Source organism: Schistocerca americana, chromosome 5 (genome assembly GCF_021461395.2).
Source record: "Schistocerca americana isolate TAMUIC-IGC-003095 chromosome 5, iqSchAmer2.1, whole genome shotgun sequence".
NCBI lineage: Eukaryota > Metazoa > Arthropoda > Insecta > Orthoptera > Acrididae > Schistocerca > Schistocerca americana.
Window position 1 is genome coordinate 223,030,496 of NC_060123.1, and position 1,153,433 is coordinate 224,183,928.

The window sequence follows — 1,153,433 nt, forward strand, 5'->3', positions numbered from 1 at the left end:
ATCTTATTCAGGTCTAGGTTAACATATTATGCTGTTAATTTTAATACGTTGTGTACATTATTTTCATACATTTTCCCAAAGAAGTTGACAAATAATAAAAAAAATACTTTTGCGTTATTCATTTGTGTCGAAAACACACACACACACACACACACACACACACGCTTTTGGTTTGGATCAGGACCTTGACAATACTTCTGCCATTCTGTTGACTTGTTCGTATTGTGCAGTGGTCCGAACTGGGAAAGGTGAGTGAACACCTCGCCACAGTGAATGGAATGTTGAACTGAAGAGTATGGAAAGAGGTTAGAATTAGCCACTGCGGATCCTGGACATAGGATTATGCAGTTAGATTCATTAAACTATGGCACATTATTGTAAAATGACAACTGTCTTTTATTAAATAATGTTCTGTTTTGCACTCCCTATGCTGTGCTACCTAAATAAACCTCGAAGTATTTAAGAGGTATCCTTTTAACTGACTTTTTAAATATTTGGATTCCAGTTGTTCCCCTTGTGGCAACTACATACCCAGCATTACTACTACTAAAAAAATACTAAACGCAAAAGACAAGTTTTTTATGGTTCTACAAACAAGGTAACTGACGTACACATAATGCTGAAAGGAATCAACAAGTTATGAACCATTTACGCAAACCGGAATTCTCTGATTTAAGACAAATCGGAAGTCGAAAATAATTAATAGGTCTCACTATAGGCGTTTCGTGGAACTGCTTAATCTAAATGAAGCACACTAGTGGTAAAATGCTTGAAAAGTTTCCATCACAAACCGAAATGAGGAGGGAGTGCTTTTGGAAAGAACATACAGTACTTGCTCTGTGCTTCGCTGGCAACGTGAAGTGGTGGATGACGTTGAAAGAGTGGGCATGCTTTTCCTTGCGACTGGACTTGGAGCATTTCTCTTTCGTTATCTCTCCCGCTCACAAGAGGTTTCCGAAGGTGGTTGCTCTAAACCAAGAAAAATCCGTCAAAACATGTGACGTCACACATCTCTGCGGGAGCATGCGGATATTGAATTTTACTTCAGCAATTGAGAGATTTATACCAAATAAATTAACAAACGAAGGAGCTGATCCTCCTTGGTACACAAAACGGGTTAGAACACTGTTGCAGAAACAACGAAACAAACTTGCCAAATTTAAACAGACACAAAATCCCCAAGATTGGCGATCTTTTACAAATGCGCGAAATTTAGCGCGGACTTTAATGCGAGATGCCTATAACAGTTTCCACAACGAAACTTTGTCTCGAAACTTGGCAGAAAATCCAGAGAGATTCTTGTCGTATGTGAAGTATGTTAGCGGCAAGAAACGATCAATACCTTCTCTGCACGATAGCAGTGGAGATACATCGAAGACAGTACTGCCAAAGCAGAGTTACTAAACACAGCCTTCCGAAATGCCTTCACAAAAGAAGACGAAATAAATATTCCAGAATTCGAATCGAGAACAGCTGCCAACATGAGTAACGTAGTAACTTAAATCACTTAATAAAAGCAAGTCTTCTGGTCCAGACTGTATACCAATTAGGTTCCTTTCTGAGTACGCTCATGCATTAGCTCCATCATAACAGTCATATACAACAGTTCGCTCGACGGAAGATCCGTGCCCAAAGACTGGAAAGTTGCACAGGTCACACCAATATTCAAGAAAGGTCGTAGGAGTAATCCACTAAGTTACAGGCCCATATCGTTAACGTCGATATGCAGTAGGGTTTTAGAACATATATTGTACTTGAACATTATGAATTACCCCGAAGAATACGGTCTATTGACACACAGTCAACATGGGTTTAGAAAGTATCGTTCCCGTGAAACACAACTAACTCTTTATTTACATGAAGTGGTGAGTGCTATTGACAAGGGATTTCAGATAGATTCGGTATCTCTGGATTTCCGGAAGGCTTTTGACACTGTACCACACAAGCGGCTCGTAGTGAAATTGCGTGCTTATAGTATATCGTCTCAGTTGTGTGACTGGATTTGTGATTTCCTGTCAGAGAGATCACAGTTCGTAGTCATTGACGGAAAGTCATCGAGTAAATCAGAAGTGATTTCTGGCGTTCCCAAAGGTAGTGTTGTAGGCCCTTTGCTGTTCCTTATCTATATAAACGATTTGGGAGACAATCTGAGCAGCCGTCTTCGGTTGTTTGCAGATGACGCTGTCGTTTATCGACTAATAAAGTCATCAGAAGATAAAAAAAACTGCAAAACGATTTAGAAAAGATATCTGAATGGTTCGAAAAGTGGCAGTTGACTAAATAACGAAAAGTGTGAGGTCATCCACATGAGTGCTCAAAGGAACTAATTAAACTTCGGTTACTCGATAAATCATTTTAATTCAACTAAATAACTAGGTATTACAACTACGAACAATTTAAATTGGAAGGAACACAAAGAAAATGTTGTGGGGAAAGCTAACCAAAGACTGCGTTTTATTGGCAGGACACTTAGAAAATGTAACAGATCTACTAAGGAGACTGCCTACACTACGCTTGTCCGTCCTCTTTTAGAAAACTGCTGCGCGGTGTGGGATCCTTACCAGATACGGCTGACGGAGTACATCAAAATAGTTCAAAGAAGGGCAGCACGCGTATTATCGCGAAATATGGGACAGAGTGTCACAGAAATGATACAGGATTTGGGCTGGACATCATTGAAAGAGAGGCGTTTTTCGTTGCGACAAAATCTTTTCACCAAATTCCAATCACCAACTTTCTCCTCCGAATGCGAAAATATTTTGTTGACGCCGACTTACAAAGGGAGGAACGATCGCTTAGATAAAATAAGGGAAATAAAAGAGTTCGTACGGAATGATACAGGTGTTCATTCTTTCCGCGCGCTATACGAGATTGGAATAATAGAGAATTGTGAAGGTGGTTCGATAAACCCTGTGCCAGGCACCTAAATGTGATTTGCAGAGTATCCTTGTAGATGTAACGACAAATTAATTGTAATTTGCTATGGCTTTGTGAAAGCCTTTGTGGTCGCACTGGCGAGAATTCCGTACAAAAGCCTGTGGTGGAAAAATATTTTTCTACGAGCTATGATTGTTTCCGTTTGTTAGGATTTAGGCAATGAACTCATTCCTGGAAAATACTAGTAGAAGCAGAAGTTACTGAACAAAGACGATATTATTTATGAAGTCCTTTATTGTGGACTGCGAAATTTAGTGAGTGAGGCGATGAAACTCCAGAGTAGGCTGAACGTTGAACTTTAATAAGTTACACAATGTAAACAATCTATGGTATCCTCTAAACTTTCCTTAGTGAAATTTGCGCCAGGAACAGGTCGACGAAAGGCTCACTAATCGCACTGCCCAAATGAGCAATTTGCGTCGCAGTAGAAGAGCGGAGGGTTCCTGCATGGTGTTTTGCTTTATAATAACACCCGATGAAGAGGACAGAAAATGTTCGAACTATAAATGTAATGCAAATTTTTTTGCTATATGACGTTATTATAATTTATTTTCTGTCATACACAATCAAAAAATTTTACTGGAGGCACTATCTTCGGAAACAACAATGGGAAACCAAGCTGCAAACACAGAATATAAAAATCGAGTCTCTGCTACCAACAGAGCATACCTTAAGATAAATTTAAAAAAAACATGCCACATACCCAGAGATCAGCATACACCGAGGCGACAAAACTCATGGGATACCTGCTAACATCCTGCCGGAAATCGTTTTGCCTAGCGTATCACAGTAGTGGAGCAGCTCGACATGGCAAGAACTCAGCAACTAGCTGGAAGTCCCCTGCAGAAATGATGTGCCGTATTGCCTCTATAGCCGTCCATAATTGCGAAAGCGTTGCTGGTGCAGGATTTTTTGCACGAACTGACATCTCGAATCTCCATTATATCCCATAAATGTTCCACGCTATTCGTATCGGGCCATCTGGGCGGCCAGTCATCACTCGCATTGTCTTCAAACCAATCCCCGAAGTATAGCGGCCCTTTGACGTAGCTCATTGTCATCCATAAAAATTCCATCGTTGTTTGGAAACATGAAGTCCATGAATGGCTGCAAATGCTCTCCGAATAGCCGAACGTAACCATTTCGTCATTGATTGGTTCAGTTGGACCAGAGGACCCTGTCCATTCCATGTAGACACAGACCACACCATTATGGATCCACTGCCAGCATGCACAGTGCATTGTTGACAACCTGAGCCCATGGCTTCGCCACACTCTAAAGTTACCATCAGCTCTTACAAATTGACATCGGGAACAATCTGACCAGTCCAACCGATATGGTCACCAGCCCAGGAGAAGCGCTGAAGGCGATGTCGTGCTGTTAGCAAAGGCACTCACGCACTTTCTTAACGGACACGTTCGTCATACGTCCCACATAAATTTCTGCGGTTATTTCACGCAGTGTTGCTTATCTGTTAGCATTGACAACACTACGCAAACGCTGCTGCTCTCAGTCGTCAAGTGAAGGTCGTCGACCACAGCGTTTTCCGTGGTGAGAGTTAATGTGTGAAGTGATGTATTCTCGGCACACTCTTCACAATATGTATCTCGGAATATGAATACCCTAACGATTTTCGAAATTGGATGTCCCATGCGTCTATCTCCAACTACCATACCGCGTTCAAAACTCTGTTGCTTCCCTTCGTGCGGCCGTTATCACATCGGAAACCTTTTCACATGAATGACCTGAGAATGACAGCTCCGACAATGCGCTGCACTTTTATACCTAGTGTACGCGACACTACCTCCATCTGTATATGTGCATATCGCTATCCCATGACAACTGTCACCTCAGCACATGGTACATGTATTACACATAAGTTTCATTGTCATACCTATTAGAAGGCCAGAATTAGACGTGTATATAGTTGATATAAGCTGTACATAGCTTCTCCTCCCACTTGTAGCGGAACCTGTGCGAGTCTTCAACAGGGTGGCGCACGAAATGTGTTACCAATTGTTTCTTTCACAATTTACGACGCACATTAGATATCCCGCTGGGATCTCTACAGCAGTACTAGCAGAGCTTGGAAAAACAAATGAGTTACGAAATGACGTGTAATTCACGATACTGCCGCTAGGAGACTAGTAAGCAGCAATGGCTGACAATGGAAGACTGACGACACAGCAACGATCGGCAATTGTGTTACTTTTTCATGAAACGAAAAGCCTTGTTCTGACTCAGAGGGGATTTCGACAACAGTTTAACGCACGATGGGTCCCTTGCAAGAAGACCATCCACAGGTTGTACGATAAATTTGTACAGGAAGGAACAGTATTGGAAGCTAAGCGACCTCGGCCTAAGCCTGTTTGTTCGCCGGAGAATATTGAAGCGGTACAAGTTGCTGTACAGAGAAGTCCCGGGAAACCGTGTAGAAAGGCAGGAGTGCAACTGGGAATATCCAGACGCTCCGTTCAACACATTCTTAAAAGTGACCTCCATATGTACCCATTCAAGATGACCTGTGCGCAGAAGCTCACTGAAGAACACAAGCAGCAGAGACTACTGTTTGCTCAGTGGGCGGAGGATCGGGAAGAAACTCTCAACAACGTCTGGTTTTCAGTCGAGGCGCATTTTCATTTGTTCGGGCACATTTTCATTTAGATGGTGTGGTTAACAAACAAAATGTACGCATTTGGGCCACTGAAAACCCACAAGTGCTTTATGAACGACAACATTATGCTCCGAGGATTACGGCATGGGCAGCAATTTCGTCACGGACTTATTGGATCCTTTTTCTTTGAAGAAACTGTGAACAGCGAGCGTTATTTGAGCATGCTTCGCAATAGCTTCATTCCACAGCTTCTTGCTACTGCCTTGCACTGTGTTGGAGTTTTTACACGAGCATTTAGACATGCGGATCATTTCACTCAGGTTTCCAGGGCGCTTCAATGCCGGACAAAGTCGGCCCCCCAATAGTCCAGACCTCAATCCATGTGATTTAATGGATCTCAGAAGACTTATTCTTCAAGCTTGCAGTGAAATTACGGAAGACATGTGCCGTAGGGTAATCACTAACTTCAGTGTTCGTTTGAAGGAAGTTAGGAAACGAAATGGTGGTCATATTGAGCATGTGCTGAATTAGAACAAATCTCCATGGACGGCTCTTCTTTCTAGTATATGTTCCTTTCAGATTGTATTGACAATAAAGTTTATATTCAAAAACAAAATGGCAACACATTTCGTGCGCAACCCTGTAAAAATGATTCAAATGGCTCTGAGCACTATGGGACTTAAAATCTGAGGTCATTAGTCCGCTGGAACTTAGAACTACTTAAAGCTAACTAACCTAAGGACATCACACACATCCATGCCCGAGGCAGGATTCGAACCTGCGACCGTAGCGGTTGCGCGGGTCCAGACTGAAGCGCCTAGAACCGCTCGGCCACTCCGGCCGGCTTGCGAATCTTCTGTATGTGACTTTATGGTTGTTATTGCCATGTGGAAGATACACGGCCCAGTGGATCAACACAACAATGCATCTATCTTTGGGGACCATGTCCACCCTTACATGCAGTTTGCTTTTCCTCGGCACCATGGCATCAACCAGCAGCACAATACAAACTTGCGTTGTAGGCATGTGGCTCGAATAGCACCAGGATGAGATTATCATACTCCCTTGGCCACCGAACTCCCCAGGTTTAAACCCTAGCAAGAACCTTTGGGGGTACTTCGATCAGAATATCCACGTCATGGAGCCTCATCTGAGAAACCTAGAGCAGCTGGCGTCGGCACTGGAGTCGGCATGGCTCCACCCACATCCCTGTCGGTTCCTTCCAAAACTCCAGTGACTCTCTTCTCACGCGTCTCGCATTGGTCCGCGCTGCACAAGGCAGTTATTCAGGATTTTGAAGAGTGGTCACGTTAATCTGATAAGAAACAAACTAATTTTGTAACCTGTTGATGCATACACAATTTTTCATTTTACGATAGATTATGCATCATACAAAAAGGAATAAAGTATGATTTATACGTTCAAACAGCTAGAACCAGTGCTAACGCGTATTCTATCACGCCCGGGTGTACTCATGGGTGGGGAGGTATCTTTAAACTGATTGTCGTTTCGACCGTGCGGCCTGTCCGCATCACGTACGTGATAATCCCGCGGCGGTCGTATTGTCCTGCTCCACACTGATGCTGGCTTGCCTGAAATTGTCTATCGAGATATGCAGGCGAGTTTAGGGGAGCCACTCAACGTTAAAACACAACACTGTTCTACGTCTGGTATGAACAACTACATTCTGACACGATAAGGAAATCACAGGTTGCATTGTTTACACTTTAAGTCGTAAATGTTTATCCCAATTGACAGTCTTGATGATTATTTGTCCTCAATATCACTTGCACGAGCGTACGCGTACCGAACACGGCGCGGATGATTGTTGATGATGCGAAAGCCGAATAATCGAACGAAAGTTCTTACGCTCGCCACGCATACACAGATTTCTGTTGATACCTGTCCTCCTTAGGTTAGTTACGTTTAAGTAGTTCTAAGTCTAGGGGACTGATGACCTCAGATGTAAAGTTAATCTTTCAGTTCTCAGTTCTCACTTGTACGAGCGTGCGCTTAACCGTCGCGGCGCGGCTGATTGTTGATAATGCGGAAACGTAATGATCGAACGCACGTTCTCACGCTCACTACAAGATACTGGCAGTTGACTGCACTCATTTATGATAACTAATTTCTACTGATTCACATCAGTTCATTCTGGGAGACCGAACACGGCACGGATGATTGATACAGTACAGTCGACACGCAACGAGAGAATACACAAATACGTTATCAGCAGAACTGCTCATTTTTTAAATTACTTCTTGACGCCCTTTCCTCTGAATCATTTGCATATTTTATCACTTTACTGTAATAGCACTTGTAGCAACACTTCAACTTCCATACTAGCAACGCCTCTCACATGCAGAGCTACACACTACTCAACATAGCAGTTCCGTGTCCCTTGCTCGATACAGCAGACGCAGCTGCCCGCAAAGATACTCCGCAACTAAACCAGCGATATGACAGTACGCTTACAAGCCGGCCGCTGTGGCCGAGCGGTTCTAGGCGCTTCAGTCCGGAACCGCGCTGCTGCTTTGGTCGCAGGTTCGAATCCTGCCTCGGACATGGAAGTATGTGACGTCCTTAGGTTAGTTACGTTTAAGTAGTTCTAAGTCTAGGGGACTGATGACCTCAGATGTAAGTCCCATAGTGCTTGGAGCCATTTGAACCCTCTTGCATTCCCTATTATGCGACAGTATCGTGGTGGCAGTTTTTAACAGGACAATGCTCGTCCACACATGGCACATGGCTTTGGAACTGTCTGTGTTGTTGAAGTGCTCACGTGTCGAGCAAGATCCCCAGATCTTTTTCCAATAGAGCATGTCTGGGATCATCTCGGACTTCAACTTTGTGTTAGGGCCAGTAGAAAGATATCAAGGGACACTTACAACAGTTGTGGACCAGTTGACCTCAGGAGGGGAGACAACGGCTGTATGACCTCCTTTCCAACCGAACTTGTGTGTGCGTCGGGACCAGACGGGGTGCAGTGTCATATTGATGATTGGGTTCATGCTGCCAAGTTGTTTTTGAATTTGCAATCACTTAAATAACATCACATACTTTGTCAACCCGTGAAGCTGCATTTCGTTTCCTCCTCCCTTTCTGGGTACAACAAGCGGAATCTTACACATACACACACACACACACACACACACACACACACACACACACAACTTTGACCAGCAGGGGGCGTCGAGTTCGTACAGAGGACTGATAACATGGCCACGGAATGATTTGACCCACGGGAGATTTACGTTGAAGTATTACGTGTGATAAGTTGTTTCACAATCACATCTTTTGGCATATCTTAAGAGGGGCAGGACGTCAAACGGGCCGGCTTGCAGCAGGAGAGGCACCACAGGACATTTTAATTTCCACTGTCTATACGTTTACAAATAAATTCATAAAACTTTGTCAGCATGACCAAGAAGGATTCAGAATTCACACTCATAGCAGTGGAAGTTCGAAAACATAACGAGGTATTTTTTTTTACATTTGAAATTTCATCTCTTTTTCACTTACTAATGGCAGTATTTGTTGCTATAGGTACACATTTCTTCATAAGTAAGAGAGATACTTCGATGAATTTTGCACAGCATACAAACCATACTTAAAGGTGTATGAAACTCTAGAATTTTCCAAATCTATTAAAAACTGTGGTAAAAATTGAGGTAATTAACTATAAAATTTGTCCAGAATGAGATTTTCACTCTGCAGCGGAGTGTGCGCTGATATGAAACTTCCTGGCAGATTAAAACTGTGTGCCCGACCGAGACTCGAACTCAGGACCTTTGCCTTTTCGCGGGCAAGTGCTCTACCATCTGAGCTACCGAAGCACGACTCACGCCCGGTACTCACAGCTTTACTTCTGCCAGTATCTCGTCTCCTACCTTCCAAACTTTACAGAAGCTCTCCTGCGATCCATGCAGAGTAAAGCTGTGAATACCGGGCGTGAGTCGTGCTTCGGTAGCTCAGATGGTAGAGCACTTGCCCGCGAAAGGCAAAGGTCCCGAGTTCGAGTCTCGGTCGGGCACACAGTTTTAAACTGCCAGGAAGTTTCATATCAGCGCACACTCCGCTGCAGAGTGAAAATCTCATTCTGGAAACATCGCCTAGGCTGTGGCTAAGCCATGTCTCCGCAGTATCCTTTCTTTCAGGAGTGCTAGTTCTGCATGGTTCGCAGGAGAGCTTCTGTAAAGTTTGGAACGTAGAAGACGAGATACTGGCAGAAGTAAAGCTGTGAGTCCCGGGCGGGAGTCGTGCTTCGGTAGCTCAGATGGTAGAGCACTTGCCCGCGAATGGCAAAGGTCCCGAGTTCGAGTCTCGGTCGGGCACACAGTTTTAATCTTCCAGGAAGTTTTATAAAATTTGTATTTTTTCTAAACATGAAGTTTAAAATATAACAGCTCATTCGCTTTTCCATAAATTAAATAAATTGTAGAGTTTCATACACCTGTAAGTATGGTATGTATGCTGTGCAAAATTCATCGAAGAATCTCTGTAACTTATGAAGGAAAGTGTACCTATAGCAACAAATGCAGCCATTAGTAAGTGAAAAAATGATGAAATTTCACACCTAAAAAAAATAACTTCGTTTTGTTTTCGAACTTCCACTGCAATGAGTGTGAATCCTGAATCCTTCCTTGTGATGCTGACAAAGTTTTATGAATTTATTTGTAAAAGTATAGACACTGGACATTAAAATATCCTGTAATGCCTCTCCTGCTCCAAGTCGGCCCGTTTGACGTCCTACCCCCCTTAACAGGTTTAGCTACTCTGAGCCTCACCAACGGTTTCATGGAGCAACGGTACCACGAACAGGTGTACTCGCAATCGGTTGTATTGGGTTGGTGCATAAGCTCCACAAGTTTAATAAATACTACAGATACACATAACAGTGAACTTAATCATCAATAAGATTTTCTTTTTCACTATTCACAACAGTCTGCCAACGATGTTGTAACTTTTCGATTCGAGGACTGTAGAATTCGCGTAGTTTTGAGGCGAAGAACTCGTCGAGCTCATTTTCATCCGGAAAAAAAGTTCCTAGAAAGATGTTCAATAGAGAGCGGAAAAGGTGAAAATCTGAGGGGGCAAAGTCAGGTGAATAAAGTAGGGTGCCGAATGATTTCCAAGAGCAACTCCTGTATAGCGTTATTTGTCATTGTAGCGGAACGCGTTATTGGGGAGTAGCATCATTTCACGCAGTCTTCCTGGTTGTCCTTGGACTGCATCTGCAAGACGCTTCAGTTGTTGACAGTGTGTGTCAGCAGTGATGGTTACACCTCGGGGAAGAAATTCGTAGTACACCACACCGTTGCTGTTCCACCAGATGCATAACGTTATCTATCGTAGATGCTCACGGATCTTTCGACGCGGAGTTGGTGCTCTATTCGGACTCAACAATTCCTTTCTTTCCCTTACGTTAGCATAAAGACACCATTCTCGTCCCCAGTAACGCTACAGGAATGGTCGATGTTGTTCACAAGCCAACTGATGACGAGCAAGCAGCGATACACATCCGGAAACACGGATTAAAAAAAAATTACAAAAAATAAAAAATGTTAAAATGGCTCTGAGCACTAAGGGACTTAACTTCTGAGGTCATCAGTCCACTAGAACTTAGAACTACTTAAACCTAACTAACCTACGGACATCACACGCACCCATGCCCGAGGCAGGATTCGAACCTGCGACCGTAGCGGGCGCGGTTCCAGACACTGATTTCAGTGAATGTGGCTCAGAGCATGCGGTGACTATACACGCGATTTTTGAACCTTTCTTATTGCGTGCAAACGTTGCACGATGGTGGAATGATCAAAGTTCATCACATTTACCAATTGTCGAGAACACTAACGTGGATCTTTATGGATTAATGCGATTAAACGATCTTCATCAAACCCCAAAGATCTTCTAGAACAAGTCAATGTCAAAACGATCCCCCTTAAAACGAGTAAGCCTTTTTCTCGCTCTGCTCTGCCCAATGGCCTTGCCGCAGTGGATACACCGGTTCCCGTCAGATCACCGAAGTTAAGCGCTGTCGGGCGTGGCCGGCACTTGGATGGGTGACCATCCGGACCGCCGTACGCTGTTGCCATTTTTCGGGGTGCACTCAGCCTCGTGATGCCAACCGAGAAGCTACACGACCGAATAGTAGCGGCTCCGGTCGAAGAAAACCATCATAACGACCGGGAGAGCGGTGTGCTGACCACATGCCCTTCCTATCCGCATCATCACCTGAGGATGACACGGCGGTCAGATGGTCCCGACGGGTCACTTGTGGCCTGAAGACGGAGTGCTCTGCCCAATGGCGTTATCTCCATATACAGCCCGAATGTTTCCGACTGCCTCCACTGCTGTTACCGCTCTATTGAACTGAAACAGAAGAATATGTAGAAAATGTTTCGATTTCTCCACTCGGCGCTCCATTTTCTAGCGTTCACAGCTCCACTCACTATCTCCAAATGAAAAAATGACAATACGTAAACCCAAATGCCAATAGTGAACTACAAATAAAAAAATGAAAATCGATAAATAAACACATAGCAACCGGTATACCAGTATGCAAAACAAAAACGCTACGAACTTCTAATTTAACCTGATACTAAGAAGACCCACTTTAGCTATAAACTATATTTATGTTTCGATATACAGTTTGCAGATTCTAAAATCGCTGTTTTCTCATCAGTGTTCTCTTTTTTTCTGTTACAGGTAAGGAAACGAAACCATAAGCAGCCAAGTACGGCTGCACACAATACCAAATTCGAAGAGGTTTCGTTTAAAGCAGAACTCTCGCTATCGTAAGTAATACAATCTATATTACGATACATTTATGCAGCACTTTTATAGTGTTTATCTTGCAGGAACATTTGCTGAACGCGCATTCCTTTTTCCTGTAAAACTATGCGAACAGTTGTACGACAATTAAATGATGATTGTAATATCTCCTCTGGTAAGCAAGATGCTCGTATGTATGAAGAAAGCGATTTGAAAGACAGTCGTGTGATTCATAATCCAATATTTGCCATCGCAGCGAAGTTGTAATGATAGATGTGAATGCAGATAGTCGAAGACAAATTGGGCTAGTACCGATGAGTTTCTTTGTTCAACACGAGATCATTGCGCGTATGCTCAGTGAATTCTAACAATCCACACCCTAGGGAATGATACCTGTAACAGTAATAATTTCACAATTTGGGGGGGGGGGAGGCTTTTTTCTTCGCAGAGGATTGCAGCAATATTTTAATTCATAGCACGCACATGTATCACGATAATGATACGCCAGTTCTGACATTCAAAAAATAAGGGTGCTGCGTTCTTCTACGTATGGTTTTCAGATACACATAGAGGGAAGAACGCCATACCATACTGGGTCAGACAGATTCTGGAATAGAGGTGTGAACATCGAACTATAGTGTGAAAACAGTTGTCGGATTCGTCATATTATCTGAAGCGTACCCAACGGGATGAAGCAGGTGCGTGAACTTGTGGACCTGCGTGAATATTTACTTAATGACGAATCGGTTAGGGATCCGTTGTAAGGATGTTTTTGAAGGGGGCGATGTATGTTTCCCTCGCTCCTGCCTGGCAATAGATTTTCGTTCAACACTTAATGCAAGATTCTAACTACTGTTATTATCTTTATTACGTAATTGTACGAGTAAAATGCTTTCTGAAACGAGAAAGATCTTATAATCTCCGAGGAAAAAAATGAAAACACGGGGAAATCATTAACAGCTGATGTCTGTTGCACGAAGCGCCTTGCGACGCAGTAGCTAACAGCGATTGGAACACCCCTATGCGGGCGTCCGCTGAACTAACGCGCCGCCCGACCGGAAGCTGACAATTGCAGCGCCGCCTGCTTCCGGTTGGTGGGAAACAAGTGCTAGCCAGCTAGCTGCCGCACTGCAGAGCAGAGGAATTCGCGACTTCACGGCGGGTGGTAGCGGTGTTTCCGGCGCGTTCGTCGAGCGCCGAGCGGCTTCGGCCAAACGAGCAGGATGACCTTTAGAAACAAACTCGCTAATCGCCGCTTCCGCGGTCGCGTCAGGGAATCCCTTTGATCTTTCATTAGCTGGGGTCGTGGCCCTCGTTATACGTTACTGGAGGGCGTCGGTAAAAGAACCGAACTGGACCGCCAACACTGGTGTGGGGAGGGTCTTTCTGAGAAAGCTTTTCACCTCATGACGCCAACTTTCAGCCGAACGACGATCAATAACAGCTCGGAATTCATGCGGCGCCAGTCACATAAAGGAATGAAGGAATACGCATGTTACGTAATGTGCGTGGCGAAATGATACACGAAAGACACATATTGCGATTCCACTGAGCTGTTCGGCACTATAACGGGACAGACACAGATATAATGCGTAAAATACAGTTTGAACAGGGAAAAAACTACAGTATGAATTTGAAGAAATGGTACATATTAAAACGTATGACTGCATAGAACAGAACGGTCTTCTTTGTTCGTTAAGTAAGTTCTTCATTTGAGCGGCCATAATGTCCGTTGCTTTATCAAATATACTCCGTATCATTCTGTGTTTGTCTGGCACTCGCATCAGTATGTATCTGTATATTCGTGTGTGTGTGCGCGCGCGTGTGTATTATATTCAGACGCAATTTGTCTGAGTAGGAAAAAAATAAAAAAATAAGAAGCCAAACTTGCTTCATACGGGCCATTATACTTTTCCAGTAAATGATTAATAACTGATTACTATGTCTACGAAGGGCGATCAATAAGTAATGCCATACATTTTCGTTCTCTCCCAATTATGGCTGAAAAAATGTGTAATTTACTGTGAAACATCTTGGAATGTTCCCGCTTTAGCCCTTATAGTTTCATGAAATTCCAATACCTGGCGGCGCTGTACATAGGCTTCAAAATGGCGTCTGTAACGGAGGTGCTTTGCAAGCAGAGTGCTGTCATTGAGTTTCTTTTGACGGAAAATCCGAGCATCGCAGATTTTCGTAGGCGCCTGCAGGATGTCTATCGGGACCTGGCAGTGAACAAAAGCGCGGCGAGTCGTTGGGCGAGGCGACTGCCACGACCGCAACAAGGTCACGCAAACCTGTTCTATCTCCTGCACGCCAGCCGCAGTCAGCTGTGATTCTTGCAATGTTGGAACGTGCGGACACTCTCATTCGAGGTGATATCTGGAACTGCCGATCAGTATTACCCACGTCTGTGCGGTCTTTCTCAAACTGTTGGGTCCGCAGCTCGTGGTCTAGTTGCTACCTCTGGATCACTGGGTCCCAGGGTCGATTCCCGGCCAGGTTGAGATTTTCTCTGTCCGGGGAGTGGGTGTTTGTGTTGTCCTCCGCATTTCATCGTCGTCCTCCTCCTCCTCCTCCTCATCATCATCGTCGTCGTGACGGTGGCTAGATTGGACCGTGTAAAAAAGCGGACTGTGTAAAAATTGAGACTTTGTTCGGGCGCAGATGACTGTGCAGCTCCGCCCCACAAACCGACCATCATCATCATCATCATCACACTGTTGGCTCAGTTTCATTACAGCTAGTCGCGAAATCTCATTTGGTCCATACACCGCCAGAATTTCAAAGTAAATCTGTGTGCAATTTAGACATTATTCTCGCAGGAATTGTACTGTCCCATGTACTCCAACTTCGGAGTACATTACCAGTTGGCGCGCCATTTTACTCTCACACTGTGATGCAACTGTTATCCGTACCGCAGCACAGCTGTGTCTGCAGGACACCCGGAACGTGTTCTCTTCTGACAAAGTGCCACTCTTGTTGCGCAGTGGTCTTAGCGTGGGACGACTTGTGTAACTTACTTTCTGCAGTCCCTACGTATTAATGACAGACGTAGGGAAAATGCATTCCTGTGCTTAAACATCCATATCTCCAAAAATATTGTATCTAAAATAGTAAAACTTGAGGCTATTATGTAGAGCATAATGCTTGATATTCTGCGCAATTTTTGTATGAAAATGCCAATCGACATATATTTTTTGAGGATTTGAATTTGTAATTACCTTTGTTTGTATAATGTACCTTTCCTCGTAAACTAATCAAGCAATAAAACTGGAATTTCACAGTTTACATCTGCATGAGAGGCTAATAAAATGTGTGGAAAAAATATTTGTTTAAGGTCATAGTTGCTTTGAAGTTAATTTTTCAGTCTTGTGTTATCCGGGACTGCTCTATTTTCTCGATTTTTAAAGGACAACTCTTCTCAGAGAAAAGATATAGAAAAAGTGCTGCACAGGATTATTTAGTAAGTAGTTCATAAGAACTATGTCAAATTTCAGGATGTTAGCTCTTATAGTTCCTGAGAAAAGGTCAGTTTACGGCAGTTCGCACTTAAAGTTCTTGTTTCAATTTTTGACAAAATTACTATACCTCTAGAGACTAATGCTGTCCATATCCATAATCTTTATTCTCTTCCTCGTCTTCCTGGAGAAATCTATTCCCCTGTCTCCTTTGCCTAGTCAGCAATGCATTTTTTCATCCGCTGCGTGAGCTTTGTCCAGTCGCGCTTTGATCGATTCTTCTTAGTATCTTCGGTGTGGATAAAAGGCTAGTGTCGGCAGGCATTTAATGCTACTTTTGCACTATTGAACACTAGACAGGCATCACATGCAGCTATCTTCATAACAATTGAGGACACAAATACTGTTTTCGGGCAACGCATCCATATAAGATGATAGTAGCTCTCATTTGTATTCTGTGTTTTCGCATGAACACATTTTTTCAGCAGTTCAGGATTGGCTAAGTTCCTGAAAGTCGGTTTTATAACACCTGAGCCGGCCGCGGTGGTCTAGCGGTTCTAGGCGCTCAGTCCGCAGCCGCGCGACTGCTACGGTCGCAGTTTCGAATCCTGCCTCGGGCATGGATGTGTGTGATGTGCTTAGGTTAGTTAGGTTTAAGTAGTCCTAAGTTCTAGGGGACTGATGACCATAGATGTTAAGTCCCATAGTGCTCAGAGCCATTTGAACCATTTTTTTGAACACCTGAAACAGCAAGTAGCATACCATCTTTGTGGGTGTATGGCTTTCCACTGGCTCTGCCTGAAGATGTTTGCACCACGATATTTCACAAAGGGAATGCTGAGGATTATCATCTGTGGAAAGTTGTGATATAATGTTGCCCGCACGGCTTGCTGCATTGTTTTCACACTATGTAGGTTAACCTTGGTAGCTTTTCCATAATGTATATGTAAAGTGTGAATTTCCTTGTCTGTCAGTCTGTTAACACTTCCCAGTGGCTTTCTATCTTCTAATTTTTTCTCTTTCACTTCTTTCTTCACTCTGAGCAGTTTACCTCCCATTCGCTTTTGAATATGCCCCATAAATTCCGGTTTCTCAATTTTAGTCCGTGAGCCATAAGGATAAATCTCTAAAACAGACTTAAAAGCACTGAAATCTCCATAACCTAGATACTTCACATACCTAACACCATATTGTTCGACTGACCTTTGAAATGTTAGTTTCATTCCAGCTGCTTCCATCCCACCACCTGACCCCTGATAATCCTTGCTGCACATTTTCTTGTGTTCCTTTCTTCTTCACTGCCAGCATTGTTCTTTCTTGTGTCACATTGAAAGTAAGATTTTCTTATTACTTGGAAGTCTTATCATATTGGCAAGTATTCGTAATTCAGTTAACCTGAATCCACTGGAAAACCCGTCTTTGCCACTACACAGCATCATCAATCCCTTCACTAATTTCCTTCTTCGATGAACTCAGTGTCTTTGTCGAAAATTGTTCTTCACTCTTAGGAGCAGCATCTGCAACACTGTTATTTAAATTTCCTTTGCCTTTTACACGTGAAATTCGACATTTCCTCACTTTTTTCAATGTGCGTCCACTGTTACAACCCATTTTGAGCAAAACAGGTTGATGTACTCAAAACCAAAAACTGAAATATGTTTGTAGCACGTGCTATTAAAAAAAGACACGTTTTAAACAAGGGACTAAACAAAGATAATCTTTCTCACAGCGCTCTAGACTCATTTGCAGTTTGTTTCGATTGTGTGAACGAAAAATTAACGTACAAAAATTTCTAGCGTAGAGAAGGTGTGGATCATAGCATTGAAAGAGGGGGCGTGGCAGGTGCAGACGCCCAAACATTTTTTAAAACGTATTTCAGGCCAGAATTCGATTATGAAACTTGGCGATGGTATTCTTAAAGAATCAGTCTAATAAATAACGTAGTAAAAAAAATCTAATTTTTTTCGCAATTTTGTCCTACATCTGCCCTTAAAAACCTAATGAAAAGAAAAAGCCGGAAAAATATATTTCCTGACTTCTGTTTAAATCAGTATTTAACCTATGTAATCATCTGTAAGGAGAATAATCAGTTCTGTTACGTATATTGAAACTTTCCTTTATACTTTCATGTACAAATTACAGTGACGGGATAAAAAATCGCAGCACGAAAAAATAATTACTGTTGAGTAATGAAATATTGGGAATACATTTGTCTATGTACTATATTTAAGTGATCAACATTGCAAAATCACAGGTTAATGTAAGCGCGAGAGAAGCCTTTGCAAATGTGAAATGCTGGTATATTAAAAACCGATGTAACCGCCAGAATGTTGAATGCAACCACGCAAACGTGCATTCATTGTGTTGCACAGGAGCCGGACGTCGGTTTGTGGGATGGAGTTACATGCTTGTTGCACTTGGTCCGTCAATACAGGGACGGTTAATTCTGTTTGTGGATGACGCTGGAGTTGTCATCCGATGATATCCCATTATGTGTTCGCTTGGAGACACATATGGTGATCGAACAGTTAAAGGCAACATGTCGACACTCTTTATGTATCGACACAGCAGCATTTCATCGCCAGAGTTTTGCAGCGAGAAAAATCAACGTATCAGCAGCTCGATCTCGGTGATCTCTACAGATTTAGCGCTACATTGATGTGAAACCAAGAAAATGCTAGCGCACTGCGCTGGAAGTGAGGACATGAACTGCACTGATGAATGCGCAAGCTGCAGCGTTATCCGTAAGCAGAAACAACGATTTAAAATTGCATATCATTCCCGTTATAAGACAACTATCATTTAAAAGGCTAATTAGATTTCTGAAAAGAAATGTAGCTCATTGCATGGAATCTGTCCACAAAGCGTTAGAATGTCTTACAAATATGAATTATTTTTTACGATGTGTGCACGGGACACCTGTGTTTGCATACGCCATGGTGATACACACAACTTGTCGAACATTATCATTACGGGGAAATACAGAAACCACTTGAAATGGCAACTTCGTGGGAGCGTGTATAATTTGTAGAATTACGACTTTACTGTAATTACAATATTTATAAACTGCCTGTTTCTCCGGCTGGCCGAAGTGGCCGTGCGGTTAAAGGCGCTGCAGTCTGGAACCGCAAGACCGCTACGGTCGCAGGTTCGAATCCTGCCTCGGGCATGGATGTTTGTGATGTCCTTAGGTTAGTTAGGTTTAACTAGTTCTAAGTTGTAGGGGACTAATGACCTCAGCCGTTGAATCCCATAGTGCTCAGAGCCATTTGAACCTGTTTCTCCAAACAAACTGCCTGAGAGGAAGCAACAAATCAGTCTGGGTGTGTGGTTTGCGAAATCATATTACCCCTGATATAACTGCTGTGTCGAAGATCTGACTATTCATTAAACATAAATGCTTTTAAGAATTTAGGTTATTCCTCCGCAGAAAGGAGCAATGGATTTGACGCCTGTGTATCGGGTGCCACGGCTTGGCAAATCACAGATGTTTGCTGATGGGTTACCTTCGAACTGCTTACTACATTTCAAGCTTCTCTTAAGATTTTGCTGAGTGGGGAGAGAGACATTCCTGTTTGCTCGCCATTCCACTCGTCTCAAACCGATGCTAAACGCAACTGCGAGTCGTCTTTGTTCACGCGGAAAATAATCACCGTACAATCGGAGAAAGTATCCAGCGGTAATAACAGGGGCATAACTGAGCAGTGGCGTCTGGAAAAAGGACGTGATGCACCCTGACACGCGAGGAAAAAAGAGGAAAGAAATAAGGAAACCTCATATAGGAAGGAAAAGTGGGAAAATGGACCAGTCAGGACAAGTCTTTCGCTGTGTTAAAACAATCAAAAATGGTTTTGGTAATCATTCTGCGGTTAAGATATGAGAATCTACATCTACATATATATACTCCGCTAGCCACCAAGCGGTGTGTGTGTCCCACTTCAAACTTTCTATGAGATTTGTAACTCTCTCGCGATGGGTAAATGTACCAGTCACAAATCTTGCCGCTCTTCTTTGGACCTTCTTAATTTCTTGAATCAGACCCAACTGTTAAGTGTCGCATACAGACGAACAATACTCTAAGACTGGACAAACTAACGTATTGTAAGCTATTTCCTTTGTTGAAGAACTGCATCACTTCAGGATTCTACTAATAAACCGCAATCTAGAGTTCGCCTTACTCTTTACTTGTATAATCTGATCATTCCATTTGAGATCATTTCGAATAGTCACACCCAGATACTTGACGAATGTTACCGCTTCCAAAGACTGATCATTTATTTTGTACTCATACATTAATGGGGATTTTCGCCTTGTTATACGCAGTAGGTTATACTTACTAATATTGAGAGATAACATCGAGTATAGATTTAAATGTCAGGAAGTCGTTTCTGAAAGTATTTGTATGGAGTGTAGCCATGTATGGAACTGAAACATGGACAATAAATAGTTTGAACAAGAAGAGAATAGAAGCTTTCGAAATGTGGTGCTACAGAAGAATGCTGAAGATTAGATGGGTAGATCACATAACTAATGAGGAGGTATTGAATAGGATTGGGGAGAAGAGAAAATTGTGGCACAACTTGACTAGTAGAAGGGACAGGTTGGTAGGACATGTTCTGAGGCATCAAGGGATCACCAATTTAGTATTGGAGAGCAGTGTGGAGGGTAAAAATCGTAGAGGGAGACCAAGAGATGAATACACTAAGCAGATTCAGAAGGATTTAGGTTGCAGTAGTTACTGGGAGATGAAGCAGCTTGCACAGGATAGAGTAGCATGGAGAGCTGCATCAAACCAGTCTCAGGACTGAAGACCACAACAACAACAACAACAACTACTACTACTATTGCCAGTCATTACACCACGCATTTATTTTCTGCAAATCCTCATTGGTTTGTTCACAACTTCCGTGTGATACTACTTTCCTGTGACTACAGCATCATCGGCAAACAGTCTAAGGCCGCTGTCAATACCATCAAGCAGATCGTTTATGTAAATCGTAAAAAGCAGAGGACCTATTACGCTGCCCTGGGGCACAACTGAAGTTACTCTTGTTTCTGTTGAAGTTACCCCGTTCAGGACGACATACTGCTCCCTGTTTGTTAGAAAATTTTCTATCCAACCGCATATGTAACTGGATAGACCGTAAGCGCGCACTTTTTGTAGCAAGCGACAGTGCGGAACTGAGTTGAACGCCTTTCGAAAGTCGAGAAATATGGCATCAACCTGGGAGCCGGCATCTAGAGCCTGTTCTATATCATGCACAAAGAGGGCCAGCTGTGTCTCGCATGATCGCTGTTTCCTAAAACCTTGCTGGTTTCTGCAGATCATTTATATCTTTACTCACGCAAAAGGTCAGTTCTTAACATCACTTAATTGAATCTATAGAAAGAAACAGTCAAAATGTGGTGAAGTGTTTTTGCCAAGGCTATGACGAAACATTCATCATTTATTTTGAAACACAGCTGAATTAAAAATATTACATGCCAGTGGACACTGATTTATAAGAGTGAGGCAAGCAGAAAATTTGTGCTGGACCGGGTTTTGAACCGGGGACTCCTGCTGTGCACAGTTGCATTGTTACTTGCCACAGAGCTCCCAAGACTTCAGTTTTGCTCCTGAGATGGAGAGATCACATAGAAAATAACCTTGAATAGTAGTGGAACTGAGCAAGAGGACGCAACATGGAAATGCCTAACACTTGATGAAAGGTGAACTAAGATGATCTGGTACCCTACTTCTTTCCATAGCTTTAGATACTACGGCCCTGTTCCCTCTCTCGTCCGTCGGCCGTCGTAATTTAATATATTATTTATCGGTAATGTTGACTGTTGCTGACTTACGTAGTGGGCCTTAATCAAAATGATATTTCATTCAATTTTGATTTACAATTAAATGCTTTTGTGAAGTTCTCCTTTTTTAACAATATTAAACTTGAGTGGAAATTATTTTTTACGTAATGAACGTTAGACTCGCTGAATCTTAAAGCATGAACATATAAGTTGAACAATGGAATAACCTTTTCATATTAATTTCCTCGGCTAGTCAGTTCACTTTAAAGCAAAACATCTTTAGTTATTAATTACAATTGCGGCCCACACACGGGCGAGAGTATTTCTTCTTACCTCCGTTAACCATTGCATTGTAGTCTGAGTCCTGAGTCTGGTTCTCGGTTATCTTAATCTTAAAGCTACGTATTTCCTGCAACGTCGGGCGGTTGTGGAAAAAAATGTATATTATGTTAATAGCGGGTGTGTTTTTCGCTTCTGCTAATTTTTATAAGTTAATATCGCCAAGTAATGGCGTCGTTGGTTGCATCGGTCGCTGCGACTGTTGCACTGTAAATTACTCGAATGCAGGTTAATTCAAGGAAGGCGGACATGAAATCTCCTCCTACAAATTAAAGTGCGCAATAATATTAAATCGATATATTATTTGCTTAATTAGTACAAATATGCTTACATTTGCCAGCACTCACAAGATGTCCGTCTACACGCAACCAAGACAAGAGAAGAAGTGAAGACGACTAAAAAATTAACAAAAGAGCGTATCTTGTCGTCTCTTTAGATCATTTTGTTATATTTCTTTGCCCTCGAAACTTACACAGAGAAATTATTATAATACGGATACATGAGAAAAATGTATATTATTCAATTTTTAAATGTCTCTTCTTTATAAATACTGTTTTTTAAGTCTTTTCTTATTATTTCGCTGGGGACGCTACATCCCGTGGAGGATATATTCAGCGTTATCATACCGAGGCGAGCCGAAATCACGCATTTATCTGACATCTGCTCTCCAAGGGCCTGTGGCAGACAGGAGACAAGAGTTCTCTATTGGCAGCAGTAATCCAGAACGGCCAGCTCGCAGCGCGAAGCAACAGGCGGGGCGCGGTAGGCGTCGCCGCCAGCTGTGAAGTCGACTCTGCAGGCGCGATCGATCCGCACGCCGGTCGACAGCTCGCGCCGCTCCGCGCCTGTTATTGCTCGCCGGGAGCAAACAGCGCGGCCCGTGACGTCACAGGTCTGCAGGCCGTCCGCGGCCGTCCAAACAGGCGCGCCTCGCAGCCCGTCCCCGTTCCATTCTGCAGCGCGGCCTACATAGCCGACTCCTCTACTGGCCAGCGGCGGTCAGCTCAGCTTTCTGCTCTCCATCCTTCCGTCGCGAACACGCCCGATGTAATTAAACTTCTGTACCAAATCCCCACGTGTTCTTCAATATGCACGCGGAGCAGATGGTAAGGGAAACAGGACGTCATAGTTTATTACCCCAGTGTCTGTGAAAATACCTCCACAACAGTGGAAAAGCCTGTAACACGCAATAACCAAACCGTACAATACAAAACCACAGAGTAATGCAAAGTCATGCAACGACCGTGAGACGAAACACGTACGCTGTGATGTGGTTGCCGTCTCTAGGGATCAGTTCAGCATACCGCGGTTCTTCCACAACATTCAGTGAACCCGTTCATGAGGTGCATATCAGTATCAGTTTATCAATAAAGCAATCCACACCGAGGTGTATCACTGTTGACAAGCAACTAACATTCCCGCTATAACGTACCCGAGACAAAACTGAAAGCCACGCGGTCTTGGGCATCTTGGCGCGGCTACCCCCCCCCCCCCCCCTTCCTTCCCCACCGTCCCCCGTGCCCCATACCCCGTCGGAGGTTCGAGTCCTCCCTCGGACATGAGTTTGTGTGTTGTCCTTAGCATAAGTTAATAAGTTAGTTTAAGTTAGATTAAGTAGTGTGAGCCGCTGCGGTCGCAGGTTCGAATCCTGCCTCGGGCATGGTTGTTTGTGATGTTCTTAGGTTAGTTAGGTTTAAGTAGTTCTAAGTTCTAGGGGACTGACGACCTTAGAAGTTAAGTCCCATGGTGCTCAGAGCCATTAAGTAGTGCGTAAACCTAGGGACCGATGACCTCAGCATTTTGGTCCCATAGTCCTTACCACAAATTTCCATTTACAAAACTGAAAGAACCGAAGGCAAGAGTGAGGGCGAATACTGAGTCAGTTACACAAGTCATTATGGAGCAAATGTGTTGGGAAGTGATTGTAACAATTGCAGTATCTTCTTCTTTCGTTTCACCTACTGTGGAGTACGATGAATCAGTTATTTCTTTCCGTGCTATTCCTTTCTTTGTGCTCAGTATTTCTTCACTCTCTCTGCCGGCCGGAGTGGCCGAGCGGTTCTGGACGCTACAGTCTGGAACCGCGCGACCGCTACGGTCGCAGGTTCGAATCCTGCCTCGGGCATGGATGTGTGTGATGTCCTTCGGTTAGTTAGGTTTAAGTAGTTCTAAGTTCTAGGGGACTTATGATTCAGCAGTTGAGTCCCATAGTGCTCAGAGCCATTTTTTTTTCACTCTCTCGGACCTAATTCTCTCCTCTTCCGAGATGATGGGTTGGACTTTTTTAAATTTGTCTTGAAACCATATTTTCTCGTTTTAGTATTTATCTGAGCTGTTCTGTCGAGTAATGACTTTTCTATAATTTTTAATTCTCCTAGGTCTTTTTCAATTTCCGTAAACCAATTAGTTTTCTTTCTGCAGTTGTGGGAGAATTCAAACATTCGCGTCGTTAGTCTATTAGAGTTCATACTGAGAAAATCTCAATAAAAATTTAATCTCCTTTTTCGTACAGTATCTGTGAGTTTTACAGTTTTTTTGTAGAGAGATTAATTCTTGATGTATACTATCTTATTATCCTGAAATTTTGTTCGCATGATTTTGTTAGAATTTTTCTTTCTTTTAGTTTCAATTTTTCTATCCGGCCTATGCGATTCGTGGTTATGGTATCTGCTATATACAATGCTTCTGGCTTGATCGCTGTTTTGTAATGCTTTATTTTTGACCCCCATGAAAGAGATTACTTGTTGTATGTCTCTTTTGTCAATTAGAAGACCAATTCAAGTTTGTTTTTCCTGGATTCTACTGCCTTGCGTTCTGCTGCATTCAAACTAACCTGTTCACCCAGATATGCAAATGCTCTTATTTGCATATTCCGTTCTTTGACGCTTAGGTATCTACTTGGGTGTTTGTTGTCTGTCGTGGTTTTAGTTTTTTCAAAGGAAATGTTAAGACTTATTTTAGCTGCTGCTTTCTCTATGTAAGGATTTGTTCTTTTGGTTCTTCCTTTGTTTCAGTTAACATCTGGAAAGATACTGCATTTGTTTTTGCGTTCTTCTCTTTGCAATCCAGTCTTGTTCCATTCTTTATATTTTTGTTCCATTCTCTGCTTACTTTCTCAAGTGCACAGGTAAACAATAATGGAAAAATCCCATCCTCTTGCATTATTTCTGTTTTTATTTCAAATTTGTCTGATACTTCACCCATGAATTTAAATGTTGAAAGCATATATTTAATAGTTACTGATATTAGGAATCCCCTGTCAATTGAATTATACGCCTTCTTGAAAGCAATTAAGGAAATTACGTAAGTCTTTGTCACTGAATTTTGGTGTGGCACAATGTTTTTGAGATTTAGGATTTGTTTAGAGTATGATCTAACCTTTCTAGACACTACCTGGTACTAACCCAGTTGTGAGTCCAGTTGCGTCTCTGCTCTACTTAAAAAGGCTTTTGAAAGAATCTTAACTTAGCCTTTGAAAGAATCTTAGAAGTTACATCCAGCAATGAAACTCCTCTTTAATTGTTTGGGTCTCTTTTGAAGCCTTTATTGTGAAGAGTGCGGATGAGAGCTGTCATCCACTCTACTGGGATGCCTTCTTGTTCCCACATTTTATTGAAGACGCATTGAAGATATTTAATGGCATTTTCATTAACTTTTTTCCATAGTTTGGCCACTATTTTATTTCCACCCGATGCTTTATTATTTCTTACTTATGAAATGATTTTTGTAATTCTTCAGTTGTTGGTGGTTCTGGATCTGGTTTATCAGAATTATTTGGAATGAACTGAAACTTTTCAAGAATGGTTTCACAATTCAAGAGCTTCTCAAAACATTCTGCCTATATCTCACAATTTTCTCTATTTTGTGAGCAATTTTCACATTCGCATCTCTAAATTAAGTGCGTCGTGCTTTGTATTTTGATAGTTTTTGCTTGAAAGATTTGTAGAAATTTGTAGTGTTATTTTTGGTAAACTCGTCAACAATTTGGAAGAGAGGTTTTTTCGCGTGCCTTTTTAATCTTTTTGGGGTTCTGTACTTTAATCGATAAAACAGAATCCTTATAGGATTACTTTGTAGCACTTCTGTCTGTCTGTCTGTCTGTCCGTCCGTCTGTCTATTAAACACGTTTTTCTCAGGAACGGGCAAACGTATCAAGTTCGTCCCTTGGCGGAGTAAGAAACTGGGGCTTCCCAAGTCATTGTAATCAAAAGATACGGCCGTCTCTGCAATATATCAAAACCTACAGGGAACGTCCCACTGACATAGAATAAAGAAATTTGGCAAAAAGCATTCATCCGACCGTCTGTCTTTCTGTTAAGACTCCTTTTTCTCAGGAGTGGGTAGATGTATATCTTGCTTGTATCGATTGGTAAAAACAGTCGAAATTGTCGATTATCGTGACGGATGAACTATTTCTAGACACAATTAAGTTTGTATGGAACCCTCGGTGTGCAAGTTTTATTCGCACTTATCCTGATTTTTTAAAATATTTTGTCTACCGTTTTCCTAATTCTAATGAAATTCAATCTGTTTTCCTCTGGGTTCTTGTGGTTGCCATTGTTCACAAGCCTACTGTTTTCTGCCAGTGTGTGTATCAAATTCCATCAGCCACCATGCATGTTTTCTCATTTTAGTTTGGGGTGTTATTTGTTCATCTTTATTAAGTAAGTTTTCCTTGATATCTTCCCAGCTTTGAGTGTCAATGTTTTCTGTTGCCTTTGAGAATTCATCTGAAGTTAATATGTTTTCCGTGCTGTATTTCAAGGCCTTTAATTTGTTTTCTTTGGAATTTTCTGTTTGGAATGACTTTGAAGTTGATTTTCGACTGATAGTGATCCGATTTAAAGTTTTCACCCTGAAATAGTCTAGCATTGATAATTTCTTTGTGAAATGTGTTCTTACGTACTACATGGACAAATTGGAATTTTCCTGAGTTGGGATTTGGGGAAGCCCATGATTTTTTTATCCTGACGCCATTTGTGTTTGTCCTGTGATGGGCGGGAGAATTTACAGCGATTTTCCTGGCCTTTTTTTTTATGCCAATCTGTGGATTAAAATTTCCAAGAAGGATGACGATGTTTATTGCTGGCATTTTATTAATAAGTCCATCTGGTTGGTTCAAGAAGATCTACACCTTCGCCTTGCATTTCCTCTTGTCTACATTTTTAGGTGCATGTGCATTAATAATAGTGTACATTTTGTTTGTGCTTTTAAATGAAAAACTTGAGATTCTTTCAGGCTGGGAATCAAATTTAACCATCGAATTTAAACTTTTTTTATTTATCGTGAAAGCTGTTCCAAGATGATGTGCTTTTTCCATCATTCAGTTTCCTATTTTCCCTTCATGATCCTAAAACCTTCTGAATCAGTTATCTGTATCAATAAAATTTGTGTCTTGCAAAGCTGTTACAATTATTTTGTGATTCTTTACAGTGTCCGTTAAGTGTTACATTAAAGATTGCTAAGTGTGTTTATTGTTTAGATTTAATTTTGGATGAGGTTCAAAGACACTTCTATTTGTATTTTTGGGGTGTTCCAGACATTCGCGAATCCGAATGTCTTCTTACGTATTTTCGAAAGGTGGATCGTCCATCAGTGGCAGTTTGCTTTACGTCACACACTTCCACGGCTGATAGTTATGTTTGGAGTGACCCCAAGGGCACAGTTACGCAGCCGAGATCGCAAATCCTAGAGGTAGCTCTTACAAATCCTAATATGCCTGAAAGAATTTTGCTATTTGTGTGCAGAGTTTGTTGGTAACCGCCAAGTGCTCTCATTTTCAAATACTGCATGAGTGAAGTCCGGATATTTGCGCGCCGTCACTTATGCTGTCTGAATGCAAACACACAGTTTCTAACGGTAATACTTGTCTTATTGTGTTAAACTTTTAACGTACCGTAATATTATACATCTTAATGAGTAGATTGTGGCAGAATTCTAAATTTTTAAATTCTGCCAGTAATCACGCGAAAAACTGAAAATCGAATTTTTGTTGCTCCTAACAAGCTGTTAGGTAGACAGCCTGCAACTAGTAAATGGTTTCGTGATAGTCGCTTAGTAATATAGATGTGCTGAATCCATTACCGTATGCTCATTAACGTCTGCTTCTCGTGCTAGCAGGTTATTTCTTGTTCGAAATAGTATGATCTGAGTTGTTGTGAGATTAAGACTTAAACTAGTAGCTGTGAACCACTTCTCGGTCCATTCAGTTATCATCTGAGCTACAGTAAGGTTGAGTTGGAACAGTTGCTTAGAACGTTTGCGTCATTATGAAACATTACAGTTTTTGAGTGCCCTTTAAAGTTTTTGGTCGATCAGTTATGTACGGCAAGTTCACAAGAGTGAGCGCAGTAGCGTTTCTTGGGGAACGACACATGTCATTATGAAGTCAGGTTTCTGCTTGTTACACGGTCTGTCAAGAGGGATGCTATTAATCTCATAACACTCCATTTTACAAACAGCACTTAGTGATCAACACAATCAATGGCTTTGGCAAGGTCACAGACATATCAGTCTGTTATATGGACTCGGTATTGAGCCAAAGGATTGTAATAATTTCCACAGTATGAATGAAACTGTGTACCGTGAGCTATTCTCAGCTGTCACTCCTCGTTATCGAAATATTGTCTACGTCGTCTCTTGAATGATGTTTGGAGATGATTCAGGGTTCAGTAAAGATGCATAGTAATTTTTTAATTTGTTTTAATGACAGCGTCCTTGTCGGCGTCTTCCTCGAATACTTAGTTTTGTCACTAATTTTGTGTGAGCTGCTTCCTGCGTACCTCGATCGTGCTACTCTTTTCTTTTTTGCGTTTTGATAAACAAGGCTCCGATTTACTCGTACACAATTTGGAAAACATAAAAACGTCGAAGCGAATCTAATTCACATTCTCATCTCGCAAATAGTGTCGCACGCTATGTATTGTATGAGCAGGTGGAAGAGGTGTGGTAACAGTAAGCGAAAAAATTGTATTTAATACCGAACTCAAAGTTAAATTAATGTGACGATTTAACCTTTCTCTGCAGGCTAAAGTTGTGATCTGTACAGGACAGTTAGTAATTACAGCAGAGCGCCCATAAATGAAGCGGCATTAGTAAAACGAGACCTGAAAACATTCGTGTGTTCACACAGATCCGTTAATGTAAAATTAATGCGTGCTAAGTTACGGTAGCTATTATCAACAGTTAACGCATGTAGGTCAGTTGTAAGCTATAGTTGAGAGGAATCGTAAATGAGCGGGAGTCAGTGTCTATTTGTACACGTTTGTGTATCGTATAATCAGCGCTAGGGATTAGTATCCTACTGCTAATGACTGAAAGTTGTTCTGTTTTCGTAATTTTCCTGCGTCACTATTGTAAATGCGATCACACTTATGAACTTGAATGTTACCATTGGACTTTAACGTCCGAAGTTGTCCGCTGTTGCCACAAGTATGTATGCAGACCGTACTCAGCTCCCCGTTGCGATAGTAAATCGTTTTATAGTCCCTGTCTCCTAGAAAAGTCACGTAAAAAATCTTAAATTCACCTACTGTACAGTTATCTATAGTGTCTCTAAGTTCTTAATTTTAATTACGGCCAGCGTTAAACTAATGTCTTTAATGATTCAACTTCGCCACATCATACCTGGAACGACAATGAACTCAGAGTTAATTTAACTATTTATTTCTTCCAAATTAAAACAGCAAAGTTTCACTCAAGAAGAAACAAAAGAGCATGATATTCATTACCACGGGGCGTGTACAAAGATATGGAAATTTTGTGGTAAGTTCCTATGGGACCAAACTGCTAAGGTCATCGGTCCCTAGACTTACTCACTACTTAACCTAATTTAAACTAACTTATGCTATGGACGACACACACACCCATGCCCGAGGGAGGACTCGAACCTCGGACGGGGGTAACCGCGCGAACCGTCTCAAGGCGCCTTAGATCGCACGGCTACCCCGCGCGACCACAAAAATATGGAAACACCACAAATATAATACATTACCATGCCTAATACGCTGTAGAAAAACCGTTGGCATTCAAAACAGCTTCTGGTTGTCTCGTAATGGATAAATACAGACCATGTACGGTTTTCAAGGGAATCTTATACCATTCTTCCTGCGAAACAGTGGCAAGTCCAGATAACGTTAATGAAAGTGGACAGCTATCACGCGCTCTTCTCCCCCAAAAGACCACAAAAAACTCAGTAATATTAACATCTGGTGACTGAGAGGGCCAAGCGTCATGAGACAATTCAACCTTGTGCTCAAAAAACCAGCCCTGGACGACCCGAGCTATGTGAACAAGGCCGCATCGCCTTGTAACAGAGCATCATTGGTGTCCGCCCTCGTTAGCCGAGTGGTCAGTGCGGCGTAATGCCACACCAAGCAGCCCGGGTTCGATTCCCAGTTGGGGCAGGAGATTTTCTCCGCTCTGGGACTGGGTGTTGAGTTGTCCTCATCATCATTTCATCCTCATCTCCGACGCGCAAGTTGCCCAACGTGGCGTCGAATGCAATAAATACTTGCCCTCGGCGGCCGAACGTCCCCGAATGGGGGACTCCCGGCCCACAATGCCGTACGCCCATTTCCATTTTTTTTCAGAGCACTACTATTAAGGGACAAACATTATATCATGAGTTGGACCTGATCAGTAATGTGAACTTGCAAAGTAATCATGGGATCCTGGAATACCACGGTGTTGTTGTTGTGATCTTCACTCCAGAGACTGGTTTGATGCAGCTCTGCATGCTACTCTATCCTGTGCAAGCTTCTTCATCTCCCAGTACCTACTGCAACATACATCCTTCTGAATCTGCTTAGAATATTCATCTCTTGCTCTCCCTCTACGATTTTTACCCTCCACGCTGCCCTCCAATAATAAATTGGTGATCCCTTGATGCCTCAGAACATGTCCTACCAACCGCTCCCTTCTTCTAGTCAAGGTTTGCTACAAATTTCTCGTCTCCCTAATTCTGTTCAATACCTTCTCATTAGTTATGTGATCTACCCATATGATCCTCCGTACTCTTCTGTAGCACCACATTTCGAAAGCTTCTATTCTCTTCTTGTCCAAACTATTTAGCGTCCACGTTTCACTTCCATACATGGCCACACCCCATACAAATACTTTCAGAAACGATTTCCTGACACCTAAATCTATACTCGATATTAAGAAATTTCTCTTCTTCAGACACGCTTTCCTTGCCATTGCCAGTCTACATTTTATATCCTCTCTACTTCGACCTTCATCAGTTATTTTGCTCCCCAAATAGCAAAACTCCTTTACTACTTTAAGTGTCTCATTTCCTAATCTAATACCCTCAGCATCACCCGATTTAATTCGACTACATTCCATTATCCTCGTTTTACTTTTGTTGATGTTCATCTTATATCCTCCTTTCAAGACAGTGTCCATTTCGTTCAGCTGCTCTTCCAAGTCCTTTGCTGTCTCTGACAGAATTACAATGTCATCGGCGAACCTCGACGTTTTTATTTCTTCTCCATGGATTTTAATTCCTACTCCGAATTTTTCTTTTGTTTCCTTTACTGCTTGCTCAATATACAGATTGAACAACATCGGGGAGAGGCTACAACCCTGTCTTACTCCCTTCCCAACCACTGCTTCCCTTTCATGTCCCTCTACTCTTATAACTGCCATCTGGTTTCTGTACAAATTGTAAATAGCTTTTCGCTCCCTGTATTTTACCCTTGCCACCTTCAGAATTTGAAAGAGAGTATTCCAGTCAACATTGTCAAAAGCTTTCTCTAAATCTACAAATGCTAGAAACGTGGGTTTGCCTTTCCTTAATCTATTTTCTAAGATAAGTTCCAACATTTCTACGGAATCGAAATTGATCTTCCCCGAGGTCGGCATCTACCAATTTTTCCATCCGTCTGTAAAGAATTCGTGTTAGTATTTTGCAGCCGTGGCTTATTAAACTGATAGTTCGGTAATTTTCACGTCTGTCAACACCTGCTTTCTTTGGGAATGGAATTATTATATTCTTCTTGAAGTCTGAGGGTATTTCGCCTGTCTCATACATCTTGCTCTGCAGATGGTAGAGTTTTGTTAGGGCTGGCTCTCCCAAGGCTATCATTAGTTCTAATGGAATGTTGTCTACTCCCGGGGCTTTGTTTCGGGTTAGATCTTTCAGTGCTAATACCACGAAATGACTGCCCAAATCATCACCGAACCCCCGACCTGTTTCACTCTTGGGACGTTAAACTCTGTCCGCAGTCGGAAAAAGTGTGAAGCAAGACTCGTCTGCCACGATCACTCAACACATACATTCGTTGGCGTTGTGACTTAGCGGATTATGTTTCTTCTTGTGGTATAGTCTTCGATACGGTGCCTCTTGAAATACCAAACAGTTCGGCTACCTTAGTTACGGAAGCACCCATCATTCGAATGAAAACAATTTACCCATCTTCGAATTTACTTAGCTCCGACATAACGCACTCACAACTATTTGGAACACTATTCTGATCAAGACTGACACTGGCAACGCACTGAGGACATTGCACAGGTGCCGTTCGTTCAAGTGGTTCAAATGGCTCTGAGCACTATGGGACTTAATATCTGAGGTCATCAGCCCCTAGACTTAGATCTACTTAAACCAAATTAACCTAAGGACAGCACACACATCCATGCCCGAGGCAGGATTCGAACCTGCGACCGTAGGAGCAGCGCGGTTCCGGACTGAAGCGCCTAGAACCGCTCGGCCACAACGGCCGGTTGCCGTTAGTGGTCAGATACGTCAGCGCAATCTACAGGCTTAGCTAGCAACTGCATTTATTTTTAGACATCCATTTCTCACTGTGTTTCTATATTTTTGTCCAACCCCTGTAAATTTTGCATGCATTGTACAGGGAAAGACCGTAGCAAATCCAGTCCGTTTCCAGATAATTAAACGTAGACGAAAACATTTAATCGAGCCGGTCGAACTGATTTCTTCTACAGCGAATAAAGAAGACCTCTGCATTTCGTGTTTTTAGTTTGCAAGTGAAGGTTTAGCGATTAACAAAATTTCTCCGAAGTTTCAAGCCTGAAACAAGTTCTTACCTAGATCAAATCGAATGAAAATTCAAGTGCCGAATACTAACAATTAGTTTGGGTAAGATGACGTTAAAAGCAGTGACACTGGGTAAGCTTCCAGTATTTGGATGTTTACATCAAAGAATACGGCTCTAAGCACTATTGGACTTAATATCTGAGGTCATCAGTCCCCTAGACTTAGAACTACTTAAACCTATCTAATCTAAGGACATCATACACAGCCACGCGGACCTGCGACCGTAGCAGCAGCCCAGTTCCGGAATGAAACGCCTAGAACCGCTCGGCTACAGCGACCGGCTTTACAGCAAAGAATCAGCACAAATGTTACTACGGACTCGTAGTAAGAGGGCGTGCTGTGAAGTAACGCTTCTGAATTTTTTATATGAAAACAGTTCACAGCTTCATAAATAAAACAAACGTCATCAACATTTTACATCTTTGTTTTTCATGTCTACATATTTGCAGCCGACTGCCGTTAGAGGGTTCTGAATGGTAGTGTGTAACATGGCTGGGTGTAATGCAACCATGTCGGTGCGTGACAAACAGCGTGCTGTAATCAAGTTTCGAATTCGAAGAGCTCGGCCACACATGGAGAACCCTCTCACTGAGCATGAAGATGCCAGACCACACACGACTACTTTGACGTCTCCAATATGCAGACGTCTTGGGTTCACTGTCATCGATCATCGTCCACACAGTCCCGATATGGCCCCATCCCATTTTCATCTGTTTCCAAAACTTACAGAACATGTTCAAGGACTTCACCTTGATAGTGATGAAGCGGTGCAAGCAGAGGTGAAAAAAAATGGTTCAGATGGCTCTGAGCACTATGGGACTTAACTTCTGAGGTCATCAGTCCCCTAGAACTTAGAACTACTTAAACCTAACTAACCTAAGGACATCACACACATCCATGCCCGAGGCAGGATTCGAACCTGCGACCGTAGCGCTCGCGCGTTTCCAGACTGTAGCGCCTAGAACCGCTCGGCCACTCTTGCCGACAACAACTTAGAATATTGCACCGTGATTGTACGGCTGGTCCCGGCCGAGATTCGAGTCCTCCCTCGGGCATGGGTGCATGTGTTTGCCCTTAGGATAATTTAGGTTAAGTAGTGTGTAAGCTTAGGGACAAATGACCTTAGCAGTTAAGTCCTATAAGATTTCACACACACAGTGATTGTATAAACAAATTGGTCTGCTGTTGGGAGAAATGTGTTCGTCGCCAGGATGACTATGTTGCGCCGGCCGCGGTGGTCTCGCGGTTAAGGCGCTCAGTCCGGAACCGCGCGACTGCTACGGTCGCAGGTTCGAATCCTGCCTCGGGCATGGATGTGTGTGATGTTCTTAGGTTAGTTAGGTTTAAGTAGTTCTAAGTTCTAGGGGACTGATGACCACAGAAGTTAAGTCCCATAGTGCTCAGAGCCATTTTTTGACTATGTTGAGAAATAAATATTTAGAAACGAAGAATAAAAATCTAGAATGTTACTAACATTTGTGTTATTTATAAAGCATTGGAAGTTTTCTCATACAAATTCGGAGACATAACTTTTCAGCACGCCCTCGTACTTGTTGTTCGCAGTGACCAGGCCCCCACAACCGCAAAAGTGGTCGACTGTGAAGAGCGGACAAATTGAATAGTTGGGCGGCGGCCATTAGAGTGGTAAACTGACGCGCGGAGTTCGAAAGTTTATACATCGCTTTTGGTTATAAAATGCCTTCCCTTGAGTTAGTTCACAAACATAATGCCTCATTTAAATACGTTGCTACATTATACTTCTTAATTTATGAACAAACAGCAACTAGTCACTGTTTATGAATTTATCTTACGCACTACATGGAATCTGCCGTAGCTAAAAGTTATGTACTGGACCCCTAGCATTTTTCGTAGTTCATTTACGATAGATGTACGCAAAATGCATCAAAATACTCGAAGATTTGTCCACTATATTAATAGACATTTTCTGACTCTACCTTGCTTTAGATTTTATGACGAGAAGTGCGTTATATATGGCATTGTGCTTTGGCAACTCACGACCAAATTATCAAGTTTCAACCTAATCTAGACCATGAAAACACTACCGATCAGCCAACTTTCTTCAAAATGAACAGAACATATAAAATGGTATTCTGTCGGTCGGAAATCTTGCCTCCTGACAGCTTGTAACCATTTTTGTAACAGCTGTGGTTTTGAGAAAGGAAACCTGCAAATAGATGCATAGACATTATGTTAATACCGTGTTACAAAAACATTTATTAAGCAAGTGCACTGACAAACAAAACAACTTAAAATATTCTCATATCTGTGAAATGTAATATTCGTTCCTTACTCGAATTTATTTGTACAATTAATCGCTGCACAACTCTTCACCATTGTACTTCTTTTGATTGGAACGTACAGACAGTAGAATTACGAGTAACAAATACTGTATGTACGCCCCAACAAATATACAACGTTGAATCAGGGTCTTCATAAACAACAATACTACACAACACATCAGACTACAACCACTATAATGGCGTCCAGACGAAGGTTCAAATTATCCCGCGTCTGCAGCGCCATCAGTGACTCTAGTTAGTTTTTACAAGGTCTTTGGCAGTGACGTACACTCATCAGCCAGAACATTATGACCAGCGATCTACTGTCTATAATATATAAACACGTCCAGGTGATAGCAGTGTCACCTGGTGAGGATTGCCAGCTGGTCAGACACACGTAGTGTCAGTGAGCGTACTGCCCGTGTGGGGAAGATGTGCGACCTAGCCGGCCGGTGTGGCCGAGCGCTTCTAGGCGCTACAGACTGGAACCGCGCGACCGCTGCGGTCGCAGGTTCGAATCCTGCCTCGGGCATGGATGTGTGTGATGTCCTTAGGTTAGTTAGGTTTAAGTAGTTCTAAGTTCTAGGGGACTCATGACCACCGCTGTTAAGTCCCATAGTGCTCAGAGCCATTTGAACCAAGTCGCCCATCATTGCAGATGTCGGACGTCGTAGGCTGGGCAGGCTGGTGAAACAGGACAGGCGGCGATCGGTAGAGGAACTAACATCAGACTTGAATGCTGGGCAAAGCACATGTGTCTGAACACAGAGCGCACCGAACACTCCTAACGATGGGCCTCCGTAGCCGACCACCAATGCAAGTGCCAATGTTAACACCACGACATCGGCAACTACGACTGAAACGGGCACGTGACCATCGGCACTGGACGTTGGCGCAGTGGCATAGCGTTGCATGGTCTGATGAATCCCGATATCTTCATCATGTTGATGGGAGGGCGTGAATCCGTCGTCTTCCAGGGGAACAGTTCCTTTACATCTGTACTGCAGGACGCAGACAAGCTCCATTATGCTGGCATCCATGGGTCCAGTGAAGCTCGTACAACGCACCATGATGGCCATCGAGTATCGTACACTGGTCGCAGACCACGTACATATCTTCATGACGATCACTTTTCCCGATGGCAGTGACATTTTTCAGCAAGATAATGCACCATGTCACAAGGCCAGGAATGTGATGGGGTTATTTGAGGAACACAGTGCTGCCCCCCCTCCCCCCAAACTAGCCAGATCTGAACCCGATCCAACACATCTGGAATGTGATTGAACGCGCCGTCAGAGCTCTTCGCCCCCTCCCCCCCTCCCTCCCCGGAATTTACGGAAATTAGGTGATTTGCGTGTGCAGATGTGGTCCTAGCGACCTACAAAGGTCTCAGTGTTTTCATGCCAGGACGCGTCGCCGCCGTTATCCGTGCCAAAGATGGACATACCGCCTATTAGGTAGCTGGTCATAATGCTCGGCTGATCAGTGTACAAGTTTAGTTTATCTGCGTAAATGCGAGTATATTACTATTAAATTGAAGGTCCTGCTAGTAAATTGCTGAAGGACAAGGTCGATGGTGGAGTCTCTCTGTTTGTGATAAAAATTTCTGATAATTAATTACAATAAAAAACAAATAGCACATAATTTTGACACTGCAGTAGCTCAAGACAAAGAAAACGCTCTGAATTTCGGATGTTATCGACAGATCTATGTATCTCACCTGGTCACAAGTTACTCATCGTTTAATCGTTGGATTCCGAAGGGCGCACTAGTGTTTGTTGATACAAGCTGTCCACGTGTCTGGAAGTCTTCATATCAGGCGAGCTGTAGGAGTCGATGTGTGGTGTCCTTTGTTTCAGTGACGTTTTGGCTTAAAGGTCGCACGTAGAGCGGTGGGTCGTCAAACCCGTGTGTATTGGCCTTTGCGGCCATACAGTTTACGCTCCCGTGGCTGTTTAGCATCCCTTGAGTAAAGGACTTCTGTATATAAATTTCTCCTTCATCTTAATTTCCATTCGTGGCTTTGGGTTAGCCGGTCGTATGCATATTCTACCATCTCCTTCATGGTTTTCACTTAGTGACCACCTTCATTCATTCGTTTTTAGTTATCTTCTCAGCATCTTTGTCGATATCGTTGCTCCATCTTACCCATGGTTTCTCTCGCTCCCTGCTGCATTCCATTGCTCTTCGGTATGTGTCTAGGATATTTTGGCGTGGTCTTTATTTATTAGGTGTGTATTCATCCAAAGAACATTTTACAGTGAAGTTAGATATTTATAACTAAAAGATAAGAAACATGTAGGTTTGTAATTACAGGTCTAGTTAATTTGAAAATTATTGTACTATGTACTCACGTCTCATCACGAGTCACTACACACACACACACACACACACACACACACACACACACACACACACACACACACGCACACACATCCTTTCGGCAGCCATCATTACACTCTTTATGCATTCGAGATGACTGGGAGTTTGTGTTGTCCCAATCATTTCATCATCATTCATGAAAGTGGCGAGATTGGACCAACCATCATCATCATAATCATCTTTATGCATCCGCATCTGTTTACCTGCAGCCCTGAGTCAGCAACACTCTTTATGAAAGAGATGTTGATCTCAGAAAGTGAAATGCGGTCATCAGTTTTCATCGCATACCTTGGATATACAATTTTCCTGCAAAATGAGCTGTACTCTGAAAGTTTATTATGAAATTAAAAAGATGTTTAATTATTTAAATTTATTCCAAACTTAACATTCTATAGCAACCACTGTTGTATGATATTAAAGTAATGCTTACAAATATGGTTTGTATTAGTTAAGAGATATGTTTTAACAGCCATTTTAAACATACTGGCTTTAATTATCCCTTTCACTTCGACGGGGAATTTATTGTACAATTTGATTTCCTAGTAGAAATATTGTTTTGAGTTTTTTAAAATTTTTCTCGATAGATGATAGTTAAGTCTGACTCTTGTTCCATGGTGATGAATAGAGCTATCACTGTAATAATTACTAATAAGCTTTCTAACGTGCATTTCGTATAGGTTGGCACTTAGTTGGTGCAGTTGATATTTCCAACTCTTTGAACATAATTATGCAGTGATGCCAACTATTGTTTTTTAATTGTTGTTGTACTGTCGCTTTGCTGTAATTTGAATTCTGTGTACATATTTTGTGCACTTGATTCACCAAAAATGGTTCCATTGCTAGGGACTGAGGTCGCTGTCCTGCCAGCTTAACTTTCTTTCATTCAAAATTTTGATTTCGAATACTAGTCACTCGCTTATCATCATTTTTTAAAATTATTCTCCATTTTTGAGTTATTAAGGCCATTTTGGCTTTTTATCGAAAGATGCTCGTTTTATCATGGTATCAGCTTCTGCCAAGGGCGTCACTGATTGCATATTAAAAGGGCACATAGTCACCACATAGCTCTTCCAGCCACAGGATTTTCTGTATCTGGCACTTCACAGGTCACATGATGATGACATATTGTCACAGTAAAACTTAAAATTTTGTAGCTGATTTTCTGTCTTATTTCCTGTTTTTCCGAAACATCTGTAAAGTTACTGATAACATTGTGACTATTATATTCAATTTTTTTACCATGTGATGATTTGCTTTTAGAAATTGTATTTAATTTTTCAGGTCATTTAGAGTGTCAAGAGTCTTTACCTTCTATGATCTGAGGCTTTCCCGGCGAATGTGCTTCCATCAGCACCACCTGATGATGGCCGAACGGTTATTCGCCGAAATATCGTGGAACTTCGACGATCGGATCCGGCTGGACACCCGAGAACCTTGGGTACAGTCTTTACCTTGTTCCCCGTGTGTAAAAATTGGGGGGGGGGGCCTCATTCGTGTTGTTTATTGCTAGTCCATTTTTGCGCATATTTTAGCTACTGTTACCTCAGCAAGATGATTCACGATGAATAAATCCGTTTGTTATTGGGAACCCATGTAGAGCTTACTGCGTATGTTACTAACCCAGTGTACATGACAGCTCTTACAACATACTTTATTAACGTCGCTATTTTCCTTGGTCTTGACTGGTTTTGTGACTTGTTGTTGGTCAAAAACTAGATTTTTCGACCTATATTCCCCAACAAGTTCGCTTTTTTAAAACAATTTCTACGTGTCATCTACATGAATTTTCTTGTTTTTGGTGTTCTTTGCCTCTTGTAGTGATTACCAGCATGTTTCTGGTGATTCTTTCTAATTTATTCATAACATTCCCTAGATAAGCTCTGTTTTTTCTGTTGTTTTTGTGGTTATTAATTCATGTTGGAGGTTTTTACACTCTAAAATGTAATACGAATGATCCTACTTCATTGTTCCAAATATAGATTATTTGTGTGTGCTGGTGTACAGAAATGCATTTAGTTTGGTGACGTCACTGTAGTTACATTTTTCTCATAAATGATTAATGAACACTTCTGTTTTAAAAGTAGATCTGTTACTAGCCCTATTGTTAGTTCGAAATTATGTTTTCTAACGCCAGCAGTTTTGTGTCACATTTCCCCACGTCAGTTACGTTTTAAATCTCAAACACTGATAAGCTTTCGTTTCACATAAGCTTACGTACACTGTTGTTATTATCTCTTAGACTGGTGTACTTGTAAATGAATTAAGAGTTTCGAAATATGCAAACTAAATTCTCAGTGGAATTTTTATGTCATTTAAAAAGCATATAGGACTATGGACCCCATCGAAGAAGAAAACAAAATTTATGTGTTTAATTTATGTAACTAACTACTGTGGGTTTCTAACTGAATAGTTGATTTCAAATGAGTAATCCTTCCTAAGGACAACATTCAGCAACTGTGACATCTTTGTATTTGCTGCTAGAGAGTTTCCAGATTTTTTAAATTTATTTCCATAAGTCTAAACCGCGTTGTGAAATATGTCTGACCACAAGCACGCTTTGCTCTGAACGACTTTGGCCTGCAGCGCCACACCTGCGCTCCAGACCATATCGGTTGGACCCTAGACGAGTGGAAAACCGTGGCCTGGTCAAATGAGTTTCGATTTCAGTTGGTAAGAACTGAAGAAAGGGTTCGAGTGTGGTGCCGACCCCACGAGGCCATGGACTCAAGTTGTCGAAAAGGCTCTGTGCAAGTGGGTGGCGACTCCATGATGGTGTGGGTTGTGTTTATATACGAGGGCAGTTCAATAAGTAATGCAACACATTTTTTTTCTCGGCCAATTTTGGTTGAAAAAACCGGAAATTTCTTGTGGAATATTTTCAAACATTCCCGCTTCGTCTCGTATAGTTTCATTGACTTCCGACAGGTGGCAGCGCTGTACGGAGCTGTTAAAATGGCGTCTGTAACGGATTGCGTTGCAAACAACGGGCAGTGATCGAGTTTCTTTTGGCGGAAAACCAGGGCATCTCAGATATTCATAGGCGCTTGCAGAATGTCTACGGTGGTCTGGCAGTGGACAAAAGCACGGTGAGTCGTTGGGCAAAGCGTGTGTCATCATCGCCGCAAGGTCAAGCAAGACTGTCTGATCTCCCGCGTGCGGGCCGGCCGTGCACAGCTGTGACTCCTGCAATGGCGGCGCGTGCGAACACACTCGTTCGATATGATCGACGGATCACCATCAAACATCTCAGTGCTCAACTTGACATCTCTGTTGGTAGTGCTGTCACAATTGTTCACCAGTTGGGATATTCAAAGGTTTGTTCCCGCTGGGTCCCTCGTTGTCTAACAGAACACCATAAAGAGCAAAGGAGAACCATCTGTGCGGAATTGCTTGCTCGTCATGTGGCTGAGGGTGATAATTTCTTGTCAAAGATTGTTACAGGCGATGAAACATGGGTTCATCACTTCGAACCTAAAACAAAACGGCAATCAATGGAGTGGCGCCACGCCCACTCCCCTACCAAGAAAAAGTTTAAAGCATACCCTCAGCCGGTAAAGTCATAGTTACAGTCTTCTGGGACCCTGAAGGGGTTATTCTGTTCGACGTCCTTCCCCATGGTCAAACGATCAACTCTGAAGTGTATTGTGCTACTCTTCAGAAATTGAAGAAACGACTTCAGCGTGTTCGTAGGCACAAAAATCTGAACGAACTTCTCCTTCTTCATGACAACGCAAGACCTCACACAAGTCTTCGCACCCGAGAGGAGCTCACAAAACTTCAGTGGACTGTTCTTCCTCAGGCACCCTACAGCCCCGATCTCGCACCGTCGGATTTCCATAAGTTTGGCCCAATGAAGGACGCAATCCGTGGGAGGCACTACGCGGATGATGAAGAAGTTATTGATGCAGTACGACGTTGGCTCCGACATCGACCAGTGGAATGGTACCGTGCAGGCATACAGGCCCTCATTTCAAGGTGGCGTAAGGCCGTAGCATTGAATGGAGATTACGCTGAAAAATAGTGTTGTGTAGCTAAAAGATTGGGGAATAACCTGGTGTATTTCAATGCTGAATAAAACAACCCCTGTTTCAGAAAAAAAAAATGTGTTGCATTACTTATTGAACTGCCCTCGTAGAATGGACTGGTTCCTCTGGTTCAACTGAACCCATAATTTACTGGATATGGATATTTTCGGCTGTATGGAGACCATTTGCAACAATTCATGGAGTTCATGTTCCCAAACAACGATGGAATTTTTATGGATGAGAATGCACCGTGTCATCGGGCCACAACTGTTCGCGGTTGCTTTTGAAGAACACTCTGGACAGTTCGAGCGAATGATTTGGCCACCCAGATCGTCCAACATTTATCCTGTCGAACATTTCTGGGACGTAATGGAAAGGTCAGCTCGTGCACAACGTCCTGCACATTCAACACTTTCGCTATTAAGGACGGCTATAGAAGGCAGCATGGCTAAATATGTGAATGCAGGCTTTCCCAGTGTATACTGCTGATGAAATATTCTCGGGCTTCCATCCGGGTAGCTGCGTCGAAAATCCGCGACGTTTCGATGGGTGTCATTCTCACCATCGGCGCCAGACGACGATGAAAATGACACTCATCGAAACGTCGTGGATTTTCGACGCAGCTACTCGGATGGGAGCCCGAGAAGATTTCATCACCGTGACTCAATGTTTCTCCAGGGGACTTTCAACGACTTGTTGAGTCCATCCCACGTCGAGTTGCTGCTATACGCCGGGAAAAAGGAAGTCCGACACGATATTAGGAGGTATTCCATGTCCTTCATCGCCTCAGGAAATAAAGCGGATGTATCTCCTGAGAGTCGACATGCGCATTTTGTCTGATGTTTCAGTAGATATTAATGATTTCGTTTCAGCAATGAGTAGCGGGAGTAAGCCCAAACGAATACTTGTCATCACGTCTTTAATGCGACATCCAGTCACAACGGAAAACGTTCGTTTGCTTCCCATTACTAATAAAATGATTTTGAAACGGTAATTTTAGGTTTCTGTTCGATAGAGAGGTCCAAAATTATCCTAGTTCGATATTCACTTCATTATCAGGGGTAGTCAGACAAGAAGAATAACCAGTACTCCAACAGTCACTGAGCAGCGCTGCTAAAAGGCGAAAGCAGTCGGTGAGGTCCAGGGCGGCGCTCTCGCCGCTGGGGTACTGGCCGCTTCTCGTATCGTACTGTCTCTGTTAATGAATATCGCACTAGACTAATTGGGGACCGCTCTATGGGATGTGCACGTAAAATTACGCTTTAAAAGTCATTTAGTTAGTACTGGGAAACGAACGCTCTCCGTTGACACTGAGCATCGCATAAGAGTTATGTTTGGGCTTACTCCAAATACACATTGCAAAGACGAAAATGCAAATATCTTTCGAAACTGAGCAGTGTCGTTTTCAGATCTGCGTCTTTCGCTAGGTATAAGTGAGAGGATCTATCTTTTGTTACGTGTGGATTGCTACCTTGGATAGCACCTGCTGGTCCCGATACACGTGTGTGGGTCTGCCGTCACAGCCGGGCCGGCTTCGGTCCGTTAACCAGACGCGGCCGATAAGCGTGTTTGGAGAAGTGACGCAGGCTTCTTTATCACGGCTGCACAGCGGGCTGACAACGGAGCACAGGTCTCTGATACTGGCTCGAGGTCCAGGCGTGCTCAAAGACGAACATTTCAATTTTCTAGTCGAGGAGGAGGCGGCAGCATTCCTTACTATAAGGACAGAATTCATGGGAAGCGATGTAGGTGACTACTACTACTACTACTACGTGAACGAAACACGTGCAAAGGTGAAGATGGGAAATCGCGTAACTGAGGAGTTTGAAATTGTGACAGGACTCAGGCAAGGAAATGGGTTGTCCCCAATCCTGAACTCGAGAAGATCGTACGCGAGACCTTCCAAGAGAACGAAGGGACTGAAATCGAAGACAAGAGACTGGCTTACTTAGCCTATGCAGACGACATCTGTTTACTCTCTAGGTCAGGAGAGGAGTTGGAGCAAATGACCAAAGCACTAATGGAAGCTGCCAGCAAATTTGGGCTAAACATAAACGAAGCCAAGACAGAGTACCTGGTTATGACGCGTGGTCATTGTCAGACTGCTGATCATCTACAATCACTGCAGGTTGGGGACCATTCCCAGAAGAGAGTGCAAGAATTCAAATACCTAGGGGCACTTCTCACTAAGAGCTCGTCATGTGAAGCAGAGATCAATGCCAGAATACAAGCAGGAAACCGGTCTTACCACAGCCTAGCACAACTGCTTCGGTCCAAATCTCTCTCCAGACAGCTCAAGATTCGACTGTACAAAACGCTGATCCAGCCTGTTGTTCTATATGGCTGTGAGACATGGAGTATCCGGAAACAGGACTTCCACAAGCTCCTTGTTTTTGAGAGATAAAGCGATGTAGGTGAACCTACGGAAAACATAATCTGGATGCCCAAGCAGGATTTTAACTTTGTTCCGTTTGAACGCGAGTCCAGTAGGGTCCAAACTACGCGACCTTGACTGTTTCTGCTTCCCTTATGCCACTGGTAGAACATACACAGCTTATTTAAGGTGAGAAACACCGTGAAATGGCAACGAAATCTGCGGGGTCCATTGCTCTTGAATAAATTCCAACCTTATTCCCAGTGAATGAGAGCATGTGTGAATGTTAATGGGGCCGGCCGCGGTGATCGAGCGGTTCTAGGCGCCACAAATGATACTTACTTCAGAGTAGCTAGTGTTAAATTTAAATTAATTTTGTTTTCAATACTTGCTATAGTGTCTACTCTTGTTACATAACTGTATATTTAGTGTTCCTATAATGCGTTTTCTTAAACAACTCTGTTTATTTGAAATGCCGATAGCCGTGAAGTAGGCCAAAATTTTGTCTGTTACAAACATCGATAGCTCCTTTTTAGCTTTCTTAATAGTTTAAATTTCTTTAATACAAGCCAGCTACTAGTTTCAGGAGTTCCTACTCTCACAACAGAAGTGCAGTTACACATTTCAACATCCTATTCCCGAACACATTTCGTAGTGGTTACTTTTACGATAGACGCGATGTAGGACTCAATTATCCGATTTATAGAAATTTTAAAACTTAATCAAACAATATTGATAACAAACATTCTCTCAAAACAAAACAAATACTAATTCATTCTTCTGTCATTATATCTCTAAATGTGAAGAAAAGAGTACGGGACAAAACACGTTAATATCGCTTGTCTTGATGCACAATGAAAGTATCCTAGACAAACTTGCATTGGTAGCGGGTGTGGCCGAGAGTTTCTAGGCGCTTCAGTCTGGAACCGCGCGACCGCCACGGTCGCAGGTTCGAATCCTGCCTCGGGCATGGATGTGTGTGACGTACTTAGGCTAGTTAGGTTTAAGTATTTCTACGGTCTAGGGGACTGATGACGTCAGATGTTAAGTCCCATAGTGCTCAGAGCCATTTGAACCATTTGAATGTTAATGGAGGTCCATCCGTCTAATAGGGAGTTAAAGCTCGGTGGCCCGTTGACGCTATTTGACAGGAGTTGTCTTTGGGTAGTCTGGTATGTTCCTCTTTTCACTTGATACTGTATTTTTTATTCTTCCCATTCATATTTTGTTCTGTTCATCCACTGTACCATCGACAGCTGCCGTTAGATTTCCTATTGCTCGCAGTATGTGAAAAGCATTCCCAGGCGTCTGACTCTAGTCGCGCGTTTGCACCTCGGTGTTGCAAGTTTCACCACTGTGATCGGTCGCCGGCTCGCAAGGCGGCTGCAGAAAGCAGCAGGCGCTGCCACGAGCCGGTTTGTTTCGCGACGTGTTGGCCGGCCCGGCTGTCTCCAGCCCACTTTCTCCCGCAGACGCGTGCAGGCGACGGTTGCGTGGTTGCTCCGGGAGCTGAGTGCGCTCTGGGCGAGCACCACTGCCCGCGCAGAGGTAAATGCACCCTAAGACAAAAAAGAACTACGCACCACGAGGGAATCATCCAGTGGGACGGCACTCGGTAGATATGACATACATGTGCAGACAAGCAAATGATTACAGTTTCAGAAAAATTACGCTACTGGCTATTAAAACTGCTACACCACGAAGATGACGTGCTACAGACGTTAAATTTAGCCGACAGGAAGAAGATGCTGTGATATGCAAATGATTAGCTTTTCAGAGCATTCACACAAGGTTGGCGCCGGTGGCGACACCTACAACGTGCTGACATGAGGAAAGTTTCCAACCGATTTCTCATACACAAATAGCAGTTCACCGGCGTTGCCTGCTGAAACGTTGCTGTGATGTCTCGTGTAACGAGGAGAAATGCGTACCATCACGTTCCCGACTTTGATAAAGGTCGGATTGTAGCCTATCGCGATTGAGGTTTATCGTATCGCGACATTGCTGCTCGCGTTGGTCGAGATCCAATTACTGTTAGCAGAATATGGAATCGGTGGTTTCAGGAGGGTAATACGAAACGCCGTGCTGGATCCCAACGGCCTCGTATCACTAGCAGTCGAGATGACAGGCATCTTATCCGCATGGCTGTAACGCATCGCGCAACCACGTCTCGATCCCTCATTTAACAGATGGGGACGTTTGCGAGACAACAACCATCTGCACGAACAGTTCGAAGACGTTTGCAGCAGCATGGACTATCAGCTCGGAGACCATGGCTGCGATTACCCTTGACGCTGCATCACAGACAGGAGCGCCTGCGATGGTGTACTCGACAACCAACCTGGCTGCACGAATGGCAAAATGTCATTTTTTTCGGATGAATCCAGGTTCTGTTTACAGCATCATGATGGTCGCATCCGTGTTCGGCGACATCGCAGTGAACGCACATTAGAAGTGTGTATTCGTCATCGCCATACTGGCTTTTCAGCCGGCGTTATGTTATGGGGTGCCACTGGTTACACGTCTCGGTCACCTCTTGTTCGCGTTGACGGCACTTTGAACAGTGGACGTTACATTTCAGATGTGTTACGACCCGTGGCTGTATCCTTCGTTCGATCCCTGCAAAAACCTACATTTCAGCAGGATAATGGCTCTGAGCGCTATGCGACTTAACTTCTGAGGTCATCAGTCGCCTAGAACTTAGAACTAATTAAACCTAACTAACCTAAGGACATCACACACATTCATGCCCGAGGCACGATTCGAACCTGCGACCGTAGCGGTCGCCCGGCTCCAGACTGCAGCGCCTAGAACCGCACGGCCACTCCGGCCGGCTCAGCAGGATAATGCACGACCGCATGTTGCAGGTCTTGTACGGGCCTTTCTGGATACAGAAAATGTTCGACTGCTGCCCTGGCCAGCACATTCTCCAGATCTCCCATCAATTGAAAACGTGTGGTCAATGGTAGCCGAGCAACTGGCTCGTCACAATACGCCAGTCACTACTCTTGATGAACTGTGGTGTCGTGTTGAAGCTGCATGGGCAGCTGCACCTCTACACGGCATCCAAGCTCTGTTTGAATCAATGCCCAGGCGTATCAAACCGTTATTACGGCTAGAGGTGGTTGTTCTGGGTACTGATTTCTAAGGATCTATGTACCCAAACTGCGTGACAATGCAAGCACATGTCAGTTCTAGTATAATGTATTTGTCCAATGAATACCCGTTTATCATCTGCATTTCTTCTTGGTGTAGCAATTTTAATGGCCAGTAGTGTAGGTGCTTTATTCAGAAGAAAGAGCTTCACAAACTGAACAAGTCATCAGTCCACATCTAGCGTTAATCCAAGCCGTGGTATGGCTTGGCACTGATTGATGGAGTTGCTGGATGTGTTCCTGAGGCATATCGTGCCAGATTCTGTCCAGCTGGCGCGTTAGGTCGTCAGAATCCGGTTGGAGGGCTGTGCCAATAATGCTCCAGACTTTCTTAAATGGGAAGGTATCCGACGATCTTGTTGGTCAACGTAGGGTTTGGCAAACAGTAGAAACTCTCGCCATGTGCGCACGAAGACAAGTATTAGACACACTCGTCGTGTGCGGACGGGCCTTATCTTGATGAAATGTGGGCCCATGGTGGCTTTCCATGAACAGCAACAAAACGGGGCGTAGAATATCATTGACGAACCGCTGTGCTGTAAGGGTGCTGTTGATGGCAACCAAAGGGTCTTGGTATGAAAAGAAATGGCGCTTCAGACCATAATTGCTGGTTCTGTGGCCGTGTGGCAAGCGACAGGCAGGTTGGTAACCCACCGCTGTCCTTGGCGTCTCCAGGCACATCTACATCTACATCCATACTCCGCAAGCCACCTGACGGTGTGTGGCGGAGGGTACTTTTAGTACCTCTATCGCTTCTCCCTTCTGTTCCAGTCTCGTATTGTTCGTGGAAAGAAAGATTGTCGGTATGCCTCTGTGTGGGCTCTAATCTCTCTGATTTTATCCTCATGGTCTTTTCGCGATATATCCGTAGGAGGGAGCAGTATACTGCTTGACTCGTCGGTGAAGGTATGTTCTCGAAACTTCAACAAAAGCCCGTACAGAGCTACTGAGCGTCTCTCTTGCAGAGTCTTCCACTGGAGTTTATCTGTCATCTACATAACGCTTTCGCGATTACTAAATGATCCTGTAACGAAGCGCGCTGCTCTCCGTTTGATCTTCTTCTCTCTCTCTCTCTTTTCTATCAACCCTGTCTGGTACGAATCCCACAGCAGTGAGCAGTATTCAAGCAGTGGGCGAAAAAATGTACTGTAACCTACTTCCTTTGTTTTTGGATTGCATTTCCTTAGGATTCTTCCAATGAATCTCAGTCTTGCATCTGCTTTACTGTCGATTAATTTTATATGGTCATTCCATTTTGCCGGCCGAAGTGGCCGTGCGGTTAAAGGCGCTGCAGTCTGGAACCGCAAGACCGCTACGGTCGCAGGTTCGAATCCTGCCTCGGGCATGGATGTTTGTGATGTCCTTAGGTTAGTTAGGTTTAACTAGTTCTAAGTTCTAGGGGACTAATGACCTCAGCAGTTGAGTCCCATAGTACTCAGAGCCATTCATTCCATTTTAAATCACTCCTAATGCCTACTCCCAGATAATTTATGGAGTTAAATGCTTCCAGTTGCTGACCTGCTATATTCTAGTAAATGATAAAGGATCTTTCTTTCTATGTATTCGCAGCACATTACACTTGTCTACATTGATCCTCCTGCATTCTTACAACCTCTCGATATACTGCAGCATCATCCGCAAAAAGCCTCAGTGAACTTCCGATGTTATCCACAAGGTCATTTATATATACTGTCAATAGCAATGGTCCTACGACACTCCCCTGCGGCACACCTGAAATTACTCTTACTTCGGAATACTTCTCTCCATTGAGAATGACATGCTGCGTCCTGTTATCTAGGAACTCTTCAAACCAATCACACAATTGGTCTGATAGTCCATGTGCTCTTACTTTGTTCATTAATCGGCTGTGGGAACTGTATCGAACGCTTTGCGGAAGTCAAGAAACACAGCATCTACCTGGAAACCCGTGTCTATGGCCCTCTGAGTCTCGTGGACGAATAGCGCGAGCTGGGTTTCAAACGATCGTCTTTTTCGAAACCCATGCTGATTCCTACAGAGTAGATTCCTAGTCTCCAGAAAAGTCATTATACTCGAACATAATACGTGTTCCAAAATTCTACAACTGATCGACGTTAGAAATATAGATCTATAGTTCAGCACATCTGTTCGACGTCCCTTCTTGAAAACGGGGATGACCTGAGCCCTATTCCAATCTTTTGGTACGCTGGTAATCGGGGTTAATTTCGAAACGGGACTCATCACTGAATACGATTCTACTCCAGTCAATGAGATTCCACGCCGAAGGCATGTGCCATTTCTTTTCATAGCAAGATCCCTTTTGTTGTCATCAGCGACACCCTTACACCACAGCAATTCGTTGACGATACTTTAAGCGCTGTTTCGTTGCCCTTCATGACAAGCCATCCAGGTATTTCATTGCACCTAGATAATGTCTGCACGCACACTGCGAGAGCTTCTGCTGCTTGTCATCTTGCTTGCCAAACCCTACCTTGGCCCCAGCTGGTAACGTTTGGAGCATTATGGGCAGAGCCCTCCAGCCATCTCGAGATGTTAGCAATCTAACTCGTCATTTGGACGGGATCTGGTACGATATCCCCCAAGGGGACATCCAACAATTCTGTCAATCAGCACCAAGCCAAATGATTGCTTGCAAAAGGGCCAGAGGTGGACCAATGCGTCATTCACTTACTCAATTTGGGAAGCTCTTTCTCTTCAATAAATCAACCAATTGCCGATATTTTTAATGTATTATTGAGCACTTGGACGGAAAGCGCGGTTCCATCTCGGTGGAGGTGTTAGCATTGATGCGACACGACAGGACGATGATGCAAGCTCCACTCACATCTTCACTTTGGACTGAGCTTTGTGTTCGTCGTCCACAGTTGTACTGAGGAAGCTATTTCTTGAATTTAGCTTTTTGGGCAGCTGCTCCCCGTCGAGAGGACCGCGTAGAGATTCCAGCCAGGTGGTACCTCTTCTCCGCGGGAGTGGTTTTCAGATAGCCAGTGATGCGTCTGTGGTTTTCCTTGGTTGCTGCATCATCTTGCTTGGCGTGGTTGGTTTGCACCAAACGCGATAAGCACCTTTACCGGCGGAAAAGCAAACTTGCAGTATTGTCGTTTTTACCATTTTTGGTTAGAACCTCTCAGTCTACAACTTCGCGAAGATCTGCTTGTACACCACGGCCTATCCAGACTAACACCCAACTATTTCGGCACCCGAAAGCCATTTATCCACTTGTGTACGTCAGGTGTCGTGAGAGAACCCGTAACGACTGTTTATTTTGAAAAAAAATGTAAGTAATTAAAGAGCATGTAGTTGTTATAATTTCGTGTAACTCAATGGCCTGGAGCACGTTGATAAGGGGCCATAATAAGACTACACGTTAACGACAAAAATACAATTATTTTATTATTTAGGAAAAAATGTTTAGAACAGAACAAATACACTAATTGATACTTCAATGAAAGCACAACATTACATTCCACTCAGATGACGATTTCGAAGAGATTAAGTGATACGCAGATACAGCACCGCCATACAGTCCCTGCAAGCTCTCCATTGCAAAGTCGCCCACACGATAGTTCGTAGTTTGTAGGACGCGGGGGTGTGTGCTAGGTATGGAGTATGGAGTGTATTTAAAATTTTGGAAGCCGAATGCCGACTCGTAAGTAGTCACAAAAAAGTTCTAGTTCCGACCCTGTAAAAAACCAGCGTAGTACCGACCTTTGAATCATTTTATTCAAAGAAAAATGCGTGATTACACTATATTTTTTCCTTTCCCTGAGAGCCCTTGCTCCATGGGGATAGGTGCGCAGTTACATAAGCAGATTACAAACTCGTAAGAAGTTCAAGTTTTTTTGGAGGTTCAAAATTGACATATTGATTTTCTTAGTGTCATATACAAAATTGTTGCAGAATACCGTACTACTTACACACAAAAGAGTGATGTTAAGTAGCGCGAAAAAGATGAAGAGGAAAAGTTTTTGTGTTGGACGCAATTCCATAACACTGCGTGAGGTATCTTGTAACGAGAGTCGTATCCGTAAACTACGATGTTCTGGGAAGGAATAAGTTGAAAATCATAATATCAGGCACGTCTCTTCCACCGTATTTCTTCTCTGTCTTCTTTCAGTGCCTTATATGCCCTCCACGTAAGCTCGGGAACGTTGTTAGATGCCCTGAAATCTAGGATAATAAAGTGCTACTTTTCGTTTGGATGAAATTCAAAAGATGACCAAAGTATCATATCGTTCTGGTTCAGCCGCCTTCTACGTTCTTTCTCGGTCGTTGTCCTTGTGTCGTGCTGGAGTGTTCAGAGATAATAGTATACTTAATGGATATGATCGACATGTTTCGCAGTTGAACGAACGGAAAATTGGCGTGATGGCAGTTGCATCTTTTGTACTACCATGTTGTGGAGAGGGTGGGGAGGGTGGGCGGAGGGGGGCATGCATTTATAAGCCAAACAACATGACCACTGCCCACCGAGACGTTGGATGCCGCCTGCTGACGCGGTTAGAAAATTATGTAAGCGGAGCAGACACCGACGAGGGATCACCCTAGCGAAAATATGGGCTGCAAATGGCGAAATACATTGAGATGAGCGACTTTGACAAAGGGCACGTAAGTATTACGCAGAGCCTATGAACGAACGTCTCGAAAAGTGCGAATCTGGTCGAACGTTCACGATCTACTGTCGTGAGCATCTACGGAAAGTGGTAGAAGGACTGTGAAACTACCACTAGATGCTAAATGGTTGGACGTCCACGACTCTTCACAGAACGTGGCGTTCGGAGGCTTGTATGCTCTGTAAAGTAGGGTAGATGGTGATCTGTGTGAGCTGTCGCATCTCTGCCGAAAGAGCACAATGCTGGTGCGCGCACAATTGTTTCGGAGCACATCGTTCATCATATTTGATGAACGTGGAGTATTGCAGTAGACCAATCTACGTGTTCGCTTGTTAACCCAACGGCATCGTCATTTACGATTGCAGTGGGCACGGGACACGGGACCATCGGGATTCGACGGCCGGTCAATGGAAAAGTGTCAGCACTTCGGGTGAATCACATTTTTGCTACACTAGGTTTCTGGTCGCCTCCACAACCGCCGTCATCGAGATGAGCGGCAGCTCGAAACGTGCAGCGCGTCGCGGAGGCAGGGTGATGGGAGCAGTAATACGCTATGGCAAACTTCCTCCTGAACTTGCATGGGATCTGTGGTAGGAATCGGAACACAGTCTGACAGCTGCGAACCACCTCCATCTTTCCATGCTTGATGAGTTCCCCGATGACGATGTCATCTTTCAGCAGTATGATTGTCCGTATCTCGGAGCCAGAACTGTGCTAACGTTGTTTGAGGAGCATTATAATGAACTCACGTTGATGTCTCGGCGACGAAAATCGCCTTACGTAAATCCTATGGAATCCATTTCCGTCGCTATCGGGCGCCATCATCGCGTACACCATTCAGCGGCCCGTTATTCACGCCAGTTACATGACCTGTGCGTAGACATGTAATGCCACATACCTCCACTAACTTACCAACAAATTGTCGAATCCCTGGTACGCTGAATCAGTGATATATTTCGTTTCATGGACGGTGTAACTAACCACGTTACTACGGGTTATTCCTTATTATTGGGAATGGAAATACTTATTGCTTATGAATTCAACGTGAGAAGAATAGGGTCGCCACCGACTCAAACCATACAACTAATCAAAGATTTGGTCGAGTCGGAAAATAAATTAATTTGATCACAGACCAAAAACTCACAAAAATGCATACGTTGTGAGGTCGCTCACAGCGGATACGATGTAATTAATAGTATTGCCTGTGCGCTGTTCACGACAATCAAACATTTAAAATAAAATAGAAAATGCATGAACACTGCATAAGATCAGCTCCCAGCAACACACCTGAAAATATGACATAATCTAAAGCATTTGTTATAAAATACAATAGGAGACTAATCACTGGACCTGTGCATAAGGAAACGCATTGGATGTGCTAATGGGAAAGCTACGAGGTGAGTGGCTTAGGCGCAAAAACGTAATCTCGGAACACAAGAGAAAATTGTAGATAAAATCATTTATTCCTAAACTAAGGATGTGAGGCATGTACACGATTCCTGATAACACGTGGTTTGTGGAGGCACAATTTCTAGGTATAGTGCCAAATTCCAACAATATCACATCATACAATCATGTTAACATTTTCTAAAACAAACATGCGATCGGACAGTTAGTGATGCCGGTAGCCCAACAACTATAATGTTCTACCACGTGGTTGGCTCCCCACGGACGAAAGACACGAAAGTAAGGAAAATTTACGAGAAGGGAAGGCTCTAAATATTTAGAAAGGTGAAAGCTTATACAGGCACAGCTGAAGGCAAACAGACATTCATACAGAAGCGAGTGCTCACTTCTTATCGACACCTTTGTGTGGCGCTCTTCCGGCGGATCCAAGTCTGCTACAGAAATTTGCTAAAAGAAAAATCTGCCAAAGTTTTGCATTCCTTGCTGCGACAAGGCAAAGCAATCTTCCAGATTTGAAAAGCGAGACCAAAGGCTAACAGCTCTCCCCTCGCCAAGTAACAACGCGCCACGCGGTCAGTCTAACTCACCCTTCTTCGACTGGAGCACAGCTGTGGACGCTTCCCGTACCGGCGGCAGACTGCCTCCTGCTTCTCCAGCCTCTTCTACGCTCCGCGTGGACCGGAAAACCCCAAGATGCCATTTCCGCCACCAACCTAACGCAGGTGGATTTCTCACAAGTAGCGGAAACCTCTTTGCCGACTTGACCACTACGAGAGTTGGCTATTCTGTGCAACTGCTGCTGAATCTGTACGACTATCGCAGACTTTCTGCAGCAGACTACGCCACCGTCTAGCAACGTGACACACAACCACATTCATTCAATCACACTACTATGAGAGTAAAGAGAATAGAGAAACAAGGAAAAGAAAGAGAAATGGTAATGAAAATGAGCTACCGAACTAATGAAAGGTGGCTACAGGACCCTTTCAACGGAAAACAGGCTATTAAGCAGGTGGTCATAATGGTTTGGCTCATGACTGTGTATATGATATTTCTGATTCTCGGGGTGTAACAAAATCCTTCTTTCTTTAACTAAACTTTTGAGTTTCTCAAAAAAATGTTCAAAGGTGAGTTCCTAAAGGACCAAACTGCTGATCTTTCGGTCCCCAGACTTACAAGCTACTTAATCTAACTTACGCTAAGAACAACACACACACACACCCCTTGCCTGAGGGAGGACTCGAGCTTCCGGCGTGAGGGACCGCGCAATCCGTGACATGGCGCCTCTAGCCTCGCGGCCACTCCGCGCGGCTTGAGTTTCTCACAGTCCATGCTTTGCTTGAAAGGGGGATATAAGATTAACAACAACAAAAGCAAAACGAGGATAATGGAATGTAGTCGAATTAAGTCGGGTGATCCGGACGGAATTAGATTAGAAAATGAGACACTTAAAGTAGTAAAGGAGTTCAGCTATTTGGGGAGCAAAATAACTGATGATGGTCGAAGTATAGAAGATATAAAATGTAGACTGGCAATGGCAAGGAAAGCGTTTCTGAAGAAGAGAAATTTATTAACATCGAGTATAGATTTAAGTGTCATGAAATCGTTTCTTGACTGGGTGCTGTGTGATGTCCTTAGGTTAGTTAGGTTTAAGTAGTTCTAAGTTCTGGGGGACTGATGACCATAGATGTTAAGTCCCATAGTGCTCAGAGCCATTTGAACCATTTGAAGTCGTTTCTGAAAGCATTTGTATGGAGTGTAGCCATGTATGGAAGTGAAACATGGACGGTAAATAGTTTGGACGAGAAGAGAATAGAAGCTTTCAAAATGTGGTGCTACAGAAGAATGCTGAAGATTAGATGGGTAGATCACGTAACTAATGAGGAGGTATTGAATAGAATTGGGGAGAAGAGGAATTTTTGGCACAACTTGACAAGAAGAAGGGACCGGTTGGTAGGACATATTCTGAGGCATCAAGGGATCACCAATTTAGTATTGGAGGGCAGCGTGGAGCGTAAAAATCGTAGAGGGAGACCAAGAGATGAATACACTAAGCAGATTCAGAAGGATGTAGGTCGCATTAGGTACTGGGAGATGAAGTTTGCACAGGATAGGATAGCATGGAGAGCTGCATCAAACCAGTCTCAGGACTGAAAACAACAACAACAACAACAACGTTTTGCTTGTAAAAAATCGCCCAAACAAACTGATCTGAATTCTGCCGACCATCGCCCGATGGAATATAAAATCCTCATCGTACTTCCTTGATTCCGCTTACGGATGGTTAGTTATTTTGAACACATAAACGGCTATTTAAATCGGATCCGATAAGGTCGCCGTGTTCGGAGCGCAGCCGTTTCCGTAACTCGGATAGCGCCGCTATCTCGCTACGGAGCACCTCGCCCAGCGGGCGCCTGCCTGCGCAGCGGATGGGGCCGCGCCACGTTTAGCTCTGGCTGCGGCTCCTCCGCGGGTGATGCACGCGGAACAGAAAGCGCTCGGCGACTCGGCAACGGAGCGTCGCGAGCGCGGCATGCGATATGCGCTATTCATGAGCCCCGCCGCACGCGACGCGCGCCCTTCGCGAAGGGAGGCGAATGTCACGGGTCACCCTCGACGTACCTACCTTGCTGCCCTGTCAGCGCCCTGCCACAGTGCCGGCCGCAAACGTAGCAAGACATCGCATATCTGTTACAAATCACTGTGATGGAGAAGTCACAGATATCACAGTAACAACTTTACAGTATCTGGTTGCGATTTCAGTCACAACTATTACGCTGAAGAGCCGCAGAAATTGATACACCTGCATAATATCGTGCAGGGCCACCGCGAGCGCGCCACAACACAACATGGCATGCACTCGACTAATGTGTCAAGTACTGCTGGAGGGAATTGACACCCTGAATCCTGCAGGGCTGTCCATAAATCCGTAAGAGCACGAGGGGCTCAAGACCTCTTCTGAACAATACGTTGCATGGCATCCCAGATATGTTCAATAATATCCATGTCTGGGGTGATGGTGGCCAGCGGAAATGTAGGGAAGCAGCCTACTCACGCTGTTGTAAATTCACATCAGTTTCCATTATGTGCCAGCCAGTCTGCTGTAACTAGCTCTGACGTCATAAATGTTGCGCAATACCTTAAAAATCAAGCAAATGAACTAAAACTTTTCTAGCATGTCAGAAATAATACTAAATTAATGTGTGTTAAATATCAGTTCGATAACTTCAGCCATTTTCGAAATTTGGACGTTTTTCTGGAAAAATCATTGGCGCAACAGAAAAGAGCTAGAGACTTCAAAACTTATATTTAGATTCATCTTTCATAATGATTTAATAAAAACAGTACTTTGGATTTCACAAATTAAGACTTTAGTGGAAATTCATGATTTTCTGATTTTCATCTCAAAACTGAAGGAAGCAAGATAGATTAAGTAGGCTAGTAAATAAGGCTAGGATGTTTAGATTTAAATAGGTTGGAGGTCCGCTATGATTATGAAGATGTGTAAAGTTTCTTTTTAATACCTATAAAATTATAGCGATAGCGGATCTCAAAAGGGGCAGTTCAGAGCTCATCTACTGCGGGCAGTGTAATTAGATTAATTCTCTCGCCCAGAATATTTAACTTAGCCACGTCAAAATTTTATTATCAATACTTACCTGCGTGCTGAATGCACGTTTAAATTAAGAGCTTCTTCGGCCATCAGCCAAAGAAGCTATAAATTATTATGTAACTTGAAGTGGTGCGTTACTAGCCCAGCGGCTAGTCGGGAGAGCGGATTTAATCAGGCGTTCCCTCAGCCGTCCGCACCGCGGCTTTATATATAAGAACACTGCGCGAGGAAGCAAGGCCCCAGTTCTCTCCAGACACTGAATGACACGCCATCTGTGTCGGTAGTCGCGTCGCATCAGTGTATCTGCTACAAACAGCCTCGGGTGCCGTATTAAGTTACTAGAGATACGCGGAACCATGAAAACATTTCATGTGAAGTGTTAATTCTGGAAGGATTTTCATTATCTAGCTTCAGTTTGCGTTTTGTCATATTTTCACGTGCCGTCGCGGGACAGTCATTCTACCAAATATTTAGCGTGGCGTTTGATGAAATATTTTCATCAAATTTTGGCGAGCATTCTTTTTGACATTTGATTCGGACATTTATAGTTGCATCAGCGCATTAGACTCTGAACTGTTCTGTTAGTTAGGTTGTAGGGATACTTGTGTTGTTTATCAGTGAATTTCAGAATATACTCAACTATTTTGGAAAACCGTTTTTGATTAGAAATCCCGGACAATCTCCTATTTCCTCAGAACTATAAGCTGCAGCTATAAGAACTTTCTCAGGTAAAGTGGGCACTAGGATATCTATTTACTGGCTCCAAGTTTTATTAAATCACTTTCTGGGGGTCACGGAGTAAATAGAGAGCCAGTGTTGAGAACGGCAAAAGACAGCAATAACAACATTCTAAAAGCTAGAAACTGATTCAATATGCAAGCATTTATACAGTAAAAAAATTACTTTTTACAAACTCATCCGCCGCCCCACAGAAAGAAACCTGCTTAAACTCAGAAGTGTGTTCCTGTGGGGTGTCGCATTGTCATGCTGGAATTGCCCAAACCCGTCGGAATGCACAATCGACATGAATGGATGCAGGTGATCAGACAGGATGCTTCCGCACGTGTTACCTGTCAGAGTCGTATCTAGACGAATCAGGGGTCCCATATCATTCCAAATGCACGCGCCCCACGCCATTACAGAGCCTCCGCCAGCTTGAAAAGTCCCCTGCTGACATGCAGCGTCCATGGATTCATGAGGTTGTCTCCATACCAGTACACGGCCATCCACTAGATACAATTTGAAACGTGACTCGCCCGACCAGGCAACATGTCTGCATTCATCAACAGTCCAGCGTCGGTACTGATGGGCCCAGGCGAGGTGTAAATCTTTGTGTCGTGCAGTCATCAACGATACACGAATGGACCTTCGGCTCCAAAAGCCCATATAGATGATGTTTCGTTCTATGGTTCGCACGCTGGCACTTGCTAATGGCCTAGCATTGAAATCTGCAGGAATTTGCCTTAGGGTTACGCTTCAGTGATGTTGAACGATTCTCTTCAGTCGTCGTTGGCCTCATTCTTGCAGGATCTTTTTCCGGTCGCTGCGATGTCGAAGATTTTATGTTTTACCAGATTCCTAATATTCACGTTACACTCGTGAAATGGTCGTAAGGGAAAATCCCCACTTCATCGCTACCTCGGAATCCGACTGTAACACCACGTTCAAACTCACTTAAATCTTGATAACGTGGCATTTAATAGCAGCAGTAACCGACCTAACAACTGCGCCAGACACTTGTTGTCTTATATAGGCGTCGCCGATCGCAGAGCCATATTCTACCTGTTTACATATCTCTGTATTTGAATATGCTTGCCTACACCACTATGGCGCTTCAGTATAGGTAGGTACAGAAGTTCGTAGCGTTTTTGTTTTGCATGTAGGTTTTCCGTCTGCTACGGGTTTATTTAATCGATTGTCATTTTTTATTTGTAGTTCTCTGTTGCTGTTTGAGTTTACATATTGTAATTTTGTCATTTGGAGATACTGACTGGAGGCCAGCCGGTGTGGCCGTGCGGTTCTAGGCACTTCAGTCTGGAACCGCGTGACCGCTACGGTCGCAGGTTCGAATCCTGCCTCGGGCATGGTTGTGTGTGATGTCCTTAGGTTAGTTAGGTTTAAGTAGTTCCAAGTTCTAGGGGACTGATGACCACAGATGTTAAGTCCCATAGTGCTCAGAGCCGTTTGAATCCATACTGACTGGAACTGTGGACGCTACAAAATAGAGTGCCAAGTGGAGAAATTGGAACATTTCCGACATGTTCTTCTGTTTGATTTCAATAGAGGAGTGACAGCAGCTGTGGCAAACATAAAGATTCGCGCCGTTTGTGCGTATAATGCCATTGGGCAGAGCACGGCAAGACGATCGTTTTGACATTAGTGGCTCGCCACGTTCAAGAAGACCTTTGGGGTTTCATGAAGGTCATTTAAACGCATTTATTCACAATATTCCACGTTAGTGTTCTCGAGAACTGGCAGATGTGATGATTTGTCATCACTGCACCATCGAGCAACTTTGGCACGCAAAGACGAAGGTATAAGAGTACGGAATGCTCTAAGCCAAAACACGAAAATCAGCGAGTGGTCACACGTGCATCTGCGCTTGCTCGTTATCAATTGGCTCGTGTGCAACACCGACTATTCCTGTTCTATAAGCTACCGTAAGGAGAAGGGAACCCAAACAAAGCAGCTACTCCACGTACATAGACCCGTGAGCATCCATGAAAGACAATGTTATGCATCTGGTGGAACAGCGACGGTGTGGTGCACTACGAATTGCTTCCCCTAGGTGTAACCACCACTGCTGACATTTATTGCTAAAAACTGACACAGTGCAATCCAAGAATAACGACCATGAAGACTGCGTGAAGTGATGCTAGTCCACGATAACGCCCGTCAGCATTCTGCTAGAGTGACAAAAAACACTATACAGGATTTGGGTTGGCAAGTCATTCCGCACGCGCCTTACTCATCTGATATTTTCTCCTTTTCCGCTCTCTATCGAACAATCTTCAACGTTTCTTTTTCCCTTTACTGTTATTTCATCCCCCCCCCTCCTCCCCCCCCTATTGGCTGGGGGTGGGCTGTCAGCGGTGGGTACAATTATCCACTTTTCCGCCAAATTGTTTTTAAAATAATATATTGACAACTACAAACAAAATATGGGGCTGTTTTCTATTGTAAATTAAAAATACACACACACACACACACACACACACACACACACACACACACACATTGAAGCACTGCAGTTTCATTTAAATTCTGAAGGACCTCCTTAGGATGAGAAGTATTGTTGGAGGACAGAGTATGTTCCATAGGGTGGTGAGGTGTGGTTAAGAAGATAGTGGTCTGTGAGGTAGAAATATTATTATGAAAGTTCCTCAGTCTATTGTTGCGAAGCATCAGTTTCAACTTAACAGTGTCCGGAGAGCCTTAACAGACATTTAATTATAAGAAACCGCACCACAAACACCGCGTTTTTTTATGTCTTCAGTGTGCTGGTACCTTGCATCAACATGCTTTTACAAAACGAAATTTATAATACGAATAATGCAAAATATGGAAATCATGTAACCACCTATATGCTGTTTTCTGTCATTTTACTATTGCAAGTAGTACTAAAAACGTTTTCGATACCTCATAAAGTGCTGGTGGTTTGAAAAAACGCACAGGTACAAACGAAAGTGGCAAGTAGACGACAGTGAAACAAGCAGATATTACTAATAAACATAGGTCCGGAAACCAATGGTTCCCCCAATATGACGTATGCACAAGAACAGTTATGCCAATGTTACAACACTATTAATGTCTAAGGCTACGTTTATGCTGCAGCTTCCGTGTTGGCACATCGATCTCTGTTTGTTGATGACGTTAGTTTGAATGGTGTGAAGCGTAGAGTGACCTTGAAGCAACAATTCACAACTCACGTTTCTGGCCGTGCCCATGATAAGCGAGCAGCGAGAATGTACTTCATCTAAAGGCGTGATAATTGCAATGCACGGTAGGCAGCAAGATTTTATCACAAAGTGTTTCCTCAGAGAAGACAGCCAGACAGCAGGGTATTTAGTAGGTCCCATTCGCGCCTGTGCGAGACCCGTTCTTTTAATCACAACATGCAGCATATAGGTAGTAGACCAAGAGGAGCATTGATACCACAGGTGGAGGAGCTTGTATACAACAAGTGGTCGCACTGCCGGACACAAGTACCAAAATATAACTGCAGCAGAACGCGTTCCGCCCTCCAATATATGACGGATCATACACGAGGGACAGTTGCACGCATATCAAGTAGAAAGGGCTGGCCACACCTTACTGTTTTCAACCAGGGTTACCTTCTGCAAATGGATCCTGACACATTGTGTGAATGATTAACAGTGCTTTGTGGACACGTTATCTGACAAAGCATACTTTACCAGAATGAGTATTATGAACATCCACAACACACACATGAGATAGCTCATCAGCTGAGACTTCCCGTTAACATTTGGGCAGTTGTGTTTGATCGATGGGGCCACTTTTCCTATCTGTCTGGCTTATTGGTAGTGTGTACCCTCATTTTCTACCACACAAGCTAATCGACTGTTTCGATGGTGTTCCTTATAGTGAAAGGATGTGTATGTCGTGCATGCATGATGATGCACCGGCACACTTTCATGTGACTTGTAACCGCTCTTTAGAGAGTGGTTATACAGAAACGAGTATTAGATTAAATTCTGTAATACGAAATGATCTAAGAGCCAAAAAACGGTAGTGGTATTTCGAAGTAACAGTTAGTTAAAATTTCACAAAGAGTAGATATTAGAAATAAGGAAGACATAACAGAGCTATGTTTTGTTTTGTATGGAATATATTAACCAATGCGCAGCATTGTTAGGTCTCTTGAGTTTTCGTTTTCAGCGGTGGCCAGTGTGTTCGCAGTTCCGTGGTAGTGAAAATTTTGGGATTAGAAGCCTAATTAAATTGCATTCGTAGAACTGGCTTAGACATTGGAGTGGTGGAGAATACATTATTTTGGAATAAATTCAGAGACGGAGTCAATTAGAGCTGATTGGGTGTACGAACATTGATATTCAAGTGAATGCTGATTGTACGTGTTAAACGAAACGCTACGATCGTATACTTACGAGTGTGAAGAGATTTATTGACAATACGGAAACTTTTATGTTGCGAATTATTAAAGAGTATTGAGACAGAAAATAGTTTGGACCTTGTCACACTAGTATCTTTGCCGCTCGTCGTCAAGGTGATTCCGCTAATAAACGAGAAGTGAAAAATAGTGCCCGTGAAAGATTAAACTTATGCTGAACAGACATTGAAAGGATTCGAACCCATAATTAATATCATGTCGTGAGAATTGGGAAGCTTAGGCATTGTAAGGCCCAGAAACATGTTTATAATTTATCGGACATTAATGGCAAAGGACAGTTTCATGGGAAAGCATATCTTTTGTGACAGGTACACGAAGGAATGTAGTACTGACTGACTGTTATCATACCGAAACATTACACACTAGGATCAAGTCTCCTTTCTTTGATTCCCCAGTGCCATCTCTCATTAATTTAAGAACTTAATTGTGTCAATGAAACAGGAATATACGAGACATTCCCAGTGTTTACTAAATTCCATAATCAGCTAGTACAAAGACAATAATATCTGTGAACATTCAAGGGTTATTGAAGGAAGCAGATAAGCCTTTGACAAACATATTTAATAGGATTCAACAAATGCATACAGACTGCTAAAGTAACTAAATCAAACTACTTAGGGAAACAAATTAGTAAAAATAATCTGGAACTCAATTGATATCTTCCTCCAGAGTAATAAAAAACAAAACTGTGTTTGGATCCGTCGTGGTTGAAAGTGAATGCATTATCTCTGGAAAAACGCGATCAATTTTCAACTGTTAGTTCACACTACTAGATTCACAACATGATTCAGAGATGTTTTATGCCCGACACACACGGCAGAATGGCTCTTAACTAGCCGGGACAATATATACACAGACTTTTGAGATCAGCTCCGCTGCCGGTGGGGGGAGGGGGGAGGGGGGGGGGGGGCAAACGGCGAAGCGATATCTGTGCAGTCGCGACGACGGTGGGTGTGCGGGCATAGACTGTTCAGAAATACGTAGCAATAATGTTTGGCAAGTGTATTTATCGTGGCTCGCCAATACCATGGCTTCCCAGATCCGATAACATGCACCCGTTGGTTTTTTGTGTGGAGTTATTTGAAAGTTTTGGTGTATTCCAGCCTTGTTGATAGCGTCGATGAAGTGAGGCCTTTCGTTTTTATCTGTAGTAATCAAACACCCTGCATTCACAACACCTAAATTGTAAAATAAAAAAAAAAAACAGCACATACGGGCCTCAACTGCAAATAGTATTAACCAATATGGCGTCTCCTGTGTTCTGCTTGTGATGATAAGCGATCTTGCATCTGAGTGGCCTCGTTCCTCTAGAGGAAGGAATAATCTGGCGTGTTTGTGCGTTTCACTCTTCAGATTGGTCTACAACGTAGACTTCGACCTTTCTGATTCTCAAAACTCATCCACGGCCCGTCTGAAGGCCGGCAGAACACACTAGCCAGCTCGACGCTACGGTACAGAGGACATGCCCGTCGGCTGTCCCAGGACGTGTGCCTGCTGTGTTAGCCGCGTCACTTAGCCGCCGTGGGCGCTAACTCTCTTACAATAAGTGTTAACGCACAGTTTGCTTCCCCGTTTCTCACTGATGTGTGGCCTTCCGCTACCCTCTTTCATTTCTTATCACAGCAAGGTCGCTAACGCATCTAAAACGGTGTCGCCTGACACCAGTGCCTTACGTAGCCACAAGCTCGCTACTGCGTGAGACACGGAAGTCGTTCTGCTGCATTCACGAGTTGCAGTCAGCACGAAGTAACCCATCGCTGCATGGTAAGGGAGGGGAAGAGAGTAATGGTGGGGGTTCCGCCACATGCGGCCACTGTCCAGTAGGGGAGGTGCAGTTCAACCATGAGGGTTAAACCCATCCAGGGACTTCTGGGAACAAGCTCTTAGTTCGCTGCAACACCACTTGGAGCACTGCAAGTTCATCAGTCCGTTATCTCGCTTTCTCACTGGCTCATTTTTTGTCTTCCATTTTTGTTTTCGTTTCCTAGCTATCAGAAGCTGGTTTCATCAAGTGTGCTTCTGATTATGATTTCTCGTGTGTACTGCCCCGTTTGAACTGCGTTATAAATATGTTACTGATATTCTCACATCTATAATGTTGGGTGGGGCAAATGATTCCAAATTTGTTTTTGTTTTATGTAAAGCAGAAGCTGATTTCGTTGCATGGTGTTCTGAGGACTTACATGTATTTCTTACTGCTTCTGAGTATGAACTGCTCGATTTAAATGCATTGTAAGTATTTTGAACGTATTCTACTTTGGATTGCATGTGTTTCCCTCCTTCCTCGCATTTAATGAAGAACTCCATGTTAGCAGGTTTTAACATAATTGGTATTCAGCTTTACTGTATCTTGCCACCGAATGAACATGTAATTCTGCTTTGAATGGTGTTGCTTCTTGCCACTGAGTGCCATGCATTTCACAGCGTCTTGCAGAGTTTTGATGCAGATGTATACGAGTAAGCCCAATGGTTTGTAGCCTTGGTGAGTAGAGCATACTTCCTTGCAAATGCTAAAAATTCGACAGCAGTTTCGCAGATGTTTTCACACTTTGTTAACAGGTACTATAAGCAGTGAATTTTAGCAGAAGTCAATAAAAATTTGGTTGTTCAAAATGGTTCAAATGGCTCTCAGCACTATGGGACTTAACATCTGAGGTCATCAGTCCCCTAGAACTTAGAACTACTTAAACCTAACTAACCTAAGGGCATCAAACACATCCATGCCCGAAGCAGGATTCGAATCTGCGACCGAAGCGGTCGCGCGGTTCCAGACTGAAGCGCCTAGAACCGCTCGGCCACAAAATTTGGTAACCTCCATTAAATGTGAGAGTGCAGAAAACGGATGGTAACAAAAATAACGTAGAATACGAGCAATATACGTACAATGCTTTTACGTTGAGCAGCAGTTCACACACGGATTCGTAACCAGTAACAAATAGACATGAGTCCACAAAATACTATATGACGAAATGAGTTGCCGGCCGAAGTGGCCGTGCGGTTAAAGCCGCTGCAGTCTGGAACCACAAGACCGCTACGGTCGCAGGTTCGAATCCTGCCTCGGGCATGGATGTTTGTGATGTCCTTAGGTTAGTTAAGTTTAACTAGTTCTAAGTTCTAGGGGACTCATGACCTCAGCAGTTGAGTCCCACAGTGCTCAGAGCCATTTGAACCATTTTTTTGAAATGAGTTTCTGTTTCAAACGAAACAAAAACAAATATGAAGTCATTTACCCCACCTGATATTATGGATAAGAGCAAAAATTAAGCAGAATACGAGCAATATATTTTGTTGCAATTCAAAGAGTGCAGTACGGACAAAATGGTCGTAATCAGGAACATAATTTCCACTTGATAACAGACACATGGTCGAAATTGCAATATTGGGTTTTAGAAATAAATACACTTTACCAGCAGACTGTCAGACCCACCCATAAAGTATAAATGAAAAACATCATCTACTGCCAGTATTTCGAAGAGCAATAATACGAATTTCCGCGCCATGTTTCTGTGTGGCCTTGGACTTCAGATAATTTCGTTTTCTTTGAGTTCAACAGCTATAGCCTACTTCTAAGTTATAGCTACCAGGCCTGCAAACGGTCTTACCAACTAATAGTGCCAGTACGACCATGTCAGTAGTCTCTGCCAAACATGAAAATTAACGCATAAACGAATGAGATGGCTTCTTCTAACCGACAAAGCACACAGTTCAGCAGGCGACAGCAATCTTAGGCGGCCGCCCCTTCTGAATAAAGGGGTGGACTTGTCCCAGCTCCAAGAATAAGAATGTGCGAAGACTTAGAAAAAAGACATTCCCTCGCATAACTGAACTGGCCTGTAGTCATCGCTATAGATTCACGCCAGTACAACTCTATATGATCGAAGTGTCTATCTGTAGTTGGCAGTTCTTCGTTTCTGGAGGTTTTGTTCGCTATTCTGCAATTAGCAATGTGGAGAGAGAGAAACTGTGGAAGCAGGAATTCCATCGTACATCAGACAGAAACAAGTTATTATGTTAAAATATTCTGAATGAGCAGTATTCCCACCTTCCGACCATTTACAAAATACCTTGTATTCTGCCAAAAGCTGCTATATTACCTTCTGTACCTGTCAAACGCGGTTCAATTATATACCATCTTCAGTCGATCTATACATAAGTAGAACACAGGTATACACAGAGGGTATATGTAAGTTAATGTAACCAGTTTTTAACCAAGAAGACTGTCAGTATCATAAATACTCACGGAGTTTTACTTTAGCAAGGCAAAATTCTCGGAGTAAAAAAAAAGTCTTATTGTGATTCTTCAATTTCTCCAGGCGTATTTTATGACGAAATAAATCTCGGGTGAACAGCCTGGTATGAGTGTGCATAGGACACAATATTTCGGCAATTGACCACGTTGCCATCACCAGGTGCGGGATTGTCCTATATATACATGGCGCCGGCCCACCGCCGGTCAGTATATCAGCGCACCTGATGATGGCAACGCGGTCGATTGCCGAAATATTGTGTCCTATGCACACTCATACCATGTTGTTCACCCGAGATTTGTTTCGTCGAAAGTCTTATTATTATACTGGTAAGAAACTGCCATGTCAGTAGTACAAACTGTCTGTGTTGCAACGTCACTAGTTGCATTCGACAGTATTCATATCAACTGAACAGCGACAGACGCCAGTGAAACGATTCTGAGGTTGGATCAGCTGATATCTGTTTACACATGGAAACAGTGATAGAAATTTTGCACGTTTATTTATTTATTTAATCTGGTCTGACAAGAGCTGTCAGGCCCTCTCTTACATCTTACCAGAGTTTCACATAGACAGTAACATTTTTATATCACAGTGTCTTAAAAATAATAATTTTAATATGACAAATAGTCAAGTGGCAATGTGAATAAACAATACTGGCTATGAACTAATAAAATTAATGCTGTCAGTGCTTGTACTACAGCCGCAGCTGCCACTAATGGTGATGATAATAATAATAATAATAATAATAGTAACAACAATAATAGTGGCAATAGTAACAATAATGATAGCGACATGTAACAAGAATTTATATGTACAAGGTACATGTTTTTACATCTGGGGAAAGAAAACTTAAGAAGACTGCATCAGCTAAGAACACTCAAAAAAGAGGAATGTCACGCGAGAAAGTGGCTGAATGGTGGAGTGGGATAGAAAGGATTTTGCTCTGATGGGAACGGATGTTTCCTGGCATGTTATTCAGATAAAATCGTCAAGGTTGAGGAGAAATATGATGGAGAGTGTTCCTTGATAAGGCAGTAGAGTGTAAAGGCAGCATGGAAATCTCTGCGTTTATCTGCACGCAGTCACAATAGCTATCCATGTGACGGTGAAATATGATCAAAGGGTCGAACATTACAGATACAGCGAACGCAGGCATCCATAACCAGTTCCAGGCGGACTGAGCTTTCCTGGGAAAGGCCTTGCAGGTTGATATTGTTGTGATCAATAACTGGAAGTAAAAGTGTTTTTACAGGTTTCTTTTCCAGGTCAAGAGGTAATAGCATTTTATATTTTTATAGGGCATGGAGAAATGTTGATACCTTCTTGAACACTGCAGTTATGTGCGATAATGGAACGTTAGCATAGGCGATCGTACACTAGGTCAGCCGAAGATACAGGATGTTAGGGGTACAAATGCAGATATTTTTTATTGGTGACTACGGTCAGTGTACTGAACAACATTACATCAGTATTTAATTCACTTGGAGACTAATAATTATAGCTGCTAGGAGAAGTATGTTTTTAGGTTTGTTATTACAAACCCGCCATGGTAGCCGAGAGCGCTAATGCGCTGCCTCCTGGACCCGGGTAGGCGCGCCGGCCCCAGCGGCCCGGTGGATTAACGACGAGGGCGGGTATGCTGGCCAGCCTTGATGTGGTTTTTAGGCGGTTTTCCACATCCCGCTAGGTGAATACCGGGCTGGTCCCCAACGTCCGCACTATTTCATGACTTACACTAGACGCAGACAGCTGGGGTACACTACTTACGTCCCAGGGGGTTCGGGGTGGCGTCAGGAAGGGCATCCATCCACCCTCTGCCATTAACATTGCCAAATCCGTAATACCAAAGCCGACCCCGCGTTGGAGCGGGACAAAGGCCCCGAGAAAGAAAGAAAGAAAGAAAGAAACGAAGAAAGAAAGAAATTACCTCCAAGTACACTATGTGATCAAAAGTATCCGGACACCTGGCTGAAAATGACTTAGAAGTTCGTGGCGCCCTCCATCGGTAACGCTGGAAGTCAGTATGGTGTTGGCCCACCCTTAGCTTTTATGACAGCTTCCACTATCGCAGCCATACGTTCAGTCAGGTGCTGTAAAGTTTCTGGGGGAATGGCAGCCCATTCTGCACGGATTGCTGCACTGAGGAGAGGTATCGATGTCGGTCGGTGAGGCCTGGCACGAAGTCGGCGTTCCAAAACATCTCAAAGCTGTTCTACAGGATTCAGGTCAGGACTATTGTGCAGGCCATTCAGTTTCAGGAATGTTATTGTCTTGTAACTACTTCGCCACAGGCCGTGAATTATGAATAGGTGCTCGATCGTGTTGGAGATGCAATCGCCATCCCCGAATTGCTCTTCAACAGTGGGAAGCAAGAAGGTGCTTAAAACATTAATGTAGCCCTATGCTGTGATAGTGCCAGGCCAGGTCAGGACTTTGTGCAGGCCATTCCGTTACAGGAATGTTATTGTCGTGTAACTACTTCGCCACAGGCCGTGAATTATGAATAGGTGCTCGATCGTGTTGGAGATGCAATCGCCATCCCCGAATTGCTCTTCAACAGTGGGAAGCAAGAAGGTGCTTAAAACATTAATGTAGCCCTATGCTATGATAGTGCCACGCAAAACAACAGGGGGTGCAAGCACCCTCCATGAAAAACTCGACCACACTATAACACCACCGCCTCGGAATTTTACTGTTGGCACTACACACGCTGGCAGATGATGTTCACCGTGCATTCGCCATACCCACACCGTGCCAGCGGAACGCCACTTTGTGTACCGTGATTCGTCACTTCACACAAGGTTTTTCCACCGTTCGATCGTCCAATTTTTACGCTCCTTACACCAAGTGTGGCGTCCTTTGGCATTTATCAGCATGGTGTGTGGCTTATGAGCAGCCGCTCGACCATAAAATCCAAGTTTTCTCGCCTCCTGCGTAACTGTCATAGTATTTGAAGTGGCTCCTGATGCAGTCTGGAATCCTATTACACATTACGACCCTCTTCAACTGTCGGCGGTATCCGTCACTCAACAGACGAGGTCGGCCTGCACTGATTTGTGCTGTACGTGTCCCTTCGCGTTTCCACTTCATCTCATTGGAAACAGTTGACCTAGCGATGTTTAGGAGTGTGGAAATCTCGAGTACAGACGTATGACACAAGTGACACCCAATCACCGGACCTTGTCCGAAGTCCGTGAATTCCGCGGAGCGCCCCATTCTGCTCTCTCATGATGTCTAATGACTACTGAGGTCGCTGATATGGAGTACCTGGCAGTAGGTGGCAGCACAATGCATTTAGTTTGAAAAACGTTTTGTTTGGGGGTGTGCGGATACTTTTGATCACATAGTGTACATGTGGCAATAGCAAGTTATTAATGCTCTTTTTCTCCTGGGCACGAGTCAGGTGTTGAAGTTTGGACACACGGACGCAAAACGGTTAGTCTATATTGACAGGCATAGTCTGCTTATTGGTGCAGTTATGATCATGCAGAAAACATCAGGTAGTAAGGTATGTGATACGTTTGCGTGAAGACTGTTACATGCAGAGAGAAAGCCACTAACACACTAAAAGGTGGGGGGGGGGGGGGGCATGGTATGTGTCAATTATCACAATATCTGCCCTTATACTCTTCACACCCTTTATACAAAATGTTTGTACAAATGTGTGATAGGAATTTTTACAAATAAAATACTGTTCGTTACACTAAACATCCTTGTAATATTACTGCTTCACATGACAGACAAACGATGAAACATACAGATGTACATAACAATAAAAAACACTATCTTCCTCGTATTACAATTACAGGCTTTGTATGCTGTGCACTGTACTTTCAAACATGATACAATCAGTTTGAAGATTTCTTTGATGCAGCTTTCCACACTGCTCTATCCTGTGCGAGATTCTTCATCCCTGTCGCTCGGGGTAGCCTAGCGATCTAGGGGCGTCTTGTCACGGTCCGCGCGGCTCCCCCCGTCTGAGATTCAAGTCCTCCCTCGGGTTCAAAAATGGTTCAAATGGCTCTGAGCACTATGGGACTTAACTGCTGTGGCCATCAGTCCCCTAGAACTTAGAACTACTTAAACCTAACTAACCTAAGGACATCACACACATCCATGCCCGATGCAGGATTCGAACCTGCCACCGTAGCGATCGCGCGGTTCCAGACTGTAGCGCCTAGAACTGCTCGGGCACCCCGGCCGGCCCCTCCCTCGGGCATGTGTGTGTGTGTGTGTGTGTGTGTGTGTGTGTGTGTGTGTGTGTGTGTGTGTCGTCCCTAGCGTATGTTAGTTTGAGTTAGATTAAGTAGTGTGTAAGCTTAGGGACCGATGACCTCAGCAGTTTGGTCCCATAAGACCTTACCACAAATTTCCAAAATTTTTTCTTCATCCCTGTGTAACCTACACCCACTTGAACTTGCGTGTTAAAGTCAAGCCTTGCTCTCTCTCTCTCTCTCTCTCTCTCTTTCTCTGCAGTTTATACCGTCTCCTCCTCCCACAGTTCCATCGATCATTACCTAATTATCGATTCCTTAATTCCAGGCTGGAAGGGTGGTCTGAAAGTTGTGCCCTTAATTTCTTTTCTTCCCAGTATGATGATGCACTACCACTTCATTAGTTACGCGATCTACTTCTCCAATATTCACCTTTATTCTGTAGCATAAGATTTCGAATGCTTCTGTTCTCTGCTTGTCCGAACCTCTTATTGTCCATGTTTCACTCTCATACAAATCTCTTTTGATAAGACGTTCACAGCACCCCTGGCCTAAGGGAGTGAAGTAATCAGGCAGATAATCAGATAGTAAGGGGGAAAGGTAATTGGTTGGAAAATAAGGAAGGCTTTCGAAGCTTGCCGAGTAAAGCAGCTGTGATTTGGGTTTATGGTAATTTGCGAACCACTGATGTGGGTATCTGTGTCTCTCGGGTTCGCGGACGGAGTCACGTCTCCAGGAAATGGCTCGACCCGTGGGGTGTAGGCACGGTAGACTGTAGCGCTGGGCACGTACAGTGTGTGGGGAACATTCCGGCTGAGGCCAGCTACGTCCAGTTGCCGCCTGGGACCCTCAGATAAGGCAGCCAATTTACCCGCAGCGCACCGCACAGCGCAAACCGCTCCGCGAGAAAAATGCTGCCACTTAGCGGCGCCTCAGGGAAGGAATAGGGGACTCCCCATCTCCAGGGCAGGGGATCCCCCGACCCAGGTTCACAGCGAGAGTTATGGCTGCAAACCGCGGCACATACTCTGCTGCCCTCATTGTCCGCTCTGTGAAACTGGAAGCCCCCTCTGGTGGGGCGTATGTCGATTGTTATAGCTATCGTATTTGCAGAAAACTTCATGTTCACATTCTCAGTTGCGTATGTTATAAACGGTGCCTCGTTTGTATCGTCCAGCGATCATCGTCAAAGCTTACAAGGGGACTTTGCAGACTGCCGCTCTTCAGTTTCCTTTATACTTCACCGGATCCCTGGGCATCAATTTCCTAAAGCAGTACGACGAAATGGTCAAAAAAACAGGAAACTATCGCCTTAGGAGATGAAAAGATTTCCAAGCGCTGTTAAGCATATAACATTACCAGTTTAATGACATGGTCGCTAGTAGCTGAGTGGGTAGCATGTAACTCTTAATCGTAAAGCCACTGGCTCGATTCTTGCTAGCAGCAACTTTTCAAACTTTTATTTGAGTTCTATATTTATTATCAATGGATATGTTATTTAAAAATATTGAAGCATAATTAGTTAATAAAAAACATAATGTAATTTTAATTACTACTCAGGTGAAAATAAATTAAAATTTGATACATTCGGGCAAAATGACTTATTTCAAATGAATAAGTGTATTAATTTATTCTGAATACACTCGTTTTCTTGCGATTAGTAACAAAAAATAGAACATATTTTTATTATAGGGCTATGATGCAGTATATTTTTCATTCTATTATCGATAAAATTGCTTCAATATTTGGTAAAAGTTTTCATTCATCTATAAATCTGGAATTAAAATAAAAAGTTATTTGCTAGGAGCGATAGCTGTTTAAGTCAGTACTGCATTTATTAGACGATAGTATCACGAAAAATTATATTGTCATTATATTCAGTTGCATTAACTTTCAAGTAAGAATCAATGGAAACTACCGAATCAGATGACGCTCTTATTTCTGTTTAAAAAAAGCAACAAAAACACTTGAGTCAAAACTATACTGACTCGTTCAAAGCACATGCGTCTGAAATGACAAACGAAAGATTGGGATTTATCACGATTTATTACTACTCAAACCTGAAGATGATCACTCATTTATCGCAACTAGTCACCATTTTAATATATACAGATTGAACTTGGTATAGAGAAACATTTCACTCGTAAGAAACTTCTGTCCACTATCAGTACTGTACCTCCAATGATTAGACCAAGTGATGGTGGCCTGTGTTTCGAAGGAGGGAAGCCAGGACAACCATCGAAAATAAGAATTTCCCGTGCTGTTTGCGAAATTTAAGTGGCGTACTATACTGTTGTCCGTTGTGGTTTTTGATTTCTCGTCGGTTCCTATTTTCCGTAGTATTGATTTAATTTAAAAAAATTATAAAAATTTAAAAAGCGAAATAAAAGTGGAAGATGGAGAAGGTGAATAGGACGTAGCTCAAGATCTCACAAGGGAACCCTCCATACTGTAAATCACGGATTTTGATGCGCTTCAAATATGTTGTAGAGGCACTTACCCTGAGTACCTGGCTATCCGGTTTTTAGCCATGGTCCTTGGTTTTTGAGAAAACCGATTTTGAGGTTCATTGCGCGCTTTGTATACCCGTAACATTACATATATTCCGAACAAGTCAGCGCAGAGCAGCGGAGGTACCGTGTTCGAATCCTGCTCCCATATGATCTTTTTCTTTGCATGTGAGAACCGTCCGGAAAATTTGGTCCTAACGTTAAAAAACGAGTAGACGAATTAACTGGGAAATGCAAAATGTAGTCATTTCCTGCGCGAAATCCAGGAAGTTCACGAAACTGGTGTACGAAGAATTTTTGCGTTATGTAATTCTTCAGTACGTGGGACAGAAATTTTTTTTGTACATTATCGATTCGTGGGGAGGGCAAACCTATTCAGCTTTATACGATATTCACTGATGAAAGGAAAGCGAGCACCTGCACCCATGGACGTACCCAGCGAGGGGCAGGAGGGGGGGGGGGCAGCTGCCCCCCCCCTTTCCCCCCTAGAAGATATTCGCAGTTTTTCACTAGTTTACTGTTTTGTTTATAAGAAATGCTGCATGTTTTCTCGGATTGTACAAGTGCATTCTTGTATTTAAAATGTTTATTAAAAGCAGTTTTTCACTGGTTTACTGGTTTATTTAATAAGAAGTGGTGTATGTTGTCTCGAGTCCTTGTTTCCTGAGACTAGTACGACCTGCCCCCCCTCCCCCCTCTAGTTCAGATCCTGGGTACGCCCTTGCCTGCACCCTAAAGATGGTCCCACCAAAGTGCACTCCTTATTGCCAGTCCTGCGATGTTTATTTTCACCGACAGGTGAAAATCTTCACGAAAATTATTGAGAATGCTCCCGACTTGATGAAAGACAATAGTGAGATCGCTTCTAGGGAAGATTCTATAAAATTACATTCGCTAATCCTGCATCAATTCAGCGCACCTAATTTTGAAAGCATGATTAGATACGCATGGTTCGCATCGAAATTAGCGGATGAAAGAGAAATCTTTTCGAATGCGAAATAATTGTGTTTCCCGGTGTCGCTCATGAAGAAACCGTGCGCCTGCAAGACCGTTGCTTTCATAAAATGCTCGTGGTGCTGCGAAAATTTGTGCTTCGGTTGTTCCTATGATAAGTATCACCGACGATATTGTTCTGGCAATCAAGCAATGTGGACGATGAAAAATAAGATTTTGTAATATTGTATGACACAAAAAATTAATAACTGAATATATCTTTATAATTTCGCACACCTTACACTGTTTGTTGATATTCTTTGAAACAAAATTGAAAAATTCGGTCGTTTTGAGAGGAAAAAAGTACACGAGCACGATTCGAAGACAGTACCTCCAGCACGGTAGCCGTGAACCTTTACCGCTGCGCTACGCTGGCTTGCTCGGAGTATATGTAATGTTGCGGGAATACAAAGCGCGCAGTGAACTTCAAAATCGATTTTCTCAAAAACCAAGGCCCGTCGCTATAAAACGGGATAGGCAGGTACGCAGGGTGAGTGCCTCTACAAAATATTTGAAGCACATCAAAGTCCGTGATTTACAGTATGAATGGTCCCTTTGTCAGTTTTCAGAACATTCATGAATTGGCTATTGCTGACAGAGCGCAACCTTCCTAATATACGCCGCTAAAGATAGCGAATGAAATTGCTGCACCAGCAGCCTACTGTTAATGACACATGTTAAACAGAAGGAACGAATAATCGGTTAGCACAGCGTTGCCTAATGCGTGCACAGCTATCCGAGCGGCCTAAGTTGAAGATGCGTTCTTTTGAATGCTCTAGTAAAGTGAAACTGTTCTGAGCCTGAAGAATGGTATTACCGCAACGCGTGGTGCTCTTGCCACCCCCACCCCCTCCCTCTCTGCTGACCTACCCAACCACTTTAGAGGGGCCTGCAGTGTAGTATGCACTCGGAACGTCTGCGCAACGTGTCATTTTTTACGTATTCAGATCAATGTCAGAAGTGAAATTAAGAGCGAATTGACACTAATAATTACTACAATCGACTGAGATTTCAACCCTAAATCCTTGGATGTACTGGGTGACCTCAAAGTCTTTCCCTGATTACAAAAGTTTCATTTTTATGGCTGATTCTCTTGAACTGAAACCGTCGATGCCTGAGAGTTTAGTAAACAACAGAACACAGCGTGTGATTTGGTTCTCTAGAGAGTTTGCAGGTGCGTGTTTCTATGGGTGAGTGAGTACGTGCCAACAGTACAAGGTGAGCATAAAGACTTTCCCTGATGACAATATTGTTTGCTAAGGAACTATGCTAGATACAGCTATGCGGCTTGTTGCAAATGGCGGATTAACTCCTGAAGTTTTTATGGATACACTTTCTAGTGTGCTCGACCGAATCTAATTTCTCTCTCTGTTGCTCATCCTTGGGTAGCGTTTCACCAACACTGTCGGTGTTATTTGTTTGCTAGTTCTTGGATGAAACCTTTCCGGTCAGACGGACTGGTTGAGACGGTTCAGCATTGTGCCCACCACATTCACCAGACATAAACCTTCGAGTTTTTTTGTGGGGTTACGTGAAGGACAAAGTGTTCAGTTCACTAGCGCCCATATGTGCAAACTCTACGGCACAGAAACGAGATAGGTTAGACGCGGTGACAAGGAACTCTAGCACCGCCATGGGAACATTTGTGGACCAGCGGCCTGATTGAGATACATAGACTACTGGCCATTAAAATTGCCACACCAAGAAGAAATGCAGATGATAAACGGGTATCCATTGGACAAATGTATTATACTAGAACTGACATGTGATTACATTTTCACGCAATTTGGGTGCATAATTCCTGAGAAATCAGTACCCAGAACAACCACTTCTGGCCGTAATAACGGCCTTGATACACCTGGGCATTGAGTCAGACAGAGCTTGGATGGCTTGTACAGGTACAGCTGCCCATGCAGCTTCAACACGTTACCACAGTTCATCAAGAGTAGTGACTGGCGTATTGTGACGAGCCATTTGCTCGGCCCCCATTGACCAGACGTTTTCAGTTGGTGAGAGATCTTGAGAATGTGCTGGTCAGGGTAGCAGTCGAACATTTTCTGTATCCAGAAAGGCCCGCACAGCACCTGCAACATGCAGTCGTTCATTATCCTGCTGAAATGTAGGGTTTCGCAGGGATCGAATGAAGGGTAGAGCCATGGGTCGTAACACATCTGAAATGTAACGTCCACTGTTCAAAGTGCCGTCAATGCGAGCAAGAGGTGGCCGAGATGTGTAACCAGTGGCACCCTATACCATCACGCCAGGTGATACACCAGTATGGCGAAGACGAATACACGCTTCCAATATGCGTTCACCACGATGTCGCCAAACACGGATGCGACCGTCATGATGCTTGAAACAGAACCTGGATTCATCCGAAAAAATGACGTTTTGCCATTCGTGCACCCAGTTTCGTCGTTGAATACACCCTCGCAGGCGCTCCCGTCTGTGATGCAGCGTCAAGCGTAATCGCAGCCATGGTCTCCGAGCTGATAGTCCATGCTGGTGCAAACGTCGTCAAACTGTTCGTGCAGATGGTTGTTGTCTTGCAAACGTCCCCATCTGCTGACCTCGGGGTCGAGACGTGTCTGCACGATTCGTTACAGCCATGCGGATAAAATGCCTGTCATCTGGACTGCTAGCGATAGGAGGCCGTTGGAATCCAGCACGGCGTTCCGTATTACCCTCCTGAACCTACCGATTCCATATTCTGCTAACAGTCATTGGATCTCGACCAACGCGAGTAGCAATGTCGCGATACGATAAACCGCAATCGCGATAGGCTACAATCCGACCTTTATCAAAGTCGGTAACGTGATGGTACGCATTTCTCCTCCTTACGCGAGGCATCACGACTACGTTTCACCACGCAACGCCGGTCAACTGCTGTTTGTGTATGAGAAATCGGTTGGAAACTTTCCTCATGTCAGCACGTTGTAGGTGTCGCCACCGGCGCCAACCTTGTGTGAATGCTCTGAAAAGCTAATCATTTGCATATCACAGCATCTTCTTGCTATCGGTTAAATTTCGCGTCTGTAGCACGTCATCTTCGTAGTGTAGCAATTTTAATGACCAGTAGTGTACGTATTTGAGCTCGCGGACCGCCTAGTCACGTGAGGCGACGGCAGCGTCCTAGCGCATGAAGTAAAAACTATAGCGTCCGTGTCATTAATGTTTATGGAGTGACGCACAGATAGGAATCACATCCCTTTGCCGACATGCCATGTAAGGGCAAAAAATTATGCCTCAAGGCACTTTTTTTTTAGTAAATTCATTTTAAACTTCCTGGCAGATTAAAACTGTGTGCCAGACCGAGACTCGAACTCGGGACCTTTCCATTCTGGAAATTCATTTTATGTTCACCCCATCTTCACCTGAATTACACTTATTTACGCATCACGAACATTGCTCCGTTACTTATGACGTTTTAGAATAGCTGACTTAAAAAATTCCGTTGCAGAAGTCTGAAATGCTTCGCTCTCTCCTACAAATTTCTTCCGCGGGTGAATTGAAACTAGTTGCGGGCCGCATGTTGCCCACATGTGGCCTAGAGTTTCTACAAACAACTAAAGGAGCACATGTACAATGTACCCATAAAAATTTTTATGACTTTAGCTAACATTAGCAACAAACCTTACACCTGTATCTAGCTCGCATAGTTACTTTTTTTTTTAAAAAAAAAGAAGTTTGTATAGCAGGGAAAGTCTTTATGCTCACCCTGTATTGTTGGCATTTACTCACTTACGCATAGAACCAAGCACCTGAAAACTTCACAGGTAATCAAATCACAAACTGTGTTCAAGTGTTCATTAAATGCACAGGCATCGATGGTAGCAGTTCAAAGGAATCAGCCGTGAATAAGAGTTTGGAGATGCAGTCGAACGACATAAGCAGAATTTGTTGATGTATCGCGAAAGAGGAAGCTGCCAAGTCTTGTCAGCACACGGTGATGTCAGACTTGGTGATTCACTGCCGGATTGTAAACTCATTCGCGTCTGTTCACACGCACTGCACAGCCGTGGACGTGCAGGCAGCTATCACAGTACTGTAACGAACTGTGTTTGAGAACAGGCCCTCTTCTGGTGTGTTAGCACCTATCATTCATGAATTGCAGCAGCCCATTGTCACAGCATTCGATGAAAACAGTTTGCATTACGCCAAACCATATATCAGATATTCGTCCGTGCATCTGTCCATTCCGTATGTTTGACCGTTGGGGCTCACAGGATCACACCCGTAAGATCTAAAAAAGGAAAAAGGAAAGCAGCTCCCTGTTACGCTCAGCTGGGGCTTACTTTTACTCTCCGGGTGTCGCACTACTGATAATCACGTGACTCTGTCCATCAGATCTGACCATCAGAGAGTAGGCAAACAAAATTATGAAAAAATTTACATTTCTGTTCTTATGCTGAGAACAAGAGGGGTATTTGACTAAAAAATTTAACATGTTAGCAAGAATACTGGGATACAGAAGGCACCAGTAGAAAGACCCGCTGGTTTCTATCGAGTCTCTAGGGTGAGTGGAAATGTCTCAAGCTCACAGTGGCTCTTGTATGCTTCTGAACTGGATATGGACCCATTCCTGCTTACTTTTGGTGGATGGGGAAAAGGAAATCACTGGCGTGTGAGGCAGAGGGCACTTCCAGACACGTGCTGCTTTAGTGCCCCACATACCGGGTGGTTGTAATCAAAGCGCAGCTACTCGCACAGAGCAGCGAAGCCAGGTAGGTATTCTAATGCGCTACTGTGGAACCGATTTACACTAGAAAAAAAAATTAATTCCAGTTTTGGCCACATAGTGCAAATATGGCGATGTGAATGCAAAAAGACGAACAGAAATGTTTCAATTGGTAATTGATTAGGAAAGGGACGTGACCAGTAAAGGTCTAACAAGTTGATTTTGTCATTAACCGCCCTTTACACAGTTTTTCTAGTATGATCTCCGGAGACGTCACCATGATGCTGTATCCGTAAAACAACGTGATCAGCAGTTGCTGGCAGCAGTTCCGGCGGAATCTTAGTAACATTTTCCTGTGTACTGGCCTTCAGGTGAAGTAGAGAGAGAACGTGTCCATGGTAAACGGGTTCAGTTTGCTACCCCCAGAACCTAAGGAACTTGGAGTCAAATCAGGTGACCTTGCAAACTCTGAAGATAACACGTTCGTGGAAGGTTGTACTAAACAGATTTTTCACTGGGCGAGCGAAACTAGGTGTTGCTTCACGCTGCATAAAAATAGTGGCTGCACTCTTCCAAAGCAGGAATCACATGCTGTACAAGGAGGTTTCTATAACGTGCAGACGTCACAGTACACTTGATAGACCCTCTGAGTACATTTTGTTCAAAGAATAACGGACCAAGAATAAAGGTGCTTGTGAATCCACAACACACAGTCACATAAGGCGATGCAATGGTTCTCCGCCCACGGCAATGTTAGACAGTACACCAGGTTCGGCAGATCTGTCTATTCACTGCACTTTGAAGTCTGGAATGCGCCTCGTAACATCATACGGTGTTTCCCGGCCATATGTAATCTACTTCGATTCGTGACAGAAACCGAAGAACAAATTCAGGACATTTCTGCGGATCATGAGGCTTCAATTGCTGCACCGGCTGGACCTTGTACGGGTACCAGTGTAAAACAGACCGCAAAAAAAAAAAGGTTCAAATGGCTCTGAGCACTATGGGACTTAACATCTATGGTCATCAGTCCCCTAGAACTTAGAACTACTTAAACCTAACTAACCTAAGGACAGCACACAACACCCAGCCATCACGAGGCAGAGAAAATCCCTGACCCCGCCGGGAATCCAGACCGCAAAACTCTTCATTCTGTTGACTATGGGATGGACAATTCTTGTGACATTGCACGAGCACTAGCACCATCCAGGGTCTGTGCTACATGGTCAGTTACAGCAACAGCGACCTCGTCAGTAACTTCCACCGGGATAGGAGGCCTCCCTCTTCCAGGTGACACACCACTCTCATCTGTATTTTCGAATTTCATTACCAGCTTCTTCAAACCATTTAATGACATCAAAGCTCTCCTCGAACCTTTCAGTCTGCGATACTCTCTCAATGCAGCACTGTAATGGCTGCCGTTCACATAAAACAGCTGCAGTAAGAGCGCACCGTCTTCTCTCTTCTCGACAGCCTCACTGTTCACTCACGTTATCATTTGTCAACTGACAGCGTGGATGTCGCACCGCCTTACAAACAGTGGCCAGCGTAGATTTGTATTCGTGGCCACAATTGTAACTAATTCGTTTTTCAGTGTAAATCCGGCCGGCATTAATGCATTAGCTTATCTACCAAGTTTCGCTGCCATACGATAATAACAGCCCACTCTCGACCTCCGTGAGTAGGTGCATTTTAATTATAACCACCTTTGAGGCAGCAGAGGAATTACAACAAGCCACGCCACATATGGATGTGAGTGCCTTACTAAAATGGGAAAGGAAATTCACCATATTGAATAAACTCACGAACTTAATCTCTGTTAAAGCCTAAAATGACGTTGTAAACACCTGCTGTGACAGCACTTCATCACTTGTACACAACAACATGTACTACTACTAACTTTCTATACTTACAACGATGTTTTTTACTTCGGACGCCTGTAACAAAAAGAAACAGATGTAAAACCATTGTTGTAAAAGTAGAAAATTAGGGGTAGTGCATTTTGTAGTGTGTAATCGTGGCCCATTTTGAAGTATCAGGTAACGTATTATCACCTTAGTAATAAATCAAGAAAAAAGTGTTCGTGCAGAAACTTGCCTTGCTGCAGAATAGCCCGTTTCTCAGCTCAAGGTACGTTATGTACACTATATGATCAAAAGTATCCGGACACCCCTAAAAACATACCTTTTTCATATTAGGTGCATTATGCTGCCACCTACTGTCAGGTACTTCATATCAGCGACCTCAGTAGTCATTAGACATCGTGAGAGAGCAGAATGGGGCGATCCGGGGAACTCATGAACATCGAACGTGATAGGTGATTGGGTGTCACTTGTGTCATACGTCTGTACGCGAGATTTCTACACTCATAAACATCCCTAGGTCCACTGTTTCCGATGTATAGTGAAGTGCAAACGTAAAGGGACACGTACAGCACAAAACCGTACAGGCCGATCTCGTCTGTTGACTGACAGTGACCGCCGACAGTTGAAGAGGGTCGTAATGTGTTATAAGCAGATATCTATACAGACCATCACACAGGAATTCCAGGCTGCTTCAAGATCCACTGCAAGTACTATGACAGTTAGGTGGGAGGTGAGAAAACTTGGATTTCATCGTCGAGCGGCTGCTCATAAGACACACATCACGTAGGTAAATGCCAAACGACGCTTCATTTGGTGTAAGGATCGTAAGCACTGGACGACTGGACTGTGGAAAAAAGTTGTGTGGTGTGACGAATCACGTACACGATGTGGCGATCCGACGGCAAGAGTGGGTGTGGCGAATGCCCGGTGAGCGTCATCTGCCAGCGTGTGTAGTGCCAACAGTAAAATTCGTAGGCGGTGGTGTTACCGTGTGGTCGTTTTTTTCATGGAGGGGGCTTGCACCCCTTGTTGTTTTGCTTGGCACTATCACAGCACAGGCCTACATTGATGTTTTAAACACCTACTTGCTTCCCACTGTTGAAGAGCATTTCGGGGATGGCGATTGCATCTTTCAACACTATCGAGCACCTGTTCATAATTCACGGCCTGTGGCGGAGTGGTTACAAGACAATAACATCCCTGTAATGGACTGACCTGCACGGAATCCTGACCTGAATCCTATAGAACATGTTTTGAAACGCCGACTTCGTGCCAGGCCTCGCCGACCGACATCGATACTTCTCCTCAGTGCAGCACTCCGTGAAGAATGGGCTGCCATTCCCCAAGAAACCTTCCAGCACCCGACTGAACGTATGCCTGCTAGAGTGGAAGCTGTCATCAAGGCTAAGGGTGGGTCAACACCACATCGAATTCCGGTATTACCGATGGATGGCGCCACGAACTTGTAAGTCATTTTCAGCCAGATGTCCGGATACTTTTGATCACATAGTGTAGCTGTATGATCCAGCACTGTTGAGAGAACGGTATGTCGATCCTCTGAGGCGTTAGTCGCGTGACGCTGTTGACTATGCACGGCACTGATCATGCTCTTTACTGACCCCATCGACTCCATATTCCGTCGCAGTCTTATGTGCTCCGAGCTATTTTGCACAACGATAAACCACTGTCTCCAACGACCAAATCCCACGCCCGGGTTCGATTCCCGGCGGGGTCAGGGATTTTCTCTGCCTCGTGATGGCTGGGTGTTGTGTGCTGCCCTTAGGTTAGTTAAGTTTAAGTAGTTCTAAGTTCTAGGGGACTGATGACTATAGATGTTAAGTCCCATAGTGCTCAGAGCCAACGACCAATTTCGAGTTTTGATTCGGCTGCTAGACGTTTCCCCTTCTTACACATGATGTAACACAATCTTTTCAGAAAGAGATTTCTGAGCAAGAAACCCACTGTACAAATTTTCTTCTTATACAGAACGTAGATGATATTAATCCAACGTACTTTCTGCGGTTATACTGAAATTTCCACATCCAAGCTTGTAGTTCACTTCATGTCAATTTGTTTGTTGCGTGACTTCTTCATGGTGCTGCAATTTTGATGAGTAGCAGTGTATTTCTTTCGTGCACAGTATAACAGGACCCTTCGATAGTGCAGCCTGTGGAAGCACAGGGAGGGGATGACTGGAAGCACTGGGCACGCACGCCCGGAACCGCCGGCCTAATCAACTCCCCCGTCGGCCCGGCGGGGCTTTAACCAAATTTCCTGCGCTATAACTCCATTACCGACCGCTGCTTATGCCAGCTGACGCCGCGTTCCGCATACTGCCAGTGCTGATTACACCTTAGACTGGCTCCTACAATTAGGCTGATACAAACTGAGACACCTCGTTTCCTATCGATAGACTGGTACTTGCTGACTCCTTAAGGGCCTGCTGTGCAGCTTCCTTTTCGTCATTCAAGAGTCATACTATTCACACACTTTTTCTTACTTTCGCTTTATCCATTACAAATTTGCTGTGGGTAAGCTTGATTCTTACGGCGGTATAAGGGAGAAATACTGATTTTTGATTCCCTTCTTCTGTCTTACCACAGATGATGTGTTAAAGATCCTATTTGTTCTGGGAATGCACTAAACACTTAGTGCCTAGTTGCTTTCACAGCCCAGAGTGAAACGCATAAAGCTGTAATGATCTGACCAACCTGCAGTCTTCTAAAGATTACCCTTGCGGAGACAGCAGCACACAGGTCGTAAATCCGTTGTCCTGGACTTGTAATAAATCGTTATAAAGGAACTGACGTTATGTAACTAAGTAGTTCGTTCACTTCTTTTATAGGGATGCCACTCGTATTTACAGGGCTATCACAAATGATTGAAGCGATTTCATAAATTCACTGTAGCTCCATTCATTGACATATGGTCACGACACACTACAGATACGTAGAAAAACTCATAAAGTTTTGTTCGGCTGAAGCCGCACTTCAGGTTTCTGCCGCCAGAGCGCTCGAGAGCGCAGTGAGACAAAATGGCGACAGGAGCCGAGAAAGCGTATGTCGTGCTTGAAATGCACACACATCAGTCAGTCATAACAGTGCAACGACACTTCAGGACGAAGTTCAACAAAGATCCACCAACTGCTAACTCCATTCAGCAATGGTATGCGCAGTTTAAAGCTTCTGGATGCCTCTGTAAGAGGAAATCAACGGGTCGGCCTGCAGTGGGCGGGCAAGTTTCACGCGTAGCCCGCGGAAGTCGACGAATAAAGCAAGCAGGGAGCTAAACGTACCACAGCCGACGGTTTGGAAAATCTTACGGAAAAGGCTAAAGCAGAAGCCTTACCGTTTACAATTGCTACAAGCCCTGACACCCGATGACAAAGTCAAACGCTTTGAATTTTCGGCGCGGTTGCAACAGCTCATGGAAGAGGATGCGTTCAGTGCAAAACCTGTTTTCAGTGATGAAGCAACATTTTTTCTTAATGGTGAAGTGAACAGACACAATGTGCGAATCTGGGCGGTAGAGAATCCTCACGCATTCGTGCAGCAAATTCGCAATTCACCAAAAGTTAACGTGTTTTGTGCAATCTCACGGTTTAAAGTTTACGGCCCCTTTTTCTTCTGCGAAAAAAACGTTACAGGACACGTGTATCTGGACATGCTGGAAAATTGGCTCATGCCACAACTGGAGACCGACAGCGCCGACTTCATCTTTCAACAGGATGGTGCTCCACCGCACTTCCATCATGATGTTCGGCATTTCTTAAACAGGAGACTGGGAAACCGATGGATCGGTCGTGGTGGAGATCATGATCAGCAATTCATGTCATGGCCTCCACGCTCTCCCGACTTAACCCCATGCGATTTCTTTCTGTGGGGTTATGTGAAAGATTCAGTGTTTAAACCTCCTCTACCAAGAAACGTGCCAGAACTGCGAGCTCGCATCAACGATGCTTTCGAACTCATTGATGGGGACATGCTGCGCCGAGTGTGCGAGGAACTTGATTATCGGCTTGATGTCTGCCGAATCACGAAAGGGGCACATACCGAACATTTGTGAATGCATAAAAAAACTTTTTGACTTTTTGTATGTGTGTGCAAAGCATTGTGAAAATATCTCAAATAATAAAGTTATTGTAGAGCTGTGAAATCGCTTCAGTAATTTGTAATAACCCTGTATTTTGGCAGAACACGAGAAACAGCAAGTTACAAACATTATTCACTGCTTTTGATAAGTCACATGTTATTAATATATCTACAAACATTATTTTGCGTCGCTAGTGATAGATTACACATTACAGATTCTTATAGTCCATTAGTGCTACACAAAATTAAGATTTTGCCGACCGCACCAGACAACACGTCTGTGTCCCGTGACAACCCCTTCCGATCTGATATTTTAATGAATTTATATAAAACTGAAACATAACTTTTATTCTCGCGCGATAACACGTCTGTTCGTCGTGACTGCTCCTTCCAATCTGATCAGTGCAGTGCCGCTACTTCGCTGGGAGGCTTTCTCTAGGCGGAGCTCCGAAGATAACCGAAGAGCTTCGTCTGCCTTTTCGTTTAGCTTTTGTTTTTAGCTATGAACGTAATTCCAATCTTGGAAGCAAGTAGGTGACGGATTGCCATTTAGAGACACTTATTCCAGAATGTTGAGTAAGTTTGATACACCCTTATTAAGATATTAATGAAGGACAGTTAGCATTTTGGCGCATAGCCTTCGAACGTAACAGCCAATCACATTGATAAATTACAATTCTGGCGGTCTTTCTCTCGAAAAAGGTACCATCTGTTACTGGTACCGCACGCAACTGAGTGCGTCATATCCATAATGCTGCAACATCCACTGCTCGAAGGAAAGAATCGTGGAGCTAGATATGACGGCTGCTAATGCCAGGAATACACTATTGCCCATTAAAATTGCTACATCACGAAGATGACGTGCTACAGACGCGAAATTTAACCGACAGGAAGAAGATGCTGTGATGTGCAAATGATTAGCTTTTCAGAGCATTCACACAAGGTTGGCGCCGGTGGCGACACCTACAACGTGCTGACATGAGGGAAGTTTCCAACCGATTTCTCATACACAAGCAGCAGTTGACCGGCATTGCCTGGTGAAACGTTGTTGTGATGCCTCGTGTAAGGAGGAGAAATGCATACCATCACTGGCGTATTACCCGGCGTGATGTTATAGGGTGCCATTGGTTACACGTCTCGGTCGCCTCTTGTTCGTATTGACGGCACTTTGAACAGTGGACGTTACATTTCATATGTGTTACGACCCGTGGCTCTACCCTTCATTCGATCCCTGCGAAACCCTACATTTCAGCAGGATAATGCACGACCGCATGTTGCAGGTCCTGTACGGGCCTCACTGGATACAGAATATGTTCGAATGCTGCCCTGGCCAGCACATTCTCCAGATCTCTCACCAACTGAAAATGTCTGGTCAATGATGGACGAGCAACTGGCTCGTCACAATACGCCAGTCACTACTCTTGATGAACTGTGGTATCGTGTTGAAGCTTCATGGGCGGCTGTACCTGTAGACGCCATCCAAGCTCTGTTTGACTCAATGCCCAGGCGTATCAAGGCCGTTGTTACGACCAGAGGTGGTTGTTCTGGGTACTGATTTCTCAGGATCTATGCACTCAAATTGCGTGAAAATGTATTCACACGTCAGTTCTAGTATAATATATTTGTCCTATGAATACCCGTTTATCATCTGCATTTCTTCTTGGTGTAGCAATTTTAATGGCCAGTAGTGTATTACAGACTGTACGAAAAGAAGGTAAATTCTCATAAGGAAAATTAGTTTCTGCTACAAATCACTTTATTAATGTTATTTTATTTCTAGAAGTACTATGTGTTTCGAAAATGTGCTCTGGCTTTCAGGTGCTCGTTCTTACAAATATTTCAGTATGGATCCGGCAGTTGTGTATTATTCCTGAGAAAATTGCTAAGTTCTCTGTTTAAAGCTGAGTAAGTCCGCAGTTAAGGTGTCGAAGTGGCTTTAAGCACTATGGGACTTAACATGTGAGGTCATCAGTCTCCTAGACTTAGAACTACTTAAACTAACTAACCTAAGGACATCGCACACATCCATGCCCGAGGCAGGATTGGAACCTGCGCCCGGTTCCGGGCTGAACTGCCTAGAACCGTTCGGCCACATCGGCCGACTGTCGAAGTATTTATATACCGTGTAGCAGTTGTAATATTTTTATTCATCCACGAACCATTTTTACAAGGAAATTGGACTTACACAGTTTAAGAACAAAAATCACAGATCATGTATAAGGACATTAAGGTAGTCACAAGTCTAGTTCGACAAGGATGGGACAGGCTGTGGTCTCATAATAGTTCACACCATGAAGCTAGGGATGACTCAGGTACGCACCTCGAAAACAATGGCATATTGTGGGCTCTCCCCTTGACGTTGACACGCTCGCAGACTAGGATCATACAGTGTAGTCCGGAACGACAGGGAAGACCTCGAAATTTGAATTATACATTAATACCTTCAGCTGCTGACGGACGTTGATATTTATCAACGGGGAAAGGTGAAAATGTGTGCCCCGACCAGGACTCGAACCCGGGACCTCCTGCTTACATGGCAGACACTCTATCCATCTGAGCCACTGAGGGCACAGAGGATAGTGCGACTGCAGGGACTATCTCGCGCACGCCTCACGCGTGACCCATATTCTCACCTTATATGTCCACGCACTACATTCGTTGTGTCCCTACCCAACACACTCATTACTCGTGGAAGACATTCTTACCAAGTCCCGTAAGAGTTCGGGTAATGTGTGTTCATCCGCACAGAATAGGAAGATCTGGCCGGTATTGCCAGAACTTATATACTTATATGGATACGTTGTCTGTTCTTTCGTACATGTCCGAAAGAACAGACACCATATCCACATAAGTATATAGGAAGTGCGAGGTTGGAAAAGTCCAATGATGTTTACGGTATTCGACGCCCCTCATGCTGTCCACCATGCAAAAACAGCATTGACTGCTAACGGTGGACCGTCGGCCCCGGTCGGGTTGTCCGATCGCCGTACGCGTCAAGGAGCTTCTCTGCGGGCTTGGGTTTTTCCCTGTTCCGCCTCCTTTCCAGGCGCCTCTGCGTACACCCCCGTGGTGTGTTCCTCGCCCTTGCCTTCGGCTCGACTTGGCACAGGGCTCGAAGGACTCGGTCCCTCCAGAGGCCTTCCGCCGCCGCTTTTATTCCATCCTTGCCACGTATCAGGGCTCTGGAATTGTTTACACCGACGGTTCGATGGTTGCTGGTCGTGTCGGGTATGCGCTAACTCTCGGGGACCATTCCGAACAACGGTCCTTGGCGGCTGGCTGCAGCGTTTACACTGCTGAGCTAGTCGCCATCTTTCGAGCCCTAGAGTATATCCGCTCCTGCTCAGGTGAGTCCTTCGTGATCTGTAGCGATTCCCTGAGCGGTTTACGAGCTCTCGACCAGTGTTTTCCTCGTTCTCGTCTGGTGATGGCTATCCATGACTCCCTGCATACTCTTGCGCGTTGCGGCCGCACTGTGGTCTTTGTGTGGACCCCCGGTCATGTCGGTATCCCAGGCAATGAACATGTTGACCGCCTGGCGAAAGAGGCCACGTGTAAACCATCTCTGGATGTTGGCCTCCCAGAGACTGATTTGCGGGCAGTCCTCCGCCGAAAAGTTTTTGCGCTTTGGGACGCTGAATGGCGCGATCGGATTACACCCAATAAACTCCGTGCCATTAAGGAGACGACGACTGTGTGGCGGTCATCCATGCGAGCCAACCGCAGGGACTCCGTCGTCCTTTGTCGGCTCCGCATTGGCCACTCCCGGCTAACACACAGTTATTTACTGCGCCGGGAGGACCCTCCTGTATGTCGCTGCGGGGCGGCTTTGACAGTGGCCCACTTTCTGTTGGCCTGCCCCCCTTTAGCTGTGGTCAGGCAGACATTTGCGCTGCCTGATACGCTCCCTGCCCTTTTAACAGACGACTCCACTATGGCTGACTTAGTTTTACGTTTTATTCGGGCAGGGGGATTTTATCATTTAATCTGAGTGTTTCTGTTTTATTTTATTGTTTTGTGTTGATTCTGGCCTTTGGCCTATGATTTTAAACTGATTTTTTAATGTGTTTCTATGTGGTTGGCTTTTCCTTTTTTATTTCTATGGTCGGCCAACCACCGTCACACTCTGTGTGGTTTTAGTTCGTTTTGTCTTGTCTTTGTCTCAGTTTCTCTTGTTCTGTATCGTCTGTGATCTCTTCTCTTCCTCGTTTTTATTCTCTGTGGGTGTTCTTTGTCTTTGGAAAAAGGGACCGATGACCATAGCAGTCTGGTCCCTTTAATCCCCCAAACCAACCAACCAACCAACTGCTAACGGCAACAACGGGCGGGACTGGAGGTATCCAGTAGTGAGCACAGCATGAGGCTACGAAGCGTAGTTGAACTGTGTAGTCGAGAGTAACTTACGAAGGTGCTACAGTGCTAGTGGTGTTGATACAAGGCAGAGCAATGGCAACGATAAACAAAGAAAACATTGCGTTATATCCACAGTAAGAGTCGCCGAAGTTGACATTTCACCGGAAAGGAACCCGAGGAATTTCGCAGGTGAGAAAGTAGTGGCAGGTAAAATGTTAGCATTTCAGCAAGGTGAGTCAGTGGAATATATGTTGTCGTATACGCTCGACTGTACGGACAATATACATGAGGAGTACAATGATGACGATACGTGCTTAGAAAGTGAAAATGATATTGAAACAGGTGTCGAGCCATGTGGTTCAACATCATTGTCGGACTGGGAGCCACAAATCCCTTCTCCAGTGAAACGCAGTAACGAACAATCGTTGTCCAGGGAGCGGGTACTAAACATAAATACGCATATGGAAGATCATCCGCAACATATTAAAAAACAATTATGAAAAGATTTCGAATAAGTGCGCAGCAATATGACCGTGTACAGCACAAGAAAAACTATGGGACAAAGCGCGCTTATTACAAAAGCTGGTGTTTGCGCGTCGCAAGGATGCTCGATACAACTTACAGGATGTGCATGATAGTGGCCCCCTACGCAATGCACATCAAATTGCGCGTGACATAGATTATTACAGTGATTTAAGGGAAGCGATGGATGGTTGCATAACTTCAAACAGTGCTACAAAACTGGAAGACGTAAGGTAACAAAATCTCAAACAAAGCGTCTACTTGATGACGAACAGCGAACTGCGGAATCGGTCTGAAAATTTGTAGATGAGATGAAAAAATTCATCCCTTCGGGATAACCCCAGTCGGGATTTGAAGAGGAAATACGTATGAAAGGAACCCTGGAAATTAGAGGTAACAGGAGAGGTATGAAGACTAACTAACATCAATGCCTTAGCGCGTTCGTATATAATTATGCCGACTGTTAATCTAGGTAGTTAACTGGCTGTAAATTTATTTATTGTGCTGCGAGAAGTCGGAAGTGCTCTGCCCCCTACGATTCTTTCTCGTTTGCGTGATCTTGCAAGAAGTCACATCAAGTAAGAGTGGGAAAATGGGCGTAAGAGAACTACATCTAAGGCACGAGCACTGCTTTTGTCCAATAGCTGGTCAAAATAACTTGCTTTTGTTTGATTCCTAGTTTGCATATAAAAAATCACATTTCTTTACAGCAAACTATCCTTCCTGAAATGTGTGTGACATTGCAGTTCATACCACCTAGAACCACTGAACAAATTTAGCCTCTGGACGTTTGTTTTTTCCGTACCTGCGAAACGTATTATCGCACTATCTGCAGCTATGCCCGCTGAGGATAGGCAGGTGCACAATAACCTCCACGACAGTCTGTTTTCGCATTCGGTTGAATGCCAACACATTCCATCAGATCTCATCAACCCGTTACACCAATAGGGTACTATATACATTCTTTAAGAGTAGGTACCTATCCGAACGTCCGGCACAGCTTGTAACTCCCGAGGAGCTCGCATTCGATCTTCATGGTGTGAACCTTTTCTATCACTGTGGCGCGCCATTTTTCATTCAGTGTTCATGTTGCAAGTTAATGGTTTGTTTTGAACATTTCTTGAGTGTCGACGATGTCCATTTTGGGAAGTGTAACACATACATCCCACAGAAGCTATATCTTTGCACCTCCCGGACACACATTTTTTGTCGCCCTTGTGATGCACATGGTGAGTCATTTACAGCTAATATAGTTACTGGGTGCGGTACCACTGCCAACACAGCCACATGTGTTACGGCGTTAACAGCAGCATGCGACATGGATACAGGAGCCCAGCTTCTGCTAGTCTCCGACCAATGGTGCGAGAAGACACCGTATGTTTAGGTGAGTCCGCTATTGTGCTCAGATGTCAAGGGCTTATGATGCGTTTAGCGTTCAGTAGTGTGATCCTCCCGTGTTGTGTACAGAATCGGTCTTCCAGAACCTTGACAATGCGCAACTGTAATCGGTGTATGCTGTAAGGCAGTGGGACAAGTATGCTTCCCTGAATTAATCCTTTTTTCTGTTTTTAAGGTTCCGTACCTTAATCGGTAAAAACCGAACCCTAGAAACCGAACCCTTATTGGATTACTTTGTTGTCTATCGGCCTGTCTGTCTCTTCGACCGTTGAAAACCCAAATCTCAAAGGGTAAAAGTACCAAGTTCGTATTTATGTCGCATATTAAAGTCTATGGTCCCTTGTAGATATAAAAAAAGTGAAGCTCCTACGTCAATGCAGTCAAAAATGGGGCCATTTATGTCACACACTTCGATACTAGCAAACTCATCCATCAAAATCTACAGGGCACTTCCCTTTGACCTAGAATCATGGCCCGCATCTCGTGGTCGTGCGGTAGCGTTCTCGCTTCCCACGCCCGGGTTCCCGGGTTCGATTCCCGGAGGGGTCGGGGATTTTCTCTGCCTCGTGATGGCTGGGTGTTGTGTGCTGTCCTTAGGTTAGTTAGGTTTAAGTAGTTCTAAGTTCTAGGGGACTGATGACCATAGATGTTAAGTCCCACAGTGCTCAGAGCCATTTGAACCATTTGAACCTAGAATCATGAAATTTGCCTGGGAGGAAGGTTTCACTCTACGACCAAATAACAACATCCGAAAAGTGTTGATTTGTAATTACATCACACGAAAGAAATGTTTCTTTTGCCATTTGTTATCCAACTTTAGAACTGAAATTAAATCAGTCTGGAAGGTCTTATAATCTCTGGGATCGATATCTTACCAATATCAATGTCGATAACAGGCAAAAATCATCGAGATCGTCGATTTCCGAAATGGATGAACTGCCTATAAACATAATTAAGGCCGCGCGGGGTAGCCGAGCAGTCAGGGGCGCCTTGCCACCGTTCGCGCGGCTCCCTCCGTCGGAGGTTGGAGTCCTCCCTCGAGCGGGCATGGGTGTGTGTGCTGTCCTTAGCGTAAGTTACTTTAAGTTAGATTTAGTAGTGTGTAAGTCTAGGGACTTTAGCAGTTTGGTCCAATAGGAACTACGACCAATCATAATTAAGTATCTACGGAACCCTCAATGCACGAGTCCTGTTCGCATCTTGCCAATTTTGTAGACCGACTCAGAAGCGTCTATTCTGCAGGACGCGCAGGAAAAACACCAGCTATCAATCTCTTCCTAGGCTACATACTTCGAAAGGAAGACATTCTTTAAAGTCACCAGTCTCCCGCCTACTTTGATACTGTCCTCTAACTTTCTTTTTTAATCCCTTACCATGTTGTAGATCTTGTTAAACCCCACTATTTTACTCCTCTACTGCCCTTCAATGCTAAATAAGCTGGTACGGGTTGCTACAGCAAAAGTCACACTGACATGTTCTCCTTCAGGCTTCGTTCTGTATTTCTTCACTCCGAACTTTTTCAGTCCTTTTATTTTTCTATATTCGTTGATAGCACCACACTGCACATGCTTTCACTTCTTTCTCCTTCTCAGTATTTGTTACTGACCACATTGAACTTCTATACAAGGCTGTGCTCCAAACGTACACTTACAGGAACTTCTACTTCAGTTCTGTTTCAAGACAAGGTCCCAACAGAGCTCTCTTGGACAAGAAGCCTTACTTTCCGTCTGGCGGTCTATTTCTGGCATCTTCCTTCTTACTGCCATGCTGCATAATGTTGCTTTATAGGTGGTAGAGCTGCTTCACTTGTTCCGTGTAGTTTCCACTTTTAAGTTAAGAAAGTCGCTGTCCTCCTTTTTATTACCCTTCATCAGCTTTACTTCCTTTCGTGGCTAAACGAGAAATGCAAGGCTGTAGAGAGATGTAAGATTATAGTAAAGATAGATGCATCGTAAACGGAAATTAAAGAGACTGCTGGAGATAAGACAAGCAGCTGTACGAATGTTAAGAGCTCAGATGACAAGACCATACTAAGCACAAAAGGGACGGCTGATAAGTGGAAGGAATACTTAAAGAGTCTGTATATGGGGGACAGACATGAAGACAATGTTAAAGAAAGAGAAGAGGAAGTAAATGCATGTGAGATGGTAGTATGATAACACGAGAAGAGCCTGACAGAGCTCTGAAAGACCGAAGTCGAAATAAGACGCCTGGAGTGGACGGCATTGCCTCATAATTATTGAGATTCTTGGGGGAGCTAACCACGAGAAAACTATACCGGCTTGTTTGCAAGATGTATTAGACAGGCGAAATAGTCTCAGACTTCAACAAACGTGTAATCATACGTATTACAAAGACGAAGAGGTGGAGCGCTGCTCCATTCAAACTTTAAGTGGTGTCGATGCCATTGTCCCGTACAACAACCTCCCCGAGCCTCCCCTGTACCCACTAAGCATCTGACGCAGGGGAACAGTTATGCAATCGCTCTCGTCCGTCTCGGTCGACGCCACCGTGCCAACAAGTGAGCAGCTTTTCCGGGAGGTTAGCTGTCAAGTGATTCATTACCGTACCGTGCTATACACACATCCCTTCAGCTCTGGCTGAGTCCGTTTGTCATGAAAAGCAGTAAGTTCTTCCTAGATTTTCTGTAAAATGTGGTGTGTGTGTGTGTGTGTGTGTGAGAGAGAGAGAGAGAGAGAGAGAGAGAGAGAGAGAGAGATATGGCTCAAATGGTTCTGAGCACTATGGGACTTGACTTCTGAGGTCATCAGTCCCCTAGAACTTAGAACTACTTAAACCTAACTAACCTAAGGACATCACACACATCCATGCCCGAGGCAGGATTCGAACCTGCGACCGTAGCGGTCGCGCGGTTCCAGACCGTAGCGCCTAGAACCGCTCGGCCACAACGGCTAGCAGAGAGAGAGAGAGAGAGAGAGAGAGAGAGAGAGAGAGAGAGAGAGAGAGAGAGAGAGAGAGCGCGGCGCTTTCCAGTGTATAGGTCTATTTAATTTCAAGACACGCTTACCCCACAGCTAGGTGCTAATTTTAACGTAATGAACGTGGACCTACACCGTCCAGCCGCATTAACGTGACCACCGCTGATGTTCGAAGTCAACGTGCAGTAACCAATCATAGACGGCAAGTGGCACCCATAGCAGTGGACAGTATATAAAGCGCGTCGGGGGATGAGGAAAACAATGCAGTCGTTGTCAAAATGCGTAAACGTAGCGAAGATGACATGAGTGAATGACGGCTGCGGAGATGCTTATGGGCGAACAGACGAGCAACTGTTGAGTAACTGACCGCCCAGTTGAACCAAGGGGTTACCAACAATACCTCCTCAATGAGAGTTCAGCGAACGTTGCTGCGTATGGGCCTCCACAGCAGACGCTTGTTTCATGCACCCATGCTGACTGCTGTTCGTTGGCGACGAAGGCTGCAATTTTCACGCCATTAGCACAACTAGACGTCCACTGAGTGGCGAGAAGTGGCCTTTCCCAATGAATCATGTTTTATGCTCCATTGGAAAGATGTCCGTTGGCATGCAGGGCATGAAACGTCTGAAAACAAACTCCCTGCACCAATCGTCAGAAAGTTCCAGGCCGAAGCAGGGAGCGTCATACTCTGGGGAATGTTTTCGTGGCATTCCCTAGATGATCGCGTCATTCTGGAAGGCCCAATGGGTCAACACAAGTATGCATCCATCCTTGGGGCCCACGTCCACCTCTGTATTCAAATTGCCTTTCCTCGGCCTGATGGCAACTACCAACAGGACAATGCAACGTGTCACACAGCTTCCATGGCCGCGCGCGATTAGCCGAGCGGCCCAAGGCGCTGCAGTCATGGACTGTGCGGCTGATCCCGGCGGAGGTTCGAGTCCTTCCTCGGGCATGCGTGTGTGTTTGTCCATAGGATAATTTAGGTTAAGTAGTGTGTAAGCTTAGGGACTGATGACCTTAGCAGTTAAGTCCCATAAGATTTCACACACATTTCAACAGTTCGCAGGGTATGTGCGTGGTGCGTAAAGCACCAGGATGAGTTCACTGTGCTCCCCTGGCGACGAAACTCACCGGATGTAAACCCAGCTCAGAATCTGTGGGACCACCTAGATCGGGCTGTGCGCGCTATGCATCCTCAACCGAGAAACAGCGCAGCTGCCCACAGCACTGAGTCCGCATGACTCCACATACCTGTCGACACATCTCCGAACCTTACTCACTCTCTTCCTCCACTTGAGGCAGCGGTCCGCGCTGCTATAGGTGGCTATTCAGACTTTTGACAGGTGATAAAATTAATGTGACTGGAGAGTGTAGTAGGAGAATTTGAAGCAGCGCAGGCTGGCCGTTGTGGCCGAGCGGTTCTAGGTGCTTCAGTCCGGAAGCACACGGCTGCTACGGTCGCAGGATCGAATCCTGCCTCGCGCATGGATGTGTGTCATGTCCTTAGGTTAGTTAGGTTTACGTAGTTCTTGGTCTAGGGGACTGATGACCTCATATGTTAAGTCCCATAGTGCTTACAGCCATTTGAACCAAGCAGCGCATGTTCTCATTGCTAAAGGAATCAATAAACTCCTTTTCTTTGCTATAAATGTGCATTTTTATTGTGCTGAGTAACGATGGAGAGAAGGGTATGTCTAATACCTTCCAAGACACGGTGAACAGAGAAACCGACTCATCAGTATTACAGAACACAATTCGTCCTACTTTGTCCACTGGTGTTCTGTAATTCTGATGAGTGAATTTCCTATTCACCATGTCTTCTCGCCTTCGTTAGTGTATATATATATATATATATATATATATATATATATATATGTACATATACCGAGCGAGCGAGGTGGTGCAGTGGTTAGCACACTGGACTCGCATTCGGGAGGACGATGGTTCAATCCCGCGCCTAGCCATCCTGATTTAGGTTTTCCGTGAATTCCCTAAATATCTTCACGCAAATGCCGGGATGATTCCTTTGAAATGGGCACGATCGACTTCCTTCCCCATCCTTCCCTAACCCGATGAGACCGAAGCCCTCGCTGTTCAGTCTCCTCCCACAAAACAACCCAACCCTCTCTCTCTCTCTCTCTCTCTCTCTCTCTCTCTCTCTCTCTCTCTCTATATATATATATATATATATATATATATATATATATATATATATGTTGTGGTCTTCTGTCCAGAGACTGGTTTCATGCAGTTCTCCATGCTATTCTATCCTGTGCAAGCTTCTTCATCTCCCAGTACCTACTGCAGCTTACATCCTTCTGAACCTGTTTAGTGTATTCATCTCTTGGTCTCCCTCTACGATTTTTACCCTCTACGCTGCCCTCCAATACTAAATTGGTGATCCCTTGATGCCTCAGAACATGTCCTACCAACCGGTCCCTTCTTCTAGTCAAGGAGTGCCACAAATTTCTCTTCTCTCCAATTGTATTCAATACCTCCTTATTAGTTATGTGATCTACCCATCTAATCTTCAGCATTCTTCTGTAGCACCACATTTCGAAAGCTTCTATTCTCTTCTTGTCCAAACTATTTATCGTCCACGTTTCACTTCCATACATGGCAACACTCCATATAAATATTTTCAGAAACGAGTTCCTGACACTTAAATCTATACTCGATGTTAACAAATTTCTCTTCTTCAGAAACGCTTTCCTTGCCAATGCCAGTCTACATTTTATATCCTCTCTACTTGGATCATCATCAGTTATTTTGCTCCCCAAATAACAAAACTCATTTACTACTTTAAGCGTCTGATTTCCTAATCTAATACCCTCAGCATCAACCGATTTAATTCGACTACATTCCATTATCCTCGTTTTGGTTTTGTTGATGTTCATCTTATATCCTCCTTTCAAGACACTGTCCATTCCGTTCAGCTGCTCTTCCAAGTCCTTTGCTGTCTCTGACAGAATTATAATTTCATCGGCGAACCTCAATGTTTTTATTTCTTCTCCATGGATTTTAATATCTACTCCGAATTTTTCTTTTGTTTCGTTTACTGCTTGCTCAATATACAGATTGAATAACATTGGGCCGGCCGCGGTGGTCTAGCGGTTCTAGGCGCTCAGTCCGGAACCGCGCGACCGCTACGGTCGCAGGTTCGAATCCTGCCTCGGGCATGGATGTGTGTGATGTCCTTAGGTTAGTTAGGTATAAGTAGTTCTAAGTTCTAGGGGACTGATGACCACAGAAGTAAAGTCCCATAGTGCTCAGAGCCATTTGAACCATTTGAATTTGAATAACATTGGGGATAGGCTACAACCATGTCTCACTCCCTTCCCAACCACTGCTTCCCTTTATGCCCCTAGACTCTTATAACTGCGTTCTGGTTTCTGTACAAATTGTAAATAGCCTTTCGCTCCCTGTATTTTACCCCTGCCACCTTTAGAATTTGAAAGAGAGTATTCCAGTCAACATTGTCAAAAGCTTTCTCTAAGTTTACAAATGCTGGAAACGTAGGTTTGCCTTTCGTTAATCTATTTTCTAAGATAAGTCGTAGGGTCAGTATTGCTTCACGTGTTCCAACATTTCTTAGGAATCCAAACTGATCTTCCCAAAGGTCGGATTCTAGCAGTTTTCCATTCGTCTGTAAAGAATTCGCGTTAGTATTTTGCAGCCGTGGCTTATTAAACTGATAGTTCGGTAATTTTCACATCTGTCAACACCTGCTTTCCTTGGGATTGGAATTATTAAATTCTTATTGAAGTCTGAGGGTATTTCGCCTGTCTCATACATCTTGCTCGCCAGATGATACAGTTTTGTCAGGGCTGGCTCTCCCAAGGCTATCATATTCACATGCATCGCAACATTTTCCAAAAGATTATTCCTCTGCCTGACCCCCCCCCCCCCCCCACACACCACCCTTTTCTCGAACCGTCACCATTCGCTCACCTCCCGATTTGCTGCATGTTCATTGTGGGTGGCATAAAACAAAGACAAGTACTACATGAAGTTATAAATGTGAATTTTTATTGTGTTGAGTAACGACGGAGAGAAGGATTATGTTAATACCTTCCAAGACACGGTGAATAGGAAACCGACTCATCAGAATTACAGTTCACAAGTGGACAAGCTGGTCGAAATGCACCCCTTTTTAGCTCACGCAGGCTGGAATGAAGAGGGAAGAACTATACTGACGTGAGGTCTGGAACTTGACAAGGAATTAGAATTCAGAAAGCGGACATAATTAGTTTGATATTTAACTCTAATCCATTAATGATGAACATCGCTCTTGAAGGTACATGATTCACAGTATTATCTGTTCAGATTATAGTAACTGAATATGGCGTCTTGCTAGGTCGTAGCAGATGATGTAGCTGAAGGCTAAGCTGAACTGTCGTCTCGGATAATGAGAACGGATGTAGACAGTGAACCATCGCTAGCAAAGTCGGCTGTACAACTGAGGCGAGTGCTAGTGAGTGTCTCTAGACTACACCTGCCGTGTGGCGGCGCTCGGTCTGCAATCACTGATAGTGGCGACACGCGGGTCCGACGTATACCAACGGACCGCGGCCGATTTAAAGGCTACCACCTAGCAAGTGTGGTGTCTGGCGGTGACACCACACAAGCAATTCGTCCTACTTTGTTCACTTGTGTTCCGTAATTCTGATGAGAGTGGATTTACTATTCACCGCGTCTTCTCGCCTTCATTGGTACAAAATAAATAAATAAATAAATAAATAAATAAAATAAAAAAATAAATGGCTCTGAGCACTATGGGACTTAACGTCTGAGTTCGTCAGTCCCTAATACTTAGAACTACTTAAATCTAACTAACCTAAGGACATCACACACATCCATGGCCGAGGCGGGATTCGAACCTGCGACCGTAGCGGTCGCGCGGTTCCAGATGGAAGCGCCTAGAACCGCTCGGTCATTAGTATATATATATATATATATATATATATATATATATATATATATATATATATTCTCAAGCGTATAAATTTCTGTAGGAGGAATCAGAAGCACATACAGTGGTCCAATGTAGCACTCTCCCGACAACTGGCCGGCCTGTGTGGCTGTGTGGCCGTGCGGTTAAAGGCGCTTCAGTCTGGAACCGCGTGACCGCTACGGTCGCAGGTTCGAATCCTGCCTCGGGCATGGATGTGTGTAATGTCCTTAGGTTAGGTAGGTTTAATTAGTTCTAAGTTCTAGGCGACTGATGACCTCAGAAGTTAAGTCGCATAGTGCTCAGAGCCATTTGAACCATTTTGAACCAACAACTGGGAACCAGCTGGTGGGTGTGGTACTGGACGGAGACAGGAAGTACACTGGGGACGCCACGTGTATTCTCCGCCACTCTTTGCACATAACGCGTGGCGCACAACCTCCTTAGTTCCACACCAGTACGACACGACCGTTGCCCTCCCGGAGCCTCCACTTGTCATGAGGTGGGCCGTAGGTACAGAGATTGGATTGGCGGCGTGATTGGATCCGCCCTCGCCTCGGCGGCAGGCGGCAGGTGAACGCACGGCCCTGGGCTGTGTTGTGCGGCGGGCCGTGCGCTCCGCGGCGCCACAATTCGATCGCCGGCGGCCGCCGCAGACGCCGCGGCGCCCACCCACGCCGCCCCCCTCCGCCGCCATTTTGGTCCGTCGCGTGCCCCTCCCGCCCCCTGCAGGCGAGTCTACCCGCCGTACGGCGCGGGGGCGACGCCAGGTGACAGCCGCCCTCTGGATTTCGAGAGCTCCACTCTCAACACACACGAGGTGGGGACTCTGACGTACACTGCCGGCCATAAGCGCTGCAACACCACGCACCGTACCACACAACAGATTTTTTCTTACTGTGTATATTCAGTATACAACGTCATCAGTTATCTGCTACATTAGCAGGTCCTTTGCCTCTCCATTTTCTGCGATCCAATGCTTCCTTCTTAAGGCTGCTGTATGTTGTACCGTCCATCATGTCATCCAGTATCTGGAATCTCCTTCCTCGCTTCCTTTTCCCTTCTACATAACCTTCTAAAACTGTTTTTATCAGTCCGTCATTCTTTCTTAATATATGCCCAATCCTATTTCTTTTCTTTTCTTTTTTTATCTTTTTCTTCTCTTTATTACATCTAGTAACTGTCTTTTTTCTCCCACTCATTTCAGTACCTCTTCATTTTTTACTCTGTCCATCCAACTTATTCTTTCCATCCTCCGCCATGTCCAGATCTCAAAAGCCTCCAGCCTTTCTCTGTCTTTCTTCCTCATAGTCCATGTTTCAGCGCCATATAGAAGAACACTCCATACAAGACATTTTATGAGTCTCTTCCTGAGTCCTCTGTACAGACCGGTACAGAAAATTCTCCTTTTCTTATAAAACGCCTCTTTAGCCATTGCTATCCTTTTTTTAATTTCTGTGGTGCACTTCCAGTATACACTCCAGTATACACCAATGCAAAAGAAGTGCCAGTACCAAGAAGGAGTTGTGCGAAATAAACTTAAATTGGTAGATGTGTTTCTACATCTTAAAGGTGACGTGTATTCAAATTTCTTTTCAGTCACACGAGAGTGGCGCTAGTAACGCCAGTACGAAAATGCAAATCAGGTTTGCTTTACATACGCACGGTAATGGTCGTGAGCGTTAGTTGCTTTTGAGGTTGGGCGTGGTGAGTTGATGTTAGTCTGGAATGCCTTTAAGGGGAAGTTTACTATCTTTGGCCCGAAAGAAGCAAGTTTTTTGAGAATTTTTTTCTCGCGATGTGTTTTAGATACCAATTTCAAATTTGGTCAAAATCTTTATTGATATTTCCTCTACAAACTGGAATTTTTTCGACCGGAAATATCGAAGAGTAAAGGCGGAAGTGCCGTCGGAACGAAACAAAATTTCGATGTACACCTCCACGCGCGGTATGTCAAAGATCAGCCGACTCTTCTGAAATCAAAATTGAGTTGACGTTAGCGAAGTATGTGAGATTCTTTAGGAGTTGTACCTCGCTTAAGTTATTTGGACCGAAGGAAACAAAATGGTGGCCATTTTTTAAAAAAATATGGTTTTTTCATCGATTTTTAGACTTTGTCGGCCAAGTAAAAATATTTATAGTTGATGGATCGGAATAAAAGTGGTACAACTCCTAGACAATTTAGTTAGCTTGTCGGAAACAAAGAATCATGCCAATCGGTTCAGTATATTTGAAGTCACCATACCGCGCGATTAAAAAACAGTCATTTTGAGAAAAACGCGTTTGAAGTTTTGAGTACATTTAAATGCAATATTATGCAACTTACGTTCAATCTGTTATTCCGGGTCCATAAAGTAGTCCTTCCTCTTCCTCATAGAGGGCGTTCTGCTCGATCAGGGCCATCCCGCGTTGTTCTAGAGCCGGTCGTACGGCCGGTGACAAGCGATATTCGGCCGCTTGAACCGGTGGTCGTCCGAATGCTTGGCGAACTGCGTCGAATAGAGTCCCAGGGTGACGTCCGTCGTTGTCATGGTCTTCAGAATTGCTGAATACCCTTCGTTGAAGCTGCTCACTGCCAGGAAAGTCACAATCTCCACAGTCTTCGCACCAGAATGCAAATGCTTGTGTGCTGACTTCCAAACACACGCGTTCAAACTTTCATTTGAATTTTGTGTATTTCCTCCCAAGCACCGGTACAATAACTCGTCCTCCGAAAGAAAAAAAAAACTGGTGCGTGAAAGAGGCCGATTTCAGGGAGGTTCAATTTTTTTATCAACAGCGAATAACAAACATTTCCGTTCCGTATTGGGAAAAACCGTTTCAGGGGTGGATTCTAAACACTTTCATGGATCCAAAAATGCAATTTTAAAAAAATCGATTTTTTGAACCAAAAGATAGTAAACCTCCCCTTAAGATGACGAAGACGCCATCAACAACAACTCACTGAGTTTGAACGAGATCTTGTAATAGGGCTACGAGGAGCTGGGTGTTCCTTCTGCGATGTACTGTACATGATTGACTGTCGCGGTGGCCACGGGATGGTCATGGTGGTCACGGGAAGGTACGGTCGGAAGAGGTTCAAAATGGCTCTGAGCACTATGGGACTTAACTTCTAAGGTCACCAGTCCCCTAGAACTTAGAACTACTTAAACCTAACTAACCTAAGGACATCACACACATCCATGCCTGAGGCAGGATTCGAACCTGTGACCGCAGCGGTCGCCCGGTTCCAGAATGTAGCCCCTAGAACCACTCGACCACCCTGGCCGGCGGTCGTAAGAGGGCCGAGTTCCAGAAGGCAACGAGACACTACCGTATGTGATGACCGCACTGCATACGGGACAAATTGTAATCCTCATTTTTTTATGTCTGTATTCAATGAAATATTGTGAAGTGCACAGGGGGGGGGGGGGGGGTACTTTCTTTTGTACCTTATATTAGGGTTTCCTCTCATCCACACCGAGCGAGGTGGCGCAGTGGTTAGCACACAGGACTCGCACTCGGGAGGACGACGATACAAACCCGCATCCGGCCATCCATATTTAGGTTTTCCGTGATTTCCCTAACTTGCTCCATGCAAATGCCGGGATGGATCCTTTGAAAGGGCAAGGCCAATTTCCTCTCCATGCTCCGTCTCTAATGATCTCGATGTCGACGGAACGTTAAAGTCACTCTTCCTTCTTCCCATTCCATTTGCAGATGAAGCATGTCATTAATGACTGCTTGTACACCTTTATACGGACTGTTATTTGCCTAATTTTATCTCCGATATCAATAGGGGATAAGCACGTAGAGTGCTACAGGATATCCGATGTTCCTGCTGTGAAAAGAGATTCTTGAAATTTTCTCAACAGACTGTTGCTGTATAAGGGCTGCAGCATCTTTCTTCGGGTGTTGGATTGGATTGTTTGGAGAAGAGACCAAACAGCAATGTCATCGGTCTCATTGGATTAGGGAAGGATGGGGAAGGATGTCGCCTTTTTTAAAGTTACCATCCCGGCATTTGCCTGGAGCGATTTAGGGAAATCACGGAAAACCTAAATCAGGATGGCCGGACGCGGGATTGAATTGTCGTCGTCCCGAACGCGAGTCCAGTGCGGTAACCACTGCACCAACTCGCTCGATTCATCGGGTGTCTCCCAGTAATGATACGCCAACTTTTCTGTTACATTCTGTTGGCGTCCAAACAACCCTGTAACCACTCGCATCGTTCTTCTCTCACGTTCCATGTGAGTCCAATACACTTGGGCAGTATTCAAATATGAGCCACCTAAGTGTTGTCCCTAGTGTATATTTTGCAGACAGGCTGAAGTTTCTCAGTATCCTGCTGCCGCTAATGCATCTTAGTCTTTTACTTTGCCAACAAAATGCGTTCCTATCAAAGAAGACAGGCTGAAAGTTGGAAGGAATACATAGAGGGTCTACATAATGGGAACAAACTTGATGACCTTCTGCGTCTTTCATTGTCATTCCGAAGGGAAGTGGTAAGTTAATGAGAGCGATTGTGTTTTCTCTGATTTGGTGCCATTTACTTTTTGGTGAGGAGGGAGGAGTATTTTGAAAGTATTGTCTTTTTTCTTGTCCGTATTTTGATTTGGTTTTAATTCTGATTTCGGTTGGAGGGTGTGAGTTACAATCCCAGCATTCATCCCACAGGTGAGAGAAACCCCTGCCGCGCGGGATTGGGCGCTGCGGTCATGGACTGTGCGGCTTATCCTGGCGGGGGTTCGAGTCCTCCCTCGGGCATGAGTGTGTGTGTTTGTCCTTAGGATAATTTAGGTAGGTAGTGTGTAAGCTTAAGGACTGATGACCTTAGCAGTTAGGTCCCATAAAATTTCACATACATTTGAACTTTTTTTTTTTTTTTTTTCGAACAGAGAAACCCCTCTAAAACCTGTGCTGAAATTATTTCGTAGTCAGAAGATTTGCTAGTCATTTCTTAATCCGTCTTGCTTGGTCTCTTTATAACAGATGACTGGCGTTGCTGGATAGTCCTGCTTGCAGTTCTCTTTCGTTGCATTCTTGGTCTGTTTTCGTAATACACTTAGCTATTATATGTGGCAGGTAATTGTACTGAAATCTTGGAAAGTTGATTTTATCCTTAAATAGTTCGGTGATCAGTGCATTCGTACGTTGTCTGTTCACTCCGATTTTACCAGCAAGTTCGATGCATAGGTGTTTTAAATATTTTACCTTTGCTATTTCCTGTATGGCCTTGTTTGGCTTATGGGTGCTACATCTTTCCACTGTTCTTAAGATTCTTCTTTCTGTGCTCAGATCTTTCTGTTTGGCTTTGATTAGCCATCCAGACAGGCGCAGCGTATTCCAAAACTGGTCTAATGAAGGTCTTATATTTATGTACTAACGTTCGTCTGAAGCGCCGTTTGTGCATCTTTTATGTATTTTAAGAGACATAGTCGTCGCCTTGCTTTTGCTGCGATGTTGTTTGTGTGAGGCGTGTATGATAATTTGGTATTGATAGTTAGTTCGAGATAACTATCTTTCGTTGTTTGTCTTATTACTTACTATAGAAAGAACAGATGAAGCAAATGAATGTGAGTTAGGAGATATGATACGTCAGAAAGATTTGGCATTACTCTGAAAGACCAAAGTCGAAACATGTTCCCTGGAGTAGACGACATTTTCTCAGAACTATTGATGTCCTTGAGAAAGCAACTCATGGCGAAACTGTTACACCTTGTAAGCGAGATATATCAGACAAGCGAAAGACCCTCTGACTTCAAGAAGAATGTAATAATTCATATTCCAAAGAAGGTGGGTGCTGACAGGCGTGAATATTACCGAACTATATGTTTAATAAATCATGGCTGCGAAATAGCGACCCTAGAAGTTTCCAGAACCCGACTCCTAGGAGCTTCAGTCTGCGTTCCGGAAAAATGTAGCAACACGCGAGACAATACTGATCCCACGAATTATCTTAGAAGACAAACTGAAGAAAAGCAAACATACTTTTATAGCATTTGTCGATTTAGAGAAAGCATTTTATAATGTTCACTGGAACACACTGTTTGAAATTTTGAAGGCAGCAAGAGTAAAATTCAGGGAGCAGAAAATCATCTACAATTTGTAAAGAACCCACACTGCAGTCATAAGAGTCTTAAGGGCATGAAAGAGAAGCCGTAGTTGAGAAGGGAGTGAAAGTGTTGTAGAAGAGAAGGAAACCAAGGAGAAATGTGCCAAAGGAAATAAATTCCAGGGAGAAGTAATAGAAACTTTGAGGTTAGGCAGTGAGATTTTAATTCTGTAAGAAACGGCGAAGGACTCTGGAGAGAGTCGTCAGAAAACACCATCTTTTTACATTTCCCCAAGCGCACAACTGCGTATTTCTTCACAGTAAGAGTATGTTGCCAGGCTTTGAATCAAGTTGAAATACTGTCTCGATCTAATTGGATATTATTGTTATTGCCAACAGTTAGAATTTACTCACAGGCAACTACATCAACTTCGAAAACAATCTGCGACTGATACTACATGTTAAATGATTAATGAATAAGAAGCAGTGCACATAAAATGTCTGATTATGATGATAGGCATTTCTCTCAACAGAGTATTTTTGCTGTTAATATTCTGGATATATTATTGGCAGAAGCTCGTCTCTTTAAGTTCGCTTTCCGGAGCTGCGTGCTGTTGGCAGCAGCCGCTAACGTTTCTTCAACCATATGGCTGTACTGATATCAACACTGTTCCCAGTTCCTAACACAATGATGTTCTGACAGCTTCCAGATGGGATGATAGTTGTATCGCCAGCAGTTATCAAAGCTTATCCAGGCTCTATCCCGTAAGTCCTGTATGGAATGAAGGAGCTGCATATGTGTCTTCTTTCGTTCCTTAGAATGTTATTATTACTATCTTCTTAGCATATTAAATGTAAATGGTAGAAATATTGTAAACATCACAACATTCTCTGATGGCAAATATTTGTTTTTTCAATGACTGGTTTCAAACAGTATAACCGTCTTCAAATTCAAGAATAGGGGAGATAGTGTGGCAGATATGATACGCGAGTTGGGATGGAAGTCATTAAAGCAAAGACGTTTCTCGTCGCGGCGAGAACTATTTACGAAATTTCAGTCACCAACTTTCTCTTCCGAATGCGAAAATATTTTGTTGATCCCAACCTACATAGGTAGGAATGATCATCAAGATAAAATAAGAGAAATCAGAGCTCGAACAGAAACGTTTAAGTGTTCGTTTTTCCCGCGCGCTGTTCGGGAGTGGAATGGTAGAGAGATAGTATCATTGTGGTTCGATGAACCCTCTGCCAAGCACTTAAATGTGAATTGCAGAGTAGTCATGTAGATGTAGATGTAGATGAAGTTAACAGAGTATAAAAATACATTGAAGCGCCAAAGAAACTGGTATAAGAATGCGTATTCAAATACAGAGATACGTAAACACGCACAATACGACGCTGCGGTCTGCAACGCCCATATAAGACAACAAGTGTCTGGCGCAGTTGTTAGATCGATTACTGCTGCTACAATGGCAGGTTATCAAGATTTAAATGAGTTTGAAAGTGGTGTTACAGTCGGCACACGAGCGTTGGGACACAGCTTCTCCGAGGTAGCGATAAAGTGGGGATTTTTCCGTACGACCATTTCACGAGTTTATCGTGAATATCAGGAATCCGGTAAAACTTCAAATGCCCGACATCGCTGCGGCCGGAAAAAGATCTTGCAAGAACGGAACAATCGACGACTGAAGAGAATCGTTCAACGTGACAGAAGTACAGCTCTTCCGCAAATTTCTGCAGATTTCAGTGCTGGGCCATTAACAAGTGTCAACGTGCGAACCATTCAACGAAACATCATCGATATGAGCTCAGAGCTATTTGAACCAAATTATGTTCTTATGACGATATCGCAGTGCATGCATGTCCGAAGGAATGATTTCAGTGTCATTGTATAATACCAGGACTCGGTCCCATGTACCGGCAAAATGCAATATTCTTCGTGAAGACGTCCTTGGAACATGCCTGACTGCTTTGGAATTCAGAGTGCGTCTACCCACTAGTTGGCGGGACGCGAATGCATTTTTTTTTTTTTTTTTTGTGCCAGGTGGGTGTTTTCTTTAATTTCTTTAATTCCCCTTGTTTTATTTGTTATTGATGGTAATTACACACTATTATTTTCGCCTGGAGGGCGTCCTATGTGATCCTAACAAATATATATATATATATATATATATATATATATATATATATATATATATATATATATATATATATAAATTGGTATGTTACATGAACTGAAAAAAAACTTGATGTTCAAAAAGTATACTTATTTACGTTTTCAAGAAATATATTTTTATTTTATGAAGAAGACCGTCACTTATTTTAGAACACCAGAAGTTTTTATTTGCTTTGTCATTACCTAAAAAAAATAAAAAAGCCGGTCAGACACAAAAAAAAAACAGCGCAGCGGCCAAGGTAACTGGCTGGGAAGCGGAGAATCTGGGGTCCAGTCCCGAGGAAACTATACGGTTTTCATTTTTTTAAGTTGTAGTTTTTCGTATCAGAATTCGTAGGCATAGGAGGGTTAATAAGGGGGAAAAAAAAAGGAACGGGCACTGTACTGATTACAGCGTTATGAAATATAAGAAATCTAGTCGCACCTGCGAATATGAACAGATGGAAGTTTGGGTCTGGCCGTGAAGCGAATTCGAATAGCCGAATTAAACGACGGCTCTCGCCAAGTGGGAAATCCAGTTTAGAGTTCCGATCCGGCACAAATTTTCAGTGTCATCAGTACATTATACAGCTGAATGTTGTCCATATTCGCAACTGCCATCAGGTTTCATGCATTATATCTTAATGCATCTTTCGAAAAGCATTCCAGCGCTGTGGACTTTACCTCTGGGAAATAACAGACCCCGGCACACAATAACACGCGAGTTGTGACGCGGGTCCAGTACCGTTGTGTAACCACGGCGGCACGTAACTAGAATAGCGACTTTATAGGAGGCTTTGCTTGCTGCTCTCTTGAGAATGGCCTCCATGAAGGACTTCCGCAGAGCAGCTGCGCCCTCCGTATCAACGGCCTATGGTGTGCTGGAGTCGCGTCGCGCAGCGTTTACGCTTCGGCACTCAGACACCGCCCAACACCGACTATAAGTTACAGACGGTATTTAGAAATTTAAAATGATGACATAATCTACCCTTTAAGAGACATAATCTTACGCGAACGTTTAATCACAGTAATTAAATATTACACTTGTATCCTGTGTAAACGTCTTGAAGCAGTATAACTGACGGCGCGCAAACATCCGGACTATATTCATCCAGTATTCGAAAGACGAGAGTGACTTGTAACAAATTTTACACATAATTTCAAACCTTTGTGAAACTGCTACTCACTGACACCGCCCCACAGCAAAAAGAAACCAAAAATGTTTACTATTTACTATACATGGTGTATCAAAAAGAATCATCTGATTTGGGGTGTCCATATTTCTGAAACTAATAAACATACACAATGAATTTTCTTTTTTGATGAAAGGGAAACTCAAAAAGTTCTTTTTTCATACCTTTTCATAGGTGTCTAATACGCTCCCCTTGAGATCTACGGAATATATCAATCCGGTATTCAAATCGTTTCACTCTGTAGCGAGCATGTTTTGAGTTACAGCTTCCACAGCTGCGGGTATGCACTGTGCAGTTCGTTCGTTGTCGTCGGTAACGGAGGCACATAAACAGAGTATTTTATAAAGCGCCGGCCGCGGTGACCTAGCGGTTCTAGGCGCTTCACTCAGGAACCGCGCTGCTGCTACGGTCGCAGGTTCGAATCCTACCTCGGGCATGGATATGTGTGATGTCCTTAGGTTAGTTTGCTTTAAGTAGTTCTAAGTCTAGGGATTGATGACCTCAGATGTTAAGTCGCATAGTGCTTAGAGCCATTTGAACCATTTTATAAAACCCCACAAGAACTAATCATGTACAGTCAGGTCCAGTGATCTTGAAAGCCAGTAATCATTTGGTCCAGCGCTACAGACCCATCGTTCAGTAATCCTTTTTGATTAAAAATTCCCGCACTTCCAGATGCCAGTGCGGCTGTGCCCCATCCTGATGGTAACTTAAGTCCTTCGAATCAGTCTCCAAATATGGGAAAAGAAAGTTCTCAAGCATATCGAGATATGTGCTCCCTGTAACAGTGTTCTCGGCAAAGAAAAATGGGCCTTACGCCTTTTCCCCTGAAACTGCACAAAACACATTAAATTTTGAAGAGTCCCTCTCATGTTAAACTTCATGTGTTTGTTCCGTACCCCACATTCGCACATTATGACAGTTCACCTTTCCATTAAAATGGAATGTTGCCTCGTTCCTAAACACTAAGCGTGGAAGAAAACTGCCATCCTCCATCTTGCCAAGAATGAAATTACAGAACTCCACACACTGTTGTTTGTCATCTTCACGAACAGCTTGCAGTAGCTGAATCTTGTATGGTTCCATGTGTAAACGTCGACGTAACACACGCCAAACGGACATCGGGGGCATGTTGACCTGTCGAGCTGTACGGCGAAAGAATTTCTGCGGGCTCCTCGTGGAACTATGGCAGATGCGTCCGACGATTATGTCAGATAGTCGGGGACGGCCCGGCGATTTGCCCTTACACAAACAACTCGTTTCTCGGAATTTTCATGCCATCGTCTAATGCTCTGTGCTGTAGGAGGATCCACACCATACCTAGTACGAAAGTCACGCCGAACAGTTATAACTGACCCATACTGCGCAAAACGCAGAACACAAAACGCTTTCTATTGTACCTACACCACTTTTAGTAGAACTTAGTGGGCGCACACTGCTGCTGCCTAGCGGGAACCATGTAAAACTAGAGAATTTGTTCTTTCCAACAGTACGTTGTTCACGCACATGCGTCAAGTAACATAATAGTTATGATTTTTTTAAAAATCGGATGATTGTTCTTAATACACTATGAATTTTCGCAGTTCATACAGTGTAACTGCCGCATCAGGCATGACGGTTTAATTTATCTGTTCTTTACTACTGGTGTATCAGCAACACATTTTGCAGACGGAGTCTGCATGTAGCACTTGCAAAGGTATATCACTTTGCGACACATGATCGACGAGATGTGATGACACAAACATTATGATGCGTGGAGAACTGCTTTGGCTTAAAGCGTGCGTAGTTTACCCAGAATGTACTCATCTAGTGTTTGATAAGGAGAGCACTTAGCAGCTTCCAACAAACTTTACGCATATTTTCAAAACTTCATGAAACTTTTGCTCACTTAAACGCTCAACGTCAAATACTTACAACCTTAACACATTCGTAAAGCAATCGGAAGTTTGAAATGTTGGATTCTTTAAGGAATCGGGGGTTTACTGGTACATTCATAAAATACGCTCTGACACTAAAGTTTATATTCATTATTGACATAGTTCTTTCTTTTTTCTGGGTAACTTCTCGGCTATTGTCAGTTATAGGTTATACAGGATGATGAGAAACAGATTGAAAAGCTTGTAAGAGTGTTGTAGGGGAGGTTGTGCTGAGAAATAATTGTTAAGAAAAAATCATTACTTTGTGCCCTTTCCTAGTTAATTACGATTTAAGTTAGCCCACCAGGACGTTAAAAGCGCAAATTCAAGCGGCCCGCCAGAAACGGTGTCACCAAACGTGTTCTTCGCTTGGTTTCAAAAAACAGAACAAGAGAGCGATACAAAAGTTGTGTAGGGGACAGCAGTAAGGGTCGAAGCCGAGCCGAAGGTGGAACATCGTCGTACGCCATCACTACACTATGAGAACAACTGACACCAATTGTATCGTGTGGGCCGCTTGAATTTGCTCGCGACGGTCTCATTGGCTAACTTAGATCGTAATTAACTTGGAAACGGCGCAACGTATCGAATTGTTTTCTTAACAATTATTTCTCAGCACAGGCTACCTTGTAACACTCTTACAAGCTTTCCGGATTGTTTTTGACAGCCCTTTATAGTTGGGTTTTCCTAGAAGCAGCAGTTTTGCGCCGAGTGAACAGGACAAGCCGTTTTTCGTCGGCAGGCAAGCAAAACTTAAAATACATCGCGCACTCTGTTTTCCCAGAAAAGGAAACGGCAAGTGCATTACGTATTCAGTCCACACGTGCTGCCGGGAAAGACTTTCAAACAGTGTTATTACATGAAGCAAAGTTTTAATTTTATTTACTTTACAGTATTGATGGATCGCAAGGGAGAAACGAAAAAGAAACTTATGTTTCCTGATAGTTAAGCACATAATTGACGATGAAGAAGAGGATTATTTGCTCCAGATGTATGCGAAGGGCGGAAAACCTGTCACTAATATGTTTCAGAGCCGAGAGAATGAGGGTGTGTTGAACATATTGATTAGCAATCTCTTAATCAACGACGAAAACACGGAAGCGTAGTACAGATTTTTTCGTCATCAGTTTGCTCGTCCAATAACAGTTCAGTTCCCTCTGCTGTGAAATACACTTGTAAAAGCACACCTCTCAGGCATTTTACACAAGAATGTTGCCTGACTTGCAGCAAATGCTTCACCGTAACGCAGCGCACAACCCTTAAGACTCGTCCAGAACCAGAGTTTGCCTGCATGCGTGATTTAAACCACTGGCGCACTGCGCATTGCGCTCTGTCAGAAAACACCTTCATTATTTTGTCTCCGCCTAGAGGATGTTACACTACGCAGGGCGCATTACATACTACGCGACGCAGAATTCCTGCTCCTAAGAAAACGCAGGTAATAGTGCTAATAGTGCACGCGGACCCCGTATTAGAAAGTCTGACACCTGGCAGCATCAGACAGAGCACGCGGTACTGCTGCGAACTTATTTTTTTTTCTTTGTGATTTCATTCTCCTGCCCCATATGGGCAGGGGAGGGCTGTCAGCGGCACAATCCGCCTCTCTTCAGCCGAGTGACATGACAGCTAATACAAAAAGAAAATTATACATATAAGGGCGATAAAAATGGGGGACATAAAAACACAGTAAGGGGAGATAATGGAGATAAAAATACACTGACATGGAGACGTTCATGGTGGGGGGGAATTAAAAAAAGTCGACATAAAGTGAAAAAAACACAGCTGGCGATTCATAAAGCACAAAAAAGACTCTGAAGTCACACAACAGGTTAAAAATTGGCCACAGCATTAAAAACACTCCAGAACAAGACACTTTAAACTCACTTGGAGAGATAAAGCACACATGACAAAGAATTAAACTGCCAGGAGGGACCTGCCGAGGGAGAGGCCTGAGAGGATGGAAAAGGAGGGGATGCGAACTTCGTACTAGGGAGCCCTTTATACACAGACAGAATGGCCATAGGCGAAGTCGCACGTGATTGGCTGATCAGCTGCGACGCCATGTTTCGTCTACGGGTCTCATACAAGTATCACACCAGCAGGTCTATTGCCAGAATGAAGACATAAAACATTAATATTTATTGTGGGTAAAGGCAGTTTTCTTGTTATATTTGTTCTTTATTTCGTTATTGCAGTAACAATGTGACATGGGAGCTCAGAAGTATTTATTCGCAAAGTGACCCATGAAAGGCATTCAATCTCAATCTGGGAATAATTCTGCCTTCAAACAGGGTTTTGACTGTCACAAACGGACAGTTGTTAACGATTTTATCTTATCTGGCTAATGGGTTTATGTTTTATTTTTTTCCAATTTACATGGAAAACAATTGCTGTATTATAGCACTGAATTGCTTCCTGAACAAGCTTCAAAGCAGAAATACTCGTATCTAGATGGCTATATAGTTCTTACATTCATCACGTGAACTCCATATCACTAAACGAAAAGAGCACTAGGGAGATGTATCATTAGTCTAGAAACGTCCCAACAGTCCAAAAAACATTTTCTTGCGACTTTTTGCAATTTCATCTTGTGGTAATATCGTCCGTTCGTAAGTTCCGCCATACTTTGGACGAAGCAAGGCTGCCGTAGCAACCTTGCCCCCCCCCCCCCCCCCCTCTCTCCCTCTCTCTCTCTCTCTCTCTCTCTCTCTCTCTCTCTGTATATAGGCCCTCTACATCATGGCAATGCCATGGGAATAGATAAAAGCCCCACTAGCAACCTGGTAGCAGTGCAGCTGCGTGGTTTAACTGCCAATCCCGTGAATTGGCAGGAAGCGAAAACTTCATCTGACTGCCGATTCCATCATTCAACAGGTACCAATTTCTCCCGCTTTCATCACTTTGACTGATGACCATGTTAACCTGGCCATTTCTTATAATTCTTGCCACTTTGTTCGATTTTTAAATTTTTTTTATTAAGAAAACTGGGCAACATGTAAGTGTGATGCTAACCTTCCACGACATCCTGAAATTTCTTCATCTAATACATATTTCCAGCTTCTACGACTGTTTAGTTTTTCTTCCCTTATATTTTTACGTAATCTTAGGTTTTTGCGAATAATACGGCGTTAAAAAAAGTGTCACATATTTCTACAGGATCTGATAATGGTCATACTAGAAGAAAAGTTTCTGTTCTAAAATATTCTGAAACCAATACCACTTTGCATACAGACTAATCTGTCCTCTCATTGCAGTCTGTTCAAAAATGGCTCTGAGCACTATGTGACTTAACTTCTGAGGTCACCAGTCGCCTAGAACTTAGAACTAATTTAACCTAACTAACCTAAGGGCAACACACACATCCATGCCCGAGGCAGGACTCGAACCTGCGTCCGTAACGGTCGCTCGCTCCAGACTGTAGCGCCTAGAACCGCACGGCCACTCCGGCCGGCGGTCATCAGTCCCCTAGAACTTAGAACTACTTAAACCGAACTAACCTAAGGACATCACACACACCCATGTCCGAGGCAGGATTCGAACGTGCGACCGTAGCAGCCTCGCGGTTCTGGACTGCAGCGCCAGAACCGCACGGCCACCGCGGCCGGCTGACTGCTCGAGGATTTGCATGTGCCCACAGATCCATACAGTGGTAATTTAGTATGCCAGATCTTGTGAATCCTGTCTACATCACCGAATACTACACAATTTTCGATGCAAGGAAATAACCGATACCTCAACAATCATTTGCGTCTGGACACACAATTGTAGGAACATTTCTTATACACTCACGCCCATAAATTAAGGATAATGCTGATATATGGTGAAACAACGCTCTTGTGGGTGGTTTGCGGGCTTAAATCACCTCGGGGTATGACCATGCGGTGCATTTGACCTGCGGTCGTCGCACGGTGGCGCTGGCAGCAGTCCACATACGCAGAGGTGTGTTGGTGCGTGTCAGAGTACGGTGCAGCGAGTAAGTGTGCAGACGTTTTCAGACGTACTAATGGTGACTGTGTGTTGAAAATGGCTCAAAGAACAAATATTGATGACGTTATGAGGGGTAGAATACTAGGGCGACTGGAGGCTGGTCAAACACAGGAGGTCGTAGCACAGGCCCTCCGTGTGCCACAAAGTGTGATCTTTCGATTATGGCAACGTTTCCAGCAGACAGGAAACGTGTCCTGGAGCTACAGTATGGGACGTCCACAGTGTACAACACCACAAGAAGACCGATATCTCACCATCAGTGCCCACAGATGGCCACGGAGTACTGCAGGTAGCCTTGCTCGGGACCTTACCGCAGCCACTGGAACAGTTGTCTCCAGACACACAGTCTACGGATGACTCGACAAACATGGTTTGTCCGCCCGGAGACTTGCAAGGTGCATTCCATTGACCCCTGGTCATGGGAATAGTGGTCCCAGGTTATATTCACGGACGAGTCCAGGTATAGTCTGAACAGTTCATATGGCGTGAACCAGGAATCACATATCAACTCCTTAATGTCCTTGAAAGGGACCTGTATGACTGCATGTCTTTGACAGAGGAAATGCAACAAGTCAGGTGTATCGGGACGTCATTTTGCACCTGTATGTTCGCCTTTTTAGGGGTGAAGTGGATCCCACCTTCCTCCTGATGGATGGTAACGCACGGCCCCACCGAGCTGCCATCGTGGAGGAGTACATTGAAACAGAAGACATCAGGCGAATGGAGTGGCCTGCCTGTTATCCAGACCTAAACCCCCTCGAGCACGTCTGGGATGCTCTCGTCGACGTATCGCTGCACGTCTTCAAATCCCTACGACACTTCTGGAGCTCCAACAGGCACTGGTGCAAGAATGAGAGGCTATACCCCAGCAGCTGCTCGACCACCTTATCCAGAGTACGGCAACCCGTTGTGCGGCCTGTGTACGTGTGCATGGTGATCATATCCCATATTGAAGTCGGGGTACATGCGCAGGAAACAGTGGCGTTTTGTGTTTCGGGACGGTTTTCTCAATACCGTGGACTTACAGATCTGTGTCGTGTGTAGTCCCTATGTGCCTATGCTACTAGCGCTAGTTTTGTGTAGTGCCACGTTGTGTGGCACCACATTCTGCAATCATCCTTAATTTATGATCATGAATGTAGTTTGTCCTCTTATAACAATATCCGATACTTTTTAAAAGCACTTTAAACAATTTACCACATAAAGAGAAATTATTACTCTCCATACTCCGTAAGTCGCCGTATGGTGCGTGGTGGAGAACACCCTGTAACACGACTAGTCATTTCCTTTTCTGTTCCACTCGCAAACAGAGCGATGGAAAAACGACTTTTTAAATGCCTCCGTAGGAGCCCTAACCTCTCTCTAATTTTATTTTTATGGTCCTGACGCAAAATGTACGTTATCGACTGTGGAGTCGTTCTGCAGTCAGCCTCAAATGACCTCGAAAAGAACGTCGCCTTCCCTCCAGTGATTTCCGTATGAGTTCCCAAAGCATCTCCGTAATACTTGCGTGTTCTTCGAACCTACAGGTTGCAAATCAATATAGTCATAGTAATCTACTGTTCTACATTCAGTAACAATATAATCAAAAAACTATAATTATAAATTATTAAACACTATCTTCACGTTGTATAGCTTTGTTTATACTATACATTCTGACACATAGTTCTTTGGACATGGCAACTTTGCACTCGCTGCACTAGTATGCTGTGTATTTTCTGGCAGCCTCTTCCTTTTGCTTTTTTCTTTAGCTGCGCGTACTTTGAACATTCCCTCTATTAGTCTTTTACCTGGTAGGGATGCAGTTTTTCCAAGGAATGCTCAGTCGGCTCCATATGTAACTCGATGTGGGAGAGTCTTCCCAGATTGTTAATTCTACGCACAGTACCTTCAGATTGAGAGTCTTCCCATTTTTCTTTTACTTTTGTAGCGGAAAATTCATGCATTCACCAGACACATGAAGAAATTATGAAATGTACATACCGGTACCCTTGATCTTTTCTCTGTTCTGTGGTCAAACGCCCCGTGCGACGTCTTCTAATCAGACGAATCAACCCAGACTTGTCTTACAAACTACACTTTCCTACAAACACAGTGAATACTGATCGAGACCATCAATATACGAGATATCCGATTTAAAGGGATTGCGGAGCGAACGGATTGGGGTACGAAAAATTTATCAGCATCCACACGAATGACGGCACTGAAAACCTACAGAAATAGCTTGGTATTACATAATAGGTCTTTTCAGGTAGAAAAGATGATGGCTGACTGAAGAAAATTGGACTGAAAAATAAAACTGAGTATTTGCATTTTAACTTTACAGTTTAATTTAATCTATATTCAATTAAATTTATGTACAGCGAATTTGGGCAAGCAATAAACGTTCAACAAGAAGAAACAAAAATTTTGAGGTTTGACGATGATATTGTAATTCTGTCATACACGGGAAAGGACTTAAATGATTAGTTGAACAGAATGGTTAGTGTCTTGAAATAGAGATTATGAGATGCATATCAGCACAAATAAAACGAGGGCAATGGAATGCAGTCGAATCGAATCAGGCGATGCTGAGGAAATTAAATTAGGAAATGAGACGCTAAAACTAATAGAGTTTTGTTATTTGGACATCAAAATAACTGACGGAGGCTAAAGTAGAGAGGATTTAAAATGTAGGCTGGCAATGTCAAGAAAAACATTTCGGAAGAAGAGAACTGCGCGTGACTTCTGGCTCCGGCCGCAAGTGGGATTTTGCGCTTCGGCACGGAAGCGTTCGAAGCAAGGAAGGAGAACTGAAAGATGTTATTACTCGATAAATAGAGTCATAGATTTGGCCATAGCGGTAAGTAACTAGGTCGCGTGACTTGGTACAGCCACGTTCCCGCTCGAAGTAGTTCACGTTGTAAACCTCGCAGTGAAAGCACACGAAGAGACGAGGGAACAGGCCCGGCGACATGACGTTAACGTCATTAAATTTGTTGATGATTTGAAGAGGAAATGAGTGACACTACAGACGGAAAAAGTGACCGACTAAGTAAGCACATTACTGAAGGTGAGTGAGTTGATAGATGCAAAATTACGGCATGAGGGACACGATGCTCAGATGAGTGAAACTGAAGCAGTTGTCATAGAAAGCAAGAAGTAATATGCCCACAATAAATATCTCACTGATGTGTGTTGTGTTCACCAGATACTCTTGGCGTCCAATCTATTTGTGGCAGGAAGAGAACCCATCCCCCTCCCACAGCAAGTAGTTGCTGTTATTGAGGTTGCTTGTTTGCTCGCAGTAACTATTCAGTTTCGCCACAGGGCCAATTAGGGTTAGACGAACTACAGCAGAAACTGTGGCAACATCATTAGCAACAATTTACAATAATTTATTATTACAAGTTTCAAGATACTCAACTAAAATATGAGGAGGGTACGTCAAAATGTTGTTCAGGTCGATCTTCGAACACTGGTTCCGTCCTGGATCCAGTAAACTATGACTCATGTAACTAACAGAGTCTCCGGTTTCTCTCTTCTGGGCGACTATGGTAGATACGCCCTGCTGTTCTCTTGAGGCGCAGATGATACTCCGAATACTGACGCTGATGCAGGGTGATGATACTGACTGAGAGGCCCCGTGTGTCCACTTTCATCGGCGTCTGGCGGACTGACGTCCACTTGGGAATTATTTGAATGACGTACGACGGAAGTATAACACAGTCTGTGTTGTGTGTGTTCCCTGTGGTGACTGATCACGAGTAGGTTGCGTCTCCCTGGACACTGTACTTGCTGTGTCTCGTATCTCGGGGTTCACACCAATGTTGTTGTTGTCTTCAGTCCGAAGACTGTTTTGCTACAGCTCTCAATGCTACTCGATACTGTACGAACGTCTTAATATCACCGCGCGGGATTAGCCGAGCGGTCAAAGGCGCTGTAGTCATGGACTGTGCGGTTGGTCCCGACGGAGGTTCGAGTCCACCCTCGGGCATGGGTGTGTGTGTTTGTCCTTAGGATAATGTAGGTTAAGTAGTGTGTAAGGTTAGGGACTGATGACCTTACCAGTTAAATCCCATAAGATTTCACACACATTTGAACATTTCTTAATCTCTGAATAAGTGCTGCAGCCTACATCTTTCGGAACCTGCTTACTGTACCTCTTGGTCTCCCTCTACGATTTTTACCCCCCCTCCCCCCCCCTCCCACACACACACGCACGCACACTTCCCTCCAGCGCTAAAATGGTTATCCCTGATGTCTCAGAATGTGTCCTATCATCAGTCCCCTAGACTTAGAACTACTTAAACCTAACTAATCTAAGGACATCACAGGATTAGAACCTGCAACCGTACCAGCAGCGCGGTTCTGGACTGCGCTGCTACTACGGTCGCAGGTTCGAATCCTGCCTCGGGCATGGGTGTGTATGATGTCCTTAGGTTAGTTAGGTTTAAACAGTTCTAAGTCTAGGGCAATGATGACCTCAAACGTTAAGTCCCATAGTGCTCAGAGCCATTTGTATGACCTGTTTTAAAATGTCAGGTACAGGTCCTCAGATTTGCAGTAAGTAAACAATACTTAATCGCATTTTAGAGAATGCACTTCACCCACGTGTTCTTGTGTGTTGTTACTGTACCTCTTGGTCTCCCTCTACGATTTTTACCCCCCCCCCCCCCCCCACACACACACACACGCACGCACATGGTAGATATATACTTCTGTGTGTACTATATACGTATGTACAGATGTAAACAATACAGAACCAGAATGAGATTTTTACTCTGCGGCGGAGTAAGCGCTGATATGAAACTTCCTGGCAGATTAAAACTGTGTGTCAGACCGAGACTCGAACTCGGAACCTTTGGCTTTCGCGGGCAAGTGCTCTACCAATTTTTTTCTTTCTTTTATCTTTTTTTTACGTTGTGTTTGGTCGTTGTGGACGTCACATGACATCCGTTCAAGTTCGTTTTGTTGATGCTTCCACTCAGTTTTTTTTATTACAGAGGCCAACCAGCTCTCTGACCGAACACGCTGAGCTACCGTGCCGGCATCCAAGCACGACTCACGACCCTTCCTCAGCTTCAAAGGTCCCGAGTTCGAGTGTCGGTCTGGCACACAGTTTTAATCCGCCAGGAAGTTTCAATACAGACTGTGCGGCTGGTCCCGGCGGAGGTTCGAGTCCTCCCTCGGGCGTGGGTGTGTGTTTGTCCTTAGGATAATTTAGGTTAAGTAGTGTGTAAGCTTAGGGACTGATGACCTAAGCAGTTAAGTCCCATAAGATTTCACACACATTTGAACATTTTTCAATACAGAATCATATTCACTGCTAATCGATCAGTCATTCTCTTCGTATTTAATGGTCGTAATGACCAACGGCTGCGTATGTAATTGCAGTGCTCGTTTTTCTTTGTACCCGACAACAGATTCAAGCGACGTGTTTTTAGTTAACCGGGCACTGGCGGAGTCTCACAAGTCGAATGACTGGGTAGACGGAGAGGGAGAGTTCGGAGATGACGCAATACGACCCGCCGGCGAGTTCAACAGGAGTATGCAGAGCTCGTGTCTGATAACGTTTGCGCGCGTCTGCAGTTCCACCACTGTGAATCCCTCAACTGACTCTGCGCATCCTTATAAACGCTCTAAACCTAAGTTAACCGTAGGGAAAACGTAGTGAAAACGTAAATTCCTCTTCCAATAAAAATGGAAATCTTTGTGGGCTAGGAGAGTATCGAAATTAATGTTGTAGGCGCACGTTTTCTGAAGACGTCGTTATAACGTTTGTGTGTGAGTGAGTGTGTACACGCTTCAGTATTGTGACTGTGTCGGGCACGCAGTAGAGGCGAAAGCGAGCGTCGCCGCCGCCGCCGCCGCCCACGGGCTGTCCGGATCGATGAGCCCTGTGCGCGTCCGCCTCCGGACACGGACCTACCCCAGGCGCGGCGGTGCGCGCGCAGCGGCCGCTTCGCCCGGGGCGGCGGCGGCGAGCGGCGGCGCAGTCGACCGCCGGAGTCCACATCGATTCGTCGCGGGTCGGTGCTGCGCGGCTCGGCGCCCTACAGACGGCACGCTGGCGACGGGCGGCAGCAAGGCGTCCGCGGCCGGCCCCAGCGGGGGCGGCGCCGCCGGGGGCGGAGGCGGCGGGGGGCGGCGCGCGGCCGGCGGGCTGCTCAGCCTCGCCATGGGCTGCCGCGCCTCGGCCGAGGAGCGCGCCGCCGCCGACCGCAGCCGCCAGATCGAGAAGGCGCTGCGCGAGGAGCGCGAGCGCGCCGCCAGGGACGTCAAGCTGCTGCTGCTCGGTGCGTCAGCGCGCCCGCCGCGCCCGTAGGCAACCCGCGCGGCAGCCGCACCACTTTCCTTACTCGCCGGCTCAGTGCTTACAGTGTCACAGTACCGGTGCTAAGGTCTCGTGTTCGAACTCCGCTTAGTCCTCTGATGTTCATTCTTTCTTCTTTCTTTCTTCGCTGGGAATGACTGTTAGTGTTACAAACGTGTGGTCCAAACGACTAGCAAAACACGGTGGTGTTCACGCCAACTTTAACATTTTTCATTAGTTACTGGTATCCAGCTGCTTGTAAGCTATTGCATCATTTTGATTTAAACGATAAACTTACTTCACCAGCGTGCGTAGCGCAACGCATTTCGAGAATTCACTCCTTTTCGATTTCTGTGGTTGATTCGTAAATTTTTAGTACGATATTTGCGTGTGCGTCAATCTGCCGCACTTTCCCCGCCGTGTCCTTTGTTGTTGTAAACGCACTGTGCCCCCTTTTTACACACATACAACACAGTGTTTGTTTACGTTTAACGATAGCATGGTACAAAGACGATTTCACGTAACCATACAACGCGAATGATTCATCCATAAAACTTCAGAAATTTAGCCGCATAAACATTATTTCTAAAAAGACGCGAAAGCGTCATGATGCACACAGCGAATGATGTTTTGCGCGTGTGTTAATTTATGGCGAATGATAGAGATCAGAAGACGACTGCCTCAGGCGAAGAGGGACAGAAGAACACACACGCGGATATCGTATGCAAAAATTATGTAATCTCCCAGACAAGACGAAAATGAGACTGAATTACCCTATCGAAAGGTATTCTTTTTCATGCGTAACGCAAATCGTTTCGATAATGTATTCTCTTTTTTGAGTGCAGCGGAAGTTTACATTATTTTTTAATGATATGTCAGCATTTGTCTTACTCCGCCTCTCTTTCCCTTCAGTAATCTTTTTATGTCCTCTAGATACTGTGCTCTCTGTGTCTCATAGAAATTTCACACACATCACATCATTCGCAGTGTTTCTTTACGTTAAAGAATATGTATACTGTGTTAACCGTTAACTAAACAAACATCATGACTGAAATGTTGCACGTGTGCGTTCATTTCTGCGAGATGAAGTAGACACAGTGCGTTGAGATTGTATGTAGACGTCTATGGGGGGAAGACAGACAAATAACGCACGTACAGATATCATATTAAAAAATGACGCAAGCTCAAAAATTGGAATAAAGTTTAAAAAAAATTTATTGGTGCAGTAACTTTGTTACGTGAATCGTTACTGATATAGTTGCAGGCTTTCCAAAGTCGTAGAACACAAAAGAACAATCACAACGTCCACATACTGGTTATTCTTCTTTCATTGTGTCCTTTCACTGAATTTTTAACCACATTTTTTGTTTATTCACCTAAATTTTGAGAAACACGTTATTTACTCATTTTTATACCCGGAGGTTGCCAAGGACTTGCTCCTGTTTTCATTTGCACAGACAAAGAGCATAAATAATTTACGTTATATTTCAAGACTTCACAACTAATAGCAGAAATCGACTAGTGATAACTGCCATGTACAAAAGTTGAAATGATGTTATGTAGCTGAAATGATCCCTTGTGACTCGAAAGGAATTTGGGCTTCCTTTCCATTTTAAGATTATAATATAAACCTGTCTTCGCTCCAACAATAGCCACTGTGGATAAATTTTTCTTCGTTTTTTTATGTTTTAGATACCATTATATATTCCCCTGCTCCTTATCTTTATTTCTTTCTGCAATTTATTTCTCCCTGATGTCCACTTACTTTATGCTTCCAGTCAACTTCGTGAAGCATTCTCGGGGAGTTGCATCATAAACACAATTTTTCCGCGCTTTTTGCTGTCTTCGGGAATTAATTTAATTTTCTTTCCTTACGGTCACTTGTTTTCGTACATTCTTTTCGATTCCGAGAGCACGTTGTCACAGTAGACATTTCGTTTCGCGTTTAAGACTGAATCGATTATTTCTCAGATCCTAGACTCTTTACATATCCAAACCTTGCGACTCCACTGCTTCTGCTCGAGGAATCCATTTATAAGGTGAGGAGTTTCTCTTTACCTCCTTTGTGCGGCTTCCACACATCTCACCTGTAGCTGGTAATTCTTTATGACTCAAAATTATGTAGACGGACTTGTATTGTTATTAACAATATGGCACTTCCCAATACTGACAACTTATCAAACTCTCCTCTTGACAAATTTCAATATATGTTTATTTCCAACTTTTACCATTTCAAGTATCTGGGTTTGACGTTTAGTTAGAAGTTTAACATCGTTTCAAAAATGGCTCTGAGCACTATGGGACTTAACATCAGAGGTCATCAGTCCCCTAGAACCTAGAACTACTTAAACCTAACTAACCTAAGGACACCACACACATCCATGCCCGAGGTCGGATTCGAACCTGCGACCGTAACGGTCGCGCAGTTCCAGACTGAAGCGGCTAGAACCGCTCAGCCACAACGGCCGGTTCTACATTCTTTCATTTTCTCTATTCTGGTCTCTAAATCTTCAACTTATTATTTAATTATTTGTTCATTAATTTTGTGTCACTTTTCTCTTTCTGTTTTCTAGTTTTTAATTCCTTTTACTTTTCTAGTTTTGTCCCCTTTTTTATTATGTACTCAACTACTACTTATCTGCATTTCATTCACCACTTCTTTGCTTATATTTCTTTCCAAAACTTTTCATTGTCCAATAATTTGCTTATTAGTCATACTTGCGTTACAAAATATGACGTATTTCGTTGTCTGTTTTTCTTTTTAGTGTTCCTATGTCCTATGTCTCTTTTCTCCATTTCTATTTTTACAGAAAGCTACGCTGTGTGTCACACATTTATTTCCCTGCTAGAAAGTGGATGTGACTGCTAAGGGAAAACTGTTGGGGAAAATTTTCTTTATATTATTTGTTTACTCATTCATGACAGTTACGCTCCGTAATTGTTTGTACACAGCACGCCGTGAACTGTTTTCAGTTTGGTAACGTGTCTTGTATTAGACGCACCCGCAAAGAGGAGTCATATAGGTCATACAGTCGTACAGAAGACTGAAGTAACTAGATTTTCTGTGATATGTAGTACCTGGCACAAGGAAACCCGAATACTATCACTCTATTTTCTGCAAAGACGTTTAAAACAATCTTGGACTGTAAATTAAGTTGCCTTTTACGAAAGAGTGAACGACTGAAACTAATGTGATTATTTACTAACGAAATTCCCTTTCGCTTTATATTTGTGACATTTACCGGATTCGTATAGTAGGAATTATTATGATTTCATTAGAAAGATTAATTATTCTATAAATCCAACCATAAATTCGAGTTTAATTTTGTTTCACATTATCTAATGAAAGAGATTTGCTTCGTATTTTCGAATAAGCATCGGTTTGTGAATAAAATCTATTTCGTCATTTGGGGCCACAAATAGCTTTTATTTTTATTTTTCAACGCTTCGTTTAATGAAACAATAACATCTTGCAAAATAATAATCGAAAAAGAATGGAACGGTGACACATGACGTTTTTAATATTCGTATACTCTCGTCAAAGATTAACAGTGTTGACGTACGAGGAGCGTTGAACAAGTAATGCAGCACTTTTTTTCTCCGTTACTCAGGTTGAAAAAATGCGGATTGAAAAATGCGGAATTCGTTGTGGGACATCGTGGAATATTTCCGGTTTAGTGCCTATAGTTTCATGAAGTTCCGATAGGTGGCGGCGCTATAGTCGTCTTTAAAATGCCGTCTGTAACGGGGATCCGTTCCAAGCAGAGACCTGATATTGAGTTTCTTTTGGTGGAAAACCAGTGCATCGCACATATTCATAGGCGATTGTGGAATGTCTACGGAGACCTGAAAGTGAACAAAACCACGGTGAATCGTTGTGCGAGGCATTTGTCATGCAACAAGGTCGCGTAAACGTGTCCGATATTCCTAGTGTCGGCCGGCCACTCACAGCTGTGACTCCTAAAATGTTGGAACGTGGGGAAATTGTCATTGAAGTTGGTCGAAGGATCACAATCAAGCACCCCGCTGCCAACTGGACGTCTCTGTTGGTAGTGCTGACAGACTCGTCCAGTGTGTATGCCTTCTGGCTTCCTTGCCATCTAACAGAAGGACCATCTATGCGGAACTGCTTGCGCGTTACAAGAATGATCGTCACATTTTTTGTCGAACATCGTCACAGGTGCTGAAACATGGGTTCATTAATCCGAACCGGAAACGAAACGGCAATCCATTGTGTGGCGCCTCACCACCTCTTCTTTGAAGAAAGAGTTCAAAGCCGCAATTTTAGCCAGTAAAGTCATGGCGACGGTCTTTTGGGACTCTGAAGGTGTTATTCTGTTTTGCACCATCAACTCAGAAGTGTATTGTGCTACCCTCAGAAAAATGAAGAAACGACCTAGCGTATTCGTCGCCACCAAAAGTACAAACGAACTTCTTCTTTATGACAATGCAAGGCCTCACACAGATCTGCGTACCCGAGAGCAGCTCACAAAACTTCTCTGGACTGTTCTCCCTCATCCATCCTACACCCCGGCTCTCTCTGGCCTAATGAAGAATTCAGTCCACGGGAAGGAGTACGTGGATGACGGGCAGGTTATTGATGCAACAAGACGTTGGCTTCAAAGTTGACCAATAGACTGGTACCATGCGGGCATACAGCCACTCCCAGTACGGTGCGGTAAAGCCGCCGCATTGAACAGAGATTATGTCGAAAAATATGGCTTTGTAGATCAAAAAGAAGGGAATAATATGGTATATTTGAACCCTGAATAAAACCAATTTGCTTACAGAAAAAAATGTGTTGCTTTACTTATTGAACGCCCCTCCGAAGTTTCACATGTCGTCCCACGCTAAGACAATTGAGTAACAAATAGTGTCAGAAGAGCGTACGTGTTCTGGGTTTCTTGAAGATATAGTTCTGTTGCGGTACATATGTGCATCACAATGTGAGAGTGAAATGGTGGGGCAACTGGAAATGTACTCCAAAGCTGAAGTACGCTAGACATTGCGAATCTTGTGGGCAAAGCATATAATTGTACACATATTCACCTTGGGATCCTGGAGGTATATGGACCGAATGCAACGTCGCTTCCAGCAGTAGTGAAACGGTGCCAACAATTTGACCAAAGCCGAACAGATGAGGGTGATACTGGTCGGGAAGTCCTGGTCTTGTACCCCGCGATTCTCATCTTGTCGGTAAGCTGAAAGGACATCTGGGGGTGAAGAGATTTTCCATCGATGAGGACGTTCACAACCCGGTTCTCGAATGGCTCTGGCTTCTGTGACCAAGGAGCGGAATTCTATGGTAGAGGAATTGAACGATTATTTAGACTTGGTGACAATGTTTAAAAATAGTTTCATGCACACTAAGGCGACAAAACTCATGGTGTACATCCTAATATTGTGTTAGACGTCCTTTCGCAAGGTGAAATGCAGGAACTCGACGTGGCATGGGGTCAACAAGTCGTTGGGAGTCCCGTGCAGAAATATTGGGCCACGCTGCCTATCTAGCCGTCCATAATAGCGAAAGTGTTGCCGGTCCAGGATTTTGGGCACGAACTCACCTCTGGATTATGTCCCACAAATGTTCGATGGAATTCATGTGGGCCGACATGGGTGGCCGAATACATCGCTCGAATTGTCCAGAATGTTCCTCACGCCAATCGCGAACAACTGTGGCCTGGTGACATCACACATTGTCATCCACAAAAATTCTATCGTTGTTTGGGAACATGAAGCCCATGAATTGCTGCAAATGGTCTACAGGTAAGCCAGCATAACCTTTTACAGTCAATGATCGCACCAGTTGTATCAGGAGATCCAGTCCATTCCATGTAAACACAGCCCACGCCATTAAGGAGAGACCACCGGCTTGCACAGTTCCTTGTTGACAACTTGGGTCCATGACTTCCTGGAATCCTCGCCATCCTACCATAAGCTCTTAATAACAGAAATTGGGACTCATCTGACCAGACCACGGTTTTCCAGTCGTGTAGGCTCCAAGTGGTAAAGTGACGAGCCCAGGAAAGGCACTGCAAGCGAAGTAGTGCTGTTAACAAAGGCACTCACTTCGGTCGTTTGCTGGCACAGTCCATTAACACCACATTTCGCCACACTGTCCTAACGGATACGTCCGTCATACGTCCCACGTTGCTTTCTTCGGTTATTTCACGCATTGTTGGTTGTCTCCTACGTCTGACAACTCTACATACATGAAGCTCCTCTCGGTCGCTAAGTGAAGACCGTCGGCCACTGCGTTGTCCGTGGTGAGAGCTAATGTCTGGAATTTGGTATTCTCGGCACATTCTCGATGCTGTGGATCTCGGAACATTGAATTCCTTAATGATTTCAGAAATGGAATGTCCGAAGCGTGTAGCTCCAGCTACCATTCCGAGTTCAAAGGCAGTTAATTTCCGTCGTGCGGCCGCAACCACGTCGGAGACCTCTTCACATGAATCACCCGAGTACAAAAGACAATTCAGCCAATGCACCACCTTTTTATGCCTCGTGTGCGCGATACTACCGCCATCTGTATATATGCATATCGATATCTCATAGCATCTAACTGTATTTGCGTATCTTTGAACTGCAGTGCAGCATTCGATAAAAGTTGATAGGTCTGCCATAACAATGCGTGACGTGCATTTTGAAGTTCCTCTTTTAGATGTAGACAAACAGTAACGTTTTCCGCGTTACTTCCGCTAGCGGAAGGGGTAAGTTGTTTGGAGTGACAGCCGGTCAATATTTGTCGTTCTGTGATAACAGAAACCGATATGAAGGCAAAATCTTGTTTCCGTCAGATAACGCTCATATATTCTCTTTGATTAATGTCATGTCATTTTCGTAGAACTGAGGAGTTACTGTTTTCATTAACGAGGGAAGTCTCTAATTGGAACCTCGGATGTCGAACTGTGCAAAAAAATCACTCGCAGGGAAACACGAAGATAACGTCTCAGCAAAATTGTAGGCGCTCCCAACCAGTGGTTTATTGAATATGTTGGTGCAGGAGGTAGTTATGATACATGAATTTTGGTTAACAAGTGATATATGATTGTTTATGTATGCACTGTAGGAGTTTGAATTCGGATACCTCGCTAAACACTAAGGTGAGGCAGACTGCTCTGGAGGTCGAGGTGTCACTGGCTGGTTTGTTGGGTTTAAGAGTAAGCTGAATAGGGGTCTCATATTTTCGGTGCTTGTCCTCTTCCTGCAGTAAAGTCTGTAGTTCACAGAAGCGAAAGAACACCGGCGACAGCATGCCTCTAGTGTAAACATTTAGCGAGAGCAAGGGAACGGTATCCGGTTGGTTCAAATGGCTCTGAGCACTATGGGACTTAACATCTATGGTCATCAGTCCCCTAGAACTTAGAACTACTTAAACCTAACTAACCTAAGGACAGCACACAACACCCAGCCATCACGAGGCAGAGAAAATCCCTGACCCCGCCGGGAATCGAACCCGGGAACCCGGGCGCGGGAAGCGAGAACGCTACCGCACGACCACGAGATGCGGGCACGGTATCCGGTTCGCAGTTGCAGGTGACGGCTCGTTTTCCGCTGTTTTTCGGTCTTCCAGCGAATCATTAAAGGAAGTACGCAACCCCTCCGCTACGGCGCTTGCTTATTTGTGAACAACAGAGACCATTCGTAAATTGAAGGTGAGAGTGGGAGGAGGGGAGAGAATAGAAAGGAAAGGAAAGAGACCATCGATGTCAGCTGCATCGGAACTTTACGCGAAATCAGCGGCTACGAGGGAAAATGTGTGCCAGACCGGGATTCGAACCTGGAATCTCCTGCTTCCTAGAGTTTTCCGTTAACCACTGCGCCACCCGAACACAGCAGTGTTAGCCGGCCGGAGTGGCCGAGCGGTTCTAGGCGCTACAGTCTGGAACCGCGCGACCGCTACGGTCGCAGGTTCGGATCCTGCCTCGGGCATGGTTGTGTGTGATGTCCTTAGGTTAGTTAGGTTCCAGTAGTTCTACGTTCCAGGGGACTGATGACCTCAGAAGTGAAGTCCCATAGTGCTCAGAGCCATTTGAACACAGTGTTTATTGCAAGTGCGCGGACTGTCTCGGCACGCCCCTCGGTCCACCCCCACTCCCACCTAGCGCCATCTACCCGCAGTCTCTTTCCACGTCCTCCATGCTCGCTGCTGTGAGATCCCCGCAGGATGTCAGATGTAATTGTTCAGCCGCACTAAGTGGTGGATTCGTTGCCCATCGATGGGAATCGGTTACACGGGGGTTGGAACTTAAATAGTGGCAACTATTTATTCACAACCGATACAAAGGAGTTACATGTTTGCACCTGTTACTGTCCTTCAAAGTAGTCACCAGCGTTGTGTAGAACCCGTTGCCAGCGATGTGGAAGGCGTAGTATACCGTTAGCAGAGCCTGATCTGTTGATGGTCCGAATGAAGCGGTCTGCCTGTCGAATCTCTGGAACAGTTCTGAAGCAAAATCTTCGGAATCAAATCAAAGTCACGAGGACTTAAATCCGGGGAGTATGGTGTATAGTACAGTACTTCCCAGTCCCATCGACCGAACAGAGCAGCCGCAGCTTGCGCTGTATGCGCCCGCGCATTGTCGCGCAAAATGATGGGTGGTTTGCTCAGAAAGTGTCTCCACTTCTTCGCAAAGCCGGCCGCAGGTGATGCTCAAAAAACGAACGGTAATATTGTGCATTGACGGTTTGCCGTGGAAGAACCTAATGCGTTAGTATAACACCATCATAGTCGTACAGGAGAATCACCATAACTTTAGACCACTCCATTCGCACCATCAACAGAACAGGCTCTGTTAACGGTATATTACGCCTTCCACATGGCTGGCAGCGAGTTCTACACAACGCTGGTGAGTGCTTTGAAGGACAGTAACAGGTGCAAACACGTAACTCTTTTGTATCGGTTGTGAATAAATTCCAACCGAATCAATGACTGCATCCAGGCCAAAGGGAGAGAAGCATCACAGAGAAAGTGGGCTCACATTTCCGAATTCTTTGTAACTGTGACTCGCTCTGTAATCTCTGAAACAACATAACATACCCTTTCAACCCGTGAAGTTTCATTTCACGTCGTCCCTTTCTGGATGCTTCACATTTTTTTTATTCTTTTGATTCTCCGGGCAGCGTATTTGCTCTGTCGACTCTCATCGGAAAAGGGGCTGGTCGGAAGCAACTTTTGTTGCCATCCATTAACATTCGTATTTTCACCACAATAACATTTCTGGCAAGTGATAAATTACTGGTGTCACGTTCATATTTTAAAGTATCCTGAATCATATCAACTAGTGGAGTACGAAAATCTTGATCGTACATTTTTGACACACGTGTCATGCCCGCAACCTTGCAGTTTGGCAGTTAACATTCACGTCTCTGTTTCAATGGAAAGCTGTTAAACTGTTTTTATAATCGTTTTCGCTCTCTTAATGCATACGAAACTCTATTAAAATGCAAATGAAAAATTAAGAAAAGTATTAGTTTTTGCGACTCGCCTCGCGTCAGCAAATGCAATCTAGCCAAACTACAATCAAGGCATATCTGTGTAGACGTTGTCAATATAGCCTGTATCATTTCACGAGCCTCGCACTATTGGATCCAATCTGATTTTCTTGGCACAATGTTCATAACAGTAATAAGTCCTTGCAGTAATAAGTATTTACGTATTCAGCACTAATTAGCGTTCTGATACCTCATTGATCCAATAACATCTCCGTATTCACGTTAACTCTAACACGGACACACTCTATTTGACTCCCATCGATTTCTCACTCGCTGTCTGCCTGTCGTATAACAAAAGGTTCAAATGGCTCTGAGCACTATGGGCCTTAACTTCTGAGGTCATCAGTCCCCTAGGATTTAGAACTACTTAAACCTAACTAACCTAAGGACATCACACACATCCATGCCCGAGTCAGGATTCGAACCTGTGACCGTAGTGGTCGCGCGGTTCCTGTCGTATAACAGTTCATTATAATTTTTACATTCTGTGTGATTATAGAAAAAAAAATACATGAAGCTAAAACACTGCACACCCAAAAATAAACATATTAATAATAAATATGTACGATAAGATAATAAAGTGGAGCACAGTTATACATGTTACTGTAGTACAAATGCATGAACCGGCTGAGGAATGTATAATGTTCACGTATTGCAGTCATGTAAAAAATAAAAAAGAAACAAGTAAAATTGATAATTAGCGATGACTTTACAACATGCAGCTCCTGTCCTATCCCAGCGCCAAGAGAATTAGCAGCGTCCATGTGCCCAGGGCTCTTTCTTCTTAAGGGTCCCCAACATGAGCGTTATCGCCCTGACAAACACCAGCGATATGCCAAGTCAGCACACCCACAATTTCGAACGCCACTCTAGTGAAGATGTCCTATGGAAAATGAACTGCTTTGTTTAGCAAAAAATGGTTCGTCTGGCTCTGAGCACTATGGGACTTAAAATCTGAGCTCATCAGTCCCCTGGACTTTGAACTACTTATATCTACCTAACCTAAGGACATCACACACATCCATGCCCGAGGCAGGATTCGAACCTGCGACCGTAGCAGCAGTCTGGAACTGCTCGGCCACAGCGGCCGGCTGCTTTGTTTAGCACCAGTGGCAGTTGATCTCTGTTTGTCCACTAATAATGTACTTTCCATACATCCATACAAATGCTCAACCAGAACATTATGACAATCAACCCACATTGATATAAAGCCGTCTAAGGGTTGGCAGCTTCACATGGTGAAGAATGGTTCCTAGTCAGACACACGCACAGTGCATGTAGTATCAGTGAGCATGCTGTCCATGTCCGCAGCTCGTGGTTGTGCGGTAGCGTTCTCGCTTCCCACGCCCGGGTTCCCGGGTTCGATTCCCGGCGGGGTCAGGGAATTTCTCTGCCTCGTGATGACTGGGTGTTGTGTGCTGTCCTTAGGTTAGTTAGGTTTAAGTAGTTCTAAGTTCTAGGGGACTGATGACCATAGATGTTAAGTCCCATAGTGCTCAGAGCCATTTGAACCATTTTTGAACCATGCTGTCCATGTGTAGAAGGGGGAAGGCGCGTGATTTATCTGAGTTTGACTGAGGGCAGATTGTGATGGCCCGGAGGTTCAGCAGCAGGAACTGCACAACTTGTCGCGTGTTCGAGGAGTGCTGTGGTGAGTGTCTTCAACAGGTGGCGAAACCAAGTCCAGAAGTCGTGGGGCTGGGCGGCCGACCCTCATTACAGATGTCGGACGTGGTGGGCTCGGCAAACTGGTAAAACAGGACCGACTGCGAACTGTGGTGGAACTAACGTCGGACTTTAATGCTGGGCAGAGTACAAATGTGTCTGAACACACAGCGCACCAAACACTCCTAACGATGGGCCTCCGCAGCCGACGACCCATGCATGTGCAAATTTTAACACCACGACGTGGGCTACGACTGAAATGGGCACATGACCGCCGGCACTGGACGGTGGTGCAATGGCAGAGCGTTGCATGGTCTGATAAATCCCGGTACCTTCTTCATCATGCCGATGGGAGAGTGCGGATCCGTCGTCTTCCAGGCGAACAGCTCCTTGACACCTGTACGGTGAAATGCAGACAAAGAGGCGGCCCCGCTACGTTTCAGAGAACATTCACGTGGGCGTCCATGGGTCCAATGGAGTTCGTAAAAGGCACCATGGCGGCCAAGGAGTGTCGTGAACCGGTTGCAGACCACGTATACCCATTTATGACGATAATATTTGCCGACGGCAGTGGTATTTTTCAATAAGGTAATGTGACATTTCACAAGGCCAGGAGCGTGATGGAATGGTTCGAGGAACACTTTGGCTAGTTGCAAATGATGTGCTAGCCCCCTACTCGCCAGATCTGAATCCGATCGAACACATCTGGGGTGTGATTTAACGTGGCGCCAGAGCTCATCGCTGCCCTCCCGGGAATTTATGAGAATTAGTGACTTGTGTGTGCAGATGCGGTGGCAACTCCCTCTAGCAAACTACTAAGGCCTCATCGCCTCTATGCCATGATGAGTCGCCGCTGACACTCGTGGCAAAGTTGGACGTACTGTCTGCTAGGTAGGTGGTCATAATGTTCTGGATGATCGGTTTACAAAAATGGATGTAAGTTTGTACATTCTAAGACAATAAGAAGACATACCACGAAGGAATTATCCGAATGGGACGGAAATCGGTAGATGTGATATACATGTACAGATAGGGTTGATAGAAGAGATAGAGAAGATCCAACGGAGAGCAGCGCGCTTCGTTACATGATCATTTAGTAATCGCGAAATCGTTACGGCAGTGATAGATAATCTCCAGTGGAAGACTCTCAAGAGAGACGCTCAGTAGCTCGGTACAGGCTATTGGCTCAAATGGCTCTGAGCACTATGGGACTTAAGATCGGAGGTCATCAGTCCCCTAGACTTAGAACTACCTAACTAACCTAAGAACATCACATACATCCATGCCCGAGGCAGGATTCGAACCTGCGACCGTAGCGGTCGCGCGGTTCCAAACTGAAGCGCCTAGAACCGCTCGGCCACTCCGGCCGGCGGTATAGGCTTTTGTTGAAGTTTCGAGAACATAGCTTCACCGAGGAGTCAAGCAGTAAATTGCTGCCCCTACGTATATCTCGCGAAGAGACCATGAGGATAAAATCAGTGAGATTAGAGCCCACCGACAATCTTTCTTTCCACGAACAATACGAGACTGGAATAGAAGGGAGAACCGATAAAGGTGCTCAAGGTACCCTCCTCCACACACCGTCAGGTGGCTTGCGGAGTTTGGATGTAGATGTAGATAACAACATTTTCAGAAAAACTGGATGGTTTATTCAATAGAAAGAGCATCACAAGTAGAGCAAGTCAATGACGCGTTGGTACACCTGTGCCCAAATGCAAACACTTGTTTGGCTTGACATTGAATTATAGAGTTGCTGGATGTCCTCCTGAGAGTTAGCGTGCCAAATGCTGTCCAATTGGCGCGTTAGATCCTCAGACCCCAGAGCTGATTAGGGGACCCTGCCCATTATGCTCCGAACTTTCTCAATGAGGAGACAGCCTACGACGTTGCTGGCCAAGATAGGGTTTGGCAGGCAGTAGAAACTTTCGCCGTGTGTGGGTGCACATCATCTTGCTGAAATGAAGCCCAGGATAGCTTGATACGAACGGGGCGGAGAATATCATCGATGTTCCACTGTGCTGTAAGGGTGCCGCAGATGACGACCAAAGGGGCCTTGCTGTGAAAAGAAATGACTTCCCAGACCGTCACTTTGGCTGTCACGACGTATGGTGGGCGACAGTCAGGCTGGTAAGCCACTGTGGTCAGCCTTACAATCAAGACTATTGGTGTAGGGTGCCATTTCATTCTACAGCAGGACGCCTTTGATTGTCATCCGAGGCACCTTTACAGCACGATAACGATATTCTACAACCCGTTTTGTTACCCTCCATAGCAAGCCATCGTGGACGAACATTTCAGCAAGATAATGCGCGCCTGCCGACTGGGACAGTTTCTACTGCTTGTCTTCTAGCTTATCAAACACTTTCTTGGCCAGCAAGGTCAACGGATCTTTCCTCAACTGAGAAAGCTTGGAGCATTATGGGCAGGCCCGCTAGACCAGCTCGGGATTTTGACGATCTAAGGCGCCAGATGGCCAGAATTTCGTACGATGTCCCTCTATCAATCCGTGGTGTCAAAAAAATTGGATGAGTTATTTAAGAGAAAGTCATTTAGAGATTGGTTCATGTCTGGTCCTCATGCAATTTTTCACCTAGTCTATAGATAAACCAGTCCGTTGTTGACTTCCGTAATTTGTGGCGCTCTTCCTATTGAATAATTCTTCCAATTTTTCTGAAACTGTAATCATTTGTTTGGCTGTACATGTTATGTTATGTTAACCGGGGACCTAGAAACGACGGAGAGGCTCCGTCCCCGCCGCAGCCGCAGTGGTCCACAACCCCACGACGACTACCGCAGTCCACTTCACCCCTCCGCCGCCCTACACCGAACCCAAGGTTATTGTGCGGTTCGGCCCCCGGTGGACCCCACAGGGAACGTCTCACACCAGACGAGTGAAACCTCTATGTTTGCATGGTAGAGTAATGGTGTTGTAAGCGTGCGTGGAGAACTTTATTGCGCAGCAATCGCCGACATAGTGTAGCTGAGGCGGAATGAGGGGAACCAGCCCGCATTCGCCGAGGCGGATGGAAAACCGCCTAAGACCCATCCGACTGACCGGCTCACCGGACCTCGACACAAGTCCGCCGGGCGGATTCGTGCCGGGGACCGGCGCTCCTTCCCGCCGGAGGCTGTACATGTACATAACATTTACCGATTTCCACTCCATTCCTATAATTCCTTCATGGTGTTTTATTCTACTTTGTTTTAGAGTGTATTTAACACATTTTTATAGAAGTCTGAAGCTTGCAGCTGTTTTATACATGTGGGAGGTCGATTCTTTAAAGAGTCGAGGATTTACTGAAAAACTGTAACGTAAAGTTCTTAGTCTATGTGGAGATATCGAAATGAAATAAAATAAATACCACGCTTTATATCTAAACGCACGAGTCGCAGCTGTGCAATCAAGCGAATCTTCAGAATGCCTTAAATTTCAGAGCGATCAGCGATTGAGCGACATGCGGCTTTTCGCGGATGATGCTGTAGTATACAGAGAAGTTGCAGCATTAGAAAATTGTAGCGAAATGTAGGAAGATCTGCAGCGGATAGGCACTTGGTGCAGGGAGTGGCAACTGACCCTTAACATAGACAAATGTAATGTATTGCGAATACATAGAAACAAGGATCCTTTATTGTATGATTATATGATAGCGGAACAAACACTGGTAGCAGTTACTTCTGTAAAATATCTGGGAGTATGCGTGCGGAACGATTTGAAGTGGAATGATCATATAAAATTAATTGTTGGTAAGGCGGGTACCAGGTTGAGATTCATTGGGAGAGTCCTTAGAAAATGTAGTCCATCAACAAAGGAGGTGGCTTACAAAACACTCATTCGGCCTATACTTGAGTATTGCTCATCAGTGTGGGATCCGTACCAGGTCGGGTTGACAGAGGAGATAGAGAAGATCCAAAGAAGAGCGGCGCGTTTCGTCACAGGGTTATTTGGTAACCGTGATAGCGTTACAGAGATGTTTAACAAACTCAAGTGGCAGACTCTGCAAGAGAGGCGCTCTGCATCGCGGTGTAGCTTGGTGTCCAGGTTTCGAGAGGGTGCGTTTCTGGATGAAGTATCGAATATATTGCTTCCCCCTACTTATACCTCCCGAGGAGATCACGAATGTAAAATTAGAGAGATTAGAGCGCGCACGGAGGCTTTCAGACAGTCGTTCTTCCCACGAACCATACGCGACTGGAAGAGAAAAGGGAGGTAATGACAGTGGCACGTAAAGTGCCCTCCGCCACACACCGTTGGGTGGCTTGCGGAGTATAAATGTACATGTAGATGATCTGCCCCACACTTGCGATCCGCGGAGAGATGGCACAACGTGGTGAGTTATTGCTGCGATCCGTCATTCGCGTGTGAGGCCCTTTACTGGGCCTCTCCTCCCTCACACAGCGTACCCCTGTGACTCGACCGAGTCGGTCTGGACCCTTCCCCTCTGCTGCCGCCTGCTTTCCCGACGCCTGGCTGTCGTCGTCGCCTCCCTGGCTCCTAAGCGGATCGTCGGCCCCCTCGGAACGCGAATGACGTCCTCAGGGAGAAGCGCATATGGCGCCAGTTTGTTTGCGCCGGCCGGCCGCAGTTTGGCCATCGATCGCCGTTGGCAGCGGCTGTTGTGCCGCCACGGAAAGACACATGTGTGTCGGTCGATGCGTGACGAGTTGGCACCGCTCTCTCACCCTCCCCCCCCTCCCCCCCTCCCCCTGGGTTTCCCATCAGCCACACTCTCGCGCGCGCCATTCCGCGAAAAGAGCTTTGCCGCAGAGGCGAACGCTACTCCGTACCTCGTCACAAGGTTTGCCGGGGTGGCCGAGCGGTTCTAGGCGCTATAGTCTAGAATTGCGCGACCGCTCCGGTCGCTGGTTCGAATCCTGCAACGGGCATGGATGTGTGTGATGTCCATAGGTTAGTTAGGTTTAAGTAGTTCTAAGTTCTAGGGGACTGATGACCTCAGAAGTCAAGTCCCATAGTGCTCATTGCCATTTGAACCATTTTGAAGCTCGTCACAAGACCGAAAGCTGATTGTGCTTAGCTAAGCGACGCTCACTCTGCTGCCTTGGTTTTCCCATCTTTCGGTCGCAATTACCTCTAAATGATATTACTAGTCGACCCATACCTCAACAAAGCTTAGCGCCTAATTTTAAATTGAAAGTAAATTAACATTCATGTGTTGAAGTTCAGGGACAAAATTAAACCTAGTGCGGGACAGTGCAGTTCTGTCAGAGACGCTGAAGGGCTCTTCTTAGACTTTCAACGAAATGGATAGCGTCTTGAAAAGAGGTTATAAGAGGAATGCCAACAAAAGTAAAATAAGGGTAATGAAATGTAGCTGGCCGGCCGCTGTGGCCATGCGGTTCTAGGCGCTTCAGTCTCCAATCGCGCGACCGCTACGGTCGCAGGTTCGAATCCTGCCTCGGGCATGGATGTGTGTGATGTCCTTAGGTTAGTTAGGTTTAAGTAGTTCTAAGTTTATGGGACTGATGACCTCAGAACTTAAGTCCCATAGCCCTTAGAGCCATTTGAACCATTTTTGAAATGTAGCTGAAGCAAATCAGTCAATACTGCGAAAATTAGATTAGGAAATGAGGCACTAAAATTAGTCGACGACTTTTACTATTTGGGCAGCAAAATAACTGATGATGGCCGAAGTCGGGAGGTTATAAAATGCAGTCTGGCAATATCTAGAAAAGCGCTTCTGAAAAAGAGAAATTCGTTAGTACTGAATATAAAATTAAGTGCTGGGAAGTATTTTCTTGTTCCGTACAACTTAGTACAGAACGGTAAGGAGAGATGGGCTATAGAGTGGTGTGGCAAAGTACAGAATGGGCTATAGAGTGGTGGCTGGTTCGCAGGAGAGCTTCTGTGAAGTTTGGAAAGTAGGAGACGGGGTACTGGCGGAAATAAAGCTATGAGGACGGGGCGTGAGTCGTGCTTGGATAGCTCAGTTGGTAGAGCACTTGTCCGCGAAAGGCAAAGGTCCCGAGTTCGAGTCTCGGTCCGGCACACAGTTTTAATCTGCCAGGAAAGTTTCAGAAGATTTACTTAATTTGTGTTTCTCCAAGTGAAGGAAGACATATTACAAATAATGCTGCAAGAAACAGAGTCCAGCTCATACAGTAGCAACTAGGATGAGGCTGACTGTGTTAAGCACAAATGATGGTGTCGTAGCGATGAAGCTCCAAGTGCAAGTGGAGTGAGTGGCTGCCGCAGTCCGTCCTATATCGCGGTGGCAGAGGTCGCTCCTAGTGCTGAGCCACTGGATGTGTGGCCCAACGGGGCACACCACTGGGCTTGCCAGACCCCTCACAACTGCTACGGGCGCCAGATGGAAACTTGCTATTCTGTTGCCAACTGTGAGACGCCCATGGATTGGTATCGATACGTGATACCACTTTTCTGAGGGCATTTGTCTGGAGTGTAACCTTGTGAATAAGTGACTGTGGACGCTCCAGACAAGAAGAGAGTGGAAACTTTTAATTTATAGTCTGTTCGTGTGTAAGGGGGAATTTAAGTAGACTGGGGCGACAGTGGTATTTCGGATTGAGGAGTGAGGCATGCCAGGGTAAACCGTGCAGTTGTGTAAACTGCTGTGCCAAGGTGGGTTGGTGGCTAATGCACGTGCCTAATAAGCAGGAGACCCGCGTTCGATTCCTGGCCTTGGTACACATTTTCACTCCCTGCCTCAGTCTATATACATGAAATTATATCTGTATGAGAAAAGTAAAGTGTCTGAAATTGCCTCATTTCATTTGGAAACTTTTAAAGTATGGTCCTACAGAATTATGCTGCATATTAGATGGGCAGATCAAATGATTAATGATTAGGTGCTGAATCGAAGTGGGAGAAAAAGAAATTGGTGGCACAACTCGACATAATGAAGGAATCAATTTATAGGACACATCCTGAGGCATCAAGGAGTTGTTAATTCAGTAAAGGAAGGAAGTGCGGCGGATAAATATTGTAGAGGAAGGCCAAGGCCCGAATACAGTAAGCAGGTTCAAATGGATGTAGGCAGCAGTCGTTATGCAGAGATGAGATATGTGTTGTGTGTTTGGATCTTACGGGCGCTCAACATCGTGGTCATCAGCGCCCTTTTACTTATAAGAATAAACGAATGTGGCAGAGATGAAGAGACTAGCGTGGAGGGCTGCGACAAACCAGTCTTCAGACTGAGCACCGCAACAATAAAATATTTATGTTCTGTTTCCTGTTGACAAATGTGCATTGTAGCAAGTCATGCCCCAAATTCATACAGTGCCTCGCTTTTCTTTTCTTTTCTTTGGTACCACAGCAAAAATTTACTTCCACACCAGCAAGTTCTGCCAAATACAATCGACACTGTATTAATGATTTTTAGATTAGCACCGTCCATGTACAACTAAGCACAGGCCATAGTGTGTGTGGCACTAGACATGATGGAACCGAGCGGGGTGGCGCAGTGGTTAGACACTGGACTCGCATTCGGGAGGACGCCGGTTCAATCCCGCGTCCGGCCATCCTGATTTAGGTTTTCCGTGATTTCCCTAAATCACTCCAGGCAAATGCCGGGATGGTTCCTCTGAAAGGGCACGGCCGACTTCCTTCCCTAATCCGATGAGACCGATGACCACGCTGTCTGGTCTCCTTCCCCAAACCAACCAACCAACCATGATGGCAGGTAACTTTCTCTAGGCATTCGCCAAACACAAACCCTTCAATACGACTGTCACAGGGTACAGCGTGATTCATACCTCCATACCACATGTTGCCAGGTATCAAGTATCCAGTGGCGTTGTTCTTTAACCAACTCTTGGGTCACTTAGCGTTGACTGTAGAAATGTAGGGCTTATGAGACGCTGCTTGACCATTGTATCCCATTATTTTTACCACCGTACCCACAGTCATTTTTCTATCTGGACTGCGGGCGACACTTTGTAACTCACGAATGATTCTTTCCGCTGATTCTAAGTCACTGAGCTTCTCTATTGATAACGCAGTACTCGGCACCTCCGCGCGCGGTAGAAGCTGGTCTTGGCCGACTTGACACCGTTAGCGCGGCTCCCTCGTCGGAGGTCCTCCCTAGGGCACGTGTGTGTGTGTGTGTGTGTGTGTGTGTGTGTGTGTGTGTGTGTGTTGTCCTCATAGTAAGTTAATTTAGGTTAGATTAAGTAAGCCTAGGGACCGATGACCTCAGCAGCTTGGTCCCATAGGAACTTACCACAAATTTCCAAAAATATATATATATACTAGCAGGTGCGCCTCTCGTGACATCTTGCGGTCAATTCTGCATCACACAGAAGTGTCTGTATACTTGTTACCAGATGTACCGTATGTATATCGCCAAACACAGAAATGCACAGAAAAGTCTTGTGGAGGGGGAGGGGGGGGGGGCGGCTTTCTCCAGTTGAGTTTGCCAGTCTGTCATTATGACTATTATCCTATGAACATTAAATCTTAATAATGGTGATCACAGAGATCTTATTTTTAAAATGGTTTAGATTTTGTGGGGCTCCTCCTGTTTTGCAGTTATCTTATTTTCCAAATTTTACATTTACTAGAACTCGGCGGCTAACAGAAATAATTCACTGCCTCAAGGAACGCTGCAGAACACGATGACAGTGAGTAGGAAGCTGGCTCCCACGATGGTAGTAGTAACGAGTGGATTATATGACGCGGTAGCGAATCGTGGGAGCTGGGAGAAGAAATATACGCGTAAACCAAGTTGACACTCGGCGCGGTGGACGATGGCAGCACTCGTAAAGATATTTCCTATTTACAGTGGCTCCCATCAGGCACTGCGCCGAGGATCAAGTTAATTTGCGCGAATAATACGCGAGGTCTGAGAGCGAATCTTGCTTAGAAGTCAATATGTAGGGGAACCACAAACGCTCTGGCGCAAAATTCAGAATTTTCTTTATTAAATATTCGTTATTAAAGTGCCTTTTTGACATAGCAAATACTAGGAGTAGCCTACGGAATACCATGATATCGCTACGCAGTAAACCAGTTAATTCAGTGAACAAATTAGTATTGTTAAATTAACGAAAATGTATTAAGAGCACTTTTACGATGTAAGCAAGAGATTTTAGTCACGCGCAAATATCGTCAGTCGGTGATAGGACGTAGTCGGAACTTCTTCTAATGTAATAGTCGGTATTATCCTGCTCTAGAATTTTATTAACTTTTTGAGAGAAAGCCGGCCGAAGTGGCCGCGCGGTTCTGGCGCTGCAGTCTGGAACCGCGAGACCGCTACGGTCGCAGGTTCGAATCCTGCCTCGGGCATGGATGTGTGTGATGTCCTTAGGTTAGTTAGGTTTAACTAGTTCTAAGTTCTAGGGGACTAATGACCTCAGTAGTTGAGTCCCATAGTGCTCAGAGCCATTTGAACCATTTTTTGAGAGAAATTTTTTCAACATATTAAAATATTACTGTTTCACGGTGTTTGCTAATAAATGCATCGTAATGGCATCCTGGGACTTATTTCAAGTAAATTAGCTGTATATATGTCCACTTATCAGGTTAGCTTGTGTGCATCTTGTTAAGAATCTAAAGCCGGCCGCTGTGGCCGAGCGTTTCTAAACGCTTTCGTCCGGAACCGCGCTGCTACTACGGTCGCAACTTCGAATCCTGCCTCGGGCATAGATGTGTGTGATGTCCTTAGTTTAGTTAGGTTTAAGTAGTTCTGAGTCTAGGGGACTGATGGCCTCAGATGTTAAGTCTCTTAGTGGTTAGAGCCATTTTTGAAGTATCTAATGCGCTACAAGAATTGCTTCGAGAGATTCACAGCAAACTGGTAGGAGGAAATCTTGTGCGCCACTTAATTAAGATAATTAACAAAATGATTAGCTTTACTAGCAGAGTCTTCGGTGGGACGGCATTACCAGTTATACTGTACGTCACCTATACCACGTTCTACGGAATCGCAGCTAAAGTGACAAAGTTTTATATTGGTTTAGTAAAGCGAGAGGATTTCTAGCTTTGACTAACCCATAATGTAACTCTTTTGTTCATATACCTTCAGAAAATTTCATTTTAACCTCCCCACCCCACCCCACCAGCCCACTGAGTTCAAGAATAAGGGCAAACTACCATCTCAGCCCCTTGTCCCCCGTAGTCTGCTGATAAACATCCATAATATGTTATGGTAACCACAGTGATACAAGTCCGTCTCTCTTCAACTCCGCTTGTTATCGGTGGGTATCAGCAGGAGAATGGTGAAAGGCAATGTATTAATCGTGATTATCATACAAATTGCACGGACGACGCAGTATAAGGGCATATCGTGACTGTCAGCCCAAATACGTATACGAAATACAACTTTAAGGAAATATTTGTAAGGTTTTATGAGTGCCATATGGTTATATTTAAAGTGCAATTTCTCATGAAGGTCAAGTGTGGTCTGTAATTATCGCGTAGCAGCGAAACTTGGTAGATATTTTAAGGCGTTAATATGGAACCGATTCAGGCTGGAAAGCGAATTATTTCCACTTATGTCCACCAGGTGTAACTCTAGCGCTGTACACTGTTGGTACACTACTGGCCATTAAAATTGCTACACCAAGAAGAAATGCAGATGATAAACGGGTATTCATTGGACAAATATGTTATACTAGAACTGACATGTGATTACATTTTCGCGCAATTTGGGTGCATAGATCCTGAGAAATCAGTACCCAGAACAACCACCTCTGGCCCTAATAACGGCCTTGATACGTCTGGGCATTGAGTCAAACAGAGCTTGGACGGCGTGTACAGGTACAGCTGCCTATGCAGCTTCAACACGATACCACACTTCATCAAGAGTAGTGACTGGCGCATTGTGACGAGCCAGTTGCTCGGCCACCATTGACCCGACGTTTTCATTTGGTGAGAGATCTGGAGAATGTGCTGGCCACGGCAGCAGTCGAACATTTTCTGGTTGGCTCTGAGCACTATGCGACTTAATTTCTGAGGTCATCAGTCGCCTAGAACTTAGAACTAATTAAACCTAACTAACCTAAGGACATCACACACATCAATGCCCGAGGCAGGATTCGAACCTGCGACCGTAGCGGTCACACGGTTCCAGACTGAAGCGCCTTTAACCGCACGGCCACACCGGCCGGCGAACATTTTCTGTATCCATAAAGGCCCGTACAGGACCTGCAACATGCGGTCGTGGATTATCCTGCTAAAATGTAGGGTTTCGCAGGGATCGAATGAAGGGTAGATCCACGGGTCGTAACACATCTGAAATATAACGTCCACTGTTCAAACTGCCGTCAATGCGAACAAGAGGTGACAGAGACGTGTAATCGATGGCATCCCATACCATCACGCCGGGTGATTCGCCAGTATGGCGATGACCAATACACGCTTCCAGTGTGCGTTCACCGCGATGTCGCCAAACACGGATGTGACCATCATGATGCTGTAAACAGAATCTGGATTCATGCGAAAATATTACGTTTTGCGATTCGTGCACCCAGGTTCGTCGTTGAGTACACCATCGCAGGCGCTTCTGTCTGTGATGCAGCGTCAAGGGTAACCGTAACCATAGTCTCCGAACTGATAGTCCATGCTGCTGCAAACGTCGTCGATCTGTTCGTGCAAATGGTTGTTGTCTTGCAAACGTCCCCATCTGTTGACTCAGGGATCGAGACGTGGCTGCACGATCCGTTACAGCCATGCGGATATGATGCCTGTCATCTCGACTGCTAGTGATACGAGGCCGTTGGGAACCAGCACGGCGATCCGTATTACCCCCCTGAACTCAACGATTTCATATTCTGCTAACAGTCATTGGATCTCGACCAACACGAGCAGCAATGTCGCGATATGATAAACCGCAATCGCGATAGGCTACAATCCGACCTTTATCAAAGTCGGAAACGCGATGGTACGCATTTCTCCTCCTTACGCGAGGCATCACGAAAACGTTTCACCAGGCAGCGCGGGTCAACTTGTGTGTGTATGGGAAATCGGATGGGAACTTTCCTCATGTCAGCAAGTTGTAAGTGTCGCCACCGGCGCCAACCTTGCGTGAATGCTCTGAAAAGCTAATCATTTGCATATCACAGCATCTTCTTCCTGTCGGTTAAATTTCGCGTCTGTAGCATGTTATCTTCGTGGTGTAGCAATTTTAATGGCCAGTAGTGTATGATGGTATGGTATCCACATTATTATTTCACAAGCCATAACGTGAAGGAGTCGAGACGGGACAATACTGCTTTTGTCAACATCAGCAATTGCAGTGGTGTATTGAGAGTGTGTCGCCAACTGAAAGGTCTGATGTGAGGGTCGATGCATTACATGGTTGAAAGAAGATGATGATGAAATTCGAAGACGCGGGTGAGCTTGGTGTGGCACCTGGAAGAGGAAGGCGTCCTGTCTTGGTGGAAGTTGTTGTCTAGGTTGCTGTTGCTGTAACTGACCATGAAGCACATGCTCCGGGTAGTCCCAGTGCTCGTGCAGTGTCACGAGAATTGTCCATCCCATGGTCAACCGTGCAAAAAGCTTTGCGGTCTACTTTACGCTAGTAACCGTACAACATCCAGACGGTGCAGCAGCTGAAACCTCATGATCCACAGCAACTTTCTGAATTTGCTCTTCGATTTCTGGCACGGATCGTAGTTGAAATATGTGACTGGGCAATGTTCCATGGAGGGACAAGACACATTTTACACTAACGGGTGCAGTCAATACGCCGAACTGCCGAATTTGAGGTACTGTTAAACAGTGTGTTGTGTGTGTAGAGCCATTACACTAACCGTGGATTCACAGGCCCATTTATTCTCGGTCCATTCTTCTTGGAAGAGTTTACACCCAGATGGCCTGTCGGGTGTACCATGGCCTCTACGCGCTTTCGAGACCTCCTTTTACAGCATGTGATTCCTGCTTTGGAAGAGCCCAAATGTGTGGAAACCACTTTTTTCGTGCAAGATGCAGCAACACCTCATGTCGCTCGCCTAGTGAAAAATATGCATAATACATCCTTCAACGAAAGTGGTTTCTTCAGAGGTTTTCCACATGCATGGCCTGCAAGATCACCTGATCTGAATCCATGTGACTTTTGGCTTTGGAGATATCTAAAAGAACACGTTTGCTAGGCACGCTTCCGATCTCTACCTTATCTGACGGCCAGTATACAGGAACGGGTTGCTCAAATTCCACAGGAACTGCTGCGAGCAACTGTTGATCACGTAGTTTTACGGATGCAACATCTCGTCGACGTCTCCGATGCTCATACTGAACAAATTTTGTAAGCGGCGGCTAATAATAAAATCAACAGTGTGCCTTTTTCTGCTCACGTCCCGTTCCTAATCCATTACATACGGAAACAATTCTATACATCTTTCTTGCTTTCACAGTACTAGATTTCCACCTGGTGGCCCATATTGAAACTAATTTTTTTCCAGCGTAAATCGGTTCCGCATTACCACATTAGCCTATCTATCAAGTTTCGCTGCCATGCGACAATTGCAGAACACACTGGACCTCTGTGGAATATGCACTTCGATTATAAGAATGCGGTACGGTAAACATCGGCTCGATTTCACAACATTATTTTGACCGAAACTAGTAGTAAGTAACGTTTGTATTTTTAAAGCAGCGTATTGGTGTTACAAAATAACGGAACTAGAAAGTCGTCATCGTGCCGCTGAGTTGTAAGCGTGCCGCGGATCACAGCCGTTAAAAAGTCTGAAATATTTTACGAGAAAAATAATTTTCGATGTTATTTGCTGCTTAGAAGAGAAAGCAAGACAAATGAGTTAAAATAAAAAGACGCTGTGTACTGCGTTCAAGATGTCTGCAGTGCTTGTAAGTATATGCGCGGTGCGACAATAAGGTAGTGAGACTGATTTTCTTTGCAAGATGTGGCAATCCTGCAGGCTTGCGTAGGCACAATGTCTTTGACCTTGGTCTATAAGCTACTTCTAGTCCAAGCAGCACATCGATGCAACTGCTCAGTCGTGAGTTGTGTTGTAATAAGTCAACATGTGTTTGTGTCTCTCGTCACGGAAATGGAACCGCATAATATTGCGCAACGGTATGCCATTTCTTTTTGCGTTAAACTGGGTGAAAACGCGACGACAGCTTACGGTAAGCTTGGCTTTTTGGGAGGAGGTTATATCAAGAGCTCAAGTTTTTCGTTTGCATAAAATGTTTAGTGAAGGCAGAACGAATGTTGATGATGAAAACCGCAGTGGACGACCATCAGCCTCTCCATCTACATCTACATTTATACTCCGCAAGCCACGGGAAGAACTAGCAGTCGAGATGACAGGCATCTTATCCGCATGGCTGTAACGGATCGTGCAGCCACGTCTCGATCCCTGAATCAACAGATGGTGACGTTTGCAAGACAACAACCATCTGCACGAACAGTTCGACGACGTTTGCAGCAGCACGGACTATCAGCTCGGAGACCATGGCTGCGGTTACCCTTGACGCGGCATCACAGACAGGAGCGCCTGCGATGGTGTATTCAACGACGAACCTGGGTGCACGAATGGCAAAACGTCATTTTTTCGGATGAGTCCAGGTTCTGTTTACATCATCATGATGGTCGCATCCGTGTTTGGCGACATCGCGGTGAAGGAACATTGGAAGTGTGTATTCGTCATCGCCATACTGGCGTATCACCCGGCGTGATGGTATGGGGTGTCATTGGTTACACGTCTCGGTCACCTCTTGTTTGCATTGACGGCACTTTGAACAGTGGACGTTACATTTCAGATGTGTTACGACCCGTGGCTCTACCCTTCATTCGATCCCTGCGAAAACCTATTTTTCAGCAGGATAATGCACGACCGCATGTTGCAGGTCCTGTACGGGCCTTTCTGGATATAGAAAATGTTCGACTGTTGCCCTCCCCAGCACAATCTCCAGATCTCTCACCAACTGAAAACGTCTGGTCAGTGGTGGCCGAGCAACTGGCTCATCACAATACGCCAGTCACTACTCTTGATGAACTGTGGTATCGTGTTGAAGCTTCATGGGCAGCTGTACCTGCACACGCCATCCAAGCTCTGTTTGACTCAATGCCCAGGCGTATCAAAGCCGTTATTACGGCCAGAGGTGGTTATTCTGGGTACTGATTTCTCAGGATCTATGCACCCAAATTGCGTGAAAATGTAATCACATGTCAGTTCTAGTATAGTATATTTGTCCAATGAATACCCGCTTATCATCTGCATTTCTTCTTGGTGTAGCAATTTTAATGGCCGGTAGTGTATATTGCCAGGAAGACCTCCCGTGAGAGGCAACAAAACAGGCCGTAGAATATAGCAGCCTAGCACTTTGTTTCAAGGGTGCCTCGGATAACAACCATTGGGTTCGGATATGAAATGAAATGGCACCCCAGATCATCACTCCTGGTTGTCATGCCGTTTGACGGGTAATACTCATGTTGGGATCACACCGCTCTGGCGTCTCCAGACGCGTCGTCGGCCTATAATCTCATTCAGTGAAGTAGAATTGTCTTCAGTGATGAGTTCCGCTCCAGACTGAGCCCCGATGACCGTAGCAGGACTCCGCAGCAGCCTTACAACGCAGCCGTACGTCGACGGTGTTCCACACCTCCTTTTGTTGCTCTTCATGGCAAGCCACCCTGGGCTTACATTTCAGCAAGATAATGCCTGCTCTCACACGGCGGGCGTGGGCGTTTCTACTGCTTGTCTTCGTGCTTGCCAGACCCTGCCTTTACCATCAAGGTCACCGAATCTCGACCCAGTTGAGAACGGTGGTAGAACTATGGACAAGACTCTCCAAACAGCTCGAGGTTTTGTCAATTTAATGCGGCACTTGGACACACGAGCATTGACAAAAACATCCACTATGAATTTTGCTCTGGTCACTAATAAACTCTGTTATCATTGGTTGTTCCTACATCTTGTTACTATATTTCGATTTTTTCGTAAAAAGGATACTCCCTCTGAACCTCACTTCCACCGAACTGCTGCCAAACTGCGCAGCGGACAGCTCTCACAGCACACGCAATTTCGGCGCTGACGTGTAAACGGAAATGACTACTCGAGGCAGACGAGATTCAGTACAGGAATAAAACGCCGGGGCGCTGCAGTAACCTCACTTGTCTCGATTGGTCAACTGAGACTGGAAAGTCGGCCGTGTAAAACGGACTTTACATACTGCGGACAAGACCTGAACGGCCCTAGCTGCCAGCGCTGTACTCCCGTGTCGCATCATGAGTAAAACTACGACAGTACACGAAGTGATTTAGGCTATTTATAATTTTCCTTTTGTTCTACATGCAACTGTCAGAATATTTTCATTGGTACTTCCCAGTGATTACACTGAAGAGAAAGCCTTTACACTCAAACAAATTCCTATTGGACGCCTTTTTAAAAAAATAATAAATGACGATGCGGTCAGTTTTGGTGGGTATGCAGCAGCTGATAAGCCAATCAGGGCGTGCGATCGCTCCATCAGTGCCACCTCAGCTAAACCAAGATGCCCGTCAAACTGTGGTTCTGTGCAAACGACACGGGTTGCGTTCTATGATCTCATACACCGGTCAGTACTGGTTAGGGACGTCAGCTGCTTGTTACAGTGCGTAGGATATTTTGATTGATAGTATCAGCTTCCTGTTCAAGCATGTACGATACTCTGATTAATAACAATAAATCAGTCATGGCAGCAAGTTTCTGAATCCTATAACAAAGCTAGCACGATAGTTGGCAAGTTCCCAAAGCTCCAGCAGCGCACTGTACTGAAGTCGAGGAACATGGGATCAGCACGGGCGTCACTGCCTACGGCTCACTGAATCTCAAGGACGAACGGAACGAGCTTTCACGACATCTGTTTACAGAATATGTGTTGACTTCTATGCAGGAGATTTCCGCTCTACAAAAAGGTCGTAATAAGCGAGCACAAAATATTCTTTCTTCCTTCTTTTACGGCAGCACGGATGGCGAACGGGTGCCAACAGCCTCGGTAGCTGTTTTATGGTAGCAGTCTCCCTCTGCAAAGACGCAGTCAAGGCCTGCACCCCCGTTCCACCACCTGTGGTGCTCTTTTGTCCCAGCATCTCTTCGGCAGCATCTGTTGAGTACCTCAATCTTCCTGTTTCAGTTTACTTTTCACGACCTCTACGAAACCCACCAATTTCTGTTATGATTCGATTTACCTGGTTGGCTGGTGAAGGACAATTCGTTTCTGCGTTACATCTGTTCACACACGTCAAAATTTACCTGTCGGGGTGGCAGTGGCCTCTCGTATCTGCACTACGCAACACAACTGAAGTATCACTTTTTCGAAAACCCGTACTTGTCTCCCGTTGACACGCAGAAATTTGGCTCAAAGGGACCTACAGCCTTTCTCTGTAATGATGTAAAAGCCCGGACCCCGACGACGTCATCCTCGGATTCCGCTCCAAACAAGGTGTCGACACATACGAAAAGAAGGCCAGAGCTCAGAAGTTCATATGGCATGTAAGGTGTGTTTAATAATGTCATATTGGCAACAAATTTCACACACGCGGACGTGTCACACGATGGGAAAGTCGTCCTACCCACTGTTATTCACATTTAACCCCTTCGTTTGACATCTTTCCGGTGGAGGTCAGAACCGCGAAGCCTAGCGTAGAAATCATCCATTTATCTCACGGGTGACCAAGAAAAACATTAAAGACGCGCCGCCGCTCAGAGTCAACACTAAAAGGGCTCAGGCGATGGCATAAAGGACGTCAATGAAATACGCGTTTCCTTGGGATGTTGATTCACACACATTTTAGTGGGCGCGAACGAGATTTTGCAGTGTGATACGCAACAGGACAACGTTCTGGACAATATTCGACAGCTTCAAGGGTCTCCAACCCCACTGAATGTGTGGTCAGTAGTGGCAGATATTTCACCGAAAACCCTGACTTTAAATCACAGTTTTTGGTAAAATATCTACAGCTAGTGTCAGAAGAATAGTAGTGCTCTACATCAAATAGTGCCAAGAACATGAAAACTGCGAAGGAAAAGTTCGTAACGTCGAAATGTGCTGTTCTGTAAGTAAAGTTATAGTGCGATCTCCGGCATGGGACCAGACGAAAGGAATCGCAGATGCCGGCCAAAATGTCGAATACCTGTCTTTGAAAAGGACCCCCAGTTGAAATAAGCCAATTAGACGGATAATAAAGAGATTACAGACTACTCGGACCATATTTCATTCTCAAAACATCCATTAGTGATGTCCACTAATAGTTGTCCGGATACTTTTGATCAGATAGTGTACCTTGAGGAGTGCGAATGCTGATATACGACTCGTATTTCGAAACTAAGGTCCGGCGACCATTATTTAACTGATGGTAGGCGTGAATGGACTCTCACGTATGCAGCGCTGTCTACAGACTCTTTAGGAAGCTACTGCAGTTTTGGTCTGATTAAGCAGTCGGTTGCCAGTCGGTGACAGCAGATCGCAGCGGCCTAGACAACTGTAAATCTCACCAGTTGTGAAGCGTACGATGTGATTAGACTTTTGCTGGCAAAAGGATCTTCAGCTGCTAAAATCCACTGTGAATGTATAGACCTAAAATAATGAGTGACAAAAAAAATGGTTCAAATGGCCCTAAGCACTATGGGACTCAACACCTGAGGCCATCAGTCCCCTAGACTTAGAACTACTCGTACTTGAACCTAACTAACCTAAGGACATCACACACATCCATGCCCAAGGCAGAATTCGAACCTGCGACCGTAGCAGCAGCGCCGTTCCGGACTGAACCACCCAGAACCGCTCAGCCACAGCGGCCGGCTGAGTGACAAACAAGTTCGAAAATGGTGTTCAGAAATTCAAAATAGCCGCACAAATGTTCACTATTAACAACGGAATGGCAGGCACAGTATTCGGCCCGACGACATCGTTGATCAAGTGAACCAAAAACTTCGAAGTGATCGGCAATTGACGATTTCTGGTCTGGCTAAAGAATTTCGAAAGTTGCTCGAACCCCAATTTACACGACTGTTATTGAACAGCGTGGATATCACTAACTGTGTGCGAGGTGGTTCCCAAAATGCTCTCTGGTCAGCACAAACAGCAAAGAAGGCGTAGCGCAACGATAGGTTGTGGAGCGCTGTAGACAAAATGGGGGTCTTTTATTTTCCCACGTCGTTACGGACGACGAAACGAGAATATGGTACACCAACACAGAATCAAAACAACAGTCAATGCAGTGGCGCTATTCAATTTTTTTTAAAAAAAAGTTTGAACAGTCTCGGTTCTCGAATTGAAAACATGATGGCTACCTTTTTCTTGTTACGAAAAGGGCGTCGTTTTTAGTGACTTCATGGACCGTGGGTCAACAATTACAGCTGACGTATAGTGTGATACACTAACCAAATTGAGGAGTGCGATTCAAAATCGACGCAGCGGGAAAGTGCTGTCTACTTCACGACAAAGCACGCCCTCACACCGTCCCGGTAGCCAAGTGGTCAGCGTGACAGACTGTCAATCCTAAGGGCCCGGGTTCGATTCCCGGCTGGGTCGGAAACTTTCTCCGCTCAGGGTCTGGGTGTTGTGTTGTCCTAATCATCATCATTTCATCCCCATCGACGCGCAGGTCGCCGAAGTGGCGTCAAATCGAAAGACCTGCACCAGGCGAACGGTCTACCCGACGGGAGGCCCTAGCCACACGACATTTCCATTTCCATTACCGCTGCCAGATCCGAGGAGTAGAGTCAAAGGCAAATCTTGGGAACTTTTTGACCAGTCTCTGTACAGTCCCGACCTCGCACCAAGGGATTACTTCCTGTTCGTGCATTTGAAAAAGTGGCTGGGTGGACAACGATTTCAAAACGACGATTAACTGATGACTGGCGTTACCAACTGGTTCAGTTCCCAGGCGGCAGACTTCGATGTAGAGGGGTTGAAGAAGCAGGTGCAGCGTTACAGAAAGTGTATTGATTTGAAGGGCGATCGTGTGGAAACGTAAAGTAGATATGTAGTTAAATATTACTGTCAATAAAACCTTTTCTCAATACCTTATTTTTTTATGACCAAACGGATGTTAGTTTAGGAGCGATATGATCTGGAGAAGGTAGCGACGCTGTCTTCTGTAGTATCACTCCTGCCCGTAGAGTGACCAATTCTGCCTATTTCCCGGTAACTCCCGCATGATAATTTCTTTTTCTCCCGGCTCTCTTGCTGACCGCTGCTTCTCCCTCATATTTCGTCAGTGATCATTGTTGTGAATATTAATCCCGCTAAGCACTGTTCAACATATAGCCTTCTTCCTGTTCGTGCTCCTACGGTAAAAAGAGTCTGGGGCATGGGAATGCTTGAAGCGTGGAAAGAATGACATAGCCTACGCGTCTAGAGGGGTCATGAAAGGTGGACGATTACTTGTTTCTCGGCCGGTACTGACAACCCACGGTTGCGCTCGCCTCGTACCAACCAACAACTACGGTACAAATAAAACACGGAACTAAGATGGACTCGCAAAAGAGGATTATAGGGACATTCACGTTTAAACACCCTAATTACGTTACTTATTTCTCAGTTGAATAGGACAACATAACAACACTTCGCAACGAATCGAAAGAGGCTTTTCTATTATGAACAGTAAGTGGACTGATCAAAGAAACAGCAACAGCTTAGAACTGATTAAGTCAGAGCTTATGATTGAAATCAATTTTGATTATAATTGTAAAATTTGCGCTAGAAGTTAAAAAATTGCAGAGATGTCTAGGTTCTAAAAATAAGAGCGTTTAAGGTACGCGTAATATATATATATATATATATATATATATATATATATATATATATATATATATATATATATGGGAAAATAAATCTAATCTAAACATACCAATTTATTTTTCATTGCGCAGACCACATACACACACATATATAATGGCGTGTGGCGAGGGCCTCCCCTCGGGTAGACCGCTCGCCTGGGGCAATTCTTTCGAGTTGACGCCACTTGGGCGACTTGCGCGTCGATGGGGATGAAATGATGACGATTAGGACAACACAACACCCAGTCCCTGAGCGGAGAAAATCTCCGACCCAGCCGGGAATCGAACCCGGGCTCTTATGATTGACAGTCCGTCGTGCTGACCACTCAACATCCGGGGGCGGACTTATATATATCCATGCCCGAGGCAGGATTCGAACCTGCGACCGTAGCAGGCGCACGGTTCCGGACTGCGCGCCTAGAACCGCGAGACCACCGCGGCCGGCCGGACCTGCTTCTAAAGTCGACAATTTTGGCACGTATAGTTGACATAATTCCCATATCCCATTTTCCTTTATAAGTGACTAGAGCTCAAAACGCGGCGAATCCAATGTTTAAAGTTTTGACACGAGCCCACTCTAACTGTTTAAAAGAATTTTAACGACATTTTACTATAATTGATAGTTTATAGTAATTTCGTCATACTGCCCACCAGAGTGGCGTTCGATGTATTAGTTAGATTTTATAAATGGTACTGTGAACAAATCCAGGTCAAATGTAGTTCTGGCATAATTTTTCGCAAATAAAAAAGTAATTTTTGTTGGAAGCGTTTGGCAGTCAATTGAGAAATGTGGGGAAAATGCGATACAAACATAGGATGGCAGACTGCTGATTTGAAATCCCGCCACGTTTTGCCAACAGTGCCGTGGTTTATGTTGGAGCCACACCAGCCCTATAGCTTCTGCACAGCAAGGCCAGTCTCCTAGTATCTACGGTCGAAGCACTAATGTTATGTTAGATTGTGATTGTCACCCATTCCAAGAAAATGCGGCGTAGTTGTGAAGTTGAAATTTATTGTTACCACATCTGCCTCAAATTTTTCTTAAAATCGTCTTCGGGTGGTTGCCGCCACCCTTAAAATCGTGATCAAATGTTGGCCGCCCTGACTGGACGGAGCTCAGGGTGGCGGAGTGGACGCGCGATTGTTGGTGCGGCTAGCGGGTGATGCCGGCAGCAGGGGTTTATTTTGTCCGCGCTGGCGCGCGTCGGCCGGCGAGGAGGGAGATGGCAGGCAAGGGTCCGCAAAGGCCGATAACTTGATTCGCGGCCGGGTCGATGCGGCCCCCGCCTCACTGCGCACTGGGGAAGGGAAGGGGGGGGGGGGCTTGCCTCCGCCGCCCACACCTCACCCCCCGCAGGTGATCCGCGTCACGGCGGCACGCCGCGCCACGCTTCACTCACGCTTCACCAGCTCAGCGCTGCGCTGTGTCGCAGCAAGACGTGCCAGCGTTCACAGGTTCTTACCGCAAGACTGGAAACGGGAGCAGCAAGACTAATGATGCCATTAGAGGGTTACTTATTTATTTATTGATTATTTAACCTAGCACAGTTAGATCCATCAGGCCATCTCGTACATCTAACCACGCACTCTGCATACATGGTATCACATTCGTTACGAGAAGAATGTTGTACTGTGAGGTGACGAAATTAATGGGATACTTTCTAGGCCGTGCGGTTAAAGGCGCTGCAGTCTGGAACCGCAAGACCGCTGCGGTCGCAGGTTCGAATCCTGCCTCGGGCATGGATGTTTGTGATGTCCTTAGGTTAGTTAGGTTTAACTAGTTCTAAGTTCTAGGGGACTAATGACCACGGCAGTTGAGTCCCATAGTGCTCACAGCCATTTGAACCAATACTTTCTAATATCGTGTCGAACCTCCTTTTTCCCGGCGTTCTGCAGCACCTCGACATGGCATGGCCTGAATAAGTCGATGAAAGTCCCCTGAAGAAACATTGAGTGAAGCTGCCTTCTATAGGCGTCCATAACTGCGGAAGTGTTGCCAGTGCAGTATTTTGTGAGCGAACTGACCTTTCGATTATGTTGCATAAATTTTCGATGGGATTTATGTCGGGCGATCCGTGTGGCTGAATCATTCCCTCGAATTGTTCAGAATGCTCTCCAAACCAATCGCGAACAACTGTGACCCGGTGACATGGCGCATTGTCATCCATAAAAATGAAGTCCATGAGAGGTTGAAAACGGTCTCCAAGCAACCAGACATAACCATATCCAGTTAATGAACGGTTCAGTTGGATCAGGCCATTAAAATTGCTACACCAACAATAAATGCAAATGATAAACGGGTATTCATTCGACAAATATATTATACTAGAACTGACATGTGATTACATTTCCACGCAATTTGGGTGCTTAGATCCTGAGAAATCAGTATCCAGAACAATCAACTCTGGCCGTAATAACGGCCTTGATACGCCTGGGCATTGAGTCAAACAGAGCTTGAACGGCGTGTACAGGTACAGCTGCCCATGCAGCTTCAACACGACATCACAGTTCATCAAGAGTAGTGATTGGCGTATTGTGACGAGCCATTTGCTCGGCCACCATTGACCAGACGTTTTCAATTGGTGAGAGATCTGGAGAATGTGCTGGCCAGGGCAGCAGTCGAACATTTTCTGTATACAGAAAGGCCCGTACAAGACCTGCAACTTGCAGTCGTGCATTATCCTGTAGGGTTTCGCAGGGATCGAATGAAGGGTAGAGCCACGTGTCGTAACACATCTGAAATGTAATGTCTACTGTTCAAAGTGCCGTCAATGCGAACAAGTGGTGACCGAGACGTGTAACCAATGGCACCTCATAGTATCACGCAGGGTGATACGCCTGTATGGCGATGACGAATACACGCTTCCAATGTGCGTTCACCGCGATGTCGCCGAACACGGATGCGACCATCGTGATGCTATAAACAGAACCTGGATTCATCCGAAAAAATGACGTTTTACCATTCGTGCACCCAGGTTCGTCGTTGAGTACACCATCGCAGGCGCTCCTGTCTGTGATGCAGCGTCAAGGGTAACCACAGCCATAGTCTCCGAGCTGATAGTCCATGCTGCTGCAAACGTCGTCGAACTGTTCGTGCAGATGGTTGTTGTCTTGCAAACGTCCCCATCTGTTGACTCAGGGATCGAGACGTGGCTCCACGATCCGTTACAGCCATGCGGATAAAATGCCTGTCATCTCGACTGCTAGTGATACGAGGCCGTTGGGATCCAGCACGGCGTTCCGTATTACCCTCCTGAACCCACCGATTCTATATTCTGCTAACAGCCATTGGATCTCGGCCAACGCGGGTAGCAATGTCGCGATACGATAAACCGCAATCGCGATAGGCTACAATCCGACCTTTATCAAAGTCGGAAACGTGATGGTACGCATTTCTCCTCCTTACACGAGGCATCACAACAACGTTTCACCAGGCAACGCCGGTCAACTGCTGTTTGTGTATGAGAAATCGGTTGGAAACTTTCCTCATGTCAGCACGTTGTAAGTTTCGCCACCGGCGCCAGTCTTGTGTGAATGCTCTGAAAAGCTAATCATTTGCATATCACAGCATCTTCTTCCTGTCGGTTAAATCTGGCGTCTGTAGCACGTCATCTTCGTGGTGTAGTAATTTTAATGACCAGTAGTGTATTTAATTCGATGCAAACACAGCCCACACCATTATGCAGGCACCACCAGCTTGCACAGTGCCACGTTGACAACTTGGGTCCACCGCTTCATGGGATCTGCGCCACACTCGAACCCTACCATCGGCTCTTACCAACTGAAAACGAAACTCATCTGGCCAGGTCAAAGTTTTCCAATCATCTAGGATCCAACGACTATGGTCACGAGCCCAGGAGAGGCTCTGCAGGCGATGGCTTGCTGTTAGCAAAGGCACTCGCGTCAGTTGTCTGTTACCATAAGGCGTTAACGTCAAATTTCGCCACTCTGTCCTAACGGATACGTTCATCGTACGTGCCACGTTCATTTCTGCGGACATTAACACTGAAAACTCCAGGCAAACGCTGCTGCTCTCAGTGGTTCAGTGAAGGCCGTCGGCCACAGTCTTGTCCGTGGCGAGAGGTAATGCCTCAGATTTGGTGTTCTCGGCGCACTCTAGACACTTTGGGTCTTGGAATACTAAATTTCCTAACGATTTTAAAAATGGCTTCACTCATCCATGTAGCTCCAACTACAATTCCGTGATCAAAATGTGTTAAGTTCCATCATGCGGCCATTATCACGTCCCAAACTTTTTTACATGAATCGCCTGAGTGCAAACGACAGCCCCGCCAATGCACTACCCTTTTGCACCGTGTGTCCCCGGTACTACCGCCATCGGTTTATACAGGGCTATTACAAATGATTGAAGCGATTTCATAAATTCACTGTAGCTCTATTCATTGACATATTGTCACGACACACTACAGATACGTAGAAAAACTCATAAAGTTTTGTTCGGTTGAAGCCGCACTTTAGGTTTCTGCCGCCAGAGCGCTCGAGAGCGCAGTGAGACAAAATGGCGACAGGAGCCGAGAAAGCGTATGTCTTGCTTGAAATGCACTCACATCAGTCTGTCATAACAGTGCAACGACACTTCAGGACGAAGTTCAACAAAGATCCACCAACTGCTAACTCCATTCGGCGATGGTATGCGCAGTTTAAAGCTTCTGGATGCCTCTGTAAGGGGAAATCAACGGGTCGGCCTCCAGTGAGCGAAGAAACGGTTGAATGCGTGCGGGCAAGTTTCACGCGTAGCCCGCGGAAGTCGACAAATAAAGCAAGCAGGGAGTTATTTTCATCTTTCAACAGGATGGTGCCCCACCGAACTTCCATCATGATGTTCGGCATTTCTTAAACAGGAGATTGGAAAACCGATGGATCGGTCGTGGTGGAGATCATGATCAGCAATTCATGTCATGGCCTCCACGCTCTCCCGACTTAACCCCATGCGATTTCTTTCTGTGGGGTTATATGAAAGATTCAGTGTTTAAACCTCCTCTACCAAGAAACGTGCCAGAACTGCGAGCTCGCATCAACGATGCTTTCGAACTCATTGATGGGGACATGCTCCACCGAGTGTGGGAGGAACTTGATTATCGGCTTGATGTCTGCCGAATCACTAAAGGGGCACATATCGAACATTTGTGAATGCCTAAAAAAACTTTTTGAGTTTTTGTATGTGTGTGCAAAGCATTGTGAAAATATCTCAAATAATAAAATTATTGTAGAGCTGTGAAATCGCTTCAATCATTTGTAATAACCCTGTATATACGATCATATCGCTACCCGTGACATTTGTGACCTCATCGTAAGTAACGTCTAATATTACAGACCAATATCCCTAAGATCGGTTTGCTGCAGAACCCTTGAACATTTTCTGAGTTCAAATATCATAAATTCTTTTGAGATCGAGTAGTTTATATCCACGAAACAGCATGATTTTAGAAGTCATCGCTCTTGTAAAACTGAGCTTCCCTTTTCTGACATGACATACTACAAAGTATGGATTAAGGCCAACAGTGAGATTCAATACATCTAGTTTTCCGGAATGCTTTTGAGACAATGCCCCATTGAAGAATGTTGAGGAAGGAACGGGCGTATGGAATAGGTTCCCCGATATGTGGGTGGCTCGAAGACTTCTTAAGTAATAGAACCGAGTATGCCATGTTCCCGAGCTAAGCTTCAATGTTACTCACTATTCATTCCCGCCCCTATCGGAAGTAGGTGATTCGTAAACCAACCTGCTTCTTTCCAGGTAGTGCGTGATGTGTGCACCAGCGTGTATCAACTCTGGTTGAAATCGATCCAGTGATTTGGAAAGAAAACAATCTCTCCCCCCCGCCCCCCCCCCCTTCTCCCTCTCTCTCTCTCTCTCTCTCTCTCTCTCTCTATATATATATATATATATATATATATATATATATATATATATATATATATCAGTTAGCCGTTAGGCGCAGGTGCCGTCATGGGTACTCATGTGTAGACCGACTGGAGGGGGGGGGGGGGAGGGGGAAGAGTCTGCGTCAAAGTAATCACCGTGTCATACGATTGTGCATTGCGGCCGCACACTTACACCGATTCTGTAAGGACTGTTGCAGCGTTGTCCCCCATAAACGCAGGAAACGGGTTACCACACGATGCTCCACTTTAGCAACCGACCTGCCATTTTGTTTTGGTTGCCCTAGCGGCATGCCGCGGTATTGTATCACGGGGATTTCAATGCGTACAACAAAACGTAAGTTTACGTTTTCGAAGTGATCATTACAACTTTATGACTACCCTCCCACTCCACGCCCCCCCCCCCCCCCCCTCCACGGTTCCTCGGGCGCCACCTTGTTATCTTGTTGGCAGGTTGGTGAGGTTTGGCGGGTGAAGCCTGCGACTAGACCCCCCGCGTCGGGCTGTCGCGTCCGTACGCGACTGTCGTCAGCCTTGCTGGTAATCTCGTTAGCGGCCTTTAATCCTGCCGCCGCTGACAGCCGCACTGAGACAATGGCTCGTTAACGGCGCCCGCTTCCTGCCGCCCTGCCGAGGTCACGCCCTGTCGTGTCACCGCAGGTACCGTTCCCTTCCTGCCGGCCAACGCGCCCATCTCACCTGCACTTCACGCTCTTTTTTTCTGGATTATCAGTCGCCTGACTAGTTTCTTCTGGCCCGTCACTGCTCCCTCCTCAGTGGAAATCTCTTCATCTCAGAATAGCACCTAAGCGGAACGCCAACCGTTACACCATGTGTCATTGTTTTCGTCTTGGCTTTTTAATGCAATTTTCTAGCTCATTATGTTACAGAAGTGTGAAAAATACCTGTAACTCAGAACAGAGTCTGCCATTTTGAATGTGCCAATAGTTTTTTGAAAGTTACCTACACTACTGGCCATGAAAATTGCTACACCACGAAGATGACGTGCTACAGAGGCGAAATTTAACTGACAGGAAGAAGATGCTTTGATATGCAAATGATTAGCGTTTCAGAGCATTCACACAAGGTTGGCGCCGGTGGCGACACCTACAACGTGCTGACAGAAAAGCCGGACTCGGCGTAATATTTAGCCGGATTGCCTACATTAAACAGAAATAATCATATGGATATTTTGAGTCGTTTGTTAATAGTAATTACAATCAATTTTTAGCGAAATCAAACTTAAACGCGCTTAACCTAAAAAGAAGATAACTAAAAAGCCATATCATTTGGCAGTTACGATAGCAACTAAGTGCTCAATTTTCGTAGTTGCCCAGTTTTCTTCCTAAGGTACCATTAAATCAAAATAAATAATCTCTTCGTTAACCTAAAATATATTCTTCTGCGAAGGTGGACAAAAAGATATTCAATAATTTTTGTCACTTCACTTAGATTTGTAAAGAAATAATTGTAATAATAATACGTAGTTAAGTATTAATGTTTCTCATCTGAACCCACACTATGAAGAACGTTATTTTTCTTGTAAATCATTTCGTGGAACACTTGACAGGATAATTTTAAATTACACTGCAAAAGTATCTTTGTGATTGTGTTGATTCGCAGTTTATTACTTTCCTATGTCGGCTGGGCGTTTACCGTATGAAAGAAAACACACTTTCGACGTGCACACTATGGTGTTCTAGAATAGCACTCGTTGGTATATCTATACGTTCTTACGTATTCGTCGCGCTTACGTCACTGTCTTCGAATGGGCCCTAGTTGTGCATTCTCTGCTTAATCGCTAAAAAGCCTAATAAAATGCAGACAAGGCGGACTTGTATACATCTCACTGCACACGACCGTAAAAAGCTGGACATGTCCGGAAAAGCAACACCTCGTAACCCTATATATAGTAGAGGCGCTATCACCTTTATTATGTTTACCAGTGACTCTTCCCTAAGCAGACTTCCTTTCCTTTGCGAGTATCGCCTGTTATAATGAGCTTCTTTGTCTCTACAATCGAGAGTTAAAGAAAACAGGGAACCCCCATTTTAAATTTTCTTGTTATCTTCCATCAATTTTCATCTTACTGAGATCTCCGTGTTTAGGACTATATGGTTTTCTACCCTCTGCTGAAAAATCTGGATATGTAGCTTGCCATTCACTGTGTAAACTCTCTTCTGATTGTAATTACTACACCAGCAAAGGTGCTGGCATCCGGAGCTCTGGACAGACAGGCGCTGAAGCAGTGGATGACGGAATATCCGGATTGTTTCTTCACTGACCCTTGGAAGGGTCCACCATGCAAAGATAATGGCTGTTTGAGTGATCAGTAGGATGTCTCTAAATTCTTGGGACACCAAACACCACGGATTCCTTTCATCCTAGCCGGCAGCGGTGCTGCTACGGTCGTAGGTTCGAATCCTGCCTCGGGAATGGATGTGTGTGATGTCGTTAGGTTAGTTAGGTTTAAGTAGTTCTCAGTCTAGGGGACTGATGACCTCAGATGTTAAGTCCCATAGTGTTTAGAGCCATTTGAACCTTTCATCCTCTGAGAACACAAGAAAAAACTTCTATGAGATAACATAGTTATTTATTTCACTTCCGAACGTAAAGATTTAACAACTAAGCAAACATTTAATAAAACAATGTTTTTGAAAATGCAATGAAATATTGTCCATCGTAATTCCATGGGTCTTTTGCATTGCTCACAACCGAAATGAGGTGACCACACTTTGTTCTTATCCCCTACAGGCATGCCTAAGTAGGCTTTGTTGGCCTCACACACCTTACGAGACCTTTGAACAGAGCATTGTCTTCTTCTCTTCTTGACAAATTGTCCACGTACATAGCAAAAGTTGGCATATTTGCAGCCTCTTGTGCCACCTCTTAAGAATCCTGTTTGAAAACTGGAGATCAACTGCACTAGCAAGTGTGCGGTCACATTACATCATCGAAGCATCAGAAATATAAAAAAAAATCGAAAATTACTAAATGTCAGTGTCCTGGGCATTTTACCCACGATTCAGAGGTAGGCAGTGAGGAAATATTAGTCAAAACACAAAGGCAAACAAAATTAGAAATTTTTTACAAAGTGTTATTTTCGTGGCTCTGTTGTAAAGTGCGTAACGACGGGTCCGTGGTCGGTCCTTGTATCTTCTCGCTCACGTTATTATAAGTGAGGAGATAGACGCTGAATTTCTACAATTTCATGTCTCAGTTCCATCTCACTCGTTTATTTTCTTGTAGACCTAATTTATTTCTCGCTATGAGTATCCGACGATTGAAGTTTTACTGATGCTTGATTTCAGTAAATACTATAAATGGAAAAGTATTTATTTGTTGCTGTGGGTTACAGCAGAGGCCCAATGCTCTAGTATCTCCACACAGTTGGATGGAATGCGGTAGCAAACTAGTATGAATAATACTTAAGAATGAGTCCACCTTTCTTCAAGTACACAGATATTGTTTTGTTTTAACATCCAAACACATTACAGTTGTGGCATATTCGGCGCGTTTTCTTCTTTTTTTTCTTTTATTTTACGTTGCGTGTGTTCTTGTGGCTGCCAACAGAAATCAATAACAGATCTAAATTAGTACACAATGTCATAAATGGAGGATTTGGCTAGTCCTGGCTGTGACAAGTGTGTTTTTGTGTAGCTGAGCTGAACATTTTTCTCCTGCACGTTTGTGAACACTGCGCCTTGCTATTTTGTTGTGGCGTGGAAACACGTTTCACTGCACAAGTTTACGTTTCTGATACGCTTCAGGACCCTCACAATGTAAAATAAAGACAAATAAAAGGAAAAACCCTACTGAGTATACAAAAACAGTGGTGAAACAAGCTTCGGTGTTAAAACAATAATCCGTGTACTTGCAAAAAGTCGGACCCATTCTTAAGTCATTATTATTTTCGGCAAGCACGGGAACCGAGCTCGAAACTCCAATGTGATAACAAGCATGAAAATTAAAATCTACTATATTCTTTTATCAGACGAGATCACTCTACGACAGTATCTAAAAATGATAAGGATATAACGGTAATTAAAATTCACACTCACGTGCGACTCATTGCCTAACAGCTGACGGTAGGTAGAACGCCGTTGCGCTATTAGAGGAAGGGGTTGAGTATAGATGACCTTGAGCACCAGTGGATGTATTACGGAGCGCGCGTCAGCTCCCTATCGATTGAACCTACTTGCTACACATGAGCGGTACGTACTGCGGTGTGCATAATAGTTAGGCGAAGCGTTCGACAACGCTGAGAGACTGCCTCGAGGTACGCAATGCCCTGCGACCGTTACAGCTGAACAGTGAGATTAACTATCTACCTAGGATAGAAGCGTGGTGTTGAATGAAGACCCGAAGAATTACTTGTTATTTATATTTACTGCTGATGATACTGTGACGGTTAACATGCTAACGCTGTCGTACGTATTCCACTCTAAGGCGCTGCAGTCATGGACTGTGCGGCTGGTCCCGGAGGAGGTTCGAGTCCTCCCTCGGGCATGGGGGTGTGTGTTTGTCCTTAGGATAATTTAGGTTAAGTAGTGTGTAAGCTTAGGGACTGATGACCTTAGCAGTTAAGTCCCATAAGATTTCACACACATTTGAACATTTTCCGTATTCCACTTATCAATTGGTTGCGCCAGTTCTTTTTTTTTCCGTCATCTAGTGGTGCACTTCGGTAGTTTGGCGTGAGGCTTTCAAACAGACAAAAAAAAACAGTTATGTAATCTTGTTTTTCGAGGTGATAATCAAAATTTTGGCAATAGTTGGGTACAGGGTGCCTTAGACATGATACACCCACCTCCGCCACCCCCATCCCTAGTTATTCAATCTGTACAGTCAGCGTGTATTAAAGCAAACCAAGGATAAATCTAGAGTGGGGATTAATGATCAGGGAGAATAACTTAATTCTTTAAGGTTTTCCGATGAAACTGTAAACGTGTCAGAGATGACAATCTTAGGAAAAGGCTGTAAGGTAAACCCAAGAAAAGTAAAGCATTGGAAATAGATTCCAGTCGATGTAAGACAGATGTTGCTCGGGGAAGGAAGGAAATGAGACGCTAAAAGTAGTACACGAATTGTACTATTTGGACAGAAAAATAGCTGACGATGGCAAAAATAAACAAGATGTAACATGCAGAGTAAGTTAAGTTTACATTGAATATAAATTTAAGTATTAGATAGTCTTTCCTGAAAGTATTTGTCTGGAATGTAGTCTTCTATGAAAGTGAACCATGAGGATACCAGTTACAGACAAGAAATGCATAGAATTTCCATGATACAGAGTAGCTTCTGTCCACAGATCATCACGGATTTAGAAACCATCGCTCCTGCAAATCATGGTTGAAGGGCAACAGGCCGGTTTGGTATTGGTAGATTGCCGCAAAGCTTTTGACACGGGCCCACTGCAGACTGTTAACGAAGATGCGAGTGTACTGAATAGGTTCCCAGATATATCACTGACTCGAAGGTTTCTTAAGTAGTAGAACCCACAGTACATTCTCCTAGATGGCTAGTGTTCACGAGATACGACGGTATAGTTACGAGTGCTCCAGGAAAGTGTCACAAGACCGCTCTTAGTCTCCGTATACGCAAATAATCTGAGGGATAGTGTGAGCAACAATGTGCGACTGTTTGGTGATGAACCTGTAGTGTACAGAAAAGCATCGTCGTTGAGTGACTGTGGGAGGAAACAGGGTAAGTTGCACAGAATTTCTCTCTGGTGTGGAGAACAGCAGCTTTTTCTAAATGTGGAAAAATGTAAGTTAATGCGAATGAGTAGGGAAAACAATATTCTAATGTTCGAATACAGTGCTTCACTCGGCCCAGTGGATTGAGCACATAGGCATAACGTTGCAAAGCGAGCTGAAGTGGTTCTAGCACGTAAGGTCAGTTGTAAGGAAGGCGATTGGTCGACTTCGGTTTATTGGATTGGTCGTCGAAGCACCATACCATGGCCCGCACGTTGACCGGATCTGACGTCCCCGGATTTCTTTCTTAGGGGAAATTTGAAGGATATTTGCTATCGTGATCCACCGACAACGCCTGACAACATGCGTCAGCGCACTGTCAATGCATGTGCGAACATTACGGAAGGCGAACCACTCGCTGTTGAGAGGAATGTCGTTACACGTATTGCCAAATGCATTGAGGTCGACGGACATCATTTTCAGCATTTATTGGTTCAAATGGCTCTGAGCAGTATGGGACTTAACTACTTTGGTCATCAGTCCCCTAGAACTTAGAACAACTTAAATCTAACTAACCTAAGGACATCACACACATCCATGCCCGAGGCAGGATTCGAACCTGCGACCATAGCGAGCATTTATTGCATTAATGTGGCATTCACAGGTAATCACGCTGTAACAGCATGCGTTCTCAAAAATGATAAGTTCACAATGGTACATGTATCACATTGGAACAGCGGAAATAAAATGTTCAAACGTACCTACGTTCTGTATTTTAATTTAAAACACCTACCTGTTACCAACTGTTCGTCTAAAATTGTGAGCCATATGTTTGTCACTATTACAGTGCCATTTATCACAAATCGAAAAAAGTGGTCCAACTAAAACATTCATATTTCTTTACGTATTACACGAACATGTAATAAAAATGGGGGTTCCTATTTAAAAAGACGCGGTTGATATCCGTTTGACCTATGGCAGCGACATCTAGCGGGCGAACCAAGCTCCTTCTGGTTTCCCCCTTCAAGCTAGACAGTATAACGATATGTTTACGTAATGTGTATACATAAAAATACAGTTATAAATGTCCCCGTTCGTAGTCGCTAATTATAACAATATGTTTACTTTTGTGCTGTAACATATAGCTATAATCAGCGGTGGAAATATATTTGCGAACGCCGACCGTGTGCGGCTGTTTCTTGTTGGATCGTCTGACCAATCGGAAGTTGCATTGCAGAGGAGAGTAAATGCCTATTGAAAATATAATTATTTTTGGAAAGCTCAACATGAATTTCCTAAGGGACCGTAGTTTATCATGCATTTACCAGTAGAATACAGCGCGGAGAAAATATTCGCCGCATGCAACTTCCGTCCGATCTCGACGAAAGAATTCGTGACTCTCTGTTTGGCAGAAACATAAAGAAAGTTAAATAACTTCATGAAGGAGTGACACATAGATTCTATACTAAATAAATAGTCCATACACCAGTTCCATTTAAGTCTGAATTTGTGGCAACTAATAGATGAACTTACACTGCAATGAAGGATTTAACATGGATGCCGTTTTGACTGGCACTTCTCGTAATGAAAATAATTCCTTTGATGTTTTCACATACACGTCGCACAATAAATCTACTGCTATGCAGTATTGCACTTTTAGTATTGCACTTTTACTTTACACGAAAATAATATTATTTTTAATAATAATAATACGTCGGCAAGAGATGCGCGTCCGACACAAGTTACAAGAGAAGAAAAATAGAGTAACTGAGTAACTGTTCATCGAGAATATCTCGTACATCGAAAGAATGTGTAAAAGTGTTCTTCTTCTGTCCGTTTTTTGCGCCGCGGTTTTCAAAGTCAGTAACTCACTGCATCTCTGACGGCGCTTCGACAATAAACACGTTACGTCACAGGTCGTTCACCCTTTACATTCTCGCATCATTATTTGCTAACTGTAGCTGTTGCCGAGCGACTGCTCGATTAGTGAATGATTTAAAATGATAAGGCAATCACATAATGTTACAACAGGTTTCGTTCTTTGTAGTTTTTTCGTTTGACGCTTATTTCGTGAGATATTTGGCCCGGTCACGATCAGTGGACCACCCCGTATAATGAGCGAGTAGGCTGTATTCAGTCAAGTGTAGTCTGTTAAGTTCGAAACGACACTCTAAGCTGGCGAGATGGGAGCTTTTCCTGTAGCCCGGCTGCTCCCAGCACTATCGGGCGCCAGGTGATTTTCCTCGTAACGCCCGCTGCGTCCCTACTGCCGCTCGGCTATCGCAGCAGGTGCTCCTGTCACCGCCTCCGCGACTGCAGCCAGCACTCTACAGCGTGCAGTGCCCCACCTTGTCACTAACAGCAGTGCCGGCGCCGTGCAGTGTCTGGGCACCGAGACGGAAACACAGCGCGAGGCGCAGCACACACGGAGCGGGCGGCACTGTGGCAGACAGGCTCTGATTATGAGCACACGGGGCGCCTCTCGAGACTGTCCCGAGCTGCAACTACTGTAGCTAAACTGACCGTCTCCACATGCAGGTGCTCTTGCGCGCGAAATAGACAAACGACGAATCATTAGAACAACACTTCAGAACGGCGGCAATCTAGTTCGTGGAGCTAAGTTTTGTAACCCTCACACGCAGGAGGTTGGCAAGTCGTATTTGTTTGGAAACTGTGTCCCGTAACTATACTCCGATTAAAATCAACTGACAGTTGACGTCTGTCACTTGCCGCTGCAACGTTGCCACATCCGCTGCCGGCCACCGCTCGTATCTACATCTACATACGAGGGGGGACCCAAAAGAAACCGGACTCCGAGGGCGCTGCCACTCGTAGACGTAGTGCGGGGTTCTCACGCTAGATGGTGTCAGTAGAGACGTTCATAAAACAGCTGTGCACACGGCGTCAGTGTAGAGTTGAACGTGCAAGTGTGGTATTGTGTTTCTCTGACTGTTGGCGGGCTACCTCTGCGAAGTCGTCATGGCTGCTTTAAAATAACAAAGAGTGTGTGTGAAATTTTGTTTCCTGCTTAAAAAAACTGCAACGGAGACACACCAAATGCTTCAGGAAGCTTTCCAGGAGGACGCTATGAGCCGCACACAGGTTTTCGAGTGATTTGGGCCCTTTAAACGTGGTGAGATGTGTGTTGAAGACCAAGCTCGTTCTGGACGCCCTTCAACGTCGTGAAATGAAGAGAACATTGAAAAGGTCCACCAAAAGATCAACGAGGATCGTCGCCAAACGATCAACCAAATTTCAGCAGAGACAGGAATCAGTTGGAGCTCGTGCTAGCGGATTTTGAGTGAGGATTTGCTCACGAGACGTGTTGCTGCTAAATTTGTTCCGCGCCTTCTCACACAGGAGCAAAAAACCATCCGCATGAATGTGTGTCAGGACTTGAAAACGGAGATTACACGTGATCCACACTTCTTGAACAAAGTCATTACAGGGGATGAGAGTTGGTGTTACGGGTATGACCCAGGAACCAAGGAAGCGTCAAGCCAGTGGACGACTCCCAACTCTCCCAGACCAATAAAAGCAAGGCAAGTGAGGTCAAATGTGAAGACGATGACCATTGTCTTTTTTGATGTTCGTGGAATTGTGCATCGGGAATTCGTAACCCCTGGCCAGACTGTTAACCAGCAGTTTTACTTGGATTTTTTAAGGCGTCTGCGAGAGAATGTGAGGAGGAAACGCCCGGAACTTTGGCGATCAGGTGAGTGACTGGTTTCTGCATCACGACGACGCTCCAGCGCACACGGCCTTACGAGTGACCCACTGTTTGGCATCTCAGAGGTGGTCTGTCGTTCCCCAAGTTTCGTATTCACTGGACCTAGCCCCATGCGACTTTTTCCTATTTCCACGAATGAAAAAAACGCTAAAAGGGGAGCGTTATGACGATGTGGAGGCGGTAAAAACAGCTTCGCAAAGGGCACTGGACAATATCAAACTTGAAGAGTTCCAAACATGCTTCCAACAGTCGGAAAAGAGATTTGACAAGTGCACCGCATGTAACGGAGAGTATTTTGAAGGTGACTGAAGTAATTTTGTAAAAAGGTTCATCAATAAATTTTTATGACAACAATCCGGTTTCATTTGGGTCCCCCCTCGTATATACTCCGCTAGTCACCAAGCGGTGTGTGGCGGAGGGCACAATTCGGGCCAAAGTCATATGAGGGTCATTCCAAAAGAAATTCCCACTATTTTTGTAAAAATACAGTTTTCATTCTGCATGTGTGAAAGTTCTACAGTGTGTAGATACATCCTTCCCGCTTGTTTTCAAACTTAGTTCAACCCGCTCCCGTGAGTGACGCCGTCACAGCATGTCTTCAAGATGGCTGCTACACTTGACGTTCGTCAGAAGCAACGTGCTGTCATAGAAATCCTGTGCTGTGAAAACGAGACAGTGGGAAACATCCACAAGAGGTTGAAAAAGGTGAATGGAGATGCTGCTGTCGATCGCAGTACACTTAGTCGGTGGGCAAGCTGGTTACGTGATGAAAGCGGGCGCGGCAATATTGAGGATTGTCCTCGCAGCGGCAGGCCTCGTACTGCACACACTCCAGACAACATGCAGAGAGTTAACGAATTGGTGACTGCTGACAGGCGCTTCACAGTGAACGAATTGTCACGCTACGTTGGGATAGGGGAAGGAAGCGTTTGCAGAATACTGAAAGTGTTGGCGTTAAAAAAGGTTTGTGCCAGGTTGATTCCCAGGATGTTGACAGTGGCTCACAAAGAAACAAGAAAAACGGTATGCACCGAACTTTTGGAATAGTACGAGAATGGTGGAGATGAGTTTCTTGGAAGAATTGTGACAGGTGATCAAACATGGCTCCAGCATTTTTCATCAGAGACGAAGAGGCAGTCAATGGAGTGGCATCATGCAAATTCACCCAAGAAAAAAAAATTCAAAACCACACCTTCTGCTGGAAAAGTTCTGGCTACGGAGTTTTTCGATTCCGAAGCACTCTTGCTTGTGGACACTGAAGAAACTTCAAGCTCGACTGAGTCGTGTTCGACCACATCGACAAAAGCAGGATGTTTTGCAGTTGCACGACAATGCACGTCCACATGTAAGTCAAAAAACCGTGGAAGCGATCACAAAACTCGGATGGACAACAATGAAACGCCTGCCTTACAGTCCTGACCTGGCTCCATCTGACTATCACCTCTTTGAGAAACTGAAAGACTCTCTTCGTGGAACAAGGTTTGAAGATGATGACTCCCTTGTGCACGCTGCCAAACATTGGCTCCAACAGGTTGGTCCAGAATTTTACCGTGCGGGTGTACAGGCGCTGGTTCCAAGATAGCGTAAGACAATTGAGAGGGATGGAAATTGTGTGGAAAAATGAAAATATTGTTCCTAAAGGATGTATCTACACACTGTAAAACTTTCAAACATGTAGAAAATGATAGATTTAAAAAAAAATAGTGTGCATTTCGTGTGGAGTGACCCTCGTATTTCCCCCCCTCTGTTCCACTCGCGAATAAGAGCAATGCCAACAAAAGTAAAATAAGGGTAATGAAATGTAGCTGGCCGGCCGCTGTGGCCAAGCGGTTCTAGGCGCTTCAGTCTCCAATCGCGCGACCGCTACGGTCGCAGATTCGAATCCTGCCTCGGGCATGGATGTGTGTGATGTCCTTAGGTTAGTTAGGTTTAAGTAGTTCTAAGTTAATGGGACTGATGACCTCAGATCTTAAGTCCCATAGCCCTTACAGCCATTTGAACCATTTCTGGAATGTAGCTGAAGCAAATCAGTCAGTACTGCGAAAATTAGATTAGGAGATGAGGCACTAAAATTAGTCGACAACTTTTACTATTTGGGCAGCAAAATAACTGATGATTGCCGTCAATGTGTAAAGCGCAGCAATGTTGGAAGTGGCCGACGTAAATGCGACACGCTCTGTCATCAGCTGATTTTAAGTGACAAATGACAGAACTGCGGCAGATGACGCCTTTTGTATCCCTGAATTTAAGCTCATGTCTTAAGCTAACAACAATCTCGTTATGTGTAATTCATCCAAGAAAACGGCGGTCAGCAGTGTGCGGCAGAACTATAATCACGATCGCTTTGTTCAAGGCGATTACAGCTAATCTCTAAGAGCGAACTGAAGACAGGAAAAATTTAGATACAGTGCTGAAAGCGAACTGTAATTTCTCGCTATATTTGGTTACCTGAGACTATCCTCACAGCCGGCCGCGGTGGTCTCGCGGTTCTAGGCGCTCAGTCCGGAACCGCGCGACTGCTACGGTCGCAGGTTCGAATCCTGCCTCGGGCATGGATGTGCGTGATGTCCTTAGGTTAGTTAGGTTTAAGTAGTTCTAAGTTCTAGGGGACTGATGACCACAGCTGTTAAGTCCCATAGTGCTCAGAGCCATTTGAACTATCCTCACAATGGCTACACGAGCTTTCACGATGCCAACCGATGAGCAGTCCTCGTTGGCACGTGGTTGCAGATTATAGGCGACACAGGTAGATTCCAGACGAAAAAGAACGATAGGAAGAAAAATAAGAGCAAATGAAACAACCAATACGTTGACGGAAATGACGCGGCAAAGAATCGGAAATAAAATTATATTCAAACGAATTAACTTAACAAAAATAATAATCCAAATCTTTTGGTTGGATTTAGAAATGAAAAACGTCCTTTACATTTGATGAGGGCCGCATCTTCGGTCTTTTACTCGTAAGGTTTATACGCTAGCCACAACACTCGTTACAGTCTTATACTTCCGACTGTTGTAACCCAGTGGTAAGGGCGAATTGCTGCTTTCCAAAATTCGGCTTCACGCAATGTCGTGCGAAGTTCATCTAATGTAAGCCAATCTCTGTGATTATAACTGTATGTGACGCTGAATCGCGTCTTGTGCGGAAGTATCCAGTAGAGTTTGGCTAGTGCTGTGTATGAAACGTTTGTATTTTAGCATCGTTGCATCTGTGTGTGTGTGCGAGTGAGTGTTGTTTTTGCCGTGGTCATCATGTGTTATAAAATACAAAATAAAAGTGCCAGTTCCATGATTTGCGATACAAACACATCAAGAAAATTAAGCCGGACAAGGAACTGGAAGTGAGCTGACCAACTGTTGTGGCAGTCTAGCAACGGCGATCGCTCAGGTGTGAGATTCAGCGGTCTGATTGGAGGAAGACAGCTTCAAGTGTCAAGTGTCAACTATGACGTAATTTTAATCAGACTATAAGTCTATTCTGTGTTATCCGAGCCGGCCGAAGTGGCCGTGCGGTTAAAGGCGCTGCAGTCTGGAACCGCAAGACCGCTACGGTCGCAGGTTCGAATCCTGCCTCGGGCATGGATGTTTGTGATGTCCTTAGGTTAGTTAGGTTTAACTAGTTCTAAGTTCTAGGGGACTAATGACCTCAGCAGTTGAGTCCCATAGTGCTCAGAGCCATTTGAACCATTTTTTTTGTTATCCGAACGGAACTCAGTACGTGAAATGAGATAGCTTTAGCCTTTGATATCTAAATAAACCGTAGAATACGCAGTTTTTAACACATTTTATCCTATTTGAACAGATAATCGGTTTCGGCTTTAGAGGAGTCAGCATATCCACTGGAGTAAAATAAAACTAAAGTATTTCGAATTTGTTAAACCTGAACATGAACATCTCATGTACAAAGGAAAAAGGTGTAAGCTTATTGCTTATGAGGCAGCGACAGAGAGGACAGTCAGCAACTGAATTGATTAAGAATATACGTGATAGGTAAATAATGGCTAAAACTTACAAATATTGGCGTTGGTGAATGGGACGCTATAAATCTTTAATAAGCAAACATTTACTGAAACTGACTAAATATCAGAAAATGTAGGAAAAACGAGCCTCTCACATTTGATAAAACCCACAGGATTTGAACCGGCCACTTCCTGTCGAACGACATTGCAGTACAGTGCTCATCGTGAATAGGCACGACTATGTAACATTGCCCGCTTATAAAGCTTCACACATATCGTTCATTTCATAAAATTTACAAGGAAATATGAGATAGTTCCATATTTTTGCTCGGAATATGTTAGACTACGTTCCAAATGAAAAATCTGTGGCAAATCGTTTCAAAAAGTGTAGTCGAAAGTACTAAAAAAATGAATAAGTAGAAAAAGTCAGAAGCGATCGTAAATGTGATCTGAAAAAAAAAAATCTTTGAACATTCTCAATGACTACAGTTTTATACAATACGTAATTTATTGTGAGGACGCTAAGGTTTATTATGGTACAAAATAAAATACTGTGAATGATGCGAAATTAGTTCACGTATGCAATCAAAGTAGTCGTCACTCATGAATTTATATTCATGCAGTTGTATGTGATGGAGACACTTAACATTTATAATGTCATCTCTCTTTGACGCATATGTGCTACTTACGACAATTTTGTAAGGCCTGCGTGTTATAGGCAACTATTAATACCACCATTGTTTGCGTTGATGTTGTAACCTGTATATGTCCTAAGATCCAATGATGGCGGCTTTAGTTTCGCCGAAACCGGTAATCATTGGAACAAAAAGAATTCCAGCGATCTTTGCTACCAGTTTATTGTTTTACAAGCATCTAGATTGCTCCCACATGAGCACAATGTGCTCCCTACGAAATTTGTATTCTGCCGGAACTCACAGTAACGTCCAGGGAGAAAGTTGTTAAGATGATGAAAACAGTTTTGTTAGCATGTAGCAGATGACTGCTCCATCGTGCTATCTAGGAACGCGGTCTTTTTGTGAGGCATGCCATAGGCGGCAATGCGAACAGACTCGCTTGTAGTGCCGTATACCATACTATCTCCCACAGTTGACCTTGAGAGCAAACTCCATAACTTTGTGCACATCGCCCTGTATTCTGAAATGCAACGGACGTCCGGCGAAGACAGTGAGAACGTACAGTACAAACCAGAAGGGGCAAGTCTTGCGTAGTGTATACATGTATACCATCTAACAGGCCACGCCACGTGGTAACGTGTGCATTATTGTCTCATCAATGCTCTACCATTTCTTATGCCTTGTGTTTGTTGCTCCTTCCCGACGGCATCCTTCGAAAATAGTACAGATTCGATGTCCCATTTCCTACAAAAACGCAATATTTTAATGCAATGCAAAATTTACCAATAAAAATTACTCATTTTTCAAAAAAAGGTTTACAAAAAGCGGAAAATTTAGCATTTTTTGCTGCTATGGCTAATTGATATTTCGGTTTTTTACCCGGCTATTAGGAAAAAATAGACACCTGTTATCACCGATACCTAGTAAATACTGCAAATTACCGATTATTCAAAACAAAGATACCGGTATCGGTTTTAACCCATTGGTTTTTTCCGTCCCTATGTCGCAAGATGAGACAGCGGGGGATTGTTGGTCTGAGTAGGAACAGAACAGCAGACGCCACGTGCGGGATTCATTGCTGCCACATACAGAGTGCGTTCCATAAGTAATGCGATCAATTTTTTTCTGTCGCAACGGTACACCACAGCGTGTTGCAACCGGCTGGGCTAAGTGGAGGGGGGTGTTAGCTTCAAAACGCTCTTTCTCTTATTCGGCTGCGAGCTGCCGGAGAGTCAGGACGTGCGTTTCCGTCAACCCTGTTTCGAGTTTGTGTAACACGGCACAGTGGATCATTCTGTAGAGCAACGGTACGCTATCAAATTTTACGTTAAACTTGGGGGAAGTCCGCCACCGAAACGTTTCCATTACTTCAGCATGCCTTTGGGACTGATTGCTTGTCGAAATCACAAGTTTTCCGATGGCACAAGTCGTTCATGGAAGACCGAGGGGAGATCACCGACGAACCTCGCAGTGGACGGCCATCAACCACCGAGTCGACGAAAATGTGACGCGTGTGGGCGATTGTTTGAACTCTGGCAGACGGCTGAGCCTTCAATTGATAGCACAAACTCTAAACATGTCACAAACAACCGTTTTCTGCATTGTGACCGAAGATTTGAACATGAGAAAGGTGTGTGCCAAACTCGTCCCAAAAGTGTTGTCCGACGAACACAAGCACATGCGAGCGCTTCGGTGCCGAGAAATGTTGGAAATGTGTGAAAATGATCCTCATTTTTTAAACTCAGTTATCACTGGTGATCAGTCGTGGATTTTTGAGTACGACTCTGAGACAAAAATTCAGAGTGGCACGCCCCATCGTCGCCTCGTCCCAAGAAGGCACGCATGAGCAAGTCCAGGATCAAAACCGTGCTCACTGCTTTCTTTGACGTCAGAGGCATTGTCCACCACGAAATCGTACCTACTGGGACTACAGCGAACTCAGCTTTCTACTTGGAAGTGCTCAAAAGACTGAAAAGGATGGTGTCGCACTGCCGAAGATACATCAATGACACGTGGAAAGTTCACCACGACAACGTGCCGAGTCACAGCACCTTCATTGTCAACAACTTCCTGGCCAGGACCAAGACCCCACTGGTTCCCCAGCCTCCCTACAGTCCTGACCTGCCTTTTTTTTGTTCCCTCGGTTAAAAGGAGTCATGAAAGGAAAACATTGGGACACGATTTAAAGCATCCAGGCGCATGTTACATCAGCTCTAAAGGACATTCCGGAAAAGGCATCCCAGGATGCCTCCCAGGCATGGAAACACCACCTCTAGAAGTGTATCGGCGCAAGAGAATGCTACTTGGAAATTTTTTGATTATTTGTACGAATATATTCAATACACTATTTTTTATGAATTTGGTCGCATTACTTATGGAACGCACCTTGTATTTCCGACCTGTATTATCAGTCCAGCTGTTACCAGGGGGTGCTTACGTTCTGCTACGCGGTCGCCAATGATTGCCTCTCTTCTCAGGATGGGTGCCTCTGGCGTTTCTCTGAGGTCGGGCGCTCCGTTTTGGCTTCTCTCGGGCAGACGTTAATCCCGGCTGGGGGCGAACCTGTCAAAGCGCGGCCTAGTGCGCGATTTGCATTCGCCAGACCGGGCAGCCCCGGGAGCCGCCCCCGTACCTCGGCCCCCGCCCACGCCACCTACGCCGGCACTGGGCTTTGATCTGCGGGGGCGGAGCAGCCGCTCGCTCCTAGCTGTCCACTCACCAAACACAGCGGGGGTCGACCGCCGGGCGGGTTCACCATACAATGCCCGCCTGCAGACAGCCGGCCAGAGCATCCGGAGAAACAATATGCGTGACAATCTTCTATAGTGCTTTTGTCACAACTGCAACATGAAGAAGGAGGCGAAGGCGATGATTGCAATGAGATTTATTCTTTAGATTGGGGATATGACAATACATAAACTTTATTATTTACATAGCGATACATACACTCCGACCATGATAAATCAGTATTGGGTGAAGCCACCACGGACTGTAGTCAAAGCCTCTAGACATCGCGGCGTGGAATCATGAGGGCCCGGATATGCTACTGTGGAACATTATGGCATGCAGTTTGTAGGCGTCGAAAGTTTTTGCAGGAGGACCAGAACGAACAAGTTGCCGACATACTAAATCCCATACAGGTTCCAGGGGTGACATGTCAGGCGAACGTACGGGACAGTGGAGCAGTGGTACCTGTCTTCTTTGAAGACTGCTTGAAAATTCCTCGCCACTTCTGGCCGGGCATTGTCCTGTTGAAATACGGCATGTGTCTCTGCCAGCAGGAGGGGCAGTTCACCACGGTATCCCGAGTTCGAGTCTCGGTCCGGCACACAGTTTTAATCTACCAGGAAGTTTCATATCAGCTCACACTCCGCTGCAGAGTGAAAATCTCATTCTGGAAACATCCCCCAGGCTGTGGCTAAGCCAAGTCTCCGCAATATCCTTTCTTTCAGGAGTGCCAGTTCTGCAGGAGAGCTTCTGTAAAGTTTGGAAGGTAGGAGACGAGATACTGGCAGAAGTAAAGCTGTGAGGACGGGGCGTGAGCCGTGCGTGGGTAGCTCAGTTGGTAGAGCACTTGCCCGCGAAAGGCAAAGGTCCCGAGTTCGAGTCTCGGTCCAGCACACAGTTTTAGTCTGCCAGGAAGTTTCATATCAGCACACACTCCGCCGCAGAGTGAAAAGCTCTTTCCTCTAAAAGTAAAATACTTCTAAGGTTCATAGACAGATGACTTAAAAACTACTGGCCATTAAAATTGCTACACCAAGAAGAAATGCAGATGATAACGGGTATTCATTGCACAAATATATTATACTAGAACTGACATGTGATTACATTTTCACGCAATTTGGGTGCATAGATCGTAATAATGGCCTTGATACGCCTGGGCATTGAGTCAAACAGAGCTTGGATGGCGTGTACAGGTACAGCTGCCCATGCAACTTCAACACGATATCACAGTTCATCAAGAGTAGTGATTTGGCGTATTGTGACGAGCCAGTTGCTCGGCCACAATTCACCAGACGTTTTCAGTTGGTGAGAGATCTGGAGAATGTCCTGGCCAGGGCAACAGTCGAACATTTTCTTTATCCAGAAAGGCCCGTACAGGACCTGTAACATGCGGTCGTGCATTATCCTGCTGAAATGTAGGATTTCGCAGGGATTGAATGAAGGGTAGAGCCACGGGCCGTAACACATCTGAAATGTAACGTCCACTGTTCAAAGTGGCGTCAATGCGAACAAGAAGCGACCGAGACGTGTAACCAATCGCACCCCATACCATTAACGCCTGGTGATACGCCATTATGGCGATGACGAATACACGCTTCCAATGTGCGTTCACCGCGATGTCGCCAAACACGGATGCGACCATCATGATGCTGTAAACAGAACCTGGGTTCATACGAAAAAATTACGTTTTGCCATTCGTGCACCCAGGTTCGTCGTTGAGTACACCATTGCAGGCGCTCCTGTCTGTGATGCAGCGTCAAGGGTAACCGCAGCCGTGGTCTCCGAGCTGAAAGTCCATGCTGCTGTAAACGTCGTCGAACTGTTCGTGCAGATGGTTGTTGTCTTGCAACCGTCCTCATCTGTTGACTCAGGGATCGAGACGTGGCTGCACGGTCCGTTACAGCCATGCGGATAAGATGCCTGTCATCTCGATTGCTAGTGATACGAGGCCGTTGGGATCCAGCACGGCGTTCCGTATTACCCTCCTGAACCCACCGATTCCATATTCTGCTAACAGTCATTGGATTTCGACCAACGCGAGCAGCAATGTCGCGGTACGATAAACCGCAATGGCGATAGGCTACAATCCGACCATTATCAAAGTCGGAAACGTGATGGTACGCATTTCTCCTCCTTACACGAGACATGACAATAACGTTTCAACAGGCAACGCCGGTCAACTGCTGTTAGTGTATGAGAAATTGGTTGGAAACGTTCCTCATGTCAGCACGTTGTAGGTGTCACCACTGGCGCCAACCTTGTGCGAATGCTCCGAAAAGCTAATCATTTGCATATCTTCCTGTCGATTAAATTTCGCGTGTGTAGCACGTCATCTTCGTGGTGTAGCAATTTTAATGGCCAGTAGTGTATATCATTTTACGCAGAAAAAAGTGAACAAAACTATGTGACTTGTTTTCAAAAATATTAAAAGTTTCGGAATTTTGTTTGCAAACTTCCATCAAATGGTAATTTCAAAATGCTGTAGGAAACGTAAATATATTTCAAGACCTCGCCATGTTTTTATTCAAAAGCTTTTACAATTACGACCGCGCTTCACAAATTCCATCCATTCGATACGACTGCTACTAGGCAAGACATTTGTCTTGTTCCATCCGTGACAAGGCTACTGCTTAATCCACGAAACTAGTTCTGGTGAATTACGTTGCACCCAGAAGAGGTGTGAATACTCGAATACAGGTTATCTGAATTTACTTGCCTTTATTTTGCCTGAGGCATATAAATAGTGTGGACCGTAGCCGAAATGTGACATACATTTCTTATTTCTTCTGAACAAGAGAATTTTAACTAAGAAATCTTGCCCAACCATTATTCCGCCACAAAAAATGCTTGAATTTTAAATAAATTACTTTGCATCACGTTAATGGAAATACAAGGAACAGAATGTATTATGCAAATATTCTGTCTCGACGAGAGACGACCCATGACCCTTCCTCACAGCTTTACTTCCACCAGTACCTCGTCTCCTACCTTCCAAACTTCACTGAAGCCCTCCTGCGAACCTTGCAAGACTAGGACGTCTGGAAGAAAGGATGCCCTATTTCATGGACAGCGTTTTCACCTTATTTCACCCCGCTTGATTTCTTCTTGTGAGGTCACGTGGAAAGTTCTGTGTACGAGACGCCTGTCGAATACGAAGAGTATCACTTGGCAAGAATTTTAGCTGCATGTGCCACTGTTGGAACGTTGCCGGTGATATTGTAACGGGTACGACAAAACTTTGTGCGACCATGCCATGCCAGCGTTGACGTTGGGGCACGTCGTTTTGAACAACTGTTTAAAATGTAGCAGCTTGAGAAACTTCTGCAAGTAAATGGAATTCATTATTGCTGTCCGACATCAAGTTACGTGTGCCTTTACCGGTCCATCAAGAGGGGAAGATACCTACCAGTATTGGGAAGTATTCAGCGCACCGTTTGAAGAGTGGCAATAAGGGAGGGAGAACAGTGCCAGAGTTCCGAAGTTGGCGCTTTTAGTTCGAACGCTGTGAGAGGCTAAGCTGGAACTTGAGTAGATTTTCGCTTTGCCTTTCGACTCGCTCTTTTCCGGACTAGAGTCTCTTACCTCAAACTGCCACATTACCCTTCTCCATCTTCCCAGAAAGTTTGTAACATCACCACGAAATCTCACTAAAACACTAAAAATTCAGAACGAGAACGTGTTGCACATTTGTCTGTTTTCAGCCATTAATATAGTCTCATCGAAGATATAAGATAAAGAAACGTTTGAAGAAGGGCAATAAGGGCGGAGGGAGAACAGTGCCACGGCATTCCGCGAGAAAAATAAAAAAGCCTCTGCGACAGTCTCCAGACTGCTGTGGTGGGCCTGCTGGCGGATTATGCACACAGCAGCGACAGTTGACGCAAGGGGGCCACGACAGTTTAGTAGTGAGACATCTGTTAGGCACCGACGGTGTCTTCTGGGTCAACCGCAGCGGTCTAGATCCTAACATATTGGACACGTTAGGGTCTAAGGCGCTGCAGTCATGGACTGTGCGGCTGGTCCCGGCGGAGGTTCGAGTCCTTCCTCGTGCATGGGTGTGTGTGTGTTTGTCCTTAGGATAATTTAAGTAGTGTGTAAGCTCAGGGACTGATGACCTTAGAAGTTAAGTCCCATACGATTTCACACACATTTGAACATTTTTTGAACATTTTTTTTGAACACGTTAGGGCCCAGTTGCGTTTTATAATTGCCCCATCAATGTAGACAGCTGTTTGGTCTCCGTCGATGATTTGCATACTGTCAGCTTCCCTGTATCAGCCTAGTGGTAGGATGTATAGTGGGTGTTTGTAAAAAATGTGTCACATATTCCTACAGCAGGCGGTATTGGTCAAAATTATGAAAAACGTTCCTATCTGATATGATCCATTAGAAATGGGTTGCGAAAGCCTGCCATTGTGAAAACAATGGGTTAGTTTATAAATAACTTTTATGCTACCAGTCACAATTTTCTTTTATTTATATTTTGCGCGAGGCGTTTCGGAAAATGATTCCCATTTTCACGAACGTTTTTTCTCTGTGTATTATAACATTACAAAAATTGTGAGGATAAAATACAAAAGAAAATCTTGAAATTTGACCATTGAATTTTTTCAGATGTTTCGTAATAAAACATGGAAATAAGCACCAGTGTAAACAGATATACACATTGTTAAGATAAATACCCTCTTCAAGAAAGCATATCATACTTTGTGGAAACCCTATAACATTACCCCTGTTGACTACATCTAAAAACCTTTTTTTAAGTCTTCTTCTTCTTCTTCTTCTTCTTCGTTTCACCCAACTTTGGGGTACGTTGAATCAATCACTTCTGTGTGTTCTGTGCCTTTCTTTTCGCCCAGTACTGCTTCATTCTTTCTGATCTTGCTTTTGTTTCCTCATCAGAGATGACAATCGTTCTTTTCTTTCTATTTTGGAGCTGGAATCCCTCTTTTCTGTCTTTGCTTATCATTTTTGCGGTCCTGTCTGTGAGCATTTTTTCTGTGATGTGTAGTTCTCTTAAGTCTTTCTCTGTTTGGATAAACCAATTTGGTTTGGATTTTTTATTCCTGAAGTAGTCAAACATTCTTTTTGTAAGTCTATTTGGGTTCATTCTGGGAATGTGCCCATAAAACTCAATTCTTCTTTTCCTCATTGTATCCGAAAGTTTTTCTGTGGTTTTGTAGAGTGTTTCATTTTTGGTATGAATTAGTTTGTCGTTATGAAATTTGGGGCCTAAAATTTTTCTCAATATTTTTCTTTCTTTGATCTCTAGCCTTTCAATTGGGCCATGGTTAGTGATAGATAATGTCTCAGCTGCATATAGTGCTTCTGGTTTAATGACAGTGTTGTAATGTTTTATTTTTGAATTCCATGTTTATGTAAGTTTTTTATTCTCGGTGTATACTGTGCACAGAAAATTGTGTGTGATGTTTAACATGTGTGAGACTCTACACAAATGAATCATAAGATAACTATAATACCAAGTTCTTCCAAATTTCGCCACCAACTATATATAAACATCAACAATCAAGTAATGCCGGCCGAAGTGGCCGCGCGGTTCTGGCGCTGCAGTCTGGAACCGCGAGACCGCTACGGTCGCAGGTTCGAATCCTGCCTCGGGCATGGATGTGTGATGTCCTTAGGTTAGTTAGGTTTAACTAGTTCTAAGTTCTAGGGGACTAATGACCTCAGCAGTTGAGTCCCATAGTGCTCAGAGCCATTTGAGCCAACAATCAACTAAAAACTGCCGAGTTTTTTATATATTGCAGTAAAGTAAACAGAACAAAGCAGAACCTCACACATCAAAAACCTTACTAAAACATGGACAGGTACACAGAGAAAAACGCACTTAAAATGTAAATCATCCCCGAAATGCGTCGTGTAAAACAGAAATTAAAGAAAATCGTGACTGACACCACAAAAGTTATTTATAAACAAACCAAAAGTTCTTCTAATGATACGTTAATAACCAGTGCCTGTTGAGATATGAAACGTTGTACTAGCGACTAGTAATGTGTAGTATTCGGCGGTGTATCCTGGATTCACAGGAGGTGGCACAGGAAATTACCGCAATATGCATGTGTGGACGGGTACCAGTCCTCGAGAAAATATGGAGGTGATTGATCAGGATTGCTTCAGTACCACTGTATGGGCAAGAATTAATGGTGACAAACTAGTACGCGACACATTTCACCAACAGGTGCTGCGTATCACCGATTTCTGCGCAATGATTTACTGGCGCTATTGGACGGCGTTACCATTTGCCGAAAGACTGTGATTTATGCATGACGAGGCACCACTCAACTTCCTACGGATTGTGCGAGAGTACCTCGCCGCAACGTTTCGTGGGTGATGGACTGGTCGCGGAAGTGCGGTAACGTGGGTTCCTAGTCCACCGGACCTGAATCTGCTACATTTCTGAGCAAGGAGACATTTAACGGCATTGCCGTACTTCCAAACCATCGGCAATACGCATACGTTGCAGGAGCTCGCGACAAATGCATGTGATGCAATCCGAATGAAGCCGGTTGTATTTCGAAGTGTGCATAGTTCACTGCGAAGAAGAGCCGAAGGACGTGTTAGCACTGTCTATTATGTCTACTTTTACGTAATACACAGATGCGAATCAGAGGATAGTTTGGCCCATATCATTATTCGGAGTAGGTATTAAAATCCATGGAGAAGAAATAAAAATTTTGAGATTCGCCAATGACATTGTAATTCTGTCAGAGACAGCAAAGAACTTGGAAGAGCAGTTGAACGGAATGGACAATGTCTTGAAAGGACGATATAAGATGAACATCAACAAAAGCAAAACGAGGATAATAGAATGTAGTCGAATTAAGTCTGGTGATGCTGAGGGAATTAGATTAGGAAATGAGATACTTATAGCAGTAAAGGAGTTTTGCTATTTGGGGCCGGCCGGAGAGGCTGAGCGGTTCTAGGCGCTACAGTCTGGGACCGCGCGACCGCTCCGGTCGCAGGTTCGAATCCTGCCTCGGGCATGGATGTGTGTGATGTCCTTAGCTTAGTTAGGTTTAAGTAGTTCTAAGTTCTAGGGGAATAATGACCTCAGAAGTTAGGTCCCATAGTGCTCAGAGCCATTTGAACAATTTTTTTGCTGTTTGGAGAGCAAAATAACTGATGATGGTCGAAGCAGAGAAGATAAAAAATGTAGACTGGCAATGGCAAGGAAAGGGTTTCTGAAGAAGTGAATTTGATAACATCGAGTGCAGATTTAAGTGTCAGGAAGTCGTTTCTGAAAGTATTTGTATGGAGTGTAGCCATGTATGGAAGTGAAACGTGGACGATAAATAGTTTGGACAAGAAGAGAATAGAAGCTTTCGAAAAGTAGTGTTACAGAAGAATGCTGAAGATTATATGGGTAGGTTACATAACTAATGAGGAGGTATTGAATAGGACTGGGGAGAAGAGGAGTTTGTGGCACAACTTGACTAGAAGAATGGATCGGTTGGACATGTTCTGAGGCATCAAGGGATCACCAATTTAGTATTGGAGGGCAGCGTGGAGGGTAAAAATCGTAGAGAGAGACCACGGGATGAATTCACTAAGCAGATTCAGAAGGATGTAGGTTGCAGTAGGTACTGGGAGATGAAGAAGCTTGCACAGGATAGAGTAGCATGGCTGCATCAAACCAGTCTCAGGACTGAAGACCAAAACAACAACATTATAGGAAACTTTCTTCCAGTTTTTACCGATACCTTTTCCTGCAGAAATATGTGATACTTTTTTAAAACGCCCTGTATGTGTAGCTGGGAAATTCAGTCATTTTTTTCTGGAGTAGAGAGGCGTGCTGCCCACGTTTTTTGGATTTGATTTAGCCACGGGGGTTTCAGTTTTCCCTAAGATTAATGATTATCATCTGTTATGTTTCTATCTACGGTTGTGATCATAATTCACCATATTCACGGTGTATGGGTTATTCGTGTTTCTTGAAAACTTTCAAGAACGTCGCATGGCGGAATTCCATCATGCTGCGTGTGTATCGCGGAGCATTGCTTATGATTCCTGGAACCCTGTTCTGTGTGAGCTGTAGGCAGCGCATGATGCGTTACAGGCAGTGGTGGCCATTCACAAGTTGAACGGCTGGCGTGTTTGGACCGACGAGCAGCGGGTGTGCGGAGACGGCTCGGCCTCGCGCGTCACCCAAGCAGTACAAGTGAGCAGTGCGTGGCGGCGATGACGCACGCACAAGAGCAGATCCGCCGCATGACGCCAGGGCCGGCCGCGTTGATTACTCGCCGGCAGACAACAGCGCCAGCGACGTCACACCACTCGGCCTTCTCCGCCTGGCCGAGAACTCATCTCCAAGACGGAACACACCGTCTATAAACAAATGAAATCTTACAGGCATCGTAGCAGACGTCAGAGAGACGACTGGGTTAGTTCCGATGAGGAGTCCAGCACTACGGACTCCTCCAGCACAGATACAGAGGACATAACGCACGGCGACATGTAGGAGCATTAAACATACAGTGAGCCCGAGAAGTATTCGTCTAGCTGCATATCTTTTGGAAAACAAATTCTCTGTACCACGATAAGAAATGTATACAACATCTAAAGAGCAAGTCATGTAAGTCATTTTTGACGAAAAGCAAGGAAGGAAATACACTACTGGCCATTAAAATTGCTACACCACGAAGATGACGTGCTACAGACGCGAAATTTAACCGACAGGAAGAAGATACTGTGATATGCAAATGATTAGTTTTTCAGAGTATTCACACAAGGTTGGCGCCGGTGGCGACACCTACAACTTGCTGACATGAGAAAAGTTTCCAATCGATTGCTCATACACAAACAGCAGTTGACCGGCGTTGCCGGGTGAAACGCTGTTGTGATGTCTCATGTAAGGAGGAGAAATGCGTACCATCACGTTTCCGACTTTGATAAAGGTCGGATTGTAGCCTATCGCGATTGCGGCTTATCGTATCGCGACATTGCTGCATGCGTTGGCCGAGATCCAATGGCTGTTAGCAGAATATGGAATCGGTGGGTTCAGGAGGGTAATACGGAACGCCGTGCTGGATACCAACGGCCTAGTATCACTAGCAGTTGAGATGACAGGCATCTTATCCACATGGCTGTAACGGATCGTGCAGCCACGTCCCGATCCCTGAGTCAACAGATGGGGACGTTTGCAAGACGACAACCATCTGCACGAACAGTTCGACGACGTTTGCAGCAGCATGGACTATCAGCTCGCAGACCATGGCTGCGGTTACCCTTGACGCTGCATCACAGACAGGAGCGCCTGCAATGGTGTACTCAACGACGAACCTGGGTGCACGAATGGCCTTTCTGGATTCAGAAAATGTTCGACTGCTGCCCTGGGCAGCACATTCTCCAGATCTCTCACCAACTGAAAACGTCTGGTCAGTGGTGGCCGAGCAACTGGCTGGTCACAATACACCAGTCACTACTCTTGAACTGTGGTATCGTGTTGTAGCTGCACGGATAGCTGTACCTGTACTCGCCATCCAAGCTCTGTTTGACTCAATGCCCAGGCGAATCAAGGCCGTTATTACGGCCAGAGGTGGTTGTTCTGGGTACTCATTTCTCAGGATCTATTCACCCAAATTGCGTGAAAATGTAATCACATGTCATTTCTAGTATAATATATTTGTCTAATGAATACCCGTTTATCATTTGCATTTCTTCTTGGTGTAGCAATTTTAATGGCCAGTAGTGTACATCCAAATAGACAGAAATTTTAACTATATAGAAAATGTAATACAAGAGCTAGTTCATAAAGTATCCGTCCACCATCTGAACATGCCGAAAGTCTGCGCGCAGTGATTAAACTATAACGCTGACTGACGGCACACACACTAGAGTCAACCGTGCGCGGCCCCAGTCTATCGCCTGCTGTGGTTCTGAAAGGGGCGCCGATGCAGTGCAATTAGCGCCATGGGCCGTAAGGGTAGTGAGACGACGCTCATCGAAAGGAAACTTATTCTGCGCTTACATAATGAGTGCAAATCTTATTCGAGATTGCTGAAGTAGTCGGTAGACCTAGATCGACGGTTCAGTCGATAATATATCGATTTTGTGCAACAAAATCATTAAGAAACGAGCCACGTACCGGATGCCTTCACACTTGACTGATGCAGACGTGAGATTTATATTGAGAGAAATACTATATACTTATATGGATATGATGTTTGTTCTTTCGGACATGTCCACATAAGTATATAGTTCTGGCAATACTGGCCATGACCTTCTTCTTCAGTGCGGATGCACACATATTACTCGAACTCTTACGGGACTTGGTAAGAATGTCTTCCACGAGTAATGAGTGTGTTAGGGTGGGACACTACGAATGTAGTGTGTGGACATACAAGGTGACAATGTGGGTCTCACGGGAGGCGTGCGTGAGATAGTCCCTGCAGTCATACTATCCTCTGTGCCCTCGGTGGCTCAGATGAATAGAGCGTTTGCCATGTAAGCAGGAAATCCCGGGTTCGAGTCCCGGTCGGGGTACACATTTTCGCCTTTCCCCGTTCGGACATGTCCGAAAGAACAGACGCCATATCCATATATGTATGCATGCTTTCGTGGCCATTGTGCATTTCGATGGACTTGGGCAATTCCAGCAGGATAATGCGACACCTCATTCGTCCAGAATAGCTACAGAGTGGCTCCAGGAACTCTCTTCTCAGTTTAAACACTTCTGCTGACCACCTAAATCCCCTGACATGAACATTTTGAGCGTATCTGGGATGCCTTGCAACGTGCTGTTCACAAGAGACGTCAGCCCCTTCTTAATCTCACGGATTTATGGACCCCTCTGCTAGATTCATGGTGTCAATTCCTTCCAGCACTATTTCAGGCATCAGTCGAGTTAATGCCACATTGTGCTGCGGCAGTTCTGCGTCCTTGGAGGGGGCCCTACACGATATTAGGCAGGTATAAAAGTTTCTTTGGCTCTTTAGTGTACATCAAAGGGCGAGTCAAAAGTCCTTGGACACCTTCATAAGTTGGAAGATTAAAGGGAAAATTGAAATGTGATAGTGGGAACAAAGGTTTGACGTGGGAAGTAAACTTTTCCAACTTTTGGAGTGAATGTCATTCATGGCCGCCATCTTGAAATCCGCCTGTTGAGTCCCGCCGATTGACGAGTCGGGCGTTGGAGAGCGGCCTAAATACTGAGGAAAGTGGGCGTGGTCTAGCTTGCACATAGTAGCAGAGAGAAAACTAGTCAAAGATAAAATGTAACTATCGATAATGGTCCGTCATAGATAAAAATCACTTATCGATTCGGTAACGCCACTGTCCATATCTCGCTTAATTTCAAGGCCTCTTCTTTTCTATTAAAATTATCTTCATGTTTATAAATTTCAGTAGCCTCCCTATACAGTCGTGGATAATAGTTCGTGGTAGCACTTAAAACTGTAGTTCCAGAAAACTTAACTACATGGTCACCGGACTGAAGAGCATGTTCCGCAACGGCCGATTTATCTATTTTACCCAGTCGGCAAAGACTTTTATGCTCCTTTACCCTCGTATTCACACTTCTTTTCGTAGTACCAGTATAGACCTTGCCACAGGTACACGGAATTTTATACGCACCGCTAGATGATAATGGTGGCCTTCTATCTTTAACAGAACGAAGTACTTGTCCTATTTTTCTGGTAGGTTTGAATACCGGTTTCACTTTGTTTCATCAAAATTTTGCCGATTCGATCTGTAACTTACTAATGATAGGTAAAGACACCGTGTTCTTCCATTGTTGTGTCCATCCTTGTCCTTTGGCCTGCTGTAATTAGGTCTTAAAAGTCTATATTAATTTCTTTGTTTGAGTACCCATTCTTTTCGAAGGCCTGTTTCAGATGATTCAGTTTCGTATCCAGATGTTCCGACGTACAAATCCCGTTTTGTCCTGTCCACTAAACTTTTGATTACACCTCTTTTTTGTTGTGGGTGATGATTGGAGTTCTTATGTAAGTACCTATCAGTATGTGTGTTCTTCCGAAACACTTTATGGTTCAAAATGGCTCTAAGCACTATCGGACTTAACATCTATGGTCATCAGTCCCCTAGAACCTAGAACTACTTAAACCTAACTAACCTAAGGACAGCACACAACACCCAGTCAAAACACTTTTTTTTTTTTGTTTGTGGTTTTAGGGCGCAAAACTTCTATGGTCATTAGCGCCCAATGTCAAAACACTTGATGTTGTAGACTGCCATCGGTCTGTCTCATGACTAACACATAACGAAATAGCCTGGTCTTTTTCGACTTCAATGGTAAACTGAATTTTAGGGTTTATGCTATTAAGATAATCAAAAAAATGGTCTAAGGCTTTTTTACCGTGTGTCCAAACCACGAATGTGTCGTCTACATAACGATACCAACAACATGGTTTCTTATTTGCTTTATTCAACGCTAATTGTTCAAATTTCTCCATGTAAAATTTGGCAATCGCAGGGCTCAACGGGTTACCCATGGCAACACCATCCACTTGCTCATAAAACTCCTCATCCCACTGAAACTGACTAGATGTGAGACAGTGTCTAAACAGAGCGGTCAAATCTTCAGGGAAAACTTCCGTTATGTAAACCATAACTTCATTGACCAGAATCATAGTAAACAGAGATACAATATCAAAACTGACCAAAATGTCTTCAGGAGCCAAGGTTAGACCTTCAATTTTCTCAATAAAATGACGTGATCAAATGCTTCAAATGGCTATGAGCACTATGGGATTTAACATCTATGGTGATCAGTCTCATAGAACGTAGAACTACTTAAACCTAACTAACCTAAGGACATCACACAACACCCAGTCATCACGAGGCAGAGAAAATCCCTGACCCCGCCGGGAATCGAACCCGGGAACGCTACCGCACGACCATGACGTGATCCCTCACATAATAATCAGTCTTACCAATGTATGATTGTAGAAGAGTAGTTAGATACCTAGATATTTGATAAGTAGGGGAATCAATCGCACTAATAATGGGTGTCAGAGGTAGATTATAGAAGTATTCCATGGACCACGGCCATATAACCCGGAAGAATTATCAACAATAGGCAGTATTGGTGCCGACGTGTAAACGGAAATGACCTCTCGAAACAGATGAGACTCAGTACGGGAATAAAACGCCCGGGGCGCTGCAGTAAAATTTCGAGTATTGAACTGAGACAAGGAAATCCATCGTGTAAAAGGGAATTTAGACAGGCTTCCCCTGTCAGTGGTTCGCGCGTTGCAGACGAGTGCAGCACCGGCCGGAGGACTTGCAGCGCGCCCCCCTGCCGCCGCGGCGCCGGCCTGCCGGGCTGCAGCGCGTGTTGGCGTGTCGCCGTGAGTCACGCGGCGCGCCGACGCCACGCCAGCCCGGCCTGCAGCGCGGAGAATCGCGTGACTGGCGCGCCAGTCCGCGATCGATTCCCGGCGCCGGTAACCGCCAGTTCCGCGCCAGTCGCGGCGCCCACCACACACGCGTGCCGGCCCATCTGTCTCCCTACGCTGTTCAGCTGCCAGCCTCGGCTTGCCGCTATCTACCTCTCGAGGGCCCCACACGCGAGTGACGGATCGCAGCGATCAGTCTAGAGATGGGAAAACTCGTTCATCGTTGGGAACTAGTTCACAGATGATCGTTCTTTTTTGGGAACCGTTCATTTTTACTCGTTCACCGTTCATGGTATATGGTTCTTATGAAAAACTGAAAACTAGTAGTGTAGGTGACTGAAGGATGGAGGGCACCGAGAGGGGGCACTTGCCTCCCCCCTGGAGTATAGAGTTTTTATTCGTTACAGAATTCTTACACAGTTTTAGAAGTAATTTCTGTGATTCTGGAGAACCTCTCGTTTAGCCAGCCGTAGCCTTGTGTGGCTGATCGCAGGAAAACAGTACAGGGTGGCGCACGGAAAACCGGCCCCGAGTACGGACTGCTCGCCAATTACGGATGATGTGTTGCCTGTTACGAGCAGATACAACAAACAGACAAACGTGTACATCTACATCTACATTTACATTTATACTCCGCAAGCCACCCAACGGTGTGTGGCGGAGGGCACTTTACGTGCCACTGTCATTACCTCCCTTTTCTCTTCCAGTCGCGTATGGTTCGCGGGAAGAACGACTGTCTGAAAGCCTCCGTGCGCGCTCGAATCTCTCTAATTTTACATTCGTGATCTGCTCCGGAGGTATAAGTAGGGGGAAGCAATATATTCGATACCTCATCCAGAAACGCAACCTCTCGAAACCTGGCGAGGAAGCTACAACGCGATGCAGAGCGCCTCTCTTACAGAGTCTGCCACTTGAGTTTGCTAAACATCTCCGTAACGCTATCACGCTTACCAAATAACCCTGTGACGAAACGCGCCGCTCTTCTTTGGATCTTCTCTATCTCCTCTGTCAACCCGATCTGGTACGGATCCCACACTGATGAGCAATACTCAAGTATAGGTCGAACGAGTGTTTTGTAAGCCACCTCCCTTGTTGATGGACTGCATTTTCTAGGGACTCTCCCAATGAATCTCAACCTGGTACCCGCCTTACCAGCAATTAATTTTATATGATCATTTCTCTTCAAATCGTTCCGCACGTATACTCCCAGATATTTTACAGAACTAACTGCTACCAATGATTGTTCCGCTATCATATAATCATACAATAAAGGATCCTTGTTTCTATGTATTCGCAATACATTACATTTGTCTATGTTAAGGGTCAGTTGCCACTCCCTGCACCTAGTGCCTATCCGCAGCAGATCTTCCTGCATTTCGCTACAATTTTCTAATGCTGCAACTTCTCTGTATACTACAGCATCATCAACGAAAAGCCGCATGGAACTTCCGACATAATTAGGCAGTGAAGAAATAACAAGCTGATGCAAGCAACAATTGCGAAACAATCGATGACGATGTGTAGAGAGCTAGAGAAGAGAACATGAAAATCTTACGCAACGCGCATGGGCTATAGCTCATGTAGTCTCGTAAACCTGTTGGCGGCTGTTTCCCAACATAATAGACCACAAGTGTTTTATATAAAACTCTTCGTTTCGACTTCCACTATATAGCTATGCTATTTTGTAAACAATAATCGTTTACACCCTATATATACTTCACATTGTCTCTGAGTTCGTAGGCGAAGTAGACTTTTTTGGAAGCATAGAATAAAATGTGGTTTTCTCATACTTCCGCACACGCTTAGTAAAAATTAGGATTTTATGTTGCATTATTAACGTTAATGCAGCAATAACAACAATAATTAAGTTCGCAGTAATAAAGTTTTTGGTTTGAAAGCTCCTTCTGAACAAACATTTTTGAGATAATAAGTATATATGATTTTATGGCAATCTATGAATTTTCTTGCACTAAAAATTAAGCAAATTATTAAAAGTTAGCTGCTAAATCAAGTCGATGAAACCAAAAAAATATATGAATAACAAAAAAACTTGCCTTGATATAAGTATGTCTTCTGCTGTTCATCGATATAATGACATTTTGTTACCTGAAAAGATGTACCTATTACATACAACGTAATTTTTATGTAATTTACGTAACTATAAAATACTTTTTGATTACCGGTCGTGGACGCTGAATAGCCAGAACCAAGTGCAAGAGCAGTTTGGAACACATGTAAAATAGGCGAGCGCAGTGAACAAAACGAACAACTGGATACTGAGCTAACTAGGAGCAGTCGGCAGTGGAACGGAGACAGGTGGTCATGCGAAGAACGACGAGTGCGGCCGAGGGAGACCGAGACTGAGACGAGCACGCGACCGAGGCTGGAACGAGAGCTGCCGAAGGGACCGCCGCGACCGAAGTGAACTAGTGAACTATGAGCCGATCGTTCCCAGTTCCCAGGAACTATAAGTAGACCGCCGCGACCGAAGTGAACTATGAACCGATCATTCCTCGTTCCCAGGAACTATAAGTAGGTCGCCGCGACCGAAGTGAACTATGAACCTAACGTTCGTTGGAATTCGTTCCTCGGTCCTTTCGTTCATATTGGCGAACCGTTCCTTTGCACCCGTTCGTTCGCGAACTACCCATCTCTAGATCATCGCTCGTCGAGCGATCTGTCCGGAGATCGCACGCCTGTGGGCAAATCGCAGATCGTAGCGATCGATCGCTCGTCGCTTGGCATTCCCACGCAATCCGATGAGTAACATGCCATGTTTGGCAGTATGGCTACCTGCCTGCGTTTCGTTTGTCCATTTACTGAGCATGATATTGTAGTTTCGCTTCGTTTCGATTTGTCTACGTTGACTAAGAACTTTACGTTATACGGAGAAACTGAGACACCAGAACATGTCACACTGCTGTGCAACACGCAAGCACAAATGAGACCTATACAGCCATGCGGCTTTTCGCGGATGATGCTGTAGTATACAGAGAAGTTGCAGCATTAGAAAATTGCAGCGAAATGCAGGAAGATCTGCAGCGGATAGGCACTTGGAGCAGGGACTGACAACTGACGCTTAACATAGACAAATGAAATCTATTGCGAATACATAGAAACAAGGATCCTTTATTGTATGATTATATTATAGCGGAACAAACACTGATAGCAGTTACTTCTGTAAAATATCTGGGAGTATACGTGCGGAATGATTTGAAGTGGAATGATCATATAAAATTAATTGTTGGTAAGGCGGGTGCCAGGTTGAGATTCATTGGGACAGTCCTTAGAAAATGTAGTCCATCAACAAAGGAGGTGGCTCACAAAACACTCGTTCGACCTATACTTGAGTATTGCTCATCAGTGTAGGATCCGTACCAGATCGGGTTGACAGAGGAGATAGAGAAGATCCGAAGAAGAGCGGCGCGTTTCGTCAGAGGGTTATTTGGTAACCGTGATAGCGTTACGGAGCTGTTTAGCAAACTCTAGTGGAAGACTCTGCAAGAGAGGCGCTCTACATCGCGGTGTAGCTTGCTGTCCAGGTTTCGAGAGGGTGCGTTTCTGGATGAGGTATCGAATATATTGCTTCCCCCTACTTATACCTCCCGAGGAAATCACGAATGTTATATTAGAGAGATTCGAACGCGCACGGAGGCTTTCCAGCAATCGTTCTTCCCTCGAACCATACGCGACTGGAACAGGAAATGGAGGTAAGGACAGTGGCACGTAAAGTGCCCTCCGCCACACACCGTTGGGTGGCTTGCGGAGCATAAATGTAGATGTAGATGTAGAACGACAGTGACATCGCCAGAATAATACGTAATCCCGATGACTGGAACACGATAAATAGCGTAGCCGATATTGTATAGGACACTGCGCGAAGAATACAAGCGCCGAAACCCGTATGGAAGGAGACGTAGACAACCACAAGCAACACAACAAACCACACGGGAGGACACAGACACGAACACAGATTCCGAAACCGAGGAAGGAACACTAAGTGAACACGACTCAGAAGTGATCAACATGTAAGGTACGAAAACCAACAATGCATGGCATTGCATGTCACAACACAGTCACAAACAACACAACAATCATAAAACAACTAAACACCGGCACCACATACTAAGACTGTAGTAATAAGGTAATGTCGCATCGGAGGAGAAGGCTCGAAGAACTTTCATTCCGAGACTACTCCTCACCAATGACATTCTGCATAGTGTTTAAAGTATACTGTACACAATCAGTAATGTATTGCTCGTCTTACTGTGTGCAGACACAAGTATATTCTCTACTCTATTCAAAGCTACAATCAATGAATTTTATATATCACAAATGCATTAAGTTATTTAAGGAATAATGCATTCAGGTAGCAATGAACTATATTCTATTTCTGCTAACAAGTTACAAACATAAGTGTATTTCTCATGTAAAGCTAAAATTCATGTATTCCATGTATGAAATGCTCAGTCAGTTACTGTATAACCTGTGTAAACATACATTAGCACAAACCATTTCAGATGAGAATACTTCGAGGTTGTACAAAGACCTTCTCGTCTGAAATAGGTAGAAATAGGCCATTATTAACCAACATGCTACTTAGACTGTATTACACATCCAAATACAGCATATCACTTCCCTCTACATACTACAAATTATTTTCACCACGCTCATTGTGTTACATTTTCTTTTTTCTTTTTCTTTGACATTTGCATTACATAAATTAATTCTCATCAACTAGGTAGTAACAAATTATATGGAACCCTTTTAACAATTGTTAAGCATTTAATTCGCTGTAACCTCAGAGAAATCTTTATATATTATGTTCTTTACTTTATTAAAAAAAAGCATTAACAACTGTATACCAATAAGATTGTAACAATGAGAAGTCTTTGCTATTAGATTCAGAAGCATCCCACCCACCTTACATTTCAAGGCGGTGGATTACTCTGTACCGTTAATGACATAAATAAATAATAAATAAATACACGAGGTCTACTCGGAAAGTTAGGTCCGATCCGTCGCGAAATGGGAACCACAGTGAAAATCAAAAATGTTTTATTTGTAACAGTTTGCAATATCTTACAGTCGTCGATACGGCTTAGACATTCTCGTAGCGTTGTGCAAAGTCTGCAGAACCATCGTCAGTGAAGGCAATCGCCTAAACTTTCCGCCATTTATCTACGCTGGACCCCAGCTCGTCGTCAGTGCTCAGATGTTGCCATCATAGCCAGCGGTTCATGTACCCGGTAGGTATAATATACTTTCCGTATTTAGCACGTTATAACACAGAAACTAATTACCGTACGAGGACCAAACTTGGTAGCATTAATGTCGACACGCGGAAGAGAAATAATGCAGAATCAATTCATTTGAAACATTTTTAATGTGCTGCTGCGGTATATCATACCATTACGTACCGGCACCATTAATGCTTCAAAAGGGGCTCAATATGGCGTCCATCAGTGTCCAGAAAAGTCTGAAAGCGCAGGATTGCATTCTGCACAGCAGAACGAAGCATGTCCTTAGGTATGCTGGCTACCTCTCTTGATGTGCTGCACGTCAGATCAGCACATGTGTATATGTTCCCCTGATAAATCCTGTCTTTCAGGTAGCCCCGCAACCAAAAATCACAAGGAGTGAGATCAGGTGATCGTGCTGGCCAAGCATTTGGAAACAATTGGCTGATAATTCGATCGTTTCCAAATGTGTTTAGGAGAAGGAGGTGAATTTCACGAGCAGTGTGCGGTGGGGCCCATCTTGCATGAAAACAGTTGAGTTCACTGCGTCTCTGTTGTGTAGGGTGGGTATGACACGCTGACGTACCACATCGTAGTAACGCTGGCCAGTCACACTGCACGTGTTTGGTCCTTGAATGCCAACCTGTTCAAAAAAGATTAGTCGAGTGATGTGCGTAGCCGTGAAGCCACGCCATACGGTGACACGTTCGCCATACAGAGGAACTTCATGCACAGTGACCGCAGGTGAAGATCCCCACACTCGGCAGTTCTGTGTGTTCACCTAGCCCGTCAGAGAAAAATGAGCCTCGTCTGTCCATAGGATGGTCCAGTGACAGCCCTCGTCAACATCAGTCCTTGCGAGGAAGTGGAGAGAGAAGTCAACACGTCGTTGTGCGTCCTGTGATGCAAGCTGCCGTGTGATATGGATCTTGTACGGATACCATTTGAGAATGGTTCGAAGAACCTTCCATACAGTGGACCACGGGATATTCAACTGTCGTGACACAGCACGAGCACTGCCTGACGATAGAGAATTGCGCGTAGCGTTGTCTGCCATAGCAGCAGCGATTTCATCAGTCATCTGTAGTGCAATCGGTCGTCGGCCTCTTCTCAGAGCGATACCCCGTTCTCTAGTTGATTCTAACGTCTTCATTGTACTCCGCAAAGCAAGTGGAGGAAGGGGACCCTTCCGTAACCCTTTCAGCCGGCGATATTCTCGAAGTGCAGTTGCAGCGTAACTGTTGTTCTGATAATAGAGCTTCACCAATAACGCCCTGCTCCTTTTGTCCAAGCTCATGTTGACACGTCAACAAGTGCACTGCGACTGATCGGGTGTGTGACACTGTGAATCACGATGATTGATCACGGCACCTGCTGGCCATACATGGAAATGGACTGTGGCGCTGTGACGCATGGAAATCATGCACTCCATACTCTAGGGATTAATGCTACCAAGTCTGGTACTCGTACGGTAATTAGTTACCGTCTTACAACGTGTTAAATAGGGAAACTTTATTTATAACCATCCGTATGTGAGCACAGATGAAAATCAGAGGGAGCCAAGTCCGGGATGTATGGTGGGTGATGAAAAACTTTCCATCGTAAACGCTGTAGGAGCGTCTTCATTGTTCCTGCAATGTGTGACCGAGAACTGCATGACACATATGTTATGCATGACACGTACGTTGTATGAAATCAGGCGAAATCTCTCGGTAGGCACCCGTTCTTGGCGCGAGATACTATTTTCAAAGCAACTTTACATGCAAAAAGCTATGTGACGCCATCGACGGACATACTAGAGACACTGCCCAACACATCTGTGCAAAGCTTCATTGTATTTTCATCGTCGTTCCCATTTTGCGACCTGCATGAGCAGCCATTTCCATGCAGAATGCATGATCAGTGACGCAAAATTGTTTGGAGTTATTTAAAATGCTTGAGTACCCGTATTTCAGTATTTGTCCTCAGTGATTCTCAACAGGGCTCGCATGAACGGATACACACTTGAGTACAGGACAATGCGATTTCAAGGTGGTCGGGCATGACGAGATGTAATGATTCTGACAATGATACGCTGTTTTAGTTGGACTCCGTAACAGTCTTTTACAAAAAGTGTTCGCTAAACAAACGATATGTATTGTTTTTAAATGTTTAATATATGTAAACCATATATGTATGTAGATATTTGGAAGGCAACTATCTGTATGTATAACGCAAAATTTGAAATGAAGCAACAAATATGACACAGTATGATTCACCTTACTTCGTATTAAACTAGCTTAGCGCTCGCTGCTTCGCTCGCGTAAACTGCAGAGATTTTTTTTTATTTAATCGAATTTTATGTTCTTCAAAAATTGTGACGCCTTCTAAGCTTTTTACACTAATGAAGTCCATATAAACATGGTGTTTTGCGTTCATGTGGAGATATTTCCATAGCAACTTTCATAAACTAACAAATATACCTTCATATCTAATCCAGAAATGAAATACCAATTTTCATAAATTTAGTTTCAAATTTTTTTTTATGTAACGAAATATTTTCTTAAAAATGTTCATCGACTATTGCACTCCCTTAGGAGTTGAATTTCCGGAAACACTGAAACACATATTTCTTTTATTTCTGTCCGAGAAGTCAAATATAAATTGTCATGATGCAGCCTCAAAAATCCTTAAGGAGTTCTTCAGTAATTATTTATTTTCAAAATATAACTTTCACCCACTGCTTTACCTCCTTTGTGGCTGAATTTCCAAAAATGCTCAAACATGTATTTTTTTATTTTCTGAATAAGAAACCAATTACCAGTTTTCGAGTTCTGGCTTCAAAATTCCCTTCATAGCGACATACTTTCGAAAAGCCCTTCATCTCATATTTCACCACTTTAGGAGTGGAATTTCGGACAATAACTTCTTAAACGATGCCTGCAGGATAAAATCCGCACCCTCTCCAAACTTCAAGTTTCTATCCTTAGCGGTTTGGGCTGGGAGATGATGAGTCATTGAATTCATTGCCTTAGGGGTTGAATTCCCAAAAACATTTAAATACGTATTTTTTCATCTCTAACCGAGAAGCCAAATCCCTCCGCCCCCCTTCCCTTAGGGATTGAATTTCAAAAAGCAGTAACATGCGTAGGTTTTATTCCTAACAGAAAGACAAATACAAATTTTCAAAGATGTAGCTTCAAAAATGCTTAAACAATGAAATATTTCCATAAAAACTTTCATCCTATTTTCACCCCCAAAGGGGTTGAATTTACAAAAACAGTGAAACACGTATTTTCTTATTCCAAACTGAGAAACCAAATTTAAATTTTCATAGAGTTAGCTTTAAAAATACTTTCATAATAAAATATTTTCATAAAAATCTCATCCCCTATTTCACCCCCTTAGAGGTTGATCTTCCAAAAACACTGAAAGGCGTATTTGATTTTATTTGTAACCGATAAGCCAACTACCAGTGTCCATAGATATAGCTTTAAAAATACTTCAGTAGTTCTTTAATAATGATATATTTTCAAGAAAAGCTTCCAGCCATTATTTTACCCCCATAGGGCTAATTTCCAAAAATGATGAAACATGGATTTCTTTATTCCTGACCTAGGAACCAAATACCAATTTTCGTAGGTCTAGCTTCAAAATTGCCTTAATAGCCTTCAAAAGAAACTCTTCATCCCCTATTTAACCCCCTTAGGGTTGGAATTTCGGAAAGTCCCTTCTTAAACGACGCCTACAACATAAGATCCACACGTTTTGAAAATTTCAAGTTCCTATCCTTAACGGTTTGGGTTCGGCAATGATGAATCAGTCAGTCAGGACATTGCCTTTTATATTAAATGTGACTGGATAATAATGGCGCTACAACACAACCCCTTTCTTAGTTCGATGCCTCTATTGGCCGTGGACGCATACTTGAACAAGAAATGCTTATCTTGTGTTCAAGTATGACACAGGTACTCGCTGCAATAGTATTTCTATTAATATAATACTACTTGTTCATGTGTTATTGTCATTCAACGTATTGATATAAGATTTAATAAAGGTGCTCATACACATCCACATTTAAGACGCGACACGCCCTTTGGTTGGGGACGTGCGCATTCCTGGTTCTATTGGCTATGTTGACCTTCAAAAAAAAAAAAAAAATGGTTCAAATGGCTCTGAGCACTATGGGACTTAACTTCTGAGGTCATCAGTCCCCTAGAACTTAAAACTACTTAAGCCTAACTAACCTAAGGACATCTCATACATCCATGCCCGAGGCAGGATTCGAACCTGCGACCGTAGCAGCAGCGCGGATCCGGACTGAGGCGCCTAGAACCGCTCGGCCACACTGGCCGGCCTTCTTGACCTCCGGTTTGATTTTGACTAGGTAAGAGGCAAGAGTAAATTGTGGCATTCATTGTGCAAGCATTTATAAGCACGTGTTGCCATTTCGGTGTTTATTATTAACACTTTGCCCTCCGCGCGTCTCGTATAAATTTATTCGTTTGGCGCCCGCAGCGCTAATTCGGATTACTTGGCTTGTCGCTGACCGTTCTTGACATTATCTGGATATTACAAATTGTTACGTTTTACTAATCTCATCGTTCTCACAAGTTCTCAACCCTGTTCTCCTACTTTCATGAAATTTCGAAGATATACAGGGTGTTACGAAAAGGTACGCCAAAATTTCAGGAAACATTCCTCACACCCAAAGAAATAAAATATGTTATGTGGACATGTGTCCGGAAACGCTTACTTTCCATGTTACAGCTCATTTTATTACTTCTCTTCAAATCACATTAATCATGGAATGGAAACACACAGCAACAGAACGTACCAGCGTGACTTCAAACACTTTATTACAGGAAATGTTCAAAACGTCCTCCGTTAGCGAGGATACATGCATCAACCCTCCGTCGCATGGAATCCCTGATGCGCTGATGCAGCCGTGGAGAATGGCGTATTGTATCACAGCCGTCCACAATACGATCACGAAGATTCTCTACATTTGGTACCGGGGATGCGTAGACAAGAGCTTTCAAATGCCCCCATAAATGAATGTCAAGAGGGTTGGGGTTAGGAAAGCGTGGAGGCCATGGAATTGGTCCGCCTCTACCAATCCATCGGTCACCGAATCTGTTGTTGAGAACACTTCGACTGAAATGTGCTGGGCTCCATCGTGCATGATCCACATGTTGTGTCGTATTTGTAAAGGCACATGTTCTAGCAGCACAGGTAGAGTATCCCGTATGAAACCATGGCGGTGAATCGAGGAAGTACAGTACATACTGACGAAACTAAAATGAGCTCTAACATGGAAATTAAGCGTTTCCGGACATATGTCCACATAACATCTTTTCTTTATTTGTCTGTGAGGAATGTTTCCTGAAAGTTTGGCCGTACCTTTTTGTAACACCCTGTATATACGTAAATAAATACAAAATTTGTTTGTTTCATAGATTTGTTTATTTTGGTACTTATTATTTCTCTTTCATATGATATGAAGTTAAACAGTCACCAAGATGTAACGCAACTCCACAATACTTGCACATTAAGTTCGTTGTTCTTTTTTTGTTTTGTTTTTGGAACATATATGGCAGTTTCTTCGTTTTCGTTTATTCGTTTCGGAAATACGTAGGCCTGTAAGTTGGTGTTGTTTTATGTGACAGGAAAGTCTGTCAACCTGATCATGATGAGACGTACGTGATGTAGTGGCGACCTCCAAGTTTTGCTCCGCGTATTCATCGTAAATAATCGTATCGTATCTTTCGTCTGCCTTGATAAAAGGGCACAAGTATTTATGAAAAGAAAAAACTTGTTGACATGTGTATCTTATTGTTACCTAAACGAAACACCAACACAATGCAAAAGATACTAACGTGCTGTCGGCGGCCACTGCGCGATACTAAGCACACGACACGACTGTGGTGTCGCCGGCCGTTGACCGCTGTTTCACGCACGACCCCACTGTGGTGTCGCCGGACGGCAGAGTGTTAAGATCAGGCATTGTCAATGCAGATGTGTTTGTATTCAAATAAGTAATTTCTGTTAATCTGAACTTTTATTGTAATACCACTTATGTATTCATTGTTCACTGACAACCATGTACTGCTTTTTGTAGCCTCAGTAGAGCACGCTTGAATATGAACCTGTAAGGTTGGAAACTAGTCGGCTAGTATAAATACTGCAACTGTTGACAGAATCGTTAATAAACGCTTTAAGGAATTTAATAAAGTTTCTGGTTCCCTATGAACAAAATGTTGAAACTGGAGAGAAAATCACTATACAGGAATTGGGTTTGGAGGTCATTCCACGTCCACCTTATTCACCTGATCTTATGCGCTGAGATTTTCACCTTCTCGACCCTCTATCGAACAGCCTTCAAGGAGCTTCCTTTCCGGATGAAAATGCGCTCAGAACATGTCTCGACGAGTTATTCACCTCAAAAGTACGTAATTTCTGCAGTGGCAGGATTGGAAAAATTACACCAGCGTTGGTATCTGTTGTAAATAGTGAATAAAAATTTTTGTTGGCAACTAAAGTTTATTGAAATACCGACATCTGTCATTATAGCTCATTTGGGTTACCGAGAATCCGTCTTGCCGAGCACCATTGAAGGAACAGAAAAACAGCAGATATTTTACTCGTACCAGCAGTACGCCGCTCTACACACTGCAAATGTGCTCGCGGAGTGGGATGTGGATGAAGATGCAGTCTTCTGGACACACGCCAGCAAGCTGTTTTTCGCAGAAGAGCAGCTGGGACGCTCTGACAGCCAGCAACTGACAGGGCAGTGATTTGTCAGGGCGGCGTTTATTATTCATGACACGCGAGGGCAGCAGCGGGCTCCGATAACAAGCTGAGCCGAAACCATAAGGGGCTCTGCGGTCGGCGGACAGTGGGGGAGGTCCCCAGGGCGCCGGCGGGGGTGTGGCCCTCTGCCTGCTGCCGTAGCTCGCCTGGAAGCTGCTATTTTACAGCCAGAGAAGCCGCCACCTGAGGTGAGCCGCACCTGGCTCCGATCCAGGACTCGCTTCTGGGGGTAGGAGGGATCGCAGTCTGTTACTGTCTCCCGCTTCCACATATACACTGCCTGACAAAAGAAATGAAGCAGTTTAATAAGTCACAGCTGCAAAATACTAACACGAATTCTTTACAGACGAATGGAAAAACTAGTAGAAGCCGACCTCGGGGAAGATCAGTTTGGATACCTACGTTTCTAGCATTTGTAGACTTAGAGAAAGCTTTTGACAATGTTGACTGGAATACTCTCTTTCAAATTCTAAAGGTGGCAGGGGTAAAATACAGGGAGCGAAAGGGTATTTACAATTTGTACACAAACCAGATGGCAGTTATAAGAGTCGAGGGGCATGAAAGGGAAGCAGTGGTTGGGAAGGGAGTAAGACAGGGTTGTAGCCTCTCCCCGTTGTTGTTCAATCTGTATATTGAGCAAGCAGTAAAGGAAACAAAAGAAAAATTTGGAGTAGGTATTTAAATTCATGGAGAAGAAATAAAAACTTTGAGGTTCGCCGATGAAATTGTAATTCTGTCAGAGACAGCAAAGGACTTGGAAGAGCAGTTGAATGGAATGGACAGTGTCTTGAAAGGAGGATATAAGATGAACATCAACAAAAGCAAAACAAGGATAGTGGAATGTAATCTAATTAAGTCGCGAGATGCTGAGGGAATTAGATTAGGAAATGAGACACTTAAAGTAGTAAAGGAGTTTTGCTATTTGGGGAGCAAAATAACTGATGATGGTCGAAGTAGAGAGGATATAAAATGTAGACTGGCAATGGCAAGGAAAGCGTTTCTGAAGAAGAGAAATTTGTTAACATCGAGTATAGATTTAAGTGTCAGGAAGCCATTTCTGAAAGTATTTGTATGGAGTGTAGCCATGTATGGAAGTGAAACATGGACGATAAATAGTTTGGACAAGAAGAGAATAGAAGCTTTCGAAATGTGGTGCTACAGAAGAATGCTGAAGATTCGATGGGTAGATCACATAACTAATGAGGAGGCATTGAATAGGATTGGGGAGAAGAGAAGTTTGTGGTACAACTTGATTAGAAGAAGGGATCGGTTGGTAGGACATGTTCTGAGGCATCAAGGGATCACCAATTTAGTATTGGAGGGCAGCGTGGAGGGTAAAAATCGTAGAGGGAGACCAAGAGATGAATACACTAAGCAGATTCAGAAGGATGTAGGTTGCAGTAGGCACTGGGAGATGAAAAAGCTTGCACAGAATAGAGTAGCATGGAGAGCTGCATCAAACCAGTCTCAGGACTGAAGACCACAACAACAACAACAACAACAACAACAAAAGAAATGAAGCACCCAGAAAACACTGTCAGAGGTCGATGTGTAGATATTGAGGTTTCAGTTGGCTGTCTTTTGAAAGAATGAACGTGGCGATAGAGGTGCTTGAAATTAAAGTGTCGAATATAACGGCGCAGCCCAGAGCCGCCATATTGCAAATGGTGATTCTGTGACGTGTGTGACAAAGCAATTTCTGTATTAAAACAAGTATAGTACAAACGGTGTTGACAATGAACAACTGGCATCCCTAAACACTCCACTTCAGCAGGATTACCACCTACATGGAACCTGGCGACTGAGCGCTACTACAGTGCGACGAGGGACTTACCGAAGCAGCAAGACACCAGGTTGGTGATGCCGCCCAGAGAAATACTTCCTTCTCGCTACAATGCCACTGAGGGTGTTGTAACCTGACAGAAAACGTACTGCTGCAGGACAAGCGAAGAGAAAAATTATGCAATATAAACGAGCATTCTTTTAGCTCAGCCCTTGATCAGACAGAGATAGATAGAGATAGAGATAGAGAGAGAGAGAGGAAGGGCGGCTGAAGCCGAGCTAGAGGCATACAAAATACTATAGCGCAAGCATGGTTAATTTTGTCGCACCTACCAATCGGTATGCAAACCGTTGTATTCCTGACGATTCACGACCGAAGAGATCGCGGTTGCGTTAAGTTTAATGTGAAACAGTACTAACCGTAGCTGTACGGTCCGTAGCTGCTACTGAGAATAGGAAGTAAGCACAAAGGCATACAAATGGCGGCAGCTTCTGCGCTGCGGACGTTCAAGGATCCACTCTAAGAAACTGTAGACGAGAGAGCCTGTCGCGTCAGTTCTGTTACCGAGAATATCGGGAACCCAGTAAGCGTCGGCCGGCAGACAGAGGAGCCCGTAGCCGACCTAAGCACTGTGACGGTTAAGTTCTGTTCCGGCCAGAAACGCCTGGTCTCGCGAATCCAAGCCGGTTCCGTGGAGTGGCAGGCAGTCTGGCGATAAGCGAAGCACATACTGGTATCCCTCGGCCACCAAGAAGCTGTGGTTTGAAACTCAATGTTACGGATTGAACAGACTTTGCGGCTGTTCGCCGTATTGCATATTACTTGGAGTAATGAAACCAGGACTCGGAAAATAGTTCCGCTCCCACGAGAAAATGGTCCTGTGGTTAGGCGATGCTATGGTAATATCTGACAGCTGGGGGAAATTAGTTTGACATGGATTAATTTACTATTGTCTTCATTAACTTTCTGAGTATTAGTCGGATCGACCTTTTCGATACATCAAATGATTCGTAATTTTGTATATAGTTTGAATCAACAGTGAGAAAGGTACAGTATATGGTATTTTATTATGACAGTCTCTCTTTTAGGAAAGACTGGACAGGGTGGCAGTCTTTCCTACTGCACAGCTTGTAGCAGGCTGGAGAAAATTCTGCTCTCTACAAATATAACTTCGTACACATACACATTATCGGCGGGTATGTAAATAATTGCAATTTTGTGTGATATGTGGAACGTCCACCGGAGTGCATTTTTGTTCTTCGTATTGAGTGTTGTTACCAGGGCTTGTAGGATATATCTACCTATACATCTATAGTCTGCAATCACTGTACGCTCCATTGTACCAGCTATTAGGCTTTCTTCCTGTCCCATTCACGTATGGCGCACGGGAAGCACAATTTCTTAAACACCTTCATGCCTGCTGTAATTAATCTAATCTTGTCCTCACGATCCCTTCAGAAATTGTACATAGGAGGTTGAATATAAGAGACATAAACAGCGTCAGATGTTTAGAGTGAAGAGTGGGAAGGACACGGAGATGCCGTGTACTCGTGTGAGGCAGAGTTGTCAGAGTTTAGATGGGCTGCGTTGTAGCTCTTGGTCGGTCGGAATATCCAGAGCTGTCGGGGATTCGGATGTGTCAGTGGACCGATGTTGGATTGCATGCGAACGTGAGGGCACACATACTCGCAACAGATGTTCTGGTCGACCACGTCGCCGGCCGCGGTGGCCAAGCGGTTCTAGGCACTTCAGTCCGGAACCGCGCGACTGCTACGGTCGCAAGTTCGAATCCTGCCTCGGGCATGGATGTGTGTGATGTCCTTAGGTTTAAGTAGTTCTAAGTTCTAGGGGACTGATGACCTCAAATGTTAAGTCCCATAGTGCTCAGAGCCATTTGAACCATTCGACCACGTCTGAGCACATGGGAGGATCATCTTATTGTGCATCAAGCACATGGTAACAGCTTTACATCTGGCCTGTCATTCGAGAACAAGTAATTGAATTACCTGTAACGTCTGTGTCATCCCGCACCACTGGTCTGTGACTAGCAACAGCCAGACAAGTGAATTACGTCAACACGAACAAACAGCTACGTTTGGAGTGATCCCGTGGCTTTTTAACTCATCCCAAAGGTGTTCCATTGCGTTCAGGTCGGGACACTGGGCAAGACAGCCCATTTCAGTAATGGTGCTCTCCACTCACCATTGTCTGACAGAGGCTGCTTTATGTACGCAGAACACAATGCTATAAAATGTGTTCATATTCTTCCTCATTTAACGTTTTGTTAAGCGCAGTTAGGGGCTACACGGTAAGCACTTAGAACAGCCACACCGCAATCACATAAAGCATCCTTATACCGTAACACATCCTCTGTAATTCGCTATTGGCACACGATGGCAGGTAACGTTCTCCATACATTCCTCAAACTCTAACTCTTCCATTGGATGGCCAAAGCAAAAAGCGCGATTCATGGCTCCAAATCTACATCTACATTGATACTCCGCAAGCCACCCAACGGTGTGTGGCGGAGGGCACTTTACGTGCCACTGTCATTACCTCCCTTTCCTGTTCCAGTCGCGTATGGTTCGCGGGAAGAACGACTGTCTGAAAGCCTCCGTGCGCGCTCTAATCTCTCTAATTTTACATTCGTGATCTCCTCGGGAAGTATAAGTAGGGGGAAGCAATATATTCGATACCTCATCCAGAAACGCACCCTCTCGAAACCTGGCGAGCAAGCTACACCGCGATGCAGAGCGCCTCTCTTGCAGAGTCTGCCACTTGAGTTTATTAAACATCTCCGTAACGCTATCACGGTTACCAAATAACCCAGTGACGAAACGCGCCGCTCTTCTTTGGATCTTCTCTATCTCCTCCGTCAACCCGACCTGGTACGGATCCCACACTGATGAGCAATACTCAAGTATAGGTCGAACGAGTGTTTTGTAAGCCACCTCCTTTGTTGATGGACTACATTTTCTAAGCACTCTCCCAATGAATCTCAACCTGGTACCCGCCTTACCAACAATTAATTTTATATGATCATTCCACTTCAAATCGTTCCGTACGCATACTTCCAGATATTTTACAGAAGTAACTGCTACCAGTGTTTGTTCCGCTATCATATAATCATACAATAAAGGATCCTTCTTTCTATGTATTCGCAATACATTACATTTGTCTATGTTAAGGGTCAGTTGCCACTCCCTGCACCAAGTGCCTATCCGCTGCAGATCTTCCTGTATTTCGCTACAATTTTCTAATGCAGCAACTTCTCTGTATACTACAGCATCATCCGCGAAAAGCCGCATGGAACTTCCGACACTATCTACTAAGTCATTTATATATATTGTGAAAAGCAATGGTCCCATAACACTCCCCTGTGGCACTCGTTTCTATCTTTTCCCGCCATCCATTGCCAACTGCCGTCGCTCTTTACGGCATCTCCAGCATCTGTTTGCATTCACTACAGAAATGTGTGGCCTACCAGGAGCTGCCCGACCATTGTACTCCTTCTTTTTAGCTCCCTGCGCAGTGTCATTGATCTAGCTGGACTGCTGGCAGCGTCTTCGAACTTACTAATGATTCCTTCTGCTGGTTTCATGTGTTTTTTAGGGTTCCGTACCTCAGTCGGTGAAAATGGAACCCTTATACGGTCACTTGGTTGTCCGTCTGTCGATCTCTCTGTCCGACTTTAAAAAGCAGATTTTCTCAGGAAAGGGTAGATGTATCAAGTTGAAATTTGTCACATATTCACATGCACTATCCCTTGGCGGTATAAAAAGCTGAAACTTCTATAACAATGCAATCAAAAGACATGGCTTTATATGTCCCCTATTTTGATACTCGCAAACTCACTCATCAAAACTTATAGGGTGCCTCCCACCAACCTAGAATCATGACATTTGGCAATAAGCAAAGTTTCAAGGTACAACTAAAGGAAAAAAATGTTGATGGTGTTGGGACGGCAACCAGCCACAAATTTACTTTCAGTTGCTTCATTCAAAGGGTTGCGAGGTGCCGGGGCTAGCAGTGTATTTAACACTAAATTCTTCTAGAATCTACATATGTAAATGATGCTCTAAGCCCCCCCTATTCTAACTCCGACTTTTGCTGTTGCACAAGGATTAAAAAAAATACGCGAACTGACTCTAATCAACCCTGCCAGTGGAGTAGAAGAGAGTTTGGCACCTGCAATAATTTAATTTGATAAATAAGTTAAATAAACGAAGGTTTCATTAACATAGTGAGGAATGATAGGGTTGCTCTACCGATTAACACAATGAAAGTTCTGTCCAAAATAACAATATGATTTATTAAGACTAAACACAAAATAATAAACAAAAACACATGAAACATTTACAATACATCAAATTGGCTCAAATTGGATACTCAAACAAACGCTGTGAATGTGAAGTTGTCCCTAAACTAGATTGTGAGGATTATGAAGAAGTGGTAAGTGGAGCCAATTCCTTGCAACTCAAATCTTAAGAGAAAACACATAGCCAACCCAACATTAATTGCTGCTACCCAAGACAGAACAAAGTTAGAAAAAGACGAACAGGCGCGCTCTGCTGAGCTCTGATTATCACCTAGGAAAATCCATATCTGCCGGTGCTGCGGACGTACATTACCAAACTGTCTTCTTAACTGCCAGAACACGATCTGGCGTACCGGAGGCGATGGCTGGTTGCTTCGACGTCCTCGACCGAAAGGCAAGAGCCGACTACATAGAACACCCGTACAGGCCGAACACACAACATTCCCGCCCCCACGACAGTGGCCGTGGTTAAACGTTCCAATCAGCAACTCGAAAACCGGCGGAAAATTCCACTCCATTGCCGGAGCACTGCCATTCCACCAATGGAGATTCTTGGCGCCAATTTCTGCGCTGATTTTGCTACGTCACGGAGCTGTGCCCTGAGCAAGCCAATCACAGTTACTATTTTGCAGAAAGCGCGGGAATTTTCCCGCCACAACTGCCTGGGTACACAAGTCATTCCCACGCCTCGCTGGTAGCCCGCCAGAAAGTGTTTTCGCTAAGTTTCTGGGAGGAACGGAACCTCTAGCCCAGCCGCTACTTCAGGCTCCTCCGGCGTGTCTTTTGACAATGTCGGCGTCTGGAAAGCATTCACTCGACTCCCTCACACCCTTTCACAATCAGAAGAGCCCGCCTGTCACCGGACCACCCGGGTGACGAGAGACGCTGCGTGGGAAGTCCGCGTGTGAAGGAATAGCAACTTTCCACCGCATGCAATTAGAGAGGAGAATCGTAAGATAGAAATATGAGCCGGCCGAAGTGACCGTGCGGTTAAAGGCGCTACAGTCTGGAACCGCAAGACCGCTACGGTCGCAGGTTCGAATCCTGCCTCGGGCATGGATGTTTGTGATGTCCTTAGGTTAGTTAGGTTTAATTAGTTCTAAGTTCTAAGGGGACTAATGACCTCAGAAGTTGAGTCCCATAGTGCTCAGAGCCAGCCATAGAAATATGAGAGGAGGCTCATGCCACGTCTTAGGGTACTGTTACCGGTTTCGAATCGTTATTATTCATCTTCAGGCGGTTTACATGCTTTCCTTACACCATGTGGTGGGTTTTTTACGGGTTAGTTGTCCTAAAATATAAATAATACATAATTATAAGCACGCCACACAGATGGTTGCGTTACAGATTTTTCATTGGATATGACTTACGTGTAATGTCGGTTTGGAGAGTTTGTTTTCATAACACTCGTCCAACAGATGTGAATACATTCCCTCTGCATTCTTATCGTTGCACACGATAATTTTTCTCACTGAACACTTTAGATTTGTCACAGAAAAGATTTCTACCACTCACGACATGTTTTGATACATACAAAGTGCTTACAAACATATGAGTGTCAAAGATGCTATGATATGTCGTAACATTTGAAGATGTCCTATGTTTGGAAAAAGATCAAATATTCACTTATGCAACTGAAACGCCTTTTACACTAGTACAGAGAGACATTGATTTTGTGAGTTTTTGAGCAGATACTGTTACATTAATTATAAAGTTGTTCCATTTCTTTTAGGTAAAACAGTACATTATTTATTTACATTTAGCATCATGAGAATTATAGTAACATATAAATTTGCTACTTGATCTGCAGATAGACGTAGGAATATTATTTGCTTTGGAGGGTGGAAAATAATTTTTGGAAATTTTTCAGGAAAGGGGTGTTAGCTAACTCGGTTTGTTCATTAAGGATATAGTCTGGGTTGCTGTTTTTTTTTTGTGTGTATGTTTCTATTTCTTCTAATATATTCATAATGGCTCCTTTTTCTGCTAGACGTAAAATTTGTAAGTTCTTCTCAAATTTTCTCACTGAATGGTGTTTTTCAGCAATATGGGCTGCAAACGCAGATTTGTTCAAGTTGCCAAGCCTTAAAGCATCAATGTGTTCTTTGTATCTAATTTCAAAAGTTCTGCCTGTCTGTCCAATGTAAAATTTTGGGCGTGTATCGCATTTGAGTTTGTATATTCCTGATTTATGGTAGGCCCTCTTGGAGGTATTTACATCATGGATTACTTTTTGTTACAATTTATTATTTGTGGAAAAGCTGATTATGATATTTTTCTTTTTAAATAAGTTTACTATTTGCTGTCTCAACACCATCAACATTTGTCTTGAAATAACAGCCACGGTATGCAACCATGTCATCATATGACAAAATTGCATAAAGGAAAAAAAAAATCTGAAAATTATTAATTTATCATAAGAAAGAACATTTCTTTTACCCTTTGTTACCTCTCTGGCCGGCTGTCTATCAGTTCAGACCCCTTTTCCTCAGGAACGAGTAGAGGTATCAAGTTAAAATTTATTTGGTGTACTGAAGTCTGTCGCTCTCGGCAGCATAAAAAATTAAAACTTCGAAATCAGTGCGTTTAGAAGATACGACCATTTATGTGTCATATTTTGACACTCGCAAACTCACTCATCAAAATCTATAGGGTACTTCCCGTCAACGTAGAATCATGAAATTTGACAGGAACCAAGGCTTCACAGAGCAAGTAAAGGAAAAAAATCATAAAATTGTTTATTAGTAACTTTTTGGCAGATTAAAACTGTGTTCCCGAACTGGGGACCTTTGCCTTTCGCGGGCAAGTGCTCTACCATCTGAGCCACCGAAGCACGACTCACGCCCGGTCCTCACAGCTGTACTTCTGCCAGTATCTCGTCTCCTACCTTCCAAACTTTACAGAAGCTCTCCTGCGAACCTTGCAGAACTAGCACTCCTGAAAGAAAGGCACACAGTTTTAATCTGCTAGGAAGTTTCATATCAGCGCACACTCCGCTGCAGAGTGAAAATCTCATTCTTGTTTATTAGTAATTGTATCACCCGAAAAAATACTTATTTTTCCATTTGTTATCCGACTTCAAAATTAAAATTAAAACATTCTCGGAAGACTTGGAATTCCCAGGAGCGATATCTTGTCATTATTAGTGTCAACAATAGCCAAAATTTCTCGATTCACGGGATGGATGAACTGTGTATATACATAATTAAGTTTGTACGGAACTCGCAGTGGGCGAGTCATACTCGCACCTAACCAGTTTTTTACAACCAACCTGCGTAGTGCTCGACGGTGCCCGTCCGTCCGTCTGTACGTGAGATATGCCTGGTCTCACTTAAAGTGTGGTAATTCCCTCGCATTTCCACTTCACAGTCGCATTACCAACATTCGACGTGGATAGCTGTGGAAAGGCTCAGATGTCCCTGGTGGACTTATTACTCGGATTTAATCAAATTCCTAGTCCACTTTCGAAGTCATTTAGCGCTCTTGGCCGATCCATTTTGCTATTAGACTACTGCTTCTCTCCTGATAACACAATTATCCCCTCCTCTTTTTGTACTGGCCTTTCCGCCCCTCTCGACATAGCGTGGTGGAATTACGCCTTACACATGGGGGTGTTCGAGTACTTCTGACCAGAGAGCGCATTTAGCTGCTCTATAAGAGCCGAGACGCGGGACGCAAGGGCTGACTTTCAGAATACCCAGCGGCCATCAGAGCTGCTAGTGGGCGACGCCGCCTGTGGCGGGCTGCGGTATTCATAAAGCAAGCAGTGCGAGAGCTGGGCGGTCCGAGCGACCGATCACACGGGCAGGACTCGAGCTAAAAGCGTCCCAGTCTGCTCGCGCGCGCATGTGTGTGTGTGTGTGTGTGTGTGTGTGTGTGTGTGTGTGACGCGGGCCGCCCTGCGCATAGCGCCGCCTCTTTGACAACAGTTCTCTATTTTTTGTGGAACAGCCCACGCGGGTACTGACCACCCCTCGTGCGTCACCACCACTGCGACGGCCTTGGATCTCTAATGGACAACGCCTGTAGAAATTTTGCATGCTGTTATTAATTCCTAATTACCTTCAAACCAAAAATCTTCAATTTTTGAAAAAAAAATTCGGGTAGAATGTCTCTTTTATAAGACACAAAGCAATGAATGACATGAGCTGCCAGCAGGCACTGATGTAAATCATTGGGAGGAGTCGAAAATTTTTGGCAGACCATGATTCGAACCCAGGTCTCCTGGTTACTAGGCAGGTGCACTGACCTCGGCAACATCCAGTCACAGTGTCACGGCAACTGCACAAACTACCTTAGCACGTCTGCAGTCAGACACACATTCTCAACTTATCCACACACTACTGATGTAGTGACCTTTGTCCATTATCCTCATTACCCATGGCATTTCGCCGATTCCCGTCGGAGTTCGAGCGCAGGGAGCATCTGCACTGAAGTGGTCATTGGAAATCGTCGCCTTAATTATATACGTGGTGTCTGTTCTTTCACACACATCTGAAAGAACAGACACCATGCAGCCACTATGAATCAAGGCACAAAGAGACAGGCCGCGGTGGCTAGGCGCTTCAGTCTGGCACCGCTCGGCCGCTACGGTCGCAGGTTCGAATCCTGCTTCGAGAATGGATGTGTGTGATGTCCTTAGGTTAGTTAGGTTTAAGTAGTTCCAAGTCTAGGGGACTGATGACCTCAGATGTTAAGTCCCATAGTGCTCAGAGCCATTTGAACCAAGGCACAAAGGAATTAATGACTTTAGCTTCCAGTGGGCACTGATGTAAATCAATAGCGAGAATTGAAAATCTGTGCTGGACAGGCATTCGAACCAGGGTCTCCTCTGCTTATTAGGCAAGTACGCTGACCACTGCGCCACCTGGATGCAGTTGTCTTTGCAAGTGCATGGGCTATCCTAGCATGCACCCTGTAGGGAAGCAGCCTACTCACGCTGTAGTAAATTCACATCAGTCTTTCCATTGTGTGCCAGCCTAGTCCGCTGTAACGTGCTCTGACGTCATAAATGTTGCGCAATACTTTAAAAATCAAGCAAATAACCTGAAACGGTTCTAGCATGTCAGGAATAATACTAAATTAATATGTGTTGAATATCAGTTCGATAACTTTAGCCATTTTCGAAATTTGGACGTTTTTCTGTAAAAATCATTGGCGCAACAGAAAAGAGCTAGAGTGTTAAAAATTTATAGTTAGATTCATTTTTCGTAATTATTTAATAAAAACAGTACTTTGGATTTCACAAATTAAAATTTTAGTGGAAATTCATGATTTTCTGGTTTTCGTCTCAAAACTTAAGGAAGCAAGATAGATTAAGTAGGCTAATAAATAAGGCTAGGATGTTCATATTTAAGTAGGTTGGAGATCCACTATAACTATGAAGATGTGAGAAGTTTCACTTGAATACCTATAAAACTATAGCGGTAGCGTATTTCCAAAGGGCCAGTTCAGAGCTAGTCTACTGCGTGCAGTGTAATTAAATTAATTCTCTCGCCCAAAATATTTAACTTAGCCGCGTCAAAATTTTATTATCAATACTTACCTGTGTGCTGAATGCACATTTAAATTAAGAGCTTCATCGGCCATCAGCAAGAGAAGCTATGATTTATTAGGTAACTTAAAGTGGTGCATTACTAGCCCAGCAGCTAGTCGGGAGAGCAGATTTGATCAGGCGTTCCCTTAGCCGTCCGCACCGCGGCTTTACATATAAGAACGCTGCGCGAGGAAGCAAGGCCCCAGTTCTCTCCAGACGCTGAATAGCACGCCATTTGTGTCGGGAGTCGCGTCGCGTCGCGTCGGTATCATTGCTACAAACAGCCTCGGATGCCCTGGAACGTAGGGAAGTGTTACAACATTCAAACAAAAATACAACAGTAAATAATTCCACCTGCCGCCCCACAACCCTTGTCAGACCCAAATTCTCAACTTATCCACACACTGGTGATGTAGTGGCCCTTGCCCATTACACCCATTACTCACTGAATGATCATTGCCTGTCCACGCCTTAATTGTATATGTGGTGGCTGCTCTACCGGACATCTCTGAAATAACAGACACCATTTTGATGCCCCAGCCACTATGAATCAAGGGACAAAGGAATTAATGATGGATGTCTAGCAACCGGGACATACGGGTTCAAATCCCAGTCTGGCACCAGTTTTCAACTTCCCCAACTGATTTAAATCAATGTCCACTGAAGCTAATATCATTAATTCCTTTATTTCTTGATTCCTAGTGGCTGCAGGATCAAAATGGCGTCTGTTCTTTCAGTCATGCCCGAAAGCCAATTATCACTTCAGTGCGGATGCACACCACGCCTGAACTCTTACGGGAATCGGCGAAATTCCGCGAGAATAATGGGCAAGGGGCACTACATTAATAGTGTGTGGATAAGCTGAGAATTTGGGTCTGACAGGAGGCGTGCCACGGTAGTCCGTTCAGTTGCGATGACCACTGTGTCAGGTTTACGCAGTGCTCAGCGCATGTGCCTAATAAGCAGGAGACCCGGTTTCGAATATTCATGTGGCACAAATTTTCAACTTTCCCCATTGTTTTAAATGAATGCCCACTCGCAGCTAATGTTATTAATTCCTTTGTGTCTTCATACACAGTGTCTGCAGGATTAAAATGGTGTCTGTTCATTTGGACGTGTCCGAAACAGCAGACACCACATACAACCCTTTCATAACGTTCTCACGGTGTTCAACGAGCAGATATTCGGGGTTATGAGGGCCATCGTCATTCTCAGATGATCGACTTTTGGGATCTATAGTAGCTTCTTATACAGCGGATTTAAGGAAAGAGCGTCGTGATTTACAGAGATTGTTGCTGGTAAAAAATGTTGCATATACATTTTCAGAAACAAATACTGGTTGGTATACGGGTCATGTTACCTGGGTGCAGATCCATCAGTACTTAGTGGCGTAGGCTGTCATGCTGCTGACATCTACATCCACGTACATACTTCGCAAGCCACCGCGTGGTGCATGTCGGAGGGTACCTTGCACCACTACTAGTTATTTCCATTGCTGTTCGACTTGCAGCTGGAGCGGCTGAAAAACGACTGACTGCATGCCTCCATGCGAGCCCATAATTTCTCTTATCATGTCTTCGCGATCCTTACGCAATATTATGTCGGCGTCATTAGAATAGTACTGCAGTCAGCCTCAAATGCCAGTTCTCTAAATTCTTCTAATAGTGCCACGCGAAAAGAACGTCGTCTTCTCTCCCCCTCCCTTCCCCCACCCCCCTCCCTCCCCTTCCCCCACGGAATCCAACTTGAGTTCACAATGTAAATCTGTAAAACTTGAGTGCTCTTAGAACCTACCAGTAACCTGTCTAGTGGCCTGCCTCTGCACTGCCTCCATGTCTTCCTCTAATCCGAACTGTTAGGGATCCCAAACGCTCGAACATTATTCAAGAATGTGTCGCACTAGTGTCCTGTATACTCTGCTGTTCTATGTTACAGATGACCCGCCCCACACTTTCCTAAAATTCTGCCAATAAACCGAACTCGACCATTCGCCTTCCCTGCTGTCCTCCTTACCACGTGCGCGTTCCATTTTATATCGCTTTGCAACGTTACTCCTAGATATTTAATGGCGTGACTGTGTTACAAGACGCTACGGTCGCAGGTTCGAATCCTGCCTCGGGCATTGATGTTTGTGATGTCCTTAGGTTAGTTACGTTTAACTAGTTCTAAGTTCTAGGGGACTAATGACCTCAGCAGTTGAGTCCCATAGTGCTCAGAGCCATTTGAACCATTTTTTGACTGTGTTAACAAACACACAGCTAAGCTGTATTCGAAGTTACAGGATCTTTTTTTTCTACTCACCTGCATTAACTTACATTTTTCTAGGTTTAGATCAGGCTGCCATTCGTCACACACCAAATGGAAACTCTGTCCAAGACATCTTGTATCCTCCTACAGAAACTCAACGACGACACCTTACCACACACTACAACGTCATCAGCAGTTTTCTCCTCGCCATGTTCGTCAGATCATTTACGTATATAGAGAATACGAGCGGTCCTGTCGCACTTCCCTGGGACACTCCTGGCGATACGCTCGTGTCTGATGAACACTCGCCGTCGAGGACAACGTACTAAGTTCTATTAATTAAGAGTCTTCGAGCCACTCAGGTATCTGGGAACGTACCTTCGTTAACAGTCTGCAGCAGGGCATTTTTCAAACACTTTCTGGAAATCTGGGAATGTGGAATCACCTCTTATCTTCCATCTATAGTTTGTAGGATAGCGTGTGAGAAAAGGGCAAGCTGGGTTTACACGAGCGATGGTTTCTACATCCGTGTTGACTTGTGGAGAGGATATTTACTGTCTCAAAGAAATTTATTATATTCGAACTGAGAATATTTTCAAAAATCCTACAGGAAATCGATATTAAGGACATTGGACTGTAAAAACACACAACAGGAAAAAATAAAAATACTAAGAAAACTTTAAGGTCCAGTCTGCCTGAATAGAAGTTGGGTGTAAAGAAAACCTCAAGCACTATATCAGCACACTGAGATACTCTCAAAATGGTTCAAATGTCTCTGAGCACTATGGGACTTAACAGCTATGGTCATCAGTCCCCTAGAACTTAGAACTACTTAAACCTAACTAACCTAAGGACATCACACAACACCCAGTCATCACGAGGCAGAGAAAATCCCTGACCCCGCCGGGAATCGAACCCGGGAACCCGCGCGCGGGAAGCGAGAACGCTACCGCACGACCACGAGCTGCGGACGATACTCTCTTATATCCGTATTTCAAAAATATACGATTACAATATTACGGTCACATTTAGGGTCTGTGATGACTCACTGGCCAAAACAATTTCAATGAAAGCTAGGAGCAAATTGGCTGCTTTAAACAGAAACAACGCGCTTCTCAGCTGAACATAACGAGTCACGAAAAAAGTAATGCTGATGTAATCATAACTATTGTGACATGGCGAGCGTTAAGATAAAGCTTCAGGTAGCCCCTCCCAGATAGAAATTTTGGAGATGGGACACGGTTAATGAGAAATGAGGGAACTTAGCTGTAATGGAACTCAAAAACAAGGATAAACATCATTGTTGTTTTTGGATAGGTCATTTACTGTTTCCGAAGATAGAAATGCGATTCTCTTCTTTTCTATTATGAGGCAGATAAATCTAAAGTCGGGTTCTCGCTACTGTCAAGGACTTAGAATGTCAGGTGCATTTGTGACCAGAGAGACAGAATATCGTGGAGAGGCAACACCCCGACGAGAGTGAAGCAAATTGAACAACCCTCCGCCACGTTTTCGGAAGTCCAAAGAGAGGGACATGATATAGGACAGAGGTAGACGGTATGACAAATAACTATAAAATTATCAAATTTCAGCAATTACAGGTAGAAGTGAAGTGAACGCTCATAACGAATGACGAACTCTTGGTATACGGCACGTTATATTTCAGCAGTTACTGTAACACGTACGTCGTACAGGCAAATACTCCAGTTCCAGAAAACCTATTGCATGACAATTAGAGACCAAAGCATGCTCTGGAAAATTCAGTTTGGAATCGCCCATCGTGTAGTTTAATACACCGTTCGTTGTACATAAGCCCCATGCAGTAGTGATAAAAATTGAAAATCAACAGGATAAGTGTAATCCACAAGTTCACGAGAACGGAGTTAAGAGAGAAACGTCGTGGAAAAAGTTTGCTTTCATATAGGTTGTATGTAGTATATGGTTACATTTGTATTTTAAACAAGTGAAATCAACTGTGTATTACGTGTATCAAATATTTAAACTCCAACTAACGGGTCAGGTACACCATCTTCTAAGATAAGTTGTATTGTTAGTATTGCCTCATGTGTTCTTACATTTCTCTGAGATCCAAACTGATCTTCTCCGAAGTCGGCTTCTACCAGTTTGTCAATTCTTCCGTAAATAACGCGTGTTAGTATTTTGCGACCACGACATATTCAACAGATAATTCGGTAATATTCAGGCCTGTCAGCACTTACTTTCTTTGTAACTGGACTTCTTGAAATCTGAGGATATTTCACCTGTCTCATATATTTTGCACACCAGGTGGAATAGTTTTGCTATGGATGGCTCTCTCAAGAACAACAGTAGTTCTGAGGGAACGTCGTCTACTCAAAGGGCTTTGTTTCGACTTACGTCTTTCACTGCTCTGTCAAATTCTTTTCGGAGTATCTTATCTACTGTCCAACCGTCATCTACGTCCTCTTCCCTTTCTATAATATTGCCTTCCAGATCATTTTCCCTTGTATAGACCCTCTACATACTTCTTCCACCTTTAAGCTTTCCCTTTTTTGTTTAGTACTGGTTTTCCCTCTCAGCTCTTAATATTCATACAGCTGCTTTTCTTTTCTCCAAACGTCTCTTTAATCATCCTGTAGCCTGTTTCTACCTCCCTCTTAGCTATATATGCTTCTATATCCCCACGTTTGTTCTCTAGGCATTCCTGCTTAGCAATTTTGCACTTTCTGTCAGTCTCATTTTTAGGCGTTTGTATTCTCTTTCGCCTCCTTCATTTGCTGATTTTTTTTATCTTCTCCTTTCGTCAGTGAAATTCAGTACCTTCTGTGATATCCAAAGATTTTTTCTAAGCGTTATCTGCTGCCTTCATTATTTCATCTCTCGAAGCTATCAATTCGTGTTATTCTGTATTCCTTTCCTCTATTTCAGTCAAACCGTTACCTAATGCTCCTTCAGAAACCCTCAACAAACGCTGGTTCTTTTAACTTATCCTGGGCTCATCTCCTATTTGATTTTGTATCTATAACCCTTTAGTTACCTGACCAGTTTTCTTCTTCATCAGGGTACCAAACTTCAACCTATCCATTTTTCTTCTTAAATTTTCCAACTTCCTACTCGATTAAGGGATGTGACATTTCATGCTTGTATCCCTAGAACGCCAGTTTTGCTTTTACTGACGACAACGTCCTCCTGAGTAGCCCCGCCTGGGGGTCCGAATGGGGGGACTATTTTACCTCCGGAATATTTTACCCTAGAGGATGCCATTATCATTTAACTATATAGTAGAGCTGCATACTGCCGGCTAAAGTAACGGTTGTAGTTTCCCCTTGCTGTCAGCTGTTCGCAGTGTCAGCGCATCAAGCCCACGATGGTTGATGTTATTAAGTTTGAAAAGTCTGTTATCCAGACTGTTGTCCTTGCAACTGATGAAGAGACTGCTGCCACTGTTCAGGAACCACACGTTTTACTGGCCTAACAGATACTCCTCCGCTGTCGCTGCACCTACTGTAAGGCTATCTGTGTCGCTGAAGCATGCAAGCCACCCCTTCACGGCAAGATCCATGGTTCGTGAGGGGTCAAAAACTGGAAGTATGCAGAAAATCAAAGAAAGTCAGTCCGTAAGGTTCCCTCGTGGGTGTAACAGAATATAATACGAGGGTCATTTCAAAAGTTATGCACACTGTAAGATAGAATTGAAGAAAATATTTTACATTAACCTCAGTTCTTGCTTATGACAGCTTCCCAACGTTTTGACAAGTTCTGTATTCCAGACATGGCACAATCACTGTTGAGCCGTCTGACTACTCGGGCAACCTCACTGGAAGCTTCACGAATTCATCCATTTTGACGACTGAGACTTCAGTCCTGGATCAAAATCTCGTATCCAGGTTCCATCAAGTGCAACAATCCCTTCCAGAAACTGTTCTCCTTTTGTTTGATAACGCTGAAGCTATTCTTCTGCGATTCTCTTGCGACTTGCTTTCTGCTCTTCACTAAGATCGTGCGGAACCCATCTGCCAGCAAGTTTTCTCATCTTCAGCTTTCCAGTTATGATTCCGTAAACTGGAGTGACAAACCTCCTGGCTTCATATGCAATTTCCACGCATGTTTTTCGTCGCTCCACTCTCAAAATGTCATTAGCAATAATAACCTGAGAGGTGTAATCTCTACACCATTCTTACACACCTCTGTCAAAGCGTTGTAAATTATCATTGGGTTCTTTCCATGTAGGGATTCGATCTTGATGTAGGAATGCTAGTCACTACTTGTAATCAAACGTGGCCGCCTTTCAGCTTCCATTTTAAAACAGGATTACTCACGACACAGCCATGTGAACCAACAAACATATGTGCGACAATCACGCCTAAAGTCTCGCTCACAAATGGCATGAATTTCAACCTGATCATGCCACCGAAACGATAATGCATCCACAGTGTACAGGATTTTTCAAATGACACTCGTATAAATTCTTTTTGAACTCTTTGCAAAACTTTTGTAGACTCTTCGTAGAATCTCTGAGGAAGCGATAGCGCCATTAAAATTTGTAAATATTTTCCACATCTATTTTTTAGGTTGCATGTAGAATCTGAACGTTGACAGAAACCTCAGACTTGGGATCTTTGTAGGAACCTTGATAACGTAATGTTTTATTTGAAATCGGTTGTCAATAAATCATAACGTGCAAGTCAGACTGTATAAATCAACTAAATCCTTGTAATCGTTTAGCGCTGTCGTTGAATAGTGAAGAGCGGAAGTGGATATATTCCTGGCGTCCTCCGAACTGAAGAGTGACACGACGCAGCAGTTTTCGTTCATCTTCCCGCGGATTGGCCTGAGAGACGCTGGTCCCTGCGCCGACGTCTTACGTCACCAGCCCGTGTCGGAAGCGGCTTATCTACTTGCGGTCGCGTTCTTCCGGAAGCGCTGATTCTTTGATGCCTGTGAGCTCAGTGGAGAAAGGCGGGGAAGGCATTTTCCCACAGCTCTGGCCACAGCTACTGAGCTGGTCACGTGTTCGGCAAATTATTCGCTGGTGAACTGTCAAGAGCTAACAATGCAATCGACCCTTTTTTATTCACGCCATCAGCCGTACCAACAACGACGCGTTTTTAAGAGATCTGACATGCGCCGCTGTATTGAAATAGCATAATTTCGTAGAAAGCAAGTTTTAATATGTGAAGCACCAAACACGGCACATTAGCTTCACCAACACACAATTCAGCATGGCGCCTGATGGGTTTGTTTCTGTCAGCCAATCACAGCTGATTTGTTTCTAGCGATGAAACATAAGACTGAGAATGACTGCGCGAGCAGTTACTTAATATATGCATGTTTGCAGGTGGGGATAGTCAGCCGCCAAATAATTGATAAAATTCAAGGTTAACCTTCAGCTTGTTCTTTATTTTGCACAGTTCGCTTCGCTACTAGTTTTAGTCAAATGGCCATTATCGAGCTAAGCCAGCATAAACGGCAGAAAAATTATACCATAATTTGAACAAAAGTAATTTGCTCTTCTGAGGGCACCAGAGTAGTACAACTTTCTTACAATAGTAATTGTCTACAATAGTTTTCGTGAGAAGCAAAGTCCACATCTACAGCTAGTAACATATCGTTTCAATGTGTTGCTGGCTGTCGAAGAAGGCTGAGAAGCTAATAGAAACTGGATCTTCCGTTATAAATACAGCTAAAAGACTTGGATGTAATGAATCCACATTACGTAAAAGAATAAAAGCGGGCTATGGAGTGGCATCATTGGGGAGTTTAATATAGATACACAAGTGGCAAGGGAAGACTGGGCTCACTCATTCATCGCTCGTCATAATTTAAGTTTGAGGCATCCGCAGAAAATCAGTAACGGGAGGATAATGGGGTTTAATAAAGCACAAATGGAACTTTTTTCAGCAACTTGTAAACTTTGCAATCTAAATATAACTTTCTGCCCCATCGAGTTCATAGTGAAGACGAAAGAAGAGTACAGACCGTATCAGGAAAACTCCAGCAGGCAAGAAGGGGCTAAATAATAATAATAATAATAATAATAATAATAATAATAATAATAATGCAGTGTGTCTCCTTGTGTTAAAATTAGAGAAATGTTAGTCCCATGTTGTGTTGTTTAATATGATCACTATAATAGAGCTAATGATGATGATGATGATGATGATAATGATGATGATTGTGATGATAGTGATGATTTTGATATAGTAAAACGTTTTACAAATTAATTATGGTAGTACCTGACACATAGCTTATTCTCTTTCAGTCTGTTATAGCTGTAATGATTCTTTTGCGTGGAATTTTGCTGCATAACGGTAGAGCGTTAGCCCAGGCCTGGGACAAAGATCCATTTTCTTCCTTTGTGACGTTCTGTTAAATATGAATTTAATATATCATACAAGCAATGTTGAACCTATGCCATCATGTAAAATATGATCCTGGGTGTACTGGGTACACTTTTCGTTGTCATGTACCAGAAAAGTAGAAGGGAAAAACAGAAAAGTGTTGAATGTGCACCTCTGTCCCTAACTACCCAAATAATTTTGGAAGTTTGTTTGGTTTTACATTACTGGCCATTAAAATTGCTACACCAAGCAGAAATGCAGATGATAAACGAGTATTCATTGGACAAATATATTATACTAGAACTGACATGTGATTACATTTTCAAGCAATTTGGGTGCATAGATCCTGAGAAATCAGGGCATTGAGTCAAACAGAGCTTGGACGGCGTGTACAGGTACAGCTGCCCATGCAGCTTCAACACGATACCACAGTTCGTCAAGAGTAGTGACTGGCGTGTTATGACGAGCCAGTTGCTCGGCCACCATTGACCAGACGTTTTCAATTGGTGAGGGATCTGGAGAATGTGCTGCACAGGGCAGCAGTCCAATACTTTCTGTATCCAGAAAGGCCCCTACAGGACCTGCAACATGCGGTCGAGCATTATCCTGCTGAAGTGTAGGGTTTTACAGGGATCGAATGAAGAGTAGAGCCACGGGTCGTAACACATCTGAAATGTAACGTCCACTGTTCAAAGTGCCGTCAATGCGAACAAGAGGTGACCGAGACGTGTAACCAATGGCATCCCATACCATCACGCTGGGTGATACGCCAGTATCACAATGACGAATACACGGTTCCAATGTGCGTTCACCCTGATGTCGCCAAACACCGATGCGACCATCATGATGCTGTAAACAGAACCTGGATTCTTCCGAAAAAATGACGTTTTGCCATTCGTTCACCCAGGTTCGCCGTACAGTACACCATCGCATTCGCTCCTGTCTGTGATGCAGCGTCAAGGGTAACCGCAGCCATGGTCTCCGAGCTGATAGTCCATACTGCTGCAAACGTTGTCGAACTGTTCGTGCAGATGGTTGTAGTCTTGCAAACGTCCACATCTGTTGACTCAGGGATCGAGACGTGGCTGCACGATCCGTTACAGCCATGCGGATAAAATGCCTGTCATCTCGACTGCTAGTGATACGAGGCCGTTGGCATACAGCACGGCGATCCGTATTACCCTCCTGAACTCAACGATTCCATATTCCGCTAACAGTCATTGGATCTCGACCAACACGAGCAGCAATGTCGCGATACGATAAACCGCAATCGCGATAGGCTACTATCCGACCTTTATCAAAGTCGGAAATGTGATGGTACGCATTTCTCCTCCTTGCACGAGGCATCACAACAACGGTTCACCAGGCAACGCCTGTCAACTGCTGTTTGTGTATGAGAAATCGGTTGGAAACTTTCCTCATGTCAGCACGTTGTAGGTGTCGCCACCGGCGCCAACCTTGTGTAAATGCTCTGAAAACCTGATCATTTGCATATCACAGGATCTTCTTCCTGACGGTTAAATTTCGCGTCTGTAGCACGTCATCTTCGTGGTGTAGCAATTTTAATGGCCAGTAGTGTACCTTGCCTGCAGCGTCAGTGGTTACTCCTGGAACACCGTTAAGTCTACCCTGCCTGCCTCCCTTCCTTCGTACACCGTTCCACCTGGCATAGTGGTAAGACAGTGGATTCCTCTGGGGATATCAGCGGTTCAGATAGCCGTTCGTCCATTCAGATTTACGTTTCCTATGATTTCCCTAAATCTAATGACGTCGGCATCAACGGGACGTAAACCCGGATCTCCCTAATAGCACGTCTGTTGATTTCTTGGACCTCGTCATTCCTGTCGAAGTGAGGCTGAGTGCTTGGGAGTTATGAGACTATAGGCAAGGCAGAATTATTTATCGCCTTGTTCTTTTGAGTCTAGTGCCGAATAACACAGTAAGATACTTCCAAGCTAGAAACACGCGTAGTTTCGCTTGAGCCAGTTACACATGCGCCTGTCTGCCGATACTTCGCACAAATGTTTGCTGTGCAGAAGTTTCGTTCCGTAAGATTATGTAAGGCGCTTATCGCAGAGTTGTCGTAAGTGTAAAAGATATCCTACCGCGAAGTGGCACGTTTTATGGCCTGTTTAATGGCCTTCTCGGAAGCGTCATGTTTCATCACATTTGGGCGGGAGATGACTTTCTAATCTACGACGCCTATCGTTTCGTTTGAAAAGAATGTCTCACATTTCTGCCGTGTGAGTATTGCGCCAGTCTCCTGTCTTATGCATTTCAAGTTTGTCACGACAGTTAATACATGCGTTTATTTCGGTTAGTTTCACTGAAATGAAATGAACGGGTTGATGAGTATGAAAATCAGGGATGTAAACTTTTTCCAAAATAAAAAAATACTAAAAAACTATAGGTATGTTTCATACTTTTAAGACACTGTCAACTTGTTCTTGTTAAGCGTCAAAAACGTTTGTGTACTGGGCAGTCTTTATTTCGTCACAGCAGACCCCTTTACACACGTAGGTTGGTGGACATCAGCGTCAAGAGATAATGTCTACACTGACAGCCAATATCATTCGCAGTCGTGTGTATTACAAACTGTTATTACACGTAAGGTTGTTAATGTTATAGTCTAGAAGGAAGGAACTGACACTGGGTTTAACATCCTGTCGACGTCGAGATCATTAGAGACGGAGCAAAAGCTCGGATTGTGTCAAGGATGGGGAAGGAAATCGGCCGTGCCCCTTCAAAGGAGCCATACCGGCAGTTACCCGGAACAATTTAGGGAAATCACGGAACATCTAAATCTGGATGGTCGGACGTGGGTTTGAACAGTCGTCCTCCAGAATGCGAGTCCAGTGTGCTAACCACTGCGTCACCTCGGCTCATAGTCTGTCAACGTGGACAGCACTCCGCGACGCACACGTCTTTAGTAACGCGTTATAATTCGTTTGTAACACACACGATGCCAATATTCTACTCTGTCAATGGGGACATTATTTCTTGATGCACATGTCAACCAACGTAAGTGCGCCTAAATGCCTTTTGACGCATACTTATGCCGAAATAAAAGCATAATCAGCATAGAAATGATGTTGACTCCCATCTGTAAATTAGAACATTTAATTTTACTTATTTATTTGGGTTATCTGTTGTCTGACTGGTTCGATACGGCACTCACTTGTGCCGACCTCTTCATCTTAACACATGTAAATTGAAGGTTGAGGAGGGAGAAAGGAAAGAAAAGGGAAGGGATTATTGATGTGAGCTACATTTGGACATTACGCGGAATCGGCGGCGACGAGTAAAAATGTGTGCCAGACCGGAATTCGAACCTGATATCTCCTGCTTACTAGGCTGGTGCGTTAACCACGGCTCCACCCGGACACAGTGTTTATCGCCATCGCGCCAACTCTCTCCACACGACTCTCGGCCGTTCCACACTTCCACTGAACGCCACTATCCGCCGTCACTGACCAAGTCGTCCATGCTCGCTACTCAGAGATTCCCGCAGGAGGTCGGACGTAATTGTGCCTCCGCACTGAAGAAGATTCGTTGCCCATCGAGGCGAATCAATTATATGAACGCATGTTCTTTCGGAAGTGTCCGAAAGAACAGACATCGCGCATTCATATAATCTACATTTCAAAGCGGCCCTTGCACCCTCAACAGATCCCTCTAGTACGACGGAAGTTATTCCCTGATTCCATTTGACAAGGGCTTAAAAGTGCGAAACAGGTCTGTAGTGGATGTTAATTTTTTTTTTATTTCGATAAAAGTGTACAGCCTCGGTGGATCCATGGTTTGTGCTTTTAGCAAATTCTTATCGACTGTGAAACCCGACGAAAAAGTAAATGAAAGTAATTAAACTGTAATGACGTAAAATTATGTCATTAAAAGCTGTTTAGAAATGTTGAATCTACAATGTAATGCAAATGCCGTACGGTCGCAGGTTCGAATCCTGCCTCGGGCATGGATGTGTGTGATGTCCTTAGGATGGTTAGGTTTACTTAGTTCTACGTTCTAGGCGACTGATGACCTCAGAAGTTAAGTCGCATAGTGCTCAGAGCCATTTGAACCATTTTTTTGCAAATGCCGTATTAATGAAATTCTGTGCCAGACCGAGTTTTAAATCCCATCCAACCGGCCACAGTTACACTACGTGATCAAAATTACCCGGACACCCCCCAAAACATACGTTTTTCATATTAGGTGCATTGTGCTGCCACCTACTGCCAGGTAGCCCATATCAGCGACCTCCGTAGTCTTCAGACATCGTGAGAGAGCAGAATGGGGCGCTCCGCGGAACTCGCCGACTTCGAATGTGGTCAGGTGATTGAGTGTCACGTGTGTCATACGTCTATACGTGAGATTTCCACACTCCTAAACATCCCTAGGTCAACTGTTTCCGTTGTGATTGTGAAGTGGAAACGTGAAGGGACACGTACAGCACAAAAGCGTACAGGGCGACGTCGTCTGTTGACTGGCAGAGACCGCTGACAGTTGAAGAGGGTCGTAATGTGTAATACGCAGACATCTATCCAGTCCACCACACAGGAATTCCAAACTGCATCAGGACCCACTGCATGTACTATGACAGTTAGGCGGGAGGTGAGAAAACTTGGATTTCATGGTCGAGCGGCTGCTCATAAGGCGCACATCACGCCGATAAATGCCAAACGACGCCTCTTGGTGTAAGGAGCATAAAATTACACAACTGAACTGTGGAAAATCGTTCTGTGGAGTGACGAATCACGGTACACAATGTGGCGATCAGAAGGCAGGGTGTGGGTATCGCGAACGCCCGGTGAACGACATCTGCCAGCGTGTGTAGTGGCAACAGTAAAATTCCGAGGCGGTGGTGTTACGATGTGGTAGTGTTTTTCATACAGGGGGCTTGCACCCCTTGTTATTTTGCGTGGCACTATCACAGCATAGGGCTACATTGATGTTTTAGGCACCTTCTTGCTTCCCACTGATGCAGAACAATTCGGGGATGGCGATTGCATCTTTCAGCACGATCGAGCACCTGTTCATAATATACGGCCTATGGCGGAGTGGTTACACGACAATAATAATCCTGTAATGTACTGGCCTGCACAGAGTCCTGACCTGAATCCTATAGAACACCTTTGGGATGTTTTGGAACGCCGACTTCGTGCCAGGCCTCACTGACCGACGTGGATACCTCTCCTCAGTGCAGCACTCCGTGAAGAATGGGCTGCCATTCCCCAAGAAACCTTCCAGCACCTGATTGAATGTGTGCCTGCGAGAGTGGAAGCTGTCATCAAGACTAAGGGTCGGTCAATACCATATTGAATTCCAGCATTACCGATGGAGGGTGCCACGAACTTGTAAGTAATTTTCAGCCAAGTGTCCGGATACTTTTGATCACATAGTGTAAGTTTTCTCTGACCTGCTTAAATCGCTTAATGTGAAAACCGCTATGGTTCTTCGAAAATGACTAGACCGACGTCGTTTCATGTCACGTCCTTGTCCTGATCGCCCTTGCGTCTTTAAGTGACTTCGACGGCGGGACGTTGAACCCTAATCATCTCCCTGTCCTTGTTCAAATATGTGTGAATTCCTATGGCACCAAACTGTTCAAGTCATCGGTTCCTAGACTTACACACTACTTAAATTAACTTATGTTAAGAACAACACACACATACCCATGCCCGAAGGAGGACTCGAACCTCCGGCGGGAGAGACCGCGAAATCAGTGACATGGCGCCTCTAACCGCGCGGCCACTCCGCGCGGCTTGTTCTTGTTCTGGTTCCTCACTTCTCCCACATATATACAATACTAAAACAGCCTGATGACTGGACATGCACAAATAAAAACTTGCTATACATTGTCCGATCCAAAGTATCCGGACACCTGTTAGCTGACATTAATATGGGTTGTGCCCACTCTTCGCTTTTGCCGGCCATGGTGGCCGAGCGGTTCTAGGCGCTTCAGTCTGGAACCGCGCGATCGCTACGGTCGCAGGTTCGAATCCTGCCTCGGGCATGGTTGTGTGTGATGTCGTTAGGTTAGTTAGGTTTAAGTAGTTCTAAGTTCTAGGGGACTGATGACCCCAGATGTTAAGTCCCATAGTGCTCAGAGCCATTTGAACCATTTGAACCTTCGCTTTTATGACGACTTGATCTCTGCTGGGGACACTGTCAGTGAGGCGTCTGAATCTCTATGGAGGATAGCCCATTCATCCTCAAAAGCCAAGACCAGAGAAAGAATTGACGTTGGACTCTGGGTTCTGGAGCGAAATCAACGTTCTCTCGTCCCAAATCTGTTCCACTACCGGAACTCTGGACAGGCAAGTCCATTTCGAGAATGTTATTGTCCACAAGCCAATGCCTCACAGATGGTATTTTATGACAGGGTTCATTGTCATGCTGTTACAAACAATCTTCGCCTCCAAAGATTGCCTCTACTGTACGTAGTGCACAATGTTGTAAAATGTGTACACAAAGTTCCGCGTGTAGCGTTCTCAAGTACAATACGAGGACCACACTCTAAGCACGAAAAACTCTCACGTACCCTAACACTAATTTCTTCCCATTTCACCGCTGGCGCTGTGCATGATGACGGGTAAAGTTCTCCAGGCATTCACCAAACCCAAACCCTGCCATTCTGACGCCACAGGCATCACTCCATACCATTCGCGGCCAGTCATCCAGTACCCTGTGGAGTCGCTCTTCAGCTCACCTCAAGAGTCGCTTATCCGCGACTACAGTAATGTGTTCGTTATGAAGAGTTGCTCGATCATTGTGCCCCATTCATTTTAAGCCCTACGCACGGTCACTGTGCTGGATGGACAGCTGGTGGCACTTTAGAATTCAGCTTATTTTATACCATTTTTTTTACAACCGCCCTTCGCAAAGCTCGTCGAACCTTGCCAGTCAGTATACGAAGGCTGCCTGGTCTTGGTTTACTTATCGTTCTTCCTGCGCTTTTACACTTCACAATTACATCACCAACATCTGATGTGGGCAGCTTTGGACAGGTTGAAATGTCCCACATGGATCTGTTACTCAGGTGACATCCACTGAGTAGTGTACGCCTGAAGTCACTGAGCTTTCCTGACTGACTCATTCTGCTGTTCCTCCGTCTCGACTGACAACATAATACTTTTAAACTTCCGTGCCTCAGTCGGTAAAAACGGAACGTTTTGTTGTCCATCCGCACGTCTGTCTGTCTGTTTCTCTGACTGAAAAAAGAATCTTTTCTTACCAACGGCTAGGTATAACACGTTGAAATTTATGTCACTTACTGAGGTCTACGTTCCCTGGCGGTGCAAAAATCTGAAGCTTCTCAGTCAATGCAATCAAAAGATACGGTCATTTATGTCCATATTATGATAATCGAAAACTCATTCATCAAAACATATAGAACCATGAAATTTAGCAAGAAGCAGTATTTCACAGTAAAGCTACAGGAAAAAATAAGAAAACTGTGAATTTGTAATTACATCATATGAAAAAAAATTGTCATTTGCTGCCCATCTGTCTGTCTGTCCGTCCATCTATTAAGATCCATTTTCCTCAGGAACGGATATTGTGTCATGTGGACATTTATGTTTCGTACTAAGGTATATAGTCTCTTGGCGTTGTAATAAATGCAAGCTTCTAAGTCATCACAATCAAAAGATACTGCCACTTATGCCACATATTTTGACACTCGCAAACTCACTCGTCAAGACCCGTAAGACACTTCCCGTTTACCTAGAATTATGATATTTGACAAGAAACAAGGTTTTACAGTACAAGTAAAGGGAAAAAAATCCGAAAATTGCAAATTTGTAATTATATCACACGAAAAAATATTTCTTTTGTCATTCGTTATCCGACTTCAAACTTAAAATTAAGAAATGATGAATTAAAATTCGTGTCTTGCCAGGACTTGAACCCGGGTCTCTTTGTTTACTAGTCAGCTGTGCTAGCCATTACGCCATTTTTTTATTTTTTTTACCTTTTTTTCCTTTATTAAAACAACCATACATGTACATAAGCACAAAAACAAAATATTGAAGTGCTGGAACTGATTCAACACGAATTGTATCCTACAATAGACTGAAGAACACATTTCAATATAGTGCCATTTGTAAGCTTACAAAATAGAACATAAATAGTAAACTGACAATAGCCTCTTCAGTCCAGACAGAGACATAGAACCGAAGCGCAAACATATATATATAATTGATTGTCTTAACTGGAATGACAGTTCTGTCATTTGATTCATAACCGTCCAAACTCAAAGTCTTTTGGAGCACACAAACGGATAACAAGAGATGCACAGGAACATAAATTAATGAAAACGTCATAATGAAGTTAATAACACCATTGAGAAGTCGGAAGTAGTCCTAGGAACTGGTATAACCCCTTATTCGTTGTGTATTTTGTTCGCTACATAGTCTTGCATGTGATTTGTGTCCTTACCGGCATCGAGAATTACCCTACGCCTTGTTTTTCAAAAATTATGTCTAACATGTTAGCAAACATCTTCCTGAAATTTGGGTAACGTTTCATCTTCCAGCGTGCCGTTCTCACGTAAGCCTCGAAACTAATGAGATTATCTTCACTATTGTGGATGATGATATATGTCACAAACTGTCCTAACATCCACATCACGGTGTTGTTCTTGGTAGCGGGAAAATGTTTCGCGTCCGGCCAGAGCAGGATGTCGGTGCAGTGGCTGGCTGGGCTGCTGCGGGTAATCAGGACCAGCCTCTGCTGCACCCATTTCCAGTTAACGAGATGACCGCCACAAGTGAAGCGATGGCGTAAGGTGTCGACCAGACGCATTTATCACTGTCACTTAAACCGATTCTATGCAACCTTTCATTAGTGTGTATAACATCATTTACCACTTTATACCATGTGGACGCCACTTCAGCAGTGTGGACGGTTAAACTTGTGTTGTCCCAAACTGCCTTCCAATGAACACTCGGGTATTTAAGTTCAATGGGATTCCGGACTATTGGAGATGTCCATCTTTTTAATAACAGGTGCGTCGTCGGTAAATCCTGCGTGAAATAATGTCCATCAATATAGCTTACTTCAAGAAAAAACTGCTTGACATGTCGTAGTTTGTAATGTATTTTACCTACATCAATGGGTGGATGCATATCGGTGGGTTGTAAGGTTCGGAAGAGCCAACTGGTTACGCTGAGAGGTTCCTTGTCCAACAAATGGGTGATTCGTTTAATATATAACGCAGTACACTTTCGGTTAATGTCAGGCATGTTTAGTCCGGCCATCATAGCAGTGTCAGTAATACAGCTGTACGGACTGGCCTAGTCCATTCTCTCCCTAAAACTTACTTCCGTTCGCATCTTCAGCTTATTTTCCCATTCTTAAAACGTCGCTATCGCCAAGGCTCTCCGGTATTATCGCAGATAAAGTTGAGACTCAGATGTCAACGTTTGTCGATAGTAGGCCAAAATAGTAGAGATTCTTGATTCCCGCAGTGGATATATACGTAATTAAGTTTGTGTGGAACACTCAGAGCGTGAGTTCTACTCGCACTTGCCCCCCCCCCCCCCTTTTTTTTTTTTTTTTTTTTTTTTTTTTTTTTTTTTTTTTTTTTTTTTACGAATCCGCCTCTCGTAACATCTAATGCTCAATTACGCATTACGTATCTTTGATCAGGTAGCGTACGTGACGCAGAAGTACTAGACACAGATAAAATCTTGCTATCTTATTGAAAACATGGCTGAGCAAAATCGTAGCTAGCAGCAATTCCAAGCGCAGAAAATGTTGTGACCACGTTATCAAAAGTTGTATTCATTTCGTGTGTACTATTCCTCTAGCGCAGGACACGGCATGGATCACATTCTCTCGTCGTCGTTCTGCACGTTTCGTATGCCAAGGGCGAGAACAAACTTTCACTGCCGTGTCGGTAACTAAGCGTGTGTGTTCACACCAGCTCCGGGAGATAAGATAACGCCGCTTGTATGGTACAGAGCGCAGACAAAACATTCGCACAAGAGAAGGCGTGCTTTCCTTCCTTCTCACCTCGGTACAGTGCACAAGGCCCGAGAAAACCTGTTGCTGATAACTTACCTGGACTGATATTTTAAGATTTCTAATTTTAGGTCCCCATTCTCAGTATGTTACACTGCCTGACAAAAAGAAAAATACGAGGGTTGGAACCTAATTTATTCACAACCGATACAAAAGAGTTACATGTTTGCACCTGTTACTGTCTTGCAAAGTAGTCACCAGCGTTGTGTAGAACCAGTTGCCAGCGATATGGAAGGCGTAGTATACCGTTAGCACAGCCTGTTCTGATGATGGTGCGAACGGAGCGGTCTACTGCCTGTCGAATCTCTGGAACGGTTCTGAAGTGAATGTCAGGAAGTGGTTCCTTCATCTTCGCAATCAAATCAAAGTCACAAGGACTTAAACCCGGGGAGTACGGTGGATGGTACAATACTTCCTAGTCCCATCGACCGAACAGAGCAGCCACAGCTTGCGCTGTATGCACCCGCGTATTGTCGTGCAAAATGATGGGTGGGTTGCGAAGAAAGTGTTGCCGCTTTTTTCGCAAAACTGGTCGCAGATGATGATCCAAAAACGAACAGTAATACTGTGCATTGACGGTCTGCCGTGGAGGAACGTAATGCGTTATGATAATACCATCACAGTCGTACACGATAATCACCACAACTTTCACCATACTGGGGTTCTGACGCACTTTCGACTTCCGCGGCGACCTATAATGACACCATTCGTTGGATTGCCGTTTCAGTTTTGACTTCGTGGCATTTGCTTCAGAGCTGTTCCAGAGATTCGACAGGCAGTAAAGCGCTCCATTCGCTCCATCAACAGAACATGCTCTGCTAACGGTATACTACGCCTTCCATATCGCTGGCAACGGGTTCTACATAACGCTGGTGACTACTTCGAAGGACAGTAACAGGTACAAACATGTAACTCTTTCGTATCGGTTGTGAATAAGTAGTTTCCACTATTTAAGTTTCAACCCTCGTATATAGATTTCACGGTGTACAGTATATTTATAGATTTCATCATATTATTGTCGTCATCACCAGCTGTTTGACACACACTGCCGCCGGCCGAAGTGGCCGTGCGGTTAAAGGCGCTGCAGTCTGGAACCGCAAGACCGCTACGGTCGCAGGTTCGAATCCTGCCTCGGGCATGGATGTTTGTGATGTCCTTAGGTTAGTTAGGTTTAACTAGTTCTAAGTTCTAGGGGACTAATGACCTCAGCAGTTGAGTCCCATAGTGCTCAGAGCCATTTGAACCATTTTTTGAACACACACTGCCGCGGAAAGGCCATCACCAACATGCATTATGGCTGTCATATGTACGCGATAATGTTGTCGTACATGTTTCCCTTGTCATCCACCCACCTTCCTTTAGGTTGTCGTCTCGATGTTTTCTTGTGTCTTGTAATCCATTCAAGAACTTCTTTTGTCGTCTACCAACCATTCACATAGCTACATTTCTCACCCATAGCCATTTAATTGTCATTACGGTCGTAATGGATGACTGGTTGATCTGGCGGAGAGGATCAAACAGCGAGCATTTGGCTGGAGCGATTTAGGGAAATCACGGAAAACCTAAACCAGGATGGCCGGGTGCGGGTTTGAACCGTCGTCCTCCCGAATGCGAATCCAGTGTGCTAACCACTGCGCCACCTCGCTCGGTAGTCGTAATGGCTCCAACTATGTGTATGACGTCATTTATGCATACTTCATTTCATTAGCGCGGTAAGGCTATAAGATCAGACTCAAAATATATGAGTGGTACTACAGTTTCGATGTGGATTAGCCAGCATTAATTAACGTTATATGGCTGCGTATATAGGGTCATTGTGCATACAAATCCTTACCTTCAGTATTCAGTAACATTCTTGAGTTTGTATGATTTTACTGTACTGCAGTATTATATATGCACCTGACTGCTTTAGCGCTAGGTAGGGTATCTATTACAAGTGAAAATAATATTTATTTATTTACTGTTTATTTAACTTGACTGAATTAGGGCCTTAGGTCCCTCTCTTACGCCGCACCACCAGAAACGAAGCATGCACATACACTTACTATCATACATATTATTATATTGTGTTCGGCCTAGTGGCAGGTCCGTGACTTCGTACGGAGAATTTCTGACGCCAATGATCCCTGTCTTCAGCTTCATCCTTCAAGCTGCTGTATCTCCTCGCAACTTTCATCTCATCCTTCCTCGTCCTGCAGTTCCTTTCATCTTCCCTTCGATGACGTCATGGTGAGCCTCTCATGTCTAATTATGTGTCCTATGCAGCTGACCTTCTCTGAAGTACTGTATTCAGAATAGTTCTCTTCCCTCCTACTTTTCTCACACCATCCTCTCCCCTAGATCATTGTTCTTCTCCAGTACCACGTTTCAATTTTTTCAGGAATTTTTTCTCCATCTTTCTCTCGGTCCCCGTCTCTGTTCCAAATTATTCAACAAATTCTTCCTTAATCCAACCTAAGCTTTCTGGTCCTTGTTGAGTGCGGGTTTGGTCATGGCGATTCTTGCTCGAATTTCGTTTGTGCAGTGAGCATCCTTAATCAGCAAGCTTCCCAAGTACTTGAACTGTATCATATGTGCATAAAATAATAAGAGCCATTAATTATAACAACCACTATAATAATAATAAAGGGTATAAAGAATAACAATAACAATTAGCTTAGCACATTTGGATCCGTGTTTAGTATCATCAGAAACAGAAGGGATAATGAAAGAGAATAAGATTGAAAATGACGGTGGCAACAGCTGTTACAAGAAAGAGTATACTTGCACTAGAGGACTATACGACAAGGGCAACTGAAAACTGCAGGGGGAGGAGGTGTTGACAAGAGAGAGCTGCGGACAGGTATATGGAAGAGAGAACTATTGTTATAGAAGGCTGACAATTACCCGCGCACGATCTACAGCAAAAAATCCTTTCATAAAACAAAAACATACTTCGCTAGGAAACGTTCCTGAGGCCAGTAGTTACGAATGTAGCCGAAGCCCTTTCCCTTAATTCAAAGAAAGGCCTCCTCGAAGACCTAAAAGTAAAAGAGAACAGAATAATTAGACCAATCGTGGGGTCCACTTAAGAGAATGGCTTCCACCGAAAAAGATCCAACAAGGAAGTCTGTGGCAAAATAGATCAAATTAAATACAGAGTCTATAAAACCATGGAAAAATGGATGGGAAGGTCTTCCAATTTCTTGTTCAGACCCCAAAACCGCATTCCCAAGGTTTAAAAATGCCAAAGACGACATCTAGCCCCTACAAATCAAACCCAAAGACCCCTGTGACAGGGGCCTCCTCCACAAGAAGACAGTGACGAATGCGCTGCACGAGACGAGCAACCGAAAAGAAGACGCCGTACCTCTTGGATGGAAGAGCGCAAGCAAGCACACTCACAAAGAACAAAGGAAATCTTGGCTTCAAAGAAATCAAAGTTCACTGCCAAATGTAACAAGACTTAACGTGCTGCTTGATGGCCCCGTGAAATTATATACCATCATCATAATACGACACACTGACGATAAATAATCTATTTCTATATTGACACATTAGAAACCAAGACACACGAAAGTAAGCCAATCCATCTACCCCAACACAGAAGTTTTAGCTCCGTTTATGTATTTCTGACAGCCTGGTGACGTATAGGTGGCGTTTGGCAATGAGCATAGCTAGTAGCGAAAATGATGGAAAAAGTTGTAGCTTTGATGTCAGCTGAGAATAAGCACATATACAGAAAACGTTCCTCATTGTTTTTAATTTAATTTAATTTTTGGAAATGCATTTACTTGGGAATTCATTATATGCTACGAAACTCTTGTTGCCAGTAATGTTAAAGTGCGCATGAATGAATGGTATAAGCATTTAAATTCGCAATAACAACACAAGCAAGATTTATAATGATTGCATTATTGGAGTGGGCAAATGCACAGTGTGTATGAGAACAGTAATTTCAAACTGGAGAGCAAACATGACAAAGCACACGCACAAAATAATTGTTATGAAATGTAGCACATACAATTCCTGATCATTTCTCTACGTCGTCACCGTTTGCTCTCCGAGTACTTTTGGGGCTATAGAAGCAGCTTTCTTCAAACTCCGGCCAGAAAATTTCTTCGTTTGGGACTTCAGCCTGTGCCGAAATGCAGTTTTCAGCACTTCACTGCCGTCAAAACGCTGAAATCAATCCATATACTGAGACATAAGAAGACGTGATGACTCGATTGTAAATCCTCATCTGGCAATCTTGATTGAGGTTTTTTCGTGTTTTCCCTAAATCCTTAAGGCGAATTCTGGTATGGTTCCTTTGAAAAGGACGTAATTGATTTCCTTCCTCGCCCATGTCCAGCCTTAGTTCCATGTTCCGTATCTAGTGACCTCGTAGGCGGCGCATACTAAACGATAATCTTCCGTCTTTCCTTTCTCGTTATTCAGATGTCTTTCTGTGCTGCTGTAATGAGAGTACTGGGTTAACAAACGCTGTCGCAACAACTTCCGACTACCCAAATATGGTTTTCTGACAGTTCTTGTTTTTACCTGTTCCAGGTGCTGGCGAATCGGGCAAGAGTACGATAGTGAAACAAATGAAGTGAGTATTAACACAGTGTACTACTTTGTATAGTTATCAACTGTTTTTTAAATGCATCAACAACTCACTAGAGTCTTTTGCATTTCCCTGAGACTGGATCTGAGGAAAACATTTTGCAAACGTTTATGAAGTCGCTCGTAAGACATTCTTCATCGTTGCGAAGAAGGGTCTACATTTTAACTTAATTAGTTAATATTCTCATATCCTGCGTGATGATTTCCTCTGTTCAGCTGACGATGAGACGAACGTAGTACCTGTTTTAAAATTTCGTGTCCTTCAATTCTTAGGGTGGTTATACGATGGATCGTTTGCTAGAAAACAGCGAAACACCTACTCCAGACACAATAGCCTTGTCTTCCTCCGATTTAATTTCATCCACCATAAACGATGTTTCCGAAAGCTCGCGACTGCATCTGTCACGATTTAAACAAGAACACATTTCACCTGTTACTTTTATTCACGCATGCCACGAAGTTTTTCGAATGATAAGTAAGCAATGGAGATAAACGAGTAGTGATAAAGTTTTAATTGTCATCTGTATAACAGAAGGTTATGGAACAAGAAATTAATTATATGAATTTATTTTTTGAAGCTGACAGCTAAAAATTTATGAATATCCCTCGTACGTGTTAGGTATTACTAGGGAAGACGGTAAAACAAAAACACTTCTGTCAGGGAAAAGATATGTGAGGAAGACATAGTTACGACTTCATTATAAATGAAATGGGAGTAGGTGTGATTGTAATCAGGCCTATAGATGTAAGAGGCAGTAAGGAATTTATTGGCTACGTTCCAAAGATAGGATAAGACAGAAACGACCTAATGGAAAGTGGGTAGATGACATTAGAAAACATATGGGAGCGGCATGAATGCTTTTTGCTGGAGACAGCATTACATGGAAATGTCAAGATGAAGCCTTTGTCTAGCATTGGATATGAAATGTGTAATGACAATGATGATTATGATGATGATGGCAATGATGGTGTGATTTGCAGGTGAAGAGGACTACAGACGCTTCTGTCTGTTGTTGTAACAAGCACTGGTCTCATCTGCTGTATGCGTCGGCCATCATTTGGGTCATTTGAGTAGAGAGGCAGCGTAGACACGTTTGTATAAGTACTGAACCATTGTCAGCTGTAGACTGTGTTCCGCAACATTATTTCCTCTCACTGCGACATGTCTTGGCGTTGCCACACGACAGCTACGGTCAGGCTATCAATAGGGAATCTAACTCTTGGCTACAGAGCGTACGTAGACAAGTCTCAAGATGCGTTGTCAAATGTCCACCACAAGTGTCTCATTCTATATCTTTCTTCATCTGTATCTATAATCGGCAATCCATCTTACTGTGTGTGTCGGACAGTACTTCTGTTAATCTCTGGCTGCGTGTTCTACTTTAGTCCGCCCTCAGAAATGGAGGGTGAACCTTTGAAAATGCCAGCCACTCATACTTGCGGAACATCAGTAAAGTCGTTAAACAAATGTCTGCCGAAGAACCCGAGAATACACTTCTGTGGTTCTTAGTATTTCATTCTCTTCAGTATTAGGTAACAGTTTAATCAACCTCTATCTGCCGTAAATGTAGTATTTTTGTATCGCATTTTGTGCGGTTTTGCGTCGCATTCCAGGAAAATTCCCTCTAAATTACAATTCTTCAAAGCAATTCTTTGTCCTTAATGACATCCCAAACATAATATTGTAACGGGCTGGCTAGTGAAGATACAAGGCTTCTATCAAATACACTAACGAAAAAAAAATCGCAAAACCAAGAAGGAGATGTGCGACATAAAGGGAAGTTGATATGTGTGTTTCTACATCTGAAAGATAATGTCTGTTCAGATTTCACGCCTGTCGCATAAGATGCGATAGTAGCGCCACTAAGAGGATGGAAATCGGGTTTGCTTTAAATACACGCTAACGGTCGTGATTGGTCGTGGTTGGACGTGATAAGTTGATGTTGGTCTAGAATGCCTTTAAGGCGGCAAAAACGCCATTATCAACGGCTAACTGAGTTTGAACGAGGACGTGTACTAGGGCTACAAGAAGCTGGATGTCCCTTCTGCGATACTGCAGAAAGACTTGGCAGGAATGTAGCGACTGTACATGATCGCTGGCAGCGGTGATCGCGAGAACATACGGTCGCAAGAAGACCGGGCTCCGGACGGCCACGTGGCACTACGAAGAGGCAAGACCATCGTGTTCGGCGTATGGCTCTGGCCCATCTTATTAGTCCTGCAGCAGCAATTTGAGCAGCAGTTGGCACCACAGTGACACAACGACCTGTTACAGATCTGTTACTTCAAGGAAAGCTCCGAGCCAGAGGCCCTGTAGCGTGCATTCCACTGACCCCAAACCACCGCCATTTGCGACTTCTGTGGTCTCGAGTGAGAGCTCAATGGAAAGCAGGGTGGAGGGCTGTTGTGTTTTCTGATGAAAGCTGGTTCTGCGTCGGTGCCAGTGATGGCCGTACGTTGGTTAGTAGAAGAGGCCAGTTGAGGGCCTGCAACGAACCTGTCTGCATGCTACACACACTGGACCTATAGGGGAACTCGGGGCGGAACGGGATACTTAATGTTTAACAATTCCTGTAAAATAAAGGAACACAAGGAAACTCTTCTTCAAGTGATAAAAAAACACCTTGTAGTGTAACCTAATGTACCTTATTTTAAAATAACTTAAAACAATACAATATGCATTTTTTACAATTTTTCAAAGAAAGTCTTGCATATTTCTCGTTCCGCCCCACCCACGGGGCAGAATGGGATAAGGGTATTTTTTGTTAAATTGTTGCATAAACGTTGAATTTGAATTACGAATATCGTATTCAACTATGACAAAATGTTGTATAACAGGCAATTCAGACTAAGGAATGTGTAATTTAAACGGCCGGCCGGAGTGGCCGTGCGGTTCTAGGCGCTACAGTCTGGAACCGCGCGACCGCTACGGTCGCAGGTTCGAATCCTGCCTCGGGCATGGATGTGTGTGATGTCCTTAGGTTAGTTAGGTTTAAGTAGTTCTAAGTTCTAGGGGACTGATGACCTCAGAAGTTAAGTCCCATAGTGCTCAGAGCCATTTTGTAATTCAAACAATTAAAAAGTCATTCTTCAAAATTAGAAGATATTTTAATGTCATTCTGAAAAATGTACGCTGCTTAATAACCACCAAACCACTAACCGCCGGCCGAAGTGGCCGTGCGGTTAAAGGCGCTGCAGTCTGGAACCGCAAGACCGCTACGGTCGCAGGTTCGAATCCTGCCTCGGGCATGGATGTTTGTGATGTCCTTAGGTTAGTTAGGTTTAACTAGTTCTAAGTTCTAGGGGACTAATGACCTCAGCAGTTGAGTCCCATAGTGCTCAGAGCCATTTGAACCATTTGAACCACTAACTACTAGCCCTTCCGACAATAGTCACAAATCAGTATTTCCTCTCCATCTTCACTGTCTATGCCAGGACATGAATTGTGTGCCCACTCTGGCATGCGACCCAGCCCTCATTATAAACGGAGTAGAAGTCCCCACAGTAGAGACACTTGGCATCCTCTCTCTCTGATTCTCTCTTGTCCATCATCTTCTTATTTTTGTTTTTCTTAAGGTCTTTGATGTCCTCTGATTTGGTTTTTTTCGGTGTACAGTTTGATATTTTTGCTTTAAATTGCATTGCACCTGACGTCTCTGTCCTGACATTGTTCAAATTTGTGCACCGTCCTCCTTTCTGTAGGCCTACTTTACGTGCGACAGCATTCTGCAGTTCCTTCTCATAAGGAGTATCTGTTAATACGACGGTTTTTCCTTTTCGTCTTGTAGTCCGCCGTGTATTTTGACAGAATAGTGGTATTGGAATGACAACCTCGGGCGATATCTGGAAAGCTGAGTTGTTCGGCGAACATAGCTGGTTGGGAGAGTCTGGCATCCATGAACATCCAGGCTGGGTTTGCTTTCTACTTGCATCAAAATATGACGGGGCAGAACGGGACACTATCCCATTCTGCCCCGTCCCATTCCGCCCCAAGAGCACTTTTGAACTTAACAACTCTTATGGAGTGTAATAACTGACGTATTTAAACGCATGAAATAACTAAAGTATAACAAATGCCATGCACTTTAAGGGAATGTGTCATTTTAGGGTATACAATTAACGAATAACAGATTAACTGGCGTTGAAATTCACCAAACGTTAGAACAACGCAAGCGGTAACGTGACGGACAACAATTCACTTAGATCTCGCACTTCAAACTAAATCAGAATGGCTACCCTCACTTCCCTTCCATTCGGAGAAATAGTTACAGCCAATACAACAGGATGCAACACTTTCCAGTCTAGAAAAGAGCAATTTCCTATTGTGCCCCGCTATCCCTTTCTGCCCCGAGTTCCCCTACCTGGAGATGTGGTCTGGGGTGCGGATTATTATGACGGCAGGAGCACTTTCTCGGCTATCCCACACACCCTGACTCCAAATTTGTACCTCAGCTTGGTGATTCAACCTTTTGTGCTGCCATTCATGAACAGCACCCCAGGGGGGGTTTTCCAGCAGGATAACGCTCGCCCACATTCCGCTGTTGTAACCCAACATGCTCTACGGAGAGTCGACATGTCGCCTTGGCTTGCTGGATCACCAGATCTGTTTCCATTCGGGCACATATGGGACATCACCGGACAACAACTCCAGTGTCATCTATAAAAACCAATCCGTACATTGACCGACAAAATGCAATGATCACGCTTATTATCTGTGTCAATGCTGTATGCAAATTATCCATTTAAGAAACACTTTCAAACAAAGTAAATGGCATTACTAACAAGATAATATGAAAAACGAGCCTCTCATTCGTGATTAGTAAGTTAACAATATAGGTATGAAGCCAGGCATCCATGAAACCCTTTTTCTTATGATAATTCTCTTATGTTAAAATTTGCCATAACTAGCAAGTTCTAGCGTAAAATCGTTATGCATTGTCAGAAGCCGGTTAAATAAACCATACATCATCCCTGTGCGGTTACTATATGTTGCGAAAAAGGGATGTTGACTTGAGAAATAATATGTATGATCTCAGAGTCTCTTCAACAATTACCGAATCAGCGTTGTTGTTACAATTCCATCTTTAAAATTAATGCAGTTTAAGATGAGAATTCACAACAAAATGAAACTGTGTGTATTATAGTTTTCATGTTTAAAATCGAAAATCTAACAAAAAAAAATGGCTCTGAGCACTATGGGACTTAACATCTGAGGTCATCAGTCCCCTAGAACTTAGAACCACTTAAACCTAACTAACCTAAGGACATCACACACATCCACGCCCGAGGCAGCATTCGAAGCTGCGACCGTAGCGGTCGCGCGGTTCCAAACTGTAGCGCCTAGAACCGCTCTGCCACCCCAGCCGGCGAAAATCTAACAAAAGCGTTGTATAATATTTTACAGGGATGAAACTGAACTCACTGAAGATGAGACACAGGTGTCAGAAATACGTTTAGGTAGAACAAAAATTGTGTTTTACAAAAGGCAGAGTTTTAGGAACAGCAGGTTCCAACCCCAACAACATCTACATCTACATCAATACTCCGCAAGCCACCTGGCGGTGTGTGGCGGAGGGCACTTTACGTGCCACGGTCATTACCTCCCTTTTCTGTTCCAGTCGCGTATGGTTCGCGGGAAGAACGACTGTCTGAAAGCCTCCGTACGCGCTCTAATCTCTCTAATTTTACATTCGTGGTCTCCTCGGGAGGTATAAGTAGGGGGAAGCAACATATTCGATACCTCATCCAGCAACGCACCCTCTCGAAACCTGGCCAGCAAGCTACACCGCGATGCAGAGCGCCTCTCTTGCAGAGTCTGCCACTTGAGTTTGCTAAACATCTCCGTAACGCTATCACGGTTACCAAATAACCCTGTGACGAAACGCGCCGCTCTTCTTTGGATCTTCTCCATCTCCTCCGTCAACCCGATCTGGTACGGATCCCACACTGATGAGCAATACTCAAGTATAGGTCGGACGAGTGTTTTGTAAGCCACCTCCTTTGTTGATGGACTACATTTTCTAAGGACTCTCCCAATGAATCTCAGCCTGGCACCCGCCTTACCAACAATTAATTTTATATGATCATTCCACTTCAAATCGTTCCGCACGCATACTCCCAGATATTTTACAGAAGTAACTGCTACCAGTGTTTGTTCCGCTATCGTATAATCATACAATAAAGGATCCTTCTTTCTATGTATTTGCAATACATTACATTTGTCTATGTTAAGGGTTAGTTGCCACTCCCTGCACCAAGTGCCTGTCCGCTGCAAATCTTCCTGCATTTCGCTACAATTTTCTAATGCTGCAACTTCTCTGTATACTACAGCATCATCCGCGAAAAGCCGCATGGAACTTCCGACACTATCTACTAGGTCGTTTATATATATTGTGAAAAGCAATGGTCCCATAACACTCCCCTGTGGCACGCCAGAGGTTACTTTAACGTCTGTAGACGTCTCTCCATTGATAACAACATGCTGTGTTCTGTTTGCTAAGAACTCTTCAATCCAGCCACACAGCTGGTCTGATATTCCGTAGGCTCTTACTTTGTTTATCAGGCGACAGTGCGAAACTGTATCGAACGCCTTCCGGAAGTCAAAGAAAATAGCATCTACCTGGGAGCCTGTATCTAATATTTTCTGGGTCTCATGAACAAATAAAGCGAGTTGGGTCTCACACGATCGCTGTTTCCGGAATCCATGTTGATTCCTACAGAGTAGATTCTGGGTTTCCAAAAACGACATGATACGCGAGCAAAAAACATGTTCTAAAATTCTACAACAGATCTACGTCAGAGATATAGGTCTATAGTTTTGCGCATCTGCTCGACGACCCTTCTTGAAGACTGGGACTACCTGTGCTCTTTTCCAATCATTTGGAACCTTCCGTTCCTCTAGAGACTTGCGGTACACGGCTGTTAGAAGGGCGGCAAGTTCCTTCGCGTACTCTGTGTAGAATCGAATTGGTATCCCGTCAGGTCCAGTGGACTTTCCTCTGTTGAGTGATTCCAGTTGCTTTTCTATTCCTTGGACACTTATTTCGATGGAAGCCATTTTTTCGTTTGTGCGAGGATTTAGATAAGGAACTGCAGTGCGGTCTTCCTCTGTGAAACAGCTTTGGAAAAAGGTTTTTAGTATTTCAGCTTTACGCGTGTCATCCTCTGTTTCAATGCCATCATCATCCCGGAGTGTCTGGATATGCTGATTTAACGTAAGACCAGAACTTCCTAGGATTTTCTGTCAAGTCGCTACATAGAATTTTACTTTCGAATTCACTGAACGCTTCACGCATAGCCCTCCTTACGCTAACTTTGACATCTTTTAGCTTCTGTTTGTCTGAGAGGTTTTGGCTGCGTTTACACTTGGAGTGAAGCTCTCTTTGCTTTCGCAGTAGTTTCCTAACTTTGTTGTTGAACCACGGTGGGTTTTTCCCGTCCCTCACAGTTTTACTCGGCACGTACCTGTCTAAAACGCATTTTACGATTGCCTTGAACTTTTTCCATAAACACTCAACATTGTCAGTGTCGGAACAGAAATTTTCGTTTTGATCTGTTAGGTAGTCTGAAATCTGCCTTCTGTTACTCTTGCTAAACAGATAAACCTTCCTCCCTTTTTTTATATTCCTATTAACTTCCATATTCAGAGATGCTGCAACGGCCTTATGATCACTGATTCCCTGTTCTGCACTTGCAGAGTCGAAAAGTTCGGGTCTGTTTGTTATCAGTAGGTCCAAGATGTTATCTCCACGAGTCGGTTCTCTGTTTAATTGCTCGAGGTAATTTACGGATAGTGCACTCAGTATAATGTCACTTGATGCTCTGTCCCTACCACCCGTCCTAAACATTTGAGTGTCCCAGTCTATATCTGGTAAATTGAAATCTCCACCTAAGACTATAACATGCTGAGAAAATTTATGTGAAATGTATTCCAAATTTCTCTCAGTTGTTCTGCCACTAAAGCTGCCGAGTCGGGAGGTCGGTAAAAGGAGCCAACTATTAACCTAGCTCGGTTGTTGAGTGTAACGTCCACCCATAATAATTCACAGGAACTATCCACTTCTACTTCACTACAGGATAAACTACTAGTAACAGCTAACAAGATGATAAGGAAAACGTTATTTGAAATCTACCACAGTCAAGAGACTGTCTTTAAGGCTAATAGATGGATAAAAATCGGAACACGTATAAAGTGCTCTAATCCAATATCCAATCAACTGTTACGCCAATTTGTGTCACCCCAGCGCGTCTGCGACATGCAGATAATCCGGTTTGTAGAACTGCGGGAATCTTGGACCCCTTCTCTGCCGCTCGCTAGGAGAGAAACTTCATCCCCGCATCAAAGCCGTATTTCTCCATAAAGGCGGCCTCCTTTTTGTGAGTCCTTTGAGGGCGGCGGTGGCGGCGGCACGGACGTAAAGTTTGTGCCTTGCCACCGAGTAATAATTTATGCGGCGAACCGCTGCCTTTGACTGGCTGCCTCAAAGGTCACGCCGACGACGTCGCCCACCGGATGCGGAAAATGCGCCGCAAGGGACGACAGGTAGCGACAGCCGAGGCGAACGAACACCGAGCCGCAGTACAATTCGTACCACAGTAGTCGGCCCCCTACATGTTGACGTCGTACAGACGACATGCTTCTGCCACTACGTTTCGAGTGTGGGAGCCGTAAGTCATCCAGATTATAGAAAATCTGGATAAAACGGAAATTAAAAAATTGGCCGGGTGCTAGTAGGAGTCGCGTGCTGATGGTTCCGTAAAAACTTAATTACATATATACACAGTTCAGCTATTCCCGGAATCTAAAATCTCGACCATTTTTGTCTGTTATCGACACTGATACTGGCAAGATACGGGTCTCAGAAATGATAAAATTATTAGGAATACCATCTCGAAATAAGACAAAGTTGTTTAGTAAACAATTTAGTCCAAGGATTTTTGAGAATGTTTTAATCTCAATAATATAAATGTCCTCCCCCCATGAACCATGGACCTTGCCGTTGGTGGGGAGGCTTGCGTGCCTCAACGATGCAGATAGCCGTACCGTAGGTGCAACCACAACGGAGGGGTATCTGTTGAGAGACCAGACAAACGTGTGGTTCCTGAAGATGGGCAGCAGCCTTTTCAGTAGTTGCAGGGGCAACAGTCTGGATGATTGACTGATCTGGCCTTGTAACCCTAACCAAAACGGCCTTGCTGTGCTGGTACTGCGAACGGCTGAAAGCAAGGGGAAACTACAGCCGTAATTTTTCCCGAGGGCATGCAGCTTTACTGTATGGTTAAATGATGATGGCGTCCTCTTGGATAAAATATTCCGAAGGTAAAATAGTCCCCCATTCGGATCTCCGGGAGGGGACTACTCAGGAGGACGTCGTTATCAGGAGAAAGAAAACTGGCATTCTACGGATCGGAGCGTGGAATGTCAGATCCCTTAATCGGGCAGGTAGGTTAGAAAATTTAAAAAGGGAAATGGATAGGTTAAAGTTAGATAAGGTGGGAATTAGTGAAGTTCGGTGGCAGGAGGAACAAGACTTCTGGTCAGGTGAATACAGGGTTATAAATACAAAATCAAATAGGGGTAATGCAGGAGTAGGTTTCATAATGAATAAAAAAATAGGAGTGTGGGTAAGCTACTACAAACAGCATAGTGAACGTATTATAGTGGCCAAGATACAAACGAAGCCCATGCCTTCTACAGTAGTACAAGTTTATATGCCAACTAGCTCTGCAGATTTGCACAGGGTAGATTAGCATGGAGAGCTGCATCAAACCAGTCTCAGGACTGAAGACCACAACAACAACAATATAAATGTGACATAAAGAATTATGCAGCAGGTAGGCATTCATTATTATAATAATCAGCAGTTCTCCATTCAGGCCGTCTGGACTGCGACCGTAAAAATCAGTCATCAGGCGAGGAATGACTTTATTGCTCATATGACGCGTTTCGGACTTCATCAAACATCAGATATGCGAGACCATTTACTGCAAGTAGATATACCGCTTAAAGTTGTATGTGAAACAAACGTTCGCAAACTAGTCCATTGCACCTCATCGGTTGGAGATATATCATCTTGATGGAACATGTGTTACCAGAACTGCTGGAGGGTGTATCACTGAATGTTAGACAAAGGATGTATTTTCAGCGCGATAAGGCGCCAGCCCATGTCAGCACTGCTGTGAGGGATCATCTGAGAGCCACCTTCGGGAATCGGTGGGTTTTGTGTTGTGCCCTAGCCGCCCAGGTCACCTGACCTCACGTGGCTAGATTTCTCCGCTGGGGAGGGGGAGGGGGGGAGGGAGCTATGAAGCAGGTGGAGTATGAAACCGCTGTGCAAACAGAACAAGACGTCGTCACTAGAATTTCCGTCGCTGGGGAAACAACTGCAGATATGCCAGGAATCTTCGAATGGACACGACGGTCAGTACCCCTGAACGCCACTACTCTAACTGGCAAGCTAAGCTACCCTCTGTTTATTATCGTCCATTGCGTCAGAAATTGCCATCAACACCATATGTACCATAACTAAGTACATTTGTTTCGATGTTCTCTGCCTCGTGAGTTAATTTGAACGAATAGATTCGGAACGCCCTGTACGTTGTCATCACTGCACTACTGACTTGAAATTACAATTTTAAAAAGTTAGTCTTTTGTGGCGGTAAACTTCATTGTAACAGGATTGTGTAGAGGAGGGAGTGGGACCTCTTGTTGTCTTTTGCTTCTTACAGTACGCGGGGCGATTGAAAATTCCGTGCAAAGTCCGAGAGATGGCACCGCCGGCGCGTATCGATGTCATGTTTAGTTAGCATCTTTGGAAAGAACGCACACCAAGTTTCATCCATATTGGTCTCTTTCTTTGTGTTTGGCATTCGTCTGAATCAAGAAAGTCGAAGAGAAGCTTGATAAACATTACGGTGGCTCTGCACCTTCGATTAGAACAATTTATAAGTGGTTTCAAAATTTTCGAAGTGGCCGTATTGACACAAGTGGTGCTGAACTTTCTGGACGCCCTGTGGAGGTTACGACTCCAGAAATCATTGACAAAATCAACGATATGGTGGTTGATGACAGAAGAGTTGAGACTGCTAGTGCTGTCGTCAAATCGAATGAACGGGCACATAATATTTTGCATTAAACATTGGACATGAGAAAGCTATCCACAAGATGGGTTCTGCGATTGCTCACGCTTGACCAAAAACGGAATCGTCTGAAATGTTGCAAGGATGGTTTGCAGCTGTTCAGGAAGAATCCGCAGGACTTAAAGCATCGTTTCGTCACTGTGGATGAAACATGGATACATTACTATACTCCTGAGACCAAACAACCATCTAAACAATGGGTTACCAAGAGAGAATCTGCACCAAAAAAGGCGAAGACCAGTCCTTCGGCCGGAAAGGTTATGGCGACTGTCTTTTGGGATTCGCAAGGGATAATCCTCATCGACAATCTGGAAAAGGGTAAGACTATTACAGGTACTTATTATTCATCGTTATTGGACCGTTTGAAAACCGAGCTGCAAGAAAAACGCCGGCGATTGGACCACAAAAAAGTCCTGTTCCATCACGACAATGCAGCAGCACACAGCTCAGCAGTTGTGGTCGCAAAACTAATGTAAATAGGATTCTAACTTTCTTCACATCCTCCCCCCCCCCTATTCGTATGTGCCACGACTCATAGAAATCGGCGAATAGGGTATGTGCTCTCGTTTTCCTCACGCTCGCCGGCAACGCGCACGTCTCGTGTTGTTTTCTGCGGCTTGATAACTGTCAGCCAGGACGGTGCAAGCCTAGGACTGTCCTTTCTATTGATGTTGTTACGCTGTTTTAGTATTTCAGCGGCCTCTCTGATCTTGCGGTTCAATATTGCTACCTCCTTGGGAAGTACGCAGGTTGCGCTGGATTTTATTTTCTTGCCAAAGTCTTTTTGGTGTTCGGCCACTGCAGATTTGTTGCGTTGCGCAAGTCGAATGTATTCTTCGTGCTGCCCTATACGCGTTGCTGTTGGCCTGCTTGTTTTGCCAGTGTATATTTCTCCACACTAATAGTCCAGCTTGTATACGCCTGAAGTCTGCAACCAATCAAGGCACACGCTAAGAGAGGCAACAGACAACAGCAGATGCCCACTCTCTCCAGCACAGGAAACCATCTACAATAAAGTTTCGTACTCCTTCCACCATAAGAGACAAAAATAATACTGTGACGTAACGTCGTGCTCAGTAGAGCAGTCATAACAAATCATAATACATCAGGACAATCAAATGCACCAGGAGACCCAGAAGAAGGCCACTGTCACAGTGGCTGATACAAAGGTTTGATCAGTGATTCTCACTCTGGCCTACATAGTTGTCTAGCTCTTAATCACTTTGCTATTCTGCTTCGTAGGGAAACTTGGGGCTGAACTAAATTCATAATAATGGTACAAGGTTCCAGGAAAATGTAAATCCATCGGAATACTTCATGTTGCACGAGTTCCATTTAAAAAAAAAAAAGGAGCGCAAGAAAACACTTCCTAAAGGTGAAAAAAGTCATATTGTAGTGTGACCTAACGTACCTTACTTGAAAATCACTGAAAACTGTACATTAGGAACTTTTAAAATTTTTAAAGAAATTCTTGCATATTTCCCGTTCTGCCCTATCTGCGGGGCAGATGGGATAAGTCATTTTGTGAAACTGCTGTAGAAATGTTAAAATTATTAGGAATACCGTCTCGAAACAAGACAAAGTTGTTTCATGAACAATTTAGACCAAGGACTATGGAATCTTCAAAAAAATCGTTAACAATAAGGAAATATTTTAATTTCATTTTGACAAATGCACAATTATTTTTAATGCTAGATGCCAAGATACTTTGTTTGAATCCCATCGTCCATGCACCCGCTGTCGTGTTCCGCCCCAACATCCGCTACATACGCGCACCGACTAACAGAGCGAAGAGTTGGGCTGTCGGAACGATCGGCTTCGTCAGTAGATCTTCGAGAGTCCAATTATTTGATGGGACAGGTAACCTACACACTGCACGGGCTCCAACGCGTCCGATCATGAATCTGGTCCGACAAATTGTACAATTCGTCAGTCTCCTGACATTAATGGTAAAAATTCAATGCATTGTAATCGTCATTAAGTCAATGATTTTTCACTGAGTGGAATTAATCGTAGCCTACATCACTGAAGGCAAATGCTAGGCTGGTTCTTCTATAATGGCTAGAGCCATTTTGCAGCCCCATCTCTGTTCATTCATGCTTGTACTTGGTATTCAACGACTTGAACGCCGACGATTCATTGAGCTGCAACCTTCCTTCCACTGCTAGCTGGAACAAGGCTGGCGGAAAGAGGGGAGGTAGCTCCCGATCGCCAATCACCTCCTATAAACACCAAACCTCTCCCCTACGTCTCATGGAGTCAAGACGTACGACATTTTTTATGGTTATCCGTCTGTCTGATGGCGACGTTAAGCTTGGTGGATCCCTTGATGGTTCTTCAGATAAGTAGGCCCTTTTATGGTACGCGCTTCACTTGGCGAGATGTCGAAGGCCCAAGCGCACTGCGTTCACGTTCGGAACGATCATGATTCAAATCCAGACTTTTTTTCCTGTGTTTCCCCAAGTCAGTTAGTGCCAGTTTCTATCTTATCCTCGCCTTGTTCGACTGATTCTTGAGTATTCTTCATGTATCTGGTATCCCTATCAGCTGGCAGAAGAGATAGAGTTGATCCACCGAAGAGCGGTGCGTTTCGTCACGCTATAGTCTAGCCAGCGCGAGAGCATTATGGAGATGCTCAACGCAAAGTATATTGGCAGACCTTACAAGAAAGGCATTGTGCATCACGGAGAGATTTACTATTGAAATGACATGAGGCCTCAGTTAGTGGTACTTAAAGTACCCTCCGTGACACGCCATTCTGTGGCTTGCGGGGTATGGTGTATGTAGATGTAGATGCAGGTGAAGCAGCTGAGACAAACCACCCCCAAATATCTCCAGTACGTTTTACACGTAACTCGACGTATTTTTTGTAACTGGTCTTTGTGCTTCGCCCTATATACACCGGTGTCCAAAATTAAAGCAACAAACGGAAATTTGGAAAGTTGAGGTTAGTTGGCCACAAAACTGTATATATAGGTGATAGCAAAGTAGAAACAGTTAAAGAATACAGAACGTAAACAGCTGCAAAATGCATAATGGTAGTAAAATCTGTTCTTCGTATTTCCAACTTAACAGATTTGCACACGCATTCTGACAAATGGTTAATGTGCTCAGTGTGGGTGTGGCTACCTCTGGCAGCAGTACAGACATGACAACGACTGGGCGTGCTGTGAATGATGTCTTCAAACTGATCTTGAGGCAATAACGGCCGTTCCTCCTGCAGAGCTACTCGCAAGTCTTGGAGAGTGTTTGTGGAAGCTGGCGGATGCAATCCGTAATCCTGTGCACACCAGACGTGCTTTATGTGATTAAAATCTGGAGAGAGAGAAGACCAAGCCATGGGTGCAATATCTTCCGCTTCCAAGAAAACTTCAACCATCCTTGCTGTATGAGGTTGACCATTATTGTCCATCAATACGAAGTCTGGGCCCACAGCACCTCGCCACAACCGCACATGAGGTCCCAAGATTTCGTCACGATGCCTGACTGCAGTTAAACCTTGCCGATTCACCCTGTAATTCCGTGAAGAGGTGTTCGTGTCTTTAACATAATCCCTGCCCACACCATTATGGATCCTCCTTGATATCCATCTCTTTCCACAGTGTTTGGGTCCAAATATCGAGTTCCGCGTTCCCTCCAGATGCGAATCCGTTGTCGACAATCACTCTCCAGACCAGATCGGGACTCATCTGTGAAAACAACATTGGCCCAACGTTCGACCGTGCAGGTGGCATGCTGACAGCTTCGCTCCAGACGCTCCGTTTTGTGAAGACGCGTCAGAGTTACACACGCAGGAGGTCTCCAACTATAAAGGCCACTCTGCCGAATTCTTTTGAGCACCGTTTGACTCGGTACAACACGTCCAGTGGATGCTGCGTGGTCAGATGCCAGTTGCCGTGCAGTACTAAAGCGGTACGGTCGTTCCCTTACAGCCAGACAATGGTCCTCTCTTTCTGATGACACAGATGGTACATCTACATCTACGTATATACTCCGCTAGCCACCAAGCGGTGTGTGGCGGAAGCCACAATTCGCGCCAAAGTCATATTTCCCCCCTCTGTTCAACTCGCGGATCGCGCGAGGGAAAGACGACTGCCTGAACGCCTAAATACGGGCTCTAATTTCCCTTATATTTGAATGGTGCGCGATTGGAAGGTTGATGGTAATAATATATGCTCTACATCCTCGGCGAAGATCGGATTTCGGAATTTAGTGAGCAGCCTCTTCCGTTTAGCGCTTCGTCTATCTGCAAGTGTGTCGCACTTCAAACTTTCTATGAGATTTGTAACGTTCTCGCGATGGCTAAATGTACCAGTCACGAATCTTGCCGCTCTTCTTTGGACCATCTCAATCTCTTGAATCAGACACAACTGGCAAGGATACCATACAGACGAACAATACTCTTAGGCAATTTCCTTTGTTGAAGGACCACATCGCTTCAGGATTCTACCAATAAACCGCAATCTATATTTCTATTACTTGTGTAATCTGATCATTCCACGTGAGATCATTTCGAATAGTCACACCCAGATACATGACAGATGTTACCGCTTCCAAAGACTGGGCATTTATTTTGTACTCGTACATTAATGGGGATTTTCGCCTTGGTATACGCATTAGGTTACACCCTGCCCTACCCTGGTCTTCGGGACACAGTTTCGGTCTCTACGAACTGTCGCCACATTCGAGAAACAGCAGAATGATTCACATTAAGCCATCGCGCCTCAGCAGTTTGCGGTCATTCTTCCCATGGCCCACCTCTGCAGAGAGTCTGGTAGGCACCTTCTCTGTGTCATACTGCACCGTCTGTGACTGTGTACGCAGCAGTTGTAGAAGAGGGACTGACCGGCAAACACTACCCCATTTGACAGGGGCCCTGACGTCATCGTTGGCGTGGTTGTCCGTTGACCGAAATTCCACCTTCCATGCAGAACTTGATAGTGCAGACATCTGTTGGCAATTTGTATGATTATATCGTGAATTACACACAGAAAGGGGAAATAGCTGTTTGTTGCTCTAACGTTGGACACCTGTGTACGCTGATGAGCTTAAACATCATCACCACCGCTCACCGCTATATTACTTGCTGCCTGGTGGCATATCGGGCCCGTGACGTGATAAGGAATAATTTAATCGGAGCCGAGACAAATGGGGGATCATTCAAACGACGATACGGGCTATAAACGAGGAAATCCATCGACGTAAGCGACTTAAGCAAACGACATATTGTTACGGCCCGACGTTAGGCAACGAGCGTCTCGTAAATGGCAAAGCACCTCTTCGCGTGCTGCTGTTGTCAGCACGAGCAGGCTACCAGGTGCTGGACGTCCACGCCTCACCACAGAATGTAGAGGTCGGAGGTTTGCCCGCTCCGTAATGAAGGGTAGGCGGCTATCTATTGCAGGTCTGACGACAGAGTATAATGTTAGAGCAGGCACAAGCGTTTCGGAGCTCACTGTTCAGCACTGAACACGGGGCTCTGCACCAGGTGACTCCAACTTGACCTAACGATATGCTCACGTGGGCTTGTAGTGAGCAGGTGATCATCGAGATTGGGCCGTGCGTCAGTTGACACGTGTTGCCTGGTCGGACGAATAGCTTTTCTTGGCTAAGTTCCACGGGAGCTCGAAATTTAGTGCGGACGTCAATGCGAGATGCTTTTAATAGTTTCCACAATGAAACTTTGTCTCAAAATATGGTAGAAAACCCAAAGAGGTTCTGGTCGTATGTAAAGTACACCAGTGGCAAAAAACAGTCAATACCGTCACTGCGCGATACCGATGGAAATGTTACCCATGATGGTGCCACTAAAGCGGAGTTACTAAATACAGTTTTCTGTAATTCCTTCACGAAAGAAGACGAAGTAAGTATTCCAGAATTCGAAACCAGAACAGTTGTTAGCATGAGTGACATAAAAGTAGATATCTTAGGTGTTGCGAAACAACTTAAATCACTTAAGAAAGGCAAGTCTTGCAGTCCAGATGGTATACCAATCAGGTTCCTTTCAGAGTATGCAGACACAATATCGCCTATCTTAACGATCATATACAACCGCTCACTTGAGGAAAGGTCTGCTCCTAAAGACTGGAAAGTAGCCCAGGTCACACCAATATTCAAGAAAGGAAACAGGAGTAACCCATTGAATTACAGACCCATATCACTGACCTCGATTTGCAGTAGGATTTTGGTGCATATACTGTACTCGAACATTATGAATCACCTTGAAGAAAATGAGTTATTGATACATAACCAACACGAATTCAGAAAATATCGTTCTCTGCAACGCAGCTGGCTCTTTATTCCCATGAAGTAATGAGTGCTGTCGACAAGGGATCTCAGATCGATTCCATATTCCTACATTTCCAGAAGGCTTTTGATACAATTCCTCACAAGCGACTATTAATCAAATTGCGTGCATATGGACTATCGTCTCAGTTGTGTGACTGGATTTGTGATTTCCTCTCAGAGAGGTCACAGTTCGTAGTGATAGACGGTAAATCATCGATTAGAACAGAAGTGATATCTGGCGTTCCGCTAGGTAGAGTTATAGGCCCCCTGCTGTTCCTGATTTACATAAATGATCTAGGTGATAATCTGAGCAGCCCCCTTAGAGTGTTGCAGATGACGCTGTAATTTACCGTCTAGTAAAATCATCAGACGATCAATACCAATTACAAAATGATCTAGATAGAATTTCTGTATGGTGCAAAAAGTGGCAATTGGCACTAAACAAAGAAAAGTGCGAGGTCATCCACATGGGTACTAAAAGAAATCCGATAAATTTTGGGTATACGATAAACCGCACAAATCTAATGGCTGTCAATTCGACTAAATACCTAGGAATTACAATTACGAGCAACTTAAACTGGAAAGACCACATAGATAATATTGTGGGGAAGGCGAAACAAAGACTGCGCTCTGTTGGCAGAACACTTAGAAGATGCGACAAACCCACTTAAGAGACAGCCTACATTACACTTGTCCGTCCTCTGCTGGAATATTGCTGCGCGGTATGGAACCCTTACCAGGTAGGACTGACGGAAGACATCGAAAAAGTGCAAAGAAGGCCAGCTTGTTTCGTGTTATCACGCAATAGGGGTGAGAGTGTCACTGATATGATATACGAGTTGGGGTGGCAGTCACTGAAACAAAGGCGGTTTTTTTCGCGGCGAAATCTATTTACGAAATTTCAGTCGCTAAGTTTCTCTTCTGAATGCGAAAATATTTTGTTGACACCATCCTACGTAAGGAGAAATGATCGTTATAATAAAATAAGAGAAATCAGAGCTCGAACGGAAAGATTTAGATGTTCCTTTTTCCCACGCGCCATTCGAGAGTGGAATGGTAGAGAAGTAGTATGAAAATTGTTCGATGAACCCTTTACCAGGCACTTAAGTGTGAATTGCAGTGGAACCATGTAGTTGTAGATGTCTTGTCAGACCAGGTCGATGGTCTTGTCCGGTTATGCCGCCAGTCGAGTGAACGGTTACTCGAAATATCCACCGCACCTTCGATGTGGACCGGTGGGGGCTGTAGAATGCTGTGGGCGACATTCACTTGTGCTTCCGTAGGACCTATGGTAGTAATCGAAGACACTTTAACAGCTGCGCAACACGTGAACATTACTGCGGTCCACCTGCATCCCTTCGTGCTTGATGTCTTCAAAAATGGTTCAAATGGCTCTGAGCACTATGGGACTTAACTGCTGTGGTCATCAGTCCCCTAGAACTTAGAACTACTTAAACCTAACTAACCTAAGGACATCACACACATCCATGCCCGAGGCAGGATTCGAACCTGCGACGGTGGCGGTCGCGCGGTTCCGGATTGTAGCGCCTAGAACCGCTCGGCCACTCCGGCCGGCGCTTGATGTCTTCCCCGACGGCGATGGCATTTCGATAACTGTCGGTGCTATGTTATGTCTTGGCAGCCGGATCGCTTGATCTGAATCCGATGAGTCATTTGTCACACGCTATCGGATGCGACTCCATGCTCGCAAACCACTCGACCGTAGCTTACGAGAATAGCATCACGTGTGCGTAGAAACCAGGTACCACGTACCCGCGGGAACCTATTAAGGATTTGTCTAATCCATGTCACGCAGAATCGCTGGTCTATTGCTGCGTTCCGAAAGTGGTCTAACGCGCTATTAACCAGGTGGTCACAATGTTCTGGTTTTTAATTCTGTGTACTACAGAGTAACGAGAGTTTCACGTGATTCGAAGCACCGCTACGATGCTCATTAAAACGATTCGTTACCCACATGTTTTTCTCTCGCAGGCATTTTTAACTCTATTCTGGGTAAGTCACTAGTATTTATATTCCATTTCGTCCCTCCAAATTACTCGGACTGATTTCGATCTACCGCGGCTCTAGGCGCTTCAGTCTGGAACCGCGTGACCGCTACGGTCGCAGGCTCGAATCCTGCCTCGGGCATGGGTGTGTGTGATGTCCTTAGGTTAGTTAGGTTTAAGTGGCTCTATATCTAGGGGACTGATGACCTCAGAAGTTAAGTCCCATAGTACTCAGAGCCATTTGAACCATTTTTGATTTTGATCTGAAAAACCATTATCTCTTGCTATTGGTGAGAAACCGAACCAAACACAAACGCTTTTAATAAAGCTTTCTTTCAGTGCCATAACCGGTTTCGGGCTATAATGCTTATCTGCAGATGGCTAGCATTTGAAAATACATCAATGTTTTCGTGAGTAGCACGTCGCCCTCTCCTACACTCCACAATAGCATTTGAATATTTAGAGTCACTTTATACAGTGATCAGATAATATCTTTATGACCACCTATCTAATAGCCGGTATATCCACCTTTGTCACGGATAACAGCGGCGACGCGTCGTGGCATGGAAGCAATGAGGCCTTGGTAGGTCGTTGGGGGGAGTTTGGCACCACATCTGCACACAAAGGCCACCTAATTCCAACAAATTCCGGGGAGGGAGGCAATGAGCTCTGACGCCACGTTAAATCACATCAGAGTGGCCGAGCGGTTCTAGGCGCTTCAGTCCTGAACCGAGCGACCGCTACGGTCGCAGGTTCGAATCCTGCCTCGGGCATGGATGTGTGTGATGTCCTTAGGTTAGTTAGGTTTAAGTAGTTCTAAGTTCTACGGGACTGATGACCTCAGATGTTAAGTCCCATAGTGCTCAGAGCATTTTGAACCATTTTTGAACCAAATCACATCAGATCTGGTTAGTTGGCGCGCCAGCACATCAACTGGAACTCGCCACTGTGTTTCTTGAACCACTTCATCACACTCTTGGCCTTGGGACACGGCGCATTATGTTGTTGAAAAATGACACTGTCATAGCGAAATATGATCGTCATGAAGGTACTCCTTGGCCGCCATGGTGTCTTGCAAGAGCCCCACTGAGCCCATGGATGCCCACCTGAATGTTCCTCAGAGCATAATGGAACCACCATCAGCTTGTCTCCGTCCTGCAGTACAGGTGTGAAGGAGATGTTCCCCTGGAACGAGCCCACCCATCGGCAAGCTAAAGAAGGCATCGGGTTCATCAGACCATTCAACGCTCTGCCACTGCCCTGGCGTCCATATGCTCATTTCAGTCGTAGTTGCCGATGTTGTGGTGCTAACATTGGCACATGCATGGGTCGTCGGCTGCGAAGGCCCATCGTTAGCAATGTTCGGTGCACTGTATGTTCGAACACACTTGTACTCTGCTCAGCATTAAAGTCCGATGTTAGTGCCACCACAGTTCGCCACCAGTCCTGTCTTACCAGTCTGCCCAGCCTACGCCATCCGGCATCTGTAATGACGGGTGACCGCCCAATCTCACGACGTGTGGGGGTGGATTCACCTTGGTTTCGCTACGTGTTGAAGACACTCACCACAGCACTTCTCGAACTGCCGACAAGTCGTGCAGTTACCGAAATGCTCGTGCCGAGTCTTCGGGCCATCACAATCTGCTCTCGGTCAAACTTTGATAGATCGCGCGCCTTCCCCATTCTACACATGGGTAGCATGCTCACTGATACTACATGCACTGTGCGTGTGTCTGATTAGCAGTCATTCCTCGCCAGGTGCTACTGCTATCGCTTGGTCGTGTTTATATCGATAGTAGGTCGATTGTCATAATGTTCTGGCTAATCAGTGTACGAGATGCGACAATAAAGTAATGAGACATTTTCTTTGCAAAATGTGGCAACCCTGCAGGCTTGCGTAGGCACAATATCTTTGACCTTGGCCTATAAGCTGCTTCTTGTCCAAGCAGCACATCGATGCAACTGCTCAGTCGTGAGTTGTGCTGTAATAAGTTAACACGTGTTTGTGTCTCTCATCACGGAAATGGAACCGCATAATATTGCGCAACGGTATGTCATTTCTTTTTGCGTTCAATTGGGTGAAAACGCGACGACAACTTACGGTAAGCTTCAGAAGGCTTTTGGAGAGGAGGTTATGTAAAGTGCTCAAGTTTTTCGTTGGCATAAAATGTTTAGTGAAGGCAGAACGAATGTTGAAGATGAAGACCGCAGTGGACGACCATCAACCTCACGGACGGATGTCAACTTGGCCAGGGTGCGTGAACTCTTACGATCTGGTCGAAGATTATCCGTGAAAATGATTGCAGAAGAACTGAATATCAATCGAGAAACGGTTCGTCTAATAATAACTGAAGATCTTGGTATGAGAAAGAGCACGATAATGCGCCATCCCATACTGCTCTGTTAGTACAGAAATTTTTAACCTCAAAACAAATTTCAGTACTACCACCGCCTTATTCACCAGATATCGCTCTATGCGACTTTTTTCTATTTCCAAGAGTCAAAACGGCGGTCAAGGGACACCATTTTCACACAACACAAGATGTCCAAATAGCTGTGACGAGGGTCTTGGAGGATATTACAGAAGATGAGTTCCAGAAATGTTACCATCAATGGCAGAAGCGCTGGAAAAAGTGTGTCCAAACAGAAGTGAACTTCTTTGAAGGAGACAACACTAAACTTGACTTAAACGGTAAGCAACATTTTTTTTTCACATCAGTCTCATACTTTGTTGTCGTACCTCGTATCTTGTTTCGCTAACAAAACGTGCTAATGTGTTTGCATTCCATTAGGTACAAGATGAAAGAGTTGTATACACTTGCATATGTACCAAAGGATGTCGATCTGAAACACTTCATAATATTCTTCATCTCAATTTCAGTGTCAGATATGTGCTTTACATTCGATATTTTTGTCTAAAATGCAAAGAGCACCCACCAAGCTAAGATACCATTCATTTACATTAAGCAAAGATCTAAACTAGGCAAAGAAAATGTGTAGGACTAGCAACATGTTAACAACAGAAGAAATCTTTCATTCTAAGCACTATAGGACATATTTTAAGGAGATTTTTTTCGTTTTTTTCTTCAGCAACTGACAGAACAAAGATTAATGGATATTATTGAGCCATCAGACTACATACTATAAGTTAGACATACCTATACACTGCCAGAAAAAATACAACAACCTCAAGGACTGTGTTCAGTGACACCAGTGTGTAATGGGTGTATGCTAAGAGACTGTAGTTTTAGTTATTCATTTTTCATGGTAATTGGTGATAAGATGGCGCTCAGGAAACCTGTCTGCGCAGCGTCTGTTTTGACTCTGCAGGCAGTAACTGGGCTTAGTTTAGAAGAGAACAGTATCAGCAATATTCATTATAGGGGTCAACCATGCCCCACCGACGAGTACTTATTCGTGTTGAACATCTTCAACCATGTGAACGGGGTCGCATTGTGGGCCTGCGGGAAACTTTGTGGACGTATCAACGGATTGCTCCACAAGTTGGACACCGCTCTCAGTAGTGGTCTGTGGATCATTCCCACATATGTAGACCAAGTAAGTACAGACGCAAGACGCATCTCAAGTTCGACGCACTGAGCGAGCAGCGGTGGCCTACTGAACATTTTCCAGGGACGAAATCCGGGCACATGTTACACCTGCTGTGTTATCAGGGACCGGTGAAAACCGTCTGCTTGCAGCAAGATTGAGATGACGTGTGCCTCTGGCCACACTACCACTGACACCACAACATCGCCAAGCATGGCTACTCTGCTGTCGTGAAAAAGTTAATTGGAGAGTGGAATGGCACTGTCTTATCTTCAGTCATGAGAATAGATTCTGTCTGTATGCGAGTGAGGGAGGTACACATGTATGTTGCAGAGCTGGCGAGCTGCCTGTTCCACACTTCATTCGCCCACAACACACAGATATCACTCCAGATTTTATGGCGTGGGGGCCATTAGTTACAACTTGAGGTCACGTTTGGTATTTCTGCAGGGTAAGGTAACCAGAGGCCGCTACACTGCTCAGGTTGTTATCCCCGTGCGACAGCCATTTCTTCGACTAGATGGTGCTGTGCTTTTTCGGCAGGACTTTGCTCGGCCACGTAAGGCTGCTTCGACGCAACGTACTCTTTGTGGCGTACAACAGCTGTCCTGGCCAGCAAGATAACCAGATCTCTCTCGTTCTCAACGCCCTGCGAGAACCTTTGCGGAACTGCAACAAAAGGTGCAACAGGCTTCGGACAGTCTCTCGTAAGATGGCATTCGGCGCCTTTATGATCGTTTGCATGCGAGGAAACACTCTTGCGTTGCCGCGAGAAGACGAGGTGTTTTACTTTGTATTGATGCTCTGGTTGGGCACCGTTTACTGTAATATACCTAGAGGGTGTTGTGTGTGTGTGTGTGTGTGTGTGTGTGTGTGTGTGTGTGTGTGGTTGTTTTCCGGCAGTGTATAACACACATGATGATTATTACAGTGTAGAAGTTAGCAGAGGACAGTACAGAAAGAGGCTGAGAGAGGGCAACACATTTGCTCAACATTAACGTTCAGCAGTAATTAACTTTCGTTACTTGCGTCTTCTCTTTTCAGCACACAGATCGTGACCTACTACGGACGAAGCTTTTGTATGATGTTTGCTCGTTAACTCTGTATACTATTGTGTACGCTATTCACGAGGAATGCTCCTTCATGTCCTTCGCGGGAGCATTTCCTCACAGTTAACCCCTTTCGGTCGATAGATTCATTTAACTGATGTTCAAATACTAATGCAAATGCAAATGATTCGCATATATTTACGTCAGAATGATTTTGAAAACAATCATTGATTACTTCAATATAGCGGAAGATTCTTTTCATTGATTTTATTAATTTCTCCACATTTACTTCTCATTTCATATTTTTCTTATCTTTCTCCTATTTATTTTTCTTCCCAGATCCCTCTATTCTCGGAGGCAATGCCCCGGTCGTCTCAGCCTAATTACGACCCACCTATTATTATTACTGGATGGTTTCCTTAATTGTGACGTCATTATTTACGGACATCCTCTTAGAATTCTCAATAATACAGGAGGACTGCAGCTGTGTAGTCCGTTGCTTAGCATCAGTCTGAGATGAGGAGACTGGCGAACAACACGACTGTGTCCGATCTGAATCAGCAAAACTGTTAAATGCGGTAAGAGCACGAAGCAGCGACAGCAGTCAGGAGGTACGCCATCAACAAACATCTGAGTTCCACCAATCAGTGACACAAAAAACACAGGGATCTGATCGATTGCGCCTCTCCGCCGGACGCGTAACAAATTCTCACAGGTATGTATTGTCAGTCAATATGTAGATCTTCGACACTGCAGTAATATTCAGGGTAATTTGATTTTCCAAATCAGTCATCCAGTCTTCTAATCAAAGTGTGCTGAGGCAGTAGAATGAGTTTTATAAGTCTCGTTACTACAGGAAAAGCGGAGTACTACAATGTATATATTCTGCTGCGAAGTTTCTGCGCCAAGTAATCTCTGTATTAGCTCGTATATGTACTGTTGGACAAGTGGAGTGTTTACGATGACGTCTTAAAACACACGTTTTCCATGCAGATAGGATAAAAGAGAATACATTTTTATAACAGTTTCTAACTATCATAGAGGACTGTCAATCGTTAAGCTGTGTTTATGTCAGAAAACTAATTTTCTGTTTAAGTCATGAAATTCGATTTGAAATTGTTATTTCCCGTTGCATACAATAAAGCAAAATACCATTTTTGTACCATCCTCAATCCCAGAACAGTGCACCAACTTTTTCTTGGTTTCCCCTCTCGCAAGTGTTGAATGGGTGGAGGTCGCTGAAATTCTACCTCTGCTAATACGTGGATCTTCTCGCTTCCAACTTTGGCGATCAAATGACACTGTGCCCAGCAGACCTGACACAAGAGTTGTCATTGTGTAATATTGTGTTTCATTATGGTGACTTGACTGTGAGTATGATTTGTTCATGACCTCTTTCGCCACTGTGTATCCCTTGATCTGATACAACACGTATGATGTGCATTCAAGCTATAACGCTTCTGATTTTTTTTTTCTCAAGGCTGGAAGCAGATAGAAAACTGCGGGTGGGTTAAAACACGGATGCTCTCGTTGTGATCACGTGACAGAGATAGCAGTGCTGTATGACACACAAAACTAGAGGCAGCGGCGACAATGAGGACAATCCTTGGATACTTAAAATGGCGAAAAGTGTCCACCAGGTGGCTGCCAGGGATGCTGAGTCCGCAGCTCGTAGTCTCGCGGTCGCGTTCTCGCTTCCCGAGCACAGGGTCCCGGGTTCGATTCTCGGCGGGGTCAGGGATTTTCACCTGCCTCGAGATGACTGGGTGTTTGTGTTTTCCTCATCATTTCATCATCATTCATGAAAGTGCCGAGACTGGACTGAGAAAAGATTGGGAATTTGTACGGGCGCTGATAACCGCGAAGTTGAGCGCCCCACAAACCAAACAGCATCATCATCATCATCATGGATGTTAACGGACGACCACACGGCTGCACAGGCAATGTTGACAAGTGATGACAGCATGAATGGGACTTTCTTTTCATCGATTGTGACAATGGGTGAGACATGGATGCGATTTTTCAGTGGTGAAATAGACACTTAAAGAAGCATTCGCAGTGGCCATGGAATCAAGACGTCGCCACTGTGAAAAATGTGTACGACTGTGGTATGATTACCTCGAGGACACAAATTTCACATTTTTCATGTGATTAGTTTTGCCGGCCGCGGTGGCCAAGCGGTTCAAGGCGCTTCAGTCCGTAACCGCGCGACCGCTACGGTCGCAGGTTCGAATCCTGCCTCGGGCATGGATGTGTGTGACGTTCTTAGGTTAGTTGGGTTTAAGTAAGTTCCAAGTTCTAGGGGACTGATGACCTCAGATGTTAAGTCCCATAGTGCTCAGAGGCATTTGAACCATTTTTTTTATTAGTTTGCGAGAAAATATATCGGACGTGTTGTAACATGAAAGCTCTTCGTACTAATTGTTCACTGTAAATAAACTCTCGGAGCAGTGGCTGACGGGAGTAGCTGTTCAGACAGAAGTCGGAAGACTGTGTAAACTTCAGACTGATTTTTCAGTTGTTGCATAAAATTTCGGGCGTGCAGCCGCATAAATTCAGCATCTTCTTCTAATATTTCGGCTGGAATCCGTCCAGACAACCATCTTCAGAGTGAGCCGAGGTGACTAACGCTCCAGCACTTGCTCCGCCCTTTTAAACTCGAGTACCGAACCACTGTGTATGCGGCCAAAGATACACAAGGCGCCAGAGAGGTTGTTAGGCGGCAAAGAGGTGTAAAATATGCATGTAAATTAAATCTATGACTGCGCAATCGATCCACACGGTATATCGATGTGTCACGGAGAGCTGTCTTTGTGATTTAATTACAGAAACTGCCGGATTCCATGATATGTACAAGTTGGCGACGAATTTAATTAATAGAGCTAGATTTATTCACTTACACTAATCAATTTTTCCTATACGTTTTCTGAAGTGTTTATCTGACAGATCTTTTTCCTCGTCATTCTTTATAATTTCTACCGTTAATACTCCTCCCACATTATAACACAGCGCAAATCTTCACCAGATTTAACTCTGGACACTGGCGCAGACTTTGGTGTTCGCTGCCCTATCTAGTCCCGTAGTCAACTAAGTTCTTGCTGTGGATATTTCTTAAACTATCACGATTCGAAAATGGCGAACGTTACCTTGGTCACTGTAACTTTTGCATACGGCAGAAAATGGAAATCAAAAGGGAGAGGCAGTAGGGTCTTTTGTTAAGTCATCATTTTACATACACGGAGAAGCCACCTGCTTGTTCCGTGTTGACAAATGTTTGTTGAAAAAGTTTGTTTGATCTACTTACGTCTGTGGTTCTTTTGGGGTTGTATGAAGGGACTTCAAAAAGGAAGTTACACATTATTATGGCTGGCCAAGTAACTTTTATTGAACGCTACACTACACTTCAGAGTGATACAGATACATGGCATCATTTTTCGCCGTGCGGAGTAGCCGCGTGGTCTTTGGCGTCTTGTCACGGTTCGCTCGGCTCTCCCCGTTGGAGGTTCGGGTTCTTCCTCGAGCATGGGTGTGTGTGTTATTCTTAGCGTAAGTTAGTTTAAGTTGGATTAAGTAGTGTGTAAGCTTAGGGAATGATGACCTCAGCAGTTTGGTCCCATAAGATCTTACCACTAATTTCCACTGTTTTAAACATAGTCACTAAGCCTCCGTAAACAACGGCCAGAACGTTCTATCAGTGGTTGAATACCTCGGTAATAGAAATCGGCTCCTCTGTCTCGGAGCCATTCGGCAATCGCTGTGTAAACGTCGTCATCGCAGGAAAATCTCTTTCTCCCCAGATGGTCGTCAGCTTGGCGAAAATATGGAAATCACGTAAAGCAAGATCTCGAAAACCTGATCAGCATTACTCACGCCTGTGTGGCCTTTGTCATATTGTTGGCACGATTCCATTATGACCGGACGCAAGACTGTATTTGAGCCAGGTGCCGCCGGAATTTCACCGTGAATCTATCTGCAGTGTACACGTTTTGCCCAGAAGAATCGTAGTCTGCCGCGTGCTTCGATGTTGTTGGAGTATGTCTCCAGCTGTCGTGGACTTTCACTCGCTCACTGTGGTGCACCTGTAAACCGTACTGCAACGAAACTGTGTTTGCACGAAACCTGCAACATGTACTCTCTTCTGACAAAGTGCCATTCTTGTGCAATGGTCTTATCGTGGGACGACACGCGTAATATACTTTCTGAAGTACCTACCTACTTCAAGACCTTCCTGGGTTGTCCATCATCTCTCATCCTATGCAGATTATTTCCACCTTCCTCTACATTCAGTCATTTCGTCATTAATACCAAATACCTTCAACTCATTTAGAACGCATTTACTCTACATTAAGTCTCTTCTTGTGAGCCCTTTATTCTTCTCATCAATCTCGTCTCTTCTGCTTGTACTTGCTCTCATTATTCTTTCTTTTATCCTACTATCACTACCTTACAACAGTAAAGATGTCACAATACTTTTATAATTTTATTTTTGTGTTTTCTCGGCTTTCGTACTCAAGCGTTCTGCTTATTGTCCTATATACATACTGAAATTTCTGCAGCTATTGTCTCTATCGTTATCAGAATTATAACTCGTGTCACAACCCATATATTTAATGTGTGACATCTGATCAATTACTTGGTTAGTTACAGTTTTGGACAGTAGTTCGTATCCTCCATGGAAGACTGTAATTTTCGTCTTACGTGCTTTGGTATTTCATTGTGGACGTAATGCACCACCTAGTTGTCCTGTGGTGTGTACTGGGAAATGCCGACTACGTTAGAGCTTCTCTTGCTACACAAAAAGAGGGGAAGTGTATGAAGCACGTCCGCTTCATTCAGTGTAAGGAAACAGCAAACCACAAGTCCTGCGGTCATGAAGCTCCGTGACTCGTGGATAAAAAGGACGCGAAGACGTTCGCTGGACGCGCACGTAGCAGAAATGGATGACAAGTATTCAACGGCGCTTCACACTGAATGAGTGCTTAGCCAAGCGACATAAGACGGCGCTTTTCACTGCTCGTAATGAATTAGAGTTAAGTAGGGTGTTAGGTGCTGCTGCTACTCATGACGTCATCGCCACGGCAGCCGTGATGCCATGTTTCCCGCTCTCGTTTGAAGCACCAGATGCAACGTGGGCAACCTCGTGCATACGTGTCCTCAGCTCCATAACGGAGAGTGGAGAAATAAACACAAACCTCGTGGGAGGACGAGTCTGTTTTCATGCCTGGCTTCCATAAAATCACTGTCATTTACACAAGAGTTAGCTGATTTCGGCTGTGTACTATTATACTCCTAAATTTATACCGTTGCCCTTTGTGGGTGTATAGAAATGTACATCTGTCATTTGCGTACGTAACCACAGTCACGTAAACACGAGAAAGGGCGCTTTAAAATAACATTGCTGCCGTAGTAGTATACGCTCATAAACTTAAAAACTCATAATATGGCACCCGTAATTACGGTTTGATCAAGGGTTTAAGGTACGCAGACTGTGTGCAGTGTGGGCCCTCAGCGGTTATCTGGAGTCAAAAACGGATAATATCAGTCGATACTACATTAAATTTATGTGAGCTTATACCTAGCCAAAATAAAATAACCTTAAATTTAACGATATGGTGCTAACTCTAACTTTGAGTTCGATTTTTATGGGCTTCTTTCACTGTTTATGGATGTACAAAAAGTAGTTAATATTCGCAAATTCCACATGTTATAGGTATAAGCTCCCAAAAAAAACTGTTTACTTTTCGGAGGTCAAAGGCAGAAGTTAATAGGCTGAACCTTTTTTATTTTATGCTGCACGTACTTCTGAAAAATCGTCTCTCAAGAAAAAACTGTTTAAAGCTTACGGAAAACCTTTATAGCCATTATTAGTTCAATTTGCATAAAAACTACATATTATTATATTTTTTGACACTGCTGATACAGTTATGAAGTTAGATTTTCGAAGTTCAAAATGGCTAATCCAATATGGGAAACCAAAAATTATGTTATGACCCATTTTCACCAAAATTTGACCAAAAAATATATTTTTGTTAGTTAAATTTAGCCTGCAATTCCAGGACCGTACACCAACCCTTGTTTTAACTCGAATTGTTCCTGGAGAGCAATTCCCTCGTTCTTCTTGGCGAAAAAGGTCGATATGGCTGAGCTGGATACATTGTGTTCGGCAGACTGCACACGTTGTTCGCCAGCTTTTTCGGCGAATATGTTTGCATGCTTACTGCAATATAAATCATTTTGTGAACGTGCGTCTCGACAAGTTTTCTACCTGAGCTGAGAGCGTCCCATGCCGGCCGCAACGCTGCTTCGAACAAAGGACTTTAGAAACTTTTGTAACACAAGATTAAACAACCTTTTCGTCCCAACATTCTAGACACGTATACCTGTCAAAAAATGTAATTAAAAATCGAATTTTCGTCAATTTTAAATGAGAACCTGGCCTTAAGTCTATTGTTGAAGTATCTTAAGACATTCATTGATTGACTTTCCAATTTCTTTTTGAGTGTTGACTTGTTACGTCTACTTATTTCATCGTGTACAGTGCACAGAAAATTGTGTGAGTGTTAATATGTGTGAGTCTCTGCATAATTGTACCCCAAGAAATCGGTAAGAAGTTATTTCCAATTTCGCCAATAACTCCATATAAAGATCGACCACTAATTTAAAAAATGCACGGTTTTATACATTACAGTAAAGGCTACAAGTCGGCCGCGGTGGCCGAGCGGTTCTAGGCGCTCAGTCCGGAACCGCGCGACTGCTACGGTCGCAGGTTCGAATCCTGCTTCGGGCATGGATGTGTGTGATGTCCTTAGGTTAGTTAGGTTTAAGTAGTTCTAAGTTCTAGGGGACTGATGACCATAGATGTTAAGTCCCATAGTGCTCAGAGCCATTTGACCCAAAGGCTACAGAACAGTGTAGCACCTCACATGTCGAAAACATCAGAAGGAAATGGCACAGCACAGAGAAAACGCACTTGTGGGATTTGTTTTTACAATCACAGGCCTTCTCCAACCATTTCTAATGGATCAAATAAAGAAACATACGAGATTAAGAAAGCATTTCTGAGTGGGCTGTAAGCTATCGAAAAAGTGGAGTTTTAGAAATTTAGGGATTGGAAGAAACGATGGTGTTAACAGCATAATAGCTAATGGGGTCTGGTTTCAAGGGATTACGTGGATATAGAACAATTAATAAAATTCTTTCCAAAAAACCAAAATTCCTCGGAAATTTTAGAACACACATAGTGTTCAAATGGCTCTGAGCACTATGGGACTTAACTTCTGAGGTTATCAGTCCCCTAGAACTTAGAACTACTTAAACCTAATTAGCCTAAGGACATCACACATATCCATGCCCGAGGCAGTATTCGAACCTGCGACCGTAGCGGTCGCGCGGTTCCAGATTGAAGCGCCTAGAACCGCCCGGCCACTGCGGCCGGCCACGCATCGTATCTCAGATGAGAGGGAATAATTAATGCTTCTGTTTTCTTTATTCTGGATCTGAGGCTTTTCTAATTCTGCAAAAACCAAATTAAAAAAAAAAAGTGATCTAGACTTTGTCCGCATATGTGTTTTTAAGGCGGTATAATATACTGCTAGTGACAGCAATAGTGGAAAGCAGCGGAGTTAGTGGTGTGTGGTGACTCCAGCCGTGGAAGTCAGAAAGCATCGTTGTGGGGGCGTAGCAGCTGCAGCAGCGCGGAGGAGAACGTTAATGAGAGCAACGAGTAGGCTGGCAGCTGGTCCCACGCAGTAAGCGGTCTGCGTGGTGCGTGCCGGCTGTGTGTCACCGCTGTCTGAGTCACGCCGCGTCTGGCGGTGGCGCTGCGGGCTGCCATTAGCACGAAAACGAGGCAAAACAAGGAAAGCTCCGCGTTTCCCTCTCTCTTAATGCGCAGAAATGACTTTGAGACACGATGCTCCGTCCTCAGGAGACGCTGAAGTCGGACAAGTCACTCTGTTGATTCGCCTTCATTGGTTTCCTCCGCTTTAACCAACAGTGTGTGGCGAGAAGTATCTGGTTGCCGAGATGTCTCTGGATGCCTGTATCAAACATGGTACGCGTTTATGAGCTCATTCTGCAGCTGTTGCTTTGTGCGGGACGAATTTTATGTTTTCCCCTGATTATAAAAATTTATATCTACATCTACAAACATACTCCGCAATCCACCATACGGTGCATCGCGGAGGGTACCTCGTTCCACAACTAGCATCTTCTCTCCCTTTTCCACTCCCAAACAGAACGAGGGAAAAACGACTGCCTATATGCCTCTGTACGAGCCCTAATCTCTTATCTTTGTGGTCTTTCCGCGAAATATAAGTTGGCGGCAGTGAAATTGTACTGCAGTCAGCCTCAAATGCTGGTTCTCTAAATTCCCTCAGTAGCGATTCACGAAAAGAACGCCTCCTTTCCTCTAGAGACTCCCACCCGAGTTCCTGAAGCATTTCCGTAAACTCGCGTGATGATCAAACCTACCAGTAACAAATCTAGCAGCCCGCCTCTGAATTGCTTCTATGTCCTCCCTCGAGCAGTACTCAAGAACAGGTCGTATTAGTGTTTTATAAGCGGTATCCTTTACAGATGAACCACATCTTCCCAAAATTCTACCAATGAACCGAAGACGACTATCCGCCTTCCCCACAACTGCCATTACATGCTTGTCCCACTTCATATCGCTCTGCAATGTTACGCCCAAATATTTAATCGACGAGACAGTGTCAAGCGCTACACTACTAATGGAGTATTCAAAAATTACAGGATTATTTTTCATATTCATCTGCATTAATTTACATTTATCTGTATTTAGCGTTAGTTGCCATTCTTTACACCAATCACAAATCTTGTCCAAGTCATCTTGTATCCTCCTACAGTCACTCAACGACGACACCTTCCCGTACACCACAGCATCATCAGCAAACAGCCGCACATTGCTATCCACCCTATCCAAAAGGTCGTTTATGTAGGTAGAAAACAACAGCGGACCTACCACACTTCCCTGGGGAACTCCAGATGATACCCTCACCTTTGATGAACACTCGCCATCGAGGACAACGTACTGGGTTCTATTACTTAAGAAGTCTTCGAGCCACTTACATACCTGGGAACCAATCCCATATGCTCGTACCTTATTTAGGAGTCTGCAGTGGGGCACCGAGTCAAACGCTTTCCGGAAGTCAAGGAATATGGCATCCGTCTGATACCCTTCATCCATGGTTCGCAAGATATCATGTGAAAAAACGGTTGTGTTTCGCAGGGGCGATGCTTTCTAAAGCTGTGCTGATGCATGGACAGCAACTTCTCCGTCTCAAGGGAACTCATTATATTCGAACTGAGAATATGTTCGAGAATCCTGCAACAAACTATGCTGGATACAACTATGTGGATTGCTCGAAGTGGTAGCTTAAAGCTCCATTCACACACGCAACTAATGTGGAGACACAACTTGTGGCTTTCATTAGTGGCGTCAAACACAGGACGCAGTGTGCAGTTGCCAAGCTTTCAGTATGACGTCAGTTGAAATCGTGTGGGCGGGTATGAATCTTATAGTGTAGCTTATGGCATTAGAGCTGTGTCAAGAGTCACAAGGAAGACGAAACGCAAATTTTGCATCTGAAAGTAGATTTCGCATAGGACAAATCGGGGGCCAGAAACATATTTAAAAAAGAAATAACACGGGGGAAAATCATGCTATCTACGGTGGTAAACGAAATAACAGCTGGCATGTAAATATCATCTGCATACCCGCTACTCTTTCAAGAGTTTAGAGTCTTATGGTATTCGTTGATATGGGCATTTCGAATAACTAGTTTTTAAACGAAACTTCCTGGCAGATTGAAACTGTGTACCGGACCGAGACTCGAACTCGGGACCTTTGCCTTTCGCGGGCAAATGCTCTACCAACTGAGCTACCCAAGCACGACTCACGCCCCCTCCTCACAGCTTTACTTGCCCGCGAAAGGCAAAGGACCCGAGTTCGAGTCTCGGTCCGGCACACAGTTTTAATCTGCCAGGATGTTTGCGACAGAATGCTTGTGTTTCGAAATACTGTCACCAGGGAACAGGGGTAAAATACAAGGAGCGAAAGCCTACTTACATGTTGTACAGAAACTAGACGGCAGCTATAAGAATTGATGGGCATGGAAAGAAGACAGTGGCTGAAAAGTGGGTGAGAAATAGTTGTAGTGAATACCCAATGTTATTCAATCTGTACGGTAAGCAAGCAGTAAAGGAAATCAAATAGGATTAAAATTGAGAGAGAAGAAATAAAATCTTTGAGGTTTGCCGACGACACTGTAATTCTGTCAGAGACAGCAAAGAACCTGGAAAAGCAGTTGAACGGGATGGACAGTGCCTTGAAAGGAGGATATAAGATGAACATTAACAAAAGCAAAACAAGGATAATGGAATGTAGACAAATTAAATGAGTCGATGCTAAGGGAGTTAGATTAGGGAAGGAGACACTTAAAGTAGTAGAGGAGTTATGCTATTTGGGCAACAAAATAGCTGATGATGGCCGAAGAAGAGAGGATGTAAAATGTAGACTGGCAATGACAAGGAAAGAAGGAGAAATTTATTAACATCGAATGTAGATTTAAGTGTTAGGAAGCCTTTTCCCAAGGTATTTGTCTGGAATGTAGCCATGTATGCTAGTGAAACATGGCCGATAAACAGTTTAGTTAAAAAGAGAATATAAGCTTTCGAGATGTGGTGCTGCAGAAGAATGCTGAAGATTATATGGTTCGATCACGTAACTAATGAGGAAGTACTGAACAGAATTGGGGAGACAGGAAATTTGTGGCACAACTTGACCAAAAGAAGCTTCTATTTTGTACAGATCGGTGCAACTGGATTCCTTAGTACTTGACACAAATTTCCAGGTCATACATGTAAACAATGGGACACATTGTGAGACATCAAGTGATCACCAATTTTGTACTGCAGGAAAGTGTGGGGGATAAAAATCGTAGAGGGAGACCAAGAGATGAAACAGTAAGCATATTCGGAAAGATGTACGTTGCAGTATTTATTCGGAGATGATGAGGCTTGCACACGATACAGTAACATAGAGAGCTCCATCAAATCAGTCATCGGACACACCAACTGGGAGCAGTGGTGGAGGAAAGTGGCGCAACTGAGTACAACCAAGCTGAAATTTTTGAAGAATGACCGAAGTTGCCTCTTAAGTTGTGCCACTAAAAACTGAGAGATCATGCATGCAAATTCTTTGTAACCGTAGTATACCTCTAGCTGTGGCGTCACCACACCTTCACTTTCGGAATTAGCCTTATCTGTGGTACCACTATATGTGGGTACTCCGACCCCCAGATCCGGACATTGCGCCTGTTTACTTTCCGGAGACATGAAAAGTCGCTTCATAGCAGAAACATTCTTTATTCGCATTGATTCGTTACAGCATGTTCCCAACAAACTTAGCACGTCTGGGCCGATCATCTGTGTGCAAAGCTTGGAAGAGTTGCGCGTTGTGTACATGAAAACGCAGCTGTTTGTGTGAAATCTACAACACAGTGCTCTTGAGTATGCCTGCTTTTCTGGAACCTCTACGACGCGATTTCAGCTGACTGCGGTGAAATGCAGTACGCACGGTATCAGCGTGTCTTCACTCACGCCAGGTCTACCACTTCTTGCCATGCCACCAAATTGCTTCTCTTTAAACTTTTCTTGCCACCTTTTGAGGTTTTCCCCATCTAGCAGATCTAGACAAAAGACACTTCGGAACTGTCGTTGAACTGTGATAGGCGACCGTGCTTCATGAAACCACAAAACACATTGCGCTTTCTCTTGTATAGATGCCGTTGTGACAGCATCACCCCTGAATTACGGTACCTGTAAGAAGAGAGGGTGAAAAGGAACACGATTTTGTCACAACACATGTAGATGTATATCTATAAAATCTTCATGAATTAAACTACCATTTGTAACAAACTGCATAACTGTGTGCAACGTAGCTCTTTAGAAATAATTTGTTGTAATAAGGGAAATATTTTATGCTCACCCAGTATAAACTTAGCAGAAGGCTTTGCACAACGTTGTTATACATCGAAGGAGCAATTTTCTTTTCATATTTCCATTATTCATTAATTTTTACATGTATTTCGTCTCCTAATTGATTTTTGGCTGCACTATCCATAATGGCTTCACGTGGCACACGAGACTGGAAAATATATATTTTGTAAATAGAAGTAGGCGAACTGTTGTGTTTCGGTGTTCTTTTGCATATAAGCATTTCAGACCGAAACATCTTTGGGTGACCACCGCAGCTTTGAGTTTAAACGAGTGCTTTGTTAAGCACTGTTAGCCAGTTTCGTGTACTTACTCGTTCGTTCTCAAGCGCACGACGTCTATAGGTACATCAATCTCGTAAGTAGTATAAAATAGAAACCGCATGCCATGCGTAACTGTGCCTGACGCGTAGTTTCTGTGTTAAACTACACACGATGTCAGTGTAGCCACACCCCTCGTGTGCTTGAGAATGAGCACATGCACGAAACTAGCTAACAATGCTTAACAAAGTATTTGTTTAAACTAACAGCCTTGTGAAAACGACATCGCTCTTTAAATTTATAAATACCTGATTTTCGCAAAATACGTGTGTTTTGTGAAGCCCGACAGAGTATTCTACACTCACATCCATATGCTTACTCTTTAAACCAATGGGAAGTGCATCGCAGATGGTAAGTGCCACTGCGCCAGTTATTAGGGTTTTTTTCCCGTTCCATTTACGTAGGAAGCGTAGGAAAAGTGAGTGTTAAAATGCCTCCGTGTGTGGTGTAACTAATTTAATCTTGTTCTCACGATATAGAGGGCCTTCTATTGTATTCCTAGATGCATCATTTAAATCTGGTTCTTGAAAACTTTGTAAGTAGGCTTCCTCACAACAGTTTGCATCTACAGGGAGTGGAGAAAAATGTGGAAAAACAGAAACACAACATATTACCATACCCGATATGGTGTAGGAAGCTGTTGGCATTCAAAACAGCTTCCAGGCGTCCCGGAATGGATAAATACAGGTCCTGTGTGGCTTTCAAGGAAAGTTTACAGCACTCTTCCTGCAAAATAGTGAACCATAACTGAGGTGGATATCGATCACTTGGTGACCGTGCTGGGCAGGGGAGATGTGACAGTTCGTCCTCGTGCTCACAAAAACCGGTCCTGGACGATGCGAGCTGTATGAATAGCGACCCTTTCACCATGGAATACAGCTTCACCTTCGGAAAAGAAACATTGAACCATGGGATGGACCTGTTCACCCAATATGGTCACACAGTCCATGGAAATAATGTGATCTTGCAGAGTAACCGTGGGGCTCTTGGAGGGCCAAATCATCATCGAGCCCCCCCCCCCCCCCACCCCCCCCCCCCCCCCCCAATGTTTCACTATCGGGACGTAAACTCTGCCAGAAATTGTGAACGGTATGAAACAAAACTCTCCCGACAAAATGACTTTCTTCCATTACTCCATACTCCAGGTTTTATGGCCATGGCATCACATTTTCCTGCATCGTTGATGTGTTATTTCGAAATTCCAGCTCAACTGCAATGACCTGCTTGTGGAGTTCCCATTTGGTGTCGACAGGGTTTTCTCCTGCAACTTTCATTTCTGCAACCGCAGTCCTCGTATTTTTCGTCACATTCCTCATCAATGCCTTCTTGTCACGATCACTTAAAATACGATTTCGTTGTGATTTAGCGGGTGATGTTTTTCCAGTTTCCCTGTATGCGGTATAAATCTTCGACATGGTGCCTCTTGAAACTCCGAACACTTCTGCTACCTCGGTTACGGAAGCATCAATCATACGAGCCCCAGCAATTTGCCCACGTTACAATTCACTCAATTCCGAAATAATGCACTCACAAATACACAGAACACTGTTCTTACCACGGCGGACACTTGCGACACGTATTGAGGACATTACAGAGGTGCCGTTTGTGGTCAAATACAACAGTTCAACCTTGAGGCTTGGCTATCATCTGATTTCATGTCCAAACCTGCAGGTATTGTTGTCCAACCCCTGTATCATCAGGTGTCTGCCAGTTCAGTTTCTTCATCATCTCTGCGACGCTCTCTTATGGGTCAAACAAAACGACCTTCCTTGTATACGTTTCACAACGCCCTGTTAATCCTGTTTGCTACGAGTCCCATAAACTTGAACAGTATTCTAAAATTTGCCGCACGAGCGTTTTTCAAGCTATATCTTTTGTACACTGGCTGCGTTTCCCTAGTATTTCACCAAAGCAGCGAAGTCTCCCACCTGCTATACTTACGACTGAGCCTTTGTGACTATTCGTTCCGAAATGTGTATAGGTAGATAAAAAACCGAATGAAAGGCATTTTATTGGCTCTTATCCATAAAATGTAAATGTGGGATATATGGTTCGGCGCAGATGGAAACATAGAAGTTTCCTGCGAGGCAGAGCCACAAATTATATATTATTGTTCTCTCTCAAGCATTGTGAACTACCGGGCTTTCTATTACGCTAGTGACGTCCCAGCTCATCCAGTAGGTAGTCTGTTTTTAGAGTTCAGTTAGGTGTTCAAACAGAGCAGCCAAGCAAAAACACTTCTAATTTTTTAATCCGATTCGACGATATCTTCAAAATTTTCTTATTGGTGCTATGGATTTGGACACCAAAATCTGAAACGAAAAAAACATTTTGTAAGATGAAGAACTTTGATGTATACACAATGACAACCGATTTGCAAGTGGAACATCTTGTAGCAAATCTGTCAGTATGTGTTGAATGCTATTAAACTCGTCTGTACTTACCCCTTACCTAAGTTGATGTTAACATACAACTAGGTGGAACAGTCACTAGAAGTTGTTTTATGAATAAAGCTTTCACAATGAAGACAACAAAATGAAATACCGGTCCTAGAAATAAATACACCGCTGGACGTGCCACGTTTTGTCTCTGCGACTTTGATCACAGCTGTACTACATGAAATCTATTTAGTTTTGGTTTGATATAGACCTAGCTCCATTTACAGCTTTAAAAATGATATTAACTATATTTCTTTGAGCAGCACTGTAAGATCTAAAGTTACCTGGCGTAAATGACCTTGTGCAAATAAGTCATCATAATAAACGTGATCAATAAGATGTCTCGCTCGTTATCGGGTAGTGAATTGAAGTAGGAAGGTGAGAAATAATTTTTTAACCGAATAATATTCTCGAAATCGCATGTACACCCTTCGTTGCACGCGATTCAGCCGGAGAGGCGTTGAAAAACGCAGCCCGCTGAGAACTGGGCTCACGGTGGACAAAAACGTTGCACCGCCTGAGTACCACACATGCACAGTAGCCCGCGCTAAGACTAAATACGCCACATATCAGATGAGACAGAGGCTGTTTTATCCGCCGTGGTTTCCACTGCGCGGTTTTTGTCCCGTCGATGTGGAGAATGCTCAGTGACTTGTTCACGCCAGCGTGTACCACCAATGGCCCACGCTCGACACAATCAATTATGCTACCCGCAATATTGTATCGTGTGATGTATTACCTATGAACCATGCGCAAGGAACAGCTGTGAATATAATATTGTGTGAACCTTCCACGAGAGAGCTTTCTGAACAAATAAGATATAAAATAATTTACGATCAATTTACTACAAAATTTCTTTGTTTCGTCTCTTGTTCTTTTAAAGGAGCGGACCTATGCCACTTTAAAAATAAAAGGCGAATATATTAAAATAGTAGCTTAGGGCGTTTGAATACGACTACAACCCCATGGCGAGAAACTGGGAAAGCTGTCTCACCAGATGAAGGAAAGCATGAATACGTGAGCCGCCGCAAACCGAGAAAGACACCGGCATGAATAAGGACCATAATGTGACACTCTGTGCGGACATAGCGAATGGTAGGCAAAGGAAATATGGCAGAGTGTGTTATGGCTATGGAAATAATGAGGAGGGAATGTGATGGTCTGGGATTGATATTTGGAATGGGACTCAGGACATTAGGCTTCAGTGATGGCAAAATAAATGGGCACACATCGCAACCTGCGATTGCTTACATTTTTCTGCATTTAGTGCGAGCTGTCATTCATCACATCGAATATAAATTCTGCCCAGAAAGTCCTGAAGCCTCCCACAGTCACTCAACAACGACACTTCCCCGTACACTACAGCATAAGCAGACATTCCCAGATTTCTGTTCGCTCTCTCTGTTGCACTGTTTATGTATATAGATGACAAGAGCGGTCTAATATCAATTTCTTGGGGCGCTCCTAATGATATTCTTCTCAGGACAACGTATTGGGTTGTAATACTTAAGAAGTCTTCAGCCACTTTCGCATCTGAGACCTTTCCTTTACTTGGACCTTCGTTAACGTCCTGCAGTGGGGCACCAAGTCAAACGCTTTCTGGAAAAATAGGAACGTGAAATAAACTGACCATACGTGCTCGTACTATTTAATGAGGTTTGTCAACGTTGCCCCTTGGTATTTAATCAACGTGCCTGAGAAGGGGACCTTGCAGGCTGGCAACCTTGATTTCCGTCACTCTTATATGATTTTTTGGTCGTGGATGGTATCGATTTGAAGATTTCCGAGCGTTTTTAGGTACAAAACATTTTTTGCTTATCAACTTATTCGGCAGTAGCCGAATGTAAAACGTAGTGAGGTTTTAAAGGTAAAGTTGCTCGTTCGGAGGTTACTAGCAGTATACTGTTTTTACTTTTATTTCAATTCCACATTTATTAGCCAATGGATACAGCCTACACATCTGAAAAACAACCAAAAATGTATCGTAAAATTACGATCGCAATTTTATGGGTGTACAGCAACACTCACTCAAAAAATTGCTAGAACAACTAATAACCATATCCTGGATGCATCCGGCCAGAAACTATTTATAAAAGACTCAAATAAGTCCATCAGACACTCTCAGCAGAAACTCATACAGAGAAAAAAATTTAGCAACTGGGAAGTTCGGCCAGATAATGAAAACCACCTGACCAGGGACAAAGTTGACTGAAGAAAGAAAAAGGATCCGCGATATAGTCCAATGTAGCTGACAATATTATTACCAACAATTCGAAGTATTACTTAATAAATATTGAATTATGATTTTTAATGAAAGAACAGCTTTCTACTTTTAATAAATAGTCACATTAAAGTGCAGGTATTCACAGTACATTAAATAAAAATGTGAAACATCAAATAGAAAATAAAATAGTATTTTTTTACTTCTAGGGACTGAGCAGTATTCTTGATGCACGTAATTTTTTCATTTACAAAAAGGTTTTTCTTATGTCTGTATCAAATTATAATTTATTTTCACACGACCTATAGTTAAAAATATAACGATATTATTTTTATTAAAAAATTGTGATTCAGTATTTGTTAATCAACAGCGTTCAGAAAACTTCTAACGTCCAAAGAAGATTTTTTTGAGAATTGCGTCGTGCTGCTATAGGAAATTGAACAGTAAACCCCCTCCCAGACTCCTGAAAGATATGAACTCCCATTTATAAAAGCATCTTTGAGAAAAACTAATTTTTCACGCGTCTCACTGTTAATGACGGGATATCTCCTGAACTTTGTGTCGTACATGCAGATAATTTTGCAGATACCAGGACGTATTGAACAGTAATGCCTCTGAATTTTTTATGCGAAAACTCTCAAGGCTTTTTAAGTAAAACAAGCTTTATGAAAAAATCTACACCTTTATTGTCCATATCTAATTATTTATTTTTCAACATTGACACCCAGGCGATGAACACATTTCTCCCAACGAGATATCACTTTGTTTATACCATCAGTGTAGGATGTTTGACTCTGATGACGGAGCCACAACCTCACCTCTGCTTCATCACTATCAAAGAAAAATCCTCGAAGATATTTCATAATCTTTGGAAACAACTGGGAGGGGGGGGGGGGGGGGCGGCACGTTTCGGAGTCAAAATGGTGAAAACAACTTTTATCACCAGTCACAATGTTGTTAAGGAATCCATCACGCTCACGCTCAAAAACCAAAAGAAATTTTTACAGATGGGCTATCTCCTCTGCTTCATGTCAGGAGTCAGCATTCGAGGCACCCACCGTGCACACAGTTATCTGTACAGCAGCTCTGCAATGATGGCCTGTACACGCTTTCGTGACATGCCACAGTTTCCTGAGAGCTGTGTCTGTGTTATCCGACCAATTTTCCTGATGATTACGAACAACTCAACGTCGCACGTTACTGATGTCGATACAATCACCATTCAGCTACAGATTGCAGTTGGAGGCACGTTTTCTGCGGTTAGAAACTCGATTACCGCACGCTGTTCTCACGCACCGACATAGTTGCGTTACGCACCGCCATGTTACGTGCTACAATTTGCAGCAACCTGGCGGCAGAAGGTTGCAGTTCTTGTCAGCCAAGCGGGAAGGTCGACCGAGTAATATACACTACTGACCATTAAAATTGCTACACCAAGAAGAAATGCAGACAATAAACGGGTATTCATTGGACAAATATATTACACTAGAACTGACATATTTTCACGCAATTTGGGTGCATAGATCCTGAGAAATCAGTACCCAGAACAACCAACTCTGGCCGGAATAACGGCCTTGATACGCCTGGGCATTGAGTCAAACAGAGCTTGGATGGTGTGTACAGGTAAAGCTGCCCATGCAGCTTCAACACGGTACCACAGTTCATCAAGAGTAGTGACTGGCGTATTGTGACGAGCCAGTTGCTCGGCCACCATTGTCCAGTTGGTGAGAGATCTGGAGAATGTGCTGGTCAGGGAAGCATTAGAACATTTTCTGTATTCAGAAATGACCGTACAGGACCTGCAACATGCGGTCGTGCATTATGCTGCTGAAATGTAGGGTTTCGCAGGGATCGAATGTAGGCTAGAACCACGGGTCGTAACACATCTGAAATGTAACGTCCACTGTTCAGACTGCCGTCAATGCGAAGAAGAGGTGACCCAGACGTGTAACCAATGGCACCCCATACCATCACGCCGGGTGATACGCCAATATGGCGATGACGAATAGACGCTTCCAATGTGCGTTCACCGCGACGTCGCCAAACACGGATGCGACCATCATGATGCTGTAAACAGAACCTGGATTCATCCGAAAAAATGACGTTTTGCCATTCGTGCACCCAGGCTCTTCGTTGAGTACACCATCGCAGGCGCTCCTGTCTGTGATTCAGCGTCAAGGGTAACAGCAGCCATGGTCTCAGAGTGATAGTCCATGCTGCTGCAAACGTCGTTGAACTGTTCGTGCAGATGGTTGTTGTCTTACGAACGTCCCCATCTGTTGACTCAGGGATTGAGACGTGGCTGCACGATCCGTTACAGCCATGCGGATAAGATGCCTGTCATCTTGACTGCTAGTGATACGAAACCGTTGGGATCCAGCATGGCGTTCCGTATTACCCTCCTGAACCGACCGATTCCATATTCTGCTAACAGTCATTGGATCTCGACCAACGTGAGCAGCAATGTCGCGATACGATAAACCGCAATCGCGATAGGCTACAATCCGACCTTTATCAAAGTCGGATACGTGATGCTACGCATTTCTCCTCCTTACACGATGCATCACAACTTTTCACCAGCCAACGCCCGTCAACTATTGTTTGTGTATGAGAAATCGGTTGGAAACTTTCCTCATGTCAGCACGTTGTAGGTGTCGCCACCGGCGCCAACCTTGTGTGAATGCTCTGAAAAGCTAATCATTTGCATATCACAGCATCTTCTTCCTGTCGGTTAAATTTCGCGTCTGTAGCACGTCATCTTCGTGGTGTAGCAGTTTTAATGGCCAGTAGTGTATATGACACGTAGTACCTCAAACGATATTCAGACCAGAATAAAAAATTCGGAGGTATTACTTTCCAGTACGCCCTCGTACGTTGTGGTATTTGTGGATCCTTCCTGCAAGTTTTGTTGCGATTATAGTCATACCTGATGGTGAAGTTTCACTGTACGAACAGTGAAAATGTAGGTAACAATGAACATTTTTCATTTCATATTTTTGTGGGGGGTGTCAGCGAGAAACTGTTTGGAAAACGTTTGAAATTATGCGCAAAGTTTGTTGGAAATCGCTAAGTGCTCTCATTCACATATACCGGAAGAATAAGTCTGGGTAATTTGCGCGCCGTGAGTTTCGCTGCTTCGAGATGCGTATACAGTTTAAAACATAAGATCATACCTATCATACCTTAGGACAGAACTTTAAATTTTTTCAATTCGGCAAGTAACTGTATGAAATAGGCAAAATTAGATATTTGTTGTCCGTGGAAGCAACCAGTATCTGATTTTCCACATTTCATATAATTAATGGCCTAATTGAAAAAAAATTAAATTTTGTCCTTAAGTACTGGTTAATAGGTGTTAGATAGGCAACCTTCAACTGGTTTTGGATGACTGGGTCAGCATTTTAGCCATTTATTAATAGACCGGAAGGCGTCCGCGTGCAGATCTCATTTGTTGTTGTTGTTGTTGTGGTGGTCTTCAGTCCTGAGACTGATTTGATGCAGCTCTCCATGCTACTCTATCCTGTGCAAGCTTCTTCATCTCCCAGTACCTACTGCAGCCTACATCCTTCTGAATCTGTTTAGTGTATTCATCTCTTGGTCTCCCTCTACGATTTTTACCCTCCACGCTGCCCTCCAATACTAAATTGGTGATCCCTTGATGCCTCAAAACATGTCCTACCAACCGATCCCTTCTTCTAGTCAAGTTGTGCCACAAATTTTTCTTCTCTACAATTCTGTTATATACCTCCTCATTAGTTATGTGATCTTCCCATCTCATCTTCAGCATTCTTCTGTAGCACCACATTTCGAAAGCTTCTATTCTCTTCTTGTCTAAACTATTTATCGTCCATGTTTCACTTCCATACATGGCTACACTCCATACAAATACTTTCAGAAACGACTTCCTGACACTTAAATCAAAACTCGATGTTAACAAATTTCTCTTCTTCAGAAACGCTTTCCTTGCCATTGCCAGTCTATATTTTATATCTTCTCTACTTCGACCATAATCAGTTATTTTACTCCCCAAATAGCAAAACTCCTTCACTACTTTAAGTGTCTCATTTCCTAATCTAATTCCCTCAGCATCACCCGACTTAATTCGACTACATTCCATTATCCTCGTTTTGCTTTTGTTGATGTTCATCTTATATCATCCTTTCAAGACACTGTCCATTCCGTTCAACTGCTCTTCCATGTCCTTTGCTGTCTCTCGAATTACAATGTCATCGGCGAACCTCGAAGTTTTTATTTCTTCTCCATGGATTTTAATACCTACTCCGAATTTTTCTTTTGTTTCCTTTACTGCTTGCTCAATATACAGATTGAATAACATCGGGGAGAGGCTACAACCCTGTCTCACTCCCTTCCCAACCACTCCTTCCCTTTCATGCCCCTCGACTCCTATAACTGCCATCTGCTTTCTGTACAAACTGTAAATAGCCTTTCGCTCCCTGTATTTTACCCCTGCCACCTTCAGAATTTGAAAGAGAGTATTTCAGTCAACATTGTCAAAGACTTTCTCTAAGTCTACAAATGCTAGAAGCGTAGGTTTGCCTTTCCTTAATCTTTCTTCTAAGATAAGTCGTAGGGTCAGTATTGTCTCACGTGTTCCAATATTTCTGCGAAATCCAAACTGATCTTCCCCAAGATCGGCTTCTACCAGTTTTTCCATTCGTCTGTAAAGAATTCGCGTTAGTATTTTCCAGCCGCGACTTATCAAACTAATAGTTAGATAATTTTCACATCTGTCAACACCTGCTTTCTTTGGGATTGGAATTACTATATTCTTCTTGAAATCTGAGGGTATTTCGCCTGTTTCATACATCTTGCTCACCAGATGGTAGAGTTTTGTCAGGACTGGCTCTCCCAAGTCTGTCAGTAGTTGTAATGGAATGTTGTCTACTCCCGGGGGCCTTGTTTCGACACAGGTCTTTCAGTGCTCGGTCAAACTCTCCACGCAGTATCATATCTGTCATTTCATCTTCATCTACATCCTCTTCCATTTCCATAATATTGTCCTCAAATACACCGCCCCTGTATAGACACTCTATATACTCCTTCCCCCTTTCTGCTTTCCCTTCTTTGCTTAGAACTGGGTTTCCAATTGAGCTCTTGATATTCATGCAAGTGGTTCTCTTTTCTCCAAAGGTCTCTTTAATTTTCCTGTAGGCAGTATCTATCTTACCCCTCATGAGATAAGCCTCTACATCCTTACATTTGTCCTCTAGCCATCCCTGCTTAGCCATTTTGCACTTCCTATCGATCTCATTTTTGAGACGTTAGTATTCCTTTTTGCCTGCTTCATTTACTGCACTTATAATCGATATAAGAGGGATGGGTAATACCGTATTGGAGATTGCAAACACAGCAACTGACGTTTCCGAAGTCAACGGTGTTTAAAGTGGATATTTGGCATCGGAGAGACAGTGTTTCCTTGCGCGCAAACGCAGCTCAGGGCGACCTCAAGTGTCTGAGACAAACAGACATCACGCCGTCTTTGCAAGGGCCACAGAGGGCGATCGCCCGCGAGTAATTAAAATGAGAATTTTCAGGAAATCATTTTTACCAGGGCTGCTCGGAGGCAAACAAACCATACAGGCTGACTTCTCGCCACTCAGTATATTCATGAGTCCATTCAGTACGTTAATAAAATTCTTCAGGGTATGTGACCGTATTGTCAATAAGGAGGTATGTCAGGGGGTCAACCACGCTGAGCAAGGCCATTTGCAACAATGGCCGAAACGTAGGACAATTTTATACTGACAATGTTGTCACATACCCTATAGAATTTTACTAACAGTGACAACTGCCGCGAAAGCCTACGTTTACACTTCGCAGTTTCTCTGTGTATACAGGAATACGAGGTATGGCTGTACAAAAACCGGACTGTAAAATGTTTTGTTTCAAAAACATACATATTTACCTCTGCAACACTCCATACGAATTTTCCATTGATCGGTTCAGTGCTGGAAGTCTTCCTGTATGAGTTCCTTGATGACGCGTGTCGCTTTTTATTTCACTGCTTCAAGGAAATGAGAAATTGTTCTTTTTCATTCAAATATGACCTAGGTGAATAAAAAAGAGTCAGATGCTGTTAGGTAAGGTGAATAAGGTGGTTGGTCTAACACTGGGATGCTGTATATCGCAACAAACCTCTTATCACAAAATGCCTCATGAGCCGCTGCGTTATCATGATGCAAAACCCATAGCTCGTTCTTCCAAAGTTCGGGTAGTTTTTTCCTTATTTTTTGGCGGAATTGAGCAAGAAGCTCAAGGCAGTAATGTTGATTAATAGTTTGACTTTCAGGAACCCAGTGAACATTCACAATTCCATGAATATCTTTAAAAACTATCATATTCACTTTGAATCTTGATTTGCTCATTCGGGCTTTTTACGACCTCGGTGATGTTGGGCCCTTCCAATGCATGAATTGGCGCTTAGTTTCTGGACCATAAGTGTAAAACCAAAATTCACCATATGTTATCACTCTTTCCAAGAAATTAGGAAAATTTTCAGTGGCATTCAATGTGCCAGTACAAACATTTTCACGAGCTTCTTTTTATTGGATTGTGAGAATTTTCTGCAATCAGTTTCGCAAACACTTTACTCGTGTCAAACTGGTTATGTAATATTTGCCTTGCGCATTCTTTGTCAATTCTTACTGTTTTTGGAAATCGATCGAATTAAATTACCTACTTTTCCTATATTTTCAACCGTTGTTGGTGTTGAAGGGCGTCCTGGCCGTGAGTTATTTTCCATGTCTTCTCGGCCATCTCGGAAACGAATCATTCAAAAACTTGCATACATGATAAACAGACTTCGCCATACTCTTCTTTTAGTAAAAAATAAGTTTGAATGGAAGTTTTTCGAAGTTTCACGTAAAACTTCACAATTCGTTCCTCTGTTATTATACTTACAATTTTCCCGGCAAAAGAAAATAGTTGCTCTTACATAAACGAAAGTCACGGCTACACTGATTTGTCTACAGGCACCAAAGCTGCCGCTTTCGACTGAAGAGGCTTCACATTTCACAGCTACTCGTCGTTCATCTTTGGAGCATGCTTGCTTACTCTGTGACAGCATCAGCCCCATTATCTTATATCCATAGCTCGTATACCATCTCTCTGTTGGCCTGTTTCCATGGACCGCAGAATATCGTTGGTGACCATCCACTTTACCATCACTGAAATATAATGTGCCGAGTCTCACTTCAAATGTCCACCCCAGACCATTAGACCATCTTCTCCCACTTTCACTGTCGCCATAACGCACACAGCTGTATTTCGTTCGCATAGCATTGGCTATGTACACATAGAGTGTCATACTGTGATCCTTAAGTCAATGGGCGTACCTCACATCGACGCGACATAAACTGAGTTGTCAACACGGCGACAGATAAACCGAGTAAGAAATGTCATGTTCGAATACTTTTTTAGTAGCGTGCTGCTTGACACAATCACGTTGTTTCAATTATTGCGTTATATATTAAATATGAGCGATATGACATGGGACGAGCACGTAAGATCGATAAAAGGGATGGTGAATGATCAACTTCAGTTTATTGGGAGAATTCAATGTCCCACAAACGAAATATCATCATCACCTGGCCGGATTAAAAGAATACATCGAAGCAGTTCAGAGCCTCCATTTAGTAAGTCACGTGTGGGTATGTATCAAATGGCGAGTGTTACGAAAACGCTTCGTGAACTGAGACGGGAATCCACGCAGCAAGGCAACGTGCTTTCTGTGAAACATTACTGTGAAATTTTAGAAAACCGGTATTTGAAGCTGACTGCAGAATGTTTCTGCTGCCACCAGCGTACATTTCACAAAAGGACCACCAAGACAAGATAAGAGAAATTAGGGCCCGTACCAATGCAGAATATACATAGCCCTTTTTCCGTTGCTCCATTTGTGTGGGGAACTGAAACTGGATTGATTAGTCATGACACAAATTAACCATCGTCGTTCGAAGTTAAATTGATTACGGAGTAACCCTGAAGTTGTATTTTTGGATTTATATGAAAGCATTTTAGACGATAATGTGATTTCCAAAGTGGAGCAATAATTTTAGATCGGACCATTTATGTGTGATCTTTACTCAGCTCCTGTACCCGGGGCAAGGACCCCTGCCATAGTACTATCGAACAGATGAAAAAAAATTATCAACAAACTGGTGCATTAAAAGTGCGTGCCGCACCGGGACTCGAACCTGGTAATTGAGCCTTTCGTGGAAAAAAATCTCTATCGACTGAACTATCTTCATTTTCCTTTATAACTGAAATCTTTTATTGTACTGAAATAGAATACTTTACAAAATTGCACAAAGGTTGATACTGATCTTAAGCACCACCAACACACACTTCAAATTATTACACTAAGCACGGAACTAATTTTTAAAATCTTAAGTAATGAAACAAGCAGCAAGGAGGCATTACCTCCTACTAAGAGGTACTGGCAAGAGTGAATCTGTGAGAAAGGGTCGATAGACCTGCCTGGATGACTCTGTAGTGCCGGCACGGTTGCTCAGCGTGTTCGGCCAGGCAACTGGCCATCCTTTGTAATAAAAAATAAAATAAAAAATGAATAAAAATAAAAAAATACTGAGCGAAGTTCTCATCGGTAAAACTTGAACATCCACACAAAATAACTGACAGACAAAAAAGACGAAGAAACAGATCAGAAGAAAGAAGACAAAAAATAGCTAAAACGCTTACCTGCCGAAGGTCAAAGTCAAAGTTCCCAGCTTCGAGTCCCCTTCGGCAACGTAATTTTAATCTGCTATGAAGTTTCAGATCAGCGCACTCTCCGCTGCCGACTGAAAATTCATTTTGGATATGAGAACTCTGCTCAACTGTCCAAATGTTCCACCGTTTTCTGATTTGAAAATATAAAGCTATTCCTTCATTTCCAACAGCGTACAAGACATACACTAAAGAGCCAAAGAAACTGGTACACCTGCCTAATATCCTGTAGGTCCCCGCGAGTACGCAGAAGTGCCGAACCACGACGTGGCATGGACTCGACTAATGTCTGAAGTAGTGCTGAAGGGAACTGACCCCATGAATCCAGCAGGGCTGTCCATAAATCCGTAAGAATACGAGGGGGTGGAGATCTCTTCTGAACAGCAGGTTTCAAGGCATCCAAGATGTGCTCAATAATGTTCATGTCTGGGCAGTTTGGTGGCCAGCGGAAGGTTTCAACCCAGAAGAGTGTTCCTGGAGCCATTCTGTAGCAATTTCGGACGTGTGGGGGTGTCGCATTGTCGTGCTGGAATTGCCCAAGTCCGTCGGAATGCGCAATGGACGTGAATGGATGTATATCAGACAGGATGCTTACGTATGTGTCACCTGTCAGAGTCGTATTTCGACGTACCACTCCAGCTGCACACGCCCCACGCCATCACAGAGCCCCCACCAGCTTGCACAGTCCATTGCTGACATCCAGGGTCCATGGATTCATGAGGTTGTCTCCATACAATTTGAAACGAGACTCGTCCGAGAAGGCAACATGTTTCCAGTCATCAACAGTCCAATGTCATTGTTGACGGGCTTTGTGCAGTGCAGTCATCAAGGGTACACGAGTGGGCCTTCGGCTCCGAAAGCCCGTATCGATGATGTTTCGTTGAATGGTTCGCACGCTGACACTCGTTGATGGCCCAGCATTGAAATCTGCAGCAATTTGCGGAAGGGTTGCGCTTCTGTCACGTTGAACGATCCTCTTCTGTCGTCCATGTTCCCGGTCTCTCAGGATCTTTTTCCGGGCGCAGCGATGTCGAAGATTCGATGTTTTACCGGATTCCAGATATTCACGGAACACTCGTGAGTGTTCGTGCGGGAAAATCCCCCCTTCATCCCTACCTCGAAGATGCTTGCGTCCCATCGCTCGTGCGCCGACTATAACATCAAGCTCAAACTCACTTAAATTTTGATAACCGCCATTGCAGCAGCAGTAACCGAACTAACAACTGCGCCTGACGCATGTTGTCTTATAAAGGCGTTGCCAACCGCTGCGCCGTATTCTGCCTGTTTACATATCTCTGTATTTGAATACGCATGCCTGTACTAGTTTATTTGACGCTTGAGTGTATATAGAAATCGCCATTCAAAATACCGTTATTTATTTCCGTGGAATTTATTTTTTCCGAAACATGGAGGAAGGACTGTTTTCGAAAAGAACAACGGATACAATACTTCAACGAAACAACTGTGGCATTCGGCTTATGCGATTTGAAATCACGAAAAATCTAATTCTGGAAGCCAGAAGTGGACTTCCCACATACACAAGCCCGGTGTGTTACCACAGCGCAGCCGACTCCCTCGTTGTGTACGCTGCTAGAGGCGGCTGTGACGAGACACTTTTTTTCGTAACTCTCGCCCGCGGCTCCTAGCAGCGTGCGACATAGGGTCGTGCGGGGACAGCAGTAATAAAAAATGCATTACGTAATTTCGTTTATAATGAGTGCTTCATGAATAGCTGAAACTCCACTTCATAATCCAGTGCAAATGAAAAGGGAAAAAAACACGCTCTTCTACCTGTTGATTAATTAAAACGGCTAACGAGTCACGTTCGTTAACAATCTAATGCTGACACAATATTGCTTCATAGCGTAACGTTCTGTTATCCTAAAGTAAATATTTTAATTCGAAACTTCATTAATGTCCGTCTGTGAGAGATGATCGTGAATTACACGGGCTAGGGTAGCAGATTCCGAGAATGACAAGCTACGGCATTGCTGCAACGGGCAGTGGTATTATAATCTGTTGAGGTATAGAATATGTTCATGTATTTCTCTGGAAAACAGCATTTGAATCTGTCTCTTATTGTTAACTTCGAGTCACATGTACACAGATGTGGCTGAAACTCTCCATTGCTTGCTGTCCACACCTCAGACTTCTAAAGATTTTCGCATTATAAATTTGCCACTATAGCGTCACGAGAGAATTCAGCAACTATATTGATATTAAAAAGATTTTATATCTATAATTTCCAGTCTCACAAGGAAATATCACCAGTTCGACCTCATATTTTAAGGAGAGAAAAGTACACTTTCCATACGCCTGTCACAGAAATCCACCCCGAGCTAAAATTTGGTCCATTATTCTGATAGTACGCAGTCATGACGTTCTGAAAGTGGAGCTTTTAAATTTTCACGCGCATCGGATGTTTTTCACTTGGGCCCCACCCCTCCCCCCGCCCACTGCAGCCGCCTAATGCCCGAGCGCGAATACTGTACAGTGGACATTCTGTTTTGACATTGGTAACACGCTTTGTGTATCGTAGCAAAGAGCGCAGTTTCTAACCTGTAGCTGGTGGCAGAGATCTCTTTGCTTTGAAAATATGTATGTTGCGATTCACAAACGCAGTATAAATAAATAAAATGAAGTGGCGTGTGATTAAAGAAGTAGCGCAGTACTGTTCAGTTATTAAGATCCCTGTGGCGCGTTTTTTTTCTTTGGATTTTAAAGCTGGCACTGCTAAGTGAACTACATTTGCAGGAGATGCGCTGTTCTTCAACATGATTTTTACGATTAAATTGTAAACTGAAAATCATGAACTTCGTTTCATAATTATTTGTCAGTTATTTGGGTATATTAACTTTGATTTTGAGGCGTATGTATAGCGGCAGAATAGCACGAGAATAATTTTAAAATAACACTGAAAGTATAATGTTGCGAAGTTGAAATGATACATACTTATCTTACTTACTAGTTTTCGCGTAGCATGTTTTTTCGAACAAGATTTCGAAACACGCTGGGCAGATGTCCACCTCCTCTTCCCTCGCCTTCAACATCCCGCGAATAGGACGACTCTAGTTGTCACTCATGTGTGCTAAACTTCGCGCTCGGGCTTTAAGGAACTGCAGCGATGTGAAGCGAGTGATAAACATCTGATGCGCGTGAAAAGTTTCGAACTGTACATCCAGAAGGTCATAACTGTGTATTATCAGAATTATGGCCCAAATTTTCGCATAGGGGTCGACTGCTGTGGCCGATACCTTACAAGTAAAATATGTGGTAGAGTTGGTGATGTTTCCTTATCAGAGGCACATTTTTTTTTGTATGACTGGTTTAGAGCTCCCTAATTCATCCTCAGGATTATGTAGTTGCGTAAGAATCGCGTCGTGTCTGTATCGGAACTGCGTATCATATTCTACCCAGTATTCTGATGTGTAGTCCCGTTACAAACACGATGGCGTTGCTGACGCAAGTGCTTAGATTAATAAAGGAAATGTATTTCTGCATCAGTCCCCGATCATTGTAAATATTTGGTGAATAGAACCGTCTAGATATGAGTCAAAATTTTTATTTATTTATTACGTCGTTTCGGGTACTGCCATCATCAGATATAAACAAGCTTAGAACTTGCAGAACAAGATTTAGTATCATAGGTTTTAATACAGACACTGAACCCTGTTCTGCAAGTGCTGAGCTTTTTGATATCTGATAATGGCGGTAGTCGAAACGGCGTAATAAATAACGAATAATTTTAATAGCGATCTAGACGGTTTTATTCACTACGTACATCTGAAGGTGATCCAGGGAGATGGAAATTAGCCACACTGTAAAAATATGCAACAGACACTGGAAAATAAGATACGTTTTTAAAATATTGTGTAAGTTTGTGTTTTAGACCATAGTTACAACTTGTAATCTTAGTCATACAGAGTCGAACTACCACAGTTCCGTCCTCTTTCCCCTTTACCCTCGTCAAATTGCTTTTCTGTTAAATTTTTCCGACGTTATTGTCATAATTTTGTAATCTGTTTTAATACAAATGAAGCACTATTGCAAAATATTACTTAAATCGACTACACTATGAAAATATTGCACACAGTGGATTAAGTAAAATACAAATTGCGTAAACCTTCGAAAGTAAATAAAATCTGTATCTCATTGCTGTGGCAGCTGCTGTACATTACCCTTTAGTATGGCATATAATAAAAAACAGATTTTATTTGCTCCACATTAATTAATAATAGTACAAAAATTAATAATCACAACCACAGTAAAACTCAATCAAAACGGAATCGCATGAGACTAAAATAATTTTCCAAGTTGTAAAAGTTTGCGGATTGCATAAAAGACAACAGGCTACATCAAATTTGTCAATTACAATGAGCAACAATATAAATTTGTAAGTATCCATGTGCCTACATAACTTTAAATTTCCGTTCTACTTACACATTATTCCTACTTTTGTTTTTTCACTACATATCAAGGAGTGAAAACCTGTTTTCTATTCAAAACTGTTTACTTTACGCAATTTTTTGCGCTATACTATTGTTACAACACCTTAGGTGTGCAGCATACTACAGGGTTATTACAAATGATTGAAGCGATTTCACAGCTCTACAATAACTTTATTATTTCAGATATTTTCACAATGCTTTGCACACACATACAAAAACTCAAAAAGTTTTTTAGGCATTCACAAATGTTCGATATGTGCCCCTTTAATGATTCGGCAGACAGCAAGCCGATAATCAAGTTCCTCCCACACTCGGCGCAGCATGTCCCCATCAATGAGTTCGAAAGCATCGTTGATGCGAGCTCGCAGTTCTGGCACGTTTCTTGGTAGAGGAGGTTTAAACACTGGATCTTTCACATAACCCCACAGAAAGAAATCGCATGGGGTTAAGTTGGGAGAGCGTGGAGGCCATGACATGAATTGCTGATCATGATCTCCACCACGACCGATCCATCGGTTTTTCATCGGGTGTCAGGGCTTGTAGCAATTGTAAACGGTAAGGCTTCTGCTTTAGCCTTTTCCGTAAGATTTTCCAAACCGTCGGCTGTGGTACGTTTAGCTCCCTGCTTGCTTTATTCAACGACTTCCGCGGGCTACGCGTGAAACTTGCCCGCACGCGTTCAACCGTTTCTTCGCTCACTGCAGGCCGACCCGTTGATTTCCCCTTACAGAGGCATCCAGAAGCTTTAAACTGCGCATACCATCGCCGAATGGAGTTAGCAGTTGGTGGATCTTTGTTGAACTTCGTCCTGAAGTGTCGTTGCACTGTTATGACTGACTGATGTGAGTGCATTTCAAGCACGACATACGCTTTCTCGGCCGCCATTTTGTCTCACTGCGCTCTCGAGCGCTCTGGCGGCAGAAACCTGAAGTGCGGCTTCAGCCGAACAAAACTTTATGAGTTTTTCTACGTATCTGTAGTGTGTCGTGACCATATGTCAATGAATGGAGCTACAGTGAATTTATGAAATCGCTTCAATCATTTGTAATAGCCCTGTATATAACATTGTTTATGGATGCAGTAGCTTCATGTTTATTAAGGTTTCTAGGGACAGCATTTTGCTTCTCGTCTTCCTCCTTAGTTTCCTCCTCATCTTCTGTGTTGCTGATACCTATTACATCTGTTGCCGAAATAAAACTGGTGTGAGTTGACAGAAATACATCTCTTCGAATGAGTTCATCTGGACTACGTGAAATGTTTTACATTTCAATTAATTCAGCAACTGCCGGTGCATTTTCTTCAGCTTAGATGAGTACAGACCTGTCTCCTTCATCACCTCCAAACTCTGCTTAATTGATGCACTTGTTGAGTTTTGGGCTTCATCTCCATTACTGCTAAGCCAATTCAGTTTATTGCATCCATGACAAAAACTGGCCGTGTAAGACCAGATACACTTGCAGCTTCTTCAACACTAATTCTGAGAGACTCCACCAATAATCGCCTATAGCGGGACTTGGATGTGTTAATAACGTCCTGGTCCACGACTTGCGAGAGAGTGGTTGATCCTGGCGGGAACCAAGTCAGTTCCGTGTTTGATAACTTGAATTTCGTGTGGAAGGTTGCATTGTCTACGCCTAGGGAAAGGAGAACTTGGCGATTTCCTTCTTTCATTTTGGCATTGAAAGAAACCAAGCACTCATCCATACGACAACTCGCCATTCACGTCCTTTTAATGACTGTCCATGTGACTGGAAGATTACTGACGTCTTTGTTTTTAAGCAACCGTCTTTTTCCGCCTTTACACTCATGAATGGCTTCTCCATTTCACCTAACGTTTCCGCACAACAGTGTACCGACTCTTTCTTTCCTTGGTCAATTTTCCCCCGATGTCTTTTTCACTTCGGATTGCTGGAGATTTTGAAGGCAGTGAGCCATAAGACAGACCAGTTTCATCAGCGCTGAACATGACTTCCGGGGCATAATTCGCAGTTAGATTATGCAATGTTGTCTTCGCACATCCTCAGCTTCCTCACACACTTCATTTCACACGATGTTGTGTGTAGCTCTGAAACTGTCCAGCTATCCTATAGGTGCCTTAAACTCCGTACTCCCAAGCTCTTTAGCGACTTTCAACGTCTCATCCTGCAACCTGGGCCCAGACAAAGGTAAGTTATTTCCCCGCGCACTTAAGAACCATTCCCACACTACCTAGCTAATTTCATTTCCTGTCTTCTTCGCCTTTTTTTCATTTGACCGTTCCTTTTCATCCACTCATCCCGATTTTATACTTATTTCTTAAGGCTTCATAATTTTATATTTCACAACATTTGAAACGCAATATTATTTCATGCACAGAGAATTTGTCTGTCTAACTCAGTCTCGGTTGTGTTAGCAACCCACACTTCTTGTTCGTCATCATGTTGCCACTTAAAATGGTACAAGCTAACTGAAACTGGCAGAAAATGATGTAGATAGTGTCTTTCTTTGGAATACTTGACCTTGCCGTGTAAAAACATTGGTTAACGGAACAACAAGCACCTCTTTCACGTAACAGCATTGTCATGGCTGCACAATCTTCCTGTTAAAAGTGAACAACCAACGTATATTTTAATGCAATAGTACTGTAGAAACTTTTTCCCGCAATGTACTATGTACAGGACGCTTCAAGGAGAATAACTTGGTTTTGAACGATAACAATTACGAAACATGAGACTTGTCGGCAGGGGAATGTGTATTGGTTGAATGGACATGGCCTAGAGTTTCAGAAAATCACCGTTAGATGCCAGTCAATGCGTCTTCTCAGCCTGCAGTCAGACAGGAGAAAGATGGAGTCCGTTCAACAGAAGGCATGTTGTACACTAGTGATTTCGGTTCAGTTACTTTTCTACGGCATTTTGGCATTGATCCGCCTGCACCCAAAAACATTCGTCGCTGGTATCGCCAGTCTGAAGAGAGAGGGTGTTTGTGCAAAGATTAAGGTCCAGCTCGGCCTCACACTTCTGATGACCTGGTGGAAAGAATTCGGTAGCTTCTGAGCGGAGTCCACGAAAGTCTACTCGCTGTGCAAGTAGAGAACTGACAGTGCCTCATAGGACTGTCTGGCGAGTGCTAAGGCGTCGTTTGGTCTATAAATCATACAGATTGCAAGTAGTTGAACCTCTTCGGGATGCTCATAAAAAGTAAACGGGTTGAATTCAGCAATGCTCTGCTAGAGTATGTGGAAAATGATACGTTATTACCGCGGTTAATTTTCAGTGATGAAGCAACATTTCATGTCAGCGGTAAAGTAAACCGGCATAAATTGCGCATATGGGGACTCCAGAATGCTCAGGACATTACTGAGCACGAAAGAGACGCACCTGAAGTCAACGTTTTTTGTGCCATTTCTCGTGAAAAAGTGTACGGTCCTTCTTTTTTGTGGAAAACACATTGACTGGAATGAGCTATCTTCTAATGCTGCCGGCCGCTGTGGTCGAGCGGTTCTAGGCGCTTCAGTCCGGAGCCGCGTCTGCTACGGTCGCAGATTCGAATCCTGCCTCGGGCATGGATGTGTGTGATGCCCTTAGGTTAGTTAGGTTTAAGTAGTTCTAAGTCTAGGGGACTGATGACCACAGATGTTAAGTCCCATAGTGGTTAGAGCAATTTGAACCATTTTTCAAATGCTGCAGAATCGGCTTTTCCCTCAACTTCAGGAGATCTCCGATGACTTCATTTTCCAGCAGGTTTGGGCTCCATCACACTGGCACAACGACGTACGACAGTTTCTCAGTGGCACTCTGCCTCAACGATGGATAGGTCGTACAGAACTGCCCTGTATTCTTGGCCTCCAAGATCGCCAGCTTTTCTAGTGGGGATATGTGACACAGAAGAAGTGAACAGAATAACAGCCGCCATAGCTTCTGTAAAAGCAGATATATTGTGTAAAGTTTATGACGAATTTAGCTATCGTTTGCATGTTACTCGTGCTGCACTGGTGGACACATCAAGCGTTTGTAATAGCATAGCTAAAATCTTAACGTGTTCTGAGTATTTTGCAATTCATCCCATGTTTGTCGTACACTGGTGTCCAGAATTAAAGCAACAAACCGCTACTTCCCCGTTCCGTATCTAATTCATGATATAATCATACAAACCGTCAACAGATGTCTGTACGACCGCGTTCTACATGGAAGATGGCATACCGGTCAGCGGACAACCATGCCAGCGATGACGTCAGGGCGTCTATGAAAAGAGGTAGTTTTTTTTCTGGGTAGCCTTTCATCAACAATTGATGTGTATGTGTGATGTCAACGTTAGACACCACGCTAGAGCCTCGGGCATGGATGTGTGTGCTGTCCTTAGGTTAGTTAGGTTTAATTAGTTCTAAGCTCTAGGGGACTGCTGACCTCAGAAGTTAAGTCCCATAGTGCTCAGAGCCACTTGAACCACGCCTGAGGTTGCGATAATCGATAGCGGTCCAGCACTTGGAGCCTTTCTGGACACGCTGGCGCTTGCAGCGCCGCCATATGGCACGGACAGAGACTGGCAGATCGCACCGGTCGAGTCAGCTGCAGGTCGTGAGCGAAGTCAGATTAGAACAGCCTTCAGCTCGTTAGGTTTGCAGGCTCTAGTTCGGGCACGTATTACGCACGTAATACCACAATTTTGTTATCTTGCTTGTTGTATAATCCACTTAATGTTCATCAATGAGTCATTTGTATTCAGGAAAGATATTTGTTATTAATTATGTGAGTGCAGTAGCAGGACAAAGTTAAGTAAAAGTTATTTACTAAAGTATTTCAGTACTAATTATTATAGAATGTTCCATGGCCTACAACCACCCCACTCGTGCTAGCCTCTATAATGCCACTGCAAATCCCAGGGGTACCGATCGAAAGCATCCTGCATTTATGTGAGGTCATGACATGCTGCCATCGACCTTCACATCAGTATGCAGTCACAGACGGTGCAGTATAGCACAGAGAAGTGCCTACCAGACTCTCTGGGTGGAGGGCCATAGAAAGAATGGCAGCAGGACAGTCGCAAACTGATTTGGTCCGATGGCTTCATGTGAACCGTTCCGTTAGTTCACGGATGTGACGACAGTTGATAGAGTCCGAAACTGTACTCCGAAGACCAGGGCAGGGCCGACCATGAGTGACTTCAGAAGAGAAGACTGTTATTTGGCTGTAAGGGTACGACATTATTGCCGTATTACTGCACGGCAACCAACATCTGGGCTCGGAGCATCCACTGAACGTGTTGTAACGAGGCAAACGGTGTACAGAAGGCTTCGGCAGAGAAGCCTTTACTGTCTGAGATATGCTGCATGTTTACCTCAGACGCGTCTTCACAGAAGGGAACGTCTGGAGTGGAGCCATCAACATACCACCTGGACAGGCTAATGTTGTTTTCACAGATGCGTCCTGATTTAGTCTGGAGATTGTTTCTCGAAGTATTCGCATCTGGAGGAAACGTGGAACACGATTTCAGGACCCAAACATTGAAGAGAGAGACCAAGATCGAGGAGGATCCCTAATGGTGTGTGTATTATCTTTTGCCACTCGAACCCCTCTTCACGAAATTGTACAGGTGAATCGGCAAGGTTTAACTGGTATCACGTACCGTGACGGGATCCTGGGACCACATTTTCGGTTGTTGCGAGGTGCTGTTGGCCCAGACGTCGTACTGCTGGACGATAATGCTCGACCTCATAGAGCACGGGTCGCTGATGTTTTCTTGGAAACGGAAGATATTGCGCTCATGGCGTGGCCTGCACGCTATCCCGATTTGAATCCCATAAAGCACGTCTGGCATGCATGGGATAGAACATTTCTGGGATACACTAGGGAGACGGCTTGATCTCATGTCAGCAGCCACCAACCACTCTTCAAGACTGCAAGCAGCTCTGCAGGAAGAATGAGCGTTACTGCCTCAACATGAGACTGATGACATCATTCACAGCATGTCCCTTCGTTGTCAGGCCTATATTGCTGCCTGAGGCGGTCACACCCCATACTGAGCACGCTGTCGGGATGTGTGTGCAAATCCGTTAAGTTGTAAAAAACGAAGAACATTTTTGTCTACTGTTATGCATGTTGCAGTTGTTGCCGTCCTGTGTTCTTTACATTGTTTCTACTTTGCTATCACCTGTTTATACTATTTTGTGGCAAAATAAACGCAACCCTGCAAAGTTTCCTTTTGTTGCCTTATTTTGGGGTCAGTGTATGTTCTTATCAATAAATTTTAGAAACACCCTGTGTTATTAGTTAAGTCTTGAAATTTACTTTCCCTTTCCGCGTTAGTCACGTTCCACTTTGCAGAAAAAAATAGCATAAAGGTGTATTGAATGCATTGGGATTTAAATATTTGTACGGTTTGGCCAATTTCCGAATATACACGTTCCGCTTTGATCAAGCTTTACTGTATAAGAAAACGGATGATCAAGTTTAGTTGTGTATAGGCGCAACGGCTAACAACACCCATAATATTATCGGTCAGCCAAAGAGGACTTATTCTTTAACTGTCTTTTTATTTACATAGCAGGTCGTACGAAACGAGCAACAAAAGTACTGGCTAGAAGAGGGTAGTTAAAATATCGTTTCTACCTTTGTTGCTTCTTCCACCACCGGTGTCTCGCTCCAGTCCTCAGTCAGCATATAAATCGGAGGCCTCCAGTCACATTAGATGGTTTCTTCAGCACCTGCCCGTTGAACGCAGCGAAGTAGCAGCAAGAACTCCACTGCTGAATATGAGCGAACTCTGTAGGCGGCAGCTGTGTGAACCAAGCGGACTGTTGCCACTATTGTTGCCAGATGTCCAGATTTTCGCGGGATGTCCCGTTTTTTATGAGTATCACGATCCGTCCCCCATAAGCCTTACATGGGACTCCCGACAATTGTCCCGAATTTCGGGCACTACTAAAAATTCGAATATTCACTTCACAAGTAGTTAGTAAATGAAAGTTCTGGAATGAATTTCTAGACACGACGGTAAACGAGAAATTTACAACGCAGTACGCCAGAATGTTGCGGTCAGCTGATGGACTAAAGTGTCGCCTCAGTGCATGCCCGAATTATAAGTGACTTCGACTGTTGTATTATTATCGCCACGCCTCTATTTTGTGAACGGTGTTTCAACTTCCCTCCCATTCTCGCCCACTGACTGGCGACGAGTTCTCTCGGCGCGCCAATTAGTACTTCCGCTCCACGACGACCTTCGTGGCCACCTACATGCTCCTTTCGTGTTGTGGTTTGTAGAAAGAAACAAAACGCGGGAGGCAGATGGATTTTAGATGTGTGCACAGAACACCTGCCGAACTTTCCAGTTCTTTTAGTCGGTGGAAATAGGACTCGTTAATTTATAGAACACGAGTGCGTCTGTTTCGAAACACAGTAAACACAAACAGTGTGAATGAAACTGCGTACTAGTCAGTTATATTACGTAACTACACTGACAAACGTAAACGTCGTCTTCTCTCACGTTTTAAAGTTTCATTAGTACTCAAAGAAACTCAAAGCTTACAGTTGCTTACTGTGCTTATGTTTCTTTATATACATCCCTTTACTTCTCGTATATATTACAGGTTTTCTAAAGATGATCTTCTGAGTCATAGATGTCAGGGAAACTAATATTAACCACCAGTCGTCAATTTTCATCAAGCTGGATCTGGCAACAGTAGCTGCTACGTACATAATGTTAGTGATAGACGTCTGTTCGGTAGTATTCGTTTCTTTATGCTAATACTTGGACAAATTACAACACCCTCATTGGCATTGTAACGAGAAGGAAGTTCTTCTCTGGGCGGTATCATTAACTTGGTGTCTTGCTGCTTCGGTAAATCCCTCGTAGCACAGTAGTAGCGCTCAGTCGCCAGGTTCCATGTGGGTGGTGATCCTGCTGAAGTGGAGTGTTTAGGGATGCCAGTTGTTAATTGTCAACAACATTTGTAGTATACTTGTTTTAATAGAGAAACTGCTTTGTCACACACGTCACAGAATCACCATTTGCAATATGGCGGCTCTGGACTACGCCGTAATTTTCGACCCTTTACACACATTAACACAGTTTTCTGACTTTACATTATGGTAGACACTGCCCACGACACGTGGCGTTCTGATAACTGATAACTTCACTTTATATACTGTTTAACAGCTGAGATATGCACTCGCGACCGTTCTTTTAGAGCCGTCCCGGTTACTCGACCATGCGATTCAGTCGTCCTGTCTTCCCGAAGGACAAAAGAGACCCCCTTTCTCCCTCAGCCAATAAGGACACTTCTCTCGTTTCCTATATATGTATAAACTTTCAGCAAATGGGTGGATCTAACGTCACGTTTGTGGACATTGTTACGGAAGTTTGTCTCGGAACACTGACTCAGATTGTAAGATCCTACTCCCGAATAGTCGGATCTTGTCCCTACTAAGGCTGCACAACATTGCCTCCTATGATTTCATCACTAATGCTCCTTGCTGACGCTTAATTGTTAAATGTACATGTAGCCTGGCTGCTACTGAGCATTCCCGATCGCATAAATATGTATAATACTTGGTTTAAACACGTGAAAGGAAAGCGCATATGCATTCAAAAATGATGTCGTACAAATGACGCTGTGATAACAGCATTTGTTTACAGTCGTGGGACGAGAGGGAGGCTTCCTCTCGTAGGCAGAACTTCGAGGTAGAGGTTAAATCGCGTACCTTCCCCAATGAACTCTTAAACCATTTTTCTTCCTTTTTTCTGTCAATTTCTACAGCCCCTTTGTGCCTGCGCCTTTGTCTGGAGACTACCTGTACGGCCCTGTCTGATGTACTTGTGAACGAGCCACATCTGCTCTGGCTCATTCAACTACTCGATCAGAAAGGAATGCGATCCTTTTCAGAGCAGTAAATCGGGTGCAGTTTTGTGTCCATTATCACTGAAGGAATTAACATTTGTGAAGCTAAGACTTGTATTTTGATGAGCATATGTTCGTCACGTGTACCTGTCATCATGGGAGATTATGGCTCGGTACTGATTTCGCGTTTTCGACAGAAGGTCACCAGATACAAAACTTATCATCTGGCGTCCCACACCTAAAGGAACAGTCACGCTTGGGTTGCGTGATAATACTAAGGGAGTTCTATTAATCCGATAGAGGTCTGTTCTACTGGATGTCAGCGGAATGGAGCGGATGGCAGAGTCAGCGTCAGAAGAAGATGTGTTCACACTAAATGGAACGCCAGCAAAACCTCATACCAGTTGCATCAGTACTCAACAGTGATAGTGCTGAAGAGATGTAGCGTCCTTAATACAAAACGTCAGATTATACACTCAAAGACAAAAAGAAAAGAAAAGAATTGACGTATCACGAAGGAATTATTCGAAGAGGATGTAAATGGGTAGATGTAATGTACAAGCACAGACACATGATTACAATTTCAGAAAAAAATGAATCAGACTTAACAAACTAGCAGTGACTGAGTTCACAGATGATCATAGAAAAATTTGTGATGAATTTTCCATACGGCTCAGAAGTGAAGCAGTAGACAAAGTGCCGTCCAAACATTTCAAAAGTCAGCATTTGTTTGATCGAGTAAATAAAGGTAAAGTATCGCGTTCTGGCCTACACGGACCAATCGGGCCCGACCGACCGACGTGTCATCCTCTGCCAATTGCCTCATTAGGTACGATATGGAAGGGAATGTGGTCAGCGCAACGCTCTCCCGGTCATAGTCGGTTTCTTGGCCTTCGAGTCATTACTATTCGGTCGAGTAGCTTCTCAGTTGGCCTTACTAGGCTGAGTTTGCTTCGTACCAGTCCAATCACCAAGGAAAAGTCCGTGGCAGGACCGGGAACAGAACCCGGATCCTCCGCATGGAGACCACTCAGCTATGCAGGCGAACTTGATCGGGAAAATACATACGTATGCCTTTACACATAAACACATGTAGAAGATAACGGATAGCGAATTTTTACTTTATTCTCTGTGTCTTGTTTTCTTTACAAAGAGACAAATAAGGTAAAAAATATTCCATCAATTAGAAATAGTTTGGAATTGGTTTGCTGTTAAAAAATTTTGCTGGTGTCGATCACCATGTTATAGCACTACAGTAAAAGCAACACAATAATGCAGCAACTCAGAGATCGAAAATGTCACACACAATCTCCATAGTAAACGGAAAAAGCACTGAAGGATAGCAACTGCTTCCCGAAGGGCTTCTTGCAAGAAATAAACATAAGAAAGTCAACACTGACAGCAGCAAAAGTTTCTAATAACAAACCAATCAAAGGTAAAAAACGGTATTTTTCTCCTTCAATTGATCTGTTTTTTCCGTATTAAACAACGGTACTTCTAATGAAAATTATTTAATCTACTTATGTTCTTAGTGTGTACAGAGTAGACTTTCTCTTATTCCGGGTATTACAAATTCTAAATAATTTTCCGCTTTCATGTACTTGGCCTCTTTTGTGCAAGAAAGCTCATAGGTAAGTCCTCGTGCAACCTTCGCGTTACACTAAACAATGATAAAATATTAAGAATAAACGGAAACATAAAATCCTCTACTGTGAAATGCGTCAGCTGGACCAGATTAGGAACACTTCAGTTGTTACCAAACGATACCACTGTTCCCTCAACAACGTCAAAGCTTTCTTCGTAAGAATAGTTGATGCTGACTTTACGTTCCATTCCATTCCGTCCTATCCGCTCCCGTTCCGTTGACGCCCGGTGTGAACGTCCTCATCTGAAATGCATTGTGGACTGATTTGACGTTCCATTCTGTAGCGTCGAGTGCCAAACGACGATAAATCTTTTCGCACTCGTAGTGCCTCTCGCTACTGCTGTTCATGTCCAGCGTCGATTCCCGTTGACTACCAAGGTTTTTTCGTCATGAAAAGGTCTGGGACGGGTTTCACTCAGTTTCGTGAGTACAAGTGAGAGGCTACTTGAGAAAATAAACAGCGAAATTGGCACTTAGGCTGCTGCCGTGGCGTCAGTTCGGTTTATATTTACATGTGCATACATATTTCGCCAGGCCACCGTACGGTGCATAACAGAGGTTACCACGTACCACTACCAGTGATTTCATTTCCTGTTCTGCACACAAAGTGAGCGAAGGAAAAACTACCGTCTAAAAGCCTGCATACGGGCCTTAATTTCTCCCATCTTATGTTCGTGGTCATTACCCGGAATGTAGAATCGTTCTGCAGTCGGCCTCATATACCGATTCACTAAATTTCCGCAATAGTGTCTCGTGAGAAAGGGCGGCATCTTCCATCCAGGCATTCCCACTTGAGTTTACGAAGCATCTCCGTAGAACTCTCTTGTTGGTCGAACCAGCCGGTAACAAATCTGGTAGCACGCCTCTGAACTGCTTCGATGTCTTCCTTTAATTCGATTGGTGTGGATCTCCATCACTCCAACAGCCCACAAGAAGGGGTCGCACTAGCGTTATTTAAGGCGCCTCCTTTCCAAAATTCTCCCAGTAAAACGAAGCCGAGCATTCGCCTTCGCTGCCACCAAACTGACGTGCTCATTTCATTTCGTGTCGCATTGCAACGATACGCCTAGGTATTCAATCGATGTTTTTTTTTTATTTTTTTAGAGCAAGCGGCCATTCATCAGACCGACTACAGTGTAAATCTTGTCTAAATCATCTTGTATACTCTATAGTCTGTAATCGACAACACCTTACCCTACACCACAACGTCATCAGCAAACAACCGTAAATTGCTGCTCACCGTGGCCGTCAGATCACTTATGTATATAGAGATTAAGAGTGGTCCTATCACACGCCTCTGATGAACAGTCGCCGACGAGGACAACGCGCTGGGTTGTAATACTTTAAAAATATTCGAGCCACTTATATATCTGGGGACCTAATCCATATGCTCGTACCTTCGGTAACAGTCTGCAGTGGGCTACCGTGTGAAATGCTTTCCAGAAATCTAGAAATATGAAATCTGCTTGTTCCCTTAATCCGTGTTTTGTAGGACATTATTTGAGAAAAGGGCTAGCTGTATTTCGCACGAGCGATGCTTTTTAAATGCGTACTGATTTTCGGACAAAAACTTTTCCATCACAAGGAAATTTATTATATTTGAAATCAGAATGTGTTCGAAAGTTCTTCAGCAAACCGATGTTAAAGATATTGGTTTGTAATTTTGAGGGTCCGTTCTTTTATAGTTCTTATGTACAGGAGACACCTGCGCTTTTTTCCAGTCGCTTGGGACTTTTCGCTGGGCAACCGATTCGCGATAAATACAAACTAAGTAAGGGGCCAATAGCTTAGAGTACTTTCTGGTGGGGTAATTTTGTATCAGCTTGATACCACAAGCCAGCATAACAGTCGCAACATTGTTACAGCCAAAGTAGAATCCGTTAGAACAAGTAAAAAAAAGTCCTTTACCTCTGTTGCTGTCTTCAGTGAGAAGACTGATTTGATTTTTGATGCAGCTCTTCACGCCGGATTATCCTGTGCAAGTTTCTTCGTCTCTACACAACTGTTACAGCCTACATACAAATGAGAGTGCTTAGTGTAATCACGACTTAGTCTACCTCTGTAAATTTAGTACCTCCCTCTGTACGCTCCTCTCCATTATGGGATTAACCATTTCCTTACGCCTCAGTATGTGCCCTACTGTGTTAGCCAAGTACTGCCATAAGGCCTTTTTCTTTGTGATCCGATTCAGTCCCATTTTATTAGTTGCCTGATCCAGCCCTCTAATCTTCAGCATTATTCTGTTGCACCATTTACTATTGTCATCTTGTCTGTACTGTGTGTCGTCTACGGCCGGCCGGGGTGGCCGATCGGTTCTAGGCGCTACAGTCTGGAACCGCGCGACCGCTACGGTCGCAGGTTCGAATCCTGCCTCGGGCATGGATGTGTGTGATGTCCTTAGGTTAGTTAGGTTTAAGTAGTTCTAAGTTCTAGGGGACTGATGACCACAGCAATTAAGTCCCATAGTGCTCAGAGCCATTTGAACCTTTTTTTGTCGTCTGCGTTTTATTTCAATATAAGCCTCCATTCCACACAAATACTTACGGAAAAAACTCCATAACTCATAAGTTTATATTGCATGTTAAGATAGTTCTCGAGCTCAGAAAATCTTTATACTATTACCTGTCTGCATTTTATATCCTAGAATTATTTACTCTGTTTTACATATTCTCTCTCTGCAAATATTCTGTATAATACTCCAGTCATACCATCACATTGGTTTCAGTTCTTCCATGTTCAATTCTGTAGCTTAGTTCTGGTAACGGTTACGAAGAACTTTTATAGTACGTTGCTGAAGTCTGTTTTGCTCCGTAAAGCTCATGTAGTATTAGTAAAGGCCTATAATACTCTGGAAGCAACTGAATGTATAGTGCACTGAATGAAATTACTATACCTTCATTGAAATATACTGGGTGTGTCTCGTATTTGCGCATGGGCCAGACGAGGTACGACAGACTGCCTGAGTGCTCGTCAGACAAAGAACGAATGCGTTCAGTCCTGTGAACGCCCATGCCATTACTTAAGTCAGCACTGGAAGGTCGCATGACTGCGTAGTACCCGTTGCACACACTGTGTAGTGTTCCATTGCAACCATAGTAGATTTTTAAGTGTGCCATCCATTTGGTGAACTTACGTGCAAGCGGTAGTAAAAATCATCTGAGCCGCGTCGTCTTTTGCTAAAATACGACGGGCGTTCGGTAAGTAATGCAACACTTTTTTATGAAAGCAGGTTGGTTTCATTCAGGATTCCAATACTCCATATTATTCCCCACTCTTTTGGCTACAAAATCCTGTTTCTCAACATAATCTCCGTTTAATGTTACGGGCTTACGTCATCTTATTGGGAAGGCCTCTATGCCCTTATGGTACCAGGCATTTAAATGTGATATGCCACTCTGCTGGTGGACGTCGGAGTCAACGTTTTGCTGCATCGATAAACCTCCCTATGATCCACGTTTTGCTTCGCACGGAGTTTATACGTCACTTTCCCAAACAGATGGAAGTCGGAAGGTACGAGATCTGGGCTTTATGGTGGATGACGAGGAAGATTCCTCTCAGATGCGCACATTTATATTATGTATTGCGTCATCATGGGGAAGGAGTCCGCCCCCGGTAGCTGAATGGTCAGCGTGACGGATTGTCAATCCTCTGGGCCCGGGTTCGATTCCCGGCTGCGTCGGGAAATCTTCTCCGCCCATGGACTGTGTGTTATGCTGTCATCATCATCATCATCATCGACTGCAGGTCGCCAAAGTGGCGTCAACTTGAAAGACCGGCACCCGGCGAACGGTTTGCCCGACGGGGCGCCCTAGCCATACGATTAAAAAAAATATGGAAGGAGAAGCTTGTTTGCATGTGTGTGGCGACGAACACGCTGAAGCTGTTTCTACAATTTCTTGAGGCCGGTCCCCGGGCAAGTGGGAGATTGGACAAGTTTGCGCGACCTCGTGCGATGATGGCAGACGCCTCACCCCACGGCTCATCGTGCTTTTGATCACTGAAAGGTCTCCGTAGGCATTCTACAAGCGCCTACGAATATTTGCGATGCGCTGGCTTTCCACCAAAAGAAACTCAGTGACAGTTGTGTGCTTGGAATGCACATCCATTACAGACGCCATTTTGAAAACTACCTATAGCGCCGCCACCAATAGCAACTTCATAAACTATAGGTGCTGAAGCGGGAATATCCCAGGATGCCCCACAACAAATTCCGTATATTTTCAACAGAAATACGCCGAAAAAAAGTGTTCTATTACTTATTGAACGCCCCTCGTATTTATGACAGTTCTGAGTTACGACAGACCAAGAGGCGCACGTCTGAGTATAATCATGGTTCGGTAGACAACCGCAAACACTGTTCTATAATAGCACTGATTGTCTTGTCTCACAAACGGATAAATGCATGAACAGTTACGGCGATTACTTTCGAAATAGTAACAACTTTACTTATATTTTTCGATATATGTCTTGTTTTCATTTGATGTCCCCTTACACTGCAGCAAAATCTGTGAATATTTATATTAAATTTAACATTATCCATATTTTGCAGTTGTGAACGTGACTGCATTCAGTACCAAGGAAGTATAAACTTCGGTCAAAATTATTTCGTGTCAGGTGCAAATCGTCTTAATACACTATTTGCTTCTGCATTTGAATAGGTTAATGTGAAATGTATGTGTGAGAAGGTGAGATGTTAGGTTTTGCATTCCGCGAATCATATGACGGAAATGTGATGAGAAACAACGAAAAACAGTGAAAAGCTTACTAAAAAATAAAGGAAGAACGTTTTTAACGTTTTAATGTCAGCAGACGGTAGTTAATCCAGTCTAACATCACCCGTCACTTCCAATCAAGGCGCACACTTCTCACTACACATATGTAGCTGAAAATGAGATGACGTTCATCATGTAATGTCCAAGTTCTGAGCTTCAAATAAATTTACATACGCATTGAAAAAAATTTACAATCTTTAAAATTAGTAAAATAACTATGTTTAGTGACATACGTATGTCTGTTCATTTAATATGGATTCAGGCTTTTATGTTTTGTGGAGGTTAGAGCAACAGAATTATACCTCGATAAAACCATAGCCATAGTTATTTTCCTAATTTTAAAAATGTATTTTAAATTTATTTCCTTGCATATGTCTATTTTAAGCTCAGATCTCTGAAACTAAATGATAAACTTCATCTTTGGTCACCTCATGTTAAACTATATCTGTGAAGTATTTTGAAATGTACAAACAAGTATGCTCCTTGAGTGGTGTGATGCGTTATTACAGACGGGATAAACCCTTGTCTGCTGGCATTAAAAAATCAAAATGTTCTTCTTCGATTTTTCGGTAAGTTTTTCATTGTTTCTCATCACATTTTCCTTCTTTTGACTCGCGAAATACAAAACTTAACGTCTAACTTTCTCAGGACAGGAACGTACATTTCACATCGCCTCAATTAAGAGTAGAAGTGAATAATGTATTCAGAGGATTTGCACCTGACGGCGGAGCCACAAGGTCCGAAATGCATGGTGTGATCCAGTAACATACGAAAAAATTGTGACGGAAGGCTGTATTGTTCATACTTCCAGTAGAAGTTAAACGTTTTTAGATTGACATAGTTGCTTTATGAAGAAGTCATACCTCGAAATATGTTGCAGGAATGAAATAATTTAAGAAAGGCAACAAAGAATTATAGCTGGTGGCCGTCTTTGTAAGAGCTTTTTTGTAAGTTGTTAACAAACGGTCACTATCGAGCAACAGCCAATACGATTTTTATTCTAGGATTCCCTACCCCCTCCCAGATGTTGCTACAAATGTTTGGAAACACCTTGTATTGGTGTCTTGGTTTCTATTGTCTCTTATATACACTTCAGTCTTGTGTGCAATGTAACTTCCTCCCTAATTTTTGTATCTGAAAATAACAATTACTCGACTACTCTGAAAGACTTGAGAGCTTGCATGGCAAAGGACCATACTGATTGTAAAATACAGTGTACTTTTGCAGCATTACAAAGAAAAGTAAAGTACATGCACGATCGCAGAAAAGTAATTGCAAAGTTATTTGCGCAATGGAAAGTGCAACGTATGTGTCAACAAAAATATCATATTAAAACGAAATGCACTATCGCGATTCCAGTCTTTTCGTCTACGGGGTGCGACAATAAAGTAATGAGACTGATGTGACAAAAAATGTTGCTTACCGTTTTAGTCAAGTTTAGTGTTGTCTCCTTCAAAGTAGTTCCCTTCTGATTGCACACACTTTTTCGAGCGCTTCTGCCATTGATGGTAACATTTCTGGAACTCATCTTCTGTAATATCCTACAAGACCCTCGTAACAGCTTTTTGGACATCTTGTGTTGTTTGAAAATGGTGTCCCTTGACCGCCGTTTGACTCTTGGAAAGAGAAAAAAGTCGCACGGAGCGATATCTGGTGAATAAGGTGGCTATGGTAGTACTGAAATTTGTTTTGAGGTTTAAAATTGCTCTACTGACAGAGCAACATGGGATGGCGCATTATCGTGATGCAGAATCCAATTATCAGCAATATTAGCACGGACACGAAGAACTCTTTTACGAAGTCTTTCTACAATTTCTTTGTAGTAATATTGGTTCACTGTTTGTCCAGGAGGCACCCACTCTTTATGAACAATTCCCATGGAATCAAAGAAGCACACAAGTATGCATTTCACTTTTGACTTTGACACGCGAGCTTTTTTAGGTCTGGGTGATCCCTTTGAGCACCATTGCGAACTTTGGCGTTTTGTCTCTGGATCGTACTGAAAAAGCCAACTTTCATCACCAGTGATAACACGGCTCAACAGTTCTGGATTGATTTCCGTTTGATCTAACAGACCGGCTGCCACATTTTTCCGTGTTTCTCGTTCTTGTGGTGTGACATTTTTCGCGACCATTTATGTACCAATCTTTCTCATACCAAGATCTTCAGTTATTATTAGACGAACCGTTTCTCGATTGATGTTCAGTTCTTCTGCAATCACTCTTGTTTTGCGTTGGGTGGGGTGTAGGATGGATCTTAGGCGGCTTAGTAAAAGCACCATTTGTTCATGGGCAATTCCTGAGAAAACTCCGATAAACGATTGTATATGGGTACGAATAGTACCAATTGTGGGGTTGGCCGCTTCAACATTTTGTGTTCATGCCGGATTTTTACATTTTGTTCGTAAGATGAGTTTCTCGGGGAATCTTGAAACATTTTTTTTATATAATTAGCCTTTTCCGAGATTCAGAGGTTGAAAGTTACCGTACTTATGCTCGCAAAGTCCGTATGTAATATCCGGTCTGACGCTTAAATGTAGTTTTAACTGACCTAGTGGCGCATGACAAGGGTTCTAGGGACATTGCAAGGACTCTGAGGTCGTCAGTCTATGTTTTTCGTCAGCATTTTTTCACAAATAACACTAAATGACGCGCTGGCACTGTACAATGAGCACTTTACGCCTACACAAATATGTCCAAAATGGTATTACAGTGACAAAAAGTCGGCTAAAAATGGCTTAGTTTACCGGAAAAGAACTTAAAATGAATCCCAAAAATTATGTCATACTGGGAGACTGCAAATTCAGTAAAATATTATTACTAACATTTACTCTTGTAAGGTACAAATCATCAGCAACACATTTTCGATGAATTGCGATCGAAGAGCAAAGTATCCTGAAAAAAAATTAAAGCAAAAGATATTGTTTTAACCTTATATTATGCATACTTGTGTGTTATTTATGTGTTTCGAACTAAAGAAATATGTTGAACTATATAAATAAACTGTAAAAATTATACTGTCTTGTTGCTGTTGTGGTCTTCAGTCCGAAGACTGGTTTGATGCAGCTCTCCATGCTACTCTATCCTGTGCAAGCCTCTTCATCTCTGAGTAACTACGGCACCTACATCCCTGCTTATTGTATTGATCTCTTGATCTCCCTCTACGATTTTTACCCCACGCGCTTCTCTCCAGTACTAAATTGGTGATCTCTTGTGGTCTCAGAATGTATCCTACCAACTGATCCCTTCGTTTGGTCAGGTTATACTACAAATTTCTCTTCTCCCCAATTCTATTCACTACCTCCTCATTAGCTACGTGTTCTACTCAGCTTTCTTCTGCAGCACCATATTTCAAAAGCTTCTATTCTCTTCTTGTCTAAACTGTTTATCGGCCATGTTTCACTGTCATACATGGCTACAGTCCAGACAAATACTTTCAGAAAAGACTTCCTGACATTTAAACGTATACTTGACGTTAACAAATTTCTCTTCTTCAGAAACACTTTTCTTGCCATTACCAGTCTGCATTTTCTATCCTCGCTACTTCGACCACCATCAGTTACTTTTTTCCAAATACCCACACTCATTTACTATTTTAAGTGTCTCACTTCCTAATCTAATTCCTTCAGCATCACCCTATTTAATTCGACTACATTCCATTATCCTCGTTTTGCTTTTATTGATGTTCATCTTATATCGTGCTTTCCAGATTATGTCCATTTCGTTCAACTGCTCTTCCAATTCCTTTGATGCCTCTGCCAAAATTGCCATTTCGTCAGCAAACCTCAATGTTTTTATTTCTTCTCCCTGGACTTCAATTCCTTCTTCGAATTTTTCTTTTGTTGCCTTTACTGCTTGCTCAATATACAGATTGAACAACATCGGGGATAGGCTACGACCCTGTCTGACTCCCTTCCCAACCACTGCTTCCCTTTCATGCCCCTGACTCTTATAACTGCCCTCTGGTTTCTGTACAAATTGTAAATAGCCCTTTGCTCTCTGTGTTTTACCCCTGCCACCTTTAGAATTTGTAAAAGGGTATTCCAGTCACCACCGTCAAAAGCTTTCTTTAATTCAACAAAAGTTATAAACGTAGGTTTGCCTTTGCTTAACCTATCTTCTATGAGTAGTCGTAGGGTCAGAATTGTCTCGCTTGTTCCTACATTTCTCTGGAATCCAAACTGATCTTCCGCGAGGTCGGCTTCTACGAGTTTTTCCATTCTTCTGTAAATGAGTCGTGTTAGTATTTTGCAGCTGTGAATTATTAAACTGATAGTTCGGTAATTTTCACACCTGTCAGCTTCTGGTTTCTTTGGTACTGGGATTATTATATTCTTCTTGAAGTCTGAGGGTATTTCACCTGTCTCGCACACCTTCCTCACCAGATGGAAGGGTTTCGTCATGGCTGGCTCTCCCAAGGCTATCAGTAGTTCTAACGGAATGTCGTCTACTCCTGGGGCTCTGTTTCGCCTTAAGTCATTCAGTGCTTTGTCAAATTCTTCACGCAGTATATCATCTCCCTTCTGATCTTCCTCTATGCGGTCTTCCATTTGTTTTATACAAGCAACACAACTTGCTGTATCATGGAAATTAAGGGAACCAGTGGAAAAAATCCCCTACCGGAGCAGAAAAAAGGGGAATACGTTCCTCTTTAAAGTACTCTGGCAGAAGAGTGGGGAACCAGCTGCCTCAATCCTCATTCCGCCTTTTTCACCAAATATTTTGGCCTGCGAACATATTCGTCCCTTTTTTTGTGCTGAAAGAGCAGCAGAGAGATGGTGACGGTGGAAGAGAGATGGTGAATGTCAGTGGGAGAGAAGGAGAAGAGAGAGAGAGAGAGAGAGAGGGTGATGGTGGGAGAGAGAAAGTGACAGTGAAAGACAGAGAGAGGTGGATGAAGAGAATAGCAGTGGGAGCTAAATAAAGAGGAGGTATTGATTGTCAGTGAGAGACACGGCGTAAAAAAGAAAGAGAGATGGATGGAGATAGAAGTAGTGGGAGCAGTAAAGAGAGGAGACTACTACTGAAAAATCTTTATAATATATTTTTACTGTGTTTCGAGAATTGTATCGTTGACGTTACAGACCACTTGAAATACTAGACGAAACGAAGGTATTTCCCGCGCTCCAGGCGAAAGTCAGAACACGATCAAGGGCGTAAATAATTGGATGGCAACTGCTGCGTTGTATTTTGTGCCGGTAAACAGAATTCAAATTCATCACAGAGCCGGGTAGGGGATTTTTATTTGCCCGCTTTTTAATACTCGTAAATGGTCTGTAATCAACAGCGTTTTTCCGCTCTGCAATTCGATTATCGTGTCCGAACGTCGGGCGGGGTGGACATTAATCCGGTAGGAGCGCAGTTGGCAGCCCTGCGCGCAGGCAGAGAGAGAGAGAGAGAGAGAGAGAGAGAGAGAGGGAGAGGAGACGGGGTCCGGGTGATCCGCGGATTAAATATAGACGCCACTGTCGCCCAGTTTACCGTGTCATAATCAAAATAATTAGTCTTCTCCAGTCTATTGTCTTAACAGTGGCTGTAAATATTCGAGCATTTCCTTTCTACGTCGCCACAGTGGATCGGAAACAACACTACAAACCGGATTTAACAGCTCGTGTGTTAATGGTCAAAGCACCCGAAAATAGCTGTTTGAGAGGTGATTGTGTACACGACGGGCCGCGTGTGGATCACTGGAAGTTGGTGTGCCATGTACGACGATACTCTGGATTAAAATATTTGTGTAATTGGTGTGGTCCTCCCTCCGAAAACCGGTGTGGTGCACGTCTCCACGGCAGTCTCCCTTCCGCAAGTCTTTTCTTATCTACAAGGTGGTTATAGTTTAACATTCGCGGCTTGAGCCAATATAGACGGAAAGCTATTTACCATATGGATACACAACTTTATAGCAATGATGTTCAGACTGTGCGCCGCATGATTTGCGTAGTTAGTAGTGTTAGTGACATTAAGTTGGCATTAGACGTCGTTACTGGTATGGCGAGGAATCTGTAAAACACAAGCGAATTACATTTGCAAACAGCTAACATGGTTTTGGAGAAGGTGAACAGGACTTTAACCGTAAAGCTGTTTTATCAAAACAGTGACCAAATACTTCCCATCAGAAATGCTACCGGAGCGTCTGCAATACACCTGTAATGTGCGGATGAGAATTGTGTTGATGAACGAAACACATGATAGTTACGTCATGTGGGTTGTACGAGTATGTCCTTCGCGAGTTGAATAACATGATTCAGAACTTCAAATCATCTGGCGGATTGGGAATTGCTCCTGGGAAAGGTCGACGGTCAATTGCTCTATAAATTGTTGAAGAATTTACCATTGCCATGCTCATCTGCCCCATCCTCTGTTATGCCCATCCCGCCTGGATCTCCGCCCATCCTACCTTCTACAAGTCCCTTCAAATCCTGGAACGCCATGCGCTCCGCCTCGCCTACCGCATCTGCCTCCCATCCCCCACGCAGATCCTCTAGGACTTAATTCCTTTCCCACACCTCCTCCCCTTCCTTGAACGGATACAGTTCCTTTACACCTCCTGTAAAATTGATCCCCCTCACCCATTTGTCTCTCCCACCCTTTCCCACCCCTGTCCGCTGTCGCACCTGTACACCTGCATCCCACCTGCTCTCCATACCCTTGCCCAAGGTGGCGTCGGCCAACTTCCCCTCCCGGACGATGCCCCCTTCCCCACCATCTACCCCTCCTACCCTTCCCCTTCCTCCTCCTGTGTTTTTCCTACAGGGCACCTTCTTTCTCTTCTCTCCCTCCTCACTTCCTCCCACCTCTCTCCCTCTCCTCCCCCCTCCCAGGCTTTCACACCCCTCCATACCCTCTCCCCTCTCCCTCCCTGGCATCCTACCCCCCCCCCTTCGCCCCGTATTTCACTGTGGCAGGTCCCCCCTTTTCAATAGGGAGGATCTTGACGAAGCGGAATATTACCATAATTTACAAGCCCACCAGGAAGATACAGGAATACCTTAAGCCTGCCAAGGACGCTCGCAAACCTTTGGAAAAAGCTGGAGTGTATAGGATCCCATGCAGCTGTGGTGATGTTTAAGTGGGTACCACTAAAAGAACTGTTTCTAAACGTTTGGAAGAGCACAAGGGAAATTGTAGAAGAGGAGAAACGGAACGATCAGCTGTTGCGGAGCATGCTTTCCAGCCAGGGAACCGCAATATATTCGTTTCGAGGAGACGCAAGTACTAGCGGCCACAAGCGGATACTACGAAAGGCTCTACAGGGAGGCAATCGAAATCGCTAAACACCCAAATAATTTCAACCGGAAGGAGGAGGGCGTGAAATTAAACGGGATATGGATGCCGGTGTTAAAGAAGATGTGTACCACTCGTCCGCTACTGGGTGATGGCAACGGCGATCGACGGCGACGGACAGCGGCCAATTGCACTGGCGTTTTCGAAACACATGACGTCACACCGCGGCGCGGGAGCGTGCGGACACGGAATTTAGCGGCAGTCAGTAGCGAGCCAGTGGGTGTGTTGGACCTTCCATCGACCTACGGATGTCTCCCGCAGTCGGAGACGAAACGTTGGGAATTGAGACAAAATTCATCAACCGACAACGGCATAACAGCCCGGATAATTATAATGGACAATGTGTTTATAGTGCGCCGAAGATCGCCATCATTGTGTTAGTGTTTCTCTTCGCCTCAGTGCAACGGTGTTCCTTCGTCAGTGCTCCTACGTTCACGTGGTCAACCGTCTGTCTACGTTTGTGCACTGAGCTGAACTTCCCTGTGTTACCAGAACCTTCTGTGGACGACTTCATTTCTTTTTCATTTGTCTGTCTCCTGTTTTTATCGTACATGTACATCTGTTTTTATGCCTTCATTTTTCTTGTATGTTTTTTCTGTGGCCGAAGAGCGGCGTGGATAGGCCGCTGCCGGCCTACCTTTCGTAAAGGTTTAAAATAACAATAAAGAAATAGAAAGACCGTTGCAATGGATGAGATTGCTGGACGCAATGTACGATTTTCAAGCAGTGCACGAGGTGTGTCACGACGGCTGAATATTCTGTAGTCCACCGATCAAGAAGTGCTGTGAACAATTGTGAAATGGTATCCGTAAAAACTTCATATTACTCACCATCTCTTGCTTGACACGTGACGCAGACATTCGAGTAGACTGAAGCTGAGGACATGTGGCCTTAGGCCGGCCGGGGTGGCCGAGCGATTCTAGGCGGTATAGTAAGGAACCGCGTGACCGCTACGGTCGCAGGTTCGAATCCTGCCTCGGGCATGGATGTGTGTGATGTCCTTAGGTTAGTTAGGTTTAAGTAGTTCTAAGTTCTAGGGGACTGATGATCTCAGAAGTTAAGTTCCATAGTGCTCAGAGCCATTGTAACCAACATGTGGCCTTAGAATATTTTGTGGATTACTGCAGAACACTTTACGCTCACAGGGGTGGTGAACATTCACAATTGTCACGTTTGGGGATTATCATTGCGAAGGGAAGTTCATGAAGTTCTCCTGCATAGTGAACGCGTCACTGTATGGTGTGGCTTTACGGCACAGTTCATGATTGGTCCATTTTTCTTTGTGGAACATGGATCCCATGGATGAAGGAAATGCTGTGTGAACGGCACACATTTCTGTGACCTGCTTCGTCGACATGTGATATATGGGAGAGACGCGCTTCGGACTAAACTACACTCCTGGAAATGGAAAAAAGAACACATTGACACCGGTGTGTCAGACCCACCATACTTGCTCCGGACACTGCGAGAGGGCTGTACAAGCAATGATCACACGCACGGCACAGCGGACACACCAGGAACCGCGGTGTTGGCCGTCGAATGGCACTAGCTGCGCAGCATTCGTGCACCGCCGCCGTCAGTGTCAGCCAGTTTGCCGTGGCATACGGAGCTCCATCGCAGTCTTTAACACTGGTAGCATGCCGCGACAGCGTGGACGTGAACCGTATGTGCAGTTGACGGACTTTGAGCGAGGGCGTATAGTGGGCATGCGGGAGGCCGGGTGGACGTACCGCCGAATTGCTCAACACGTGGGGCGTGAGGTCTCCACAGTACATCGATGTTGTCGCCAGTGGTCGGCGGAAGGTGCACGTGCCCGTCGACCTGGGACCGGACCGCAGCGACGCACGGATGCACGCCAAGACCGTAGGATCCTACGCAGTGCCGTAGGGGACCGCACCGCCACTTCCCAGCAAATTAGGGACACTGTTGCTCCTGGGGTATCGGCGAGGACCATTCGCAACCGTCTCCATGAAGCTGGGCTACGGTCCCGCACACCGTTAGGCCGTCTTCCGCTCACGCCCCAACATCGTGCAGCCCGCCTCCAGTGGTGTCGCGACAGGCGTGAATGGAGGGACGAATGGAGACGTGTCGTCTTCAGCGATGAGAGTCGCTTCTGCCTTGGTGCCAATGATGGTCGTATGCGTGTTTGGCGCCGTGCAGGTGAGCGCCACAATCAGGACTGCATACGACCGAGGCACACAGGGCCAACACCCGGCATCATGGTGTGGGGAGCGATCTCCTACACTGGCCGTACACCACTGGTGATCGTCGAGGGGACACTGAATAGTGCACGGTACATCCAAACCGTCATCGAACCCATCGTTCTACCATTCCTAGACCGGCAAGGGAACTTGCTGTTCCAACAGGACAATGCACGTCCGCATGTATCCCGTGCCACCCAACGTGCTCTAGAAGGTGTAAGTCAACTACCCTGGCCAGCAAGATCTCCGGATCTGTCCCCCATTGAGCATGTTTGGGACTGGATGAAGCGTCGTCTCACGCGGTCTGCACGTCCAGCTCGAACGCTGGTCCAACTGAGGCGCCAGGTGGAAATGGCATGGCAAGCCGTTCCACAGGACTACATCCAGCATCTCTACGATCGTCTCCATGGGAGAATAGCAGCCTGCATTGCTGCGAAAGGTGGATATACACTGTACTAGTGCCGACATTGTGCATGCTCTGTTGCCTGTGTCTATGTGCCTGTGGTTCTGTCAGTGTGATCATGTGATGTATCTGACCCCAGGAATGTGTCAATAAAGTTTCCCCTTCCTGGGACAATGAATTCACGGTGTTCTTATTTCAATTTCCAGGAGTGTATTTTGATGGACGGTGGAGTTCCATCTCACATTGCTCGTGAGGTCATTCGCTTACTGTGTAACACGTTTGGAGAAAACCTAATCACTGGCCGTTCGCTCCAAACTGTGAGGCCACCTGGATCATCAGATCTGAACCCGTGTGATTTCTGGCTGTGGACTTACCTGAAGGATAGAGTTCATCAACAGGACACTAACACACTTTCCAGGCATGGTGAGGGGTAGGAACCAACATCCCACCTGAAGTGTTTCGAGAGCAGTGGAGGAATCTCTATTGCGGTTCCAGGCTGTCGTGGATGCCTATGGTCGTCTGAGTGAACGACGTTTGTAACACTGAACGTTAACATGGAACGCAATTAACATATGTTACCCTCTCACGTGGAAATTAAAATGTGTTTATTTCAAAGGTTTATTCGTTATTTCTCTTCCGCATGTCCTCACAAATCTTTCCACAGAGTTCATTGCTGTACGATCACTCGTTTGTCATGGGAGCCCTCTCAAATAGCGAAAGTATACTTATAACCACCATGTACATAACTACACTAGCCTATCCCTTGTTTTAATCAATCAACACTACTCTAATGCTCTTAATCTCCAATTCGATTAAGTATGCCTTCGTTGGTTGCTCGATCTACCAATCTAATCGTCAGCAGTCGCCTGGCGCGCCACGTATAAAAACCTCCTATTCTCTCATTATCTGTGTTGTTTGTTATCCACGTTTCGCTTCCATGTTTGGCTACACTCCAAACGAATACTTCAGTCTATGTCCGACGCTGACTAACTTTTTTTCTTCTAGAAATCTTTCTTGTTATTGCCTGCCTGCATTTTGTATCGTCTTTAATCCGCTGTTGTCACTTGTATTACTGGTCAAATAGCAAGATTAGTTTACTATTGTCAATGTCTCATATCCACATCAAATTCCCTGATTTAATTCTACTACTTTAATTTTGCTGATGTTCATCTTATAACGTCTTTTCAAGACACTATCCATTTCGTTCAACTGCTCTTGGAAATCATTTTCCATCTCGGACAAAATTATTCATCGACAAACTTCAAAGGTTTTATATTTTTTCTCACTTTACATTAATTCACTATCGAAATTGTTCCTTGATTTCCTTTAGTGTTTGTACAATCTACAGACAGAGCAGTTCAGGGCTGGGCTAGAACCATGTCTCTTTCCGTGCTTCCCTCTTATGTCCTTCTGCTCTTATAACTGCTGTCTAGTTTCTGTACAATTTGTAGATAACCCTTCGCTCCCTGTGATTCACCCCCGATAACTTCAACAGTTATGGAATGTATTCCAGTCAATGTTGTCAAAAGCACTTTCTGTATCTGCAAATTTTATAAATATGAGTTTGCTTCTCTTCTAGGACAAGTCATCAGGCCAGTATTGCTTCATACTATTCTACATTTCCCGGTAATCCAGATTTATCTTCTCCCAGGTTGGCTTCTACCAATCGGTCCATCCTTCTTTAGTTACTTCGTGAGTGTATTTTTTAGCCACGACTCATTTAATTGTTAATTCAACAATATTCACACGTGTCAGCACCAATAATTAAATTATTGACAATTAGCCAATCAGTGCTATTATTGATAATGAAACATAGTAATTAATAACTGCAGTACTTCAGTGCAGTTCTTTGCAACAACGAAAGTAATACTGTGATGGCTTTATTTTTTTTATTTTTTTATTTTTACTTCCGATCAGTCGCCGAATGGAACGCACAGGTAAAATAAAAATGTTTTATGTGCAACTTTAGCTGTACCTTCCAGCTACTTCCCTTCGTACTCGCCGCTCCGACACAAACATTTGTTATGGCGTGGTACCAACTGTCCAGTACCCTCATTAGAGAAGGCAGCCGCCTGTGAACTCTGCTAATTCACTACGCTGGTCTGCAGCTCGTTGTCTGTGCCGAAATGCTGTCCTCATGGCCAGCGGTTCATGTGGGCGAAGAGATACAAACCAGAGCGAGCCAAGTTCGGCGTATGTGGTGGGTGACCAAACACTTCCCATCGGAAACGCTACAGGAGCGTCTGCATTATACCTGTAATGTGGAACTGTGGTGATGAACGAAACGCGTGATAGTTACGTCGTGTGGGTTGCATGAAATGAGGCGAAACCCCTCAGCAGGCACGTCAGACTTGGCAGGACACACTATTGCTCTAGGCATCTTAACGTGCTCATAGTGCGCTCAGAACTTAAAGTGCTACGTGAAGCAATAGATGGGCATACAAGAAAACTACCAAAGCTTTATCAGATTTTCTCTGTGATATTAATTTCGTGTCTTAATTGCCATCACACTTTGATATAGATACTGGGAAAAAGACAGACAAGGTAAGTATTTGGCACAAAAAATTAGTCACCCCCAGAAACACCACGCTAACACGAATTTTAAATTTGATAATAGCTTCAGTTCCAGACGTTTCTTCAGGAACCCCCCCCCCCCCTCTCTCTCTCTCTCTCTCTCTCTCTCTCTCTCTCTCTCTCTCTCTGTGTGTGTGTGTGTGGTGTGTGTGTGTGTGTGGTGTGTGTGTGTGTGTGGTGTGTGTCTGTCTGTCTGTCTGTCTCTCCCCATCCGAAAAGGGGCCTCAGAAGGCCCATCGGCACGTACCGACCGCCGTGTCATGTTCAGCCGATAGGCGTCGCTGGATTCGGATATGGAGAGGCATTTGATCAGCGCACCCCTCTCCCGGCCGTTTGCAGTTTTCGTGATCGGAGCCGCTACTTCTCAATGAAGTAGCTCGTCAGTTGGCCTCACAAGGGCTGAGTGCACCCCGCTTGTCATCAGCACTCGACAAATCCGGCCGATCACCCATCCAAGTGCTAGCCAAGCCCGACAGTGCTTAACTTGGGTGATCTGACGGGAACCGGTGTTACCACTGTGGCAAGTCCGTTGGCTCTTCAGGTAGCAGGCCGGCCGAAGTGGCCGTGCGGTTAAAGGCGCTACAGTCTGGAACCGCAAGACCGCTACGGTCGCAGGTTCGAATCCTGCCTCGGGCATGGATGTTTGTGATGTCCTTAGGTTAGTTAGGTTTAGCTAGTTCTAAGTTCTAGGGGACTAATGACCTCAGCAGTTGAGTCCCATAGTGCTCAGAGCCATTTGAACCATTTTTTCTTCAGGTAGCAGGTGACTATAATTAAAGTGCAGTTACTCCTGTAGGTCCAGTGTGAGCTGTAATTATCATATGGCAGCAAAACTTGGTTAAAAGGCCTATGCTAACGCGTTAAAGTAGAACAGATTTACGCTGGAAAAAAACTAATTCCAATTTTGGCCACCAGGTGCAAATCTGGCACTGTACAGTATCTCATCGACGTCTCCAGTGCTCATATCGAACAAACTGTGAAAGAGGTAGTTAATAATGAAATCAACATCATACCTTTCTCACTTGTTTGATCTTTTCTGCCCACATCCCATTCCCAATCCGTTATATAAGGAAAACTCTTTCTTGCATTCACAGCGCCAGATTCCACCTAGTGACCAAAACTAGAGCTATGTTTTTTCACTGTAAATCGGTTGCTCATTAAAACATTAGAATATCTACCAAGTTTCGCTGCCAAACGATAATTATAGCCCACTCTGGACCTCTGTGAATAGCTGCACTTAATTATAATCCTGTGGTACGTCAAATCCAATTGAAGCCCTCATTGTTGATAACCAGACGCCGTTGCAAGGATATGGGCTGCTACATTTTACCTGTTGTTCACAATATTCCTAGGAATTTTCTGTGGAATTAAGATCCGATGATATAGAGGGCCAGTCGAGGTGCCATATGTTTCCTGAGCATTCATCAGACCAGTAACGTAAGCATACAGCACTGTGAAAATGGCAGTCGTCACCTTGTAACGCAGAATTTTCCATGGGATACTCATCGCGAAACTGTAGAAGAGAGGTCATCGACACTGTTGAAATAAACATTGTTTCATGTTCATTAGAAGAATTGTGTTTGAAAGTAGCGACGATGAACAACTGCACATAGCCCTTAAGATGTGCATTTGATGCACATCTTAATTTATGTTTATTAGACAATTTTTTCCTTGTTTTGGTCCATATTACCACTTCCCATAATACGGAAAGCAAAGAGCTTGCAATACAAGAGATTTGTTTCACAGTATCGAAGATCAAGAATTGCTTATAGCTCTTAAGGTACACGGTTTAGAGTCCATGTTTACTTGACTTATTTGTTTCGAATGATAATTCTTGTCATATCCCTGAATACTGACCATTCTTCCTGAAACACCTTGTATATTTTTCAGTCAATACAGCACTAAATGCAATTCATTATCATTGTACAAAATAATCTTGACGTGCTTGTGTTATATCTGGATAAAATCTGGAGCTTCCCAGGAAATCCTCCGTCTTCTTCCTCAGGAATAACTAACTGTGGTGGCAGCTTTTGTGGTGACCATTTATAGCTCACAGGGAGCTTGTGACATATGTCAACTTCGAGTAAATGACTATTGCTGTCTGTAGTTGTTTCTCAGCAATGTTTTAAAGTTGCTCAATAAATTGCTGTTGCACGCATATTATAATACGTTTATTACTTTCTGTCAGTTGTGTAAATTCAAGAAAATATCTTGAGTAAATAACTAGCTGTCAAACTTGAATTTCTACAACTGTCAGATAGTAATAAACGTATGATGGTATAATTGCAACTGCAAATTATCGAACAACTTTAAAACATTGCTGAAAAAATATTACAACCAACAACTACAGATAGCAATAATCGTTTACTCAAAGTCGACATATGTCCATCAACAACGTCAGAACATGTACTGGTGAAGGCAATAAAGTCGAAATAAGCTTATACACTAAAATGCCAATGATCCCCATTTTGCCCGCATTGCCGTAACCGATAGAGCAGCTTCGTCCACAGTGTTGGCTGGGCGTTGGGCATTGCAATAAATGTGAACGTCGACGCTACTGCTGAGGACTGGACCGATGGCGCACATTAGAGACCAGAAATGAGGTCCGTATACTCGTTTTAAATTCCCCAGTGAGTCCTGTGACGTCACCTCCAAACTCGGCGTCTCCATATGCCCGCAGGTTCGGCTCATGAGTCTCTGCCACAGCCCACTCGTCACCTGAGTCTGGTGCCGAGTCCAACTGCACTCGACTCACTCAGAAAGGAGAGCGAGTACACGAAATCGAAAGTATAACCACGGATTCTCAGCATTCCCGCAACATACACAAACCGTTCTCAAAGAAATTTCCGCCATTAAACTGTACAGTACTATTCATTTATTTCACACAAGAATGATTTCGGCTTAATAGCCATTCCCAGGTGTAAGCTTAAGTGTCACAAAATGTCCGAGCTGTCTAATTGACAGAAGCAAGTAAGATGTAAATGTCGTGTGACTAGGGCCTCCCGTCGGGTAGACCGTTCGCCGAGTGCAAGTCTTTCGATTTGCGCCACTTCAGCAACTTGCGTGTCGATGGGGATGAAATGATGATGATTAGGACAACACAACACTCAGTCCCTGAGCGGAGAAAATCTCCGACCCCTCCGGGAATCGAATCCGGGCCGTTAGATATGACATTCAGTCGCGCTGACCACTCAGATACCAGGGGCACACGGAAGCAAGTTATCTACCGATGTAACGACTGACTGGTTAACAGTGGATATTGTTCTGTCTATACATAGATATATACATATATATATAAAACTCTTTCGAAGACTGCTGTAAATTTATTTTAATCTTTAATATCTACTCAGAGAATGTGTAACTTTTACGGTGACATACACACACTTTGGAGACATTACCGAATGTGAAACGACAGTAACATAAAACATGACATGTGATGAAGTACAGTCTCTAAATCGTGATTAATTATTAAAATAAATTGTGGAACTCCCTGTTAGCCAATAAAGTTTTTTTTTGTGGCAGCGATATAACAGTGACATTGCTCTTCACCCAGTTTTAGTTTGATGCAGCACATATGTTTTCTCATGATGGGTGTGGATTAAATAAGAATGACCGTAAGTTTGTTTTCATTGGACAAAATTTGTGTGTGCTTCGCCTGAGGCGTGGGCTGTAGCGTAAAAATTATTCCATTACTCCTGTAGTGGAAGGCATTTGCAATTGTGTGCTGTGCATCAGTTAAATTTCGTCTTACACCCTCCTGTGTCACACAGCTTTGTTAAGGGTCATCTGATCCCGACAATCAGTCAGTGCTATTTTACAACAGCAAAATCGTGCACTTAATTTCTGTATTAAGTTGCGAGTAGCCTTACACTCTTGCATGCTTCAGTAAGAGAGAAGTCGACAAGTACGAAGCGACTATAGCGACACACTTCTCGTACTTGTCGCACTAGCGTTTTAGACAGGTACGTGCCGAGTAAAACTGTGAGGGACGGGAAAAACGCAACGTGGTACAACAACAAAATTAGGAAACTACTGCGAAAGCAAAGAGAGCTTCACTCTAAGTTTAAACGCAGCCAAAACCTCTCAGACAAACAGAAGCTAAACGATGTCAAAGTTAGCGTAAGGAGGGCTATGCGTGAAGCGTTCAGTGAATTCGAAAGTAGAATTCTATGTACCGACTTGACAGAAAATCCAAGGAAGTTCTGGTCTTACGTTAAATCAGTAAGTGCCTCGAAACTGCATATCCAGACACTGCGGGATGATGATGGCATTGAAACAGAGGATGACACGCGTAAAGCTGAAATACTAAACACCTTTTTCCAAAGCTGTTTCACAGAGGAAGACCGCACTGCAGTTCCTTCTCTAAATCCTCGCACAAACGAAAAAATGGCTGACATCGAAATAAGTGTCCAAGGAATAGAAAAGCAACTGGAATCACTCAACAGAGGAAAGTCCACTGGACCTGACGGGATACCAATTCGATTCTACACAGAGTACGCGAAAGAACTTGCCCCCCTTCTAACAGCCGTGTACCGCAAATCTCTAGAGGAACGGAAGGTTCCAAATGATTGGAAAAGAGCACAGGTAGTCCCAGTCTTCAAGAAGGGTCGTCGAGCAGATGCGCAAAACTATAGACCTATATCTCTGACGTCGATCTGTTGTAGAATTTTAGAACATGTTTTTTGCTCGAGTATCATGTCGTTTTTGGAAACCCAGAATCTACTCTGTAGGAATTAACATGGATTCCGGAAACAGCGATCGTGTGAGACCCAACTCGCTTTATTTGTTCACGAGACCCATAAAATATTAGATACAGGCTCCCAGGTAGATGCTATTTTTCTTGACTTCCGGAAGGCGTTCGATACAGTTCCGCACTGTCGCCTGATAAACAAAGTAAGAGCCTACGGAATATCAGACCAGCTGTGTGGCTGGATTGAAGAGTTTTTAGCAAACAGAACACAGCATGTTGTTATCAATGGAGAGACGTCTACAGACGTTAAAGTAACCTCTGGCGTGCCGCAGGGGAGTGTTATGGGACCATTGCTTTTCACAATATATATAAATGACCTAGTAGATAGTGTCGGAAGTCCCATGCGGCTTTTCGCGGATGATGCTGTAGTATACAGAGAAGTTGCAGCATTAGAAAATTGTAGCGAAATGCAGGAAGATCTGCAGCGGATAGGCACTTGGTGCAGGGAGTGGCAACTGACCCTTAACATAGACAAATGTAATGTATTGCGAATACATAGAAAGAAGGATCCTTTATTGTATGATTATATGATAGCGGAACAAACACTGGTAGCAGTTACTTCTGTAAAATATCTGGGAGTATGCGTGCGGAACGATTTGAAGTGGAATGATCATATAAAATTAATAGTTGGTAAGGCGGGTACCAGGTTGAGATTCATTGGGAGAGTCCTTAGAAAATGTAGTCCATCAACAAAGGAGGTGGCTTACAAGACACTAGTTCGACCTGTACTTGAGTATTGCTCATCAGTGTGGGATCCGTACCAGGTTGGGTTGACGGAGGAGATAGAGAAGATCCAAAGAAGAGCGGCGCGTTTCGTCACAGGGTTATTTTGTAACCGTGATAGCGTTACGGAGATGTTTAATAAACTCAAGTGGCAGACTATGCAAGAGAGGCGCTCTGCATCGCGGTGTAGATTGCTCGCCAGGTTTCGAGAGGGTGCGTTTCTTAATGATGTATCGAATATTGCTTCCCCCTACTTATACCTCCCGAGGAGATCACGAATGTAAAATTAGAGAGATTAGAGCGCGCACGGAGGCTTTCAGACAGTCGTTCTTCCCGCGAACCATACGCGAGTGGAACAGGAAAGGGAGGTAATGACAGTGGCACGTAAAGTGCCCTCCGCCACACACCGTTGGGTGGCTTGCGGAGTATAAATGTAGATGTAGATGTAGCAGAACTACAGTGTCAACGAAGAAAGCCCGTTAGCAGCGATGTAGCTGTTGCACCTTGATTTATGAAGTATGCAACCCGCAGCATTAGACTCGTACTCGCTCCATTTCTAATCTCTAGCGCACATGCTATTGCATCAGCTTCATATACCTAGAAACCACCAACGCCTCAGACTTAAAAGGCAGGTGAACGCCGTTACTTGTGCTGAGTGGCAAAATGTATTGTTTTCGGAAGAATCCCACTCCTATGTGTCCTGCAGTGATGGCTGCGCGCATGTAAGACGCTACCGTGATGAACGCAAGTGAACAGACTGGGCTGTTGAAGAGAATAACGGACAAGCACCAAGTATGATGGTTTGGGGCGCCATTTGCTATGATGTGTAATGTCGCCTCCTACGTATTGAGGGCAATTTGAACAGCGGTAGCTACATCAGGGGAGTCTTGGAGCCTGAGCCACTGTCCCTCCTGTATCCAGCTTCACACATCATAATTCAGCAGAACAATAGCCAGCCAAATGTGGTGAAGATTTTGCAAGCCTTTTTCGAAGAACTACAGGTACCACTGCCACCATGTCCTTCACATTTACCTGACATGCCCGTCGAATATTTGAGGGATACGGTCGGTGGGCAACTTTTTTGGTCTGGTCCTAATGGTGTTACAATATTTACAGACAGTAATGTAGTTCCCTGCTTTTTAAGCTATTGTCTAGTGTTTATCTATGTAAAAAAAAGGCGCACTTCAATACCGCCACGAAAGGAGAACACGATCTCGCGAATGTAAATCAACAGAAAGATAGTTACCTAGAAAAAGTGAGTATGGCAGCGTATACACATAATATCACTCCGTTCGTTTGGATTTACACGTTGTAACTGCTCCTTTTATTGAAAATGTTTGTTGATGAAGTTCGTGCTCCGACCAGCTACCGGTAGAATGTCTGTATACTGAGTGATGAGGAACGCTACAAACGGAGTCAATCCTGCTGCACTACATTCCGCTGAGTGTGTATTAATTGTACCGGCCAGCTCAAATAATCATATGCTCCCCGACGTGTACAAGCACGGCTCCACGTAGATGCATACAAGATGCTATTATTGCAATAATCATGGTTACCGTCTGTATACAGCAGTAGTTTCTCGTTTGCAGTTTTCGTAAGCTAAATAGTCTGAATCAGTACGACAACTTTTTTTAGGGCGGCAAAGAATATATATATATATACACTACTGGCCATTGAAACTGCTAAACCACGATGATGAGGTGCTACAGACGCGAAATTTAACCGACAGGAAGAAGATGCTGTGATATGCAAATGATTAGCTTTTCAGAGCATTCACACAAGGTTGGCGCCGATGGCGACACCTACAACGTGCTGACATGAGGAACGCTTACAACCGATTTCTCATACACAAACAGCAGTTGACCGGCCTTGCCTGGTGAAACGTTGTTTTGATGCCTCGTGTAAGAAGGAGAAATGCGTACCATCACGTTTCCGACTTTGATAAAGGTCGGATTGTAGCCTATCGCGATTGCGGTTTATCGTATCGCGTCATTGCTGCTCGCGTTGGTCGAGATCCAAAGACTGTTAGCAGAATATGGAACCGGTGGGTTCAGAAGGGTAATACGGAACGCCGTGCTGGTTCCCAACGGCCTCGTATCACTAGCAGTCGAGATGGCAGGCATCTTATCCGCATGGCTGTAACAGATCGTGCAGCCGCATCTCGGCCCCTGAGTCAACAGATGGGGATGTTTGAAGACAACAACCATCTGCACGAACAGTTCGACGACGTTTGCAGCACCATGAACTATCCGCTCGGAGACCACGCTGCATCACAGACAGGAGCGCTTGCGATGGTGTACTTAACGACGAACCTGGGTGCACGAATGGCAAAACGTCATTTTTTCGGATGAATCCAGGTTCTGTTTACAGCATCATGATGGTCGCATCCGTGTTTGGCGACATCGCGGTGAACGCACATTGGAAGCGTGTATTCGTCATCGCCATACTGGCGTATCACCTGGCGTGATGGTTTGGGGTGCCTTTGGTTACACGTCTCGGTCACCTCTTGTTCGCATTTACGGCATTTTGAACAGTAGAGGTTACATTTCAGATGCGTTACGACCCATGGCTCTACCCTTCATTTGACCCCTGAGAAACACTACATTTCTGCAGGATAATTCACGACAGTGTGTTGCAGTTCTTGTACGGGCCTTTCTGGATACAGAAAATGTTCGACTGCTGCCCTGGACAGCACATTCTCCAGATCTCTCACCAACTGAAAACGTCTGGTCGATGGTGGCCGAGCAATTAGCTCGTCACAATACGCCAGTTACTACTCTTGATGAACTGTGGTATCGTGTTGAAGCTGCATGGGCAGCTGTACCTGTGCACGCCATCCAATCTCTGTGTGACTCAATGCCCAGGCATCAAGACCGTTATTACGGCCAGAGGTTGTTGTTCTGGGTACTGATTTCTCGGGATCCTATGCACCCAAATTGCGTGAAAATGTAACCACATGCCAGTTCTAGTATAATATATTTGTCCAATGAATACCCGTTTATGATCTGCATTTCTTCTTGGTGTAGCAATTTTAATGGCCTGTAGTAGTATATATATATATATATATATATATATATATATATATATATATATATATATATATATATATATATTATTAATCTGTATCGTTGCACTGATAAAATGTTTCGTGTTTCGTAACCACGAAATATTATTTGGTTTCAAATAAATGTCAAACACGGTAAATTCACCTTATGCTGGTTTAGTATAGTGTAAGCTGCTCCTATCATTGTAAGCTGGGTGGAATTAGTTACGTAAATTTCAGTCAAAGAGTTTGCCATAAGATTCAGATTTCACCAGTTGCTTTAACAAAATCTAAGTACTTTCTCACAATTCAATACGAATATTCACTTCCTTTTTCGTTAAATTACTAACAGTCTATCACTTTGGGACAAAGTGCAGTCTTCCATTGATAATAATAAATTTAAGACATATTTCGAATCTTTTCCTATCTTGACATTACTTAATGGTATACTCAAAGTTGCTGATCTACCTATTTCAAGCTTAATGATTTCTAGTAGATCGTAAATCTCCAAAATGTAGAAACAATCTTGTATCGCCTGCGTACAAGAGCACAAGTTAAGTTACGACACGATCAAGCAAGCTCTAGAAGCACATTAACAATGTATAACTCTATCTTCTGTATTCCGCGGTATCCTCAAAGAGTACTCACTAGGAGTATTCTTTGAAGCCACTTGTTCTGCTCCGTGATCTATAAGTACACTACTTTGCGGTCTACTTTTACTTCAGTTTGATACAAAAGGGATTCTATTTTACTTCCTTTTTCAAAAATAGTAAGTTACTTTATACTGGATTTCTTTTCTATTTCTTTTTACATTGTTTCTCTTCACTATATTTGCTACTATTCAAGTCATGCTATCACAGTGGGACTTTGATTTTTTTTTAATGAAATTTGGATCTTGGGTTTGGGGATTGTATTGGGTTTTGGGTGCTATTTTTATATTTTCACCTTTGCGTCCAAAGGAAGCGGCGTTACAACGTTTTGTTGTTCTTGATGTCGGGTCTTTGGTGTTGTAGTGGGCAGAACACCTCGCTCTACTTTTGGAGGTCCCATGTTCAATCCCGGATAGGAGCACCCCTTCACGACGGCGCCAGGTCCACTCGGCCTGCTATCAAACTGAGTACCGGGGATCTTTCCCAGGAGTAAAAGGCGGTCAGGGTGATGGGCCACCTCTCTCCTCCGCCTAGCACCGCTGCGTATAGAGACGCTGCACTCTACTTTCAATCAGGCCGATAGTGCCTTCACGTGTTTGCCGTTACCTTATTCTTCTTAACGGTTTCACAGATAAGGACGCACATAAACTGGGAAAATGTGGAAAGATACAACGTTGATCAAAATATCAGACTGAAAGTTGTAAGGGGTCCGTAGGCCCTTACTATAAGTTTTGCGACAGCACAGGTCGACAGGACAAACAATCGATAGTGTGTGTCGGGTTGCGAGAGCGAGAGCGAGTGTTGAGACAGTAGAGTGTGTGGTACGCGCTGCGGGCCGAGCCGGGTGGAGTCTGTTGCTGGAATGCAAGACCGTACCGACAAAGGGAGTGGCCATCGCCGTGGTTTAACCCCTTTGTGTTAGAAATATACGGGAAAGTGAAAAAGTATAATTACTAGTGTGATTCAGTGATATTTTTGTGCCGATATTGTAATTACGCGTCCACCGCGCCGGCATCATTTGGATTGCAGTGTTGGATTGTAGTGTTGGATTACAATGATTGAAATTGCGTGTGACGATAATGAATAACTAAAGGGCCTGTGCTGAGATTAGCCGTTATTAATTCTGTACGACGAAGGCAGTGGCTGTCTCCTTACTTTGTGTTTTTGTGATGAATATAGGTTGTTGATTAATGAAGCTGTGTTGTCGTTCTTCTTGGCACCAGACATTTCTTTATTACAGCATTTGAGAAGGACAAAATGGAATGTAACATCTCCGTAGCAGTCCAATCCGATTGCCAGCCCATTAGGTACACGGTCACATTAATTATTATCTATTTGGGCTGCTATCAGATCCCGATCGAGCGGGATAAGTCAGTAGATTAAACCGGAGTGTTACAAAGTGCAATAACAAATTCAGAGATCTATGCAAGTACACTCTAAGAGGAAAAACCGATGCGCCATGAAGTATTATTGAAAACTGTCACAAATTGGTTTTCATGCAGGTATCGACGGAAACGCAAAATTTTGGCGGCCGATGGATAGAAGTGTGGCGCTGCGACGCAATTTCACCGCGCAGCTGGCAAGGACAGTAATCAGGGGACATATCGATACCAGGGTGTAAAACGCCTGGGGGTACTAATGGCTGGGGTCCCTTAAACTAGAATCTCGCTTCTGACTGTGCACCCTGTCCACACCACGTACCTGATACTCCCATGGCCGTCTTATTGTTCTGCTCCACACTGCTGCTGGCTTGCCTGAAATTATGTTTCTAAATCTGCAAGCCGATTTAGGGGAGCCACTCAACATTAAACACAACACTGTCCTACGTCTGGTATGAACAACTATATTCTGAGACGATAAGAAAATCGCAGGTTGCGCTGTTTACATTCTAAGTCATGAGTGTGTATCCCAATTAACATTCTTGATGATTATCGGTCCACAATATCACTTGGACGAGCGTACGCGTAACCGACGCGACGCGGGTGATTGTTGATGATGAGGAAGCCGAATGATCGAGCGAAAAGTTCTTACGCTCGTCTCGCATACACAGATATCTGGTACCAGTCCTCCTTTACACTGGTAATAATACGGGGCGTTAAAAAAGTCTCTCCGCAGTGCCGTATGATTGTTAGCTGGGCGTGCCGTTATGATTGTTCGCCTGCCTGGGTTACTTCCCTTCAAGTGGACTCCCCTAACATATTCTGTACTCATTCATAGGGGAACTTGTGTTAAGTGAAATACTGAACGGTTATTTTCAACAAGATGGTGCAACCGCGCATGCAGCTCGTGTTTCAATGTCACTGCTTGCTGATGTTTTTGGTGTGTGTGTGTGTGTGTGTGTGTGTGTGTGTGTGTGAAATCTTATGGGACTTAACTGCTAAGGTCATCAGTCCCTAAGCTTACACACTACTTAACCTAAATTTTCCTAAGGACAAACACACACACCCATGCCCGAGGGAGTACTCGAATCTCCGCCGGGACGAGCCGCACAGTCCATGACTGCAGCGCCTGAGACCGCTCGACTAACCCCGCGCGGCCGATGTTTTTGGTGATCGCATAATTTCACAGGGACTTTGGCCTCCACGACCGCCTGACCTAACACCACCTGACTTTTTCTTCTGGGGTGCAGCGAAAGCAACAGTCCAGAAAAACCGTCCAAAATCCATCGATGAATTAAAAACTGCAATATCCACTTTCACTCCTTCTGTTACAGAAGAAATGTTACGGTTTGTGTTTGGAAACATGATTAGTCGAATTGAAGTGTGTATTCAACAACAGGGAGGACACTTTCAACTGTTAATGTGAAAATTTGTAAGTAAGAATGAATATTCAGTAAATAAATAACTTGTATTTCACTGAGTTTCATTTCGGTGCATTCACTGCGGCATACGGCACACGCAGCTAACAATCATACGGCACTGCGGAGAGATTTCTGAACACCCCGTATAGCACTGTTCATAAAGTTAAATTTTCGGTTCTCGGTTCTCACTTGTACGAGCGTGCGCTTAACCGTCGCGGTGCGGCTGATTGTTAATGATTCGGAACGCGATGACCGAACGCACGTTCTCACACTCGCAAGGAGACACTTGCGCTTGATTGAACTCATTTGTGGCAACTATTTTTTTACTGATTCACATTAGTTCATTCCAGGAGGCCGAACACGCCGCGGATTACCGATGTATGGTACGACCCGCAAACTGGCGGATACTCTCAGAAACGTTATCGGTGGCACTGCTCATATTTAATTACTTCTTTGCGCGATTTTCACTGAAACAACTTCCATATCTCATTACTATAGCACTTGTAGCAACACTTGAACTTCCATAACAATTCCCTGTACAAGTAGAGCTACCGACAGCACGGCATAACAGCTCCGAGTCCCGTGCTCGACTCTGCAAAAAGTGCAGTCGCTCGCAAAATACTCCGCAACCAAGCCAGCGATATGACAATATGCTTACAACAGTATAAAATCTTTGCGAATTTGATTCGTGTATTCAGTTGTACAGTAACTATGTCTCGCAAAGAGGTGCGCCAACAGCATACGTAGATGTCAGCATTTGAGACAGGACGTTTAGTTGGGCTCAAAGAAGCCGTGCAAACTGCTGCTTCAGTGACCACAATGGCCATTAATATGCAGCTCACAGAAAGGCGGCCTGAGCTCAACGCAGAGGTTGGGTCGACTACCATTGACCTCTTTACACTATCGAGCCCGTTTTCAGCGGTGTCGGGCACATTCGGCCTGGAATCTCACTGGCAGGAGTAGAACTGTCGTCAGTCATGACTCCCGCTTCGAACTTAGCTACGATGACCAGCGAACTCAAGTCTGGAGACGTCCCGGACAGCTGTGGGATACCAACTTGACTGTCGGCCGGCACACGGCCCCAAAGTCACGAGTGATGTTCTGGAGTGACACATCTTTTCGTGGCAAGACACCTTTGGTTGTCATCCACTGTACCCTTACAGCACAGCGGCACGACGACGATATTTTACACCCCTTTTCGCTGCCAATCATAGCAAGTCATTCTGAGCTTACGTTTCAGCAAGATAATACCCGTCCGCACACGGCGAGAGTTTCTGTCGCTTCTCTACGTGCTTGCCAAACCCTGTCTTGTCCAGCAAGGTCGCCGGACCTCTCCCCAATTGAGAACATTAGGAGCATTATGGTCAGAGCCCTCCAACCTGCTCGGGGTTTTAAAGATCTAACGCGCCAATTGGAGAGAATGGTTCAAATGGCTCAGAGCACTATGGGACTTAACATCTAAAGTCATCAGTCCCCTAGAACTTAGAACTACTGAAACCTAACTAACCTAAGGACATCACACACATCCATGCCCGAGGCAGGATTAGAACCTGCGCCATAGCGGCCGCGCGGTTCCATACTGAAGCGCCTAGAACCGCTCGGCCACCCCGGCCGGCAATTGGAGAGAATTTGGCACGATATCCCTCAGGAGAACATCCAAGAACTCTGTCAGTGCCAAGCCGAATAACTGCTTATAAGGGTCTGAGGTGAACCAACATGTTATTGATCTGCTCAGTTTGTTAAGCTCTTTCTCTCGAATAAATCATCCAATTTTTCTGAAACTGTTATTTCTTTTCTGTACATGTACATTACATCTACCGATATCCGTTAAGTCTTTCGTGGTGCGTCCCTTTTTTTCCCTTGAGTGTGTATTTACGCATACATATAAAGAAAAAAGTAATAAAAAGAGACCTCCTAAAAATGTGGGTAAACATTGTAGAGAGAGACTAAAGCTCCAGAACAGAAAATGGTTCAAATGGCTCTAAGCACTATGGGACTTAACATCTGAGGTCATCAGTCCCCTAGACTTAGAACTTCTTAAACCTAACTAACCTAAGGACATCACACACATCCATGCCCGAGGCAGGATTCGAACCTGCGACCGTAGCAGCAGCGCGGTTCCGGACAGGAGGCAGTTTCAGATAGATATAGGCTGCAATAGTTACGGAGAGATGAAGAAGACTGAACATGATAGAGAAACGTTGAGATGTGCGTCACATTAGACTTTGGCCTCAAGAACGCAACAACAAGAACAACAACAAACTAATAACGTAGAGGCCGTTCATGACCTCATTTTAACTCAACATAGCGAGCCATATTCTTGATACGTTCTTGTAAGTTGCATCTTTCTATCGTAATTCCTGGAACGGATTTTCTGAAATTTTTTACGGATTATTTCTTCAACACTGGGAACTCAGACGAAATCGTTTCAAGAGTTCTTGTCACGTCTTGCATAATGTTAAATATTACTCATATAGTTCGGTTATCAAATGAACGTTAATTCACCGTAAGGTTAAATCATGTTAACGTGTTGAACTTCTCACTGTAATAAGCTCTGCATTGTGTGCTCGCAAAAGTCGGCCGGAGTGGCCGAGCGGTTGTAGGCGCTATAGTCTGAAACCGCGCGACCACCACGGTCGCAGGTTCGAATCCTGCCTCGGGCATGGATGTGTGTGATGTCCTTAGGTTAGTAGGTTTAAGTAGTTCTAAGTTCTAGGGGACTGATGACCACAGCAGTTAAGTCCCATAGTCCTCAGAGCCTTTTTTCTTTTGTGCTCGCAAATATTTTTAAGAGAAACGGTAATCGCATCACTGATCTTACACTGAACGTTTTTAATGTCACAAACATGTGTGAGACAATGAAACGAAGATTCCAGTGGATGGAGTGTCCTACAGAAGCTATCATATCACTATGTGGCAGCTTTCGAATATTACACAACTAATCTCTGTTAATGTAAATAGAAAGAGGAATGCTTCAGACGTAACGCAGTCTGTGTGGAGGGAACTGCACATTCAATCCAAAGTAGCGGTATTTAGGCACGACTCAAACAATATCAATCATTGTTTTCGAGCGCTTGTAGTGCAAAAATATTCTACAATCGTAGTACTGCCGCTGGCCTTTAAGTTTTAAGCAGTAATTTCAATGCGAGATACTTTTTAAAGTTTCAACAACGAGGCTCTGTCTCGGAATCAGGCGAAAATCCAGAGAGATGCTGATCCTATGTAAAGTAGACAAGCGGTAAGACCCGATTAATACCTTCGCTGCGTTACAGCAGTCATAATGTTACCGACAACAGAGCTGCTAAAGCGGAATTACTGAACACTGTTTTCCGAAACTCCTTACCAAAGAAGATGGAGTAAAATTTCAAGAATTCCAATCAAGAACAGCTGCCCTCATAGTTTGGTAAATGTCCTCGATGTAGCTAAGCAACTTAAATCTCTCAATAAAGTTAATTCTTCCAGAATTAATTAACCAAAGCGTCTGAAAGCCAGAATAAATCATAAGTGGCTTGTCTGCCGTGTCTTCTAGCGTAGGCCTGTGCCTGAAAGTGTCTGATCTTTGGCACCTCCGAGCGCACACGTGTAGCGTAAACAATGCTGCTGATGCGAACTTCTCTCGAAGTCTACTGATTAAACAGCTCCCTCTATTTTTAACAATCATACAAAACCACTCCCTCGACCATAGATCCGCACATGTAGACTGGAAAGTTGCACAGGTCACACCAACGCACAAGAAAGGAAATAGAAGTAATCGTTGAATTGCAGATCTATATTCTTAGCAGCAGTTAGTAGTACGATTTTAGAATGCATATTGCGTGGCCAACATTATGAAATAATTGGAAGAAAACGATTAATTGACACATAACCGGCACTGATTCGGATAATATCGTTCTTAAGAAACACAACTATCTCTTTCTTCACACGAAGTAAGCAATGCTATCGACATGGGATCTCAGATTACTTCTGTGGTTTTATACCGGGTGATCAAAAAGTCAGTATAAATTTGAAACCTTAATAAACCACGGAATAATGTAGATAGAGGGGTAAAAATTGAAACATGCTTGGAATGACATGGGGTTTTATTAGAACAAAAGAAGTTCACAAAATGTCCGACAGATGGCGCTGGACAGCAAAACATCAGTGACTGCGCATGACAATCGTGTATAAAAGAAGCTGTAATGAGAGAGAGAATCAGATGCGCCAGCAGTCGCAGCATGTTGACGTTACCTGAAAAGGCGCTTTTAGTGAAGCTGTATTATGAGGATGGGGAATGTGCTAGTTCAGCGTTACGATCCTATCGCCATAGGAAAGGGATTCGAACGGGTAAAGTTCCGTTGACAAATGCAGCTGTGGCGAGAACGATATCGAAGTTCGAAGCCACGGGTTGTTTAGATGATAGACCCCGTAGTGGCCGACCGAGCACAAGGCGTAATGCTGCTGAGACAGTTCAGGAAGAAATGGAGACTGTAGCGGGTTCGTCTATACATGGGGAAGTCAACGCTCGTGCAGTCGCACGTCGCACCGGCATTCCATACACTACTGTTTGGTTGGCACTGCGGCGTACCCTCCGATGCTATCCATACAAAATCAATCGGCATCATGAACTGTTACCTGGCGATTTAGTGAAGCGAAGGGCATTTGCGGTGTGGGCGTTTCAATAGATGGCGGAAGATGACAATTGGTTGAGTAACGTGTTGTGGACCGACGAAGCTCATTTCACGCTCCGAGGGTCTGTCAACGCCCACAACTGCAGAATTTGGGCTACCGAAAGTCCTAGAACTGTCGTGGAAACTCCATTGCACGACGAGAAAGTCACGGTATGGGTTGGATTTACCACCTCTATCAATATCGGGCCTTTTTTCTTCGAGGAAATGCGTGATTCTGGTTTCGTAACTGCTACCGTGACGGGTGAGAGGTACGTCGATATGTTACAGAATCGCATCATCCCCAGCCTATCTGATAAATACCTGTTGAACGTACGATGTTTATGCAGGATAGCGCTCCACCCCCATATTGCTAGACGCGTGAAAGATCTCTTGCGCGCGTCGTTTGGTGACGATCGTGTGCTCAGCAGCCACTTTCGTCATGCTTGGCCTCCCAGGTCCCCAGATCTCAGTCCGTGCGATTATTGGCTTTGGGGTTACCTGAAGTCGCAAGTGTATCGTGATCGACCAACATCTCTAGGGATGCTGAAAGACAACATCCGACGCCAATGCCTCGCCATAGCTCCGGACATGCTTTACAGTGCTGTTCACAACATTATTCCTCGACTACAGCTATTGTTGAGGAATGATGGTGGACATATTGAGCATTTCCTGTAAAGAACAACATCTTTGCTTTGTCTTACTTTGTTACGCTAATTATTGCTATTCTGATTAGATGAAGCGCCATCTGTCGGACATTTTTTGAACTTTTGTATTTTTTTGGTTCTAATAAAACCCCATATCATCCCAAGCATGTGTGTCAATTTGTACCTCTCTATCTACATTATTCCGTGAGTTATTCAGTTTTCAAGTTTATACTGACTTTTTGATCACGCAGTATTTACAGAAGGCTTTGGCACCACTCATCACAAGCAACCTCTAATCAGATTACATGCCTGTGGAGTATCTACCCAATTGTGCGACTGGATACGTGATTTCCTGTCAGAAAGGTTACATTACGGAGTAAATGATGGTAAGGCATCTAATGAAACAGAAGTGATATCTGAGGTTCCACAAGTCAGTGTTATAGTCCTTGTGTTGTTCTTAACCTGCATACGCGATTTAGGAGATAATTTGAGCAGACTTCTTAGATTGTTCGCAGTACAGACGTTAAAAGATCAAAACGAACTGCAGAATGATTTAACACCAGATGACTGCATGGTGCGGAAAGTTGCAATTGACACTTAACAATACAAAGTGTGAGGTCCTCGACATGAATATTAAAAAAATCCGTTAAATTTCGGCTACACGCCAAATTTAAAGATTGTCGATTCAACTGAATACTTAGGAATTGCCATTAAGAACAACTTAAACTGGAATCATCACGTACAAAATCTTGTTGGGAAGCGAACAAAAGACTACTTTTTTATTGTCGGATAAGATTTAACAAATCCACGAAATAGACTGCATACAGTACGTTTTTCTGTCTTGTGGAGTATTGCTGTGCCGCATGAGATCGTTACCAGATAGGTTCAGGGGAGACCATCGTAAGAGTTCAAAGAAGGATAGTTCACGGATATAAGCGAGTTGAGACAGCAGTCGTTAAAACAAAGACGATTTGTCGTTGCAGCGAGATCTTTTCGCGGAATTCCTCCTCCGAATGCGACAATATTTTGTTGACTCCCGCCTATATGGGGAGAAATTGCCATTGTTATAAAATAAGAGAAATCAGATCTCGCACGAAAAGATTTAGATGTTCATTTTTCCCTCGTTCCGTTCGAAAGTGGAACTGTAGAGAAATATTCTGAAAGTGGTTCAATGGACCAAAGCTTTCGAACACTGAAGTGTGAACTGCAGATCAGTTAAGTACATAGCTGTATAAGCAGAGCTAAGTATATGTTCATCCGCGGAGAAAATTGGAAATTTCCGGTAAGGTCTTATGAGACCAAACTGCTGAGGTCATCGGTCCCTAAGCCTACACACTACTTAATCTAACTTAAACTAACTTACACTATGGACAGCACACACACCCATGCCCGAGGGAGGACTCGAGCCTCCGACGGGGGGAGCCGCGCGGACCGTGACAAGACGCCATAGATCGCTCGGCTACCCCACGCGGCTCATCCGCGGAGACCTCTAGCCTTTAGACTATATAACTACCTCTTCCAACTTCAGTCAAACCTCAACATTTCTCATGCTTCCATCTACGATAACCGAACAGTGCTACCAGATGCTTTCGCACAGGGTGAGTGGGAACAGAAATACTAGAAAATGGACTCGACGAGTGATCGCGACTTATTCTGTCTTGGAAGAAATATAAATTTCTCACGACGTGTTCGTTACATTGTGATTAGTTGGTTGATTCGGTGAGGAGATCAAACAGCGAGGTCATCTGGCTCATCGGATTAGGGAAGGAAGTCGGCCGTGTCCTTCCAAAGGAACCATCCCAGCATTTGCCTGAAGCAATTTAGGGAAATCACGGAAAACCTATATGAGGATGGCTGGAAGCGTGTTTGAACCGTCGTCCTCCCCAGTGCGAGTCGTGTGTGTTATATGGCGGTTGTGAACATTTCTAAACGGAAATCGCTAATATCATTCAGTGCCATTACAAATGGTTCAAATGGCTCTGAACACTATCGGATTTAACATCTGAGGTCATCAGTCCCCTAGAACTTAGAACTACTTAAACCTAACTAACCTAAGGACATCACACACATCCATGCCCGAGGCAGGATTCGAACCAGCGACAGTAGCGGTCGCGCTGTTCCAGACTGTAGCGCCTAGAACTGCTCGGCCACAACGGCCGGCTTGTGCCGTTACATCTTCACTGACTTCGCCCCTTTGTTTCGCTTTTGTGAATCTAATTCAGTTAATAACCAGGAAGAAGATTATAGTTCTGTGTAGTATGCAAGATAAACGCAGCTTCAGCAAGAGGAATAACAAATGGGCTACATTTCATTTCGTGCTCTTACAAAAAAATGTTCGTGTGATGACCAGATATGATCCGATCTCTCCGCTTGTTGACTAAGCAGAATCGAATAAAATGATAACGAGGAATCTGAACGGCGAAGGCAAACATGCAATCTGGTCACGCGACTGGTAGCCAGTGCCCTTCAATAAATCACTGCCTGTTCTATATAGGGTGCCCAGAGCGCTATTTTCTACACTGTTAAACGTAATAAGTTTTCTTAAGCTTAAAGCTTGTAACACCTCAACCGTCTTCCACGTCTGCTATCCAAAACCAACGAAGAAATTGTCATGACCAGTATGTGAAACGAAGAGATTGTAACGAGAAGTGACTGTATATACGAGGGGCGCCCAATAAGTAATGCAACACTTTTTTTCCGAAAGTAGATAGGTTTCGTTCAGGATTCCAATACACCATATTATCTCCCACTCTTTGGGCTACAAAACATTATTTCGCAACGTAAGCTCCGTTCAATGCGATGGCCTTAAGCCACCTTATTGGGAGGGTGTGTATGCCCACATGGTACCACTCTAATGGTACATCTTGCTAAATCAATAACCTTCCCATCATCCACTTACTGACTCCCGCGAAATGCAATCTTCATTGGGCCAGACAGATGAAAGTCACAAAATGTGAGAACCCTGCTGTAGGAAGCACCGTCCACGCTCCTCTCTGACGTCACCAATATCGACAGAGAAGTCCAGTTGTGCAGCGAGGTGTTTGATTATGCTCCGTCGATCACCTCGAATGAAAGAGTCCGCAGGTTCCAAGAATGCAGGAGTCATAGCTGTGTGTGACCGGCTGCCACGTTGGAGATCGGACAGGTTTACGCGACCTAGCTGTGATGATGTCAGCCGGCCGGAGTGGCCGTGCGGTTATAGGCGATACAGAGGGTAGAGGGTAGAGGGGTTTTGTGGGCGCACGGCAGCAAGGTCTTCAGCGCCCGTTCAGTATCATAGTGAGACGGGTGTCAAGGAGAAAAAAAAAAAAAGCTCAGAATATTTACATAAAACGGAACATAAAACACGGGAAACAATCATCGGAAAAGATGTGCTCACCCACACCGAAGCGTGGGATGAAGCAGGGCGTCAGCAGTAAAACATGGACAACACAGGAAGAAAACGAGAGAGGGGGCTAAAACAATGTAGCAGATGGAAGTGGCTGGCTGACCGCAAGGAAAAAAAGGGAGGAGTCAGCCACTCTGCAATACACTAAAACCTCCAGCCTAAAAGTTTAGGCCAGAGTCCAGACACATCACAAAACTTAAAAACCCTAGACACACACGTCTCATCATTAGCTAAAACACAGGGCAGATCACCATCAACTTGTGCTTCTGCCCTTGCATCACGGTATAAAATGCAGTCTTAAAATGTGCGGACAGAGTCTAGAACTGCGTGACCGCTACGGTCGCAGGTTCGAATCCTGCCTCGGGCATGGATGTGTGTGATGTCCTTAGGTTAGTTAGGTTTAAGTAGTTCTAAGTTTTAGGGGACTGATGACCACAGTAGTTAAGTCCCATAGTGCTCAGAGCCATTTGTGATGATGTCAGAGGCTTCGAACAACGACTCACCGTGCTTTTGTTCGCTGCCAGGTCTCCGTAGACATTCTGAAACCTCCTATGAATATCTGCGATACTCTGGTTATCTGCCAAAAGAAAAGCAGTGCCAGTGCTCTGCTTGGAACGCTCCCCCGATATGACGCCATTCTTAAGGCTACGTATAATGCTGCGACCTATCGGAACTTCATGGTACTATAGGGGCTGAAGCGGGAATACTCCGCGAGCTCTCACAACAAATTCCGAATTTTTACAACCGAAACTACCAGGGGAAAAATGTGTTGCATTACCTATTGGATGCCCCTATATACTTACTCAGCAAAGCATTTTGAAGTCCATGACTGGTAGTATTTAATGTGGTACAATATGTCAGGGTTTCTTTCTATTCACGTATAGAGCGTGAGAACAATGACTGCCCAGATGTTTCTGTGCGTACCATAATTAGTCTAATATCGTTGGCCTCAACAGGAGCGATACGTAGGGACATTAGGAATTTCTGTAGGTTATGCTTACCGTTTTTGAAGCAGGTTTTCGTGAGATGTTTAAGGTTCTGCTAGCTCAGGTTTTTCAACATATCAGTGACACTCCCCGGTGAGTGAAAAAAATCTGTGACTTAACTGATTCTTCCGTCCTTTCGTGTTTGAACAGCACAATAATAAATGAAAAGTACTGTATTTCGTATGTTTTACAGTATTAATTTATTCAGTTAACCGTTTTTCCGCCTACAAGGCCATCATCAGACTTTAACTGTCTCTATGAAATTATAAGCAGGAGATCCCGGCTTCGAGTCCCGATCGGGGTACACATTTTTCAACTGTCCCCGTTGACCCTTCAAGTGAATTTCTGCCCTTTGTCGTTTTGTGGTAGGTTCGTGTTAATAACACATATTCTCGTCACCCGTGATGATTTTTTCCAGAAAACAGTTGTCCGCATTTTGTATTTCACTCATATCACGGCAGGTGTCCTTGCGTCGTTGTTGTTCATGAGTCTAGGTGTACGGGACGTACACTCTTCTCTTCTTCAACACATTGTGGAGAGTGTCTTAAACAACTGATTTGGAGATGTTGGTCCGTTGTGATTTGTGACAGAACAACCTTGACACACTATGGCTTCCAGTCCACTACTTAACACAGCCTGCTCACAACTGACAGGTCGAATGCATACCTGTTGTTTATAGTTGATAGGTTAAGCTGTCAACGCAGTTAATGCGCAGACATCACTTATACACCGGGAATAAAATCAGCCTTGGAACTTGTTAGACGAACAGTACAGGGCTATTACAAATGATTGAAGCGATTTCATAAATTCACTGTAGCTCCATTCATTGACATATGGTCACGACACACTACAGATACGTAGAAAAACTCATAAAGTTTTGTTCGGCTGAAGCCGCACTTCAGGTTTCTGCTGCCAGAGCGCTCGAGAGCGCAGCGAAACAAAATGGCGACAGGAGCCGAGAAAGCGTATGTCGTGCTTGAAATGCACTCACATCAGTCAGTCATAACAGTGCAACGACACTTCAGGACGAAGTTCAACAAAGATCCACCAACTGCTAACTCCATTCGGCGATGGTATGCGCAGTTTAAAGCTTCTGGATGCCTCACGGTTTAAAGTTTATGGCCCCTTTTTCTTCTGCGAAAAAAACGTTACAGGACACGTGTATCTGGACATTCTGGAAAATTGGCGCATGCCATAACTGGAGACCGACAGCACCGACTTCATCTTTCAACAGGATGGTGCTCCACCGCACTTCCATCATGATGTTCGGCATTTCTTAAACAGGAGATTGGAAAACCGATGGATCGGTCGTGGTGGAGATCAAGATCAGCAATTCATGTCATGGCGTCCACGCTCTCCCGACTTAACCCCATGCGATTTCTTTTTGTGGGGTTATGTGAAAGATTCAGTGTTTAAATCTCCCCTACCAAGAAACGTGCCAGAATTGCGAGCTCGCATCAACGATGCTTTCGAACTCATTGATGGGGACATGCTCCGCCGAGTGTGGGAGGAACTTGATTATCGGCTTGATGTCTGCCGAATCACTAAAGGGGCACATATCGAACATTTGTGAATGCCTAAAAAACTTTTTGAGTTTTTGTATGTGTGTGCAAAGCATTGTGAAAATATCTCAAATAATAAAGTTATTGTAGAGCTGTGAAATCGCTTCAATCATTTGTAATAACCCTGTATATGTTGGCGACAGAATGCTCTTACGTTAGGATAACAGTGAATTCTGAATAACCGTATATTCAGCTACTTTTTTCCAACTCTAGTGTACGTAACCTGAGCTTACTGTTGCCCCCTTGTGCGCAGGATCATCCACGAGAGCGGCTTCACGGCGGAAGACTTCAAGCAGTACCGGCCCGTCGTCTACAGCAACACGATCCAGTCGCTCGTCGCCATCCTGCGGGCGATGCCCAACCTCGGCATCAGCTTCTGCAACAACGAGAGGGAGGTGAGTCGCTTCACAAGCCTTCCGCCTTCCACTTTGCGTGTTGCGACGTAAACTGCCGCTACGGAACACCTGACGTGCCTCACCTGTGATAGCATTGTTCCTCGGTAGCTGAGCTGGTACTGTTGTCTGTTATCTTGCTGTCATTTCGGTTTACGACAAGTTCGAAATGACGGACCTAACACTACAGCATTTAGCTCAATACTTTCTCGTTTTATGACACAAACACTACGGGGATAATCAGCTTGTGTAAGATAATGTAAACAGCTTATACAGAAGGAGGTGGTACGCACATCCTTCTACAAAAGTCACTGGTGTACTGAACTTAAGAAGGAAAATAACTTTCGTTTGAAGTGTCCCGCCAAGCAACATACATCGGTGAAACTGGGACCATACATAGAAAGAACTGTTGCCGTATTGTACAGAAGGTAACTGAAACAAATACGCAGAGAGACCAACAGAAGTGAAACTTATTCAAAGATAATAATTGCACGGTAGTGACCGCGTTTTCTGACGGTCCGCTGGACATTACAAACGGCAGTACATAGTTGTTAGTACGTGTGTGATCACCAAGAACGGCAATGCATACTCTGCAATGTGCTTTCACGCTGGCCACAAGTTGATGTGGTAGGGCTTTCAGTTGCTCCACCAGCGCGGCTGACAAGTGCGGGGGTGGTCATTGGTGCATTTGGAGAAATGCAACGCCCTGCCACAGGAACTTAGTACCAGCCTTGTGGCCAGCGTAGGAGCAAATTGTAGAACATACATACTCCATGTTAAGAATCATGTTTCACCTTTTGTGAAGTTCAGGAGAGCATCGCTAATCGCGGGACGTCATTTAATTATTGCCTTTGAATAAAAGTGTCATTTCTGTGGCCTCATAGCGTATTTCTTTCAGTTATGTTTTGTAGAGTACTTTGGGAGTTGTTTCTGTGCATGGTCCAAGTTTCATTGAGTTATGTTACTTGAAATTGACACATCAAGCGAAAGTGTGGTGTCACCGCCAGACACCACACTTGCTAGGTGGTAGCCTTTAAATCGGCCGCGGTCCGTTAAGCACGTCTCACACGGAGCAAGGTTCGCCGCAAGTTGGCGAGATGGCGTGCATGCCGAAGCTCTCCCACAGTGCAAGATCGGCAGCTAGTTGTGTTGTGATCGGCTGCATGTTGTATCGGACGAAGATGGCTGCTTCAGGTACAGATGTTCAGAGCAAACTGGCGTTATTAGCTGTTTTGGTGCTAAACGATACAGAAATGCATGCTAATGAGAGAAGAAGAAAGAAAGAATGGACGAAAAACTGTATTAAGAGGAGAAACGCTGGAAAAAGGTGTGCTCTCCATGCTTCATAAAGAGTTGAGGTTAATTCACATAACACCTACTTTTGTTTGAAAAGTATCACCATTTCATTACTGTTTGATTTTATAAATATACCAATAATGACTGTTATATACGACTTTATTTTATAGGATAGAAGATCGTACATCATTTCCAAATTTCATATGAATGGATGTATTAGTATTTGCAACTCTTTCTAGTGTCTCTGCACGCAAGTGTTTATTATAATAGTTTGCGCTTTTCACGACGTACAGACACTGTTCTGCCATATAAGTACATATCAATGTTTCAATCGCTTCCTTGGACCACTGCAGTGCCATTATTTAATAATTATAAGAACTTCCTACCGCACCTCACAACAGCAGAAAAGCAACTATCAACAAAGGCTTCCCGCCCAAGCTTTCCGCGTCTGACGTCACAAACGAAACGCCTCATGATTGGCCAACGCAGGTAGCACGCAGGGAACCTTGCAAGAAAAATAGCGCTGGACCTATCCTGGAAATCTTACAAGGTTCCCAGCAAGGTAGCCCGCTAGCAGACGACGGAGCCCGCAAGGTAGCCGCCGCGCGAGCCAGCAAGGAAACTTACAGCGAATCTTGCTCCGTGTGAGACGGGCTTTAGTATACGTCGGACCCGCGTGTCGCCACTATCAGTGATTGCAGACCGAGCGCCGCCACACGGCAGGTCTAGAGAGTCTTCCTAGCACTCGCCCCAGTTGTACAGCCGACTTTGCTAGCGATGGGTCACTGACAAATTACGCTCTCATTTGCCGAGACGATAGTTAGCATAGCCTTCAGCTACGTCATTTGCTACGACCTAGCAAGGCGCCATTAGCAGTTACTATTGATGCTGTAAAACATGTACCGTCAAGAGCGATGTTCACCAGTTGTGGATTAAAGTTAAGTATTCCAGCAGCTACGTACGTTCTTTGCTACTATAAAGTCCTTGCCCTGTTCCAGACCTCACGCCAGCCTGCGTGAGCTTAAACGTGTGCCTTTCGGCTTCCACATAGTGGCGTGGCTGTCTTGCCAAGCCACAACAGATAGTTTCTTTCGTCTTTAAGTTTTGTACACCAGCGTATATTTTACGGTATAAAACCAATCAGTTTCTCATATTTTTCTTAAATACATTTACAAGAATGTATATTGCAACGTTTATCACATAGAGAAGTGTTGCAAGTTAATGTAATGTTGTGATGAATTAACATACATTTCATTACGAACTACATTAGAAACATTTGACTGTATGCAATATAAAACTGTTGGTAACGACTTCATTCGACTCCCCAATGTTGTGGTAATGATCTGCATAAAAATGGAAACATGTTTCGGTAAATACGTCAGTTAACTGTAACTTAGGAAACGCATCAAGAATATGACAGGCTAAGTAGTAGTAAAATGTGGTTATGAATGGCTTTTACGTACTTAATTAATGGAAAATAAATTACGATATCCGACAAAAATTTAGGCGAAGCGCAAGCCTATCGTCAGAACTCAGGCGTGTTGAATGGATTAATGTAATACACAAATTTTTAATATCCGCAGGTGCCTACAAAAGATATGCGGTTAGCATTTTTTTTATCCGCGAAGACCTCTAGGGTTTGAGTAATAGACAGATAACTGCTTCCCCTCCTGCTTAACTGCAACAGTTTTCTGTTTCTGTAGAAGAGACAGCCGCCACTTTTTTGGAAGATATCGCTCATGAGATCCAAGCATTTATGTGGAACCAGCACGAAGGAGCACTTTGCGTATCATACTAGCGAACATTGGCGCCAGACGTTTGCTGATAGGTGGATAATGAGGTCGTGTTTCATTACATTCATCTGCCCCACTTGATATCTCTTTTGGTATCACATAAAACGTCTTGTGTACGTGACACACGACTAGACTAAAGAGTACCTACTACCAAGAACTCTCCCTGATGTGACACTTATCGGACAGCGCCTATGTTATACGAGTGGGTGCAACACAACTTTGTGGGACGATGTCATGCATGCAGAGAAACTGAGGGACGCCAATTTGACCAACTGTCGTCAGTTTATCAGTTTATGTAAATTTTTCTTTTAAATAATATTATCGGGAAAATATGACAAACTGTTCATGGAGATTGACTATGTTCTCTTGTTTTTTATATTTTATACAACACAATATGAGCATTTCACGCTGACTTAACTGGTTTAGGACAACAGTGATCATCTTCAGTTTGCCATTAGGTAAAAAGAGGAGATACATATACTATAAAAGCTACTATAAAATATGTCTAGCTGCAAATGCATCTAACAGCGCTGTTGAGAATAGGTGAGGGGCGTTCGTCTCAGACAAACCGACACATCTGTAGCGGCAGAGCACAGCTTCAACGAAGAACTCAGGTTTGTTTTTGACAAGACAAACGTGCTGTACCGCGCCAAGGTGTTCTGGGTTGCCATCAAAGAGCCAGTGGAAATATATGGCGATCTTGTCCACTGGGACACTAGTTTCCAGCTGAGCTCCGTGTGGAGTGAGACGTTAACAAAAATACGTCAGAAATGCTCTGATGTGAAAGCAGTGCAGGCACCGAGAAAACTAGACAGGCAGCTCCAGCATTCAACGCCCGGACCGCCTACATCCCGTCAGAGGAACCCCCATCACCTGCTGTGACAATTCTCCCAGAGGCTCGCAGATGGTCCACATGTTGGGGTCTCGGCAGAAGAGTTTTCGGTCCAGCGTCTATAAAGAAACGAACCAGACATGAACTCCACACTTCGCCTGAAGATAACGGACAGAAAACTCGTCAAAACGTTGCCACAACACGACGTCAAGAATCGTCTGATAACCCGAAAAGATTTACGTAATAACATTCGCCTAGAAAGTCTCATTTCCCATATACCAAGTGACTATCTACACAATGATAAAATAGCGTACGATTGTATCTGTATTTGCGAAAGGGATAGCAACTTGGCACTTTTGTAGCTTTATTCGTTAGGGTAATGTGACGTGATTTTTTTAAAAAATTTAAAATCTTTTAAAAATGATAAACAATCTTTAATTTTAATCATTTGTAAAAATGGGGGAGGAGGGATGGGGGAATGATGGGAGCTGTTCATAAGCACATGAGAATGTTAATAGACCCCCACTGTTGCTTGCTTAACCACAACGTCTAAAGATTGATGGTTGATTGTTTGGTGGTACGATCTTATGTCTTATAACAGCTACTTTTCAGAGCCACGAGGTTCCTTTTGCGCTAAATACTGCTTGACATTCTCTGCTCCACCCCGAGTGCCAAATCGTCTGAAGTCCTAGAAAATAAATTAGAAAAAAAAGCACTCCGTGTCATCCTCGGTGGAGGATGCGGATAGGAGGAGCGTGTGGTCAGCACACCGCTCTCCCGGTCGTAAGATGGCATTCTTGACCGAAGCCGCTACTATTCGGTCGAGTAGCTCCTCAATTGGCTTCACGAGGCTGAGTGCACCCCGAAAAATTGCAACAGCGCATGGCGGCCTGGATGGTCACCCATCCAAGTGCCGACCATGCGCGGCAGCGCTTAACTTCAGTGATCTCACAGGAACCGGTGCATCCACTGCGGCAAGGCCGTTGCACAGAAAATACGTTAGAGAGGAAAAAATTAGTACACTCTTTTAGAGGTTTCCGGTTCACTCAAAATTTATTGTTGCAATAGTGCATATGGAGTACGTGAAATGATTACATCCCACGCCCGGGTTCCCGGGTTCGATTCCCGGCTGGGTCAGGGATTTTCTCTGCCTCGTGATGGCTGGGTGTTGTGTGATGTCCTTAGGTTAGTTAGGTTTAAGGGGCTCCGGAACGCCCTATACTTGCAATGTTAAAATAACGCTTATAAATTACATCTTTCCTCACAAAGTATTTGAGGTAGGAAGTTGAACTTTTTACAGATTATTTATTGGAATATGGGCTACAACTTAACACGGGGATTTTACAAAATTTTAGATCAGTTATTAAAGATGATTTTTTTCAATTGTAATGAAAATTCACAACATTTTTTTGCAATTTTTTATTTATATATTCAAAAATATACAGTTTTTTGGAAAAAGGCTGTGTTAAATTATGCAGAAGGTACTGTGTAACATTTACTGAAAGTTTGAAACAAATATGTTTGGAAGATCCTTAGAAAACATGTAATTAGTATGAGAAAATAAAAGTTTTGGGAATCGAGCGACAGAGATGGGATTAACTTTTTAGTGCATTCCAGGTCCATAGGATGGATTATCTTCATCCTCTGCAAACTACTCCTCCAGCTTCCTCTTGTTCCTCCTCCTGTTTACTCTTGCTTGTATTTCTAGACTCTTTACAGCCCTGTCTGTAGCCCGAAGGCGTTCCTTGTCTAAAGCAAGCATCGCTCGTTGTTGTGTTCGTAGATTTTGCTACCATTTTCTTCAGTTGCAGTTACTGCAGCACTGTTCCAAAAGGTGGTCATGTATGAACACTTATCACATTTCAGTTGTATTTCACTAGCAAGTCCTACGTGCTTTATTATGGAGAGTTCCAGACCAACTTCACTACAATGAATACATCTTACACAGTTTGAAAAAATTCCTTTGAGAACCGACATATCAAATATTTCATTCACATCCGATTCGCCCATAAAACATTCATAGTTTTCACTCATTGAACCAAGCTTCTTCTGTGAAGTATTTTCTTTCCCACTTTGACTGCTATGGGCAGGTGTACTTGAGAGGTTAGGTTCACTCACTTGGTTATCGTCTTTATTGTTTACAGTAATAACACATACCTTTGGCTTTCCAACATTTCTCCTTTTCTTAAAAGCCTTCAGAGGATTTCTAATAACTTTACTTTTACTCATTATTATACTTCAACAAAACAGAGACTCAAGAAACAGAATTAATTACGAATATTTTCGAGATAACGACAGAGTAAATAAACATGAAACAATCGACAATCACACCAGCGATATATATTGAACCATCACAGGTTAGCCACAACACATACTTTATCTCACATCACTAAAATGTACCTGATGAACACGGACGTTAATAATAACGCCATTTGACAGCAGTTTAACAGCGCCACAGTGGGTCACGCCCATGTAGAACACATTTCAAAAAAAATTTAAAAATAGTTGTAGTCTTCGGAATTGAATAAATTATATATCTATTAAAAGGTAATAGTCTGCAGATTCAGAAAACGCAAAAAAGTAGAAATTGAACTTTTCATGATTTTGAGCCTTTCCGGAGCCCCTTAAGTAGTTCTAAGTTCTAGGGGACTGAAGACCTAAGATGTTAAGTCCCATAGTGCTCAGAGCCATTTGAACCATTTCTGAAATGATTACAGATCAACAACACAAGCGGTTCTGAGGTGCCAGGTATCGATCCATGCCGAACACCCGTATTAGTACGTGGTGTACCCTCCAAGGACGGCAATGCAGGTGCTGACTCTGCCATCCAGTGGATAGTACGGATGCTGAATACTGCCCTGGGATACATTGTTCCACGCCTGCTCGATCTGTTCATTTAGTTCTGTAAGTGTTGTTGGTTGACGTATCGCACTAGTCAGTCCTCGTCATATCATATCCGACACGTGCTCGACGGAAGAGAAGTCTCGAGATCGTGTTGACCAGGGAAGTTGCTGCACGTCTTGTTGAGCACGTTGAGTCTCACGGGCAGTGTTGAACGCACGGCCAGTGGGTGGCCGAACATTATTCTGTTGTTAGATCCATTTTTTGCCGTTGTTGCAAGAGGAAGGTGATGTGTTGAACAACAAGGACCATTCTGCCAATCGGAAGGCCACACTTTGACACCTTTCAAACTCGCTCAGTTGGCTGTAGGTACACGAGTGTGTCCTCATGGCATGGTTGCCTGCTTGCTTCACATTTTTGCACCACACTGAGCCTTCTAGCTGTGAGCATTCCCTGTTAAAGGACAGACACAGATGACGCTCAGGTAGCTATGCCACTTTATATTGTTGTTGTTGTGGTCTTCAGTCCTGAGACTGGTTTGACACAGCTCTCCATACTACCCTTTCCTGTGCAAGCTTCTTCATCTCCCAGTACCTACTGCATCCTACATCCTTCTGAATCTGCTTGGTGTATTCATCTCTTGGTCTCCCTCTACGATTTTACCCTCCACGCTGCCCTCCAATGCTAAATTTGTGATCTCTTGATGCCTCAGAACATGTCCTACCAACCGGTCCCTTCTTCTCGTCAATTTGTGCCACAAAGTCCTCATCTTCCCAATACTATTCAGTAACTCCTCATTTGTTATGTGATCTACCCATCTAATCTTCAGCATTCTTCTGTAGCACCACATTTCGAAAGCTTCTATTCTCTTCTTGTCCAAATTAGTTATCGTCCATGTTTCACTTCCATACGTGGCTACACTCCATACAAATACTTCCAGAAACGACTTCCAGACACTTAAATCTATACTCGATGTTAACAAATTTCTCTTCTTCAGAAACGCTTTCCTTACCACTGCCAGTCTACATTTTATATCTTCTCTACTTCGACCATCATCAGTTATTTTGCTCCCCAAATAGCAAAACTCCTTTACTACTTTAAGCGAACCATTTCCTAATCTAATTCCCGCAGCATCACCCGACTTAATTCGACTACATTCCATTATCCTCGTTTTGCTTTTGTTGATGTTCATCTTATATCCTCCTTTCAAGACACTGTCCATTTCGTTCAACTGCTCTTTCAAGTCCTTTGCTGTCTCTGACAGAATTATAATGTCATCGGTGAACCTCAAAGTTTTTATTTCTTCTCCATGGATTTTAATACCTATTCCGAATTTTTCTTTCGTTTCCTTTACTGCTTGCTCAATATACAGATTGAATAATATCGGGGAGAGGCTAAAACCCTGTCTCACTCCCTTCCCAACCACTCCTTCCCTTTCATGCCCCTCGACTCCTATAACTGCCATCTGCTTTCTGTGCAAATTGTAAATAGCCTTTCGCTCTTTGTATTTTACCCCTGCCACCTGTAGAATTTGAAAGAGTATTCCAGTCATCATTGTCAAAAACATTCTCTAAGTCTACAAATGCTAGAAACGTAGGTTTGCCTTTCCTTAATCTTTCTTCTAAGATAAGTGTAGGGTCAATATTGCCTCACGTGTTCCAATATTTCTACGGAATCCAAACGGATCCTCCTCGTGGTCGGCTTCTACCAGTTTTTCCATTCGTCTGTAAATAATTCGTGTTAGTATTTTGCAGCTGTGACTTTTTATACTGATAGTTCGGTAATTTTCACATCTGTCAACACCTGCTTTCTTCGGGATTGGAATTATTATATTCTTCTTGAAGTCTGAGGATATTTCGCCTGTCTCACACATCTTGCTCACCAGATGGTAAGAGTTTTGTCAGGACTGGCTCTCCCAAGGCCGTCAGTAGTTCCAATGGAATATTGTCTACTCCCGGGGCCTTGCTTCGACTCAGGTCTTTCAGTGCTCTGTCAAACTCTTCACGCAGTATCGTATCTCCCACTTCATCTTCATCTACATCCTCTTCCATATCCATTATATTGTCCTCAAGTACATTGCCCTTGTATAGACCCTGTATATACTCCTTCCACCTTTCTGCTTTCCCTTCTTTGCTTAGAACTGGGTTTCCATCTGAGCTTTTGATATTCATACAAGTGGTTCTCTTCTCTCTAAAGGTCTCTTTAATTTTTCTGCAGGCAGTATCTATCTTACCCCTAGTGAGATAAGCCTCTACATCCTTACATTTGTCCTCTAGCCATCCCTGCTTAGCCATTTTGCACTTCCTCTCGCTCTCATTTTTGAGACGTTTGTATTCCTTTTTGCCTGCTTCATTGACTGGATTTTTATATTTTCTCCTTTCATCAATTAAATTCAGTCTTTCTCCTGTTACCCAAGGATTTCTACTAGCCCTCGTCTTTTTACCTACTTGGTCCTCTGCTGCCTTCACTACTTCATCCCTCAGAGCTACCCATTCTTCTTCTACTATGCTTCTTTCCCCCATTCCTGTCAATTGTTCCCTTATGCTCTCCCTGAAACTCTGTACAACCTCTGGTTTAGTCAGTTTATCCAGGTTTCATCTCCTTAAATTCCCACCTTTTTGCAGTGTCTTCAGTTTTGATCTACAGTTCATAACCAATAGATTGTGGTCAGAGTCCACATCTGCCCCTGGAAATGTCTTACAATTTAAAACCTGGTTCCTAAATCTCTGTCTTACCATTATATATTCTATCTGATACCTTCTAGTATCTCCAGGCTTCTTCCATGTATACTACCTTCTTTTATGATTCTTGAACCAACTGTTAGCTATGATTAAGTTATGCTCTGTGCAGAATTCTACCAGACGACTTCCTATTTCATTTCTTACCCCAAATATATTTTTATATTTACTGAATTTAACTCTAGATTCAAGCAAAAGAAAAACGCACAGCGGATATCTTAACTCCGGATTTCAGTTCGACTGATGAGGGATTTAACTTTTCTAAATCCTTCCTGGTGTCTTTGTCTTCCAGACTACATGATGTCAGTGATCGCAAGGGGAAGGCCGGCGTGCTGGGGCAAGTTTAACGAACTGAATTGATACTTAAAGGACATTTATTCACAAAGTGGAGCTTACTCTTGAACTTCATTTAACTTGAAACACGTATTGAATCCTAAACTACGGTTCCATACAAGCTAATTGTATTAATCATCATTATTCACTGAGGACTGGGCTGAGTCAAGGACGAAACATGGTCGCACAGACGCAAAAACTCAGTCACAGAATAACCGAGGCTAATATTCACCACTTTCTAGCAAAAGTTGAGTTGTCAGAACTGGTTTCTTTTTGCAGTGGGAGGGGACGTGTAACTTAGTTGAAACCACGATGCATGTAGTAAATCGTGACCGAGCGAGAACAAGTTCTGCCCCATAATGCTTCTGACATTATGACCTTAAGATTACAGAAAGTTCTTAACTCCAATAATCTGAGCTAACCCCCATCCAAAATCACCGTCTATGTGTCTATGTACACATAAGAGAGGCACACCATACTCACCAAAGACCAGCTGAGTGACTCTTCTGCGACTGGCTAACTGTACTTATTCCAACCTGCCTCGCCTCTGTGCACATAGAGCGATAAGACTTCGTGGGGGCTGGCTGACCAATCAACAGGACTAATTTTTCAGTGGTGTCACACGGCTCCTCCAATCAGAAGACAGGGGAGACGATGCTCCTTTCCTCATCCTCAAAATTTTCCGGCGGTTCAACGTCTAAAATTTTAAGAAAAAAACACGTCACTTGCACATGGTTCTGAAGGAGTCAATTGTTAAAAAAATTCGCGTAAATAACGTCTCGCTAAAAGGTTCTTCAAGGTACTTTTGAAAGTTAAACTCAACTGCCGTTCTCAGGCCTCCGCTGCAAACCTGATGTAAGGAAGTCCACCTGAATTCCCCAAGTTGCATGTGTTTGCAATTACACGCACATTCAAGCAATCCAGTGTTCATCCATGATTATTGTTACAGATACATGGTACGCTGAATATCAAGTGTAATGAAATTGAAAATAAAACACACGCGCAATTTCGATTGTCAGAGTGAACTCCTCCCTGGCATGGAAAAATTATGAGAAAGCATAGGCAGAGAAAACACTCTCTGCACAACTTGATAAAACCACAAAATAATATGAAATGTGGGTTGCCTGATGTCTTCCGATGTGGATGCATCAAAGAAGATAGGAGTAATAGTTACGCATACGCCTGACTTAGGCATTGTTGGCAGTGGAACCGTAGTGCACTTAGGCATAATTGTATTTTTTCCTTATCACTGTTACCCTAAGGTGACAGAAGCCATGGGATAGCGACATGCGCAGATACAAAAGACTGTAGTACCGCCTACACAAGGTATAAAACGGCAGTGGATTGGCATAGCTGTCATCTGTACTCAGGTGATTCATGTGAAAAGGTATCCGACGCGATTATGGTCGCGTGACGGGAATTAATTGACTTTCAACGCGGAATAGTAGAGCTAGACGCATTGGATTTTCCATTTCGGAAATGGTTAAGGAATTCAATATTTCGCGATCCACAGTGTCAAGAGTGCACCGAGAATACCAAATTTCAGCCATGACCTCTCACCATGAACAACGCAGTGGCCGATGACCTTTACTTAACGACCGAGAGCAGCCACGTTTGCGTAGCCTTGTCAGTGCTAACAGAGATGCAACACTGCGTGAAATAACCGCTGAAATCAATGTGGGACGCACGACGAACGTATCCGTCAGAACAGTGGGGCGAAATGTGGCATTAATGGGCTCCAGCCGGAGACGACCGACCGCGAGTCTTCGTGACTATATCAGTTGGACCCCACACGACTGGTCAGATGAGTTCCGATATCTGTTGGTAAGAGCTGATGGTAAGGTTCGAGTGTGGCGCAGAGCCCGCGAAACCATGGACCCAAGTTGTCAAGAAGGCACTGTGCAAGCTGGTGATGGTTCCACAATGGTACGGTCCATGTTTACGTGGATGCTTGACTGGAAATGGATATGTTCGGCTACATGGACACCTTTTGCAGCTATTTATGGAATTCATGTGTCAAGACAACAATGTCATGTCACCGTGCCACAATTTTTCTCGACTGGTTTGAAGAACATTCTGAACAAATAGAGCGAATGACTTCGCCACCCAAACCACCCTACATCAGTCCCATCGTACTATTATGAGACATAATCGAGTGGTCAGTTCGTGCACAAAATCCTGTACTTTCTCAGTTATGGACGGCTATAGAAGCAACATGGCTCTATATTTACGCAGGGGATTTCGAACGATTTGTTGAGTCCATGGACTGTGCGGCTGGTCCCGGCGGAGATTCGAATCCTCCCTCGGGCATGTGTATAATTTAGGTTAAGTAGTGTGTAAGCTTTGGGACTGATGACCTTAGCAGTTACGTCCTATAAGATTTCACACACATTTGATTTTGTTGAGTCCATGCTACGTCGAGTTGCTGCACTTTACCGGGCAAAAGCAGGTCCGACACGACATTAAGAGGTATCCCTTGATTATGTCACCTCAGTATAATTATCTGGCAGATTTTGTAATTTTTGTAATGATTCTTTCACTCCTTCTTTTACCTACTGAATGTCTCGAGATGACCCCTGACTGCTCGAAAGCAGTGTGAAGTGCTCATATAAAATAAGGTAATTAATATAATATTAATATTGTTATTATATTATTAACATAATTAATATTATTATAAAAATTCGTGTACCTGGGCTACTATCACCATCACAGATAAAGAGTGAAATTTGAAAAATTTTGATTTTCGGTTATAAATTTAGACTCTACCGTGTAAGGACGAGGTTACGTCTACGAAATTGATAAATTTCTCCTTTCCCCGTCACTCTTGAGAGTCTGCTTCATCGTGGCGTCGTGGACTTTCCGACCGTGGCCTTTGCGACCTCAGCCGTCAACGTGGTGTTCCCAACCACAAGTATTTCAGCCGTGGCTTTTCCGACCGTCAGAGGAATCCACAACAGTGGAGGAGACTCTGGCCGGTAATACTACGGTGCAGAACTGCTTGGCCTGAAGTGCCACGGTAACTGTAACACCTACAAAAGAGTCAGAGACGCAACGGTCGAAAAGCCCACGGAACCGCTGTGGCGAGTGCTTGTTATTTGTTCTACTACACCACATTGTTGTTAATGATGGGGATGGGAGCAGCCTCTGATCTGCGATATTTCCGAACCGGGGCAATAACTTGGTAGTGGTGCTCCCCCCCCCCCCCCCTTTCCCACTCGAGCGTTCATTTTTAATCGTTTTTCAAAAAGCATCCTTTTTCTAGCGCACGTCTTTCTGAAGTGGAAATGTAAGACATGTTATTTGGTATTAAGTGTGCCAAAGTGCAGTGCCGCACCTCTTCACACAACATTCTCCTATCGCCCGTCACTGTATGTCGCTCTGTGAAACTCGAACGTGTATATTTTGTAATGGAAGCCATCACACCTACATTATTCAGAACAGTGAAAATTAAAATGTTCTGTGGTGCCTCTCCTGCTTCCAGTCGGCCGGTTTGATATCCTACCTCCCATTAAAAAAACTCACAATTAATACTGGGTGGGATTACTTGTGACCGGGAGAATAACTCCTCTTCATAATTGTCTATTAACTAGTAACTTTCTCTTTTGCCTGACATAAAATTAAATGTAGGGAAAATAAAAGCAATATAGGCAAGAGACAAACCAGACAGTACACATTTCTTCAATCCTTGGGTCCCACCATTTCTTCCTTTCTAACCTTGTTACAGTTTTACACTCTGCTGCTTTCTTTTTGGCTAAAGAATCTATTATCTCATCAAAGTTCGTCAAACGTTTTGCTATATGAAAAATCAAAATGTCGTTGTCTAATACTGAAAAAGCTGTTAATACGTATAGTACCAAAGACATAATATTATTAACAAAGTACCAATATCAAATGCCTATTAGGCCTCCTACAAGCAGAAAGCTGTATGTTGGAAAATATTTTCACATTTTGTTCATTTACTCTATTTCTCAAGCATGAGATCGAAAAGTAGTAGTTAGAACGAAGTTTTTACACGAATTTGGAATCATCATATTCTTCCACATAATTTGTGTGATGTCCCCGTGCCTTTTCCTTCCTCGTTCTAATAAACAATCTTGTCATCACTAATTCCTTCCACTGGCAAAACTTATTCTCCAGTTAACTTCACTAACCCTGCCAGTATCAAATGGTTCAAATGGCTCTGAGCACTATGCGACTTAACATCTGAGATCATCAGTCCCCTAGAACTTAGAACTGCTTGAACCTAACTAACCCAAGTACATCACACACATCCATGCCCGAGGCATGATTCGAACCTGCGACCGTAGCGATCGCGCGGTTCCAGATTGATGCGCCTAGAACCGCTTGGCCACACCAGCCGGCGCTCAGTCATCGCGCGTTTATTCTTCGGTTAGGCGTTATCACGTGTTCGTACAATGCGTTTACCGCGCTATTCTGAGAAAAGAACTTAAGCGGCTGCTAATCGTGAACTGTACAACTGGCCCTTAGTAGTGTAGCGATCTGGCAGAAATTGTCCGTCAAAATTTCGTTTTCTCGGACATACCAAGAAGATAATATGTAATCTTTCTTACCTGTTATACCTATTAGTCGTTGATTTCCAATCTGTTAGTCTGAATCTATAGATTTCGCTAATAATTATAACAACAGTGATCATTCGCACATTCAATCAACCACATAAACAAACAGCGATTGACGTTCGTCCGTCCGCATTTATTCGGTTCAGCTCGTATCGCTCCGTCCCCTTTTGTCAGTGGGAAAGTTTTTCATTTCTTGATACGACGAGGAATCCACTGGCAGAGACATCACGTGCTCTATGGACGCATTTAGAAATCAACTTAGAATGTGTTCAAAAATGTTCAGAAACCATCAGGGATGCGTTTCAAAATCAACCAACGTGCGCTGTATACTAGGCGTTTTGTGAAACAAGGTTTTTCCTTCAAGAATATGAATTAGACGCCCCCTGAAATTGCCGCACGGGGCAGATATCCGGTTTGCTCCGCCTTCCTTAATCCGGACCTGGATGAGAGTCAAGAGAATTTAAAGTCAGTTCATTGGAGAAGATCTGCTCCTGTCGGAAAGCTCCAAAAGAAACTCCTAGCTTAAATCGCCTCACCCGGGGAGTGAAAATAATCGTCTGTCGCTGTCGCTGAACCCTAGCGAGGTAGCGCCGTAATTAAGGCAGTGGACTCGCAGCTGAGAAGACAGGTGTTCATATCCGTGTCTGATCATCCAGTTTCACGAACTTCTCCGTCTGTAACGAGTCCGTCGCTGTTCGAACGCCACATGTAGTCTTACTTCGCATATCGCTAATCATTCTTGCCGAACATCTTCCACATATAAGAAGCGTATGAAGGAGTCAATTGTCATCCCTCTTTTTTAAAAGAAGGAAAGCGGAGTAACTGGGATAATTATATAGGGATAAGTTTGATAGACGCAACCTGTAAGATATGTGCCAGAATGGTTGGCAAAAGATGCAGGCTGTAAGTAAAATATTCCATTAAGAAGAACAGAATGCCTTCAGGAAGCGAAAAGGTCGTGAATAGGTAGTGTATTCATTAGAAAACAGTTAATGGAGAAGAGGTGCGACTGTAATATGTAAAAGCGAATAGCCTTTACAGATTAAGTAAAAGCTTTCGATCCTGTAAATAGGCAAGTAGTATGAAGCGTAGTAGAGAAACGAGGGCGTCCTAAACATCATAAAGGGTACGAAAGATACGTACACAGACACTAAAATAATTATTAAAGCAAGTGCAAGAATTTCAGTTATGTGGTTCTTGAGATCCAGTGTGTCGGACAAGGGCGCAGTTTATCACCGACGTTGTTTGATATATACACCGATGACATCTTAAGAAGACGGAAGCAAGAAGTACATCCTGTGTTACAGATATCACAGTATGGAATTATAAACACCTGTTTTTTGCAGGCTATCAGTTTATTCTATTTGATAATGAAAAGAAATTTCAATGTGCCATACATAGGTTGCACGTGCAGGGCAAGGTATATAGTATGGAAATCTCTGTCACTCAAATGAAGGTAATAGCACTTAAAGGAGTTGAGCCAATCAGATCAAAAATTGTTATCAATAACAGAATAATTGAACAAGCTAGCAGTTTTAACTGTTTAGGAAACAAGAAAAGTTCCCACCGTGATAGAGATACAGCCAACCAACTTCATCAGTTTCGGTATGTATGTGATGCTATTAATATAACCTTAAGGAACGAAGTTATAAAGCAAACAAAAATAAAGTCTTATAAAACTATGGGTGTGGTGTCTGCTGCACAGGAGTGAAACCAGGGTTCCCGCGAAGAGGGAAAGAAGCAAAATACAAGCAGCTGAAATGAGATTTCTAAGAACAGCGAAAGGTTTGCACACGCCAAGACCGGATTAGGAATGAATAAATTACAGAAGAACTGTATGTTGTAGGGATAAATAACAGAATAGAGAAATACAGAAAGAGATGGAAGGAGTATGTGAAGCCAGAAGAAAAGCCGACGAAACAATTATTGAGCTACAGCCTGTTAGGAAGAAGAAACCCTGGAAGGCCCAAAATGAGAAGGGCTCAACAAAAAGCTCTGAAGATAGGACAGGCAGTTGGCCTAATCCGTGGAACTGAAAATGATGATGTTGACATGTCCACAAGTGAAGCATATAATGAAGCTATGACAAAACATATTTGTGCAGCAGATAACACCGTGCGCTACAATCGAGAACATCAGTGAAAGTTTTTTTTTCTCACGGCCTTGTTCCTGATCAGACTCATACCCCTATATAATTTTTGAGAATTACGTGCTATTTGGTCGTCATCGCCCCGCATGTTGTTACATCACTATTCTTCAAAGCCTATTAACATGAGGCTAATTATTGGAGCTCTCTAGAATTAACATCGATATTTCTCTACCGACGTAAAACAAAGGGTTCGTCCTTCGTGAAATACTGTCCCGCCCAACATTCTCCTAGCACGTGGGTACGTGGTTTTAGTATGTTTCATTTTCTTCTTGATCGTCTGCGGTGTCGCGGGTCCTTGGGCGAGAAAACGTCCATCTACATAAATAAAAATGTGAATGTTAGTCTGTTCAAAATCGTATGTCTCCGAATGTTCTTGACCGATTGTCTTGAAATTTTGACACAACGTTGATTTCTAATACGGGCGTATTTTTATGTATTTAATTCTTTGATACATGATGTATAATACATGTATCTGTACCTTTTTCAGATTTTGCAACAACGTTCCCTATTATTAAATACATATGACTTTATGCATTACATAAATTTAAAAAAAAATACAGGTAAATAAAAACGCGCGTGTACCAACCAAACGTCGTGCCAAAATTTCGAAGCAATTGGGTAAAAATTTTCGGGGATTTGCGATTAAGGAACTTCTACACTTCCTGTGTAAGGAAAAACATAACGTTCGTTTTTTCAGAATCTCAAATCTCCGAAAATTCTTTATGGATTGTTTTGAAATTTTGACATAATGCTGCATCCGAATACTCAAGTGTTTTTATGTACCTACTGGAACGCCATATGATATACATGTTATACATATTTACTAAAAGGGGAAACATTATAAAAAATGTAAATGTCGGTTTGTTTAAAATCGTTAATATCTGCAAGTTCTTGACCGATGGCTTTGAAATTTTGACACAACGTTGAATTCTAATAATGGCGTGTTTTCAGGTTCCTAATTTCTTAATACATATATTTTAATACATGTAATATATAAACATATAGAATGTATTCAAAATGGTTCAAATGGCTCTGAGCACTATGGGACTTGACTTCTGAGGTCATCAGTCCCCTAGAACTTAGAACTACTTAAACCTAACTAACCTAAGGACGTCACAAACAGCCATGCCCCAGGCAGGATTCGAACCTGCGACCGTAGCTGTCGCGCGGTTCCAGACTGTAGCGCCTAGAACCTGCTCGGCCACCCCGGCCGGCATACATAATGTATTGAGGGAAAATATTCTTACCAGAAACCTGAAAACGTATGTTTCCGATTTACTTCAAATTTCGAAACCGTGTTTCGCTGTGGAAGCTATTATTATTGCCATGTACAGAGTGCAGTAGGAAAGATAGGTGACACATACATCAAGCCGCGGTTTTTGTTTTGTTATACAGAACATTGTGATGAGCTTTCTGACGTACGCGAGTAGTTATGTGAAGATAAACGTTGAACGCATAACGAAATGTAAAGCTGTAGTAGCCTTTGGCTAGATTCTTAATAAGTCATCACTGAAGGTAGTCATGCCGAATTAGCTGAGTCGACAATATTGCAATCGTGATTGAATAGGATTATGTCTCTCCTGTCAGGTTGATTTAACTGCAGATGTGGAGCACGCACAAAGGTCGGCATACTCTCTTGTTCGCCCCCCTGAGAAATGGTAGCATTATGAACTCTCGCAATGCTAGCGATGTTTTTGGCCATTCCATAAACCAGTTTTGACGATAACAGCTATGAAAAACTTTCCATACCATACTCGTACGTTTTTCTTCCTTATAATCGGTAAACATAAAAGTTGACCGATACATGCAAGCGTACCGGTAATCGTTCTTTCAACGCAGCATCCATCTTTCTATACATCCAACCACCTATCCATCCATCAATAAATCTAAAAGAAACAGAGGTGGTTTGGGATTTAACTCTGTCACGAAGAGGGCACTAGAGAAAGAGCGAAAGTCAGATTGGGCAACAGAAGGAAAAGACTGGAGGAAGAAATCGACTGTACCCACTTTCAAAAGCGGTTTATATAAACCAAGGAAAACTGAAACCGGCTTGCCCACCCGGGCATTTGTACCCAGGTCCTTCTTAATGCGAGTCACCTGCCTTAACCACTGCGCAATCTTGCCAGGTTCATATATTCGAACGGGAAGGTATCTTACTATAAGATATAGTAAAGTGTACCCTTGCATGGCAATTTATACGCTCCATGACAAAAAAAACTGAACTTCCAAAAGAGAAAGCGAAATTAAACTTCACGGGCTGAGAGAGTATGTGGTCCTATTTCAGTGATTACAAAATAGATTTTAATTTAGAAAGAAGTTAGCACTGTGACGTCGCTCCTCATCTGGCCTGGAATGCATGCACTGGTTCGGTTGGGAAGAGAAAAGTTGTATTTTCTCCTGAGGCAAGCTGGCCAACTGTTGTAACTCATCCTTAATATCATGAACACTGACACTGGGATAGAGTTGACGTAGAAGCTGCTTCCTCACTTGTTTTATCAGGGACAGAACTGCGGATCTTGTTGGCCCTGGAATTACCTGACAGTTCATAGGCACACGCATCATGCGAAGTATCCTGGACTTAGAACACTTCTGGAAGAAACACACGAGCATGTAGGTCACCCTCTATATTTAAGAACACAGTGAATTCAACACAGATGGTGTGTGTTGACTGTCACAAACAAGTAACAAACTTTGTAACTAGTTCCTAACAGGGAAGTAAGTTCACAACTAAATGCAACTACTCAGAATACAAGTCTTGATAGAGGAAACAACACAATGAAAGCTTCTACAGACAGAGTTCGTTCTCCACTAGTTGGACTGCCAAATGTTTAAGTCCTCGCCCTCCTTGAACAGAGCATGTAATTTACGATCTGTACGAGTACATAGTTTTTACAGTCTTTCCAAGTGAGTCTAACAGGATACCAACAGGTCGCAAGCATGTTGCTGAGGTCCCATAGTGGCAAAGCCAGTTTGCAGTCGAGGCGACACTGGATGCGGAGAAGACTTCTTCTCTCAGCTGGCTGCGTCGTAACTGGCGTGATCGTTTTTTTTTCTTTATTGTGATTTCATTCCCCTGCCCCATATGGGCTGGGGAGGGCTGTCAGCGGCACAATCCGCCGCTCTTCAGCCGAATGACATGACAACTAAGACAAGAATAAAATGTTACATATAAGGTGGTAAAATAGGGGGACATAAAACAGAGTAATGGGAGATAATGGAGGTAAAAATACACTGACATGGAAACTTTCATGGGGGGACACTAAAAAAAGTCTATATAAAGTTAAAAAACACAGTTGGCGATTTGTAGAACACAAAAAAGACACTGAAGTCACAAGCACAGGTTAAAAGTTGGCCACAGTATTAAAAACACACCAGAACAACACACTTTAAACCCACTTGGAGCACACTCAATGAAGAATAAAACTGCCAGGTGGGACCTGCCCAGGGAGAGGCCAGAGAGGATGGAAAAGGAGGGGAGAGTAAGGTGCAGCAGAGGAGAGGGCAGGATGAAAAGTGTAGGGACGTCAGTGGGGGCACCAAGAGGCAGGAGACAGGTGGAGCAGGAGATGAAGAGGGAAGACAAGGCAGGAGGGAGTGCAGAGACACTGAATGGAGGGGGAGTAGGAGGGAAAAGCCACTCAGGAGAAGGGAGGGGGAGGAGAGGGAGCTCTGAGGAGGAGGCAGGAGGAAGATGTGGTTAGAGTTGGTAGGAAGGGTAGATGTCAGGGCGAAGCTCATTACCCCGGAGGAGTAGATGGTGGAAGTTGTCTTGGGAAACGAGGCGGAGAGTGTGGAGATGGAGAGAGGGTGGGACACAACGGTAAAGGCGCGGCAATGGGCTGGGAGTGGAGAGGAAGGGAGATACCAGGGGGTGAAGGGGATCAATATGGCGGACAGTATATAGTGTACGGATGTGTTCAAGGAAAAGGAGAAGGTGGGGAAAGGGGATGAGGTCGTAGAGGATGTGTGTGTGGGGGGATGGAAGGCGGATGTGGAAGACGAGGCGGAGCGCATGGTGTTCGAGGATTTGGAGGGATTTATAGAAGCCGTGATTGGCGCAGCTGTTGTCCTAAATACTCGCACGACGGAGGTACACTTCCTCCTGATTGGCTGCAGGTGACGTTGGTGGATGCACCAAAAGGATGCTGGCAGGAGCGAGCTCTCTTGCTGATGTACACGCTCACTGTGCTTTGCTCCAGTGAACGCAAAGGCCCTCTGTAGGTCGCTCTGCAAATGGCGGACCCGCAACGTCGTGTAGTCGCAGAAGCTTAGCTGGTATCCATCCCAACTGCGGTGTGTTGGAGTGTGGCGTCGGCGCCTGACGATATTTTCAACGCTCTACCGCGTCTGGACAAGCATTGTCCTATTGGAAAATAGCACCACGTTATTGTCGCATAAGAGGTAATATATGAGGACGCAGCATGCCTGTGACGTACCGTTGTTGCGTTACAGTTCCTTCAATCATTACCAGGCGTGACCTGAAGCTATACCCGATGGCTTCCCACACCATGACACCAGGAGAAAAAGCACTGTGTCTCTCCAAAAAACCACAATAATGGGACCTCTCCCCATGTCGCCGCCATGTTCGCCGACGATGTTAATCTGGTATAATGCACAACCAGGATTCATCTCTGAACACAATATGTCACCGTTCATCATCAGTCCATGGTTCCCAGTCACTGAATCACTCCAAACGTGTTGACGTGTGAGCGGCAGACTACTCATTGGACAGTAATTCCCTAGTCCAGCTACTGCTAGTCTCCAACGAACGGTATTGGATGACAGAGTGTTGTAGGCAGTCCATTACTTGTTCTCATATGCAAGCAGAGAATCGAAGGAGTTATAATGAGCTTGGTGCACAATTCTCCCTTGTGGTGGTCCATCTTGGTCGACCGGAAACTTGGCAGTAAGAATGCCTCTCCTCAGGTATCCATGCAGTATATAGCGCCACTGTCAGAGCCAAATGATCCACAAATCTGGGTATTGCACGATTCGACCAGCTGGCAAAATGGAGACCCACCATAATGTAACTTTCACACTCTTTCAGGTGCTAATAACGTTTTTCACACGAGTACGTGTCACCTCCGTGTCCTTCACAATGATAACTCAATCCAATATGTGATGCGGTTGGTGTCGCTTATATACTCTAGCTGGCCCAGTCACAGCATTAAACTCGGTCAACACTAATGCTTCCTGGCGGTCATTCTACTCGCTACAGAGAATCGTTTACATACCCCCCAGTGGTGTGCATATGTACAAAGTAACACTCATTGTCAGACCATGTCTTCTGGGTGCTTCACTTTTTGTCAGGCAGTATATAAACAGGTTAACGTAAAAGATCTTGGAAAATACTCTTTACAAGTTTGATAGCGTATTTTTCAGAGATGGGGATAGATAGAAAGGTCCGGTTTGCGGCGTAATGTTCAGACACACATATAGAATTTTTTGTTTTATTTTTGTAGGTTATTTGTTGACGAAAGTGGCAATTCCCGGCAGATGGGACAACGTGTAGATCGATTGATAGGGCTTATATCCTGATACTCAGGTCCAGCAGAACTTTCGGATACGTTACAGAGGAACAGCGGTCCCTTTTACAACCACATAAATAAAACAAAAGACGATTACGTCGCGCAACAGCAAAGTACAGAGGGTGCAGGTGAATATACGCTATGTGAAAACGGAAATACACTCTAAGAAAAAAAAAAGACGCACCACGTAGGAATTATGCATATGGGACGGAAATTGGTAGATATGGTGTACATGTGCAGACAAACAAATGATTACAATTTTAGAAAAATTGGATGATTTATTCGAGAGAAAGAACTGCACAAATTGAGCAAGTCAATAATGCGGTGGTCGATCTGTGGCCCTTATGGAAGCAGTTATTCTGCTTGACACTGACCAGTAGAGTTGTTGAATGCCTCTCTGATGGACATCGTGGCAAACTCTGTCCAGCCGGCCGCTGTGACCGAGCGGTTCTAGGCGCTTCACTCCGGTACAGCGCGACTGCTACGGTCGTAGGTTCGAACCCTACCTCGGGAATGGATCTGTGTGATGTCCTTAGGTTAGTTAGGTTTAAGGAGTTCTAAGTTCTAGGGGACTGATGACCTCAGATGTTAAGTCCCATAGTGCTCAGAGCCAACTCTGTCCAAATGGCGCCTTAAATCGTGAAAATTCCGAAATAATTACGGGGCCCTGTCCATAATGCTCCAAAAGTCCTCAGTTGGGGAGAGATCCAGGCTACGTAGGGTTTGACAAACACGAAGACAAGAGCAGTAGAAGCTGTCGCCCTGTGCAGGTGGTCATTATCGTGCTGAAATGTAGGTCCAGAATAGCTTGCCATTAAAGGCAACAAAACTGGTTGTTGGTGTACAGAGGCCATTGGCATTCGGCGCAAGAGACGCCGTGAGCTCAGCACTCCACCCCTCCCCCTTCCTCCCCCTCTTTCTGTGAGCCGAATATTAATGGTCCTTGTAGTCACTAAAGCGCCAGTTACACGTCGGATGGATCATTGTCATGAATCCGGGGCTCTGATGGCCTCTGTGACGATTGCTTCGTCCTCACGTTCTTTCGTCGCTCTATGTCGACCACTTCCTTCTTGACTCTGTGTTCGGCCATGGTTCAGCCATTCCTGTCAACACCGACGAGCAATGAAATTGCTCCTATTCAAATATCGAGCGGTTCGCCGATTACTCTAACCGGCTTCATTTAGCTCAACTACACGTCTTCTAGAATGCTGAAGATTAGATGGGTAGTTCATGTAACTAATGGGGAGGTATTGAATAGAATTGGGGAGAAGAGAAATTTATGGTACAACCTGACTAAAACAAGGGATTAGTTGGTAGGACATATTTTGAGGCATCGAGGGGTCACCAAATTAGTACTGGACGGAAGCGTGGAGGGGGGGGGGGGGGGGGGGGGAAATCATCGTAGAGGGAGACGAAGAGATGAATGCAGTAAGCAGATTCAGAGGGATGTAGGTTGCAGTAATTACTCAGAGATGAAAAGGCTTGCACAGGGCAGACTAACATGGAGAGCTGCATCAAACCAGTCTTTGGATTGAAAACCATAACAACAACGCGTCTTCCCTCAAATGCAGACATCTGCGTGTATTGTTCACGCGCCTGTCTGCGATACATAGCTACTGTCGAGCTGAGTATACGAAGTAAAATTCACGGAGACTTTATACCCTAGTATCAACATGTCCCCTCTTTACTATCCTTGCATGCTGCGCCGTGAAACTGTGCTGCAGCGACGCAAGTTCATCCATCGGCTGTCAAAGTTTAAAGTTTTGAATCTTCCGTCGATACCTGTATGAATATCAATTTGTGGCCAAGTTGCATAGCTCTTTCGTGGTGCGTCGTTTCTTCTCCCTTGAGAGTCTATTTCCTGTCAGTGAGGTGTAGTGTGCTATAATCGAACACCTATGTTCGGAAGAACATTAGGGGTGAAGTTGGAAACAAGTGAATGTAATAATAGTAATTTAATACTTTTTACTGGTACTAATTTACGATTTTGGCAAACACATTTGTAACAGAAATCATATTTGCTACACTGACCAGTGTAGAGGCTTTGAAATAAAGCTAAACACGTCCTATGAATCTTGGGAGAAAGGTTTATTGAAAAAGGAAGAGACCTATTTATGTGCTTCATCGATCTAGAAAAGGCATTTGACAATGAGGTTTGGCGACTGTAATGAGGGAAAAGACAGTGGACTGGAAAAGCAGATGACTGTAAACTCATTATATCTTAATCAAAAAGCCTCAGTTAATGAGAGAGGAGAAAGTACAAACTGTATCGGACTAGGAAAAGGAGTAAGACAAGGATGCTGTGTATCACATACCCTTTTCAACCTCTACTTGGAAAATATGATTGACCAACGTTCATTAGATGACAAAGGAGTAGAAATTGGAGGAAGAAGAGTAGGGTGTTTGAGATTTGCTGATGACATGGTCCTTTTAGCCACAGGGGAAAAAGAATTACAGGCTTTGGTGGACACCATTGAAGCTAACGGAAAAAAGTATGGAATGGAGATTAACGCAAAGAAAACAAAAGTATTCGCACTTTGAGGAAATAAACAAATAAAAATTATACTGAATGGAGAATTATTAGAACAGGTTCAAAATTTTAAGTATCTTGGAAACAGGATAGACACCGACTGGAAGTGCACCACAGAAATTAAAACAAAGATAGCAATGGCAAAAGAGGCATTTTATAAGAAAAGGAGAGTTTTCTGCAGCGGTCTTGACAGAGAACTCAGGAAGTGACTCACAAAATGACTTGTATGGAGTGTTCTTCTTTATGGAGCTGAAACATGGACTTTGAGGAAGAAAGACAGAGAAAGGCTGGAGGCTTTTTAGATGTGGACATGGCGGAGGAATGGAAAGAATAAGTTAGATGGACAGAGTAAAAAATGAAGAGGTACTGAGAAAAGTGGGAGAGGAAAGACAGTTATTAGATGTAATAAAAAGAAGAGAAAGAAATTGGATTGGGCATATATTAAGAAAGAATGACGGACTGATAAAAGCAGTTTTAGGAGGTTATGTACAAGGGAAAAGGAAGCGGGGAAAGAAAAGATTTCAGATACTGGATGGACGGTACAACATACAGCAGCCTTAAGAAGGAAGCAATGGGTCACAGAAAATAGAGAGGCAAAGGACCTGCTAATAGAGCAGATAACTGATGATGATGATGACGTTTGGTAACAAGACTATTACTATAGCCGGAAAAGATGGTATATAACCTACACTCATCATCATCATCATCATCATCATCATCAATTATCTGCTATATTAGCAGGTCCTTTGCCTCTCCATTTTCTGCGATCCATTGCTTCCTTCTTAAGGCTGCTGTATGTTGTACCGTCCATCATGTCATCCAGTATCTGGAATCTCTTCCTTCCTCGCTTCCTTTTCCCTTCTACATAACCTTCTAAAACTGTTTTTATCAGTCCGTCATTCTATCTTAATATATGCCCAATCCAATTTCTTTTTCTTCTCTTTATTACATCTAGTAACTGTCTTTTCTCTCCCACTCTTCTCAGTACATCTTCATTTTTTACTCTGTCCATCCAACTTATTCTTTCCATCTTCCGCCATGTCCAGATCTCAAAAGCCTCCAGCCTTTCTCTGTCTTTTTTCCTCATAGTCCATGTTTCAGCGCCATATAGAAGAACACTCCATACAAGACATTTTATGAGTCTCTTTCTGAGTTCTCTGTCCAGACCGCTGCAGAAGAGTCTCCTTTTCATATAAAACGCCTCTTTTGCCATTGCTATCCTTGTTTTAATTTCTGTGGTGTACTTCCAGTCGGTGTCTATCCTGCTTCCAAGATACTTAAAATTTTGCACCTGTTCTAGTGTTTCTCCATTCAGCACAATTTTTATTTCCTTATTTCCTCCTATTGCCAATACTTTTGTTTTATTTGTGTTAATTTTCATTCCAAATTTTTTTCCGATAGTTGCAATGGTGTCCACCAAATCCTGTAATTCTTTTTCCCCTGTGGATAGAAGGACCATGTCATCAGCAAATCTCAAGCACCCTACTCTTCTTCCTCCAATTTCTACTCCTTTGTCATCTAATGAGCATTGGTCAATCATATTTTCCAAGTACAGGTTGAAAAGAGTAGGTGATAAACAGCATCCTTGTCTTACTCCTTTCCCTAGTCTGATCCAGTTTGTACTTTCTCCTCTCACTTTAACTGAAACTTTTTGATTGGGGTACAATGAGTTTATAAGTCTTCTGGTTTTCCAGTCCACTCTCTTTTCCCCCATAATAGTCGCCAGCTTGTCCCAAACCACATTGTCAAATGCCTTTTCTAAATCGATGAAGCACATATATAGGTCTCTTCCTTTTTCAATAAACCTTTCTCCCAAGATTCGTAGGAGCCCTATTACATCTCTGGTTCCCGTATTCCGTCTAAAGCCAAACTGCACCTCGCCGAGATTCTCCTCTATTACTTTCTCAAGCCTTTTATTAATTATTCTTAACATCACTTTGGCTGCATGTGAAATGAGGCTGATTGTCCTGTGCTCGCTGCATTTCTTGGTTCCTTGTTTTTTCGGTAATGGAATCATTACTGTTGTCAAAAAGTCCTCAGGCCATTCACCACTGTCATATATTTTATTACATAACCTCAATATTTCTCTTATTCCGTTGTGGTTCAAGCATTTTAGTATTTCTCCCGGTATTGTATCTGTACCTACTGCTTTGCCATTTTTCATTGCAGCAATGGCAGACTTTACTTCTTCCATTATGATGGTCGGTCCTTTCTCTTCATCACTTACACTGTTGTGTGATTCAAGTTCCAGAGTTTCTGGTTTGCTATTTGTGTCATATAGCTCTTTTATATATTCTTCCCATCTCTGGAGGACATCGTCACGATCTTTGTACACTACCTCTTCGTCTTTACTCAAAATTTCCATAGTAGCACTTCCTGCTCTGTTTTATTCCCATGTCGTAGTCTTTACTACTGGCCATTAAAATTGCTACGCCACGAAGATGACGTGCTACAGACGCGAAATTTAACCGACAGGAAGAAGATGCTGTGATATGCAAATGATTAGCTTTTCAGAGCATTCACACAAGATTGGCGCCGGTTGCGACACTTACAACGTGCTGACATGAGGAAAGTTTCCAACCGATTCCTCATACACAAACAGCAGTTGACCGGCGTTGCCTTGTAAAACGTTGTTGTGATGCCTCGTGTAAGGAGGAGAAATGCGTACCATCACGTTTCCGACTTTGCTCAAGGTCGGATTGTAGCCTATCGCGATTGCGGTTTATCGTATCGCGACACTGCTGCTCGCGTTGGTCGAGATCCAAAGACTGTTAGCAGAATATGGAATCGCTGGGTTCAGGAGGGTAATACGGAACGCCGTGCTGGATCCCAAAGGCCTCGTATCACTAGCAGTCGAGATGACAGGCGCATGTTATCCGCATGGCTGTAACGGATCGTGCAGCCACGTCTCGATCCCAGAGTCAACAGATGGGGACGTTTGAAAGACAACAACCATCTGCACGAACAGTTCTACGATGTTTACAGCAGCATGGACTATCAGCTCGGAGACCATGGCTGCGGTTACTCTTGACACTGCATCACAGACAGGAGCGCCTGCGATGGTGTACTCAACGACGAACCTGGGTGCACGAATGGCAAAACGTCATTTTTTCGGATGAATCCAGGTTCTGTCTACAGAATCATGATGGTCGCATTGGTGTTTGGCGACATCGCGGTGAACGCACACTGGAAGCGTGTATTCGTCATCGTCATACTGGCGTATCACCCGGCGTGATGGTATGGGGTGCCATTGTCATGTAGACTCGGTCACCTCTTGTTCGCATTGACGGCACTGTGAACAGTGGACGTTACATTTCAGATGTGTTACGACCCGTTCCTCTACCCTACATTTCAGCAGGATAATGCACGACCGCATGTTGCAGTTCCTGCATGGGCCTTTCTGTGTACAGAAAATGTTCGCCTGCTGCCCAGGCCAGCACATTATCCAGATCTCTCAGCAATTGAAAACAGCTGCTCAATGGTGCCCGAGCAACTGGCTCGTCACAATACGCCAGTCACTACTCTTGATGAACTGTGGTATCGTGTTGAAGCTGCATGGGCAGCTGTACCTGTGCACGCCATCCAAGCTCTGTTTGACTCATTGCCCAGGCGTATCAAGGCCGTTATTACGGCCAGAGGTCGTTGTTCTGGGTACTGATTTCTCAGGATCTAATCACCCAAATTGCGTGAAAATGTAATCACATGTCAGTTCTAGTATAGTATATTTGTGCAATGAATAACCGTTTATCATCTGCATTTCTTCTTGGTGTAGCAATTTTAATGGCTGGTAGTGTAAGTAACATGTATAACTGCGACTATGAATGAGGCCCACAGTGAAGTTGTTAATGTTGGAGTGTCAACATGACCACTGAGGCGCGGTGTAGGAAATCGGTCTACGGAAAGGGGTGAACGTGTTGTACCAGCACTAGCTCACCACCAGACGAAGTGTCGCCGCCGGCGCGTTCTCGGCTGGCGTCGCCTCGGCTCCCTGGGGCCGGGAGCGGATTAGCGGCGGCTAACCTGTGGCGCCGGCCAACAAGTGTCGCTTAACCCCAGCGGGAAGCCTGGCAGGCTCGGCAGGTCTTCCTCCTCACCTCGCCACCTCCTCTCCCTGACACTCGACCCCCCTGCGCAGGTGCCGCCTGCTGCCTTCGAGGCCGACTTCCTCGCGCGCTCTCACACCGCTGCTGATCTCATTGCTGACAGTTGACGTGAATCCTGGCAGTGACACGTCGGCTGAAGTAATAAACCGTTCAGCTGTTTGTTACAAGTACGTCACACGACTGACGAGAGAAGTGCGTGACCATGAGCGCTCAGAACCAGACGAAAATGTGCTTAGAATATAAATCACTCATCCCGTGCTATGAATCATTCGTATGCAGAACTTTGCGTTTTACCGTGAGAACCCACCTACTCGAGGTCTAAGAGAGCAACTTTGGTAACTCAAAGAAACAAAACATCGATACTACAGGACCAAAAATACACTACTGGCCATTGAAATTGCTACACCAAGAAGAAATGCAGATGATAAACAGGTATTCATTGGACAAATATATTATACTAGAACTGACATGTGATTACATTTTCACGCAATTTGGGTGCATAGATCCTGAGAAAACAGCAGAACACGAAAATGAATTTACCGCACTTCCAAACTCCCCGGATTTAAACCAAGTCGTGAATCTGTGGGACCACCTCGAATGGTCTGTTCATTCCTTGGACCCTGAACGGAGAAACGTAGCGCTGCTGGCCACGCCACTGGAGTCGGCATGACTCCACATTCCTGTCGGGACCTTCCACAGCCTCACTGACTCTTTTCCTGAACGTCTCGCAGCTATCCGCCTCTGCAAAACGCATTCATTCAGGCTTTCGACAGGTGGTCACGTTAATGTGACTGCACCATGTATAATAACTGTTTGACGAAAATATTAAAATATAAGATACTATAGCAGGTCTTACAGATGAGGTTTACAAACAATAATGTAATATTACAGGCACCCATAGTTGCATATTTGAGGTCTTAGTAACTTCCTGATCGTAAGAAATGCACCTTCGGTCATGAATCATCTTCTTATTTAATCAGTTGACTCGCGAGTGAAATTAGGTTCAAATGTCTTTCGTTCTCCCTGATACAGCTTTGCTGAATACGTGGACACACAAGTTATATCCGTGATGGTGATAAAAAGTTTCTAGGATGATGAAGGGTTGTAAATGTATCTGTCTGAAATAGCGGTGTAGAAAACCTCGGCTCGAAAACATCTGAGTCAAAGTTTATAAATGGAAAGGAAACAATTGGTATGTTGATGGTGATAGAAGTCCTACCATGACGCCGTTACACACTGCCACCCTCGTTCAAGCAATTACAAGCCGTAAGAATAATCGTCGGGAAATCCCCTTAAGTCTCAACAAACGTTGACAATTGCTATTGTCGTCTCTGATCTTATAGCCTAAACCAGTCCCATTAATTAACAAATAATTTTAATAATGATTATTGTCCGAAGGAAGTCGCTAATCTTTTTAATCACAGAACTTCGTTCTTTGTCTTCCATTCTTACTATTGCCTCTTGGTTCTTGTTCACATTTGTATTATCCGTATTGCCATATAGCTTATTCCTATCTTTCTCAGAAATTCGGACACCTTGCACCATATTACATTGTCGAACGCTTTTTCCATGTTGAAAAATCCTATGAATATGTCTTGATTATTTTTCATGTCTTGCTTCCTTTATTAATCCCAGTGTCAGAATTGCTTCTCTGGAGCTCTGGTGATGAAATTAGCTAATCACAAAGTAAATGATATAAAGTTTTAATTTCCAATAAATTATAGCCTCATGCAGATAAGTGACTTCTTTCAAGGAACTACTGCAATTAATATATCTGTGCCGCACGTTTCTCGTTCAATATGTTGTTTATTTTCGAATTAGATACACTTTTCGAATAATTTTATTTATGTGGATAACTTACACACGAAGTTACTCTTATAACATCTCTTCAAAGCAGCATCCACCAGCACCTATTAGGCATGAAATCTTCGCATATACAAGGTGTTTAAGGTGCCCCTGCCGATGTTGCTTCATGCAACTCTGAATGTCACATATTTCCTTAAAAAACTACGAGCGAGATTTTCGTATTCTCTCCCTCGCTAAGCGCAAACTTAGTCCTACAGAAAACATGAAGGGGACCTTTTTTTGTAGGAAATGTAAAGTAGTTAAAGATTGTACTGGGATACGTTTACGCTAAAGGTCGTAGTTTTCGAGTTATTCAAGAAAAACGTACAAAAGTGACCTTCAAACGCACGTCTACCCCCAAGCTCATCACTCACCACTCGAGATTTCTAGAATGTCATTCGTGGCACTCCCTCCTTTCACAATGTAAAAATTTCCTACTACTCGAATTATTTCCTATATTTTACCTCTTTCGGTTTTCGCTGACTGGCCTTGTTACGTGACCGTCTTAATGGAGCACCTACAAATTGTAAAATTGACATTTGTGTAAGTTTTACCTAACAACTTTCTGACTTTCAACGGCATATAATAAACAATTACATCGTTGTATTCGTCAGGCCTTCTGACTTCGAGATTACTGCCTTTGCAAGAGTTAAGTTTGGGCCGAATTGTTAACGTAATTAGTTTTAGCGTAACGTGTTCAAAAGTCTTTTTCTTTCGTTACCCTCTTGTTTGAAATGATGATTTTAACGAAATGGAAAACTATGTTGGTGGAGTAACATCCCAATCAATAGAGAGCAAAAAAGGTTGAATATCGGGAGTAGTTTCTGCAATCGGAAATTTTTGTACAGTGAAAGAAGACAGTGCCACGAACAACGTACTAGAATCCTGATGGTGAGGATGAGTGTGGGGGGTGGAGGGGAGCTTGAATGTCACTTCTGTACTTTTTTCTCGAATACTACGGAAAGTGTGCCTTCCAGCGAAAACATAGCCCAGCGCAAAATTTAACTACATTAAATTTCCTCCAAATAGGTCCTGTTCATTTTTTGTGTGACATTTAATAGCAGAAACATTTCGGCAACATATGTACACTGTAGCACACAGGCGTTTATTTCATGCGGCCATCCAATTTTGAAGCATGCGCTTTGGTTTCCGTTCGTGGGGGCTAGCGCACGAGGAAAGAGACGACACGTGGATGTACCGTAAAACACGGTTCTGCTGCGCTACAAAACTCGCCCGAGCGCAATCAGCAGCCACTCAAATTCTGTCAATACGCCAATAGTTACCACCAAGGTGTTACGTCAGCGTAGCATCATTTCCCGTTTCCCAGTGCCACTCGATGTAGTTAACCAATGCTTAAATTTCACGGGTGCTGCTGTCTAGCTGAAATTTCACAGTTTAATATCTATTGCAGTAGACAATATTTTGGACAATAATTTAGAAGCAGCAGGATTATAACCTCTTTTCTATCAACCTGAATTTTGTTTTCCTTGGTTTCCGCAAATCGCTTCAAGCTGAAGCAAAAATGATTTTTTTCGGAGTGACAGCAGACTGTTTCCTACTCCATTCTCGTTCAATTAAAGCCTGAGCTCCATATCCAATAACCAATATACAACCGTATTAAATTATTAAAAGCAATGCTTAATAAACATGTCGTTCGGCCCCTGACTGTATAAAAATTACGTTCCTTCAGATTATGGTGAAACAGCTCCATCATATTCAAATTCTCGCTCGACTACCTAAACAATGGGAAGTTGCACAGGTCACACCAAAACTCAGGAAAGAGAATGTAATTAATCCTCTAAATTATAGACTCACATCATTCATATCGATTTGTAGTAGGAATATGGAACGTATACTGCATTCTAACACTACTAAATGCCCCGAAGAGAACGATTTATTGACACATCGACTAGCACGGATTTAGAAAGTGTCGTTCTTATGAAATACAAATGGCTCTTTATTCGCACGAAGTAATGAGTACGTAGGACAGATTATCTTAAGTTTATTTCTAATTTCCAGAACGCTTTTGGCACAGTTCTTCAACAAGCAGCTTCGTATCAGATTGAGTGCTTATGGACTACCGTCTCAATTGCGCGATTGCATTCGTGATATTGTATCAGAAAAGTCACAGTTCGTAGTAATAGGAAGTTATCTAGTGAAATTAATACCTAGGGTTCGCCAAGGAAGCATTATACTGTCTCTGTAGTTTTTCAGCCATGCGGGATTTGCCGAGCGGTCTTAGGCGCTGCAGTCATGGACTGTGCGGCTGGTCCCGGCGGAAGTTCGAGGCCTCCCTCGGGCATGGGTGTGTGTGTTTGTCCTTAGGATAATTTAGGTTAAGTAGTGAGTAATCTTAGGGACTGATGACCTTAGCAGGTAAGACCCGTAAGATTTCACACAGATTTGAACATTTTTTTGTTGTTTTTAAACTATATAGATCAGTTAAGAGACAGTCTGAGCAGCCCTCTTCGATTGTTTGCCAATGATGTCATCGTTTACCGTTTAATGAAGTCTTCATAAGATGAAAACGAATCACAAAATGATTTATATAAGATATATGCAAGGTGCGAAAAGTGGCAATAGACTCTGAACAATAAAAAGTGTGAGGTCCTTCAAATAAGCACTAAAAAGATTGTTATATTTCGGTTACTCGATAAGTAACATAAATTTAAAGGTTGACTATTCAACTAAATATGGAACAATCGCCTTCAATCACAATCGTCATTTTATTCAATGCACGATGCATTTGGAGCCCTGGGATCTCATCTTTAGATGCTATGACAGTTTACATCTTTTTTTTCCAAATTTAGGTCAGTTCTGGTCCTGGTAAGATTACATTGGTATATTAGAAAATGGTTCATTGCAAATATACGTTTACAACAGTAAGACAAACGAAAAATAGCTTAGGTTTGCATTAATGGATACATGTTTTTGAAGTACAGTATGAGTAGTCATGTTTATGTACATACGAGTATATACACTTTCCATTATACCGCACATTTGAAAACACACGTCAAAACAAGTCAAAGAATTTCAATTGTAAAGTCGCTGCATCTTTATAAGTCCACAGATGTTATTGTTTAAAAGAAGGTACGAAGCTGTTATATTATTAATTATACATACAAATCATTTACAAAACAAATATTTGTGAAATAATAAACTTTTAAAATTACTGGCTGGCTCTGAGCACTATGGGACTTAACTTCTAAGGTCATCAGTCCCCTAGAACTTAGAACGACTTATACCTAACTAACCTAAGGACATCACACACATCCATGCCCGAGGCAGGATTCGAACCTGCGACCGTAGCAGTCGCGCGGTTCCAGACTGTAGCGCCTTTAACCGCTTGGCCACTCCGGCCGGCTTAAAATTACTGGAAATTTGCGGCAGCTAATCTCTTTTTGTTAGATTGTTGTGGATGTCACTTAGTCTGTGCACATTATGGTACATGTGGTTAGCTATTGTGGATTTGTCAAAGTGGTAACGTGTATGGAATGTTCTTACTGTTTCACCCATCTAATATGCACGGCAACTGTTACATTGGACTTTGTACATTCCATTGTATTCTGTTACTGGGGTGTTTGTGGTTATTGTGTGAGGTAAGTGGTGTCCAAGTCTGTTGTTTGCGGAAAAGGATATTTTAATATTGGCGTTTCTAAATAAGATAGCAGTTTTTTGTGATACTTTGCCTAAATAGGGTATGCTTGCGTAGATATCTGTTGATTCAGTTGTTATTCCTGCAGTACTTCTATTAAGGATGTTGGCCTGTATTTTGCTCGCTAGTTTGACAGTTGATTTTTCAGCAACAAGGAAAATTGCCAACTTATTTAGAACCACCATTATTAAAATATCCTTTTCTACACACAACAAGCTTCTACTCCACTGTTTCACACAGTAAACACAAACATCACAGTTATGGAACACAGTGGAGTAGATAAATCACAACGTAGTGGGTACTCTGCATTTTACGTAGGCAAAACAGGAAGACATTTCCATGAATGTTACAACGTACACATTGATGCTTTTAAACTTAGCGACTTTGACAAATACACGATAGCTCATCACATGTACTTTAATGGACACAGACCAAGTGACATCCACAACTACCTGTACTCCGCACAGAAAACCAGGCTAAAAAAACTTGTTCTACTCGAATAATTAGAAATAATTGCAAGCATACGGTTCGCGGCCGTTGTCAATGTCAATACAGTTTTTCAGGGTATGTGACCACACTGTCAATACATAAAAAGTTCCCATATTTTGACCACTGCTGCAAATGACCCTCGTCAGTAAGTTTTGACTACTGTAAGCAAAACGCCCTGAGGGAGGCCAGTTGCAACAGTGACCGGAATGTCAGAGAATTTCATATATTGACAGTGCGGTCACATACCCTAAAAAGTTCCACTGACAGTTAGAAATAACGTTACACAAACGTTACCTTCTGAAAACATGTTGAATGAATAGTGCAACCATTTGATAACATATTATCACATCTGCCACATATCGAAGAGTAACTATTAAAATATCAGCTTTGTACCTTCTTTGAAATAATAGCACCTGTGTATTTATAGAAATTCAGTGTCTTTACATTTCAAATTCTTTGACTTGTTTTGATTTGTATTTACAAAAGTGCTGGATAAGGGAAGGTGTATATAGTCATATGTACATAAACATGTCTCCTCATATTGCAATTCAAAATCACGTTTCCACCTTTGGAACAGTAATTTATTTTTCGATTAGTCTTAGTTTTGTAAATTCACATTCACTCTGTCCCATTTAGTTGTACCAGTGTAATCTTACCAGGAGCAGAATTAACCTAAATTTAAGAAAAAAGATGTAGACTGTCAGAGAACCTGAAGATGAGCCCCCAGGGCTCGAAATGCTTCGTGTATTGAAATAATATCACAGTTTGGACTAAAGGCGATTGTTCTTTATTTTACGGAAGCAATACAGTCACGAAAGAAACACAGACAGCAATGGATAAAATGGTCAGCTAAATATCTGCGAAATACATTTACGAACAACGTAAATTGGAACCGTAGCAGAGAAAATCTTGTGCATGAGATAAGCAGGCTGAGTTTTACTGGCGGAAGACTTAGAAGATGCAACATATGTACTACATACTGCCTTTACGGCCCTTTTCCGTCCTCTTCTGGAATGCTGCTGCGCGGTATGGGATTCTTAACGGATATAATTGACTGAGAACATCGAAAAAGTTCAAAAAAAGGTCAGCTCGTTTTGTATTATAGCGAAATAGAGAACATAGCGTCATGGTTATGATATGCAAGTTGACGTGGCAATCATTGGAATACTTCTCGTTGCGGCGGGATCTTTTCAAGAAATTTCATTCATCATATTTATACTCTAAATGCCAAAATATTTTGTTGATTCCCATCCATATAGGAACGAATGACTATCGTGCTAAAATAAGAGCAAACAGAGCTCGCACAGAAAAATTTAGCTGTTCACGTGCATTTCAAGAGTGCGGCAATCGAGAGTTTGAAAGTAGTGCATAGAACCACCTGCTAAACACGCCAGCGTGAGTTATGGAGTAGTCATGTATGTGCAGATGGCGGCGGCATCAGTCGATGGATTCTGTGGAGATTGTAAACAAAACTTAAAAATTCATAGACGTATGTTCCGTCTATGCAACTAATTGAAGGCAGTTTGTTTATTGTCATACGCTTTTCGTTATTTCTGAAGCATCTTCAGTGACCCGTGATAGACGTTTCTTTGTGTGCATATAGCAAACATATTATGTGATAGTTACAATATGTTACTATGTTACATTTTGTCATGTTTTTCTGTTGTTTTTCGCGTTGGAATCTAAAACCTTCAGTCATAGACGTTTTTAATGCTTGACGTCAAATATATAGCACATTATTTGTTAACTAATCAGATGTTAGAAACTGTTTTATATTTGGGAGTTCGATTGTTTAAACAATCAGGTGGATGAGGGGATTTATGATTAATTCTCTGTTGTACACTACACCACTTACATCTGTACGTGTGTGTGTGTGTGTGTGTGTGTGTGTGTGTGTGTGTGTGTGTGTGTGTGTGTGTGTGTGTGTGTGTGTAATCTGCACGTATTTATATCCGCAACTGAGTGAAATTCGCGTTAGAAATTAGGGCCATTCTTTTGTGCCGCTCTTGGGTTCGCCTACACAGGTAGGCTGCCCGAAATTCTTACGACGGCAATGACAAGCGTAGAAATCAAATTCTTTTATTCAAAGTTGTAGGGGAACATTTTAGATTAGGCTTCACCGTGACAGCTGAGTATAGCACCCGAAAATTCAAATAACTGGAACCAGTCTTATTTATTATCGTCGCCACTTTGCGTTTCCACCGTCAGGTGATTTTTGTCAGTTAACAATGTACATGGATAGTCTCTGGTGCTGTCTCGAAGCAGAACATAAAAAACTATTTTAGTATCAGCTAGGTTACACAAACGTGGTACACACAAAACATCAGTGCCTTATTGGCATAAGTGTGCCTGATGATGGAGGAATAAGTCCCCGAAGCGCGTTGTAGAATGTGTAATCAATGCGACTAGTTACACTAGTTTGTAGTTTCAATGGTGTAGTAACTAAACACCACGTTTCAAAAGCTTCTGTTCTCCTCTAAACTGTTTATCGTCCATGTTTCATTTCCATACATGGCTACACTTCAGACAAATAATACCTACAGAAATGACTAATACTTAAACTTATATTCGATGTTAACAAATTTCTTTTCTTCAGAAACCCTTTTCTTGCCATTGTTAGCTTGCATTTTATATACTCTCTAATCTACATCTACATGGATACTCTGCAAATCACAGTTAAGTGCCTGGCAGAGGGTTCATCGAACCACCTTCACAATTCTCTATTATTCCAATCTCGTATAGCGCGCGGAAAGAATGAACACCTATACCTTTCCGTACGAGCTCTGATTTCCCTTATTTTATCGTGGTGATCGTTCCGCCCTGTGTAGGTCAGGGTCAACAAAATATTTTCGCATTCGGAGGAGAAAGTTGATGATTGGAATTTCGTGAGAAGTTTCCGTCGCAACGAAAAACGCCTTTCTTTTAATGATTTCCAGCCCAAATCCGGTATCATTTCTGTGACACTCTCTCCCATATTTCGCGATAATACAAAACGTGCTGCCTTTCTTTGAACTTTTTCGATGTACTTCGTCAGTTCTATCTGGTGAGTATCCCACACCGCGCAGCAGTATTCTAAAAGAGGGCGGACAAGCGTAGTGTCCATCACCATCAGTTATTTTGCTGCCCAAATAGCAAAACTCATCTATTACATTAAGTTTCTCGTATACTATTCTAATTTTCTCAGCATCGACGCCAAAAAGCTTAGAACTTATAAAAGAAGACTTTATAGAAGATGTTTTTGTGCCAGTTCTAAAAGCTATACCTAATCAGGGAGTCAACTGTTTGGCCGGCCGGTGTGGCCGAGCCGTTCTAGGCGCTTCAGTCTGGAACCGCGCGACCGCTACTGTCGCAGGTTCTAATCCTGCCTCGGGCATGGATGTGTGTGATGTCCTTAGGTTAGTTAGGTTTAAGTAGTTCTAAGTTCTAGGGGACTAATGAACTCAGAAGTTAAGTTCCATAGTGCTCACAGCCATTTGAACCATTTGAACCATCAACTGTTTAATGATATTGCACTCAGACGGGGAAATTGGTCTGTTGTTCCGATGCTACTCTCGTGAGCATCTGCGGAAAGAGGCTGAAGGTCAGTGACTCCACGAGTAGGCGACATGGTGCCGGAAATCCACGCCTTATGACAGAACGTAAAGGTTGGAGAGTTGCCAGCTCTGTTAAACAAGATAGGAAGTGACCTGACGACAAATGCTGTAAAATGGTAGTGCTGGCAGACGTGCCGCGGGGCTCACCGTTCACAGCACATTGTTGAATGTCGGGATATGCAGCAGCACCTACGTGCTCCCTTTTTGACCCATATAGATCGTCAATTACGACTAGAGTAGGTACGTGATCAGCCACTTCGGTCCATGGATCAATGGAAACATGTCGCCTGGTCGTATGGCTCGAGTTTTTTTGTTACTGTTGTACATATATTGTGTCTGTTCTTTCGGATATACGTACTTACATTTATGATTCCCTGGCCATCTATGTACATGACGAAACAGAATTACCTATGCCGCCGGCCGGTGTGGCCGAGCGGTTCTAGGCGCTTCAGTCTGGAACCGCGCGACCGCTACGGTCGCAGGTTCGAATCCTGCCTCGGCATGGATGTGTGTGATGCCCTTTGGTTAGTTAGGTTTAAGTACAGGGCTATTACAAATGATTGAAGCGATTTCATAAATTCACTGTAGCTCCATTCATTGACATATGGTCACGACACACTACAGATACGTAGAAAAAAATCATAAAGTTTTGTTCGGCTGAAGCCGCACTTCAGGTTTCTGCCGCCATAGCGCTCGAGAGCGCAGTGAGACAAAATGGGAACAGGAGCCGAGAAAGCGTATGTCGTGCTTGAAATGCACTCACATCAGTCAGTCATAACAGTGCAACGACACTTCAGGACGAAGTTCAACAAAGATCCACCAACTGCTAACTCCATTCGGCGGTGGTATGCGCAGTTTAAAGCTTCTGGATGCCTCTGTAAGGGGAAATCAACGGGTCGGCCTGCAGAGAGCGAAGAAACGGTTGAACGCGTGCGGGCAAGTTCCACGCGTAGCCCACGGAAGTCGACGAATAAAGCAAGCAGGGAGCTAAACGTACCACAGCCGACGGTTTGGAAAATCTTACGGAAAAGGCTAAAGCAGAAGCCTTACCGTTTACAATTGCTACAAGCCCTGACACGCGATGACAAAGTCAAACGCTTTGAATTTTTGGTGCGGTTGCAACAGCTCATGGAAGAGGATGCGTTCAGTGCAAAACCTGTTTTCAGTGATGAAGCAACATTTTTTCTTAATGGTGAAGTGAACAGACACAATGTGCGAATCTGGGCGGTAAAGAATCCTCGCGCATTCGTGCAGCAAATTCGCAGTTCACCAAAAGTTAACGTGTTTTGTGCAATCTCACGGTTTAAAGTTTACGGCCCCTTTTTCTTCTGCGAAAAAAACGTTACAGGACACGTGTATCTGGACATGCTGGAAAATTGGCTCATGCCACAACTGGAGACCGACAGCGCCGACTTCATCTTTCAACAAGATGGTGCTCCACCGCACTTCCATCATGATGTTCGGCATTTCTTAAACAGGAGATTGGAAAACCGATGAATCGGTCGTGGTGGAGATCATGATCAGCAATTCATGTCATGGCCTCCACGCTCTCCCGACTTAACCCCATTCGATTTCTTTCCGTGGGGTGATGTGAAAGATTCAGTGTTTAAACCTCCTCTACCAAGAAACGTGCCAGAACTGCGAGCTCGCATCAACGATGCTTTCGAACTCATTGATGGGGACATGCTGCGCCGAGTGTGGGAGGAACTTGATTATCGGCTTGATGTCTGTCGAATCACTAAAGGGGCACATATCGAACATTTGTGAATGCCTAAAAAAACTTTTCGAGTTGTTGTATGTGTGTGCCAAGCATTGTGAAAATATCTCAAATAATAAAGTTATTGTAGAGCTGTGAAATCGCTTCAATCATTTGTAATAACCCTGTAGTTCTAAGTTCTAGGGGACTGATGACCTCAGATGTTAAGTCCCATACTTCTTAGAGCCATTTGAACCATTTTTTGAGTTTGTGAATACAACATATGACACGGTCCAGCCACATTAACGTGACTACCGCCTTTGATCGACGTCAGCGTGGAATACCCACTCGCAGTTGGTAGATGGCAGCCCTAGCAGTGTCGGATATAAAAGCGTGTCGGAAAACAGTGCAATCGATGCCGTAATGTAGCGATTTATCTGACGTCCAAAAGGGGACGATCACTGGCTTTCTGGTCAAGGGTGGAACCATTTCCGAAACGGCAAAGTTTGTAAACTGTTTGCTTGCGGCTGTGTTTAAACTACGTCGAACATGACTTAATGGCGCCGAGGCAACTGTGATGTACCAAGACAGGGGTGACCGACGGTTGCGGAGATGTGTGCGGGTGAACGGTCGGTGCAACTGTCCAGTGAGCGACCGCCCAGATGAACCATTGAGCGTCGTTGCCTACGGACCTCTGAAGCAGGCGCCTGGCTTACGCATCCATGCTGAGTGCTGTTAATCGGCTGGAATTTGCACACCAGTACCCAACTAAACGCACAGTGAGTGGCGACAGGTGGCCTTTTCATATGAATCACGTTTTATCCTCCATCGGACAGATGACCGTTGGCATGTACAGTGTGAAACGTCTGAAAGCAAACACCCCGCAACAATCGTCGAAAGGGAGGGGGGAGCGCTATTGTCTGAGAAATGTTTTAGTGGCATTCCCTGGGTCATCTCATCACTGTGGAAGGCACAATGGATAAACACAAGTTGGTCATCTATCTTTGGGGACCATATTCAGGGTTTTGAGAGGTGGCCACGTTAAATGTAGTTCTTTGGGTATACGAAATACATTTATTTTAGTCTCAACAGTATACAGTGTGGTTGAATGTCTACCAAAAATTTGTTGACGAACTGTAATGCTTTTTACAACGTTTCCGCAATGATGCGAAAAATTTAGTCACGTAACGCAGGAACCGTTCTCTGTTCGTGACTGCACGTAACACCACAGGCTCAAATGGTTCTGAGCACTATGGGACTCAACATCTGAGCTCACCAGTCCCCTAACTAACCTAAGGACATCACACACATCCATGCCCGAGGCAGGATTCGAACCTGCGACCGTAGCAGTGGCGCGGTTCCAGACTGAAGCGCCTAGAATCGCTCGGCCACCGCTGCCGGCCAACACCCCAGGAAACTTTCACACAGTGTCTTTTCGCAAAATCTTGGAGGCAGATTCTGGCCTCCATGGCGAGAGTTGATACGAGCGGAATATTTCTCTGGCAATCAATGCGCATGATTCGCGTGGTACGGTAAGAAAGGATATAGCGGAGACATGGCTTAGCCACACATATTCTTTCTTTCAGGAGCGCTAGTTCTGCAAGGTTCGCAGGAGAGCTTCTGTAAAGTTTGGAAGGTAGGAGACGAGATACTGGCAGAAGTAAAGCTGTGAGTACCGGGCGTCAGTCGTGCTTCGGTAGCTCAGATGGTAGAGCACTTGCCCGCGGAAGGCAAAGGTCCCGAGTTCGAGTCTCGGTCGGGCACACAGTTTTAATCTGCCAGGAAGTTTGATGTTAAGTTTATTTGCGGAAGAAAGAAGTCTTTATTTTTCTTAGTATGGAAAAATAATGGCGCGGAAACCATGGGGAGAAGGCAACGAGCGAAGGCGAGGCTACAAGGGGAGGTTGGAGGTCAAAAAATACGAGAGGCGTTCAGTAAGTAATGCAACACATTTTGCTCTCGCCCAGTATTCTCGCATCGGCCCCTATGATTTCATGAAGTTCAGATAGGTGACGGCGCTATACGAAGCCATCAAAATGGCATCTGTAACGGAGGAGCGTTCCAAGCGGAGCTGTCACTGAGTTCCTTTTGCGAAAAATCAGAGCATCGCAGATATTCGTAGGAGCTTTCAGAATGTCTACGGAAACATGGCTGTGAACAAAAGCACGGTGAGTCATTCGGCGAGGCATCTGTCATCATCGCGACGAGGTCGCTCAAGCCTGTCCGGTCTCCCGCATGCCGGCCGGCCGCACACAGCTGCGGCGCCTGCAGTGCTGGAACGTGCGGACACTCTCATTCGAGGTGATCGATGGATAACAGTCAAACACCTCTCTGCACAACTGAACGTCTCTGTTGGTAGTGTCGACATACTCGTATACCAGTTTGGACACTCAAAGGTATATGCTCTCTTGGATCGTCGCCGCATAACGGAAGACCACAAAGAGCAACGAAGGAGCATCTGTGTGGAATTGCTTGCGCGTTACGAGACAGATCGTGACAATTTTTTGTGAAAATCCTTCCTGAATCGAACCGAAAAAAACGGCAATGCATGGAGTGACGCCACATCACCTCTCCTCGGAAGAAAAAGTTGAAAGCCGCACCCTCAAGCGGTAAAGTTGCGGCAACGGTCTTCTGGGTCTCTGAAGTGGCTAATCTGTTTGATGTCATACCTTATGATGCATCGATCAAGTCTGAAGTGTATTGTGCTACCCTCGGGAAATTAAAGAAACGTCGTGTTTGTCGCTACGAAAATGTAAACAAACTTCTCCTTCTCCATGACAAAACAAGGCCTCACACAAGTTTGCACACCCAAGAGGAGCTCACGAAACTTCATTGGACTGATCTTCCTCATCCTCCCTAAACTAAACTCAACTCCTCCCGAACAGGCCATTAAGGCCCAACGGTACCGATAGGTCGCCGTGTCATCCACAGCACACAGGTGTCACTGGATGCAGATATAGAGGGGCATAGAGGGGCATATGGTCAGCACTAGAGATGGGCAAAACTGTTCTTTTCAGAGATCGGATCAGAACTGTTCACTCCCTGAAATGAATTAGCTCTTTTTCATGACTCACCACTCATTTACAATAGAAAATAAATGGAAGGCACATTGCCCTTTAAACTTGGTTTATTCCACTACTATACCTGTATTTTGATCTTATTTGATCCTATTTTGAACTAACACAGATAATGAGTAAGAATTTTGTATTGTTTATTGAAATTTCCACGATATGACAAAGTTTTTGATTATTGATTTATTTTGCACTATCGTGGTTTTTTGGGTGATCGGAAAATGTTGTAACTTCAGATTTACATTAACAATATATTTGGCTACAATGTATTAAAATTTCATTAACCTCATACAAATACATCGCAAGCCATATATTTTTAAAGTGAACGTTTCCTTCCGAAGACGCCTAAAATCGCAAAATCCGTACCAGAATAAGAAAAAAACTATAAATTTGACTGTAAAACGAAAGTGCTGCATATAGCCTTACGCAGAATAAAACAAGGAAAATATTGGTGTATCACATTTTGCGATACGTTTATCGGTTCGCTCGTAATTAAAGCGTAAATTCGAGTGTCCATAATAAAAATCCTATAGTAAGAGGAGTCGTCAGGAACCTAATCTAATCAGTTTAAACAAATAAAAATAAAATAAAAACAAATGATGTATACATAACATAATAATGTAATATACGTAGCGGTATTACTACGAAGAACAATATCCAGTAGAGACGAACTCCGATGCCGAGCCGCTGAGTCGAGCAGGTCGAGCCGCGAGCTGTATTACTGCGTGAGCCGAGACCGCAGAGACCAGAGTGACACCTGAGTCGCTTTGCTCAACGCTCTGGCTAGAGTCGAGACGGTGGGGTGAGCGTTGAGCGGGCGAGTTCCGAGGGTGGGGGGAGCGGTGAACTCACCCGCTCCGAGACAAATCGTCTGTTCTCTTGCGAGCAGGTTGTTGCAAGTAGTTCCTATGTTATCCGCTAGGTGGCTCTCTGTCCTGTTGCTCGCATCAACTGCCCAGAGGGCAGGACGTGCGACTGAAACGATCGCCGACAGAGTACGATGCGAAGTCAAGCTGCGCCAGACACTGCGCGCGGCAGACGACGCACAGAGACGGCACGGCATATGTGAAACACAAAATCCAATGGGGCACTGCACAATGCAGGCAGCCAAGGTAGAAGCAGGGCAGAGGCCGGCGCTGGCTGTGTTGTGTGGCGTGCACTGTGCTGTGACCAGCAGAGGCGCCGCTGATATGACTCCGTCTCTCTCTCTCTCTCTCTCTCTCTCTCTCTGCCGTCGGAAACGTTTGGAGCTACCGTTCTTTTTTTCTGAATCACTGATTGTTCACTCCTTTGAAAGATTCAACTCTATGAATTAGTTCAAGAGTGCATCCGCCATCTCTAGTCAGCACACCGCTCTCCCGACCGTATGTCAGTTTACGAGACCGGAGCCGCTACTTCTCAATCAGATAGCTCCTCAGTTTGCCTCACGAGGGCTGAGTGCACCTCGCTTGCCAACAGCGCTCGGCAGAGCGGATGGTTACCCATCCAAATGCTAGCCCAGCCCGACAGCGCTTAACTTCAGTGATCTGACGGGAACATCAACAAAGGAGGTGACTTAAAAAACATTCGTTCGACCTATACTTGAGTATTGCTCATCAGTCTGGGATCCGTACCAGGTCGGGTTGACATAGGAGATAGGGAAGATCCAAAGAAGAGCGGCGCGTTTCGTCCCAGGGTTATTTGGTAAGCGTGATAGCTTTACGGAGATGTTTAGCAAACTCAAGTGGCAGACTCTGCAAGAGAGCCGCTCTGCATAGCGGTGTAGCTTGCTGTCCAGTTTTCGAGAGGGTGCGTTTCTGGATGAGGTATCGAATATATTACTTCCCCCTACTTATATCTCCCGAGGAGATCACGAATGTAAAATAAGAGAATTCGAGCGCGCACGGAGGCTTTCAGGCAGTCATTCTTCCCACGAACCATACGCGACTGGAACAGGAAAGGGAGGTAATGACGGTGGCACGTAAAGTGCCCTCCGCCACACACCGTTGGGTGGCTTGCGGAGTATAAATGTAGATGTAGATGTAGCTGTAGAACCGGTGTTCCCACTGCGGCAAGGCCGTTGTCTTTCCTGATCCTCCCTCCAGCCCGTATCTCGCACTTTCCGACTTGCAATGTAGGACACACTCCGCAGGAAGTAGTGTGGTTGACGGGTAGGACTGGGTGTTGTGTGATGTCCTTAGGTTAGTTAGGTTTAGGTAGTTATAACTTCTAGGGGACTGATGACCATAGATGTTAAGTCCCATAGTGCACAGAGCCATTTTTTTGACGGGAAGGATACTGATTCAGCGAGACCTAGACTCCGACTTCGACCTGGCGTTCATACAGGCCTTCCCAGTAAGGTGGCGTAAGGCTGTCGCACTGAACGGACATTATGTTTTACAGCAAAACAATGTGGAATAATACGGTGTATCGAAATCGTGAATAAAACCAACCCGCTGTCAGAAAAAAAGTCTTGAATTACTTCTTGAACACCCTTCTTATATAAAAATGTGGCTGAATGCTAGACTACAGATGCAAAGTCTCGGATTGGATTCTCGGTCTACCCTAGGATTATGATTTGTCACATTTCTCTTATTTCACGTCTGGCAGTGTTTATTAATGTGACAAATGCCGAATTGGATCGTCGTTCGTGTGTGGCAAATACCGAGTTGGATCGTGGTTCGTAATCAACGTTGATCTGTAAGTCCCTCTATAGCTGGTTGAGCAATTCAATTTAGAAGTCGTAGAAAGGCAACGGCATACCAGCTCCAACAGAACAGTGCCGAGTAAAGCACTGAGGTGTTGAAATCAACCTTCGGTTTGATGACGGCTTTACCTTGTCTAAATGTGCGTAGTTGGATGGATTTTCATTGGAGAGTTTGATCTGGGCAGGGAGAGCGCTAATGCGCTGCTTCCTGGACTCAGGTAGGCGCGATGGCCCCGGATCGAATCCGCCCGGTGTGCTGGCCAGCCTGAATGTGGTTTTTAGGCGGTTTTCCACATCCCACTAGGTGAATACTGGGCTGGTCCCCACGTCTCGCCTCAGTTACACGGCTCGCAGACATTTGAACACATTCACACTATTCCATGGATTACACTAGACACAGACAGTTGGGTACACTAATTCCGTCCCAGGGGGTACAGGGTGGCGGCAGGAAGGGCATCCGGCCACCCATTCAATTAACCTTGCCAAATCCGATTAACCATGCTGACCCTGCATCATTGCGGGAAAAAGGCAGAAGCACAAGTTTGATTTGGGCAGGTGTTTGCAAGTTCATAATTCATCGGCGCGTAGCTTGAGGAGAGGACCAGGGGAGTGTTTTCGAAGGCACCTCTGCTCCGCTTCCAGCGTCGTCTTTGTAGCCCCTTGCACGGACGACGGACAGAGCGTCCACGTCTGCTTAATGGTGGTCGGCGCTGACGTCTGAGCGAAGTCGCCCATCCCAGCAGACAAGTGACAGTGCGTCAATTAGCATCCACATTAAAGCAGTGACGGATGAGGGATGAGTTTAGCGACATTTAGCGTTGATGGAGCATGTCGTCAGAAAACCGACGGCTGTGGCCTGGCAATTCAGCATGGTAATCTATGGCTTCGTTTGACGCGCGAGCATATTAATTCATTCTTCGACGACCGCGAAAAAGATATAGCCTTCGAAACAATTTGCATTTTAGTTTGTAAGATTTTGTAATGAGTGATATACACTGCGTGATAAGAAGAGTGACGCACACGGAAGACATGATCGGATGTCAGTAAAATTTCGTATACATACACACTATCGGCAGGCATGTAAACGATAAGAGCTGCAACTCTGTGTGTTGTTACCTAGGCTGGTAGCGTACATAAGGTATGTAACATCATCAGATGTTCAGTGATTACTGTGAAGGACACAGATGTATGTCACTTATCGTGTGATTTAGCGTTATCAGCAGCTGGAGGGGTTTGAAAAGGGCCTCATTGTATGTCTCCATTTGGCTCGCTGATCGAATCGTGCACTATCCAGATTTTTGGGGCATTCGGATGTGACAGTGGCTTGATATTGGGTTTCATGGGAACGTGAAGGCAGCAGTACTCGTCTTCAAGGTTCTGGTTTACCAAATCTGATCACCACGAGCGAGGATCGACGTATTATTCGCCAAGCACATCGTAACCCTTTTAGGACTGCGCCTGCCATCCTAGTACAAGTAACAGAGTCCCTCCAACACTCTTTGTCCTCCCGTACCATCAGTCGGAGATCAGCAGCAGCCAGATTAGGATATTACAGTCGCATGCGTTGGCTGGCGTTAACACCATAACACAAACGGCTTGGAGTTGACACAATGACCGGGGACTATGGACTGCGAATTAATTGCGTCGCATCGTGGTTCTGCACTACTCTGGATGACCATCGTCAGCAGGTAAGTTGGTGATGTGGGGAGAGACCCAGTTCTTCCAATGCTTTCGAGAGGCATTCCAGTATTATTTGTGTCATTATGGTCTGGAGAGCTATCGGGTATGACTTCAGGTCAAGGCTGGCAGCCATTGAGAGCACTCTTGACAGCATGAGGGTACTCCATGCATCGTCATGTTCTACCTCTCTTGCAACAGTACCGTGGTGCTACTTTTCGACAGGATAATGCTCGTCCGCACATGGCATTGAGAGGTGGCAGAGGCCCCCTCTCATATTTCTATCTTACTCTGAGTAATTCGATTTTCCTCTCTAATTGCATGCGGTGAAAAGTTGCTATTCCTTCACACGCGGACTTTCCACACAGCGTCTCTCGTCACCCGGGTGTTCCGGTGACAGGCGAGTTCCGCTGAGCTTGTAAGGGTTAAGCCGACGGGTGTGAGGGAGTCGAGTGGATGCTTTCCAGAAGCCGACATTGTCATAAGAGCGAGAGCGACACGCCCAGATGCGCCGGAAGGGACGGCTGGGCTAGAGATTCCGTTACTTCTCAGAAACTCAGTGAAAACCGTTTCTGGCAGGCTACCAGCGAGGCGTGGGAATGACTTGTGTTCCCAGGCAGTCTTGGCGGGCAAATTCCCGCGTTTTCTGCAAAGTCGTAACTGTGATTGGCTTGCTCAGGGCATAGCAAAATCGGCGCAGAAATTGGCGCCAAGAATCTCCATTGGTGCAATGGTAGTGCTTCGGCAATAGAGTGGAATTTTCCGCCGGTTTTCGAGTTGCTGATTGGAACGTTTAACCATGGCCACTGTCGTGGGGGCGGGAATGTTCTGTGTTCGGTTTGTACAGGTGCTCTTGAGAGAGTTGGCTCTCGCCTTTTGGTCGGAGTAGGTTACAAGACTGAGCTCTCGCTGCTCTGAACGGCCTGCCTTCCGTTGGCTGTCTAATATACTTTTCTTTAATTGTAACTGTTTGACAAAGTTGCTGAAGTTTCGACTTCAACGTAACTTTCCGAGTAGAGTTGGCAATTGAGCGTTCTACATTCAAGCGGCCTATGTTGTCTCTCTTGAGCAGTTTTGGCTAAAGTTTACTGTATCGGAGTTACTGTGTGACTTCGCTTGTTACAATCAATCACTGTACCATCAGTGATTGTGTGGCGAGCCTTCTTCGTCTCCCTCAGAGGCGCATTTGTATTGGTAGGAAGTCTTTAGTCTGGAACAACCAGACCAGGATAATTTGTTTCGGGTTATACTCGCGACATTTAACATCACCATGACGAGACGTCGAAGCAACCAGCCATCGCCTCTGATACGCCAGATCGTGTCCTTGCAGTTAAGAAGACAGCTTGGTAATGTACGTCCGCAGCACCGGCAAAGCAGGCAATTTTGCTAGGTGATAATCAGAGCTCAGCAGAGCGCGCGTGTTCGTCTTTTCGAACTTTGTTCTGTCTTGGGTGTTCGTTGTCTGAGTTCTCACTACAGTAGCAGCAATTAATGTTGGGTTGGCTGTGTGTTTCTCTTAAGATTTGGGTTGCAAGCAATTGGCTCCACATACCAATTCGTCATAAATGTCACAATCTAGTTTAGGGACAACTTCACCTTCACAGCATTTATTTGAGTGTCCAATTTGATCCAATTTGATTTATTGTAAATGTTTCATGTTTTTTGTTTATTATTTTGAGTTAAGTCATAATAAATCATATTGTTATTTTGGACAGAACTTTCATTCCGTTAATCGGTAGAGCAACCCTATCATTTCTCACTATGTTAATGAAACTTTCCTTTATTTAACTTATTTATGAAATTAAATTATTGCAGGTGCCAAACTCTTTTCTACTCCACTTGCAGGGTCGATTAGTCAGTTCGCGTTTCTTTTTAATCCATGTGCAACAGCAAAAGTCGGAGTTAGAATAGGGGGGGCTTAGAGCATCATTTACATATGAAGATTCTAGAAGAATTTAGTTTCAAATACACTGCTAGCCCCGGCACCTCGCAGCATGACCCGCTTTGAACTGTCTGCAAGAAGAGAATTCTTCCGGGTTGTACGAGGTGCATTCAGGTTTTAAGGCCTCCGATTTTTTTTCTTCGGACTGGAAAGAGATAGAAACATGTGCGTTGTTTTAAAATGAGGCCGCGTTCATTGTCAATACGTCCCAGAGATGGCAGCATCGTACGGCAGATGGAATTTTACCACCAGTGGCGAGAATGAGAACTGTTTTAAATACTTAAAATGGCGACGTTCTCCTTACTTGAACAGCGTGCAATCATTCGTTTTCTGAATTTGCATGGTTTGAAACCAATTGAAATTCATCGACAGTTGAAGGAGACATGTGGCGATGGAGTTATGCATGTGTCGAAAGTGCATTCATAGATGCGACAGTTTAATGAAGGCAGAACATCGTGTGAAACAAACCGAAACAACCTCGGGCTCGCACGAGCCGGTCTGACGACATGATCGAGAAAGTGGAGAGAATTGTTTTGGGGGATCGCCGAATGACTGTTGAACAGATCGCCTCCAGAGTTGGCATTTCTGTGGGTTCTGTGCACACAATCCTGCATGACGACCTGAAAATGCGAAAAGTGTCATCCAGGTGGGTGCCACGAATGCTGACGGACGACCACAGGGCTGCCCATGTGGCACGTTGCCAAGCAATGTTGACGTGCAACGACAGCACGAATGGGACTTTCTTTTCGTCGGTTGTGCCATTTTTCAATTCAGAAACAAAGTGCCAGTCAGCTCAATGGTAGCACACAGATTCACCGCCACCAAAAAAATTTCGGGTAACCACCAGTGCTGAAAAAATGATGGTGTCCATGTTCTGGGACAGCGGGGGCGTAACCCTTACCCATTGCGTTCCAAAGGGCACTACGGTAACAGGTGCATGCTACGAAAATGTTTTGAAGAACAAATTCCTTCCTGCACTGCAACAAAAACGTCCGGGAAGGCCTGCGCGTGTGCTGTTTCACCAAGGCAACGCACCCGCAGATCGAGCTAACGTTACGCAACAGTTTCTTCGTGATAACAACTTTGAAGTGATTTCTCATGCTCCCTACTCACCTGACCTGGCTCCTAGTGACTTTTGGCTTTTTCCAACAATGAAAGACACTCTCCGTGGCCGCACATTCACCAGCCGTGCTGCTATTGCCTCAGCGATTTTCCAGTGGTCAAAACAGGCTCCTAAAGAAGCCTTCGCCGCTGCCATGAATCATGACGTCAGCGTTGTGAAAATGTGTACGTCTGCAGGGCGATTACGTCGAGAAGTAACGCCAGTTTTATCTATTTCGGGTGAGTAGTTAATTAGAAAAAAAATCGGAGGCCTTAGAACTTGAATGCACCTCGTATGGCCGTGGTCCCTGGAACTCTTCTACCCCTGACGTTTCGTCCAAAGCTACGTTGGACATCTTCGGAGGTGCTCCTGGTTGTGCTGAGTCTTGCCGACTTGGCAAGTTCAAAGACTGTTAATTTCCGTCGTGCGGCCATAATCATATGAATCACTCGAGTACAAATGACAGCTCCGCCAATGCACTGCCCTTTTATGCCTCGTGCACGCGTTACTATCTCCAATTGTATATCTGCGTATAGATATCCCATGGCTTTTGTCACTTCATTGTAAGTTGTCAGTAAGTAATACACTACAGTCGCGCGGGCTAGTGGGCTCTTACAACATAGGTGGGGTTGAGGCGGGGGGGGGGGGGGGGGGAGGGAGGGGGGAGTGGAGGTCTAGGTTTTCTGCGAGGCACTGCGCCATTTTCGTATTTTTCCCATTAAGGTCCGTTCAGCATGTTGGTGACACTGACTCGGCAAACTGATGACGAACGGCTCAGCTCCTTCGCATCTGTTGTATTTTTTCCGTTAATCCCGCTCTGTAAAGGTCCCAGACAGAAATTTATAAATTATTGTACAAAGAAGGCCTGGTCACGTGTCCAGCGCCCATGACATTTTCCAGCCGACGCATATAGGGCGACACTAAACAGCGCTATATGCATGTATACTCTGTAAACCACCGTTAAGTTGATGGCAGAGGGTATTTCCCGTTGTAGCAGGTATTAGGACTTCTTCTCGTTCCGTTCGCGTATGGAGCGGGGGAAGGATGATTACTTGTACGCTTCTGCGCCGGCTGTAGTTCGTCTGATCTTGCCTTCGTGATCCCTACAAGAACAATACGTAGGGAGCTGTTGTATATTCCTAGATTCCTCATTTACTGCCGATTCCTGAAACTTTATAATTAGGCTTTCCCGATATAGTTTGCGTCTATCTTCAAGCGTCTGCCAATTCCGATTTTTCAGCATCTCCTTGACGCTCTCCGTGGCGAATCGTACTGCCCTCCTTTTTGTACGTTCGGCATCACCTTTGCGTGGCTACGAAGCTTACCAAGATTTGGCAGAACAAATCAATAATAAATACCACAGAGATCCAACTTTTTGAAACACTCATGTTCTCAATCTTCTTTTACGGTTGCGAAGCGTGGATCATAAAGGCCAGAGACAAGCAGCGTATTGAATCATTTTAGCACTAGTGCTGGCGCAGGTAGCTGCGCAGAAAATGGAATGAAAGAGGATCAAGTGTGTCCGCTATTGAGCAAATCGGTATCTCCAGACACCTTTTTTTCTCGAGTCAGCCAAAAAATTCTCCAGTTCTTTACCAATATTGTGAGAAGAGGTGGAGAAAAGCTACAGAAAATAATCATGTTCGAGAGGGCCGAGGGCAACAGACCGAGGGGTAGAGCAGCGAGCCGGCCGTTGTAGCCGAGCGGTTCTAGGCGCTTCAGTCTGGAACCGCGCGACCGCTACGGTCGCGGGATCGAATCCTGCCTCGGGCGTGGATGTGTGTGATGTCCTTAGGTTAGTTAGGTTTAAGTAGTTCTAAGTTCTAGGGGACTGATTACCTCAGATGTTAAGTCCCATAGTGCTCAGAGCCATTTGAACCATTTGAAGAGCAGCGAGCACGTGGGCATATCACATTAAGGAGATCTCTGGTCTACTCCTCTGAAGCTCTAGAAGCTGGTAACCATCCAGGGTCGGGACGCTTTTTCCGTGGGGTCGCAACGGTTAGCAGTGAGCACAAGACTTGTGATGATGAAGATCATTATCTCCTGTTAGTCTTGTCTGGTATAGCTTCCACACTCTTGAGCTATTTTGCAAGTTGGACCGCACTTGTGATTTGTAAGCAGTCTCTTTGTATATTGAGTACACCTCCCCAGTGTCGTAACAGTGACTCGAAGTCAGGAATCACTTTTGACGTCTGCAAAGAGATATGTAAGGAAAGTACATTGATTCTGGCGCGAATCGAGTAATTGTTATTAACTAGTATTTGCTATCAACAGTTGCCTTTTGCCAGTCATACATTAGGAGGAGTCTACGAAACATTGTCTTTCAGTAATTTTATAATGCCAGAAAACGTTGATATTAATAAATAACTGAATAACTTGTGCATAACCGAATATGTACGGTCTTATACCAACTTTACCGACTGTATCCTCAAGTTACAGACTGTGGGTCCATAGTCGGCATTCGTCGATAGGATGACTTTCGATCTAGTCATGCTGTAGACAATGCTCTCGTACCGTTAATAGTTAGCTTATAATCAGTGTGAACAAGTTCATTTTACGGTGTTTCTTAAATAAAGGCACCACAATGGTATCCCCACAATGGTATCCCTACAATGGTATCCCCACAATGGTATCCCGTGTAAAAATTACTTGCACAAAAAAGCTTCATCGCGCTTCATTACGTAAAACAGACAGTAATATTGCACTTTCAGAATCCGACGACGCATAACAGATAGGAAGAATGTAGGAATTCTGCGGCTCACTAAGCCAGTTCAAGGACGGACTTGCTTAATTATCGCAAAACTCTGGTAGGAAAGCGTGACCAGTTATACTGTACGCCATTTAAACCATCGTCTACGGACTCTCCGGTTAAACTGAGACATTTCTGGAGGTTTAGTACTAGTGAGGGGTTCTTGCACATCGTCTACAGCCACTTCCACTGTCGTCAAACTTTCTTGTGCTCAAGAGCTAACAGTGAAGTTGCTGGTAGGCACCTCGTACGACAAATGTACTGCCAGCCGCAGTGGCCGAGCGGTTCTAGGCACTTCAGTCCGGAACCGCGCTGCTACTACGGTCGCAGGTTCGAATCCTGCCTCGGGCATGGGTGTGTGTGATGTCTTTAGGTTAGTTTAGTTTAAGTAGTTGTAAGTCTAGGGGACTGATGACCTCAGATGCTAAGTCCCATAGTGCTTAGAGCCATTTGAACCACAAATGTACCGATTGTGTTATTAACTAGGTACCTACACAAATTGGTATCTTATGCGCCACCAACAGACTAGCCAGCTGTAATAAGCGCAGAATATGTTACCCTGCTGCCCCCAAGTAACGATCTTTAAAGGTAGGCATTATTCGGAACACTCTGTGTCAACTGTTCTGTTTCACATTGCTGTCACTTTCGGCAACCCTAAGCTGTGACACAGTAATTACCTGATGACCTGTTGTTGTGATGTCTGTATGAACAGATGATTAATGACAATACTTGTACTGTATTTAAAACGTTCACGCCGGCGCTGATAAATGTTTTTTCTCGCCTTGGGGCGGTGCACTTATTCATACTTCGTGTTTCTCGTCGTGGGGCGGCGGTTGTATTCAACTGTTTTAATATAGTGACCTTTTATTTCGAATGTGGCGTAAGTGCATTTTAAAAAACGGGATATCACATAAAACAAAAAGTTAGACTAAATTAACCACAAATTATGTGATATTTCATTTGTTTAGAGCACTCTCTTGTTGAAGGGTCACACAAAATATCTGTACTCTGAGTTGCTCGTTGCGCCTGACTGATAGGTAATACCTCATCCGATAGAGTATTTCTGTTAGCAGAATTGGGAAGCATTGAAGGTTGAAGGTCGTGCCGCCCAATCTCATTTGCCGTTCGCAGAGAATCGTGTTATAGGCGGCAAAAGTAAAGACTAAAAATGGAGTTACACTGCTCTCAAAATAAACGGCCCAGTATAAGGTTTGTACTTGATTGCGTGAGTGTATTAGCGTTCAAAATCATCAGTTCCTAGAGTTCCCAGAGATATTGTTAGTGAACTGACGTTTTGATGGAACGCCAAAACCAAGTGCATTTAGTGTGTTGGCAGTTACCTGTTGAATCATATTCGTACTAAACCATCAAGAGATTTTCTTTGACATCTACGAGCTTCCTCTTCAGTGGTCTATTCGCTGTTGCAACTTTGTGTTGGAAGCTATACAAAACTCTTTACATTTGTTCATCCTGACAATTGCGCCAAACAATAAAATACATAAATTCCTCAATACTGTAGTATGCAGAATGCCTCCGTTTGTGACGTTTATGCTGACTGCTTACATAATATGAAAGATTGCACTGTTTGGCACATTTTTGTGACTGACGATGTAATTCATATTACTGTTTGAAAACGCTAACGAATTCATGGATTCTGTTACTCGATGCCATTGGTTTTATATCGCTTAGGATGATGTGAATGTTTTACGAACTTGATGATGGTCCTTGGGCCGAAACTACTTGTTCAGTAACGAATATTTATTAGCGGCTTCTGCTGTAAATATGACTCTTTTGTAACTGTGGCGAGTGTTGGATTCGTGTCTATTTTAGCTAAGGTAATGCGTTAAGTATACTGTTCATAATAACCTAACTGCAATCCTAGTCCGCAGCTTGTGGTCGTGCGGTAGCGTTCTCGCTTCCCACGCCCGGGTTCCCGGGTTCGATTCCCGGCGAGGTCAGGGATTTTCTCTGCCTCATGATGAATGGGTGTTGTGTGCTGTCCTTAGGTTAGTTAGGTTTAAGTAGTTCTAAGTTCTAGGGGACTGATGACCTATGATGTTAAGTCCCATAGTGCTTAGACATTTGAACCATTTGACTAGAGATCCTACGTAATAGACCGATTCGTCCGCCACGTTTTCCACAATTCTGAGGATTCGGCAACGTTTACCTTGTGGATGGTTAACCTATTCACTCAAGTTTTTACAATATTTATTACAAAATATTTGATACTGCATGTACGAAGGGTACCGTGCAGTAATTAATGTGTATAAAGATACTTAGAGCGCCCTTTTTAAATAACAGAAAAATTTAAATGTGATATTACACGGCTACAGAAATATAGGCTCGAAACTTGCGTCGTAGTTTGTAAATATTAAACGTAATGAGATATGCAGTAACAACCTGGCCTATTTACTAGTTTCTGCCCGTATACAGGCACTTGCAAAAGTGGTGTTTATTTTTTGATCATAAGTAACTACTTTAAGAAATGCGGGAGTGTTATTGTACAGAGTAGGAATTCTACCATGCATGAACTCAACCCTAGAAGTATGTTCCTATAGGCTTATTACCCAAAATAACATATTATCTCAAAAATGGTTCAAATGGCTCTGAGCACTATGGGACTTAACTTCTGAGGTCATCAGTCCCCTAGAACTTAGAACTACTTAAACATAACTAACCTAAGGACATCACACACATCCATGCCCGAGGCAGGATTCGAACCTGCGACCGTAGCGGTCACGTGGTTCCAGACTGTAGCGCCTAGAACTGCTCGACCGCTCCGACCGGCATATTATCTCATTTTTTGCTCATTAGATTTTTCTTGCCTTGCGGGGAAGTCTGGGTAATCCCTTTCCCCCAGCACCAACTGTAAATTTTATGTATCTGGAATTCACGTTTTCATTAAATGTCTTTATCATTAAAATAAAAATAAGACAAAAACTTTTTTCGCTTGTTGAGTTACGCCCGCATCTCGTGGTCGTGCGGTAGCGTTCTCGCTTCCCACGCCCGGATTCCCGGGTTCGATTCCCGGCGGGGTCAGGGATTTTCTCTGCCTCGTGATGGCTGAGTGTTGTGTGCTGTCCTTAGGTTAGCTAGGTTTAAGTAGTTCTAAGTTCTAGGGGACTGATGACCATAGATGTTAAGTCCCATAGTGCTCAGAGCCATTTGAACCATTTTTTTTTTTGTTGAGTTACGGTCAAAAATTTATTCTTTGAAGGTTATATTACTTGTGCAGGTTCCATCACAAAGACCGATCAGCTATAAAAATATCTTAATTATCATTCATTCTACCGTACTCATATACGAAACGGGGTTAGTTTGTGTATGTACACTCCTGGAAATGGAAAAAAGAACACATTGACACCGGTGTGTCAGACCCACCATACTTGCTCCGGACACTGCGAGAGGGCTGTACAAGCAATGATCACACGCACGGCACAGCGGACACACCAGGAACCGCGGTGTTGGCCGTCGAATGGCGCTAGCTGTGCAGCATTTGTGCACCGCCGCCGTCAGTGTCAGCCAGTTTGCCGTGGCATACGGAGCTCCATCGCAGTCTTTAACACTGGTAGCATGCCGCGACAGCGTGGACGTGAACCGTATGTGCAGTTGACGGACTTTGAGCGAGGCCGTATAGTGGGCATGCGGGAGGCCGGGTGGACGTACCGCCGAATTGCTCAACACGTGGGGCGTGAGGGCTCCACAGTACATCGATGTTGTCGCCAGTGGTCGGCGGAAGGTGCACGTGCCCGTCGACCTGGGACCGGACCGCAGTGACGCACGGATGCACGCCAGGACCGTAGGATCCTACGCAGTGCCTTAGGGGACCGCACCGCCACTTTCCAGCAAATTCGGGACACTGTTGCTCCTGGGGTATCGGCGAGGACCATTCGCAACCGTCTCCATGAAGCTGGGCTACGGTCCCGCACACCGTTAGGCCGTCTTCCGCTCACGCCCCAACATCGTGCAGCCCGCCTCCAGTGGTGTCGCGACAGGCGTGAATGGAGGGACGAATGGAGACGTGTCGTCTTCAGCGATGAGAGTCGCTTCTGCCTTGGTGCCAATGATGGTCGTATGCGTGTTTGGCGCCGTGCAGGTGAGCGCCACAATCAGGACTGCATACGACCGAGGCACACAGGGCCAACACCCGGCATCATGGTGTGGGGAGTGATCTCCTACACTGGCCGTACACCACTGGTGATCGTCGAGGGGACACTGAATAGTGCACGGTACATCCAAACCGTCATCGAACCCATCGTTCTACCATTCCTAGACCGGCAAGGGAACTTGCTGTTCCAACAGGACAATGCACGTCCGCATGTATCCCGTGCCACCCAACGTGCTCTAGAAGGTGTAAGTCAACTACCCTGGCCAGCAAGATCTCCGGATCTGTCCCCCATTGAGCATGTTTGGGACTGGATGAAGCGTCGTCTCACGCGGTCTGCACGTCCAGCACGAACGCTGGTCCAACTGAGGCGCCAGGTGGAAATGGCATGGCAAGCCGTTCCACAGGACTACATCCAGCATCTCCACGATCGTCTCCATGGGAGAATAGCAGCCTGCATTGCTGCGAAAGGTGGATATACACTGTACTAGTGCCGACATTGTGCATGGTCTGTTGCCTGTGTCTATGTGCCTGTGGTTCTGTCAGTGTGATCATGTGATGTATCTGACCCCAGGAATGTGTCAATAAAGTTTCCCCTTCCTGGGACAATGAATTCACGGTGTTCTTATTTCAATTTCCAGGAGTGTACGTTTATGTTAACGACGTGTAAATAATAAATTGAAAATTACAAAAAATATCTCAGGAATCGAAAAAATTCGAGACAAACTGCTTCATTACAGTTTTCGACCTGGAGAAGAAACGCACTTGTATACAATGGGTTTCATGTTTATAAATGCTCTTATTAACATATACTTGCAATATACTAATGAGCACCAGCTTGTGTGTCCCTGTTGTCTCTGTATCAGTTTATGGCCCATCGTTTTCCTCTTTCGGGATAGCATGGAAATCTAGACATGCGAAAACCATTTTTGCAATGGTTAGTGCAGTTCACAGCCGAGCAGCCACCCATATTTTGACCAATTCTTCAATACATTTAATTAGAAATCACCACTCGCATCATGACTCATATTTAAACAAGTATGAATGAAATCTTGGCAGACAGTTCAGCTCAGGTTTTAGGAGTCTTAGCCCCGACTGTGCACTGTATTCACCCTGCGTGTATTGTTTCATTACAGCTCCTCCTATTGGCAATACTCAGTTTTGTAAACATCACATTGTGGTCGGCTACTTGTGCGCATCGACTGAAGTATAATGATGTTTACGATTAATGAGGTCAGTAGCGGCTCGTAGTTATCTCGCAAACGGCTTGTTTGCGGACACATGTTTACCGGAACGTTTTTGCTTCTGTCAGCGTACACTTTCACCGGCGTCATTTCTTCCTGCCAATTGGATTCGGGTTTCTGTGACATTCCCGAAGTTGTTTAGCATTATTTTTTTAATCTTAGAAACTGAAGAAATAAATTAAAATTTGTGTCACGATCGGTACTTGTACCCCGGTCTCAAGTCCCGGTCGTGGCACAAATTTCAATTAATTTCTTCAGCTTCTAACATTATTGTAGTCAAAAATGGCACTCAGATGTCTCAAGAAAAGTTTAATTATATTGTTTTTAGTTAAGTAATGTAAACAATCTTTTCATAAAATAAAATACAAATGACGTGTTGAAAGCTTAGTAACCTTCAGATAACTACTAAGAACATCTCTTAAGTATTGTGCAGTTTCAGAACAATCACTTATATACTTTTTTTTAAAAAAAGCAGTACCAATAGGTCAAACCGGTACTGAGTATTTGGTTGACAGATAACAGAATGTTACCGCCATCCTTATGGCTGCAGAAAATGCACTACGCTTAACAGTATCTAAACTAGAAATAGAAGCTCTCAGTTTCCTCAAGTAGGAAATCAAAATCTTTTTTAATTCGGAAATAAAACATCGCTGTTTGCTGCATCTACATCTACAATGATACTCTACAAATCACACTTCAGTGCCTGGCAGAGGGTTCATCGAACCACCTTCACAATAATTCTGTATTACTCCACTCTCGAACAGCACGCGGAAAGAACGAACACCTGTATCTTTCCGTGCGAGCTCAGATTTTATTTTATTAGGATGGTCGTTACTCCCTTTAGAGGTCAGCGTCAACAAAATATTTTCCCGTACGCAGGAGAAAGTTGGTGATGAAATTAAGTGATAAGATCTCGCCGCAACGAGTAACGCCTTCGTTATAATGATATGAACGTCAAATCCTGTATCATGTCCGTGAAACTCTCCCCCCTATTTCAGGATAATACAAAAAGTGCTGCCCTCTTCTGAACTTTCTCGCTGTACTCCGTTAATCCTATCTGGTAAGGATCCCACACCTCGAAGCAGTACTCCAAAACAGTACAGACAAGCGTAGTGTAATCAGTCCCTTTACTAGATCTATTTATGGGGCACCTCTGTTATTTAGATACTATTTTACTTATAGCTGCCTTCGTGTTTTCTTTTTCCGTCGCCTTTCATCACAAGTAAACACAGCTCAAATTCCCAAGCAAAGATGATGATGATGAAGTCCCATACTCCGAAGAGCGTAGGGGACGATGCGGGAAACCCGCACCGCCGTACTAGGTAAGGTCCTAGCGGAGGTGGCTTGCCATTGCCTTCCTCTGACCGTAATGGGGATGAATGATGATGATGATGAAGACGACACAACAACACCCAGTCATCTGGAGGCAGGGAAAATCCCTGACCCCGCCGGGAATCGAACCCGGGACCCCGTGAGTGAGAAACGAGAATGCTACCGCAAGACCACAAGCTGCGGACCCAAGCAAACTAGTTGGTGTATAAAAGACTGCTTGAAAAATGAGGTAACATGTGAACACGAGAGCGAGCATGCGTACAGTACGTTCCTTCCATAAAGTCTTGCACATTTGCTTTTGTTTCCATGCGTCTGCGCTTGCGTACGAGGAAAGAGGCATCGTGTCGACAGACCTTTAACTTGCCGCTGCGCTGCCTTCCCAACCGCTGGGATAAGAGTCTGTCGAGAATTAGGCGATGGCTGTAGCATTGACATATAAAAATATACCCTAGAAGTCCGTAATACACAACGCAAATAGTCAGTGAGAAAGCGGAAGTTACGAGGGGAAACGTGCGGCAGAAAAATCTGCCGCAACTTAAGCGTCAGTCAAATGAAAACGATACGGATCAAAAACAGTAAGAAAACTGTTTCTTATTTCAAAAAAATTGCCGTAACTTTTAATACATTTACCCCACTGTGAGACAAAAAAGTCAGCAACTTTATAGAAAAATGAAACTTCCTGGCAGATTAAAACTGTGTGCCCGACCGAGACTCGAACTCGGGACCTTTGCCTTTCGCGGGCAAGTGCTCTACCACCTGAGCTACCGAAGCACGACTCACGCCCGGTACTCACAGCTTTTACTTCTGCCAGTATCTCGTCTCCTACCTTCCAAACTTTACAGAAGCTCTCCTGCGAAACTTGCAGAACTAGCACTCCTGAAAGAAAGGATATAGCGGAGACATGGCTTAGCCACAGCCTGGGGGATGTTTCCAGAATGAGATTTTCACTCTGCAGCGGAGTGTGCGCTGATATGAAACTTCCTGGCAGATTAAAACTGTGTGCCCGATCGAGACTCGAACTCGGGACCTTGGAGTGCTAGTTCTGCAAGTTTCGCAGGAGAGCTTCTGTAAAGTTTGGAAGGTAGGAGACGAGATACTGGCAGAAGTAAAAGCTGTGAGTACCGGGCGTGAGTCGTGCTTCGGTAGCTCAGTTGGTAGAGCACTTGCCCGCGAAAGGCAAAGGTCCCGAGTTCGAGTCTCGGTCGGGCACACAGTTTTAATCTGCCAGGAAGTTTCATATCAGCGCACACTCCGCTGCAGAGTGAAAATCTCATTCTTATAGAAAAATGTTTGCGGTTGTCTACGGAACCATGATTATACCCAGGTGTGCGCCTATTCGTCCGATGCAAATCGACGGCGGCGAACGTCTTTCTTCAGGGTTCCGAAAGTATGGAATTTTTTTTTTTAAATAAATCTTTATTCAGTTCATTGTATTATACATGTTCAACCCACTACCTGACTACATTACTGGGTCCTAATAATGATACAAAGAAAATGCAGCTTTCTATTCTACACTACAGGTAATTTTATTATTATTATTATTAATCTAATCTTACCGCTATGAGGTTCTAAGCTACTTAATCTACAAGGAAACTACATGCTACCTGCAGCGTTACAGGTGTGCCACTGCTACTATAAACCTACTGGGTGTTGGCCAGGCCCACTGAGCTAATCCCAGTGGGCATGCCCCTGGCACTGAGCTGGCCCTTAACTTGGTATCGCTGCAGTCTATTCTAAGGTGTTATCCTATCTTCTACATCTAATCTAAATTACATAAGTCATAATCGGTGCGGGTTCCAGTCCGGTGTTTATGTACCTCCCTCCCTCCTAGTCCAGGGCAAGGCGGATTCCAGCCGTGAAGCGGCTGGCCAAGTCCCTACCCGGCGGTACAGGAAGGGTGCACGAAGTCTAAGTCGGTGAAAAGTTTTTGCCTTTACTGATTGTCCCTTAAAAAGTTCCTAAGAACTTTTTGGGATATTTCATCAGTGAGTTTATTTAGGATGTTAAAAGTGTTGTCATGCCTTAATAAGTGGTACGTGTCATTGTTTGGTAGCTGTTGTCTTAGGTCATAGGCTACGGCATCGAAGAGGTGGCACTCATACACCACATGTTCCGGGGTTCCCTGCACAGCACCACAGTCACACGCTGGTGTAGCCTGCTTCCCAAACCGACATAGATATGTTGGGTATGGTCCATCTCCAGTAAGAAAGTGCAGCATTCCTCTTGTAGGCGTGAAAAATGTAAGTTTTATCCTTTCCTCTATGTTCGGCAACAGCTCATAGGTTCTGCGTCCCGTATCCTCATTGTTCCACAGTTCCTACCATAGTTCGATGCCTCTCTTTTTGATGGCGTACTTATCCCCAGCATAAACCCCAAGTATGTCCCTAATTTTGTCCCTGTTCTCCTTCTTTGCCCAGTACCAGGCGGCCTGCTCACGAATTTTTATGTCCAGTGGACAGATCCCCATTAGCACTAAAAGCGCTCCCCCAGGTGTTGTCCTGTATGCCCCTGCTGAACGTAGAAGCATGTTCCGCTGCTCTCTTCTTACGGCCATGGCAGGCATGACCCTCGTGAGTCTGTGTGCCCAGACCCCTGATCCGTATCCTACTATTGAGGTCAAGATACTATTATGGTATAATTTGATTAGGTTGGGTGGAAGGTGAAATCGCTTGTGACCAATTCCAATGAGATTGTTTAATAAAACCAAGTATTTTTGAGATACGGTATCAATGTGTGATGCAAAGTTCCACTTCTCATCGATGATTACACCTAGGTATCGGGACTCGCGGCGCCGAAGAACTGGCGTCCCATTAATTCTTACGGTAGGGTTTCTGACCAGTTGGCCTTTTAGAAGTAGATATGTTGATTTACTGGGCGCAATCGTCATTTTGGTTTTATGACACCATGATATAAGTACCGTTAAGGCTCTCTCCACTTTGGGCTCTAAGTCCTCGCGACTACGGCCGCCGACCAGCAGGAGGAGGTCGTCTGCGTATGCTATGACCTCTAGCACATCGTCGCAGTTCTCCAGATCTTCCAATAGTGGCTCCATGTTGATGTCCCAAAAGAGAGGTCCTAGGACAGAGCCTTGAGGACATCCTTTGGTCACAATCTTCCTGACTATGCCGCTAGGGGCCGATAGCCAGACCTCCCTGTCTGCACAACAGCTCCTCAGCAGCCATACAGCAGCCCTGGGCAGTTATTCTCCCGCAAGCAGGAAAAGAGTGAGGGCCACCACAGGTTGTCGAAGGCGCCACTGATGTCCACCATGATGCCGACGACATACTTGTGCGGGGTGGAGCCACAGACCTCGGCGGCCAGGGCGATTGCGTCAGACGCAGAACGCCCAGACCGAAAACCGAATTGCCTGTCACTCATCCCGCACAGCATGCGGTGTGCTGTTAGTCTGTTTGCCAGTAGCCTCTCAAAAAGTTTGCCCAGTATGTCTAGCAAGCAGATGGGTCTGTAGGACTTAATTTCTGTAGGATCTTTATCTGGACCCTTTTTGATGATGATTACATTTGCTTTTTTCCATATTGCTGGGAATTTCCCGAGTCTCAGGCACTCGTTGTATAACTTAGTGAGAGGAGCTACGATCTGGGCGGCAAGGAATTGCACCACCTCCACAGTAATGCCGTCCGGGCCAGGAGCTTTTCCCCTTTTGAGGGCCTAGATCTGGGCAGCAACCTCCTCCTCAGAGAAGGGGTAGGTTCTAATATTATTGTTATAATCCCTTCGGTCTTCACTCCTTATTCTTATCTGTTCTTCTGTATCATTTTTCTCCACATCGTCAGGTAACAGGACCGGAAGGAGGGCCTCAGCAGTTTCCTGCCACGTGCCCGTCATCCGGTCCCCGTCCCTGACGGTGGATAGCACCATGGGTGATCTTATTTTTTCCCGTACCAGTTTGTACGGGACTCCCCAAGGGTCTGTAGCCAATTGGCTTTTTACGTTGTCCCCGTCCCTGACGGTGGATAGCACCATGGGTGATCTTATTTTTTCCCGTACCAGTTTGTACGGGACTCCCCAAGGGTCTGTAGCCAATTGGCTTTTTACGTTGTTTTCCCAGCTTCTGAGCCTGACTGCCCTAAGCTCCTGTTGAAATTGATCCTTGCATTCTCTATAGATCTGAAAAAGTATGGAAATTGCGTGGGGAGAGATCTGGACTCTATGGACGATGTGTAACAGCGAAACTTCTGCAGCGTAGTCGAAACAAAGTTGGCTACATGCGGGCGGTCGATTTGCTTCGGACGAAGAAGTGCACGCCTAGGTACAATCATGGTTCCGTATGCAAACGCAAACATTTCTCCATGAAGGCATTGCCCGTCGTATCTCACAGATGGATAAATGTGTTAAAAGTTATGGTAATTATTTTTGAAATTATAAACAGTTTATTTTCTTTCCACCATCTGTCTCCTTTTCATAGGACTGCCGCTTATATTTTATCTGTTTGACGTATGTGCAATGTGAATGTGGAGTGTCGACATAACCAAATACTGAGGCCAAGGAAGGCAATACTTCCAGTCTGTCATCTACTAATTTCTCAATTTCTCCCATATCAGAATTCGAGGAATTCAGTTCACAAGTGGAGTGTCATCTACACTCATGCTCATAAATTTAAGAATAATGCTGATACATGGTGAAACAACTCTCTGGTGGGCTGTTTGCGGGTTTAAATCACTTCGGGGAATGACCATACGGTGCATTTCACTGCGGTCGTCGCACGATGGCGCTGGCAGCAGTCTATATACGCAGAGGTGTGTTGGTGCATGTCAGAGTACGGTGCAGCGAGTAAGTGTACAGACGTTTTCACACGTGCTAAAGGTGACTCTGTGTTGAAAATGACTCAAAGAACACATTTTGATGATTTTTAAGGGTAGAATACTAGGGCGACTGGAGGCTGGTCAAACACAGCAGGTCGTAGCACGGGCCCTCCGTCTGCCACAAAGTGTGATCTCAAGATTATGACAACAAATCCAGCAGACAGGAAACGTGTCCAGGCGCTACAGTACGGGATGTCCAGAGTGTACAACACCACAAGAAGACCTATATCTCACCATTAGTGCCCGCAGACGGCCACGGAACAGTGGTCCCAGGTTATATTCACGGACGAATCCAGGTATAGTCTGAACAGTGATTGTCGCCGGGTTTTCATCTGGCGTGAACCAGGAACCAGATACCAACCCTTGAATGTCCTTAAAAGAGAACTCTCTGGAGGTCGTGGTTTGATGATTTGGGGTGGGATTATGATTGGCGCACGTACACCCCTGCGTGTCTATGACAGAGGAACTGTAACAGGTCAGGTGTATCGGGACGTCATTTTGCACCAGTATGTCCGCCTTTTCAGGGGTGCAAATGGTCCCACATTCCTCCTGATGGACGATAACGCACGGCCCACCGAGTTTTCGTCGTGGAGGAGTACCTTGAAACAGAAGATATCAGGCGAATGGAGTGGCCTGCCTGTTCTCCAGACCTAAAACCCATCGAGCATGTCTGGGATGCTCTCGGTCGACGTATCGCTGCACCTCTTCAAATCCCTACGACACTTCAGGAGCTCCGACAGGCACCGGTGCAAGAATGGGAGGCTATACCCCAGCAGCTGCTCGACCACCTGATCCAGAGTATGCCAACTCGTTGTGCGCCCTCTGTACGTGTGCATGGTGATCATATCCCATATTGACGTCGCGGTAAAAGCTCAGGAAACAGTGGCATTTTGTGCCACATGTGTTTCGGGATGGTTTTCTCAACTTATCACCAATACCGTGGAGTTACAGATCTGTGTCGTGTGTGTTCCCTGTGTGCCACCACATTCTGCAATTATCCTTAATTTATGAGCATGAGTATACTACAGTCACCAGGAGCCGGTCAACGCAGCGTCCATGGAGCGATCCAAATCCCACGTGTGCACCATCAACTGCACATCACTTTTCAGTAAATCGTCACATTTTCCTAGCATACACGACTGTCATCTTCAGTGTTTGTAAAAATTGAAACACTCAGAAGAAATAGTCTGCAACACGCCACAATAAGAGAACTCGTACAAAAGCGGAACCATCATAAGAGATTTAAATGGCAGAGAGGTGGCGTGCAACTACGCCATCTTTTGTGTGACTGGACAGGTCAGCGTTAAGCAACGCTCAGTCGGTGCGGAGCCGTCATACGAAGTTGAAATGTTTAACGAAGTGCCACCATGCCTCGCCAACATCACAGGGTGGAATATCGGCATGTGAGTGCTTTCGGATGGGGCAGAAATATTAGTTTCCAGGAGGCGGCCCTGTGGTTCCGTGACATTGCGACTCGTTCCGGGCGCGCTGGTTTAACACTGGGGCATATGTGGAACAAGTGGAGAGAAGAGGGTCGCACACACCGCCGACAGGGTACTGAAAGACATAATCTGACCACAGCGCGAGATGACAGCCATCTTGTCTGCTTGGGCGTAACGAACAGAACAGCTTCCTCCGCAGTGTTGACGCGACATTGGAGCACTACAACGGGTGTCGACATGCCTGCGTTGATGGTCCGATGGCGTCTTCGGCGCACTGGATTGGTGGCACGCACGCCTTTGCGTCGACTTCCACTGACCAGAACCCACCTCTGCGTCGCCTTCCACTGACCAGAACCCACCTCTGCATTGACCACCACTGACCAGAACCTACTAACGCTGCAGACAGTAACGGGCTCGTGAACGCCGACAGTGACGTGCCGATTAGCAAAACGTAGTGTTTTCGGACGAGTTGCACTTCAACTTGTCCTGCAGGGATGGCTGCATACGCGTTCGATGCTGCCGTGGTGGACGTTATCGGGCAAACTGTATTGTGAGCTATTGCTGTATAGGCTATTGACTATAATACACGAACTCGCCTCCTACGTCTTGAGGGCAATCTGAACAGCTACCGCTATAGAGCACGAGGGCCGTGCCACAAGCTCTATTCGAGCAGGACAACGTCATCGTACAATATTTCACCCGCGTCAGTTCCCTCTATTAATTGTGATACGTCCTGTACAGGAATCTTACAGTTGTGGCACGTGTGGCGACCCCCCTCAGATTTGCGTCCCAAACGGTGGCTTGTGTCGCTTGGACCTTAAACTGGCCCTGCGTGCAAGACTGACGACGAAATAGCTGATACACTAGTGAACCCCGTTTCCAGTGGCATTGCAACATCTCATGTAGGTGTACTGCCCCTGACCAGCAAACGCTGAACATGCTGAGTGGGCTTTTGTTTCCACTACGGTTGAAATCACAATGAACGAATTATAGTGCGGGGCAATAACGTCCTTTATAGCGTGTATCGTAATTAACAGCGAGAACTGATAGGGGGAAAGTGTACGCTAACAGAAGCAAAAACGTTCCGGTAAACATGGGTCCGCAAATTTCGAATGTGCGGCTATGAGCTGCTACTGAGTTCATTGAGTGTAAACATCATTATACATCAAGAATGAGATTTTCACTCTGCAGCGGAGTGTGCGCTGATATGAAACTTCCTGGCAGATTAAAACTGTGTGCCTGACCGAGACTCGAACTCGGGACCTTTGCCTTTCGCGGACAAGTGCTCTACCAACTGAGCTACCGAAGCACGACTCACGCCCGGTCTCACAGCTTTACTTCTGCCAGTATCTCGTCTCCTACCTTACAAACTTTACAGAAGCTCTCCTGCGAACCTTGCAGAACTAGCACTCCTGAAAGAAAGGATATTGCGGAGACATGGCTTAGCCACAGCCTGGGGGGTGTTTCCAGAATGAGATTTTCACTCTGCAGCGGAGTGTGCGCTGATATGAAACTTCCTGGCAGATTAAAACTGTGTGCCTGACCGAGACTCGAACTCGGGACCTTTGCCTTTCGCGGACAAGTGCTCTACCAACTGAGCTACCGAAGCACGACTCACGCCCGGTCTCACAGCTTTACTTCTGCCAGTATCTCGTCTCCTACCTTACAAACTTTACAGAAGCTCTCCTGCGAACCTTGCAGAACTAGCACTCCTGAAAGAAAGGATATTGCGGAGACATGGCTTAGCCACAGCCTGGGGGATGTTTCCAGAATGAGATTTTCACTCTGCAGCGGAGTGTGCGCTGATATGAAACTTCCTGGCAGATTAAAACTGTGTGCCCGACCGAGACTCGAACTCGGGACCTTTGCCTTTCGCGGGCAAGTGCTCTACCAACTGAGCTACCGAAGCACGACTCACGCCCGGTACTCACAGCTGTACTTCTGCCAGTATCTCGTCTCCTACCTTCCAAACTTTACAGAAACTCTCCTGCGAACCTTGCAGAACTAGCACTCCTGAAAGAAAGGATATAGCGGAGACATGGCTTAGCCACAGCCTGGGGGATGTTTCCAGAATGAGATTTTCACTCTGCAGCAGAGTGTGCGCCGATATGAAACTTCCTGGCAGATTAAAACTGTGTGCCCGACCGAGACTCGAACTCGGGACCTTTGCCTTTCGCGGGCAAGTGCTCTACCATCTGAGCTACCGAAGCACGACTCACGCCCAGTCTCACAGCTTTACTTCTGCCAGTGGAGCTGTGAGGACCGGGCGTGAGTCGTGCTTCCGCAGCTCAGATGGTAGAGCACTTGCCCGCGAAAGGCAAAGGTCCCGAGTTCGAGTCTCAGTCGGGCACACAGTTTTAATCTGCCAGGAAGTTTCTCATCATTATACATCAGTCGATGCGCACAAGTACATACTGCCAAGAGTGGCTATGGAGTTCGAGTTTCCCAAAGCCGCATTTTTTCATCCGCAGTGCCCTTTATTTTAATTTCTAGCAGTATGTTGAGGAACTGAAACAGAAACGTCATATTCGTGCTGTATTGCTCATTCTCGTCGTGTCATGACAGTGGGAAAACAAGTGTCGCACCGAAAAGCATGGCGTCGCGCGACGTTTATTGCATCGTGTCAGCCCGCTTATCGTATCGTCTCAGAGTGAACGCTGCGCCTACCAGTTGGAACCACACTGGCTATCAGCCTACTAGTTTTGGTTGACGACGATTCGTACAGAAGTTTTACGTACCTTCTTACAGTACACTTCTCCTTGATATCCTCAAGCCATTTATAACGCTCTGGTAGAAGAATTCAAAAAACTCAAACTAGTTTGGAATAGCAATCAAAAGTTTATCGTCATATTTCAGTGATGTTCACCAGTACAATGTAAATGTCGTGTGACTAGGGCTTCCCGTCGGGTAGACCGTTCGCCGGGTGTAAGTCTTCCGATTTGGCGCCACTTAGCCAACTTGCGCGTCGATGGGGATGAAATGATGACGATTAGGACAACACAGCACCCAGTCCCCGAGCGGAGAAAATCTCCGACCCAGCCGGAAATCAAACCCGGGCCCTTGGCATTCTGTTGCGCTGACCACTCAGCTACCGGGAGCGGACACCAGTACAATGCGATAACTCTTAATTTCACAAAAACGACAAATCTGCGACCAGAGTTATGGGCCGTAAAAAGTAATTTATGCAAACATCGTAATATAAAAAAACGGCAGTTGTCAAGTCGCTGTCTATGCAAGAACATTCTGAAGTTTTCAAAAATTTTAGACACCTCAAGAACCTATGTAGAATTAAGTTATGGCGCATTGTGCGCATCTACCATTACGGTACCAGCAAATATGCCCTTTTACAATTTTGGTGTTTTTACATATTGCTTTCTGTGTTCCGTAACAAATGTACGTATCGGCTTTATGGAATTCATGGTTAACTCGTTTGCCCACTTCGAATTACCTGCAGACAATTAGCAAATCGAGTGCCCGTACACACGTACACCAACTTTGGAACTGAAGCGAAATAATGTTTCACGTGAACTGAGACAGCATTGCTGTCCACACGAGAAGGGAAAGCAAAGCTGAGAGTGAGCGCTAAGCTTACACAGATGCGGACAGAGGTAGGTATGACCTGGCCATACGAAACACTCGCCACCATTGGCAATATGTTGGCAACTGCCTGCAGCAGCAATATTGCACGCCATATCGCAATATTCCCCTGTAATGCAACCAGATTGCCCATGTAAACGCACCTTAAGGATCTTCCATTGAGGTAGCAACAAACGCGGACGAATATATAGTGCAATCAAATGAAACTACCCTGTATAAGTTTCCAGAGACCTTTTCAAGTCCCAAATTTCTATCACATATGCATTAAGGCTGAACAGATGAACGGAAATTTGTACCACGACCGCGATTTGAACAAAGGTCTCCTGCTTATTAGGCAGATGGCAGTAACGACTACACCACCATGACACAGTGGCTTTGTGCAATTTCACGAACTGCCTGGCACACCTGCCTCCTCAATCTAAATTCCAATTCACGCCACAGTCCACTTGGCATTCGCCCTAAACTTGAACAGCAGAGTTTCTCCAACTGTATTGGAATAGTACCTCAGCATCGAATGAAATGTGGGCTCCTGCTTGAAACCGACATAGGCGCTTTAATCAAATAAAAATTATATGGTTCCAAAGACCTTGTCAAGTCTCAAACATCTATGATGTGTACAGGATGGTCCATTGATAGTGACCGGGCCAAATATCTCACGAAATAAGCATCAACCGAAAAAACTTCAAAGAACGAAACTCGTCTAGCTTGAAGGGAGAAACCAGATTGCGCTATGGTTGGCCCGCTAGATGGCGTTGCCATAGGTCAAACGGATATCAACTGCGTTTTTTTAAATAGGACCCCTCCAATTTTTTATTACATATTCGTGGAGTACGTATAGATATATGAATGTTTTAGTTGGACCACTTTTTTCGCTTTGTGATAGATGGCGCTGTAATAGTCTCATACGTATAAGTACGTGGTACCACGTAACATTCCGCCAATGCGGACGGTGTTTGCTTCGTGATACATCACCCGTGTTAAAATAAACCGTTTACCAATTGCTGAAAAGGTCGATATCATGTTGATGTGTCACTGTTGTGTTCAAAATGCCCAACGGTCGTGTGTTGTGTATGCTGCTCGGTATCCAGGACGACATCATCCAAGTGTCCGGACTATTCGCCGGATAGTTACGTTATTTAAGGAAACAGGAAGTGTTCAGCCACATGTGAAACGTCAACCACGACTTCCAACAAATGATGATGTCTAAGTAGGTGTTTTAGCTGCTGTCGCCGATAATCTGCACATCAGAAGCAGACAAATTGCGCGAGAATCGGGAATCTCAAAAACGTCAGTGTTGAGAATGCTACATCAACATCGATTGCACCCGTACCATATTTCTATGCGCCAGGAATTGCATGGCGACGACTTTAAACGTCGTGTACAGTTCTTCCACTAGGCACAAGAGAAATTACGGTACGCTGACAGATTTTTTGCACGCGTTGTATTTACCGACGAAGTGTCATTCACCAACAACGGTAACGTAAACCGGCATAATATGCACTATTGGGCTACAGAAAATACACGATGGCTGAGACAAGTGGAACATCAGAGTCCATGTCGGGTTAATGTACGGTGCGGCATTATGGGAGGAAGGATAATTGGGCCCCATTTTGTCGATGGCAATCTAAATGGTACAATGTATGCTGACTTCCTACGTCATGTTCTACCGATGTTACTACAAGATGTTTCACTGCATGACAGAATGGCGATGTACTTCCAACATGATGGATGTCCGGCACATAGCTCGCGTGCGGTTGAAGCGGTATTGAATATCATATTTCATGACAGGTGGAATGGTCGTCGAAGCACCAAACCATGGCCCGCACTTTCACCGGATCTGACGTCCCCGGATTTCTTTCTGGGGGGAAAGTTGAAGGATATTTGCTATAGTGATCCACCGACAACGCCTGACAGTATGCGTCAGCGCATTGTCAATGCATGTGCGTACATTACGGAAGGTGAACTACTCGCTGTTGAGGGGAATGTCGTTCCACGTATTGCCAAATGCATTGAGGTTGACGGACATCATTTTGTGCATTTATTGCATTAATGTGGTACTTACAAGTAATCACGCCGTAACAGCATGCGTTCTCAGAAATGGTAAGTTCACAAAGGTACATGTATCACATTGGAACAACCGAAATAAAATGTTCAAGCGTACCTACGTTCTGTATTTTAATTTGAAGAACATACCTGTTACCAACTGTTCTTCTAAAATTGTGAGCCATATGTTTGTGACTATTACAGCGCCATCTACCACAAATCGAAAAAAGTAGTCCAACTAAAACATTCGTATTTCTTTACGTACTACACGAATATGTAATAAAAAATGGGGGCTCCTATTTAAAAAACGCAGTTGATATCCGTTTGACCTATGGCAGCGCCATCTAGCGGGCCAACCATAGCGCGACCTGGTTTCCTCCTTCAAGCTAGACGAGTTTCGTTCTTTGTAGTTTTTTCATTTGATGCTTATTTCGTGAGATATTTGGCCCGGTCACTATCAATGGACCACCCTGTATATGCAGACTGAAGTAACAAATGAAAATCATTGCCAAGGCTGGCATTCGAACATGGGTCCCTTGTTCACTAGGCACATGCGGTAGTCACACAGTGATTTGCATAAATCTGATAAGTTAAAACTGATACCGGTATTTTAGTTCTGAATAATCTGTATGTTTTTGTATTTCTTTCATCTCGGTTATAATAGGTTTTCTAGATTTTTTTAGATAAATAATCGCCATATCAATTCGCCATAGTAGCTGTGCTAAAATTTTTTGTTTTTAAATGAAACTTGTTTTTAAAAAAATAGTAATGCTTATCCGTAAAATTTCCATTGCTTGTTGGTCTGATGTCGTTCATTATTGTTCATTGCATTTGTTTGGGGCGAACGTCCCGTCACACCCATTCAAATTCATCAGTGTTCCATTCACTCAGTTTTTTTGTTAACAGAAGGCAGCTAACCCTCTGACTGAACACGCTGAGCTACCATGCCGGCTTGAACTCAGGCCTCCTTGCTTACTAGGCAGATGTGCTAGCCATTACACCGCCGCAGCAGTATGTAAGCGAATGAGGGAGGGTGGGGTTATTGTTTCGTCTGTATATGGAATTGCTTCCCACTCACCTGGTAAATCCAATCGTCATTCGCTTCTTCCCTTGCAGTCTAGGAGCAGCAGCTTGAGTATTGCTGTAATAAATGATGACTAACAAGGGGAATAAAGGCGTGCCAATTACCGAAATTTAAGTCACACTAGTATAATCCATTGATGTATTTTTTAACACTTGCACTACACAGGGCTGCACTGTTACACGCTTCACAAAGTAACAAATAGATTGATACACTGATACATAAAGCAACACTACACCACAGTACATCATCCCACACTGCAATCCAGATGCGGCGTTCGCAGCAATATTTGTAATCCAAGTTTCATTTACCGACGCGGATGAGATGCTCGCGGTTCTCTCGATTGTTCTCGTGGTTTTTGACTTCGCGTACCGCGGATTACGTCTCGTGAGGTACACGAATGATTACACAGCATCAAACACCTTTATAGTCAGTAAATTTACTTGTTCTCTTAGCTTGATTCCTTAACATCTTCACACCAAGCACACGGTTAAACACCTCCACGTCTCTCCCTCGCTCGTTCTGGCGCGAAAAAAAAGAAGCGACCATAGCGTTGTCATAATAATCGATATCAGCGCTACTCGATACATGCTTACAAGTATAGCTAATACAGCTGCATAGACTACCCCTAACATAAACTGCAATTCATGTCTTCAGCTTATTTTCCCCTTCTTAGATTGTCGCTACTGCTGAAGCTCTGTGGTACTGGAATAGCAACCCAGCGTTGGAAGTAATAGAGAAATACTGAAGGTACCTCAGGCGTTGTTGATCTATAATCTGATATACAGGGTGTTTCAAAAATGACCGGTATATTTGAAACGGCAATAAAAACTAAACGAGCAGCGATAGAAATACACCGTTTGTTGCAATATGCTTGGGACAACAGTACATTTTCAGGCGGACAAACTTTCGAAATTACAGTAGTAACAATTTTCAACAACAGATGGCGCTGCAAGTGATGTGAAAGATATAAAAGACAACGCAGTCTGTGGGTGCGCCATTCTGTACGTCGTCTTTCTGCTGTAAGCGTGTGCTGTTCACAACGTGCAAGTGTGCTGTAGACAACATGGTTTATTCCTTAGAACAGAGGATTTTTCTGGTGTTGGAATTCCACCGCCTAGAACACAGTGTTGTTGCAACAAGACGAAGTTTTCAACGAATTAATGTAACCAAAGGACCGAAAAGCGATACAATAAAGGATCTGTTTGAAAAATTTCAACGGACTGGGAACGTGACGGATGAACGTGCTGTAAAGGTAGGGCGACCGCGTACGGCAACCACAGAGGGCAACGCGCAGCTAGTGCAGCAGGTGATCCAACAGCGGCCTCGGGTTTCCGTTCGCAGTGTTGCAGCTGCGGTCCAAATGACGCCAACGTCCACGTATCGTCTCATGCGCCAGAGTTTACACCTCTATCCATACAAAATTCAAACGCGGCAACCCCTCAGTGCCGCTACCATTGCTGCACGAGAGACATTCGCTAACGATATAGTGCACAGGATTGATGACGGCGATATGCATGTGGGCAGCATTTGGTTTACTGACGAAGCTTATTTTTATCTGGACGGCTTCGTCAATAAACAGAGCTGGCGCATATGGGGAACCGAAAAGCCCCATGTTGCAGTCCCATCGTCCCTGCATCCTCAAAAAGTACTGGTCTGGGCCGCCATTTCTTCCAAAGGAATCATTGGCCCATTTTTCAGATCCGAAACGATTACTGCATCACGCTATCTGGACATTCTTCGTGAATTTGTGGCGGTACAAACTGCCTTAGACGACACTGCGAACACCTCGTGGTTTATGCAAGATGGTGCCCGGCCACATCGCACGGCCGACGTCTTTAATTTCCTGAATGAATATTTCGATGATCGTGTGATTGCTTTGGGCTATCCGAAACATACAGGAGGCGGCGTGGATTGGCCTCCCTATTCGCCAGACATGAACCCCTGTTTGGTTGTTTTGGGGAAGGAGACCAGACAGCGTGGTCATCGGTCTCATCGGATTAGGGAAGGATGGGGAAGGAAATCGGCCGTGCCCTTTCAGAGGAACCATCCCGGCATTTGCCTGGAGTGATTTAGGGAAATCACGGAAAACCTAAATCAGGATGGCCGGACCCGGGATTGAACCGTTGTCCTCCCGAATGCGAGTCCAGTGTCTAACCACTGCGCCACCTCGCTCGGTCATGAACCCCTGTGACTTCTTTCTGTGGGGACACTTGAAAGACCAGGTGTACCGTCCGAATCCAGAAACAATTGAACAGCTGAAGCAGTACATCTCATCTGCATGTGAAGCCATTCCGCCAGACACGTTGTCAAAGGTTTCGGGTAATTTCATTCAGAGACTACGCCATATTATTGCTACGCGTGGTGGATATGTGGAAAATATCGTACTATAGAGTTTCCCAGACCGCAGCGCCATCTGTTGTTGAAAATTGTAACTACTGTAATTTCGAAAGTTTGTCTGCCTGAAAATGTACTGTTGTCCCAAGCATATTGCAACAAACGGTGTATTTCTATCGCTGCTCGTTTAGTTTTTATTGCCGTTTCAAATATACCGGTCATTTTTGAAACACCCTGTAATTAAATTTACGTCGAGAAATCTGAGTCTCATCTTTATCTACTATAATGACGGAAGCTGAAGAAATGATTAAAATTCATCTCTTCAGCTTATTTTACCCTACTTAGATTGTCACTATTTCCGAGGCTATCCGGTATTGGAATAGCACCCTATTATTGGGCATATTATTTATATCTGATCTACAAATCACCTACACAGGCATGGTTTCTCTTTTGTGTTCAACACTGGGGTGCTATTCCAATAGCGGAGAGCTGCTGCAATTGTGACGATCTAAGTAGGGGAAAATAAGCTGAAGACGTGAAATAAAGTTTGTTATGGAGGGCATTGGACTTGAGCCGTCCATGCAGGATTGTTGGCTATACTGCTGTGGTGGTGTAATAGCTAACACACCTGCCTAGTAGGCAGCCGGCACTGTAACTCAGGGCGTTCGGTCAGAGGGTTAGCTGCCTTCTGTAATAAAAAAACTGAGTTAATGGGTCAGCGACGAAGTGAAACGGGTGTCTTGCGACGTCCGCCCCGAGCAAATGCAACGAACGAAAACGAACAAAATGAGATTTAAAAAAAAAGTAGGCAAGGAAACCCGGGTTCAAGCCTCGGCTGTGGCACAAATTTTAATTCATTCCCTCAGCTTCTGTCATAATCGTAGACTAAGGAAAATTTAAATATATCACGTCTACACGTGACATAAGAATTGGTACTTCATTGCAGAGGCAATAGCATACCTTTTGTTGTGTGGCGTGGCCTGTTAGATAGTCCACATGTGCTTGCAGTGCAAAGACTTAACTCCACCTCGTCTTTATGGTAGTTTCTCACTGTCATCCTCAGACATCAGTTGTATTGTAGAATGGTACCATCGTTAGTTTGGGAATACTTTATAAGATGCAGTGGCAGTGAAGTACAATGCTGCATTGGTTTAAAAGATTAAAAGGACGAGGCGGCACAACAAACTCGCAACATCATACAAAGGAGAAAACATCTACAGTGTTCCTTGGAAGAGAAGGTTAATTTGACTGATGTATTTATAATTTTATTGACGTCCTGTAAACTTGCGACAATAACTGAACCCTTCATTTCGCGCTTGCTTCACGGTGAAAAACTGATACCATACAAAAGTGACAATGCAAGGAAGTCGTCAACTTGTGATCTCTCGCCTTCACTGTTGCCTGTTTATTTCATCTTCGTTTTCTCTGCTGGAGACAATGGTTCAAAATGGTTCAAATGGCTCTGAGCACTATGGGACTTAACATCTATGGTCATCAGTCCCCTAGAACGTAGAACTACTTAAACCTAACTAACCTAAGGACATCACACACATCCATGCCCGACGCAGGATTCGAACCTTCGACCGCAGCGGTCGCGCAGTTCCAGACTGTAGCGCCGAGAACCGCTCGGCCACCCCGGCCGGCTCTGGAGACAATGAGACCGATTTCTGGCACAGTCGTAATGCTGTATCTATCGTTATCTCCCACTTCTTTACCTTCATTAGAATATTCTAATATTTGTTCAAAGTCCACGTTTATTTCCGGAAGTAAAATGCCGAAAATTGGTTATTATGAGCGCTTTCAACAGTCAGAATAAACCAGAGACGAAAAGAACTGCTTGTTTCAGTGTTAACCGCCATCCGTACACCTGAGCCCAATTGGTGGTCCCCCTAAAATCGAACGGCATTGGAGAGGTGTTCTAACCTTAATTAAGGGGGGGGGGGGGGCGTGTAATTCAGCAAAGCCACTGTGTCAGAGTCGCGTAGTCGTTATCGCTTCTGCCTAGTGAGCAGCATACCTGGGTTCGTATCCCAGCCTTGGTACAGATTTTCATTCATCGCTTCGGTCTGCATGTGTATACATCACATATTTACTACTGTCTTAAACTTAGACGAACAAAATGCAGTGACAAGCATGCGCAATTTCGTATTAATGCTGTAAGCATCCGTTAATCATACAGTAGCACTTCCACCATAACCGGATTACGGCTCACATTTGAACTGCGCATGGAAAATTTAGCGATGCTGTAGCGCACTCGATCCGCTTTCACGCGCCAGGCACGACATCACGGCGTCGCCGCTGTCTGCGCTGCGCTGCGCCCCGCCGCGGAGACAAAAGCCGAGCGCGCCCAATTAGAGCCAATGGGCGGCCGTCGCCGGCGGCTGCCGCCAATCTCCGGCCACGGCGGCGCGTGCGGGGGAATCCCCAGGCAAGTGAGGCACGACACGCACACACAGATAAGCTCCTTCCTCCGTCGGGGCCACAGTGTTACCGTTCATAGGCGCCGAGTTTGTTGCAGTCCTGCGGAGTGACAACCGTGCGGAGAACGGAAGTGTTGACATTTCTGCAGATCCCAAAACATTTCAGGCTGTGGACCACGGAATGGGCTGTTTCAGACGTGCGATACACTGGTCTGTCCACCACTACCTCCGACGTACTCCTGGCAAATGTCGCTTCCTCCAAATTGATGTCAACTTAAAATCATTTCTAGCTTGTGTGGTCTACGCACAGAAACTACAGATAAGGACATGCCACAACCATCGTAAATTATGTAAACACTGAAAGTAAGTCTAACGCACGTCATACTCACTGCCAACCTTGTAAATAAATTTGTGAGCCTTCTATGTAATTCATCTACACTCATGCTCATAAATTAAGGATAATGCTAATACATGGTGAAACAATGCTCAGGTGGACGGTTTGCGAGTTTAAACCACCTCGAGGTATGACCATTCGGTGCATTTGACCTGCGGTCGTTGCACGGTGGCGCTGGCAGCAGTCCACATACGCAGAGGTGTGTTGGTGCATGTCAGAGTACAGTGCAGAGAGTAAGTGTACAGACGTTTTCAGACGTGCTAATGGCGACTGTGTGTTGAAAATGGCTCAGAGAACACATATTGATGAAGTTACGTGGGGTAGAATACTAGGGCGACTGGAGGCTAGTCAAACAGCAGGTCGTAGCACGGGCCCTCCGTGTGCCACAAAGTGTGATCTCAAGATTATGGCAACGATTCCATCAGGCAGGCGCTACAGTACAGGACGTCCACAGTGTACAACACCACAAGAAGACCGATATCTTACCATCAGTGCCCGCAGACGGCCATGGAGTACTGCAGGTAGCCTTGCTCGGGACCTTACTGCAGCCACTGGAACAGTTGTATCCAGACACACAGTCTACAGCCGACTGAACAGACATGGTTTATTCGCCAGGAGACCTGCAAGGTGCATTCCACTGGTCACAGGAGAGCCCGTAAAGTCTGGTGTCAAGATGACAGTACATGGTCATTGGAATAGTGGTCCCATGTTATGTTCACGGACGGCTCCAGGTATAGTCTGAACAGTGATTCTCGCCGGGTTTTCATGTGGCCTGAACCAGGAACCAGACAACCCCTTAATGTCCTTGAAAGGGACCTGTATGAAGGTCGTGGTTCTATGGTGTGGGGTGGGATTATGATTGGTGCACGTACACCCCTGCGTGTCTATGACAGAGAAACTGTAACAGGTCAGGTGTATCGGGACGTCATTTTGCACCAGTATGTCCTCCTTTACAGGGGTGTAGTGAGTCCCACCTTCCTCCTGATGGATGATAACGCATGGCCCCACGAGCTGCCATCGTGGAGGAGAACCTTGAAACAGAAGATATCATGCGAATAGAGTGGACTGCCTGTTCTCCAGATCTGTACCCCATCGAGCACGTCAGGGATGCTCTGGGTCGACGTATCGCTGTACGCCTTCAAACGCCTACGACACTTTAGGAGCTCCGACAGCCACTGGTGCAGGAATGGGAGGCTATACCCCAGCAGCTGCTCGACCACCTGATCCAGAGTATGGCAACCCGTTGTACGGCCTGTGTACGTGTGCATGGTGATCATGTCCCATATTGATGTCGGGGTACATGCGCAGGAAACAGTGGCGTTTTGTAGCACATGTGTTTCGGGACTGTTTTCTCAACTTATCACCAATACCGTGGACTTACAGATCTGTGTCGTGTGTGTTACCTATTTGCCTATACTATTAGCGCCAGTTTTGTGTAGTGCCACGTTGTGTGGCACCACATTCTGCAATTATCTTTAATTTTTGAGCATGAGTTTATGTGTGAAATAATGAATATTCTTTTTCAAAAACTTTCTCTTGGTATAACGTGCGCCTTAAGATATCGTATTCAACTGCTGAGTAGTAGTGACTTTCGGTTGGCCCTGTAATGCGTTGTAAACGGTATCATGAAACAAAACTTTGACTTTAGTGAAATCCTGAATTTGAAATAATGAAAATGAATCTAATGAAATCCAAAAAGAAACTAATTGTGTACTCAGTGAAAACAATTTAACTGAAACTCAATACTGAAGTACGTTATGACAGTTATGATAGTTATCCACAAAATAAAATACCACTCAACTCTAAAGAAAATAACTGTTTAAGATTACATTCACTGTTCACTGTAAATTAGTTTACTTACTTAGCACAACAACTGAAAATTCTGACAACGCATTGTTAGCTCACAAGAATGCAAAGTTATATTTGAGCATGCTGTTTTGTTTTACTGACTTTCTTGAAAGCAAAATGAAATGAGCAATTGTAGCAGCTACGGAAAAGAATCGACTCAATACTAAATTTCTCTTTGCTTGTCAGAAACAATCTGTGGCTGCGTGTGGGGTAAGGTGCAAGACAAAATATTTAAAACTTCACTAAGAATGATGAAGGAGAGTTTTACTTTAAACAAGAGCGTTCTTGAAAGTACTTCCTCAGAAATCCTCCCCTGAGCTGTGATTGCCAATTCACCTGCGAATAGGAAATGCTTAGTACGATTAGGGGTTGGCTGGTCGTTAGTGTGTGGCCTAAAAAGGGAGGCGGTGGGAACACTCCCTTGGGCCATCCATTTCTTCAGTTTCTCCATCTGCTCTTCTTGCTATCGAGAACGACGTAAATTGTCTATTTTGCAAAAGAGACTCAAAGATCTTGACGAAATGGTTTAAAAAAATCAAGTGTGTGTGAAATCTTATGGTACGTAACTGCTAAGGTCATCAGTTCCTGAGCTTACACACTACTTAACCTAAATTATCCTAAGGACAAACACACACACCCATGCCCGAGGGAGGACTCGAACCTCCGCCGGGACCAGCCGGACAGTCCATGACTGCAGCGCCTTAGACCGCTCGGGACGAAATGGTAATCTCTGAGTTCGTTATAAAGTTTCTGGAAGAGCAACCTTTTGTTGACTGTATCGTACGCGTGACCTTCTTGTGTATGTTCTGTCAGGTACAGAATTTGGCTGGCGCCTGACTTTTGGACAACAACTTCCCGCCAGAATGTAGAATCTGCTTACAACGAAGCGTCAGCAAACACTGTGTCTTTAACAAAAGTTGTTCCCCATGACGTGATCTATCACCCTAGACGTTTGTCGCAAAGATTTTTAAACATCGTATATTAATATGACATCTTAACGGCTGAACACATTATTATTTAACTATTATTATTTAACCTAATGAAAAAATTGTATCACACACTTAAAATCTGAGTGATAGTGTGTGTGTGTGTGTGTGTGTGTGTGTGTGTGTGTGTGTGTGTGTGCGGGTGGGTGATTCGGTCAGTCTTAAGTCTTTTATTTAATAAAGTATGTTTAACCCACGATAATTTGTGAAAAAAAAGTATTCTTGCGCATTTCTGTAGAGGAGCGAGATCTGGGATACTGAAGTGTAGCATGACAACTCCAACTCTTATTAATTAAACACATACATTAGCTAATTTTTTAGAAACAAAGCTTATATGGCGAGGAATGGAATAAAACGATTTACATAAATACAATAAATAAAAGCAGTGCATAATTACGATCATAGGACTATATATATTTCGAGCTGCGATCGGTAGTGCAATGGAAACCATAGTGAAAATCGAAAATGTTTTATTTGCAATATTTAGCTACACCTTCCAACTACTTAGTCGCCTCTCCAACTTTGACATTTGTCTTAGCACTGTTCTAACTTTCCAGTATCTTTGTCATATAAAGCCTCCCAGCCACCTGTGCTTTCCACCTTGTCACTACGCTGGTCTTCTAGGCGCGCAGTCCGGAACCGTGCGACTGCTACGGTCGCAGGTTCGAATCCTGCCTCGGGCATGGATGTGTGTGATGTCCTTAGGTTAGTTAGGTTTAAGTAGTTCTAAGTTCTAGGGGACTGATGACCACAGTAGTTGAGTCCCACAGAGCCATTTGAACCATTTTTGAACTACGCTGGTCTGCGGCTCGCTATCTGTGCCAAAATGCTGTCTTCATAGTAGCAGGCAGAATGTGGGAGTGTCATATCATTGGACGAAACCAGTCTTTTAGTTAATACGTCAAAGATCCGCCTCAGTTGGTCTTTACCCAGGCTTGAGCTAGAGTAATCTAACCTTCCTCAGAGGCATAAAATAAACTAATACATGCCAGAATAAGGCACGGTCAAACATAAAAAGCTAAAGTACCGTGGTACCATGTCAAGCTACGTTACTTAGCTGAGGAACAGCCCCGGTCCCACTTCATAGAAAGCGGTCGGTTAGCCGCGGACGCTGCGTTGAGTTATCTTCACAAAACTTGGAAACACTGAACGAAAACAATTTTTTTTCACAATAGATGAAGAAGCATCACTTGTCAACTTACAGACAGAGTTCTCCGTTACATTTCTTGTACAGTTAGTAAAAGGTTTTGTTAATGCACATCGATATCCAAGTAACTGCAAAATGCAGGGAAATTAACTTGGAAGTCGTGTTGCCAAATGTGTAACACGTAGAACAGTGAACGAGTAAGAAAGGAAACGCAATCAAAAATACAATGTAGCAATAAAACATAAAAAAAAAACAGCTAACAGTCCATCTCGCACGAGCCACAGCAGTTTCGCTACAACGGCATACTGCATTTAATATACCGGTAGATCTGTAACCCGAAAAACTGAGATATAATGTGTAACGAATTAAATACCCATCTGTCGACAATACCTATCGAAAAGTAGTTAAATAACCTGTGTGATGGGTTCTTCTGCAACAGTGTAAAAGTTTAAAGAGAAAAAACAGCTTGCTGAGAGGAGACGAGGGATGTTAACGTAAGAGGCAGAAGGAGGAGTCACAGACAGGAAGGAAGGCGCACGATTGGCGGACCGCGGTAACTCGCAGGAGGGGAGGGGCTGCCGCCGACGGCAGCGCCGCCGTGGCGGCGCCGGAAATTCACAGCCGGCGCATCTCCGCGCCAAACTTCGTTACGGCTGCTGACTGCCTCCGTTCCTACAGCGCATGTGCAGTTCAGAAGGCACTGTTGCTTGCCTCGAGGCGCAGGAAATTCTGCTGAGCCGTCTTGGGTCTGCTAAGTTGCTGTAAGCAGCCGTTCAGCTGGGTGATTCTACGCTTGTAATCACTCAACAGTTATCTTTGATTCCCTACTATAAAACGCCTCCGTAGATGAAGTCTCTAGCGCACGTTAGTGTGGTGGCTGTTGACACTATGGCAGTCAGTTCGATTCCTGGTAGAAAGAATCATACCCTGAGGTTACATTTATTTCTCGTTCGATCTGCCAGATACATTTTACAAAGAACAGATAAGATTAATATGAATCACAATAAACGTTTGGAACTTACGATGTGGAAACAAATTATATCAGTTATTATATTACAATTATCTCAGGGAAACTACATTATTACATTAAATGGAACAAAAATCACATAAATTGAAGACATTTAATTACACAGTAACATTAAGATTATGGAGCCATTTCCTGACATTGTCCGTTAAGTTGTGGAGCAACATCAGAGAGCCGTCTCTGAAACCATGACTGTTACAGACCAGAAGATGGTCCATTGTTTGTACCTCGGGACAGTCACAACACGAATCGTCTGTATAGCCCCATTTGGTTGTTTGCTGTCTGCATAGTCCAACTCCCGTGCGAAACCTGTTTAGAGCCGACCAGTGTTTCCTGTTGAGATTGAAGCCTTCAGCCCTTTTGGTTGAGTCGTGGATTAGGTGATGGTTTTTCACGACGCCTCTTCTCAGACCCTGCCATGAATTCTTCCATTCAGCATCGAGACCATCTGTGCCCAATGTTCTGCTCCAGACGATAGGTTTCCTGGACTTGAGTCTTGTGGTCCTCCCATGTCGGCGTGTACGGGTAGCCTTGGGTTTGCTTCAATTTTTTCTATTATGTCTCTCTACGTATGGAAGCAGGAGCGATGTTTGCCAGTTCCGGAAGCCACTCAACGGGAGTTGGCCTGAGAGTGCCGGTGACGGTTCTCAGAGTGGCATTTAGTTGTACATCCACTTTTTTGGCGTGCGGGCTTCTGCTCCAGACTGGGGCACAGTACTCTGCAGCGTTATACACCAGTGCCAGTGCAGCAGTTCGTAGAGTGGCAGCATCACAACCCCAAGTGGTGCCTGCCAGTCTGTTGAGCAGCTTATTTCTCGTCTTTAGCTTTTGGGCAGTATCAGTTAGGTGTTGTCTGAAAGTCATGCTGCGATCTAGCTTAACACCGAGATATTTTGGGAAATTCTCGTGCCTGATAGCTTTACCATTTACAACCAGGCGCTGTTCCCTTCTCGCTTCCTTGTTGTTTAGATGCATGACTGTGCTTATGATTTTGTCACATTGATTTTTAGATGCCATGTGTCATAGTATTATTTCAGTGTAGCTAGATCTTCATTTAGTGTTGATTCCAGGTTTTCAAACGAGTTACTTTACGCTGTAATAGCTGAAGTCACGGGATAGCGATCTGCACATATACAGATAGCGGTAGTAACGCGTACACAAGCATAAAAGGGCAGGGCATTGGCGGAGCTGTCGTGTTCAGGTGATTCATGTGAAAAGGTTTCCGACGTGATTAGGGCCCCACGACGGGAATTAACAGATTTTGAACGTGGAATGGCAATCGAAGCTAGACGCATGGGACATTCTATTTAAGAAACCTTTAGGGAATTCAATACTCCGAGATCCACAGTGTCAAGAATGTGCTGAGAATACCACATTTCAGGCATTACCTCTCATGATGGACAATACATTGGCCGATGGCGTTCACTTAACGACCGAAAGCAGCGGCGTTCGCGTAGAGTTGTCAGTGCCAACAGACAAGCAACAGTGCGTGAAGTAACTGCTGAAATCAGTGTTGGGTGAACGACGAACGGCCGGTCGGAGTGGCCGAACGGTTCTAGGCGCTTCAGTCTGGAACCGCGCGACCGCTACGGTCGCAGGTTCGAATCCTGCCTCGGGCATGGATGTGTGTGATGTCCTTAGGTTAGTTAGGTTTAAGTAGTTCTCAGTTCTAGGGGACTAGTGACCTCAGATGTTAAGTCCCATAGTGCTCAGAGCCATTTGAACCATTTGAACGACGAACGTATCCCTTGGGAGAGTGCGGCGTAATCTGGAGCTAATGGGCTATGACAGCAGACGACCGACGCAAGTGCCAGTGCTAACAGCACAACTTCTCCCGCAGCGCACCTCCTGGGCCCGTGACCATGTCCGTTGGACTCTAGACCACTGAAAAATCGTGGCCTGGACAGATGAGTCCAGATTTCAGTTGGTAAGAGCTTTTGGTACGGTTCGAGTGTGGCGGAGACCCCAGGAAGCGGTGCTAACAGGGCACTGCACAAGCTGATGGTGGCTCCATAATGGTGTGGGCTTTGTTTATGTCTACTGGATTGGGTCGCCTGGCCAAACTGAACCTCTCGCTGACTGTGAATGGTTATGTTCGGTTACTTTGAGACCACCTGTAGCCGTTCATGGACTCCATGTTCCCAAACAATGATGGAACTTTTCAAGATGACAATGCGATACGTCACTCGACCACAATTGTTTGCCATTGGTCTGAAGAACATTTTGGGCAGTTCGAGCGAATGATTTGGCCACCCACATCGCCTGACATGAATCTCATCTGAAATTTATGGGACACGATAGAGATGTTCGTGCACAGAATCCTGTAGTGGCAACACATTCGCATATATGAACGGTTATAGAGCCAGCAAGTCTCAGTATTTCTGCAGAGGACTTCCGACGACTTATTGAGTCCATGCCTCGTCGAGTTGCTCCATTACGCCGTGCAAGTGGAGGTCCGATACGGCATTAGGAGGTATCCCATGACTTTTTTCTCACCGGTGGATATCTGGACGATATATTTTCAGACGTTGTTCATACCTAAATGGGCAACACGAAGGGAGACGGCAGAATCTGATGACACGTTGGAGAGCAATTCCTGCCTATGGAATTCGAAGAAATTAGTGCTGCTTGGTAGGGAGATCAATATCTCTCAGACATTTCAAAGATAAAAATGCTTTACGGAAGAAACGTTGGACAATGTGCATTGACATAATAGGGGACGAAGTCGATAAATAAGTTCATTTTTCATGTGAGGAACTCTTTCAGCATCAAGCCGAAGAATTTTCACTCCCTCAAAATTTCATATAATCTGAGATAAGTTCCAGGATAACTGAGAACGTGGAAGTGGAAGCAGACACCAATGTCCTTACTTAAATACGTCGAGTTCAGAAACACCTACAGGACGCAATACGCAGCTGTACTTATGTTTATGTTTACAGTCGGTTTCGGCCACAATCTGACCATCCTCGAGCCATGTGTACAAAACAAAATATTGCGTATTTGTTGTAGTTACCTTCAGTACTGTATTTTATTGTACTGTAGCAGTTCTTTCTATGTGTGGTCCATGTCTCAATAAGCTATGTTACTTGCCAGTGACACACCATGCCAAAGTTACTTTTGTCTTTATGTTTTGCAGACCAGTGTCATTTAGAGAAGAGACTAATAGGATTTACCACAATGTTTTTAAACGACTGTCTTCAATCAGACGGCAAAAGATGATCAGCCGGCTGGGGCGTATTGCCGATACGTGACGGAGAAGTAGAGACCAGACGTAACCTTGTGTTGATCATACCTACCGACCGACTCCCTGAAAGTGACTTGTTTGCATCCAGCAGGCAGCTCGCTGTCACCTGAGCAAATAGACCAGAAATAGCACCTTTAGTGCTGTGCGCGTAATAACACGTCACATCTACCCGCGCTTAGACGAGAGAGCAATTTGTATTGCTGTTGCACGCCCTTTGGTTCTGTTGGGGTCTGAAATGATTCATTGTCTATTCTTAATACGAGATAGTATGAATTACTGACAACTTTCATTTGGAACGAAATCATTTTATTCAATTACACTCGAAGACGAAAAAAAATGACGCACCTCGAAGTAATTATCTGAATGGGACGGAAATCTGTAGATGTTGTATACGTGTACAGACAAACAAATCACTAAAATTTCAGAAAAATTGGATAATTTATTCAAGATAGAGAGAGAGAGCTTCACAAATTGAGGAAGTCAATAACGCGTTGGTCCACCCTCGCTTATGCAAGCAATTATTTGGCTCAGCATTGATTCATGGAATTGTCGGATGTCCTCCTGAGAAATGCGAGTTAGATCGTCAAATTCCCGAGATGTTTGGAGGGCCCTGCCCATAATAGTGCAGACGTTCTCAGTTGGGTAGAGATCCGGCAACCTCCCTTGCCAAGGTAGAGTTTAGCAAGCACGATCTCACATCATAGTGCAGGAAACATTACGTCGCAAACATTGAGTTGCGTGAAAATGAAACTGCAGAACGAAATTCGCTGAAGGCACAGGTAAAATATGTGTGAAAATATGTGTCCGATATGTTAAATATATGTGAAATATAGTTGACCCGTCGGTACGTGGGCAAAGTCGCGGGTAAAAAGCCCCTGAACCATTGGATCGGTTTCCACCAGATTTGGTACACATGTCACTTATTGTCTAGAAAGAGATACTGTGGGGGTAAGAGCCAGCCATATCCTGTTGGGGTGGTGGTGAGACGAGGACGAACTTTCTTCTTCCTCTTCGTCGTCATCGTTGTCCCCTTCATAAATAAGACGGTCTTCTCGTCCATCAAGATAGTTACTTAGGCCGCACATCTTGGAAGATTTAACAACAGCGTCTTCCCTCTACACCACGACTGTTTTATCCACTGACACGCTTGTTTGATTGTAGGGCGTTTCAAAGCTCTCTTTGGTGTGAATTCATCTTGGGTTTCATCCATCATCCATTTGTCCTGTTGTTTTCTCATATACACTTTAAATGGTGTTTTTATCGAGACGTCAAAAGGTTGCAATTGTGTAGTAAGCACTTCCGGAAAAACGGCTAGCTCTCTATTTCCGTGTCTCAGTTTCTCTTTCAAACAATTTTTAAATTACTGCTAAACTGATTTAGCACAAGAAGAGAACTTTTCTTCAATAAAGAACCTTTCCTTCTCTCCTACACCGTTAATCCATAATTTCATACCAGCCTCGTCCTTCCAACCATTGTCATGTACGTGAACAACACCCAGCGATATTTCAGAAGATTTTAGCATTGTCTTGCGCTTGAAAATGATCATTAGATTAAGTTTAATACCGCCAGTATAACATGAAAGGACAACAGTGTAGTGATTTTTTTCACATCCACTTGTTTTCATAGTTGCAGTTTTTAGCACCTTTCGTGCCAACAGTTCTGTTACTCGACACATCAAATGGCAGAGGAGTTTCGTTCATATTCGCTATTTGGCTTAGTTGCACACTGGTTTTCTTTCGATGTTGAATAATATAGCGATGGAAAGATAATATTTTCTCTTCATACTCTTGTGGCATTTCCTGAGATATTTTAGTTTTGGTTCGAATGCTAAGTCCAGGACGCTTCATAGATCTGTAGCACCAACCAACTCCACCCTTAAAGTCTGTTAAGTTCCAGTGTAGCACTAGCTTACGATCGTGTATTTCAATCATTTTTATACTAATTGCAGTGCCATTTCGACGGTGTCCCTTGAATCCATTTCATCACGTAATCTTATAGGTTTGGCCATTTTGCATTCAGTCAGCGCATTTGGTCTCCACTTTTTCAGTTCTTCTTTAGAAGCCCGCCAACCTCGTCTTGTTTCTTCTGTTGGTGGAGGGCTGAAATGTCGCTAAGATGCCCTGTTTCCTTGCTGTTCTTCACATATTATTACTTTCTATTTATAGCTAGCAGCATATGAACACCTTTTATTTTTTTCCATTGCGAAACTAGCTCCTAACAAAAATATTGTACTGTTATCGATAGCAAAAGTCACTTTCAGTTCAAGGCCACTGGCACCGTAGACTGCAGTGACGCATCACAGACTAGACAGTGTTCTGGATTTGTGATGGAGGGCCGCGCGGAGTGGCAACGTGGTCAAGGCGTCACGTCACGGACTGCGAGGCCACTCCCGCCGAAGATTCGATTCCTTCCTCGGGCTTGAGTGTGTGTGCTGTTCTTAGCGTAAGTTACTTTAAGTAGTGTGTAAATCTAGGGACCGATGACGTCAGCAGTTTGGTCCCTTAGGAATCCACACACATTTGAACATTTGTGATGGCGGGGCGGGAGGGAGACTGTGTTAGCAAGTTTGTGAATCCCCGAAACTCATGTTCGTCGCATCGGTGTACTGCTGCGGCCAGTTGAACTCAGTGTTGCCATATAGAGATAGGTTTCCTGCGGCATGGAATATATTTTTAAGACTGACGGGGATTTTAAATCAAACACTGGAGATTTTTATATTAATTTCGAGTATAAGACGCATCTGAATTTTGGAGGCAATTTTTCGAAGAAAAAAGTGCGGCTTATAGTCCATAAAATACAGAATCCTCACCGCCTCCGAACATCTACATCTCGTCTTTTGATTCATCTCAGTACTAACCCCACATAGTTTCTTTTCCGTATCATTTGGTCTCCAACCCTATCTGCATCCAAAAAAAGTTACCTGGAGTCCACAGCACCTCCATCATCCCAAGACTCAAAACTGCATACATCAATAAAAGATCATCAGCTCATCGTTTCCGTATCTTATCAATGAATTCTCAGTTGTTTCCTTTACTGAAGAAATGTGAATAATAGATAAATTAAACAAAATTCCTGCTGACGATATCTTTGTTTATAGACCATTTCCTGGAGTAGAGCCATATCATTCTTTGTTGTTTTGTACACCACTGGAAGATGTTGAGCGCTGTGTATATTTAGAATACCCGCGTAAACCTGTGAGGCTCAGTTCAGAAAACATTAAGTCAGCAGCCAAACGGGGTCAGGGTGTGCTGTTAAACATACACAACTGTTCCACGACGTCACACGGCTACGCTTACATGTCCTACAGCTTATGAATATGGCATACCTGGCGACTGATTAAAGACCATTCGTGTCCGTCGTGTTAACAGAGCGGTGGAACCGCATGCAGGCACGTGTAATGCGATGCCGAGGAGCTCCTGTTTCACGAGAAAGTGGTTAGCATACTGAATCCCTTAGCGATCAGTAATTACCTGTTGGGGACCATGAACATGACTACATCTCCGGTGGTGATCGGAAACATCGACGAAGGTAAACATATACTTTCGATCACATTCTGCAAGTACATATTTTTTTATATCTTCTTCTGTATTTATGAAGTTCAAACACAAAAATCTGCAAATAAGTGACATTGTTTTCGTGGTAAAATAATTACGAAATCAACACACAAAAATGTTTCTGTTCGAGACGCACTTAATGTCACACAGTGTAATGCCACAGCGGTGTAAAGTGAGAGAAATATTCTCACGTGTAAACAAAAAAGTAGGATTTATCATTTGTTTTCATTTAGTACTTAAAACTTACCACCATACTGGATTTACACTGATCAGTCAGAGCAGTTGACCACCGACCTACTATCGACATAAACCCTTCCACGCGAAAGCAGCCTCACCTGACGAGGAATGAATGCTAGTCAGACACACACAAGGTGCATGCAGTATCAGTGAGGGCGCAGATTGTGTGTAGAATGCGCACGGCGCCCGATGTATCTGAGTTTGACCGACGGCAGATTGTGATGGCTCGGCGCGAGCATTTTGGAAATTGCACGACTTGTCCGGTGTTCGAGTAGTACTGTGGTGAGTGTCTTCAACACGTGGTGAAACCACATTCAGACGTCGTGGGTTTGGGCAGCCGCCCTGGTTACAGATGTCGGACGTCGTAGGCTGGATAAACTAGTAAAACAGGACAGGCCGCGAACTGTGGTGGACCTAACATGAGGCTTTAAGGCTGGGTAGAGTAAAAGTGTGTCTGAACACATCGTGCACCGAACACTCCTAACAATGGGCCTCCACAGCTGACGACCCATGCACATATCAACGTTAACACCACATCAGCAACCACGACTGAAATGGGCACGTGACCATCGGCACTGGACGATGACACAGTGGTAGTCTGTTGCATAGTGTGACGAATCCCGATACTTTCTTCATCATGCTGATGGGAGGACGCGAATTCCTCATCTTCCAGGAGAACAGCTCCTTGATACCTGTACTGCGGGACGTAGACAAACGGGCAGCGGCTCCATACTGCTCTGGGGAACATTCATGTGGGTGGGCATCCATGGCTTCGGCAGAGCTCGTGCAAGGCACCATCATGGCCAAGGATCGTCGTACACTGGTTGCAGAGCACGTACACCCCTTCATGACGATCATGTTTCCTGATGGCAATGGCATTTTTCAGCAAGATAATGCGCCATATTACAAGGCCTGCAGTGTGATGGAGTGTGTGGTTCGAGGAACACAGTGGCGAGTTTCAATTGATGTGCTGGCTCCCAACTGCCAGATCTGAACCCTATCGAATACATTTGGGATTTGATTGAACGTGGCGTCAGAGCTCATCGACCCTCTCCCCAGAATTTACGGGAATTAGGTGACATGTGTGTGCAGATGCGGTGCCAACTCCATCCAGTAACTTACCAACGCCTCACTCCTTCCATAGCAGGATGCGTCGCCGCTGTTATCCGTGCCAAAGATGGACACGCCGGCTGTTAGGCAGGTGGTCATAATGTTCTGGTTGATCAGTGTAATTGCCACAAATCACTGGGAACAAGGGCGCGTATGCCGCATTTATCCATTACTATTCTTTCTTAACAACGTTTGGAATAAATGTTTATTCCATTCTATTTTTTAGTAGTACTTATAAATTTTAGTTAGATTGGAGACAACACATCGTGCATGGGCAAATATCCATTAGGAATATTAAGTATGTAGATTGTGGACAGTTGGGAATGTGGGTCTCACGGGAAGCGTGCAAGGGATAAGTCCCTGCAGTCACCTTATTCATCTGTGTCCTCAGTGGCTCAGATGGATAGAGCGTCTGCCATGTAAGCATGAGATCCCGGGTTCGAGTCTCGGTTGGGGCACACATTTTCAGCTGTCCCCATCGAGGTATATCAACAACACCTGTCGGCAGCTGAGGGTTTCAATTAATTATCATTTACTTCGTAGAAACGTTACCGTCACAACTACAATGGAACCTTGTACGTTCGGTCCTCATTAATCCTTAACTCCGGTTCATCTGGATCTCATTTCTTTGTCACAAGTAGAATAACTGTACGCTGTTAAATAGCCCTGAAATAATAATGGTAACAATCGACCATGACAGTCGTTAAATTTAAATTCAACCATCCGCCAGCCACGAGGCACGGTATCAATTAATAACCTGACACCAAGTTGTCCACCTCCGTGAACTCTGCCCCTCCCCTGCCCCACTCCCCCCACATTTCTTGAAAGCAAGGGCGCCCATCGATGGTTTGTAGGAGGGGGGGGAGCGAAATACCTGGGGTATGGAATTTTTAATATTTTGGAAGACAAATTGCGACTTGTAAGTACTAGGGGCGTTTGAAATGCCCGTGCAAAATCCGAGAGATGGCACCACCAGCGCGTATCAAGGTCATGTTTAGTTAGTAGCATCTTTGGGAACAACGTACACCAAGTTTCAGCGACATTGGTCTATTTCTTTGTGTTTGGTATTCGTGTGAATCAAGGAAGTCGATTGATTGTCAAAAAATGGACGAAACAGAATTTCGGGCTGGTGATTAAACATTACTTTATGAAAGGCAAAACGCCTCAGGAGACTAAATAGAAGCTTGATAAACATTACGGTGACTCTGCTCCTTCGATTAGAACAGTTTATAAGTCGTGCGTGATGTTGCTAGTGCTGTGGGCATCCCAAGTGAACGGGTACATAATATTTTGCATAAACATTTGGATGTGAGAAAGCTATCCGCAAGATGGGTCCCGCGATTGTTCATGCTTGACCAAAACGGAATCCTCATCGACTATCTGGAAAAGGGTAAAACTATTACAGGTGAATATTATTCATCGTTATTGGACCGTTTGAAGAGTGAGCTACAAGAAAAACGCCGGCGATTGGACCGCGAAAAAGTCATTTTCCATCACGACAATGCGCCAGCACACACCTCAGCAGCTCTGGCCGCAAAATTAATGGAAATAGAATTCCAACTCGTTTTCACATCCCCCCCCCCCCCCGTTCTCCAGACTTGGCTCCCTCGGACTACTATTTGTTCTCCAATGTGAAGAAATCGCTGGCGGGACAAAGATTTCATTCAAACGAGGAGGTGATTGCAGCAACTAATAGCTGTTTTGCATACTTGGACAATTTCTATTATTCGGAAGGGATCAACAAATTAGAACAGCGTTGGACGAAATGTATAAGTCTAAAAGGAGACTGTCAAAAAACAAAAAAGGTTTACCCCAAACACGGAAGTAGTTTTTATTTTTGCACGGACTTTTCAAACGCCCCTCGTAGTCATAAAAAGTTCCAGTTCCGGTCTTGTTAAATACCTGCGTAATATCGACCTTTAAATCATTTTCTGGTACTAAAAACACTGACTACGCTACATTTTTTCCTTCCTTGAGAGATGGGGCGGGTGGGGGAGTGCGCCTCCCCCCCCCCCCCTCCCCCCAGGCACGGTTGCCCTTGGTTGAGAGTGTAAAATGACATCACAGAGGAAGAAGGCGGTAGTGTCCATGGACGAAACGTTGGTTGCATTTATAGGATGATTAAACAAGAACTGTCAAAAACGCTTCTTCTGCATTTGATGTTGCACTTCAGCAGTGTCAGATTGGAAGAATGATCCATGATCACCCATTTGTGAGTCACTGTCATATATTGCACACTGAGTAGAGAAACACCGTTAAAAAAATACTTTGTAAATAAAGTGCGATGGTGTATGTGACGTATCACGATTGACAATGTCTGTAACCACTTGAGAAAGTGCGACATGTTACTCCAAGGTGCTAGGCCAACACATACATGCAGTATTAATGCACACACATACGTATATCAACCTGATGATGGAGCTTTAAACCTTCGAAAATCTTTGTGGAAATAAATAAAAGATGACTGATAACAGTAAACTTGTTGTTTCACTCTGTATCTTTAATGCCTCATTTACTGCACTTTCGAGATGTTTCTGTATGAAATAAAGACAAAATTTCATGCTTCACCGTGGCAGTTCACAGCCTAGATGTAGAGTTTTCTCTCGTTTTGTTTATTTTTTATTTATTTGTTTATTTATATGAAAGTGACATTTTTCAACTTCACTGGCAAACAATAAAAAAAACTAATTATCTTTCAACATTGCATATTTCTGTTAAAGGATCGATTTAAAAGCCTAAAATTATTCGCTGTAAATGAAAGGAGGTATAATATTTAAAAAAAATATTCTATTCGTGTTGCTGACCAAAGCCGCTCACTAGAACCTATAGAAACAGAGATTTATTTATATTAGCTGACACGACGCACTCTATTCTGGAGGCGAGACAAAAACTAAAAATCTCAAGGCTTGGTCTCAGAGCATTATCAGTAACACAGATATGGTCGCTACAGTAAAGAAAAGGAAGCGGCAGGGAATAATTAGATAGCCCTGTCAAAACAAACAGAAATGTATATGTAATGATCTTGAGATTGTTACGTTTTGTTCTTCTTTTCGATTTTGACTGTCGCTGAGTACCATCTACGGTGGCCAGTCTCAGTTTAAATACTTCTCTGCAGTTGGTTTCCAAGGCGACGAACAACATAATATTAACTTTACGCAGCAGGCTGCGATTTCCTCTACACTAATATTGTGATTAATCAGTGTCGTTTTCTCCGAGAGTCGCAGACGACATGCAGACCCAGATCATGATGTCGCTGCTTAGCCATAGGGTGAACGCTTCTTACGCTCCTTTCACTTGACAAGTCAACACGTAACGTATTCACATTATGTGATGATGACTTCTTGATAAGTCGAAACCAGTAATGATGCGACTTGTATGACCTGATCTGGAATTAATAATAAAATAATAATAAAATAATAATAAATTCGTCTGTGTGTTACGCAAGCCACAACTCCCAATCTCTGTAAGAACCTTTTTTGCTCCTTTTAACTAAATATCCCAGTAGATTGGGAGTAAGGCAGAGGGGTTTTCAATTGGGAATAATTGGGAGGGTCTTTCCAGTTCGAGTATTCGCTTGATGATCAAGGGAAACCTACGAGAACCTTGATGGGAACCAAGGATTGAACCTATTTCTAATGCATTTCTGGACAGTCTTGCACGTCCTCCCAGACAAAATCAAAAATGCGTGTGTGTGTGTGGTGGTGGTGGTGGTGGAAGTGGATGGGTGGTGTATGTGGACGGAGTAGGGAAAGCTCGTGTACTACGGCACAGTGGATTGTATCGGACAAGAGTTGTTTCTAAACTCTGGCGCTAGTGGCAGCACCTGTCGCGGCGCTGCCGTGTCAGCTATGGAGGGCCAAGACTGTTCACACAATTCTCTATCAAAACCGTAGTGCATGTCGGAGCGGCAACAAGTTAGCTGTTCCTAGTGAGTTTTTCGGTGTAGGAACTTGAGTTTGGAATTTTGTGTCATGTGTGAAAGTAAGTACAGTGTGTAAACTTTTAGATGGCAGACCTCTCCCTAGTCCTGAATCGGTAGAAGTCGGTAAACGTCGGGAGGCTTCGGTAGGCACGCAGTTTCGACTGCTGCCAACATTACGTAGCTGACTGTGTTGTACAAGGTAGCCATTGTTGTCTGCTTCGTTATTGTTTTGTGCTGTACTGTTCTGCGTGTTTTTATTGTGCAGTTGTGCTAAACATTATCAGAATGAGCGAAGAGGCAGTTGCTGGCCCATCTCGGGCCTACGGTTAGATGGAAACCAGCATTACGTAGCGCTGCTCGCAAAATTATATTGCGTGTGATTGAATGCTGCGAAAGGGAAAGGGAGCAGAAAAAATTACTTCACCCCATTTACAAATCTTCAGTGAGAGCTGCTACATACACAGGACAAAGCATGCGTAGCATTGGAAGATTCAAACAGTTTTCCAAGAATCGTCCTGGCGTATCACCACAAACGCCTGGTAAGAAAAGGTGAGTTTCCATTTCAGATATTTTGTTCGCGATCACTTTGAAGGAGCCCCCTTTTTGTCCGAATTACCTCATATTTCATTTTTCCTTAGTACCGTATTGCTTTGCGTGGAAACACCACTGGTTACTGTCTTATTTCGAAACACATTCATATTACATTTCCAAATTCAAAAAAATACATGCAGTGCAGAAGGCATTTTCTTATAAATCTTTCTCTCTCTTTTAACTTAGGAAAAGAAGTGGAGAAATCGAAATAATGATCGATGATTTCAACCAGCGTGTCATTCGCGACACGATAGCGGAATTTTATTCCGTGCGGAAGATTGTGCCGAGCCTGCGAACACTGCTTCCAGTTTTGCACGACAAAATAGGCTGGAAGTGGAGTATTGTCTCGCTGAGGAAAGTACTTTGGTCTATTGAATTGATATGGCGTAAGGTGGAAAACAAGAGGAATGTGTTGTTACAACGTCCAAACATTGTGCACTGGCGATTTCGTTTCATTGTTGACATGAAGAACTTCAGGGAAGCAGGCAGAGAAATATTTTATCTCGATGAATCGTGGCTCGATAATAACTTAACGTTTAATAAATGTTGGCAGAGGAAGGGTGACTTACGTGAAGAGAGTGTCGTTGGTGTCACTACCTGGGGGAGCTCATCGAGAAGACTGATAGTTGCAAGTGTCGGATCCAAGAATGAAATAAAATGAAAAAAAAAAAAATGGGCCCGCTGCATGACAAGCCTTTACCTAATCAATTGCACTATGCATGCTACACTAACCTAATTGTTGAAACATTGTCTATTACTCTTTTCGGGCGTTCGGAGAACAACTCACCAAAGTTTCATTGCAATCAGATGAATGGTTTGTGAGCGCATAGTAGACACACACACACACACACACACACACACACACACACATATATATATATATATATATATATATATATATATATATATATATATATTAATGTACATGACGATTTCGATTTTTCAGTTTCGTTTACGAACAACATTTAAAGCGAGTTTTACTTCCAAGCCTTTCGACTGCTTTCGTGTAAGCATGACGCGCAATTTGTAGTGCCAGCACTGCAACTGGTAGGCGTGCCTTATCGCCCCTTCCCCCCCTCCCTCCACAACGGCTCATCTCCCCTCGCTTGCTTCCTCCTCTCCCCGCACTCCCCACACAACTCTGCTGTCTTACAGTTAACACACTGTAGTAATGCCGTACATTTTATTGCACTTTTAGATGCAACTGATATGATTCTATAATTTATTGTTGCGATAATCTTTAGCCTAGTTAATAACAATGGTATGCGTGGGTTGTATCGGACAAAGCAATTTCAGGTTGTATCGGACAAAATAGACGGCATAAAAAACGTAAAGATTTACGTTTTTTCGTAACTGGAAAAATCTGGGCGTAAATAGAATGAAAATAACATGAAAGAAGTCGTAGAAAAAATCAGACTTTTTAAATTGATAGTCAGGGTGGCAAGCGAGAAATATTCAGTTCCAAGAATTACATTAGCTGATGCCCTTACAGCTTTGTACCGAGCGAGGTGGCGCAGTGGTTAGCACACTGGACTCGCATTCGGGAGGACGACGGTTCAATCCCGTCTCCAGCCATCCTGGTTTAGGTTTCCTGTGATTTCCCTAAATCGTTTCAGGCAAATGTCGGGATGGTTTCTTTGAAAGGGCACGGCCGATTTCCTTCCCCATCCTTCCCTAACCCGAGCTTGCGCTCCGTCTCTAATGACCTCGATGTCGACGGGACGTTAAACAACACTAACCTAACCTTACAGCTTTACAGGAAAACACCGAGATTTCCGTGAAATCTGTTTTAGGAAATTGTTCGACAATGATAAAAATTTAGAGGGAAGCCTTTGAGTAAAGACGAGTTTTTGAATCTAGTGCACGAATGTGCATAGTATAATGTATCGACTCAGTAAGACAAAGATGAAAGGGGCTAAAGACGTTTGCTATCGTTTTATGAAAAGACAGGAAGACGTAGGTCTAAGAACAGTTGAATCCAGGAATTTTCAGCGAATAACAGGTTTCAGCAAGGAACAAGTGACAGATTGTGTGAGCTAGTCGACAAGTTCGAGTTTATAACCATTCGTGATCGAAGTAAAACATTTTTTCAACAAAAGTGACACTTCTACACTTTGTAATTTCATGTCCGATACAACCGTCCAAAAATTTAAACAATCGAAATACAAAGGGTCAAAAAGTATTTAAAATATCAACGAACGTATAATATTATACACACTTTTATAATCGATTTAGTAACGTATCATAGTATTGTTGAGTGTGAAAAATATTCCAGTATAACCTTCAGAAAATATTACGATTTCGAATAAAGGTCCTGATAGAAACTGGCCTTTCCCTATGCGTGCTAATTCTTGGACTTGCGGACTGTTGCAGTACACAGAGTCTAACTAACTTCCCTTTACGCTTTGAGGACAGGTTTCTAGCACCAAAACAAGAAAAAAGTCCTAGTAAGCTTGGGTTCTAAAATGGATACCTTAAGCGCTACGAAGAAGAGAAAGTTGTTAATATCGAATATAGATTTGTCAGCAAGTCTCTTCTGAAAGTATTTGTGTGGAGTGTAGCTATGTATAAAAGTGAATCATGGACGATTAACAATTTAGACAAGAAGAGAATAGCTTGTGCAATGCGGTGCTACAGAAGAATGCTGAAGATTAGATGGGTAGATCACGCAACTAATGAGGAGGTACTGAGTAGAACTGGGGAGAAAAGAAGTTTGTGGCACAACCTGACTAGAAGAGGGCATTGGTCGGTGGGACACATTCTGAGACATCAAAGGATCACCAATTTAGTACTGGAGGGAAGTGTGGGGGGTAAAAATTGTAGAGGGAGAGCAGATCAGAAGTTGCATTAGTTATCTAGAGCTGAAGAGGCTTGTGCAGGGTAGTGTAGCATGGATAGTCGCATCAAACAAGTCTTCGGACTGAAGACCGCAGCCAGCAAGAGCTATGAGATTTGTTCGTCTTAGATACTATGAAACACTCTCATCTACTGCAAACTCTTTGCTTTCTAAATTTTTGGAGCAAATAATACGGACCAAACCAAAAAAAATATCGAGCTACGAGCACTTGTTCGATACAGGAGATGTGATTCACTGTAGCAAAGATGGTCAAGTGCTCATACATGCACTTGGAGCCCATGTTTGCTAGGCTTCCTTTTTCCCATATTACCTCCTCCAAAAATATGGAAAGCGAACTGGCAGCAGAATGGATGCGTTTCAAAGTATCGAAGATGATAAAATGCTCATAGCTCTTAGGACATGCCTTTTAGAGGCCTTGTTTACTAGGCACTTTTTTCTTGTTTTGGTGTAGAGATCCTGTCCTCAAAGTATAAATGGAATTTTGTTACACCCAGTATAAGAAAAGTGTCCACGTATCAGGTACGAGAGCTTCGGTGATTCTTTAGTGTTCAAAGTTATGAGCGGAAAGCAGGAGAACATGTTAACAGCAGGAACAGACTTGTGTACGTGTCGGCTTGGAGCTGCCTGTCCGCGGGACGCTACGGTTTGGTGCCGTAACAAGGCACATCCTGCATCAGTTTCCCCGCTCTCGCTCTCTCTCCACACCCACACACCCACCCACACACACACACACACACACACACACACACACACACACACACACACACACACACACCCTTTCGTCCCCTTTTGCTTGCAGCGACACAGAGCCTAACTCCTGTGTTGTCACAATCGGTGGCATCGCCAAGAGTTTATCACAGGCCGCGGGGCAGCGAGATCACAGGATTTTTGGTGACGTTTCGTTCCTATTGACTGCAGATGGCGAAGTCCTTCCGCAGTGTACCACAACTTACTTAGCATATCAAAGTTTCGATTCCAGAAAGATTGCTCGACTGAGAATGCTATTTACACATTCACTCATCAAATAATACAACCCTTAAAAAGTAATATATTGCTACTTGGTATTTTTTGTGATCTCTCCCAAGCGTTTGATTATGTAGACTACGATACATTATTAGGAAAGCTCAAGTTCTGTGGAATTATTGGCTTTACATACCGCTCGTTTGAAGCGTACTTGACAAACAGAATGCAAGAGGTTGTGCTGAGTAATTCAGATAAAGTCAGAAAGGTAGAAAACTTTAATGATTGGAATAAAATAACAAAACAAGGCCCACAGGGTTTAGTTTTGGGTCCACTCCTATTCCTTATGTATATGAATTACCTTCCACTTAACATTTAACAAGCAAAATCGGTAATTTTTGCAGATAAATCCCATTAAAGCGAAAGTAACAGGAGAGCGGGTAAATGATATTTTCCAAAGAATTATTAAGTAGTTCTCTGAAAATGGACTCTCTCTAAATTTTGAAAAAAAGCGCACTACATTCAGTTCTGTACATCAAATAGTCATACTAACAATTAATGTTGCACATAAGCAGGATTCAGTAAGTAAGGTAGAATGCTCCAAAATCTCGCTGAAATTGATGAAAACTTGAACTGAAAGACGCATATTACAGACCTTATCAAACAGTTAACTTGCTCTTTGTAACTCCTAATCTTGGGGAAAAAAAACGTATCAACCTCCTCACATATTTTGCACATTCCCACTCAGTAATGTCACATGGAATAATTTTCTGGAGTAACTCGCCATTTAGAAAGAAAGTACTGACTGTCCAAAAGCGAACAGTAAGAAAAATATATGGTGTTCATCCATAGACATCACGTAGGGACCTCTTAACGGAGCTAGACATTTTAACTAATGAAATTCGTGATAAATAATCCATCCCAGTTTATAAAGAACAGTGATTTACATAACCACAAAACTAGGCTATTCCAGTTGTTTCTATCAGATAACATGGTAAATTATGTCTGCAGTTATTATTGCTTTATGAAGTAGTGTGTTACGTAATACTCATAAAGAGTTTCAGATACGCAATAGTACTTACCCGTCAGTCCCCTTTCTTGTTTGGATTGCGCAGTTCAAAAATGGCTCTGAGCATTATGGGACTTAACATCTGAGGTCATCAGTCCCCTAGAACTTAGAACTAATTAAATCTAACCAACCTAAGGACATCACACACATCCATGCCCGAGGCAGGATTCGAACCTGCGAACGTAGCAGTCGCACGGTTCCGGACTGAAGCGCCTAGAACCACTCGGCCACCGCGGCCGGCGATTGCGCAGTCATCCCACAGCTGATGGAAGCTGTGCTCAGCCCGAAGTGGTTTGCTCCATCAAAAACAGACATACACAAAATACACATACTTCATCCCACCCATACTCACATACGTACATATTTTTTCTTACACAGAAATACATACATAACATACGAGGGTGAGTAAGTAGCAAACAGGGATAGAGATATCAGAACCGCGTGTTCCAGCCTGCAATTTATTTTCCTTTTCAAAATACTCCCCTTGTAAACATAAACACTTATCTCATCGTCCGACAAAGCGTTAAAAGACTACGGCGTTCGCATCTAAAGCGTGACCTCTCGGGATATAACAAGTTTATTTGGTTCAAATGGCTCTGAGCACTATGGGACTCAACATCTGAGGTCATCAGTCCCCTAGAACTTAGAACTACTTAAACCTAAATAACCTAGGGACATCACACACATCCATGCCCGGGGCAAGATTCGAACCTGCGACCGTAGCAGTCACACGGTTCCGGACTGAAGTGCCTAGAACCGCACGGCCACCGCGGCCGGCAAGTTTATTTGGTTCCTTATACTGCTGCAGCGCACACGACCAATGTGTCGCGGGGGGTAGCGAAATACCCCTAGACGTGGAAACAATATGCCATCACTGGATAACCATGGCGGTCAGGACGCTCCTTGTTTGTGACTTTCTTGTCCTTCGCTAAATTCATGTGTCACATGAACAGAAATTTCCATAAAATGCAGTTCTCAGCACCTGTGGAATGAATTTCCCTATGGACACGCTCTGTGGACAGTCCTTCCGCTAGCAAAAAAATCGCATTGTTCTAGTCAGCTACACCTGCTAGCTTGGTCTGACTGCAGATCATTAACCCGGCGTTTGCGACTTATTTATCGACTCACCCTCGTATACAAATACGACGATTTGTTAACGGACGGTACTATCCCTGTAAATAAATTAAAATAGGTGTAATACCCCGGTTCCGATCAAGGTTGCCGTGAGGTTTCCATTCATGATCTGGCGAATCCCAGTACTGGTAATATGCTTGTAATTATTTCCAATAGGAATCCCTCTGCATAGCTCCCAGCTTACTAGGATATTGGGCGGAAAAGATCGAAGTTCTTCAACAACCCGCTCAACTATCATGAGTAATGAATGAAAGACGCATACAAAAAATACAATCTTACACACGACCAGTAGGTAGGAGATATTGGGGCAAGTTGACGATGTTAGCAGTTGACTATTTTTAATAAATTACATTTCGGAAATAATTTGTTTTTCTCTGCGCGTTCTAATAAAGTTAACTTTTATTATACCAAGTGATATCAACTTCTATTTTAATACAATCAAAATTATTTTGCCACTTAATGAAAGGTGATCCAAAAGAGAAATTCTACGACAATACTTTAATTCATCGTTTCCCAGACTTTCAGCATCCGTGACCCAACTTCCAACCGTAACTTTTATCCCCCCCCCCCCCAATACAACAACAATGTCTAAACTATATGTATTCTGAGTATTTTGACGCTAAAGCTACAATGTTACAAACATTAAAAATTACCAAGAATAAGTAAGTTTATTGCTGTTTCGCAACACCGATCCGCTACACTGACAAAACAGGTATCGATCACCCACTCTCTGTCTAATAGGTAGTGCGCAATAACTGAACAAATACCTCAGGTGAGAACGGGTACAGAACGAACATTGCACGGCAGTTTCGTAGTGCGAGGACATGGGTGGGTGGGGGGGGGGGGGGGGGGGTGAGTTGGAGGGAATGTTTTCTTCTTTGCCTTCCACTGCTAACAACTTAGGATGAAAATTTCTTGTTATACTTTAAACTCGTGTTTGTAAGCGTCAGCTTGGCATCTAAGAAATGTATTTTGATATCGAAATACGTAAATCTCAGGGCAGCGCAACAGAACTGTGTTAAAATTAAACTTTGGACGGCAGTATGTGAAGCTCACGCTATACGATGCGAAATCCACACTAGCCGGCAAATGAAACTATTCGCCTGCGAGAAAGTGATTCGTTTGCAATGAAATTTCCATGTACTACATGATTGCAAAACAAATGACTCAGATTAAAACGCTGGCCTTGAATATTGCTAATCTTTATCTCTAGTCTTGCAAACAATTACTGTACCAAAACTTATTATAATTACAGAGCAAACGAACGTAAAAATTAATGCATCTGACTTTCTGATAAAACTGCTTGAAAATTCACACAACATAGCACTTGACTGAAAACTTTTACTGGTATAAAGCCTCAGAACTGGTACTGATACTTTTACAAAAACATTGATAATCACTGTGCCTTACAGAAGGCATAAACCCTGAAGGTAATTAAATTTATTGGCATACCTGTGCGCACGGAACGCTCGTCTGCTCTGCATCCTGTTGCTATTAGGAATATTGATGTGACTGTCCAAAAACCAAATTTATTCGCCGTACTTGAGATTTGCAGTGAAAGACGGTATCGTACCAATTTTCACGGCCGTGTGGTAGCCGCGCGGTCTCGGGCGTCTTGTCACGGTTCGCGCGGCTCTCACCGTCGGAGGTTCGAGTCCTCCCTCGGGCATGGGTGTGTGTGTTGTCCTTAGCGTAAGTTAGTTTAAGTTAGATGACCTTACCATAAATTTCCAAAAATTTTCCAATTTTCACAAAAATGCTTCTCAGTCAACATCTCGCAACGTGCAATATGAGAACGTAAACACAGTCATGAAAGTAAATGAAAACGGGGAACTAATCTTAACAACTGATAAATGAGGACAAAGACAGTTTTCATAGTTCTCACGCCCAGATAAATTAGCAAAATACTTCTTAAGAACTCTGTTGTGTATAATTGCCTTCCTTGACACTTATTTCAACTCTCGGACACTTCCATGTGCTTATTATTAAATTTCCACAGCAAACTTTAACCATACACAATGTTCTAACAGTAAGAAACTACACAATTACAAATATACCGGTATATAAAGAAATTGGATTACCTTAACAGCTGGTTTTATCATTCTTCCACTAATACAGTCGCATCAATAACTTTCCTTAAAATCTATTCTTACAAAATTCCTTTTTAAATAATGCTGCATCCACAACAAGGCAGGTCAGCTTCCATCCCTTTTAAAACCAAGTATATAGCCTGACTGAATAACACAGACGTTGATACTCTCTTCAAAATGAAGTAACCTCTCTGACCAAAGAATATAATATTACAGAAGTTTAGTACATTTATCAAATTCTCACATTTACGTATGTGGTCAAAACTTCCTGAAAATCGTCATGGCAAACAGGACAGCCCCCTTTCAAAGGGCGTGCGCGCCTCGTACAGATCAGCTGCAGTGGTGAAAACTGCACACGCAAATAACGTGAGTTTGTGAATACACATTACTGAGACATACATCTTGAAATTTGGTAATTACTTGTAGCTGTTTATAGCACGCAGTTAGTTGTGAAACACAAGACTTCGACGCGATTCTGACTTCTCTGTGTCACTTTCACTTTTTTATAACCACAAACGTCGTGTATTGGTTGGTTTCCTGGGCGGTGTACGAAGGATGGAGCTTGTTCCCTAGAGGCCGGAGCAATTCCCTTGAAACTGATTGTGACAAAGAACACGATTCGGCAACCTGTCGAGTGTCAAGATTTATTTTATTTGTATAGGAGGTGAGAAGTGTGTTTGCATGCTGCCTGCTTTCACAGTATTGTAATGCACATTCATAAGAACTACAACGGACGACATGTGAATGTTTCAATGAATGTTAAGTCAACACTAATATCTTCTAGCAAGCCGTCGGCTTAAATTCGCCGTGCAGTGTTGATATAGTTCCATTTATAGGTGCATTATATCAGTGTAAATGTGAATTTTAACTGTTTATTGCGTCAGAACGTATTTTGCTTTCCTCTCAGTATTTAAATCTCTTTTTTAATTCATATTTTCTTCTTTTCAATAATCTCGCCTCCTCCCCCCCCCCCCCACCCCAATTTACGTTACCACGACCTACTAGGAGCGCACGCCCCACAGGCTGCGAAACTTTTCGTTAATTAATATAACTCTATATCAGACTTTTTATTATTAAATTTTCCTGTTTAAAAGTTGGAGCAGTCTTGATCCCAACATGTGTAGAATTTGCAACACCACATTCAGTCTTCTCTTTGGGGCGTCACTTGCAGGACATCGCACCACAACTTTTTTTTAGAGATATTTCGTTATTTTTCTAAATGTTGTTCCACGTTGTGTGCTTCATAATCTTCACAGAAGAGCTTATTAAAACCCCTGCACTTTGCGTACAGTGACTCTTCATATTTTTAGAGTTCGGTGCCTCAGTAGGCAACAACGGAACCATTATAAAATCGCTTTGTTGTCTATATGTCTCTTGTCTGTCCGTCCGATTTTTAAAGTCGCGTTTTATCGGGGCGGGATAGGCGTATCAAGCTGAAATTTATATCAAATACTACGGTCTATGGTCCCTGGGCAGTGCAAAAAAATGTAAGCTTCTAACAAGAAAAACTCCATCGCACCTGTCTCAGATTTTGTAGGAAGATGACCCTGTGGACAGCCCGTCAAAAACTGAGCATAGATCAAGCATGAACACAGAAAGAAGGTGTACCGAACTGTGAAAGAAGAAGCAAAATCGAAACGGGGAACGGTCTAAGCTCGGCGCGTGTAACATCGAGCAAACTTCAATAGCCGCGGCGTCGTGGTTATGTGGTCATGGCGTTTGACTTCGAAAGGGGAGACCCGTGTTGTTTTTCCCCAAAATTATGAACTGTCGCTCCAGTCATTGCTGTGTGTGTTCCTTGTATTCAGATTTGTGTCTCTGTCGTGGTGTAGAGCTCGTATCCAACAGCGAGGTGTAAGGAGGGGACCTCCGGACGTATGCACCTCCTATTTGTTCCACACAAGTACAACATGCTACGTATTACTTTTGCGTTCCGTTCTGGAAGTTTTGACTCTCGAATTCCTTTGTTGTAACATGATTCACACTCGTTTATTGGTTGTTTTCATTTCCGTGAGAGGTCCATGCGGCCTCTCGCCTGTTCTCACTATTTCATCCCATTTACTTGCGACGGTAATGTATTCTTACCACACGACTCATATTCTATGACCAATGTATAGTACGACAGTTGCCAAGACAACAGAAGCAGAACGGACACGTAAACGACCTAACGGAAAGTTCATAATTTTGTGAAAAAATGGAGCACTCGGGTCACCCGCTTTGCAGCCCAACGTCGTCACCACACAACTACGACGCCGTCGTCCTTGCAGTTCGGTCGATGTTGCGCATTTTGAACTTGGACAGTACATTGTTTCTATTTTGCTTCTTTTTTCACAGTTCAGTAGAGCTTCTTCCTGTTGTCAAGCTTGATCTGTGTTCAGTTGCTCACGCGCTATCCACTGGCCCATTTTACCACTAAATCTGAGAGGGGTGCGATGATGTGAGAGGGGTGCGATGGGGAGTTTCCCTTGTAAGTAAAAGCAGTTAAGAGATATGGCCATTTATGTGACGTATTTTACTACTCGCAAATTCACTCATTAAAACCTATAGGGTACTTCTCGTTGTCATAGAATTATGAAATTTTAAAAAACAGGGTTTCACAGTACAAGTACAGGAAAAATCCCAAAAATTATCAATTTCTTATTATATCACATAAAAATATTTTCTTTTTACTTTTTCCGTCTGTATGTCCGTCCGTCTCTGGAATAGGTGGGCGTATCAAGATGAAATTTATGTCACATATTAAGGTCTATCGTCCATTGGCGGTGTAAAAGATTTAAGATTCAAAGTGAATTCAGTCAACAGACACGGCCATTTATGTCAGACATTTTGATACTCTAGCCGAGCGGTTCTAGGCGCTTCAGTCTGGAACCGCGCTGCTGCTACGGACGCAGGCTCTAATCCTGCCTGGGTCATGGATGTGTGTGATGTCCTTAGGTTAGTTAGGTTTAAGTAGTTCTAAGTCTACGGGACTGATGACGTCAGATGTTAAGTCCCATAGTGCTTAGAGCCATTTGAACCATTTTGATACTCGCATACTCACTCATCAAAACCTACAAGGTACTTCCCGTCGACCTGGGCTCATGAAATTTGGCAAGAAGTAACGTTTCGTAAAGAAAATAAAGGAAAAAATCCGAAAATTTTAAATTGTAATTATATCAGAAGAAAAAAATATTTTTGTCATTTTTTATCCATCTGTTTCTCCATCTGTTACGACCGTTACTCTCAGGAACGGTTGCCGTATGACGTTGACAACTAGGTCACATATTAAGGTCCATGGTCGGTTGGAAGTGTAAAAAAATTATACTTCTACGTCAATGCAATTATGAGATATGGGCATTTATGGCACATATTTTGACACTCGGAAACTCACGCATCAAAAACTATATGGTACTTTCTGTCGACTGTGAATCATGAAATTTGGCAGGAATTAGGGTTCACAGTATTAGGAAATAAAAAAATATCTGAAAGAGTTAAATTGTAATTACATCATAAAAAATATTTTAGCCATTACAACTTACAATAAATTTATAATCCGTCAAAAGCATACTAGAGAAATATTACTGGATGCAAACATAAAATATAAGTTGTAGTCTTGTTTTTGTAAATAAATAAAGCTATTTTGTGAAATCTTGTCACTCTACATAATATATGAACTGAAGTCCGCTGCTCGCTTCTTTTTGTATGTCTGGGCTAGTCCCAGAAACTACTCTAGATGTTTTGATACCGTCTTGGAATTCCCGGAACCGATATCTTGCTAGTATCGATATCGATAGCAGCCAAATATCGTCGAGATTCTCGATTTCTGCAATGGATGAACTGTCTACATAAATAAATGTGTACATAAATGACTAGTTTGTACAGAATTCTCGGTGCGAAAATATTTTACATATGGCCCTTCTTAGAAAATCTCTTCACATCGAAAATGTCTAGCTTAATGGAAGCAGTATCTGTTGAATGTTCTGGTTATGCATTTTGCTCTAGCTCACGTTCATTAGAAGACTCATTTGGAGTTTCTGTGGTTTAGCCTTTAGGTGCTGCAACCCGAATAGGAGAATTTTGTTACAACAGAGGACCGTGCAGTTTTCCTTGCAGCAAAATTATACTCATTAAACACAAGGGGATAATAAGGGTCGATCTCACTTTCTTTGAACCTGCTAACTGCTATACTGACTGCAGCTACTTTGAAATAAATCGTGATCGTTAGTTGACGAGGTCGACGACTTGGACAATTCGGGTATATTAAAAGTCTTTGAATTTTGGAGCAGTGTTAACAAGAATACGGCATGAATAAATACTGACTGTGAAGCACATATTGTTTATTTATTAATCTGTAACAAAGAATAACCAAATATCTTACGGGTTATTTCTCAGTAGTGTACTGAAATTGAGGACGAAGCTTATTTGTTCTACAAATCCATTTTATCTTATATGCGAAGCAAAAAAACAAATTTCCAACATCGTGATTGACTTGGAAACTATAAACCGGAGAGATGAACGATATGCCAGTATCTCGACGTTTCGGTAAGAAAACTACGGCAGCGCATCGTCATCTTGCCTTCCTGCTTCTATCTCCAGTGTTGACAGTTAGCAAGGCCGTACGTACTACGACAATAACTTCACTACTGAAGACTTCCCTACCTACAAAAAGTGAAACATGCATTCTGTATTATGTCATGTAGAATTATTTACTTTCTTTCTGCTGAAACATATTCACTCTAACTACAGAATCAATATTTTTGTCCCATTCTCAGTCGCATTCCCTGCCATAGGAAACAGTAAAAACTACGCGTAAACTCTCCCTATTTTACACGTTATAACACAGAAAGTAATTACTGTACGAGTACCACACTTGGTAGCATTAACGTCCAGAGTATGGGGTGCATGATTTCCATGCATCACATTTCCAACTGTGGCCACCAGATGCCGTGATTAGTCATCGTGATTCCTAGTCTCACACACCTGACCAGTCACAGTGCACTTGTCGACACGTCCACATGAGCTCCGATAAAAGGAGCAGGGCATTATTGGTGAAGCTCTATTATCAAAACAACCGTAATGCTGCAGCTGCACTTCGAGAATATCGCCGGCTCAAAGTACTGCGGAAGGGTTCTCTTTCTCCACCTGCTGTACGGAGCGTGATGAAGAAGGTCGAATCAACTGGAGAACTGGGCGTCACTCCGGGATGAGGCCGATGAACAGTTGCACCACAGGTGTTTGATGAAATGGCTATTGCTATGGCAGACAGCGCTGCGTGCAATTCCCAATCGTTAGGCGGTGCGTGTGCTGTCAGGACAGTTGAACATCCCGTGGACCTCTGTACGGACGGTGCTACGAACCAATCTGAAATCATATCCGTACTAGATCCATATCGTACAGCAGCTTGCACCACAGGACGCACAACGACGTGTTGACTTCACTCTCCACTTTTTCGCGAGGATTGAAGTTGACGAGGGCTGGCCCTGGACCATCCTATGTACAGATGAAGCTCATTTCCCTCTGACGGGTGAGGAGAACACACAAATTTGCCGAGTGTGGGGATCTTCACCGCTTCACCTCCAGTCACTGCGTATGAAGTTCCTCTGTATGGTGAACGTGCCACTGTACATGCATGCCTTCACGGCTACGTTCAACATTGGCCCATTCTTTATTGAACAGGTTGGCGCTCAAGGACCAAAGACGTACAGTGTAACTGATCAGGGTTACTGCAATATGCGTCACCAGCATGTCATACCCGCCCTACAGGAGAGAGACGCATTGAACTCTACAGTTGTCATGCAAGATGAGGCCCCTTCGCACATCGCTCGTGAATTTCACCTTCTTCTGCGAAAGTTATTTGGAAACGATCGAATTATCAGACGATCGTTTCCAAATGCTTGGCCGGCACGACCACTTTATCTCACTCCCTGTGATTTCTGGTTGTGGGACTACCTAAAGCACAGGGTTTACCATGGGAACATACACACATGTGCTGACCTGAAGAGTGGCGTATCAAGAGAGGTAGCAAACCTACGGACATGTTTCGTTCTGGTGTGCAGAATACAATTCTGCGCTTTCAGGGTATTCTGGGCACTGCTGGGCACCATATTGAGCCCCTTTTGGTAGCAGTAATGGTACCGGTATGCAATGGTATGATGTGCCCTAAGAGCTCATTAAAAGCTTTCGATTGAATTGAATCTGCATTATTTCTTTTCCCCATGTCCTTGAGATTAATGCTACCGAGTTTGGTACTCTAAGATAATTAGTTTCCGTGTTAGAAGTGTCAAACAGGGAAAGTTTGATCATAACCACCCGGTACATTTTAATTTGTGTGGAAGGAAAACAATCCGATGCGATCCAATAAGATCAACACTTCCGTTATATGTAGCAGCAGTTCGGCAAATCAATATTTATTCTACTGGAATAATGGTCCAACCGATATACGAGTGCGGGTTGTGGGGGGAGTAGCGACGCCATCTGTGCGTTCACGCACTCAACAGGTCAGTCGGCATCAAGCCGTGGTCGAGTGAACGTCGTACCTGCGCTAGTTTAGTTTTTGTGGCAGTTTGAAATGTGTGCTGCAATAGAAAACCCCGCCAAATGTGAAGTGCGTGCTGTCATAAGGTTTTTTACAGCCAAAGGATATTCTGCAGCAGCTATTCATCGTGAGCTTTGTGCCGTGTACGGACCAAGAGTTATGAGTGAAGGAGTTGTCCGTGAATGGGTACGTTTATTTAAAAGTGGACGAGAAAACGTTCATGATGAAGAGAGAAGTGGTAGACCATCATTGGTGACTGACGAACTCGTTCAGACAGTTGACGCAAAAGTTCGTGAAAATCGACGTTTCTCAATGTCGGAGTTGTCTACTGGTTTTCCACAGATTTCTAAGACTCTCTTGTACGAGATAGTGACAGCAAGATTGGGTTACCGTAAGTTCTGTGCACGATGGGTGCCCAAAATTCTTACCGACCACCACAAAACTCAAAGAATGACCTCTGCATTAGACTTTCTGTCACGTTATGAGGACGAAGGAGAACCATTGTTAAACAGAATCGTGACCGGTGACGAAACCTGGATTAAGTACGTGAACCCTGAGACAAAAGAACAATCAAAGATGTGGGCACATTCAAATTCGCCTACCAAACCAAGAAAAGCCTCGCAAGATTTTTCTGCCAGAAAACTGATGGCAACGGTGTTTTGGGATGCCAAAGGGATGTTGTTGGTTGAATTCATGGAACGTGGTACGACCATTAATCAAGACGTGTACTGTGAAACAATAAAAAAGTTACGACGGGCTATACAGAACAAACGCCGTGGTATGCTGACTTCCGGTATCGTTTTTTTGCACGATAACGCCCGTCCTCACTCTGCTCGCAGAACAACGGCCCTTCTTGAGTCCTTCAAGTGGGACGTTATCAACCATCCACCTTACAGCCCAGACCTGGCGCCAAGTGATTATCACCTCTTCATGCATTTGAAGAAATGGCTCGGGTCACAGCGGTTTGATGACGACGAAGAGCTCAAAGATGCGGTCACAGGCTGGCTCCAGGCACAAGCGGGTGATTTTTATGCAGAAGGAATTTCAAAGCTTGTGAAGAGATACGATAAGTGCCTCAATCGCTATGGAGACTATGTAGAAAAATAGTGCAAAGATGTAGTTGTAAGATGTATATATTAAAATATTTTTATTTAACTTGGTGTATTTTTTTAAATCAACCGGAGGTTACTTTCTGAACGGCCCTCGTATAACAATCGATACTAAGTCACGTCACCGGCCGGAGTGGCCGTGCGGTTCTTGGCGCTACAGTCTGGAACTGCGTGACCGCTACGGTCGCAGGTCCGAATCCTGCCTCGGGCATGGATGTGTGTGATGTCCTTAGGTTAGTTAGGTTTAAGTATTTCTAAGTTCTAGGGGACTGATGACCTCAGAAGTTAAGTCCCATAGTGCTCAGAACCATTTGAACTAAGACACGTCGCCTGACAATTTACATTAACGTTACTTATCAGTGATAAAGTTACCTCTGCCCGCATCTCGTGGTCGTGCGGTAGCGTTCTCGCTTCCCACGCCCGGGTTCCCGGGTTCGATTCCCGGCGGGGTCAGGGATTTTCTCTGCCTCGTGATGGCTGGGTGTTGTGTGATGTCCTTAGGTTAGTTAGGTTTAAGTAGTTCTAAGTTCTAGGGGACTTCTGACCACAGCAGTTGAGTCCCATAGTGCTCAGAGCCAAAGTTACCTCTATGTAACACAGTTTACCTGATAGTGTAAATAGTTTCGCCTCTAGGTTACAGAAATGACTTCTCCGTTTGTCTTCAGCTAACGAAAGAAGACAATGGTTGAATCTGAATCTGAAAAATGCCTTAAATTTGACCGCACGTGTAACAAATGCTTTGTTACTAAAATGTTATACTCTCTTTCTTCTTCACGATGCAAGAAAATTTGTCTGACTGCTTTGCACTTCCTGAGTACTCTTCCCAATAATACACAGTCTTCAAAATGGCTCAAATGGCTCTGAGCACTATGGAACTTAACATCTGTAATCATCAGTCCCCTAGACCTTAGGACTACTTAAACCTAACTAACCTAAGGACATCACACACATCCATGCCCGAGGCAGGATTCGAACCTGCGACAGTAGCGGTCACGCGGTTCCACACTGAAGCGCCTAGAACCGCACGGCCACACCGGCCGGCACACAGTCTTCCTTCTCTTTCCTAACTTCCATCTACTTTGGGAGCGTTAAAATCAGTAGCGTTTCAGATCGAGTACTGCGCTGTTTGTTTTCCTACTGCTGCCTCCACTACCTAACTGAGCCGCGTCTATTATAGAAAAAATTTTCCTTGCAGCGCGCCGGAACTTACATCGCGCCAATGAACCACATAATCTTCCAAAAAACTGTAACAATAATTTCAAACCTTTCCGAAACTTTTTGTCGCTCCCCCCCCCCCCCCCTTCCACAAAAAATGCAAATGAAGAAGTTAGTTGCTTAATATATTTTGGTTGTAGTTGTGTCATAAGTTCCTTGTCAGACGTGAGAATTAAATTACTTACTTCACTATTATTGAGTCAATTAACTACAAAATTTTCTGACACTATCAATATATACTACTGAAGGAAACTACAAAATTATATTGTTGTTAAATACACAGTGTAGGAAATATGGCGCGATAAATACTGAGTTGCGTTAAAAATAATCTTTTCTTAAAAGCTTAAATTTTTCTCAGTTACAACAGAACAAAATTTATATTGAATTATAAGAGGTGTCAGAAGGTAGTTCTCGTATAATTCTATAATATACAATTGCCAAATTATAAAAAACACCCCTTTCATTATATGTGTTCAGGAGTGTACCGCACTGTGCCTAGAAAAACAATCCACGCCTCAGGCAGCGGAAGACGCAAGCGTATTGTGAGAGTTTTTAGTGTCACACCGTGTGTAGCGTTTGTAATAGGCGTATGGTGGTGCTCCGTAGAAGCATGGCCGTAAGCTAAGTGCGTATAATTAAGTCTGCAGGCTTCCGTTGCCGTTGTAATTGATGAAATAAACTTCTGCGGCATCAGAACTTCTGCACTGCTCGAGCGCCAACTCTCTGGTGTATCTTCTTCACTATTGCACATTTGCCCTTGCATGACTGAACACTGTCGAAAGACCTTGTCGCGTTCACTTATAAATCCCTATTTTTCCGCGCTTTTTCGGAGAAATGGAATTATTACCAGGTAAAAATCGTCAGGTTGCTGCTAGCGGGTCGTCGTCATTGGTAAATACTGAGTTGAGATACTGACAGAGACGGGAAATCCAAACTGTTGCTGTTGGGTCGTCTTGGTTGTTGCCCGATAGCTGTTTATGTTCCTCGCTCTCCGCGAATAAGTGTTTATTTTGGTGATAACGGTTAGCCACGAAGACGGAAGCCTGTAACTGTCATCTCTATCGAAACTGTACTTATTCTTTGATATTTCGACTGCTTCACAGACGTTTCTTCTGTAAATTTTACTTGTTCTTGCTTACACGCGTACATTCTTAAAATCCATAACCTGCTCACATTCTTCTTGGAGCTCCGCCAACACTGATTTTACCTTTTGTCTGAAACATGTGTCGCGTTAGTTATCGTTAAAGCGTTCTTTTGCTGTGCTTCCAGTTTCGCTTATACATACATTTGTCACAATCGCACGACACTTCATATGCTCCTGCAGTGTGAAGGTGTCTAGGCATGTCCGTTATTTGTCGAAAAAAATCTTTCATATTGGTAGTGACTAATGAAAACCAACTCAGCCGCGTTATTATATATTTATTATGTTATGACGGGTAGTATGATACATTTGTTATATTACGAGTGGTTTCGTTCTTTGAACATCTTCAGGTTTCCGATCTTTGCTGCAGTCATGACATAAATGGGCTAGTTATCCTATGTAATCGGCAACCTGAAGATGTTCAACGAACGAAACCACTCGTAATATAACAAATGTATAATACTACAGTTGAGGTGGTTTTCATTAATCATTAACATCAGCTGATGTGTTCAACATGATCAAGATCATTTCTTTTATATTATGACGGATGGAAAATCTAGTCCCTAAATCCATCTTCCGAAGGATTTTGCTTATGTGGTTGTTTATTCTAGTCACGAACGGTAATCTGACAATATACAAGAGACACTTCGTTCTTCTTGCTTGTATTATTATTATTATTATTGTATCATTATCATTGTTTTTTTCTTTTCTCAGACGTTATGTCTGGTCAAAAATGGAAAGTGACGCGGACCTTGATCAAGCGTGACTTCCTTTTAACTGTATGATATATGTTATATTGCATTTAGGAACTTTCGGGTAATTGAACATGTATCAATAATTACGGATTTCTGTAGTTGTATATATAAGTTTGGATGTAGCTGTATTGCATTGATGTACTGGTGGATATTGTGTGGTATGACTCCTGTAGTTGATAGTGTAATTGGTATAATGTCAACTTTATCCTGATGCCACATGTCCTTGACTTCCTCAGCCAGTTGGATGTATTTTTCAATTTTTTCTCCTGTTTTCTTTTGTATATTCGTTGTATTGGGTATGGATATTTCGATTAGTTGTGTTAATTTCTTCTTTTTATTGGTGAGTATGATGTCAGGTTTGTTATTATTATTATTATTATTATTATTTTCGCATTGTTTGTAAGCCCTTTTTGTGAAAAGCGCGTTATAGCCGTTGGCCATCAATGTTTCCGTAAGGAAATCTCGTTCTGATTGCAAACTGTTACTATCACTGATGCTAAATGCACTCTAAGACAGTGTTCAGAGCAATTTGTTTACGGGCTGAGTGGTGTTGCTAAAGCGGCGTCTAGGTACCTGTATGTGATGGTAGGATTCCTATAAACTCTGTGCCGGTCATGTCTTCCGTAGATGAACCCACCTAAAAAGGAGATGCCGACCTCACTCTCCAGCTCCACGCTGAAACCGACTTTAGGATGAATGTTCGTTCTGAAAATCGTGGAATTTCTGTAACTCTTCCCTGTTGTGTCAGCATACACAAAATGTGTCATCTATGGAGCGCATCCAAAGAGATGGTTTTATTTACGCATTACTTAATACGTTTTGTTCGAGAAGCTCCATAAAAATACTAACCTTGCCAATTTTGGGGAACATGCTGTTTAACGTAGACCTCAAACCATATCGCAGCTTGGCATTTTTTTGAGGTTAACAATATTTTGCCGAAGGTGAAGGGCCGGCCGCGGTGGTCTAGCGGTTCTGGCGCTGCAGTCCGGAACCGCGGGACTGCTACGGTCGCAGGTTCGAATCCTGCCTCGGGCATGGGTGTGTGTGATGTCCTTAGGTTAGTTAGGTTTAAGTAGTTCTAAGTTCTAGGGGACTTATGACCTAAGATGTTGAGTCCCATAGTGCTCAGAGCCATTTGCCGAAGGTGAAGGAAGGGATACATGACAGAAACAGATCTTAAAAATAACCGGAAATTGAGCCCTAGCAGAAACGCGCTGGCTGCTGTACTTCGAGAAAATTTCTCTTTCTTCCTTTCCATTTCTTTTCAGGTCCTGTTTTGTCCAGTAAATGTCGCCAAAAATAAGTCTGTACTGGAACTGCATAATGGTGTCATTTTGGTGGTCTTCAGTCAGAGGACTGGTATAGTGCAGCATTTCCCAGAAGTCGGTCTCTTGCAAATCTTCTTGTCTCAGCATAATTATTGCAACCTTCACATTTGAATCTGCTTACTGTATTGGGTTGGGTTGGATTGGGTTGGGGGTTGTTTGGGGAAGGAGACCAAACAGTGAGGTCATCGGTCTCTTCGGATTAGGGAAGGTCGGGGAAGGAAGTCGGACGTACCCTTCCAAAGGAACCATCCCGGCATTTGCCTGGAGCGATTCAGGGAAATCAATGAAAACCTAAATCAGGATGGACGGACACGGGATTGAACCGTCGTCCTCCCGAATGCGAGTGCAGTGTGCTAGCCACTGCGCCACCTCGCCCGGTACTTACTGTATTCATACTTAGTAAACCCTCCCTTCATTACCAAATTGGCTATTCTTTCAAGTGTCGGGATGTGTCCCATGAGCCTATCTCATCTTTCAGTCGATTTGTGCCATAAACTTCTTTTCTCCCCAGTTCGAATTCAGTACCTCGTTATTGGTTATTCGATCTAATCATCTAATTTTCAGTATACGAGGGCAGTTCAATAAGTAATGCAACACATTTTTTTTCTCGGCCAATTTTGGTTGAAAAAACCGGAAATTTCTTGTGGAATATTTTCAAACATTCCCGCTTCGTCTCGTATAGTTTCATTGACTTCTGACAGGTGGCAGCGCTGTACGGAGCTGTTAAAATGGCGTCTGTAACGGATGTGCGTTGCAAACAACGGGCAGTGATCGAGTTTCTTTTGGCGGAAAACCAGGGCATCTCAGATATTCATAGGCGCTTGCAGAATGTCTACGGTGATCTGGCAGTGGACAAAAGCACGATGAGTCGTTGGGCAAAGCGTGTGTCATCATCGCCGCAAGGTCAAGCAAGACTGTCTGATCTCCCGCGTGCGGGCCGGCCGTGCACAGCTGTGACTCCTGCAATGGCGGAGCGTGCGAACACACTCGTTCGAGATGATCGACGGATCACCATCAAACAACTCAGTGCTCAACTTGACATCTCTGTTGGTAGTGCTGTCACAATTGTTCACCAGTTGGGATATTCAAAGGTTTGTTCCCGCTGGGTCCCTCGTTGTCTAACCGAACACCATAAAGAGCAAAGGAGAACCATCTGTGCGGAATTGCTTGCTCGTCATGTGGCTGAGGGTGACAATTTCTTGTCAAAGATTGTTACAGGCGATGAAACATGGGTTCATCACTTCGAACCTGAAACAAAACGGCAATCAATGGAGTGGCGCCACACCCACTCCCCTACCAAGAAAAAGTTTAAAGCCATACCCTCAGTCGGTAAAGTCATGGTTACAGTCTTCTGGGACGCTGAAGGGGTTATTCTGTTCGGTGTCCTTCCCCATGGTCAAACGATCAACTCTGAAGTGTATTGTGCTACTCTTCAGAAATTGAAGAAACGACTTCAGCGTGTTCGTAGGCACAAAAATCTGAACGAACTTCTCCTTCCTCATGACAACGCAAGACCTCACACAAGTCTTCGCACCCGAGAGGAGCTCACAAAACTTCAGTGGACTGTTCTTCCTCATGCACCCTACAGCCCCGATCTCGCACCGTCGGATTTCCATATGTTTGGCCCAATGAAGGACGCAATCCGTGGGAGGCACTACGCGGATGATGAAGAAGTTATTGATGCAGTACGACGTTGGCTCCGACATCGACCAGTGGAATGGTACCGTGCAGGCATACAGGCCCTAATTTCAAGGTGGCGTAAGGCCGTAGCATTGAATGGAGATTACGTTGAAAAATAGTGTTGTGTAGCTAAAAGATTGGGGAATAACCTGGTGTATTTCAATGCTGAATAAAACAACCCCTGTTTCAGAAAAAAAATGTGTTGCATTACTTATTGAACTGCCCTCGTAGTTCCGCTGCGCCACATTTCTTAAGCTTCTATCGTCTTCTTATGTGAACTGCTTATCGTCCACGTTTCACTGGCCTACAAGGCTGCACTCCAAATTTCTTCAGAAAATGATGTACATATGCAGACTGAAGCGACAAATGAAAATTTGTACCAAGGCTGGTATTCGAAAACATGTCTCTTGCTCGCTAGACAGATGCCCTAACCACGGCGCCATCCTGGCTTTGCACAACTGCATGGGCTACGGAAGGCGCTAGAATAGTCCATGCAGTTGTGCAAAGCCAGGGTGGCGCCGTGGTTAGGGCATCTGTCTAGCGAGCAAGAGACATGTTTTCGAATACCAGCCTTGGTACAAATTTTCATTCGTCGGTTCAGTCTGCATACGTAAACCACAGATGTTTCAGACTTTTAAGGTCTCTGGAACAATGCAGTTCCGTTTGACCTACAGAGAAGACTTTCTAAGACATATATTCAGTGTTAATGAATTCCTTTTTATCAAAAAAATGTTCAAATGCTTGTGTAGTCGTATGGGACTTAACTGCTAAGGCCATCAGTCCCTAAGCTTACACACTCCTTAACCTAAATTATCCTAAGGACAAACACACACACACACACACACACACACACACCCATGCCCGAGGGAGGACTCGAACCTCCGCCGGGAACAGCCGCACAGTCCATGACTGCAGCGCCTTAGACCGCCGCTCGGCAGATGTTGAAAGTGACCACCATTCATTCTTGGCACTTCTGGACCTTGACAGCAAGTTTCTGAAGGCAGATCGAAGCTGGACTGCTGGAACTGCTGCAGTCTTACCCGAAATGTTCTTGAAGACTATGAGGGTTGTTGCGATACACCTTAGACTTGAGAACTGCTGGCACAAAATAATCGCACCTGATAGATCAGGTGACCTGAGTGGCCAAATTGGGCCACGACTAGACTGATCCCAGCCAAAAACTCTGTCAGGCGTGAAGACTGGTAAATGTGCTACAAGGTTCGACCGGTTGTATGGGCTGTTGCTCCATCCTGTTGGAAGTATTTTCCTCCTCCATTAATGCTGCCTCAAATTCACGTACAACCGTATCCACTCGTCTGAGCCACTTTTATTTGCCCCACCCTGTATTTATTCTCCCTGAGCTTCAGTTCCCTTTCCAAATTTCTCCTTGGTTTCCTTTATTGCCCTGCCAGGGCAAAGATGGAACCTCTTCTCATACCCTTTTCAACCACTGCTCTCCTCTCATGTCCTTCAATTCTCATAACTGGAGCATGATTTCTGTACAATTTGTAGACAACCTTTCGCTCCCTTTATTTTACCCCGTTACTTCCTAAATTTCAATGCGAGTAGTATTGTATTATTATGATGTGTTTGACGTGATAGAGAGTGACACTGTTTGCTTTGTGTTTGTTGGCAGACGGACGCCAAGATGGTCTTCGACGTGATCCAGCGCATGGAGGACACGGAGCCCTTCTCCGAAGAGCTGCTGGCGGCGATGAAACGCCTGTGGGCGGACTCGGGTGTACAGGAGTGCTTCGGTCGCTCCAACGAATACCAGCTCAACGATTCGGCCAAATAGTGAGTACCCCGTCGCTCTCTTCCGTTTCCAGTGGTCGGAGCTGGCCGCTGTCACTGTGCGGCCCAGCACTTCCAATACAACAACAGACAACATTCGCTCACTTTGATTACGAATCCTGTATCCTGTTGCCTTTCGTAAAGGCCTCGTCGCTACTGCTGTGGAGGCCGATTTGCCACTGTTTTTACGGTAGGCCGAGTCTGCGAGTGCGTGGAATGCCTTCTGGTGCAGTACACCGCTAAGACAATTTCTCACTGTCACTATTACACAGCTACGCTCCAGTGTCGGGTAACAGGGTAGGAGAACGAAGGTTCTACAACACTCCAGCAAATTAGTAGCAAAGACACACAAACGGCTTAAAAAGGTTTTCTTTTCGTTGTGACTTGTTGACTTTTCTTTGTGACTTGTTGAATAATGAAGTCTGCAACACTGCATGTAATTTAACAAAAAAAGGCCCTCAATGGCTAAGTGCAAATACTCGAAGGTAAATATCACAGTACACAGCAAATGCAATTACAACAACTGTCAGTTCACTACTACGGGTTCACTAAACGACGTTGCCTGTCTAAGACAGCCCTGGACGATGATCTACAGGGTGTTACAAAAAGGTACGGCCAAACTTTCAGGAAACATTCCTCACACACAAAGAAAGAAAATATGTTATGTAGACATGTGTCCGGAAACGCTTACTTTCCATGTTAGAGCTCATTTTATTACTTCTCTTCAAATCACATTAATCATGGGATGGAAACACACAGCAACAGAACGTACCAGCGTGACTTCAAACACTTTGTTACAGGAAACGTTCAAAATGTCCTCCGTTAGCGAGGATACATGCATCCACCCTCCGTCGCATGGAATCCCTGATGCGCTGATACAGCCCTGGAGAATGGCGTATTGTGTCACAGCCGTCCACAATACGAGCACGAAGAGTCTCTACATTTGGTACCGGGGTTGCGTAGACAAGAGCTTTCAAATGCCCCCATAAATGAAAGTCAAGAGGGTTGAGGCCATGGAATTGGTCCGCCTTTACCAATCCATCGGTCACCGAATCTGTTGTTGAGAAGCGTACGAACACTTCGACTGAAATGTGCAGGAGCTCCATCGTGCATGAACCACATGTTGTGTCGTACTTGTAAAGGTACATGTTCTAGCAGCACAGGTAGAGTATCCCGTATGAAATCATGATAACGTGCTCCATTGAGCGTAGGTGGAAGAACATGGGGCCCAATCAAGACATCACCAACCATGCCCGCCCAGATGTTCACAGAAAATCTGTGTTGATGACGTGATTGCAAAATTGCGTGCGGATTCTCGTCAGCCCACCCAACTGGCGGTGAATCGAGGACGTACGGTACATACTGACGAAACTAAAATGAGCTCTAACATGGAAATTTAGCGTTTCCGGACACATGTCCACATAACATATTTTCTTTATTTGTGTGTGAGGAATGTTTCCTGAAAGTTTCGCCGTACCTTTTTGGAACACCCTGTATAACCTAATGGGCGAGAGCTGCTTTTCTGTCCGTTGTCCGGTCATTGGCGGATTGTACGCGGCCGGCAGTTGGCCGAGGCTAAGTCGATGTCTTCATCGTCAGCGCCGGTCGTGGCGATGTTGGAACTCGCGCAAGTGGCGAGTCTCTGTGGCACTGGCACCAGCTCGCGCCTTTGCGTCTGTGGTGCTTTTGCGCTGCCTGTGTCTTGTTGGAACGACACAACAGTGCCTTGCAAAAAGAGTGGAATATTCCTACTGATATACATCACTACATCTGAATATGCTGACTCCGTAAGTTGTTCCCTACGTCAAGTGGTTTATTGAGGATTGCATTGGATATCGACGAGAGTAAATCTCAAGAGTCCGCACTCGACGGCTCACTTTTTGAAACTTCCTGGCAGATTAAAACTGTATGCCCGACCGAGACTCGAACTCGGGACCTTTGCCTTTTTGGAAGGTAGGAGACGAGGTACTGGCAGAATTGAAGCTGTGAGGACGGGTCGTGAGTCGTGCTTGGGTAGCTCAGTTGGTAGAGCACTTGCCCGCGAAAGGCAAAGGTCCCGAGTTCGAGTCTCGGTCCGGCACACAGTTTTAATCTGCCAGGAAGTTTCATATCAGCGCACACTCCGCTGCAGAGTGAAAATCTCATTCTGGACACATCCCCCAGGCTGTGGCTAAGCCATGTCTCCGCAATATCCTTTCTTCCAGGAGTGCTAGTTCTGCAAGGCACGCAGGAGAGCTTCTGTAAAGTTTGGAAGGTAGGAGACTAGGTACTGGCGGAATTAAAGCTGTGATGACAGGTCATGAGTCGTTCTTGGGTAGCTCACTTTGTAGAGCACTTGCCCGCGAAAGGCAAAGTTCCCGAGTTCGAGTCTCGGTCGGGCACACAGTTTTAATCTGCCAGGAAGTTTCATATCAGCGCACACTCCACTGCAGAATGAAAATCTCATTCTGGGCTCACTTTTTATTGGAATGGAGGCGTGATAACCCATGTCTTAAAAAAATGTCTCAGTGTCCCTATTAGAATTCATCTCCGTGGGCCGCAGCGTCTAACACAGTTATTTCCAACACCGAAAGTAAGTGTGGTCATTGGGGTCGCTACTATTGTCAGAAGAATAATAAGAGTTTTTCCGATATAAGTGCAAGCAGACACATTCTGATGATATATCAACGAACTATGAGTCATCGTTGCAAGATACTGACGCCACTTACATGAAGAATGGAAAAATTGGTAGAAGACATCGGGGAAGAACAGTTTGCGTTTCGCAGAAATGTTTGAGCACACGATACAACACAGCTCCTACGAGTTATCGTAGATGACAGGTTAAAGAAAAGAAACTTACGTTTGTACGAGGGTATGCTGAAAAGTAATGCCTCAGACTTTTTTGTGGAGAAAAGTCTTACAGATTTTTAAATGACACAAGGGTTCTTAACATTCTGTATCATTATTCTTCACATCTATATACAGAGGGGTCCAAGAATGTATCCACTATTTAAAAGTCCATAACTGGCAAACTAACTGACGGAGTTGTCTCATCTTTGGTAGTGTAATAGTTTGTAGATCCGGCAATCGCCACACAAACGTTATATTGCGTTGTTTTGTCTTGTCAGATGACAGTCGCCAGATAGTGTTTTGTTCTTAGTTACTCGAGTAAACATGGCTGGCGCTAGGCTTACATTCGATGAAAGGAAGTCAGTTTTGAAGTGGTATTTTAAGTACGAAAACATTAATGAGGTTCAACGACAATGGCGAAATGAGTATCAAACAGAGTCACCGACACGTTTAACGATTTGTCGCATTCGAGACAAATTTGAAGCCGAAGGCTGTGTTAAAGATGTACACAAACAACGATCTGGACGACCTGTAACAGTAACATGTCCAGCTAACTCCCGTCGTGTGTTACAACAATTCACTCGCTCACCACAGAAGTCTGTGAGACAGTGTGCCCGTGAAACTGGAGTGAGTCGCTCAAGTGTTCGGCGAATTTTGAAGACAGCAAAGTGGAAGTGCTACATCCCACGATTGCTACACGCAATGAACGAGGACGACCCAGATCGTAGAATGGAGTACTGGGCCTCCGAAAATCCGAACGTCCATGTAGACAAAGCCGTGAATTTGCCAGGAGTAAACGTGTGGTGTGGGTTGTCTTATCGGGGCTTGATTGGGCCATTCTTCTTTGACGGCACAGTTACAGGTGAGGTGTGCCTTAAGAAGCTTCATACGTCCATTTTACCTGCCATCCGGGCCGGCCGTTATGGCCTAGCGGTTCTAGGCGCTTCAGTCCGGAACCGCGCTGCTGCTACGGTCGCAGATTCGAATCCTGCCTCGGGCATGGATTTGTGTGAAGTCCTTAGGTTAGTTAGTTTTAAGTAGTTCTAAGTTCTAGGGGACTGATGACCTCAGATGTTAGGTCCCATAGTGCTCAGAGCCATTTGAACCAACCTGCCATCCGAGACTTGTATGGAGACGGAAGAGTTTGCTTTCAACAAGATGGTGCCCCAGCCCACTACCAAAATCGTGTTAGCGCGTATCTCGACGAAAATCTACCAGGAAGATGGATAGGTCGTAGAGGTGCTGTGGAGTATCCACCACGTTCCCCAGACCTGTGGGGAACACTAAAGGACGTCGTTTATCGACAAACGCCACGCACATTGGATGAACTTCGCGAATCCATCGTACATTCATGTGCAAATATCCAACTAAACACGTTGCAGTCAGTAGTTCGAGCTGCAATTCGGTGGCATCGTTTGTGTGTGGATGTTAATGGTAGCCATTTCCAACACCTAGAGTGATATCTTTAAGTTGGACTTTAAACTACACTTTCACCAAAAGTGAGACAACTCCGTCAATTAGTTTGCAAGTTATGGACTTTTAAATAGTGGATACATTTTTTTGGACCCCTTTGTATATTGATGGAAAAATATCGCAACACAACGAAGCAGATGTGCGACATAAACGAAAGTTGGTAGGGTTGCTTTAGATGCGGAAGATGATGTCTGTTCAAATTTCGCGCCACTACGAGGATGCGAATCAGTTTTGCTTTAAACACACGCTGTAACGGTCGTGAGCGTTAGTTTCCTTTGAGACTGGACATGGTGAGTTGATGATAGTCAAGAATGCCTTTAAGGCAGCAAAGACGCCATTGTCAACACCTCACCGAGTTTGAACGGGGCCGTGTAATAAGGCAACGAGAAGCTGTATGTCTCGTCAGGAATATTGCGGAAACACTTTGTAGGAATGTAGCCAATGCACATGATTGCTCGCAGCGGTGGTCACGAGAATGTACTGTTGCAAGAAGACGTGGCCACGTGGCCCTACTCAGAGGAAAGACCATCGTGCTCGGTTTATGGTACTAGCGCGCATCGTACTGCATTTGCAGCAGCAATTTGAGCAGCTGTTGGTACCACAGTGACACAACGAACTGTTACAAATCGGTTATGTCAAGGACAGCTACGAGCCAGACGCCCTGTGGCTTGCGTTTCATTGACACCAAACCACTGCCGTTTGCGACTTCAATATCGTTAAGCGAGTGCTCACTGGAGGGCAGGATGAAGGTCTGTTGCGTTTTCTGATGAAAATTGTTTCCGCCTCGGTCGCAGTGATGGTTGTCTGCGTGCTAGACACACTGAACCCACATCTGGGCCGGCCGGGGTGGTCGAGCGGTTCTAGGCGCTACAGTCTGGAACCGCGCGACCGCTACCGTCGCAGGTTCGAATCCTGCCTCGGGCATGGGTGTGTGTGATGTCCTTAGGTTAGTTAGGTTTCAGTAGTTCTAAGTTCTAGGGGACTGATGATCTCAGAAGTTAAGTCCCGTAGTGCTCAGAACCATTTGAACCTACATGTGGAGGTATGGTCTGGTGTGTGATTATGTATGACAGCAAGAGCACTCTCGTGGTTATCCCACGTACCCTGACTGCAAATTTGTACGTCAGCCTTGTGATTAGACCAAACCTTCTGGTGCCATTCATGAAAAGCATTCCTGACGGTATTTTCCATTAGGATAAAGCTTGCCAACAAACAGCTGTTGTATCCTAGCGTGCTCTGTGAGAATGTCGACTTGTTGCTTTGGCCTGATCGATCATCATATATGCCTCCAATCGAGCACATTTGGTCCGCAGCTCGTGGTCTCGCAGTCGCGTTATTGCTTCCCGAGCACGAGGTCCCGGGATCGATTCCCGGAGGGGTCAGGGATTTTTACCTACCTCTGGGTGTTTGTATTGCCCTCATCATTTCATTATCATTCATGAAAGTGGCGAGGCAGGACTGAGCAAAGGTTTGGAATTTGGACGGACGCTGCTAGTGGTCTCGTGGTAGCGTTCAAGCTTCCAGAGTACGGGGTCCCGGGTTCGATTCCCGGCGGGGTCACGGATTTTCAGCTGCCTCGAGATGATGGGGTGTTTGTGTTGTCCTCATCATTTCATCATCATTCATGAAAGTGGCGAGATTGGACTGAGAAAAGGTTGGGACTTCGTACGGGCGCTGATAACCGCGCAGTTGAGCGCCCCACAAACCAAACATCATCATCATCATCATCGAGCACATATGGGACATCGTCGGACAACAACTCTAGAGTCATCCACAAACACATTAACCGTCCATGTATTGGCTAGCCAAGTGCAACAGGCTTGCAACTCCATCCCACAAACTGACATCCGGCACCTGTATAACACAATGCATCACGTTTGCATGCTTGCATTAACATTCTAGAGGTTTCACCGGTTATTAATGTATTAGTATTTCACATTTGCAGTGGGGTATCTCGCGGTTAGATTAACCTGTGATCTTGCTATGTCAATCATTAACTATATTAGCTAGACAAATGACTTCCCGAAATTTTAGTACCCTAATTTTTTTTTTCTTATGCTTCTTGCCGTCAGTGTATTTGCAGCTCTCTGGTGCTAGAGGGCTCCAAATTGTAACCTGTAACATGGCGGCGTGTAACGTAACTATGCCGGTGTGTGAGAAACAGCATGCTGTAATCGAGTTTCAAATTCGAAGAGTTCGTCCACATATGGAGCACCCTCTACGTCAGCATGGCAGTTCCAGGACCACACACAAGAGGTGCGACATCTACCCTTTGGTTCACGTCATCGTTAATCTCGGATACAGTCCCGACTTGATCCCATCCGATTTTCGTCGTTTCTAAAACTTAAAGAACAATATCGAAGACTTCACTTGATAGTGATGAAGCAATGGAAACACAGATTAGGTTGTGGCACTGTCAACAAAATCAAATATTCTACAGAGATGGTATCAAGAAGCTGGTCTCTCGTTCAGAGAAATGTGATCGTCACCAGGGTGAGTTTGTTGAGAAATAAACATTTATACATGAAGGATAAAGATAATGTTAATAACGTTTGTTGTAGGCTATTTAAAAAGCTTTTAGCGTTTTCACATAAGAATTTTGAGGCTTCACTCTTCAGCACGTCCTCGTAGCTTTCGTGTACTTACATAAAGTTTGTGACAATGCTGACTGGAATACACGCTTTGAAATGCTGAAGGTAGCAAGAGTAAAAAACAGGGAGCGAAAAGTTATATACAACTTGTACACAAACCAGCTGGCAGTTGTAAGTGTCGAGGGGCGTGAAAGTAAAGCAATGATTGACAAGGGAGGAAGACAGGGCTGTAGCCTATCCCTTATTTTATTCAATCTACACACACTGAGCAAGCAGTAAAGGAAGCCAAAGAAATGAAAAAATAAGAACCTTGACTTTTGCCAGAGACATTGTAATTCTGTCAGAGACAGCAAAGGACTTAGAAGCGCAACTGAGCGGAATAGATAGCGTCTTGAAAGGAGGATAAAAGATGAACATTAAAAACCCAAAGGAAGGGTTACGATATGAAGTGAAATCAGGCGATTCTGAGGGAGTAACGTAATGAGACAGTAGAAGTAGTAGATGAAGTTTGCTATTTGTGCAGTAAAATCACTAATGATGGCCGAAGAACAGAGGATATAAAATGTAGGCAGGCAATGGCAAGAAAAGTGTTTCTTTAGAAGATAAATTTTCTAACACCGAATATAAATTTAAGTGTTAGGAAGTCGTTTCTGAAGGCATTTGTCAGGAACACATCTACACTTGCATGACTACTCTTCAATTTACACGTGACTGCTGGAGTGTTCTTCGAACCACCTTCAGACTCTTTCTCTACCGTTCCACTAACAGCGCGTGGGAGAAATGAACACTCAAATTTTTCTGTGCGCGCTCTGATTTCTTTACTTTCGTTACGATGATCATTTCTCGCTATGTAGGCTGGCAACAACAAAATATTTTCTTATTCAGTGGAGAAAGTTGTTGATCGAAATTACATAATCTATCGCCGCAGTGAAAAACGCCTTTGTTTTAACGATTTCCATTCAATCTTGCTTATCTTATTCGTGACACTGTCTCCCCTATTTCGCGATAATACAAAACCAGCTGTCGTTCTTTGGGCTTTTCCGATGTCCTCCCTTAATCTTGTCTCGTAATGATCCCATAAAGCCCCCCAATACTCTAGCAGATGACTGACAAGAGTAGTGAAGGCAATCTCTTTAGAGACGTGTTGCATCTTTTTTGTGTTCTGGCAATAAAAAGCTTTCTTTGCTTCGGTATCAGCACAATATTATCCATATTATCATTCTAATATAGGTTGTTTTTAATTGTAATTTCTTGGTGTTTGGTTTAATTGATTTGTGTAATTTATCGTGTATCCGAAATTTAACGGATTCCTTTTAGCACTCATATGGACGACCTCACACTTTTTCTTATTTAGAGTCAATTGCCATTTCTCGCGCCAGCCGGAGATCTTATCTAAATCATTTTGTAATTGTTTTGTTCTCCTGATGACGTTATTAGACTGTAAATGACAGCTTCTGGTGCAAACAATCTGAGGACTACCCAGTTTGTCTGTTATATCGCTTATATAGATTACGCACAACACATGGTCTTTAACACTTACTCGGGGAACGCCAGATATCAGTTCCATTTTACTCTTTCATTTTACGTCGGTTACTACGCAGTGTGTCCTTTCTGACAGGAAATCATGAATCCAGTCGCTCGGCTGAGACGATACTCCATAGGCACGAAATTTCATTGGAAGTCTCTTATACGGAAGTGAAATGTGATCGAGGAACGGTTGAGACAAGAAAAGACGAGAAGCTTTTGCAATGTGGTGCTGAAGATTAGATGGGTAGATCGCGTAACAACTGAAGAGGTACTGAATAATTTTGGAGAGAAAAATTTGTGGCACAACTCGACTAAAAGAAGGTATCGGTTGACAGGACACATTCTGAGACTTCAAGGGATCACCAATTTTGTACCGGAGGGAAATGTGGAGGTTGGGGGAGACAAAGATGTGGACAGCAAACAGTTTCAAATGGACGTGGGTTGTAGTAGTTATACAGAGATGAAGTGACGAGCGCGTAGATAGATTAGCGTGGATAGCTTCATCAAACCTGTCTTCGGACTGAATACCAAAAAAACAACAACATAATTCTTGTTTTTCCATTACTGGTTTTAAGTTGCCTAGTGACTCATCGTAGCGTGATAAGCAGTTCTTCATGATTGTTTATGGCCTTCTGGGTCGGTGTGTGGCTGTGGCAAGAGAGGAAAATCAAAGCAAATAAGCAATGAATGTGGCGAGGCACAAGGAATTACACTCCTGGAAATGGAAAAAAGAACACATTGACACCGGTGTGTCAGACCCACCATACTTGCTCCGGACACTGCGAGACGGCTGTACAAGCAATGATCACACGCACGGCACAGCGGACACACCAGGAACCGCGGTGTTGGCCGTCGAATGGCGCTAGCTGCGCAGCATTTGTGCACCGCCGCCGTCAGTGTCAGCCAGTTTGCCGTGGCATACGGAGCTCCATCGCAGTCTTTAACACTGGTAGCATGCCGCGACAGCGCGGACGTGAACCGTATGTGCAGTTGACGGACTTTGAGCGAGGGCGTATAGTGGGCATGCGGGAGGCCGGGTGGACGTACCGCCGAATTGCTCAACACGTGGGGCGTGAGGTCTCCACAGTACATCGATGTTGTCGCCAGTGGTCGGCGGAAGGTGCACGTGCCCGTCGACCAGGGACCGGACCGCAGCGACGCACGGATGCACGCCAAGACCGTAGGATCCTACGCAGTGCCGTAGGGGACCGCACCGCCACTTCCCAGCAAATTAGGGACACTGTTGCTCCTGGGGTATCGGCGAGGACCATTCGCAACCGTCTCCATGAAGCTGGGCTACGGTCCCACACACCGTTAGGCCGTCTTCCGCTCACGCCCCAATATCGTGCAGCCCGCCTCCAGTGGTGTCGCGACAGGCGTGAATGGAGGGACGAATGGAGACGTGTCGTCTTCAGCGATGAGAGTCGCTTCTGCCTTGGTGCCAATGATGGTCGTATGCGTGTTTGGCGCCGTGCAGGTGAGCGCCACAATCAGGACTGCATACGACCGAGGCACACAGGACCAACACCCGGCATCATGGTGTGGGGAGCGATCTCCTACACTGGCCATACACCACTGGTGATCGTCGAGGGGACACTGAATAGTGCACGGTACATCCAAACCGTCATCGAACCCATCGTTCTACCATTCCTAGACCAGCAAGGGAACTTGCTGTTCCAACAGGACAATGCGCGTCCGCATGTATCCCGTGCCACCCAACGTGCTCTAGAAGGTGTAAGTCAACTACCCTGGCCAGCAAGATCTCCGGATCTGTCCCCCATTGAGCATGTTTGGGACTGGATGAAGCGTCGTCTCACGCGGTCTGCACGTCCAGCACGAACGCTGGTCCAACTGAGGCGCCAGGTGGAAATGGCATGGCAAGCCGTTCCACAGGACTACATCCAGCATCTCTACGATCGTCTCCATGGGAGAATAGCAGCCTGCATTGCTGCGAATGGTGGATATACACTGTACTAGTGCCGACATTGTGCATGCTCTGTTGCCTGTGTCTATGTGCCTGTGGTTCTGTCAGTGTGATCATGTGATGTATCTGACCCCAGGAATGTGTCAATAAAGTTTCCCCTTCCTGGGACAATGAATTCACGGTGTTCTTATTTCAATTTCCAGGAGTGTATTAACGTCGTAAGATCTGTTTGATGGCATTACGTAGAGTTATTTGAATCAAGTCTGAAACACCCTCAGCTCTGATCTATAGCCCTTTAACTGCTCTGAACGTGTTAACGCTCGCGCCTTTGTACCTGTCCCTATGTGCTCTGAATGTGTTTACGCTCGTCACCAGTCCTTCTACCTGGTACTCTGAACGTGTCTACGCGTAGACACTGGACCAGCACTCTGAATTGGTTGGATATGAGTGTTGTTATCGACCTCAACAGGAATTACTCTTCTCATGAATTCTTTCCATTTATCTCGATAGTGGCAACAGTGCGAACAAGAGACCTCACTGGGGAAGGGGCCGGTGTCCGCCGCGTTTGGCTGTAATTAAAGCAACCGCCAATTAAGGCTGCTGGCTGCGCAGTGGACTGCACGTCTCAGACGGGCCACGTAGGAGGCGATTTTTCAAAGATGTTGTCAGCCGCCATCTCTGGCGTACGGCGTACCTGTCTTCGCAGAGTACTTCCTGCTCAGCGTCCACAGCCTGTCGAGTTTCTAAAACTGTACACCCATCGTCAGCTAGCCAGCTCGTGATGTGTTACGAAAGGGGCTCCTGGTACCACTATTATTTGCCTCCTTGTAACTCTTGGGTTAGTCTTTCTCTAACTGTCGCTTCTCCCCCTACTCCCGGATAAGCAATTGTTTACCTCCAGATTGTTCTATTTCGGGTGGTCGCTATAGTAAATCGTAGACTAGGAAGCAGGAGACAGACCAGGGTAGCAACGCACGCTACAGAATATAAACAGACAGTGCTATAATTGAATAATCAAACAAATTTACTTGTCTTCTGAGACGCAGTCATGGAGAACATAACAAGCATCTCCAATCTCTGAATAAAGTCTTTGTCAACTCAACAGTTAATTACGAGGGTTATTCGGAAAGTAAGGAACGATTGGTCGCGAAATGGAAAATACTGTGAAAATCTGACGAAGCTTTGCACAGATCCGTTGGGCACTGTGTCTAGTACGCCCGTCGATCGCATCATGTCGCTCTTTTCAGTTCTGAGCTCACAGTGAGAACGTAAAGATGGCTGAAATTAGTGTCTCCACCAAGTATGAGGGCGTGGCGAAAGATTTCGCCTGAAGCTATGCAATCCACATAACATAACTGTCATGCAGTTCGTTCTCTACGACAATTGATGCTCCTGCAGCGTTTTCAATGGGAAGTGTTTGATCACCCACAATACAACCTGTAATTGGCTACCCCTGAGGTTCACCTCTGCTCACATGAACTGCTGGCTATGAAGACATTATTTTGACACAGACAACGAACTGCAGTCCAGAGTAGAAAATTGTCGAAAAGCACTGGCGACTGTCTTCTATAACGAGGGAATTGAAAAGTTGGTACAACGCTACGACAGGTGTCTAAGTCTGAGCGGCGACTGTGTAGAGACGTAGCTGGAAGGTGTAGCTAAGTTCCAATACATGTCGGCGCAATGCATAGCCTTCAAAATACCGTCTGTAACGGAGGTGCGTTCCAAGCAGAAAGCTGTAATGAGTTCCCGTGGCGGAAAACCAGAGCATCGCAAATGTTCATAGACACGTGCAGAATGGCTACGGCGACCTGACAGTGAACAAAACCACAGTGAGTCGTTGGGCGAGGAGTACGTCATCACCGCGATGAGGTCGCGCAAACCTGTCCGATCTGCCGCGTGCTGGCCAGCCGCACACAGCTGTGACGCCTGCAGTGTTGGAACGTGCGGACACTCTCATTCGTGGTGATCCACGGATCACAATCAAACACCTCGCTGCACAACTAGACGTCTCTGTTGGTAATGGTTATACACTCGTCCACCAGATGGGGTACTCAAAAGTTTGTGTCCGCTGGGTTCCTCAGCTGCTAACAGAAGACCATAAACAGCAACGAAAGAGCATCTGTGCGAAACTACCTTCCATTAAGAGACTGATCATCGTCACAGACGATGAAACATGGCTTCATCACTTCGAACTGGAAAGAAAACGACAATCCATGGAGTGTCGCCTCTATACCTCTACTCCAAAGAAAAAGCCGGTAAAGTCATGGCAGCGGTCTTCTGGGACTCTGAAGGGGTTGTTCTGTTTGATGTCCTCCACAATGGTGCAACGATCAACGCTGAAGTGTATTGTGCTACCCTCAGAAACGACTTCAGCTTGTTCGTCCCCTCAAAAAGCAAACAAACTTCCCCTTCTCCAGGACAACGCAAGGCCTCACACAAGTCTGCACAGCAAAGAGGAGCTCACAAAACTTCATCGGGCTGTTCTTCTTCCGGCGTAGCGACAAGCGCCGGTACGAAGATCAAGAACGATACAGCAGAGAGGGCTGTGAGCCGACACCAGCCAATAGCAAGCTGACTAGGACGTCACCACGACAGCAGCGGCCTCTACACGAAGGGAATAAAAGCGAAGCGACGCCTAGCCTCGGCCGCGATCGTTAGCCTCCTAGCCAAGCGTTCGGGCTGGACAGCAAGCAGAAGAAAAAGAAACCTGTACTGTCCTTCCGCTGTCAGAAGCTGGGGCACTTCGCCGCGGACTGCACAGGAGTACTCGCTTGTTGAGGTGTGCAAAGTCGCACCTCACACACGAGTGCACGAAGCCCAGGGAAGCCGCTGCTATATGTTGTACCTGCGGCGGTTCACACGCCGCCAACCACCGTGGCTGCAGTTACCTCAAGAGCTGTGGCCGCGGGAATGAGCGGCACACACACCAACGGCGAATTACCGCGCAAGAAGAGGTGGCAATGGACCAAGACGCGGTAAACGCTCCGCCCGCGCATCACGCCACTAGCATTTCTGCTGGTGCTGGCGTGAGTGGAGGGCCGTGCTGCTGCAACCCAACAGCATTCACAAGATCGATGATGCTGTCGCCAACACAGTTGCCCCTCTCAAATCTGCCATGGCAGGGGAGAGGGCTGCACTTCGGGCCGAGGTGGACGAAGTACGCCTCCAGCTCGCGCAGCTCCGCGAGTTGCTGGCCTCCAAGGGCCAAGGGGCGAGAAGTTACGACTGCCACCATCGCCACGCAGACGGACGCTCTCCCGGCTCCTGCGGCAACGCAGGGCGCTGTGGGGGTGCCCACGGAGGTGGCGAATGAGATGTCTGCCCCCTCCTCGAAAGGGGAGGGCCTGCGGAAACAAGATTCCGAGCCAGCTCCACCAGCAACACGGGACGACGTGGCCAAAGGCACCGAAACGCCCGCCCGCTCTCCCGAGGACAAGGCGGAACAGCCGCTTCTGGGTGATGAAGTCACAATTGCTGCGCCCATTCAAGAACAAGACACAGAAGAGGTAGTCAATAGGCCGCCTGCAGAGACAGAAATGATTGCGCCGGGACTGCTGAAGATGGTCGCAAAATCATTGCGTGACAGGACGTACGCGTATCACAATACCCCGTACCCTTTTACCGACTCCAATGTTCCTAAACACCCTCTACCCCATAAGCCTTATGATTTCGAATGGGCAATTGCAAATCTAACCGCCGTCGTTCCCAAGAGGGACTTGGACCTTATAAACCGCTTCCCTATTTTTACCGACTATGACTGGCAGCGCATAATCACTGCTATTCCGAGAGTTAAGCAGAAAAAGAACAAACATTCCTCTTCCTCGCGCCGCTAGTTTCCTAGCACCCACTGTATTTTATCCTGTCGAGCTCAGACAAGTTTTAGCTAACCCTTTTAATCCCAGTCAATTTTATCTTATATTCGTGGAGTAAATGTCAATTGACAACAGACTCCGATATTGTAGACCACCTCAGGGGAGGTTGTCCATACCAGAGAGCAGAGAGAGAGAGCCTCGGCTGCACTAGAAGAACCGCACTAGAGGACCGGACTAGAAGACGAGCCGTGAGTTGTGTGAGCTGTTATTAATTGCTTAGATGGAAATTGTATACATTGTAGGACAACGATTATTTGCGTGTCGCCAGTTGCTTGCGACACGTCATAGTACATCAAATTAAAGTATTGTCAATTCAGTTACTGTATTAAACTCCATAAATATGATTTCCTTGTATGTTGTCTAGCTGTCCGAGAAAGCAGCTTCCTAGGCACTCTATATTACACCAGTGGGCATTATTCCACAGTTCTTTTTCATCTACCATACAGCCAGGATCTCGCACCTTCCGATTTCAGTCCGTCTGGCCCAATGAACAACTTGATCCGTGGGAAGCAGCATGTGAGTGATGGGGAAGTTATTGATGCAGCAAGACATTCGCTCCGACGTCGACCAGTGGAGTGCTGCCACACGAACAAACAGACCCTCCCAGTAAGGTGGCGTAAGGCTGTCCAACTGAACGGGGATTATGTTTAAAAGTAGCGTTTTGTAGCCAAAGGATTGAGGAATAATATGGTGTATTGCAATCCTGAATAAAACCAACCTATTTTCAGAAAACAAAAGTGCTACATTACTGTCGAGAATTTTTCCGGGTTGTATGGCCGTGGTCCATGGAACTCTTCTATCCCTGACGTTTCGTCCAAAGCCATCGAAATATACACTCCTGGAAATGGAAAAAAGAACACATTGACACCGGTGTGTCAGACCCACCATACTTGCTCCGGACACTGCGAGAGGGCTGTACAAGCAATGATCACACGCACGGCACAGCGGACACACCAGGATCCGCGGTGTTGGCCGTCGAATGGCGCTAGCTGCGCAGCATTTGTGCACCGCCGCCGTCAGTGTCAGCCAGTTTGCCGTGGCATACGGAGCTCCATCGCAGTCTTTAACACTGGTAGCATGCCGCGACAGCGTGGACGTGAACCGTATGTGCAGTTGACGGACTTTGAGCGAGGGCGTATAGTGGGCATGCGGGAGGCCGGGTGGACGTACCGCCGAATTGCTCAACACGTGGGGCGTGAGGTCTCCACAGTACATCGATGTTGTCGCCAGTGGTCGGCGGAAGGTGCACGTGCCCGTCGACCTGGGACCGGACCGCAGCGACGCACGGATGCACGCCAAGACCGTAGGATCCTACGCAGTGCCGTAGGGGACCGCACTGCCACTTCCCAGCAAATTAGGGACACTGTTGCTCCTGGGGTATCGGCGAGGACCATTCGCAACCGTCTCCATGAAGCTGGGCTACGGTCCCGCACACCGTTAGGCCGTCTTCCGTTCACGCCCCAACATCGTGCAGCCCGCCTCCAGTGGTGTCGCGACAGGCGTGAATGGAGGGACGAATGGAGACGTGTCGTCTTCAGCGATGAGAGTCGCTTCTGCCTTGGTGCCAATGATGGTCGTATGCGTGTTTGGCGCCGTGCAGGTGAGCGCCACAATCAGGACTGCATACGACCGAGGCACACAGGGCCAACACCCGGCATCATGGTGTGGGGAGCGATCTCCTACACTGGCCGTACACCACTGGTGATCGTCGAGGGGACACTGAATAGTGCACGGTACATCCAAACCGTCATCGAACCCATCGTTCTACCATTCCTAGACCGGCAAGGGAACTTGCTGTTCCAACAGGACAATGCACGTCCGCATGTATCCCGTGCCACCCAACGTGCTCTAGAAGGTGTAAGTCAACTACCCTGGCCAGCAAGATCTCCGGATCTGTCCCCCATTGAGCATGTTTGGGACTGAATGAAGCGTCGTCTCACGCGGTCTGCACGTCCAGCACGAACGCTGGTCCAACTGAGGCGCCAGGTGGAAATGGCATGGCAAGCCGTTCCACAGGACTACATCCAGCATCTCTACGATCGTCTCCATGGGAGAATAGCAGCCTGCATTGCTGCGAAAGGTGGATATACACTGTACTAGTGCCGACATTGTGCATGCTCTGTTGCCTGTGTCTATGTGCCTGTGGTTCTGTCAGTGTGATCATGTGATGTATCTGACCCCAGGAATGTGTCAATAAAGTTTCCCCTTCCTGGGACAATGAATTCACGGTGTTCTTATTTCAATTTCCAGGAGTGTATAAACATGGGGATAATTTTAACAGAAAAGAAGAAGCTGTAAAACTCAGCGATGTATGGACAGTGGCGCTACAGAATCAATGAGAAGTTTCTGTCTTTGACGTACTATGGTCGATAGCTATATTTTATCCTTGACAAAGTTTATTCCTGCTATCACGTGAAATCCAGACCACGCCCACTCCACGGTATTTAGGCCGTTCTTCGACGTCAGACTCGTCAGTCAGCAAGACTCAGCACAACCAAGAGCACCTCCGAAGATGTCCAACGTAGCTTTGGACGAAACGTCAGGGATAGAACAGTTCCGTGGACCACGGCCATACAACCCGTAAGATTTCTCGGCAGCTAAAACATCCGGTCCTGAAAGCCTTCATTGTATGTTGCATTACTTATTGAACGCCACTCGCAGATGACGGACAGGATCATACGTGCTTTTATGAGGCGTCAAGTAACAAATAATTTGGTAATGGAGTGAAGTGTATGGGGGCAAGGCAGTAGGGTAGAAAGGGTAAGGCTTGAACAGAGGTTGAAGTGGATGTATGTTACAGCCGCCACGCGGAGATGAGCAGACTCGCGCAGGACACAGTAGTGTAGAGAGCTGCATCGAAACGGTACTAGCGACCACTGGATGCGTGGTTCGGCTCTTTGACTGTCTAATCAGGAGTGACGGCACATTCAGAGTAAGAGAAGTAGGGGTTTACACACCTTAATAGTGGCTTTCAACACGAAACAGGTTCTGTTGGATTCGCCTACGTGTTCAGGCTACCCGCGAAGCAAAAGCGCTGTACGAGCAGGACAATAACCGAAGCCTAGAATTTCGCTGCAGTCCTCTCACTTAAGCTCATGAACCAATTCTGTGGGCTAGTCATCAGCGTTCCTTACGCCGAAGTTTTCATTGGTTACTCCGCAGTATTCACGTATCTCAAGGAATTACAGGTGAATAGGTGAAGATTGCAAATACAGCATATTCAGAATGTAAGATTCTGTCTATCGAACAAAGAAAAAAATTCTAAATATATTTGGTTTTATGTAAAGTTAATTATGAATTTAAATCGTCTATTCTCTCGCTCAGTGAACATTATAACACCGAAATGGAGGAAGACTGAAAGAACGATGAAATACTGGGTTCCTCTTTCCACTCATTTAAAATCTGTCAACACAAGAAAGGTCACTGGATGTGATTGGAAACCCGCACAGAATGTTGATTGGAACTAACACGAAAAGCCAACCAACAAGTGAGAAACGTCTTAAAATAGGCTGTAAGCTAATCCGTTAGGAAATCCTTTCTAAAATTGTCTGTCATCAGAAGATCAAAACAAACTGCAAAACGATTTAGAAAAGATATCTGAATGGTGCGAAAAGTGGCAGTTGACCCTAAATTACGAAAAATGTGAGGTCATCCACGTGAGTGCTAAAAGGAACTCGTTAAACTTCGGTTACACGATAAATCAGTCTAATCTAAAAGCCGTAAATTCAACTAAATACATAGGTATTACAATTACGAACATCTTACATTGGAAGGAACACATAGAAAATGTTGTGGGGAAGGCTAACCAAAGACTGCGTTTTATTGGCAGAACACTTAGAAAATGTAACAGACCTTCTAAGGAGACTGCCTACACTACACTTGTCCGCCCTCTTAGAATACTGCTGCGCGGTGTGGGATCCTTACCAGGTAGAACTGACAGAGAACATCGAAAAAGTTCAAAGAAAGGCAGCACGTTTTGTATTATTGCTAAATATGGGAGAGAGTGTCACAGAATTGATACAGGACTTGGGCTGAACATTATTAAAAGAAAGGCGTTTTTAGTTGCGACGGAATTTTCTCAGGAAATTCCAATCACCAACTTTCTCCTCCGAATGCCCAAATATTTGTTGGCACAGACCTACCTACGGAGGAACGACCACCACTATAAAATAAGGGAAATCACAGCTCGTACGGAAAGATATAGGTGTTCATTCTTTCCGAAATCTATACGAGATATGAATAATAGAGAATTATGAAGGTGACTCGATGAACTCTCTGCCAGGCAGTTAAATGTGATTTGCAGAGTATCCATGTAGATGTAGATGTCTGCGATGTAGCCTTGTATAGAAATGAAAAAATTGTAAAACGGTACACGCAAGAACGGAATACAAACTTTTGAAATGTGACTTCAAGAAATCGTTAACGTGGAGATGGGTGGTAAAGGTTGTAGAGTTATGCCAAAGATTGAATGTTGTACTTAGGTTCAGATGGGTGTAATGTCTAGTAGTTATGCAGAGGTGAAATGGCTTGTAGAGCTGGATCAAACCAATATTCGGGACTGACGACTGCTACAACAACCACAACTACAACACCAACTTTCAAGTCGAGAGCCAGTGGCCAACGTAAAGGTAACGGTTGTCACGAATTGTTCAGAGAGGTTACGTTCCAATACTAGTCAAGTAACACACTACATCCTCCCATATATCGACTACGAGACAAGATCGTAAAATTAGAGATACGATGATAAATCGACAGTTGCCCCCACATAACATTACCCGAGAATGGAGTAAGAGGAGAATAATGATGCACTATCTATGTCTTCATATTTACATATGCAGTCTTTAACACACTGTAAAGTGCATCGCGGACGGTGAATCGTACCAAAATTACAGATTCTATTTTCTATGCATTTGCATATTAAGTGAGGAAAAATGCCTGTCTACGTGCCTCTGCGCGGGCCCTTATCTCTTATATCATGTTCTCACGATCCCTAGGCGATATATATGACGGTGGCAACATGATGGACGCACAGTCTTATTCGAATATGTCTTCTCTGAATTAATCCAACATGTGTAAACTTTTTCTTAAAATCTTCCACACTGTCATCATTGGCAACTGAAGTTCAAGACTTGCTTTTCATACAGAGCTCTTAGGTGCACAAATGTAATGTGCTCTGAGACGGTCAGCTTCCTCTTTAAACACTTTTGATTGTTTCATGCTTTTCCCATTCCACATATACCCGGGCAATTTGAACTGATTACATCATCGTCGGATGTTTTTGCAACATCGGGGATCACAGTTAAAATTTTAACGAAACGCACTTTGAACTGAAATTACAGATTCACTCTTAGCAAGCTGCAGAACTCAAAGCGCTTTACGCTCAGGACTCGCCATTTTGCGTATGTGGAGCTGCAAGCGGGAAAACAACAAAGCAGTTTTCACGGATGCGCTTATCCAAAATTATTTGAGTTATCCTTTGTGATATTGAACCAACACACTATAACACTTACAGCTGATAGTACGAGGTGCATTCAAGTTCTAAGGCCTCCGATTTTTTTTTCTCCGGACTGGAAAGAGATAGAACATGCGCACTGTTTTCAAATGATGCCACGTTCATTGTCAATACGTCCCAGAGATGGCACCACCGTACGGCAGATGAAATTTTACCGCCAGCGGCGAGAATGAGAACTGTTTTAAACACTTAAAATGGCAACGTTTTCCTTACTTGATCAGCGTGCAATCATTCGTTTTCTGAATTTTGCGTGGTGTGAAACCAATTGAAGTTCATCGACAGTTGAAGGAGACATGTGGTGATGGAGTTATGGATGTGTCGAAAGTGCGTTCGTGGGTGCGACAGTTTAATGAAGGCAGAACATCGTGTGACAACAAACCGAAACAACCTCAGGCTCGCACAAGCCGGTCTGACGACATGATCGAGAAAGTGGAGAGAATTGTTTTGGGGGATCGCCGAATGACTGTTGAACAGATCGCCTCCAGAGTTGGCATTTCTGTGGGTTCTGTGCACACAATCCTGCACGACGACCTGAAAATGCGAAAAGTGTCATCCAGGTGGGTGCCACGAATGCTGACGGACGACAACAGGGCTGCCCGTGTGGCATGTTGGCAAGCAATGTTGACGCGCAACGACAGCACGAATGGGACTTTCTTTTCTTCGGTTGTGACAATGGATGAGACGTGGATGCCATTTTTCAATCCAGAAACAAAGCGCCAGTCAGCTCAATGGAAGCACACAGATTCACCGCCACCAAAAAAGTTTTGGGTAACCGCCAGTGCTGAAAAAATGATGGTGTCCATGTTCTGGGACAGCGAGGGCGTAATCCTTACCCATTGCGTTCCAAAAGGCACTACGGTAACAGGTGCATCCTACGAAAATGTTTTGAAGAACAAATTCCTTCCTGCACTGCAACAAAAACGTCCTGGAAGGGCTGCGTGTGTGCTGTTTCACCAAGACAACGCACCCGCATATCGAGCTAACGTTACGCAACAGTTTCTTTGTGATAACAACTTTGAAGCGATTCCTCATGCTCCCTACTCACCTGACCTGGCTCCTAGTGACTTTTGGCTGTTTCCAATAATGAAAGACACTCTCCATGGCCGCACATTCACCAGCTGTGCTGCTATTGCCTCAGCGATTTTCCAGTGGTCAAAACAGACTCCTAAAGAAGCCTTCGCCGCTGCCATGGAATCATGGCGTCAGCGTTATGAAAAATGTTTACGTCTGCAGGGCGATTACGTCGAGAAGTAACGCTAGTTTCATCGATTTCGGGTGAGTAGTTAATTAGAAAAAAAAATCGGAGGCCTTAGAACTTGAATGCACCTCGTATTAAAGTTTATAACTGGGACTTTCTTTTATGGACGGCTTGAATACTGATTAGTGAGGAACGATGTGGTCCAATGTTGAATAAATTCGAAAATCTACGAAGACTGAATCTACCTGTTCACCTGCATCTAATGTTTGCAAGGTACACACACTATGAGTTGGCCTACGGAATACAGGTGTATACGCAGAGACAGTATAAAGGCGTAAAGTTGCTCAGTGTGTTGCCCACGACATACGTGAACACGGAACTATTGATCTCCGCCTGCAAGCGGTCTCTTGACGCGTTTGTTAGCTTTCAGGGCGCCGCTATGCGCCCGCATTTAGCGGAAGACATAAAAGGGCTTTTGAAGACCACAACTGCCTAAATGTGCCTAGCTGGTAGGGGGGAAAAGATCAAACGGTTTCAGTTTCGGGACGAGGGGAGAACGTTTCTCTGCGTAACGGGGCAATGGCAGCCGAAGAGCTCTTAAAATGGTGTAGCACTTTTTCAGAACCGTGTGTTTATCTTCTCGCTCTCGATTTGTACGTATCCTACTTTCATGTCAGCACTCGAGGTTTAATGAGTAAGTGGCCCATATCAGATGTAAGTGATTTGAATCAAGGCGTCACTTTAGATAGCTCATACGGCTCCCATAATGAATCTTGTTCGGAATGGGAACAAAGTACTACAGGCGTTCCACAGTGTTCAATTCTGTGCCTGCTATATATAAATTACTTTCCACCTAACACTTACTAAGAAGAAATAGGTCTCTCAGCTAGTGATGTAAGAATCGTAATAAAACCCAAGACAGCTACAACGGAACGAGCAGTAAATTGAATATTCAAAAATATTATTATCTGATACTCGGCAAACGGTCTATCACTTAGAAAACATTCAGTTGGTATTGTGGAAGGCAACATATAGCATTATCAACAACAATACTGCACGGGGAAAGGAAATATTTAAAATAGATTCTTCGAAATTCCTGAATGTACATATTGATGATAACTTGAACTGTAAATCACATATTAAAGATTTTATCAAGTGCTTGTGTTCGCCAACATTTGCTCTACTTGTACTTGCAGATTTTGTTATGAAAGCATCAGAAAATTAGCTTACTTTGCATACCTCCTTTCACTGATGTCATATGGAATAATTCCCTGAGGAAATTCTACACAAAGACATGCAGTATTCATAATACAGAAATGTGCTGTAAGTGTAATATCTGGTGTACATAATCGAATTTCATATTGGAAACTGCTTCCAAATTTAGAATAATAAAACAGCCTCACATTGCATTTAATCTAGTATTAAATCTGTTGTGAAGCAGCAAGCACTATTCGAAAATAACTGTAGCACTCATAGATATAACACTAGAAACGAGAGTAAACTTCATTATTCACTTAACCTTACTCTTGCATAGAAAGTAGCAAAGTATGCAGCCCAAATAATATTTGACCACATCACTTATGAGTAAATGGGCTGACAAATAAATAAACAAACTGAAATCAATTCTACTTGCAACTCACCCTGCTACTTAGACGATTTCTAAGTAGATTACATGTTTGTGATTAGTACACATTTATCAACTTTTGTTGTGGGTTAAAATTAGAAATTAGAACAAAGAATTCTGTTATACAAATGGACAACATGTTTTCACAAACAAACTGTATCTTATTTGCAGACCTATTCACATGATCCACTCATGGTGAGTTATCTCGAATATCATTCACGAAAAACACACTTGAAAAGATTAAAGGGTTTGTTGTCGTAATTCAGTACAAATTTTTCAACAAATGAAAAATATTTCACATATTATTGCCACTATTCTATTGCGGCGTCCTCAAAAAATGGTGTAAAGTTATCCACCAATTCGTCTTGAATTACCTCTTCAAGGATTAAGTAACTAACATACGCAGAAATGCACATTAATATTGAAGAACTGTTGTTTTACAATATGTTGATCGTAATTTAAAAATCACCCCGAAACTGCTATTTCAAACAGTTTAACTGGTAACCAGAAAGACCCAGTAACACGGCCTGTCTATGGAACTTATTGTTGGGAGAAATTCCGCCACTAAATGTTAATCAGGTAGGTAAGAAAGAATTTACTGAATGTGGATTGAGTAATTATTGTGCAGTAATACTTCTCTTATGAAGGATGCACACTATTTCATCAATGACAGTTCATACTCATTTACCTCACCGAGAGTGTTTGAAAACGGTTCTCTCTGAGCTGACTCTTTTTGCTTCAGTCATAGTAAATTTCAGTAATTGGACTGTATATTGTGTCCTCCTTATGAATCTGAACAACAAACTAAAAGCGCTAAACATAATTAACTATCTTTTATCGATAATTTCCAGGCATGTGAAGTGTAGTGTTTAACATTAAAATTCACAAGTAAAGTCTGAACTTCGCTCACTATAATTACAATTGGCTGCAGTTTTCTGGAAAGAAATTATCAGTACCATAGCGATATAAAAAGAGAATGCTTTGCATTATCTCTTGCATTTCTGCTATTTCGGTTTCCACAGACAGTATTTTTACTAACAGCATCTGGTTAAACGGGTATATTATTACTGAGAGAGAATGCTAAGGTAGCAATCCACTTGTTATGCTCCTCGACATAGTTAAAGAAAGCGACACTGCCGTCAAGCGTAGTTCTGCTGGATTACAAAATCACTGCCGCACTGCCACAGAAATCGCCCCACCCCATTATTGTAGCTCGCACCAGTTTGCTGAACATAGTAAATAGGCGCATATTGTATTACCCTACCTTCTCATAATGTAACATTTATAGATTTTTCATCAGCACTCGTAGAACACGCCTAAGATATTCTTACAGGTCATGTATTACTTATCATCATCATCATCTTGTTTTCTGCTTTGTTATGTCCTTTGTGTCTCCATTTCTGGAGGTCCATCGCTTTCTTCATAATGGTGTTCTATGTGCTGGCGTCCAACACATCGTCCACGATCTGAAAAATCTTTCTCAGTCGTCTCCTCTTCACTCCACATATAGTTCTATATTTTTATAAGCCTCGTTCTTTCTTAATATGTCCAATCTAATTTCGTCCCTTCGTTTCGTTAATTGTGTCAGTACATCTTCATTTTTCACCTTATCCATCCAACTTATTTCTGTTTTCCATTCTTCGCTTCTTCCTCCTTGTTCATGCTTTAGCACCACAGAGGAGGAAACTCCATACAAAATACTTCATCAGTCTTTTCCTCAATAACGTTGTCCATACTGCTGCAGAAACGTCTCGTTTTCTTAGAAAACGCTTCTGGCAATATAGCTTTCATGGTTTTAATTTCTGTACTGTGTACGGTATATACGCATGAAAGAGAAAAAGAGAGAGACTGGCTTTCTCGCACGCAGTGGGACTGAATTCGTGCTAACGTTGACCTTCAGTGCATCTCCACTCGTTCATATTTACTCCTGTTCTGCGGTAATCAATCAATGCCTGCCCTACGCAAATCTAACAATGTCTTATATTACAAAAGCCCGCTTAGTACAGAGAAATGTCGTTTAATTTTCATGTACCAAGAACTGCGTTACCACCCATGGTTACTAAAGGCGGGTTGACCCATTTATATTCAGTGTCGACGCAAATGATTTCCGCCTTCCTATGAAATCGGAAATAATAGCGGCTTCGTCACTACGGAGAAGTTTAAGGTCGACCTGGAACGCTCATTCTGAAGCTACAAAGAGTTTCTCTTGTCGCTGAGTAAATGCAGCGGTGGTAATAGTTGGAGGTTCACTTTGCTTTAGACGATATTGCTGAAAGTTTTTCACACCGTGAAGTATGTACCCCAGGGCGCGCCAAATCAGATAAGCAGGTTAGCTCACAAGCGTATGACGATTTCGCTGAAACAAACAAAAGGTAAGAGAGAACTGAAGGAGCTAGTGTATTTGTGAAGCTCTCAACATTTGCAATCTTTCTTAACTCGAAGGTGAAAAAAAGGCAGAATATAAATATAAATGTTTCAAGGTGGCATTGAAGACAAGTAATTCATCTTGTTTCCAGTGAGCCAATGTGGTTTCAGTAGTATCTTGACAGGTGTCGATAGGTAGTTTTCCGATCATCGTTGCCCTGTGGCTCATCCTTAAATAGCTTGTAACTTAGTCCGTTATTAATGTCATCCAACATTTTAAGCCGCCTCCTTCTACTCTATACACTCGTTCCTGCGATGACTATTCGTTACATGCATTATCTATCCCATCCACATATCTGAGCACATACAATAAAGTAGACCATGTTACGTGGGGACATCAGAAAGTAAGTTAAGAATATCGTTCCACGCTAAGACCGTTGCACAAGAGCGGTGAATTGGCAGAAGAGAGTATAGTTCCAGGTTACTGCAGAGACAGTTCTGCTGCAGTATCCGTCCAGATAGGCGTGCGTCTTAAGCTGCTGCTTCCCGGATGGGGAGAAGTGCCGGCCCCGGATCGAATCCACCCGGGGGATTAAGGACGAGGATCGGTACGCCGGCCGACCTGGATGAGGCTTCCAGGCGGTTTCCCACATTCCACACACTGAATGTCGAGCTGGTACTAAAATTCCGCCTCAATTATACGATTCGTGAACATTTAGGAAACGTTCTCTCACTTTCACAAATAACACTGTTCGCAGACCGTTAGGGTACACATACAGTCTAATAAATAAATAAATAAAATTAAATCAAAAAAAGGACGCACCATGAAGGAATTATCCAACTGGGACTGAAATCTGTAGATGAGATTGAAGCCTAGTGCTCATGGAAGACAGGATTCGGTTACGATTGTGGGCGGGGCCGTAATCAGTTACTATTGGTTGGCTTTTCTTTTAATCACACACAATTTATTTAAAATCAACAGATTAAAATAATGGCAATAATTTAAGAATTGTTTCACGGCTGAAGGCCTTAATGGCAATAAATTAAGAATTGATTAAACTTGCTGCAACTTACAGTTATTAAAATATAAAAGACAAGTGACCAAGGTCTTAAAGCTCGCTGCAAAAATACAACCGCCAAATTGAAATTTTAAAACAAATAACGACACTCGCGGTTGAAGTCCTTAATGACAATAAATTAAGAATTGTTTCACGGCTGAAGGCCTTAATGGCAATAAATTAAGAATTGTTTAAATTGTTGCAACTTGCAGACTACAGTTATTAAAATATTGAAAACAAATCTCCAAGGTCTTAAAGGTTACTGTTAAATTGCAATTGCCACATTAAAATTTTAAGACAAGTAGCGACAGTCACGGCTGAAGGCCTTTAACGCCAGGAATGGCAATTATTTAAAAAATTTAACAAACATATTGTCAAAATCAAGGCAATAGGAAAAGTTAATTAAATAGACAGGCAACTGATCACCAAACAGGTGAGACAAAATAATAGTAAACTTGGTAACACAACCGTTTAAACTTGCTGTAACGCCAAGAATGGCAATTATATTAAAAAATTTAGAAACATACAATAGAACAGCAAATATAATAACAAGGTTAATTCAAAAGAACAAGCAACTGATCGCCAAACAGGTGAGACAAATGATGGTAACTTGGTAATACAACAATAAAATAATAACACAAAACTCAACCAAAAGGCCAACTGACTGGGAGCAGTTCAAAACGCAAAGACGTGAAACGACGAAAATCATTAAAAGTGAACGAAGGAAATATGACACACAACAAATACAGAAAATACAAGATGAATTTTCTAAGAATAATACACGCAATTTCTTTCAAACATTCAGAACTACAATAACAAGATATAAACCACCGACACTCTGCTTCAAAGATGAAAAAGGAAATCTGATCACCAGCGTGGAACAAAATTGCCAACACCTAGCGAACTACTTTGAAACGCTGCTAAGCTGCAAAAGACCTGATGAAACCTTGACATTTGAGAAGCCTAAGAATAAGCTACCAGACTCTGAACCACCTAATAAAGAAGAAATTAAAGAGATCTTGAAAGGATTGAAAAACAATAAAGCATCTGGTAAAGATTCGTTAGTCGCGGAACTACTGAAATACGCAGGAGAAAACTTAATAAATAACTTCGAGGCGCTGTTTGAAGAGATTTGGAATACAGAGAAGATTCCGGAGGAATGGAAGACAGCATTGATTCATCCGTTACATAAGAAGGGTGCCAAGACAAATGCAAATAACTACAGAGGTATCTCATTGTTATCAGTGGCCTATAAGATCCTATCCAAGGCACTACAAAACAGGATTGAAAATCAGGTAGAGAAAGAACTGGGTGAATATCAGGCTGGGTTTAGAAAAGGAAGATCATGCAGTGAACAGATATTCAGTCTACTCTCCATAATACAACTTCGCGCACGCACATCGAAAAATCTAGTAATTACATTCATAGACTTCAAAAAAGCATATGATTCTATTGATAGACCAACTCTGATTAACACATTAGAAGAATTTGGGATTGATGATAAAAGCAAAAGTCTAATCCAGGAAACCCTTACGGGAACAAAATCGCAAGTGAAGTTTTTGGGTAGATTGTCACAACCGTTTGTAATTGGAACAGGTGTTAGACAAGGGGATGGGCTCTCCCCGCTGTTGTTTAACATTGTCCTTGAAAAAGTGGTCAGGGAATGGAGAAAGAAGATGGCAGAAGCTGGAGTGAAAAATGGGATAACGTTAGGAAGAAATAAAACAAAAATTGAATGTCTGGCATTTGCTGATGACATGGCAATATTGGCAGATGACATCGAAACAGCAAAGATTCAGATAGAAATGCTGCATGAGATCGCTGAGAAGACAGGTCTACAAATATCGTATGAAAAGACAGAACTGATGATACAGGACAAAACAGACCCAACACAGACATTGCAAACTAAATATGGAATAATTAAGAGAGTTCATAAATTTAAGTATCTAGGGGAATGGATTACACCGACAGGGTTACCAAATGTTTCACTACAGGAAAGAGCAATAAAGATGGAAACGGCATACCAGCTATGCCGAAATGTATACAATAAAAAGTCGATCTCCATCAATGCCAAGCTCAGGCACTACAATGCGGTAATAAAACCAGAAAGTTTGTATGCGATTGAATGCATCCCACTGAACAGAAAACGTCTGTTGGAGAAATTGGAAATAAAAGAGAGAAAAATACTGAGAAAGATCTTAGGACCTAAAAAGGATGGACAGGATTATAAATTGCGATCCAATAAAGAGTTATACGAGAAAATTGAAAAACTGACAACATCCTTTAAAAAGAGAAGACTGAGTTTCTATGGGCATGTCAAAAGAATGGCACCAGAAAGAACGGCAAAGAAAATCCTGGAATACATGGAAAGCAGAAAGACACAAATTAACTGGCTGAAAGAAGTAAAAGAAGACATTGCAGAAATGAACATTATACCAGAGACAGTTTACAACAGAATGGAATATAGGAATGCCATCAACAAAATACAGGGATTCAAAGACCGAACGCAATCAAAGAAGACGGGAACAACCTGGTCGCAAGAACGTAAAGAAGCCCACTCAGAAAAAATGAAGAAGTACTGGGAAGAACGCAAGAAAAAGCACAAGAAATGACTGATGCTTAGCGTAGTCCAAAGTTGACTGTAACGAATAATAATAATAATAATAACACAATAATAAAACACAAGGGCTAGTCACAGATGGTGCTCCAGGAATCTACCTCTGAGTAGGTCAGGCCAAACACTTTCGCGAGCGATGAGAAAGGCAGCTAAGAGTTGCATTCACTTCACAAGATGGTAACTCAGACTAGTGGCAGTCTAACGAATGACTAATGACAATATACCGAAGCTACCTAAGGTTCCATAACCAATTCAACGATGGAACAACACGCCAAAGCCGGAACCGGTGGTCAGCACTACGTACTCAGAATGCTGCGTTTAGAGCGTCCGAAAGGAGAAAGCAACCACTACTACCAGAGTAGAAGAAACACCAACCGACCTACAAATCAAGGAAACTGTCAAAACTACACGCCTTACCGGACAGCTGCGGCAAGGCGAGGAAACGTCCACTGCATTTACTAACCTCCAGGGCAGGTCAGTGGGGCGTTAGCGGCCACCAGGCAGGAAAAATACCGCTGGATGAACTTCTCAAATAGTAACACATAGAATACAGCGATTAGTAACAAGAAGTAGAGGAAAGCTAGTTAGATCCGCCTTCCCCAAGCACTCCACTTGCTACTCTTCGTCTCGGCGGCACTGCGAGCAGCAAGACGAACCCAAGTCACTGGAGAATCGCGAGATCTCACAGTGGTGGAGGTTTCACTGCCTGGATTAAAATCCACTCAACGTAAAGCTTGTCGGATCCGGATGACGACTAGGTCGTGTACCCTCGCGGCCACAGCCCTTCCATCCAGCAGTGCATGCGTGCCGCCAGCGGTCCCGGTGTGTTCACGCACTGCCCTCTTGGCTCCTCCAGAGTTCCCAACCGAACTGATCACTCACACGACCCGGAAGAACAACGACGTCACCCCAAAGATAAGGCCACAGTTACTAAATATCGATAACGCCGCTGCTGCCACTAGCAGATAGGTAACGCTTGCGAAACCAGTTGGCGCCAGTCAACACAAGAAGAATACAAACAATCGCAACCATGTCAGCTAAACGACACAGTGTGGCCTCCAACAGAGGGCGGAAACCTACAACAGCACCAACGCAAGCCGCAGCACGGCTCAGAGATGTCCTTGTACAGACAAACAATTTATTACAGTTTCACAAAAATTGATGATTTATTCAGGAAAAAGAGCGCCACAAATTGAGCAAGTCAATAACGCATCAGTCCACCTCTGGCTTCCATGTAATCAGTTATATGGCTTGTAACTGATTGATGGAGTTGCTGGAAGTCCTCCTGGGGCATGTAGTGCCAAATACTAGCCAGTTGGCGCATTAGATTGTCAAAATCCCGAGCTGGTTGGAGGGCCTTGTCCATAATGCTCCAGATGATCTTTACTGCGAAGAGATTCGGCAATCTTGCTGGCCAACGTAGGGTTTGGCAAGCAATAGAAACTGCCGCTGTGTGCGCGTGAAGACAAGTATTAGAAACTTCCGCCGGCCGATGTGGCCGAGCGGTTCTAGGAGCTTCAGTCTGGAACCGCGCGACCGCTACAGTCGCAGGTTCGAATCCTGCCTCGAGCATGGATGTGTGTGATGTCCTTAGGTTAGTTAGGTTTAAGTAGTTCTGGATTCTAGGGGACTGATGACCTCAGATGTTAAGTCCCATAGTGCTCAGAGCCATTTGAAGCATTTTTTGAACACACAGCGTCTGCGCACGAGGGCTGTGAGGAGGAATGTAGCGCATGTGCAGTAGTTTAATTAGGCTCAGGTCGTCCTTTCGCGCTACACAGAAGGCCAAAGGGTTCTACACCTTCGGTATTCAGACTCCAAAACGAATCTGAAAAAACCATTGCAACCGTACGTTATCGGACTTCGATGCTCTCCAGCACCCAAGCTGTGCGTTTCCAGACACGGGTTTCTTCTTGAAAGCCGAACAGTTTGCTTTCTCGCACAACGTACTAAGCGTTGCCGATGTTTTTTTTTTTTTTTGGTACACCTTGTGCATACTGTGAAGGTAAAGTTACACTGTCCAACTCCTTGAAGGCGTTCTTTCAACATGACTGCGGGTGAACACCACTTATTATTCTAACCGCTTTTGTGCGATCAATACTTTTTTCTAGTGATGAGGTACCCCAGAAAATTATTCTGTAAGACATGTGTTCTACTTTCGAAAACGTATGTGGCCAAAAGGACGGTCAATAAAACGATTAGTCTACACACATAACACGTTACTTGAACAAAAAAGACGCTTACGTTTTTCGCTCTGCCCGGCTTTAGCTTAATGTTCACACGGAGAATTATGTATGCAATTCAGTTTCTTGAGTTCAAATACAGAAGGCAACTGAAAACTCTGAGTTGCGTGAAACCACAAGTCTGTAGAAAAACGAACTCTACATGTCTATTTCATTTACTATATACACAAGTCCGTTGACGCCTCTTAAAATTCTGGAAGTTAGAGGCTGATACTCGCGATGTTAGAACGACTGTCCGCTGGAGGCGGAAGTAGGTCCTCTGTCGTGACAGTGAGCAGAAAGGAACTGCCACTGTTGTCCCACACGGCCGCATCCCAAACGCAGGCGGGGCGGGGGTGATGACACCACGCAACTCTCGTGGGACGGTGGGGGGGAAGGCTGTTTCCTCTTTCTGATTGGCAGCTTGTGATGCTGTGATGATATACAGTCTCTTTCCCTCTTTCCGGTGGAGCGACGGTGGTTGACCACACCGCGTTACTGTGTGGAGATAAGCAAAATACGTTGCGAGGTGGATTCGTTTGTTTCCGAGACTACCTGCACGTAATGTTTCAGCTGCTCAGTAGTATGTTTCTTCTTCGTCAATACTGCGTCACTGACGCTGTTCAGGTGCTGCATCATCTGTACATAGGGTTCTACACTGAGGTGATGAAAGTGGCAGGATACCTCCTAATATCGTGTCGAACCGCCTTTCGCCCGGCGTAGTGCTGTCGTGTCCTGGTTGGTTGGTTGTTTTGGGGAAGGAGACCAGACAGCGAGGTCATCGGTCTCATCGAATTAGGGAAGGACGGGGAAGGAAGTCGGCCGTGCCCTTTGAAAGGAACCATCCCGGCATTTGCTTGGAGCGATTTAGGGAAATCACGGAAAACCTAAATCAGGATGGCCGGACGCGGGATTGAACCGTCGTCCTCCCGAATGCGAGTCCAGTGTCTAATCACTGCGCCACCTCGCTCGGTCGTGTCCTGACATAGGTGGGAGAGGGAGGAAAGGGGTTACTGGTCAGTCTGAGCTCCCGAGCGGTACAGAGCAGAAGGCAGAAGGACAATTCACAGTGAAGGCATTTGACTGTTTTCTTGTATCTGAGCCAACACTGGAACAGGCATTTACTAGAAATACAGGTGGTGAGACTTGGTAGGGAAGTAGTTGTGGAGACTCTTGGACAAACAGGTATTTGAAATAGTTGTTTATTCCAGACAGGACTAATACACTGGAGGCTAGTTCTAGGGTTAGAAAAAGCATGAATAACCCTATTACAACAGAAGCCAGTGCAGAAATCCCAGAAGTAGATGCTAACCACAGTAGCAAACACTAGCAGCGTCTTAAGGCAACAACTTAGTTGTCAAACAAAACATACTGCATGTGACACTGTTCACTGAGGTTCTCCAAGTGAGGGAGCAGACTTACGCGGAGCTAGACCGAGGCTGGAGTCGACGGACGCGGATTCGGCGCCCAGACTGAGAACTTCGCCAAAATGCGGAATCTAGGGGTTTTAAAGAGTCGCGTAAGGGCACTGTTTTTCCCACTTAAGCCACCCAGCCAATCCCGCAGGTCTCTTGCAGGCGCCTGCCAATCACAGTTTAGTTAGGTCCCCTCTACTGCTCCTAAGGCGGGGATGTTAATGCAGTTGCACTATCTAAGTCCGTATTTGGTATCAACATTATTCAGCTGAAAGCTAAACGTTATTGCTCTGCCAAATAAGGCTTGCAACATTGTTGTTATACGTCATTTAGCCCCTCTCCTCGGGCTCCCCGGAGTAGGAACTGCTAGGGCAACAGTTCTTTGGCGTTTTCACTCTCTTTCTAACCCTTGTGAGTTTACTGACATTGCTCTTCTCAGGGCTGGTATCAAGCTGGCTTTATCGCTAATACGTGCCTGTTGGTTACAAAGTTCTGCTACCTACCACAGCATCTAGACGACATATGAAGTTACATGTTAATTTCTTGAAGGGTAACTAGCGCCCTGGGACCGCGTCTGGGGGCGTCTGCATTTTCGCAAGGCTCTCCCCTTACGGTTTACTTCATGTAACAATATCTCTCCCAGTTTCGTCTGCCTTCAGCATCGTCTCTGCTTCCGCACCTTGGAGCGCCTGTCCTGCGTGCTCACAGCTTCAAGATAACACTACAGTAGCAGAGAATAATCAATATATTACAGTGCAGCATCTCGACGTGACATGGACTCAACAAGTCGTTGCAAGTCTCCTGCAGAAATATTGAGCCATGTTGCCTCTGTAGCCGTCCATAATTGAGAAAGTGTTGCCGGGACAGGATTTTGTGCACGAATTGACCTCTCGATTCTGTCCCATAAATGTTCGATGGGTTTCATGCCCGGCGATGTGGGTAACCAAATCATTCGCCTGAATTGTCCAGAATGTCCTTCAAACCAATCGCGAATAGCTGTGGCCCGGTGACATGGGCATCGTCATCCATAAAAATTCCGTTACTGTTTGGCTGCATATTTTCTCCCAGCAACATAACTATTTCCAGTCAATAATCGATTCGGTTGAATCCATTCCATGTAAACACAGCCCACACCATTATCGAGCCATCACTAGCGTGCACAGTACCTTGTTGACAACTTGGGTCCATGGGGTTTTCCATACGTCTAGCGTCCATCCGATGTGGTCACGAGTGCAGGAGAGGTGCTGCAGGCAATGGCGTGCCGTTACCAAAGGCACTCGCTTCGGCTGTCTGCTGCCGTGGTCCATTAACGCCAAACTTCGCCGCTCTGTCTTTAAGGATACGTTCGTCGTACGTTCCGCACAGATTTCTGCCGTTATTTCACGCAGCGTTGCTTGTCTGTTAGCACTGACAACTGTAAGCAAACGCCGCTGCTCTCGGTCGTTGAGTGAAGGCCGTCGGCCACTGCGTTGTCCGTGGTGAGAGGTAATGCGTGAAGTTTGGTATTATCGGCACACTCTTGACACTGTGGACCTCGTAATGTTGAATTTCCTCAAGATTTCCGAAATGGAACGTCCCAGGCATCTAGCTCTAACAACCATTCCGTGTTTAAAGTACGTTTATTCCCGCCTTGCGGCCATAATGACATCGGAAACATTTTCACATGAATCAGCTGAGTACAAATGAAAGCTCCGCCAATGCACTGCCCTTTTGTACTTTGTGCATGCAATACTTCCGCCATCTGTATAAGTACAGGGTTATTACAAATGATTGAAGCGATTTCACAGCTCTACAATAACTTTATTATTTGAGATATTTTCACAATGCTTTGCACACACATACAAAAACTCAAAAAGTTTTTTTAGGCATTCACAAATGTTCAATATGTGCCCCTTTAGTGATTCGGCAGACATCAAGCCGATCATCAAGTTCCTCCCACACTCAGCGCAGCATGTACCCATCAATGAGTTCGAAAGCATCGTTGATGCGAGCTCGCAGTTCTGGCACGTTTCTTGGTAGAGGAGGTTTAAACACTGAATCTTTCACATAACCCCACAGAAAGAAATCGCATGGGGTTAAGTCGGGAGAGCGAGGAGGCCATGACATGAATTGCTGATCATGATCTCCACCACGACCGATCCATTGGTTTTCCAATCTCCTGTTTAAGAAATGCCGAACATCATGATGGAAGTGCGGTGGAGCACCATCCTGTTGAAAGATGAAGTCGGCGCTGTCGGTCTCCAGTTGTGGCATGAGCCAATTTTCCAGCATGTCCAGATACACGTGTCCTGTAACGTTTTTTTTCTCGCAGAAGAAAAAGGGGCCGTAAACTTTAAACCGTGAGATTGCACAAAACACGTTAACTTTTGGTGAATTGCGAATTTGCTGCACGAATGCGTGAGGATTCTCTACCACCCAGATTCGCACATTGTGTCTGTTCACTTCACCATTAAGAAAAAATGTTGCTTCGTCACTGAAAACAAGTTTCGCACTGAACGCATCCTCTTCCATGAGCTGTTGCAACCGCGCCGAAAATTGAAAGCGTTTGACTTTGTCGTCGGGTGTCAGGGCTTGTAGCAATTGTAAACGGTAAGGCTTCTGCTTTAGCCTTTTCCGTGAGATTTTCCAAACCGTCGGCTGTGGTACGTTTAGCTCCCTGCTTGCTTTATTCGTCGACTTCCGCGGGCTACGCGTGAAACTTGCCCGCACGCGTTCAACCGTTTCTTCGCTCACTGCAGGCCGACCCGCTGATTTCCCCTTACAGAGGCATCCAGAAGCTTTAAACTGCGCATACCATCGCCGAATGGAGTTATCAGTTGGTGGATCTTTGTTGAACTTCGTCCTGAAGTGTCGTTGCACTGTTATGACTGACTGATGTGAGTGCATTTCAAGCACGACATACGCTTTCTCGGCTCCTGTTGCCATTTCGTCTCACTGCGCTCTCGAGCGCTCTGGCAGCAGAAACCTGAAGTGCGGCTTCAGCCGAACAAAACTTTATGAGTTTTTCTACGTATCTGTAGTGTGTCGTGACCATATGTCAATGAATGGAGCTACAGTGAATTTATGAAATCGCTTCAATCATTTGTAATAGCCCTGTATATATCGCTATCCCATACTTTTGTTACGTCAATGTACTTGATGTAAAGAATTTAACATAATGTCCTTTCTCAAAATTAAAGAATAGTCCATTTTCGGAGAACCATTTAACAGTTGTCTGAACAATACTGTTAACAGTTCCGTCCTTTGGTTTCTCTCTAAACGGATTTATTGTAGTACTATTATCGACTGTACCCGACCGCATACACTATGCGATCAAAAGTGTCCGGACACCTGGCTGAAAATGACTTACAAGTTCGTGGTGCCCTCCATCGGTAATGCTGGAATTCAATATGGTGTTGGCCCACTCTTACCCTTGATGACAGCCTACACTCTCGCAGGGCATACGTTCAATCACGTGCTGGAAGGTTTCTTGGGGAATGGCAGCCCATTCTCCACGGAGTGCTGGACTGAGGAGAGGTATCGATGTCGGTCGGTGAGACCTGGCAAGAAGTCGGCGTTCCAAAACATCACAAAGGTGTTCTGTAGGATTCAAGTCAGGACTCTGTGCAGGCGAGTCCATTACAGGGACGTTATTGTCGTGTAACCACTCCGCCACAAGCCGTGCGTTATGAACAGGTGCTCGATCGTGTTGAAAGATGCAGCACCATCCCCGAACTGCTGTTCAACAGTGGGAAGCAAGAAGGCGCTTAAAACATCAATATAAGCCTGTGATGTGATACTGCCACGCAAAACTACAAAGGGTGCAAGCCCCCTCCACGAGAAACACGACCACACCATAACACCACCGCCTCCAAATTTTGCTGTTGGCACTACACACGCTTGCAGATGACTTTCCCCGGGCATTCTCCATACCCACACTCTGCCATCGGATCGCCGCATTATGTACCGTGATTCATCACTCCACACAACGTTTTTCCACTGTCCAATCGTCCAATGTTCACGCTCCTTACACCAAGCGAGGCGTCGTTTGGCATTTACCGGCGTGATGTGTGGCTTCCCAGCAGCCGCTCGACCATGATATCCAAGTTTTCTCACCTCCCGCCTAACTGTCATAGAACTTGCAGCGGATCCTGATGCAGTTTGAAATTGCTGTGTGATGGTCTGGATAGATGTCTGCCTATTACACATTAGGACCCTCTTCAAGTGTCGGCGGTCTCTGTCAGTCAATAGACGAGGTCGGCCTGTACGCTTTTCTACTATATGTGTCCCTTCACGTTTCCACTTCACTATCACGTCGGAAACAGTGGACCTAGGGATGTTTAGGAGTGTGGAAATCTTGCGTACAGACGTTTCACAGGAGTGACACCCAGTCACCTGACCACATTCGAAGTCGTGAGTTTCGCAGAGCGCCCCATTCTGCTCTCTCACGATGTCTAATGACAACTGAGGTCGCTGATGTGGAGTACCTGGCATCAAGTGGCAGCACAATCCATCTAATATGGAAAACGTATGTTTTTGGGGGTGTCCAAATACTTTTGATCACATAGTGTAGCTGTGCGCGATAAAGCTTCCGTTTCGGGAATACTGGGACGCGCTCTGGCCCTCTTCGAATCCGCTCGGTTTATTAGTGGCGAAAGCCGGTGTGCCTCTACTTGCACACAGAATTTCCTCTAGACGCAAACAGATGCGTATACTGTTTCGTTTCCGTCGTGGGGGAGGGGTGAATAGGACCTTAAATGTGTACTCTCCTTAAACCTATATTTCCACTAGCAGTATCATCTGCAAAAAGTATCAATTCTGACCAATGAATGCTTAGTGGAAAGTCATTCGTATGAGGTATGGAAGTGGTTCCAATATTGGCTGTAGGACTCGCGTCCTGATTTTTTTGTCCCCACTGATTCTCTGTTCCCAAATTGTTTCAGTTGCTCAGCACTACCTTTTTGAGTTTTTTTATTAAGTATAATTTAAACCAGTTGTTTGTAAAGCCATCACTTCCATAGAACTGAAATTTTTCTAATAGAGTAACGTGATCTACACAATCGAATGCCTTGGATACATCACAAAAAGTACCGACGGGCGAAATTTTATACTTCCATCCATTCAGTTTTCACTATTCTGTACCTACATATATATGTCTACTCTGCACATCACATTCTGTTGGCTGTGCGCTCATTTAACCGCTTTCACACTAATTCTCTATTATTCCCGTCTCGAACAGTGCGCAGAAAAAAAGAACATCTATATCTTTCCGTGCGAGCTCTGATTTCCCTTTTTTTTATTATGATGATCGTTTCTCCTTATTTAGGTGGGCGAAAACAAGATATTTTCGGATTCGGAAGAGAAAGTTGGTGATTGAAATTCTGTGAGAAGATCCCGCCGCAACGAAAGACGCCTTTGTTTTAATGAAGTCCACCCCAAATCCTGTATCATGTCCGTGACGCTCTCTCCCCTGTTTTTCGATAGTACAAAACTTGCTGCACTTCTTTGAACTTTTTCGTTGTACTCCATTAATCCTCTCTGGTAAGGATCCCACACCGCGCAGTAGTATTCTAAAAGAGGACGGACAATCATAGTGTAGGTAGTCTCTTTAGCAGATCTGCTGCATCTTTTAAGCATTCTGTCAATAAAACGCAGTCTTTGGTTCGCTTTCCCGACATTATTTTCTTTGTATTTTTTCCAATTTAAGTTGTTCGTAATAGCAATTCCCAGGTATTTAGTCGAATTTACGGCCTTTAGATTTAACTGATTTATTGTGTAACTGAAGTTTAACGGATTTAAGGGGAGGTTTACTATCTTCGTCCCGAAAAAAGCATGTTCTTTGAGAATATTTTTCTCGGGATGTGTTATAGATATCAATGTCAAATTTGGTGAAAATATTTATTGATATTTCCTTCAAAAACTGGAATTTTTTCGACCGGAAATGTCGAATATCAAATGCGGAAATGCCGTCGGAACGAAACAACCTCCACGCGGGGTATGTCACAGGTCAGCCGGCTCGTCTGAAATGGAAATTGAGTTGACGTTTCTGAAGTATATAAGATTCTTTAGGAGTTGTACCTCGCTTAAGTTATTTGGACCTTAGGAAACAAAATGGCGGCCATTTGAAAAAAATGGGGTTTTTTCATCGATTTTTCGACTTCGTCGGCCAAGTAAAAATATTTATAGTTGATGGATCGGAATAAAAGTGGTACAACTCTTTGAAAATTTAGTTAGCTTCGTTGGAAACAAAGAATCATGCCAATTGTTTCAGTAGATTTGAAGTTACCATACTGCGCGATAAAAGAAATATCACTTTGAGAAAAACGCGTTTGAAATTTTGACATATAAATGCAATATTATGCAACGTACGTTCAATCTGCTATTCCGGGTCCATAAACTAGTCCCTCTTCCTCATAGAGGGCGTTCTGCTCGATCTGGGCCATCCTGCGCTGCTCCAGAGCCGCTCGTACGGCCGGTGACAAGCGGTTTCCGGCTGCTTGAATCCGGTGGTCGTCCGAATGCTTGGCGAACCGCGTCGAATAGAGTCCTAGGGTGACGGCCATCGTTGTCACGGTCTTCAGAATTGCTGAATACCCTTTGTTGAAGCTGCTCACTGCCAGGAAAGTCGCTATCTCCACAGTCTTCGCACCAGAATGCAAATGTTTGGGGGGGGCTAACTTCCAAACACACGCGTTCAAACTTTCATTTGAATTTAGTGTGTTTCCTTCCAAGCACCGGTACAATAACTCGTCCTCCGAAAGAAAAAGAACTGGTACGTCGAAAAGGCCGATTTCAGGCAGGTGCATTTTTTTCTTCAACCGCGAATAACAAACATTTCCGTTCCGTATTCGGAAAAACCATTTCAGGGATGGATCCTAATCACTTTTCTGAATCCAAAAATGCAATTTTAAAAAATCGATTTTTTGAACCAAAAGACAGTAAACCTCCCGTTGACACTCATGTGGATAACCTAACATTTTTCATTATTTACAGTCAGTTGCTATTATTATTAATTACGATGCACTCTGTACAACAGACAGTTAACAGCACTGCACATCGCCTCGTATTCCTCAACTCCGTAACTTTGCAGTAGGCAGAATGCTGATTGGCTGCCGGGACGTGGCGGAGTTAGCGGATTCGCTTAAGACCAGCTTTGCACGCCGACTAGATTGTGCAGACAATGAAAGAGTCCGCGTATCACGCGTTTGTCATTAGCGGACGGGCTGTTTTGGAAGCGTACATCAGTTCGCATAGCTGCACCGTAATTATTGCGTGTGGCCCCGGGCGGCGGGCATCAGTTAAGCGGAGAACCGGGATTGGCGATTTCCAGTAATCGCGGCGTCATACCGAACCGCCTAGCCGAATCGCGTGCGGCAAATTGTCCCGCTACATCCATGTAAATACTCCTCCCTATGCAGCTAGCATGGCGCAGTGCTATTTCCGTCGTTCGCACACGCTACAGCAGCAGTGAAGCTAAACTTGGTTCGGTGTACATATCTGCCAAGTTCGCTGGAAGCAAGGAGACTTCCAGCAGACATTATTCGTGGCTGCCACCTGCATTTCCACGTATCGAAGAAAACACCATTGCAATGGTGACAAGTTCCTCACTGTGCCCCAATGCAGACTGTTGGCGAAGGCACGCGCATATGGAACACGTTCCCGGACATGTGACTGGCTCGAAGCCTTTATAAGTAATAGAACGCAGTATGTTGTCATCGACGGTAATAGAACCCAGTACGTTGTCGTCGACGGCGAGAGTTCGTTGGAGACAAGAGTATCGTCAGGAGCTCGCCAGGGAAATGTGGTGGGCTCGCCACTATTTTCTATACATACTGAGATGACGAAAGTCATGTACATATCTGCTAATATGGTATCGAATATACTTTTCCCGGTGTAGTGCAGCAATTCGACGTGGCATGGACTCAACAAGTCGTTGGTAATCCCCCTGCAGAAATATTGAGCTACCCTGCCTCTATAGCCGTCCATATTTGGTTCGAAAGCTACTTAAAAGACAGACAGCAATGTGTTGTCTGCGTAAATGAAAAATGTTCCTGGAAGCATGTATCCATGGGAGTGCCACAAGGATCAGTCTTAGGACCAATTTTGTTTTCTTTATATGCCAACGATATTTCGTCGGTTCTGTCCTCCTATAAATATCATTTCTATGCCAACGACCTCCAGCTCTACCTAAGCTTCAGGCCTGAAGATATAAACACTGCAGTCGCTCAGATGAATGATGATCTGTCTTCAGTAGTGACATGGGCGAAAATCATGGGGCTTAAACTAAATGCAAAAAAGACGCAAGTAATCTTAATAGACCATCAGAAATTAATAAGTTCAGATTTCCGCTAACAGCTGCCTCCTATTCTGCTCGACGGTACTCCAATACCATATCAGAAAACACTTAAGAACTTGGGTGTAACTTTGGATGAGCATCTCAACTGGGCGGAGAATACAGTCTCAGTGTGCCGGAAGACGTCTGATTATCTCTATGCTCTCAAAAAGTTTCGGAACATATTTCCACAGGACTTGAAACGCCAGCTCGTGCAAGCACTCGTTCTACCAAACCTCCACTATTGTGATGTAATTCAACAAGGCATGAGTTGTGAAAACAAAAGACGGCTAGAACTAACCATGAATGCCTGTGTGCGTTACACCTGCAACATTCGCCGATATGATCATGTTAGTGCTTCATACTCCGAGCTAGGGTGGCCGCGGCCGGACAAATTGCGTGACTACCACACTCTATGTCTACTTCACCGACTCCTCGTCGCGCAAGCACCCCAGTACCTTGCTTCAGAGATTAAACACCTTTCACGCCATCATAATCGAAACACGAGGTCACTGTTATTTGGTACCCTAACTGTACCCACTCACAAAACAAAAACTTTTGCAAACTCCTTCTCAGTTGCCGCTGTCCGCCTCTGGACAAACTGCCCCTTACCTTTCGCAAAATTCAATCCCCTGCTGCTTTTAAGAAGAAGTTGAAGCATTTCCTTCTATCATCCTCATAACATTCTCCACAAAATCAATGTACAAGACCAATCCTCTCATCTGCCAAATAGCAAAGCTAGCGTCTCCTAATTTGCTCCTGAGATGCCTTCCTCTTCATCTATCTCTGTTAGCCACGCAATCTTCTTTTCCTTTATATTTCCCTAATTATGTTTCATCATGTCTCTGTTCTTCTCCTCCCTTCATCATCAGTCTCCCTCATACTCCCTGCTGCTAGCACTCCTATCTAAAATCTGTCTCTTCAATAGTGTCTAATTATAACAATACTTATGATCTACGAATATAAACTCTACATGTATGTATTTTTCCAGGTGTGCCTTTGTAATTGTTTACTTCACTTTTTGTACTAGATGTAGTTTAACATGCCTATTAAAACATATGAATCTAAAATAAGTAGATGTAAGAGAGGGCCTGATGGCCCTAATCTTGCCAAGTTAAATAAATAAATAAATAATTGTGAAAGTGTTGTCGGTGCAGGATTTTGTGCACGAACTTACCTCTCGGCTATGTTCCATAAATGTTCGATTCATTTCACGTCGGCCTATCTGGGTGGCCAAATTATTCGCTAAAATGTTTCTCAAACCAAATGCGAATAATTGTGGCCAGGTGACATGGCACATTGTCATCCATAAAAATGAAGTCCCTTTATAGCTGCAGATGGTCTCCGAGTAGCCCAACATTGCCATTTCCAGTCAGTGATAGGTTCATTTGGATCAGAGCCGTAAGTTCCATGCACACAGCCCACACCATTATGGGGCCTCCACCAGTTTGCACAGTGCTAACTAAGCAACTACGCAAACACTGCTGTTTTTGTCCTTGGTGAGAGCTAATGACTGAAATTTGTTATTCTCGGCACACGCTCGATGGTGTGGATCTCGGAATATTGAATTCCCTAACGATTTCCGAAGTGGAATGCCCCATGCTTCTAGCTGCAACCTCCATACCGCGTTCAAAGTCTGTTAGCTCCCGTCGTGCGGCCACAATCACGCCGGAAATCTTTTAACGTGAATCACCTGAATACAAATGAGAGCCCTGCCAATGCACTGCCCTTTTATACCTTGTGTACGTGTTACTATGGCCATATGTATATGTGCATAACGCTATCCCATGTCTTTTTATTGATTGAGGGGAATTATGGGACTAAACGTCAGTCCCCTCTCTTCTCTTGTCACATCAGTGTACATAAAGGATCTGTCTGACAGGGTGGACAGCAATCTGCGGTTGTTTACTGATGATGCTTCGGTGTACGGAAAGGTTCAAATGTCTCTGAGCACTATGGGACTTAACATCTGAGGTCATCAGTCCCCTAGAACTTAGAATTACTTAAATCTGACTAACTTAAGGACATCACACACATCCATGGCCCAGGCAGGATTCGAACCTCCGATCGTAGCGGTCGCGCTATTCCAGACTGAAGCGCCTAGAACCGCTCGGCCACACCGGCCGGCGTACGGGAAGGTGTCGTCGTTGAGGGCCTGTAGGAGATACAACACGACTTACGCGGAGAACACGGCAAGTGCCATAATCTGATTTCCCAGAAACTTCGCTCAGTGGAAGAGGAGCCAAAATAAGCGAACACGTTTCTCGGTTTATCAGTAGATAATCGAACGTTTCTGAGAAAACGACGGTGAAAGTTTTCGGCGTAATTTAGATGCCTTACAGCGCGCAACAGTCTCAGCCGAAACGGTGACACAGTGGCTAACGTCACAGTCTTTCAATTTTACGCCCCGTGTTCGAAACCCGATTACTGTTATTTTTTATTTATTTATTCATGTCTCATCAATCTACCCCTGTCCGCCGAGAGTTAGTACACGAATGTTTCTAATAAAGTTATGGGATACAAGGGCGTTATATCAAGCGTAACATTACAACTAGATTTGACAACAAGTGGCATACAAAACGGTTCAAATGGCTCTGAGCACTATGGGACTTAACATCTGAGGTCATCAGTCCCCTAGAACTTAGAACTAGGTAAACCTAACTAACCTAAGGACATCACACACATCCATGCCCGAGGCAGGATTCGAACCTGCGACCAAAGCGGTCGGGCGTTTCCGGACTAAAGCACCTAGAACCGCTCGGCCACAGTGGCCGGCAAGTGTCATACACCTATTATATGTCATACGCGTATGGTATTTTCAGGGGCTACAATCTTTTTAAATTCTCATATTCTTATATTTCAGTCTCATATCAATTTCATATTGTTATATTTTATTCTGATATTTATTGTACAGGAAGATTTGTTGCTTTCCTTTCGATGATACCCACAGTAGAAACGTTCGAAACATAGCAATTTCGAACACCACGAGCACCGTACGAAGGCACGTTTGCCACAGTGACATTTCTTCGTATGAATCTCATTCGGGAAGAAACGTCGTTAACATTGCTGAAGACTTCACGCGTTGGCAGTAATTCTGCGGCAAACCACGCAGCCGTGAGCAAATTAATTCAGAAATATCGCGCTGTTTGTCGCAGGGACAAAACAGTGATGTCGCTCCGCAACCAGTTTTCCTTTGATGCAGCACATACGTTTACTCATCATTAGGATGGAATAAATAAGAATATAAACATTTTGTTTGCGTTGGACAGAATTTGTATCTTTTTCGTCTGAATGGCTTTGGCATGAAATATATTCCAGATACAGGGTGACAATTATTGAACTGTATGAAATGAAATCGTCAAAGCTTCTCAACGGTTTGCGTTAGGACGTTCAGACTGCACGGTTGGCCGCGGGGCTTGATGGGAATTAGTATGGTCTGGTTTAGCGACAAAGCCCACTTTCATTTGGATAGGTTCGTTAATACACAAAGTTGGCGTATTTGAGGGACTGAGAATCCGCATTTAGCGATCGAGAAGTCTCTTCACCCTCAACGAGTGACTGTTCGGTGTGCAGCGTCCAGCCGTGGAATAATCGGTACGATATTCCTTGATGGCACGGTGACTACAGAACGTTACGTGAAGGTTTTGGAAGATGATCATCCCCATTATCCACAGCGATCCTGATCTCGACAAGGTGTGGTTCATGCAAGTCGGAGATCGACCCCATCGAAGCAGGAGAGTGTTTGATGTCCTGGAGGAGTACTCCGGGGACGACATTCTGGCTCTGGGGTACCCAGACGCCACTGGCATGGGCCTCGATTGGCCGCCATATTCTCCGGATCTGAATACATGCGACTCCTTTTTGTGCGGCTGTATTAAAGACAAGGTGTACAGCAATAGCCACAAAACCATTGCTGAGCTGAGAGTAGCCATTCAGGAGGTCATCAACAGCATCGATGGTCCGACACTTCACCGGTTAATGCAGAATTTCGCTATTCGTCTGCGCCACATCATCGCCAAGCCATAACCTAAATCTGAATAACTGTAGTGAGGTTTACATGTCGAATAAGGTGTGTGCACGCCGTAGTTTATAAGTCTACATCTACATCTACGTGATTACTCTGCTATTCACAATAAAGTGCCTGGCAGAGGGTTATGAACCACCTTCTCATATTTTATCGTGATGATTTCTCCCTATGTAGGTGGGTGCCAACAGAATGTTTTCGCAATCGGAGGAGAAAACTGGTGATTGAAATTTCATGAGAAGATCCCGTCGCAACGAAAAACGCCTTTGTTTTAATGATTTCCACTCCAATTCGCGTATCATGTCTAAGACACTATCTCCCCTATTCCGCGATAATACAAAACGAGCTGCCCTTCTTTGTACTTTTTCGGTGTCATCCGTCAGTCCCGCCTGATGCAGATCCCACACCGCACAGCAATACTCCAGAATAGGGCGGACAAGCGTGGTGTAAGCAGCCTAGTAGACCTGTTGCACCTTCTAAGTGTTCTGCCAATGAATCACAGTCTTTGGTTTGCTCTACCCACAATATTATCTATGTGACCGTTCCAATTTAGGTTATTTGTAATTGTAATCCCTAAGTATTTAGTTGAATTTACAGCCTTCAGATTTGTGTGACTTACCGCGTAATCGAAATTTAACTGATTTCTTTTAGTACTCATGTGAATAACTTCACACTTTTCTTTATTCAGGGTCAATTGCCACTTTTCGCACCATACAGATATCTTATTTAAATCATTTTGCAAGTCTTTTTGATCATCTGATGAGTTTACAAGACCGTAAGTGACAGCATCATCTGCAAACAATCTAATGGGGCTACTCAGATTGTCTCCTATGTCGTTATATAGATCAGGAACACTAGAGGGCCTATGACACTTCATTGGGGAACGCTGGATATTACTTCTGTTGTACTCGATGACGTTCCGTCTATTACTACGAACTGTGGCCTTTCTGATAGGAAATCACGAATCCAGTCGCACAACTGAGGTAATACTCCATAGGCACGCAGTTTGGTTAGAAGACGCTTGTGAGGAACGGTGTCGAAAACATTCTGGAAATGTAAAAATATGGAATCAATTTGACATCCCCTGTCGATAGCACTTGTTACTTCATGAGAGCCGGCCGGTGTGGCCGTGCGGTTCTAGGCGCTTCAGTCTGGAACCGCGTGTCCGCTACGGTCGCAGGTTGGAATCCTGCCTCAGGCATGGATGTGTGTGATGTCCTTAGGTTAGTTAGGTTTAAGTAGTTCTAGGGGACTGATGACCTCAGATGTTAAGTCCCATAGTGCTCAGAACCATTTGAACCATTTGAACTTCATAAGTATAAAGAGCTAGTTGTGTTTCACAATAACGATATTTTCTGAATTCGTGCTATGTGTCAATAAATCGTTTTCTTCGAGGTACTTCATAATGTTCGAATACAGTATATGTTCCAAAACCCTACTGCATATCGAGATTACTGATATAGGCCTGTAATTCAGCGGATTACTCCTACTGCCCTTTTTGGGTACTGGTGTCTTGAGCAATTTTCCAGTCTATTGGTACGGATCTTTCTGAGAGCATGCGGTTGTACATAATTACTAAATATGGAGCTATTTTATCAGCATACTCTGAGAGGAAGTAATCAGCATACTCTGAGAGGAAGTAATTTACGTTTTCTCATATAGTTCAGTAATTGTTATCCTGTACCATCCCTTCGCTAACAGAATATATTTGCAGTTGTGTACTTTGCATCAGTTAGTTTTCGTCTTACACCCTTCACAGGTTCGTTGAAGGTCATCTGATTCCGACAATCGGTCATTTCGCCTTGTCAGTAGTCGCAAGATCGTGTACTAACAATAAGTCACGACTAACCTTACACGCCTACACGCACCAGTAAGAGAAAACGAATCGACGATTATGAAGCGATCGCAGCGCCACAGTTCTCCGACGCGTCCTACCAACACCGACTGCCTGCAATTTAGCGAGTAGGACCAACACCGACTCAAAGGAAGGCCTCGGCGCTTGTTCGTGACGTCACGTCAGCTAGGCACGGCCAACGCCAGGTCTGTTGCAGGCATACTCATAATGGTGGTGTCTCCCTCTCTGACACAGGAAAATGTGAAACTCTTGGCGGTAGTTGACCAACACACATTGTTCTGAGAGATTTCTGCAATCAATTAATTGTGCAATTCATTACACTTCTTAACAAATAGTGTACTCTTGAATTTAAATTTCCACCTGTTTTAAGGATTGACATACAAAAACAACTTCATGGTCCAGCAGCAACAGAATTCGTGCTTCTTTACCTTATTTGTAAATCTGAGGAACTTACGTTTGCACTGGGTTGCTTTTACAAGAAACTGTGAACATATTGGTGCTCTTCTTTAGGTATCCTGGTTGACTATGGGGTGAGGAGCACTGAATGTTAATGAAATATCTTGCGATTGTACACGTTGGGGGAGGGGGTGGGGGACAGAAGAAGAGGTAAAAGAGAGATACTTGTTTTATCAAATATTTTTTTTTTGTCTCATAAAGTTTCTCCTTTCAGTTGCAAGATTTATCTTTTCTAATGTGCATGTTTAAAAAAGTTTAAGCTCAGCAGTATTTTCGACGTATGAAGCTATTTTGTTTCCTGTTTAGAATTCCTTTCTTTGAAAACGACTGTAATCTAATGATTGGCAACAGTTGTACATTTACACATGTAAATTAGTTCACATTTCCAGTGACGATGTCAAATGAAAATAAATAAATAAATAAATAAATAAATAAATAAAAGAAACGAGTTCATTGTAAGGGGGGTTGGGTTAAGTTTCGATAACAAAATGGATCAAGTAAATGTAGTTAGTTGAATGTAAAATTTCCGAAGCTTGCAATGGGGTAAAGCACCTTCTTATATTGATCTACGTTTGTTTCGACAGGATTCAGTAATACAGAACTATGATCTTCATTTGTAGCTTTACGGTAGTAAGAAAATCTTTCATCTAAATGAAACTGCAGAATCCAAAACAATACCAAACATTTTCTCCAAAAATAAGAGATTTTTAGTGATAAGTACGCCCAGGCGTTTCTGCCTGCAACAGACCTGGCGTTCGCCGTGCCTAGCTGACGTGACGTCACCAACAAGCGCCGAGGCCTTCCTTTGAGTCGGTGTTGGTCCTACTCGCTAAACTGCAGCGGGAACCCAGGAAGCCCAACAGCACCGATGTAACAGCGGCGCCTTGCTTTGTGAAGTATGCAACCCGCAACATTAGACTCGTATTCCCTCCGTTTCTGATCTCTGCCCACCAGTTACGGCAGTAACACTAAACGTGAACACCACTAATTCTCTGTGCTGGCGGTTCTACCAACACACAGAATTGCAATTCTGTGTTCTAGGAGCTTCACTATTTTCGTCGGGCGGCGCACATCAATAGATTTCGCATTGTGAAGCACCCTTTCCTTCCGAACGCCCGCAAAAGTGTGTGACTCGTGGAGCATCCTGTACTTGGGTACATGTGCAGCCGAGTCGGGGGTGGTGCCGCCCCCGTTCTAGGAGCATGAATGGACAGGGGTGAGTCGGCCGACAGCTGCAGGCCCCCTTAAACCCGTTGTTCATTACTAATTACATATCAGCGGGGCTGCAGCGGAAGACGGCCAGAGGAGACAACGGAGAGCAGGGGTGGACTTGCAGGCCCCTGAGCGGAGCTAATAAATCTGCAATTACTCCGGTTTCTGGGCTAGCGGCGGTGACGCTTATTGGGCATCGGCCCCACGCCGCTAGTTGGCTGCTCTGGAGAGTGCAGAGGTAGGCAGACCTGGCTTAATTAAATCCTTGCCGCTCTTCTGGAGTGGTCTCCCCCTCTTCCCACCACCTCCCTCCCCTCCCCCCCCCCCCCTCTCACTCCTGTGCCACCGCCCTCTCAGCGCGCCCCCGCCTCGCAAGAACGACTTGGCGCTTCCTTTTTAAGAAAGGCTTTTGTTTGACTTGCCCATTCATTTCTCAGACATTAAAATTGCGTTAGAGTTTCGCTGGCGCCGCTCCTCCCTGTGGGAACCTTCAACCTCCCCGCTGCCTCGCGTCGCTAATTTGCTCCGCGACTGTTTGGCAGCAGAAAGTGGGAAGAAGTGTTTTCGTGCGCAGTTGGCACGGTTTTGTTGCCAGTGAGCCACACACGTATCGCGGCGTCGTATAACCACATATATTCTATGTCAGTGATTGCAAGAGCATTAAAAAAAAGTATGCTCATGGACAACTGAATTTGGGGCACCTACCTGCTAGCGGATAGTACCCCATCGCCTGATGATACCACATGCAGGGGTCTATAGATCTGTAGGCTCGAATTATGGTGCGGGCTCTACCAAGGGATATTGAGTGATAACTAACTCAGAAAAGTAGAATTTTAGAGTAATTTTCGAATTAAAAGCGTATAACACAGCATTTAAGGTTTACTATAGAACTGTATAGATTTTTACTGTAGGATTTATGGTTTAATGAATGAAGAGAAGAAAATGCAAAGAATTGAAATCATTAAAAGATTTTAATATTTTCTTTTTTTTTGTGGGGTCTGAAATTTAAAAACCTCTCTCACACCGGCCTGATTTAGCTTCACTGATCAGGATAGTAAAAAACATGGGTATATTAAGGGAATTTTCATTCACAAAGCAGGCTTATCACATTCACACAGTTCAGTACTGATTAAATTGAGCTTAACTTAAAAAATGGCTCTGAGCACTATGGGACTTAACATCTGTGGTCATAAGTCCCCTAGAACTTAGAACTACTTAAACCTAACTAACCTAAGGACATCACACACATCCATGCCCGACGCAGGATTCGAACCTGCGACCGTAGCAGTCGCGCGGTTCCGGACTGAGCGCCTAGAACCGCTAGACCACCGCGGCCGGCAGCTTAACTTAAATTCCATATGGCAGTGAAGCAATTTCGAAGTCTCGGCGCGACGAAAATTGTCAGTCGATCTCCTGAAAACATTTGTAATAATTATTAACTTTCGGCGATCACACGTGGAAGACCGGAGATCTGCTGGTAAGACTGTGTTAGCCCATTTATTGAAAGTAATAAACTGGATATCTTGAGCGTACAAAACGGCAGGTTCGTCCAGTGTAAATCAGACGTTCCCCACTGATCGCATGCAACACAGCGTATTAAGCAGACACTGTCAATAATAATCAGTTAAATAATACGCGAACACACTTTCTTTAGTTTAGTTCATGTATTAAATTCCTTGTCATACTGAATTTCATCAAGATGGCGACTAGCTCAACAATACATACATATAGATCTTCGTTCTTTCACGGCTAATCGGCAAGATCTGAATCATTCTTTTCATAAGAGAAAACATAGATAGCAGAGAAGCTATTCCATGGAGTAAATGCACGCTCCAAGGAATAATAGAGCTTGAAACTAGTTTGCATTAATAATCATCGTATATTAAAGTTTAGGAATCGGTAAGATAAGAAGAGATATTTCGAGATATGTACTGAATTATATAATTTATAAAATTTCTGAAAATATCGCGGAGAGACCGATGCAAGAGACATTACAAGATGAAAGCGATTTTTTAACATTGCCATGAGCAACTATATTTTTCTAAAAAAGAGGTTGAAATTTACGTCCATGGAAAAATAACGTATTGCAACCAGAAGCAAACGTATTTTTTTGGCAAGTGAAAATTTCGTCTAATCTTTTATTCCATTTAAAGAAAAATGTTTAAATTGATCTTTTGTGATGCCTGATCCCGCCACCGTCGTTTTGTTTCTTCACCTCAGCAACGTCAGCAAAACGCTTTTTTTATTTCCTTCCATGTCTCTTTTCATTCTAGGAATCAGAAAAAAGTCACACGATACAGGGTCGGGTGAGTATGGGGGATGGGGAACAGGGCTCACACCAATTTTGTTCAAGAATTGTCGTGCAAACACGGATGTGTAAGCAAAGGCATTGTCTTAACAGAAAAACCAATCAACCGACTGCCAAAATCAAGACCGCTTCCGCCGCAGTCTGTGACGCAATCTTTTCAAAACTTCCAAATACACTACTGGCCATTAAAATTGCTACACCAAAAAGAAATGCAGATGATAAACGGGGATTCATTGGACAAATATATTATACTAGAACTGACATGTGATTACATTGTCAAGCAATGTGGGTGCATAGATCCTGAGAAATCAGTACCCAGAACAACCACCTCTGGCCGTAATAACAGCCTAGATAAGCCTGCGCATGGAGTCAAACAGAGCTTGGATGGCGAGTACAGGTACAGCTGCCCATGCAGCTTCAACACGATACCACAGTTCATCAAGAGTAGTGACTGGCGTATTGTGACGAGCCAGTTGCTCGGCCACCATTGACCAGACGTTTTCAATTGGTGAGAGATCTGAAGAATGTGCCGACCAGAGCAGCAGTCGAACATTTTCTGTATCCAGAAACGCCCGTACAGGACCTGCAACATGCGGTCGTTTATTATCCTGCTGAAATGTAAGGTTTCGCAGGGATCGAATCAAGGGTAAGCCACGGGTCGTAACACATCTGAAATGTAACGTCCATTGTTCAAAGTGCCGTCAATGCTAACAAGAGGTGACCGAGACGTGTAACCAATGGCACCCCATACCATCACGCCGGGAGATACGCCAGTATGGCGATGACGAATGCACACTTCCAATGTGCGTTCACCGCGATGTCGCCAAACACGGATGCGACCATCATGATGCTGTAAACAGAACCTGGATTCATCCGACAAAATGACGTTTTACCATACGTGCACCCAGGTTCGTCGTTGAGTACACCATCGCAGGCGCTCCTATCTGTGATGCAGCGTAAAGCGTAACCGCAGCCATGGTCTCCGAGCTGATAGTCCATGCTGCTGCAAACGTCGTCGAACTGTTCGTGCAGATGATTGTTGTCTTGCAAACGTCTCCATCTGTTGACTCAGGGATCGAGACGTGGCTGCACGATCCGTTACAGCCATGCGAATATAATGCCTGTCATCTCGACTGCTAGTGATACGAGGCCGTTGGGATCCAGCACGGCGTTCCACATTACCCTCATTAATCCACCGATTCCATATTCTGCTAACAATCATTGGATCTCGCCAACCTTGTGCGCATACTCTGAAAAGCTAATAATTTGCATATCACAGCATCTTCTTCCTGTCGGTTAAATTTCGCGTCTGTAGCATGTCATCTTCGTGGTGTAGCAATCATCATCTTCGTGGTGTAGCAATCATCATCTTCGTGGTGTAGCAATCATCATCATTGTGGTGTAGCAATCACCATCTTCGTGGTGTAGCAATCATAATGGCCAGTAGTGTAATAAGCCTGATTAACTGTCTGATCCTGCAGAACGCACTGTGAATGGACGATTCCTCGCACATCGAAAAAAAAAAAACAAATCAGAATTGTTTTAATATCTGATTTGACCTAACGAGCTTTCTTGGGACGATGCGAACCTGTAGTTTACCAGTAGCCTAATTGTTGCCTACATTCAGGGTCGAAGGCATAGCACCACGTTTCGTCCCCTGTGATAATTTCTGAAAAGAACGCAACCTACTTTCTGTTCAGCAGTCAGCAGTCTTAGCAAGAATTTGGCAACCACCCTTTTCATTCCCAAATCTTCTGTCACAATTCTCTGCACTAAAATAAGTCAGTTCCGACAGCTCCGCGCTTTCTTCAGTGGTCCGTCATCATTCTTCGTTGATGATTGCAAGGATGTTTTCAGTATTTTCATGTGTTCGGGCCTTGGAAGCACGAGCAGGAGGTGGTTTGTCATCAACTGACAGTTCGCTATTTTTGGAACGGTAAAAGCACTCAAACACTTGAGTTTTCCTCATAGCATCGTCCTTGTACGCCGTTTTTAACATTTGAAGAGTTTTTGTTCCACTTTTTCGGAGCAAAAAGCAGAATTTCAACGCCGCACGCTTTTCATGAAAATCTGCTGTTGCAGAAACGACAATTATATAAAACATCTGTCACCATAAACTCTGCCGAAACAAGTCATAACGTCCTTCGGCGACATCACTCGGTTTGCTGACTCTGAAATGTTCGTTCGCCCTTTGCGCTCCTAGAGGCAAAACGCGGTACTACAAAAGCTCTGTCCATCAAAAAATTTGTTCGGTTTCTTTTGAGTGCCCCCACCCTCCTCATATTTTATTCAACTAAAATAACTTCCCAAATAAGCGGCCAAAAATGAAAGTGTTCAATAATCTCACTGGTTTGCGCCTTCAGTTCATAGGCTGAAACTGTTTGTAGTACACTATCTGGTCAGAGGTATCCGGACACCTGTTGGTGTCCACCTTCGCTTTATCATGGCTTGAACACTGCTGGGGACGCTGTCAATGGGATGTCCCAAATGTCTGCGGAGGAATGGCAGCCCGTTTTTCCTCAAGAGCCCAAACCAGACGAGGTACTGACGTTGGATGATGGGGTGTGGAGAGAAGTCGACGCTCTAATTTATTTTTTATTTATTTATTTATTGATTTATTTAACCTCGCAAAATGGTTCAAATGACTCTAAGCACTATGGGCTTAACATCTGAGATCATCAGTCCCCTAGATATAGAACTACTTAAACCTAACTAACCTAAGGCAGGATTCGAACCTGCGACCGTAGCAGCAGCGCGGTTCCGGAATGAAGCGCCTAGAGCCGCTCTACCACAGCGGCCGGCTAACCTGGCAAGATTACGGCCATCAGGCCCTCTCTTACATCTAACCAGGCATTCTACTTATTTTACTTTCATATCTTTTAGTAGGCATGTTAAACTGCGTCTGTTACAAAAAGTGAAATAAACTATTACAAATGCACACTTGGAAAAATACATACATGTACAGTTTATATTTGTAGACGATAAGTACTGCTATAATTAGACATTATGAAAGAGACAGTTTTTAGATAGGACTGCTAGCAGCAGGGAGTATGAGGGAGGCTGATGGTGAAGGGAGGAGAAGAATAAAGACATGATGAAACATAATTAACGAAATATAAAGGAAAAGAAGATTGCATGGCTAATAGAGATAGATGAAGAGGAAGAAGAGAAAGGAGAAAGATGGGAGACACTATCTTGGCATTGTACATTAATTTTGTGAAAAACGTTATGAGGATGATAGTAGGAAATGCTTCAACTTCTTCTTAAAAGCAGCAGAGGATCGAATTTTGCGCAAGATAAGGGCAGTTTGTTCCAGAGGCGGACAGCAGAAACTGAGGAGGAGTTTGAAAATATTTTGTTTTGTGAGTGGGCACAGTTAGGATACCAAATACACTACTGACCATTAAAATTGCTACACCACGAAGATGACGTTCTATAGACGCGAAATTTAACCGACAGGAAGAAGATGCTGTGATATGCAAATGATTAGCTTTTCAGGGCATTCACACGAGGTTGGCGCCGGTGGCGACACCTACAACGTGCTGACATGAGGAACGTTTCCAACCGATTTCTCATACTCAAACAGCAGTTGACCAGCGTTGCCTGGTGAAACGTTGTTGTGATGCCTCGTGTAAGGAGGAGAAATGCGTACCATCACGTTTCCGACTTTGATAAAGGTCGGATTGTAGCCTATCGCGATTGCGGTTTATCGTATCGCGGCATTGCTGCTCGCGTTGGTCGAGATCCAATAACTGTTGGCAGAATATGGAATCGGTGGGTTCAGGAGGGTAATACGGAACGCCGTGCTGGATCCCAACGGCCTCGTATCACAAGCAGTCGAGATGACAGGCATTATATTCGCATGGCTGTAACGGATCGTGCAGCCACGTCTCGATCCCTGAGTCAACAGATGGAGACATTTGGAAGACAACACCATCTGCACGAACAGTTCGACGACGTTTGCAGCAGCATGGTCTATCAGCTCGGACACCATGGCTACGGTTACCCTTGACGCTGCATCATAGCAGACAGGAGCGCCTGCGATGGTGTACTCAACGACGAACCTGGGTGCACGGATGGCAAAACGTCATTTTGTCGGATGAATCCAGATTCTGTTTACAGCATCATGATAGTCACATCCGTGTTTGGCGACACTGTGGTGAACGCACATTGGAAGCGTGTATTCGTCATCGCCATACTGGAGTATCACCCGCCGTGATGGTATGGGCTGCCATTGGTTACACGTCTCGGTCACCTCTTGTTCGCATTTACGGCACTTTGAACAGATGACGTTACATTTCAGATGTGTTACGACTCGTGGCTCTACCCTTCATTCGATCTCTGCGAAACCCTACATTTCAGCAGGATAATGCACGACCGCATGTTGCAGGTCCTGTACGGGGCTTTCTGAATACAGAAAATGTTCGACTGCTGCCCTGGCCAGCACATTGTCCAGATGTCTCACCAACTGAAAACGTCTGGTCAATGGTGGCCGAGCAACTGGCTCGTCACAGTATGCCAGTCACTACTGTTGATTAACTGTGGTATAGTGTTGAAGCTGCGTGGGGACTCAATGACTCAATGCGCAGGCGTATCAAGGCCGTTATTACGGCCAGAGGCGGTTGTTCTGGGTACTGATTTCTCAGGATCTATGCACCCAAATTGCGTGAAAATGTAATCACATGTCAGTTTTAGTATAGTATATTTGTCCAACGAATCCCCGTTTATCATCTGCATTTCTTCTTGGTGTAGCAATTTTAATGGCCAGTAGTGTAACAGTGACCTCGTGTGTCGATTATGGTGGCATGAAAGGTGTTTAATCTCTGAAGCAAGGTACTGGGGTGCTACGCGACGAGGAGTCGGTGAAGTAGACATAGAGTGTGGTAGTCACGCAGTTTGTCTTGCCGCAGCCACCCTACCTGGGAGTATGAAGCATTAACATGATCATATCGGCGACTGTTGCAGGTGTAACGCATACAGGCATTCATGGCTAGTTCTAACCGTCTTTTGTTTTCACTACTCATGCCTTGTTGAGTTACATCACAATAGTGAAGCTTCGGTAGAACGAGTGCTTGCACGAGCTGGCGTTTCAAGTCTTGGAACACTCTCGAAAGGTGTTCCATTGGGTTGAGGTCGGAATTCTGGGTAGGCTAGCCTATTTCAGGAATGCTACTATCCACAAACCATTGCCTTACAGATGGTGCTTCATGACAGCGTGCATTATCATGCTGATACAAACTATCATCGTTTCCTTAAATTTCTCTCTGCAGTACCCAGTACTCAATGCTGTAAACGTATTGATGTTCTTCCGCATTTAGCGTTTCGTTAATCGCAATTTTGCGACTACACCCTAATAACGTAAACCATCTCCATACGGTAACACCACCCCCTCCGTAATTCACTGTTGGCATGGCGCAAAACAAGATCTTGGGTAGTGATATCTAGGCATTCGCCCAGCCCTAACTCTTCCATCAGACTGACAGAGTACAGCGTCTTTCCACTTCACAACCACAACACCAACAGTCTACTTGGGTAGCTTTAGATGCGCTGAAATGTCCCATGATGGATTTGTTACTCAGGTGTCGTCCAGCGACTAGTCCACGTTCGAAGTTACTGAGCTCGCCTGACTGATCCATTCTGTCGTTACTGTTTCTGTACTGACTACACAAAATTCCCGGCCTCGTTTTACACTGTAACCACCTCTCGTAACATCTATCGTTCAGTTCCGTATTTCATTGGCGTATCGCGATATTTTTGATCAGATAGTGTAATGTTCTAGGGTGAATCGAACTCCACCGACAACATTTCAGTGTTGTTCAGGGATATTTTCTCAGTATTTTCGTACAATGGAATCGTGGCCTTCCTGTTCCTTGTTACAGGGAAATTGAATTTTCTTTGATTTCGTACCCTCGTCTACCTTTTCATCTGTATTTCACTGAAAATATCCGCACAACAGTGTAACTACCTACGATGTAACTACCTACGATAAGCACTGTTCAGCCTTGTATGGAAACGAACTTGCTCCATCCACTCACAGTATTTGCTGTGTTAAAATCTGTAATGCCCGTTGTACTTTTCACCCTCAAGGCTGCTTTCAGTACTGCTCGGTTCTATGTCGGGTTTCTTTATCTGGCAATGTTAGTTGTACATTGCCAATGATACGCAGTTTTATGGATAGGTTTACTGATAAAGAATTGGCCGATATACATGAAATATATGGGTTAAAATGAATACAATGGAAGAACGCCCGCAAAGTAGATCGTATGACGTACTGTCAAGCCGGAATTAAAGGATCACTTTTTCGAACCTCCGTAACTGTTTCCTATTGCGACGCACGAGTTTCAAATTTGGTTCAAAGGTGCCTATAGTTGGCCTGTTTTTCGCCGATGAAGAAATGCGACGAAATTACATCGATTAACTGGTTACCGCTAACCGATCGAAGAGTTTTTACGCAGTTGGGATTACACTTCGAACCTTTAATATCCGTATTAATATGTTTGTTTGTCATTTTTTTCACGTTTGAGTTTGCAAAAAACAAGCGAAATGACAAGTGAAGCAAACGCGGAACAATCCCGTGCTATCAGATCGTTTACCGTAAACGAATCATGTTACGAAGAAAAATCAAGTTGAGAATAGTGTTTCAGTTGATATTAATGTCCTCTATGATGCTATCTGAAACTAACAGGACCCTATTCCGTCGATAACTTTTATAGTATTACATCGGCTGCATTTGAGCACGCCGAACGCACAGAATGTTCTAGGAGGTCAGCAAAACCGCAGCTTTGCTTGTGAGACGCTGTGCCTGTCGCTGGCAAGGGTATCAATAGCGCCAGCGTTACAAGCTTTAGCAGCGATGCGGCATCAGAGTGGTTTAAATACGCTTGTTAGACGCCTGTTGACAGAGGGTGTACGCTTCAAATGACCTTCTTTAATCGTTGGTGCCGTGCGCAGATAATTACTTGAATAGCGTCTAATTTCATCGTCTGGTGTTGTCTCGTCTCTAGCAAAGTCTCTGCTTTTTGCCTGCTCTTCACTATAAGCCACGACAACGTAAACTTTTGTAGGTTCCCCACATGTCGCCTCTGCAATTCTCGGTCATCTCAATACCCTCTCCTCCCATCTTCCCTCCTGCAGAAACTTACAGATTCAGACCACTATCTATCATTAAATTCAAGATCAGTTCAATATTTAGATAACAAAAAGCAATACCAAGCCGAAAGTTTGACACGCAGAGGTTGTCTACGAAAAATGATTTCAAAATGCTTTTTGAAAAAAGCATACCTACATGTTGGAAGCAACTTCAAGAAGACATTACAAAAAAAAAAAAAAAAAAAACTATTCCTCTTAAAAAGAAACGGAAATATTCTTGGTGGAATGATGACTGTAGTGACTTAATCGTAGAGAATAACTATTTGTATGTTCTGCTACCAGACAAATTTATTTACTTTATGTTTAATTTAACATATTGCAATGCGTTTCGATCGTGTTTTGATCATCATTTGGTTTTTAAGTACACAGAAAAATGCTACTTAAAGATAGTGTCTTTATCTAAATTAACATAGGACTGTTTGTTTTCACTGTTCACTGCTTGTAGGCTATTGGGAAGCGTTGTATATTACAATAACGTAAAAACTGTACACTGGAACAATTTGTTTCGTCTGGGCGTTGGTGAGACGGGACAATGACACATTTCAAACAACTACCTTCTTCTGACAGGATGCTCTTAACACTAGAGGAAAATTTTATTGTTTCGGGACACAACTTTCTGCCCTGGGACTGTACTTTTTCCATTAATCGGAAAAAAGAAGAGTAATGGATGTCGTGATTACCTGTCAATGGAAGTGTGTAATATCTAAAAGTTGCTTAAGGACGTCTTTTACAATAAAGGAAATGATCCAGAATGGGCTTGTTGGTGTCAATGTTCTGAAGGAATTGGGAAGTGTGCACCGAACTTTAAAATTACTAGTTACACAGTTGAATATCAATCCAGATGATGGAAATTCAGAGTGTCTGCGTTTCAGTCATAATGTCATTCGCCCTTGGGTACGGCATCCTCTGCTAAAAACAAAAGAGAAAAATCAGCCTCAGGTTAACATCCTTACAACTGTTATGAGGTTTCCTGCATCAGTATCTACATCAATACTCTATGATTCATAATTAAGTGCCTGGTAGAGGGTTCATGGAGTCACTTTCACATTATTGCTTTACCATTCCGCTCTCTAACAGCGCGCAGGTAAAACGAGCACTTAAATTCTTCCCTGCATACTCTGATTTCACTTATTTAATTGCAATGATCATTTCTCCCTGTGTATATGGGAGCCAACAAAATATTTTCGCAGTCGGAGGAGAACGTTGGAGATCGAAATTGCGTGAAAAGATCTCGCCGCAGTGAAAAACGCCTTTGTTTTAAAGATTGCCACCCCATCTCGCTTATCATATCGGTGACACTCTCTCCCTATTTCGCGATAATACAAAACGAGCTCCCGTTCTTTGAACTTTTTCCATATCCTCCGTCAGTGCCAAATTCCTTTATTGTATAATGAGCTTCTTCATATATCTGCAGAAAAAATGAAGCACTTGTTAGATATGTCTAAATAGTTTGATGATGTACAATACAGTGGACATTGTTTGAAGTTACTTTCTGAGTGGATAGTTCAGTTTATTTTTCCTCTGTTTGATTTTTTCTTTGTCATTGTTTCTTGTCCTGTATGCAATTATTTTGTAGGTTTGGAAGTTAATTAAATAAATATAGTTTATTATTTCAGTACGTCAGATAATATATTCTGTTGCTATTATTTTTGCCATTGTCAAACAAAATTATATTTTTGTTTATAAACTGTGCTATTCCACAATGTACTTTTACAGAATATGCAACTTTCTTACATAGGAAGCTACCTTACTTTCTAAATATTCTAAAGTATGCTAACCACATGTTGCTGTTCTATAATACTTGCTGTATCGCTTGATAATGCATAACAAAATGCGTAAATAAATTATGTTCCATTCCACGTGAATGATTGTGCCGCATGAGCGTGATGTAATCCAGTACAGAAAGATCAGCATCGCTCGTAATGTGATCTGTCTTTTTTATTGCATTGCAAATCTAGATTTCACATGACAGTGGAGCTATCATCAATGCTGTAAATAAAAAGTAATACTAGAATCAAACATAGAAAGAGCATACTGATCAAACGTGATGTCACAGTTGTATTCAGTTGCAATTCCATAGTTACATACCGTTATAAGTATTCATGTACACTGAACGTAATTATAATGTCACATATTTTATTTAATCGGTTATGTACAAGCATTAGTCAGATGATGTTTGGATTGTGGGACGCTCAACTGCGCGGGTGTCCGCAGCTCGTGGTCGTGCGGTCGCGTTCTCGCTTCCCGCGCTCGGGTTCCCGGGTTCGATTCCCGGCGGGGTCAGGGATTTTCTCTGCCTCGTGATGACTGGGTGTTGTGTGATGTCCTTAGGTTAGTTAGGTTTAAGTAGTTCTAAGTTCTAGGGGATTGATGACCATAGATGTTAAGTCCCATAGTGCTCAGACCCATTTTTGAACTGCACGGTTATCACCGCCCGTACAAATTCCCAACCTTTGCTCAGTCCAGTCTCGCTACTTGCATGAATGATGATGAAATGATGAGGTCAACACTAACACCCTGTCATCTCGAGGCAGATGAAAATCCCTGACCCCGTCGGGAATTTAACCCGGGAGCCCGTGCTCGGGAAGCAAGAACGCGAACGCGAGCTGGCATTAGTCCGACTGAGGCCGCTGTTTACAGATCTGTACAGCTAACGTCTGTCTGTGTCAGACAGGATAGCCAACGCCCTCTATTTATTGCTCATTTGTAAAAGAATGGGTTAAGCTAATTAGTAATACATAAAAATAAAGGGAATTCAAATAGTTTTATGGAAACAAATATTCCGATATTCTTCATGATAAGTGAAATGATAATTAAATCAAGACCTTAAGCTGTAGGCAGGCGTTGATATACATCAACGGGGACAGTTGAAAATGTGTGTCCCGACCGGGACTCGAACCCGGGATCTCCTGCTTACATGGCAGACGCTCTATCCATCTTTTTCTCTCATTTTCTTCGTAGTTGAGCGTTGTGTTTGGTCGTTGTGGACGTCACGTGACATCTGTTCAAGTTCGTTTGTTGATTCTTCCACTCATTTTTTTATTACAGAGGCCAACCAGCTCTTTGACCGAACACGTTGAGCTACCATGCCGGCAGAAGTGAAATGATAATTAAATCAATCCACCTGAGCCACCGAGGGCACAGAGGATAGAACGACTGCTGGGACGTATCCCCTGCACACTCCCCGTGAGACCCACATTCCCAACTTAATGTCCACACACTACATTCGTAGTTCCCCTGCCTATTACACTCATTAGTCGCGGCAGACAATCTTACCGAGTCCCGTAAGAGTTCGGGCAATGCATGTGCATCCGCACAGAAGAAGATGGTATCTGTTCTTTCGGAAATGTTCGAAAGAACAGATACCATCTTCATATAGTTAAGACTAACCGGCGATTGAAGCACACGCATTGCGCGATCTCTTACGGGACTCGGTAAGATTGTCTGCCGCGAGTAATGAGTGTAATGGGCAGGGGCACTATGAATGTAGTGTGTGGACATTAAGTTGCGAATGTGGGTCTCACGGGGAGTGTGCAAGGTATAAGTCCCTGCAGTCGTTCTATCCGCAGTGCCCTCGGTGGCTCAGATGGATAGAGCGTCTGCCATGTAAGCAGGAGATCCTGGGTTCGAGTCCCGGTCGGTGCACACATTTACAACTGTCCACGTTGATGTATATCAACGCCTGTCGACAGCTTAAGGTCTTGATTTAATTATCATTTCATTCTAGAGAGCTGCACGGTCAGGTGTTTTTGCCTCCAGAAAAAACTGTATTTTGTTGTAACAAGTATTTAAATTCCCTGCATTTTATGTAGAAAAGTTAGCGTAACCATTCTTTTACGTATGGGCAATGAATAGAGGGAGTTGGTTATCCAGTATGACGTAAACCGAGGTTAGCTATATGGATCTGTAACCAGCGGCCTCAGCTGCACAAACGCTTGTACACTGGAATACGTGTCGTTATAATTACGTTCAGTCTACATGCTATGTGGTTGTGGAACTGTTGGTTCAAATGGCTCTGAGCACTATGCGACTTAACTTCTGAGGTCATCGATCGCCTAGTCCGCCCCCGGTAGTTGAGTGGTCAGCGCGACAGACTGTCAGTCCTAAGGGCCCGTGTTCGATTCCCGGCTGGGTCGGAGATTTTCTCCACTCAGGGACTGGGTGTTGTCCTAATCATCATCATTTCATCCCCATCGACGCGCAAGTCGCCGAAGTGGCGTCAAATAGAAAGACTTGCACCAGGCGAGCGGTCTACCCGACGGGAGGCTCTCGTCTCACGACATTTATCAGTCGCCTAGAACTTAAAACTAATTAAATCTAACTAACCTAAGGACATCACACACATCCATGCCCGAGGCAGGATTCGAACCTGCGACCGTAGCTCGGCTCCAGACTGTACCGCCTAGAACCGCACGGCCACTCCGGCAGGCTGTGGAACTGTAATTGTGAACAACTGTGACATGGCGTTTGGTCAATGTGTTGTTTCTATGTCTGATTCTTGTATTACTTTTATTTATTGCATTAATGACAGCTGTTGAAATATAGACCTGCACTGCAATAAAAAAGACAGATCACATTACGACCGATGCTGACCTCCTTCCTGTCCTGTATAAATAAACAGAACCAAGGAAAACAACAATCTTTTTTATTTCCTGAAAAATTACGAAATGGTGATGTACAACGTTCTTTGAGGGAGGTTTTCACTTTTTGTCTCGTAATTTAGTGCAACAGAAGTGGCGAGCACAGCAAGTACTGGAGGAGAGCAGCGCCGTACGCTGCAGGCACACTGCCGGTGCCGAATCACCGGCGACAGGGCTGATGGTGGTGGGCACGACCCGGTACCCTCTGAGGTGACTAAGTGAGTCACATATTGTACAGAGCGGGTGCAGGACAAAGGCAGGAGGACGAGTGGGCGCTAGGACGCGGGGGCGTGCGGTGACGTAGGCGTGGGCGGCTATCAGTCGCCAGATAAGGCGGCCGCGGCGCGCATCGATCTCCGGACGACGCCGACGCCGACGGCCTGGAAGCGCCTCCCAGCGTGCCGCGGTCGCAACAGGCGCACACGTCGCCACTCACAGCCCAGTCACCGTCCCCAGCCAATCTCACGCTGGCATCTGTTCTTCCTACTGCAGCTAGCTACCCGTCACCTGGATGCGGGTTATCTTGCTTGCTTACTTCGGAGATGTTTGAAAAGATAAAAAAAAGAGCTCCGAAGTATGGATACCTATTATACATTGAAGTTGCCGCCAAGTTTTTCTGGTTACATGTGTATGATAATCTCCTATTACTCTAGATGATGATGAGGTCCCATACTCCGAGGAGCGTAGGGGACAATGCTGGAGACCCGCACCGCCGACTAGGCAAGGTACCAGCGGAGGTGGTTTGCCATTGCCTTCCTCCGACCGTAATGGGGATGAATGATCATGATGACACAACAACACCCAGTCATCTCGAGGCAGGGAAAATCCCTGACCCCCGCCGGGAATCGAACCCGGGACCCCGTGCGCGAGAAGCGAGAACTCTACCGTAAGACCATGTAGGTACACTGCTAAAAAAAAAAAAGAGTTAGTCCTCCCTTTCAGAGATTTCTAATTCACTAAAGATTTATTGTTGCAACAGTGCCTATGGAGTACATGAAATTATTGCATTTACACATCAACATTACTAGCGATTCTGAGGTACCAGGAATCGACCCAAGGTGAAACGTCCATATTAGAATTGTGGTGCAGCCTCCACTGGCGGCAATGCACGCACTGACTCTGGCATCCAATCGATCGTACAGATGGCGAATAGCCGGCCGCGGTGGCTGAGCGGTTCTAGGCGCTTCAGTCCGGGGGCCGAACCGCATAATAACCCTGGGTTCGGTGTGGGGCGGCGGAGGGGTGAAGTGGACTGCCGTAGTCGTGATGTGTCACTGCCAAGTAAGATAGCTCGATGAAACTTCAACCATACATAGAATGAACTGCTCCAGTATAGTACAAAAGGTAACTGATGATATACCAAGTGAGACGACAGAAATTACGTTTATTTAAATGCGGTAATTACGCTGAGATCAGCACGATTTAAGATGATCACCTGGACATTAGTTCAAATGGCTCTGAGCACTATGCGACTTAACTTCTGAGGTCATCAGTCGCCTAGAACTTAGAACTAATTAAACCTCACTAACCTAAGGACATCACACACATCCATGCCCGAGGCAGGATTCGAACCTGTGACAGTAGCGGCCGCTCGGCTCCAGACTGTAGCGCTCAGAACCGCACGGCCACTCCGGCCGGCCTGGACATTAGTGCCATGTTTGTTAATAAGGTGTGTGATCAACAAGAAAGGCAATACTTGTTCTGCAGCGTGTAGCCATGCTGTCCACAAGTTGATAAGGCGTGCTTGCAATAGGGCCTCCCATTCCTCCACTAGCGCGGTCTTTCGTGCATGTGGGCGCCCTGCAATATGTCCACCTCACGCATCCGCATTGGGAGGACGGGTAGGCCAGTACATTCGCTGAATAACCTCTCTATCGAACAGCTCGGTCACCTACGCTGATCGATACGGTCGCACATTATCATACATAAAAATCAGGTCACGGTGAAATGCACCTATGAAAAGCTCATGGGAAAGGGGTACAGTGTCACAACAACATTGAGTATTGACTGTACAGTGTTCAAAGATTTAGAGGTCATCACGCTCATGCAATATTATGCCACTCCATACCGTAACAACTTGACTTCCAGAAAGATCAAGTTAGTCACTGTTCCTGGTTGCATTACGTTTTCCCATTTCTCGCCACACCAGTAGGCGTCAAGTATCACTAATCTGACAATCTGCTCTCATTCGAGCACACCACCCCACTCCTCCTTGGTCCAATCCCTGTCCTACGCCATTGGCACCACTGGAACCGGTGCACTGCTGTTAAATGGCCCCCATCGGAGGTTCGAGACCTCCCTCGGGCATGGCTGTAACTGTTGTCCTTAGTGTAAATAAATTTAATTAGTGTGTAAGCCTAGGGACCGATGACCTCAGCTGTTTGGTCCCATAGTCCTTACCACAAATTTTTTCCCGTTAAATGTCGTCGCAATTGCACGGGATGTTTGTCGTGGGTCCCTTCTTGCATTTTGCACAATGAAATGGCTATCTGCTGCTGTAGTTGACAGTGTCACGACGACTGCATGGGAATGGTCTCCTTGCCCGACAATCGGTACCTTGTGTTCCGTGACGTCGCAGTTTTCTGTGCACGACTGAGAGACCTCTTTCAACATGCTCCCGCACTTTCGTTCATTTCCACTGAGTAGTTAACACGTTACGGACTACACTGAAGCGCCAAAGAAACTGGTATGGGTATGCGTATTCAAATACAGAGATGTAAACAGGCAGAATCCGGCGCTACGGTCGGCAACGCCTACACAACACCACAGGTTTCTGGCGCACTTGTTACATCGGTTACTGCTGCTGTACTCACAGCTTATCAAGAATTAAGTGAGTTTCCGTTGCGGCCGGAAGAAGATAATGCAAGAACGGGACCGGTGATAACTGGAGAGAATCGTTCAACGTGACAGAAATGCGACCCTTCCGCAAATTGCTGCAGATTTCAATGCTGGGCTCATCAACAAGTGTCAGCGTGCGAACCATTTAACGAACCGGAAACGTCATCGATATGGGCTTTTGGAGCCGAAGGCCTACTCGTGTACCGTTGATGACTGCTCGCCGGCCGCTGTGACCGAGCGGTTCTAGGCGCTTCAGCCGGAACCGCGCTGCTGTTACGGTCGCAGGTTTGAATCCTGCCTCGGGCATATATGTGTGTGATGTCTCTAGGTTAGTTAGGTTTAAGCAGTTCTAAGTTTAGGGGACTGGTGACCTCAGATGTTCAGTCCCATAGTGCCTGGAGCCATTTGAACCATTTTGATGACTGCTCGACACAAGCTTTACGCCTCACCTGGGCCCGTCAACACCGACATCGGACTGTTGATGACTGGAAACATGTTGCCTGGTCGGACGAGTCTCGTTTCAAATTGTATCGACCAGATGAACTTGTACGGGTATGGAGACAAGCTCATGAATCCATGGATGCCACATGTCAGCAGGGAACTGTGAAGATGGTGGAGACTCTGTAATGGTGTGGGTGTGCAGTTGGAGTGATATGGGACCCCTGATACGTCTAGATACGACTCTGACAGGAGGCACGTACGTAAGAATCCTGTCTGATCACCTGTATCCATTCATGTCCATTGAGCATTCCGACGGACTTGGGCAATTCCAGCAGGACAGTGCGACACCCTAGACGTCCAGAATTGCTACACTATGGCTTCAGGAACTCTCTTCTGAGCTTAAACGCTTCCGCTGGCCACCAAACTCCACAGACATGAACATTATTGAGCTTATCTGGGATGCATTGCAACGTGCTGTTCAGAAGAGATCTCCACACCCTCGTATTCTTACGCATATATGGACAGCCCTGCAGGTTTCATGGTGTCAGTTCCCTCCAGCACTACAGCAGACATTCGTCGAGTCCATGCCACGGCATGCTGCGGCACTTCTGCGTGCTCGCGGGGGGCCTACTCGATATTAGGCAGTTATACCAGTTTCTTTGGCTCTTCAGTTTATTTCTCGTCCTTTAGTTTTGTGGAGCAATGTATATGTCACATACATTTAACATACTTCATACGTATTTACCCCACGATGTGCTCGCTCTTCCCGCCATTCCTTGTAAGGGACGTTCACATTCAACTTCACCTTCATATTCATAATACCACATTGTTGTGATTCGATGCTGCATAGCCTGAATTCGATGGTGTCTTTGACAATTTCATTCATTTTTTCACAATAGTTTTGCATTTTTTCCTTACCGTTGAATCTGACCGATAGATTTCTGTTTCGTTTGAGGCATGCAGACAATGGGAGAAGGTTGTCGTTTCGAGTAAAAGGACGGTAGCTGGCAACTGGCTCTCCGCTGTTTTGTGCCATCCGCCTACAGGCAGGTCTTTAAGTGTGTCTGTGATACTGAGCCACGTGGCATGACCTTTGGCTCCAAAATATGCTAACAAAATTACTTGCTCGCTGCAGTGCTCATTCGCGTGACCTGACTGACTCTGTACAAATCACAAATAACAGACAAGTACTTTTGAAATATTCGAAGTCTCTCAAATACTGGAAGGGAATACCAACATATTTTCAGACATCTTTACATTTCATACCTTCTCATCACCACCCTTACCTCAGTAGGGGTTTCTTACATTCACAGCATTTTTAAACAAATAATGAGTTACATATGCAGAAAATTTTGTTGAAATTCCTCCTGGTGTTCATGAGTTATGGTTTTATGGGATCCGTTTTCAGCATCCACCTTCAGCCAGACAGCAAGTAATAAATGTGCCAAGTTTGACGGAAAATGCCGTACACGTTACAGAGATAGAATGGCAAGTCAATGTCACTGTTTCCCCACCCCAGCGCCTGTGATGGTAAAAAAAATCATCAGAACTTCCACGAGTGACTGTGGTTGTGTAATCAGATCTGTCATTATCAAACTTTTAACATTTCAGTGTTTCTCATCCCTCCCCTCCCCCGACTCCTGCGAGTGGTGAGATTATATTACACCAACAGTAATTTTATAGTAATAACTACACAAATAATACAAATAATGAGTCATATGTATAAGAAAATTGTTGAAATTGCTCCAGACATTCCTGAGTTGTACTTCTGTCTAAGCCCTTTTTCACTCCTACCTCTCTCCTGGTAGTTCTTAAGCCAGCAGTGCTTCTTTCCAGGTAGTTAGTGATATATGTACCTTGTTTGGGTAAAATTGATCCAGTGGTTTAGGAAGAGACACAGATACTGCACGCAGGTCCTCCTCCCCTTCTCTGTTTCCACCTCTTCATTCCCGTGTCTTTCTGTTCACCTCACCTTCCCACCTCTAACAGTCCATCTACTACTCCCCACTCTCTCTATCCCTCTCCCATTTCCTTGTCCATCTCCTCTGCCCCTCTCTCCGACCATATCTTCCTCCTCTTGCCACTTCCTGCACCCTCTTCCTGACCATCTCACCGAGCGAGGTGGCGCAGTGGTTACACACTGGACTCGCATTCGGGAGGACTACGGTTCAATCCCGCGTCTAGCCATCCTGATTTAGGTTTTCCGTTCAAATGGCTCTGAGCACTACGGGGCTTGACTTCTGAGGTCATCACTCCCGTAGAACTTAGAACTACTTAAACCTAACTAACCTAAAGACATCACACACAGCCATGCCCGAGGCAAGATTCGAACCTGCAACCGTAGTGGTCGCGCGGTTCCAGAATGTAGCGCCTAGAACCGCTCGGCCACTAGATTTTCCGTGATTTCCCTAAATCGCTCCAGGCAAATGCCGGGATGGTTCCTCTGAAAGGGCACAGCTGACTTCCTTCCCCATCCTTCCCTAATCCAATGAGACCGATGACCGGGTCTCCTTCCCCAAACAACCCAACCCAACCCTGGCCATCTACTCCTCTGCCATCTTCCTTTCCCACTTTCCACTACTCCCCTACATCTTTCACCTTCCTCCTGCATCTCCCCATCCTCTCTCCTCTCTCAGTCCATCCGCTCCTCCCCTGTTTCTGTCCGCCCCTCCTTGCCCCACTCTCTGTCCATCTCGTCGTCCTCCACACCTTCTCCATCCATCCCCTTCTCCCTCTTTCCCTCTCTATCCATCATTTCCTCCCCATGTCTGTCAGTCTCCACCTCTCTCTTTCTCTGTCCACCTCATCCTTACCCCTCTTTCACTATCCATCTCCTCCCCCCCTCCCTCTCTCTCTCTTCTCAGCCATAACCATCCACACATCTAGCACCTGAAAGCCATACCAATACTACCTGCACAACAAACTTGTGCACGGCAATCCACATGTCAGGTACAGAAAACACTTTCTGCCCATCTACCCACACCTCTGCTTCTAAGAGAGATAGCAGGTTTTAACACACGCAGTCCTGATCCTCATACAGCAATCATTGTGTGTACCAAGTCTCATTAAAATCGATCGAATGGTGTAGGAGGAGATGCTGGACATTCACGCATATATATAATTGACGGAATTGTCTCATTTTTGGTGAAAGTGTTGCTTAAAGTCCAACTTAAAGATATCACTGTAGGTGTTCGAAATGGTCACCATTAACATCCACACACAAACGATGCCGCCGAACTGCAGCACGAACCACTGACTGCAACGTGTTCAGTTGGACATTTGCACACGAATGTACGACGGATTCTCGAAGTTCATCCAATGCGAGTGGCTTTTGTCGATAAACGACGTCCTTTAGTGTTCCTCACAGGCAAAAGTCCAGAGGAGTTAGGTTCAGATAGTACAAATGGCTCTGAGCACTACGGGACTCAACATCTGTGGTCATCAGACTCCTAGAACTTACAACTGCTCAAACCTAACTAACCTAAGGACATCACACACAGCCATGCCCGAGGCAAGATTTGAACCTGCGACCGTAGCGGCCACTCGGCTCCAGACTGTAGCGCCTAGAACCGCACGGCCACTCTGGCCGGCGAGGAGTTAGGTCTGGGGTACGTGGTGTATACTCCACAGCACCTCTATGACCGATCCATCTTCCACCAGCACAGTTACCGGTGAGGTGTACCTTCAGAAGCTTCAGATATCCATTTTAGCTGCCATCCGAGATTTGTATGGAGACGGAAGGGTTTACTTTCAACGAGATGGTGCCCCAGCCCACTACCAAAATCGTGTTAGGGTGTATCTCGACGAAAGTCTACCAGGAAGATGAAGATGTTAATGGTGACCATTTCGAACACCTACATAATATCTTTAAGTTAACCCCTCTGTATATATTGTGTACGTGTGTGTGTGTGTGTGTGTGTGTGTGTGTGTGTGTGTGCATGTGTAAGATAGGTAAGTTGAAGAGTGGAAAGCCAGTCACTGCCAGGCGCCTTCGATCATGGGAATGAAAATAAAGGGTAAAAAATGCAAGTTCACTATATGTGCCTCTGAAATATCTGGCCAGTGTTTCAAAACCTTGAAAATTCTGTGCTGACATGAGGTGGCGCAGTTCTTTTCAGCTACCGGCGCGGTAACCTGGTTCGGGCGCCGTTTGTTGTGACGCGTCCTGGCCAAGTGAGTTAGACGGCGGCGGCGGCGGCGGCGGCGGCCGGAGAGGAGGAGGCAGCCGCCCATTTCACGTTCAGAAAATCCAGTTCCGGCTCTGCCCTGCACCGCCGTTTATTCGATTGCGAAGCGCAGGGAAATCGACGTGGCGGTTTTTCCCTGTTGCCGCGCTTCCCGATGAATCCGAAAGAGTGCACCTTTCATTTAGTTTCCTCCCACTGCGCTAGAGTTCCCGCAGTTTGCCTCGGAACTTTTCACCGCCGCGAACAGCTGCCTCTGACTCTTTATCCACCCGCGCCTTTGCACTCTTCCTGCATCCACTGTATATACACTGGCCGCAAAAGAAAAATCCTGTGTTTACATGCGTCACAATTTGTAGATGACGAAAATAGAAAACCAATTTTTGCTGTCATTAATACATGTTGGTCCTCTACCGCCTATGCTAGCCCACATAAATATCGATTTGCTGGAAGTGAGTCGTTTTAAATGAATGGTGTTTGTAAATAAGCCGTTCGAGTTTGTAGTTAGCACTAAACTTATTAGGACGAAGAGAAGAAGAATTACATAGAATTAATTGTCCTGTCAACTACCATTCCCCTGTCAGCGGATAAAAGATAACGTACCCGCAGATCTTCTGTCGACCGTGTGGCGCCTCATTTCTTAAGTTTAATAGGCTTTACGTATGGTTTTTTAGTGACGTATGATTAATAAAAACGTGTGTGTGAAATCTTATGGGACTTAACTGCTAACGTCATCAGTCCTTAAGCTTACACACTACTTAACCTAAATTATCCTAAGGACGAACACACACACCCATGCCCGAGGGAGGACTCGAACCTCCGCCGGGACCAGCCTATGATTAATAATAGGTTATGATAAAGCTCAGTAGCTAAGATTATGTAAGAGCAAGAAAAAACAAAATAGTAGAGACATACAAACTACGTTATAACGTGACGAGAGTGTTCTTTGACAGTTCATATATAAGTGACGAAACAATGTACAACCTTGCATTAGCATTCGCATAGCTCTCCTTAGCTAATTTGATTTTGATTGCTGTTCATTGCTGAATTAATGTACGTGTATGTTGAAAACATGTTCAGCAGTGGGTTCGGTCGATTTCGTGGACTGCGCCGTGAAAATCTGACCAATGAACTGCAAGATCACTCTCTGATTCTCTGTCTGATTTTCTCACGGTTCAGTATTTAGTTATTTTTATTTCAAGATTGTGGGATACATCATTCCTTTATAAATAACGTGCACGAACATGCGCACACACACACACACACACACACACACACACACACACACACATACACACACATCCGCGCGCACGCTCAAAGGATAGGAAATTTAACAACAAAATTATAGTAAATAATTTTTTTTTTTGCGTTACCTACTAAAGAGCTTACACTACTTGCACTGGAGATTTTTGCACTTTTTTGTTCCAAGTCTTTTGTATTTCACACGTTCTAAAAATCTTGCTACTGAATAGGAGACGTGATCTATTAACAGTGCCCGTAGGATTATGGAACGAGACAAAACGGTACGGCCAACCTTTCAGGAAACGTTCCTCGCACATAGAAGAATAACATGTGTTTTATTGACATGGGTCCGATAACGCTTTATTTCCATGTTACAGCTCATACTCTACTTCTCTTCATTGTCGCTTTAATCATGAGGAACATTCAGAAACACAACGTATGAGCATTATATGAAACGAGTTCTTACATGAACTGTACCGAATATCCTCTTGGTTATGTTTGGTTAGACTGTACAGTAAGTTTTAATTCTTAGGTTCACCGACAGTCTTTCGTGTTCCAATGGAACGAAGTTAGCGTTGACGTGTGACTCACTTCATAGCTCCTGTAGCATCAAGCACGTATCGTTGACTCTTTAAGTGTCCATCACGCACTTGGTTTCTGGTACACTGTAGCGTAAGTGTACTCAAATGCGGTGTTGACAGATGCACATTTGCTGTACGAATTAGCAGATAGTACAGAATGTCCCACTCAAACCTCCCTGAGTTCAAAGATCCAGGAAAAAAAACACAATGAAAAATGCACCACATTGTAGAGCATCTCAAAGAATTTATTTGTGTATCGTCAATACACCTCTAGATGTGAACAATTTGTAGGACTAACAATATCGAGTCTATATTCAATTTCTTGCCAAGTTCTTTGGAACATTTCCTCTGTTATTGTTGCAATCGCATTAGTGATACAATGCCGCGACGTAGGAATATCGTCCACTTTGGTCGCATACACGCGGCCTTTCAGGAATCCTCACAAGAAGAAATCAAGCGGCGTAATGTCAGGTGAACGTGGTGGCCAGGCAATGGGTCCTCCGCGTCCGATCCAACGATTGGGAAATTTCCTATCCAGGAGCTTGCGAACAGCCTTTGACCAATGCGGCGGAGCTCCATTTTGTTGAAAAATGATGTTGGGTTGCAAATCTTCTATCTGAGGGTACACAAACTGCTCCAACATGTCCAGATACACTGACCCATTCACTGTTTGTTCTGCAAAGAAGAAAGGCCCAACAATCCTGTTGTGCCTTAGCCAGCACCAGACGTTTAGTTTAGGGCAATCACGAACATGTTCAGTGACAACGTGCGGATTTTGCAAACCCCAAATCCGAACATTATGCCTATTAACCCTTCCTGATAGATGAAAGGTTGCCTCTTCTGAGAATAAACATCTTTCCAGGAAGCTGGCAATCATATCAATACGCTGCAGCACATCCGCAGCAAATTGTTGGCGTGGTTTGTCGTTCGGCGTAAGATGTTGCAGAATTTGCACTTTGTAAGCACACACACGAAGACGCTGATGAACTACACGATGCAATGTTGATCGAGGTACATCAGGTTACCTAGATGCTTGACGAATTGACTTACGTGGACTTCTGAGAAACGTTTGTCTGATGTCCTCCACTGTCTCTTCTGAAACTCCATAACGTGCACAGCCAGAATGTTTCAGAACACTTCCTGTTGCCAGAAACTTCCTGTACCATTCCTTAATTTTTTTCACATCAGGTGGATCACATACATACACACGATAATAATTTCTTTGCACAGTAATCAGCGACTTTGTTTCTGCAAACCACACTACTGCTTGCGCGCGCTGCTGTGGAGTCGCCGTTTTCACTTCATGCGACCATGCTCCACTCTGGCGACGATACTTGGCACTTCTGACACGGGAATATAAATTCTTTGAGATGCTCTACAATGTGGTGCATTTTTCACCGTCGTATGTACTGTGGTTTTTCTCTCCTGCGTCCTTGAAATCAGGGAGGTTTGAGTGGGACACCCTGTATTGATCGTAGCGCTCTATGCTAGCATCAGCAGATATTTCCAGAACGTGGGGAGGCTTAGAAGGACTTCAGCTGGAGGAATTCTTCATGTAGTTGATGACGACTCTGGTCTCAGCGTAAGACAATTGGCTTCAAGAAGTGATGTTGACCACTTGACTGTCCGAAGAGTGCAACAGAGGACCTGCTGTATACGTATCACGCACAGTGTGTGCAGGCGCAATCAGCGGATGATTTTCCAAGACGGGTACATTTCTGCAAATGGTTCATTCAACAACTCGTCAACCCTAACTTTAGTGCAAATTTTCTGTTCACGGATGAGGCTTCGTAGACGATCAATGTGTTGAAGAGTTGTAGAAATTGAGCTCTAACGTGGAAATAAAGCGTTTCCGGACCCATGTCCATAAAACACATTTTCTTCCTCTACGTGTGAAGAATGTTTCCTAAAAGTTTGGCCACACAGTTTTGTTACAGCGTGCATAGACCTTGATCACGATAGGTTCAAAAATGGTTCAAATGGCTCAGGGTACTATGGGACTTAACATCTGAGGTCATCAGTCCCCTAGAACTTAGAACTACTTAAACCTAACTAACCTAAGGACATCATACACATTCATGCCCGAGCCAGAATTCGAACCTGCGACCGTAGCGGTCGCGCGGTTCCAGACTGAAGCGCCTAGAACCGCTCGGCCGCACCGGCCGGCATCACGATAGGAACATGTTCCTTATGAATGTACTAACTCTTTTCTAAACGTACAACAGCCACGATGGAAATCATGTTTGGCGTGCTTTATTAACAGAAACACGTCCCATGTGCCGGTATTATACGACACACCAATCGTATGCAAGTCTGCACCACCGCCCCCAGGGTAAGTACTCGGAACAGCAGGCTTATTTAGATCGTTGAGTGGGAAAATTTATCTTTTTGTAAAGCTACTATTTCCTCGTATGAAAACCACTGGGAGGTCTAGGTTTGTATCTGTTAAGCAGTTATTGTTCTCTTGTTCAGTTATTATACAGAGTTAAGGGTTAAAGTGTTCGTTTTGTGTTAGGGCCGGCCGCTGGTGGCCGAGCGGTTCTGGCGCTAAAGGCTGGAACCGCGCGACCGCTACGGTCGCAGCTTCGAATCCTGCCTCGGGCATGGATGTGTGTGTTGTCCTTAGGTTAGTTAGGTTTAAGTAGTTATAAGTTCTAGGGGACTTATGACCTCAGCAGTTGAGTCCCATAGTGCTCAGAGCCATTTTAACCATTTTTTTATGTTAGGCTGACGCAGATGATTATCTATGTTTACGTTTCACAGTATTTTGGACATAGAGGACGCAATTATCTACGTAGCACTTGTCATGACAGCGGCCGTCGTAGTCGTTAGGAGGAGGGCAGAACGACGACGTAATGCCAGGAGTAGGAACTGGGTTCGACCCCGGCTGGGAAGAACGGGTGAAGGCACGGACATACATGTCCTGTTAATTAAGGAGTTGAGGCTCTAATATCCATAGGAATATATTAACTTCGTCACAGTGGATGTGTCGTGACAAGATACTGTACATGACGGGATTCGCACAAGTGACACATTGATGGGGGAAGGTATTTCAAATCAGTGCGAGCGCAAAAATGCAAAATGGCTTTTATAGTCCTCACTGGTCGCGGTCGGCACAACTGTTATGGTTGCTATTGCTGTTCTCTCATCTACGACTTTATGGATACTGTGCAAATCACACTTGAGTGCCTGGCACAGGGTTCATCGAACCACCTGCTCTGAACACTATCCTTCCTGACATTCTGAACTAATATAAAACATGCAGTCAAATCAAACACGTGCGGTACTTTCGCCAGTTAAGATGATATGTACACATATCGAAAGTAAAATTACGTGTACATTTGTGTAAAACATATAAACACAGAATTAAACATTTGTAGAGGTACTTCATTAAGTTTCAGCGTATCTATACCCATGCTCATAAGTTAAGGATAATGCTGATACATGGTGAAACATCGCTCTGGTGGGCAGTTTGCGGGTTTAAATCACATCGGGGTATGACCATGCTGTGCATTTGACCTGCGGTCGTCGTACGGTGGCGCTGGCAGCAGTCCACATACGCAGAGGTGTGTTGGTGCATGTCGGAGTACGGTGCAGCGAGTAAGTGTGCAGACGTTTTCAGACTTGCTAATGGTGATTGTGTGTTGAAAATGGCTCAAAGAACACATATTGATGACGTTATGAGGGGTAGAATACATGGGCGACTGGAGGCTGCTCAAACACAGCAGGTCGTAGCACAGGCCCTCCATGTGACACAAAGTGTAATCTCAAGATTATGGCAATGATTCCATCAGACAGAAAACGTATCCAGGCGCTACAGTACGGGACGTCCACAGAGTACAACACCACAAGAAGACCGATATTTCACCATCAGTGCCCGCAGACGGCCACGGAGTACTGCAGATAGCCTTACTCGGGTTCTTACCGCAGCCACTGGAACAGTTGTCTCCAGACACACAGTCTACAGATGACTGAACAGACATACATGGTTTATTCGCCCGGAGACCTGCAACGTGCATTCCACTGACCCCTGGTCACAGGAGAGCCCGTAAAGCCGGGTGTCAAGAACACAGTACATGGTCATTGGAACAGTGGTCCCAGGTTATGTTCACGGATGAGTCCAGGTGTAGTCTGAACAGTGATTCTCGCCGGTTTTACATCTGGCTCGAACCAGGAACTAGATACCAACCCCTTAATGTCCTTGAAAGGGACCTGTATGGAGGTCGTGGTTTGACGGTGTGGGTTGGGATTATGATTGGTGCACGTACACCCCTGAATGGCTTTGACAGAGGAACTGTAACAGGTGAGGTGTATCGGGACATCATTTTTCGCCAGTATGTCCGCCTTTTCAGGGGTGCAGAGGGTCCCACCTTCCTCCTGATGGATGATAACACACGGTCTCAACGAGGTGCCATCATGGAGGAGTACCTTGAAACAGAAGATATCGGGCGAATGGAGTGGCCTGCCTGTTCTCCAGACCTAAACCCCATCGAGCACGTCTGGGATGCTCTAGGTCGACGTATCGCTGCACGTCTTCAAACCCCTAGGACACTTCAGGAGCTCCGACAGGCACTGATGCAAGAATGGGAGGTTATACCCCAGCAGCTGCTCGACCACCTTATCCAGAGTATGCCAACACGTTGTGCGGCCTGTGTACGTGTGTATGTTGATCATATCCCATATTGAAGTCGGGGTACAAGTGGAGGAAACAGTGGCGTTTTGTAGCACGTGTGTTTCGGGACTGTTTTCTCAACTTATCACCAATACCGTGGACTTACAGACCTGCGTCGTACGTGTTCCCTATGTGCCTATGCTATTAGCCACGTTGTGAGGCACCACATTCTGCAATTATCCTTAATTTATGAACATGAGGTACATGAACGTATAGACGCTTTTCTTTGATGTCTGCCTTAAAAAGGACACATATACTTTCGTTGTTCGATTCGATTCTACAAGAAGATGCAGCTTCCCTCAATGGCAGTAGAAAAAAAAGAGAATTTTCATTTCTTTTATAACTGCATGTATAATTAATTACGGACTGAAAAATGTGTAGAATATCTCGCACAATAGTCACAACAGTCCTCAACAGCACACGTATTTCTCGTCCGCCACAGGTGAAAAAAATAACAAGCAGAAAGCCCGCTCGAAATGCTGCGTTCAGTGCATGCGCATGAATTACACCTGTACAGGGCGTGCGCGGATCAACGGCAGAAAAGAAAGGCCCTCATTTCTCCGAGGCGGATAAACCGTCTGCTAAAATCGTAGCAGGCCTTGCAGACCTGACTCGTTCATGTTACGTGTGTCGTGTAGTACCGGCTTTAATCGTCGGCAAAGTCAGCAGCGTCACTTGAGATGCCGGAGCAGTCAGCAGCGCTGCGAATCTGGCCGCAACCCTGCGGCACGCCGTGCTATTGGTGGGGGACCAAACGTGCGCTATGAGCTCGCGTGTCTGTGGAACGCTGCCCATTGCAGGCTACCCTGGTGAGTCATAGGGCACTCCGTGACGTCACGCGGTGCACCAGACATGGACGCCTTATGACGTTCGCATGGCGTAGACTGCCTAGCGTGCAAAACTTAAGGACGAAAGTAACTTCCGCAAGATTTGTCACTGCCACATAACAAAGCTCGATGAAACTTGGGCCCCACACGAAAAGAACTGCTACGCCATAGTACAGAAAGTTTGTTGTTGTTCTGGTCTTCAGTCCAAAGACTGGTTTGATGCAGCTCTCCATGCTACTCTATCCTGTGCAAGCTTCTTCATCTCCCAGTACCTACTGCAACCTACATCTTTACGAATCTGTTTAGTGTATTCATCTCTTGGTCTCCCTCTACGATTTTTAGGCTCCACGCTGCCTTCCAATACTAAATTGGTGACCCCTTGATGCCTCATAATATGTCCTACGAACCGATCCCTTCTTCTAGTCAAGTTGTGTCACAAACTTCTCTTCTCCCCAATCCTATTCAATAACTCCTCATTATTTACGTGATCTACCCATCTAATCTTCAGCATTCTTCTGTAGCACCACATTTCGAAAGCTTCTATTCCCTTTTTGTCCAAACTATTTATCGTCCATGTTTCACTTCCATACATGGCTACACTCCATACAAATACTTTCAGAATCGACTTCCTGACACTCGATGTTAACAAATTTCTCTTCTCCAGAAACGCTTTCCTTGCCATTGCCAGTCTACATTTTATATCCTCTCTACTTCGACCATCATCAGTTATTTTGCACCCCAAATAGCAAAACTCATTTACTACTTTAAGCGTCACATTTGGTAATCTAATTCCCGCAGCATTACCTGATTTAATTCGGCTGCACTCCATTAACCTCGTTTTGCTTTTGTTGATGTTCATCTTATATCCTCCTTTCAAGACACTGTCCATTCCTTTCAACTGCTCTTCCAAGTCCTTTGGTGTCTCTGACAGAATTACAATGTCATCGGCGAACCTCAAAGTTTTTATTTCTTCTCCATGGATTTTAATTCCTACTCCGAATTTTTCTTTTGTTTCCTTTACTGCTTGCTCAATATACAGATTGAATAACATCGGGGATACGCTACAACCCTGTCTCACTCACTTCCCAACCACTGCTTCCATTTCATGCCCCTCGACTCTTATAACTGCCATCTGGTTTCTGTAAAAATTGTAAATAGCCTTTCGCTCCCTGTATTTTATCCCTGCCACCTTCAGAATTTGAATGAGAGTATTCCAGTCAATATTGTCAAAAGCTTTCTCTAAGTCCACAAATGCTAGAAACGCAAATTTGCCTTTCCTTGATCTGTTTTCTAAGATAAGTCGTAGGGTCAGTATTGCTTCACGTGTTCCAACATTACTACGGAATCAAAACTGATCTTACAGAAGGTAACCGAAAGAAATACGCAGTCAGACGAGCAGTAATGACACTCAGCGAAACAGTTGTGCCCGGGGACTGGATTAATTTCAAGTCGCAAATTGTGTTTATTGGATATCAAGATTTTAGTCACTGTGCGGCCATCTTCAGTGCATTAAAGGGAAGTTAAAATATTGAAACCACTTGCATATGCGCAGTCCCAACTGGACTATTCATGTCAGATGTTGAGACCGCGCTTTCACCCAGTGTCATGAAAACTCCAATTGGGACTATGTGCATGTACAAGTTCAATGTTTTAACTGGCCTTTACTGCATTGAAGATGGCTGCACGGTGACTGAAATCTAGATAACCAAAACAATCATCTGCGATTGACTGCTGTATTCTTTACTACTTGAACCGACACTTTTATTGAAAGTCACCGCGGGTCATGATGGTCGCCTGTACATTACAAACGGTGGGACATGTTTCTTAATAGGGTGTGTGATCAGCACGCACGGCAATGCAAACTGTGCAGCGAACACCCATGCTGTTCATAAGATTGGTAAGGACGGGTGTTTCGTTCCGCGGTTGACAACTGCTCCAAACGGGCTCGATGGAATTTAAATCTGGATAACCGCCAGGCCAGTCCTTTCGCCAAATATCCTCTCATTTCCAGAGCTCTCCGTTTCGCTGTTCGATGTTATTGTGCATTTTTATCCACATTAAAAAGCCGGACAAGTGCGAGTAGCACCCACGCCCTCAAGGTTCCGTAAAATCTTAGTTACACCTTTAGATACTAATTATAATTTGATGTGGTTCAATTCCCGGGCGCGATTCTTTCAATTGGACACCACTTAGACCACTTGAGTGTCCCTAACCCATCCCAGTTATCCGACCACCGAAAGGGGACCTTCAGTTACACTGCTTTCTATGAACATGCCTGATTGCTGTAAGATAATACAGTGTTTATTTCTATTAGATGTGCGTCAGATCAGATAGTCCGTTAATATATGATTACCGGCCAATTTCACTGACAGCGATTTGTTGTAGAATCATGGAGCATATTTTGTGTTACAGACATAATGATCTTTCAAGACTCTGAGAAGCTCATCTGCAGAAACCAGCACGGTTTTAGGGAACAGCGGTCATGCGAGACACAGCTGACCCTCTTTGTGCATGATGTACAACAGGCTCTAGATACCAGCTCCCAGATTGATGCCATATTTCTCGACTTTCGAAAGGCGTTCGATTCAGTTCCGCACTGTCGCTTGCTCCAAAAAGTGCGCGCTTACGGTCTATCCAATGACATATGCGGCTGTACAGAAAGTTTTCTAACAGACAGAGAGCAGTATGTCATCCTGAATGAGGTGACTTCAACAGAAACAAGCGTAACTTCAGGTATGCCCCAGGGCAGCGTAATAGGTCCGCTGCTTTTTACGATTTACATAAACGATCTGGTTGATGGTATTGACAGCGGCATTAGACTGTTTGCCGATGGTGCTGTAGTCTACAAGAAAGTAGTATCACACGAAAGTTATGAACTAATCAATGAGGATTTGCAGAAAATAAATGCGTGATGTGATGACTCGCAGCTATCTCTCAATATTAGTAAGTATAACCTGCTGCGTATAACAAGGCAAAAATACCCATTAATGTACGAGTACAAAATAAATGCCCAGTCTTTGGAAGCGGTAACATCCGTCAACTATCTGGGTGTGACTATTCGAAATGATCTCAAATGGAATTATCAGATTACACAAGTAACGGACAAGGCGAACTCTAGATTGCGGTTTATTGGTAGAATCCTGAAGCGATGCTGTCCTTCAACAAAGGAAATTGCTTACAATACTTTAGTTCGTCCAGTCTAGGAGTATTGTTCGCCTGTATGGGACGCTTACCAGTTGGGTCTCATTCAAGAGATTGAGAAGGTCCAAAGAAGAGCCGCAAGATTCGTGACCGGTACATTTGGCCGTCGCCGCTTCGAGGCTAGCGGAGTATATATGTAGATGTAGAACAATTGAGCACACGTTAATTGTTTCAGCCTGAGCACTGTCAATAAAATGTTACCAGTCAGGACCCTGCTATTTTGCTGCTCACAAGTTAGAAAATTCGCCTCTGAAAAAAGGTTAAAACAGTCAAATAATGATTCCAGATCATTTTTCCACTCAGAATCTTTTAAGAAATATACACCAAAAGCACCACAGACTACTGTTTTTTCTTGTTTTAGAGGTAGCTCAGTAATTAATCTGTCAAATTAAAATCATACACATGGAAAAAAGCAAAAAACCTTTTATTATTTCAAATGTAATCGCCTTAACTTTTGATACATTTATCCCACTGCGAGACAAAACGGTCAGTGCCTTCATGGAAAGAAGTTTGCGGTTGCCAAAGGAAGCAAGGTTGTACCGAGACGTGTAGTTCTTCATCCGAAGGATGTCGACAACCACGACACCTCCAGAGACCGCTCGCATGTTGTTAGCGTCGTTCGAGTATGCTGGGAAGCCTTTATACATCCTCCATACAGTCCCGATATCTCCCCACGCCATTTCCATATTTTGAAGCCCTGAAGAAAGATATTCGTGGCCGTCGATTTTCTACGGACGACGAGGTGCACGCCTGAGTACAAAAATGATTCCGCAGGCAACCGCGGACATTTTTCCATGAAGGCATGATCTATCTTGTCTCATATTGGAATAAATCTATTGACCATTTATGGCGATTATTTTTGAGATAGTAAATAGTTTACTTACTTTCTTTCCGTCTGTCCCGTTTTGTCTAAATGCTCCTTAGAGATTTCTCGTAAATATCTGTAAGTGAAAGTGAAGAAGAATTACAGGATCTGCGTAATGGAATGAATAGTCTAATGAGTACAGAGTACAGATTGGGGACAATCGAGGAAAGACGAAAACAATGAGGAATAACAGAAATGAGAACAGCGAGGAACTTAACATCAGGATTGGTGATCACGGAATAGGTGACTTTAACGAATTCTGTTACGTAGGTAGCAAAATAAATCATGACGGACAGAGCAAAGAGGACATGAAAAGCAGACTAGCGCTGGCAAAAAGGAGATTTCTGACCAAGAGAAGTCTACTAGCATCAAACGCAGACCTTAAAAATGTGTTCAAATGTGTGTGAATTCCTAAGGGACCAAACTGCTGAGGTCATCGGTTCCTAGACTTACACACGACTTAAACTAAGACAAACTAACTTATGCTAAGAACAACATACACACCCATGCCCGAGGGAGGACTCGAACCTCCGGCGGGAGTGGCCTCACAGCCCGTGACAGGACGCCTCAAACCGCGCGACCATCCCGCGCCTCAAACGCAGACCTTAATTTGGGAAATAAATTTCTGAGAGTGTACGGCACTGTATGGTAGTGAAACATGGACTGTGGGAAAACCAGAAAAGAAGGGAATCGAAGCATGTGATATGTGGTGCTACAGAAGTATGCTGAAAATTAGGTTGATTGATGAAAAAGGAATGAAGAGGTTCTCCGCAAAATCGGAGAAGAAAGGAATATATGGAGAACACTGAGAAGAAGAAGAAGCAGGGACAGGATGGTAGGACAATTGCTAAGACATCACGGAATAACTTACATGGTACTAGAGGAAGCTGTAGAGGGTGAAAATAGTAGAGGAAGACAGAGAGTGGAATACATCCAGAAAATAATTGTGGACGTAGGTTGCAGGTGCTACTCGGTGGTGAAGAGGTTGGTGCAGGAGAGGAATTCGTTGCGGGCCGCATCAAACCAGTCAGAAGACTGATGACTCAAAAAAAGCTGTAAGTTTCGTGTAGGGTATGTATAGGCTTACAATTAGAAAAGAACTATACTGCATAACAACTCACAAACACATACTTCTAAGTTCTGATCTACACAAAAAACCGCGTATTTCAATTTTTTTGACTTTACGCCCAACTTTTATATATGTTGCAAATCCTCGTTCTTGGATGTTCAGTCTACACGAAAACGATACTAATATTCGGGGTGTTCGAAACGTCTCTCGCAGTGCCGTATGATTGTTCGCCTGCCTGGGTTACTTCCCTTCAAGTGGACTCTCCCAACATTCCACTGTTTCGTTTATCTCAGCCAGCGTCAGTAGTATCGTTGGTGTGTGTTGTTACGTGTTGACGTGAACGTTTAAGTTTAGTTCCTTTGTTTGTTTGTTTGCTTCGTTCTTGTCACTGTAAAAATGCTAATCATTGAAGAACGTGTGTTTTTAGTCGAACAAATGTTCAAAGCTGGCGGTAAATACACAGTTTCAGTTCGTCAACCACTTAATTCAGTTTTCCCGGAGACAAAACTCCAACATCGCGATACTGTACGAGATTTGATTAACAAATTTCGAAGTACGGGTTCAGTGACAGATGCATCGAGAAGTGGTCGTCCTAGCGTCTTGTCTGAGGATAAACTACTCGATATTTCCGATAAAATGTCAATGAGTCCGAACAAGTCAGTAAGAAAACTCGCTCAGGAAATGTATGTTAGTGTCGGAACGGCCCATACAGCTGTAAGAGAAATATTAGAACTTTTCCCATACAAAGTGACAGTCGTGCAAGAACTGAAAAATACTGATTATGGCAAGAGACTGCATTAGTGTCAATGGTTCAAAAATTTCTTTCGATAAAATGGAAGAGATATTCTTAATGAAACGTTTATCACTGATGAGGCGAGGTTTGATTTATCCGGGTACATGAACTCGCAAAATTCTCGTATGTGGAGTACTGCAAATCCATTGTGTATTCATGAGGAACCACTTCATTCTGTGAAAATAGGAGTTTGGATCGCAATTTCTAGGCGTCGGATGGTGGGTTCCATATTTTTTAACGAAACGATAAACGCACAACGATACTGCAGTGATATTCTGTACCCATTCATAGGAGAACTTCTGTTAAGTGAAATACTGACGGTTAATTTCAACAAGATGGTGCAACTGCGCATACAGCTCGCGTCTCAATGTCACTGTTTGCTGATGTCTTTGGTGATCGCATAATTTCACAGGGACTTTGGCCTCCACGATTGCCGGCCAAAGTGGCCGCGCGGTTCTGGCGCTGCAGTCTGGAACCGCGAGACCGCTACGGTCGCAGGTTCGAATCCTGCCTCGGGCATGGATGTGTGTGCTGTCCTTAGGTTAGTTAGGTTTAACTAGTTCTAAGTTCTAGGGGACTAATGACCTCAGCAGTTGAGTCCCATAGTGCTCAGAGCCATTTGAACCTCCACGATTGCCTGACCTAACACCACCTGACTTTTTCTTCTGGGGTGTAGCGAAAGCAACTGTCTATAAAAACCGTCCAGAATCCATCGATGAATTGAAAACTGCAATATCCACTTTCACTGCTTCTGTTACAGAAGAAAGGTTACAGCTTGTGTTTGGAAACATGATTAGACGAATTGAATTGTGTATTCAGCAACAGGAGGTACAATTTCAACATTTAATGTGATAATTTGTAAGTAAAATGAATATTCAATAAATTAGTAACTTTTATTTCACTGAGTTTCATTTCGGTATATTCACTGTGGCATACGGCACGCGCGGCTAACAATCATACGGCACTGCGGAGAGACTTTTTGAACACCCCGTATAATCCTTGATACTTAACTTCTTTATCGCTGTGCTTACATGGTGTTCAGAGAGATACACAGCATCTATCACTTCAGAATTTTCCACATCTTCTAGACATACAAGCAGCTCCTTGCCAAAGACCAAATAATTATTCAGAACTCAGAAAAAAGGACCTGCAGTTTGTAATACATCACCAAGATGAAATATACAATCATATAATAGTACCGGTGAAGCTTATAGCATCATCAAAAGGTAAATTTCCAGTACGCTCCAAAATAATACTAGATGAACTACCAATTAGAACAGGTGCCACATTTTCAGCTGTCAGACTGCAATACTAGCTGTGAATCTGACAACGACGTAACTAATAAATTAAGTTAATTTAACAGGATGAAAAGACAGAGAACGGCACTGAGCTAAATTTTTAAGAAGTAATGGCTACCCATATCCTAACATATGGCAGTGAATTAGGACATTAACTAAGACAGACGATAGTAGAATATGGTAGGCTGAAACGAAACTTTTAAGGAAAGTTGAAGGACGTACCTTCAGGAACCTAATACAAAACAATATCATAAGAGAACAACTTATATATAAATTGTTTAAATGAAATACAGAGGAAGGATGCATAAAATGGAAACAAAAAATTATAATAATGAGGAGACACAGATTAGTTTAACAAGTAATCAATTATAGTCCAATAAGAAAGACATGTAGAACGACCTAGGAACAAACGGCGTTCGTGAAGACGGATCAGGCTGTACGCCTACTCTATGAATTGAATAATGATAAGATTATCTACACTTTATTACTTCTCAAACATTGAAAGCCAATTATTTTGGTTTTTGTTAAAGAAATGTTCTGGTTAAAATGTAATTTTTTTGTTGACTCACTGCTAACTGCGTTTCTCTCACGAACAGCTAAAATACCCTGGTTGTCTGCAACTAAAAGGGTACTTAACGTCACATTCTCAACATTAAAATTATTTGTCTGAGAATTTTGCCAGTCCAGAATGACTGCAGGTATGTATGTATTAAAGAGGCCTGGTGAGGTTTGTACCATCATCTACATAATACCTCTTACATTCACAAAATTCTGGCGTCAACGGCAGTATCGACATGCAGAATCCGATTTCTTAAGAAAGTGACCGATAGTGAATGCTCTGCTCATGTTCTCCATATTACATTACCTGCATTGCGCGGAATGAAACTTAAAGCCCCGGAACTCTCATTCTAACTCCGCGCCTGTCAAAGGCGATCTCGAGAGTGATTGATTCGGTCTAAAGAAGGGCAGGACCTATAGGGCGACCGTTTTTTCCTCTCTTTTTATCGACTGTTGCGTCTCCGAGCGTTTCTACGCAAGTGAAAAAAACTTGACTAACGTCTACAGAAACCGTGCCCTAAAAGCGTCATCACTCATACCTGTCTCCTGTATTTACCGAGAGGGAGTTCTACAGGAAGACTTTACTGCAGAAACAAGTTCACTGGGCAACAGCAACAGAAGATCCAATTTGTACTCGTGGCCACAAGTGAAATGATATTCTAGTTCCACAAACAACAAATTTTGTTGTTGTTGTTGTTGTTGTTGTCGTCATCAGTCTGGAGATTGAAGCGGCTCTTGTGTTAGGTCTGTTGATCGAGTTTGAAATAACCGTGCTAGGAGACAGCCCAACAGCTAACGCAAAGAGTAGGAATCGGCATGAAATTTACGTAATGAGATATAATTACTACTTGAAGTACTGGAATTAGAGCATGAATTCTTGTTGAAACTAAATTGGTGCCATGAACAGTCTTGCTGGCAACGTAAGAAAAATACAATGCAAACGTACCAATACTGAAGTCACACAAATCGTACTTTGCAGCAAACTTGGTGTTCGATTATTACACCCACATATATTTAATAGAAGTCACTATTAAGTTACGCTGACATAGCTAATTTACCTCTAATTTTCTGTGGTTGCCGATCATACGGCACATCCATTAAATCTTGCTGTTTAGCACATACATATTTTAAGATGTCTTGCAGGATGGAAGAAATTATTGCCTCTTCTTATGACTGCAGGCGGAACGAATATTGGCGTAGTAATAAAAATATTCTTGCGTCTATGATAACTCTAAATATATGAACTTTCTTGCATTTTTATCACGCATATCACGTACTACACATACTGTTGACGAAAGAGTAAAAATTACACGTCCTTTTTGTGCGAGATCTAAAACATAAATACTCTCAAGCGAGATTGAAACAAACGTTGTTAAAAAAAATTGAATATTCTACGCACATTGTTCTTTTATTACAAAGATAATTTTAAAAGCCTAGCTTTGCCGTCTTCTGCGGCAATTCACAAATTTCTTATTACTAATGAGGAAAAGAAAAGATTCATAGAAATTCATAATGAGGAAAAAAATAAAAAGTATGATATTGGGAGCTAGCTGTTTATGTGTTACACACTCTCCATGCTAGTCTGTGTAGTTCAAGCCTGTTCATCTGCGCACAGGTAGTGCAACCTACATCGTTTTGAACTTGTTACAGCACTCCAACCTTTGTCCCTCTCTACAAGCGCCCCCCCCCCCCCCCCCCACACACACACACTTCTCTCCGCTACCAAACTGAAAATTACTTGATGCCTCAGGATATGTCCTATCAACCGATCTTTAGCCAGGTTGTTCTATAAATTTATTTTCTCCACAGTTAGATTCAGTACTTCATCAGTTATTCGACCTACCCATCTGATCTTCAATACTCTTCTGTAGCACGACATTTCAGAACTTCTGTTCCCTTCTTGCCCGACTTGCTGTCAGCGTTTAACTTCCGTACAAGGCTGCTCTCTCTCGACAGATACCTTCAGGAAAGACTTCCTAACTTACTATTACTCATTCTACAGGCGCCACAAAGCGCATTCGGTTTTTGGCCTCACTAAGTAGTGTAATCTACAACGTTCTGTCCTTGACATCTTCTTCCTTCCCTTGTTCCCAACATATGTAGATCCTCGGCCTCCTGGTCTTTTCATCTTATTTTCCGTCTGCCTAAAGGTCTTTGTCCTTCAGTTTTATTCTGTGACACTTCCCTCAGCCTTGATCCTTCCTCTCCGCTAAAGATGTAGCTGGCCCACCCCAGTCTCTTTGTCTTGGCTTCGGCAACATCTGGTTCATTATTACGTATATCTCCATAAGCTCCCTCTTCTTTCTTAATCGCGCCGTCCGCTGTGGGCGTGAGGTTCTAGTCGGAACCGCGCTGCTGCTACGGTCGAAGGTTTGAATCCTGCCTCGGACATGGATGTGTGTGATGTCTTAGGTTAGTTAGGTTTAAGTAGTTCTAAGTCTAGGGGACTGATGACCTCAGATGTCAAGTCCCATAGTGCTTAGAGCCATTTGAACCATTTTTTTCTTCAGCGCCATTCTCCTCCTCCACAAATTGATCTAAATATCTTCTGCAGGATTTATTTTCAAAAACTTTTATCGTTCTCTGTATATACTTAGTTCTCCATGTTTCGCCCCATATAGTAACACTGATCTCGTAGTTTTATATGTCGTTATTTAGATTCCTCTTGAAAAAAGACTTGGATGACAGTAATTTGTTGAGTGAATATGACACTCTGAATGTCGTTCTGATTCCCGCTTCTATTTATTGTTTGTTATAATTTTTAGATGTGGGTTTTAGGACATGTTGGGACACTTTCACATGGGGGTAACACAAGACACGGAGAGTTGCGTTCATCAATTTCGTCCCTGGAGGGCTCAAACAATGCCAGACACGTGACACCGTGAAGATACGGGATAAAAGACAGGAAAAAGAAGAAGAAAACTATCCATTACCTTTGTTTTGCTTTTGGGGGTATTCATGTTTTAGCCTCCTTTTAAGACAGTATTCATACCGTTTAACCGCTGTTCCAATTCTTTCGCCATCTCTGACAGAATTACAGTATTATGTACTCTAAGGAAAAAAAAAGACTCACCCCGAAGGAATTATCCGAATTGGATGGAAATAGGCAGATGTGATGTAAATGTACAGACGAACAAATATTACAATTTAAGAAAAATTGAATGATTCATTCAAAAAAAGAGCTTCACAAACGGAGCAAGTTAACAGCACGTTGGTCCATCTCTGGCCCTTCCGCTCGGCATTCATCGATAAGAGCTATTGAATGTTCTTTTGAGGGATATCGTACCAACTGGCGCGTTAGATTGTAATCCCGAGCTGGTTGTTGGAGGGCCCAAACTTTCTCAACTGGCGAGACGGATTTTGACCTTGCTAGCCAAGGTAGTGTTTGGCAGGTATGAAGACAAGCAGGAGAACTATCGCCGTGTGCGGGCGGGCATTATCTTGCTGAAATGTAAGCCCAGAATCGTTTGCCATGAAGGGCAACAGAACGGGGTGTAGAATACCGTAGATATACCGATATCCTGTAAACGGTGTCACGGATAACAACCGAAGGGGTCCTGCTACGAAAAGAAATGCCACCCCACACCATCACCCCTGGTTGTTGGGCCATGTGGCGGGACGGTATACCACCGCTGTCCAGGGCGTCTGCAGACACGTCTTCGGCCTTCAGTCTCATTCACTGGGGTAGAATTTTCTTCAGTGATGAGTCCCGCTTCGAACTGAGCCTCCATGACCAGCCTTCCAAACGAAATGCCACATTTACCACTTTAGAAGAGAACGAAAAGAAGCTTTAGAAGTATCCTCTCTAGAGACTCACTCTCTCAGCAGTGTAAGGTTCTGAACTTGACTCTTATATTAGCTGATTTGTGCTTCGCCTTCAGTGTAGTAGAATGGACGTTGGCTGAAACGTGTTTATTCTTCGTACTTTTCTTCCGGTCATTTCTACGTCTTAGTTTGACGTCACACACTAATAATATAGGATTTATTTGTGTGAAATATTGTCCTGTGGTTGGTTAATTGTCTTTTCACTGTCTTTTATTCCACCTGGGGCGCTGGATCTAATTTTTTGATGCTCACACATACTCCACAAATCAGCGAATGGTACCTTGTACCACTCCCAAAAATAGAGCGAGGGGACAAAGAGACGACTATCTATATGCCTCTATACCGATTCTCATTTTTCCCTTATCTTACGTGAAATTAATGTTGGCTACGGATGTAAATTCTCAATAGTGTTTCCACGGAAAGAGCATTGTCCAATTTGTGTTCAAGTAATCCTTGCTGGTTGATCGAACATAACGGTAATAAGTCTAGCATTAGGTTATTGCTCTTGGGAAAGTCTTCTACTAAGATAATAAGGAGTCTGTTACAGCATTTCCGCAAGCAACGAAAGATTTACTGCTACCAAGTGCGGTCAGGAACCTTACAAACCGTACAGTTTGACAACATTGTTATTCTTTCAAACCGCACAGGTTGACAACAACATTTTTATTATTTTTTCGTTTTCCTTCTTCGCAGGAAACATTGTGTAGACCTGTCTTGTGATACAGCGATCGCAGTTTACCACAGCATACGTAAACAAAACGCCCATTTAATGATCCTATCATAATGGTCAGGCTATCAACATGACCAGTTACTGTGTAATTGTCATAGCTAATGTCTCAGAGCGTTTTTTCTCAGTATAATCGACTTAATAAATTATTGCAGTGTGGCAGAACAGTGCTACTATTAGTAGTATGTCGTTGCTAGAATTATTCTAGATATTTAGAATGACATTATTACAAAATGTTTAGAATGTCTTAGTACTGCGCACGCCGCTTCGCGCTGCAGTAAGCATCAACACGGCAAGCAGATGCAAACACAGAGGGCACCCCAAGGCCCATTAACTGAGACATGGGTAGTATTATCGTGTGGCGTCTCTAGCAAGTGATGAAATTAACTGGAGGATCCACGTGTGCGTTCCGAGGTGGCGTGAAGAACTCGATCGTTACTGCGAATGACACACAGGGCGGTAAATCTCCGACGTGTAGGAAGTTTTCCACGGTTACTTGGAGCCAATGAGTAGGGCGTTATTTGGCGACGGACCTAAATGCCTCTTGCCGGCCGGAGTGGCCGTGCGGTTCTAGGCGCTACAGTCTGGAACCGAGCGACCGCTACGGTCGCAAGTTCGAGTCCTGCCTAGGGGATGGATGTGTGTGATGTCCTTAGGTTAGTTAGGTTTAATTAGTTCTAAGTTCTAGACGACTGATGATGGTTCAAATGGCTCTGAGCACTATGGGACTTAACTGCTGTGGTCATTAGTCCCCTAGAACTTAGAACTACTTAAACCTAACTAACCTAAGGACATCACACACATCCATGCCCGAGGCAGGATTCGAACCTGCGACCATAGCAGTCGCACGGTTCCGGACTGCGCGCCTAGAGCCGCGAGACCACCGCGGCCGGCACGACTGATGACCTGAGAAGTTAAGTCGCATAGTGCTCAGAGCCATTTTGAACCTAAATGCCTCATATATGCTCAAACTACAGACAGTTGTGTTTCACAAGAGAGATGCAAGCGCTCTGTATTCGAGCCAGCGCTTCCTTTCTGGGGATTCTCCACACACCGCCGTCCTACTGAGAGATTCACGCGAACTGCGGGTTGTCGGTGAGCGGCGCATGAGCAGCAACATTTTGCACGCGGCATTAATTTTACTTATCGCAGTGTTTTAGAATTGCTTATGGCACTGTTTATTAACACTGTGACGTTTATCAATAACGCAGGGATAATATATCATCGATACTTAGCAAGTGGGTATTTGCTGTTAAATAAGGAATACCAGGAATAGTTCACCATCATATTTTCTTAAAATAATGAGCTGTAGTAATTACCCGCCAGGGTAACCGAGAGAATGCGCTGCCACCTGGACTCGGGTACGAGTGCCGGCCCAGATCGAATCCGCACGGCGGATTACCGACGAGGGCCAATGTGGCAGCCAGCCTGGATGTGGTTTTTAGGTGGTTTTCCACATCCTGCTAGGTGAATACCGGGCTGGTCCCCACGTTCCCCCTCAGTTACACGCGTCGCAGACATTTGCAACACTTCCCCACTATTTCACGATTTACACTAGCCGCAGACAGTTTGGGTACACTGATTCCGTCCTGGGGGGTACGGGGTGGAGCCAGGAAGGGCATCCGGCCATCCCTAACACTAACACTGCCAAACCACGCCGACCCTGCGATCGCTGCGGAATTATGGCGTAAGCGAAAGAAAGAAAGAAAGAAAGAAAGAAAGAAAGAAATGAGTTGTAGTAATTGTTTATAGCGTTGTGTAGAGATGCTCCACCTTGTTTTTTCCATAGTTATTTACGAGTCTTAAAGTATCACGACAAGCAAATAACATTGCATGGTTTATTTGTATAAATATCGTGTTGTGGCAGTTAGCAGTAGTGCAATGGCTTTGCACTGTTGTCCGCAGCTCGTGGTCGTGCGGTAGCGTTCTCGCTTCCCGCGCCCGGGTTCCCGGGTTCGATTCCCGGCGGGGTCAGGGATTTTCTCTCCCTCGTGATGACTGGGTGTTGTGTGTTGTCCTTAGGTTAGTTAGATTTAAGTAGTTCTAAGTTCTCGGGGACTGATGACCATAGATGTTAAGTCCCATAGTGCTCAGAGCCATTTGAACCATTTTTGAGCTTTCCACTGTTAAACCATACATATATATGCCGTGTCGCTTATTATTAATATATGGATAAGATTTTCGTAGCTATAGTTTCTTTTTAAATACTGCACTGTGCTAGCCGTCCCGTAGCTGTCTTTGGAATTCTATGGCTCCGTTGAACGTACATTAATACCGATGGACATACGCAGATTTTTTTCTGTAGTTAATACACCGAGGTGACAAAAGTCACGGGACAGCGATATGCACACATGCAGATGGTGGCAGTATTGTGTACTCAAGATATAAAAGGGCAGTGCATTGGCGGAACTGTCATTTGTAAACAGGTGATTAATGTGAAAAGGTTTCCGAAGTGATCATGGCTGCCCAACAGAATTAACAAATTTTTGACGCAGAATGGTAGTTGGAGCTAGATGCATGGGATATGCCATTCCGTAAACGTTATGGGATTCAATATTCCGAGATCCATTGTGACAAAAGTGCGCTGATAATTCCAAAATTCAGGCATTATCTCTCACCACGGACAACGCAGTGGCCAACAGCCTTGACTTAACGACCGAGAAAAGTGGTGTTTGCATAGTGCTAAAGTGCGCGTCATATATCTTGGCGGCCGAGTTTAGGCTCGTTCTGCGCATCTGACGTCACAAAACACAGTCAGCCAATGAACAGAGAACGACGTTGCCAGATCTCGACTGCAGTGCAGAGCACGGACGAATGTCTTGTTTTAGAAACGTTCAGTCATAAATAAAGTAATAGAACAAAAGCAATGTCTTGATAGCAGACTTTCTTTTATAGAAGGTTTGGAAAAAGCATTCTTTATACCAATTGCTTCATATTCTATTAATTAATTAAACCAAACAAGCAATAAGACTCCTAATACAGGCGATAGCAAGGAAAGGTGTTCGTTTCAATCTCACGAACTGCTTTTTTGCAATAAAGAACAGCGGTAATTGTTTATTTCCTATTGTACTTCGACGAAGTGTGAGTAATTCATAGTCATACCAACAGTATTTTTAAGGTGTCCTCCATTGCCAAGTCACCTTTCGTAGTTTTGTGATGCGGTAGCACAATATTCAACGTTTGTGTTGGCTCATCAGTGTTTTAGCAAATAAATGCTGTTTGTGTGTGCCACACACAAAATTATATTTGACATAGCTCTGAGCACTTCACTGACAGACGGTATATTCAAGTCCTAATGTTTTTGTAAGTCCACAGTTTTGTTTAATGTATTTTGTCTACTTCCTTTTGATTGATTGAAGTGCTTTAAAATAAAGCCAAATGTGCCCAGTGTAAGTAAAACTTTTGTTACAGTCGCGAAACGTGGAATATTTTTTCAATATTACATACGACACTTATGTGGTACTTAAATTAAATTAAATATATAGGTATTTTGTCCACATTTCATTCTCAACATTGTGGCAACTAAAATCGATCATCCGGAAAGTATACTCTATGGACTTTACCTCTGCAAACTCTTCAAAATTTCGTACAATGGTTTACTATATTTAATGCTGCATAATAACTGCGTTGAACATCGAAACAAAATTAAGTCATTTATGGGGGGAAGGTATCAGTCAAGAAGATAGGTAAAAATCTAATTTTTGAGCCAAATAGTTTTTGTGGAATCGAATGATAAAGAGTGTCAAAGCAGTCGGAACACAATGTGTCTGCACAGGCGAACAGTGCAGTGACAAAATCGCCCACAGCGCGGAATGCAGGGAGCACGTCTTTGTAGCAGCGAAAGGGTTAATGCGGCCGTGGTGGCTTTACTTCATGAACTGCGCGCTCCCCCCTAAATGTAAGCTTGCGAACTATGCCATTATGGCGCTGCTTCTCTTGGTGCGTGCGTCGTGTGCAACTGGCAACGCAGCAATCTCCCGCGTCTAGGCGGGCATGCGCGAGCCGCCAAGATAAAAGAATTGAACTATAACAGACGAGAAATAGTGCATGAAATAACCACAGAAATCAATGTGGGACGACGTACGACGGAAGTATCTGTTAGGGCAGTTCAGCGAAATTTGGCGTTAATGGGGTGTGGCAACAGACGACCGATGCGAGTGCCTGTACTAACAGCACGACATCGCCTGCAGCGCCTCTCCCGGGCTCATGCCCGTATCGGTTGGACCCTATACGACTGAAAACCTGTGACCTGGTCAGGTGAGTCCCGATTTCAGTTGGTAAGAGTTGATGGCAGGGTTCGAGCGTGGCGCACACCCCACGAAGCCATGGACCCATATTGTCAACAAGATACTGACAAGGGAACCTCCCCATCGCACCCCCCTCAGATTTAGTTATAAGTTGGCACAGTGGATAGGCCTTAGAAAACTGAACACAGATCAATCGAGAAAACAGGAAGAAGTTGTGTGGAACTGTGAAAAAATAAACCAAATATACAAACTGAGTAGTTCATGCGATCATATGCAATATCATGGGGACTCAGAACGCAGGAGAGCCGTGGTCTCGTGGTAACGTGGGCAGTTGCGGAAGGAAAGGTCCTTGGTTCAAATCCTCCATCGAGTGAAAATTTTAACTTTTTATTTTCAGTTTATGTGACAAACTCTTATGTTTTCATCACTTTTTTGGGAGTGATTATCACATCCACAAGAAAACCTAAATCGGGCAAGGTAGAAGAATCTTTTTACCCATTCGCCAAGTGTACAAGTTTGGTGGGTCGACAACATATTCCTGTCATGTGACGCACATGCCGTCACCAGTGTCGTACAGAATATATCAGATGTGTTTTCTTGTGGAGGAATCGGTTGACCTATGACCTTGCGATGAAATGTTTTCGGTTCCCATTGGAGAGGCACGTCCTTTCGTCTACTAATCGCACGGTTTTGCTATGCGGTCGCAAAACACAGAAACTAAACTTATTACAGCGAACAGAGACGTCAATGAACGAACGGACAGATAATAACTATGCAAAAATAAAGAAAGTAAAATTTTCACTCGAGGGAAGACTTGAACCAAGGACCTCTCGTTCAGCAGCTGCTCACGCTACCACCGGACCACGGCGCTCCTGAGCTCACATTGTCCATGATATTGCTTATGTGGCCCATAGACTACTCAGTTTGTATATTTTGTTTATTTTTTCACGTTTGCACACAACTTCCTGTTTTCTCAATTGATCTGTGTTCAGTTTATCAAGGCCTATCCACTGTGCCAACTTATAACTTAATCTGAGGGGGGTGCGATGGGGAGGTTCCCTTGTGAGCAAGCTGGTGGTAGCTCCATAATGGTGTGAGCTGGAATGGAATGGACTGTGTCCTCTGGTCCAATTGAACCGATCATTGACTGTAAGTGATTGTGTTCGTCTACTTGGACACCGCTTGCAGCTATTCGTGGACTTCATGTGCCCAAACGACGATGAAATTTTTATAGATGACTATACGCCATGTCACCGGATCACAATCGTTCACGATTGACTTGAAGAGCATTCTGGACAATTCGACTGAATGATTTGGCCACCCAGATTGCCCAACATGAATCCGGTCCAACAGTACGGTACATATTCGAGGGGTCGGTTTGTGCACAAAATCCTGCGCCTGCAACACGTTAGCAATTGTGGTCGGCTGTAGAAGCAGCAAGGCTCAACATTTCTGCAGGGGACTTCCAACAACTTGTTGAGTCCACGCCACGTCGAGTTGCTGCACCGTACCGGGAAAAAGGAGGTCCGACTCGGTAATAGGAGGTTTCCCACGACTTTTTCACATTAATTTTTATGAGTTGTACAGTAACGTCGTACATACTAATAATATTGCACTGTTTATTTGCTTATATATCATAATTCGACTCGTAAATACGTATCTTCACTCCACCTGGGAGTGTTCTCTGACAGAAAATGGGGTTGCCTACGCATAATGAAAGTTTTGAAAGTGAGGCAGTTGGGAAGCTGATCTTCTGTTTGGTCCAGAGAGAAAGACAAGTGCTTGGAGATTATATACATAACCATTCATATACGAGGGTTGGAACTTTAATAGTGGCAACTATTTATTTACAGCTCATACAAAATAGATATGTGCTTAAAAGTTTTACTAATTCTCAAAGCAGTCACCAGCATTGTGTATAACCCGTTGCCAGCGATGTATAAGTCGTAGGAAACTCTTAGCAGTGCCAATTGTGTTGACAGTTCGAGCGGCGCGGTCTATTGCCCAACGGATTTGTAGCAGTTCTCAAGCGAATGCCGTCAAGTGTTTCCTTCAGTTTAGAAATCGAACTGAACTCACGATGGCTTAAGTCAGGGGAGTGCAGTGGGTGGTATAGCACTTAGCAGCCCACCAGTCAAACAAATCAGTAATAGCTTGCACTGTACATGCTTGAGCATTGTCCTGCAAAATGATGGTCAGGTCCGACAGAAAGTGTCATCACTTCTGTCTCTATGCTGTTCATTTTTGGAACACAACCTACGACCAGCTTAGAGACAGAAGTGATGACACTTTCTGCAGGACCTGACCAATATGTGGCCCAATTACCATATTTTGGCATCGTACAGCGCAACAACCTTTTATATTCGACGGCGATTCGGATTTCCCGCCTAGCCCGTGTTCAATAATGAGTACACGCCAGAGGCACTCGGGCTACATACTACTGCTGCAGCTTGCCCCCACGCGAGTAGCCGCCGACGCTGCAGCAGCAGCAGCAAGCACATCACTTGGCTCCGGCCACTGACTTAGGAATGCAGGTAAATATCGCAGCCAGGCTCTTGCTAGCCAGTCTCCCACAAATATCTGAAGCCTTTAGTTAAGCGTCACTGACAGTAGAGTTTTGACCTTGCCTGATTTACGTTTGTGATTTGGATTGCTCCCTGAAATATTGTACTCGTATGCACTTAAAACGACTTTGCTATGCTATGAGTAGTGGGTACGTATGAGCACAGTTTGTTAGTGCGGTTTGCCTACATCAGGGCCAGATATGCCCTCAGGGGCAAACCTGTTAAGTGCTTTTCCATGTCAGCCTTTTCTTCTCCTGTGATTGACAGGTACTTAACCTAGTGTTCTGCTAAGTGCTTTTCCATGTCACTGCACTTACCCTGTTGTCCCCCCACCCCACCCCTTCCCCTCCCCCAATCCCTTCCCCCCTCACTGCTACAGGTACACTTTAAGATCTGAATTAACCTATTGTTCTGTTAAGTGCTTTTCCATGTAACACTCATTTCCCTTTGATTGACAGGCACTTAACCTATTATTGCCCCACCCCTACCCCTTCCCCCTTCCTTCTCCCCCTCCCTGGCCCTGCCCTCCCCATCAAAGATGTTAACTATTGATAAATTTAATTAAGTAGGCAATCAAATTGATAAGAGTGAGAGAGGGGCCTATTCAAATAACAGAGACCTGAAAGTGTACCTGTAGCAGCGAGGGGTGGAGGGGGAGGGGGAAGGAGTAGGGGGGATGGAGTGGGGGGGCAATAGGGTAAATTTAATTAAGTAGTCAGTCAGTCAATCAAATTGATAAGAGTGAGAGGGGGGCCTATTCCAATAACTCAGACCTGAAAGTGTAGCTGTAATAGCGAGGGCTGAGGGTGAGGTGGCGGGGGGGGGGGGGGGGGGGGGGGGGACAACAATAGGTTAAGTGCCTGTCAATCAAAGGGAAATGAATGTGGCATGGAAAAACACTTAACAGAACAATAGGTTAACTCAGACCTGAAAGTGTACCGGTAGCAGTAAGGAGGAGAGTGTTGGGGGAGGGGAAAGGGTTGGGGTGGGGGGATATGGAAAAGCACTTAACAGAACAATAGGTTAGGTACCTGTCAATCAAAGGAGAACACTCATTTCCCTTTGATTGAAAGGCACTTAACCTATTGTTGTCCCAACCCCCCCCCCCCCCCCCCCACCTCCCCCCACCCCTCACTATTACAGCTACACTTTCAGGTCTGAGTTATTGGAATAGGCCCCCCTCTCACTCTTATCAATTTGATTGACTGATTGACTACTTAATTAAATTTACCCTATTGTCCCCCCACCCCATCCCCCCTCCTCCTTCCCCCTCCCCCTCCACCCCTCGCTGCTACAGGTACATGGAAAAGCAGTTAACAGGTTTGCCCCTGAGTGCATACCTGCCCCTGATGTAGGCAACCCGCACTAGCAAACTGTGCTCATACATACTTTGTCCCACTACTGTGTGCCTCCCAAATAGATGTTGCAGCCAGTCGTGGGGGCACTCCTGAGTAGTTGGAGGAGGCTCTGGGTGTCGAGTCCTGTTACTGCCTGTCTATTCCGGCTTCTGTTTCACCTGCTTACACATTAGAGTGCTCCTGACGTATTTTTGGTAACGCCACATCCTATGCAGAGCTCAGCTGGAAACTGCTATTCCAGTTGACAATGTGGTCATGTACTCGTATTTCCATTGCCTCTTTCATGACGAACCCCCGAAACTGTCTGCTTGGCACAGTGCCTTTGTTTAGAACCAACCGTGTGTCCTTCGTTGATGTTGTGCTATGCTACTGCAGAATTGTCGGTATGTCCGAGGCAAACGTTCCTCAATGTGATGAAGAGCGCTGCGAGGTGAACCGCTGAGAATCGCCGATGTACTGCCTGCCATCCTCGCAACAGATGCCATAGACGCCAGGTGTCCATAGCCATGGTTGGTCTTTGACCAACACAAGCTGATCTGCTGATAACACGAGAAAATTTCATCAGTGGAATTAGCCGAGAAGGCCTGCTTTCCTGTGTAGCTATCCTTGGTTTACTTCTTGATTACATATCACGTTACTGGTTATGTCGCACGCTTGGTACGTTGTTCCACTACCTCATCACAGATATTTCACTCTTATCGTTCTTGATTGCCTTATAAAAACTGTTTCCTCAGTATTCTTCACATTTATCGTCATTCTTTATTTCTCATGGCTGGTGTTCAGTTATTTTAACAGATTTTTAACTGCCTCATCTTTTCACTTACTAATCCATGTCATCAACAATTCTTATGCATTTGATCACGTTTTGGATATTGTAACTGTTCTTCGTATGCTTGCTAAGGAAAACTGAAGAAGAAATTTCGCTTTATGCAAGACACGTTTTATAGGTTTTTTTCCACCCAGACATATTTCAGCACTTCATGTGCTATCTTCATTGGGATTTGTGTTTATTTTCTTTCTGAAAAATAATTTTTTCATGTTAATTTCTTGTTTAGGTTAATGAACTTTTAACTGAAAAGTGTTTACATTTCCAAAATGAGACATCAATAAGTACGAAACATTTTACATTGGTTTTCATATAGTACAAGGTTAAGACATACGTCACTGAGTTCAGATATTGTATGTTGTTCGTTTACGATTTGTTTAAAGATTTTGGTTTCATCCTAAATTTGGGAATAACGCGGATGTATACATTTACTTACATATTCCACATGACACTAGAGAATGTGTATGCTGGTAGCTTTCAGTCTACCGTACAGACAGCTTATCATCTACAAACAATGAAATGTTATTTATATTTCTGTTTATTCTTTCTTTCCGACCAGGAATCTCTATATATCACGTTATTTAGCGTGTTACTTGCGGGTTTTGATGATGTGCTTTTTTCACTTGCTAGTGTCGTGTTGTCAGATTTATTTCTTTTGTTGTTGTCGTTGCACATGCATTTTGTATAACTTATCAGCCAAGCACAGAGTTTTTGCCGCCATTACCGCGCTGTAATGTCTGTGTGGTGTTCATTTGTTTCGTGTAGTGTTTGCTTGGGGTTTGGCGCGCTACTTAAAGTGTTGTTGACGTTTGAGATTTTTGGATGTGTGTGTGCGTGTGTGTGTGTGTGTGTGTGTGTGTGTGTGAGAGAGAGAGAGAGATTGGGGGGGGGGGGGGGCAGGGTGAATAGTCTGCCGTGTGGGAAAGATAATTTACTTTTAGAGGGTGACCATGTGCAGTTTGGGAGGGGAGAGGTGAAGGAGGTTTCAACATAGTTTTTCTTTTGCAGCAAAGAGGGTTTTGTTGCACAGTGATGTGTGTTCGTTAGTACGAGGTCTGTTCAGAAAATCCCGAAACATTCGTAATTTCGCGACAGTGGGATGCTGTTACCATCCCTGCACACGCCTGTAGTTAATGTGCAACTGCCGGAAGTTTCATTGTTATATGTCTGTTAGTTATTGTTCCGTGCTGTATTGAGTAGAACGTTGTGTCGCTCAGTTTGCGAATTTTGAGATGGCAGAGTTACAGGAGCAACGCGTCTACATTAAATTTTTGCGTTAAATTCACGAAAAGCTTTACAGAGTCGCAGCAAATGATGCAGGAAGCCTACGATGATGAGTGCTTAAGCCGTACTCGGTGTTTCGAATGATTTACACAGTTTAAAAATTGCTGCACGGGAGTTAAAGATGACCATCGTTCCGGACGCTCTTCGTTATCTACCGTCTTTCATGTCATGAAATACTAATACAGCATCTTGGAATGTGTTGCCGTCAAGTTCGTCCCACGGCTCGTGAGTCAAGCCCAGAAAGACCCTCGCCGAACGGAGTGGCCGTGCAGTTTGAGGCGCCATGTCACGGAGTGCGCAGCCCCTCCCGCCGGAGGTTCGAGTCCTCCCTCGGGCATGGGTGTGTGTGTTGTTCTTAGGATAAGTTAGTTTAAGTAGTGTGTAAGTCTAGGGACCGATGACCTCAGCAGTTTGTTCCCATAGGAATTCACACACATTTGAACATTTTGAAAGACCTTCACCTCGCAGTCTGTTCCGCAAACGAGAACGAGATTTTCCTTAAGAAATTCGTAGGTCTACGGTTACGATGATGAGACTAAGGTTCAATCTTCACAATGTGTCGAGAAAGGTTCACGAAGACCAAAAAAAGCTTGTCAGGTCAGGTCAAATGTCAGAGACACGCTGATAGTTTTCTTTGACTTTGAAGTATTAGTTCATCACGAATTAGTGCCTTAGGGACAAACTGTTAATCGATGGTACTATTGGAACATGTTGCGATGCCTGCGAGAAGATGTGAGAAGAAAACGGCCTGAAATGTGGAGAGACAATTCATGACTCTTGCATCACGATAATGCACCCACACATTCATCCCCGTTGGTGCGTCACTATTGCACGAAAAACGGAGTCACCGTGCTGCCTCATCCTTCGTAATCTCCAGACCTGGCCCCTGCGGACTTCTTTTTATTTACAAAGTTGAAAATTCCATTCAAAGGACGAAGATTTGCAACGATATACGAGATAAAAGAAAATTCGCAAGTGGAAACGGTTTTGGGGGTGGTGTTATCAGTTGTGGAGGAGAGTATTTCGAAGGAGACCATGCGCAACAAGTAAAAAGAAAGAGTAGAAAAATTTTGTGGACAAAGTTCTGGAATTTTCTGAACAGAGCTCGTACTTTCTTGCCTTGGGCAACTGATTTTTGTATTTGATAAGTTCTTTTAAATGTTAATTTTTCGTATACGCTGTTACTAGTTTTAACATTTGGTTATCCTTCCTCCCACTCACGCACGATCGGAACACTAAAATTACAGAAATTCGAGCTCTTGCAGCAGGACAGACAGTTCCTTTTCCTGAATGCCATCTGCGAATGAAATGTGAAATGAAGGAAATCATATTGGTACAGTATATACCCTTCGTCATACACCATTCGGCGGTTTTCCGAGTACAGATTTGACACAGAGAAGGCACAACAAAACTGGACCGGAAAATATTTCATGGGCCTTAAGACAGGCAACCCAATGTACCTCATAACCACAGGTGTAGATGACGTTAAGTTGGACTGCAGCATTTTGAACACGGCTACACTACGGCAACGGTTACAGAACAGCAGGAGCATTAGACAGCCACCCATTCCAATAAATGATGATTTTCAAATAACCTTTACCATGTTTTCGCCGATTTAAACCCGCCTTCCTCAATAGGGCAACAAACATCACATTAGCATCATTCAGCAAAGCTATCTCCATACGACCTGCGTCGGCCGTAGTCTGTAAGTCTATATGGAAAAGCTAAGGCCCCTAGAATCGGAATGTAGCTATTAACATAGTCTATTATTTTAAGGGATTTGTTTACCGATGTGACAAGCCCTCTATTCTACATTTACATCTACATGGTCACTCTGCAATTCACACTGGCAGATGGTTCATCGAACCATTTTCATGCTACTTCTCTACCATTCCACCCTCGAATGGCACGTGGGAAAAAGGAACACCTAACTCTTTCCGTTTGAGCTCTGATTTCTCTTATTTTATTATGATGATCATTCCTCTCTACGTAGGCGGGTGACAACGAAATATTTTCGCATTCGGAAGAGAAAGTTGGTGATTGAAATTTCGTAAATAGATCTCGCCGCAAAGAAAACCGCCTTTGTTTCATTGACCCCAGCTCGCATATCATATCAGTGACACTCTCACCTCTATTGCGGTATAAAACGGAACGAGCTGCCCTTCTTTGCACTTTTTCGATGTCCTCCGTCAATCCTACCTGGTAAGGATCCCACACCGCGCAAAAATATTCCAGCAGAGGACGGACAAGTGTAATGTAGGCTGTCTCTTTAGTGGGTTTGTCACATCTTGTAAGTGTTCTGGCAACAAAGCGCAGTCTTTGTTTCGCCTTCCCCACAATATTATCTATGTGGTCTTTCCAATTTAATTTGCTCGTAATTCTAGGGGCCTCAGCTCTTACATATGGACGTACAGACCGTTGCCGAACCATGTCTTTTGGAGATAGCTTCACTGACTGATAATGTGAAGTTTGTTGTCCTTCTGTTGACTACGGGTTTAAATCCATCGAAACCATGATAAATGTTATTTGAAAACCACCATTTATTGCAGCTTACTGGCTCTCTATTACACCTGCTAAGTTGGGCTGCCTATCTTAAGGGGGCATGGAATATTTTATTCAGCCGACATTGCACGAGACAGATCGGTTATGCCTGTACTGGAAGGTGACCGGGAAACATTGAGACACGTGACACAGCAATACGAATAAGAGGAGCACCGTAAAAGCTGCTATAGGTAGCACTCACCGTGAGTGGTATCCCTCAGCTGGTAGTACACAGAACGTCAATACGGCGTGTAATGTTTTCCCGCGGCATACAGGATGCAGAACTGCTCCTACACGGTAGATTAGGTCGTCCAGAATGGCTGGCCGTAACGCCAGGCTCTTCGCGGACAAGTGTTCTCTGGAGGTTGTGATATATTTACAACTATCTGCTGGCACTCATACATAAAGGATATACTGAATGTACGAACGCAATGTCAGTTACTGGTTGATTCCATTATGTCTCTGATTCAAAGCCTAAATCGACATAGAATTTAATTTAAAACTCGACTTACAACATGACACATAGTTCTCACAATACATCATTTTCCTAGTAATTTTCTGATTTGTTTCATACCAGACACTTTAAACGCATTCACTAGTATGAACTCCTGCTAGCTAATTGAATATAAAGAGAACGGACTTGCCGCAGTGGCAACACCGGTTCCCGTCAGATCACTGAAATTAAGCGCTGTCGGGTTGGGCTAGCACTTGGATGGGTGACCATCCGGTCTGCCGAGCGCTGTTGGCAAGCGGGGTGCACTCAGCCCTTGTGAGGCAAACTCAGGAGCTACTTGATTGAGAAGTAGCGGCTCCGGTCTCGGAAACTGACATACGGCCGGGAGAGCGGTGTGCTGACCACATGCCCCTCCATATCCGCATCCAGTGACGCCTGTGGGCTGAGGATGACACGGCGGCCAGTCGGTACTTTTGGGCCTTCATGGCCTGTGCGGGAGGAATTCAGTATAAACGTCTAGTTACATGTTTTGTGCAGAGGCTAAATTATGCTAATTTTACTGTAAGACAGCATCACAATACATTTTCATCCATACTTCGCAAGTCATGTAACGGTGTGTACAGTTGTACTACTACCATTTTCCACATTATCTGTTCCGCTTGCGAATGGAGCGCTAGGTGAGCGACTGTCGATAAACATCTGTAAAAGATCAAATTTCACTGATTTTTTCGTCACTGCCATTTCCCGAGACGTATGTGGGACGAAGTAATACACTACCGGGAGAAAAAAAAAATAGTGCACCTGGATAGACAACGTCGATTTTGATCTGGGGGATAGTAGATGTACTGATAATAGTTTCAATGTTTTCGCCAACAGCTAGCGCCATCTGTGTCAACCCTTTAATACGAAATGATCACAGCCAGGAGGCTCAGTGCAAGCAGGCAACATGCCCCAGAGACGCACCTGTGCTTCCTACACCCAACTGACAAGGGGATGCCGCCAAGTGTGAAATTCAGATTCGATTCATACTGTGCATAATAAAAGCTCATGGCCAGAGGTGTAATGTGGCAAAGCACCAAGATGCACTTCTCAGCCGTTGTCGAGAAAATCGACAGTTAAAAGAAACCGTTGCGGTGAAATACTATGTACGATTAATAATTTTCTACAGCGTCGTGGCGCAGCGGTAAGGGCTCGGGTTCGTAATCCGAAGCTCGCCCGATCGAATCTCGCGCCATACAACCATTTTTTTAGTATTTGTTTTTTGTAATTCAAATATATATATATATATATATATATATATATATATATATATATATATATAATTCCCGGCAATCAGTTGCAACAATTATGCATATAATAAGTTGTTGAAAGTCGTTTGTCGTGGAAAAACTGGCGACTTCGAACATCATTATGTTTTCCGCAAACAAAGTTGTATTTCACAAATGTTATTAATTGTCTTCATAATGTTAACCACGTATAGTTAACGGAAGACGTAGAAACGATATTCCGAAACGAATACGTATAGCGAAAGTCAAACGTTCGAATTAGAATAGAGACCCCACGAACAGAAATTTACTGTGGCAGGTATGAAATATAAACTCCGTTACTCGCTCGTTACACTTGAAGGACAGATATTGAATAGGCCGAAACGAGCCGCCGCATAACAGCGTAGTTGCCTGCTAACTTCGAAACAAGGTAGATGCGGTCCCTAGCGCAACTTAATAACATCGTCGAAAATCAGTGCGGACGTGAGAGCTCTGGTACACCCTGTTAAACAAACGGAAAAATGGAGGCGGTACAATTGGAGAGCGATCCGCCTTCACCAACATGCATAAGCAATTCATTAATAGTTATATATATATATATATATATATATATATATATATATATATATATATATAATTTGAATTGCAAAAAACTAATAATAAAAAAATATTGCATGGCGCGAGATTCGATCCGGCGACCTTCGGATTACGAACCCCAGTGCTTACCGCTGCGCCACGACGCTGTGGAAAACCATTAACCGTAGAGAGTATTCCACCGCAATGGTTTCTTTTAACTGTCGATTTTCTCGACAACGGCTGAGAAGTGCATCTTGGTGCTTTGCCACATTACACCTCTGGCCATGAGCTTTTATTATGCGCAGTATGAATCGAATCTGAATTTCACAATTGGCGGCCTCCCCTTGTGAGCGAGTTTGATAAGAGGACATATTGTGGCCTTCCGAATGGTGGGATGATCGTTTCGGAGAATTGCCACACAAGTTTTACGTTTTGCGTCAGTTGTGCAACGATGTTGGTATCAGTGGTGACGTTAATACACTTACACCTGTAGACGAGTTTCCGGACATTCACGCAGCACAGACGTCCACCAGGATCGTCGTACTGTAAGGCCTCAGTGGCGTATCGTACAGCTACCGCAGTACAGATAAAAAGGCTTGTTCAGCACAGACGTGTCAACACGAATTGTTGCGAACCGGTTATTAGCAGTGAGAATAGTGGCACACACACCTCTAGCCCGTCTTCGACTCACGCCATAACATCGACGAGCACGGTTCGACTCGTGCCGTCGGAGAATCACTTGGAAGATGGATTGGTGTGTCGCGGTCTTCAGCAACGAAAGCAGATTCTGCCTGCACGGAAGTGATGGTCGTTTGCACGTAGACCCAGTGAGGCTGTCTCCTACAATCATGCTCATACATTAAGGATCATGCTGATACATGGTGAAACAACGCTCTGGTGGGCGGTTTGCGGGTTTAAATCGCCTCGTGGTATGACCATGCGGTGCATTTGACCTGCGGTCGTCGTACGGTGGCACTGGCAGCAGTCCACATACGCAGAGGTGTGTTGGTGCATGTCGCAGTACGGTGCAGCGAGTAAGTGTGCAGAAGTTTTTAGACGGGCTAATGGTCACTGTTTGTTGAAAATGGCTCGAAGAACACATATTGATGACGTCCGTATGCCACAAAGAGTGGTCTCAAGATTATGGCAACGATTCCAGCGGACAGGAAACGTATCCAGGCGCTGCAGTACGGGACGTCCACAGTGTCTGTGTGAGCTCCTGAAGTGTCCACAGTGTAGAACACCACAATAAGACCGATATCTCATCGTCAGTGCCCGCAGACGGTCACGGAGTACTGCAGGTAGCCTTGTCAGCCACTGAAACAGTTGTCTCCAGACACACAGTCTACAGACGACTGAACAGACACGGTTTATTCGCCAGGAGACCAGCAAGGTGCATTCCACTGACCCCTGGTCACAGGAGAGCCCGTAAAGCCTGGTGTCAAGAACACAGTACATGGTCATTGGAACAGTGGTCCCAGGTTATGTTCAAGGACGAGTCGAGGTATAGTCTGAACAGTGATTCTCGGCGGGTTTTCATCTGGCGTGAACCAGGAACCAGATGCCAACCCCTTAATGTCCTTGAAAGGGACCTTTATGGAGGTCGTGGTTTGATGGTGTGGGGTGGGATTATGATTGATGCACGTACACCCCTGCATGTCTTTGACAGAGGAACTGTAACAGTTCAGGTGTATCGGGACGTCATTTTGCGCCTTTTCAGAGGTGCAGTGGGTCCGACCTTCCTCGTGATGGAAGATAACGCACGGCCCCACGGAGCTGCCATCGTGGAGGGACACCTTGAAACGGAAGATATCAGGCGAATGGAGTGGCCTGACTGTTCCACAGACCTAAACCCTATCGACCTCTCGGTATACGTATCGCTGCACGTCTTCCGACCCGTGCGACACTTCAGGAGCTTCGACAGGAACTGGTGCAAGATTGGGAGGCTATACCCTAGCAGCTGCTCGACAGCCTGATGTCAACCCATTGTGCGGCCTGTGTATGAGTGCAAGGTGATCAGCTGCCATATTGATGTCGAGGTACATGCCCAGGAAACAGTGGCGTTTTGTAGCACATGTGTTTCGGGACGGTTTTCCCGACTTATCACCAATACCATGGACTTACACAACTGTGTCGTGTGTGTTCCCTATGTGTCTATGCTATTAGCACCAGGTTTGTGTAGTGCCAGGTTGTGTGGCACCACATTCTGCAATTATCCTTAATTTATGAGCATGACTGTAGATTGCTCTCGTTCAAGACCCACTAGTCCCATCCCAGCCCTTATGGTCCGGGATGCGATAAGCTACAATCCTCTATGGAGGGGAGGCTAACCAGGCGTGGTACAAGCAGAATGTTGTTACACCCGTACTTTTGCCGTTCCTGCAACAGGAAGGCGATGTGTTGTTTTCCAACAGGATGCTCACCCACACATTGCCCCTGAAACTTGACGCGCAGCAACTTCACTGGCCAGCTTGTCTCCAATCGAGCACGTGTGGGACTTGATGGCGCCAGAAGTGACTCGAACGGCTCGTCAGCCAACAACTGTTGCAGAACTAAGTGAACGGGCTGATCAGGCATGACGTAACATATAAAATGGAAGCCAGATTCAGCGCTTGGACTGCCGCCCGCGGAGGCTGCACCACGCACTAATATGGTTGTTTCAGCATGGGTCGATACTTGGAATCTCTGAACCGCGTGTGCTGTTGATATGCAAAGGTAATCATTTCATGTACTTCGTATGCTCTCTTGCAACAATAGATCTTGAGTGAATTGGAAACCTCTAAAAGGCTGTACTAATCTTATTCAGTCGTCATTGCTACCCAAGTAGCAAAATCCACATACTTCTTTTAGTGTCCCATGCATTGCATGTGAATGACAAGGCATCAGCAAATTATTTTGCTGAATTTAATTTTTAGAGTTTTGAATGTCTCCCCTATTGTCATCTTAGTGCAAATCAGGATCAATCAAATACTTACAAATTGTCATTTCATGCCGAAATTATTGGCATTCTGTGAAGGATACTATTTAATATTGCTGTCTATTTATTTATGTTAGAATCTGGGTTTCAGTACCCGCCACGGTAGCCGAGCGCCCTAACGCGCTGCGTCCTGGACTTGGGTAGGCGCGCCGGCCCGGATCGAATCCGCCCGGCGGAATAACGACGAGGGCCGGTGTGCTGGCTAGCCTGGATGTGGTTTTTAGGCGGTTTTCCACATCCCGCTAGGTGAATACCGGGCTGGTCCCCACGTTCCGCCTCAGTTACACGCGTCGCAGACATTTGAAACACGTCCGCACTATTTCACGATTTACACTAGACGCAGACAGTTGGGGTACACTGATTCCGTCCTGGGGGGTACGGGGTGGCGGCCGGAAGGGCATCCGGCCATCCCTAACACTAACACTGCCAAATCCGTTGTAACCACGCCGACCCTGCGATCGCTGCGGGACTATGGCGTAAGCGAAAGAAAGAAAGAATTTGGGTTTGTTGATTATAATGTTGTTTAAAATGTCAAATGACGACGTAGATCGTGGTGTTTTTAAGTAGAACCGCTGCAGTCAAAGGCAGTTGTGCTGAGTTTTCCTAATGGAACAGACGTGTGTGAGTTATCGTCGTCTGGCAGATGTCTTTCGGGAATCTGACATTAGCAACTTCTAAATGATGTTGGGTTGCAATGAAGACATGTTTGTATGAGTTTTTTTTATTTTGTTGCATAATAAACCAGAAGTAACTTAAATCTTAATTGAGAACATGGTGAATAAAAAACCTTATGCACTGGTTGTTAAAATACTTTTACGAGCGTGAGTCAAATGAAAACCTTAAATTTTTTTTAAAAATATCATTATTGTGCAGAAGTGGTACAAAGCTGTATCACTTTTCAACATAATCTCCCCCACGCTCAATGCAAGTCCTCCAGGGCTTACAAAGTGCATAAATTCATTTAGAAAAAATTCTTTTGCTAGTCCGCGCAACCACTCATGCTCCGCGTGGTGTACCTCTTCATCAGATCGGAACTTGTTTCCTCCCATTGCGTCTTTGAGTGGTCCAAACATATGGAAATCACTTGGGGCAATGTCTGGTGAATATGGTGGGTGAGGAAGACACTCAAAATGCAGGTCTGTGATTGTTTCAACTGTTGTATGGGCAATGTGGAACCTTTCATTGTCATGTTGCAAAAGGACACATGCTGACAGCAATCCACGTCGCTTTCATTTGAATGCAGGCCGCAGATGATTTTTTAGCAGATCTGTGTGTGATGCACTGGTGACAGTGGTCCTTCTAGGCATGTAATGCTCCAAAATGGCGCCTTTTTCGTCCCAAAAGAGAGTCAGCATAACCTTCCCTGCTGATGGTTCTGTTCGAAACTTCTTTGGTTTTGGTGATGAGGAATGGCGCCATTCCTTGCTCGCTCTCTCCGTTTCCAGTTGGTGGAAGTGAACCCAGGTTTCGTCCCCAGTGACTATTATTGCAAGGAAGCCATCACCTTCTCGTTCAAAGCGCCGAAGAAGATCTTCACAAGCATCAACATGTCGTTCTCTGATTTCAGGAGTCGGCTGTCGTGGCACCCATCTTGCAGACACTATGTGAAACTGGAGCACATCATGCACAATGTGGTGTGCTGACCCATGACTAATCTGTAAACATGATGCAATGTCATTCAGTGTCACTCGGCAGGTTTCCTTTACTATGGCTTCAACTGCTGCAGTGTTCTGTGGAGTCACAACTCGTTGTGCCTGACCTGGGCGAGGAGCATCTTCCACTGAAGTCACACCATTTGCGAACTTCCTACTCCGTTCGTAGACTTGCTGCTGTGACAAACATGCATCACCGTACTGAACCTTCATTCGTCGATGAATTTCAATAGGTTTGATATCTTCCCTACGCAAAAACCAAATGACAGAACGCTGCTCTTCCCTAGTGCAAGTTGCAAGTGGGGCAGTGATCTTTATATCGATACTCGACGGTGTGTGTGCATCTGCACTATGCTGCCACCTACAGGCCATTCTGCACGCTGTATGTAGCACGCTTACCAACTTTCAGGATAACGACGGGAAATTTCGATTTGTTATTACAGATTTAAGGTTTTCATTTGACTCATCCTCGTATTAAAAAGTCACGACCGGTTTAGCATTAGTGGAGATACATCTTCAGGTGATAAGTTTAAAGCAACTTCTTTTAAACAGTCATAAAAATATAAAGAAAGTAATCAACTGGAGATGCATCCCCACTGATACGAAACCGGTCGTGTATTTCAACAGCCAGTGCGGAAGGTTTTATTCACCATGTGCGACAAAGGCTGCGGTTGTCCGACCTGTAAAATAATATATTTCAACTGAGAACGTTGCTGCCGAGCAACGTTAGTGTGGGACAACCGACCGGTTTTAACAACCGATCGGCCAGTCGACTGTTTTTTCTTTCAGTAGGTTTTCAGTCGAATGAAACAACTCAGTCGAACTAAATCTGCTGCCTCGTCAACTAAATGATTTCACTCAGTGTTCGGGTTTCAGTAGTTTCACTTCATGTGAGAAAATCGACTGACACACTACTGTCGGTTACATCAGTTACATGGATGTTTTCACTCCGTCTCTGGGTTTAAGTGAATACACTTACATAGCTTTTTTCAACCTTCTCTGTTATACGTGAAACGTGACCAGGATTGCCAGCTCTTTTTAGAGACAAATAACGTATCTTATTGCAAAGAGAGGTGAATAAAAAGTATAGTTCTAAAAACTAGTCGAAATTCGAGCAATTGTGTTTATGCTGCATTGTAGCTGTGAATATTACCGAAATGTTTCTTTGATTTCTCTTTACTTGTTCGACCATTTGAAGTGAGTCCTCGATTAAGCGCGTTGAAAAATTAATTTTGTGTTAGCAACAGCAAATTAACATGTCCCTCGTAACAACACAATGTGAACGCTGTTGTATTACGTGAAGTAACCTCAGATGCGAAACGTTTTGCATAAAAAAAATCTGCACAGTAAAGCCATCAAACAGCAATTAAAAATCTCAAAATTATTTGGAATTACGTGCATCGCACATTTCGAACTTTCGCAGAAATTATGTCCCTCTAGTTCTTTATCTTTCAGCCCGATCCATTAGTGTTCTTCTTCGAGGCATAGCCTAAAACAAATATAGTTTCTTTACAATACGGAACGTCATAGCTATTCAAAAGGAGGAAACTTAAATTAGGAATTTACTTCAGATGTTGTGGCAACGGCAGCAAATGAACACAGCCTTAAGCGGTCTCTTGACGAGCTGTAACATCGTACAATTATGTTGTACAATATTACTAAAGTTCTCCCTAGACTGAGCAATTAAGCCGCGCAATAATGTTGTACAATATTACTGAGAGTGCGGGCGTCGATTTGTACAGCTCTGTGCTGTCTCATTCCCCCGTAGCTCGTGATCTTGCGCTAGCGTTCTCGCTTCCCGCGCATGGGGTCCCGGGTTCGATTCCCGGCGGGGTCTGGGATCTTTCTTGCCTCGTATTGACTGGGTGTTGTTGTGTCGTCTTCAACATCATTATTAATCCCCAGTCCGGTCGCAGGAAGGCAACGCCAAACCACTTCCCCTAGGACCTTGCCTAGTAGGCGGTGCGGGTCTCCCGCATCGTCCCCTACGCACATCGGAGTATGGGATCTCATCATCATCATGCTCTCTCTTCTCCTTTTGCGGATTTTAAACTGCACAAGCTCCATATAGTTGACAACACCAAACTGTGAATACAAATGTGCTCAGAGAGTATAAAAGGCGGGACACTGTCAAGGATATTGTTAGTACTGCCCACAGAGGGCAAAATATTTCTGGGCAGCGCAAAATATTTGAAAAGTTTATGGTGTTCTCAATAGTATTGCGCAACCTCTAAACTCACCCCTAGACGTTCAATATTATTGCGCTTCAGGAAAAATTGTGAAATATGATTGACTTTCTAGGGGGCCCATTAGGCACAAAAAACACACGACACCAATAAACAACGTTATTATAGTCTGTGTTTTCGACCCAAAGGGTTCGGACTACCGTGTTTTCTTTTCCCCTGTTGAAATCAACGAGTTAGCAGTTGTGACATTATAGCTGTCCGGTGTGCGTGTGTTACAGCAAATGAACCATCTGCAACATTTAAACATGGACGTCCCTAGAACAACATGATTTCAAGAATCATTGTTACTTTTGTACGCGGCGTGGAATTTGGTAGCAGTGTGAGAGGCACACGAACACTTTTCTCGTATGTGGAAGTCTATTTCCTTTTGCTTCTCTTGATGGTTACGTACACACACGACCTTTTTGTGAACATGTGTATCAAAGTAGCTTTCGAATTTAGGTTTCATTGGCTCTTTTGTATAAAATGTCCAAATATGTGTGAATTTGTAAAAAAAAATGGTTCAAATGGCTCTGAGCACTATGGGACTCAACTGCTGTGGTCATAAGTCCCCTAGAACTTAGAACTACTTAAACCTAACTAACCTAAGGACATCACACACATCCATGCCCGAGGCAGGATTCGAACCTGCGACCGTAGCGGTCGTGCGGTTCCAGACTGTAGCGCCTTTAACCGCTTTTTTTTTTTAATCTCATTTTGTTCGCTTTTGATCGTTGCATCTCCTCAGGGCGGACGGCGTAAAACATCCATTGAAGTTCGTTGTTAATCGAGTAACTCAGTTTTTTTATTACAGAGAGCACGTAACCCTCTGACCGAACACGCTGAGCTATCGTGCCGGCATACACGTTTTAAATTGGTGAGAGATCTGGTTCAAATGGCTCTGAGCACTATGGGACTTAACATCTACGGTCATCAGTCCCCTAGAACTTAGAACTACTTAAACCTAACCAACCTAAGGAAATCACACAACACCCAGTCATCACGAGGCAGAGAAAATCCCTGACCCCGCCGGGAATCGAACCCGGGAACCCGGGCGTGGGAAGCGAGAACGCTACCGCACGACCACGAGCTGCGGACTACCGCTCGGCCACTCCGGCCGGCGTGAATTTCTAAGGGACCAAACTGCTGAGGTCACCGGTCCCTAGACTTACACCCTACTTAAATTAACTTATGCTAAGAACAACACACACTCCCATGCCCGATGGAGGACTCGAACCTCGGGCCCCTTTGTATGAGTAATACAATCGTTACTTCAGTTTTCGATCTTCACGTATTAATATTATGATATTAGTTTGTTACGGGAAAACATCATTTTACGTGTTTCACAAGAAGGAGCTCTTAGCAGACTATCATTATTCTATTCCATGAGAGATGTGGACACCAACTGTTGTGCTGAGAACTGCTTCGTAAGAGCGGAACTTACATTAACGCCCCACTCCCTCCTACCACCCTACCCCACTTCTCCTCCTCAGGCAACTCGCGTGCCCGCCCTGCAGATGAGAGCGCAGCAAGCCTCGTGATCGACCAGGTGAATGGGTGGACGTAGGAGGTAGCGAACGTCTGCTGTTTATAACAGGCGAACTACACGCGCCTCCTCTCTGCCGCTCCTACTCTTCTGAGCAGCGGCAACAGTACGGGCGACGTAACAACACTTCAGAGATCAGGAGGGATGCGAACATGGTTTTGGGTTTGTCAGGCTTAACTGTGAAATTGAAGTACCAATGTAAAAACGCTGGATAGAAACACTCTGAAAAGCTTGTAATGTTGTTACAGTGTAGTTTGTGCTGAGAAATAATCAGGAAAAAAATCGTTACGTTGCGCCATTTCCGATTTAATTCGCACATAAGTCAGCCAGTCAGGTCGTTGCACGCGCAAATTCAAGCTTCCCGCCACATACAATTAGTGTCAGTTGTTCTCATAGCGTAGATAAGGAATTAGCAATCTTTGACGGCTCGCAGGCCTCACTCACACATAATTAAAGCTTGTGGGCCGCTGCGTCACGTGATGCGACAGCAGCGCTCCTACCATATAAACTCAAAACTACAGCGTCCGAGACGTTCGTTAATATATACTAGATAACGCAACAGTGTCCCGCCTTCTACACTCTCTGAGGACATTTGTATTCAGAACTTGGTGTTGTCAACTATATGGAGCTCTTGCAGTTTAAAATCCGCAAAACTAGAAAGAGAACATTTTTATTGCAACACATAGAGCTCTACAAATGTATGCCCGCACTCTCAGTAATACAGGGTGATTCAAAAAGAATACCACAACTTTAAAAATGTGTATTTAATGAAAGAAACATAATATAACCTTCTGTTATACATCATTACAAAGAGTATTTAAAAAGGTTTTTTTTCACTCAAAAACAAGTTCAGAGATGTTCAATATGGCCCCCTCCAGACACACGAGCAATGTCAACCCGATACTCCAACTCGTTCCACACTCTCTGTAGCATATCAGGCGTAACAGTTTGGATAGCTGCTGTTGTTTCTCGTTTCAAATCATCAATGGTGGCTGGGAAAGAGGGCCGAAACACCATATCCTTAACATATCCCCATAAGATAAAATCGCAGGGGGTAAGATCAGGGCTTCTTGGAGGCCAGTGATGAAGTGCTCTGTCAGGGGCTGCCTGGCGGCCGATCCATCGCCTCGGGTAGTTGACGTTCAGGTAGTTACGGACAGATAAGTGCCAATGTGGTGGCGCTCCATCCTGCTGAAATATGAATTGTTGTGCTTCTTGTTCGAGCTGAGGGAACAGCCAATTCTCTAACATCTCCAGATACTGTAGTCCAGTTACAGTAGCAACTTCGAAGAAAAAGGGACCAAAAACTTTATTGCCTGAAATGGCGAACAAATGTACAACTAAATGAAACTTTATAGCTACCATAATTCGCCGACAGATAGTGCTTAGCTCTGCCTTTTGTCGTTGCAGAGTTTTAAATTCCTAAAGTTGTGGTATTCTTTTTGAATCACCCTGTATTGTAAAACATTATTGCGCGGCTTTATCGCGCAGTCTAGGGAGAACTTAAAGTAATATTGAACATCATAATTGTACAATGTTACTGATCGTCAAGGAATCGCTTAAGACTATGCGGTACTAACTCTGTGTTCATTTGCTGCCTTTGCCACCACATCTGTGGCACAACTTGACTAGAAGAAGGGATCGGTTGGTTGAACATATTCTGAGGCATCAAGGGATAACCAATTTAGTATTGGAGGGTAGCGTGGAGGGTAAAAATCGTAGAGGGAGACCAAGAGATGAATACACTAAACAGATTCAGAAGGACGTAGGTTGCAGTAGGTACTGGGAGATGAAGAAGCTTGCACAGGATAGAGTAGCATGGAGAGCTGCATCAAACCAGTCTCAGGACTGAAGACCACAACAACAACGCAACACATGAATGAATGACTCCCGTTTCCTGTTATGCCACCCCAAAAGATTATATTTCAGAACACGCGTTTTTGAGAGTACATTAATTTTATATTCAACCAATCTACAGATGTTTACATTTAGTCACGCGTCGTGAACATTGTTTCTATACTTACAATATTTTACAACAACTGTCATAAAAACTTCCGTTGTATAACTCTGCATCGCCATTAGTTACTAAGCAGTGTTCATAACACGTAAATAAGTGTAAACATCTGACGATGGGATGCCAGGCATCTTGAAGCATCATCAAGGAAAAATAAGCGCCTATAAAGGCAAATAGTCGCAGCTAATTCACTATAAATTACCTTCAGTTTCAACGGTTGCACTGTTCTAATACGTCTATAACGGGTAAGAATTATTTGCTAATCTCAACAGAAGACGGGATAGAAAAACATAATGCAGCAATGAACTATTGGTCGACAAGCAGTGAAGTAACTTCGCTATTTTTGGCCACAGGCAGGTCATTCGATTGTTTGAAATATAGCGTGTTACCATCCACAAACAGTATTAGCAACTATTTTCAAAATATTTGCCCAAAAATGCTTTTGATGAATGATCTCGGAAATAGTCCGAAAATCCATCCTGGACGGGGTATAGTGCGAGCCGGATTGAAATCTGTAGCGGGCAGGCGTAGATCATGGCGCACGAGACTGCTCAACCATTATTCGTTTTCGATGCTTACTGCCGTCCAGTGTCCAATTTCTGTTACGGAAGCAAACAAGGAACACGTTTGGCAACACCGTTTCTGGCAGGCCGCTTGAATCTGAGAGAGCGACGGCCTAATTGGCTAACTTTAGTGCTAATTATGTCAGAAACGGCGCAACGTATTGAATTTTTTTAACAGTTATTTCTCAGCACAACCTGCCCTGCAATACCCTTACAAGATTTTCAGACTGTTTCTGACCACCTTGTATAAATGTGAATAGTACTTCATGTTGCTGTTGTGATCTTCAGTCCAGAGACTGGTGCGATGCAGCTCTCCAAGCTTCTTCATCTCCGAGTAACTTCTGCAACTTTCATCCTTCTGAATCTGCTTAGTGTATTCATCTCTTGGTCTCCCTCTACGATTTTTACCCTCCACGCTTCCCTCCATCACTAAATTGGTGATCCCTTGATGTCGCAGAACGTGTTCTACTAACCTTCCCTTCTTCTAGTCAAGTTGTGCCACAAATTCCTTTTCTCCCCGATTCTATTCAGTACCTCCTCATTAGTTACGTGATCTACCCATCTAATCTTCAGCAATCTTCTGTAGCACCACATTTCGAAAGCTTCTATTCTCTTCTTGTCTAAACTATTTATCGTCCACGTTTCACTTCCATACATGGCTACACTCCACACAAATACTTTCAGAAACAACTTCCTGACACTTAAATCTATACTTAAATGTTAACAAATTTCTCTTCTTCAGAAACGCTTTTCTTGCCATTGTTAGTCTACATTTTATATCCTCTCTACTTCGACAATCATCAGTTATTTTGCTCCCCAAATATCAGAACTCATCTACTTTAAGTGTCTCATTTCCTAATCTAATTTCCTTAGCATCACCTGATTTAATTAGACTACATTCCATTATCCTCGTTTTGCTTTTGTTGTAGTTCATCTTATATCCTCCTTTCAAGACACTTTCCATTTCGTTGAACTGCTCTTCCAGGTCCTTTGCTGTCTCTGACAGAATTCCAATGTCATCGGCAAACCTCAGAGTTTTTATTTCGTCTCCATGGATTTTAATTCCTACTCCAAATTTTTCTTTTGTTTCCTTTACTAGTACTTCATACCCGCGAAATACTATCGCCGCTGCTTCTCAAAGCCTGTAAAATGTAAACATGTTTGTTTGCGCGACTATGATTTGAGTGTACATAGTCGGTAATATAATTTTCTGTGCAACAGATTTACCTTCCACACAAACAAATGCCTGAAAAAGTGTTTGAGGGCTGGATTCAATGATATTTAATTCTCACACCTTTTCAGTAAAACAGAATGTAAACAACTCTAAAAATTTGCCAATGTTTATTTCTACTGTTCATGCTCCTAGAGAACTTTTGTGCTAACTTCGACCTGAACGATACATCTGTTTCATTAGTTACGTATGAATTGCATCTGAAACATCTTAATAGACAGCAGTATATTAATCAGATTTAAATGATGAAAAGAATAATTAATCTATTCAGTACGTAATTAAATGAATTGGACATTTATTTCTCACAACTTTTCAGTGAAACAGAATGTAAACAGTCGCCAAAATTTGCCAACGTTTCTTTCTTCCATTCATGCTCCAAGAGAACTTTTATACTAACTTCGACCCGAACGATACATCTGTTTCATTAGTTACGTATGAACTGCATCTGGAACAGCTTAATAGACAGCAGTATACTAATTAGTTTTAAATGATGAAAAGAATAATTAATCTATTCAGTACGTAATTAAATAAATTTGATATTTAATTCTCACAACTTATCAGAAAAACAGAATGTAAACAGTGGCTAAAATCTGCCAATGTTTCTTTCTACTACTCATGCTCCTAGAGAACTTTTGTGCTAACTTCGACCCGAACGATACACTTGTTTCATTAGTTACGTATGAATTGCATCTGGAACAGCTTAATAGACAGTAGTATATTAATCAGATTTAAATTATGAAAAGAATAATTACTCTCTTCAGTACGTTATTAAATGAATATGAGTAATGCTTACTGTAACATCGGCGTACCCCCGGGGTTAGGAGTACCTGTAGGGTATGCACACCACCGTTTTAATTCAACCAGTGAAAATACTACAAGCTTGTTTAATTCTGAACTGTGGATGGGTAGTCAAGTCAGCTAAAACACTACAGAGTGTTTTCATTTGAAAGAATAAATACAAGTTTCAGCCGACAGGAAAACTACAGACTGGTTTCATTCGAAAAAAGACTTAATAATTCAGTCAGTGTGAAAAACTGCAACGGACTGTGTCGCTTGTTTTAATTGTTCCTCGCACAGACTGGTTTCACTTGAAGGAAGTGAATGAATAATAATACATCTGATACGTAAAACTATAATCCATTGATCTATTGTTTTCAAATGGCTCTGAGCATTATGGGACTTAACATCTGAGGTCATCAGTCCCCTGGACTTAGAAATACTTAAACCTAACTAACTTAAGAACATCACACACATCCATGCCAGAGGTAGGATTCGAATCTGCGACCGTAGCTGCCGCATGGTTCCGGGCTGAAGCGCCTAGAACCGCTCGGCCACCCGCGGCTGGCTTCTATTGTTTTCATTAGGTTATTCCTCTAGACTGTCTTCACTAAAAAGAATGAATGAATAATTTAACCGACACGTAAAACTACAACCAAATGAGTTGTTTTCCAGCAACCAGTGGTGTCGACTGTTTTCATTCGGTTGTTCCCGTCTCTAAGAAACACTGATTTCCAATAGCCATTGTAGGACCAGTAGTAGATCTAATGCATTTAACTGGCGTTATGGTTGTTACCTATTAGCAATCCACAGCCTGTCATTGCAGAGCGGTATTTTGTTACCAAATGCCGCATAACAGTGCGTCGCGCGAAAACAATGAACTGTTGGAGAGCCGGCCGGAGTGGCCGAGGGGTTCTAGGCGCTGGAACCGCGCGACCGCTACGGTCGCAGGTTCGAATCCTGTCTCGGGCATGGATGTGTGTGATGTTCTTAGGTTAGTTAAGTTTAAGTAGAGTAGTTCTAAGTTCTAGGGGACTGATGACCTCAGAAGTTAAGTCCCATAGTGCTCAGAGCCGGCTCTGTCTAACAGCAATATCCCCATGCATGGAGCAAATGTTTCTGGTTACCTCTGCTGCTGTCACCTCTCTATTGAATCAAACTGCTTGCTCAGTATACAGATTGAATAACATCGGGTAGAGGCTACAACCCTGTATCACTCCCTTCCCAACCACTGCTTCCCTTTCATGCGCCTCGACTCTTATAACTGCCATCTGGTTTCTGTACTAATTGTAAATAGCCTTTCGCTCCCTGTATTTTATCCCTGCCACCTTCAGAATTTGGAAGAGAGTATTCCAGTCAACATTGTCAAAAGCTTTCTCTAAGTCTACAAATGCTAGAAACTTAGGTTTGCCTTTTCTTAATCTAGCTTCTAAGATAAGTCGTAGGGTCAGTATTGCCTCACGTGTTCCAATATTTCTACGGAATCCAAACTGATCTTCCCCGAGGTCGGCTTCTACCAGCTTTTCCATTCGTCTGCAAAGAATTCGCGTTAGTATTTCGCAGCCGTGACTTATTAAACCGATAGTTCGGTAATTTTCACATCTGTCAACACCTGCTTTCTTTGGGATTGGAATTATTATATACTTCTTGAAATCTGAGGGTATTTCACCTGTGTCATACATTTTGCTCACCAGATGATAGAGTTTTGTTAGGACTGGCTCTCCCAAGGCTGTCAGTAGTTCTAATGGAATGTTGTCTACTCCCGGTGCCTTGTTTCGACTTAGGTATTTCAGTGCTCTGTCAAACTCTTCACGCAGTATCATATCTCCTATTTCATCTTCATCTACATCCTCTTCCTTTTCCGTAATATTGCCCTGAAGTACATCGCCCTTGTATAGACACTCTATATACTCCTTCCACCTTTCTGCTTAGCAACAATGTATTAGAAATAAAAATGAATGTCGATAAATATAGCCATAGGAACCGGAATACCAACATACAAAGCAAAATCGCTACGAACTTACGCGCCAATCTAATATATAGGTCCTAATCTTACACAGACTTAACCTTTGACCACCTACATCACAAAATCGATTCAACAGCTGGCAGCACTACATAAAACTAAAAAGGTTAACACTGTGGAAAAACAGAGTGAAGTTCGTCTCCTGTACCGAAAAAAAATTAATGCTACAACAAAAACGACAGTGTCACCAGCAGAACAGCAGGAGCACATGTAGAGCAATTTCAACACACACACACACACACACACACACACACACACACACACACACACACAGACACCCACCCACAAAATAAGTATTAAAACATATATTAACCAAAAGGGGCTTAGCTCATAACTGCTTTAACTTACATTACACTAGCAAAATATATAAATTGGAAGTGTGTTTGAATTTCAACACACGGATGATAATAAACTGAGGTGAAACGGTTCTTGTAAGACAAGTATCTCCTTTGCTCAGTTGCATACAGACGCTCATAACCTAGAAGTCATTAATGTAATAAAATTCAGTGTGTGACGAACTTTGCTTCAAGGCCAATTTATAGGGAATACTTTGAACTGAAAGTATGCTTAACTGCGAACGTCGAAGAATAGGCATTACATTCTGCAATGGCGCAGTAGGCTGAGAAAGTTCGCTCCGTGCTGTTTGATTCTAGCGCCGTGTCTGCACGGGTTAGCAACGTAACAGGTTCCTTTTGATGTCCGCCCTCCAAAATAAACTGCGCTACGAAAACCAGCAGCGTGCGGTGTGTCACACAGTTCTTTTCTGGCCTCCCCTCTCTCTCCGCGGGCTCAGTCGCACTGAAATAAGCTTTGCAGGGAATTTATGGGCAGAGACGGGCGTCATGAAGAGCGGTCGGAGAGAACGCGCAATCCCGTTATTGTGTTCTGCAACATTCATCCAGCGAGATCCATTTCTCCGACCGCCTCAGCTTCCTGCATTGCCCACTCCCCTCCCCTCCCCCCCCCCCCCCCCCCCGCGTACTTTCGTCGCCTTTCGTCCGGTCCCAACCTCATCGGACGTCGCTGCCTGCTCCAGCGACGGCGCCCGCCATCTTGTGACGTCACGCGGGTGTGGTCGGCGCCGTATCGACCGCGCTTCCGCGCTGCGCTGCGGGCTAGCACGCTTGCGCCTGACGTCACAGGCGAGTGGCCGCCCTAGTCCAGCGCGCGGGCTTTGAACAGACAGCAGTTTCGCTTCCAACGGCTGCCAATAGTTGTTCGAGCGGGCATACGGAGAGTGGAAAGCTTCGCCACTGCTCATAGCCAATGGCGTGAGTCTAGAACAGACGCACCAGCAGCCAGCACGTTTTTGCGCTACTGTTTATCCTCCCAAGCCGCAAAGAAGTGTGTTGCGGAAGATATGCTTCACAGCATGCTTCCTCCATCTTAATCCATTCAGAGACTGCACGGGATAAGAAAGTGTGTGTGTGCGCGCTTTGGGAACGTATAGGCGCCCAACGGCGAGGTTATCAGCGCCCTGACATCGATGAAAACAAAGATGGATAAGAACGAAAACTGTCGTACACGCATCCAACGAAACTACCACACAATGACTATCGCACAGGCACTCTCACATGCATTAAAACCAATGAGGAGGCAAGATAGCTAATCGAGAAACTAAAAGAGGGAAAACAAACCACAAAAGAGCTAAAAGAACAGCACAGGGAAATGAGACTGGCTGACCACTTGCGAAAAAATTTGGGTGAGCCAGCCACCCCGTTGACACATTAAAAATATCTCCCCAAAATCTTGTTAAAAATGTGGGGCAATTCACAGAACTGTAAAACCCGAACCACATTCATTTGAGCATTGCATAAAATAGACTGCAGATCCGCCGGCAAATCCGCTGCAGACCGCAGGTCAACAAATAAAATGCATTCCAATAAAAGGTGGTGCACCGTGATCTGCACGCCACAAGCACCACACATCGGAGGGTCCTCTCGAAGGAGTAAATATCCATGCGTCATAGGGCTGTGGCCGATGCGAAGACGAGTAAGGATGACCTCGTCCCGTCGACGTGGCTGGAAGGAAGTACGCCACGGCCGACTTGTGGGCTTGATCACACGGAGCTTGTTGTCGGTCACTTCTAGCCACTCATGTTCCCATCGACACAGGACTTTATACCGCAACAGCGAGGTGAGGGCATGCAGGGGGATAGCACACTGAAAGATCTGACGGTCACGACACGCCTCCTTGGCTGCTCGATCAGCCCTTTCATTCCCCAGAATTCCCGCGTGCCTTGGTACCCAGCAGAAAGACACCTGCTTCCCAGTCGCTGTAGTTGGAGGAGGGTGCCGTGGATAGTCTGGGTTCCTTTATCTGCTGGGTACAAACGCTGGAGAGACTAAAGGGCGCTCAAAGAATCTGAACAGACGAGAAATTTAACACTGGGAGAAAGTCTCATTTGCTCCAGTGCCCGCAAGATGGCAAATAATTCTGCATCAAAGATGGTAAATTCAGGAGTCAGTCTGACCTTGAGGACACGATCCGGGAAGACGACAGGGCAACCAACAGAGTCACCCTGCTTACACCCATCCGTAAAAACAGCTACATGGTCGTGGTGCTCAGATAAAACGGAAGCAGGAGTGCTATCTTTCCTCTACCGCACCAAATCTAAAATCACTCTCGGCCTCTCCAGTAACCAGGGTGATAGGCGGTTAAAACCCTGTATTTGGGGTCGTACAGACTCCACACCGAGAGACTCTAGCAGACGTTGCACACGGATCCCAAACGGCAACGTAGCCCGGGGACGGTGGGAATAAGGCGGTCCAGAGGCGGATGAGCAACAATATGGTGAGCAGGCGAGGTTGGAGCTCCAAGAAATTTACAAGCCTGACGCACCATCAGGAGCTGCCGCCTGATGGTAAGTGGCGGTTCCCCAGCCTCAGCACAGAGGCTGGGTATGGGACTCGTCCGATAACCACCCGTGGCCAGTCCAATCCCTGCATGGTGGACAGCGTCAAGGATCCGCGAATAAGACTGCCTCAGTGACCCATACACTGTTCACCCTAGGGAGGACGCAGAAGTTGAAGTACTTTCACGAAAGTGCATTGGGACTGCTATTCATGTTGTATATTAATGACCTGGCAGACTTTTCACAGTGATGCAGCCATTTGTAACCAAGTACCTTCTGAAAAAAGGTGCAACAATATCCAGGTAGATCTTGATAAGATTTCAAATTGGTGAAAAAATCGGTAGTTTGCTTTACTTGTACAAAAATGTAAAATTGTGCGCTTCAAAAAATGCAGAGAAGTAATATGCAACGACTATGATATTAACGGGTCACAGTTGGAACCAGCCAACTCATAGAAATAATCAGAAAACACCGCTGTTCTGGCTACAGGCCGCTCGACCTACGCCAATGCAGTCATCGAGATGCGGTATGAAGGGATATGGTGTCAGTACACCCCTCTCCCAGCCGTTGCCGGGTTAGGAGACCGGGGCGCCGCTACTATTCGGTCAGGGAGCTCCTCAGTCGGAATCACGAGGCTGAGCGCATCCCGTAAAAGTCCTCTCGCCAAGGAAAAATCCCTGACTGTACAGGGAATCAAACCTCTCGTATGGAAGTCAGCCGCGCTGACCACTCATCTACGGAGGAGAACATACAAACGTCTGCATCTACATAGGTACATCGCAAGCCATCGCATGGTGCGTGATTTCCTTTACAGTTCCACTCGCAAACAGAGCAAGGGAAAATCGACTGTGGAAGGTGCAATATTTTGTGGGTTACTTATTCTATGATTGAAGGCAATTTTGCAAGTTGAAATGACATGTTTAACGTCGCAATATTAGCACAACAGTACACGCTTTTACACAGTTTTCAACGTGACAACAAAAAACAGTTGTCAGGATAACGTATCTCGTCAACATAAAAAAGTGAAATAATCCTAAACACAACAATATTAAATATTAACTCTCAGAAGGTTAAATTATCCTAAACACGACAATATTAAAGTTTAACTAGAAGTTTCTTTAGAAAATTATTCCTACACTTACGTTATGATGGTCAGTACTACGAAAATCGTCTGATTCCGGTTCAAAATGATGACAATCAAGTCTACGGTGGATGGTTAATTATGTGACAAATTAACCAAAAGATTACCCAAGGTCGCTCGAGTTCACGGTGGACGAAAGCTGGTGAACCAACAAGTTTACACCTCTGCACGCGGTATTTACTTTTAGTTGCGATGAGCTGTCGTCTGCTAGGCCGCTCTCTTCCACTGAAATTCCTGTACAACTAATTACAGCTTTTCTGAATTTTCCAGCAGAAATTTTCCCTATGTTTCTCGTTATGCGAGAGAACATGTACTCATCCCTATTCTTAGAATGTGGCAACATACACGTGCTTGGTTGGAGCAGCATGTATATTATAATGCCCTCTCCGTTCTTGCAAGAAGAATTAATTAATTGGCTGGTTCGTTTCTCCACAGTTGGAGCTAAACGATGCTACAGCTAATTTCTAGCTGGATATCAGCCTCTGTGAACGCAGCGTTCACACAAATGACTCCCCTGCGTCATACATAGCGTTATGCGCTCCGTTCTGCACTTGATGCCATTTCAGAGAAGATTCCACGAAAATTTCCGTCTTGTCTTACTCATAGTCGAACTGTCTCCCCACCTGGATTCTTTTGTTCTTCACGTCACGACTTTTTTCGACCAATAGGAGCGTTTCTCTTATTTTGTGGAAACACTCTTTACCAATCGTAAGGTCCCTACCTTTAAATTGCTTCGAGAGCGTTTCCGCCAATCGGACGTTTTGTGCTCGTTCCAGACGTCTAAACATGTACATTGACTGTCTCACATGTGTACCACTTTGCTGGACACGTGATTGAAGATGCGTCACTGGTCTTGTTTCGTGTCCATTTGAAATTCTGAAATGTAGTTTTCTAAAAGCTTTCTTTCTTCTACTCCCTTAGATGGGCCGTTATACTCACTCTCCCCATCTGTGACACCTAGTCAGTCGTTGACTTTCCACCTGGGACACCCCTTTAAGTGGTTTCTGTGGCACCCATTGTAGCACAGCCTTGCCTCTACCCTCGTCCCTCTGAGTTCCAAACTAAAACGCCTCTCGTTGCTTGTTTCACCTTCCGCTCAAACATGCACTATAGGAACAGTGTGTTAATTACTGTCGATTGAGTGTCATCCATTTTTGCATTACATACTGCTAGGCAAATTTGATTATTACCGCCGAATTAAGTTAGGTGTCATATTCACCTTCCTGTTGTGATATATAAAGCTCTCGTGTACCGTTGGTGACGGTAGAATCGTTCTGCAGTCAGGTTCAAATGCCGGTTCCTTAAACTTACTCACTGATGTTTTGCGAAAAGAACGTCGTCTTCTCACCAGGGATTCCCATTTGAGTTCAAGAAGCTTCTCTGCAATACTCACGTGCTAATTGAGCCAACCTGTAACAAATCTAGCAGCCCGCCTCGGAATTCCTTCAATGTCTTCCTGTAACCCGACCTGGTGGGGATCCCAAATACTCGACCAACATTCAAGAATGGGTCACGCTAGTGATCTGCACGTGGTCTCCTCGACAGATGGACCACACTTTTCTAAAATTCATCCAATAAATCGCAGCTGACCTTTCCTCTTCGCTACTACAGTCTTAAAATGCCCGTTCCATTTCATATCGCTTTGCAACGTTACGCCCAGATATTTAATCAATGTGACTGTATCAAGCAGAACAATACTAATGCTGCGGTTGAACATTACTAATTGTTTTTCCCTATTCATCTGTATTAACTTACATTTTACTACATTTAGAGCAAGCTACCATTCATCACACCAACTAGATATTTTGTCTAAGCCATGTTGGATCCTCCTACAGACACTCAACGGCGACATCTTCCCGTACAACACGGCATTTTCAGCAAATAGCCACAGATTCCTGTCCGTCCTGTCCACCAGATCATACATATACACAGATAATACGAGCGGGGCCATCGCACTTTCCTGGAGCACCCCTGACATACCCTTGTCTCTGATGAACACTCGCTGTAGCGAACAGTTTGCTGGATTCTACGTGGGGGAGTTGGAAAATAAGTTTCCCCTGCCGACTGTGGTCAGAGTTGTGTGTGAAAGGAAAAAAAGAGAATGAGACTTTAAAGATAAGACATATCTTTATTTTTCTACATAATTTCCAAGTACATTGAGACATTAGTGATACCGCTTTATAAGCTTCAAAAAGCCTTCCAGAAAAAAAATCAGGTCGTTGCATACGGAAAAAGCGTTGAACGGCTTGTTTGACGTCAGCATTGCTGCCAAAGCGCCTTCCGCCGAGAGTTTTGGAACGTGGAGAAAGAGATGTTAACAGTGTAATAGACTGACTGAATGAGGAACGGAGAAAAAATTTAAAAAACAAAAGAAGAAAGAAGAATACAAAGAATTATAAGAAGAAGGAAAACATGGTGGCTGGTAGATATGTTACGAAGAAATGCCTACTATGAAGGGGACAAAGAATGGCAGATCGCAGAGAAGGATAATGTAAAAAGTGGATGAATTTATCGACAGATATAGGACGAGCCATAGGACGCAGTGTCCATTTGATATGTGTTGCCCACCGAAGAAGGCAGTTACTTGAAAGTTCAGGTAGTGATTTCGGATGTATATGATGGGCTTCCAAATTATTTCCCATGTTATGACAAATATTTTGCGACTTTTCCACATTACAGTTGCCGTTACCGGAATGAAATGCGCATTTTGTGGTTCTATTTACAACACGTTTTGGCATAATTTGTCACACTCATTATTACGAAACACGGTCTGTCTGCTGCTATATCACTGTGTACTCACAGTCGGCTGTTGACACAACCCTTGCGTTCCTCACACCTCCCTGCGAGCGCGCGCCAGTTTTCCGCGAAATACGTAAGACTGATTGCACAAGAAAGAGTGACAGCCGCGAGTGTTCGCTGTGACAGAAATCGTTTCAGTACACACACGCCTACATGGCAGAGATAATCGTAAAGCTGTACTAGACGGGAAGGCAAAACGGTGGACGGAGGCAGAAGGAAGCACGAAGCGTGGCTGCTATATAATAAAGGAAAAACTTTGTGATCTGCCTTACGGTAGGTCTTGTCCTGGAGGCAGCCTCGTCAGAGAGGTCCACCGCATGACCGTCTAGGGAAGTGATTCCAGTGGTGGTTTCCCGTTGCCTTCCACTGATGATGATGATGATGATGAAATGATAATGAGGACAACGCAACAACCAGTCCCCGAGCGGAGAAAATCTCCGACCCAGCCGGGAATCGAACCCGGGCCCCTTGGCGTGACACACCGCCGCGCTGACCACTTCCTTTTTTTTATTGTTCGTTGACTTTGTTCGTTGCGGACGTTCGATGACACTCGTTCTGGTTGTTCGTTGATCCGTTCACTCAGTTTTTTTATTACAGAAGGTAGCTAAACCCTCTGACCGAACACGCTGAGCTACCGTGCCGGCTCCACTCAGCTATCGGGGCGGACTATATAGTAAAGGAAAGATTATACTGAATCGACTAAAATAGTAGAATATATTTTAAGCTGTTTTTATTCACTGAATATTTGTAGATTTAGATGAAGGTCTCTGGCTAGGGAGTAAATTATTTACGTTTTGAATGGCCATATTCGAGCAAAAACACCACCGCTAAAAAATAAATAGTTTAACAGCGATAATTGCCTATATCCTTTCTCTCCTGATCATGTTTCACAGCAAAACTCATGCAAAACTTCCATACATTTGAAACAGTGTGTGTCTCTTCTTAACCTTATTAGTAATCCCTTCGAGATAATCCTCATATTTCAGGGTAATTCGTGGCCTCTTCAATAAAAAATTCCACATCAAAACCGACTGCATCCATGGTAGGCTGACGGCGGCCGCTGCTAGGGTTGTGAACATGTGTGCGCTGCTCAACAGACAATTCTCCTAGATTCATTTTCGGTCAAAATTGCCACAAAAGCTTAAAAATTTATTAAATGCCAAGATTTGCTAACACGACGGAAAACGCTATGTTACTGGCTGCAGCTATGGTGACGTCACAGGCTAGGAGTAAGACGAAGCTATACGTGTGTTATAGAAGTGTTTTCTGCGAGCAGTTTAGTTATTTAGTGATGGGAGACGCATTTACAGCTTTCAAGTAACAATGGAAAGAAACTTTGTGAAGGCTGACTGTGGAAACCTTCTGAGAGTTGATGCGATGGTCTCTTCGTTCCTCAAAAACAAACCAAATTTTCATGTTCCGGAAATAAGAAACATGAAAGCTGGATTGCATGGCAACTGGGACGAAAGTACTGTGCCACAGCAGTAAGTCGCAGAATTGTCTTAAAGATGAGGGAATCTGGAAATGATTATTTGCTTGCTCCATGCTGGAAAGGTTTCCCGGGGCAGCTTGTGAAAACCTGCATAATAAACTGCAGCTGAAACTTTTTCATTCGAAAGATAATTCTGATTGTTAATTGACGTGGTTATTGCCACAGCTTCTGGTGTTGTCCAGGTACCTCTTTTCTCTGTTTTCAAATATTCAGACAGCGCAATAAATTAATAACAGTTGTGGGGGAACTGCAGGGCATCATCGTGTTTGCCTTCAACAGCTTTACACATTACAGTTTTTCTGTTCCTACAGGTGAGTAATTTAAACCACCGCAAAATTACGTCTCTAAAATAAGCAGTTGGCACAGCAGAGCTTTGACATATCTGTTGTTCTACTGCATACTTCTGCTGAAACCCTATGATTTTTAAGTGCTAACACAGGACAAACTTTCGTTTTATCATAATGCCCTGGTCTTATTACATTTCCTGATGAGTTCCAAGCAATGTTCAGTTTTTGTCTTTGTCGGAATCATACAGCTTTACAAAAGGGCCAATGGAGACAGATGGAAGCGGGAAATTACTGTCTTCCACCATTTGTATGGGAAGAATAATCTTGTCGGAAATTGTGAAATTGTTAAAGTGTTTCTTAAGTTCACCAGAATAAGCGCTATGTGAAGCTTGAAATACAGTTTCTTAATACCATCATTGTCATTCACCTCAAATTGATCAGATGTAAAATGAAGATAATAAATGAAAATAGATCTTAATATTTAATATGATATATAATTTAAAGCTGTTACATAATTTTATTACCAAAAAAATTACACTTAAAAAGACAGTATATTAAGCAAAGAGATCGGGAAGAAAAAAAACACTTGTTGCGAATGAGGATCGCTCTAGAGAAAATTGCGTTAGAAGTTCAGCACGCTACTTGTTAGGCGCTACAAGCGACAATGTGTTCGTAACGCTTGTTTACTTACATCAACATGATCCTCACACAAATAAACACACGTTATGACCACTATCTCATCTGGATCTGTACGAACGAGTTGCAATCACATTTTTCGCATCTTCCCATTCTTTGAAAAACTCGGAAACACTTATTCAGGATGTTTTATAGATGTATTTGTGTACAATATGGTACTACACACCCTTTGTAACACATTTTCCGAGATGTAAATTCCAAAACAAGAATTCACGGTGCATGTGCTTTACGACATTAGGAGCAGCGTCTAGCCAGTAACGTCACAGACATCACATCGTTCAAATTGAGTGTTTTAGAGGGCTTTCAAATTATTTGAATTTCAACTCTTTTGTTTTTCAAAATACTGAAATTCGTAAGGAAACAACATGATTTGAGCATAAAATGTCGCAAGCCATAGTACACGTGACTCAACATGTACTGCTAAAACGCGCAAGGAAACGACGGTGCCAGCTCGCGATGGTAAATCTCTTCTGCATCGGACCTAAGTAACTGAACTACCATTTTTCTAGAAACCACCGGCTTGCCGTATTCCCAGAGTAATTTGATTTACTTTTCCGTTGCGCCAGCTCTGTAAGTAAATGTCAGACTATAAATCAAAGGGTTCGTGGTTCGACACTTCATTGGCTGCAAGGATTCTTTCCTGTTATTTATTGTGTCCTTCCCCTCTGCTAATCTTTGTTTAAGCCACGAAATACCACGCTGCACCGTGGTTAGTAGCCTATTGCACACTGAAGGTCCGCTATAATTGTCTGTATTAGACAGTTCAAAGATCGGTGGAAGGCAAGGCCGTACTGCCTCTAATAGGACCACGCCTAGTGACTTACCGTGTCGTTCAAACCAACATTCGAGTTGGTAAGAGTTTTATTTTTTTTATTTTACTTTAACTATCCATATCTGAAAATTATACTATGTCCATTGAATATATGAGAGCATAACAATGTTGTATTGTATTGTATCTGGGAGTACGCATTAGGAGTGATTTAAAATGGAATGATCATATAAAGTTGATCGTCGGTAAAGCAGATGCCAGACTGAAAAGGTTCAAATGGCTCTGAGCACTATGGGGCTTAACATCTATGGTCATCAGTCCCCTAGAACTTAGAACTACTTAAACCTAACTAACCTAAGGACAGCACACAACACCCAGTCATCACGAGGCAGAGAAAATCCCTGCCCCGCCGGGAATCGAACCCGGGCGTGGGAAGCGAGAACGCTACCGCACGACCACGAGCTGCGGACATGCCAGACTGAGATTCATTGGAAGAATCCTAAGGAAATGCAATCCGAAAACAAAGGAAGTAGGTTACAGTACGCTTGTTCGCCTACTGCTTGAATACTGCTCAGCAGTGTGGGATCCGTACCAGATAGGATTGATAGAAGAGAGAGAGAAGATCCAACGGAGAGCAGCGCGCTTCGTTACCGGATCATTTAGAAATTGTGAAAGCGTTACGGAGATGACAGATAAACTCCAGTGGAAGACTCTGCAGGAGAGACGCTCAGTAGCTCGGTACGGGCTTTTGTTGAAGTTTCGAGAACATACCTTTACCGAGGAGTCAAGTAGTATATTGCTCCCTCCTACGTACATCTCGTGAAGAGACAATGAGGATAAAATCAGAGAGATCAGAGCCCACACAGAGGCATACCGACAATCCTTCTTTCCACGAACCATACGAGACTGGAATAGAAGGGAGAACCGATAGAGGTATTCAAGGTACCCTCCGCCACACACCGTCAGGTGGCTTGCGGAGTATGGATGTAGATGTAGATACCATCGTCTAATGCTCAGTGCTGTAGGAGGATCCAGACCATACCTAGTACGAAAGTCACTCTGAACTGTTATTACTGACCCGTACTGCGCAAAACGTAGAACACAAAACGCTTTCTGTTGTCCCGACACCATTTTTACTAAAACTGAAGTGGGCGCACCCTGCTGCTATCTAGCGGGAACCATGCAAAACTCGAGAGTTTGCTCTTTCCAACAGTACGTTGTTCACGCACAAATCTCAAATAACATAATAGTTTTTTTTTTTTTTTTTTTTTTTTTTTAAATAGAATGATTCTATCTCATACACCCTGTGTTTTGTGTAGGCGCTGTTGAACAGCTTTGATAAAATTCGAAATTGCACAACGAAACACATACCAGTACTTGTTATTTTGGCAATGGATTTCGATCACAATTTGACCACATTCGGGCCATCTGTATCAAAGTAGAACAATTATATACCAGCTGCATTCAGCAACTGTATATAATGATTCACAAAAATTTTTTCATCGTTTATACATGCATTATTACAGAGTGTCGCTTAAGCATACAAAGAATATCTTCAGATGTGGTAAAGTTGACCGCTAGGGTGAAGTTGACCGAAAAGTACAAAGACCATTTCATCTTAAATAACTTCACATTGGTGATAAATATTCTTTTATTCTAGTTATTCTGTTTACTGTTCGAAAGTTGTTAATTCGTCGCAATGGCTAAATGTGCAGTATTCCAAATCTGTTTTCGGAGGAACTAATTTTTTTAAACTTTCTTGATAAGCTAAAAATTTTGTTCGCATGACTGACACGTATCTAAGTCTTATGCACATGCTGTATTTACCCTTCACAATGACAATTAGAGAAATAAGAATAGTTAATTTATTGTACTTGCCTTTTTATAGACAAATAAAACTTAGAAAATTCTTGGTGTTCTGGAGATAAAATTGACCGCCTGAGGAAGCTAAGTAAAAAAAAAAAAAAAAAAAAAAGGCTCTGAGCACTATGAGACTTAATATTGGTGGTCACAGTCCCCTAGAGCTTAGAACTACTTAAACCTAACTAACCTGGGGACCTAGAAACAACGGAGAGTCTTCGTCCCCGCAGTAGCCCTCAGTGGTTCACAACCCAACAACGGGCTACAGCAGTCCACTTACCCCACCGCTGCCACACCGAACCCAGGGTTATTGTGCAGTTCGGCCCCCAGTGGACCCCCCTTCCCCGCCCCCCCTTCCCCTCCACATCAGACGAGTGAAAACCGAAATGTTTGCGTGGTAGAGTAATTATGGTGTACGCGTACTTGGAGAAAGTGTCTGTGCAGCAATCGCCGACACAGTGTAACTGAGGCGGAATAACGGGAACCAGCCCGCATTCGCCGAGGCAGATGGAAAACCGTCTTAAAAACCACCCACAGACTGGCTGACACACCGGACCTCGACACTAATCCGCCTGAGGGATTCGTGCCGGGGACCGGCACGCCTTCCCGCCCAGAAAGCAGTGCGTTAGACTGCATAGCTAACCGGGCGGGCTGCATGACAGCGTTGTAGAGTTTCATTTTCCTTCTTTACAGCGCATTAAAAAAAAAGGAGGGGGGGGGGGGGAATGTCGTGTGACTAGGGCGGGTAGATCGTGCGCCGGGTGCAAGTCCTGCGAGGTGACGCCACATCGGCGATTTGCGCGTCGATGGGGATGAAGTGATGATGATTAGGACAACACAACACCCAGTCCCTGAGCGGAGACTATCTCCGACCCAGCCGGGAATCGAACCCGGGTCCTGAGGATTGTCAGTCTGTCGCGCTGACCGGGGCGGAATAATAACGTATACATTTCATCGAAAAATATTTCTGTAAGTTGTGCCTCACAGCTTTCACAAAAGACATCTTTATGTATAATCACCACAAAACTGTCAATATCTTGGTTGTTCTGAAACTAGTTTGAACAGTGTGTCATCAACTGGCAGATTCATGAGTTTGAAATGTTGTATATCTTACGTCAATATATCTACAGTGCCTTACAAGAGCTGGCCGTTGTAGCCGAGCAGTTCTAGGCGCTTCAGTCCGGAACCACACTGCTGTTACGGCCGCAGCTTCGAATCCTGCCTCGGGCATGACTGTGTGTGATGTCCTTAGGTTAGTTAGGTTTAAGTAGCTCTAAGTCTAGGGGCCTGATGACCTCAGATGTTCAGTCCCATAGTGCTCAGAGCCATCTGAACCATTTTGAACCTGACAACAAACATGAAGATCCAGAAGACATGGTCGGATGTCAATGTAACTTCGTACACATGTAAACCATCGGCGAATATGTAAATGCTTAGAGTTGTAATTCTCTGTGAGAAGTAGAATAGGTACCAGAGTGGATTAGTATTGTTCGTGTTTCATGTTGTTACCAGAACTGGTAGGGTGAGCAAGGGGTGTGAACAGAGTCAGATGCTGAGTTATCGGAGGGAAGGACACAGAAATGCCCGTACTCATGTGACACAGCATCATCGACATCTGACAGAGTTTTAAAGGGGCTTTATTGTGGGTCTCCATTTAGGCGGCTTGTCGAACCTTATAACATCCAGATTTGTGCGGCATTCGGATGTGAGAGCTGCCCAATGTTGGACTTTATGGCAACGTGAGGGCACATGTATACTCGTCGTCAAGGTTCCAGTCGACCAGATTGACCACAACAAGAGAGGATCGCTGTATTGTGCACTAAACACATCGCACTCCTAGACATCTGCGACTGCAATCAGAGAACAATTAATGGCTCGCTAAAATATTGTTTTGTTTGGTTGATTTGGTGGAGAGGACCAAACAGCGAGATCATCGGTCTCATCGGTTTAGAACAGGGTGGGGAAGGAAGTCGGCCGTGCTCTTTTCAGAGGAGCCATTCCGGCAACTGCCTGAAGCGATTTAGGCAACTCACGGAAAACCTAAATCAGGATGGCCGGGCGCGGGTTTGAACTGTCGAATGTTGTTTTTCCCGCACCACTGACCGGAGACTATTAGCAGCCAGACGTAGGGTGCCGCTAACACCACAACAGCAACAGAGAGTGGTGCCACGACCATGGCGGATGGACAGCTGACAAGGGAACCTGCCCATCGCACCCCCGTAGATCTAGTGGTAAGAGAGTAGAGTGGACAACCCTTCAAAAACTGAACACAGATGAAGCATAAAAACAGGAAGAATGTGCACTGAACTGTGAAAAAAAAAGCAAAATAGAAACAGTGAACGGTCCAAGGCCAAGAACAGCAATATATAGCAGCCTCAAACAGCAAAGGCGTCGTGGATAAATGGTCACGAAGTTGGACTGCCAAGCGGGCAAACCGTGCTCAAACCTTCCTCGAGCCAATTTTTTCGTTCTTTTCCAGTGTTCGCGGTATTCAGATATTTTGCCTCTGTCGTGGTGTAACGTCCATTTGGAACAGCGAGGTTAAGGAAGGGACCTATAACGACAGTTGATTTTGCACAACTACTCTATTAGCACCCGAAAGGAAGTGGCTTTCGCAAACGTTTGATGACAAAGCGACAGTTCAATCGAATCCTCCACCAGAAAACACGTCTGGTGTGTCATACACAGCATTAGTGACAATACACGTGTCATATGATACGAATCTCTTATCAAAGCGTCCGCCTGCTTAGCTGAGAGGTAACATGTTTACCCACCATGCAGCGGGCCCGGATTAGATTCCCAGCGGGGTTGTAGAGTTTCTCCGCTCGTGTACTGGGTGCTATGTTGTCTTCATCATCTCCGACACGTAAGTTGCCCAATGTGGCGTCACCTGAAATAAAACTTGCAACTCTGCGGCCGAATTTCCGCGGATGGGGCCTCCCGGCCATCGATGCCAAACGATAATTCTACTTTCTCTTTTCTTTTTCTTATCGACGCACCTAATCTGTACGCCTGGTAAGTAAGGGAGATGTGCCTCCTTGCCCGATTCAAGTGTTCGTATGAATGTGAATGAGATCACTCCCAAGGAAATGATGAGACCATAATAGATTGCCACGTAAGCTACAACAAATGAACGCTACAGTTTCACAACTACACAATTTCTCTGTGCTCTGTCAAAACGTTTTTAAAGTTGCGTTCCGTTTTGGAAGTTTTGAGTCTTGAAATCCTTTGTTGTAACAGTTCACACCCGTACATTTATTGTCTTCATTTCTGTGAGACGTCTATTTGGTATCTCGCATGCTCTCACTATTTATCACTTTTACTTCCGACGGTAACGTATTCTTACCACGTAACTCATATTCTGTATGTATAGTATGACAACTGCCAAGACTACAGAAAGAGAACAAACATTTCAATGACCAGACGGGCAGTTCGTAATGTCGTGAAAAAAAATTAAATAAAAAATAAATGCCGGCCGGTGTGGCCGAGCGGTTCTAGGCGCTACAGTCTGGAACCGCGCGACCGCTACGGTCGCAGGTTCGAATCTTGCCTCGGGCATGGATGTGTGTGATGTCCTTCTGTTTGTTAGGTTTAAGTAGTTCTAAGTTCTAGTGTTGAGCCAAAACATTATGACCAACTGCTTAATAGCTTGCTTGTCCGTCTTTTGAATGAATCGCTGATACTTCGTATGAGGGATCCGACAGTTTGTTGATAGGTTTGTGGCATTAGATGTCTACGCACGGTCCATGTAATTCGCGTAAATAACGAGCCGCTGATTTGCGTACGCGATGATGTCGCCCGATATCGACCCAGATGTGATCCAAAGGATTCACACGAGGCGAATTTAATCTCTGAGACATCAACGTGAGTTCACTACAAAACTCCTCAAACCACTGCAGCATGATTCTGGCTCCGAGACACGGACAGTTACAGTGCTGAAAAATGACATCGCCGCTGGGGAAGACATCAAGCATGAAGGGATGCAGATGGTTCTCAGCCGTCAGCGTGTCTTCGATTACTACCATAGGTCCCATTTAAGCGCAGGAGAATGCCTCCCATAGCATAAGACTGCTCCCACCAGCCAGCGTCCGTGGCGCGCTGCACGTTTCGAGCCGCCGTTCACCTCCATGACGGAAATATGATTCACACGAAGAGCCGACACGTTTCAATTGAACGACAGTCGAATAACGAAGGTCTCGTGCCCATTGCAATTGACGATGTCGTTGGGTCAACACGTGAACGTGTAGGAGTGGTCTCCTGCGGAGCTCCATGTTCAACAATGTACAATGAACGGTGTGCTCCGAAATACTTGTGCGTCCACCAGCATTGTGCTCTTTTGACAGAGATGCCACAGATCACCATCTATCCTACTTTATAGAGCACACAAGCCTCCGAACCCCACGTTCTGTGAAGAGTCGTGTACGTCCGACCATTTAGCGCCTAGTGGTAGTTTCACTTTCCTTCTACCTCTTTCTGTAAATGCTCACGACAGTAGCACGTGAACATTCGACCAGCGTCGCCGTTTTCGAGATACTCGTTCACAGGCTCTGCGTAATAGTAATCTGTCCTTTGTCAAACTCTATTATCTCAATGGATTTCTCCATTTGCAGCCCATATCTTCCCTAGGCTGATCCTCCGTGCGTGTCTGCTCCGCTTACATACTTTTGCTACCGCGTGACGTGACTGCAACGCCACAAGGCGGCATCCAACGTCGTCGCGGCCAGTGGTCATAATGTTATGGCTGATCGGTGTAATATCTGCACAAAATCAGCAACAAGGTGCGGGAACACTCCTTGTGAAGTTCGTCAATCTGTAATTGATATTTGCTGTATTTTTCCAAGAAGGCCGATAATGTTTGGAACGCGTTGCAACAGCTCAGTAACACTCATCAGCTGTAGAATGGAATGACGACAATGAAAATTTGTGTCGGACCGGGACTCGAACCCGGATTTCCTGCTTATCGCGAGACCCAAACTTCCATATGTCGTCAACCAAATGGTAAGGCGACCGCCTGGGAACGCAGCACAAAATGCAAGTTGCGCAAACTTTGCAGCCAGGTGATGGGTCCAGACGTGTTCAATTTGCTAGGACGATTCTGGAATGAATCGTCGCAGACAAACCTTAACAAAGTTTTTCCTATGAAGCGAGCAAAATGTCCATATCTGAGTGTCGGAGAATCCAGATATCGTGGTACAGCAGATAAGGGACAGCCTGAAAGTGAAGGGGATATGGCTTAATGCACAACACGATTATGTGAGTTATACCATAAGTCATGACAACTATGATATATCGTGCGAAAATGCGACAACACGAGAATTCCACGATGTTCATTGAACCGGAATGGCAGTGTGTATCTGAATGCCAACATAAAATAGGGTACTAGAATAGGAGGTCACGGCAAAGGTTGAAATGAAACACACGCATTGGAACTCTGAGTAAATTTATTGTGTACAAATAGAAATGGAACAGAGATGAAACAAAGTCAACTACTGTTCTTCAAAATAGTCCCCCAGTACATATACATAGCGTTGCGAACGGTGCAGAAGGCCACTGAATGCCATTGGCGTTGCAATCAGTGTGTTCCACTTGTCGCCGAAATGTCTTGAGGACATTCGCTCTGTTTGCAAAGCGCCTTCCACGGAATGGTTTACTCAGTTGTGGAATGAGATCTGGTGAGTGGAGTGGGTGGGGAAGGACCCATCCTGTAGCACAGACAACATCACTCAATGCTTCAGGCGCTGGTACCGAGCCACCCTCGCATGAGGTCGAAATCTGTCAGTTGATTTCGGTAATGATTGACATGGGCTTTCGAATGTATTTACTGCGATTACGGTGATGCCACACGCCCGCACGATACACCATAGTTCCATGACTTGTGGAACGACCCTCGTTTCAATCGAGTTTAGTGGTAGCACAAGAAGGCTTACAGCCACACTAATGGTTGTTTGTTCGCCAGTTCTTGGGTGAAAGCTTTCCTGACATATGGATCAGTAGAGATGGTCCAATATCATTATCACTACGTTCGCCAGATATAAGCGCTCTTGACATTTTTGTGGGGTTGCGTTGAGAGTAAAGTGTTAGGCTCATGAGCTCATGTTGGGCAACATCTTATGGCACCAATAAGAGATGCTGTAGATTGGTTCAAATGGCTCTGAGCACTACGCGACTTAACTTCTGAGGTCATCAGTCGCCTAGAACTTAGAACTAATTAAACCTAACTAACCTAAGGACATCACACACATCCATGCCCGAGGCAGGATTCGAACCTGCGACCGTAGCGGTCGCTCGGCTCCAGACTGTAGCGCCTAGAACCGCACGGCCACTCGGGCCGGCAATGCTGTAGAGGTGGTGATGGAAGAGATGTTGACAAATACAGAGAAATAGAGCATCACCCAGACGTTCTATGTGCAAGAAACGGAGCACATGTAGAAGTGTATCCATGAAGAAAGCTTATGACACTCATGCTTATAAATCAAGGATAATGCTAATACATGGTGAAACAAGGCTCTGGTGGGCGGTTTGCGGGTTAAATCACCTCGGGGTATGACCATGCGGTGCATTTGACCTGCGGTCGTCGCACGGTGGCGCTGGCAGCAGTCCACATACGCAGAGCTGTGTTGGTGCATGTCGGAGTGCGGTGCAGCGAGTAAGTGTGCAGACGTTTTCAGACGTGCTAATGGTGACTGTGTGTTTAAAATGGCTCAAAGAACACACATTGATGACGTTATGAGGGGTAGAATACTTGGACGACTGGAGACTGGTCAAACATAGCAGGTCGTAGCACGGGCCCTCCATGTGCCACGAAGTGTGATCTCAAGATTATGGCAACAAATCCAGCAGACAGGAAACGTGTCCAGGCGCTACAGTACGGGACATCCACAGTGTACAACACCACAAAAAGACCGATATCTCACCATCAGTGCCCGCAGACGGCCAGGAGTACTGTAGGTAGCCTTGCTCGGGACCTTACCGCAGCCACTGGAACAGTTGTCTCCAGACACACAGTCTACAGACGACTGGTTTATTAGCTCAGAGACCTGCAAGGTGCAGTCCACTGACCCCTGGTCACAGGAGAGTCCGTAAAGCCTGGTGTCAAGAACACAGTACATGATCATTGGAACAGTTGTCCCAGGTTATGTTCACGGACGAGTCCAGGTATAGTGTGAACAGTGATTCTCGCCAGGTCTTCATCTGGCACGAACCAGGAACCAGATACCAACCCCTTACTGTCCTTGAAAGGTCCCTGTATAGAGGTCGTGGTTTGATGGTGTGGGGTGGGATTATGATTGGTGCAAGTACACCCCCGCATGTCTTCGACAGAGGAACTGAAACAGGTCAGGTGTATCGGGACGTCATTTTGCACCGGTGTGTCCGCCTTTTCAGGGGTGCAGTAGGTCCCACCTTCCTTCTGATGGATGAAACGCACGGCCCCACCAAGCTGCCGTCGTGGAGGGGTACCTTGAAACAGAAGATATCAGGCGAATGGAGTGGCTGCCTATTTTCCAGACCCAAACCCCATCGAGCACGTCTGGGATGCTCTCGGTCGTCGTATCGCTGCACGCCTCAAACCCCTAGGACACTTCAGGAGCTCCGACAGGCACTGGTGCAAGAATGGGAGGCTATACCCCAGCAACTGCCTGACCACCTGATCCAGAGTATGCCAACCCGTTGTGCAGCCTGTGTACATGTGCATGGTGATCATATCCCTTATTGATGTTGGGGTACATGTGCAGGTAACAGTGGCGTTTTGTAGCACATGTGTTTCGTGACGGTTTTCTCAACTTATCACCAATACCGTGGACTTACAGATCTGTGTCGTGTGTGTTCCCCATGTGCCTTTGTTATTAGCGCCAGTTTTGTGTAGTGCCACGTTGTGTGGCACCACATTCTGCAATTATCATTATTTTATGAGCATGAGTTTATTTTAAACGTTTGTAATACATGCCCCTTCCTCTCCCCCGTCCGTACTGCTGCAGCCTAAATAACCCTGGTCCTACAGTTATAAAAATATTGGCCTTTACCGAGCGAGTTGGCACAGCATTGGTGAGACTCTGGATTTCCATTCGGAAGCACAGGGACTCATTTCATCTGCGGTTCATTTCCCCATCTGCTCATCCAGACAAAGGTTTTCCTAGATTCCTAGAGGGACATTCGAGGATGGTTCTTTTGACGCTTACTTTTTCTCCTTTCCCATCCTCTCCATCTCTAATGACATCGTTATCGATTGGACATTAAACTGTTATGATCTTCCTTTTACACGGAACTTTGATGTATTACTTCCTCTGACTGTGATGTGGGATGCACGTTTGTAGTGGCAATGTAGTCGGCGCTTTTACAGAGTGCCTCCGTTCTGTTCGCAGCTTCCTGGATGACCTGGACCGGCTGGGCGCCAAGGACTACCAACCAACGGAACAGGACATCCTCAGGACACGAGTTAAGACCACGGGCATCGTCGAGGTGCACTTCTCCTTCAAAAACCTCAACTTCAAGTAAGTCCGCAATTCAAAGTAGATACTTCCGTATCCGATTTTTTTTTTTTTTTTTTTACTGCTAGTATCCACACCTGCAGTTCCCTGCGTCTTCTCTGGCTCCTGGTTACATAATCTTCGGCTTCCATTAATTCTTCATTCGCAGATAACAATATTATGTGGCTTGTTTTTTTTTTCCAGTTGGCCTTACGAAGCCAAGGGAACCTCGTTCCAGCCCTTTCCTTCACAGAATAATCTGAGGGCCTCTCTGGCATCTGGTCTCTATGTTTATACGCTCTAAGACAAAAAAAAAAAAAAGACTCACCACGAAGGAATTATCCGGATGGGATGGAAATCAGTGCATGCGATGTGCTGAAAAACAGTTTCAGAAAAACTGGATGATTTATTCAAGAGAAAGAGCTTCACAAATTGAGCAAGTCAATAACGTCTTGGTCCACGTCTGGCCCTTATGCAATAAGTTATTCGGCTTGGTATTGGTTGACAGTGTTTTTGGATGCCTTCCTGAGGGACATCGTGCAAAATTTTGTCCAGTTCGGTCGTTAGTGTTAGACAGTCAAAATCCTGAACTGTTTGGAGGACCCTGCCCGAGATCCGGCTACCTTACTGGCCAAGGTATTATTTGGCAAGCGCGAAGACAAGCAGTAGAAACTCTCGCCGTGTCGGGAGAGGGGGGTGTTGTTGTTGTTGTTGTTGTGGTCTTCAGTCCTGAGACTGGTTTGATGCAGCTCTCCATGCTATTCTATCCTGTGCAAGCTTCTTCATCTCCCAGTACCTACTGCAACCTACATCCTTCTGATTCTGCTTAGTGTACTCATCTCTTGGTCTCCCTCTATGATTTTTACCCTCCACGCTGCCCTCCAATACTAAATTGGTGATCCCTTGATGCCTCAGAACATGTCCTACCAACCGATCCCTTCTTCTAGTCAAGTTGTGCCACAAACTCCTCTTCTCCCCAATTCTATTCAATACCTCCTCATTAGTTATGTGATCTACCCATCTAATCTTCAGCATTCTTCTGTAGCACCACATTTCGAAAGCTTCTATTCTCTTCTTGTCTAAACTATTCACTTCCATACATGGCTACACTCCATATAAATACTTTCAGAAACGACTTCCTGACACTTAAATCAATACTCGATGTTAACAAATTTCTCTTCTTCAGAAACGCTTTCCTTGCCATTGCCAGTCTACATTTTATATCCTCTCTACTCCGACCGTCATCAGTTATTTTGCTCCCCAAATAGCAAAACTCCTTTACTACTTTAAGTGTCTCATTTCCTAATCTAATTCCCTCAGCGTCATCCGACTGAATTCGACTACATTCCATTATCCTTGTTTTGCTTTTGTTGATGTTCATCTTATATCCTACTTTCAAGACACTGTCCATTCCGTTCAACTGCTCTACCAAGTCCTTTGCTGTCTCTGACAGAATTACAATGTCATCGGCGAACCTCAAAGTTTTTATTTCTTCTCCATGGATTTTAATACCTACTCCGATCTTTTCTTTTGTTTCCGTTACTGCTTGCTCAATATACAGATTCAGTAGCATCGGGGAGAGGCTAGAACCCTGTCTCTCTCCCTTCCCAACCACTGCTTCCCTTTCATACCCCTCGACTCTTATAACTGCCATCTGCTTTCTGTACAAATTGTAAATAGCCTTTCGCTCCCTGTATTTTACCCCTGCCACCTTCAGAATTTTAAAGAGAGTATTCCAGTCAACATTGTCAAAAGCTTTCTGTAAGTCTACAAATGATAGAAACGTAGGTTTGCCTTTTCTTAATCTATTTTCTAAGATAAGTCGTAGGGTCAGTATTGCCTCACGTGTTCCAACATTTCTACGGAATCCAAACTGATCTTCCCCGAGGTCGGCTTCTACCAGTTTTTCCATTCGTCTGTAAAGAATTCGTGTTAGTATCTTGCAGCTGTGACTTATTAAACTGATAGTTCGGTAATTTTCACATCTGTCAACACCTTGTTTCTTTGGGATTGGAATTATTATATTCTTCTTGAAATCTGAGGGAATTTCGCCTGTTTCGTACATCTTGCTCACCAGATGGTAGAGTTTTGTCAGGACTGGCTCTCCCAAGGCTGTCAGTAGTTCTAATGGGATGTTGTATACTCCCGGGGCCTTCTTTCGACTTAGGTCTTTCACTGCTCTGTCAAACTCTTCACGCAGTATCATATCTCCCATTTCATCTTCATCTACATCCTCTTCCATTTCCATGATATTGTCCTCAAGAACATCTCCCCTGTATAGACCTCTATATACTCCTTCCACCTTTCTACTTTCCCTTCTTTGCTTAGAACTGGGTTTCCATCCGAGTTCTTGATATTCATGCAAGTGGTTCTCTTTTCTCCAAAGGTCTCTTTAATTTTCCTGTAGGCAGTATCTATCTTACCCCTCGTGAGATAAGCCTCTACATCTTTACATTTGTTCTCGAGCCAACCCTGCTTAGCTATTTTGCACTTCCTTTCGATCTCATTTTTGAGATGTTTGTATTCCTTTTTACCTGCTTCACTTACTGCATTTTTGTATTTTCTCCTTTCAGCAATTAAATTCAGTATCTGTTCTGTTACCCAAGGATTTCTACTAGCCCTCGTCTTTTTACCTACTTGATCCTCTGCTGCCTTCACTATTTCATTCCTCAAAGCTACCCATTCTTCTTCTACTGTATTTCTTTCCCCCATTCCTGTAAATTGTTCCCTTATGCTCTCCCTGAAACTGTGTACAACCTCTGGTTCTTTCAGTTTATCCAGGTCCCATCTCCTTAAATTCCCACCTTTTCGCAGTTTCTTCAGTTTTAATCTTATCTTTCTGAAATCTTGTCTTTCTGAAATGTGAGCCTACGTTGGCTTGGCGTGGAGAGCAACAAAATGAGACGTCGAAGCAGGACTCATCACTAAAGACAATTCTATACCAATCAAGCAGATTCCAGGCTGAAGATGTGTCTACGACTGTCCGGACAGCGGTGGGATACCAACCTAACTGTCGCTCGCCATATGGCCCGACAACGGTGAGTGACGGTCTGGAGTGTCATTCCTTTTCATGCCAAGACTCCTTTGATTGTCAACTGCAGCACCCTTTCAACATAGCGCTACGTCGACGATATTCTACGCCCCGTTTTGCTGCCCTTCATGGCAAGCCATCCTGAGTTTACATTTCTCAAGATAACGCCCACCCGTACACGGTCAGAATCTTTAATGCTTGTCTTCGTGCTTTCTAAACCGTACCTTGGCTAGGAAGTTCCCCAACTAAGAACGTTTGGAGCACTTCTGGCAGAGCTCTCTAACCATCTCGGGATTTTGACGATCTGACTCGCGAACTGAGCTGAATGTTGCACGAATCCGTCAGGAGGACTTCCAACAACTCTATCAATCAATAACAGTAAGTTTCCTTCAATTTACGTCTATGGTTACAAACTTTTTGTCAACAGATTACCATCATCAGATCTGTTTTATAAAAACACTATGGCTGCAGTAAAATGGTTCAAATGGCTCTGAGCACTATGGGACTCAACTGCTGAGGTCATTAGTCCCCTAGAACTTAGAACTAGTTAAACCTAACTAACCTAAGGACATCACAAACATCCATGCCCGAGGCAGGATTCGAACCTGCGACCGTAGCGGTCTTGCGGTTCCAGACTGCAGCGCCTTTAACCGCACGGCCACTTCGGCCGGCGCTATGGCTGCAGTACATTAGGACTTTGTTTTTATGAAACAAATCTGATGATGGTAATCTGTTAACAAAAAGTTTGAGACCATAGACGTAAATTAAAGGAAACTTATTGTGTATACGGGTCACTGTTTTATTCGCGACAATGTCGCAGCTTGTGAATCAATAATTGCTTGCATGAGAGTCTGAAGTGGACCAATGCGTTATTGATTTGCTCAATTTCTTAAGCTCTCTCTCTCTTGAATAAATCATCCTGTTTTTCTCAAATTGTGCTCATTTGTTTGTCTATACAGGGTGTTACAAAAAGGTACAGCCAAACTTTCAGGAAACATTCCTCACACACAAAGAAAGAAAATATGTTATGTGGGCATGTGTCCGGAAACGCTTACTTTCCATGTTAGAGCTCATTTTATTACTTCTCTTCAAATCATATTAATCATGGAATGGAAACACACAGCAACAGAAAGTACCAGCGTGACTTCGAACACTTTGTTACAGGACATGTTCAAAATGTCCTCCGTTAGCGAGGATACATGCATCCACCCTCCGTCGCATGGAATCCCTGATGCGCTGATGCAGCCCTGGAGAATGGCGTATTGTATCACAGCCGTCCACAATACGAGCACGAAGAGTCTCTACATTTGGTTGCATCAACTGTCTGAACGAGTTCGTCAGTCACCAATGATGGTCTACCACTCCTCTCTTCATCATGAACGTTTTCTCGTCCACTTTTAAATAAACGTACCCATTCACGGACAACTCCTTCACTCATAACTCTTGGTCCGTACACGGCACAAAGCTCACGATGAATAGCTGCTGCAGAATATCCTTTGGCTGTAAAAAACCTTATGACAGCACGCACTTCACATTTGGCGGGGTTTTCTATTGCAGCACACATTTCAAATTGCCACAAAAACTAAACTAGCGCAGGTACGACGTTCACTCGACCACGGCTTGATGCCGACTGACCTGTTGAGTGCGTGAACGTACAGATGGCGTCGCTACTCCCCCCACAACCCGAACTGTGACCAATCGGAGGTTACTTTCTGAACCGCCCTCGTATGTACATCACATTTCCCGATTTCCGTCCCATTCGGATAATTCCTTCGCGGTGCGTCCTTTTTTGTTTCAGAGTGTATTTTGAAGAAGCCGATTGTATGTAGGACAGCCATGTGCAATTTTTTTGAGCTATTGTTTAACTTATTCCCGTAACATTTTCATTGTGGCCGTAATGGTCTCGCGGATAGAACAGTAGACTTTGGCTCTGCAGGTCCCACGTTCAGTGCTGCTCAGGGGTCCAGACGTTTCCTCGTTACAGCCCCTCCAGAACCACACCAAGTCCCTCAGCCTCCTGTCAAAATGAGTACCGAGGAATTTCCCATTATCATCCAAACGCTCTCGTGTCGAATGGCCGCCTCGCTCGCCTGATTTAACCGTGCTAGACTTCCCTATGAGGTTATTTGAAGGCGAAAGTGAACTCCCACCGGCCGAGAAGCTTCCAATAGTTAAATTATTTTCACTATGAAATTTCCAGAATTCCTCCAGCAGTTACGAAAGATGTTTTCAAAAACTGGGTGAAACGCCTCGAGTATTGCGAAATCGCGATTGGTCGTCATTTGTCGTATGTAGTACTTCGTAAGTAAACTTGAATAAATATTGTACCTTGTGTAAAATGTTCAACTATGTTTCTCGATTAGTTTGTATGTTATTCGAAACTTATTGTATATACGGGTCACTGTTTTATTCGCGACAATGTCGCAGCTTGTGAATCAATAATTGCTTGCATGAGAGTCTGAAGTGGACCAATGCGTTATTGATTTGCTCAATTTCTTAAGCTCTCTCTCTCTTGAATAAATCATCCTGTTTTTCTCAAATTTTGCTCATTTGTTTGTCTATATATGTACATCACATTTCCCGATTTCCGTCCCATTCGGATAATTCCTTCGCGGTGTTCCTTCAAATGTTCAAATGTATATGAATTCCTAAGGGACTTAAATGTTGACCTCATCGGTCTCTAGACTTACACACTACTTAAACTAACTCAAACTAACTTATGCTAAGACCAACGCACACACCCATGTCCGAGGGAGGACTCGAACCTCCGGTGGAAGGGGCTGCGCAATCCGTGACATGGCGCCTCAAACCGTGCGGCCACTACAGGCGGCTTGAAATAGTCAAAACATTGTGAAACACCTTGTAGTATCATCATCATGCACCGAATTGCCTCAAAAATGAATTGCCGTGAGTACCACGAGCATTCGTCCAGTACAGGACGCCATCAGTCTAAATATCGGATACAGTTTTCCGCACTTTCCTCACCATACCATCTACCCACAGCAGCAGGAAGTCAAAAAATGTTAAAATTGGGCTACACTGAGCACCAGAGCACAGACAGCGATTAAAATACGAGAATCACCATGGAAGACTCAAATATGCTCAAGCTTCTCACGATAGTTTCTCTTGTACAGGGTACAAAGAAAGTGTCACTTACTTCTGCAGGAGCTAGCATTGGTCAAAACTAGAAGAGAAATTCCTATGATGATTTCAAAACCCTTAGAGATATAGACTTGTGACGATTAATGTGTAGTGCTAGGTTGTGTAGGCAGGATTAACAAGATATGCCATAGTAAATTACCACAGTGCGCAGGTGTGAGCAGATGCAAATCTTCCACTGGTCATGGAGGTGAAGCATCAACATTGTTTCACTATCAGTGTACCGGGCGCGTATGGGCCTAGTTGTTTTTGCGCCCTAAAACAAAACAAACAAACAACTATCCGTGTAGATGACTAACTCATGACTACATACTTTACCAGATTAAAACGTGCTCTATATAGCCGGTTTCTGCGCGTTAATTACCAGCGCTACTGGAGGACGTTACCCTTGCAGGGAGACAACAACTGTGGTTAATGTGCTACGGTGCACCATCCCAGTTTCTACTGGTTGTGCGACACTATATAACCGCAACGTTTCATGGGCGATGGACTGTTGTGGGAGGTCCGGTAGCATGGCCTCCCGTTCACAGGGGCTCTCAGTCGTTTGGATTTCTGGCTAAGGGGCCATTTAAAGGCAACAGTGTCCAAACCGTCGGCAACGTGCGGATGTTACAGAACCGTGTAACTAATGCATGTGGCGCAATCCAGATGGACCAGATATATTTGAAATAGTGCATAAATCACTACGACGAAGGGGTGAAGGATGTGTAACGATACTTGCTAACCACTTCTGCCTATAGCGTCTACTGCTACGGTAACAGAGAGATGGCAATGAGAGGACAGATTATCATTTCAACAGGTATTGGCTTCCGGACATATAATCACTGGAACTTTTCTTCTACATTCATGCTCATAAAATAAGGATAATGGTGATACTTGGTGAAACAACGCTCTGGTGGGCGGTTTGCGGCTTTAAATCACCTCGGGATATGACCATGTGGTACATTTGAGCTGCGGTCGTCGCACGGTGGCGCTGGCAGCAGTCCACATACGCAGAGGTGTGTTGGTGCATGTCAGAGTACGTTGCAGCGAATAAGTGTGCAGACGTTTACAGACGTGCTAATGGTGACTGTGTGTTCAAAATGGCTCAAAGAACACGTATTGAAGACGTTATGAGGGGTAGAATACTAGGGCGGCTGGAGGCTGGTCAGACACAGCAGGTCGTAGCCACAAATTGTGCTCTCAAGATTATGGCAACGATTCCAGCAGACAGGAAACTTGTCCAGATGCTACGGTACGGGACGTCCACAGTGTACAAACTACAAGAAGACCGATACCTCACTGTCAGTGCACGCAGACGGCCACTGAGTAATGCAGATAGCCTTGCTCGGGACCTTACTGCAGCCACTGGAACAGGTGTCTCCAGACACACAGTCTACAGACGACTGAACAGACATAGTTTATTCGCCCGGAGACCTGGAAGGTGCATTCCACTGACCCCTGATCACAGGAGAGTCCGTGAAGCCTGGTGTCAAGAACACAGTACATGGTCATTGGAACAGTTGTCCCAGGTTATGTTCACGGACGAGTCCAGGTATAGTCTGAACTGTGATTCTCGTCGGGTTTTCATCTGGCGTGAACCAGGAACCAGATACCAACCACTTAATGTCCTTGAAAGGGACCTGTACGGAGGTCGTGGTTTGATGGTGTGGGGTGGGATTATGATTGGTGCACATACACCCCTGCATGTCTTTGACAGAGGAACTGAAACAGGTCAGGTGTATCGGGACGTCATTTTGCACCAGTATGTCCGCCTTTTCAGGGGTGCAGTGGGTCTCACCTTCCTCCTGTTGGACAATAACGCACGGCCCCACTGAGCTGCCGTCGTGGGGGAGTACCTTGAAACAGAAGATATCAGGCAAATGGAGTGGCCTGCCTGTGTCTCAGACCTAAACCCCACCAAACACGTCTGGGATGCTCTCGGTCGACGTATCGCTGCACCCCAACGACACTTCAGGAGCTCCTACAGGCACTGGTGCAAGAATGGGAGGCTATACCCCAGCAGCTGCTCGACCACCTGATCCAGAGTATGTCAACCCGTTGTGTGGCCTGTGTACGTGTGCATGGTGATCATATCCCATACTGATGTCGGGGTACATGCCCAGGAAACAGTGGCGTTTTGTAGCACATGTGTTTCGGGACTGTTTTCTCAACTTATCACCAATACCGTAGACTTACAGATCTGTGTCGTTTGTGTTCCCTATGTGCCTATGCTATTAGCGCCAGTTTTGTGTAGTGCCACGTTGTGTGGCACCACATTCTGCAATTAGCCTTAGTTTATGAGCATGATTGTATATATCTCGGTGGTGTCTGTTCTCTCGGATATGTCCAATGTATTACATGTCATGCATATTAGTCAGTCGACTTTAACGCTTCGCAAACTTAAGTTGCAACCCTCTGCCTCTAGAGGGCTTCAAATTGCAGCGAGTATCATGGTGGTTTGTAACGCAATTATGTCTGTGCGTGAGAACAAGCGTGCTGTAATTAAGTTTCTAATCGCAGTAACATGCATGCAATCGAAATCCACACAAGAATGAAAGTTGTATACGATGATGATTGTATTGGCATTAATAATGTGCAAGGTAAGTTGTTCGTGAATGCAATGAAGCAAATGTTGGTGCTAAACTCAACTTGGCTCCATTCGATCTCCATCCGTTTTCAAAACTTAAAAGAACACTTCGAGGACTTCACTTTGGTAGTGATGAAGCTTTGTAATCAGAGGGTAAGGTTGTGGCTCCGTCAACAGTCACACATTCTACAGTTACGTAAATTGAAGAAGGTGGGGGGAGAATTTATTTTATTTATTTATTTATTGCCAAATTATAGACTTGTTACCAGATGTTTAAAACAGGTCGTACATCTTACAATTTTCGGTTTTCATCTTTTTACATTTTTATTTTCTTTTGTTTTATCTACAACATTTACAAAAAAAATGATACTTTTCAAAATAACAATAATTTAAGGTTGAAATATAAATAAAATTTTGTTGTTTTTTGAGAAGAATATAAAAAGATGATAGGATAGAGGAGAGATTTGTTAGCACCATCACCGAATGTGACTGACGTTGAATACCAGGGAATGGTTTCTTGGAGCCGTTGACCGCCAGGGGAGGAAAGAAAGGAAAGAAAAGGGAAGCCATTATTGATACAGCTGATCAGGACTTAGCGCAGCATCAGCGGCGACGAATGAAAATGTGTGCAAGACTTGAATTCGAACCCGGGGTCTCCTGCTCACTACGCAGTTGCGTTAACCTCTGCACCACCCGGGACACAACTGCGTGACCTCTCGGCCGACCCACTTTCCCACGTAGCGACTGTCCATATCCTCCATGCTCTCTGCTTCGAGATTCCCACAGGAGGTTGGACGTAATCGTTCATCCGTACTGCATGTGGTGGATCCATTTCCCACCGAGGCGAATCAATTGTATGAATGCGTGATGTCTGTTCTTTCGGACATGTCCAAAAGAACAGACACCACGCATTCACATAACATCCTACAGCGGCGGTGTCAACAAACCGGTCTCTCGCTGGGAGAAATGTCTTCGTCGGGTGACTATGTTGAGAAATAAATGTGCAGACATCAAAAATAAAGATGTAGGATGTTAATAAAGTTTATTTTATTTAAAAAGCTGTAAGAGTTTTCATGAAGAAATTCGGAGGCATTACTTATCAGCATGCCGTCGTAATACCACCTGAGGGTTAAGGGCGATCGGTTATTTGCTTGGCCTTCAACCGGACTGTCGTTTAATAGTTGAAAAAATTTGAAAAAAAAAACTGAAAGTAAAGTCGTATGGCACAGTTGTCTGGGAGACATTGAGAGGCAGGTTCAGCCGTCTAATTGAAATTGTTTCTCCTTTCCTTCCCACACACTGGGAACTCTCCTTCGCGATGTGAGAGTCGCGTGTTACGCGTATCTGGTAATTGTAGATGACTGTAATGAGTGTGTGGTGTGTTGTTGTGCCATGTTTGCGTTGTATGACGATGATAGAAGGGAGAGCGTGAAACACGCTGCCGGCACATAGTCCACTCCTCTCTAATAGCACCAAAGGGGCCTCCCAGCTTAACGTCCCCATCCCACGGAGGCCGGCTGCTGTGGCCGAGCGGTTCTAGGCGCTTCAGTCCGGAACCGCGCTGCTGCTACGGTCGCAGGGTCGAATCCTGCCTCGGGCATGGATGTGTGTGATGTCCTTAGGTTAGTTAGATTTAAGTAGTTCTAAGTCTAGGGGACTGATGGCCTCAGATGTTAAGTCCCATAGTGCTTAGAGCCATTTGAACCATTTTTATTTTTGAAAAAATCATATCGGTTGGCGAGCCTATCACAAAACGAGAAAGTGCAGAAATTCTCATGAAGGGTGAACGCTTTCACAATGTAACCGACATTCAAGCCAAGGTGACGAGCTAGTTTAGGTGTAATCGTAACACATTCGTTCTCATTGACAAGTATTGGCTACAAACGTCACAGCAGATGGAAACAATTTTCACTGCGCAGGTAAGATGTGGCAGGACTTAGGTAAGCTCAGACTATGGTATGCTCTCTGTGAAACATTATCGTACAAAAACTTTTATAAAAATGTTGAAAATTCACCTAAAGTGCTTTGCAGAACGCGCATCGGTCAAGGAGCGTGTGATGCACCTTACATGAAAACTGGACCAAACGAGCCTCGTCTACCACCGATTCTGACGACTAAAAATTCTTCGCAGTTTTCAAATATCTACATTAGAATTTGTCATCAGTTACCTTAGTATCCCTTTCCATTTATATCCACCATCACCAACCTTCTGTGTGGCAGCAGGTCATCACATCTCCTCGCTATGCTGCTAATCTGGGGAGGAAAGAATTGACTTGGTTCATCCCAGGTAGTTCCGAGACGCTTCGGCGAACAAGTCTGTGTTTGATTTATAGTTGGTTTTCTACTCTCATCTAGGCGAATGACGACAAAAACGACTACCACATCTCTATTGTAACGCTAAAGTGAAGGGACATTTCAATACACATCCATAGACTGTTCGAAATAGCCGTAAGTTACATTTATTGTAGATGTCGCGGGCGTTTACACCAATAAAACCAAAGTATACTACCGCCAACAACGAATTATTTTCTTGGCTCGCAGAAGGCATGAAACGGATAACTGAATTTATGACAATTACCTTTATTAAATATATTTACATTGTTTTGGTAATATGGTAACTCGAGCCATTAGTTATTTTAAAAATCAGCGCAATTTCTTCAGTTCCAAAATCTATCTATGGTTCTTGTGCTTATCAGCCAGAAGACCTTAACAGTGTACGTCATATAAAAAATTCTGACTTGTTCACGGTATATTTTCCAGAAATTGACAGTGAAATCTTTTTCACTTCAAATATCAACATAATATTTCCTGTCTATGAAGGTAAACTGTAATCGTCAGCAGCCATTTTTGAACCATCCCACGTACAGATAGGACAGACGTAGAGGTGACAGATAGGACAGACGTAGAGGTTTGGAATTTATTTAGAAGTTTCGACGTGATGGCTGGGTGTTGTGTGATGTCCTTAGGTTAGTTAGGTTTAAGTAGTTCTAAGTTCTAGGGGACTGATGACCATAGATGTTAACTCCCATAATGCTCAGAGCCATTTGAACCAGCCAGCCAGAAGTTTGGAATTTATCCCGGGACATTGGCGCAAAGTCTGTTGATCAGGAACTTCACACCATACACCTACTCACATTTGCCAGAAATGCAAAGGGAAAGCAGTCAACAGCACGTGGCGTAACCGGGCGGCTTCCCATACAAGTACCGGCCACGCCCGACATTGCATAACTTCGTCGATCTGACAGGAATCGGTGTATTCAACGAGCTAAGGCCGTCGGCACATTTAAAAGTGACGCACAGTAATGACATAGCTGCATGAGACAGACGTGGAAGCTGAAGACATACGGCGGAGTTCCTAGAGGCGCCGTGGGACCGGCGACCAGATGGTTTGTGTGTGGGCCGGGAGTCTGGTGAGCTCGCCTAACAAGCAGCAGATGCGGCGAGCAGATAAGGCAGGCGGCCGATCGGCTCCCACTGCAGATTGCGATCTACGCGCCGCCGGTGCGCCAAATTAAGCCAGAACCGCGGCGGCGCGCAGCACCGCTGGCTGTCCACAGTCGACACGTGCAGTCAATACAACCCGAGATACAAATGTGCGGAATGGAAGAAATGTGGCCAAATGTGAGGAGACTGTACGGTTCCCTCCAAATGTCTCTCCGTGTCGTTCAGACCAAAGCAAGCGAGATGACGGGGACTTAACTAACGTATCAGACCGAACGGAAGGAAAGTTCGCAACGGTAAACAGGGGCTGTACTATTGTTTCACTGTAACAAGATACTCGGTCCGGAGGCTGATCGGAGTAGGTCTACCGATAGAAATCGAACTGCCGAGACAATCTTACAATTGCCCCGCATGTATCTGTTTAATCACCAGCAAATAATTTTTTGTGTTTATACAGTGATCTCCAGCGATATAAACATGTACATGAATGTATAAACGCCTGAGGACGAACGCAAGCCCGAAACAGGCCATGTGACAAATAAATAACCTTTTACTGTGACCGGTAGCGGGAATTTTTCTACACCCTATAAAGGAACAGTCACGGAGTTTAAAGCATCCACTGTGGATAAAATTCATCTAATCTTACAAGGGTTGCTAAGACAGTCTTAAAAGGGGACCACGTCTCCTTACTACCGATTTAGACCAGATTTATGATACACTCCTGGAAATGGAAAAAAGAACACATTGACACCGGTGTGTCAGACCCACCATACTTGCTCCGGACACTGCGAGAGGGCTGTACAAGCAATGATCACACGCACGGCACAGCGGACACACCAGGAACCGCGGTGTTGGCCGTCGAATGGCGCTAGCTGCGCAGCATTTTTGCACCGCCGCCGTCAGTGTCAGCCAGTTTGCCGTGGCATACGGAGCTCCATCGCAGTCTTTAACACTGGTAGCATGCCGCGACAGTGTGGACGTGAACCGTATGTGCAGTTGACGGACTTCGAGCGAGGGCGTATAGTGGGCATGCGGGAGGCCGGGTGGACGTACCGCCGAATTGCTCAACACGTGGGGCGTGAGGTCTCCACAGTACATCGATGTTGTCGCCAGTGGTCGGCGGAAGGTGCACGTGCCCGTCGACCTGGGACCGGACCGCAGCGACGCACGGATGCACGCCAAGACCGTAGGATCCTACGCAGTGCCGTAGGGGACCGCACCGCCACTTCCCAGCAAATTAGGGACACTGTTGCTCCTGGGGTATCGGCGAGGACCATTCGCAACCGTTTCCATGAAGCTGGGCTACGGTCCCGCACACCGTTAGGCCGTCTTCCGCTCACGCCCCAACATCGTGCAGCCCGCCTCCAGTGGTGTCGCGACAGGCGTGAATGGAGGGACGAATGGAGACGTGTCGTCTTCAGCGATGAGAGTCGCTTCTGCCTTGGTGCCAATGATGGTCGTATGCGTGTTTGGCGCCGTGCAGGTGAGCGCCACAATGAGAACTGCATACGACCGAGGCACACAGGGCCAACACCCGGCATCATGGTGTGGGGAGCGACCTCCTACACTGGCCGTACACCATTGGTGATCGTCGAGGGGACACTGAATAGTGCACGGTACATCCAAACCGTCATCGAACCCATCGTTCTACCATTCCTAGACCGGCAAGGGAACTTGCTGTTCCAACAGGACAATGCACGTCCGCATGTATCCCGTGACACCCAACGTGCTCTAGAAGGTGTAAGTCAACTACCCTGGCCAGCAAGATCTCCGGATCTGTCCCCCATTGAGCATGTTTGGGACTGGATGAAGCGTCGTCTCACGCAGTCTGCACGTCCAGCACGAACGCTGGTCCAATTGAGGCGCCAGGTGGAAATGGCATGGCAAGCCGTTCCACAGGACTACATCCAGCATCTCTACGATCGTCTCCATGGGAGAATAGCAGCCTGCATTGCTGCTAAAGGTGGATATACACTGTACTAGTGCCGACATTGTGCATGCTCTGTTGCCTGTGTCTATGTGCCTGTGGTTCTGTCAGTGTGATCATGTGATGTATCTGACCCCAGGAATGTGTCAATAAAGTTTCCCCTTCCTGGGACAATGAATTCACGGTGTTCTTATTTCAATTTCCAGGAGTGTATATGCAGGGCTTGGCCAGAAATAAAAGTGACAGAAGTTGGAGTTCCAGAAGGCAAATTGTTTCACAAAAATAGCGCTTTTGTCATTGTTTGGAAGAGGCGTGAGCCATTAATGGTAGCGAATTTACCAGGCAGCGGTTGGTGCAGCGGAAAGAGGATAGAACAGTAATCCGTGAGTCCTCGAGTCGATTGGCTACAGGGAAAGTATTTTTATTTTCAGTTTTTATGCTATTTACACTGCAAAAAAGCCGAAATAATTCTCAGTACATTGTATTTGTTAATACCTTCACCAATGGCATTAAAAGAAAAGACAAAAGAGATCTGGGGATTGCTAATAATTTCCAAGAAAGGATTGTAGTTACTGTGTCTGCGATAACGTTTCAAAAACGTATAGTAATTAAAGCGGACAGGACTTCGTCAATCTGACCTTCCAACAGCCTTCTGAAGTTGCACGTTTACAATAGCTTCCCTTGTTTTTACGACGTATATCAACCCAGCGCGTGTTAACCATCAACTGTAAAATAACGAAAGAATCTAATTTTATACACGAAATTCTCGTGTACCCCTTGTAATTCCTTCCTGTTAATTTATTTGCAATTCCCAAATTTTCCTTTGCTGTAGCTTTCATGCCTTTATATAAGTACTACTACTACTTCGTGATCAGGCCCAGTGGACCGCACACTTCTACAAGTTTCCTCCTCCACTGTATTCTGTCCATTGCTGCTATCCGCGATCCGTCCACATCTATTGACAGTTGGTTTAAGTCTTCATGGAGTCCATCCCTCCAACGCTTCTTGGATCTCCCTGGGGGTCTCTTTCCTGTAGGTGTGAAATCCAGGAGCTTCCGAGGCCATCTGTGATCCTCCATCCGGGCCCCGTGGCTGGCCCACTGCATTCGTTTGGCTTTGACAGTTCCTGCTATGTTGGACCGCTGGTATAGTTCCTCAAGCTCTTGGTTGTATCTGATCCTCCATTCCCCTGTATCTGCATCAAGAACCGGAACGACGATCTTCCGAAGCACTTTTCTCTCAAAAACGAGGAGCTTATGAAAGTCCTGTTTCCGGATACTCAAAGTCTCGCATCCATATAGAACAACAGGCTCGATCACGGTTTTGTACAGTCGAATCTTGAACTGTCTGGAGAAATATCTGGACCGAAGCAGTTGTGCTAGGCTGTGGTAAGATCGGTTTCCTGCTTGTATTCTAGCATTGATCTCTGCTTCACACGACGAGTTCTCAGTGAAAAGTGTCCCTAGGTATTTGAATTCATCCACTCTCTTGTAGGACTGGTCCCCAACCTGCAGTGATTGTAGATGACGAGCAGTCTGACAATGACCTCGCGTCATAACGAGGTACTCTGTCTTATGTTTAGCCCAAATTTTCTAGTAGCCTCCTTTAGTGCTTTGGTCATTTGCTCCAACTCCTCTTCCGACCTAGAGAGTAAACAGATGTCGTCTGCATAGGCTAAGTATAACAGTTATGTAAATACTAGTAAATATAATATACGGAGCGTTATTTTGGTTTATTTGAAATGTAAGTGACGTAACTCGACCCCTAAGCCCTGGGTTACTATTCCGAAGTCTTTTCGCTGGCCAAACGCTGCCTAGGTTAGCATAAATAGCTCTGCCTCGCCCGGCCTGCGCCAAAAATGCTTTTCTTCTAAACGCGTGACCATGTGCAGATCCCACTTCTGTCACTTTTATTTCTGGCCAAGCGGTGCATGTAACATAAATTTTGACGGAAACGGTGATAATCAGTAGGCACGGCCCCCTTGTTAGTCGGCAGTCGTATCAGAACCCAGTTGTCGCGAAACCTGGGTACTGCAGCGCTGCCAAGCGGCTAGCCTGCATGAACACACTGAGAAACGATCGTGTGTTGTGTGTACTGATGCACGTTCAAATGAAGCTGTATTTCGGAGGCTATTGTTGCGTTATAATTATAGCAGCATTAAAAAGTATACTCTCGGAATATCCCTGTTTCGTTTTACAAATGATGGCTCAAATGGCTCTGAGCACTATGGGACTTAACATCTATGGTCATCAGTCCCCTAGAACTTAGAACTACTTAAACCTAACTAACCTAAGGACAGCACACAACACCCAGCCATCCGGGAATCGAACCCGGGAACCCGGGCGTGGGAAGCGAGAACGCTACCGCACGACCACGAGATGCGGGCTGACAAATGATGCTGAGAGGGAGTAATGTTATGAAAAACAAGTGCTCATTTTAGGATGGTTAGTTATACGTTTCAGGCTTGTGAGACAATGTTTACCATTTCCATTCTCTCATAGTGTCTTTAGAACTTCAGCTATTTATGAGGTAGGTGAAATATTAACCAAATTTTGATTATGTTACGACTCTATAAATGTCTGAAAGTTAAGCATATCTGACGAAAATCTTTTCAATTCTTTGTTTCGGACTTCAATTTCACAGAAAGCACAGATATACTTTTGTGCTTACTAGATTGAAATGGAAAAACGTAGCTCCTTTTCGCAGTAATTGATGTGACCGTATATAAACTCAAGAAAATGTTAAAATTAGTAGGTTATAAGGAAGTTCACAAAAGCAAGGAAACTTTTTGGATTGCATTACATTACCTGCATACCAAAGAGAAGATAGTTCATAACAAATCAATAGTGTCGCCGGCTCGAATCCTGCCTCGGGCATGGATGTGTGTGATGTCCTTAGGTTAGTTAGTTTAAGTAGATCTAAGTCTAGGGGACAGATGACCTCAGATGTTAAGCCCCATAGTGCTTAGAGCCATTTGAACCATTTTTGCACTGTACCAGTACTGAAGAAGCAAAAACCATCGTGTTCTACGGATACCACTAATGGAGGTGCACGTGAAGCATAGAAACGACGATAGGAAAAGGACAAAAGGATGTCCAGAGTGTAAAAATCGTGCCTGGTTTTGATTGTATTAAAATGAGTTTGAAATCCGCTAAGAAACTCGAAACAACTGCAGTCGGTGCAAATCATCAGGAGATACCTGCCAAGCATGCAGATATACTCTTAATCAATATCTTTTGAACATAAACGCATCAGGTTACAATTCATTTCTCGTCTTTAAGGATATTCGATTACACGAATACGACTCTGCTATATTGAACTGCATGGTTTTGTTTATTGGAGACAAACTGCAGGGCACTCATCATATGAACATGTGGCCGGAAGTGCATACCAAAGGACGAACACCCTCTTGAAGGTGGGGATAAAAGACCTTTGACAGTGTAGGTTTCAGATTAGATTAGATTAGACTAGTACTTGTTCCATAGATCATGAATACAACAATTCGTAATGATGTGGAACGTGTCAGGTTAATAAAAGGTGTCTATACAAGATATTACATTACACAAAATATTGCATGACACTTAATATTTTTAATTTTTTTTGTGGGGGTTGGGGAAATTACCCACTTACTATATCCAAAAATTCATCTAACGAGTAGAAGGAGTTGCCATTAAGAAATTCTTTTAATTTCCTTTTAAATGCTATATGGCTATCTGTCAGACTTTTGATGTTATTAGGTAATTGACCAAAGACTTTTGTGGCAGCATAATTTACTCCCTTCTGAGCCAAAGTTAGATTTAACAGTGAGTAGTGAAGATCATCATTTCTCTTAGTGTTGTAGCCATGTACACTGCTATTACTTTTGAATTCGTTCGGATTGTTAATAACAAATTTCGTTAATATATATATATATATATATATATATATATATATATATATATATATATATATATATATATAGTGAGGCTACAGTGAAGATCTCTAGCTCTTTAAATAAGTGTCTGCAGGATGATCTTGGATGAGCTCCAGCAATTATTCTGATTACACGCTTTTGTGCAATGAACATTCTTTTACTTAATGATGAGTTACCCCAGAATATGACGCCATACGAAAGCAGAGAATGAAAATAGGCGTGGTAAGCTAATTTACTGAGATGCATATCGCCAAAATTTGCAATGACCCTAATAGCATAAGTAGCTGAACTCAAACGTTTCACCAGATCTTCAGTGTGTTTTTTCCAGTTCAACCCCTCATCAATGCATACACCTAGAAATTTTGAATACTCTACCTCAGCTACCGATTTCTGATCGAGGTCTATTGATTGTGTCATTTCATTTACTGTGTGGAACTGTATATACTGTGTTTTGTCAAAGTTTAATGAGAGCCCATTTGCAGAGAACCACTTAATGATTTTCTGAAAAACATCGTTTACAATTTCACCAGTTAATTCTTGTCTGTTGGGTGTGATAGCTATACTTGTATCATCGGCAAAAAGTACCAGTTTTGCATCTTCGTGAATATAGAATGGCAAGCCATTAATATATATTAAGAACAACGGAGGACCCAAGACCGAACTTTGCGGCACCCTATTCTTGATTGTTCCCCAGTTTGAGAAATCATCAGGTTTTTTTTTCAGTGACTGTAAGGACACATGAGAACACACTGGGCAAATGGGAATGTCTTGCCTGCACTAGTTTTTTAAGCTCCACACTCAAGGGAGCACTGAACAGTGCCACCATCACCTAGTAACCACATTACCAGTCGTACTACCAAAGGCATGTTTTGCAGTAGGGGAGTCACGGCCACCCGCAGGCAGTGCAGACAAGCCTCGCCTGTGACGTGCTGTGGAAGGAAGGCTGGTCCCACGAGACGTTCGCCAATGACCCCCGCCCACACAAAGCGACTGAACAGAGCTCATGTTTCGCTGGCACCACACCATGGGGAGTCCCCGTAGACTACATGTGGGTACTGTGAAGGTCGACGATTCTGTCCCTGGTAGAAATAGCCTCTTCTCTGAGTAGGATGGATAACACAAAGGTCAAGACTGTGGTGACCTGTGCGACGAACCAGCCGCAAAATTATCGCCGTGGAGACAAGTCCGTAGGTAATAAGGCCTGCACGCATTGCAAGTTCAAAAATGGTTCAAATGGCTCTGAGCACTATGGGACTCAACATCTTTGGTCATAAGTCCCCTAGAACTTAGAACTACTTAAACCAAACTAACCTAAGGACATCACACACACCCATGCCCGAGGCAGGATTCGAACCTGCGACCGTAGCAGTCTCGCGGTTCCGGACTGCAGCACCAGAACCGCTAGACCACCGCGGCCGGCGCATTGCAAGTGGTACGGATAGTGGCGCATGACATGGATACAGTCGTCTGGCGTATCCCTTGCAGGTGGGCCGCCTGCCTGGCGTTGATAGCATGGTTACTATTGAAAGACTTTTCTGTCTCCACTTTCAAGTGGGTGTACCTCCCTTGGAACGCATTTCCGCCCTTATGACCATATAACCTTGTTTTGCTCCTTGCCTTCACAGGATCGAAGTTTGTTATTACGCATTTGCATTAGCGGGGATGCGGGATATTTAGTTTAATTACATTTGCACAATATACTGGAAAAAGCAGCACATCATTTAGCGACTGGGAAATAAGGAAGAGCCGGCGGGTGTGACCGAGCTGTTTAGGCGCTTCAGTCTGGAACCGCGCGACCGCTAAGGTTCAAATCAAATGGCTTTGAGCACTGTGGGACTTAACTTCTGAGGTCATCAGTCCCCTACTTAAACCTAACTAACCTAAGAACATCACACACATCCACGCCCGAGGCAGGATTCGAACCTGCGACCGTAGTAGCAGCGCGGTTCCAGACTGTAGCGCCTAGAAATGCTCGGCTACTCCGGCCGGCTACACACCGCTAAGGTCTCAGGTTCGAATCCTGCCTCGGGCATGGATGTGTGTGATCCTTAGGTTAGTTAGGTAGTTCTAAGTTCTAGGGGACTGATGATCTCAGATGTTAAGTCCCATAGTGCTCAGAGCCATTTGAACCATTTTTTTGTAGGTTTGGGATATAAAATAGTTTGTGACAGATGTTTTCCTCGAATTTCGTCAGAAGAACACAAAACCAAACGAATGGAAGCTGCGCTGACATTTCTCAGTCACTATGAAAATGACGATGACGTATTTTTCAATCACATTGTCACTAGTGATGAGACTTGGAGATCACATTTCACACCGGAAACAAAGCTCCAATCAATGGAATGGCACCATTCGCAATCCCAACGAAACCGAAAAAAGCAAAACAAATTTTGAGCATCAGAAAGATTATTGGCTACGGTGTTTTCGGATCGTAAGAGTGTTCTGCTCATCGACTACATGCTTAGAGGTCTACTGCGGCCTACTGCGAGACGCGTCAATGACTTCGTCACACCATTATAAACAAGGGACGCGGAATGGTAACCGGTGGCGTCATCCTCCTTCACAATAATTCACGTCCGCGTGCAGCGAGAGTGACAAGACATGCTTTATCACTTTTAGTGGAAAATGGGATTATTACTTTTCCCCAAATTGAAAGATTTTTTAAATTGACAACGCTACGGAAGTGATGATGAGCTTAAAGAAGCCGTAAATCAGTGGTTGAACAACTTAGCGCAACTATGTATGCAGATGGCATGGAAAAGCTGGTAAAATGGCACAAGTGCCTAAGTTTGAACAGGATTAAAGAAGAAAAGTATTTTGGGTAACTAATTGTGTGTAAAATACAGTTTTGTTTAATTATATCAAATAAAAATTTCTGTAGTAAAAAACGTTCTTTCCGAATGACGGGCCGCGGTGGCCGAGCGATTCTAGGCGCTTCAGTCCCGAACCACGCGGCTGTTGCGGTCGCAGGTTGGAATCCAGCCTCGGGCATGGATGTGTGTGATGTCCTTACGTTAGTTAGGTTTCAGTAGTTCTACGTCTAGGGGACTGACGACCTCAGGTGTTTTAAGTCCCAGAGTGCTTAGAGCCATTTGAACCGAATGACGCTCGTATTTTGAAACTTGACGTCTGGACATGTATATTCTCGCTTTCGGAACTACTATGTCCGCTGCTTACAATTGGATATATTACGACATGGTGTCGATGTCTATAGACATCACACACATCCATGCCCGAGGCAGGATTCGAACCTGCGAGCGTAGCAATCGCGCGGTTCCGGACTGAAGCGCCTACAACCGCTCGGCCACAGTGGCCGACTGTTTACAACACAGCGCTCGAATATCACATTGCACCTTAACCAAAATAATTCCATAAAAGTGTGAAGTGATTTCTAAAGCTGTGAGGGTAGAATATGTAAAGGTAATCAAATGTTTAGTACACTATATGGGCAATGAGAACTATTTTTATTTTTGAATAGTTTAATTAATGGAATCTGTGTTCCAACAACTACAAAATTAATAAAGAGTACGAAACAAATGAAGCGCTTTTTAACTTGTGAATCCAGAGTTCAAAAATAGACAAAATAGAATGCAAAGCTAGGAAAGAATTTCTTATTTCAAAGTGTGACCACATGCTCTATTCCGTCTTGCTGCAAAGCTGCGTGGATGTTTCCAGATGTAGAGGTGGACGGTTGTAGCTCTGATTGTGGACATATGTCACCTGCAGCGTAATCCACATGCCCATCAACACGCAATTAATAGCATGCACTGTGCCCCTTGCTCACCACCTCCCCCCCCCCCCCTCCCTCTCCCGTAGTCGAAGCAAGTTTATTAAAACAAAAAAACAAAAAGAGTCAAAATAAGGCACCAATTTTGAAGGCATGTTTACAAACACTACGGAGAAGTCAAATAGATGTAGCGACGCCACGCTCCACACGGCTGCCTTTCACATTGCAGCGAGCTGAAGACGAACGACTTTTAATGATCAAATCTACGGCGTATTTATTTGACGACAGGTGAAATTGACAAAGTTTCCTATTACACCATCAAATTTCTTTGGCATAAATATTTGACACATCGACTTCGACAAAGAAGTATGATAGTGTAATATCGGATTTTAGCGGAAGTAAACGAACACGTACACTTTTGTCATCCACACAGCCCCATCTGACTGCACAAACGCAACCGCGTACGCAAACATTCCAGGTCTACGTGTGGTGTGGAAGTATGAACGCGCATTGACAGGCTGTACTTTCGTGTAGTTTTTTCGAACGAATAGAAATGATGTAAAGACCACTGTAACTGAGCAAGTATTGAGAGACTGTGGATTGCTGTTTGCAGACTGTTCGACGTAGGCGGGCAGCGTTCGGAGCGAAAGAAGTGGATACACTGTTTCGAGGACGTGACGGCGATCATCTTCTGCGTGGCCATGTCCGAGTACGACCAGGTGCTCCACGAAGACGAAACCACGGTGAGTACTGTTTGTGACTGATGGGCATTCCGTCTCGTCATTTTTGTTGTACGTTTAAAACCACAGTTCTTGGACAGACCGAGCAAAAGATACTTTAGCTGTCTAGTGAACGTTCCGTTATCGCTTCGTTAAAGGCAGCAGCAACTGGTGTACACTATCTGAAAAAAAGTATCTGGTCTACTAATGGACATTAATATGGGATGTATCCACCTTTCGCATTTATGACGCCTTGTACTCTGCTAAGCACATTTCAAAGAAGTGTCTGAATATCTGGTGATGAATGGCTGGGTGGATTGCTTATGGCAACTTCGAAGTTTCTCACAATCACCCTCTCCAGTGCTCGACGGTCTTTGTCCGTTGGTACATGAGGTCTGCCTGGTCTTCTATTAGCTTCCTTCATATGTCACACCACCAACAGTCGACCTGGGCAGCTTTAGAAAGGTTGAAATGTCTGACGAATTTTTTTATACACATACATCTACATCTACATTTATACTCCGCAAGCCACCCAGTGGTGTGTGGTGGAGGGCACTTTACGTGCCACTGTCATTACCTCCCTTTCCTGTTCCAGTCGCGTATGGTTCGCGGGAAGAACGACTGCTGGAAAGCCTCCGTGCGCGCTCGAATCTCTCTAATTTTACATTCGTGATCTCCCCGGGAGGTATAAGTAGGGGGAAGCAATATATTCGATACCTCATCCAGAAACGCACCCTCTCGAAGCCTGCACAGCAAGCTACACAGCGATGCAGAGCGCCTCTCTTGCAGAGTCTGCTATTTGAGTTTGCTAAACATCTCCGTAACGGTATCACGCTTACCAAATAACCCTGTGACGAAACGCGCCGCTCTTCTTTGGATCTTCTCTACCTCCTCCGTCAACCCCACCTGGTACGGATCCCACACTGATGAGCAATACTCAAGTATAGGTCGAACGAGTGTTTTGTAAGCCACCTCCTTTGTTGATGGACTACATTTTCTAAGGACTCTCCCAATGAATCTCAACCTGGCACCCGCCTTACCACAATTAATTTTATATGATCATTCCACTTCAAATCGTTTCGTACGCATACTCCCAGACATTTTACGGAAGTAACTGCTACCAGTGTTTGTTCCGCTACCATATAATCATACAATAAAGGATCCTTTTTTTCTATGTATTCGCAATACATTACATTTGTCTATGTTAAGGGTCAGTTGCCACTCCATGCACCAAGTGCCTATCCGCTGCAGATCTTCCTGCATTTCGCTGCAATTTTCTAATGCTGCAACTTCTCTGTATACTACAGCATCATCCGCGAAAAGCCGCACGGAACTTCCGACACTATTATACAGGTGACATCCCGCGACTAGCCCAGTTTCGAAGTCATTGACCTATCCTGACCCACCTATTCTGCTCTTACCGCTTCAATACCGACACCACCATGCTCCACTCCTCCTTTTATACTGGCCTCTAGTGGTATCTAGTGGTCAATTCCGCATTATTTAGGAGTGTCCAGATACTTTTGATCATATAGGGTACATACAGCATTGTAATTCATTGTATTTCAGCACAACATATGATTCGAAATTTACCTAATAGAAAGAGATAGCTCAGTTGGTATCAGAGCGGTTGCTCGCGAGAAGCAGAGGTCCCAGGTTCGAGCCCTGGTCCAGCACACAGTTTTAATCTGCTAGGAAGTTTCAAAAGGTAACTTCATCAATACTGTTAAAGTTCTGGACAAACTCATGGGCTTCTGCTAGTATTAAATAATGAAAGCTTATATTTTTAATAATTCTATTTTTCACATAATAAATTCGGTGGTATTACTTTTCATAACGCCCTCGTTTATGTAGAACTGCAACCCACAAACACGAAACTTCTTATTCTCCATGTTATCGAATTTAACCATGCCTCAGATCTTCAACTATAAGCATCCATGTTCGTCTTGCATCTTTTTCAGCTGCCATCTATCCATTTTCAATCAGATCTTCGTCCTGTATTTGTCGTATGTCTAATACGCTCCGCCAGAGATCACCCTTGCTACACCTCCCGTCCACGTAGATTTAATTTTCGTTACAGTGATAATCACTTGCCTCATATTTTTTATCTTTTCGTCTCTTCTACTCTAATCCCCAAGAAGCACCACTCCATTGCTACACAAGCAACCCTCGAGTTTTGAAAAGTTTTCACTCTTCTTAGAGAAAAAAAAAAAAATAGTCAAGAGTTTCCCTGTGTTAAATCAAAACTGGCAATACAGACTTATTGTAAACTTTCGTGTTTGGTCTTGTCGGAAACTTTGTAACTTAGTTAATAAATAGTGCTTTAAAAACTAATAGTAACTGAGCTCACAGTTACCCTCCATCCAGTCAGTGTCTTCGACTTCCCTAAATACAGAAACTCATCCACAGGTTCTAAGAAGGTACTGTTAATTTGTTTTATTACCTTTCGGTATGTTAGTTACACATTATTTTAACCTTATTGTAACTGATTTGCAAGTCTGCTTGCAGAAGTTTATCTATACTCGAGACAAAATGTAGGGTGTCGTCAGCCAAACGAAGGCGTTTCTGATATGATATATTAACATATATTGTGTTCGAACATTATGAATTACCTCGAAGAAAACGGCCTATTGATACACAGTCAACATGGGTTTAGAAAACATCCTTCCTGTGAAACACAACTAGCTCTTTATTCACATGAAGTGTTGAGTGCTATTGACAAGGATTTCAGATCGATTCCGTATTTCTGGATTTCCGGAAGGCTTTTGACACTGTACCACACAAGCGGCTCGTAGTGAAATTGCGTGCTTGTGGATTATCGTCTCAGTTATGTAATTGGATTTGTGATTTCCTGTCAGAGAGGTCACAGTTCGTAGTAATTGACGGAAAGTCATCGAGTATAACAGAAGTGATTTCTGGCGTTCCCCAAGGTAGTGTTATAGGCCTTTTGCTGTTCCTTATCTATATAAACGATTTGGGAGACAATCTGAGCAGCCGTCTTTGGTTGTTTGCAGACGACGCTGTCGTTTATCAACTAATAAATTCATCAGAAGATCAAAACAAATTGCAAAACGATTTAGAAAGGATATCTGAATGGTGCGAAAAGTGGCAGTTGACCCTAAATAACGAAAAGTGTGAAGTCATCCACATGAGTGCTAAAAGGAATTCGTTTAACTTCGGTTTTCTCATCAGTTTGTAGCAGTGATGGTATTTTCCCCGCCATAAACTGAAACTTCTAGAAATTAAATTCGCATTTCTGATGTTCGCCTTGCCGCAGTAGTAACACCGGTTCCCGTCAGATCACCGAAGTTAAGCGCTGTCGGGTTGGGCTAGCGCTTGGATGGGAGACCATCCGGTCTGCCGAGCCCTGTTGGCAAGCGGGGTGCACTCAGCCGTTGTGAGGCAAACTGAAATGAAATGTCGTGTGGCTAGGGCCTCCCGTCGGGTAGACCAGGTCTTTCGATTTGACGCCACTTCGGCGACCTGCGCGTCGATGGGGATGAAATCATGATGATTAGGACAACACAACACTCAGTCCCTGAGTGGAGAAAATCTCCGACCCAGCCGGGAATCGAACCCGGGCCCTTAGGATTGACAGTCTGTCACGCTGACCACTCAGCTACCGGGGGCGGACTGAGGCAAACTGAGGAGCTACTTGATTGAGAAGTACCTTCCACCAGGAAGCCGAAGACTGCGCTGTGTGACAGACGAGTTTCGGTCGCTGCGCGTAGGATCATTGTCAGTCAGTCTGTCGGTGAAAATGTTTGCGTACCTTGAGCGTGAAGTACTTTTTCTGACCTTCGTGTTGCTGAAGTTGTTCAACATCGCGCTCTTGGTTCGCTGGTCCAACGAGGTTTGGGTTATCGATCCATTGTTGGTGACCGAACAGAGTAGCGGTTGTCACGGTAATGGGGCAAAATGTGAAGTCGCCAGTAAACTGAAGCAAACACAAGAGAAAGCGCATTAGCAAGCAATGTGCAAGGGGTTCGCTTGTCCGCACTACCAATGACTTTAACCTGCAAATAAGCATTTACACTGGAGCGACAGGAAGAGAAATAATATGATGTGTTTTGTTTTGGGCGCCAAAACGTTGCTGTTGTAAAATTGTTTAACATAATCCGTACAGTCTGGTGGAGATCAGAAGCACACAATTTTTGTATGACGAGCATGCTGTTGGTTATGAAATAGGTATAAACGCAGAAAAAAGTGGGTATCAGAGGTTTTGCGCGGTCGACAGACGATTTTCACCTTCTTCTCGCAGCAATTCAGCCGAAGATTTCAAGACAAGATACAAATCATCGATGAACCCGGATTCGCACATGGCCCGATTCCACTCGTCTGCTTTGTCCCTGATATTATATTTGGAACAACTGTATAAAGTCCCACCGTCTGGCCACAGAGGAGCATTCCCCTCATAACACAGTATCTCGCAGGTTGGAGCAATTGAATTGCATTTTCTGCCAGGGTTTCAATTACCTCTCGCCGTGCCCTGAAATGAGAAATGTCCTGTCCACTATCCTTCTCGCTCCTCCCACAGTGGTACTCTGCCGTCCACCGAACTTACACAATATACTTGTCCATTCTTACACAACCCCTGCTCCCATTCCCTTACCTCATGGCTCATACCCCTGTAATAGACCTAGATGCAAGACCTGTCCTATACATCCTCCCACCACCACCTCCTCCAGTCCAGTCACTAACATTCCTATCCCACCAAAGGCAGGGCTACCTGCGAAATCAGTCATGTGGTCTACAAGCTAAGCTGAAACCACTGTGTTACATGCTATGTAGGCTTTCCAGTTGACAAGCTTTCCAACTGACAAGATCAGTTTTTAGATGATGGATTGTGGTTCTTTCTGCGGATGTAAGGTTAGTTTGCATGTTGAGGGATTTGGGGAATGATGGTGAGGCAAGGTTCGAGGTTAAGAAATTCTGGAAGTTAACAGGAGGTGGTTTAGGGGCAGTGAGGGGTGGATCACATTTGGATGGAGGAGTGAACAGAGTAAGGTAAAATTCAATATTGGTCTTTGGTTGAGTCTGATTGGTAGTGTTGGTGGCGGAAAGGTATTTCCACTATAGGGATCGGGAGAAAGGGAGAAGGTCTTTAACAAGCCCTGCATGATTGAATTTGGGAGTGGGGCAAAAGGTGACACCTTTGGGAAGGACTGACATTTCTGTGGGGCTAAGGCTTCTGGAGGAAAGTTCATGACTGTGTTGCGGGTCTGTTTAGGTTCTGGATTCTTTGTGATGGTGGGAGGCAGTTTTGGAGGGTGGGATACGTGTAGTAAGTCTGTGAGACAGGGTTTGTCAGCTACATGGGGATGTGGGGGAGGTTTGGAGGTTGTTGTAGAGGTGGTGGACAGCAGTTCTCCAAGGCACGAGTAGGAAGTGAGAAAAATTGAGAGCTTTTTGAGGTGGCATTGTGCATGTTGCTCAAGTTCCTGCAGAGCAAGAGTGTCAGTGTGTGTTATGGGTTCCAGGAATTTGGGATTGCATAGTGGGAGAACTTTGTGGATGGAGTGAAGATACTGCAAGGAGGTTTTGGGCTTCGGTGATATGGATTTGCAGGGCTATGTTGGTAAGGGCTAAGGATTGGCAGAATCTGAACAGATGGAGGTCATTGTGGGAGAAGGGATGGCAGCCAGAGATGGGTAATTTGATGGTAAGCCCAGTAGGAGGGATTCCTTGAGCCAAGCAACAACACAGGAACAGTGTGTGAGACTGGGATCTGGCTAGGGGTAAGGAAACTTTTCTGTATTGACACAGGTGGAAGGAGCAAGGACCTACTTCATGGCTCATACCCCTGTAATAGGCCTACATCCAAGTCCTGCCCCATACATCCTCCCACCACCACCTACTCCAGTCCAGTCACTAACATCCCTATCCCATCAATCACTTGGTATACCTATCCCATCAATCACTTGGTCTACAAGCTAAGCTGCAACCACTGTGCTGCACTCTATGTAGGCATGACAACCAACAAGCTGTCTGTCCACATGAATGGCCACCAACAAACTGTGGCCAAGAAACAAGTGGACCACCCTGTTGTTGAACACACTGCCAAATGTGATATCCTTCATTTCAATGACTGCTTCACAGCCTGTGCCATATGGATGCTTCCCACCAACACCAGCATTTCTGAATTGTGCAGGTGGGAACTTTCCCTGCAATACATCCTACATTCCCATAACCTTCGTGGCCTCAACCTTCATTAGTCACTGTTTTCACCCATCCAGCCCCTTCCCTGTTCCCATTCCATCACTACACAGCCGTCATTCCATTCTCTCCTTTTCCGCTACTTCCCCCCCCCCCCCCCCCCCCCACACACACACACACCTCTCCTCTGCCCTCCACCTAACCTACAACACTTCTGTCCACCGCCCCCACCATAGTATCCCTCCCCATGCCCACCTCAGCCTCCTCCTCATCTCCGCTATATTCCTACATTTTTGATACTCCTGCCTCAAGTTTCCATTCTTTGATTATTTTAAATATGTTATCAGATGTCACATGAAGGATATGGTGATAATAGTGTGTGACAATAGTATGTACGCTAATGTGCTGTCTTTGGAAACAATATACAATCCAGATTTGCAACATTACATCCTTATCACATACGTTGTAAGAAAATCACAGTAGAAATGCACAAAACAGTATGTTGGATAAAAAAAATTTCACGAATTTAGCATATATCGTGTGCAGTGTTGTATCATAGACATGGTGTTGTGTGTGTGTGACCTAGCCATTTGGTACTTCTCCCTCAAAATATCATGTTAGCACAGTTTCATCAGAATAAGTACTATTTGCCACTGATAACATCTTCATTCATTCATCTGTCATTCTTTTGCAACATTTAACTGACAACTCGGCAGATTTAATATTAATATTACAGTTTATATCTTCTCGGAGACATTTTTCATCTTGGAATATATTTCCTGCAGTTTTCTTTCGTGTTTATGAAACACTGTATTTTTTTATTATGTGTAAATTTGTTTGCGAATAAATTATCATTTTTGTTACAGAACCGTATGCAGGAAAGTTTAAAACTTTTTGATTCTATCTGTAACAACAAATGGTTTACCGATACATCAATCATCCTATTCCTGAACAAAAAAGATCTTTTTGAGGAAAAGATAAAGAAGTCTCCTTTGACGATATGCTTCCCTGAATATGCTGGTAAGTTAAGCAGAAGTGCACTTAATCTTTATTTTATAAGACAGAAACTACAGCAGTTATGTGGTAATAATGTGCCAAGTAAATAGTAAACTTACCACTCTTTCTGTCACTTCTTAGTAGAACAATTTCATATGTAAAGTTGAAAAACAAACTGTATTTTTGTTCTACTAATAATCATGTATTTCAAACCAGTTTGCAGCTCATTGGTGAGACACTGGTTTGAAATAAATAAATATTACTAGAATAAAAACACAGTTTGTTTGTTTTTCAACTTTAAGAAGGTAAATAGGGTACACTAAAAATGTCAGACAATGTTCTTGTATTTCTTTTCCTTGTTTTTCACTTTTCAATAAATTCTGTACAATTTGCTAACATGTTTATGAATCTCTGTATTTCCTTTGGCCTTTTGTAAGTTTGCTTGTGAATAAATTAATTAGCACTCAAAGCTTCAGAGTTAACTATTTCTAAGATCCAGTTGCTTATTACTAGAAACTAAACAAGAGAGCACAGTTGTTATGCTGAATGAATAAATGGAATGAATGGCACTAGATTCACTTTCAAGAGGAAGTGTCTTTCAGATCCATACAGCTGACCATCCAGATTTAGGTTGTCTGTGGCTCCCATAACGTGATTAAGGTGAATTCCATGTTTGTTCCTTTGAAAAGATACTCGTGATTTCGTTTCTGGTCCTTGTACTATTAAAGCTTATGTTCCACTTAAAATGATTTTACATTGACAGAATATCTAATCCTTATGCACATTTTTCTTAAAGAATTTATACCTAATATGTTCTATTGTACATTTACTTTGTTGTTTTTCATTATAAAATTATGTCTGCAATGGATCCCCTCAGTTTGACCTTGACTTTTAGATAATTCCTCTGTTAAAGGATTTTTATCAGTGGATGACACTGTTCTAGATAATTACGAAAAATTCCAGATATGTTTCCTTATTTTTGTCATCTCATTTTCTACGTGTTTCACCGTTTACTGTTTTCGTGCACTATCAGTCAGAGTTACAATAACCCTTACCTAATATCTCCATCATAATTGTGAGACTCATACCAGGAACATTCTCCTACTCAGGATTGCTTTTCCTCTCGAAAGATATAATTTTTATCTTAAATTTAAATATTGTAGTCTTGTTAAAGGACACTGGCCAAAATAATTAGAATATCAAATGAAGCATAACTAATTATCTAAAGACATTTGTTCAATGCAGTGCATTGTATCTACTGTCAGATGAATTAGAATATGCTGATATAGGTGTTGTATAATTATTGTCTGTAAGGCTCAAGATGTAAGTGGGCAATATACATCCACCAGTTGAATAGCTCAGGAATAGATAAAACAGTCATAATTACTGTTCTTTAAAACTGTGATCATAGGACACCAGTCTTGCATGAGTGAGTGAGTACTGAGAAATTCCTGAGAACAGAACTGACAGTTGTTAAGGAAAGCAGTTTTCAGCTTTTGAACAGTTCTTAGTGGCACTGGCCTATTTTCTCTACCTCATCTAAACAAATCTCAGACATGTTCGACAGATTTCATGTCTGGTGAGCACAGTGCCTCCTCACCATGCAGGAAGTTGTCCATCAGGTGACCTGTATGTGGTTCATTGCTGTTGCTCATGTTTGAAAAGAGCCAGCAGTGACACACAGATTTGTAAGTAATAGGTTGGAGGATATCATTCCTGTACCTCCTAGATGTCTACATCTAGATCTATACTCTGCACAGTATCATGAGGTGCATGACAGAGGGTACATCTCATTGTACCATTTCTTAGGTTTTCTTTGTGTTCCATTTACATATGGAGTGCGGGGAGAATTATTGTTTGAATACCTCTGTGCGTGCAGTAATTATTCTAATCTTATCCCCACGATCCCCATGTGAGTGATACATAGGGAAATTTTCTATATTCCTAGAGTCATGATTTAAAGCCAGTTCTTGAAATGTCGTTAATAGACTTTCTTCAACAGTCTGCCAGCTCAGTTCCTTCAGTATCCCTGTGACACTTTCCAATGGATTAAACAAACTTGTGATCATATGTGCTGCCCTTCTGTGTATACGTTCAATATTCTCTGTCAGCCCTATTTGGTTCGAGTCCCACGCACTTGAGCAATATTCTAGGGTAGGTCGCGCAAGTGATTTGTAACAATCTCCTTTGTAGACAGATTGCACTTCCCCCACATTGTGCCAATAATCTGGTGTCTACCACCTGCTTTACCTACAACTGAGCCTATATGATCATAACATTTCATATCCCTACAGAGTGTTACACCCAGGTATTGTATGAGCTGGCTGATTCCAACAGTGACTCATTGATGTTATAGTCACAGGATGCTACATTTTTTCGTCTTGTGAAGTGCACTGTTTTATATCTGTGAACATTGAGAGCAAGTTGCCAATCTTTGTATCACTCAGCAACCTTAACAGCTGACTGAATATTTCTACAGCTTCTTTCTGAAAGTATTTCATTATACATAATTGTGTCATCTGCAAACAGCCTAATGTTAATATTAATACTGTCTGCAAGGTCACTATTATGCAACATTAACAGCAAGGGTCCCAACACACTTCCTTGGGGCACAACTGAAGTTACTTTTATATCTAATGATGGTCCTCAATCTCTACCAAAAAGTCCTCAATCCAGTCACAAATTTCACTTGCTACCTCATAGGATCATACTTTTAACAATAAGCATAGGTGTGGTACTGAGTCAAATTCTTTTCAGAAATCAAGAAATACTGCACCAACATGACTGCCGTGATCCAAAACTTTCAGTATGTCATATGAGAACAGTGCGAGCTGGGTTTCACATATTCGATGTTTTTGGAATCCTTGCTGGTTGGCATTGAGGAGATCATTTTGTTCAAGATACCTCATTATGTTTGAGCTCAGAATCTGCTCTAAGATTGTGCAAAAGATCAGTGTCAAGGAAATTGGACAGTAGTTTTGTAGGTCACTTCTACTACCCTTTCTGTAAATGGGTATGACGTGCTTTTTTAAAAGTACTGAGCACAGTTTTTTGTTTGAGAGATCTACAACACTTTATAGTTAAAAGAGAGGCTAACTCAGCCACAAATTCAGTACAGAATCTGACTGATTCCATCAGGGCGTGGAGCTTTGTTCAGTTTCAATGATTTCAGCTGTTTCTCGACACTATTGACATTTCTGTGTTTCTTACATCTAATGTTAGCTGGATTGGATGGAGCGTCACATAATCTATAAAAACTTTGTGTGCACCACACACAAATCTAGCTACCTGAGCAGCAACCTCTGATGTGTAGTGCACATGTTACCCATTTAGGGAGCCCTACAGTTCTCAACAGTATGGTGCAAGTCCTGGAAGTCACAGCCTTGCTTGTCACAGAACCTTCCAAGTCTCTGGTTCAGTCCTACAAACTCGACTCAGAACCAAAGGTCCATGATCAGTTCTGGGGAACATGCTGCAAACTGTGAGCTTCATTAAAACTCCATACACAAGGCTAGTCTTCTCAACCTATTTTTCCAGCCACTGGAATGACCCAAGTACGACCTCGTAGCCCAGACAACAGGGATCATTTGTTACAGTGTGAGCCAAAATCAGCAGTTGGTTGCACCCTGTTCCCTCAATGACTGCAAAGCTTCTTCACCATTTTGAATAAGGGCCCCAGATATACATACTGAGTGCACCTGGTGTCCTTTCCTGTTCCTTGCTGCCATTTTCTTACGGGATACCATCATTTACTGACATTGATTCATAGCAGCTGCCAATCATTTGACAGTAGTCAGGGTGATTTCCAGCTCCTTACAAATTTCAACCAGTTCATCCCACATTCAAGAACACCATTCACAGTTGGCTGCATTACAAGGCAGTGAACAAATAGCTTTAAATAAATCCCACTGCTTATCTTAATAATCTGTTCAGCTAAAAAGTTGCTAATTCCCTATAAGGTTTGGAGTAAATACAGTAAGTGAGATTTCTATTAAGGCAACGCAAAAAGCTGTGGTAAAAATTATTGGTTTCCTAAAACGTTTTGAGGTTGATTATAGTTGTTAGCAAACTTGAAAACAGTTAATTTATGATAAATGCAGATAATATTTAGGGCTACGCCACTTTAAGGTAAAACTACATGTAACACAATATGTTAGTTAGAATACCTGCCACAGTAACTAAATCACAAACACTGATTTACTACAAATTGTGCATAGATTATGCAGACAACAATGATAGCTTCTGAAAATTCTCAAAAACGTACATTTATTGGCATTGATATATAATGAAATTCAGTGGTGTTGAGATTTTTGGCAGACTGTGAACCACAACCGCTGATTTGCTATGAAATAAATTACATATCCAAAACACTCTTACCAGTAACTTAAGAAAATAAAGTTTTTTAAGCATCCGAAAATACTCCAAAATAACATATTTTCCACATACCGATAACTGTACAGTGAAATTAGAGAATAGCTGTTTTGAACAAGGATAGGTCTACTGTTTTCAAACATTTTAAGAGCACAATTCAGTTTATGCCTGTAATTGATGATGACAATATGAGTTTATCGTGACACTCACAGATGTTGGATATTTCACAATATGTCTCAATACAAACGGATATTGGTACAGTCAATGAAGTATTATAAAGAAGTGAATTGGCCAGTAAAAATATGGGGATCTAGCACTTCAAGTTGGCACACACGAATCATTTACATGTGGTCTCACACAAAGGAAAATTCCGAAGTCAGCTTTTATGTAGAAATATGTGCATATTGCACAGATGTTTCACTTAGCTGATTCTGTGCACACTTCTACACTTACGTGCCAAAGAAGAACACTGCAGGGTGATTTTATATTGGTCCAAATTGTTAAAATGTGCAGCACCAACTAAGTGAGCCTGTTGTAGCTAACAATGCAATGCCCTGTTTACAATCACGGAAGATGACACAAGTGACATTCTGATAACAAAGTCTTTCAAATTCCCACATGATATGTTCTGTAGCAAGATGGTGCATGCTACCATTATACTGGCATTGTAGTGGGATACCGTTGCAGTATAGAAATCCAGCGGAATTTGGGGATGAACTGATAAAATGACACTACAGTCCTCATAATGCAACATATTAACGTGAAAGAGCCTAAAAATGGCATCAAATAACACTGCATTGAGTTTATTGTTGAAGAAAGTGGAGTGAAAGAAAAAAAAGAAACAGTAGGTGGTTTTTTGTACAGAAGACAAGAAAAAATGATCCGATACTTGCACAGTTTCATTCACTGAAAGTTAGTTGTAGAATTTGTCTTTCATTACAACAGCCATCCATTTTGTAATTATAACAACAAATCCTATGTTCCTCAACACAAAGAAAAGTAAAATAATGAAAATATTGCTGAAAGCTGTATAGTTTGAGAAAAATTGAATGTATTTAAACTTTTTATCATTTGTATGATCTGCTAAGTCTTTATAATGGTATGTTATTTTTTAATCCATCTGTGTTGGATGGAAGAAGATTGCCATGCTGAAATAAGAGTGATTTAACAGTGCATGTTACATACACACACAAAAGCATGGTGACTACCAAGTATTTGCATTGTTTTAAATAATTACTATGCTAAAAATAGTTGAAGCAGAAGATTTTTCTGACACTTTTCCTGGACCAAAAATTGTCATTGTGTAGAAAAGATTGATTGTGTTATTTGCTGAGTGCAAGAAACTGAGTGCAAGAACCTGGTTTAGACTTCTGGGAATGCTTACCATTACTTCGTAACACACATTTTGCCCAGTATGCTTCATTATAAGAACTCTACTGTCTATGAAAGTAACATAAAAATCCACATGATGGACATTAGAAACATGATACTATCCACTAGAAATTAAAAACCCTGTCATAAGTACAAAGAGGTTCTAGTTATACTGACATAAAAGTATTCAATTCACTTCCCACAGAGCCTATAAACTTAAAAATAGTGAATCTATTTTCAAAATTTTGTTCATATGTTATTGTTTACAATACTGACAATATGGAAAAATAACAGAAGACAAAACCAAAAAATTAATGGTTAATATGCATTCTATGGAACGCACAAGTGACAAGGAAGCAGCACAGAAGACAATATCACCACAGTGCATACAGTATGAGAAAATGACAGAAGAAGAAACCTAAAAGTTAACAGTCAGTACGCCTTCTGTGGAATGAACAAATGACAAGGAAGCAGCACAAAAACCATGTAACTATGTAAAAAGACTGAGGACAAAGCTCTACCAGAGTGGACAGAAAACAAAAACAGCTGATCACGATGAACCACCAGGGAAAGGACAACATCCAAACAACACATGAATGATTTTTTATGGTCCTTCCAGGCAAGAAATGTACCTCTCATAGAACTGAATAATTCTTGAACTCTCCTATATCATAGTGCAGAGGGCTTAACCAGTAAGTTATATGAGCTAGAGGTCCTGAAGGAGATTTCAGTCTTGTGTGTAACTGAACACGGGCTGCAAGAAATACAAAAATGTGCAGCTGGGATTACAGACTGCCTGTTGATCAGCAGCTTTTGAAGGGAAAACATACAGAGGGGGTGGAACATGTGTATATAAGACCAGATATTAAATCAAAGTAAATTAGGTTTAAAAATGTCTGATATATGGAAAAAGATTTTGAATATGGTTTATGTGAACTAACAGAAAGTAAAATTATAATTGCATTATATATAGGTCACCATCCAACAATTTTCAATTGTTCTCAGAAAGTCTGGAAAATCTTCTGAACTGACCAAATAGTCAGTAAAAATACATAATTATGCTTGGGGATTTCAATGTTAATGTAAAGGACAACTATAAAAAAGGGCAGAAACTGGTTAATCCACTAAAAACGTACAATATGGACATATGTATGGCAGCAAAAGTGAAAGTACTGTTGACCAAATATTCATTGACAAATCAAAGTGTGACTATGAATGAGGTATTTGATACAGGTTTCTCTGATCATCAAGCAATTAAATTGACTTTGAAGAAATATCATGAGAATAGTGACAACAAGAGATGATTGAGAGAAGATTAATTAATGATGACAGCATAAGGGTCTTTAATCTCATGTTAAAAAGTGCAAACTGGAACATGGAAACCATTAGTTCTGTAGATATAAAATTCAACAAGTTCTTGTCAAATTATAAATACTGCTATGGTATTCAGTCCCTCTGAAGAGAACAAAAATAAACAAAAAATCAAATTCAGGGGAAACAAGTGAAATCAAAGAGTCATCAGAAAGTCTTAGAATGCTATATAAGTGTGCAAAACAAAATACTACATGAAACCATATGTAAAGTGTTATAGGAAAAAGCTACAAAAAGAAGCATGATGATTCATATATCAGAAAGGGGAACAATAAAATTAGATCAGTGTGGAAACTTATTAATAATCATACAGGCAAACATGCAAATGCAAGTAATAAAATCACTATAAAACACAGAAATGATATTGTTGATGATCCACTTCTAATAACTAATATATTTAATGGTTATTACATTAATGTAGCCCAAAACCTGATCACAAGTAAATATAATCCAAACTCCAATAAATGAAAGGACATGCCTTTATCCCATAACACCCGAAGACATACAAAAGGCTATCAGAGTAAAATCACCTGTGGATTTGATGGTATCCCTGACAAAATTATTAAATATAGTACTGATAATGTTGTCTCTCAACTTGTAGATGTAATCAATGACTCCCTTGAAACTAGTGTGTTTCCAAGTAAACTTAAGCAGTCAACAATAATACCAGTTTATAAAAGTGGTGACAAGTTTGACATTAAAAATTTCAGACTATCATTATTGCATGTATTTTAGAAAATAATTGAAAAAATAATGCATGATAGATTGCTAGACTTCCTAAACAAAAATAAAAAATTTATAAATGCACAGAGTGGTTTCATAAAAGACAAATCAATGCTAACGACTCTCTTCACTTGCCTAATACTTGTTTACAAAGCTATTGAGGACATGGAACTAATCTGTGGGTTGTTTTAGGACCTTTCCAATGTGTCTTATCTTAAAAATCATAATCTACTCCTGTCAAAACTATATAATTATGGTGCCCGTGGTGTTTCCTACAAGAGGTTCAAGTCATATTTAACTAATAAGAAACAAAGAGTGCCAATTTCTTGGGATGGTGATGTATACCATTCTGAATATAAAACAGTTAATTATGGGGTGCCTCAGGGCTCGGTATTGGGACCATTGTTGTTCTTGGTTTTTATTGATGACCTACCACAACAATTTTCAACAGCTGATACTATATTATTTGCTGATGATACCAGCTTCTGTATAAAAGGGAAGAATGATTAAGAGATGCAGCAAAAAAATTGACAAAACAACAGAAGTGACTGAAAAATGGTTTAAAGATAACTGTCTGGTTCTCAACGACTAGAAAACTGTATGGATGACCTTCAACCATATAAGGAAAAAATAGGATCAATGTAAAATTCACATTATTGAATAGCCAAATTCAGGAAAACGATCACATAACATTTTTAGGATTATGGGTGGATGAGCATCTCAGATGGAAAAAAAACATGTAGAAATGCTTAACAAAAAATTGAGCAAGTGCAGTTACACATTAAGAATGCTTAAAGATTGCGACAGTACCAAAACAGTGTTAATTGCTTATTATGCATACATGCATAGTTTACTGAGGTATGGTATAGTATTCTGGGGAAACACATCTTTTGCAAAACAGTCTTTTAAACTTCAAAAGAAATCTGTAAGATTAATAAGTGATGCTACTTACAGAGAATCACATATATGTATTTTTAAGGAATTAAAAATCATGGCCTTATACCATCTATATTTATATTTAAAGTATCTGCTTCATTAAAATATGTAAAGTTTCATCTTTTTTTAATATTGAGATTCACAATTATCAAAACAAGAAACAGGGATGACTATCATAGGGACGTGCACAGAAAATCAATACATCAGGCCAGTGTTGTTTACAAATCAAAAATTCTGTACAGTGTTTTGCCTGATAACATAAAAAATTAATACATTAAAAAATCTACTAATAAACAACAGCTTCTACAGCATTAATGAATACCTGGAATTTTACTCAAATCTGAAGGTCTGCATCATAATCTCTGTAAACAAAAATTCATAATTATCAAAGTATTCCCAGATAAAACTAAACTTCATTCATCAATGTATGTATCTACTTATGACCAAACTGTTGTGCTATATGTTACTATGCCTATTTAACTAAAGTACTAGTATTTAATAGTTATAGTAAAATTGATCAAAATTCTAGCTTTTATTTTATCTGTATGTACTTATATAATTTTATAATCTAATTAAGTAGAATAATGTTTTGATTACAAAGATGTGTTGATAAGAATGATAAGTTTTTTGTACATGATGTGAGTATATAACATTATAAAATGTTTTGTAATTTGACATGTCCAGTATCCTGAATCTGATAATGTGGGTGCTAAAAAGATAAATTAAATAAATAAAAATCAGCCTAGCAGTGTGGTTACTACTGGGCTTATCAATATTTTGTTAATGTGTCACTTTCATAAGTGTGACAGTAACAATAATTTACTATTGTGTTTGTCTTACAGGAGTGTCTACAGTGGAAATCTTTCAAATATTTAATTTAAATGTGAAGTATACATAATCCTGGTTTTTTTAATGTACAAAATAAGCTTGTCACTGCCTAGATGGATACAATATGTTGTAGTGGTGGATTTTGTTAGGGTCTCCCTTTCTGAAATTAACTGAAGTAAATTAAAATTATTAATTTTGAAATAATTTTACCCTTGAGTGAGCATTTACAATTAAAAACAAATAAATGGATGAAGCGTGGCAGTTGCAATAATATAAATACAGGACATTGCTTTTACTTTCACACAATATTTTAAGTGTTTAATTGCAATTACCCTTTTACAAAACTGTTTCTGGCCCAATCAATATTTCTCCATCACACACTACCATCCAAGAAGGAAACAATATCATGGTCATAGTATTATTAAATTCCTTAGTGTCACTTTCCTATGATTTTGTTTAGTGCTTGAGACAAATGTGATACCGACAGGTGATTGAAGAACTGTATTGCTTGTCATTGATTGTCAGTGATTAGTTTGTACACAGTGCTGGTCATTGGCATGATGTGAATGCTGTATCCTGGAAGGAAAGGAGCCTCCACAAATGGTGACTGGCCTCTGGCGTTAAGAGGCAGTGACTCTCCTACTGATTGTAATCACTTAAAAACATGGTCAAAGCCATATGCCATATCTCCGTCACATGAGCTGTAGCAGTGAAGAGTTCTATACTAGGAGTGTCTCCTTTCTATTAGTCTTCAGAATTTGCTATGGGAATGTTCATACTTCTCACTGCCCAGTTCTAAATGTTCACCTCACCAATCAAACTACAGCTGCATGACACCTTCTTTTTCTACACTAAATCAAACTCATACTTGCCAAGAATGTTCCTCTCTAAAACCATTCCTGCATTATCTTGATAAAAGTTTAATTTGTTGATGCTCTCAAAACTCCATGTTTTGTTTAGTCACCCATTTGTCATGTCTGTTTTTTTTTTTTGTCTGTTTACTGTGCAAATTTTGCTTTGACCTAGAGGCAAAGACACACACTGGTTCCCTGCCTAGACTGCCCAGATGCTACAGTTGCACTTGGAGGCCCCCCTGCAGCAGTAACTTTCTCAGTATTTCGTCTGTGAACCCTGAGTGACACACTACACAGCTGTTGACTTACATCATACTTTATTTACTACACCAAAATTTTATTACATCAGTCTGAAAATAAACTTCATATTGCCTTACAGTATCCACACATATTACCATCATTTACCTATTTTTGCACTTAATTTGTCCCAAATTGACTATAGGTTATTTACAACATAAGTACTGATTAGTATCTTCCTAACATTAGATTTTTTAGTGTGTTCATTGTCTTATCCACCCATGTGAATAAGAGTGTGAAACAAAACTGTGTGTTTACACAGACAATAATACAAAAACTGATTACCCAGTTAACTTATGAAAATTATGCACATATGAGTACACAACATGTTTAGAAATAGATGTAGGGTACCCTTTCATGAAATTATACATTTGTGGAAAGTGTATAGATCACCTTATTTTTTTCTGTTGCTCCACATACAACAAAATCATAGTGGAATTATTCAAATTTGTTTTTGGCAGCATTTTCACCTCACACACATATATGGTCCAGTCACATTAAAGTGACCACTTTCTATATTAAGTGTTAACGTGCAATAACCAATGGCATGGAAGATGGCAATACTAGCAGTGGAGGGTACATAAAATGTGTCAGGGGATACGAAAAACAGTGCGGTCATAATCAGTAATGTGGAAATGGAATGATTTATCTGATATCCAAAAGGGTATGATCATTGGTTTCCAGACCAAGGGTGGAAGCATTTTCAAAGTGACTAAGTTTGCAAACTGTTCACAAGCCACTGTGGTTAAAGTATAATGTGCATGGCAGGATGGCACTGTCCAACACCGGTGCCCAGGCAACTGTGATGCACCAAGGCTGTAGATGACAGGGTTGAACAACAGCCACTGAGATGTGGTTGAGTGAATAGATGTGTAGCTGTTGAGCAGCTGACTGTCCAAGTGCACCAAGGGGCTACCAACAGTTTCTCCTTAGTAATCATTCAGCAAATATTGCTGCACACAGGCATGTGTCTGTTTCATGCACCCATACTGATTGCTGTTCATCAATGATGAAGAATGGAATTTGCATACCAATACCTAAACTGGACGCCCATTGGTTGGTGACAGGTAGCTTTTTCAGTTGAATCACATTTTATGGTCCATTTGATAGACAGCCATTGGCATATACTGCATGAAACGTCTGAAAGCAAAGGATCCAGCCGGAGGAGGGATTGTCATTGGAATGTTCATGTGGCATTCCCTGCTAAATTTTGTCATTCAGGAAGGCACAATGAGCCAACACAATTATGCATCTATCCTGGGAGACCGCATCCACCCCTGCATGCAGTTTATTTTTCCTCAGCACGATGGCATCTACCAGCAGGACAATGCAATGTGTCACACAGCTCACAGTGTATGTGCATGATTCAAATAGCTCTGGGATGAGTTTACTCTACTTCCCTGACCACCAAACAACCCAGATTTAAACCCTTCGAGAATCTGTGCGACTACTTCAATTGGGCTGTTCATGCCATGGATTCTCAACAGAGAAACCTAGCGCAGCTGACCGAGGTACTGGAATTAGCGTGGCTCCACTTCCCTGTGAGAACCTCACTAACTCTCTTCCAGCATGTCTTGCAGTGGTCCATGCTGAAAAAGATAGTTATTTGAGCTTTGACAGATGATCACATTACATGACTGGACAGTTGTATATACACTTAATCAAAAGATACCACTGCACAATGGAAATATAAATAACAGAGCACATTATAGAGGAAATAAAATAAATAACATAATCATTCTTTCTTGCTGGTATGCACAAGTAATATTGCTAATACAGTACTTTCACTTCTTTCAGCTTATCAAAATGGCTCTTTCTGTGCCCACAATATTTTTTGAACTTTTTACTTTTTTTTAATTCTTTATGAATCCATTTTGCCTGTGATAAACCCTTCCACTTTTCATTATGCATAAATTTTCTTTGTCACATTGCATTCATCAACTTAAGACATGTTCATCCATCGCTTTTATAAAATAAGATGTCCCACAGTCATCCCATTAGATAAGAAATTAGTATAAGCTTCAACACTGCTCTCTCAGTACAGAAAATTGGTCTCCCATTCATTAAAATAGGAGTTTATGCTTAGAAATAACCCCTCATATTTCTTGCACTGAATCCTTTTATTTTTCTTGCAACTTCTTGCACAAATGTGTTTGATGTAATAGTGGCTTCAAGGAAACATGGCTCATTATACAGTACAAACTACTTAACCATTTCTTTTCTTTTTCTGTCAGATAATTTGTGATTTTCAGAAGAGTGTCAGCTCTCACTCTCAATATTTTTTCCTGTGTGTGTCATTCACCTATCAGCTTTTTCTGGCATCTTCTCACAAGCTTTTTTATTTTTGGTCCATGAGGTTTTCATCATTTTTCTTTGACCCTGTCAGTACTGAACTGACATCTGCTGCTATGACACATAACTCATGCAGATCTTTGGGACTCTTCCCTCAGTTTTCTCTTGACTTACATTTGGGCACTAAGTTATTGCAATGCAGTCTCAGTAGTATATGCTTCCCTTTTTGTGTTCTCAATGCCTATTGGTACTTTTCAATGACTGCAGTTCATTCTCGCTGCCATATAATTCTGCAGTGCATATTCACGGTGTCTGTTGGTACTTCTCAATGGCGTTTGCCAACAAACTGATGCAAATGCAGTACCTCAGCAACTCACTTCAGTACCTAATAAGTCTCCACTAACCAAAGATGGCACTTTTGTTTCAAAGCTATCTGGCTATTAATCCTCCTCCTCTATTACCCCCCTCCCCCCTGCCCCCCTCCAGTCAATACTTCATCATTATTAAACTGTCGTACCTCACAAACATTAGCTGTGTCATGGGTCCAGGGTACAGTTCTGGCAGGGGTTGGGGGTCAGTGGTCACAATCTTTTAATGGGAGGGGGATGTGACCCCCTTCCCCCTATGCATGTGCTCAGAGCAGTATCTCTAGCTACTCCTGTGTTCCAGTGGGTTACTACAGTAAAATTCTTTGCAGTGTTAGGCATTTGACTTTGCAGTGCCCATGTCATCCTTTAACTTCCCAGACTTTTTTGATCTACTCAATTAAAATTTGTGACTTTGTACTGTAGTGTGTTACTGTTCACTCTGTCAGTATGTTCACTCCATTTTCTTCTGTTATCTTCAGTTTTATTTCTTGTATTGAACATGTTAAGTCTTTCCTAGCATTGCCACATTTTTTTTATTTTTTTAAATATCTTATGTGATTCTAAAGTACCAGTTTATTGTTCCCACCATTTTTCCAAATTTTGCTTCCTTCTTCTGTATATCTCTGTTATATGCCTTAACTTGCAGAATTTCTGCTGTATACATTTTATAAAATATAGGTACTTCCCTACTTTTTAAAGTACCAGAGCTGTGGAACCAGTGGGCACTTAGAAAATTTTACTGCTAACAGACATACAAAAGTGGCAGTAGCTAAAAAAGGTTGACTACCCTGCCCTAGATAATTAAAATGCTGGCTTGTTCTGCTACTACATATCCCCAATTATTTTTGTTCTTATGGGATCACACACTATAAAAGAGGAATGCTGTGTCCTTGTCTGACTTCTCTCTTAGTATTGAAAGGTGCTCCTAGCTCTCCATTTGTATCTAATGTGATTGTTGTGTTTTTGTATGAAGTTCTTAAGGTGCATATCTAATAAAGAGGATAACTGCTTTTCTTCATTATGTTCCACAGTTTTTCTGTATTAACTTTATCAAAGAACCTTTTCAGCTCAACAAATGCTAAGTGAGTCACTCAATTAAATACTGTATATCTTTCAATGATGTTCTTTCATCACAAATACTGCATCTGTTGTCAATCATTCTCTGTGGAAACTCATTTGCACTTCACTTAATCAGCACTCTGATATTATTTGTAATTTGATATTCTGGATCCTAATATAAGCATTAAATGCCGTGTCCAGTAAGTTAATTCCTCTAAAATTCTGGCTGTTACTTCTATCTCCTTTTTAAACAGAGATACAACTTCTGCTTGTTGCCATGACACTTATTTTCAACACATAATGAACAGATTTAACAGTCTCGGATAGAGAAAGAGTCAACCATATTTTTAGGAGTTCATCGTTGATGCCGTCCATGCCTGTAGCTTTTCTGTTTTTCAAAAAATTGTTCAAATGGCTCTGAGCACTACGGGACTTAACATCTGAGGTCATCAGTCCCCTAGAACTTAGAACTACTTAAATATAACTTCCTTAAGGACAGCACACACATCCATGCCAGAGGTAGGATTCAAACCTGTGACCGTAGTGGTCGCGCGGTTCCAGACTGAAGCGCCTAGAACCACTCGGCCTCAGCGGCCGGCTTTTCTGTTTTTCAATGCAGTCATAGCCTCCTTCACCTCTTCTATGCCACACTTCATAAACCAGTGTATTCCATTTTCTTAGTTTTTATCTTGTCATCTGTATACCAAAGAGATTTGTAATGTTCAACCCAGTGCTATTGTTGTTATTTATCTGTATTGTTTCCCTGTCTGCTTCATTAAGCATTTTAACTGTCTTATTGCCTGCAGCTAGTCTTCCACGACATCATCTCAGGTTGTTAGGATAATTGAGGTAATCATTATGTTTGAGCTTTATGCTTATTTCAAGTTCGGATGTCAAGATTTTGAGGACTCTTTTCCATCATATTTGTTTCTTCTTACCCATTACTTCATCAGTAGCCTTCATAACTGATTTTTTTATATTGTCCATTGCTCAGTATCTTCTACTGCTTTCGTTAGCTGCAGATATCTCTTTAGTCTTCCTTGACGCAGATTTCCGACTTTGCCTTTGTTAAGCACATATACACTGACAGAAAAAGATTGCAAAACCAAAAAATAATTAATGTAGAATAAGGAAATTTCGTGAATATATTTCTCAAGGTAAGATATTTAAATGATTAACATTGCAAGACCACAGGTTTTAATGTAAGCCCAAGATAAGCCATTGCAAATGTGAAATCATGCCTTTACAAATGTCTGCTTGTGTCTTTGTATGTGCGGATGGATATGTGTGTGTGTGCAAGTGTATGCCTGTCCTTTGTTGCCCCTAAGGTAAGCCTTTCTGCTCCCGGGATTGGAATGTCACCTTACCCTCTCCCTTAAAACCCACATCCTTTCGTATTTCCCTCTCCTTCCCTCTTTCCTGATGAAGCAACCGTTGGTTGCGAAAGCTTGAATTTTGTGTGTATGTTTGTGTTTGTTTGTGTGTCTATCAACCTGCCAGCGCTTTCGTTTGGTAAGTCACATCATCTTTGTTTTTTGACATGAAATTTTAATAGACATCATCTTTCAGAAGTGGAAACATGTCTACAAACTTTCATTTGGGTTGCACAACTCCTCCTAGTTGTGATTTTTTCCCCATCAGTGTACTCTGTAAACTTCATTTGTTTTTTCTTTGGGTATATTCCTATTCTACTTCCATATTGTGAATATGTCTACTAGGAATATTACTATAAAATGACCAGACCTCACATAGTATCCTCTAAAAAGTTTGGTCCTTCTTACTACCCCCTCTAGTTTGTTATTGATTATTATACCATCTATGGTAGACCTTTATCCCCTTGCTGACTCTGTAAATTTATGAATGCCCCTTTTTCTGAAAGAATGTGTTTGTAATTTTTAATCTGTTAAAAACGGGCAACATCTCTTAGCAGTAAAATTTTCCCATCATATTAATTTGCCTCATTCATTTACAGTTTTTATTGCATTTTTAAACAGACTGCAACTATTATCTTTTTTAACTTATCACCATTTTTGTTTTTCATGTACAGGGTAAGCACGAAGTCTTTTTTTTTAGACCACTTACGTTAGTAAACTTCGACATGTGCTCCCTTGGTAGCTCGGAGAATGTCGACACGGTATACCACTTCCCACCAGGTGTTTCGTAACATGTGTTCTGTCACAGTACCCACAGCAGTTTGTATCCTATTGTATCCTAGCCTTCAGTTCGTCCATGTCAGCAACTGGTGTGACGAAGACTCTGTCCTTGATATAGCCCCAGAAAAAAAAGTCAAGGGGCATAATGTCTGGAGAGCGGGGTGGCCAGGGTGTTGGACAGTTCCTTCCAATCCAATGATCTGGAAATGTTTCATCCAGGAAATTACGCACTATCAAAGCCCAGTGGAGAGGTGCTCCATCTTGCTGGAAAATTATCCATGGTTGATATTCTTCTAACTGTGGGGCAATGAAGTGTTGCAAAAGTCTAAGTAAATGTTAGCGGTAATAGATTTTTCTGCAAATAAAAATGGTCCATAAACCTTGTTATGCATGAGGCCACACCTAAAATTCACTATTTTGCTGTCTCGCTGTAGTTGTTCAGTAGCATGTGGAGACTCTGAACCTCATATACAGACATTATGCCTATTTACCATTCCACTGACATGAAAGGTGGATTCATTGGTAAAGCATATGCAATTTATGTAATCATTAGTGCAATCAATCCTGTTGAGAATCTCAGTTGCCAATTCAGCATGTGTCAGCAAATCATTCGTTTCCAAGGCCTGCACACTTTGCACTTTGTAAGCATGCAACCTAAGCCTTTCATGAAGAATCTTCATCACACTTGCTTGCGGTATTTGAAGTTCATGTGATGCTTGATAAGTTGATTTAGATGGACTCCACTGAAATGATTGCTGAACATGATCAACAGTTGCATCACTCGCACGAGGCCTGCCACTTCAAGGATGATATTCAACACTGCCTATTTCGTTAAACATTGTATACCATCGCTTTATTGATTTAACGTCAGGAGGGCTGCATCCATAAGAAGCCCAAAATTTATGCTGAACACTGATGGGTGATTTCGTTTCATGAAACCAAAGCACACGCTGCACTTTCTCCTGCTTCGATGCCATTTCGCCAGCAACTAACGTGACCTAACAGACCGCATCAATGTGGTGGAGAACTAGCACCATCTATTGGTCACAACATCTAGTAACAACAACCTATGCAATGGCATCAAATGTAACTTCTTATGTCAAACAGTTATCCTGTTATAATTTTTTATAATCAGATCAAGACTTTGTGCTCACCCTGTATTTCCACTGCCAATCAGAACTTCCAACTTTTTCCAAGTACCACAAACATAGCTACACAACTGTACATATGTGCTGTGACCTCCAACTCAATCAAAACCTGTTCTTGACCTATAGCTATTTCCATAAGCAAATTCTGGTACCAATGTTACTTCTGATATGAGTTTATCTGGCAATTTCATTATTATTTTCAGTAGTTTCTATTAACATGAAACTTTAAAACTTTCTGACATCACATCTACATCTAATTAATTATCTATTTAGTCGTATACAAAATTTTGTCAGCCTGTGGTTTGATCTGGGAACCTTGTAATTTATGTCTGATTTTATATTATACATGAAATTGCTGCTGTGCATCCCCTGACACACACAATTTTAATTCCTCTATCACAGATTTGAAACCTTTGTGTCCATACTTTTCACTTCATTTATGTGCCTCATAATTTTGCGACCTCTGAGTTATCAACTGCTTTATGTTTATTACTTTAATCTTACATCATAATGACTTCCTGTAATATCACCTTAATCTTGCAGTTTTGTGCAGCATTAATTTGTGCACAGATCTTATAAACCTGACAAGTACAATTTTTGATTCTTTTACACTATCATTCATCTTTTGCTCATTAGCATTTACTGCATTTTGTACATCAAGCAACACAGCACAGTAGACTTGCTTTCATGAGGACAACTGTCAAATCCACATCCAACCATCCAGATTTAGCTTTTCCATGATTTCCCTAAGTCACTCCAGGCAAATGTTGGAATGGTTCCTTTGAAAGGACACAACCAGTTTCCATCTCGATCCTTGAAACAATATGAGCTAGTGCTCCATCATTTACAACCTTGACGTCGACAGGACATTAAAACTAATCTTCCATCCTTCTTCTCACCCCCCCCCCCCCCCCCCCCAATGTACTACTGAGACATGCTAACTTTTTTTGTGACCGAATTTAATTCACATTTGTTATTCCCATGTGAATTAGTGATGGGCATCATCTGCTGCAGCTTCTCTTACAGTACTCCCTCCCACAAAATTTTGATTAGCCTCTACCTGAACTTCTTTAAACTTTCTAGAAAAATAATTTCACTTCTCTGAAATTAGGGAATTGGTCTCTACTAACCACATGCTCATACGATTTAAATGTTCTTAACTTCCAATCTAGTGATTCAATAAACATTGACACATAACAATTTACTCTTACAATTCCTTTTAAGTTTTTCTCCATTCTCTCTGCACCCACTTGAATTTTTTGTGTGGAGACCTCCCACTGTTGAACTTATATTTAGTGTTGCCTCATCCCATCTCAACTCATGATGATTTTTGTCCTCTATCTCAGAAATGTAAGTTGTGTACAGTCATAAACTTTACTTATCTTTCTGGTAAATTAAAAAAAAAGTATCATCCTAATTTCTCACAAAATAAGAAGACATGTATATCAACATGACACTGGTAAGCAGTGCCAGGACAAGACAGACAACTAATGACTAAGAACACAAAAATCACAACTTGTACAAGCAATTTGCAGTAACTGTATATAAAATTTTCAGTGATTCGGAAAAGAAATGTGTCAAAGCAATAAAGTGCACATATAACAATACAGTGAGCTAATGGGGCATATAATAAGAAATTGTGCCCTACACCCTACATTTTATATAGTGATAGATTCTGTCAATGCCTCACATTTTGAAGTTAATGTATGTAAATTACATTTAATAATTGAGAAATAATTTTGCACTTGAGTGTTGTATTTGCTACAGATGATAAATAAATGGATAAGGTGTACCAATGCAAGAAAGGAATTAAGAGAACATTACAATTCCTTTTTATTTTCACGTTGTTTGGACCACTGCTAGATTGATTTCAGCTACCGTTTTATAAAACTTATTACAGAATTAACATCTGTCTGCCAGATACTAAAATTCACATTTTGAGTTTAACTTGTTATGATAATTACTCAGCACAAGTATTAGATTTTGATATAAGTAATATGAATCCAATTCTTCACTCTGGTTCTCGTGCATATGTTTCAGGAGCACAGGAGTACGGTGAAGCAGCAGCTTACATCCAAGCTCAATTTGAGGCGAAAAACAAATCCACCACAAAAGAAATCTACTGCCACATGACATGTGCCACTGACACCAACAACATTCAGTTTGTGTTTGACGCAGTCACCGATGTCATCATCGCTAACAATCTCCGCGGGTGTGGCCTTTACTGAGCGGCACTGTCATCTACACTGCAGACGATGTGTGCATTCCGTTTCTGTTCCATTGTGTTTGTTAATATGTGGTGGGTGATCGTAGAGACACTCCGCCCGGCAACAGACAGGAGGCTATTCCTTATCACAGAGACGACACTTCTAAAAGCAAGAGAGGATGAATTGTACATTTAAAAGTATAAATGTTTTAATGTAAACTCGCTCCACCAATATCTTGTTTTACATTATCTACTGTAGTGCATGTTAGTCTCTTTTTCATTATTGCTCATCAACTCTTATTTATCACACCAGAAAATATGAAAACAAACAAAAAAATAACAATTGGGTCGATCGCAGGGACATCAAAGTGCCAACACGTGTTCATTTAAATCTATTATCACACATTTTGTAAATGAGTAGTACATACTTGTTTAAGTTTTAGCACATAAGTGCATCATATTGTTTTTATATTTGCCTTGCCTTACTGGCTGCACACAACTTGAGCTGCTTCAGGTGTTGCACAGTCCGCTTTCTCAAGTATCCTCTCCATGAAGAAAAATACTTGCAATTTTCTGTGGAAAAATTAAATGTTATCTGAAGTTGTAATGATGTGTACAGAAGTTATTAGGACTACACATATGATGACGAAACATCACTGCTGATAACTGTTTAGGAATAAGACACACAGGAGGGAAATCAATTCTGTAATGTTAAATGCTTTCCCATAACTAAGTTGGATGTAAATTTTGGAAATACAACTTTGTTGGCAAATAAGAAATGATATGACTCACTTGATACTGAGATATTTTAGCTTTTGGAAATGTGCTGATGAGTCAGTATAGGTACTGTGTAGTTCTGTCTATAGACTTAATTTGTTATTTATAACTTTTTCATTTATTTTATTATGTAAGTGTTGAAAATGAATGATTTCTAAAGTATAAATAGAGATGATATATGCACACGGACACAAATACACACACACATACACACACACATTTGAATATTACTAATATATATATGGTATATACATAAAGAAATTGAAAAGGAAGAACAGGTGCTGAAGAGTGAACCTTGGAGACCTTTGTCCAAGTGTTACTTGCATTTATAGTAGCAGACCTAGTCAAGACATTCCCAGAGGTAGTCAAGTGCAGATCCTATTACATTCTGTTGCACATTTCACAAGCAAACAGCAGAAATAGGGAACATTTGTGTATTGTGTAACTTTTATGAATACCTAAGTCATTTGTTATTGTGAATCTAGTCAGTAGTGTTGAATTCACCTTATGATTTTATTTCTCAATTTTTTGCAAATCGTTTCTTCGTGAAGCTTCCATAATTTATTTGTTTACTAATTCCTGTGTGATATTGTCATCACCTGTTACTTGGCGAAAAGTGAGAGTAGAGATGGGTGAATTGTGTAGTCCAAAGTGGACAAAAGAATCAGTGTTTCATAAGAACTTCTGCTTTGTGCGTTGGCAATTTCTCATTCGCTAAAATGTGTCTTCATCCCATGGCCCTGTACAGTCGAATTTTTAAATAAACAGACTAAATATTATATACAGATGTATTCCTGATCAGTGTGGAAAAATATTTGCTTCATTGTGATCAAAGGAAGATAATCATTTTTTGTATTTATTTTACAACCAAAATAAAAAAACAAAAGAATTGTTATATGACCAGCATGAAAAATTATGCTTTCATGTGGATCTTAAAATTTGTGATTGATGCTACTGTAACAGAGAAGTGCCTACAATATATCTGCTGAGTCCCATAATTGTGCTGTTAATGTGAATTTCAACTATGCGCAATATATGGTACTATGTGCACTGCTGATTAAAAGGGGGGAGGGAATCATAAATCTCTTTGAAAGTCAAATTTTTTGGGTCGTACAAAAAGAAATTTGATATCTTGATTTGATCACATATACCAAATATTATTATGTAATACTGTGGAATACTGTATATAATGGTAAATGCAGTTATAACATTGTTGCTTAGTTGGGATAAATAATAAATAACAATAAATAATATTATTGAAAATAATTATTACTATGGTAATATGTTCATGTTCAACTAGTAGGCTCACATACATATAAATTTATTAAAGCTAGAGGATTTGTGTGTTTCTCTGTGAAGAATAAGAAGCAGTTTGATGTAGAATTGTTCTCAGAGTGAGCTCTTTCCATAGAAACTGGGCAACAAAACATTGCAAATCTCCGGGATTGGCCATTACATATCAGAGGCCACACTTACCAGCTCAGGTCTCACAACATGATTGACAGTGGAAACTGCCACCAATCAACAAAAATGGAGTTTGGTTGTCAATGTTTTTCTCCAGTATATTTCAGGACCTAATATGTTCTTAATATTGTGGTAGGTTACCACATTGACATTGTCAGTGAATCAGTGGACATTGGATCAGTGGACTGTTTATGTGTACCTTTCTGTCTTGTTTGATGAAGGTGGGAATGGGACCACCCTTAGAAATGTGTGTATTATGAAATATGAAATGCATTTTGAGTAAGATATAAATATATATATAAATATATACACCTTCCCAAGGATCATCATGTCTGTGATTATGTATAGTTTCTTGGTATTTCATTTTTATTGCCATTATCATTCATTCACCATTTATGATATATCATTCACTTGCTAAATATTTGTTCATTTGTTCTTAACATCACAAGATGCTTTGAATCACCCTTGAAGTGCAAAATAAAACAAAATCATGTTTCTCTTCTCTAAATTTTGTTGTTGGCATTAACGTTATTTGCTTTACTCTTCTAACCATTTCAGTTTTAAGGCAGCATCTAACACATAGTGTCATATCCAGAAATCATATTTGTGAATTACCAAAAATAATTGTGTGAGACATTTGCTGTGTGACTGCCACAATACATCATCCCATCCATATTTTAAATGAGGTTTGTCATGCCTGCCAGTTTATTGCACATAACAGAAAAGTTTGTGCAGTTTTTTTCTAAAAACTTAGAAGAAATTCTATATTAATTGCCAAATATGTTTCCATGTTGTAAATGGAAGAGGAGTGAAACATGAGTTCAGATTCAGAAAAGGAATGTAATAATTGTAGATAATTATTTCCATGGATATCACCTTTCATAAATTTCTTCATTGTCACAATTGTTTGCTTCTTCATTTATGGTTAGTCATTTTGCTGTAGTTTTGTGTTGTACCAAAGACTAAATTAAAAACCAAATGAAATTTATAATTTCATGAGCTTCCTGCAGATTTAACAAGAAATCAGAGAAGCAGTTAATTTTGTACTGGTTGCAGATGTTGTTATGTTTACTGACATTTCATAGAGTGAAATTTCTTTTGTAACATCTTTCATTCATCATCACCTGCAGTCTGCATTATGATGTGGAATGCTGGTGCCTGTTATTGTTTGCATGTTATAATCTTTTAGACCAGAACTTTGTACATGATGGACACTTTTGATTTACTGGACAAAGAAATGGTAGTATCTTTGTAGTTACAAGTCCCAAAAAGTGGACTGAAAAAGCTTCTGTCAGCATTAAAGATGATCATTGTGACAGCAGGAGTTTGTATTTGCAGGTTCCATTTATTCATTTTGATGAGAATAAAAATAATACATAGTTAAGATCTTGTGACAATACAGAAATTCTTGCATAACTAAGTGATCATGATTCCAATGGCTTTCCTCTACTGTTCAACATTTCTTCATCATATTTCTTGCTGCTGGCACATCCTCCTGTTCATCATGCACCAAAATAGTGTTCTTCAATACAGATGACCCTGTTATCATGCATATTAAGCACAGCCAATATTCTGAAATTAGTTCAAATTATGTGGCAAATAATGACATTTAATCCAGCATAGTTTCCTATTCACCATTGTTTTCTGCACTTACTGTTCTTAGTCATTTCTTTTTAGTTGGAAGTTCTTATTTTTATGTTTGGCTTAACTTTTTGTGACCCAGTTACTTCTTTTTATATTTTTTGTGTTTATGTTTTTCTAAATGCACCTATATGATTTCTGTGAAAGAATATTTTCTCAGTCCTTCATACAAACTCAAGAATTTACATTTGAATTGTGTGAAGATAGGTGTTTGTCAGTTTTTGCTAGGAAACATGAGACACATCTAAGTGGAAATGAAATAAAAAAAGATGTATAAATGGTGAGGTAGTTCATGAGAGTTATGTTTAATTTGAAGTGATTAATAGACTCTATTTTTCGTCAGTGATTACACATACATGACAGAACAGAAAATATTCATTCAGTGGAAATTTGTGTCCATATTCTATTGTTTTATCTACAGAGTTATATTTTATAAAATGAAGGATATGGATTTCAGGTTTCATTTTAATTTGTTTATGACATCATATAATACTGGTGCATATAAGATGTATTTATAGGTATGTATGTTCTAAATGATTACTGGATTAATAATCTTAAGAAATATTTAGTTAATAAATTTAACATTTAATATAGTTCTGATTTGCAATAATTTTAATTTGCCTTGTAAGAATTCTATTCACTGATAGAAAGAAGACACTATTTTCAATATTAACCCACTTTAATTTTTCAGTGACAGTAAGTATGAATAGCTTTCATCATTTACTGAACATGTCTTGTGGAAAACTCATAGTATGTTCAGAGAAAAAGTGTTGATCTGGGTGCAACATGTTTGATGGAATGTTTTTTAATGGTTTGGTATTCTCTAGAAAATGAGTGTCTGAAAGTGGAACACTGTTCCTGCAGTGCAAAATTATTTAAAATTAGTCACTGTTTCCACTCATTTGTATTCTGATTCCATCTAAGTTGGGAGCAGATATGAGAGTTTAGTCTGTAACATGATCTCATGGCACATATGTAACAGAACACCATACAGAAAATAGATTTTTGCTACACACTTTTTAATAAAATTCAGTTTGTGTAAAGTACATTTATGAGTACATGCTTCGTGGGGTAGCATATGAATAAAAGCTGAAAGAGTAAAATGGGTCTCCGTTGTTGATTTAATAGAACCATCCACAAGCATTAAGCACACTGCAGGTTTGTTTGAAATGGCATCCAAGCATAAAATTACCATCAGGTAACAATGTTGTGTACAGTTCTGTACTGCTGGAACTCATTAGAAATACAACGAATTATGGCAGGCAAATAACAAAATTAAAATAATTTCATTGATAAATGAATATAATCATTATTTTTCCATATTTCCAAAAAGTTGTGGCAATTTTAACATACTATTGTAAAATTCAATGAATTTTTGAATCAGCAAAAGTGTGGTTCCATTGTAATGGTTGATATTTTATTATTTTGATGACTATTCCGCTATAAAAGCTTCTTTATTAAACACTCACAGCCACAGGTTAAAGATTACATAAAGTATTTTCAGCAAGTGGGAAGTTTTGCACACATACAGAATGAGCAATCTGGATTATACAGCAGTAGCAGCCAGAGCATATGGCTTACTTGAATTGTATTTTCACCAATTTCAGTGGACATTAAGTGGGAAAAAAGACCAGAATACCTACAGGAAACACTGTTCTATCACCAGTCATCTGAATAATTTCAACCATGTATCAATATTATCAATGTAGCTTTAATGTAGCAGTATGTAATACTAAATCTGAACCTTTAATTGGTTTGGGTGATCATATCCAGCTTGATTTTAAACCATATCTCACACAATTTTAAGTACCACTACATTAGATTACATGAGTCTGCAGATTACCAATTAGATGCATCTGAATCAGTATTAAACTGGCTCTGGTATCTTCTTTGTTAACTCAGAGATTATGCATGACTTACAACACTTTCTTATCGGAATTATACATTGCAAGTTGTTGAAAAGAGGAAGTTTATAAAAGAAGGAAGGTAATTTATTCATTATGTTATAACATTATCTTCACTTTCAGAAACTTCCTAGTTTCATCTTAACTTTTTTCTAGTGTATGCAGTGTTTGCACCTTGGGGCTTAGGCTTTGCATGGTTCTGACTCATGCTTTGGAATCAAATAGGGTATGTGACATGGCTGTGCACTTCCTGCTGGAGGGATGGGAGAGGTATGCTCACAAGTAACCACCTCGTAGTCAGGCTTGGTGGTGTATCAGTAAACCGCATGCTTGGAAAGTGAGAGGTCATGGCATCGAATCCCAGCCAGATCATGAAAATTTTCAATTTGCCTTTAATCTAAGCTTCACCTGTCAGCAATGTGAGGAGTCACCAGGAAAGACACATGGTTCAGATTCCATGCTAAGCTGTAGGTCCCCTTACGACAGCTGGACAAGTGGGGTATGTTAGGTACAAGAAAGTTACCAAAGTGACATCCAATTAAAAAGCTTACACCTGGCCAGTGAGCCAAGTGCATTTATTATCACCTCCTGGTAGGAGGGTAATCAAAGCCTCTTTAAATTGACTGTGGGACAAAGGGTTTTGTTACAGCATAATCTGCAGATATCCACATGAGCTACAACAATGAACAGTTTTGTTTGTCAAGGTAAAACAGTCACATTGAACTGAACAAACAACAGTATTTTATTTTTTTTCTCCCAAGAAATTTGGACTGGAAAATTATGTGGTGCACTTGCAAATTGATTGTGTATTTTAACTGAATCTGTCATCAATCAAATTTATACACAGTGTGGCCTCTGCCACCTCACCCTCTTCCTCTCTCTCTCTCTCTCTCTCTCTCTCTCTCTCTCTCTCTCTCTCTCTCTCACTCACTCACTCACTCTATTCTAAAGTAAATATAAGAATGAAACTTAAAGAAAATATGGTTGTCTTTACGTGCTTTAAGTTAAGAAGTTAGGACCAATTGAATTATTCTTTGTGTATTCTGTAATGCTACCATAAACCTTCAAATGCAGTACCATAAATTTCCATTTGCATCCTTGTAATTTGACCTTGATACACAAGCACCTGTTTCTATCTCTTCCTTGACAGATTCCTTCTCTCTTCAACCATTTCGACATCACTACCATACTTTTCAGTCCAGACTCACTAATAAAATCACAAGATATGAAGAAATGTCACTTATAGAAAAGTGTAGAGGCTCAAATAGCAATGACACAACTTTATGTAGTTTATGAGTGCAGAAATGTTTTTTTCCCCCACTCATTTATTTCTCTGTCATTTTTCCCATCAGCCTGAAACAGGAAGATTGAAAAAACAACAGAGAAATAAACGAGCGGAGGAGAGATGCAGAAGCATTTCGGAAGAGTGTCAAAAGCCTGATATGGAGCAAGGATGTACCCCAAATCAGTAAAAAGGTTATATACCAGTCATACTATGTCCTGATCCTGACATATGCATCAGAAACCTGGGTTATGAAATGAAGAGAGAAAAGCAAAGTACAAGCTAGTGAGATGAAACAGTATTGGAGTGACAAAGATAGACAGATTAAGAAATGAGAGGATCAGAGAGTTATTGAAGGTGGAACCATTACAGGAGGAGATAGAGAAATCAAGACTGAGATGGTATGGACACATTGAGAGAATGGAGGAGAAGAGGATACCCAGGAAGATACACAAGATGAAACTGGAAGGAAAGAGACCAAGAGGAAGACCGAGAGACAGATGGCTGAAAGGAGTAGAGGAATGCGTCCAGAAGAAAGGAGACCAAGGTGAAGGCGGAGAGATGGTGGCAAGACAGAAGACGATGGAGAGGCCTATGTTCCAATGTCCTACACAGACCGGGCCAGAGGCTGGAAACTGTCCAAGATGATGATGATGATGATGATGGTGATGATGATGAGTGCAGAAATGTTTCAGAATGAAAGTGGAAATGAAAGTGATATAATGAGGGCCTCAGATGAAAATAAAGATAGAACAAAAAGAATGGTAAGCAGAGTGCAACAGAGAGTAGACTGGAACCTCCCAGCTTAGAAGTGAGCAGTTCTCCACCATTTTAGCTGGACACAGAGATAGTGTTGATGTCAATTCAATTCCACTTTTTTTTTCATCCCTAGTTTGGGAATGTTTAGTTGATGTTTACTTTTTCTGTTTTATTGGCCATGAATACAGCAGCTACATTCACTATGGTCATACTTGTCTTGAAGATAATGTGATGTGGGTCCATTGTTTACAACTGAGAAAATAACAGTTGTCACGGTTGTGGCACACAGTAACACTTATTGTTCATTCAATCAGTCATTTGTTCGTTCATGCACTTACTATGTTTCATAAATCCCATTGTGAAGGAGAACCTTCAGGGATGTGGAATGAGTCAAGTTATAAATTAACAAGCAGAAGCAGTTGCTGAAAGCTACTTTTGTATGTTTACCAATCTGTTTATACTGATAAATTTGGAAATTACTGTTTACAGGCAGAAGAGAGTACATGTTCTGCTTTTATTGCAACCACAGTTCTGCTGTGTTATGGATGACAGGTGGATCACACAGTGTGGGAGTGAAATGATATGGTGACAGGAAATGTATACCAAAGATGAGGTGCAAAGGACAGTGTGATTCTTGTGGGCAAAACATCTAAATGAAACTTCTAGTTGTACATGGACCAAATGCTATGTTGCATCCATCCATTAATGAAATGGTACCGACAATTTCTAAATTGCACACAGGTTCACCATGCAATTCTGATTTTACATGGACCAAATGCAATGTTGCATCTAGCCGTAATGACATGGTACCAACAATTTGATGAAGGTTGCACAAATGTGGGTCATGCTAGTAAGGAAGCAAGACCATCGATATTAGCCACAGAGATCAATGTCCAGGCAATCGAGCAAGAACATCTGGGGAAAGAAACTTTCTGATGGTGAGGATGTTCACATAGCAGTTCTTGAATGGCTCCATGAACAAGAACTGGATTTCTATCGTCGAGAAGGTGAATGATTGGTAAAATGTTTTGCATGTTGTTTACAGAGACTTGGTGACTATGTTGAAAAATAGTGTCATGGAAGTGTATCACTTTCAAGTGTAGTGCAGAATTCAATAAATGTTACTTAGCCTGCCACAATAACATGTAACTTGACTTTCTATAGTCCCTTTGTATACAGGGTGGTGCACGAAATGTGTTACCATTTTGTTTTTGAATATAAACTTTATTGTCAATACAGTCTGAAAGGAACATGTACTGCAATGAAGAGCTGTCCATGGAGATTTGTTCTAACTCAGCACATGCTCAATATGTCCACCATTTTGTTTCCTAACTTCCTTCAAACAAACACTAAAGTTAGTGATTACCCTACGCCACATGTCTTCCATAATTTCACTGCAAGCTTGAAGAATAAGTCTTCTGAGCTCCATTAAATCACGTGGACGTTTTGGGAAACTTTTTTCCTTTAGGTACCCCCAAAGAAAAAAGTCACATGGATTGAGGTCTGGACTATTGGGGGGCCAATTTTGTCCATCATTGAAGTGACCTGGAAACCTGAGTGACATGATCCGCATATCGAAATGCTCACGTAAAAACTCCAACACAGTGTTTGCAGTAAGTGGTCTTACTCCATCTTGCATGAACCACTGCGTGTTGAAGGGTAAGGCAGTAGCAAGAAGCTGTGGAATGAAGCTATTGTGAAGTATGCTCAAATAACACTCGCTGTTCGCAGTTGCTTCAAAGAAGAAGGGTCCAGTAAGTCTGTGACTGGAAATTTCTGCCCACGCTGTAACCCTGGGAGCATAATGTTGTCATTCATGAAGCACATGTGGGTTTTCAGTGGCCCAAAAGCGTACATTTTGTTTGTTAACCACACAGTCTAAATGAAAATGTGCCTCATCTGAAAACCAAACATTGTTGAGAGTTTCTTCCCTATCCTCTGCCCACTGAGCAAACAGTAGTCTCTGCTGCTTGTGTTCTTCAGTGAGCTTCTGTGCACAGGTCATCTTGTATGGGTACATATGGAGCTCACTTTTAAGAATGCGTTGAACGGAGCTTCTGGATATTCCCAGTTGCACTGCTGCCTTTCTATACGATTTCGTGGGACTTCTCTGTACAGCAACTCGTACCGCTTCAATATTCGCCGGCAAGCAAACAGGCTTAGGCCAAGGTCTCTTCGCTTCCAATACTGTTCCTTCCTGTACAAATTTATTGCACAATCTGTGGATGGTCTTCTTGCAATGGATCCATCGTGTGTTAAACTGTTGTCGAAAATGCCTCTGAGTCACAACAAGGCTTTTCGTTTCATGAAAAAGTAACACAATTACCAATCGTTGCTGTGTCGTCAGTCTTCCATTGTCAGCCATTGCTGCTTACTAGTCTCCTAGTGGCAGTATCATGAATTACACATCATTTTGTAACTATTTGTTTTTCCAAGCTCTGCTGGTACTGCTGTAGAGATCCCAGTGGGATATCTAATGTGCATCATAAATTGTGAAAGAAACAATCAGTAACACATTTTGTGCACCACCTGTATGTGCAGGAGAAAAACAGCTACCCTGAAGAAAAAGCCTGTTCACCTTTGTGTATGTTACTTAGCTGCTGTTCTTATCTGATACTTCAAATTAAGCATTTATGGAGCTTTGTACACAAAACTTATCAGCTGTCTGTATACCAGCAAAGTAAAAATCTTTCATTCACTTCGCGTGGGTAGCAGGCAAACATCCACAGCAAGATGACTTGTCTGCTGTAAGAGAAATTTTGTTTATGGGCCACTGTGTAGAATTATGATTCAGAACTTAGAGAACAATGTTAGGTAACTAAATATCATTAGAGATCTCAAGGTAATGGGAGCTGCAAGCTACTACATTGCCCAGTCCACCCGACTGCAGCACAACTTTGATGTGAGTTACATCCACTAACTGACTGCCTGACTGCAGCAGCAGTACAGTATGGCCCACCTGACCAAAATTGAGTTCAGCGCTTATTACAACCACTTGCCAGTGATCCAACTCCAGTGCTAGGTCAATGTGAGCTCCATTTTCTGTGTGACATTTCCCTGCATTTCCCTTTACACCCCTTAATTATTCATTATATACCAAAAAATCTGTTATTTTCAACTTAGTACCTGATATGTCTTGTATCACAGGTTGTTGAGGAAGTAGGTAATAGCTTACACCCATCTCCAACCGGTAATAGCTCGTGTTGGCCTGGTGCTACAGTCAGGTGGCCATACATGTTTCTAAGTAGCTCTGCCATTCCCTGCTAGATTTTAGAAGCATTGTTTTAACTGCAGCTGCCTGTTTTTACTCCTAAACCATGCACATAGGAAAACAAATCTTCCACCAATTTCATCATTCTGTTCCTGTATCTCTCTCACCATTTCTGCATTTACAAATTCTGTTAGAGATGCCCAAGCCATTTCATCTATTGTTTGACTCATAGTATTTTCATGATAAAAAGTTGAATCTTCTAATTCTACCCCACTGTCATCACCAGGTTCACTTTCTGTACATACATCCTGTGCATCAACAAATTTTAATTGTGTTTACTACCTGTTCCTCACAATTAAACACTTCATAATTTTCCTGTTCATCACTCAATTTGATAAATTAGTTGATCACACTCAGTAACAGGCACACTTTACCTTGTGTTTTTTTAACTTACATGTTGCTGCTGTTAATACTGCCATCCACTAAAAACTCGCTCATCTGCCTGTGTTGACTCAGCTCACTGTGCTCTTTATGTACAAATCTGCTCCATGCTGATTACCTATTGTCTGCTGTGCTCCAGGGTGTGACATCAGCTGAGCTTGTGAGCTGATTGGCTGCTGTCTAAGACAGTGTCAGAGATGAAATTATGCAGTCATATTCTCCCATTAGTCAAAGTTTTGTTTCTACAGTGGCAGCCATTTCTTTTCATACTTCAAACACTAAATGTTGTGCTGTTCCAAAAATTAACAGTCTACATGCAATTCTATTTTGTTTGTGTCATACATTCATACATTCCACTGCTCAGCAGTCACTTTACAGCAGTACGTAAATATTTACCTGTTCAACAATTACTTCACCACACAATATCTCTAAAAATCATGAGTTCTTGGCATTTGCACCAGGGTGGAACAACCACTCACCCAGCAGGGCACCAAATGTAGCTAATTCGTAAGATGTTTGTTTGCATGCCCATCTTCCGCAGCAACTGTTAACATCTGTTACTATAGGTTAACCATCTTCAGCTGACTACAATCTAATTCTGTGGCAGTGCAGAATGAAAAACAGTTAAGAAAGTCAATTGTAAATAGTGCAGTGCAAGAAAAATTTGCAGAATGCCAAAAACTGCCAAGTGTGGATGTGAAATGAGGCCTGTTGACACCAACCACTGCTAGCGACAAGGGAAGGAGCAGATTATGTAAAGAAACATCAATAACCATGGAAGATGCTTTGTAAATAAAAGTGAGACATGTGTCTGGTGTAATTCTTTTTAATTAGACTGCAGTCAGCTCAAGACAGATAACCTATAGTAACAGTAGCTAATTCACTTTACTTGCTTTGGTGCTCTTGGTTGCTGGCACTTCTGTAGATCATTGTAACTGGCTGGAGACTATCAATGACAAAAATGATAGTTCAAATAATGTGGCACATGCAGTATATAATGTTGGAAATAGTCACTTTTATTTCCACTTGTCACGTATTTGGGAATGATGGCCATTTCAGGTTTCACTATTCTCTGTTGTATGCAGGTAAGGGAAAATTACATCTGCACTTTGGTAATGTTATTGCTGTCATGTTTTTGTGCAGTAAACATCCCTTGACAAAGTAATAAACAATAGTTAGTGTGGCAAAAGACTATCAACTTAATACCACAAAAACAAACGCAACATTGAGTGGCTTAATAATTTCACCAGAATAACATACAGCTTTTAGGGTGGAGAAAAAAACACCGCAATTAAATATGATTGCACAGTGAAAAAATATTGTCACTAACTAACACTGTCTCTACCAGAATGGCTATGGTAAACCTTCCCATACAGATCTACGTAGTTAACCTGTGATTTCTGGTCACAACTTCTTTCAATGTAGGTGTTACATGTTTCATATCTGAAGCTGCATTCTAAAACAAACTGACATAATGATTTTACATTACTGCTTGCCATTTGCAGACTTTTAGATACATAGATATTGTTCAAGTTAATTATAACGGCAGACTGTGATTTTGGGGGAGAGGTGGCTATTTAGACAGGCCTAAGAGGGTGATGTAAATTATGAAACTACTTACTGTTTCGAAAATTGGGTAGATTAGATTTCGCTTTTTTTTTTGTACAGAATATAAGACCTTACAGTTATCTGGTTTGTGAAAAATTTTGGAGGTTAGTAAATTATAAAAGTATATGCAACATGATTGTGATTCTGTTGTTGAAAACCACTTGCTTAATAAGTGCCGTGTCTTGAAAATAATCTCTGATAATTCTAAAATATTCCAAATTTACTAGTGACAGGTGTCAGACCAGTGGCTAGTGACAGGAGTCAGAAGAAGAAAAAATATTGTAGCAAAAGCACAGTGTTAAAGTTCAGAATCTTGTAAGCATTAAGGGAAAATTAGAAAATCAAAATTATGAAATCCTGAACTTTCAATGTCAGTTACCTCAGAAGTTAATTAGTTTCAAATAATTTAAAGTATGTGCACAAAAACAGTGAAATATCTATTTTTGAATGTGTTGTGACTTGGCAAGACAGCCAAGCCACTAGGAGGTGAAGCCGAAAGGCACGTGTTTAAGATCACACAGGCTGGCGTGAGGTCTGGAACTGGACAAGGTAATTAATATAGCCAATAACGTACATAGCTGCTGGAATACTTAACTTTAATCCACAACTGGTGAACATCGGTCTGACGGTACATGCTTCACAAGATAAATAGCAATTGATAATGGCGCCTTGCTAGGTCGTAGCAAATGACATAGCTGAAGGCTATGCTAACTATCGTCTCGGCAAATGAGAGTGTAATTTGTCAGTGAACCGTTGCTAGCAAAGGCGGCTGTACAACTCGGGTGAGTGCTAGGACGTCTCTCTAGACCTGCCGTGTGGCGGCGCTCGGTCTGCAATCACTGATAGTGGCGACATGTGGGTCCGACGTATACTACCGGACCGCGGCCGATTTAAAGGCTACCACCTAGCAAGTGTGGTGTCTGGCGGTGACACCACAGAATGAATGGTAACAGCACTTCGCATTGTGTCTATTAGCTCAAAAAGTTTCCTATTTACTTATTGTAGTCAAAATTTCAGTTAGCTGTAATTTTTAATTAACTGAGCTTCTACTGAAAGTAATTGCATCATTGGATTCAGGAAGATAAATGTAACCAACTGAACTATAAATTTAACTGGAACACTATCTGAGTAACATTGTGAAACATTTATGTCCATATTACTTATTACGTGTGCAACTACAATGGAAACATATGGAAAAAAGTTAGTTATTCATAGGAGTAAAAAACATAACAGATAGAGAAGCTTCCAATGTGCTATGATTGATAGTTACTCAATGATGATGCTTTCTCATACTTAACAGCATCATCACAAAACAGCAGCAGGTTGCTGCTCACCCTTTCTGTCAGATCATTTATGTAAACAGAGAATAAGAGTGGATCTATCAAAATTATCTAGGGGACTCCTGATTACCCTTGTCTCTGATGAACACCCGCCATCAATGACAACATAGTGGGTTCTATTAAATAAGAAGTCATTGAGCCACTCACTTATCTGGGAGCCTAATCTCTATGTTCAGAAGTTCATTAATAGTCTGCAGTGGGGCACCATGTAAAATACTTTCTGGAATTCTAGCAAAATGGAATCTGACTCTTTGCCTTTTTCAGTTGTTTGCAGATAACTTATGAGGAAAGGGCAACCTGAGTTTTTGGGTGATACTTTCTAAATCCATGCTGATATGTGGGCAGAAGCTTCCCTATCTCAAGGAATTTTATTGTATTCGAACTCAGAATACATTTAAGAATTCTGCAGAATACCAATGTTAAGGATATTCATCAGTGATATTTGTTGGTCCATTCTTTTACCCTTCTTGTATATAGAAGTCACCTGAATTGTTTTCCATTCACTTGGGACTTTATGTTGTGCAAGAAATTAACAATAAAGGTAGGCTAAGTAAGGGATCAGTGCTGTAGAATACTCTCTATAAAACTGAATTGAGATTCCATCCAGACATGGTGACTTATTTGTTTTCAATTCTTTCAGTCACTTCTCTATGCCAGGGATGGCTGTTACTATGTGTCCCATATGGGAGTCGGTGCAATGGTTAAATGATTGTATGTTTATATGAACCTCCTGCATGAATGAGTTCTTAAGCATGAAATTTGAAACTTCAGCTTTCCTTTTGCCAGACTTGTCAACAAGTGACTGGACAGAAGCCTCCAACCTGTTTAGTGATTTTATGTAGGCCAGAATTTTCTGAAGTTCTAGGCAAGAGCTTTTGCTAAAATACGTCAATGGAAGTTGTTATAGACACACAAATTTCTACTAATGCCTGTCCTTTGATGCATTATTTCTTGAACTCTTTGTTTAGGATTGGGTAATTTGTGGGAAAATCTTCAGTCTGGACACTGTGGAACTCAAATTCTTGCTTATGTTCCTAATTTCATAGGACTCTTTACTAATCCTTCATACATAGTTACATTCTTTGACAAATAATCACATGTTTATGCATAGATGAAATATGCAGTAGCAGATTGGTGCTACTGGAAACAGTTTTCAATGGCTCATTCTGTCTGTTAATGTGTAACCTGACTCATTACTCATCCCTGAAAGCTCTCCTCAATGATGGGATTTACAGAACACAAAATGTGGATGAATGAATGGGGAATGTTCCAAACAAAACTGCAACTGCAGCTGAAAACATTGAAGAAATGCTCAGGATGATACTTGATGTTGATTAATTAAAGATGCATAAAGTAGCTGATACCCACATTACTGTAGTCTCTGGCAGCTGAAGCCTCACAGGATGAGTTCTTCATTAGTTGGATGCTAACCAAAATCAAATGTGGAAATTAATAAATGACCTGTTTTTGGTACACTTGAACAGTTGTGGTATATTTGAACAATTGTGGTACACTTGAACAGTTTTGGTACATTTGAAGAATTCAAATGATTTTGTGTGAAAGTTATTGCTATGGACGTTAAATATGTTCAAAATTTCAAAAGATGGTGCACATCTGATAGCTTGAATCTAGCTTCACTGCTTTGGAGACTGTACAAAAGTGTGCAGACAATCCAAGGAATTTAGGAACACTGACAAGACAGAGAAAAAGGGGAAGTGAAGACTAGCAGTACATAGATGCTTAAAAGACCCAGGTGATCCTTCTACAAGGAAGCAGCCATGGGACAGGGGTGTCTGAAGTCCTACAGAACTTCCTGAATGGTGAACACCAGGTAACCAGAAATTTTAAGCACAGGGCATCACGCAGAAATGTTTGTTATAACCTTTAATCACCAATAATTGCATGGATATTCAAACACACTCACTTAGAAACAATAGCTCATTACATGATAACAACTCAGTATCTCTTATTCAACTGCCGTGCTGTGACATGCGGCCGGCGCCGTTCGTAGCTAGATGGCGCTCCCGCGCTCAGCCGAGTTGCGGAGCGCCTCTATCGCCGTTTGCGCGTACTGTCGTGGCAGCACTGTTAAATGTCGTGGCACTGTCACAACACTTTTCCCCCCTTGAAGAAAAAAACCACTCATGTCCTTGGAGACATGGACAGTGCGGAGACATCCGTGGCCTCTTGTGAGGCCCCAAGAAGATCCCGCGGAGAGACACAAGAGTATGGTCGAAAATGTCCAGGATGGAAGCTCATGCGTGGAACGTGCCTCCTGGACAAGATGATGGGTGAAAACTCCGGAGCAGCATCCATAGGCATCGTGGACCTAGGGGTGTGTTCCAGCGAGACGGGTCCCGGAGAAGGCGGCGTTGCGACTGGGGCCGGTTCCGGCGTCTGCGGAAGCGGTAGCAACGTCGGCTGCATCAACACGTACGGTAGATCGGTAGCAGCGACAGGACTGGCTTCTCGGGCTGGAGGAGGCGAAGGAAGGGGCGGTGGCACTGGCGTGGCCACCACTCGTGGGCGCATCTGGTCGTAATGGCGAACAACCATGCCGTTGTCCGAACGTATTTCACAAAGCTGGCGGCCGCGAAGAGCCTTGACCACCCCTGGAATCCATTTAGGGCGAGATCCATACCCTCGTGCCCACACGTCGGCGCCCACGAAGTATTTTCCCACACTAGGGGACACAGCACAAGGCCTGACAGGGTGAAGCAGGTGCAGTAGAGTGCGCAGTTGGCGGCCATGCAAGAGTTCAGCAGGGCTGCGATCACCCAGAGGCATGAAACAATAAGAACTCAGAAATTGCAGCAGAGCGTCATCTGTGGAAAAATCACTAAGGAATTTTTTCATCTGGCTTTTGAAAGTGCAGGCAAGACACTCGACCTCCCCATTCGATTGCGGATGGAAGGGCGGTGCTGTAACATGATGAATCCCTTGTCCAGTACAAAAACCACGGAAGGCCTGCGAAGAGCACTGAGGGCCATTGTCCGTGACGATCGTGGATGGAAGACCTTCTAGCGCAAAGATTTTGGACAAAGCCAGCGTCGTCACCGCAGTGGTGGGCGACGGACATCGAACAACAAACAGAAACTTTGAGAAGGCATCAATCAACAGTAGCCAATAAGTACCGAGGAAGGGGCTGGCAAAGTCAGCGTGCGCCCGTTCCCATGGTTGCGCCGGATCAGGCCACGGAGAGGGCATTGTACGAAGTGCAGCCAGTTGTTGAGCACACGGACCACACGCAGCAACCATGTGGGCGATGTGCGAATCAATACCGGGCCAATAAACGTGCCTGCGGGCCAGGGACTTAGTCCGAGAAATACCCCAATGGCCTTAATGCAACAGTTTGAGAACATCTTTGCGAAGAGAGGCTGGCACCATGACCCGTGGAGATGCGCCATCCGTGGCTAGAAGAACAACACCATCACGAACAGACAGACAAAGGTGCAAGGCATGATAGTTGCGAAGGGGGTCTGAAGCCCGGCCCTTGGTCCTGTCCGGCCAACCCCATTGAACAAAACCGATCACCTGACGCAGGACCGGGTCCCTCGCAGTAGCCGACGCGACCTGCGAACCTGTAAGTGGAAAACCCTCGACCGCACGACATTCTTCCTCATCATCACGATCGAAAACCGAGTCGGGGCCCATCGGCAATCACGACAATGCGTCAGCGTTGGCGTGCTGGGCCGTGGGGCGATAGTGAATCTCATAGTGAAAACGAGACAAGTATAAGGCCCAATGTTGCAGATGGTGAGCTGCCTTATCCGGAAGCGACGCCGATGGGCTGAACAGAGAGACCAGCGGCTTGTGGTCGGTGATGAGGTGAAACTTAGAACCATACAAAAAAACGCTGAACTTTTTTAGAGCATAAATGATAGCGAGCACCTCCTTTTCAATTTGAGAGTAATGCCGTTGCACACCGTTGAGGGTCTTGGAAGCATAGGCGATGGGTCGTTCCGACCCATCCTCACACCGATGGGCAAGAACAGCCCCTAGGCCATACTGTGATGCGTCAGTTGCCAGAACCAAGTGCTGACCCGGACGGAATGTGGCAAGACAAGGCGCTGACTGCAAATGAGCCTTCAGGTGGACAAAAGCCTGCTCACACTCGTCGGACCAACAGAAAGGGACGTTTTTGCGTAACAGCTGTTGCAGAGGATGATCTACCGCCGCCGTGGATGGAATGAATTTGTATTGATAAGCAATCTTGCCTAGAAACGCCTGAAGTTCTTTGACCGTAGACGGCCGGGGTAGAGCTTTAATGGCCGCAACGTGCTGACGTAGAGGACGTATACCTCACGGGACAAGTGGAAACCAAGATACACAATGGAGGGTTGGAAGAACTGTGACTTGTCCAGATTGCACCTCAACCCAGTCGCATGCAAAACCTGAAACAGTGAACGCAAATTGCGAAGGTGTTCCCCAGTGGAGGCCCCCGTGACAACAATGTCATCCAGATAGTTTATGCAGCCGGGAACGGAAGCTGCGAGCTGTTCCAAAAACCGCTGAAAAATGGCTGGTGCGCTAGCGACGCCAAATGGTAACCGCTGGTACTGATACAACCCACAAGGAGTGTTGATGACGAGAAATTCCTTGGAAGAAGCATCCGATAAGTCAAGTTTGGAAAAGAACTGGCCCCCAGCGAGCTTGGCAAATAACTCCTCAGGACGGGGAAGAGGATAAGTGTCAATGAGGCTCTGAGCGTTGACAGTGACTTTAAAATCACCACACAATCGCAGACTCCCGTTTGGTTTAGAAACCACCACAATTGGTGATGCCCATTCGCTGGAGGTAACAGGAAGGAGAATCCCTGAAGCTGTTAACCTGTCTATCTCAGCCTTGACAGGTGCACGCAACGCCACCGGAATATGGCGTGCCCGGAAAAACTTAGGGCGAGCTGTAGGTTTAAGAGTAATGTGGGCTTCAAAATCCTTGGCACGACCCAGACCAGCAGAGAACAAGGACGAAAATTCAGAACACAATTCATCCAGCTGTTGATACGGAATATCCTCAGATATGAGGTGCACATCATCATCAATGGAGAACCCGAACAACTGGAAAGCATCATAACCGAACAGGTTTTCAGTGCCCGCATGATCCACCACATAAAACGTGAGGGGCCTAACAACAGACTTGTAGGCAGTGGAAGCATCAAACTGGCGAATGATAGGAATCTTCTGTTTATTATAAGTTCTCAGATTTCGCGTAACTGGAGACAAGGGAGGGGAGCCCAACTCCAAATACGTGTGAGAATTAATGAGAGTTACTGCAGAGCTAGTGTCCACTTGCATGCGAATGTCTTTATCCAGAACACGAACAGTAACAAACAACTTATTTGTTTGAGAAAGCACACAGTTAACATCCATGTCCGATGCCTCGTCCTCATCGACAGGAACTTTAGGGGACTGACACACAGAAGCAATGTGGCCTTTTTTGCTACATGAATTACACGTGGCCCAACATTTTGGACACGCGGTCCTGTCATGCTGTACGAAACAACGTGGACAAGAAGGAAGTGTGGAACTAACCTGCTTCTGTGGTTGCTGTTTTCGCTGCGAGCGTTGCGGCCCAACGCGATGTTGTTAACGCGAGTGAACCGCCACCACATCTTCGTTCTCCTGTGAAACAGGCAAATTGTCCGTGTCGATAGTTGACTGTACAGCGCCTACATCACACCATGCGTCTATTTGCGTGCCAGCAGCGTGAGACACTTCAAAGGATTGAGCAATGCTTAGAACTTCCGACAACGACGGGTTTGGCAGTTGTAGGGCACGTTGCCGAACTTCTTTATCAGGAGCAAGCTGTAGAATAGCATCCCTAACCATTGAATCAGCATAAGACTCATGATGAGTGTCCGTGACAAACTGACATTTCCTACTCAGACCGTGTAGTTCCGCCGCCCAAGCCCGGTAAGATTGATGGGGCTATTTACGACACCGGTAGAACGCCATGCGGGCAGCAACGACGTGGGTGTTTTTTCGGTAATAGTTAGACAATAAGTCACACATTTCTTGGAAGGACAGGGAGGCAGGTTCCCACAGAGGGGCTAACTGAGATAGCAGCTGATAGATCCGTGGGGAAATCCAAGATAGAAATAACGATTTACACATAGGAGTATCAACAACGCCGAAAGCCAAGAAATGTTGCCGCAAATGCTTCTCATAATCCTCCCAATCTTCAGCGGCCTTGTCATAAGGAGGGAATGGAGGCAGAGAAGAGGAAGACAGACAATGAGTAAACGACGTCGACAACACCTGAATAGCAGCCGTCAGTTGTGTTTGTTGTGCCTGAATAGCAGCCGTCAGCTGTGTTTGTTGTTCAATGAGCGCTTGCATAAGCTGTTCCATGTCTGCCCCGTCATGAACACACAAATCCACATCGCAGTGAAAATATCCCATCCTCATCGCCAAAAAGTGTTATAACCTTTAATCACCGATAATTGCGTGGATATTCAAACACACTCACTTAGAAACAATAGCTCGTTACATGATAACAACTCAGTATCTCTTATTCGACTGCCGTGCCGTGACATGCGGCTGGCGCCGTTCGTAGCTAGGTGGCGCTCCCGCGCTCGGCTGAGTTGCGGAGCGCCTCTATCGCCGTTTGCGCGTACTGTCATGGCGGCACTGTTAAATGTCGTAGCACTGTCACAACAATGTTGACTGTGCATTGGGCTCCATGGGGAAAGGCATTGGTAAGGAAAATCATGTAGTCATTAGTGGAAGTGAGAGGACCAGTTGATACCATAATCTCAGCCACACAAAGATGACATCAGGCGCATGTGGGGAATGCTCCTCACACTAATGTGAATGTTGTGTCACTCCTTGAGATGTATAACAAACTGTGGGTGAAGCATTTGGTTGGCCAGATAAATGCAGAGCTTCAGGACTCATTCAAAAGAGTGGAACAATCACATAGGTAAGAGGTTACTTGCACAACTAATTACCAGAATCCTTCTTTGTAACTAAAGTGATATATGTCCACTCCCACAATTATCATTATGAGTAGATTACTAGCAGTCATAATGTGTTTTAGGGCACTTTACGGAAGTAGCTTGCAGGGACTGTTTCTTCCTGTTAACATATAACTTATGTATTCTACATCCTTAAAGGCTCTCCTTCATAATGTAATTAACGGAATGCATTGGATGAATGAATGAATAAATCCCCACCTATAGAGCATTGGTGTGTGGTGCACAGAAACATATAATAGAAAACATTTAACACATATAAGAAATAGAGAGGGGGAGGGGGGTTGAAGGTATGGAAGGAAAGAAAAGAAGGCACAAATTAGGAAGCAGTGAAGAGGGAGAGGGAGGGAAGAAGGGGGACAGAGAGAGAGAGAGAGAGAGAGAGAGAGAGAGAGAGAGAGAGAGAGAATGCCCATATAAAAGATAAAAGGTGAGGCAACAGGAGAAGAGGGGGAGCGAAGCGGAGGTGATGAATGGCGTGGGCAGGGGGAAGGTGTTGGGCAGAGGTTAGAGCCATGGGAACTTGAGAATGCAGAATGTGCTGGGGTGGGAAGGGGGGTTGGGGGTGGGTCCCACCTGTATGGTTCAGAGAAGCTGGAGGGGAGGAAAGAAGAGGAAGGTGGAGATGAGGAGGGAGATGGAGGGGGGAGAGAGAAAGGGAGAAGGGTTGAAAAGGAAAGAGTGAGGGAAATGGAGGAGAGGGGGAGATAGGAAAAGTGGGGGAAGTCAGGACCATCCAGTTACTAAACATACTGTGCACCACAACATAAAAGACTTCAATAGTTGCTTCACTGTGCAAGTCATTTGGATGCTCCCTTCCAGCACTGGTCCCTCTGAAGTGGAGAGGTTCAGGTGGGAATTGTCTCTCCAGAGTGTCGCGGCCTGGGCCTCCACTAACCTGTTTTATGCTAACTTACCCTACCTCTCCCTTCTCTCTTCTGTCCTTGCAACTCCTTTCTCATCTGGAATGCATGCTGCTTTCTCCTGCTACTCTCACCATCCCCCTTCCCCCCACTTTTCCTGTCTCCCCCTCTCCTCCATTTCCCTCACTCTTTCCTTTTCAACCCTTCTCCCTTTCTCCCCCCCCCCCCATCTCCCTCCTCATCTCCACCTTCCTCTTCTTTCCTCCCCTCCATTCACTTCTTATATGCTCTGCCCTCAGAACTCCTTCCATATTGTTGTGCAGCCACTGAGCCACCTGTCAAAAGACCTGCTGCACTATCCTGCTACCCTCTTCTCACCTCATGTATCCTTCTCCACACCCTCCAGATCTTTGTCTGCCCTGGCAACTGAAATTGATAATCAACAGTCAGTCTCACCAGGGCAGCAGGTATGTGAATTTGGGTGTCAGTGTGATTCTGTGTATGAACATGTGAACATCTTCTAGAGAAAATGCAAGAGCTCAAAAGCTAATGTTAACTGTTTCCTATTATGCATGTCTGTGTGCTACGGACCATTCCCCTATAGGCCCATATTTTATACATATTTTTCCATCCAGGAATTTCCATTATTGTTATAAATAAATCTCTAAAATTTCCAATAATTTAATTTTTTTATTGTAATTATTTGCAAAAGACAAGAGTTTCTGAATAATTACGGGAATTGGTTTATTCATAACATTGTTTAAATTTGAAATTCATTTGTTTTGTGTAAAGGAGACATGTCAAAAATTTACAGTATAATAACAATAATTGTTACACCAATAAATTATTACTGTAAAAATTAAACAGGTATTAACACAGTAAGTACACACCACACTCGACAAAGACAAGATAGAAGAGAAAGACATTACACATGTTGTTGTTGTTGTTGTGGTCTTCAGTCCTGAGACTGGTTTGATGCAGCTCTCCATGCTACTCTATCCTGTGCAAGCTTCTTCATCTCCCAGTACCTACAGCAACCTACATCCTTCTGAATCTGTTTAGTGTATTCATCTCGTGGTCTCCCTCTACAATTTTCACCCTCTACGCTGCACTCCAATACTAAATTGGTGATCCCTTGATGCCTCAGAACACATCCTACCAACCGATCCCTTCCTCTAGTCAAGTTGTGCCACAAACTTCTCTTCTCCCCAGTTCTATTCAATACCTCCTCATTAGTTATATGATCTACCCATCTAATCTTCAGCATTCTTCTGTAGCACCACATTTCAAAAGCTTCTATTCTCTTCTTGTCCAAACTAGTTATTGTCCATGTTTCACTTCCATACATGGCTGCGCTCCATACAAATACTTTCAGAAACGACTTCCTGACACTTAAATCTATACTCAATGGTAACAAATTTCTCTTCTTCAGAAACGCTTTCCTTGCCATTGCCAGTCTACATTTTATATCCTCTCTACTTCGACCATCATCAGTTATTTTGCTCCCCAGATAGCAAAACTCCTTTACTACTTTAAGTGTCTCATTTCCTAATCTAATTCCCTCAGCATCACCCGACTTAATTCGACTACATTCCGTTATCCTCGTTTTGCTTTTGTTGATGTTCATCTTATATCCTCCTTTCATGACACTGTCCATTCCATTCAACTGCTCTTCCAAGTCCTTTGCTGTCTCTGACAGAATTACAATGTCATTGGCAAACCTCGAAGTTTTTATTTCTTCTCCATGGATTTTAATACCTACTCCGAATTTTTCTTTTGTTTCCTTTACTGCTTGCTCAATATACAGATTGAATAACATTGGGAATAGGCTACATCCCTGTCTCACTCCCTTCCCAACCACTGCTTCCCTTTCATGCCCCTCGACTCTTATAACTGCCATCTGGTTTCTGCACAAATTGTAAATAGCCTTTCGCTCCCTGTATTTTACCCCTGCCAACTTCAGAGTTTGAAAGAGGGTATTCCAGTCAACAGTGTCAAAAGCTTTCTCTAAGTCTACAAATGCTAGAAACGTAGGTTATCCTTTCCTTAATCTAGCTTCTAAGATAAGTCATAGGGTCAGTATTGCCTCACGTGTTCCAACATTTCCACGGAATCCAAACCGATCTTCCCCGAGGTCAGCTTCTACCAGTTTTTCCATTTGTCTGTAAAGAATTCACGTTAGTATTTTGCATCCGTGACTTATTATACACTATACACGTGTATAATGTTTTAAATGTTTGATTTAACTTGTTCATATTGACCTGACTATTTTATGTCATCAACTGTGCCCCTCTCCTCCCTCTCTAGTACAGGAGATAGAGTAGGTTGAAGTGGTGCTAATTCTGAACTTACTCTTGCAGAAAAGGGGAGATGATAGAGTGTCTGGTGGTAGCAAGAATGAAGAGGTTCACTGTTGTTGTTATGTGGTGATGGTGATAGTGGCAGGACATTGGATTCCTCACTGAAGTAAGAGCAGTTGGAATGAAGACTAATGTCAGCTGAGGTGAATGTTGATGTGGATTCTTCCAGTAATGGTGACAGATCATCTTCCTCTTCCTGTTTTCACAACATCCAAGCTGACATGAGGTGCTGAGTGAAGACCATTGTTGTTCTGCCGTTAAGCAACACAGAGAGAAATTGATGCCCATGGCAGAACACACTGTAGGAGCAAAATAACCTTGTTGAAAGACCACTCATTTGGTACCATCACAGAGTACGACATAGGTACAGTTATTGAACTCCTTCTGCATGACAATCTGCCATATGCTGTGAATGTGGGAGGTAATGCATGAACATGAGCTGTATAATGTCCAACCTTGGCCTCTAATGATGGTAACTCTGAGGCCACCAGTGGCGATGAAGGCGGAAGGAAATCTGCAGGAAGTGTCAAGCATTCACCATACAATATTTTGGCTAGAATCGACAGTAACGCTTCAATCCAGAGTGGGACATGACACATCTGTATCACCATTAAGTGCCACTGTTCAACAAAACTGTTGCTTTGTGGTTGGTAGACTGTAGTGTGGAACAGTAGCAGTTGACAACAGGCATCCAAAATGAGCAATCCACATGTTAGCAAAAGCCAATGCAGTAGACTCTTTGTGGGTGGTAGACTGTACTGTAGAACAGTAGCAGTAGATGACAGGCATCCAGAATGAGCACTCGGCATATTAACAAAAGCCAATGCAGTAGACTAGTGCCTGTCTTGTTGTGTAAGCAGGCAAGACAGGCACGTGTCCACTTTCCGCAATCAGTCTGTACATCTGGCCAAACAAAGCCTTTGGCTATATATTTTCTGGTGAGGTGAATAGCTGGATGTGATAGGTTGTGCAGACTGTTGAAGATGGACTTGCAGAATTTGACCAGAACTGAAGGGCGTGGTCTGTCCTGAAAGGTATCACACTACAGACAAAAGTTAGTGTTAGGAATCTGAATGTGTTCCAGCTGTAATCCAGTGCTGTTTTCCTCCAAGAATGCTGTTAACTGTTCCTGCTCTTTAGCAACTTTCCTAAAATCAGTCAATGTGCTATGAGCCTGAATGTGTGAAAGGTAATCTGTGACCATGTTGTCTGCTCAGTTCACGTGACGGATATTGGTAGCAAATTGTGCAATGTAGCCCAAGTGTCTGGAACGATGGGGAGAACTGCTCCAACTTGGATTATGTGTTGCATCAACTAATGAATGACATTCTGTAAAGACTGTGAGGGGGCAGCCCTCTATATCATCTCCGAAATATTTTTCTGCTTCACATAGAACCAACAATTCACAATCATAAGCTGACCATAACTGTTGTGTCTCAGTCAGCCTACATGAAAAAACCACAGAGGTTGTTGAATTCTGTCAACAGTCTGTTCCAAAACTGCACCTATACTGGTCTCACTTGTGTCCACCATAATGGATTAATGCGCCTTTGGTGAGGGGTAGGCCAGGGTAATGGTACTTTGCAAACACTGTTTAATGAGCTTGAAAGCAGGTAGAATTTCCATTGTCTGTTGTAAACGCTGTTTCCCCTTAGTATTTTGGCCAGCCAAAGCATTGGTTAAGGACACCTGGATTCTAGCAGACTGCAGGATATGTCACCTGTAAAAATTAATAATCCTGAATAACTTTCTGAGTTCTTGGAATGTGGTAGGCTGAGGCATCCATTTTATTAGCTTGCTTCTCTCTTCCATTAGTCTGCTCCCAGCCTGTGATGCTGAACATGCCAAAAATGTCACTGATTGCTGATATATGAGGGTGGTCCCATAAGTACCCGACCCAACAAAGGAAACAAAAATTTTGGAAAAAAAATGTATTTATTTTTCAACATAATCTCCTTTCAGATCTATACACTTTTCCCAGCAGTGTTCAACCAGTTCAATGGCCTTTTTATAATGAGAACTGTCCAACTCTTCAAACTAGTCATTAACTGCTGACACCATGTCTTCATTTGTTGAAAATCTTCGACCACTGAGCTATTTTTTCAAGTTTGGGGACAGAAAATAATCCAAGGGGGCTAAATCTGGCAAATAGGGTGCATGAGGTAGCAACTCAAACTTAAATTCATTAACTTTGTCCATTGCAATAATGGACTTGTGAGCTGGTGCATTGTCCTGAAGAAACAACACTTTCTTCTTGGCCAAATGCGGGCATTTTTTCTCAATTTCTCAGAAGTTGCAATAAGTTCACATAATACACGCCATTGATAGTTTCTCTTTTTTCAATGTAGTGAATGAAAATCATCCCACACACATCCCAAAAAACTGATGCCATGATCTTGTCTGCAGATGAAACAGTCTTTGCCTTCTTTGGAATCGATTCTCCAATTTGTGTCCATTGTTTTGATTGTTCTTTTGTCTTGGGAGTGAAGTGGTGGACCCATGTTTCATCCATGGTTAAGAGACAGAGCAAAAAATCAGCTTTGATGCTGCAAAACTTCGCTAAACACTCAATTGAAACATCTTCCCAAAAATTCTTTTTGCTTGATGTGAGCAAATGCAGCACAAACCTTGCACACAGTTTTCACATGTCAAAATTTACAGGTAATGTGCAAGGTACCACACTGTTCGAAATGGCTACTACATCTGCTAGCTTGTGCACTTTCAGTCAATGATCATCCAGTACCACTTTGTGGATTTACTTCACCATTTCTGGAGCCATCACCTCATTTGGTCAACCACTGTGATGCTTGTCTTGGCAGCTCATACAGCCTTGTTTAAACTCAGCTACCCAATATTTTACTGTTGTCAACAAAGAAGCGGGCTCTCCCAAAGCAGAGAAAAAAAAAAAAAAAAAAATTGTAGCACATAACGATGACCAATTTTCTCCATTTTCACAAGTTCACTCACAACATTCACTATTAATGGCTGCCAAACAAATACTAAACAATGTGGCGTCTTCAGACATGAAACATATACTTCATAGATCATATACTTTCTAATCGAGAGACATTTTTCAACAACAACTGCCATCTCTCGGTCATGCCAGGAACTTATGGAACCACCCTCGTAAGTTACATTTGTCTTCGTTCACCACAGCCTAATTTGTTCAGTGTAGTGAAGTCCTGCCAGAAGTGCTCCCCATGCTGTTGAGATGAAGTGGAAAAAATTAACCCATCATTCAGGTAAAGTAAACACAAGGGAAGTTTGCCAAGAACAAAATCAATAAAGTGCTGCATGTTTGCATGTACAAAAGCTTCAACAACCCAAAAGGCATAATTATAGCCATCTTTGAAATGGACTCTTTAGCCATATGTATGTATAAATAAGCTTTTTTGCAGTCTAATGATTGAGGCACCCGCTAACAAATGAGAGAAGTCCTGTATGTTTAGGATGGGATATTGATCAGCCAGTGCTCTGGAATCCACTCAGATCCTATGCAAATCATCTTTCTTCAGGACTAAGTGTATTGGGGAAGCACATGGACTGTTGGAAGGACATACTATTCCCTTTTTTAGTAACCTGTCTATTGCACTTTTTGTGCCCTGTAATTTAGGATGCTTTGTGAAAAATGGGTTGTCCTTTGGTATTGTCTATACTGTGCACAGTATCGCCTATAATTCCATGGGTGGTATGGATTTGAGAACCCTAATCACACTCACACGGGGGATTATGTCACTGAGTTCATTGTCATTAATCTGTAAGTGTTCCATTAATGTTGGAAGAATATTGGTATGAAGAAGAGTTGGCATCACCATTAATGATTCCAGTTGTTTGACACCTTTGTGGATTGTGTTTACTTCTTCTCTGCATAAACACTGCATTTCCTTTTTGCCTCTAGTATCTACTGCACCCAAGTCCAATAGAGTTTACATAAGCAACTCATCCAAGTATTTGAGTTCCTTATCACCCTTGGTACTATCTTTGAAGTTGTGTATCCCATTTTGTAAGTTCTCCATGATTTCCATTAAGCCCACAAGATTGGAATCGGGGGATGAATAGTGATTAATGTTGGTAACTGAACAGATCTTTGTGATGTTTGCTTCAGCCAGTTTGCTTCACCAGTTGCACAAAGTCTCATGCATCAACTAATTTTCATCCTATAATGCTAGACAACCTATTCTGGGGTCTGCTTACAACTGATTTGTCACAGTCAGCTGTTTGGCTAGTGAGTATTTCAACTGTTGACATTCATGGACCAAAGACATTAAGGACTCTGCTTCACAGCCCTGAGCCTCAGCAAGGGCTCTGAAGGTGAGGATTGACGGCTTTGCTCGGGTTCATGCTTATCTCAGAAGCCCGAGTCAACCAGAAAATGACAGTTAGTGCTCATGTCGAGCATGTAGAGACAGCCATTGTGGGTGGATGCATGAAGCAGACTAATTTGATTTCCATAAATAGTGCCTTGATGTACATTCTTAATGTCATATCCTCTGACATCTTTTGGAGATTATGAGTGGCATTTGGGTGTTCGCACACATTTGGAACCAGCACCAACATGCTGTCTGAGTATTGTGTGGCATTGGCTGGTCCATTATTATCAGCTGAACACACTGCATTTGAATAGCTGGGAGGCACTTAACTGCGGAGGGCACATCATGATTCATCAGATGTGTTTGGTCTTGCTCAGTAAGTATGCCGCATCATTGTGCTCCCTGGAAATTTCTTTTAATCCATTGGAACAAGTCAGCTCTGGAGATTTAAAGTAGTACACATGCATTAAGTCACAACATTACTATAATTTGTTGCTATTACCAGCACCAGTGAACATGACAATGGGTGACCCATGTGATACAATGAGTAGGGGAATTATGTGAGTTTTGTGTGTGTGTGTGTTTGTGTGTGTTGGGGGTGGTGCACAAATGTCTTTTTTTAGGCTTTGGGGAGGGGTATTGTATGTTTAAAGAGGTGTGTTCTGGCATCTACAATTTTATAATTTAAACACTGATAGTCTGGTATTAATTCTGGATTCACAATGGTTTGCAGATGGTGCCAAAACTGTGAAGGAGTTGTTGACTCAGCTGGTCTGAGAAAAATGTCTAGTGGATATGTTGTTTAAGTGATTTGTGTTACTTTTGCAATAAGGCTGCTTTAGCCATTACAAATGTGCAAAACACAGGTGGTGACAGGGTTATGTCACTGATGATAGAAACATGTTGTCCAATATTACACAGTCATGTGGAATATTTTGCTGTATCATTGATGATTCTGTGAGTTGAAAACAGAGATTCTACAGTGGTGACCCACATTTGTCGTTGTTCTGGCAGAAACTGTGACTGTTTTTGGGATTCAGGGTTAATCCATTGAGCTGAAACCATGTTTCTAAAAGATTTATTGCATTGATGATGCAGACAGGAACATTTTCTGACCAATGGTTCTCAATTAATACAGATGTATCAGCTGCAAATAAAACTGATAAGACTTTATTTTGACTGGTAGGTCATTAATGTAAAGTGGAAGAAAAATAAGTCCTAAGATAGAAACTTCAGTGACACCTTGTGCTACTGTCTTCCATTTTTTGAAGAATAACTTGCAACATTTGCAGGGGCAATGAAGCTTTGTTTTCTATTGCACAGTTATGAAATAAGTCAATGTAGAACACTACCCCTAATTCCATACCTGTCAAGTTTGTGGATAAGAAGTGCATGATTTTCTGAGTGAAAGTCTTATGTGATGTCACAAAAGATCCCTGCAACTTTATTCTTAATGGGTGTGCCAATCTTGTCAACAAACTTGTTAATTCTATCTATAGTGCTTTTTCCATGCTGGAAGCCAAACTTATTTTTTAAATAATCTCTCATTTTTCGATAAAATTTTGAATCTGGACAGCAACAGGACTGGAAGAAGAGCGATGGGAAGATAATTTCCCATATCCTCTCTTAATCCTTTTTTGAACAGCAGTTTTACTTCTGCATACTTAACCATGTCTGGGAAACATATGTGTTCAAAAGATTGCTTCATTATTATAGATAGTGGGTGTCTTTTTGTTTTTCAGTGTTAATATAATGTTTTCTTCTTCTATTGCTGACATTGTTTTCAGTTTTGTGTGGGATTCAGATATATGATTTCATCTGGAAGGACATACTTTGTTATCGTAATGTGCAACGAATTTCTTCCCTTTGGCCAATATGTTGCCAAGTTTGTTTTGACAATTCTGAAAAGTTTCACTGGGAAACCCTTACCCATCCTCCATACAGTCCGTATCTCTTCCCATGCGATTTCGGTATTTTTGAATTCCTGAAGAAATACATTTGTGGCTGTTGTTTTGCTTCTGACAAAGAGGTGAAGGCATGGGTACAGTTGTAGTTCCATAGGCAACCACAAACATTTTTCCATGAAGGCAATCACCATATTGTCTCACAGTGGGATAAATATATCAAAAGTTATGGTGATAACTTTTGAAATAATGAACAGTTTACTTTTTTTCCATCTGCCTTGTTTTCATTTTATTCCATATAGTATACAAAGGAATATTTTAAATGCATAGAAAATATCAACTCTATCACAGTTAAAATGTAAATAAAATATTTTTTTTTATTCAGTGTAGAAGTAAGTAGATTATAGACAATGTCTTAAAAAATTGGTTTAAAAGCTTTTAAGGGCTTATTCTGAAGGCTAAATGCAGCAGATTTGGTTGATTTTCTATACAACTAGGATCAGTACTAGAATTTGGATTTCATATTCAGTTATCTAATGTTGTTCTCTGAATTTTAATCATAACTCTATGCAGCAACCCTTAAACAAATTACTGAGTCCAGACAAGCCATCTGGCCATAGATACCATGCCAAGCTGAGGTGTGTCACTAGGTTATATTATTCTATATGTACATCTACAGATGTACTCTGCAAGCCACCACTTGTATGTATCTGTGTATGTATGCATGTACGTATAGCGGCAGTAGAATCGTTCTATAGTGAACTTCAAATGCTGGTTCTCTAAAATTTCTCAATAGTGTTTTATGAAAGAATGCCATCTTATATGCCACAGATTCTCATTTGAATTCATTTAGCATCTCCATAATACTGCCACGTTGATTGAACCGACTGGTTACAATTCTAGCAGCTTGCCTCTGAATTGCTTCAATCATCATCATCATCATCATCATCATCATCATTTAAGACTGATTATGCCTTTCAGCCTTCAGTCTGGAGCATAGCCCCCCTTATACAGTTCCTCCATGATCCCCTATTCAGTGCTAACATTGGTGCCTCTTCTGATGTTAAACCTATTACTTCAAAATCATTCTTAACCGAATCCAGGTATCTTCTCCTTGGTCTGCCCCGACTCCTCCTACCCTCTACTGCTGAATCCATGAGTCTCTTGGATAACCTGACATTACTTTCGTTTTGGAGATGCTAATCTTCATACCATAGTCCTTACATTTCTGATCTAGCTCTGAAATATTACTTTGCAAGTATACCGGTGAATGTTCTTGTTTAAAAAAGGAGTTTGTGATTACTAAGCCCATACTGGCACAGAAATCCAAGAGTTGTTTCCCGTTCCTGTTGGCCTCCATATCCTCTCCAAATTTACCCATAACCTTTTCATACCCTTCTGTTCGATTTCCAATCCTGGCGTTAAAATCACCCATGAGCAGAACACTGTCCTTGTCCTTTACTCTAACAACTACATCACTGAGTGCCTCATAAAAACTATCCATCTTATCTTGATCTATCCCTTCACAATGCGAATATACTGACACAATCCTAATTTTCTTGCTAGACACTGTCAAATCTATCCACATCAGTCATTCGTTTACATACCTTATTGCAACTACGCTGGGTTCCATTTCTTTCCTGATGTAAAGCCCTACACCCCATTGTGCTATTCCTGCTGTGACTCCTGACAGGTAGACCTTGTATTCTCCCACTACCTCTTCTTTCTCACCCCTTACCCGAATGTCACTAACAGCTAAAACGTCCAGCCCCATCTTACTTGCAGCCTCTGCCAGCTCTACCTTCTTCACAGAGTAGCCCCCATTGATATTAATAGCTCCCCATCTCATTACCATTTGTTTGCCAAGTCGTATCTTAGGAGTCCCTGGTTTGTCAGTTAGAGGTGGGACTCTGTCACCTCCAAAGGTCCGAGGCATTTTGCTCTGATTGTTGCCAGCATCATATTTAAAGTACCAGGGAAGCAGGTTGCTAGCCTTACTTGCCCCGAGTCCCATTGGGTTTTACCCCTAACAGCTGAGGGACTAACTGGTGGATTTGGCAGTCTTTGCAGTATGAGCACAAAGGTGACCACGACTCAGAATATGTCCGAGATGCCCAGCCTTATTCCAAAGTAACTGGTATCCCGACTGTCGCGACCACTTACTTGGCCACTCATACGTTGCCCATGGTTCATGAACTAGGACATGACTACAGGAACCCACACCATGAACCACATTCAATGTCTTTCTTTAAACTGACCTGATGAGGATCCCAAATACTCAAGCAGTTTTCATGAATGGGTTAAAATTCTTCCAATACACCGAAGTTGAGCATTTGCCTTCCCTACTACTGTCCTTATCTGTCTGTTCCATTTCATATCACTTCACAATGTTATGCCTAGCTACACCAGCTATATTAAAAAATTATAGGGTTGTTTTTGCACTCATCTGCATTAACTTACATTTAGACCAAGATACCATTCATCACAACAAGAAATTTCATTTAAGTCATCTTGTATTCTCCTACAATCACCCAACAATGACACCTTCCCGCACACCACAGCATCATCAGCAAACAGCCACAGATTGCTGCTCACCCTGTCCATCAGATCATTTATGTATATAGATAATACAAATGGCCCTTTCCTGGAGTACTTCTGACAATACCCTTGTCTCTGATGAGCACTCACCATTGAGGACAACATACTTGGTTCTATTACTTAAGAGGTCTTTGAGCCACTTACATATCTGGGAATCTAATCGGTATGCTTGGACCTTTGGTTACAGTCTGCAATAGGACACCAGGTCAAATTCTTTCCATAAATCTAGTCATATGGAACATACCTTTTGCCCTTCATTCATGGCCACAGGGTACTATGTGAGAAAAGTGCAAGCTGAACAATGCTTTATAAATCACTGCTGAATCTTCTTTATCTCAATTTATTATATTCAGATTCAGAATATGTTAAAGAAGTATGCAGCAAACTGAAGCTAAGAATATTGGTCTGAAATTTTGTGGGTCCATTCTTTTATTCTCCTTATATACAGGAGACACCTGCACGGGACTTTGTTCTGGGCAAGAGATTCATGATAAATGTAAGCTAAGTAAGAGGCCAATGCCACAGACCACTCTCTGTAAAACTGAATTGGGATTCTGACTGAACCTGTTGACTTACTTGTTACCAATTCTTTCAAGTGCTTCTCTATGCCAGGGATGCCCTCTTACTATGTCCTCCATATGGAGGTCTCTACATCGGTCAAGTGATGGTATGTTGTTACAATATTCCTGTGTGAGTGAGTCATTAAATCAAAATTTAAAATATCAGCTTTCCTTCTCTATCTTCTATTGGCGTACCAGTCTGGTCAATGAGTAGATAGATAGAAGCCTTCAACTCACTTAATGATTTTACGTAGGACAGCATTTTCCAGAGTTCTTGCCAAGACCTTTTGTTAAAGTTGGATGGTGGAAGTTGTTGCACATTTTTCACATCAGTTTTCTTACAGACACAGGAGCTTCTACTATCTTTTACCTGTTGTCATTTGTTTGTTCTTTTTTGAATCGGCAGTGCCACAGTCCCTGCTTCTTCAGCATTTTCCAAACTGTGTTATTAAACTACAGTGGTATTCTCTCTCCTTAATTCACTTACTCAACACCTACTTCTCCAAAATGTGATTTACAGTCATTTTAAACTTTGCCATAATTCCTCTATGTCCATCATACTAGGACTAAATAAATGATGTCCATTCATTATCCAAGTGGGATGCTAACAACTGCTTATCTGCTCTTTTTAGCACAAATCCTCTTCGAACCATCATGCTTGATTTATTAACTTTAGTAACTATTGCCACTGAGATGACATCATGGTCACTAATTTATGTCTCTATACTGACAAAGATAATAAGGACAGGCCTAGTTGTAGCTACAAGGCCCAAAATATTTCCATTGTGTGTGGGTTATTGAAATAATTGCTCAAGACAGTTTTCAGAACATGTGTTCAAAGATACTTCACAAGACTGTTGGTCTGTACCACATGCAATGAATTTGAAGACATCCCACTCTATGCTCAGTATGTTCAAGTAGCCTTCAACTACAGCTGGACTCATGAGCATTGGTGGCTGAGTTTAGGCTTGTTCTGCAAACCTACGTTGCACATTCTCCAACAGCCAATGAGCATCCAGTGGGGTTCTGAATGCTCTGCTCTGAATGCCTTAGGTAATGGGAGCATTAAATGTGATTGCAGTGAATTGTTTAGTGAATTTTTATTCCATTTGTTGCCAATTGTCGTGGTTGATGGTGGTGGTAAGTGATACATTCCACTTAAGCAAGGGAGAGACATAATTTGCAGCATATATGCTTTCCTGAAGCAGAAGGCGTGTAAACATGTCCCACAACTGTTGGATGGAATTGTCAACAACACAATCTTCATCAGTGCCTCGACTTGCGCTAACTGCAAACATTCGTGGATCGGACTAAAATATTGCATGGTCTTGGTATTTGCGTGCTGCCAAACATGGACTTTTTTTTAACGTTTCTAGAACTTTTACTTTGGAATCAGGTGGGCAGTAAAAATATGCAATAGTTAACTTGAGTTCATCTAGGTGTGTTACTCGTGGCCAAGTAACATAAAAGTTAGACTCAATTTTGACCTCAATATACACAATATTTCTGTTGATTGCAAAGAATACTCCCCCTTGTATGCTGTCTAATCTGTCTTTTCAGTACATGATTCATGCCTTGTTAAATATTTTATACTTTATGTTTCAGCCAGCTCTAAGTTCTGAGAATAATTTGAGTGCCACAACTTTCCTGGAGAGAGCAAATTCAGGAACTATTTTATGAATACTTTGACAATTTACTTTTAAAATTTTGACAGTTGAGGTGTCTTTACTTTGTACTTGGTCTGATTTTGCTCTCTGCATACCAACTGGTGAGCATTCCTCAGAGGACCTCAAACTACTGCCTAGTCTAAAAAAATCTCATGTGCACTCCAAAAGTACTCCATGAAACAAATAGCTAATTCCTTTGTGTAGTACACCATTGACCTACTTAGGGGAGTCCTACAATCCTCCACCCTACAAAGAAGGTCCAGAAATCTGCAACCAAGACTATCACAGAACTGACAGAGCCTGATATTGAGAACTTCCGCTCAGCTCCAGACCAAAGGACACTGATCAATTCCAGGTACAATACTGCAAACTGGCAGTTCTGTTGCAACCTGTGAGCAAGGCCAGCAGTCTTTACCACTTCTGCCAGTTGCCTGTGTGAACTGAGGACACCCACAGACCCCAAGCAACATACTTTATTGGTACCAAATTGAGCCACAAATTCAGGATGACTGCACCCTGCCCACTCGATAGCCCCAGGCAAGGCCTTCTCCCCATTTTGGATGAGGCCCCATGAGTCATACCGAGTGCACATTGAACATCTTTCCAGCCTTGGACGGTATTCCACTGTGGGGCTCCATAACATGCCTAACATTGTAGCTCCCAATAATTGACAAACCCTGTCCTGTGTGCCTGCACAGAAAACCCTGTCCTGTGTGCCTGCACAGATCCTGCTGAAGGATGGGCCTCCTGTCCATCCCCAGAGATAATGGGCGAGGCCAGACTGCCAGCATCGATATTGACACTCTGCCTTGAGTAATGTGAATATGTTAAAACCTGCTACTCGCCTTTCATTGAGAGAGGATCCCCTGCATCAGGCAAGCTGCAATGTGCCTCAGTAGCAGAGCAACAGAAACAACAACTGTGGTGTCCCACATGACATGTCAGTTCTCTGCCACCACGACAATCCAAGGTAGCAGTCTGGCAGTTGCTGACCATACCCAAAGTTCACAAACTGGAGCCAGCTCTTCCTTTGCCTGCACACATCCTGTGCATCCAAGTACTATTATCTTAAGAATTAACAATAAAAACAGACGAAGAAAGCTGAATATTTACTATAATGCTGCAACACTAACTTCTGGATATTTTGGGCTGTGAACACTAATGCCAACTTTGTCTTGGAGTACTGATAAATTGAATGACCTTTATCATTGGTGTAAAAAATTATGAATTGTCATATCTCCTCACAGAAGAAATGGGCACGGATGGAGTATATGCACTGGAAATTATAGCATCATATTGTATAATATGTTCTACACATTCATAGAATGGAGTTACATGGTGATTAACCATCACTAAATTTTTTTCACCACATCCTCTTGATTTTACTTCATAAAGATTGATCATTATTAATGCTGACCTCCACTCCTCCATTTACACTTCTGTTCTCTTTCAACTTTTCTTTATATATCTTGTCTCACTTGCAAGCTTCATCCATATAGTTCATCCTTTTTCCTACTCCCCCCTCCATTTTTTCTACGACTGCTACCTTTTTTTTTCATTCATGATGTCATGCCAGTTCATGTCTGTGGTTGGATACATGAGTACTTTCACAAATAAAAAGTTTTTTGTCACACTTTTGTATAGTGTTGGCAAAACATCCATGCAGCTAAACAGTTTTAAAATAGTGCCAGGTTTAATAATAATGCTGGTGGCAATCGCATTTCCATGCTTTTTTGCTGCATCTTTTTAACAAACTGTTGCTACTGCCTAATCTGTTTAGTGTGATAATCACTGATGGTAGCAACTGGAACCAAAAAGTCCAGTTCTCACTCAAATTACTCCAAAAACAGCTTGAAACTTGAGAGCTCAACTTGTAATTGTGGTATCCATTGAGCAGACTATTTTGTCATTGTCAGCTAATCGTGTAATATACACTCCTGGAAATGGAAAAAAGAACACATTGACACCGGTGTGTCAGACCCACCATACTTGCTCCGGACACTGCGAGAGGGCTGTACAAGCAATGATCACACGCACGGCACAGCGGACACACCAGGAACCGCGATGTTGGCCGTCGAATGGCGCTAGCTGCGTAGCATTTGTACACCGCCGCCGTCAGTGTCAGCCAGTTTGCCGTGGCATACGGAGCTCCATCGCAGTCTTTAACACTGGTAGCACGCCGCGACAGCGTGGACGCGAACCGTATGTGCAGTTGACGGACTTTGAGCGAGGGCGTATAGTGGGCATGCGGGAGGCCGGGTGGACGTACCGCCGAATTGCTCAACACGTGGGGCGTGAGGTCTCCACAGTACATCGATGTTGTCGCCAGTGGTCGGCGGAAGGTGCACGTGCCCGTCGACCTGGGACCGGACCGCAGCGACGCACGGATGCACGCCAAGACCGTAGGATCCTACGCAGTGCCGTAGGGGACCGCACCGCCACTTCCCAGCAAATTAGGGACACTGTTGCTCCTGGGGTATCGGTGAGGACCATTCGCAACCGTCTCCATGAAGCTGGGCTACGGTCCCGCACACCGTTAGGCCGTCTTCCGCTCACGCCCCAACATCGTGCAGCCCGCCTCCAGTGGTGTCGCGACAGGCGTGAATGGAGGGACGAATGGAGACGTGTCGTCTTCAGCGATGAGAGTCGCTTCTGCCTTGGTGCCAATGATGGTTGTATGCGTGTTTGGCGCCGTGCAGTTGAGCGCCACAATCAGGACTGCATACAACCGAGGCACACAGGGCCAACACCCGGCATCATGGTGTGGGGAGCGATCTCCTACACTGGTGATCGTCGAGGGGACACTGAATAGTGCACGGTACATCCAAACCGTCATCGAACCCATCGTTCTACCATTCCTAGACCGGCAAGGGAACTTGCTGTTCCAACAGGACAATGCACGTCTGCATGTATCCCGTGCCACCCAACGTGCTCTAGAAGGTGTAAGTCAACTACCCTGGCCAGCAAGATCTCCGGATCTGTCCCCCATTGAGCATGTTTGGGACTGGATGAAGCGTCGTCTCACGCGATCTGCACGTCCAGCACGAACGCTGGTCCAACTGAGCCGCCAGGTGGAAATGGCATGGCAAGCCGTTCCACAGGACTACATCCAGCATCTCTACGATCGTCTCCATGGGAGAATAGCAGCCTGCATTGCTGCAAAAGGTGGATATACACTGTACTAGTGCCGACATTGTGCATGCTCTGTTGCCTGTGTCTATGTGCCTGTGGTTCTGTCAGTGTGATCATGTGATGTATCTGACCCCAGGAATGTGTCAATAAAGTTTCCCCTTCCTGGGACAATGAATTCACGGTGTTCTTATTTCAATTTCCAGGAGTGTATTAATTTTCATTATCATTGGGTCAGATATGGCCTCACACGCCTTACCTCAGTTACTGTTAAAAGTCATCAATTGTTCTCCTGGACAGTTTTAAGGATTCTATCACTAAGTGTGTGCATCCATTTTAGTGAGAAGGAAGTTCGTAATAACACTTAAATAACTAAAATAATACTTATCTAGTTCTTGTAGATCTCCATCGAAATTATGGCTCATATTATTCATTGTCATTGTTGAGTAGGTGTTATGAGCTTGGTTGCTGACAATGCATATTGAACTTCTAACCTTCATCTTTATTTTCTTCATGTCACATTTCAGTTTAGTTTCACAGTCTGGATTACAATTTCTTGACATATACTTCACAAGATCTCATGTCAACACAGGTAACTTCCAACTACTTGCGCCATAACTCAACTACTGGTACACTATCCACACTCTTTAATTCTATGATTAGTTGAAGCACATCATGGATTTTTCCAATGATTACTTGCCTAACTAGGTCCGCCGGGTGTCCTGGGAACTCCTCTTCAGCAGATGTTTGACGACATTACATTTGTTAAACCAATAACTGCGTCTTGTCATCAAAGATCAGTGGTTGTCACAAAAAGTATCAATTTAACTTTTATCTCTCATGTTTTTCAATCCAAAAGCAAAAACACTCTCAGTAAACAAAACTACACTTTTTCCTTCTCAACAAAGAGAAACGGTACATAGTACAGCTTCCTGAGTGTGGCTGTCAAAAGCAAACTAATCTATGAATCAGAGTCATTTTTATTTTATTGTCACATAACAAACGGTGGCACATTTATTAGTATTGACATCTGTCTTCAAAAATGAGTACTTATTGAATTATCAACACAAATGTCTTTATCCATGCCAATTATCTTGCAACCTCTATCTGCCTATCTCCTCCTGCCCACTCCCTCTGGCTCTTCAGCTACTCCTTCCTCTCTCTCTGTCCATTTCCTCCATCTGCTCTCTCTGACAATATCCTTCTACCCCTCTCTCTTTCCGTTCCCTCCTCTATCCATCAAAACCTTCTCCCAACTACAAACATGGGTATGTGTAACCCATACAATACAGTTCAGCAAAGCGTGCTGATACTATTCCCACAACACATCTGTCATGCAGGGCAGACACTGAATCAGAGGATAGAAAAGTATTTATTTTCCCCTGACATACAAACCGTCATGCAAGGGAGGTCGATAAGACCGGGTGATACTACTCGAACACAAAACCATTTCTTGCCCCTGACATGGTGGTTGCCCTGCAAAGCAGGTTGATTTGGCAGGCTGATATTGTTCCTACACAACAGATCTGTCGTGCAGGAGCCTACACACCAGTAGCTAAAAAAAAAAAAAAAAAAAAAAAAAAAAAAAAACCATATCTTCACTCCCATTGCAGCTAGCAATTTGAGACCTGCTGTTTCTGTGCCATATTTGGTTGAAGTCAATGCAGGGGTTTGGAAGAACTCACTTTTCCCTACAGCTTCACCTATATGCATGTGTTTCATACATACAATGCATGCCTCTCTTGGTCCATCTCCTCCTCTCCCCTCCCTCTGCCCATCTCATTCTCCCTTCTCTCTGTACATGTCCTCCACCCTTCTCTCTCTGCCCATCTCCTCCTACCCCCTCCATCTCTGTATATACCTCCTGGTTCCTCTCTCCTTACCCATCCCCTCCCGCCTCTTCCCTCATTAGCCATCCTTTCCTGTCCCTCCCCCTTCCATCTCCTCCTGTCCATCTCAACCTTCCCCATGGCGGGTCTATCTGCATATGCAGCCCCTGCAAAAGAAGTCATGCAGAGCAGGCAAATAAAACAGGCCAATATAACCCCAACACAAACTGCCTATTGAGTCAGGCAGTCTACACATTGAGGGATGGAAAAGCATTTCTTGCCCCCAATATGTAGGCTGCCCTGCAATGCTGGTCAATGAGGTACGTCAATACTATTCCCACACAACACACCTGTCATGCAGGGAGCCTATATGGCAGGGGCTTAAAAACACGCATGTCTGTATTTCCGTAAATATTGGAGATAGTGTTATAAGCCCCCCCTATGTTGGTCCTCCCGGGCTGTGACATTCACCGAATTTATTTCTTCATTGATGGTCCTCGATGTCAGCGTACTGCATTGTGATACTGTCTGAAAAATGGGGGGGGGGGGTAGAATTTCAACACTGACTACCGCAAATAATGTATCCAACAGGTGCACAGTTGTGTTTCACAGTTCTTTACTTTCACTATTCACAACTCCCAAATAATACGTAGTTATATGGCCAGCACATTATTGTTTAACTTTCGATAAGCCTCATTAATAATTTTCAAGCATACATTAGCATACTGCTACAATAGTTCACCATTAAATATTTATGAGCAGTGAAAACCTAACTACACAGTCCACAAGTCTTGCAGAATATTACAGTACGTACTGAATAGACACTGTCATTGTTTTAACACATGGCCTAATTGTGTTACACTTATTTCACAGTTAAGTACCCTCTGCCACACACCATTGCGGCGTATGATGTAGATGGAAAGTTGAAGCATTGTTGTTGTTCTAACCAACATGTTTCTTGTCGAAAACTCAGCTGTGGTCAGACTGTCTTGGGGTCAAAAATTGGGCCCTTATATATCCTCACAATAATAGGTACTGAAACTACACATTGTTTGATGATTAATTTACAGAAATTACAAATGAAACTTAATTGAATGTGTTAACAGCATATATAGAAAAATTCCGTCTTTTTAACGGCTTCTTCTGCTACAAGGGTTCAGCTGTATTAGTTTTTTCAAATCATTAAATTATCAGATATAGTTATACAAACAGTACTTTGGTAATTACTTTGGAATTAATTACAGGCTGGCTTTGCTAACATGTTTTCGAATAGAGCCAAAAAGGTCATTTAAGAATACTATTAGTTGTTCCAAAAGTTTATAATTATTATAGAATTTATATATGTTTATTAGTCAACAATAAAATTTAAGTTATGAAACAATTACTGATTTCACCCTAAAACAAAAGATATTAACTCGCAATTGTCAAAGTAAATTAGAAAATCAACTACATACATAAAACTAAGCACAAAATTAGACCAGGTGCTATAGTCTTTAAAACTGAGGGCCAGCCTTTCTCTTAAATGAAAATGCAGATTATACTCACATATGTTGATGATAATTAGTTAAATGTGAAAAAATGAATTTTAAGGAGGCAGATGGCAAAACAAGAGGGGAACTAAAAATATCCTAGCTTTCTACGTCACATCAACCCTTTCAGTGGATTGACCAGACAAGTGGATTGACCAGACAGATACTGCAAATAGCTAACTGGGCAATTCAGTGACCCCAGAAATTGGGTTTAACAATCTACACACAAAAAAATATTACATACAAAATCTTATCAAAACTACAGTACATATGTTTTTTTCAAATTTATACTTATGTGAATGGACCATATGAAAATCCCCATATAAAATATTTACATAGAGTGTATTGCATAATGGCACAAAATATGCACAAGCTATACTTTTAATAAAAATTAGACATCTTCATCACAAGCGATGTCCTTTTTGGGTAAGCAAAGATTACATTCTGAGATACATATCACTTGATACAATAATCAAGAATTTTATTCACCATAGATCATTTTACAATAACATTGGATTCCTTATACAGGATGTACTAGTACATACAGAATAATAAAATAAACTAGCATCAGTGCATTATAGAATACATTTTAAGCAGTGTACCAAATTACACCACAATAGCTTCTAAAAGTTAATGCAATAAGCTATACTGTAATCTAATTTAATATGGTATTGTATTGTTTATTGTATACACTATGTAATTACACACAATAATATGTTTAACTAAAGACAACTTTTAAATCCTCAGAATCTCAAACAATTGTTTAATGTCACAAAATGGATGATCTGACACCCAGCTGTACCACCTAATATAAAAAAAATTATATCCATACACTGAACATGAATTGGCAGTTTATTGAACATTTTGAGTGGGTTTACTTTGTGGGAATTTCCTATTCTTGCTAATCTGTGGCGTGGTATGTCTAAATTACCCTTAGCCCTGGTGTTGTGTTCATGTACTTCCCCTCTGCAATAAATTCTGAAATATTATTTTTAATATAGAGTACAAACACAGGTGTATAAATTTATAATTGTGAGTATTCTGAGTCTGGAAAAAAATGGACGACAGTGCTCCCCATGACCTCTTTTACATATTGTGCATAAGACTCTTGTTTTTTTTTTTTTTTTTTTGGTTGTTTTTGTAAGTTGAAGATGTTCTTGATGTGAGGGGAGTGCTCCATATATTCAGACCAAATGAAATATGTGACTGGAATAGCCCAAAGTATGTCACCATAAGGTGCTCCAAGCTCACTACCTCCCTTTGTTTCAAGATAAGCTATGCCACCCGAGATATTTTTTGACATGTGATTGACATGTTCCTCCCAATAGAGTTTTGAGTCACTGTGAACACCTAAGAGTTTTACCGACTTATTGCCTACTTCATTTGATATTCCCTTTAGAAGTTGTTGGGTTTTATCAGGCTTGCATGGAGCTTATTGGCTGCAAACCAGTCCACGGCCTTATCAAGTGTTTCTTTTGTTAGGCTATTCACATCTGAAATGTTCTGATGTGTGGTAAGTAGTGTTGTATCGTCAGCATAACACACAACTGAGTGGGCCACGTTTTTAGGTAAATCATTAATAGCTACAATGAAGAAGAAGGGTCTAAGGATAGACCCTTGTGGTACACCTGTGCTGATTTCCATTATGGAATAATTTAAATTTCTGACTGTAACAAATTGTTTTTGTTTACTTAAATAAGAATTATAAGAATTTATCAGAGCTTAAGTTCTCCCTCTCACCCCATAAAACTCTAGTTTCCCCAGTAGTGCATCAACAGGAATGCAATCAAAAGCTTTGGTTAGGTCACATAATAGCAGTGATACCATGTTACTGTTTCCAAAAGCTGTTAAGGTTTGGTCAATGATTTCCAAGATGGCCTCAGTTGTGTTTTTATCCTTGCAGAAACCAAACTGATTGCTACAAAGAATATTGTGTTTTTCAAAGAAGCTGCTTATTTGTGTGTGTATCAGTGCCTCAAATATCTTTGAGAATATTGGAACAATGGAGACTGGTCTGTAAAATGGGAAAATGTTTGTCCCCTTTTTTAAAAACTGGGACAACTTTTGATACTGTAATTTCATCCGGAAAAGCTCCAAATTCTACACATTTATTAGAAATAAGAGCTAATGGTTTAGCAATTGAGTGTATTGTCTTTTTAATTATGTTATTGGAGAACCAATAACAGTCCATATTTGCGGAACCTGAAAATTTGGATACAGCTTTTATAACATCAGCAGGTGTGACAGCCCTCCATTGAAATACCAGATTAACAGGCAGTGGTGTTCCAACAAGGTCCATTGCAGATGAATTTGTTGCTTTAATACTGTTACTTATTTCTTTAACTGAGTTTAAAAAGTACTTATTTGATTGCTCAGGTTAAAGCAGAGCTGTCTCTGTGCATTTTTGTGTATTTTCTTGTTTTATTATTTGCTACACTGCCTTGCATTTATTGGGAGCCCTTTCTATATAGTTTTCCACTTCTTGCTTTTTTGCCAGAAGTAGTTCAGCTTTGTAGAATTTTTTGCATTTCAGATATGACCTCTGTTCATGCTCTGTTCTACCCCTTGGTTAGTGGCTTGCTTATGCATCTGGTACAGCACATGAATGTTTCCTCTAATTTCCTGTCTTGCTTCAGATAATAAACCCTCATTGGTTTCAATAAATTAAATTATGCTGCACATTGCAGTTCACTTTTTAGACAGAAAATTTCACTTGCTCAATCTCTAGTATTTTTCACAAGCACTTTCACTCTTTTAATGAGCTTTAACGCACTCTCTCACCAAGTTGTCCACACCTTCAACAATTCCAAGTGACAGTAAGGAAATGCTCTGTGATCAGTTCCCTTTGAGGCGGTTCTCCTCTGCCACAGTATATGAAAAAATTAGGCAAAATACCCCACTTTAGTACACTCACTTTTATTTCTAAATATAAAGGAAAAATGTTTAACACTAATGGCAAATAATGGTCATTACTTCATAAATAAATACATTACATAGATCTCATAACATTACAATAATTAGCACTAAAGTTGACTATAGTACAAAATCTGGTGACTAGCAAAAATTTAAAATCAAGTGCACATTACACTACAAAACATTACTCTAAGTCATAACTCTGTCAGAAACTGTTTAAACTTTAAAGACTTTTGTTTCTTTCCCATTTGTAAAATAGCAAAAACTCAAGATGTGCAGTAGCATACATTTATTGACCATTACATTAAAAAAAAGAATAGAGTCACCATCACATAACTTAATTATTACTCAAATCAAAATTAAGGGGATGGAAATTTGAACCAAATCATTGCCCTACTTCTCCACTCAACCATGAGTACTACTCTCATTCAACCAGAAAATTAAATCCTCACAAAATCACAAAATTGTACCAAATAGTTGCCCTGTCAGAATATTCACATCAGTCTAGCACAAGTTATCAGTTAATCATCAAAATTACTTTTCTTTGTTCTAGTAACTACACGCAACAAGCGGCTACACGGGTAGCAGGGGTTGTGTGGCGTGGGCTGGGCGGTTTTTTAGGTTAGATGGCCTTGGGCAAGTACAGAAAGGGCAACAGCTTCAACGGGTGTGGGGCAAAGTCAGGACATGCGGGGACCAAGCAGCAATCGGTATTGTAATTGTAAACTGTCAAAGCTGCGTTGGTAAAGTACCGGAACTTCAAGCGCTGATAGAAAGCACCAAAGCTGAAATCGTTATAGGTACAGAAAGCTGGCTGAAGCCAGAGATAAATTCTGCCGAAATTTTTACAAAGGTACAGACGGTATTTAGAAAGGATAGATTGCATGCAACCAGTGGTGGAGTGTTCGTCGGTGTTAGTAGTAGTTTATCCTGTAGTGAAGTCGAAGTGGATAGTTCCTGTGAATTATTATGGGTGGAGGTTATACTCAACAACTGAGCTAGGTTAATAATTGGCTCCTTTTACTGACCTCCTGCCTCAGCAGCATTAGTGGCAGAACAACTGAGAGAAAATTTGGAATACATTTCACATAAATTTTCTCAGCATGTTATAGTCTTAGGTGGAGATTTCAATTTACCAGATATAGACTGGGACACCCAGATGTTTAGGACGGGTGGTAGGGACAGAGCATCGAGTGACATTATACTGAGTGCACTATCCGAAAATTACCTCGAGCAATTAAACAGAGAACCAACTCGTGGAGATAACATCTTGGACCTACTGATAATAAACAGATCCGAACTTTTTGACTCTGTATGTGCAGAACAGGGAATCAGTGATCATAAGGCCGTTGCAGCATCCCTGAATATGGAAGTTAATAGGAATATAAAAAAAGGGAGGAAGGTTTATCTGTTTAGCAAGAGTAATAGAAGGCAGATTTCAGACTACCTAACAGATCAAAACGAAAATTTCTGTTCAAACACTGACAATGTTGAGTGTTTATGGAAAAAGTTCAAGGCAATCGTAAAATGCATTTTAGACAGGTACGTGCCGAGTAAAACTGTGAGGAATGGGAAAAACCCACCGTGGTACAACAACAAAGTTAGGAAACTACTGCAAAAGCAAAGAGAGCTTCACTCCAAGTTTAAACACAGCCAAAACCTCTCAGACAAACAGAAGCTAAACGATGTCAAAGTTAGCGTAAGGAGGGCTATGCGTGAAGTGTTCAGTGAATTCGAAAGTAAAATTCTATGTACCGACTTGACAGAAAATCCTAGGAAGTTCTGGTCTTACGTTAACTCCGTAAGTGGCTCGAAACAGCATATCCAGACACTCCGGGATGATGATGGTATTGAAACAGAGGATGACACACGTAAAGCTGAAATACTAAACACCTTTTTCCAAAGCTGTTTCACAGAGGAAGACCGCACTGCAGTTCCTTCTCTAAATCCTCGCACAAACGAAAAAATGGCTGACATCGAAATAAGTGTCCAAGGAATACAAAAGCAACTGGAATCACTCAACAGAGGAAAGTCCACTGGACCTGACGGGATACCAATTCGATTCTACACAGAGTACGCGAAAGAACTTGCCCCCCTTCTAACAGCCGTGTACCGCAAGTCTCTAGAGGAACGGAAGGTTCCAAATGATTGGAAAAGAGCACAGGTAGTCCCAGTCTTCAAGAAGGGTCGTCGAGCAGATGCGCAAACTATAGACCTATATCTCTGATGTCGATCTGTTGTAGAATTTTAGAACATGTTTTTTGCTCGAGTATCATGATGTTTTTGGAAATCCAGAATCTACTATGTAGGAATCAACATGGATTCCGGAAACAGCAATCGTGTGAGACCCAGCTCGCTTTATTTGTTCATGATACCCAGAAAATATTAGATACAGGCTCCCAGGTAGATGCTATTTTTCTTGACTTCCGGAAGGTGTTCGATACAGTTCTGCACTGTCGCCTGATAAACAAAGTAAGAGCCTACGGAATATCAGACCACCTGTGTGGCTGGATTGAAGAGTTTTTAGCAAACAGAACACAGCATGTTGTTATCAATGGAGAGACATCTACAGACGTTAAAGTAACCTCTGGCGTGCCACAGGGGAGTGTTATGGGACCGTTGCTTTTCACAATATATATAAATGACTTAGTAGATAGTGTCGGAAGTTCCATGCAGCTTTTCGCGGATGATGCTGTAGTATACAGAGAAGTTGCAGCATTAGAAAATTGTAGCGAAATGCAGGAAGATCTGCACCAGATAGGCACTTGGTGCAGGGAGTGGCAACTGACCCTTAACATAGACAAATGTAATGTATTGCGAATACATAGAAAGAAGGATCCTTTATTGTATGATTATATGATAGCGGAACAAACACTGGTAGCAGTTACTTCTGTAAAATATCTGGGAGTATGTGTGCGGAACAATTTGAAGTGGAATGATCATATAAAACTAATTGTTGGTAAGGCGGGTACCAGGTTGAGATTCATTGGGAGAGTCCTTAGAAAATGTAGTCCATCAACAAAGGAGGTGGCTTACAAAACACTCGTTCGACCTATACTTGAGTATTGCTCATCAGTGTGGGATCCGTACCAGATCGGGTTGACGGAGGAGATAGAGAAGATCCAAAGAAGAGCGGCGAGTTTCGTCACAGGGTTATTTGGTAACCGTGATAGCGTTACGGAGATGTTTAACAAACTCAAGTGGCAGACTCTGCAAGAGAGGCACTCTGCATCGCGGTGTAGCTTGCTGTCCAGGTTTCGAGAGGGTGCGTTTCTGGATGAGGTATCAAATATATTGCTTCCCCCTACCTATACCTCCCGAGGAGATCACGAATGTAAAATTAGAGTGATTAGAGCGCGCACGGAGGCTTTCAGACAGTCGTTCTTCGTGCAAACCATACGCGACTGGAACAGGAAAGGGAGGTAATGACAGTGGCACGTAAAGTGCCCTCCGCCACACACCATTGGGTGGCTTGCAGAGTATAAATGTAGATGTAGATGTAGATGTACCAGTTTCAGCTCATAAATCCTCAGAACACAAATGAAGTTTTCAGATAACCTATAGATCCAATAATGCAGTGTTATACGACTTGTAAATATTGCTCTTTCTGTTAATCTCTCATTCCCAGCAGCAGTGTCATGAATTGCACCATATAAACAATACCCAATGTTGCCTAGTTCAAAATTAGATCAACAATACAGTTGCGCCACATTTGTTTGTATACAGTCATCTTTTTCATTAATCATGTCTGTCAGCTCCATTATTTTATTCACCTTTCTTACCTAGTTAACTAATGGAGTACATTCACAACTTCTTCACTTTTGAAGGCCAGACATACCAACAATTAAAGGGAACAACCATGGGTACCAGGATGGCCCCATCATACGCCAACGTATTTATGGGTCACTTAGAGGAAGCCTTCTTGGTTACCCAAGCCTGCCAACCCAGGGTTTGGTACAGACAGTGTTTGTTGGTAATGAGGATCACCCTGTGGCTAAACATGGCTTGGTGCATGGCCAGCACATCTTGGCACAGTGTTACACCATCCGGGTTATCTGGATACTTCCCACTGACACCAACCTATCAGAACTCTGGAGATGGGAACTTGCCCTTCAATATATTCTCTCTTCCCATTACCCACCAGGCCTCAACCTCTGCTAATTTCAAGTTGCTGCCCCTCGTACATCACCTGTCATTCAACAACATCTTTGCCTCTGTACTTCTGCCTCGACTGACATCTCTGCCCAACCTCTTCGCATTTACATATGTCTGCCTGTGTCTGGATGTGTGCGAGCGCGCATGCACATACCTGTCCTTTTTTCCCCCTAAGGTAAGTCTTTCTGCTCCCCGGATTGGAATGACTCCTTAACTTCTCCCTTAAAACCCACATCCTTTTGGCTTTCCCTCTCCTTCCCTCTTTCCTGATGAAGTAACCTTGGGTTGCAAAAGCTTTAAATTTGTGTGTGTGTGTTTGTGTGTTTTTTATTGTGTCTATCTACCAGTGCTTTTCCGTTTGGTAAGTCACAGTATCTTTGTAGGCACCCTAAGTATTAAGACCCTAACATTATTCATTATTTTATTATTTCATTATTAGTTCATTATCTAATAAATAAACACCTGCTCTGTTTATCCAATGCAGAATTGAGTCTACTGAAAAACACTCCTCAGTAACAGCTCTTTATGCTAAGGCAACCTTAAGTCTCAGTCTGATCAGGCCAAATTATCACTTAGAAAAACTATTATTTCACTGTATTCCATAAAATTGCCTGAGATTCTAGCCTGAAGGGTGATATACAAACAACTCTTCCTTATTCTTTCCACACATTACTCCAGGCAACTATGTTTAAAGTTGTAATTCCTTAATGTTAGAAAAGGCTGTACCATGAGACACTTCAATAGGTAGGTAGTTATTTCAATATACTGATGGCATTGGACACAAACACTCCAATTATACCACAATTAATGTTAATGCATAGTATTCAACATGGTTTATACTGCATATTGCCTCTGCTGCTGCTGCTGCACCAGTGAGCCGATTACTTCAGATGTTAATTATATTTTTCAGATAATCTGCACCTTTTCCTCCACACAGGCTGACACCTTTCATTTTCTGTTTACCTGAAATTCTTTAACTTCCATTACTTATCACTAACACAACATAATATATACAGCTAACACTAGAGAAATCTTCTCTAAAATATTTCTATGCTAAAGTATCCTGCTGTATAAAGTCACATGTAAGCCAAAGATGGAATGTCTGATTCACTTATAGGATAGGAGAAGAGATTGACTGTCTCAGGAAACATGAAAAGTGAGACAAGCAGCTGGGGCAAGCATTATCACCACATAATGAACCCAACACAGAATGTTGAATCCCCTACTTGTTCTGTAGGTCTTACTTCTGGTTCAATGCACCGTATAGTAAGTTTCTCCTCTCCTTTTATGGGATAAACATTGCTACCAACACCATCATTCAACATCTCACTAGAATTAGAAATTACGCTCATCTTACTATTATCATTTACATTACCCTTACTTGTTATTACAGCACATTTATATACACAAGGCTCTTCATCAATACCCGCTCTATTGCAAGCCAAAACTGGAGCATATCTGGTCTGATCCAGAAGTAAAGTCATCTCCTCCTTTTTTTTTTACTGGATTTTCTCCTACCATTTCCGTGCCCATTCTGGCTATCCTCCACCCAACCATCCTTCGAATTTCTACTACAATTAGGCCTGTTCATCCTGTTTACCTGAAATTCTCTCCCTGATGGATTATTGTTATCAAAATTCCTTAGCTACGATCTTCCACTGAGTGCTTCATCTTCTCCACTTTATCAACATAATTCAAGAAATCACTAATATTACCCCTAGGGGTAGGTACAAGCAATTCTCTAACTTTCTGAGGTAACTTAGTTTCTAAACTCATAATTATTTATCCACTACCTAGCTCTTTGTCCAAGTATTTCAGTCTGTCTATCCAAACCTGACAAACATTTCACAGTACCCTTCCTAGAGTCAAATCTCTCTCCTCCCCAAAATTTACTCAAAATTCTCTGCTGCTTCTCTTTGGACCAATATTTATCTAAAAATTGCTTTCTCAAAGGTATGCAAAAGGTACAACTATCAGCTACCTGAGATGCCCATCCATAAGTATCCCCTTTCAAAAAACCTCTCACAAATGACTTTTCTCTTTGTCATTCCATATTTCAGGCAAATCATTAAATTCTCTAATGAAATCCAGTGGATGTACTTCCCCATATGGTTCAAAATTATTAAATTTCTTACAACTAACAAATGAAGGACTGTTTGGGACACTACTTGCACTATATTTTAGATTTTGTACCTCTTCCATCTTTTTCTCCATTTCAGCCAATTTTGAATCTTCATTTTTATTTACTTTTACCAGCTTTTACTCTACCACTCCTGCAGACTGTTTCTAGCTCTGTTTCTAAATCATTTTTAATCTGATCGATTTGATTCTCAAGTTTAATCTTGTTTCCAGCACAAAATTTCCTGGCAGCTTTGACTTCATTTTTACAGTTTTATGGAAGCCTCCACCTCCCTACTATAGTCATTACAAAGTTTCTTTCTCTCTGCTACACATGTATTACTCATTACTGTTATCTTCTCATTGGTATACTGTACTACTTTCTTTATCTTTTCATCACAATCTTTCCCAACTGCCTCAAACTTCTTATTTAATTCTGAAAGACTAGAGCAAACTACCTTAATTTCCTTTTTAAATTTCTTTCTTCAGTTCATCTTTTAAGCTAGTCATGTCAGTTTTAATAGTTCTAATGTCTTCTTTCATACTATTTTACACCCTACTAATGTCTTCACTCTTACACATACTGCTCATAATTTGCCTTAACATCACTTCCACTTTTCTGTCTGCCATAAACTTTTGCCCTTGCTAACTTTCACTACTAGATTCCTCCTCCTTAACCTTAACGATCTCATCCACTTTGGTACTGTTTTCGTCACTTTGCTCACATTACCAATGTATATGATGCTTTTATAATTCCATCTACAATTGGACTTTCATTCCCATCATTCAAAGTTTCATTCATTCCTGATTTATAGCTACTGTCATCTACAGAACCATTCGCCATTAAATCTTTATGTTCATTTAAAAACTTAACCTCTACAGCTTTGTTTTCAAGCATATCACTCCCCTGTTGTCCACTCTCCTCCATGACATTGTCATTTTCATTAAAGCCACTCATTATGTATCACTTAATATAAAACGGCTTTTGCTATGAAATTACCTTATTCTTATTCACTCGCCTCCTGCTGCTGCTGCAGTTGTTATCTCGATTCTGTCATCTGTGCAGCTACTGAAACTTGTAATTTTCTTGGCAGGGCATCTTGTTTATTTCAGTTGGCTGTGCTGACTGGCTGCTCGTACACTCAGTAGCTACTTACATAGAACCCGCTCACTGATTGACTGCTGCCCTACTGTGGCCATGAAACCCATGTGCTGATTGGCTGTTGCACTTCCTTTGTTTGTTCTTGAGGTCACTATTCAAAGTTCACGAGTCCTAGTTTATTGTGCCCACATACAATATTCCTAACCTGAAAGGGCACCATATGTGACATTCACCTGCCTTATCACTTGTGTTTCACAGTTCTTTACTTTCACTGTTGACAACCCCCAAATAATACACAGTTATATGGCCAGTGCACTACTGTTTAACTTTCGATAAGCCTCATTAATAGTTTGCAGGCATACATCAGCATACTGCTACAATAGTTTACTGTTGAATATCTATGAGCAGTAAAAACCTGACCACACAGTTCAAAAGTCTTGTAGAATCTTGCGGTACGTGTTGAACAGACACTGTCATTATTTTAACACACAGCCTAAATGTGTTACACTTATTTCACAGTTAAGTTGATGCATTGTTGTTCTAACCAACACAGGTTTCTTGTCTAAAACTCAGCTGTGCACTGACTGCCTTGGGACCAAAAATCAGTCCCTTATATGTCTTCACAATAGGTACTGAAACTACACATTGTTTGATGTTTAATTTACAGAAATTACAATTGACACTTAATTGAATTAGTTAACAGCATATATAGAAAAATTCCGTCTTTTTAACAGTTTCTTCTACTACAGGGGTTAAGCCATATTATTTGTTTAGATCATTAAATTAACAGATATAGTTATACAAACAATACTTTTGACAAAACTGGTAATTACTTTGGAATTAATTAAGGGCTGGCTTTGCTAACATGTTTTCAAAAAGAGCTAAACAGATCCTTCAAGAATACTATTAGCTGTTCCTCCAAATGTTTACAATTATTATAGAATTTATATTTGTTTATAAGTCAACAATAAAATTTAAGTTACAAAACAATTACTGATTCCACCCTATAACAAAAGATATTAACTACTAATAATCATAATAAATTATAAAATCAATTACATACGTAAAACAAACCACAAATTTCGACTTGGTGTTATATTCTTTAAAACTGAGGGCCAATCTTTCTCTTTTACCAAAATGCAGATTATGCTCATTTATATGAATGGTAATTAGTTAAAAGTGAAAAAATGGATTTTAAGGAGGCAGATTGCAAAACAAGAGGGGAAGAAAAATATCTCAGCTTGCTTTGTCGCAGGGGAAAGGAGTTTGTGTGTCAGATTTGGCCCACTTTGGTTCAGAGGCCTTGGAGGAGTTTCTACACGTACATTCATATGCTCTGCTTTGTAATGCTCTGTGTGTTGCTGAAACTGATTGCATCTGTGCATGACATCATTCCATGTCCTTGGGAGATTCGTGCGCATGTAACATTTTTTCATTTGGCACAGGGCATACTTGACCTAAAGGGACGTGATTTCATCTTGGCATGTGGTACCTGTGTGTGTCAAGTGTGTTGTGGCAGAGAAATTGTGAAGCATGTGCAAGTCAGATGTTGGGACATATCGATACCATTCAACCTAATTGCACAGTGTACTAAGTTGTCCTTGCCAAACACATAATGAATGTAGCATTTGTGCGCAAGTATAATGGGGATTGAAACATGTAGATATTTCACACTGTATGAGTACAGTGGTACATACCTGTTCTAAGAGTCTGGCATACATTTGATGATGTCATAACATGGGACACACTCATGGTGTATAATTGGAACCCATGTAGTGCACTTGCTGTGATGTATCAATAGTCATCACTTCAGAAATGACAATTTGTTGTCTGCGGAAGGATGGGAATGGATCGGCGTATGCCAGAGAAGGCAATACATCTACATATCGTGGGTTGCCTACCCCAATGCCCACGAGGGGTCTGATGTGTAGGCTGCCCTGTGGAGCATGTGATAATGCGGGTCGATACTGTAGTAACACGATTCACGTTTTCTGTCACACTTCACATAGTATAGACCGGGAACTGTCTGCTAAGCATTCCCGATGCGAACTGAACTGGGCACGGCCTGTGCTGCCTGAGCTGTTGTTGTTCTTGTTCCGCCGGCAGAGGTCGCGGCCGAATTCTGCGCTCTGGTGGACGGGGCTTTATTTGCAGCAACTACCGTCCGTGACGTGCCGTGCCAATGTGCGCCTCCCATGATCTTTCTGGTGGCTACTGCACTCCTCCTCCTTTGGAGGGTGAAGCCACTGTGATCCACTGCGTCAGAAGGTGGAGCGTCGTGCAGTAGCGATGACCTCCACGTCCATTGGAAGGCTGGAGTCGGGGGATCTGCCAACCCTCAAGCCGGAACCTTCGAATATGGTTGGAAGTTACCCACACGCAGAGGCCCCCGTCATCCCACCACCAGAGTCCGGGACACAACAGGCGACAGGCTGTCGAACTCCGGATCCCGGTCCACCTCGGGAGGGGGCAAGACCCAGTGACGGGGACGATGGGGAAGGGACGACCACAGGTGAACCAACCTCCTGAGAAACCGGGCCTACGAGGGGGTCCGGCTCTCGCCGGGGCATCTCAAACGATGGTGATGCCGGTGCTGGAGCTACTGGAGGCCGCCAAGGCTGAGAACCATTGCAGTGTGGCAGAGTCACAGGTGGGAGGGGGGGGGGGGGGGGTAGCGTCCCATGAGAAAACAACACAGTTGCCGGCAGTGGGGAAGCTGGTGCCCGAGGGGTCGGAGGGTGGGTGCCCAAACGTGGACGTAGCTGATTTTGGTGACGATGTACCTCCCGGTCCCCCGCCTGCAAGGTATAGAGCCGGCGGCCATTGCGGTGCAGCACCACCGCTGGTATCCAATGTGGATTGCGTCCAAACCCACGTGCCCAGACCGACATACCCGGTGGAAAGCCGGGTATCCTGTTTTGCGAAGACTGGCGAGGACCAGGCCGGAGGAGGTGCAGCAGAGTCCTAGGTTGGCGCCCATGAAGGAGCTCTGTGGGGCTGCGTTCTCCCATCGGTGTGGTCCGATATGCCGTGGGGAAAAACGTCAACGCCTCCTCCGCAGGAAATTCGTGCACATTCTTTATCATCTGCGTCTTAAATGTGCGAACCATGCGCTCGGCTTCCCCATTCGATTGTGGATGAAAGGGGGGAGAGCAAACGTGCCGAATACCGAAGCGCCTACAAAAATCGTGGAAGGTCTGCGAAATAAACTGAGGTCCATTGTCCGATATCAGGACAGGGTGTCTATGTGGCAAAGAAAAAAAAATTCCAGGATATTTCCCGGATTTCCCGGTTAAAAACACAATTTCTCCCGGATGAAATTACATATAAAGCGGGTGAAAATGCAATTTTTCCCGGATGAAATTACGTATAAAGCGGGTGAAAATACATCCGTGTTAAGCAACACTATACTTTCCCTCGGGCTGTAAAACCTATCAGTCCTTTGAATAGTGAAGGTCTTATACCGGCTGAGGACGTCCCAGCACTTAAGGAAACAGGAAAAACAATGCGTTTGGAAATATGTTTGATGCGAGACAATACAGACAGATTTTATTTTCGTATTGCGAAAGTATATACACAGATTCCACAAGTTACAGCACTGTAGCTTCCGAAGCCTTAAAATAGAGATTGCGTTGAGTGATGCACTTTTGTCAGCCAGTCAGAGCTCATGTCACGTGATCTCGCTAGCAAATGACGGCAGTTATTCAGAGCACGAGGCCTATGAGAAAGACAGGCCACAGCGCGTACGTTACGAACGTGGGCCGAGCTCGATCAACTCAGCAAAGTGCGTTTCTACACCGGTTAACGTAACTAAATGTGTATGTACGAACGAGAATTGCATCGCCTATTGGAATCCACTATTATTAGTCCTACAATGATAGGAAGTCCGTAGGCCTACTAACAGGCTCTAATTTGGCAATTAAAATCATACCAAAGTGATTATCAGTTGCGTAAGGCACCACATCTTCTATGAAAGGAGAACTGTTACGAAGAAGAGACTAAATGCTGTAAACGAGCGGTTATACCATTTCTATCGGGAATTTATTTTAAATTTTGTTGTATGAACAGTTATCAGTAAGATTTCATAATAACGGATTCCAGTACAAGATGAAATTCTCGTTAGTATGCACGCACCCGGTTGCGAATTAACAGATTTAAATACGCATTTTGCCCGCTGAGTTACGGGAACGAGGCGAGCTCAGGCCGTCCTTCGTGACGTACGCGCCGCGGCCTGTCTTTCTCGTGGGCCTTGATCAGTGCATAATACATGTTATGTACTCAACCACTAGCAGCATCATTGTTAAGTAGCACGACCATACAAAGACGAAAGGTTAATGGGTTAAAGTAATGTAAGTACACTATATCTTCACGAAAAGCTGAACTTTCACATATAATATTGGGCATTAACAATGTTTTGCTGCTTTTTCTCGAAGGGCGTGGTTAGGCAGGAACCTAAGAATGCTTTGGAAACTAAACTGCTGTATTTGATGTGTTTCATATATATACTTTCGTATTACGCAAACATGCAGTCCAAATGCCGATGCGAACCGAAGATCTTTCCAAAACGCGTTGTTTTTCGCTGGATTTCGTTTCCTAAAGTGCTCGGAAGTATAAAACCCCTAAACTTTCCATAAGCCGTTTTCCAATAACACTAGTTTTTATTTCGTGATCATAGCTGCAGCGATTTAGGAGAACCATTACAAAGTGAAGTTTATACTTAGCTGTAGTCGGTGTCATGTTTTCTCGACGAGTGATGCATCAACTTTTACATTGTTTTTATTCGAAACTCTGAATATACTGTACAACAATGAGTTGAGATATCACAAGTTTCAAACAATTCCCTTATAAAACACCCTTCTGACCCAGAAAATGTGAATAAAGGCGTCCCACAGGGAAGTGTATTAGGCCCAATATTGTTTCTTATATACATTAACGACTTCCCACGAAGTACCAGACATGGCGAAAAAATACTTTTTGCTGATGACAGCAACATAGTAATAACACGTGAAAATCCAACACAACTGTCAGAAAGAGCAAACGAGGCTCTCAATGATGTCCACAACTGGTCATTAAAAAATAAAGTAACCCTAAATGTAAAGAAAACTAACTATATTAACTTCCAATTGAACAAAAAACACAATGCCACTAGAATAAAAGTTAATAATAATGAATTAGAATGTGTAACAAGTACCAAATTCTTAGGGATGAATGTAGACAACCAACTGAAATGGACAAACCATGTCAACATTTTGGCAAAGAAATTATCCACAGCATGCTATGCTCTAAGAATCGTTGCACCGGTATGCAATAATACCTGTCTTAAAATAACATATTACGGATATCTACACTTAGTCCTCAGCTATGGGATCATGTTTTGGGGAACAAGTGCCAGTAACAAACAAACTGTGTTGAAAGTACAAAAAAGAGCCATAAGGATAATAACAAATAGCAACAACAGGGCCCACTGTCTAGAATTATTTAGAAAGCTAGGAATTCTAACTGTTTCTTGTGAGTATCTTTCAGAACATAATGTTCGTTAAGAAAAATCTCAACATGTACAACATAAACAGCCTAATACATGACCATGAAACAAGAACTTGTCGCCACCTCCATCTAGATAGAAAGAACAAGGCAAAGACGCAAAAAAGTATATTTTATAATTGAGAGCATTCTGCATTCTGCCTGACGGACTGGAGTGGCAATGAAGGATGGGACAGAATAGGAGTCACCATAGCGTCAGCTGGTCAATGCAAAGTGATCCAATGACTGGATGAAGTGGGAAGAGACATCGCTGCGAGCTGAGGAGGCGAGGTGAGATGACCAAGCCAGCAATCTATCACACGAAAGACGAGCCATCGCTTTCAGTAGCTAACATCGTTACATGCCTGTTCAAAATCCCAATACCGTGAAACGCCGTAATAATACAGCCGCTGTTACCGTGATTAAATACAAATAAAACAATTGCCGTTTATACATTCAATGCCAAAAACTATAACTTGGTATATGTAAAGAGAAAAGGAAACGTCGAGACAGTATTGCAGGAAAATACTAGCTGGCAAATAAGTGGTAAAGAAAACATTACGTAAGTTGGTGAATAATTAAAGAAGAAAAGTCTGGAGCAAGAGTCTTGAAATACGAGTTTATTGAGCCGAGTAGCATGTTCTTCAGATGATCATAGACTACCGTGCAGCTAGCACGTTTCGGGGTTTTTTTGTGCTCTATCTTTACAACAAACATTGGCAAATACAGAAGCAGTTACTAGAGCGCACTCTGCAACATCAAAGTTCTCCAGCCATCGGATCACACAAATCTTCAAGGGCAAACGTTCCGATTCAATGGTCCAAATATACAGAGCTAGTCTGGAATGGAAATTCTTAAATAGGTTTTACAGGGCATGTACAAACTGAATTATCATCCAGAGTGTTTCCTTTACTGCGGACTTGATTAGCAGAAAAATATGGAGAGGGGGCTTGCAAGTACATCGCAGAACAGCAAGAAAACATAACGTGAAGACAACAATAACAGCTGAACAGGGTTTATTACGTTTCTAGGTACGGAGGGATACATAAAAAGCGACATTATCAATGTACTGGATGTCAAGTAAAATCATATTTTAAAATTAAGCGGGTAAATCATTCCTCTACAAGTAAATCAACATGTTCGCTGCTACAGAATCTAGATTTTAAATTAAAATCAGTATATGTACAACAGAAGGTCCACCAAGTCCTGAAGCACTTCGGAAATTTTACACACAGTAGAGCGCCTCAGCTGTAAAGTAACTGGGAGGCCAGGTCGTTCGTAACCGGCAGACTTCATAACTTAGTAATCGTGGATGGGAGACGAGAGCAAGCAACCAATAGCAGCCGATAGAAAGAGAGAGAGAGAGGAGAAGCCTCTTGGTAAGGAATAAGCTAAAACGAAAAGGTGGCGAAGCCTTCAGAACTTTGGTCGATGAGCGTGGTGGCCTAAATATCTTTCGTCTTTATAATTGAGGTGCTGTACTGAACATGTAAAATTAGCTAGAAACTTGCAACAGGTTACTGGAGGAAGACTGGTTGATACGTCTTGTCATTCATAGTTTCTTAAAGGGTCAACAAACGCAGCGCTACTAATAATATCGTAATTAACGCCGATTGTTGCTTGGCAGAGACAGTGTTGTCAAACGTGCCTCGTTCGATTTTCAAATCACACAGTCTGTCAGTAGTCAGTGTGCTCGGCTCACCTGTTGAATTCAGTTCTGTGCACGTGCGGGGCAAAATTTTATAAACTGACAAGGTAGGTAACACTCATTGTGTTATATGTCATTATGCATAATAACGAGGCGCAGCCTTATTTACATCCATCGTTCTTCTTTCTCCAATAAAGGTTGCCCACCAACAACCACTGCGACTGCGCCATGTCGACTGGTTTTCAAGATAGCTGGCTTTCAGATCCAGCATTCAAGGACTGGTTGGTGAAAGTACCTACAGACCTTTATAGTGCTAAATGTGGATTATGTCCAGGGACCCTCATTAACATCCGTACTATGGGAAGATCGGATCTTACAAGTCACATGACAAAATCCAAGAAGCACGTCGCGAAAGCAGCTGCCATGAGAAGCACAGCAAGTTTGTATGTCTACACCCGACCTGCGGCGACCACTTCAACCCAGCAGACAGATTCTACTTCCACTACATCTGCGGATTCAGCTGGGTCAACAACAGTGGCGTTGGCCGCTGGAGTTGTTGCGTCTCCGCAGAAGGATGTCACTGCAATGTCAAAACCCGTGGATAAACTGAGAGGAATTGATCGGATGGCAATAAGGGACGAAGTAACAAAGGTGGAAATACTGTGGTGTTTGGAGTGCATCGTTTCACACAAGTCACTGCGTAGTTCTGCGAACGACGTGTTGCTTTTCCCCGCAATGTTCCCCGACAGTGAAGTGGCCAAGAGCATGGGTTTACAAAAGGAGAAAATCGGTTATATCGTGCAATATGGACTAGCTCCCTTCTTTGAGTCTGAAATTAAATCTGACCTCGTAAACACATCAAGGATTGTTGTTTGTTTTGACGAATCCTTGAACAAGGTGTGCAAAAGAATCCAGATGGACATTTTAGTGCGTTATTGGGACATTTAAAAAAATCTAGTGTGCACCCGTTACTACGCATCGGCTTTTCTAGGCAGTTCGACGGCAGCTAAATCTACTCGAGTCCTTCAAGAAAAAAATTCCCGGCAAAGAAACGAAAAAACTTTTACAAGTATCGATGGACTGCCCTAACGTCAACTTCGCGTTCTTAAGGGAAATTAAAATTTTTCTGAAAGAAATTGGAGTAGACACCGTTTTACTGGAAATTGGAACGTGTAGGCTTCACTTCGTTCACGGCGCCTTCAAGTCCGCAATTCAAGAAACACAGTGGATGATAATTCAGTTTTTACGTGCCTTGTACAATCTTTTTAAGGGTGTCCCTGCCAGAAGAGCTCTATATACAGGGTGAGTCACCTAACATTACCGCTGGATATATTTCGTAAACCACATCAAATACTGACGAATCGATTCCACAGACCGAACGTGAGGAGAGGGGCTAGTGTAACTGGTTAATACAAACCATAAAAAAATGCACGGAAGTATGTTTTTTAACACAAACCTACGTTTTTTTAAATGGAACCACGTAAGTTTTGTTAGCACATCTGAACATATAAACAAATACGTAATCAGTGCCGTTTGTTGCATTGTAAAATGTTAATTACATCCGGAGATATTGTAACCTAAAGTTGACGCTTTAGTACCACTCCTCCGCTGTTCGATCGTGTGTATCGGAGAGCACCGAATTACATAGGGATCCAAAGGGAACGGTGATGGACCTTAGGTACAGAAGAGACCGGAACAGCACATTACGTCAACATGCTAACACCTTTTTATTGGTCTTTTTCACTGACGCACATGTACATTACCATGAGGGGTGAGGTACACGTACACACGTGGTTTCCGTTTTCAATTACGGAGTGGAATAGAGTGTGTCCCGACATGTAAGGCCAATAGATGTTCAATGTGGTGGCCATCATTTGCTGCACACAATTGCAATCTCTGGCGTAATGAACGTCGCACACGCTGCAGTACATCTGGTGTAATGTCGCCGCAGGCTGCCACAATACGTTGTTTCATATCCTCTGGGGTTGTAGGCACACCACGGTACACATTCTCCTTTAACGTACCCCACAGAAAGAAGTCCAGAGGTGTAGGATCAGGAGAACGGGCTGGCCAATTTATGCGTCCTCCACGTCCTATGAAACGCCCGTCGAACATCCTTTCAAGGGTCAGCCTAGTGTTAATTGCGGAATGTGCAGGTGCACCATCATGCTGATACCACATACGTCGACGCGTTTCCAGTGGGACATTTTCGAGCAACGTTGGCAGATCATTCTGTAGAAACGCGATGTATGTTGCAGCTGTTTGGGCCCCTGCAATGAAGTGAGGACCAATGAGGTGGTCGCCAATGATTCCGCACCATACATTTACAGTCCACGGTCGCTGTCGCTCTACCTGTCTGAGCCAGCGAGGATTGTCCACGGACCAGTATTGCATGTTCCGTAGATTCACTGCCCCGTGGTTTGTGAAACCCGCTTCATCAGTAAACAGGTAGAACTGTAACGAATTCTCTGTTAATGCCCAAGTCATCACCAAGTAATTGCTGACGTAGCGACACATGAAAAGGGTGAAAGTGGTGACGATGCAGTATGCGCATGACACTACTTTGACTCAGTCCACCGGCTCTCGCAATGTCCCGTGTACTCATGTGTGGGTTCATGGCAACAGCAGCTAACAAATCAACTGCACCCGCTTCTCCTGTGGCGGGCCTGTTACGGACTCGTTTGCATGCTACGACCATACCTATTGCATACAGTTGGCGGTAGATGTTTTGCTATGTGCGGCACGTTGGATGCTCTCTGTCCGGGTACCGTTCTGCATACTCCCTGCAGGCTTCAGCTGCATTTCCTCGACACTCGCGGTAGATGAGTACCATCTCTGCCTTTTCAGAGTTTGAATACACCATAGTCACAGTTCCTACAACACTACACTATCACAGACATCTGGTAACACGGTGTACTACAGTTGGTCTGCGTGTGGAGACGAATGAAGAATAACAATAGCAGCAAGCGTTACATGCGGACACTGCGACAGCTAGACCCAACCACAACAGTGCACTACAGCCACACTCGTAAACACGGTCGTCATCGTAAACATGTCCCTGCAGATGCCGCTTGCCGACCGTGGCCCGTGTTTGTTACAACACGCAACTGAACGTCGGAGGTTTCAAGCGTCAACTTTAGATTACAATATCTCCGGATGTAATTAACATTTTACAATGCAACAGACGGCACTGATTACGTATTTGTTTATGTGTTCAGATGTGCTAACAAAACTAACGTGGTTCCATTTAAAAAACGTAGGTTTGTGTTAAAAAACATACTTCTGTGCATTTTTGTATGGTTTGTATTAAACAATAACACTAGCCCCTCTCCTCACGTTCGGTCTGTGGAATCGGTTCGTCAGTATTTGATGTGGTTTACGAAATATATCCAGCGGTAACGTTAGGTGACTCACCCTGTATTTCGACAACGGAATCGGAACTGTTTCCCTTAAAGTTTTGCGCGATCCGATGGCTGTAGAATGTGGAAGTTGCTGAGCGAGCTCTAGTAATGCTACCATTTCTGCGAATATTTGTTGGAAAACTGGAAGAAAAAACAAACCAAAATGTGCTAGCTACATAGTAGTGGAGGATCAGCTCAAGGACAAGCTACTTGGTCCGAAAATTACCTTTTTCAAGACTCTTGCTGGAGACTTGACACCTTTCGTAAAGCATTTCCAATCCGACTGGCCGCTAGCACCATTCCTCCACTCTGCTTTGACAGAGATAATGGAGACAATGATGACACGATTTGTCCAGCCGACGAAGATCTCGCCGTCAGTTAATTTGGACAAAGAATCCAATCTTTTGGGTGTGAACCATGTCAAGATTGGGTTCACCGTCAAGAATGAATTCAGAAAGTGCAGGTCTCTCACAGCCCTTGAAATCGCTAAGTTCTGGAGCGAATGCAGAAGAGGAATGATCAAGCTTGTGTCAAAGTTGATGGAGAAATCTCCCTTACACTTTAGGTTGACAAAAGCTGTAAGCTGCTTTGATCCCACAATAGCGTGCAGGGAGGCTGGTCCCAAACGATTTCATTCCTTTCTACAGATTTTGGTGGAGAGCAATTGGATGAACGGTGTATGTGCCGATAAAGCAGAAGCGCAATACGCTTCTGTTGTAAAGAAGAACTGCAAAACAAAATTCGATACACTCAACAAAAAGGAGCAACGGCTGGATGAGTTCTGGATGAAATGTCTCAAGAACCAGAATGCAACGTGCCACGAGCTGCAGAAGGCAATGGAAATCGCGCTCACTTTGTCACACGGTCAAGCAGCTGCGGAGCGAGGATTCTCGGTGAACAAAGAGTGCCTCTTCGAGAATATGAGGGAACAAACTATAGAGAGCAGAAGACTGGTGTACGACGCCGTCAAGACACACGGCGGAGTCCTAGGAGTGCCTTATACACTCTGTAAGAAACTCACGAGATCGATATGTTGAAGACCTCAAAATCGAAACGACGAGTCATTCAGGTAAAAGGATCATCTGACTAAAAGGAAGATTGGTGACGCAGAAATAAGACAGCTTAAAGAGAAGAAGGCAAAACTTGAGGGGACCATTCAAAACGCTCAGATAGAGCGAGAATCTATTACATAACGAATCAATGCTCTCGCACACAGCTCCAAGTGAGTTATTCTCCAAGGTCAATTCCTAAATTACAGTATTTGTTGTTAAAACATGGTACTTCCTTCTAAATTATTTGTTTTATTTGTTGTATTGTCTAATAATAATTAAAATGTTTCTTTAATAAAATGTTTTTAAAACAAATGAATATGATAGCGTTATTTATTTTAAAGTGCTAACTCCTACAGATGTTTAAATATACATTTCAAACAATAACTTTCGTCATTAAAAAATATTGGAAAAATAAACCTAATTTAAGAAACTAAGTATTAAAATAAAGACCGGAGCTAAAATTTAGCAACACGAAAATCCGAAAAGAAAGGACTGTAAAAATGCAAAAAATATTTTACGGAAAAAATCTTATTATTCTAAAACGAAAGACAGTAATTAAAGGTCTTTAACAACGATTAAACCGCAAGCTTTTGTATTTAAATAAAAAATAATAAAATCAGAAAAAATGAGGAATGGAAGAGGTAAAAGACATACTTGTCCTTACTGAAAGCAAATTTTAGAGCGGGGAATATAGTAGCTGCGCTTGACACAGGTTTTCGCTCTAAAACTGGACTAATTTCGTACGAGAGCAAGGTACGTATGTCTCGCCACCTGTCGCGTGACTGGTGCTGCCATCTGTTGTCCATTTATAGGATTAGTTAGAAAGATGTAGTAGCGAACGTTAGAGCTGTTCGGAGACGAAGATCCAATTCACCGGCAAAAAAGTAGAAAAGAAGCGAACTGGTATTGCTCTGCATGCCAGAACACATCGTCTTTTCTATACTACAGAAAAGTTGAAATGCTCTGGCATGAAGAGACTTGTGACATTGCTCAGTAACATATTATTCACTTTTTTTGAAGGTCAATTATACTTTTTGCCATCGATTGCATAATTTTTTGTCTATGAAAGAACAACGTTAAATATGAAAACTAACTTGAAGCTCGGTCTTTTTTTAACGTGTGTTATACGTTAAGTCATATCAAATACAAATGTGCGGTAAAATTTTAAATAGTGGCATAAATGACTATCTTCTGGGCCCGAAATTTTTCAAATGGCTGATCCTCAAGTGTTACCGGTACGTTTTGAATGAGAGTTATAACGCCCTGTGATTTAAGAAATTCACTGCGCATTCTCACACATAACATACATCATCTTGCGTGGAAATTTACTTTGAAAGTAACGCTTCTCAAGTCACTATTCGTAATATTTTCCAGTGATATGTTAGGAATGTAAACAACTGCGACACAAGCACATCGAATGCACGTTAGTTGTTACGGACCTAAAGCCTTTGACTGGCCGAGGGATGGTGTAGCCCACATCCTCAATGGACGGTTGGAAGAAGTTCGACTTACGCAGGTTGCAACGCAGGCCCACGGACCTGAATTTGAGAAAGAGGGTTCGAAGGTTGTGCAAGTGTTCCTTCGTGCTGCGGGCTGTGACAATTATGTCGTCCAGGTAATTAATACAATGAGGGATTGTCAATGTGATGTGCTCAAGATAACACTGGAATATCGCCAGGGCACTAGATATTCTGAAGGCCAACCACTGGTATTGGTAAAGGCCAAATGGGGTGTTTACGACCGCCAGCCGTTTGGAGTCCTCATAAAGTGGTATCTGATGATAACCTCCGAAAGATCGATTTTCGAAAAATATTGGCCTCCCGCCACGGCAGAGAACAATTCATCAGAATGAGGCAAGGGATAGGTGTCCACCACCAATCGGGAATTAATGGTGTCGGCAAACTGGTCTGTGCATTGTGTAAATTACTCATTTTCTATGCAACTAAACTTTTATTTTGGTGTTATTCTCTGATTTATGTTTCATTGCTGCAGTATTATTCAGCAGTAGTGGGCTAAAGTTCTTTGTCAGCGTATCAGATATTACACGTCAAACCTACAAAAATTTAACTGAAATCGAAAAGACTGAAAAATCCCGGAATTCAAAAAAATTCCTGGGTTTTTCCTGGATGAAAAAATTCCCGGGTTTTTTCCGGATCTCCCGGGCCGTATCCCTGCAGGATGACTGGCAGACCTTCCACAGAAAAGATTTTTGCGACTGCCTGGATTGCAACTCCTGAAGTGGTTGAGGAGAAGCGAACCACATATGGGAATTGGGAATAAGCATCAATGACAATGAGCCAAAAGCCATTGAGAAATGGGCCCGCAAAATCTATGTGAACACGTTCCCATGCCTGGGTTGCATGCGGCCATGAAAACAATACTGACCTGGGAGACGTCTGTTGGCTCGCACACTGGGAATAGGCGGCCACCAAGTGCTCAATTTCTCTGTCAGTACCGGGCCAGTACACATGTCTGCGAGCCAAGGTTTTAGTACGGGAAACACCCCAGTGCCCCGCATGTAATAACGTGAGGACCTCCCTTCGCAAACTTGCAGGAACAACCACGTGAGGAGCCATATCCTCGGTAGCCAGAAGGAGAACTCCTTCCAAGACAGAGGTGGTCTCGTAGAACAAAATAATTACGAAGAGGGTCCGAGGCCCGGCCTGGAGGTCGGGACGACCACCCCAGCTGAACGAGATGAACTACTTGCCGGAGAACCGGGTCAGCTACCGTTTCCCTGGCGACTCTAGAACTAGTGATCGGGAAGCCAGCAACTGCTTGGCAGGACGCCACATCCAAATGAAAACACATAATCTCCTCCCAATTGAACTTAGGATCCGGGCCCACCAGAAGACAGGAAAGAGTGTCAGCGTTGGCATGCTGTCCGGTAGGGCGAAAATGAATGTCATAATGGTACTTATAGAGGAACAAGGCCCAGTGCTGCGGTTTGTGGGCCGCCCTATCCTGAAGCTGAGAGGCGGGGCCAAATAACGACATTAATGGCTTATGGTCAGTGATTAACTGAAACTTCGTGCCATACAAGAAAGGGTGAAACTTGGTAACAGCATAGACAATGGCCAAAGCTTCTTTTTCCACCTGGGTTTTAGACGCAAACGCCAGTGGCTGCTTGGAGCCATCCACGTTGCGATGGGCCAGGACCACCCCCAACCCCATACTGCGAAGCATCTGTAGCCAGGACCAATGGCTTATTGGGGTCAAAAGTAGGCAAACAAGGCACTGACGTGAGGAGGCCCTTCAACAAGGTGAACGCTCGCTTGCATGCCGGCGACCAATCAAAAGGAACACCCTTGCACAGAAGGCAGTACAGAGGGCGGGCTATGGTGGAAGCCCTGGGAATGAACCAGTGGTAATAGGCAATCTTGCCTAAAAAAGCTTGTAACTCCTTCAGCGAAGCAGGCTGCGGAAGGTCAACGATAACCTTGGACCAAACTTCTTAGCGGCTGGACGCCGTGCCGAGGGATGGTGTAGCCCACATCCTCAATGGACGGTTGGAAGAAGTTTGACTTACGCAGGTTGCAACGCAGGCCCACGGACCTGAATTTGAGAAAGAGGGTTCGAAGGTTGTGCAAGTGTTCCTTCGTGCTGCGGGCTGTGACAATTATGTCGTCCAGATAATTAATACAATGAGGGATTGTCAATGTGACGTGCTCAAGATAACACTGGAATATCGCCAGGGCACTAGATATTCTGAAGGCCAACCACTGGTATTGGTAAAGGCCAAATGGGGTGTTTACGACCGCCAGCCGTTTGGAGTCCTCATCAAGTGGTATCTGATGATAAGCCTCCGAAAGATCGATTTTCGAAAAATATTGGCCTCCCGCCACGGCAGAGAACAATTCATCAGAACGAGGCAAGGGATAGGTGTCCACCACCAATTGGGAATTAATGGTGGCCTTGAAATCGCCACAAAGACGTAATTTTCCAGAGGGTTTCCTGACAATAACGAGGGCGAAGCCCACTCCCTAGAAGAAATGGGAAGAACGACCCCGAGGGCTTGCAGCCGGTCTAGCTCTGCTTTTACCTGAGGGCGGAGAGCCAAGGGGATCTGCCCCACGCGTAGAAAACGCGGGCGAGCCGACACCTGCAACGTTAAATTAGCTTCAAACTCTGAAACGAGCCCCAGGCCCTCCTCAAAGATATCCTTAAAGTCAGAGATCAAAGATTCCAATGATTGATAGGGAACGTCTTCGGAGACCAACTGTATGGTGTCGGCGATAGAAAAACCGAAAGCTTGAAAGGCATCCAATCGGAAAAGGTTAGCGGAGCTCGCATCACTGACAATAAAAGAAAGAGGCCGAGTGACTGATTTGTAAGTAATGTCGGTAGTGAATTGACCCAGTAGGGGAATGAACTGTTTACCATAACCCTGGAGACGCCGGTAAACTGGCGCCAACGGGGGCGACTCAAGGTCGGAGTAAGATTGTGTATTCAACAAGGAAACTGCCGCGCCCGTATCTACTTACAGTTGTAATCGGCGCGACCGAACCGACACCTCGATAAAGAGTTTGTGTGCCAATGCGTCGGGAGCCTGGCCCGATGAAACTTCCTGAATGTCAACGTCCATGTCCTTTGTAACTGCTTCCTTCGATTCTTTTGAGGCTGAGAGGCAAACTTTAGCAATGTGTCCTTTTTTATTACATTTGCGACAAACGGCCCAACGCTGGGGGCACTCCGACCGATCATGATGTATATAGCACGACGCACAGGACGGTAACAGGGGCCGGCGGCCAGAACTCTGTTTACGCGCCGTGCAGGAGCGGCCGTAACGGCTGGATTGTACCGCTCGCACGCCGTACATCCCGGACGCAGTGGACGCGGCCGCGCCGCCCTGAACCGCCGCGACGTCGCACCACACTTCCAACTGTTGACCGGCGGCGTGAGAGACTTCATACGATTGAGCAATGGACAGGACTTCCTCGAGGGAAGGATCTTCTAACTGCAGGGCCCATTGCTGGACCTCCCTATCAGGGGCCGAACGAACAATGACGTCGCGCACCATAACGTGGGCATACGACTTTCGCGACTGCTCAGTGACAAAATGACACTTGAGACTAAGACCGTGCAGGGTAGCGGCCGACGCCCGGTAAGACTGATGGGGCTGTTTCTTGCATTGATAGAACTCGACCCTAGCCGCCACAACATGCGTGCGGCAGCGATGGGTGTTGTGTTGTCCTAATCATCATCATTTCATCACCATCGACGCGCAGGTCGCCGAAGTGGCGTCAAATCGAAAGACCTGCACCAGGCGAACGGTCTACCCGACGGGAGGCCCTAGCCACACGACATTTCCATTTTATATATGAAGACAGCAATGAACACAATGCGTCCAAAGACAAGGACGAGGGTTCCTGCAACGGGGTTGGTGCCACAAAACTTGATACAGCGAGGGAGATATCCAAGACAAGGAAAGAGCACGACATACCTCCGCATCGGCAACATGAAATGCTGGAAATGCTGCAGAAGGCGATGTTCATATGCATCCCAATCCTCCGCCGTCTCGTCATACGGGGGAAAGGGAGAAGACAACGGCGCTGGAGCAGACTGCGTGGAGAGCAACACCGGAAGCACTTGTTTCATGTTTGCCATGAGCTTCGTCTGCTGCTCAACCAGAACCCGCACTAAATCCTCCATGCTGTGGATAAGCTGCGAAACCGGAGCAACGACGCAACACGCAAAAGAACGACCCTACTCGTCGCCAATTGTGTAGTAATACGATTCACGTTTTCCGTCGCACTTCACATAGTGTAGATCGGGAACTGCCTGCTAGGCATGCCCAATGTGAACTGAACTAGGCATGGCCCGTGCTGCCTGAGTTGCTGTTGTTGTTGTTGTTCCGCCGGCAGAGGTCGCGGCCGGATTCTCGCGTGCCCTCTGGTGGACGAGACTTTACTTATGTAAAGATACTTATATAAAGGTAAGTTTCTATTTCAAACAACATAGGACTAAATCTCAAAATTTTGATATTCTTACTCTGTAGAAACCATTTATAACATAGATTTCCTCAGAAAGACCTACCATATTCAATTCTTCATATTTCACAGATAAGGTGCCCCTATCTATAAGTCCTCGCTTCCTCAACACAGGTGTTGGTCTTCCTTCCACATCTATCCTGTTTATTTGAGAACTACATACATCAGAGTGCAACATCCTGTTCACACCTCTATTTCCTCTCTATCTTCATAATTTTGAGACAAACTTGTTCTTACTTGACAATAAGAATGCACCTGGTTGCCTGGTTTATCTTACGTTTATATTTTTACACTACCTTATCCAGTAATTGTTATACATGACGTAAAAGTATCTTTTTGTAGTTAGGTTTTAATACCACTTAATTATTCATTATAAAACTTATATCAGGTTGACAAACAGTATGTTGGCTTCTGTCTCGGGTTCTTCAGCTGATGATCGATGATTTTATGAGTGGCTGGAATTGTCGAAGCTTCACCCTCCATTGCTAATGATGGAGCAGAGTCAAGCCCACAGCCACAGATTATGTGTAGCTGGTGCAACAACATCCAAGGGCTTTTCTGTGGTCATTTCCATTGCTGCAACATATTGTCATTCAGAGTAATATGTGCAGCAAAATTGTTAGCCTTGCCTAAACCTTCAGAAAAGGGTTCTGGGAATTCTTTTAGCAAGCTAGCCACACTGTCTTTTGCATGGAATGCAGACATTGACAATCCATTGTCCTGAATATTACAGCCAAACAAATCAAACGAATCAAGACCAACTATGGTGTCACAATCGCGTGATTGTAGCACTGTAAAAGTCACTGTTCTTGTATGTGAGTGATACATGGCAGGCAAAATACATTTTCTGAGAACGGGAATGTCTTTTAGATTATAAGTCATCAGCTGCATGCTAGATTTAGACAGTCATGTGGAGCCTAACAGTTCAGATGTGTGACGATTTGGCAATGTGACAGAGGCACCTGTGTCAAACTGAAATTGCCCATGTTTCCCACAAATAAGTAAATGAACGAAAAGTTTGTTGGACTCACATATCACTGAAGAAACTACGCACTTGCCAGTTTTGCTAATGCCTGTTGCAGACTTTGAATATACTGTATTAATGACATGGGCCTTGTGACTAGATTTTTGTGAGCGGGCCAAATGCTTATGTTTGTTCTGTTGCAAACATACAGATTGTACATGTCCTTTCCTACCACAAGCGTAACACTGAGCTTGTCGGAAGGGGCAGTCTTGGCGTTTGTGTTGTGAACAACAGTGAAGGCAAGACTTAATTCTGTTTTCCTGTGTAGCTGCCTGTTTAGTGAGCTGCTTATGTGGCATGGAGGGTTGTTTATGTGGCGTGGCGAGTGTGAGGCTGCTCAAATTTATCGGCACCTGAATTGTACTGATCCAGTATTTGCACTACCTGTTTCAACATCTGTACTCTGAGTTTGACATCAATTGGGCTGTACAGGATCACATCAAGCAACATAACATCTGAATATAAAACACCACAGGCACATCTGAATTTGCATTTCATCATCATACCCGGCAAACCTGTTACCCACTCACAATAAGTTTGTTCTGACTGTTTTTTTTTTTTTTTTTTTTTTTTTTTTTTTACAATTAAAGAATTGATACCTAGCTGCTACCACATTCACTTGTTGGTCATAATAGTGAGTTAGCAAATCTACAACCTGTTCAAACGAAAGTTCACTTGGAGTGGCATTAGGGAAAAGTTTGTTTATGAGCCAGAACACTGTACTTCCTACCATTTAGAGAAAGTAATAACTTTTCACAGTACCTAGAATGTTGTGAGCAATGATGTGGGCTTCAGACTGTTGCAACCACTTGAGCCATTCCTCTTCTTGTTCACAAAACTGGCAAAAAGGTGGTATAGCTGTAGGTGGTGTTTGTTCCATCAGGCACGCAGCGTTGGCCAGTAACTGCTGCACCATGTGTAGATATTTGCTGAGTCTGGAACTGAAACATCTGCATTAGCTGTGCATCTAATGCTGGCAACTGTGGCACCTGAGCAGGGGTGAGATAGGTGGGGTGAGCATGTTGGAAGAGACAACTGCAAGAAACAGACAAGGCAAGCAAGAAAAATAAGTACAAAAGCAAAGAAAATTTCTGCAATGCTCACCTGAAAACACTGATTAGCAAAAGAGACTGTGAAAGCAAGTTAACGCCCCTGCAAAGTAAAGAAGAGAGAATGAAGGTGCCCACAAAACACAAAAGAAAGTTTCAAAGCTGCCAGACACTGGGTTCTTATAAGTTGTTGACAATGTGATGTCCCGCCCACTCGTCTAATATAGGGTGCCTAGGAAGCTGTTTACTTGGATAGCTAGACAACATTCAAGCAGATCTTATTAATGGAGTTTATTACACTAAATTAAATTGACAATACTTGACTTTGCCTTTTTATAAAGAGGTGTCATAAGCAATTGGCGACATGCAAATAATCAATGTCCTTTGATATATACAATTTCTGTGCAAGCAATTAACATAGAACACAAAGTCATGGCTAAATTGTTTAGAACATGGCTCATCTTCTAGTGCGGCTCTTCTAGTGCACCCTTGGCTAGCTGCAGCTGCGCTTACATTCTCTTCATCTAAGGGGACGCTCCTGTCATGATGCAGACCTAATCAGCATACTATTGGCTTGCATCGTCTCACAGCCTTCACTGCTGTTATGTTCTAGGCCAATGTGCCGGCACTTGATGTTAAGCTGGAACAATTTTGTATCAATTCTGAGTGGCAGTGTGTGTCAAATCTTTTCCCAGGACACCCATGAAAACACAGTATTTCAACATTGGGTGCCACCATTTTGACCTCCATTGCAGCGGCTTCAAAAGAAAGGGTGAAATGTGGGTAAGCAGGAGAGTGATTACCATTCCACTGTGTGACACCTTCATGGTGGCACTGGACAGAATTGTAGTGAAATTTGGTGCCAGTGTGACATCATTAACCTACCTTACATGTCACATTAGCTTCTTCACTCTGTCCTTTTTTTTTGTGCATCTGTTAATACCTTGCTGTCTGAAGTGACGTTGAGCCCAAGGGTGTCATCGCAGGGTGCCACACTTTTGCACCATTACAGCGGGGAGCCATGGGCATCTTTGATCCAAATTTTGAACTTACACATAATAATGTAAGTCAGTTACAGAATTTTGAAAATGTGACCTTTTAATTGGGTTGTGCAGTGTAATAATCCCCGTGTAATTGTTTCAAAAAGAGATAGAGGAGTGAGGTTAGTTTTGGTTTCTAAATATCCGAATAAATTTTTGAACAGAGCAACATACCATTCCAACTTTGATGAACTTTTACATCAACTGAAAAATATGAGGGTTGTTTTTTAAGTAATAGTTCGCGCGGACACCGCAACAAGCCACCGCACCACTTGCCGGCATCCTGCCCGTTCACACTGATGCAAGTTGCAGCTCTGTAGCTGACGTGTACGCATCTGTGTTACTTTATAATGTTTATGATTATTGAATTGCCCGCCGCGTGTGGGATAAGGTCAGTGATACGTTTTTTGACTGCAAGAAGCCTATCAGCTGCAGAAATTCATCGTCAGTTAACAGAAGTTTATGGCTTGAATGCAATGAGTGAAGGTAAAGTGCGTCAGTGGGTTAGAGAGTTTAAAAATGGCCGTCAAAACGTCCATGACGAAGAACACTCAGGCCGGCACTCTGTGATCACTGATGACTTGGTGGCTGCAGTCGAAACAAAGATTCGTGAGGACAGAAGATTCACAATTTCCACTCTTTCTTTGGAATTTCCACAAGTTTCAAGATTGGTTTTGTACAAAATTGTGTCTGAAAACCTAAACTTTAAGAAACTGTGTTCTTGGTGGGTACCCAGACTCCTCACAGAGGACCACAAAGGGTAGAGATTTGCCACTTCATTGGACTTTTTGATTCATTACGAGGAAGAAGGGGATGATATGTTGAGTCAAATTGTCACTGGAGATGAAACATGGGTATCCCATATCACTCCTGAAAGCAAGCGACAATTGATGGAATGGTGACACACAACCTCACCCGTCAAGGTCAAAGCCAAACAGACGCTGTCAAAGTGCAAGATTACGGCAACTGTGTTCTGGGACCGGCGCGGTGTTTTGCTAGTGGACTTTATGCCACGAGGAACGATAATCAACTCAGATGCCTACTGTGCAACTCTAAAGAAGCTCCGCAGAGCAATTCAGAACAAAAGGTGTGGCATGCTGACAAAAGGAGTTTTGCTCCTGCACGATAACACTAGGCCTCACACCTCTCAAAAGACTCGGGATTTGATTGATTCTTTTGGCTGGGAAGTTTTGGACCATGCACCATACAGCCCCAACCTTGCTCCTAGCGATTTTCACCTTTACCAGTACCTGAAACACCATCTTGGTGGGCAGCGCTTCAATGGCAACGATGAAGTGAAAGCGGCCGTGAACTCTTGGCTGTCGGAGCAGGCGGGCGAATTCTTTGAAGAGGGAACTAAAAACTTTGTTGTACGGTATGACAAGTGCTTAAATAAACAAGGCAACCATGTAGAAAAATAGGTAAAAGTGTGTAGAATCAGAAAATAAAAGTTTTTTTACAAAAGTATTTGTATCTTTTTTAAAAAATAAAAACGGCCCTTACTTAAAAAACAACCCTCGTATTCAGAATATGTGAAATTTAGATTTAACAAGAGAACTTCATCAGGTTTGTTCAACACTAGTCTGGTACCGCGCGCCGTGGAATTTGAATCCACACCAGACGTCATGGACGTCGAAGAGCCCTAGAAGTCTCTGCACCATCATGCCATAAGCCGTGGCAGTGCACGCCTCCTGGCCCGCATTTAGTGTGAGGGCACCACAGTGGAAAACATGGTCCCAGCAGCGAATAGCGGCGCCCCCGATCATGTATTTAAGCGCCTGCCTCTCGCTCATCCAGTGAGTCCAATCGTAGTGTGCGTCTTGACATATTGCCTCGACAAAAGACGTATTTACCATTCTTTGTTTTCATTACTAGTGGACATCTTGGGTTCATTTGGTTGTCTCTGTTGCCCTGTTGCTTCTTGCATGTTGTTGTCGTGAGGTCTCTCTTGATCATCCATCGTTGTTTCATGTCCGTCCATTTCGTTCGTTTGTTTGTTCGCAAGCCGCTCTTTGTTTGGTCTCGCCACGCTTTTTGGTGATGAGGGAAACGGTGGTAGTTGTTAGCATGGAAGCGAAGTTGGCCTGTCTTCTGGAGCAACAGCAGCAGTTGATGCAGCAGCAGCAGCTCCAGTTAGACATCTTACAACAGTCGCTGCAGTTACTATTGGACAAAGTTGATGCCCGGGACGTGTTACCACAACAGCTTCCTGGTCCTCGAGTGTCTGATACTTTCCCACGTCTGCCGTCATTCCAACCCTTTAATGACACTAAAGAGGACTGAGAGACCTACTTACATCAGCTGAAACAATGTTTCACGGCTTTTCAAGTCACAGACGACTCCTTGCAGCTGTCATTGTTTTTGTCTTGGACCTACCTAGACACGTTCTTTCTTCTCCGCAAGTTGGCACCGTTGCCCAATCCTGTGGCTCTCTCTTTCCAGGAGATATGCCTTTTGCTGACAAACTATTATTCCCAACACTACCATGTGGTTGCCTCTCAGCTGGAGTTCCACCAGTACCATAAACAGCCTGGTCAATCGTATCATTCCAGGGACACGGACCTGCAGGGTCTCAACCGTCAATGCAATTTTACATGCACCAATCAGCAGTGTAAGGCTTCGTATGCAGACTCCCTGATCCAGGATGTGGTGGTTCAGCTGGCTCTCGATCCTTAGGTCCATACTGTGGCGCTGAAGTGTACATTCTCGAGCTGATTGTCCCCACTGCTGGAAAAAGTGCACATTGTGTAACAAGGAGGGCCACCTCCAATTGGTTTGTCGTAGTCGTTCGACTCACTCCAGTCCTGCCCCTTCTGGGCCTCAAGATACTGTCCATGCTCTGCAATCGGTCATGCCACAGGATGACCTCTCAGTGTGAAAGCTTTTCCTCACGCTCCACCTTTTCACTGAGGATGCCAGTTTTCAGGTCGACACTGGGGCCACCGTCTCCCTGATTAATATTGCAACATATACCCGGCTGGGCTCTCCTGAGTTGTCACTTCCCTCTCGCCCTTTGGTCACCTACAGAGATGGTTCCATTCCCATTCGTGGGCAGTTCGTTGTCCAGGCAACGTACAAGCATGTTCCCCAGCTCCTTACTGTCTTTGTCGCCGACCATCCGTAGGCTTTGAATATTTTTGGCCTGGATGCATTTTAACTTTTTGGTTTATCAATTTCCGACAAAGTTAAGGTCGTTTCCACGGCTGTTTCTTTTCAGGACTTGGACGACCTGTGCTTCACTTTTGTCTCGTTGTATGCAATGGATCTTGAATGTGCTTCTGATTTTCAGGTGGACATCACCTCACTTTTTCCGGGCCAGGCCCCTTCCGGTGGCCTTACGGCCGGCAGTCAAGCAGGAACTTGATCGGCTCCAGGCTGCTGGCATTCTGGAGCCTGTGACTTACAGTTCCTGGGCAACACCATTGGTGGTCATACGGAAACCCAGTGGGTCCCTTCAGCTGTGTGGGAACTTCAACACTACTGTCAATACTCAGTCCCTCATCGACAATACCCCATTCCCTGACAGGAAGACCTTCTCGCCAAGCTTGCCAGGGGAGAGTATTTTTCAAAGATCAGCCTGGCTGAGGCATACCACCAGTTACCCTTGGATGCCGAATCTCAGAACATCTTGGTTCTCAACATGCCTTTCGGATTGTATATGTACAAGCGCCTTCCCTTTGGTGTCTCTTTGGTGCCGGCCATTTTCCAGTGGTTTGGAGCAGCTTACACAGCCTATCCCCACCTGCGTGACTCATCTGGATGACATCTTGGTCACCGGGCGTTCCCGCCAGGAACATTTGCAAAACCACAGCACCTTATTTCACACTCTGAAACCTGGAGGTTTATGCTGTCAGCTGGACAAGTGTTGTTTTCTTCAACCAGAAGTGGAATACTTAGGCCACTGGCTTGGCAAAGATGGCATTTACCCTTCGGGTCATAATGTCGTGGCCATTGAGGCCCTCCCCCGTCCCAAGGACTTATCTGAACTCCAGGTGTTTTTGGGCAAGTTACTTATTACTTAAAGTTCTTGCCCCCATGCTGCCTCTGTTGCTCAACCTCTCAATCGCTTGCATCCCAAAGGGGTACCTTTTGATTGGACTCCTGTCTGTGACCAGGCTTTCCTCCATTTAAAGGCGATCCTGAAGTCTGCCCCTTGCCTTACTCCCTTCTCTCTGGACTGCCCCTTGGTTATGGTGGCTGATGCATTGGCATATTGCATTGGGGCCATCCTCGTGCACCGGGATGCTGATGGCTCCAAACAGCCCATCGCTTATGCCTCTAAGACGTTGACCCCAGCACAACGAAACTACTCCCAGATTGAAAAGGAGGCCCTGGTGATCATGTTCGCCATCCAGAAATTTCACACCTATCTCTTTGGAGCAAAGTTCACCCTCCTGATTGACCATAAACCCTTGGTTATGCTTTTCGGACCCCATTCTTACCTTCCAGAGTGGATGGCTCAATGTCTCCAGTGCTGGGCAATGTTTTTATGAAATTACACTTACACCATCCGGAATAAGATCACCACCCACCATGCTAATACAGACACTTTGTCACATCTTCCAGCAGGCCCCAATCCTGCCTTTGACCAACAGGAGGTCCTCTGCTTTCATATTGATTTCAACCGCCGGGGTGTGCTGGACGGTCTGCCTCCTATGGCTCCTCACATTGGCGCAACTACCCACCAAGACCATATCTTGCAGCAAATTCTCCACTATGTGGCCCATGGGTGGCCCTCCTATGTTACTCGTCAGATGCAGTCCGATTTCAGAGCCTGGCGCCACGTATTCCACAGGCTCTCCATCGTCGATGAGGTCCTTCTGTTGGCCATGGAGTCAGATGCCCATCAGGTGGTCATCCCTCCGGATTTGCGGCTTCAGGTGCTCAGTTTTGCTACACCGCAGGCACTGGGGTATATCCTGTATGAAAGTTTTGGCTCGCCGGCACGTGTATTGGCCCAGCATTGGTGGCAATATTGGCCACATCTTAGTCATTGTTTATAGGAATGCATTCTCCTTAAACCTCACATAACAACTGCATATGAGTACTTGGTTAATAAGCTCAAAATAACTCCACTATTTATACATACAAGCTCAATGAAGTTTTGTCTACTCACATAAGAGAACTGGACATGAAATGTTGGGGACTTGTCATCTCTCCATAAATTGAAAAGTGAGTTACATTTGTGGTGGGGGCAGTCATCTTTCCCAGAAGAACACTATAGCTGTGGTACAGGATTACTAATAATTAATCTTCCCTCTAGTGATGTAAAATGGTGTGCAGAGATTTACATAGAATCTGTTCATATGTGCTTGTATTATTAGTAACTCATACCCGTATTCCGGTTAATAAACACCCTAGGTGTGTATGTGTGTGTGTGTGTGTGTGTGTGTGTGTGTGTGTGTGTGTGTGTGTGTGCTGTGTCACCACTGATTCGTAAGAGGAGCAGTGGAAGAATCAGTAGAAGTTTGTGAAACACCCTGTAATTGCTTCATATGATGTAGTGGGGTAGAGTGAGGGCACTTATCTGCTTGCTCTTGCGTTTGCAGGCCTATGAAGGACGGAAGTCTATGATCACAATCTGGTGTCCAACTTCCACCCCATTACCTAATTTATAGTTTAATTCAGCTATAATTAGATGTGGTACACACAATTTAATATTTGGATGGGAATATTGTGAAACCTCATATATCCATTTTTTGACAAAATTGATTCAGCTATGATTTGTACTTAAACATATAGGTCAATCATGATATAGAGAAATCTCATGTGTTCTGGCATTTTCTGTGTTGTTATGCAGCCATTGTATAACATAAACTAAAGATAAATCCCACATGCACAAAAGATGAGCAGATAAATCAAGTATGGAGTTCCACAAGGGTCAGTTCTAGGACCTGTTCTATTTCTGCTGAATGTAAATGACTTGGCTAGTAAAATACATGAGGGAACCACTGTACTGTTTGCAAATGACACTAATATTCTAATTAAATCACAGAATGAGGAAAATATGCAGGAGGCTCCAGTAACAGTTAACCTTAACACACTGGTTCAAGACCAATAGGCTCATCATAAATTCTGAAAAAACTGTGGCAGTTAACTTTCATACCACACAAAACCTCCATCCAGCAAACCCTGTTTTCACTATCAAAGGAAAAAATGTGTTGAAGGTGAGTCATACAAAATTTCTACGTGTACATGTTCAGGCAGATCTGAAGTGGGAGGTACACTTAAACAATTTAAATAAGAGACTGAATACACTAGCATATCCTCAAAATATAAGCTGCTCATCAGTGCTGACAATGTATCATTGCAGTATACAGTCGCTACTTATGTACAGAATAACATTTAAAATACAGAAAAAGATTATCATGGTGATAAAAAAGCTAAATATAAGGATTCCTGTAGACCCCTTTTTAAAACTCTGAAAATGTTGCGACTGCCTTGCTTGTATATATACGAAATACTAATTTTCACAAAAGGGAGCATCTTTCAAACACAATTATGATATACACACATAAGAAACTAGACAGAAGATAAACCTACACAGGAACAAAGTAAATACAAACTTATGCAAAAGAGGAGTGTATCATTCTGGAGCTATGTTACATAACCATATGCCTTGTTACCTAAAATGCATACCAACATTAAACGCATTTAAAATAAAGTTAAAACAGTTCTTGCTTGACCACTGCTTCTATTCTTTGCCTGAGTTTATGGAACATCATAATAAGTAAACCTCATTTACCAAATTTCGCAAACTGTCAATTCGTAATATTTTTTACATTGTGCTTATCATGTCATCTCACTTAATAATAGCTATTATCACATGTAGAAGCAATGTAGTGCACCAACCTACTTTATTAAGGCCCGTCTACATGCAACGATCTGTCTACGCACATCACATTTGCGCAGACAGATCGTTGCGTGTGGACAGAAGATTTGCACCAACCTGAGGTGTGTGCAAACCTGAAAGTTGGAGTTGGAGGTTTGAGCGAAATCTCTCAAATCTGTGGGTTCAAACCACATCTGCGCAGACAAGTTGGAGCGTGTGGACAGGAGATCACCGCGAATCTCGCGCGAAACAGCTGTTTGCTCAGTCTAGTGTTTGTATTTGTGCGCACAGGGCATTAAAATGGCTGATACTCGTCGGTGTTCTCGAGAGTTTGTAAGTGAAGTCATTGAAATATATAGATACCACCGATGTTTGTGGAAGACACTACTTTTTCACAGTTTTTCATCTCCATTTTACAGTTGCCCCTTTTTTTGTCTATTGCCTTCCATGATGTTCCCCTTTTTTATATCTACGTTCACCATATTCTCTCCTTTGTATATTTTTCACTGTCTTCTATTGTTTGTTCTATGTCTTTCGGCTAAAGAGCAGCGCATATGCTGCTGCCAGCCCGCCCAGATGGGGAATTGAAATATAATAAAAAAAAAAAAAAAAAAAAAAGTTTGTGGAAGATTAAAAGTAAAGAATATAGTGACCGAGACAAAAAGACAGCAGCAGACAATGCTCTAATTGAAAAATTGCGGGCAGTTGACGCCTTGGCAAACAGAGAAAAGGTAATAAAAAATAAATAAATAAATAAAACAAATAAATAAATTCGTTGCGAACTGGCGAAATTATTTGCGGATGGATGTCGAAACTTATAATTATCTCTTAAAGCTTGTAACCCCTCATATTATGAGAAAAAATACTTGTATGAAAAGGGCAATTTCTCCTCATGAACGGCTGGTGGTAACATTAAGATTCCTAGCAACAGGAAGGAGCTACAAGGATTTGGAATTTTCAACTGCATATCGAAACAAGCGTTGAGTAAAATAATACCCAACACATGTGAAGCTATTTACGCTGTCCTGAAGGATGAGTTCATGAAGGGAAGTCGAGTAAATTAAGTCTGTCGGCGAACTGTTTACCGAAAAGAGTTATCCAAAGTTCAGAAATCTAGAAGATCTGGTGAAAGAGTAGATGAAGTATACCAGCCAACGTTACGGTATTTTGATCTGCTTGGCTTTCTTAGTGATCAAGAAACGCCAAGACCAAGCAGGAGTAGAATTGAAAATGAAATTGGAGTGTCAATGTGCCAGGAAATGGAACACGAGGTAATGCTAAACAAAACATGTTCGCCCTGCAACTCTCGCAGTAAATGTACGTGAGAAAATTGCTTTCGCTTTAGCAGCCACTGTCTACACTATTTTGACCGCTTTCTCTGTTTCCTGCGGTTGGTCTGAATGTTTTTGCAACACAAGTTGCGAACACAGACCACAACAGAACTTCCTCCATTTCTGTATTTCAAAATAACTGAATTGAATTTTTGACGTTTACGGGGAGCGTAGTCGCTTGCCACTGATATTTCTTTTCTACACCGACAGATGGCGGGCGAGTGGTAGATTGGGGTTTGTGTCGTGTGAACATACCACATTTGCAGCGATCTTTTGCATGTACAGACATCTGCGCCCATGTCTGCGCAGACAGATCGTTGCGTGTGGACCGGGTTTTATGCATTTTTATTATGTCAACAATTTAGTCAAAATGACTACTGTATTGTAAACTAACTAGGTCCACCACTGTCCTATATCACATGTACAAACAATGTATGAAACTGATTCTTGGACCAACAAATAAACAAATAAATATGGAGCCTCTCAAAATTTTAAGTTGCCAGAAATGTTGACAATAAATTTTATTTGAAAATTCTCTATGGACATTAACTTAAAATTTGGTCAACCACAAGTGGGAATGTGCTGCGCATGTGAAGAGCTCGATGTAAAAATCAAAAGACCATCACTGAATGATGTTGCTAGAAGGGCAGCAATAACTGGGTTAATAGTGCACAAGAGATGTGCTGATAAAATCTTCAGGAAATTACAAGCAGTTAAAGAGAAAACAAACTATTCTGCCACTGCAGGCCCCTCGTTTGATTTTATACAGCACTTGCAGTTGCCTCAGCTATCAATACAAGACATGTTTCATTTGCATTAGCTTTTGATAAATGCCTTAAATGTTCATCTCTTATGTAGGGGAAGAGCAAGGTTCTACCTCTTATCATGAAGGAATAACATGAAAAGGCCCTCACAAAGTCTGTTCATTTGTTTTCAATTATATAACGCAAAATGCCTCAGTGCTTGCGACATATGAAAGACTTCAATTCATCGCCAGTACTTTTCAGTAAGAGGCCATTCTTATTTTCTGTGATAGAGATTTCAGCATGGTAAAAAGGAAAATCAGAAAGGTGGATAGGATATATTTTCTCAAAAAACGTGCATAATTGATAACAGAGTCCATCAAAGAGACAAATTTTAAAGTGAAAATACAGAAACAGAAGAGATGCTAAATTTTAAGGAATGGTGGCCAAATTTCTGCCAAAAGAATGCTATTCCCATTGAAACTCAAGGAAGGACTACACAAAGAAATAACAAGCAGCACTTTCATGTAACACATTTCATGCAATCCTGCTATTCACATGAACGTCTTGGTATTGTTAAAGATAGGCCATTCACTGATGGACCAAAAGAGCACACATATCAACTGTCAGATACATGCGTAATTCCACCAAGCCCAGTAACTCAGGCTTATCAAGACCACATGTCTAGAAATGGAAAGAAAATGCATGCCCTCAGGTGATTTCTACCATTCCTACCAAAAGAAGAAATCGTCCATAATTTCTACTCTGACATATACAACTGGCCAACAAGTGTGAACGAATTAACCGTATGTGGAGTATAATGCAAAATACAATGAAAAATAGGCATTTTTTGTATTTTTGTGCTTATTAGGTATGAAGTATGAGTTAAGTAATGAATGATGCTTTTTTATTATAATATATGAGAAAGCCCATGTGTTCATTGCTTACATTTTAGTTTAATGCTAAGAAAATATATCAAGATTGTCTACAGTGCACTGGCATTCTTCCCCCTACATTCGTTTTAACAAAAAAGTAAGAAGTAAAATGGAAATTCAGCATAACTTTTGGACATGGGATGTTTTTGTATCTCCATAAAAGTTTAGTTTTATTGAATGTAGTGGTTCCTCGATACTCCCATTCATTTTTATTATGTTGTTAATCGCCTTCTCTTCTACAACTGTACAAAAATTTTCAACTACACGAGCTTTTTCCCCCTGTTTGACCTTTTTCAGTCTTCACTGTCTGGGCAAAATATGAAAAAGATGGTAAGATGGTACAGTCAAAACTACAACAATGTTTAAATTGGAGTTTATGTACTAGTTAAATGAAAACTCTAAAATTCTATCTGCTGAACTAATAAAGTTTTGCGAAATATACTTCATTCAATTTGAAATTTTGGAAAATCTACATTCCTAGATTTATCTGAAATCGGCGAGACTTCTTTGCTTTAGGATTATTATTTCTCTGAAACAATACAAGCACAAGGGTAGAGATGATTCTTAGGAATTTGAAGTTGAAAGAAGAAGGTCTTCATTGAAAAAAGAATTTAACACTTCCCTGTATTAATCAAATATTGAAATATACATTTACAAACTGTCAGATTTATGAACACAGATGTAATTACTAATATTTTCATTATTCTGTCTGCAATGTGTCAACTTTGTATAAGGACGTAAACGAATGACTCAAAGGAATATACATTCATTAGTATATTATTCGATCACTAAGCACAAAGCCTCAGGCTGTTGTAGCACTGTTTGTTCCTCATTTCCTGTGCTAATCCTCTCACTCTATCAGTGTTATCTCCTTCTATCCACTCTGTCTCTCTTCCATTGGAAAGAATAATGATTTAGATGTATACATTTTTTGTCTTGTGAATTATTTTATTATCTGTCAGTCCTAGTTAAAAATAAATAAATAAATAAATTCAAGTATGTTTGCAAGATGGTACAAATTGAATCAGTTTTTTTATTACAGTCTCAGAATCATTTGCTGAGCATTCATCATTGTATATGTCAAGTCCTACATTCATGTTTTTTCTATGTATGAATAAACATACTTATGTTCATTTTTATATTTTCTCTGGAACCATACGGAGTTAACCTATGCACAGTTGCCCATTCTCCCAGTCTGCGTTGTGATTTTTTATTGATGGATGGTTTCCATTGGATGTTACTGAGCTGTATTTTTGAACCCTCTCCTTTCATATTTTTACCCTATCGCCTTATCATTGTTGCTATCCTTTTTCTGTTGATGAGAACAATTTCAGCCAAACTTCTCCAACAGTATCAGCTTTGTGTCTTTTTTTTCCATCCACGTATTTCCAATCATCATGCTTCTCTTGTTGCAGTATCTGAATTACACTTTTCTCTTGTCTCTTTTGCCAATCAGTATGACATTTCTTCCATAAATAATGAGTTGTAACACAATGTGAATATTTAGATATAAATGATATTTTCTTTGAAAGCAGAAGTAATATTTTATGACTGATATCAAGTATTCCATTTAACAAAATATATTTACTAAAAATCTTTTTCTAGTTAAAAGATATTTGAAGAGGGAAACTCATGTGTGTTGTCACTGGAAGCTTTTTTGTGTCTTTCTAAAAGATGGGTCAAACCTGGTACATTGTAGACTCACAGTCAGCACTTGAATTTAATGGAAGAGTTTTTTAAATAAAAGATGAAATCTTATCCATACTAACAATCTGTAAGTATTGTCCTAATGATATTACATAATGCATGCCATGAAAGCAAGGAAATTTTTTCAGGCCACATAGATATGAAAATTGTTGATAAAGAGAGTAATATTTTGTAATGGAATTGTTCAGTGACATTCATGTACAAAAATTGATTGTAGTCTGATTATAAATACACTACATACAGAAGTTGGTTAGCTACATGTTCTGTGGCTCATTTTGCACGATACAGCATAATGATGTGGAACTAGTCAGTTTACACTGACATTGCAAATTAATTTGTGCATAAGGTTACATTCTGAACATTTGTATATTTTCTTTTATCTAATGTATTCTATTTTATGAATTGCCATTATTGCTTTCTCTGTTAGATGTCCTTTGAAACATTTTGCATTGTTTATTGTGACCCCGAGGTACTTGAAGTCTGGTATAATTTTCAATTTTCTCTCCTGTATGAAGATCTCGTCTGGTGCAGTGCTCTTTCTCCATTTTGGAGCACCATTATTCCTGTTTCTGCCACATTTATTTTGAAGTCATGTTTGATGCACCAATATTCCATATTGTTTATTGCTTGCTGTAACTTTGCAATGTCCTTTGTGCCTATTACATCATCTGCACATGCATATGAGATTAGGATAAATAACAGAGAACTCAATGGGTCTTCCTGAAGTATTCCATTTGATTGGAGTATTGGCTCTGACAGGGAGAGTTTGTCAGAAAGCCTTATTTTGTCCCATCACAATATTGTGCTTATGATTCATGTCCATGTGTTGTTTTCTCTTATGGTTTGCTCTAGTTTTTTGGTCACTAATTTTCTGTTTATAAAATCAAAGACTTTTGTGAAGCCCATAAATACCAGGCATGACTTTCCTCCGTCCTCAAGGGTTTCCCATACGCTCTTCAGCAGAAGTTCTATTGCAGTCAGAGTTGATCTCCCTTTACTCTTCTTTTCTTTTAGAGCTTTCTTATAGCTATATTGTTTTTCAGTGTATGTCCTGAGGAGTGTAGTGTGCTCTGTGCACTGTTATAGTTGATGTAGACTTCAAGTACATTTTTTCTTAGCCTGTAACACTCAGTGTCGAACCATTTTATTGTTGGTGTTAATTCCAGTTTCATGAAGACAGTCATTGATTGCTCCACTGGGTCTTCTTCTCTTGCCTTGTTTTGCATGGAGATGATTGCAGTAAAATTCTGGGTGTGGCCACTTTTCAGTTAAAAATGTTTTTGTTAGGATTGTTGTGTCAGATCCCTGCAGAAAGTCTCTTGGAGCTATGTTCATTGCACTTGTTAGACCTACATTCCACATGAGGATCTTTTAAGGTTCCTACTGCTCCTAGGTCTTTGCATTTTTTGGGCAGTGCTCTTGTGTCTTATAGAAGGGAAAACGAAAGCATCTGACAATGATTCCTGCTGGCAAGAATTCAGCTTTATTCACCAACTCTACATTGTGAAAGGGAGTGCCTACTTTAAGGGATTTCGTATTATTGTTGTTTCCCAGCTCTTCACATTTTCTTTGATTCCTTTGTTATTGAGGAAATGCTTTACTAAATCCTGTGTTTCTCAGATTTGAGCCGTCCTACATAAGCCAGCCCATCATGTCTGCAGCTTGTAGATTTGCATCTCATGGTCCAAAACCAGTCAGTGTCTCATGTTGCTTAGCTGGTCGTCTCTCTTTTCTACAACTTCAGTCCATTGTTCTTCATTTATATTCATTTCTGTTTGTTGTTATTGTGTCATGTCATGTGTTGTAGGTGTTTCGTCTTCTTTCATGTGAAACTTATTTTCAGTTTCCCTCTTTGTGGCGTTGGGTCTTTGCTGTGGATTTGGCGTCTTTTGTCTTGTACTCACAATTTCTTCTTTTATCAAAATCTTTACACTGTTTGCAAAATTCTCCATCATAACATATATCTTTTGCATTGACTTTTTCTGCAATTTTTGCCTTTAATATTGGTATTGTAATTATATACCTTATCATTCCTTTTGAACTGTAGTGGATTTTTTACAACACACTCCATGAGGAATAAATATACTGTGATATTATGAAAAGGAAAGTTGCTACTCGCTGTACAGCGGAGATGCTGAGTTGCAGATAGACACAACAAAAACACTTTCACAACTAAATCTTTTGGTTACTTGCCTTTGTCAACAATAGACACACACACACACACACACACACACACACACACACACACAGAGAGAGAGAGAGAGAGAGAGAGAGAGAGAGAGAGAGAGGCAACAACTTTCCTTCTCATAACAACTCATGCACATGCAGCAAATTTCCTTCTCATGATAGTTACATTCCATCCTGGATTTTCCATTATTTAAATATACTGTGAAGCAGAAGTCAGAATGCTGAACTCCTTAAGCAGATGTCTACAAACTGATGGGGGATGAGCACCATATATTATTCTTACAGAACATTTTTGCGCAATAAAGATTTCCTTCCTTACAGGTGAGTTACCCTAGAACATTATTCCATATGACATTATCGAATGAAAATATGTCAACTTACTAATTTGCAATGATTCTAAGTGCAAATGTGGCTGAACTAAGTTGTTTTAGGACTTCCAATTTATTTTTATTCCCCCCCCAATCTAAATTCTCATCAGTATGGACCTCTAAGAATTTTGAAGTTTCCACCCTATTTACTATTTCCTCGCCATGAGTTACACTTATCATTGGTGTAGTACCTCTACATCTGCAGAACTGAAAATGTTGTGTCATTTCAAAATTGAGGGTGAAGACTATTCGCAGAAAAGCAGTCAATGATACTTTTAAGAACTTTGTTGACATTTTCTTCTGTTTCTGTACATATGTTCAGATTGATTATAGTACTAGTGTCATCTGCGAAAAGAACTAATTCTGCTTCTTGTATACTAGATGAAAGATCGTTTACATGAGAAACAACTGTGGTCCTAAGACTGAACCTTGGGGAACCCCAAACGTTATTAGTGCTCAGCCAGAGGTATGTCTATGGGCTGTATTTCTCGAATTACTAATACAACTCTCTGCATTCTTTGGGTTAGATAAGATATCAATTTATCTATGAGAATACTGTGATTCACACAGTCAAGTGCCTTAGAGAGGTCAGAGCAGATACCAACCAGAGCTATTTTATTATTCAGTTATTTTATTATTATCTGGTGCGTGAATGTGTAAATGGCATTCTCAGTAGAATAACCCTTTAGAAATCCAAACTGTGATTTGCTAAGATTACTACTGCTCCTAACATAAGAAACGATTCTAGAATACATCATCATCTCAAAATTTTTGGAGAGTGGTGTCAGCAGTGAAACAGGTGTGTAGTTATTGACATCTCACTTATTACCTTTCTTAAAGAGGGGTTTGACAATGACATATTTCAGTCTCTACGGAAAAATGGTCTGAGTTAGTGATGAATTACATATTTCAGATAAGACCGGGCTTATAACAGGGAACAAATTTGTAGAGTTCTAATGGAAACACCACCAAAACAAGATAAGCTTCTATTTTTGAGAGAATGTAGAATTTTCTTAATCCCAGAAGGAGAAGTTGGTGATACTTTCATACAACTGAATTTCATGAAAGTTACAATTTCACCATACTGCTGTGATTTTGCTCTTTAACTGTTTGTTCCTATGCTTCCTACTATATTTATGAAATGATTAATAAATGCATTTATAGCCCTTCCATTTAGTTCAATAGAGATGTTGTCTTGTTCTGTGGATGGTTGTCACGTCTCTCGTTTCACTATGAGGGTGAGTCAAATTAAAACCTTAAATATATGAATATAATAGGGAAACATTCCACGCGGGAAAAATATATTTAAAAACAAAGATGATGTGACTTACCATACGAAAGTGCTGGCAGGTCGATAGAAACACAAACAAACACACAAAATTCTAGCTTTCGCAACCAATGGTTGCTTTGTCAGGAAAGAGGGAAGGAGAGGGAAAGACGAAAGGATGTGGGTTTTAAGGGAGAGGGTAAGGAGTCATTCCAATCCCGGGAGCGGAAAGACCCACCTTAGGGGGAAAAAAGGACAGGTATACACTCGCGCACACACACACATATCCATCCGCACATACACAGACACAAGCAGACAGTCATTCGATAGCAGTGAAGCCACTTCAGTTCAACTGGCCCAAGAATTAATGTCTAATCCTGAAATTTCAGGCAAGCTTTCACAAATTTTGGATTTATTCCTGCCACAGTAACTGCTTTGGAGCAATCGGAGGTGCAAATAGTAAAGCAGATAGCAGAAGTGAAACTAAAAAGTATACTACATCATCAAATTCCATAGTTGAGCTTGTTTCTCAAGTGCATTTTTTTCTTAATTAAATAGTCCATTATCATGATCTGATAGACTAATTTATTTTACAATAAGAATTTTACCACATTTAAATACTGTTAGGTCATATTTTTATGTTATTGTGTGTATTTTCGTAATTTTTTAATCATAACAGCATATTTTTTGGCCTATATTAGGTCATAAAAATCCTAGCCCTAGTCATGACATACAACACCTATTGGACTGCTCTACAGTCAAAACAACAATGTGGTCAAAGCTGTATTGTCAATTATAAAGAAGAAGGTGCCGGTCATTCCCACAAGGTGGTCACATTTTGTAGCCCAAAACAGTACTTATCAATAGAACCTATCTATCAACTGATTCCATACACGTGTCTTCACTGTAGCAGCAAAGTTCCGTATGACCTGAAATGGTTTGTGTGTGTGTGACCAAAATTATCAGTTTTTGAAAATATGACTGGACAGTTGGATGAGGAAGTCTGCCTTATGCAAGGCATCTTTGGAGTTCTGTTTTACCCAGGCATATTTCAACACTTTTTGTGCTATCTTCAGTGGGTTACTTTATTTTGTTTCTGTAAAATGTTATTAAATATTAACATTTAGAGAAAACATGTGGTACAAAATATTTACGTCTGTGAATGAAGTGATTGTTGCCTAATATTATACATGATTTGTTTCCAGTTCAAAGTTGATATATGATATGTATTACTGGCCTGGTGCAATGTATGTATTTTATTACAGTATGTCTGGAGTTCTGGTTTTATAGCTTATTTGGAAAAAAGGTGGATGTGTGCATTACTTTACGTATCTTACATGAAGATATTGAATGTTTATGTTGGTAGTTGTAGGTCTGCTGTACAATCTATAACTTGTCATCTGCGAAGAGCAGTAAGTGATTTTTCTTTTGTTCGTTACACATTTCCAAACGAAAAATGAGTATGTATCGCATTATTTTGCATTTTACTTATGGCTTTGATGTTGTGGTGTTTGTCTCTTTCGTTTGTGGTGTGGTAATGTGCCAATTTCTACCACTTTTGTCATTTCACAGGCAATTTTTGAACTTGCACAGTGTTTTCGTCGCCATTACCTCTGTCTGTCCTCTCCCTCCCAGTCCTGAAAAACACACACATACACACACACACACACACACACACACACACACACACACACACACACACACACACACACATATATTCAAATCTGTGTGCCTCACTCAGTCTGCGTAAGTTTGAAAAATCGGAGAAAATGCATGTGAAATGACAAAAGTGGTAGAAATCTGCATGTTACCATACCACAAACAAACAAGGCAAACACAACAACATCAAAGCCATAAGTAAATTGAACAATAACGTGATACATACTCATTTTTCATTTGGAAAAGCATAACAAACAAAAATAAATATTATGTTTTGCTCTTTGCAAATGTCAAGTTGTAGACTGTATAGCAGACTTACAGCTACCAACATAAACAGTCAACAGCTTCATGTAAGCTATGTAAACTAATGCTTACATCCACTCTTTTTCCAAATAAGCTATAAAAACAGAACACCTGACATATTGTAATAAACAACGTGAAATTCATCAGTCCAGTAATCAATATCTCAACTGTGAACTGTAAACAAACCATGTACAGGGTGTTTCAAAAATGACCGGTATATTTGAAACGGCAATAAAAACTAAACGAGCAGCGATAGAAATACACCATTTGTTGCAATATGCTTGGGACAACAGTACATTTTCAGGCGGACAAACTTTCGAAATTACAGTAGTTACAATTTTCAACAACAGATGGCGCTGCAAGTTATGTGAAAGATATAGAAGACAACGCAGTCTGTGGGTGCGCCATTCTGTACGTCGTCTTTCTGCTGTAAGTGTGTGCTGTTCACAACGTGCAAGTGTGCTGTAGACAACATGGTTTATTCCTTAGAACAGAGGATTTTTCTGGTGTTGGAATTCCACCGCCTAGAACACAGTGTTGTTGCAACAAGACGAAGTTTTCAACGGAGATTTAATGTAACCAAAGGACCGAAAAGCGATAGAATAAAAGATCTGTTTGAAAAATTTCAACGGACTGGGAACGTGACGGATGAACGTGCTGGAAAGGTAGGGCGACCGCGTACGGCAACCACAGAGGGCAACGCGCAGCTAGTGTAGCAGGTGATCCAACAGCGGCCTCGGGTTTCCGTTCGCCGTGTTGCAGCTGCGGTCCAAATGACGCCAACGTCCACGTATCGTCTCATGCGCCAGAGTTTACACTACTATCCATACAAAATTCAAACGCGGTAACCCCTCAGCGCCGCTACCATTGCTGCACGAGAGACATTCGCTAACGATATAGTGCACAGGATTGATGACGGCGATATGCATGTGGGCAGCATTTGGTTTACCGACGAAGCTTATTTTTACCTGGACGGCTTCGTCAATAAACAGAACTGGCGCATATGGGGAACCGAAAAGCCCCATGTTGCAATCCCATCGTCCCTGCATCCTCAAAAAGTACTGGTCTGGGCCGCCATTTCTTCCAAAGGAATCATTGGCCCATTTTTCAGATCCGAAACGATTACTGCATCACACTATCTGGACATTCTTCGTGAATTTGTGGCGGTACAAACTGCCTTAGACAACACTGCGAACACCTCGTGGTTTATGCAAGATGGTGCCCGGCCACATCGCACGGCCGACGTCTTTAATTTTCTGAATGAATATTTCGATGATCGTGTGATTGCTTTGGGCTATCCGAAACATACAGGAGGCGGCGTGGATTGGCCTCCCTATTCGCCAGACATGAACTCCTGTGACTTCTTTCTGTGGGGACACTTGAAAGACCAGGTGTAGCGCCAGAATCCAGAAACAATTGAACAGCTGAAGCAGTACATCTCATCTGCATGTGAAGCCATTCCGCCAGACACGTTGTCAAAGGTTTCGGGTAATTTCATTCAGAGACTACGCCATATTATTGCTACGCATGGTGGATATGTGGAAAATATCGTACTATAGAGTTTCCCAGACCGCAGCGCCATCTGTTGTTGAAAATTGTAACTACTGTAATTTCGAAAGTTTGTCTGCCTGAAAATGTACTGTTGTCCCAAGCATATTGCAACAAACGGTGTATTTCTATCGCTGCTCGTTTAGTTTTTATTGCCGTTTCAAATATACCGGTCATTTTTGAAACACCCTGTATAATATTTGACAACTATCACTTCATTCACAGATGTAAATATTTTGTACCAAATGTTTTCTCTAAATGTTAATATGTAATAACATTTTTACAGACAGGAAATAAAGTAACCCACTGAAGATGGCACTAAAAGTGCTGAAACATGTCTGGGTAAAGCATAACTCCAAACGTATCTTGCATAAGGCAGAATTCTTCAACAAAATTTCATACCAGGCATAGAAATAAGAAGAACTGCAACACCACAAGCTGATTACTAATTGGACAAATAAAAAATCTACTCACCAAGCGGCAACAGAACATACACAAAAATATATAAAGACTAAGGAAATGCACAAGCTAGCAGAGCCAGTGGCTCCTTCTTCTGGCAGAAGGGTTGAAGGGGAAGGATGAAGGAAAAGGGCTGGTGGGATTTAGGAAATGGGGAGAGTTTGGTAAAGTCATCCAGAAACCCGGGAGACTTACAGGATGGGATGAGAAGGAAAAACTGATTGAAAATAAGAGGTTGAGAACATTGTACTGTAGTGGCTGGTTCTTGTGATCATTGCTTTGGGAGGCATTAGTGAAGGCTGGGTAATATTACGAAGGTTGGTCAAGCTTGGTTTGTTAGAGAGGAACAGTGGTTGGTGTTGTGGCTGTTTAGAAAGCTGGAGAGGGACAGGAAGGGAAACACAATTGTTGAGGTATTTGAGGCTTGATAGATATTTAATGATTGCCATCCCAGCTCACATGTCATCCATGACATTCTCTCCTCTGTTTTGTGATAGTACAAATCACGCTGCTCTTCTTTGAACTTTTCGATATCCTCCATTAATCCTATATGGTAAGGGTCACGTGCCACACAGCAACGCTCTATCAGAGGACAGCCAAGCATAGTTTACGCAGACGCTTTAGTGGATTTGTTGCATCTTCTAAGTGTTCTGCTGATAAAATGCCACCTTTGGTTCACCTTACTCACATCATTATCTACATGCTCGTCCCATTTAAGTTATTAGTAATTGTAATCCCTAGGTATTTAGTTCAACTTACAGCCTTTAGATTTGTGTGATTTATCACGTAACCAAAATTTAATGGATCCACACTCACGTGAATTATCTCGTACTTTTTATTATTTATGGTCAATTACCACTTCTTGCACCATACAGGTATCTAGTGTAATTCTTTTTGCCACTGGTTTTGATCTTCTGATGACTTTACTAGATGTTAAATGGCGACATCAACTGCTAACAACCTAAGAGAGATGAACAGCAGACGACCTATAATGCTTCCTTGGGGAATGCTAGAGATCACTTCTGTCTTACGTTATGACTTTCTGTCAGTTACTACAAACTGTGTTTTTTGAACAGGAAATCATGAATCCAGTCACACAATTAAGCATGCAATTTGATTAGATGGCCCTCATGAGGAATGGTATCAAAAGCCTTCTACAGATATGGATTCAGTCAGAGATCACCTGTCAATACACTCATTTCTTCATGAGAATAAAGAGCTACTTGGTTTGCACACAAGCAATATTTTCTGAATCTCTGCTGACTTTGTCAATAGATCATTTTCTTCAAGGTATTCACAATCTCTGAATACAGTATATGTTCAAAATCCTACTGCAAATCGACACCAGTTATATGGGCCAGTAATTCAGTGGATTACTTCTATTTCCTTTCTTGAGTGCTGGTGTGACCTGGGCAACTTTCCAGTCTTTAGGTACAATCTTTTATAAAGCGAGCAGTTTTATATGATTGCTAAGTATGGAGCAATTATATCAATATAATTTGAAAGTAATCTAACTGGTATAGGTTTGACTGGAAGATCTTCCTTTATGAACTGATTTAACACATTGCCTGCCACATGCTTACTGATGGATATTTCACCACAAGGCCGGACTAGGCACACACAATCAGGCAAGCAGTTCTGCTGTGGTCGCCAGCGGTCACATGGCAGTCAACTTATTAAACTGCTTCATTACACTGAGAATATCGAAAGGTAGTCATGTTGGCAGCTGTTCTCAATTTGAATTCTTGAAGATTTACTTTGTCATTGTTGGTGATGTAATTTTGGAAAACCAAGTTTTACTGGTCCTGTCATTGTGCAAGAAGGAACTGGTTGTGTCTTGCTGCTGATGTGTTTTATATACAACCAGAATCTCTTTTGATTACCTGCCAGATTTCAGGGCAGCAGTGTTTCATTGTGGAGACTATTAAAATCACCTTGCATTGAAGTATGCACTAAATTTCAAGCTTCTGTAAAATAAAACCAACCTTGGATATATATATTTTTTTTTTACCTACTTTGTGGGGGAGGATGGTATCAGTTCCATCTCTTAATTTATTTGGTATAAATCTCTCAATTGCCATCAGTGCTATTTCTTTGAATTTAAACCACATCTGGTCTATGGTTACACAGTTTGGAAGAAGTAGGCGTGTCTCTTAGGAAGATGCCAAGCAAATTTTTTATCTGCCTTTTCAAATACATATGTGTTGTGTTTATTTTTGGTGGATCTAGACGTTATGGTTTTCAGTCTCACTACATCAACCTTGTTGTCATTAATCCCTGTATCTGTCATGATGCTCCTTATTTGCTCAGAGTTAAGGGATCAATATGTTTTCACAAACCATTTATACTTGGAGTTAGCACCTTAACCAATTTTTCAAAATAATTTTTGGGGAAAGCATTTAGCAAGATTTCAGATGATGTTTTAAAGCCTACCACCTGCTTCAAACACGTACTTTTGCCAACATATGAAACACAAATTCTTTACAGGAAAATGGAAAAACTAGTAGAAGCCAACCTCGGGGAAGATCAGTTTCAATTCCGTAGAAATATTGGAACACGTGAGGCAATACTGAACCTACGACTTACCTTAGAAGCTAGATTAAGGAAAGGCAAACCTACGTTTCTAGATTTGTAGACTTAGAGAAAGTTTTTGACAATGTTGACTGGAATACTCTCTTTCAAATTCTGAAGGGGGAAGGGTAAAATATAGGGAGCGAAAGGCTATTTACAATTTGTACAGAAACCAGATAGCAGTTATAAGAGTAGAGGGACACATAAGGGAAGCAGTGGTTGGGAAGGGAGTGAGACAGGGTTGTAGCCTCTCCATGATGTTATTCAATCTGTATAAGGAGCAAGCAGTGAAGGAAACAAAAGAAAAATTCGGAGTAGGTATTAAAATCCATGGAGAAGAAATAAAAACTTTGTGGTTCACTGATGACATTGTAATTCTGTCAGAGACAGCAAAGGACTTGGAAGAGCAGTTGAACGGAACAGACAGTGTCTTGAAAGGAGGATATAAGATGAACATCAACAAAAGCAAAACGAGGATAATGGAATGTAGTCGAATTAAGTCGGGTGATGCTGAGGGTATTAGATTAGGAAATGAGACACTTAAAGTAGTAAAAGAGTTTTGCTATTTAGGGAGCAAAATAACTGATGAAGGTCGAAGTAGAGAGGATATAAAATGTAGACTGGCAATGGCAAGGAAAGCGTTTCTGAAGAAGAGAAATTTGTTAACATTTAAGTATAGATTTAAGTGTCAGGAAGTCGTTTCTGCAAGTATTAGTATGGAGTGTAGCCATGTATGGAAGTGAAACATGGACGATAAATAGTTTGGACAAGAAGAGAATAGAAGCTTTCAAAATGTGGTACTACAGAAGAATGCTGACGATCAGATGGGTAGATCACATAACTAATGAGGAGGTATTGAATAGGATTGGGGAGAAGAGAAGTTTGTGGTACAACTTGATTAGAAGAAGGGATCACTTGGTAGGACATGTTCTGAGGCATCAAGGGATCACCAATTTGGTATTGGAGGGCAGCGTAGAGGGTAAAAATCGTAGAGGGAGACCAAGAGATGAATACACTAAACAGATTCAGAAGGATGTAGGTTGTAGAAGGTACTGGGAGATGAAGAAGCTTGCACAGGATATAGTAGCATGGAGAGCTGCATCAAACCAGTCTCAGGACTGAAGACCACAACAACAACATGAAGAGTAGACTGAAATCACCACCTACTACAATTTGTATCAGAGATGTACCTGTTTCAAATGAGACTCAAGCTTTCTTTGAACCTTTCAGCAACTTTATCATCCAGTTCATGGGGGGTATATAACAATACAAACATGGTACATCATCAAAAATCTGAGAAAATTCATTGAAAACATGTAACCTGGAGTAAAGTCTTTTTGTATTCTATAAAGCTTCAATTTAGTTTGAGATCATCTAGGCGATCTTCTATTGTGTCTTTGGCTTACCATATCCAAAGTAGTTTGCACGGATCAACGTACAGATAAGAATCGGCATCAATCCAAATGGCACTTATCACCAGTCATAGAGTGTTTAGCACCTTGAGAGAGGACATGCTTTTTAATCCACAAGTACACTGCCACTGTAAACAATGGCTCTAACAAATGCTTTGCAAAATTTGCAGTAAACTTATCTGACATATGGCTGCTGAGGCAGTTAAGAATGCGTAGTAGCTTGGTGAGCCTTTTCTGAAGTATCTTAGGCCTTTTCAGTTAATTGTCAAAAGATAAGACACAATAGTTACAGACAGTCTGAAATTCAAAATACTGTAACCCATTTCAAGTTCTGTTGGTTGAAATTGTGATATGAATTATTAAAACCTATACAAATGGTTAGTCAGATGTCAACTTAAAACAATTTTTTTTTACTCATTTTTGGCAGCCTTTTAGTAGTCAGCTGCAACTGACACATTGTGGTTGTAAAACTGAATGAGAGAAAAGTGGAAAAAATTGTTAAGTACAGCATAAGCCAATTCATATTTAACTTGAATGCTAACAGTTTATATTGCAGATAAGGTTAAAGTAAGGTTAAAATAAAAACTCCAAGCACACCATTCTCCTGAATCAAGCAGCTCAATACTGAGCCGCCAACATGATCACAGAACTAAAATTCACACATGTATGTGCTGTTATCAGAATGTGTAGTGGCCCCTCTGTGAAGCTGGCCAAGCAATTTGTATGTACAAATAATCATTTATGCATTTTCAGAGTCACAACAAAGAAGAGTACACAAAACATGAAATAAAGTTTATGGTGACTTCTGATTCCACCAAATATTCACGCACGGAGAAACAGTAGTTGAAACTAACCTGGAAGTGGCTAAAAAGATTTTAGGGTTCAAGTACCTAATGAGACTGAAAATTATTTATTCAAATCTTTCTTACACAGGCAATAAGCAAGCTATTAAAGTAAGTTCTTGGAATGGTAACAATTTTCACCAATGAAGTTTAGGTCATCTCAAAACATTTCATTTACAAAAATTCCTTGCACAGAATACAAGGGTGTCCCACTCAAACCTCCCTGATTTCAAAGACCCAGGAGAGAAAAACCACAGTAGATACGACAATGAAATATGCACCACATTATAGAGCACTTCAAAGAATTTATATTCCTGCATCAGAAGTGTCAAGTATTGTCGCCAGAGTGCAGCATGGTCGCATTATAACATCCACTATATATATATATATATTTTATTATGAGTGAAAGACAAACGTGTGGAAAATTACGTAACTCAATAATATTCGTTCAATTATGTAATTATTTCTTAAACAGATGGTAATTATGTAAAACAGAGACAATATTTGTCTCACATTCTTTGTTAATGTATGTCATTCTTTTCTTTTGTTTTGTACCCTTTTGTCGTCTTCTTCTGATGTACATCGCTGACGCGAATCGATTTGAGGTCTGTTGAATGAAAAACATTTAACATAAAATTATTGTAGTTTTATGTTCATTTGCTGGTAAAAAACAAATAGAGCCAAATGTGTTAAAACTATTTATGATTAATTATTGAAAAATCACTTCCTCTTTTAATTATAATTTCGTATTACTTGTTTTATCATAGCTGCAAGAAATGCAACCATTGTTAGTTGCAATTATATAGCAACTTTGTCTGTAATTCTGGTCGAAATATCAAGGGTTTGTGTTGAACTAATTTGCAAAACAGTATTAATAATTTTTTTTGGTGGCATCAATTTAAATGATTGATCATTTATTGAGCAAAGGAAAATCTTAGATAAAAAAGAAAGCCTCTATCTTTTGTTGGCCGCCATCTTAACTTTTATCTCAGCGGCAAATTTAAATTACTTGAAACTGCGAACAATATTCCGATGTGTAAGAAATAAATGTGCACCGGTGGTACTGAACTCTATTAAAAAAAAATTAACTGAATCAGACTGCATCTTCTAAGAACAGTGCTGATGGTATTTATTGTTGAACAAGATTTGATTGCTGATATATGAGGCCAAAATTAAACTACGCACGAATCACGGAGAAAAATATTTCTGGTAGCATACGTCAGTGTTGTGTGTGGGTAGTATTGTGGGGTTCCTTTTCATGATCAATTTGCTAAGAATAATTAAATCCATCAAAGACAAAAATTATAAAAGCTCTGATGTACGATCTGTAATTTTAGTGATATGAACACAACTTACAGTCAACATTATTACACTACGTCAGGTGGGATTCTTGTGCAATTTAAACAAAATAATTATCCGGGAGAAGTTGTAGTATGAATATTGCATTATACATGTGTATAATATTGTCAGTAACATTTACAAAATCAAATCAATGCAACTGCTAAATATCAGAGTGAATTCAAACCGCAGAATACCACAGAGTATCATATCATCCATATTCATGGCATTTGTCCATGTTGATGATACGCAAAACAGCCACAGCATGAAGTGAAAATGGCAATTCCACAGCAGTGCGTGCAAGCAGTAGCAAGGTTTGCAGAAACAAAATCGCCGATTACTGTGCAAAGAAAATATCTTCATGTGTATGAATGTGATCTACCTGACGTCAAAAAAATTAAGGAATGTTATAGGATGTTTCTGGCAACAGGAAGTGTTCTGAAACATTCTCGCAGTGCATGTTATGGAGTTTCAGAAGAGACAGTGGAGGGCATCAGACAAATGTTTCTCAGAAGCCCACGAAAGTCAATTCGTCAAGCATCTAGGTAACTTGATGTACCTCAATCAACAGTGCATTGTGTATATTAGTTCATCAGTGTCTTCGTATGTGTGCTTACAAAGAGCAAACTCTGCAACATTGACACCAAATGACAAACCACACCAACAACAATTTGCTGTGGATATGCAGCAGCGTATTGATATGGATGCCAGCTTCCTGGAAATATGTTTATTCTCAGACGAGGCAACCTTCCATCTATCAGGAAGGGTTAATAGGCATAATGCTCAGATTTGGGAGTCGCAAAATACACACATTGTCATTGAACATGTTCGTGATAGCCTTAAACTAAACTTCTGGTGTGGGCTAATGCATGACAGGATTGTTGGACCATTCTTCTTTGCAGAACAAACAGTGAATGGGTCAGTGTATCTGGACATGTTGGAGCAGTTTGTATACACTCAAATACAAGACTTGCAACCCAACATCACTTTTCAACAAGATGGAGCTCCGCCGGATTGGTCAACAGCTGTTCGCAAGTTCCTGGATAGGAAATTTCCCAGTCGTTGGATCGGACACGGAGGACCCATTGCCTGGCCACCATGTTCACCCAACATTAAGCCGTTCAATTTATTCATGTGGGGATTCATGAAGGACCGGGTGTATGCGACCAAAGTGGACAACATTTCTATGTTGCAACATCATATCACTAATGTGATTGCAACAATAACAGAGGAAATGTTACAAAGAACTTGGCAAGAAACTGAATATAGACTCAATATTCTTTGTGTTACAAATGGTTCACGTGTGTGTGTGTGTGTGTGTGTGTGTGTGTGTGTGTGTGTGTGTTCACACCTTATAATACTTTGAATATGTGAAAACTGTCAAGTAGCTCGGAGGTCTAGATCCTCTTTTAACCTTAATCCTAACCACTGGGTGATGTGGTTCTTACCTTGGAGGTAGGCAAGTGTATAGTAACTCAAACAGAACTGTACCCCATTTGGTTTTCAAGTAGATCTTTTGAGTTTATTAGTTCTTTACTTTTCAATACTCTTGAACTAACTTTATTTCTTACATTTAAGGATGCAGGAAATCTCTTGTCTATTCAAAGAAACCATTCTGACATTTGCCTTATTCGATTTATGGAAAACAGAACAAAATTGTACTGGCAGGCAGGGTTTTAAACCATTGTTCTGAATACAACTCCATATGTAATGTAGTTGATGAACTAAACACTATTCTCCAAGGTGTGATCAAAAACATTAATATGAAAACAGCAAAATCAAACATGGTGAAGAACCATGGTCAAGAAAAATTTATATGTTGCAGATTTTTCTTATTTCTTTTAACTTTGTGTATTCCTATTTCAATGTTATTGTTATTACAAAACCAAATGGTAAGTATTTTTTTAACATTTTATTTGGTTTCATTTTTATTATTGTATCACAAAGTAAAAGAAAGTCTCATTTTTCTAGAATGTAGCTCATGTTCTGCATTTCAGTCCAGTTCCAAGTCATGTGACTTTACCAACAGCATTTGCATTTTCCTCAGTGCATTACTTATTTTAAAAGCATACTCTACATAATGTATGACAGTTCCTACTGGAAACCTATACTCAGCATTAAAAACTGAAGAAATCACATCTAAATAGTGCATATTTATTTAAGAACTCATTACTAGACCATCCAATGCCAGTACTGGAATCTACAGAAATTAAATGAGAAGTACAATGGTTAATGACAGTGATACACAGTGTATTAATCATTGTGTTCCTTCTTAATTAAAACTTTAAAAGGAGCAGATACTTTCTCTTGTGGTGAGATGCAGGTCCATTAAACAAGACGACATAGTGGTTGACGAATTTGTTTCTTTTTTTCCTTTAGCTAAAGTAGATCACTGGGACACACAGGCTTAATGCTTAACCACTGCTGCCTGGAGCTTTTATCTAAATTTGTTGTATGCCTTTTTAATGAAAATTAGTGAGCCTGGTAAAAATGCATGAGTAATATGAAACAAGACAATAGGCATATCACAGAAACCGCATTATTGACAGGTGAATAATCTGTGATCAATACATAATTGGGCAAGCTGTATACTGTTACTGTTTATATTATCTTTCTTAATATCAATTCCAATCACTAATTAGCCAAGGATTCATGGTGAAGATTAGGATTGAGAAAACTACAAACAAAACCAGAACTTCAGCTTTGAGACAGACTGGAAAAGACATTCATTTCTGTTCTTATCATAGCTCTGTGACATGTTACTGACATCACACAATCATTTTTCTTATTTTGAAATTTAACCACAAAAACCACATGCCCAGAGTACATTTTCTACCCTTTCTCTGTGTGTTTTGGTTTAAATTTCTCTCCATCATTAGCAGAACAACCATTTACAAATCAAAATTTTTTGGCATATCAATGAATTACTAAAATTCTGATAAAATGTGTAATTATAGATGTATCATGCCAAGACTTGTAGCAGCTCATTTATTCCTATATTTGGATGCCAATGTGTGCAAAGATTTGAAACTATAGAGTGAGGCCAACTTTGTTATAACACTAGCTGCTCTATAACAAATACAGCATTTGCAGCATTGTTTATTCAGTAACACCTTATAAGGATTTCATGGTCAATGCACACAAAGATATCTTCTAAATTGTGAATACTCACTCACGTCAAACTTGTTGTGGTAAAGGAACTGCAAAACTTCTGCATACACTCATTATGTAATCAGCTTTGTCACAATCAGCAAACCCTAGGAGTATCACATATTCAAAAATATAGCCACTATTGCTTCACTATGTCTTACTTTGCACTTTTATGAGATGACATAGTCTGATTTAGAATGAATAATAAACTTTAAGTTGGCACAGATTCGCAGAAAAACAGAGTTTCAGTGTAGTTTTTTTTTAATGATCCAACTGTACATCATGGCAAAAGAATCACTTCTTAAATATTTCTGTAAGTTACCACTATAAAAATGGAGAATGTTTAGATCCATTCATGCGCACACACATATAACAACAACATAAAAAGGAAAGAATTTAATGAATCACTGATGAATTATAAAATAAAGTTGTACTATTTTTAATATTTACCTTAAAAATTTCTTTATCAAAGTACCAAATCAAAAAAAGATGATTCTTTTTCAAATGTTTACAATGACAATTCAATAGCAGACACAACTTCAATAATCACACGTAACAAAATATAGAAAATGTTCAACACAGCTCTTGAAACACACATTTAAAAATATGTAGTAGTCCCCACCATGATGGCTTCAGTTCTTCCACTATCTACAGTTCTCGTGCAGAATATCAAAGGAACAGCCCAATATGTTCCACTGAGGGAAACCTGATATTTGGAAACAATCAACATCCTCGGAAAACTGTGTACATGCACAGCACCCTTCGTCTAACTACACAACAGACATTACCAAGCTGAAGAAAGATTTTTATCCATATTGCACTAAAATGTCACAATGTTACTCCTTAACAACCACAAAGCCAATCGTACCAGCTCAGTAACAGGGCCCACAAAAGGGTGCAGTGCAGGATCATGATCACTATACGTTTTGATGAATTATCTTCCTTGGTTATCTTCTTGAGCTTCCAGATACAACATCCATATTTAATTCAGGTAGGAGCAAAGCTGTTGTAAAAATATCTTACAAGCACTGTAAGACACACGAAGTTCAAATTTTATACGAACTTCACTGTTACGCATCAACATGTTCAACATTTGCAAAATTTAATTTTTGGTAAAATATGTCCAAAGGATTGTCCACAAGTGAGACAATTCAGATGAGCGAAGAAAATAATTAAACATGAATTCAGTCAAAGATTCTCTGACATTCAATCCATTTCTAAACCACTTTCTTCAACTGATAGGTTCTGACACAAGCTTTTCAAGACCACGAAAATAAACAGATGCCAGTGATTCTTACATCATACAAAAAGAAAAAAAAATCTTCCAACTTAATCTGACAATAGTTCTTCATTAGAGACACACATACATTAGAAACCAATAAAATGCTTGCTGATCCACTTCTCACTAGCATAGTAAAACAACACCCTAGTTGTGGCACTAAATTCCTAACAACTGTAGCACATACAGCTGCCATGGCAGCTTCTCCACACATGGAGGGGAAGTTTGAAGGGCAGGACTAAAAACAACAGTGCAAATGACAAGGAGATCAATGACGCAACAGGTCATCCACATTGGCGAAAGCACAGGATCCGAGTCCAGACCTCGACATAAGGCGAACGAGCTCACGTGCATGTGCCAATGCTACTTCCAGTGGTGGCCGACGAGGAAGATTGCTCGATTCTGAAAAGCAACACAAAACCATTAAGATTAATGTGGTACTTGTACATAATACATCATATTAAAGAATGGAAAATCCAGAATGGAATAATGACAATGCTGAGAAAAGAACAGATTGCTTCCCACTGTACAGTGGAGATACTGAGTTGCAGATGGGTACAAAAAAAAGACCGTCAAACAAATAAGCTTTTGGGCAGAAAGGCCTTCTTCTAAATTACACAACCCCCCCCCCTCCCCCACACACACACACACACACACACACACACTTACTTTCTTGACTGTCCTTTTATTGTGCCTAACTGCGACTCGGCATTTCCGCTATATAGTGAGTAGCAACAATACATCACGTAAAATTTACATCAGCAGATTTTACATCTCCTTGTGATTCTGCTAGCAAAGAAGACAAGTCTAAGTATCTAAGTATGGGGGTGATTGTGTGATAATGTCTACATGTGCGTGTCACTTTCTATTTACCACACTTTTCACAAAGTATTCCACTTACTAGGAATGGCAACTGTACCTGCCAGCAAAAGTCATATTACAGACTGATGAACAAGAACACTTCTAAAATATTATCATTGGATAGGCACATGAATAACAGTTCTTGAAAATAACTGTTTCATATATTAACAGACATTCATTCTGCTTACCAGATACCAGTTCTTTCCACAGCGTATGAAGGGTCGTTATGGCAGAGAAAGCAGCCGAAGAGCCACAATCTCATGCTGACGTGAATTTTTTGACAAATGAATGGAAGTGGAAACAAGGCAGAATGTTTTACTCCAATGTTTCTTGAAAATCTGGGATGGGGCCATGAAATTTGAGTAAATATAGAATGACACTTATCTCATTTGTTAGGCAGTATGGACAAATATTACATTCTCAAATGCTAGCATAATGCAGGGCATGAGGTAAGCATTGTGTATGTATGTATGTGTGTACACGAATGTTCCCAATGGGAACAAATGAGAGGAGAAGTTCAAGCATGAAACAAAAAAGGGAACTTCCCTTACCTATCCCCCATAATGACAATATTTTCACTATTTGACAGTAATCATGTTTACTAAGTCAACTATTGCTATTTCAGCTTTGGAGCCTGTTTCGAGTGTAATACTTCATCCTTGAGAAAATTTCAAGCACAAATCTGCATATACCCGTCACCAACATATATACATCATTTGGTATCTATATACATGGTGTTCAGAAATTTCTATTACAAATTTTTAAGATTAGGACAGAGGAGCAAGTACATAATATTTAGAATACAAACCCATGTCCAGAAATTTACTATTTCCATTCTATGAAGATTTTAGCTGAGATATGTAATACATCCACATCTGTTGAGGGAAAGAGAAAAAAGTCTCAGAGTTGCTTGACCTGGTACGCAATAGGGTAGGCAGGATGAAGTGTACTATGTCAGACGGACACCTGATGTCACTTAATGTCCACCTTGCTGCAAGACCTACTCAATGCCTGTATGTCTCCGATACAGTAAACAAGGTTCAGTACACGATTTTGGAACATACAGACGTGCTCCTTGTGTATGGCAAGGGTTAGATTAACGGAAAAGCTGCTAGTCGGCTCTGTTGCAAACGTTTTCTGCAATATAGCACAGCATCACACCAGCTCTTTGCCCACATTACACAGTGGCTCTGAGAAACAGGTATTTTCATCATGAGGCACGGCTGGTGCTCCATGGCACATACTCGAATTTGAAGATGTACTGCATCAGGTTGAAGAGAACCCTTCAATGAGTACTTAAACAATTGCATGTGCAGTGGGTATTAGCCACAATACCACCCAGGACATTCTGTGGGAGAACACCTTTACCACTTACAAAGGGTCCACGCTGTGGGTCCATCAGATTTTCCACAATGTGTTACCTACTGTGAATGGTTCCTACACTGTTGCATTGTCACATCCCTGTTTCCAGATTATTTCTGTTCACAGATGAAAGTGAGTTCACTAGGGGCTGTGTTCTGAATTTGCAAAACAGCCAGGCCTGTTCAGGAATTTCAGTACAAGTTCGGTACTAACCTGTGAGTAGGTATACTGGATGGTCACGTGATTGGGCCATACCACCTTCCACTCAAGCTAACTGGTCCTGCATACTTGATCTTCCTAAAATAAATGTATTGGACTCATTCCTGGATGCTATGCCACTAAATACGTGCAGTTTTGAGGCATCTTAACATACAGTATTGTGGAAGATGGATAGGCTGAGGTGCTCCAACCGCGTTGCCGCCATTATCACTGGATTTAGCTCCTATGGATATTATTGTGGGCTTGTATGCAATGTTAATTTACAAAACTCCTGTAGAGACAGGGGAAAATCTAGTGGCACGAGTTCTGGCCACAGCACTAGAAATTGAGGAGACACCAAGGAGATAGAGGGTATGTACCAGAAAATGCTTCACAAATACGATGTCTGTAACAACGCTGTGGTCGCCACATTGAGCAGCTGTTTTAATACATCTGTACTGTTCTGTACGTACAGTATGCTGGGTTCTTTTATGTTTGGGAATAACGTAAACACATAAAGTTTAAGTGTTAATACAAACAAATGTGCTTAAGTGATAAATGAACATTTCATTATTTTTCCTTTCGAAATGTTACATATTAATTGTACTGCGGCATGCTTAAATCAGTTCCTCAAGTAGAAGTGGACAAGTTAAACATCCGACTTGAAACCACTGTAGAATGGACATGGGTTTCTACTCAAAATACTATGTACTCACTCTTCTCTCCAAGTCCTAGAAGTTTGTAATGGGAATTTCCGAACACCCAGTATATAAATCACACATCCTTGTCATTTTGTGACAAGACATCCGATTTATATACACAGATGACATGTACATGCAGATTTCTGTGTAATACGAACTGAGAGATGATATATTGCACTTTCATATCTTCTGGATGACTGTGGTCCATAATAAAGTAAAGATCATGAACAAAAGAGCACTTTATAGGATTTTAAGCCATGTAATCCCAAGAATAGATATTATAACCCTGAAGAGGATACAAAAGTTGATCACTGCTGACACAACACACACACACACACACACACACACACACACACACACACACAGAGACAAAAAATAATCCTAGCTTTTGGAACTACTGGTCCCTCCTTGGGAAGGAAAGACAGATATTGGCACACTACACCCACACAAAATCATCATATCCTTTGACAATTTTTCTAGCAAATGGAAACAATGAATATCTGTGTGCGTGACAATGTTACTTATAACAGTTACCATAATACTTCTTTTCATTAAAGTAATATGACTAAGTATCCCACTCAGAGAGAATTGTAAGAAATACACAAAATGATACTGCAATTCCAATGCTGATTTAGTGAAATCACAGGGAACACATATCCTAACTTCTAATATTAATCAAATAGCTGAGCAAATCTGTTACCAGAGAGCAAATAAACAATGGCCATGGTTCCACAGTTCAAAATACCTTTGACACACTGCCATTCGTACTATGACTCTTATGCAGGCATCTGGTTCTAAGCCCCGTGATGGTCTCACAGCAAATGGCATACAAATGAGATAATTTAATAGTTGCATATTAAAACAAGGTGCCTACAATATGTTACAGGGTGGGGTGTTCATTACATGGAATACTGGTGATGTCATGAAACAAAATACCTGTTGGTAATTAGAAATCAATTCTAATACATATTTCTGAAGTTGCTGGCTGGGTGAGGTTGCCAAATACACATGACGTTTCAATTACTCTCACTGCCATCATCATCTGGCAAAGGTTTTCACAACCTCACTCGCCAGAAAATCCGAGAACTTTATATTGATCAATTCTTTGGAAGAGACTATGCAATTTCTACAATGTTATTTATTATTACAGATGCTTAAGTTTCAAAGCAAGTGTGAGCTCTCGGCTACCTGCTGCTAGAAGAGAAAGAATTGGAGGGTGTGCAGACAAAAGCACAAATTTATAAGACAAGTGGACCTCTGGCATTTGGATCTTGTAAATAATTCCAAAGGTACAGAGCAACAACATACACGAAGAGAGAGTAGTGTGCTGAGATATTGTGCAGAAAGTGATGTGGTTACAAACCTTGGTTCATACGAGGCAAAGGACGCAGAGAATTGGAAGTAACTTTCGAATTGGAAAGTACATTCAAAGGACTGAAAAGTCACTTCAAACCCTAGATTATGAGGTGAAATACACACTGGAAATGGCTTATAATTACCGACTTTTTTTTTCCCCCCCTTTCATATCTTTACATTTGACACTTTTCCTGCTCAGCTCTCCTGTACTGTTTTTGAAACTTCTTAAGTAGAAGTTCTGTACCGTACATTAAAATGTATATTTTTTTTTTATTTGAGGTTTTGTTAACCCTGTATCAAGATGTTCACATTTAAGCAGGTAGTTAGCAGGCAGTCTTTTTCCATCTAAAATATTGCCAGTCATTGTGGCTTTCATTTTGAGTATATGTAAAATGGAGAACCTTAACAAACCAGTTTCTGGTTATACTATCTTACCTAGAATTGCAGAGTTAAGGAGAGAACATACTGTCTCCCTCTGAACAGGATCCAACTGCCAGCCAACAGGGCTATTCCATGGATTTGAATATGCAAGAAGGCTAAAGGCATCCTGCAACAATTTCATTATCATGGTACTTTGCTTGATAATACCAAGGCAGTGAGAGGCACATTTTAAATATTTTGTTAATAAGAACTGAACATTAATTATTAATTCTAAATATCACAGCTAATGCATGCTACAAAAGACTGATATTTAAAATTTTAAGCTTTACATTGACATACTGGGGAAATATGGCAGAAAAACAATTCAGACTTTAAACAAATTATAGTAACGGTGACAACCTCCACAATGGAAGGAATATGTAACCACACAGAAGTGTATAGCACATAACAAGACAAATGGTGAAAAGCTGTACCATGGCAAATGCAACTAGTCACATGATTTGTCAATCATTAGGGATCATTCAACAGACACACATTCCTGAATGTCACTTGCATCACCTCTGTTGCATTTGGCACCACTAGTACTAATATTTTCACTGTTTGTGTTATATGAGTATCACACTGCATTTACATAAGCAAACAAAATAAGTTGTATTTTACATATACAGTTTCTTCAAGGAACTGTCAGGCTCAGTCTATTGTAAAGTGCTGTGCATACAAGTAACAGCGAACTATTTTGCATGAGAAACAAGAATCATGTGTACAGAGTCTAGCTACATCATATTCACTGACACTATGACACTTTGCATTTCTGCCCATCATTGTTAACTGGATCCATAATAATTTCTTTTCTTCCATTTCTCCAATTAAAATTAGGTGACTTCTAGGAAAGGTCTTCATTTAGTAACAAATACCATAATATGAAAAATGAGAAAACAGTATTATACGCCTATCTTTTATATTTGCAGTTGTTAATACTAAAACAATACACACTATAACACCACAGAATTCATGGAGATCATTTCCAACATGTTACTTTCTTTCTTCGATCGTTTTTCAAATCCATACTTAAAAATTTAACATAGCAACTTTAGGCAGCATTACATTTTAATATAGAAAAGAACATATACGTACACAAATAAGGAGTATATGCTACTGCTATTCATAAACTTGGTGAAAATATGTAACCAAAATTTGTGATAAGCTCTGTTTGTACCATTGTACAAGAGTCACTCAGAATGTAATGCTCCACAAGTCTTTCTTCAACAATTATTTACTATACACAATGAAAATTACATCTATGAAATGCTATTTTCCCACAAAATCTCCTTCCATGTCTATGGGCGTGCTGTACTGAGATAATGGCTTGTATACCCTGCCCGTATCAGTCCTTGTTCTGGTCAGAAAGCCATTTCTTCACTGCACAAATCACCTCATCACCCTCAATGTGTCTTCCTCAAATACTATCATTTAGTGGCACAAACAAGTGGAAGTCTGAGGAGCTTGATGTAGGATGTAAGGTGGAGGGAGTAACTCTGCCAAACCCCATTTTGTGATGTGTTCACAAGCCCCTAACTTGTGTGGGGATGAGCATTATTGTGTTGGCTTTAAACATCCCCTGGGTTGTTATGGCACCAAAGTTGCAGGAAATGCTTCTTGAAACTAGTTAATGTGTTCACGAATGCATCCAAATAGTAGTACTGCCTCTTAGCATCACATCAATCAGAATCACACCCTCACAGTCCTAAAATATAGTCCTCGTGATCTTATTCACGGGCGCAGATGCTTTCAATTACTTATATTTTCTTATATTGAGAGGAAGAATGACTCAATCCCATTGGTTGCTTTTTTGCTTCAGACTCAAAGTGATGAACCTAGGTTCCTTTACCTGTCACAATTCGGGACAAGAAGACTTATCATCAGCTTCAAATCATTGCAACAACTCAGAACAAACCTTTTTTTGGTAAGATTTGTATTCAACTGTAAGAAAGAAAGGGACCTAGCTTGCACATATATGGGCATCCAAGAGTGTGGATAATTCCATCCAGACTTCATTTGCTGATTGACAGCAGCAGTACCAACTGAACAATTGTAAAGTGTCAAACCTCACGAATCAGAACGTCAGCACACTGCAACATGTTTGGTGTGAATGCCGAGAATTGTCTCCTTGCTTGCTGCAAATCATGGAGCTCTGATGAACTATGTCAACTGCAGATGCTTCATAGACTTCACATAAGTGTTTGTGAATATTCTCCACAGTTTCTATCTCACAGTGACAAATTCGATGACACACTGCTTGTAACATACTTCACTAATGGAGTCCACTTTGAATCACTGCTGCAACTTTGTCATCTGTTGAAGGAAATGAAAATTTTGAGTGTACACTCCAAATAATTGTTAGGTGAGGGGGAGGGGGAGGGGAAGGGAGGAAAGGGAGATACATATTGGGCATTTGATTTCTGGGTGACTGTTCCATGGCAATAGGTGAACTTTTCTGCAGTATTATAATTGCAATATTATACAGTCATGCCTTTCTTACCTCCCCCCCCCCCCTTTTCCCAGTCCCTCATATGCCTTTCTAATTTATCACATCATCAAAATTTGAGGGACCCAGCAGAATTGATGTACGACTCCAACCTGCAGATTGTGTATCACTTTACGAGCAAGTAAGTCAGCTGTAGGACAGTTGGTGAGGTACGTACACCAAGTCATCAGTAAGTACAATATTGAATGCTGGTTACTGACTGAAATTAATATAACTGCAGCAATAACAGTTCACAAATTTAGGTAATATTTGGTGGTTAGGCAGGAGGAGAAATCGGCCACTGGAAAACACATACCCAAGCTCCCCTCTGTCAGTATTGTTTCCATTACTTATGTGCTTGTAAACTGGGAACATGTCTGACACACCAGTCAACAAGAAGGAATGTCTAATATCACTGACATTAGTCTCCTGTGAACTCTTAGTATACTCTATGAAAAATAAATAAAAACAAAAACAATATGTACTATTAAGTAATTATCCGAATAGGATGGAAATTGCTAGATGTGGTGTACATGTACTGACAACTAAATGATTACAATATGAGAAAAAAATAAATGATTTATTCAAGAAAAAGAACTTCCTGGCTTGTCATCAATAGACAGAGTAGTTTTATGTCCTCCTGAGGCATACTATGCCAAATTCTGTTCAGTTGGCATCTTAAGATCATCAAAATCTCGAGCTGCTTGAAGGGCTTTCCCAATAGTGCTTCAAGTGTTCTCAGTTGGGAAAGATCCAGCAACCTTCCTGGGCAAGGTATGGGTCGGCAAATATGAAGACAATGAGTAGAAACACTAGCCATGTTCATCGGGGATTATCTTGCTGAAATGTAAGTCCAGGGTGCCTGGCCACGAAGGGCAACAAAACAGGGCATACGTTATCAACAACATACTGCCGTACTGTCAAGGTGGCGTGGGTGACAACCACAGGGGTGTTGCTATGCACTGATATGGCACTCCAAACCATCAATCCTGGTTCAGGGGCTGTATGGCAAGTGACAGTCAGGTTGGTAACCCACTGCTGTTCAAATCATCTCTGGGCACTTCTTCACTGGTCATTGGGGCTTAGCTCAAGGTAGGAATCACAAAAGACAATTCTACTCCAGTTAATGAGATACAAGACCAAAAATATGTCTGGAAATGCCCCAAATAGCAGTGGGAACACTGGTGGGATACAAACCTGACCGTTACCTGCCGACGAGGAGTGATGGTCCGTGGTGGCATTGGTGGCGGTTCTTTTCATAGCACGAGACCTTTGTGTGTCATCCATGGCACCCTTACAGCACAGCTCTTCATGGGCAATATTCTATGACGCATTTTGTTGCCCTTCATGGCAAGCCATCCTTGGCTTACTTTTCAGCAAGATACTGCACCCTACTTTGACCAGCAAGATTGCCAGATCTACCCCCAACTGAGAGCATCTGGAGCACTATGGGCAGGGCATTGCAACCAGCTTGGGATTTTGAAGATGTAATATGTGAATTGAGCAGATTTTTTACACCATATCTCTCAGGAGGATATCCAACAACTAGATCAATCATGCCAAGACAAATAATTGCTTGCATAAGGGCCAGAGGTGGACCAACACGTTACTGACTTGGTTAATTTGTAAAGCTCTTTCTCTTAAACAACTATCCTATTTTTCTGAAATTGTAATGATTTGTTTGTCTGTGCATGTACGTCACATCTACTGATTTTGATCCATTCACATAATTCCTTTGTGGTGCATCATTTGTTTTGTCTTAAAGTGTATGTATTCTGAACTCCAACATAATGAGGTATGCAAATAAAATAACCTCCTCCACACCTGCCAGCATGGATATCAAAACCTCACCCTCCTGAAATCCGGTTCATTATTTTCTCACTGAAAACCATGGATGAAGGAAATTAGGGCTACAGTGTTCTTTAACTTGCAAAAAGCATTTGACTCTATATCACTCCACTGTTGATTAATGAAAGAATGGTCACATTGGAAATCAAATGGTCTTTATGACTGGGTTGAGGATTTCTTGTTAGGGCGAAGCAGCACCTTACCTTGAATGATCAGCATCAATTGGTGAAGAGGTAGCTTCGCGTATGTCCCGGGAAAGTGAATTGGGACCATAACTGTTCATGTTGTATATTAATAACCTGGCTGACAATATTATTAGTAGCTTCAGACATTTTCAGATGACACAGTCATCTATAAAGACATACTACCTGCAAAGCTGAACAAATGTCCAGTCAGAGCCCGGTACAACTCTTAAGTGGCTTTAAGATTGGCAGTCTGTTTGAAATATCCATGTTACAAAACACAAAAACAGAAAACTGTAGGTCTATAATATCACTGCAGTCAGTCAATTGCTACAAATAACTGTGTATATTGGTTTGTGAGGATATTAAATAGGAATTAGCACATAGGTTCAGCTATAGGTAAATCATGTGGCCGCTGGATACTGGGGAAATACAATTATTTTACAAAGGAGATTGCTTCACAGAATACCCGTGGCCCCATCCTAGACAATTGCTCAAGTGTGTGGGATTCATATTAAACAGTACAAACAGGAGATATTGCATGCATGCAAAGAGGGCAGCGTGAGTGATCATAGATTTGTATGATCCAGAGGGACGTGTCACATAAATTCTGAAAAAAAAATCACATACGACAATGTCAGGTTACTACGAAGGTGGAAGAAAACAGATGCCTACCGTTACTACACAATCTCATGAAGGAGAAGCCTGATGGGCATGCTAGGGCATTCCTTCTACAAGAATAAGATGCACATGGACCCGTACCTAAACAGCAACAGCTGTTACCATCCAGTTCAACTCGGATCTATACTCTCAATCCAAACACAAAGAATGCGATCCAGACACAACAAGAAAAATCCACATGCCGAGTTACGGCTTGTCCACAAAATGTTTCTCCCACCAAGCACGAAGAAGAAAGAAAACAATCCAGAAGAAGAAACCAAGCACTTGGGAATGCCTTCTGTATGCAGGGTCACTCACAGCCATGATGGTCAGGATAATGGAGAAGCACAACATAAAAGCCATTTTCTGCTCAATGGTTAAAATCAAGAATATGCTTGGGTCAGTCAAAAATTAACTAGGGTTATAAGCACCTGGTTCCTACTGCATCAGTTACACATGTGGAAGACAGTACATAGGCCAGATACAACGGTGCATCTTGTAGTGCTGTTCAGAGCATGTGGAGACTGTTTTGCCTTGGCCTACCTGACAAGTCTGCTACAGCAAAGCACGGCATCAATGAACAACACATTTGATTTTGAACAGATGGAGGTGTTGTGCTGTGTAGCACCAGTGGGTTTTGAGATTTGGTCATCAAAGAGGCAGTGTAAATAAGAGCACACAATAGTCTTATCAACAGGGATTGCATTTTCCAATTGAGCTCCACATGGTGAGCAGCATTAGCAAAAACATGTTCGGAATGCTCCGACATTTCTTCTGGAAACAAATAACTGACCTTCCCATTGGGCACTCAGCAGAGGAGTCTGTAGTCCTGTGGCTATAAAGGAATGAACTGGACATGCATCCACCAATGCTTTGCCTGAAGATGATGAGTGGGCAAGTTTTTGAAATGTCACTCACCTAGTAACACGAGAAGATACCTTAATTTAAACATAACTATGGTAAACCGCTGTCGGGAAGTTGTTTTCAACAAAGTCAAATACAATGCTCAAGATATACATTTTCATATGAATGAAATGCATCACATTGTTGTTCACCAAATTGGGGTCACAAAATGTGGTCTCTCAAAAATGTAAAAGTATGAAGTTTTAATACATATGTATGTAATTTGTTGTTCCTCTCTCTCTCTCTCTCTCTCTCTCTCTCTCTCTCTCTCTCTCTCTCTCTCTCTCTTTTTTTTTTAGAACAGAAAATGTAGCCCGAAATTCCACAAACAACCTAGGAAATATTTCTTGCTTCAATCCTGATTTGGAACCCATTTCCGACATAAATAATTTGAAGATTAGCCTATTAACTTACTTGTAACATCTTCTTGTTGGCCTCACTACGGCCTTGCTCTTGCCGAAGATGCAGACTCATGTTGTACAATTCTCGTCCAAATTCCAGCATCCGTTCAACAGCTGGTTTGCTACCACCACATAGTTGTCTCCTACTACTGCTGACTGGCTGTACAGTGTTAACAGGAACATCCACTTCTGTGAAATTGAAACAAGTCGACAGAATTCTTATGTTACTTTTAAGCAAAATTGAGACTTTTTCAAAACATTGTACAAATACATCCAGGGCAAGTGATTAAAATTCAGAACCTGATTTATTTTCAGTCTTACAGAGATATTTATAATTTATTTGGAGATTACAAACATTATTGAGCATACAGCTCTCATTACCAGAACAAATGTTAGAAGTTTTGGGCTCAAGACGGTGGCATAATATCATCGTACAACCTATGATACCTTCAATGTGGGCGAACAACAAGTTAAGTAACTGGACTGGAATCTAAATGTCTGTGAGAACTGATAATTACTGAACAAAATTGTGCTTCTTAATATTGTTAGTTACTTGTTCTATAGTAAATCATACAATTACATTTGTAGTAACTGATTTTAGTTTGAAAGCATTCAATCATGCAATTCATTAACCTAAACATTGGTTGTTTATCATAGTAGCTTCTCCACACCTGTAACTGTTTTCACCAATAGACAGTTATCAGTTATGAGTCACAATGCGAAATTTTGCACCACAAACTGAACAATAAACATTCTCATCCTCTCAGTTACAAAAGAGACGTTTCGTCTATATTTTATTATTTACTTTGCAATTGCACAGATTTTTTATGTTTTTACCAACATTGTTAATTGAAAAATACAAGGTCATCTTATACTCTCACATTAAATTACTGCTGCCAAGGTCAACATTTTTACATTGTTTAATAGATTGATGTACAGATTATCTTACATTTAGAGTTGAAGCTTTGGCTACGTTGAGATTATGTGCAGCTTTATTTTGAAGAGTTCCAAGATTAGGTCGGGCAAACGATACTCACACTTGAACAGCCTCAAGATTTCTGATACGCTGAAGCGCTCAATACAGTATCAACCTTGCTCAAACAATCACATGACATTTGACTTGTGGCACTAGGGCAAGGAATATATAAGAAACTATGAACTAGCCTCCACAACAATCTATTGCTCTGATTAAAATTTGACAATTTTGTGATGCACAAGGGGACATAACATTATATTCTATCGTTCTATACACTCTTGTATTTAAACAGGTTTGTAATGAAAGTTCGCACACATGTATGGGTACCTTATACAAAAAGTAATGCTGTTTCTTAAGTGAAGGTAACATTCGAAAGCCCCCCCTATGAGCCATGGACCTTGCCACTGGTGGAGAAGCTTGCGTGCCTCAGTGATACAGATAGCCGTACTGTAGGTGCAACCACAATGGAGGGGTATTTGTTGACAGGCCAGACAAATGTGTGGCTCCTGAAGAGGGGCAGCAGCCCAGTAGTTGCTGGGCAGCAGTCTGGATGACTGACTGATCTGGTCTTATAATATCAACCAAAACAGCCTTGCTTTGCTGGTACTGTGAATCGCTGAAAGCAGCCGTAATTTTTCCCAAGGGCATGCGGCTCTACTGTATGGTTAAATGATGGCATCCTCTTGGGTCAAATATTCCAGAGAGAAAACAGTCCCCCAATTGGATCTCTTGGCAGGTACTACTCAGGAGGCTGTCGTTATCAGGAGAATGAAAAACTGGCATTTGATGGATCAGAGCATGGAATGTCAGATTCCTTAATCAGGCACGTGGGTTAGAAAATTTAAAAAAGGGAAATGGATTGGTCAAATTGTAACAAATTTCCAAGGGCAGATGTGGACTCTGACCACAATCTATTGGTTATGAACTGTAGATTAAAACTGAAGAAAATGCAAAAAGGCAGTATTTTAAGGAGATGGGACCTGGATAAACTGAAAGAACCAGATGTAGTAGAGAATTGCAGAGGGAGCATTAGGGAACAATTGACAATAACAGGGGAAAGGAATGGTCAAATAGGTAAAAAGACAGGGGCTAGTAGAAATCCTTGGTTAACAGTATAGAAATATTGAATGCAATCAACAAAAGGAGAAAATATAAAAATGCAATAAATGAAGCAGGCGAAAGGAAGTACAAATGTCTAAAAAATGAGATTGACAGGATGCGCAAAATGACTACGCAGGAATGGCTAGAGAACAAATGTAAGGATGTAGAAACATGTCACTAGGTATAATACAGATGCTGCCTACAGGAAAATTAAAAGAGACCTTTGGAGAAAAAAGAACCACCTGTATGAATATCAAGAGCTCACATGGAAAACCAGTCCTAAGCAAAGAAGAGAAAGCAGAAAGGTGGAAGGATCATATAGAAGGTGTATACATGGGAGCTGTAGTTGAGGGCTATATTATGGAAATGTAAGAGGACATAGATGTAGATGAAAAGGGAGATAAGATACTGCATGAAGAATTTGGGAGAGCACTGAAAGAACCAAGTCGAAACAAGGCCCCAGGAGTAGACAACATTCCGTTAGAGCAACTGATAGCCTTGGGAGAGCCAGCCATGACAAAACTCTTCGATCTGGTGAGGAAGATGTATGAGACAGGCGAAATACCCTGAGACTCAAAGAAGCATATAATGATTCCAATTCCAAAGAAAGCAGGTGCTGACAGATGTGAAAATTAACAAACTACCAGTTTCATAATTCATGGTTGCAAAGTACTAATACGAATTCTTTACAGAAGAAGAATGGAAAAACCGCTAGAAGCAGACCTCGAGGAAGATCAGTCTGGATTCAAGAGAATGTACAAACACGGGAGGCATTACTGACCCTACGACTTCTCATAGAAGATAGGCTAAGGAAATGCAAACCTACGTTTATAGCATTCGTCGACTTAGAGAAAGCTTTTGATAATGTTGACTGGAATATTCTCTTTAAAATTCTGAAGGAGGCAGGGGTAAAATACAGGGAGCGAAAGGTTGTTTACAATTTGTACAGAAACCAGATGGCAGAGTCGAGGGGCATGAAAGAGAAGCAGTGGTTGAGAAGGGAGTGAGAAACGGCTGTAGCGTATACCCGATGTTATTCAACCTGTATATTGATTAATCAGTAAAGAAAACAAAAGAAAAATCTGGAGTACGAATTAAAATCCATGGAGAAGAAATAAAAACTTTGAGGTTTGCTGATGACATTGTAATTCTGTCAGATACAGCAAAGGACTTGGAAGAGCAGCAGAATGGAATGGACAGTGAAACGAGGATATAAGATGAACAACAAAAAAAGCAAAATGTGGATAATGGAAGGTAGTTGAATTAGATCAGGTGATGCTGAGGAAATTAGGTTAGGAAATGAGACACACACAATATCAGACGAACCTTACTATTTGCGAAGCAAAATAACTGGTGATGGTCGAAGTAGGGAAGATATAAAATGTAGATTCGTAATGGCAATAAAATTGTCTCGGAAGAGAAATTTGTCAAAACCAAGTATAGATTTAAGTGTCAGAAAGTGCTTCCTGAAACTATTTCTACAGAGTGTAGCCATGTATGGAATTGAAACATGGACAATAAACAGTTTAGACAAGAATAGAATAGAAGCTTTTGAAATGTGGTGCTACAGAAGAATGCTGGAGATCACATGGGTAGATCACGTAACTAACCAGGTGGTGCTGAATAGAAATGGGGAGAAGGGAAATTCATGACACAACCTGACAAGAAGGGACTGGTTGGTAGCAAACATTCTGAGGCATCACGGGATCACCAATTTAGCACTGGAGGGAAACGTGGGGGTTGAAAGTTGTAGAGGGAGGCTGACAGATGAATACAGTACGCAAATTCAGAAGGATGTAGGTCGCAGCAGTTACTCAGAGATGAAAAGGCTTGCACAGCAAGGAGTAGCACGGGGAGCTGCATCAAACCAGTTTTTGGACTGAAGACCACAACAATGACAACAACTAGAAAAACAACAGCAGCATTCAAAAGCGAAAAGTTGTCCTTCAAAGAACATTACTTGATTCTCAACCCAAGTCAATATTTTATTTGGTTATGAGAAATTTTAATGATTTACTAAGTGGATTACAAATGCAAAATTTGGTCACTGTTTAAGTATTAGAATACTGGGTAAAAACATTACCTGATTTAATCAGTTTTAGAACATGATGGTGACATTCAAATGAAACAAGAAGAAAAACTCCACTGAAGTGCCGGAGAAACTGGTATAGGCATGCGTATTCAAATACAGAGAAATGTAAACAGACAGAATACGTGCTGTGGTCAGCAATGCCTATGTAAGACACCAAGCGTCTGGCACAGTTGTTAGATTGATTACTGTTGCTACAATTGCCCATTATTAAGATTTAAGAGAGTTTGCATGTGGTCTCATAATTGGCACATGAGCGATGTGACACAGCATCTCCCAGGTAATGACGAAGTGGGGATTTTCCCATATGATCATTTCACAAGTGTACACCTAACATCAGGAATTCAGTAAAACATCAACATCTCTGACATGGCTGAGGCCGGATAAAGATCCTGCAAGAACAGGACTGAAAACAATCATTCAATGTGACAGAAGTGCAACCCATCTGCAAACTGCTGTATATTTCAGTGCTGGGCCATCAACAAGCATCAGCTCAAGAACCATTCAACGAAACATCATTGATATGGGCTTTTGGAGCCAAAGGCCTACTCGTGTACCCTTGATAACTACATGACATAAAGCTTTATGCCTTGCCTGGGCCTGTCACCTCATGAATCCATGGACCCTGCACATCAGCAGGGGACTGTTCAAGTTGGTGGATGCTCTGTAATGGTGTGGGGCACGTGCAGTTGGAGTGATATGGGACCTCCGATATGTCTAGATACGACTGATGGGTGACACATATGTAAGCACCCTATCTGATCACCTGCATCCATTCATGTCCACTGTGCATTCCAACAGACTTGGGCAACTCCAACAGGACAATTTGACACCTCACACATACAGAATTGCTACAGCATGGCTCCAGGAACACTCTTCTCTCTTTAAACACTTACACTGGCCACAACACCCCCCCCCCCCCCCCCCCCCCCCCGACATGAACATTATTGAGCATACCTGGGATACCTTGAAACATACTGTTCAGTACTCTATACTCTTACGGATTTATGGACAGTCCTGCAGGATTCCTGGTGTTATTTCCCTCCAGCACTGTTTCAGACATTAGTTGAGTTCAAGCCATGTTGTGTTGCAGCACTTCTGCATGGTCGTGGGGGCCCTACACAGTATCAGGCAGGTGTAGCAGTTTCTTAGGCTCTTCAGTATAATGACTAACAAATGAAATAGATCGTTTTGTACTAACTACAACTATTATGATGAGAATAAATTACAGCGGCACAATCCATCATGGCAATAGTTCTAACAAATGTCAGTAGATTGGGGGACGAGCGAAAGTTTGAGAACTGGATTGATTGACTGATTGGTTGGCTTAAGGGAGGGAACCAAACAGCAAGGTCATTGGTCCCATCCGATTAGGGAAGTATGGTGAAGGAAGTTGGCCATGCCCTTTCGAAGGAACCATCCTGGCATTTGCCTGAATCGATTTAGGGAAACCACGGGAAACCCAAATCAGGATGGCTGGATGCGGGTTTGAACCGTCGTCCTCTCGAATTTGAGTTCCATGTGCTAACCATTGTGCCACCATGCCTGATTCAAGATTGAACTGAACTGTGATCGTAGCCTTTTCTTTATGTATTAGTTGGTGGTGTTATCTATGATCTGCACTCTAGCACATATTGCAGTCCGTGTTTAACAGATGCTGAGGCACAGCACTACACAAGAGCTGGAGGGGCAACAGTGATACCAGCTTGGCTGAGAACTACGATGGGTGGGGAGGGGAGTGGTGAGCAGACAGCAGATTTCGTCATAGTGCCAACCAAGGAATCTATACCGCATACTTTGGCTTTTTATGAACATGCACCACATTTAAAATGCAATTTGCCCAAATCCATTTGAATTGACTTTAAAGCTGGACAAATACACAGCAATAGTACATATTTCCGCAGAAGCTGGTGAAAGTCGAGATAGGTGTCAGTGGTGTACTTAACATGTTCCCTTCAGCAATGTTGTCAATTCTGACCAAAGGAGACATATCAGCTGCTGTTCTGCTGTTCTATACAGCCAATGAGACAGCAGCAGGCAGACATTATGTCTGGAAGCCAGAAACATTGTAACATTCTCATGACAGTATAGAAGTGAAATCCGAAATGTATTTGGGGGGGGGGGGGGGGGGGGGGGGGAAAGGCAGCTGTGTTCTCAGGCCCTCCTATAACCACAACCTCAGGAATCCCAATGTATTCAGAAAGAACAGCCAAATATTTGTGACAACAAAGACATAAATTTCACAATTGTAGTGATACCCCAGATGATAGGCTTAGGAAGCAAAAAAGCTAGTGAAGATAAAAATTAATTAAACAGTTTCTTCTGTTTATATTATTTCTCCCTGTATTATCAAAAGGTAGGTAATCGACATGGTGTAAGTTTAGATTAGACATAATGCTAACATTTCAGGCATATACTTTATATTAATAAAACAGTTTGTAACTTTGATTAGTCAGAATATTTTAAAAAAATAGGGGTAGTCTTATATTCAGGGGTGTCTCTCACTCAGGTAAATACAGTAGGTAGAAAATAGAAAAATTTCATATTGGCAGATTTTTATAATTAGGTGGCAATGGCTGAAGAAGAAAAAAAATTTATTTTTTTTAGTTTGAAAAATGCCCAAGTGGGACTACATACACCTTCTGTTCTATTTTTTTGTGATATGTAAACATATTTGGATATATCTGAGAAGCAGTGGGATAATTAGATGATTTTGACTTGACACCATGCCAACAGATGCATAACATTTGCGGAATGAAGTTCGAGTGGTCCATCAGAACTAGCTTATTAACTGTAGTAGGAAAAAATATCTCTCTTCCCACATTTTGCAATTTTAAAGTCAAGATGCACAAAAGCAGCAACAGTAGTTAAACAATAATAAGTCAAGTAGTTACAATATGGCCAGATGCATATCAGTTTAAAAATAAGTACAGTGCAACTTCAATTTTACATTTTTCACGATTCTACACCATAAATTCGTAGCCCTTCTGAAAAACCCATAAGGTCAATGTTAAATATTCCCCAATTTTACATTTCTTCCTAGTAAGGCTTACCCTGATTCTAAGTTCTTACTCAATGTCTTGCTTGACTTCGTCCCATTTTCTTCCTATTGATATTTGATGTGACTGAATGGGTTGTAAGGGGCATGAAAGACAGATGGTTTGCCCCATGGGTGGTGGCAGAGTTGAGTGAATATTTTAAGCTGTTCCGGAGAGTGGAGACGTAAGAGAGGGAATGGTGATGTGACCCATGATCAGTGTTGCCAACACAACTTGCAATGTTTAGCTTCACCATGCAACTATGATACAACTACTGCTAGGTTGCAACAGCAATTGGAAAAACAAAAACAAAAATTGATGTCAATTGTTCCGGACCAAGCCAATATGCGACAAAGGGGCCCAGCTGACTCCTTTTCTTGTGAAGTTTATAGGTCACACTCTCTCTCTCTCTCTCTCTCTCTCTCTCTCTCTCTCTCTCTCTCTTTCTTTTTGCAGACATACTGTATTCAGCACCACTATCAATCATCAACCTTTTATTGGCTGGCGACTTGTTAAGTCACCCAATAGCCAGCACACCCACCACACCGCACTAACACATGTAAAATGAGATTGCCTGCTGGACCTATGGAAGGGGGGGTGGCTCTTCAATGATGGGAGTATAGATCGGGGTGAAACCATTTTGTGAAGTGCTGAAAATATACTTTTCATGCATATGTGCTATGGCATAAATGTCACATGGGAATATAAAAAGGGTTTTGCAACAGCACATTTTAAAGATTTTTGTATTCAAATCTGACACAATACAGCTGTAAAAACTACACAGGCTACTGACATATATATTTCGCACCACACACTAGATTGTAAGAGATTGGCAGCAGTGATACAGGGTATGAGGTGAAACTGTAGAGCCCGAGCTTTCTTTCAAATTTTACATTTTACACAGTATACAAAAATTCACTGAGCCAACTTCTAATAAGCTTGTAATGTACACGGGGGAAGCAAACCCACTTTCTCACGTCTCTGTTTCTCTCATCATGCCTAAAATAACACTTTGATGTGGCAAGCATCTAAAGTGTACCTCATAAGAAAAGCATCAAACAATAACAGCAATGGTGGCAAATTTTGTCATTAAGTAGATGTCTGCATTTATGCTCATGGTTTAACCACTTAGCTGGTGTAATATTTTTGTTTGAATTCAGTATGTTCATCAAATTTTGCTTTTTTCTGGATGAACACAAAGGAAAGATCTCTCAAAAATGCGTGTTTTTACATATAATTTATGGTCATAGCTTACTGTAAAATAGCTTGATTACCTTGTACCCAGATATCAATTTCAATTTTTTGATTAGTTTTTACTTATTGTTACACACTGATGAAATTCATTACCACAAATTGCTGGATAAACACGGCAGTGTACGGTTAATTTCCTTCACTTACACAGATTTTTTACAATATATTGGAGAGGATTACGATTTTCAATCATATGGCCAAGTAAGTGATTATATATATTAATGCTTTCCTCGATTCTGAATATTTCTCAGTTTTGCGTTTTTTAAGTCTGGACTGAATGAAAACATAAAATAGGGGTTTCATAGTATTCAACATTGTAATTGTGTGTGTGTGTGTGTGTGTGTGTGTGTGTGTGTGAACTCTCAAATCATTATAGACAAAAAATCTTTCCCTACATAATGCAGCTAAATGTGACTCCAATGCACACACAATAGATGTAAAATTCACTGTATTTCAATTCAACAATAAAATGTTTCATAAATTATGTTTATAATGTTTTACAATCTCTGATCAACTGATAGTAACATATTTATTTTATTTCTTTTTCCCACATTCAGCATTGTTAGTTTCTTCTTTCCCAATAAAATTTGAACCTAGAACAATTGTTTTGTTGTCAAACTACTTTACCAGTGTTATCTCATCTGGGCTGCACATTCCTTCTAAAAATCCTCTTTTCTTTTTCAGTGCCTCCTTAATCAGCATTAGAGGAGGATAAGCAAAACTGTTGACTGAGAATTACAGCAGCATAAATGTTTTCTTGTTTCAGTGCTTGGAAAAGCTTGTATGAAGAAAATAAAAAACATCAAAATATAGTTTACACCTCTTCTCTATTTTTATTCTCTGTTCTAACTGTAAAACTACTGTTGGTCCTTGCCCAAATGCCTCTAATAAGGATTCCTGAAGTTGAGTTGATGCTCTATGATTAAGAATAATATAATCTTTGTCCTCCATTACCACACAACATGAACATTCTGACAATGCAATGAGTTGCCTTGGCCCTTACGTTCTGTTTTCACAGAGAGCTGCACTGTAAATGGGATGGAAGAATGTTGGACTTATTGTGTAAGAATAATCACATTTGTAACATCATGTCCCAATACTTTCAAACTACAGGAAATTTTAGAGTTCTCATAATTATATGAAGTATATACAATGTTTTGAGGAACAGCACTGTCCTTTCTTTCTAATAAAATCTGTTTTGTATAACTAATTTCTTTGTTGGCAACTTGATAACTTTCTTGACTCTCACTATAATTTGTTGTCATTGTCATTATGCCTATCACTTTCATTATTTGGCAATATCTGGTCATTGGTTTCTTTCCTGTTTATTTTGTCAACCCCCACTCTCACTTTTTCCTTTTGAAGTACTTGTCTTCGTCTTTGTTTTTGTATTGTATTCATCTCATAACATACATTCACAGATCATCTGATCATGCTGTACAGGAGACACGTCAACTTTAGCCTTATGATATACATAATTACATAATGGCGTAACACAACTTTTTACCAGTACAGATTGATATTATTAAATTGTTTTTCTCATGATGATGATAACAGAAGGATCCTAATCAGGATGCAATTTTTCATCTTATAACAAATCAAAATCTGACACCTTCCCATTCACAAGCCCCTCTAAAAAGGTACCTGCATCTCTCTCTTCCGAAATACTGGGTTTTTTTTTGTTTTTTTTTTTTTGTTTTTTTTTTTTTTGACATTATGAAGACAACTTAAAAATTTTAAAAAAAATCACAAATATTAATTCTACTAGTAGTATTTTTCTATGTATAACAATATACAGTAGGCCTATCCACGTTGTTAATAATTGGACCTAGAAGGCTTTGCCAATTTTCTGAACTGTAACACATTATAACCATTACTAGTAATACAACAGTCCTGTCTGTTTTGAAGAAATCTCAATCAAAGCTCATAGAAATTGCTTGAATAAGAAATAAATAGTTACAACAGGCTCTACATATCAAGTAAACACAAAAAGGTTGAGTAACATATTGTGCTCAAGACCTCATGGTTACAATTGTACACTTCCTATGGACTGAAGTAATTAATTTCAAAATATTTACTGTTTTAATAAATAAACTTATCAGTCAACAATTTATAATGCAAAATAACAACAACAACATTCAATTATACAGTAGAATAAAACTAATCAATCACTTACGTGTATTCTGTCGGTCACATGGTGCTGCACACTCCTACAGTCATTTGTTGATATTTTTATAGTGATGCACAACACGTGGCAGCATTTGTGCACGAGGAAAAGACTGAACATTCACAAACATAAGTACGAGGTTTCAACTAAGAAAAAATATTTCTGTTGCAGCTAAGAGACAGTAAAAATTAATGTACACAATTGTAACTAGTGGGTCAGAATGGGTTAATCTGCAGGAAGTTTCATTGTAGTGAACATTCCACTGCAGAAATACTTTTTTGCTTAAAATATACAATTTGCCAGAATAATGAAAACTGAACAAAGTGACTACAATATGAATGACATGGTTTTTGTGAGAACTATTTTTATAGACAGCAGGTACTGAACAGGTCCTAAAATATCAGCAATGAATTGTTATCAATTGATAAATGTTTACAGTACACATTGCTTACAGTAAATGCTTCAAAAAATTCCTGTTCTTTATCTTTGAAAAGAAACAGAGCGGTCAACAGGAGTGAGACACACACACTTAATGTGTAGCATTTGCTATGCTGTGAGAAACATGGGCTTGAAAAACTGGAATGAAGTTGCTCATTTATAATGACTATGACATTCCTGATGTTCAGTCCTTGGTAAAAAATGATACAAACATATATTTATCCTGGACTGTTACAAGACTCAGAGTAATGGTTATAAAAATAAAGTGACAACAGATTGTGTGTGGAGCTCCACCAAGTTGTCTGGTAGCAGCTTACAGAAATATCGGGTGGAACTCACAAATTACCCAACAAAAATTTAATACCTGATGCTGTCTGGTTTAGCAAGTCTAGATTAGCAAAAGAAGCCTCACAAGATACAGGGTGTTTCAAAAATGACCGGTATATTTGAAACGGCAATAAAAACTAAACGAGCAGCGATAGAAATACACCGTTTGTTGCAATATGCTTGGGACAACAGCACATTTTCAGGCAGACAAACTTTCGAAATTACAGTAGTTACAATTTTCAACAACAGATGCCGCTGCGGTCTGGGAAACTCTATAGTACGATATTTTCCACATATCCACCATGCGTAGCAATAATATGGCGTAGTCTCTGAATGAAATTACCCGAAACCTTTGACAACGTGTCTGGCGGAATGGCTTCACATGCAGATGAGATGTACTGCTTCAGCTGTTCAATTGTTTCTGGATTCTGGCGGTACACCTGGTCTTTCAAGTGTCCCCACAGAAAGAAGTCACAGGGGTTCATGTCTGGTGAATAGGGAGGCCAATCCACGCTGCCTCCTGTATGTTTCGGATAGCCCAAAGCAATCACACGATCATCGAAATATTCATTCAGGAAATTAAAGACGTCGGCCGTGCGATGTGGCCGGGCACCATCTTGCATAAACCACGAGGTGTTCGCAGTGTCGTCTAAGGCAGTTTGTACCGCCACAAATTCACGAAGAATGTCCAGATAGCGTGATGCAGTAATCGTTTCGGGTCTGAAAAATGGGCCAATGATTCCTTTGGAAGAAATGGCGGCCCAGACCAGTACTTTTTGAGGATGCAGGGACGATGGGACTGCAACATGGGGCTTTTCGGTTCCCCATATGCGCCAGTTCTGTTTATTGATGAAGCCGTCCAGGCAAAAATAAGCTTCGTCAGTAAACCAAATGCTGCCCACATGCATATCGCCGTCATCAATCCTGTGCACTATATCGTTAGCGAATGTCTCTCGTGCAGCAATGGTAGCGGCACTGAGGGGTTGCCGCGTTTGAATTTTGTATGGATAGAGGTGTAAACTCTGGCGCATGAGACGATACGTGGACGTTGGCGTCATTTGGACCGCAGCTGCAACACGGCGAACAGAAACCCGAGGCCGCTGTTGGATCACCTGCTGCAGTAGCTGCGCGTTGCCCTCTGTGGTTGCCGTACGCGGTCGCCCTACCTTTCCAGCACGTTCATCCGTCACGTTCCCAGTCCGTTGAAATTTTTCAAACAGATCCTTTATTGTATCGCTTTTCGGTCCTTTGGTTACATTAAACCTCCGTTGAAAACTTCGTCTTGTTGCAACAACACTGTGTTCTAGGCGGTGGAATTCCAACACCAGAAAAATCCTCTGTTCTAAGGAATAAACCATGTTGTCTACAGCACACTTGCACGTTGTGAACAGCACACGCTTACAGCAGAAAGACGACGTACAGAATGGCGCACCCACAGACAGCGTTGTCTTCTATATCTTTCACATCACTTGCAGCGCCATCTGTTGTTGAAAATTGTAACTACTGTAATTTCGAAAGTTTGTCCGCCTGAAAATGTACTGTTGTCCGAAGCATATTGCAACAAACGGTGTATTTCTATCGCTGCTCGTTTAGTTTTTATTGCCGTTTCAAATATACCGGTCATTTTTGAAACACCCTGCAGATGTTCCCATCACACCAGCTGTACTTCACCAATTATGTCCATTATCACTAGATTTTCTTTTTGGTATATGACTCAGAAAGCCTGTAGAACAGCAGGAGAAAAATATTTTACACCAATGTGATAATGCAGAATGATAATGCCATTTGCTTTTGTGTCTTCAATAAACGTAGTTGTACAAACCTAGGTGCAGATAATCTCAGAAACGATACATAAATCCACTATCAGCTTCTCAGTTCAGAGTTTATTATCAAATGACAATGAGATAAGGGTGTTGTCAATTCAGCATGAACGGACAAGATCTGTTACATGAACTGACCCTGGACAATACTTCAACGTACTCCACATGCATAGCACATGCACATAGCTACTACAAAACTTCACCTGAAAACTTTAAGAACTATTGCATCCGAAGAGCAGAAACACACATCTGAATCATGAGTTGGAGATACCATGTCACCCTCACAACATACCCACAACGACCCCATTAAGTTTTATTTACATTCCCTCCGCTAACATGCCTTCGCCCTAGCCAGATTACGCTCCCATATTTTATTTACTCAGGCTTGTCTGACAGGCCTCACACTTAAAGTTTCCATCTCTGGCTGTAACCCTTCTTTCCATCAGTCCGTATACCAGTTCCAAACTGAACAATCCATAGCCCTCAGCCGCCTAATCATTCACCTACACATCAACTCAGCCAATGAACACACCCGTCAACTCCTATCCCTAATGAAAGTCCTCAATCTTTCCTCTCCCACATCCACACCGGCTGTTCAGAGCATCCTCCTACAGGCCAACTGCAAATCAGAACAGCATGCCACCCTCCAACTCACTATCCGATCTCCTGGTCTCCCACCTTCGGAAAGGCAACTCACTCACCCTCCACAACCTTTCCAACAAACCTCAACCTCCTCTCATTGCACACAGACCCAGTCTCTCCCATCTACTCAATCTCCCACTTCCAGCTCCCCTCCCCCCAAAACCTCAAAATTCTAATCAACACAATCTGGAACCACAACACCCCAATTCAGTAGTTAACCTTTCCTCCAAACCTCTCTCCGAATCCAAAACCTCTTTCCTATCTAAAGGCCTCACCTTCAGCCCTACTCCCAGATTCAACCAAACAGCCCTCGTCAAAGATTTACTGTCCTACACTCTTACTCTCTGCTGGAAATATCACTTTGCCATGAAGAAAAATAATCCTAATCCTACTCCTAATGATCCAACTCCCCAAGACACTATCCATATTGAACCCTGCCTGGAACAGTTCCGTCCTCCGTCACAGTGGGACCCACCTCCTCTTCCTCAAAATCACCCTCTCCAAACCTTCCAGGAATTTCTCACTTCCAGTCTTGTCTCTCAATCCTCCTTGAAAAACCTTAATCCTACTCCCAACATCACCACAGCTGAAGCCCAGGCTATCAGTGATCTGAAACCTGACCGATCCATAGTCATTCTTCCGGCTGACAAGGGTTCCACGACTGTGGTACTTTATCATTGGGAGTATGTGGCTGAGGGACTGCGTCAGCTTTCAGACAACACTACATACAAAGTTTGCCAAGGTAATCCCATTCCTGATGTCCAGGCGGAGCTTCAAGGAATCCTCAGAACCTTAGGCCCCCTACAAAACTTTTCACCTGACTCCATCAACCTCCTGACCCCACCGACACCCCGCACCCCTTCTTCTACCTACTTCCTAAAATTCACAAACCCAATCATCCCGGCCCCCCTATTGTAGCTGGTTACCAAGCCCCCACAGAACATATCTCTGCCTATGTAGATCAACACCTTCAACCCATTACATGCAGCCTCCCATCCTTCATCGAAGACACCAACCACTTTCTCGAACGCCTGGAATCCTTACCCAATATGTTACCCCTGGAAACCATTCTTGTAACCATTGATGCCACTTCCTTATACACAAATATCCTGCACGTCCAGGGCCTCACTGGGATGGAGCACTTCCTTTCACACCGATCACCTGCTACCCTACCTAAAACCTCTTTTCTCATTGCCTTTAGCCAGCTTCATCCTAACCCACAACTTCTTCACTATTGAAGGCCAGACATACCAAGGGAACAGCCATGGGTACCAGGATGGCCTCCTCGTACGCCAACCTATTTATGGGTCGCTCAGAGGAAGCCTTCTTGGTTATCCAAGCCTGCCAACCCAAAGTTTGGTACAGATTTATTGATGACATCTTCATCTTCATGATCTGGACTCACAGTGAAGAAGAACTCCAGAATTTCCTCTCCAACCTCAACTCCTTTGGTTCCATCAGATTCATCTGGTCCTACTCCAAATCCCATGCCACTTTCCTTGACGTTGACCTCCATCTGTCCAATGGTCATCTTCACACATCCGTCCACATCAAACCCACCAACAAGCAACAGTACCTCCATTATGACAGCTGCCACCCATTCCATATCAAACGGTCGCTTCCCTACAGCCTAGGTCTTTGTGGCAAACGAATCTGCTCCAGTCCTGAATCCCTGAACCATTACACCAATAACATGAAAATAATTTTTGCATCCCGCAACTACTCTCCCGACCTGGTACAGAAGCAAATAGCTAGAGCCACTTCCTCATCCCCTCAAACCCAGAACCTCCCACAGAATAACCTCAAAAGTGCCCCACTAGTGACAGGATACTTTCTGGGACTGAATCAGACTCTGAATGTGGCTCTCCAGCAGGGATACGACTTCCTCAAATCCTGCCCTGAAATGAGATCCATCCTTCATGAAATCCTCCCCACTCCACCAAGAGTGTCTTTCCGCCATCCACCTAACCTTCGTAACCTCTTGGTTCATCCCTATGAAATACCCAAACCACCTTCCCTACCCTTGTAACCGCTCCCAGTCTAAGACCTGTCCCATGCACCCTCCCACCACCACCTACTCCAGTCCTGTAACCCAGAAGGTGTACACGATCAAAGGCAGAGCCACGTGTGAAAGCACCCACGTGATTTACCAACTGACCTGCCTACACTGTGAAGCCTTCTATGTGGGAATGACCAACAACAAACTGTCCATTCACATGAACGGACATAGGCAGACAGTGTTTGTTGGTAATGAGGATCACCCTGTGGCTAAACATGCCTTGGTGCACGGCCAGCACATCTTGGCACATTGTTACACCTTCCAGGTTATCTGGATACTTCCCACTGACACCAACTTATCAGAACTCCAGAGATGGGAACTTGCCCTTCAATATATTCTCTCTTCCCGTTACCCACCAGGCCTCAACCTCCGCTAATTTCAAGTTGCCGCCACTCGTACCTCACCTATCATTCAACAACATCTTTGCCTTTGTACTTCCGCCTTGACTAACATCTCTGTCCAACCTCTTTGCATTTACATATGTCTGCCTGTGTCTTTATATGTGCGGATGGATATGTGTAGGTGTGCACGAGTGTGTACCTGTCCTTTTTTCCCGCTAAGGTAAGTCTTTCCGCTCCCGGGATTGGAATGACTCCTTACCCTCTCCCTTAAAACCCACATCCTGTCATCCTTCCCTCTCCTTCCCTCTTTCCTGATGAAGCAACCTTGGGTTGTGAAAGCTTGAAATTTGTGTGTGTGTGTGTGTGTGTGTGTGTGTGTGTGTGTGTGTGTGTGTGTGTGTGTGTTTTTTTATTGTCTCTATCAACATACCAACACTTTCGTTTGGTAAGTTACAGCATCTTTGTTTTTAGATATATTTTTCCCACGTGGAATGTTTCCCTCTATTATATTCATATAATAAATTTTACATTTATTTAGTTATGTAGTGAAACTGTGTTATTAATAGTTCATTCGATTATATGTTGACAGAATTTGAAAAATTACTGAAGGATAAATGCCTACTAACAGACGAGTGACAAACAAAACTAACAATAGAGTGTAAAGAATCCAAAGAAGAAGAAGAAGAAGAAGAAGAAGGAGGAGGAGGAGGAGGAGGAGGAGGAAAAGAAAAAGAAAGTGCCTCATCCACAGTTTGACTTGCAATATACAAAAGAAATTAATTTCTGAAATGATATTAGCTGAGAGCAGCAATAAATATTTGTCTCTTAACATTAGTATTTAATTACACTACATGATGGTTGTATGCCAATTGACTGTAAGGGCTCCCACAGCCACATCTGGCTGTGTAAGTACTTGCAAATGATAGCTGAATTCATACTACTAATAGAGGCCTCACACAAATGCTGACTTAATATACAGGGTGATTTCATAATGTCACAAACTTTCAGGGATGATAGAAAAGGAGTAACTGTGTCAATTTGAGGTAAGGCACCCTGGTCCAGAAAGGACATCGTTCTGATACTTCTAACAGTGGAATACATGTGACACTGCTCTTGATGCTAAGATTGTAGGGTAGGCAACTCTCAGAGGTGAACTATGAATAAAAACAAGAAAAATAGGTATCATAAACATAGGGTCTAAAATGCATATCTTTAGAGCTATGAACACTTTTCAACTTCACTATTGTGAAACACATCTCTTCTCCTGAAGAGGTGGCCATAGCTCTTAAGGTATGCATTTACTGGATGTCTTTTTCTTGTTCTGGTCTACATTACGTCCTTGAAAAATATGGAAACCAAAGAGGTTGCAGTCGAAGAGTTGTGTTTCATAATATTGAAGATGAACAAGTGATCATAGCTCTAAATGCATACATTTTGGAGCCCATGTTTACTAGACTTTTTTTCTTGTTTCATTAGACACTTACAACGCTGAAAGTTGCCTATCCTACAGTCTTAGCAACAACAACACAGTACAAGAAATGCCATTGCTAGATATATATGAATAATTTTTTAACTCAGTCATTTACAAACTAGGGTCCTTTATCTCAAATTGATACACTTACCCTTCACCATCATTCCTGAACGTCTGTAAAATCATCACAGAATTACCCTGTATACTGATACATTCTTGTATAGTGTTTATATATTATGTGCTTTAGCAACATATTTGCAATAGAGGTTTGTTCTTAAATTTTTTATGAGACTACTGAAAAAAATTAATGATTAGAAATGGGTTTAGCCACTGAAGCATTTTATGTAAATATGACACTGCAATTAAATATTGCTGAAATACATGAAAGAAATTATCAAGTCTCTAAATGCTTGTATATTTCACTGAAACATGTGAAAGAAATTCTCAAGTCTGCAAATGTGTATATATTTCTTTTCATTTTCACTCTTCTGCTTTTTATGACAAGCAAAGGGACTTCAGCTCTGAAAGTCAAGTCCATCGCCTTTCACACCTTACGACGACAACAACAACAACGTTCCATTTGTTTGTCAAGTATGGTCAGTTACACACATATAGAGGTTTGTATGATTCATTTGAGATGTTTAACTTTTAAAACAAGCAGCTCACCCATTTCCTCCTCCTGAATTTCTTCTTCAAGCCGATGACTACTGCCATTTTGGTAACCATTCGTGGAGTGGCCATTCCTAGGCTCCTCCATGTCAATATCGGCATCACCGGCACATGGTGGTGGACGGATGATTTCACTGCTGCCATTCATTGCCATGTTCATATTATTGAGGTTGTTTTCTTCCACTGTGTTTCTTCTGGCTTTTCCAACTTGCTGACTTGACGAATTTGAAGGTGGTGATGGTTGAGGAGGCGACGTAGGTGGTGGGGCCAAGTGGTGTGGAGGCGAGGAAAACGGTTGCCCTCTAGGGCAACGTGGTGGGCAGACTTCCGAGTCAGAGCCATTCACCATCTCTACAAATTGCCTACACTTTAGCAGGAACAGAAGATTCTGATCTCGTTCCAGCAGACCTGGGTACAACTCGCTTGTTGTTTCAATTGCTTCACCCATACGTCCCGCCAGCACCAGTTTTAAAATTCCTAGAAAATAAAAAAGGAGACACTAAAAAAATTCAATATTGGATAATAACAGAAACAATATGAAAAATGAAGGAAATGGTTTTCACTCAGTAGTGGAGTCAACTCAGTTTCATTCAGTGAAGCAAGAATCAATGCTGTTACCATATACACTAATAACTAATTAATTAAAGAGTTTTAAAAATTTATGCGACTTAACTGGAGTCTTAAATTAAGCTTTTTTACAACCTACAATTATGATAAAACCAGCGTAACTATTTTCTTTTTTTTTTTTAATGTAATGTATCAGTTAATGGCTATCTATTAAGACACTGTCCATCTCAAATTTTACAAAACCTTTAAGCAACACAACACTACATGGGTTTAATGACATTACTTAGAAACTAGCTTTTTGGTACCAATTAAAAACACAGAGCATATATAGGGACAAAGGGGGAGGTAGGGAGAGGAGGGACCTGAAGTGGAACAACATAAATCCACACCTCAAAATAAACAAACCTGGAGGTGATGTGTGTGTAACTATGTTCTGAAATATAGCTAAGCATGAAAAAGCTGTAAGAAATGGTTCACTGTTAAGTCACAAGTATGCTTACAGGATAGAGTGCTGTTCCTAGAAAGTGCCTTAAATATCTTGGATACGAAAAAAATTGCGGAAAGAAAACTTGTGAAACTGATGGAAGTATGCCATCTGTATTTATTGTTATGTTCTGTTGATTCTTGCATATAAGGAATATCCCCATGTAATCCTCATTACCGAAGTAGAACAGATTCTAAGAAGTGGGTGAACAAAGACCGGACTGATTTCTGACACTTTACAGATTACTATCTGTCAACTAAATCGAGAGAAACATAAATCTAGTTAGTATCATCATCTGAGTTTTTGTAATTCAACATGCTTTCAACATCAAGTCCATGAGATGCAGGTTGGGTGGATCTGAAACAGTCTAACAATGCATTCCAAATTTAGGGTCTTCAATGCAGATGGAGCAAAAATTCAGAGAAACATATGGTAAAAATGAGTTAGCTCACTGACAGCTTTACATCTAGAGAATAATGAAATCATGGGTACTGCAATACCAATGAAATCATGGGTACTGCAATACCAACGCTTCATTCTTTCAGGTAACTTCTTGTACAAGGTAATATTTTATGAGCAAACAGGGAAGTTAAACACCTTTGCCTAAAATGGAAAAAATCTGAGTCATTCACTTTTTTAAAATATATTTTGATGATCAGTTTCAATCTGGTACACAGATGATCTTCAGATCTAAAACTAGTGTTGCACAGCACAGTTTGTTCAAAAGAATGCAAGTGTGCTATGATCTGCTAGTTTTAGGTCTGAAGATCAATTGGAAGAAATGCAAGTCATAGGAACACCATAAATTTCAATAACTCCCATATGATTTATGTTGTATGGATTCTCTCCTCAAACACCAGACTGACTGAACCTCATAATTTTGCACAGTTCTTTGAGCACATCATGTGGCCCCTCAGTCACTACAGCACGAGATTTTACCGTTCACCTTTCCTGTTTTGGTCCTAATTTGCATTGTTTCTCTTGTTCACTTCCTACATTCCTACAATATTAACAATGGCAACTGCCACTTTCTCCTACCCACGTAACCCTGTTTCCCTTTTAACCATCCCATCTTAGTTTAGAACCTATCGCACCCCAGCAAGAAAAGTACATGTTGGAAAATGGCAATTTCAGTTTATATCACTGAAAAATGTTTGAAAGGCTCCAACATCATGTAAAATACAATGTGATTTACTGCCAATAGCACTTACTTGAAATTTAAAGGAACACTGTACTATTTCAAAATACGTTTTATGGAATTTATTCTTTAAGTCAAGTTTTCTCAAGCAGGTCTATTGCATTTTAGTATTGTGTCACTGTTCTTGTCAGGGTGTGATCGTACTCATGTAAGTGACACTATAGTTCTGGAAGAATGTGTACATAGGTGTAAGGTTCCCTCTCTGGAGCAAAACAAGGAAGGAAAGAAGGAACCTTAATCAGAATGTAACATACCACCAACATTGAAATTGAACTGAGGGAATGAAATTAGCCTTCTGTACTTTAAGAAGTTGCCTTAGAATTCATCTGAAGAAATTAATGAAAATCTAAATCAGAATGGTGAAACTAATTCCAAAAATTGAGTGCAGTGTGTTAGTCATCATGGTACCTTTCTCAGTAGGAGAAAAAAGATCAAAAGACTGAACAGTCATTGTTAGTTCTTATGTGCCTCTCTACTTCACAGGATTTGTTTAGATGATAACTTTTTATTACTTTCTAAACCATTATTTATATACTGTCCATGGCTCAAAATTACTGTCTATACTTAAATTCTTTTCTATCATAAGTACGCAAATTGTTCCACACATTAATTGATAAATATAATTCGTTCACAACTTCTTATCTGTTCCGCTACAGATCTAAATCTTTGAAATGATGAGCTATGGGGTATAAACTGGGTCTCATCTCTTTAAAAGTCATCAGATGCATTTTTGGTAGACATTTGCAGTTTAATTTTCACAGTGCACAGATACACTCAGCCCCAACAAATAATGCCAAGTGTCAAAGGAAAATACTGGTCCGATCCTTGTTACAAACCAAATGTTTACTACAGGAACTGTACATGCCCAAACAATAGATCAGCCCAAATAGTCTACTGCTTTATTCTGTTTAATCATATGAATAAACAGGGACAGCAAAACATTACCAGCCAGTACTCCAGCAGAGACTGAGTAGCATTGCAGTAGCAGACATACATATCAGCACCTGCCAGCATAAGGAATGGGACAAGCCTGGTATAGACGACGTACCAGACAAATTTTTACAGATACGTGGAACCAGACACATCATTATAATCAAGATAACATGAGACTAAAATAAGATAGCTCCATCAAACTGGCAATTCTACTCGCATTAATAAAATCATTTTGTTTACAATGAGAAACAGACCTACATCATCTGTTGAACCTGGGCATCACATAAAAAAGGTGCTGAGTAGAATTTGTTTGGACTGACTCTACACACTGTAAAAACAGAACTGCGTATATCTGCCAAATTTCCAGATGAAATTCACTTATTGACTTGTGATAGGCATGGGGTGTTCCGGTCATCACAGATGGAGAGAAAATCACCCATGAGTAAGTAGAGTCCTACAAATTCTGAGGATAGAGTAGTATTCCACCCTGTTTCAACTCCCACTGTGAGGAATACTGTACATACATGAATAATCTAGGCATATTTTTTCTCCCGCGTTTAAAGATGAGAAATTAGGCTATGCATACTAATTGTAATAACGTTCGTACTGTTCCTCCTTCAACAATAGATCCCATTACACTGAAGTGTTGTTGCAGCCTCAGTCTGTGATGTGTCAGTACCATGTTAGAAGTGAAGTATTAACCATCCGTTAATAAATTAACATTCACAGTGTCTGTTACTGTGGACAGCTGTTGACAGTTGTTTCTCTGGTGTTTTCAGTCAGCCTGAGGCTATAAATGAATGCAGTCCACTGCAGGGGGCACTCCCTACTGGTGTTGTGCCCAGCATGCACTAGCAACCTCGTTATTGATAGAAAATGACACAGAAATGACCTTAACAGCTGTCCACTGCAGTGAAAGCCATGCACCACAGAATTGATTATGACTTACAAGTTATCATTATTGCCCATACACAACTAAAGAAAAACTTGTAGTTATTGAAAAGGCAGAGAATACTGGAAACTGTGTAGTGGGAAGAAAGTACAATGTGAGCAAGAGTTGCATTCAAAATTGGTGAAAAAACAAAATGCGGCTTCAAGAAATGAACAGTAACTGTGAGGCATTTTGCAGCTGAAAAGGGAAGCAGCTGGACCATAAAAAGAAGACTCCGCAATTGTGTAGATACAAAGTGACAATTTTGATTTGCAATGACAAGTGAAATGTGCTAAATCAAAATAATGGCTTTATCCAAAGAACTAGGCATCACCGTTTTCAAAGCTAGCCAGGGCTGCTTATCAAGATCTTTCTTTCGAAATGGATTCAGCTTCCGGAAGGAAACTACTATCACTCAACAGCTTCCAGAGGATTATGACGAAAAAGTAGTAAATTTTCATCGCTACCTCATAAATTTGTGCATCCAACATTCCTATACATAATCGAAAATTGGTAATGCAGAGCAAATGACTGCCTATTTTAAGATGCCACTTAACACCACTGAATATGAATGGGAAATCCAGCATCATTATATGAAGTGGCAGTAATTAAAAGCAAAGGTGTTCTGTGATTACGTGCGTAACTGGAGGTGGACGGAAGCTACTACCTTATGTGATATTTAAAAGGAAAACTAGTCTGAAAATACCATGAAAGGCACACTGGTCAAGAGTGAATCTGAAAGGGAGATAATGACCTTACAGTTGACTGGGTGATGCATGTTTGGCAACATTGCACTGGTGCATTACTGAATTTAAAAAATATGTTTGTCCTGGGCAGCTTCTGTGGACATAGAACTGAGAAAGTGTGAGACAAGTCACAAAAAGGGAAAACTGACTTGGTCATTGTTCCTGGAGGTGTAACATCTGTACTGAAACCACTAGATGTGCATATAAATTGGCCTTTCAAAGCTGCACTTAAACAGAGATATATGCAATGGATGGCAGATGAAAACAACAAGTTCATGCCGAGTGGAATAAAATCAACACGCCAGATTGGTCCTTACCGCTAGTGACGATGATGAACAGAATCATTATGTTCAAATATTTTTTCTATATATAAAATCCTAGTTATAGCCCCCTCAAAATTAAGATGCTTGGATTATTTTATGTCATGGATTATTCTTGTATCTACAGTAGATGTGATTATATTACATTAAAAAGCTATTCTTGCATGCCTTACAACTAAGAGTAAATAAATAATTAATGTGGAAGTTTCAACTGCAAAATTCACATTAGCTCATATACTGAAGTCTGCCACTAATGAATAGTCAACTACTCAGGCAAAACTTTAATTTTTGTGTGTCTTCCATATATCAATATACAAGTAATTTCAGAATGAACAGTTTCTATATTTAAAGGCATGAGTAAAAGCTCCCAGCAGCTCACAGAGGACGATGATGGTGCTGGTGCTGATGAGGATAATGATGATAATAATAATAATAATAATAATAATAATAATAATAATAATAACAATAACAGAAGCAATAGCAGTAGTAAATTATTCAGCATACTTCAAATGTTCTATATATAACACAGTTCAGTACAGCTGTACAAACAACAACAACAACAACAACAACAACAGGATTGTTGAATCCATCGTACATGCACATAGGCTAATTCAATTAACAGTTTATCAATGATAGCTTTTATCCATGCTGTAAGTAAAATAATGAAAAGGTACACCTTAAGAAATTGTATTACTATCTAGCTAACTACTCTCCATTATGTCAGAAAATACACTATTTCCTCACAACAGTTTTTGCTAAAAAATTTCCAAGTTTTAAGGTTTACAAGTTCACTGTTTTTATTTCCAGTTAAGCTTTTTTTTGTGGGTGATCTAATTCAATTGAGGGCTAATATCAAGTTGAATAAAGACTATTTCAAGTGCAGTTTATCTTTCCATTTTCTCTGTCTAAAAATCATGATGTTATATTGGCTCTGAAAGGGCAAGGCAAGTTATAAGAAACAAGTAAAAGAAAGATCCTTTGGTACAGGTAAACGGCAACTGGAATAACCTACAAATTATCAAAGTACCACTCACGCTGCCTATTTTTAATTGATGTTAGATCTTCTTCGAAGACCTGTCCTGTGCCATTTGCAAATGACTCAGCTGTTGCACAGTACCCATGATGCACAAGGTAAGTTGATACCATCCTGTAGAGACAGAAGCAAAGATTACAAATACATCTTACTTATGCAGTAATTAGAAATTAAGGGCCGGAACATGACGTAATTTTGATATTTTGTAATTTATGTTTATTCAGAATTCTGCAATTAAAAATGGTGCAATGACAGAACACTTTAAAGTAATCATCATACATTTCTTGCTCAATAAGTATGTATACTATGAAAAGGTACTGTATGTGACAGAAATATTGCCAAATTATAGCAAACTGGTGTACAAATGTAATTCATGTCTTTAGATTACATGTTGTTTGGGAGAAAGACTTCTCTGAAAAAGTATGTCGCTGAACTAGAGCCCCACACTCTCAGTACAGGACAGCGAACAGGTTCAATTTTTTCCTATTATTGAACAAAACTTCTTTTTTTCTTTTCTTTTAACTTCAAACAGAACTGTTGGAGACAGATTTTGGTCATCAAAAACATGTCATTACTGTATTGTGACCTACATACACACTTCTCACGAGGTAACCTCTTTTTTCCAATTATTTATTATACTTACTTTATTTACTGATCAATTACCCATAACTAATACTAAGACTGACTGGAAAATCCTACAAGGGCTAGCATGAGGGCTTCTAATAAGCAATTCATGTGTGACTCAATGTCCCCCCCCCCCCCCCCCTCCGCCACTTCCCCTTCCTTTCCACATATTTATTATTTTTACAGTCCCATACTAACTATAGTAGAAGGACAATGTGTTTATATTATCTGCATAGGTTTGACTAACATCACACACAGTGTTTGACAGTAAATCACAAGACAAATAAGAAACAATGAAGGAAGTATGGAAGGAATATTACAGTTTAACATTCCACCAATACCAGGGACATTAAGAGGTGGGGCATAAGTTTGGACTGTATCAAGGGTGAGGAAAGAAATTGGCCCTGCCCTTTCACATGAACCATCTACATCTACATCTATAGTCCGCAAGCCACCTAACGGTGTGTGGTGGGAGTACTTTGAGTACCTCTATCGGTTCTCCCTTCTATTGCCTGAAGCAATATGGGGAAATCACAGGAAACCTAAATCTGGATGGTCTGGTGCAGATTACCATCGTCATCCCACATGCAAGTCCAGTGTGCTAACCACTGGACCACTCTGCTCGGAAAATATGAAAGCGGTCAAATGAAAATAGGTAAATAAATTTAAGATTCTTCACAGTGTATATTTTAGGTGTCCTCTTCTGTGGAATTTACCTCACTTTTTCACACAACTTCTGAAAATATGGTTATTAAATTTTTCACATCTCACACTCATTGACATTGTTTTGCTTTTATTTACAATACTGGTTCATTTGCACATATGAACTTCGTATTAAGATTTCAGATTTATACCAAACGAAGAGCCACAGCCAGAAAAGTTTTATACTATAAATGTAATACAGCTTAACTCCACTGCTGAGTCAAAGCAATTTCATCCATATTTCATATTGTAACACATACTCTGATCTACAAAAAACAGACAAAAGTTTTAAAACATTACTCACATTCTGTGGCTGTGTTGAGCAGAAAATTACTTCTTAAAAGTAATGGTTTCTTGTATGTTATATATATGGTCATTACTGACATGAATGAAATGTTTTCCTTACCTTTCTACATGGACATGAAACATCTTGAGCTGTACTTCTGCTTGCTGCAGAAATATGCTTTTGTGTTCTGCCACGTTGACTGCTACACTTCACAGTACAAACCTGAGGTGACGAGCAAGTTGTACTCTGAGTGACCAGTGAAAAGGAATACTAGAGGAGTTTTGGTGAGAGGATGATCAGAACAAGGTGATGCACACAGTACTATTTTCTCAGAACCACACAAATACAGAGGATTATCTCATGCGTACACACTGTGTGGGTGGCAAATAATAAAGAGATCAAAATAAAGTGAGTGAGAGTGTGTGTGTGTGTGTGTGTGTGTGTGTGTGTGTGTGTGTGTGAAGGTCAATTGCTTGCAACACGTTCACACAACAACAATACACCAGATCTTTAGAACAACCCTTCCTGTCCAGTGCCTTTTTTATTTGGCAAATGCTGGGACAGTGATATGGTACTTTTATGATGTGGAGAACCAACATTATTTGTATATACACAGTCCAGTCACATTAATGTGACCACCACCTATATTTGATGTCAAAGTGCAACGACCATTCTCGGATCACAGGAGGCAACACTAGCAGTGGACAGTGTATAAAGCATATTGGGGTGATGTGGAAACAGTGCAGTCATTATTGTAATGTGGAAATGGAGTACTTATATTACATCCATAAGAGCACAATCAACAGCTATCGGGCCAGGGGTGGAAGCATTTCACAAATGGCTAAATTTGTAAACTGTTTGCTTCCACCATGGTTAAAGTATCCCACACATGGCAAATTGGCTCTGTCCAAAACCATTACTGAGGCAACTGTGGGAAGCCACAGATAATACGGGTTAACAATGGCTGCAGAGTTGTAAGGTGAATAGATGTGCATCTGGTGAGTAACTGACCACCCAGATGAGCAGACAATGTTTGTAGCCCCCTGGTTCAATGACCGTTCTGCAAACACTGCTTTGTATGCACCTCCTCAGCAGGCACCTGGTTCACGCACGCATGCTACCTGGTGTTCACTGGCAACGAAGGCTGGAATTTGCATGCCAATACTGCAACTGGACATCCACCGAGTGGTGAGAAGTGGCCTCTTCAGATGAATTGTTTTATGCTTCAATACTTGGCGTGCATGGCCCCGCAACAATTGGTGGAAAGGTCTACGGAGGAGGATGGATCATTATGATCAGGGGAATGTTTCTGTCGCATTTTCTGGGTGATTTAATCATTCTGGAAGGCATAATTGTTCAACACAAGTATGCATCTATCTTTGGAGACTGTGTCCACCACTATATGCAGTTTGTTTTTCCTCAGCACAACGGCATCTACCAGCAGAACAATGCAACATGTCACACAGCTTGCCGTGTACGTATGTGGTTCAAAGAACACCAGGGTGAGTGTACTGTACTCCCGTGGCCACCAAACCCCCCGCATTTAAACCCAAACAAGCATCTATGGTACCATTTCTATCGGGCTATTTGCACCTCAACCGAGAAACCTAGTGTAGCAGGTCACAGGGCTAGAGTTGGCATGTCTTTGCATCCCTATCAGTAGCTTCCAGAACCACATTGACACACTTCCTGCACTGCAAAAAGTAGTTATTCAGGCTTTTGACAGGTGGTCACATTAATGTGACTCAATCATGTATTTACCCCCCCCCCCCCCTCCCTCCCAAAGTGTGGAACCCCTGTACAATATCTGTCTGTGTCGAGTGCACTGCATGGTCAAATGTGTCATCACATTATGAAGTGTTTGCCATCATGTATCTGAGCTGGGACATGAGATCCAGCCTGGTATTTACCTAGGTGGATGTGGAAAATGGTCTACAAACCACATCCTTGCTGGATATCTTTACAACAAAGTCTATCATAATTTGTGACAACATGTGCACCAGAGTAAAGAACAGCAGTGCATTCAGAAACGAATTACTCGATTGTAGCAGATCATATTTACTGATGTGCACATGTTAGAAAAACGGGGGAAAAACAGAATATATCAAACTGCACAGCTTTTCTGCTATGGTACTACAGCAAAAAGCAATCCATTACCGTACAACTACACTATTGACGACAAACTGCTGAAAACAGTATCAACCATATTATATCTACATGTATCTATCTGGAGTGACTCACTGGAATGACTGTGTAAAACAAATGGTAGGCAAAGCACATACAAGATAGATTCACACAAACAATCTTAAGGAAATGCAATTCATCCACTGAAGAAGTAGCTTACAAGGCACTTGTTTGACAGATCTATCTGTGATCCTCAACAGGTTGGACTACCAGATGAGAGAGAGGAGAGTAAACAAAAAGTTGTGTATTTCATCAAAGAATTGTTTAGCTGGTGTGACAGTGTTATAGATACGTTCTATAAACTCCAGGTGTTGTGCACCACAGAGAGGTTTACTACTGAAATTGCACGACAGTACCTCCTGGGAAGAGCCAGACAACATATTAGTTCCTCCCATGCCTCACAAAATAACTGCAACTAGAAAATTCAATAAATTAGAGATAATACAGAGACTTCCTGGCAATCATCCTTCCCGTGTGTCCTTTGGGAATGGAACAGGGAAGGGGGGAAATCAGTCAGTGGTACCAGAAATACCCTTCACCATACCCTTTTTTTCTCGCAGTTACTTTTAACAGACAACTTGCAAAACATTTAAAAAAATATACAATGCATGTCTGTATGAATATTTATTGCAGCATCATGTGAAAATTCAAAGTAAACTGGTCACGCACTTTATGAGATTTTAGCTAATAATGTTTCCACTTGATACTTCACATATATGTATACGATGAAGCACCAAAGAAACTGGTATAGGCATGTGTATTCAAATACAGAGCTATATAAACAGGCAGAATGCGGCACTGGGGTCGGCAACACCTATATAAGATAATGAGCATCTGGTGCACTTGTTAGATCGGCTACTGCTACCACACTGGCAGGTTATCAAGAGTTAAGCGAGTTTGAACATGGTGTTGTAGTCAGTACACGAGTAATAGTACACAGCATTTCCAAGGAGCGATGAAGTGGGGATTTTACCATAGGATCATTTCATGAGCGTACCGTGAATATCAGGAATCTGATAAAACATCAAATCTCTGACAACGCTGTGGTCGTAAAAAGATCCTGCAAGAACAGGACCAACAACGACTGAACAGAATTGTTCAACAAGACAGAAGGGCTAACCTTCCACAAACTGGTGCAGATTTCAATTCTGGGCCATCAACAACTGTCAATGTGCGAACCATTCAATGAATCAACATTGGTATGGGCTTTCGGAGCCGAAAGCCCACTTGTGTACCCTTAATGACTGCACAAAACAAAGCTTTACACGTCACCTGGGCCCGTCAACACTGACATTGGACTGTTGATGACTGGAAACAAGTTGCCTGGTCGAATGAGTCATTTCAAATTGTATCGAGCAGATGGATGTGTATGGATATGGAGACAACTTCAGGAATCCACAGACCCTGCACATCAGTAGGGGACTGCTCAAGCTGGTGGAGGCTCTGTAATGACATGGGGAATGTGCAGTTGGAGTGATATGGGACCCCTGACACGTCGAGATACAATGCTGACAGACGACAAATACGTAAGCATCCTGTTTGATCACCTGCATCCATTCATATTCATTCCAGAAGACCAATGCGATACTTCTGCATGCTTGCGGGGGGTCCTATATGTATCAAGGCAGGTGTACCAGCTTGTTTGGCTCTTCAGTGTAAAAAAAAAACAACCACAACCACCACCACCACCACCACTACTACTACTACTACTACTACTACTACTACTACTACTACTCTGGGGTTCTGGACAGATACCCGGCCGGGTTGGGGACTTTCTCTGCCCCGGAACTGGGTGTTTGTGTTGCCCTTATCATCATCATCATCATCATCATCATCATCACCACCACCACCACCACCACCACCACCACCATTTGTGACAGCATCTAGATTGGATTGTGAAAAAAATGGACTGTGTAAGAATTGGGATTTTGTACGGGTGCTGATGACCACGGAGTTGAGCGCTCCACAAACCAAACATCATTATCATACTTGGAATCATTGACACTGTTACTTTACAATATCAAATATTATCGATGAATCACTTCTAGACCGAGCAGTAGAGCCCCAAGATTCCCTGTCCTAATCAAAACTAACTTTGCTATCTATGTCTCAACTGCACATAGCAGAATACTAACTATGATGAAGACAAGCACTTGCAGCGGAGAACAGCCCCTGCATGTATCTACAACAACGGCACATTTATGCCACTAACACACTTCCCATATTTTCAGTCAAACACGGCCATACTGAGTTGGTGTGAAACTATGTTTCACTAAACTGTTGAGAAATTGATGCAAAAAGCATTTTCATGCAACATCGAGAGCTGTGACAAATAGCAGATGCAATAATGGCAGAAAATTAGGTGAAACAATGAGAAAGAAATGTGCCTGAGTTAACTACATATTTTCCAATTTCAGCCACAAATGTACTCTATTTTAGCATATGTACAGTGGCATTTTGAACTCTTACAGCCATCTTCGTGTACTCTGACTCTTGCAGCCTCCACATGCCTTTTTATGTGGTTTTACGTATTTCCTATTAACAAAAGTTATAATGCACTTGTAAAAGGGACTGATCTAGAATAAGAAGTGTAATAAAGTTTGCATCACCCAATTTTTTTTTACAAAAAAGTGGTATAACTTGCTCTATGAGGGAGGAGATGGCAAAGCACTCTGTAACAACTTCAAGCTATACAACTGATGCATGTCATGTTTTCGTAACTGGCAATCAGTGTAGTCGTTGCCAACAACAGACACCACATTGCATGCATTGCAGAGAAATAGGACATATGAAGCAGGCATGCTCTAGGCTACAGTACCAACCACATAGGAATTTGTGAGTGGAAGGGATAGCCACTGAAGAAGTGACAGGGGACAACACTTGGGAAATACGTCAGGTGCTGGAGTAATGGTGGTGGTAAATTCCTATGGGAGCAAACTGCTGAGGGCATCAGTCCCTAGGCTTACACATGACTTAATCTAACTTATGCTAATGACAACATACACACCCATGCCCGAGGGGTGCTGGAGTAGCCACCACCCCAAACTCCCATTCATTCAAATCAATCTGGGGACAAGCAAAGGATCAGAAAAGGTGAGAAATGTGATGATGATGGGAGAATTAGATAAGAAAAAATTGAAGACACTTTTTGATACCGGAGCAAAACACACGAGAGTTTATTTTTCCTCCCTCCATAGTGACAGACAGGCCTAGCGGGGCAGCCATGCTGGAGTCCAATGGGCTAGGCAGTGAAATAATATGCCCTGTATGCTTGCAGTAAATTAATTTGAAGACTGGCAAAGAAATATTTGCACTTACAGTAAAACTATTGTCACAGGAAAATCCAGATTTTGACATGCTCCTAGGGTATGATTTCCTGCGCCACATTCACAGTGTAGTTACAATGGATCTCACACTGTCCAACTAGGTGACCAAGAATTCCTATTAGGCAGTGACAGTACTGTACTGGCATCTGAGAATGGCATGAAAGGATCTATCCTACCACTCAGAAGATAAACACACTTCAGTGCTTCAACTGACTGAGAAACTATATATGGTTGAATGAGGAGGTCTTTTCTCCTCACCCTGTCTGTACGACTCCCCTGACCCAGGGTTCTGGGTGACTTTTGCAAACTCTACCACTTTTCCTAAATCTCGCCAGTCCTTCTCCCTCACCCTTCTTCCGTCCCATTCAACCCTTCTGTTAGAAGGAAGAGTCACTAGCTCTGAAAGCTTGCAAATTTTAATACGTTTTATATGTTTGTTCTCCAGCTGATAACTGAGTAGAGTATGATATAATTTCATTTGCTTAAATTATTGTGTTCCATAGCGCTCCTCGTAGGATTATGATGCACTAATACCCCAGCCATTGTGCTGATACTAGTTGTACAAGTTTCAGCTCATCCTCATGTACCTACCACTAACCAGCCTGGTGGCTACTCTGTCTTATCTACTGTCCCTGTCGGGCCACCTAGCAAAAGCTGCTGCTTTTTGGAAAGTCAGCCATACAGATGTTATTGTTCTTTCATGTTAAGAAACTTGTACTTCTAAAAGTATTTTTTAATTTCTTAATTTTACATGTTTTGCGTCTTCTTGTACAACAAATGCCTGTCGCTCTTTATGATTTCCAAATCTTAATTGCTGGCATCTGATGACATCAGTATCCAAAATGGTGTAGAAAATAATTAAGTTTTTATAGTGATCTAGACGGTTCTATTCACAAAATACTCGCGACGATCATGGACTCACACAGTAATTTTTTTCCGTTATTAATAATCACTTAATATCTTTGGTAGAGGTAGTCTCTACGTATTAAGTGTTTTAATTAACAACCACATATTGTGGAGCTTTTACTAAAATCATCATGCATGTCTGGTCGGCATCACCTTCCCTGCATAAAGTTTCTCATTCTCACTCCCCTCCCTGCCCACAAATCTCCCCCTTAGCAGACTTATTTTCTATCTCCTATTTGTGCTGCTATCCTTTATCTAATCATTGCGATACCTGTCCCTCAGCTGTCTTTTACTTTATCTAGTACATTTCTTAACATGTCTTGACTATTTTACACTTTCTCTCTCATAACACCAAAGCATATTATTGTCCTCAAGAACCAATATCCCATTTAATGAGTGAACTGTCTTAATTTTGTTCGTGCCAATAAAAATTTTGTCTTTTCTTCTTCCCAGTTTTCTATGAGGGCCATATTTAAATTTATCACTTTCACCAATTTTGTATGTTTCCATTCTCCTTCATTTTTTTTATATCATGAGGGTTAAGTCTTATTCTCTTCAGGAGCTTTCCAAGTTTGTGTAGTCACTGTTCTGTTGTGCCAGGCTCATGAAAACTTAAGTTTGGGTGTTTAGATCAGTAATATTTAATTTCATGTTAGCTTTCACCTTTTACTTTTAATCAATACCAAAATAGTATGTTATCACAATTGTAGCTGCCTTATTGAAGCTCATAAAAATTTATAGGTTACATGAAATAATTTCCAACTGAATCCATGCATCATATGATGTAGGGGTACTCATAAAACTTACTCATTCTCCCTAAATTCTGTAAATTCATAGGTTTTTTGTTGACTTCTAACTACAGCATAATCACTGATAATCACTGGAGACCACAGAAAAATGGTCTACCTCAGGCAGTGTTCTAGCTCTCCATCTACACCAATGATCAACCACTGCCTCCAAATACAAGAAGTTTCCTGTATATATGTGACAGACCTTGCTGCACAGAGCTAAAGCTTTGACAACATAGAGAGAAATCTGACAAATTTTCTCAGAAATCTATCACAGTACTATAATGGAACGAGCTATGACCAAACCATTGTAAGGCACAAGTATGTGCATTCCATCTACGGAACAGAGAAGTTTATCATGAGCTACATATAGATGGTCAATAACCCAATTATAGCATTATCATGCTCCAAAATAATGGAAGTAACACTTTTACAGAATTTTTACATTAAAAAACCACTCTGAGAACAACAAAATGAAAGTGTCTGAATAAAATTATCCAATTTACAAACTGGCAGAGGCCTACATTCTCCAACAATCACTGCATCTGCAATTGAACTGTGTTTTCCTGTCACAGAATATGCCTGTTCGATCTATTACTGATCATTTCATACTGGACGGATGGATATAGCACTCCATCAAACATATAGGCTGATGACAGGTTGCCTCAATCTGTTCTAATAGATAAAGTTTATTAACTGGCTGGAATAGCACCACATGCAGTACGCAGAGAAGAGGCTGCTGGTAAAGAGAGGCTTACAGTGGCGTACAACATTATCAGCCACTGCATGGGCACAGCCTCCCTCATCAATGTCCGAGGTCCAGGAAGGGCTTCCTATGATCATCGGAGAACTGTATCATGCTTCACGTAAGATGAGGCTGGAACTGCCAAATTACAAAACACAAACTCTGAAGATGGATGGCAGCAGCCAAGCAACGACCCCCCCCCCCCCCCCCTCCACGGTACAGAGAAAGCTGTAATGGGAAGATTGAAGGACGGATGTTGATGCCACTGTGTATGCAGACAAGAGCCAGCCATATGCTTCAACACTTATTGCGCCCAACACCCTGCACAGATGATATCATTCCTGCCAGTCCGAGCGCCTTGGAGGTTGTGAAGTTCATGGTACATGTGAAATAAAGATACTAGTTCACCAAATGTGTTGGATTTTCCCCAGTATAATTTTCCTGTTGTCAGCTAGTATATCTGTATGTTTCTGAACTGAGAATAAATAAATTATTATAAATATTATCTATTGTGATATGGTCATAGGTAAGCTCTACACTATATACGTACTTTGCAAGCCTTCTTGTGGTGTCTCCAGTTCCATCACTAATTGTATGCAGCAAGATGGTCATTAATCTCAGTATAAATCTGAGTTTTCCTAATTTTGCAGTTGTAGTTATTTTATGATACATAGATTGATCAGCCTAAACATTATGACCACCTACTTAATAGTGTGACGGTTCACCTTTAGAATACAATATAGCAGCAATTCCACACTGCATGAATTCGCCAAGTCCTTTCTAGGTTTCTGGAAGTATTGGAACCAGATGTTGCATGGGCCATGCAATATGAGTAAATTACATGACAGTGTTTTTAGGGCATGTAGCTGGTGCCTGATAGCAATCTAGATGTGTTCCAACAAGCTTTGATCAGGTGAATTCTATGATGTGGACATCAATGTGAGTCCACTACCACACCCCTCAAGCACAATTCTGGCCTTGAGATGACTGTTGTCTTGGTGGAAGGTGCATCGTCATTAGGAAAGAAATCAAGCAGAAAGGAGTGCAGATGGCCACAATGACGTTAAAGTAGTGTCATGGTGGCTCGGTTACTACCGAAGGTCCCACAAAAGCCCAAGTGAAATTCCCAAACAGCAAGCAAAATACTGCTGCCACCAGCCTGCTTTTGTTGCACGGTGCATGTTCAAGCAGCTGTTTGACTGGATGATGGTGTATCTGAACACGACCATTCACCTAGTGTAAGAAGGAACATGATTCGTCCAACCAGATGGTATGTTTCCACTGAACCTCAGTCAAATACTGATGATTCTGCACCAACTGCAATTTAACTGACAATGTCATTATGTCAGCAAGTGAACATGTAGGGATCATCTGCTGCAGAAATCCATGTTCAACAATCTGTGCCAAATGATGTACTTCAAAAACTTGTTCCTGCATCAGCGTTTTACTCTGTTGTCTGATCTGCCTCAGATAGCAGCCAATCCCGTTTACAAACTGGGTCAGCCTTCAATCTCTACATTCCATGATAAAGTGTGGATGTTGAACACTGTCACCCTCTTGTAGTTTCAGTGCCCTTCAACCCCATTCCAAAAATGCTCACAGTAGTAGCATGCAAATAGGATTGCCGTTTCCGAGATCCTTGTTCTTAGGCATTGGGAAAAATCTGCCTTTTGTCAGTCACGTACGTCGGGGGATTACCACATTTGTAGGCCGTATTGTTGCTAGAATGATTAGCCATTCATCTCTGCTTCGCTTATATACTTTCCTTACCATGTCGCAGACTGGCAACACAACCAGGCAGCATTCTGTCTCATGGTGGGCAGTGGTCATAATGTTTTGGCTATCATTGTATATGGAAGAGAATCATATATTGCTTGATTTATCGGCTGTAATTCCTCATAATCTTCTGTTTTATCAAAATTCTCTGGCTAACATGGCATCAGCCTCTGCACGCATCACTTCTAGAAGCGAGTGACTCACTTATGAAGAGTAGCCTGCCATTCTCCACGGTTGTCTGGAACAGGGAACTCGTGAATTGTACGCAGAGTGCGAGCCCGTAGCTCCCGCATCATATCTTCAATGTCAAACACAAATGGTGACTGGCCAAAATTTGCATCAACAACTTCTCCAGGTGTCTGAAGCCCAACTGTTGGGTAGAGGTTTGGCTGCAATAAAGTGCCAATATATTTGTAATTAGTGTACATAAAACACATGGCAAAAAACATATTAATGTGCATAACTGGTCTTGGAACATTAAGCGTTTCTCTGGTTGCCTGACATAACTAAATCTTAAAATAATCATATTATTTTAATTTCTAGTCTGTCAGTGGTGTTGGAAGGAGGGGATGGAGGGAGGGAGGGAGGGGGGAGAAGGAGGAGGAGGAGGAGGTGGTGTAGAAGAGGAAGGAGGTGGTGGTGGTGGTGGTGGTGGTGGTGGTGGTAGTTTCACTACACATGATGATGTCGCCTATGATGTGCAGCGAGTAACTAAACACACACACACACACACACACACACACACACACACACAGACAGACACACAGACAGAGAGAGAGAGAGAGAGAGAGAGAGAACAAAATGATAATAAAAGAAAGGTATTTCTAAATATGTTATACCTAACCCCAGATGGTGAAATCTCTCTCTCAATATGATCAGTAATGAGATAATTTAGCATAAAACATAAAACGTTCTCCAAATAATGTCAAAGCCTAAAATATTAACCTATATTACACAGTAAAAAGCCTTTTGGTGGAATGCACAAACAACTAACTATGAGGTACTAATAAGATTTTCATGACTTACTGGTAGGTCTGTGAATGCCACACCAAGGTTGTGGCCATTTTTAGTATAAAAACAAGTATTGTCAACAAGGTTGACACCACAGCCTATAACATCACCAGTTGTAAATGTTGGTCCATAAGGCTGTCCTGTGCCTGATGAGCAGAATGAATGTCCATCATCGCCATGGTAGCCATACGAGTGCTTGTCCCAACCTACGGAAAAATGGATCGAGCGCGGTACATGTATATGCCTGAGACACACAGAAGGTTTATTTTGAAATTGTAAACATATTTAATATCAAAACAAGTGCCAACAATGTCTCCTCATCTTCCCATCATATATCGACTTATATACTCTATTTCATAAATAACTATTAGCAATTGTTCATTGCATTTACACTGTCTGATTTATCGAAGAGCACAAAGTGCATGTTGTGATGAAGTTAGCGGTTATGATACAAGCACACAGAAATGTGATGTCCCTGCCCTTGGTACATTAGTGGAAGATCACACAAAATTAGAAGGAACAGCTCACAGATTTGCACATATACTGGGTAAACTTTAGCACTACTGTTATGAATGTTACAGCTACAGTATCTACAAATATGACTGCATCTAAATGGCTTTGCCTCTCACTTTCAACCAGATTAATAGTTTCTGCAATGAAATATTACTGATCCTGTTTTCTCAAGCACATCTCATCTACATATGAAGCCTGCTTTACACAGTACTAATGTTCCTACTACAGGGACAACTTGCATCAGTAACATTAAAATCTTGCTGTAGTGTGTTGTCAGAAGATAACAGAAAAAATAATTCACCAATGCCATATCTGGAACTGTTGGTAATAACATGCAGAAACTGCCACTTTGTCACATTATTGACTAGCGCAGCTCATCCTGACACCCTTTAGGATACACTTACGCCACTCACATAATATTCAATCCACATGAAGCAAAGAAAGTTGTTCAGCATGAATTTCACTTTGCAACACAGTGTGCAATGATTCGTAACATACTAACAGATTAAAACCGTGTGCCAGACTGATGCTCAAACCTGAGCCACATTTTGTCAGCAAATGTTGTACCAACTGAGCTACCTACGCATGACTTGCAACCTGCTGTCACTGCTTTACTTCCTCATCTTCACTTCTCTCATCTTCGGAATTTGGAAGGTCGGAGATGACGTACTGGCAGAAGAAAAGCTTTATGGGTGGGTTGTAGGTCGTGCCTGTACAGCTGTCAGTACAGCATTTGCTCATGAAAGGTGAACATCACAGTATCAAGCCCTGGTTTGCCACACAGTTTTAATTTGTCAGAAAGTTAGATCACCTGTCTGTAGCTTCAACATTTAAGAAGCAATTAAATGATGAATCAGTGAATATTTGTTTCCAGTGAAACTGATCCTCACTAACATAAAAATAAACAAACTAATTCAAAGTCAACTGACTGTGTATTTTCTGACACAAAAGTTAACCTACCTAATGTGTCATGGTCAAAAAGTAACTTCAGATGCTTGTACATGGCAATGAAGGAAGTTGGGCAGGAACACATGAATGAAAAAGATGGATTAATTTTAAGAACATGAATAATGCTTAGTAAAATTATTGTTTGACTGATATGTCATATTAACATAAAAATATGGTCAATATGAAGGTGTAATGAATGAAAGCGACTGCTTTCTGGTAAAGCTAATAGTCATCCAGAAAAGGAAGTGGCAGATTTTGCAGGTGTAGTGTTTGCAACCATCAGTAGATCTGAAAACATCTCAGCCTACAAGAAATTGACTGAAAGATGACAATGACTGGCATCATTCCAATGAGCAACAGTGGGAGGCTGAAAATGCCTGGTCTACATTATCTACCAGATAGCAGTTGCTGCAGGACATCTATGTTTCCTCTTCAACAGTTTCTTGATAATAATTTGGATGAAAATGTATCACATGAAATTTTGAGCAGAACTGCATGGGCAAGGCTCACAAAGAGACTCCAATAGTGGGTCACGACAAACTGGAAATGGCGTCTGGGCGTTTGAATTTTAACATGATGAAGATGAATGACACAGTTGCATGTGCAATCAAATCCCTCAGGAGCCTTCTGGCAGGTGTATGTGAAAGGGTAGAGAAAGCTGAATGGGGATTTTATGTTTTGGTAATGTTCCAGTTACAAGGAAACGAATACATCGGTTCACTAGGTTGCATACTGTATCACAATGATAATGACTATGGAACAACCCAAATCATTGCCCGTCTTTAGGTGGATTCAAGTTTAACCTAAACATCTTGAAAGTTATCAATTCCAGCACCCACTGGAATAAAACAGATATTTGCTGGCGTTAACATACAGTTAACTAAATGTCATTTATTACTGTCACAATCTTAAATAATTTTGTTCAATTACAGAACATTTTTGGATTGGTAGTAATTACAGGGTAACCAGTCAATTTCAGTGACCATGAAGTACTTATGGAAACTGTACACAGTAATTGAAATTCACTGGTTTCTACGCAGTTACTACTGATCTGAAGATGTTTCACAACTGAATGAAACTGATTATCTTTGTAGAGAAAGGGCAAACTGTGACAGCTGTCTCAGATATTTTGATAATTCGGTTGTTATGGGGTTCTCTTCTTAATCATAAGTCAAACCCTCCTTCAAACATCAAGACTAGCCCATCAACTCTATTTATCTCAAACTCTATCACAAATATCTGGTGATGCCTGAATAATGAGCCAAAGAGCAAGGATAATATTCACAAAATCTTGCTGTCTGTAGATGATATTTTCTGGAATTTTTGGACACTGATGTCATGTTACATCCTGGATCCTGTGAAGTCTGAAACACAGCAAGCAGCAAAAGTTTTCCCATGTCATGACAGTGTTACATTCTACATATTCAGGGTAAACTAGAACTCCACTGACAAATTTTCTGAGGTTGTTCTGAGTATTTTGGTATAACGGACCCAAGGTCTCCGGTGGCTTGTGATGAAGTAACAATGTGATTGTGATTTATTTGGGTTTGTTACTCACGTCATCTTTGTTTCTGTGAAAATATCTTCACAAGAATTAAGAAGCCTGTAATATGCAACAATCATAACACACACTACAAAATACTGATTAATACAAGGACGTAGAGGCTTATCTCACTACGGGTAAGATAGATACTGCCTACAGGAAAATTAAAGAGACCTTTGGAGAAAAGAGAACCACTTGCATGAATATCAAGAGCTCAGATGGAAACCCAGTTCTAAGAAAAGAAGGGAAAGCAGAAAGGTGGAAGGAGTATATAGAGGGTCTATACAGGGGCGATGTTCTTGATGACAATATTATGGAAATGGAAGAGGACGTAGACGAAGATGAAATGGGAGATATGATACTGCGTGAAGAGTTTGACAGAGCACTGAAAGACCTAAGTTGAAACAAGGCCCCAGGAGTAGACAACATTCCATTAGAACTACTGATGGCCTTGGGAGGGCCAGTCCTGACAAAACTCTACCATCTGGTGAGCAAGATGTATCAGACAGGCGAAATTCCCTCAGACTTCAAGAAGAATATAATAGTTCCAATCCCAAAGAAAGCAGGTGTTGACAGATGTGAAAATTACCGAACTGTCAGTTTAATAAGTCACAGCTGCAAAATACTAATGCAAATTCTTTACAGATGAATGGAAAAACTGGTAGAAGCCGACCTCGGGGAAGATCAGTTTGGATTCTGTAGAAATGTTGGAACACTTGAGGTAATACTGACCCTACGACTTATCTTAGAAGAAAGATTAAGGAAAGGCAAACCTACATTTCTAGCATTTGTAGACTTAGAGAAAGCTTTTGACAATGTTGACTGAAATATTCTCTTTCACATTCTGAAGATGGCAGGGGTAAAATACAGGGAGTGAAAGGCTATTTACAATTTGTACAGAAAGCAGATGGCAGTTATAAGAGTCAAGGGACATGAAAGAGAAGCAGTGGTTGGGAAGGGAGTGAGACAGGGTTGTAGCCTCTTCCCGATGCTATTCAATCTGTATATTGAGCAAGCAGTAAAGGAAACAAAAGAAAAGTTCGTTGTAGGTATTAAAATCCATGAAGAAAAATTAAGAACTTTGATGTTCGCCGATGACATGGTAATTCTGTCAGAGACAGCAAAGGACTTTGAAGAGCACTTGAACGGAATGGACAGCGTCTCGAAAGGAGGGTGTAAGATGAACATCAACAAAAGCAAAACAAGGATAATGGAATGTAGTCGAATTAAGTCGGGTGATGCTGAGGGAATTAGATTAGGAAAGAGACACTTAAAGTAGTAAAGGAGTTTTGCTATTTGGGGAGCAAAATAACTGATGATGGTCAAAGTAGAGAGGATATAAAATGTAGACTGGCAATCGCAAGGAAAGCGTTTCTGAAGAAGAGAAATTTGTTAAGATCGATTATAGATTCAAGTGTCAGCAAGTCGTTTCTGAAAGTATTTGTATGGAGTTCAGCCATGTATGAAAGTGAAACGTGGACGATAAATAGTTTAGACAAAAAGAGAATACAAGGTTTTGAAATGTAGTGCTACAGAAGACTGCTGAAGATTAGATGGGTAGATCACATAACTAATGAGGAGGTATTGAATAGAATTGGGGAGAAGAGGAGTTTGTGGCACAACTTGACCAGGAGAAGGGATCGGTTGGTAGGACATGTTCTGAGGCATCAAGGGATCAACAATTTAGTACTGGAGGGCAGCGTGGAAGGTAAAAATCGTAGAGGGGGACCAAGAGATGAATACACTAAGCAGATTCAGAAGGATGTAGGCTGCAGTAGGTACTGGGAGATGATGAAGCTTGCACAGGATAGAGTAGCATGGAGAGCTGCATCAAACCAGTCTCGGGACTGAAGACCACAACAACAACACAACAGCCCCATCCATAAAAGTGCTGTGATTTGGTTGCCACAGTTGAATTGCATTCAATGAACTGGCAGGCAAGGTGCATATCGGCCAACTTATCATCAGAAATCCTATCCAAAGTGCTGTTGTGCATCACTGTTAATCCACAATTAAGAATGCTGGAAATCAAAACCCTAGACTGTCAGAAGTACTGAATGTAAGCTTGAGGACAACGAGTTTAAGAGGGCATTACTGCTGTTAACAACAGGTAGCATGAGTGATTGGAAACAAGACACACAGCACAAACTGTCAACATTTTCACCATTGTTTACTACTTTCAGGGCAACACAAAGCAAAGCTAATTGTGGCAAGAAACCAAAAAAAATACGAGAACCCTGGGATGAACCGTCAAGAGACGGTGGATCCTTTATACCAAAATATACAGAATGTATCCACAAACAATCTCTGAAAGTCTGTTGTTGGAGTTCTATATAACTATACTCCAATCATCATCTTAAAGTGTCTGGTGGAGGTATCTCAAGTGCCCTCAATCATTTCCTTCCTACCCTTCCATTTTCCAATGATGTACAGGAAGAAAAACTGTCGCTAAACCACCTTATGAGCTGCAATTTTCTCAATTTTCCAGTCATGATCATTTCACAAGACCTAGGTGGGAGAAACACAGCTCTAAAAAAAACTCTTAGTCATTGGACTGCAAAGATAATAACTGAGGTAGATACTTGTTACAATGCAGTTGGCGACTAGCAGTGGCCAGATTAAGGAATTACCATCCCATGCATAAGTTGCTGTTAACACCGGAACATCAATGGCTGTTTTTGATGTGGTATCATGACCTGAAAGTGTGGCTTGCTGATGGATGATATGGTATTGTGTTCAATGATGAATCATGGTTCTGCACTAACCCAGATGGCAGTCAGTGGTGAGTATTGCAGTAACCTGGAGAAAGGATCCGTTCTTCCGTCGTTTTGAAGAGATACATTAGTGTTACTCCTGGCGTTGTGGTGAGGGCAGCCACCATACACGACTGTAGGCCATGGCTGATAGTGACTGTTGGAACTTGTGATGGCAAATCGGTATGTCAAGAACATCCTGCACCCTCAATTTCTCTCTCTGATGCCACAGTATCATTGTGCCATTTTTTTAACAGACAATGCTCATCAACACAAGATATGCCTTTCAACGGACTGTCTGCGTGATGTTGAGGCACCACCGTGGCCAGCAAGATCCCCAGATCTGTCCCTAATAGAACTTATGGGACCAGCTTGGGTATCAACTTCGTCTATGTGCATGTATCCAGGATAGCAAGGATCAGTTACAACAGTTGTAGGTCAGCTTGCATCAGGAGATGATACAATGGCTTTATGACAATCTTCACAATTGAATCAGTGCATGCATCCGGGTCAGAGGGGATGCACCATCATACTAGTAAGTAGATTCGTGATGTCGAGTTTTTGTAAATTTGAATTGATTATGTGATCAAAGTCTCATTTCATTTCTTCCTCCCCTTTTTGATGCTTCATGTTTTTGTCAGGCAATGTATTTGTTCATTGCAGTTTATGCATACTGCTTTTATGCAGGTTTTGCTGGTGGCTTAGTAGACCAATTATTGCATAAAATATGCACTGACATGTTTCATTGAACTGGTGAGGGAACACTGTTTGGCTTTACATAGTTTCTGCCATTGTTGAGCTTCTGCTTCCCATAATCTATCGTCTTGATCAAAAAGATCAGGTCCACCCACGATGTCAGAGTGCCAAAGCTTTTGATGTCCTGCCACAGCATCCCAAGTATCTTGGTGAAAACGCTCCAATATCTTCACACGATGGCGATAAAGAGACCATTTTTCACAGCCATACCAGTGCTGAGGCTATTGTCTTGCACTCTCAAGTTGTGTGTTTATTTGGAGGACGCAGTGAAAGAGACATTCATAGGATGTGTGGAAAACTTGGGTTCTGTTTTATATATCCATGCGAGAAGTTCCAAGAGAATACTTTCAAAATAGGGTAAGGTATCTACTTGATTGAAATCAGGCTTGAACATCATGGTCTAGTAGAGCAGCTGCAGGGGCAAATCATGATAGGACTGTGATTCTTTGAGTGTTCACAGTCAGAGCAAATTGCTCAAATGTGTTCTCCCCTTCCCCCCTACCTTTACCTGTCTTATGTCAAAAGGATATCTAATTTCCACACTGTTGCTGTTCATAGATCACATGTCATGGATAATGGCCAATGAGTTAAGGGTAAAGAGTATTTGATTTAGCATACATCCTCATTTTATTTCCATCAGTCACGGTCATTCAAAAAGAAACAAGCCAATGGCTGTAAAATGAAAACCTCTGAATGGATTACAATTCCATGGACTACACAAGACAGTGTGTTTACTATAACTGCACTGAGGCCTCAAACTCACCTCTAAAGGGACAAGCACGCATGCACACCCGTGTGATGACAGAGCAAGAATGTGTACGAGTCGCCCGTCCACTGCACTCAGTAGTGCTGAACACAGAAGAACAAATGGACGTAGTAAGTTTCCCCTAACAGCAGAAGAAGTGAGGGGAATGAATATTCATCAAAGAATGGCACAAATGAGTGAAGAACACTGCATGTCTGTTGCAAGGATCAAGGTATATAACCAGCAATGCAAGGAAGGATGGATGTCATCGGCCAACATCACACGATCTTGAATGACACACTGCATTGCTGATACCAATGTGCAACATGTGGATGTCCTCATTACTGACGACCTTTGAGTTATGGTGGGAGCCATTGTCCCAAATATCAGACTGCACATCTGAATTGCACTGGACTTGCAGTGCTCTTCATACACTTGTGCCACACTTTGTTGAATTTCCATTCCTTGCACTCCTTCGGTTGTACAGAAACAGCACTACACCACATTTCTCTTCTTTCGAAGCCTACATTTCTCTGTTTTCAGCATGACTGAGTGCAGTGGATGCTGATGCACGCACATGCTTGTTCTGCTGGCATATAGGTGTGTTCTATTGCTCTTCTAGTGGCCAGTTTGGGGTCTCAGTGCGCTGAAGGAGATCATACCTCCTCCTAATAGCAATGGCATTATAATTCATTAAACAGTTTTTATTTCTTTTTGAAGGACCCTAACACGATTGGAAATGTGACTAATAACACGCACAATAACAAATTTTCTCTCTCTCTTAATATGGGCTATTCACTTCTTAAACATGTTAGTAAATAAGATGAAATGCTTATCGGCAGTAAATTTTACAACAATTTTTAAAACAAATAATGCAAATTATTCACAATCCTAACTAAGTTGCTTGGTTTATGCAAAACAAATTGTTACCTGGAAGCCTGTTCATATTTACACCCTGTGCAGATAATCCAATCCCCATGTATCCATCTCTGCCTTTACTAACAATTTTCACTTCAAAATAGTACAGACCACAGGCTGCAGGTATAGGGTGAGTGGCCCGTACGCTTGCAGCATCTTTGTGTGTTTTCCCATGACCTGGAAATGAAAAGCAAGCCAGACAATAAGACAGTTATTTTTACAGAATAGTGAACACAGCTGTAGAGACTTGGAGCTTCTGGAGAGGAATTTTACTGATACAATTTTCTATTAGAATCCAAAAAGAATTATACATATAGAATTTTGCATTCATGTGCAAACAGAAAAAATTCTCATAAATCATGAATGTAAGTGTCTTTGTTAACTTGATGAAATGACATTTTTCTCTTTATGCTGCCATGCATTTTCTTGATGAGGTATATCGTTATTTTTTGCGTATGTGGTGCATTCTATAATGTAGTGTTTTTTGCATTTACTCTAATAAATTTCCAATGAGGTGAAAACCAAGTCACAACTCCAGAAGTTCCAAATCACCACTTACCATACCAAACAGTAGTACGAAGTAATATGAGCAATAATGACCTATTTTAGTTTTGTTATTACTAATGATATCCACTTGATAACAACATTAGAATAAGCCCCTTTTCGCATGTTAAATAAGCTTACAACGAGACTTCATGGGATACATAAACAAAGTTGGCTATACATTTTGTCCCTTAATGTATGAATTTTTAATTCCTCTGTTAAAAATTATCATATGGGGAAAGCATTTCATGTAATAATTATATTTCAAAAATTACTGGTCATGATTTTGTTGGTTCTACAGCAAAAATTTGTTTGTACCATTTATGAATCATCATATGCTAATGAGTTAACATTCTTCTGCAAGGAAACACCTCCATGACAAAAAAATACATTCTGTGCAAGAGATGCTTCTTATAGAGGCAAAGGGGTATTATTTCCATTCATTAGAAATCATGCATAAAATTTTACAGCTGGGACAAGTAGCGTGACAAGTCAGTTAGAATTTAAATTTTTAATGAAAATGAGAAAAAACTCTCATGAAACAGATTTGTCACATACTGTTCACAAGAAACACCCATGACTGTTGTAGTATTCACAATTCTCCTGATAAAATTAGCACGATATTTAACTTAGATCATAAAATGCTTCAGGATAACACTGGTTGTAGGACCTTTTTAGTTTTCTACTTTCATTGTATTCCTTAAGCAGATGTCTGGCAAGAACTCCTATCATTTTCCACCATTATTGCCCAATTTACATGTCTCCCCAATTACTGTCGTATTACTCCACAAATTCTACATAAATGATTCCATCCATGTAGCAATCTGGTGCAAGAATTCATGACCAAATATAGAACACTTTTTTCCACTGACCAACTGATCTGAATCACTACATTCATAATCTATGATACAAGATTTGTGATCGTTCAGTCCAAAAATGGCAAACACCGAAATGTACTGGAAACTATGAAAAAAAAATCTGCATCTGTGGAGAATACAGACTTCTTTTATCTGATTCTGCCAGAATCATTTGAGTTTCTCAAGGCTTTCCCAAGCAGTTGCAGTCAAGTACTGGGGTGATTATCAAAATCAGAAGACTGTCACTCAACTCTAAGGCTACTATTTTCCAAGAGACCAATGAACAAAATGTCAAAATGTAACATACCAATGTATTACTTCGAACTTTGTGTCTGTGTTCTTAACCTCACCTTCCCTCTATGATGTCCAGCTCCTCTAGACATGATCCATAGAGAATTAAAGAGCTCACATAAAAGATTTAATTGTTGGCTGTTGCAACCTACCACATAAAAAGCACATAAATGTGAAATAAGTGATAAAAGACAGGAAAAATTCCGAAGACTGACTGGGAGCTGAGCCCCAAACCTTGGGATTTGCTGTCTTGCACTTGCCCACTTAGCCACAACAGTTTCTTCCAAATGGTCAAAAATTTTCAGACCCTCTATTGCACCCACAACATTTAATGTGACACCAGTGACCTGAGAGTACTGAAATATAGGTAGAATGTGTCAACGTTCTTTCTACTAATTTTATATCAAAATGTGTCAATAGAAATAACTGCGTACATAATAACAAGGTGTTCACTTATTGCCTGTCCAGATCAGGCTTCCATCAGAGATTTTACACAAAATACTTGAGCCCACATCCACTATTATGAATGTAAATGTGAAATGGGACTGTCAGACATGCATTAAACTGAACCACTGCTCTGGTAGACCAACTAGTTTACAGTTAGGGACCTCTGAATTCTAACTTTTACTATACAAATGAATCATCAGGTATCTTCACCAGCTATTGTAGAAGAGTTTCATTGTAGCTCGGGTACTGAGTCCAATTAGTGAAAGTTGTGCTGTAGCATAGTTGTTTTCTGATCCCCAGGCCATATTGTGGGGCATGCCAACATTGATTTGTGGGGCTGAGGAGGATGCTTCATGGTGTGCTCCTTCACATGATGTGGTGCTCAGTTAGGTGCATGATAAACTGATGAGAACATAGTTAACGAGAACATAGTTAACAGTGCTCTCCAAATGAGGTGTAACAATTATGAAATTTGGAAGCATTTTTTTGATGGCTTGGATAGCAGTTGGTTCCTCGTTTATGCAAAGACCATCATTATCGTTGATGTCCAAATGAATGAAGTTTTTGGAAACATTTTAGATCGCAAGTTGCATCCCACACTGTGAAAACAGTTAAGAATCAGAACTTTTTGGCTGCAACGGGATGAGGTCTTTGTCCACAAAACAAGAACCACTGTATTGTGGTTCCAGGGAAGTTGTGTAGAACTGGCCCCCAAAAGTCCTAAAGTATATCTGAGGGATGATTATCACATTGGTTGTGTGCAATTCAATTTGTCTAAAAAGGAAAGATGGTAAGGATTTAGTGTGTACCAAGTGTAGATATATGAAAGCGGAATTTCCCTATAGATGGTGCTAGCCGTCAGTGAGACCGCGTCTGCAACGAAATCTGCTTTCTGTAATGGATGACGGCGAATGTCAACTCAGTAACCCAAGTTCTGAACATCGTCATCTGTTTCAAACCCGAAGCTTCCTGCGAATATGCTCTTGGAAAAACACGGTGTTTTGAGCAGTTTATGAAATTCAAAAGTGGTGATTTTGACATGAGAAACGATGAGCGTGGGAAACCACCGAAAACGTCCGAAGATAACGAACTGCAGGCCTTACAGGATGAAGGTGATACTCAAACTCAACGGAAACGCGTTGAACAACTGAATGCGACGCAGAAAGCAGTTTCTCTTAGGTTGAAAGCTATGGGAAGGTGCAGAAAATGGGTTCCGCATGAATTGAATGAAAGACAGCAAGCGAATCGAAAGACCACTTGTGAAATGCTGCTCGCCAGACGCAAAAGAAAGTCGTTTCTCCATCAAACAATGACAGGTGATGAAAAATGGATGTATTTTGGGAATCCTAAGCGTCGTAAATCAGAAGGGTGTCATCTATTATGAGCTGCTAAAACCTGGTGAAACCGTTAACACTGATCGCTACCGACAGCAAATGATCGATTTAAATCGAACATTACGTGAAAAACGACTGGAATATGGAAAAAAAAACAGCACAAAGTCACATTGCTCCATGATAACGGCCGATCACGCACAGCAAAACGGGTCAGGGAAACGATCGAGGGGTTCAGTTGGGAAATGCTAGGTCATGTGGCTTATTCCCAGGCTTGGCTCCGTCCGATCATCACGTATTTGTATCACTAGGGCACGCTCTCGCTGAAAAACGCTTCAATTCGGATGAAAATATACGAAAATGGCTCACTAACTGGTTCACTTCAAAACAAGATTTTTTTCTTTTAAAGCGCAAGCGCGGCATTCATAGCCTGCCAGGGGGGGGGGGGGGGAGGGAGGAGAAATGTCTAAATAGCAATGGAGATTATTTTGAATAAGATATTGTTTATCAGTTTCAAACAGCAGACGTTTAATTATTGCAACCAAATGCCGGTTTAATACTTCTACACCTGATATTATTTTTGACGACATGGAGAAGAGTTGTCGAAGGAGCAACTATTTGATCCATATTTCAATCTGGAAAATAATTTTACATGTATTAACTGTGATACAGAAGATTTCTGTTATTAACAACGACGTGAATGGCACTGGGAAATTCAGAAGACATTCTGCAGCGCACAGGTGTCATACTCTCTTTGCCTGCAGAGGGTTTCCCTACCGCACAAGCAACGCAAAAGAAAATAATGAGCAATATGTGTGTAGCCAAACATATATATATCACGCGCGCGCGAAAATGGAATGTGCTCAGATGAATAAATCACATTTCATTATTAGCCAACTTTCTTGTAAGCTCTAACCTCCTCACAATGTAAGGTAGAAACTACGTCTTCAGGATGACAAAATTAGTAGGAAAGCCTTCTCCGATGATCAAACGCAATAATGTTAAACAATGACGCATCACAGGCAACTGATTACATTTTATTCATTCATTCATTTATTTATTTATTTTTTAATGTGTTTCATATTCTACATTGAAGGGAAGAACTGGCTGTTCGATATACGACCCACTGAAAACCCTATGTTTTTTGCCAAATACGAGGCAAGCCGTTAATGGGGCAGATGGGTCCCAATTGGGAACTTTTAGGACAGTGTTTCAATTACTGCCATTTGTCTCACAGGCAAGACAAACCTCCCAAAAATCTTCGTCGGAACCGAGTGACTGGAATTACTTTTAAATTACATTTGGGCAAATTCATACATGTGTGTGTGTGTGTGTGTGTGTGGAGTTGGCTACTTACTCGACTGTGCAGTGCACCTGCCTTTATTATATTGTTATTACATTACTCTTCATCTCGTTCACCCACAATACGCACTGCGAAAGGGAAATGTCAACTTGATTGTCAGAAATAAATCCCGCACCTATCAGGAACCTAACCATCACTTTAAGAGTTTATCGTCTAAAACACTAACCGTACACTACAGAGGCAGTGTTCTGTTAATCGACAAGGAAACTGCTTTTCTGATTATTTGTTTCTTATTTTTATCTTTTTTGCGCGCTTTCATTGGAGTTAGGAGCAGCTAGCATTCATGGAGTCTGAGAACTGCTTGAACACTTAGGTTAGGGAAACCATCACAAGCCGAAGCAGAAGCTATTTAAGGTCATGTATATTAGGCCGGGGTCACGCTTCCAGAAGTGCACACACTGCTTGATAAAATACAGCAACTTGACAACTGGGCCAAGATATGCGCGATTCTGGCTATGTGAGCATCTGAACAGCTTCCGTCCGGCAGCCGTGATTCTGGGCAGAGAGCCCTGTCGGAAAATACTTGTCTGCAGGAAGGCGATGACTCACGCAGCCCAGCGCGCGTGTTACGGGCAACTGCGCACTTCTCTAGGTTCTTCATCCTTCGCCTCTCCTCTTCAAAGAGATTGGGGGGGGGGGGGGAGGGAGGGGCAGAGAGAGAGAGAGAGAGAGAGAGAGAGAGAGAGAGAGAGAGCGGGCGCGTAAGATCACCGGAATAGCGGGACGCAAAGCAGGATCGCAGCGGCAGAAGCAACGCATCCAAAACTAATTTTTCACTCTGCAGCGGAGTGTACTGTTTTATTAAACTTCCTGACAGATTAATGATTAAAGCTAATGATTAAAGCTATGTGCCCGACCAGGACTTGAACACAAAACTTTGCCTTTTGCGTTCAATCCCCCAACCGACTGAGCTACCCAGACACAATACACGAAGCCAGCCAAATAGCATGGATTCAATTTTAATTTGGTCCTACGATTTCTTTCCACCACTTGTTGATTCTTTCACTTCGGGCAATATGATTCTTATCTGTGAAAAATGCCGAATAGTCCTTGTTTCGACACATAATTAGCTGGTTAAGTCACTTTCAAAATCGAAGGAAGGCGAAGGCATAAGAACTCATTAACGGGACCATGTCTAGCAAAGAATGGGGTGTGCTCAAACCTTTGGGTTGGAAGCAGTTTAATCAAACTTATGATGGAGGCAGGAAGGAAACTGTTTAATTATAAAACAGCCATTCCGCTTTCCACTAATTTCTAAAACTGAACACTAACAAAGAAAATTTGATCTTCAATTCTTAGCAACATCTAATCGATTCTTTTTTTTACTTCAAGCAACTTGCAGCTCCATCAAGCAGCAAACGGAAGCCACATGCACACTAATTGCCAGAGAAAATGTTATTGTGTGTGTGTGTGTGTGTGTGTGTGTGTGTGTGTGTGACCCGGGGGGGGGGGGGGGGGGTTTGAGGTAAGGAGGCAAGGAAACAGATTATCAAACAGACGACAGTAGTAGTTTCTGAGGCGCATTTAAGGTGTCTCCTAGGGCTTGTAAATGACGGAGACAAGAGACAAGACCGAGTGCTGTATGATTCACCGGTAGGTTACAATTGACAGCTCCGCCAGTACTTATTAACCTAGCAGCCGGTAAACATGTGAGAAAGCTCATCTTACTTCCGTGTTGTTCACACAATACGTCCGTACCTTACGTATTCACTGAATATCAACATGTTAGAAATTTCACTGTGATCATGAGAAGAACAGCGTCTTTCTCCAGGTCGTATTTTTTCACTCAATGGGAGACGAAGAATTGAAATGTGAAATGTGTTTTATTCATCTCATATGTGAAATGTGTTTTATTCATTTCATAACATACAGAATTTCAGAACGTAAGTCTTATGTACAGGGGGCATGTCAGGGTTACAGTTTAATTTGTCGAACTTACATTATTTCTTATTGAAGAATATATACAAGGTTCTTTCTAGTGCTATTTCAGGATCTGTATATGCTCTAACTAGCATAAATCTGTATTTCATCTTAAAGATCCAGCCCAAAGTATCACTTCGCCCTTCATGGCATTGCCTAGCCATATGTCCCTAACGATTGCATGAATAACATTTAACTGGAACTGGTTCCGTACATGGCGCTACGTGGTCCTCAAGGTAACACATCTAACAGGGGCTAACCACTCATGACTACCATTACCTCTAAAACTAGACAAATCCGCTGGTTCTCTCTTGCAATAAAATCTACTTTATTAAATGCATGGCTGTCAAACCTTTCTCCGTGACCGAAATACAATCAAAATTTTCTGGGCTCACCATACCACACGCTGTATGTTCTGATGTTGCTCTAAGAAGGTGATGTCAATGATCTGAGACCAGTGTAGACGGCCCATGGCCTATTACCCATGTAGAACGAAATGAGAAATCAGGATGACAATAGATTTGTTTAACTTGCTTATTTCAGTCAAAGGTCATAGTACATCACCAACATCTTGGTGGAGGGGACCAGTTGCCTCTCACGCAAAGCAATAGACACATGGCACTGCTGACAGTGCAAAGAGTGGGGCTATGCACGGTATCACTCGGTTGCTACTGTCAGCAATGTCTCCGACTGTGATTAATGTGTGGCAATGCACCTGATGATACCGTGGAGGTGGTCGTGACTTCCCTCCAGTAAGCAGGTGGCTCTCTGCTCTGGCGGCAGCTGCGCTCATGACTCAGGGCAGGCTGCCCCATCCCATGGTTGAACAGCAGACCCCATACTACAGGCTTGTGGTGTAGGGCGAGGTACTGTAGTACACAAATGGCCGAGTACTTATACGCTCCAGGCTATGTTCATTTAGGGATTTAGGCACGTGCTCTAACACTTCCGTGGTACCAAGTGAAGAGAGGTTTCTGTCCTTCCACTAGCATATTGTCCATTGGCTGTTGCTATAGAAAGCTCAGCTGACTCTTCTTCGAAACACTTGTCGAGCATGCAAGATCATCAAATAGCGATCATAGATTATGCAATGAAGATGCTATCAGTCAGGGGCAGCCCAGTATGGTTAAAGAGAAAACTCAAACCAAAATGACATATTAGGAGAGAGCCATGGAGAGATGAGCAGAGTCCCATGGAATTGACATTAGGCAGCCGAGAGAAATGGTTTACAATGGTAAGTGTGAGACCAGAAGTATCAGTAGGAATCCAGGCAAAATCTGACAGAACAGTGAAGAAATAAGAAGTGATAGAGCATCTTATGCAAATAAAGAAGCAAGGGACAAAGATTTTGAGCAACAAACAGAAAGGAATGAGAGCCTCTGTGATGTTATTCTAATAGGCTCACGAGAAGAAAATATTTTGAAGATTGAAGTGCAGAACACAGACCTGACGAAAGGAACAGTGGAGAAGCAGCAACCTTGGTGGTCATGCAGAGAGGCACTTTTGTCGCAAGTATTCCGAATACCACAGAATAAGAAGCCTATTGCATGAATAGAACCAATACATGACAAGGGAGATGGTAAGAAATGCCATAAACATAGTGTAATTTCAGTGAACCAAGGGCAAGGTCACAAATTGGCACATTAAAGGAAATCGTGTGAGTGGATCATTAAACAAATAAGAAAGGACTTCAGTTAATGAACTGTGAGTTGCATTAGATTAGATTAGACTTACGGATTCTAATACATCTTCCTACGCCTGAAGTATGCACTGACTAAACTTCTATATCAACAGTAGCTACGATGTTCAAAGTGTAGGAAGATTTCCTTTCTTCAAAGCATCCGTTTTTTAATTCGATGAGTAATAAATCTGCAGCTGTTTTATGAAAACGTAGATTGATTAAAATGTTGTACGTGAACTATGATTAATGATACAGCTGCCTTGGTAACACTCAGCAGATCTACTAGTAACTTCTCTATAGTATACTTACTTATTCTAATTATTTTCTTTGACACTGGACTGCACGTAACATAATGAATGACCGAACGAATAAATTATCAAGCCTGTGATATTATCACGTAGCCGTTTAACAACTCACCGTATTGAACCGAAACAATTGGTTTTCAAATACTGCGAGCAACTGGGTGAAAAATCAAAATGATAGTTTTCTTGTTATGAAAAACAGTATACTTATACTCAGTCATCACGTTATTACTTTTCGATGTATTACATGATGCACTCATTATCCGAGAATGAATGGAGGATACCTGAAGAGGCTACCAGGTTATCCATGCACTTTTTCTTAGCTCACAGTTCCCTAAGCCTCTTGGCCGGCCACGGTGGTCTAGCGGTTCTAGGCGCTCAGTCCGGAACCGCGCGACTGCTACGGTCGCAGGTTCGAATCCTGCCTCGGGCGTGGATGTGTGTGATGTCTTTAGGTTAGTTAGGTTTAAGTAGTTCTAAGTTCTAGGGGACTGATGACCACAGATGTCCCATCGTGCTCAGAGCCATTTGAACCTAAGCCTCTTCCGGAAAAGTATAGTAGCGTACTACATCATACATCTACATGACTATGCTGCAATTCACACTTAACTGCCTGGCAGAGGGTTCTTTGTACCCTACTACCTTCAGACTATTTCTCTATTGTTCCGCTCTAACAGTCCGCATGAAAAATGAACACTTAAATATTTCTGTGTAGGTTCTGATTTATTTTACTGCGATGATCATTTCTCCATACGTATGTCCGTGACAGTAAAATATTTTCGCATTCACAGGAGAAAGTTGGTGATTGAAACTAGGTGAAAATATCTCGCCGCACCGAGAAATGCCTTTGTTTTAATGATTGCCGTCCCAACTCGCTTATCATATCTGTGGCACACTCTCCCCTATTCCGCGCTAATACAAAACGAGCTGCCCTTCATTTGGACTTTTTCGATCTTCTCCGTCAGTCCCATCTAGTAAGGGTCCCATACCGCATAACAATACTCAACCAGAACACGGACAAATGTAGTGTAGGCAGTCTCTTCAGTAGAAATGTTCCATCTTACAAGTGTTGTGTCAATAAAATACAGTCTTTGGTATGCCTTCCCCCACAACGTTAGCCTGCTGATCGTTCCACTGTCAGCCGTTCGTGATTGTAATTTCTAGGTATGTCGTTGAACTCACAGCCTTTAAATTTATGTGATTTATCGTAGAATCGAAATTTAACGGAATACTTTTCGTACTCATGTGGATGACCTCGCACTTTCCCTTATCCCGAGACAATTGTCACTTTTTGCACAATACAATCATTTTGCCATTAGTTTTGTCTTCTCACGAGTTTACTAGACGGTAAATCATAGCATCATCTGCAAACGATGTAAGAGGGTTACAAAGATTGTCTCTTATATCGTGTATGTAGATTAGGAACAGCACAGAGCCTGTAACACTTGTGGAACGAGGGGTAGCACTTTTGTTTTATTGGATGGTTTCCGTCGATTACTATGTACTGCAACCTTTGTGACAGGAAATCACGAACACAGGCTCGCACAACTGAAGCAATACTCCACAGGCACGCACTTTGATTGTGTCTCGCCTCTGTGAGGAACGGTCTCTTCTGGAGACCTAGAAACATGGATCAATTTGAGATACCATCGTCGCTAGCACTCATTACTTCGTACGAATACAGAGCCAGTTGTGTTTCACAACAATGATACTGACCCTTTCCTTTTAGGTAATTCATAATGTTGGAACCAGTGGCAGATACATATATACATATGCGCGGGGGGGGGGGGCGGCGGCGGCTTGCGGGACCGCTCGCGCAGCCCCTGCCACTCAGCCCGCACGCTACTCGTTCGTTTCTTTCGTCAGTCGACTCGACTGAATCGAGTTATCGAGTAGTTGTACTTTCCTATGTAGCACGCGAGTCTGCATCAAAGTATTTTATGTTTCTGTCTGGCACATAGATAGTTAACACATACCTAGGAGAAAAGTTGCGGCCATTCTAGTGATGTCGATACTTCATCCTGTCATTTGTTCGAGAAAAGTCCCGAATATTCAACGTTTTCTTGTGCAGAGAACCTTCAATACGTAGCGTTATAAATACGGACTATTCGCCGAATAGGAAGCTAGTTTACATTCAGAAGCAGAAATATTACGACTGAAGAATGAACAAACAAAAAGTCCTAGTTGTAATAAGTGCAAGTGTGAAGATCTGTTCACACTCCATGAAAGTCTGGAAGTGAACATTCTGGCAGTGAATGCTCTCAAACAAACCGAACCACATATATAAGGGAAGAAGAGTCGCTGTCAGGCAGTCAGTTTGAAAGCTAAAATCGTCGTGATAACTTGGAAGTGAGAAAAGTGAACAACTGCGATTATTGGCTATTACCACGTACTTCCGTCAGTGTTGTGCTTAGTGATATTAGAAATACACGGAGTGTGACCGTGTGTGTTTTACTACTAAGTGTACTAGTGTTGCATTTTTCAGTGCGAATAAAGGGTTTATTCGAGAATAATTGGTATCTAATTTACCTTCGCCGTAACAATATAATAAAATATACCGTTATGTAATAAGGAAAAGGAAAGTACAAACATCTGAAGATTCCGGTCATCATTCAGCCGCAAAAACATCACCACATGTGCAGACAGAGCCCAGCACTTCGTCAAAACTTCCACAACAATGTACGACGATGTAATTAACCAGTTTGCCCTGAAGAATAGGCGCATAGAATATGTCATTAAAAGAAGAGAACCACAATTGTAACATTTTTATATCATAAGATGGCATTGTCTTGTACATGTGTATAATCAATTTAAATCAAACCTTCTTAAACTTTGCATGTGGCTCGACTACTTTTTATTACGGTAAAAGTAAAGGGAGTGCAAGATACCTTTAGCGTCCCCTCCTTGGGGTTTTTCTGTATCCGCCACTGGTTGGAACACAGTATATGTTCCACAATCCTACTGTAAGTCTACGTCAGTGGTATCTATCTGTAATTCATCGGATTAGTTACTTCTATTTCCTTTCTTGACTATTGGTGTGACCTGCGCAACTTTCAAGTGTTTTTTGGCACGGGTGTTTCCTCGAGAGAGCGGTTGTATACGCCTGCTGAGTATGGCGCTATCGTATCAGCTTACTATGGAAGGAACCTGAGTGGTATATTATCTGGACCGGAAGACTTGCCTTTATTAAGTGATTTAAACAATTTCCCGGCACCAAGGATATCTGCTGCTAAGTTACTCATGTTGGCAACAGTTCTTGATTAGAATACTGTTATATTTATTTTATCTTCTTTGGTGAAGGAATTTCGGAAAATTGAGTTTAATAACTCTGTTTCATTGACGCTGTCATCGGTAATATTACCATTGGTATAGCGCAGTGGAGGTATTGTGTGTTGTCGCTCGTGTACTTTACATACGAGCAGAGTATCTTTGAAGTTAGTCAGATTTCGAGACAGAGTTTCGTGGTGGAAGCTATTAACCATATCTCGCGTTCTAGTCCAAGGTAAGTTTAGAGCTTCAGTAAAACATCGCCGATTTTGAAATTTTGTGTTCTTTTAAACAGCATTCTGACCTGTTTCGTATATCATGTGGGATCACTACCATATTTTATTAATTTATTCCGTAAAAATCTCACAACTGCCACAGATATTATTTCCTTGAATTTAAGCAATACCCATTGGCACCAGTCTCAAGCTGCAGCTCTCGAATTTTCATCCGCGCCTGCGTTCACAATGTGAGATTTCTTGCTATCTGTCATACCTCTAAAGAAAATCGTGTTATCTGAATGACGCAAGGCTACATCCACTTCTAATGGATAGCGTTTTACTTTTCGTATGAAAGTAGCTTTTTTATAAAAGTAGCTTTTTTTATAAGAGCGTTTGCTTTGTTGTGCAGTCTCTCTCATACGATTTTGGAGAAACTCTTCGTAAAAAATTAGGACAATGTTTATTTTAAATTTACAATTTTATTCACGTTTATTTGTAACGGAAAATGACTACGATTTTTTTCCTGTTGCAAGAGGAAGAAACATCTACGAAAGACATCGCAGCACTCCCTGGGGCTTTGAGTGAAGGGTCATCAACTCAGCTCACATCTACACGCAGCAACCTCAGTCCCTACCTACACCAAGGCGGCGGAAATAAACATTACACAGATACAAAAGCGTGGTACTGCTGCTACTACATACACACATACGCAAGAAATTTAAGAATTCAAACTAAAATACAAACAGTAAATAAAAAACAGGAATTTTTTGGTATTAGAAGCTTTTTACAACTCATAAACGAAACTATGTACTCTGATGTGCTGCCGAAGATACTGGATTTCCTGCCCAACTAAGTACACCATACTTGCTTTGGTAAGGCTATAACAAAGTATTTGCCAACTACACTCCTGGAAATTGAAATAAGAACACCGTGAATTCATTGTCCCAGGAAGGGGAAACTTTATTGACACATTCCTGGGGTCAGATACATCACATGATCACACTGACAGAACCACAGGCACATGGACACAGGCAACAGAGCATGCACAATGTCGGCACTAGTACAGTGTATATCCACCTTTCGCAGCAATGCAGGCTGCTATTCTCCCATGGAGACGATCGTAGAGATGCTGGATGTAGTCCTGTGGAACGGCTTGCCATGCCATTTCCACCTGGCGCCTCAGTTGGACCAGGGTTCGTGCTGGACGTGCAGACCGCGTGAGACGACGCTTCATCCAGTCCCAAACATGCGCAATGGGGGACAGATCCGGAGATCTTGCTGGCCAGGGTAGTTGACTTACACCTTCTAGAGCACGTTGGGTGGCACGGGATACATGCGGACGTGCATTGTCCTGTTGGAACAGCAAGTTCCCTTGCCGGTCTAGGAATGGTAGAACGATGGGTTCGATGACGGTTTGGATGTACCGTGCACTATTCAGTGTCCCCTCGACGATCACCAGTGGTGTACGGCCAGTGTAGGAGATCGCTCCCCACACCATGATGTCGGGTGTTGGCCCTGTGTGCCTCGGTCGTATGCAGTCCTGATTGTGGCGCTCACCTGCACGGCGCCAAACACGTATACGACCATCATTGGCACCAAGGCAGAAGCGACTCTCATCGCTGAAGACGACACGTCTCCATTCGTCCCTCCATTCACGCCTGTCGGGACACCACTGGAGGCGGGCTGCACGATGTTGGGGCGTGAGCGGAAGACGGCCTAACGGTGTGCGGGACCGTAGCCCAGCTTCATGGAGACGGTTGCGAAGGGTCCTCGCCGATACCCCAGGAGCAACAGTGTCCCTAATTTGCTGGGAAGTGGCGGTGCGGTCCCCTACGGCACTGCGTAGGATCCTACGGTCTTGGCGTGCATCCGTGCGTCGCTGCGGTCCGGTCCCAGGTCGACGGGCACGTGCACCTTCCGCCGACCACTGGCGACAACATCGATGTACTGTGGAGACCTCACGCCCCACGTGTTGAGCAATTCGGCGGTACGTCCACCCGGCCTCCCGCATGCCCACTATACGCCCGCGCTCAAAGTCCGTCAACTTCACATACGGTTCACGTCCACGTTGTCGCGGCATGCTACCAGTGTTAAAGACTGCGATGGAGCTCCGTATGCCACGGCAAACTGGCTGACACTGACGGCGGCGGTGCACAAATGCTGCGCAGCTAGCGCCATTCGACGGCCAACACCGCGGTTCCTGGTGTGTCCGCTGTGCCGTGCGTGTGATCATTGCTTGTACAGCCCCCTCGCAGTGTCCGGAGCAAGTATGGTGGGTCTGACACACCGGTGTCAATGTGTTCTTTTTTCCATTTCCAGGAGTGTATATCTCTCCTTTCGTTCGAGGATACGCTTCACGCAACTGAACTATATTTATTGGCCTATAGTTCAATGTCTGCAATGGCAGTATCATTATTCATTCCTGAGCTGCTGCCAGTCGAACGGAATAGATGGCAGCGAGAAATCGTGATACAATCAACCTGTTGTCACGAAAATGCTATGAGCTCACTAGGTGCAGATCTTTAAAACAACTTACACAGATACCGTGATTGTTCAAATTTAAGCAAATCTTCAATAAATGAATCGGTATACTAATATGATTCAGACACGTATGACAAGTAACTAAGAAGGAAGAATACCATGATACGCTGTAGAATTCATAGTAGTGGCCTCATTTTGATTTATACAAACAAATTACCGATTTCGCGTTTGCAGCCAAAATCAGAATTTCTAGTTTGGGGCCTCTTAGCACATACAGTTTTCAGTATCCGTCCCCATAGAGTTATTCTGATTCAAAAGAGTGTTCGACTAATTTCGGATCACTGTGGCAACTGCAATTAGGTATGCCGTTAATTACATGAATCACACAGGACAAAGAAAGGTGGCAAGCAATACTGGTACTATTAAATGCCGACCACGACAATGAAATCTATGTAGCGTAAAATTTTGAAGTAGAATATCCGCATCACTAAAGACAAATAGCCCGTTTTACAAACTGTCTCAATATGTAATTGTTGCGTTCACAGGTAGCCAGTAACTGTCATCCGTAACACAACTGCAGCACAGAATACAGATAAGTGATGCTCAACAACTTGTCACAGCATCGCCAAACATTTGTTAATGAATTACCTTCCACGAAAGCAAACTGTAGTCACTGCACACAGTTTAGAACGATTTTTATCTAGTGAGCATTTGTAAAATACACTGAAGAGCCAAAGAAACTGGTACACTTGCCTAACACCGTGTAGGCCCCCGCGAGCACTCAGAAGTGGCGCTACAAGACGTGGCATGGACTCGACTAATGTCTGAAGTAGTGCTGGGAGGGAATTGACACCATGAATCCTGCAGGGCTGACCATAAATTCGTAAGAGTACGAGCGGCTGGTAATCTATTCTGAACAGCATTTCCCAAGGCATCCCAGCTATGCTTAATAATGTTCACATTCGGGGAGTCTGGTGGCCAGTGTTTAAACTCATACGTGTTTAAACTCACAAGACTGTTCCTGGAGCCACTCTGTAGAAATTCTGGACGTGTGAGGTGTCACATTGTCCTGTTGGAATTGGCCACGTTCGTCGGAATGCACAATGGACATGAATGGATGCAGATGATCAGACAGAATGCTTACGTGTATGTCACCTGTCAGAGTAGTACCTAGACCAATCTGGGGCCCCTCATCACTCGAACTGCACAGGCCCCCACCATTGTAGATCCCCCACCAGCTTGAACTGTACCCTGCTGACACACAGGGTCCATGGATTCATGAGGTTGTCTCCATACCCGTACACATCCATCCGCTCTATACAATTTGAAACGAGACTCAGACCAGTCAACATGTTTCCAGTCATCAACAGTCCAATGTCTGTGTTGACGGGCCGAGGCGAGGTGTAAAGCTTTGTGACGTGCAGTCATCAAGGGTACACGAGTGGGCCTTCAGCTGTTTTCCTGAATGGTTCGCACGCAGACACTTGTTGATGGTCCAGCATTGAAATCTGCTGCAATTTGTGGAAGGATTGCACTTCTGTCACGTTGAACGATTCTCTTCAGCGGTTTTTGGTCCCGTTCTTGCAGGATCTTTTTCCGGCCGCAACGATGTCCGAGATTTGATGTTTTATCGTATTCCTGATATTCGAGGTACACTCGTGAGATGGTCGTACAGGGAAATCCCCACTTCGTTACGTCGGAGATGCTGTATCCCATCGCTTGTGCGCCGACTATAACACCACGTTCGGACTCACTTAAATCTTGATAACTTGCCATTCTGGCAGCAGTAACCGATCTAACAACTGCGCCAGACACTTCTTGTCTTACATAGGCGTTGCCGACCGCAGCGCCGTATTCTGCCTGTTTACAAATATCTCTATTTGAATACGCATGCTTATACCTATATCTTCGGCGCTTCAGTGTATTTTAGAGTTTCTGCGGCAACACACTTCATTTTACTGGACTGGATAGCGTACAGTGAAACGTAGCACATCGCACAGCTTTAACTGTGCCGTGGGCGTCACCAAACAATAGAAGCATTGCATGTTACCTATCTTTTGTCATGCACCAATAAAAATTGTTTATGTGCTAATTACTGTTCACATACCTAACGGCTTACCTAACCTGCAATTGGCACAGTGCTCTGGAATCAGTCAAATATTATCAAATATACCAAAACTGGTATATGGCAACAGATACTGTGACACTAAACTAGATAGGAGATGCCTGCAAAGCTGAAACCGGTACTTATTTCAAAGGTTGACTGCCGTGTGGCAGCCGGCGCAGTGGTCACAGGAGAACCGCACGTCGCCTTGTGCCTAGTCTGGACCGGCGGCAAAATGTCCATCACTAACCGTACGGCTGTCAACGTGATAAATGAACAATAATGTGACCAATACGGTGAGTCTTTAGTGTATTTAGATATCAAGATAGGAATAGGGAGAACAGAGAACCACAAGGCACCAAGGAAAGAGTTTTGGATAACTCAAATGTTTGGACTACACATCCGAGGACTACTACAATATTGCAGTCTAGGTGTCGGGACCATTGTACGTCTCAGCCGGGTGTAATCGGATAGTTCTCGAATTTTCATCCAGCGCGCCTGCGTTCAAAATGTGAGATTCCACGCCATCTGCTATACCTCTAAAGAAAATCGTGTTATCTGAACGACGCAAGGCTACATCCATTTCTAATGCTAGTCTTTTGGATAGCGTTTTAGTTTTCGTATAGAAGCAGCTTTTTTATAAGAGCGATTTCTTTGTTGTGCAGTCTCTCTCATACATTTTGAAGAAACTCTTCGTAAAAATTAAGCCAATGTTTATTTTAAATTTACAATTTTATTCATGTAAATTTGTAGCGGAAAATGACTACGCTTTTTCCCGTTGCAAGAGAAAGAAACATCTACGAAAGACGTCGCTCACAAAACACTTGTAAGATCGATTTTAGAATAGTGCTCATCAGTTAGGGACCCATACCGGGTCGGGTTAATAGAGGAAGTAGGAAAGATCCAAGGAAGCGTGGCACGCTTCGTCACCGTGTCGTGTAGTGAACGCGATAGCGTTACAGGGGTGCAACACAAACTCTAGTGGTAGACGGTACATTGTTTATCGCGGAGAGATTTACTGCTTAAATTCCGAGACTGTCCGTTCTAAGAAGGGTCAGGCGATACACACTGTCGGAGGAGGAATAAAATAAAAATAAAAAATGCAACCCCCTCACAAGGTAGTTTTATTGGCAAATGATGTGACGGATGTTCATAAATGTGGAACAATAAATGATACACTCAAACTAAATAAAAAATTTTTGCCACAGTAAAGGATGCCTGAATATTCGTATCAATACCCTACCCCCCCCCCCCCCCCCTCTCTCTCTCTCTCTCTCTCTCTCTCTCTCTCTCTCTCTCGGCAACGTAAGCGTGTATTCTCGCATGCAAACAATCATAGAAGTGCCAAATGGCATTCAGCGATAGATTGTCCCAAGCACCTTGCAGCTTTTCTTGCAACTCGGCAATGTTTCTTGCTGGCTCTCGAGAACGAGCAAGTTCCTACTTCCCATACGTGTTCAATTGGCAAGAGATCTGGTGATCTGGTTGGACAGGGCAGCAATTTTACACCATGAAGAACACGTTGCGTCACAGAAGCAGTATGTGGATGTGAACTGTACTGCTGAAACAGCAGGTCGCCTTCTAATCGAAGAAGTGGCAGCACCACGGGTCAGCTGGACGAGGGTTTGAACCGTTGTCCTCCCGAAGGCCAGTCCAGTGTGGTAACCACTGAATACCACGGGGTAACCACCAGGGTAATGTAGAGGGTGCTGAGTACCTTATTTTGCAGAAATATCGAATGTGACCGCGAGTTGTGACTGATGGCACCCCACACCATGAAGGCTGGTACGGGACCTGAGTGTCGTGGGCGAATGCTCTCCGAACATGCAGCTTATCGGGTCTACGCCGTATCCGCGTACGTCCATCACTCGCTTACAGACAGAGCTTACTCTCGTAGCTGAAAGCAAGAGAGCGCCATTCCACTCTCCATTCAACTCTTCCAGGACACCAGAATAGCCATGCTTGATGGTGTCGTGGTTGTCAACGGTAGTCTGACCAGAGGCTCACGTGATCTTAATCCTGCTGCAAGGAGACGGTGCCTAATGGTCTTTGATGACACATCAGGTGCAACACATGCGCGGATTTTGTCCCTCCATGATGTTCGGTCAACCCTCGCTGTCGCACAATGCATCGATCCTGAAGTGCGTTTGTACTATGCAAACGTCTAGAAACTGGTCTAAGGTGTGGGAATTTTCGACAGAGCACACCTGAAAGCAGCGACTCAGTACCCATAGATTGTGCCCAACATGTTAGCAACCTGTCGATGCGCCGATACAGCCTCCCTTAGGCCACGATGCGACCCGTTTCAAATGGTTAGAGTTGTTCATACACCCCACCGGGAGACTGAATGCCGCCTGATGACGTTGCAGGAACATGATGCGATAATGGAAGTACTGTATGAACTGAGCAGAGACTACAGGGACTCCACATGGCAAAATCCACTGACATCAGCGACACTGAAAGATGGCTGAATGCTATGATCCAGCACCTGGTACCGAGAGTCTGGGAAACAGAGAAGCTGTTCGCGCGTGCTGCTGTCCTGAACATCTACAGAAAGTGCTTGAAAGACAGTGAAATGACGAGTGGGCGACAAGGTTTCTGACGTCCACGCCTCGTCGCAGAAAGTGGGAGGTCGGAGGCTTTCCCGCTCTGCAGAGCAGGGTAAGAGCTGTTGGTGATCTGACGACAGAGTACAATGCTGATGCAAGCACAAGCACACTGTTTAGCGCTCACTGTTGAAAACGAGGATCCTCAACATCTACCAATAATCACCGACATCGTCTATTATTGGACAGGGGAAGGGAGCATCGAGATTCGACCGTGGATTCAGTGAAACTTGACGCCTGGTCGGGTGAATTGCTCGATGGTTGTGCCCGGATATGCAGTCAACCAAGCGAATAGCTGCTCGAAACATGCATCGCGCCAAGGACGCAGGCCGATGGGGCAGTATTGTGCTACGGGGGGACGCTCGCCAAACTTTCCATGGGGCCTATGATAGTAATCGAATGTACCGTAACAGCTGTGAACTACGTGAAAACTATTGCACACCACTGCATCCCTTCATGCTTGACCTCTTCCCTGATATTATGGCATCTTCCAGCAGCGTTCACTGTCTGTTTCACATGCTACGATGGGTTGAGTACCAGTATAGCGATATTACGCTGAAGTATTGACAGCAAATTTCTTTTGATCTGGACCCGATGAGACATTTGGGACGGTACCGGACACCAGCTCCGCGCCTACAATCACCGGCCCGTAATATATAGAAACCTATGGACACGTCGAATCTATGTCACGCAGAAATGTTGCATTCCAAAGAGCAACACGCTGTTATGCAAATGATCGTAATTTTTTTGCGTCATCAGTGTAGGATATGTATAAAGGTGGGCAGTGCGGAAGGTCAGAGGATTGTTGGATGTATAAGAGAATATAACGAAAATGTTGGAAACACTAGACTGGGATACGCTTGAAAGAAACACAAACTATCCAGTCAAACCCTCCTTACAAAGTTGCAAATGGTTCAAAATGGCTCTGAGCACTATGGGACTGAGGTAATCTGAGGTAATCAGTCCCCTAGAACTTAGAACTACTTTAACCTAACTAAGCTAAGGACATTACACACATCCATGCCCGAGGCAGGATTCGAACCTGCGACCGTAGCGATCGCGCGGTTCCAGACTGAAGCACCTAGAACCGCTCGGCCACATCGGCCGGCTACAAAGTTGCAAGAAACAGCTCTAACCGGTGAACCTAGGAATTACTACAGGCCCCAACGTATCGCTGCCGTACAGAGCGAGAAGACTAGATTAGATTAATAATTACAGAGCGCACAGTGGCGTTCAAAGTCGTTCTTCCCGCGTTCGATACGCGAATGGAACGAGTAGCAGTTGTAAGTGCTACAGTGGGAAGTACCATCTGTCATGCACTTTGTAGTAGTCTGCGGGGCTAAGTTTAGGTTCAAGTATCCTCAATTTCGTAACACTGCTACGGTTCACATACGACGCACGCGGCTGTACAGCAGTGGTTCAGCAACGTCCAACGTTCTACAGCAGTTTATACCGGGATGTCGCAGAGGGAACGTGAGAATGCATGCGTGCAGAAGGAAAACGCAGGCAGGAGCAACAGCCGCCAGGGCGGACGGACGCGGTGTAACGGAAGGCGGTGGCGGAAGGGCGGAACGCTGACATGCCACGTGATGCGGCTTTTCGCTTTCTGCGGGCCCTCCGCGTCCAGAGCAGGCACGCAGTGAAATGAATGCCCGACCACCTGGGCGCAACAGCCATGCGAAGCCGGAAGCCAGAGAAGCGTTACGTTTTTTCCCAACCCGTGGACAGCTTTTGTCTTTAAGACATCGCTAGTTTCCATTCTTCCTCACCTTGCTGCAGCACACTTCTGTTTATAGTCTCTTTTGTCCGAAACAAATACAATACATGGTAATTACCATTAAAATAAATGAAAGAAAAAATTAGCAATCTCTACTGTTGACCAAAATCTTCAATTGCACTCGGAATCGCAAGCAGAATACGATGATCTGTGCAAGATGCAGGGCGATATGCTCTGTAGTTTCATGAAGGCGGTTGTGAGACCTCCAGTCGATACAATTCTGTCCATACCCAGGTGGGAGCGTTTCCGAAGAGAGAGACCAGGTAGAGTTATTCTAAAGTCGAGAAATTCACAATCGTTTTCTTGCTGTAGCTGCTGCTGTTTCCAAGACTGAAGTGGAAACTAGTTCTGGACCTCAATCTTGGGGGCTGCTGGAACGTGCCTATGCTACGTATGGTTTTCCTGATGAGACTGATTTGTTCTCTCTGCAGTGGCAACTATTTCACGACGAATATCTGGTGGCGCTATATCAGAGAGCTTTTACATTCTTACAAGTGGTGATTTCAGACAACCTGTAATAAGCTTACACGTTTCGTTTAGCGTCTTGTCAACTGTGTTGCGTGGGTGGATTTGTACTTTACTGGTCACGCATACACAGCAGTATTAGCGTCATACTTATCAAAGTATGTGGTAGGGAGCCCCACGTGCTACCAGTGATCCTGCGATGGATATTATTTCTATCTTCCACCTTCATTCTCGAATTTTCACACTACTGCTTGTATATAAAGAGTACGATCCGTCGTAACTCCCAAATATTTTGGATGAGTCGTATTTACTAGCTGTATCCCCCGCCTTGTGGTAAGTTTGCTACGTCCCTTACTGTGCTTGAGATTAAACGCACAAAGCTGAGTCTGGACGAAGTGGCTCTTAGTATAATAGCCATCCAACTCTCTCAATGTGTTTTTCAGGTGGGTTTCAACATTTTCAAAAGATTTCCCTTGGCTCGCTAATGCCAGATCATTGGCATGAACTAAATTCCTTGTGTTAGCCGGCACTACTGGTTGAACGAACACTTCCTTGTGGTGAAACATTTCTTTGATATTTCCTTCGCCTGGGCTGTCCCTAGAAGTCCACATAAAATCTCCAATTTTGAGGCAAACATTAAATAAGCTTGGTAAATCCATAACATTTTGTTACTTCGTTGATTTTCTGTGACGATGCATGGTTACTGAGTGTCATGAGCAGCTGTCAGGTCGATAAAAGATACTACGGTAATTTTCGGGGTTTCAAAAACCCCTTCGATAAATTGAGACTTAGGACCTAAGATGTACAGCTTTTTCCTGGTCTGAAACCAGCCTTTTCTTGTATTAGAGCTGGCTCCTGAGTTTCTGAAGTCAGACCCTTCATTTAATGTGATCTGTGACCTTGTGGGATTGAAATACGGGAACAACGCTTTACGACGTGTACGAAATCATCATATGATTCTGGAACTGGATCAGTGCTAAGGATGTTCTTGAACAGCGCACTGGTGAATATCCCCCAGTCGGCTTTCCTAAAACTATACCTTCTTCTAAAAAAGAAGTCTGCGATCGCATTGCAGGATATGATTATACCTGGCATGTAACTGGACGATGTCATGTGCGAGGTATACTTCAAGCGTCAACATAACGAAGTTTGCGGTTGATGACCCAACAGCTGTAATACTACAGGGGCAACTAAAATACACTGTGTGATCGAAAGCATCCGGACACACCCAAAAACAAACGTTTTTCATATCAGGTGCATCGTGCTGCCTCCTACTGCCTGGTACTCCATATGAGCGACCTCAGTAGTCATTAGACAACGTGAGAGAGCAGAATGGGGCGCTCCGCGGATCTCACGGACTTCGACCTTGGTCAGGTGATTGGGTGTAACTTGTGCCATACGTCTGTACGCGACATTTCTATACTCCTAAACATCCCTAGGTCCACTGTTTCCGATGTGATAGTGAAGTGGAAACGTCAAGGGACACGTACAGCACAAAAGCGTTCAGGCCGATCTCGTCTGTTGATTGACAGAGACCGCCGACAGTTGAAGAGGGTCGTGCTGTGCTAACGCAGATCTCAACTTTGGAACCGAACATATACATCTCAGTTATTAATGAAATCAGTGGTTTTGTCTGTTACTATCAAAGCCTTTAGTATGGACACATACAGAAGCTATCATCAGCTATCTGACATCCCTTCTTCGTTCATCGCACAACGATCACGATAGGTTTACAATTAATGTGAAAGTTTTCTCAGTTTCTTTGCTCTCGTATAAGGCAAAAGTTCTCAATAATGCACTGTGCCTAGAAAGGCGAGACTTCTACCATTTGGCACAAGTTGTCCGTTTCTTGTCTCGGAAACTTCCAAATATCACTATGCTGCCACGAAGAGGTTTCCATTGCGCGCATTAGAATAGGTTACTTGCTTCTATGTTTTGTGAACCCCTTTTGCAGAGTTTGGACTATATATATGGTGTAAGATCTCTCTCTTTTCGTTTTAATTCCGCCAGTAAACATCCATCTAATGATAATACATTCAGATGCGTTTAGACGTACTTGTTATGTGACAGGGTTATGATGAATTATTTTGGTATCTATGAGAAGCAGTGTTTACATGATTCGTCTGTTTCATCCTGTATAAGACTCAATTTTCCTCCGTTCACCAGTTTTCTTTTTCAGTCCACTTACTTCCACCAAGTCTTCTTCGAATCTCATTCCCCGATTGTACTAGCCAGTAGTTAATCTTTTCACTAAATAGGTTCCTGTATGTTACTTTTACGCTTCTATCTATTTTCAAACTTATTTTTTCAACTTGTTGGAACTAAGGTACCTCTTCAGTTTTACGGTGTATGTCTTGCGCTAGTGTTTAAGTCTCTCTGTGAGAGGGACTGAACATCTCCCTAAAATCTCTCTTTTTATGTCTACTGCTACATTAGGCAACTCCTATCTTACGGTATTTCAGTCTATATTCATCTGTAAGTTCTCTTTTTTTTCTCCCTTCATGTCATGGATTTTCCTCAGAATTCTACGCTCTACGTTGAAGATGTTTTTGTTGTATATTAAAGTTCTGTCCGCTTGCAGAGCCAGCTTTGATCACCGTGTTCGAGCGTCTACCCTTTGTATATGCTGACGTGCACTTTTTCTTGTAGATGCCACGTGTTCCCTCGTTCACTCCGTCGAGTTTTTGTCATCTAACGATGTGTTACTTTTTCTAGCCCCATTACTTGCACGATCTCAGCGAGATACTAAAAATGCCTGACCCTTTTGAGATGCCCACACCTCGTATTTAATTTCTGAATGCTAAATCTAGTGCAAATAAAGTGCTAAATCTAGTGCAAATGAACTCCGTTTTTCAAAACAAACTTGAAGGCCAGCTTTTTCAGCGTCTTCTTTGGGGGCTTATTTCACTGACTTTTGCGATTTCACTGTCAAGAAAGTATCGTTACATTGCCTACGAAAGCTATACAACTGATACTAATGCCGCGTTTGATTAATCCACTTTGAATAAAACTGAATGCTTGGAGGTATAGCAGACGATCCCAAGGAGGGTATTTAAGTTAAAGCACTAATATTCAGAAACCACTATTTGTTTTTTTCTTCTTGTTAACAACTCATGCATTACAACAATAGCTTAAGCTCATGGCACCCGTTCGAAGTGATGAACGCCGGTCTCAGTGCTGGATAATCTATAGACAGAACTGGAAAATAGGTTCAAAATCATTTGGCTCCATTGCTTGCATAGGGGTGTAAGTGAAAAGTTTGGAGAACCTGTATTAGCTGCAGATTGCAGGACTGTCCTACTTCAACCAACATACATCTCGCCTAAGGACTGCGAGGACAAAAGAAATTAGGGCTGATCGTCCAGAAGAATACTTTTTCCTAGCTCCATTTGCGAGTGGGACAGAAAAGCGATGGCCTAGCAGTGGGACAACTTATCCTCCGCCGTGCACCGTATGGCGGTTTGCGGAGTGTATGTGTACATGTAGAAGCGTCGCTCCACTAGTACTCTTCGCACTGTATTATTCGAAGTTGCTTACCACCGGTAACTTGATGGGTGCTTATTGATGATTCTTCTCCCACAAGATCCAGCACTACCACCACACGAGTAGTTTCTTTTCCCGGATCTTTGGCCAGCACTCTGTTACTTCAAGGACCCCATTTATCAGAAGTTTATATGCGCGGCGATAACTTTCTGAGCGTATTGCAGAGGACAGAGATGTGTGACGGCTTTCTGCGGGAAATGGAATTCAGATAGCAGAAGAGAAACTGAAAAACGACATCTGTGCAAAAAGCGTCTGACGGAAAGAGGTATCTTTCAATGTGCTATACGATCGTACTCCAAGGGTGGAAGAATGCCTACTATTTACTAATACTATCACACAACCAATACCCTACGTCTGTGGGACGGCTACCGAACTTTCCAGTGGCCGTTTCCTTTCCTTCCGGGACCGTTCTGCCATTTCCCGTGGGGTGATTTTCGATTGGAATTCTGGCTCCATGCAATGAAGGTTGGGTGCCTTTCGCCCTATATGACCTTCAGTAAATGCGAGGTAAAATCGCCGCGGCAGCTCGCAGACTACAATACCACTACCTCGCCTACTATTCATGAGAGAGACGTGTTTGTGTGATAACGGTGGTTTAAAATATTACTGTTATTACTTATGGATTTTCGTGAGTGAGTCGTACAGTATGGAACCACGACCATTTGAAGCTGGCTGAGTGTTCGGACGTTCAATGAGAAAACTACGTAAGTATTTGTAAATATTTAATGTGTCATATACACTTTACAATTCTAAAATGTTAGCTACCTTTGTCGCATATTATGTCAAAAGGAAAATAATCTTCTATGGTTCTGCAATTCATTGTGAACCTTTGCCTCTTTAATATTTCTCTGACAGTTATTATCAAAATCTCGACCTTTCCATCATCTACAGCCCATTTTATGCTTGTTATCCATCCATCCATCCATCCATCCATCCATCCATCCATCCATCGGTCGATCCCGTCCTCTTTGATTACTTGATTTCCATTTAATATCATTGTAGCTACTTCCGTATTGCTCATCCGTGCCACGTGCTACGGCCATGTCAAATAACTGATTTCAATGGTCTGTCTATCAGGTGGATTTTTATACGACTACGTAGGGTACCCCAGGAGGAATGGTCAATATTGAGGGATATGACAGGAACGACCATTCGAAGCAAAAAAGTCTACTAACATGAGCTCTAAAACGCATATCTTAAGAGTTATAAGCTCTTCTTTACCTTCTATATTATGAATCAAACCTTTTCCACTGCATGCTCTTTGCTTCCTCTATTTTGGGATAAGTTGGTAGGAACTGAAAGAAGAAAAAATTGTATAGCAAACATGGGCTCTAAAATGCATACCTCCTGAGCTACGTACGCTTGTTCAGTAGAAAAAGAGACTTTTCACAGTAGCACAGATGAACACGTGCTTATCGCACTTTAGAGCTCATTTTTACTAGACTTTTGTGCTTCGAACGATCGTTCCTGTCATAGCCCTGAATATTGGCCATTCCTCCTAGGACACCCTGTATAGTGTACAGTTCGTGACTGCCTCCTCGTCCATCTTCTTTCACAGGTTAGGTCAACGATTCTATGAAGTACATTTCTCTCAAAGGCATCTAGCATTCCAATATCATTTGATGTTACCGGCTGAATCGGAGGCTGGACTTATAAGTGTTTTATAAATCGTTAAATTTGAGATACGAATTAAGGACTTTGAGAACACAGTTTCTTAAATCGAAAATAGGCTCTGTTGGCTGCTATTACACCCCCCCCCCCCCGTTTCTATTCATAATAGGTGTCGTGTGAGTAGCTGAGTGTCGACAAAAGGTATTCGAACTGCTCAGCTCTTTCAAAAGTATAATCGCCCACTGTTATGAGGGTAGAATGTTCTTGCATGCTTTCCCAGCAGCCATATAAACAAGGAAACTTGAGGCCTCTAACAATTTTGAACATCAAAATGTGAACGTGTCCTTACATTTTTTAACACAGTATTTTAGGGACAATAAGACGCTACGGACTATATGATGCACTTTATAAGCATTTTTAAAAAACGACTTTTTACAATTTTTATTATTAGATTGCGAAAAAAGTCAGACTAAAAAATTCTTAGTTTATAAAACCGAGCTGACCTCTAATATTCCAGAAAATCGTCATCTGAACTTACTTTTTTCTTCTTGTTTTTCGTCGCCGTCCTCTTGATATAAAAGATGGTCTCCACTGCCATCGAGAGCGTTACTTATGCCGCACTTCTTGAAAGATCTGACAATGTCTTCTCCACTCTCGACCACGACTGCTTTATCCACTGACACACTTACTTGTTTGTAGGTCGTTTCAAAACTCCCTTCGGCATGAACTCATGTTGGGTTTCATCTGTCATCCAGTTTTTCCATTCTTATCTAATATACAGTATGAATGGTTTGTTTATCGAGACATCAAGAGGTTGGAATTGTGAAGTAAGTCCTCGAGGAATAACAGCAAGCTCTGTATTTCCCTGTTTCGATTTCTTTTTCACAGAATATTTCAAATTACTAGTAAACTGACCTAGAACTCTTCTTCAATAAAGCACCTTTTCTTCTGTCCCCCGCTCTGTTAATCCATAATTTCATAGCAGCCTCGTCCATCCAACACTTGTCATGTGAACAACACATGGCGATATTTCAGAAGGTTTCGGCATTGTTTTGCGCTTGAAAATGATCACTGGATTAAGTTCAGTACCGTCAGGACAATGTGAAAGGATAACAATGTAGTGCATTTTTTTCCATGACCACTTATTTTTATAGTTACGAGTTTTAGCACATTTCATGGCAATAGTTCTGTTACTTGGCGCTGTCAGAGGAGTTTCGTCCATATTCACTATTTGGTTTAGTTCCATACTGGTTTTGTTTCGATGATGAATAATAAAGCGATGGTAAGATAATATTTTCTCTTCCTACTCTTGGGGCATTTTCTGAGATATTTTGGTTTTCGTTCGTGTGCTAATTCGACGACGCTTCAAAAACCTGTAGCAACAGCCACTTCCACCCTTAAAGTCTGTTAAGTTTCATTGTAGCGCTAGCTTACGTGCGTGTATTTGTATCATTTTTGTATTAATTCCAATGCCACTTTGGCGGTGTTCTTGAATCCATTTCAATACGTCATCATCTACTTTTGACCATTTTGTCGTCAGTCCTCTGTTTGCACATTTAGTCTTCCTCATTTTTTCAATTCTTCTTTACTACCCCGCCAATCGCGAATGGCTTTTTTTTTCTGATGGTGAAGGGCCAAAATGCCACTCAGCTTTTTGTTTCCATGTTGTCCTCCATATGCTGTTACTTTCAATTTATAGCCCACATCATACGAATAACTTAATTTTTTCCATTACGAAACTAGCTAATAACAAAAATATTGCACTGTTACCGATAACACAATACACTTTCCGTTCAATTTCACTGGCACCGTAGACTGCAATGACGCATCGTAGGCTAGACAGTGTTCTGGATTTGTGATGGCGCGGCGGGAGGGAGACACTGTTAGCAAGCTTGTGAATACCCGCAACGCATGTTCGTCGCATCAGTGCACTGCTGCTACCAGTTTAATTCAACGTTCCCAAATAGAGGGAGGTTTCCTGCGGCATCTAATATGTGGCCATTATTCAGACAGGTGGGAATTTTAAAAATTGGCTGGTTCCATTTTTTCTCGACCATCACTTGGCATTTTATGTAGTTTCTTCTTGGTTTATAACTTTTACTCCAAGTTTTACTGAGGTAGGTTGGAAAATATGTCACATTTAGTTGAGTCCAACAAGCTCCAGGAAAATGTAAGAGATCACTGTATAGTTCAATGATAAATTTCTGGAGTCTGACGGACGCCGTATACATCCAGTTACGCTACAACAGCGTTATGACACCAGTGCTACAGGATAATCGCTGTTCAAAACCGAAGCCTAATACAGGAAAATGACCCTACCACTGTAATTCTGTGCGTAGTACTTTTGCAGAAGGTTCCCCCGCCTCGCTCTCGCAGTAAATGGATGGAGCGCGCTCGCGCATCAATCCATGCTTTGCGACAATGTATCCGCGAATGAGAATGCTTTGGTCTAGCTCAGCTTGCGGCCGCGTTGGGCCAGACGCCCACTCGACAGTGCAGTAACGACGGTGCCCATGTCAGACTGCGGCGTGGCTGACTCAAGGCGCGACCTTAACACTCAGCAGCAGAAACCAGCGTGTCAGCTCGTCAACACGGAGGCGAGGTCGGTGCTTAGGCTCCGATCCTCGACATTCGCACTACAGGCATCGCTCGAAATGTAGTAGAATCTACACGGTACAATCCTCCGGCCCCTACTCAATTATGGAGCTTCTTTACGCAGGACTAGATTCACCAAAGTTTTAATACTGCGGTTTGGGGCCCTTTATTATCGTACACGACGTATGTAGTTATTTTGTGTTAGCTTATTCGCCTAAATTTTTCAGTGGACAGCTCATGAAGGATGACAATTGGTGAACTACATGAAAAAACGTAAATTAGTTACAAACTACTTCGTGCACACACTTACTTCAACACGTAAACGTCACTAAAGATATTCGGATTTAGGTTATGACATGTGGATATACCTGCCATCATTGGCGATGATGTGGCGTTGACGAATAGCGAAATTCCGCAAATGTCGTGAGGTGTCGGAAAATCGATGCTGAATGGCTGTTTTCAGGTCAGCAATGATTTTGGGGTTATTGCTGTACACCTACTCTTTAATATAGGTCTACAAAAAGAAGTCGCATGTGTTCAGATCCGGAGAATATGATGGCCAATCTAGAACCATGCCAGTGGCCTCTGGGTACCCCAGAGCCTGAATTCGGTTCTCCAAAGTGCTCCTCCAGGACATCAAACGCTCTTCTGGTTCGATGAGGTCGAGCTCCGTGTTGCATGAATCACATCTTTACGAAATCAGGGTCACTTTGGATACTGGTGCTGAAATCATCTGCCAAATCCTTCACGTACCGTTTGGTAGTCACAGTGCCATCAAGGAATATCGCACCGTTTATTCGTGACTGTACACTGCACACCACACAGTCACCCGTCGAGGGTGAAGACATTTCTCGATCGCGAAAGGCGGATTCTCAGTCCCCCAAATGCACCAATTTGACTTACTGACGAACCTATCCAAATGAAAATGGCCGACAACAACAAGTCGCGTGCGCATGCGCGTATTATTTCCCACCATGCCCCGCGGCCAACAGTGCAGTTTGAATGTCCTAACGCAAACCGTTCAGAAGTTATGACTATTTTATTTCCTATAGTTCAATAACCGTCACCCTGAATAAATTAAGTAAACATTCACCTCCCAATCCTTGCGCTCCCTCGCGTCAGAGTCCTACTGGTACCTGATCTTAAAGCATGGCACATTAGCTGACAAAACCATCGAGACTTTTTTTTTAAAAAAGTCTTTTTCTTCCATGCTGTTGTGTTGTTGTCGTGGTCTTCAGTCCAGAGACTGGTTTGATGCAGCTCTCCATGCTACCCTATCCTGTGCAAGCTGCTTCATCTCTCAGTACCCACTGTAACCTACATCCTTCTGAATCTGTTTAGTGTGTTCATCTCTTGGTCTCCCTCTACGATTTTTACCCTCCACGCTGCCATCCAATACTAAATTGGTGATCCTTTGATGCCTCAGAATATGCCCTACCAACCGATCCCTTCTTCTAGTTAAGTTGTGCCACAAATTTCTCTTCTAAAAATGGGCTCTGAACACTATGGGACTTAACATCTGAGGTCATCAGTCCCCTAGAACTTAGAACTACTTAAACCTAACTAACCTAAGGACATCACACACATCCATGCCCTGGGCAGGATTCGAACCTGCGACCGTAGCGGTCGCGCGGTTCCAGACTGTAGCGCCTAGAACCGCTCGGCCACTGCGGCCGGCATCTCTTCTCTCCAATTCTAGTCAATACCTCCTCATTAGTTATGTGATCGACCCATCTAATCTTCAGCATTCCTCTGTAGCACCACATTTCGAAAGCTTCTATTCTCTTCTTGTCTGAACTATTTATAGTCCACGTCTCACTTCCATACTGGGCTACATTCCATACAAATACTTTCAGAAACGACTTCCTGACACTTATACCTATACTCGATGTTAACAAATTTCTCTTCTTCAGAAACGCTGTCCTTGCCATTGCCAGTCTGCATAATTCGTTGTTGTTGTTGTTGTTGTTGTTGTTGTTTTCCCTATATCGACATCGCTCTCTCACTGTAGCTTTCACTTGTGATCAGTGAGGAAAAGTCAGTTACAGAACTGAAATCGATCAAAACCCGGCTTCGAACCTGAATGCTAGTAGGCAATGTTTTGGCTTTGTTCAGTATTGAGAGTGACATTTTCACACAACTAAATAATTATGATACTGTAAGTCGGTGCACACAGAGCTATAAAATTCTACTATATAATCTAGACTTCAATAAATTGATGAGATTTAAAAAAAATGATAAGGACTGAAATCATTAAGGCATTCAATACAATTTATTAGCACTATTATGACCAACTGGAATGTTCCAGTAAAAATCAGTAATTCAATTTTGAAAGCAACGTAACTCTAAAAAGAAAAAAAGTTTGTTAAGGTGTCCTTTCACGGGACGTGAAAACGCACATGAACGTTACACAGTGGAAATCCACGTTGCACTGCACAGCGGCGTGAAATAAAGAATCTGGAATCTTAGATTTTTGCCTCGTGGAGACGTACTTGGTTAATCAGATGCGACATCGTTTTACGTTACAAGCAGGACATACGAGCCGCCTTATTGTGCGGCGTTAAAAATAGTATTTGTTGGATTTTCTTTCTTAGAGAGTATATGGTACGAATATAAACTGTATCAAAGCATCAGCAAGTTCAGTATCCCTCGAAAACGCGTCGCTTTAGCTGCGATTCCTTCTAATAAAACGAGAGGAAACTATAGATCGGTACGTAACGGCTTCCTGCAGTTAATTTTTTTAGTGTTGTAACTTGCGTTCTACGAAAGCATACCATTTCAATACTACGGCACAATGATAAACTATCAAAAGCGCGTCGTTCTGGTACAATTTGCATATTAAATATCAAATAATAACACCAGAAGATACGCTCTTTGGACAGTGTACGTAATATACTGAGGCCCAGCAGCGACGTCGAAACTGAAGCACTGTTGATAGTCTTGTGAGCTTTGAAGAGAAAAATAGCAGGTTCGCGTCCACCAGCTTCCAATTTTTCCACCTTCTGCTTTCCAAAAGATTCTGGGTCTGTCTTATTCATTTAATGGAACTATTACCCCAAAAGTCGATGTTATTTATTGTAAATAATGTATTTACTGCAATTCTTGCTGCAAAGGCCAACGAATAGAATGTTTCCTCAATGGCCAGAAATTTGAACGTGACTGCCAGTCTATGCCAGACGGCATACTCAAGTTGCACACTGGAAGTATTTGCTCCGATGAAACTTTCTGTGTATATATCTTTGAGTTTACGGACTGGCTCATGTTTGTACCTTGTTGATATACCTCTTTTAAATTATGGTGCGCAACTTCCGAAAAATCTCTTCTTCCATTCGAATGAAATTACGAAACTAAATTCGATCCTGAAATCTATTAACGACCTTCGTTATTTCAGTGTTCATACTCAATGTAACACCGAGAATATGGATATTATGCATGCGCAAGCTGACATTAGGCACTATGCCGTAACCATACTATAACTTAACGGGATGTCCCGTCCACGTCAACATTAGCTGCCTTGTCCCACGGGAGGATGGCTCTAGGCAAATGCAGGATAACAAAAGCAATGTATCAGCAAAGCAAATTTTACCTGTGTCTAATTCAAATACAGTACTTTTCCAAACAATCAGCCTTAAAAGTAAAAGATTTACTGCTCTCCTTGGCTAATTATCGAGTATACTTTTAATACTGGTGAAGCAACTTACATTTTTACAGGATTGCATGAGAGTGCGGCAGATCTTTAAGTATAACGCAACAGAAAGTGTGGCCCGCACATCGAACTTTTGGGATTCATCATAAGGAATCAGTGGACACGTAACTGTTTGAAGACTTGATCGACCAGGATGGTGGCTAACAGTCAATCGGGATGGTGTCTTCTGAGCAACCGGGACCGTGGTTAGCAGTTGGATATCGTATGGAGTTATGTCATTAGGAAACTACATGATCGACGCAAGCGACATCTTTCTTCGCTTTTACCGAAAGATGATGATCGATCTGATATCGACAAGTCGCTCGGGGCAACGCACAGACATCGCTGCAGAAACGCGTGCGCTCTGGTAATGCCTGAGGAACTCCTTAATGGCTACACCATGCACGCATCGGCGTGGTCTTCACTGGAGGAGCTAGGTGTCATTTTGCCAATACAAGCCTTGAAATCGCTAGAAGACTCTGTGCCGGAATGTCGTGGCAGCAAGTTACCGACATCTGGCGGTTCTCCCGAAGGAACTCATAGTCAAACCTCTAGTTACGTTTTGAGTCACTAGTACATCTGCGGTCGTGTTAGTCTACAACCACGTCACACACCGAGGGGGAAAAATTGCCTGTTCTCGCTTAATTGGTGCATCCGGGACAAAATCCGCAAAATTTGCTAAGGTCATCAAGAGCTGCTGCACAAGGATCTCGTATCGTAAACAACATACAGAGTACGTGCGAAACCTTAGTTACATAAACACAATGATAGAAGGAAAACTAATTTATTGAAATAGATACGAGGCTTTAAAAAAGATAGTCTCTAGGAAGACAAAACATAAAGTGACTTCTGAGCTTAATGTGAGTTTTCAGAGCAGCGCCTCAACCATAGCAGTACAATGCAGCAGCATACATATAACATTCGTCCTGGAGCTTGTATTGATAAACCTCTTGTAAACCAGGTGACTGTAATGCAAAGTTTTTACTTAGGTGTACCAAATCTGGACTACCGACCAGTGAAAACATGTAATTTACCAATTTACATTGCATCTAAAAGTCTTGCGTGTTTAAATACGGAAAATGCCCAGTAGAAGAATACGAACCAACATGTTTTCTTTCAACTGTGAAGCATGGTAAATATTCCGCAATGGTTCCGACTGTAATATGAGCCGCGTTCATTTTCAAACCTAAATCTCCACTGATGACATATTTAAAACCAATTCGTGTTAGTGGGAAAAGGAATTAATATCAACAAAAAAATCTAATTTTTTCCATACAAATATGGTAACAACCAGAACGGTTACGAGCACATCACACGATGTACGCTCAATTGTTTACACTTCCGATATTTTTCCTCACAAACTAATAACACGAAAACAAACTCTTGTCACTTATTGGCATAATCTACCTGCGTCCTTCCACATTTTTCACAACGTCGACGACATGATTACACGGCCCCTGCGAACGCTTCTCTAGGAGGCTGGTATGACCAGTGGAAAATCGCTGATGCAATAGTGACGGGTCGACCAAGGTTGAGTGTCTTTCATCGTTGGGAACAGTCAAGTCGCTGGATCCGTGTCAGGTGAGGTGACTGTGGAGCATGAAAAATCACTTCACAGCTGTCACGAAAATAATGCAGTGTGGCGTTCGCACGATGCGCTGTCCCAGAACACGACCATTTGTGAGTGTGTGCTTCCACTGAACTCACTGGCACCAAGTTTTAGGGCCGAAGAACGTCACCTATGTCGCGGCCATTGTCACAATCGATGAAACGAATGTCCCATTCATGACGTCATCACGCATCAAGACTGACTGGAAAAACTGGAAAAATGCCACGCACGCAGCCTTATGGTGGTTCGTCAGCATTCGTGGCGCCCATCTGGAGGACACTTTTCGCATTTTCAGGTCTTCATGCAGAATTGTGCGCACAGATCGCACGGAAATGTCAACTTTGGAGGCAACGTGCTCCACAGCGGTTGCTCAAAACAACTTTCTCCACGCACTCGATCATGTCGTCAGAACGCCTGGTGCGAAGCCGAGGTTCTCTTTGTTTGTTGTCAACAACTTACTTTGTTTTTTCTTTGAACTGTCGTACTTACGAACGCTGAGACACATCCGTGACACCAACGTCACATGTCTCACTCAAATGGCGACGAATTTCAATCGGTGTCTCACCAAGCATCTGGAGAAATCTAATGATTACGCGCTGTTCTTGCAATGAAAACGTCACCATTTTAAATGTAAAATTCAGTCCTCACCCTCGCCGCTGCTGCTAGAATTGTGTATGCCGTACAGTGCTGTCATCTCCGTCACGCGTTCACAACGAATTCACGCGTATTTTAAAACAAGCCGCACTTTTTTATCTGTTTACAGTCCTGAATAACAAATCGGAGTGGAGATGTTGTAATCTGAATGCACCTCATAGTTGTACGAGTGTAATTTTGTTACGATTGGACTTAATATGAGTATACTTTTCGCGCCACAATGCCTCCGCCATTCGTGCCATTCGACACGAAGTCATTACAAATCGTGCGAACAGTGTTAAAAAATACAGGCATTTTTCCTGCTAGGGACTGCAACGTATATGCGTAAGTACCAAAGTAATTTAATAAGCATTAAGATGAAAGATGTGCCTTTTCTTGTTTCCATCGCTGGTGGGCTCGATATCCCATCACCAAACGAATAAGTTGTTTGTGAGGTATAGTGTGAAATCCACCATTCGGCTCTTTATTGTGCAGCGATCCTCGCGAATATTGTGCTTGTCTTGCATGCCGAAAGTGACCCAGACCAGTTTCGATTGGTGCTCATATTCTGTGCAACCTATAATCTCACTTTATAACTACTACGTACGAAGTGAGTCAGTTAACGAGTGGGCGTTGCAGGTTGTCACACGAACCTTAGATATTACAGCTATAAGAGTAACTTGTGCATTACCTGAAGCAAAACGAAATCTGTTCATAGAAGTCTAAGAAAGGGCAATACAGTAAGCAAGTTTAGTACCTGTCAATTAAGTTAGTACTGAAATTAGATTTGAGTTTGAACACTAACTTTCTGGATGTCTTAGAGGTAATGTAGACCAACGCATCGTAAATAAAAAAGACATGGAAGACAAAGGGATCGAACTATTTGTCAGGTCCGCCAACGTTGGTCTGAACTGCGGTAATCGCCGAAAAGGTTGAAAAGTTACAAACAAGTACGCCTGCCCAGGCTGCACTGTAGGAGCCTATGGTATACATTATATAAAGACAACAGAACATCAATTTGCCACATGACAGTTTCTCACTATCGTACTTAAAGCGCCACATCTTTGTGCAATTATACTATAAGCAAAAGACTAAAATTCAGAAATACCTTGCACATATCGTCCTACGGAACGAGACTGTAGAAGAAAACCTAGCGTAATCGGCTGATGTTGAACTAGAAATTTTCTCACAACAGACGAATGGCCATTAGAGCCACAAATTTAAAATTATGTAATACTTCTGGCATCAAGCCACTAATTTTTACGATTTCAACTGCCGCGGTAACGTGATATACGTTTGTCTAGCGTCGGAGGAATTTACCAGGTGATCGAGGCTCACAAACAGCCTAGACCTCTCTACGATTCTCACTGGTTGGAATGCAACGCAGGTCCTGACAGTTATGAAAGGCACAACAGCCTTGTACCAAGTCCGCCGACATCACTACGCACGTACACGAGACACTACAGCTTACACAATGTGACGCAGTCTGTGCACATGCATGGTGGTACTTTCTATTCTTTGTTCATCTCAATCACATACGGAAACAACGCGCGACACTTATAACATGCAAACATTATTGTCACGATGTTGTATACATTGGAGGAAGCGAACGTTACAATAGCGAAGCAGTAACTGTACATGTGTTTCTGTGTACAGGGCGACCCTGAAATGTGCTCTATATTCCGGGAGATAAGAGAAATCGCCATTTAAAGAAGTTCACACTGCACATCTTAGCTGCCACGAAAACGCGACGCTGAATTAGCAACTTGTTAGTGTGAAACTTTTTCATTTGTTTTACAGTTGGGTGCAACAGAGCGACAATACTAGTAAAGCTAGCACAACCAAATAGAGACGTAGCTGTGTCAGCCCTTTACTACAGATAGATGAGTTAAAACTCTGTTCAATATACCCTTGTGTTTTAAGAGGCAGGCAGGCGTCTGAACCTACCCAGAGGAAAAAAAAAAAACCTCTACGTGCCATTACAATTTCAGGAAAACTTTATGATTTATTCAAGGGAAAAAACTTCACAAATTGAGAAAGTCAATAACGCGTTGGTCACCTCTGGCCCTTATTGCAGGCAGTTTTTCGGCTTGGCAATGATGGATAGAATAGCTGGCTGTCTTCCTGAGGGGCGTCGCTCCGAATTCTGTCAAATTCGCGCGTTAGTCAAAATCTCGAGCCCGTTGGAGTGCACTGCCCACAATGCTCCAAACGTTCTCAATTGGGGAGCGATCCAGCGATCTTGCTGACCAAGGCAGGGTTTGGCAAGCACGAAGCACGAAGAAAAGCAGCAGAATATGTCGCCGTATGGGGTTGGGCGTTATCTTGCTGAAATGTAAGCCCATTGTGGCTTGGCAAGAAGGCTATCGGGTAGGCCCCGCGAATGACAACCAAAGGGGCCCTGCTACGAAAATGAATGGAACTCTAGACCATCATTTCGTTCTTAGCTGTCGGGCCGTATGGCGGGCGACATTCAGGCCTGATATCTCATTTCTGTCCGGGGCGTCTCCAGACACCTCTTCGGCCTGGAATCTCACTGACTGGAATAGATTTTTTTTCTGTGAGTCCCGCTTCGAACTGAGCCACGATGAGTAGCGTCGCGCGTCGTTACTTTTTGCGTAATACTGAACGCTGCAATAAAATCTTATTTCCGGAATCAGTGTATTGCCACACATTTCAGAGACGTACAAGTAGTACTATCATGTTGCTATTTTATGACTGACTTCCGACATTAGTGTTTATCTAAACTAAGATCCTATTTTGCTTTTACAAAAATCTCGCCTCCCTCGAACTGAGCTTTTGACTTTGTTTCTGATATGCGTTGCTCGGGCTGACCGAAGAAAAAATATAAATAATTAATACAAACATACTAAAATGTTGGCATGAAATACATGTGCAGGTTGGATTATTAAGAATGGTTTCGACTTTTCTTCATGGATGAGTGTTCTCAACTGCAATTTTTCGCATGACGCCTCCTGCCGTCCACAGTTGGCTGCATTGTTAAGAAACATGAGCCAGCCCTCTCTCATCACTCTTAATGGCTTTATCTACGCACTCCGCTAATCAGGCTCCTATTTCCCAACCGTCCGCCACTGATCAGCCGTGAACTTTCCTTTATCAGTCCGCATGTTAATCATCACAGACGTACGCGAGGTCTTTGCCAAGTTCACAACGCGTTTTAAGTCACCTCCATCACACTTACTCTTACATATTATGCGATGTAATCTTTAGCACATTCGCAACTCTTTACATACATCAACGGAGAGGAGCAGTGTTCTATTCTTCTCCCAATAAGCTCGGGAAATAACACAGTTTTAACTAAAACAATGTTTTTATGTTTCTGATACGATTAAATAAATTAATTAGATTCTACTTTAATTACTGCTCAAGTGTATGATATACAAACTGTAGGTTGGTTTGAACACGACACGACTTGACTCGTTTGGGTCCTATTGCATATGCCTTGGCCTTGCCTTCCTCAGCCTTCCGAAATGACTTAACCACAGTTTAATGTCTGATCAAGAGATCGCTGTCAAATGCGAAAGAAACGACAACTGGCAGAAAAAATTCTAGAGACGACTGAGGAATGGACTACGGCCATTTGAATTTGTAGTGTGATATCCACAGAGCCGTATTATTAAAATTACTAAATAATAATTTAATCCCCCAAATTTTACAAGATGTGCGTAATTACGGGGCAATTACTGACAACGTTTCATTTCCCGGATTTTCGGCAGGAATTCGGCTCATGACCACACTGAACGCTTTCACTAATAAGTCACTTAGCTTAACACGGTTGTTTTCTGACGTGGAGACGTCTCATCTGCTATTACTAAATATCCCGGAAACACAACACTGCAAAACTGGAGCCACGTTTGTCGCTTTCTAATCATGTGGAATAATTCCCCTGTGCAATCAAAATGGCTGTCTTTCTAATCGCCAACTTCCGAGCTACGCCACGGGGAAGTTCTAAAAAACGAATGAAATTTTTATCTGACAGCTACTTTCTAATGTTTTGCAAGTTGATAGCAGTGTAGCTCGTACGACTTGCTCGTCATTAAGCCTGAACACTGTGAAGATTGGCTTAGAACTGCATATGGAGAGGAAGCCCCCATCTAATCCAATCGTTTCTAATTGGTACAGATGATCGAAGAGAGGGTTTTTTCCTTAGTGTTGAATTTCGTGAAGTACGCCCTACAACTGCTGGTACGGCCGAAAAAATTCCCGCTGTTCGACACCATTGGGCATCGGTACGAGTCAAATACAAAACATTTTACATCAACAAACGCAACAAATCATTGTTGTCAATGGATACCACCTAAACAGACTCCCGATTAGAAACAACTACGCATTCATTGGTGCAGAAACATACTGGAAATATTTCAAGGAGGCACTTCAAATTTCGTTTGGAATAGCGTTACGGGTGGAGTCATTGTTATGATACTGAAAAGACAGGTCAATCGGCTCAATTGGTCTTTCGAAAAGAACCGAAGCCTACTGTAGTCCGAAGAGTTTGTAATGCTGGTACGAAGACGCTTGCTAGTTTTTTTTCTGAAATGCTCCTATTACTACAGCATCTACTAGATGGACGTAACGCTAGCTGCCGACAGGTACACAGATGTCTTTGTTTGCAAAACTTGTGAAAAATACGTTAAAGCATTTCCTAAAGACAACACATCATCGTATACAGTAGAACTGAGTATGTGGATGCCCGGAAGGTCAGCAAATGTAGCCCTGACTACTACTATGTCATTTCTTTTTATTTCCAAAAATCAAAGAAAAGTTGCATAGAATCACTTTTTCGTCACCAGATCAAGCAGTAGAACATTATAAATAACATGGTTCCTGAAGTGCCTCAGGAAGAGTGGCATCATTGTTTTAAGGGCTGGTTTCAGCGAATTTGCAAAAATGCATTTATGTTAAAGGGGAATATTTGGAAAAATACACTCTAACACTAAAAAAAGACGCACCACGAAGGAATAATCCAAATGGGACGGAAATCGGTAGATGTGATGTGCATGTCTCCAGACACGTCTTCGGCTTGGAATCTCTTTGACTGGACTGGAATTGTCTTCAGTGGTGAGTCCCGCTTCGAATTTAGCCCTGATGACCAACGAAGACGTGTCTGTAGAAGCCTCAGACAGCGCTGGGATACCACCTTGACTGTCGCTCGCCATACCGTCCGACAACGAGGTGCCGTTCCTTTTCGTAGCAAGACCCCTATGGGTATCATTCGTGGCACCCTTACACCGCAGCGGCACTTCGACGATATTTTTCTACGACCCGTTTTGTTGCCGTTCTTGGCAAGCGATCCTGGTCTTTTCAGCAAGACAACGCCCAACCGCATAAGTCGAGAGTTGTCTTCGTGCTTGCCAAACGCTAGCTTGGCCAGCATGCTCGCCCGATGTCTCACCGAGCGAGGTGGCGCAGTGGTTAGCACACTGGACTCTCATTCGGGAGGACGACAGTTCAATCTCGCGTCCGGCCATCTTGATTTAGCTTTTCCGTGATTTCCCTAAATTGCTTTACGCAAACGCCGGGACGGTTCCTTCGAAAGTGCACGGCCGACTTCCTTCCCCATCCTTCCTTAATCCGATGAGACCGATGACCTCGCATATTGGTCTCCTCCCCCCAAATCAACCCAACCCGATCTCTCCCCAATTGAGAACGTTTGGCGCATTGTTGGCAGGGACCTCCACCCATTTAGGGATTTTGACGACCTAACGCGCCAATTGGACAGAATGACACGGTATTACTCAGAACGACATCCAATAACTCTTTAAATCAAGGTCAGCGTAATAACTCCCTGCATAATTGCCATAGATGGACCAACGCGTTACTGAATTGCTCAATTTGTGAAGATCTTTCTCTTTTTTCTGAAACTGTAATCATTTGTTGGATCTACACACACACATCATAGTACTGATTTCCGTCCCTTCGTGATGCGTATTTTTTTTTCCCTTAGAGCGCAATAAAATCATTGAAATTAGTTTTAAATTAATCCTCGTTTGATTTTCTAAAAATTTTTAGTATCGCCCTCTTAAATGTTTTTTGCGCCAAGAAACCACGCCGCTCTGGCCGAGTGTTATTTACGGGGATACCGTGATTTAGAGTTAGGACGGTCGGTCTGGAACAAGGACGAATTTCCTGTCAGCGATACGTGTTCTGCTACATAACTCCTTCGTTTCCCTATCTGTGGAAATATACAATAGGAGCAGTTCTCATTACTGCAGAAAATACCCGTATAAGTTGCATCTGGAAAGTGGTAGGTATCCCTGAGTTGCTATAAAACAATGAGTGTAGGTAGTCGCGAGTTTAAAGCCACATCCAATGTGTCGCAAGCAAAGCACAGGTACGGACAGCTCTCTTAGGTCAACGGGCCAAGGCCTATTCGAGGTCTGCGGGAAGATCTCGCAACGGGCAGAACATCCATGATTCGAGAAAGCGGTTAAGAATCTTTCTTAGTTTACTGTTATTTCGTAAATAAACCTTCTTAAATCAAGTTTCATGCCGTCAATTATATCAGTAGTAGCAGTGTTGAATCAAATACATAGGATGAAGAAGACTGTGACAAATAAAACAAAATAAAAAAAAAACATAATTACGAGGATGAGACAATAGATAATACGCACAACGGGGTTAGTGATGCCACAGCCGCGATTATCAGGATGAAATTTATCGTGATGAAGAATAATCAATGTGCTATTCCGTTCTCTGTGTTGCCACAGATGGGACGTAACTGTTTGCATTAGTAATGGAGTAGCAGCAAGTGTAAGGGTACTATCTGTGTCTGGCCACATCAGGACAAGACGCTCAAGTCCTAATACAGTATTTATATTAACCTGGAGTCTTCATGTGACGACGTTGTCACAGCACAGAAGTAGTACTTATGATCAAAAGGAGCGGACTCAAGACGTAAGTTTCTACGGAATTATACCGAAAGACGCTACGGCTTTCATCTCGCCTAATTATTGCAGTCGGCAGTCTATAGGGCTGGCAGGTATGTATTTTCTTCGTCGCAGCTGGGAGTCACAGAGTAATTCGTCGTAGAATACACTGCTGCTCTTCTCTACAGTCTGTGTACAGGCCTAAAGCCAGATATCTATGCAATTCGCGGCTAGTAGAAATTCCCGAGAGACCTTTATTTCACAATGGGATACCAGATAGCCCACCTGAGCTTTGGAGGCAGCTAGATGTAAGAAATTTTAGGTAGCACTGCGTTGACGTCAGAAATAGATGCGCCGTTTCTGAAGGCCGAACAAGGTCTTATGGTGGAGTCAATACAATTTCCGCAAGCACCGATCGTGCTAAGTACAATTTGCTCTGTTCACTGTTCAGAAGGCAGTAGAAAGCAGAGTTCAGGGTGATCCCAAGTTTCCTGACTTCTAAAGAGGCGCGTCGCATATTAAATAAAATACTGCACAACGAATATCCGAAAAGATGTACGACTGGGATGGAGACAGAACTGAGACCGTCATCACCGTCAGAAGCGAGACCAGAGCTTGGGTACCGCAGCTGTTCACGACATATGACTTTGGGTATAAAGTCCGTAGTCCATGAATTAATATGCAGATGAACTACTTATGTACATGAGATACTTGCAGACGATCAGTGCCTGGTGCAAAGATTGGCAGGTGGCCCTCACCACAAATAAGAACGTGGGGTTCGGAGGCTTGTCTGCTCTGTGAAGTAGGATAAATGGTGATCTGTGGCATCTCTGCCGAAGGAGCACAATGCTGGCGCACGCACAAGTTTTTCGGAGCACACCATTCATTTCACACTACTGAAGACGGAGTTCCGCAGAACACCCCTACGTATTCAGATGCTGACACAATGACATCGTCAATTACGACTGCTGTGGGCACGGGATAATCGGGACGGAAACGTGTCGGCTCTTCGGGCGAATCACATTTTTGCTACACTAGATCCCTGGTCGTCTCCACAAACGCCGTCAAGGTGAACGGTGGCTCGAAACTTACAGCGTGCCACTGACGTAGGCTGGTGGGAGCAGTATTATGCTGTGGGAGACACTCTCCTGCGCTTGCATGTGACCTGTGGTGGTAATCGGAGACACGCTAACAGCTGCGAACCACCTGCATCCCTTCATGCTTGATGTCTTCCCCGTGAGCTATGTCATCTTTCAGCAATATATGGTCCATGTCTCGGAGCCACAGCCGTGCTACAGTTGTTTGAGGAGCATTACAGTGAGCTCGCGTTCATGTGTCACCGACCAAACTCGTCTGACGTAAATCCTGTGGAACCCATCTGTGTCGCTATCGGGCGTCATCGCCCACTACGAAAATCAGCGGCCCGTTATTTATGCGAATTACATGACCTATGCGATGACACCTAATGCTACATATCTCAAAAAAAAAAAAAAAAAAAAAAAAAAAAAAAAAAAAAAAAAGTGGGGGGAGGGATCAGATCTCTGATACGCAGAATCAGTGACGTATTTCGTTCCAAAGACAGACAGACAAGCTATTAAAAAGGTGGTCATAATGTTTTGCCTCATCAGTGTAATGTAATGTGCGTAAATAGACGAAAATATCCTATTCTGAAAACGCGATCAGCGACCACTCACTGGAACCAGCCATAGCCTTCAAATGTCCGGGAGCGTCAGTCCAGAGCGATTTGAGGCGGAACGACTTCATAAATCCAGCCACGGAGAAGGCAGATGCCAGACTCAGATTTATTAGAATAATCCTACGGAAGCGTAACTCAAGCGTGAATGATTTCGCTTATAAACTTCTTTGTTCTACCAATGATTTACTATTGCTCTTTGGTCTGGCACCTTTACCAAATTGGATTAACAGACGGAAAAGAAAAGATTCAACGAACAGCTGAACGATTTGTCACAGAAGATTAGGGGACGATCTCATTAGGGACGGAGAAAAAGCTCGGTGCGGGAAAGGATAGAGGAGGAACTCGGCTGTGCCCTTTCTAAAGAACCATTCCGGTATATGGTTTTAGGGGATCACAAAAAAACCTGAATCTACATGGCCAGAAGCAGATTTGAACCGCCAGCCTCTCGAATGCAAATCGAATCTCCTAATCACTTCACCACCTCGGCTCGGTATTCGATAACGTTCGTTTGGGGGCGTTAGTGGAGCACCGAAATGCTCATCGAAGTGCAGTGGAAGACATTACAAGCGGGTGTTTTGCCTAACGGGGAGCTTTACTCATAAAATTCCGAAAGGACACGTTCCAAAATGAGTCAAGATTCATATTACTTTCTTCGACATATCGTTTATTGAGCACAAAGCCGACATTAGGAAAATTCGGGCCAGAAGATGGGGCACCGACAGTCTTCTCGTGCATCATCCACGAATGTAATAGAATACTGGTACACGATAGACGTACCCTCCGCTAGGGGCGGTGCTTGATATTATTGCAGCGTTGCACAATTGCTAAGAATTACACACTCTCTTTTCTTTTAATTTTGTAATTTAACCCTTTCACTGTCATTGTGATGTACGTCTACCACGATAGGTTGTCAGAGAATCATTGGGAATTTTCTGCATGTTGTTGCTACGCATCAATGTCCCACTGGTATTCACTGTTAACCCTCCGCAATATCGCATTGAATTAGTTCGTGCGTGCAAATAGCAGAACCAATGACAGTATTTGCAAAGTAGACTGCTGTCGCACTTTCTCGGAGAATTCGCGTGTGGTTTTTGCGCAACCATCTGCTGAAACCCGAGTATAGCCCTGATGTTCCACACCTCCTCACTTTGGAAAACAAAACGGCAGGAAACTTTTTTTTCATATTGTTCCTTCTGATTACGGCATCACGCATCACTTTGACTTCCAAGAGGCGGCCGGCGATCACAACAGACTGTTCCTTTCTTCCAGGAGCGCTAGTCCTACAAATTTCGCAGGAGAGCTATTAATTCTGAAAGGGAAGAGTTGAGGTACTGGTGGAAGTAGAGCTGTGAGGACGGGTTGTGAGTCGTGTCTGGAGAGCTCAGCCCGTAGAGCACTTGCCCATGAAATGCAACGGTCCCGAGTTCGAGTCTCGGTCCGGCACACTGTTTTAACCTGCCTGGAAGTTTCATATCAGCGCACCCTACATTGCAGAAGGAAAATTTCATTCAGGAACGTGTTAATGTCTTTCATTCCGGAAAAAAAATAATGGTAATGAAAGAGCTAATAAACCACCTAAAACATGCTAAAAATCAGCCACCTCTAGGCGTTCAACGTCCTATTGCTTCGTTTTGGACCAATAAACGCTGCTGCCTTCAGACCAGACTGGAAAGCTGCTTTCCTAATGCAATTCCCCAGCGGTCAGCGCGCCGCCGCGTCGTTTCAGCAGGGACGAGCCTGCGGCTACACGTTCGTAACAGCAGGCAGAATACTCGTCTGTAACCGTCCTTGACTGCTGCAGCCCAGCACCAGCAGGAAACGTTCTCCACCCCGCAATAAGGAAAAAGTTTCCAACGTTCCTGTTAGACTACACCATTCTATACACATGATTGCATCCCTGCTTTCTCGTCATTCGCCACGGTAATTTCTTTCCACGCCGTTAGGTTATGACTTACGGTCCAACAACATTACCATCATTTGTATTTCGTGAACAATCAAAAAATTTCGGTTTGTCCACGAATTTGTTATGGCAATACAGTTTCGAAGGAAGTGTTTTCTTATCAGCATAACTTAATATTATACGGTATGATTCAAAAAGAAAGAACACTTTTCAATTTTTTATCACACACAAACTATCAACACATTACGCATGGCACTGGATGGAGGAACGTTCGAAGTTTTATGTTCGCACCGACACTGTACCATAAACTCAACATGAGCACCACTCGTTGCTCGAGGAAAACCGATACAGTAGTTCATATCATTCCGCACACGAATCAGTAAGTCCCTATTTACTGAATCGACAGCTTCAACAACTCGATTTCTCAGCTGTTGAAGAGTAGCTGCCATGGGTGGGACAAAAGCTGTGTTTTACGCACCCCGATAGAAAAAAATTGCAAGGCGTGAGCTCTTGTGACATGGGAGGCCAAAAACAAGATCTTGCTATCTCTTCCAATCCAACGTTGTGGGATGGTGTTAATTAAGGTAACGCCGCGCCTCGAGGTGAAAGTGAGACGGGCCGCAGTCTTGCATAAAAATGAAATCATTGCAATCTACATGATGTTAAGAAAACAACAAGTTTTGCTGCACCTCGAGGTATGACATTCCTATCACAATTTCCTCCGCAAAAAAGAAAGGTCCATATACACAGTGAACAGAAAAGGCACAAAACGCATTTCATTTCGGCGTGTCTCTTTCATGTTCGAAGACGACGCTAGTATTATGTGACCTCAAAATTCTTAAAATATAGCGGTTTACTTTACCCGATGGATGGAAAGTCGTTGGGGAAAGTGTGCTCTGCCATATAACGGTGAATTTGAGTTCAGGGTTTCAAATTCAGGCATCGTTACAGAACACGGCACGTCGTTGTTTGAGGAAGTTGAAGTTCCTGCCCTACCCTGCCCGTCTTGTGGACTCTGAAAAGCCCGATACTTTCATTAGACGTGCGTGGCCGACCAGTGCTCTTCCCTTCGAATATGCAACCAACTTTCAATAATTTTGTATGCCAGTCATTAATCTCCTTGCGCACAGGCGGATTCTTCCTGAATAAACGGCGAAATTTACGTTGCAATTGAATAATGGATTGAATCGCGGAAATTCGAAAAAAAAATGAGTTTTCTTGTGGTGTTATCGACATGTTGCTACAAACAGCGCAGCTGTGTCGAAACTTTGAATCGTCACCTGTCCGCTGACATGCGCAATGCGTTTCCATCGTTTAGAGTTTTTCTGTAATAAACAATTTAAATCTTTTCTTTCTTTTTGGGTCATACTGTATTTTTGTCAAATATAAATTTAACGCAGCGCCAATATTGTCACATGTGGTAAAGAGACTAGACTATAGCGACATCGTACTATTGGTGTTACTTCGGACGTTATGCTTACGTTTGTTACGTGTTATAAGTTTTGTATTTCGAAGCGACCGAGTGTTTTGGTTCCAGACAGCTCTCTTGTCATCCCCACCTTCCTATATTCCTGTGGGCTGAAGACCAGAGTGTTCGTGTGTCCAACAGACTGCAGTTAGTTGAAGTCTTAGTACTTCACACATTTTGCGTTCTCGGATTTTCTTGCGTCCTTATCTGTGGTTTCAATGTGTGGTAATATCTAAATGCCCACGAAAGGTACAATTTATTGCGATAGCATGTCGAAGTGAGATGCCGAGTTAAAAGATCATCCCTTTCTAACAAGTGAACCTCCCCATCGCACCCCCCCTCATATTTAGTTATAAGTTGGCACAGTGGAATGGCCTTGAAAAACTGAACACAGATCAATCGAGAAAACAGGAAGAAGTTGTGTGGAACCACGAAAAAAATAAGCAAAATATACAAACTGAGTAGTCCATGCGCAATATAGGCAACATCAAGGATAATGTGAGCTCAGGAGCGCCGTGGTCCCGTGGTTAGCATGAGCGGCTGCGGAACGAGGTGTCCTTGGTTCAAGTCTTCCCTCGAGTAAAAAGTTTACTTTCTTTATTTTCGCAAAGTTATGAGCTGTCCGTTCGTTCATTGACGTCTCTGTTCACTGTAATAAGTTTAGTGTCTGTGTTTTGCGACCGCGCCGCAAAACTGTGCGATTAGTAGACGAAAGGACGTGCCTCTCCAATGGGAACCGAAAACAATTGATCGCAAGGGCATACGTCAACCGATTCCTCCACAGGAAAACACGTCTGATATATTCTATACGATACTGGTGACGACAGCATGTGCGTCACATGACAGGAATATGTTGTTGACCCACCTAACTTGTACACTTGGCGAATGGGTAAAAAGATTCTTCTACCTTGCCCGATTTAGGTTTTCTTGTGGATGTGATAATCACTCCCAAAAAAGTGACGGACAGATAATTGTCTGAAAATAAAAAATTAAACTTTTCACTCGAGGGAAGACGTGAACCAAGGACCTCTCGTTCCGCAGCTGTTCACGCTAACCACGGGACCACGGCGCTCCTGAGCTTATACTACCCTTGATGTTGCCTATCTTGCGAATGGACTACTCAGTTTGTATATTTTGCTTATTTTTTTCATAGTTCCACACAACTTCTTCCTGTTTTCTCGATTGATCTGTGTTCAGTTGTTCAAGGCCTATCCACTGTCTCAACCTATAACTAAATCTGAGGGGGGTGCGATGGGGAGGTTCCCTTGTAAGATTCTCAAATAAAAAAGGGACAGCGACAATTTCAGGTGCCACCTGCCGCCACTGCCCTCCGTCATACATCGTACGGTGGCTTGCGGAGAACAGACGCAGATACAGGAGAGACAACAAATACTCTACACACAGGACAGCTAGACAGAAAAAGTGGAGGGGTCCAGTATTTGGTAGTTCCCCAACGGGGTGAAGAGCCGGCAGCTGGCGCTTCCCAGAATGTGGCGACGCGGACCTGGAAGGAAGTGTGGCGGTTATTTCCGACGCCGACGCCGCTTTGGGAGCGACGCCAGCGGCCGTTGACGTCAGCAGCGACCGGTGCACCTCGGCGGGACGGGGGCGACCTCCTTGTACGGACGCCGCGGTCACGGGGCCGACTCGCCCCGCCCCGCCTTGCCTCGAGGCCTCGACCGTCGCCGACGGCAGCCTCCTCGGTCCTGATTGCTTCTCCGCGACCTGTGCTCTGGCTGCTTCCCGTCCTCACTCTTTCCTCTAACGCGTACAGGAGACGTGCATCGGTCGCACCAAAACTGCACTCGAAAAGCAACCCTCGAGCACGTGCCGGGCGACACAGTGTTGACTTCTTAAGTAATAGAACCCAGTACGTTGTCCTCGATGGTGAGTGTTCATCGGAGGTGAGAGTATCATCTGTAGTGCCCCAGGGAAGTGTGGTAGGTCCGCTGTTGTTTTCGATCTACATAAATGATCCTTTGGATAGGGTGGATAGCAATGTGCGGCTGTTTGCTGATGATGCTGTGGTGTACTGGAAGGTGTCGTCGTTGAATGACTGTAGGAGGATACAAAATGACTTGGACAGGATTTGTGATTGGTGTAAAGAATGGCAGCTAACTCTAAATACAGATAAATGTAAATTAATGCAGATGAATAGGAAAAAGAATCCCGTAATGTTTGAATACTCCATTAGTAGTGTAGCGCTTGACACCGTCACGTCGATTAAACATTTGGGCGTAACACTGCACAGCGATATGAAGTGGGACAAGCATGTAATGGAAGTTGTGGGGAAGGCGGATAGTCGTCTTCGGTTCATTGGCACAATTTTGGGAAGATGTGGTTCCTCTGTAAAGGAGACCGCTTATAAAACATTAATACGACCTATTCTTGAGTACTGCTCGGGCGTTTGGGATCCCTATCAGGTCGGATTGACGGAGGACATAAAAGCAATTCAGAGGCGGGCTGCTAGATTTGTTACTGGTCGGTTTGACCATCACGCGAATGTTACGGAAATGCTACAGGAACTCGGGTGGGAGTCTCTAGAGGAAAGGAGGCGTTCTTTTCGTGAATCGCTACTGAGGAAATTTAGAGAACCAGCATTTGAAGCTGACTGCAGTACAATTTTACTGCCGCCAACTTACATTTCGCGGAAAGACCACAAATATAAGAGAGATTAGGGCTCGTACAGAGGCATATAGGCAGTCATTTTTCCCTCGTTCTGTTTGGAAGTGGAACAAGGAGAGAAGATGCTAGTTGTGGTACGAGGTACCCTCCGCCACGCACCGTATGGTGGACTGCGGAGTATGTATGTATGTAGATGTAATGCCGTCCAGTGGACCTGGCCTACTGGCGTAGCCGACGGGAACTGCTCTGTTTCGTTCTTACTTGCAGGGATGGTTAGCCCCGATTATTAATAGACCTCACCTTGTATCCATTATCAGATCTTACGGGTGGGGAGACGCGGTACTATGAAGAATAGAATGAAGCAAAGTCGTAATTGGACTTAGTAAACGACAATGTATTTACAGCGACAATAAAGTTTTCAAACTTAATTTTCTCGAGAAGGATGGGAAAAGCACCCGCAAAACGAATATTTCTGCCGTAGATGACATGCGGAGCGTCCCGTGGTCGTCTCGTAAATTACGTTTTATAACAGTTACCAACCACAAATCAGTAGATGATACATTTTTAAAACATTTTATTCTTTGTTGCCACTGGTAGTTTCGAGCGTTTTGTTCACTATCAGGTAGCTGCACTGCATTTAATGATTATCTGTTTTATGTTTACAGTGCTTTATAGCCCCAATTATTACCGATGAGACTAGGTGTGTGTGTGTGTGTGTGTGAGAGAGAGAGAGAGAGAGAGAGAGAGAGAGAGAGAGCTCCAATATTTCGACAACGTACGTCATCATTACTACTTGGACAGTTAATCGTACAGGATGACAACTATTGAACTGCATGAAATAAAATCGTCATAACTTCTGAACGGTTTGCGTTAGGACGTTCAAACTGCATGGCATGCGGGGCATGATGGGAATTAGTATGCTTTGGTTTAGTGACGAAAATCACTTTCATTTGGATGGGTTCGTCAATAAGCAAAACTGACGCATTTGGGGGACTGAGAATCCGCATTTCGCAATTGAGAAGTCTCTTTACCCTCAATGATTGACTGTGATATGCAATGTCCAGCCACGGAGTGATTGGTGCGATATTCCTTAATGGTACAGTGACTACCGAACGGTAGGTGCATGTTTTGCAAGGTGATTTCATCCCCATTATGCAAAGTGATCTTGATTTCAACAAGATGAGGTTCATGCCAGACGGAGCTCGGCTCCATCGAAGCAGCAGAGTGTTTGATGTCCTGGAGGACCACTCTGGAGACCGCGTGCTCGTCTCCAGAGGCCACTGGCATGGACCTCGATTGGCCGCCTTGTTCTCCGGATCTGAGCACATGCGAAGCCTTTTTGTGGGGCTAAATTAAAGACAAATTTTACAGCAATATTTGCAAAACCATTGTTGAACTGAAAACAGCCATTCAGGACGTCATCGACAGCATCGATGTTCCGACACTTCTTCCGATCATGCAGATTTTCGCTATTCGTCTGCGTCAAATCATAGCCAATGATGGCAGTCATATCGAAAATATAACAACCTAAATCCGAAAATCTGTAGTAACTTTTACATGTTAAATGAAGTGTGTGAACGCCGTAGTTTGTATCTAATTTACGTTTTCTTTCATATAGTTCAATAATTGTCCCCCTGTATCTTACATTAACAGTACCTGTTGACCATCTGAGAGGGTGGAAGTCGTTTGAGAGGGGCTCGGTTCGCACTCAAACGAGACGCCATCGAAACGCCATCTGGGGAAGGCACTACTTTCGACTAACAAACGCCACAAAACTGGCCGCGAGAAAAATTCGTTCCATGGCCAGCAGTGCTCCCACAAAAACACAGAAGAATTCTTGAGTCTATACTCGTTGACTTCCCAGTTTGACAAAAGCTTTCTCGGTCGCTGTATCTTTCAACAGTTGGGAAATGTGTTCACAATGGGAACTCGTTATAATGTTCGTACACAGTCTTTATCACATTAATTTCCACGTCCCGAATTGTGTATAAGTTCCCATTACGCCAAAAAAAGGGCCAGCACTCAAAATGTTCAATCGTGTCTCTCTCTCTGTCCTCGCTTCATTAGGAAACATTATCCATATTGAAATCAAAAGACTTAATATTTTACGATACTGCAGTACCTGTGTTGTAAAAAAGAACGGTGCGACGTTTCTTCGGCCACGTAAGCATGTCCGAAAGAACACTGCATCGTTCTTCTTAACAATACATGTTCTGCAATGTCTTAATTTATCCGCCAATACCAGGCAGCGACTTCCCATTAAAATGTCCTCCCCCATACGGGTATTACATCATGTGTGTACGAGTACAGGTTATGACGCAGTTAACGACGGAATTTGGATGTTTGAGCTTGGTCGTTAGTAGTACACTTGATAGCCAAAGCGGTTAAGGGCACCGCCCGCGTGAAGTGGGCAATCAGGGTGCTACTGCCGATTGGCACAAATTTTCACTGTCGTCATTCCCTTTACACAGCTGATAGTTGTTTGTAGTCGCAACTGCATTATGCATTTCGTGTACTTAATGTTATGTTAAACTGAATTTACGTATCGTTTTCTGCTCCTGAGACGTGCTCGTATAGCTTAATGCACGGTGCGTTAGCTTGCGAGAGGCGCATATGAACCAGACGCGGGCTGAATCCTAGCTGCGCATTAACAATCGCTGGTCGGGTAGCCGGCCAATCCGAGTGTTTATTTTAGGCGGTTTCCCACGCTCGCTTAGGCAAAGACTGGAATGAACACCTGTCTCTGCCTCCGAAAATCTGGCATGTGAACAGTTAAAAACCCGATCATATACAATAAAAGGTTTGCGTGAATCACAGCCAGATGATGCACACGACTTCCATCTCATAGTTTATCTAGAAACTGTGGCGACAAAAATGGCATTCGGCAATAAAGGTAAACAAAAATAAATTTTCATAATTATGAAAACAGCAGATCGCATGCGACATAAAGCACAAAGCACTAGGAGAGAAAAAAAAATATTGCTACTCATTACAGTGCCTGCCTGAATGCGCTGCATCAGAAAGTGACGAGGAAGTCGTTATTCACCAAATAATTTGATCATGGTCATGATTATGTTTGATTTGTGGATCGCTCAACTAAGCGCTCATCAGCCCCCGTACGAAGTCTCAATTTTTACACAGTCCATTTTCTTTTCACAACCCAATATAGTCACACTCACAAATGATGATGATGAAACGATGAGGACGACACAAACACCCAGTCCCCGGGCAGAGAAAATCCCCAACCGGGCCGTGAATCGAACCCAGAATCCCGTGTTGCAGAGGCAGCAACGCTAGCCCCTAGACCACAAGCTGCGGACGATCATGGTCATGACTGACCTTACCTGGAAGCGCTTCGCTCTTTCTCCAACTACTTTGCGTCAATTCCGGAAGATTATATGACAACCGCCGATTTGTTCTTCAGGACAGACTCTGGTACACCAACTTCAGGAGAATAAAACGATAAATACAGTACTAGTAAAAAGTCACCCGCAGGAATTCTAGCTACCGTACACATGGCACGTTTAACACTTACTAAGAGCATAGAAGAAATTAATTGCGCGAACTGCAAACAGCCAAAGATGCTATAAGATACTGCAGTGCCTGTGTTGTTCAGACGTACGTATCATGCAATGTTCCTTAGGACATGCAAGCACGCTTTTCCGAGGGAACAGGCCCTGCAGCGACTACAGCCGTTATGAAATAGATCAAATGTATTCCCAGTTGCCAATCGGCCAACCATCAGCTGCAAACTGGAATGACAATGATCATTTGTGTCCATTATAATTATCCGGGCTGTTATTCCGTGGTCGGTTGATGAATTTTGTCTCAATTCCCAACGTTTCGTCTCCGACTGCGGGAGACATTATAATGGACATGATATTTCCGGCCGTGAAAGTCTACATTTTAGTATAATGAACATTTGTGCCGGATAGGGAATCGAACCCGGATTTTCTGCTTTACGCGAGCGGTCGCCTTAAGCGTTTTGGCTATCCGTGCAAGACTCACAGCCAGGCACAAACTTCCGCACGTCGTCAACCATGTTTCTACAACATGTACTTGTACATACATTATGTATAGTCCCGTACAGGAGAGAGAGTGTTTTTGAACTGAAAGTCGTTTTCCCGGTGCATACATGCACCCGAGGGAACATAGTATGGTACTTCTAAACAACACTGGTACCGACACCGGGCAAACGACTTCAAATAAAAAAGTCTCCCCTGTACGAGAATATACATAATGGATGACTAGTGTAGGTTGCTGACACACAGTTGACGACATATGGAAGTTTGGGTCTGGCCCGGGTTGTGCAAGGATAGACAAAACGATTAAGGAGACTGCTCGCGTAACGGGGGAATTCTGGTTACGAGTCCCTGTCCGGCACAAATTTTCACATTAATAATCCTATTAGACAGCTGATGGTTGTCCATACTCGCAACTGCGAATACATTTTAAAGATAGTATATCCCATAAGTACTCGTGTACTTGGGGGCTAGGTAACGTTAATAGCTAATACAGAATTAATTTTATCGTGGAATTTAACTTTGTACACATACACACACTCACTCACTCACTCACTCACTCACTCACTCTCTCTCCCCCCCCCCCCCCCCCTCCCCCCAACACACACCCCTAACAGCGTGCAGGTCTCTCATTAGATATGATGAGTAAAGTTAATGACTATTCAATACGGGGAATGTAGAATATTTCATTATCAGTTGGCCATGATGCTTGTTTCCATGTAATGACGTCATGCGTCGTCCATTCATGATGGCGTAAGATTTAAATGCTGTGAATAGTGTTTGCACCCTGTCTTCGGTATCCTACCACCGTGTACCCCAGCTCATCAATCTAGACAACCTCCTTTCATGCTTCAAGCATTCAGTAGTAGTGCAACTGCGCCACTTTACCCTGTCACGTACTGTGGGCTGAAGAATATGTACGAGACGGTAGCTTCTGTACCCCAAAGCGAGATTGTGTTTCTGGATAATACATCTGCTCATCGTTGGCTGTCCAGAATGCAACAGGCGGGTACTTGCTACACTGTGACTCCTATACCTGGTGTGTTTAAAAAAATTTAAAAAAACACACATTATGATACAACTAGAAATAAATAGCAGGGACGTTGCGGAATTGCTGCATACACAGTATTTGGAAAACAAAATAGTTACAATTAAAATGCCATAAACGGTGCTGAAAGGTAAATGGTCATGGGCAAAAAATCCGACTATAAGAATAAATAACAATTCGATCAAGAGATGTGCGATAGTAAGGTAACTTGGGTTGCATGTTGTTGAGAAGAAAGGTTTTCGTACATTTGAAATGGTCTGTCAAAGAGCTCTAAGTCTAAAGAACGAGATTGCGACGATTGGTTAAAATAAGTTCAATCTACCTGTATGCACAATCAGTGTGTACCATGAAGCCTTGCTTCCATAGTAGATTACGTTTCAATGTGTGGAGAGGTCAATGCTAGCTAAATCTAAAATAGCTCTATGCAGAAGGATATTACTGGGACATACGGATGGATATACGCCTACTTCTATGGAAGTTTTTCTACTCGTGGACGCAACAAAGACGAAGTCATCAGGAATGACATTCTTTGTTTCTTACTCTCATCAGTGGCGCAATATGATGCTTCTTGATGCTTTGAAGAAAAAACCTAATAGCTGGGCTAGACTGTTAGCTTTTAAAGCCCCCACCCCCTCCCCACAGTACAGAAATATCTCCTCTGAAGAAGGAACGAAAGATACGTTTTGAAGTAACGCTTTGTTCGATGAGCTTGAATAGTATTTCTTGCTTCCTGTTGTAAAATGACAATGGTCACCAACATCATGCACCTCACAACGTGTCTAACGAAACGGCAGGAGTCGCCGTCGTGTCTAGCAAAAACGTTTCTGAGTGACACTCGCCTTTCGTTGACTGACGAAGTATTCGTGGCACGTGGAAGTGTGGGCTGCCAAGACAAACCCCGACTGCAGCAGAGCTGCGCCCAGAATAGTGCCAAAACAGTCCGGCCTGATTGAGACCTTGAGACGTTCCAACTTCATGCAGCTCCTGGTTGCGTTTCGCACATCCGGCTCATCGCTCCGGACTGTGCATGATTATGAAATGGGATCGACCATTTTGTAAGTCCGAACGCCTACACTATCTGAAAAAGCAGTTAGCATTGAAAAGGGGTACGATATTACGAAATTTAGACGCGAGTTACAGTTTCATGGTCAAAGTATCTGCAGCGAAACTTTGAAAAATACCTGCCATTTCTCTGAGAACATAGCAAACTAACGCGCTATAGTCCTATTAGTACTTGACTACAATCAAGAACTGCCGCTGTTCTGGAGCCATAAATATATGGATTTCTAGGATTTTTAATTGTGTGTAGGCGGCGTCAGCCCAGGCAAAAACTACAAAGCGTCAAGGAAACACGTCGTTTTGATACCACTGGTCTGCACAACATCATGTGATTGAACATAAGTATTTCTTCATAACTTTATGTTTATTCCAACATTCTTCTTAATTTTCTTTTAACACATGTTTTTTTACAATGGAAGAAAGTTAATTTTATTTTTAGCTATAGGAATTTTACTTAAGACAGCAAGCTAGTGTAGCGACTTACTGACTTTTATGTCAGCCTATATATTTTATCTGAATGGAGAGTGGGGTTTTATGGAACAGAAAACATTATGCTTACGTCGAGAAAGGAACTCTTGTTCTGTTTGGCTATGAAAATTTAATAACGATGATTAATAATTTTATTAACATGAATTAGAGAGTATCTCTGTCACATTTTTTTGTGATTTCTTCTGTCTTGCATTTTTCACTCTTCTCTTGTTCTTTGTTCTTGTTTATGTCTGTATGACATACGTTGTCCATGTTAGTCAATTACTTCTTCGAAAATAACTTTAAATCGAAAGGAATCAAATTACTCTGGCTTTATACATTTTGATCACGATAATGCACTTTAACAGCTCATCTGATGGAAGAAGCAGTGCGCTTTTGTAACCATACACTGCTGGGTTGTTCAGCCGCCACAGCGGTCATCTCATCTCACTGAGATAATAATTAGTTCTATTTCAAACATAGAGCCTGCATACTTTGAGGACGTCCGATGCCCAAGTGCATGCAGAAACTGGCGCACGTATTTTAAATTTCGCGGTCATAGACTTCTTTAAATGAAGCCTATTAATTCCAAATCAAGTATTTCGTGTTTCTTGTTCTCTAACGAAGTTGAGAGGGAGACGTACTTAATAATGACAATACTATTAGTACTATGAAATAGTTTAATAACTCAGTTTCCCCCCCCCCCCTCTCTCTCTCTCTCTCTCTCTCTCTCTCTCTCTCTCTCTCCCCCCCCCCCCCCCCCCCCCCTCAGATGTAGCGGCGTTTTCAGAAACCACTGTTTGCTATTGAACCAGTCCGATTTTGGGCACTATTTAAACGTAATGATTCTTTGCAATTCTTTTAATGCTCAGATCACATGAAAATGCCCTATTTTTTTTTGTGAGTGCGGTAGCCGGGACAAACGAAAGCGGTCTAACGTAAAGGTTTTGCCAAACTGGAGACACGCGACTAGAAACATCTTGCACGAGTCCATTGCAAACCAAAAAAAATTACTGTTTCCACCACACTACGTACCAAACTGGGAAAGATTAAACACTGTACCTCTTTCCGCTGCGGCCCGCAGTTCGACTCCTCTTGCACAAACTCGAACAGGACGTTGTTGCTTATACTAGGCACACGCAGTATCATCAATGGTGATCAATTTTGGTCCAGATATCAATCATTCTCGTTTTCCGGATGTTTCGCCTTGTTTCGGCATATACCTTTTAAGTTTTATTGCAGTTATTCTTGAAGTCGTAAAAAGTCGGTTTCGCAACTTCAAGCTCTTATCAAGGCATTCTAGAGGCTAGGCAGAAGCACCGGCTAGAATTTTATCAAGCACTCTTTTATCCTACAAACTTTACGACTTACATTTGCTTTTAACTAATTTTAGCTACCATATTGCATTGTACAACACTACCAAATTTTTAGCGATCACAGAGAATAAATTTAAAAAAAAAATCACGTGGGCTCCAGTACGTGGACCGAGTGAGCTTTAATTTTCTTACGTATTTGTGATAAACAATGATAAATACCCTACTCGTTATTGAGTGAAGGGAATGGGAAGGCATGAGGGGCGTTTTACAATAAATGAACAGAGCGAGAATGATATCCTGTACAAAAAGCTGGCGTTTCACTTCACGATAAAAAGCAGTCAGAATTACCGCGAATTCCGAAATAGTGAAGGAGAGAACAAGAACGCGCGACTCAATGGCAAATGCATCATGGCTTCACCTGGCCCAAGTAGCACTCAAAGAGTAAATAATATTGTAATATTACACCACTGTTATCATTTTTTAGCCCCGAAAGTACTTTGTTTCTGAGACGTTTGGCAAGCCGATTATTTGGGCACATTCAGTAGACATCTTTTATTTTAGGGAAAAATGTCTTCTGAGGTACGCTGAAGCAGGAGTACTCGAAGTGAAAGATAGAGGGGAAAAGGTGAAGGCTAAAGGTTTGATGGCAGGGAGGAAGGGTGCGAGGAGAAGGAAAGGGGAGCAGGGGTGGGGGGAGGGGGCGAGGAAGGAGGTGGTGGTGGTGGTTGTTGGGATGTTTAAGGGGGACTAAACAGCTAAGGTCATCAGTACCCCATTCCAAAAACAAGCGAGACAAAGTCGCAGAGCAGATAAAACCCCAAGGGGAAGGAGACTGCCCCCCCCCCCTCCACCAGGTGCTAAAGAACACAAATTAGGCAACGAACACTACAGAAAAGAAGAGTACAGACGAACACCAGACAGAAAGAAATAGAAGAAAAGAAGATGGCCGGAGACTGGTTGACTGACCACGACAACAAAAAAGGGAAAGAGTCAACCATCCGATGAGACACCAAAACAGCAACAAATATGGAGAGACGCGAGGACAAAAGACACAGAAACGGAAAAGTGCAGGACCCCCTAAATGGATCCATAAAAAGGACTAGCACGGATAAAATGTAAAACATTGTCGGCCATGGAGGCATCGTCGCATAAAATCAAAGGCAAGGTGCCCGGGAAATTAAAAGACTGCCGAGGAGGAGGAGAATTGGGAGGGGGGGGGGGGGGAGGAGGAGACGATGACTCATTTTGTAAGAGCAGCTGCCGCCGCAGAGAACAGCTAAGCCTTTCTGCGAAGGAAGAAGGCTGGCAAGAGGCTGGACCGCTACGAGGTCAGTGCCCCAGTATCACGGCAGGTTACGGCGAGCAAGCCTCCAGGGCATTGAATGGCCAGCATTGCCCCGTTGCCACCACATTGCCTCAACGAACAAAGCACTTTAACAAGAAATGAGTAAATATTCCATCTGACGTCAGATACTTTGTTGTTTCTTTACGAAGCATTTAGAAGATTTCGGCAGCAAACCCAGTCCATAACATTCATATCGCATACCGCTATTCTACGCCACAATAGAATAAATTGCCTGACGAATCAAAGCAAGCGCGGAAAATCCAGGACATGCCCTGCATTTTAATTTTCTATATGGTGTACAGAAGGAATATTAAAAAAATCCTGAATGCCTATTTTTATTATTACAGTACTGCCAGCCAGTCATGATGGCTATATGTACGGCCCATCGCTAACGTAAGTATGACCGCGTGTAAACAATTACTGGTTGTAGTGTTTACTCTCATTGTCGAGGGCTGGCAACTTATAAGCTTCAAAGCGTGATTCGGGTGCAGTGGGAGGGAAGACAACGAAGTCTGCTCAAAGCGTAAATTGGCTGTTTCTCGTAGTACTGGACTGTCTCTTTTTCCAAACACAGGCACAAAAATGTGGGGAAGAAATATAAATTCGGTGAATCTAAGCTTTCAAAGCAGTAGAAACGAACATGAAAGAAGACAGACTGACTTGCATGTCTGAAAGCAAAGATACTGTTGAGGATCCACAGCTGTACGAAATAATTCGAAATTTATTCGCCTACTGGGAATTCTTTGACATCATCTGTATTAGGTATAGAAGTACTACCTATTAGTGACATACGAAAATTTACGCTGGACTGGGATTCGAACCCAGATTTCCCACACATCGAGAGCGGTCGCCTTAACCACTTCGACTACTCAATCACGTTCCCCGGGCTCTATCACATGTCTGTATTCTTATGCCATAGTCCCCTATAAGGCTGGTCAACATTACTAATTCGATTCCCGCGCAAGGGAGACTGAGACAACAACAATCGAGGCCCATGATGTCGTCGTCGTTTTGAGACTCGGTCAGTCACAAATAGGTATTGCCAAGGAACTCTCAATCCGTGAACAAATTTCGAATTATTTCGTAAATCTGTGGATCGTCAACAATGTTTTTTCGGACATGCAAGTAATTATTACAAGACTAGACGGGCATATCGCGAGAACACATGTGCCTCGTAGCCTCGTGACTAAAGTCATGGGATGGCGATATCCACGTATACAGATGGCGGTAGTATCGCGTACACAAGGTATAAAAGGGCAGTTCATCGGCGGAGCTATCATTTGTACTCAGTTCATTCATGTGAAAAGGTTTCCGACGTGGTTATGGCCGCACGACGGGTATTAACAGACTTTGAACGCGGAATGAAGGTTGGAGCTAAACCCATGGGGCATTCCATTTCGGAAATCACTAGGGAATTCAATATTCTAAGATCCACAGTGTGCCGAGAACACCACCTCTAACCAGAGGCAACGTAGTGGCCGACGGCCTTCACGTAACGACAGATCAGTGGCGTTTGCGTAGACCTGTCAGTGCTAAGAGACAAGCAATGATGCGTGAAATAAGTGCATAAATCAAAGTGGGACGTACAATGGACGTATCCTTTACGACTGTGCGGCGAAATCTGTCATTAGTGGGCTATGGTAGCAGACGATCCATGCGAGTGCCTTTTCTAACAGCACGACATGGTCTGCAGCCCCTCACCCTGGTGCGTGGCCATATCGATTGGACCATAAACGACTGGAAAATCGTGGCTTCGTCAGTTGAGCCCCGATTTCAGCTGGTAAGAGCTGACGGTAAGGTTCGAGTGTGGCGCAGATCCCAAGAAGCCAAGGGCCCAAATTGCCAACAAGGCACAATGAAAGCTGGTAGTGGCTCTGTAATAGTGTGGACTGTGTTTACATGGAATGGTCTGGGTCTTCCGGTCCAGCTCAACTGATCGTTGACTGGAAATGGTTGTGCTCGACCACATGGAGACAATTTGCCGCCAATCATTTTCCCAAACGACGATGGGATTTTTATGGGCGATAATGTGCCACGTCACCGGGCCATAATTGTTCGCAATTGGTTTAAAGAACATTATAAACAATCCGAAAGAATAATTTGCCCACCCAGATCACCCAAAACGAATCCCATCGAAAATTTATGGGAAACACTCGGGAGGTCAGTTTCTGCACAAAATCCCGCACCGCAGTACTTACGCAACTGTTGACGGCTATAGAGGCAGCATGGCTCAATATTTCTGCAGCGGACTCCCAAAGACATGTTTAGTCCATGCCAAATCGAGTTGTTGCACCACGTCGGGCAAAGGAGCTCAGACACGACATTAGGAGGTATCGCATGACTTCTGTCACCTCAGTTTATAGTGGACATGGCGTAAAGATGTAGACAACATGACAAATGGAGGTTTGGGTCGGTCCAAGGAGTGCGCACGGATAGCCGAAGTGGTTAATGCTACAGCTCGCAATAAATGGGGAATCCGATTTCAAGTCCCACTCCGGCACAAATTTTCACACGCCACTAATATAGGTAGTACTTCTGCACCTAATAGAGCTGATGTCAAAGAATACGCTATTGCACAATTGTCGGTTCCAACGGACAGTTGCGGTACGCGCTTTCATCTGCTTTGCGTTGGAAGAGAGCATGTATCCTGCAAATTGTGTCTCACATTTCCTTCTGCAGAAGTTGTCGCTTACCACCGCCATCAGCCATGACAACTAGCAACAAATGGAATAAAAGTTCACAAAATATCTCGCTACGACCACGTTTAATGGTCGCGTTTGCTACCAGGTTCACAGCAGAGCGTTCAGAACACTACTTATGCACATTGGATGTCGGAGAATGCGTGAAGTAGGTGCGCAGAATAAGCCCAAACTCGAAGGCCATCGTTTGATACTCCAACTATAGTCGCAGCACTTTCATTCAGTGTTACGGACACATTAAACCTGATGAAGTCGAAGGTCTTATTTGTTTTGTTCATGATCACTGTCAGACTCAAGGCCGTTTTGCAATGTGTAAGCATGGTGAAAATAAACAGCAGCTGCAATTAGATTTTATTGTTGCCGCTTTCACAGGGTCGAACAAAGACCTGCAGTACAAAGAGGAGGCAAAAGTATTATTTGCCTTTCCCAACGCGGAACCAAAGATGGAGCTTTATCTTATCGAAAAACTGACTTTCCTGGCGGCACTGCACAGAAGGAACAAAAGAACTATTTCAACACAGACCTGCTGTTATTCAGTAGAATTCAAAGAAGTTTCGTGCCTAGTACTTTATCGCTGCAGCATTAGTTTATTCCCACGCGTGGTGGACTACTTGAATGGCCCGGGTCCTGTTATATTTCCTAGTTTGGCGCAGGGCTTTAGTCTGCATCTTTAACGAGTGTTAGAACCCACGAAGGACGCTACTTGTTCACAATTTGTTGCGTCAGTCGCTCTGTTCACGTAATTTTCTGTTCCTGATGGATGCGTATGAAACAAAATCACGCAAAAGCTCTCAAACAATACGATACCCTTAAGGTTTTTTAACTGTGCTCATACTTAAAAAACAATGTTACGCCTAGATCACAAATTTATACAAGCATCGCAATACAATGTTTCTTTTTCTATTTATAGCCACCGTCGGAATCTACGATTGCAAATTATACAGCTTACAATGAGCAGCAGTATCTAATTACAGTATAACGCGTATTACATTGTGATTAGGAGTATTCTCTTTACTGTAATGCTCTCTGTTTGTTATCACAGACTCCGAAGATACATTTAGCCGAAACAGTAACAATTGTGTAAAGTGTTAAATTTGCGATCTAGGCTAATTATCTGGAAATCCGTGGGCGTTGACCGCTAAGAAACGCGACGCATCAAAACTTAACAATCCCCGGATCGGCAGAAAAGGTTACACTTCTTGGCTACGAGGCTAGCTAGCCAGTTAGAACACTCTCCTCACGTCGGTTGTGAAGCTGTTGAATACAGTCAGCAAATGCTTTTTATGGAATCGCGAAGTACCGTGATCACGCGTTGATGGATATCTGCAACACCTGCGTGCTCTACTTTCTCTTACTTACCGCAAAATTCTTCAAAACCCTCATTCTCCAGATTTGGCGCCGGCAACCTTTTCGTTTCCCGCCTTAAATTAGCTCTGAACGTTACGCCCCGCAGAATTTAACGCATGACCACAGATCTTCGAGCGATTCCACAAGAATAATTTGCTGACAATTTCCAACAACTATACACCCGACGTGAGAAGTGTTTTGTAGCTAATGCTGATTACGTCGAAGCTAGTAAAGGTATTTTGCTTGTAATTCTTGTTTCATTTATTTTTCTGAGGCCATTGGTCGAACTTTTCAGACCCACCTCGTAAAACACGACTGAGAACCGCGGGCCGCACGAAAAATTGATTTGGCCGCGGTTTGACGACAACCTCAGTAGAATGTTTTGACTTCGTTGATGGAGCCACAACTTCATATCTGCTTGCACAGATTCATCACTATCAAACTGAAGTCTTGGAAGGTGTTCTTTAAGTTTTGGAAACAGATGAAAATAGGATGGGACCGAGTCGGGACTGTACGGAATATGATCGATGAGCGGATAGCTGCAGATGTCGCAGCGTTCGTGTGTGTTCTGGCGTTGCCATGCTGAAGCAGAGTGTTCCATGTGTAGACGAACTCTTCAGAAACTCGATTACAACACGCTGTTTCTCACGCACCGGCGTATTAACGTTATACACCGCCATGTTACACGCTACAATTCGGAGCCTCTAGAAGCCCAGTAATACGTCAACCGATACTGAGAACAGAATAAAAATTCGGAGGCATTATTACTTTTCAGCACTCCCACCCATATTCTTTTCGTTTCCCCAATAATCTAGGTTTCTGTGAAAACACCTTCACAACAGAAGAAGAAAACAGGAAAAGAAGGAAGAATCAGAACGCACAACACAAGACACACAGTAATTCAACAATCTTCAGAAAGAACACGCTCATTTTTATCACAGTGTATCCAATTTGTTCTGCCAATGTACAGTATGTAACGTACGCCTAACTGTCCCGGGCACGTATTGTTCAAAATGTCGACCACTATGATCAACGCAGTGCGTACTGCGACCCATAATCGACTGTCTTACGCGCTCAAGCACCCCAGAACTTTGGCGTACTGCTTCCGCGGATGGGATAATCTTAGCAACCAGGTATCGACAGGTGCCTCGTAAACTACACTCTTAACAGAAATCCAGAAGAAGAAACCCATTGGTGATATGCCATGCGACCGAACTAGCCACGGGACACGACCACCGTGACCAACCATTCTTCTCCAAACTGTACATTTAATGTGCATTTTATGTTAAAAACCGCAGTGTACCGCTATGTAGAAACCATGAAAGCTGGTGGCGTGCGAGTTTTCGTCATTTCGTACATGGTTATTCCTGCTGCTGAACATAACCTCTTTTATAATCAATGACTCGTCTGTCAGTAACTCGAAATCAGGAACACTACACATTTCAGAACATTGCTGTAGGAATTAATTTCCAATCTCCAATTGAGAGGGGAAGTCCGCTGACTGTACATTCTTGGAACTATTTGGGTGCAATTAATGTTCATGTAAGATTCTCAAAGGTGTTGTTTTACATATGTTCATGGCTCGTGCAATGTACCGACTACTGCTGGCACGATTGTCACGAGTGGTATGTGACACGTACTCTCCCATATAGTGTGTTCTAAAATAGATAGCATGGGTAAGTATGCAAAAATACTGTCTCATGTAATTGCCGTCGGAGCGGGAAAGCTCTGCAGAGGGTCGTTGATATGCTGGGTGCTCTTCAATAGCAATTACAGAATTCATACACTAAGTGCATATCGGCCAGCTCTTCATTATTAAAACTATCCAGACTGCTGTGTATCACTGTTAACCTACAACTGACATTGCCGGAAAAACAAACTCCAGACAGAACCAAAACATACTGAGTGTAAGGTTGAGGGGGAAGAGAGAAGTGGGCATTTAAGTTGTCAAATGGTTCAAATGGCTCTGAGTACTATGCGACTTAACTTCTGAGGTCATCAGTCGCCTAGAACTTATTAAAACTAACTAACCTAAGGACATCACACACTTCCATGCCCGAGGCAGGGTTCGAACTTGCGACGTAGCGGTCGCACGGTTCCAGACTGAAGCGTCTAGAACCGCGCGATCACACTGGCCGGCTACTGTTGTCAACAGCAGGCCCCGTGAGAGAATGAAACAAGTTTGTTTCCAAGCAAGGCACACACAGCATACTGTCAGTTGTGCTAATATTTTAAGTGCAGTACAAATACGATGATAAATGGGTATAAGGAATCAAACCGAACTCGGTAGATGTAGGACCTGGTATCTGGAAAAACGTACTTTTTTTCCGTACGGTAACAGTAGTGCTCCTACGGATGAGTGCAAGTGTAGATGAGTTGAAAAGGAAAGGAGGGAAGCACAACTCTAACGCATTTCAAAAAAATGGTTCAAATGGCTCTGAGCACTATGGGACTTAACATCTATGGTCATCAGTCCCCTAGAACTTAGAACTAATTAAACCTAACTAACCTAAGGACAGCACACAACACCCAGCCATCACGAGGCAGAGAAAATCCCTGACCCCGCCGGGAATCGAACGCATTTCAACAGAACTTAATATATAGATATGGGTTACCGTTTAAAACAGTCTAAACAAACGAAGTTATTTATACGCTGAAGATAGATTTTATTCCTTTAATATATAAGAGCTGGGAAACCACCCCGAGAGTTTTTTGCTCTCAGACAGTACTCGCTGCACTGTTTATAGCAGCGGCGAGTTTTCGCTGATAGTGACTGACTGACAGTTCCTTGCGGGTACTTCCGGTAAGTGTCCGAAGGTCTCGCGACAGCAAATGTCTGAAGCACGGTGGAGTGTGTGTGAGAGCTGAGAGGTTACAGTTCACGATATTTTTCTGTAGTAGTTCTGTGCTGTTTATATGACACATATTACACGCAAAGCTCTCAGAGTGAATAACTCTGAAGAGTATACGTAGCTTAACGAAAGATTAGGACAAATACGTAACAGGGCAACGCCGGGCAGCCGGGTCAGTCTTTTAATGCAACTGTCAAATGTCTGCCAAGGACACATCTAGACAGCCGTACATCGGTAGAACTCCCACACAGCCCCACTTGCCCTAGTACTGGGAACCAAACTGTCGGACCCACATTCTACCATAGTCTTGCGCCAATCATCGCTTGACAGACACGAGCAGATAATGAGGAAACATATGTCGAGCTAAAAGGCAGAAGTAAGATAACGCCAACGTGAACCATGCTCTGAGTAATAAATCAATGCTCCCGCCCCCCTCCCCCTCACTGTGTGTGCGCGCTAGATGTCTTTTCACCCAATGGCTGGAAAAACAGCAGCAGCGGTAGAAACAGAGCGACGCGCAGACGCAGATGAATGCTTTCCATTCAGCAGGCGCCATCAGTTGGCAGCCACATGCAATAGACCCTACAATGTCAGTCCGCGCGCCTGGAGATTCAGCATTGCCCGTATCCAGCAGTTAAAAGGTCAAGCATCCGGCTTGCGCCTTACACCACTCTAGGTCACCAACTTGCACTGAGGCGGTTTTCACAAGCTAGGTCATATAAATCTTCACGAAAAACCTAGTGCATGAATGTCACATTCTGACGTAAATAAAATATAACGTCAAAATAGCTCCGTAATAGCAATACAAAACAAAATAAGCTTTCTCAGCCATGGAGCAACAGTGTATACACAACGAAACTGACAGACCGACTGTTCTTACCGACAAAACGGAAGGGGGAGCGTAATTAACATTAGAACTTTTTATAACGTCTTTCCCTGTGTTTTGTACAGTGCGCACAAAATAACTTGGCCCTTACCAGCGTACATGGTACGGTAGAGGAAGGGAGAACAGTAGCGGTGGAGACTCCGTTGTGGGCGTTCACCTCGCTGCAGGGGAGGCGCTGTTTTGACAACTGAACAAACGCATACTCGCGTAACTTTTAATCTACACCTAGGGAGTCTACGGACGATGTTATTGACAGGTTTTGTCAGTGTGCCCAATAATTCGATAAATATAGACGTTCAGTACCAATAGTTCCTCACTGTACTGAAAGAGGAACAGTCGCGTAAGCGAAGGTTCAACCAAAGCAAAACAAGATAGATCACATACTACTCGTAGAAAAAAAAAAAAATTATACCGCTGTGGACAACGTGCTTACTACGACGCTGACAATGCAAAATACAGAAATCATGTCATGTGGAAGTTCCACAGACCAGTCACATGAATGTGACCACCGGTTATGTTCCACGTGAACGTACAATAATCATTCACAGACGTCAGGTGCCAGCACTAGCAGAGGGCGGTATATAAAACGTGTCCGATGGGCGCGGAAAACTGTGCAGTCGTTGTCGTAATGCAGTAACCGAGCGACTTGCCTGAAATCCAAAACGGGACGATCATTGGCTTTCGGGCCAAGGGTGGAAGCATTTCTGAAACAGCCAAGTTTGTAAACTGTTCACGTGCCTTTATGGTTAAAGTACATAGTGCATGGCGTCCGCTCCCCGGTAGCTGACTGGTCAGCGCGACGGAATGTCAATCCTAAGGGCCCGGGTTCGATTCCCGGCTGGGTCGGAGATTTTCTCCGCTCAGGCACTAGGTGTTGTGTTTTGTCCTAATCATTATCATTTCATCCCCATCGACGCGCAAGTCGCCGAAGTGGCGTCAAATCGAAAGACCTGCACCCGGCGAACGGTCTACCCGTCGGGAGGCCCTAATCACACGACGACCACCTCGTGTATGGCAAAATGGGGCTATCCAAAACTGATGACGAACAACTGAGGTGCACCACGGTCATAAATGACAGGCGAATAGACCTGCAACTGTTAAGCAACTGACCGCCCAGATGACCCAATGGGCTTACTCGATGACGGTTTGGCGAACGTTGCTGCATATGGGCCTCCGCAGCAGGCGGCTGGCTCATGCACCAATGCTGACTGTGTTCATCGGCGATGACGGCTGGAATTTGCACGACAATACAGCAACTGCATGTCCACCGAGTGGCGACAGGTGGTTGTTTCGGATGAATCACGTTTTATGCTCCATCGGACAGATGGTCGTTGGCATGTATAGCGTGAAACGACTGAAAGCAAACGAGGAATGTTTTCGTAGCATTCCCTGGGTGAACTCGTCATTCTGGAAGGCACAATGGATCAACACTAGTATGTATCTACTCTTGGGGACCACGTGCACCTCTCAATGCAGTTATTCCTCGCACCATGTCATCTACAAACAGGCCATCAAACTCCAGATCTAGACCCAATCGAGAATCTGTGGGACCACCTCGATCGGGCTGTTCCCGTCGTGGATCCTCTACCGAGAAACCTAGCGCAGCTGACCACGGCACTGGAGTGGGCATGGCTCCAAACCCCTGTCTACCTTCCAGACATGTTTCGAGTAGTCCGCACTGCAAAAAGTGGTTATTCAGGATTTTGACATATGATCATATTAATGTGACTGAACAGGGTGTTAGTCCCCTGGCAGCCTGTTCAGCAAAGTTACCTAAAAATAAAACTGTTTCTCCTTCTTTCGCACTTTCCAACATAGTGACGTCTTAGGAAGTACTTATAGCTTTTCCCCCCTCCTCCTCATAGTATCACTTGCTAGATGTTTTTAAAGATGTATATGTAGGATACAAAAGGAAACGATGCGCTGCAGAAGTGATGCTATTACATAAGAGAGATGGGACTTTAAAAAAAATGGCGAAAAGAGATGAGTCTATGGCGTGTCTTGATGAAGAGAGGACGCGAACATTTTTATCGTTCTTTCTGTTGTAACAGCTTTGTTAATAATATTGGATTTTGGGTTAATATAAATAACGTGAAGTGAATTACAGCGCCTGTCTGTCCATTTGACAAACAGTTCATCACACAGCTTCGAAATATGAGTTTCTTTCACTAGGCGACACGGTCAACAATTAGTAACTTCTACGGCGGCTGTATTCAAGGCGACCATCGCAGCAGAAAGGCGAGGTGAAGTTTCCCCACTGCGAATAAAATACAACTAAGAACATTTACTATTAAATTTCCTAGAAAGTTTGTTCCAGGTATGTTTGGTGGTGTCTGTTCGGCAGCCAGTCATAAAAGCATTTCATTTCATTAACTTCCATTTATTACTTCACAATTAAAAGTCAGAAAACATTTCCAATTCAAAAACTCTAATTCATTATCCAGCCAGCAATTAAAAATAGAACAAAATAATCCTTTATTCTCTTTATTGTGCTACTGTAATAGCTAGCGGTTCCTGCAACCGTCACAAGCGCAGTTTTTAATGAGTCTCTTTCTTCCCCGTTTGTCTCTTCCGTCAAAAATTTAATGGCTCTGTATATAATCACCCGCGCCTGATAATGAAGAATTTTCCCTGCACCTATGGTGCGCACAGACTGTGGAACCACGCTATACATCAAAGAGATTGCAGGGTGGTGACAGTCAACAGGGGCGGCCGCCGCTTCCGAACAATGGGAAGGAACCGTGCAGCGCTCAGGTCGAGAATGTGAATATATATATATATATATATATATATATATATATATATATATATATGTGTGTGTGTGTGTGTGTGTGTGTGTGTGTGTTGGGGGGGGGGGGGGGGGTTATTTCGTACGATCTGTACTTATAATTCCTCCGGATTGTACGAGGGGCAGGAGATATCACATACAAAGGTGCCTACTGCATCAACGGCAGAGGTCAGTTATCCTTCTTATGTTCGGCTTCTGACAGTCACTAACGTAAAACACGCGTACAACAACAGTATGTAAAGTGGTCGCGCAAAACGAGTGCGTTGTACTGCACGAGAAACTATGAGGGCGACCTCGATTGGCTACCCTTCAGTGGGGCCAGCGTGGTTTACACCTTGAACATTACATCGCTATATTGTGCCGTTTAGGTGGAGTATCTGACGTCTGTTATCAGAAATGAACGTCGAAGGTGTGTCGTCCTAAAGAACGAGACAGCCTAGAACAGCACATCTGCGAGTTAGAATTTGAGTGTGTCCGTATCCTCTACACTCCTTGGACCAAGAATCATCACTTTACCATGCTCGGGTCCAGTTAAGGAAATCAAGGTACAGTGAAGTCTGATTCCAATACAGTAAAAGAAGCAGTTGGATGGTAACAGAAGATATCCACTGTATCAAATGATTACTACGCTACTGAAATACAGCCAATTCGCAAAAGACGACGCACAAGCCTTGAGAATGAGTAAGGCTACATAGACATAACTATTATGTACTCCCTTTGCCATCAACTAGCACAGGTGCTCAGGAGAATGGTTAAGCTTGTGTATTATACTGACTGGGATACACTTTCTGACGTTTTGAAGTTGTCAATGATAAAATACAAGAAGCAAATGGGTTATCTGCAAGTTGTAAAGACGGGAGGCTGCTGTTCTAAAGACTCAAAGGACATGAACTGAAGGCAATAACTGAGAAAGAAGTGAGACAATTATAGCCTACAACCCATATTATTCACTTTGTACAATGGGCAAGCAGTAAATTAAGGAGACATTTGGAAATTCATGTTAGATAGAGTCAATACAAATTTTTAAGATCGAACAGTCCACTGGTGTACTGCCGGTTCATAGTGTCCAACAGACAATATTTCGGCGATCAGACAAGGCTATCGTCAGGTTTGCTGACAAACTGAGCTTCTGACAAACTGAGCTTCTGACGTCGACGCTCTGTAACTCCTCGAAACTTTCTTGCTTCGGTGAGTCGTAGGTTAAGTACAAACCCCATTCTATTCTTTCTCGGTTTGATGAGGTGTACACCTCTTTTTGGATTTTCTTCTCATTTCACATTAGTTGTTTCTCCTCGCTTGTTGCGTGCTATCGCCACTGACGCAGCGGATCAGGTCATCTCGTGGTCGGTAGACAGTGCACCTGGTTTCCCAAGAGTTAGACGAGTTTTTTGTCCGATTCCTGCTCTGCTTCTACCATACACCCGCAGATTAAGCGCGCTCTTCGCCCCACCACTACAGTACAACCAATAAAAACGGAAGAATTCAGGAGGAAGAGGTAGCCACAGCCTTTGTATAACACACCGGCGCGCTATCGGCAGACGTCGAGCGCATACTCAAAAAGCACCGCCTAAGAAGTCTTTTGGCCACCCAATAAAACAGGGGCATTACTGGGGAGTTTCAGAGATCTCGATTTGCGGAAGTCCAGAATTTATGAGATTCCTTGCCAGTATTGCAAGATGTGTTGCACAAGCCGGTGCCGAGAACACCAGCGGCACACTCGCCTAACGCACACCAATAAGTCGGGGTCGCAGGACACTGTTTATCAGAGAATCATGCAATGGAATACAAACGTATCAGGATTTTAGCGCAGACTCCCAAATACTGGGGCAGAGTTGTTAGAGAAGTCATCGAAATTCGAACCAAGGATAATGTTACCAACGCGGACTGCGGTTATAATCTCAGCAAAGCATGGCAACCAGCAATGGATCTAATTAAAAAATGATCAGCAAACAAAGACTGGCGACCAGAGCGGACAGAGCACCTACATCGACGCTATCACAGACGCCGACGTAAGCTCCTCCGGGATTGCCAACGCGCGCCTACAGTGCGGATCGTGGAGGGAACGGCTTGCGGTGGGCTGCGCCCCCCCCCCCCCCCCCCCCCTCTCTCTCTCTCTCTCTCTCTCTCTCTCTCTCTCTCTCTCTCTCTCTAAAAAGAAAAGAAGAACAAAAATATAAAAGCTCAGGAGTTCGGTTTGTCAGCGCAACTGAACATGACATGTCTCACCGCCCAAATATTGGGTCCTTGTGCCGCTGCATACTATGGACCACCAGTACAACTGAGGACTATTCGATCAACAAATATGACGCGACTGACTGAGGAATCAAATCAAAAATTTTAAGGGTGGTTGATGACATTCTAACAGAATTACAGGCGACAAATGACTCAGAGTATCAAATGGACGGTTCTGATAGTATCCTGAAAAGAAGTTATAAGATGAACATCAACAAAAGTAATACGAGTGAAACGGAGTGTAGTCGAAAGAAATCAAGTGATGCTGAGGGAATCTGATTATGAGATGCTGAAAGTCGTAGATGAGTCTTACTGTTTGGGCAGCAAAATAACTGATAATGGCTGAAGTCAAGAGGACAATTGCATGCGTACTGGCAGTATAGTAAGCAAAGCATTTGTAAAAGAGTGAAAGAAAATATTTTAGAAACTATTTGTTTTGAGTGTTGTTTCATACTGACGCAAATCGTGATCAATATGAAGCACACAAGAAAAGACAGAAGGCTTCTGAAATGTACTGCTACAATAGAATCCTGAAGATCAGGTGGGCAGGTCAAGTAACTAATGAAGGGGCATGGAATTTGACTGGAGAGACAAGAGAATTATGGCACATCATTATTTGCTAACAAAATGCTGCAAATGTAATTGTATAATACGGCTGAGGTTCGAATGCGCAATCTCCTGTCTCAGCACAGACCTGTAGCGTGCGTTAATAACCTCGGCTACGGAGACGCCTCCCGAGGAAGTCAACTCATCAGCTCGATCATGGGGGGAAACCTGCCTCATAACGCCGCTCACAGGGTTTCTAAAGGCCGGAGCTGCTGCAATACGCAACACAAGCAATACCATGTAGCTACTCGAAATCAGGAAAACTGATAGTTAACTTGTCAGTCAGTGTGTGCAGAGGAGGGAAAGTCTTCCAATGGAGGATCCTGCAAGACGTTACTTTCCAGTCTCACTATTTGTGTCAATAAAGGAATCTGTATCTACTAGTGAACTGTAGCATACATTTCATGACAATCCACTGCAATCATTCAGAGAGCGGTAGATTCAGTACTGTAGGGAACTACAAACAGGTTGCTTATACTTAACGCAAAATTAAGTCTTCGTAATTTTAGAGTAATTAGATGCTTGTTTTTAGAAACAGAATAGTCACCCCTATATCTACCAACATCAAACGTGCTTTATGTCTCAGTGAGAAATTACATCACAATGAAAATAATATCAACATCGATAGTAAAGCAGAACCAAGCTTTGTCTTTATAACCATCTTGATTATAGTATATAGTGACGACAATAAATAGCATTTTGTTAGTCTACGTCACGAGGCTACAAGAAATGGACAAGAAACCCCACAGAACAATTACGGATGAAACAGAAAACATCGTAACAGGACAGATAATTCTGATTGAACGGACTGAGTGATTATTTACACTTCGTGTTAACATCAGATCAGCAAACGAAGTAAATATTCATTCGAAAGTATAATGCTTCTCCACAAGCTCTTCACAATGCTCGCTAATACAAAAGAATACAACATTAAAGAACCATGCACGAGTACATTTAAAGTAAAAGTTTTAGCACTGCATCTTTCCTTGAGAATGATGTTACACCTCGAAAAATGTTGCGGGCTTAAAACAATTCAAGCGGGATATCTAAGAATTTTGATTGGTGGCCAAATCTATTAGACCTGTTTATTAACTTGCTATCAACTTTCCGAATCTCAACAAAACAGCCACCCATGGGTGCAGTGTCACAGCTCCTGCCAGGTCTTATTTTGGTATCCAGCGTGCTCCGCTAGTCTACACAATCAGTGGATATAACACTATCATACTTTCTGCGGGCTTACCTCGTAGTTGAAGTCCCGAAAAGCTAACCGACTGAAATAAAGCGTTAGTTGACACACAGGAGTTTTCCCAGCAACAAATGCTTTTCCATATTCAGGGAGACGGAAAATTCGTACAGTGACGAGGTAACTGACGTAGATAACGTAAGAAGCTGGGTAGTGGGATAAAGTACAGTACCTCAGTTGCATATTACTGTGAATGTGTGGCTTTGTATTCCCGAAAACTTCCAAACAGCACCATTTATAAATGAAATGGAAAACACTGTAACAACACAGTGTCATAGGAATCTCTTTGATGAATGTATCGTCTTGTGAAAGTAGCTGTTGATATCTCCGTGACTAAATTCCGACAGTATGACAGACAGCATTCGTAAGAACGGCGATGAAGCAGTTTCCGAAGCGCTTCTAGTCTACATGAATCAACCTGTCTATGAACTGTATTGTGTTAAGTGAACGCTCATCCGTTTAGAACCTGGTACTGCGAAAAATTTGGTTCGCTTCATTGTGACGCAATATACACGACCAGGTTGCTCTGATGCAGCAAAAATGAAATATGCAGATGAAAAAACGCTTTCACAAAGGAGATTATGACTTTATGAGGTGTAAAGCTGCAATAAATGATTTCCGACTGAAACATGGCGACATGATATGGCACGAACTCAACAATAGCATAGTCCTCACAAAGTCTCGTAGGTTAGCAGCTCAAGCATTACCTTTGCTTGTATTCATTCGTTTCTCCCTTTGCACTATTCAAAAATTGAGGTGAGAAACGCACCTACCGTTAATATAATACCTTACCACTGCCCACAGCCGCTTATAGATAGTGTGTTGCGTTCTACTTTTACTAAAAATTAGCAATGAGCAACCAAGAAACGCAACTAGTACCGTGAGATAGGCCGGCCGGAGTGGCGGAGCGGTACTAGACGCTTCAGTCTGGAACCGCGCGACCGCTATGGTCGCAGGTTCGAATCCTGCCTTGGGCATGGATGTGTGTGATGTCCTTAGGTTAGTCCCCGAGAGGGAACTGATGACCTCAGATGTTAAGTCCCATAGTGCTCAGGGCCATTTGAACCATTTTTGGACCGTGAGATAAATGTATCAATAGTGCACACAGACGTGAGCTAAGGGATGGGGCGGGGGGGAGAAATGGGGAGGGGGAGAGATTGGGAGGAGGGGAAGAGAAGGGGAGGGGAAGGGGGAGAGAGGGGGAGGGGGGAGAGGGGGAGGGGGGTAGAGAGAGAGAGGGGGAGGGGGGTAGAGAGAGAGAGGGGGAGGGGGGTAGAGAGAGAGAGGGGGGAGAGAGAGAGAGAGAGAGAGAGGGGGGGGGGAGGGGGTTGCAATTATTTTCGCGTGAATGGCGAAATAGTTTTCAGATTTTTTGCGAAACAGTTGTAGGTACACTTGTTTTATATTCCGCCTTGCTCCAAATTGATACTGAATCAATACGTCTATCTGTATAGTGGAGGAGAGTTAGAGTTCTATTTAGAAATTAGATACGAATCGAATTCCCATTTGCAAGACAATCACATTACGCTCAGTTACAAGCAACTGTGTTAATTAACTTGAAATTTCCGGAGATCATCTAATATTCAAAGGCGATTTTTTCGAGAGTTTAGAAAACAAAAACAAAGATGAAGAAGAAACTGTATCGTGCTACTTTAAGGATACTGGTGTCCTGGCACTGAGTTTCGTTATCCAGATAAGTACGAAGAAAATCTGAGAGGGTCAGTCCTTAACGTGTCCTTGTTAGAAGTCAAAGGTTTGAGACTACCTACAGATAACATTAGGCCTTCATACTCTAAAGCTCCGGAGAAACTAACAGCAGGTGTTACTCTGAATGTTCTGTAGGTCCTATCTACGTGGTATTCTCAAACACCATACTTGCATGCTTATCTTATGGCTCATACAGCTGTAAATACGAAAATATCGTCTAATAATTTCTGCAATAATTTCTCCAGGTACAAAGTGTTTTTTTTAAAGAAAAACATAATGACTGACTTTCTTGTTAATATGCTTACCATTTACCAGTTACTTCGTACAGATGAATTTTCTGCGCATCACAACGTAACACCTTTTCGTCTGGCGACCTTGTGTCTGGAGTAAACTTCATGGAAACTAATAAATCATTTCAGAAACGGCATACTTCAGCAAGTGTATTAATAAAATGAATGCTGCCATCCAACTATTACTAACAAAGTTCAGATTTTAGCACCCTGGTAATATCGATATCATTACATTGCGTATATAATACGAACTCTCTGATTGTCCCTACGATGAGGAAGTAATCTGTTGCCGCTTTGTTTCAGAAACTCTTCCTGTGGTGATTCAGGGGCCATAAACACGATACTGGACGCAGATTAAAATCCATTTGCTTCCCGTGGAGCCCACTGAGACGATCACCGCACCACCTAGCTCGGTCTTTTAACGAAAACTTGTGAACCCCGTACACTCATCTTCACATGACAAGTAAGTGCAACCGATAAATAAACTTCATCCCAAAATATCTCCACGTCACCAAATCCGCACACTGACGTAAACGCAGCTCTGGCAAAACAGGAAGTTTAAAGTGCAAGCCAGAAATAAAATTTTCAAGAGACTTCGAGAGCTGCATAGGAGTTCATCTGTAAAATTTCACAAAACCGATGTTCCGCAGCTTACAAATCAATACGTAACAGTATTTCTAGTTAAAACGCTCACTTTCAAATTGCGAACGGATGATACTTTACAGATTCAGCTTTTCATTTCTAAAGGATCATGGAGATCACCGTTTTTCGAAACTATTTAACATCAAAAGTAAGAAAGTGAAACACGCGGCTGTTACCATGCAAATATCCATAGAAGCAAACCACTGACCTCTCCATACTGCAGAGATTATTCTTCAGAACTGGCAGATCTCAGTCGCCTTCTACTCCGTTGTTCAAGTAACGACAGTCAGCAGGCCTAATTCTGAAGGCAATCGTCAAACAGGGATTCCCCCTGCATAAAAGTATATCGCTCTTTGCCTGACAGCCGAAAATCTACGTCCACGTTTTCCCGTGTAAGTTCCGAGATGGGAAGATACCTAGATATAAGTTTCATTATATGATTAGCTCCAAGACAGATGCACGTCGGTAAACTGATGCCAGAAGAAGAAACCGCCGGCATTTAATTCATCACCGATCATTTGTGGACGCAGTTTCAACATCCAGTCGCTATTACAAATTTATCCCTAACGGTGATCGTCATGATATTTACAAGTGCCACACCATTGCCAACAATGAATAGTCTGGTATTTTCCTTCACTAAAAGAAAAATAAGAAAGTTAGTTCGTGTTATTCGGTGTGCCAACATGGAATTAGAAACTATGAGAGCAATGTATTGAAAAATCAAAGTAACTGTATCAAATAATTATGTAGTTTCTAAACATATTAAATAACAATGTAGTTGGCCAAACAACTGGGGACTAGGTCGTGTAAACCAAAATTATGTTTTAAATGGCTCGCGTCACTGCATAATGGAAAGATCCCTTAGAGAGAACTGCAACATTCGATGTCAATCCTGAGATAGCTGAAACTAATGCATTCATTGAGTAAGAGAGAGAAAGAGGATTCACGAAAGGATTGCCTGAAGTAATTACGGTTTAGAATATACCTACAATAATCACAAAAGGAAGACTATCCATAAGACGTCGTTAACTCTAACTTCGTTGAATCAAGAGAAATATGTGAGAATCTTTGAAGTCCATTGTAAAGGAGGATCAGTGTCAACTGTGAAACCTAGTAGGTGGATGATCAGGGATTGTAAACCAATGCATCTGCTCTGCCTGTCAGTGTACTTTCCTCGTTGAATATGACTCAGCGGGGAAATTCAAACTTGCTCGGCGACACCACCACCACCACCACCACCACCACACAGAAATACTACGTGCACTGTCGCCTGACAAATCCTTCACCACGAAGTTTCAACTCCAAAGATTCTAAGGCATAATATGTACAACAGGTAGAAAGCTGAATGTTAAGCACAGATCTTTATTAAATCGCAGTCTACTCACACGAGTTTCTCCGATCCCACAAACACGTAGCATTTACGATAACGAATCGCAAATTTTACATTAACTCTAGGACGCAATTTTACGACATTGTTTCTTATATGATCCACAACCTTCAAGGAAGTCATGATTATATGCATACGAGCACTGACCATACAGCTGGAACAACAGCAGACTAATTTCCCCATCGGCATTACTTAACATATTGAACATACAACCAAAGTGTCACCATTCGGGAATAGCCTAACCAGGAGAAAGGATGGAGCTTTGCGGATAAAATCTGCACCACCAAGAAACACTTACCCTCACTTATCAAATCTGTGTAATGTCCATCACTGGATCGGAAGGGCCAAGACAGAAGAAAGCTAGATTGTCATCTGGGAGATGTCACTTGTCTCTCCGGAAAAAAAGACCCGGAAAAATAAAACTGCGAGCAAAATTTTATATAGGTTAATATGTGAGGAACATTAATTTTTAGTCTGCACAGAAAGTCTCAGCAATGATTCTGATTAGATCTAAATGACAAATTCTGCAGAATACATTACTTTGTGAGGTTCGAGTTTTGACATTAGGGGAAGTGTGTATTTACATCTTAAAAATCATTAAATACATCTTCAAGATACTCGAATGTTGCGATGCATCCACATCTATTCCCCCTAGCGTGTAGTAATGTCATAAAAATATGCGTGTTTGCTTGTGGGTTAAAGATATTGGTTTATAATTTTGCGTATCCGTTCTTTTGCCTTTGTTACGCACGGGAGTAAACCTACGCTTTTTTCCAATCACTTGGGACCGTCTTCCGCGCGACAGATTTACGAGCTAAAGCCGCTCCTCGCATAATCGAGGAACGAAGTTTGGCGCAGCGCGGCGCCCCCGGTGTGGACGTCAAACCCCGTTATGTGCAACAACGAACTAGTTCGCAAAGCGTTGGTACACCAAATGAAATTGTTACTGCGCGCTCTATTTGGACGGCGTTTCTCGTTTCCAATTTTTACTGAAGCACGCGCGGACGCACAACGGAACATTGCAGCGCATCTATGACCACTGCTCCATTCTGCGCTGATCCGCGCCTTTCTGCACCGTGTTTCTGGGTGACAAGGCGCGTTCGGTGAGGACGCCGCTCGAGGAAAGCATCAATGCCGTAAGAAGGTCCTATGTAAAACCTTATTGGAATTCCACTAGGATGATGCGGACGGGCTAAATGCACAACTACAGTATATCCTAGTTAGTCGAAATTTACAGGATGCAACAAGATCATACTTCAGCACACCACCACAATGACCACAGATATGCTATCAGCTCTGAGCATTTTCAAGAGTTCAACAGGAAACAAACGACAAACTTCAGTGGTTATGAGAGGAAGGAATAAAGAGTAAAGTTTAACGACCCGTCGACTAAGAGTTCGTTACAGAAGGAGCACGACCGGATTGGGGCGGGTGGGGGAGGAAAATCGAACTTGTGCTTTTCGAAGGGACAATACACTGATTTACGAAACCACGGAGAACCTATATCTCAATGGCTGGATGGACATGTCAACAACATTCGCCCTGAATGTAAGCTCACCGGACAACACATTAGTCACTCCCATAAAGAGCACATTGGTCGCTTTGGAGCGCCGTACAAGGTGTAGAACTGGTACCAGAGCGTCATGTGACCTTCCGCCACTGACGTAAGGGTGTGTGTGCGGCGGTCGATTGTAAGGAGTCGTCGCAGTAACATGGGTGATAAGCAGTAGACAATTGTAGAAAGCGGCTATCCTGTTTGGTCGTACCCATGATCATACCATGAACGAAGTTGCTCGACCTCTGACGCGTTCTATGTTCCTACTGGGAGTAGTGTACCACTCTAAGCCATGTAACGCAGAATAAGAACAATGGACGTAAAAATATTCTAACCGACTGGAAGCGAAGACTAATTACGACTTGGCATTGGCAACTGGTTTCATCCCAGACGGGAACTGCTTCTGCTAAGTGTATGCAGATGCAACTCAACCAGTCTCCAAGGGAACACTGCGAAGAGAACTGCATGCTATCGACATTTGGATATCTCGCAAAATGCCAATCCCTGAGGCACATACGAGGGATGGTTTGATAATATGTCTGGTAATTCCATGAAAGAATGGAACTTTTTGCTGCGCCTTCATGGTTGGTAAGTTTGATTATTCCAAGGATCGTGTAAAGACTTTCAACAATGTACAGCGTATAGTTCATTTTTGAGAGCTGTCTAAATTGGTCTGTGTGTCAACTGGGATTGAAAATTGAGAAAACCGAGTATCGTGCTGTTATTAAACATTTTCATTTGAAGAGTTGTACTGCCGCAGAAATCAGAACAGAACTGGATGAAGTGCACGCGGACTCTGCACCACCACTGAATACCATTTACTTTTCGATTAATGAATTTAAACGTTGTCTGACAAGCACCGAAGACGAAGTGCACTCCGCAATACAGTTGAGGTCACCGCAAAGGTAATGCAACGACATGGTAATGCAATACCACCGAATAAAAATTCGTGAGATTGCTGCGATTTTATGCATCCTAACTGAGCGAGTGCATAATACCTCGCACGGAGAAACGGCTATGAAGAATCCGTGTGCGAGGTGGGTGCTGCGGTTTCTCCCAGTCGACCAAAGCGCAGCCGGCACAACATTCGAACATAAAGTCTGGCGATATTTAATAGCCATCAGCAAGACTTTTTGCGCCGATTTGTGCCTGATGATGAAACCTGGATCCATCATTACACACCAAAGTCCAAACGGCAGTCAAAACAATAGACAAGGGCTGGTGAAAGTGCACCGAAGCGAGCAAAGACCATTTTGTCAGCTGGTAAGCTGACGACCCTTATGTTTTACGGATTCCCAAGGAATAACGCTCACAGATTACTTAGAAAAAGGCATAATCATAACTTAACCCTATTACGTTTATTGTTGGTTCGTTTGAATCTTGCGATGGCCGAAAAAAGACCAAGGTTTACACTCAAGAAAATGCTGTTTCACCAGGACAATTCACCATTCCACACATTAGCGATAACAATAGCGAAAGTGCATGAACTGGGCTTTGAATTGGTTCCTCACCCATCCTATTCACCAGACTTAGCTCCAAGTGACTTCTTCCCGTTCCGTTACTTGAAGCTTTGGCTTGCTGGGAAGAAAGTGTCATTAAATGAGGAAGTGATAGTCGCAAAAAGTAATTTGCATATTTTGACAGAACCTATTTTTCTGATGGGATGAAAAAGCTGGAGGATCGCTGGACCAAGAGTATTCCCTCAAAGGAGGCTATGTCGAGAAGCAGGTGAGATATTTACGAAACATTTTTCCCTGCTTTTTTACCAGACTTATCAAACCACGCTCGTAAAGCTGCAACGTTTTCAGTGGGCCAAAGAACGCAGAAACGAGTCGCGATTTTGCCTGTTTACAAATGACGCAAGGTGTCGAGTGTGCAATGAAACGCTTAACCCGAGAGTATGGAGGGAGTGGCTCAGGCTTGAGATTATGTTGTGATGTTGTTGGTATGTTTTTCTTAATATGATTTGGGTCCACTAATTACAGCTACTGTGAAAGTGAAACACGACATTTACATCAACAATCTTGGTCACCAGCAAGTGTTCTAATTCCTTCCGCATTTTCGGGAGTATGCTGAGGGCAATCCAGTCTTCCAAGACGTCAGCCGTGTTCGCAGAGCTGCACTTGTACGTTCCTGGTGTGACGAACATTCAAGCACACTATCTTACCTCGACTGCTCCGTTAAATCTTTCGATCTCAACCCTAACACAATGTCAGGACTGTTTGAACAGTGCGGGTGACATGTGACAACAGGCATCTCATATTCAATGAGTGGCATCAGGTGGATATAGTGTAACTGAAGAAAGTAACAGATTCTTTCTCGCCGAACTGAGGTAATTATCAAGGCTAGAGCCGGTGTTGTACTGTATTCGACTGTGACTTTTTTGTCTTTTTACGATGTGCTTAAATGTGTAAGTAAAACGTGAGTCCAATGATTTCTCTCTCGGTCACCTCACTTGGTTAATGAGTTAAAAATGCGTTAGAAAACAATTTTCGGAAGTGTTTAAAGCATTTTTTAAATAGAGTTTCGTACCTCAGTTGGTAAAAATGGAATCAAAGGACTGCTTTGTTTGTCTTTTTGGGTGTCCGACTGTTAAAAACTATTTCTCAGGAAGGGGTAGAGGCATCAAGTTGAAATTTATGTCACGTACTAAAGTCTATGGTCCCTTGACGGTTTACAAAAGTTTCCAAGTCAATGCAGTTAAAAGATACAACCACTTATGTCACATACTTCGATACTCACAAACTCACTCAATAAAAACCTGTAGTAGGGCACTTTCCACTGATCTACAACGATGAAATTCACCAAGAAACAAGGTTTCAGAGACAACTAAAATTCGAAAATTGTTAATTTTTAAAATTTTTTTGTTTTTAAAATTCAGTCGTAATCACACCACGTATGTTACAAGAAGATAGGTGACCGGTTTCGGTCATATCACATGACCATCATCAGACCCATGGCATCCTTCGAAGATGGTAGGTGGAGCACTCTTCTCAGCTGCTGTGATAACTGTGATTAAGACTGAATTTTAAAAACAAAAAATTTTAATCACTGTCCCAAAAATGTTTATTAAAATTGTTAATGTTTAATTATATCACACCAAAGGAATATTTATTTTGTCATTTGTTATCCGACGTCAAACTTGAAATTAAAACAATCAGTAGTTCTACATTCAGAATGAGTGGCAAAGGGTAAAAGTCAAACATCAGTCACAGGAATGACTTTATCGCTCATATAACGCGATTTAGAATTTATCCGTCATCAGATATCCACGAGCGAATACTGCACGTAGATATGGCGTTTCAAACTGTATGTGAAGCAGTCACAAATCGCGATTACTGCACGTAGGTATGGCGTTTCAGAATAGTACGCGAACGTTTGTTTCACTTACAGCTTGAAACGCCATATCTATGTGCAGTATTCGCTCCTGGATATCTGGTGATGGATAAATTCCGAAACGTGTTATATGAGCAATAAAGTAATACTACATCTGATGTTTGACTTTTACCATTGCGCCCCAGTCAGACTGAATGGAGAACTGCCGATTACTTTAGTAATGGTCGCCTACTTCCTGCATGACTATGTCACATGTACATTATTGGAATTAAAACATTCTAGAAAAACTTGAAATCTATGGCACCGATATCTTGGCAGTATCGATGTCGATAATAGGAAAAAAATGACAGACTCTCCATTTCCGGAACCGATGAACTGCCTAAATACGTAATTAAGTCTGTACCGAACCCCCAGCGTACGAGCCCGTATCATTGAAGTACAAAACGCCGATGCAAAACCGTGTCCACGATCTGAGACAGATGTTGACGAGTTCTGATGTGTGTTATTAGTAAAAATCGAAGCACTGAAAGCAATACTGATGCCCTAGAGCACTCGAACGCTCCTGCACAGCTCATTGTTCATTTGCGGTTAGACACCCACATCTGACCACGCCCCCCCCCCTCCCGAACCAGATGCAGAGCTAAGGCTGTAACGGCACATTATAGCCTTCTAGTCGCGAGATTCCTAAAAGTGATGAAACTAAAAACATAACGAACATCAGCAGAAACGATAATAGCAAAATAAGGTGAGAGAAATAATCAAGTCGGCAGGTAGGTGGGACCAGGCGACAGCATGCGGTGCGAGGAGTCCTTTCCATGAAAGTCCCACCCTCCATACGTTACAGTTAGTGTTAAGGATGAGAACAGAACCAGCTACCTCGGCGAAAGCATAGAAATCTGTTCAACTGTTCTTTCGTCATCCTCTAGTATCAAGGACAAGGAATACTGAATGTCTTGCTTCACTGATGTACTATATGAAGAGGCACTCCTGTATAAAAGTAAAAGGGGTGAGCAACATATTGGTTGTTTTCTGGAAGAGGAGACCACAAACAGCGAGGTCAACGGTCCCATCGGATTAGGGAAGGCTGGGGGAAGGAAATCGGCCGTGCCCTTTCAAAGGAACCATCCCGAACCGTCGTCCTTCGGAATGCGAGTCCAGCGTGCTAACCACTGCGCCACGTCACTCTGTTGTTAACAACGTGTACAAGCAACTGATATAAAAGAGTGATGACGAAGGTACCTGGCGAAGGAGTTACGGTCGAGGGCAAGGAAGTAGGGAGCAGGAGAGGGGACAGTTGTTAGCGGACCTCATATTAATTTCGTGCTGAATGGAGGTACACTTTGAGATTTCATAACTAATGACTCTGGGTACCCTTCTCATTGGGCGATATCAGTTTCATGTTCTGGCTTTATTCAAAGAAGTACTAAACGGACAAGTCTGTGTATGGCCCGGGGCAGGATGAGAGATCGACTTGCGAAGCACGCCGCTGCGGTGTACAGACGTGTATGCCCTGGGGCGATAGTACGCTGAAGGAGCGTCCTAGTGAGAACGTAGTTTTGGCCGACTATTGAGGAACGTGGCGGTATGCAATTCCACACAGCGACTGGTCGCGCTCGTGCAGCGTACTATCGCCCCAGGGCGTACACTCCCGTACACCGGGGCCGGGGTCAACGACCCGGCGGGTGCGCGCGCGCGCACTCGCACACTGACGCCCACGTCGGCCGTGGTGCGGGAGGCAGCCTGGACGGCCTCGGTGCTATGCACGTCACATCAATTACCGCGAGCTCGTCAGATCCGCACGCGCCGTTCCGTGAAGGGCAATCATTGCCCCCTTACTTCAGACAGAAGGGAGTGTGGGAGTGCTGGACTTCTGAGCTTAACTCCACAATGGAGTACCAAGGACGGCGGCAAGGAGGGGCAGAGAGCCCGAAAGCGACTGCGGAAGGGGGAGGGGAGCGCGGCATCAATGCTCCGGAAGCAAACACAACACGCCGTCTGTTCGAAGAATTACGAGATCACCGACGTCAAAAAAGTAATTCCATCAATGCTACGGAAACAAACACAACACGCCGTCTGCTCGAAGAATTACGAGATCACCGACGTCAAAAGAGTAATTCTATCATAATTCACAATCTGAAACTACTACGTACGAAACTGTGATCAGGAACTAAGCGAGTTAAATGGCAGATACGTCTAAAAGTTCTACAACTTTTTCGGTAATTAACAGCCGATTTCATCTTTGGAAATCTCAAATATGCCTTGCTAAGTAGTTTTTTACGGACTAGGTGATTGGCATTACGGATAGGGTAAAGCCTTTATGCGCAGGAGATGGTGGGTTAAAATCTTGTCAGGTGCATTAATTTTTTGTTTTTTAAAACTTAACCGAAATGACTTTGATCATTATTTGATTTAAATGTAATTTTTAATTTCTATTCCTGTCACATTTTAATAATCACACCAATTTCATCATTTGCTCTCATATTTCTTCTCGTAAATCTTTTCCCGCTTGATACCTTTGTACATGAAGTTTTAATTGATTTTATGTATTAATTCCGATTTGATTTCTTTCATTTTATCACCTTTTTCGTCCGTGTTATTGCGTTCATTATTTCTATTCCTCATTTTTGGTTAAAGGTTCGTTTTATTTAATCCCTTTTTTCGTTTAAATCATCTGTGTTATTTTATTCATAGTGCAATAATAATTTAAGCTATGTTTTATGTGCTTTTATATCGATTACTGTACAAAATGCACATCTTGTAACGAAAAATACATTTTTGACACCACTGTATAGCCAACACAATTACGTTACATCGTCTTTTGTTTCTAACCGACAGATCGGCATTTTGAAATATTTAAATGTTGTAACTGATAAATGTAATTAAATCCACATTCACAAAAATTCCGAATAGAAAATGAATCATATAAATAAAAATGATAAATGAAAAAGTGCATATGGTGATTAAAATGTGACAAAAGAATAGAAACAAAAAAATCACATTTAAAACAATTAATTGCATAAAAAATAATGTACATAGTCTTTCGATAAAGATTTAAAAACAAATGACTAGATTCGAACCCACAACCTTCCACCTGTGTACGCGATCAGCCGGTACAATACTCCGTTCTTAACGCTACTGAACATCATGGAAACGAGAGCCCACCAAGGTGAATGGCTGCAGGGTGTGATGGTTGGGATCTTAACCTACATCACCATACAAATAGTTTCAAAAGGTCGATCTCACCGCTGTGTCGATCCTTGTGAAACTGATAAAGCAAGGGGCCAAAACCTTTACAAAATTTTGAACATTATAAAATATTGAAAGCTATTGAGCGGCATTTTTGTTGTTTGTGTCTTTAGTCCGAGGCTCGTTTGTTGATATGGAACATTAACGGAAAAAATAAAAAAAATTGACACAACGCTAAAAGACTTCAGGCGAAACCAGGCACTTGGAGTTGACGACACAGTTTCATAATTATTGTCTCGTTGGGACAGCCAGCCATGACATAACTATTCCACCTGCTATACACGACACGACAGACAGGCGAAATACCTTTAGACTTCAAGAAGAACGCAATAGTTCCGATTGCAAACAAGGCAGATGCTGACAGGCGTGAACATTATGGAATAATCTGTTAAATAAGTTATGACTGCAAAATACCGACATAAATTATTTACATAAGAACAGCTCGAAGCAGCTCAGTTTGTGTTCCGGAGAACGAACTCGAGAGGAATGTTTGAAAATAGGCAAAACTGTGTTTCCATCATTTGTAGATTCAGAAAAGCTTTAAACAACGTTAACTGAAATACATTCTTGAAATTATGAAAGTAACAGGGATAAAGTGCAGTCAGCGAAAGGTTATTTACAACTTGTACATAAACCAGACTGCAATTATAAGAATCGAAGGGCATGGAACGGAAGCAAATTGATAACGGAGCGCGATAGCGATACAGCCCATTCCCGATGTTCTTCAATATCCACCTTTATCAATTTGTGAACGGTACCAAGAAGAAATTGGGAAAGGGAATAAAAGTTCAGAGAGAAGAGATAAGAACTACGAGTTCTGATGATTAAACTAATACTATCAGACGGCAAAGAATTTGAAAGAACAGCTGAACTGAATTAATAGTATTTTGAAAAAAGGTTTACGTTGGGTATCAACAAAAGTAAAACACTTGGTAATGAAATGTAGTCGAATTCTATCAGGCCACGCTGCAAGATTACGAAATGAGACACTAAAAGTAGAAGATGAATTGTTATTTGTGCAGTGAGATAAATGGCAATGGCCGAAGTAAAAACGACACACGTGTACTCGAAAAACAGCATTTCTAAGAGAAATTCGTTAACATCAAAAATAAATTTTGGTGTTAGGGCGTCTTCTCTGAATACGTTTGTCTGCAGTGTAGCCTTCTCCGGAACTGAAGCGTGGACAACAAACAGCTCACACAAGAAAAGAACAGAATCTTTTGAAATGTGGCGCCACATAAGAACATTGATAATCACATAACTTGAGTAACTTCTAAAGAGGTGCTGAAACGAATTGGAGAGAAAAGTAATCTGTGGGACAACTTGACTAAAAGAAGGGATTGATTGGTAGACATAACTTATGACAAGTGACAGTAACCAGTATGTCACCCAGCTTGTTACAAGTGAGCAGTGCCCATAACTGGGCAGTGGGATGACGTTTTCATCAGAACTGACCCAGATTTCATTTTAGAGATGGCGGTCACTTCTCCAAACTTGTCTTCTAAGTTCCACCACAAAGAATAAGGGCTTTATGGCCATGAAGAAATCACCACCAGTCCTTGTACAAACCAAATATTGTCGGGAGTATTGCCCGGCTTGCCACTTAGTGCTATGAACCTCTCATAGCACAGCCAGGGGAGGGAACATTTTAGGGTAGTATCTCTCTGCATTGAAAGATCATAGAGACTACTGGGGCCATATGGCCACCAATGGGAAATAACTTCATATGCAGCTCATCTACCATGATGCCAACCACTCCGAACAGGGGCTCTCCCAATGGCCACCACCCAGCCTCAGCAATGGCTACCTGGTCAGTAATCCACTGCTCGAAGTTCCCGTACCCAAATCACAACAGGCACAAACTACTTGGCATACACGGAGAGTTTTCAGCTCAGGCACCAATAGTGCGATCCCTGTGTGATCAGGGGACTACCACCATGCAGGTACTTGACGACGACGACGACGACGACGACGACGGCTACTGCGTTGAGTTTTGAGTGTATTACCTTATTTAAGGGAAGGGTGCACAGATGGAAGGCACAAAGGTGGAGTATACACCACATTGGGTGATCTCCTTGCATGATCCGCACTTCTGGAAAATTTTAAAAACTGGTAGCAGGTCAAACCCAAAAACGGCGACTATGTGTTTATTTAATGAAAAAGTACAGAATACACCAGAAGTGGAATTTCGAGGCGCAATCATAAATCATATCGAAGCAGCGTCGACATCAAGAAAATCATCTCATGGAGAAACAGGTAGGAGGGGGGGGGGGGGGGGACAGCGGAACTACAAGCTTGCAGCACAGAAAGGAAGTAATGATGCAGACTGGGGCCCCCTGGAAGCTAAGCACGTACTCACAAAAGAGTTGTGAGCACCCTGGGGGGGGGGGGGGGGTGAAGCAGGTTGTAGTAGAAAAAATGGGGAGTCTGTAACAATTATCATCCGCCTGGTCGCTAAGAGAGTAATTGACACCTGCAATGTATGTACGCACAGTGGATGTGGAAGCAGATTACAGCTTGCCTACTTGGGGGCCTCACATTGTAAAGGCTTCGTAACTGTGTAACAATGGGTATTCATTACACTATGTTTGTCCTCCGACACTACTACTGGACACTGTGTTTCGTGATCCGTGCTGTTAGTTATCGGTTAGTTGAGGGGGCAGAATGAAGGAACGCTGAGCTAGTAAACGGCAAGAACTGCGTTGGACTCGCGGACACTTCACTCCGATTTTTTTTATACATCTCACTCCCATTTGTTCCTAACGCACTGCAGCTAGTACTGTAAATGCTAAGCATCAATTCCATAGTTCACGGCCATCGAACGCCGCCAAAACCTTTCTTCCAATACCTGCTTAATAATCTCCATCTCTAGATGCGCTCTGGAACCTACGAAACAAATTTATAAAAACAAATATATATACATCTTGCATAACCATACAATCTACTATAAATAAGTTAAGCGGGGCAAAACGTCGTGTTCATTTGGTTAAAAAGCATTTGTGGTACCTCAGATAATTAACAAGCTGGATGCACTCGCCGAGAAGGCTACTCGCCAAGGATTAATACTGAAAGTGCAACTCCCGTTGATAGCACTCAACCGCTTTATCAAGGGGACAACGATCTATTTGTGGCAAGAACAATGAAATCGGACATCCAGTCATCAGTTCCATGCCAGAAACGGTTCTCTTTATTCCTGTGCCATAGAAAGAAACATCCACTGTTCTTAGGACGAAACTCTATGTATGTTCTTCCACCCATCTACTCAGGAATCATCTGTTAAAATTTCCCAGTAGCGACTGGGAACTTTTAACATATTATTTCCGCTTTCAGGAAGCTCAGTCCTCACTGAGAACGTGTCTGCGTAACCCGATCGAGATTAACGTCCCTCAAGCGACTTTAATCACCCAGAAATATATTGCTTTTTTGGAGTGGATATCTTTTTACTGGAAACATTAAATTGTGATTGTCATGTAAATGTTAATATCCTTATTTATTTTTAATTATCTGTGTGTTTATGTGTGTTTAATTAATACCACTCAAGCAGAATCTCACAACGTAGCGATTGTAAGAATGCAAACACGCTCTGTGCGCGAGGTTTGAATCTTTGCCGTTCTTCTTTCCCTTGATATTTTACGAAATCTTGAAAATAAAATTACATCTGTGTGAACAGTCCATTTTGCTGTTTCTATCTTGGGGAGCTAGAGGCGATATGCGAATGTACTATTGGCGCCCATATATGTCATGTTGTAATGAGTATTCTGTTAATAAATCACTAACATTAGTTGGTGAGCTAGTTAAATTAGCTAACATCTGATTAAATCAACAGATCTGATTCAATTCATTAAATACATGTTTCCTTTGTGCTTGTAAGGGAATATTGGTGTAGTATGTAAATACGCACACGTGTGTTGTCTGACGCTACAGCGAGTCGAGACGTCGAACGTCATTCCTTTTACTGTAGGTTCGAACTATAACTTTTTTTTCCTCCAAAGACTTAAATTATAACTTGCAACGTAATTGTCTATACTTCACTTTCATAATTTGTCATGTAGTACAGGCAAATATTCACACATTACATGTAAAATTGGATGCATTTTATGTGTTAAGTGGTGATGATGTTCCTCCTCATGTCATTTGTAAGTCTGTTATGAAACTATAAATGCTTGTTGTACTTCGTTTGTGGCGAATGCCCACCGAAAAAAACGCAATTAAATCAATTTGATTCAATCCGCGAAACAAGCGACTGATCGAAGTTGAAGAAAGTGAATTTCGAAACACTCTACGGAGCGTAGACATAACAAGAGCCATTCGTAGTCGCTTTCCACGACGCACAGAAAAACTTACGAATATCTGAGGTTTTCGACGAAACGCTGTGCAACAAAGATGCTGTAAAGCTGGTGACATACTGCCGGTAGTAAAGATAACACGCGAATGTCCCTCCATATTGTCTCAACATCTTACACTTTCTCTTTAAAATCTCATGGCCCGTGTAGGCAATTATAGGATGCACGTTTGCCCCGTAAAATCACACCAACTACCAGTAGACCCATGTCTTAACTAACTTCGCTAGATCTGTAGCTCATTAATTCACCCTGTCAAAATGCATAGGTGTTTTTATACAACGCAATGGAATTCTGCCGACGGGTCACGTCTTCATTGCTGCTAGTGGCCAGAAAGAACGTGGCTTGTGGTAAAGGAACATGATTATACAAACAACACTATTAGGAGAGAAAAAAACACAAAGAGGCCTGCGTGGTTAACCAAAATGGTATATGCATCCGCAAGTACTCGATTTGCACCAATAAATCTTTAATAAGCAGCCACCGAAATAAACATTTTGTAAATCTCTTCAATCCGTTCGGTACACGGAAGCGGTTAAGGAAGGATTGCTCGTGGCCTGATTTACACACACACACACACACACACACACACACACACACAAAACCAGACGAAAATATGATATAAGAAAAAAAAAGACCGCCAAGAAGGACATACCTGGATGGGACGGAAATCGGTAGATGTGATGTACATATGTACAGACCAACAAATGATTACGATTTCAAAGAAATTGGATCATTTATTCAAGAGAAACAGCTTCACAAATTGAGCAAGTCAATAACGCATTGGTCCACCTCTGGCCCTTACGCAAGAAGTTATTCCGCTTGGCATTCATTGACAGAGTGGTGAATGTCGTCCTGACGGATATCGTGCCAAATTCTGCCCAACTGCCTTGTTAGGTCGTCAAAAGCACGAGCTGGTTGTAGGAACCTGCCCGTAATGCACCCAACATTCTCAGCTGGGGAGAGATTCGGTAACCTTGCCGGCCACGGTAGGGTTCGGCAAGCACGAAGACGATCAGTAGAAACTCTCGCCCTGTGTGGGCGGGAAATATCTTGCTGTAATGCAAGCCGTGGACGGCTTGCCACGAATGGCAACCAAACGGGGCGTAGAATATCGTCGACGAACCGCTGTGTTGTAAGGGTGTCGCAAATGACAACCAAAGGGGTCCTTCTATGGAAAGATATGGCGCCCCAGATCATCACTGGTGGTTGTCGGGTCGTATGGTGAGCGACAGTCAGGTCCGGGGCGTCTCCAGTCACGTCTTCGCTGATAATAGGATTTCAGTTCGGAGCGGGACTCATAACTGAACAAAGTTCTACGCCAGTCAATAGCAAGGTCGTCGGATCTCTACCCTATCAAGAATGTCTGGAGCGTTATGGATAGGGCCCTCCAATCATCTAGTGATTCTGGCGATGTAACGCATCAATTGGACAGAATTTGGAACGTTATCTCTCAGAAGGACCATAAGGGCCCGAGATTGACCAACAAGTTATTGATTTACTCAATTTATGAGTATTCTCTTGAATAAATCCTCCATTTTTTAAAAATTGTAATCACTTGTTTATCTGTACATGCACATCACGTCCACCGTTTTTCCGTTCCATTTGGGTAACTCTTCTACGTTTTTCTTCTTTTCCTGTCTCAGAGTATTTTCGTCTGCGTTAAGTGCATATGCGCTTTGAAGCTTCCTTCCGATTTAATTGCTGCGGGTATTACAATAAAATGGAAACTTCTTTCATTTATATTAATATCTTTTGATGTGAAGAAATTTCGCAGCTCCATTTTGCAAGTTTTGATAACAGACCTCGTCATTCACATTTCGTAAAGCAAAGAAAGTGAAACGTGGATGATAAACAGAAAGGAGAACAGACTTGTAAAATATAATGTTACAGAGTTAGGGTGACGATTCGGCGAACGAACTGAGGAAACATATAGCACGACTTGACTAAAACAGTGGTTCCCAACCTGTGACTAGTTACCTCTAACGGTAAAATTAAATTTTTTGAGTAGTAAAAACAAAAGGGTTCAATTGTGTTGCGATCATGAAACTGATTTCTTTTTAGAACATCATTACTATAATCACAATTCCGTAAGCCGGTAATGTTTATTACAGAAGTTAACAATAATTATATATTTTTCTCAATTACTGCCATTAACGTGTGACAGTGTGTGGTGGAATTTACAGCATGTGAAACGAATTTATGAATATCATCTTCCTCACATAGCCCATCCACTACACAAATAGGCCTACTTCATACCGTCCATCTATGATGGTAAAAATGTGGCATATACATCATTCTTCACTACATCATGAAAATGCTTTCTTCGAGTTCAAGCAATAGACTACATTTCCCTTCACTATTCACTTCGTAGTAATAAATGAACTGATGCTTCAACACGACAATGACCACATTCTAGTACGGCCTACACATTACACAGTACTATTATTATTATTATTATTATTATTATTATTATTATTATATTCATAGAGGTCCAGTGTGGGCTGTAATTATTGTGTGGCAGCAAAACATAGTACATATGCTAACGCGTTGATGCGGAACCGATGTACGCTGGAAAAATAGTTCTAACTGTAGCCACCAGGTGCAAATCTGGAGCTGTACACTGCATGACGGTATAACGTCCACGTCGTCATTTGACAATGGCGTGAGTGAGCAGTACGGCTATCGAACAGAGAGACGGTGCGCTGTTAGCGAAGCTGTTTTCCGTTACAGTGCTGCATTACGAGATTATCGACTGAAAGATCTGAGGAGAGGGCCGATGTTATTAAATGATTTAAAGAAGAAGATACTGAAATTCGAATACACGGGTGAGCTTAGTGTGGTACCTGGATGAGGAAGGCGTTCTACGCCGGTGGAAGTTTTTGACAAAGTTGCTGTTGCTGTAGCTGTAGCTGACCATGCAGCACGAGCCTTGGGCAGTGCTAGTGCTCGTGCAGTGTCACGAGAATTGTCAATCCCATGTCCAACAGCACGGAAAGTTTGCAGTTATATTACACTGGTGCCCGTGCTAGGTCCTGACGGTGCAGCAACTGAATCTCATGATACGCAGCAATTGCTCTTCGGTTTCTAGCACGGATCTAAGTTCATAATATGTGGCCGGACAATATTTCATCGAGTGACGAGGAATATTTTACACTACAGGGTGCAGTCAATACAAACAATTGCCGAATTTGAGGTATTGTTAAACCGCATGCTGTGCAAGAAGAGCCGCTGCACTCACCGTATGTGAAGTTCGGTGTGGATTCACAAGCACCTATATTTTCGGTCCGTTCTTCTTTGAAAAACACACATCCTGAAGGCCTGTTAGATGTACCGTGATGATTATGTGTTATAGAGGCCTTGTACAGTATGTGACTCCTGCTTTGGAAGAGCGCAACTGTGTGGTTTTCACCGTTTTCATGCAAGATGAGACAATCCTCATATCGTTTGCCCAGTGAAAGGACTGCTTAAAGCAGCCTTCCACGAATGTGCTATCCTCAGAGGTTTTCCAGAGGCACGGACTGCAAAATCACTTGATCTGAATCCATGTGACTTTTGGTTATGGGGATATCTTATAAAACACATTTACCAGGGACACGTTCGGTCTCTACCTGATCTGAAGGCCAGTATACAGGAAGACGTTGCACAGATTCCACCATAACTGCCGCGATGAACTGCTGATCCCAACTGGAACTGATGCTTTTCCAGCGTAAAATCGGTTCCGCATTAAAGCAGTAGCAGATCTACCAAGTTTCGCTGCCATACCATAATTACAGCCCACAATGCACCTTTGTGAGTAGCTGCACTTCAATTATAATCACGCGACATATAAAAAGAAAGGCCTTTAGCAATAAACAGCACTAACTGTCATTCTCTCGTTAGTATGCAGTTTAATGAAACACCTACAGAAAGTAAATATCATGTATGTTTGTCATTTCAAATATAAAAGTGTTCAGAAAAATACATTTTCTTTCTGAAGTTTAGATACGCGCTAATGTTGATGACGCTGGGCGGACGGAGGGACCAGCTGATACCTGGTTGCACTCAGTGTTAATGGTCTCAGAAAGGCTGGGAAAACTGGACTAAAAGGGATAAGGTTGATTTGCAATATGCTGAGGCCTCAAGGAATAGTTGATTTGGAAGAGTGTGTGTGTGTGTGTGTGTGTGTGTGTGTGTGTGTGTGTGTGTGTGTGTGTGTGTGGGAGGGGGGGGGGTAAAAACTGTGGAGGGAGGCTATGCGTACATAACAGTAAGCAAAGTCAAACAGATGTAAGCTGCAGTGGTTATGTAGATATAACCAGGCTTGCATAGTACACATCAGGAGCTCCACGTCAAGGCAGTATTCGGACAGATAGCAAAACAACAGCAAAAACCTCCTTCTTGATACCTCGGGAAGTTCTAAGATGTGTGTCTAATACGAAAATAGACTTTCTTAATCGTGAGGCACGTCACTACATCTTCTATTTTCACTATCTCATGAAAAAAAAGAATCTTACAAAACTTCTGCTACGTGCAGTTTCCAAATTATTTTTTAGCACTGTTGCATACACTGTGTTTCCAAAACTGTGTGCCGCGGAACAGTGTTCCGCGAAAAACACGGCGTTTTGTTTGACATTTTGACAATACTAGTCTTTTTTTAAATTCTATTATGATTTCTGTGTTGTTAGTTATGATTTAAAATTAATCACCAAGTAAAACACGTTTTTCTCATTTTTTAAATTCTATTAATCTTCACAATAAACAAGGCGTCCCATCAAAATACCAGGATTCTAAAAGCGTTCCTTAGGGGGGAAAGTTTGGGACTCCTGGTGTATAGTACCCTCCCTTCATCTCTCACGAAATTTTATTCACGTAGCATGCTTCAACAGGCCACGTAAGCAGTAAAAGGCTATCTTTATGTACACGACTATTCCATCACACTCAGGATATCTTCGCGATCTTAGTTCTCCTTATGATACACTCGTGTACTCCCATTCCTCTAACGTAAATAAACGAAGATGGTGGTGTAGCATCGACAGTGGACTTTATAGCCCAGACTAATTACTGAGGTTACACCTGCGGAAATTAGCTCAGCGCTGAGAGTTATGAACAAGACATCCTGTAGAAACATCACCACTGGTGGATACTGATTGCAACGGAGTTGCTGCTGCGCAACGAAACCTTTCTTCTTATCTAAGACTGAGCGGAAGCTGAGAAACAACCGCACCTTAATTACCGCAAGCCTGTGCGCAAGCGGATTTTGTAAGCTACCTCCTTCCTTGTACTTCTGGCAGCTAACCCATCGCCAGCTACTCGAGCAAACATTCAGCTCGTTACCGAAAATTGTATGTCGATAGAATATCAACCAGAACACCGATTACATCTACATCTACGTGATTACTCTGCTATTCATAATAAAGTGCCTGGCAGAGGGTTCAATGAACCACCTTCAAGCCGTCTCTCTACCGTTCCACTCTCGACCGGCACGCGGGAAAAACGAGCACTTAAATTTTTCTGTGCGAGTCCTGATTTCTCTTATTTTATCGTGATCATCATTTCTTCCTATGCAGGTGGGTGCCAATAGAATGTTTTCGCAATCGGAGGAGAAAACTGGGGATTGAAATTTCATGAGAAGATCCCGTCGCAACGAAAAACGCCTTTGTTTTAATGATTGGCAATCCAATTCGCCTATCACGTCTGTGGCACTATCTCCCCTATTTCGCGATATGAAACGAGCTGCCCTCCTTTGTACTTTTTCGATGTCATCTGTCAGTCCCATCTGATGCGGATCCCACACCGCACAGCAGTACTCCAGAATAGGACGTACAAGCGTGGTGTAAGCAGTCTCTTTAGTAGACCTGTTGCACTTTCTAAGTGTTCTGCCAATTAATCGCAGTCTTTGGTTTGCTCTACCCACAATATTACCTTAGTGATCGTTCCAATTTAGGTTATTTGTAATTGTAATCCCTTAGTATGTAGCTGAATTTACACTCTTTAGATTTGTGTAACTTGTCGCGTAATCGCAATTTATCTGATTTCTTTTAGTACTCATGAGAATAACTTCACACTTTCTTTATTCAGGGTTAATTGCCACTTTTCGCACCTTACAAATAGCGTATCCAAATCATTTTGCAGGTCGTTTTGATGATCTGATGACTTTAAAAGGCGGTAAATGACAGCATCATATGCAAACAATCTAAGACGGCTACTCAGATTGTCTCCCATGTCGTTAATATAGATCAGGAACAATTGAGGGCCCATAACACTTCCTTGGGGAACGCCGGATATTACTTCTGTTTTACTCGATGACTTTCCGTCTATTAGTACGAACTGTGACCTTTCTGACAGGAAATCACGAATCCAGTCGCGCTACTGAGGCGATACTCCGTAGGCACGCCGTTTGGTTAGAAGACGCTTGTGAGGAACGGTGTCGAAAGCCTTCTGGAAATGTTAAAATATGGAATCAACTCGACATCCTGTCGATAGCACTTATTACTTCATGAGTATAAAGAGCTAGTTGTGTTTCGCAAGAGCGATATTTTCTGAATCCGTGCTGACTATTTGTCAATAAATCGTTTTCTTCGAGGTATTTCATTATGTTCGAATACAGTATATGAGAGTTTGTGGAACATGCATAAACGGTAATTAAAAGTAACACAAGAACTACGGATCACAGGAAACCCGGATCTGTGTGTGTTTTGTAGATTTCGCGTGGATGAGTTGGGTAGTGCGTGCGGCCATCGTACCGAAGGTCCCGCGTTCATACCCAGCTGATAATTTTTTTTACTGTTTACGCGTGAAACTGTTATATGGAAGAACATTTTCCTGATATGTAAAAGGACTTTTCGGAGTTTGTAGCAATGTTCTTTTGGCAGGCTGCTTCGCTTCGTTAATTGAAAGTAGCAAACCTAAAGAGTACGTTTGTAAAGATAGGTGTGGTGTTCTGCCGGACTTGTGCGACAGAACACCACACCTATCTCTACAAATGTACTCTTTAGGTTTGCTACTTACAAAAAACGAAGCGAAAGCAGCCTGCCAAAAGAACATTGCTAAAACACTGAAAAGTCAAGAAAATGTTCTCACATATAACAGTTTCACGCGTAAACAGTTTAAAAAACTGACATCAGTGGGGTTTGAACGCGGGACCTTCGGTACGATGGCCGCACGCACTACCCAACTCAGTCATGCGAAATCTACAAAACAAACACAGATCCCGGTTTCCTGTGCTCCGTAGTTCTGGTGTTACTTTTAATTACCGTTTACGCTTGTAGCACAAACTAAATCGGTGTTTTGGTTGATATTCTATCGACATACAATGTTCGGTACCGATCTGAGTGCCTGACATCTGGAGGTTCGGGTTGTAGTAGCAGGATTCAGGCCTTATGCAACAGGTGGTTGTTCCAGCAGAAGAAGCCATCGCAGGCTGGGATGCAGATGGTCCTCAGTAATGTTCATTTGGTCCACAGCTATCATGGTGTCCTCGATTACCACTACAGATCTTGTGCAAGCCGAGGTTATTGTGCCCCCAAAGCCCAATACTGCCAAACCGAGCAGCATCTGTGGCGTAAGCAAAGAGTTCACATTTCACAGACTGGCTAACACACGTGTTACGGCACTCCTCGGTGCAACAAATGCTAACTCTGACGGTGGTCAGAACAATGAGAGCAGCCAGTCCATCGTTTGTCTGTGTGCAAAGTGAACAGCTTCATTTGGTAATTCGTTCAATTTTTCACTGCAATCATCCATAAAGTGTGTTTAGCGTTCAATTGCACGAACAGAGGTTGCAGGAGCTAATGTAGAGATGGTTAAGGGCAACAAATATGAAATGGGACAAATCGTTCTCTACTACGAGTGACATCTGGTCAAACCACTTTGAAGAGAAATGTATGTGTTGTGACTTAGCAAGACAGCCAAGTCACAACGAGAGGAAGCCGAAAGGCACGCGTTAAGCTCACGCAGATTGGCGTGAGGTCTGGAACAACGCAGATTGGCGTGAGGTCTGGAACAGTTAAAAGGAAATGAGAACTTAGAAAATGGACGCAGTTGCTGTAATACTTAACTTTAATCCACATTTGTAGAACATCGCTCTTGATGATACATGCTTCACAATATTAATTATCAAAGCTATGGCGCCTTGCTACGCCGTAGCCAATGACTTAGCTGAAGGCTATGCTAACTATCGTCTCGGCAAATGAGAGCGTATTTGTCAGTGAACCTTTCCTTGCAAAGTCGGCTGTACAACTGGGGCGAGTGCCAGGACGTCTCTCTAGATCTGCCGTGTGGTGGCGCTCGGTCTGCAATTACTGACAGTGGCGACACGCGGGTCCGGCGTATACTAATGGACCGCGGCCGATTTAAAGGCTACCACCTAGCAAGTGTGGTGTCTGGCGGTGACACCACAGTATGTCCGACAAAAATGATCAGAGGCGCCTTTTGTCGATAGCAATCCCAACTGTCTTAAACTTTGCAGAACATTTACAAAAAAAAGATTAAATCGCACAACTAGGGCTCACATGTGAACTTCCGACAACAATGAGCCATCAGTAGGACATTGTACGACTGTAATGATTATACTGCTCATATATTTTCATACAAACAAAAATACTGCTTCTGTTAGGTAGCCACAAAGCATTTCCAAGTTGACCCCATAAATATTGGCTGGTGCCTGCTCATTCTGCACCGATTTACGTTCAGTTTGTAAGCAACAAAAGAAGCTATCGTGGGTGGACGCAAATGTTTTGAGTCGTCCTGCGGTTTTACCACACAGAAACATTTCTCCATATTTCGACTAAAACTTGCCGAGCTGCTGCCAGTATACACGGAAATCACTGCTGTTTGCGGTTTTCTGAGAAAAAGAAAGCTAGCATCGGCTCTATATAGTTGGTCAACGCCAAATTTAAAAAGGAGACGGCGACATCAGACGACGCTCTTGATTACAGATGAAATGGCGGATGGGCATTGAATTTCCTTCAAATATGGCGGACGTATAGCCACTATATGAAATTTACACTCGTTGGGTGGAGTGAATGTTTCGAGGAACCGATCACCTGGATGACGGAGTATCCGAACACGACTATCGGCTTGGAGTAATGAGAAACGTGATTTATCGGACCATACAAGGTTCCCATGAATCCATGGTCGAATTTCTATCCTCCCGTGCCGACTGCAATAATAGACGATGTCATTGGTCAACAAGGGAACACGTAGCGATCGCTGCTGCGGAGCGTCGTTTCCAACAATGTGCGGTAAAACAGTGTGCCTGAACCAATATTGTAATCTGTCGCCAGATCTCCCACAGCCCTGGTACTGCTCTACAGAGCGGGAAAGCCTGAGTCCCACTTTCTATAATGGGGCGTGGATGTCCAAACACCTTTTCGCGTAATCGCTGTTTCACTTGTCTTCCAACCACTTTCTACAGATGCCCAGGACAGCAGCACGCGCGAACAGCCGCCCAGCTGCGCCTTCGAAATGCTCGTTTCCAAGAGCCGGGCAGTAACAATCTGCCCTTAGTCAACATCACTGTCAGCTGCGTCCACACGATGCCTTTCTTGTTTTCAACTTTGCGCATGCGCGTAAATTTCCAACAGCGCCAATACGAAAATGTGAGCCCATGCGTAAAGCGCATTGCTACCTGCCTTCGGTGGGAATCTTCGCGCTTTTTGGCAGACTGCAGATAGCCGATGCCTATTTCATTTGATTGTGTAACGTGTTGAGCTTAGGCTGCGAAGCTAATTACGCGCAATAATGTCTTAATTCCAAAAGGAAGCACGCTTAAGTTTATAGATGGTTGCAGACCGAGAAGAAAGTCTCATGGAGTGATGCTTTTGAAGATTTGAATAAAAATTACAGATCTGTTGGCCTGATCGCCAAGTATTATATAAAACATCTCTGTTCATATTTTTGTAAAGGATAAGATATCGTAAGTTTAGAAGTTGAAAACCTGAGAAGAATAAGCCAAAAATTTCTGAAAAGTGTAGGACTATATGAAAACTGTGGACCAATATTCATGCTATGGCTACTTAAAAGCACAACAACTGGAGAGCCTGACATTTGAGCAAAAGAAGTGATATGTTCAGCTCATCAAAAAAACTACTAAAAATTGAAATTACGTACATTGATGATCAGAAAATATAGAATTGACAATTACAACCTCCGACCTAGTTGATTCTGGCTTCTATGAACTTCCCACATTTGTCGAGTGCGAGGATATTAGTCCTCGTATCATCTTTCACGATTAAAGTTGCATAAACAAATAAAATACAGTTGACGCACTGAAAGTTAAGTGACTTTCACTTAACGACTAAGAACCTCCCTTCAATAATTCTCACTTTCAGGAACAATCATTGAAAGGCCTTATTTGAAATGAGGAATAAGTAGTTGAAACTGCTACATTTACTATCTGACGACTTTTTATTGGCAGCCTCATCGCTACAGTTCCACAAGCAGAAAATCTAAAATCTAGCTATGATAGCCTTCGAAATTTGCAGATAAAACGTTGTCATCGCATCGTATTTCTCGCACCTCTGTTATTTAGATATTTCTTTACCTACAGTCGTTTTTGCATTCTCTTTTTCTGCCGTCTTTTCATCGCAATAAACACAGCAGTAACTGCCAAGCAAAGGGAATTCATAGCAGACTGCTTGCACAATGAGGCAACGTGTGGACACGAGAACGTCCATGTGTACATGTGTTCTTTCCACAAATTTTTCTGCATGCCTTTTATCCCAGTGAGTCTGCATTTGTGCACGATAAAAGGAGGCGTTGTGTGGGCATACCTTTATGAGAGTGGATTCTCTCATTTGCGGCCCGTATCAGCGATAAGAGATTGCCCAAAGGGAAGCAAGGCGCTCGGACACGTTTCGCTCGCTTTCGACTACATACACATTGCTGAAATACATGGTCTCCCGCAGTGGAGAATGTCAAGCACACGCGCAAAGTTGGACAGGTAAAAGGCATGGCGCGGACGCGCCTTCACGTCCAGCAACCGGAGCACCTCGCCGCAGCGCTAGTGGCGTGTCACACGGCAGCGGATTTCGGCCGTGATAAGAACACAGGCGCTTGTCATTAGCCGAGCCAAGAGTTTTTCGCGACAGAAGTGTGTCGCAAGCGCGGTGCTCCGCACAAGGAAGTGGTGTGCTTCTGCTATACGTGTCGTTCATCGTCCGCTTTTCCAAGGGCAGCGGCAAACTAATACTGTCCTCCAAAGCGTAACCTCAGCCTTGGGGAATTTTAAGAGCGTGCCTTGCAATCTATCACACACAATCAGTACGTGGTATCTGTCAAATACTGCGTTTCTGTTGAGTTATATTCCACCATCTATTCTACTACTGCAAAACTCTCGTAATCAATTGTCGCGTCAAAAATTGCCTTTCGCAAATTGTTTTATGACATCTGCAAACTGCACTCGTGTTTGAGACATGCAAAAATTTTCGTTTGGAATGGCTTGCATGAATCGTGTAGGCAAATATTAGACCTCGCACCTGTTTCTAACAACTTGATGTTAAACTGTAACCTTCCCTCCTGCATTCTCTAAGTATTTATTAGAGTTACAGTTTGGCAAATCTGGGTACCATGTGCTGAAATTGCAGACTTAAGATTTGTTAGAGCCTCGACGAGGAAGGAACTCAACTCGATACGACAAAGAGTTGAACTATTCACATTGTTTGAATAACTCGTACTTACACCGATTGTATATCTTGAGTGAAGACTGTTAGTGACGCAAGGGATTGGGCTTTAAGATACGACATCCCAAAGAAGAGACAGCCTACTAAGGACATCAGACAGAAGTAGAAAAGAAAGCCAGTCGTAAAAATGTCAAGTCACAACATTACATTTGCATGATCAGCTGGAACCTGGACTTGTCAAGAACGTAACGTGAATTCTGAGTCTACGCTCTTCGTGCTTCCTTATAAAGGGTGATTCTTATCAACGTTTATAAAGCACCGAAGCGAGGAAGATTACGCTGCGGGCAGTAATTTACGCCAAGACATGTGGAGCCGCAAAAGTCGGAAAATAACCCAAAAGGGGATGACTAATATTGAACTTACGCCACCAGAGGACAGGCTTGTCTGTGTACAGGCAACGTTGGGCAGGAAGTTTAGACAGTCTTTGCAACTCTGCAACTTCATGACGTGTCTTAAGGAATGTGTAAATAGATGCTAATGTCCGCGCGTTATCTTCGACAATCATCGCTTCGGCAATAGGGCATTCTCATTGTACGTTGTCACTAACCGATTGTTACAGCGAATGATGGAACGTCAATGCAACGGTAGGTAAGCTGTTCAGACTGCACCTTCGAACATTACGACGCTGTTTAAACGAGGATATCATCAATAGTTAATTCTGTAGTTTACTGAAACTTGTCAGTTTATGACAACAGCCTGTCTACTGCGAATAACGAAGTGGAATACTACATATATCTGTTTATAGCCTTAGCAGGGATGTCAACGTGTGGTTTGTACAGGATTTTACTACAGACGGGTAGAAATAGATTTGAAATGTGTATCAGGGCAACAATATATTTTGCCATACCAGCACTCGAAAGCGCATTTCTTAACCATTAGGCACAACCTGAGCACACATCCAGGTCTGGTCCAAATTTTGGTAGTCATTTATGTCTCCCTCCAATTTTTCTGCACAACATCTTGAGGTTCTGCATTCAGGAACAGGATCGTCGCGGCGCGGATACGATGGAGGACCACGGTTTACTTGGCCACAGCAGTGCACATCAAATTAATGAAATGAAGCGAATATGGATAACTGGGGTGACAGCAATGAGGATGCTATAACATGAATTGATATAAGTGTATGTTCTGATTCCAGATATTATATGCCAGTGTATTTATTTCATTATATCGTAGGGACTTGCGTTCTCCTTATCGTGTTATACTGGATAAACTCAGGCTGACCGAAAAATTAGAAGCAAAAACAGTGGGTCAGACTATAGGGGCATCAGATAGACTCTAATGGGTAAATATAAAAATGATTACAGCGACTTCTTCCGATAATAAAGAAATCTTTGTTTGATTCCCGGCCTGGTACAAATTTTAATATGACAGGATACACCATAGTCTTTCAGGTATGCATTTTATGAGTGAATTTCATGTATATTATATCATGTCATTAAATTTCATCCTCATTTATTCCACTCATTTCAGACCTGAACTAGAAAACTAACTCCGCTATTTTGTACAGAGAACCAGCGATGCCCATCGGCCGCCATCTCATCTTCTGCCATATAGCGTATGGAGTCGAATCAAATCAGGCGATGCTCTAGGTACTGGATTAGGAAACGAGATACTAAGCGTTGTATCTGCGTTCTGCTATATGAGCAGCAAAACAAATGATGATCGCCGAAGATGAGACGATCTAAAATGCGGCTTGGAAATAGCAAGAAAAGTATTTCTGAAAACGAGGATTTTATTAACATTTAAAACAAATTCAAGTGACAAGAAGGCCCTTTCTGTGAAGGTTATTACAGGAGTGTACCATGCACAGAAGTGAAACTTAAACGATACCCAGTTAGTACAAGAAGAGAAGCTTTTGAAATTTAGTGTTAAGGAAGAATGCTGAAGACTAGATGGGTAAATCGACTAACTAATAAGGACGAACTGAATCCAACTGGTGAGAAAAAATTTGTTGAGTTTCTGCTCGGTTCAATAATTCTGTCGCGGACCGGACTTCGCGGAAATTCTGCACCTGACTAACGCATCTAAAATTTCATATCGTGATATCTGCATCAACAACGGCCGTCTAATTAGGGTCTGCTACAACGTCCTTTTGTATAGAGCCACTGCGTTATGTGCCACGTCTAAATTCTTGTAACGATATCCTAAAGCTCTGGCAACATGATTACGAAAGCATTTTTCGCGATAGTACTGCAAACACACATTTACAGCAACAGTGCGTTTTTGAGGTGGTAAAACTAAGTAAGTCATGCTACTTCGTTTCGACGTCAGAATTAAACACGCGCTCCCTAATTACCTCTAGCCGTCAGTGACGATTCGCTCTCATCCGCGGCTGCTGGGCAGGGCACACCTAGTTTGGATTTAACCTGTGAGGAAAATATTTCCAGAAATGCAGTCAGCATTAATAGCATGGGGACGTTGAAACACTGCCTGGGTTCTTAATACTATCAATGTACAGCTGGACTGCTGACCCTCCACAGTGACCAGTCTCCATTACGTTTTAAGATTGGTTATGCAGCTATATGCCTGCCCAAACTGCACTAAGTTTTCAGGATGTAACACTGACACGTGGGCTGTCGTTAGTTCCCACGGAACTTGCCAAGGACCCTTTGAACTCTATTTCAGGGACCATCGCTGGACTCGACAGAGCCCAGTGAACACTTTCAATACCTCTGCTGCACCAAAAATTTGAAATGCTCCCATTCCCAAACCAGGCAAAACTACATATAAATGTGGCTTTTCTATCCCACACAGTAATGACTGCTACTGACTGGGGAATTTAAGCTGATTCCCTATTTCTAGGCTTTCAGAGGTTTCGACAATGTTCCTCAAAGTGGCTTCTAATCAAATTGTTTGCCTATGGAGTATCGTATCAGCTATGTGACTGGATTCGTGATTCCCTATCATAGAAGTCATAGTTATTGATGGAAAGTCGGGTAGTGAAACCGAAGGTACATCTGGGGTTCCCCAAGGAATCGTTACAAGTCGACTGTGGTTCTTGTACTTTGGATGTAACAGAATGACGTTTTAGAAATTTCAGGAGACTAAAACGATGAAGTTTTGAACATTTTAGTATCAGGAACCTATACCCGGATATGTGACAAAGTTTCTACAGCCACCACTGGTCGGTTGGAAATTCACGCACTACCTGTACGAGCAGCTACCAGGTGAGGTTCTCGGTGAACAATTTGGGCTGTGATTCTTGGAGATCACCCACACATCTTAGCAGACAGTTTGAACCACGCACATCTAAAGTTTCTGGACACTTTCTTACCTGAATTTCTGGAGCACATCACCTTGCAATTGCGCACTAGTTTGTGGTTTCAGAACACCCTCTACAATTTCCCGAAGTTCAGAAACGCCATTGCGTTTCAAAGCGTATAAACGGTTTAGGGGAAAATCTAAGCAGCCCGTTTAGATTATTTGCCTATGGTGCTGCAGTTTACAGTCTACTAAAGTCGTCACAAGATCAAAACAAATTACAGCATGATTCACACATCTGCGTGGCGCGAAACACAGCAACTAATCCTTTACAATAAGTGTGAAGTCCCACTAAAAACACTCCACAAATTTCGGATCCAACATAAACAGCACACAAATTTAAAAGCTGTCGATTGAGCTGAATACTAGGCATTCCAATGACGAACAAGTCAAACTGGAACGATCACGCTGAAAATGCTGTGGGGAAGACGAATCAACAGCTCCGTTTTACTGCCAGAGCATTTCGAAGCTGCACTAATCTACTACATTACGCCTGTACGTCCTCTTCTGCTGCGTACTATAGGATTCGACTGACGGATGATATGGAAAAAGTTTGAATAAGGGCAGTCAGTTTTGTACTATCGTGAAATGGGAGGGAGAGAGAGAGAGAGAGAGAGAGAGAGAGAGTCACCGGTATGGTGAGTGAGTTGGGCGTCTTTCGTAGCATGGAGATCTATCTTTTCACGAAAATTACATAACAACTTTCTTCTTCGGATGCCAAAATATTTTGAAGACTGCCATCTACATAGGGAGACATCATCGTAATAAAATACATCAGAGCTTCCAGGAAAGATTTAGATTTTCAGGTCATTTTTCCGAGGTTCAGTGCCAAAATGGAACAAGAGAGACAAAATGTGAAAATGGTTTCACAGAACACACTGTCAAACACTTAAGCGTGAGTTATAGAGTAATCATATAGACAACACGCCAATAAAGCTTACGTTTGCAACAGTGGTGAAATTCTCGTCGCTATTCTTCCGCATGCTAAGTGCTGAAAAAGTGAAAGGCAACTCACATGAGCGCTGAAACAAGAGAATCTGCTGCATTTTTCAAAATTCCTTAGAACCAGCAAATACCGCACTTCTGCTGGAAACGATTTCGCGTAAAACAATTAGGTCACAGCCTAAGCTTTGTACTTTATCCTGTGGAGGGGTGTTCTATGTTGCTAAGCTTCCCATTCGTCGTCTTCTGGGACCCCACCCTAACTCTGTAGCCCAGGTCGCTAACGCACGCCATTGCGGCGGGACTCGACTCTTGAGGGAAGCAAGTTCGAATCCTGATGACGGGAGAAATTTTCACCGTTAGTATTCGGCCGGTAAGGGGAGGACAGATGCTGGCGCCAAGTTCCTTATTGGCAAACTTTGCGCCAACCTGCTGGATCAAATTCCAAACGTCTCCGCGGTGTCTCATGGAGCGACGGAATGCGACGTCATAGTAGTCGACAGGAGGGGGCTACGTGCCGGCACCGAGTTTCAACCTCTTACTTCTCTCTCATCATACAATATAAACATGACACTGCGCCACACAATAAACCCAACAGATATACTGAAGAGAACATTCTTCTACACAGCGGGGAAAGGGGGTCACTGTGCCTGGTCGAAGGAAAACCCTTCCCGCTTAGGCGGCTGAACCCACCCCTCGGGGTCTCCGAACTAACAAACCATAGAATTCTTTCTTGCTGGGACCACTAGTATCATGTTATTAGACATATAGTTTGTTCACGTGAAACAACCTTAATTTTCAAACGCAATAAAAAACTGGGACGAAGAGATACTTGCGGGTTTGCGGCATCATGTAAAGTGACTCAAAGTTTTGTATATATTTTTATCTGAACAACTCCTTTTGTTTTGTTTCAGGTGCTAAATAATTACCAGTAATGACTACACCTCAAAAAGGCTCCAAGCGTGGTACGGAATGCGGAAACGAATTCGAACAATGTCGTCCAAAGAAATTTACGACGAGAATTTCAAAGGGAGTCACCGGACATTAAGACGGGGTATGAAACGTTCCTTGACACTAGAGAGAGGGGGGGGGGGGGGGGAGAGGAGGAATAACAGTCAGGTTCTGACATAGAATGCCAAACTGGTGAAATGGTTGAGATCAGAGACACCTTCCGAAGCAGCCTATCAAAGTCAGTTCGTCGAGCATCACGAGAATTAAACATACTACGCTCAACAGGACACGAGTGCTACATAAACGAATTCGCATGCGGCACACTTACAAAGTTCAAATTGTGCAAGAATCGGTGCTTTGACACGAATTTGTTATGCCGATGTTGGACCGGATCGTGCAAAACCACAACTTTCGAGGAAAAGTCGTTTCCTCTGACGAAGCAACCACGTGAGTGGGAAAGATAAAAACCTCACTCTTCTCAGGAACTTATCAGAGAGTGAAAACGTGGTTTGCGCTAATGAAAGACATGATATTTGGAGCATTTTCCTTCATCGAGCAAACAGTAACAGGAACCTTTCATCTGGATATGGTTGACCAATTTGCTGTCTCACATCACCTTCCCCTTTAGGCAAATGCTATCTTCCAGCAGGATGTTGCAGCACCACACTGGAGTTTACATACTCCTTGCTTCCTAAACACATTTCCACATCGATGAGCAGAACATGTTGGGCCAACCAAGTGGACACCGGGATCTTTGGACAAGACCCTTATGGATTCCTTCCCGCTGGTGTGTGTGTGTGTGTGTGTGTGTGTGTGTGTGTGTGTGTGTGTGTCGCCTGTTCGTGACCTCTGATATCTTCGCAGAACTGTGGATGGAAGAGCCTACACCACCCCAGAGAGGCTTGTCTGCACAGAGTTTGAGATAAAATTTTAAAAAAAAAACTATTGGAGTTACTTGACCCGATACCACAAACCGCAATTATCTATGTCACACAGCAATTGGAAATGAGGGATGTGTCACGAGGACACACTATACTACGGAGAACGAACAAACTGTTCCAGGGCAGTCGAACATGGCTTCACGGAGCTAAGGTTAGTGCTCTTCATTTAGATTTTTCTCCTCCTAATAAAAATAGTGCTATGATGCTGTTAACCATTTCCTTATCCCAGATCTACCCGAGAAATTAAATAAAAATTAGAATTCCTTAGAACTGCGTTATCTAATATTATGATACTTGATAAATTGGTTCTCCGTGATATTACTTGTATTTCATACAAATATGGCCAGCCAACAAAGGATAGCATTTTACTCTGTTGATTCACAGTATAATTTGTTTGGTTCTGAAAGAGGAAATACATTACGTGAGCAAAAGTATCCGGACAGACCCAAAACATACGTTTCTCGTATCAGGTGCACTGTGTTGCTACCTACTGCCAGGGACTCCATATCATCGACCTCAATAGTCATTAGACATCGTGAGAGGACAGAATGGGGCGCTCGGCGCAACTCACGGACTTCGAACGTGGTCGGGTGTCATACGTCTGTACGCGAGATTTCCACACTCCTAAACACCCCTAAGTCTACTGTTTCCGATGTGATAGTAAAGTGAAAACGTGAAGGGACACATATAGCACAAAAGCGTACAGGCCGACCTCGTCTGTTGACTGACAAAAACCGCACACAGTTGAAGAGGGTCGTAATGTGTAGTGGGCAGACATCTATCCAGATCATCACAAAGGGATTCCAAACTGCATCAGGATCCACTGCAAGTACTATTACAGGCGGGACGTGAGACACCTTGGATTTCATGGTCGAGCGGCTGCTCATAAGCCACCCATGACGCCAATAAATGCCAAACGACGCATCGCTTGGTGTAAGGAGGGTAAACATTGGACGACTGAACAGTGGAAAAACGTTGTGTGGAGTGACGAATAACGGTACACAATGTGGCGGTCCGATGGCAGTTCGTGGGTGCGGAGAATGTCCGGTGAACGTCATCTGCCAGCGTGTGTAGTGCCAGCAGTCAAATTCGGAGACGGTGGTGTTATGGTGTGGTCGTGTTTTTCATGGAGGGGGCTTGCACCCCTTGTTTTTTGCGTGGCACTGTCACAACACAGGCCTGCACTGATGTTTTCAAATGTTCAAATGTGTGTGAAATCCTATGGGACTTAACTGCTAAGGTCATCAGTCCCTAAGCTTACACACTACTTAACCTAAATTATACTAAGGACAAACACACACCCATGCCCGAGGGAGGACTCGAACCTCCGCCGGGACCAGCCGCACAGTCCATGACTACAGCGCCCTACACCGCTCGGCGAATCCCGCGCAGGAAAATGTTTTAAGCACCTTCTTGGTTTCCATTGTTGAAGAGTAATTCGGGGAAGGTGACTGCATCTTTCTACGCGATTGAGCACCTGTTCATAATGCACGGCCTGTGGCGGAGTGGTTACACGACAATAACAACCCTGTAATGGACTGACCTGCACAGAGTCTTGACCTATATCATACACAACACCTTTGGGATGTTTTGGAACGCCGAATTCATGCCAGGCCTCATCGACCGACAGCGATACCTCTCCTCAGTGCAGCACTCCGTGAAGAATGGGCTGCCATTCCCCCAAGAAGCCTTCCAGGTCCTGATTGAACGTATGCCAGCAAGAGTGGAAGCTGTCATCAAGGCTAAGGGTGGGCCAACACCATATTGAATTCCAGCATTAACGATGGAGGGCGCCACGAACGTTTTAGTCATTTTCAGCCAGATATCCAGATACTTTTGATCACGTAGTGTACATAATAGGAAATCTAGAAACCGAGCAAGGCGATGAAAGAGAATAAAACGAATACGTATCAACGCAGCCACTATCGCTAGTGACGAAAGTATAAAATGCACTTTGGATGTGCCTAAAATGACTAATATGGTAGGCAGGGGAGGGGGAATTCGCATGAATGTGGGAAGGACTATGTACTTTAACCCTGACAAATGTAAAGTGTTCAAAAACGAAGGCGTTATTTTGACTTCTAAAAGAAACTGTTTCGATAGGCTTCCATTTCGAAGCCTTTACAAATTTTTAATGCAATTTTTGCACTTTAGACCGATTTTAATAGTGTTTATCTCCATATAGAAAGATGGAACATTCAACAAACTGGTACACACGACAGCGTGTAAAGAAATTTGTATTATGTGAATTAACTAACGTAAAGTAACATTTATTTCACCTGCGCGTCATTTCGTCACGTTAGCAAGCTAATCCATCATATAGTGCACATAATTTGCTGCGATTTATAAGCACCTTAGAAACACTATTCAATATACATTATCAGTGTTTTTTATTCTTTACATGACCCAAAATAGCTGACATCCTAAGCGTCTATCATCGGTGGAGTTAACCAATACATCAAAGGTTGTTTGCGCAATTTAATGCATGAATTTGTCTTTAGGTTTCTCTCCGTTTGATGCACACACCCCGCTACCCTTATTAAGCGCTCCATACTGTAATTATTTTCATCGCAGTGACGCAATTATAAAACGAGATTGTCAGCCGCCAACGGGGTAACACTGCTCTTTGCTGGATACTCTGCGCCTGGCATTACATAGGTGCTAATTAAGCAGGCTCATGCTGAAATACGGCGCAGGAGATGACGCAGGGCTACCATAAGGCACTCCCGCGACCTTACAGCCAGCGAAGCACGGGCACCAACTGATAAGGCAGCTCTGCTCAGTCAGCGTGGCTACAGCTGATAAGAAAGCAGATGTTCTTGACCGTGGAAAACCTAGTGAGAACGTCTCAGGATGTGGATTTCCTCCTCACAGCATCGGGCTTGAGTCGAAGGCGCGGGAAGGGAAGCTGTAGTTGGGAAGGGAGTAAGACAGGCGTGTAGCCTCTCCCCGATGTTATTCAATCCATACACTGTGCAAGCAATAAAGAAAACCAAAGGAAATTTGGAGTAGGAGTTAAAGCTCAACAGTGAGAAGAAATAAAATCCTTGAGGATAGCCAATTATGCTGTAATTCTGTGCCGGCCGAAGCGGCCGTGCGGTTCTGGGCGCTACAGTCTGGAACCGAGCGACCGCAACGCTCGCAGGTTCGAATCCTGCCTCGGACGTGGATGTGTGTGATGTCCTTAGGTTAGTTAGGTTTAATTAGTTCTAAGTTCTAGGCGACTGATGACCTCAGAAGTTAAGTCGCATAGTGCTCAGAGCCATTTGAACCATTTTTTAATTCTGTCAAAGACCACAAAAGACTTGCATGAGCAGTTGAATGAAGTCGACAGTGTTTTCAAAAGAGCTTATAAGATGTGTCAACAAAAATAAAACAAGGGTAATGGAACGTAGTCGAATTAAGTGGTGATTGAGTTTTGCTATTTGGGCAGCAAAGTAAGTGATGCTCGCCGAAGTGGAGAGGATATCAAATACAGACTGGCAATACCACGAAAGGCACTTCTGAAGAGGAGAAATTTGTTATAATCGAATATAAATGTAAATGGCAGAAAGTCCTTCCTGAAGGCATTTATTCAGCGTTGTACCGAAGTTAAACGCGGACGATTAGCAGTTACGCGAGGACAAAATACACTGATCAACCAGAACATTACGACGCTTCGTGGCATGACATCAGTGAGGCCTCGGTAGGTCGCCTGAAGGAGCTGGCAACACACCTGACATACAAGTCCCCTAATTCCCGAAAATTCCGGGGAGGGGGGCGATGAGCTGTGACAACGCGTTCAATCGCGTCCCAGACTGTTCGATCGAGTCCAAAGCTGGCTAGTTGGGGGACCAGCACATCAAGTGGAACTCGCCACTGTGTTCCTTGAACCTCTCCACCACACTCCTGGCCTTGTGACCTGGCGTATAATCTTGCTGAAAAATGTCACTGCCGTCGGGAAATATGATCGACATGAAGGGGTGCACGTGGTCAGCAACCAGTGTACGATATTCCTTGGTATTCATGGTTCCTTGCATGACCTCCACTGGAAGAAATCTGCGGTTGTATTTAAGTGTGCATAACGAAGGCAAAGGTTACGACACAATATGTTGCTGTCTGGTAATTTATATTTTCAGTTCAGAGAACACATTGTAGAGAAGACTGAGATACACTACTAAGGCACCCAATACGTTTACAGAGGTTGCTCACGCGGTAGCAGGGTACACGCGACTGACGGCTTCCAAAAATCCACCTCGTTACCGTAACTTCGGCACAGGTGGTTGAAAAGGGCGACACGTGTCAAGGCCACATCTGTCCGCAATAATAAGCAAGCACCGACACGTGGGCCCGGATCGATCAGGAAGGAACACGCACTGCGCAATGCACGGAAGGCTCTGAATTCTGCAGTATGCATAAACACCGAGCAGGCGTTCTGGGTTGCACAGAAACTCAACATTTCCGGCGAGAGTGCGAAGCCCTGGGGTCGCACGCCGTGGTGGAGTACGGGCTAGGGACAGCACTGTGTGTGTCTATGCGCGCCGACTACGTGGGTGGCCTGAGCTCGAGCACGCACAAAATTTTTCATTTGGTAATAACAAAATAAATATTTCTCACTTGCCTTTATCAAAAAATAATGAACTATTAAAACACTGAGACCGAAGTAAAAATTTCTGACCTCTAAAACATATCTGTCTGTTTCAGATGTCTTTGTACAAAGGCAACCAAGCAACACATTAGTCCGTTGCTTGCCTTTCTCTTGCCAAGTCAAAGTCTCTCCCCAGAATAACGGTCGCATAATACTGTGAATGGAATCCCTTCTTTTCGGCTTGCTTACAAGCGCCACGCTACAATATTCCCACTCCATTCGTCCATAATTGTTTTAAAATATCTGCTAGTCAATACTAAGCAATAATAAAGAATAATCCGAGTGACAAGGAAGCCAACAGTTATAGACTACAACAGTTTAACATAACAGCGATATGGTTTACTGTTTTCACGTAATCAGGATTGTTATCGTTTTGTTTGTTGAGACAATGGCCTTGAAGGACGCGGTAACTCCGCCGCTGATATGCACCCACAGAAATTCTGGAAAGTTGGCAGCCTTGTGTGTGATGTATGCTCACTAACAACTCTGAGCGTTCCTCGTAGTCAAAAGTAGCGCCCCACAGATTGCTGTTCTGTCTGTACATTAGTGGTTTCAAATTTTTTTTACCAGGGAACACTTTGATTTCTTTATTGTTAAACTGAAAAATAGCATGCATTATGGCAAAAAACACAAGATTTTTGTAGAAAATTAAATTTGGTTTGGTTTGATTAATGTGATTTTTGAGCCTGCATCTTCTGTACAAGGTCGGTAATGCTGGGGCTAATATTATTACTCAAAGCTACACCCATATCAGCACTTCCTGCCAATCGATTCTTGAACTACTTCTTTATTACCTACAAAGCAGAAAACCACTGTTCGGATAAATAAGTTGTGAGGATAAGCATGAAATAGCTCAAGGCGATTTTTCGGATATTAATTTATAATATTGCCTTTTCACACCAAACCCGCTCAAGAAAATCAGATTCAAACGCGTCCTTACAGTTTCCATCATTCTGGAATTTAATGAGCTCTTCCTGGATTTTTTCTGAGACTGCTACCAGCATAAATGCCAAATGGGTTGCAAACCTGCTTTTGATCACCTTTGGCTTCTTTTCCGTTATATTTTGAGAAGCAGTGATTGATATCATTAGCCAACATTTCCAGATGACTCTTGATGGTTTCTTGTATGTTTGCCCTAATCGTGTCATACGGGTGCTTTTAATGTTGCGAAGACAGAATAATTGCCTTCTCCATTTTTACCTATCCTTAATTGAAGTTCATCTTCAAAGATTATATACACATATTTGCAACGCTTTCTAAATGTCTGTTTCCGGAACTTTGTTACAGCTAGGTCAACTTATTCAAGTAAGCGGAAACACCCACAAGATAAGCCAAATACTTCTGAGATGTCAGATCACAAAACTGCTCTAGAAAGTAAAATTTTCTCTCGCCTAGAAAGAACTCATCCTCTGCTCTGAGTTAGTATAATCTTCCCAGCATGTTATCCTTCAACAGGCAACGAACAACTGTTGAAAGAAAGGGTCTTATGGACCGGATTCATTTTAGTGTACATTTTTTCCTTAAAAAAACTTATTTAAGGCGCTGTTTTTGGTGACATTTACAACATTAGGGACCAACTGCATTTTATTATTAAAGGCATTGAGGAAGAGTCTTGAAATCTAACGCCTGGCGATGTATAATACAATGCGTTGATAATACCTAAGGATTCTTCTAGACAGGAGTGCGATTCGTACAAAAACCGACGAGCTTTTCCTACCTAATGTTATGTTTCTGAAATTATTCTGTTATTAATTTCATAACTTCTATATCTTTTGAAGTTTCCAGCTGCAGCGAAATCAATCATACTTCTTTGATAATGTTGTCGTCGTCTAAATAGCGGACAAACAAGAACTGACAACAATGAAAAATGTCATTTGATTCATCACACTGCACGGCCAAGCATGGCTATTTTTTATCCCTTGGGACAAGTCGCACCTCGATATCATTTGACATCAATTACAGTTCGTTGTTGTTCGATAGATGCATTTATTGTTACGTTTTTTGGCTTCTAACCCAAAAATATCTGCGATACCTTCGATCGAAAAAGATTTCCACGGAGTTTCTCCTGTTGTCTGAAATTTTTTTTATGGCGCTATCAATTCCCATATCTCAAACTCACTACTTAAGTTTTCTCCAATGATGCGAATCCTTACCACTATAAAGCCGAATTTCACATTCTCTATTTTCTTTCAAGGAGTTCTGGTGGTCGGTCAGAGAAATTACGGTGGCCATTTCTAAGTTGTGTTTTAATTTCGCTGGCTTCAAGGAGTCTTTCACGAAAAAGGTTGCACATATAACACACTGTGATTATATTTCTCCACTACTTTCTATTGAAGTAAATCCGAATTTATGTAACTACTTCGTGTTTTCACCTAGGCGCCATTTTGACGAAAATAAAACAGAAATGCAATCGAATATAAAAAGCAAAATCGTTACAATAACGAATTTTTCATAATAAAATAAATGTAATCTCTGTTTATAAAAGGCAATGTCCCGACCGACTAACTCAATAATTCATCGCCATCACAAACCGTTAAGGACACAAGTTTTAAATTTGGAGAAAGCTTTTATGTCATACTGTAGGCATATTTTTCGAAATTGCACTGTAATTGAATTCATGGTACCAGAAGAAGACATCGTATTGAATATCCATGAAAATATTTATGTTCAGTGTACAGTAATTAATGAAGCAGTTCATACCATACTTTACGGCTATGTGTAAAGAGAGACAGCATCAAGAAATGCATTAACTGAGCTCCTTGATCGTCCACTTTCGGGATGTCGTGTCACAGCCGCCGCTCCCGATATGGTGAAACTATTCGAGCACAGCGGCGCATCAAAATTGTAATATTTGGGTCTACAGATATAGGCGAACATTGAAGGTGTGCGTGGAATGATTGAGATTACTGGTTATTCAAAAGTGTGCTCAAGATAGATTACACGAATGCACACAATAGAGCGTAACATTGAAAGAAACGCCGTTTCACCGAAACTGTTATGTTGGAGCATTTTGGGGCCAATGGAGAGGCCCTTCTGGAATACATCACCAAATTGGGTTTGACATAATTGCCTCACCCACCCTATAGCCCAGATATTTTGCCCACTTACGGCTTCTCCACAGCAGTCCAGTCAATGAAGACCAAAAAAGGGACTAGTCGCAAATTTTTGTACAGTGGCAGGGGAGAGTGTCACGAAAAACATACCTTAAGTCACCACCTGTGGGGTGTGAGCGTCGGGTGGGATCTCGTTTAAAGGTCACTTTTTTTTACGTATTTGTTGGATAACTCGAAAACCGCAGCTTCTAGCGCAAATGTTCACCGTACAAAATTAAACTACATTAAATTTACTAAAAAAGTCCCCTTCATTTTTTTCTCGAGGACAGTCCTTGGGTTGCAAGAGATGGGAAACTGCTTATAAAAATAGTGTTTTAATGATATGACAATGTTTATTGTTAAATTAAGTGGGTTAATAACAAATGTTAAATGACTGTACCATACCTAAGTACAGAAGAGCCGTATTGACGGGTAAATTGTGCTCTCCGTATGTCACTGTTGGCAGTGGGAGCCAGTGGGGAAGAAGGTAGACGTGCGACGAAAGGCAACTCGCCAGAATAAAGTGATTTACTTCACTCATTTGTGTGTCTGCAGAACGAAGAGCGAGCAACTGAGTCTCTACATCACTACATCACAGTAAACAACCACACGCTGTTTCAAGTTCATATATACCCATCCGCAGCACGCCTTGTAAATCACTTGTAACGCAGAGTGCAGACCACTGAATGTGTGTCACAAAATGTGTTAACACTAAATGGCATACAGGTATCAGTCAGTAACAAAACTACATGTACGAAGAGAATCCACATAAATCTCTGCATGCCGCATTGCACTGCTAATAAGGAAACTGATTAGTCGTCCTGTACGACTGTTTTTACTTTTTTTTGGGAAAGGTCAGTTCCCCCACCCCCCACCACGAGAACTGCTCGCTTTTCAGTTTACACACAGAATAATCGACTACACACTCCTCACCATTTCCTGTCTAGTTTTCTTATGTGGGGAGACAGAGGAACTTCGTTGCGCTTGCATTTAAATAACGGAACTACTTTCAATTCATTACGAGCGTATTTATTTGTCGAAATTTCGAGAGTTGTTACATATATGTTTCTACAAACAATGATTGAGAAGTTTTTAATCTGTGTGAATGACGATGTCAGTGACCTATGCCAATGTTGGTGAGCAACGAATACATGGATAGGTAAATACTAGTTACTTGAGTAAAGATGGGAAAGGTGATAGTTTTAGGAACAAAAACACGGCGGTGTTTATGTGTCTTGCAGAAAAAAGTACATTGGAGCTAAGTCAATTAGAGGTTTTCTAAGGGAGCTCGTTTCAGAGGAACAGCCGTCAACATCAGCTGGAGTGACAACGTTTGCAGTCAGCTGAAGCGAAATCTGATTTTAAAACGAAGTGTCTGTTCTGTGCGGGAGCTATTGATGTTTTCGACAAACAGAAGGAAAAAAAAACCCAAAAAAGCGGCGAAAGGTTTACAGAGTTCGATCCTTCAATTACGATAGTGTAATTACAACTCGTGAGGAAGAGAGAAAGAATGAAAGGGGAGACACCATCCGAAGAGGTTATCTGCCCTGTTGGGGAACAACACGCCGCAGATGCAAGACATCACGAGAACTGCTATAAAAAGTTTTTTATAGGCTGAACACTTAGATGCAGAAAAAGTGGACGCCTTGAGTGTGAAGGAGTTAATGCGTAAATGGAGGAAATATTTAATTACATAGAGGGGAATGACTACTGTCAGTTCACCTTAGACGAGTTGTTAGAGCTAGTTTCGGAATATTACCTGATACAAAGACAGTCAAGGACAGACAGTCAGAGAGAGAGAGAGAGAGAGAGAGAGAGAGAGAGAGAGAGAGAGAGAGAGAGAGAGAGAGAGAATGGGGACAGCGCTGTTTTCAGCACCGGAAAAACTTGTGTGCTTTCCTTGTTCACGTGAAAAAATTTTCAGTGATGCATAGTATTTTTTGAAGTGCAAAGACTAAGAAGCAGAACAGGTAAGAACAGTAAAAGCAGCTGCCGCTGTAATCTTAGAAGATACCGAATCAATGGCATGTGATAGTTCTATTCTTCCACCTTGTGACAAATTCTGCAGTGGAGCTGAGGAAGTGGTACCTCGAACACCCCATGTCTTCATGGACTGCATTTCAGCGAAAGAAAGGACCAAGCAGAAAATTGAAAGGAAGCTGACATCTATATCCCACGCCCTCATTACAGCCACTCGCCTTTGATTATTGATATTGTCTATACTACGCGCTATCGCTCTCTTCATTGATAAGGATTGCTGTCCCAATGATCCAGTAGCACCTGAAGCTATACTGATCATCATTCTTTTTCTGATGTACTGCTGCGTGTGGAGAACGATGTGAACGCAGAAAAGCTGGCATTACACTTTCTATTGTTTGCAGCACGTACGTGGTATGTGTATGAATAATGCACCATTACTCGATCTGCAAGATGACAACGATAGAATTGCTGATTTTTTCAAACGTACCCATTCAATATGTCATTTTATAATAACAAATGCAGATTTTCTGTTACTTCCTAGTTCAAAGGACATTAAACATTAATTTCATATCATTAAAACACTATTTTAAATAATTTGAGATTTTTACATTCCCTGCAACGCGGAAACTATTAGTTCTAGAGAAAAAAATGAATCGGATAATTTTTGTAGTAAATTTAATGTAGGTTAATTTTGTACTGGGAAACATTTTCGACAGAAGCCATGGTTTTCGAGTTATTCAAGAAAAATGTAAAAAATGACCTTTCAACGCCTCCACAGCCAAAACGCTCACACTTACCAAGTGAGGACTTTTAGTATGTTCTTCATACCGGATCATATGCATCATAAAAACATTAAAATATGCAAGATCAAGTAATAAATAAAAAATGGTAGTTACTACGTGCATTATATCTCAAAGTCGAACCTGTGCATATCAGTTACGAGGAAGAGCGCTGGCCACGCGAAAAATCGGTACATTTAGAACGCTGATATTTTTAGAATACTTTCTGATAGAGATCAGGAAGGGGGGCTTTCTGGGATTATTTTCTAAAAATTTGCAAAATGGGGACGCATACCCCGTACAAAAATTGTTCCTTCTTCGTTACTGTTGTCGGTAACAAGAGGATACGATGCGACTGAGTCGCAGCGACACAATCGATATGTACAGGACCAACTTCGAGAAATATCGCACGCAGAGGGGCACGCTCAAAAACTCCGTAATATTTTATCTAAAAAACAACATACAATCATGAATATTTTTGAACACCATTAACTTTTAATTAATACTATTGGACCAAAGCATCATTTACATTTTACGTTTTTCTACTACTGTAGATATAAACGATCGTTCTACATTAACTGAGGTAACGGGACAGCATATTAATTTGGGTGCTATGTTGGCACTTACTGTTTCTGGTAAAAGTTCACCCGTCCCATTAATAATACTATCAATTTGGCACAAGGGTTCGAAGCCTGAGTTATTGTTCAAAATATTTTCAAACTTTGTTTTACGTTTTCTCGTGAATATCTCCGTCAGTGAGGAGTCCACTAGAATAATTTAATTAATTAACAATTGATTTAAACAACGCCACACCTCGAGTTTCAAGCTTTTTAATATTTGCAGGTATATGGAAAAAATGAGGGCTAATCACAGCAATGTTTTAATACCGGAATGATTGAAAATTTCCTTGCACTGGCGAACTGCCGAAGCCTCTGCACTATCGAGGTCGTTTACTGCCCCTCTAATGGCCTCGAAATGTTCATTGTAAAACACAGCTTCGAACCACATACCCCCAGGTGTTACCCCTGGTTCGAGAGGTAAAGGTACATTTGGTAGTTTTTCTTTGTAGGTCTTGATACGAGCAGGAGCCTTTAGAAACCCTTTCTTTGTGGGCGAAATCAGTTTATTTACATTCACAAATCAGAACGTACTTCAGCGAGGCGATGTAATCCATTAGCAAAGCACGTCATATGAATCAAATTGAGATAAAATACTCCGAGGGTTTTTCCTGCTTTGATCATATTGGGAGCAGCATCTAAAAAAAAAAAAAACACAAATACCGTTTCATCTGCAGAAGATTCTGTAAATATTTGTTTAGTACCCTCATTCACAAATCTGGCGATCGAAGAATGATTTACTTTTTCAAGTCCTTTGCAGGCCGCTAAATAGGAAGAATGAGGCTCTTCTTTTAAAGCACCAACAATTAACTTTGCAATGTAACGGCCACAAGCGTCTGTAGTTCCATCAACTGAAATCCAGATAATGCTGTCCTTGAGTTCATTGCGTATTTCTTCCAAAACATTTACGTAAACTGTCGGTATGTAATTTTTATGCAATGTTGATTCATCTGGTGTATTTTGATTTAAGCAATATTTGCGCTGGAAGCCTTTGGGGATAGAATTCTCCCCCCCCCCCCCCCCCCCCCCCCCCCCTCGTAAATGACATCGTAACAGTGTTTCCGTATCCATGCTGAGTCTGGTCTTGCCTACTCATAGCCAAAATTTTGCAACCCCGCCTGCATAACGGGCAGCCACACGAAGCTAGCAGACACCCAACCAACTAAAACAATGTGGACTGTTACTCTAGAATTCTGGCTATCTGCTCTAAGCCGCATTCCACCACCTACCCTGAGAAGAAAGAACAATCTTCTAAGAGAATATACGAAAATCTGCAGCAACCACAGCAGCTGCCAATCCGAATCAACAGACTCCGCTCCAGAGATCCCCCACTGAGAACAGCTAGCTTCAAATCTCTACGAAGCTTGGATGCAAGAATGGTATAACAACACTTCACTACTGCCCCAGAGCTTTCTCAAAGCCAACAACAAACCTTGGGAAATTAATCAGTTCCAGAGGTCATGGAGTATATGCAACAGAATTCCAACCAACAACAGGAGACGAGGCGACCTACTATACAGATGGGGAAGGACTACCTCCATGGAATGCGCCTGTGGTCTCTAAGACAGACTGTGGGATTCAGTGTTGAACAGTGCACTCAAAATTCGTAGTCGAGAACTCCTCCGACTTCTTTGACACTACAGAAAACATAATGACTGTAAATATTTTATTTGGATATCTGAAGTGATGTATAGCTGCCTTAAAATTAAGATTATTATTATTATTATTATTAATCTATATATTCCCATCTCTCATCTTGAGTGAGGCTCTCTTTTGACTGAATGTCAGATAATAAAAAAATCGAAAGGAAGTTTTGACAAAAACTAAGGAGATTAATACAACTAATTTTAATATTCAGAGACAGTTGTGAATAAAGTACTTATTGAGTTCTACAGTGATGAAAGAGCATCTGTGAACGACGGCTACTGAACCATATGAAGCACTTTCGTAAATGTCAAACGTTTATACTGTTTCAGATTGAAATGGATCAATGCCAGCTTCGAGAACTGGTTTGAGCGCGCAAGTTTCTCCAGAAGGTTCCCTGCAGTAAGGTGCACAGGCGACGGGGTATCGCAGCCGTTGATAAGCCGGGCGCCTGCCGATCTGGTTCTAGAGTGACCTTGAAGGCGTACAACAGTCGCCAGTGAGCAAGCACGTTGCGCAAGTGGGCCACCGCAGAGCACGAGGAATCGCGGGCTCCAGACACACGCTGGGCTGGTAACCACACTACATATCCCAAATACAGACGGCGGCGGCTACCATACATTTGATACTCTCAAAATCTGAAAACCTTGCTTGTTTTAAGTACTTCTTGCTTGTCCTGTGTATGGAACAAGGGCTGAGTATACATGAATAGCAATAAGAGCCTAAACGACCAAGTTTCACTCTTTAAAATGGTAATACAATTTCTTTTTAGTTTGATGGATATCCTCCATTACAATGAGTAATACTAGATATGTTGGTTTCCTTAATTACGATATCTGTTGTAAATATAAAACATACACAATACATCGATCAGCCCCAACTTTATGGTCCACCTATTATCATCATAAGCCCGTCCAGGCGATGGGCAGCGTCACCTGTCGAGAAATGACTGCTTGTCAGACATACACACGGTGCACATGTAGTATCAGTGAGCGTGCTGTCCACGTGTACCGGGAGGTTGGTTATAATTAAACTTTCCGTATTTTATAACACGGAAACTAATTACCGTACGAGTACCCAACTTGGCAGCATTACTGTCCAGAGTATGGGGTGCATGATTTCCATGCATCACAGCCTCGCCGTCCAGTCTCAACTATGGCCACCAGGTGCCGTAATCAGTCGTCGTGACTCAGTCTCTCACACCCGACCAGTCGCAGTGCGTGTCAACATGAGCGTGGACGAAAGCAGTAGGGCATTACTGGTGAAGCTCTATCATCAAAACAACAGTAATGCTGCAGCTAATACTTCGAGAATATCGCCGGCTGACAGGATTACGGAAGGGTCCTATTTCTCCACTTGCTGTGCGGAGCATGATGCAGTTCGAATCAACTGGAGAACTGGGCATCACTCCGGGAAGACGCTCACGACTGGTTGCACTACAGGTGGTTGATGAACTCGCTGTTGCTATGGCTGACAACGCTGCGCGCAATTCCCGATCGGCGTCGCAGCGCGCGTGCTGTGTCACGACAGTTGAACATCCTGTGGCCCACTGCACGGAAGGTGTTTCGCACCATTCTCAAATGTTATCTGTACAAGCTCCATATCGTCCAACAGCTTCCTCTGCAGGACGCACAAAGACGTGTTGACTTCGCTCTGCACTTTCTGGTAAGGACTGAAGTTGAAGAGGGCTGCCCCTGAACCATCCTATGGACAGGCGAAACTCGTTTTTCTCTGACAGGTGAGGTGAACACACAGAATTGCTAAGTGTGGGGATCTTCACCTCCAGTCACTGTGCACGAAGTGCCTCTGTATGGTGAACGTGTCACCGTATGGTGTGGCTTCACGGATACGTTCATCATTGGCCCATTCCTTTTTGAACAGGTTGGCACTCAGTGACCAATGACGTGCACGGTGACTGGCCAGCGTTACTGCGATATGCTTCGCCACCGCGTCATATCTGTCCTACAGGATAGACGCATTGAACTCAACAGTTTTCATGCACGATGGAGCCCCACCGCACATCGCTCGTGAAGTTCACCTGCTTCTCCGAAACACATTTGGAAACGATCGAATTACCAGCCGATCGTTTCCAAATATTTGGGCGGCACGATCACCAATCTCATCCGTGTGATTTCTGGTTGTGGGGCTACCTGAAGGACAGCGTTTACCAGGTGAAACTTGACACATGTGCTGATCTGAATCGCAGCATATCAAGAGAGGTAGCCAGCATAACTACGGACATGCTTCGTTCTGCTGTGCGCAATGCAATGCTGCGCTTCCAGACTCTTCTGGACACAGATGGGCGCCATACTCAGCCCCTTCTGAGTTCGACCGAGAACAGATAGTGATGGCCTGCAGGCTCGGCACGAGCATTTCGGAAACTGTACAACTTGTCGGGTGTTCGAGGGTGTGCTGTGGTGTCTTCAACACAGGGCAAAACCACAGTGAAACCACGTCCAGACTTCGTGGTGTTGGGCTGCCACACCTCGTTACGGATGTCTGACGTCGTAAGCTGGGCAGACAGATAAAACAGGGCTGGCGGCGAACTGGGCCGGAACTAACATCAGACTTTAATGCTGGGCATAGTGTAACTATGTGTGAACACACAGCACACCAAACACTCGCAATGTGGGCCTCTGCACCCGGCGACCCACGCATGTGCCAATGTTAACACCACATCGGCAGCTACAACAGAAATTGGCACTTGACCATCGACACCGGACGTTGGCGCAATGTCAGAGTGGTTCATGGTCTGGTGAATCCAGATACCTTCTCCGTCATGCCGAAGGGACCGCACGAATCCGTCATTGTCCACGGGAACAGCTCCTTGACACCCGTAAGGCGTGTCGGAGACAAGCTCCTGGGGACTGTATTTTGCTCCGGGAAACATTCACGTGGCCTCCATGGGTTCAGTGTAGCTCGAGCAAGGCACAATGACGGCCAAGGAGTGTAGTACACTGGTTGCAGACCACGTACACACCTTAATGACGATCAAATTTCCCGAAGGAAATAGCATTTTTCAACAAGATAATGAGCCATGTCACAAGGCCAGAAGTGTGACGGAGTGGTTCGAGGAATACAGAGGCGAGTTTCAATTGATGTGCTGGCCCCCGAACTGCCAGATCTGAACCCGATCGAACACATCTGGGATGTGATTGAACGTGGCGTCAGAACTCATTGTCCCCCCTCGGAATTTACGGGTATTAGGTGACTTATGTGAGATGTGGTGCCAGCTCCCTCCAGCGACCTGCAAAGACCTGATTGTTTCCATGCCGCTGTTATCCGTGCCAATGGTGGACATACCAGCTATTAGGTAGGTGGTCATGATGTTCTAGATTATCAGTCTATGTTATGGAAATAGTTACCAGCTTTTAACTAACTCAGTTTTCTTCTTTAACATACATATATGGTGAAGTTTCACCATCGTTAGTGGATTCATTTTACTTTCTGTCGAATAATAGCCAAAATTTTTTGCATTACACTCTATACAAGTTTCGGGTTATGCTATTTATATTCACGACACTAGTAACAAAATATATTCCTTTTTGTCTCATTGATGGTCATGCAGCTGTCTTGTCACATGTCGATATTTTGACAAACTTTGTCATCCGAAGCTGATCAAGATTTCTGTATAGTGTTATCACATATTTAACACAGTATTTTGAATAGTGCCTCGTTTCTCTTACAGTGGTTACCGCCTTGCAATTAATACAAAGTTCGTTTTACAATCGGCGACGGAAATTTACACAAATCCTATTGAATTACAGAATTTACAGGAGTCATTTGAAAAAGGGTTGTATCGAGCCATTTTCCGTCTGTTCTTGTTACACTTTTCAGTAATTTGTTTCTCTGTCCATCCGAGTTGATACATTCCAGTCAGGTAGTCCACAATTTGCCGCCCTCGCACGCAGAAGTGGGTTACTGAATCTATGACAGAAAGCCTTCAGTTTTCCATGTCCCGTTAGCATGGTATTTAAGAGAGGCAATTTAAACGCCAGTCTTAGTTGCGCCATTGGAAGAAAAGTACTTTTTAAGTCCTTTCTCCCTTTCTTCTGTGGCTGCGTTTCGTGGTGTTTGACAGAGCTGTAGTCCGCTACAGCGCTGCATCGGCCGCCGGCTACCGCTCCGTTATAGGCGACGCACAAACATGGCGTGTGATTTTACAAATTTTGTTAGCGTGAAACGCGGAGGATTGCTGGAAGGGGCCGCCGCGAGGATGTCGTAAATGCGAGATGCTCTGTCGACAGCCGGTTTTTAAGTGACCAATGACTGAACTGCGGCAGGAGACGCGTTTTGTAGCCCTGAATTTAAAACTCATGTCCTAGGCTAACCACAACCTCGTGATGTGTAATGTATGCGATGAAGCGGTGGTCAGTAATCTACGGCAGAATTAAAGTCACGATCGCTTCGTACACGGCTATTAAACTAATATCAACGTGGAAACTCAAGGCAGAGAAAGTTCAATTTCAGTGCTAAAAGCAAATTGTAATTTCTCGCTATCATTGGTTACCTAAAACTATCGTCTCTCTGAATACACGAGCTGTCACGTTGCCAACGATGAGCAGTCCTCGTTGGTACTTGGTTGCAGATTATACACGACATAGGCAGATTCAAAGCGAAAAGTGGATTATGTGTACAAAAATAAGATGATTAAAATGACGCGGCAAAGAATTAGAAATAAATTACATCTAAACCAATTAACTGAATATAAATGGTATACGCATTTGATGAAATTCAGAAATAAAAAACTGCACAACATTTGACGAGATTGGAACCTACCGGTACGATTTTCATCGTTGCAGGTTATTACGCTAACCATAGCGCTGAAGTACAACACTGAGTCAGATGTTATATTTCTGAATGTGATCACCCAGTCGCAATGATGAATTGCAGCCTTCAAAATCCCGGCTTTACGAAAAGTAGTGCGAAATTTATCTAATGTAAGCCGATTTGTGTGATTATGAAAACCACATGTGTGATGTTGAATCTCGTCTTGTGCGGAAGTCTCCAGTAGTGTTTAGTTAGTGCTGAGTATGAAACGTGTATTTCATGAGCATCGTGATGTGACAGTTCTCCTCGTCTCATGGTTATCATGTATGATGAAATACGAAATAAAAGTGCCAGATCCTTGATTCGGGATCCACACACGTAATGAAAGAATGCCCGACAAGACACTGGAAGTGAACTGGCCAACTGTCGTAGCAGGTTGGCAACGGCGAACGGTTCGGGAGTGACTTTGAGCGCTCTGATTGAAGGAAACCAGCTCCAACGCGTTAAGTGCCAACTCTCAAGTACTTTTAATCAGACTACAGTCATCGGCACGGAGTGATACAGTCGCGCCCGTAGCTGGGTCCAGCTCAGTTACAGTTCGAGGCACGGGCTGGAGCCGCGGTTCCATGCGGATGCGGAAGATCGATGTGCGACGGCTGATCGATGGGCGCGAAGCGTTTCGTAACGGGCGCTGACACGACGTCACGTGACGTCACATCGCGCGACGCCACGGTGCGGCGCCCTACACCGCCTGTCAGAGCGTCACCTTGCTCCACCTACGTGTTGCACGCCGCCTCCAGCTGCAATCCCAAGGCCGCTGCTTACTCATTCATCACCCACAGACTGCAGGCCCCGCAAATAATGGTTTCAAATGAATCTCAATTTGGAGGGTTTGAAGAACGCCTACATAGTACCCCCGTCACTTATGGCAGGGACCCGAGAAACTGGCAGCAGGAACAAAGACATCGTAAAAGAAGGATACCCAATGTCACCAGTACCAAGTGATATACGTGAACTCTACTGATAAAATTTCAGAGGTTGTTCAGGGATATTTTCTGAGTATTCTGGTGTAAGGAACCCGTGGTCACCGTAACGATCGTACCGATGGGTTGCTAGGTAGACCACTGCGAAAAAAGCAGGCACAGAGGGGAGGCAAAAACCGGCTGGAAAAGGCCAGTAAAAGAACAAGGTTTAAGGACTCAACGAGACAAATAAGATATCTTTTACCCCTCGTGTTCTTATCTTCCGCCTGCGCCCTCGACTGAAATCGCACGCTGTAGCCACCGTGTCATTTCGTCCAAGCAGCATTATACATGACTACTAGCATACGTCTATCGCTAACGTGAGTCATCAGTGCATTTGGTTCACGAAGCTGCGGCTAACTAAGTTCGAACATGCTCAACAATGGAGTTCTTCCTACTTCCCTATCTCCTATGGGACTGTACGATCTCAAAGGTCGGCGAGAGGATGCTAAGGCAAATATGCTATTTGGCCGAACGCTTCCGATTTTTGCTGATTTCTGCCGACAGAATACTGAAGCGAGGTGCGACCACAGAGGAAGCAAGAGAAGTGGAGAGGGTATGTGGTTTACTTCCCCGTACTTTGGCATCTCCCAACTTTCAGTTGGTACGGTATGCTCTATAAATAAAATAGAATTTAAGAATTAACTTGCGGCGGTTCATTAGCGTACTACAGGAGTTATTGACCCTTGTGCCTTAGGACAGCTATTACTCCGACACTATGTCGTGGATGTCGGCCGCGAGGCCGTGAGGGGTTCAAGCTGCGGGCAAGACCCACCTCCCTCTCGCAGGGCCGCCAGCCGACACCCGTGTTTTGCGCTTCAGCGAAAGTAGATGTGGAGCATGGTGATAGTGAATGCCGAAACCAGTGAAGATATCTATTGCTACAAACTGCATAACAGTTATCAGAAATAATATGAAATTACAGATAAACACAATTTCGGATACAAGATCAATGTAATTAGATATAGGCAACATTTACATATTGAATAAAAGTTCGACGATTTAGTTTCGTAACGTCCACGATCACTCTCGGCCGCGTCGGCACTTGAAGACTTATTGTCAGCTGTGCCCGTGTGGGACGAGCTCTCGTGTTCCGTTGTGTCTGTATTAGATGAGTCGTCACTAGACTCATTAGTACATATTAAAATGTCGTCAACTGCAATTTCCATTAAGCCATATATTTTCGCCCATGCAAGTTCAGCTACGTTCAGGTCGCAATTGTATGGCGGCAGGCGAAACCATAGTGTTGCATGCATTCTTATCCGCTTCGTCTGTTAACATATGTCTTTTAACTTGGTTTATTCTCCTGCACCAGAGCATACAACTTAACCTTTGTCATGCTGTCATTGCATTTAACTTTCCTTTTCGTAGCCATTCTTTCAACGCCACCCTTGATATATTTATAGTATTTTGTTCATCTGCCTACAGTTACACGACGCTCTGTCCATAACAATGACAGAATTTGGCAGAAGATGTGAGTGCGTTATTTCCGAAAACAACTTCTCGAAATTGTCAGAGTTCATTTGACCATGATAACCTCCTTGCGTCGATTTTGCCCTGCACTTTGGCTCCGCTTTTTTCACAAGCGCGTTTTTCAAGCCAACACTTGCCACTGTCATCCTTATGGAGTAGCATAACACCCAATATACCCTGTACCTTGTGGTGCTGGTGCTATCCAGGGTTCACACACTTTTGCCGGGGTAAGTAGCAGCTCTCTTATGGGCCTGAGTGATAGGGTGCAGCAGCGTTTTACTGTCCTTTTACACCTCGCAGCACTCCAGCACATTGTGCATCATTTTATGAGCACCACTTCTTACTTCGAATCTAACTTTCCTTTTAGGGATCGCCGGGTGTCTTACTCGGACCACGCGACGGACCTGGAGTAACGTCTTCACTCATTTCAAAATACGAGACGAGCAACAAGCAAACGATTCACCTCTGACGACGACGTCCAGTTGTATGTGCGGAACTGGTTAACATCGCTGCCCCTGGAAATTTTTGAGACAGCCATTCGCCGCCTTATTTCACAGTGGGACAAGTGTCTCAACAGCCAGGGTCAATACTTCGAACACACAGGTACCTGTTTCTGTAATTATGTCTCCGGATAGTTTCTTTTTGAACGCCCCTTATAATAACCGTCCCGGTCGTAGATAAACAGCTGAAGGAGTTGAAAACAAATAAGTCGCCAGGTCCACATGCAGTCCCAATTCAGTTTTACAAAGAATACTCTGCGGGATTGGCCTCTTACTTAGCTTGCATTTACAGCGAATTTCTCGCTCAAAGCAAAGCCTCGAGCGACTGGAATTAAAAAAAAAAAGAATCCTTTAAGAAGGGTAAAGAACGGACCTACGAAATTACAGACCAATATCCTTAACATCGATTTGCTGCAGAATTCTTGAACATATATTCAACTCAAATACAACAAATTTTCTTGAGGCCGAGATGAATCAGCATCGCTCGTGCTAAATTCGGCTTGCCCTTGTCCCACACGATATACTGCGAACTGTGGCTGAAGGACAACAGGCAGATTCCACAATTTTACATTTGCGAAAAGCATGTGACACGGTTTCCCAACGCAGATTTGTAACGAAGGTACGAGCATACGGAGTAGGTTCCCATACATGACAAGTTATAGAACTGAGTATGTTGTTCATCATCAGAGACAAAGGTATAGTCAGGAATGCCCCAGGCAAGCATGATACGACCGCTATTATTTTGCATATACATAAATGATCTGGAGAACATGGTGGGCAGCAATCTGCGGTTGTTTGCTGAAGGTTGTACTGAAAGGTGTCGAAGTTGATTGACCGCAGAAGGCTACAAGATGACTTAGACAAAATTTCCAGTTGGTGTAATGAATGGCAGCTAGATCTAAATGTAGAAAAATGTAAGTTAACGAGGACGAGAGGTAAAATCAAAATCGTTATTTTCGGATATAGCATTAGTAGTGTCCTCCTGTGTCATGAAATGGAATGAACCTGAGAGGATTGTGGTAGGGACGGCGAATGGTCGAGTTCGGTTTATGTAGAGGAATTGGGAAAAGTGTGGTTCACCAGTAAAGGATACAGCTGTAAAGGAAACACACTGTCGAGTGTCTGGATCAGCACCAGCTCGAATTGAAGGAAGACATCGAGGCAATCCATAGACGGGCTGCTAGATTTGTTAACCGGTAGGTTCGTACAATGCGCAAGAATTGCGGAAATGCTTCGGGAACAATCTCGAGGGAAGCGACGCTCTTTTCGGGGAACACTACTGAGAAAACGTAGAGAACCGGCATTTTAAGCTGACTACAGAACGATTTTACTGCCGCCAACGTACAATTCGCGTAACAACCACGAAAATACGAGAAATTAAGGCTCATACGGAGGCATGTAGACAGCCCTTTTCCCCAAGCTCTGTTTGCGAGTGGAACAGGAAAGGACTATTAGTGGTATTGGGTGCCCTCCGCCACACACCGTGTTGTGGCTTGCCGAGTATTTACGTAGATGTACAAGTAGAGGTAGATATAGGAATTACTTTGTCATACCGTGATATTTCGGCTCGTAAGAGCACAATGCTACAACGGTATTGTCTGTGTTGTAACTAATTATGTTACAGATGGAAGTGAATGTGTTTGGCGATTCACAGAAACATATCAATTTTTTTAATGTGTAATGTATTTTAAACGCTATGGGTCGATCCTAGCTGCTGCTTTCAGCACAGCACAGCGATCCTGAATAAAATTTTACAGTGCACAGTTTGAAACCGACCCGCAGGCGCCTAGTTCTCTGCGCTTTCAGCACCATTCTGTTTTGACACTGACGGTCACACGGGGAAGAACGGCAACATCAAATTATGACATTCAGTTTCAGTTAACAGCGTACAAAACTCAAGAAAAATGTCAGTGGCGAATACGAAGGAATAATAAACTTGCACTGCGTGCGTGTAATATCATTCAGAATGTACTTAAAGCGTATCTGCGGTGTCGCGCAGCGCCATAGTAAGAGAAACGTGAAGATCTATAAAGTAATTGTACTCGATACGTGTCACCTATCTTTCAAGTCTGAACCGAGTGGTGATGCCAGGGGTATGCCGGAAATGGTACATTCCGCTTCTAAAGGTAAGAATACCCTGGTCAACTGTGATGTCTAAGATGCGATTATAAAGCTGACTATTGTTTGGAAGAGAATGGCATCCACCGACAGAGTCGCGAGGTTACTGGCCCCGATGTTGCCAACACATGCTGGCCTGCTGTTCTCCCCACGCCATAGCGTTGGCTCTCAAACAAATTTCAAAACAATGGGCGTAGATGCGTATGCTGCGCGCGCCAAGGACAGGGCTCGGCAGCAAGCTTACGCACTAAGAGATGTGGCCCCGGGCTACCAAGGAGACGCCAAGATGCAGCGACCCACCGATTCCAACATGTTAGTCGGGGGGGGGGGGAGTAGTGGAAAGTAGCACGCCCCCACCCCAACCCCCCGTGGAAGGGTTTATGCCACTACCCTTCTGTTGAAGGACAGAAAGATATCCATGACAGAGTATCAGTTTCGGACCAGGTGAGATCGCTTGAAAATGGAAATTTTATTTCTTATATCACGCCCGAAACCTACTATTGTGAAAGGAACTGAGACGGTGATTTCCATCCATTACAGATACGCTACAGACGGGAAACTGTTGCTAAGTAGGGCCACATTGTTTCATACAATGTTATCGCATGCATGTATACGTTGAATTAACCACGAAGGGAAGCTTCTTTTAGAAGTGCAGTTTTCTTTCGTATATTTTACGCACAGTGATGAAGTGGAGATGAGTTACGGCATTGTGTTTTAGCCCGTCTAGCGGCATGCTACGAAACGGCGCGAGATTTCAGTGTGTACCAGCACGCAGACCGTCGCAAAGAAATTCATTCCGTAACCATATTTCTTCGAGGTGATATCAAAACAATATAACTACCAAGTGGTAGAACTTATCACTTTTAACGCCTCATTTCCTAACCTAATTCTCTCAATCATCTGATTTAATGTGACTATTGATGAAAACTCACTTGAAACAGAAACAGCCATAAAATACTTAGGAGTAACGACTACCTTCCGCTGCATTTGGACTGGTTTTATTTATGTTTATCTGATAACCCTTTTTCAAGACACATTTCGTGCAATTAATCTTCCAAATCTATTGCTGTTTGACAGCACTATAATGTGTGTGGCAAATCTTGAATCTTATATCCTCCCCCTCGAATTTTCTCTCTTCATTTTCTAATTTCTTCTTGCTTTTCTTCGTTGTCTGCTCTATGAGTACATTTCGTTTCATGTACTTTATACCGGAACGTGGCCTAAATTCGTGATATTCTACTACCAGAATCAGTTTTAATTGAAACTAACAAAGTATGGGCTGTGAGAAGCAGTTAATTACTCTGTGACAGCAGGAAACGTAGGAACAGAGAACTGGTTCTCTGACGTGTTACTCGTCATCCCGCAGCTGCCTGCATGCGGGCTGACTGTAGTACTGCAGCTGCGGAAATGAGCAGTAGCTGACACACACACACACACACACACACACACACACACACACACACACACACACACACGTGTGCGCGTGCGCAGTGACTGTCTCGCTGGGTCACGCCTTCGCTGCTGGCTTCCCGGGTGAACTGCTACAAACGTACGCACGCAAATCGCTCTTGGGCCGCTTCGAAAAAGTCAATACTTCCACTGATTATCACGCTCTATCTGGTACGCCCAGTGGACGGACGCACTCGGCGTGGGCTACTGTGAAACTAATGCTGTCGCTGAAAGCGTAGTTCGTACACTGCCGTTACATCTTCATAATGACGATGATGTGGTCGTCGTCCTCGTCATCCATTTATATATTGGATGCCAACGTCAGTCACATGATGGAGCATTCACCCCATACAGAATATAATGTCACGTCAGAGTAGCCAACAATGTCCTAACATGTAGGACTAGTAGTGATAGTACAAACATCCATATATCAATTTAACAAAGCACTGAAAGACTGACGTCGAAACAAGGCACATAGTGTATACTACATTCCATCACAATTAAGGTCCTCGGTAAAACAAACTATGAGAAAAACCGTTCCACTGGACATGCAAAATATGACACAGAGGAAGTACCAAAAGACGTCAATAAGAACGTAGTGTTTCCCACACTAAAAAAGGGAGGTGCTGACAGGTTAATTACTGAACCTTAAATATAATAGAAATTCCAATCATCAATAGAATAGAAGAATAGAAGGATTGGTAGAAACAGATCGGAGAAAAAATAGTGTGGGTTCTGAAGAAACGTATGAAACGCGCGAGGTAAGACTGACCCTACGCTCTTTCTGAAGACGGACTGAAGAAAGCCAAAGCCTAATTTTCAGCCTTTGTGGGTTAGTATACGTTTATGAAAATGTTTACTGGAAATATTTACTGTAATACATTCTTTGTAATTCTGAAGTTTCAAAGGGTAAAATAAAGGGAGCAAAAAATTATAACTTGTACAGAAACCAGACTGCAGATATAAGATTCTAAGGGCATGAACGGAAGAAGTGGTTTAGAATGGAGTGATACATGGTGGTAGTCTATCATCAGTTCATATACTGAGCAAGCAGCAAAGGAAACCAAATAGACATTTGGAACGGGAATTAAGATTCAAGCAGAAGAAAGAAAAAAACTTTGAGGTTTGTCAAATAGCAAAGGAATTTGTAGAGCAGTTAAACGGAATGGATAGCATCTTGAAAAGTGGTTACAGCAGTAATGTAATATAATGGAATTACATCAGGTAACGGTGAGGGAGTAAGACAAGGAAATGAGATACTACGTATTAGACTAGTTTCAGTATTTAAACATTAACGTAACTGACAGTTGCCGAAGCAGAGAGAATGTAGAAGCACACCGGCAACAATAAGAAAAGCGTTTCAGAAAAAGAAATTTGTTAACATCAAATATGGATTTCAACATTAGGAAGTCAAACATGAAAGGTAAATAATTCAGATAAGAAGATAATCGAGGGTTTTTAAACGTTGTGCTACAGGAGAATGAAGATTAGATGGAGTCGGAAACTAGTGAAGACGTGCTGGATTGAATTAGAGGAGAAAAATGTATGGCTCAACTTGACTAAAAGATAGGATTGGTTGAAATGACACATCGCGAGGCATCACATGAAATAGGCAATTTGGTAGTGGTGGGGGGAGAGGGGTAGAAACTGCAAAGCTTTAATACAATCCGTTCAAATAGATGTAGGGTGCAGTATATATGAAAAGACAAGACGGACTAGCGACAATCGAACCAATATTAGAAGAACAACCACCACCACCGAAAAAAAAAAGTTATGGTGAAATTTGTAACTGATGTTCTTAAAGGAAGTGTGCTAAATTCTGTACATTGTATGGAAACGAAAAAATAAGTGTTGAACATTTTAATATATATTCACATTATTTACTTCTAAAATTCACACATACAAACATAACAGTATTTAGAATGCAGTGAACATAGCCGCTTTGCTTTATCCTTTGCGAGTTTTCTCCGTCGACAGAGCTGACTCATTCACTGCTGGAGGGATTTCCATACATTAAGTTTTTCAGGACGCCTCTTTATAATCATATTTAAGTGCAGAGCACTTTGTCCACGTGTCGTAATATCAAATTTATATTTCAATTTTAGCTAATAGTCCTCTATCGTGGAAGAACACTTCCACGACATATATTAAGCACGGTCAATAGTCGCAACGTGTGACGAAAACAAAGCAAGCAATAAACTAAAAGACTCATAAGCCAAAAAAGGCCAAAACTCACTATCATACACCTGGCGAGAATATGGATGTCAGATGGCGGAGTTGCGCCGAACTGGAAAATCAACTGACATTACAGTCGCGTCATCGATAACTTTCTTCTACACAATCACTTCTGACGTGATGCGCCGATCTGTTGACGGTAGACGCCAATGCCACTATTTGAAATACAATGTGAATCGTGCTGGTGTGTTGCGAAGCTCTCACTACCATAATGTGTGTGGGCGAAAAACCTTATGTTACCATGTAGGCTGGGCCCACATTCAGGCAGCTTCCTTCGTGTTATCACGTGAAGAACTTCCTCCTGTAGCGCATTATGCAGCGATTCGTTTACTTTGTTAAAGAGTCTCATTTGGTTTGAGACTTTACGGTGGATTAAAGCTGTTTGCCAGACCTTAACTCGAACCCGCAAATTCGAAGAAAGGAGCTCTGATCCAGCAGAGTGGGCAGGAGAGCTTCGTTGAAGTTTCGAAATCAGGAAAGACGTACTGGGATTTCTGAAACTGTGACGTCGGGTCTTGAGTTGCGCCTGCACATCTCAGCCTGCTCAAGGATACCTTCTGGGTTCGAATCCAGCTCCAACGACGTTCCGACACATCGCACACTCCGGCAGAGTGCAATATTCATTCTGCACGATCTTTGGGGCTGTATTGGTGTGAGAGTACCTTTAACAATAATCCAACATTTATGATACAGAACGGTCGTCGTGTTATTTGTTAGTACATAGTTAACTGTCCTCCTGTTCTTCGCTCTCGCACCAATTGGCAGGACACAACCATGAGCATAGGGAAAGGTAACTTGTAACAAAAGCAATAAAGTGTTGTCAACATCGAGCGGAGTCTGGCATTCAAAACGATTTCTTTACAAATATGGCACACACTACCTATTAAACGTGTGTCTATTGGAATGCACGTATTCTAACTCTATAGTGGCACAAAAATCTGGGTAAACAAACACTGCCAGTTACCCTGTAACGAAGGGCATCCTATATAAAAATGCTTGACAAGTAGGCCGTCTTAAATACCGTAGGAACACGTCGGACTCCACTTTTTATTAAGTTTCTTCCTATGAACATCAAATATGAGAATCTTTTCCATACACGGAATAATCACATTTTGTATTGTGTCATAGCTTATGTTATTACCACCTATGTCTACCGTTTGCAAGCAGTCGATTGAACAAGACTGTATCCCCTTTGTACTACAAGAAATGGTCTCTAGAATTATTTTGCATCACACGGTTGCAATGAAACACAGCATATGTAAGGAACGCAGAGTTGATTTTTCAATTCGCGTATAAAATGCAAATAATACCATGCGCAATGTTTTTAACTTGCACATCGTGGTGTCGAGGAATATCAAGTTACTTTAGAAGTACTAAAGATAGCAAATGATAGATTCCGGCAAACCAAAACAAAAATTTGAAAAAAGGGAAAAACCATAGTTTAACGCCTCGTCAATGACGAAGTCATTATGAAGGACGGAAAATTAGGCTACAGAGGAAATCAGTTGTATCCTTTTTAAAGGAAACATTCCGGCACTTCCCTCAACGGATTTAGTTTAACCAAGAAAACCTAAATCTAGATGGTTGGGCGGGGACTCTAAGCTCCGTCCTACAGGACGCCTCACCTCGCTAGATGAAGACATTGCGGAGGGCGCTGAAGCTGTGATACGACAAGGGTTGGTGCAACAAATTAGCACTGTCGCTTCCAAAAGCACCATTCCAATTTTTCGATTTGGTAAAACCACAAAGAACCTGTAACCGGACAGTCATAGTCTGGGATTTGATGAGAATTGTTCTTCCCCAATGCAATCCCACCGCCCTGATCTATAAACAATCTAACTTGTTTCATACGAACATTATTTGCTATTCAGAGGCCGAACTGACAAACTCCAACGCAACAGAAACTCAGAAAACAGTTATGAAAATCCAGATTTTACTAAAACTTAAATTTCTATTCATTATAATATTACTATGGCAATTAGAATTTTGTGTGACGTACAAATCTCATGGAAAAACAACACAGAGATAATCACAACAGAACAGCGTAACATTTGTATTTTTTCTGGAATTAGTCGCACTGTCAACTGAAGAGAATTTTTCAATTCACTTTAACACCCAATGCGGCTAATCATCACAGTAAATATCACAGTTCTCTTGCACTTGACCAATGTATTCCCCCCGAGTGGCCACTAGCTTCTTGTAGTAGTCACGGATCGTAGGAGGAATATACTTTAGGAGGGACATAAGATGGACTTATCAATAGGTCTACGTCTCCCGATATCAGCGGACTGTACCACAGCCTCTTACAAATCAATTCTGCCTGATCTGATCACAAAGATCGTAGGAGGATTTACGATAGGTAATACAAATAAGGAAATTTGAGTTAGTTTTACCTCGGAATGCTTTAACGAAATCTATCGAAAGTATTGTCACCCACTGGTACAAGAAGGAATGAATGGGGTTAAACATGTTGGTCACTGAAAGCATACGTGTTTGTGAAGTTTTCGTAATCGAAAGTAGAAAAAGCATAAAAACGTGATTTGTCGGTTTGGTCTCTGGGTGTCACAATCTCTCTTCCAGTAAGCGCGATCACAGCAACAGGTGGTCGCATTTAAACGTGACGGACACGCGCTTACTGTCTCCACGACCTTCCCAAAGAATCATGGTTGTAATGGAAGCGCGATTTATTACTTTGGGAAATAATGAATAAAATATAAGAATTTGCGACTAGTTTCTAATTACCTGTCAGCGAAGCATCCGATACATTTTTACCCGCCTACGACAGCAATGGCTCATAACAAAATACGGTAATGGAACGTTTGTCCTTTCCTGTTGAGTATACGCTTGCTAGCAGGAAGGTAGTGAACTCGCCGTTCGTTCGTTGGCCTTTGCTGAACCATGTTCCTGCAGGTCACACACTGCGAGTAAACAGCCTTCTGGCACGTTCCAACCTGCAGCACAGCACGCAACAGGATCCGCCATCCAGCTACGGTGAAAAACTTATTTAATTATCAAGTATATTCTAGATCTCGTCACAACGCCCGTTTCCGGTTTTAAATGAATTTCTATTATTGCCAGCGACAGTTCAATTATTGTGAGAAAAACAAAGGAAATGACTTAGCTAGAGACCCATAAAGAGTCAATGTTACATAACACGAAACTTTTCTCAGTCATGTTACAGATCAGTTACAGTTTATTCAACTGATTCCAGGCAGCATCCCAGACACGCAGACTGCGTAACAATTGCAGGCTACTGCTATATAAGAGTGATACGCAGACCCTATTGTGAAACGGGAGCAAAAAATATGAGTGCAATTTCAAGTAAAAATAATAAGGAAAGGTTGTTTTAAACACGACCAAAGGTAGCTATCCAAAAAGACTGCATTTTGCTTCGGTTTGCAAATGGTTCACAAAATCGCAAAGAAACGTTCAAAGCATTCACCAGAATCTGAATGTAAGCTTAGGCATGCAGCCCCACCAAGTTCTGAACAAGTTCGATTACATCTGGGGTAATGTTTAGTAAGGGACATGCTTCCAAAATTCTAGCAGAATAAGTTGCTTCATCTCCTACTTCATGTACTAAGGAAACAATGGAACTGCTACAAGCCTACAGAAAGAAGTATGGTTGGTTGGTTGGTTTGTTTAAAGATTAAAGGGACCAAACTGCAAAGGTCATCGGTCCCTTGTTTCATAAACACACAGAGCACATTGAAACCATCCACCAGTCATTCTAAACACTAAAAGAAAAATTCCGTGGGAAGAAAAGCCCCAAGGTCAATGGTAAGCGAACATGGAAAACGGAGCACAGCAACAAAAACAACAGAGAAGAAAGGCAGAAGGAATTAAAACTGTACAGCGGAGGATCGTGGCTGGCTGATCACGAAAATAAAAGGATGAGCCAGCCACTCTGCAACACGTTAAGACCTCCAGCCTAAAAGATTAGGGTGGAGTCGAGTTACAACACAACAACATTAATAGGTACATCACAAAAGAGGGTGATGCAAGAAAGTCATGTATTCAGTCCATTAGTGATCAATGTATTAGGTTGGTGCATCAGTTCGTAGCGTTTTTCGGTAAGTTAAGTACACACACAACAGATACACGTAACAGACACTTTAGTCATTAGTAATATATTCTTTTTCACTGCTCTTCTTCATTATAACTGTCTGCTAGCGCCGGGGTAACTTTTCGATTCCGTGACTGCAGAAATTAGGTGGTTTTGAAGCGAAGAACTCTTCACTCCAAGTTCGGAGCGCATTTTCATCCAGAAAGGGAGTTCCTTGAAGACTGTTCCATACAGAGCGGAAAAGATGAAAATCTGAGTGCGCAAAGTCGGGTGAATAAGATGGGGTCGGAATGATTTCCCAACCCACCTCCTGTTGTAGAAAGCGAACGGCCGTTATCGAGGGGTAGCATCGCTTCACGCACGTCTTCCTGGTCGTCGTCCTTGGACTGCGTCTACAAGACGTCTCAGTTGTTGACAATAAATCTCTGTAGGGATGGTTCCACCTCCGGGGAGTAGTTCGCAGCATACCACACCGCCGCTGTTCCACCATACGCCTAGTATTATCTTAGGTGGATGCGCAAAGGTCTTTGTGCGGGAAGTTGCTGTTTGTTTGGGCTCAACCATTCCTTTCTTTTTCTTAAGTTAGCATAGAGAAACCATTTACAGTCACCAGTATCGATATAGGACAGGAATGGTCGGTGTTGTTCACGAGCCAACTGATGACGGCCAATAAGAGATGCACATATGGCCACCTGCTGATTTTTGTGATCTTCAATTAGAGCGTACAGAACCCACACTCCCGATATCTGAACCTTCCCCATGTCTTGCAAAAGTCGCACGATGATGTAATGAACACAGTTCATCACATTTGCCAGTTCTGGAGTATACTAACGTGAATCATTGTCGATTAATGCATATAAACGATCTTTATTAAACTCCGAAGGTCTTCCTGAGCATGGAGAGTAATGTCAAAACTACCCTCCTTAAAACGAGGAAACTTTTTTTTGCCGTGCACTATCCAATGGCATTAACCCTATACACGGGCAAATGTTTCTGGCTGCCTCCTCTGCTGTCGATTCAAACATAAGAATATGTCGGAAATGATCCGATTTCCCCACTTTTGGCACTTCAATCTTCTGGCGTCCACAGCTTAAATATCTCCAAATGACAAAATGGCAATATGTAAACTCATACAGAAACAAACAAAAAATGACACTCGATAAATAAACCCATAGCAACTGGAATACCAACATGCAAAACAAAAACGTTACGAACTTATTACCCAACCTAATAAAGTCTAACATGACAATCGCGTCACTCCATCTCGTTTTTGTTACCCACAGCGACAGCATCGTCCCAAGCTGCCAGCAAGCGACACTTCTAAATATGATATCGAATGACTGCGAATAGTAACGTTTACATTGATTTGTAACGTAGCTTTTACAACGCGGGGAGTGTGTAGTGCCATAAAAATCGACAATAACTAAAAAACGACTCTACATTTGTCGTCATTTAGTTTTCTAAGAACCTTGGAAGGTACGAAATGGTACATTACAGGACAGTTTATTTACAATTTTCTTGTAACAGACATTTGATAAGAAATGTCGTTTTCCTTTAATAACAAAAAATTGTCAGTAATGTCAGAAGGCCCGATCTCTTGCAGAAAGACGTCGTGTATCTACCCAACAAAGAGTTTTGTTCGCTGCACTTTCAGCCAAATCACTGAATGTGGTACCGGTACATAGGAACGCTATATGGAATGTAAGACCTACATTATTTAACGTACCAAATAAACCACCACCACAAATGTAGCTTAAGGAAAAACGACACAGACGCGATAAATCATCAAAAGCAATAAAACTGTTTCCCAGCACAGAAAAAACCAATTCCACATTTGTTGCTAAATCTGATACTGAAGTAAAAGTAATTACATTTAGAAAAATATTCGTGTATTAGACACACGAGTTACGTGAAAGAATGGGCGAATCATTCGGCTTCCGAAACAAATTTCAACTCAAGGAGAGTGCCTACGACAAAAACAACAGAAAACAGAAAGATGTGCTTTTCACGCGTGAAATACGTGTTTATATTCTCTTGCTTCCAGCGGTCTAAGATGCAAATATACAAATATTCGAAAGTATTTCTTCATTAATAAGTTGTAGCTTATGGCACTGAATAGTGTGATTCGGCTGCCTGTAAATGTACTTCGCGATAATTCATGTCTCTTAGTAATTTACTACGGGTTGGAACGCAAAAATGTAACAACTATTTCGTTACTTATGTAGAAAATAATTAAAAACAAACATCTTTACGATGCATGTGACTGTATGCTTCCTCAGCGCTTGGAGCGCTAGGTCGCTCCGACTGTCAAATGGTAACAACTTTCACACCTAAGAGGGTGTACTCGACTGAGCTAATACTGTTACAACAACGTGCTCTCAGGCAGGGACACTAAAGGTTTCATGACCGTCATCATGCAGCGAATATTTCCTCGGCGGAATGGTAGTGATGTCATAAGTAATGAGGGAATACTGTAGTTCACCTCTGAATGCACGTTTGGCATTACAGGGCGCCAAAACATATGATGACGAACAGTGGCGGCTCAGACATTTACTGAAACCCCTATTTTTGTTGATCGGAAAATTAATAGACCTCACTCATTTTGGTGAAGGAAATACTGTATTGCTGCATCTCTTGCAAAGATTGTCTCAGTCGTCCATGGAGACGAGGCTGAATTTCTTTTTAAATTCGTTACGCATTTCCATTTAATTACTGATAGAATGTTATCACAGGCCCGTGGCCTATGTGAAGACGAGTAAGGAGGACCTCATCCCACCTGCGTGACTAGGAGGAGGTACGCCGTGGCGGCGGTGGAGACTTTCCTATATGCGGCTTATCGACTGTCACTTCCAGCCACCCTTCTTCCCATCGACGCATGACTCTGTACCTCACCAGTGAGGCGATAGCATGTAGGGGGATGGCACACTGAACTGGGGATCACGACGCTTCACCTTGGCTGCTGCATCTCCGCAATACCCATGTGCCCAGGCACCCAGCAGAAAGATACCTCCTTCCCCAACCTTAGTAGGAGGAGAAGGGCGTCCTGGACTTTCTGGACTACTATAACAAATGGAGACATGCGCTGCAGACGCTGAAGGGTACTCAGGGAGTTGAAACAGACGAGGAGTTTAGCAGGCACTGCATGTCTCATCTGCTCCAGGGCCCTCAGGATCACAGACAATTCGGCATCGAAGGCAGTTAAGCTGGAGGCAACCGAGTCTTCAGAACACTGTCGGAGAAAACAAGAGAGCAGCTAACAGAAGCTCCACTGTTTAGACCCATCTCTGGATACAGTTACGTGATTGTGATTGCTCGCTTAAAATATCAAAAAATATATTAAAAATATAAGCAGCAGCAGTGCAATCTCTTCTGTACTGCGCTAAATCTAAAATCGCATTGGATGTTTGCAGGAAAGAGTGGCAGTCTGTTAAAAACCCACATTTGAGCCCGTACATGTCCCACACCATGGAACTCTAGCATATACTTCGCATGGAGCCCAAACGTCCTAGTTGTCCAAGGACGGTTGGAAATGATGCATTCCATATCAAGTAACGTTACGTCATGCTGGAGAAGTGGGAGTAGCAAGGAACTTACACACCTGACGCACCAGGAGGAGTTGCTGCCGGATGGTAAGAAATGGATCACCAACCTCAAGCACGGAGACTGGATATGAAACTAGTCCTGTAAGCGCCCTGAGGCGATCATGATGTATAGCGTCAATGACATTCAGGTGATAAGGCCTCTCTAACCCATACGCTATTCACCCATACTCCACCTGTCAACGCACAAAGGCCCTATGAAACTGGAGCAGACATGCCCTATCTGCTCCCCAAGATCTGTGGACGAGACATTCCAAGATGTTCGGTGTCTTCTCGGCCCTTGCCTTCAGGTTCTTTATGTGTAGTCAATATGACAGTCTGAAGTAAAAAATGAGGACGAGAAACCTGAAAGGGTCTTTAAAGGGATAATGGTGTCCCAAACACGCAAAAAAGATGACAAGAATGATTAAAATCAAGACACACGCACTTCTCTGCAGGATATGTAAAACCAGTCTTTGCAGCCCACTTCAACCTCTTTACTGTAAGTCGCAACAGACGACTCGCTGCTGCAGTATTGCTGGAAGAGCAGAAGACTTCAAAATCGTTCACAAAAAATGGTTCAAATGGCTCTGAGCACTATGGGACTCAACTGCTGAGGTCATTAGTCCCCTAGAACTTAGAACTAGTTAAACCTAACTAACCTAAGGACATCACAAATATCCATGCCCGAGGCAGGATTCGAACCTGCGACCGTAGCGGTCTTGCGGTTCCAGACTGCAGCGCCTTTAACCGCACGGCCACTTCGGCCGGCAATCGTTCACAAATAAGCAGTCTAGACAGTACTCCATACTGTGGATGTTATACTGTTAATGGCTATAGCAAAGAGGCTGACACTCTAAACACATTCCTGGGGAACACGATTAACTTGCACAAAACTGACAGCACGTCATCAACTCTGTATCTAAAAATGCATCTTGAGAGAAAGAACAGAATGAAGATGGGGAGATGGCCGCAAAAGCCCAACTAGTGTAGTTGACTCAGAACATTGCGCCTCCAGGTAGTATCGCACACAATACTGATGTCAAAAAACACCGCTAAACAATGCTGTTTACATAGCAAAGCCTGCTGGATATACATCCCTAACAGGATCAGGTAGTCGATAGTTTACTTACATCTTATGAAGCCATTCAGATAGTAGCTAAGCGGCTGCCTGGTCTCTAATATCCAGACCAGATGACTGCTGACCACCATGCGCTCTAGTAACTACTAGGACATGTTCACTCCTTTCCTGGTTTAAGGAGAGGTGTCAAGACTGCCTCTCACAATGAGTCGGGAAATCTGCCTGTCAGTCATATTGAATTAAAACTTATAAGAGGATTTCCTCTTACACTTTTGCAAGTGCTGCAGCATGTTGCACTGGATTTGGTCGCGACTGGGCGCTGTATCACGAATGGCAGACAGCGCCGAATTCAGCTCTCACGTGGAGATTGGGCAGCTGTAGGATTCCAAATAGGAGATCCGAAAGTCCAACTCAAACCTCTCCTCGGTGGCACGCTAACAATGGAACACAGGATCTTGGGTGGCAGCAGTATTGACTCCATCCCGAAATCGTGGGGTCATCTTCGGAGGCACCCTGTCCATTGTCCCTGTTCAGTCATCCAGGTCAGGGGTGTGGCTCCGTAATGGTTTAAGTACCGCCCAATGGTGGCAACACTTGCAGCCTTTTCATTAACTAAGGCCAAGGCTCGACGCATCATCAAGGAGGGCAAGAAAAGGCCACGGCAAGCATTCCTGGACTCAATCAACTGTTCCTCGCTGTCATTTCGAGTAAATGCAGTTGGTTTCCTGTAGTGGCTCTGTTAAAACAGGATTGTCTCCAGACGACACCTAGAGACATCGTGCAGGCAATGCAGCAATGATAGTGGCAGTGCTGGACAGGGCACTGAGTTGTATCTTTGGTGGAGGAGGGAGCCCCCACATCAGTAACCATGGACTTTCCCGATGTTCTGAAGTGAGGTGAGGGTTTGGAAAAAAAATGCAGCAGCAGAAAGGCATGGACAAACACATTTACTAGTGCTGACACTAGCAATCTCTTTTTCTGTAGCTGTATCAGCTTTCTCCACATAAAGCAAAAGAGGTAGTGAAACGTGGAGTAAGGAGGTGGAGGGGGGGGGGGGGGAGGTATGGGGGGACACCATGGTCTTGCACTTCATCATATGAGATGCGCTTTGTAGTTTTAAGCTCTTATCTTCTGTTCTTCAAGATACATACTACAGTCCCTATTCCAGACATGGTGATCCCCACGGCACTTCACACACATTAAGATAATCATTTCTTGGCAGTCTTCCCACATTTACCACAAGTGGCTTCTCCCTTACACCCTAAAGCAGTATGCCCAAAGTGCTGACATTTAAAGTAGTGCACTGGGTTGGGGACATAGGGCCATACACTTAAAAGGAAGGAAACCTGCCTTGACATGCTGTGGGAGTTTGGTGCTATTTAACATTAGGATAAAAAGGGTCAGATTTTAGTATAACCCCATCCACTATTTTCACGCTATTATGCACGTCAACAATGCCTTCTTGGACCCACTCAACTGTCAGTTATTCTTTGAAATGTCCATCAGATCTCTGTACATCACAACACCTTTGTTGTAGTTTAAGGTGTTGTGTCGTTCAAATTCGATTGCATATTCCCCGAGTTACTGAGCTTTCTGGAGATTCTTTACTTATTGGGAACTAAAAGTTTTTACCAACAGCGTTCCATTGCGCAATTGCTTGACAGATCTTAAAGCGTCCGCAATGCTCTCTAAACCTTTTTGAATATAGAACGGTCAAACTTTTTCAAAGCTCCCCTCTTCCCTTTCAACTATTAAAAACATTAACTAGCAGCATGCATTCTGTTGATTGAAACAAACGTCTCTGAACTAATTCTCGAGTCGAGAGGAGTGGCTACATGAGCTCTCTTGTTAGACTGGAAGTTGGTACCCACTAGCTTCCCACCCATTCCGCAGGAAGGTGGACGAGAAAACTTCCGAGGGTTCTACCTCGGACCCACAAGCGGCTAGAGAATTAAGTGTCTACGCAGACCCACTTGCCTGAGTAAGCCTTATACAACTAAGACGTGGAAGGGTCCCCAAAAATTGCCCTTTAACAACTGTTCCATCTCAACAACCGTGAAACTCATTGGCGCGCAACACACTGAGACTGAGGGCTTTTTGTACAGATTTTTACCATCCTCGAGATCCAGGCAGTGCTGTGGACGCTGAAGCATGCGCCCGTACCCAGCAAACAATCCCATTAAGGGTTGTGTCTCCCGAGGGTGGTTACTTTTTGGCTAATTCAGTACTGTTAATGAGAGATGTGATGAACGTGGGACTGAATAGTAGACTACATCTGCCACAAAAATATGCTGTCGTTCACCACTAACTAGATACGGGACACAGCAAGAGCGCTGGAGATCACGACACTCTCGTCTGACACGACCTATTGGGACTACGACGACTTTATCTAGAAGACACTGGATTTAAGTTGTCAACGCATTGAAACTAGCGTTAATGGCGCAGTGACACGTGGTTGCAGAGAAACGAATATGGCGGGAATACACCAATGAGGCTCGACTAACATAAAAAATTGGTGCACTGATACAGCTTGCCACACATACAAATGGATATGATGAACAGTTGCCTCACTGAAATGTGTAGCTTCCACGACAGTACGGACGTTACACCCAAGAACCTTTCAAGCTTATGCCACGTTTTTGACCATATGCGTGATAGGGTGGGTATTTGAATACAACTAGTACTGAACGAGAGTTCAGTGTTTAAACTACTGCGTCACATCTCTCAGAGGTGGTGATACCACAGTCAGTTAACTAACACCATTTAAGAATTATCTACGATCTTGGGACATGTTATCAGCATTTCGCTAATCACTCCAGCTGTTATTGTCAGTAGATGAGTGCTGAATATGTTTCTCCTTATTTAAACAGCTCCTCATTTGGGCTGAGTGGATCCCATTTCAGACCTCTAATCACAGAAAACATTTGAGGCAGCACCGGGAACCGAACCCTGGTCCTCCTCCACCTAAAACAGCCATACTAGCCATTCAGCATTGTGCATGGCATGCCAGAAATTACAGGTAGTTATGCGGGAATCAGACAATACTGAAATATATCATTCTGACTGAACCTCATGCAACTTAGGTAGATAAGAAACTGAACACAAGCCTGATTGGACACTGATGAGTGAATTGAAACTTTTCGAAGAAACCATCCGAGGATGTGTCTGGAGTATTTTAGGACAAACGCAGAAAATCTAAATATTGATGGCTGGACGTAAATCTAAATCCCCTCCTCCAGCTCCATAATGACTTCCCCACGTCAAATGGTCATGCTTAGTGCATCACAGCAAAAAGAGGAGGGATTTTTTAAAAGTGCCAATAGCATATGTGTATTCCAGTTAAGTGGCTTTGCAATTCAGTAGATTACGTAATTTCGTTTGGCCCATTAAAATAACAAGCGGTTCCATTAATTAGCTTTAGATGTCTTATTTTCTTATCTTCACGAAAGATCCTGTCGCTATGGGCCTGTTGTCTTTCTAGTATCCACGCATTCTTATATTGAAATTCCGTTCTGTCAACTGTTTGGGCCTGAATTTATGATAGTTGCTCTTGTGTCTGTCTGAAGTATGTGTAGTTGCCAGGTGTCCACAGCAACTTGCATGAGATCCTTTTGCGGTTTGAAGATCCGATTATGAAGTGCTTAAGTTTTCTTGGTTAACAGCATACCACCATTCATGCTACACCTCTGTGAGACTTCAGACGTCATCCCAGTGCAGCAGAAAGAAACCAGTGTATGCAGTTATTCTCAATTTTTGCTCATCGAGATACCGCCCCCGCTCTTGGGTCAGAACATTTTTCACTTCTGTCGTTTCATTTTTTCGATGGCATTAATTATGGATGTTTCAACTACGTAGAGTGCTTTTACGAGAACGACTCCCTGGCAGTAACAAAGTTTGGCTACGACGGAAAGGCATTTTTATAGATACAAACGCACGCTTCTTTTGGCCACTCTGCCGTTGCCAGTGTTACACCAAGTTCACTTGAGTACTTGCTGTGCTTAACTTGAGTAACGCCAGCACATGTCGTCGTCAGAGATCCCAAATCTGCGTACTTTAATTCCATGTACTGCTCTTTCTTGTAAGGGATCTGGAGGACAGTTTAGATCCCAAGAGGTGCCAATAGATACAATGCCACGAAAACCTGTTACGCTAACGAACAGGGCGGATGCGCATCCCACCTCCCTGGCGACTGCGGATTGTGTGTGTGTGTGTGTGTGTGTGTGTGTGTGTGTGTGCGTGTGTGTGGAGGGGGGGGGGGGGGGGGGAATAATACGGCCGCAATGCGTAGTGTGCCGGCCTACTTTCCGCAGTACAGCACCAGAGTGCGCTTTATCGATAGCCCGCGGTCGAGAAGTTGGCTCGGCTCTGCCCCTGCCCTGCCACGGGGTCAAGGAGCTAGGCACAACGCGCCATCTGTACCTTCGTTCCCGCGAACTCGGCTGTAATAAGAGCTCACTCCCAGCTACGCGATACGCTGACGTGCACGTACAAACACATGGCGTCGAGAGTCAAAATATGAGCACACGGATGAAAATACGCAGTTGGCTCTGAGCACTATGGGACTTAACATGTGTGGTCATCAGTCCCCTAGAACTTAGAACTACTTAAACCTAACTAACCTAATGACATCACACACATCCATGCCCGAGGCAGGATTCGAACCTGCAACAGTAGCAGTCGCGCGGTTCCGGACTGAGCGCCTAGAACCGCTAGACCACCGCGGCCGGCGAAAATACGCAGTTATGTGCGATTCTGTGCTACTGATTTTCTTTGTGTACACCTGTCGAACAGGTGCATTGGGTACTGACCTCCATTCAGTTTCATTAGTCATAACTACATTTTTCATTACAGCCCGCTCTCTGCTCCATTCATTTGTTTTCTCTCTCTCTCTCGTCTAGTAACACCCAGGTCATCACCACTCCATGGACAAGGCAAGTTTTTGGAATGGTTTCCGCAATTAAAACTCCGAGTCACTCAGCCGGAAGCCATGGCTGCTGAAACAGTCTACGAACTCTCCTTTTCAGACAATGCGGTAGCTTAATTTGAAAACTATGTTTACTTTACCAAAATCACTCCAGAACTTTTTCACATCTGTTAATTTCTTTTTCCGTCCATCCAATTCAATAGACCTAACACATCTACATCAGTACTCCACAATCCACCTAAGGCGGCGTGAAGGAGTGTACTTCTGGCACCACTAATTCCACTTTCTCTGTCCCACTCATGAAGTGCGCGTGGGAAAAATGATTGTCCGTAAGCCTCTGTATCACCTCTAATTTCTCGAATTTTTTCATCATGGTCATTTCGCGATTTGTATGAGGGGTATGAAAGGGAAGCAGTGATTGAGAATGGAGTGAAACGAGGTTGCAGCCTATCCCCGATGTTATTCTATCGGTATACTGAACGAGCAGTAAATGAAGCCAAAGAAAAATTTAGTGTAGGAATTAAAAGTTCAGAGAGAAGAAATTAAAACTTTGAGGTTCGCCAATGACATTGTAATTTTCAGAGAAGCAAAGGACTTGGAAGAGGAGCTGAACTGAATGGAGAGTGCCTTGAGAAGTGGATATGAGATGAACTTCAACAAAAGCAAAACAAGACTAATGGAGTGTAGTCGAATTATATCAGGTGATGCTGAGGGGATTAGATTCGGAACCGAGACAAAGTAGTAAATGGATTTCGCTATTCGGGCAGCAAATTAACTGATGATGGCTGAAGTAGAGAGGACATAAAATGTGAACTAGCAACGAAAAGAAGAGAGTTTCTGAAGAAATGTGTTAACATCTAACACAGATGTAAGTTTTAGGAAGTCTTTTCTGTAGTATTTGTATGGAGAGAAGCCAAGGATGGAAGTGAAACATAGGTAATCACGTAACTAATGAGGAGGTACAGAGTAGAACAGGGGAGACAAGAAATTTGGGCGCAAACTGAATAGAAGAAGGGATCGGTTGACGGGAAACATTCTGAGACATCAGGGGCTCACCAATTTAATATTGGAGGGAACTGTCGGGAGTAAAAATCGTAGAGGGAGACCAAGAGATGAATACAATAAGCAAATTCAGAAGGATGAAGGTTGCAGTAGTTATTTGGAGACGATGAGGCTCGCACAGGATAGAGTAGCATGGAGAGTTGCAACAAAGTCTTTGGACTCAAAAACAACAACGAGAACAACAAAAAGAGCGCGCGCGCGTGCGTGTGCGGGAGGGGGAGTAGTAATATGTTGCCGAGCTCTTACGGAAAGGGCTCTCTCGAAACTTCATCAGTAAACCTCTCCGTGATGTACAACGCCTCTCTTGTAGCATCTGCCACTTCAGTTTGTTGGGTATCTTTGTAAGGCACTCGCACAGATCAAACGATTCCGTGACGAAACGGGCGCTCCCTCCTCTCCCCCCCCCCCCCCCCCTCTCTCTCTCTCTCTCTCTCTCTCTCCCTCACACACACACACACACACACACACACACACACACACACACACACACACACACACACCAGGTAAGTGTCCCAGACTGGTGCAAAATATTCAAGGATCGGTCGAACAAGAGCATTGCAAGACACTTCTTTCGTGGGTAAGTTATTAAGTTTGTCCTTTGAATGTCAGTGTGGCTTCTGCTTTTCCTACTATTTGTTTTATGTGGTCATTCCACTTAAGATTGCTCTGGACTGTTTCTCCTACACATTTGACGGTCTAAACTGTTCCCCGTAATTGTCACGGATAGTGCAATTGTACGGCAGCGGATTCATTTTCCTATGTATGCGCAATACATTATTTACGTTCAGGGTCAACTACCAGAGTTAGCCCTATTCATCGATCTCGCGTTTCTACTTACAGACAACCACATTATCTGCGAACGTAAGAGCTTCCGACATCTACTACATCATTTATATACACTGTAAGCAGTAACGGCTCTATCACATTTCCTTGGTGTACACCGGAGATTAACTTTGCATCTGTGACTTTGTTCAGTTATGTGCGACATGTTTGAATTTTGTCTACAAGGAAATCTTAAATCCAGTCGGAAATCTCGTCCGATACTAGGTTATCTCGTATTTTGTCCACTAAACAGCAGTGCAAAATGGTGTCAAATGCCTTCCTGAAGTCCAGGAACACGTCGTTATTAACCTGAACGCCATTCTCTACAGAAAAATTGACACCATGGAGGAACAGAGTGAGTTGAGTTTCGCAAGATCTCTTTTTGCGTTATCCGTATTGATTTTTATAGATAATCCTTCGTTGTCCGAAAACGTCGTGATTCTTTAGCATTAAACTACATTATTAATTTGTACTATTCTCTTTTAGATACATCATTTCGCTCTCGTAATAACTGATTTACAACTACATTTTTAAACCTGCTCTACTAAGCTCGTTGCTGAATTTTCGTCTGCACTAAACGGCAAACAACACTGTGTCATTGCCGAAACGAAGGCGATTCTAGAATGTTTTAGTAACTCATTCTTTATCCGTTGTCCCAGTTTATGGATTTGAAAACTTCCTCTGCGAGTACTGAGAAGCATTTGGCGATACTGGGCGCTCTCTACCTGGCACCTGTCAATTCTCTCGCTATCCTGATGAAGTCTAGTGGAAGCTGCGGCAGTGGCATGAACGTATAATCCTCAGTGTGCTAAAATATGTTGAATTAAAGCATTGTTTGTCAAGGGCTGCGCTTGAATTTGCGCGAGCAATGGCCTGACTGGCTAACTTCAATGCTAATAACTCGTAAACGGAGCAACGTATCGATTTTTTTCTTAACATTATTTCTCAGCACAACCTACTGTGCAACGCCCTTACAAGCTTTTCAAACAATTTCTGACCTCACAGTATAAGGCGACGAGACACAAATGGGAAATTTTCTAACAACGATATGGGCCGCAAACGGGAAAATCCACTGACATATTCTGCTTTGTTAAAGCATAGACTCTTATGGCCCGGCACCTGGGAACGAACATCTCGGAAACGGCGAAACTGATCCGCTGTTCGCCTGCTACTATCACAAACATCTATGGGAAGCGGTTGAAGATCGGTGAAACCATGAGAAGCCTCTTTGTGTCAAGAGGACTATTCGATACGAGTCGTCGGCTTTCGCCACTGACAATGTTAATGGCTGCTGCAACAACTTCTGGTGCGTACATTCATCCACACTTTTGCTAAGTAGGCGAAGTCAACGAATGTCAAAAAACCTGCTTTTGATGATAGACCTGTAGCTTCGACGGTTGAAAAAATCGCCACTGACATCACGCTATAAAGGCCATGTTGTTTACAACGTTTGTCGCATGTTTTCTATGTCGCTGGGCAAAGCCGAGACTGCTATCGAGTGCTCCTCTTTATCCGGCTTTGCTTATACCGGTTGAGTTTGCTAAATCGCGACAAATTGGAGGAAACAATCCCTGAGAGGATAAGGAACGTTTCAAGGTAAGTGGACCCACTTGACAGTGTGTGTCAGTGACAAAGTACAAGTAAGAACACACCAGGCAAGTAGGAATGTCCTGTGTGTACTAATGTTTTAGCTCCACGCTCAAGAAGGCAGTAATGTTGTCCATGGCCAGAATGAGGCGGCAACAACAGTGAAGCAGGTGCTCCTAGTAGCAATGTGTGAGCGCGCCGCCGTTATGGACAATACTGCTCACGTAGGTGTGGAGCTCCTTATCCTATAAGAGATAGTTTCCTGCAGTCCGTCCTCATTTAACAAATTTGCTGCCATGTGCATCAAATTCATACACAAGTTGACGTCCCTGGCGGGCCATGTGCATCAAATTGATTCACACAGTCTAGGCCGTGTGCATTACTCGTACACGGCAGTACTGAATTCAAATGATTATAGTTTCCCCGACGTCCTAGACAGACCGTGCGCTTCTTGTTCCAAAATTCGTTGAAGGATAGTGTGACAGTCTATTCCTGTAGTTTTCCCTGCAGTCAACTGATTCCTTGCGTTTACGACTTCTGTTACACTCGCGGTAACTCGCGCTCCGACGTTCCTAGAGCTTGTTTGTGTTTGAGGTCTTGTTTCTGGGAATATTTGAGCTTGTTTTATTGTGAGTTTGTGACAATGTCTCTCACGTTGACAATAGTGGGTTGGTTGGACGAGGAATGCAATGAGAGTGGGGCCAGTTTCTTTAACGAACTAGATATTTGTTTTGGTTCAAATGGCTCTGAGCACTATGGGACTTAACTTCTGAGGTCATCAGTCCCCGAGAACTTAGAACTACTTAAACCTAATTAACCTAAGGACATCTCACACATCCATGCCCGTTGCAGGATTCGAACCTGCGTCCGTAGCGGTCGCGCGGTTCCAGACTGTAGCGCCTAGAACCGCTCGGCCACTCCGGCCGGCATTTGTTTTGTTCTAGGGCGCAAAATAAAAAATAATAAAATAAAAAATGCGCCCATGTCAGAACCGCAGGCAAAAAAGAGTTAAAAGCAAAGATTAAATGTCTTCTGCTATATTACCACCACGGATAAAAAGTAAAACGCTGTCAACAGGCCGCGCGACGTTCGCTAAAACAGCCGACAACTCAGACGGCAGAAAAAATATAGAACGTAAGTGGTTAAAAAAGGGCTTCCGCAAGGAAATCGCGAACCGTCAACGGTTGAGGACAATGGGCACAAAATGGTGGGGGATCACCACTTAACAAATGGCGATGGCCATAAAGGCAGTGTCCAATATGCAACCTAGCCAAAATGATTTCCTCACGGCGAGAGGGCCGAGAGATGGTCGGCCAAGCCGCTGGTAGAGGTTTAATTCCCCGGAGCTTGTTCCCATGAAGGGAAGACCAGTGGTGATGCAAAAGTGACACCCCCTGCTTGCAAGAGAGCAACACAGAGATATGAAGGAATGGAAGAACTAGCGGGCAGAAGTTCAAGGACTGCAGAATTGGCAGCAGCGTTAGCGGCCTCGTTGCCCGCCAGACCGTGGTGACCAGGAACCTACATAAACATCACAGTGGCTCTAGCAAGAGCGAGCAAGTGAAAGCTTACCTGGACCCGTTGCACTAAGAGATGGGCGGTGTGCAACACACAGAGGCTCTGAAGGGCACAGAGTGTCCGAGCAAATGACTCAGTTTAAAAGCCTGCGTCGCCGGGTGTAGTGCAAGGCCTGATACGGGGCGAATAGATCCACTGCAAATACTGAGCAGTGTTCCAGAAGCCAATACTGAAAAGCATCGGTGCCAACGATGACGGCACACCCGACATTACGGTTAGTCCAAGAGCCATCAGCGTACACAATGGCACTGTCGCGAAGTTCAATGCAAAGGTCAAGAAACTTCGGCGATAGAGAGTGAGTCTGGAGTAGTGCCCTTTGGAAGCGAATGAAGTCCAGGTGAACGTGGGCTGGCGCACGGAGCCAAGGTGATGAAGGGTTCGCATCCATTGGGAAAGTGGCAGGTAGCGTGAAGTTAAGCTGCTGGCCCAAGAGCCGAAAGCGAACTCCACGAGGTAACAGAAAAGAGGGACACACCCCATACTGGCGGTCAAAGGAGTCATCGAAGAAGGGGGCATGGAATGGGTGGCCACGCATAGCAGGCAAACGGCATGCTTATTTGCTGGGGAGAAAATCATGGCGGCATGACAGTGGTAGCTCGGCAGCTTCTGCATACAGACGAAGTACCGCTAAGAACACGTAAGACACAGACCGGTTACAGTGGGCGGCCAGATAAGACACGTGGGAGGTCCAGGAAAGTTCCCTATCGAGCATGAGCTCCAGAAATTTTGTAGTTTGAATGAATGGAAGAGCAACTGGCACATAATGCAAAGACGATGGAAGAAACCAATTGCGCCGCCAGAAATTCAAACAAACGGTTTTGTCAGTGGAAAATCGAAAGCTATTGTCGATGCTCCACGAGTAAAAACGATCGAGACAACGCTGAAGACGCCGCTCCAGGAGACAAGTCCGTGGAGAACTGCAACAGATGGAAAAATCGTCAACGAAAAGAGAGACGGAGATGCCCAGGGGAGACAGGCCATAGTAGGGTTAATGGCGATAGCAAAAAGGATGATACTCAGGACAGAGCCCTGAGGGACACCCTGGATAAAGGTGTCCGACAAGGCAGAACCCACACGTATCTTGGAAACTCAGTAATTTAACAATTCCTGAAGGAAACGAGGCATGCGGCCTCAGAAGCCTCCCCGCGTAGAGAGTACGGAGGAAATCAGTCCTCCAGCAGGTGGCGAACTAGGTAACGGTGATCACCCAGAATACTGTAAGAGTTCTAATCGTGATTCCGACGATGTTAATGAATGCGGACCGAGGGAAAGAAAAAGCCCAACCGTCGTCGAATCAGATAATGTGTCGCCCAGAGACTTCTCCGAAGTTAGTTGGTATGATATTCATGGAAATATGAATGATTTTATCACAGCCTGTAACGAGGGAATTGCTGATCATGTGAAGACTTGAAGATGCGATGAACTGGATATTTACCGTTTTTTTATGGCCTAGTTTTGGAAATGATAGTCACCAAGACGAATAGGTATGTCGAGCAACGAGTTACTGACAGCCTTGCCAATTAAAAATGTACAGGACGCAGCGGACTACAACAAAGGGTGGACACAAATAATTAAGAAACGCTACATTTTTTGGATTCGTTTTGTGGTCTGGTTTAGATAGAAAAACTTACTCTCCGAAACTAATGGTCAAAGAATTTACTGTACAAAAATGGAGTAGTAAAGGTTTGCCCCGCACCAGAATTGAGACTCTTGAGTTCAGAAATTTGGAGTAACTGAATTTCGAGAGGAAGTTGCACTTGCATTGATAAACATTGAAAACCCGAAAGATGTACCGGATCATCAGGAACATCAATTTACAGGACCATGTCTTGCAAGAAACCAGCAGCAAGAGAATCATGAGCACGCCATGTTATAGAAGATACTCTCAAAAGTTTCGTCGAGTTGAAGCCGTAAAAAAAAAAAAAAAAAAAATCAAAGCAAGTCGTCACAAACTGCAAGGCGGGTCCGAAGGAAAAGTTCATGCACTTGGAATGTCCCCCCCCCCCCCCCCCCTTTATTCACATATGTTGTTACATCTGCTGTGAATTTGTAAACCAACTTGTTCAGACATTAAATACTAATCATTTATATTATTTTTGCCCTCTTCTTCCAAATAAAATAAATTTCATTCTAAGAAAAGAGATTTGTTATGAAAGGTTGTGCATAATTCCTTTACACACGACCTAGCAGCAATGATGTTTAAGAAATTAACTTCACAGGTCATTAGTCCAACAATTACACATATCTGAAAAATGCCTCTGCCTATTAAATAACCTTGTCATTCAGGTCCGGCAATCAATGTGATAACAAAATCACCCTGTGCACCTCCCTTACATCGTCACGTATCCGGAACGTTGGTTGGTTTGGGGGATTAAAGGGACCAGACTGCTATGGTCATCGGTCCCTTTTTCCAAAGACAAAGAACACCCACAGAGAATAAAAACGAGGAACAGAAGAGATCACAGACGATACAGAACAAGAGAAACTGAGACAAAGACTAGACAAAACGAACTAAAACCACACAGAGTGTGACGGTGGTTGGCCGACCATAGAAATAAAAAAGGAAAAGCCAACCACTTAGAAACACATTAAAAGAAAATCAGTTGAAAATCATAGGCCAAGGGCCAGAATCAACACAAAACAATAAAATAAAACAAACACTCAGATTAAATGATAAAATCCCCCTGCCCGAATAAAACGTAAAACTAAGTCAGCCATAGTGGAGTCGTCTGTTAAAAGGGCAGGGAGCGTATCAGGCAGCGCAAATGCCTGCCTGACCACAGCTAAAAGGGGGCAGGCCAACAGAATGTGGGCCACTGTCAAAGCCGCCCCGCAGCGACATACAGGAGGGTCCTCCCGGCGCAGTAAATAACTGTGTGTTAGCCGGGAGTGGCCAATGCGGAGCCGACAAAGGACGACGGAGTCCCTGCGGTTGGCTCGCATGGATGTCCGCCACACAGTCGTCGTCGTCGTCTCCTTAATGGCACGGAGTTTATTGGGTGTAATCCGATCGCGCCATTCAGCGTCCCAAAGCGCAAAAACTTTTCGGCGGAGGACTGCCCGCAAATCAGTCTCTGGGAGGCAAACATCCAGAGATGGTTTACACGTGGCCTCTTTCGCCAGGCGGTCAACATGTTCATTGTCCGGGATACCGACATGACCGGGGGTCCACGCAAAGACCACAAAGCGGCCGCAACGCGCAAGAGTATGCAGGGACTCATGAATAGCCATCACCAGACGAGAACGAGGAAAACACTGGTCGAGAGCTCGTAAACCGCTCAGGGAATCGCTACAGATCACGAAGGACTCACCTGAGCAGGAGCGGATATACTCTAGGGCTCGAAAGATGGCGACTAGCTCAGCAGTGTAAACGCTGCAGCCAGCCGCCAAGGACCGTTGTTCGGAATGGTCCCCTAGAGTTAGCGCATACCCGACACGACCAGCAACCATCGAACCGTCGGTGTAAACAATTCCAGAGCCCTGATACGTGGCAAGGATGGAATAAAAGCGGCGGCGGAAGGCCTCTGGAGGGACCGAGTCCTTCGAGCCCTGTGCCAAGTCGAGCAGAAGGCAAGGGCGAGGAACACACCACGGGGGTGTACGCAGAGGCGCCTGGAAAGGAGGCGGAACAGGGAAAAACCCAAGCCCGCAGAGAAGCTCCTTGACGCGTACGGCGATCGGACAACCCGACCGGGGCCGACGGTCCGGCAGATGGACGACCGACTGCGGGAACAGGACACGGTAATTTGGATGCCCGGGCAAACTAAAAACATGGGCAGCATAAGCAGCCAGTAATAGTTGGCGTCGTACCCGCAGTGGAGGTACACCTGCCTCCACTAGTACGCTGTCCACAGGGCTGGTGCGGAAAGCACCAGTGGCAAGGCGTATCCCGCTGTGGAGAATTGGGTCCAGCACCCGTAACGCAGATGGGGATGCTGAGCCATAAGCCAGGCTCCCATAATCCAGACGGGACTGGATTAACGCCTGGTAGAGCCACAACAGGGTAGAGCGGTCGGCGCCCCAGCGGGTGTGGCTCAAGCATCTCAGAGCGTTTAGATGCCGCCAACACGTCTGTTTCAGCTGCCGGATGTGAGGCAGCCAAGTCAACCGGGCATCGAAAACCACCCCCAAAAACCTGTGGGTCTCCACCACAGCAAGGAGTTCGTCGGCAAGATAAAGCCGCGGCTCAGGATGGACTGTTCGGCGCCGGCAGAAATGCATAACGCGGGTCTTGGCTGCCGAAAACTGAAACCCATGCGCTACAGCCCAAGACTGCGCCTTACGGATAGCGCCCTGTAGCTGACGTTCAACAGCTGCAATGCCAGTAGAGCTGTAGTAAAGGCAGAAGTCGTCAGCATACAGGGAAGCGGAGACAGAATTTCCCACAGCCGCAGCAAGCCCGTTAATGGCTATTAAAAACAGACAGACACTTAAAACAGAGCCCTGTGGCACACCGTTCTCCTGGACGTGGGAGGAACTATACGAGGCCGCGACTTGCACGCGGAAGGTACGACACGACAGAAAATTGCGGATAAAAATCGGCAGAGGACCCCGAAGACCCCACCCATGAAGCGTAGAAAGAATGTGATGACGCCATGTCGTATCGTACGCCTTCCGCATGTCGAAAAAGACAACGACCAGGTGCTGACGGCGGGCAAAAGCAGTACGGATGGCCGACTCCAGGCTCACCAGATTGTCGGTGGCGGAGCGGCCTTTACGGAACCCACCCTGAGACGGAGCCAGAAGGCCCATATCCGGAACGCTACCAGGTGACATTCTATGGCACGGTCATCGGTGGTCACGTTTTGGTTTATCAGTGTACGTGCGCCGTGTGTTATGTAGGTGTTTGAACATGTTTTTCTAACGAGCCCTTTCACCCTCCAACCGCTTGAGATCGCGGCAGCTTGCCAACCAGGTGGCTGCACGTGGAAGTATCTAGAGCAGCACTCCAGTGCTCAGTCGTGGTTCGTGCCTTCTTTGTAGCTGTGAAATGTCTCTAAGCCCCTGTTATACGAGCGAATTTCTATTCAAAATGACTACTCGCGAAGAGCGCACGTCACGTACCAGCGTAAAAATCATCTGTCAAACACGCCGCTAGTGGGTCGGTGTCTCAGTCATATCAATGATCAATTATTTGACTGCCGAGTGGAGAGTTCAAATGGCCAGAATATGCAGCAGAAAGCTCAAGTGCAAAAACAGTGACCTGTGGCATAGTTTGCTAATCTCAGAATCGCCTATTGCAACCGCGCTCACTGTTATAGTAAATGATTTTTGATTTTGTGTCTTCGTAATCTTTATTTTATTGTTTTTGTTTTCGCGATAGGTTGCAAAACTTGTGCGAGGACTTTTACGTTCTTTCTACAAGTGTTCTCCCGCAAGAGACCAAATATCTTGAACCTAAAAAGGTATTTAGATTTTACAACACCTGGCCCAAGAAACTGTCTACAAGGTGGTTAAGTGAGTCATTAACATTGTTTCAGTAGTGGAGAGGTGAGATCTACTGAACGAGGTAAATAATTTTAAACACTATTTGTAACTTAGAAAATAATATACAAAGGACTAAGTACACTACTGGCCATTGAAATTGCTACACAAAGAAGAAATTCAGATAGATGGGTATTCATTGGACAAATATATTATACTACAACTGACTTGTGATTACATTTTCTCGCAGTTTGGGTTCATAGATCCTGAGAAATCAGTACCCAGAACAACCACCTCTGGACGTAATGACGGCCTTGATACGCCTGGGCATTGAGTCAAACAGAGCTAGGATGGCGCGTACAGGTACAGCTGCCCATGCAGCTTCAACACGATACTACACACCATCAAGAGTAGTGACTGGCGTATTGTGACGAGCCAGTTGCTCGGCCACCATTGACCAGACGTTTTCAATTGGTGAGAGATCTGGAGAATGTGCAGGCAAGTGCAGCAGTCGAACATTTTCTGTATCCAGAAAGGCCCGTACAGGACCTGCAACATGCGGTCGTGCATTATCCTGCTGAAATGTAGGATTTCGCAGGGAGCGAATGAAGGGTAGAGCCACGGGTCGTCACACATTTGAAACGTAACGTCCACTGTTCAAAGTGTCGTCAATGCGAACAAGAGGTGACCGAGACGTGTAACCAATGGCACCCCATACCATCTCGCCGGGTGATACGCCAGTATGGCGATGACGAACACACGCTTCTAACGTGCGTTCACTGCGATGTCGCCAAACACGGATGCGACCATCATGATGCTGTAAACAGAACCTGGATTCATCCGAAAAAAAAAAAAAAAAAATTCGTGCCATTCGTGCACCCAGGTTCGTCGTCGAGTACACCATCGCAGGCGCTCCTGTCTGTGATGTAGCATCAAGGATAACCGCAGCCATGGTCTCCGAGCTGATAGTCCATGCTGCTGCAAACGTCGTCGAACTGTCCGTGCAGATGGTTGTCCTGCAAACGTCCCCATCTGTTGGCTCAGGGATCGAGATGAGGCTGCACGATCCGTTACTGCCATGCAGATAAGATGCCTGTCATCTCGACTGCTAGCGATACGAGGCCGTTGGGATCCAGCACGGCGTTCCGTATTACCCTCTTGAAACCACCGATTCCATATTCTGCTAACAGTCATTGGATCTCGATCAACGCGAACAGCAATATCGCGAAACGATAAACCGCAATCGCGATAGGCTACAATCCGATCTTTATCAAAGTCGGAAACGTGATGGTACGCATTTCTCCTCCTTACACGAGGCATCACTACAACGTTTCACCAGGCAACGCCGGTCAACTGCTGTTTGTGTATGAGAAATCGGTTGGAAACTTTCCTCATGTCAGCATGTTGTAGGTGTCGCCACCGGCGCCAACCTTGTATGAATGCTCTGAAAAGCTAATCATTTGCATATCACTGCATCTTCTTCCTGACGGTTAAATTTCTCGTCTTTAGCAAGTCATCTTCGTGGTGCAGCAATTTTAATGGCCAGCAGTGTAACAAAAGCGCAATTTATTATTAATATTATTGGGTTTATATTTATGTATCTTCAGGAACAAATAATGTTGAAGTTTTCAAATGTTTGGTCGTTACTTTTCCTGTTCTTTCAGTTCCCAGCAGAGTGATGAATTTACCATACGACTTTTGTCAAAAGAGACACTACGAGCTTTGCTTTGATGATACGTGTACTTACTAGTAACAGACTTACAGTTAGAAACGTTGGTACTGACAAGTAAGTGTTAATACGGCGTGCACAAAGTGCAACGGGGAGACAACCCAGAAACGATATCATAAGAAGATCGTGAGTGATAGAAATTGTCGAGAGCGTTACTAAATTGAAATGTGAATGGGCTGGCCACATAGCAAGGCGATCAAAAAACATGGATCAGTGATGCTGGAACACGGTGGTACCTGATGGCACAGAACTTAAAAGGAGTAGGAGAATATGAAAGAGGCATTCATTAATCGGGGGATGAACTGTGGGTGACGAAGAAAGAAGTCGAACCAGGGCATCTGCCGTCAGCCGCCATGCACCTGCGCCGCTGCCGCATAGCCCTGGCGCGTTTCCCGGGCACGACAGCCTGTCTGCGGCTCGCGGAGGACAACCTGGCGGAGAGAAGCGAAACGCGGCCCGCGCCGAAGTTGGCACCTGGCGCCCTCACAGAACCGTCCTTCAGCGCGAACCGCGTCAATGCCAGTGCAGCACCCCGACTGCGCAGTACCCAGCCTCAACGCACATCACTTCGCGTCCTTCGCCTTGACGCGCGCGCACACGCCGTGTCCACGGCTTATCGGCGACTTCTTTCTTCTTCACCCACAGTTCATCCCCCGATGAAATGAATGCCTCTTCCGTATTCTCCTACCCCCTTTAAGTTCTGTGCCATCAGGTACCACCGTGTTCCAGCATCACTGATCCATGATTTTTGATCGCCTTGCTATGTGGCCAGCCCATTCACATTTCAATTTAGTAACGCTCTCGACAATTTCTATCACTCACGATCTTCTTATGATATCGTTTCTGGGTTGTCTCCCCGTTGCACTTTGTGCACGCCGTATTAACACTTACTTGTCAGTACCAACGTTTCTAACAGTAAGTTTGTTACTGGTATGTACACGTATTTTACATTTTCTGTTTCAAATTCACTGGTCAGGGTCAGCTGAAACTTCCTTAACGTTGTCCAATTCAAAACTATTCTTTAAGTAATTTCTGCCTTTTGGCTTTCTCTAATTAAATTTCCCGATCAAAGTAGAGACGACATAAGTAGTTTCACTAAGGATGGACTTAAACTACGAAGAAGCATAGGACGCTCGGAAGAGAAATTAAGTGGACAAAGCATTCCTTCGCGCCTTGACACGCGCGGTATCCCACGTCCTTACACTTTCACTAAAGGCTTTTCACCCACTCCTCCGCCAAAGAGCTGTAATTAAATAACGGGGTCATGTCTGGTATCTACACATGCTCCGGAAGCTTTTACAATCCGACCAAGCGATGTGTGTACGTCCAATGATGGCTACAGCACTGCTTGTTGTTGTGTTTAGATAGGATAGAACGGCTGGACTGTGCTATCACTGGCAAATAAAAAATAGAACAGTACGTATAACCTTTTTGCAGTATGAGCATCTTTGATTTTGCAGCCGAATGTGCGTTATTTTGGAACTACAAGGCAGATTAAAATTCTCTACAGGACTCAAACGTGGCCTTTCAAGGCCAATACTCTTTAACAATATCAGCTACCCAAATATGTCTTTTATTATAGTACTATTGCTCTCGCCGCTTTTTTCGGAAATCCGAGATTGAATGACCGCTATACTTCGATCTATTCCAAATCGATTGCTTCAGATGAAAACTACAATCTAAAATTGTACATAATAAAAATGGGTTCTGGTGCGACACTTTCGGCCGCTACATAATACTGTCTGAAATTATCCCTCTTTTCCATATAGATCGTTTTATATGTTTTCTGTTTAAGTAATTATCTTCAACTTTAGAAACATGAATTGGAAGTCAGAAGCAGCACTTACACCCAGCTGAATACATGTTAAAAAATGATGGCGGCTCCACGAACTAATCGTGCGAAACCTGATTTGAGAGCACAACCCATGTTAATTTTGACACTATTTTTTAGAAAAATCTTTTTCAGCTATTGGTGTATTTCTGTCTAAGCACGAGGTCAAAATACCAAGTTTCTGATATCTAGTTTCACTTAATAGACGATGTTTTAATTACTACTAATTAATTAAAACACGAATAAAAATGCGTCGACAGCTCTTCTACTACCTTGCGAAGACAAAACCCAATTTCAATTTCGGCAACTTCCGACCAAACGGAATCGCTTGATATGCATTACAATGGCATTTTTTATTTTTATTTTGGCATTTTTCAAGTGATTTTTGTTTTCGTACCAAAAGCCCTTCTACTCCCAATCGGTATATTACAAACATGATTTACATGCTATCAGAACTGGCAATTTGTAAGGGACTCGTAATGCCATTTAGATGCACTGAATTATCCATATAATTAGCCACCAACTTAACTGAAAATGACATGAAACTTAATGCGATTCATAAGCCACGATCAGTTCTGACGTAGGACTTGCTTCATGCCATAGGAATTACATTAGAATCCATCAGAATGAAAGAAGCTTGCTCAGCTGAAGGAGGGGAGTTGTGTGGACTGTTTAGGAGAGTGTCTATTTAGTGAGGGCAGTGATTCTTTTTCCCCTCCAGTTTTATTACATATGTTAAGCACACTTGTATGCAAGGTGCTAGATGTCTGTTTTGTGCTGAACAATAAACTAACAAACATTACTCAAAGTTACTGTTTATTATTTATAAAGTTAAAAACACCTCCATCAAAAAATGGAGCCGAGGAGATGTAATCCTGAACAACCAACGACTATGTGGAAAGTACAGTCTATCCTCAGGAGTTGTGGATTTGCGAATCTGCTGATGGGAGTTTGCTTTTTTTTACACGAAATGAAGGAACATATGTAGATCTCTCAGCCTCATAGCTTCGATTCCTTAAGTATCATCGTCATACTTTCCAAATTTCACAGTAGCTCACTTGCGTACCTTGTGGGACTAGCACTCTAGGAAGAATGGGTATAGCAAAGAAATGGCTTAGTCACAACTGTTTTGTGGAGTGTGTTCTGCTCTGAAACAGTCTCGATAAGGCCAAAGGATTAACCTTGAAGAAATATTTCAGGTTTTCTGCAAGTCACATTACTCTTCTCTCAACAGAAAATGCTGAGAACCAAAGAGTGTCACAGGGCATATTCACTTCGCTTACATCATATATTCAATGCCTTTATATGATTCACACATTTCTATTGGTCGAGCTTTATACACCACTACAGTGCGAATATCCTACTACCGCTGGATCAGAGTTGACTGTTAGCACCTAAACAGAGATCCCTACTAATCTACAATTACCCGCATCACCTAACTTTACACTCGGTGCAGTGTCTGATGAGAGTGACTGTATATGGGAAATGCATTTACGGTCACTTCCACCAGCCACTGCGCGTAGTGTCAACTTAATCTGCGCGAGTAGAACGTTCATTCGAGTCCAAAAAAATTCCATCTTTACAGGAACTGTCACTTCCACTGAAACTGCAGCAATTTTCCGCTCTCCTTTGATCTACTCATAGTCTGGTCTCCCACCTGGCCATCGTGGCAATATCAACAATACGACTTATTGTGTATGGGAAGTGATCCTACTTTTCTTGGAGGATGGTTGGACCAAGATTCATATAAATGACCCCACTCTGAACAACATTTCACTGCATCACCTGACACTACTAGAGATGTGCTGGCTGCTAAACGTCGACGACAAAACCATGGCTTGAAGAAAGATGTGGCATAAAACAAGTTACTATGTAGTTACCCGTTTCTCTGTCATCAACAATGACGGAAACAAGCATAACAGACTCTGCGATGAGACTTCATGATCAAGTAACTGGTTCCCAACTTCATCTTCTCTTCCAGAGGACACTGTCATAACAGTATGGGTACGAACTTGAAAATAAGAACAGGATCTTAAACTCCCGACAGCTTAAGTGGTTAAAATGTGGCCTGCCTTGTTTGTGCTGTTCTGGCCAGGAACCTCTTAATACTCTTGACCATAGAAAATGACTAAGTAAAGCCACAAGTGTAATGGAGGTGAAAGAAACCTGTTTTCTCTGAGCTCTGTCTCTTCAATCGTTAACGAGAAAACGCGTATTGCCAACGTGCCTCCAACAGTCATCTGAAGCTACCAATCACTATGTCCCGAGAAGTATGCAACATCACTGGAAAGAATCAAACGGGCTGTGCGGCTGCTAGAAACAGTTGCTGGCTTTTTTTCTGAATTTGTTAATTACCTACCACGCGTTACATGTTTAACTCTTCATTTGATTACATAGTATAAACTGACAAATGCAATATTTTACGTTACGAATTATATGGAAACACAAAAGACGGATTGTTACAGATTTTACACATATGCAACAAATTTTACAGAGACGCAAATTTTCAATAAAGGTCAGTTTTAAACGAACAATATTCATGTCCAAAGCGTTTTTTTTTAATACAGAAATACGTACCATTTTAGATACAAATGGATGAAACTTTGATGCAGGAGTCAAATACTGTCATTATTAATAAGCAGAAAAACGGGTATGCTACCAGTTATTCTACATATTAGTAAGTTTGTGTGTTAGTAATGACAACTTTTATCTAAAATAATATGTATTTCCGTATCAAAAAGAGTTTTATACATTAATATTGTTCGTTTAAAACTGACATTTATTACAAATTTGTGTCTGTAAAATTTGTTACATACATGTAAAATCTGTAACATACCATCTGTTACATGTGTGTTTATAACAGGTCATCAGATGATGGATTAAAACTGAAACACATCATGAATAAATTAAGAGAAAACCGACAGTTTTTTAAGCAACTATATGGCTTTTTAAAATTCTTTCCAATAATTATATTCATAGTGGTTGCATGCCTCTACAAGGACTTTCAGTCTGATTCACAACTGCGCATTGCCCGCCTTTTTTTTGGAGCCAACAGGGAGGGTGAATTGACTCAATACAGTACGCAACCGCCTCCACACGTTTAATTTAGCCCCTACACGTCCACTGTGAACAGTCCATCCTAGAGATGGGTGATTACGCGTACAGTCAATTAATTGGCCTTTTCGATTATTTAACTGAATTTATTAATCATACTGAGTGAGTATATCCCAATAATCAATCATTCGAGTAATGATTTTTTTATGCCTATTTCTGGCCCATAATGATACTTTTAAAGATTTATCACATCTCAGTAGATGGTCCACCCATGTGTGTCCTCTATGTTCGATTACCTTCATGAGACAAGGCTTACCTTTTACAATGCAATGCTGACACAATCATTAAAAGTGTCACTGAAGGGACAATAGAAGGGAACAATGCAAGAGGCAAACCATAACTAGAATACATCAATAGATCATGAAGGATACCAGCTGCACTACCTATACCTCTCTCAAGAGGAAGGCCAAAGACAGAAATAAATAGTGAACTACTGCTAACACTCCAGGGAGAGGTTTTGAGCTGGTAAGTAACCTACAGATGGATGTCAGCCATCTTGTATCCCAACGAGGGTAATTTGAGAGCTGTGTAGTACAGGAACAGGACCCTCTAATCAATTATCTGCCTTACAGTCAACATTTCGGCAGTGGGCTTGTCTCCCAAGATGAAAATGCTTGAGAATACCGTGCCCAGCCCACACCTTCCCAGAAGAGGTTGGTGCACCTCGTCACTGCCTCCCTCCAGAAGGCACAAGGACTGAAGGAAAGGCCTGTGGTATCGCCTGACAACCTCACTGAACACACTTTGAACCAACTGAAGCTTTTGCTGTATTTTTGTAGAAAGTGTCCTCATACATTTGACGATCTCGTGATGGCCGTCCTCTATTGATATTACTTTTGAATGCATGTTGTGATTCTCCAACAGAAAGGGGTTCCTACTCAATGGTCTGAAGATGACCACAGTAGTGGTCGAAACCGGTCACCTTGTTAAATAAATCGTGATCAAGACTGTTTTTAATAGTAATTACTCGATTGATATGTTTGACCATCTTGCGGAGTAAGATGAGGAGGATCCAAGTATGTCACAATGCGTGATGTGGACAAACACAATACCAAATGCTACCGAACAGCAGATTTTTTATTACACAATGTGCAAAGCAGTGCATTTTGGAACAAACTATTTACTTTTTGTTTGGTTAATATTTATTCTAAAATAAAGTAATATTTTAGTTTCATAAGGCTTATTCTTCAATCCCTGTTCACCTTGAAACTAGAAGTACATACATTCACAGGTATGGAGATGGTGAAAAACTCATATAGAGCAGCTTCAATGTGACAGTGGGATCTAAACTGAAAACTGCTGTTACATTTGAAGTCCAGTGAAGATACTGTTGCGGCAATAGTACATAGGCACTTTGCAGACCTGCCAAAATTACATTTCTATGATTTAAATTACTAAACACTAAGAAAGAAATCTCACTGGTTAATATATTGAAAGATACACACATTTTTCCCCTAAGAAACATGTGGTTCACTGCTGGGGTTAGAAACTCTCATTGTGCCCTTGAACAGAACCATCTTCCCTTTGCTGCACCAATTGCAATTAATTCTCTCTGCATCCTTAGCAATTATACAATCACCCTAAGAAAAATAGTTATTTACCTACTAACATCACCTTGTAATTCATGCGTACATGTTTAGCAATCCATTCTGAAAACAATGGCAACAGGTATTTGCAACTTCCTATATTCCAGCAATTTTCGATAAAAGCTGAATTTAAATTAGACCAGGTTCTACAATCAATGAAATGACAGGAATGATAGGCATTGAGGTTGCTAGCCTTATTCATGCTCCCCAGCTTTCAGTAACCTCATACAAACCTTTTTTGTTTTCTGAAAACCTTCATTTTACAAGTTTCAGGCCCTCATTTTGCAAGTTTACTCTCTTATATCTCAAAGAAATGGGATATTTAAGTCGCCAAATAAATTTTATAGATTAATGGTGTTTCTGGACTGCCTCGATAATTCCAAATGTGTCGGGAAAACTGGCTAATTCTTTGCTGCTATTGCAGTTTTTTGCATCACTTTTGGTTGCACACCAATCCCAATTCCACTTCTTTAAAGTTAGTACCGTCATTATACTTTTTTATTTACAGTGTTACACTTACACAATCGTGATTTCAGCTTCAAAGTGCCATTATCAAGTGGTTTAAGTGTTATAAAATGCCTAAGATGGCACTTTGAAGCAAAAATCAAGATTGTGTAAGTTTAAATGTAACACTGTAAATAAACAAGTCCAATGGACATACTGACTTTACAGAAATATATTATGACTGTGGCCCCACAATATGAAAAATTTACCAATTCCATTTGTCAGACACATACGCAGCCTCCACTTGACTCATAAGATGGCAGTTTCAAATTTCTGCAAGTTTCCATTCTTAAGATTGATGCTTGTAATTTACTGCATGGACATACTGTGATCAGTTTAGTACCTGATAACATGCCAATCCTATTTCTCTGTCTTCTTTAGTAACTTTAGACACAATAGTGATTGGATGTCTGACAAAAAATTTCAGTTTTAATTCCATTATGGTACTTTACTTTCTTCTCCCTTTCTTTTTTTCTGAAAGTTATTATGACTTTCATGGTGGTTGGACGTACAACTGAAGTGACTCAACTCAGAAGTATTGTGCTAGAGATGTAATAGAGAACTGTGTGGTTGCAGATCCTGCCTGAATACTGACAGATCTCACTGTTGCGTTAAGCAATCATCCTTCCCATAAGACAGTAGCAACATGACAAATCTTAGTACCAAAATAATAAAAAGTACTCTATACTGTGCATTTTGACTATGATCTTCAGAAGAAAGATGTAACCAATTACATTTGTTTTTAGTAGCAGTATAATTTACTTGAGGCAAGAGTAACTCAAGAACATCCCATTCGCAGTCCAATCTGTCTATCCAGGTTTAGATTTTCCGTGGTTTTGCAACATGGATTAAGATAAATCTACAGATGGTATCTCTGATAAAGACACAGCTAATTTCATTCTCTATCCTTGTCCAACACTTGCTTGTGCTTCATCTCTACCTCACTGCTGAGGGGGCAATTCCGATTTCCCTTTCTTTTTCCAAGAACGTTCATTCTCCAGTAATAACACAAGAATTCTGAACAGGTGTAAATTAAATTTTGCAACCTGATACTTTAATATTAACTGCTGAATTTCTTTCATAAGATATTATTGTTATGTTTTGTGGTGCATAATGTGCCACAAAAATTAGTAGTCCCTAATTTCTTAATATCCAAACTGCTCATTTGGTGACAAACGACCCTTTTCATATCACACATTTTTTTTGTGCAAATTTTACTGTTTGATATACCTTCTTACTGAGAACATTAGGCTAGTCCAAACAGAAGTACTACTGTGTTTATATTTCAAGTTGCTTTAAAGAAAACTCTATTCGTGTTTTTCCCACTACAAAAATTATGACTTACAAATATAGATTTACGCTCAAGACACCGTAAAACTAAAAACAGATATGGAAATGTAGTGCCCTTTATTTAACAATGAGAATCTTTCTTAACTTTTTAGGTGGGTCCTTTGTACATATGGCAAGCCATGTTGCTGTGCAGTTATGCTCAATAACCGCAGTCAATATTTGCATTAAATGGCTCTGAGCACTAAGGGACTTAACTGCTGAGGTCATCAGTCCCCTAGAACTTAGAACTACTTAAACCTAACCAACCTAAGGACATCACACACATCCATGCCCGAGGCAGGATTTGAACCTGCGACCTTAGCAGTCGCGCGGTTCCGGACTGAAGTGCCTAGGACCGCTCGGCCACAGCGGTCGGCTGATTTGCATTACCTTTGAAAGTTTTGTCTGATTATATCCATACTGGTGTATGTTCATGGTATCGCATTGAAAACAAAGTGAACTTACACAACAGATCTGTCTCTGACAGTGTTAGGCCTGATTACACTGGAAGTTATCTTAAAATCTTTTACAAAATCTAGTACCATGCTCTGACTTTATAAAAGTTTTCAGTACACTGTCAAAGTTTTATAAAAGTCTTTAATAAAAAATATTAGACAAAGATCTCTTACAATATAAAACAGACCTTGTACATTATCTGCAATACAGGTAGCTCTGTTTACAATATACCAGTGACAACTGCACATTGTCCAGAGTGATGCTATTATCAAATAAACACAGATCATATTGATAGTTACTTACAAATCAGTCAATCCACATTCAAACATTCCACTCAATCTGCCATACAGAACTGTACATTTCCACACCACAATTTGAATTTTTTTGGAACTATATATTGAATTTTAGGATACTATAGAGGGCATTCAATGTAGTTTCCATTTTGTAATATATGTACCAGTGAGGGAACAGCCTCAAGCTTTCCGAACATACTTATTACTTCTCAATTACTGAATGTTTATTCCATTCCAAAAAAAAATGGTTCAAATGGCTCTGAGCACTATGGGACTTAACATCTGTGGTCATCAGTCACCTAGAACTTAGAACTGGAAATACGGAAGTGTCCGATCCCGCCCGTCTGCTTTGACCCATGACGTCACAAATATGGCGGAAACAAAAACAAACACACACACTTTCCACAAGAAGCCTAATGACACTAACGGGACAAGTGCGGGAAATGGGGTGTTCTGGGTGGGGGGCAAACTAAATATAAACAAATTTAGATGCCTTGTGTAGCTACAATGTGTAAGTGAAGACAGCCATGCATGAATACCCAACCCACCTCCCCAGGGGTCGTAACCCCTGCAACCCATAGAAGATAAAGATGCTTCAGTAGCTGATTAGTGTTTTTTGTCTTTAAAAGAAAAAATCTCACGGGATAGAACGAACAGATCAGAAAGATAAATATAATAAAATAAAACAGAAATTGGAGGAAACAGATAATTAAAATAAGTAATAAGTGTTTTTAAATTTAAAAAAAATCTCACGAGATAGAACGAACAGATCAGAAAAGTAAATAAAATAAGATAAAACAGAACTGGAGACAGCCAGACTCAAACCAAACTCCGCGCCGTCATGACGTCACACACGACAACACCCTTACGTCACGGGTCAAAGCCGATGCGTAGGATCGGACGCTTCTGTCGACCCCTTAGAACTACTTAAACCTAACTAACCTAAGGACATCACACACATCCATGCCCGAGGCAGGATTCGAACCTGTGACCGTAACGGTCACGTGGTTCCAGACTGAAGCGCCTAGAACCACATGGCCACACCGACCGACTATTCCATTCCACACAGGTCTTGTGAGCACCAAAGAAACCAGACAAAATATTTTGTGACTTTTCTAGGGAAATAGCTAGCAACATTGCAATGTAGTATACATATATTTAGTTTTATATCACAGTAAAAGGGGAAGATTTAAATCACAGTTCACAACATGAACAGACTACCATTTTGTTCAACAATACGAAATCTGTTACTTCACTCAACATAGATCTACATCTTTCTGTACTGCTCTAAGTTGTTTTAAGAAAACTTTTTACTTCATAAGTCAATGTAAATGACATATGCAGACAATGCCTTCCGGGATGTAACATCTCTCAGTTATTCCAGGCTATGGTGAGAACCACTATGTACTTCTATTATAAAACATAAAATTTTGTTTCTTGCCAACACATCACAAAAACAGAAGATATTGGTGGGAAGTACTTAATGACTGTAGTACACCTTGAAGCACTGTACGAAAACATTTCAATATGAACTGACTATCTGTCACAAACAATTTGCCCTTAACAATACTGCCTTAAAACACACAGAAGAAACCTAATCTGGAAATGCCTGCATTCAAGCCCTTCATTTTTCGGCAAGAAACGTAAGATGACTCAGCACACAATACTCTGGCTACACAAATGAATTTATGGTTTCAATAAAATACCTGTTGCCTGCCTCCAAATTCCTCAACTTTTATTGACCAAGTGATGAAAAATGCACAGCAGGAAAAATGAAGTCCAGCTGCCAACATATGCATATACTGTTTTATCACTTTTCACGAGGTGAAATGAAGCATGGAAAGATTTAATGCTACATTCAACCGATATCTTTAGACTCAGACTTTTCATCACAGCTATATCAGTACATCTGCATTTTGATTGTGCAGATTCACATGTGATTCATATTATAAAGTACACAACTCTGTTACTCACAAATTATCAATGACTTTTCTTACATTGAAAATCAGTAAACGTCGATCAGCCAATTGTCATTTTGCAGATTCATATTCCCATCTTCTGATCTAATTGTTTAATGCAAGTTCCTGGTGAAGTGTAAAACTGATGATAATCCATCAGTCATTATACACCTAACTTTCATTATACAAATAACACTTCTGCATCAAACTCACCTTTCACTTTTTTTTATATATATATAGAATATTGTGTTAAATATTATGCACACGTAGACACTGGGACATGCTACAGAACAATCTCTTGTCACAATAAATCTCTCATTGTCATCCACAGGGGTTGCCACTCAAAATCGAATTGCCATCTTGCAACTTAAGGTGGGTCTCTGGCTACACTACAAACGCGAGTCTCTGACCACACAAAGACTTCACGGTGAAGGACACTTTCACATGCCCATATATAATTTCTTATCCATAGTATCACTTTACCACCACGTGCACTATCTGCAAGATGCCACAACAGACTGCCCTAAAGCTACCTTCTGCTTTTTGATGTGTACTGTCGACATAGAAGGTCCGAGCTACAAAGCTGATATTATAATATTCACTAAGACATCTATAAATACTGCCTATTCACTAACTTCTCCTGAAAACAGATTTTACTATCCCAATTTCTCCTATACCTTATGTCCCTCAGTTATTTCCTACTTCTGTTTCATTTGACTTTAAAAGCAATTTAAAATGATCACTTTATTCTAAGGAAACTCTTACCATCCTCCCTTGTGCAGCTCTTCAAACATTTAATTTGCTTCAGCTCCATATCTGCCTTCAACTTTGTTTTCAAAAATCAAAATGTTGCAACCAGATTCCGTATGTCCTTTCATAAACAGTAGTGTTACACTACCAGAATTTCTGGTTAAGGGAGAACATTGTGATCGTATATAAACTATGTTTTTCCAAAAATATTAAGTCATTATGTTCTCTAAATACATGAAATGTTTTTCACTTTCTCATCTTCCCACACAAACAGTAAGCACTTGACACTTCAATAAGTTAAAATAAAACCATATGAAATTGACAACTAGTATGAAGGTGACTAGTTCCTAATGTCAAAACAAATTTCCAGTAAGCATTAAAAACTTGGTTTCAGATAAAGCACAGTTTACACAGAGTCTGAAAGACTTTTTGATGGACAACTCCTTCTATCCCATAGATGAATATCTTTAACAGACTGTTAAGCCAGCTTAAGTAAAAATATTTTAGATTTCAGTTTTGACAACATTTGGTCACAACAGTCGAGATTGGGTATTTTGTGTATGATAAATCTATTAATAGTGCATAACAGTGTTTCATTCTGACAGCACGTTAATTCTGTAAATATTAGCTGTTCCAGTTAACTGCATTGTATTAACCTATTTCGACTATCCCCTGACAAATGATCAGGGTAGTAAGTAATATATTCAAATGTTTTATGTGATACTTTCTCACATGTTCCACAACCGCGAGAATCATTTTTTTGGGTCTATGGAACAAAAACTGAATAATCTAATTTAAATCTGGAGAATATTTGTGAAACAAAATAGCAACAAACTGACGATCCTACAATTGGCACTGCGGTATGAGTTGTCATATATTATGGGAAACAATTTCGTAACACGGGCGTTACCGAATCTAATCAAAATGGAATACACAAATAAAAGAACACTGTAATACGTTTACGTGTTACTCAAGCCGTAGGTCTACGGATCCTCAAGTAAACGTTATGTTTTGTTGTGGAAGCCATTCGTGTTTTAAGCAATGATAGTTCGTGACAAAATCATCCTTATTAGCAAAATGTTGACTGAAACGTTAGTGTACGTTCGACTTCGCTTTCACTCACTCGTGAGCGCCTGCAGTGTGCCCTCATGGAATGACGCTGAAATTAAATTTAAATTACAAAGACAAGTAACCCTTTTTCTTAGATGACATAGTGAATTTCAACGAAAAATACTAAGTATATACTTCCCAACTCATGCTACAAATAGTCGCTTGCATTGCTATAAAGGTTAATGCATATTAATCTGGAAGTCTTGCTACGTGATTTTCAAAATCCGCTTATTCCATACGACAAATTAATTAAGCTTACAATGGAAATAGTAAAATCCGAGTTTACATATTAGAACACATTGATAAAAAAAATAACAATGGCAACGACATGATAGCCTTGTTACAGTAAGCCTACACTATCTATTCTTAACAGCTGAATGTAATGGTAAGCTATCTGTACCTGGGAAAAAAAAATTTGTAGTATTATTAAACCTGAAAAATCAGTATTTTTGACGACGCTCTCGATTTTTCTCTCGTTTACTGAACACACACACGTACTAAAATTTCGAAAGTACATGAACATATTTCCATTTTGACAGACGACATTAAACCTTGTATAGCGATTCTGTGCAAACTATTGGCTTCTTTCACTTCGGTTTTCCACACGCACATATTACTTTTGAGAAACGAACTGCGTCATTACGAAAAGCGATCAGCTGATTTCTTTGTTTAGAGACCTTGGTCACTGCTATGGTCGATGACATTAACTAACAGAAGCCTCTGGCATTGTACGCAAGATGGCTTGGAAAACAGGTCAATGAATATTATGATGCTGACACATTGAAATGTATTCCTGAAACCGAACAAACCAACGCAACCAAAAGTAGTTAGCATAACCTAACCAAAACTCTTCTTGCAGCTGGACTTACCTTTATAATGCACTCTCAAGTTATTTTGAGACAATCCAATATAGTTATATTTATCTTTTGGACTCCATGACCTCGGTAACGGCGTCTCCTCTTCATTAACCATAGGATACAGGCACTTAATACGATCAACGAGTGAATTTTGCGTTCCTGATTGAGGATCCATCATACTCCGTCCATTGCCGACGGCGGCCATTTTTATTTTCGATATCCGTAGCCAAAGACTCTTAGCCAAGGCGCAAACGTCACTATACGAGTTCTTCTTGTGGCCACGAGATGCCGTTGTCCAGTTACCATGGATACAGACGCTATCTCTGCAATGTCTGCATTTGTTTCCTGACAGCAGTGTTAAGTATTGTGAGTTGTGAGAAGGAAGTGCTGCGAAGATACAGAAACTAGAGATTAGAAGGAGTAAATCTAAAGCTAAAACAGAAACATAACAAATTGCATGATGGCATCTCGTGCTGTTGTTCTTCTACATTAAAAATAGTTGTTAAATTGACAACAGCAGAAAGGCAGCAGCTTTTAAGTAACTCACCAGCTTCATACTTTTAAAAGTGTAAAATCTAGTACAAGGGCGTGACTGACAAATAACGTATACTATCTCTATTTAACGATTGTTTATGTAAGACTCTACAATACAAAAGCTTTATGTACCTCATGCAGATGCAACACAATTGCAAGTGGTACTGGTACCCTTTGCAGATAATTGTAACTTGGTATATCAACTCCGGTAGATAGGTTTCAGGTATTGCCTCAAATCTTGAGAACAGAAACATTCTAAATTTTGCATGGGTTGATTTGATACACCATAAATGTTGGATTCACAATCAAACTCAAAATCCTTCCATTACTTAACTGCAAATTCAATTAATTTGTTGATAACTTAAGTAGGAGGTCATGGAATCTACAAGAACTACAGACTATATCCAAGGGTGATGTCAGAATCCTGAATAAAATTTCTGCCACATTTCTATTCCGTACTTTCTTCTTGAATTTGGCATATGTTGGCATCCTCTTGGGGTACTTCACAGCTGACATCTGAAATCATGCACTCTTATCCTAAACATATTTACACCATCTTTGGGACTTGAAATGTCCAACTAAAGCCTCCTCTTTGGGTTAAAGGTAACTCAAGATCTACATCATCTTAATAGTTGCCTCAAGTGGAAATAAATAATATGCAGACCTCATAGTGACGTAAATTCCATTTTAAGTACTTTCATTCTGAATGATTCTGTAGAAATCTTCTACAGATGACAGGAGATTTTGGGCCATTGGCAGTCCTTCCATCGAATTAGTATAATAACTATTCTTTCTTCCATACTGATGGCATACTGCATGTTTTACTACAAAAACAATTACAGATACCATTTTTTTCCAGAGCCAAAATTTGTACAGCTTTCTCTCACATTACGACGAAGTTAGCAGCATTGACATACTTCATTTTCTTGCTCTGATTAGGCCTGTACACTAAACAGTGAGATGAAGTACATCATTGGGTGTTTGTTTCTGTTTAAATGTTTTCTTCTCCTTGTTGCTGTAGCATTCATCAATTACGTTGTCTTCAGTCTGATGACTGGTTTGATAAAACTCTCCATGCTGCTGTATCCTGTGGAAGCCTCTTCATCTGTAAATAGCTACTACCACCAACATCCTTTTGAATCTGCTTGCTGTATTCATATCTTGGTCTCTCTCTACAATTCTCCCCCCCCCCCCCCCCCCCGCCACACACACACACACACACACACACACACACACACACACACACACACTTCCCTCCAGCATTAAATTGATATCCCTGGATGTCTCGGAATGTTTCCTACCATCTGATCCCTTCTTCTAGTCACGCTGCGTGGCAAGATTTCTTTTCTCCCCAGTTCTATTCAGTACCTCCTCATTACTTACATAATCTACCTGTCTAATCTTCAGCATTTTTTATGTAGCACCACATTTCAAAAGCTTGTGTTCTCTTCTTGTCTAAATTGTTTATTGTCCACATTTCATTTCATACATGGCTACACTCCTTCAAAATACTTGCAGAAGAGACTTCCTAACACTTGAATCTACAATCGATGTTGACAAATTTTTCCTCTTAAAAAATGCTGTTATAGCCATTGCCAGTTTACATTTTATCTACTCTATACTTCAGCCATCATCAGTTATTTTGCTGCCCAGATAACAAAACTCATCTACTACAACTGTCTCATTTCCTAATCTAATTCCATCAGCATTACCTTATTTAATTCGATTCCATTCCATGATCCTTGTCTTGCTTTTGTTAATGTTAATTTTTTACCCTTCTTTCAAGACACTACCCAATCCGTTCAACTGATCTCCCAAGTCCTTTACTGTCTCTGATCGAATTACAATGTCATTGGCAAACTTCAAAGTTTTTATTCCTCCTCCCTGAACTTTAATTCCTACTCCATATCTTTCTATGGTTTTCTTTACTAATTGCTCAATGAACAGATTGAATAACACTGGGGTAGGCTACAATCCTGTCTCCCTCCCATGTCAACCATTGTTTCCTTACAACAGCAGACAGGTTACTGTGTGAATTGTAAATAGCCTTTCACTCCCTGTATTTTATCCCTCTTTCAGAATTAACTGATACTTTATTATAAGTGATACCATGCCATGAGTTTTGTAATGACTGCATTAAGTTTTCATTTTTTATTAACAGCCATACTTTTTGGCTGTTATTCAACAAACTTCTTTTCCCATGTATCCTATTTTTATTTCCTCTTTCATGCTACCACTGTAATCTTCAAACACTCTTAGTTCATTCACTTATTTATTTCCCAATTGTATTCCATACATCTCATCATCACAGGGGGAGCCTTCATTGATATAAAACAAAAAAAGTTGTGCATTAATAGTTATACTGTCAGTTGATTGATTAGTGGGAGACTAAAGTGATTAAGGTGGGTACTAAGGACTGGGAATTGTGTGATGTTCTTACATGCTTTATCTAAAAGTTATTTTGAACAGTAGATCAGAGATTAAGACTATAGGTGTCAGTAAGGATGTAAAGAAAGATATGAAGATGTCTACATAGTAAATGTGACAAGGAAGTTATTTCAGATTACCTGAGTAGTCAGTATGACACATTCCTCCGAGAGACTGAAAATGTTGAGTATAAATGGATAAACTACCACATGCCTTAGATGTGCATGTGGTTCTACATGTGTTTTAGAAAGCTGTTTAAAAAGCAAAGAGAGCTTCATGCAGATTTACACATACCCTAAGCATAAAAAAAAGAATGAAGTCAGTATTAGGGCAATGCTTGAAATCTTTGGCAAATTTGGAAATACCTGATTGGATTCTGTATGATTCTACATAGAGTATGTGGAAAAACTTGTTACTGTTCTGGCAGCAGTATCTGTAGATAGTTGGAGGAATGAAGCATTCATAGTGATTGGAAAAATGTACAGGGATCATTCCTGTTTCTAAAAAAGGTTATCAAACAGGCCCACAACAGACAGGTGAAACCCAGCTTGGGTTTGTCCACAGACCCCAGGTAGATGCCGTGTTTCTTTACTTCTGGAAGGGATTAGATAGTCTGCACTGTTGTCTAATGAATAAGTTTGGAGTGTCTGGCACTGGTGTCTAATTAGCACATTTTGAGTGTCTGGAGCTTCAAACCACCTCTACAATTGGACAATAGAGATCCTAGCAAATACCAGTCAGTGTGCTATTCTTAATAGAGAGAACTCTTCAGATTTAAAAGTAACTCAGGGTGTACCCCAAGGGATGTTATATGACCTTTGCTGTTCACAGTATACAGGGTGTGACAGAAAAATAGGCTGTTTTAATTAGTCTCTTAAAGTGGAATGATGTTATTGGCAACACTGAATGTTTGTAATATGTTTCAGGTAGGTTCACCATTTACTGAAATAGAGAACTGGAGTGGGCCTGAACATGCTGTGGCTTTGAAGGCCTTTTACAAAAACTGTGATTGTGTTGCTGCTGCTAGATGGGAATACTGTCGCCATTTCAAGCTTAGACAGAATGAGCTTATATCATCACCACATGAATTGTGGTTATGGGTGAAAAACTCTGAAGCAATAGGATGTGCACTTGGGCTGAAATTGCCAGGAGGGCCCAGAAGTTATTGCTCACACAAATGAGGAGGTACGAAATGTTGCAACAAACAGTCCAAAGCTTTCTATGAAACAAATTGCACCAGCAGTGGGAATGTCTTGTCATAGCGTGAACAGAGTTTTGGAGTGTGATTTAAAGTTGCAACCATACAAGATACAGGTTGTGCAACAGTTAAATGAAAGTGATTATGAAAAGCAAATGACTCTGTCTGTTGAACTGTTGCCTAAATTGGGGACAGTTACGACTTTTTATATTTGCTGTAGATGAGTGATGATGCACATTTTTATCTCGGCGATTATGTCAACAAATAAAACTGCCATTACTGGTGTGAGGATAATCTTCACAAGCTCCATCAATGACCCTTACACAGCCAGAAACTCACTATGTAGTCCACTCTCTCTTTAATGGGCATAATCTTTCTTTTTAGAAGATGAATATGGATGAGCACCCACAGTCACATCCCAACAGTATGCTAATGAGTATTTGTTTCGGCAAAGCACTGTGCTCAAATTTCAATGGCAGCATTGCTCAGAGTGTGGTAACCACATCATTTCACGGAATGGGGTCATTTTGTGACCTCCCAAACCTAACAACTAATTTTTCCCTGATTATCTCATCTAAGAGTTCCTGAAACACAGGATATATGCTGGACATCTCACACAATTGTGGAACTGAAAGACACAATTCGTGCAGAACTCAGAAACATTTTTATACAAAAAAATTCTTATACAGATGCTGAAACTGCTGTGAATGATTGACATCGCACATTGTCTGAGTGTCAACGTAACAATGGTGGCCACCTACAAGACATTATTTTCAAACCAGGAACAGTGTGTGAAATGGCAATACACAAGGGTTTTCTTGTTGTGATTGAAAATACTTTGGAATATAATCCTCTGCCTGTTTTGCTACATCCAAATCAGCCTATTTTTCTGCCACATCCTATACATAAATGACCTAACAGATAATGTCGAGTGCTCCATGAAGCTCTTTGTGAATGATATTTTACTCTCAATAGAAATGTAATGTAAGTCCTGAATTTCTCCTTATATTCAAATAACCTAGGGGAATGCAGCTGGGTGATGTCACCAACAGCTGCCGATATATTGACAGCTGACTGCTCTGTCACTTTCAAGGGTAAACTGCAGCTGTGCAAGTGAACTTAAAACCAAGGTTTTCAGAGCAATTCCAGAAACACAAACACACACACACACACACATACACACACACACACACACACACATTACAAAACAGTGGCTGAGGTAGCAAGGTAGCATTAACTCTGTCCCTCTGTTTTTTGAAGCCATGGCCTTCCTGCAGTTGTAACATCAGTTCCTGTCAGATCACTGAAGCTAAGCACTGTTGGGCTGGGCTAGCACTTGGATGGGTGCCGTCTGGTCTGACAAGCACTGTTGGCAAGTGGGATGGATTCAGCCCTTGTGAGGCAAACTGAGAAGCTCCTGGATCGAGTAGTGGCTCTGGTCTCGTAACCTGACATATGGCACGGAGAGCGGTGTGCTGACTACATGCCCCTCCACATCCACATCCAGTGATGCTTGTGGGCTGAGGATGACACGGCGGCCTGTCAGTGCAGTTGGGCTTTCATAGGCTGTTTGGGCGGAGTTTTTTTCTGTTTTTTGAAGAAGGGTGGAGCACGGTCCTGCAGAATTTGAGGAAAAACCCCATCTCTATTTACAAGATAACTTGCTAATTTCATTTCAACTGCTTTCTGAATAACACTATCCAAATAGCTGGAAGTGCGTGCCAAAATTCCAAGTTGTTATATTTCATAAGGTGACCAATACCCAGACAGTCGTACACAATAACCAATTTACTCAGATGTCGTAAGAGCCGGTATGAAGCTATTGCTAAGTACACCACTCCTGATAGTCTGACATGCCACAACTTCAAGAAATATGATAGATACCCACCTTATACAAATCATGATCATCCTTAACCGAACTTTAAAGGACACTTATGTTAGATGGAAGTCAGAAAACATATTTCACATCATATTTTCACAAAATACGTTCAATCTTGTTGGAGATGCTCCCTGTCTAAGGCTGCAGATCTAGGTGCCAAATCGATATTATCATCACTCAGCCAGTTCATGGTCGGTCGACAGTGCAATGCATATCTGATCTGTCTTTTACTATATCCATTCTGATGGAAAGTGACCTCGAGATGGGGTAACTCACTTGACAAACTCTCAGGATCCTAAATTATGTAGGCCCTGTGAATGAAGGTGCGAAGTATCCCTTCACACTGAGCCGATGATGGCGTATCAGCCTGTAGATATAAGTCAATCTTAGTATGCTTCCTGTAAACAGCTTTATTCATGCTAGGGAAAGGTTTAAGCTTTGTACGACACTGAAGTGTTTGCCATTGGTTGATTTTATTAGCTCTACTGCACAGGCTGTTTATAAACCTCTTCCTAAGGCTAGGAGTGAGGGAAGTCATGTGTTGACTGGGGCGCGTGATTGTCTACATTATGAGAATGATGTGTCAGGCCACCCAGCTAGCTGCACAGTCTAAATGCACTGCTTCCCGAGTGGGAAGGTGTGCCGATCAGCCTGCACGTGGTTTTTAAGGTGGTTTTCCATCTGTCTCAGCGAATGTGGGCTCATTCCCCTTATTCCGCCTCAGTTACACTATTTTTGCTGTGCATCACTGTCTCCACATATGCGTACACCATAATTACTCTACCAAGCAAACATGCAAGCAGTACATTCGTCTGGGAAGAGACGTTCCCGGGAGAGGGGTGTCCACTGGGGGCCGAACCGTACAATAACACTGGATTAAGTGTGGGGTGGCAGTGGGATGGGTGGACTGCTGTGGGCTGTTGTGAACCACTGAGGGCTACAGTGGGGACGAAGCCTCTCTGTCGTTTCTAGGTCCCTGGTTCAATACACAAATGATGTGTCTACATCTGTTCATTACAACAACTAATGTGATAACAGTGGCAGTGCACTACACACTTCTGTGTTAATTCCATTAGCATGTGTGAATTAGCATTGCACTGTTGGTTCACAGTCTTTCTAACCTTCCTTTTGTAATAGATTTTCTGAATAGATCTGCTGACTGTATGAAATAGGACCCTCTCAGAAAACCCAGATTTGGGAGAAAGTACTAGAAAAGTACTGGAATAGTTTGGTGACTTGTGAACATATAATGTGACGCATGCAAGTCTTCATAGTGTTCTGCAAGGAAAATACAAGGGTAAGTCAATTATTATCCGCAATTTAGTTACATTTTTGTTTATTTTGGTATTACTGTCATTTTACATTGATGATGCATGATTTGTTTATTTGTTGTTATATCTGTGCAATTTTCAAGCTGCTAGGTTAGTTTCGTATTCGCTGCTATGCCGTTAATCATGGCTGCGCCGCTGTCTATTTGCACCACAGAAGAGCAATGTTCAGTGATCAATTTTTTGTAGTCAGAACGTCTATCAGGGGCCGATATCCATCGAAGACTTTCGGTACAGTACAGGAACAGTGGTTTGCCATAATGGAGTGTCTACGAATGGAGTGAAAAATTCCGAAATGGTCGCACAAGTGTTACACACAATGAAGGAGCCGGACGACCGTTTACCACCACAAATGAATGAAACCATTGAGAGTTCACATGAAATGGTTCTCTTAGACAGATGATTAACTATTGATGAAGTGGCACATCATCTGCAAATTAGTCACGGTTCTGCCTACGAAATCATCCACAACAGACTCAGGTTTCATAAAGTTTGTACAAGATGGGTCCCAAAAGGAACTCGCACAGTTGCATAAACAAATGCACTTGGACACCTGCAATAAATATTTGGATCGCTATGGTAACGAAGGGAACAATTACTTAGACACTATCATTACTGGTGACGAAACATGGCGCCATCATTACGAGCCCGACAGTAAAAGGCAGAGTATGGAATGGAAACATCCAAATTCGCTGTGCGAGGAAAAGTTCAAGACCCAACCGTCCACAGGAAAACTGATGCTTATGGTTTGTTGGGACGCACAAGGTCCAGTACTAGAACATATGGGGAAAGGAGCTCAACAATAAACAGTGTACGTTACAGTGAGATGCTTACTGTCAGGCTAAAGCCTGCAATGCAAAGCAAATGCTGAAAATTGCTGTCAAAAGGTGTTGTGTTGTTACATGACAATGCCCGTCCGCATACTGCTGCCCACACTGCTGAAATGCTCCAGAAACTCAAATTTGAAGGACAGGATCATCCTCCATATAGTCCCGATCTTTCCCGTTCTGACTATCATTTGTTTGGTCCACTCAAACAGGCATTAAGGGACTGTCGATTTGCCTCGGATGAAGCAGTGAAAGAAGCGGTGCATTTCTAGCTCGCAGCTCAACCGAGAACCTTCTTTTATGAGGGCATCAAGAAGCTTGTACAATGATGAACTAAGTGTGCTGAAACGCAAGGAGACTACGTCGAAAAATGATATTCTTGTAAGTTTCCTATTTGGTTACAGTAAAATTTTATAACTACTTTGTGGATAATAATTGACTTACCCTCGTAGATACAGCCATATCGTCTGGCACAGTCTTTAAAACAATGTGCTTTCAAAGCACAAAAGGAAAATAAGAAATTATGGTTCATCATCCCATCCCATCAACACTTCTGGTTACTTGATAATTTTGTCTACTAGTTTTTGCATCACAGCAGAGACAAACCATGATTTCCTAATTTTTCATTGTCTAAGTAGGCATAACTGTGTTTGAGCATAATGGTGATACACCAGTTTTGGTGATGCAAAATGTCATACAATGGCTGAACATCAAGGAACATAAAAATGTATGTGTTGGGGCAACACTTTTAGCTATTGTGTGTGGCTGATTATCTTTATTGAAAGACTAGCTGCAATACTCAGCATTGCTCAGGTCAGGATACATCACACAGTTGATGGTATGATGACCATTCTCCCTATTAAATATATACATACATATATTCCATTAGAAATATGATGTTTATAGTGTATACTAAATTAGTTAATCCATGATGCGATGAAATACTGTTATTTAAATAAAACGGGTCAGAATCAAAAATTCTCAATTTAATAAGAAATTAAATTTGTATTGTATATCCATATTTATATTTTAATTTTTTCATAACACTTGCTTATATACTATATTTGCAGTTTTATTGTTCGGACTATAAATGAACAAATTTTAAGGTGATCAAACTTGTGAGCATGCAACATACAATGACCACGTTAAAAAGCATGATTTTAAAAGTTAACACCATAATATCTGTGGCCCTGTGCTTTGTTGATGGTCATGCTGCAAGCCACCTTTACTGGAAATTGCATCGCCTTAAACTGAAGGGCAGTCCAGATGATATTAAAGGTATTGCGCTATAAATACTGTTTGCCCATTTTCTTTGCCAGTCTCTATACTGGCTTCGATTTTATTATTCTGCAATTGTTTGATGCATAGTCTTGTACCATTATACAGTACAGTTTTGGCAAAAATCAGATTCTGCAGTAAAATGACTGCCGACCCATCCAGCAATTGGAGGCGTAGTTAAAAAAAAGTTGTCAATGTTGTTCATGCCGGTGTTCTGTCACAACTTTTTTTTGCTGTTTCTCTAATGAAAAACCACTGGATCTCAATCAGGCACTGGAAAACCTAAAATTCGCCAACTCACTCTATTGCCATTGATACATATAATGACCCTTTTGATACTGTACTATCATGACATGCTTGTCTTCTCTGGGTTGTAAAGACAGCCATACCACTGCCTCTGTTGATATACTTGCATAGATATTTGATGGATTTAACAGTACAGCAATGTTCAACATCAATATGGGCTTTGAATAGCTTTAGGTAGAAATTTGAAGAGTTTTAGGTAGGAACTGACTGTATGAAACTACCCATTAACTGTTAATCTCACTTTCTTCATCGCCTTGTATTTTAATTTTTTCTGTGAATCTGCCTTGTCCTTGTGGTTGATGCCTGTATTTGGGATATCCGTCTAAGTTAGCGTTTCATTTATAAATGGTTTTGAATAATGTTTTGTGCATTGGTCGCCTTTCACGCATAGAGAACTACTATTTAATTTGCCACACAGATCATGAATGTGTGAGAATAAGATTTTTGCCACCCATGCTCAACCACTTCCACCCACCATGACCAAACTTCCTTACAGACATAAAAGACTGCCAACTGTCCACTCTGTTGTGAGGACATGACTAAACATGCCAGCATTGTGGAAGCTACATGAAAGGTCACTGTGTATTTAAGTTTGCTAGTTTGCCAGCATCTTCTTGTCATATTTGTTGAGCATTTGAAGATCAAGTGGAGTGTTTTCTGCACTGCTGAGACTTGATACTGTCCAATTTTCTTTCTGTGGCACCATGTCAAAACACTGCCCCATAAGGACACTGATATTCACACTCTCGAACTATTATTGTTCACAATGTTTCACACATCTTTCACTGGATGAGAAAACTGACTGTGCAGCATAATCATTCGTTTTTTACAGCTGGTGGCCATTAACCGAATACACCATAACTGTACCATGACTTATCTCAAGAAATGTTTGCCCGAGTGTATTGCATTGCACATGCATTAACACACACATCTTTAAAGACAATAAAAGGCCAATGAATGCTAAGTGCAAATTATACAATGTATGCTTTCACATCCAGTATGGACATTAGGCCAAGGTCCAAGGCCTACTTCTGTGACTAACATTTCATCTCCCAATGCTGGAGATATCACCGGTGACTATAAAAACTCAGATAACAGTTTTATACTTTAAACAGGTTCAGCAAGTTAATCTATTTATATGTATCTACACAACCACAGTGGGGATGGGAGGGGAGGGCGAGAGACAGAGAGAGAGAGAGAGAGAGAGAGGGAGACTGGCTGACTTCCTTTATCATACAAAATTATTCAATAATGTTAATTTTTAACTGCTCACCAATGGGTACAATTGTACTGTAAAAACAGCCTCTCACTCTTCAAAGCAATTATTTATCTCTAATATTATACAAATATCTATCAAGTTGTACAAAAGTGGACACTTCAGTGTGAAAAATAGAACAAAAGTAATTTTCTTGTAATGAATCATTTCAGAAATGTTTAGCTTTTAATTCCAGATTTATTAATGTGAGCTCGTGCAAAATTATGTGCAGGTATGCAGTGTGTCTCACCTAATTCTGCCACCTCAAATAACCCTGGAAGAATAACAAATATTCCAAAAAGGTTTTCACCAACATGAATGTACGGCAGGGGCTTAAGAAACCACATTCTATGCAAAATTTTATACTGTAAACAAAAACTATTTTCAACACAGACTTGTGTATTTTTAAATGGGCAACCCCTATAATTTCGTATGCAATCAATAGCATGAGAAATCACAAAAATTATGGCATTGGCTGCATTGCAACACGTCAATTACATCCCGAGAAATTGCGAAGCGAAGTTAACGCTTGAAATAAATGAAGTGCACATCCTGAGACTCAGGCGAACACCTCATGCTCCCTGTGTCAGGGGCTCACACAATGGGAAGGTATGCACAACCCACAAAAATAAACAAGTAACACGTCCAATGCAAAGTTACGTTTTTCAAATTGTAAATGCATGCTTATTCTAGAGAAATGACAACTAGAGCTACAATTAGAGATAACACACTTGAATTCACTTTGCTACACACGTTTACTAGTGCCTGTCGCCCACAGAAACTGTACTGTTGTGCACAACATCCAGCATAGAAAATGCGCTCACATCTTGACCAATGAAACTGTGTCACATCAACATATGTTCAAAGTGCCCTCTGTTTGCATCAATACGTTTGCAGATGGGTAACGAGAGAGTGTTGCACAGAGTGTAGAGTTTCTACAGATATGCAACATTGTATTATTGCGGAATGTGTGGCAATATCTTCTACTGTAATTGGGGGATTTTGATACACACTGACTCTCACTGCGCCCCAGAGAAACAAGTCTAACTGTGTCAAGTCAGGGGACCGTGCTGCCCATCGCACAGTACCTCCCCACCCCATCCTCACGTTGCATCTACAACGTCTCTGGCAACTTTTGCATTGTGTGTGGGACACCCATAATGTTGGAAAGACATTGATAGATGAGTTTCCAATCCTAGATCCTCCATAGAAGCACTAGTATGTGTTGAAGAAATGATGCATATTGCTGTCCATTCAATGTTACACAGTAAAAATAGGGACCTATAATATAGTTAGAAATGATGCCGCACCAAACATTGAAATCCAGTGAGGATTTTGCACAGACCAGTAGTGCATGTTCTGCAGATTCACATTACCATGATTTGTAAATGAAGCCTCGCCCACATATTGCTTAGGAATACTGGATTACCTACTGTTCCAGTGCAAAATGACAGACTGAAATGCGGGATTCAAAGTCATTCCCGTATAGTTCTTGGTGCAGTGACATATGGAATGGATGAAACCGATGCCGATGCAAGATTCTGCACAGACTACTGTGGCTTATTCCTACGCCTCGTGCAATTTCTCGTACACCCACCTGAGGATTGTGCGCTACAGCAGCCAGAACAGCAATTTTGTTCCCATTGCCAGTCGCTAGCGTAAGACGTCGACATTTTGTGGGAGCCCAGCTTCCTGTTTCCGTGAGTGTCTTGCAGATGTTGCCAATGGTTCAATGTGACGGACACTGCCGATCTGGGTAGCATTCAGCACACAGTGTCACAGCTGCGGTTGCATTTCTGTGACATTCACCATAATTTAAAATAATATCCAGTTTTTCTTCATTACTGAAGACTGGCATATCGACTAGATGATGGCAAATGTAACAAGGCACAAGAAAAGAGGTTTTACTGCAGCAACACATGTGAATTATGTTACAGTATGAGAGCAGTTCAGCAGACCAGATTAGGAGACACTTGTACACCAAAGGTAGAGCATGCCATGGTGATACTGGTATGTTTACGGCAGAATACAGGCACCAGTGCAGACAACACCTGCTCTGAGCACAGTACTACATGTGATGCATTACGTCAGACACTGTGATGCCGTTGCTATCCTTTACACGCTACATATTTCAGAACTCACGAGGTTTAGAAATGAGAATCCAAGTGTGTTACCACTAACTGTAACACTAGTTGTCATTTCGCAACAATAAACATTACGCGCAGGACATGCCCCATTATGACACATTATAAGAGGTGGACCAGTTCCAGTACGGTACAGCTGAAGAAGGGGCTAAACTATCCCCCTTTAGGAGTGCCATCAATGAAATATGGGCCAATGATGTGTCATACAATACCAAACAGTACATAATACTCAACTGACGCAGTTCATCAATCATATCACGATGACCGGCAGCTTGAGGGGCATGCTTGAGTCTCAGGACATGCGCTTCATTTATTTTAAGCATTAACTTCACTTTGCAATTTCTCAGGATGTAATTGACGTATTGTGATGCAATGAATGAAATGATTTTTGTGATTTTTCCTGCTATTAATTGCACACAAAATAATAGGGGGTGTCCATTTAAAAATACACAAGTTTTTTTTGAAAATAGTATTTGTTTATTTTTTAAAATTTCACATAGTATTTGGTTTCCTAAGCCCCTGCCATATGTTCATGCTGGTGAAAACAGTTTTTGAATATCTATTGTTATTCCAGGGATATTTGAGGTGGCAGAGTAAGGTGAGACATCCTGTACATTCATCAATCATGTGTCATTCACTGTTGAGAAATTAACAGTAGGATACTAGATAACATCTACACAGATTTTACTGCATTCTCTGAAATTGTGTGCAAGTAATATTAACAAATTGTTACATGTGTGATGAATTTATTTTTGTCACACCCCCCTTTCTTCGAAAAAAGAGTAAAGCTTATAGCTGCCTCATCACAGTAATCTGTAGCTGACATCCCATTGCCTAACCATCAAAAACTTTTAAGTATACAGCATACTTTTCCCACACTTATTTACACAACAGATTATGTTATTCATTATTCCTATTTTTCTCTTTTGTTTTTTAACTTGTATATGTTGGACATTATTTTGTTAATATACTATAGATGTAAATGGTAGTTTTGACTTAGCTAAAATACATAGTCATTTCTTATGTTCTCTCTCAATTATAAAATAGCTGAAACCTATACTGTCAGAAATGGAGCTTTTATCAATCCAGAGGAAAAGATATAAATAATGTGTGATTTTTAGGTTTATGACTGATTGATACTGCAACACAAGCTGACATAACAGTACAACACTTTGAATTATTCGTATTTCTTAATAACTCTATTGTAGCTGTTGTACACTGTAATTCATAGAAATGCAGCTGATCTTAGAAATCTAATTAAATAATACTATAATACTTTAAACAAAACAACAATCATTCATACACAAGAAGGTTACTAAAACGCAAATTGGGGGAATGTTTATACCATTTTCCAACAGTTTACAATAAGAGCTCTTTTACACAAAAAGATCACTATTAGGATGCACAGTATTTGCTTATTTTATAAATGAGGCTGTGTTCACTCATCTGTAATGAATACGATTACAAATATTCATTACAATCTCTGCTGTTATTGCACAGTTTGCTTGTTATTGCAGTATTGTGGAAAAAGTATGAAGCAGTCATCATTCAGGGATGAACTCATGCGATGAGCACACAACAAATGATGCTAATCCAAGTGACTTTAATTTAACATAACATAAATGGATTTAAGTTATAATGTAGTAATTCTAAAAACAGGGGTTTTAAGAAATGGGTAAAAAAGAAAATAAAAAGAACATCTCAGCTGTCTGTGTTGGAGCAATTTTTATTGGGACTATGAAAAATTTCCATTCATGTGAACATCAGTTAATGGTGGCCAACACACTTCTGATATAAAAATAAGCAGGTATGTCACTGTATGATACATATTAGTTGCAATACAGTACAGTTTCACTGCTTCAAAAGCAGTTTCTTCCTATAGTCTCAAAAAATGCCTTTAATGGAATAAATAAAGTGCAGGTGAGTTGCCCCAAAGCAGCAGAAAGTCAATGCAATACTTGTTACTCATCATATAATAAATGCACAAAATGAGGCCTCGTTTGAACAATAATGAAGAAGAAGTAGTATAATACATCAAAACTGTCAATTCTGGATTATTTTTTACATAAATGGATGTACTCCAGCCTCAGTTGAAGGTGATATAACTATCTTCCCAGAGCAATGACTTAATTTTACACTACATTTCTCCCTACAGTAAATTTTTTGTTGTTGTACAATGAACTGTTTAAATTTACACTTCTGGTAGTCAGCATATGTTTTCAATACTTCAAAAAAGTTACTTGCCTCCCTTTGATAACATTTCTTTCAAGGTTTCGTAGTGGAATAAATATGGAATGTTCACTAGAAGAAATGAGTATTATAGCAACTTTTCCTTTTCATTCAGAAAAGAATGTGAGATTAGGAAGTAGGGAGGATTAAACACAATGAATTGTTGAACATACAATAGTTATGTTTGGAATAAGCATGACATTTCACTGATTAACAGCATCAAAAATCATCCCTCTTATTTGCACTCATTTCCCTGTAAATTAGAAAGGAAATTCAAATCATACATGACAGGAAAGCCATATTCCAAATGAAAGCAGACATCTTTCAGAAAAAGGCAAAAATTTTGATAGCAAAGTTTTCACGAATTGCTTTTCAGGCCTTTATCCAAAAGTCTTATTTTCAGACTGGGAACACAGGGAGAAAATCAGAAGGCTTTGTACAAACATACCATATAGAGTGTCCCACATACATACCACAAAAATATATGGCATCAATCTAATGAAAAGTTTAATAAATTTATAGTTCTGTACAAATTAACAGTTATATTCGTGGTTTCTTAGGCAGAGATCCAAATGCTGAAATTACAGTCCCTTTGGTACCAGTTGCTGAAGTAGTTAGTGCAGGCTGCTGAACAAGACCCGGCTTTAGAATGCCAGCTTGTGCACCAGCAGCTGTCGTATTGGATGCCAATAATGTACCCACTTGGTCCCATTTTGATTTCCGACGCATTTTATCCTCCTCCCCTGACCCTGCACCTCCAGCAGGACGTTTGGCTGTCCCAGAAACAAATTCAACACGAGTCTTCTCACGCCTCTCCTTTTCTCGACGCTCCATTTCTGCCTTCTGAACACGTGCCAGTTCCTCGTAAAATGATTCTTTTCCCCAGCGCAATGGATCGTACGCATGTGCGGGATAGTTTGTGCCGAGTTCATTGATACTGCAGAACTGAATCAGCTTCTCATAAATACTTGGGTTCCGAAAGTCCTGAGGAACAGAAAGATGACATTCAAATAAAAAACAGAAATATGTAAGAAAAGTTCAGTCATGGTGCAAACATGAAATGCGCAATGATGTGGAAAGTAAAAGAAAAAAAGTTTCATAAAAACTGGCCCATGTATTATAGCTTGAACAAAATAACTTTGAGGGGAGGGAGAGGGGGGGGGGGGGGGGGGGGAAGAGAGAGAGAGAGAGAGAGAGAGAGAGAGAGAGAGAGAGAGAGAGAGTGCTGCTGGCATACAGCCACACACACTTGATGAAACTCTGTTTTACCTGCAAAAAGTGTGAGCACATGGTGCCCAAGAAAGAACTACACTGTCTGGTGACTATCTTCTACCTATGTTGTTGCTGTTGTGGTTTTCAGTCCAGAGATGCAGCTGTCCATGCTCGTCCATCCCGTGCAAGCTGCTCCATCTCCGAGTAACTACTGCGCTGAACCTGCTTAGTGTATTCATCTCTTGGTCTACCTCAACAACTTTTACCCTCCACGCTTCCCTCCAATACTGAATTGGTGATCCCTTGATGCCTCAGAATGTGTCCTACCAACCGGCCCCTTCTTCTAGTCAAGTTGTGCTACAAATTCCTCTTCTTCCCAATCCCATTCAGTACGTCCTCATTAGTTATGTGATCTACCCATCTAATCTTTAGCATTCTTCTGTAGCACCACATTTCAAAAGTTTCTATTCTATTCTTGTCTAAACTATTTATTGGCCATGTTTCACTTCCATACATGGCTACAATCCTTTCAAATACTTTCAGAAACGACATCCTGACAAATCTATACTTGAGGTTAACAAATTTCTCTTCTTCAGAAATGCTTTCCTTGCCATAGCCAGTTTATCCTCTCTACTTCGACCATCATCAGTTATTTTGCTCCCCAAATAGCAAAACTCATCTACTACTCTAAGTGTCTAATTTCCTCAACATCACCTGATTTAATTCGACTACATACCATTATCCTCGTTTTCCTTTTGTTGATGTCGGTCTTATACCCTCCTTTCAGGGCACTGTCCACTCTGTTCAGCTGCTCTTCCAGAATTACAATGTTGTTGGCAAACCTCACAGTTTATATTTCTTCTCCACAGTTTTTAATTTGTACTTCAAATTTTTCTTTTATCATTTACTGCTTGCTCAATATACAGATTGAATAACATCTGGGATAGGCTACAACCCTGTCTCACTCCCTTCTCAACCACTGCTTCCCTTTCGTGCCCCTCGACTCGTATCACTGCCAACTGGTTTCTGTACAAATTGAAAACAGCCTTTCGCTCCCTGTATTTTACCCCTGCCACCTTCAGAATTTGAAAGAGAGTATTCCAGTCAACACTGTCAAATGTTTTCTCTAAGTCTAAAAATGCTGAAACCTAAGTTTGCCTTTCCTTAATCTATCTTCTAAGATAAGTCACTGGGTCAGTATTGCCTCGTGTGTTCCAAGATTTCTTCTGAATTCAAACTGATCTTCCCCAAGGTCAGCGTTTACCTGTTTTTCCATTCGTGTTAGTATTTTGCAGCTGTGACTTATTAAACTGATAGTTTGGTAATCTTCACACCTGTCCAACACTGCTCTCTTTGGGACTGGAATTACTAAATTCTTCTTGAAGTCTGAGGATATTTCATCTGTCTCATACATCTTCCTCACCAGATGGAAGAGTTTTTTCAGGGATGGCTCTCCCACGGCTATCAGTAGTTCTAATGGAAAGTTGTCTAGTGCTGGAGCCTTGTTTTGACTTAGGGCTTTCAGTGCTCTGTCAAACTCTTCACGCAGTACCATATCTCCCATTTCATCTTCATCTACGTCCTCTTCCATTTCCATAATATTGCCCTCAAGTATATCGCCCTTGCACAGACCCTCTATATACTCCTTTCACCTTTCTGCTTTTCCTTCTTTGCTTAGTACTACTCCAGCTAAGCTCCTGATATTCATACACATGATTCTCTTTTCTCCAATGGTCTCTTTAATTTTCCTGTAGGCAGTATCCACCTTACCCCTAGTGATTATGCCTCTACATCCTTACATTTGTCCCCTAGCCATACCTGCTTAGCCATTTTGCACTTCCTGTCAATCTCATTTTTGAGACGTTTGTACTCCTTTTCACCTGCTTCATTTACTGCAGTTTTGTATTTTCTCCTTCCAGCAATTAAATTCAATATTTCTTCCATTATGCAAGGATTTCTACTAGCTCTCATCTTTTTACCTATTTAATCCTAAGCTGCCTTCACTATTTCATCTCTCAACGCTACCCATTCTTCTTCTGCTGTATTTCTTTCTCCTGTTCTCGCTGAAACACTCTACAACCTCTGGTTTTTTCAGTTTATCCAGGACCCATCTCCTTAAATTCCTACCTTTTTGAAGTTTATTCAGTTTCAATCTACAGTTCATAACCAATGAAGTGTGGTCAGGTCCACATCTGCCCCTAGAAATGTCTTACAATTTAAAACCTGGTTCCTAAATGTTTGTCTTACCATTATATAATCTATCTGAAACCTTCCAGTGTCTCCAGGTCTCTATCATGTATAAAACCTTATCTCATGATTCTTAAACCAAATGTTAGCTATGATTAAATTATGCTCTGTGCAAAATTCTACCACGTGGCTTCCTGTTTCATTCCTTACCCCCAGTCCATATTCACTTATTACTTTTCCTTTTCCTACTACCAAATTTCAATCCCCCATGACTATTAAATCTTCATCTCCCTTAACTATCTGAATAATTTCTTTTATTGCATCATACATTTCTTCAATATCTTCATCATCTGCGGAGCTAGCTGGCATATAAACTTGTACTAGTGTGGTAGGCATAGGCTCCCTGTCTATTTTGGCTACAATTATGCATTTAGTATGCTGTTTGTAGTAGCTTAACCACACTCCCATTTTTGAATTCATCATCAAATCTATTCCTGCATTAACCTTATCTGATTTTTATGACACTGTATTCACCTGAGCAGAAGTCTTCCTCCTGCTGCCACCAAACTTCACTAATTCCCACTACGTCTAACTTTAACCTATCCACTTCCCTTCTTAAATTTTCTAAGCTATTTGTCCGATTAAGCGACCTGACATTCCACACTCCGATTCATTGAACGCCAGTTTTCTTTCTCCTGATAACGACGGCCTCCCGCGTAGTGCCCACCTGGAGATCCGAAAGGGGGACTATTTGACTTCCAGAAAATGTTACATAAGAGGACGCCATCATCATTTAACCATACAGTAAAGCTGCATGCCCTCGGGAAAAATTACAGCTGTCATTTCCCCTTGCTTTCAGCTATTTGCAGTACCTGCAGAGCAAGGCCATTTTGATTAACATTACAAGGTCAGATCAGTCAATCATCCAGACTGTTGCCCCTGGAACTACTAAAAAAGCCGCTGCCCCTCTTCAGGAACCACACATTTGTCTGGCCTCTCAACAGATACTCATCTGTTGTCCTCCACCACTACCACTATACTCACTAAAACACCAATCACAAAGTTATTTTAATCAGACTATAGGTTGATGCAAAATTTTGCCCAGCATTACTTCCAATTTCAAATGTATTTACTCGGCATGGTAAAAAGGAAAGAACTGAAGATATTCTTCTAGAGTGTCTGAAACTGCCTGTCAACATTTAGCACTTGCATGATTCAACAGCTGAGTAAATCTGGAAAAGGGAGTTTAAAGAGCCAAGGAAATATTAAGATCATTTTCATTACTGAGAGACCTATCATAGAGAACAACAAGGACGACAGGTAACAACGTACAGGAAATGCTGGAGATACGCAATAACTTTCCAACACAGTTCATACAAGCTTTTATCATTTCATGGAGTATTAAGATTTCTCCTGAGCCACTATTATTTAATGCAGTCTCCCTTTTAATGAACTGTGACCACGGCAATGATAGGTTATATCTGTATTCCAATTAGTAGCACATAGCAGTTTTTGTGGAGATATTCCTTTTTTTATGTTCAGTCATTTCTGTAGACTGTTGTCAGTGACAGAATGGGACTGTTTTTGTCTTTGTGGACTATCTGTTACTGGATACATCAATTTTGGGTGCATAGTAACCACAGCAGGCCACTTCAGTTGCAACACAGGGATGCAAATGCTGCACAATATCTGACTGTTGACACTTCAATATATTTGTTGATACCGATGTATACTGATGAAGACCACTGTGGATTAAAGTATTTATATAGATGTAATCAAAGTGAGTGCTTGTCCTGTATCTGCAGAGTATCTGCAGAATGACTCACATTACAGAAGATCTCTCTGAAAGTGTAACACCACTTTCTTGCTGCATCTTTCCATGTGGCATTCCCCAAATTACAAGCACAGGCATTTCAAGCTGTCTTTGCTCTTCCGCATCAGTCGAACAACTGAATGTCAAAACTTTCTGCTTCTCCATTTTCTTTAGCTCATTAACAACTTTATACCTTTCTTCACACCTGTAAAATGTAATGTGCATGCATTAGCATATCACTAGCACTCCATATAACAGATGACAAACGATAAAAAACCTCTGTAGCAACTATTGTAATTATGCATCAGTTTGATGCCGCCACAAACCAGTTACTCTTTGTGTCCAAAAGAAGCCAAAATTATGGTTATTTTCTTGTAATTTATTACACTAAAACAAGGCCTCATATTACTGCCTGTGCATCAGCAATACAGTACCTTCACCATATCATATTACTGGTGTTACTACCAAGTACGATTCAGTGTGAAAGGGATGTTGTATCAGATTCATAGCAGTTTCTGTATGTTATCTACTAAAGCTCTGTTCATACATGTATAAGAACTTCGTGTTCACTGTAAATTGTAATTCAGTGTGGAAGATTTCATTTACTCTGTTAAATTCTGCTACAAACTGTGCCCAAATGCCTGCAGTGTGCACTGGTTCATATTTACATATAAGAAAAAGAGGTAATGGAAAACTTAAATGGAAGAACATTGAAAAAGAATCACCAAGTTACTCAAAATCTAGAGCTATGGAGGACCAGTAATGGTGAAGAAGATTAACTGTTTTTGTATCCCACGCTGCATTTTTCGCGCAGCTCTGGATTGTGTGTCAGTTGAGGATGAACTTCAAGCCTGCTTTAAAGGGGAGGACAAAATCAATGTAGTAAATTAAATAAAACTTAAACAATGAATCTCAATAGTGCGAAGAAAATTTGTATTTTTCTCCAGGCAGCCTAACATAAAACACTGTCTGTATGTATACAGGCTTCATCATACGTCTACATCAATAACCTGTATACCATCAAGAAGTGCATAGCAGAGATTATGTCCCATTTATATAAAAAAGTTCTGTTTACCTATGCAACACTGGCAGAATGACTGCCAAAATGCTATGCTTCCACATGTGCTGTAATTATACAGTCCTTGTGTTTGTGGTCCACACGGAAACTATACATAGGGGTTGTAGTACACCCTAGACTCTGCTTAAAACTGGTTCCTGAAACTTTCACCTTCAAGTTTCTACTAGTAGAGGTTTTTCAGCATTTCCCTGACATTAATCTATGGGTCAAAAAACTTACAGTCATTCCTGCACCCTTTCTTTGTACACATTCTATATCTCCTGTTAGTCTTTGTACAAATATTTTATGAGTAATCTCCTTTGCAGAATTATTGTCTTTTCCTAGTATTCTATGAATAAACCAAAATCTTCAACCTGGTTTACCTAAGACTAAGCCATTTTATATCCCACCAAATTATTATAACCAGGTATGTAAAAAGACTTGAATTATTCATATTGTGACTTACTGATGTTGCTGTCACAGGATACTGTTTTTCCTTTCCTTTCGTGACGAGCACTATTACGCATTTATGAAAATTTACAGCAAGCTATCAAACTTTACACCAACATGGAATCTTACCAAGATTGGGTAAATATTTACATAGGGTTTTCATACAATATTTTATTATAGCTAAAAGCATAATTTGCAAACAGTCTGATGTTACTATTAGAGTCTCCACATATGGAGCTACTCAAAAGGAAGGAACTGGTCAGAAATCAAACCTACTGACTGGATGGCACTGCAGTTCTGCAAATGGTCCTACAATGGAGGAATGGAAACAGCAATAAACACTGTAAGTTTGGAGGACAGAGGGTAGTGCATACTATTATGTGTAAGCATATTTCTGTCACACTTAGTACATCAAGTGCAGATTCAACTCAGAAGTTAATGTAGTATTGTTTTAAGACAGATGAATGAAATAATTAAGATTTTGGGTTCATTGATATATAAAGCACAAATTTCAGGTTATTTGTAATAGAAAATAAGAAGCTGACTGGGAGATTCAAAACTGATAGTTCTTTATGGAATAACTCCATAGCTTTACAGTGATTTGGGCAGTTGATTTTTTGTTGTAACAACATGATACACACATATGAGAAAGGTACACAGCATATTTATAAAGATGACACACACATGAGCCATAGATATTCTACATGTATCTAACAGGTTGCATATGGGGCTAGAAGCAGTGGATAACTTAAATGACATTTCAACTCTAACATCCTTACAATAAAATAAGCTAAAATTATGCATCTACACACAAAAACCGCACCACCTTAGGATTTAGCAGCCTTCATGATCATATATACTGCTCCTACTTTTTTTAATCACAATGAGAAAACAGTATGAAAATAACCTAAAAATTAATAGTTGAAGTAGCATGCAGCTGTTCAAAGAGCTCATAGCAACTGTGGAAAAAAAATCATCAAATTAAACTGTGTTACAGGCACCTCATACAGGTACAGTTAAATTACTGCCAACATGGAGTATGAAAACACCTCATATTAGTAGAAACATTTTAATTATAACTTTCACCAGCAAATATTGGATCTCAATGTGTTAAACCATTTGATAAATGTACTAACCTATCAACTTAAAGGGAGCAAGCAAACAGCTTATGAAGCACAAAACAAATGAGTAATTTATGTATTATCTACATATGGAAATGACCAGAGAGAGAGAGAGAGAGAGAGAGAGAGAGAGAGAGAGAGAGAGAGAGAGGAGCTGCTCCATTTTTCACTTAACAGAAAAATAATGAACTTAAGAAAATTCTATTATGTCTGTAAAATGATTGAGGAAAGTCCAATTGTAAACACAAAATTCACAGTAATTCTGTATATAATTCTTTTTGTTTTTTAAACTGTTTTATTCCTGTTCAATAAAGTTCTTCAAATTATTGGTTCAAATGGCTCTGAGCACTATGGGACTTAACATCTATGGTCATCAGTCCCCTAGAACTTAGAACTACTTAAACCTAACTAACCTAAGGACATCACACAACACCCAGTCATCACGAGGCAGAGAAAATCCCTGACCCGCCGGGAATCGAACCCGAGACTTCAAATTATTCTACTTTTCTAATCATAAAACTTACACAAAACTGAGATAATAACTAAAGGTCATAATTAAATGTTACAAACCTTCCGCTGTTGTATCACGTGATTCATGTCCAAACCAGAAGACATCATCTTTTCATGCAGTCTACTAATTTTTTCTTGCAATTCATTTGAACAACGACCCTTTGGTTCAGAAAACAATATAACATCATTCACATCTGCTGGGTTTGCAGCAGGAGTCTCGCCTCCATCTTCAGGCTCCTCACTGCCCACTGACACGCGCTGACCGCCTTCCTCGTCGTCGTCTGATACCACAGTTTCATCGTGGTACGACACAAGGCGGGCAACTTTGCTGCTCACAATAGAAACTTGGGTTGTTGTTGTTGTAATAGCTGCTGTGGCTGGAGGAGTGGCTGTGTTGGATACAACAGAGTTCACACTACTAGCACCTGGGGAATTTTCTTCCTCGCCTGCTTCATCTTCTGCCTCTGAATCAGTGTAAGTGGCTGTCAACGAGGCGAGGGCAAGACTTGGGCCAGACATATTGTTTCCTGCAAGCATTAAAACTGTGACTGTTAAATATGATACAAGTAACAGTTATTTTATTTTCAAACAACCACTCTCTTAAATATTGTACACAATTACATTTCTGAAGTGTGAATTACTATTTACAATTATACAAAAATTGTGTAAGATTTAGTTCCAGCTCATAAATTAGATGAAAGTACTTTTGATTTAACAAGCAAGAATGGGTATTTCAAAGCCATATAAGAAGAGTGCAACTTCCTTTACTTGTTACAAAATAAGTGATTTGGCAGTAGAAAGGTTGTCAGAAACTTTAACAAGGTGTAATGGCCTTTAGGATAAACTATTGTATTGGCAAACACGGATATTAACTTTATATGAAGTTCTGTGACTAAAACTGAAATATCCATATTCTTACTTCTTTCAATTTGACAGACACCATATGAGGCGGCATTTTGTGGGTAAACAAGCCAACTGTTTATGTTTTAATGAAGAGGTTCTGACTACTTTAGTAGTGACCTATTAAAAAGCAACTAACATACTAACACGAGGAAGGGAGAAAGAGGATATAGGGAGAGGGGTGGGGTGGGGTGGGGTAGGGGTGGAGGTGGGGGTGGCGGAGGAAGGGAAAGGGAGAAGAAGACGGAGGGAGACTGGTAAAGATGTGGCACACTCACAAAGACTTTCCTTGTTTCACTATAGAGAGGGGAAAAATTGAAATAAGCAAATATTCTTACAACCCAGCACTGTAGGGAGAAATAGATAAAAATTTAATGGAAAATGCTCTTCTATGCACAGAGTGACACACGGGAGACGGACAGTTTTGAACTGCGTAGTACTGAGGGCGTGGTGGTGGGAGGTGGTCATGTTGGGGATAGTTCTGATCCACACAAGACGCCATTTCATTTAATCAGTCACTATGGAGCAGTGGTACTTGCAACGTCGAGTGTTTGTCTATGACAGTTTTGTGAAAAGTGGTGAGACTATTATTGCTACGCAGCGATTGTTTCGTGCACAGTTTAGTGTCGGTCGACAAGGAGCTGTTCCAAGCCGTAACACAATCCTCAGATGGGTGGAAAACTTCAGATCAACTGGAAACATACTGGATAAGAAGCATCCTGGCCCAAGACACAGAGTAACAACACCATAAAATGTTGAAAGGATAAGGCAAGCGGCAGTCAGAAGCCCAGGACGGTCAGCTAGACGTCATGCTAGTGAGTTACGAATCAATCATGAATCGGTTAGACGAATTTTGCATAAAGAATTAAAATTCCATCCCTACAAAATGTTCATTGTCCAACAACTTAAGGAAACTGATTTTGCTGTACGAGAAGACTTCGCTTACAGAATGAAAGTGATTTTGGGATCGAATGAAAATGAAATTTTATTGATGAGCGATGAAGCTCATTTTCATTTAAACAGGACCGTGAATAAGCAAAACCTATGTTACTGGGCTCCAGAGCATCCACACCTTATCCACCAGCGTCCTCTACACTCAGAAAAAGTAGCAGTCTGGTGTGCTCTTGGCTCTGTTGGCATTATTGACCTTATTTTTTTGAAGAGAACGGGGCCACAGTTACTGTTAATTTGGTTCGTTACGTTCGTATGCTTGAAACATTCTTGAAACCAGAACTAAGAACACGACGAATCCCTTTAAAACATGTTTGATTCCAGCAGGATGGGGCAACAACGCACACCGCAAACACTTCAATGACAGTTCTTAGATGCGTGTTTCCTGGTCGGATTATCTCACATTTTGGCAATGTTCCTTGGCCTCCCAGGTCTCCCGACTTGTCAGTATGTGACTTTTTTTCTGTGGGGGTACCTTAAGAACTGCATTTACAACCACGAATCACAAAATTTGGATGAGTTGAAGAATGCAATCATTCAAGAAATTGCTGCCATCCCTGCAGAGATTTTAGTCCCTGTGATGGAGGATTTTGAGAAGAGACTTGAGTCCTGCATTCAAAATGATGGACATCCCCTTGACGGCATCATTTTTCACAAATATCTTTGTTAACTAAAATGGCAAATAATGAGCTTTGATTTTGAGTAAATAAACATGCATTAATTTTAAAGTTGGCTGAGTATTATTTCATTAAAAACCATCCGTCTCCTGTGTGTCACCCTGTACAAGATCATGTGGCAAAGAGAGTCAAAATGCTGTATGTGTGTTACCCACAGTTTGAGGGTGGAAATAACGATCTGAACAAAACTGCCTGCCTCATCAAATATTGGTTTATTGTGTTATTGTATTCAAATGCTACAGAAAACAAAACTATATTGTCCAATAAAGAAAAGAAATTGTAGTAATTGTCAACTGTACTGGGACCTTGTAATGAAGCCATATATAAATTTAACCTCTGAAAATCAGAAGTGTTTTGAGAAACTAACTGCTTGCAATGGTTTGGTACCAAATAGGCAGGCAAGATGGGGGAAAATGTGATTAAATGAATTCTCTGTCCTATCAAAGGCAAAGTGTAAGAAACATGTAGAGGAAAAGTGAAACTGCAGTAGTCCATGGTTTTGACTTACGCACTATTAAATCATAATTAGTGTGAAGAGAAATTAAAGAAGTACCTGCTACAGGTTAAAGAACAGTCATTTGCTTGGGTCAACTCAAATGTGCAGTACCGGTCACTTGCTTTGACGTGTGATATAACTATGTTGTGGTATGTGACATCATTGTTGACAGCAGATTTCAAGTGGAATGTATCTGAAGATGTGCTCTGTAGTTATTGTGGCAGTCTCTACTGTTGAATGTTGATGTTTTGAATTTGCTTCTGAGTATTGTTGGTGTGTGACTGGAGTGATGTAGTGTTCTTTGTCAGGTGTTGTATATTACATGTATGCCTCGTATTGGAATTGTGTTTGGAGTTTTGTTAGTGAGTTATCGTAATTTCATTAGTTACTGACTACAGATTTGTTTTTGGCTCTAGAATTGTTAGTTGAGCATGTTGTTAATGACTGGAGATTTAATGTTTACTTTGTACTTGTTTTGATGAGGAAATTCCCTTGCATGTCATTGCATGCATAATGAATGATGATGTGGCAAGAAAGATAAAGGTCTTCCAGTTGTACAGTCTGATGGCTCATTTGTGCAGTCTGATGGCTGAGTACGTAGGTGCCATGTTTGTGAGGAATTCATAAAGTTAACCGAAGTTGTTGCATTTTGGATCAGGGATGAATATATATGCCTTTGTTTCTGTGACAAAATTTGGCAATCTATTCGGATAGATTCCTGGTTTGAGAAGTCTAGGCTGGCCATCCATTTGTTATATTGTTTTGTTCAGATATATAGGTTATTGTTTTTTGTTTCAGTGTGTGTGTGTGTGTGTGTGTGTGTATGTGTGTGTCCATTGTGAAGTGCATGATGGACGATATTTCCCCTGTACTAGGAAGTTTCTTCGCATTCCATTCCCTTGTGGAGAATGATAATTTAAAAGCCCCTGTGTGCAGTAATATGTGTAATCTTGTCTTCACTTACCCCTATAGAAGTGATACATGGGTGACAGTAGTATTTCGACGAATTACTCACTCACAAGGAGACCACACTAAACCCGCCAGGTTAGCCGAGAGCACTAATGCGCTGCTTCTTGGACTCAGGTAGGCGCGCCGGCCCCGGAAGGGCATCTGGCCACCCGTTCAAATTAACCATGCCAAATCTCATAGTAACCCTGCCGACCCTGTGAAAACTGTGGGACAAAGGCAGAAGCTGAAGAAGAAGACTACCTACACCAAATCTTCATCACCGTTCAAATTTAGGGTACATGCAGAACTCGGCCACCAGTAATTAAAGTGACAAAAGTGGGAGCTCCAGATGGTCAACTGTCCCTTAAGGGGGGGGGGGGGGGGGAATCTGATGTGGATCGGGTGATGCATAGCCATTTATATCACAGTTTCCAGACGACGGTTGGTTCAGTGGAAAGAGCACGGAACGGAATCCGAGGGTGAGAGGCCCGAATCCCTATTTGGAAACTTTGTTTCATTTTCCATTTTACCATTACTCACACAGCAGGTGAATCGAAATATTGGTCAACATACTGAATGTATTAACTTTCTGATAAAAGGCATGAAATGGAAAGGAACAGGAAAATTTGGGATTGCACATAAATATCTAACAAAGAATTGTACTTACAGCGTCCATGAGGGCACAGAAAATAATTTTGCAAAACGGAATTGTAATTAAAGAGTCCAATCAAATAGGTATGTCAAGAATTCTCATTTGTTGATGTCAATCGAAATACTCTTTTTTATATCCTGTATAATACACTTGTATGTTCTCTTTCCAAATTCCCAGTACCAATCAACTTGTAACTGAACACGAACCATCAATAGGCAAATGTATTCCTTGTGAAATGACAGGATATGAACAAAGTGGCCCACTCACGTATAGCACAATATACTTCAACCCTTTCCAGAAAATTATTAGCTACATTCTACATATGCCAAGGCCTCAAAATACCGGAATGTCATCATTCATCAAAATCTGGGAAATCTACGACAGCTTTATACAAAAAGTTTTTGACTGATGTGATGAAGCCCTACAGTCCTGTATGCAGGAAGACATGTTTTTTCTATTAACCGACTCATAGGGAGGACAACCAATCCCACAATTATATGATTTTTCAAAATGAAGGATTGCTGTCGTATAGCACCCCAAATGCACTACAGTACTGCAATTCTATGATGTATATTTTTTTATCATCCAGTAAAGAATTTGATCAAAAAGCTTAAAAAATAACTCTTTAACTCATCAAGAGAGAAAAGGGAGTCACATCCAGAGAAGACTGTATCAAAATACATTCCATCATACGTAACCAGCTATACTTGCCAATATTATGTGAAATGATGCGCGTTATGCGTGGTTGGTGCCAACCACGTAATTGTAAAACTGTGGCTTTTATAATGCATGAAAGATGCCACGAGAATAACTGCTTTTTGTTTTACAATGAATATTGCCCCAGCACATGTGTATCATCAACTGTAAAATAATAAAAACATCTAATTTTATATAAGAAGTTGTTTTCGTGTATACCTCACAATCCCTTCTTAGAAATTCATTTGCAATCCCATATTTTCCTTTGTCTTTCCTCTCCATCCCTTTTACAAAAATATCAATACATACGATATATTAAACATTATTTTGGTCCATCTGCAGTGCAAATAACATAAAAATAAAAAATAAAACGTTTCCAAATAGGGATCAATCCCAAACCCTCAGATTACTGGTCTGTACTGTTCCTGCTGAGCCAAGCACTGCCTGGTAACTATGCTAACATAAGTGGCTTATGTCTTGCCCAATTCACGCCAAAAATGCCATTTTTTTCTGAACTCATAGCCATCTGGAGTGCTCACTTCTGTCACTTTGATTTGTGGTCAAGCCCTGCATACATAATAAATCTGAATGTTAGCACTGATGACAAATAGGCATGGTTCATTTGTCAATAATGATTCTTGAAACTTTGTAAGTAGGCTCTCACAGAGTATTTGGTACGTATCATCAAGTATATGCCATTTCAGGTTTTTCAGCATTTCTGTGACGCTCTTCTGTGGAACAGCCATGATGCCCAGCTTTGTGTATATTCAATATCCTGTAATACTTCATCACCAGATGTTCAGGACAAGAGGGGTCCAATTAAGCCACAACCTGAAAGCCAGACAGGTATGGTTTAACTGAAGTGTTTGACGTGTTTTTTAATGGAAACACTTCACCAAGGCACTGACATTTCCTTTGATTAATAGTCCTCTTGAAAACTCATGGATGCAGGCAAACACTTGAAGCAATCTGCTGGGGAGCCACCTGCCCATGCTGTGAAGCGCCGCAATTACGAACACCTGAGAGTGAAAAATTTTTTCACTTTGTACAAAGATTGGGAGTGGTTATGCAGTGTCAATCATTCACTGGGCAAGATGGCAAACTGAACTCACCAATGACATAAATGATATGATTCATCACCAAGGAGAGCATAGAAGAAGAAGAAGAAGAAGAAGAAGAAAACGGACAAAATTGCAGAGCAAGAGGCAGCCGAGAGATCAGACAGGAGAGAGAGAGAGACGATCAGATAGTAGAAAGAGAACAGCAGAGTGTGAGTAAGAGGACAGACAGACAAAGAAAAATCAGTCAGTCAGTGAGTGAAGATAATGGTCAATCAATCATTGAGAGGAGCACTCGGAGGTGCCACAGAAGAAGTGATTTTGAAGCTTTTTCACATAAAAGCATTCTCACTTTGCCTTTAGAAAGCATGTCAACCTATAGTCAGCTCCCTACATTCATTCCGATTTCTAGAATCACCTTCTAACATACTCACTTTCCATTTTAAGCCAAACTGGACTTTTTGTGATGGTGATACTTGAATCTTAAGTATCCAACTGTGTTTTCCTTGTCTGACTTCAGCTTCCAAATATCACATTGACTTCACCTTTGCAAGATAATCACTGCACACAACAGACACTGTGTGCAAAGACAACAACACTGTAATGACTGTGCTCTACCTTGAGAAGGAAGCACAGTCTTAAGATATCTAGGGCATCTCTGCAGAGCCTTGAATCACACAATATACAGATGGCGTGCAGCCACACAACATGAGAGAAAATCAACAGGTCACACTGACATCGCTTCAGCTGCCTATACCTGCAAGTGGTGAAATGAAGTGATTACTACACCTCCCTCTCTCCCCCCCCCCCTCCCTTCCCCCTCCCGCACACATACACTTTGGCCAATTACTGAGTTGTGTCTATGTCCTGTCAAATTGGCCATGACAGTATACTTGTGGTGTTAATAACTATAAATGTTCTTAGGTGTTTATCATTTTTCAATCTGAATTCATTACATTTCGGCACGCAGGGTGGGGCAACCTCATTTTCAACCAAACAATAAGAGCTCTACATTTTGGTATCCAATGTAGGGCAATCTCATATGCAGATTAATTTATATCAATCAGTTATTCGAATTCATTGCATATTTGGTACTCAGGGTGGGGCAACCTTATGAGCACGAATCCATCAACTGGATTCATTGTATTTTGGTATCCAGTGTAGGGCCATTATCATTTCAATATACTATCTGTAGTCACCCTTGTTTGATACTAGTGAAATCGGTGAAGCTTTGCAAATGCTACATACGTATGGGAACTGGAAATGTGTTCTAATCTGAGGTATCCCTGAGAATTGTGTCAGGACACAATGTTTGACTCACTTTTGCCACTTCACCCATTTTAAAATGTTGGAACTCGAAATTATAATAAATCACATTGAATATGAATGAAAAAGACTCCTTTGTTTTCATTTCTGGTTTTTTATTTTCTATATCACTTCATTAAAAAAATTCTGTACAGAAAGCTATAATAAAACTAACAGTTCACGAAAGGGCAAAAAACGCTGAACATAAAACAATTCCTACGTATTTGAATACCTGACCTTGAGTCTTGTTTACTTATATTGCAAATGAAACCTTAACTCACAACTGAAGTCACTTAAAATTAATGGATAAATCAGTTGGGATCATTGGTACACAAGGTACAAGAGAGTCCAGCTGTTGGATCTGTAAGAATAGTGGCTTTAACGACATTATTTCATATAGTTTTAATCTGCAAATGGGAAGCATTAAAAAGTTTTGGGTGATTCAGATCGTACAGCAGTATTCTATTCACAAGCTGATAGCCGTACATACAACTTTCCTAATATATTGGATTTTTGTTGAAAGCGACTGTGAGGAAGGAAACAAAACAGCACATTACTATGTACACAATTTTTGTTTAAAATTATATATACAGAGAAACAATAAATACCTATAGTATAAACAACTTGTCTAATGGTTTTGTTGGTTGGTTGATTTGGGGGAGGGGACCAAACAGCAAGGTCATTGGTGTCATCGGATTAGGCAAGGAGGGGGAAGGATGTCAACCCTGCCCTTTAAAAGGAACCATCCTGGCATTTGCCTGAAGCGATTTAGGGACATCATGGAAAACTTAAATCAGGATGGCTGGACGCGGATTTGAATCATCATCTTCCCGAATGTGAGTCCAGTGTACTAACCACTGCACCACCTCGCTCTGTCCAACGGTTTAAATGTCCTGTTATCACAGTTAAAACCAACTGAGAAAATCGAAACAAAACCACACATTAGCACAGCACCGTGTTATCTTTCTTTCAGTTGGTTTCAACAGAAAACTGGTACATTGTTTTTAAAAAAATATATAGTCTGTTTTTGATTCTGTGTGTGTGTGTGTGTGTGTGTGTGTGTGTGTGTGTGTGTGATTTAGTGCTATGGAACAATTTATCTGCCTGCTAGTCTTTTATTGGCTTCCTCAAACCAGAAGCAGTTTTTACTTTCTATGTTCCCATCAGCTTTCACAGTTAGTCTCGGTGTCACAGCTAGGAAGGCGCAGCCTGTCCTGTGAGGTGATGAAATTTGCCAGGTTCTCTGGCATAAGTTTTAAAAATATTTTTTTTCTTTCTTGACAATTTTGCGAATGGACAGATAACAAGAGGGCTTATGGATTGAACCTGACTCTTTTGCATTCATATGTGCATTTTACCTCTACAGTAGCCTTTAAATAAAAATTATTCTAGTTCAGTACTTGAGACAATGATGTCAATTACCTTAGTTTCATACACACCGTAGTCAGGAACAGGCCAAAAAGCTTATACGGGTGTCGCAGGGTACGCTGGCTGAGAAAAGATTGTTAAGGGAAAAAAGTAATATAGTGTGCCATTTTAGAATTAATTAATACAGCAGCCAGTTAGGTCTTTGCACCACGTAAATTCAAGCAGCCTGTCACAAACAATGTCATTTTTTATTTATTTATTTATATATTTATTGTTCCGTGGGACCAAATTAAGGAGAAGTCTCCATGGTCATGGAACGAGTCAATACATGAAATTATAACACGATATTAGAAACAGATAAAATGAAATATAAAAAAACATATTCAGGTGACAAGTTGTAAGTTTAAATGAAGAAAATCAACAATGTAACACTGGAATTTGATTAATTTTTTAGCTCTTCCAGGAGCTCCTCGACAGAATAGAAGGAGTGACCCATGAGGAAAATCTTCAGTTTAGACTTAAAAGTGTTTGGGCTACTGCTAAGATTTTTTACCTCTTGTGGTAGCTTATTGAAAATGGATGCAGCAGAATACTGCACTCCTTTCTGCACAAGAGTCAAGGAAGTGCATTCTACATGCAGATTTGATTTCTGCCTAGTATTAACTGAGTGAAAGCTGCTAACTCTTGGGAATAGGCTAATATTGCTAACAACAAACGACATTAAAGAAAATATATACTGTAAGGGCAATGTCAGAATTTCCAGATTTTTGAATAGGGGTCGACAAGAGGTTCTCGAACTTACACCACATATAGCTCGAACAGCCCGTTTTTGAGCCAAAAATACCCTTTTTGAATCAGAAGAATTACCCCAAAAAATAATACCATACGACATAAGCGTATGAAAATATGCGAAGTAGACTACTTTTCGTGTTGAAGTGTCACTTATTTCAGATACTGTTCTAATGGTAAATAAAGCAGCATTTAGCTTCTGAACAAGATCCTGGACATGGGCTTTCCACAACAGCTTACTATTTATCCGAACGCCTAGGAACTCGAACTGTTCTGTCTCGCTTATAATATGCCTATTCTGTCTGATCAAAATATTGGTTCTTGTTGAATTGTGAGTTAGAAACTGTAAAAACTGAGTCTTACTGTGATTTAGCATCAAATTATTTTCCACAAGCCACGAACTTATTTCATGAACTACATTACTTGTTACTGTTTCAATATTACACACAAGATCCTTCACTATCAAGCTGGTGTCACCAGCAAACAGAAATATTTTTGAATCACCTGTAATACTAGAAGGCATATCATTTATATAAATAACAAACAGCAGTGGCCCCACTTAACAGTGCCCCACTGGGACTGAACATCACTACCACTCTCAATATTGCGGAGAATTACCCCCTGCTTTCTGTTCTTAAAGTAAGAGGCGAACCAATTGTAAGCTACTCCCCTTACTCCATAATGGTCCAACTTCTGCAGTAATATTTTGTTGTCAACACAGTCAAAAGCCTTCGTTAAATCAAAGAAAACACCTAGCGTTCGCAACCTTTTATTTAATCCGTCCAAAACCTAACAGAGAAAAGAGAATATAGCATTTTCAGTTGTTAAACCATTTCTAAAACCAAACTGAACATTTGACAGCAAATTATGTGAATTTAAATGCTCCAGTAACCTTGTATATACAACCTTCTCGATAACTTTAGCAAACACCAATGGCATAGAATTAGGTCTAAAATAGTCAACATTATCAATGTCTCCCTTTTTATAAAGTGGCTTCACTACCGAGTACTTTAATCGGTCAGGAAACCGACCACTCCTAAAGGAAAAGTTACAGATATGGCTGAGAATTGGGCTAACATACATAGAACAATACTTCAGTATTCTGCTAGATACCCCGTCATATCCATGAGAGTTCTTGGTCTTTAGTGATTTAATTATTAACTCAATCTCCCTCTTGTCAGTATCATGGAGGAGCATTTCAGGTAACAGTCTCGGAACACTTTTTTCTAAGAGCGCTATATGATTCCCTGTTGGGACTAGGTTTCTATTTAGTTCACCTGCTATATTCAGAAAGTGATTATTAAATACTGTACATATATGCGACTTATCAGTAACACGGACATTCCCACTACGCACTGATTCTATATCCTCGAACTGCCTCTGCAGACCAGCAACTTCCTTTACGACTGACCATATGGTTTTAATTTTATCCTGAGACTTAGCTATTCTATCTGCATACCACATACTTTTTGCCTTCCTAATAACATTTTTAAGCACCTTAAAATACTGTTTGTAATGGGCTGCTGCATTTAGATTTTGACTGTTTCTAACGTTTTAATATAATTGCCACTTTGTTCTACAAGATATTCTTATCCCTCTAGTCAGCCATCCAGGCTGCCTGTTTGTGCTAGTACCCTGTTTTAAACGTTCTAACGGAAAGCAACTTTCAAAGAACATGAGAAAAGTCTTGAGATAAGCATTATATTTATCGTCTACTGTATTAGTTCTATAAACATCTTGCCACTCTTGTTCCTTTATAAGGTTTACAAAGGTCTCTACAGCAACTGGATCAGCTTTCCTGAACAGCTGATGACTATATTTAACACATGTTGCAGCACAAAAATCTTTTAAAGTTAAAATTTGTGCATCATGATCTGAAAGGCCATTCACCTTTTTGCTAACAGAATGCCCTTCTAGTAATGAGGAATGAACAAAAATGTTGTCTATGGTTGTTCTACTGTTCCCTTGCACTCTCGTTGGAAAGAATACGGTTTGCGTAAGATTATATGAATTAAAGAGGTCTACCAGCATCCTCTTCCTTGCACAATCACTTATACAATTAATATTGAAGTCACCACATATAACTAACTTTTTGTATTTCCTATAGAGTGAACCAAGAACCTCCTCTAGCTTTAGCAAAAATGTTGTGAAATCGGAGTCTGGGGATCTATAAATAACAACAGTTAGAAGTTTAGCTCCGTTAAATTTAACCACACCTGCACAACATTCAAATACCTTTTCAGTGCAGTACTTTGAAACATCAACTGACTCAAATGGGATGCTGTTTTTCACATACATGGCTACTCCCCCACACCACAAAGAGCTCCTCGAAAAGCTGCCAGCCAACCTGTATCCTGGTAAAGGAAGCCTCTGAATTATCTCCTTATTTAAGAAGTGTTCAGATATACCAATAATTTCAGAGTCAACATCTATAAGCAGTTCACTAACTTTATCTCTAATACCTTAAAGACATTCTTAATTTGTTTTCCTAAAACCAAAGAAGAGAATGATACAAAAATTGGGCATGGTACAGTAGTAAGGATCGAACCTGAGCCAAAGGCTGTGCAGTTTATGCGCTTTTGTCATTTTATGAGAACAAGCGACACTAATTTTATCTGGTGGATTGCTTGAATTTGCACACACAACAGCTTGATTGGCTAACTTCAATGTTAATTAACTCAGAAAAAGCACAATGCATCAAATTGTTTTTCTTAACAATTATTTCTCAGCACAACCTACCCCATAAAACACATACAACCTTTTCAGACTGTTTCAGGCCACTCTGTTTACATTTTTTGTAAAGAGGGTATTGTTAACATAGCTCATCAGTCATTAAATTGTTTTTATGATCTGATTGTGCAGTTATTATTTTGTGAGAAGTAGAGATGTCAGACTGTAAAATAAAGAAAAGAAATCCTTTATCACAAAGGATACTGTAGGTTAATTATAGTTTCCTTTAAGGTCAGTTGCCTGTGTTTACAACAAAGACATGGCTTTATGTTTGTTAAATCATGTAACTGGAAAAGTACATTCTTGGATCCAGTGCTCTTTCCAAAACTGTTTTAAGAACTTTTTAATTACACAATAGAAATAGATTGGTACATGCACTGGATCAAAGTGACCTGAAAGAATTTTCTTTTGCCTATTCTGAAACTTTCTACGTCTCACACACGGATAAAAACAAAAAGTAAAGGTGTCATTTCAAGTTTATTTTCAACAAACTGGGAAGAAAGCCATTAATGTAACATGAGATATTTTATACAGTCATTTCTCATTCATCCCACAAATTAAATTGTAAATATGGCTACATGCTGAACCTGCATAATTTTTTTAATACAGGTGTAAGTTGCTAAATTTTACCACCCACCTTTTACATGCTACAATAATATAAATTCTTCTGTGGAATAGAAAGAGTTGTCAAGGATAAACTTTTCAGTTTCTTTTCAAAATTAACTTTGCTGTCTGTCAGACATTTTGTATCACTGGGTAAAGTATCAAACATTTTAGTTGCAGCACTGTGCATCCCTTTCTGTGCTAAAGACAATCTTAATGTGGAGTAATGAATGTAATTTTTCCTTCTGGTACTGTCCTTAAACAGATGATCACGAGTCACGAGTGAGCACCACATATTATTCTCACACCATGTTTTTCAGCAATGAAGACTTTCTTTTTTAAAGATGAGTTACCCCAGACCATTATTCCATGTTACATTACTGAATGAAAATATGAAAAATATGTCAACTTACTGATTTGATCTGCAATGATTCTAAGTGCAAATGTGGCTGAACAAAGTTGTTTTAGGAGATCCAAAATGTGTTTCTTCCAGTTTAAAATCTCATCAACAGGGACATTTAAGAATTTTGAAGTTTCCACCCTATTTATTACTTCCTCACCACGTGTTACACTTACTACTGGTGTACTACCCTTAGATGTGCAGAACTGAGTATGTTGCGTCCTTTTAAAATTGAGGATGAGACCATTTACAGAAAACCTGTCAACGATACTGTTAAGAACATTGTTTATCATTTCTTCTCTTTCTGCATCTATGCTTGGATTGATTACTATACTAGTGTCATCTGCAAAAAGTACTAATTCTGCTTGTTGTATGTTACACAAAAGATCATTTACATATACAAGGAACAATAGCAGACCAAAGACTTAAACTTGGGAACCTCATACAGGATTTCTCCCCAGTAAGAATAATATTCCCTGGACTACATTGGCTGAATTGCTAAATACAGCTTTCCACTTTCTTTTTGTTAGATTTGATACTTATCGTTTGGCTACACCATAAATCCCATAAAACTTCAGTTTATCTAAATCTACATCTATACTCTGCAAAGCAACATCAAGTACATAGGAAGGGGTACATCCCACTGTACCAGTTATTAGGGTTCCTTCCTGTTCCATTCACATATGGAGTGTGGGGAGAATGATTAACTGAATGCCTCTGTGCATGCAATAATTATACTAATCTTATCCTCACGATCCCTCTGTGAGCAATACATAAGGTAAGAGCACCTATGGTTCACAGGTCACCTAAAGTCGACATACAATTTTAAAATGTTTGAAATAAGTAATGAAGTAATATGGAAGGCTGTGCTTTTAACATACATTGTTTAACCGTGGTATCTACAAAGTCACAGAGAAAGCATCGTGGTTTTGGGAGGGAAAAAGCCACATTTGTTATGACCTGCACTGCAGACGGAAGCAAGAAGCAAACCTTAAGGAAATCACAAGCAGGTAAGTTTCATTCAGTGTGTCTCAACTTCTTTCTCTGTATGTTAGATTAATTTTAGTTCTTTTGTGTTACTGAAAAGACTTTATTTATGCCTTTGTTTTGTTGAGTGTGGGATAAAATTAGTACTTTAAGCATTCACATGTATGTCAACTATTGGTTCTTTTAAATTAGCATAATATTAAATATGACAGGGGTGTCAAATTTATATTTCCTATTACAGCTTGAGCTTTAGACTGTACCTGAAAGTAACTTTAATGCTGTTCATAATGATATTAGTTTTATTAAGCTATGTCACTTAGAATCCATAACTGACATAGGGTGTCAGCTTTAGGTATTCAAGTGTCTAATTTAGGAGTACTATCTGATAATTTTAAATCTTTTATTTTCCAGTATCAGTATTCTAAATAATTGTTATTTTTAACTGTTTTTTCCAGAAACATGCGTCCAAAGAAGTATCAACAATACTCACAAGAGTCTTTGATAGAGGTCACTGATGCAGTGAACCATGGAATGAGCTGCTATTCTGCCTCAAAACAATTTGGGATTCCAAGGGTAACTTTGATGGGAAAACATAAGGGGCAGATTCCATTACAAATGAAAATGGGAGTTTCTACAGCATTTTCAGCAGATCAGGAAAATCTGCTAGCTGAATGGGTAAAAATGAGGGGGGAAAAGAGGGTTCCCAGTTTCGAAACAGACATTACTGTAATCTGCTAGACAGTTGGCTGACAAATTAAAGCTTAAAGAGTCTTATCCCAGTAAGAAGTGTTACAATGGCTTTATGCAAAGACATCACAATTTAAGCTCAAGAATTTGTTAAAATTTAACTACAAACTGAAGAAATGTCACTCAAGATAATATTATATTTTGGTTTAAGGAGGTTCATAGTTATTTTGAGGAGAGGGGGTTAATTTCAGCATTTGGGGACCCAAGTAGAATTTTTAATGGAGACAAAACTTCCTTCTTCCTTAATCCAAAGGGTGGAAAGGTTCTGGCTGAACAAGGATCGGAGACAGTGTATCAAGGGGCTGGAAATGATGAAAAGGAGATCATCACAACACTCATTATGGGAAATGCTGTTGGGGAACTTATTCCACCAATGATTGTATTTAGGCAAATAGTTTTACCTGTTTATTAATTTTTGTATCTTGTAATGTAATTAACTGTCACAGATAAACTTTATCTCATGCGAAAAGTACGATGCCCACAGTAGAGAGTTAAGGTAACTTCATTATGTTGCCATACAATGTGTTTAATTTATTTATTTATGAATATTTTCTTTTATGATAAATAATGGATTTGTTTGAGATGTTTTTTTTTTTTTTTTTTTTTTTTTTTTTACTTTATTGTTATTTTAAAACCTGTACAACTCAGGTAGGCTGGCAGCGGCACACTACGCCGCTCTTCAGCCATAGCGTTTTACAAGAGTATAAAAATGGTGAATGACAATGAACAAAGTGACGGGCAAAAGAGAGAGGTCACAGAGACACAAAAAAACACGGAGTCGTTCACATGTGACGATAACAACACTGAAAACACGTTGGCACGGCGCACAAAACACTGATGAGTCCGACGGCACAAGTGAACGTAGGAGTGGGACGGCGGACACCAAAAACACTATACGACGTCACACACACGAGACACAGAAGGCGACGATCTCCGGCGCGCAAATGTTCACTATGCGTGTGCGAGTCCGGGGACCTGCCAAGAGAGGAGGAGGAGGAAGGGGAGTGGGAGAGCGAGAGGGGAGAGCAGAGATGCCACGGGCAGGGGAGATAGGGGGGAGGGAGGAAGGGGGAGAGGAAGCCCGGGGGAAGAGGGGGAAGGGAGGGGACGGGGAGATGGAAAAAGAAGGGAAGAGAAGAGAAGGGAGGGAGGGTGCCGAAAGGAAAGGACACGGGAAGTGGGGGGCGGGGCAGGGTCAAAGTTGATAGGAGGGGTAGATGGAGGGGACGAGGACATCATCAGGGCGAGGGAGCTGGCGGAAGCCACCTTGGGAGAGGGTAAGGAGGGTGGACAGATGGAGACCGGGTGGGACGTGGAAATACAGGCGCGGCAGCGGGCGGGGGTGGGAGAGGATCGGGGAGACGAGCGGGTGAGGAGGATCAAGTTTACGGGAGGTGTACAGGATCCGTATCCTTTCAAGGAAAAGGAGGAGGTGGGGGAAGGGGATGAGATCGTACAGGATCCGCGTGGGGGAGGGGAGACGGATGCGATAGGCGAGGCGGAGAGCATGGCGTTCAAGGATTTGGAGGGATTTATAAAAGGTAGGGGGGCGGAGATCCAGGCTGGATGGGCATAACAAAGGATAGGGCGGATGAGGGATTTATAGGTGTGGAGGATTGTGGAAGGGTCCAGACCCAACGTACGGCCGGAAAGGAGCTTGAGAAGACGGAGTCGGGAACGTGCCTTGGCTTGGATTGTACGGAGATGGCGAGTCCAGGAGAGGCGACGGTCGAGGGTGACGCCAAGGTACTTAAGGGTGGGAGTGAGGGCGATGGGACGGCCATAGACGGTGAGATAGAAATCAAGGAGGCGGAAGGAAGGGGTGGTTTTGCCTACAATGATCGCCTGGGTTTTCGAAGGATTGACCTTGAGTAACCACTGGTTACACCAAGCGGTGAATCGGTCAAGATGGGATTGGAGAAGGCGTTGGGAGCGTTGCAGGGTGGGGGCAAGGGCAAGGAAGGCGGTGTCATCGGAAAACTGGAGAAGGTGGACGGGGGGTGACGGTGGCGGCATGTCCGCCCTGTACAAAAGATACAGGAGGGGGGAGAGGACGGAGCCTTGGGACACACCGGCGGAGGGGAAAAAGGTGTAGGAATCCGTGTTATGGATGGTGACATAGGAAGGACGGCGGGAGAGAAAGGAGCCAATCAGACGGACGTAGTTAATGGGAAGGGCGAAGGTTTGGAGCTTGAAGAGGAGACCGGAATGCCATACGCGGTCATATGCATGTTCGAGGTCCAGGGAGAGGAAGATTGCGGAGCGACGGGAATTAAGCTGTTCAGAAAGGAGATGAGTGAGGTGAAGGAGAAGGTCGTCGGAAGAGAAGGACAGCCGAAAGCCACACTGGGTAACGGGAAGGAGGCAGTGCTGGCGGAGATGCTGGTGGATGCGTCGGGTGAGGATAGATTCCAGGACTTTGCTGAAGACCGAGGTAAGGCAGATGGGACGGTAGGAGGAGACGGCGGACGGCGGTTTGCCAGGTTTAAGGAACATGAGGATACGAGAGGTTTTCCACAGGTCGGGGTAGTAACCGGTGGACAGGACTACATTGTAGAGCCTGGCCAGGGTGGAGAGGAAAAGGACAGGAGCTTCACGAAGGTGACGGTAGGTGACACGATCGTGACCAGGAGTGGTGTTGCGTTTTGTGCGGAGTGTAGCAATGAGTGTTTGAGATGATAAATGTGGTATATTTATATGTATTTATTTATATGTGTCTTTGGAGTGTATTAAGGTCAGAAGACCAAAGAATCTGGAATGCAGGAATGTCTGCAACTTCCGGGCACATGTTGGCTTGCACGCCACTTCTTTGTCAGTATTGGAGGGACATGGACGTGTTTAAGTGACCAGTACAGTATAATGCATTTTTAGGGTATCAATGTTCGAAGTGAAAATATTGTAGTTACTAAACAAAGAGTACGAATAAATATTATTTTAGCCGAAAGTAATTCGAATCCGGTAGTATTTATTTCAAACAAGAAGAAAACCCAGACCATGCTTGTTAGAGAAATGTTTTGCAGACAAAACCCCTAGACAAACGAGATCTGCAGTGTGTAATCTTTCAGCAGCTACTAATAAACAAGCCTTGCTGAAATTGTGCTGGAACTACTCGTATTATTATCAATTACAAACACGTGGTGCGAATGTGGTCCTACCACAATATACCGCGTAAGATTCCACATCATTCAGTTATCAAGAAACGAGATAGGTAACAACCAGTACAATATGGTGGCGTCGTCCGGGATTATTGAAAATGTTACCGAAATAAACTACCACCAAGATTGCGAAGAAAACGACAGAATTCGTACATCCTGGATGAAAATGTTCAAGGAAATCGTATGCTGATACCTTCAAGACAAAGGAAATCGTATGCTGGTACCTTCAAGACATCGGAATGCAGTTACTGGAGCAAGAATAACGGCGCAATAAGTCAAGAAAGAAGAAAAAAAAGTGTAAAGTGTTGTGCAACAAAAAAAAAAAAAAAAAAAAAAAAGCAATATTCATAAAGTGTAGTGTTTCAGTGTTGTGAATTCCATCACGCACCAATCAACAAAGAAGACGTTATAAGATAAGAAAACCAGTAAACTGTGAGTAAGATAGTTTAGTATCCTTTAGAAAAGATAAATTTGTTGTGTTTTGTTTATTCCTGTGTAAAAAGATGACTATTGTAAAAGAGGAAGGTATTGACGACGGTGTCGCCAACGCTAGTACAGATGTAAATTTATCATACGAAAGTGAATGCAACAGTAATAGTCCGAATCCTGTAGACAAAGTTGAAACTCATACGGAAAGACAGAATGAAGTTAAAGACATGCTATCAAAAATAATGAATTATATGGAGGGAAAATTTAAGGCAATTGATGACACTAACAGACAAAACGGACAGTGGTTAGGAAATATTAAAGACAGACTCGATGCTAATGAGATTCGTTTGGATCAAATGGAGCAAAACAATGCTGCTCAGTTAGACCAGACTCTTAAGCTCATGAGTGATAAATTTGAAAAACAGTTCAAAGAATATGAAAAGAAAAATGACGATCACTTTCAAAGAGTAGAAGCAAAAATTTCCAGTTTGAGTCGTAATATGGTTAAGATCAAGGGTAAAGTCAATTATGTCGGGAGAAAAGTTAAAAATGTAGATGCAAAAGTAAAACATCTGAAAACTGAAGTTAGTACAGGTAGAGAGAAAATCCATAATGCGTTTAAAGTTGTGCATTCAGATATCGTTACAAATAATATATGTCATACAAATAAACCAGAAACAAAAGGTAAGTTATTTAAAGACACTGATTGCTTAGAAAACTGTGAAGAATTAAACTTAGATTCATTCTATGAGTGGGCTGAGAGAAGCACCTTGCTGGAAAATAGTTGTTCAAATGATCAAAGTGTATTAGGAATTAGAGTGCTTATGGGAGAGTCTGGTGGGCTAGGAATGAAAAGAGCACCTATTAAGGATGATTTAAATGTGTATCTGCATACTGAAGGTAAGAGTGCAGAGGATAAAGATGATAATTTTTGTGATGTTGATTGGAAAGAAAAGGAGATTGAGGATAGTAGTGAAGATCGATGTTTTATTGGTGTAAGTGAGGAGTTGGAAGCTTTAGGGATTACTAATATAAAAGAGGATAGTAATGAAATTAGCGAGGTACACATGAACACAGTTGACAATTTCAATGATAAGGATGCCAGAATTTCAGCCAATGAGTTATTTGATCTTAATACATGGAAGAAAAATGAGAAGGAATTGACAGCAGGTAATCTTAACAGCATTAGGGGAGTAAATGATGAAATGTCAGATAGTGAGCAAATTTTGTTTAACTTATGGGTTAACAGTAGTGCCATTAAGGATGATGAAAATTTCAGAAAGGTAACACTTGATATATGTGAAACTTTGTATACAGACTGGTGGCATAGAATTACGTATCACATTGCACAAATGTTAAGAGAGAAATATAAAGGAGAGACACACAATAGCACAAATGAATGTAGTTGGATTAATGAAATATTCAGGAATAGTAATCAGGCCAAAGAAAATGCAATTAAGGTAATAACAGCATATAACTCTGGTAGTAATGATACAGGTAAGGATACTGGAAAGGGATATGGATTCAGTGAATTTATCTGGAAAGAATTTTACTGGAAAAAAAAAAATTGCGGTCACCATACTATGCCATGTAACACATCTCATGCAAAACGATGTTGTATCTAGACTGATTGTCACATAATTCTATTATAAGATTAGATTTCATGATTCCTATGTGTTTTTTTAAGTAATTTTACAGTATTTAATGAATTGCAAAATATGTAAACTTGATAAATAAGGGATTTTATTTTACTGATGATGCTAGGAGACAAGACATGTCACCCACCCTCACAGTTTGAGAATAGCAAATCTCATAAATTTTGAAATCTTGTTCATTCACTTAAATAGACCATAATGCTTAAAAAAAAAAAAAAAAAAAATGTATAGTTAATAGAATATATTTTCTTGTATATGCAAGTGTGCTTTTGTTTTACATCGTGCTCACCATAACTGTTTTTATTCAGCTCTGTTTATAACCCCATAAAGATACTTTGTTGGCTTATTTTGCCTCTTAATTTTGATATCACATAATTTACAAGGCTCATGAGAGAATAGTGTTGCTGAATTGAAATACTTTTGCAAACTCACTGATGATATAGGAGTTAGTACTATGTTTGTTCTAATATGAGAAAATGTTTTAACTTTAGTATTATTTTATAGTAAATTTCTGGGCAACAAATCGACATATGTATTTATGTTGTGAGACAAAGGAGGAAGTCAATGGTTGATGAAAGAATAAACAGTTTACTACAGTTGTGATAAAAAGTTGTATACAAGCCAAGACAATGATGCAATTTCTGTATCGGACTGACAAGTGGACCAAGGTACACTTGTAAGTCCTGGTGGGCTATTGTAATGTAATTAACTGTCACAGATAAACTTTATCTCATGCGAAAAGTACGATGCCCACAGTAGAGAGTTAAGGTAACTTCATTATGTTGCCATACAATGTGTTTAATTTATTTATTTATGAATATTTTCTTTTATGATAAATAATGGATTTGTTTGAGATGATAAATGTGGTATATTTATATGTGTCTTTGGAGTGTATTAAGGTCAGAAGACCAAAGAATCTGGAATGCAGGAATGTCTGCAACTTCCGGGCACATGTTGGCTTGCACGCCACTTCTTTGTCAGTATTGGAGGGACATGGACGTGTTTAAGTGACCAGTACAGTATAATGCATTTTTAGGGTATCAATGTTCGAAGTGAAAATATTGTAGTTACTAAACAAAGAGTACGAATAAATATTATTTTAGCCGAAAGTAATTCGAATCCGGTAGTATTTATTTCAAACAAGAAGAAAACCCAGACCATGCTTGTTAGAGAAATGTTTTGCAGACAAAACCCCTAGACAAACGAGATCTGCAGTGTGTAATCTTTCAGCAGCTACTAATAAATAAGCCTTGCTGAAATTGTGCTGGAACTACTCGTATTATTATCAATTACAAACACGTGGTGCGAATGTGGTCCTACCACAATATACCGCGTAAGATTCCACATCATTCAGTTATCAAGAAACGAGATAGGTAACAACCAGTACAATCTGTATTCTCTAGCAACCCTAGTTTATATTCTGAACATTTTCTTTCAGATACACCAGAATACCAGCAGCTGTAGCCACAGAAGTACCAAAGGAATGGGCCATTGGGCATCCGGAAAGTGGGTGGATGAACCGAGAAAACTTCAATGAGATATTGCCAACATTTTTTTTTTTTTTTTTCTACCCATGGTTAGTAAAGGAAGGATTTCAGTTCCCAATTTTTTTGTTTCTGGATGGTCATACATCACACACGTTACTGCCCCTGAGTCAGTTTTTTGCAGAGAAGGGCATTGAAATAGTGGTCCTATATCCAAATGCAACACACATTTTTCAACCTATGGATGTTGCTGTGGTCCGTACTCTAAAAAGTCTTGAAAGCAAAAAGTGCAAGAATGGCGCATGGTGCATTGACACTGAAACAAACAAAACTTTGCACACATTCTCCGTTCAGTTCTAGATGGTTTAATGCCCGAGATCCTTCAGTATGGGTTCCATAAATGCGGATTATTTCCCTGGAATGCAGAAGCTGTTGTAGTTCCAGAATTAGATGTAACTGAGCCACAAGTGGCTACAACAACAGCAATCCCAGAGTCCCAGTTGAAAGAGCAAATAGCTTGGCTCGAAGATCAAATTGGACCAGAGAGACTACCAACTTTTGTGGAAAATAAGGGAGACTGGGCAGGTTGTGCAGAAGATTTGTCCCTTTACAACCTTTGGGAGAAAGTAAATCAACAAGCTATACATGATCTGTCTCCATAAGCAACCTCACCAGTACCATCATCTGCACCACAGGATGCCTTGCTGAGAGATTGCCTCAGGTTTCATCACCAGAACAACCTTCTCAACTTCAAGAAGTGGGAAATACAACACAGTCAGTGACACTTCTAGAACTCAGCACTCCACAAGAAGCCATAATGACAACAAATGAGCCGAAACCATCAATTAGTGCAGGCTTTGTACCATCACCCTTTAAAACAGCTTAGTTTCAGCCTAGTCATATTGCTTCAATAACAGTAAAGAGAAAGACAGAAAAATTTCAGCTGTTGTCACATCTCCTCAAACGATAGATTACTTCCTAAAAAAAGGAGGAAATGAAAAGAAACTAGAAATGGAGAAACAAGAAAGGACGAAGGCTACAGAGGACAAGAAAATTATTCAACAAAAGAAGAGGGAAAAAAGACTAGCCAAGAAAGGGAAAAACAAAGTGGTGGTGTCCGATTCAGATACTTCAGATGAGAGTGAAGTTCCATTAATGTTCTTGAAACTTCATTATCAGACTTTCTTGAGATAGTTTACATCTATCTTTAAGAGTCTGCCAGTTCAGTTCATTCAGTATCTCTAAACTGAAGTCTATCACCTGCTTTAACCTCAACTGAGTCTATGTGATAATTACACTTCATATCCCTACAAAATGTTACACCCAGGTATTTGCACGAGTTGGCCAATTCCAACAGTGACTCACTGATACGGTTATCATAGGATACTACATTTTGTGAAGTGTACCATTTTACATTTCTGAACATTTAAATCAAGTTGCCAATCTCTGCACCATTTTTCAATCTTATCAATATCTGACAGGATATTTATGCAGTTTCTTTCCGATAGTACATCATCATAGATAAGTGCATCATATGCAAAACGTACAGGGTTACTATTTTCTGCAAGGTCATTAATAAGCAAAATGAACGGCAAGGGTCCCAACACACTTTCCTGGGCCATATCTGAAGTTACTTCTACATCTGACAATGACTCTGCATCCAAATAACAAAAATGTGCCCTTCCTACCAAAAAGTCCCCAACCCAATCACAAATTTCACTTGATACCCCATATGATTGTACTTTTGACAATAAGTGTAGGTCTGGTGCTGAGTCAAATGCTTTTTTGGAAATCAAGAAATAATGCATCTACCTGGTTGCCCTGATCCAGAACTTTCAGTATGTCATGTGAGAAAGGTGCAAGTTATGTTTCACATGATCGGTGTTTTCCGAATATATGTTGGTTGGCATTCTATTCAAGACACCTCATTACATTTGAGCTCAGAATACGTTATAAAATTCTGCAACAGATTGACGTCAAGGATATCGGACTGTAGTTTTGTGGATCACTTCTACTACCCTTCTTGTAGACAGGTGTGACCTGTGCTTCTTTCCAAGAACTGAGCATAGTTTTTTGTTCAAGGGGTCTACAACAGATTATAGTTGGAAGAGGGGCTAACTCAGCCGTGAATTCTGTATACAATATGACAGGGATTCCATCGGTTCCTCGAGATTTATTAAATTTTAATGATTTCACCTGTTTATCAAAACAACAGACATTAATAGTAGTAATTTCATTTGTCTTTTCAGTGATTCAGGGATTAAACTGGGACAATTCTCCTGGGTTTTCCTTTGTAATGGAACATTTGAAAACAGAGTTAAGCACTTCAGCTTTTGTTTTGCTGCCCTCAATCTCAGCTCCTGTCTCATTCGCTAGGCACTTGCAACTAACTTTGGTGCCACTAAAAGCCTTCACATAATGCAAGAATTTCTTTGGGTTTTGTGAAAGATTCTGCCATGGTAGCCATTGAAGGTATCACACGTTGCTCTCTTGACAGCCAAACATGTTTCATTCAGCATCTCTCTTTCTATAACCATACAGTGACCAAGTACCATGGAGAGTCCTTTCCATTATGGACTGTTCTAGGGGCACATATCTTTCCAGTGCATGATCAATTATTCTTTTAAACTTGATCTATAGTTCCTCTACATGCTCATGCCCTGGTTCACTTGATACCCCATATGATTGTACTTTTGACAATAAGTGTAGGTCTGGTGCTGAGACAAATGCTTTTTTGGAAATCAAGAAATACTGCATCTACCTGGTTGCCCTGATCCAGAACTGTCAAGTTCCTCACTGAGATGTGACACTAATGCTTTGCTATCTAGTTCATTGAACATATGTTTCTTTCTGCTTGTTTTAGTTGTCCTTTGGTAATCATTGTTACCACAAACACATACCAGTTTTAATATGGCCATTCTCAGTGAGGTGAGATCTATTTGTTGCCATTAGATCCACTATATTTCCATCATGAGTGGGGTTCCAAACTACCTGGGTCTTTCCATACCGAGTGGTCCAGCACTGGCTGCTTGACCATCTCAGAAAAATTTTACATTTGCTGCGTGAATTCCCCAATGTTTAGTAGCACAAAAATATTTAAAAAATTGTTGTTTATTATTTTGAAATGGTGGCCATATTTGTTCTAGGTAGCGTGTGGTTTTTCATATTTGCAAGCTTCTGATGACAATCATATCATAACACCTCAAGAAATGTTTGAATTCTGTAAAAAACATATCAAAGGAATTACCTACATTTTTTTTACAATGTGAGGAAGTACAAGAAGTTTGTGACAATGTCTTGAAGGAAAGGTACAACACTTGTCAGAAGATTAAAGGCACTCTATCTTTTCATTGTTCTGTATCCTATTCACAAAACTTACTGAAGTGTAAGATAACATCAACTTCACCTGATAGTGAACTTCATCTGTGTGGAAAACTTGTCAAACTGGTTCTTCAAAATAAAGAGAAAGTGGCTTGTGTTTATGATGAACAGTGGTGGATTGGCGAAGTTGATAACATCAACTGTCAAAACCAAGATGTACATGTTGCATTTTATCACCCTCCAGGACCAAAGACATCTTTTTAAAAAATTGAGAAGGATCAAGAGGAAGCTGTCTCCCATGGAATTTACAACTGTGACTGGGCAAACTTATAATCTAAAACCCTAACTGAGTAAAAAAATTTCTCAAATGTTTAATGACTGATGTACTAAAAACACATAACAAGAGAACAATATGATGTCATTAGTAAGGCTTATTTTCAATAAAAAAAATAAGTAATCATAGATATGATTAAATTATGTACTGTAATTGATACATTTTATTCCATAAGCCTAGATATTGCAGAAGTTAAAAATGTATTTTTGACTCATGTTTGTAACTTTTTTTCCACAACTTCCAATTGAATCTCAGAGTTGAAATTTATACTGAAGTTTGATATCATAATGGTCTGGTCCCCAAGCAAAGATATTGCAGGCCACAAAATGGAAAAATTAAAAAAAAAAATTTTTTTTAAGTGTATTTTTTTAGTGTAAGCTGCTCACCATTGATACTCTACAAAAAGTAACTATACTATACAGTGTAATAGCAGCAAAAATATTAAAGCTGAGAAATTACTCTTTCTTTGGAAAACTACTGTTCAAAAATTGAGTTTTTTTAATTTGTGGCTGATAACTTTGAACTATTAAAAATATATTAAAGAATACATTCAGCTAAGTGATGATGATGTTAATTTGTAGCCCAGAGTGTGTTGAACTAAATGCATTTTATCTGAAAGGCTTAGGACAATCCACTACTGAATAGCTGTAAAAAATGTAGATGCTTGCAAATATGAAAACAACACATGCGGCCTGGAACAAACATGGCCGCCATTTCAAAATAGCCTAATAAACAATAAATCTTTTAAAAAAATATTTTTGCAACTACTAAACATCGGGGAATTCACCCAGCATATATAAAATTTTTCTGAGATGGTCAAGCAACCAATTATTTTTTCTTGGACAACTTGGTATGGTAGTTTTCCGAGAAGCAATTTATAAAGTTCACTGGATGTCTTATCACACACATCAGTAATGAAACTAACTTTCCCAATTGATTGTTGGATGATTTAAGCCTCCACTGATGATTACAGTATGCTAAGGCAACTTACATACAAGTGAAGCGAGTTTTTCTCTAAAGATATCAATTACATTAGGAGATTAGTTTGGTGTACGATGGAAGGATCCAGTAACCATTTTATGCCTACCACTGATACTGAGTCTTGCCCAAACAGCCTCACATGCAGCTTCAATTTCTATCTTGGTGGATTCGAGTTTCTTGTGTACTGCGACAAATACACCACCTCCATGTCCCATTTGCCTACCCTGTCAATATACACTTAAATTTTCCCCAAAAATAGCACTGCTATCCATTTCATCTTTCAACCAGGTTTTTTTTACCTAGTATTATGTGAGCTTCACTGCTTTTCAGGATCACTTCAAAATCTGGTGCTTTGCTGAGAATGCTTCGGCAGGTAACCATTAGGATTCTAATGCTCTCACCTGTGGGAGGCATTTCTTTTGATCTTACACTGATACTTACAGCTATCATTATTTGGATTGGATGGAGACACCTAATCTAAAAAAAATCCTTATGTGCACCCCATGCACAATCAGCTACCTGAGTAGCAGCCTCTGATGTGCCGTGGATACCTGGCCCATTTAGAGGGACCCTATGGTGCAAGTCCAGGAAGTCACAGCATAGCTTCTCACAAAACCTTCGACGTCTCTGGTTCAGTCCTCCCACTTGACTCAGAACCAAAGTTCTGAGGACAATGCTGGAAATTATGAGCTTCGTTGAGACTCCATGTGCATGGCTGTTGTTCTCAACTTTCTCTGCCAATCACTGGAATGACCCAAGTATGACCTTGTAGCCCAGAAACTGGCATTATGTGTTCCAACATGCGTCACAATCTGTAGTTGGTTGCACCCAGTACCCTCAATGGCTGCTGGAATACCTTTTTCAACATGTTACTGCTGTGTTGGCTCCTGTCTGACAGATAGCGTAATAAGGAACAGATTCCTCATAAACAGTTCAAAATTTCCCTACTTTGGCAATTTTGTTGATCAAAAATAGTATAGCTAAAGGTATTGATTTTGGTAGCAAAATTTCAGAACTTGCAGCAGAAAAGTTAAAAGGAAGAGATTCTAAGGTGCATCTATCACTATGAAAATCTTTGGTTGTTTGTACAGCTTTACTTCTCTCCAATCATAAAAATGGTTTCCAAAATAGTTAACATTAAACATTTTTTTCTTAACCACTTGTATCAAAAATTGACCCCCCCCCCCCAAAAAAAAGGAAAAATAAATCTGTTGATGTTTTCGTGGGGTTGATGAACTAAAACTCTACACAGGAGCCACAGTACCTAGCTGGGTAGTGCTCCCACCATTGCTACAAAACCAAGTAAGTTGTTCCTTAGATTTATTTTTAAATTTTACCAAACATCTGTGACCAATTAAAGTTTTTCATATGACACCAACCTTTGACACAAAATCATTTTTTCATTGCACTACCTGAATAAGCTTTTCCAATGTCAATTCAAAGTTTCACTCTGCCACTAACCTCTCACCAATGTACTTAATTCCAATATATATATCCTATCAATTTTAAAGTCATTATGTCATTTTGACAGTGTTGACTGGGTAACATCCTTTGGAATTCTGGAATTATTGGGGATAAAATGCACAGAGAGAAAATTTATCAATAATTTGTGCAGAATATGTAAAAATTGTCATTGTTGGCAGCATTATTATTTTTTTGAATTCTTTTCACTTGTTAGCTCTCAACATGCCACTTCGCTTAGTTCAATGTATACTAATACGGTGTAAATACAACTGGAAAGGGGGCATGTTACAACTGAGAGATATTTACCTTTGCAATCAAAACACTTACACCCAAAATGTTAGGGTTTAAAAATAGGGAGAATTAAAAACATTCACCACAAAGTGTGTGACAAATTAGAAAAGAGGAGTGGGGAGGGCTGCTGTCCTCAACCCACTAGCTGATTTGAACAAAAAATGCTGATCCTAATGGAGGTGTACGATCTTGCTTTCCTCTGACCTTTAAACTGACTAATCTAGCCAGATTCAGGGGGACCTACAGTGGATTCCAAACAATAGTGAAACTAGGCATTATTCACAAAAAAGTATCCATGTAAAGCTACATTATGATAGAACAATGTTTTTCAGGAGCACTGACAAATTTTTTCTGTCATGAGCATGTCAGTTAGAGATGAGAAGCACTTACATGCTACAAAGATTTAGGAAGAAATTAACAAAAGCCTTCTTCACTCAATTATCGTGGACTTGTACTTTAATTATTTAGGGAATCTAAAGGACTGAAGCAAACCAGAATTTGAACAAACTGCTCATCTTTAACGGCACGGACTTATGAGCTATAATCCTATGGACTATAATTGCGACTTCTCCCTATAATACAGAAAGAGTTTGTTTTGCAATTATAGTAAATTTTCTCAGTGAAATTCACAAATGGTCACAGAAAGTTATGTTTTTCTTTCAATTTTGGGAGAAATATTTAATATTTCACACAGTGAAGACATTGGCACAGTAGGTGCTAGGATGTGATCAAACTGAATTTTCAGTGAAAAACACTTCATTTGCAGAGGCAAATACACAGAAATATGAAAGCCCAGCATTTGCCTGGAACAATTTAGGGAAACAATGAAAACTGAAATCTGAATGGCTGGATGCAGGTTTCAACCACTGTCTTCTAAACGTGAGTCCAGTGAGCTAACCACTACTCCACCTCTTGAAGTGAGAACAAAGAGAAGAGCAGAACAATCATATAAAATTATCAAAAATGGCAGAGAGAACAACCACAAAACATAATTATATGTGGCATTTTATTTTGGTTTGTTGAATTAAAATCTTGCAACATACAGAATTATAAAGTGTGGAGAAACAGTTGCTTCCAGAAGTCTAAGGAACTTCCAATAACATAATTTTGTTGACAACAAAAGGTGATTGCAGTATGCTGACACATGGATGATTAAGCATTTGTTAACATTACACAGTACAGTCTCTATTATTTTTCACTTCATCAGTGGCTGCACAGGTTGCCCAACCTCATTCTCTGTAAAGCAAATGTGCAGGTATATGCTATGCATCTGCGGTAGGCAATATTCAATATTAGCAAAACCTGAAAGCTAAAGATTTTGTTTACAAATGTACATTTAGTCTGGTAAAACATTAATCATTCATTTTAAAATCAGTTGTTAACTTCCAGCAGTAACTGCATTTATCTGTGCTCTCAAATTTCAGCATATACATTTTGCAGACAGTTTCAAATTAATTGACAATGGAACAGTAGATATATGAGAACTACATATATGAGGAATAAAATGTATCAGAAAGGCAAATTTAAATACTACTGATGTATCTCAACATCAAATCTGATAAGTAGTTTTTAAATCATACAGAACGTTTTATCCAACATACAGAAAACAGGTCTGAAAAAGATAAATTTTGGTAAACAGTAAAATTACAACAATCAGTCTGTAGGCCTAGTTTATGAAAATGTGAAACCACAGAGAAATTTGGAAAGGGAACAAAGAGAGAAGAAATACAAACTTCAAGGTATGCCAGTGATACTGTATTTCTGTCAGAGACAGCAGAGGACTTGAAAAGATTAGTTGAGAGGAATGGAACGGTAGTATTGCCAAGGTGAAATATGAGATGATGATGATTATTAATGTAATACAGGGGTACAGGAATGCAACCGTATTAATCAAGTGTGCTGAGAGAATATGATCAGGAAATGAGATACTAAAAGTAGCGTAAGTCTTTAAAATGCAGACTAGCAAGAAAAGGTTAGAAAGTCTTTTCTGAAAATATTTGTTTCAAGCATAACCTATATTAAAAAATATAGACAAGGAGATTGTTAAAACTTCTGAATTTGGTGCCATAGAAGAATTACGTAGGTAAACTGGGTCTTTAATGAAGAGGTAGTAAATCGTATTATGGAAAAAAAATGACCTGCAACACAATTATTTGCAGCACAGCACAAGATCTACATTGAACTGGAAGGTAATAATTTAACTGGGAGTTGACATAGCTAGCTTCTGAGACTGGGAAATAAATGTTGTAAATGGAGACCAAAGCTTGCCTATAGAGTGCAGATGTTAAGTGGCTGTAGGTTGCAGCAGTTATGCAGGAAGCAACATGTACAAGATAGATTAGTGTGGAGAGCTGCATCAAACCAGTCTTCAGATTGAAGACCACAACAACAACGGGAACTGAGCTTATATTCAACATGAAATATTATGTATGTCACTATCTCAAGAAAGAAGGATTTTAATAGAGATTTCACAACAATATTGTAGCTCTTGATTCTGCCACCGAAACGCGTTTTGCGGGTGCACTATTTCAGAACGCGAATAACTAAAACCTGTGACTAATAGTATAAACATAATAGTGACAGGGTTTAATATTTATGATGTTGAGAAACAGTTGTAGGGGCCAGTCGAATCACTCAAATTATCAGCATAACCGTAAAAGTGAACAAACCTTTCAATACACGTGAACGATGTGTATTTAACATCTCGTTGAAATCAAAATACTTTTTACGCTGTGTCACTGATGCTTGGAAATTGTAAGCATTTAGCACAACACATATTTCATGCAGCGCGCGAACTTACAAGACAGATTTTATAAAACACAATTTCGTTGTTTACATTCACTCACCGATGAGGAATAAATATGTCAGAACATAAATTATTCCAATACACGCAAACACATTTTTTGTAACCTATTGACGATTATGTTTGTTATTGTCTTCACGAAACTTCCAACTCCATGTCACCAAAGATTAAAAAGTCACTGAGTCACAGCATAATGATCTTTGGTTGTTTATTTCACGAAACGAATATTCAATTACATTCCACTCACATCGAAAGGTTGCACATGCAAGCCCCCACCACCGCTCATGCTAGGCTACTTACAGCCGGAACACATATTTCATGCAGCACTCAAATTTACATGGCAGATTTCATAAAACATACTCTTGTGGCCTGTGGGAAAAGGTATCTCCCCAAGTAGGGATGGGCTATGATCGCGCTCGAGAAACGCGCGACGCGAAGGCAGTTTCTCGAGAACGTCTCGGGTACGCTCGAGAAGTTGACAGCGCTGCGCTCTCTGAAAAATTGCGCAAACCTTCAGTACACGAAGCACTGAGCCGCAGTGGTCGTACTCGTCGTACGTACGTGCACGGAAAACTTTCAAATTCTATGATTGATATCAACTGTACTACCGTTATTAATGTGTACTGAAGTATTAGTATATGCCTCATAAGACAAAAATCATAGAATAGTTGTTAAAAGCAAAGCACAGAATTCGCATGAAACAGAAACTTTATTCTTACAAAATAAATTACCTTGTACATTCTGCATGTATGCATGCATGCTTAAACGTAAAAGAGAAGTGCTATAGCCTTTTATATACAGAAACTGCGTACATGCGTTTACTTACTGAAGAAAGAAAGGAAACAAAGTTGATCAGCAGAAGGCATTTTTACATCTCATTGCGGCACTGCCGTCGATTTTTGTTTGGAAATACGATTTTATTAACCAATTGGCCTTTTAGTCTGCTGATTTGTTTGTTTATAAGCAGTCCTGTTTTCGAAAATATTCTTTCACTGGGAACAGAAGTTGCAGGTATTGCAAGATTTTTTTTTTTTGCCACGACAGCTAGACCTGGGTAACTGTTTTCATTTTTTTCCCAGTAGTGTAAAGGATTATCCGTGGGTTGTAGGTACAGTTCTTCCAAATATCGTTGTACCTCCAGGTCTATGCTATCACAACCTATTTTCATTAGATTTGTATTGGAAACCTCTTCATCGAAAGAAGCCCATAAGGAACTACTGGCGTTTTGTATGAAATGGTACTCGGGGCTTACGGTCTCTACCACGTTTGCGCACTCTGCAATTACGTTTGCAGTGGCATGTTTTGAATGAATGGGATACGTAAATGGTAACATTTTGAACCGTGGATCGAGAACTTTAGCTACAGCATGTACTTTGTTTGTTTCTATTAATCCTAGCCGGGCTATTAGTGAGTTGTGCAGATGTTGCTGTAGCTCTTGCGCTGTCGTGGCAGCCCTCTTCCCATTGCATACGGTTAGGATTAGCTGTCTGATAATTGGAATAGCTTTCGAAAGAGAGGTATAGTTTTCAGTTGAGATTTCACTTGTTACCACTTCAAATGGCTCCATACACATAAACATTCGCTCAAAATTCGCCACTCGTCAGCTGTGAGGCTGATACAAAGCTGATAAACAGGCTGCAATGCATTCCTTTTGCTCCACTAGACGTTGTAGCATATAAAACGTACTGTTCCATCGGGTGTCAGTTTCCTGAATCAATTTACGAACAGGTTTTTTCATTAGAACCCGGATCTCATGGAGTTTTTCATTATCATTGCAATTTGTTTTAAAATAGCTAACAATTTTTCTTGCCTTCTCCCGCATTATGCAGAGCTCACTGTTGCTGTTCAAAGAACTTTTCACAGCTAAATTGATGGTGTGTGTGCTAAACAAGGCACATGTTGCATATCTATGTTGCCACTGTGAATAAGTTGTACGGCTGTCGTCATGTTACTGGCGTTGTCAGTTGTGATGCTTACAACTTTGTTTTCAATGTTCCATTTTGAAATCACGTTATCTAACGCCTCACTAATATTTAGCACTGTATGCTTTTCCGGGAAACGGAATGTCTCGAGAGCTAAAGCTTTCAGGCACCAATTAGTGTTAATGAAATGACCAGTTACAGAAATATATGCCTCACCATTGAGTGAGGTCCAAATATCGGTCGTCAAAGAAACACAAGTAGAGTCTTCCAAGGCCAAGTTTACAGCCTCATTCTGTTTATGGTAATTGTCCTCAATCATGAGGCGCAACTTTTTTCGATTTGGTATCGAATGTTGTGGGTCCAACACTGAACAAAACGTCGAAATCCAGTGTCCTCGACGATTGAAAGCGAATGAAAATCGTCTGTTATCAAGACCACTAGTGCTAGCTGTTGTTGCTGTTTACTTCCCTCTATGAAGAGAAACTTAAGATTTGGATCAGTGCTCCTGCAAGGGGATACGTTATGCTCGACAACTAGTCCGATAAAATTACATATCGTATCGTGCAAAGGCTAGGATAGCATAGGTTTGATTTGGGGGTATGTCATATGTTATCGGAGTGCGATTAAGAAATCAATGTTTTTTTAAGCGTGACGGACCGCTTCGGACACTATCCGAACTTTTGCACGGAATTCACCTTTTGTACCATACGTACCTGGATATTTTGTCTGCCTCGTACTATTGGAAGAATGAGCCTCTGTATCCACGTACGTCGCTGTTTTATTGCTCTATAAATTGTGCAGTTTAAGATGTCTAATCATGCCCGTTGTATTTTTTGATACATTACGGAGATTTTTACGACAAATGTTGCAAGTAACGTTATCTCCATCCTCCGTAAAGTATTGCCAGCATCATGATGTTCGTTTTCGAGTGTCCGTATTGATTTGAATAACAACTTTACGCGAATGAAACCTGAGACATACTAGTTACGAGCACGTGTTTGTCTAGCGGCGGCATTCAATTCATAAAACAACAGCGGCGCGGTGTATGTTGTCGCAGCCAACTGGCGCGCAGCGGCACTCGTCGCCGAGCCGTTTCTCGTGATCTTCTCGATAATTGCTTGAGAACTAGAGGCTCGAGGAATTCTCGGTGCGCTCGAGTCGCCGCGCCTCGCCACGCCATCACTATCCCAAAGTAAATTACAGTAGGTACTCTTTGGAATGTGCGAATGATTAGTCTTTGAGTGTGTTGTTGTTCTGAGTTGCATTCTATTGATAATGAAGTTGAGATATCTTATTTGTGGGTACTGTAATTTTCCTACATAACTGGTGATCCTGAGACGAAAATAATCCACGAACAGAAAGTATGGTCGCGTTTTACGCAATTTTTTCATAGTCATGGAATACGTGGCGAAGCTGTTACCATTTGTGAGGAGATCCTGCAGTTACAGTGGAAGATTGAAGTTCTGGAAGTTTCTACATCGAGGAGTGATGATAGGCCAGGTACAACGAACTTACCAGCTCCAGCAATATCCTCAATATCGCGAATGCATCCAAAAATTGCGTGCCGTTCGCTAGCCGTCTTATTACTGTCATTCGCACCGTGCTTACATTTAAGGGCCCGTCATTTTCGTCTGTGCAACCTGAGATTTGGGTCGCAATTTTAGAAAGAATTTTCGCCCATCAGAAGATTACGGAGGATCAGAAGCAATTTAGGTTGGCAGTTAGTAATTTACACCAGAGAGTAACCACCTGAAACCTTCACACTGACGGAATTACACGCACTCAAGATGGCGTTGATCACTCATTGCACCAAGTCACACGAACAAAAGCTTAAGCAGGAGCTGCATCACGAACAAAGAGGTGCCAGAATCGCATCGGAATTCTAGACACACTTATGGGCTATAGTGGAAATTTGTGTGGTCTCTAAAGAGTTGCTTCTCCGCACTTGGTTACAGTAACTGCCTCCACAAGCATAGTTAATCCTGATAGTGCATGAGGGGTGGCCACTAGACAAACTGTTGTGTGTATATGATTGCACAAACAGCAAGTCAGACTCGGCAGTTGCAAGGGCTGTATCACCAACAGATACTGTTGCTGCATGTAATAGCCAGGCATCAAAGACATCAGAAGAACACACATATCGCTGCACAGTGACATTTCGGCAAATACTGTGTAGGACCAGATCTCATAAATATACTGACATGGCGATCCAAATGCAGGTGTTGGAGCTTCAGATGGGTTCAGACAGATAGCAATGCGCATTATATTCTACTAATCTGCCAGCTGAGGACTGCATCCAAGCTCAAGATGCGACATCGACCATCTGTTGTTGGGCCACAAGTTATGAAGTGCATGAGGCCGTGTGTTTACCCAAATGGCAAGAGCAGTTTGCAGTAGGTGTCATGGACCATGACAGCTCCAATGGCGTGTGAATCACTAATTAACAGTAGCTGAGAGACTACACTGCACTATTGATATAGCAGTGGAGACTAGAGAGCAACCTGTTCTTTCAAATCAATTGGTGATTCAACAGAAATGTGGAGAAAATCGCATCAGTAGCACATTGCCAACAGATGATATGGGATAGTATTCATGGTGGACATTGGTTTGGAAGTCAGCACTCTGCTGATGGCATATGCATTCGAAATGACAGCACTGGAACCACTGCAGCTGCTAGCCATTAATAATTCTAGTCATCTGTTAACGTCCCGTAATTTCTTTTGTACCCAGTGGTAGAACCGTACACGACGTTCAAAGTCGTCGCCATGCAATTCCTGGTGCATAAAAATATGGTACAGGTGCAATTGATGTTGATGTAGCATTCTCAACACCGACGTTTTTGAGATTCCCGATTCTCGCGCAGTTTGTCTGCTACTGATGTGCAGATTAGCTGTGACAGCAGCTAAAACACTTACTTGGGCATCATCATTTGCTGCAGGTCGTGGTTGACGTTTCACATGTGGCTGAACACTTCCTGTTCCCTTAAATAACTTAACTATCTGGCGAACGGTCCGGACACTTGGATGATGTCGTCCAGGATTCCGAGCAGCATACATAGCGCACACCCGTTGGGCATTTTGATCACAATAGCCATACATTAACACGATATCGACCTTTTCCGCAATTGGTAAACGGTCCATTTTAATATGGGTGATGTATCACGAAGCAAATACCGTCCACACTGGCGGAATGTTACGTGATACCACGTACTTATACGTTTGTGACTATTACAGCGCCATCTATCACAAAGCAAAAAAGGGGTCCAACTAAAACCTTCGTATTTCTTTACGTACTACATGAATAGGTAATAAAAATGGGGGTTCCTATTTTTAAAAAACGCAGTTGATATCCGTTTGACCTATGGCAGTGTCATCTAGTGGGCCAACCATAGCGCCATCTGGTTTCCCCCTTCAAGCTAGACGAGTTTCGTTCTTTGTAGTTTTCTCGTTTGACGCTTATTTCGTGAGATAATTGGCCTGGTCGCGATCAGTGGACCGCCCTTTATAAATAAGAACATAAATTTATGAAGCAGTTTTCATAATATAACCCTTTAGAAGTGAAAAAGGCAGCTCAAGGTAAATAGGGTCTGTCTATTCCATTATAAATATTTTTATATATTTATTTGTATATATTGTCGATGTTTTGAAATGTTGTTTCACTTGCCTGGAGTTTACCAAACAAAATTGCTCGAGAACACCTATCACGAAGGTTTCTTTGGTCGTTAATAAACCTTATCATCGGTAGTTCCTTAGTTACTTACGATACTATGGTATATTTTGACATTTTTATCACCTCAGTTTCACTCTTTGGTATTGACCTAAGCATATGGGTGTCATGGTGACGTTTGTATACTGTGAGCACTCCACCATTTCACGATTACTTTAACTGCTGCTCCATTCCATTCCCCTGACATTTTTTGTGGTCTGGTCATTATCTAGTACAGACTTTTGTTAAAAGCAAGTTACATATATATGTAAAAACTTCAGAAATAAAAATATTTATTAATAATGATCAATCATACATAGGTAGGTGCATGAACTGCACGATTTATTAATATTTTTTTGACATGTGCTTTTTAGTTGTATGTATGTAGCTATTCCTGTTACATCACACTTGAAATCATCAGAATAGAATGGAACACCAGGCGATGTCACTGGCAATTGTTCTTGCTAGATCAACATAACGTCTGTTCTCTTAACACAGTACCAAATGGCGAAAGTGAGTTTATGAGATACCATATGTGATACAGAATATGAGAATGTAGTATCAGAAATACGGAAATAGTGATGACACAATTTATTAATGGCCAAAGCAAGTTTTATAGTGGTGATTCTTGTTCACTTTGGCGCAGTAAACTGCTGACAACTGAAACAGTATTTCAAAACATTGACATTTATTTGCTAGAGAAAATATATACATATAAACTATATTTATAAGGGAATATATAGACTATGTTTATTTTGTGTGCAGTTTTTTCCCTATGTAGCAAATAACATCAGAAACCACTGTATTTTTATCCTTAAGTCAACGTTTCCCTGGAAGAATCTTTAGACAATGACGTTGGTGGGGGGACTGGTGTCACTGCCTACTAACATCGTAAGTTAATCTATTCTCGCCGCGCTTATAGTGGTGGATATTGTGCTTTTGTGGTTCTTAATCTTTATTTTTATTATTTTTCTTCGTTTTTGTGACACACTAAGAAAGTTCTATGACGACTTGGATATTTTGTACATTGGGCGTTCTTCCACGAGAGGCAAGATATCTAAAGGTGAAAAAGTATTTATCGTATACAGTAGCTGAACAGAGTGGATACCTACATTGTTTATAAATAAGAACATGAACTGAAGATGCAATTTCCAGCAAACAACCTGAGACAGAAGTGCAGTAGTGCAATACATCAACACGGAAAACGAAAACACTTCCAGCATCATGTTTCCACTCATGAGTTGAAAAGAATATCTCAAATTTCCAAAGTTCAAAAACGTTTACATACTTTTGAATGAGTTGTTATTTCTTATCCTTTGACTTAGCACCACATTCGGAATGTGTTGGCAGTGATCATAAAAGCTACAGTCTTCTGCTACTGCGCGGTAGGAGCGTATCGCAAAGTGACCCAGGCATCACTCCACTCCCAACAGCTCAGGTTCCTTACTACTCTCACCAATCGGACCCTAGGCCATCTCACTATCTCACTGTTTCCCACCACTTTCAGGGATCGGATTGGAAGATAGCTCTCTAGCTCACTGCTCCCCACCACTCTTAGATGTGAGATTGCGAGCTAGCTCATTGCTCCCTGCCAAGGTACCTAGCTCTCGAGGACAAGATTGCTCAGTGCAGACCACATGGGGACTTGAGGTATTACTCCATTTTCTGCGCTCTTGGTACAGTGAACAGCTTGCACTGGCTTTTTTGACTGAGCACCTCTCCATCTGAGTTCAGCTCTTTATTCTTTGTATCCTTATTTATTTTGTTCTAGTTGTCATCTTCTTGTGTTGTTCTTTTTCTGTTTTCTTGTTGTGTGAGTGTTCTTGTTGGGTGTACTGTTATGTCTTCTCCTAAGTCTGTTGTGCTTATAGTTGCTATTGTTGTTGGTAGCCTTTATGGAGGCTTTATCCTTTTGGTAGATAGGAAACTAAATATAATGGTATGTATAACATATAATTATTTTAACATACATGCAAGTCCATGTACAAAGGTTGTCTCAGGAGAAACGGTCAATATTCAGAGATATAACAGGAACGATCATTTGAAGAAAAAATTAAATATGGACATATGCACTATTTCAAACATTTCCTGAGATGGAACATATATAAAGTTACTTTTGTACGTTTCTCTTGAACAACACGAAATCGTTGGCCTCTAGCGAAAACTTGTTGCAGTATAAAATTAAACCACATTAAATTTCCTTTAAAAAGGTCGCGTGAAGAGAGTGGGAGAATATGTAAAATCTTGCGCATTGTGCATGCTTTGAGGTGTAGGTAAGCCAGTTTGTGGTAGTTTCCTGACTTGATAGACCATGTGCCCTGCATAAAATTCTTCGTCTCGACTTCATCTAAACTACTATGGTACATTGTAAATAATGACAATGTACTGAACAATAAAGAAAAAAGTAACAATATCCATTAGACATGTTTTCTCTCAGAAACCATTCAAAATGGTACATATGTTCACATGAACTATTTTGCTTCAAATGATCATTCCTGTCATATCCCCAAATGTTGACCATTCATCCTGGGACAACTTGTATATTATATTTAATTTTTTTAATTCATTTAACCTGAACAGATTAATGCCTTCAGGAGTCCTGTTACAGCAGACCAGAGTTTTATATGTAATTACGAAATTTATTGAAATCATGGTTACTTAATAAATTATAATATTTTTAATATGATGTCTCTTCTTCTCTCTGCATGTATTAGGTGTAAGTAGGCTGTTTAGGTTTTTTTATTGGTAACGCCACTTCTGTATAAAAATCACTGGCTGTGCTGTGTGCAGTCTGTGGCTAGTTTGCATTGTTGTCTGCCATTGTAGTGTTGGGCAGCGGCAGCTGGATGTGAACAGCGCGTAGCGTTGCGCAGTTGGAAGTGAGCCACCAGCAGTGGTGGATGTGGGGAGAGAGATGGCGGGGTTTTGTAATTTGTCATGAACTGCTATATATATTATGACTATTAAGGTAAATACGTTGTTTGTTCTCTATTAAAATCTTTCATTTGCTAACTATGCCTATCAGTAGTTAGTGCCTTCCGTAGTTTGAATCTTTTATTTAGCTGGCAGTAGTGGCGCTCGCTGTATTGCAGTAGTTCGAGTAACCAAGATTTTTGTGAGGTAAGCGATTTGTGAAATGCATAGTTTAATGTTAGTCAGGGCCATTCTTTTGTAGGGATTTCTGAAAGTCAGATTGCGTTGCGCTAAAAATATTGTGTGTCAGTAAAAGCACAGTCTTGTATAATTGTTCTAAGGGGACGTTTCATAGGCATTTTCCTGTTACGCCCTCTTGGTTGAGATTGTTCATTTTTCGTCTCTTCCTAAATTCTTCTGCCCACTGGGTAATAATTATCACCAATTTTGGTAATTTGTCATCCTCTATTCTTGTGAAATAATTCTTCAAGTTGTTTCTGTAATCTTTAATATGCTCATTTATGTCTTTCACTCTCAGTTCTTTTTGATGTCTACCTTCACTCTCCCTTCAAACAGAATGTACCCAACTACTCTTCTTAGCAGTCAGATCTCTAGTGCTTGTATTCTGGTGAGAATGAGTGTTTCTCCTGTGTTGTCTACGCAAGAGCTTCAAGGTCTGGGGAGCAGTAGTTATCACAAGCCATAGTGGGTCAACAATAAGTTTTATCATTTGGATTGCGACGCTGTCCTGTACAGTAAACGCTGAGCTAAAGATTTTTCAACAGTGTTGTCAGCTCAAGAAAGAATTTTTCACTACTACTAGCATTTACCTCCACAAAATAATCAGTAAGTATATGTTTTGTTTGCATTTCAGTGAATATTATCGCTGAAGTCACATACTGGTTTAGTTCCTTGGTTGGTACAATGGGACTAGCTGCAGCTTCTATTTTGCTTACTCCTCCCTAGGTCACAGAAGCTTTTCGACAGATCTTCTGGTCTTTGTACATTAGATTAATGTATTGGCATCTCTTAGTTATCGTTTCTTTCAGATTGATTGACTCTCTTTGCTTTCTGCTTGTAATCAGTTTTATTTTCAGAGGTAGGAGGTCGTTTGTAAGCCCAATATGCAGTGTCTCCAAGGTTCGGGAACTGTTTCAGCTCTTCTGTTAGCTAAGGTGCCGGTTTTCACTACAGGTTTCTGGTCTTTTGGGGAGCATATTTATTGTGTAATAGAGTTACTTCGGTAGTAGATCCACTGAGCTGGTCTTTAATGTCCAGGAATGGTATGGAATTCGTGTCCCCAATTATCTCTCGTGCCTCCATTACAAATTCAGGCACACTGATACACTTAAAGCCTCTGTGTGTTGGCACAGTTTATTCCTCGCCTATTTTAGAGAGTAAGTCATGAATATTATGTTGTAAGCTGATATTCCAAGTACGAATTTCTTTTCTTGGGGAATTTGTGGTAAATATATGTAGGGTGGGTGGGTGGGGGGGGGGAGACTATAGGCTCATTATGGTTGGGGGAAAGATGAAATACTGTTACATTTGAAGAAGAAACTACACACTCGAAGGGGCAGAATATTTATGTTAGTGTTTGTAGCATTATTTGTATGCTCCTAAGTCGAATCGAATTTTGAAAGGTGAGTTTTGAAATATTCTATCCCACCTACTTTCGGATATCTGTAGAGGATGCACGTTAGGCACATTTTCTTAAGGGATTTGATAATTACTAGCATATATTTAATGTGTTTGTCTTCGTTAGTAACGGATAAGTGTAGCCCAGATGACAATAAGTCAAAGTGTTGTAAGCCACTACTCCACCTGCTTATCTGTTACTTCTGTAGTGTCTTAGGACAGTGGAGACTATATTTAGGGAACTGGAGGTACACTTGGCATGAGCCAGATGTCCACGTTCGTTAGAAGAAAGACATGGGTGTCGATATTCTGAAATATATGGCGGAGTTCGTCGAAATGAAATGAAAGTGATGGTCAACTATGCTGTACAGAACAATACAGACACACTGATAGAAATAGTGGCTGAATGAATAGACAAATGTGTAGCTGCTAAAGCACAGGCTTCAGAGTTCAATTCAGATATTACATTATTCAAAATTTTTTCTTTCAATAGTGAAATTCTCGCACATTATCAGGCTTACCTACAGGAGTTTCTTAATCATTATAACTGTTTCAGACCTTTTCGTATATGATACAAGCATCATAATTGTTGGTCTAGGTTTTGCAGATCACAACATTCTACATCCTACTCTATAATTTCTGATTACAGTGTGCTGCATGTGTAGTTATTCTCGCTTTAGGCTTTTACAATTTAAAATGGCTATGTTAATAGTAAATACTTCTGTTTTATGAGTGTACTTTTCAGTGCTGCACAACAATATGTCATCCACATTGCCTTCGATTAGAAGAATTATGAGCAATGCTCGGTACCATTTTGCCAAAATCGAAGAAAAAGGAAAATGTCATTACTGTCAGCAGATAATTGGCATGGCCCCTGGCTCATCTTCAAATCTGAAGAGACATCTAAAATCGAAGTACCTCTGGAACGATGTGGTTCAGGAAACCGATCAAGATCGCCATCAGTCGATGTAGAAATTCGAGAAATCATTTCACTTAAACAATCCTCACTGACATCTGCTTCCACCTAAGGTGGAAAATGGTGTCTCAAGCTGTATCCAGCCTACTGGTGTTGTCTGGTTCTGATTTATTTAATTTTGTGGTGCCCTCACCCTCAACTGCTTTTCATTTACTGCAACCAAAAAGTAATAATTTTTTAATATTATAAATCTGCCCATATTAAATAAAAGTATGGGTTTAGATGCACAGCTTTTAAAATGATTTGCAGAGAATAACATCATTTCTCTACAGTTGAAGAGACAGAATTTAATATATATATATATATATATATATATATATATATATATATATATAAATTCTGTCTCTTCAACTGTAGACAAATGATGTTATATATATATATATATATATATATATATATATTAAATTCTGTCTCTTCAACTGTAGAGAAATTATGTTATTCTCTGTAAATCATTTTATACATACACACACAGATATATATATATATATATATATATATATATATATATATATATATATATGTATGTGTGTGTGTGTGTGTGTGTGTGTGTGTGTGTGTGTGTGTGTGTGTGTGTATGCTTTGCCCAAATTATAATTAACCAAGTTGAAAAACATTGTGAAACTCTCTAATGCCCAGTTTGCATCATGAGGGTATTTGATAAAATTAAAAATGATTTGACCACTGCTAAGGCAGTCTGCCTTTTGTGTGATGTGTGGATGAGTGTAAATGTCATTAGTTTCTATGTCCTCACTGTACATTTCATGTATGAGAAGAGTGAACTAAAGTCATACCTTTTATCTCGCTCACAATTAGAAGACAGACTCACTGCAGAAAAGAACTCAAACTGAGTAAAGTCTGTTATCCCAAATACAATATCAATTTTAAAATCACTTCCATAATAACAGAAGATGTGTCAAATATGAAATTAATTACCACTATTCTGAAACTTCCACATTCCTACACTTTGCACATTCTTACACACCTCACTGTGCAACACGTAACTCAGAAGTCCATACAGAAAATTGTTGAAGAAGTCAAATGAGGTGTTATCCTTCTTAAGGAGAGACCCTTTGTGCTTCAAGCAAACTTGCTGAAATGCAAGAAAATTTAAAAAAAAGGCCGACTGAAATTGAAACAAGATGTCCCAAAAACATGGAACTCTACTTACGAAATGTTGGAAACATTTACTTTAAATGAAGATCCCATAATTTCTTACCTCGCTATTTTAGGTGGAAAGTCGATGGCCCTAAACTTAAAAGGTACAGACAGGAGATAATGCAACAGGCTTTAAGAATTTTGAAAGTTTTAAATGAGACAACCAAATGAGTGTCCTCAGAGAAAACAGTGTCACTTTTAAACATGAAAATTTTGTCAAGATTAATGAAACAGCAAGTGAAATCTTTTAAAAATAACAATAAAGATAATTTGCTTAAAGAGTTATCTGAGTGGTCTCGGATTATCTCCAGCAACGAACTGATTTCTTTAATTCTACATCACAGTGTACTTTACACAAGAATCTACTAAAGAGATTGCCTACTGTAGGCTTGTCCACCCTCTTTTGGGGTGCTACGGTGTGGTGTGCGTTTCTTACCAGATAAGACTAATGAAGTACACTGAGAAAGTGAAAAGAGTGACATCACGTTTTGTACTATCGAGAAAGAGAGGAGAAAGTGTCACAGACATGATATAGGATTTGGGATGGATATTATTAAAACAAAGGCGTTTCTCGTTGTGGTGGGATCTTCTTACAGAATTTTAATCATGAAATTTCTCCTCCAAATGCGAAAATATTTTGTTGCTGATAACCTATTCAGGGGAAAACGATCATCGTAGTAAAATAATGGAAATTAGAGCTCATATGTGTAGATATAGGCGTTCGTTTTTTTCTGTGTGCTGTTTGAGAGTGGAATAACAGAGAATTATTGTGAAGGTGGTTTGATGAACCCTCTGACAGGCACTTAAGTGTGATTTACAGAGTAGCCATGTAGACATAGATGCAGATCTTAACACTTACTTCTGTTGAATGAACACTTTGCTTACTTCAAATACACTATACTAGAATACAGGTACACAAGATAACAGGCAGTGAAAAAGTTTAAAATACATAGGTCAACTACTTATCAAGACCAGCAATATGAGGGATGCTTCTAAGGCCGAGACATAATGAACTGAGATTTTTGATTACTATTTCTGATGAATTGACTCTAATTTCATTTGCTATCGAACTGGGCTTCAGAGAATTTTACACAGCTTACTTTATTCAGCGTGTGGTGTAGTGGGACGAAATTAAGCGTCACCCATCCACCAAAGTCAGCCCAGTTTGCAGGTGACTATAAGTTTAATTTAGTTTTTGTTTATGTGTTTTCTTATTATTTGTAATAAATGTGAATTATCTAAAAGTTTGTATTTTTTTATGTGTTTCATGTACGGAGAGGTCGGCGCAACGAACGGGGACAGCATCTTCGTTGCCGCGACCAGAGAGGAAATTGCTGGCCGCTATACGTCGCGGGTCGACAGCCAAGGAGCAACAGAAGATCCTGGAACCGAGTTGTTGCGTCGTGCTTCTAAAAATTAAAAATGAAGTTTTATACTCTTTTTGTACAACAATGACATCATGTAGATCTTAATCTTATTGAAATGTTAGTCACTGTCTGTCAACGCTCAAGTTCACATCTGTATGTGTAGGAAGCTAATAAAATAGTGTATGCTACTAAAGCTGAAACACGTGTCTTGAAGATTTATTTATGAAGAGTTATGTGAACGGATTAATAATATATTTGACAAGATTATTGATTCAGACAGCGTTGGCCGAAACTTTGAATCTAAAAAGTTTATTTAATGTGTGATTCTGATATCGATTAGATCAAGATAACGTGTGTCGATATAATTTTCTGAGGAGAAACAAACGAAATTTAAATTCGAAAAAGTTACGAAAACCAATTGGCACAAGTGATGTAATTCTCTGCACACGACTCAACTGATGTTTTACAGTTTCGTTCAAGAACCATTCTATGACAATTTAAAAAGAATATGAATCATTTTTGAAGTGGGTTGTAACTGACGTAGGTGACGAAGTCTGTACATGGTCATACATATATCAAACGAAAACCTAATACGTCGTTACACCGCACCGGGGCGACCTTAGAAACAGGACTTGTGTGCAACTAAGGCACACAGGTACGAAACAAAGCATCAAGAGTCCTTCGGAAGTCAACGCGAGTTTTCGTGGAGCCTTCACCAGCCAGCGGCGACTTCGTGGGTGTGGGCATCTGACGGAGCCGCAGCCAAGCAGTACGGTCACGCAGTTGTTCCACGAGAAGGCGCATCTGTTGGGCAGCAGCTGAACGCTGCAAACCCCGACAACCTTTTTTCTCCCTAAACTAATAGGCCCAGTACGTCAGCTGCGGGGCGTTCCTCCGGCTGGTATTAGAGGTGTTGCTGAGGGCTTCGCCTGTCTACGGCGGTGCCGGGCGTGGTTGCAGCCAGCGACGTTTTCGGTGTTCGACTCAGCGTCCTGCCGGTTGCGGAAGCGGGGTCGCAGCATCTCAGCGGCTGCATCGACGGCTGTTACATCTGCAGCCCATAGCAGCACACTGATCATCGAGAACTACAAATTACAATATTAAGTGTCCGGTGAGTTTGTTTCAAGTTGGAAGTGGAGTGTTGTATATAGGGAGTGTGCTTTTACAGGATTGTTGATTACAAGTCTGCGTGGGTAGATAGTTAATATCTTACAATAATGTCGGGAAGTGAAATGTCAGACGAAGAGCAATCTATGTCCGATAGGAGCATGAGATCCCTTTTTAGGGCGATAGCGAAATTAAAACAATCTAACGGGGATTTCCTAGCTGAATTAAAACAGTCTAACGAAGAATCTATGGCTAGATTAAAACAGTCTAACGAAGAATCTATGGCTAGATTAAAACAGTCTAATGAGGAATCTACTGCTAGATTGAAAGAGGAACTAAAACAGGAATTAAAACAGTCTAACGAGGAATCTACTGCTAGACTTAAAGGGGAGCTAACAAAATCAACAGACAGGTTGCAGGAATATCTTAATGAAACCAGTCGAGAATTAAGTGATAAAATAGAGTCTTCTAAAGTTGAAATGCAGGAAAAGTTAGTAGGACTTAGTAATAAGATTGCTGATAATTGTAAAAGGTTAGAAGAATATATCCAGGAATCGCGCGAGGAAAAAGCTCGCATGCGACACGATATTACTGACTTATCCGAGAGACTAGATAGTGTCAATATCTTAGTTGTAAATGAAATACAGAAAAATAACGATATGTTACGAGATGAATTTTCTATGCAAACAGAAACTGTTCGCAGAGAATTATTGGAATCTATTAAAGAGGTCTCTACCAAACCTGTAGAGATTTCTTCAATAGATAATGTAGAATTAGAGACATTAACTCATCAAGTAGAAAAGGACCATACCGAAATCGAAAACATGAAATCTTTAATTACTGAAATATGCAGTAACCTTGAGACTGCCAAAGATAATAACATTGATGAAGGTACAGAGCGTTCACATCGTGAACACAGTGAAGAATCGATATTAGCTAATCGCGTATCCAATACAGAAATGCGGATACAGGAAATTACGAAACGGTTATCGGAATTAGATAATAACGAGAACATTTCAGGTAGCAGAGGTAATAACATAATCAGAGACAACAGTCGCATCGAATTTGCTAGCACGGATGGCAACAATATGAATAAGGCAGTCACGGCAAGCCAATCCGATGCAACTCCGTCTCTGCCAGCTAAACAAAATCCGACTATTTCTCTCGCAGAATGTCTGGATGACATAACAACAAATTCAAATGTAGCAAGTCGATTTCCTGTATTCAAACCAGGAGGCGAACTGCACCCTATAATCTTTATAAAAGCTTTTGAAACATTATTATCTCCTAAATGGAGTAATGAAAAACGCATTCAATTTGTAATAGGACATTTAGAAGCAGAAGCTGCGGAATGGGCAGTACTGCATAGAAATGAATTCAGGGATTGGGATGATTTTGTTAAGCAGTTTAAACAAAATTATTGGTCAAGACGAAAACAACAACACTTAACTTTAGAGTTGTTAGCCCCTCCTCCATATTCTAAACGGTGGAGAGGTTATAGGAATTATTTTGAATGGAATTTAAACCGTGCTAAATTAATTGAAAGTCATCTAATACGAGTCCTAAGTAGTAGGTTACCGTATTACATAAAGGAAAGAAAAATGTTATTCTACGAATCATACAAAACCTTAATAATGGGGACGAAGCAGTTAACACCCGGGGTGTGTGGTTATATTTTAACGACTTGTTGTATTGGAAAGCACAGAGGGAACACCAGAGATGGAAAATCTGCATTCCGGAAACTGTTGTGGACGAGTTAATTACTTATATTCATGAAGGTTACGGGCATTTTGGAATTCATAAATGTATTAAACATCTAATGAAGTATTATTATTTCAAAAATATGTCCCGTATTGTGAGAAGTATTATTAGGGCTTGTGAAACCTGTCAAAAGGTTAAAGTTAATAACAAATCCAAGCGTTATAAATTATATGCTGTAATTCCTCGAGGTTTGTGGGATCTACTATCATTAGATTTTTTCGGCCCTCTGCCTCGGAGTTCAGGAGGATTAACATATGTGTTTGTTGTAATGGAATGTTGGTCCAAACATGTGAAACTATATACTTTGAAACGAGCGAATACAGCAAGCGTTATACGCTGCCTCACCCGAAATTACTTTGTTAACTGGGGCATTCCTAAACGACTTATGTCTGACAACGGTAGTGCCTTTATTAGTCAAAGATTTCAAGATATGATAAGACAATATGGAATCAAACATATCTTAATTTCGAAATATCACCCTCAAAGTAATTTAGTAGAAAGAGTCATGAAAGAATTAGGACGATTATGTAGAACTTATTGTGCACATAAACATACTCGGTGGGCCAAACTAATGCCTGAATTCGAAAAGATATTAAATGAATTGCCTCACCTAACGACAGGATTATCACCTATAGAAATTTTAGGCAAACGAATTATAGGTGAGCCTTTACTAGCTGCTTTACCTTGGCCACCAGTAAATGAGATCCAACAATGTATCCCAGACGAAAAAGTTTGCGAACAGATTGTAAAAAATGCCGAACGGAGAATTAAAAGTTATAATCAACAGGCTATAGAACCCTCATTTCAGGTAGGAGATCTTGTGTTAGTACGATCTCATCCTAAAAGTTCTAAGATCAGTAAGGAATGTAGAAAATTCTTCTTGATCTTTGAAGGTCCATATGTTGTACATAAGATTGTACATCCCAAAGCATTACTTCTTATGGAACCTTCATCAGGTGTAATTAAAGGATTATATAGTGTTGATCAAATGAAACCCTTCATTCCTAAATAAGTTAATATTTAGTATATGTTACACACGGAAGAGCGTTCATAGTTTATTCATGTGAAGTTTTTCGTGATAGTTACGTGTTATTTTAAATAAATGACAGAAAGCTTAAACATGTGTTCTACAATAATCTACTGGTACTTCAAAAAGAGAAAGATAACCAAGAGGGGGATTTATATGGAGGAAACTTTGCTCTTAGGTCTAAAGGAATTTTGCATATTTTAAATTTACTCGGATAGTAGGAACCAAAGGGGATGGTTAATAGTTTTAGGGACCATGGGCGTCCAGAGCTATATGGCTCACGAGAACATAGCAGAGTGCCTTTAATAGAGGTTTGTAATAGTGTTAATATAGAACACACCAAATGGGGCTCTCTCGCTTGTTTCTCCTAAATAAATGGCCATTACCCAAAAAGGTGTCCGAAGGTAAAGAAAGCCGTGCCGAGATTCCAAAGAAAGTTTTGCTTGATTTCTTCTTGACCTCAGGCATAAATAAGGCATTAGGGAAGAGGATGACGTAAAGTAAATAGTACTATTAGTTATTGTGAGAAACTTATTAGTAATATACATTCTTGAAAAGAATAACTCTAGTAAATAAATGAAACTGAAACTAATCTATCACAATTTGAACGCTCTGTCCTAATGTACAACGTTAAAGAACGTACTAAATTAGTATTTATTAGCAACTATTAACTGAAGAGGAGCAATCTCCCTATATTCGGTTACGAATTACCATAAGAGCACAATTAAGAGTAAATGACAAATAGTCACAACGATATCGTATTAAAAGGATTAAATCTATCTAATAGCAAGGACTCTAGGTTACGTAAAATGTGAGGAAAATGTATTAACAGTTAAATATTGTATATTGAACAGTTTTAATTCCGGTTAAAACCTGACAAACTGAGCTTGTGGGTGGGGTATGTAGTGGGACGAAATTAAGCGTCACCCATCCACCAAAGTCAGCCCAGTTTGCAGGTGACTATAAGTTTAATTTAGTTTTTGTTTATGTGTTTTCTTATTATTTGTAATAAATGTGAATTATCTAAAAGTTTGTATTTTTTTATGTGTTTCATGTACGGAGAGGTCGGCGCAACGAACGGGGACAGCATCTTCGTTGCCGCGACCAGAGAGGAAATTGCTGGCCGCTATACGTCGCGGGTCGACAGCCAAGGAGCAACAGAAGATCCTGGAACCGAGTTGTTGCGTCGTGCTTCTAAAAATTAAAAATGAAGTTTTATACTCTTTTTGTACAACAATGACATCATGTAGATCTTAATCTTATTGAAATGTTAGTCACTGTCTGTCAACGCTCAAGTTCACATCTGTATGTGTAGGAAGCTAATAAAATAGTGTATGCTACTAAAGCTGAAACACGTGTCTTGAAGATTTATTTATGAAGAGTTATGTGAACGGATTAATAATATATTTGACAAGATTATTGATTCAGACAGCGTTGGCCGAAACTTTGAATCTAAAAAGTTTATTTAATGTGTGATTCTGATATCGATTAGATCAAGATAACGTGTGTCGATATAATTTTCTGAGGAGAAACAAACGAAATTTAAATTCGAAAAAGTTACGAAAACCAATTGGCACAAGTGATGTAATTCTCTGCACACGACTCAACTGATGTTTTACAGTTTCGTTCAAGAACCATTCTATGACAATTTAAAAAGAATATGAATCATTTTTGAAGTGGGTTGTAACTGACGTAGGTGACGAAGTCTGTACATGGTCATACATATATCAAACGAAAACCTAATACGTCGTTACACCGCAGTGGCCATTAACCTAACATTACTTCCAGGATTAGCAGGTCATTTTCTGTTCAAAAAAATTGTCCAGTATGAGTTTTTACTAGATTCAAATGTGAACCAGCTGTAAAGAGTCTCTCATAAGAACCCCAGTTTGAAATGTCCGTTATTTTTATTTATTGTTATTGGAATAATTGTTTTTGCCTACTTTGTTATCATTGAACATTGAGGTTATGTTTTAGTTATGTGCTTTTTTCTTCCAGGTCAACGTTTGTGGAGTATCTGCATGGAAAGGTATAATATGGAAAAGTGAGTGTTGATTGTGAAAACTCACTAAAAGAATATAGAAAGTTTCTCAGAAATTGTTCAGAAACTCTGTACTATTTTTGGACACAACAATCCCCCAAATGAATCCACTGTTCAAGAGATTTGAAATAATAAACGTTCAATGATGGACATCAAAACCCCGGACGCCTCCCAAGTGGCCAGATAAGGAAAATTTGTTGATGTACGTGTTTCTGTTACAGTGAGTCTGGGAAGATCATGTCGCTGTCCTGCTCAAGAACTGTGCAATTGTCCAGCAACAATTCACAGAAACTGAACAAAAGATTTGCACTTATTGTTAGACCCATAGAGAGTTCGGTTAATACAGGAACCTAAACCAGCAGGTCATGGAAAATGGCGGTTGTTTGTGCAATGGATCCTGGAAAAGGAACAAGAGTGCCACGATTTCACAAGTGCATCATTTTCTTATATAAAGCTCACTTCGATTTAAACAGCTTCATGGACAAACATAACTCCTGAATATGGGGATCAGAGAACCCAAGAGTAATTCACAAAACAGATATGCACACTCAGGGAGTTATGGTTTGGTGCGCGATTTGGACTTTGGGTTTAATCAGTTCTTACTTCTTTGAAGATAAACTAGGAAGCACTCCCTGGCGAATGGAATTCGCTATTATGCGATGCTCAATACTTCCCTTTGGTCCAATTTGAATCAAATGAACATCGAAAATTTACGGTTACAACAAGCCAGTGCAACTTGCCACACCTCACGACACACAATCGCTCTGTTAAGTGAAAAGTTATCAGACAGACTAATCTCGTTACAAGGAGACCAAACCTACCCCTCAATCTTGTGATCAGACACCTTGTGACTTTCCTCTATGAAGGAACATCATGAGTTTACCACAACAAATCCTGTAATCTGTTGGAACTCAAACAAGAAATTCTATTTCCTTGAAGAAGTTGTTGGGGAAATGTGTAAATGGGCGATGGTTAATTTTATAGACCGAGCGGTTGGGTGTGGGAGGGGGGGGGCAATTAGGGTGCGGGGGAGGGGTGTTATACGCCCAATATAGTACTTCATGCTTAAACTTTAAGCTTCAACATCTCCTGAAGAGAATGGTGTTTTTTTTTGCTTATTTCAAATAAATAAATGTTTTACAGTAGCTTCAATTCCAGGGTTCTTTTTGAGAAACCCTTTAGATGTCGCATAGTATTTGCTGTTATGTAAATTAATACGTTTGGTTTCGTGATTTACAGTAACATTTACATTTTTTATGTTCACGTATTTTACTACCAATTAGAGGATCGCATGAGCATTTATCTCTCTGTTGCCATCTCAGTTTCATTTGTCACCAAAGAAGGAAGAATAAGAAATTTGAAGATGATGTCAGAAAATCAAATCAATCTCTCTGTTGTTGGAAATGAGACTCAATGGAAATCTAGATCCTTGGAGGACACAACAGTTCTTAATTTGCAGGAACATACTATTTACAATAAGCTACACCTTCAATGTCCTACTATGTTATTCACCTAAACGTCACAGAGATCCATGGTCCATTACATTTCAAGAACACACTCGCCTTACACTGCCTGGTGTAATGTTCTCTTTGCCAGTGAGGCCAATACACCACATCAATACACACACTCAGTAAATGGAACAACATAATCTGGTAGGTTACACTGTGTACTTACAACAGGTTTGATTAGTTCGCCCCTTGGGCTCTGTCCAGATACTAGAGATGGGAAAAACTGTTCTTTTCAGAGATTTGATCAGAACTGGTCAGTCACTGAAATGAACTAACTCTTTCTCATGACTCAACACTCACCATTCACTCACAAAAATAAGTAAAAGGAAGGTATATTGCCTTTTTAATACAGGTTACTAAACTTGTATTTTTATCTGATTTGGTCGTACTTTGAAAGAACGTATAAAAAGGAGTAATACTTTTTTGTTATGTCCCTAATAATTTTCAGATACAGAAGTTTTAAATTTCGTCTACCATAAAAATTACAAATATTACAACAAAACCATAAATATGTTTATGAACTGGAAAAATTTTAAGCATGAAGGCTGATTCTTGTTATACTTTAATACCTTTATTGAAACAATATAGCAATTATAACAACTGTAACTGAAGTGTGTCTGTGGTTACCACTTACAGTCAATATTATCATATACATTTCCATAAAGGAAAACTTAATCAGTATTACCATTTATAAATAAAATTTGATCCATTTTAGTCGAAGTAAGTCTCTTTCTCTTCTTTGTGCACCTTTGCCCAGATTTTCAAAATATTCGTTCTCAGGCTACTGATGTTGCTGTGATACGTAATACTTTTAGAATCAGTTTATACAGAGCTGGCCACAGCAACTTTCTGGTTTCCTACCAGTTTAAGGGATTGCTGTTTCTAAGCAAAATTCCTTCCACTAAATGTTTATCTAGTTCGAAAATTGCCGCACTTTCTGGTCGTGACTTGCTTGAAGCTGCCAATAGTTCCATTTAACTCTTCCTAGATTGAAGAAGTCTCATGTGGCAGAGTGGTAACTGACTGAGAAGTGAGCTCTGTTTTTTTCTTGTTGAACAAACAACGTTTCGATTTCTTCATGTAGCAGTCCTGAAATGTTTTGTCGTCTGAAAATCCTTGCCTTTGAATCAAGGGTCCAACGTTACCATAGATGTGTCATCCTATCACCCACATTTACCGCCTTCTTATGACGACTCAACGATGGAGGTCGGAACCGTGACATCCGACGTTGAAAGCACTCAGGTTCTTTTGGGTGGTCGAGGAGAAGATATCAGATATATCGCCGCTCAGAATCAGCACGAAAAGGCCTGAGAGGGTGGCATTAAGGACATCAATGAAACCATACCTTTTCTTGGGGCGTCGATTTCGCCGCATTTCGTGGTGGGGGAGGACAGTTCTCAGTGCGAAGAGCAACAGGACGAAGTTCTTCACAACCTTTGACGCTGCTCAAACCACTGGACGTTTCAACCCCTCTCTGAGGACATTGTGGAGCTGAGTCTCCATTGAATGTGATCACACTACTTTGGAGTGCTGCGTGACGGAAATTTCTGCTCTCTTGTACAGGTTAGAACCACTAGGGATTGTTCAAAAACATTCGACGAAAGTTGAACGAGATCTGAAGCAACAAAGAGTGCCTATGCTTTTTCAGTCCTCCTGTTTCATGCGCTCCCGTGGCGTGATCGCTGAGGGGTGCGACATTGACATATGTTTGAATACAGTGGCAAAGAGTCCGTCTAAGATCCCGCAATTCGACAATATCGTTGGTGGCCCCTGACCACAATGATTGAGAACTAGCAGAGGAACCGGACTTTGCCCATGTATTTATTTATAGCTGTATGTTCACACCCGTACCAAGCAGCGACTGGTCTTGTGCTCAATTGTTTTGACGTCATATGTTTTGAACTATATGCTGCAGAGTGGGTACATTCAGCGGCATAATTTTGCAAAATGTGTTGCGAATGGAGTTAGTAGCAACGAAGTAACAAATTTAAACGTCATACTCAATGCAGCAGTTTTTCACGCATCTCACTGTCTAAGACGTCATTCCTCCTGAGCTATGTGCCACACAAGAATATAATATTGTAGGTACATTATGTGGATACTGTCTGCGAAATTTATTGCGATTTGAGTTAGTAGCAAATAAGCAACAAATTTAAACGTCATGCATGATGAAGCAATTTTTCACATATCTTGTTGTTTGTTGTGTCATATCTGCAGAACAATGTGTCGCACAATGACATAATTTTGTAGTCACATTCAGTGCTGTATGGGCATACTGTCAGCACAATGCGCCGCTAATAGAGTTAGTAGTAAAGAAATAACAAATCATAACTTCTTTCCTCATGCAGTACCTTTACTGTGAGAGCAGCAAAAAATTAGTAATAGATAATTTTTTTCCTTTCATCATTTTGTAGGAGTCGTCAGCGAGAAAATTTGATTTAAAGATTTGAATTTATGTGTTAAGTTTGTTTCAAGTCGCTAAGTGCTCTCATTTTCAAATACTGAGTGAGACAAGGCTGGGAATTGATGTGTCGTGGGCTATGCTTATTTTTCGCAGCCACCACTACCCCTTTGATAGTCAGTGCTTCTTACTTCCACAGCAGCATACATGTACCAAGTTTGGTTGAAATCAGTCTAGTGGCTTAGGAGGAGACATGGAGAAAATGTGCCTTTACAGAGAAAAGTTGTGAAGTAGCCCCAGGCACTTGCAGGCAGGCAACCACTTGATGTCCCTGAGATGAAAGTTGCCTGCCTGCAGGCATATAGGGCTGTTTCGCATGTGTTCTCTGTAAAGGCAAATTTTTAAAATTCTCACTCATTGTTGTCGGGGACCACCAGCGATATTGTCGAACTGCACGATCTTAGACGGACTCTTTGCTATTGTATTCCCACATGTGTCAATATCGTATCCTTCAGCGATCACGCCACAGGAGGGTATGGAACAGGAGGACTGAAAAAGCATAAGCACTCTTAGCTGCTTCAGATCACGTTCAACTTTCGTAGAATGATTTTGAACAATCCCTAGTGGTTCTAAGCTGTACACGAGAGCAGAAATTGCCATCACACAGCACTCCAAAGTGGTGTGATCACATCTAATTGGGACTCAGCTTCACTATGTCCTTAGAGAGGGGCTGAAACGTCTGGGGGTTTCAGCAGCATCAAAGGTTTTCAGGAACGTCGTCCTATTGCTCATCACACTGAGAACTGTCCTTCTCGGCCACGAAATGCCCCGAAATCGACGCCCCAAAAAAAGGCATGGTTTCATTGACACCCTTAATGCCATCTTCATAGGCCTTTTCTTGTCGATTCTGAGCGGTGATATATCTGATATCTTCTCCTCGGCCACCCATAAAAACCTGTTTGATTTGAACGTCGGATGTCACTGCTCCTACCTCCATCGAAGAGTGATCAAAAGAAAGGGGGGAAATATGGTTGAGAGGGTGACATGTCCATAGTGGCATTGGGAATAATTTTAGTGAAATTTGGTGCCAATCCCACATCATTAACCCACCTTACATCACATGAACTTCTGAACTCTGACCTTTTTCCACATTTGTCGAGCCCAAGGGTGACATCGCAGGGCGCCATACCTTTGCACCATTACAGAGGAAGGTTGTAAGTAGCTTTGAGCCTAATTTCCAAGTTCTGCGTCGCAATAGAAGACAGTGGCGAAGTTTCAAAGAAGTGATTCTTTAATTCTGTTGTGCAGTGTGGAAAACCTCACATTTTGCAGAAGCGTTTTTTAATTCATACACTCATTCCCAATACATTGACACCTTAATGAATTTTATTGCTGATGATAAAAATCAGTTTCACCTTATCTGTGTTCCACACAGCTACAATAAAAGACACAAAAATAATTTTCAAGCCTCTTCATCCAGAATTTATAGTGGAGTTAGGTTCTCTGGCCAAAAGTATTGAACAAGCCCTGATCAAACATATAGAAAGAAATGTGGTCTACTAACCAGTTCAAAAAAAATAAGTAAATACATAAAAAAATACTTCATTAGCGACTCTTTCTGCAAATTATATGAATGTCTGGATTCACGGACTGACAGTGTCTGTTGTAAAATTGTGTGACAAGAGGAAATATGCTGTAAACTAGGATTTTTATTTACAGATGTAGGTCAGCTTTTTCGTAGAAGGATATCTGTTTAGTCACCCAGATATTAAGCTACCAACACAGATAAACAGTAGCTGTTTAGTATGACTGGGTAGACAAAAGTTTTTTCAGGGTAGCAGCTTTGTTTCTTACTTACTTGGTTACATTGAGCAGGAAAAATCATAAACAAGATTAAGCAGTATGTATATGGTTTAGTGTTAGTACAATACAGAGATTAAAATTCTTTGATATGCATTTCTTTTGTTAATGAGTACCTAGATTCATTCAACATCCCTGGAGGTTCTTCTTTTTTGAAAGACTTTAGATAACATGATGAATAAATGAAGAGGTGAGTGAATGTGAAATACATTCAAAAAGTGAGAGTTTCTCAGCAGGCAATGGAAGACGCATGTTGTACTTTCCTAGGAGAAATGGGAAAACTAAGAAATAGATCACAGAATAATTTAGAGTGGAAGGCATAATTATGACCATAAGGAAACTTGAAATGTAGGTGGATAGCAAGTGTATGGTTGGTGAACCAAGGAAATATTTTTTTTAGATTCAAAGAGAGAAGAAAAGACCATAAAGACTGCTTAATTGATGGTGGACAGATAGCATTTGGAAAGATGCAATATGGATGGATAGAGATAAGACAACAATACTTGGAGAATTCTAGAGAAAGCCTTTATCCAACAGTGTATGCCAAAATGATGATGATAATGATGATTTAGATAATATGGAAGAAATTTAAAAAAAACTACATAGTTCACCCCCAAGAGCTGATAATAAATATGCTGATAATAAATATGTCGTTGTTACAACTAAGTCTTTATTATGACTAGCTACAACCTTCAGACCCTCAACAGACATTTAAAACAGCTTTCAAACTGACATGAAACTTATCGCATCTTAAAAGGTGGGTGTTTTAGCTGTTTGAGACATATTTTAGTCAAACTCATATATCAAGCTCATTTCGAGTAAGAGACTGCTGTGGTGAACATGCACTTTTAAGGAAATGCCTAGTTTTCGAGCAATAAGACTATGCATACATGAGCCAGGATTTCTATGTACCAGGAATTGCATGGCGACGACTTTGAACGTCGTGTACATTTCTGCCACTGAACACAAGAGAAATTACGGGACGGTGACAGATTTTTTGCACGCGTTCTATTTAACGACGAAGCGTCATTCACCAACAGCGGTAACGTAAACCGGTATAGTACGCACTATTGGGCAACGGAAAATCCACGATGTCTGCGGCAAGTGGAACATCAGCGACCTTGGCGAGTTAATGTATGGTGTGGCATTATGGGAGGAAGGATAATTGGTCCCCAGTTTATCGATGGCAATCTAAATGGTGCAATGTATACTGATTTCCTACGTAATATTCTACCGATGTTACTACAAGATGTTTCACTGCATGACAGAATGGCGATGTACTTCCAACATGATGGATGTCCGGCACATAGTTCGCGTGCGGTTGAAGCGGTATTGAATAGCATAATCATGACAGGTGGATGGTCGTCGAAGCACGATACCATGGCCCACACGTTCACCGGATCTGACGTCCCCAAATTTCTTTCTGTGGGGAAAGTTGAAGAATATTTGCTATCGTGATCCACCGACAACGCCTGACAACATGCGTCAGCGCAATGTCAATGCTTGTGCGAACATTACGGAAGGCGAACTACTCGCTGTTGAGAGGAATGTCGTTACACGCATTGCCAAATGCATTGAGGTTGACGGACATCATTTTGAGCATTTATTGCATTAATGTGGTATTTACAGGTAATGACGCTGTAACAGCATGTGTTCTCAGAAATGATAAGTTTACAAAGGTACATGTATCACATTGGAACAACAGAAATAAAATGTTCAAACGTACCTACGTTCTGTATTTTAATTTAACAAACCTACCTGGATCCAACAGTTCGTCTAAAATTGTGAGCCATACGTTTGTGACTATTACAAAGCCAAAAAATTGGTCCAACTAGAACATTCATATTTCCTTGCGTACTACACGAATATGCAATAAAAAATGGGGGTTCCTGTTTTAAAAAACGCAGTTGATTATCCGTTTGACCTATGGCAGCGCCATCTACGGGGCCACCCATAGCGCTACCTGGTTTCCCCCTTCAGGCTAGCTTCGTTCTTTGCAGTTTTATTCGTTTGACGCTTATTTTGTGAGATATTTGGCCTGGTCACGATCAATGGACCACCCTGTATAAGTAGATAGCAGGCCCGTAATTTTAAATTTCTTTAATAATATTCAGATAGCTCTCTTTGTATGACCCTTTTGCTTATTCTTGTTGCTTTCTTTTTTTAAATACATATAACTGATTCACCACCAGACGTTATTTGATAATATGCTATGCTTGAGTGCACAGTAGGTATGTAGCACTATTTCAATAATATTTGAATTTTTAAGCAGCCTTAGGACATGTCAATACTGATTCAATTTTTACCGTAACAATTCTGCATGTTTCTCCCATCTTAAATGTTCGTGAAGCTTCGCTGCTAACAATTTCTTGTTTAACATTTCCGTATGTTTTCTGACCATACATGTTTATCCTGCCACACTCGAAAATATACAGTAGGTGGTGTTAGTTCCTTTTTACAATGCTCAAAATTTACTGTAAGGTTACTTCCTAGGTTGTTCGTCATATGGCTGAAGTTCATCCAGATTAGGTTTTGTTATTAAAAATCAATATGTTACCTTAGAATCATCTGTTTACTTGTTTTACACTGGTCGTATGTAAAATCCACCAGTGGCAAAAAACAGTCAATACAGTCACTGTGCGATAGTGATGGAAATGTGACCGATGATGGTGCCACTAAAGAGGAGTTACTAAATACAGTTTTCCGTAATTCCTTCACGAAAGAAGACGAAGTAAATAAGCCAGAATTCGAAACCAGAACAGCTGTTAGCACGAGTGAAGTAAAAGTAGATATCTTAGCTGTTGCGAAACAAATCAAATCGCTTAACAAAAGGCAAGTCTTCCGGTCCAGATGGTATATCAATCAGGTTCCTTTCAGAGAATGCAGACACAACAGCGCCTTTCCTAGCAATCATATACAACCGCTCACTTGACGTATGATCTGTTCCTAAAGACTGGAAAGTAGCACAGGTCACACCAATATTCAGGAAAGGAAATAGGAGTAACACATTGAATTACAGACCCATATCAATGACCTCAATTTGTGTTGTGGCGTAACAAGACAGCTACGCCACACTGAAGTAGCCGAAAGGCACGCGTACTCTCACTTAGGCTAGATAGAGGTCTGAAACAGGATACGTAATAAGTGGTAACAAGAAAAGTACGTAGCTGTTTTAATACTTAACTTTTAATCGTCCTTGTTGTATACATCGTTCTTGATGAGACATTTCATACGATAACTATCAACTATGTAAGGCTAATGGCGCCTTGCTAGGTCGTAGCCATGGACTTAGCTGAAGGCTATTCTAACTGTCTCTCGGCAAATGAGAGAAAGGCTTCGTCAGTGTAGTCGCTAGCAAAGTCGTCGTACAACTGGGGCGAGTGCTAGTCCGTATCTCGAGACCTGCCTTGTGGTGGCGCTCGGTCTGCGATCACACAGTGGCGACACGCGGGTCCGACATGTACTAAATGGACCGCGGCCGATTTAAGCTACCACCTAGCAAGTGTGGTATCTGGCGGTGACACCACAATTTGCAGTAGGCTTTTGGAGCATATACTGTACTCGAACATTATGAATCACCTTGAAGAAAATGACTTATTGATACATAAGCAACACGGATTCAGAAAATATCGTTCTTGTGCAACACAGTTAGCTCTTTATTCCGATGAAGTAATTAGTTCTGTCGACAAGGAATCTCAGATCGATTCTGTATTCTTAGATTTCCAGAAGGCTTTTGATACCGTTCCTCACAAGCGACTATTAATCAAATTGCGTGCATGTGGAGTATCGTCTCAGTTGTGTGGCTGGATTCGTGATTTCCCCTCAGAGAGGTCACAGTTCGTAGCGATAGACGGTAAATCATCGAGTAGAACAGGAGTGATATCTGGCGTTCTGCAAGGTAGTGTCACAGGCCTTCTGCTGTTCCTGATTTACATTAATGATCTAGGTGATAATCTGAGCAGCCCCCGTAGATTGTTTGCAGATGACGCTGTAATTTACCGTCTAGTAAAATCATCAGACGGTCAATTCCAATTAAAAAATGATCTAGAGAGAATTTCTGTATGGTGCCAAAAGTGGCAATTGGCACTAAACAAAGAAAAGTGCGAGGACATTCACTTGGGTACTAAAAAAAATCAGATAAATTTTGCGTATACGATAAATCACACAAATCTAAGGACTGTCATTTTGACTAAATACCTAGGAATTACAATTACGAGCAACTTAAATTGGGAAGACCACATAGGTAATATTGTGGGGAAGGCGAAACAAAGACTGAGCTTTGTTGGCAGAACACTAAAGACACAGCCTACATTACACTTGTCCGTCCTCTGCTGGAATATTTCTGCGCGGTATGGGATCTTCACCAGATAGGATTGACGGAGGACATCGAAAAAGTGCAAAGAAGGGCAGCTCGTTTCTTGTTATCGCGCAATAGGGGTGAGAGTGTCACTGATATGATACGCGAGTTGGTGTGGGAGTCATCGAAACAAAGGCAGTTTTCTTTGCGGCGAGATCTATTTACGAAATTTCAATCGCTAAATTTCTCTTCCGAATGCGAAAATACACTCCTGGAAATGGAAAAAAGAACACATTGACACCGGTGTGTCAGACCCACCATACTTGCTCCGGACACTGCGAGAGGGCTGTACAAGCAATGATCACACGCACGGCACAGCGGACACACCAGGAACCGCGGTGTTGGCCGTCGAATGGCGCTAGCTGCGCAGCATTTGTGCACCGCCGCCGTCAGTGTCAGCCAGTTTGCCGTGGCATACGGAGCTCCATCGCAGTCTTTAACACTGGTAGCATGCCGCGACAGCGTGGACGTGAACCGTATGTGCAGTTGACGGACTTTGAGCGAGGGCGTATAGTGGGCATGCGGGAGGCCGGGTGGACGTACCGCCGAATTGCTCAACACGTGGGGCGTGAGGTCTCCACAGTACATCGATGTTGTCGCCAGTGGTCGGCGGAAGGTGCACGTGCCCGTCGACCTGGGACCGGACCGCAGCGACGCACGGATGCACGCCAAGACCGTAGGATCCTACGCAGTGCCGTAGGGGACCCCACCGCCACTTCCCAGCAAATTAGGGACACTGTTGCTCCTGGGGTATCGGCGACGACCATTCACAACCGTCTCCATGAAGCTGGGCTACGGTCCCGCACACCGTTAGGCCGTCTTCTGCTCACGCCCCAACATCGCGCAGCCCGCCTCCAGTGGTGTCGCGACAGGCGTGAATGGAGGGACGAATGGAGACGTGTCGTCTTCAGCGATGAGAGTCGCTTCTGCCTTGGTGCCAGTGATGGTCGTATGCGTGTTTGGCGCCGTGCAGATGAGCGCCACAATCAGGACTGCATACGACCGAGGCACACAGGGCCAACACCCGGCATCATGGTGTTGGGAGCGATCTCCTACACTGGCCGTACACCACTGGTGATCGTCGAAGCGACACTGAATAGTGCACGGTACATCCAAACCGTCATCGAACCCATCGTTCTACCATTCCTAGGCCGGCAAGGGAACTTGCTGTTCCAACAGGACAATGCACGTCCGCATGTATCCCGTGCCACCCAACGTGCTCTAGAAGGTGTAAGTCAACTACCCTGGCCAGCAAGATCTCCGGATCTGTCCCCCATTGAGCATGTTTGGGACTGGATGAAGCGTCGTCTCACGCGGTCTGCACGTCCAGCACGAACGCTGGTCCAACTGAGGCGCCAGGTGGAAATGGCATGGCAAGCCGTTCCACAGGACTACATCCAGCATCTCTACGATCGTCTCCATGGGAGAATAGCAGCCTGCATTGCTGCGAAAGGTGGATATACACTGTACTAGTGCCGACATTGTGCATGCTCTGTTGCCTGTGTCTATGTGCCTGTGGTTCTGTCAGTGTGATCATGTGATGTATCTGACCCCAGGAATGTGTCAATAAAGTTTCCCCTTCCTGGGACAATGAATTCACAGTGTTCTTATTTCAATTTCCAGGAGTGTATTTTGTTGACACCCGTATACATAGGGAGACATGATCATCGTAATAAAATAAGAGAAATCAGAGCTCTAACGGAAAGATTTGGGTGTTCCTTTTTCCACGCGGCATTCGAGAGTGGAATGGTAGAGAAGTAGTATGAAATTGGTTCGATGAACCCTCTGCCAGGCACTTAAGTGTGAATTGCAGAGTAACCGTGTAGATGTAGATGTAGATGAAGTACATCGAATGAAATTGGCAAAAATTTTACGCCCTCGTGTCGACATGTCATCTTTGCACTATCAGTGCCAGCTGGGAAGTGAAATTGCGCCGCAGCGTCACACATTTACCCGTCGGCTGTCGAAGTTTATAAGTTTGCATTTTCCGTCGATCCCTGAATGAATTTCAATTTGTGACCAATTTGTATAACCCCTTCGTGGTGCGTCGTTTCTTTTGGTTCAAATGGCTCTGAGCACTATGGGACTTAATATCTGAGGTCATTAGTCCCCTAGAACTTAGAACCACTTAAACCTAACTAACCTAAGAACATCACACACATCCATGCCCGAGGCAGGATTCGAACCTGCGACCGTAGCGGTCGTGCGGCACCAGACTGTAGCGCCCAGAACCGCTCGGCCACTCTGGCCGGCGTCGTTTCTTTTGTCTCAGAGCATATTATTCCACGTTACAACACTGATGACCCAAAACATTATAACAATCTACACTATTGGCCATTAAAATTGCTACACCACGAAGATGACGTGCTACAGACGCGAAATTTAACCGACAAGGAGAAGATGCTGTGATACGCAAATGATAAGCTTTTCAGAGCATTCACACAAGGTTGGCGCCGGTGGCGACGACACCTACAACGTGCTGACATGAGGAAAGTTTGCAACCGATTTCTCATATACAAACAGCAGTAGACCGGCGTTGCCTGGTGAAACGTTGTTGTGATGCCTCGTGTAAGGAGGAGAAATGCGTACTATCGTGTTTCCGACTTTGATAAAGGTCGGATTGTAGCCTATCACGATTGCGATTTATCGTATCGCGACATTGCTGCTCGCGTTAGTCGATATCCAATGACTGTTAGCAGAATATCGAATCGGTGAGTTCAGGAAGGTGCTGGATCCCAACGGCCTCGTATCACTAACAATCGAGATGACAGGCATCTTATCCGCATGGCTGTAACGGATCGTGCAGCCACGTATCGATCCCCCGAGTCAACAGATGGGGACGTTTGCAAGACAACAACCATCTGCACAGTTCGATGACTTTTGCAGCAGCATGGACTATCAGCTCGGAGACCAGGGCTGCGGTTACCCTTGACGCTGCATCATAGAGAGGAGCGCCTGTGATGGGGTACTCAACGACGAACCTGGGAGAACGAATGGCAAAGCTTCATTTTTTCGGATGAATCCAGGCTCTGTTTACAGCATCATGATGGTCGCATCCGTGTTTGATGACATCGCGGTGAACGCGCAATGGAAGTTTGTATTCGTCATCACCCGGCGTGATGGTATAGGGTGCCATTGGTTACACGTCTTGGTCACCTCTTGTTCCCATTGACGACACTTTGAACAGTGGACGTTACGTTTCAGATGTGTTACGACCCGTGGCTCTACCCTTCATTCGATCCCTGCGAAACCCTACATTTGAGCAGGATAATGCACGGCCGCATGTTGCAGGTCCTGTACGGGCCTTTCTGGATACAGAAAATGTTCGACTGCTGCCCTGGCCAGCACATTCTCCATATCTCTCAGCAATTGAAAACGTCTGGTCAATGGTGGCCGAGCAGCTGGCTCGTCACAATACGCCAGTCACTACTCTTGATGAACTGTGGTATCATGTTGAAGCTGCATGGGCAGCTGTACCTGTACGCGCCATCCGAGCTCTGTTTGACTCAATGCCCAGGCGTATCAAGGCCGTTATTACGGCCAGAGGTGGTTGTTCTGGGTACTGATTTCTCAGGATCTATGCGCCCAAATTGCGAGAGTGGTTTATTTAAAAATGTATCCTCATATTCAGTTTAGCCACGGAAACTCATCAAAGAGAAGTGAACAGGAGTGTCCCAGCAGGCATTTCGTTGTCTATCCTTTCTTGTTTAATGTCAACGAGAATGCTACACTGTGTGGCGGCCAGCACTACGAAAGGCACAGATATGCCACCTGTGCTGTTGGTCTGCACAAGCAGTAGCAGGTACTCCATTTAACGCTCTGGCATGAGTTACCTTCCTCCGTATTTCCTTTAATTAGTGTTGACACCAAGAGGCATTCCTATTGACAATGCCTTGACTGAGCGAGGTGGCGCAGTGGTTAGCGCACTGGACTCGCATTCGGGAGGACAACGGTTCAGACCCGCATCCGGCCGTCCTGTTTTAGGTTTTCTGTGTTATCCCTAAATCGCTTCAGGCAAATGCTGGGACGGTTCCTTTGAAAGGGCACAGCCGACTTCTTTCCCCATCTTCCCTAATCTGATGGGACCGATGACCTCGTGTTTGGTCCCCTACCCCAAATCAACCAACTTATTAACAATGCCTTAAGTTTTTTTTATGTTTGTAACTGACGCAGTGTTACACAGTGCAAGTAAACTGCTAATAGAAAGTGACTCGGGCGTTCCAATTGTGTACATCAGTTATTTGTGTAATGAAGTTTATTTCCTCTTCATCTAAGCTCTGCTTGCACTAATAGAAAACGTATTGCTCATTTTATTATATGAGCTGCTCTCAAACTTTCTGTTAGGTTAATAGAAATAGGTCATATTAAGTGACTTGACGTCAGTGGAGCTTGATTTTGCAAGCCCATATTGGAATCGGTAGTCCTACATTTTGAGTTTGGGAAGTTCCAGAGCACCCATACCAAAATAGACAGGCTTCATGAACTCACTGAAACCTTAGCCATCTCCACAGTGGCTAGTCCTTCATTGAAGATCGTGAGCCACTTAAGGTTTGGCCTAGTGACGTTATTTCTTGCACCGTAATGCCCGTCCCAACAGTAAACTAAATGGGTTTCATGACTGTTTCTAACATTCTTCATGGTCTTGATGAAAACTGAGTTGTTCTTTAATCTGTAAACATCGTTTTCAAAATCACATATTATGAGAGATCTCTTTTCCATATTAACATCAGCGTAATCCTTGATCCATGGATGCAGGTTGAAGAATATGCCCTGGGTGGTTCTAAGAAGTCACATTCCCAATCTGATACATTGCTGGAGGTTTCTATGGTGTAGAAAGTATCTCTGCTTATTCACCAGCATTGTCATCAGTTTGGGGGCAGAACCATTTCGTGGGACTAGGTGCTCTCGACACAGCGACAAGTAACTGTACTTGTTATGGGAATTGGGAGGATATTTCAGACCTGCTTTCAGAACATATTCCCTATCACCATCAGCAGCCATAACCTGGACCTTATCCTTCAGTCTAATGATTTAACTTTTGGACAGCCATTGGCATACCATATATATTGTTTACAGCCAAGTAAAGGCTGTAGCTCAGCTCATCAGATGGCCTGTGCTCCTCCACGCTCAATCGCAGATTATTCACCTTGGCTTACCTGTGGATGCACTGGCAAAGTCCCACGAAATACTACATTCGAAAAAGTGCAACATGTCAACGTCAGTCAATAGTCCAACGTTGAAATGTGTCTTTTTTAACATAGCGTCCCACAAAAGCCATGGTGTGGTGTAAAAGAAGGAAGGCTCCCGAGAGTATGTGCTCAGGCGTATACTCTTGAGTTTCTCAAAAACGTCTGTGAGGAATCGCACATCGGTCTCCATGTACAATTTAACATATCCCTCTAAATGTGTGGTGTTTAACTCCTGCCGAACATTCACCGCAAGTCTATGCTATGCATCTGTTATAGCAATGCCTGTGAGTTTGCTGGTGAGTGCAGCTATATCAGGCAATGTGGTTTTGCAGTCTCTCCATTGCATTCAATTATTCGTGAGGGATGACACACTTCTTCGTTACAAGCTGGAACTTGACATCATCAGCATATGCAGTTCTGGTGATATGCATATCCTCCTGACACATTGTCTCAGCAAGTTTCTGAATAGGTATCTGCCTACATCGTAAGGGATCCAGGAAATAAAACACTATTCTTGGCGCTATTTGCTTGGGCAATGAAATGTATTTTTCTACATTTTCAGGTATGATACTGACCTTGTTCTCCAAACCAATAACACCTAAGTGCTCAACAAGAAAGTGAGCATCATACCTTCTCAAATTATGGAAGAAGATGGGTATGTAGTGTGGCAATTTGTACCTCAAATTGCATGCGTTGTAAGCTGCACTTTACAACCCAAAGGCAGCCTATAAGTATGACATTTCACTGTCTGCTTGTATAAGGTATCACCCTCCTGTGACTTATTCACTGGAATGCTTTTTCTGAAAAGAACATTAAAATCCCATGCAAGTTTCTCGAGTATAGAGAGCAACCATTTTGTAAAATTATCCCCGACATGTGAATTTGTTATGACTGGAATCATATGAGCATACAGCTTGATACACTGCTGCATATGGTACATGTATTTCCGTGAAAGTGCTGAGAGAGACTGGGGGGGGGGGGTCACCTTCAAAATGCGCTATAGGGACTATAAGCATTAAAAATCAGTGTATACAAAAAAGGGAAAGTGTTCCTGGTGGTGAGTATTGTTAAAATTGAATAACTTTTTGTCCCTAGTAGGCATATCCCCATGTACCAGTTTCTGGATAAAGCAGTCAGAGATGTGTCTTTCAACACAGTCATGCATAGTAAAAGAGATGAGACATCTAAGAAAAAATGCAACTTACACTCAATTTTATTCAGTTGAAAGGAAAGTAGATGGGACATGTTCTTGATCCGGACATACTAATGCTATATGTGGCGAACAGCAATAAATCTATGTGTTTAGGATCCTGATCAGTTGCTTTCTTCAACTACTTTATACTGCATATCTCATGGCTTACTTCTTTCCTCATCTACATGCAGGTCATGCATTGTAGTTGCTGTGGTTTGATGCAGCTCTCCATGCTACTCTATACTGTGCAAGCTTCTTCATCTCCCAGTACCTACTGCAGGCTACATCCTTCTGAATCTGCTTAGTGTATTCATCTCTTGGTATTCCTCTACGATTTTTACCCTCCACGCTGCCCTCCAGTACCAAATTGGTGATCCCTTGAAGGTCATGCATATGAACTGAATAATTTGGTTTCTGCCATTCGAATTTTCGAAGGATTGAGATTTTGATGGGAAATGAGATGTATTTGAAGTTATAACACCTCAAACATCCCCACCACGAAATTCGACAATTCTTTTCTCTGCAGCATCATTACTGCCTTCTTTATGTGGTGTATCAGCGTATATAGATAAGTGTTTGCTCCTGACGGCAGTGAATGTTGATGATTTGAGGGAGATTGCTTTCGAACACTACTTGGCATGCACGAAGGAAGGTGGTTGGATCTTGTCACCCTGAATTAGTGTTAACAACGTGGCAATGCAAGATCATATCCCTGAATGCACCAGCTATCACAGAGTAGTCTAATGTGGTTGTGTGATTTTGCTGGTGCTGGCGAACAAGGCAGACTGTTGGGCTCCTACTGCTAGACTGCAGAGAAGGTGATGACACTGACATAGACATTGGTGGCCACGTAAATGAAGGTTCTGCCCTGCTACTACTAGGTTGAGGTTGTAGCCAGACAGGCCACATGAGATGACAATAACATAGATGTCAATGGCAACACCAGCATCCTATCTGGTGGGGGTGTTGTTGCTTGAGATGACTTGGCCTGCAGAAGTCAAGGTGAAGCAGAAAGCCTGGTCCTGGATACATCTTGCAAAGGTGGCTATACCAGGTTGTCAAGTAGTTCTGAAACACATACAACACAAAACAAACACACACTATATATATATATATATATATATATATATATATATATATATATGCAAGTATTTACTAGAAAACTTGACTGAATGCACCCTCTCCCAGTTTTCTTCTCACCTGAGAATCTCATTTGGGATGTTATGGGTAGAGGCAATAGAAGTGGTACTTCATATTTGTTAACCAGCTGTAGAAATGCTGCATGATCATTGCATATTTGAGACACTAGAACAAACAAACATGAATTTTTTCTAAGAACAACAGCTACAGTATTTGCCATCATATGCACACACATACACACACACACACACACACACACACACACACACACGCACACACACAGGTGCACCCACTTATACATATATACTACATACACTAATCATTGATGGCAGGTATCTGGGATGGTGTGACTTAAATATTAATATATGGATTTACATCCACATGCCATCCGCTGAATCTGTGAATGGTGATGGTGGATGGAATCTGCAGTTAGAAAAAAGACACTGGGAATAAAAAATACAGACACTCGTATATGTTTAGAGAGATATGTTACGTATCAGGATCAATTACATCTGGTCCCTGATTCATCGAAAAATTATCAATGAAATCTAAAAACGACATAATAGTCAATACATATTGTGGGAAAAAATAGACACACACATATAATAACTACTACTTGCATGCAATATCACCAATTTGCAATAATTCTACATATAATGTGTCATCAAGAATGGATGTTTGTGGATCCCCACCATTCTCAAAGTGGGCATGTTTACTTGCTCCATCACCATCAGCATGTGCAGATCGTTTCATGGCTGAGTCTGATTGGACTGAAATGAATAGTGAATAGGAGCTGTTCAGTGCTGGTTGCATATAGAAGGAGGGGGGTGGCCAAGGTGCTGGTGCGTCTGGTTACAGGTACATGTGTACCAAGAGAAATCATTAGGCAACCTGCCACTTCTGTGGGGAAAAAAAACGCTGTGCACTGCTTCTTTCTGACATATGTCACTGCTCTTGCCGTGACCGACAGTTGTCACACAATCCCACGGCAAAATCACTGTTGTCATACATTTTCCTGTGAATGTGGTGTGGCCAGGATCCATCATGCAAAGCGATTCTGGTAAATAAACAATGTTGCCACACGTTTTTCCTCGCACATCGCTGATCCTGGTGTGTCCAGGATCTGTCACTCATTCTCACAACCATGAATCTCATAAAAAAGATACACCCATTTTTTCCGCAATTGCTGTGCACTAAGTGTGGCTACTGTATTGAGACAACAGCGGAGGTGCCACGGTGAGGCTGTGGTAGAAAATGAGCGCAAGGCGACTGGGCAGGTTTCTTCTGGCTACCAACGACACTGTGCCTGCTAAGACCTGCTGTCACAACCTGAGAATGGCTGAGTCTGCAAGGTGTTCCTGGTTATTGTCCAAGGCTACACCGCAATGGCTGGCACACCACTGCAGTGCAATCTGGGAACTGACGAAGGTTTGGTTGTCACTGAAGGTTACAGCACGTCTGCAAGAGACATGGGCACCAGAAAAAGCGTTCATTTTCCAGACAATAGATGTACATGAATTCACGTATAGGATGATTAACATTTCACCATACACAGAGAGGTTCACAAGGGCCTCTAGATGCAGTAGCAATTGACCGCTGCCGCTTCCATCATTGTAAAGACTACGTTTCTAAAATTATTTCTCGTATTCTTCAAGAGGGGCGCAGACAGTGTATGTTAAATACTTACCTGAGGCCTGCAAGTGAGAAGGCCAAAAAAAAAAAAAAAAAAAAGAAAGTGAATACATAAACCAATTAAATAGTAGTTGTACATTTTCGGAAGCGTTCATAAACTCATGTTGTTCATATCTCTTCTTCAGCTACTTGAAGGCAAGAGACCATTGTGTTTACAGATACTGAAAATGGTTCAAATAGCTCTGAGCACTATGGGACTTAACATTTGAGGTCATCAGTCCCCTAGAACTTAGAACTACTTAAACCTAACTAACCTAAGGACATCACACACAGCCATACCCGAGGCAGGATTCGAACCTGCGACCGTAGCAGAAGCGCGGTTCCAGACTGAAGCGCGTGGAACCGCTCGGCCACTCCAGCCAGCGATTAGTGGTTTATTGCATATCATGGTTTAGTCCATATCATTTCCTTGCCACTTTGAGATGTCTATCGAACAATTCGCCTCCATGATTGGTTTGAATGTTGTCAAGACATCAATCGGTTCCAGTCTACAGCAGTTGTTCAAATACTTCCCCAACCTCCTTCTCTATCTCTACCTAGAAAGGCAGAGACCAAGTGAATTTGGAATATGTGTCTATGATCATTAGGTTGCACTTGAAACAATTACTCAGTCATGAATATTCTCTCATATCTAAGAGATCAGCTTGCTGTAAATCATCCAATTTTTGTATTCTCTTGTATAATCTGAAAGTCCAATAGCTGGAGCACATATGTTATTGGAAGTAATGATCCATTCGTCTTCTTCCAGTTGCCAGCATCATCACTGCAGGACCAGTCACTTGCTAAAAGACCTTTGTGATGAGGCTGTTTCGTCCACTTAGCAGATAGCACACCTATGGATCTTAAACTATAATTGCAATTTATAAACACAAACATATACATGGGTATACAAACAAACTTCAATTAGACTGTATTTCTGCGTCTGCACCTGGGAAAATTGAATCATGCATTTCCACCTCCATTGAAGCACAGCATGTTTTGTAGAGTTCAGCTGTGGTTTGTTCGTATGGGCAGAGAGTTTGGCGAGCTAACGCCAGCAGATTGCTCCACAATGTCACATGGAATCGGTGGAAATATGGCTGCCACCTCAGTTGGCACTCTGTCTCTTGCTGTATTGCATAGCTATTATACGTTAATCTCTTAAAAATCTGCTCCTGTAGACATATGCACTCATTGTTTTCAAATTTTTTAACTGTTACAGGGAAATTCCCTACAGAGGTAATATTGTTGTTCAGTATCACCTATGGAGAGTGAACGTTTCTGTTGGGCAAGGCTGAAATCTACACTGACACATCAATAGTTGGCATCATTTATCCATGGATAATATTACCCTGATATCACTAAATCGAGGGGGTTCAAGTGCTACCACAGGTAGAGCTCCCAATTTGATAGTATACTGACACTGATATGCTTACAGCCACTAGTGTTCAAAGAGTAAGTTTGATTGAACACCATTATTTTCATATCAGATGGCTGTTGCTGGAATGACTTCACTTTGCCTGCAAGGAAAAGAAACTGTTACTTAAGAATATATTTGATTTTTGGAATGACTTCACTTTGCCTGCAAGGAAAAGGAATTGTTACTTAGGAACATATTTGATTTTTTCACATAGATTCCTATTTCATCACCATCGGCTTTAATACTCTCATTGCCTCAAGGCAGGGAGTGTTGATGTATATCTTGACAGTTTTACCCTTCGACAGTTCACTCACGACTGGGTAAACTACTTATCGATATGAAACTTCCTGGCAGATTAAAACTGTGTGCCCGACCGAGACTCGAACTCCCGAGTTCGAGTCTCGGTCGGGCACACAGTTTTAATCTGCCAGGAAGTTTCATATCAGCGCACACTCCGCTGCAGAGTGAAAATCTCATTCTACTTATCGATAGCTGGTACTGTACCTACTATTCATAACCTCTACGCTCAGTTCATCAAGGTTATTATTATCTTTGATACTAAATTAACAGTGATGGTGCTCGTTGTGAACTTATAATTTTTGAATGCAAGTTACCCATGTCATGTATGAGTTGTTTAAACATTTAACGAAGTATTCTGGGCAGTTTGTGTGTGCTACAGTCGCAGCTGCAGCTGTCGTGATATATGCTGAATACTGAATATCACGCTGTGTGGCTAAACAGCACCTCACAGTCTGAGGTGGTGCATTCACACAGTGTGTCATGCTTGGTGCCGTACATCTAAAGTCATTGATACACCATCACAAGCGAGGTCTGGTGTGTGACTGATTGGATGTATTTATTCATGTAGCAAAAATTTTAGAATATACTTCTGATTGCACCCTATTGACGCTGCTGCACTGAACACCTCCATTTCCTGGTCCAGTTATAGCTCTGGTAGAGCCATACTAATAGCAAAAACTCCAAGTATAATATCACACAAACACAATAATAATAATAATTGTTATTACTATTGTTGCTGGCACTTATTACATGGTTTGTGACTGGAAAGACATTTTGGGCAAAAAATTCAAACATAAGACCCCTCACTGTGTGTATGGAGCCAGGCAGGTAACACAACCTCTTGCCATTATGGTGCATTGCTGTTACTTGTTGAACTATATTTCTTCTCTTGTCTACAGTCATATGCTCCACTGCTATTATGATTTTCCATTCTTGATGCAGAATGTAGACCCTGGGGCTATCCTCCGTGATATGCTGCAGGATAGTTGTAAATTTGACAACCAGATCACACTGCAGGGTGAATGTTCATTCCAGCTTTATGTCCACTAGATGTTCGCAACAAGTAGACTTTAAATTCTTCTTTGCTCAACGCAAGTATCTTGCCAATTGAACACATGAGACCCACTTACACAGACATTATGTGTTTTACATATTAAGTTACTCTTGCGACATCAGAACTGAAGGTTTCACAAGATCATAGCTTCTATACAACACTGTGATGGGAATGCTGCACAACACAGAAAATTGCTTGGTCGGACTTGCAGGCAATTGGCTGACAACATGATGGTATCAATGAGTGGAGGTGCAGAGGAAGGGCATGGGGTTGTAGGAGTGGGGTAGGGGTGTATGGTAGTGGGGGCACAGGGGTTTGGGAGTGGGGGCAGATGCACAGGAGATGGAGGTGTGAGTGGTTGGAACACAGTTATTGGGGGTGGCATTAGTGATAAAAAATGTAGTGATGCTGGTGTCAGGGTTCCCAGAATGGCCTTGGGTGGGGGTATGTGGCCAGATGTGATGATAGCAGAATTCTGGGAACAGCCTTGATGATAAGAAGGTGCTTATGCTGATGTCAGAGCTATTAACTAGAAATGACAGTGACCCACTACTTACCACTACACACCTGGCTGTAACAGACTGCTCATATATTATGTCTACACTTGCAGTGTACTGCACATCTAGCTGCAAAATTCAGACAACACACACTTTACATGTTCAAATGGGACAACCCTTCCCACGAAAAAAATGGTTCAAATGGCTCTGAGCATTATGGGACTTAACATCTGAGATCATCAGTCCCCTAGAACTTACAACTACTTAAACCTAACTAATCTAAGGACATCACACACATCCGTGCCCGAGGCAGGATTCGAACCTGCGACCGTAGCGGTCGTGCGGTTTCAGACTGAAGCGCCTAGAACCACTCGGCCACACCGGCCGGCCCTTCCCACGACTTTTGGCCACTTAGTTTAAATGCATTAATTTCAGTGAGGACATCTATTGAATTATATGTGGTGGCGTGTTAGGCAGTGGCGAATACCAGGAGCTAAAAAATTTGTAGTCCCTGGGGGCTATCCTCTGTGATATGCTGCAGGACAGTCGTAAATTTGACAACCAGATCATAGTGCACAGTTTCAATCCACGAACTCTTTCAGACCACATTTAAAAGTGTGGAGCGAACTGTTCGCCTGTGTGTTCTATTGTCTGTTTCTCTGCTCCACAGTCACACGAATTACTTTCTCAATAACTCCACTTCTTCAACATGTTGCTACTTTTTCCATGTCCCATTTGGATGTGGTGGAGTGTCAACCATTCCTGACAGGAAGGCCAAACTCTGCCACCTTCGTCGTTGGAGCTCGAATTATGTGGGCGTGCAGGGTGAATGTTCATTCTAGAGTTATTTCCACTTTTTGGTGACACTGGAAACTTTTGTGACCTGACCGAATCAAAATGTCTTTCGTGACTTCACGTGTATGGCAGGCGCATTCTGAAAAGTGCTACACTGTAGTAAATTCTTACGTGTCTCTATCTCGTTTAGAATTTGCTACATGCCAGAGGGCACGGCAAAGCCTCCCCAAAGATTGTCGAAACGAGAATTGGATATCCCATGGGCAGTGGTGTAATACTGACAAATTATTCTATGTAGGTGCTGCTGCGCAATATAGAGAATATGCAACAAATTTTGCCTTGACAACATTAGATGTGAGGGCGGGCTTATTTTCGTGGTGAAAGAGAACTTTTTCTTCACCATATGGGGTAGTTTCTTTAACAGTTCCTTATGAAACTGATCTAGTAATGTTGCCTAATATGAACTAGAGGTCGTTTAACTCTTTTTCCATGTAGTTTACAAAAATCACACCCTAGGAATGTCAAAAGACATTTCCTTTAGAGTACTTTTGCAGGGTGAAATTCACTACTCAGCTTGTTGTTTAATCTCAGACTGAAAGGAATGCAGCTGTTTCTCTTTATTGGAGCCATGGAGGCAACGCCACTGCTGGAGGACGTGCGATGCTGATGGCAATAGACAGTGAGGCTCTAAGATTGATCACTAAAAACTTTTAAATGAGTTTAGAAATTGCGAGATTTGGACTCTCGAGGCTGAGGTCTTCTGGGAACCCAAAAGACTTTGCTAGTACCGGAGGCCGTAAATATGATGGTGTCAGTTCTAAAGTACAGACCTACTAAGAAAGGACGGAAATCTCAATCAGTAAATACATGAGGTAGAATATAGATACATTTAGTCAGTTGGTAGAGTTATCGTAATAATTATGCAATGAACTGGAAATGCGTCCTCTGAAAATAGCCTCCAAATGAAATTATTAAATAATTCTTAGTGTAAACAATAAAATGTTATTAAACTAATCCTGATCATGTTGAGTACCGCAGATTAGGCGAGCTGTGCTAAAATCATGTCATAAATGGTCTGACTGTCATACGTAATGCAATGTCGTTCTTGAATTTGATCTTTAACATTGCATAGATCACCAGACCATTTGTGCCTTTATTTTAGTACAACATGCCTAATTTCCTGTACTGTTTTAACTGCAGACAACCTGAAGATGGTCTGCGAACGAAACAGGACAGAAAATGATGAATGTGTGACAATACAACTGAGGTAGTTTTCATTAAACGTTAACAATGTTATGTAATTTCCTGAGAGATTAAATCTGTGTGCTAGACCAGGAATCGAACGTGGGCCCTTTGCCTTTCGTTAGCAAGTGCTCTACCAACTGAACTATGCAAGCACGACCCACCACCTGCCCTGACAGCTTCGCTCCCTCCAGTACCTCACCTCCGATGTTCCAAACTTCATAGAAGTTTTCTCACATACCTTATCGGACTACCACTCCTGGAAGAAAGGATACTGTGAAGATATCCCTTAGCCACAACCTGGAGGACTGTTTCCAGAATGAATTTTCACTCTGCATCGGAGTGCCCGCTGGCAGATTAAAACTCATTGCAATGCCGTTTTCTTCAGGAGTGCTAATCTTACAGGGTCTGCGGGAGAACGTCTGTGAAGTCTGGAAAGTAAGAGATGAGTTACACGCGGAAGTAAAGCAGTGTGGACGGGTTGTGAGCCCTGTCTGGATAGTTCTTGTCGGGAATGGCCACCCTCTACAACAAAAAAACTAAGTGAAGTTCTTATCGACGAAATCTGAAACATATTCTGCGACATCCGTGCGGAACCACCAATGACAAATCGACGAAGAAACATATCGAGAAAAAAGTCATTAGAGGACATGGCCGAGAAAGGCAAAGGTCCTGTAGTTGAGACAGCGTAGGAAGATCCTTGACACTTCGCCGCGATGTTGCCAGCTTTCAATTGGGAAGCGCGACCTGCTGCAGGAGAAAACAATAACTGTCTACAGAGATGTGACAACATGATGCGTTGTAATTTCCGTAAAACGTACCATGAAGTGCTGGGTTGCTTCCTGTGAAAGGACATGGCCAGTTTCCTTCCCCAGCTTTAGAAACTTCCCAAAATTGTGCTCCATTCCTCACGGCCTCGATATCGGCGTGATGTTGAACCCTAATCTACTTTCCTTCCTTTGCCGCCAATTTCGTGAAGTTCACAATATTTACAAATAAACTTAGTCCAAGACATATACACCTTTCTCACAATGAGTCCAGAAACGAACTACTACTTTGAAATTGCACATGGTGTCATGTTAAATGGTGAGTGAGAAATTATGAGTTTTACATTTAAATGGATTAAAGTAAAAAAGTAACAATCCAAAGCGTTGCGTATAATCATTGGATAACTCACTCATGTTCAGATAATTTTAATATAAATTTAATTTCATTTGGATTTCATTCTTTAATACTTAAGTGGGCCTCATGCCAACATTTTCACATGAAAGTAATCTATTTCAACAAATTTTAATTATTTTTTAACACAACTGTTTCCAAAATCTGCAAAAACATTGGTGATTACGTTATTTTACGTCTTAGTAACGAAATATGTGATTCAGAAAAGCATCAGGAAAAAAACTATGGGCTAATTTTTAAATAAGACAAAATTTTAAATACGAAATAGTAAACAAACGCAAACAGAGTATGTGATACTTATTACATCATGTTTATAACAGCCTTTAAATTTACTAGAAATGTTATTCTCACACATGTGTCCGCAAGGGGGGGGGGGTCAAGAGAGGCCATTTTTTACCTCCTGGAATCTGGGGTAGAAAAATTCTCACACTGGCTGTTCTGCCTGCCGCGGTGGCCGAGCGGTTCTAGGCGCTTCAGTCCGGAACCATGCGCCTGCTACAGTTGCAGGTTCGAATCCAGCCTCGGGCATGGATGTGTGTATGATGTCCTTAGGTTAGTTAGGTTTAAGTAGTTTCTAAGTCTAGGGGACTGATGACCTCAGATGTTAAGTCCCATAGTGCTCAGAGACATTTGAACCAATTTTTTGAAGCTGTTCACAATAAAGTGCGCCTAATCTTTGGTGTGGCAGTGATTTCGGTATTGCCCTGCATTCAAGGTGGTTGTGAAGCAGAACACTGCCAACATAGTCCTCAGACTTATGTGTCCCATCCTTATACAGTCTTCACTGTGCTTCAGAAAGGAACACGCCGGCACATTTATTACGGCGCCTATTCCCAGCGTGAAGTTAACATGGTTGCAGTACACAGGGTGAGTAACTAACTATTGCCACTTAGAATAACTCCGAAAGTATGATAGTAGCTGAAAATTTTGTGGGAAAAATGTTGTATGAGAGAACCAGGGCCATAATATGAATTTGGGTTTTTGTTGCTAGGTGGGGTGGCGTCAGAGATATGAAGGTCAACATCGTTTTTTTAAATGGGATGCTACAGTTTGGTACTTGTTTTCTGATAGCGGCTATAGAGAGGAATCCATTGATGTGTAACAGTAAGATCTTTGAAGGTCAACGAAGGTCAAAAAGGTGGCATGAACATCCATTTATAGAAGGTGTCAATGCAGTGCTGCAGTCTTCTTATCTTGAATTGAGTGGTATTCCTTGTCATTTTGGCACTTATCGAAGTACATCCTCCGACAATTGTCTCTCGTATATCGTACAAATAGTAAATATTCGCCGAATACGGCGTATCCATCCATTGACATGTAAAAAACAAAAGACGGTTTAGCAATACAACACTAATAGGAACAGTAAGTCTAGTATCATCGAATCAAGCGAATGTGAATCATATGTTCCTTCGAGGAACAAGTCGATATGCTTCTCATTTACGGAGAATGCCAACGAAATTCAGTGGGCGCTAGAGATTTACACGCTGAAAGATATCCTCAACGTACTCACCCTACACGTCGTACATTTAAATATGTGTGTGATAAATTGAGAACAACTGGATCTTTAAAGCATCGGAAACGTATCTGGCAAATGAAAGTTTCTAACGTGGAAACGGAAATTGTTACTCTAGCCACTGTGATTCGAGATCCTTGTGTTAGTTCGCGTCAAATCGCAAGGGAATCCGGCATGAGCCAGAGTAGTGTTGTTCATGTTCTGCATCGACTTAAATACCATCCTTACCATATCAGTCTCCACCAAGAATTAACTGGTACGGATTGTACGCGTCGCATTGAATCCTGCCGATGGGCTCGACTTCAGATGCAGAGGGATGACACATTTATTAATTTGATTTTATTTACTAACGAGGCTACATTCACGAACCATGGAAATGTTTATTTGCATAACATGCATTATAGGGCTACCGAAAATCCGTGTTTGTTGCGGCAAGTTACACGTCAAGGACTGTGGTCGGTGAACGTATGGTGTGGGATTCTGGAGGACAGAATTATAGACCCCTATTTCATCGAAGGAAATCTTAATGGTAGGAAGTATACAACATTCCTGCAAGAAACGTTATGTCTGTTACTGGAAGAAATATCTTTCGGAACAAGGAATAGTGTGTGGCATCATCACGACGGATGCCCGGCAAATTTTTCGCTGACGGCTAGAAATGAGTTGCAGAGACAATTACCAAATCGTTGGGTTGGACGCGGAGGAGATGTGTCGTGGCTGGCTCTTTCGCCAGGCTTGACGCCTCTGCATTTCTTCTTGTGGGGATTCGTAAAAGAAATTGTTTATAAGGACGTTCCAACTACATCTGAAGATATGCGAGAGAGAATTGTCAGAGCGTGTGTTTCGATAAGCGCCGATGTGGTAAGGAATACCACTTAATCCATGATGATAAAATTGCAGCACTGCATCGCTACCAATTGTCATCACTTCGAACTCCTTCTACACTCCTGGAAATTGAAATAAGAACACCGTGAATTCATTGTCCCAGGAAGGGGAAACTTTATTGACACATTCCTGGGGTCAGATACATCACATGATCACACTGACAGAACCACAGGCACGTAGACACAGGCAACAGAGCATGCACAATGTCGGCACTAGTACAGTGTATATCCACCTTTCGCAGCAATGCAGGCTGCTATTCTCCCATGGAGACGATCGTAGAGATGCTGGATGTAGTCCTGTGGAACGGCTTGCCATGCCATTTCCACCTGGCGCCTCAGTTGGACCAGCGTTCGTGCTGGACGTGCAGACCGCGTGAGACGACGCTTCATCCAGTCCCAAACATGCTCAACGGGGGACAGATCCGGAGATCTTGCTGGCCAGGGTAGTTGACTTACACCTTCTAGAGCACGTTGGGTGGCACGGGATACATGCGGACGTGCATTGTCCTGTTGGAACAGCAAGTTCCCTTGCCGGTCTAGGAATGGTAGAACGATGGGTTCGATGACGGTTTGGATGTACCGTGCACTATTCAGTGTCCCCTCGACGATCACCAGTGGTGTACAGCCAGTGTAGGAGATCGCTCCCCACACCATGATGCCGGGTGTTGGCCCTGTGTGCCTCGGTCGTATGCAGTCCTGATAGTGGCGCTCACCTGCACGGCGCCAAACACGCATACGACCATCATTGGCACCAAGGCAGAAGCGACTCTCATCGCTGAAGACGACACGTCTCCATTCGTCCCTCCATTCACGCCTGTCGCGACACCACTGGAGGTGGGCTGCATGATGTTGGGGCGTGAGCGGAAGACGGCCTAACGGTGTGCGGGACCGTAGCCCAGCTTCATGGAGACGGTTGCGAATGGTCCTCGCCGATACCCTAGGAGCAACAGTGTCCCTAATTTGCTGGGAAGTGGCGGTGCGGTCCCCTACGGCACTGCGTAGGATCCTACGGTCTTGGCGTGCATCCGTGCGTCGCTGCGGTCCGGTCCCAGGTCGACGGGCACGTGCACCTTCCGCCGACCACTGGCGACAACATCGATGTACTGTGGAGACCTCACGCCCCACGTGTTGAGCAATTCGGCGGTACGTCCACCCGGCCTCCCGCATGCCCACTATACGCCCTCGCTCAAAGTCCGTCAGCTGCACATACGGTTCACGTCCACGCTGTCGCGGCATGCTACCAGTGTTAAAGACTGCGATGGAGCTCCGTATGCCACGGCAAACTGGCTGACACTGACGGCGGCGGTGCACAAATGCTGCGCAGCTAGCGCCATTCGACGGCCAACACCGCGGTTCCTGGTGTGTCCGCTGTGCCGTGCGTGTGATCATTGCTTGTACAGCACTCTCGCAGTGTCCGGAGCAAGTATGGTGGGTCTGACACACCGGTGTCAATGTGTTCTTTTTTCCATTTCCAGGAGTGTATAAATGGATGTTCATGTCACCTTTTTGACCTTCGGTGGTCTTCAAAGAACTTACTGCTACTCGTCATTGGATTCGTCTCGATAGCCGCTATCAGAAAATAAGTACCAATCTACAGCATCCCATAAAAAAAAAGAAGTTGACCTTCATATCTCTGAAGCCACAAAAAAAAAACCATCATATTATGGCCCCCGTTGTCCGATGCAGTCTTAGTCCCACAAACTTTTCAGCTCCTATCATACTTTCGGAGTTATTCTAGGTGACCAAAATTGTTAGTGGCCGGCCCTCGTGACCGAGCGGTTCTAGGCGCTTCAGTCCGGAACCGCGCTGCTGCTACGGTCGCAGGCTCGAATCCTGCCTCGTGCGTGGATGTGTGTGATGTCCTTAGGTTAGTTAGGTTTAAATAGTCCTAAGTCTAGGGGACTGATGACCTCAGATGTTAAGTCCCATAGTGCTTAGAGCCATCTGAACCATTTAAATAGTTAGTGAATTGCCCTGTATATGCTCAACATTTGTCCTCAATTCCCACAAAGATGAACCCCCAGCTGTAAAACCTATTCACATCAGTGATTCGCCTTTTGTTTGTAGTCAAAGAAGACCCAACAGGGCTTGTTGAGACCACAATCAGTTATAAAATCGCAGAGCTATTGTACTAGATTGTAAATGTCAACTTCTTTGCACTTGTTGCTGTGTTCATCTTTACCTCATCTATGGATCGAAACGAGAAAACTCCATTTTCGCGTCTAGAAGAGAGGGAAAAAACAGGAAAGTCAAGGTCGAAAAGATATACACTATAAGAAAAAAAAAAAATAAAATTGTGGTAAGATCCTAAGGGACCAAACTGCTGAGGTCATCGGCCCCTAAGCTTACACCCTACTTGATGTAACCTAAACTAACTTACGCTAAGGACAACACATACACAACGATGCCCGAAGGAGGACTCGAATCTCCGACGGGGGGAGCCGCGCGGACCGAGAGAAGGCGCCCTAGACCGCGCGGCTACACCGCGCGGCTTAAGAAATGGGTTCTTCCCAAACTTCACAGGGGTGGAACATAGTATAACAGGTAGTGATAGAGCTACGAAATCAGCAGACGAGTTGCAAACTAGCACAATAATGTGACAAGTTGGTGGGGACAAGGGTAATCTTGGTTCAAGTTCTTAAAGAGTTGATTGCAATGGGGAACTTGTGATTGTTTTGAGAGGTTTCAAGCATTCACATCGTCGACTGCTGGCCTTATTTAACTTTACGTAAACCACCTCAAAACGTAGCTTTCAAAACTTTTTTTAAACCCTAAATTTTGCCGGTCAAATTAAAAAAATGGAAGGCTTGAAAATAATGCAGTAAGTCTAATAAAACGATGAGATGTGTAGTTTTGTAAGTAAACAGAAATTCCTACGTTGAATAAGAGTCTTTAATGTTTATTTCTTCTTACTTTGAGGTATGTTGATAAGTGGCAGTTTTGCTAGTTATTATTGTTAATATTCAACTGAAATTTCTCAAGGTTTCTAATATAAAAGAATGGCAACCTTAAAATGTTACCCCTCTTGCAATAAATTTCTACAGACCCCCATGTTCTCAGAATATGAATTATATAGTGTATAAGAAGTGCTAAACAGCATGTGAAAGCATTTTGTACAGAACAATTATTGTTGAAATATTAACAACGAAATGTGACTTAAATACAATTTTGGTCATAGAGAAATAATGAAGATCTAAATAAATGAAAGAAACTAAACGAAACATGCAAATAAAGAGTGTCACAGCACTCAGAAATTACAGACATATGATTTTAATGTAAATGATAAATTTGTGTCAGATTTCAGAAATTTAATATAAACTTCATATTTACATCTAAATTAAGATTCTAAATGGTCAATGCCATTATATAGTTCACAACTGTACACGCTATCATGAGTAATCATTTCGTTGTCACTTTCCGCAACTATTTCAGAATTCCAAATGAGTGTTATCCATTCCTTCTGCCTTGTTCAAACACAAGTCTGCCAAAGCTGTATCAGACTAACATTGTATCCCCTACGCCTTATCCATTTATTCTTTTATCACAAAGCGATAAATTTGGCTACTAATTTATACTTGTTGTTTGTGGTTTAGCTCTCTCTGTGTGTTACTGGCTCCTTTAGGCCTAAAATTAAGGAAAATCAATGGTGTAGTGAAATGAAACTTTATGGTTGCAGAGACTTTTTCAAGTCTCAAACATCTACGATATATGTATGCAGACTGAAGGATCCCCCGTTTCTTTCGTCGTTGAGATGTAATCCCAGCACAGTTGGACAGCCTCTACAATGCTGTTTGAGTTTAGGGTGAATATCAAGTGCGCTAGGTGTGAATGGGAATTAGGATAGGGGAGGGAAGCGTTTTAGAGTCGTATGTGCAGTTCTGAAGCCCACTGTGCGGGGGCGGTACAGTGGTTAGCATATCTGCCTAGAGAGCAGGAGACCCAGTTCGAATCCCAGCCTTGGGACCAATTTTCATTTGTCGCTTCAGTCTGCATATATACGAGTTCATCGAAGGTGTAATGGCCGTGTTTGGTCTGATTGGAACACGAAGCTGCTTTCTGCTTTTTTACTATATGCTTTACTCCACTTTTTTATCCAAAGATTGTTGCTAACAACGAATGAAAGTCGTCACACAGTGATGAGACATGGGTCTTAAAGAACGGGTCAAGTGATATCTCCACTTATGGACCACAGAAATGTCGTTAGGAACGTAACTGAGAGTAGCGCATCGGCTTAACCAATGAGCCGCTTTCTTGGGAGCTATTTACGGCTCAGCAGACCCACAACGACGAAGGGGCTGCACCAGACATCGTCACACCATGGGCCAGCAAGCAGCGAGTCAGCAAGCAGCCACTACAAGCCCAGTCAACTGCCACCATCCTTTATGTCGCAGCACCAAGCCCTTCTCCTGGCACTTGGTGACTCTCCACTGACAGGCCACTTCGAGGCTTACTCCAACAGCTGCTTGATGCCCACTCAGGGGCCAATGGGTCATGGCTGTGGCAGTACAGCCACTCTCCCTTCTACACTGGTGCAGGCATTGTGATGCCTCGCAAACACCACTCATGGAAGTGGTACTTGCCAGTGGGTGTCTGGCATCCCCTGTACTTGTGACACCTCCTGTACTCAGTGTGGCATTCCTAACTGAAACTTTTGCTGCTAGTCCGTCACAGGCGTTAGCAACCCAGAGCGCTTACATCAAAGTCTACTGGCTGATTGCCAGTCATTACGTGCCATACTTGCCTACCACATCACGCACCTAGGAGGGCGTGACAGCCACACCGCGACGTCAGAGTGTAATGAAAAGATTGTAATAAGATGACTGACTTATTAATGTAGTTTTACTAAGTTGTCATCGGCTTGTATCCTCGCCACAACCGTCCATCACTGTCCAGTCCTGCACAGAAGCAGCTCATCACCCATTGTTCGACTTCAGCAGGCGTCACAAGTGGGATGAATTAGCAAAACGTTGGTTTTACCTGTGTGTGGAACAGATGAGGTCTAGCTGGGAGAAACATTAAAACTTGAATGTTGTGTTAGTCAAACCAGCAGAACCAGCTGAGTGTCGCAGTTTCATGGTGACAGCAGGGAGCACTATTTGCAGATGGTGATACGTTCTCAATGCAAAATGCTAGGGTGTAGTTCACCATGTGCAGGCCAGTATCAGGACAATGTTTTATGTGCCACCATTGTGGCCATGCTGCTAGGCAGTGTATTGAAACTTGGTGGTTGATGGTAAGATGTAGATTAAACTTGACTGTAATTCTGAGTGTAAGAGATGTTGAGATTACTACTATTTTGTACTTGTTTGTGAATAGGAGTTAAAGGTTCACAACGGCAGAGTTGGAGACACAGGGTGTTTTCAAGCAGGAGTGGTTGCATGTGTTACTGGATAAGGTAGCACAGCAGACAAAATGGAGACACAAGGGCAAACAGCAATTATAGACGAGCAGTTAGCATCAATCTGGCCAGTCGAGCCTAAAGTAGATCCATTTGCCGCCAGTTTAATCACGCCCTTTTCTGGTAGGTCAGCTGAGGGTGTGGTGTCTTTCTTGGGAAACCTGAAAAAGTTTGCAGGGATGGGTGGTTGGTCAGATAATCAGCTACTATGAGTGACGAAATCACTGTTGGTAGGCGAAATGAAAGTTTTTGTCAGGCGCACAGAGACATTAAAAAAAAGCAAAGGTGTTTGAGGCATCTGAGCAATGCCAGCTACAATTACGCAGGAAACAAAACAGTGCGAAGTTTTTTCGTGAGCAATTAAGTGGGATCAAAAAGGAAGTTGTCATGATAGTTGCAGCCATGTTTGTAGCGCACACATCGTTTGGCCAGAGATTTTGCCCTGCAAATGTATGTCTGTCATTGAGCTCTTTGTTCTGGTAGTGTCTTACGAGACCGCCATGGTGGAGCTGAGAATGAAGGGAGGAGAGGGAGCTGGTAGTACACAGGCTGTGATGGCAAAGAGTTCACACAGGGCAGACCTGGCTGCTCGAGCAGTGGCCGCGTGTTTGGAGCGGGTGGAGTCTTGGCGGAGTGTTGGAGGCAAATAGTGAGCCGGCTGCTGTGGCAGAGCCGTTCTAGGCGCTTCAGTCCGGAACCGCGCTGCTGCTACGGTCGCAGGTTCGAATCCTGCCTCGGGCATGGATATATGTGATGTCCTTAGGTTAGTTAAGTTTAAGTAGTTCTAAGTTCTAGGGGACTGATGACCTCAGATGTTAAGTCTCATTTGAGCAAATAGTGAGCTTGGGGCAGTCAGTTGCTGTTGAAGAACAACGCAGAAGCAGTGGACCGTATGGCTGAACTCGGTTTCGCTGTGGCAATGTGAACTGCCTTCAGTGTTCAATCCATGTGACCTGTTGCACACACCCACTGAGACGTCTGTGGTGCCGCCTCACCTTGCTTGAGTTTGGTTCGCCGCCCCATTGGCTACTGCTGTTTTTTTAGGTAGCTGCTTTATCCGAACATTACTGGCTCTTCATTGTACTTCGATTCTGACCATTAGTGGTTACCCTTAAAGCTACTCTGCCTGCAGTGCACTGCATTCTTACGTATCTCGTCGGAGTGGGCTGTTATTTTGTTTGACTTTGTTGTGCCTGGGTTCTTCATCCCCATCAGCGAGTCAAGTTCTACGGAACTTCTTGCTTACTAATTGATAATATGGTGTTCGTAGCTCAGAAACTTGTGCCCCTGTACTATGGGCGATCTTTTAAGAAAGGTTTTGTTCACCTTTTAATGGTGGCTCGGTATAATTTTCTTTTTGCTATGGAGAATATTTGCCCAAAGTTTTGAAAAGTTTTAATTCACCTCTTAATGGTGACTTAGTATAATAATTTTCATTGTGAACATTGGTTCAAAGTTAAGATTACACATTTCCCTCTGCATTCTTATTAGTGGTCGTGTTAAAGTCAAGTTACAGTCTTGTTTATTTTGTTCACACTGAGTTCTACATCTACATCTACATGACTACTCTGCAATTCACATTTAAGTGCTTGGCAGAGGGTTCATCGAACCACAATCATACTATCTCTCTACCATTCCACTCCCGAACAGCGCGCGGGAAAAACGAACACCTAAACCTTTCTGTTCGAGCTCTGATTTCTCTTATTTTATTTTGATGATGATTCCTACCTATGTAGGTTGGGCTCAACAAAATATTTTCGCATTCGGAAGAGAAAGTTAGTGACTGAAATTTCGTAAATAGATCTCGCCGCGACGAAAAACGTCTTTGCTTTAATGACTTCCATCCCAATTCGCGTATCATATCTGCCACACTCTCTCCCCTATTAAGTGATAATACAAAACGAGCTGCCCTTTTTTGCGCAGCAATATTCTCACAGAGGACGAACGAGTGTAGTGTAAGCTGTCTCTTTAGTGGACTTGTTGCATCTTCTAAGTGTCCTGCCAATGAAACGCAACCTTTCGCTCGCCTTCCCCACCATATTATCTATGTGGTCTTTCCAACTGAAGTTGTTCATAATTTTAACACCCAGGTACTTAGTTGAATTGACAGCCTTGAGAAATGTACTATTTATCGAGTAATCGAATTCCAACGGATTTCTTTTGGAACTCATGTGGATCACCTCACACTTTTCGTTATTTAGCGTCAACTGCCACCTGCCACACCACACAGCAATCTTTTCTAAATCGCTTTGCAACTGATACTGGTCTTCGGATGACCTTACTAGACGGTAAATTACAGCATCATTTGCGAACAACCTAAGAGAACTGCTCAGATTGTTACCCAGGTCATTTATATAGATCAGGGACAGCAGAGGTCCCAGGACGCTTCCCTGGGGAACACCTGATACCACTTCAGTTCTGATTTGCCGTCTATTACTACGAACTGCGACCTTCCTGACAGGAAATCACGAATCCAGTCGCACAACTGAGACGATACCCCATAGGCCCGCAGCTTGATTAGAAGTCGCTTGTGAGGAACGGCTTTCCAGAAATCTAGAAATAAGGAATCAACTTGAGATCCCCTGTCGATAGCGGCCATTACTTCGTGTTGTCTGTTAGCAGAAGCAAGAGAGTAATGTATTAATTGCAAGTTTGTGCATTTAGTCGAACTTAATCAAACAGACTAAGTAAGGCTCCTGGAAGCTACTACATGTGTAGTTGCATGCCTAGACCAGTTAAGAAGCGCGTGATGGCAATGCCATGCATTTAACACCCTAAGGTAAATCTTTGTCTCTAATCATTGAAACAATAATTTATGGAAATCTGAAGCTTACTCTGTGGCAACTTGAGTCGTATGGGTACAAAAGATTAGTTTTGTAAACGTGCCATACACTACTATGTGTTTCGTAAAACCCTAAGTAAGGTTATTTATCTTATATGCAAGTATATATTTTAAGTATCTAATTTCTCTGGAAGTTTTATTCTACTAAAATCTTTTTAGTGTTTTGTTGAATTTAAGTCCCATCGATTGTTACCTTTAATTAAAATCTGCCTAAGTATTTATTCTGGTTCTCTGTATTTTTTTCTTTTTTTGATAACACCTGAAGTATGTGTTATCTGATAGTGATTCAGATTGCTGAACTTGTTCTGCAGAAAATTTTTCACTCAGCTACTCTCTGCATGCTACCAGTGTATGTTGTTTGGAATATTTAGGTAAAATAAGTGCTATATTTTTGGTGTATCCTCAGCTTGGGTTCAATACTTCCATTCCAGTAGCCCATGTCCTGCTATCATCCATATTAGGGGAAATGGTGGAAAACTTTGCCGCTAAATTACGTAAAATTAATGCACAAACGTTTGCGTTAGGGAAGAGAGACCAGGCAAATAAGATTATGCTGCAGGTATCCAAGCATAAGGAGCTTGATGCCTTCCCGAGAAGCCTGTTGCCCAATATGTCGAGTTGAGTTAGGACAGGTACCCCGAAAAGTCTATATTCTGCTTTCAGGTTGGCAACAGGATATGAAGAGATTGATATGGCAGCAGGTACACGATAAATGCGGAGTGTTTGTCACTAATGTGAGATGCTATAAGGCTCAATGAATGGGGCATGTCCAGACGTAGTGTTGGCAGCCTTAGTGGGATGCAAAGGGTGGATACCAGCAATAGAGTGGTGGAAGAAATAATAATGGTAGACAAAGAAGAAATGGGAAAGAGTTAAACGCAAGAGGGGAACTCTAGCCGCTGCAGTCTGGAACCGCGAGACTGCTACGGTTGCAGCTTCGAATCCTGCCTCGGGCATGGATGTGTGTGATGTCCTTAGGTCAGTTAGATTTAACTAGTTCTAAGTTCTAGGGGACTAATGACCTCAGAAGTTGAGTCCCATAGTGCTCAGAGCCATACATGTTGTTTTCTCAGGCGGAGCATTGTACATGTACAGGAGAGAGACGGTGGGATAGTGGTACCATTGATCTGGATAATTTCGGTGCCAATGGAGTAAGGCTAATAAATGGACTGTGTACTAGCAAATTTGGTCATCCTCGAGGAAAATGACAGGGCCACATTGGGTATGAACCAATGAACTGATAAAACTGCATTAAGTAGAAAGGAAACAGAAAGGTATGAAATGAGGAATTACCACTGGAGTTCAAGGACTCGCTTCATTCTCAGAGTCCATTGCCAACGACACCTGTGCTGCAGCGCTGAATTTCGACGGGAAATGAAGCACAAGTGTGTATCATGTACCTCACCGTTTACAGCCAGTTATGGATTTCATAAATCAACAGTTAGCCAATGGAACAACAGAGAATAGCAGCAGTCCATGGGGTCCGCCTTTGTGGTCATGCTCAGAAAGTCAACAGAAAGGTTCCAAGAAAGATTCTGTTGTGACTATCGCCATCTTAATAACAAGAGGATAAGCGACGTGTACCGCCTGCCCCTATATCACGTAGGCCATCGATAACTTGGGTCAGTGCTGGTGTTTCTCTACAGTCGATTTAAGGAGTGGGTATCATCAGTTTGAGGTGATTCTGGAGAATAGACCGAAGACAGTGTCCTTGGTTGCTTGGGGTTATTATGAATACTGAAGAATGCCGTTCAGATTACAGAACGCACCGGCAAAATTTCGACAGTTGTTGTATAGTATACTAAGGGGATTAAATCTCAACAGCATTTGGTGTATCTTGATGATCTAATTATGTTTTCATAGGTTATGGAGGAACATATGCAACGACTGAGAAAGATTTTTAAAGGATTACAGGCCATACACCCATCTAGAGCGCGTAGCAGTGTTATTTTTCCCTAGCGGCAGTAGGTTACCTGAGACATGTAATTAGCAAGGAAGGGGAAAAGGTAGACCAAATAATTATACACGTAGTACTGGATTCTCTGGTTCCTAAGTTGAACAAAGAGTTACAGTCATTTTTAGGACTCTCAAATTATTACCAATATAGGAAATGTGTTATGGCGTTTGCGGATATGTCACTTACGCTCACACTACCATTGAAAAAGGACGCGAAGTTCGACGTGGACAGAGGAGCAGCAAGCCTCATTTGAAGGACTGCAGAAAGCTTTAACACAAAGCCCAGTTTTAATTTTCCAGACTATCAGAAGGAATTTACGCTGTCCTGTGACGCATCCAATCAGGTGTCAGGGTGTGTTTTAAGTCAGGAAAACTGGGAGCAGCAAACCAGATGATAGCTGGAACTGCCAGTTTCTCACTAAACTAGATTGTTTTCACACTTGAGTAAACATCAAAAATAAAAGTTAGTACTTCGAAAAATAAGGAAATGAGTAGAACTCGGAAGAGATATGTAGCAAATTGCTCTGGAAAAACAGAAACTGAACGTGCAATTGATATTTGTGAAATAGACTCTGCTCTGCAGTGTGAAAAATCATAAGGCCTCAGGTGTGGGTAACGCATTACTGGAATTATTACAAACTTTGGGACCAAAAGCCAAAATGTGGTTGACAAGATTCTTCATAGAAATAGCTGACACTGCAAAACTACCACAGATGTGAAAGGAGACAAAGGGGACTAAAATACTGAAACCAGGAAAAACAGCAGATTATCTGAAGAACTTAAGACCTACTGCTCTGTTGTGTGCAATCTACAAACTGTTTGAGTGGGTATTGGGCTCCAGATTAATGCCGCTTATCGAAAAGGCGCTACCTATGTAACAGACTGGTTTCAGGAAAAATAACAGCTGCTGTGAAAAAGTACTGACGGAGACCACATACATAAAAAGAGGCTTCCAAAATTCAATGATGACAGGAGTAGTGCTGCTGCACCCATCATCAGTGTATGACACAATCTGGGTCAGAGGGCTTTTAGGTAAACTCGCAGAAGTCACAAAATGCATGCAAATGCTGAAGATAATGAAATATATGCTACTGGAGAGTACTTTCAGAGTCCACCTGAGAGATACGATAAGCAGTGTCATAGCACATCATGGCGGCCTACCTCAAGGCTCAGCACTCGCTCTCTTACTTTTTTCTTACATAGTTTCAATTTACATATTACATCAGATTTACACAACACACAGTGACACAAATTAGCCTGTGCCAACGATTTAGTAACTGCCACACAATGAAAGTAATTTGAACAGTTAGACGCTGCTCTGAACAGTGTTCTAATTTCTCTTCATGAGTATTATACCAAACGGCACTTGAAACCAAATCCTCCAAATCTGTATCACTATGCGTCTCAACAATAAAGAAGTTAACCGGAGCTGGACCTTAAACTCAATAGAGAGCCAAGTATACCTAAAAACATGCCTCTAAACTTAGGAGTTAAACTTGACCACACGCTTTTCTACAGGCATCACCTTAAAAAAGTGAACCAAAAACTGAAATCCAGGAACTCTATACGAACCAAAGTAGCAGGTAGTTCATGAGGAAGCAACGCAAACACATTGTGCACATCAGCATTGACATTAGTATATAGTACTGCAGCTCTGGACAAGATTAAACAGGTTAAGAACTGAAATGGATCGGTATAGTAGCTTGATAACAAAGTGGGATCTTGCAGCTGATTCTTTCTGTGGGTGTGGTGAACATCAAACTATGGATCACTTGTCAAACTGCGTAATTTGTGGTTACAAAAGAGGAGGAATTAAAGACATCACTATGTCTCTGAAGAAGCTCTCCAGTGGCTGAGTAGTCTTCAGTGCGCTATTTGATTGTAGTGTGTATAGTTTATATCTTATCTCATTAATAATTTTTTAAATATTTCTTTTACATTCAGAATACTTAGTACTTTTCAATTCATATCTGCTATTTGTTTGCAATGTGCTTAGCGTATTTTCCTATCTATTTATTACTTTTTTCTTGTATCTTATCTGGTTCGTTATGATTCGTGTCTTTTACATAGCGGTGTATTTTTAATTTTTGATATTGTTGTGCCGGCCGAAGTGGCCGTGCGGTTAAAGGCGCTGCAGTCTGGAACCGCAAGACCGCTACGGTCGCAGGTTCGAATCCTGCCTCGGGCATGGATGTTTGTGATGTCCTTAGGTTAGTTAGGTTTAACTAGTTCTAAGTTCTAGGGGACTAATGACCTCAGCAGTTGAGTCCCATAGTGCTCAGAGCCATTTGAACCATTTTTTTGATATTGTTGTCTTGATCACGTCGAACGAATATATGAGTAACTGCTTTGTTTTAACGATTATTGATCACTTCGCACGATATGTGGAAATGGTCATCACCTCAGATCTGTGGGCCGCTACAGAGGGGCAGTGTCATTGCCAACAACTGGTTGTTTAAGTCTGGTGTGCTTGAAACGACGATAACGGCCCAAGAGACGAGTTTCATGCCGGGGTTCGAAAATTAAAAATTAGTTCACTGCACACAAAGACTAATGGCAGTATGGAGCAAGTGCACCTTACTATTGGCAGAATGTTGAGTTACTATGTGAACACTCACCATAATCACTGGGATAAGTAACTGTCATTTGTGTGGAAGTTTGCAACTCGAGCATTCACACTAGTAATGGGCTATCCTCTATGAGGTGGTGTATGGGAGGAAGATGCTATTCTCATTTGATTATGGTTTGGTCAAAAACTGGCAAGGATGGAGACTCTGTTCGAGAGTTTACCAAAAAAGTAAGAGAGTTATGGCGGCATTGGCGGAAAGCAAATATGAAGGCCCTGGAATGGCCAGATGGAGCAGGGAGATTACCACATTATAAGGTAGGACAGGGGATGATTTTGTCAAACCTGTACACCCTAGAGGGTAGGATAAAATAGTTTGTCACGAGGTACTCGGAACTGGCCCACATGATAGAGATTATGGCACCAGTCAACATCAAGCTGCAGTTACCAATGAGAACGATAAGAACGATAATAATTCATGTTCAGTGTCTATGATCATTCCAAGGCACGCCAGATTCGTTTCCACAGGTATCTGAACCCAACCCTGAGAATAAGGCGAGAAGAAGTACATTGAAGAGTGAGCATAAGGATGTTGTGCAACCCATACGAGAGCTACCATATGGACCGAGGTCAAGAAAGCGTGGAGACGCGTTAGACACATTATTTTTTAATATATGTCAGTGTAATTGCAGAGTAAGTTGACTTGAAGGTATTATGTTTAATTACTGGAAGGAAATATTTTGTTGTGAGGTTGTGTAGGGAATACGTTTTGTTTGTCACAGTACTGTAACATTTAGATTAAAAGTTTATTGTCATTTAATGTGAGAGAAATATGGCCTGTGGCAACAGACTTTTCTGAAGAGGATAAGGGACAGTAATTGTAGTTTCTGTACTCTGGTTGGTGTACACCAGGGATTAGAAAGAAGAGAGTTCTAACCTTGGTAGTGCTTCACCTGTTCGCTGAGGACAGAGAGAGGGAGCTGCAGGATCAGCGGCGGAGTGCTTTTCACCAGACAAGAGGATGTGGTGATCACCATCCATCGATGGACACTGAGGTGCAAGGGGATTGAGAAATGAGGTGAGGGTATGTCTTCTGGATTATGATGGGCTGCAAAGAGATGATGTGTACTTGGAGAAGTTATGGGAGACTACGATAAGTTGCATATGTCTTAGGAGCATTTACAATGCAAATGGAGCATGCAATAGATTTAGTGCTGCATGCTTTTTGATGGCATAAGAGGGGTTAGGCACTGGGAGATACTATGTTCAGACGAGAAAGGCATTAGCGATCCGAACAGGACTATAGAAAAACTGAAGGAAATGGTAAAAGGTAGTAAGTCAGTAGCAGAACGGCGTACCACACAGTTGACAAGTTTGAAACATGAGGTACCGAATAATGTGTGTATGGTACAGAAATTGAAAGGTATCGGTTGACACAGTGAGTAGGGATCTGGGAGTTATGCAGGCGCGAGTGGATGTGTTTGATGCAAGGGTCACAACTGCGAGGCTATTGCAATTACTAACAGACAGCATTTGGGATGCATGAGTGATGCTGACGAGCTCGCAGGAAGCCGTTCACAATGCAGTACACTGACAATTGAGTTCAATGCTACTAACACCAGAACAGTGTTTGATAGGGAAACAGAAGGCGCCAGAGGAATTGCCACCTGAACTGAGGCTCATTGCAGAGCCTGACAGGCAAAATTTGCTGGTATACTGTCATGTAGTATCGATAGAGGCTATGAAGGGCCAGGAACTGTACTGGTTCGGTTCCTGGTGGTGGATAGTGATTTAAGGTTCAAGTGTTTCACTGTTCACTCTTACCTGTTAGGGTGAGGGATCCTAGGAAAATTCTTGCAAGTGAGAACAGGCGAAATATTACTATTTTCGGAAGAGGTGGGTGGGTTTGTGGTAATGTCGGCAGAAGAACTCTGGAACTGTCAGAGGGAGAGGATTACGGTGTGCCCAAGCTGAGTAATCCAGATGGGTATCATGGAATCTAAACCCTGCTTCCAACAAGCACGGCTACAGTGGACCTAGTCCATGAGTGACACCACAGGAGTGGTAGCGAACCACTATGAAGAGAGTAGACACACACAGTGGTGAAATGGTTCGAATTGAGCGGTAATAAGATATTAATTAATGGAATAGCGTGCATTATAATGAGGCCAACATTCCATGTGTCCCCTATGATTACAGGGATTATCCACTAGAAATGCAGGGCCCACAACGAACCTGTTAGTCACACTAATCGGCTTGTCTACCACACTACGTGAACGCTCGGCTCTGTGGAGGGTCCACAGGAAATCAACATGTAATTGAAAAGGTATCCACTAAAGGTCTTAACTTTGCCGTGTGCTATCGAGACCAAGCGTGCATTGAAACACACAGCCAAGAATTTTTAAATTCGTCTCAAATAGTTCTGCTCCTCAATGGAGTTGGCTGCTGGCACTCCTGAGACCTACAGTGTCACCTGCTGTGACGTACGCGCCATGCCCTGTCTTCCTGGTGGGCCTCGTCACAGTTGTTCTGGACAGACGACCCTCAACAACACATTGAAACAATACCTGATCCACTCCCTGAAGCCGTCAGAAGCAATGTAAGAAGGATGTGTACCAGTGGAAAAGGTGTGTGGCAATATCGGGAGAAATAGCATCGTACAGCCGTAATCTTACATGTCACTACACCAGATGTCATAGTAGCTATGACTCTGTTCTGTGCAGCTTTCATCTAACTAAGGCGGAAGTGCTCCTTCCCCCCCCCCCCTTCCCCACTCCACAGTAATGCAGATCTTGGTCGACTGGAGCGCAAATCATGCTAAGTTATACAAGATGGTGAGTGAGAACAAAAGTGATCGTATGCGGGCATTAGAATGTATGCAGTAGTAAGAAATGTGTTTAAGGGGTTATATGGTTCCTGAACACGCCTTGAGGACCTTGAAGAATAAGCTGAGATGTCAACGGGCATACCCAATGTTTAACTGGATGTATAAGTAGTGGGATGTTAGTAGATGTTGTGTTATGCATATGCATGAGAACCAATGGACTGTTGATTAGTGTGACACAGATGTAACCTTGTACTTGCGTTTAAGGATTTAATGGGCTATGCATTACAGTGTAAAATCACAGTCTCTGAACCTTGTGATTCAAACCACCTAGTACTTACAAAGAGGATATTTTTGTAAATATTGTTCATTGGTAGCCATGCATGTCAACTTTTGTTGCAGATCGGTCCAGGGTAGAGATCCGAGGGCCCAGTCTTCAAGGAGGGGGATAATGCAGCGCCATAACTGTTTTTGGCGACTCTGCTTAAGGGTAGCAATGCAACACTGCAGGAGCCTTAGGCAGCCAGCGAACGCAGTATGGTGGCATTCCGGTCACAGCAACAGGGCTGTTTACGCATTGCGCTGTTTTCACATTTGTAATCTATGTGGGAGGTACAAATGGTACTAGCAAAGTTTTGCAATACGACGCAACAATAAGTTGCAGGACGTTGATTGTTGCTGTGTCCTGAGAATATTTCATACTAGCATTGTAGCCGCTGTGTCAATTCTGTGAACGCAGTCGGTCACTAGTGGGATTAGTTTGGAGTGCTTGCTATGACATCGTGGTCACTAAGTGAGATTCGGGCAGTTTTGCGGTACAACTTCGCTCGTGTTTTAAACATAGACCAGTGCTTTGAATAAATGACTCTTGCACTCGGCGATGTGTGTCCACATCGTACAAATATGTTGAAGTGATACAGAGAAATCCAAAGAGGAAATTTCACTCTGGAGGACGCTGAGAGGACGGGAAGGCCACGATTATCAGTTACGGAGGAAAACATTGTTTCTGTGAGGAAAGTGTTAGACGAAGACAGGCGAGTGACCTGTAGGCAGATAGAGTATACCCTAGGGCTAAATGCACTAGCAATTCGTTCGACTCTGCATGATCATTTGCAAATAAAGAAACTTTGTTGTCTCTGTGTGCCGCATAGACTGATAGAAAAGCAGATGGCACGACGTGTGACTTGGTGCTGGGAGATGATAAAGAAGTTTTCTAAGGGACATTCTCCATAAGTGAATAATATCGTGACAGGTGACGAGGCTTGACTGTACTATTATGACGTGCCAGCTAAGAATCAAAACAAAGTTTGGGTCTTTGAAGATGACGACACACCCCTAGCTGTCAGAAAACCCCGATCAGTGGTTTTTTTTTTTTTTTTTTTTTTTTTTTTTTTTTTTTTTTTTTTAGCGCACAAAAGACAGTAACAGCTAAGTGGTATACTGAACAGTGCCTATCCAAAGTCATCCAATCTTTGATTTGAAAAATCTACGACAGAAGTCAAGGTTGGACACTTGATTTCCCCATCACGACAACGGTCCAGCTCACAGCGCCAAAGCATGCACCGAATATTTGCAGAGTACAGGACTGAAACTTCTAGAGCACTCTCCTTATAGTCCAGACCTTGCTCCTTGTGACTTTGCACTGTTCCCGCACGTGAAAATGAAGCTGAAAGGAGTGTAGTTCTCAAGTGACGATGACTTCCTGAGGCTTGGGACAACGCGTGTGCCTTGCTCCTTACAGAAACTTGGGAGAACTGGTTTAGGGATTGGTTTCAGAGGATGGATAGGTGTATTCAGTGCGGTGGAAATTACTTCGAAAAAACTGAATAAATGAAGTCGTGTTGCAAAACTTTCTTAGTACGCTTTGTACTGTTAAAGATATTCTTTTTTTGGGGGGGGGGGGGGGGAGGGGTAGATTGGTGTCGTCCAGTCGCGGAATCCACGTGCACACTGAAGTTCTCTGTAGCCACGAGAAAGCTCCTTATTGCGTGGATTACAGAATATCTAGTAGACGGGTCGTAGAAGCTCCGTTTCTAAAATTTCATTAGACTATCTTTGGGCTAGCCTTCCCATCGGCGGAGTAGACTTTGCGATACTATAGTGGGAGATGCAGTGGCAGAGAGGTCTGTAAAATTTTAAGAGAGACTTGTCCATGAAAAGCGGAGGAGGACACTCGATTGGATGATGCGGACTAGAGGTGCAGACTTGCATTCGAGAATCAATTCGTCACTCTGACTGTTGAGTTGCTGCCGTCAGCATGCCGCAGAAACCGCAGCTTTTGTCGCTCTGAACCGCCGACTCTGGAGACAATAGCTGGCAGCTTTGGGCTGTCACAAGATGAGAATGCTTAGGTGCTGCCGATTCGTTTCGTTTCAAATTGGTTGGTCTATGCGACTTGATATCTCGTAGCAGAGGGCTCATCCATAATCGACAGGATTTAGATATTTCCTAGTGGAACCTATCTCGTTTCCTGGAATGATCGGAGCAATCGTTACGCACTCAGTAGTGGTTATGTATTTCAGGGGGATAACGTGATGAGATGATTGTCATTCTTGCCCTAAACGTTCCTTGTTAAACAGATCTAAGAGTCTGTTGAAGTGTGCCGATGTTCACTACTCGTATTTGCAATTGTTTTTGAATTTTATTAATCTCATTAACTCTCCCACTACCATTAATTTATTGTTTCACGGAGTACCATTGGGATCTTAAAGACCACATGTATTTTATACGGGATATATTGGCAGTCTTTTAATGAACTAACATAAAAACATAAATAACACTTGTTCAATGTAGCAGTCATCGTTCTATTTTCGTAAGTACTAGAGTCAATAAACAAAAAGAAATTTAGATTAATGTCATATTGAGCTGAGTGGTATTGTATTGTAAACCGCGGACCTAGAAACGACGCAATGGTCCACAACCCCACAACGACGACTACTGCAGTCCACTTCACCCCTCCGCCGCCTCACACCGAACCCAGGGTTATTGTGTGGTTCGGCCCCCGGTGGACCCCCCCCTCCCCCCCCCCCTCCAGGGAACGTCTCACAAAAGACGAGTGTAGCCCCTATGTTTGCGTGGTAGAGTAATGGTGGTGTACGCGTACGTGGAGAACTTGTTTGCGCAGCAATCGCCGACATAGCGTAACTGAGGCGGAATAAGGGGAACCAGCCCGCACTCGCCGAGGCAGATGGAAAACCGCCTAAAAACCATCCACAGACTGGCCGGTTCACTGGACCTCGACACTAATCCGCCGGGCGCATTCGTGCCGGGGAGCAGGCGCTCCTTCCCGCGTTGTAAACCGCACGACCAACCGGGCGGGAGAGCTGAGTGTGGCTACAGCTTTCTCGTGGCTACAGAGAACTTCAGTGTGCACGTGGATTCCGCGACTGGACGACACCAATCTACCCCCCCCCCCCCCCCCCAAAAAAAAAGAATATCTTTAACAGTACAAAGCGTACTAAGAAAGTTTTGCAACACAACTTCATTTATTCGGTTTTTTCGAAGTAATTTCCACCACACTGAATACACCTATCCATCCTCTGAAACCAATCCCTACCATGAAGAAATTTTAATACAACGTAAATATAAAACTTAGCAAAACACCACTGGATACTATTGAGTCATATATTTAAAAAATAATGCCTTTGAAAACAACGGCTGGTCCCGGCGGAGCTCCGAGTCCTCCCTTGGGCATGGGTGTATGTGTTTGTCCTTAGGATAGTTTATGTTAAGCAGTGTGTAAGCTTAGGCACTGATGACCTTAGCAGTTAAGTCCCATAAGATTTCACACACATTTGAACATATTTTGAAAACAAGGGAGATACTAATTCCATTGTGTTTATGATATCATATTAACTGCAGTGGTACCAGGTAGGATACAACAACAGCTGAGGCAAGAAACACCAACAATGGGTGCAAAAACAAGTCGGAAATAATGTTTCAGATTTGAAGCTGTTTAACGCAACAGTTCTCAATATATTTTCATAAATGTTACATTCATGAAACAAACAAACAATTTAAACTGGAGTCGTATTGACCCCAATAGTATTAGGTACAAAAACAATGAATAAGTTTTAATGTGTTGTAAATACAAAAATGAACAAAACATCATGGGATATAACTGACTAAGATGGAGGAAGTCATATAAAGGGTGATTCAGCTGCCCCTGTCACTGATTTTATGCAACCCACAACGCCTTCAAATACACTACTGGCCATTAAAATTGCTGCACCAAGAAGAAATGCAGATAATAAACGGATATTCATTGGACAAACATATTATACTAGAACTGACATGTGATTACATTTTCACGCAATTTGGGTGCATAGATCCTGACAATTCAGTACCCAGAACAACCACCTCTGGCCGTAATAACGGGCTTGATACGCCTGGGCATTCAGTCAAACAGGGCTTGGATGGCGTGTACAAATACAGATGTCCATGCAGCTTCAACACGATGCCACAGTTCATCAAGAGTAGTGTCTGGCGTATTGTGACGAGCCGGACGTTTTCAATTGGTGAGAGACTGGAGAATATGCTGGCCAGGGCAGCAGTGGAACATTTTCTGCATCCAGAAAGGCCCGTACAGGACCTGCAACATGCGGTCATGCATTATACTGCTCAAATGTAGGGTTTCGCAGGGCTCGAATGAAGGGTAGAGCCACGGGTCGTAACACATTTGAAATGTAAGGTCCACTGTTCGAAGGGCACCCCATACCATCACGCCGGGTGATACGCCAGTATGGCGATGACGAATACACGCTTCCAATGTGCGTTCACCGCGATGTCGCCAAACACGGATGCGACCATCATGATGCTGTAAACAGAACCTGGATTCATCCGAAAAAATGACGTTTTGCCGTTCGTGCACCCATGTTCGTCGTAGAGTACACCATCGCAGGCGCTCCTGTCTGTGAGGCAGCATCAAGGGTAACCACGGCCATGGTCTCCGAGTTGATAGTCCATGCTGCTGCAAACGTCATCGAACTGTTAGTGCAGATGGTTGTTGTCTTGCAAATGTCCCCATCTGTTCACTCAGGGATCGAGACGTGGCTGCACGATCCGTTACAGCCATGTGGATAAGATGCCTGTCATCTCGACTGCTAGTGATACGAGGCCTTTGGAATCCAGCACGACGTTCCGTATTACCCTCCTGAACCCACCGATTCCATATTCTGCTAACAGTCATTGGATCTCGACCAACGCGAGCAGCAATGCCACGATACGATAAACCGCAATCGCTATAGGCTACAATTCGACCTTTATCAAAGTCGGAAACGTGATGGTACGCATTTCTCCTCCTTACACGAGGCAACACAACAACGTTTCACCACGCAACGCCGGTCAGTTGCTGTTTGTGTATGAGAAATCGGTTGGAAACTTTCCGCATGTCAGCACGTTGTATGTGTCGCCACCGGCGCCAACCTTGTGTGAATGCTCTGAAAAGCTAATCATGTGCATACCATAGCATCTTCTTCCTGTCGATTAAATTTTGCGCTTGTAGCACGTCATCTTCGTGGTGTAGCAATTTTAATAGCCAGTAGCGTACAATGCACAAGATTTTTGTATTCTTTCGCTCATTGTGAGCAATCTATGGGTCCTACAAAAAATGATCAGGAACTTTTTTGTAGAAAATTTAATGTGTGAAATTTGGTAGTGCGATGCGGATTCGCTAGAGGCCCTAGTTTTCGAATTATTCAAGATAAACATACAGAAGTGAACTTCAAATGCTTTTTTTTTAGTAACACTAAAACCATGTCTCCATCGAAAACTTATGCCAGTACAAAATTTAAGTGCATTAAATTTCCTAAAAATGTTCCCATTCGTTTTTTCTGTAGGACTAAAAATTTTCGTTTAGTGATCGAGAAAAAATGAAAATCTTGCACGTGGTATTTGAAGGTGTCGTGAGGTTGCATACTTGTAATTATGTGCACTGGACTGTTGGCAGCACTGTCATCATAAGTCACTTTCTAAAAGTGCTGTGCTGTGGGTACCAGTTCCCACTTTTTGTTGAAGATTTAATGAACATTTAAACTGAAAGTGAAAATGTTACATGTTTTACAGATTATTTGACAAAGAACTTAATAGACCAGTGGTAGTGAACCTGGTCCCTAATGCCCACTAGTGGGTGTTTCAGCTTTCATGGTGGGCAGGCGGTAGGCATTTTAAAAATATTTTCATTCGGTTTTCATAAAATTTTGACATTAAGCGTTTGGTAAGTAACTGTTATTATATGATTTAAAGTGCTGCAACTCTGTCTTATGAATTTTATGAGGCAAATTTAAGTTCTTGTTTTACAAATCACCATTAATATGGTCCCGGAGATTTACTTTCCTACTTCATAAATCGTTATTACTGTGGAACCCGTTAAAATATTTTACTACTAACAGAGATACAGAAGTGGGTGTTAAGTAAAAAATGTCGACTACCGATGTCATAGAATGTGGTCTTCCAATACTATAAATTCTGAAAGAACAGCCAATGCTTGTAAGGCATTTCACAGGGCTTTAACGAATCCTGCTTAGCAGTCATAGAGAGCAGCACTAAGTCTCTGAAAATTGGAAGGAAAATGCAGTAGTACCAACTTAACTTGTCGTATCCTCGACGCAGAGTTGACATGATTAAAAAACTGACCGCCACGTACAGGTGACCTATTTCGAAAAGTGACCGCGCACACAGTTGACTATTCAAAGAGCAGGTAAAACTCTTTGGGTCTGCGCGCAGTCAGGAACACATGTATGTTATTTCCTCCACACACTCTTTGCGACTTTTTTGATCACTAACTTCGTCGTCCTCTATTTTCTCGTTTCCAAGTGGAGAACAGTCCATGCTATCATCACAAGCCCGTGTCTTTAATGTCCTTTCAACTTTAGCAACAACAACAATTTCTCTTCCGCTCATAACTCTGCCACCACTGTCGCCACACATTTCACCGCCATTAAATGGTGTTAAAAATTTCATTTTGTCTGTTTATGTTAGTAGTGATACGGCGATTATAATTTGTTCTTTACGTTCAATGTTTTTTTTTCTATTTTGTGCACCACTTAGCTTTCTTGGACAGAGTATGTTTAAAAAAGACTAGTAGCTAACATGCGCTATGATAAAAACTGGCAACAAAAGCCCTAATAAACGAATCTACGAGAGTCACAAATTTAACAATAGCCTCTGTTGATCCACCATGGACAGGCGACATCAGCTGTTGAAGTAATTATCAATGAAATTCACCCACAGCCATGAAATTGAGATGGTATTTTATTTTATTTTGACTACCAGTTCCGGCATTCCAGTATGCCGTCTTCAGGTCCAATATGCATCTCTAAAAAATAAACGATATTGTCATACAGTGCCATATATTCTTCGATGCCTTGAATTCAAAACCGTATCCCATGTGCTTCATTCGATGACTTGAATGCAACTCGCTTAGTGGCATAGCAGAATGCCGAAACTCGTTGTCAAAATAAAATAAAACAACATCTCAATTACATGACTGTTGGAGAATTTCATTTATAATTAATAAATTAACATTACTTTTTCAGATAAACTCAACATTGAACCAAAACAGTATTCTAGCTCCACTGATTTTGATATTTTAGGATAACCACAATTTTTTTAACGATTTTAGTGTGGACATTACTGTTTCAAATGTAGTGAGAGTCATATTCATATTACTGTGGTTATTTGTAATTGATAGTCTGAGATATTTCATGGAAGCATTTACTAAACCTGATAACCTCATCTTTTCAGTAAAAATTATGAAAGGTTTGTTTAAAAATTTTGCAACGTAGCACATATCTGTGTCATAAGCTGTTAAAGCTTTTTCCTCCTCTTCGTCTCTGATTCTACCACTCTATTCCTTCACGACATTCCAGAGTGCCTTTATTATGTTATACGTGATATGACCGTATTTTTCTCGTAATGCATTTCCTTCAACGCCTGAATATTATCTGCAATATTTTGCAACACACCTTGTAATGAATTATAGTAACAACATCAGAGCTACTGTTGACTAATAGATATAATTTCTTTTTCCTTATTCCTCGTGCAGTCGATGACTTTTTTTTGTAGATTCTGGTCTAATATAGGTTATGTTTGGGGGATAACAGTTTTACAGTAATGTGAGGTCATCATTAGTGAAGGCGTTGCATTTATAACATAAGCTGTATATACCACTACAGGCCATGTCTTTGCGCAATTTCCTAAGATATCAATGTTTAGCTTACTGACAATGCTCCGGAAGTTAGATTTAGGACCAGTCTCATCTTGTACTTATTTTATTCCAACGCTGGTAACAGCCGATTCCATCGGTAATTTGTGATTGTTCTGGTAGTTATATTGTCGCATGCTGGCCCAGGTTACATTTTGTCCAAACATCCCCAAAATGTAGCTTTCAAAAAGCATTTTATGAAACTATAGTTACGCTAGTGAACTTTAAAAAACAGGAAGCATGAGAACAATACAATAAACCAATTACGTGATTGGATGTTTTGTTAATAAGCAGTTTCATAGGCGACATACGTTGAATAAGCGTTTTTAAAGTTTACGCCATGTTACGTAAAGTTTATTCCATGTGACGTTTTTGGAGAATGAACGTCTCCTTTATAAAAATCAACATGGATTCTGCAAAGATCCTGCGAAACTCAGCTCGCTCTGTTCGTCCATGAGATCCACAGTGCAGTGGACAAAGGCGCTCACGTTGAGGCGTGTTCCTTGATTTAAGTAAGGCATTTGACACCGCCCCGCATTGCCGTTTAGTGAAAAAAAAGAAGAAAACACGAGTTTACGAAGTATCGGAGCAGACTTGCGACAGGATTCGAGACTTTCTTGCAGATAGACCTCAACACGTCGCTCTTAACGGAACAAAATCGATAGATGTAAAGGTAATATCCGGAGTGCCACAGGGATGTGTGATAGGACCGTTGCTGTTTACAGTATATATAAATGATCTAGTAGAAAGCATCGGATGCTCTTTTTGGCTATTCGCAGAGGATGCACTTGTCTATACAAAAGTAGCAACGCCAGAAGATAGTAAGAATTTGCAGCACGACCTGCAGACTCTGGCAGCTGACCCTGAACGTAAGTAAATTTAACATATGGCACATACATAGGAAAGGAAATCCACTACTGTGCAGCTACACTGTTGATGATAAACAGGTGGAGACAGCGTCTGTTGTAAAATATCGAAGCGTAACTATCCAGAGAGACTTTAAGTGGAATGACCACATAAAACAGATAATGGGAAAAGCAGACCCAAGACTCAGATTCATCGGAAGAATCTTAAGGAAATTTAACTCATCCACGAAAGAAGTGGCTTATAAGGCGCTTGTTCTCCCGATTCTTCAGTATTGTTCATCTATCTGGGATCTCTATCAGGTAGGACTGATACAGGAGATAGAGAAGACCCAACGAAGAGCGGCGCGTTCCATCATGGGATCGTTTAGATGGCTATTATGTAGAGTCTGTAAAAAAGGAAATAATCATTTTTCATTTTTGTGTTTGAACAATATTTATGTATCTGTATTTTGCAGATAACGTCTGTGGTCGGCGAGTGTGGAAATCGAAGCAGACAATGATAACTGAAAAAAATTAAAAAAGATATTTGCTAGCGTACTAAATTGATTATAGATAGTGGAGCCTTAAATGTTATTCTCTCTGTCTTCTTGTAGCCGTTAAAGTTGTAAGAGCCTGTGACGCTCCCTTGAACGCTTGGGCCGGCCGCGGTGGCCGAGCGGTTCTAGGCGCTGCAGTCTGGAACCGCGCGATTGCTACGGTCGCAGGTTCGAATCCCGCCTCGGGCATGGATGTGTGTGCTGTCCTTAGGCTAGTTAGGTTTAAGTAGTTATAAGTTCTAGGGGACTGATGACCTCAGATGTTAAGTCCCATAGTACTCAGAGCCTTGAACGCTTGGTTAGCTTTCTTTTGTTCTTTGATCGAGAAAGGTGCCATTGGAGGCTGATGTATAAAAAAGGCGTGCACTTTGAATTTATGTTGATTTTTGAATATAGAAATTGTTAAAAATACTTGTAATAATTTATTGCTAGCTTGCCCAGTATTTTATTCCACATTTTTAGCCGTTTTCAGCATATTCAGAATTTTTCATGAAGCAGAGCTGTGCAGCGATCGCGAGAGCCCCTGCCGCGGCAAATTCAAATTAAATTAAATGAAAGCAGTTTTCCCGCAATTAATCGGCCACGTAATGGTACATTAAAATTATTTCTTTCAGTTTTCCGGAGTCCTCAGAGGAGAATTGTGGATTTTATTATGTCATTTTTAGGTGGACATGGGCAACTACTATTACAATCTCAGTGACGCAGGTAATTTACGTCAATCAGACTGTTAAAAATTTACTTGTGTGATATCAAAGACTGTTGTGCTGAAACCTGTTCTGGCTAATAATAATATTAAAATCAAATTTCATTTTTTGTTTCATGCTCTCGCGTTAGTCGTGGCAACCAATAGTGTTCATGTGTTAAACATCCACTGCAGCTTTTGTATTTAACAAACATAGCATATTGTAACTCCTGCACGTGTAAATAAGAGTAATTTTCAGTGCATTACAGAGATGAAAGTAGAAAAGGGCATGTTTAATTTCATAATTAGTTACAGTAATGATATCGTGTTCCATTTCTAACAGACCAGATCAGGGTTATATGAAAATAGTTTGCAAATTAATGACCACACGTTCACAGCAGGAAATCTGTTAGTGTTGTGCGTATCCACAAATAATAGGTCGAGGTGCACAAAGTTAAAGTTTTTTCAACTGCAGAAACTAATAGTGAGAATCGCATATTATCTTTTGTGCTCGCAAGTTATGCAGGAAACTGCAAAACTGCGCGATTGGGAGACGTGATATCGGACAACATATTACTTCCCCCACATACATCTCGAGTTTTAACCACGAGGAGAAAATTCGAGAAATTAGAGCCATCGCAGAGGCTTACCGACAATCATTCTTCCCACACACTATTCGCGAGTGGAAGGGTGTTGGAGGGACCAGATAGTGGTACCGAAACTACTCTCCACCACACACCATTAGGTGGCTTGTGGAGAATTATGTAGATGTAGATATTACTTCACATTGAGAAGAGTTAATTAATGGACCTGAACTGGTTACTTTTATCAATAGCAGGCAGTAATTTATAAAGGTTTCTGACATCAAATATGGCAATTTTATAGACTTGCTCCTCATGTATAAACTTCTGAGACGCCCATGGTGCCATGCTGTGTGGTAAAGAGCTATCTACATCTACAAATACTCCTCTAGCCACCAAGCGGAGTGTGGCGGAGGGCACAATTCGCGCCAAAGTTACACACTCCTCGACGATCACCAGTGGTGTACGGCCAGTGTAGGAGATCACTCCCCACACCATTATGCCGGGTGTTGGCCCTGTGTGCCTCGGTCGTATGCAGTCCTGATTGTGGCGCTCACCTGCACGGCGCCAAACACGCATACGACCATCATTGGCACCAAGGCAGAAGCGACTCTCATCGCTGAAGACGACACGTCTCCATTCGTCCCTCCATTCACGCCTGTCGCGACACCACTGGAGGCGGGCTGCACGATGTTGGGGCGTGAGCGGAAGACGGCCTAACGGTGTGCAGGACCGTAGCCCAGCTTCATGGAGACGGTTGCGAATGGTCCTCGCCGATACCCCAGGAGCAACAGTGTCCCTAATTTGCTGGGAAGTGGCGGTGCGGTCCCCTACGGCACTGCGTAGGATCCTACGGTCTTGGCGTGCATCCGTGCGTCGCTGCGGTCCGGTCCCAGGTAGACGGGCACGTGCACCTTCCGCCGACCACTGGCGACAACATCGATGTACTGTGGAGACCTCACGCCCCACGTGTTGAGCAATTCGGCGGTACGTCCACCCAGCCTCCCGCATGCCCACTATACGCCCTCGCTCAAAGTCCGTCAACTGCACATACGGTTCACGTCCACGGTGTCGCGGCATGCTACCAGTGTTAAAGACTGCGATGGAGCTCCGTATGCCACGGCAAACTGGCTGACACTGACGGCGGCGGTGCACAAATGCTGCGCAGCTAGCGCCATTCGACGGCCAACACCGCGGTTCCTGGTGTGTCCGCTGTGCCGTGCGTGTGATCATTGCTTTTACAGCCCTCTCGCAGTGTCCGGAGCAAGTATGGTGGGTCTGACACACCGGTGTCAATGTGTTCTTTTTTCCATTTCCAGGAGTGTATTTCCCCCCGTCTGTTCCACTTGTGGATCGCGCGAGGGAAAAACAACTGTTCAACGCCTCAGTACGAGCTCTAATATCCCTTATCTTTGAATGGTGATTATTGCGCGATCTGAAAGTTGGTTTTTAATAATATATGCTTTACATCCTCGGCAAAGATCGTATTTCGGAACTTAGTGAGCAGCGCCTTCCGCTTAGTGTGTCCCACTTCGAACTTTCTGTGAGATTTGTAACGCTCTCGCGATGGCTAAATGTACCAGTCATGAATCTTGTCGCTCTTCTTTAGACCTTCTCAATCTCTTAAATCAGACCTAACTGGTAAGGGTCCCATACAGATGAACAATACTCTAAGACTGGACGATCTAACGCATTGTAAGCTATTTCCTTTGTTGAAGGACTGCATCGCTTCAGGATTCTACCAATAAACCGCAAGCTAGAGTTAGCCTTGTCCGTTACTTGTGTAATCTGATAATTTCATTTGAGATCATTTCGAATAGCCACACCCAGATACTTGACGGATGTTATCGCTTCCAAAGACTGGGCATTTATTTGGTATTCGTACATTAATATATATTTTCGCCTTGTTATACGCAGTAGGTTATACTAACTAATATTGAGAGATAAATAACAGTCATTACACCACCCGTTTACACTACTGGCCATTAAAATTGCTACACCAAGAAGAAATGCAGATGATAAACGGGTATTCATTGGACAAATATATTATACTAGAACTGACATGTGATTACATTTTCAAGCAATTTGGGTGCATAGATCCTGACAAATCAGTACCCAGAACAACCACCTCTAGCCGTAATAACGGCCTTGGTACGCCTGGGCATTGAGTCAAACAGAGCTCGGATGGCGTGTACAGACACAGCTGCCCATGCAGCTTCAACGCGATACCACAATTCATCAAGAGTAGTGACTGGCGTATTGTGACGAGCCAGTTGCTCGGCCACCATTGACCAGACGTTTTCAATTGGCGAGAGATCTGGAGAGTGTGCTGGCCAGGACAGCAGTGGAACATTTTCTGTATCCAGAAAGGCCCGTACAGGACCTGCAACATGCGGTCGTGCATTATACTGCTGAAATGTAGGGTTTCGCAGGGATCGAATGAAGGGTAGAGCCACGGGTCATAACACATCTGAAATGTAACGTCCACTGTTCAAAGCGCCGTAAATGCGAACAAGAGGTGACCGAGACGTGTAAACAATCGCAGCCCGTACCATCACGCCGGATCATACGCCAGTATGGCGATGACGTATACACGCTTCCAATGTGCATTCACCGCGATGTCGCCAAACACGGATGCGACCATCATGATGCTGTAAACAGAACCTGGATTCATCCGAAAAAATGACGTTTTACCATTCGTGCACCCAGATTCGTCGTTGAGTACACCATCGCAGGCGCTCCTGTCTGTGATGCAGCGTGAAGGGTAACCGCAGCCATGGTCTCCGAGCTGATAGTCCATGATGCTGCAAACGTCGTCGAACTGTTCCTGCAGATGGTTGTGGTCTTGCAAACGGTCCCATCTGTTGACTCCGGGATCGAGACGTGGCTGCACGATCCGTTACAGGCATGCGGATAAGATGCCTGTCATCTCGACTGCTAGTGATACGAGGCCTTTGGGATCCAGCACGGCATTCCATATTATCCTCCTGAACCCACCGATTCCATATTCTGTTAATAGTTCTTGGATCTCGACCAACGCGAGCAGCAATGTCGCGATACGATAAACCGCAATCGCGAAAGGCCACAATTCGACCTTTATCAAAGTCGGAAACGTGATGGTACGCATTTCTCCTCCTTACACGAGGCATCACAACAACGTTTAACAGGGCAACGCAGGTCAAGTGCCGTTTGTGTATGAGGGAAACTTTCCTCACGTCAGCACGTTGTAGGTGTCGCCACTGGCGCCAACCTTGTGTGAATGCCCTGAAAAGCTAACAATTTGCATATCACAGTATCTTCTTCCTGTTGGTTAAATATCGAGTGTGTAGCACGTCAACTTCGTGGTGTAGCAATTTTAATAGCCAGTAGCGTATTTTCTGCAAATCCTCACTGATTTGTTCACAACTTTCATGCGATACTACTTTCCTGTAGACTTCAGCATCATCGGCAAACAGTTAAATGCCGCTGGTAATACCATCAACTAGATCGTTTATGTAAATCGTAAAAAGCAGCGGACCTATTACACTGCCCTGGCCGGCCGGAGTTCTAGGCACGTCAGTCTGGAACCGCGCGACCGTTGAGGTCGCAAGTTCGAATCCTTCCTCGGGCATGGATGTGTGTGATGTCCTTAGGTTAGTTAGGTTCAAGTAGTTCTAAGATCTAGGGGACTGATGACCTCAGCGGTTAAGTCCCATAGTGCTCAGAGCCATTTGAACCATTTTTTAACACTGCCCTGGGGGAGAACGCTCGAAGTACGTCGTTCGGCAGGCGGCAGTCAGCTGAGGTGGCTGCGCCTAAGTAACAACGGGTTGGAATTGCCCAGTGGTCAGGGCGAGAATGGGTCCGCACAGGTGCCACGTTATTTTGCGCGAGCTGCACTCAGCGAGCCACGGGTCCGAGCTGACGCCACGATTTTCAGCGATGAAGTCCTCACCGCGCCGTCATTCGTGGAGTGCCTCGACTGCCGTAAGGCGTGTCCCGATAGCATCGTCTCCCAAGACTGTAGTGGGCCGTGAGTAGCCGGGATAGCCGAACCGGAAAGACGTGCGCGCTGACCTCCGCGGTGTGGCCAGCGGACTGAGCGGCCACAACGGCTGTGTGGCGCCGCGTCGTGCGAGCGTTGGGCAACGCGGCCCCGAAACGGCGACGGAGGAACGCCGGATCCATCTTGCGAGCCGTTAGGACCGCTCCGCCAGTTTCATCACTTTAGCAGAAAAGCAGACCGTCGTATCGCTTCCGGTAGCAGCGGCACGGTCACCTGGATGCTTCCCTAGGCCGCGGCGTAGTTTCGCTCATTTGTAGTCGATTTATAGCTGCAGTTGACGATCTCACCTAAGGCTGGACTGAGGTCTCTGGAACGCGTTTGCGCAATATACCGAGCGAGCTGGCCCAATCTGGTGCGGGATGCGCACACACGTCCTGCTTTCACATCTGTCTCTGTTGTTACTCAAATCAATTTGAAGACTGGTTTGATGCAGTTGTCCACCTTAGTCTATTGCCAGATATACTGAAGCGCCAAAGAAACTGGTATAGTCATACGTGTTCAAATACAGAGCTATGTGAACAGGCAGAATACGGCGCTGCGGTTGGCAACGCCTACATATGACAACAAGTGTCTAGCGCAGTTGTTTAATCGGTTACTGCTGCTACAATGGCAGGTTATTAAGATTTAAGGGGAGTCGTACGGCCCTATCTCGACAATGTTAAATTGGCTATATAAACGCCCCGTTTTGGTTCAGATGGCTCTGCGCACTATGGGACTTAACATCTGTGGTCATCAGTCCCCTAGAACTTAGAACTACTTAAACCTAACTAACCTAAGGACGTCACACACATCCATGCCCGAGGCGGGATTCGAACCTGCGACCGTAGCGGTCACGCGGTTCCGGACTGAAGCGCCTAGAACCGCACGGCCACACCGGCCGGCCGCCCAGTTTTCTCAGGAACAGTTGAGTACATAAATGTGGTGTTTTTATCACATGTTCTCCCATGTTTTGTGACTGTATTGCTCTACAATCACTTTAAAATAACGACTGGGAAAAAGTTATGATTTTTTCCCTAAACATATAATTTTTTGGTATAAATTTTCACAATTTTAATTTCTTGAATTTTAACTATTACAGTAAATACTACTAAAGTAGAGCTACAACATCATTTTACTATCTATGTTATGTGGTAAACAGTTCATTGATGTAGATTCAGATGTTTCTGAGAAAAAGGGGCTTTTATACTGAAAAAGTCATGTTGAGAAAATTGCGTTGAAAGAAAAAATTTTAATATACAGCCAACTGATACATTAAAATTATGTTAGAATCCTCCAGGATGGTAGTCCTCATCTCCTCCTTCATCTTCCTCACCCTGTTCTGCCCTCCTTCTCTTGGATCTGGCTTCTTTTGACATATTGTTTGTTGCAATCTCTGCCTTCATGATTCGCAGTTGGTCTAAGTCCATCACACTTTTAGTGGTGTTGTAACCTTTATGAATGCCAAGATATTCCAAAACCTGTAGTCTTCCAGAATAGCCATCATTAAAAGTAAGAACAGCATCCAAAACACCAAGTTCAAAGACTGACTTTCCAACAAACGCATTTTTTGGTATCCTTGACCATACAACATTGTTAAATGATTCATTCGCGTTTTCTGTTTTGCCCTTGAGACATTTCTTCAACAGCTCTGGTTGGGAAAGATCCTGAAACACAGGTTTCATGGCAAGCATAACAGCATTTGGTATAGTAATTTTGTGTGAGAAAGTGTCTACTTTGCCCTCCTCTTTTGCCTTCAAGTATTTACACCATTCAGTGGAACAAAGGTTGTTTATTGGTTCTGCATCTGTAGACAGCTTTTGAAAATAAATTGCCCAAACAGCTCTCTTCATACCATCTAAATTATCTCTGTTCCTTCTAATAGCCATACCATAATATTGTGTAATCTCATCAATTTGTTTTATCAGTCAGTCGACGTCTTATACTTAGACCATCAGAAACCTTGGTACTTCCCAACTGCTGTTTGAGTCTACTTAGTCTCGTGCCCATCCTCTTTTGCACATGATTAATGCACTCTAGTTTTGTAACTGACAAATCACCTTAGGGTTTACTCTCCACCACTGCCTTATACGATCGTGAGTCTCCATCCCCAAGAAAACTCATGTAGCGAACATCATGGTCATGCTGGGAACGTTGGAACATTTTCACTGCAGAAACAACCTCCATCCCTCCACTAGTTCCTTCATAGTTTCTCTGACAATTCATTTCATGCTTAGTTTGCTTTTCAATACTCTTGCCTACTTTCCTACAAGCCTGACAGTAAATGGTGAACACATCAACATCCAACACTTTCCCATTGTCGATGTTGATAATAGATGCACATGAATTCTTTGACTGGAAACCTCTTTTTTGCCAGGATCCATCGAATGGTATTGCTATGTCAGAACTACCATTTTCTGCTACAGCCTGCTCTGCTGCTGTGGTCATTGACTCCATAGCACACGCCTTGACACTACTTCTTACTATGGAGTTGTATTTGACAGATTTTGTTGGGGGACTAGGGAGGTTCAGCAAGCCACAAACAACTTTACCAGCATAATGGCCTTTCCCTATGCGTCTAAGTCCATAGAAGTATCTTAGATTAGTGTCATTCTTTACACCTATTTCTGAAGTCTTGAAAGTCTTTTCGCTTTTACAGTTGAAACACGTTATTTGTAAAGTGCACACCAGACCATTGCGTTGAGATAGTTTTTCAGAAATTTCAATTTCCCCTCCACACACTGTTTCACACAAAGCTGAAATAAGTACATGGAGATTAATAATGGTATTGCAGTTTGTTTCACTTTCTGAAGCTGCCTTGTATTTTACATCATTACCCAGTAGTTTTTTCTTGGAAGCACTCGGAGGGGTAGAAGGACTGTCACTATTTACAACCAAATTATCACGCCTTTCGGCGCTAACCACTCTTTTTACTCCTGCTATATTTGTTCTGTAGTATCTGTTTCCTTTGTTTCGTATTTTTTAAACACTACTTTTGGTTTAGTCATGACGAAAACTATCACAGGAAACACAGAAACTAAAACGCGGCTAGTGGGTAACTGTTGTCAACACAAACAAATGTACAGTTCAAAGAGTTTACTGCGAAGTACCGCCAGTGTAGGCAACTTATGAAACGGACAGTTCTCTACAAAACAAAAGAAACCACAGCCTTCTAGACTATATAGTTCCAGAGAAAAATGTCCAATATGCGAAATGATGGAAAACAAAACCCGGAAATGTCATTGCATGATTCTTTTCAAATATTTATTTAAAATAGTAACTAATCGAATATTTCAATAAAATTAAGCATAAACATCCATATTTTCATAATTTGCATAAAAGTAAAAATGTCGGATTTTGTCATTTTGGGCGGTACGACTCCCCTTAAGTGAGTTTGAACGTGGTCTTTTAGTCGGTGCACGAGCGATGGGACACACCATCTCCGGGGTAGCGATGAAGTGGGGATTTTCCCATATGACCATTACACGAATGTCCCGTGAATATCAAGAATCTGGTAAAACATAAAATCACCGACATCGGTGCAATCGGAAAAAGATTATGCAAGAACGGGACCAACGACGAATGACGAGAATCTTTCAGCGTGACAGAAGTGCAACCCTCTCGCAAATTGTTGCAGATTTCAATGCTGGGCCGTCAACAAGTGTCAGCGTGCGAATCATTTAACGAAAATCATTGATATGGGCTTTCGGAGCAGAAGGCACACTCGTGTACCCTTGATGACAACACGACACAAAGCTTTACGCCTCGCCTGGGCCCGTCATCACCGACACTGGGCGGTTGATGACTGGAAACATGTTGCCAGGGAAGGACGAGTCTCGTTTCAAATTGTATCGAGCGGACGGACGTGTACGGGTATGGAGATAACCTCATGAACCCATGCACCCTGCTTGTCAGCAGGAGACTGTTCAAACTGGTGGAGCCTCTGTAATGGTCTAGGGCGTATTCTGTTAGAGTGATATGGGACCCCTGAAACGTCTAGATACGACTCTGACAGGTGACACGTTCGTAAGCATCGTGTCTGATCACCTGCATCCATTCGTGTCCATTCTGCATTCCGCCGGACTTGGGCAATTGTAGCAGGACAATGCAACATCCCACACGTCCAGAATTGCTACAGAGTGGCTCCAGGAACACTCTTGTGAGTTTAAACACTTCCGCTGGCCACCAAACTCCCCAGACAGGAACATTATTGCGCATGTCTAGGATGCCTTACAACGTGCTGTTCAGAAGAGATCTTCACCCCATCGTTCTCCTACGGATTTACGGACAGCCCTGCAGGATTCATGGCGCCAGTTCCCTCCAGCGCTACTTCAGACATTAGTCGAGTCGATGACACGTCGTGTTGCGGTACTTCTGGGTGCTCGCCGGGCCCTGCACTATAGTATACAGGTGTACCAGCTTCTTTGGTTCTTCAGTGTATATCCAATATTGTTCGGTGATCCTACTGGCGACAAATTACAAGGAATTAGTAAAATATCTAGGGGTAACCATCCAGAACGACTTAAGGCGGAATGACAACAAACGGTAGGAAAAGCGTATGTCAGACTGGCAAGCGGCCTTTATGGTTCCGGAAATTCAGTTCAGCGTAAGACTTTGCAGGTCAGTTGCGTACCCAAGTTTCACCCATAAATGTTGTATAGTGAATTATCCAGAAGATTCCGAGAAAAAGGGCTCAAAAGTCTTAAGCGCAGGTCATATGCCGGCCAGTTTATACGCTTTGGCAGCACAGCGAAACGTCTGCGCTTCTAGCGGACTTGTTTGCCACACGGGCGATCCAGGTCCGGTCCTAACTTCGGGTAATTTTTGTTTGTTTTAAAAATTATAACAAATTTTAAAAAAAGTTAATGACTTAAATATCATCGATTAAATCATGAGAATTTTATTTTACTGATGAAGTGACTTAATATTGTCATTAAAATATTATTACAAATTTGACGATACTATAAACTGTAGAGAGGTTAAAAATATTCGTTATAAATTTGAAGAACCGCTTTCTACGTGGAAGATTGGTATACAGTATAGCTATTGTCCTATTATAGGTAAAAATAGACGGATGATCCGTAAGTGACAAGACCCACACTAGACTAACGACCAACGTTCCTTACATGCTATTGCATTGATATTGCATTTACCATTATGCCTTTACAAATTTGAACTAACGTGCCAGTTAATCCTTGGGTTTCCCAGAGATTTGGAGATTTGGATGGACAAGATAAGCTTGAACTGTATGAGGAAATCTTTCAGGAAGACGAAAAATGACCGACATTTACAATTAAAATGGTTCCTCCAAAATGTAAACCTCTTGTTCAACCCTATGATTCCTATTTTTACAGACAGATAAAAAATCTAAAAAGTGTATACAAAGAAGTGCTCATCTGATTGAAAACAATAGAGAAATAAATTCCCGGGAAAACTGTATAAACATACAATTAATAGTGCCTCATCAACTGTGATTGCCAAGTTTTAATGAACTGATCTGGTGTGCTTCTTACACTTCTAGGCTATCTGGTGACAGAGAAGTTTTCATGAATGCTAATGGAGTATGTTTTCCAACATACCTTTTAAAAAAGTTGGTTCGTGTAAACACTCGTCCCTTATAAACTCAGCAAGATGCCACAGATTTTTTGTTTTCATTGTTTTTATGATAATTATCAATCCGATGTTTGTATGTAAAATATGAAATTGACAAATAAAGACAATATTGTAATTTTTTTAAATATAAATAAAACCCTACACGAAATTTTGTTACAGTGATAATTAAAGCTTTAATTTACCTCCATTAAAATGCATTTGAAATCATTTAACTTTTTAAAAGAAAATATTAATTGTAATTCATGTTTTATGTTAATTAGATATTTTTAGATTTCCAGAAGACTTTCGACACCGTTCCTCACAAGCGTCTTCTAACCAAACTGCGTTCCTGCGGAGTATCGCCTCAGTTGTGCGACTGGATTCGTGATTTCCTGTCAGAAAGGTCACAGTTCGTAGTAATAGACGGAAAGTCATCGAGTAAAGCAGAAGTAATATCCAGCGTTCCCTAAGGAAGTGTTATAGGCCCTCTATTGTTCTTGATCTATATTAACGACATAGGAGACAATATGAGCAGCCGTCTTAGATTGTTTGCAAATGATGCTTTCATTTACCGCCTTGTAAAGTCATCAGATGATCAAAACGACTTGCAAAATGATTTAGATAAGATATCTGTATGGTGCGAAAAGTGGCAATTGACCCTGAATAAAGAAAAGTGCGAAGTTATTCACATGAGTGCTAAAAGAAATCAGCTAAATTTTAATTACGCGATAAGTCACACAAACCTGAAGCCTGTAAATTCAAATAATTACAAATAACTTAAATTGGAACGATCACATAGATAATATTATGGGTAGAGCAAACCAAAGACAGCGATTCATTGGCAGAACACTTAGAAGGTGCAACAGGTCTACTAAAGAGACTGCTTACACCACGCTTGTCCGCCCTATTCTGCAGTGTTGCTGTGCAGTGTGGGACCCGCATCAGGTGGAACTGACGGATGACATCGAAAAAGTACAAAGAAGGGTAGCTCGCTTTGTATTATCGCGAAATAGGGGAGAGAATGTCACAGACATGATACGTGATTTGGAGTGGTAATCATTAACACAAACGCGTTTTTCGTTGCGACGGGATCTTCTCATGAAATTTCAATCACCAGTTTTCTCCTCCGATTGCGATAACATTTTGTTGGCTCCGAGTTACACAGGGAGAAATGATGATCACGATAAAATAAGAGAAATCAGGGCTCGCACAGAAAAATTTTAGTGCTCGTTTTTCCGTCGTACCGTTCGAGAGTGGAACGGTGGAGAGACAGCTTGAAGGCGGTTCATTGAACCCTCTGCCAGGCACCTTATTGTGAATAGCAGAGTAATCACGTAGATGTAGATGTAGATGTAACTGTCAGTTCATAAATTAAATAAAATGCTGTGTGATTCAACTGATAATATTTTAGGTCATTAACTTTAATAAAAAATTGTCACAATTTTCAAAAAATGGCTCTGAGCACTATGGGACTTAACTACTGAGGTCATCAGTCTCCTAGAACTTAGAACTACTTAAACCTAACTAACCTAAGGACATCACACACATCCATGCCCGAGGCAGGATTCGAACCTGCGACCGTAGCGGTCACGCGGTTCCAAACTGACGCGCTTAGAACCGCACGGCCACACCGGCCTGCACACAATTTTCAAAACAAATAGGAAAACAAAATAAAAGTTAGCCGAAGGTAGAAAGGAACCTCGATCGCTCGCGATACGTGTGAGTCAGCTACAGACGCAGCCATTTCGCTTTGCTGTCGGAGCATATACACTGACGTGGAAAAAGTCATAGGATAGCTCCTGATATCGTGTAGAACTTTGTTTTGCCGGAAGTAGTGCAGCAACTCGACGTGGCATGGACTCAGACTACTACACTCCTGGAAATTGAAATAAGAACACCGTGAATTCATTGTCCCAGGAAGGGGAAACTTTATTGACACATTCCTGGGGTCAGATACATCACATGATCACACTGACAGAACCACAGGCACATAGACACAGGCAACAGAGCATGCCCAATGTCGGCACTAGTACAGTGTATATCCACCTTTCGCAGCAATGCAGGCTGCTATTCTCCCATGGAGACGATCGTAGAGATGCTGGATGTAGTCCTGTGGAACGGCTTGCCATGCCATTTCCACCTGGCGCCTCAGTTGGACCAGCGTTCGTGCTGGACGTGCAGACCGCGTGAGACGACGCTTCATCCAGTCCCAAACATGCTCAATGGGGGACAGATCCGGAGATCTTGCTGGCCAGGGTAGTTGACTTACACCTTCTAGAGCACGTTGGGTGGCACGGAATACATGCGGACGTGAATTGTCCTGTTGGAACAGCAAGTTCCCTTGCCGGTCTAGGAATGGTAGAACGATGGGTTCGATGACGGTTTGGATGTACCGTGCACTATTCAGTGTCCCCTCGACGATCACCAGTGGTGTACGGCCAGTGTAGGAGATCGCTCCCCACACCATGATGCCGGGTGTTGGCCCTGTGTGCCTCGGTCGTATGCAGTCCTGATTGTGGCGCTCACCTGCACGCCGCCAAACACGCATACGACCATCATTGGCCCCAAGGCAGAAGCGACTCTCATCGCTGAAGACGACACGTCTCCATTCGTCCCTCCATTCACGCCTGTCGCGACACCACTGGAGGCGGGCTGCACGATGTTGGGGCGTGAGCGGAAGACGGCCTAACGGTGTGCGGGACCGTAGCCCAGCTTCATGGAGACGGTTGCGAATGGTCCTCGCCGATACCCCAGAAGCAACAGTGTCCCTAATTTGCTGGGAAGTGGCGGTGCGGTCCCCTACGGCACTGCGAAGGATCCTACGGTCTTGGCGTGCATCCGTGCGTCGCTGCGGTCCGGTCCCAGGTCGACGGGCACGTGCACCTTCCGCCGACCACTGGCGACAACATCGATGTACTGTGCCGTGCGTGTGATCATTGCTTGTACAGCCCTCTCGCAGTGTCCGGAGCAAGTATGGTGGGTCTGACACACCGGTGTCAATGTGTTCTTTTTTCCATTTCCAGGAGTGTAGTTGGAAATCCGCTGCAGAAATATTGTGCCATGCTGACTCTACAGCCATCCATAATTGCAAAATTGTTGCCGGTGGAGGATTTTGTGCACCAACTGACCTCTCGATTATGCTCCATCAATTTTCGATGGGTGGCCAAATCATTCGCTGGAAATGACCAGAATGTTATTCAAACCAATCGCGGACAAATCTTGTTCGGTGACATAGCACATTTTCATCCATAAAAACTCCATCGTTGTTTGGGAACATCAAATCCTTGCATGGCTGCAAATGGCGGAAATATCATTCAAACATTATCACATGACTGTGGCCCAAGATATGAAAAGATTATCGAGGCATTAACGTTTGACTGGATTTCCCAAAACGTCGGATTAAAGGAAGACGCTGAAGCAAATCATAGTCATAGTGCTAGATTTGTCACGCGAGAATTACGAAAAATGTCTGTGAACTTCAATGGGAAGCCCTGGAGGGAAGATGACTTTCTATTAGCAAAACACTATTGAGAAAATTTAGAGATCTGGCATTTGCGGTTGAGTGCAGAATTCTATTGCTTCAACGTAAATTTCACTTGACAGTGACGACAAGATAAGAGAAATTAGGGATTGCACGGAGGCATGCAGATAGTCTTTTTCCACTCGCTCCAATTGCGAGTGGAACAGGAAAAGAAATGTCTAGTAGTGGTAAAAGGTGCCTCAGTCACGCATCGAGTGGTGAACTAACGGAGAGTTGTTGTAGATTTACACTAGCACATAGAGTGGAACTACTGCCTAAGTCGTTGTGGATTTCGTTACGATTATCAGGCGACGCTACTTTCCTACAAAGAACGGCATGCGCGAGTGATAATGGTGTTGAGACATGTTTTGTGAATTGGGGACATTATAGTCTAACTTAAATTAGTTGGTACCTGCAGTTTAAAGTCGAATGTTTCGACGTTGTCACGATGAGTACTGTCTGCAGGCAGCCCCCGCAGGGCTCTGCTCTTCGTAGCGATAGAAAATCGTTGTATAGACTGTATCACCTACAAATTTCACGTAAAAAAATATAAAATTCACGTGAGACATAAATCTATACAGGGCGTTTCAAAAATCGCGCCGAAAAACTGCGAGGAGGTGTAGAAGGTGTCTTGAGGAACAAAATGAGGATACGACCGAGCGGTTCTTGGCGCTTCAATCTGGAACCGCTTGACCGCTACGGTCGCAGGTTCGAATCCTGCCTCGGCCATGGATGTGTGTGATGTCCTTAGGTTAGTCAGGTTTAAGTAGTTCTAAGTTCTAGGGGACTGATGATCTCAGATGTTAAGTCCCGTAGTGCTCAGAACCATTTGAACAATTTTTGAAAATGAGGATACGAACCCCTGTACGGTAACGTAATTCAACAATGCTACAGAACATCGAAGTTACAGGCGCCGGGGCTTGTATATATTCGTGTATACGGGGTGATTCCGTGATGATGTTACAAATTTTCAGGGATGATGGAGAATAATAAATGTAACAATTTGAGGTAAGGTAACCTAGTCCGGAAAAAGAGCGGGTCGAAAGCTATAAGCGATAATCGTTCTGATACCTCTGACAGTGGAATATATGTACCGACACTGATGTTGTGAAGACTGTAGCCGGCAGAAGTGGTCGTGCGGTTCTAGGCGTTACAGTCTGGAACCGCGAGACCGCTACGGTCGCAGGTTCGAATCCTGCCTCGGGCATGGATGAGTGTGATGTCCTTAGGTTAGTTAGGTTTAACTAGTTCTAAGTTCTAGGGGACTAATGACCTGAGAAGTTGAGTCCCATAGTGCTCAGAGCCATTTGAACCATTTTTTCGAAGACTGTAGGGTAGGCAAGTTTCAGAGGTGGCAGTATGGACCAAAACAAGGAAAAATTATCTGGTAAACATGGTCTCTGAAATGCCTGCCTTAAGAGCTGTGAGCACTTGGTCAACAGAGGAGATGTGCTGGACAGAAGCTAGGTTGAACAAGTGCTGATAACTCCTAAGATGCGCATTTCAGAGTCCTTGTTGAATGGACATTTGTTTCTTGTTTTGATCTATACTACCACCTCTGAATCTACAACAGTACTGGTACATGCAGTGCACTGTCATAGATATCAGAAAGATTTTCGCTTATAACTCTCGACTCCTTCGTTTCCGGACCAGGGTCGGTTACATCAAATTGATACTTTTGCCCTTCTCTATCGTCCCAGAAAGTTTGTAGCATCACCACGGAATCAGCCTGTATGTAGATGCATATACAGGCGCCCATGCCTGTAACTTCAACGCTCTGTATCGTCGTTGGATGATGTTACCGTATACGGATTCCTATCCTCAATTTGATCCTCAAGACACCTCCTGAATCCCCTCTGAGTCTGTCGGTGTAATTTTGAAACACCCTATATAGATCTATGTCTTGCGTGAATTTTACATTTTTTTACGTGATATTTGTAGTAGATACAGTCTATACAATCGCTACGAAGAGCAGAGCCCTGTGGGGGCTGCCTGCAGACAGTATTCGTCGCAGCAACGTCGGAACTTTCGACTTTAAACTGCAGATGCCAACTAATTTAAGTTACACTATAATGTCCCCAATTCACAAAACATGTATCAACACCATTATTGTAGCATCACCACGGAATCAGCCTGTATGTAGATGCATATACAGGCGCCCATGCCTGTAACTTCAACGCTCTGTATCGTGCCACAACGTAGGTGCGGTCTGCTAGGTTGGCACTACGACAGACACCGACGACAGCGCCCTCTGGCCGGTGCTGTGGAGCTCTACGAGCTCCGCTCCAGTTTCAGCCATTTGATCAAGAGCAGACGGCCGGGACACTTCGCTTGCTATTGAGACTATGTACTACTTACAACGGGTCTAAGGCTTCGCACCTCGTTGCAAAGTTACGTAACCATGTATTAACTTGTTTTTTGACTATAGTAAACGTCTGTAAGTTGATACGCAGTACCGACGTGTTTTACCTTTTTCTGATCCTACTCACTTCCAACATTCGGCCTACCCTTCAGTTTACAGGAGCAGACCCACGCGCTGCCTTCCAGGCGGGATACAAAAATTATCACTCGTACATGCCGTTGTCTGCAGGAAAGTAGCGTCGTCTGATATTCGTAATGAAATCCACAACGACTTAAGCAGTACTTTCACTCTATGTGCGAGTGTACATCTACAAAAACTCTCCGCTAGTTCACCACTCGATGCGTGACATGGGTACCTTGTACCACTACTAGACATTTCGGCAACGAATCTTTCCGAAGTTGCCTATCGCTCTATATTTAGTGTGAATAACTTTCCGTGAACGGCGTTTTTTTGGAACTTTGTTTATCTTTGACCTGTAACAAGTATGATGTTCAGTGTCTCTATCTACTACAAACAATCATATAAAAATTCTGAGATATAGACATCGTTTAAATCTCATTGGCCTTAAATCTGTTTTAATTTTTATTAGGGCAATAATTCCTTTTTTTTCTGAAACAGGCGAAATGTTCGCACCTACGAAAGCTTCCTACTTGAAAACTGACAGGCATAATGTTTTGTGCAGCGGGAATACCAACACAGCGCGAAGCGAGAGTGCGAGTTACGTATTGCTATACTGCTGACAGGAACAACCCACACCCATAGTAATAAGATGACGAGTAATTTAAATAGGCCTCTCTCTCTCTCTCTCTCCTCTCTCTCTTCAGGTGGTTCCATGAACAAAAGCACACTAATTTCTTCTGTCCTGCATTATCTCCCGAAGACTTTCCAGATAGGAATCTACTACTTCTACAATGCCATCACTGTATTTCATTTTTTGCCGTCCTCTTCTCTTCTTGCTTTCGATCTTGCCCTGAATTATGGTCTTTTCTAACAATCATGTCTTCTGATAAGGCGCCCAAAATAGGTCATTTTTGTTTCAGTGTAATCCTCCAAAGGAGCGCTCTGGTTTTATTTGCTGTAATACCGACCTATAGGCATGCATGCAACAGTATGCGCTACCAATATGTTCCAAAACGCCGCGCATATAAACGGTTTATTTCAGGGGCTCATTCTTCGGGTTCTTTTGGTGTTAGAAAGATAGGGTCAATCGTTTTCGATAGCCCTTGGGCCAGGGACCAGTTGTGTTCCCAACAGAAAGATCGTCATACTGTAACTATCTCACAGTACGGGGTCAGTTCTGAATATTATACACTTCCTCCAGATGAGGCAAATGGAACAAATCGGTTGCTCCATTTTGCATTAGATGTGGTCCACGGTGCATCTTAAGGTGGTTATGGAAGCACCATTTGGTTCATGGGCGGTTTCTGAGAAAACCATTTCTTCGTCGTCAACAGAGGGTATAGAAATAATAACTAATAGCGGCCAATTGTTCACATTTTAACAGCATATTCTCTAGGCATTTATCTAGAAGTACCGTATTGCCGTTTTAAAAAATCTTTATCCGTTATCGAGAAAAACTCCAAAAACGTAGTGTTTGATTACCAAAACCGAGCCGCGGACTCCAAGATGCCTATGCACAGAAAATGGTTGTAATTTTTACGATATATTCCTAAGATCCCGATCTTGGACAGTCTTAAAAAAAATTTTGATATCTTTTCGAGTTACAGGGGTTCAAAGTTACCCTATTACTACAGTAAAATACACACGTAAACTCCGGTGTGAGGCGGGAATGTGGTTTATAAAGTGACGTAGCCCGGAGAAATATGCTATAAAGTGTCTCCGTTATCATCAGAATGGTTCTGGGAACACCATGTGGTATATAAGCACATGCAAAATTTTTGAGCATATAAAACCCGATCTGACATGTAATATTAGTTTTTCATTGTTTCAATTTCACGCGACTAAACTTTTCATATGAGTGAATTTCCCTGCAATAGCAGGGAAAAGAAGAGAATCAACGGAGAAACACTCCTGTCGGAGCATAGAAAAGCCGAATACGCTCCTTGCGCCGCTGTTTAAAAGACTCAGACTTAAAAGTAGGGTACCAGCTATCTCATCCTACCTTCCTCACCATATTTCAAAATTTCTTCAAAAATTTTGATATACGAACATATTCGCCCTCTTTTTTAACATGAAACTAAACTCTCACTCCCACATGTTTCCCTAAGGATAACTCTCCGTGCCCACTACTCAATCGCTGCAAGTCTCTCATACTCATTAACTACTTGGCCGTTATCACTCTCTCGTTCAGCGCAACTCATTGCCATTATCTCTTTGTATCTCCCTAACTGTCTCCTGTCTCACAGTCTCAGCCCCCTTCGTCCTGTCCTATGACTACAGTGTCCTCTCAGTGTCACTGTCTCCCTCTTGCTCTCTCTTACTGCTACTACCTCGTTCATTCCTTCTCACTGCTCCTGTCTCTATGTCTCTCTTCCTCGTCGTCATTGTCATACCGTGTTACTCATAACCACTGGCTGTCACCCATTTCCACTTTCTTCTCTTTATTCATCTCCCATTGGTGCTGTCTGCTTCACTCCTGCTCTAAGTTTCCTCCAACACCGCAATTCAAAGAGTCTAGTCTGCGAGGTTCAGACTTTTTTATGGTCCAGGTGTCACATCTGTACATCACAACTGGAAAGACCATAGACCTTGGTTTGTTGATGATTTAAGTCTCTACTCCTTAAAACATTGTCAACGTTGGACGTTGCTTTTCTACCAAGTAACAAGTGTCTCTTGATACCATGGCTGTAGCCACCATCAGAAGAAATCTCTGAGTCAAGATTGTTAAACAGTGAAACTACCACCACTGTTTTTTCTCCGAAATGCCATGAAGTTATAGGTGCAGTGGCCATAATTTACGTTTTTTTTTTACTTTGAACATTATCGGACTACACACTGACGTGATAAAAATCATGGGCTAGCGATATCCACATATACAGATGGCGGTAGTAAATGGTTCAAATGGCTCTGAGCACTATGGGACTTAACATTTGAAGTCATCAGTCCCCTAGAACTTAGAACTACTTTAACCTAACTAACCTAAGGATATCACACACATCCATGCCCAATGCAGGACTCGAACCTGTGACCGTAGCGGTCGCGCGGTTCCAGACTGAAGCGCCTAAAACCGCTCGGCCACACCGGCCGGCAATAACGGTAGTATCGCGTACGCAATGTATGAAGGGGTGGTTTGTTGGCGGAGCTGTCATTTCTACTCAGGTGATTCATATGAAAAGGTTTCCGACGTGATTATGGCCGCACGACGGGAAGTAACAGATTTGAATGCGGAATGGTAGTTGGAGCTAGACGCGTGGGACATTCCATTTCGGAAATTGTCAGAGAATTCAATATTTCGAGATCTACAGTGTCAAGATTGTTCCGAGAATACCAAATTTCAGGCATTACCTCTCATAGCGGACAACGCAATGGCTGACGGGGTTCTCTTAACGACCTAGAGCAGCGGCGTTTGCATAGAGTTGTCAATGTTAAGAGACAAGCACCAGTGTGGGAAATAAGCGTAGATATCGATGTGGACATATCTGTTAACAGAGTGCAGCGAAATTGGCCTTTAATGGGCTATGGCAGCAGACGACCGACGCGAGTGCCTTTGCTAACAGCACCTCTCCGGGGCTCTTGACCATATCGGTTGGACCCTAGACGACTCGCAAACTGTGGTCTGGTCAGAGGAATCCCGATTTCAGTTGGTAAGAGCTGATGGAACGATTCGAGTGTGGCGCAGACTGCACGAAGCTATGGACCCAAGGCACTCAAGCTGGTAGTGGCCCATAATTGTGTGGGATGTGTTTACATGAAATGGTCTAGGTTCTCTGGTCCAACTGAACCGATCATTGACTGGAAACGGTTATGTTCACCTACATGCACACTATTAGCTGCTATTCAACTGTGGCATTTTTATGGACGACAACGCCCATGTCACCGGATCACAATAATTTGCTATTGGTTTAAAGAACATCCTGGACATTTCGAGCGAATGATTTGGCTGTCGAGATGGCGAGACATGAATCGCATCAAACATTCGTGGGATATAATCGAAAGGTCTGTTCGTGCACAAAATCTTGCACCGGCAACGCTTTCGCAATTATGGACGGCTGTAGAGCAGCAACGCTCGATATTCCTGCAGAGGACTTCCAATGACTTGTTGAGCCCATGCCACGTCGGGCTAATGCACACGCCAGGAAAAAGGAGGACGGAGACGATATTAGGAGGTATCGATCAAGTGGCTCTGAGCACTATGGGACTTAACATCAGAGGTCATCAGTGACCCCTAGACTTAGAAACTACACTACTGGCCATTAAAATTGCTACACCAAGAAGAAATGCAGATGATAAACGGGTATTCATTGGACAAATATATTACACTAGAACTGACATGTGATTACATTTTCACGCAATTTGGGTGCATAGACCCTGACAAATCAGTACCCAGAACAACCACATCTGGCCGTAATAACGGCCTTGATACGCCTGGGCATTGAGTCAAACAGAGTTTGGATGGCGTGTACAGGTACAGCTGTCCATGCAACTTCAACACGATACCACAGTTCATCAAGAGTAGTGACTGGCGCATTGTGACGAGCCAGTTGCTCGGCCACCATTGACCAGAAGTTATCAACTGGTGAGAGAGCTGGAGAATGCGCTGGCCAGGGCAACAGTGGAACATTTTCTGTATCCAGAAAGGCCCGTACGGGACTTGCAACATGCGGACGCGCATTATCCTGCTGAAATGTATGGTTTCGCAGGGATCGAATGAAGGGTAGAGCCACACATCTGAAATGTAACGTCCACTGTTCAAAGTGCCGTCAATGCGAACAAGAGGTGACCGAGACGTGTAACCAATGGCACCCCATACCATCACGCCGGGTCATACGCCAGTGTGGCGATGACGAATACACGCTTCCAATGTGCGTTCACCGCGATGTCGCCAAACACGGATGCGACCATCATGATGCTGTAAACAGAACCTGGATTCACCCGAGAAAATGACGTTTTGCCATTCGAGCACCCCGGTTCGTCGTTGAGTACACCATCGCAGGCACTCCTGTCTGTGATGCAGCGTCAAGGGAAACCGCAGACATGGTCTCCGAGCTGATAGTCCATGCTGCTGCAGACGTCGTCGAACTGTTCGTGCAGATAGTTGTTATCTTGAAAACGTCCCCATCGACTCAGGGATCGAGACGTGGCTGCACGATCCGGTACAGCCATGTGGATAAGATGCCTTTCATCTCGACTGCTAGTGATACGAGGCCGTTGAGATCCAGCACGGCGTTCCGTATTACCTTCCTGAACCCACTGATTCCATATTCTGCTAACAGTCATTGGATCTCGACCAAAGCGAGCAGCAATGTCGCGATATGATATACCGCAATCGCGATAGGTTACAATCTGACCTTCATCAAAGTCGGAAACGTGATGGTATGCATTTCTCCTCCTTACACGAGGCATCACAACAACGTTTCACCAGGCAACGCCGGTCAACTGCTGTCTGTGTATGAGAAATCGGTTGGAAACTTTCCTCATGTCGGCACGTTGTAGGTGTCGCCACCGGCGCCAACCTTGTGTGAATGCTCTGAAAAGCTAATCATTTGCATATCGCAGCATCTTCATCCTGTCGGTTAAATTTCGCGTCTGTAGCACGCCATCTTCGTGGTGTAACAATTTTAATGGCCAGTAGTGTACTTAAACCTAACTAACCTAAGGACATCACACACACATCCATGCCCGAGGCTGGATTCGAACCTGGGACCTTAGCAGGCGCGCTGTTCCGTAGCGAAGCGCCTAGAACCGCTCTGCCACAGCGGCCGGCTATTAGGAGATGACTTTTGAAACATCAGTGTAGAGGTCCCAGTAAGGGTTCTTGGGGCACACACGGTGTACTCTTCGTACCGAAGCACATTCGAGCTCTAGTATAGCGTACTACGTTATGTTAGTCAAATACACTGAAGACTACAATAAGTGAACGACTCCCGTACAGGAGCAAAGTGGAACTAGTTTGGCCGGCCGCGGACTGCCTCGTGACGATGGACGCGGATGTTTTCGGCCGAAGCGCTGTCCCGGCTGCGGGTGAGTGAGACTCAATTAGGAGCCGTGTTCCTTGCTGGTCCGGCGCTTACGGTTTGGCAGCGCCCATTTGGAACTTCTGTATCTCCAGCCTCGTTCCCGACATTCCAAGTTACGTCTTCCCTCTCCTTCTTACAGACCTCGACTGCTGCTCTCTCACACACAGCGAGCGTTTCGCCTGTTATTTTGTTTTACGGGGTGTCGCAGGGGTACAGGAAAAATGTGAGTGTAGAAAGCACTCAAAATTTTTTTGATTAATAAATAAATGTATTGTCTGAGCTGCGCTGTTGTATGGTAGTAGTAGTCAGCGTGGGCCGCACTGGTTCTGTCGCCGCCGGAGTATTGATAATTCTTCGTGTTTTACTGTCACTGTTGATACACATCGATAAAACGACTTTCGAACTAGACTCATTTGCGACCACTCTATCGAATGGGTACACAAAACTCCGCTTCAAAAATCGTTTTGTTTGTACCTTGAAACCAGCCAATGTTTTCCGCAGACGATGAAAGACGTAATGAACAGTAGCCCCTGTTTGTTTGGGCTGACTCCAGCTACACCCCGCAAAAACGAATTTCCAAATATCTGATAAGACATAAAGAACAGTTAAGATGGTGGTTTCAATCCTGCAGCTTTTCAACACATTCTGTCCACCCACCCCCCTCTTCGCCGCCGCCTCCCCGCCCCACTCGAGTACAATGCCAAAACGTTCATACAACCATGTGAAACTGTTGGAAACGTTCATCTTTGGGAAGTTGTTTAAGAGGACCACACCGTGGTTCAGGTCGAAAAAAATCGATTTTCGGTTTTCATCATATTTCTATAGATTAAGGTTTTATTTAAGTACTCTGAAAAGGAATTTGCTGAATAATTTTTTTTTCGAGCATTTAAAGAGCATTTTCCTACCACATGTGTTTATCTGCCACGCCCACTTTTCTGTCACCCACTTTTCTGCATATATTTTAGATCTTTATATCCCCTACATTGAACGTTGGGGATTTTTTTTTTTTTTTACTTCCGAGTGTGTTGGCTATCCTTGGAATGCAACGGTCAGTATTCTTTTGTTTCTGCTGTTTGTAAACAACACGCTTTCAAACACGCGGTTAGCTTTGTTGAAGTGTGATTGAGAGTAGCTGTTATACTTAACGTTTGCAGTGCTTGTTTACGTGTGTTTTGTTGTGTTTATTGAAGAAGACGAAACGTAAAGACATTTTCAAAAAACGACAATTTAGAGGAAACAAGTTTAAAAAGCTTTCTGTACAAGACGTGGTGCAAATACAACAGGTCTCAGGCAACAGGACGATCTTATTCTCACCAGCATTGTCTTCCTGCTCCTATTATTACAGCAATTAAACCTATTTTCAGAGACTTGACTCATCCTGACCTTCTAAGGAAATGTCTGCATGGGCAGACACAGAACCCAAATGAATGTTTCAACAGCATAATTTGAAACGGCCTTCCTAAAACTGTATTTGTAGGCATGCACACAATGAAACTAGGACTTCATGATGCTGTTATTACATTCAATTGTGGTAATGTTGGAAAGTGTTTGGTACTGAAAAAGCTGGGAACTAATTTTGGTGAAAATATGATCACTGGGCTGCAACATTGCTACAAAATGAGGATAGCCGATGCAGACAGGTCTGCATCTAACATGGCCAAGAAAGCAAGACAAACATCCAGGAAGGTGAAAAAGAAGCTGGAAGACCTGCTAGAGGCCAAAGAAGGACCATCATATGCAGCCGGACAGTTCTAATTCATTGTAAGTAACAAATTTCAAAACTTTGTTCTTTAAAGTCAATGTCCCACCAACTAAATTTTCAGTACATGTGCCCTATTATATCAGAAACTACCACAGATAAATGAATGAAATTTTCAGACTCTGCAGAACATAAAAAGCAACCTCTGGTGCTACATTCACTAATATTCCCCCATTAGGAAATTCATAAAAAAATATTTTCTGCAGTAAAACTTTAGTTTTTGTTAATAAACTTAAAAAAAGGATTTTGTTAAAAACTTTAAAATGGATAAAGTACATTTTAGTACAGTATAGTAAAAATATTAAGGTCCTGCATCAAATTGTTTTTTCAGAAATGGATCAAATACTTGACCAAATTAACATGGGTTAGATAGGCAGGGTGTGGTCCCCTTAACTAGCCTGGCACATTGGCCTGAATTTCGGTTTTGCGTTGATCTTTCAAGTCAATTTCTGTACGTTTGTCGTTTTTTGGTAGATTTGTATTGATAACACCAAGACTCACACCAGATGAGTTCTTTCGGAAAAGAACTGTCCACATTTTGGATTTCAGTCAAGTCGCGGCAGGCATTCACGCATGGTTGTATTTGTTCGGGAATCAAGGCGAATGGGACAAACTTTGACCACACTTCTCTCTTCTTTAAAACATTCTAAATAATGTCTTCAACACTTGATTTAGAGATGTTGCTCCACTGCGATTTTTTACACAACAGTGTTGCCGCACGATGACCCCGCGTGAACTACTTAACACTGCCTGCTCACAACTGACTGGTCGAATGCATGCCTGTTGTTAGCAGTTGTTAGTTCAAAATCTCACCGTACGTACTGCGCTGATGTTGCTTATATGCCAGGAATAAAAGCAGTATCGCCTTTTTTGGACAGGGGGTATATATACTTTAAGACAAAAAAATAAATAAAAAAAAGGGACGCACCACAGTGTAACTGTCCAAATGAGACGGAAACGGGTGGGGATTAGATACAGATACAGGCAAACAAATAATTACAATTAAAAAAAAGGATTTATTTAAGAGCGAGAGCTTTCAACAAATCAATAGCGCGTTGGACGACCTATGGCCAATATGTAAGCAGTTATTATGCTTGACTGAGTTGTTGGATATCCTATGGAGGGATATTGTAACAAATTTTGTCCAATTGGCGTTTAGATCGTCACAATTCGTAGCTGGTTGGAGCGCTGTGCATAATGCTGGCCGAGGTAGGGTTTGGCAAGCGCCAACGCAACCAGTAGAAACTGTCACCTATGCGGACGGGTGTAATCTTGCTGAAATGTAAGCTCAGGTTGGCCTTCCATGAAGGGTAACAAAAAGGGGCGTGGAATATTGTCGACGTGTCGCTGCGCTGTAAGGACGCCGCAGATGATAACAAAAGGGGTCCTGTTATGAAAAGAAACAGCACCCCAGACCATCACCCCCGGCTGTAGGGCCGTAAGGTGGGCGACATTCACGTTGGTACCCCACAGTTGTCCGGGGCGTCTCCAGACACGTCTTCGCTGGCTATTGGGGTTCAGGTCGAAGTAGGACTCATCACTGACACCAATTCTACTCCATCCAGTCATATTACAGGTTAAAGATTGCCGCGGGATTGACCCTTGTTAATGAACATCGCAAAAGTTGCTGGAAATGGCCTCCGTTGATGTCGAAGCAGGGCTGTGCTCGATTCAGCTTCTGATGTAAGGAAATATTATTATTATTAAGCATCAGACTGAGAAGGGGAAGCAACATATACTTGCGTGGCTCCCTTTCCCGTTTAGAAAGTGCCACGTACCATTGTGGAACAGCGACGCTTTGTGCGAGCGGTGTACGATTTGAGAAGTGAAATTTGCTAAGAAATTCCCGGACGTCACTCGCACTGAAAATGTACCTTAGGGCCAGTTCACAACAGAGTTTGAAGAATATTACAAGGGGGAGAATAAAAGTAGTACGTTAACGTCGGCCACGACTGTTCTGTCCACACAATGACACCTCGGACACGGTTGGCTCTGTGAAAAAAAACTTCGCACATAGAAAGTAAATGATTAAGGTTGTCCAACAACTAAAGCAAACACAAATTTAGAGTAATTGACACTATAATTACGAGCTTGGATTTGAAACACATATTATAACATGTTAACACTTACGTCAATAACAATGACAGAGCCTGAGTGGTTTATTATGTCCATGAAAGTTTATAAATCACGAAGAAATGTCCATTCATTAACCACTCTGTTTTTCACACATAGTAGTCTCGCATGCAACAAAATAACAGTATTCCTCGACAGATTTAAACAAATTACAAATCTTATAATGACGCCTATGTTATGTTGCGTGATATCGTGCAGCAGCGGACGATGGGTTGCGCGCTTGTTTTTTTTTGTAATATTCAAATGTCTTCAGAGTCTGTCTTTAATATCGATGTTTTTACATGCGTGCTGAATTAGTCTCTAGTTTCTTTGGGGTGTCAGTAGCGCTGGATTCATTTCTCTTTGTAAATCGTCAAAATACACTCCTGGAAATTGAAATAAGAACACCGTGAATTCATTATCCCAGGAAGGGAAAACTTTATTGACACATTCCTGGGGTCAGATACATCACATGATCACACTGACAGAACCACAGGCACATAGACACAGGCAACAGAGCATGCACAATGTCGGCACTAGTACAGTGTATATCCACCTTTCGCAGCAATGCAGGCTGCTATTCTCCCATGGAGACGATCGTAGAGATGCTGGATGTAGTCCTGTGGAACGGCTTGCCATGCCATTTCCACCTGGCGCCTCAGTTGGACCAGCGTTCGTGCTGGACGTGCAGACCGCGTGAGACGACGCTTCATCCAGTCCCAAACATGCTCAATGGGGGACAGATCCGGAGATCTTGCTGGCCAGGGTAGTTGACTTACACCTTCTAGAGGACGTTGGGTGGCACGGGATACATGCGGACGTGCATTGTCCTGTTGGAACAGCAAGTTCCCTTGCCGGTCTAGGAATGGTAGAACGATGGGTTCGATGACGGTTTGGATGTACCGTGCACTATTCAGTGTCCCCTCGACGATCACCAGTGGTGTACGGCCAGTGTAGGAGATCGCTCCCCACACCATGATGCCGGGTGTTGGCCCCGTGTGCCCCGGTCGTATGCAGTCCTGATTGTGGCGCTCACCTGCACGGCGCCAAACACGCATACGACCATCATTGGCACCAAGGCAGAAGCGACTCTCATCGCTGAAGACGACACGTCTCCATTCGTCCCTCCATTCACGCCTGTCGCGACACCACTGGAGGCGAGCTGCACGATGTTGGGGCGTGAGCGGAAGACGGCCTAACGGTGTGCGGGACCGTATCCCAGCGTCATGGAGACGGTTGCGAATGGTCCTCGCCGATACCCCAGGAGCAACAGTGTCCCTAATTTGCTGGGAAGTGGTGGTGCGGTCCCCTACGGCACTGCGTAGGATCCTACGGTCTTGGCGTGCATCCGTGCGTCGCTGCGGTCCGGTCCCAGGTCGACGGGCACGTGCACCTTCCGCCGACCACTGGCGACAACATCGATGTACTGTGGAGGCCTCACGCCCCACGTGTTGAGCAATTCGGCGGTACGTCCACCCGGCCTCCCGCATGCCCACTATACGCCTTCGCTCAAAGTCCGCCAACTGCACATACGGTTCACGTCCACGCTGTCGCGGCATGCTACCAGTGTTAAAGACTGCGATGGAGCTCCGTATGCCACGGCAAACTGGCTGACACTGACGGCGGCGGTGCACAAATGCTGCGCAGCTAGCGCCATTCGACGGCCAACACCGCGGTTCCTGGTGTGTCCGCTGTGCCGTGTGTGTGATCATTGCTTGTACAGCCCTCTCGCAGTGTCCGGAGCAAGTATGGTGGGTCTGACACACCGGTGTCAATGTGTTCTTTTTTCCATTTCCAGGAGTGTACATCATTACAATGCGTAGTTAAATATTATACATTGGCAAATATATGGTTCTAGGCCTCTTTCATTACTTAAATCAGTGTTTTATGTGACGAGATGTGGCGATGTGAAAATACATCTCAAGCTCTGCTTGAGGGATAACAGAAATAGCGTTTTCAGTGTAATGCTGTAGCTCTTCCATTGTGTGGGTATGTTTTGAGTACAACTAACCCTTCAATTTGCCCCACACATAAAAGTAACAGGGAGAGAGGTCAGGCAATGTAGCCAGGAGATTACACTGCCTCTGCTGATTGTAGGGGCCGTGAGTGCTGTTGCTTCGTCTTACTGAAAATATCCACACAGCCGTTCATATTGTGTGAGCTGTGCCCCATATGGAGTAAACATTTCTTGACGTACAGGCTACCATTAACAGTTTGGTGAAACAATCGCATTACGATGCAGACACCAGACAGAGCGGGAAAAAAAGCCGTCTTGAGATTACATAACGCCTCTTCGTAATAGTACTGACAGCGAGTCTCTGATGAATAATGGCGCATGTTCTATGAGTTTATATAACATGACTAGCTGAATGAAGCCTCATCTGAAACATGAAAAACTGGGGATCCAATGGTTCTGATTTCACTTCACTCAGAAACCATCGGCAGAACTAAAAACACGAAAGCTCGTCTGGGCGCTTCAACTTATGCACAAAGATAAATTTGTAAGATTCAGATACAGGTCCTTTTCGATAACGTTTCGACATGACTATCTCTAAATTCCCAGTTGGACAGATAAACGGGGTTGAGATTTCGTCGGACTTTGTTCCAAGCTTTGCTGCACTCTTTTTGCGTAGTTACCGTTATTATTAGCCACAGAGCCCGTTTCATGCCACTTGGCCATTAAGTTTTGCATTGCAGACATTGCTGGAGGTTTTGTGAAAATACATACATCATTAAACTCCCGCACAAACAGTTCTGCACACGTTTTCCACGAATTGTGCTTCGCATAATACTCGACAGTGAACACACGCTGTTGAATCGTGAGCATTATTTCGTGTTTCATTCAGCTGGTCGCTAAACACTACTCCTCTGACACACTCAAATGGAATGACACAGTGAAGTACTTGGGACAGAGCATGGGGGACATGCACAAGCGCAGACAAGTGACAGCAGCTGATCGGTGCATCGAAATCGCATTTTCCAGCATTATCTGCGATGAACAGCTCCCTGTTCATTAACAGGGGTCGGTTCCCCATCAGTACTCTACCAATATTTTCATTTATGACTGCAATGAAAATAATAATAACAATAATAATAATATAATAATAATGACAGAAATAAAAATATTATAATAGTCACACACACACACACACACACACACACACACACACATATATATATATATATATATACTACTGGCCATTAAAATTGCTAGACCACGAAGATGACGTGCTACAGGCGCGAAATTTAACCGACAGGAAAAAAATGTTGTGATATGCGAATGATTAGCTTTTCAGAGCATTCACACAAGGTTGGCGCCGGTGGCGACACCTACAACGGACTGACATGAGGAAAGTTTCCAACCGATTTCTCGTACACAAACAGGAGTTGACCGCCGTTGTCTGGTGAAACGTTGTAGTGATGCTTCGTGTAAGGAGGAGAAAGGCGTACCATCACCTTTCCGACTTTGATAAAGGTCGGATAGTAGCCTAACGCGATTGCGGTTTGTCGTATCCCGACATTGCTGCTCGCGTTGGTCGAGATCCAATGACTGTTAGCAGAATATGGAATCGCTGGGTTCAGGAGGATAATATGGAACGCCGTGATGGATTCCAACGGACTCGTATCACTAGCAGTCGAGATGACAGGCATCCTATCCGCATGGCTGTAACGGATCGTGCAGCCGCGTCTCGACCCCTGAGTCAACAGATGGGGACGTTTGCAAGACAACAACCATCTGCACGAACAGTTCGACGTCGTTTGCAGCAGCATGGACTATGTGCTCGGAGACCATGTCTGTGGTTACCCTTGACGCTGCATTACAGACAGGAGTGCCTGCGATGGTGTACTCAACGACGAACCTGGGTGCACGAATGGCAAAACGTCATTTTTCCGGATGAATCCAGGTTCTGTTTACCGTGTTTGGCGACATCGCGGTGAACGCACATTGGAAGCGTGTATTCGTCATCGCCAGACTCGCGTATGACCCGGCGTGACGTTATGGGGTGCCATTGGTTACACGTCTCGGCCACCTCTTGTTCGCACTGACGACACCTTGAACAGTGGACGTTACATTTCAGATGTGTTATGACCCGTGGCTCTACCCTTCATTCGCTCCCTGCGAAACCCTACATATCAGCAGGATAATGCACGACCGCATGTTGCAGGTCGTGTACAGGTATTTCTGGATACAGAAAATGTTCGATTGCTGCCTTGCCCAGCACATTCTCCAGACCTCTCACCAACTGAAAACGTCTGGTCAATGGTGACCGAGCAACTGGCTCGTCACAATACGCCAGTCACTACTCTTGATAAACTGTGGTATCGTGCTGAAGCTGCAAGGGCAGCTGTACCTGTACACGCCTTCCAAGCTCTGGTTGACTCAATGCCCAGGCCTTTGAAGGCCGTTATTACGGCCAGAAGTGGTTGTTCTGGGTACTGATTTGTCAGGATCTATGCACCCAAATTGCGTGAAAATGTAATCACATGTCAGTTCTAGTATAATATATTTGTGCAATGAATATCCGTTTATCATCTGCATTTCTTCTTGGTGTAGCAAGTTTAATGGCCAGTAGTGCATATCCTCCTTACGTTCTTACACCATATTTATTCAGTTTTCAAATTTATACTGAATTTTGATCTCCCTATATATATATATATATATATATATATATATATATTATACTGAATTTTGATCTCCCTATACACACACACACACACACACTATATATATATATATATATATATATATATATATATATATATATATATATATATATATATATAGGGAGATCAAAATTCAGTATAAATTTGAAAACTGAATAAATCATGGAATAATGTAGATAGATAGGTACAAATTGACACATGCTTAGAATGACATGGGGTTTTATTAGAAAAAAAATACAAACGTTCAAAAAATGTCCGACAGATGGCGCTTCATCTGATCGGAATAGCAATAATTAGCATAAGAAAGTCAGACAAAGCAAAGATGATGTTCTTTACAGGAAATGCTCAATATGTCCACCATCATTCCTCAGTAATACCTGTAGTCGAGGAATAATGTTGTTAAGAGCACTGTAAAGCATGTCCGGAGTTATGGTGAGGCATTGGCGTCGGATGTTGTCTTTCAGCATCCCTAGAGACGTCGGTCGATAACGATACACTTGCGACTTCAGGTAACCCCAAAGCCAATAATCGCACGTACTAAGGTCTGGGGACCTGGGAGGCCAAGCATGACAAAAGTGGCGGCTGAGCACACGATCATCACCAAACGACGCGCGCACGAGATCTTTCACGTGTCTAGCAATACTTCGTTGGTTTTTTTTTGGTTCTAATAAAACCCCATGTCATTCCAAGCATGTGTGTCAATTTTTGCCTCTCTATCTATATTATTCCGTGGTTTATTAAGTTTTCAAATTGATACTGACCTTTTGATCACCTGTGTAAGGATATAAGTGCAGATATTTTTGTATGTGGTACCTTAGGTTGTTTGTTCTTTACACCTACGCCTGTCAGTATAGACTAACTGCCTAGCATTCATGCATCCGCTTGTCAACACCTGATTTGCTGTCCAGGGGAAAATAAACATTAATGGCTGGCTCTTGCCACATGTACTTGGAGGTACTAACCAACCTAAAATCTAGTACTCCTAAAATCTATAATTATTAGTCTTCAAATGACATAAATACTTATGTAATGTTTCTCAGTACATTTTACTCAGTTACTGAAGTATCTGCACTTATACCTGTTACACCCTGTATATATTCAGGATGTTAGGGGTAAATGTACAGATATTGAGATAAGTGGTACCTTATATGTACCCACTTCAGTGTATTAGCATTTTTTTCTGCATCTAACGGTATTCCTGCAAACACATAACATAATTTACTATCTGACATTTCCCACGCTGTCATAGCCGCACCACGAAATGGACTACACCTGTCATTGCAGACTATCCGTTTTGCGTCTATGTGTCCATACTTTGATACCTGACCAACTGCACAGGGAAAAACAGACGTTAGGGTCTTGTTTGTGACTAACCAACCTAGAAACATACAGCTCATAAAAGCTGTAATTATTAGTCAGTAAATGAAATAAATACTGCTGCAATGTTTGTTCTGTATACTGTCCTCAGTCATAAATAGAAATAACTGCACTTATAGCCCTGACATGCTGTATATATGCGACACCACTAACACTATTACAGTGTGGCGGAGGTGAGGGGAAGTGACATTTAAAAATAATTGAAACCAAACTTCATTGTTGTCGAATCAATAGCTTTCTTGGCTACTGTGCTGAGTGATGACCTCTAGGGATGAGGGTGCCTGTAGAATGGGATACACGTAAAACATAACTAGAACGCTTGAAGCCTTTTCAGTTCAACATAATACAAGTCTTTTAGTCTTGTAGTCTTTTTTTGTACATACGACTTAATATCCTGTCTTGTATATAAGAAGTCTGGTAGAGTTTCTGTCTTTTCGCCTCACCCCTAGCAGTGCTAGAACAGTCTTGCCTCAATAGCATTTTCCCACAGTCGTGTATGTACCTAGTCTGCTTAAAATTGATGCAGACATTTTAAAATCATGGTTACAGGTTATGACCTTCCTCCTCCCCCCCCCCACCCCCATTCACGAACAGGGTACAGGGGGTGCCTTACATCCACAGTACTTTATCCTAAATAGAAAGTCTGTAGTAAACACTAATGTATTTTGAGGGTGAGAGTATAACTGCTCTGCTTTGAGATCAGGAGAAAAAAAATATACTATCCATATAAGGTTGATTAGTTATTGTCAGACCTGTTGGGGAACGAGATTTTCACTCTGCAGCGGAGTGTGCGCTGATATGAAACTTCCTGGCAGATTAAAACTGTGTGCCAGAAAGAGACTCGAACTCTGGACCTTTGCCTTTCGCGAGCAAGTGTTCTACCATCTGGGCTACCCAAGCACGACTCACGCTCTGTCCTCACAGCTTGACTTCTGCCAGTACCTCGTCTCCTACCTTCCAAACTTTACAGAAGCTCTCCTGCGAACCTTGCAGAACTAGCAATATCCTTTCTTCCAGGTGTGCTAGTTCTGCAAGGTTCGCAGAAGAGCTTCTGTGAAGTTTGGAAGGTAGGAGACGAGGTACTTATAGAAGTACAGCTGTGAGGACGAGGCGTGAGTCGTGCTTGGGTAGCTCAGATGGTAGAGCACTTGCCTGTGAAAGGCAAAGGTCCCGAGTTCAAGTCTCGGTCCGGCACACAGTTTTGATCTGCCAGGAAGTTTCTGTTGGGGAATGTTTTTACTGTATCTGCCAATTGTATCTGCATTGTTATCGTGAGTGAATTGTTAAATTTTATTATTCGAGGAATGCTGCAGTGGAATGGTCAGTCGCAATTGTTCAGCACAGAGGAAATTGGATAATTTTTTGTGTCGTCCGTTTCAGTTGTATTGACATAAAATTGCTGCAGTGGTTATCGGTTTTGGGCTGACACGCCTATTCTCCATCTACCCACCTAAAATAACACATCTACAATTACACACTTACAATTAGAAAGTACATGTCGTACAATAATGTGCACATACAGTATGGATGTCCATGTTACATGTGCTTACATGCTTACAGATATAGACTGGTATTAATCGTAACTGCTCACATACTATGGTGCCAAAAAGCACTAACAGATTTTGTACAGAAAGGTAAACTTTAGGCAATAAGTATCCTCAATGATATTAGCCCATGTGTCTTTTGCACCTAACTGACTTAAACCAAACTGATATCTTACTAGTAGTAGTCAGGAGCAACTGACACACAGGCTAATATCACTGAGGATGCTTATTGTCGAAAGTATAACTTTCTGTAAAGGTGCTATCCATGCATTCTGGCACTATATTGTGTAAATAGTCGCGATTAATAAAAGGTTATCTATAAGCATATAAGTACCTGTAATACAGACATGCATACTGTATGTACACATTACCGTACGACATTTACTTCGTAATCTTAGGTGTGTGGACTGAGAATGGGCGTGTCAGCCCGAAACCGGTAACCTCAGTAGCAATTTTATATCAAAGCACCAGAGACAGACGAAATAAAAAATTACCTTATTACCTCAAATTGTTAAATATTTCACATGACAGTGCAGGAATTGAGTTGCTTTGAAATAAGCATTTCAAAATACTGGTTTCTCCAGTGAAATTGGTAGAGAGGAAATGTTCCTTATCATTCGGAAATGCACTTTTTGTTGCAATAGAGAAAAGATAACTGTTCTGACAGAGATTATGACTCACCTGCTTGGAGATGAGGCCAACAGAAGGTGCTCCACACATGGTCGATCTGTTATTTTAGACCTATCAGCAAATATTTTAGACCCACCTTGGATCCAGCTAACCTTGAGCTCTATCTAACTCGCGCCATCACTAGTATTGTATATCCACAACTCCTGTGCATATACTTACCTTGCAGTCTTTTGTGGTCCAGAGTGTAGGTCCACAGATTCTTATGTATATCTGAGAAGATCTACAACCTTAATAAATAACTAGCTCATAACCCACACATTGTCTGGTTATTTATTTATTCCAATCTTTTATAAATCCATCTCCTCCTGTGTCCTCTCTCCGTCTACCTCGTCCTCTCCCCTATTACAGTCCATTTCTCATCCCTTCTCTCTCTCTGGCCGTCTTTTTCCCTTCTCTCTGTCCATCTCTCCTCTCCCTCTTCATTTGCACAGATCCACTATGTCTCTCCATTTTCCACCTGCCTTCTACACCTCCCCATCTTTGCAGTCTCTCTGTATCACTCCTGCTCCCCTCTCTGTATCCATCCTCTCCTCCCACTTCTCCTGCCCATCTCCACCTCAGTGTTCTTTTCCATTTCCTCATCTCCCCCTTCACTTGGGCCATCTTCTCCGCCCCCACACCTTTGTACAGCTCCTCCTCTCCCTCTCTCTGTCTCATCCTCCCGATTCTCTCTCTGTCCATCCTCTCCTTCCCCTTCTCCCTGCTCACACCCACCTTTGTCCTCTTTGTCTATCTCATCTTCCCACTGCTATCTGTCCATCACTTCCCTCCACTTCCATCTCTCTGTTCATCTCTTATGCCAGTCTATACAGATACCCCCTGGAATATACTGTGATACTACCCACATAACATATCTGTTGCGCAGGGCAATGTAGATGTCAGAGGTTAACAATCCCTTTACATCCCCACTCCACCTGTATGGGAGCTAGATGGTCCTTACTCCTGCAGTACTTCATCCCAGATAATAAGGAGCATGTGTGCCCAGTTGGTTTGAAAATATCTAATTGTTTAGTAGGATATGTGGAATGTACACACTCACAAACTCTCTTCCTCCCTCCCTCCCCCCTTTCTCTCTCACTCACACACACTGACATATACAAACACACAGAATAATCTTGGTTTAGTTCTGACTGTTCAGAACATGACATCGACGCACTAAACGACTTGTGAGTCAGTGCTGCTGCCTTCACCATATGCAAAAACAATGCACTGCCATCTTATAACCATATGCACATATTATAAATTATAGAGTGCAGCAATCAGTCGTCCTTTTTTAGATTTTATTACGCAAATCCAGATTTCGGCTAGTGGCTAACCAATCTCAATGCACTATTTTCTGTTTTCGATGCATGTAAGTCCCTTTTGTTCGGGCTTCAGTCACATTTCTTTCTATACACAAACAGGGACTTACATGGATCGAGATTAGAAAATAGTGCATTGAGAATGGCTAGCCACTAGACGAACTTGTGATTTGCGTAATAAAATCTAAAAAAAAAAGGACGACTGATTGCTACTCTCTATAATTTATAAGCCACACAACAGAGTGCACCAACTTTCCGAATGGAAGGTAACCTGATATGCACATCTGCTAAAACCCTCACAACGAGAACCTCTCACGTTAGTGCTACTGCAAAAAAACAACCTCTCTTCTGCTAACGCTGCTGGTTTTATCCTACGGCCTAGTGACGTCGTCCCCATGGCGTCAGATAAACCCTACATCAGAATTACAACATGTCTAATGTTTCAAATTATTGAATATGTAAATTGAACTATGTTGGTGGGTAACAACGCAGACAGATCAACGTATCCAGACGACGTCCCTCACAAGCTGGCGATTCCGGATGCATACAAATTGTGTTTATCATGTTTTGATGGAACTGTACTGAAAAGGGTTGAAAGAGCTAAAAACATCAAAAACAAGAATCGCTTGAAAAATGCTGAAATAAAAATCCAACAGTATGTTACTGTATGGTTAAATGATGATGGCGTCCTCTTGGGTAAAATATTCCGGAGGTAAAATAGTCCCCCATTCGGATCTCCGGGCGGGGACTACTCAAGAGGACGTTATCAGGAGAAAGAAAACTGGCGTTCTGCGGATCGGAGCGTGGAATGTCAGATCCCTTAATCGGGCAGGTAGGTTAGAAAATTTAAAAAGGGAAATGGATAGGTTAAAGTTAAATATAGTGGGAATCAGTGTAGTTCGGTGGCAGGAGGAACAAAACTTCTGGTCAGGTGACTACAGGGTTATAAACACAAAATCAAATAGGGGTAATGCAGGAGTAGGTTTAATAATGAATAGGAAAATAGGAATGCGGGTAAACTACTACAAACAGCATAGTGAACGCATTATTGTGGCAAAGATAGATACGAAGCCCACGTCTACTACAGTAATACAAGTTTATATGCCAACTAGCTCTGCAGATGAGGAAGAAATTGAAGAAATGTATGATGAAATAAAAGAAATTATTCAAATAGTGAAGGGTGACGAAAATTTAATAGTCATGGGTGACTGGAATTCCGTAGTAGGAAAAGGGAGAGAAGGAAACATAGTAGGTGAATATGGATAGGGGCTAAGAAATGAAAGAGGAAGCCGCCTAGTAGAATTTTGCACAGAGCATAACTTAATCATAGCTAACACGTGGTTCAAGAATCATAAAAGAAGGTGGTATACATGGAAGAATCCTGGAGATACTAGAAGGTATCAGACAGATTATATAATGGTAAGACAGAGATTTAGGAACCAGGTTTTAAACTGTAAGACATTTCCAGGAGCAGATGTGGATTCTGACCACAATCTATTGGTTATGATCTGTAGATTAAAACTGAAGAAACTGCAAAAAGGTGGGAATTTAAGGAGGTGGGACCTGGATAAACTGACTAAACCAGAGGTTGTACAGAGTTTCAGGGAGAGCATAAGGGAACAATTGACAGGAATGGGGGAAAGAAATACAATAGAAGAAGAATGGGTAGCTCTGAGGGATGAAGTAGTGAAGGCAGCAGAGGATCAAGTAGGTAAAAAGACGAGGGCTAGTAGAAATCCTTGGGTAAGAGAAGATATATTGAATTTAATTGATGAAAGGAGAAAATATAAAAATGCAGTAAATGAAACAGGCAAAAAGGAATACAAACGTCTCAAAAATGAGATCGACAGGAAGTGCAAAATGGCTAAGCAGGGATGTCTAGAGGACAAATGTAAGGATGTAGAAGCGAGTGTCACTAGGGGTAAGATAGATACTGCCTACAGGAAAATTAAAGAGACCTTTGGAGCTCAGGTGGAAACCCAGTTCTAAGCAAAGAAGGGAAAGCAGAAAGGTGGAAGGAGTATATAGAGGGTCTATACAAGGGCGATGTACTTGAGGACAATATTATGGAAATGGAAGAGGATGTAGATGAAGATGAAATGCGAGATACGATGCTGCGTAAAGAGTTTGACAGAGCACTGAAAGACCTGAGTCGAAACAAGGCCCCCGGAGTAGACAACAATCCATTAGAACTACTGACGGCCTTGGGAGAGCCAGTCCTGACAAAACTCTACTATCTGGTGAGCAAGATGTATGAGACAGGCGAAATACCCTCAGACTTCAAGAAGAGTATAATAATTCCAATCCCAAAGAAAGCAGGTGTTGACAGATGTGAAAATTACCGAACTATCAGTTTAATAAGTCACAGCTGCAAAATACTAACGCGAATTCTTTACAGACGAATGGAAAAACTAGTAGAAGCCGGCCTCGGGGAAGATCAGTTTGTATTCCGTAGAACTGTTGGAACACGTGAGGCAATACTGACCCTACGACTTATCTTGGAAGCTAGATTAAGGAAGGACAAACCTACGTTTCTAACATTTGTAGACTTAGAGAAAGCTTTTGACAATGTTGACTGGAATACTCTCTTTCACATTCTGAAGGTGGCAGGGGTAAAATACAGGGAGCGAAAGGCTAGTTACAATTTGTACAGAAACCAGATGGCAGTTATAAGAGTCGAGGGGCATGGAAGGGAAGCAGTGGTTGGGAAGGGAGTGAGACAGGGTTGTAGCCTCTCCCCGATGTTATTCAATCTGTAAACTGAGCAAACAGTGAAGGAAACAAAAGAAAAATTCGGAGTAAGTATTAAAATCCATGGAGAAGAAATAAAAACTTTGAGGTTCGCCGATGACATTGTAATTCTGTCAGAGACAGCAAAGGACTTGGAAGAGCAGTTGAACGGAATGGATAGTGTATTGAAAGGAGGATATAAGATGAACATCAACAAAAGCAAAACGAAGATAATGGAATGTAGTTGAATTAAGTCGGGTGATGCTGAGGGAATTAGATTAGGAAATGAGACACTTACAGTAGTAAAGGAGTTTTGCTATTTGGGGAGCAAAATAACTGATGATGGTCGAAGTAGAGAGGATATAAAATGTAGACTGGCAATGGCAAGGAAAGCGTTTCTGAAGAAGAGAGATTTGTTAACATCGAGTATAGATTTAAGTGTCAGGAAGTTATTTTTGAAAGTATTTGTATGGAGTGTAGCCATGTATGGAAGTGAAACATGGACGATAACTAGTTTGGACAAGAAGAGAATAGAAGCTTTTGAAATATGGTGCTACATAAGAATGCTGAAGATGAGATGGGTAGATCACATAACTAATGAGGAAGTATTGAGTAGGATTGGGGAGAAGAGAAGTTTGTGGCACAACTTGACTAGAAGAAGGGATCGGTTGGTAGGACATGTTCTGAGGCATCAAGGGATCACCAATTTAGTATTGGAGGGCAGCGTGGAGGGTAAAAATCGTAGAGGGAGACGAAGAGATGAATACACTAAACAGATTCAGAAGGATGTAGGTTGCGGTAGGTACTGGGAGATGAAGAAGCTTGCACAGGATAGAGTAGCATGGAGAGCTGCATCAAACCAGTCTCAGGACTGAAGACCACAACAAGAACAACATGTTACCATTACGATTTCGTTTGATCAGAGGATTACAAAATTGGTTCGCTGCCACCATACCGCTAAAATACTTGTAGACAGACAGAACTTTTCCACTTCTCTAGTGTGCTCCCATGTGTGCTTTCAATCGTTGAATCCTACACGGTCAAAGACCTTTTATATACACCTTCAAGCAGTTGTATTTGCCGTGGAAAGCATTTCTAGTCATACGTCCATATGACCCTTTTGCCCCTTAACTGGCTCAAATGGTTCAAATGGCTCTGAGCACTATGCGACTTAACATCTGAGGTCATCAGTCACCTAGAACTTAGAACTAATTAAACCTAACTAACTTAAGGACATCACACACATCCATGCCCGAGACAGGATTCGAACCTGCGACCGCAGCGGTCGGTCGGCTCCAGACTGTAGCGCCTAGAACCGCACGGCCACTCCGGCCGCCGCTCCTTAACTTCTCTGGTATTCTTTCCTTCAGTTTGTCCTCACTTAGCAAAATTGCCCTGAATACAGATGGTCCCTCTTAGGCATTTGCAAGTCGTACACTGTTGATTAATAACCCTCATCGGAGAGGTTGAAAAAAATCAGCCAACGAGTTGCAAACCAAAGATTTACTTAGCCCTTGACCTAGGTTTCGATATTTCTAAAAATATCTTCTTCAGGAGTGGGCCCTAAAAATGTATGTAATCTGTTACAAAAATTATTTTTTATATACATAACAAAATATTAATAACAGAAAAATGTTTGTGAGGTAGGCGTACTCACTTGTTACATCACATGGTGGTAGATTACATTAGCTGTAGCCGAACGGCTCTCGTAATGTACAAAACTGATATGAAAACCAGAAACATCACATGCCATAGCTTAAGACAGCAGCCAGATTATATTCAGCGTACTTCAGAATAAACGCACAAATGCGTAGCTAACTATTAATCCTGGTCTCAGCCGTCTCTGCACTGTCTGTGGCGATCGACAAGGTTGCAAACCTTGCCGACACGCTGCAGCGTGTTGCAGAGGCAATGATGACGGCCACACAAGCGGCCGCCAAGCAGCAGCCGCAGTGAGGTGCTCCCTGCGCCGTCCGCACCGGGAGACATGCAGTCGGCCCACCATGGGCCAGCACCGAGCGAACCGCCAAAATGTGTACTGTGCTCCGGAGACCACCCAGCATCTTGGAAAGGCTGCCCGGAACACCAAAAGTACATACACCGCCCCAGACAGCCGACAGAGGGACAGCAGAATCAGCGTGCGCCCTCGAAAAACAGACAACCCCGACAAGACAAAAGAAAGGGCGGAAGAAAAACGAGGACAGACCCCAACCAGGTGTTAAGAGACACACCACAGACGAAACATGACGACCAAACAAACAGGGAAACCCTCCCAGAAAGAGTCCCCACTACAGGGGAAACAATACAACAGTCGACAACTGACGAAACAGAAAAAGCGACAAACAGAGCAGACAGACCAGACACACACACAGCAGAGGGCGCACGCTCCCCACGCCCCCCACGCTCACAACAAACAAGACCACAGTTTCCACCTCTCCCTGCGCGACGACAGGTCCATCCGGACATTGCCGCAGCCGCACACGCGGAGGTGGCGGACACAGACAAGAACACGCCAACACCTCGCCGCCGCTCCTTCAGAGAGGCACTAACATCACCACCGACCGACACTACACCAAATCACACCCAAACAAACACGAGAAAACAAACACAAATACATAAAGAGACAACACAAAACAAACAGGAAACCACTGACACACCACACACAAATGAGAAAGGACTGCTCGTGGACGCCCTATGGGTGATCATAAACACAATCCGTTCCCTCGAGCAGGACACAAACATCGTCACAACAATACTACACACGGCAAACGCGCTCCGTCAAACATCGGACAGGACGGAAAAGACACAAATAATACTACAGGGTCTGCTTAGTGCGTTCATGTAAAGATGGCGCAACGAGGCAGACAAAACACTGACACAACACTCTGCATATGGAATGCAAACGGTATCAAAAACAAAAAGACGGAGCTACAGACGTTCATTTCGGAACACAATGTGGACGTCCTGTTAGTCTCCGAAACACACCTCCGGCCCTGCGATACTTTTAAACTGCGGAACATGACGGGATACCGCACAGACAGACAAAATCAACGAGGAGGCGGTACGGCCGTGTTCCTAAAACGGAAAATCCCACACGATGTGGTGGACGCGCCGCCAGTGCAGGACATCGAGGTCACTCTGGTCACAATAAACACAGAAAGAGGGAAACTGACGGTGGGGGCAGCATACCTAGCCCCAAACCGCCAGCTACTGGAAGAAGACCTCAGAGTGATCTTCGACAGACACCAAAGGGTGGCGTTGGGCGGGGACCTAAACGCTAAAAATCCAGCGTGGAATTCCCGCACAACGAACCCCAAAGGAACAAAACTCCTGCAACTGGAGGACGCGTACCACTACATCGTCCGCGGCCCAGACGACGCGACACACGTCCCACTCGTAGCCGGACAA

At 42.9% G+C, this 1,153,433-nt stretch overlaps 3 protein-coding genes and 1 non-coding gene across 5 annotated transcripts; 2 read left to right on the forward strand and 2 right to left on the reverse strand.

The window, feature by feature from the left end:
• The first annotated feature begins 120,207 nt into the window (after positions 1-120,207).
• LOC124615421 (guanine nucleotide-binding protein G(o) subunit alpha) lies at positions 120,208-653,821 on the forward strand. The gene is made up of 8 exons (XM_047143294.1): positions 120,208-120,325; positions 235,028-235,070; positions 340,447-340,588; positions 459,783-459,943; positions 599,627-599,755; positions 622,112-622,241; positions 629,240-629,393; positions 649,181-653,821. The coding sequence occupies exons 1-8, from the start codon at positions 120,208-120,210 to the stop codon at positions 649,366-649,368; spliced, it is 1,065 nt and encodes a 354-aa protein (XP_046999250.1). The 3' UTR covers positions 649,369-653,821.
• Positions 137,436-137,510, forward strand: Trnas-cga. Its single transcript has one exon. It is a non-coding gene; the product is annotated as a tRNA-Ser (tRNA).
• A 96,887-nt stretch (positions 653,822-750,708) lies between the features above and the next one.
• On the reverse strand, positions 750,709-983,169 carry LOC124616674 (ran-binding protein 9). The gene is made up of 9 exons (XM_047145004.1): positions 982,981-983,169; positions 808,956-809,120; positions 800,783-800,973; positions 799,961-800,145; positions 788,421-788,533; positions 782,205-782,684; positions 763,832-764,007; positions 757,355-757,466; positions 750,709-752,843 (listed from the first exon to the last, which is right to left on the reverse strand). The coding sequence occupies exons 1-9, from the start codon at positions 983,144-983,146 to the stop codon at positions 752,710-752,712; spliced, it is 1,722 nt and encodes a 573-aa protein (XP_047000960.1). The 5' UTR covers positions 983,147-983,169; the 3' UTR covers positions 750,709-752,709.
• Positions 983,170-998,854: 15,685 nt separating this feature from the next.
• LOC124616075 (SAP30-binding protein) lies at positions 998,855-1,038,120 on the reverse strand. 2 transcript variants are annotated; one of them, XM_047144321.1, is made up of 3 exons: positions 1,037,991-1,038,120; positions 1,006,784-1,007,250; positions 998,855-999,357 (listed from the first exon to the last, which is right to left on the reverse strand). In XM_047144321.1, exons 2-3 carry the CDS (start codon positions 1,007,240-1,007,242, stop codon positions 998,914-998,916), a joined length of 903 nt encoding a protein of 300 aa, XP_047000277.1. In that variant the 5' UTR covers positions 1,007,243-1,007,250; positions 1,037,991-1,038,120; the 3' UTR covers positions 998,855-998,913. The 2 variants fall into 2 exon arrangements, with proteins under 2 accessions (XP_047000277.1, XP_047000276.1); XM_047144320.1 differs by lacking the exon at positions 1,037,991-1,038,120 and adding an exon at positions 1,037,814-1,037,981.
• Positions 1,038,121-1,153,433: the final 115,313 nt, after the last annotated feature.

Excerpts from the sequence above, each read along its gene's own strand:
- LOC124615421 (XM_047143294.1), top strand. The coding sequence starts at position 120,208 with ATGGGCTGCCGCGCCTCGGCCGAGGAGCGCGCCGCCGCCGACCGCAGC. Across the intron at positions 120,326-235,027 it reads CGTCAAGCTGCTGCTGCTCG|GTGCTGGCGAATCGGGCAAG; the intron begins GTGCGTCAGCGC and ends TACCTGTTCCAG. Across the intron at positions 599,756-622,111 it reads TTCAAAAACCTCAACTTCAA|ACTGTTCGACGTAGGCGGGC; the intron begins GTAAGTCCGCAA and ends TGCTGTTTGCAG.
- LOC124616075 (XM_047144320.1), bottom strand. The coding sequence starts at position 1,037,847 with ATGTTAAATACACATCGTTCACGTGTATTGAAAG. Across the intron at positions 1,007,251-1,037,813 it reads TCGTTCACGTGTATTGAAAG|GAAACAATATGTCTGGCCCA; the intron begins GTTTGTTCACTT and ends TAATGCTTGCAG. Across the intron at positions 999,358-1,006,783 it reads ACGTGATACAACAGCGGAAG|GACTTTCGGAACCCAAGTAT; the intron begins GTTTGTAACATT and ends TCTGTTCCTCAG.
- LOC124616674 (XM_047145004.1), bottom strand. The coding sequence starts at position 983,146 with ATGATGGATCCTCAATCAGGAACGCAAAATTCACTCGTTGATCGTATT. Across the intron at positions 788,534-799,960 it reads TGGCAGGCTACTCTTCATAA|GATGGTATCAACTTACCTTG; the intron begins GTGAGTCACTCG and ends CTGTCTCTACAG. Across the intron at positions 764,008-782,204 it reads AATTCAGGAGGAGGAAATGG|AAGTGGATGTTCCTGTTAAC; the intron begins GTGAGCTGCTTG and ends TCAATTTCACAG.